Here is a 1,099,335-nt window from a genome sequence, read left to right as displayed (position 1 = left end):
GGGAGGAAACCTCCCTGTTGTTCAGTGCTCCCTAAGTAGTTTTGGTGCCTTTCTTGAAATTATCTTATGTCTGCTTGCTTTCCCTGTCACAATCTCTTCCTGTCGAAAATTTACTTGTCTTAAATTGAGGCACCTCCTAGGATTGTCATGAGTATCAAAAGACCAAAAAAGATAGCTGTTAGGAACTTGCTTTGTAAATGAAGGGCTGCACAAAGGTAAGAGCTCCTGCCCTGAACTTCCTACCCTTCCCTGAAGATGCCGCTTGTTTGTGGTCCCACCCCACAGAGTCCTAAACAACCTCACCCTCTGTGCTCAGCGAGCTCTGAGATGATAGTTATTGGTAGCCAACATCCCCTGCCCTCATGAGAACACCCTGTAGTTCTATATCTTGTCCATTTCTACATTTCTACATCTTGGACTTCCAACTTCCAGAAACGTGAGAAAATAAATTTGTGTTATTTAAGCCACCCAGATTATGGTATTTTCTTAAGGCAGTCCACACTGACTGAAACAGGCAAAGATTTCTTACATATGCTACAGAAAAGCATTAATCATAAAAGAAGAATGTTGCTAAATTAAAGTTCATCAAAATTTAAGACTTTTGCTCTTTGAAAGACTCCTGTAAGAAAATGAAAATATTTACAATGCATAAAACTGACAAAAGATATGTATTCAGAATATATAGAAAATACAACTCAATAATGAAAAGACAAATTACAAAAATGGTCAAAAGATTTGAACAGACCATTAAATGAAGAAGATACGCAAATATGCACATAAAAATGTTGCACATTAGTATCAGAGATGCAAATGCAAATTAAAATCACCATGTGATACTATTAAAATGGCTAGAATTTAAAAGAAAACACCAGGTGTTAGAATTCGGAGGAGTTGGAACTCTCACTCGTTGGTGGGGATGTAAAACGGTACCACTTTGGAAAAATAGGTTGGCACATTTTTATAAAGGTAAACATGTACTTTCCATTTGGCCCTACAATCCTAGGTATTTACCCAACAGAAGTGTATGTGTGTATATATATATATATATATGTCATACACGTGTCATATATATGTCATATATATACACAGATGTATATCTTATTCGTGAATGTTCAAAGCAGCTTTATTCACAATTTCCAAAGATTTGAAACAATCCAAATATTCAACTGCAGGTGACTGGATACACAAATTTTGGTATGTTCGCACAATGGAGTACAACTCAGGAATAAAAAGAATGAAGTACAGATGCATGCCACAAAGAAACAAGACGCAGAAGATTACACGATGTAATAGTTCATTCTAAATGGGGGAAAATTATTCTTTAGTAACAGAATACAGATCAGTGGTTGTCTGGGGTAGTGAGTAGGGTTGGGAGATTGATTGTAACAAAGCATAAGGGAACTTTTTGGGGTAATAGGAAAGTTCTATATCTTGACTGGTGTGGGTGATTACATAGGTATATATATTTGCCAAAATCCATTGTGACCATACCATTGTATACATAAAATGGGTGCCTTTTTAATATGTAGATTTTAGTTCACTGAAGTTGATTACAAAAATATAGACAGGATAAACTCTAAGGATAAAAATTGTCCTTTAAATTGACTAAATACAGTTTTATTGAATAACAAAAGATAATATTAGCACAGGTATATAACTCATACATTTACATTAGCTCAGAAAGTTGTTAGGGAATTAAATGTGTTCATATATAAGGTGATTAGAACACTGATAGTGATACGTAGGTGTTAGCTACTACTACTACTACTATCATCATCATCATCATCATCAAATTACATCTTAGCTTTTTTCTATCTGATGAACAATGGGACAAATCACCATGGACACCAAAACTTAATTAAAGTTTATTACACTAATGAATATTCTGTATGAGCTTACGGCACATGTGAATTGATGTGTGAAAACGAGAGGAAAAAAATTGAAAGGAGGGGCTCAGGGGACAGAAGTGACCATGAAAACAAAACCCCAGCATGACTCAGAAATTAAAAGTACAACAAAAGAGTCAAAACACCCCTTAATCAAGATACAGATCTATTCCATCATCACAAAGATCCCTTGTGCTATCCTTATAGTCACAGTTCTCCCCTTCTCTTCCCTCTGCCTTATTCTTAGGAAGCACAAATCTCTCTTCCACCTGTATAATTTTGTCATTTCAAGAACATTATATAGATGGTATCATAAATAGCCATCTGAGATTGGCTTTAAAATTTTTTTTAATTGAAGTATAGTTGATGTACAATATTATATGTTACAGGTATAAAATATAGTGATTCACAATTTTTAAAGTTTATACTCCTTTTATAGTTATTATAGAATATTGACTATATTCCCTGTGTCGTACAATATATCCTTGTAGCTTATTTTATACATAATAGTTTGTACCTCTTACTCCCCTACTCCTACATTGCCCTTCCCCCTTCCCTCTCATCACTGGTAACCATAGTTTGTTCTCTATATCTGTGAGTCTGCTTCTTTTTTTCTATATTCATTAGTTTGTTGTATTTCTTAGATTCCACATATAAGTGTTATTGTACAGTATTTGTCTTTCTCTGTCCAACTTGTTTCACTTACCATAATACCCTCCAAGTCCATCCGTGTTGCTGCAAATGGCAAAATTTCATTCTTTTATATGTATGAGTAGTATTCCATTGTATATATATACCACATCATCTTTATCCATTCTTCTGTTGATGGACACTTAGGTTGCTTCCATATCTTGGCAGTTGTAAATAATGCTGCTATGAACATTGGGGTGCACGTATCTTTTTGAATTAGCGTTTTTGGTTTTTCAGATACATACCCAGGAGTGGAATTGCTGGGTCATATGGTAGTTCTATTTTTAGTTTTTTGAGAAACCTCCATACTGTTTTCCACATTGGCTGCACCAATTTACCTTCCCACCCTCACTGTATGAGGGTTCCCTTTCCTCCACATCCTTGCCAACATTTGTTTTTTGTGTTCTTTTTGAGGATAGCCATTCTGACAGGTGTAAGGTGATATCTCATTGTGGCTTTGATTTGCGTTGCCCTGATGATTGGTGATGTTGAGCATCTTTTCATGTGCCTGTTGGCTGTCTGCATTTCCTCTTTGGAAAAATGTCTATTCAGTTCTCCTGCCCAGTATTAATCAGGTTGGTTGTTTGTTTTTCATGCTGAGTTGTATGAGCTGTTTATATATGTTGGCTATTAACCCCTTATTGGTCATATCATTTGAAATATTTTCTCCCATTCTGTGGGTTGTCTCTTTGTTTTATTTTTGGTTTCCTTTGCTGTGCAAAACCTCATAAGTTTGATTAGGTCCCGTTTGTTTATTTTTGCTTTTATTTCCTTTGCTTTAGGAGACAGAGCCAAAAAAATATTGCTGTGATTTATGTCAAAGAGTGTTCTGCCTATGTTTTCCTCTAGGAGTTTTATGCAATCCCTATCAAAATACCAATGGCATTTTTCACTGAACTAGAACAAATAATTATAAAATTTGTATGGAAACACAAAATACCCTGAATAGCCAAAACAATCTTGAGAAAGAAGAATAGCACTGGAGGAATCACACTCCCTGACTTCAGACTATACTACAAAGCTACAGTAATCAAAACAATATGGTACAGGCACAAAAACAAACACATAGATCAGTGTAACAGAATAGAGAGCCCAGAAATAAACCTAGGCACTGTAGTCAGTTAATCTATGACAAAGGAGGCAAGAATATACAATGAAAAAAAGACAGTCTCTTCAATAAGTGGTGCTGGGAAAACTGGACAGCTACATGTAAAAGAATGAAATTAGAACATTCTCTAACACCATATACAAAAATAAACTAAAAATGGGTTAAAATCTAAATATAAGACTGGAAACCATAAAACTCCTTGAGATTGCCTTTTTTTACTCAGTATAATCACATTGAGATTCATGCAAATTATTGTGTATATCAGTAGTTCATTCTTTTTATTTCTGAGTATGGATGTACTATAGTTTGTAACTATTCACCCACTGAAGGACATTTGGGTTGTTTCCAGTTTTGGGCAATTATAAATATGTTGTGTACATGTTTTTGTATGGTCATACCTTTAATTTTTGTAGGATAAGTCCCCAAGAGTGAAATTGCTGGGTTATGTGAAAAAGGTATGCTACGTTTATTAAGAAACTGCCACACTTTTTTCCTGAGTGTCAATGGGTGAGAGAATGGCATTGTATTTTAATTTTATTTTCCAGTTGTTTGTTGCTAGAATATAGAAATACAATTGATTTTTTTCCTCTTTGGCCATATAGCATGTTATCTTACTAAATTCAATTATTAATTCTTGTGGCCTGTTGGAGTTTTCTTAGGACTTTCTACCTCAGTAGCACATTGTCTGTAATAAAGAGAACTTTACTTCTTCCTTTCCATTTGTATACTATTCATTTATTTTTTCCCCTTATTTCACTGGCTAGCATCTCTAGAACATTGTTAATAAAAGTCATGAGAGTGGATATTCTTGTCTTATCTCTGAAATTAGAAGTGAATATTCATTGAGTATATCACCATAAAGTATAATGTTAGCTGTAGATTTTACATAAATGTCCTTTATCAGATTTAGATGTTATATTCCATTACTGTTTTTATGTTAAAATATATATATATAATTATTATTACTATGAATGGGCATTGAATTTTGCCAAATGCTCTTTCTGCATTAAGATGATTATATGATTTTCTCCTCTAATCTGTTAATGTGATAATTATATTGATTAATTTAAAGAGTGATTAAAAATTATAAAAACATGTATTTTACATTTACTTTCATTTTTACCATTTCTAGATCTCTTTAGATCAAAATTTCCATTTAGGGTCATAGAACTGTTATATGAACTCTGGCTAATATGTCTTGTAGTGCAAATCTGCTGGCAATGAATTATTTCGGCTTTCAATTGTTTGAAAAAGTCTTTTTTTTTTACTTTCTTCCTTGAAAGATATTTTTATAGGGTGCAGAATTCAGTCCTTTAGAGTGTCACTCCATTGTCTGCTGGTCCTCATAGTTTCTGAGGAGAAGACTTGTAAATTTTACCTTTGGCTTTGTTTCTCTATATATAATCTTTCTGTATTCCCTGGCTGCCTTCAAGATTTTCTCTTTATCTTTGATTTTCAGCATAGTAGGTGTTAAGGTCTGAATTGTGTCCCCCAAATTTGTAAGTTGAAGTTCTAACCTCCAAGGGGATTGTATTTGGAGACAGGACTTTTAGGAGGTAATTCAAGTTCAATGAGGTCATAAGGGTTGGTGGGGGGGGTCTTAATCTGATAGTATTGTTGGCCTTATAAGAAGAAGAGAGAGTTCTCTGTCTCCATGTGCATGCACCAAGGAAAGGTCATGTGAGGACACAGTGAGAAGGCAGCTATCTGTGAGCCAGGAAGAGAGTTCTCACCAAGAACCAAATCAGGTGGCACCTTGATCTTGGACTTCCCAGCCTCCAGAACTGTGAGAAATAAAGTTCTGTGGTTTGTCACCCAGTTTATGGTATTATGTTATGGTAGCCCACGCTAAGACAGTGTGGTATCTCTAGGTATTTAAAATTTTATTTATCCTCATTGGGGTTCTTGAGCTTCTTGGATCTTAGCTTTGACATCTTTAATCATTTTTGGAAAATTCTCAACCATCGTCTCTTCAAATATTTCTTTTGGTTGTTGTCCCTCTCCTTCTAATGAGACTGCAGGTGCATGTATTTAGACTATTTGATATTATCCTCCAGTTCATAGATGTTCTGCTTTAATTTTCACTCTTATCTCTTGGTGTTTCAGTTTGGATAATTTCTATTGACCCATCTTCAAATTCACTGATTCTTTGCTCTGATGTGTCAAGTCTATTGATGAGCTGTCAAAGGAATTCTTTACCTCTGACATTTATGTTCTATTTCTAGCATTTCCATTTGACCCTTTCATATGATAGTTTCCATCTCCTTGCTGAAATTCTCCATGTGTCCATGCAGGATGTCTTTCTGTCTATATCATTTAATATATTTAAAGTTACTGTCTGTTAGTTCCAACATGTGGATCCTGTTTGAGTCTGCCTGTATAGGTATTGGAGTATTTTTATTTACTTTATTATGCCTCTTATAATTTTTGATTCAATGCTGGACTTCTAGTGTAGAACAGTAGAGACCAAGGTAATAGTATTAAGTGTTCTCTTCTTCTGTCTTGTCATTAGCATCTGGGGGTTGAGTCAACGCGGACAGTAGTTAAGTTTCAGTGGTGATGTTTGTAATTGTTACCTTCACTGCATGGTAGGCTTCAAATTTCTGTAATGATGGGCTGCTGTTGCCCTGTGCTTGTATATAAGGATAGGATCTGGGGTGCCAGTGGATTTTTTCTCAATGTTCCTGCTACTCCTTTAGCTTTCATATATATATATATATATATATATATATATATATATATATATATATATATATATATAAAAACTATATGTATATCCATGTTTGTGCTACAGGGAGTGTCACTATGCATGGCCTTGTTCAACCCCTTACTGTTGTTTGCTACTGAGCTCAAGGCTAGTACTGAAGGCTGGGGTGGTTCTGGGTTGACCTTCTTAAGCTCCGGTCTTAGGCCAACCCTGTATATTGATTGTTTTCTGAATGACGAAACAACCTTGTATCCTTTAAATAAATCACACTCACTGTGATATATCATCCCTTTTATATATAGCTAGATTCTATTTGCTAATATTTTTATTAGGATTTTTGCATCACTTTTCATGAGGGACGTTGGACTGATATTTCATTCCTAATTTGGTTATTTGTACCTTTATTTTTTTCCGTGATCAGTCATACGTTTATCAGTTTTATTGATTTTTTTTTAAAAAGAAACAGTTTTTGGTTTAATCAATTATCTCTATTGCTTATCCGTTTTCAACTTCACTGATTTAAATTTCCCTCTGAGCTCTGCTTTTGCTGCATACTGCTATTTTGATATGTGGTTTTCATTTTCATTTAGTTCAGAATATCTTCTACTTCCTTACTTTTTCTTCTTTGACCATAGGTTATTTAGAACCATGTTAACTTCCAAATACTGGGTATTTCCACGTATCTTTTTGTTATTGATTTTTAATTTCATTCTTTTTTGTTCAGAGAAAATACACTGTAAGCTTTCAGTCCTTTTAAACTAATTGGAACTTTAAGTATCGTGAGCCTGGATATGGTCTATTGCAGCGGTCCACAACCTTTTTGGCACCAGGGACTGGTTTCGTGGAAGACAACTTTTCTACAGACCTGGGGTGGGGGGATGGTTTCAGGATGATTAAAGCGCATTACATTTATTGTGTACTTTATTTCTATTATTATTACATTGTAATATATAATGAGATAATTCTACAACTCACCATAATGCAGAATCAGTGGGAGTCCTGAGCTTGTTTTCCTGCAACTAGCTGGTCCCATCTGAGGGTGATGGGAGACAGTGACGCCGAAGTGTGTTGCTTTTGTCCAGTCTACTCCGTAATCTCGTTTTGGTTGCTGTCACTGCAGAATACCCTGCTTCACAAAGATAGGATGTTGGAAATGGAAGCAGGCTTTTCCGTGTTTTTGTGGCAATCTCAGGATATTCCATCCTGACTTTAATCCAGAACGTATGGAGATTTGAAGTTGTCTCAAACAGACTTTTAAGGCCACCATGATTTGCGATCTCAAGCAGTTGATCCTCTTCTAGCACGGACAAAGTCAGTTCACCTGGCTTACTCACAAATGGGTTGTGGATCCATTCCTTCCCAGTTCGGGGGTCTTTTGTGGTTGGGAAGTAATGCTCAAACTCTTTTGAAATCTGAGATAGGTGATCGTGCACCAGCTGGGAGAAAGAAGGCCCTGGCTCAGTCTCTTTCAAAATCTCTGCTAATGTTTGAAACATGTCAAAAATCCCAATGTTCACTCGTCGCCCCCATAATTCCAGCTTGGCTTTGAATGCAGCCAACTTATCTGCCGACTTGAACACAGTTGGCATTCTCCCCTGAAGTGACAGATTGAGTTCGTTGAGCAGGTTGAATATGTCGCACAAGTAAGCAAGTTTTGTGACCCATTCTGTGTCACTGAAATGTGCTGCCAGTGGTGACTGTTTTTCTAAAAGAAATTTCTGGAGCGGCTCTCATAACTCAGAAGCTCTGACCAGTGATCTACCTCTAGAAAGCCATCTCACTTCTGTGTGTAAGAGAAGACGTGTGTGCTTTGCATCCAGCTCCTCACAGAGCTGCGTGAACAGATGTGAGTTAAGGGCATGTACTTTAATGTGGTTGATAATTTTCATCACATCCTGCAAAACGTTGTTAAGTTCAGGTGACATTTTTCGGCTAGCCGGCATTTCTCTGTGGATGACTCAGTGCATACACTCACCATTCAGAAGCGACCTCTTTGACCAGAGTCGTGAAACCAGAAAGCTGTCCAGTCATGGCAGCCGCTCCATCCATGCGTATACCCACACAAAATGACCAATTCAGTTTTCCTAATATGTAATCATTCAAAGACTTGAATAGTTCTGCAGCTGTGGTATTGGCTGGCAACAAAAGTGCACACAACATATCCTCATGCACATCCTCCTGAAAAATATATCGCACAAAAACAAGCACTGTTGCCTTGCTGTCAACACTGGTAGATTTGTCAACCTGGATTACGTACATGGTGACTCATTAATCCTCTAACAATTGTGCCTCAATATCCTCTGCTATTTCATCAATTCATCTAGTTATGGTGCTAGCGAAAGAGGAACACGTGCCACCATTTGAACTGCAGCCTCTCCTAAAAGTTCACGACAAATGTCTTTAGAAGCAGGCAGGATCAACTCTTCACTAATAATAAAGGGCTTCTTAGCTTTAGCAATGCGGTTAGCCACTAAGAACGATGCTCTCATTGCAGACACATTTGATGAAGTGGTGGCCTTCAGTAGTTGCTTCTGTTCTTCGTGTTCACATTTTTTTTCTTTTGAAAAACTCCAGAGGCTTGTCTTTTAATGCAAGGTGCTTGGTCTCCATGTGGCAAATCAGTTTTGAAGATGTCATGGCTTCATGGGATAGCCGGTCACCACATAGTATACAAAGCAGGCTTGGAGAATGTGAATCACCTGTTGCAAGGAACCTGTAATTTAAGTAGGACTCTTGGTATTTTCTTTTAAATGCAGCTTTCTTTTTGTTGGCAGTCTTAGAGTCTCCTGCTGTCTTATCATTGGGTCTTTCCCTCTTTTCAAAGAAGCTCTCATTTGCTTCTTTGTTTTTTACTCATTTTGGCTAGGGTTAGCTTGTGAGCTTACCAAAACTGTGACTGAGACAAATGTGCGGTGCAGGAAAGAGGCGCGGACAGAAGTGGTAAATAAAATAGTGGGTGGGCCATGCATAGACTGAAATAAGTGTTGGATTCTGACTTAAAGCCTGCCACCAGATGCAGCTTAATTGTCACCTGCCACTCACTGATAGGGCTTTTTTTGGGGGGGAGGGGCGTGCTGCATTGGGTCTTCGTTACTGCGCACAGGCTTTCTCTAGTTGCAGCGAGCGGAGGCTACTCTTCATTGTGGTGCGTGGGCTTCTCATTGCGGTGGCTTCTCTTGTTGCGGAGCACAGGCTCTAGGCGCTCAGGCTTCAGTAGTTGTGGCATGTGGGTTCTAGAATGTAGGCTCAGTAGTTGTGGCACATGGGCTTAGTTGCTCTGCAGCATGTGGGATCTTCCCGGACTAGGGATCGAACCTGTGTCCCCTGCATTGGCAGGTGGATTCTTAACCACTCTGCCACCAGGGAAGTCACACTGATAGGGTTTTGATATGAGTCTGCAAGCAATTGATTTATTATGGTCTCTGTGCAGTCAAACCTCTCTGCTAATGATAATCTGTATTTGCAGCCGCTCCCCAGCACTAACATCACTGCCTCAGCTCCACCTCACATCATCAGGCATTAGATTCTCATAAGGAGTGCACAACCTAGATCCCTCACACGTGCAGTTCACAGTAGGGTTCGCGCTCCTGTGAGAATCTAATGCCGCTGCTGATCTGACAGGAGGTGGAGCTCAGGCGGTAATGTGAGCGATGGGGAGCGGCTGTAAATACAGATGAAGCTTTGCTTGTTTACCTGCTGCTCACCTCCTGCTGTGAGGCCCAGTTCCAGGGGTTGGGGACCCCTGGTCTATTGTGTCAAACTTGACTAAAGTTCTCAAAGTTTGATATATTTAATTATTAAATAAATTTCTAAAAAATGACAAGTAGCTTAATTAGGGTACAACTTGAAGTCCTTAAAGGGAAGACCTAGGACATAAGACTGAAAACGTTTCCTGGCCCTTGACAGACTGAAAATATAGTGCTGATAAGGATCCGGAGTTGAAAGATGTATGTGCTACATCCTTTATCTTTTGTAAGAAGGGTCAGTGGACTGTGCCTGATATTGAGAACTGTGAACTTAACTTGTATTATCATTTAAAGTTAGAAAGATAACTACTAAAGATTAAGCATGGAAACTATAAGCAGTGATTCCCCCTGGGGGTTGGAATGGGAGGGCTTTTATCTCTGATTATATGCAATTCTGTGTCATTTTAAGAAAATATTTCAAATCTGTGTGTATGTTACTTCTATGATAAAAAGAAAACAGTCCAAACAAAACAAAGCAAAAGATAGTGTGGGCCAGGCCATGGAGGGCCTTGAATGCCAAGCAAAGATGACTGCACTTATCTTTTAGTTATAGAACCTCCTGCTACAGGCTCATATCCCTTGGCAGGGCCGCCTAGACTCACTATTTACTGAAGATTCTAGAACAGTGATTCTCTACAAGAAGGGTACTGGGTGGGCGGGGATGGGCAGAGGTAGAAGTTGACTAACATCTTGTGAGGTTTTGTGTGTCCAGCAAATCTGGGCCTCTAGTGACCAGTGGGGCCCTAGGAAGGAAGTTACAAGGGCTATCCTGCATCTTGATAAGCCTTCCTCAGGTACCAGTTTCCACTGCAGCTCCTGCATTTGAGACAGGCTAGGACCTGGGACCCTTTGCTGCAGTGCTCACACCTGGACAAATGCCTCCTTGAGCAACGGAATACAAAGAAACTACAAGGGACTGAAAATAACTGCATGCATGTGCAGCTGGGCAACTTATGAACAACAATATACAAAAAGACCAAAAACCCAACTGCCACTTCTAAGGTGTTGGGATCAAAAGCAGGGTACTGCCCATCCCTGCACATAGCACCACCAGGGGGGTGGGCAGACCACCTAAGCCATCCCTCTAGCCTGATTCATGGGGTCCACCCCTACCCTCACCCCATTTAAGGGACCAGCTTGCCCCCTTTCAGCGAGCGAGGAAGGGAACCTGTTACTTGTTTTCGATCCCTTGTGCCGTAGCATGAGTCCCAGTACAGCCTTGCCTGAATCTCTTGTCTGGCCTCTTATCAGTTTCTATTGATTAAGGAGTCCAAGAACCCTGGTTGGTAACATAATTACCCTTTGAGAAGGCAAAGAACTAACCTCTGAGATTAGCTCTGCCTATCTCAGAAAAGTTCTTCCCTTTCAACAGGGTCTGCTCACCCCCTCTGGTGAAAAGAATAGAGGAAAGGTAAGAATTTGCTTAATGATCTTGCTTTCAAAGCCAGTGATAGTTTTTGCAATTAGTCCACATCCTTATGGCTCCACCTTGGGGTGGGGTATGTGGGGGTCATGGCACACCCTCAGGAAGAGACAGGAGATAGGAAGCTTCCCCCTGACAGCTTTGGGTGCTGGCAACCTTGACAGTGCCAGATCTGATTAGGATAACCAGAACATTTCTCTCTTCTGGTCCGCCTTTCTATATGGCTTCGTTCCCTCCAAGCATTCAACTCTGTGAAATGGGGACAATAATGGACATTTCATACAGCAGATGACCAACAATTATTTGTGCTCACAGGGACATCAGAATAGTTCTAAGCATATGTACAACACTCTCAGACTGGCTGACCAAATTCACACCATGGACTGTAAGTGAGCAGGCCAGTCCTCTAAGGAATGACCTTGTCTCACCGAAAGGTCTCATTAAGTGCCCTTCATTGTTTCTGCCAACTGTTGGCCCTCAGACTCTGTGATGTTCTTTCCACCCAAGGCCTCCTTCCTATGACAGTCCTTTGCTGATTGCCTCCATGGCTGCATTTCTAGGGAGAAAAGAGTCCTGGACACTGTTTCCGTTTCCCAATGACTTGCATCCACCTATTTCTAGTTCAAGGCTATTGACCATTCTTCCATGGTGTGTCTGAAATTGACCTTTTGGTCAATTCAACGTCCTCCCCCCCACCCCCACGTGCTCACGTACACTCACACACAGACACTCACATAAACACTCAAATACATACACACCACATAATTTTGGTTGTCTATTTTGTTTTATTGTGGACTAGAAATTATAACTTTTTTCCTTTTTGTGTAGCCCAGCTGAAGGACAGTTGCGGAAGCAGGAGAGCGTAGTGCTGGCCGTTGGGAATTCTGTACATAGGCTGTCTGGGAATAAATCTGGGCTCTAAACTTAAAGCTGTATGATCTCTGTTAATGCTTTGTGCCTAGTTCTTTGTCTAAAAAGAGAGGATGATATTAGCATCCACCTCTTAGGGTAATTGTGGACATGAAATGAGAGCAATGTACCTAGTGCCTGGCACATATCGGGTGCATAATCATTGTTGTCTATTATCAGCCCAAATGCCAGCTGTGCCCTTGCCCTCTGGCTCCTGGATCTCCCTGTATTCACGATTTTCACTCATACCAACCTGGCAATAGAGCTCAAGGCCTTTTCTAATTCCCACCACTCATTTCTCAGTGTGATTATGAGGATGAAATGAGATGACACATATGATTCAACTAAATGGTAACTGTTATCATTATTTCCCCCCCAAACAAATGTGTGTTCCATGATCCCCAGAGAACCTGCTTCACTAAAGCAGGGGTTGGCAAATGACAGCCTGGATGCCAGATCCAGCCCACAAACTGTATTTGTAAATAAAGTTTTATTGGAACACAGCCACACCCCTTGCTTAGTTATTGTCTATGGCTACTTTCATGCTGTAGTGGCAGAGTTGAGTAATTTCAACAGAGACCCTATGGCCCACAAAGCCTAAGATATTTTCTATCTGACCATTTACAGAAAATGTTTGTTGATGACTGCACTAGAATAAAGGATGAAGACACATTAAATTTAGTTTGACACAGAGGTGAGAGAGGAAGATGAACTATTACAGGTCACAGCTGGCTGAGCTGAGGCACAGATAAAGTGACTGGAGGCTGTGATCACCTGGGAAATTAAGGTCAGGGAAGCTGAGGAAACAAGATGAAGGAGGCTTTTTAAAAAAAATTTATTTTTGGCTGTGTTGGGTCTCCGTTGCTGTTCACGGGCTTTCTCTAGTTGCGGCGAGCGGGGGCTCCTCTTCGTTGTGGTACTCGGGCTTCTCATTGCAGTGGCTTCTCTTGTTGCAGAGCACAGGCTCTAGGCATGCTGGCTTCAGTAATTGTGGTGCACGGGCTCTAGGCGTGAGGACTTCAATAGTTGTGGCACGCGGACTCAGTAATTGTGGCTCTCGGGCTCCAGAGGGCAGGCTCAGTAGTTGTGGTGCACGGGCTTAGTTGCTCCGCGGCATGTGGGATCTTCCCAGACCAGGGCTTGAACCCGTGTCCCCTGCATTGGCAGGTGGATTCTTAACCACTGCGCCACCAGGGAAGCCCCGAAGGAGGCTTTCAATGGCGTTCTGAGTGTGCTTCATTTACAATCCAGCTTGAACTCACAGATAAAACCTAGAACCAGGAGTAGTCACCCAGAAAGAGATACTCTCAACAACTGGAGAAGTGAATATATGTGTAAGGAGGGGGCTGCTTTGAAAGAGTGGAGAACAAGCAAGAGGAAATCTGACTCCTTGGATGCCAGGCAAAGGGACAGAAGGTCTAAGCTGCCAACATATTCTAAGATCCGGCTCTCTGCCAGCACTGAAAGTGTAGAACCATCTAATCCCTGAGTGGAAGGTATGTGGAGGCTCTGTCATCCAAGCCGTTCCTTCTATGGAAGGGGATGCTGAAGCCAGAGGGGGGAGGGGTTCACCCAAGTTTACACAAAGGGTTGTTGCATGAGGGGCCAATATTTGACCTTTTTTCCTTTAATTGAAGTATAGTTGATGTACACTATAGCAATTTAATTTGTAAAGGTTTGCTCCATTTATAGTTATTATAAAATATTGGCTATATTCTTTATGTTGTACAATATATCCTTGTAGCTTATTTTATACCTATTAGTTTGTACCTCTTAATCCCCTACCTTTATAGCCAATATTTGATCTTAGCACACTCTCCTCTGAGCTAACCTTGAATCCTGTTCCTACTTCACTTTCCAGATGCTGTCCTGGGGCTGGGCTGAGGCCCTGTCCCCATAATTTAGAGAGGGGGATTCAGTTGTTCCAGCATAAACAGCCAGCTACAGTTCTCCATTGAGAGTGATTTTTTTTTCTGATTTGTGCTTTCGTCTGGTGCCAACATTCTAGATTGAGAGCTGTTGTTAGAAGTAACCAATGAGAGGCTGTGTAATAAAAATTTGGCTGGCCTTTGTCCCTGGCTCCTGGGAGGTAGCATCTAAATGCTTGGAATTTTCAGAGTGATAGCAGTGTATTTATTATTCATGGTGGGTCTTTTAGACCATACTTGATAGTTTATGGTAATGAGGTGACTCATGGTAAGCCCTGGATAATTTATTCTAACTAGATGACTCAGGATGGGGGCTGGCCAAGCCAGAAAGACCAGCCATGTGATTAGAGGGTTGGGGCTTTGAGTCCTGGGATGGGGGAGTAGCCTGGGATTGAGCTCAACCACATGACCAATGAGTCAATTAATCCTGCCTATATAATGTAGCTCCAATGACAACTCTGGATTCTGAAGCTCATGTGAGCGTCCCTAGTTGGCAATACTCTGCATATTACCACCCATTGGTATGCCAGGATGGTGACGCATTCTCGAGGGGGATGGAAGCTTCATGTATGGGACTGTCCCAGACCTCCCGTTATATGCTTCTCCTCTTGGCCGATTCTGATTTGTATCCTTTTGCTGTAAAAAAAATGTAATCATAAGCATAGAACTTTCCTGAGTTTTCTGAGTTATTCTAGAGAATTATTGAAGCTGAGGGGATAGTACAAACCACTGAATTTCTAGCCAGCTGCCCCAAGAGTGATGTTGGCCAGGGGTCCTCTGAACTTGTGGCTGGTGTCCAAAATGAGAGCAGTCTTGTGAGGACGGTGCCCTTCACCTGTGAAGTCTGGCCTAGCTCCGGATAGTTGGTGTCAGAAGTCATTGCAGAAGCTCATGCTTGTGTCTTTTCTTAGGATGTGGTTGAGAATGTTGAGTTAGGAGAGTGTCCTGAGGGCAAAGTACATCTGATCTTGGTGCAAAGTACAATTGCAGTTCCCCTGGGAAATGGCCTATTTATGTATCATGAATGTGTGACGGACAAGACTTTGGTCCTCATGTTGGACGGACAGTCCTAAGGGATTTGAATGATCAGCACTTCAGCTTCATTTCTGGTATCACTTTGTCCCCAACTCTGTGTGTCCTTTTTTTTTTTTTCCCCATGTTTAATTTATACTGCCATGGATGACCCAGGTGTCATCTGGGGTCTTGCATTCTTACATTACCTCTGTCTCCTGGATCTAGTTTATAGTTGGTCTCTTTTTTTTCTCTAGTGTATCTTCTCATAGGGAGGTTCATCTAACTGGATTTACACACACCCACACACACGTGCGCACACACAGCTCCCCTCTCTACTCACAACCGTACCCACATTTGTAAGTGTGGTGTAGATGTCATTGAAGATTTGAGGTCATGGAAAGAGGCCATATGTTATATCACATAAACAGATCATCTATGTGTAAATATTATACATTTTTGTTCTAAAGTATCCTTTCAGCCCTCCCTCACTAGAGCTTTCTCACTGGCCCTTTATGCTTCCTGGTACCCAGCTAGCCATCTGCCATCTTTCTAGCTCTCCTCATCTTTTTTCTCTTTTTCTTTCCTTCTTTTTCATGAGCAAAAATAAATTCTTCACATTTTCTCAGTTGCCTGTTGTGTAGGAGTCACTCAACTCACTTCTGGATTTCTCTCAGAGGGAATTGATCCTCTGTGGGAGGAGCCAAAGTCAGGAGCCTCCTATCCAGTCAATTTGCTCTCAGTTGTATTCCTATATTCTAGCAATGAACAATCAGAAAAATGAAGTAAAAAATAATATATATAATAGCATCAGAAAACTTAAAATACTAATTTGATAAAAGGTATGCAAGACTTGTATGGTAGAAACTACAAAACGTTGCTGAGAAAAATTAAGGAAGATCTGAATAAATAGCAAGATATACTTTTTATGAATTCACAGACTTTTAAAAGAAATTTTATTTATTTTTGGCTGCATTAGGTCTTCGTTGCTGTGCGCAGACTTTCTCTAGTTGCGGCGAGCGGGGGCTACTCTTCGTTGCGGTGCGCGGGCTTCTCATTGCAGTGGCTTCTCTTGTTGCAGAGCACAGGCTCTAGGTGCATGGGCTTCAGTAGTTGCAGCACGCAGACTCAGTAGTTGTGGCTCATGGGCTCTAGAGCACAGGCTCAGTAGTTGCGGCGCACAGGCTTAGTTACTCTGCGGCATGTGGGATCTTCCTAGACCAGGGATCGAACTCATGTCCCCTGCATTGGCAGGTGGATTCTTAACCAGTGCACCACCAGGGAAGTCCCCAAAGACTCTTCATTCTAAGATGTCAATTATACCCAAATTAATTGATTCAACACAATGAAAATCCCATCAGGACTTTTATAGCAATCAAGAAGTTTCTCTAAAATTTATATGCAAGTGCAAAAGCTAAAATAACCCCCTCCCCCAAGTTAGAGGACTTACACTACCTGATATTAAGTCTTACTACAGGGCTTCCCTGGGACACGGGTTCGAGCCCTGGTCCGGGAAGATCCCACATGCCACAGAGCAACTAAGCCCATGCACCACAACTACTGAGCCTGAGTTCTACAGCCCGCGAGCCACAACTGCTGAGCCTGTGTGCCACAACTACTGAAGCCTGCATGCCTAGAGCCCGTGCTCCACAACAAGAGAAGCCACCGCGATAAGAAGCCCACACACTGCAACGAAGTGTAGCCCCTGCTCGCCACAAATAGAGAAAGCCCGCATGCAGCAACAAAAACCCAATGCAGACAAAAAAATAAAAAAGACTTACTACAAAGCTACAGTCATCAGAACAGTGGGTGTTGGTTTAAAAATAGACCAGAGAAAAGCTATATGTAAATGAATGAAATTAGAACACTCCCTAACACCATACACAAAAATAAACTCAAAATGGATTAAAGACCTAAATGTAAGGCCAGACACTATAAAACTCTTAGAGGAAAACATACGCAGAACACTCCATGACATAAATCACAGCAAGATCCTTTTTGACCCACCTCCTAGAGAAATGGAAGTAGAAACAAAAATAAACAAATGGGACCTAAGGAAACAAAAGCTTTTGCACAGCAAAGGAAACCATAAACAAGATGAAAAGACAACCCTCAGAATGGGAGAAAATATTTGCAAACAAAGCAACTGACAAAGGATTAATCTCCAAAATATACAAGCAGCTCATGCAGCTCAATATCAAAAAAACAAACAACCCAATCCAAAAATAGGCAGAAGACCTAAGTAGACATTTCTCCAAAGAAGATACACAGATTGCCAACAAACATGTGAAAGGATGCTCAACATCGCTAATCATTAGAGAAATGCAAATCAAAACTACAGTGAGGTATCACCTCACGCCAGTCAGAATGGCCATCATCAAAAAATCTACAAACAATAAATGCCGGAGAGGGTGTGGAGAAAAGGGAACCCTCTTGCACTGTTGGTGGGAATGTAAATTGATAGAGCCACTGTGGAGAACAATATGGAGGTTCCCTAAAAAACTAAAAATAGAACTACCCTATGACCCAGCAATCCCACTACTGGGCATATACCCTGAGAAAACCATAATTCAAAAAGAGTCATGTACCATAATGTTCACTGAAGCGCTATTTACAATAGCCAGGACATGGAAGCAACCTAAGTGTCCATCTTTGGATAAATGGATAAAGAAGATGTGGCACATATATACAATGGAATATTACTCAGCCATAAAAAGAAATGAAATTGAGTTATTTGTAGTGAGGTGGATGGACCTAGAGTCTGTCATGCAGAGTGAAGTAGGTCAGAAAGAGAAAAACAAATACCATATGCTAACATATATATATGGAATCTAAAAAAAAAAAATGTTTCTGAAGAACCTAGGGGCAGGACAGGAATAAAAACGCAGTCATAACGAATGGACTTGAGGATATGGGGAGGGGGAAGGGTAAGCTGGGAGGAAGTGAGAGAGTGGCATGGACGTATATACACTACCAAATATAAGATAGATAGCTAGTGGGAAGCAGCCGCATAGCACAGGGAGATCAGCTCGGTGCTTTGGGACCACCTAGAGGGGTGGGATAGGGAGGGTGGGAGGGAGAAGCAAGAGGGAGGGGATATGGGGATATATGTATACATATAGCTGATTCACTTTGTTATACAGCAGAAACTAACACAACAATGTAAAGCAATTATGCTCCAATAAAGATGTTAAAAAAGAACCTGCTGTATAAAAAATAATAATAAAATAAAATAAAATAAAAATAGACCAGAGATCAGCAAACTTATTTTGGAAAGGGCTAGATAGTGAATACTTTAGTCTTTGAGGCCACATAGTCTCTGTCACAAGTACTCAGCCCTGCTGTTTTAGCACAAAAGCAGCCACAGGAAATATGTAAATGAATAGACATAGTTTGTTCCAATGAAACTTTATTTACAAAAAAAAAGGAACTGTCTATTTGGCACATAGACTGTAGTTTGCTGACTCGTGGAGTAGACTAATAGAACAGATCAGAACATCCAGAAATAGTCCCCTACTTATAAGTATAGTTTTTGACAGAGGGGCTAAATAATTAAATGGGGGGGGATGTATTTTCAACAAGTAGTATTGGAACAACTGTATAACTGATGGGAAAAAATGAACCTTGACCCCTGCCTCAAACTCTGCACAGAAGTTAATAAATGTAAGAGCAAAATTTATAATGCTGTTAGAAGAAAGGTATTGGAGAATACCTTTGTTTCCTTGGGAGTAGGCAAAGATTTCTTAGAAAGCATAAAGCACTAAACATAAAACGTGAAAACTGATAACTTAGATTTCATGAAAAACAAAATCCACTGCCCAACAAAAGATATTTTAAAAATAAATAAGCAAGTCCCAGACTGAGGAAAAATATTTCCAATACATAAATTTGACAAAAGATTTTATTTAGAATATATGAAGAACTTGAGCAAATCAATATAAAGAGATAAACAACCCAATAAAAATAGATAGAAAATATACTTCAAAGAAAAAAGAGAAATAAATGGTCAGTAATCCACAAAAAGTTGTATCCTCTTTTGGGGAAAAGGTTAGTGTATTTCAGGTATTGTGGGACAGGTACGTCATGTTAGGGAGAAGCTTGACTGCTTTATTATCTTCATTTGAAATTAACTATGGTTTAGGGAGGTGGTTATGGGTGCCAAGTTGACAGGGATGTACTGTGATGGGTTTGAAAGTGTCAACTTGTCTAGGCTGAGCTACATTTGCCAGAACTTCCTTCCATGTATGTTTCCTCTTAGGGTGGGCGTCAAGAGACAGTCTGCACAAGATGTGGTGGCTGGAAAGGAAGCAGCAGCCCTATTGTTTTTATGTGTGGAAGGTCGGTGCTGGGGCTCCAGGACGTTCATGTGCGTTGTTGCTTCTCTGTTGGCTCATCTCATTGGCCTAAGGCAGCAGCTGGCCTTGCAGCTGCTCCACCTTCCCCTGGATACTCCTGCAGGTTCTCTGACTCCTGGACCAGGTGTGTGGTTAGCTCCATGATGAAGGGAGTCAACTTCTGCAGACTTCAGTAAAATTGCCGGTGCTGAGAGAGGCTGACACAAGTTCCGGTTGGTTCTCATGGGTTTTAGCTCACGCTCATGGTTCTAACTTGTCCTGCAGGCTTCAAACTCTAGCATCAGACAGACAACAGCCTTATAGAGACAGTTTAACCAGAACCTACAACTGTGTAGGGTCAAATATATGTATATTTACAAAATTATATAGAGAATCTTCTATAAGTACTACTTCTCTGACTGAACCCTGGTTGATACAGCATCACTACATGAACCCACTTCTGACATGTCCCCGGTTTCCTGAGGAAGGCTTTCTCCCCTTTGCTTCACCTCAGTTGTGTCCTCCAGAGCCCTCTGGAGAACCAACTTGAGGGGCAGCCGCCACTGCCTCTGTTGCCTGAAGGAGCCAACGAAAAAGCCAATGGTGGGGTTGGCACTGCTAGGCAGGATCATCCCTATATTAAAATAATATAAGGACACATTGAAATCCTTCTGAAGCCAGTCTAGCAGAAACTTCTGGATGCCTGAGAGGAGGCTGCAGAGGAGGAAGACCAGCACTGTTAGCAGGATGACCACGTAGAGCCTGGTCAGCTGCATCCGCTGGGACTCAAAGGATCCTGATCCGCAGGGCTAGGCTGGAGCTAGCAAGAACCACCAATAAGAAAATCAGCCACCCAGCAATGATGAAATCAAATAGTGGATACCAGTCATCGTCAAAATCCCTAAACAGGTCACAGTAATTCCCTTCTAGGTTGCTCAGCAGGAGGGACACGCACGACAGCTGATGTGTTTGGGGCCGCGGCAGCGGCACCAGTTGGGGTACAAGGTAGCCAAGTGGCGCTTGGTGCTCATGGCACTGAGAAAGCTCCAGCCTGAGAGGTAGGCAAAGATAGGCGCAAGGCTGAGAACGATGGGGTAGGGTTGTGGCAGGAAGTGATGCGTGTCTCCGGGGAACCTGTAATCTGGCCGCTGAGGAAGAGGAAGTTGGCTTTCGCCAGGTTGAAGATGTAGATGGTGAAGATCTTGCACAGGCGGAAGCCCAGGAGCCACAGCACAACTGAGTTTCTTGCCAGTCCTCCCAGGGCAGAGATGATATTCAGCAAGAGCAGGGTCAGGGTCAGTACGTCACATTTAGAAAGGGCCTGGTCACTGTGATTCATTAGTATGAGTTTGGTCTCCCAGGCTGGGGTGGTTGGATCCAAACTCAGAAACCCTCTGCTGCGGGTTTCTGACACAAAATGTCAGCACCTGCTGTGCGATCACAGATTCTCACGGCCACCCTGCTAGGTGGGAATTACTGTCCCTGTGTTACAGAGGAGGGAACTGGAGCCTTGCAGAGATTAAGATACTTACTGACGTCCACACAGCCCTGGAGACCTGGAACCTGGATTCAAACCTAGTTCTCTCTGACTCAAATGCCTGGGCTCTCTCTACTGCAACATGGACCCTCTACTGACATAGGAACGTGCTGTAGTCCCCCCACCAGAATGCATTGTCCAGAGGTTATGTGATCATGTCCCCAGAATTTCCTAAAGAACGAAGGTAAATGTGATAGAATCTGAGCATCCAGGAGAGGGTGATGGGCCAGAACATTACTTCTGTCCTGGGCCAGAAATTTCCTCTCAGGTGCATGAAATCAGAAAGACACAGAGATGATAGGGGGCCACCCTCATGACTAAGAGTGACCCATTCACTAAGGAGAAAGAAGACCCAGCTTTAGGGACATGAGAAGAATGTGATCTCTTGCTAGGACAGGTGTGAGGATGGCCAGGTCAGGTGGGTTAGAAACGGCTCAGTGTGTCAGCTCTCTGAAGACAGGAGCACTTTTTATATCCCCAGTGCCTAGCTCTGTGTGTGGCACAGTGTGTTCTCAATAAATATTCATTCAGTGTATGAATGAATGAATGAGTAAATCAGGAGTCTAATGAAGTGGAAGGTTTGGAATAAAAGTTAAATATATATATATATATATATATATATATATATATAATTAAGGGCATTAGGACACACATGTAACAAGATGAAGAAAATCTCATTCTTTTTGGGGAGAGCTGCGCGTGCATTTGGAAGAATGACATATTTGTGCCCAAATAACTTACATTGGCCACTGAGGTGCCTTTGAAGTGAGGACTCCACATGGCTTTGGTGAGCACCTAGAATCATTTCGGTGCACAATTTGGGGGTAGGCTTTGGGACGGGGATGCCTACGGGGGAGGAAGAGTAAGTGAGGAGGAGGTCTGAGTGCCACTGAAAAGAGGAATTGGAAGTTTGGGGATGTCTGTGGGGGACTGTGAAGTGGGGTGCTGGGTGTGTGCAGCGTAAACCTGCTCCATTCTCTCTCCTGGAGGATCGTTCGGAGAGTTTGCTTTGCTGAGTGAGTTTCTGTGTGGGACGAGCCTGTGAGTCTATGAGGGGAAACGGAAAAAGCACAGGGCTTGGAATGCAGAGAGGCTCCTGCAGAATTCACCTGGTGAAGGAGCACTAGCTCACCTCTGGGGGAGTGAGAGCCGATTGAGAGTTTATCAGCATCCAGTATCGTCTTCTTTAATCCTTTCAAGAGCCCTATGAGGTTAGTACTGTTCTCATTCTACAGAGGATGGAATTGGAGCACAAAAAAGATGAGTGTAGGGGTCTCACACAGTGTGGCTCTGAACCCGGCAGGGCTCTGTCAGGGTCCACACTTCTGACCAGCCCTCCAAACCCGCCACCACTGTGGTGTTGATTACACGTGGATGCAGGGAAAGCAGAGAAGTGATTCACAAGTTAAATCCAAGATGGCAGTCAGTATTGTGGCTAAAAAACCAAAAACAAAACTAAAAAAAACGAACATAAGCAAACTCCAGAAACACAGAGAGGTAGAGCAGCCAATCATATAAGGAACAAAGAAGGAGGGTAGAAGCCAATTAAAAGCACATAGCAGAATCCAGGAGTCCTTTCCTGGTTCACAAAGGCAGCCATTGCTCTGGAATCCAGAGGCAGGAGGCCTCCCATTGGAAAGAGGGTACGTCCTCTGCTGTGGCCCAGGGAGGAATCAAGGGCAGAATCATCCATCTTTTGCTCTCTCAGAGGAACAAGATCCCACAGCCCTGATTGACCATGAAGTGATATGGGAGGAAGACCAGGACCTCTGCTATCCCCACTGAAAGCACTTAAAAGTTTGTAAATCTGTTTTCTTTGGTGTGACATATATTTTTTCCTCATCAAACTGGAAGCTCCGTAAGGAGTAAGTCTTGCCTGTTGTTTTTAACTGTTGTATCCCCAGCACCTAGCATGTTCCCTAAAGACCATCTATGGTCACATCCTCATTTAATAGAGGAAGAAAGTGAGACCTAAGGAGTCAAAGGATTTTCGAGATATCACTGTGAAGAGCAGGCCCAACACCCTGGTCTCCTGCAGCCCTGTCCCAGCCTTTCCTACTATTCTCTGCTCCATCGTTCATTATTTGTGAGGAGCTCCTGGGAAAAAAAATCTTCATGTGAGCATAGAATGTGAGAGACAATCAGGGGGTGCACAGGCCGCCCCCAACATCTGTTCTCCTCTTCTGTCGCACACTATCTGGGTAACTGCTCCTTCCCTGGTCCTTTTAAGCCTCGGGGTGGAAACAGTGTTTCACTACTGCTTGCCTCAGGGTGCTTCTCCATGCATTGTCACTTTCCCTTACCCCTGCCTGTCTTTGCCATCAGCTCCCCATCATGAAACACTCCTCACTTATACCAGTTTGGGCTGTTTCCTCCTGGGACTCTGCCGGATCCACAAGAGAAGAGAACTTTGAAAAGCCAGTAAACAATGGAACCTGGGTTACCAGCAGCCCAGCTCCGGGAAGCAATGTCTGCATGCTCCCTTGCTCCCTAAATTAATGTAAGAGGCAACATTCTCTCCAAGACAGCAGATTTGAATGGTTGGAGAAGGGGAGAATGTGGAGAGATGGATCAGAAGGGAGGGAAGTTCTGGTTGACCCCATTTGCATCTCCCACCGTTGGAGCTACCAGCACCCAGAGATGCTAGTAGAGAGCTCCATGTCTCCTGCCTTTTCCTGAAGGAAGCACCATGAACCCCTGCATGTAGCATCCCAAACTGGAAACAGGACGTGGAAACTTAGAGCAAAACCCAAAACTGGCTTTGGAAATAAGATAGTTCTTAGTATATATCCTTACCTTTCTTCCATTCTTCTGGCCAGAGGTGGAGAACTTACCTGTGCTGGACAAGAAGAGCCTTTCAGAGATAGAGCGAGGCCAGAGGACACTTCTCTGTCCTCTAAATTGGGAGATGCCCACAGGAGTCGGAATGAAGTCTGGTGACCAAGCAAGGCTTATCGAGATGCTGGACAGACCCTGTAATTTCCTGTGCAGGGCCTGTGGGAACTTCAGAGACCAGGGCTGTTTGAGACATGATCCCTCATCGAGGTGTTTCTCAGCATTTGCCCCACTTCCACTCACCTATCAGCCTCTCCCATCCTACCCAGTCTGGTCTACCTCCCAGTGAGTCACTGCAGTTCTGGAGCCTGTAATTGATAGCTGTGAGACTGGGTAACAATGTCAGGCAACGTGAACTTGCATGGTGAGGCTTTATAACTAAAGAATAAAGTCTATCTTAGGGTGGTTGAAAGTTCACCATGGCCTGACCCCACTTTTTTGTTTGTTTTCTTTATCACAGCAGTAATGCATTCATATGTGTAATTTCTTAACAAAAGGTAGAGAAATATATACAAAGTGGCAGTTTCCCTGAGTCCCATTCTCCAGAGGCTACCATGTATTCCACTTTCCATTCTTAGTTCTTTTATTATTATTGGCCCAGAATAGTAAACTTGTATATCTGTTTTTAATCTATTAGCATTAGCAAGTGGATCAGTTGACAGGCCTTATAAAATGGAAGTTCAGCACACATAATTCTTTATCTTCCTCTCTCCAGTTCATGAAATTCTTATTTATTTTCATTTGGTGTAGATATTAAAAATTTAAGTCTTTATGACTTCCTTTCATACTCCTCAAGTTAAGCTGCTTGTCATTTTTTTAAATGTTTGAATTAGGAACTGTTCCCAATACTCAGAAAAGTTCTTCAGTGGATTCATTCAGCAAATATTTAATAAGGATATTGTTATGGGCTGAATTGTGTCCTTCCAAATTCATATGTTGAAGTCCTAACTCCTAGTATCTCCCAGGATATAACTGCATTTGGAGATAGGGTTTATAAAGAAGTAGTTTAGTTAACATGAAGTCGCTAGGGTGAGCAATCCAATATGACTGGCATCCTTATAAGAAGAGGAGATTAGGACACAGACATACAGAGGGAAGACCATGTGAAGATGCAAGGAGAAGATACCATCTACAAGCCAAGAAGAGAGGCCTCAGAAGATACCAACCCTCCCAACACCTTGATCTCGGACTTCTAGTCTCTAGAATTGTGTGAAAATATGTTTCGGTTGTTTAAACCACCCAGTCAGTGGTACTGTGTTATGGCAGCCCTAGCAGACTAATATAGACCTGCTGTGTCCCAGGCATGATTTCAGGCAATGGAGTTTCAGTGTGAACAACAACTATAAACTAGATCATGGGGCTTCCCTGGTGGCACAGTGGTTAAGAATCCGCCTGCCAACACAGGGGACATGGGTTTGAGCCCTGGTCCGGGAAGATCCCACATGCCGCGGAGCAACTAAGCCCGTGCGCCACAACTACTGAGCCTGCGCTCTAGAGCCCACAAGCCACAACTACTGAGCTCTCGTGCCACAACTACTGAAGCCTGCTCAACTAGAGCCTGTGCTCTGCAACAAGAGAAGCCACCTCAATGAGAAGCCCGCGCAATGCAATGAAGAGTAGACCCCTCTCTCGCTGCAACTAGAGAAAGCCCGCATGCGGCAACGAAGACCCAACACAGCCAAAAATAAATAAATTAAATAAATAAAAAAATAAACGAAACTAGATTATGACCTTTTGGAGCTTATCCTCAAAAGGGCAGATGAGCTTCTTCAGAAAGTAAATACAGACTGAAAAGAGAAGAGGTCTGAAGGGTCTCCATCCATTAGACATCTGGAAGAGGCGTTGGGTGCAGCAAAGCGTGTGTAGGGACACTGATCAATGGAACAAAAGTCTCAGAATTAGACACAAATGCATATGGGAATTTAGTGTGTGATAAAAGTTGCTTTCAAAGTAAAATGTGAGAAGGAGCAGGTGTTGGGGAAGGAGGAAAACTAGGAAAGTGTAGTGTTTCAGAATGCCAAGTGATGGAGTTATTGGTCAGTAAGTAGTGTCAGCAGCAGATAGGTAGTAAGAAACTGACCTTGGATTAACAGATTGGAGTTCTTGCCAATCTCACCAAGGTGGTTGTAGTGGAAGAGTGGCCTGAAGGACTAAGTGGAGGGAGTGTAAGAGAGAACAGCAGGTGTGGGATGGGACTCCTGGACCCCCCAGACACCAATTGAAATACCACCACAGACAAGGGGAGTGTTGGGACAGGTGGATGAGCCACATATTGTTGTTTAAACAATCAGCTGTGTTTCTCTGTGCAAAAATAAGCAGTTAGAAGAAATAATGGAATATAAACCCCATTTACATATTCTGAAAGAGAAGAGTACTGAGGATGATTGAAACATAGCATAAAGCCTGAATGAGTACAATATTGCAGTACTGATCCATACATAGAACAACTTATAAGTGGAGAAGTCTCAGAATTAGACACAAATGCATATGGAAATTTATGACGAATGGTGTATGTTAAAGTAGTGGGTAAAACATGAACTAGTCAATGAATGGGATTGAGGCAACTGATGGTCACATAAAATAAAATAAAGTTGAAACATACTTATATATGATTTTTGGTTAAGTCCAAATATACTAAATACTTAAAAATAAATAATGAAAATATGATAGTACTTGGATAAACCTTAGGAAAATTCTTTTTAAATCAAAGCGGGGAAGACTTTCAAAGTATGGCACAAAGTTCAGAAGACATTAAGGAAAGGATTAATAAAGACAAGAACATAATGAAAATTTTTGCCGTGACATGAACCATCATAATTAAAGGATAAGTAACAAGTTGCGAAAATATTGGTAACTCATATCAAAAATGAGTTCCTTGGGGGGCTTGCCTGGTGGCGCAGTGGTTGAGAGTCCGCCTGCCGATGCAGGGGACAGGGGTTCGTGCCCCAGTCTGGGAAGATCCCACATGCTGCGGAGCGGCTGGGCCTGTGAGACATGGCTGCTGAGCCTGCGCGTCTGGAGCCTGTGCTCCACATCGGGAGAGGCCACAACTGTGAGAGGCCCGCGTACCGCAAAAAAAAAAAAAAAGTTCCTCGGGACTTCCCTGGTGGCGCAGTGGTTAAGAATTCGCCTGCCAATACAGGGGACATGGATTCAGTCCCTGGTCCGGGAAGATCCCACATGCCGCAGAGCAACTAAGCCCGTGTGCCACAACTACTGAGTTCACGTGCCACAATTACTGAAGCCCGCATGCCTAGAGCCCCGTGCTCTACAACAAGAGAAGCTACTGCAATGAGAAGCCCGTGCCAACGAAGAGTAGCCCCCGCTCGCCGCAACTAGAGAAAGCCCAGGCACAGCAACGAAGACCCAATGCAGCCAATAAATAAAGAAAGAAATGAATAAAAGTTTAAAAAAATAAATTATAAAAAAAGAGTTCCTCCTATTTGTAAAAGTTCCTGTAAAATGATAATTCTGAATCCAGTGAACCAATAAGAAAATGACTATAAGTTACAAATTCACAATTTCTAGAAAATAAAAATGGCTCAAACATACAGAAAAATGAGAAACCACACATATAATAAGAGAGATGCAAATTAAAATTGCACAGGGTTATCTTTTACTTATTGAAATATGAAAGACCCAGTAGTTTGGTAGTGTACTGTGTGTATAGTCTGGGGACAAGGCCCTCTCACATTTCTGGTGGGAGTGAAGATTGATATAGCTTCCAGGAAGGGCAACTTGCAACATATATAAACATATATGAAGTGTCATAATTTTTCTACCTGTAATTCCTCATCAAGGAATTTAATTTTAGGATTATAGTTGTACATATGCAAGATATATATGTACAAAGTTCATAAATGCAGAATTATTTGCAATAAAAAGGATTAGTAACAGCCAAAATGGCTATCAATACTGTGTAAATTATGGTCAGTCCATACAATGGAATACTGTATAGCTGTATAAAAGAGCAACAAACCTGATATGGTTTGGGAAGGACCTCCAAGATATAGCAAGTTAAAAAAAGAACATAGAACAATAAGTATATGTATGAATATATACATATATTCATATGTATGAATAATTCTAAATATTATACATACATATATGTATAATATATAATATAAGTGTTACATATACTGTTCCTTCTCATACAAATATATTGATACACACTTGTTTTAGATTAAACATCTCTGGAAAGGTTTAAAACTAATAACCATAATAACTATATTTGTCTTTGTGGGGAAGGCATAGATGCCTGAAGGCCTGGAATGGAATGACCATTTTCAATGTATGTTTTAAACAATTTTTTTAAAACTATGAATGTATTGCTATTTCAACAATAAAATTTTGAAACAAGGAAAATAAATTTAATGATATAACCAAGAGGAGACAGATATAAAAAGATGAGAGAGAGAAAGAGGGAGTTGAGGGAAGAGGAGAAGAGGAGAAGGAGGAGGAGAGAGATGTAGGAATAGATTGAGAGAGAAAAGAGATTTGCTATAAAGGCAAGCAGAGGAATCAGGCTGTGGATGGAGGAGAATGGAGACCTGGGTGGTCTTTAAGCCAGGAGATAGAATACCATGTTTGTGTGTTGCAGGGATGATCCAATAGAGAAGGATCACTGAAGATGCAGGTGGGAGAGATAATCATTGTCTAAGGTGTTTCTGTGTAGGAGCAGGGTGGGAACCGGCACACAGGTAGAAAGGATGGCTTAGGATAGGAGTGTGCAGAACTGTTCCCTGGCATGACAGGAAAGGCAGAGAAATGAGCTCAGAGGCAGATTGGCTGATAGATTTGGTGTCAGGAGATGGAGAAATTTTCAGCAGAGCATCATCTGAGAGTGATAAAATAGTGAAGAGGAGATTTCAGGGGAGAGATGGTGTGAAATATTTCCCTTGGAGAGGGTAATTATAGAAACATTACATAATCACTCAGCAGAGCCAAGTGGATACCTGAGGTGTGTGGACATACATTGAAACTGAAACCGCTGGGCATAGTTGGATGTTGTTTTTCACCCATTCTCAGCTCCCTGGCAACAGGCATGGAGTTAGTGGGAGTCAGATTCAACCAGGGTAAAAGACTTGATGCGCACATCAAGTGAAGATGCTTACATGGGTGGCAAATAAACACGTGAAAAGATGTTCGGCGTTCCTCACCATTAGGGAAGTACAAATTTAAACCACAATGACACTACATACTACACACTTCTTAGAACGGCTAAAATAAAAAATACTGGTAGTTTCAAATATTGATAAGGATTTGAGAAACTGGATCTTTCATATCATATGTTGCTGGTGGGAATGTAAGGTGGTACAGCCACACTGGAAAACCCTTTTGCATTTTCTTAAAAAATTGTACGTACACTTACCATACAACCCCGCAATCTATTCCTGGCATTTATCCTAGAGAATGGAAAATTTTTGTTCACATAAAAACCTATGTACAAATGTTCATGACAGGTTTATTTATAATAGCCAAACTGAAAACAAACTAGATATCCTTCCACTGGTGAATATTGAAACCAAACGTAGTATATCTATACCATGGAATACTACTCAACAATTAAAAAAAATCAGCAACAAACTGTTGAAACATACAATCACTTGGGTGGCTCCTGAGGATATTATGCTCAATGAAAAAATCCAAAATCAAAAGGTTTGATAGTGTATTATTCCATTTATATAACATCTCTGAAATGGCAAAATTATCGAGATGGGGAACATATCAGTGGTTGCTAGGGGTTTGGGAAGGGGAATGGGGTCGGTGTGATATAAATACATAGCTGAAGGGAGTTTTTTGTGGTGAAGAAACAGTCTCATATCTTGAAAGTGGTGGTGGTTATACAATATAATGCACGTGATAAAATGCCCTAGCATTAAACATAGTGGCATAAAAAATGAGTCATGCAAAAATGGGTGAAATCTGAGTAAGATCTGTAGTGTGGATAATTTTATTGTACCAAGGGAAGTTTCTTGGTTTTGATAATGTACTTTATTTATGAGGATTTCACCATTGGTAGAGGCTTGGTTATTGGTACACAGGACTCTCTGTACTATTTTTGCAACACATTCGTCTATAATTCATTCAGAATGAAAAGTTAAGAAAACTGAAAGGTTAGTTTGTTGGATTCACTACCTACATGGATACTGAAGACACAGAATGAGGACAGGGTTATGCTGGAGAGAAATCTATAAACCGAGTGCACTGCTAGAATATAATGTCATAAGCATTCACATACTCACCATCAAAATTAAGCATATATAAAAATTTTGTCATATTTGTTTCCAATCTCTCCTTAAAAATGAATAACTAAAATGCTACAGATTCATCTGGAGGCCCAAACCTGCATCTCTTCTGCCAATGATCTCTTCAGAACTTCTGAAGATGACACGCATTATTCTCTCATGTGTGTAACAGGATATTAAAACAGAAGTTTTGCTCTAAACATCAAGATACTATAGACACTACATTTGAAAAAGGTACAAGTGACATGCAGAATTTAAGTAGGAGATTTCTGATAATTGGTTACCAACTCTTACACCATCATCCATATCAAAGTTGTTAAAACTTTGAGTTCAATTTTTATATGAGGAATAAAACATCAAATTCAATTTAAAGATGAACCATCTCCCCTGCTCCCAATTTGACCTTTGCAGGCAAAAAGTCTGCAGCAGAGAAGAGGGTACATTCTGTTGCTTCTCTCTTTTGATCCCCACATTTCTCCTTGTCTCACGTTCCTACTGTTTCTAGCTGTGATTTCTGACCCCGGAGGGTTGGATATATTCCAGGAGAGCAGGACTTGCTTTTTTTGCTTGTCCTGCTGGGGTAACTTTGCTGGCTCTCTCTGGACTTGACAATATTGTAGAATTGACTCCAACTAATTTTGCAAAACTTATGCCAACCTCTGTCACTTCAGGGCCATGAGAGACATTGCTCATTGCTTACAGTACTCCAGTCTTGTGACCCTTCTTAAAAGGGATCTAGCAACCATGACCAAATACTTGGGGTGTCACAGGGAATAAAACTTATTTACATACTGATCACCATTTTCTAAACAACCTCGGTGCTTTCACTAGCAATGCCACTATGAATTGCTTTTTCTCACATTTCCATCTGTCCAGGTCCTATTTATCTTTCCTTGCCTACCTCAAAAGGTTGGTGTGGCTGGCAAAAGGGGCACAGGTTACTTGCTTGGTAAACTGTAGAATCATTGATTCAAACTCCAGGTATTTCAAGAAGCCTTCCCTGATCCACTTGCCACCACGTACATACTTATTAACGAGGCCTTCTCCCTCTCTGCTCCCCATCTCTGTGGTTGTATCCTGGAAGAATTCAGAGCCAATTGTAACAATATGTTAGGTGTGTATAAGATCCGTTCTTCCATATTCTACTATAAGCTCCCGGAGAACAAGAACCAAATCTCATCTATTTTTACAGCCAGCGTTGGTACATTGACAATATTGGTGTCTAATATATACCTTACTATCATACAGAGAGAGCATTAAGCAACCTTCCTGAATTCCAGGTAGCTGCCAAATACACCTTCACATGAGAAGAGTGTATGCTCATGATTATAGTCAGAGTGTAGAGACATGAACTTCTGAGGCTGCCTGACTTACAACTGAAGTGACCTTCAGTCCATGTCCATGGTGAAGTCAAATCCTACTGCCTTATTCTGAAGACAGGTACCCAACCACAAATGTCATAAAACTCAGACTGGTGCAATCCTGTTACCTCAATATCTGCTTGGGTTGCCTAGGATGGGCTTGTGACCCAAGTTGCTCATGGATTTAGCATGAGAATCCAGGTTCCCTGACTCCAGGTCTTCTGATAGAACACTCTGAAGAACACTCCAGGTGTTCTTCCCAGTCTAGCACTGGCAGGTTCTATATTCCTGCCTATCCCAGGATATTTGGATGCTGAGGTGGACTTGGCTGGAGGCAAGGGCTTCCTCTGCTGGAATATAGGGTAATGGGAATAAGTAGAGGTGTAATGCCTGTGGCCTTAGCACCTGCAGGGACTCTACTTGAAAAATGTTTTCATGCATTGTGCACTGGTATGATGTCAGAGTGTGGACTGAAGGCTGTTAGAAGATTCGGCACACTGAGTCTAATGATTTCATCAACTGTAAACCTTTTGCGGAGGATGTTGTCCATCATGGGAGCCACCTGTATTCATACTGCCATGCTTTACCTGGGCAGTTGGGTGTGACATCCTTCTTCAGGATGGAAGCAATTTAGGATTTTTAAATGACCCCTCTTCTGAGCACCCTTGACTCCCAAACAACTCTATGATAGCATGGATCACATTGTATGGCAGCCTGTCCCACACTAGGCTCCTTCCTTCCACAGACTGAGTTCCTTGAAGATGAATATGTTGTCTTTGAACCTCTAGGGCCTGGTACAGGGGCTGGAACATTGAAGATCTTCAGTTATTATTTATAAAAAGAACAGAAGAATGACTGAGTGAGTCTGCTATGAGAAGCCTGCTTAATGATATCTTCAAGAGTAGCAGTAGATAGGTTAATTGCAATGGTCTGTTAAAGGGCAATTATTAAAAAAGGATACATTGGTAATAGGAATATTTTATTTTAACCTAGAATTCATTCACCAAAATAAGGGAGAGAGAAGGATTTTCCTTTGATTATGGATCATAAGGTATAGTTCTGCTCTTTCTTGCAGAAAACACATTCATTCAGCATTGTCTATGATTTGCAGTTTGGATTTATTAGAGATCTTAATGTCATGTATAGTATTCCGCTTGATGATATTTTTCAATATGGCTAAGTTTTTTCAATCTTGTATAGTTGTCAGGCTCATTCCTAATGAAATTACAATAATCTTGAGACTAGCTTTTATTGCCCTTTAAAGCATGCATATTAATTTTCATCAAAAGTATAATTCTCTTTACATATTCATATTTCATTGATTTATACTGTACTTTGATAAATTAGATAATTACATGAACAAGTCCAACTGGCATAAGGAGGGTTGGAAACAGGCCCAATTGGTTCCTGTGAAGCAGATAACACAGTGCTATAATGTCCAGGTGTACTAGATAATCAGGGAATGGTCCTGAGGACTCAGCGTTTACTGGACATCAATCAGTATATTTTCTGAATGGAATGGACAGGCTTGGTTAAACAGATAGATTCTATTAACCAGAGATTTACTTAAAAGGTGTTTGCTCTATAAAGAAATAGCATAGTGATTTATCAGGTAGGTTTAGATAATGTTTGTTGAATTCATGCAGTTGTGGATGACACCTCCCAAAATGTGCCACGAGGGACTTTCATATCTTTGCTCTCTTCCTGAAGAAAACTCCTGAATATCATGCATGATCCACCCTAAGGTGAATCTAGGAAGAAAAACCATCACTGGCTTTGGAAAGAAGGCAACTCACGAACAAACCCTTTTCTTTCCTCCATTCTTCTCCCCAGAGGCAGCAAGCAGACTTGCAATGAAAGGGAAGCACCTTCCTCACACTGACCAACTCCAGAGGACACTCTCTGTCCTCTTGAGTAGGAGGTGCCTGAAGGAGACCTGGTGACTGAGCCATTCTTTCAAGATGCTGGACAACCCTGGGTTCAGGTGGGAGCTACTTGAGAATAATAGTCACCGAGCATCTTCTAAATTGCAGGTCCAGTCCCATGCACTATGGATTCAAAGAAATGCTTTTTTTCCCTAAAGACCTCACAGTGTGGTGGAGCAGGGAGACATATAAATGAATCATTACAGTACAATATTATAAGTGTTATAACAGAGGAATTTTGCAGCCAAGTGTGTTCAGTGTGGGCTGCAGGGACTGAGATTAAGCATCCAGCTCTAAGTTATTTTGAAATTTCTCTGCAAGGCTCCTCATGATGGACATTTTCAGCCAAAGCTATACAGTTGATGAAATCACAGCTCACAGGGCTGACTCTCATAAGAACCCTCAGTCTAAGTTTGTGGCATCACATCAGAGCACCCTGTCTGGTGCATTGGCTACAACACTGTCTTTCTGCCTCCTCCCACCACCCTGCATTCTAGCTGAGGAAGCCCTCACCTACAGCTAAACCCCACTGCAGCATTTAGAAATCAATGGTTGCATGTAGGATACAGACTCAGCAGAGTGCTGGACAACAGAGTGCTGGAAAGCACTGGATCTGGAGTCAGGGTACCTGAGTTCTGAGTACTGACCTGTGTTATAGAAATGATTGATGAATCTATAGGTAAACTTGGGGAGAACTGATATCTTAGAAATATTGAGTTATGAACATGGACTATTTATTTATTTAGTTCTTTGATTTCATTTATCAGACTTTTGTAGTTTTTTTATATAGATCTTATACATATTTTGTTAGATTTATACTGAAGTATTTCATTTTGGAGGATGCTAATGTAAATAATATTATATTTTTAGTTTCAAATTCTACTTGTTCATTGTTGATGTATAGGAAAGCAATTGACATTTGTATATTAACTTTGTATCCTGCAACCTTACGGTAATTGCTTATAAGTTCTAGGTTGTTTTTTTTTTTGTAATTCTTTTAGATTTTCTGTATAGACATTCATGTCATCTGCAACCAAAGACAGTTTTATGTCTTCCTTCCCAATCTATATACTTTTATTTACTTTTCTTACCTTATTACATTAGCAGGGACTTCAGCAATGTTGAAAAGGGATGGTGAGATGGGACATCCTTGCCTTGTACCTGATTTTAGTGGGACAGCTTCAGGTTTCTTGGTGGGAAAGTTTCAGGTATGCTGTTAGCTGTACAATTTTTGTACAGCTTGTAGCTGTTAGCTGTACAAGATAGTCCTTATCAAGTTGAGGAAATTCCCCTCTATTTCTAGTTTACTGAGAGTTTTTATCATGAATGATGTTGGGTTTCATCAGATGATTTTTCTGCATCTATAGAAATGATAATGTGATTTTTCCTTTTTACTCTGTTGATGTTATGGATTACATTAATTGGTTTTCAAATGTTGAAACAGCCTTGCATATCTGGAATAAATTCTACTTGGCCATGGTGCATAATTTTTTTTTAATTTATTTTATTTTTTTATTTTTGGCTGTGCTGGGTCTTCGTTTCTCTGCGAGGGCTTTCTCTAGTTGTGGCAAGCGGGGGCCACTCTTCATCGCGGTGCGTGGGCCTCTCACTATCGCGGCCTCTCCTGTTGCGGAGCACAGGCTCCAGACGCGCAGGCTCAGTAGTTGTGGCTCATGGGCCTAGTTGCTCCGCAGCATGTGGGATCCTCCCAGACCAGGGCTCGAACCCATGTCCCCTGCATTGGCAGGCAGATTCTCAACCACTGTGCCACCAGATAAGCCCCCTGGCAGGAGTTCTTTAGACCCAACCAAGTTGTCAGTTACTTGCCACGCAGTCTTAATTTGGATGTTCGGTGGTCGTCTGGGTGGATCTTTTCAAGTCCAAAGAGATAGAGCAATAGGAGAATGAGAAAGACTGAAGGGGAAAAGCTTGGCCTCAGTGTGCTTCTTCGCGGCCAGAGAACTGGTCTCTGCCGGATCCTGCAGGCGACGTCAGCTGCCACTTAATGGGCTACTTGAATCTACGTGGCTCAGGATAAGGCCCAGCCACCCTTCAGAGGGGAGCCATAGCCCGATAGGCGGATCGAGATTATGGCCTTTGAGGACCCGCATTGGGTGCCAGGAAAGATGTTGCAGGAAAGAGAGTGGGGTGCGAGAGGATGGTCACATCCCAAGTCATGTCTGAGACCCTAGGATGGCCGCCAAGTGTGGGTTCTTGGCTTTGTGCAGGCAAGAATTCAAGAGCAAGATATAGTAAAGTGAAAGAAGGTTTATTCAGGGAGATACACACTCCATAGACAGAGTGTGGGCCATCTTGGAAGGCAAGAGGCCACGGTGCATAATTTTTAACGCCCTTTTTAGATTCTATTTGCTAACATTTTGTTGAGGATTTTTGCATCTATGTTCATGAGAGATATTGGTCTGTAATTTTCTTTTATTGTAATGTCTTTGTCTGGTTTTGGTATTAGAGCAATGCTGGCTTCATAGAATGAGTTAGGTAGTAGTCCCTCTTCTTCTATCCTCCAAATAAGATTGTAGAGAATTGGTAAAATTTCTTCCTTAAACATTTGGTAGAATTCATCAGTGAACTCATCAGGGCCTGGCACTTTCTGTTTTGAAAGGTTATTAATTATTGATTCAATGCCTTTAATATATATGTCTATTCATATTGTCTGTTTCTTCTCGTCTGAGTTTTGGCAGACTGTGTTTTTCAAGGAATTCATCCATTTCACGTAGGTTATCAAATTTGTGGGCATAGATTTGTATAGTATTCCTTTATTGTCCTTTTAATGTCCATGGGATCTGTAGTGATGTCCCCTCCTTTGTTTCTGATATTAGTAATTTGTGTCCTCTCTTTTTTTTTTCTAGTTAGCTTGGCCAGTGACATCAATTTTAAGGATCTTTTCAAAGAAATAGCTTTAAATTTTTATTCAAGTATAGTTGATTTACAATGTTGTGTTAATTTCTGCTGTAGAGCAAACTGATTCAGTTATACATTTATATACATTCTTTTTCATATTCTTTTCCATTATGGTTTATCACAGGATATTTAATATAGTTCCCTATGCTATACAGTAAGACCTTGTTGTTTATCCATTCTGTATATAATAGTTTGCATCTGCTAATCCCGAAGTCATAGTCCATCCCTCCACCACCCCCCTCCACCTTGGCAACCACAAGTTTGTTCTCTATATCTTTGAGTTTGAGAAACAGCTTTTGGTTTCATTGATTTTCTGTATTGATTCTCTATTTTCAATTTCATTGATATCTACTTTTATTTTTATTATTCCTTTTCTTTTGCTTACTTTATATTTAATTTGCTCTTCTTTTTTTAAATATTTATTTATTTATTTGGCTGCATTGGGTCTTAGTTGCAGCACGTGAGATCTTCATTGTGGCATACAGGATCTTCTGTTGCAGTACATAGCTTCTTCATTGCAGCACACAGGCTTCTCTCTAGTTGTGGTGTGCAGGCGTCAGAGCATGCATGCTCAGTAGTTGCGGCATGTGAGCTCTCTAGTTGTGGTGCGTGGGCTCTAGAGTGCATGGGCTCAGTAGTTGCGGCACATGGGCTTAGTTGCCCTGTGGCACGTGGAATTTTAGTTCCCCAACCAGGGATCAAACCCGAGTCCCGTGTATTGGAAGGTGGATTCTTAACCACTGGACCACCAGGGAAGTCCTGAATTTGCTCTTCTTTTTTTTGCTTTTCTAATATATGCATTCAGCATTATAAGTTTCCCTTTAAGCACTGCTTTCACTGAATCCCACAAATTTTGATAAGTTTTGTTTTCATTTTAATTTATTTGAAAATATTTTAAAATTTATCTTGAGTTTTCTTCTTTGGTCCATGTGTTATTTAGAAGTATGTTGTTTAATCTCTATGTGTTTTGGGATTTTCCAGTTATCTTTCTGTTATTGACTTCTAGCTTAATTCCATTGTAGTCTGAGAGCAGACACTGAAAGATTTATATTCTTTTAAATTTGTTAAGGTGTGTTTTATGGCCCAGTATGTGACCCATCTTGATGAATGTCCCATGTGAACATAAAAAGAATGTGTATTCTGCTGTTGTTGGATAAAGCAGTCTATAGATGTCCATGATAGCAAGTTGATTTATGATGTTGTTGAGTTCAACTCTGTCCTTACTGATTTTCTGCCCACTGAATCTTTCCATTTCTGATAGAGGGGTGTGAAAGTATCCAACTATAATAATGGATTCCTCTATTTATCCTTGAAGTTCTGTCAGCTTTTGCCTCATGTAGTTTGATGTTGTTTTTAGGCATATAGATATTAAGAATTTTTATATCTTCTTGGAGAATTCACCCCTTTATAATTATGTAATGCCCTTCTTTATCCCTGAAATTTCCCCTGCTTTGAAGTCTGCTTGATGTGAAATTAATATAGCTACTCCTGATTTTAAAAATGTGTGTTAGCATGGTATAGTTTTCTCCATTCATTTACTTTTAATCTGCATGTGTCTGCACATTTAAAGTGGATTTATTATGGACAGCATATAGTTGGGTCTTGTTTTTTGATTCAATCTGACAATCTGTCTTTTGATTGTGTATTTGGACCATTGACATTCAAAGTGATTATTGATGTAGTTGGATTAATATCTACCATATTTGCTACTGTTTTCTATTTGTTGCCCTTATTCTTTGTTCCTATTTTTGTCTTTTACTTTTTCAGCCTTTTGTGGTTTTAACTGAGCATTTTATGTGATTCTATTTGTACTGTCTTAGCATGTCACTTAGCATGCCTTTCTTAGCATTTTCTCTCCTTTCTTAGCATAAAAGTTACACTTTATCCTTTCCATTTTTTGTTTTACATCTTTATTGGAGTATAATTGCTTTACAATGGTGTGTTAGTTTCTGCTTTATAACAAAGTGAATCAGTTATACATATACATATGTTCCCATATCTCTTCCCTCTTGTGTCTCCCTTCCTCCCACCCTCCCTATCCCACCCCTCTAGGTGGTCACAAAGCACTGAGCTGATCTCCCTGTGCTATGCGGCTGCTTCCCACTAGCTATCTATTTTACGTTTGGTAGTGTATATGTGTCCATGCCACTCTCTCACTTTGTCACAGCTTACCCTTCCCCCTCCCCATATCCTCAAGTCCATTCTCTAGTAGGTCTGTGTCTTTATTCCTATCTTACCCCTAGGTTCTTCATGACATTTTTTTCCTTAGATTCCATATATATGTGTTAGCATACGGTACTTGACTTTCTCTTTCTGACTTACTTCACTCTGTATGACAGACTCTAAGTCCATCCACCTCACTACAAATAACTCATTTTCATTTCTTTTTATGGCTAATATTCCATTGTATATATGTGCCACATCTTCTTTATCCATTTATCCAAAGATGGACACTTAGGTTGTTTCCATGTCCTGGCTACTGTAAATAAAGCTTCAATGAACATTTTGGTACATGACTCTTTTTGAATTATGGTTTTCTCAGGGTATATGCCCAGTAGTGGGATTGCTGGGTCATATGGTAGTTCTATTTGTACTTTTTTAAGGAACCTCCATACTGTTCCCCGTAGTAGCTGTACCAATTCACATTCCCACCAGCAGTGCAAGAGTGTTCCCTTTTCTCCACACCCTCTCCAGCATTTATTGTTTGTAGATTTTTTGATGATGGCCATTCTGACCAGTGTGAGATGATATCTCATTGTAGTTTTGATTTGCATTTCTCTAATGATTAATGATGTTGAGCACTCTTTCATGTGTTTGTTGGCACTCTGTGTATCTTCTTTGGAGAAATGTCTATTTAGATCTTCTGCCCATTTTTGGATTGGGTTGTTTGTTTTTTTGTTATTGAGCTGCATGAGTTCTTGTAAATTTTGGAGAGATTAATCCTTTGTCAGTTGCTTCATTTACAAATATTTTCTCCCATTCTGAGTGTTGTCTTTTGGTCTTGTTTATGGTTTCCTTTGCTGTGCAAAAGATTTTAAGTTTCATTAGGTCCCATTTGTTTATTTTTGTTTTTATTTCCATTTCTCTAGGAGGTGGGTCAAAAAGGATCTTGCTGTCAGTCCCTTCTGGCTTGCAGAGTTTCTGCTGATAGATCAGCTGTTAACCTTATGGGGATTCCCTTGTGTGTTATTTGTTGTTTTTCCCTTGCTGCTTTTAATATGTTTTCTTTGTATTTAATTTTTGACAGTTTGATTAATATGTGTCTTGGCGTGTTTCTCCTTGGATTTATCCTGACACTATGTGCTTCCTGGACTTGATTAACTATTTCCTTTCCCATATTAGGGAAGTTTTCAACTATAATCTCTTCAAATATTTTCTCAGTCCCTTTCTTTTTCTCTTCTTCTTCTTCTGGAACTGCTATAATTCGAATGTTTGTGCGTTTAATGTTGTCCCAGAGGTCTCTGAGACTGTCCTCAGTTCTTTTCATTCTTTTTTCTTTATTCTGCTCTGCAGTAGTTATTTCCACTATTTTATCTTCCAGGTCACTTATCCGTTCTTCTGCCTCAGTTATTCTGCTATTGATCCCTTCTAGAGTATTTTTAATTTCATTTATTGTGTTGTTCATCATTGCTTGTTTCATCTTTAGTTCTTCTAGGTCCTTGTTAAATGTTTCTTGCATTTTCTCTATTCTGTTTCCAAGATTTTGGATCATCTTTACTATTATTATTCTGAATTCTTTTTCAGGTAGACTGCCTATTTCCTCTTGATTTGTTAGGTTTGGTGGGTTTTTATCTTGCTCTTTCATCTGCTGTGTGTTTTTCTGTCTTCCCATTTTGCTTATCTTACTGTGTTTGGGGTCTCCTTTTTGCAGGCTGCAGGTTCGTAGTTCCCGTTGTTTTTGGTGTCTGTCCCCAGTGGATAAAGTTGTTTCAGTGGGTTATGTAGGCGTCCTGGTGGAGGGGACTAGTGCCTGTGTTCTGCTGGATGAGGCTGGATCTTGTCTTTCTGATGGGCTGGTCCACGTCTGGTGGTGTATTTTGGGGTGTCTGTGGACTTATTATGATTTTAGGCAGCCTCTCTGCTAATGGGTGGGGTTGTGTTCCTGTCTTGCTAGTTGTTTGGCATAGGGTGTCCAGCACTGTAGTTTGCTAGCTGTTGAGTGAAGCTGGGTGTTGGTGTTGAGATGGAGATCTCTGGGAGATTTTCGCCGTTTGATATTACGTGGAGCTGGGAGGTCTCTTGTGGACCAGTGTCCCGAAGTTGGCTCTCCCACCTCAGAGGCACAGCACTGACTCCTGGCTGCAGCACCAAGAGCCTTTCATCCACACGGCCCAGAATAAAAGGGAGAAAAAGTAGAAAGAAAGAGGATAAAAGAAAATAAAATAAAGTAAGATAAAATAAAGTTATTAAAATAATTATTAAGAAAAAAAAATTTTTTAAGTAAAAAAAAAAAACAAAACGGACGGATAGAACCCTAGGACAAATGGTGAAAGCAAAGCTATACAGACAAAATCTCACACAGAAGCATATACATACACACTCACAAAAAGAGGAAAAGGGAAAATATAATAAATCTTGCTCTCAAGTCCACCTCCTCAATTTGGGATGAGTCGTTGTGTATTCAGGTATTCCACAGATGCAGGTACATCAAGTTGATTGTGGAGATTTAATCCACTGCTCCTGAGGCTGCTGGGAGAGATTTCCCTTTCTCTTCTTTGTTCTCACAGCTCCTGGGGCTCAGCTTTGGATTTGGCCCCGCCTCTGCTTGTAGGTTGCCGGAGGGCGTCTGTTCTTCACTCAGACGGGACGGGGTTAAAGGAGCCGCTGATTTGGGGGCTCTGGCTCACTCAGAACGGGGGGAAAGAGGGGCACGATGCGGGGCGAGCCTGCAGCGGCAGAGGCCGGCATGACGTTGCACCAGCCTGAGGCGCGCCGTGTGTTCTCCCGGGGAAGTTGTCCCTGGATCCCGGGACCCTGGCAGTGGCGGGCTGCACAGGCTCCCCGGAAGGGGGATGTGGATAGTGACCTGTGCTCGCACATAGGCTTCTTGGTGGCGGCAGCAGCAGCCTTAGCGTCTCATGCCCGTCTCTGGGGTCCGCGCTCTTAGCCGCGGCTCGCCCTGTCTCCGGAGCTCCTTTAAGCAGCGCTCTTAATCCCGTCTCCTTGCGCACCAGGAAACAAAGAGGGAAGAAAAAGTTTGTTGCCTCTTCGGCAGGTCAAGACTTTTCCCTGGACTCATTCCCGGCTAGCCGTGGTGCACTAACCCCTTCAGGCTGTGTTCACGCTGCCAGTCCTCTCCCTGCGCTCCGCCCCTATCCTTTCCTTTTATAAAAACTTTTTTTTTTAATAGTGGTTACTATAGAGTTTGCAATATACAGTCCCAACTAATCCGAGTCCATTTTCAAATAACACTATGGCACTTTACAGATAGTTTGAATAGCTTATAATAACAAAATAATTCCAATTCCTCCCTCCGTCCCTTGTAACATTGCTACCATTCATTTCACTTATTTATAAGCATACATAAACATGTATGTATGATGATAGATACTTAAGTATACATAATTGAACAGATTGTTGTATTATTATTTTGAACAAGCTGTTTTGTGTTAGAGCAATTCAGAACAAGAAAAATAAAAGATTTTATTTTGCCTTCACATATTCCTCTTCATTGCTCTTTCTTTCTTAATGAAGATCCAAGTTTCTGACCTATATTATTTTTCTTCTCTCCAAATAACTTATTTTAACATATCTTGCAAGTCAGATTTATGGGTTAGAAATTTCCTCAATTTCTGTTTGTCTGAGAAAGTGTATTTCTCCTTCACTTTTTTTTTTTTTTTTTTTTTTTGCGGTACGCGGGCCTCTCACTGTTGTGGCCTCTCCCGTTGTGGAGCACAGGCTCCGGACACACAGGCTCAGTGGCCACGGCTCACGGGCCCAGCTGCTCCGCGGCATGTGGGATCTTCCCAGAGTGGGGCACGAACCCGTGTCCCCTGCATCGGTAGGCGGAATCTCAACCACTGCGCCACCAGGGAAGCCCTCTCCTTCACTTTTGAAAGATAATTTCGCAGGATACAGAATTCTAAGTCAGTGGTTTTTGAAGAGAAGTCAGATGAGATTCTTATCTTTGTTCCTCTGCACTGAAGTTCTTTATTCCTCTGGCTTTTTTCAGGATTTTTTTCCTTGCCTTTAATGTTTCTGCAGTTTGAAAATGATATTCCTAGATGTGCTTTTTTTTTTTTTTTGTCATTTTCCTGCTTGGTGTTCTCTGAGCTTCCTGGATCTGTGGTTTGGTGTCTGACATTAATTTGGGGAAATTCTCATTATTATTGTTTCAACTATTTCTTCTGTTCCTTTCTCTCTTTCTTCTCCTTTTGGTCTTCCCATTATCTGTATGTTACACGTTTTATAGTTGTCCCAAAGTCTTTGGATATTGTGTGTGTGTGTGTGTGTGTGTGTGTGTGTGTGTGTGTGTTTGTGTGTGTTGTCTTAGTTCTCTTTGTTTTCAGTTTTGGAAGTTTCCATTGATATATTCTCAAGGTCAGAGATTTTTTTCCCCCTCAGCCATGTTCAGTCTACTAATAGGTTTATCAAAGGCATTCTTCATTTCTGTTACAGTGTTTTTGATCTCTAGCCTTTCTTTTTAGTTCCTTCTTAGAATTTCCACTTCTCTGCTTACATTGCCCATCTATTCTTGTATACTGTCTACTTTGTCCATTAGAACGCTTAGCATATTAATCGTTGTTGTTTTAAATTCCTAGTCTGATAATTCCAACACCCCTGCCATGTCTGGTTCTGATGCTTGCATTGTCTCTTCAATTTGTGTTTTTTTTCCTTTCAGTATGCATTATAGTTTATTTATTTTGATTGCCAGACATGTTGTGCTGTATAAAATGAATGGCTGTAAATAAGCCGTTAGTAATGTGGTGGTGAGGTGTGGGAGGAGAAGTGGTCAATAGTCCACAATTAAGTCCCCGTTTGGTTTTTTTAATTAATTAATTTAATTTATTTATTGTTGGCTGCGTTGGGTCTTCATTGCTGCACATGAGCTTTCTCTAGTTGCGGTGAGTGGGGGCTACTCTTTGCCGCGGTGCGTGGGCCTTTCATCGTGGTGGCCTCTCCTGCTGCAGAGCACAGGCTCCAGAATGCAAGCTCAGTAGCTGTGGCGCACGGGTCCAGCCGCTCCACGGCATGTGGAATCCTCCCGGACCAGGGCTTGAACCTGCGTCCCCTGCATCAGCAGGCAGATTCCCAACCAATGCACCACCAGGGAAGCCCCAGTCCCCTCTTTTAGTGAGCCCAAGCCTCTGGACTCTGAACTTCACAAGTGCTTCTCAGTCATCCCCCTTTGCTTGGTTGGGACAGGATGGCTAGAGTGGGCTGGAGTTGGGTATTACCTTTCTCCCAGGTCAGTTAGGCTCTGATAATACCCCAGCAGTTTAGGCTCTGGCTAAATAGTTTCTCGTGAGGCCAGGCCCTGACAGAAGAACAGACTCTGGTGTATTTCAGAATGGTTTCTTTTCCTCTCACCCTGCTAGAAGCACAAGGAGATTTACTGTGAAGACCTGGTCAAGCTTCTGGAAGTAAAATTCATAAAAATGTGGGTGCTCACTTATGACTGGATCCCCCCGGCATTTTTAACGCTCAGTTTTGTCCAGGCTGAGCCTCCAGGCATTTGTCAATTACAGTTCAGGTTTTCCTACCCTGGCATGGGATCTTGTGGTGGTTTCCACTCATGAGCCTCTGCCCCAGTAATTTGTGACTCCCTGTATTTGCCTGTCTGTCTCTCCAGTCTTGGGGGTTATAGTTTACCCTGTGTTGTCCTCTCTCTTACTGATCCAAAGGGTTGTTAATTTTTCAATGTAATCAGGTTTTACTTGTTTTTAGGATAGAGTGGTGACTTCTAAGCTCCTTACATGAACTGGAAATTGGATGTTTCCCTGGAACATCTTTTTTCATCCTCTTGCTTTCAACCTATTTGTGTCTTTGGGTGTTAAATGAGTTTCTTATAGACAGCATAGAATTCAATAATGTTTTTTTTAATTAATTAACTAATTAATTAATTTTTGGCTGTGTTGGATCTTTGCGACTGGGTATGTTTCTTCTTTCTCTTGTTGCAGCGAGCGGGGGCTATTTGTTCTGGTGTGCGGGCTTCTTATTGAGGTGGCTTCTCTTGTTGCAGAGCATGGGCTCTAGGTGCATGGGCTTCAGTAGCTGTGGCTCGCGGGCTCCAGAGCACAGGCTCAGTAGTTGTGGCGCACGGGCTTAGTTGCTCCGTGGCATGTGGGATCTTCCCGGACAGGGCTTGAACCCTTGTCCCCTGCATTGGCAGGCGGATTCTTAACCACTGCGCCACCAGGGAAGTCCCAGTACATGTGTCTTTTTGAATTATGTTTTTCTCAGTCACCATTCCTTTTAAACTTTACCTTAGCCCAGCCATCTTCATAAATACCTCTTTAATTAAACTCACCTCAATTATTCCATCTATTTGGGGCACTTATTTTATATTAGGACACTGCCAGATACACAAAGGAGAAGACTTTTGAAAAGCAGTGAAATCTGGGTTATTAACAGCACATTAGCTTTGAGAAGCATTAAGTGTTCCCTATTCTTCTCCCTAAATTAAGGAAAGCAGCAGATTCCTCACTATGACAGCAACTTTGAATGGTTGGGATGGAGCGGAGGACAGGGAGAGTAACCAGGAAGAGGGAACAGTGTTGTTTTCCCAATTCAGATCTCCCACAGTTGAGGCTGCCAGCACTCAAAGTCGCCAGGAGGGAGTTTATGTCTTTTTACCCTGTCTTTTCCTGCTGGAGCCCCTGTGGTGCCCTGAATACTCCAACCCCAGGTGGAGTTATGTGAATGGGTACTAAGAGGAAAAACCCAACAGTGGCTTTGGAAATAAATACTTGATAAATGTATGTTTCCTCCATTCTTCTTGCTGGAATTGACAAGCTGATTCATGCTAAAGGGAAGAGCTTCCTGGGATTGACAGTCACTAGAGGACACTCCTCTGCCTCTGAGAAGTGCCAGCAGGAGGAGGGGTGAAGCCTGGTGACCAAGCAAGGCTTATCAAGGTGCTGCACAGTCCCTGTGATTTCCTGTACAGGGACCTGCTAGCAAATGAGCGTGTGGAGTTCTCTGAGTCATGACCCCTCGTGAGATGTTTCTCAACACTTGGTCCAACTCTTCTCCTGTCTCTCAACCTCTGCCCATCCCCACCCGATTTGGTGCGGGTCCCTGCAAGGGATTGTTGTTGTGGAGCCTTTTGCTGCCAACTGTGTGTCTGGGCAGCAATGCCAAGCAAAGTAAGCCTGCACTGGGCGACTTTATATTAAGAATAAAGCATACCCTCCTTACTTATCATTCAAGGCCCTCCATGGCCTATCCCACCATTTTTCTTTATTATAGTTCTAATGTGTGCATGTTTACAGTTTCTTTCCAAATGGCACAGAAGTATATCAAATAAAAGATGAAAGTCTTTCTGAATGCTATTCTCCAAAAGCAACACTTTGTTAGTTATTATTCTTAAATCTTTCATTAGTTATTATTATAGCTTTGAACAATAGAATTCGGTTTCTGTTTTTAAAATTGATCTGTGCTAAAGTGGATAAATTGACTCCCCTTTGAGATGTGAAGAAGTTAGCACACATACCAGCCATACTTGGGTCTCTAGGAACAAGTATGGCGTGAGTGAGAGACAGATTTCACCAGAATCGGGTTTTTTCTGACGAGTGTGGCAGAGGGGAGTGGGATAAGGGCCAGGAGGGTGTGTGCAAAGCAGTGATTATAGCAACAGGTCATGGAATCTAAACATGGCAGGAATGGAAGTGAGGGCATGAGGGAATCATGGGCAATGAGATGTGTTGAGTCAAGAGATGGGAGGTCAGGATGGTATTTGCTGGTCATTGGATTTGGGATATTAGGGAAAATAAATTGTGCAGATCAGAGGTGAAGGGGAGGCAGTGCAAACTTGAAACATAATTTAGAGGTGATGCTATTGTGGGTGATGACGAGATCCAGGACTGGATGATTAGAAGGCAGTGGGAGACAAGGTTAAAGGAAGGAGGTGTTTAGAAAGCTGAGAGGTTAGAATGTTGGATTAACCATCTAAATGGATATTCAAGGCCCCAGAGTGAGGCTGGGGTGGTGCTGGAGATGACTATAAACCAGGTACTTAGGCTAGAAAATAAACATTCACATACCCGCCTCAAAATCAAGCATATATTGAAGTTCTATTATATTTGCCAATTTCTCTTTAAAAACGAATAAATAAAACTAAAGATACAACTATAGCCCAAGCCTGCAGCTCAGTTGGATCTGTCACTCTTCAGTTCTTCTGAAATTGATGTGTCTTATTCTCCCATATGCATGACAGGATGTCAAAATAGAAGGTTTATCTAAATATCAAGATATTCCACAAAATACATTTCAAGAGGAATGCAACATGACTTGTAGAATTTAAAAGTAAAGCTTCTGACCACTGGTTACACAACTCTTAAGCTATCATGCATATCAGGGTATAAAAATGTTCAGAACTGAATTTTTCTGTAAGGCTTAAAATGTTGAATTTAATTTAGAGGTGAGCCATTTTTTCCTCTCCCGCCACAGGGCTCTCGTGATGTACAAAATCCAGCCAAAGCTGTACAATTAATAAACTCACAGGACTCACAGGAATGACTCTCATACGAACCCGTCTAAGTTGGCGGCACAGCATCAAGGCACCCTGCCTGGTGCATAGGCCACCAGCACTGTCTTCCTGTCTCCTCCCACCACCCTGTGCCCCAGCTAAGGAGCCCTCACCTACAGCCAAGCCCTGCTGTGGCACTTGGAAATCAAGGGTTGCATATAGGATACAGCTGAGTGCTAGTCTGGGAAGACCATTGGATCTGGATCTGAGATCTGAGTATTGAGCTGTGTTCTAGGAATGATCAATATATTTGGTTGGAAAAACTGTAAACTGTAAATGGTATTATTTTCCTAGCTACTGTGTATTGTCTCCTAAGTATCAAGAGTTTATTTGTTAGCTCTCCTTTCTGGGGGGGTGTTATCACACCATCTCATGGCGACCCCTCCCTGTCTGCCCGAATGCTGTGAGGAATGAGTAACCACTGGCAGAGAACAGTTAAGAATTCTGTACCAAACGCAACTTTTTTATCAATACGATTGACGTGAAGGTTCAAATGTTTTCAATCCCGCTCCTCTTGGGGACTGGCCATGAAACTGACTAAAAGTCACAGCCGGAACAATTGGTACAAAACCTTGAGGCTTACAGACTGTTCCAAAAGCTAGTGATAAATGGTTTCCAAGGTAATTTCTATTTTGAAATCGACACTGAAGTTGCAATGGCCAAATTAGAACTAGTGGGCATATTTTTTGACTCTCCATTGGTTGGAGCAAAAGCTAAATAACCACTCATAAGTTTTCAAAGGTAAAGGCTGTGTTTTTCACTCCTAGAACCCATGGCAAACTGGCCACCATGTCAGGGACAAATATCTCCAGAGGACCTTTCCTAAACCTGATTTCCTGGACTGTTCTTACGCAGGCAGAATCTAACTCTAAGGACATTCTTTTCCCAAAGACCAGAGAATCCAATGAACTCTAGATACTCATTTAGAATGAAGTTTTTTTATTGGCAGCATGCTTCCAAACACAGGCCCAAACATGAATCTTAGAGGAACAGAGTCTCAGAGAAAAATAAGGATTCTTCTTTTTCTATATCATCAAGTAGAAAACAATTATAGACAGGGTTTTATGATTTTAGACAAATATTTTTTCCCATTGAAATGAAACTAGAAGTAGAAAGCTTTGAATAAGAAAAGATTCAAAGAAGATAACATGAGAAATTTATTTATAATGTACAGAGAGATACAGATATTCTACTTTCAGAAAAACGCTTTTCTGAGAAAAACAGAAGAGCCAGGTTTTAAAAAATCGGTTTGAAGGCACCGGGGTGCTACTGAGGCATTTCAGAGGCATAAGGCTGAGAGAAGAGTGGATAATTGCCAAGTCTGGCAGGGCAGCATTGCCTCTCAAAGTCACTTCTTTTTATTTATTTATTTATTTTTGGCTGCACTGAATCTTCATTGCTGCTCGCGGGCTTTCTCTAGCTGTGGCGAGCGGAGGCTACTCTTCGTTGCGGTGCGTGGGCTTCTCATTGCGGTGGCTTCTGTTTGTCGCAGAGCACGGGCTCTAGGCGTGCAGGCTTCAGTAGTCGTGGCTCGCGGGCTCTAGAGCGCAGGCTCAGTAGTTGTGGTGCACGGGCTTAGTTGCTCCGCGATATGTGGGATCTTCCTGGACCGGGGCTCAAGCCCATGTCCCCTGCATTGGCAGGCGGATTCTTAACCACTGCACCACCAGGGAAGTCCCTCTCAAAGTCACTTGTGACTGACCAGGGCAGAGGCTCTTCAGCACCACCCTAGACTGCTTCTGGACATCTCCAGGGTTTCCTGGAGAAGGCTTCCTCCCATGCCTGTATTGATTCTTCACCCCTCCCCACTGGTAACCACTAGTTTGTTCTTTATATCTGTGAGTCGGCTTCTTTTATGTTATATTCACTTCACTAGTTTGTTGTACTTTTTAGATTCCACATATAAGTGATATCGTACAGTATTTACACACACACACATACACACACACACACACCATATCTTTATCAGTTCATCTGTTGATAGACATTCAGTTTGTTTCCATGTCTTGGCAATTATAAATAATGCTGCTACGAACATTGGGGTGCATGTATCTTTTTGGATCAGTGTTTGTTTTTGTTTTTGTTTTGGATATATACCCAGGAGTGAAATTGCTGGGTCATATGGTAGTTCTATTTTTAGTTTTTGAGAAACCTCCGTGCTGTTTTCCACAGTGGCTGCACCAATTTATTGATACATTACCATCAACATTGTATGAGAGTTCCCTTTTCTCCACATCCTCACCAACATTTGCTATTTGTAGACTTTTTGATGACAGCTATTCTGACAGGTGTGAGGTGATATCTCATTGTGGTTTTTTAAACAAAATTTATTTATTTATTTGTTTATTTATTTATTTGGCCGTGCCGGGTCTTAGTTGCGGCACACGGGATCTTCGTTGCCGCATACGGGATCTTTAGTTATGGCATGCGAGATCTAGTTCCCTGAACAGGAATGGAACCTGGGCCCCCTGCTTTGGGAGCACGGAGTCCCAACCACTGGGCCACCAGGGAAGTCCCTTACTGTGGCTTTGATTTGCATTTCCCTGATGGTTAGTGATGTTGAGCATCTTTTCATGTGCCTGTTGGATATCTGCATTTCCTCTATGAAAAAATGTCTATTCAGTTCTTCTGCCCATTTTTTAATCAGATTGTTTTTTTTTTTTTGATGTTGAGTTGTATGAGCTGTTTATATATGTTGGATATTAACCCCTTATTGGTCATATCATTTGCAAATATTTTCTCCCATTCAGTAGGTTGTGTTTTCATTTTTTCAATGGTTTCCTTTGCTGTGCAAAAGCTTTTAAGTTTAATTAGGTCCATTTGTTTTACGTTTGCTTTTATTTCCTTTGCTTTAGGAGATGGATCCAAAAAAATATTGCTTCAGTGTAAAATATTTATGTCAAAGAGTGTTCTGCCTATGTTTTCCTCTAGGAGTTTGATAGTATCTGGTCTTACTTACTTTAGGTCTTTAATACATTTTGAGTTTATTTTTGTATATGGTGTTAGAGAATGTTCTAATTTCATTCTTTTACCTGTAACTGTCCAGTTTTCCCAGTACCACTTCTTGAAGTCTTTTCTCCATTGTATATTCTTGCCTCCTTTGTTATAGATTAATTGACCATAGTGATGGGTTTCTTTCTGGGGTTTCTATCCTGTACCATTAATTTATGTGTCTGTTTTTGTGCCAATACCATTCTGGTTTTTTTTTTTTTTACATCTTTATTGGAGTATAATTGCTTTACAATGGTGTGTTAGTTTCTGCTTTATAACAAAGTGAATCAGTTATACATATACATATGTTCCCATATCTCCTCCCTCTTGCGTCTCCCTCCCTCCCACCCTCCCTATCCCACCCATCCAGGTGGTCACAAAGCACTGAGCTGATCTCCCTGTGCTATGCGGCTGCTTCCCACTAGCTATCTATTTTACTTTTGGTAGTGTATATATGTCCATGCCACTCTCTCACTTTGTCACAGCTTACCCTTCCCCTCCCCATATCCTCAAGTCCTTTCTCTAGTAGGTCTGTGTCTTTATTCCTAGGGGAGTACCCCTAGGTTCTTCATGACATTTTTTTTTCTTAGATTCCATATATATGTGTTAGCATACGGTATTTGTCTTTCTCTTTCTGACTTACTTCACTCTGTATGACAGTCTCTAGGTCCATCCACCTCACTACAAATAACTCAATTTCGTTTCTTTTTATGGCTGAGTAATATTCCGTTGTATATATGTGCCACATCTTCTTTATCCATTCATCGATGATGGACACTTAGGTTGTTTCCATGTCCTGGCTATTGTAAATAGAGCTGCAATGGACATTTTGGTACATGACTCTTTTTGAATTATGGTTTTCTCAGGGTATATGCCCAGTAGTGGGATTGCTGGGTCATATGGTAGTTCTATTTGTAGTTTTTTAAGGAACCTCCATACTGTTCTCCATAGTGGCTGTACCAATTCACATTCCCACCAGCAGTGCAAGAGTGTTCCCTTTTCTCCACACCCTCTCCAGCATTTATTGTTTGTAGATTTTTTGATGATGGCCATTCTGACCAGTGTGAGATGATATCTCATTGTAGTTTTGATTTGCATTTCTGTAATGATTAATGATGTTGAGGATTCTTTCATGTGTTTGTTGGCAATCTGTATATCTTCTTTGGAGAAATGTCTGTTTAGGTCTTCTGCCCATTTTTGGATTGGGTTGTTTTTTTTTTGTTATTGAACCCATTCTGTTTTGATGACTGTAGCTTTGTAGTATAGTCTGAATTCAGGGAGTGTGATTCCCCCAGCTCTGTTCTTTCTCAAGATTGTTTTGGCTATTTGGGGTCTTTTGTATTTCCATACAAATTTAAAAATTTTATGTTCTAGTTCTGTGAAAAATGCCATTGGTATTTTGATAGGGATTGTGTTGACTCTAAATTGCCTTGGGTAGTATGGTCATTTTAACAATGTTGATTCTTTCAATTCAAGAACATGATATATCTTTCCATTTGTTTATGTCATCTTCAGTTTCTTTCATCAGTGTCTTATAGTTTTCAGAGTACAGGTCTTTTGCCTCCTTAGGTAGGTTTATTCCTAGGTATTTTATTCTTTTTGAGGCAGTGGTAAATGGGATTGTTTCCTTAATTTCTCTTTCTGATATTTTATTGTTAGTGTGTATAAATGCAGCAGATTTCTGTATATTAATTTTGTATCCTACAACTTTACCAAATTAATTGATGAGCTCTAGTAGTTTTCTGATGGCATCTTTAGGATTTTCTATGTATAGTATAATGTCATTTGCAAACAGTAACAGTTTTACTTCTTTCTTTCCATTTTGGATTTCTTTTATTTTGTTTTCTTCTCTGATTGCTGTGCCTAGGACTTTCAAAACTATGTTGAATAAAAATGGCGAGAGTAGGAATCCTTGTCTTGTTCCTGATCTTAGAGGAAATGCTTTCAGCTTTTCACCGTTGAGTATGATGTTAGCATTGGGTTTGTCATATATGACCTTTATTATGTTGAGGTGTGTTCCCTCTATGCGCACTTTCTGGAGAGTTTTTATTGTGAATGGATGTTGAATTTTATCATAAGCTTTTTTTCTGCACACATTGAGATGATCATATGGTTTTTATTCTTCACTTTGTTAATGTGGTGTATCACATTGATTGATTTGCAGATATTGAAAAATCCTTGCATCCCTGGGATAAGTTCCATTTGATCATGGTGTATGATCCTTTTAATGTATAGTTGGATTCGATTTGCTAGTATTTTGCTGAGGATTTTTGCGTCTATGTTCATCAGTGACTTTGGCCTGTAATTTTCTTTTTTTGTGATATCTTTGCCTGGTTTTGGTACCAGGGTGATGGCAGCCTCATAGAATGAGTTCAGAAGTGTTCCTTCCTCTGCAATTTTTTTGAATAGTTTAAGAAGGATGGGTGTTAACTCTTCTCTAAATGTTTGGTAGAATTTACCTGTGAAGCGATCTGATCCTGGACTTCTGTTTGTTGGGAGTTTTAAAATTACTGATTCAATTTCAGTACTGGTAATTGGTCCGTTCATATTTTCTATTTCTTCCTGGTTCAGTCTTGGGAGATTGTACCTTTCTAAGAATTTGTCCATTTCTTCTGGGTTGTCCATTTTATTGGTGTATAGTTGTTTGTAGTAGTCTCTTATGATCCTTTGTAGTTCTGTGATGTTAGTTGTAACTTCTCCTTTTTCATTTCTGATTTTATTGATTTGGGCCCTTTCCCCTTTTTTCTTAATGAGTCTGGCTAAAGGTTTATCAATTTTGTTTATCTTTTCAAAGAATCAGCTTTTAGTTTCATTGATCTTTTCTATTTTTTTTAGTCTCTATTTCATTTATTTCTTCTCTGATCTTTATGATTTCTTTCCTTCTACTAACTTTGAGTTTTTCCTGTTCTTCTTTCTTTAGTTGCTTTTGGTGTAAAGTTAGATTGTTTATTTGAGATTTGTTTTTTCCTGAGGTAAGTTTTTTATTTTATTGTTTTGTCTTCCTTCCCAACCAAAAGCATTTTGACCAATATATAGTGCTTTAAATTAAAAAAAAAATTTATATTGGAGTATAGTTGATTTAACAATGTTGTGTTAGTTTCAGGTGTACAGCAAAGTAATTCAGTTATACATATACACATATCTATTCTTTTTCAAATTCTTTTCCCATTTAGGTTATTACAGAATATTGAGCAGAGTTCCCTGTGCTATACAGTAGTTCCTTGTTTGTTATCTATTTTAAATATAGTAGTGTGTGTATGTCAATCCCAAACTCCCAACTTATACCTCCCCCCACCTTTCTCCTTTGGTAACCATAAGTTTGTTTTCTAAGTCTATGAGTCTGTTTCTGTTGTGTAAATAAATTCATTTGTATCATTTTTTAAGATTCTGCATATAAGCTATATATATGATATTTGTCTTTCTCTGTCTGACTTACTTCACTTAGTGTGATAATCTCCAGGTCCATCCATGTTGCTGCAAATGGCATTATTTCATTTTTTTAATGGCTGAGTAATATTCCATTGCATATATGTACCACATCTTTATCGATTCATCTGTCAATGGACATTTAGGTTGTTTCCATGTCTTGGCTATCGTAAACAGTGCTGCAATGAACTTTGGGGTGCTTGTATCCTTTCGAACCATGGTTTTCTCCAGATATATGCCCGGGAGTGGGATTGCTAGATCATATGGTAGCTCTATTTGTAGTTTTTTAAGGAATGTCCATACTGTTCTCCATAGTGGGTGTACCAATTTACATTCCCACCAATAGTGTGGGAGTGTTCCCTTTTCTCCACACCCTTTCCAGCATTTATTGTTTGTAGACTTTTTGACGATGGCCATTTTGACTGGTGTGAGGTGATACACTCCTGAGGTAAGTTTGTATCATCATAAACTTCCCTCTTAGAATTGCTTTTGCTGCATCCTATAGGTTTTGGATCATCTTATGTTTTGATTTCATTTGTCTCTAGATATTTATTTCCTCTTTGATTTCTTCAGTGGTCCATTCGTTGTTTAGTAGCATATTGTTTAGCCTCCTAATGTTGTGTTTTTTGCATTTTTTTCTTGTAGTTGATTTCTAATCTCATAGTGCTCTGGTCAGAAAAGATGCTTGATATAATGTCAGTTTTCTTAAATTTACTGAGGCCTGTTCTGTGGCCTAGGATGTGATCTATCCTGGAGAGTGTTCCATGTGCACTTGAAAAGAATGTGTATTCTGCTGCTTTTGGATGGAATGCTTTCTATAGACCATTTGGTCTAATGTGTCATTTAAGGTCTAGTTTTCCTTATTGATTTTCTGTCTAGATGATCTGTCCATTGATGTAAGTGAGGTGTTAAAGTCCCCTACTATTATTGTGTCATTGTTGATTTTTCCTTTTATGTCTGTTAATATTTGCCTTATACTTTGATGTGCTCCTATGTTGGGTCCATATATATTTACAATTGTTATATCTTCTTCATGGAGTGATCCCTTAAGCATTATGTAGTGTCCTTCTTTGCGTCTTATAACAGTCTTTATTTTACAGTCTATTTTGGCTGATACAAGTATTGCTACTCCAGCTTTCTTTTGATTTCCATTTGTGTGGAATACCTTTTTCCATCCCCTCCCTTTCAGTCTTTATGTGTCTCTAGATCTGAAGTGAGTCTCTTGCAGGCAGCATGTATACACAGCCTGTTTTTGTATCCATTCAGCCAGTCTGTGTCTTTTGGTTGGAGCATTTAGTTCACTTACATTTAAGGTAATTATCGATATCTATGTTCTTATTGCCATTTTGTTAATTGTTCAGATTTGTTTTTGTAGGTCTTTTTCCCCCTTTCATCTTTTCTTCTCTTCTGTTGTGATTTGATGACTATCTTTAGTGTTATGTTTGGATTCTTTTTCCTTTTTTGTGAGTATATCTATTATAGATTTTTGGTTTGTGGTTACCATGAGGTTTTTGTATAGCAGTCTATATATATATCTATAAATCTATCTATCTATATATATATGATTGTTTTAAGTTGCTGATCTCTTAATTTCAAATGCACTTTAAAAATCCTGCATTTGGGGCTTCCCTGGTGGCGCAGTGGTTGAGAGTCCGCCTGCCGATGCAGGGGACATGGGTTCGTGCCCTGGTCTGGGAAGATCCCACATGCCGTGGAGCAGCTGGGCCTGTGAGCCATGGCCGCTGAGCCTGCACGTCCGGAGCCTGTGCTCCACAACGGGGGAGGCCACAACAGTGAGAGGCCCTCGTACCGCAAAAAAAAAAAAAAAAAAAAAAAAAATCCTGCATTTGTATTCTCCTCCCCTCATGCTTACTGTTTTCAGTACCATATTTTACATATAATTGTTCCGTGTATACCTTAACTGCTTATTGTGGGTACAGATGATTTTACTGCTTTTGTCTTTTAACCTCCTTACTAACTTTGTGTGTAGATGATTTCCTGCCTTTACTGTATGTTTGCCTACTGGTGAACTTTCTCATTTTGCAATTTTCTTGTTTCTAGTTATGGCCTTTTCTTTCTTGCCTAGAGAAGTTCCTTTAACATTTGTTGTAAAGCTGGTTTGGTGGTGCCGAATTCTTTTAGCTTTCGCTTGTCTGTGAAGGTTTTGATTTCTCCATCAAATCTGAATGCGAACCTTGTTGGGTAGAGCATTATTGGTTGTAGGTTTTTCCCTTTTATCACTTTAAATATACTCCCTTCTGGCCTGCAGTTTCTGCTGAAAAATCAGCTGATAGCCTCATGGGAGTTCCATTGTATGTTATTTGTTGCTTTTCCCTTGCTGCTTTTAGTATTCTCTCTTTACCTTCAATTTTTGTCATTTTGATTACAATGTATCTTATTCTGTTCCTCTTTAGGTTAAGCCTGCATGAGCCTCTGTGCTTCCCGGACTTGGGGGACCATTTCCTTTCCCAGGTTAGGGAGGTTTTCAGCTATTATCTCTTTCAATATTTTCTCAGGCCGCTTTTTTCTCTTTTCTCCTTCTGGGACACCTATAATGTGAATCTTAGTGCACTTGATGTTGTCCCAAAGGTCTCTTAAACTGTCCTCATTTCTTTTCACTCTTTTTGCTTTTTTCTGTTCAGCAGCAGTGATTTCCACTACTCAGTCTTCCAGCTCACTCATCCATTCTTCTGTATCATTTAGTCTACTATTGATTCCTTCTAGTTTGTTTTTCATTTCAGTTATTGTGTTCTTCATCTCTGTTTGGTTGTTCTTTATATTTTCTAACTTTTTGTTAAAAACTTATAACTTCTCACTCTGTGCATCCATTCTCCTGCAGGCCAGAAGGGAGTGGCACCATATATTTCAAGTGATGAAAGGGAAAAACCTACAACCAATAATACTCATCATCACTCTGAACTCTGTCTTAGGTAGATTGCCTATCCCCACTTCACTTAGTTCTTCTTCTGGGGTTTTATCTTGTTCCTTCGTCTGGAACATATTCCTCTGCTGCTTCATTTTGTCTATGTTGCTATTTGTGTTTTTATGTATGTGGTAGGTTAGTTACATTCCTTGACCTTGGAGAAGTGGCCTCCTGTAGGAGGCGTCCTGTGCATCCCAGCAGTGTACTCGCCTCTCGTCACCCAAGCTACATGCTCTAGGGGATTCCCCTAAGAGGGCTGCAGGGGTCCTTCTGCTGTGGTGGGCTGACTACATGGGCAGTCGTCTGGTTAGTTGCCGGGCCGTGCCTTGCGTGGATGCTGCTGGCTACTGTTTACTGGTGCCTGGTGGTGAGATGTCTAGCTGCTGGATCCTAGGTGGCCCCAGGGTTAATGCTGCCTCACTGGTGGGAGGAGTCAGGGTCCTGAAGACTCTGGCACTGCTGCCCCCCCACTGGCAGATGAAGCAGGTCCTGGGGTTAGTGCCAGGCTCCTGGCAGGCAGAGCTGGTTCCTGGAGTCTGGCTGCTGGACCCGGGGATCCCAGAGCTTGTTTCAGATCGTTGATGTTAGGGGGCCAGTTCCTAACACAGATGGGTGTAGGGTCCAGGGTATCCCAAAGGTTGCATTTGTCTGCTAGTGGGCGGGGCCAGGGCCCAGCTGGCCCGAGGGTAGGCTCTGGCCTACTGTCGGCAGACTCTGTCCATAGGCTGCTGGATTGTAGTTTTCTTGTGTCTGGTACCTGCCCACTGGTGGGTGGAGTTGGGGCTTGGCCCTCTGGTGGGCAAGGCCGTGCTTAGGGGCATGTCTAGAGGCAGCTGTGGGCTGTGGAAGTCTTTTGGCAGCCTGTCTGCTGATGCGTGGGGCTGTGTCCCAGCCCAGTTAGTTGTTTGGCCTGAGGCGTTCCAGCACTGGTGCCTACAGGCTGTTTGGTGGGGCCAGTCTTGGTGCTAATGAGCCAAGATATCAGCCACCAGCAGCGATGTTCATGCAGTTGAATGTTCCTAAAAATGTTTGACACCAGTGTCTATGTCCCCAGGGTGAACCACAGCCATCCCCCCCCATCTCACCCCCCACCTCTCCAGGAGACTCTCCAAGACCAGCAGGTAGGTCTGGCCCAGGCTCCTATCCAATTACTGCTTTTGCCGTATGTCCAGGTGCATGTGAGATTTTGTGTTCACCCTTTCAGAGTGAAGTCTCTATTTCTCCCAGTCCTGTGGGGCTCCTGCAATTAAGCCAAATGCTCTGAGGGCTTGTCTTCACAGTGCTGGACCCCCAGGCTGGGGAACCTGACTTGGGGCTCAGAACTCTCACTCCTGTGGGAGAACGTCTGCAGTATAATTATTCTCCAGTTTGTGGGTCACCCACCTGGCGGGTATGGGATTAGATTGCATTGTGAGTCTCCCCTTCCTACCCATCTCGTTGTGGTTCCTTCTTTATGTCTTTAGTTGTAGAAGATCTTTTTCGGGTAGGTTGCAGTCTTTTTCACTGATGGTTGTGATTTTGGTGTGCTTGTGAGAGGAGGTGAGCTCAGGGTCTCTACTTTGCTATCTTGGCCGCTCTTCACCATGTATTTCTTATTCATGGCACTGAACACAGGTTGCAGCTCTAATTTTTAAGTGTATGTCTTTTGGGTTTTTTTAATCTCCCTTGTTAAAGTCAGTGCTCAGTAACACCTAGATCTGCCTGGGTTTTTTTGGTTGTTGTTCACTCTTGTATCCTCAGCATCTAGCACATGTCCCTCTCTGAGAGACCACCTGTTATAATGCTCCTGTTTAACACAGGACGAAGCCGAGGCTTAAAGAGTCAAAGGATTTCCCTGAGATGACATAGTGAATAGCAGGTCCAACACCAGCTCTGGGCTCCTCGAGCCCTGCCTGAGGCTTTTCCACTGTTCTTCACCACATCATTTATTATGGAAGGAGCCCCCAGGAAAAAATCTTCATGTGAGCTCAGAATGTGATACTCCGAGGTGTAGAAACTGCTAGTGGCTCCAGATATCCATGTCTTCTTCTCTCACATAATAATTCCGAGAGTTTTAGACCAGAAAAAGGATCCTTATGCCAGCCTCCCTTAATGCTGTATGGCAGCATGTGATTAGGCACTGACCAATGGGAGGTGAGCAGAAGTGATGTAACCAACTCCTGGGTTGTGCGTTTCCTCCTCCTCTTCTCCTCTGGATGGAATGCTGATGTGTCCAGGAGCTACGCAGGACGTCGGGGACAAAGTCACCTCTCTACACCTCTCTGCAGATGGGAGCAGCAATTTAAAAGAGCCTTGGTGTCTAAGGCCTTGGAAGCACCAGTCCAGTCCTAGTAACTTCTCTCTTAAGTCAATCTTATAATGAATTTCTTTCTAGAGAAGCTCAAATCACAAACTGAAAATACTTATAAGTCCCTGTGTACTCCTTCCTCTTTAAAGAATATCTGCATTCCATTCTCAAGGCATTTATGATGATAGTGAGAGATTATTCCAAAGAAGTGACACAGATAGAGGTACCAACAAACAAAGAAACAAACTGAGGAGACACAATGAGAGATTGATCCAATCACAATGAGACAGAGAAGGTCCCAGGAAATACCAACTATGATGAGGCTGTAAGATGAGGTGGATTTTCTCCATTTGCCATGAACTCTCATTTACATCTTCTGTTTCCTTCTCTATATCCTGGGAGATCTCTCTGTGTCTCATGATGGCCTCCCTTTCCCTCTGGCTCCTGGTTGCTTTCAGTGGAAGGGAGACACTAACAGTGATGGGAAGGCAGGAGGAGAGCGATTTGGGGATTTTTTTTAGCTTCCTGGCTTTCTCCTGCCAGGCTGTGATGATGTGACTCTACGTACAGGGATGTAGCCCCTGTCTGGTGGCCCTTTCCTACAGCCACAGTGACAACTACAGCTACAGCCCAGAGCCCTCCCTGAGTTCTAGTAACTTCTCCTTCCCTTGTCTTTCAAGCCTAGTGATGCTACGGCTCCCTTCTGTTACTTTCCTCCGTGGGGAGAGGTCATCATCCCATGTAACTTTCCCTCATCTGCTCATATTAGTAAATTGTCCTTTAATTAAACTCTTTTTAATCATTACATATTCGGCCATCTGTTTCCTGCTGGGAGCCCGAGAGATACAGAAAGGAAAAGAACATTTGAAAAGGAAGTAAAACAGATGACTGGATTATTCACATCACTTTAGCTTTGGGATGCATGCATGTGCCCTATCTTGCTCCCTGAATTAAGGACAGCAGCAGATTTCTCACCATGATAGCACATTTGAATGATTGAGAAGCAGGGGAGAGTAGGGATAAAGTCTAATAAACAGTGTTGGTTCATCAGTTCAGATCTTCATGGCTGAGGCTGACAGCACCCAGAATTGCCAGGAGGGAGCTTCCTGTCTCCTGCCTTTTCCTGTTGCAGCCCCTGTGGCTTCCTGAATACTCCACCCCCAGGTGGAGTTATGTGAATGGGTACTAAGAGGAAAAACCCAACGCTGGCTTTGGAAATAAATATTTGATAAATGTACCTTTCCTCCATTCTTGTTGCTGGAGGTGACATGCTGACCCATGATGTAGGGAAAAGTCTCGTGGGATTGACAATCTCTAGAGGATGCTTCTCTGCCTTGGAGAGGTGCCAGCAGGGGCAGGGGTGAAGCCTGGTGCCCGGGTGAGACTTATCAAGATACTGCACAATCCCTGTGATTTCCTGTAGAGAGACCTGCTGGCAAATGAGCGTGTGGAGTTCTCTGAGTCATGATCCCTCATGAGATGTTTCTCAACATTTGGTCCAGCTCTTCTCCTATCTCTCAGCCTTTGCCCATCCCCACCACGTTCAGTGCTGGTCCCTGCAAGGGATTGTTGTTGTGGAGCCTTTTGCTGCCCAACTGTGTGTTTGGACAGCCATGCCAAGAATAAAGCACACCCTCCTTCCTCATTCAAGGTTCTCCATGGCCTGTCCCACCCTTTCTCTTCATCATAGTAGTAACGCATACAGGTTTACAATTTCTTGCCAGTTTCAATTAAATGGTAAAAGTAAAAGTCTTCCTGAATCCTATTCTCCAGAAGAAACAACTTGTTTTAGTTTTTTTTTCTAAATTCTATCAGTAGTGGTTATAGATTTGAATAGTAAACTTATATTTCTAATTTTTAATTTATCAGTATTAACAACAGGATCAATTGATCCCCCATGTAAGATATGATTCCCCACATAAGATTCTCCATATAAGAATTTAGAATATGGCTGAGATATTTGGAATTATCAGACTGGGAATTTTAAATAACTGTGATTAATATGCTACGTATTCAATTCATTTTGGGGACAGAGAAAGTATTCTATATGATATTGTCATGGTAGATGCATGATATTCTGCATTTGTCAAAACCATTGAACTTTACAACACAAAGATTGAACCCTAATGTAAACTATGGAATTCAGCTTATAATAATGTGTCAATATCGGTTCATCAGTTTCAATAGATGTGCCATATTAATGGAAAATGTTAGTAACAGGAAAACCTGTGTAGTGGAGTGGGGATGGGGAGAGGGAGTATATGGGAACCCCCTGTATTTTCTGCAAAATTTTTCTATAAATCTAAAAGTGCTTTAAAATAGAAAATCTATTAAAAATGAATAGGCAAACCACCAACTAGATGAATATTTATAATACACATAACTCACGAAGTACTTATATTTAGCACATAAAAACTCCTACAAATAAATAATGAAAAAGGGAAAGAATGAAAACAGGCAAAAGGTAAACAGACACTTCAAAGAAAAACAAGTAGCCAATAAGCATATGAAAATATGCTCAATTTCATAAGTCATTTGGGAAATTCAAATTAAAACATAATGAGGGCTTCCCTGGTGGAGCAGTGGTTGAGAGTCCGCCTTCCGATGCAGGGGACACGGCTTCGTGCCCCGGTCCGGGAAGATCCCACATGCCGTGGAGCGGCTGGGCCCGTGAGCCATGGCCGCTGAGCCGGCGCGTCCGGAGCCTGTGCTCCGCAACGGGAGAGGCCACAGCAGTGAGAGGCCTGCGTACCGCAAAAAAAAAAAAAAAAAAAAAAAAACGGGGATGACATTATGACCTACCTATAGGTTTGTTGTGAACATTAGTGAGTTAATTATGTAATAGTTCAGAACAGGGACACATGGTAAGTACTATATACTTATTGGCTCCTGTGATCATTTTTATTATTATCTCTTTCTAGAAGTTTCATTCAACATATGTTAGTGTTTCTCTTTCTACTCTCTATATCCCTTAACACCTTTTTCTTATTTTCCATCTCTCTGGCTCCTAGGCAGCTTTCTGGGTAATTTCTACAGATGGATCTTCTAAGTTTCTGGTCTCTTTTCCACTGTGTCTAATCTTCTGTTTAACTCATCCACTGAATTTTAAATTCAATTTTTATATTATTAATTTCTAGAAGTTCTACTTGAGATTTTGTTTTTAAATTTGCTGGGGCAGCTTTGGCTTGGTCTTGATGCTGACTCACATTGTCAATTCTCTTTTATGTCTTTAACCCTATTTAAGCATAGCAATACTATAATTCTCCATCTGAAAATTCCAGTGCCAAAGTCTATCTATGTCTGATTTTACTGTCTATTGTTTCTTCTATCTTTTCATATGGTGCCTTGTTTCTTTGTGTATTTGTAATTTTAGGCTGTCAGATGCTCACTTTCCTTGGGACTTTATTTGTGGGAATTCCTTGAGGTCTGAATTATAGTTGAGTTCTTCTAGAGAAGACTTGTGGGGTTTTTTTTGCTGATTGACTCGGGAAACTTCCCAACATGGCTCTCGTCTATCAGGATGTCCCCAGAAACCTCATCTGTCATTTGAATTTTTAGGGAGACAACAGGTTGTGTGAGTTTGGACCACAGTGTGTCTTGTGGCTACAAATTCTCAAGAGAAAATTTCTCTTCACCTACATCCAAGCTTGGTCAATTTCTTGGTGGTTTTATTTCTCACTAATGAAAACTACACCAAGGTTTAGTCTTTGAGATCTCAATTTTTCATGGGGCACCCCTGTTAGACTTCCCACTTTTGGGTTGTCCTAAAACTTTATCTTCTACCCTTGCTAGATCATGCAGGGCTTGTAGTAGTCATACTAGGAAATACGAGTTTCCTTCTGAGAGCAAAGGGGTCCATTTAAGGAATTTAAGCAAGGAAGTAACTTGATCAGCTCTGCACTTCAGAAGAGTCTCTCAGGCTGCTGGGAGGAGAATATATAGAATATAGATGAAACTATAAATCTCTCGTCACATGGAAACAACTGCATGAATACTATGATACATGCATACAAAGCATACAACTATTTATGCTGTTTTGTAATATGTAATATATTTCCAGTTCGATAATTATTAATTGTGGAACCTGTTTTGTCATAGTTCCTTATCCTTAAAATGAGATGCTTTCCAGCTGTGATGAATCTAAAATGAAATCCCTGGTATGTGTGGAGGCTTCTTTCTTTCCTTCATGTACCCTCCCTTCTCCTTGGATTTGTTTTGTTCCAAAGAGAGTGGAGACCTCAAATGGGGATCTCTCTGAGGCCAAACTTGATCCCAGGATGACTGTCATTCATTAGGTCCTTTATGGTTCCTGGAGGCTCCCCTTCTCATCATTGTGATATTCTCATCAACGTAGGCTCCTCTCCGTGGCCCCAAATTTTGTTATGAATTCTTTCCATTAGAATTGAGAATGCAGGGCAGTGTCATTTAGAAAGTCCCTGTAGAGGACAGTTTTGTTGGGGGAGTATGTGTTGCGGGGAGGGTGTGTGTGTGTGTGTGTGTGTGTGTGTGTGTGTAGCTGATTTTACTACATGAGCTTGCACAGGTACATATTTTGGAAGGGGTGGTGGCTCATCGCGATCTGGGTCTCTTCTCATTCCACTCCGTGCAGTTATCACCAGCCACTGAAAGCCAAGCAGGTGCAATGAAACCAGGAGAGGGGGAGTATCCTGATGATGTCATTTGAACTTGGATCCTACTATGCCTGGAGCCAGGTTCTCTTGCAGACACTGAGTTATTTGAACCAATGTCCCATTTTTGCCAAAATGAATTTCATTTGGGCCTTTCCTTTGCTCACACAGCCATACATGTGTCCATATCAAAGCATTTATCACACAGTACTTTAAGCATCTGAGGACATGATTTCTCTCCCACTGCACCATGAGCTCTTTGAGAATAACGAACATGTCTTTGAGTCCCAGGGCCTGGGATAGTGCCTGACCTCATGCTCAGCAATTTTTTTTTGAAGTGCATACACTTGTGTCTGCAAGCATGAGTGAATTAGTGATTGAATAGATGACTTGGAGAGGTGAAGGTTGGGAAGTCATTCTGGGCAGAGAACTTTTAAAGCTTCACTGTGAGAAACATCTGCCAATAGAAGAGCAAAACAAAATGAAGGCAAAGAAAACTTGACAGGTTAAAGTCCACTTTAAAATGTACCCAACAGTTAAGAAGCCCAACCCTTGTGGGAAATACAATGTACCTGTAGTTGACTTAGATTAGTTTCCCAATACCTGTACTATTTGGGAAGCAGTGTATTGAGAGAGTGGGGGAGCAGGCCACAGTGACATGGAGAGTCACGGGGGGGTCCAGGAAAGTGGAAGCAGAATATTGCTGGGGTTGGAGGTGGGGACAGAAAGGTCCCTGGGTTGCAGGATCCTTCCTATAAAAACCCCTTTGGAAAATGGGCTTCACCAATCTCTTGTCTCTTCTTCTTCTTCTTTTTTTTTTTAACAGATTGTAGCCTTATTTTATTTTATTTTTTTGGCTGTGTGGTGCGGCATGCAGAATGTTAGTTCCCTGCTCAGGGATCGAAACCGTGCCCCCTGTGTTGAGAGCACAGAGTCTTAACCACTGAACCAACAGGGAAGTCCCTCTTGTCTCTTCTTGACCAGGGATGGAAGACTAAGGGTGCGTAATCAGAATGACGGTTGATCTATGGTGGCCCTGCCATGGGGTGCTGGAGGACTGGATCAAAGTTAGTCTGAACTGGTTGGTTGGAAGGAGAAACAGTTATATGACTTCAGCGAGGGAAAGAGGAGTTAAGCTGGGGAGAGCTGAGGAGGGCAAGAGGTCGGAGCCTCCCTTGTGAGAGCAACCATGATCCTTGAATAGGAAATCACACGGCTTCTCAGATTCTTGGCAACACCAGATAAGGCAGCAGCTTCTCCAGGGCTCTCCCAGCCAGAGGACCAGAAGTTTACTACAGAGTCAGGGGCTCCAGGAAGGACCTCCTGCTTCAAGGCAGTTCTGAGCTGACTTTCTACTGGAGTAGAGGAGAAAGAAGGCTTATTGAATTCCTTTCTTCCCATCCTTTGTCATTTAGGTCAATCTGCTCTTGTTCGGACAAGGGCTCCTCAGAAAGTCAGAGGATCCTGGAGGCAGGAGTTCCAGGGCTCCTAGCAGCTGAGTGGTCAGGGAAGCCCGCGGCCAGGTTCATCTGAGTGGGGAGAGCCAGCTCCTCTCTGGTCCTTCATACTGTGTCCTTCCATCTGTCAGCTGTTCAGATCTGCTGTCAGGGAGCATGGTCTGGGGGGATTCTGGGAATGAAAAACTTGGGACAACCAATGCTCTAGTTTTCCTCGTTGGAATTTCTTTTTCCTCCAAGCATCACATAAATTCATTCACAAATATTTCTTGAATGGCTGCTTTGTACAGGGCACTGTGGCAGGCACTGATTATAAGGAGTGAGCATCACAGACAGAAATCCCAGTGCCTGTTAAAAGTTCCATTCTGGACACACGTGTGTGCGTAGTCGGTAGGCTTGGATTAACTGAGTACAACTCTGGCTGATTTTTCCTGTTTGATCTGGTCGTATTCAATTCAGTGCTAGCAACCTCTGTGCTGTGAAAGGCATTGGTGTTCCTTTCTTTCCTGAAGCTCCCCGCATTGTGCTGACCCGCATTTGTTTCTTTCACTCCATCAGTTTCTCGCCAAGGCTCACAGGTGCCCAGATCTCACAGGTGGAGGGGATATTAGCGGCCACACTGCATTTGGGGAAACTGAGAGTCAGGGAGGGCATGTGCCACGTCAAGGTGAGACACAGAGCAGGGAACAGAACTGCAGGCTCCTCCCTGGGGCTGGCGCTGCCCCCTCCGCCTCGCCACAAAGCCCTCCCTTTGACTGCTTCACCTTTGGGTGATCTTGCTGGGGAGGGAATTGCACTGATAATCTCACCTTTTTCAGAAAAGGGGCACTGTCTGAGGATGCGATCACTGACCGCTGGAGGCACTAGGACCGACCCCGGGTCGGTCAGCAGCCAAACTGCTGCTCTGACTGACCTGGTGGCCATGTGACCAAGGAGCCTCTTGTGTCGCTATCAAGGTGATGACTCTTTGCCCATACCGTTGCCCACCGGATGGGTTCTCCCTGTCTGCCTGTCTCTGACTCTGTCTAGGTCTTTTGCCGTCTTTGTTCCCTCTCTGTTTATCTCTGCCCGCCTCTATTTCTGCTTTTCTTCTTTCTGTCCCTGGTTCCGTATGTCACTCCTATCCATGCCCTCATTCCCAGACCTTCACATCACCTTCAGCAGTTTGAGGGGATTATCTCTGCCGGTCCTCATTAGGGCCCCATTCTTCTCATTAACAACTCAGTCTGGGGACCATGGAGGTGTGTGAGGACCATGGGAGAAGCAGGGGCAGGACTTGGAAGGTCTCTGGAGAGTTTCTGCTGGATCCAGAGCTGGAGTCATAGAGTCAGGCACTTCCCTGAAGTTGGTGTCAGCTCCAGGGTGTGCAGGCAGGCCCTATGAGGGAAACTGAGCATGCAGAACAAAGGCAGCGGGCATCTGGTCCTTTGGTAGCAAGCGTGTGGAGGCAAAGGAAAAGGGAAAGGGCTGGGGAGAGTAGCTCCCAGTAGCCTTGCTGACTCTGGAGGAACGGATGCTTGGAGTTGGGCCTGAGCTACTTGTTGGGACCAGAGGTTTATGAGTAAAGGATGGTAGTAAGTCTGATGTTTGTAAATACCTCTGTATACTTTGTGAAGACAGTGACAAGAAGATTCCAGTGCATTTCCAGGTGTTTTGTGTTCTAAGGGATGTCCAGCAATAGAAGGCCCCTGACTGTGGACCCAGCCGCTGCAGCCTGCCTGAGCACCCTGGCCCTAGGGGAGTTCTTCTGATGGCTTCTACTCTAACCCTAGGGGAGCTCTATAAAGAGGACCCCTTCTTGGGCTTCCCTGGTGGCGCAGTGTTTGAGAGTCCGCCTGCCGATGCAGGGGACACGGGTTCGTGACCCGGTCCGGGAAGATCCCACATGCCGCAGAGCGGCTGGGCCCGTGAGCCATGGCCGCTGAGCCTGTGCGTCCGGAGCCTGTGCTCCACGACGGGAGAGGCCACAGCAGTGAGAGGCCTGCGTACCGCAAAAAAAAAAAAAAAAAAGAGGACCCCTTCTGATGGCTTTCCAGGGGTCTTGAGCCTGGATTTCGCTGACTCAGCTCATTGCCTTCTGTGGTCAAGCGGCAGATGGAGTGGGCTTCTCCATCCCTTTCCTCTGCTGACAGCCTCCGCCTTTCCTGTATGCTTCTCTTCTCCTTTAACCATGAGGTCTTGAATGAAAATTGTGCTCCTACTGCTTCCCCTTGTTATCCATGCCACCTGCTTCTCCTACATGCTAGACCTGAGCATCCTGCTGGCTGTCAGCCACAAGTGCTGCATCTCTGTCGTCCTCCTGCTCTGGTAACCCTAACACTCAAGCCCAGAATGCATTAGCTGTTGTGTGTCCTGCTCAGTGTCTGTTCCTACTGGTGGCTCTTTTCAGAAGGGGCAGCTGTAATCTGCCCAGCTCCCTTGAACTGGAGCGCCCAGAACTGGAGCTCAGTGTGTGTGTGTGTGTGTGTGTGTGTGTGTGTGTGTGTGTCCAGCCTCAGCCTGATCATTGAGGTACAGCACAGCTCCCAGTTGTGGCTGCCTGGCAAGCTCTCTGTGGCCACCTTGCTCTGTCACCATCTTACCCCTCTATGGCCCATCGCTGAGCATGGCTACATTCCTTGTATGGTGGATGGATATTTATTGTGGTGAGAGCAGGATCTGTCTTTTCTTGGGATCTTCTGTCCTGAGTAAACAGCAGTGCCCCCCGTACTTCTTTACTGGCTCTCTTACACCATTAATGCAATCTATTGAGATCCAACTATATACTATTTATGAGATATTAATTTAAAACCTAAGGATACAAAAAGATTAAAAGTAAAGGAATGGAAAAAGATTCACCAGGCAAACACTAACCAAAAGGAAGAAATGTAGTTAATGATATATTAATATTTATGGTTATAAGATGTACACAGGAGTTTTTAGTTATAAAAATGATTATTGGGCTTCCCTGGTGGCGCAGTGGTTGAGAGTCCGCCTGCCGATACAGGGGACGCAGGTTCGTGCCCCGGTCCGGGAAGATCCCACATGCCGCAGAGCGGCTGGGCCCGTGAGCCATGGCCGCTGAGCCTGTGCATCTGGAGCCTGTGCTCCACAACGGGAGAGGCCACAACGGTGAGAGGCCCGCATACCGCAAAAAAAAAAAAAAAAAATGATTATTGCATTTTTGTAGTTGTAGAAAAATGTTAAAAACATAATTTTAGAAAGAACCATTTATAATATCAAAACTGTAATTGGGAAAAAATCTGAAAGAATGTATAAACTTAAGAAAAATTTTTTGAATGACATTAAGGATTACTTAAGTAAATGAAGTGATAGCATATGTTCATGGATAGGAAAATTTAACATTATAAAGATGAATTCTCTTCAGTTTCTCTATTATATAGTCAATGCAACTCCAATAAAAATCTCAGTTGGATTATGTGAAGCTTTGATAAACTGATTTTTAAATTCACAAAGAAGCATCAACAATAGACAATATGCTTCTGAAAAAGAAGCATAAGGAGAGAGGATCTGCACTTTATTATGAAGCTGTAGCAGTGAAGACTATATGGTACAAACCTAGTGAGAGACAAATTGACCAGTAGATTAGAAAAGACAGCCCAGAAACAGATTCACTCAAATACCGAACTGAAATACAGTAGAGCTAGCATGGGAGCTAGATGGGTAAAGGAGGAACTTCTTATTAAATAAAGCCAGGAAAAAATTGTTATTGTAGCAGAGGGGTTTTTTGGTGTCCACCAGAAACAAATAATAAAATGTCTTACTCAGGGTCACACTTTCAATAAATGATTCTGACCCTTAACTTCTATATACAATTCTCATTGTGTTACCTTTAAGAAGCTGCTTAACTCCCTTGGGTCTTCATTTCATCATTCATAAAATTGGAATAGCATCTACCTGCAGTTCTTCTTAGGCTGTCGAAGCAGGGAGAAGCAAGGAGTCAGCTTTTAACATTTTGGTTTCTGGTTTTTGAAGTATCACATAGGATGAAGAGGGGAAAGAAAAGAAATTGACATTCCACATGGCGCCACTAGGTGGCAGTCGATGATTATTGTGGGGCTCGTATCACCCTTGACTGGCCAGCAGGGGGCTGACGTCCATGAAGTTTGGAAAGCGATCCAATTTGAAGTAGGATAGCAAAGGGACCCATGTTACTTCTGGGTGGTTATTCATGGATGGTAGTAAGGACAGCTATTCCTGCCAGTGTAGGGCAGTGTCTATGAAATCAGCCTCTGGAATGGTCATTCCCAGTCTCAGATCCTGGATCTAACAGGATTACTAACTTAACTTTGCTACCAGTTACGTTGCTTAACCTCACTGACCCTCAGTTTCTTCACGTGTGAGATGGTGGTGCCCGCTTATGGGGTTGTTTCGAGGTCCTCAAACACGAGCGAGTGCTCAGCACATGGTAAGAGCCCTAGGATTGCCAGCAACGCGCTCATCCTCGTCGCCATCATCTTTATCATCCCATTCCTTTCCCACACTTCAGAGCCTCTGAATCTTGGTCCTGAAATTCAAGTCCCCAAGGCCAGCAGGGTCTGAAGCTGCTCAGGCCACGTCTTCCCCTGTGAGTCTCTGGGGCAGAGCACCGGGCCCGAACTGGCTCTTCAGGGCGAGCCCATTTCCACTTCTGCTGCTGCATCTCTGTTAGAGTAGATACCTTGTGCAAACATGGGCTGTAAACTGTAAAGCCCTCTAAAGGTATAAAGCGTCGTTATAGCTGGTATAATTCTCTCGACTCTTACAGGGCTACTGGGTAAGAAGAAAAGAATGAGACTCCTGGCCCTTGGGTCCCCGCTGAGGGCAGTTCCCCTTCACGGCTTCCTAGCTTCAGGGAGCCCAAGTGACTCCCATGTCACCCTCTCCTCCCCAAATTCCTGGTGAGGCCTGGCTGCCACCTGGTGAGGCCTGCCAGTCTGGTTTTCTCTGGCTTCCCTCTGCCATGTTTGGCCAGTGCAGGGCGGGTAGGGGGTGTGTGAACGCCGTGGTGATGGGTTGGGCAGGCGGCTGAGGAGGGGGAGGGCAAAGGTGCAGGCCCAGGCCTGGGTTCAGCCTCGGCCTGCAGCTCCCTGAGGCGGGAGTTGCTGGAAGGAGGACACCCGTGGGGCTGGGGCCCTGCAGTTCTCTGTACTACGCCAGCTCCTGATATGGGGCCAGACTTAAGAAAACCAGTACTGGGGGGCTTCCCTCGTGGTGCAGTGGTTAAGAATCCGCCTGCCAATGCAGGGGACATAGGTTCGAGCCCTGGTCCGGGAGGATCCCACATGCCACAGAGCAACTAAGCCTGTGCGCCGCAACTACTGAGCCTACGCTCTAGAGCCCACGAGCCACAACTGCTGAGCCCACGTGCCACAACTACTGAAGCCCGCGCGCCTGGAGCCTGTGCTCCGCAACAAGAGAAGCCACGGCAATGAGAAGCCCCATGCACCGCAACAAAGAGTAGCCCCCGCTCGCCGCAACCAGAGAAAGCCTGCGTGCAGCAACGGGGACCCAACACAGCCAAAAATAAATAAATAATTATAAAAAAAAAAAAAGGAAACCAGTACCGGGGAGCTGGGCGCATGACCAGTTTACAGATAACGGTGCAGTTTGCAGTTATGCTTTAGGAGAATGGAGGGGAGGGGCTTGCTGGAGCAGAATATGTTCCAGAGTATAAAGGTCTGTGCAGTGTCGAGCCACCTTCTCACATGCCTTTCAAACGCTGAACTGTTGCTGCCCCAGAGGCACTCTGTGTGCAGGCCTGCCATTGCTCTGTGCTTGCCACTCTTCCCTGCTACCTGGATCCGCCTTTATCCTTTAGGCCCAGTCAAGTTCCCTTCTTGGAATACATCCTGGCTCACAGGGCGCTTTCCTCGGCTGACTCCTGCAGCCCCTGCGAGCCACCCCATAGAAGTGACACAGCACATCCTGCTCTATAATGACATTCATGAGTCTGTCCTCCAGGTTGGAAACTCCCCAAGAGCAGGGACCACGTCATTCAGTCATTGGTTTATTCATCCATTTGTTCAGCAAATATTGATTGAGCACCCGTTGCCTGGAGGGCCCTGTTTTTGGTGCTGGTATTTGCACAGGAAGCCAGGCCTGAAATCCGGCTCCTGACTCCTGCCTGGCCCAGTGCTCTTTCCAACAGCCCCTCTGCCCCACCCTCATGCCCCAGAGCCCGGCCCTCTGGTTGGACTTCAGGCAGGCAGGGTTCAGGACCCACCTTCCTCTCAGCCCAGACAGGCAATCCCCTGTGTTTGGACGGCTGGGAGGCACCTCTCCACCATCTCTGGACGCTACCAATCAAGGAGCGATAGGGACACATCCTTTCCTCTCTGGTCTCTGCAGCCTCCCACGGTGTCCATGGGCACCAGGTCCAGGCTCGCCGGGTCTGGCTGGAGCCCTGGTCAGCCACTCCTGGCCACGGGACCTCGGGCAACACTCGCTACCTCTCTAAACCATGGTTTCCTCACCTCTAAAAAGGAGATAGCAAGAGTATCTTCTCCCTGAGAGTTTTCTGAGATTCTACACGTTCGAGAAATGGTAGTTTCTGTGCTCCCCTGCCCCACTCCCAACCATAGGCCCGAGGTCTGCAGTCAACTCCCATCCACGGCAGGCCCCAACTTAGCAGACTCAGAGTTAGGAGGCCCATCTCTCTCCTCTAGCCCCCAGCCCTAGATAGAGTAATAATAATAATAATAATAATAGTAACGTCTCTCTTTTTGGTAGTACGTACTCTGTGCCAGGCACTGTTACAAGCACTTCACATGTATTAACTCGTATAATCTTCACTACAGCCATATGAAGGGAGTACCATTATCACCCCCCTTTTCCAGATGATGAACGTGAGAGACAGAGAGGTTAAGCAACTTGCCCAAGATCACACAGCTAATAAGTAGCCATCAGAAAGCAAGAGATACTCCGTGTAATTATTGTAGCGCTCGTTGCCACAGCAATGGCCAAGGTAAAAAGGTAAGCCTAGGATATGTGAAGTGGGGCATAAAAGATGTCCAACACATGTAGGCCCCTTCCCAGGGCACCCAGATGCCCTGTGAGCCCAGCCTCTGCTGTCTCATGCTCCATTTGGGCCCACTGGGCTGTGCTGCCTGGTGTCAGAAGCGGGTGGTCCATGCCCCCTCTCCTGGGTACACAGGGCTTCCAGGGAATTCTCCCAGTTTGCCTGAGCCCACAATCATTCGCTGCTCTTTGAAGTGAAAACCACCGTGCTCACACCCGCCCCCCCAGGAGTAAATCATCAGGTTCCCAAATATGTTTCCGAGTGTAAATTTCCTCCAAAACGTTTAACTCTAAGCACTTCCTAAATTGCTTATGACAGTCTGAAATGCCATGTTCCATCCTGCTTCTGTTCTAAGGATCAAAGCAGGGGCAACAGCCAGAGAAATGCTGGGCTGAGGGGCTGTTCAGGACAACTCAGCCACCGGGGGCGGGGCGGGGGGATTTCTTAAGAGCCCGTAGCACCCTCAGCTCACTCCGGGCTCTTGGTGGTACAAAGACAGAACCAGGAGGGCAGGGCTCACGTCTGCTGTCTCAGCACGGAGGTTCTGTACAAGATTTCATTTGGAAGGAGGTTCTGTGCTAAAAATAAAAATTGCTACTGGGCTACATTATCACTAAGGTCTTCATGGGCTCCCATCTCCTGGGGCTCGTTTGTTCATTCCACAAATATCACTTGAATGCCAGGACCTCGGAGGCACAGAAGATCCCGTGGTGGATAAAAGTGTTATAGTCTCCGCCCTCGTGGAGGTCAAAACCCAAGATGGAAAAGACAAAAAGCAAGAAAACAATGATTAAATAAAATAATCACACAATGTGGTGGGTACCATGAAGGAAATCGACATGGTGATGGGATCTGGAGTAACCTGGGGCCTTCTCTGAGAAGTTTAAGCTGAGCCCTGGAGGATGAAAAGGAACCAGACTTGGCGAGAACCAGGGGAAGAGCATTCTTGGTGTGGGGAACCGCAAGTGCAAAGGCCCTGTGGCAGAAAAGAGGTAAGCGTCTACTATGGCTGGAGCAGAGGGAGGGAGGGAGAAGGACGGCCTGAGTTGGGTCTATTCTAAATGCACAGTCATTGAAGGGTTCTAAGCAAGGGGGAGCTACTATCCATTTACAGGTAAAAGATCACTTTTCTGCCTTGCAGGAGGCGAGGAGATCCATTAGGAAGCTGCTGTAGGAGAGGAGGACAATGGGCTGCGGGTGGCTGTAGAGAGGGGGGAAGTGGACGGTCTGAGTCGGAGCTGGTTAGATTTGCTGAAGGACCTGGTATGGGGGGGCGGATGCAGGGGTGAGAATCAGATGTTCTGAAAAGGTACAACAGACCCCGTTTTCCCACCTGCATGAGGTGGGTGTTCCCAGAGACGCCTCCTCCTTTGCCCTGACTGCCCGGTGGTCTTCTCTTTGTTCTGCGTCACCTGCCACACTGGTTTCTCTGTGCTCAGATACTCCGAGCTCGTTTCAGCCTCCAGACCTTTGCACTGCCTGGGACGCTAGTCTCTGATCTCCTCGTGGTCGGTAACTTCTTGTCTTGGGGGCTGAGCTCAGCCATCCCCTCCCCTAGCCACCTTCCCTGAACACACAACTGGTACCCCCTACTCAGACCCCCTCCACCCAGGCACTCTCTATCACGTCACCCTATTTTATGTTCTTTCACTATCTGAAAGGATCTTGCCCATTTACCTGCTTGCTCCTTTCCCCACCTGGCTCCACTAGAATGCAGACTCTGTGAAGGCAGACAGAACAGCGCCTGGCTCCGTCAACTCCCCCTACGCGCAGGGGTGGCTGGGGGCGGCCCTGCAGTGCTAGATACGCCCACAAGAGGGCGCCCATAAATTTCCTTTTCAGTTTCTGGCTGGAAAATCTCCCAGGAGTAAAACTAACAGAACGCTAACTGAAATTTCACAATTTGCCTAGTATCTGTAGTATATACCCATACTGTCATGTATCATGGTCTTTCATGTTTCTGGGAGTAAAATAAAATGTTTTTCTGTGGGATTTTGAGATACCGCCTTGAGACGGGGAAGGGAATCTGCATGGGACCCTGGCTCACTCCCACACCTCTTCTCTGCTAAGCTTTCACTGACTCTTACTTGAGCCAACTTGTCCTTATGTCTCCACTGATTGTAGCCAGAGACAGATTATCTTCAGCTAGATGGAACCTAAATTAACATTTTCTTGACCATAAATATATATTTGGCTATGACGCAGAGATTTCCCAACCAACTGGGTAAGACTAAGGAAATGTCAGTTCAGATCAATCAGTGAAGGCTGGTAAGGGTTTGACATAAAAAGGGAGCAGAAAGCGCTGGTTGGTGATTGAGCATTGCTGTAAGTGGAGGCAGCTGTGAAGCAGCAGAACGAGCGCGGGGCCAAGATGGGAGCACAGGAGTGAGTCCTATTTTGTATCCTGGTTCTTTTGACTTCTAGACACTTGATGATGGCTGTGAGCCTTCTTCTCTGTTTGTGAGAACGATAGTGCTCTGGCGGACATGAAAGGTGCTTTGTAAACAGGTAAGCAGGCGGTGGTGGTAGAATGGGGTGAGATTATAACCGCTGCTAGCACCGTCACGTTTGCAACCCCTCACACTGGGACCGAGGGTCCCACTGTGAAAGAGGGGCTCATGTGGAGTTGGGAGGGGACCCAGGGACTGTCTGGATGTGTCACCTAAATAAGGAGGAGGGCCAGAAGTAGGATCTGGGAACTGGAGAAGGAAGCCGGGGAATCCCAGAGCTAGGAGGAGTAGCCCAAGACAGGATGGGCCAGGCAGAGGGATGATTCTGGAAAAATATTTGCAATAACATTCCCGGCTGCTGACACAGGACAGGTGTGAACAGGCTGCACTTAATGGCCAGGGAGGGGATGGGCACGTTCCAAACTTTTTTCTAATAGAAAATGTGTTGCCTTTGATGTAGGAAGCTGGGGAAACGTAATCATCATTAGTAGGCACTTTGATTATTTTTTCAAATCTTCCTGGTCGTTTTTATAGTCTCTTACTCTTTACTCACTTTTAATTTTCTTTTTATTTCTTTAAACATATTAACATTATCGTTCAATCGTCTATATCCCAATCTCTGAAGTCTTTGTGGGTCTGATTCTACAGAGTGCTGTTTTCTGCCGCCTCTCACTCGTGGTGGTCTGTTTCCTTGGTTGCGTTGAGATTTGGACTGTGAGGCCCTTTTGCGGGGGAATCCTATGATAATACTGTACGGTTTGGCTTGAGGTACATTCCTGCAGGAGGACTTGTGATTGCTTCCACTGGGCATCAGGACATAAAATAGACCAGGGTCCACTTGAAATTGAAAGGATAATTTAGGGGAGTTTTAAGACCACGCTCCCATGTCATTTCAGACTCCTGCTTGGTCAAGCAAGGGTCAGCCAGTAGCCCTCAAATCTCAGAGGACAATTTTTTTCTCCAACTACCCCAAATCAAGTCTGGGACAGACCCTTTTCCTTGTTTTTGTTTTTCTTTTGTTGTGTGGTTGCTGTTCTTATCTCTCACCGTTTTCCTCAGGATATAGCCCTTCCTGAATCCTGGCTTTACGTGGAGGGGTCTCCAGTGTGACTCCCCAGCCTGCGTGGGTACAGAATTAATGCTGAGTGTCACCCCTCCCCCATTCCTAGCATAGTTCTACGCATAGCAGTTCTAGGTCACGAGGCTGTGCAGGGTCCCCCAGAGAATGTGACCGTTTCTTTACATGCATCCACTTGGACTGGGGGCCGGCTTCACTCCTGGCCTTAGGTTCCCCTTCCTTGAAATCTCTTCCACTGATTTAAAAATATGTTTTTTAAAGATTTTTTTCTAACATTTTGATATGTTTCATAGGCAGAGAGTTTCAGGGAAGCCTCAGCATCACCTGGGAACTCTTTAGAGATGCAGAGTTTTAGGCTCCACCCAGACCCACAGAATCAGACTCTACTTTTTTTTTTTTTTTTTTTTTTAGACTCTACATTTTTATACAACCCCAGAGGACTTATATAGGTTGAGAAGCATGGCTTTCCTTTACCATATTACCTGAAACAGAAGCAGGACAGGCACTTTGCGTGGATATTCCAGAATAGGGACAAAATGAAACTGTTCTTTTCCTTCCCCCTGGCTTCTCCTGGGTCCAGTGGCTCAAATGAAGAAAGACTAGGATTGGGAATTCCTTGGCAGCCCAGTGGTTAAGACTTCGCCTTCCAGTGCAGGGGGTGCAAGTTCCATCCCTGGTTGTGGAGCTAAGATTCCACATGCCCCACGGCCAAAAAACGAAAACACGAAACAGAAGCAATATTGCAACAAGTTCAATAAAGATTTTAAAAATGGTCCTTATCAAAAAAAATATTAAAAAAAAAAAGACTAGGATTAGTGTGATGTCTCTGTCAGCTGCTGCCTTTCTCAGCTCCACAGAGGCCCTGGATGGATGGACCCAGCCCTGAGCAGTTCTTGAGCTGGGCATGACCCCCAGGGATGGGCTCAGAGGTCTCAGTGCTGTCCCTGCCCTGTGTTTGTAGGGCCAGGGAGCCCTTGTGCCTACTGAGTTTTCTGCCCCCTCTTCCCCGTTCCCCTCCCTGATGTCCTGCCTACACGACTGATCTTCTGCCTTAGTTTCTCCACTCTGAATGGAAGCTGGATGGAGCTGGCCCTGAACCCCAGCCTTGACCCCCTTCTAGTCTCAAAGACAACACGGCAAAGCTAAAGGGACAGGACTTTGTCCCTCTATATTCAAGAGTCTATTTCCCTGGGAAAATAAGTAGACAAAGGAAACAGTCCAAACAGTGTCAGGAACCATAACATTAAATAAGATTACTTTAACTTCTACATAATAAAATATCCCCTGTCCTGCCTGAACTCGGCCTTGCATTAACTTCTTCACGTACTCAGCATCCCTGAATCTTGCAGTGCGGCTCCCACTTACTCAGCATTCATGCTGAGCGAGGACCTGGGTTCAGCACTTGATGTACATCATCTCATTTAACACCTACACCATCCCTGTGCAGAGATGAGATAAGGGAGGTCCAGGGAGGCTCAGTCAGTCCACTGTCCAAGGTTACCAGGTTGGTAAATGGTTGAGTTTGGATTAGAACGCAGGTCTTTGACACCAAAGCCCATTCTCTTTCCACTCCTCTTTTCTGCTCTCCTGTGTGCAGCACCCAGCAGAGCACCTGGCACAAAGTAAACCCTCAATACCTGTTTTCTAAAATGAATGAGTCTTGCCATATAAAGACTACTGCTTATTGAATGCCTACTATGTGCAAGCACGTTCTCTATGTTAGTTTGGATCCTAACAACAATCCAGAAAGGTACTGATGATTATTATTTGTTTTAAAGATAAGCACACTGAAGGTCAGAGAGGTTAATTAAATTTCCCAAAGTCACACAGCTGATGAGTTATTGATCCAGGGTTTGAATTCAGACCTTTCTTTCTGATGCCTAAAGCCATGCACTTTTGGTTGTACTTTTGGTTTGCCCTCTAATATGGGGAATTTAGTCTTGGGAAGGGGTGTCTTGAAGTTGACATGATACCAGTGGTGCTGGAGGCCCCATGAGCAGTGAGAGAGAATCACCTGGAGGCAGATGGTGGCTGGAGAGTGTCCAACAACATGAGGGAGTGAGCACCCCGTCTCTGGGGTGTCAGACGGCTGTCTCTCCAAGAGGCCCAAAGGCTGGAAGAGGGCAACTTGGGAGTTCCCTTTAGCTCTGACAGTCTTGATCAGCCCTGGAAATCTCTGGAGAGGGTGACTCAGAGCCATCCATCCTGAGGAGGGTAGTTCAGAAGGGCACAGTCCTGGTTATTCTAGTTTCTAGGTGGTATTTGGGAAAGTCTTCATCGATGAAGAAATCACCCGGGAGTGATTAACAACGCTCGCATCAGCCTCTTTCCTCCTTTGCCGGCCTCACCCAGTGAGTGGCCTTTCACAGGGGCTGGTTTCTTCCACACTTACAGAAGCAGAGAATGTGAAACAACAGGTTCTGACCTTGGGTCTCATCAGGGAAAAAGATGAAACGTGAAATAAATGGAACCCATTAGGTTTACAATTGAATTTCAAAGGGCTGGGCCCCTAAAGTGCCCTCTTCCAATCAAATAATCTGAGGTCAGAGCTCTGAATGCACTAAACTGTCCTTCGAAGACCGGTAATGCATATTGTCCCCTGCCTGCCAGCTGTGTTGAGTCAGTCTTCCTGAAGTCCACCACCAGCCTGGGACCCTAGCCACTTGCTTTATCACATTGAAAGGCTTAAAACTATCACTAGTAACAGCAATGATTTACATTCGTACAGAAGGTTGCAACTGACAGAGTACTTCCATGTTCATTCCCATTTGAGACTCCAAAGAGCCCATTTGGAGGGGTAAAGTGGGAAGAGTTATCCTTGTTATACAGACCAGGAGCACGGGACTCTGAAGGCAGAGTGCTTAAGGTACTTGGCTTCTAAGGAGCAGATCCAGGACCCGGATCTAGTTTTTTTTTTTCTTTTTTGGCTGCACCTCACGGCTTGTGGGATCTTAGTTCCCCAGCCAAGGATTGAACCCGAGCCCTCGGCAGTGAAAAGCACAGACTCCGAACCACTGAACCGCCAGGGAAGTCCCAAGATTTCTTGATTCCAAATTCAGCTATAGCTACTAACTGCCCTTCCTGAGGGAGATCGTGTGGCTTGCATCAGTGCAGCGCTCAGAAGAAATAATCTGACGTAAGGAGAAGAGTGTTACTTTCATAACCTTGAAGGTAAAAGTGCTTCAGTGGATCATGTTAGGCTACTACTGTTCCCGGCCCCTCCATCACTCCTTTCCTGTATCACAGCAGAGACTCCTTTGCGGGTTCCACTGTGGTTACAACAATGTTCATGCCTCTTTTTGTAAGGGAAGGCAGTGTTACATAGTGGCTGGGAGCACGGGTTCAAGTCCTGCCTCCTCTTCAGCTGTGTGACCTTGCACAAGTTAGCTAACCTCCCCGAACCTCGATTTGACACTGCTGGCCTCATGGGGATGGTGATGATGATTGAATGAGATAGCGTCCTGGAGAGCTTAGCATAGAGATCAGCACATAGTAGGTGCTCATTAAATGCAGACTGAACATAGCTGTATAAAACAAGGACTGTAGGTCAAACCCTGGCACTGCCAGGCTCATTCTTGGAGCATTCGTTCAAGCAGCATTGACTGAACATGTGCTCCATGCCAGGTACTCCTGTGTGCACTTCTCACTGGCTCCTCACAGCACCTCTATAGGAAGGCATCATTATTCCCATTTTACGCATGAGGAAACTGAGGCTTACTTGTCTGCTACTGTCTTTCATACGCTAGGATTCATACTCAGCTCTATCTGACTCTTATTCCAATGCTCTGCTGTGCAAGAGAAGGTGATCAGTATACAGAGATGGGAAAGGGTGTGTTATTGATTGAGAGTGGGGTAACAGGAGCCCCCGAATTGGGGTATCCAGGGACTGGACCTCTAGAGCTGTAGCTCTCACACTTGCTGTGCAACTTTGAGCTGGTCACCTCGCCTCTCTGGGCCTCACCGCATCATCTGCACACCAAAGAGGTTAGACAGATCATCTCAAAGATCCTTTCCAGCTCTGGCCCGCTGCAGTGCACCTCAGGTTTCAGAAAGATTCTAGTACACGACCCTAGAATGGGAGAAGCATAGCAATGGCCCCCGAACTCTCAAATTAGTTTTGCCTCGTGAATCCATGTGTTTCTGCATGAATTCAGAATCTGCCTGAGGAAAGCTCTCAAATTATCCTACAGGGATTAGCCCAGCTAGTAATTACTCCTATTATTTTTTATTGTATTTTATAAGGTGCCTTTCATCCAGGATCTCAAAGGGCTTCTCAAACATTCATTAGTGGAGCTCTGCCCCTCCTGTGTGGATATGAAAGACAGAAACAGATTTTAATGTTAGAAAGAGGAGGTGGGGGGAGAGAGAAGGGGACTGGGATCCCGGGATTAATTTCACCTATGAGTTCAAAGGCGCTAAGAGCAGAAATTTGCCAGGGAAAGCCTCACCTTTGGGAGTTCAAGGGATACTCAGTGAAGAGCAGATGGATCAGGAAATATTCCTCCTTTAAAAAACAAATCAATTCCTGTGTGCCTAGGAGAGGGTCGTTCAGTTTGGCTCAGTTCAGTTTGGCTGCTTTATTTCACTTTAGACTTGTCCATGAGCTGTCCTTTGAGTTGCTCTCTAGCACTCAGGCCTGTGCTGATTTGAAAGATGTGAGGGAAGCAAGGCTTTCCGAGTGTACCCACTGCAGACTTGGGCACACTGGGGTAAGTAGTAGGGCACAGGCACCTCCCAGGAGAGTCCTGGTGGCTGCCTTAAACAAATGGCTAAGGCCAAAGAGGCACATGAAACGATGCTCAACATCACTGATCATTAGAGAAATGCAAATCAAAACTACAGTGAGGTATCACCTCACACCATTCAGAATGGCCATCATCATAAAATCTACAAATGATAAATGCTGGTGAGGGTTTGGAGAAAAGAGAACCCTCTTGCACTGTTGGTGGGAATGTAAATTGATACAGCCACTTTGGAGAACAGTATGGAGGTTCCTTAAAAAACTACAAATAAAATTACCATATGATCCAGCAATCCCACTACTGGGCATACACCCAGAGAAAACCATAATTCAAAAAGACATATGCACCCCAATGTTCACTGCAGCACTATTTACAGTAGCTAGGTCATGGAAGCAACCTAAATGTCCACTGACAGACAAATGGATAAAGAAGATGTGGCACATATATACAATGGAATATTACTCAGCCCTAAAAAGGAACGAAATTGGGTCATTTGTAGAGACGTGGATGGACATAGAGACTGTCATACAGAGTGAAATAAGTCAGAAAGAGAAAAGTGAATATCGTATATTAACACATATATGTGGTATCTAGAAAAATGGTACAGGTGAATCAGTTTGCAAGGCAGAAATAGAGACAGATGTAGAGAACAAACATATGGACATGAAAGGGGGAAGGAGGTGGGACGAATTGGGAGATTAGGATTGACATATATACACTAATATATATAAAATAGATAACTAATGAGAACCTGCTGTATAGCACAGGAACTCCACTTAGCTGTACAGTAGAAACTAATATAACATTGTAAAACAACTATACCCCAATTTAAAAAAAATGGCTAAGGCCAAAGCCAAGATGCCCCAGCATGTGGCCAGTGGCTACCCCAACACCTACTGGGCAGTAGGTGAGGGAGAGTGAGTTTGGGTTTAGTCCAGGGACCTGATTGACAAATGACACAGAAGGACCGCTTTGAGTCACCCATCATGAGGCCACTCCATTCCTCTCCTCCCTACTCCCCTGTACCATGACCAAGACACCTGGCTACTTGTACCAAGTTCCTTTCATCCCCATTCCGATGAATGGATAGGAGGGATCACTAGGGAGCATGAAAACCTCTCCCAGGGTTGGGTGAGGGGCCAGTGGTCTTTCCTGCTGGTGTGTGAGTTCCTGGAGGACAGAGCCCTGCCTGCCATTCACCACTTAACCCAGCACATGTTCTGGGCACAGAGCGGTGGATGCTGAGAACATATCTGTTGACTGCAGGAGCAGATCATGAAGCTGCCACTCTGTTGGCTGGTCTGATACAGATTAGACAAGGATCCTTCCTCCCTTTGGCTTGGAAATGGTTGGATGCAAAGGACAGCCAGGGCCACACAGCTCCAGTGACTTCAGAACCAAAGACGGAAGTCACTGTTAAGCTGGGGGTGAGGGTGACTATGATGCGGTGACCGAGGGCCCAGGATGAGGTGGCGTGGGAAGCAGGGCGTGCGGTGTGAGGTGGCAAAGAGGAGGACTGTCCTGGCCGCTGGGAACATGAGCGTCCTTTAGCATGTCAGGCTTCCAGCACTTTCACTGCTGGGGGCTCCAAGGCCCCATGACTGGTCCACTCAAGGTGAGACAGCCTGGAGGGATGCGGGTGACAGGAGAGAAGGGTGAGGCCTGGCCTCGCCCACAGGGAGCCGGTAGTTCTGTTTTGGAGATTAGACTTCCACACAGAGCAATTAGAGAACAATGCAAGATTTGTCACTGACTAGATTGCGAGTTTCCTGTGTGGGGAGAGAGGATCTTATTCATGGCACTCTTTCTTGTTGGGCCAGACAAAAATCTAGGTACTGTTTCTGCTCCAGATACACTGAATGATTAGTTGTCCCATTGGATGACACTAAATGTTAAGTGGCCTAGGTCAGAAAAGGGAAGAGTCTGGAGGCCAAGATGTTGGGGAAAGCTTTAAGAGGGAGGAGGAACTGTGATGGTTGTTAATAAATGACCAGTGAGAAAAATACTCCCCACCTTCTCAAAGGGCCTTCATATCACAAGCCTGTGTGTTGAGGTTGACCGGGGAGGAAAGTGAGAGGTTCTAAGTGGCAAAGGGACTGCCTTATATTTAGTTACCCAGTGAGAGGGCATCTGAGGACTTTGCCTGCCGGGGATCCATTCTCTTCTCTTCTATCCTCACTCTCAGTCTGTGGGGTTTCTTTGGGGCTGACATCACCTCTAGACTTTGTGGGTATGCCCAGGACTCAGACTCAGCACTGGACCCTCCTGGCCACAGGATCTGTCCAGGGATGAGCACACAACACACGCTGAGCCAGTGAACATCCTCTTGACTTTTTCTAGCACTCCTGGAGGCAAGGCACTCTTTCCTTTGGGGTTGCAAAGCTAGAAGAATGTAAGCCTGGAGCTGCTGGGGGTAAGCCTGGCCACTGGAGAAAAAACTATCTAAAACTGAAGCTAACACAGAAGAAAGCAGAGCTGCAAGGTAAAGAGGAAGTTTTGCAAACTCTTGATAAGTTTTCAGATACATAAATCAATGCGTTTCTTTTTTTATTCTCTCTTAAGCTACTTAAATTTAAGTTTTTGTCACTTGTGAGAGAGAAAACCCTGTCTCATATGCGCAGCTGGTGAGTGAACTCACCCATCATCCATCCATTCTGTCCATCCATCCATCGGTTCACATACCTTTAATGGACAAAGCAGTTGCTCAATGCATTTTTGGATGAATTAGTGAAAGACTAATTTGTCATGATGTGTTTGATGACAAAGATACATCAGCTCCCTTTAGTCCTGGGGGAGATTTGTCAAGAAAGGGCAAACCTAGTTCTGAACTCAGAACTTGGAAGTCAGTTAGGAATTCAGTCCCCCAAAGAGTACTGACTTTTTCTTCAGTGTCATTAGCACAAAGCCAGGCAGGATCTTTCCTTCGCCAGACATGATTCGGTTATGCTGGTGCCACAGCCCAAATGGGAGGGTCCAGGATGTCACTGACAAGCATGTGGGTTTTCTTGTTGGAGCCGGTGCCAGTGCTGTGAGCTCTGCAGTGACACGAGTGTGAATTGCCAGGGAGGACTTATTTGCTTCACCCTCACGGGACCTGTTTTGCCCATTGTATGTGGTGATCACACGAAGTGCAGAACTGCCCAAGAACCTCAGAGACAGTGCCAGCTCTTTCAGGATGACTCTGTAAAAAAACTCGAGTCAGAGAACATAGAAGTAAACCAGTCACTGATCTCACACTCCTGTTTCTCCAGGGAAGACTGTGACTCACAGAGAAGGGGAGTACCCAAGGACACTTAAGGAGTGATAAGGAGAGACAGGATCTGGACTCTAGACTCCCAATCTGGTGTTTTTCCTACTCGGCCACTCTCCCTCCTTGGGCCACAGCCCAAAACACGTGGAGTTTGTCTCCAAGGGCTCATTTCCTGTTTGATCAGTCAGGGCTGTTGGTAGATCAGGGAATGCTGTGGGCACTGGACTGTATTTCAAAGATGTTCTTCACGTTGTCTGCCATCATCTGCTTGTGGGCCACGTGGCACAATAAGGATGGATGGACACGGTGGTCATAGAATTGGTGGGAGGGCACCTTAAAAGTCACCTTGCCCAACCCCTTTCTGAGGTCTGGCTTCCCTCTAGAGCACCCGCTGATACACTTGTCACATTTGCAGGTGGCAGAGAGTGGGGGTGAAAGAGCTGTGCCCGTGGTTCTCTCTCTCTCCTGACTCCTCAAGGACATAAATCCATCAACGGCCTCCTCTCTCACTCTCTAAAGTCTTCAGTCTCTTCCTCCTTGTCTCCTTCCTCTGGATTAACAAATGTTTTGGTTCTCCTTTTCTCAAAGCAAACAGACCAATAAACGATTGATGCTTCTTGTTTCAGTTTTCCCAGATGCTTTGTGACTTTTGTATCTTTCTCTTCCACAAAATTTCTTGATTCATTTATGTCTGCTGTTCACACTTCTTCATCACCCACCCATTCCTTAACTTTGGGCAGCCTGGCTTCTCTCAGAAGTCACCACTGACCTCCTAATTATGAAATCCAGTGTTTTTTTTCTTTAAGCCTTAAAGTTTCTGTTTCCTTTGTATTGTTATTTAAGATGTTGGTCAGCCAGTACTCAATCTCCCTCCATACAATGTTGCCCTGGTTCTCTTTCTTCCCCTTAGGCCTCACCTTTTAATCATATCTCTGTTTTCACTTCGTGGCTCATTTGTTCTGATGCCCGCCCCCCCCCACCCAGAGACCTCGTCCATCCATTGATGTCTCTGTTCATTCAACACTCAGTTGAGTGCAAACTGCCGTGCCAGGAACTGGAGGTTCAGAGACAGATCACAATCATTCTTGACCTCAGTGAGCTTATTTTCTAATGACAGAGCCAGAGAAGTTCATCCCAACATCATGTGATGACATCATGCAATGCTGGACCAGTTACTTCACAGATTCAAGAAAATGCAGAACTGAGAGCAGAAAAGAACCTTGTCATATTCTCACATTTTACAGGAGCGGAAACTGAGGCACAGGGAGAGGAAGTCAGTGTCCTGCAGTCCTACAGAGAGTCAGCAGAAGAGCCAAGCGTAGACCTGAAATCTCTTCAAACACATCTCTGGCGGAGAATGGCTAAAGATGACTTTTCTAGTGAAGTTGGAAGGTATGGGGTGCAAAAGAGTATTTGGAGTTTTCTCCAAGATACAAATGCATTTCACTGAGTTCTTTCTGCAACTCAAGACCCATCATTGGAACCTGTGTTTTGCTTCAAATACTCCAGCAAGAGGCCATGCGGTAGAGGTCCTACAATTGGGGCTTCTTTATGGAAAGGGAGAGAAACAATACCTGCTGAACACTTAATATGGGCCATAAAACCAAGACCCAGAAGTTAAGTGATTCTTACATCAGATTGAAAGCAAAATCAAGATTGGAACTCAGGTTTCCTGTCCCTGGTCTATTCTTTTCCTGTGGCCAAGAGCCATAAGCTGCCTGAGCTGGATTGCTGGGCTGTCACCTGTCCAGGACAGAGAGGGAGATGACTGACTGTGAGCCTTCTGGGTGTGGGAGCCCCACTGCAAGCCCACTGTGTGCTTTTGGATAAGAACCTGCTCTCGTCTTGACCCCCAGACAGAGCCAGCATCATGAGCGTGCAGCCCCTAAAGTTGCACAGGACTCTGTGCTTAGAGGGGCCCCAGGCTTGTTTTAACGTTGCCATCTTGAAATCCTTAACAATTTGTAACCAAGGGACCAACGGGATGATGTAGCCAGTTCTGCTCCCAGATTACAGCCTTTGTTGTTGCCGCTCAAAGCACTTCCCAGGTCACTCATTTGAATAGTTCACTGTTGTCCCTGTCTTTATCCCCCTAGGAAAGGCTATTGGAAAGATCACCCGAAGGGGACTTAAAACTAGGCCAGCCAGGTGCCAGCTAGGTTCCCTGGATGACTTCCGGGAAGGGTTTTACCCTCCCTGGGCATCCTGGGCCACAGCAGAGGGCAGGATTCATCGCTAACTTTGCCAGACCCGGACCCCAAACCACTCACCACTTTAATCATCTCCTTTGGTTCAAGAGCCCTCGGCAGCTCCCTACCTAGAGGAGAGTCTAGCCCGCTATGGTTCCAACCTACCTTTACAGCATTTTCTCTCAATGTTCACGCATAGAGAGTCTCTGCTCTGACCAGAGTGTCTTCTTTTCCTTCACTGGGTCCACCTTCAGTCCTCTGACCTCTGCGTCTTTCCTTGCCGTCCTAGTGCATTGCCTTATTCTTCTCACCAGGTGATACTCCCCCATCCTTCGAGGTCTAGCTGTGGCCCTATCTCCTCTGTAAAGGCCCGTCTCTGACCACCTGTTCTATATCCTCTCTCCCAACAAGGCTGCATAGTCCCTGAAGACGGAGTCAGTGTCCCAGCTCTATTTTCCTCACCAAGCCACACACCCAACGGCGGTCAGTGAATAGTCGCTGGTGCCCTGATTCTCACCAGAGGAGAAAAGGCAGGAGATCCATTGGCTGGTGAGACTGGGTCGTGTCCTCCCAGGCATGGCTTGTTTGCTATCGGAAGTGAGGCAGCGAGGGCCTCATCAAACCTGTTTCCCCAGCTGAGGCTCTGGGCCCAGGCTTGTCCCCAGTGCCCAGGCTACCACAGATCCCACTGGGAGATGTTGCCTCAAATGTTCAGGGAGGGGAGGCAGAGGAGTGTGGGGATGCTGCAGGTAGGAATGTCAGGCTCCAAAAGGGGCTGCTTATTGTTTTCTGGCTGATCAGACTCTATCCAGAGTTTGGGCATCGCGTGATTAAACTAAAGGTGGGGAGTGGAGGGACTACCCGGAAGAGGAACCCATGCCAAGTGGGAAGTGAATAAATTGGAGGAAAGAAAGCTTGAGAGAATGTGACCCATGTCTTTAAAACAGTCAAAGGGCTGCCATGACCAGCAGAGGTGGACTCGTTCAGTGTGGTCCCTCAGGGCCAAGGTTGGACCAAGGCAGGGAAGTTACAGGGTAGCAGGGTTCTGCTCAGGCAGACCTGTCAAACATGGGTGGGTCACAAAGGGGAAGGAATAAGCCAGCTCTTCCTCAGTAGGAGTGTCCAAGCAAAGGCTCCATCCTCACTGATCCCTCAACTCACCTCTGTTTCTCTGCACAACTTATCCCTCCATTTCTCAAAGAGATCTTTTTTTTTTTTTTTTGCGGTATGCGGGCCTCTCACTGCTGTGGCCTCTCCCGTTGCGGAGCACAGGCTCCGGACGCGCAGGCTCAGCGGCCATGGCTCACGGGCCCAGCCACTCCGCGGCATGTGGGATCTTCCCGGACCGGGGCACGAACCCGTGTCCCCTGCATCGGCAGGCTGACTCTCAACCACTGCGCCACCAGGGAAGCCCTCAAAGAGATCTTTAAAACTGCATCTTCTCTCCTTAAACCTTGGCTCCTCCTCTGGTGTAAATGCATCAACCCTTCTCCACTGCCCCCATTTTGTTCCATCAGCTCTTGCAACAGTCTCCTAACCAGTGCCCCAGCCAGCAGCCTATATTCCCACCAACCTGCCTCCATGCTGCCAGAGTGAGATTTCTAAAATGCAAATGTGCATCTGTTGCACTCTTGCCTAGAGCCCTGCAGTGGATTCCTGGTGTCCTCATGAAATGGCTGAACTTTCAAGGCTCTTCATGGTCTGACCTGGGCAGCCTCATCCCTTGTTCTTTCCCCTGCATCTTACACACCAGCAGTACTGGAGGCTTAGATCCCTGCTCCACCACACTCACTCCTACCTCTGGACCTTTGCACATGCTGTTCCCCCTCACCTGGAAGCGTCTTCTTTCTTATTACCATTCCTATCCCACCCACTCCACTCCTCCCAGCTCTCTGCAATTCATCTACTAGGCCTCAGGTTCAGTGTCTCATCTTCCAGGAAGCATTGCCAGGCTTCCCAAGTCTGGGTTCGATATCCCTGCTGTATATTGCCTTAGCGTTCTGTTGCTAGCCTTTGGCATACAGTAGTGTGTGTGTGTGTGTGTGTGTGTGTGTGTGTGTGTATATGTGTATGTAATTACCTGTACTCCACCCCCTTCCCCAGTAGAGGGCAGGGACCATGTCTGTTTTTTTCACTCCACATCTTCATTGCCTAGTTCCTGACACATAGTAGCTGCTCAGAATATATTTGTTGAATGAAATATTGTCCTTCTTTGCAGAGATGCTATAGAAGGGATTCCTGCTTTGGGCCCTTTCTACCTCTGGGACCATGTTTCCATAAAACACACCCTTTCCTACCCTTAAGTGGTATTTTGTCATGTGCAACAGAAATGGTCAATGCTCATTTCTTGTTTCAAACAAAAATTCACTCTAGGTGGTGGTGCAAGGGGCCGCAGGGGACTCTTCATTTGGTTGCACAGTATGATTGCAGAAGGAAGACTCAGTGGTGAAATGTTTGGTTTCTGTAGCATCGAGCTCATTCTGGGTAACCCGGGGAGGGCGATGAATTTTACAAGGGGCTGTTTAGACAGCCTGCCCCTCTGGGTAGTATCTTAACTTCCGTGGCTTCTGTAGAACCTGGTGCTGTTATCTCACTTGGCAGAAACAAATGGACAGGACATCAATAGCCAAGAACATGAAACTTGACCTACACCTCACACCTTATACAGAAATAAACTGAAAATGGATCATAGATTTAAATGTAAAATATAAAACCATGAAACTTTTAAAGGAGAACGTAGGAGAAAAGCTTTGTGATCCAAAGTTAGGAGAAGAGGTCTTAGACACGGCACCAAAAGCACAATCCATAAAAGGAAAGACTAGACTAATTAGACTTCATTAAAATTAAAAACGTTTGCTGTAGAAGACAGTGAAAAAGATGAAATGACAAGTACCATTTGGGAGAAAATATTTGCAAACTACCTGACAAAAGACTTGTTTTCAGAATAAAGAACTCTAAACTCAACAGTAAGACAACAAATAATCCAATGAGAAAATGAACAAAGGACTTGGACACTTTACTAATACACAGGTGGCAAATAAACACAGGAAAAGATGTTCACCATCACTAGTTGTTAGGGAAACGCAAATTAAAACCACAATGAGATACCACTACACAGAATGGCTAAAATAAAAAATACCGATAAAAATACCGATAAAACAAATGCTGGCAAGGATGTGGAGATATTGAGTCTTGCATATGCTCTTGGAGAGCATGTGAAATGGTAACAGCCATTCTGGAAATCCGTCTGGCAACTTCTTAAAATGTTAAATATATACTTGCTGTATGACCCATGAATCTCAATCTCGGGAATTTATTTCAGAGAAACGAAAACATTCTCACACAAAATGTTCACAGCACATGCTCACATAAAATGTCCTATATGCAAATGTTCAAAGATGCTTTATTTGTAGTAGCCCCAAACTGGAAACGACCCAAGTGTCCTTCAATAGGTGAAGGTTGAACAAACTGAGGTACATCCATTCCACGGAACACTACCTGGCAAGAAAAAGGAACGAATAAATGCAACAACTGGGAAGTATCATGAGGCTATTATGCTGAGTGAAAAAAGCCAATCTTGAAAGGTTAGATACTGTATGATTTCATTTATAAAACATTCTCAAATTGACAAAATTATGGAGATGGAGAAGAGCTAAGTGGTTGCCAGGGGCTTGGAAAGGGGAGGAAGGGTGTGATTATAAAGGGGCAGCGCTAGACAGCTGCTTTGTGGTGATGGGCAGCTCTGTGTCTTGATGTGGCAGTGATTATACAAACCATACATACACAAATATTACAAAAAGAGTGAGTGCATGCAGAAACTGGTCAGACTATGTGCCAGTCAGTCAGTAATGCACTATAGGTGTGTAAAATGTCACCATTGCAGGTAGCTGGATGATGGGTACACGGGACATCCCCACAGTATTTTTGCATCTCCTTGTGGGTCTACAATTATTTCAAAATTAAAAGTTAAAAAGTGGACTGAGAAGAAAGAGGCAAAGGATCCTCATACTTATTAAACATCTGACTTGTGCTAGGTGCCTTTAGTCTGTTCATTTCTTCAATAATTTATTGGATGCCTTCTGTATACCATTCACTATGCCTGAAAATTAAAAGTAAACAAATGGTTACTGCCTTTTTGATATTTACAGTCTAGATCAGAAGGTTAAGTAACTTGCCCAAGATCACACACTGGTAAGGGATGGAATTGAATTCAAAACTATGGACCCAGATCATTTCTGGAAATTACATAGAAATCAGAGTTACCTTCTATGGAACATTACAACCAAACTCAGAAGTTATAAAAATAGAAAAATAATTTATCTTTTATTTCCTGCTGATTAAAATTTCATGTCATGTCAACCTTAATTAAGGCTATAACCTCAACTTTGTGTTTTCAGTCTCAAGAAGACTACCAGTGACTATCTATATCATAAAGATAATCTAGCCACACAACTGAATAAAGGTGATGACATATTTTCTCAAGAAAATCTGTAATTCAATGGATACCACATTAAACATTGGAATAAAAGAAATGTATAAGCCAATGAAATTTAAAAAACATAAATCAATGACCCCTGACCTCAAAAGCAAAGCTGTCTCTAGAATTTTTTAAAGTACCACGTGACCATTATATATTTACACTATTGGTTTTGTCACTTAAAAAAAAAAACTATGTGCAGAGCAATTATATTGGGAGGTGATTATTCATCAAATCTCTAGAGGGTGCTTTTACTCTATTAGAGGATTTGCTACAGGGTTTCCTTATTTAAAAGACATTGGGGGGGACCTTCAAGATGGCAGAGGAGATCACCTTCCTCCCCGCAAATACATCAGAAATACATCTACATGTGGAACACTCCTACAGAACACCTACTGAACGCTGGCAGAAACCTCTGACTTCCCAAAATACATATTTTGGGAATATACATATTTTTTTTCCTTTTTCCCTTTTTGTGAGTGAGTATGTGTATGCTTCTTTGTGTGATTTTGTCTGTATAGCTTAGCTTTTACCATTTGTCCTAGGGTTCTGTCTGTCTGCTTTTTTTTTTTTTTTTAGTATGGTTTTTAGTGCTTGTTATCATTGGTGGATTGGTTTTTTGGTTTGGTGGCTCTCTTCTTTTTATTATTACTTTTTAATTTTTAATAATTAAAAAAATTTTTTATTTTAATAACTTTGTTTCATTTTATTTTTTTCCTTCATTCCTTCCTCCCTCTCTCTCTCCCCTTCTTTCTTTCTTCCTTCCTTCCTTTCTTCCTTCTTTCTTTCCTTCCTTCCTTCTTTGCTTCCTTCCTTCCTTCCTCCTTTCTCCCTCCCTCCCTCCCTCTCTCTCTCTCACTCTTTCTTCCTTCCTTCCTTTCTCTCTCTCTCTCTCTCTCTTTCTCTCTCTCTTTCTTTCTCCAGTTTCTTCTGAGCCATGTGGCTGACAGGGTCTTGGTTCTCTGGCCGGGTGTCAGGCCTGTGCCTCTGAGGGGGGAGAACCAAATTCATGATATTGGTCCACCAGAAACCTCCTGGCTCCACATAATATCAAATGGCAAAAGCTCTCCCAGAGATCTCCATCTCAATGCTAAGACCCAGCTCCACTCAATGACCAGCAAGCTACAGTGCTGAACACCCTATGCCAAACAACTAGCAAGACAGGAACACAACCCTACCCATTAGCAGAGAGGCTGCCTAAAATCATGATAAGGTCACAGACACCCCAAAACATACCACCAGACGCGGTCCTGCCCACCAGAAAGATAAGATCCATCCTCATCCATCAGAACACAGGCACTAGTCCCCTCCACCAGAAAGCCTACACAACCCACTGAACCAACTTTAGCCACTGGGGACAGACACCAAAAACAACAGGAACTACGAACCTGCAGCCTGCGAAAAGGAGACCCCAAACACAGTAAGTTAAGCAACATGAGAAGACAGGAAAACACACAGCAGATGAAGGAGCAAGATAAAAACCCACCAGACCTAACAAATGAAGAGGAAATAGGCAGCCTACCTGAAAAAGTATTCAGAGTAATGATAGTAAAGATGATCCAAAATCTAGGAAATAGAATGGAGAAAATACAAGGAACATTTAACAAGAACCTAGAAGAACTAAAGAGCAAAGAAACAATGATGAACAACACAAAAAATGAAATTAAAAATTCTCTAGAAAGAAGCAATAGCAGAATAACTGATAGGTGGCAGAAGAACGGATAAGTGACCTGGAAGAAAGAATAGTGGAAATAACTACTGCAGAACAGAATAAAGAAAAAAGAATGAAAAGAACTGAGGACAGGCCCAGAGACCTCTGGGACAACATTAAATGCACCAACATTCGAATTATAGGGGTCCCAGAAGAAGAAGAGAAAAAGAAAGGGACTGAGAAAATATTTGAAGAGATTATAGTTGAAAACTTCCCTAATATGGGAAAGGAAATAGCCAGTCAAGTCCAGGAAGCGCAGAGAGTCCCATACAGGATAAATCCAAGGAGAAACATGCCAAGACTCATATTGGTTAAACTATCAAAAATTAAATACAAAGAAAAAATATTAAAAGCAGTAAGGGAAAAGCAACAAATAACATACAATGGAATCCCCATAAGGTTAACAGCTGATTTCTCAGCAGAAACTCTGCAAGCCAGAAGGGACTGGCAGGACATATTTAAAGTGATGAAAGGGAAAAAGCTACAACCAAGATTACTCCACCCAGCAAGGATGTCTTTCAGATTCGACAGAGAAATTAAAACCTTTACAGACAAGCAAAAGCTAGGAGAACTCAGCACCACCAAACCAGCTTTAAACAAATGCTAAAGGAACTTCTCTAGGCAGGAAACACAAGAGAAGGAAAAGACCTACAATAATTAACCTAAAACAATTAAGAAAATGGTAATAGGAACATACATGTTGATAACTACCTTAAACGTAAATGGATTAAATGCTCCAACCAAAAGACATAGACTGGCTGAATGGATACAAAAACAAGACCCATATATATGCTGTCTACAAGAGAACCCACTTCAGACCTAGGGACACATACAGACTGAAAGTGAGGGGATGGAAAAAGATATTCCATGCAAATGGAAATCAAAAGAAAGCTGGAGTAGCAATTCTCATATCAGACAAAATAGACTTTAAAATAAAGACTATTACAAGAGACAAAGAAGAACACTACATAATGGTCAAGGGATCAATCCAAGAAGATATAACAATTGTAAATATTTATGCACCCAACATAGGAGCAGCTCGATACATAAGGCAAATGCAAACAGCCATAAAAGGGGAAATTGACAGTAACACAATCATAGTAGGGAACTTTAACACCCCAGTTTCACCGATGGACAGATCATCCAAAATGAAAATAAATAAGGAAACATAAGCTTTAAATGATACATTAAACAAGATGGACTTAATTGATATTTATAGGACATTCCATCCAAAAACAACAGAATACACATTTTTCTCTAGTGCTCATGGAACATTCTCCAGGATAGATCATATCTTGGGTCACAAATCAAGCCTCGGGAAATTTAAGAAAATTGAAATCATATCAAGTATCTTTTCTGACTACAGTGCTACGAGACTAGATATCAATTACAGGAAAAAAACTCTGTGAAAAATACAAGCACATGAAGGCTAAACAATACACTACTTAATAACCAAGAGATCACTGAATAAATCAAAGAGGAAATCAAAAAATACCTAGAAACAAATGACAATGGAGACACGATGACCCAAAACCTATGGGATGCAGCAAAAGCAGTTCTAAGAGGGAAGTTTATAGCAATACAATCCTACCTCAAGAAACAAGAAACATCTCAAATAAACAACCTAAACTTACACCTAGAGCAATTAGAGAAAGAAGAACAAAAAAACCCCAGTGTTAGCAGAAGGAAAGAAATCATAAAGATCAGATCAGAAAGAAATGAAGGAAACAATAGCAAAGATCAACAAAACTAAAAGCTGGTTCTTTGAGTAGATGAACGAAATTAATAAACCATTAGTCACATTCATCAAGAAAAAAAGGGAGAAGACTCAAATCAATAGAATTAGAAAAAAAGGAGAAGTAACAACTGACACTGCAGGAATACAAAGGATCATAAGACTTTACTACAAGCAACTATATGCCAATAAATTGGACAACCAGGAAGAAATGGAAAAATTCTTAGAAAGCACAACCTTCTGAGACTGAAACAGGAAGAAATAGAAAATATAAACAGACCAATCACAAGCACTGAAATTGACACAGTGATTAAAAATCTTCCAACAAACAAAAAAGCCCAGGACCAGATGGCTTCACAGGCAAATTCTATCAACCATTTAGAGAAGAGTTAACACCTATCCTTCTGAAACTCTTCCAAAATATAGCAGAGGGAGGAACACTCCCAAACTCATTCTACGAGGCCACCATCACCCTGATACCAAAACCAGCAAAGATGTCACAAAGAAAGAAAACTACAGGCCAATATCACTGATGAACATAGATGCAAAACTCCTCAACAAAATACTAGCAAACAGAATCCAAAAGCACATTAAAAGGATCATACACCATGATCAAGTGGGGTTTATCCCAGGAATGCAAGGATTCTTCAATATATGCAAATCAATCAATGTGATACACCATATTAACAAATTGAAGGATAAAAATCATATGATCATCTCAATAGACGCAGAAGGAGCTTTTGACAAAATTCAACACCCTTTTATGATAAAACACTCTCCAGAAAGTAGGCATAGAGGGAACCTACCTCAACATAATAAAGACCACATATGAAAAGCCCACAGCCAGCATCGTTCTCAATGGTGAAAAACTGAAACCATTTCCTCTAAGATCAGGAACGATACAAGGTTGTCCACTCTCACCAGTGTTATTCAACATAGTTTTGGAAGTTTTAGCCAGAGCAATCAGAAAAGAAAAAGCAATAAAAGAATCTAAATAAGAAATTAAAAAGTAAAGCTATCACTGTTTGCAGATGACATGATACTATACATAGAGAATCCTAAAGATGCTACTAGAAAACTACTAGAGCTATTCAGGAAATTTGGTAAAGTAGCAGGATACAAAATTAATGCACAGAAATCTCTTGCATTCCAATACACTAATGATAAAGAATCTGAAAGAGAACTTAAGGAAACCCTCCCATTTACCATTGCAACAAAAAGAATAAAATACCTAGGAATAAACCTACTTAAGGAGCAAAAGACCTGTATGCAGAAAACTATAAGACACTGATTAAAGAAATTAAAGACAATACAAACAGATGGAGAGATAAACCATGTTCTTGGTTTGGAAGAATCAACATTGTGAAAATGACTATACTACCCAAACCAATCTACAGGTTCAATGCAATCCCTATCAAACTACCAATGGCACTTTTCACAGAACTAGAACAAAAAATTTCACAATTTGTATGGAAACACAAAAGACCCTGAATAGCCAAAGCAATCTTGAGAAAGAAAAATGGAGCTGGAGGAATCAGGCTCCCTGACTTCAGACTATACTACAAAGCTACAGTAATCAAGACAGTATGGTACTGGCACAAAAACAGAAATATAGATCAATGGAACAGGATAGAAAGCCCAGAGGTAAACCCACACACATATGGTCACCTTATTTTTGATACAGTAGGCAAGAATATACAATGGAGAGAAGATAGCCACTTCAATAAGTGGTGCTGGGAAAACTGGACAGCTACATGTAAAAGAGTTAAATTAGAACACTCCCTAACACCATTCACAAAAATAAACTCAAAATGTATTAAAGACCTGTATGTAAGGCCAGACACTATAAAACTCTTAGAGGAAAACATAGGCAGAATACTCTATGACATAAATCACAGCAAGATCCTTTTTGACCCACCTCCTAGAGAAATGGAAATAAAAGCAAAGATTTAAAAATGGGACCTAATGAAGCTTAAAACCTTTTGCACAGCAAAGGAAACCATATCTATTACACGATGAAAGGACAGCCCTCAGAATGGGAGAAAATATTTGCAAATGAAGCATCTGACAAAGGATTAATCTTCAAAATTTACAAGCAGCTCATGCAGCTCAATATGAAGAAAACAAAAAACCCAATCCCATAATGGGCAGAAGACCTAAATAGACATTTCCCCGAAGAAGATATACAGATTGCCAACAAACACATGAAAGGATGCTCAACATCACTAATCATTAGAGAAATGCAAATCAAAGCCACAATGAGGTATCACCTCACACCAGTCAGAATGGCTATCATCAAAAAATCTACAAACAATAAATGCTGGAGAGGGTGTGGAGAATAGGGAACATTCTTGTGCTGTTGGTGGGAATGTAAATTGATACAGCTACTATGGAGAACAGTATGGAGGTTCCTTAAAAAACTAAAAATAGAACTACCTTATGACCCAGCAATCCCACTACTGGGCATATACCCCGAGAAAACCAAAATTCAAAAAGAGTCATGTACCACAATGTTCACTGAAGCTCTATTTACAATAGCCAGGACATGGAAGCAGCCTAAGTGTCCATCAACAGATGAATGGATAAGTAAGATGTGGCACATACACAATGGAATATTACTCAGCCATAAAAAGAAACGAAATTGAGTTATTTGTAATGAGGTGGATGGACCTAGAGTCTGTCATACAGAGTGAAGTAAGTCAGAAAGAGAAAAAGAAATACCGTATGCTAACAGATATATATGGAATCTAAAAAAAAAAGTGGTTCTTAAGAACCTAGGGTCAGGATAGGAATAAAGGTGCAGACCTAGAGAATGGAATTGAGGACACGGGGAGGGGGAAGGGTAAGCTGGGACAAAGTGAGAGAGTGGCATGGAGATATATACACTACCAATGTAAAATAAATAGCTAGTGGGAAGCAGCCGCATCGTACAGGGAGATCAGCTCGGTGCTTTGTGACCACCTAGAGGGGTGGGATAGGGAGGGTGGGAGGGAGACGCAAGAGGGAGGAGATATGGGGATATATATATATATATGTATAGCTGATTCACTTTGTTATAAAGCAGAAACTAACACACCATTGTAAAGCAATGATACTCCAATAAAGATGTTAAATAAATAAATAAAGACATTGAGTTATTGAGAAATTAATCACTTCATGTACAATCACAGTGACGGGGAGCAGACCTCAAAATGACCAAGCTTGAATCTCCTGGCTCTGCCAACCACGCGAGTGGGGGCCTAGCAGGATTTGCGTTGATTTAAAAAATGTAAAAAGTGATGCTTCTTCTGTTTGAGTCTTGTGGGTTACACTGATTTGTGTGTGTGAATATGGTGAGGGGTGGGGGAGAGAGAGAGAGAGAGGTAGAGAGAGAAATGTGCCTTTCATGCATTTAACCCAGCACTTGCTTTGCACGTCACCTTGCTGGGACATATCAGTTATGTAAAATGAGGGAAATATTGATTGAATTTTAGCACGAATGCCCTCCAACATGCCCTCTATTTTGAATTGGTTTAAAAAAGATCTGTGTTTAAGAACGCATATGTGGTAGAGCCAGCATGTGCATCCAGGTCTGGCTGACTCCAAAGCCCGTCACTCAGCATTAGAGTGAAGTTAATTCGCCAAATAGTGCCTGGAATGGGATTGCAGTTGGGGCTCTAATCCCAAACTGAGAGCTGCCTGCCATTGCTCTTGATGGCAAACTGGAAGGGAAGGTGGAGTCCTCCTCATCTCTGCTCCATTGCACTTGTCTGTGCTCCAGCCCGACTCTGTTCCTTAAGCCCAGTGTCCCTGTGCCAGTCAGAGCTAGACCGTGTGCAGTGCCTCCCATTTGCTTTCATACATGACCCCCTGCCCGGACTATCATTCTAAGAAGAGTCCTAAGTCCTCTTTGAGCTGCTGCTAAACTCCATCTCCCCAGAACGTCCTTGCACAATTAATAATCCTGTTGCCAAGGGCAGGACTTCAACCCTGTCAGGTTTGCCTTTTCTCTGACCAATGGTCCCAGCGTTTCTAGCATTGAAACAGAATGTATTGTGGGAAGACGTTGGAATAAGAACAGATTTTTGTTTCCAATGTTTTTTTTCTAATGCCAGACTTTGAACAACTTTATTATGATTTTAGAATTAGTTATTATAGTCGGAAGTTTGTTTTCAACAAATATTTCTATAAGTCAAGCATGAATATTTTAGTTTTGATGGGAAGAATATATTTATTTAAAAAATAAAGATTGTGGTTTTATTTATACAGGAAGTTCAGCCCATCTTTGTGCAAGGCTGCATCTGCTGGTGTGTGACCTTTAACTACTTGCTGTAACCTCTGTGAATGAGAGTAACCTGAGGTGTTCAGAACTGCCCCCACTGGTTTGCCTCCTGACTCTGATGTGGCTTACTCATGGGCTCCTTGGCTTGCATCACCCAGGAAGGTCCGTCTCTCCTCCTGAGACCTGCTTGCCTGAGTCCCGAGCCCCCTTCCCCTGATAATTAAGTGTATTGAGATGTCTGAGTGCTGAGGTCAACCTGACCCTCAGGATGGGGCGAAACCAAGGAGCCAAACTCATTATCACCATTAGGATTTGTAACAAAATAATCCAAACAGTTCCAGTCTTCAGGGGAGACAGACAGGGTCTGCCTGGGGCACCTGCAAGCATCAGCATGTCGTTCCCTTCATCCTGAAGTTTCTCTTTCTGTTTTTCTTTCCCAAGATCATGATGGCTTTGTGATATTTCCTGATTATAAAAGTAATAGACATTCTTATTTTTAAAAGTGCAGAAAGGTACAAAGAAGTAAAAATCAACCATAATCTCACTGTATCCTTCCAGAAATATCACTATATCCTTCCTTTTTCTAGACCTATGTAGCAGAAGGCTTTTTATCTGATAGTAGTGGGACTGTGCTTAGTGGGTTAAGAAAAAAACATAGTTTAAATAAGAAATGATAATAATATCAAACTGTGTATATATATATATATATATATATATATACGTACTTTAAATCTTTTATTTCGTTTAAAATATATCGATGTTTTAATATAGCCTTTTATGTCACTTGTTACTCTGCTGAAGGGAATTCACGTTTATCTTTCTCATATAGTCACCATAATATTTTGTCTCCAAATTCTTGTATTGGCTTCTTTGAAGAAGAAAGAAAACTTAAAAACATTTATGAAGCATTCTGAGAGCAAAATCTTGAACCTTTACAATTATCCCCTCCCCCAACCCATTATAGCTCCCTCACTACAAGAGCAATTGAATTCTTCAAAGAATTCAACTTAGTTTTTAAAAATACGTTTCTCTGTTTTTACTCATTTTTTCTAATTTATATAATATTTAACTATGAATATAATAATAAGTAAATTGGAATAAAGAGGCTAGAGAACTGTAAAACTGACTCCTGCTAAACACATGAGCTGTCTGGCGGGAGCACAGGTGGCCGGGCACAAAGATACACAGCCTTCCATCCAGAACCTTCAGTGGGCCTGAGCAGCGGCCCTGGAGGTTTTCCAGGTGGAAAGGGAGGGTTGACTCAAATGATGAGTCCCCTAGGTGGTTGGATGTCAATTAGGAGAGCTGACACTGTAAGCAAACACACACACACAACAGACATTAATATAATCTATTTACAAAGTTTGAAATCCATATGGCCCACTTTTTGGTTTAACCTGTTTACATGACAATAACTATAGTCTGACATCATCACTTTGAGTGATTGCATAGTATTCCATTGTATGGGTGTGCCATCTTTACCTAATCCCTTACTAAGACCTTGTAGACTTTGTTTTCTTTTTCTTTGCTCTTGTTTGTACTTTTAAAAATTAATTAATTGATTTTTGGCTGCGTGGGCTTTCTCTAGTTGCTGTGAGCAGGGGCTACTCTTTGTTGTGGTGCGAGGGCTTTTCATTGTGGTGGCTTCTCTTGTTGCGGAGCACAGGCTCTAGGTGCGTGGGTTTCAGCAGTTGTGGCTCGCGGGCTCAGTAGTTGTAGTTCCTGGGCTCTAGAGTGCAGGCTCAGTAGTTGTGGCTCACAGGCTTAGTTGCTCCGTGGCATGTGGGATCTTCCCGGACCAGGGCTCAAACCCGTGTCCCTTGCATTGGCAGGCGGACTCTTAACCACTGCGCCACCAGGGAAGCCCTGCACTTGTTTGTATTTTTATATACTTGTTTGATTATTTCCTCAGGATAAATTTCTAGTAGTGAAATTGCTGCATCAGGGACTTCCACGGTGGTCCAGTGGTTAAGACTTTCCCTTGCAGTGCAGGGAGTGTGGATTTGATCCCTGGTTGGGGAGCTGAGATCCCACATGCCTCGCCGCCAAAAATCCAAAACATAAAACAGAAGCAATACTGTAACAAATTCAATAAAGACTTTAAAAATGGTCCACATCAAAAAAGATCTTAAAACAAAAAAAGAACTTGCTGCATCAAAGCATATCCACATTATTAAGATTTTGATAGGCATTGCTACCAACTCTCCAGAAAATGTGTACCAACTTATATACCTCCAGTAATGTAACCCCCAGATTTTCCTATTGGTCCCATAGCCGCTCCCCTCCTCACCCAGCCTCCCAGTGAGCAATAAAAAAAAACTCTCAGGAGGAAAATGTTTGAAGGGTGTGAGATGAAGCTTCCCCATAGAGATGCCAAGTGGGCTGAACAGTGGTACCAAAATGGTGAATCCATTAGAAACAGAAAATGCTCGGGGAGGGGAGGAAGTGGTGTGGGTCTACCTTTTCTTTTCGTGGAATCTCAGGACAGCATTAAGTAGCAGAGAGCACCAAGAATGAGGTCCTCAAAGACCTGGCTCTGATGGGTAGCTCTGTCATTTACAGGTTGTGTGACCTTTAGGCAAGTCATTTAACCTCTCTGAGCCTCAGTTTCTTCATCTATAAAATAGCATTATCCTGTGTTAGAGCGTTTATCTCGGCCTGCCTTGCCTTACATACGGCTGGACATGTTACAGCCTGACTCTCACCAGGGAATTGCTGCCTTAGTGCAGGGAAGGAGCTGACCCTGGACTTCTGTGCTTACAACCTGGGTCCTGTTTAGCTTCTAAGAACAAGTCCTTGTTTGCTACCACAGTTAGGGTCTTCACCTTGAACTCAATAACCACATTGCCCATATTCTTGATTCCTATCAAGCTGGGTCCAGAAACAGCTGGAGACTGGAGTGGAGGGTGAGGGGAAGAGGAAGAGGGTTGCGAATGTCTAGGACAATTCCATTGTGTGTGCCAATGATTAACATTAGGTTTATTTCAACACAACCTGCCTAATCTTGAACTTCAGACCGCAAGATCCCCCTTCCTGAACCTGCCTGCTGCTAGACTCTTTCTGGTCCCAGCCGCCTCTGTCCTGCCTGGCTGCACCTCGTTTGATAATACCATTTCTTTTAACTAAAGCAGTTCCTTTAAAATAAACTCTCGCTCACAGGTAGTGAGCACATATTAGATGCCGGGTACTGTGCTAAGAATTATACATGTATTATCCCTACTGACAGTCCCAGGAGGTAGGCATTTCCATTTTACAGGTGAAAAAACTGTCTCAGCAAAGTTTAGCAGCTTTCCCAAGGTCACACAGCAAGAGTATGAATAAGCTGGGATTTGAACCAGTCTGTATGCAACCAAGCCCATGTTGTTAGTCATCGCCAACGACCAGGAGAGGCAGGGAGGACAGGTGTTCAACCCTCTTCTCATTTTATAGAGGAGCAAGCTAAGGCTCAGAGCGTGTCAAGATCACACACCTGGTCTGTAGCAGAGCCAAGCCTAGAACCAGATCCCAATAAAGGCACCCCAGGTGGAGCTGTCACACAAAGCAGTCACTGAAATATTGAGGGATAGATAGCCTTCTGATTCCTAAAGTGGGAAGAAAAGAGGAGACACTTTGAAGTCTTGAAGAGGGATTTAAAGTATTCACTTAAAGGCTTTTTGGCAAGAGCCCATGAAACATCTGTGGAGGTAGGGATGAGTTGTCCCTGTTCCTGTCTACAGGAACCTTGAAATGCATATGCAAAGTGACAAAATTGCATGTGCAGTTGGGAAAGAGCACTTCCTGTTATACCAGGGAAGACTGACTAGAGGGATGCATTTTCAGTAGTGGTTGAAGGGTTGATATAATTTGAACAGAGTTGGTGGTTCCTGGAGACCTGGTAAGTGTACAGTCCAGACTTCAGGCTGACACATACCAGATGGCTATTGTGAGCCAAGCAAGCAGTAGAGCAAAATGTACATGCTTAGTGATGTTATCTTTAAGGTATCCTTACTGAATGTGTAGGCTGTGTTTGCTTGTTATGTTATTGGATGAAATAAAGAGAAGAATGATCTTCTAGGTTTCAGACCTACGCTCACTCCCTGAACCTGACCTTCACAATGCCCTCGCACTGAGAGCCCTCTACGGTTTTAGACAGGGGTCTCCTCGACAATCTTCCCATGAGTTCCTGTTGAGGACATATCTTCTTTAGTCACCTGTTTTAAGTGTTCATAAAGTGCTTTCCCATCCATTATGTCATTTGATCCTTACACTGTCCTTAGGAGGAAAATGTGCAGGAAGTATTCCTATTTTACACAGGAGGAAATTGAGTGTTTAACGTAAAGGTGACAAGTAGGCTTCTATTCACATTGACTTCCTGGACCACCGTATTGAGGGTTCTGAGGTAAGGTCTAGGGGTTCAGCAAAAACTAATGCTGTAATCAATTAGCAATGTCTGCCCTGGACACAGATAAGGAGGTACCCATGCTGTAAGTTAAAGAACTTAAGCTTCCTAATTCCCAGCCACGGTTTTTTCCTACCGCATGTGCCTCATAGAGGGCTTGTGGGAGGAGGTGCCGGTACATAGATACAAGTAGGAAATGGTACAGACTAAATGCTCAGTGTGGTAGGCTGAAAATGGCCCTCCAAAAGATATCCATGTCCTAATCCCTGGAATCTGTGAATATTACCTTATATAGCAAAAACAAACAAACAAACAAAAAACCATGTGTTTTGGGTAGACTTTGTGAATGTGATTTAGGATCTTGAGGTAGGGAGAGTATCCTGAATTATCCAAGTTGGCCCTCAACGCAATCCTGTGGGTACTTCCCTTGTGGCACAGTGGTTAAGAATCCGACTGCTGGGCTTCCCTGGTGGCGCAGTGGTTGAGAGTCCGCCTGCCAGTGCAGGGGACACGGGTTTGTGCCCCGGTCCGGGAGGATCCCACATGCCGCGGAGCGGCTAGGCCCGTGAACCATGGCCACGGAGCCTGTGTGTCCGGAGCCTGTGCTCCGCAACGGGAGAGGCCACAACAGTGAGAGGCCCACGTAATGCAAAAAAAAAAAAAAAATAGAATCCGACTGCCAATGCAGGGGACATGGGTTCAAGTCCTGGTCCGGGAAGATCCCACATGCTGCGGAGCCACTAAGCCTGTGTGCCACAGCTACTGAGCCTGCATTCTAGAGCCTGCGAGCCATGACTCCTGAGCCCACGTGCCACAACTACTGGAGCCCGCGAGCCTAGAGCCTGTGCTCTGCAACAACAGCAGCCACTGCAGTGAGAAGCCCATGCACCACAACAAAGAGTAGCCCCTGCTCGCTGCAACTAGAGAAAGCCCGCACGCAGCAATGAAGACCCAACGCAGCCAAAAATAATAATAATCATAAAAATAAATTTAAAATAACTTTTAAAATTAATTTAAAAAATAAATGCAATCATGTGTATATTCACAAGAGGGGGCCAGAGAGAGATTTCAGAGAGAAGAAGGTGAACTTATGGCAAAGAGAGATTTGGAGATGTATCCACAAGCCAAGGAACGCTGACAAGGAGTTGGAAGCGACAAGGAATGGATTCTTCCCTAGGGCCTTTGAAAGTGGTGCAGCCCTGCCAACACCTTGATTTTGGCCCACTAATGCTGATTTCAGACGTCTGGCCTCCAGCACTGTGAGAGAATAGATTTCTGTTATTTTAAGCCACCAAGTTTGTGGCAAATTGTTACAGCAGCCACAGGAAGCAAATATACTCAGTAAGTTTTTTTTGTATTGAGGTATAGTTGATGTACAATATTATAGAAGTTTCAGGTGTACAAGATAGTCACAATTTTTAAAGGTTATACCCCATTTATAATTATTATAACATATCGGCTATATTCCCGTGTTGTCCAATATATCCTTATAGCTTATTTATTTTATACATAGGAGTTTGTACCTCTTAATTCCCTACCCTTCTCCTGCCCCTCCTCCACTCCATCTCCCCACTCCCTGGTGACCACTGGTTTGCTCTCTATATCTGTAAGTCTGTTTCTTTTTTGTTATATTCACTAGTTTGTTTTAGTTTTTAGTTCCACATATAAGTGATATCATACAGTATTTGTCTTTGACTTATTTCACTAAACATAATACCCTCCAAGTCCATCCATGATGTTGCAAATGGCAAAATTTCATTCTTTTTCTTATAGCTGACTAATAGTCCATTGTGTGTGTGTGTGTGTGTACCCCACATTTTCTTTATCTGTTCATCTGTTCATGGACACTTAGGTTGCTTCCATATCTTGGCTATTGTAAATAATGCTGCTATGAACATTGTACACTCAGTAGTATTAATTTTCCCTCTTTTTGCAATCTTTCTGAGCTCTGGAAAATAAACATGCACATGTATTATGCAACAAATAGTATGTATTTCCATATAAATTTCATTGCCAATAGGAGAGACCTCCAATATGAGTAGATACGTTTAATGCAGAATCTAATGTCTGTTAAGACCATGCTTAGATGTTTACTGTACAAGGATGTTTACTCTACATGGATACGAATTAAGAATTAATCAGTCTGCTCCATTTTCTACCAGAACAGTTATTTGTCTGACATTTTCTTCAGTCCATCTTCAATAGCTCATGGGTGGGATAATAGCATTTTGAACAAGTGTGAGCCTTTCATTCTAAGGGAAAGGTTTGCCTCTACAGTCTGAGGGTGTTTTTTGTTGTTGTTTGTTTTGAAGGTGTTAGGGCTACAGTTTTTCCTCTTTCGGGAAGAGGCTGGTAAAGGAGCAGAAGTTCGGCCTGCCATAAAATTAGTACACAGGCAGGATGAGCCAGCAAACTGGAAAAAATAAATCATGTCATTTCAGTGCATTGCCCATGGAGCCTAAATTAGAAAATAAAATCCATTATGAGAAATGAAATTCTTAATAATGAAATCCTATTCATGAATGGTTGTGTGTGTGGGAGGTTATGAAATGTGAATTGGGAGAGGTTGAGCATGTTAATATCAGAGGATTCAAAAGATGGCTGTCATAGATAATCACAACGCAAATATTAAATTGTGAGTCACTGTGCCATTTCTGTTTTTTAATATTCCACAGATGCCACACTCAGGAGCAACATCTGCTATAAGAAGATGCAGAAGACATGGAACCATCAGAAAAATCACTGTCAAAAGAGCCTCAGTGAAGATTTTCCCCAGAGTGGACGTCCCTGATGGGTGGCTGGTAGTCCTGGGTGCTTTGCTTGGACTGAAGGTATTTAATGCAACCACCCCGCCCCCATTTCACATGATCCTGAGGCTGAGAGTTCAGTGGTCTACGGTGAGTTAATGTGCAGTAGAAACCTTACTCCTTGGCCTCAGCCCTTTCCTAGTGACCACACTGCTTCCCAGGGCACACACTGCTCACCTTATTAAAGCCGGCATGGGCCTCATCTCCAGGCTCCCCTAGGCACGTGCTAAATCAAGTTAATCTATAACAGGTATTGGGTGGGATTAGGAAACTGGCCACTTTACCCTTGGCTGAGTAAGGAAAAAGTTCCATTTAGAGTGTGTTAATCTGGTTTATTAGGCGCTACCCGAGTTACCCTAGGGAAACAAGTTTCAAGTTACCTTGGGACCAGAACAGCCGGGAATGAGCAGGATTTAGCAGCACTTCAGTTAAGCCAGATCTTCTCTGGCCTAGAATAACCTCAAATCACTGCTGTCTTTATGTACAGAAACCCTAAAGGAACCCCACGTGAGCTAATGCATCACATCACACACTTTCATTACCACCCAGCACCACCGAACTCCTCCATCCTAAGCAAGTGCAATATTTTATTCAGGAAGTGGGTGGGTATCCTGGTTTTGAGACTGGGTAATTTATTTTAGTAGTTGCAAAGTCCTGAAAAAAAAAAAGATTCCTTTCTCAGTATGGCTCCGACAAGCCCTGGGGAGGTATAGCTGGTGAAATCTGTGGCAGCCAGCACAGAGGAACTGCTTGGGAAGGTTGTCACGTAGTCAGATCCGTGGTTGAAGGGTATCTCAGCACATGATCAGCATGCCGTGGTCCATTGTCCTGTCTGTGCTTTGGGCCTTGGTGGCAGCCCTGGTGATGATGGTTATTTACAGTGGACATGTACTGGGGAGTCTGCTGTGTATTTTAGAGAGGCTTGGACCCTGCAACCACATTCCCCAGACTCTCTTGCCAGCAGGCTTTCAGATAGGCTCTGTCAATTAGGCACTGGTGGGAGATTGTCAATAAGACAGAAGCAGAGAAGAGGCTCTTCTGCTTTGGACTTCCATTAGCATCCCTGCAGCAGGTGTAGAGAGCAACAGGTGCCTTTGGTATTTATAGCACTGGCAGGTGGGACATTTTCCTTAAAGCCTATATCTACAAAATGGTCCAGGTACCAGCATGCAGTGCCCCCACCATGATCTTAACACCAGTCACCTTTGGAAACCTCTATGGCTCAAAGCATCAGCCTAAGCTCTCTTTCTCCGAGGTCTGGACTCTTGGTAACACCACTTCTGTCCTGTTCTTCCAGTTTTAGGGATGGCAGCTTCTTCCAGCAGTTTCTATGCTCTAGATTAATTGATACACCTTTTTTTTTTTTTTTTGCTCTCAGCTATTCTAACACTGTATAGTCACTTCCCTATATTCAATTCTTTCTGTTTAAAATACCTAGAGAGGTATGTGTTCTCATGATCAGACCCTTCCAACCCTGACTGATATTTAGGCCTTCAATAAATACTCGTTGAATGAATAAATTGTAATGCCATGCTAATATTCTTAGAGCTTATCATTCAAAAGAAAGAAACATGTCTTTTCCAGCATCCATAGATCAAGTTACATGGAAGGACTCTGACTGGCCTTGGTTGGGTCACATGCCATTCCCCCTTCCCCCGCCCCCAACCTGCACTTTGGACCAGTCCCTCTGGACAAAGAGCTGGAGCACATTGATTGGTCAAGCATGGCTCAGGGACTCAGCCCTATGGTTCACAGGATACTGAAATTGACAGTCCCACCTGCACCACTTGGGATGAAGGAGAGGCACTTCCTCAATGGCAGGAGGAAGTTGGGCAGAAAAAAAATTCCCCACCACAATGAACTAAGAGTCTTCAGGGGGAAATAGACACGCTGACATTGTTATCATACATATGGTGAAGCACCAAGTGCTCTGGGGCACAGAGGAGCATTTATTCTACAAAGCACTTTGCATACACTATATCATTTGTTCCTCATTATCCAGCCACTAAGAAGCAGGCATTTTCATCTTCATTTCACAGAATCTTCTTTAGCCTCCTGTGACTGGTCCCTTCTCCCCTTTTTGACTCAGAGCCCCTCTCTGCCCAGTTCCCTTGGCCAGGCCACACCCACCCAAGTTTTCTCTCCACTTCCACGTATCTCAACCCCATTCCTTTTTTTTTTTTTTTTTTTTTTTTTGCGGTACGCGGGCCTCTCACTGCTGTGGCCTCTCCCGTCGCGGAGCACAGGCTCCGCACGCGCAGGCCCAGCGGCTCGTGGGATCCTCCCGGACCGGGGCACGAACCCGCGCCCCCCCGCATCGGCAGGCGGACCCTCAACCACTGCGCCACCAGGGAAGCCCCCCATTCCTTTTTTATGTAGAATTATCCTGAAGGAGGAGTGGTTGCAAGCAACTTTTCCCTGGTCCCACGTCAATACTGGCCCGACCATCATACAAAAGCACCAACCATGAGGCAGGCGCCGCACCAGTGTCTTACACACATTCTCTCAACGAGGCTTATTTACAACCTCACGAAATAGTAGTAGAGTCCCAGAAAAATTGTGTGGCTTGGCCAAGGGTACACAGCTACTTGGCAAGAGTCAGGGTATAAAGCTACCTCTGTCTGGCTCCCAAAATAGCAGCATTTCCCCCACTTCGTCTTCATGCGAATGGAGGAATGGTTGAAAGAACTGGGGAGGTTTAACCAGGAGGACAGCACACTTAGGGGTGTCATTATTCATTCAAATATCTAATGGGCTATGAGATAGAAGAGAGAATTCATTGGAATTTTTATGGCTCCGTGAGCCAGAAACAGGGCCAACTGTAAAAGTTATAACGAGGTAGAGTTCTGCTCAATATAATTAAAATGATAGAAAAAAGTGTGGACATTTAAAAAGACAGTGCCAACAGCTTTTAAGTGAATGGGGAGAGCGAGAGAATCCTGGCTGAGGGAGCAGATCGGTGGAGGGTTTTTGCAGATTCTATGATTATGAAATTACTCCTTGCTTTCTGCCCACCCCATTTCCTGAAGTTAGAATTCTCACAAGGCTGACCCAAGATTCCAGGTCAACTCCAGATGGTAAATTGATTTTTTTTACATGTCAAAATGACACATTGGTTATATATATTAAAAAAAAAAACACCACAAAAGCATGTTTTGATAATCAGATACACCACAGGGATGTTTTGCAAACTTTTATGCATCTTTAAGCATTTAACTCTGCCTTCAACTTTTCCAGCGTTTTTAGTTTCATGTTTATCCTTTAAAAAGTACTCCATATTTATCCAATTAAGATGATTCTTGCTGGAAAATATTTTTACTGATTTTAATATTCTGCCTCAGACTCTAAGTGAATTGCCTGAGGAAAAGGACCCAGATGGGGCATGAGCTGAGGCGCTAACAATACCGCAGAGCAGGAGGCGTCTCGGAGGCACCATTTTGGCTCTTCTTTTTGTCTCCCTCTGCCTGCCTGTGGGTCCCTCACCCCAGGCTCTGAGCTAAGGTAATGATGTGGAACTGTCTCTTCTTCCTGAGGCAGGAACCCAGTTTGTCCTTCACCATGAGGAGAATCACCTGTAAGTGTTCATGTTTGGGGCTGAGACCAAACTAACTTGGCCTTGGAACTCAGGACTCCCTTCCTTCTTGTCTGTGGCATATGAGGAACTACACGGATGATATTTCCATGGCCCCGATTCCTAAGCGCTACTCAGGTGTGCTCTGGCCAAAGTTCTGTTTGCAGGTGAGGAAACTAAGACCTACAGAGCTTTGATGTCTCACGAGAAGCCATTCAGCTAGTAACTGGCTGTGTAAAGACTTGAAAACTGTCCCTTCTGACTCTTTGCCCATCTCCTTGCACTGTCCCACACGTCCCCTTCAGGCCACCCAGTGTCAACATTGACGGAGGAGGAAGCTGGGCCAAGGAGAGATAGGGCTCTTGCCTCAGGCCTTCCGTGGTGGGTCTGATCACAGTTGGAGGCCTGGTCTCTGGTGCTCTGGATTCAGGTCATAGGTCTTGATTCTCCTTTCTGATCCACCCCACCCTGGGGTTATCCGGGCCCTGTGAGCTCTTCCTGGTTGGGTTGTGTGCAGCCTCCATGGCCTGGGACAGCTGTGTCAGAACGTGTGCCCTGGGCTTCACCACTGCTGCCCTTAGCCAAGGCGACCGTGGCTTCGCTGCTCCTGAACCGGTCCTGCGGAAGGCGGGGTGCATGTGGACCATGAACATGAGTCATGTGACTAACTGAAATTAGGAACCATTAGGCCCTGGGTCAACCTCCAATTTATAGCCTTTTCTCCTCTGCTCCCCACAACCTTGTCAGCCCAGGACTTAGGTTGGGGCTCCTGACAATCTCTTTTTATTTGTTTGTTTTGTTTTTCTTAACATCTTTATTGGAGTATAATTGCTTTACAGTGGTGTGTTAGCTTCTGCTTTATAACAAAGTGAATCAGCTATACATATACATACATCCCCATATCTCCTCCCTCTTGTGTCTCCCTCCCACCCTCCCTATCCCACCCCTCTAGGTGGTCACAAAGCACCGAGCTGATCTCCCTGTGCTATGCGGCTGCTTCCCACTAGCTAGCTATTTTACATTTGGTAGTGTATATATGTTCATACCACTCTCTCACTTCGTCCTGACAATCTTTACTCCCTCACCTGTGTATAACCATCGAGTGTAATTGTGAGCCCACGCATTGTGGGCTTCGGGCATGCAGTGGTGAACAGAAAGGATACAGCCCCTTGGCTCACAGAGTCACAGACGGGAGGCAGAGGTGGGCAAGTCAGCAGGCAGCTTCATACAGTAAGGGAAGCACCAAGCTGGAAAGCTGTGGCGTGTGGACAATGGCAGTCCCTCCAGCCCCGGGGGGTGGTGGGAGACTTTGCACAACACATCCAGTCTTTCTCCTCTTTCCCCTTTGCCCCCCCGAACCCAACCCACCGCCTTCTCTTTCCTCTCTTTCTTGCTCTCTCACTAAAATGCCCTGAGTGCCTATCATTTAAGAGATACTCTCCTAGGTGTTATGTGCAGTTGGCTCCAGATTTCTGTGGCCATTCTTAGTGGGTCCTGGACCACATTTTAAAATAAATAAAGTCTATCTTCTCCCATTTCCTGATGCTTTTGTTTCCCAACCACCCAGGAATCCAGTTCCCTTCACTATCTCCAGGTTGTCCAAAGTCCCTCATTGTCCCACCTAACTGGCCTCTCCCTCCAGGAAGTGCGCCTGGTCTCAAAATTACCTCTAGCTCATGTCTGCTTACTCCCAAATCAAAACTGCTGTTTTCTCAGGACCTCTCAGACAGGTGCACTGAGATTAGACTAATTCTCTTTATTTTCCTTACCCTCTATTGTGGGTTGAATTGTGTCCCCCCAAAAGATATGTTGAAGTCCTAACTCCTGGCACCTGTGAGCGTGACCTTATTTGGAAATGGGGTCTTTGCAGACACAGTCAAGCTAAGATGAGCTCATACAGGATCAGGGTGGGCCCTAATCCAATGACTGTCTTTATAGGAAGAGGAACGTTTGGACACACAGAGAGACACACAGGGAGAATGCCACAAAGGAGGCAGAGACTGGAGTGATGTGCCCATAAACCAAGGAATGAGGATTGCCAGCAACCACTAGAAGCTAGGAGGACGCAAGGAAGAATCCTCTCTTAGAGCTTTCAGAGACAGCATGGCCCTGCCTACCCCTTGATTTAGGACTTCCTAAAAGTCCTAAATTAGGACCAGTCCTGATTTAGGACTAGCCTCCAGAATTAAGCCACCCACTCTGGTGTTTTGTTATGGCAGCCCTAGGAAACGAATACATCCTACTGAATGCGTTTACTTGTAAGGACAAAGGGATCTCTAATTCATGGAATTTCAGGTGGTGTATGTCCCCTTCTCTGTGAATTGTCCCCACTTGTAGTCCTTGCTAAAATCCCTTGGTGATCATGGTAAAAACAAGCTACTCCATCGCAGCTGACTGGTCAGGGTAGATAAGCGACCGAAGGCCGTCTGAGCCATTGAATAATAACAACCAAATGGATTCCCTTTTTCAAAATTCTGAACGAAGAGGCACAGAGACAGTGACAAGCAGGTAGCCGGTGCTGGACCTGTAAAATCTTGTAGAGTCAGGGCTGGAGTCAATGTCATACACAAGCAGAAGTTGTGGGGAAGCAGGAACCATGAGAAAGCAGAAGGCCCCGTTCTACAGAGAGAACAGGACAGATGTCCAGAGGCACAGAGACAAGAGAGAGAAAATAGTGACCGTGGCTACCTTGGTTCTTGAGAGTAACTCAGCGTTTAAGTCCAGTCCCACAAAAGACTTGGCAGCAGGGAATAAGGAGCCACAGAAGGTTCAAGGGAGTGGCAGGATTTCACTCTATCATTTTATTTGGCATTCTGTCCTCCTACCATCTCACCCACTACTGCCCTTGCCAACAATTCATATCTCTACTTGTCAGATTCATCAGAAACTCAGTGGCCTTGGAATGAACTCAGTGCCTTCTGCTTAGGAAATCCAGATTTTGTCTGGATTCACCAACTATCCAAAGCACAGTGTGGAATTCTTTCATTTAGAAACTGAGATGACAGCCAGTTCAGCCTCCGATGGTCCCTTCTTCTATATTCTCCAACAACTTGCACCACAGCAAGCCAGCTTGGCTGGTTACCATGGACACCACACTCTCGCTATAATCGGAGCCAACAGGCAGCAGCTAACAGCAGATTTAACCAGTGTGTTGTCTTCTAGTGAAGGCAGAGCTGAGGGAGATGTAACTTTTCTCACTCACATAAATAGTTTAGTGTGCGGGACAGGGTGGTGGAGGAAAGAGAAGTACAATTCTATCAGATGTCACAACCCAATGTCCTTGTTTAAACAAGGGGTGAATACTGGCCAGTGGAACCTTGATCATATTTTCTATAAAGTCAGGAATATTCCAGAGTTGGGTCATGATCATTGTTGGCTGAGTTTTCCCTAAGATCTCAGGTTTTCTCATTTGCCTTTGTACCTAGTAACATCCAACATGTATACAGCACTTACTGTATGCACATTACGTACATTTGTTCATTTAATCCCTACAACTACTCTACGGAGTAGGTTTTATTACTAGTCCCATTTTGCAGATGAGAGCATGGAGGCTCAAAATGGTAAGGTCTCTTCCACAGACTCTAGCCTGATGCCCGGGGGCAATTGCTAAAGCTCCCAGAGCCATAGTCTATAAAGTAGGATGTTAATCGCTGCTCTGCTTACTCCACAGGGATGTTATGAGTCTCAATCTAAAAGAAGAAAGTGTGTTTTGCAAACTGTGTAGAGCCATAGATGGGATTCTTTAACTCAAGTCAACATTTTTTGAGCACTTAGCCTGGGATGGGAAATATGCTAGGTGCCAGGGATATAAATAAAAATGAATAATATAGGGTTGTTTGTTCATTTCAACAACCGAATAGTGAGTGGCTCCCAGGGACCAGGGACTGTGCTATGCACTGGGAATGCATCTATGGCTGAGACAGGGCCAAGTTCTATACTCACAGAGCTGTTTATGGTACACAGAGAAGATAGACGTTCACAGTGTGAATTCAATAATGTTCCATGAATGCCGTTAGAAGAATTACAGGTGATATGGGGGCACCTACCAGGGATCCTAACCTGGTCTAGGAGTCCAGGAAGGTCTTCCCCAGGAAGTGATATTTAAATGTCTTCTAGGAGCAGAGACTAGGGGAGATGGGTATGTAAACCAATAGAGCTATGATAGATGGATATAGAAGGTAGAGAGGGGGGTTCTTGCCACAAGAGAGTCAAGGTAGATGTATTCCCCAGTTCTGAGTGTTGCTGTCACAATTTGGACACAACCAGAAAATTTTCCATAGGAGTAGCTATTTAAATATGTGACTGCCATCAGGTGACTAAGACTCAAAATAGCAAACAGCAAAAAATACTTCCTGCTTCACCTTCTTTCTCTTCCTCTCTCTCTCTCACACACACAGACATACACACACCCCCATATGAATCCAGTTAATCTGGCAAGTAAAATATAAGGTGTCCACCATATCCTCCTAACCCAGACCGTATTAACTGAGGTTCTCAGAGTATCTCATCACCAGATCTTGATGATGGGTATATAAAATGAAGCGAGAGTCACTTTCACTTTTTAACTGTGAAGCATTTTCATAGATAGAAGACAAGAGACTGAGCAAGACTTCTAAGCAATCCCTGCCCTGTCCCTCAACCCGCAGCCCTGAAAATCTGTGAGATTGGTTGTATTTAGAAAGCTGAGGCTGCTTGAGGGCTGGTGAGATAGCCATGAGCGGGTCAGGAGAGTTGCCCTAATCCTACTTTCATCACTAACTTGCAGAGTGATCTTGGACAAGTCACTTCCCTCCCTGAGCCCCATGTTCCCCATTTATAAATAGAGGAAGTTGGAAAAGTCCTTTTGAGCTAGTTTTATGAATTATGAAAAGGAACCTCTACCCTACCCTATCCTCCCAGGCTAAAGCGGGTCCCTGGGTTATATCCTTGGCAGTTTTCCTTGTTAGAACTTATCATTGTTACTTCTTCTTTTCAAAAAAATCTATTTATTGGGGCTTCCCTGGTGGTGCAGTGGTTGAGAGTCTGCCTGCCGATGCAGGGAACACGGGTTCGTGCCCCGGTCCGGGAAGATCCCACATGCCACGGAGTGGCTAGGCCCGTGAGCCATGGCCACTGAGCCTGCGCCTCCGGAGATGGTGCTCTGCAACGGGAGAGGCCACAACAGTGAGAGGCCCGCGTACCGCAAAAAAAAAAAAAAAAAATTTATTTCTTTATCTCTATCAGTATTTGCCCTCTCCAAAAAACTTGAACTCCAGAAGAGCCGAGACTGTACTGTTCACCACTGTACTCGTATGTTTTAGCCTGTGTCTGGCACACATTAGGAGCTCAATAAACATTTGTTGCCTGAAATGTTCCTAGCAAGCACTCATCCCCACCCCAGCCCTGCTGGTTTGGTACCAGAGAGCATTGGGGTTTCCTAACTGGTATCTGTGGGAATCTCTATGCTAACAAATGTGTGGGCTTTTCTGGTTGTTTTGTTGTTGTTGTTGTCGACATTCCAAAGGGTCACTTTAGCGCCAACATTGAAGTGATTACAATGAGCCCCCGTTTCAAAAAAATTGCCCCTGTCCTTTCCAGGGCCATGGAAGAAATGAGGCCAGAATCAAAAGTTGAGTCAGATTGAAGTCAGTTGCTGCCCATAGTGTGACAGTGAGGATTAGCAAACCTTAATGTAGAAATTGTTTTCAAAGCTAAGAATCGTTAAGCATTGTGCAGTCAGCACTGCTTAGAGTGATTTATGGAGTCGAACCGCCTTTGATTTCCTTTTGTAAACCATCACTTGAGCTGTATTCATTCACTGGTTTGTTTGTTTGGACAGCATTTCTTTTTTTAGGCTTTACCACGTGCCAGACCTTGTGCAAAGCAGGGTGAGGGACGTAAAGATGGATGCGCACCAGAAGCCCATGGCCAAGTAGAGGAAAGAGGATCTACCAAGAACTGCAAGGCTGACTCTAAGAGGTCAGTGTTTGTGAGCCTGTTTTGTTTTTTTGCGGTACGCGGGCCTCTCACTGTTGTGGCCTCTCCCGTTGCAGAGCACAGGCTCCGGACGCGCAGGCTCAGTGGCCATGGCTCACGGGCCCAGCCGCTCCGTGGCATGTGGGATCTTCCCGGACCAGGGCACGAACCCGCGTGCCCTGCATCAGCAGGCGGACTCTCAACCACTGCGCCACCAGGGAAGCCCTGGTGAGCCTGTTTGATTAAAGTCTGCCTCTTGCTGCTAGACAGGAAGCCGCAGGAAGCCAGGGGATAGGGTTTTTGTCCTGTTCCATATTGAATCCCCAGCGCTGAATGGTGCTTGGTCTGTGGTAGGAACTCAATATATACTTGCAGAATGAGGGAAATAGTGCCATCTAAAAGAGATTAAGAAAATGTGCTGTGGGGATTGGAGAGGTAGAGATTAGTCTCAGCTGGGGACATCACATGATCAAAACTGAGAGGGACCATCAAGGTTAGGGTTAGTGTTCCCACTGCTGCTCTCAGGCCCATTTTACAAATGAGGAAACTGTCACAGAGGGGGAAAGGGATTTGCCCAGGGTCACACAGTGTTAAGGGCCGAATTTTGCCCCTTCACCCCCAATTCATATATTGAAATCTTAACACCTAATACCTCAGAACGTGACTGAATTTGGAAGTAGGGTCTTTAAAGAAGAAAGTTAAAATGAGGTGATTTGGGGGCCCTAATCCACATGACTAGTGTCGTTATAAGAAGAGGAGATTAGGTCACAGATAACATGCACAGAGGGAAGATGATGTGAAGACACAGGGAGAAGACAGCCGTCTGCAAGCCAAGGAGAGAGGCATTAGAAGAAACAACCCTGCTGACACCTTGATCTTGGACGCTGGCCTTTAGAATTGTGAGAAAATAAATTTCTGTTGTTTAAGCCAGCCAGCCTGTGGTATTTTGTTATGGCAACCCTAAGCCAACTAATACACACAGTAAAGTTTGGACTAGAAGCCAGGTCTGCTGAATCTCTCTCCTAAGCCCTTTACATGACACCATCCAGATGGTCCATTTGGTACTCTCTCCAACACCCACTGCTGATGAGGAGGATGACGATGATGATAACAGCTAACGCACGTATACTGCCTATCATGTATCACACACGCTTCTCAGTACTTTACACACAATAGCTCATTTAGTTCTCCCAACAGCCCTGTTAAGTAAGCATTATTTATTGTCCCATTTAAAAAAAAAATTATTTATTTTTGGCTGCGTTGGGTCTTCGTTGCTGCGTGCAGGCTTTCTCTAGTTGCGGCGAGCAGGGGCTACTCTTCGTTTCGGTGCATGGGCTTCTCACTGTGGTGGTTTCTCTTGCTGTGGAGCACAGGCTCTAGGAGCACGGGCTTCAGTAGTTGTGGCACGTGAGCTCAGTAGTGGTGGCTCGCGGACCCTAGAGCGCAGGCTCAGTAGTTGTGGCGCACGGCCTTAGTTGCTCCACGGCATGTGGGATCTGCCCAGAGCAGGGATCGAACCCCTGTCCCCTGCATTGGCAGGAGGGTTCTTTAACCACTGTGCTACCACGGAGGTCCCTATTTTCCCATTTTTACAGATGAGGAAACTGAAACACAAAGAGGTTGAGCAACTTGCCCAAGAGCATATGACAACTCAGTGCTTGTACTGGGATTCAGGCCCAGGCAGTCTGCTCCAGGAACGTGCCCTCACCCATCTGGCTGTTCTCCAGTGTTATGTCTACATGCCAAGCCAGAGGCATTTTCAAAGATGAGAGGTAATGATGGCACTTTGAGGCCTCACTGGGTTTGCTTTCCTATAGCCATAAATTATGGACATACTCATCCCAATCTGAAGTGGCTCACTGGAAGCATAAAACAAACAAGCAGAGGGAAGCAGGAGCCTTGCTAAAAAGGAGAGCATTAGGATTTATTTGTTCCAGAATCTTCTTATATGTTAGGACATCAGTGAGGAAACATTGAAATAGCAGATTTCAAGCCTCCCTCCAGCAAAAACATCTTCTTTTTTTTTTTTTTTTTTGCAGTACGCGGGCCTCTCACTGTTGTGGCCTCTCCCATTGGGGAGCACAGGCTCCGGATGCGCAGGCTCGGTGGCCATGGCTCACGGGCCCAGCCGCTCCGTGGCATGTGGGATCCTCCCAGACCGGGGCATGAACCCGCGTCCCCTACATCGGCAGGCGGACTCTCAACCACTGCACCACCAGGGAAGCCCCAGCAAAAACGTCTTCTAATTCAGTCCTTAAAAGTGAAACAACCAAACCACTTCAGCCAAAGCACTTTGCAGTAAGAGGCCTGGGTTTGAATCCTTTCTCAACCACTTACCAGCTGAGTGACTTGGGGTTTATGAAATCCATCTGAACCACAGTTTTTCCTTCTGGGAGATGGGGAAAATGACACCCATCTCACGGATTAGACATAATATATTCAAAAACATTGTCACAGGTGCCTATACGTAGTAAGTGATCAATAAACAGAGCTCTTGTTAGCTAAGCAAAATGACCATACCTAAAGGTGCTCCTCTGTGAAGCCTTGCCCAATGTCTCATCCTGTCTGTCCAAATTCATTGCTTGCTCTACTGGCTCTTGAGGGAAGTTGCTTGCACTTCTATTTGTCACTCAGTTTGTCCTTCCTTCCATCATAGAAGTTGATGACACACCTATCCATCTGTGCATCCACTCAGTAAAATTGTAGCATTTTTTTTATGTCCCAGTGCTGTGCCAGGCACTGGAAGTTCACAGGTGGATACAATAAGGTCCCACCCTTGAAGGTGTAGGGCTTTTGGGGCAACTCAGGGCTGGGTGTGCCCAATAGGCAGGGGTACTATAACAATAACAATACAAATTTACAATTATATTGTACTGAAGTATTTATCATAGGAAAAACAAGCACTTTGTTCAATTTCTAGACATTTATTTTATGATTTAGAACTATTTTAATCGAATAAGGGAGTCATAATGTTTTCAATTCTTTTCCAATTTAACTTCCAAAGGTTTGCTTTGGCAACAGATACATTAAGGAATAATTGCAAAGACTGTATTAAATGGTGGGCTAGAAAAAGCTCCAGTATTTTCTGGGGGCTGAGGTAGGAGAGCCCCATTGGCCCACTGGACTCCCCAAGGGCAGGAACCAAGCTTTCTCCTAGCTTCATAGCTGTCCTTCAAGCTGAACAGAGCTTCGATGCCACCTTTTTCAGGGCAGCCCAAAAAACGGCGTGGAGAGTGTAGATGGGGGGCTCTTGCCCAATACTCCTCTAGTCTGAGCGGTGGAACTCATATATTTTCTGTTTTGTGTGAGGAAACAGAACCCCAGATGGTGAAAGGGACTTGCCCAAGATCACAGGAACAGACAGTGGCAAATGTTTTAATAGTTAACATTTATTGATTCCTTCTTACGTCAAACATTGGCTAAGGGGCTTTACATGCTTTTTCTCATTTAATCCTTCTGACAATTCTGTGAAGTAGGTACCCTTATTTTCTCCATTTCACAGATGAGGAAAATGGAGGTAAAGTAAGAGACTTTCACAAGGTCATCTAGCTATTACGCAGCCAAGTCCGGATGTGCACTCGGTAGATGGTGGTTGATGTTGGAATAACAGCCCGATCCTGGACCTGTACGAGGGGCAGGATGAAGCATGCGGACCGGTGGACACCTACCTGGGCGAGCAGTGCACAGTCTCGGCCAGCGACTGTTACCGCCCGGCGCGGGTGGCCCGGGGACTGAGCTTCCGACTGGCTACTCCCAGCTAGCTTCTCTGGGGGCGCGAAAGTCCCGCCCCCAGCCGAGGAGAAGGCAGGGATTGGCTCTCTCGATGCCGATTGACGGCTCAGGGCTCGAGCGGCAGCCGCGGTGGAGGCGGGGCCACGAGCAGGAAGTGAGAGTGGAGGCGGCTCCAGACAGGCTGGCCAGCGGGCAGCTGCCGCCGCTTTGCCGAGTCGCCGCCGCCACTGCGGAGATGGAGGGGCCGGGACTGGGCTCGCAGGTGAGTGCGGTTGGGCGCAGGCTGTCCCGGGGGCTCGGAGGGCGGCCGCGGCTGTGGAGAGAGGGAGGGCATGGGTGTTAGGTAGCTCCCAGAGGGGCTTCCGGGGGCAGAGGGGCCGGGTCCAGGGAGGAGGAAGCCTGGAAACACCGAGAATGATGCAGGGAATTCTCTCCGAGGCGAACGGGAAGAAAAGGCAAGGACAGGGATGAGTGCCATACCGGCCCTCCATCCACCTGCGGTCCGGGGCGCCCCGTGCCCGGTAGGGACCCATGCGGGCCCTGGGAGGGGAGGGTGGCGTTCCTGGGAGAGGTGTCAGGTGACACACCTGAGTTGGACCAGCCCGTTTTGACATTGGCCTGGAGTCTATGAGGTTCTAATCATTTCTTTTTCGGCCGGGGCGTCTGGGAACCCGCCTTCGCTCCTCCCAGCCCTGTTTTAGCTCTCGTTTCCACATCCTTGCTTACTCTTTGAAAGATTTGAGGCTGTTTGTTTAGGCTGGAGAAAGGCGGGGGGGTGGGGGGCGGTGGCAGGAAAGGGAGGTACGTGATAGCTATCTGCAAAATCCCAAAGGACTCTGTTCTGTGGAGGAGGTCGTACTAGAAGCCAGATGTAGTTTCAGAAAACAGAAGGGGCCAGTGGGGAAAGTTACAGGAGATATATGTTAGCTCCAAGAAAACTAGATTTTTGTTCTTTTTGCTTATGGTCCCGACTGGCATATTATAGCTGTTTACTTAATTTTTGTTGAATACATGAAAAATATTCAGATTCAGCCAATGTTTAGTGAGTTCTTAGCATATGCCAAGTGCTTTTATATGCATTATTTAATTCCAGAATTGAAGCATCCTTAAGAAGGAGATATCATCCCCATTTACAGATGAGAAAACCGAAGCTCTCTCCAGCAGCTGGAGTGAATTAGGTAGTAGATTTTCTGTCCCTAGTGGGATTCAAGCAGTTTGAGATGATTGGGTTAGTTGGCCTCTAAAAAAAAGTCTTTCGCATATTGAGTGTTCCCTCACACTCCCCCTTTCCCTTCCTGCTTTCAGCAATCTGATGTAGGTTTAAGTGAGGAACAAGACAGGTGGGGAAGCTGTCGGGTGTTCTTGCATTTTGATAGAATAAAAAAGGTTTGCAAGCAGACCATATATTACAAAAGGGTGTAGAATCTTCACATGGAAACTATGTCTCATTTGTTGTTTGTTTTTTTCCCCTCAGAGTTTCAGGGAAACGTTGGTAGCAGTAATGATCATACCTTAATTACTGCCACTCATTTACAAAAGCCTTCAAGTGCTTAAAGTTCATTACCTTGTTCTGCAGGGAAGATTGCCCTGCCCGAATTCCCTGCCAGATGGAGGGAGAGAATGATTCAGGGGTTGAAATTAAATGGGCCAAGGTAGAGAGATCATTGTTGTTGTTAATAATTATTGGTATTAACTTTTTCAATAATAGCAATAGATTTTACCTATATAAGATGCTCTACAGTTTGCAAAATACTTCCTTATTGTTATTCCTCACTGTGACCCTGTGAGGTGGGGAGGGATTATTATTCCAGTTTTAGAGATAAGAATTGAGGTTCAAAAAACTGGAGTCATGGAGATCCCTGGTGGTCCAGTGGTTAGGACTCAGTGCTTTCACTGCTGTGGCCCGGGTTCAATCCCTGGTCGGGGAACTAAGATCCTGCAAGCCGTGTAATGTGGCCATAAAAAAAAAAAAAATTGGAGTCAGTTGTTAAAAGTCAAATAGCTGCTGAGAGAGCCAAGACTTCATTCATTCTACCAGGTGTTAAGCACTGTTATAGGTGCTGGAGATAAATCAGTGAACAAAACAGATAAAAACATTCCTGCTCTGGTTGAATTTGGTTCCCCTGATTCCAGCTGATAGGTTTTTGCCAGAACTGTCTGGCCCCCAGTTTTCCTCTCTGACCTCATTTTTTACTACTTTCTTGCTTGCTCAATCAACCACAGCTATGCTGGCCCCAAGGCCTTTGCACTTAGTATTCGCTCTATCTGGAGAACTCTTTCTTCATATAACCACATGGCTTACCCCCCCCACCTTTGTAAGGTCTTGACACAATCGTCACCTCAATGTGGTAGGCCTTCCCCATCACCACCACTACCAGCAACATTCCTTAACCTCCTTCCTTCCTTTATATTTCTTCTCGGCTTTCAATACCATTAACATACTCTGTAAATAATTGTCCAGTGAATGAGCTTGGATACTTAGCTCTGTTAATACAGAATGCTTCTGTTAATGCCATGAGAAATTTTAATGGCTGTCAGATCTCTGTTTCTCTCTTTGTTTTATTTGATAATCTGTCAGGATTTTGACCCTCATCAGAGTTTAAATATGGTTTTCTAGATCTTGGTTTTCTCTTAAATTAATTAACAGTACTTATTTACTATTTAGAAAATATAATTGGATTTAAGATATCTCCATGTGAGAAATATCTCTTATATCTTAAGTATGTTCCAGTCATCTATTGCTGTGTAACCATCCCAAATCATAGTGGTGTAAACCAGCCATTGTCATGCTCATGGACTGTGCGTCAGGACTTTGGCCAGGGCAAAGCAGGGATGGTTTGTTTCTGCTCCACCATGTCCGGAGCCTCTGCTGGAAAGACTTGTCACCTGGGATGACTTGCTAGCTGGGGCTGGTAACATCTGATGGTTCCCTCACTCACATGTCTGGTGGTTGATGCTGACTTTGAGCAGGGACACCTACATGTGGCCTGGGCCTCTGGACAGCATGGTAGCTGGGTTCCAAGAGTGAGCATTTCAAGAGACAGAAAGAGGAAGCTGCCAGTTTCTGAGGCCTGAACCTGCAAGCTGGCAGAGCATCACTTCTGTGGTATTTTATTAGTGAAGCAGTCACTAATAAAACTCTTATGAGTTTGCTGGTGTCTTAAGAATTTGCTTGGTCTATTCTGTTACCTTAACATTGTAGGCAGCCATACATCAGTTACGCTTCCACTGCCACAAAGGGTGTTTGTTTATGCGGTGATGCCTTTACCAGTACACATGTCAATAATGACTACTGTAACAGCTCCTCTTAGAACCATACAACATGGATTTGGAAAGAACTGTATAGCTATATTGACCTGCTCCTTTCATTTTACAAATGTAGAAACTGAAGCCAAAAATCGGGTAGATGATTAGCCACCATCATACAGCCGCCTGAAATCTGAGACTTGGGCCTTGTTCTCAAGGAGTTTACCTTTCACCATGGTAAAATGAAACAACTAGAGAGTACTTAGAAAAACATTTTCTTGATAACCAGAGAGTAATTTCTAAGAAGGATATAGTATCATGACAAACTTTGCTTTAATCTTTGTGGTGGGAATGTATGGTTGTTTTCCTTAAACATTTTTATGCGACTGTCTCTGAAGGTAACCTCTCCCAAAGCAGGTCATCTCCTTTCTCACCTGTAGCTCTTATGGCAGAATCCTGGGAGGGAGTGATACCTAGAGCACAGGACATAGCTTAGAGCTGTGGCCGCTAAGCTTTTCTGGTCATGCACTCCTATCAGTAAAGCAGTGTTGAGCTTGCACCCCTAGAGTAAAACCGCAGTGTGACAAGTAGGATTTGAAATGTTCATTTTTGTAAAATGTCATGTGTTGTGATATTAAGGGAATGATGAGTGGCACGTGCACTGCAAGCTGGCTGGGAGCTCAGGCCGCCAGCTGTGCAGTCCAAATCATCCAGGTACCACTGACTGCAGTTTGTTGTCCATGGTTGGCCATTGATCACTCTAACTTATGTGTTAATGGGGATGATTCCGTGTCATGTGGTTGGCTGGGACTTAAAAAGTTCAGCTCCCCTCTGTTTGATGTACCTGGGGGCTGGGGAAAGGAGCCAGTCTCTAAATTCATCTTGTCATGGGGCATGTTATTGTAGGATTTGACAATGTGTTTCTAAATTGTATTCATGAGTGAATAGCTTAGTATATACTCATGGTAAGGTTTTGAATTAAAGATAGTAAATGTAAGTCGGCTTCAAATCAGCCTTCTTGATAATTTGTAATTTTTTTTGGAGGGAGGCTGGCTTTTTGTTACATCAGCTTAGATTGTCTTTGTTTCTACTTTATGTGGCCAGTAAAGAGCACCTGCTATGAGAAGTGTCAGCTCTGCCATTTTCTTGTTTGCTTGTACTTTTACTATCGTTATTATTTCAGTTCGTGGCTTCTTGGTAGTAGTAATCAGTTTAAGCCACTTGCTCATTTTGGGAGGGGTAACTTTAAAATTAGTAAGTAGTTAAAATGAGATACTATACCTTGAAAATTACTTAGCCTGATGTATACTGCAAAATGTTGAAGGTCCCACTGTAACCCCTCTGGGTGTGGACTTTTACTCTGTCCCCAAGTTACCTTGTAAACAGACCATGAGGAGTGACCTACTTGATATACAGATTCAGTGAGGCTGCGAGGGCTAAGAATTCATAAATCTTTTTTTTTACATAAATTCATTTATTTAATTTATTTATTTTTGGCTGTGTTGGGTCTTTGTTGCTGCGTGGTCTTTTCTCTAGTTGTGGCGAGCAGGGGGTACTCTTTGTTGCGGTGCGTGGGCTTCTCATTGCGGTGGCTTCTGTTGTTGTGGAGCTCGGGCTCTAGGCGCGTGGGCTTCAGTAGTTGTGGCACGTGGGCTCGGTAGTTGTGGCTCGTGGGCTCTAGAGTGCAGGCCCAGTAGTTGTGGCGCAGGGGCTTAGTTGCTCCACGGCATGCGGGATCTTCCTGGAGCAGGACTCTAACCGGTATCCCCTGCGTTGGCAGGCGGATTCTTAACCACTGCGCCACCAGGGAAGCCCCCAGAATTCATAAATCTTAAAGAAGCCAAATGTATAAATTTTTGTGGGTTCCCCTCTTTTTTTTTTTTTTTAAAAGGAAAAGTCATTATAACAGCTTTAACATTTTCTTCCGTTACCTAATGGGTCACTGAGTGGTTGGCCTTGAGTGCACTTGCCTCACTTTGGAGACCATTGACTTTGAAAACAGGCTTTGAGTTTATATAATCATTTTTAGGTTTTACTCTGATCTGGATTTGGACAAAAAATGATGACGTGAACAGAAAGTACCTCTTGTTCTCTCGTCTTTGTCACCCATTTTTGCCATTTAATCACATGTTGCTTCCATTATCACTTTACGCTCTTTGTCTCTGACTTAGCTGCCCAATTAGACTTAAACTCCTGGAGGATACGTACCCACATCTTCTGTTTTCCTAGCATAATGCTTTGCACATCATAAATACACAGTAATTAATTGCTGAATAAATACATGCTCTTTACATTGAAATGTGTAATCCACCTCAACTTTCTGCATGAAAAGTGAAGCTGATGTCCTTAATGCCTTAAGGCATAATGAGGAGCAATAACTTTGTATCTGTATAATATGTGACATTTATTTGTGATGAAAAGTCTGTATATAAACAAAGTCTTGATCTTCCTAATATATAAATGGAAACTGATATACAATCCACTAGAAAAACAGTAGACTATGAAAAGGCAACCCACAAAAGAGAAAGTATGAGAGCCAATAAAGAACAAACAATCAAACTCAGATTCATTAGCAACTAGGGGCATGCAAATGCAAAACAAGATGCCGTTTTTTTAGCCATCAGATTGGCAAGATTGTAAAAAGATTGATAATATTCAGTTAGGAGGTTTGTAGGGAAAAAGAACACTTACATACTTGCCTGTTGGGAGTGTGAATTAGGGAAGGTCAGTATCTGTTTATGTTTAAAATACACATATTTTTTGACCCAGCAGTCCTGTGTTGGGGAATCAGTGTTATAGAATGTACAGGATGTTAATTATAGGGTTGTTTAGAGAGTGAATGCTGAAATCAACCTGCATGTCTAACAATAGGGAAATGGTTGAATAAATTATGCTAGGTCTATACAGTGGAATAGTATTCAACTATTACTTGTTACTGACCTGCAGCGCTGTACATGATATATTGTTAGGTGAGACAGGCAAGTTGATGAATAATTATATAACTGGATCCCATGTTTGGGGATAAATTTTGTTAAATATAAGAAGAAAATGATAAAAACCTATGTATCCTGTGTAATGTTATATATGTTAAAGTATATACACATAGTGAGGAAGGATACACCAAACTGTTAATAATAGTATCTCTGTTGGTACAAGATTGGAAGGGAAAGAGTCCAGATTATCAACTCTTTATTCACTTTGGTATTGCTGGTGTTTTAAACTGAAAGTTTTAAAATTTTATAATTTAAAAAGTCTAAGTTTTATATGAAAAGCAGACTGATTTCTCTGTCAATTTTAGCTACATCTGCTGTTTATTGACGCTGGAGAAATTCTGAGTATAGTATATTCAGCTCTTTCCTTGACCCCTTGTCTTCTTCCAGTTAGATGTAATTATAGTTACTGTGATATGGTGAAAAGTAACGTTCTTATTTATGTTTTAATCTAACTACCTATATGTTTATTATTTAGCTGTGTGAGTGTGTGTGTGTGTTTGTGTGTGTAAAATAAGAGTGTCATGCAGTGAGGTTGAATTTACCAGATAAATCGGAACTTATGTATTCAAATAAGCATTTGTGGTTCTAGCTCTGGGTAAGATGGAGTAAAGCACACTCCACCCTGTCTGTCCCACTGAATGCACTAGATAGAAAGCTATTTAAGGATTCCCAAAAGAAAATTTTAGCAGGTAGGGTGGGGGAAAAAACCAGAATTCAGAAAACCACTGAACCAGGAACTAATTTACCTTTTTCCCATCTGGGTCCCCTCCTCTCTTCCACCGCCCTCTCCCTGGACTTGAACCCTGGAAGTGAGCATCCCTGCAGAGAGAGAGCACTTCTGGAGAAGCCCTCTAGTTCAGGTTCAAGGAGCAGGAAAGTGGACTCCTGGCAGCACAGGCACTGAAACTCTGAGGCAGGAGGACTTCCTCTCTGAACAGAGGAGTTGTAGTCCCAAGACAGTTCTTAGAGGTGACACCTGAAGCATGATCCATAAAAGAAAAAAACTGATACATTATACTTCATCAAAATTAAAAATTTTTGTTCTATGAAAGAGATGTAAGAAATGGGAAGGTAAGCTACAGACTGGGAGAACAAGTTTACAAATCACATATCTGACAAAGGACTTTTGTCTAGCATGTGTAATATAAGGAACTCTCAAAACTTAGCAATGAGAAAATAAATAGCCTAATTAAAAATGGGTAAAAAGACTTAGACAATTCACCAAAGAAGATAAACAGATAGCAAATAGCACATGAAATGACACTCAGCCCCATTAGCCATTAGGGATATGCAAATTGAGACCATGATGGGACACTACTACACATCTATTACACTGACAGTATCAAGCGCCAGAGAGGATGCAGAGCAATTGGAGCTCTCATACGTTGCTAATGGCAATGCAGAGTGGTACAGCTACTCTGGAAAACAGTTCGGCCATTTCTTATAAACTTAACATCAACTTACCAGAGGGCCAAGCAGTCTCACTCTTAGAGAAGCAAGAACATATGTTCACACAAAATGAATGTTTATACAGCTCCATTTATAATTGCCAAAAGCTGGAAACAACCCACGTGAGTTTGAATGGATAAACGGTGATACATACATATAATGGAATACTTTATAGCAAGGAAGGAACTATTAATAACATACAGCATTATGCTGAGTGAAAGAAGCCAGTCTTAGAAGATTATATTCTGTCTAATTCCATTGTATGACATTCTGGGAAAGGTAAAACTAGTGATGAAGGACATGTCTGTGGTTGCCAGGAGTTGAGGTAGGGAGAGGGTGTGGCTAAAAAGGAATGTCCTGAGGGAGGTTTTTGAGGTGTTGGAACCGTTCTGGATCTTGATGGTGGTAGTGGTTACAATTTACAGAACTATATACCAAAAAGTCAATTTAACTGTAAGGTAACTTAGAACAAAAGGATTTGCTCCTTCAGAGTAACCTGTTGAGGGGTTATGGACTTACTGCAATAAAACTACTATTTGTTAAATCTTTTTTGGAATTCCTGGAGAATTGATGTAGTCACATCATTTCAAGTATCTTCAATTTTCTGTTCTTAATGTGTATTCATCCTTTGAGAATTTTCTTAAAACAATGAAAAGTTGGTCAGAGAGACAGTTGTGGTGAATAAGGTGGATAAAAGCCAGGTAACAACTTTATGGTAAAGAACAAGATGGGATTATAAAATAGCCAGTTTTGATCTCTAGGAATGATTTGCTAGGTATTTGATGTGAACCTCCACCTTAAATGCAACTAAAAATGCTGGATACAGTATAAAATCTTAAGTGTTTTATATTTTTGATGCTATTATAAATTTTAAAAAAGATTCCTGAGGATTCTCTGTGTACAGGATCATGCTGTCTGCAAATAAAGGTAGATTTGCTTCTTTTCTAATCTGTATGCATTTTTCTTTCCCTTACTCTGTTATTGTGTCTAGGACTTCAGTACATTGTTGATTAGAAGTGGTGATAGTGGGCATCCTTGCTTTGTTTCAGTCTTTAGAGTTCAAGCATTCAGTCTTTTACCGTTGACTGTATGGTAGCTGTAGATTTTTAAAAAATGCTCCTGATTAGGTTGAGGAAGTTCCCTTCTTTCCCTAGTGTGCTAAGAGTTTTTATCATACATGGGTGTTGAATTCTGTCAAATGCTTATTCTACTGAAGTGAGTATATTTATTTTGTTAATATGGTGAATTGCACTGATTTCTTTTGAAATGTTTAAGCTTGGTTGTAATGTATATTATCCTTTTTATATATTACTGAATACAGTTCTGCTAATATTTCATTTAGGATCTTTTCATCTGTGTTCATGAAGGATATTGAGTCTATAGTTTTCTTTACTGCTTATGTCTGTTGCTTTTAGTATCAGGATAATGCTGCCTTCTAAAATGAGCTGGGAAGCAGTCCCTCTGTATTCTGAAGGAGTTGGTATCATTTCTTCCTTGAGTGTTTTCATAGACTTTGCCAGTTAAAAGTCATGTGGGCCTGGAGTTGTTTTGTTTTGTTTAATGGGAAGTTTTAAAATTATGAACTCAATTTCTTTAATAGATAGAGTGCTACTCATTTCTTTTTAAGTCCATTTTGATAACTTGTGTCTTTCGAGATATTTTATGCATTTCACCTAGGTTGTTGAATTTAGTGGCATAAAGATGTTCACAGAAGCCCCTTATTACCCTTTTAATATTTGCAGAATCTTATAATGATGTCCCCTTTTTTAAACTTGCTATTTGTCATTGACATCTTTTTTCTTGATCAGTCTGACTAGAGCTTTATCAATTTTATTGATTTATTCTTTCCAAAGAACCAGCTTTTGGTTTTAGTGATTTTATGCATTTTTTTCTTTTTTATATTTCATGGATTTCCCTATCTTTATTGTTTCCTTCATTCTGTCTACTTGGGATTTAATTTTTTTTTCCTCTAGATCCTTAAGATGAAAGCTTAGATCATTTATTTTAGTTTCTTCTTTTTTCCTATTATAAGCATTTAAAGCTAAAAATTCACTCTATTTAGAAAAGTGTTGTTTTGTTTCCAAATATTTGAGAATATTCCACGTATCGTTTGGTTATTGATTTTTTAAAACATCTTTATTGGAGTATAATTGCTTTACAATGTTGTGTTAGTTTCTGCTGTATAACAAAGTGAATCAGCTATATTTATACATTTATCCCCATATCCCTTTGCTCTTGCACCTCCCTCCCACCCTCCCTATCCCACCCCTCTAGGTGGTCACAAAGCACCGAGCTGATCTCCCTGTGTGATGCAGCTGCTTCCCACTAGCTATCTATTTTACATTTGGCAGTGTATATATACCAGTGCTACTCTTTCACTTCGTCCTAGCTTCCCTTCCCCCTCCCCGTGTCCTCAAGTCCATTCTCTACGTCTGCGTCTTTATTCATGTCCTGCCCCTAGGTTCTTCAGAACCTCTTTTTTTTTAGATTCCATATATATACGTTAGCATACGGTATTTATTTTTCTCTTTCTGACTTACTTCACTCTGTATGACAGACGCTAGGTCCATCTGCCTCACTACAAATAACTCAATTTCATTTCTTTTTATGGCTGAGTAATATTCCATTGTATATATGTGCCACGTCTTCTTTATCCATTCATCTGTCGATGGACACATAGGCTGCTTCCATGTCCTGGCTATTGTAAATAGAGCTGCAGTGAACATTGTGGTATGTGACTCTTTTTGAATTATGGTTTTCTCAGGGTATATGCCCAGTAGTGGGATTGCTGGGTCGTATGGTAGTTCTACTTTTAGTTTTTCAAGGAAACTCCATATTGTTCTCCATAGGGAGGACAATTTACATTCCCACCAACAGTGCAAGAGGGTTCCCTTTGCTCCACACCCTCTTCAGCATTTATTGTGTGTAGATTTTTTGATGATGGCCATTCTGACCAGTGTGAAGTGATACCTCATAGTGGTTTTGATTTGCATTTCTCTAATGATTTGTGATGTTGAGCATCCTTTCATGTGTTTGTTGGCAATCTGTATGTCTTCTTTGGAGAAATGTCTATTTAGATCTGCCCATTTTTGGATTCGGTTTTTTGTTTTTTTGATATTGAGCTGCATGAGCTGCTTGTATATTTTGGAGATTAATCCTTTGTCAGTTCCTTTGTTTGCAGATATTTTCTCCCATTCTGAGGGTTGTCTTTTGGTCTTGTTTATGGTTTCCTTTGCTATGCAAAAGCTTGTTTCATTAGGTCCCATTTTTAAATTTTTGTTTTTATTTCCATTTCTCTAGGAGGTGGGTCAAAAAGGATCTTGCTGTGATTTATGTCATAGAGTGTTCTGCCTGTGTTTTCCTCTAAGAGTTTGATAGTGTCTGGCCTTACATTTAGGTCTTTAATCCATTTTGAGTTTATTTTTGTGTATGGTGTTAGGGAGTGTTCTAATTTCATTCTTTTACATGTAGCTGTCCAGTTTTCCCAGCACCACTTATTGAAGAGGCTGTCTTTTCTCCATTGTATATTCTTGCCTCCTTTATCAAAGATAAGGTGACCGTATGTGCATGGGTTTATCTCTGGGCTTTCTATCCTGTTCCATTGATCTATATTTCTGTTTTTGTGCCAGTACCATACTGTCTTGATTACTGTAGCTTTGTAGTATAGTCTGAATTCAGGGAGCCTGATTCCTCCAGCTCCGTTTTTCTTTCTCAAGATTGCTTTGGCTGTTTGGGGTCCTTTGTGATTCCATACAAATTGTGAAATTTTTTGTTCTAGTTCTGTGAAAAATGCCAGTGGTAGTTTGATAGGGATTGCATTGAATCTGTAGATTGGTTTGGGGAGTATAGTCATTTTCACAATATTGATTCTTCCAATCCAAGAACATGGTATATCTCTCCATCTGTTGGTGTCATCTTTAACTTCTTTCATCAGTGTCTTATAGTTTCCTGCATACAGGTCTTTTGTCTCCCTAGGTAGGTTTATTCCTAGCTATTTTATTCTTTTTGTTGCAGTGGTAAATGGGAGTGTTTCTTTAATTTCTCTTTCATATTTTTTGTCCTTAGTGTATAGGAATGCAAAAGATTTCTGTGCATTACTTTTGTATCCTGCTACTTTACCAGGTTCATTGATTAGCTCTAGTAGTTTTCTGGTAGCATCTTTAGGATTCTCTATGTATAGTATCATGTCATCTGCAAACAGTGACAGTTTTACTTCTTTTCCAATTTGGGTTACTTTTATTTCTTTTTCTTCTCTGATTGCCATGGCTAAAACTTCCAAAAACTATTTTGAATACTAGTGGTGAGAGTGGGCAACCTTGACTTTTTCCTGATCTTAGAGGAAATGGTTTCAGTTTTTCACCATTGAGAATGATGTTGGCTGTGGGTTTGTCATATTTGGCCTCTATTATGTTGATGTAGGTTCCCTCTATGCCTACTTTCTGGAGAGTTTTTATCATAAATGGGAGTTGAATTTTGTCAAAAGCTTTTTCTGCATCTATTGAGTTGATTATATGGCTTTTATCCTTCAGTTTGTTAATATGGTGTATCACATTGATTGATTTGTGTATATTGAAGAATCCTTGCATTGCTGGGTTAAACCCCACTTGATCATGGCGTATGATCCTTTTAATGTGCTGCTGGATTCTGTTTGCTAGTATTTTATTAAGGATTTTTGCATCTATGTTAATCAGTGATATTGGCCTGTAGTTTTCTTTTTTTGTGACACCTTTGTCTGGTTTTGGTCTCAGGGTGATGGTGGCCTCGTAGAATGAGTTTGGGAGTGTTCCTCCCTCCGCTACATTTTGGAAGAGTTTGAGAAGGGTAGGTGTTAGCTCTTCTCTTTGATAGAATTCACCTGTGAAGCCGTCTCATCCTGGACTTTTGTTTGTTGGAAGATTTCTATTCACAGTTTCACTTTCAGTGCTTGTGATAGGTATGTTCATATTTTCTGTTTTTTTCCTGGTTCGGTCTTGGAGGGTTGTAGTTTTCTAAGAATTTGTCCATTTCTTCCAGGTGGTCCATTTTATTGGCACATAGTTGCTTGTAGTAATCTCTTGATTTTTAATTTAATTCCATTTGTGGTCAGAGAATATACTCTGTATGAATTCAACCCATTTAAGTTTGTTGAGGCTTGTTTTATGGCCCAATGTATTATCTGTCTTGCTGAGTGTTAAATGTGTACTTGAAACAATATCTTTTCTCTTGTTGGATATAATTTTATGAAAATGTCAGCTGGATCCAGTTGGTGGATAGTGTTCAGTGTTCTCTGTCCTTTTCTGATTTCTCTCCTCTTCTCTATGCAGTATGGTTTTCTGTTTACTCATTCCATCAGTTGCTGAAAGAAGTATTAAAATATTCAACTTTAATTGTGAATCTTTCTATTTTTCTTTTTTGCTTCATGAATTTTAAAGTTCCTTTTGGGTGCATATGTATTTAAGATTGTTATGTCTTTTTTTCCTTAAGTCACTTAAAAATTTGTGTATTTATTTATTTTCTTTATTTTTCTGGCAGCATCGGGTCTTAGTTGTGGCATGCAGGATCTTCGTCGCGGCACGTGGGCTTCTCTCTAGTTGTGGCGTGCAGGTTTTCTCTTTAGTTGTGGCTCCAGAGCACATGGGCTCTGTAGTTTGTGGCATGTGGGCTCTCTCTTTGAGATGCGCGAGCTCAGTAGTTGTGGCGCGTGGGCTTAGTTGCCCTGCAGAATGTGGGATTTTAGTTTCCTGACCAGGGATCGAACCCATGTCCCCTTAATTGGAAGGCAGATTCTTTACCACTGGACCACCAGGAAGTCCCTGTTATGCTTCTTAATAAATTGGCTTCTTTAATATTTTGCAGTGTCCCTCCTCATCTCTGGTAATATTTCTTGTGCGGATGTCTACTTTGTCTTATACTAATATAAGCACTACATTCCTTATGCTTAGTATTCCTTTATGCATGGTATATATTTTTCTGTCCTTTTACTTTTAACTTATGTATGTTTTTATATTTAAAGTAGGTTTCTTGTAGACAATATGTAGTTTTTTTGAAAAAAAAATTTTTTTTTTTAAAATCCAATCTAACAAACTCTGTCTTTCATTTGGTTTTCTTTAGACCATTTGTATTTAATGTGATTATCAATATAGTTAAGTATAAATATATTATCTTGTATGTTTTTTCCTTGTCTGTTTTTGTTCATTTTTTCCCTACTTTTCCTGCATTTAAAAGAATATTAATTGAGTGTCTTTTAAGTGTTTTATTTTATCTCTGCTGTTGGCTTATTATATGACTTTGTTTTATTTGTTTAGAGATTGCTCTTGGGTTAACATTATACACATTAACTTATCACTGTCTTTCTGCAAATACTATTATAACATCTCTTATAACAGTATATTTCTGTTTCTCTGTTATCATCAAGGAATTAAAAAATGTAAAAAAGTGTGTTACATTTACCCACATAATTATACATATTTACCCATGTAGTTCTATCACTCTTTATTCCTTTGTATTGGTTCAGATTTCCATCTGGTATTATTTTCCTTTAGCCTGAAGAACGTCCTGTATCATTTCTTGTAGCATTAGGTCTGTTGGCAGTTTTCTTAGCTTTTGTTTGTTTGAAAAAAGTGTATATTTCACCCCTATTTTTCGAGAATATTTTTGTCGGTGTTTCCAGGTTTAGTTTTTTCTTTCAGCTTTTTTTGCTTTTGTCTTCTGGCTGGTACTTACTGATAAGAAGTCTGAATTCATTCTTATCTTTGTTTTCTTGAACATAATATGTCTTTTTCCTTCGGCTGCTCTTTTTATCATTGGTTTCAAGTGATTATTATATGCCTTGGTGTAATATTATGAGGTTGGTTCTGCTTGGGTTTGTTGAGCTTGTAGGAGCTGTGTGTTTATAATTTTCACCAAATTTGGAAGATTTTTATCTATTCTTTAGTCAAATATTTAAAACTATTTCCTCTTCCTCTTCTGGGACTCCAGTTATACATATTCAAGAACTTGATTCATTGGGAGATATCCTTAGGGTGTGTCTACCACGACTCCCTGAAGCAGAGGCCTACTGTCAATACCCATGACCCTCCACCTACTACAAGTAGCAAAAGCCATTGGTGCCTTTGCAGATGACCTTTGTTTTATGACAAAATATATAATTTGGAATTTTCTAATATTAAGCATCTAATCCTAGTGGGTAGAATTAAAATGAAAATCTTCTGTAAGATATACCTCTAATACTGAAAAATAATCTTTTAATTAATAGACATTGTTGATAGTACCAAGTGCTTCATGATGTAATTGAATGTGACATTAATTCTCTTACTGAGCCTTGTCAAATTACTCTTACTCTTCAGTGCAGGAATCACAGCCACAGCCCCCACCCTCCAGGATTTGGTCGACACGAAGTCTGTGCACATGAAAACAAAGAACTTGCCAAGGCGAGAGAAGCTCTTCCTCTTATAGAGGATTCTAGTAACTGTGACATTGTAAAAGCTACTCAGTAAGTCTTCCCAATGTTTTGTTTTATCCTTAGGTTCTGTTGAATTGTTATAATGACGCATGTGTGGTTCATGGCACTCCAGTGTACACCTTCCTCCCTTCATTCTCCAGTGATAGTATGTTTGTCATACCAACATCAGAGCATTTAATACAGTACACCTTAGCTGTTTATTATTAGTCTCTCCCATTAGATTGTGAGCAACTTCTGAGCAAAAGCATGTCTTTTTCATCTTTGTAACCCCAGTACTTTTACACAGTTGCTGTCTTCTATTAAATGCCCAATAAATGTTTGTTGATTGAATGAATGGTTTTAAATGACACTAAAACTAGACTCTGAGTTTGAAGCACAAATCTGAATCTTTTAAAATGTACTACAACCTAAATATGAAGATGGGATAGAAAAATATCAACTCACACACTGGTGTGTGGTTTAAACATTTATTTATTGAGTACTTTCTATGTACCTATTTTTCTGGGTGCCCTAGAAAAAAGTCAGTATAATTGAAGTAGGTTTTCTGACCACTTGAAACTATAGTCGGTTATTTTGCTTGCACTGAAAATGAAATATGTTTTGAAAGTTTCCCCTTAAGATCTCCATTTGTGGGTTTTTGCATTAAACCATTTCCAACGTTTTCACCCTTGTGGATCTCATTGACTGTTAACATCTACCCCACCTCTTGCCATTGAATATATTTTGAAATATTTTATCTGTCAGATTATGTTAATTAGTAATCCATTTTCTTAGTGCTCAAATATAAGCCTGCCCATCAGAGCTTCTAATCTGCATGAAAGAAACTAATGTTACTATACTAACTTGATATAATTTCTGTCAAAAGCAAAGATGTTTGGTGATTAGTTAACCTGTTTGGCTTTAATGTAGACTCATGTATTGCTTATGTTAGTTAAAAAGTTATTGACAATTATTTGAATATTCTAATTACTAATTTATATGAACTCTGGAGGCTCTGGGAACCACTACATTAGGTGAATATTGTTTGATATTGTTTGTATTATTATATTTATATGAATATGAGAGTGGGCTTAAGGTAAATAGATATTTGCTTTAATTAGAATGGAAACATTTAAATGTTTCTCTGCAACCAATAAAGCTCTGTAATGATAAGTGTGAGAAATTAGGTTATGTTCACAGGGAATATCAATAAAAACTCACATTATGTATATTTCCCCAAATTTTCTTCAGGTCTTGGACTTTAAGTGGTTGTGAGAATATATTTAGGTAGTATTTGGGAAGGGTGAAAGAGAGCTAGCTAGGATAGGTGTTTTTGTATTTTCTAAACCACCAAAATCCTAATTATTGTGTACCCTTTATATTTCTTATGTAAAGGGAGTATTTCTTTTCCAGTAAAATGTTAAAGTTGATATTTAAAAGATGGAGAATATAAATATTGGGTCAGAAAGTTCATTTGGGTTTTTCTGTAACATCGTACAAACTTTTTGGCCACCCCAATACATATGTATCATTATCAACAATTCATTCTCTTATTAATATTTTCACTTAGCATTGTCAAATGGGTACCTCCATCTTTTAAAAAATGCCATAAAGACAGACAGACAGGTGCACACACACGTTTTGGTGAGGCAGAGGTTATTTAACAGTGTAGGAAGTAGAGACAATTCTGCCATTTTGTTTGATTTTGACCCTTGAAGACATATCGAAACTTTCAGTTCCCTCTAAATAGAAGTAAGTTTCAGAGAAAGAGCTAAATGGTCTGGTGGATCTTAATAGTTTCTGTGGAAAAGAAATAGTGCTAATGAACGATTTTTTAAATTATTTTAGCATTAAAAAGGAGGTATTTCTCTGCTGTTTTTCATTCTGATAGTGAGTCAGTTAAATAACTCTCTTAAATATCCCTTCAGTCTGTCCCTCCTTTTACATTCCTGTTGTCTCTTTTTCTTTAGGCTCCCATTGCTGCTCTCCTATCTCTATTGTAAGATCCTCTAAACTGGTCTCTCAGTCTTGGCCTTGAATTAGCTTCCAAACTGCCACTAATGTGATCTTTCTTACAGCCCAAAATCTGAGTGCTTTCCTCTTTAAAACCTTCAGTGGCTTCCCCTTGCACTATAAAGTCTAAATTTCAAAGCATGGCAGAGAAGGTTCATGCAGTCTTTGCTTACCTCTCGTAGCCTCATCTCTTGCCATTGCCTTTCTTATGCTGATGCTTCTGTGGTGCTAAATTGCTTATATTTCACCAAACATCCACGCAGTTTTATATCTCTGGTTTTCGTACATGCTATTCCTTCTGCCTGAAATGTCTTCCCTTCACCCTATAAAACATAGCTTGTATATCAGGTTCCATCTCCTTCAGGAAGGGCTAATCATTCCTTCCTTTTCTATACCTATACTGTGTGCATATTTTATTGTTGAATTTATCCCATTCCAAGTTTGCTTTTAGTCTCTCTCCCTTATTGTGAGGTCATTGCTTGGACTTTGTTTGATTCAGGGATAAGATTGTCATACAGAATCAACACCATGTATTCCTGGTGCATTCCTGGTGGAAAATCAAATGAAATTTATTGAAAGAGGGCAAATGTGAATGTTAAAGTTTATTTAAGAAAATCAAGTTCAGCTCCAAATGGATTAATCTGATCATTCAATAGCCAGGTTTACTTTTGTTGTTTGGCTTTATAATCTGTCCTCTTTGTGCATATCTTTGTTAATTATTGTATTTCTATGTTGGCTGAAAGACAGATGGGATAAAGACATGGTAAAAGGAAGAAATTTTGATATTTGAAATTATTTTAATGGTATCAATTATGCATATTCTTATTTCAGATATGGGATTTTTGAACGATGTAAAGAGTTGGTGGAAGCAGGATATGATGTCAGGCAACCAGACAAAGAAAATGTGTCGCTTCTTCATTGGGCTGCTATTAACAACAGGCTGGATCTTGTAAAGTAAGATGGGATATATTAGTTGAACCATCTCTAATCCTTTACTGTAAATGAATATTTGAAACTTTGTGCCATGCACATTGGTTATCATAGTATTGAAAAGGACCTCAGAGATCGTCTGGAGCAGGACTCTCACTGGCCCAAAAAGGAAAATTAAAAATAAAGCCACAGGGGACATCCCTGGTGGCACAGTGGCTAAGAATCCACCTGCCAATGCAGGGGACAGGGGTTCGAGCCCTGGTCCGGGAAGGTCCCACATGCTGCGGAGCAACTAAGCCCGTGCGTCACAACTGCTGAACCTGTGCTCTAGAGCCCGTGAGCCACAACTACTGAATCCCGCGTGCCTAGAGCCCGTGCTCTACAACAGGAGAAGCCACTGCAATGAGAAGCCCACGCACTGCAACGAAGAGTAGGCCCCACTCGCCACAACTAGAGAAAGCCCGCGCGCAGCAACGAAGACCCAATGCAGCCAGAGAGAGAGAGAGAGAGAGAGAGCCACAGAGACCCATCATAAAGATAGAGTTCAGGCAATGAAATTGAACACTTTTTGAAAAGGGAAAGCATAACACATTTTCCAGGATAGAACAGATAGTTTCATCTAGTTTAGAAGAATCACTGAAATATTTTATGTTGTAATAACGCCAGGAGGAATGGTTAGGTAGGGGAATAATTTAACTTTAAAAACAAAATTAAATATGGAATACATTTTAAAGTAGGCATGTGTGGGATTGTATAAAATAGTTCCCTTTCATAAAGCACTACTGCCTACCCATTGTTTTTGTTTTTTCTTTGTTTTATACCTTAGCATGTAAAATGTGTATGTGTGTGAATGTGTATATGTTTTGTATTATATGTACTTAAAATCCTTGAGGTTTAAAAAAGTAGAAATATACTAAAGTTTAGAATAAACAGATATACAGATATACTCACAAGCAAACTCCTTTTCTGTGGAAATAAACTGGTGTATTGTTTAGATAATATATATGAAGCACAACTTTGAAATAACGAGACTAATGCCTGTAAACTGCTGAAGAAAATAAGTCTCTTTATAGTTTCACTTTATACAGTGTATCCCATCTGTGCCCCCAAAATAGAGAGTGAAATGCTCAAAATGTCTAACTCCTCCAAAAGGATTTTGAATTAATTTTTGCTACCTACTTTTAGAATTCATTCCCACATAGTAATTCTAATTTTAAACTGTTAGCAGTGACATAGTTTTACCTTTCTTCTTGCCAGTTAAGTAGAATATCTGTCATAGAAACCTTTTTTGAATATAAACCATTCCAAGAGTGTTGTGGTGGTTAGAATATGCAGAGAGTAGTTATTATGTGTTTGGTGTATAGTTGTCATGGAATGCTCATGACAGCAGGAGTAACTACTTAACATGATGAGAATATTTCACCAGGGATCTGTTTGATGCTGTTGTGTGAATCTTTCAGACCTCTGTAGATCTGAGTGTTTTTAGGGAGGGGTATTATTATAATTTTTGTTTTCTAATACATTTATTACTAGGAAAAATTGATGTTTTCTTTCTTAGTATGAATTTTAAGTTTTAAATCTTATTTTCATTTATGTCTGCTTTTAACAGGTTTTATATTTCGAAAGGTGCTGTGGTAGATCAGTTGGGCGGAGATTTAAATTCAACTCCTCTTCACTGGGCCATCAGGTAAAGGTTTCTTTAAATACTGAAATTGCTGTTCAGAATCAAAAGTGACTTACTCATTTTCTGAATATTACAGACCAGCACTTTCCAGTAGAATTTTCTGTGATGATGGAAATGTTCTATTCTGTGCTGTCCAGTAAGGTAGCCACTAGCCATACATGAAATGCAAAATGTGGCTAATGCAGTTAAGGAATGGAATTTATAATTTTAATTAATTTTAACTAATTTGAATTTAAATAGCTGTATATGACTAGTAGTCCATATTGAAAATTGCAGTTACAGACCATTTGCAAGGCTTTCTTTCCTTTTTACCCCTTCATTCAAAAATAAATAAATAAATAAATAAATTACAGTTTTAAAGAGTTTCCAGAGATGATGTTTTTGTGTTTAATTTGGGGCTCCACTATGATGCTCAACCTCAAATATTTGTATTATATTTTATAATCAAAATAAATATGTTTAATATTTGATCACATGGATAAAAGTGGTAGTTCAGTGAGTGTAAACTCAATCAGTTCTTTTCTCTCGTATGTGTTGGCATCTGAAGCTGAAGTTAGTAAGTGTCTGTGCGGATACTTAACAACTTCTTCATCTTTCATTTTAACTCCATTCTTTCTGTGGTTGGTGGGATTGATATGAACCTGAAAGTGAAGTGAATAATTGTTCGTTTAAGGCAAGGAATTGAATCTTTTCTCCATAGCCAAGGATTTTGAGGAATCTGGGGTTAGCTCATCCCCCTGTTAAGCTACTGAGGTACAGTGCTTTACAGAGAAATGAGCCGTATTCAAAGAGAAATATGTAGTTCCTAAGAAAAAGAGTATCACAGTATACCTGCAGTCTGTGAATGTTATGCTGTGGCATATCTGCTTCATGATTATTTTTTGTTTTTAAAATAGCAGCAGTAAAGTCTAAGTGGTTTTTAATTTCCATTTTTATCATTAGTTATGTAAAATTATTTACACATGGTAGTAATCTTACACATAAGATTTAAGGTAGATTGGGAGGTTATTAAGTTTATTACCTGCACTCAAGAAGGACCGTCCAGATAGTTCTAAGTTTGGAGCATCTACGTAAAAGACATTTAGAGAATCTCCAGTGTTTTAAAAATCTGTGTATTGTTAGGCAGTACTCTTTAAATCTAACCAAAATCCTTCGTGTCTTAGGAACATTGGTTTCTCCCTGAATTTTTCTCTTTTTTGCGTGACAGAATACAGTATAATTTTTGTCCTTTCTTTCCAGACAAGGGCATTTACCTATGGTCATATTATTACTGCAGTATGGTGCAGACCCCACTCTTATCGATGGAGAGGGATTCAGCAGCATCCACCTGGCAGTGTTATTTCAACACATGCCCATTATAGCATATCTCATCTCAAAAGGACAGGTATGTTTTGAAATGTTTCTTGTACTCCAGCTGTTGTAAATCTGAAGGGATTCAGAGGATGATTACTAGTAGTCTGTCCTCATTTTTTTTTTCTGTCCTCATTTTTAAAGTAGAAGTTACAGATATCCAAATATTCAAATACTAGCCTCAGTAAGTCTAGCTATTGAATACTGCTTTTCCAGCTTCACTGGAGCAAAAAGGATAGGTCATTTAGCTCAGTAACATATAATAGATGTTTCTGAAACTTGTAAGCCTATAATAGTTTTCCTTATGATCCCAAGTAATTTGCAGAGTTTTTCAAAAACATGACTTCAAAGCCTGTATTTTTCTTCTGATTGAATGTGGAAATGGTAGTCAGATCACTAAATTAACCCATCATTTGCTTGCATTATTTAAGTCCAGTGGAGACCAATTTGAATGTATGTTTCTTATTGTTCCCTAAAGTAAATCCATGAAAAATGGCTTGCCTTAAGTGGCATCCATTTATGGCACTGGTTAAATTATAGGTTGCTGGCGGTGGGAGTTTCACTGTCAGCTCTACTTGCCTGGGATATGCTTTCTGGTAGCAAGTAGTTTATATATCAGTAGTCTCGTCTGTAACAGGCGTGGAAACATGTTTGCACAAATGCTGTTGGGATGATTGTGTCCTCTTCAAATAAGCACTTTCTCTTAGACTCAAATAAGCACTCTCTCTTCAACTCAAGTAGAATAATTATAACTTCCTGGGTCTCATTTTGGAAAGCTATAATGACGAGTCATCTTTTCTGCTTCTCTTTGGGCTTATTCCTCCAAGGCCCATTAGAATATTCAGTAATTGACTTTTTTTTTTTGGCTTGGTTGAGGTATCATATACCTCAAATCTGGGTCCATTTTATTAAAAGAAACATATCCTCTTGGAGGTATGATTTCCCTTTTTTTCTATATTCTAGAAAATAAAAAAGAACTTTTCATATTTTACTTTTTGAAACATAAGTTCAAAATTGCAAGTTGCCTCAGAAGATCAAGAGTTCACTATTACTGGAAGTTTTTAAGTAGAGACTGGATGACTTTGTGTAAGAGGGGGTAGTATGAATTAATGTTTCGGTTAAAGTCTAAACTAAGTGACTTCTAAGGTCTCTACTGTCTCATATTTGATGGTGTTTATCAACATTTTTCTCTTTCCCTTAGCTCTCTTCCACTCACAGCGTACGACATTTAAAATCATATATTCAGATTTTCCCTTTAAAAAGTTTTGTAGGGATCAATGGATTTTAACCCTATGGATGTGAAGCAGAACATTCTTTTATTCAAATGATATTTGAATCCTTCTTATAGACACACTAGTGGTATTGAATGTATTAAAGAGATACTTCTACTAAGAGAGGAGACAGAATCTTGACTTTGTTTACAATTAGGCTGATTGACTCTTCTTTTTGAACAGAGTGTGAATATGACAGATGTAAATGGGCAGACACCTCTCATGTTATCAGCTCACAAAGTACTTGGGTAAGTGAGTTTAATTGAATTGCCTTATTCTGACTCTTGATCCAGCAATTTAAGTATCTTAGTCTTTGTGAGATGACACAGCATTCTGAGGAAGAAAGTAAGATTTTCCATCTTGTGACTGTGATATGGACTTTTAATGTAGTTGTAGTTAGAAAAGCACCATTGAAGTAAATTTTCTGTTTTCTGGTAGCTTTGGGGAAAAGTTTGAAAGCTACTAATAAGAAAAAATATTTCCTTACAGAACAGGTAGAGATTCCACAGCATACACTTATTAACATGACGTACATTTCTTAGTTTACATTTTTCAAGAATGGCTACAGGTTTAAATGCTCTCATAATTTGAAATGTAGATGAGAAATAGACTTTCCAGAAAACAATAAATTTTGAGGTTCTCTGACATTGTTGACTGCTCTGAAAATATTAATTATAACTGATCTATGAAAATAGTATGTTTATATGTTCATATCAGTTATTTACATATTTAAGTTTTTGTGATTATTGATCACCATATTGTGATTATTGATCATCACTTGTGATTATTGATCACCATATTGTCCAACTTCTGTTATTCTTCTATTCAAATACGTGCTACAGTTTGCCCTGTATCAGTTTTGTTTCCAACGTTGTACTTAATTTCTGATTCTGCTTTTACTTAGGATGTCTCCCCTAGGAACTGAGTTAGTTCTGATGCCATTTCCTTTTAGCTCATGTAGAGGTGGGACTGGGGTAGAATTTTGTCAGAAAGCATTTTGTCATTGCTGGTAACTGTAAAGTCAGGTATAATGTTTAAAAATCTTGATAGAATAAGTAAGGTAGAATATTGTTTTATTAAAGGAATCTCTTGAGTAGTCATAAAAGAAGGGAAGGTGTTGACGATAAAGTAAAAATATTTCATTGAATTCTGCTTTCAAGTCCATCACTTTCTATGACAAACAAATATTTTAGGACATTATTTATACCACTTTATGCAGTAATTGGTTGGAGGGAGAATGTGAAGTTAGCTTTGGTTTATCTCCTCAAATATAATGTTGTACATTTAATTTTTTAATTGGATAAATAACATAGCATTTAATGTTGGCCGAAGTTAAGTGTAAAAAAAAATGTTAACCAATAGAACAGCAACATGAAAGTAAAAATTTGAAAAACAAAAGCTGTTATCCCACAGTATTGATGTTAAAATTACATTATATAGCAGACTATCACTTAATAGATCTCTTGGGGCGGGAACTCTCCAGTATTAGCACCTAGAATGGAACTCTGCACAGAGAAGTTCCTCAGTTTTCAGAATACTTACTGATTGGTTCATTGATACGTTAGCAAACAGTTTCATTGTTTACATTTACCCTTCAAATCATTCAGCTGTCTAATATCTCTTGGTGTTTTATTGTTTTGAGACAGGTCAGAACCAACTGGATTTCTCTTAAAGTTTAATCCCTCTCTCAATGTAGTTGACAAAATACACCAAAACACTCCACTTCACTGGGCAGTTGCCGCAGGAAATGTTAATGCCGTTGATAAACTCTTGGAAGCTGGTGCTAGCCTGGATATCCGAAATGTTAAGGTATGACCAGGTGTTTATCTCCCTTAATTTATTATATCTTGAGTTAGAAGACTGATAAATTAACATAAAGATAAGCTATACATATGTTTTCGGTTACCACGAGATAAGTATAAACAATAATAGTTGGCTACCCTTGGAATAAATACAGTGAATCTGTGATTCTGGTGAGTTTTTAAAAATGTTTAGCATCTATGGTATTGATATATCAAAAATATAATTGAACTTTTTTTTTTAGGGAGAAACCCCTCTTGATATGGCTGCGCAAAACAAAAATCGGCTCATTATTCATATGCTAAAATCAGAGGCCAAAATGCGAGCCAACAAAAATTTCAGACTTTGGAGGTGGCTGCAGAAGTGCGAGGTACTTTTATTCGGGGCCTATTCTGGGGGCTATAAGAACTGTTTTGTTCATTTGTTTTTGTTTTTTAAGGCATCAGGGGAAACCAGGGAGTTGGCCTAGTGCTGCATTATATCTGCTGATTATATCTTTCCCACACATCCCATAACCCACAGTTGGAAATTTGGCACTTTTATTGGCAATTTATTGTTGGTCCTTATCTAGATGGCTCCAAAGCTCCACGAATGGCCAGGAAAATCTAAGTTGTAATAGAGAATATAATTAAAATTATTAAAATGGGGTATTGAATTGATTTCACTATTTAACGTTTTCATATATGATAGCATCGTCTTATCGAATAATAATTAGTAATTATACCTTCAGGATGACTCTAGATTAATAGGCATGGGATTTCTATGCAGAGGGTCATCATGAATACTACACCAATTTTGCATTTAGGTATGTGGAGGGAGAGAAAAAGAAGTTAACGGTTACTCCTCAGTCTCCTTTGCCATCTCCTCTGCTCTCTCCCCCCCTTTATTGGTAGAGTGCCCTGTTCTTTCTAGTCATTCTCTTGGTGATTTCATGAACTTCCATGGCTTTAAATGCCCTCTCTATGTTGACAACTCCCAAAGTTATCTCTAGTTCAGACCTTTCCATACTTGTATATCCAGCTACCTTGATTTGTCCAGTTCACCGTCCAATAGGCATCATCAACATAACATCCAAAACTGAGCTCCTGATCTCTCCTCCCCACTGTCCCTAACTGTTCCATCTACAGCTTTCCCCATCTCAGTAGGTGGCAACTCCCACTCTCCAGTTATCTTTGCCTTTTCTCTGTCAAATCACGTATCCAGTCCGTCAGGAAAACGTATTGGCTAGTTCTGCCCTCAGTATATATCCAGAATCTGACCCTTCTTACCATTTTACCATGGCATTTTGGTCCAGCCACCGTTATCTTTCATGTGGATTTCTGCAGCTGTCTGACATCTCCCTGCCTCTACTCACCTCTAGTCTCTTCTCAACAGAGCAGCCAGGTGAATCTTAAAATGTAAGTCAGATACTATTATTCATCTGCTCAGAATAATATGATGTCTCCCGCTTTCTCCCAGAATAAAAGCCAAAGTCGGGCTTCCCTGGTGGCGCAGTGGTTGTGAGTCCGCCTGCCAGTGCAGGGGACACGGGTTCATGCCCCGGTCTGGGAAGATCCCACATGCCACAGAGCAGCTGGGCCCGTGAGCCATGGCTGCTGAGCCTGCGCGTCCGAAGCCCGTGCTCCGCAATGGGAGAGGCCACAACAGTGAGAGGCCCGCATACCACAAAAAAAAAAAAAAAAAAGCCGAAGTCCTTACATTGGTTTCCATCCAGCTTTTTATATACTATAAAATTCAGTTAGTACATTTTTCTGTCTAGAATTTAGGCCCCGTTGAGAGAAAGACCTTAAATTCATCGATGTGCCCCTAAGTGCCTAGAACAGTGCCTAGCATATGGTACACACTGGAATATTTGTTGAATGAGGAAATAGTGTGGCTCATCTGTGAGTACTGTATCTGGGATTAAAATTTTGAGATCCACATTTAATTGTTATTTCTGTACTGAGATCATGTTGCTTGTAGATTCCAAGTTTACCTTTTTTAAAAAGAAATCTAGACTTGCACATTTTGTGTTATCATGCAGATTAGAATTGGAAGCATATTAAAGATTTCATATCATTTGAAATTATCCGTCCTCAGAACGTGGCTCAGGGAAGTAAAGATTGAAGAAGATAGGGCAGAATATATTTTCTCCCTTTGCTGTCGCATGAGCCCTGCTTACTTCCAAGGTCATGTATGTTGCACTTAAGGGATTGCATTGTACAGATGTGGTGCCTGGCTTCAATGCAGATAGCCACACTGTTGGTTTGTAGACGCTTCATTCTTTTAACTTTTCAGAATAAACCCGAATTATTAGCATCCTGAGGATATGTTTAAGTCTTTGTCCTCCATGTGACATTGACACTGAGAACTACTCCCTTCTTGAAGCTCTCTCCCCTGGCTTTACTGGAACCTTTCTTCTGGTTCTCGTCCTGCCTTTCTGGTCATACTGATCACTCTACTTACTTACCTTTTGGGACGTACCTTTTTGACCCTTGAGTGTTTCCGACGGCCAAGATTCTGCCCCTTTCTACCTGCACACATTCCTCAGGATGCTCTTCATTCCTGGTTTTCCCACCTGTATACTGATGAACACCAGGTTTTCTCCTGTGTGGTAGGCCTGCTTTTCTGACTGACTCCTGGCTATCTCCTAGACGTCCATAGGCATCTACAGTTCCATGTGCCCTAAACGCAATTCAGACTTGTTCCTTCTAACCTTCTTTATCAGGGGATGGCACCATGCGGTGCCCAGGTTGGAACTCTTATACTCTCTTCGTTGAATCTTGGGTGTGTTGATTTTTGTGTGGTCTTTTTGTCTTGCTTTATGCTTTCTGACATATAATACTGTTTGAAAGAAATTATTTTTTTAAATGTCAGCTATCATCAACACTTTTCTTAAAAGATCACCATTTCTTGGAGTGGAAGAAAGCAAAACAAAACATGTTTAAGCAACGTTTTATTAATGTAAGGCTTTTAAAAGATTGTTTCCAAGATTTGTAATTTCTCAAACTTCAGATTTATCAATCTGCAATTTGGAAGAAAAATTCTGTGTTCTGCTGTTGTATTAATTGTTACTGTATATTTAGGAAGTAGTTTTTCTATTGAACTAATTATTATTAGATACTTAGGTGGTAAAATCCATAAAGTTCTAAAATTCTGAATCTCTTAATAGCTCTTCCTGCTGATGATGCTTTGTGTGATTACCATGTGGGCTGTTGGATACATATTGGACTTCAGTTCAGATTCTTGGCTTTTAAAAGGATTTCTTCTAATAGTATTGTTTTTTCTGACATCTTTGTTTCCAAGGTGTGTATATCAATCTCTGCAAGGCTGGTTATAGCATTTCCAATTTGAGTGCTTATTTCTATTGCTGATTAGCTGGAGTTGCAGATTTTTATTGAACTGTGCGTGTTACTTATCATGTAGAAACATCCTCAGGGTGGGAGGGAAGAGCTTTGCTGGCATATGATTTGACTGAAAGCAAATTGGTCAATCCAGTAATTTAACAGCACTGACAATTGGTGGAAAATAAATATCCTAGCTCACTTTTTGAATTGTTAATCTCAGTGAATAATGGGGAGATTTTTGTAACTGTTTTGCATCTTGAAGCATTTTTGCCCATTTTTCAGAAATTTTGTTTTTTCCTATTCTAAATCTAGATTCTAAATCTAAACTAGTAAACTAGTTACTTTTGCTCTTAATGTTTTTTAGTTGAAACAACCTAATTAAATCACAGGAAGTTATAAAATAGTAACTATGGTATGGTTCTATTTTTAGGAAAATATTCATACATGATATATATAAAGATTGCCTGGGTTCAAGTCAAGCTTTACCACATAACAGTCTGACCTTGAGCCAGTTGGTTTACCTCTCTGTGCCTCGATTTCTTCGTCTATAAAATGAGGATGAAAATTGTGACAATGCCTGCCTCATCGTTAATACAAATACAATGGTTAAACAGTGGCCGACACACAGTACTCAATAATCACGTCACACCCCAGTCTCTTCTTCTCACCTCCCTTTCCCTGTAGAATGGCACCCAGTTCCTCACATGAATAAGGGGTACCATCCTTGGATTACTGTCCTCCTCTGTTCTTCCTTTCTCCTCGCCTCCCCCACTCAGCACATTACCAAGTCCTTCCTGCTCTCTGGTCTGCTCTCTGCCTCTCCTCAGCTGGCACCCTAGACCAAGCCTCCCAACTGGTCTCCTGATTCCATCTCTTACCCGCTGTAGTTCCTCCTCACTTGGCAATCAGGGTGGTCTTTTAAAAAGGCAAACCAGTTTCTGTCTTTTCTCCTTGTGTAAAGCCCTCAAGTGGCTTTTCCTTGTTCTCAGAATGACATCCAAACTCCTTGCCTGTGAGGTATTATGTAATTCATTCCCTCCCCTCTGACATCATCTCTTCCCTTCACTGCCCTCCATCCTTCTTTCTGTTTCTAAAACACGTCAAGCTCATTCCCACCTTTGGCCTTGGCTCTTGCTTGTGTCTCTGTCTGAAGGGTTCTGATACCATATTGTTGCATAGCGGGAGACGTCAGTCAGGCCTCAGTTCCAGCGTCCCCTCCTCAGCGAGGCCATGCCTGACTGACTGTACTGCATCACCCCATTGTATTTTCTTCATGGCACTTAATCACTGTTTCCTGGAATGTAAGGCTCATACAAGCAGGACACTTGTCTTTCCTGTTGAACATTTTCAGTCACTGAAAGGAAAATGTAACGATGATGATCCATAAAAGAGAATCTGGAAGGAAGTGCTGTGTTGCTCTCTTCAGGGTGCGATTATGAGTATTTCTGTGTCCTTCTTTTGATTACCAGCGTTTTGTAGAATAAGCATGAGTTGCTTTTGTTATAACAAAAAACAAAGCATTAGAGGAATTTTACCTCTTAATCACTCAAGAGCAGGACAGTAGGCTGGAAATGAATTTAAATGTTAAATAAAAGTTCAAATTTCTGAAAAATAGCAAAATGCCTAAAATTGTCTGCTATTCAGAAAACTTATAAGTTAGAGATATTCATTTATTTTCCACTAATTGGGTTGACTTGGCCTTCAGATAAATTTTAAGCCAAATTACAATCATCACTTTTTCTTTTTTCCAGAGAGAAAGCAAAGGCTGGCTATATCTACTCACCTAGGATAGGGGTATTTGAGATTTTGTTTGTTTTAATAGAAACTCACATTACAAAAAATGTATATGGAAACTTTTGTTTGCGAGCTGAGGGCTTCGTATGCTAGGCTTAGCATATGTACACTATTCAAACAGGAGAGAAATTCATATGGCAACTGCTTTTATTTCTCCCACTCTATAGAGTCCCAATTTCACGGAGGTAAGCAGCTGTAAACTTCCACTGTTATTAGGCTCCACGGGAGGTTGCTTATTGATCCAGGCTGCTATGAGATACCTGTTAGAAGTAGACAGGTCGTAGTAGCAGGCTGTTACAAACTAGGTGGTTCACTGCACCACTTAATTAGGTCAAACATATTTTGCTGCAAAATCTCAGACAAGCCATGCCGTGGAGATTACATGGGCTCTACTTGGCCTAGTCTGGCAGCATACTGGGGACCTGAGGTTTGGGATCTTTAGTTGTTGTCAGATATTATTTTATCATAATTGTGTTTATGATCTTGATAGCTTTTTAAAAACCCTTTAATATCTACCATCACCCTTTTTTTTTTCTGGTATAAATTTTAAAGTAGATCCAGGTAAACTCTATTCATGCACTGATTTACTATATCGAGTATTTATTGTAAAAGACAGATTTTTTCATTTGAAACAACAATATTAAACGTTTGAGTAAGTTATATGTGGACTTCCAAGTTGCTTTTGACCCAAGCGAGACGGTTGGTGTTTGATGACTAGTGTCACCGTTAGCCTTTATGTGTCTTCTTACATCAAGGGTCTGCTTTGCAAGCTGTTTGTGGGATGAAAGTGCTCAAGGTTGTGTGCATCTGTATGTTTCAGAAATACACTGCTAGCCTCTAGAAGAAAGCTTGTTAAATGCGAAGGTGAATCTCCAAGGACTTATATTTTTGCATTTTGGAGTATTTGAAAATATGATATGCCAGAAAAGAAAGAAATACAAATATATGTTGCAATAGAAGTAAAAAAGATTTGAAAGTGTAAAGTTATTGGGAATGGAATAATCTATAAGTTAATTGTGGGAACTAGAACATTCACTTTATGAGGTCCCGGTGCTTCAGTTTTCTCACATGTAAAATGGGGTGATGATGGTGTGTAACTCTGTTACCACATGGAAAGTGGCGCACAGCACTCAGTGAAAGCTGTTGTTGTTATGTGAGGGCATCATTATTATTACTATTATTACTTAAGGGGATTTAGAGCTAAAATTAATATGATTCGAGCTTATTTTCACTAATACTTTATCCTTTTTTTTCTTGTAGGTTCTTGGTCGGGTATAAGAGCCTTATGTACTTACCAACAGTCTTTCTGCTGAGTTCCATTTTTTGGATATTTGTGACTTGGTTCATCTTATTTGTTCCTGATATCCTTCCAGGTTACATTTAAATACATATCTCATTTTGCTTTTAAAAATTACTAATGCCATTGTTAGAAATTTAGCTACTAGAAGAGATCCAGGGAAAGTAAGTCAAATTTATATTCATTTAATGGTCCTGGTTGAAGATGTTTAATGTTGGAAATCTACTGAATTCTGGAAATGATCTCAGAGTACACTATGGAAACAGCAGGTGTCTAGTATTGATTACTCATAGGAAGGAAACAATATAATGAATTACTGTTTTATTTAGATCCATAAAAATTTGTTGTATTGCCTTGAGATTCTCTTCAAGGTCCGATGGTTCTTTTAACTTGGTCAGCAGTTATAGGTGATGAATAAATCTTCTGGGTACCAAGGTCTCCTGCATGGGAAGAATACTGGAGGAAATATGTCCTCCTCAGCAATGGTCAGTGCAGTGTTATTATCTAAGGCAGTGATTTTCAGTACACAGTATAAATAAATTTGCATTGCCACCCAAAACATATGTGAAAAATGTTTCAGAAAGCAATAATCTGAATATGTGCTTTACTCTGATATTTTGTTGTTTTATCCTATTCTATTTCCTTTTTAACAAGTGCTGGTCATAGCCCATTTATTTCTTTCATGACCGACTAATGGATGGCAGCCCGTAGCTTAAAAAATCTCATCTAAGGGATAGGTTTATCACTTGAGGAGCAGGGCCCAGGCCAAGTCTAGTCACCTAGAAGTGGGGATAGGGGTTACTTCTTACTTTATAGTTACTTATAGCTCCCATTGGGAAAGAGGCATTTTCTCCAATTTTTGATGTTCCCACCTCTTTCCAGGCTCCTTTTTCCCCTTCGAAGGACCCTAGGAAGACATTAAAGTCTTGTTTTCCTTACAGGGTAAGGGAAGAAGGGGTATGGTAGATAGACATGTACCTTTAAGCGTATTCCTTTAGCTCTATGTTATTTCTCTTTCTAGTAGTGACACACTTGAAAAGAAAGAATACTGTTTATGAGAGAGATGCATACGCTCAGTTCAAGAATACTTTTTCATAGGAATAAATGTAAAGTGAGAGAGGCATATGAGTTCTCAGAGTGCATCTCCCCTCACTATATAGCATGTTTTTACTTTAAGGATGCTTTTTATTTCTGAGCATTAGCTCTCATATTTTTCAGATTCCTTTAATCTAAATGAATGGCACAGCATACTACGGAGGGCATTTGACTTTTTTCAAAAGATTTTATTACATCTAACCTTTGTCTCATAATTATTGATTTGAGAGCAGCTTTTTAAGCACTAGCCTTATTACCACCACTTAATAAAGGCTTGGATGATATCATAATGTGATACAAAAATACTTTATCACTTGTAGGAGTCCCAAGGCTGGTAAATCTTATTGTAGTTGACATGGTACTGAAAGGGCTGGCTGATACTTTTATATACCAACTCACATGCAGTGGAGTAAGCACAGTTTAAAAATTGTGTTTCTTGATGAATTTTTAAAATGTGAGAAACTCACACTATTCCAAATTTTGTACCTAAAATGTGGTAGTTTTTACATTGAATTATTTCAAATTTGCAGCATTAGTATTAACAAACATGTTACTGCACTGTAGTTTGAAAACCTCAATTACAGAGGTATTTAGTTAGTATTCAGCTTCGTATTCAGTTGAGTTTACTGCTGTTCAATATTTGTGAAGATGTCATTATATCAGAAGAACTGTTTTGATTTCCGTAGCTGGACAGAATCTTAAGATGTTGGAGTTGACAGGAAGGTATGTTACTCACACGTACAGCATGAAGCCGTTTGTTCTAAGCACCCGTGTGAGGCCACTGCTGGTGAGGGCAGGTCGGTCAGTAGGTGGCGCCATCAGATCAGTGGTTTTCAGGCTGAATGGTAAATGCTGTTTGAACCGCCTCGGGTGTGCACTGAGGCGCTGCCCTGGAAAGACCCAGCCTGAGAGTGTAGACTAGCCGTGTTGCCAAGTGTGGATTGCATGGGGCTTCCACTCCCACAGCCGCCTTGCCCATCGTGGGAAGAGAGTCTGGGAAACTGTGGAAAGAGTGTGGTCTTTGGAATCAGACAGAATGAATTGGAGTTGAGGCTTTTTTTTCTTACTAGTTATGTACCATTGGGCAAATAATTTCACTGAGTCTCAGTTTTTCTATAAATTGGAGATAACAGTACCAAGTTCATGGGGCAGCTGCAAGGACTACTGCGCTAGGATGTCTGTAAGGTGCTGACCATAGTCCCCATTCTGTAAAGAATACCTGTTATTTTATTATTATTATTAATTGCTCTTATGAATAAAATCTGTGTGGAAGGCTACATGTTGGGATTAATTTTAAGAGCAGCTCTAGGTTAGCTCCTCAGATGAACAGTTTCTTCTGGTGCCTTTTATATACTCAGCAAATAATGTGTTTATCTTTTATGAGGCAGGTTTGAGAGGAGAGAGGACCTAACTGATGAGTTTGGAAGTAAGATGAGGATTCAGGAAAGAGATGGCGAACCACTGAACGTTACATTTGTGATTCTGTCTCTAGCTGAGTTAAGTTTAAGAAGGATAAATATGTGAAGCCCCTAATACTGGGTTTCAGAGGATCAACGTGTACAAGTGCGCATTGTTCTGGGAATGACATAGGTTCCGGTCAAGTGAAAAAGAACCAGGAGCTTTGACTAAAAACCCAGCATGGGTAGTGATGCAGCTTTCAAGGAAGCCAGTATATAAGGACGATGTGAGTGTCCAAGGAAAAGACATCAGCAATCTCACTGTCTTCTGCCCTGGTCAGGACACAGCTGAGATGTGTTCTTTTAAAAGAGAGCAGGAACAAAGCAGGAACATACCCAGGAGAGCGTGTTGTAGGAGGAATGCTGTTGCTGCTTATCCTGGAGGTGTGAGCGCTGCCTTCCAATTTCAGGTGTTTGGAAGTCTGTCATTTGGAAGCCAGTGCACTGTATAGAATGAGCACTCAATAATTATTGAACAAATGGGGAAGCAGCTTCTATAGGGTCTATCTACAGGACACCTATAGTGTAGATCTACAGTGTAGAAATAAAGGAGCTAAAGAATGAAAACCAGTTAGTCCAAGTTATAAAAAGGCAGATTTTAGAACCACTTTGAGAAACTTTTTAACTGCAAAAGGGTCACAAGTTAACTGGTGAGGCCGCGATGTCTACAAACAACTATGACCTAAGGGCTAAGTGCTGTAGAATAAGCATTCTTAGGTTCAGGGAAGGGAGAGAATCCTTTCCCATAGGGAATCAGGAAAGACCTAAAGGGGGAAGGAGGATTTTAAGTTAGGTCTTGAAGGCAGTTAGGACTCGGACGTCCCAAAAATGTGGTTTTAGAAGTAGATGGGGTGAAGTAGGGAGCACTTGAGGGCAATGAACCACACAAAGCAAGGACATGGAAGCAAGGAATGTTTGGCTTTTATGTGAGGGAATGTAGTGCAATTCAGGTTACTTGGAAGGAGAAAATCCATTGATTCTCCTGGGATTGGTTTTGAAAGTTATTCAGAATAAGAGCCCAAAATTTGGTCCAGTCAATACACATGAGATTATCATGTGATTAAACTGAATGTGTTTTTGAGACTGTGTCATGTGTGTTGATCAGGATTTTATGGGAATTAAATTTCAGTTTCACACAACTTTTTTGGATCCTATCTTTCTTAAAGCCAGGCCCATCTGCAGATAAACAGATAAACTAAACAACAGGATTCGTTCCTGCCTACCTGAACCAGATGTGGTTGTGTTGTTTTTTGTGGGCTAGAGCAGTGCTTCTCAAACTATAATGTGCGTGCGCATCCTCTAGGGATCTTGTTAAAATCCAGAGTCTGCTTCTGCAGGTCTGGGGTGAGGTCTGGAATTCTGCCCTTGTAGCAAGCTTCCAGGTAAAGCCATTACTGTGGGACCCATGGACCACACTTTGAATAGCAAGCGTTCAGAATTTTATTTTATGGCCACCTTTTCCACTCTGAAGTTTAGCACAAGAACATCTTGGCAACACCTTGGAAGGCAGATACAGTTACTATGTCAATATAGTGATTTTAATTGGGCAAGGAGAACTGGTTTACTACTGGCAGTATCGGTTTATTATTGCATATTCATTTGTCTTTCCCTGGGGCAGAGTTTTACTTTTTTATACAAAGAATTTGTACCATTTCAAAAACACTTCAAAGTGGGTAATGTTTATCCTTGAAACACTTTATCTTAACTTATCCGTAATATCTGCCTTTCCAAATAGTATCTGATTTGTAATGTCTTTGCAAGGAGAGCAATTTGTTTCTGAATTAACTCAGCCTAATACAGTTACAAGGATTAAGTTATGAAAACTTTCCAGTAGGAAATCTTTGCTGGCATTAATTTAATATATAGGGAAATAGTTTTAGTTGGCCTCTCTGAATTCAGTGGTTTGTTTCTTTGACTAATTTTGTTAAAATGATCAGAAAATACTGTTTTAGATGTGCACAGGAGAGCCACAGTTACACCGTTTAGATATTAATTTATTTGGATCTGGAAGGTTTTTCAATTTTTAGGAGGTTCTTCCTATATTATAACTATTCCTATCAATATTTTATGAGTTTCAACTAATGAGAAGAGATTAATTATTAGCCAACTGTGAGCAAATTCCTACAGGATTAGAGCATAGAATGGGGCCAGGTTTGAGGGTAGGGATATGTGTACGTAAGGGAAGGTGAGGCTAGAATGCAGAGAGAAGAGACTCTTAGGCACCAGTGATGAAATTTTCTTTCATCATAATTAGGCTGTTCTTACTGGAAGTCTGATATGTTCCTTAACTTTGCTTTAACATTTAGCAGGCACCATTTTCTATTTCGTTTTCATTCTCAGCCTAGTAGCCTTCCTCTACTTTTTCTACAAGACTTGGGCAACTGATCCAGGCTTCACTAAGGCTTCCGAAGAAGAAAGGAAGATGGTGAGCTTTCTCTGTAATGTTACTGATTTTTTTATAGGAGGGTATGGAAACTGTAGAGGGTCACGACCATGTTGGTTTTTGTCGTGCCTATGTCTCTAGTGCCTGGGACCTAGTAGATGCACTGTAAATGTGGGATGATTAAAATCAACAAACAGATTTCTCCACTGTCATTTATTTATATGAAAGTTTAAAAAATATTTTTATTTTTTATTACAGTAATATCCCACTGGGACTTTTTCAGGTATAATTTCTGTCAGTAGATGTGAGCGCCTACTTCTTTATAGTAATACTTAGATAATGATCATACAGTTTAAATTCCCCCATTAAGTACATGGAGGGTATCTAGGCAGGAATCAAGGAGAGTCCTTCACCTTACTGGCTGAGAAGAGGCCCCTTCTCTTCCTCAGACATGAAATTGTCAGATGACATTATGTGTCTTCCATTGCTCGTGAATGTTTAGAAGTTGGGGAGACTGTTGTCTTCTGTGTTACCTAAAGCCAGTGTTCCTGAAAGACTGCCTTTGGTGCTTATAACCATCAGTTCTGATGTGTAGGTGGTTTTTGTTCCTTTTTTATGAGTGTATAATGTATGTATTTATTTTTCTATAGCATATTATAACTGAAAAATCATTGCCATTCATGGAGAAAAGGGGGGTGTAATTTTTGTGCATTCTAATTTATTGGCTATGGTTGAAAATGCAGCCTTGAAAAGTCACATATTTCAAGCACAGAATGATATGGTGGCAAGTCTTCTAAGTTGCTTTCTAGCTACCTCAGTTTGAAGAGAGAGCTGTGAGAACGGTATGTAACCAAGCATCATCCATTCCCCAACAAAACGCAAACGTAAGGTCAAACTTGATGTCTTTCAGAATATCATCACCCTTGCAGAGACCGGCTGTCTGGATTTCAGAACATTTTGTACATCATGTCTTGTGAGTGAGTCTTTTCTTTATAATTTTTTTCCCATCGTAAAAGCAAATTCTTGGTTACATTGCTCATGTAAGCATTTCTCAAATCTTCATGGTATATTTATACACCTTTCTTTTTACCAGGTGTAAAATTTGTTTTTTAAAATTTTGCATTACTGTCAGAACAGTCTTCTGCCTTGAACATGTGGGAGAATGATGTTTGTAATCTCTTGAAGTTGCCTGTGGTTAAATCTCTTTGTGTGTTTTCTTTGCTTTTTCCTGCCATGAAGCATATGTTAGAACTAACTTGGAGTCAGAGGCTCATGATGACCCTAGAAACCACTTAGTGAAACCTTTGATTTAGCAACTGAAGATTCATAGCCTAAAGGGAGGAAGTAACTTTCCCTAAATTATTGGCAGAACCAGAAGTGTAACTCGGTTCCCTTTTTCTTAGTCCAGGGCTCATTCTGCTGTGTGGTGCTGCCTCTTTTCCCCTTCGTCAGTGTCAGTAAGCTCTGGAATTCAAATCCCTTTTAGTGATGGCCTAATTAGACATGTGGAAGTAAATAGTAATAAGGCATCCCAGAGCCTCTAAGTGAATTGATGATCGATGTAGGATTATTTGTGCCAGTGTCGCTATAATTTAGGAATAAGATTTTGCTTTTGATTTGTTACCACTTTGAGATTCTGATTTTTGCTTAGATCTCTCTTAATTGTCCACTTAGATAAGGAAGCCATTAAGGTCACTCCACTGCCACGTGTGCGACTCCTGTGTGGCTCGGTATGATCAACATTGCCTGTGGACTGGACGGTGCATCGGTGAGAGGCTCAAGTTTCCATTTACCATTTTGAAGTTCAGCTCTCTTTAGTTATGTGTGTGACTCAGAAAAAGTGGAAAGCATGTAAGGGGTCCACTCTTGCTTGTCAGAGAATCAGCTTTGTGGTCTAACACCTTTGGAACACTGACTCTTGATGTTAATAATAATAATTAATGTCATTTGTATAATATTTTAACATGTATAAAGTACCTTCATATATAGTATCCTTTTTGCACATCAGAGGTTGGTATTATTACCTCCATTTTAGAGTTGAAAAAATATTAAAGGTCAAATTATTTGCTTGAGATCTCTTTAGTAGTGCCAGTCTTCCACTCTAGATACCATGTCTTTTCCATATTTTGTGTCTTGTCCCTTTCATTCACCTTCTCTACTTGCCTCTAAGGCTCAGGTAGGTGCTAGAACCAGAGATGGCAGGGGTCTGGGGATTGCCTTCCACCCAGGCAGTGTTCTGATCTGAAGCCCTGGGTTTCCTCCGAGCCGTCACAGTAAAAGCCAGGGCTTTATTATGAGGAACTTCAGAGGAACTATGGTCATGGGTCTTCAGGGGAGGCTATGCATGTATAATCTTGATGAACAAAAGGCTGCCTCAGCTCAGGCAGCTTTCCTCGGTGCATTTTGATGTTCTCCACTGTTCCTAGAGAACAGGTGAAGAGAGAATTCCTGGGCTTCCAGGCTTCGTGTACCCCATCCCACCGTAGAGATGAGATGATTGGCATTATAGCAGGCACCTTTGAATGGCAGTGGGAAAACAATAGTATGAGCCCACATATTTTTATCACATTGCGTTTACGTAGTGTTTTCATATATATCATCCTGTTTGGTTGCCACAGGCCTGTGAAGTAGACAGAAGAGATGTTTTCCCCATATTAAAAGTGAGAACACTGAATCAGAGACATTAAATGATGTACCTGTAGTCACACAGCTTGTCATTCATAAATCTGGGTCTCCTGGTTCCAGTGGGTGTTGCTCCTTCTGCTGGGCTTTGCTACCTCAGGAGGAGGTGGGAACGTGATGGTGGCTAAGGAGCTTTTGTGTCATCAGCATCAAAATGCTGCCATCTCCAGCATCAAGGGGGCAGCATGTGCAACAGTGGGGCTTGGTTGCCCGGCCCCCTCACCCCTTCTTTGCTTCTGTAGGCCTTTCTCAGGCCGCAGGTTGCCCCTCTTTTGCTGTGTCAGTCTCCTGCAATATATCTGTTGCCCCTCAGATTTGTTTTCTCTGTTCCCCTGATTAAGTCAGTACTTGATGTCCAGAAGTTGTACTTATATAAACTTATTACACAGAAGGAAGGAAGAGACAGGGTATGACTTGCCCCAAATCCTGCCTCCTCCCCTCCCTCCAATGCTGTATAGGCCATCCTAGAGCTGTATTTGTTCTATCCAAAAAAGAAGTGTCTTCTTTTAGGTAGGTAATGAATAAATATTAGTTTAGTGAACATGGACAATTGAACATGACATATCAGAGCTGTTTGGTTTGGGTTTAATTGTATTTAAAAGCAAAACAACTGCTTATTTCTTTTTTACTTTGATGAAGGCTTTTGACAGGGAAGTGCTTTAATAAGGTCTTGATCTGGAAAATCATTGGAAGAAAGTATTAAACATGTTTTTCTTTTTGATGTAGGTTTTGGCAACCATCATTATTACATATTCTTCTTATTTTTCCTTTCCATCGTGTGTGACTGGATTATATATGAATCTTTCATCTGTAAGTATAAATTTTTCTTATAGCAAACTTATGCACCCGCACTCACATATACTTTTTCTTGTAAACTCTTGTATCTCACATTCCGGCTGGATGACTATAAACCATACCCTAATAAAAATGAAACAAATGTCTCTAAGACTCTCTCAGCATTGGGAAGCTGCAGGAAGTGCTAGAAGAGGTTAGTTGTCGGTAGTTTGGAAGAGATTCTACTCTAAAGTGACCTTGATAAATTTGAGAAGTGGTCAGAAATAGAGATTCATTTAAGGTAAGTGCAGATTTATCCCCCAGTGAAATGAGTAAAAATCAGGTAGGTGTTCAAGTACAAAGCAAGGGAAGTGATAAGTAAATAAACTAGGAAAAAAAAAAGGTTGGTGCTAGAGAGGTTGTGGGAGGGAGGTGGAGGTGGTCACAGTAATTAAGGAACAAAACTGAAAGCTCATGCCATTTGACAGATGTCAAGTCACAACTTAGAACTGATGGGAAAACAGTAACAATGATCGAAAGGTCGGAAATAATAACTTGGAAGAAAACATTAGCTCACTTATTCTGCATCCCTGAGAAAAGCAAATAACTTTTCATCAGCAGCGCAGAAGGGCATTGAGGGGTTCTCATGTAGGGAGTGACGTTGAGCTGTTCCAAGGTGAGCGACTAAGAACAGGATTTAAATTGAAGCAGGGAGGATTTTGGTTAGCTCTTAAGAATTGCATGACTATGCTTTTCAGACCTTGGAATAGGTTACCTAACCAGAAACACTGTGCTTGTAGTTTATTTTGACTTTATTTGTTTAACTGTTTATTATTCATTTATTCTGAAGGTTTTAGGAGAATTTGGATCTAGAGGCAGAGGCTTCGCTACTGATCTGTTTCCATCCACCCTCCTGTTGTATTCATGCTTAAGTCTTAGATTTTGCCGGTAGAATAATACTAGTTTGTTGCTTGAGCTAAAATCTGAAATGATGCAGGAAGACGTGGAAAGTTTTTTCCTACAATTTTTCTTTTCCCCTTAGCATCCCAAGTCCCACCGCACCTTACACTCCCCACCCCACTCACCCACTGGCTTTCTCTAATTTAAACTTTGTTTAGTTTTTGAAAGACAGTTCCTCCTGTGCTGTCCCCAGCCTCCCAGATCTCTTCTCCAGAAACATCCAGTATTACAAGTTTTGTTTTGTTTAGGGTTTCATGTTTAGAGATTGTTAATTAAAATCTACGAAATGATCTATTTTTAGCCCTGCCGTAGGCATGGAGGGGGTCTCAGTTACCTTGTCAGCCCTTCTCCGTAACAGACACCTTTGGTGTCTCTGATCACTAGGGAATGCTTTCATAGCTCACTGTAACTGCCACCATCTCAAACGGACCTAAGTCAGAAGGTTGTGATCCCTGATCTCAGTTCTTGTCAAAAGGCCATCAGAAGTCCTAAGCATTGAAATTTTAAAACCTCTTAGATTATGTCCTGTGGTGTAAGAAATAAAAGATTTTTTTGACAGCGCTACTTTCTGTCGAAAGAGCTGCCTTTTTAAGGCCTGAGAATAAAGCATATTCCTGGAAAACCTTTTTAAGCTGGCCCATGGACCAACTTGTCCCTTGGACTTGATCCTCGGGGAGAGGAGCCAGATTTTACACCACTCTTGTCTCTCCCCATTCTCTCTCTTCACTAAAAATAGTCATCTTTGTGTGGTGGCTATGTCCAGCATACAACTGTATTGATAAGGACAGAAGTAATTTTCCATCACATTCATTCTTTCCAAGTTGCTTGCTTATTACATGCGTTTGGTTCTTCCCTCCTCTTTGTCTTTATTCTCTGGCTCTGAACCAATTTTTGTATCACGTTTTTTTGTTTCTCAGGAACAGTCCCACCTTACATTTACTAACAGCTGTATAGACTAGCTGAACATGTTTTGTTACTTTTATCCCATTTATATACTGACAGTATTTCTTTACACCGAATGCACGCATCCTGTCATTTATCGTTATTTCACAGACGGCAAAAACGAACTTGTGCTCCATTTTTCTAATGAGGCCTCATTGTCATCCCATCTTCTTTGTTTCTCATTAACGCTCCTGGTGCCAGAATGCTGCTGTGCACCCTCATCCTCCTCGTGGGATCCGGTTCCAGCTACTCTGACTCTGTGCAGCCTCCATGCATTTCCCCTTTTGTGAGGTCTGTTTTCAGGGTGGACAGTAAGTCACTCAAAGTGTCAGCATCCCGCAAGTTACAGGGAGAAAGATTTTAGATCATTGTTAGAAAGAACATCGTAACTGTCAGAGTTGTTTGAAGATCAAAATGATTGACCTGGAGCAATATGCGTTCCCTGTCATTAGCCAGTGACCACCTGATAAGAATGTATTGTTAGTACATATTAAAGTGTTATATTGCATAACATAATGTGTGTAGCCATTTGCAGCCATATCTTTGATAAATCTGAAATCAGTCCTATGAAAATTTCCATTCAAAGTCATGCTGTGTTATCAAAAAAATTCCCAGAAGGGAGCAGTAGAAATCCATAAGCTGAAAGAAAGTAGATACTCTTTCCCACTCAGCAGCTGTTTCCTCTGCCTGCTGTTGGAAATGATATTCTTTTTTTTGTTATGTCAGGTACATGGAATGCATCTTTCTTTGCAGTCCTAATGAGAAGCTCTAAAGAAAGTGTAATTTACCTTACGTTTTTTACCTTGATTGTTACTGTATGATGATTGCCCTTAGAATTCTTCTGGCATATATTCATGAAAGGTGGTTGGAAATCAAATGAGACTCAAAAAGAAAAAATGGACAGACAGTTGATAGTTAAGTCATGGACTCATTTTCTTCCTGTCCCAGGAGCTCTTAAGTGCTGCTTTGGGAAAATGTCTGAAACTACTTATCAAGTTGTCAGAGGCATTTATGAAACCTCAAGGTGCAAATCTACACAATTCTTATTTCCTTGTCCTTTATGAATGCTCATGATGCCTGTTTAAAGTCATTGGTTTTACATAACCTTGAAGATCTGTTCCCTTATTTCTGCTGCTTCCTACCTGTGTTCTTACTGCTGCTCTTGGCTGTGGTTAGGGGGTCAATATCATGAAGACCATAGTGAAGACCTCACTTTTGATTGGCATGTAAATAGATGTTCCTGGGGAAAAACTGAGCTGCGACCATATGAATCTTGTTCTCTGTTCTTTTCCTAGGGGTGTCTGACTCATGAGTTCTCTCACCTGGCTTTTCTACCCCTGCAGGATTAATTATGGTCCCAGTGCAGAAGTACACCCAGTAACTGCATGCTGTAGGCTGTGGTCCAGTGGTATAGGATTTCTTGTGCCCACAGGAATGGCCCGTTGATCTGAACCCTTAGTAAGAGTTTATATTCTGTTCTGTAATAGACCCTTATCTTGCTGTAACATGGATACAATAGAGAATTTTCTAGGACAAATATTTATTAAATATATAATCATTCCCAGTTATCAAGTCCTTGAACAATTCACTTCTGGCCAGTGTATTTTATACTGAATATGCTAATTTTAGTGATGATTTTATAGACCTTTTTTGCTTTTATTCCCTCATTGCCAACTACCAATGCAGTATTATCAGAGCCTTAACAGTGAGGTATCTTTTTTTTTTTTAATCTCTGTTGAGCTGACATTTATTTGGAAGATAAAATCTTAAAGTTGAGTTCTGATCTGTGCTATCATGTCTTACTTTCTCTTCTCCCTAAACAGAACTGCAGTGATTTTTATCTTCTTGAGGAATGATCACTAGTTTGTTGCCTTTTTAAGTAATGGGTTCCTTTTTTGTGAATTCACAGATTGGTCAAATCATTGTGTCACAACATTCAAAGCAGATGGACTGTGGACCTACCTCAATCAGATCGTGGCCTGTTCCCCTTGGGTCGTATATATCTTCACGTTAGCAACTTTCCATTTCTCATGGTCAACATTTTTATTACTAATTCAGCTCTTTCAGGTATTTATCTTCTTATAATGCCTTTGAGTAAAATTTCCAATACCCCATAGTGAGATAGAAAGACTAGAATTTCAAATCAGAAGACTTAGATTTGAGTTCCACTTCTGTCACTTACTCTGTGGGTCTGGGCATGTCATTTGACTCCCGAATTTCAGTTTCCTTGTCTGTAAAATGGGGATAATAATGCCTGTCTACTCTCGCAGGGTGGTTTAAAGGATAGAGTAATAAGGTGTTAGTGTAGCCCTAGGATTTATCTAATCTGACCTCTTTTACAGATAGAGGTACAGAGAGGTGAATTGAATTGCTCAAGGTCACCCAGTGAGTGGCAAAATCAGAACTGGAAACTTAGGTCTTCTGGCAGTTCATTTCAAGGGTTTTTTCCATCATATAATTAAATTATATGGCATATGAAAGCATGGTATGAACTGTAAAGCATTGTGCAAATATGAGATGATTATGTTCCCTCACTTTTCCCAGCCCTGTTTGTTATCCTTCTTATTATGCAGTACTTAAGTGGATAGAAGTGGGGAAGAAATGAAAGATGTATCACTAACCAACAGACATGGTAATTACGCTTGCAGAGTAGGTCGTGACCGTTAGAAAGCTCATGCTCCGGGGCAGTAGCCACCACCTTCAGCTTTCTGTGAAGCTCCTGTCCCCTCCCTGCTGCCTGCCTTCGCTTACGAGCATAACCTCATTCTCATTGTTGCTACGGCCTGCCCCCGTGGAATGGACAGCCGTGATCATCTGAGCCGGTTATTGCCAGAGCTCAGATCATTAGAGCATTACTCAGCAAAAGCAAGATGTATTCCATTTTTATGGAGGAGTAACCAATTCTGCAATAACAATAAAAAATAAAGTAAGAAAAAAGGGGGAAAAGGCTAAGGAAAGGAATTAAGCTAATAATACTGGCTGAACTGAGGTTTCTGAATAATACCCGTCCTAGTCTCCTATCTGACATCTACAGACTCAGGCAGTAAGAATGGATATTAGCATCAATGATTATTAATATTATAATCATTTGTAATACCTAATATTTATATATGCTTTACGTATTCCAAAGCACTTTCCCGTCAATGGCCTCACAGACATTTGAGATGGAGTCTGTGCCAAAGTCGTGTTTCCATTTTATGGATGAGAAAACTAAACCTAAGAGATGTTGAGCGCCTTGCTTATGGCCATAGGGCTCAGTCAGAGGTGGAGTTAGAAGCAGAACCTAAGATTTGGGACATCAGTTCTAATTCTCTTTCTTCTTTCCTGGACTCTTAGAATAAGTACATTTGAGGCTATAATATCTTTACTTTTTAAAAGAAAGTTTGTTTATACTCTCTGAGGCAGGAGAGTGGATTCAAAATTTTGGATAGTTTTCAAAAACAGGAATTCAGAGTAAAGTTGTTTTCTTAATAAACAAGACAGTCCAGTTATTTAAAGCCTTTCGTTTCCTGAGGGCTCAGGTGAGTCATGGTTTTGACCGTAGGGAGTCAAACTGAGCATATAGATGGCTGGCAAGGACCGTGGGCTTTATTCTCACACTGACTGAGGTGTCCGCCCCAGTTCTGCCACTTTCTAAGCTGTGTGGCCTTGGACCAGTTACTTCATCTCTGTCAGCCTGTGCACTGGATCATTTTAAATATCTTATCGCAGATCCTTAGAGAATCCGATGAGGATGCTGTGATAATCTCTGTCTTACAGATAAGGAACTTGATGTTTGAATTATTTTGAGGATTAGGTGAGATAGCTTAGTGAATAATACTGGTTTTAATGATTTGAGAGTTTTTAAAGTTACCTTAATTCTTACACTTCCCCAAATTTATGGATTTAAATGTGCTTCACTTCAGATTAACTTTTTTATTTGGCCCTTTTCAAAGAGATACTAAGAAGCGTATAGAGGTTGAGATAATTGCATTAACACTGACCTTATGTTGTTTGATTCACCTGGAAGTTGAATGCTGAATGTGTTGAGAGTCTAAACATGGCCGTAAGCCACAGCTTGAATTACTAAAGCAATCATTTCACGACTGAGTCAATGCACTCTGCTTTCTTGAAGGTTAATAAAAGTCAGACAATAAAAAAAAAAAAAAATTGCCCAGCTACTAGATTTACATAGGAGTCTTGTTTTGAGCTGCTCTGTCCTTGCCCTCACCGTGATCATTGTTTAGCAGTCCAGGTGATGTTGCCTTTAGGGGAGAACTGAATGTTTGCCAGTGTCCTGTGATGGGATGCCAAGAGTGATGAGCCTCGATGTGGTGGTGTTTTTCATGTACCTTCCCACCTTCATTTTCAGATTGCTTTTCTGGGCCTGACCTCTCATGAGAGAACCAGCCTGCTGAAGCAGAGCAGGCACATGAAACAGACATTGTCCCTCAGGAGGACCCCATACAAGTAAGTGGGACCTATTCTGCCCACTGAGCCGGTGGAAGGTGCTGGCCTCGCCATTGGTTTCCCGACCTAGTGTCACCACCCACAGCCCTGCTGCCATCCTCTAACTGGCTGACGGAGTTGAACCTCTTCTTTCTTGGAAGCCTCAGTGACAGGAGATGAGTGGTAAGGTCATGAGCCCCAAGGTGGTAAGATTTAGTCTGCTGGACTCAGCACAAACAGTAAGTGACTTTGAAGTTTTGCCAAGATGGGAGATCTCTTCAGTCAAGCCACATGGTCACAAGGTTGCATATTGCTGGCATGAAGTCAGCGTGAGATAACTAAGCACGTGGCTGAGAAAGCCAGCCACGGGGCTCTCTGTAGAAAGCGTTAGATTGTGAGCTTTGCCAGGATTTTCAACCTGACTTTCTATCACCAGTAATTCTTTTAGCCCGATGTTTAAAGTGCCCACCTGTGTCAGGGAAGAGTTACTTTTTCAGGTTTGGGATATGTTTTCCCCAGAGCACTGGTTGTGTAAAACCTGTCCCCAGCTGAAAATGAGAGTGTTTGTAGGATTGCCGTCATCTTATGAGATGAGAGATCAGGGTTTGCAGCTTATCTTCCTGTCAGATATGTCGGGATCTTGGAGGCTGAGAGCGCTGCAGAGGTGACCCAGTGCCCTCTAGGGATTTGACTGCTCGCTGCATATCTCATGAGCAGTCTATTTTAAAGCACACTCACGGTACAAGATGAAACTGTTAGGCTGTTAGACAAGGAAATCAGAGCCTGGGATATGACTATGATGTGTGTTTAGAGGAGAGAAATTGACTTAATTGGGAAGAGACGGCCAAAGTGATGGAGTGTAGAGAGTCGTGTTAAGCTTGTGATGATTGTTTCAGACTGGCAGTGATAATAAAATCCCTTTCTCAGTGACTTAACCAGAGGAATATTTACTCCACCGAAGTATGGACCTCTTTGTGATAGAGGTGGAATTTTAAGCTGAGCCTTGAAAGGTGTGGGGTGGGGAGCAGGAAGGAAGGGCATCCCGAGCCCTGGAGAAGTGTCTGAATAAAGGACCAGAGGCGAGAGAGTTGGGGCGTTTTGGGGAATTGCTAAGACATGGCAGCATTACTGGAGGAACTAAAGGTAAAGCCTTGGAGCCACTTTGAAACTAGCTTCCCAAGATTTGTCTTATTGTCTTCCCCAAAGTTACTTTTACTCACTAGCCAGCTCTTGAACTGGGCCCTGTCGGTCCCCAGCATGCCTCCCTGCTTCCACCCCATCAGTTCCGTGTGGGCAGCCCCCTGCCTGGGAAGCTACCTTCTTAGAAGCCTTGCAAATTTCTTGACCACTCTCAGTAACCAGCAGTGGCACATGCATCCTCACACACAGATGTGTTCTGATGTGTTTAAGACGTTGGGTTAGGCACTTGAAAGATGGGGCATATGCCTAAAAATGAATATTCATGATAACTGGAACAGACAGTAGCATTCAGGAATTTAATGGAGGGAAAAATGATGCTGAAGATATGTAGTCAGGAAGGCTCCAAAGGGGAAGTGGGCCTTGACCTAGGCCTTGAGAACTGGTAGGGCTTAAAAGGATAAGGGTGTTACCTGATGGAAGAGTAGGGGAGTGTGGGTTCCAGGGTAGAAGAATGGCCCATGCAGTTGTGATCATGGGAAAAAATAAAGCCAGAGTAGCTATAACAAAAGATGAGTTTGGAGCTTCAATACCCGAGGAGTCCTGGGCTTTATTGTATAGGGCTGTGAGTACAAAGATGAGGGATTTGGCTTTGAGCCTCTGGGCAGAGGAATATTGTTAAAGGGTTTTGACTGGGAGGTTAGGGGCTATGAATATATCAGGTGTTTGGAGGACCAGTCTCCAGTATGTAAGATGAATTAGAAGGAATTGAGACAGAGACACCATTTAGAGTTTCTTAGAATTCGAAGAATCCCATCTTGTTGATCATAGTTTTTCTGGCCTGTCTGTCCTTTGAGATAGTCCAAGTCTGAATTAGAGCAGTGGGAATGGAAAGAAAGAAACTTAATGGTGGCAGTGACTGTTCTAGTGAGTGGGGACCCAAAATGAACTTGAGTTGCTGGGCACAAGCCAGGGAATCTCAAAATAGGGATTCAGGTCCAGAAATGGAACTGGGCTTCAGTTTCAAGGGCCATAAATTCAAGAACTGTCTGATTCACCTCTAGATTCCTGCAGGATCTTGGAAGGATGTATACTGTAAATTCTCAGTGACTGTTTATGGTTTGAATGAATGTTTGTCAAATGCTAACAGGAAATGTAGTAAGACGTGTTCTCTTTCTTTCTTGGCAGCCTTGGGTTCACACAGAACCTCGCGGATTTCTTTCAGTGTGGCTGCTTTGGCTTGGTCAAGCCCTGTGCAGTAGACTGGACGTCACAGTACACCATGGTCTTTCACCCAGCTAAGGAGAAAGTTCTTCGCTCAGTGTGAAGAAAAGCAACCCACAGCTCTCACTCTGATTTGTTTGTATTTATGTTGATGCCCTGTGGTCTGCAAGTGAAGTGAAGATTTAGAGTTCACCTAAGCCCAAAGGAAAACACAGGTGGTTTTTAAAGCATTTGGTAAAAACAGAAGTTCTCGAGAAAGGCTTACACGTTTTCAGACTTAGTAAGATGGACTGTTTCTGAACAATCTTGGCAGACATCTAAAAAAAAAAAACTTTTATATTTTTCACAAGAAAATGCAAGTTCCTTTTTTTTTTTTGGAGGTAATATTCACCAATTACGGAGAAAATGCGGTATTTTCAGATACTTTTATTGGCTGTTTCAAAATAGTATTATTCTTTAAACTTGTAATTTTTGATAAATTATTTGTCTTTGTTTTATCTATAAATATGTAAAAAAATATTTAAATAGATGTACCTGTTTTGCTTTCACACTTAATAAAATTTTTTTTTTGTAGTTGAGACTTGGTTTCTGACACTTGACACTTCTTGAATCTTAAATCGAGAAAAGGTATATATAGGATGTGAAGAAAAATTCCCAAATCCCAGGAATGAGCTGAGATCACTGTTAGTAGCAATAACAAGATTTAATTTTGTTTTCCGTTTTGCTTAGAAAATTGAACAGGAAATCTTAAAGATTAATTACAGTTTTTACTTAGCACCCTTAAAATATTTGACTGGTGTGATTGTAATTGCTCATTTTCTTTGTTCTGGAAGAAATGGTAATTCAACTTGAACTCGTGTGTGTGTGTGTGTCTGTGTGTGTGTGTGTGTGTCTGTGTGTGTGTGTGTGTGTCTGTGTGTGTGTGTGTGTGTGTGTGTGTGTGTGTGTGTGTGTGTGTGAATATGCCCCTGGACATGCATGCCACCTTCCCGCTGAAAACCCCTCCTTAGGTTCCCATTGCTCTTGGGGTAAAAGCTAAAATTCTTATCATGTCCAGCTGGCCCTGAATGATAGCGCCTTATTTTGTTTACCATCTTGTTTTGGACCACAGTTTGTACTCTAATTGCATAGACCTTTCAGTTCCTCAAAGACCTGTTCTCCTTTTTTCTACAGAGGCTTTGAGATAAGGAAACTAAAGCCTAAAGAAGTTTGTATTTTCTTCAAGGTCAAATGGATACCAAGTGGGCTACCCACTCTGAGGTCCCAGCCTCCTAGAATACCACCTGACACGTATGTGTTCAATAAATATTTGAATGAATTTGTTGTATGAATGCAGGGTTTTAAAGCAGTACATGATGTGATCACAATTGTGGCTTGAAGACTGATTCTCATTTAAGGGACAGAAGGACTTTTTCTCTCTCCCTTCCTTTCCCACCAACACCCGCCAAGTAAATATTCTCAAATTGTGGTCCATAGGCCAGTTAGATCAGAGTCACAGGGGCAGGGCAGGGGCCTGGGGCTCACTTGTTTAAAGTTCAAATTCCCAGAGCCACTGTATTGCAGCACACCTAATTGATATGTAACATGGAAAGCACATTTCATTCATTTTTAAATTATTCTACAAATATTTATGGAGCATCATGCTAGGTGTTGCAGGCCATAAAACATTTAATTGGGCATACTAATCATGGCATTTACAGTCTAGAGGGGAAGCTAAGATACATGAAACTATAGTATAATGTAGAAAATACTAAAAGCTATAAGAGGGGTGCAAATTAAATACGGTTAGAGTTTAGAGGTTGGGGAGAGCCTCGGTGGGTGTAATCAAGGAAGTGTTTGTGGATGATAGGGCATTAGAAAGGGTTTTCAGTGATACTGAGTTTGGAAATGGGGAGTTGGAAGTGAAAGGCATTCAGATGGAGAGAACTCTATGAGTAAAGACAACGGGAAAGTCTAAAGTATAGTCAGAACAATGACAGCCTGGGTCTATAGGATGTTGGAAGTGGGGAGCTTGGTTAATAAGTTGGAAAGGTGGACGGGGGCTAGATCACCAGGGGCATTGAACGATGTTAAGGGAAGGAACTGTAAGATTAAAGTGAGCAATAAGGAACTATTTCTTTACCCTTGTAGGTAAAAGTTCTTGAAAACCTTGTCAATATCTCCAAGTCCTCTCTCCCATCCTCCTCCTAACCCATCTGCAGTCAGGCTTTCACCTCCAGCACCTCATGGAAACTGCTCTTGTCAAGCACACCGGTGTCTTCTGTGTTGCTAAATTGCGTGTCAGCTCCAAGTCCATCGTACAGAACCCACCAGCAGCATCTGACAGGTGCTTCCTTAATATACTTTCCTCACTTGGCCTCCAGGAGAGCACCCCTGAGTTTCCTCCTCCTCTCGCTGGTTGCTCTTGAGAGCCTAACCTCTCCTTTGCTGTTTTTCCGCCGCCCCTACCATTTAATTGTGGAATGTCCCAGAGGCGACTCCTTGATCTTCTTGCCCTTTATCTAAACTCACTTCCTCTTCCTTTATAATCTCATCGGATTGTGTAGTGACGTATACCATCTATGTGCCCAAACGCACCAGGTTGTTAACTCCAGTTCGGACTTCCTTCTCAAACTCCAGACTGTGTACTTGACATACCCACTTAAACATCTATAGACATATTAAATTTAACTTGTCCAAATTGAAACTGAACTTCTGATTTCTACCCTAGCCCCATGTGCACAAATAAAACATAGATTTTAAAAATCGATTAAAAATAAAACATACAATACATTTTAAAGTAAATGAATAAAAAATACACAACCCTGTTCCCTACCCTCAGTGTTCCCCATATCAGTTGATCAGAAACTCCATCCTTTCCATTACTCAGGCCAAAACCTTAGAATCTTTTCTTGATAACTTACTTTTTCTCATAATACCACAGATTCATTTCTTTGAGAAATCCTACTGGCTCTGTCTTCAAAATATATCCAGAATTGAATCCTTTTGGCCACCATTGCTGCTGTAGTCCTGAGTTACCAGCGCTTCTTGCCTGGATTACTACAGCTTTCTTATTTGGTCTCCTTGCTTCTACCCTCACCCTGTTACAAGCAGTGGGGTGATCCTCGTACAAAGCAGATTGAATGACGTCACTCCTGGGCTCAGGAACCCTCCAGTGGCTCTTCATTTCACCAGAGGAAGAGCCGAAGCCCTGACAGTAGCCTGCAGGACCCTATAGGATCTGACCGCTTCTCTTGCTTTTCGCCTTGCTGATCCCACATACCTCCCAGGCATGCTTCTGCCTCAGACCTTTCCCTGCCTGTTCTCTCTGCCTAGACTGCTGTAACCCCAGAAATCCATAGTGCCTTTCCTCACAGCTTTCTTTGAAATGTCGGTTTCTCAATGAGGCCTACCCTCATCCACGTTTTGGAAGTTGTAACATCCTTTTCTTTTTTTTTTTTTTGCGGTATGCGGGCCTCTCACTGTTGTGGCCTCTCCCGTTGCGGAGCACAGGCTCCGGACGCGCAGGCTCAGCGGCCATGACTCATGGGCCCAGCTGCTCTGTGGCATGTGGGATCCTCCTGGACCAGGGCACGAACCCATGTTCCCTGCATCGGCAGGCGGACTCTCAACCACTGCGCCACCAGGGAAGCCCGTAACATCCTTTTCTTGCCCTTTTCCTCTTCTTTACCCTACGCTACCTTTTCCCCCATAGCACTTACCACCTTCTGACATACTGTGTGATTTATTTATTGTCTACTGCATACTGTCTCCCTCTCCATCCTGTCAGATTATAAGGTCCATGAGGGATCTTTGTTCTGTTCACTGATGTATCCCAAGCACCTAAAATACTGTCTAACGCGTAGTATGTGTTCAATAAATATTTGCATGAATCTGCTGAATAAGTCTGTTGAGTGGAATTGAGGGATTTTAAGCAGAACACGATGTGATCAGAGTTGTGTTGAAGGCTGATTCTAGTCTGGGGGCAAGTGGACTTTTTCAAGTTATATCCTCTCTTATTTTCTCACCAACCCCTGCCAAGTTAGTGTTCTCAAATGGTGGTCCACAGACCATTCACATCAGAATCGGGGGCTGGGGGGTGGGCGTGGAGGGTGGTGTCCAGGGCTAATGTGTTTGAAATTCAAATTTCTCGTCTCAGACCTTTTAAATCAGTCTCTGAGAAGACAGTCCTGGAGTCTGAATTTTTGTCAGGTTCCCCAGATGCTCTTACATGTATGTGCTACAGTTTGAGAATCACTTACTTTGGGAATTGCACTCCCATTATTCTATTTTGGCTTTTCCCTCGGGTATATGTAGGTGTAAAAGGCACCCTGGGTATGCATCCTGGATATGTCAATTATAAGCTACTTTCATCTCTCTGGGCACATGAGTTAGCTTTCTAGTGCCTCGGTTTCCTTATTTGTATTGTGGGTAATATTGTGGGGTGTATACACCTCCAGGTGCTGTTAAGAGGATTAGATGAGTTCATACATTGAAAGTGCTTAGAATTGTAATTGGCACATAGTAAGGGCTCAATAACTGCTGGCTATTCAGAAATCTTTGGAAAATTGACCAGAGAGAGAGAAGCTAGTGGTAGGGAAATGTGCCACATCTTCCCCTTCTACTCTGCGTTGTGTGTCTGGGCTAGGACTCCGAAAATTACAGTCTCCTTGTCAGCCGACTTTCCGTTAAATTCTGCCAGTAGACTGGAAGCAGGAGGGGAGAAGGGACTTACTCCATCCTACTTGCCAGCTGTTCCCCTCAGTGCTCTTCAAACAATGGCCCTTCACCCCGACAATGACAGTTGGAATCAGTGTCCAGCTATTTCCCTGGATCAGCTCCATGGTGCCCCTTAGAAGCACCAGCAGTTAGGCAGGGCGCTCTCCTCAGAGGTCTGACTCCTAGCCCCCCGGAGAGCTCTCCTTGAGGCACGTAAATGAGGATACCCCCATCTCTTCTCTTTGTTTCCCCAGCCCCAGGGGTGGTGTAGCTACTTGCTGCAGTTTGTATCTCTGTGTTAAGTCAGTGTGTCCCTTGTGACTTTTTCAAAAATTTTAGCACTTGTTTAGCCAATTTCCTCTATTATTTTCTCTCTTAAAAAACAAAACTAGTGTGATTTCTGTTTTTCTGACTGGACCCTGACAGATAAAAAATGTTAGAGGTGAACTTTTAGTTGTGGTCTAGGCAACCAGTAGTGAAGGCACAGGAGGGAAGGGCAGGCCCCGTTGCTGACTGAGTCAGAGGAGGAGTCAAGGATGGCTTTGCAGTGTTGAACCCAGTGAATGAGGGGGCGGTGGTGCTGTTTTGAGAAGTAAGGGAAACAGTGTGGAGAGACTGGGTGGTGAGTTTGGTAGTTGGGGCCTGTTTGAGATACTTAAAGCTATCCAGTGGAACAGTTAAGACAGCTGGAAGGAGGCCAGGGCATGGATGGGAGTCACCGGCACAGGGATGAGATTGTCACAGGAGACACCTAGAAAAATGAGATGAAAATGAAAAGGGAGTTGCCCTCCCCAAATGGGAAGATCAATTCTAAAAATAGACCAAAGATGAAAACCAATGCAAACAAAAAAAAAGTGAGAGAGGAGAAGGGCAGGAATGTGACCTTATGGAACATGGATCTAGGGAGCTGGAGAGGAAGGGGAGGGGGCTGGGAGGAGGTTGGGTATGAGGGCAGTCGGGAGACGGAGTCGTAGAATTCAAGGAGAGGAACTAATTTCAGAGAGAAAGCAGTGGTCAGGAGTGAAGGCAGGGCTGAGAAGAGCAACTGAGGAGAGACCGGAGAGTTTGTGCTCAGGAGGTGCGGCGGTGTGGCGGCATGGGGGGATCGGAAGCCAGATGCCGAGACGCTAAGGAATACATGGGACCTAGTCTTACAGTTTGGCTCTGAAAGGAGAGGGGAGAAGGCAGTAGCTTGGAGGTAATACCAGGGCTTTGTTTCTGTTTTGTTTTAAAGTCAAAGCAAGCCCAGTCGTGTGACTCGTATCACCATGCCGTAACTTCATTCCTTTTCCCAAATGCCTGTGTCGTCACGTTGGAGAGCACACATTTGAATTGATCTCACAAATAGTAGGCAAAATCCTGATGATGCTCCCTGCGACTTAAATGAACGGGATGGACACTGATAGCAGCTCGCTTGGATGCAGCACATCCACCATTTCAGGTGCACGTTAGTCAAGGAAGTTAACACGATAGTAAACATCCCCCAAATCTCGGTGACCTAACACAACATCAGACTTATTTCTCCTTCTTGTCACAGTCCATTTAGAATTAGCAGGTGTTCTTCCATGCAGGGACCCACGCTCCTTCCCAATTAATGGCTCCACCATTTCCTAGGGCCTCAGTGTCCACTGGGCCTTCTGTATCCACAGATGTGCAAAGAGAGAGTGGAGACTTTTCTGGGGGTCTTGGGGGCCGGGCCTCCATTGGCCAACTCAGCATGTGTCCTGGTCACTGGTAGGGAGCCTGGGAAATGCAGTAGAAGAGTGTGCCCAGGAAGCAGAGGAGAAACAGACACTGCTGAACCACAATAAGGTTCTTTGTTTTGTTTTTTCATTTCCAAACCCCTCCACTCCAGTATATAATAATCTCTTCTTTTATATTCTAGTAGAATTTGCTTTTAGTCCAGCCTACAGTCTCTCCCACTTCACTCACTCCACAAATGTTTATTAAGTGCCTACTATTTTTCGAGCACTCTGAATACAAGTGTGTCACATTCTAACAAGGAGGCAGATGGGGGTTTAAAAATTTAATGCAATGAGATAAGTGCTGTGTTAATTATGTACTGGCTATGAGAATACAGAGGTGGATTAATTCTGCTCAGGTAGTTCAGGAATAGATTTTGCAGAGGAGATGGCATTTGACCTGTGACTTGATTACTAGGGGTTCACCAGGCTAAGGAGTTGGGAGGAGGTTCCATCTTCCTGACATTCCAGGCAAAAAAATAGCATTCACAAAAGCATGATGGGGTGAGGGTACTCGTAGTATTTGGAAAGCTTCAGGTCTTTGAATGTAGCTGGGGCTTGTATGGAAGAGATTGTCTAAAGCTAAGTTGAATGGGTTAAGTCCAAGACGAATTCGTGAAAGTCCTTATATGACATATTGTCATGGGCAGAACTGTGCCCCCCTATACCCCCAAACTCCTATGTCCAAGTCCTAACCCCCGGTATCTCAGAATGTGACTATAATTGGAGATAGGGTATTACAGAGATAATTAAGTTAAAACGAGGTGATTCAGGTGGTCCCTAATCCAGGATGACTTGTGTCCTTCTAAGAAGAGGTAATTACAACACACACACATACAGAAAGGGAAGACCATGTGAAGACACAGGGAGAAGGCAGCCATCTACCAGCCAAGGAGAGACTTCAGAAGACGGCAACCCTGCTGACACCTTAATCTCAGATTTCTAGGCTCCGGAACTGTGAAAAAACAATTTGTGTTGTTCAAGCCACCTATTCCATGGTACTCTGTTATGGCAGCCATAGCCGATTGATACACATACCGAAGAGTGGGCGTGGAGGAGTCAGAATCAGGGAGGCTTGGGGAGTGAGGCAAGGGGGGATGTGGGAGAGGGCAGAGCTAAGGATGACTGAAGTTTTTTGCTTGTCTCCTGGGTGTGTGGTAAGTGGGGCTGGTAACTGAACTGCAGTGGAGGAATAGGTTGCACTGTCTGGTAGTCATTTCACATGTATCTTACCCCTCAGCAAGCCTGGAAGTCCCTAGTGTGGGGGACTTCCTAGTGAAGGGCCAAGGTAGCATATTGCTTTTAAAGTCAGTGCAGGTTAAAGGGGGTTTGGTTTAGTTAATTCATTTCATCCCTGGTGTTATTAATTGTTCGATCGACAATGATGGGATCTCTTATATAGCTCTGGGAAAAGGTTTGCAAATTAAAAATACGTTGTCCTAGGCTTCCTTCCCCAGAGAATGTGGACTGTACAATATTTCCATCCTCAGGCCGTTTGAGTGGAACTCAGTGGCTGAATTACCCCAGCGAGAGTCTCTAGGCAAGTAAAGCATATTTGTATATTATCTCTTTGAAAGTGGGATGGGACACAACCTCTGCCAGCTGTTTTTTTGTTGTTGTTTTTTTTCTGAACCATTCTATTAATGCCAATGAGAGAGAGAAAATGATTAAATGTAATTGCATTTTGAGCATCAAAAAATAGATAGATAGATAAATAATGAAGTCAGTGCAAGGCCTTGTCCATGACAGCAAGTAAGCAACCCTGAATAAACGCTCATTTTAAAGAACACCTTTTTGGGACTTGGAGCATAGAAAAAGCCACGGTTTAGTCAAGTGTTTCACAATTTTTGTCAATAGATTTTCATTTGCTCTCATTTTCTGCAAATAATGGAGAAGTGCATGGTGGTGGGAGAAATGCCGTGGTTGTTAAAGGCAGAGGCGAGAAAATACACACGCTTGAGCCGTTGAGATCTCGCCGAGGAGGCAGAGGAAGACATTTTTAATTGGCTGCGTTTCATTCGTGAGTCTGGCAATCTGATGGAGGAGAAGTTTTAAGACAATTGCTAAACCTTAGGGAATTGTCCCAGAATAAAAGGAGATCATCCTCATGTTGTTTGTAACACAGAAGCAAACTCCACGTTTTGTTGCCATTTCTGAGTTTTCACGAAATGTGTAATATTGCAAAGCCCATGATACGGACAGAAGGATCAGCTCGTCAACAGTTTTATTAGTTTGATTTTCCTTTGAGAATTTGCTACCATGTTGTCTGTTTCCTCCGGGACCCCCTGTTTTCTTCTCCATTAGCGCTAACTAGAAAGAAGCTTAGCCAACAGATTCTAGGAGACGCCTTCCCTTTGCCCGTGGCTTCCTCCTCCTCCTCACTCTTTCCACAGCTGACACCAAAATTCATTACATCCTCTGCACAATTTTTTTTTAAACTATCTCTGTTTTTTTGAAAATTTCCCCCTATTTGAAAGAAAAGATCCAGAGACGTAGAAGTTACCACTTAAACTTTTATTTATGGCCTCTCCCACCCCAAGTATCGTAAATAATAAAGCATTTGTTACGGATTAGACTTTTAATAATTTTCTTCCAAAGATCTCTTCTAACTTCAGGTAAAGACTGTGATCACTTCTGAAGAGAAACACTGTCCAACTACCAACAAAAGGATGTTTGGGGAGGGGTTTCCATCTGGGTAGGATACTTGGCAAGTGCTTTAGGCCGATGAGAGACCTGAGAAACGGTGCACTTTTCACTCTTTCTTTTCCACTTGATGTGTAAGGCCCCCAAACCCAATACCTGTAGGGCCAAAATTTTTGGCATAGCAAACTGTGAACGAGAGAGAAGAGGACAGGGGAGAGAAGGGGTTGGTCAGCACCATCATTTCAGTTCCCTCTGTCTGAGCACAGTCCTTTTACCTGGGAGAGGCATCCTTTTGACAAATGTGTTTGTAAGTTAACTTTCAAACACATTGAACTGTATTTATTTTAGATCTGCTAATAAAACGGTTTATACTTCTTTGCACTTCTCTAGGTGTGTTCAGAGACATTTTCTCATTTGAGTCAACATAATCTGGCTGCCGGCTGCCTGCCCAGCCTCATCCCCTCCTGCTTCTGCCTCCGCCTCTGCCTCCCTGCCTGCCCTTCAGATACACACAACTGCTTGCAGTTCCTGGAACGAGCCATGATGGCCTGGCCTTGGTGCCTTTGCACTCACTGCTCCTTGTTCCTGGAATGCCCCCTCCCAAACCCACGTTCACCCTTCAAGGCCCAGAGGAAGCTTCTCTTCTAAAAAGCTTTCCCGACACCCCCAGCCAATCACTTGCCCCTTTTTGCACCCTGCATTGTGTAGCATCCTCTACTAGAGCTTGTACCACTTGAGAATGCAATTACTTCTCTATAGGTTGATCTCCCTACTGGCTGTGGCAACATTTTAGAATTTTATAGCCTGTGAATGCTGAGAACCCTCTGTACCCTCTACTGCCAGAAGAAGGCAGCCCCTGTCAGATAGTGCATCAGTTTCCATCCTGTCTCATCCTGGGAGAAGCTGGGCCACCTACAGTCTTGATTAGTAGCGTCCTCCCCCTTGCCTCTCCTCAACTCTTAACACACACATTTGGGGATCCTGAGGCACCGTCATTGAGTGAAAGGGTGGGAGGACCCTGCTGAGAAACAGAAAAGGCCTAGGAGAGGCTCTGAGGGTGAGGACACATTGCCCTGGCCCTAAAGCATCCCTTCTTCTTCGTAGCATCAGGAAGGAGCTAAGCCTCTATTGCCTCTCTGCAAGACAAAGGGATGATGGAGGCAGTTAGGGGCAGAGCTGTTAGGACCAGAAGGGAAACCAGCTTGTCAGTTCGCTTTCTGTGATCACGAAGTGATGTGCAACGTCAGAAACAGAAATGTCAGAAAGGAAGGAGGGAGAGAGCAAGGGAGGGAAGGACGGGGGCTGGGAAAGAAGGAAGGGAGGGAGGGAGGAAGGAGATAGATGTGTCTTGATAAATTCAGGAGAGGCAGAACACAGTTCATCCGCGCACCCCGCAACGCTGTCACCCTTATCTGCCAGTCGAATGGACAGAGTGTTCAGGTTTTTGAAAGGAAATGTGATGTTTTTGTCCAGACCTAAGGCCTCTTCCAAGGCCAGTCAGGACACTTCTTCCTCCTTGTCCTCTCTCCCCCCAGGTCCTCAGGAACCACTGGGCATCTGTAAGTATCAGGTCCCCCCAGATGTCCCTATGGAGGGGACCAGAGCTGGGTCAGGCAGGAGGTTACTTTCCCTTAGGTGGCTTTGCTCCCCATCCTGTGAGCTCAAACCTGGCTCAGGCTGAGAAGCCATGCCTCCGGGCAGACACAAGCCTCTCGGCAGGAACACAACTTCCCCTGCCAAGAACCCTCCCTGGGAAAACATCTCAAGAGAGTCTTCTCTGGAACCACTCACCTTTGCAATAAAGTTCCCCATCTTTGTCAGTAACGTTCGTGGACTCTAGACTCTTCCCACAGATAGCACAGCGAAAACAGGTCTTGTGCCAAGGCTGCAGGGCACAGGAGAACAGGCAGGTGGATATTTAATAGGGCAGGCAGGGCATTTATTTCCGTGTTAAGTCCCCTGACCAGCAGCATGTAAAGGCATGCCCTTGTCTTAACAGTTCACCCACCTAATTGGCCCCCGGAATAATTATTCTGGCTACGGGCTTGGCCAGCGACTCTTAGGACCCCTAAAAACGAATAGATCATATGATTTCCATATGTATTCCTTCAGAACAGACTAAATAGAATAGGGCTTCCCATTTCTAGAAGATCCAAAATACTGAAGAGAGGGGAACTTGGACTTGAGGCAGTGGGTAACATATTGAATATAAAATGAAAAAAGAAAAAAGGTGAAGAAATGGGCAATCATCCAGGGAATTCAACTTCATTTTAACTCTTTGTGTATTTGTTTTTAATTGAAGTATAGTTGATATACAATGTTGTAGTAGTTTTGGGTGTACAGCAAAGTGATATATATATATATATACTTTTCCAGATTCTTTTTCATTATAGGTTATTATAAGATACTGAATATAGTTCCCTGTGATATACAGTAGGTAGGTCCTTGATGTTTAACGTGTGTATACGTTAACCCCCAACTCCTAATTTATCCACCCCCCCACTTCCCTTTTGGTAACCATAAGTTTGTTTTCTATATCTGTGACTCTATTTCTGTTTTGTAAATAATTTCATTTGTATCATTTTTTTAGATGCCACTATAAGTGATATCATATGATATTTGTCTTTGTCTGACTTACTTAGTACGATCATCTCTAGGTCCGTCCATGTTGCTGTAAATGGCATTATTTCATTCTTTTTTATGGCTGAGTAATATTCCACTGTGTGTGTGAGTGTGTGTGTGTGTGTGGTATATATATCACACACATATATATAGCACACACACATTTATATACACCACATTCTTTTTTTAAATTTTTTTTGGCCACACTGTGTGGCATGTGGGATCTTAGTTCCTTGACCAGGGCTTAAACCTGCACCCCCTGCAGTGAAAGCATGGAGTCTTAACCACCGGACTACCAGGGAAGTCCCTATACACCACATTCTTTATCCATTCCTCTGTTGATGGACATTTAGGTTGCTTCCATGTCTTGGCTATTGTAAATAGTGCTGCTATGAACATTGGGGTGCATGTATCTTTTTGACTTAGAATTTTCATCTTTTCCAGACACATACTCAGGAATGGGATTGCTGGATCATATGGTAACTCTATTTTTAGTTTTTTAAGGAACCTCCATACTGTTCTCCATAGTGGCTGCACCAGTTTACGTTCCTACCAGCAGTGTAGGAGGGATCCATTTTCTCCACACCCTCTCCAGCGTTTATTATTTGTAGCCTTTTTGATACTCTTCTGTATTTCTGATGGAAGAGAGTTGTGTGACTTGGATCATCCAGAAGACTGTCTGCTTTCTTATCTGCGTGTCTTCTAGGCACAGCCCGGGGTCCTCACCTGTATTTAAATGGCCTGTCCTGGGGTGGAGACTGCGCCTATATTTGGAGTCAGACACTCTCTGTGGGCTTCCTCCCCCTACTTAGTATAAACAGGATTTTTGTCTTTCTTCAGGCTCAGATCCTTTGGTGAACACCCTGGCTTCAGGCCTGAAACTGGAGCTTGTAGACAAGTGTGTGTTACTGTCTCAGACATCAGATGACTTTCCCTATTGCCAGGACATTTGTGAGCGAGGATGCTTCTCACTGCTGTGGGGTGTTTGCTGTGTGCATCAGTGTGATGCCAATATCAGGCTGAGTTATGCAGTGGTGACAGCTCCCAGGGCTGACACTTTTCTGGAAGGACTGTGGACACAGGATAGGGGAGCCTGTGTGCCTTTGTTTCTCCAGAGCTCCTAGCTGGGTGCCTCCCCCTAGTGGGTTAACGCTTATTGCATCGAATTCCATCCACCAGTTCCAGTTTCCTAGGGCACTGCAGGGTGACAGTCACAGCCCAGGAAAGTGGGTAAGGATGGGTGGCTCCTAAGTGGTTCCTGGGAGCTAAGGAGGGTCTGGCCTCCACCCGCCCTCAGTTCCTACTTTCTTCTCTCATTCCTCCCAGCATCCCATCTGACTCATATAGAAGTCCTTACCTTGCCACCTCCCATCACCTTCTCAGCAGCATAGACTGACTTTCTGCATCGAGGGCACTTCTCCGACTCTCCGAACTTCGAAGTGAACTTGGAAGGGTTGCTGGTGGTGGCAGAGCGTGCCGGCTTTGGGGACCTGGTGGAAATTGACAAATGAATGAAACCTATAGACTTCCCTTGGCAAACAGTACTAGCTGTGTGACTTTCAGCAAGTTACTTAACTTCTCTGTGCCTTAGATGCCTCATCTGGAAAGTGGGGATAGTCAAAGTACCTTCTTCACAGGTTGTTGAGAAGGTTAAATGAGGCCACATGAGTAAAGCACTTAGAACAGTGCCTCCCTGGCCTGTTGTAAGGGCTGAGGAATGTTAGCCAGAATTCACTTACCTCTTTCCTTTCTGTTGTAAAGCACTTCACAAGTGTTCCACATATGTTAGCTTGTATAATTACCCTTGTCTTGTTGTTATATTGCTGTGATTGTTCGTTTAGGGTTTTCTATACCATCTTGAAACCCACGGGTCTGCTTTCCAAAATGAGTAAAAATATTACAGGGCAAGATGGGATCTTGACAGTTGATACTAAGCAAACCATAGTCCAATGAGCTGATGCTTATCACAGTTCAAATTGTCACCCTGCATCCAAAGGTCCCCTGTCCTCTTGAGAGCAAAGTCTAAGAAAGAGGCACAATAATAACCCTGTGATTCCATATCTTTTGGCGTTTCCTTGTACGTTTATCGTTTGAGCCTCACCATAACCCTCTAAAGGAGGCAGGGCTAGCTGGAGGAGAGCATGGGCCAGAGGGGTAAGTGCCCAAGGTTAGCAGCTCATAACTGGTGGAGCTGGGATGAAACCCAGGTCTCCAGACTCTTCCTGGCTGTGCAGCACCACAGGAAAGCCCTAACGTAGAAGAGTGAGCTTTGGGTAATGTGAGACAGAGAATGCAGCTGGTATCATCTTTCTTTTTAAAATAGCATCTCTGGTTGGGCTTGAGTAGTGAGAAAAATTTATATGACTAATCACACATCCCTGCAGTTTTCCAGGCTCTACCATGGGCTACTGTCTTTGGAAGGGACCAGATGACTCTTCAGATGCTCTCAGTATTCTCTGGGGGACACTGCCTCAGTTGGGCTGGGCCTTTCTGCCAGTCTCGCCACAGAGCTGAGCCCGGATACCAGCTGGCCAGACAGCAGCTGCAGGCCAGTGACTGTCAGTGTATATATTCAGTTTCGGGCTGGAGGTCAGCATGATCATCAAGTAGAGCAGACTGGTAGATGGAGGTGGCACAGTGTGAAACCCTGGCTTCCCTAGGATAATGCTGGGGAAACCTCAACATTGTACTGGCAACAGGCAGCACGGGAGACCTACAGAAAGTTATAATTGTCTACTTCTGAGGCACAGCCCATCCCCACAGAGCCACTCCCCACTGCGATGCAGACGTTAGTTATCTTACAACCCAAGGGAAGAAATCTTTCAGTGACAAGCACACAGAGGATGGCCATTGCGTCCCTGCCATATTTATGTGATTTACACAAAAAATGCTCAACGAGGAAGAAAAGAGACTCCATGCAGTTTTGCGAAGGTCAAACAATAGAACATCTGTACATTCTGGGTTTTCTCTTGACATGCAAACCAAGAGCCATGGTGTAAAAGTAATTGCCCTTTTGAAAGGCAGATAATTTAAAGAGAGTCTTCGGAGAGATGACACATTGTTAGAACTTGGTCAGACTGAGTATTCCTATTGTTGGCAAGTCAGCAATAGAGTCCATTCTCCCACTTCCAGAAAACGTTGCCATGGGAACAGAATGAACTGTCCTGATAGCTGGGGCTCTACGGGCTGGGAGAAGCGGGACAGTAACTCACTGTTGGAACTGGAGGCCCAGGTGTTCACCCGTGTCCGTGCTGAGGCAGCCGGCACCTTGTCCATACCCGATCCCCTTGGGGCCGTACTTGCGCCCGTAGCAGACCTTACAGTAGATCTCAGACTCGTGAGCTGCCACTGTGGTGCTGTCCAGAGCCTTCCTGCAGGCCACTGTTGAGGAAAGGATGGTCAGGGGGTTAGCACTGAGATTCCTCCCCGCCTTCCCTGCACCCCCAATACCCTGACTGGGGCCAAGGGACTCAGCACAAGGGCCGCCCCCACCAGCCAAGAACACAACTTTGATTCCTGACCAGAGCATCTGTCCTGAGTCGTAGATTCCAAGGCAGTCCTGTTTCACAGATGAGGAAATTGGAGCACAGAGAAGGGAAGTAATGTTTTCAGTGGTACCCAGCTAGAAAGAGGTGGAGGCCAGGACTGGAACCTGGTGTGTGGTCTTGGACCAGCTAAGAATATTGTCCCTGAATGGGGACAACATGCACTCCTGAGTGTCTCACCACAAATGACATCGGGAAGTGTGAGTGTATTTGTGTGTGGGTGAGTAGGGGGTGAGGGGCTGAGACAGGGGAGGAACTTATTTTTTTCTTAATCATATCAGAATCAGCATTGAGCAGTTTCTCTACTTAAAATGGATTTTGAAAAGCACTTTGATATTCAAGGAGGTAATTACGGCTGAGACTTCTTTTGATCCACTTCTGGAAGCAGGGGAGGCAATGAAGACCTGCTGTTAGGCTTATATTGGCTCAAGCCCCTTGGTTACTGTATATCACCTAATGTAAAGTATCCCCCATACTTTACCCTAGTATAGTTATTATACACATGTTGTGTATATACATTATACATAGTATGTAAGACAATCCCCTATTTTTCCAAAGAGAAGATTAATAGAAAATCTTCTATTAATTAGACTTTTCTATTAATAGAAAAATTTTTGCCAACTTGAATAAATAAACGTTTAAGGATATAAATGAAAGTGTCAAATATCTGCTTGTAACGTTTAATTTAATAATATAGATCAACAATATATGGATTTGGAGATGTTACTTTTTTCTAATCTGACACAAATTCAGGAAACAATTGTATCCAAATTATTCCTCTGCATCTTCAACATCAGCATCTCCCTTCTCCACAGTGTCTTTCTGAGGCAGCTGACTCAGCTCTCCAGAGCAGCTCATCCCTACTTCTGTCTGTGTCTTTTAGAGGCAGCCCTGTTTACCTGAGAAGGAGGCTGTCACCTGGAAATTGTATCTCAGCAAGAAGTACCTATTAGCAATAATATTAGGGCAGCATTAAAAAGTATGTAGGATCTCCACAGCCTAATACCTTGCTATATCGCTTTGTAATGATGATCCTTAAAGATTGCTTTGGGTGCTACTTAGTGCTTGTAACAGTGAGGTCATATATCCACAGGAATAATAATATATGGACATTCAATTTAGTTGCCTCCTTTTTAAAAAAACAGTCCCATCAAGTGACCTCTATAAGCCATCCAGCTTTGAATGAGGTTGTTTCAGGCTAATATGCCTTTCTCAAGTGGTTATTTTTTTTTTTAAGTGTTATTGAATACAAGAGTGGGAGAAGAAGATAAGGTTGTAGATGAGGTAGGATTGGCCAGAGGTTGATGGTTATGTGGCTGGGGAAACAGGCATATGGGAGTTCATTAAATAATTAGGTCAATATTGTTTGTAAGAATTTCTATTAAAAAACAGTTTAAATAAATGGAGTAATTGAGAGACTGTCCTGTAGCATGAGAGACTTTATAAGACTCTGAAGCCAAGGCAAACCCTTTTTATGAGGAATAATTTTGGGGGGAATTTGCCTTATATTTGAGCATGTAAGGTATATACCTGTCTCTGCCCTTCCTGTAGCTGTCAGTTACTAATCTCCAGAACAACTTGGTTTTCTTTGTTTTTTTTTTTCAGAACAACTTGTTGACTATTCATTTATGTTCTATACTCTGAGTTCTTTGAGGGCAAAACAGTTTTAATATCCCCAGAATGTAACACAGAGCCTAGCCCAGAGTTAGTCCTCCGTAAACATTTGTTGAGTGAATGAATGAATGAATGAATGCATGCACGCATGTGTGAATGAAGATCAGTGACTTGTCCGCGATTATACAGTGGTAAATTGCAGAGCCATGACTGGCCTCAGGTCCTTTGACTCCTACTCCAGTGCTCATTCCCATCATTCCAGGACTGCCTATACCTTGTCTTGTCCTGGCCAATTCTATAGCCACTCCCTGGCTTCTGACTAGCTTTCACACACACAGGCATAGCAGAGCTGTGCTGTGTAATACCATAGCCACTCACCCATCACATGATGTTATAATGTGTATATTGGTGACATGTTGAAATTACAATTTTTTGATATATTGGGTTAAATGTTTTAAAATTAATTTCACCTGTTCCTTTTCACATTTTAAAAAATAAGTTTACTAGAAAATTTAAGTTTCCATATGTGGTTTGCATTATATATCTTTTGGACAGCACTGGTAGGGGGGTTAAGATTTATATAGAAGTTTGGAGAACACTGGCCAGGAGACAAACTAAGGTAGACTCTGCCTCTCTGAACTCTATTTCCAGCAACTACAGGTTGACCTGTGGACAGACCACTGTTGTGACGATACTACAGAAAATCACGCTCCTCTCCAGGATCCTTCTGTCCACCACTGCAGAAACCTGTACTGCTCAGACCCCCATCCCACCCACAGGTTCTAAGGAGAATATCCAGGGGTTGAAAGGGATGCAGCAGCAAATGCTCACATCGTTCTTCCATGGCTCCGTTAAACAGGGCATCCTCCTGCTGCCTGGGAAAACAAGACACCCCTCGCCATGGAAAGCATCCCCACCGTTGCCTGTACCCACTCAGACATCCAAGTTGATGAAAGGAGAATAAAGGCCTAGAAAACTGGATCTCAGATGAAGAAACCCAGCTTTCTTCTTACAACAACTTGTGTGGCAGGTATAACCATCTCTATTTTATAAATGGGGAAATTGAGGCTCACAATGGTGACTTACCCAAGGTCACACAGTTAAAGTGCATGGTAGAGCCCATGCTCAAACCCTAGTCATTTTCACTCCAACTCCAGTGCTCTTTCCAATATTCCTTTCCCCCACTCTTTTTAAAGAACACTAGCTATATTTGGACAAGAGCCAGAGGGTTATGGAATGAACTCTCTTGAGCAATGACTCTGGATCATTGTGATGATAGTGGTGAACCTGATGAATGTGTATGATGGCTTAAAAAGAATTACGCATCATTAAAACCTAAAGCACTAGTAAATCCACACACCCAATCACTCACAGCAGTTTCCCCCTATTGCTTGGTGACAGTTATGTTTGTTGTGGGAGGTAAGGGATAATGGAAACTCCTGCAGCAGAGAAAGTGCTACTATTTCTGGAGGATGAAGTGTCTCCATGCCCTAACAGATGGAGCCCAACCCTTGAAGTTCTGTTTGAAACAGCTTGAGGCAACGTGATGCCTTGCGGCTGCTGGGCTGAGACATGGGGGCGGATGGGTCACGAAGGGTTGGGGAGCGCGCGTCTGCGAAATGTCCAGTAAAGCTAACCCTTAAGCCAGACCTACTGGAGGGGAGCAAAGAAGGCAAGTGGCCAAGACAGAACTGCTCTCCTAAAATAGGATTAAGCTGCTAGGAAACTCTAGAATGCAGTCGTGTTGAAGAGACTGGACTGGGAATCTGAAGGTACAGACTCTGCTCCTGGCTCTGCTGCAGATGCCAGTGACCCAGGCTTAGAGACGAGAAATGACTTGTCCAAAGTCACATGAGTTGGGTAGAGCCTGACTCCCAGGTGGACCACGGGGTTTTAAATGCCCCCCTAGTTTTGACATTTGTGAAACTGTGTCCAGCAGGGGACGGTAAAGATTCCCCTTGTCAAGTTGATGGTGCCCCAAACGCTTCCCTTTCCGACGCTTCCAGAATTGTCATCTGTTGCCCCCCAGCCTGACACAGGTTCTTTCTTAGGAAAGACCAGTTGCAGCTGGCTTCGGTGACCGCTGGCCTGTGGGGACAGCACATCAAGCCAAGTCCATCCTGGCTGCAGATAAGTGATGGCTTTCTTACTCTGTCAAGTCACACTTTGTAAATGTCGCCACTGGGTCAAGTTTTCACCACTGGGAGCTTGTTCTGACTTTGAGCTTCAGGGAAACGGCCTCTGAGCTGGACAAGTGGTTGGAGAGGGGGTGCTCAGGAGAGCACCATCCCTTCTGTAGGTGGGGCCCCAAAGTGATATTCCTAACAAGTTCCCAGGGGATGCTGATGTTGCTGGTCCCCAGACCATACTCTGAGAACTACTGATACACAGTATCTGTGACTAAGTGTGAACTTCGAAGTGCTGAGGGGCCGTCATGGCGTTCACCCAACTCACTGCAGTGGAAACAGGTCTTGTGGAAACTCCTTCCGTTGCACTGGATTTCTTCCGCATGGTAGACGGTCTTTCCGCAGGCTCCGCATTTCGCTCCTCCGCCCCAGTTTGGCATCTTGAAGACTCTCTGGTCAAGGTCAAGTCTAACAGGACATAAAGCAAATACCCTAAATTTAGGCAACCTCCAGAGTGAGCCAATCCCAATCGACATATACACACTAATATATATAAAATAGGTAATAAGGACCTACTGTATAGCACAGGGAACTGTACTCAGTACGCTGTAATGGCCTATATGGGAAAAGAATCTAAAAAAGAGTGGATATATGTATATGTATAACTGATTCACTTTGCTGTACAGCAGAAAGTAACACAAAACTGTAAATCAACTATACTCCAATAAAAATTTAAAAAAAAAAGAGTGACCCAATCCCTAGTAGTGCTGTGGTCTGAAGGCCAGGATCCAGCCCCAGTTTGTTGGTGGTTCATTCATTCCTTCAGCAAATGGTTATTGTGTGTAAGTCACTGGATAAGCTCAGACACTCAGAGCAAGCTCTGAGCAAGTCACTTTACCACTTGGGGACTCAGTTTCCTCTTTTGTTAAATTTCAATAGCCCCTGCTCCCGTGTACCTCACAGGGTCCTTAGAAGGAATGGATAAGCTAGTTTTGTGTATCTGAAATTGTATGCAAATATTCAGTATTGTTATTTTCTTCCACTTAGGGTTTTAAAAATTATTCCATCAGAAGTGGGAGTAACCTATGAAGATGGTATTCTTATCTAGCTCAGCGCTTCTTGAGTCACCTTGGGTCTTGTTAAGATGCAGATTGTGGTTTGGTAGATCGGGGGAGAGGCAGGAAATTCTGCACTTCTAAGACTCCAGGCAGGGCTGTTGCTGCTAGGAGGGCACCACCCTTCGGTTAGCAAAGCCTTGGCTCATCTTGCTGATAAAAATACATAATATATAAAAACTCTATTCAGATTTATTTCATCTATCCATTCATTCCTTTTTAAGAAATATCATTGCCCAGGCAATGAGCTATGTTGGCACTGCACTAGATCAGTGGTTTGGAAGCCTCCTCCTGCTTTCGGGGCTACCAGCAACTTGCCATGTGCATCGAGATGAACTTCAGAGCTTCTATTTACCTCTGTTTTCCCACCTATGATATGAAGAGGGTCATTCTTCTCCTTGTTGCTTCACAGTGGAGTTCAGAGGATGTGCAGGAAGGTACTCGTCAGAGCTCACAGGGACAGGTGATGCTCCTGCAGGTCCTTGCACACCCTTCAAGCACCCTCTGCTACCAGAAGCTGCTGATAGCCAGCCCCAGGCCATCCTTGTCTCCCGACTAGAGAATTATGTTTGAGAGATACTAGGCAAGGAGGGACATCAAGAAACTTTTTTCTCTTTCCTCTGTGTCTGTCTGTAAGTATGAAGCCAGTTTTCAGTTTCCCCAGAGCGGAACTAAAATAAGTCATCAGTACTCAGTGAAATCTGAAATCCTGCCAGTCCCAGGGGGGCTGAATTTTCTCTGAGATCCTTTGGTTTCTAAGAAGCCTGGTGTTCATCTTGTCATTGACACCAAGCACTATCAGACAATTCCAAGTGGCTGCCTCTGACCTTCTCTTTCCCTTCTGGGAAGCTAGTCACCTTCTTATAATAGTTGGCAATTAACACTAAGCCTCCTGGGTCACCTGGTCTGGATTGTGTCTCCCAGCCTCGTAAGAAAGACAGGTTTTGCTGAGAAACAGAAGGTAAATAGCAAACAGACCATGGAAACCGATACTAGGACCAAAGGGAAACGCTCCACCTAAATGTCCTGCAAGGAGATTTTCCTGCTTCCAAAAGCAGGTTAGGTTAGCCAGGAACATCCTACCCTTCTCAGAGAAGCAGGTTCTTCTTTTTATTCAGTAAAATCTTAGGAAATAAGTTTTTTAAAAGGAAACATTTAGTGCTACTATTTCTATAGTTCAGATTGCTTAGTTTAATGGGAAGCGTAATGGATTTTGAATTGAAAGGCTTGGGATCAAGTCTGCATTCATTTACTCATTTATTCATTTAATCACCATGCATTTACTACCTACCTATCATGTGTCAGACACTGCACTAATTACTCGGTGAGGAATGAAGGAGAGGAAAGCTTATAAAAATGGGTAATTTGTGTCCTGTCCCCTAGCCTTGAGAAGCCTACATTCTAGTGAGAAAGATAGGCAGGAACCAGAATACTCTGTACCAGAAAAGAGGCTTATGAGAAGTGCTATGCAAACTCAAAGGAGGGCATGGCTACCGACATTTAGATTGGGGAGGAAAGCAGTGAGTTGTTGGAGGATCACAGAAAACATCACATCTAAATGGGGTTTTGAAGGGTGAATAAGAGTTCACCAGATAGAGAAAAGGGAAAAGGATATGTCAGGCAGAGAAAAGAGCACACAGAAAGGCATGGAGAACTTAATATGTCCTAAAAGAGCCCAAATTGTTTATTTTTTACTTTCAGGGGCAGAATAGATTTTCAAGATTGCCATCTCATGTACAAACAAGATGAGGCATAAAAAGTGACATTTGGGGGTAATTTTTTACCCAACTTCTTTTTCCAAGATCCACCCTTCTCTGACTAAAGATGGTATGTTTTTTTGGAAAAGGGTAGAATCATAATTTTCTTCGTGTTCATTTTGGTCCTGAGTTTCAACATAATATAAAATAGAGGAGAAATGCAGTATATATCCAGGAATGTGACAGTGACACTTGTGAAATTAATGATGTGAAAATTTTCAATGAAAACAACCCCAGGTCAAATTTCTCATTTCAAATCTTCAATGGAGATTTCATTGGCATGTCCTGCAAGTTAATGGGAAAGAGATATGCTTCTTAGGGGCGTGTGTGTGTGTGTGTGTGTGTGTGTGTGTGTGTGTGTGTGTGTGTATTCAGCAATTGTCCACACATGATACTTTCCAAAGTGCATATAAGATTACAGATAATAGCTTTTTCACAAGGTAATGGAGCCTGGCACAGGTTGTTATTAAGTGACCATAAATATCTGACGTACATTTATCAGGACTTGAAACTCAAAATAGAAATCCATAAGCATTCAATTAAACAGGTGCTCAGTTGCACTTCTAAAGATGGAAATGTAGCTATGGGGGCCTAACACAGACGACGTCTCTGATTTCTTCTTCAGATGCTCAAAGGCCAAAAGGCAGCGTGTGTTGTAAAGCATCCTGAATTGGAAGACACAGGTTCTAATCTTGACCCTGCAGCCTTAACATGGGTCAAAAATGATGATTATGTCCTGCACTTTCCTCACAGGATCACTGTGAAGGTCATGGAAAGATGATGGAATTCAAAGCAGCACTGAGAAGCTGTTCAAAGGTAAGACAGTGCTCTTCACTTTATTTCAGTTTACTCAAATAGCACCGATCTGCTAATTAAGTCACTATGATTTGAAAGCACACGTAGGTCCTGGCTTACATATCTAACCTTCTCAGCCTCCTGCATTGCTTTGGAATTCCTGTGTCTCAACACTCCCCTAGCCAGGCCTGGAATGCGAGTTTACGCAGGCAAGATACCAAGGGGTGGGCCATTTGTTTATCAGCGTTGCCTGACACAGGCAAGGGTCATTGAAGGTGGGACACCAAATATAGGCTTGCCCGTCACTCAGCCCCATTTGTCACCTGGATCACAGTCTCCATCACATCACCTGGCACTACTCCCTGGGCCAGTCCCAGAGATGGCTGTGTTGCCACAAAGTCGTGTGTCAGGACTGAAAGGGGGGACAGTCGAATTTAGGAGGATGAAACGGAATGCAGGACCCTGTGATGTCAACTAGGGAGAGGGTGGACTCCAGACTTTTAGATACCAGATCCCAGTGTGAGACTTACCTGGGTGGATTTCGTAACGAGTAGTGCTGTGGAAGAGATTATACTGGGAATGTGCTAGAGTAGGGGCTGGAGAAGGCTGTAAACCAGATGCAGGAGGCCAGAGTTCTAGTTCTGTCTTGCCTCTTCAAAGCTGTGTGATCTGAGAAAACCATGCAGGCTCTCTGAACTTCAATATCCTCTCTATAAAACAGGCATACTAGTCCCATCTATTTCACTATTGCTGGGAGGACGGTAGCTGTTCGTGTGAGTAAAATCACTTTGTAAACCGCAGAATGTTATAAAATGTAAGAGCTAATGAGTTCTGCCACAACTCTAAGTTGTCACGTATCAGTCTGAAATTTTAAAAGTATAACTGTACTGTGTAACTTGGGCACATTCTTCCTAATCCAACATTCTGTTTTTCTTTTTTTAAACTACCAACTGTGGAGCTGAAAGGTGATACCTTAGGGCAAAAGTGGGTGGTGTAGATAAAATGGGTGCTCAGTGATTCTGTTCTTTCTTTGTTAGGGGTCCATTAAAGAACCAGGGAGGGAACCTTAGGCTATGGCTTTGAGCAGAGACCTCCAGCGACAATGCTGTTTTCATCTCAGTGTTGGTTTATTTGGTTGTCCTATTAGGTGCCTGCTTCCATGTAGTGAGTTAAATTGTCTACACTGACTGAGGCAAAGATTTTGGATCATAGAAACACATATCTGGAATCTAAGTGATAATCACAATTATTACTAATATAATAATATTGTTATTAAAGCCATGGCGTCTGATGCCCAGCCTTTGGGCCAGGCCCTGTGGTAAATCTCATTTAAGCTTCACAACAACCCTTCAAGGTAGGTGCTTTAACATTCACTTTAGAGATGGAGACGTGGAATCTCAGGGAAATTACGTTGCCCAAGGTCACGTGACTAGTGTGTGTCACATGGCTAGGTTGGAATTTAGGTCGCTCTGACTCCAAAGCTGTGTTCTTATGTTAACATTAGCTTCTGTTTATTGTTTACTGTGTATCAGTTGCTATAGATATACTATCCTTAAATACAACAGCCCTGCGTAGCAAATTTTGTTATCCCCATTTTGCAGATGAGAAAAATGAGGATCAGAGGGCTTAAGTGACTTGTCTGAGGTCCTACCACCAGTAAGCGGCAGAACCACAATTCAAACCCCAGTTTAAGCTGGTTCTGTGTCCCGTGTTCCTGCTTACAACACGCTCGAGAGGGGACAAGGGTCAGTACCTCCGTTAACCAACCTTCCCAGCTGATGGGAATTGGGATCTGATTGACCCATTGTCTCTCCATGGGACAGAGAGAATACTCATGGGTGGGAGTAAAAGGGGGAGGCGGAATTCAGTTCAGTAAAATAAAAGACTTTCTCAGAGTCAGTGCTCTTCACACATGGAAGGGGCTCCTTTGGGGCTGGAGAGTTCTTTCTCACTATTGATTTAGCCTGGCAGGGGATGGGTGTCCAAGTGGCTGTAATGTAGTGAAGCCCCCTTCAAGGGTCCTTCGAGCCCTGAGACAGGTTTAGGGATCTGATCACTGACTAGCGCCTCACCTTGCAGAAAAGCTGCCCAGTAGTGTCTCCTCTCAAACACTGCCTCTTCTCTAGTCTCTTAATCCAGGTAGAACAGATGATGTGGGGAAAGAAGGGCTTTGGAAAGAACCAAGCCAGGTTTCAAAAAACACTATCTGGGGCTTCCCTGGTGGCGCAGTGGTTGAGAGTCTGCCTGCCGATGCAGGGGACACGGATTCGTGCCCCGGTCCGGGAGGATCCCACGTGCCGCGGAGCAGCTGGGCCCGTGAGCCATGGCCGCTGAACCTGCACATCTGGAGCCTGTGCTCCGCAACGGGAGAGGCCACAGCAGTGAGAGGCCCGCGTACCGCAAAACAAAAACAAAAACAAAAAAAAACACTATCTGTTCAACCACGGGCAAATTACTTAAAATCTTTGAGCCCATGTCGTCATGCACATAAAGAGAGAATGAGAAGACTTGCCTTAGAAGGTTGTTTTCAGTTAAATGAGATAATAATAATAGCTAACATATTACACATCAATGCTTATATGTAGCAGGTGTTTAATAATTTTAGTTGCTTTCATTCTTACTGTTATTATTTTATCTCCAAAATAGTTTTAAAATCCATTTTCTTAAAACAAGTAAATCTTTCCAACTCCTTCTCCATGGCCCTTCTCTTCAGACTGTGAACCAACTCTGTTTCTCAGCCTTGAGAGTGTGCTGTACCCAAGAACAGATGCAGCCAGGCCAGGGAAAGAGTCAGCCTCCTTGGGGGGATCGGGGTGCCTGGCACCAGGGACGGCACATCAGGCAGGGTCCTGAGCCTGTGCCCCGGGACACCCGCTTCCTCACTTTGGCGGCTCTGGTGCCTACCACCAGCTGACCTCTCTGGTGCTCTGGACTTTGAAGGGAAGCAGTGAACCCAAACAGAGTCACTGTGGCCCAGGGAGACCATGGCCTTCAGCTCCCTGGTGTAGGACATTCAAGGTCAGCGGCTTCCTCCTAAGCTTCTGAACAGATATATGAAGTCCCCCTTCCAGAGGCCCTTTCACAAAGCCTGGGGAGATAGGTTGCTTAATCCCAGCACAGAAATAAACCCAGCTCTCATCCCTTTAAAATTCAGAGTAGACACACCTGCCCCTTAAACTAAGGCTGTAATGCACAGGTCATATTATATCTTTCCTGAAATTATCTCTGAGGTGTGGCTGACTTTTACTCTCAGAAACTCACTTTGTTCTATCCTGGCCTTTATAATTTGTTTTTAAGACCACGTTGCACCCTGGTTTACATCCTGGCTCTGCCACTTCCTAACCGTGTGATCCTGAGTAATTACTTTGCTTCTTTGAACTTTCGTTACTTCCTCTGAAGAATGACTTCTTGCAGGACTTTTGGTGACAGTTAAATAGGCTAATTTTGTTCTGAGCTTGCACAGGGCAGTAAACGACCAACAAATCACGATCTACGCTTTCCCGTGATGAGGTCCGTGATGAGGCTCTGAAGCTTCCATCTTCCTTGGTCCCAGTAATAAGACAATTATTGTCTCTTCTCCTGAATTCCTTCATTGTGATGAATAACTGAAGTTTTTCGCATTTGAAGGCATCACATTTCTCTTTGGCCATGAAGGCCAACTCTGGATATAGTATTCCCAGACATCTGAGTGGCACAGTTATGACTGGAAGTTTGCCTGCCTCAGGAGTTATATTCCCTGTGTATTATATTCCTTGTCTGTGTCCTTCCTCTTGTAAAACAAATTAATCATCTTCTAACTCCTGGTCAGCTTGTTATTTGCTCTGACCTCTGGACTTTTATCATCACATTTGCACTTAGCAGGAAATCCTCCTGCAGCCCATCAGGTTTGGCCCTGTGCCTTTTCTCCAAGGCCTTGAATATTTGTACAGTTTTATTAGACTTACAAAGTACTTTCTTATACTTTATCCCATTTGATTCTAACAAATCCCTTTGGGATAGGTGACCTTACTTTAATTTTACTGCTCAGAAATGGAAACTCAGAGCAGTGATGCTCAGAGCTAGAATTTGAACTGCCTCTATGACTGATGCTCTTTGCTTTCTCCTATTTCCTTCTTCAAGTTCCCAGGATTTCTGAATATGTATTCTACTGAGAGTCTGTCTCCACTTCTTCCAAGAAGTCCATGGCAATTTGCCTGTTGAAGGACCCTGTTCGCTCTTTCCTTCTCTCTCCCTCCGCCCCCTGGCCTGCCCCCTCCATCTCGAATGGGCGGCTTGTGCAGGGGCTGCAGAGCACCTGTCTGCCCGCTGAGAGGGCGCTGAGCCTGAGGGTCGGCTGTACACTCTGCCAACAGCCAGGGCTCATTTTATTTTTTTATGTTTTTTGACCGTGCCATTTGGGAGGGATCTTAGTTCCCCGACCAGGGATTGAACCCACGCTCCCTGCAGTGGAAGCGCAGCATCTGAACCACTGGACTCACAGGGAAGTCCCCTGGGCTCATTTTAATGACTGAGTTGTTCAGAATGGAACCAAAGCCAAGCCAGAAGAATCCTGGACATTTTCTGGATCAGAAAGCAGTTTTACATAAATTGTAATGAATTAGATGTACCCAGCATTGAGATTCAGTCCCAAAAGTCAACACGAGGACACAGGCTCTTCCCTATTTTGTTGTCCTGTCCATGTTGATGCCCAGCCTTCCCTGCATTAGTGATGCCTCTACTTCACACCAGTTCCGACACATGAGATGGGCAGTACAAGCTCATTGAATTGCATTGAGTTGTACTGCAGAGAGACACGATTCCTCAGACCTGTTCCCCAACCCCTCCTTCTTGGGGAGTCACTTCCCCAGCTCAGTGAAGGGAACAGAAATTAGAGGCAGTGGCTTTGATCTGAAGGCAGCAGCTCCACTCAGACTATTGTTTAAAACCACTTCTTATTATCAGTCACACTCATGCCTGTCATTCACTGGGATGTAAAAAAAAAAAAAAAAAAAAAAAGTCCTTTACTGAAACCTAGAGGAAACACTGGAAATCACCCCTCAGCCCCAGCTTGGAATTATCTTCCCGGTAAACAGAGCTTTTAATGGGTTTTCAATACAGCAATGTCTGTTTTGGGTCTTGCTTTGATTAGTTTCAAATTATTAAAAGCAAGCCAGTTGCTGAACATCCTTGGGATATAAAATCAATTTTAAATCAACAACTCCATTGAGTATTACCTATGTGAGAGACAGGGTAAGGTGAAATATAGACATGAGTCATTCACCCACACCTTTGAAAAGAACAAATCCTTGTATTTTGCGCATTGGAAAGCTGGCTTCTGCTGTATCGTATCTATTGCAACCACTTTGTAACTGTGCAGTGCTTTACAGTTTAGAAAACTGTCACCACGTCCACATGCATCATTGCAGAGGAGACCAAGACCCTGAGGGCAGGAACTTTCTCAAAGTCACGCATCCTTTCATTTACGTGGTCCTAGGACTAGAATGCAGGTCTTTTGACTAAGACGATAAGAAACATTATTCCATGAATAATGGAAATAGTTTTAGACCAAAAATAATCCCTTACTCATTCTCTGTGGATTTTCCTTGAGCCCCCAAATGCTAATCACCCTTTTAGGAATGTTCTAGACAACTAGGTCCACCCAGAATCAAGCATAACTTGAGCCTCCTCACACAGAACCAGAGTGGATGCTGGTACTTGGGACGTGAAACACACCCTTGCTCTACGGGACCCTTCCGAGTCCCAGCTGGCCACCAGGCCAGCCCACCCCCAGCCCTGATGCCCTTCGCTCCACTCACCTGCCTGTGCGGTCTCTGTCGGCTCAACTGCCTAAGGGGGCTCACGTCCTCTTTAAATATATGGGGGCTGTCACCAGCCTTGGCCTGTGGAGGGGAGGGGAGGGAGGCCGAGGGGAGAGGGTGAATGAGACATGAGTAACACAACTGCTATCAGAGGCTGGAAATAGCCGGTGACCAAAGCCCTGAGTGTCGTCCCGCCCACACCAGCTGCGAGGCCCTTGGAGAACAGTATCTCTTGGGTTCTGTTTTAATTGCCAATCGCCTATGGCGCCAAGGGATCAATTCGTGGAGTGTGCGTTTCTGATCAAGTGGTGGGAAAAGGAACAAGAGCAAAGAAAGGTTTTACACCTAAAATCATTTTTCCTGGCTCCTACCGCCCTAACCTTCCTGGAAGTCAATGCAAGGTACCTGCATATGAATCATGAACCATATCTGGGAGCCCTTTGTAACTCTGAGACGCAGGTCACTGTGCTCGTGAAGAAAACTCAGAGCTAAAAATAGGAGTCATGGTTGTCTGAAATGATAGTTAGATAATCTCTTCAAAGGAGCTTGGGAAAAAAAGGTCAGTTAATCATTAGGGTCCTGTCACTTCATGGCCCGCTATCCTATGAAGAAAACCTTTCTTTCCAAAGGTTTGAGTTACTTTGTTATCTTTTTCTGCTTAAGAATTTAACACGGCTGTGCATCCTATTTACAAGTCTTGGTAAGTCTCCCTGAACCCACATTGTTTCTGGAGGTCTCATTTCTCTTTGCCTGAAATGCGCATATATTTTGATCAAGCATCAAGGACTCATATAAATTATAAAATTTGATAGCTGGCAAGAAGTTCAGAGATTTACTAGACCAATTCTTCATGTTATGGCTGAGGAAACTGAGGTACATAACTTGCTAAAGGCCAAACAATGAGTCTTGGTAGGTCCCAGATGAAAATCCAGGTTATCTGTCTCTTAGGGGAAGGCAGTTTCCACTAGTTTTGACCTAGCTGTTGAGGTTAGGTGTAGGTAATACCCAACCGAGGGGGATATGAAATCCAGCCCTTCCAATCAGCCATATTAGCCTGTTCATTACATAACCACAAAGCGGTTGAGTGATGGAAATAACTGTAAAGAAGGTTGTGCTAATTTCACGAATATGAACACAGCAAAAACCTAATATGCGATTTTCCTAGTCTATGTTTTCATGCAGAAGTGTATTTGTTGTAGAAATGGGGAACTGGAGAGTATTCTAGAATGTTAAAGTTAGAAGGTACTTTAGAAGTCTTCCAGGATAGCAGCTTTCAAACTTTCAGGATAGCAGCTTTCAAACTTTTTTTTAGAATGATAATACTATTTTCTATAAATAGTCTTAAATGGAACATTGATATATAAAGCAAATAAAAGAGGAAATTCACTGCTTGAAATAAATAGGTGGTCTATTATAATGAATAGGTGGTCTACTCACATAGCCTTTCTCGGAACCCCCAAAGTGGCTTCTAAAATACTTTTTTGAGACAAAATTTGAAAGTCACAAATGTAGCCCACAACTTTCATTTTATAGTACAGATGTTAAGGCCCAAAGAAGGGGTTTAGTTCCCTTAAGGGGAAATGCAATGTGTATAGTAGAATTATTTCTGGAGCCAGAAAATCTGGGTTTGACTCTAATGTTTCTGACCTTTAAAAAAATGTTGTCTGATTATACAAGTAATACAGGAATGCATTTTTATCGTGAAAGACTAAATGATAAAGATGTATTTACAGTAAATTGTAAAAGTTCCCTCCCACAATCCTACTTTCTTTCCCAGAGTTAACACGTGACAATATTTTGGGTTTTACATAACTTGAGTCACCTTTTAAAAGGATACTTTAGTCACATTTATTGTGATTTTTGATATATATGGGCTTATTCCTTTCATCTTTTTTTTTTTAAATAATTTTTCTTTTCTGGACTTTTATTAGATTTAATAGTTTTCCTTGTCATGTTTTCTTTTATGACTTAGAAATGATCCTCTTCCTCTAATTTAAAAGCTATGCACAGATAGATAGATATAGATTTAACTGGTAGCCATATTTTATTTCTTCTATGAGATGAGAAACTAAGTGGCACATATATACAATGGAATATTACTCAGCCAGAAAAAGAAACAAGGGACTTCCCTGGTGGAGCAGTGGTTAAGAATCCACCTGCCAATGCAGGGGACATGGGCTTGAGCCCTGGTCTGGGAAGATCCCACATGCTGCAGAGCAGCTAAGCCAAATAAATAAGTAAATAAAGAATTGCTTTAAAAAAAATGAAATGAAATTGAGTTATATTTAGTGAGGTGGATGAACCTAGAGTTTGTCATACAGAGTGAAGTAAGTCAGAAAGAGAAAAACAAATACCGTATGCTAACATATACATATGGAATCTAAAAAAAAACAAAACAAAACAGGTACTGATGAACCTAATTGCAGGGCAGGAATAAAGATGTAGACATAGAGAATGGACTTGAGGACATGGGGTGGGAGGGGGAAGTTGGGGCTAAAGGAGAGTAACATCAACATATATACACTACTGAATGTAAAATAGCTAGTGGGAAGCAGCAGCATAGCCCAGGGAGATCAGCTCGGTGCTTTGCGATGACCTAGAGGGGTGGGATAGGGAGGATGAGAGGGAGACTCAAGAGGGAGGGGATATGGGGACATGTGTATGCATATGGCTGATTCACTTTGGTGTACAACAGAAACTATCACAGTATTGTGAAGCAATTATACTCCAATAAAGATCTATTAAAAAATAACAAAAAAAAACCCTAATTATAAATTTACTGCTTTCTTCATTCAACTACTGTTACTTATATATTTTTTGTATCTTACTTTTGTAACTCTGTGTATTGTGTTGTTTGTGTGTGTGAGTGATAGAATGTATTCTTGATGAATTTATTGAGAAAGTCTGTTGTAAGTGAACTAGAAGTGAAAAGGTCTTTGTATTAGTTTGCTAGAACTGCCGTAACAAATACCATACACTGAGTGGCTTAAACAACAGACATTTATTTCTCACAATTCTGGAGCTAGCAGTCTAAGATCAAGGTGTCAGCAGGGTTGGTATCTTCTGAGGCCTCTCTCCTTGGCTTGTAGGTGGCCATCTTCTTCACATGTTTTCAGATGGTCTTCTGCCGTGTGTGTCTGTATTCTAATCTCCTCTTTTTATAAGGATACCAGTCACCAGTCATATTGGATTAGGGCCCAGTCATATGACCTCATTTTACTTTTAAAGGCCCTATTTTCAAATACAGCCTCATTCTGAGGTACCAGGGGTTAGGACTTCGACATATGATTTGGGGAAGACAATTCAGCCTATGACAGTCTCAGCTTTGCCTTACACGTGAATGCTAGCTCGGCAATCTCTACAGTTGTACTGTCCAATACAGTAGCCAATAGTCACATATGGCTATTTAGATTGAAATTATTTGAAATTAAATGAAATGAAAAATTCGGTTCCTCAGTCATAGCAGCCATATTCCAAGTGCTTACCACCCACTGTGGCTCATACATCCACCTAGAACAGCATAGCTATAGCGTGTTTCCATCATTGCAGAAGTTCTGTTGACTAGCACTGCTATAGAGCGGCTTCATCTGAAAAATGATGCACATGCCTTTTGGATTCTATCAGGAATAGATAACGTTAAGCATGTGTTGGACACATGGCAGGGTGTTCAATGTACTAGTTGAGTATTCACTCAACAGTGAGTGAATGGTAATATTAGGACTAGAACCCACTGTTTCTGCCCCATTGTTCCCCAAGAATAGCCATAAATGAGTCAGCTGTTGTGAAACATAGGACACAAAGAAGATCAGGCGAGAGAGTAAGAAGGGACGATGATATTAAACACATGCCTTAAAACACTGTCTTTATACCCAAATCAGAATAAACTTTATTCTATTTAGTTCTCTCAATGACTTTGTAAAGAAGATACTATTATACCCATTGTATGAGTGAGGAATGAAATAAATACAGTTCTTGAAAGCTAAGTAATTACCCCAAGGCCACATACTTAAGTCAACAGTGAGTCGGTGGCAATGTCAGGACTAGAATACGCTGCTTTACCCGCTCCGTTCTCCTAGGATAACTAAAAACTGGAGAGTCATTGGGAAATACAGATGACTAAGGAGACGGGGAAATTCAAACCCAGATTGAACTTCAAATCCCTTCTACAACATTGATTCCCAAATTCATTTGACCGCTGTCCCCTCGGTAAACATTTTTGTTTACACATACACACACAACACACATATGTATGTACATATATATGTAAATTATAAACATTACTGTAATATACACTATAAAACACACTCCATGCTACGCACTAAAAAAGATAAAAATAAATTAATAAAAGTTCTAATTCTTTTTCTCATGCTCTAGTATTATTTCACATGCTCTCTAGGATGCTGGTGCCCCCTTCCACTTTGGAAACCACTGCTCTAAACCATGCCATACTAAGAGGGAATATGCTGTCGAAGAATTTACAGGCCTGGGAATCTCAGCTTTCATCTGCTCATCCAAACCCCTCTGAAAAGAAACATAATTGGACTATAATGTATTCAACGTCAGCCACATTCTTGGAGTAACTAGGGCTTTTCACTATTTCTATGCACCAGTAGTCTGACATTTTGTCATTGGCTGTTATTTCAAAGAGAGAATTAATTTAAGACTACCATTCAAAGGTTGCTCCTGGCCATGCGGCCCATCCATGAAAGGCAGAGAAATGAGCAAAGCAACACTTAAGTGAACTAAGATGGTTCCTTTTCCCCAAGAGATTAAAAATATATATATATATATATGTATTTGTCCCCCCTGAAATGGAGTGAGACTTGGAGAAACAAATAATTGATGTACTTGCGTCATTCAGATTTTTGTATTGGCCTCTTTGTTCTTATGGCCATACATCACTTGCTGATTACAGCGATGACAGCATTTCTTACATAATGCTTTCAGCTTAAAAGCATTATCAAGTGTTTGATTCTCTCTCAGATGTGATCTCTCTCCTCTCTCTGTCCCTTTCTCTCTGTTTCTCTCAAGCAGTGGGGGGATATAGGTGTTATTATTCCCTTTTTACAGATGAAGAACCTGGCTTGAGAGGTGAGGTCACACAGCCAGTAAATGGTGAAGTCAGAACTTGAACCAGGTGCTCTGCTCCAGAGCCAATGCCCTGAGTGAGGTTTCACGTGATCTGGTCGGCATTACATAGTTGGGAGAGAGGACACTAGGTCTGAGAATCACTACAGGTCAGAGTGCCTCTGCACCAAAGTACCAACTCAACTTCATCTTGCCCTGAGAGATTCGCAGGGCTTTATTTACATCGGTGGTCCCTTGGGTTCAGTAGAGGCTGTTTCTACATTCGCTATTCAGCCAAGACAAAGCCTCTAGGAGGAGCCTGAAGCAGTGCAAACCCCTTAAGCGGGTATCACGGGGACAGCAAATTGACAAACGCAAATCCACTCATGGAGGTTCTAAAGCGGATCAATGCGATCATCTTAGGAGCTGTTTCCGTGGGTTGGCTAGCATCTATCGCTGTTCACCTGTGTCAACAACAGAAATTCTTTTGAATCCAGTCCTTTTTATCCCTGCTCCTCTTATTGCCCTGGCTCAGATGTCTTGCCTAGACTTTTTCAGAAGCTTCCCGCTGAGTTTTCCCCACCTGTCTTCCATCTCTCACACTGCTACCAGAGCTGTCTTTCGAAACACAGATCTTACGATGGCAGCTTCCAGCTTAAAGACCCCCATTAGCACCCCCTTACTATGTGATCTTACTAAAAACTTTTGACATGGCATTCAAGTTTCTCCTCCTTGCCCCAAATTAACTTTCCAACTTTTCCTCCCACCGCCCCACTTTCCTTTATTCTATCTTCCAGCCTCTCCAGTCTAATCACTGTTCTCTAAAAATAGCCAGCCCTCTCATGCCTCTCTGCTTTGCTCATGCTCCATCCTCTGCCTGGAATGTCCTCCCCCTCCTTAACCTACCCCCTCGATGGAATCTTCCTCGGCCTTCCATGAGCTGCTCAGATGCTGCCTCTTCAGTGCAGGCCTCCTCACCCACCCCTTTCCAGGTGGGATGCACCACTCTCTGCCCGGCCCCCAAACACTCCTTTCACACTCCTCATTTCAAGGAATTTTGACTGGTTTTTCATATGTCATTTTGGCTCATGAGATGGTGAACTCCTTAGGGGAACAGAGAGCATCTTTTTCATCTTTGTGTCCTCTGTGTTGGTACCTATAGGCATTTGAAATTTTTTGGTTGAATTTATTCATCTAACTGAGTGGGTTTTTTTAAATAATCATTTTTATTTACTATTTATTTATTTGGCTGCATCGGGTCTTAGTTGCGGCACACAGGATCTTTGTCGCGGAATGCAGGCTTCTTAGTTGTGGCATGCATGCGGAATCTAGTTCCCCGACCAGGTATGGAACCGGAGCCCCCTGCCCTGGGAGCCCGGAGTCTCACCCACTGGACCACCAGGGAAGTCCCTAACTGAGTGGTTCTGAGAGGTCTTGAAAGGGCTAAATTCCTACCAGATCTGAGATAAGGAGCAAAAGAGAAAGCACAAAATCAGCATGAAGAAATTACTTATTTAAGCATACTCCATCTAAAATGTTAAAATAAGGATTGGGTGTACTTTTTGAATAGTTGGAAGCCTTTTACTGGCTTTACCAAAAAGTTCATGCCATGCCTAAAATGGAAACAGCACCAGGTTGGAACAAACAGATTGGGTTTCTAGTCCTTCCTCTGCGATGGACTGAGCTGTGTGCCCTTTGGCAAGTCGGTCCCCCTTTCTGATTTTTTCTTTACTAAAATGCTTGACAAAATGACTTTAAAGGTGTCTTCTAACTGTAAAATTTGAAGGTTCTTATCTTCTAGTTAGGAAGACTAAGTCTTTATTTCCCTTTGAGTGTGATGGTCCCTTAGTAACAAGAGCAGACATTCCACATTGTCATAAAAACACTTTTCTCCTACTGTGGCCCCATTACATAAAATTTAGGTATTAGAGGGCTTCCCTGGTGGCGCAGTGGTTGAGAGTCCGCCTGCCAATGCAGGGGACACGGGTTCGTGCCCCGGTCTGGGAAGATCCCACATGCCACAGAGCGGCTAGGCCCGTGAGCCATGGCCGCTGAGCCTGCACGTCCGGAGCCTGTACTCCGCAACGGGAGAGGCCACAACAGTGAGAGGCCCGCGTACCGCAAAAAAAAAAAAAAAATTTAGGTATTAGAAAAAGCACCAAATATTTTATGAAGTGAGAGTTCCTGATACAGGGTAAAAAACAAAAACAAAAGCAAAACAACTAACTTACTGCCAAAACATCAGGCCTCTGGCCCTTTAAAGTTGAAAGGCCATGCATAAGGCTAAGAAAAGACCTCAGAAAGATTAGTTGATCTGATGGGTTCACAAAGATGGAGGAGAGAATAAAGTGGTCAGGTCATACATGAAGATGGTTTGGAGAGGAGGGAGAAGATGCTTGGAGGTGGAGTTTTAAATTCAGGTCTTTAGGGAAGGCATTCTACAATACGTCACAGGTACAAAGGGAGTCGGAAATCCTCAATGTTGTGAGTGCAGCTGTATCCCTGGCACCTGTTAGATGCTGTGACAATTTCCTTTTGTGTAACAGGAAACTTGAAAGCCCTCCAATATTCTGAAATGCTATTCTACCCATTTTTTTAAAAAACTAGGCTTTATTTTTTAGAGCAAGTTTAGGTTCACAGTAGAGTTGAGCGCAAGGTACAGAGAATTTCCATATACACGCACAGCCTCTTCCAATGTCGGTATCCTGCATAGAGTGGTACATTTTTTGGAATCGATGAACCTACACTACACATCATTATCATCCAAATTCCATAGTTTACATTAGGGTTCACTCTAGGTGTTTTACATTCTGTGAGTTTTGACAAATGTATAATGAGATGTGCCCATCATCATATTATCATACAGAGTAGTTTCAGTGCCCTATAAATCCTCTGTGCTATGTCTATTCAACCTCTTTCCCCGCTAACCTCTGAAACTTTTTATTTCCTCCATAGTTCTGCCTTTCCTGGAATGTCATATGGTTGGAATCACACAGCACGTAGCCTTTTCTGATTGGCTTCTTTCACTTTGTAATATGCATTTAAGCTTCCTCCATATTTTTTCATGCCTTGATAGCTCATTTCTTTTTAGTGCTGAATATGGATGGACCACAGTTTATTTAGCCATTCATCTACTGAAGGACATCTCAGTTGCTTCCAAGTTTTAGCAATTATGAATAAAACTGCTCTAAACATCCATGTGCAGGTTTTAAAAGTTTTCGTTCCCTTGGGTAGATACTAAGGAGTGCAATTGCTGGAGCATATGGTAAGAATATGTTTAATTTTGTAAGAAACTGCCAAACCGTCTTCCAAATTGACTGTATTATAGTCCCACCAGCAATGAATGAGAGTTCTTGTTGCTCCACATCCTTGTCAGCATTTGGTGTTGTCAGTCTTCTGGATTTTGGCCATTCTAAAAGGTGTATAGTGATATCTTATTGTTTTGATTTCCAGTTCCCTAACAACATAAGATGTTGAGCATCTTTTCATATGTTTATTTGCCATCTTTGTATCTTTGGTGGTGAGGTGTCTGTTGAGGTCTTTTGCCCATCTTTTACTTGGGTTGTTCATTTTCTTATTGTTGAGTTTTAAGAGTTCTTTGTATATTTTGGATAACAGTCCTTTATCAGATATGTCTTTTGCAAATGCGGCTTGTATCCTTATTCTCTTTTTCAGCATCTTCTGCAGAGCTGTTCTCATTTTTAATAGATCCATTCAAGCAAAATTCTACTTTTAAATTGTTTAGCAGAAATCTCACTTATCCAGAAATTTCTTTCTAGCCTATAGAAATAGGCTTTGTTTTATTTGTATTTCCTTGATTTAGGAGTTATAAACAGAAGTTAGAAAAATCATCTGTCATCAAATTTGAGTTATAACTTGCAATGTGTGTTTCAAATATCCATTGAGGGGATGTCTTGGGGTTGGGAGATTTCAATCCAATTTCTTAAATCCACTTTGCTATATCTGAAGTCATAGACCAAGGGATTTCAACTAAGTTTCCATAAAGCCACAGGAGATAAAATTTATTTCTCGCTGAGCATATGTATTGTTATGGCAATGTCTGTCAGCTGGAATGTGGGCTAAGTAGATGGTGAGATGTTTTGTGAGTGAGGAACAATTTCCTGAGAAGATTAGCTGGAACCTAAGAAAGGTCTCCCATTTCCTGGAAGATGAGAAGGTTTTGCCTCATGAGTATATGAAAGAAAAGGGTCAGGGCAATAAGGAGCTCTAGTTACAGAATGACACAGTGCTGGAGGGAGGCCAAGTATACGGGGTGACAACTGTGGATCTTTTTTATAGATGTGGATCCTTTTATAGATGCTGAGATATGGTGCTGGTGGTTGTGTTATAGTTAACTTGCTTGGTGACATTTTGATTCTGTGAATTCCTTCTAGTGAGTTGTCTCCAAATGCTAGAATTTGAAAGTGCTCCACGAACTCTTAGAGGCTTTAGAGCCAGTACGGTTAGATGACAAAACTTGAAGATCATGAGACCCTGTAATAGTTTCAGTCTGCAAAAAAAGATTGTATTATTCATTCTCTGCTGGATGTGTGAAGGCAGATATCATAGACCAGCTTCAATAAAAATGTTTTCCTTGTAGATCCAAGGAACCAGACACAGTTACTCAGAGACGAACTGGTGATCGTGGGAGTAGGAAAACATATAGCAAATCTTCAAATACCTGATGAACTGCCATATATATAAGGAGGGAGTAAATGTGCTTCAAGAAAAAACAAGGACCAATAAGAATAGACATTGTAGATAGGCTGATATTGTTTCAATGTATAAAAAAACTTTAATCCATCTAATAACACAGTGCATCCTTTTTCACTTTATGATAATTATAGAAAATGAAAGAAGTTTTACAGCCCACTGTGGAAAAGAGTAGTCCAATGACTCCCACCTGCCTGAGGGCTGAGATGTTTACTATCTTGGCAACCTGTAATCCATTCACAGCACAGTGATAGGGAAGCTCTGTACTAATAGGATCAGTGGTCTCTGAAAAGAATAAATTCCCCGTCATAGGGAATTTTCAAGCAGAGTTTGGAAACAACCCAGATGAGGTGCTGTAATGGCAATTTTTAAAAATTCTTTAAAATTTATGAACTTTTTATTGTATAGTTTTATGCATTCTGACAAATACGTAGTTTCACATAACTACCACAACAATCAAGATACACAATAATTACCATCCTCCAAAATTATTTTGTACTTCCCCTTTGTAGTCAAATCCACCACCCCCCCAACCACTGGCAATTGCTGACCTGTTCTCTACCCCTAAAGTTTTGCCTTTTCCAGAATGTCATGTAAATGAAATCATACAGTATCCAGCCTTTTGAATCATGTTTGTTTCACTCAGCATAGTGTATTTGAAATTCATCCATATTGTTGACTCATCCAAGGTTTGTTTCTTTTTATTGCTGAGTAGTATTCCATTGTATAGATCTACCACAATGTCCATCCGTCAACCAGTTGAAGAATATATAAGTGACTTCTGGTTTCCAGTATGGCATGTAAGGAGCTTGGACGTCATGATTCCATTCTAACAACAAGTTAAAAGCTGAACAAACTGAAAATTAACAACTCTTCTTATACCCATCAGAGAATTGAGACCACAGGAAAAACTACTGCCCCCAAAATTGGAGAGACAGATAGGTGGATACAGAGAATCACAATTTACTGGAGCAGAAACCCACAAGTAGAGACCTTCATGGGAACCATGGCTGGGTTTCTTTTACTCAGTACCTCATATCTAGCTTTCAACAAAAAATTACAAGGCATATTAATAGGCAAAAAACAGAGTTTGAAGAGACAGAGCCAGATTTAGATATGGCAAGAATGTTGGAATTGTCAGTCCAGGAATTTAAAACAACTATGGTTAATATGCTAAGAGTTTTAATGAAAAAAGTAAACAACATGGAAGAACAGACAGGTAAAGTAAGCAGACAGATGGAAATCCCAAGGAAAAATCAAGAAGAAATGCTAGGAATCAAAGATACCAAAATAGAAATGAAAAACGCCTTTGATGGTCTCATTAGTAGACTGGACACAACTGAGGAAAGAATCAGTGAGCACGAGGGCATATTAACAGAAATTTCCAAAACTAAAGCAAAGAGAAAACAGACTTAAAAAATGGAACAGAATATCCAAGAACTGTGTGACAACTATGAAAGGTGTAACATACCAGAAGAGAGAAAGGAGCAACAAAAAAAAAATTTGAAGCAATAATGACTGAGAACTTCCCAAAATTAATGTCAGACAGCAAACCACAGATCTAGGAATCTTAAAGAACACCAAGTAGGATAAATTCCAAGAATATTTGGGTTGTTTCCAGTTTGGAGTGAATAGGAATAAACTACTAATTCTACAACCAGTAGCATACAGGTTTTTGTGTGAACATAACTCTTCATTTTTTGAAGTAAATACACCAGAGGAGAATTTCTGGGTCATAAAGTAAGTTCATGTTTAATTTTTTAAGAAACTGCCAAATTGTTCTCCAAAGTGTCTGTACCAGTTTGCATTCTCATCAGCAGTGAATGAGAATTCCAGATTCTATATCTACCAGCATTTGGTATAGTCAATTTCTTGATTTAAAAATTTTAGTCATTCTAATAATGGTATTTTAATTAGTTGTTCTAATAAGTGTTTTAAATTTGCATTTCCTCAGTGAATAATGATGTTGAGAGTCTTTTCATGTGCCATCAATATATCTTCTTTAGTAAACTGACTGTTCAAATCTTTTGCCTATTAAAAATTGGATTGTTTTCTTATTGTTGAGTTTTGAGAGTTCTTTATATATTCTGGATACAAGTTCTTTATCAGTTATGTGATTTTTCAAATATTTTTGCCCAGTCTGTGATGTTCTTTTCATTTTTTAAACATTTTTCAAGCCTTTTATGACTCCACGATTTTCATTTTGATGGAGTCCAGGTTAATAATTATGTCTTCCATGGATTATGCAAACTTTTGGGGTTGTATTTAAGAACTTTTCCGAACCCAAAGTAACAAAGATTTTCTCCTATGGTTCCTTTAAAATAAATGTTTGATAGGTTTACATTTTATATTTAGGCATATTATCCATATTGAGTTTATTTTTGTATAAGGCATAAGGTGTATGTTGAGGTTCACTCTTTTGTGTATACGGTTGTCTAACCGTTCTGTCACTACTTGCTGAAATGACTGTTCTTTCTGCATTAAAGTTCTTTTGCACGTTTGTCAAAAAATTGTATCAGATCAATTGACCATACTTGCATGGGTCCATTTCTGGTCTCTCTATTGATTCTGAGCACTACTAAAATCTCTGGGGAATGTTAATTTTTGTTTGTGCTATTAAGTCAGTCCAGTGAATTTTCTTTATTTCAGAAACTGCATTTTTCGGGTCTGAAATTTCCACTTTGTTCTTCTTTATAGTTTATATTTTTCTGGTGAGAACATCTATATTTCCATTCATTTCAAGAGTGTCCACCTTTACTTCATGGGTCATGGTTACAATAGTCACTTTTTTTTTTTAACATCTTTATGGGAGTATAATTGCTTTACAATGGTGTGTTAGTTTCTGCTTTATAACAAAGTGAATCAGCTATACGTATACATATATCCCCATATCTCCTCCCTCTTGCGTCTCCCTCCCACCCTCCCTATCCCACTCCTCCAGGTGGTCACAAAGCACCGAGCTGATCTCCCTGTGCTATGTGGCTGCTTCCCACTAGCTATCTATTTTACATTTGGTAGGTATATATGTCCATGCCACTCTCTAATTCCAACATGTGGATCGTCTTGGGTTTGGCATCTGTTGGTGCTCTTTTCCTTTGAGAATTGGGCTGATTTTCTCTATTCTGTGTTTTTTGCTTTTTTGTAAGTCAAGTAATTTTGAATTGTATTCTGGAATTTTGAATATTACGCTGTGAGGCTCTGGGCCTTATTAAAATCTTCTGGAGAGCATTAATTTTTATTTGCTTGCTTATTTTAGCAGGCAATGTGCCTGGTTATGTTCATATTCCAAGTTGTATCTTACCTTCTGAGAGTGGTGGGTGCAATGTCAGTTCACAGCTTTTGCCGTGCTCTGTCTGTCTGCCCAACACATACACCATTCAATTGTTTATGTTACTTGGGCAGTGATTTATATCATAGTTTAGGTCTCAAAACTTTTTCTCTTCTTTTTGGGTCTGTGTTGTACATGCATAGCTCAGGAGTGAGTGAGATTGGTGCTTGTTCATAGTAAGAATGAAGGGATTTCCAAAAAAAAGGAAAATAAAAAGAATTAAGGGATTTGCTTCTCCAGCTTTCTCATCCTTAGACTTGCCCTGACTCTCTGTGGCTCCCAGGGGCCCTTTTTTGCAGTCTTCTGGCTAGTAAGCCATTGTTTCTCCCAGAATTTTAACCCATGCACTTTCTGAGAACCTGGGGTGCCTTCTAGGCAGCATGAAGAGAAAGAAGAGAGAAAAATAATAGGAATCCCTCCCATTCTCTTCAGGCCATTGGGACTCTTTCCCGATTTGTGCAAACCGAGAGATGGTTGTTTGAGTTTTAGGTACGCACACCACTGCTGCTGCCATCGTGACAGTGAAGCTTTAGGACTGGGACTGGCATTGAGGCCCGGGAGGAAAAAAAAAAAAGAAAGAAAAATTAAAGGATTCTCTCCATACTCTTCAGCTTTAAGGGCCCCTTTTCCCGATCCTCTGGCTAGAAAAGGGGGTTTCTTTCAGATTTTTTGCTGTCTCTACCTGTAGCACAGCTCCAGGACTCAGCCCACCCTCAGATCAAACCCAAGAGATAAAGGTAAGAAAAACCGAGTAATCTCACTGCCATACCAGTTGTGCTTCAGGTTTTGACTTCCCTTCTCAGTCTATATGCTACCGTTTACTTTTCGGAGTCCTCAGCTAGTAGCTTTTGAATTCTCTCTGGAGGTTTTAGTTATAATCGATGGGAGAGATAGGCTATCATGGGTTCACTCTGTCTTGATTAGCACCAGAAGTTTTGTAATGACAATTTAAATACTGGATGACCACTCTTACAGATCATTATTCTCAAACCTAGCAACAAATTTGAATGAACTGGGAAACTTAAAAAAACATAAATTCCAGGACCCTACCCTAGACTCATTTCTGAGGATGGGAACCCGAGAAACTGTAGAAGATGTTTCTGAGTTTCTGATATAGCCAACCTGGCACCGGTTTTGGGGGGGCCCGGAGATAGGGTCCAAGCTGGAAGTGTGAGAAGCCCTGGATGAGATGATCTCCAAGGTCCTTTCCAACCCTGAGATCCTCAGGCTCTATATTATTCAGAATATCCCGTTCAGAAAGCTGCTTGTTAAGTGAGGTGCCTAGCCACTTCCCTCAAATGTTTAAGCTCTTGATCACATAGGTCATCTATGTGATGCCACATAGCTGCCACAGAGCTGACCAAAAAATATATAGAACTGATAGGCAAAGTCAAGATATTAAAGCCAACAGAAGAACGAATGGACTCCTAACCTATAAGATTAGTTTCATGGAAATGACAACTTTTTGCACTAAAAGCAGCAATAAATTCTAACTCTGCTTTATGTGGTGTCAGCCAGAAGGGAGACCATGTATGCTTGGGTCTGAGGATTAGTGGTTTCATTAAGCATCTCCTTTTCTCCCTAGGATTATCCCTTTCCCATATATTTGACAAACTTCTTTTGGTTGAGTGCAGTTTCTGCTTATGTGCTAGGAATCGCTAGTGACTTTAAATTTGCTTTTCATAAAAATTTATTTCTAAGGGACTTCAGAAATCATTTCCTTGAGCTCGCTTCTGTAATGATAGAAGAGGAAACCAGGCCTGAGAGGTTATGTGCTTTATTTAAGGGGTCAGAGCTGGGGCCAGAAGCCAGATGTTGGCTCCTAAGAAACACATTTTCTATCTGAGCTGAGGCAGGTGAGATCTTGGATGCGGAGTCTCCTGGAGCCCCCGGGAGTCTCCAGTAACTGAGTAACTCAGTAACTGAGCTGGGTCAGATGCTGCAGTGAGTGGGCCGTGGCTGAGTTCCATGCAGTGCATTTGTAAAGGGCATTTTGACCTAAACATGCTTTGGCTCCTGGATTTGCAGTTACTAAAATATTGGCAACCAAAATGGCCCACAGCTTATAAAGTGACCCACAGTTTACTGGCACATCCTATTCTCTGCGCACTGGGAACTAGACAGCCCCTGGCCACCTCTGGAGCTCCCCAAGCCCCATTTACTTTCAAATTTGCTGCACGGTATTGTATAGTCAGTGTTAAATCAGGGAAGCAGAACTGCGATGAGTTATGAAGTCAGGGATTTTTTTTTACAGGAATTAGACCTCGCACCATTGTAGGAGGAGCTGGGATAGTGAAGGTTTGAAAGGGTGAGGTGGAGAACCAGAGCTGGCACCAACAAGTCAATTCAAGGAGCCAAGCATTCCTCGTTTGGAAAACTCAAAAGCACAACCATAACACGAAGGGGTTTTTGTGAAATGGTGTTCTGGCTTAGGCAACTTGATACAGCGTTAATCACTGTAGGTAGAGAGCCTTAAATAGAAACAGCTGTCATACCTTGAGAGTAATGTTCCTGAAGCTCTGTTCTCATTTGTCATGAACAATCTGGAAACAGCCTGTTTCACCACAGTCTGCAAACGTGTGATAGCTTTAGTGTGATGGAGCAGTGGGGCGTGGTGCCCTGGAATCAGAAAAGCTTTGTCACCAGGCTGATCTGCACGTGCGTGCTGCCTTTGCACACATACTGTGGGATTGGGACATGCTCCTCACACTTTCTGAAGAGCTACATATTTGCTTCCTCATTTGTAAATGGCACCAATAGTAACCACCTCATAATACTGTTTTGGAGTAGGTATAGTAGTAGATGCTCAATAAAACTGACTCCTTTTATCTCTCCAGTCCCACCCTTCCCCCTAGTACATCTAGGACGTGTAGTATTTCTCAAAATGTCTCCATGTAGAAATGTCCTTATTGGCTAAGGTGGATTTTGATCATGAATATAGACCTATAATTTAAATTCAGCATTCCTGGCACTCCGTCATGCCCCAGATTCCCAGTATCAACAATTTTGGATTTGTGTGGACAGTGAGAAAGACCACTGTTTGGCAAGGGAAACACCTGAGGTGAAGCTCATGGCCTTTATCCCCCAAGAGAGAAACAGAGCACTCTTTAAATAGTTAGAAATCTGTTGAGTGGTTTATAAAAGTGAGTGTGGTGACATCAGCTCCCCTGGAATCCTTCAGTTTTCCTGGGTTAGAAGAGAGATTCATCGTGAGGTTACAGGGAAGAAGCAAGTTGAAGCTGATATCAAAGTTGGAGACAGAAAACCATTAAAAACAGAACTTGGAAAGCATAATATTCTGGAGCCAGTAATTTTAGGAGGATACAGACCTACATACTTAATAGCCCTTGAGGGCATTACTGTATCATAGATGGTCTAAATTGTTTGTTTGTTGAATTTGAATTTAATAAAATAGTGCTCATGAGTTTCTGAAACATGAAGAAAAGTTTAAATTATATTCAGAGTACTCTGTTTAGAAAGTGGAAGGGTATATTATCATTTTAGAAAGATTTTAATTAGTAGTAACTAAAAAAAAATTTTTATTCAGGATAAACTTTTAGAAGATTCATACACAGAGGATATTTTATTATCAAAAGTGGCATTGTTTTGCATAACAGTTCTAAGCATATAGTAAAAATTGAATAAATGCTTTTTTTTCTTGGTAACAAAACCTGGGATTGAACCAGAATAAATACTTTCTTTTTTTTAACATCTTTATTGGAGTATAATTGCTTTACAATGTTGTGTTAGTTTCTGCTTTATAACAAAGTGAATCAGTTATACATATACATATGTCCCCATATCTCTTCCCTCTTGCATCTCCCTCCCTCCAGCCCTCCCTATCCCACCCCTCTAGGTGGTCACAAAGCACCGAGCTGATCTCCCTGTGCTATGTGGCTGCTTCCCACTAGCTATCTATTTTACATTTGGTAGGTATATATGTCCATGCCACTCTCTCACTTCGTCCCAGCTTACCCTTCCCCCTCCCCGTATCCTCAAGTCCATTCTCTAGTAAGTCTGCATCTTTATTCCCATCTTGCCCCTAGGTTTTTCATGACCATTTTTTTTTTTTGATTCCATATATATGTGTTAGCATATGGTATTTGTTTTTCTCTTTCTGACTTACTTCACTCTGTATGACAGTCCCTAGGTCCATCCACCTCACTACAAATAGCTCAGTTGCATTCCTTTTTATGGCTGAGTAATATTCCATTGTATATATGTGCCACATCTTCTTTATCCATTCATCTGTTGATGGACACTTCGGTTGCTGCCATGTCCTGGCTATTGTAAATAGAGCTGCAATGAACATTTTGGTACATGACTCTTTTTGAATTATGGTTTTCTCAGGGTATATGCCCAGTAGTGGGATTGCTGCATCATATGGTAATTTTATTTGTAGTTTTTTAAGGAACCTCCATACTGTTCTCCATAGTGGCTGTATCAATTTACATTCCCACCAACAGTGCATGAGGGTTCCCTTTTCTCCACACCCTCTCCAGCATTTGTTGTGTGTACGTTTTTTGATCATGGCCATTCTGACTGGTGTGAGATGGTATCTCATTGTAGTTTTGATTTGCATTTCTCTAATGATTAATGATGTTGAGAATTCTTTCATGTGTCTGTTGGCAATCTGTATATCTTCTTTGGAGAAATGTCTATTTAGGTCTTCTGCCCATTTTTGGATGGGGTTGTTTGTTTTTTTGATATTGAGCTGCATGAGCTGCTTGTAAAATTTGGAGATTAACCCTTTGTCAGTTGCTTCATTTGCAAATATTTTCTCCCATTCTGAGGGTTGTCTTTTCATCTTGTTTATGGTTTCCTTTGCTGTGCAAAAGCTTTTAAGTTTCATTAGGTCCCATGTGTTTATTTTTGTTTTTATTTCCATTTCTCTAGGAGGTGGGTCAAAAAGGATCTTGCTGTGATTTATGTCATAGAGTGTTCTGCCTATGTTTTCCTCTAAGAGTTTGATGGTGTCTGGCCTTACATTTAGGTCTTTAATCCATTTTGAGTTTATATTTGTGAATGGTGTTAGGGAGTGTTCTAATTTCATTCTTTTACATGTACCTGTCCAGTTTTCCCAGCACCACTTATTGAAGACGCTGTCTTTTCTCCATTGTATATTCTTGCCTCCTTTATCAAAAATAAGGTGACCATATGTACGTGGGTTTATCTCTGGGCTTTCTATCCTGTTCCACTGATCTATCTGTTTTTGTGCCAGTACCATACTGTCTTGATTGCTGTAGCTTTGTAGTATAGTCTGAAGTCAGGGAGCCTGATTCCTCCAGCTCCATTTTTTTTCTCAAGATTGCTTTGGCTATTCGGGGTCTTTGGTGTTTCCATACAAATTGTGAAATTTTTTGTTCTAGTTCTGTGAAAAATGCCATTGGTAGTTTGATAGGGATTGCATTGAACCTGTAGATTGCTTTGGGTAGTATAGTCGTTTTCACAATGTTGATTCTTCCAATCCAAGAACATGGTATATCTCTCCATCTATTTGTATCATCTTTAATTTCTTTCATCATTGTCTTATAATTTTCTGCATACAGGTCTTTTGTGTCCTTAGGTAGGTGTATTCCTAGATATTTTACAGAATAAATACTTCTTAAAAAGAATTCAATATATAAAGGGCAAATCAGACTTGGAGCTTAACTCATGGAATATGGATGATTCTCATGCAAACTTTCAGAAATGTAGTTAGTTACTTGACTGTTGAAGGACATTGATAATATATTCCCTACCTATTTTTCTACAAATTGTTGACAATCACGACAAGTCCAAATAATTACTGATACAGCTGAGCAAGTAATTGACCTGAATGCCCTCAATAGAACATTGAGATATAAAATCACTTCTGTAAAGTTGATACTTTTTTTTTTCAACCTGAAATAATGACACTTTTGTTTCCAGCTTACCTCTTGTTTCAGGCTCTCAAGATTTGAAAACTACCAGTCGGTGGTAAATATAGTAAAGAATCTGCAGTGAACCCACACTCTTCTATATAATTAATAGGATTGCTCAGACAGTTTATCTGCTTAAATTCTGAAAATCTCTTTATCCTTTATCTGCAGAAACCCTAATCGCTTGAAAAGGAAAAGGCTGAGGAAACTTGTTTTAAAGCTGGGTTTAAACAATTTTTTTTTTTCCTGCAGCAAATTCTATTGCTGTAGTTCCCTGGGTTACTTGCATCTCTTCCCCATGCTATTACCCTTTTAGGTATTTTAAATGGCATGTTGCATTCACTTGAACAGATGTGAGTTGCTTGCATTTTCTGGTGAGATAAGCATTTCTTAAGGCCTCTTCTATTCAGTCATTGGCTGGATTTCATCAGGTCCCGGGAACAGGGATTTAACTGGTCTGGGAACTGGGAAGCCTTGGCTCTGAGTTTCACTCTGTGATTTGTTAAGAGTCCTTTGGTTACCAGCCACAGGTATGATTGGCAACTTGAAGCAAAGGAAATTTCTTGGAAGGATAGCAGAGGTGCACAGAATCAGGTGACTGAAAATCAGGCTTGAACTTGGGCAGGTGCCATAGCTTTTTCAGAGGCTGGGAAGCAGGAACGCCAGCAACAGTCTTGCAGTGGGGACAGAATGGTAAGAACGCCACTGCGAGGATGAAATGAACATCAAATTCCAGGCAGGTTGGCTTAGACTGGATGTCAACCCCACTCTTGATAGACATGTGCTGGGACCCCCAGTTATAGTCCACTGGGCTCCACCCAGTAATTCCTTAAGAGGAAATTCAGGAGGCAGTTTGAGGAAAGAAATTTCGTGCTGGGCAGATAACTTTGTCCACTACTGTGCTACAACCTGGCATCTTTAAAGTTGTTTCCAGCTTTAAAAATGGACACTCTCCCATGAAAGCCTTTGGGGTTACCATGTGCCAGTGATGCTTGTTTCTATGAATGCCTATAAAACCAGTGAACATTAATAAGACAAACTGGAAGAAGACGTTTATGAACACGAGTGGGTTATGTAGCCGTATTAGTTACCTACTGCCGCATGGCCATATCACTACAAACTTAGCATCTTCAAACAACTCAAATTTATTATGTCACAGTTCCTGTGGGTCAGGAGTCTGGGAGTGGCTTAGTTGGGTTTTCTGCTTAGAATCTCATAAGGCTGCAGTCAAGGTGTCATGGCTGCGGTCTCATCTGAGGTCCAAGTGGGGAAAGATCTGCTTGCAAGCTCACTCAGACTGTTGGCACCATATTCAGTGTTTCAGTTTCTTGCTGGCTGTTGGTGGCAGGCCACCCTCAGCTGCAACAGCTGCTCACAGGTCCTTTGTTGGGCTCCCCAAACATGGCCACTCTGACTCCTCCAAGCGGGAAAGGCAGGCTCTTAATCATGTACACACACACTCACACACACCCCATCACCTTCACTGTGTCCTGTTGGTTAGAAGGAAGTCACAGGTCCCACCCACACTCAAGGGAAGGGAATCCACAAGGGCATGAACACCAGGAGGTGGGGGTTATGGGGCAACTTTACGAATCTGCCAGTGGCAGAGCTGGGTGGGACAACCCCAGAGCTGTCTCAAAACCTGACACATCTCCTTTCTTTCTGTGCATCTGATTTCCCCAAACCTCCATCCTAGGGAGGTACTTCTCCATGTGTAGACCTGAGAAGGGGGGCAGAACAAAACCTGGCCTGCAGTCTCTCTAGCTTGGCTATCGGGGAGCAGATGTCAGGAGATTCACCTCCTTGGAGCTACAGTGACTGCCTGTCTGGGTTGGTGTTTCTCTCAGTTCTCTGTGCAATTATGTAGTAGCCTCCGCTGAACTGTATCTTTAGTCTATATCTACTACTGGCAACTTACCTTCTCTGTATTGAATGGATTTACTTTCTTTCATTTATTTGTGTGTACATACTGCCTTCCTCAATGATACTATAAGCAAAGGCAGGAGCCATTTCTTAAATCAGGAACCATCCACATGCCCTCCAAGTAGGTTTATAAAAGACAAGGCAGAGGAACTTTGGGGGAAATAGTTCATATTGGCTCTCTAGTGGTGTGGAGGAAGAGGGATCTCTAGGTCAGCGTGCAAATCTGCCTCTTAGCTGTACTTGGTTGTGCAAACAAAACATGTATATTTGAAAGCTTTGAGCTTGTAAATGCTCAGATTACCCTGAAACAATGTGCTTGGTTCCTGCTAGAGCTGCTGGGCATGCATCTGGAGGCAGATGGGTAATGAACAGATAAAGAGATAAAGACATGGGTTAAGTCCTTGCATACACTGGCAGTGTGACCCTGGACTTGCTGCTTGAATTTCTGGAAGCCTCGGTGACCTCATCGCCCTAGCTTGTAGAGATAATGCCTTTAAAATGTGTAACAGTGCCTGGCACATAGGAAACAAGCAGGAAGTAGATATTACAATGATCCTTTAAGACCCTGACAAGGGAAGGCATGTGTTAATTCTTAAGGTACAATTTGTTGCATAACCAGGGGATCAGGGAGGTGCACACTTAACACATTATAGCTCGTTCCTTCTCTTGGAGCTCATGGAGGGTTTGCTGTGGTAGTTCCTTGAGTGTGGACGAAATTAGAATCCTTACTGCTACTTGCCCACCCCTGGAGCTGGGCCATTTGGAAAGTGTGGAAAGAGGACTGTAGCTGCAGCCCCTTTTCTGTTGACAACGGGACGGAAGAGGGTGGATGCTGGCCATGCCATGCCATGCCAGGGCAGGAGCATCCCAACTCACACCTCTCATTTCCAACCTCCCAGGGCGTGGTGGAAAGCCCAGGGGACTAAGCTGGCCGTCCTTGGCCAAGCAACGCTTCTCTGAAGCCATTTTCACTCTGTAAAAGTGGGGCCATGTGGAAGATCAAAAGAGGGGAAGAACGTAGGCAATAAACTTGGCATATCTAAGGAAACCCAGGATGTATTCTCCGTACTAAGAATTTGCCTCAGAGGCTCGAGAAATTTTCCTTTTCTTCCAAAAGGCCAAATGAAAAGTTAAATACATTTTAGAAAAGTTTTAATTTGAACAACTTATGATTAAAAATACATTTTATAAATAATTTTTCCATAGACTTGATTAAGTAAGGATTGTTGCGAACTTTACAAAAAGACATACTGCAACAACAGCTGAAAGAAATTACAAAAAATATAGCTACAGCCCTATTTAAAAATACAACATTGTACATCACAGCGTTTTCTTTGTGCAAAGTTGTAGAGAGCGCTGCGTTAGGCCTGTCACAGATTCACTCAAAGGGAAGTAAACTTTAACACAGTTACTAGGCATAATAGTATAGGCACAGCTGGAACAACGAATTCTTTCCCCCAGAAGTTAATATACCTCAGTTCTTTTATTTTGTAGGACTGATGGCTGAACTTAGCTTAATACAAATATATATTTTATGTGTGTATGGATATATATAAGTATGAAAACAAGTGTCTGTTTTGAAATTAAGTAAACTCCCAACGTATTTACAGCATTTTCAGAGAACGTGTTCTCCATATCAGTCTGAGGATATCATCTCTGTTAAACAACTCTAGAAGATTAAACGAGGCCGAATCTCTCAATTAATGGACATCCTCCGTTGAGACTTCCAGTTTTCGCTGTGGAACAAAGAGAGTTCCTATGGAGGTGTTATTAGCACCGTCGAAATCCACGCAGGAGGAGCCTTTCGGCTTCGTTGGTCCACCTGGGGTACGGAAGAAGCTTTCAGCCACTAATTGGGACCCTTTGGGTGTCACAGGAACAGGCTGATTGGAAAGAGAAGAATGGAGAAAAGTCAAACCCATGCAGACAGGCACACCTGGCAACCTTAGAAAACTGGACTGGAGGGACACGTCACATGATGGGAACCTCGCATGCCCTGAAATCTGCCGGCTGAGCCTGCATGAGTTTCATGTTCTCAATTATTTTTGCTAAGGTGAGACAAAAAGCTCATGATAACCCCATAAAATGGATTCCTTGGGCACTCTTCCTGGGTTTGGAAGGAAGGCAGGCCTTTAATCTCATCCCTCTCCCAAAGGAGAAAAGCAAATGTGAGTCTCCCGTGATGTTGATATTGGGGACTTAATAACCTAAGGAAAAAAATAAATGGAAATACTCTTACCTGTTGTGCCCCTGTCACTGCAACTGATTGTCCATTTGTTTGGTTCTGGCCCAGGACTGATACGTCGTACTTGGTGGCCCTTCCTTGCTGAGTGCCTGCATTTTCTGGTGTGACACTAACAGCCTCTATTCTTGGAGACACAGGAACGGTTCCAGGCCCAGGGCTGGCGGACACCTGCATACCAGGGGAGATGAGGCCCAAGTGCTGCAGAGTGAAGTTTACAACGGCTGAGCTCGGGTTCTGGACGGGAACGGGGTGGCTCGAAGTGAGAGCCGAGTTGTTCCCGACAGGGACGGCTGCCACGGAAGTTGGTGAGACCATTAGCTTCAAAGGTGTTACATGAAAAGAGGGAAAATTAACAGCAGTGAGTTCAGATGATGTCACTGGAATAACACCTGGAAAGAAAAGGGGGGAGAATATCTTAAAGCACAGGCATTTGTCCGAGAAGCATACAAGGCTTGAGTGAACTTGAGAATGACCCACATTTGAACAGTGTTTTACGTACACTCACCTGCAATCGGGGAGCTGTAGATCCTGTGGTTTGGGGAAAGTGTACCTGAGCTTTCTTTACTAGACAAAATGGACTCTGCCCCCAGGGTTGAGCACTGGGTAAGAGGGATTAGGTATCCTGATGGGAACAAGGTCTAGAAAACAAGGAGGAAGCGTTTATTTTACACACAAATATGGAAGAAAAATGGCCAAGCGCCTCTTCTGGGGCTAGTATCCCTTGGTGGTTCTCTCATCAGACTAAAGCCTCCAATGGTATGGGCCACGGGCAGGCCAGCTATAATGGCTCTCTGAAGACAATAGCCCTCCTTCCCATTCCAGTGCTTGTCCTGAATAATACAAACCATGTGTTTCTTAAATGCCATCTGTGGTCTTAGGAAGTGTCCTAAAGCTAGCACTGAACCTGCTTAAGGACAGGATTTACCCAGCACATCCCCCCTGACCCCCACCACTGACGCCCTAAGTCCTGCTACCAGACTTCTTGGTATGATGTGGTACTGTCAGAGCAAGTTTAATGCAGCTGGACACCGTAAAGGCACTGCTGTGTTATTATCTGATTGTCCTTGAATTGTGTGGGATGGTATTTCCCAAGAATATTCTGAGGGGCTCTAGTCCTATGGGATGCAAGCAGGCACTCTGCGAATCATAGTCAAATATGTTTGGAAAATTCTGAATTAAACAAAGGAAAATGGTCTTTATGACAGAATCTCTAAGGGACTTTTATGATGGCATGCATTGTTCTCCAAGGGGGCATCATGTAACATTTCCTAGGTTATTCAGCAACTAAAGTTTTGGTAGTATTAGTATTTAAGGAAAACTTTAAGAAATGTTGATTTACAGAAAGGGAATGCCAAAAATACAGCCTCCTGGCTGTTTTTTTTTTTTTTTTTTTTTTTTGCGGTACATGGGCCTCTCCCGTTGCGGAGCACAGGCTCCGGACACGCAGGGTCAGCGGCCATGGCTCACGGGCCCAGCCGCTCCGCGGCATGTGGGATCTTCCCGGACCGGGACACGAACCCATGTCCCCTGCATCGGCAGGCGGACTCTCAACCACTGCGCCACCAGGGAAGCCTTTTTTTTTTTTTTTTTAACAATGGCAGAGTGAATAGGTGCAACAGAGACCATATGGTGCACAAAGCCAAAGACATTTACTATCTGGTCCTTTACAGAAAAAGTTTGCTGACTCCTGATTTAGAGCAAAGGAATTATACTATACATTTTTTTCCCCTAGTACTTTAGGTTCAAATGATACCAAACAAACACCCTTATAATATACAAATGAAAGGGCAGGGCACCAGGGTTCAACAAATTACAGATAAAAAAGAGAACTGATTAATTCATATTAGATGCCCAATTGTCATGCAGCAAAAGCTTTAGGGAATAAAGTTACATTCCAGACCGAAATGGCCAGAGTGTTGGGTTGTGTGTGTCTGCACCATGCCTGCTGATCCTTGTACTTTTCCAAACAGAGACAGCCTACATGGGTGGCTGAGCCGCCTGAAAAGTCTGCTCAGTCTTACCAGGAGCAGGATTGGTAAAAGCGAAAAAGCAGGTCTTGTAAACTAGGGGCCCTCCTTTTATCTTCCTCTGGATCTTTCTTCTCGCCATTGTCAAAACAACAGTCTATACTTTGATCTAGCTGTTAATAGGTCTGGTCAGAATCCACAATGCTAAAGGGTACCACAGACTTTCAATTTTGTTTCTTAGATGCTTAGTTCTATTCAATATCTTTACTAGTAGGTTCCTTAAAGACTGCAGCAAAAAAGAATTTTCAAGGGGTAGATTTAGGTGTTTTACAAATAGCTGCTCTTTGCTATCTTTAATCGTACTCTCTCATGGTATGAGTTTTTCTGGTTGCCGGTTTAACTCTTTTCAAATTTCCAGCAAGACCTAAAGTACTCTAATAATAATTATCCTTCCATTTCCTACAAACTATATTCATCGCAAAATTTTTTCACCTATAATGCCAATTCCTTTTTTTAAAAAAAATTAGAACTATTAAAATAGCAGGATGAAAGAATTTGACATATTTCAACTTGCACATCTTCTCATTGAGCCTACATTACCACTCTTACCCCCCTTCCTATGACACTATCCTGTTTTATTTTCACCATACTTCTTATCATTCACTACCTGATATGTTTGTTTGTATACTGTCTTCTCTCCACCCCTAGAAGTGTAGATTCTTAGTAAATGTTTGTTGAATGAATTAACACATGAATCTCTCACTTTCTTTGTTCTGCTCAGTCCCTGCTAAAAAGAAATGGTCAAAATGAAGTCAGAGATGAACAAAGAAGCAGGGGATGTGAAAAATCTATCCAGTGAAAACCCTAATCCTGAATAACTAAGTGAGCAATAGGAGACCATTATTAAATCATACCCATTGGCTCAAAGAGATTATGGACCTCCCAGAAAATCGAATCAAGCGAAGCCTTGTGATTTTCCCCCTCGCATGGACATTAGATGCAAAATGATACTATGCTAAGATAATGGATGTTTTGAATGGTTACCATGAGGCCATCCTTAGGGAGGATTTGACAAACTCTAAAGCCTCCTTAATAACAACAGTTACAGATAATACCCTTCAGCTTCTACGGTGCCTTAAAAGGACCACAAAGCCCTTTATGTAAAACATCATGTAATAAATGCACTTAACCTCACAAAAACTGTGATATGGCCCTGGGGCAAGTGCGCAAAAGCAACCACCCCCAAAGGCAGGTGCTGGGTTTGGTTTGATCCAGAGCACAGGTTTGATCCAAAGCATATTCTCTTTACACCCAATAGACGATCAGGAAAAACTGGCAGAACAAATTCTTTATAGATGTGGAAAAACAAGATGAAGGGAAGTAAAATAACTTGAATTAACAGCAGGGACAAAATGAGAGATTAACTTCTGCTTCCACGTTTAGTGGTGTTCGTTTATTTGGTGATGCTGTCTTTCATATATAATTGTCCTAAGGGAGGAAAACGAGATAATGTATGTAAAAGTGCCTAATACTTCTGCTGTATGGTATGTGGGTAGGCATCCAATAGATGTTCATTCCTTCCTGAATAAAACTCCATCTAGGAAGAAAATTGTCTAGAACATCAAAATCTCTAGAAACCAATGCATCAAATATACCTAAAATTAGCCAAGCTAAGTTTGATTTTTCTATTTGCACAAAATGGAAATTTTGGTTTAAATTTTAGGTAGAAAGTAAAAACAGGGGGAACAATTTCTCTTCTAGGCAACGGATGCCAGTTACATGACATCAAACAAACATCAAGTAATGACTCAGAAAGCAGGAGTTACAGGGACCCTATGTGTCCATCCATTTATTTGGGGTCACGGCTGCTTGTAAATTATTTAAGACTTTCATGGCAGGTGTTTGCATTCCAGTGTGTGACGGGAGAAATGGACTTAAGGACAACCACCCGCAGTGCTTTAAAAAGAGAGCAAATAATCCCTTCCTCCAGAGGTTAAAAATGTCCCTGCCATCATCCCAGTAAGGGGATTAGCTGTCTGAGGCCTTGTTTGGATTATGGGATGCTAAGGAACAGTTCCCTGTTTTCTGAGAGACTGCTGTTTGCTCTGGTAAATTTCACAAGCCACCAGATTCTCTCCTAATCAACTGGGGAGCTCCTAAAGCTTTGCACAGTTCAAGGCTGTACTTACTGTGGAGACATTTTCAAGTCCTTTTAGGTCTTCTTTAAATTTCCTTTTGGAACCATTGTCCTCGAGCATGCTTGCCCTCTTTGAGCCTCTTTCTCCAGCAGGCTCCCTGTCTCGGTTCTTTGTACCTTGTCGCTCTAGCCCTGGCAGCAAGCTTCCAGGCCTGGCGGAGGCACTGGACTTTGGCGCATCATTGGCTGCATTCTCTGTGGTGGTATCCGTGGAACCTTTTGATCTCGTGGCGTTAGAAGAGGGGGTGGGGCAGACCGTGGGGCTCAGGCCTTGGGGCGGTGTCATCGTTTGGGCCTGGGCAGGCTGCAGGTAGATGGCATATGATGGGCCCGAAGGGGCCTGAGGTAGGATCACGGGCACTGCCGATGGCAATGGGCTGGGGATGAGAGGGACCACCCCCAGGGGCTGGATGAGGGACGGTGCTGTCATCTCTAGCTCAGCATTTGCTGGAGTGTCCAGAGGGGCCACTGGTTTGCAGTGCCCAGATCTTGCCAGTTGTACTTTCACTTTCTTTCTGGGTTCACTAAAAGACAAGATTTAAAACATGATACAATGGAAACATGTTCTCTAAAATGTTCTACCACTTCAGATTGCCCCAGATTGAAGCTATGCTTTTATGAAACTAGCAAATAGTTTCTGTAATGATTCAGTATAGAAAAGATTCTCTCACCAGTTGCCAAGGCTAGTGCCTATTCTTACGTAAAATAAGTAATCCTATCGAAGCAAATAAAGTAATGCATCCTGTTACTAAAGAGCGTTGCCTACCTTGATTGCTCTTCTAACTGCATTTTGCAAATAGCTGCGAGCTGAGCCATTTTACTGGGGAAAGGCACAGAATTCTGAGAACTCTCAGCTGGTAAAATAAAAAGAAGGTGGAGAGGATTGGTCAAAGCAAAAGAATACATGTTCACACAGATGAAACATCACTGAGGTCAAAGGAACATGCACTGCTCCCCCAAATCACCCAGCAATTAAACAATAAACCCCACAAATCACTTTTTATCCTTTAATTAATATATAGTTAGTCTTCAAGTGGGTTTGGGACTATGGAAGTTGAAACAATTCTCTAGCAAGTCCCGCGGGATCAAGTAAGCTAAAAAGTCGGATAAAAAGGAATTCTTCCGAACAGAGCCCTGACGTGATTGTAAACATACCTTTGTTGGTTTTGATAGGGCTAGTGGGAGCAGAATTTATCTTTCTCCGATCACTTTCTATGCTCTTTACCAGTTTGATGAGAGATGGGTGTCGAGTGAAGTTTGGTCTCCCACGTGCGGAAAAGAGGTTTTTGGCACAGTTCTCTTTAGAAGACCGCCTCCCTTCCAAATCAGAGGGAGCAAAAGGAAGCACTGGGCCAAGACCTGAAACAGGAAAGGGCAGTGTGTGAGTACACGGTTGGTTCGGCCTCCTTCTGGGGTATGAGGTCAGAGTGTGATTCTAAAATGATTTTAGGAATTAAACTGGCCATAGTTAATAGAGCACCTACTATGTGCCAGATACCGTTTTAAGGGCTTCACCTACAAAACCTTGTTTATCTTATTAAATAAATTCTGAGATAATATTTCACACTTTAACATCTCTGAAAGCTGTTGTATCTTATAACCAGTGGTGTGCTATAGTGTGACTGTTACTGATTTTTTCTTTCTTATTGATATATAAAACATTGTGCATCTCAGAATCAGTGGAGACTTAATCTGATGAAATATGGTGACCCTCACTACTATGGAGTGAATGTTTGTGTCCCTCCCCACTCCCCCACCCACCAAATTCATATGCTGAAACCTAATGCCCAATATGATGGTATTGGGAGGTGGGGCCTTTGCGAGATGCTCATGAGGGTGGAGCCTTCTTGCATAGGATTAGTGCTCTTATAAAAGAGACCCCCCAGAGCTCCCTAGTCCCTTCTACCACGTGAGGTTACAATGAAAAGACGGCTGTCTAGAAAGCGGGTCCTCACCAAACACTGAATCTGCTGGTGCCTTGATTTGGGACTTCCCAGCCTCTAGAACTGTGAGAAGTAAATGTCTGTTGCTTGTAAGCCACCCAGTTGATGGTACTCTGCTATGGCAGCCTGAACAGGCTAAGACACTCTCTACAACTTGGGTAGGTACTTCTCAGGAAATGCATCCCCCTTTCAGAGACATTTCATACATTAACTGACTCACGGTCTCTTAGCTTGTAGAATGTGGGCCTGGGATATGAACCTGATCAGTCTAGCCCAGAGCCTACACTGTGAATCCCTGTACCAAAGGACCTCTCTCTGTAGTTATATCCAAAATCACAATAACCTCTTCCCACTTGTGGGTGAGGAAACAGTCTTGGAGAAGTAACCTGCCCAAGGCCACAAGGCTGATAAGTATCAGAGCTGGGACTGGAACCTAAGCCTCCCTCTGCTTCCACAGCCCATGTTCTTCCCACTTTCCAGCACTTCTGTGTGGGGATCTTGGTGGAACACAAAATGTCAGAATCCCAGAGTTGAGAAGGAGACTAGAATATTGATACTGGAATGAATTCACTTCATATTCTCCATGTGCACAGACTCTGTTACGGTCACTGAGCAGCATAATAATGACAGCAGTAGTATCTTATGCTTCGTGATGCTTTCAACTTTCTCAAATCCTTTCACATACAGATTCTGCCTCCTGCACAGGATGTGCAGTTGTTATGGACCTTGGCTGCTGACGGAGCCAAGAGCTAAATTTTCCATATCGGTTCATCTTTAATTGTCATTTCAATCACTTATATATGTTCTTTACATGTGGGAGTGTGGGTAGGAAGGGAAAGGGAGAATATCTCCAAATGTGCGTTAATTCAAAATAACGGAGCAATGAATGAAAGAAAACAAATACATACCACTGGGATTTGGACTGATTTCTGGGCCTGTCCATTTAAAAGCTGGTTTTCGGCCTCTTTCCTCTGTAACGTGAACTTTCTTGATAAGATCCAGGCTACTCAGAACATTAGCTATATCATACAACCTCCTAATTTTTGCTGGGGGGGAAAAAAAAGTGTATACATCCCTTAGTGGAATAATGAAAGATCAAAGGACTTTGCTTCATAAGGACTTCATGTACATTCAAAGAGCTATCCTAACCATCAGTGTCAGAGAAAAATGCGACTCTTAAGTTATGCTAGGGACACTGCTTTAATTAAAACAACAAAAAATAGTTTTAAATATTGAAAAGACGCAGTTACTGATGATACTGAATTTTGAAATGACAAAAGTACATGTTGGAAAAGGAAAAGTGACTCAACGATATCACCTTATTGGGAATCATGTTACAGATTTTCTAATAAAAATTTACCATTGCTGGGCATCTCCTAGTGAGGATTCAGGATTATGAACAAATAGAAATACAGTATCGATGATAAATGTATTGCTTTCCTGCTTGTGATAGTTTATAAAAAGATTTATTTAATAACATAAAATATTCTATAGCCCATCAAAATTTATAAATTTTCATACTGTCCATATGTAATATGAAAAGTAGAGATTTGTTAATTCTATAAATCTTACATATCTTGAAAAGTTTTGCTACATAAAGTCTGCCTTTACTTCAGCTTGACAGTACAAAGTTACAAATTGAGCCCCTTCTTCATGGCCATGCCAGAAGGTTCTGAATCCCCTGGGGATTCAGGAAATTACACATCTGTAGTTCCTGGAATAGTTTCCAGGGCTGTGACTAACCAGTGAAATGGAGAGCTGAAAACTGGTGGCTCAGAGAAAGCGGGCAGCCCATCGGTAGTATCGGGATGTGTTTTTTGAGATGACAGATCTCCCAAGCCCATTGCCAGCATTATTGCCTTAATCTCTATTCATTTTGTCTTTATAGGGACACTGGAGATGTCTGAATATACTTTCATATACTCTTAATATACTTCACCAGTACAGCTTCCCAGGGATGGGAAGGGATCTGTGTGGTAGCTCGCAGGCATTCCCCCAGCCTCTGCTGCGGCTCGGGGCAGCTCTTCCTCACCAGTCAGCCGGGTCCCCCGAATGACCCATGTCCAGGCCAGCCTCATGCCCTACTTGGAGATCGCTAATGCCCTCAGGTGTCTGCTGAGCACTCCCTTCCACACTCTCTACTCCTTTTTGAGGGGCTTCCTGCAAAGTCTGTTCTTAGAGGCAAGGGTAGAGCTGTGTTAGGGACCTAATCTACGGTCTCTTTGCAACTTAGAGCAGATATTCTGGCTAAAACCACTTTCAAAACGGCGAACCATCTGTGCTGCAGGTCACTTCTGGGGACAGTGTTAGAAGTTACTTTCACCCTCAAATATGAGAGGCAGTGGAAAGAGCAGAGACCTGGGTTCCAGTCCCACTTTACAATTTACCGCTCATTTAGATTTCAGACAGTACAGATTCTACATGTGTAAAATGGAGACAATGTTACAGTAATAAAGGAGGTAACATTTAAGGAACTGAATAAGCCAAAGTGTCAGATAAGAGTAATTATATACGTATCTTTGAATCCCACAAGTCAGCTAAAGCAGTATCATCATGGCTTCTGGGGAGAAGTGAAGATACAAAAGCCTAACTAGATATGATCTGTTTATATAACAAATGTATTTGGAAATCAGTTAATAACCGAGATTTTATTATTTAAGAGTAGGTCCGAAAGTCCATGGCAGTCGTGCCACTTACTTTTAAACTTGCTTTTATCCAAATCTTCCACATGGTCCTCCCCAATTAAAATCTTGGCAGCAACTTCCAGGCTCACTATCTGAGGCGTTGACACCAAAAATAGCATCACAAATTTCTGGCTCATCACTCTTAAAGACTTGTCTTTGCGGCTGTTTACAGAGGCTTTGGAGAAGGAAGAGGATCAGAGAATTAAAATTCATGAAGGGACAAGTGCTTTCTAAAGTAACCAGGCTAAAAATACCACAACCTGATCCCACGGCTGATGTGCAGCATTGTCACATTAAAAGCCGCAGAAGCTTTGAGCGTGGTTCCCTAAGGAACCTCTTCTTTAGACCTCCCAGAGGTGCGCTGCCGCCTGAGCTTTTCAGCAGCAGCTCTCACCTGCCCGAAATTCCACTCCAGGAAGTTCGACAAAACACATGTCTGGGTGTCCGTTTTGGCCAGTGTTTGATTTGATGATCGGATCCTCTATACGGTAACTCTTACTAAAGTCAAACTCTTGTTCATATTCTTTCTTTTTGATCATCATAATCTGCTCGGCGTACTTGTTCTCTTCCCCGACGCTCTTCAGAGTCCCAAGGGTTTGGTTGAGGTTGTGTCGGCCGTGCCAAGTGTATCTGTTTTTGGCAAGCCGGCTCACCATGTGCAGACTCTCTAGAACGTTGACGATATCGTAAATGCGTCGGCGCTCAACATCTGCAAAGAACGAGCAGTTGTACCTTACTAGGATCAGATTTTGTAATGTGGATAGAATTGAATACCTTTTCCTTCCAGGGATTACTAGACAGTAGGTTCTGGATTATATTAACTTTATTTATGCTCAACAAAGAGTGTGAAGATGAGAAAGGCATGTCCCTGCTCTCCAAGGGCACAAATAGTTAATATGAATTAGAAAGGTGACGTTTATTGAGGGCTTCCACTGCGCCATACAGGTTTAGGACATTTTTACCCTAAACTTGTGAGGTAGGCATTATTATCCACACTTTAAGGATGAGGAGATAGAGGCTCAGGCTGGCTAAGCTGTTCACCTCAAGGCACAGAGCCAGTAAGTGGCAAAATCAAGTCTTCAGTGCTCTAAATCCCACACTCTACACTCCATTTCTTTTTTTTTTTTTTGCGGTACGCGGGCCTCTCACTGTTGTGGCCTCTCCCGTTGCGGAGCACAGGCTCCGGACGCACAGGCTCAGCGGCCGTGGCTCACGAGCCCAGCCGCTCCGCGGCATGTGGGATCTTCCCAGACCGGGGCACGAACCCGTGTCCCCTGCATTGGCAGGTGGACTCTCAACCACTGCGCCACCAGGGAAGCCCTACACTCCATTTCTTATATTAGTTCCCAACACACACACACACACACACACACACACACACACACACACACACACACACACACACACACACACACGGCTGTCATATGATAGGTACAAGGTGCTGAGATTCCTTGCTGTTCCTGGAACTTGCCAGATATGCCCCTGCCTGAGGCCTTTGTGCTGGGCTGCTCCTTCTGGCTGGAATCCTTCTCCCAGATGTCCTCATAGCTCCCCACCTCGATTCTTTTGAGTCCGTGCTCGGATGTCACCCTCTTAACAAGGCCTGACCTGACCATTTCATTTAAAATTAAATTGCAAATTGCAAAGCACACCCCTAGCACTCCAATCCCCCTCTACCTTGGTCTACATTTTCTTTTTTCCACAGCACATATTACCTTCTAACATATATCATAATTACTTACTTATTATGTCCTTTGCATATTATCTATTGACCCCACTAGAAAGCAGGTTCCACAGGAGCAGGGATTTTGTCTTTCTGTTCGCCAATGCCATCCCAGCTGCTACAACATTGCCTGGCACATAATAGGTGATCAGTAGATACCTGCTGAATTAAAGGGTACATCCTCCATAGCTACAATGAAGTGTATGTGAAGAGATGAATCTAAATAGCATATTCTTAAAATATGAAATAAAGTTGATATGTATAAACACGTATGAGAAGGACAAAACTTTCTTCGCAGGGTGATAGCTAGATATTAAAATATCCTGTATATCTCTTCACAGATCCAGATTATCGTATTTTCATGACTCCAAAGGTATACCAAGTTTGCCACAGACTCCTTTTTAGCTGTAACTAGATTTGAGTCCATGAAGAGAGGAGCGAAAGGGGGCAGGGGAACACAGTAACTTTTGGCAAACACAAAACATTCAGAAAATGCACTGGTTCTCAGAGTAGCGCTGAATGGCAGGGAGGGCTAAAGCCCTGCTCCCATGCCCAGAGGCCGATCCTCATTGTAAACTGTGAAGAAACCATTCCACAGCCTGGCTCCAGTGAGAAACAAGACCCAAGTTCAGAGTTGTAGCTGTTTATGAAACAAGTCATAGAACAATGGTGCCTCCCTTTAAAGCATCAGAGCTTTCGAAATGCAGTCAGAGCAATCTCCATTGTGATTTTCTGCTTCTGTTTTAAGACTTAACTGAGACTGGAAACTGTATGCGGTTATTCTTAAATTAATAGGGCTTTACAGATGGATAACTTCTGTGTGGGCTTGTGTCATTACAAACACTGGCTAGATGAGTGTGGGTCTGAAGAAGTCAGTCTATGAAGTCCCTTTAATGATTAACCATTTCGGTGAGCTCTTTGCATACTTACTAAGTTCCTCGGCTACTTCATCAAGACAGATGTCGTTATTCACAGCAGGGTTGGGATAGTTGGGATATCGAGCTAAGAACTTATGACACAACAGTCCTAAACTTTTCTCTTTTCGACTGGGTTGGGATTTCTCATATTCGTCTCCAGATAAGTGTTCCTACAAAGAAAGATGTAAATAATGTCTTATTCATAAAGATTTATTGGGGGCATCTGCGCTCAATGACTAACACTTATACACATGGTTTGCTTCAATAGCTACAAAATTGGAAAGAAAAGGTGTGGAGCCAGGATAAATTGCTTGACAGATCTGAAAGGGAAGAAGTTCATAAGTAAGTCACAGGTTCAGAATTCCCAGGGCTGTATTTGATGGGGTCCAGACCCCTCCAGGGCTCTGAGGGGGGTGATGCTTTACACTGCTAGTGCTTCTGCAACAGCTTCACACTGCTCCCCCGACCCCCGCTCCCCAAATCCCCCAGTCTCCACCCAGGCCTCTGAAAACCTACATGTAAACAATCTCTGGCCTCAGGTAATCCATTTCCGTTGTCAAACAAACCCCTTTTCTGATCTCTGTAGCGGATCTCTGGGCTCACGGCACTGATTAGCATTTTTAGGTTGGCTGTTGGTGTCCACGGTTCTCCCTGGGAGATCTCCTTGGGCTTGGTGGGTGTGGTTAAAGGGCCAAAGTCAGGTTGGATCTCCGCCAACACTATATTTGCTGCGGTGGATTCTTTCAGAGGTGTTTTCACCAGTCCCCTTTTATGTGGCTCGAAAAAGAGATTTTCCTGGTTCAAAACAAGTAAATTATTAAATCCACTGTATAAAAGGATTTATCAGATAGCTTTTGACTCTAGAAATTGTATAAATAGAATAGTGCTAAGAAAAAAATGCCTAGTGAGGTTGTCGAGTTGATTAAATTAGTGACTATATTCCAATGATCACGTTGACACTTGTCCATTCTAATAGCTAAATTTCCCATTTTTAACTTTTCAACAAAGCATGGACTTAAACTTTTCATCTTATGTTCCAAGAATTTAAAAAGAAAACTTTAAGACTTATAATTTTTTTTTTTTTTTTGCAGTACGCGGGCCTCTCACTGTTGTGGCCTCTCCCGTTGCGGAGCACAGGCTCCGGACGCACAGGCTCAGTGGCCATGGCTCACGGGCCCAGCCGCTCCGTGGCATGTGGGATCTTCCCGGAACGGGGCACGAACCCGTGTCCCCTGCATCGGCAGGCGGACTCTCAACCACTGCGCCACCAGGGAAGCCCAAGACTTATAATTTTTAAAAATTTGATTTTGAAATAACTTTAGATTTAGAGAAGAGTTGCAAAGATTGAGCATTCCCGTATACCTTTCACTTAGCTTCCCTTAATGGGACTGATAATTTTAAGTGATCCCAAACTCCTCGGAGTGACTTTGACTTATGACACTGTAATAAGTAAACGTCTCCACGGCAGAAACCATGTCCCATTCATCTGTGTATCTAGCACAATGACTGCATGCAGTGGCTACTCAATAAAATACCACTGATGCAGAAAAGTCAGAGAGCCAAGGAAACAAGGGTGAGGGCTAGCATATGGTCAGACTTGTTGGCAAAATCCACTGGGGAGCAAAATCCAGAGTGCCTATGAGCAGCATTTCCGACCAGAGAAGTCTGCTCTTTGAATATTTAACCTTTTCACTTTACAGATGGAGAAAATGGAACCCAGAGAAGTAAAATTAGTTACCTAAGACCACAAAGCTGGTTCCTAGCAGAGGCTGGACTGCCACTGAGAAACAAGGGGGTACATTATTAATAGCTGTTCATACTTAAGACTGATGGAGACTATATTTCTTCTACTTTTGGCCACTGGTGACTTCACACATTCCTACCACCTGTATCTATTTTATTTTTATTTTTAAAAAGTTTGATTAGGATGTTTATTATCATGTTTTTATTAACAGCAACAAAAGATGTTTGTCTACAATTTACAATGTACAATGACCAGTCAATCCCCCTCTTGCATTGCTGTGCATTAACTGTTCTGTTTTAATGGAAACACTGAGAATACATCTATATCTATAAGAAAATGCTTAGGATGGCAATAAGCGAAAGAATAGAGACTCACTAATTCTTTTTTTTTTTTTTTTTTTGCGGTACGCGGGCCTCTCACTGTTGTGGCCTCTCCTGTTGCGGAGCACAGGCTCCAGACGCGCAGGCTCAGCGGCCATGGCTCACGGTCCCAGCCGCTCTGCGGCATGTGGGATATTCCCGGACCGGGGCACGAACCCGTGTCCCCTGCATCGGCAGGCGGACTCCCAACCACTGCGCACCAGGGAAGCCTGACTCACTAATTCTTCAGTGACTTTAGGAACAAAGATTAACGGGACTATTTTATATGTCTGTGACTCTTTAGGATTTATCAAGTGCTTTTCCATTTGTGTTTTCATCCAATCCTGTAGTTCTATTCTACAGAAGAGGACACCCAGGCTGAGCGAGGTCACACAGGACTTGAATCTGAATCTCCTCCATCCAACTATGGTACCCTTACATGGAAGTCAGTGTGATGGACCCAAGGGGGGGACCCTCCCCTGATGGTGCACTTGAGAGGTGCTGATCCAAGAAGGGGATTTTTCTCAGGGCTGCTGTCCTTTGCCTCTGACCATCAGAAGCAATAGCAATTCTCTTATTTGACTACTATCTAAAACTTTTAGGAAATTTGCATATTTCATTTTTTTTTTTAACCTATCAGTATTTGGACATCAATCAAGATACCCCTCACTGACAGTGTCCCCTATAGTTAAAAGAGACTGGTGGTTTGGTAGAAAATGATCTTAACAGGAAATCCAATCTCAAATCATGTCAAATGCCCTTTCTGAATTCCTATTGTTCAAGAATCCTCAGAAATATCATAAAGCAACTAACAAATTTTATTATTCTTAAAAATACCTTTTCTCTCTACTTTATCTCTTTGAAATTTCTACCAAATCATAAAAAACTAGAAAGAGTAATCCTAGGTAATTTTCCCCTCTTCAAAAATTAAATTTCCCTTCCTTCTGGGTTTTTATAGGGGCTAACCAAAAAAGGATAACCAAAAAAGGATGCGGCATTAGTAAGATATTGGATATTGAAAAATCATGGAGCTAAATCAGGATGATGTTGCATTTAAAACTGCAAGGATGAGTATTGAAGCTAAAAAGGTACCTTTTCGTTCTCCATTCTGTAAATTTCTCATACATTTAGAGTTTCTTTAAAAATGAAAAATCTGGATTTCCTCCCAATATCCTGATGGTTCAAGTAGTCCAGGTAGTCCAATTAAAAATTTTAATATCCTTAAAGAAAAAAGGAAATAGAAAAAGTTAAAAATAAAAGCCATAGATCTGTTGAAAATAACTTCATGGACACCACAGGCTACTGAAACAAAGGCTAAAGAAAACTGACAAACTACATTTACATTTTATTCCCGACCACAGACAGCCCCACGGGGCAGAGAACTCCATCAAACGCCTGTAAATTCCTTCAGCTAACCGATCTGCTGTCATGAGACTTCAAGCAACCCACAGAATTTCCAGTGACAGCCCTCTCCCACCTTTAGAGAAGGCAAACCATTCTCCAGACCCCACCGAATTGACTGTAGCAAGCACAAGCACCCACCTGTTCACAGATCAGAGCTCGGGACTCAGAGCATGAGCCCAGGTTCCGGCTAAGCAGCCACAACCCTAAGTATCTGGATAAAAGTCTGCATCTAGATGTCTGATTTTCTCCCTTGACACACACGTGCATAGGCTCAGCAGTAAAGTCTTGGGAAACAGCTTGATAGGTAACTTACAAATTCAGTCCTTAAGCTCCAAACGTATTCTGGGCATTTAAAGAGCGCCTTATGATTAAGACTTTTTTTAAAAAAGACTTCCTTACAGATGCGGCTTCCTTAAAGCGCTATGTACTCGCTATTCAGGCGGCTAGTTCACGCCACAGTGTTGGAGCCTACCATGGAAGGCTGCATTTGCTCAGCAAGGCAACCAGGTACAGTCCCCCTGCCGCCACCGGCTCCCGCGCCCCGCGCACTTCCCCTAGCGCCAGGCCAACTGCCCCTCCCCCCACCGGTCCCATTCAGCGCGCCGCCCGCCAGGCAGTTCCTGGACAGCATCCTCGCGGTTTCTAGGGCAACGATTCCCGACCAATCAGAGTGCTGGTCGCGGGCCTGCGATTGGTTGGCGGCGCCAGGGGCGGGTCCGGACCTTCCGCCTTCGATTTAAAAATTTGGCGCGGAAAGCCGGACCGTGGTCGGCGCCGCCCCTTATCAGCGCGGGGCTTGAGCGCGGGCAAACCCGCGCCCGGAACCACAGCATCCCTGCCCCTCCCCCTCGCTCGCCCCCTCCCCTCTGCGCGGGAGCTCAGCTCCTCCCTCCACGGCCCCGGGAGGAGCGAGAGGCGGGAAACGGCCGCCGCTGCCTTCCCGAGCCCTCTCCCGGTGCCAGGCTGGCCGAGCGCCGCGTCCCTCTGCGCCCCGCTGACCTGTCAGTTCACCTCACGGTTGGAGCCGACGGGGGCTGAGCGGGGACTCCTCGGCACCCCTTCCCCGCTCAGGCCCGGGAGCCCGCGTGTCGGGCAGTCAGTCGGTCCTTACGCTGCGCAGAGGTGGGTGCCGGAGGGAAACGCCGGGACCGGGACTGGCGGGCCGGCGGGCGGGCAGAGGGAACGTGACCGTCCAGGAGCAGTCAAGCCCCCGATTTGAAATTAACCCGCTCCCGGCGCGAGCCGATCCCGCGGGCAGGGAGGGCCGCTCCCCTCCCCCACGCCCGCTCATCCCGGCCCCGGACCTCGCGCGCCAATCCGAGCCTCCAGACTGGAGCCGGCGGCGAATCAGGGTGCAGGCACCGCCCTCCGGTCCTGCCTCCACGACAGAGTTGGGGGAAAAGTTAAGCAACTTTTTTTTTTTTTTTGGCAAACACCCCCTCCCCTAGCTCAAAGTTGGGGAATGAAGTTTAGTCCGCCCGGGGCACGCGGGTTGGGACGCGGGCGCTCCGCAATCCCCAGCCTGGGTCCATCCCACCCGCTGCCCAGCCCCAGATCCGCTCACCTGCCCTGGGGATCCCAGCCAGGACCATTACCCCTTCCACCCATGGCATGCATTATTGTGTTGCCCACCATCTGCTCATGGCCTCTAGAAACGGGGGTGTGGAGGGAGAAGCTTGCCAACCGGAGATCAGATTTGATGGGCGCGGGGTCTCGGCCCAGACTTGAGAACGCAGGTGTGGGAGGAGGAGGAATAAGGTTGAAAACCCGCCAAGCCTGTTCCAGGCGTCCCCCGTCTTCCCTCTCCAGGTCTCCTCCCGGCTCCTCCCTTTCCCCCTCCCTGTCGTCTTCCCTCGCTTTTCCCTCTTTTTCCGGTTTCCGAGCCTCGGGCAGCTTCAGCATGGATTATTGTAGAGTTCTAGATTAATAGGAGGTTTGGGAGACACTGTAGTGCAACGCCCTGTTTTGCAGACGGGGAAACCGAGGCCCGGGGCGGCAGCGCTGCCTTTGCCTGTGCCTGGATTGTTTGCGCCCGCGTTGTCTTGCTCCGCTGTTCTCTGCTTTAAAGCGTTTCCCTTTTCTGGGGACCTGTGCTGGAGTTGCGGGACCGCATTTATTGCCCAACAGCGCCTAGATCAGGGCGCCCATCTATCGACTGGTTTGAGCTCTTCCTCCTCTTTTGTAATTTCTCATCTTTTAAGCTCCAGCAAAGCGCGGGGCCGCAATCCCCTAGCGTGTAACTTATTTATATTTATCAACGAATCACCCAGTCCTGACTTGCAGCGCGGGATATTCTTATATTCCCGGACGCGATATAAGGGCGGGGATACAGTGATACTGAGGCTAAGGTCGCCGTGCTGTAGCGACAGGCCGTAGGACTGGGGGTCCCGGTGGCGAGCGGTGGCTCTTTCTGCCGCTGAACGCGACCTCGGGGCGCGCAGGGTGGCTGCCCCGAACGGTTAGCGCCGTGGTGTCTCGGTCCTTCCCTCTCCGCTACCCGGGGAGCGGGTCCTACCCGGCTTCAGGCAAGTGTCGCTCAAGAACTCGCTTCCACCTGAAAGCCGACCTTGGGCGCGGTGCTGTGCAGAAGCCAGCGGCCACCTAGAGCTCTCAGATTTAAAATAAAGTGAGGTCACTGGGCAGGGCCCCACCGGGCCCCACCCCCGACAGCACTGAGCAGCTCGTTCTTACTGAGCCCCGGTACACCTTTTCCGGAGGAGGGTGTGTTTATATACACATCAACGAAAGGGGGGCAGTTGGTGCTTCTGCTTTAGCCACTGTTTCACGGATTGTTCCCCCTCTCCCACCAGCATTTACAGGAGTGTTCCTGTCCAGCTCTGCTCAACCTACCTTAAGTTTTTACAACCCGGGAATCCTCTTTAAAGGGAAGGTCTGATGCCACTGTATTCAGAACCGGTGACTGATGCGTTCACATCTGTGGTCTACGGGGGCATTCATGCCCTAGGGGTCTGAGGGCCAAGTACCTGTAAGGCAAATAATGCAAGGAGCCACCGCCTCTGGTGAGGCTGCACAGATGTCATCTCATTCAATACTCAGCACAGGTGTTAACTGTGAGTTACCATCCAGAAAGTGAAGTAGAACTTTTTTTTTTTTTTTCCGGTACATGGGCCTCTCACTGTTGTGGCCTCTCCCGTTGCAGAGCACAGGCTCCGGACACGCAGGCTCAGCGGCCATGGCTCACGGGCCCAGCCGCTCCGCGGCATGTGGGATCTTCCCAGACTGGGGCATGAACCCGTGTCCCCTGCATCAGCAGGCGGACTCTCAACTGCTGTGCCACCAGGGAAGCGTGAAGTAGAACATTTTTAAGTAACAAACCCCAGGTCTCGGGGTAAGTGGCTGGTCTGGGATTTGAAGCCAAGTCTCTTTACTCCTGAGGGCTTTCCACTGAAAGCCATGTTCTCCACTGTGCTTGGGCCAGTCCGTACTTCCTTCACAGGATAGTTGTGCCCCATTTTATAGAGAAGAAAACTGAGGCACAAAAAGGTTTAAGTGATAGCCAAGTTAGCTATAGAGTCAGGATTATAATCCAGGTCTACCTGCTCCCAGTTCATATATCCCATTCCACTGCTTCTGAAAGTCCCTATAAAAGCAATGTTGGTGACACATTAAACCACTCTTGACTACATAACCCCTCCCCCAACATAACAAAATATAGAAAAAGAGGGATCTGTAATTCTTGTTTTAATGACAATTGTCGTGTCTTATTGAAACATGCAAATTATAATCCAGTTTACTGACTGGGATGAAAAGTGGCCCTATTAAGAGGGAAATGATATAGTTTTAAAGTCTTAACAACCCTTTCATGTAAAGGAAATGAAAAAAGAAAGCAAGCTAAAACAATTCTACTCAACACTGTATGGTGTGTCTGATTTGAAATTCAGCATGAGTGGAAAGGAAAGACACAAGACTAACTGAAAACTTTTATGTTTACTGCACAACCAAGAAGGAAGGATGAAGGGACAGATTTGAAATCTTTTTTTCTTTTATTGCTGTCAGACGTGTTTTCCAGTTATATAATCCAAGGGAATATTCGTGCATTTGTTGCTGGTCTTTTGTTCACCATGTTGTATAATCTGTGTCTCACTGAAGTAGGCCAGTCTTTCGACTCTCTGCTGCTACCCTTATGCTAGCACAACTTGGAGGGTGAGATATTGGGTAACGAGTTCAGCATTAAACAACGTAAAAAGATATCAGAGGTAATGGGGAAAGATGGGAGTCACCTGAGGTGTCTAGATTCAAAGGTAACATTCAGGATTTTGGAATCACGGCCCTTTTCATTATCATCAGAACCTCACACACGGGGTGTGAAAAAAGCAGCCTCTTCCCTGCTGACCAGGGCAGGTCAAGGAACTAAGAAAAAAGTTGCTCTAGCCAGTGGGCTCCTAGACCTTTCCCTCTTGCTCTCTCACTGCCTCCACCCCCCACGTGCTTCTATCTATCACCCGCTCTACTTCCTGACCAGTGGGGGCAGTGCGGGCTTGTGCTTTTTCTGCAGCACACATTGGCACGACCACTACAAAAGAGCCATCTACAGCTTTCAGTGGCACAGATCGCCATGTGCTGGGTTAGGTCGCAGCTGCTCCCAACCAGCTCTCAGCCCTCCCTGGGCTTTTTAACTAGTTGGTTACTCTTCCTGAAAATGAAGCATGCTGAGTCCACTTTGGACAAGGTTTAAAGAGGGTAGATACGGCAAGGGGTGCAGGAGGGTAGGAGAGCCTGGAGGTGGCTTGTGCTGACGGTGGAGCCAGAACTGGTCAGAGCCTGCTGGGCTGTGTGTGAGGTTTGCTCCAGCTCTCCTGTGACTTCCTGTGGGGAACGCCACTCGACTCCGAGCCCTGAGCGGATATCTGCAGCCCTGAACTCAGCTGCCGCGGCAACAGTTGCTGCCATTTATTGAGCAATTATTGCATCTAAGTTTAAAAGTGCTTTGGGGATAACAGAACACAAAATACTGAGGACCCTTTTTATAGAATTGGAGTCTGAGTGCTGTCCTCATTGCGTTACCGCATCATCTGATCTTAAAATTGTCATAGACCTGAGGATCATGTAGGCTTAGCGCTTATCTTGGATTGGAAGAGCCCATTTTCCAGGTTCTAGAGTACTGAAAACATATACAGATTCTTGGCAGTGGGGGCAGGAATTTAGTACCTGAGAAAGTCCCAGTCAATGCAGGAATCCCATAACCTCCCTGATCAGCGATGGCTACCCTTTGCTTGAAGTCTGGTAGGGAAGGGTAACAGTGCTGGCCCCTTCAGGCAGGTTCCTCACACCCTGTCCTGATCATAATGCTGTGTATGCCTCTCTTGTTATACACACCCCACCCACACCACTGTGAGGTCCTGGATGGCAGGGAAAGGAACTCCCTTATATCTCTCTCCCCGCAGTGCTCATCTGGATGCCTGGCCCAGAGCAGGGGCTTGATAAGTATTGGTTGATTAAATAATTGCCCAGAGTATACCTTGTCGTTTAATCTCTATCTTCAGGGCCAAGTTCAATGCCTGGCACATACTCGGTGCTCAATAATGTTAGAAAAAATGAGCTCATAATTACCATCCTTTAAATTTTTTTTTTTTTAACTTAGCTAAATACTATTTCCACCCCCCTCCCCGACCCATGACTTCTGTTTTATCTATTCATTCACTAAAACAGAGTATCCTGAATGCCTACTATGGCCCCAAGCCCTGAATTAGGTGCTTGGTGTGTACAGGTGAGTGAAAGAGGAAAAGACCTTGCCCTACTGGAATTTACAGTCAAGGAGTAGAACAGTGTCTGGCACAAAGTGTTAACTGCTATTATTATTACTACCATCATCTTATTTTTTTCCTGTAAACGTGAGACTTCTCTGCCACCCCTCAGTTTAGCAAATGTCTTCTTTTCTATGTCCTACCTCTATAGTACTTTTTTTTTTTAAGTTTTCTGTAGGTATTTTTCTTCCTTAGGAACCCAAGTTCTGGTCTTTCCTTCTTTCAGCTCATGTGTATGGGTCACTTGCTCTGAGCCTAGGGACTGTGCTGGGCACCTGCTATAGGACCTGGCGGCTGCCGTCGCATCACAGTGACAAAACTAACCTTTCACTCACCACCCTTCTTTCTTTCTTTCTTTCTCTCTCTCTCTCTCTCTCTCTCTTTTTCTTTTCCAGGGACATGGACTTCATTTGGACAGGTTGTCTGCTTCTCTGAGGCTTTCAGACTGCTGCTTCAGAGTCCCTGGAGGCAACCCGGTTTCTCCTGGAATGATCATTGAAGTCAGATTAAGTGGGTTAGTTAAACCTCTGCCGGCTCTCTGTTGCCAGGTCTTGGAGCCAGGAGCCAGGAAGACAGAACAGGCTCTTAATCAGCCAAGTTGGGCTGGGGGCATCTCCCCCACTGGGTTACAGGCAGTCACCAAGCGCTCTAAGAACCCACTTCTTCCCCTTACACGTTTCTTCTAACTCACTGGCTCATGTGAATTCTCCTTCAAGTCATGGTTTTCAGGATCTGACTTGATCTAATATACCCATGATATCCAGACATATTATGGTAGAGTTTAACGGCTTACTACACTGCCTCATCATATAGTACAGAGATTGGATAGGACATACATAGTTAATTTTGTTGACAAAATACTTAGGATCTTCTGAAAGAAGTGCATAACTGTCTTCTCAGTTTTAATTGCAAATGCTCAATAAAAGCTCACAGTATTTTTCTGTATGGAAAGTGGTTGGAGTAATTGCATATGAATCTGCCCACAAAACGGATAGTTCTACAAATGTGTTTAAAATAGAGCTAAGCTTTAAAGTTTAACTCTTTCAGTAAATAAATAAATAAACACATAAATATAGAGCTAAGCTTTATTACAAATTCAGTCTTTGGAATAAAAATGTATAATTCTTTTAAGGTTAGTTTGAATCATATGAAACATTACTTTTTTATTAAAAAAGGGAAAGGTAATTGCTAACCAAAATTTTTAGATACTGGTTATCTTGGTATCCTTGTGATAATAATGTTCTATCTGTGTCATAGCATCTGTGGCCGCCTCTTAGAGAAACTCGGGGTCTGGAGGATGGAGAGGCATCTTCTAGTCAGTCCTCTTCCTTGAGAGAGGATAGGGTGTGGATACAAGTTAGGACTTTGGAGTGAAATTGACCTTGGTTCAAAGCCTACCTCATCATTACAGCCCTGTAACCTTAGGCACATTACTTAACCTCTCTGAGCCTCACTTTCCCCTCCTCACTAAAATGGGGATCAAAATGCCCACCTTGAAGGGTTGTTGTGAGGATTAGATGAGGTAATAGCTGTTACCGAGTACTGTAACGCGCTTAGCACAGTGTTTAGCACGTTACAGTAAGTACTCGATAACAGTTATTATTACATGTTATTGTAACCCACACAAATCCAGACAAAGCAATATTTATTTTTGTTTTTGTTTCTTTGTGGGGTTTAATCACTCTGGAGAAAAAGATTCCCGGTAACCAGGTGGTTTGGCCAGGAAATTCCTCTTGACCAACAGAGTCTGCATCTTCGCACCCTCTTCCCCTTCCTCCTGCCACCCCCGGCAGGAGGTGCAGCTGGCTCAGTGCACAACTTCAGGGGGGCATGTCCAGTGTCCTGGAAGCATAACAACTTGAGGCCTTTTTTTAGGACATAATTTACAGAAATGCTTGAGAAAGATACTTTGAAGAGGAAATAAATGCTCGAACATAACATACTCTTATCTCTTATTAGAATTAATAAGTACCTCATAATTGAAGGTTTCCTGTCTAGTTTATGGGCTCTGTTAGTATATATTGCCTCTCCTGCTCTTTGTTCTCCTTTCTCTGTGCTCCCAGCACACAGACATCTTAAAGGCTGTAAACCTAGGCCTGGGCATAGAATTGGCCAACTGGCTTAGAATACAAGGACTCGGCTCTAGCCCTGGCTGTGGTGCCTTCTACCTCTGTGCCCTAGCGTAGACCACTTGCCTCTTCAAGCCTCAGTTTCCTTCTCTGAAAGGGGTTGGTAATGTTTGTAGCATAAATATGTCACTGATTGTGTGAGACCAACCAAAGCAACATAAGTAAAAATAATAATGTTTGAGAACATGAATTGTGATTTGATTATAAGGAAATAGTCTTATTCATATGATCAGATCTCTTGCTAGCTTATTGATTTCCACAGTAGGAACTGCTATGTGCTATGTGATCTTAAACAAGTCACTCAACTCCTCTGAGCTGTAGTTATCTCCCCTGTGATACAGGGAGAGCAGACTTAATTACTTAAATCTCCCAACATTGTATAATTTTATGCTGGTGATAGGCTTCCCTTGGAAATTGGAAAAAGCACAGGCTTTGAAGTCTGACAGAGTGGGGTCAATCCCCCACTTCACAGCTCGCTGTCTTTTTGTCTTTCTGGACCCGGAAAGGTTGTCTCAGAGGGTTCCAGGTATTTTGGAAAACGAGCCGCAGTTTGGTTGAAGAGCAGTTTTGCTTGCAGGAAGACGTTAGCTGTGAGCAGAGCTCACAGCTCTGTGATGAAACGGATCAGGCCAAGATTCAGGTCTAGAATTTCCAAACTCCAGTGGCCCATTTGGTAGAACCAGTTTGCTTTTGCATGTTGAATTTTTGTTGAATGAATAACAGTGCCCCAAGAGCTGGGATGGTTTACTGGCGCCCTTGCCTTTGGTTCTGCGGCTCTCCAGGTGTGACCAAGCATTTCAGACAGGCCTGCCTCCCACCACTGGCCCCGCGCCCAGGGATGTTCCTGCAGCTGTGTCTCAGCAGGCTTTGGAAGTCCATACATGCCCACTGACTGGTCAGCAGCCCCTGGGATCATCTCTATAACCTTTGTCACAGGACATCAGAAATAGCGTGTCAAAGCTGGCATTGCCTGAGAGGCAAGAGAAGGAAATGGTGAGGTCCTTGATGAAAACGGGAGAAAGTTACCCAAATTCATGGTCTGACTCCATCAGCAGGATCTGGGATTGTTGCTCACTGCTTTCTCTCCTTCCGCCTCCAAATCAGTACAGTGAGCTAGGTTTATCTTTATTCTGACCCGAATATGTACCAACCAGTGCTTCTGCGGGACTACAGCACAGTGATAGTGTACTGGTGTTTCTGCAAGTTCTGGAAAGAGCTTCTGAATACTCAAAGCGTGAACAAACCATGTTCAGGGGAATTTTAGTGCAGAGTTACTTAGGGCTTTTTTTTTTTTTTTTGGATAGTCTCTACTTTGAGGCCCTGGTTTTGTTTTTTCAGCATTTACTGAGCGGTCCCCAGGGGGGCAGACACTTTCTAGGTGCTTCACGCTATCGGCACATTATCTCATTTAGTCTTCGCCGTGTACCTGAGAGGTAGGTTGCTCTTATCCCTATTTTGCAAATGAGGAAAGCTCTGGGAGGTGATTGGCTGAGGGTAACACAGCTAGCAAGCAGCAGGGCAGGGATGTGGGCTCTCAAGACCATGTTCAGAACTTCTACTCTATGCTGCTTCCCACTGGTAGAGCTTCACTGGTATAATATGCTGGGGAACTAGGAATCAGAATCCTGGCTTGACTAGCAAGCCTCCTTTTCTGTCCATGCTCCCCAAGTTCAAAACCTTCTCTTATCTCCTCCTTTCTGTCTGTGCTTTGCACATCCTCTTGGTCACTGAGTCCTGTCAATTTGTCCTTCCCTTGCATTTCTTTTCATACGTATCCTCATTACTGTGCACTTGGACTATTGCAGTAGCCTCCCAGCTCCCATTGTCACCAGCCTTTCCCTTTTCTATCCTTTCTGCTCCCCTTGCCAGGTTCATCTTCCTTTAACACTGCTTTGTCCTAAAATGTTTTATTTAAAATGTCCCAAGGACTCTTTATGGCTCACAGGACGAGGTTGATACTCAGGGCTTGATATCAAGACCTCCCCGCCCCACCCCTGCCACGATTGACCTCAGAGCTCCTTCCCAGCCTTACCCATCACTTCCTGCAATGACTTGATGTTGCCTTGAGTTTCCTGACTTCGGCATCTTTGCCCATGACATATCCTCTGCCTAGAATGTTACACATTTTTCCACCCAGCCTACCATCTGTTAAAATCTCATCACGGCCTACCTCAAAGTGGCCTGTCTTCAGTGAAGCTTTCTCCAGCTGCCTTGCAGGAATGATGCACCCTCGAGCATTTCATAACACTTCAGCAGTGCACCTCACGTGTGGCTTCACTGCAGTTATCTGTGTGCCAACATTTCCTCCCTAATCCCGATGTGAGGGCGGAGCCCGTGTGTGTATGTCTCCCACCCCACCTCCACCTCCATGGTCATTATCATTAGCATAGTGCCTCACCCCACGGGGCCCTTACTTGGTTGAATGGATGATCTAATGAGTAGGGGAAACCAGAGGGTAAGAAACAAGGCACTTATTGAGTGTCTATTATGTGCCAGACAGTGTTCTGTTATCGGTCATAACTCCTCTAATCCTTGCAGCTACCCCAAGAGGTAGGTGATATTATTGTACCCATGACAGACATGAGGAAACCAGGACACAGTGAACTGAGCCAGTTTGTCAAAGAATTAGTGAAGGACGCAGGATTCAAAGCCAAGCTGTCTGCCTCTAGAACCTGGGCTCTCACTGTGGCTGCCTCTCCAGGACTGTTTACCCATCCCTGAAAGGTCCCAGCAGGCTGATATGCACATCTTGTGAGAGCTGCTTCATGGGCTTATAGATTTACGACTTGGCGGCAGGTTCAGGAGAGTCTGAGAACCAATAGGATACAGCTTTTCTTTGAGCCAGCACACGAAGCCTGGCCCACCTTGGCCATGTGCATTGGGCATATTGATGAGCCAATGGACCTGAGTGCTGGGGTTCCCTAGGTGACAGGTGACAGGTGACAGGTGCTATGTAAAAATGAAGCATGTTTTCCATGTCCTGTGACACATGGTAACCAGTACACGGTAGTCCAACTATGGGCCTGGGACTCCTATAACACTTTTGGTGTGTGCTGATTAGTTGGTTAATAATCCTAATGGGCCTAGTGCACATACACTATGTTTATCACTCCCATCTCCTAATTAACTTTTATATTTTCCTTAATTTTACCACTCAATCTGTGCACCAGAGTGACTGCAAACCCATATTTATCTAACTTAGCAAACATTTGCATGTGCTGCAATTAGACTCCCATGTTGTGTGATCAACGTCCTTTGCTAATTGCATAATTCCTTTTGCATTTAATCGTCGGATGGCAACCTTCTTTTTTTTTTTTTTTCTGTCTCTGTGGTTTGCTGCTGCTTGTGAGCTGCATGTGGAATCTCTGGCTGAGGCACCTGCAACCACAGAACCAAAGACATTCTCGAGCTGGGGGGAACTGCCTCCCTAGTTTACAGGTGAAGAAACAGAGGCCCAAGAAAGTGAAGGAACTCCCCAATCCAAACAGCTCATTATTGAGTTCCTGCAGCCGTGAAAGGATGAATACATCTGCAAAGAACATCTCGCAAACCATTCCAGTGTAGAAATTCCATGAATAATTCAAGCCGGTCTTGGCAATTAACATGGAGCCTGAGTCTGGACAGAATTAGGCTGAGCCTAAAAGAAATCAGGTTACGGGCAAGGAAGAATTTTAGGATATTCTGCAGTTATAACACTTAGCATTTGTTTTTTAGCTTCAGACTGCTTATTGCCAGCAGATATTTCATTATAAGGAAAGTTGGTGAAACTCTTCCCTCTCTTCTGCCTCTTTGGGGAAACTTTTTTATTCCTCTGTAAAGCTAGATTAGAAGAGAGAGGAGCATTCATCCAGGAATTCAGGATTAGCATAGAAAGAATCAGAATATTAGAGTTGAGTGGGAACTCAAAGGTCTTCTGGGTTATTCAGCTTGTTTTACAGGCCATTGCTAAAGTCACAACGTTTGTTGGTCGCAGATCTGGGACTCAAGTCTGGATCTGTATCTGCATCCAAGTTTTACTCACTACAGTGCTCTGCTAATGAAGAGACCAAGAAGACAGAAGTGCCTTGACTCCCCTCCCTCCCTCTCTCCCTCCCTCCCTCCCTCCCTCCCTCCCTTCCTCCCTTCCTTCCTTTCTTGGCACATTTACACAGAGCCTGGCCATACCAAGCTGGGGGTGTGAGGATGCAGAGGCTCAGACCTTGATTTTGGCTGGGATGAAAGGGCTAAGGAAGGGGATCCACCCACATGGAGAAGGTACCTGCTCCCCAAAGTGGAGATTTTTGAACTCAGAGAGGATTTAAGAGAATGCAGCAGTGCCCAACATAGTGCTGGCCCATTGTAGGAACTCTACCGATATTTGTGGAATGAATGTGTGTGTGATGAGGGGATGAGGATGGGGTGAAGAGGTTAGACAGATAAAAGCAGGCTAGCTGTTGCCACCTGCAGTTTCTAAGAAACCATTAGAAGCCTGTCGCAGTGGACTTCATCTCTTCATCTGCCTAGGAAGAGATGGTCATTAATGCAGAAGCACCACAAATTGTCAGGGCTGGAAAATATAGTCCAGTGGTTTGCTCAGAAAGAAGAGGCGAGTGGCTAGTGGCCTCCGCCACATTTCCTGAACTGAGAAAACTTCCCATGCTGCTGACAGCAATAGGAATGCCCTACTCTCTTAGCCTCTACTATGGCATTTGCTACCCTCCATCGGATATACCCTCTGAATCTCCTGGTTCCTAACACAGTGTCTAGAGAATAGCAGGTGCTCAGTAAATGTATATTGAATGAACAGATGCATGGATTGTACACTGTTGAAATGTATGGCTCTCACCAAGTCAGCAGGGAGATAGGTAGCCGAAGCAGTATTAAAAATATTTTAATAGCTTATATAGGTAGACCAGAGCAATAAGATTAAATTTACCTAGTGTATGTGTAACACAAAGTTTACACTTAGTTTCAAAAAATCGCCCACATAAGGAGTGGATGGTGCTCCAAGGGGCGCAGCCCATATACAAAAAGCCAATAGGGGGTAGGTGTTAGTGGGCCATAATTGTGATGTAGCCGCTGAAACAGGATTGGATTCCATAAGCAGCAGCCAGGCCCAGATCAATGCAGGTGACACAACTTGTAGTTTGAGCTCATGCAGGTCACTCAGGCATGATGTTCATCTAGGGTTTTATTAATAGCCACACCTTAACCTGGGTCCAGTGCTTTAGATTACAGTGTTTTCCCAGGCATTATCTTGTTACACTGTCCTAATGAGACTTTTTATACACCAGCAAGGGCAAGCAGACTTGCTCAAGGTCACCTAAGTGGTAGGTGGCTGAGCCCAGTCTTCTGACCTCTTGTCCGTACTCTTTCAATTGCATCAGGCTGCCTTTCTGCAGACCAGAGCCCCCGCTGGGCGGCATCTAAAAGCAAGGCCGGCGTGATGCTTGTCAAGCGCTGTCACAGTGGACACGCTCAGATGGGCACCTTGCCATCAGGCAGCCTGACAGTGGCTCAGAAACCACTTTTCTTAACTCAGGGAGGGCTTTGACGGGCCAGCTCACGTCCGCAAGCACAGTGACCCTGGCCTGTTTCAAAAACTGACAGCAGACAAACATTGAACGTTACCTACCCTCTGAGTGAGCCCCCAAAAGAGCAAATCTCTGCTCTTAGCCCCTCAGGTCCTGTGCAGGGATTTGTGAACTGGGCTGCAAGGAGGAGGACGAAAGGGAAAATAGCTAAAAGCTGTCAGGTGCCTGTGGAGTATCTGGTTCGAGACATTTCACATTTCTTTGAGCTTCCTGTTTTTCACGCAGTACCTGTCTCTGCAGCCTCACTGCTCACTCTGGTCACCACTGGACTCCTCCACCCCCTGGCGTTGGGTTGTCATAAAAATCCCTCACGTTCATCTGGCCTCCCCCAAGGGCTGTCTTATTCACTCTCCCAAAAAAGCCTCTGAGGAAAGAAACAAATTGCATTCTCTTACTTATATGTGGAATCTAAAATAGTTGAGCACAGAGAGAGTAGAACGGTGGTTACTGGGGATGCGGAGGTGGGGGGAATCGGGAGACACTGGTCAAAGGGTACAAGGTTGCAGTTACGTGGGATGAATAAGTCTAGAGACCACGATGGCTAGTCTAACAGTGCTGTGTTGAATACTGGAGATATGCTAAGAGAATAGAATTCAGGTGTTCTCATCACAAACAGGTAACTGTGAGATGATATGTTAATTAGCTTGACTATGGTAATCGTTTCACTCTGTGTATCAAATCATTTTTATTAAAAACAAAATAAACCAAAAAACTCCTGTGAGCTGGGTAGGGCAGAGATTATTTCCTCATTTCACAACAACGCACAATAATGTCCATCTGTTTATCCATCCATCCACCATCCAACCGTCTATCCATCCTTTCGTTCATTCATTCAACAAACTGTTACGTGCTAGGAACTGTGCAATTCACTATGGAAGCAAATGTGTCTGGGAAGCTCTTGGGAGAGATATATAAACTCATAGAAAAAAAAGAGGTATTATTTTGAGGCTTCTCAGTAGGAAGCCCATACATTTAGATAATGGGGTGGCGGGATGTTATTACAGACTGTGACCAGTAGGTGACATTCTGGGTCACAGGACGCTCAAGAGCCCTTTAGCCTTCCACATGCTAAGCTTTCATTTTATATTCATTACTGTACTTAAAATCAGATTCTAAGTCATATCATTGAAAGGCTGTATTCAATTTGATTTTAATTCCATTTATTTGCTGTTAATTGTTCCATGCTCTTCTAAAATGGTCAAATTAAATCTACTCGTTTCACGGCTTTCTGGGTAAGTGAAAGACATGTATAGGAAATTCAGGCTCCTAAATAAATTAGCACCTCCAGTGATTGGTTTTAGGTCCCAAATTCCTTTCTTAGGAAATGCTACTGAGAAAAGATCTGGTAGGATACTCTCTAAGATGTTAGTGGTGATCTCTCCCAGTGGTGGGAATACAGATGGTTTGGTTTTGTTTTTTTCATACTTGTTTGTACTTTATTCAGTTTTTACAATGGGCATCTATTAACTTTCTTGTTTGTATTTACTTTTTCATTGAAGTATAACCTACAAAGGGAAAATATGTAAATTGTAAGCAAACAGCTTGGATTTACATATTTATATATAAGTAATCTCCACCCAGATCAAGATATACATTACCCAAGCCCCCAACATTCCTTTGGGTCCCTTCCCAGTAACCCCTCTCCTGCTAGGAACGACTCTTCTATCACCATGGATTAGTTTTGCCTAATTTTTTACTTTATATATATATGGAATCATACAGGATGTCTTCTTTTGTGTCTGGATTATTGTTCAATATATTTCTTTAAGCTGATGTGTATAAATACATAAAAACTCACCAATCTGTTCTGTTGTTTTGTGTAGCAGAAGTCAGTTCTTTTTCATTGGTGTGCAATATTAAATTGGGTGAACATGTTGCCCGTCTGTATGTTTGTAATCAGAAAAAGATTTACTAAAAATGATTACATATAGACATAGAAACTTGCTGGAGGCCAAGGAGACATCTCAACTGCAAGATCACCTTCACAGTGCGTGGGTTTAGACAGCTATGCAGGGATTGGCTTGGGCGCAGAAACACAGGGTCTCTGAGAGAGGATGAGGACGTAGCTAATTGTTGGACAGCAGATAAGGCGAGTTCTGGTTCTCCCACTGGCTGTGTGCCCTTGTGGCCAGTCACTTACGTCAGTTGTTCTCACTGAGCCTCAGTTTCCTCATCTGTAAAATGTGTCATGTTACCAGATTTAGAGGAAGAAAAGAAGGAAAACCCCAGAACATCCAGTTACATTTGAATTTCAGATAAACAATGAATAATTTCTCAGAATAAGTATGCCTGTAATTGCATGGGACATACTATCCTAAAGAATTACTCACTGTTTATTTCCAATTCAAATATATTTTTTCTGGCAAAAACAGGTGTAAAAAAGTTCCCTGCTTACACGATAACACTCGACGAAGTGTTTGCAGGCAGAAAAGCACGTACAGGTGAAAGAAACTAGAAAGGGCCAGAAAGGCAGGGAGGAGGAGCACCGCGTTTGGAAATTGAGCCCTGTGAGCCCCCGTAGGACAGAGACCTTGCGTCTCTTGCCCACCACCGCGACCCCAGCGCACAGCCCCATGGCTGACTCAGGAGGAGACGCGGAAACATTATCTGATGAACGACTGAATGGATTTGCTTTCCAGCTCCTACACTTGCTTTATTTTGACCTTAGGTAAGCTAGTTAACCACTCTGTTTTTTTTTTTTTACTGCGTTCCTTCAACACATCTTTCAGGGAGCCTGACTCTGTGCCAGGTACTAGGGAGAGACCGATGAACTGAGGAGGTTTCTGCCCTCCTGGAGTTTCATGAAGAGGGAAGAGGGAAAGTAGACAAGTAAACACGTAGGAAAAAGAAAGACAATTTCTGGTAGTGATGAGTGCTGTGCTGGAAATAAATAGGGTGTGTTAACAGAGCGGGTCAGAGGTGGTATCTGGCGGGGCGTGGGGGGGGCTGGGGGGGGGTGGCTGGCCAGGGGGCGCTCTAAGGAAGTGATGCTGAGCCGAGACGCCAAGGCTGATGAGGGAAGAGCCCAGGGAAGGGGCCCTGGGCAGAGGGAAAAGCAGGTCTTCTTACCTGAATCTTGAGGATGAGAAAAGCTACTTCCCACCTCACAGAACTGCAGGGGTCAAATGAAGGAAGGTTGATTTGTGAAATTTTCAGGTTCCCTACATGGGAAAGGGATTACGAACTTTTCTCATGGAGTCTCAGCCCCAGTCCCCAGGCCACCTGGAAACTCAGGACTATTTGGTTCTTTAGGTGTACGTGCAGAGCTGCTCAGTACCGTCTGGGTGGAACTGTTTCTACCAGTCTGTGGTGAGATAAATACAAACACTGCAAGTGTTTAAAACTTTAATATTGCTGTGCCATCCAAGTGCAGAGGGTATCTTATACTTTTTTCCACTTTATTTTTCTATTATCAGTCTGGGATGGACTGAGAAAAAAGACACCCAACTGGTCCTTCACCACAGATAGTTTGAAAAACATTGGTGTAGAAGCTGTAGAATTAGAAAAATCTGGCCTTTATTGCAGCCCAATCTCAATAACTGGTTGATCTTAATTGAAGTGTATTATCTCCCTGTGCTTTGGTGCTTCCACTTATAAAATGGGCAAAAGAGTGCTCACCTGTTAAAGCTTTGAGACACCAATGAAGAAACGTGTAAAGCACCCAAGTACGGTGAGTGGTGCAAAAATGTTAATTCCTATTACTATACTACTAGTATCTGACATTCATTTCATTCGTTTGATCAACAAATATTTATTGAGTGCCTAGTATGTGCTAGGCCTTCTTTTAGGAATATGGGGTTAAAAAAAAAGATAAAACCCCCTTTTCTCAGCTTTTGTGGGGAGAGATAACAATAAATGAACAAGTGAAATGAATAAGTCAGATGATAACAGCTATGAAGACAAATAAAACAGGGGAGAGAGAGTGGAGAGATGGGTGGGGGCAGGCAGAGAAAGCCCCACTGGGCAGAGAGGAAAGAGGTGAGGGAAAGACCCAATTGACTCTCGGGAGGAAGAGTTCTAGGGGGGGCAGACAGCAAGTGCAAAGGCCCTGAGGTGGGATCATACCCTGCCTGGTGCGTTCAAGTAAACAGCAAGGAGACCAGTGGGACAGAAACAAGTCAAAGTGAGAGGGGGCAGGAGGTAAGTCAGAATGGGAGAAGGGGCCTTGACCTCCAGGCCATTACAAGGACCATGGGTTTGGCACAGACTTGAGAAGGGCTTGGTCCTTAGTGGGAACTTTTCCCTGAGGACAGAGCCTAGAGTCTGTGAGGAGGCAGAGGAGCCTGTGCCTGGCTTTGTGATGCTCCCCCTCCCCAAATCCAAGTGGGGGGCCTTTAATTCTCCTTACTGCAGTTCTCAGCCTGAAATGCACGGTACTTACCAGTCAGGCCCCGACTCTGTTTCAGAGGGATCTTTTTCAGCTGCAATAGGATCAGGTCAGAAGGCACTTGTGAAATCAAGTCTGTATTTGTGTCACCTGTGTCCTTTTCAAGGCAGCTGAGCTTTTTAGGTTCTTAATAGATACTGTGGATCCTCATTTTTCGCGGATTTGCAAATTCACCTACTTGCTAAGGTTGACTTGTAACTTCGAAATCAATGCTCGCTGGGCTTTTACAGTCATTTGCTGACATGCGCAGAGTGGAAAAATTTGAGTCTCCATCATGCACGTTTCCAGCTGAGATGTTCTGCCTCCTCATTTCCCTTACACTGTAGTGTCCGTCACATGGTCTTCTCAGGGCCATGCTCTTTGCATCTTCTGTGCTTTCTGTTGGTGACTTTGCTGTTTAAAATGTCCCCCACGTGTTGTGCTAGAGTGCTGTCTAGTGTTTGTAAGCACGGGAAGGCTGTGATGTGCTTTACACAGAGAATACGTGTGTTTGGTGAGCCTCATTCAGGCCTGGCTTATAGTGCTGTTGGCTGTGAGTCCAATATTAACGAATCAACAATATATAGTATATTGAAGTGGTGTTTTTAAATAGAGACACATGTAAAACAAGGTACGTATCGATTGGTTGACAAAAGTGTTGTGACCAGAGGCTCCCAGTAACCTAACCCTGTATTCCCCCTAGGAACTACGGTTCAGTATTCACTGTAATTCTGTGTTCGCGGTGACTTCATAAAACGTAACTACAGGGAATAGCAAGAATTGACTGGACACGGCCAAACTGTTTTCCAGAGAAGTACAATCAATGTGCACTGTTACCAGCAGGATGTAAAAATGCCTGTTTTACTCCATACCTGCCAGCATTAGATGTTATCATTTAAAAAAATCTTTTCTAATTTGACAGGTGAAAAGACTATCTAATTCTAATTTGTGTTTTTCAACTCCCGGCAAGGGTGAAAGTTTCTCCTAGTTTGTTAATGTCCCTTGGTGACTGTTCATCACATTTTAGGACACATTTCCTTGAGTCCTTTGTGAGAGGAGGGAAGGATGGAAGCGCTTTCCAAGATCAGGAAGCCAGACCAGGGCTGCAGGTGGTGAATTTTCTTTTTCCTCATATTTCCTTTGGCAGAGAAAAAAAATTTTTTTTTAATTTTTAAAAATTTACTTTTTCGTTTTTAATTTTTATTGGAGTATAGTTGATTTACAATGTTGTGTTAATTTTGGGTGTACAGCAAAGTGAATCAGTTATACATATATCCACTCTTTTTTGGATTATTTTCCCGTATAGGCCATTACAGGGTATTGGGTAGAGTTCCCTGTGCTATATAGTAGGTTCTTATTAGTCATCTATTTTATATATAGTAGTGTGTATATGTCAATCCCAATCTCCCAATCTATCCCTCCCCCTCCCTTACCCCCGGTAACCATAAGTTTGTTTTCTACATCTGTGACTCTATTTCTGTTTTGTAAAGAAGTTGATTTGTTCCCTTTTATTAGATTGCACATATAAGTGATATCATATATTTGTCTGACTTACTTCACTCAGTATGACAATCTCTAGGTCCATCCATGTTGCTGCAAATGGCATTATTTCATGGTGAATTTTTTTTATCACAGGATTTTCTTCAGGTCAAGGGAAACCACAATCGATTGCGTCCCTGGCATGAGCAAGCCTTGTGCCAAACTTCCCTGGGGTAGCAGAGCCAGCTTTGTGTGACACAGCACTTCTGCTCAGGTGGCTAGAACAGAGCTTTCCATTCAGATGCCTCAGTAAAGAAATACCACCAACCTATTGGCTGGGTGACCTTGGGCCGGTTTCTTAACTTGTGCCTCAGCTGCCTCATCGGTAATAATGGAGATGATAATAATAACACTTCACCTCATAGATTTCACAGGTGGACAAATGAGTTAGTGCAGAAAAATCACTTAGGACAAAACCCAGCACCCTGTAACAGCTCCGCACATGTTGGCTTTGTTCTTAAATATTCAACTGGTGTCAACAGTCCTTTCTCTGCTTTGTTTTTCTCACTGTCTGGTTAATGCACTTGCCCTATGGCTGGTGCCAGCCTTCTCTGCCTGCCAATTTCCAGGCAAATTTAGTGCAAAAATCGAGTATGTGTGGGGGTGGGGTGGGGAATCTGAACCCTTCTTAAAAATATGGCCCTTTGAAAGCCTCAGCTACGTCCCCTACATTCCTTGTCAGGTGACTTCCTCCTTTGTAAACCCTCTGCCCGCTGGTTTGAGCAGCTACCCATTCCTGAGCCAGCCTACAGGATTTCTCTTCCATCATCAATGGAAACCGTCTTCTTTGTCCTTTTTAACTTGGTTCCGCACTTTGAACATGCTGTGCTCTTTGACTAGAATATGTCCTTCTATCATTCATTTGACAAATACCTGCCATTCATCGTTCTAGGTTCTGGGGATGTAGCAGTGAACGGACCAAGTCCCACCTTATTGTGTGGATATTCTATGTTGCATGTGTGCTCACTCGCACACACATGCTTGTGTAGAAATAAACACTTGCACTGGTAAATATGTAAGAATCAGAATGTAGTAAGTGTCTTTAGCTGGTGAACCTCTGCTCATCTTTCAAAGTACAGACGAGAGGCCACCTCCTCCATGAAGACTTTCTGGACTGCACCGCTGCTTCGATTCTTTGTCCTGCTCCATGCATAGGCCTAGACCATCACTGTTTTGTTTTTTTTTTTTTAAAGATTTACTGGGCTTCCCTGGTGGCGCAGTGGTTGAGAGTCTGCCTGCCGATGCAGGGGACACGGGTTCGTGCCCCGGTTTGGGAAGATCCCACATGCCGCGGAGCGGCTGGGCCCGTGAGCCATGGCTGCTGAGCCTGCGCGTCCGGAGCCTGTGCTCCGCAACGGGAGAAGCCACAACTGTGAGAGGCCTGCGTACCACAAAAAAAAAAAAAAAAAAAAAGATTAAAGATTTACTATTTATTTATTTACTTAATTTAATTTTGGCTGCATTGGGTCTTAGTTGCAGCATGTGAGGGCTTTGTTGAGGCATGTAGGAGCTTTCGTTGTGTCACACGGACTCTTTGTTGTGGTGCGCTGGCTTCTGTCTAGTTGTGGCACACAGGCTCCAGGGCGCATGGGCTGTGTAGTTGTGGCGTGTGGGTTCCAGAGCGTGTGGGCTCTGTAGTTTGCGGCATATGGGCTCTGTCGTTGAGGCATGCAAGCTCAGTAGTTGTGGCACGTGGGTTTAGTTGCCCCGCGGCATGTGGGATCTTAGTTCCCTGGCCAGGGATCTAACCCGTGTCCTCTGCATGGCAAGGTGGATTCTTTACCACTGGGCCACCAGGGAAGTCTCTGACCATCACTCTTGACATGCTACATTGTAACGTATTTCTCTACAGGCTTGTTCCTCACCTGACCATGAGCTTCTTGAGGTCAGATACTAAGTCTTACTTTCATTTTCCTAGCATTAGGGAGAATGCTGGCACAGTGGGAGCTTAATAAATGTTTGTGAATGAATGAATGGGTGAGTGAATGAATGAAGCAGAGGGTGGGTGCTCCTTCTGTGTGTCTGGGTAAGTAGTTCTGCAGCTTATTCCCTTAGTAGTCATAGCCAAATCTGAATGTCATCTACCAAATGGATACTGACTTGCAAACATACTGGAAAAGCACAGTGTGACGAATGTCACTTGCTCAGCCAAACCCCATTACAAAAGGCCAGGGAACCCCAAATGTAACACACCCTAAACCTAAACCGGGGCAAACAATCCTCCTGCTTGGAAGCTTAACTTAACCCAAGTGTCTGCCATCTATTGGAATTTGAACTGATTTAAAGTTGTCTGCATGCCCCCATCTTCCCTGACAAGTCAAATCTCACTTGATAAACTAGTTATAATGGGAATCAAACCTTTCTTTCATTCCAGAACAAAACAAGGAGTTGGAACCTATTTTCAACTCTGCTTAAGTCAAGACTTCATTTCATTGGCATCCTGCCCTCCTGAGAAGTCTGGTTATCTTAGAGGTCAAACGATGCCCCATTTGACAAATTATTACAGACACTGAGGTGGGCAGGACCATGCCTTCATGTTCAGAGGGTGAACCTGAAACCGACCATCTTTGCCCCTGACACCAGATGTCAGCTGGTGCTGGTGGTTAGCGCCTCGTCCTCTCAGCCTCCCACATCCACGGGGAGCGTTGTTTCTCCCGGGACATGTGCTGAGCCACCATCTCCTTCAGTCCCAACAATGGCCCCTTGAGCTGAGCAGGCCCAGGATACGATCCCTGTTTCGAAGATGAAGAAACGGAGGCCAAAAGAGAATAAATGCCTTGCTCAAGTTCACACACTCACTTAATTTTGGGGGCTTCAGGTCAGCTTCTCTCACTTCTGTGGTTCAGCCACATCCTGTGATCGAGGACCAGTGGGGCACCACAAGCTGCCAGCCCCCTGCTCACTGGCATTCACAGAATTGGGTTCCCCAAACCTTTATATCTTCCCCGCATGAATTTGTACTCCAAGTTAAAACTGTTCAGTGGGGGACAGTTTCGTCCCATGCCATCCATTCCCCACTTTTCTTCCCTTCCACTGTCAATACAAGACATCCTTGTTTTATAATAAAGAGCCTGGCACAGGGCAGGGGGATGAGTGGTGGGACAAACACCGGTCTGCAAAGTGGTACAGCTGCAGAAGTGTGGTTTACGCCCATTATCCTGAGAATTCCTCTCTGGCAGGGGCCCAGGTAGCAATGGCAGGACCCACCCTCGCCTACCCCTGCACCTGCACCTGCACTTGGGGCTGGCGTTCCCTGAAGGGTCCCCGTGGAGCGTGGACAATGGCGAATTGTCCATTACTCTGGCAGGAGGTTGGACACACCTCCAGTAGGTTGTCTTTTGAGAAAGCAGCGTGCAAAGGGATCCTCGGGCTGGGGCATCACCAACCCCTGAGTGGGTGCTTCACATGCGGGGGAGGAGGCAGGTGAGTCATCAAAGCCTCGAATCCCCTGGAAGTCCTCAGAGTGTGCGTGGCTGAGTGGCATCCTGTGGGCGGGAGAGGGGGGCCAGAGAGGAAAGGCCATCTGCCTCTAAGCTTCTCCCCAGGAAGCCTGCAGGTGCCTGGAAGTGACAGAAGATCACTGTGTAATGGCTCTGGAAAGACCGTTAGCGCATCCCCCTAGGTGTTCCTAGGTGTCCTCTGGTGGTCTGTGAGATGATCTTAGGAGTCACATGGAGAAGTGTTGAGTTTTTAAAAGTTGAAGTAGAGTTAATTTTTAATGTTGTGTTAGTTTCTGGTGTACAGCAAAGTGATTCAGTTATACACACACATATATATATACATGTATATATTCTTTTTCATATTCTTTTCCATTATAGTTCATTACAAGATATTGAATATAGTTCCCTGTTCTACACAGTAGGCCCTTGTTGTTTATTTTATACACAGTAGCTTGTATACTGTGTCTGCCAAACTCCTAATTTATCCCTCCCATCACTCCCCCCACTTTCCCCCTTGGTAACCATAAGTTGGTTTTCTATGTCTGTGAGTTTGTTTCTGTTTTGTAAATAAGTTCATTTGTATCATATTTTAGATTCCATATATAAGTGATATCATATGATATTTGTCTTTCTCTGTTTGACTTACTTCACTTAGAATGATAATTTCTAGGTCCATCCATGTTGCTACACATGGCATTATTTCATTCTTTTTTATGGTTGAGTAACATTCCATTGTATGTGCGTATATAGAGATTTATATACCACATTCTTCTTTATCCATTCATCTGTCACTGGACGTTTAGGTCGCTTCCATGTCTTGGCTATTATAAATAGTGCTGCAATGAACATTGGGGCGCATGTGTCTTTTTGAGTTAGAGTTTTCTCCGGATATATGCCCAGCAGTGGGATTGCAGGATCATATGGTAGCCCTATTTTTAGTTTTTTAAGGAACCTCCATACTGTTCTGTAAAGTGGCTGTATCAATTTACATTCCCACCAACAGTGCAAGAGGGTTCCCTTTTCTCCACACCCTCTCCAGCATTTATTATTTGTAGACTTTTTAATGATGGGCATTCTGACTGCTGTGAGGTGATACCTCATTGGGGGAAATACTGAGTTTTAAATGTAATGGCCATACATTTTTTTTTTTTTGCGGTACGTGGGCCTCTCACTGTTGTGGCCTCTCCCGTTGCGGAGCACAGGCTCCGGACATGCAGGCTCAGCGGCCATGGCTCATGGGCCCAGCCGCTCTGCAGCATGTGGGATCTTCCCGGACCAGGGCACGAACCCGTGTCCCCTGCATTGGCAGGCGGACTCTCAACCACTGCGCCACCAGGGAAGCCCTAGCCATGCATTTTAATGTGTCTCTTCTATTTATGGCAAGTCATATAGCTTTTCAATTGATGGCCACGATACAAAGTTTTTAAAAAAGAAGTTGACATAAAGATGAATTGGTTTAAAAAACTATTTAGAGAAGCAGCATACTATAATAGTTAAGAGCGTGAACTCTGAAGCCAGATTTCCTGGGTGGGATTCCCGGTTCCACCCTCACTGGCTGTGGAGTGATGGGCGGAGACTTCACTCTGCGACAGCTTCCTTATCTGTAAAATAGGAGCCATTTCCTAAGGGTGTTTGGATGGTTACATGAGCTAATACTTATAGAGCGCTTAGAACGTTTACCAGCTCATACTAAACACTGTATAAGTAACTGTTAAATAAAATTAAGTGAATTGAAGGTGGAAGGGGTATATGGGGCAAAAGTCATGAGGATGGTTCCAGGACAACTGAAGGTTTAAGAAAACTTGGCTTCTGCTGCCTTTCCTGTGACTGACTGGGAACCCGGAGACCCAGAGGGCAGAAGGGATGTGTCCAAAGTTACAAACTGACGTGGCATGGTGGAACTAGGACGGAATTCCTGGTCGCCTGGCTTGCTGTCTGTTGCTGGGCTGCAGGGATGGGCGCTTCTATGGAGAAAGGTGATTTGTTCCACGGGCCACTCTGCAAAATGGCAAATGTGGTCTTCAAGAGAGGTGACACAGACATTTCCTCAGAGGAGCCCTAGCCAACTCTGACCCCTTGGATGGATACGGTCCCCCAGAGCTCCCTGAGCGCTGATAAACTGACCACAGCTGTAAAGCAAATACTATTTGAGTAAACGCCCCATAGGCCAGGGCCAGGCCTGTCTAGTTCACTGATGGAGCCCCAGGGCCTAGCTCAGAGACTGGCCCACATCAGAGAAGTCTCTAAACCAATATTTGATGATTGACTTACTGAGAAAAACAAATGATCCTCCATTATCCCCATGATAAGCAGCTGACAAGGGTGCATCACTCCATAGTTTACCTGAAGCACTGTCACACCGGCTCCTCACTACGGCTCCTCACTACCACATGCGGTTAGCAGAGCAGTGGTTACAGTTGCCATTTAAAGACAGAGACAGCCCAGAAAGATTAAGTAACTTGTGCAAGGTCACACAGCTATTACATGGCAAAGCTCGACTAGAACCAGCTCCTGTGGTCCTGCATCTGGTACTGTCTCTGCTAAACCAGGTTTTCTTCTGGCTGTTTATCTGAATAACCAACCTCGGATATGGCGCAGTGCCTGGCATATGATGGCCACCCCCCACCTCCAGCACTGTTTGCTGATGGGTCAGTGACCAAGTGAGAAGTGAGAATGAGAGACAACAAGAGACTTCACGGGGGTGGGTGAGAAGGGTGTCAGGTGAGGCTGGAGGGTAAAGGAGGAGGAAGAGCCTGGAAGGAATTTTCTGAAGACAGGCTGCCTCTTTTATGACTATGTGGCTGGTCAGGCCAGGCCTCAGCTCCAGCCTCCCCTTGCTTTTGATTGATCAGAAAATTTCTTATTGGTTCCCTAACCACCCAGAATAAATCCACAGCCCTCACAATTGTCCACCAGAGCCACATGAACTGGCGGCCCATTATCCTTGCTCTTTCCACTCTGCAGCCCGTCTAGGGCTTACTACATTGACCATTCCTAAAACATTCCAGCATGCTTGGGCCTCAGGGCCTTTGCACCTGCTGTTCCCTCTCCTCTGCCTGGAATGCCTTTCTGTCTCAACTGTCACCTCCCCAGAGAGACCCTCTCTGCCACCTTACCCCCTTGTCCTGCTTCATTTTCATGACACCGTTCACTTCCTGGCATTATATCGTATATGTGTTTGTGTCTGTCTGCTAGAAGTCAAGCATCATGGGGGCAGGGGTTTTGCTTATTTGTTCATTGCTGTATGCCCAGTGCCTCTCACAGTGACTGGTGTCTATCAGGAACAAATTGAACTTATTTGCTGAGTGAATGAATGCGTTTGGAAGCTTTTACTGCTCTGCAGCTTCCGGGTATGCAACCTCTAGCTTTTGGGAGGAACAACGATCCCAGCCTAGCTTGCTGGCACCTGCCAGGCCTCGGGACTTGTACTTTGTTAGATTCACTGGCTTCCTAGGGGAGAGGAGGCATGTATGGCAGGAGGCAGCCAGAGCCACGACATCCTTTGCCCAAACCACGTGCCCCGGTCCCGGAAGAAGATTCCAGTAGGTGAGGGCGTTTTGGGGGGGAAACCCTGAGGCTGGACGGTGGACCCCGAGGCCAGAGCAGGTGAGGGTGGGCAGGGCTGGGAAAGGTCAGAAGTGAGAAGGCTGGGTGGGGTCAGGGAGCAGGTCTGGGGTTTGGGGGTGGCAGGGAGGGGAAGAGCCAAGGTGCCCCTGGTGGCCGGCATGTCTGGAATGATAGTGGGGTGCCAGTTGACGAGGCTCCTTGGGGGCACTGATGACGTAGGGCTTCCCAGCTGGCCCTGGTGGGGCCTAAAGGTCCGTTTCTTGGCAGAAGCAAGGACAGCAACAACATTGGAATATGTCAAGAGCCTTTATATCTGTTATCTCACAACTACGTGTGGTATTGATACGTTCCTTCCTTCAGTCAAGAAACACTTCGTTGATCCCTTACCAAGAACCGGGCACTGTGGTCGTCGCCTTAGTCACGCACAGCAAACCTCCACATTTACAGGGTTAACACTCCTTCAGCGGAATTGACTAGTTATTTGTTAAAGCGCACCATCAACTTTATCATCACTGCTAAGAATAGCACAGAGTAGTGCTTAAGTGATATTTTTGAATTGCTGGATTAATACCTAGGTTAATCAGTTTCACCACTTAATAAACAAGGAAATAGCCCAGAAAAATCAGATTTGGAAGTCTTGAGGCTGAAAGGCTCTGGTCTAAAAGCAGAGGTTCTAGGACCTTGGTTTTCACAGACTGATCAATTTCTAAATGAAAAGTGCCAAAAAAAAAAAAAAAAAAAGAGTTGGCCAGTTTTTTGTTTTCTCAGTAAGGAAAGGGAGAACAGGATGACCAATACTCATGTCACAAAAGGATGTTTTTAACACTCCGGTTATGTGAAGGATGATCCCAGAATTCTTTTAAATTGCGGTGCATTTTGGCTTGGTGGGAAAGCTACTACATTGTTTCTATAGTTCTCATTTCACTGAGGACTAGTGAAAACTTCACTGGTCAACATGGAAGGGATAGGTTGGGATGCAGATGGGCATTTGGGAGCCTCTGGCCTGGAAGAACCCTCAAATTCTTGCCTCTGTCTTTATGTGTCTCTCCAGCTCCTCTCTCAACTTCTCCCTTTCTCTCCTCTTACCTACAGACACACAGAGGCACATTTCAGAGCTCCAGAGAGAAGCATGCTGTGTATCAGAATTGGATCTTGGGCAGGCGGGGGCGGGGACGGAGAAGAAAGGCAGTCTCTCCTATTCCAAGTCCGGAGTTCCTAATTCTGAGAGGAAAAGGAGGGAGGGGACGGGGTGGGGGAGGATCTTTCCCGCCTCCCCACAACCCTCTTTATTATACTCTCAGTATTCGTTTATGATTCCTATTAATCACATGGAGTAACCCTCCCAATTATCAAATGATAGAGACATGCATTCCTTCAGCCAAACAAAATAATTTACTAAAATGAATTAACATATAGAAAAGCCTCAGTGCAATGGGGGCTGAAATTTAGCATAATGAGTTTATCAGGCTTAAAAGCAGCCCAGACAGGCTTCTTCTGGGTGAAATAAATACACTGGCTACAGTGAGACTCATCCATGCTGGCATCGTGCCGTTTGTTATTTCTTTAATAAACGCAGCTCGAGGTGATCATCTGTTTTCAGTATAATTTATTGCCGCTCTCCTTTGCAATTAACAGCCAGGGCGGGGGCGGGGAGAACACGTGCTTACCAGTCTCCTCCTCCAGGTCCCCAAAGTTGCTCACCTGGGGCGTTCTTTGTGGTGTAAGAGGCTTGCCAGTCAGCCTGGCGCACAGATCTTATCTGGGTTGACAATATACTCGTCACTGGAAAAGGCGTCTCCAGGACATCAGCCCTAACAGGGAGGGGAGCCAGCGGAGGGGAAACAATTACGCAAATTTAAACTCTCGCGAGCCCCCTCCACGGCCTGGCAAGAGGGTAAAGGTCTGCCTTCTGTCCCTTTCTCTAGGGGCGGTGGGCTCTCTTGCCACGTGTCTTCCAGAGGGACTCCTCAGTTCTTGAAGCATCTTCTAAATGGCCTCATGGACACACAGTTGGGAAACAGGATTTATGGGCAATTAGGACTGAAAAAATCTTAATTGTTTATGGTACCCACTAAGCCACTCAGTCTGTTAAATTTATTTTTAATAGTGACAGTGTCAAGTGTTCACCAAGGGACATTCAGATCATTCATTCACCCATTCATTTAACAAGCATGCATTCTACAGTGCAGCGCTGGGAACACAGAGCTTAGAGCTTACCTCATTCATTCATTTAAAAATATATGTCGAGCATCTATTATGTGTCAGTCTCTGGGGCAGGGAGGTGAACAAGGCAGATAAGGTACTTGCTGTCGTGGAGCTTAGCTTTGGGATGGGGGTGTGAAGGAACATGACAGCTGTGACTCCTGGTGGTCCCAGCCCTGTGTGATTCCCAACTCTTCTTGAGTGTAGCTGGCCTAGTGACTTGCTTCTGAGAAAGGGAACAGAGCCCAGGTGGTGGGATGTCACTTCTGATTAGGTCAGAAAAGACTGTGACTTCCATCTTGCTAGCTCTCTGTGTCTCTTGCTCTGTCTCTATCTCTCTCTCCCTCTCACTCACTCCGGTGAAGCGAGCTGCCATGCCATGAGATGCTCTATGGAGAGACCTACACTGCAGGGAATAAGGGTGACCTCCATCTAGCAGCTCCTGAGAAACGGAGGCCTCAGCTCCTCGCCGTGAGGAACCGAGTCCTGCCAGCAACTACACGATGGAGCCAGGAAGCGGACCCTCCCTGTTGAGCCTGAGGGGTCTGCAGCCCCGGCCAGCACCTTGGTTGCTGCCAGTGAAACTCACAGCTGGAGGACCCCAATGCCCCTAGATTCCTGACTCACAGAAATTGAGATAGTAAATGTTGTTCTTAAGCCTCTGAGTTTGGGGACAATTTGTTATACAGTAAATGATGTTAGTATGAAGAAGAAGTTATAAACTAATAAATGAAGGAGGAAAAGTATCAGCTGGTGATAAGGCAGTGCTGAATATTAGTGAAGGGTGACGTGCTGAGTATTAGTGAAGGGTGACATGCTGAAGAGTGTCAGGGCAGCTGGTGAGAATTGGTGTCTCGGGGAGGAATGGACCCTAACGGTCCTTTGGTCCAGTGCCCCAGGTGAAGCTTCTGTGTGCTCTGCATGTCCCTTCCAAGAGGCATCCAGCCTTGGGTCAAATAAGCCTCAGTGAAGGGAAATATACACCGTTCTAGTTACTCTGTACCATCTTTGGATGTGAAAAATATTTGCTGCTGTGCTGAAATCTGCATCCTTCTGGTTTACCTCCCTGGTCCTGGTTCTACCTTTTAAGGCCACATTTCTGCTCTTGTGTTGTGAGCCCCTCTCTCCTAGATGATCATCCAGCCCTTCCCTCATTGGCCTCTCATTCCTCGAGCTGGCTCTCGCTCCTTCCCTTCCCAGGCTCCTGGCTTCATCTGTTTTGACGCTGCTTTTGGCTACTATGATGTGACGGCCTCTCCAACTCCCCTTCCTCTACTCCCTGGTCTTGCTCCTGTGGTCTTGGTGTCCCTGTAGCTTTAGTAGGAAATCCTGCACCCCTGGGGTGGGTTGACTGCCTTCAGATGCGTCATGCCAGACCGCGCACTCACAGGGCAGGTCCTTCCTTTAGCCGAAAGTGGCTCGTCTCCTGGCCAGACAAGCCCGGCTCCTTGGTGCTCCGCCCTCTCCCCGGTGAATTCCTCCCCCTCTCCTGCCTCCCCTAGCCTCAGTGATCACTTCTGCAGATGACTCACTGAGGATGACTTCTGTCCAGCCAGCTACCTGCTGGACAATTTCCTGTGACCATCCTTGCAGTCTCTTGAGCATGCCTTCCCTGTCCTCCTACAGTAACTATCCTCTGATCTCTCATGCTGGGCTCTTGCCCCTTCCGGGCAGCATCCCCTCTCCTCTGCTACCCGATGGGCCAGGGCCTCCTGCACCTTCTGGTATCTCACGCTCTGAACTTAGGACAGCCTGGCCTCTTTCTCTTTCCTCCACCTTCGATACCAAATCTATCATGTAGTCTGCCCATTTTTCCTTCCCAGGGTCTTTTTCGTCTGCCCCTCCCTTCAGCCACCCCTGGGACCTAGGTCCCAGGGACTATAATAACCACTGACCTCCAAAGAATGCATTACAGGGGACAGTGCTGGGCCCTGGGAGTGCAGTGATTGACAAAGCAGAACTGGAGTCCATCCTCGTAGAGCTTAGAGTCTAGTGTGTTCATCCATTCAAATATTTTTTTGAGCACCTACCATGTTGACTTAAAAAAAATTATTTATTTATTTTTGGCTGCGTTGGTTCTTTGTTGCTTCGTGCAGGCTTTCTCTAGTTGAGGTGAGCGGGGGTTACTCTTCGTTGCGGTGCACGGGCTTCTCGTGGTGGCTTCTCTTGTTGCAGAGCATGGGCTCTAGGCATGCAGGCTTCAGTAGTTGTGGTGCACGGGCTTAGTTGCTCTTCAGCATGTGGGATCTTCCCGGTCCAGGGCTTGAACCCACGTCCCCTGCATTGGCAGGTGGATTCTTAACCACTGTGCCACCAGGGAAGTCCCTGCATTGGGTCTTTTTTTTTTTTAAAGAAGCAGAAAAATTATCTTTATTCATACATAATTCTAAGGAATCCATAAAAAGTAACAAAGAATAAGACAGTTAATTAAAAATTTATAAATGCTTTGAACAGAAACTTCACTAAATATGACATATTAATTGCTTTAAGAAAACACATGAAAAGATGTTCAGTATTACTAGTCACCAGGAAGATGCACATAAAATCTACAATGACATACCCACTAGGCATCCATCAGAATGATTAAAATAAGAAAGACTGTGACTATATCAAGTGTTGGTGAATATGTGTAGTAATTGAAAACCTTAAACATTTCTGATAGGAGTTTATGTGATACAACCAGTTGGGGAAATATTTTTGCAATTTCTTAACCTGCATTGGGTCTTCGTTGCTGTGCGCAGGATTTCTCTAGTTGTGGCGCGCGGGCTTCTCATTGCTGTGGCTTCTCTTCTTGCGGAGCACAGGCTCTAGTTCCGTGGGCTTCAGTAGTTGTGGCTGGCGGGCTCTAGAGCACAGGCTCCATAGTTGTGGCGCAGGGGCTTAGTTGCTCCGTGGCATGTGGGATCTTCCCGGACCAGGGCTCGAGCCCGTGTCCCCTGCATTGGCAGGCGGATTCTTAACCACTGCGCCACCAGGGAAGTCCCTACCATGTTGACTTTGTCAAGCTGACCTAGATTGTTGATAGTTGGAGGTAACTTCCTTTTAGCTTAGTTGTATGAGGGGGGCAGTTTCCAATAAACAGCTTGATAATTGCTTTGATGGTGGCAGTAATTGAGAAGGACTGTCTGGAGAGTCAGGCACACTGTCATTCTACACCCCAAGAAACATGGTTCTGAGAGTTTCTGGGCTGGAGCTTTACCCCTGGGTCTGCCAGAAGCCCCATAGTGACATCCCAGGAGAGGCCAGGGCTGGGAAACCTGCCCTCAGGGGCTACCTCTACATCCTGTGGATACAGTGAGTTCCCTTATCCCAGCCCATTTTCTTTCCATCACCTGTAGCTGGTCCACTTTAAGGACCTGTGTCATCCCAGGTAGCCTGGCCATTGGGTAGAAGGGTGTCCTGGCTGCTGAGTGGGTAGCAGGCAGCAGTGGAGAGATCTGTGTCCAGACAGCTGCCTGCGGGGTCTCAGGGAAGGACTCCAGGCCAGAAGGAGGAGGGAGGCAGTGGGGAATGACCTGGTGCAGCTGCAGGCTGTGGGGCGGGTGTGTGCATTCCCGAAGGCCAAGGAAAGTAACATGGTGTCAGGGTGAAGAATGTGCAGATTTTAGGGGTCCCAGAGCGTTTGACACTAGCTTGTTGGTACAGTGGGCTTGTGTCCTTGGGCTAGTGCCTTGATTTCTCCAAGTGGCACGTATTTCATCTTAAATGGGACCATTGGTACCAACCTTAGAGGATTGTTGGAGGTTTACATGCGGTAATGTGAGGAAGTGCGTGGCATGAAAGGTCCATAAGTGGTAGCTACTTTTTATTAGTATGGTTGGGCTGGTGTTGAGGTGGGGGTTAAGCAGAAAGAACCAGAAAAGGGGAAGGAACCAGGGTCCTGAGAGAGTGTTTAAGTTTAAGCTGGGGAAGCCAAGATCCTTTTACAAATGCAAAGAGCAGGTACAGGATGAAAGTGGGCCAAAGCTCAGGGCAGGAGCAAGTGGGCGGTCAGAGATGTGGGGAAGCCCTAGGCAGTTGCCAGGAGTTTTTCTGGATTCTCAGCAGTGGACTTTACTAGCTGTCTACGGGGGAGGTTGGACAGAGTGGGCAGAAAGTGGGGCATCTACATTGCACTTCCCCTGGCTCAGGCCAGAATTGTTTCCAGAGCAAAGGTGAAGCTCCAGATGACTGTCAAGTAGCCCCTGGATCAGGGACTTCAGGGCCGTGGGTGCAGGTACTCAGGCAGGCCCATCCAGACCTGGCCCACAGAGGGGGTGCTCCAGAGAGATCACCCTCTGGGTCTACCTGGAACTCTTGCACTTTCTCTCCTCCTGTCCTGACTGTTTAGGGCCATTCTCATCTCATCTCTTTCAAGGATGTTTGATCCCTCTGGCTGGTCTGCTCACAGCAATTTCCCTCTGTTTCCAAAGGTACCGGGCTAGTTGCTTTATATACACACTGTGGCATTTATTCCTTAAAGCATTCATGTGAGGTAGCTGTTATTCCCATTCTACAGAGAGAAAAAGTGAGGCTCAGACTGGTCAAGTAACTTTGCCAGCATCTCACAACTAGGAAATGGCAGGTCTGCCTGGCTCTAAAAACCCAAGCTCTGCTCAAGAGACTGAGATATTCCAGTTACTATAAATGTGTAACAGATTTCTCTAAAATGTAGTGGCATAATACAACCATTTATTTGGCTCACGTATAAATTCAGAGAGGGCACATCAGGGATGGCTTATTTCCACTCCACAGTGTCTAGAACCTCAGCTGGAAGACCCGAAGGCTGGGGCCGCGCTCATTGGAAGTCTTGTTCGTTCCCAAGTCTGCTGACTGAGGCTGGCTTGAGGCCAGGGGCCTCAGTTCCCCTCCACATGGGCCTCTCCGTGAAGTCTCTCTGTGTGGACTAGTTTGGGCTTCCTCACAGCATGGTGGCATCACCTTCCCCAACCCATGAGTGAGGGTCCAAGAGCCAGAGAGAACCAAGATGAAGTCATATCCGCTTTTATGGCGTACCCCCCAGAGATGGGCTTTATCAGTTCTGCGGCATCCTGCTTGTCAAGGCTGTCACAAAGGCCCATCCGGACCCTAAGGGTGGAGAAATAGACTCCACTTTTAATGGAGAACTGGCAAGGTCTGGTAAGGAAATGTACGAAAATATACTTAGTTAGCCACATGAAGGGACCTGAAGGAACATATCCATGCGATGCTGACCTCGCCAGGGCTGACCTTGTCCCCATCTCTGTAATTCTTGTAGACCCAGCCCATGAAGACACATAGAGTGTTTGTTGAGTTAAATGAATAAATACAGAACCTCCAAGTCAAGCTGTTTTGGGGGGTTTTATTATTATTTTTCTCATTTCCCACTCACTGCTTTCTCTTTCACTTCTGCAGCTGAAATGGTTAATTTCATAGTTGTTTTGCTTCAAGGTTTGTTTCTTCACTCAGAGATTCAACAGGATGCCATTTCATTACGGGCACCCGCTTATGGCTTGTAGGGGTCTCTGGAGGAAAGCTCTTGAAAGCCCAAAAGGCAAACTTCCATCAGAACCTTCAGCTCTTAGGACAGTATCACTCCTCTGCTTTGCCAGGCCATGCTCAAAGCCTGGGGTTTTTTTCCCTTGGGCTTTCCATGGACTGTGCATGGAGGTGACAGGGGAACCTGAAACCATAGCTTTGAGGCTTGTCATGGGACTAGTTTAGGCTTGAATCATATAGGGATAGTGTGGGTAAGATCTGGGTATAATCTTTGCCCATGTGTGCTTTTTGCTTACTTGCCTGTCTTTCTTCTTTTCCTTCCTCCTTTCCTCCTTCCTTCCTATCTCTGCTACAATGCAAGTCTGGTTTTGTTTGTAGCTCAGTACTTCCCAAATTGATCCCAAATTCTGTGAAAATTCACACTTCTGTTTTTATCTTCTGTTTTTATGTACAGTGTGCTGCTAATGAGAGTTGCTGCAGAAGGAACTCTGGCCTGGCAGCCTAGCTCAATGGGAAGGGCCTGGCATCGAGTATCAAGAGACCTGGGTTAATAGACAGACAGATGTAGAGAATAAACTTATGGACACCAAGGCGGGGGAAAATAGTGGTGGTGGTGGGACAAATTGGGAGATTGGGATTGACATATATACACCAATATGTATAAAATAGGTAAATAATAAGAACCTGCTGTATAAAAAAAAATTAATTAATTAAAAAAAAAGAGAGACCCGGGTTAATATCTTCACCTCTCAGCCTCACTTCACTTTCCTCATCTGTAAAATGGGGAGATAACACTACCTTTTTCCACACCAAGGGCTGTTGTGAAGATTGAAGGAGACCACGGGTAGAAGAGGGTTTTGCAAACTACACAGGGCTGTGTAAAAGTCTGTGGTGGGCTTCCCTGATGGCGCAGTGGTTGAGAGTCCGCCTGCCGATGCAGGGGACACGGGTTCGTGCCCCGGTCTGGGAAGATCCCACATGCCGCGGAGCGGCTGGGCCCGTGAGCCATGACTGCTGAGCCTGCGCGTCCGGAGCCTGTGCTCCGCAACGGAAGAGGCCACAACAGTGAGAGGCCCGCGTACCACAAAAAAAAAAAAAAGAAAAGAAAGTCTGTGGTTAATCCTTTGAGTCAGAGGTTCTATCTGTCCACTGAGGTGGAGGGAGGAGAAAAGTCATGGCTCGAACCTTAACCTTGCTACAGTGTCTTAATTGACCACTGGACCTTTCAGAACTAGGATAATTAAGTATCTGTAAGAGAAGAAGTTCCCTCAATCCGTGAGGTAGCATTCTTTGCTGATGCAGATACTAGCATCAGGACCAGATTCCAGCACAAGTAGAGAAGGTAGTTGCTTATGGAATATTTGGGGGTTCTGCAGGCTCCCTTCTGACCAAGGCCTTTTTGCTGCCTTGCAGCATTCCGAAGGTGGAGGTTGAAATCTCAAGTATTTCAGGGCCCAGACAGGTACCATACATGGGTGAAGCAGGCTTAGTAGGGACTAGGGAACTCAGGTGCCTGCCCCTTTCCAAAGTGTGCAGCCCCTCTCAGCAACAGCCACGTGTTGTCACATAGGAAGACAAACTGGTGGGATATTTTTTTTTTTCCCCAAAAGAAGCCAGATTTCACCTCTTATTTTAAATGCAAAATCTCTTGACATTTGTTTCTTGGCAACAAATCCAAATTTTCAAAAAATAGTGCTAGGACCAAATTCAGCCCGTGGGCCACCAGTTTGCCGTCTCTGAGCTAAAAGCCTGGGAAGTCCCACGGGCTGGTGAAATATAGCCCTGTGACTCTCCGATTGCTATAGCTGAGACTGCAGTAGTGGCTATAAGTGATTGACATCAGATCTGTCTTTCCCTGCCAGGAGGGAGTGGGGTTTTTTTTGGGGGGGGTGAGGAGGGGGCAGGAAAAGGCATGCTGGTTCCTGCTCAGAGCATAGGGCATGGGCTGAGGAGGACTGGAGGGGAGAGGGGGCTGCAGCCCTGCAGCAGCATTGGGTTTGTGTAGGCAGGTGGCAGCTGAGGGCTGGGGCAAGGGGGGCGGGCAGGATGGCAGCTCAGTCCTGCCTTCCAGCTCCCAGGGAGCTGACTCCTTCCCAGAGGAGGAAAGGAAGCCAACAGGCAGCACATAGGACCCCTGTCCCTCCCCAGAGAAGACAAAAACCAGCAGGTATGCTCAGCAAACAGACCCCAGCTCCATTGCTGGTGACCCCAGTTAACATCAGTGTGGAATTATTTCTTTCACAGGAGCTATTGCCTATTAACCAGGGGGAGGCACAGCAATGGCAGCTTTTGTAGAAATCATTGGGAAACCAGGCTGACAACTAAAGCCTAGAAAACTGTGCATTTTCTGTGTTGACAGAGCTTCCAGACTGGCTTTAAGTCATTCAAGGGTCACATCCAGAGAGCTATGAGTTTGAGCAGAGTTAAGACATCTATGGTTCCTTTTATGCAAAGTAAAATAAAATTCCAGAATTTTTAAGTCACAAAGAGTATGCTCATTATAAAGAAAATGTTAAATACAGATGGTCAAAAGAAGAAAACCAATACTCAAAAATTTCTGATCATACTTCCAGAAATATTTATATATGTGCATATATATATATATATATGTACACAGACACACAGGTAGAAAATATTTTGAACAAAATAGACATGGCTTATACTTTACAAACTGGTAACTGGCTTCCTGCACCTTGCCACCCCCCACCCCCATATTTCTATCGATAAACATTCTCCTTTGACATCTACTTTGAAAAGTGATTAGTCATTTTATGGGTGTACCATGATTTACTTTACCAATTTAAATTTTAGGAATTTAAATAGTTTCCTTTTTTTCTATTAGAACCAACAGCATGATGAACATTCCCACAGATAAATGTCTTCATCCAGCTCTTGTTAAGTCGTTAGTATGTGTTCCTAATATAATATATTTAGGTGAAACTACTTAAGAACAGCTTTTGAAAGAGCTGAAAAAACTTTCCTGAAAATTTATGACTCCTAAAATAGCAGCTGTGCTTGGTGCTAATAAACCATCATCCACACTTGGTATTTTCCTTGTGACAAACACATAAAGGTTTTACAGACATCACCTCAGTCAACCGTTCCACTGACCTTATGAGAGTATTATTACCCCCATTTTACAGATGGGAAAACTGAGGACCAAAGGGGCAAAGTAACTTGCTCAAGGTTATGCAGTGGGAAATAGCAGAGCTGGGATTCGAGCACAGCTCAGACTGACCCCAAATCTCTTGCTTATGTTCTTATGCTATCCCACCAGCCACTGGCACATTTATAAAAACTGCTGTCTTGAGAAGTACCTGGTTTTTTTTGACTACCAAACTTAGTGTTCCTGCTCCCTTTTGGCTGCTGTTTTCATTGGCTGAAGAGGCTCTGAATGACTAGGCACAGTTTTTGATTAATTAGATTTTTGTTGCCAAAGAATTAATTTGGTCCCCTTACCCCTCCCTTCTTGCTCAAAAAGCACACGAGAAAATGATTTTAACAGCGGGGATAATTACAGAAAATGCGGTGTTAACTAGAACGGAATGCAAATATTTTAGGTTTTTTTTTTTTTTTTTTTTTTTTTTTTTTTTACTGTTCTCCAAGACCGCCAGAGTGGAAAGAAAAGAGTGAAATAAACCTCAGCAGACACTGGGGGAGAGCAGATACCAAGCTGGGAACCTCAGTCACTTTCTGTGCCTGTCCCGCTGACAATCTCAAACAGAAGCCTGGATTATAGCAGGAGGGCTGGGCCCCACTGGAATCCCTGGTAGACTCATGCAGATAAGAAAGGCCCAGCAAAGGCACGGAGAAGCCAAGTCTCCTTTTTCTGCCACTTTCCTTGCCTGGTTGTTGTAGTTTCTCTGATGAGTGCACACATATATCAGCCCCATTGTAGGAACACACCTGTGGGTTTAAACTTGGGAGACACCTGTTCAAAGGGAAGAGAGTGGCTCCGCAAGGGGGCTGTTCTCCCATCAGCGGTCCAGGTTGGAGTAGAGAGGCTGGAGGACTCGATTGTTCATTCTCTACTGCACTTGTCTTATACTTTCTTGATTTACTCCTTCATTTTGTGTGAACATCTCTTAGTACCTCCTGGGAAAGGAGTCAAGATTATTGTCTTCACTTTTGCAAATCTTAACATTCCATTATTCTGCTCTCTTTACGACTGATAGTTTGAGGATAGAATTCTGGGCTGAGAACTCAAATCTTGAATGCATTTTGTCTACCACATTGCTACTTAAAGTGGGGTCCATGGACCAGTGTCAGTCTGCAAACTATTTGTCTTCATCTGGGATGAAATCAGTGCAGAAATTGAGAGTAAGCATTTCAAAACTTTTATACTAATTTGTGTCATTACATGTTTATTGAAGCTGATAATAATATGTTGATGGCTTTTAATTTGTATGTCTTTTTCAAATTTTATTTTTTCTACTAATTCTTTTCTAGTCTCTTTTTTTTTTTTTTTTTTTTTTGACCACGCAGCACAGCATGCAGGATCTTAGTTCCCCAACCAGGGATTGAACCCATGTCCCCTGCAGTGGAAATGCAGAATCTTAACCACCGGACCACCAGGGAAGTCCCTTTTCTACTATGTTTTATAAAAGTAACAGTCAGTGACAGATTGAAGGCAATTCCTTCACATATTTTGAGAAGCACTGTTGTAGTATACTATATTCTGAGAAGTCCTTTGTCAGTCTGATGTTGGTATTTTTCTAAGTAGCCCATTTTTCGGGTTTTCTCTTTATCCTTAGGGTTCAGAATTTCACTATGAGAAGACTTAATGAGGGCCTTTTGTCACTCATTCTGCTGGACCCACAATGGGTCCTTCAATCTGGAGACTCATTCATTCATTCATACTAGTTTCATCCCTCTCTTTTTTCCTCTCTTCTCTTTCTCCAGAATCCTTAGTGGTTAAATATTGGGCCTCCTGCTTCATGTGTTGAATCTTATATTTTGTCCCTATACTTTCAGTCCCTTTTTGTTTTACTTCTTATAAGATTCTTCAATTTTATCTTCCAACTCATTTGTTTATATAGACTATCATCTATTATTTATGTATGCTATCATATTTTTAATTTCAAAATCTTATTTAATTACCTCTCTTGTAATCTCTTCTTGTTTTTTTGTATGCAATATCAGTATTTTTGAGGAAACTGACCAGATGTACTTTTTTCCTAGTCTTTGCTTCCTGCGTTATATCTGTTTCCCTGTTTTCTTTTTTCTACTGTTTGAGTTTAGCCTCTCTTCACATTGATGACTCTTGTCAAAGATCCTGGTTGGGTTATCCATTCCTATCTAATAATAAGATTAAAAAGCTGATGGGTAGCTCTGTGTATTAGTGTGGATATGGGGGTTTCTCTGTTGGCAGGTTTCACTCTTGGGCGATGGGGTGGGAGGCTGGCACTTGGGGGAAACCCAAATACCAGGAATGTGCCAGTCTTTTCTTTGGGACTGTTCAGATTCTCCAGAGAAGAATTTCCTGATCTCCTACCTGGCGAAGGGTGGTGATGGGCGAGGGTGGCGTGCATATATAGCTGCTGGTGTTCTGCATATCTGGGGGGGAAGAAGGACTAGGGATTCCAATGTTCAGATACAGATGGCCTGCAGCTCTGCACTGCCCCTGCCTCTTCTGCATGGCAGTTTGGGTCAAGTCTTGAGCTTCCCCAAGTTTCCATGAGGCAAACCGGCAATCTTTTTGCTTTGGCCTCCTCTGCAAACATTTTAACTTGTGCCTTTCTCTGCCCTGCTACCTCATTCATCACTCTTCTAAAAGCTTTTCCTCTTCCTAAGATTTGCTGAAATCTCTCATTCACTGATGGCTCCATTCCCATTCTCTCTGCTTGGGAGGGAATGGAGATACATGTCTGATCCACTGACAACTTTTAACTAGAAGTCTACATCCTGTATTTTTAGAGTTGTGCCAGATTAAATATTCATATTCAATTTCTTCTCAGCCCATTCATTTCTTTCAGCCCATTTTAGACTCCATTGTGTGATGCATAGGCTGATAGTCATGCCTTTCATGTCTTCATCCTACTCAGTGAGGCTGAACAGGATAGGATCAAGGAGAGAGCCCAATGGCATATTCCTAAAGACCTCCACAGACTTAGGCACTGTGTCTGTCTTATTCACCACCATAGCCCTGGCATGAGAACTTAGTTGTTGTGTAATAAGCATTTGTTGAATGTAACCATCCTATCAAAGAAAGAAATGAGGGTGATCCTGTGAGATTTGTTCCAGCAACCCATGCTGGTTGTCATGCTCACCATTTCCCTCTTGCTCATGAAATGTTATTGTTTAAATTATCCCTTATAGGATTTTTCTAGGGACTGATATTCAAATCATGAGTTGTGGCTTTTGGAATATGCTTCTTTACCTTTTCTGAAAAGAAGAGCATTGCCTTTTCTGGCTCCTCTCTTGGTCTCACAGATCCCAGTTCATTATCACACTGGTCCTAGAGATGCCTCCCCGTCCTGGGTTTATTGGTGTGGGCCTGGCCCTTCCATCTCATTTAAAATAGCTTAAGACTGTCTTGCTAGTTCTCTCTGCCTTGTATTTCAGTATATGTATATTCTATGTTTTCTGCTTGAAGATTGTTGTCCTTGATAGACCTAAAGGAGTTAAGTCATTTTTTCTTTTGAACATGGCCCTGAAGTACCCAGCCATTTGCTTCCTTATTCTTCTTGGTCTGAGCATTGATTTTAAGAAAGAGGGATGCTAAGAAGCCTGATCAGGTGCCTAAAATCTCACTGCTGCCTGAATGTACTTTAATCTGTCTTCTATTGGCTCCAGTGAAAATAGGTGTGTTCTCCTTGGTGGGGAGCCCGTCCCGTCTAGCATCTGTAGAGCACCTCCAGGACTAGCCATGCCCGATGGATGCAGGGGAACCGAGGACGGCCCATGGCCTGAGAGCGCCCAGGTGAGGTTACAGCGAGAGCCAAGACTGCTGGACAGTGGCAGTGTGAGTTCAAGGCAAGGCCCCGTGGCTCGGAAGGCCCCGCCTGCCTCAATCCTCGGCCACCTCTTCAGCCTCATCTCAAACCATACTCTCCCTGTTCATTATGCTCCAATTAGGCCTTTCTGTTCCTCAGACCCACAAAGCCTGTTCCTGCTACCGGGCTCTTTGTGTTTGCCATCTCTCCACCTGGTGGCCCACTCTTCACACAGGTCTATGCATTTACAGCTGCTTCTCTTCATTCTGATGTGGGCTCAAAAGCACCTTCCTCAGGGGCCTTCCCTGACTTCCTCATCCCCTCCCCCACCAAGGAAACATTACCTTTATTTGTCATCTTTATGTCACTCACCATTACCAGAAAGTTTCTTGTTTATTTATTTGTTTACTTGCTTAGGATATCCTCTGTCAAATGTAAATTCTAGGGACTTTATTTGCTTTTCTACTTCTGATTCACAAGGCTTCAGCCAGAGCCTGGCTCACTGAAGGAATGCAATACATGTTTATTGAATAAATGAATTTGAAAACAACGTTGCCGACTTTGTAGTTCTCCTGAGTGGAATCCTTGACTATTGCAGAAACACCTGAGGATCTTCAGTCTACACTTTAGAGCAAGGGTCTGCAAACTATGGCCCATTGGTCAAACCTAGCTTACCACCTGTTTTTATGAATAAAGTTTTATTGGAACATGGTCATGCACATTCCTTTCCTTATTATCTTGGCTGCTTTCACCCTACAACAGGAGAATTGAGTAGTTGAGACCAAGACCATATGGCCTGCAAAGCTGAACCAGTTTTACTATCTGCCCTTTACAGAAAAGATCACTAACTGCTACTCCAAAGGGAAGGCTCCCTGGATTACGTCAGACCTCTCTTTCATATGAATTGATGCCACAAATGGCAAGAGGCTTTGTTCTCAGCTCAGAGGCCTCTTTCATGCCTGTGTCTTTAGATATGGGACTAAATCTTTCTGTTCATGAAATGTTGGCCTTGGCAATCCGCTTAATTCAGGTGGAAAACTACTTTGACTTGAATTATCTGGAGAACAGAGATCACTGTGTTTTCTCTAATTGTTAATTATCAGGGTGACACATGTTATGAGCCACTCTGCCTGTCTGTCTTTTTATCTAGAGGAAAGGTTTAGCAGTGCGCCTTGGTGGCATGAAAGATAGACTTCGACTGTAAGATTTTATTATTTTTATTATTTCCCTTTGCTTAGATCTCTATAAGAATCATGATGTTTCCAAGGCAACACATGGCTTGGGGAAACTGGAGAGAATACTCTCGATGCAAAGGGATAACATCACAGCTACCACAACAATGCTACCCAGTGCGCAAATGTCGGGTGTTCAGAGGAAACAAGTCATCTTGATTAGAATCTGGGCAGCATGAGTTTCAAAGTGGAATAATCACGCTATGTTCCATAAATTTGCAAACCCTCGTTATAGTGCAGTGGAGAAGGGAACACGCTTAAAACAGTGCATGGGACTTGGCTCCTGGGATGATTGTCAGGGAGCGTTTTATTACCTTGCCAGGATGGAGCAGATGCTTTTGAATCCCTTTTCTATTGTACCTGTCTATTTAAAACACAAGTTTCTTTTTCTTAACTACCCAAAATATTAGAAAGCTTTTCAAATTGTCAGACCATTTTCCCTAAAATGACACACATTTCTTAAAAAAAAAAAAATCTTAAAATACTTTTTACAAATGAACATATTTATTGTAAAAAAAACCAGAACATACAGTTATTTAAAAATAAGAAAGCAAAAAATCAAACTACCACTCTGAGATAACCAGTGTTAATATTTTATTATAAACCCTTCCAGACTTTCCCTTATGGGCTAAAACATATACACACACACACACACACACACACATACATACACATACACATAGGGCAAAATACTATACACACTAGTCTGTAACCTGCTTTCTTTTTAAAGAATGGTATGTCATGAAGATTTTTACACTCTGCTGGAGTCAGAATAGTGTGGTGTCAACATCATGTGCTCTGCAGCCTGACTGCCTTGTTTCAAATACCGACTTGGTCAATTACTAACTTGGACAAGCTAGTAATATGACCTTGGACAAGTTATATAACTCTCTGGTGCCTCAATTTCCTCATCTGTAAAATGGACAGAATAATGATGGAATTTACTACATGGGGTTTTCGTGAGGAGTAAATATGTTAATACAAAAAAAGCCCATAATACAGTGCTCCGCACATGGGAACCTCTCACTGAATGTTAGATATTGTTATCTTTCCATGTCAGTACGTGTATTTCTACAATATAACTTTATTGTCTGCGTACTGGAATGCAGGTACGCTTTTCTGCTTTTCCTTTGGTTTTATGGTTGTGCTTCACTGCTGTGTGTGTTTGTTTGTTTTGCCTGTGCCGCACAGCATGTAGGATCTTGGTTCTCCGACCAGGGATTGAATCCTCGCCCCCTGCATTGGGAGCGTGGAGTCTTAACCACTGGACCGCCAGGGAAATCCTAATACTATATTTTTATATTCCACCGAGTTGGAGTTGTACAGTGCATCTGAGTAGAGAACACTGAGAATCTGTTAGCCCTTTTGTTGCAGGAGCTCCTAACAATGTTAGTGGAAGGAGAGGAGAAGGTGGAAGACTTTGTAGTCATGGTACCCAGTAGATAAGAGGTGATGCGGAGACTATACATGAGCTTTATAGTGTCTGGTCTTAGATCTACTACTTTCTGAGCCTCATCTACTTAACTTCTCTAAACCTTAATTTGCGTATCTGCAAAATTAAAATTTTTTTTGTATCTACCTCCTTGTGTTTTTGTGAATTAGATTAGTGATGTGGAGAGTTTAGCACTTGCCTTGTACCTGGCAACCTCTTAGTGAATACTAGATACTATTATTAGAAATGGGAAGCCACCATCAAACATAATGTATCATATTCAGAGATACTTACTATACCCATACACTCACACATGCCTGTAAAATCACACAGTTTATCTATGGAATAGTCATTTGGTAAATTATAAATTTACATTTCTTCTTCCTTCTGTTTCTATTATTATGCTGCTGGGTCTCAAATTCACACCTACTTTGTATACTTGTTTTGTGTTGCTGGCGCTGCGACTCTGCAAACCCGTCTCCTTTGCCAGCTGGGTGGAGTTCAGGTTCTGCCAGTAGGGGGTGCTAGATGGAGACTGGAAGGCAGGAGGAGGGAAAGGAGATGTGCTTCTTGCTGTTCACCTCCAGAGTGAACAGAGTCAATATGGCAGCTGACTCTGGTTTTCATTTTTTTCTCACAGTCTCAAAACCAGTTTCATTGTCCTTCCTTGGAGATCCTGGCCCTGGCCCGTTGGCATGCCTTCCTCAGAGGCCTGGGTTCCATCTCTGGGGGGGGGCCTCCTTTGTGCTTCTAGGTCCTAGCAGCCCCAGACTCTTTCCTTTGTTCATTCCTCTAGCTGTGGTGGCAATAGCTGCTTCCTGCTTGCGGGAAGCTCTTTTCCCTCTTTGCTTTTTAGTTCTCTAATTCCTGGTGCACAGAACATATAATATTGTGTAAATCTAAGGTTTACAATGTAATGATTTGATATAAGTATATATTGTGAGTTGATTACTACAGTATGTTGTGAACAGTTCTTTATACTACATTGTCTCTGTTAAAATTCCTGATGTGGGTTCTGCTTTCTGACCAGACCCTATCCAATACCACACACAACTCCACTTTCCCTAAAGAAGGCAGTTGAGAAGGACACCTTCATTTTACAAGTGAAGGTGTCAGCATCGCTCTGGATGAAGGATGCTGGGATTCTGGTCTTTACCCAGATGCCCTGGGTGGACTCTGCAGAAGCACCTGGGTGGGAAGGCCACCTGGGCCCTGACTATACCTCGTGGGCAGGGCTGCCCGCCCTGAGGGTGGGGTGAGGGTGCTAAGGCTTCAATGTGAGCGGCTGCATTTGGGAAGTAGAGTAATGCTTGAAGACAGGCCGAGAGGAGAAGAACAATGAAAGGAGAGTGCGGTAGAGAAAGGAGAGGTGGAGGAGGTGCTGAGGGTGGAAGACCAGGGCTGACAGAGGCTGGAGGTGGGGAGAGCAGAGAAACACGCAGACTATTAGTCCCTGCGGAGGACGGATGGGTCAGGCTTTCATTTATTTACACATAGTGAAAATGGCCTGTACACTTCATTGGTCAACACCACTTTCTGGCTTCATTGGTTTGCAAAAGGGCTCTCTGCTCCCCTGCTGAGAGATTCTTTCTTGGAGCCTGTTTCAGGTCACTCACCCTAACCCCCTCCTCAGTGCTCAGTTCAGTCTGCCTCCCTGTCTGTCTGTCTCTCATATTCTCTCTCTCTCCCTCCCTCTGTCTCTCTCTCTCTCTCTCTCTCTCTCTCTCTCTCTCTCTCTCTCTCTCTCTCTCTCTCTCTCTCTCACACACACACACACACACACACACACACACTTTGTTCACAGGGAGCCCTGGAAAACCCCTGGCCTCAGAGGGGACACCCCTCCCCATCCCCCTCACTCAGCAGTGGTCCTCCCCAGAGCCCATCTGACCAGTGGGGCTTCAAGAGAGCAGTGGAAGAGTCTGCCACTGCCCGAAGACCCTTGGCTGTCCGGATCCATACGTGGTCAGGATGCCTTTACTGAGTTCAAATTGCCGCTGGTGCTGCTGATGGGGGAAAAGACAGAGGAGCTCTGGGGGGGAGTCCGGTGACTCCCTCTTCCAGGCTGCCCAGCGTAGGGTGTTGTGAGTCAAAGTTCCTGCCCTTGGCTTGGAAATTAATTCTTGGCTAAAAAATGAAATATATTCTTTACTTCTTAGGAGAAGATTTAACAAGAGGAACAAAAGCACCTAGGACCTCCACTAAGATTTTTTTAAAATAAATTTGAAATGATTCTGGTGTTACAGAAAAGTTGCAAAGTTAGTACAAAATGTTCTCATCTCGTCCTCTCCTAGTTTTCCCTGTTGTTAACATCTTACGTCCCTGTGGTGCTTTCATCGAAACTAAGGCACCAGCATTGGTACATCACTTGTTAACTAAACTTCAGTCTTTACGCAGATTTCACTAGTTTTTCCACTAATGTTGTTTTTCTGTTGCAGAATCCCATTCAGGACATCATATTGTATTTAGTCATTGTGTCTCTTTAGTCCCCTTTGGTCTGTGACAGTTTCTCAGTCTCCCCTCCCACCTTTTCTTTAATGACCTTGACAGTTTTGAAGAGTACTGGCATTTAATAGAATGTTCCTCAATTTGGGTTTGTCTGATGTTTTTCTAATGATGAGACTGGGGTTATGGGTTTTGGGGAGGAAGACCACCAAGGTGAAGTGTCCTTCTCATCACATCTATTAACCCTTCCTCCTCCACATTCCCTCATGCTCCTTTGTCCTCAGCCCTTTCCCCTATCCCAGCCCCTGGCAACTGTTGATCTTTTTTTCTTTGCCTCTATTATGCCTTTTCCAGAATGCCATATAAATCGAATCATATGGTATATAGCTTTTTTTTTTTCAGTTTAAAAAGCAGCACTATTGAGGTATAATTGATATATAATATACTGTATATACTTAACGTATACAATTTGATAAGTTTTGACATACACACACACACACACACACACACACACACACACACACACACACACACACACACACACACACACACACACACACTGGTGGTGTCATCACCACAATCAAGATAGGGCACAGAGCCATCACCCTAAAAGTGTCCTCATGCTCCCTCGTAATCTTTTCCTTCCTTCTCTGATCCTAATGTACTTATATACAGCCTCTCGATGTCTTGCTTATCTACTTGTACAACAACGTTTGTATCTTACTGTCCTAAGGTAAGGTGGCCCAGTGGTTGGCAGCATGGTCTTTGGGGTTGGATACCTGGGTTCATATTTTAACCTTAGGCTCCACTTAAGCTCTCTATGCCTCATCTTTCTTATCTGTAATACTGGGAAGATAATAGTACCCACCACATAGGGTTGTTGTGAGGATTAGCTGGATTTATCTACAAAAAGCACTTGGAAAAGGATTTTTTTATACAAAGAGCACTTAATAAATGTCACCTCTCATCATCAGTCTCGTTATTGCTGAGAGCCCTTGAAGGGCAGCAAGTACAGCTCTTCCTGCACTCATATGACCGTGGTGCCCAGTGCAGTGGTAGGCATATGGAAGGGGTTCGGATATCTGCTGGATTTTTGACTCAGTGACCCCTTTGGTGAGTAAAAAGTTCCCGTGACCACTTAACATACTACATGCTTGTTTAGATCTGTTGTTAGACCAAACAAAACCAAAACAAACCAGACTCCCAAACCAAGAAGCTGTGACAATTTTGTCTTGGTAAATATAGCCAAGGCCTGTGTATTTCCATGGTTTAGAATATCACCAGTGGACATCTACAGTGGAAGATTGAGTACGAGACTTTCATCACTTGGTTCGTTTTGCTCATATTTGGGTATGCCCCTGGCTTAGGAGCTGGGCAGCTAAACCCCACACAGTGAGGAGCCTGTCATAATGCAGTTTGCACAGAAGGCAGGAAAGGATTCAGACATTTAGTGAGCATCTACTTCAGCGGTGTGCTAGAGCTGGCTTGCTTGGTCAATTTTCAGGAATTTTACAAGCTAGTTATTAAATGCAACCATTATAAAAACGTAAATTATATAGACTTACAACGAAATAAATTATGTTAAAAACAAAGGTAATAAGTACTCAGTTGTACTCACATTGAGAATAGTCAACCAATTATTTTACTACTATCTATGCTCTTGGGGTTATTTACATTGGTTGCATCTGTGTGGTGAAAATACTATATAATGGTGTGCTATTTCTCATCTCTTCCCATCTGTGTTCAGTGATGTCATGTTGGTAGCTTGAAAGTGGCCATGGTAGGAATATTTACACCACATGTATTGGCAAGCACTTCAAATCAGGGCTTACTGTTCCTAGAGAGTTGACTGTTAAGCATTTACCAGCCCACCACTGCTTACCAGGCATGACAGTTGCATGGTTTTCATTGCAAGAAGCAGGGGCTCACTCAGGTTAGTTCAACTAAAGTGAAGAAGGGTTTATGCTAACGGTATTTATTGTGAGAAAAGGGAGATAGAATATCATGGAGATTCAAGAATAGACCCTACTCCAGGGCCTTACGGAGCTGGGGGCTTAGAGGGTGGTTCTGGATCCAAGGCTACTCTGTGGACCCCAGAGCGTGGCCTTGGGCGTTATGCCCTGGTTCATTGCTATTCGCATAATACCTGCTTCTTTCTGTCCTGGTCTCAGCTGCTCCCCCCTCCCCCCACTCCACCTTGTATTGTCTCTTTGTTATTGCTTCTGCTTCTTATAATTTCTCATGTCTTTGGCTTGTATTGATTTACCATTGCCATTCCCATTTTCCATTATTTGCTCCCGTTGAAGACTATGTTATTCTCTTTGTTTTGTTGCTTTAATTTCTGAGCGAGGCGATCTAATTGGTACAGCTCATTTTTTTTTTTTTTTTTTTTTTTTGCTGTACGCGGGCCTCTCACTGTTGTGGCCTCTCCCATTGCGGAGCACAGGCTCCGGACGCGCAGGCTCAGCAGCCATGGCTCACGGGCCCAGCCGCTCCACGGCATGTGGGATCTTCCCGGACCGGGGCACGGACCCATGTCCCCTGCATCGGCAGGCGGACTCTCAACCACTGCACCACCAGGGAAGCCCACAGCTCATTTTTTCATGAAAAGTGGTATTAGTCGATAGCCGGCCTGTGGCTTTTGGTCAAATGGTTGTATCTGGCCACCATTGGCCAGGAAGGAAGGTGGGGTCACATAGTACACATTTTGGCCTAGTGCATGAGGGGTAAGAAGATGAATTAGCTAAAGCGAAAGAAGCCAAAGAAAGACAAATACTGCATGACGTCACTTAGATGTGGATTTTTTTTTTTTTTAAAGAGTCAAACTCATAGAAACAGAGAATAGAAAAGTGGTTGCCAGGGGCTAGGGAGTGGGGAAAATAGGAAGAGATTGGTAAAAGGGTACAAACTTTCAGCTATAAGATGAATAAGATCTGAGGATCTAATGTATAGTATGGTGATTATAGTTGATAACACTGTATGTATAATTGAAATTTGCTAAGAGAGTGGAAAAGTTCTCACCAAAGGAAAAAAAATATGTGAGGTGATGGATGTGTTAATTAACTCCATGAAGGGAATCCTTTCACAATGTATATGTGTATATCAGATCACCATGATGTATACTTTGAATATCTTACCATTTTCTATGTCAATTTGACCTCAATAAAGCTAGAAAAAAAAGATGAATTAGCTACTACCAGAATGACTAAAATAAAAAAGATTGACAAAGTTTGGTGAGGATTTGGTGCATTGCTCCAAATTTTATGCATTGCTGGAGTAAGTGACACCGTGTACAACTACTTAGAAAATGGTTCAGCAGTATCTACTAAAGCTTGTTATATGCACAACCTTGTGACCCGGAAGTTGTGATCCAGAAATTCTACTCCTGTAAATACCCAACAGAAATGAATGATTTTTTCCATGGTAGAACATGTACAAGAATCTTCCTAGTAACACTAGCTGTAATAGTTCCAAACTGGAAACTCCCTAGGGTCCATTCACAGTAAAGCAGATACCTAAGTTGTGGTAATTTCATAAACAGAAATTGTGTTATTGCTACACACAACCTCATGAATAAATCTCAGAAACATTATGCTGTGTTAGAGAGGCCTTATTCAAAAGAGTATATACTATACCATATTCAAGAACAGGCAAAACCAATCTATGGTAGAAGTCAGAATAGTAACTGGGAAGGTATCGACTGGGAGGCGGCATGTGAGAGACTTCTTGGGTGATATGTTTTCTCTCTTGATTTGGGTGGTGGCTCCCCAGTTGTAAACATTCTTTGAACTATACACTTAAGATATGGACACTTGACTGTATGTAAGTTAAACCTCAATAAAAAGTCAATAAAAAGGAAAAAAAAAGAATGAAGTATGGTCATTGCCCCCCAAGAAATTTAGAGCCCACTAGTAGGGAGGAGAGAGTGACTGACATCAAAAACACAGGAGTAAAAAATAAATAAATAAAAAGAGTGAGTACAACTTACCTATGTATATTAAAAAAAACACAGGAGTATATATTTGAGAAAGGTAAGTGCTAGTTAAAATATTTATGAGGTGCCATGGGAACTCAAAGGAAGGGGCAGCTGATTCTGCTGGGGTAAAAGAAAGAGGAATTCACATGCAGGAAGTATAGAGTATATGCCAGGTGCTTTAATTAAGCTACCTCATTTAGTCCCGCATGCTCTTCCCGTACCACAATTTATAAGACAGGAAAGCTTTGAATGGGCTTTTGAGTGATATGTGGGTATTCAGCACAAAGTAATGAAAATAATTATGTCAGGATTGTGGGACTATTTATAATAAAACCCTTTTGTAATGGTGTATTAGTTTCCATAGGCTGCTGTAACAAATTAACGCAAACTGGGTGGCTTCATGCAACAGGAATTTAATCTCTAATAATTTTGGAGGCAGTCTTCGAGAAAAATCTGTTCCTTACCTCTATCAGCTTCTGGTGGCTGCCTTGGCATTCCTGGGCTTGTGGCCACATCATTGTGACCTTTGCCTCCATTGTCCCATCGTCCTCTGTGTGTCTCTTTTACAAGGATACTTGTGATAGCATTTAGGGCCCACCCAGGTAATCCAGGATTATGTCCTCATCTCAAGAGCTGTAATTTAATCACATCCACAAAGATCCATTTTCCAAATAAGGCAGCGTTCACAGGTTCCAAGGATCTGATGTAGACGTTGGCCTACCATAAATGGTTTAATTGAATTAATAATATATACCAGTTTATTAAAAATGAGTAAGTAGATGTTTGCCAGGCACAGGGAGAAGGCAAGGCCGTGCATGTAGAAGAATCCCGGGATGTGCTCCATGAGGATTATAACATATTTCACTGTATACTTGCCCTTGACCCCAAACCCCTTGGTTGGAGGAGCACATGATTCATGCACATGTATCTGTGTACATACAAACAACTTTCATTTCAGCTGCATGTTGCCCTCATCTGGGATCTTTGGAGACCCTGAAGCCACCTGCAGCCCGCCATTCACAGATCACGATGTGCCTCTCCAAAGGGAAAACATTTTGAACTATCTTATGTGTCTTGAACTTTTTTTAGCTATAATCCCCTTAATCCCTTTCTTCAAACAAAAGCATGTTGTGTATAACTGTTAAAGAGCTAAAGCCTGGAGTCCCACTTCTTGATGTCCTTTGTCCCTTCTACAAAGAGCCCATTTGAAAATTATTATTGTCTCGGATCAGGGGGTGGCAAACTTTGCCAGTAATGAGCCAGATTGTAAATATTTAGGGCTTTCCAGTTCATATGGTCTCAGTTGCATCTACTGAGCTCTGCTGTTATAGCCCCAAAGCAGCTATAAACAATACGAAAACGAATGGCATGGTTGGGTGCCTATCAAACTTTATGGACACTTTGAATTTCATATAATTTTCTCATCATGACATATGTAAAATGTAAAATGTAAAAACTATTCTTAGCTGATGGGCTGTGCAATAAAGGCAATGGGCTGGATTTAGCCCAAAGGCTGTAGTTTGCCAACCCCTGTGTTAGATAATAGCATGCGACCTGTGGAAGTTTTCTTAAGATTTAAAATCCGAGAACCCCAGGATTGGAGAGGACTGCAGAGGCGAATAGGCCTTAATTCCCACCATAATATCCAGTTGCCATCAATGCCTCCCTGAGCTATCATCCAGTGCCTTCTTGAAGTCCTGCAGCTGCAGGGAACCCCGCCTCCTGGGCCAGCTCATTCCGCCTCCCAGACAGCGCTGACTGCTAGACTTCTTCCCTGTGCAGAGCGGCACCTGTCTCGAATGAGAGCACCTACAGGATACCATTGGAACTGTGAAGCACAATATTAACACATCAGGTTCATTTCATGCTCTACTTGTCTTGGGCTGATAGTAACAAAAATTAAATTTTATGCTAATCAGCCTTAGTGTTCAGCACACACGATGCAAATTTGTGATTTCTGGCAAGGGTGGTTAAATCATATTTATGCTCTTTGTGCAGTGCCTGAATAACAGGGAAATGCTATTACCAACAATTAAACTCCTAGGTTGACAGATGTCACCATAAGCAGACATAGCCCAGTGCAAGTGGATATTCTTCTTAGCAAGTTGCAGGCAGAAAGGACACAAACTGGAGAGCCGAAGTTAATTTTCAATTTCCTCCTTTCCTTTGGATGGCTAGTTTTGCACGTTGGACCAATGCAAATGATTTTACTCTATGCCCTGCTTTCTCTCCTTTTCCTCCTTTTTTCGGCTTTGAAAAGTAAATTTTTAGAGACAAGCAAAAAGGAATATTTTTTTTCTTTCCTGGGTACCGCAGATAGAGGTCTTTTGAGCAGCTGAAAAGCATTCTTGTTGTTGCAGCTGGCTTATTGGGTGAGAGCAGTTGAGAACTTAGGGGGTGGTCTTGTTTTGATCTGCAGGACTAGAGAAAGGAGGAGTGGATGAGTGAAACTGGTCTGACTCCACGAGTGTCTTCCCTCTGTAGGAGAGAGATGCTTGCCCAGCCTGTGGCCAGGGCATCTGGTGTCTGACCTGTGCTTTCCCTGTGATGAACCACTCACTAGCAGAAGCACTGTGTGGACACTGTCTCACAGATCTTATCTCCTGGCGAAGGTGAGAGCCATGAAACACACTCCAGATGGATACTCTCCAAGATCTTCCATACTTCATCTTCATCAACAAGAAAGCGTCAGGGGAATTGAAGTTCCTTCGGATCTTGGGTAAACATTTCACCTAAGAGCCACCAAATGTGCTCACAGTCAAATTCTTCAGGGGATCTGGCACATTCTCTTTCTTTTCCTTTTGCTTTCATTATCATTTATTTATTTATTTAGTGGAGTATAATTGCTTTACAATGGTGTGTTAGTTTCTGTTTTATAACAGAGTGGATTAGCTATATGCATACATATATCCCCAAATCCCCTCCCTCTTGCGTCTCCCTCCCACCCTCCCTATCCCACCCCTCTAGGTGGTCACAAAGCACCGAGCTGATTGCCCTGTGCTATGCGGCTGCTTCCCGCTAGCTATCTGTTTTACATTTGGTAGTGTATATATGTCCATGCCACTCTCTCACTTCGTCCCAGCTTACCCTACCCCTCCCCATGTCCTCAAGTCCCTTCTCTATGTCTGCGTCTTTACTGCTGTCCTGCCCCTAGGTTCATTTTTTAAATTTTATTTATTTATTTATTTATGGTAGCATGGGGTCTTTGTCGCTGCACGCAAGGTTTTCTCTAGTTGTGGCGAGCAGAATCTACTCTTCGTTGCGGTGCACGGGCTTCTCATTGCGGTAGCTTCTCTTGGAGAGCACGGGCTCTAGGTGCGTGGGCTTCAGTAGTTGTGGCATGAGGGCTCAGTAGTTGTGGTTCACGGGCTCTAGAGCGCAGGCTCAGTAGTTGTGGTGCACGGGCTTAGTTGCTCCGTGGCATGTGGTGTCTTCCCAAACCAGGGCTCGAACCTGTGTCGCCTGCATTGGCAGGCGGATTCATAACCACTGCGCCACCAGGGAAGTCCTGCCCCTAGGTTCTTCAGAACCATTTTTTTGTTTTAGATTCCATATATATGTGTTAGCATACACTATTTGTTTATCTCTTTCTGAATTACTTCACTCTGTATGACAGACTCTAGGTCCATCCACCTCACTACAAATACCTCAATTTCATTTCTTTTTATAGCTAAGTAATATTCCATTGTATATATGTACCACATCTTCTTTATCTATTCATCTGTCAATGGACACTTAGGTTGCTTCCATGTCCTGGCTATTGTAAATAGAGTTGCAATGAACATTGTGGTACATGACTCTTTGTGAATTATGGATTTCTCAGGGTATATGCCCAGTAGTGGGATTGCTGGGTCATAGGGCAGTTCTATTTTTAGTTTTCTAGGGAACCTCCATACTGTTCTCCATAGTGGCTGTATGAATTTACATTCCCACCAACAGTGCAAGAGGGCTCCCTTTTCTCCACACCCTCTCCAGCATTTATTGTTTGTAGATTTTTTGATGATGGCCAGTCTAACTGGTGTGAGGTGATACCTCATGTAGTTTTGATTTACTTTCTCTAATGATTAATGATGTTGAGCATCCTTTCATGTGTTTGTTGGCAATCTGTATGTCTTCTTTGGAGAAATGTCTATTTAGGTCTTTTGCCCATTTTCAGATTGGGTTGTTTGTTTTTTTGATATTGAGCTGCATGAGTTGCTTGTAAACTTTGGAGATTAATCCTTTGTCAGTTGCTTCATTTGCAAATATTTTCTCCCGTTCTGAGTGTTGTCTTTACACCTTGTTTATGGTTTCCTTTGCTGTGCAAAAGCTTTTAAGTTTCATTAGGTCCCATGTGTTTATTTTTGTTTTTATTTCCATTTCTCTAGGCGGTAAATCAAAAAGGATCTTGCTGTGATTTATGTCATAGAGAGTTCTGCCTATGTTTTCCTCTAAGAGTTTTATAGTGTCTGGCCTTACATAAAGGTCTTTAATCCATTTTGAGTTTATTTCTGTGTATGGTGTCAGGGAGTGTTCTAATTTCATTCTTTTACATGTAGCTGTCCAGTTTTCCCAGCACCACTTATTGAAGAGGCTGTCCTTTCTCCATTGTATATTCTTGCCTCCTTTATCAAAAATAAGGTGACCATATGTGCAGGGGTTTAGCTCTGGGCTTTGTATCCTGTTCCATTGATCTATCTTTCTGTTTTTGTGCCAGTACCATACTGTTTTGATTACTATAGCTTTGTAGTATAGTCTAAAGTCCAGGAGCCTGATTCCTCCAGCTCCATTTTTCTTTGTCAAGATTGCTTTGGCTATTCGGGGTCTTTGGCGTTTCCATACAAATTGTGAAATTTTTTGTTCTAGTTCTGTGAAAAATGCCATTGGTAGTTTGATAGGGATTGCATTGAACCTGTAGATTGCTTTGGGTAGTATAGTCGTTTTCACAATGTTGATTCTTCCAATCCAAGAACATGGTATATCTCTCCATCTGTTGGTATCATCTTTAATTTCTTTCATCAGTGTCTTATAGTTTTCTGCATACAGGTGTTTTGTCTCCTTGGGTAGGTTTTTTCCTAGGTATTCTATTCTTTCTGTTGTAATGGTAAATGGGAGTTTACTCCTTAATTTCTTTCTTTCTTTTTTTTTTTTTTGGCGGTACGCGGGCCTCTCACTGATGTGGCCTCTCCCATTGCGGAGCACAGGCTTCAGATGTGCAGGCTCAGCGGCCATGGCTCATGGGCCCAGCTGCTCCATGGCATGTGGGATCTTCCTGGACCAGGGTGCGAACCTGTTGTCCCTTGCATTGGCAGGCGGACTCTCAACCACTGCGCCAACAGGGAAGCCCCTTTAATTTCTTAACGGTAAGAATTTCTTAAAGTTTCTTAACTTCCTTAATTTCTCTTTCAGAGTTTTCATCATTAGTGTTTAGGAATGCAAGAGATTTCTGTGCATTAATTTTGTAACCTGCTGCTTTATCAAATTCATTGATTAGCTCTAGTAGTTTTCTGGTAGCATCTTTAGGATTCTCTATGTATAGTATCATGTCATTTGCAAACAGTGACAACTTTATTTGTTCTTTTCCAATTTGGATTCCTTTTATTTCTTTTTCTTCTCTGATTGCTGTGGCTAAAACTTCCAAAACTATGTTGAATAATAGTTGTGAGAGTGGACAACCTTGTCTTGTTCCTGATCTTATAGGAAATGGTTTCATTTTTTCACTATTGAGAACGATGTTGGCTGTGGGTTTGTCGTATATGACCTCTATTATGTTGAGTTAAGTTCCCTCTATGCTTACTTTCTGGATAGTGTTTATCATAAATGGGTGTTGAATTTTGTCGAAAGCTTTTTCTGCATCTATTGAGATGATCATATGGTTTTTCTCCGTCAATTTGTTAATATGGTGTGTCACACTGCTTGATTTGCGTGTATTGAAGAATCGTTGCATTCCTGGGATAAACCCCACTTGATCATGGTGTATGATCCTTTGAATGTGCTGTTGGATTCTGTCTGCTAGTGTTTTGTTGAGGATTTTTGCATCTATGTTCATCAGTGATATTGGCCTGGAGTTTTCTTTCTTTGTGATATCTTTGTCTGGTTTTGGTATCAGGGTGATGGTGGCCTCATAGAATGAGTTTGGCAGTGTTCCTCCCTTTTCTATATTCTGGAACACTTTGAGAAGGGTAAGTGTTAGCTCTTCTCTAAATGTTTGATAGAATTCGCCTGTGAAACCTTCTGGTCCTGGGCTTTTGTTTGTTGGAAGATTTTTAATCACAGTCTCAATATCATTACTTGTGATTGTTCTGTTTATATTTTCTATTTCTTCCTGGTTCGGTCTCAGAAGGTTGTGCCTTTCTAAGATTTTGTCCATTTCTTCGGTGTTGTCCATTTTATTGGCATATAGTTGCTTGTAGTAATCTCTCATGAACCTTTCTATTTCTGCAGTGTCAGTTGTTACTTCTCCTTTTTCATTTCTAATTTTATTGATTTGAGTCTTCTCCCTTTTTTTTCTTGGTGGGTCTGGCTAATGGTTCATCAATTTTGTTTATCTTCTCAAATAACCAGCTTTTAGTTTTATTGATCTTTGCTGCTGTTTCCTTCAGTTCTTTTGAATTTATTTCTGATCTGATCTTTTTGATTTCTTTCCTTCTGCTAATTTTGGGGGGTTTTTGCTCTTCTTTCTCTAATTTCTTGAGGTATAAGGTTAGGTTGTTTATTTGAGATGTTTGTTGTTTCTTGAGGGAGGATTGTATTGCTATAAACTTCCCTCTTAGAATTGCTTTTGCTGCATCCTTTAGGTTTGGGGTTGTCGTGTTTTCATTGTCATTTGTTTCTAGGTATTTTTTTTTTTTTTTTTTTTTTTTTTTGCGGTACGCAGGCCTCTCACTGTTGTGGCCTCTCTTGTTGCGGAGCACAGGCTCCGGCCGCTCCGCGGCATGTGGGATCTTCCCGGACCGCGGCATGAACCCGTGTCCCCTGCATCGGCAGGCGGACTCTCAACCACTGCGCCACCAGGGAAGCCCTGTTTCTAGGTATTTTTAAGATTTCCTCTTTGATTTCTTCAGTGATCTCTTGGTTATTTAGTAGTGTATTGTTTAGCGTCCATGTGTTTGTATTTTTTACAGATTTTTTCCTGTAATTGATACCTAGTCTCATAGCGTTGTGGTCGGAGAAGATACTTGATACAATTCAGTCTTCTTAAATTTACCAAGGCTTGATTTGTGACCCAAGATATGATCTATCCTGTAGAATGTTCCATGATCACTTGAGAAGAAAGTGTAATATGCTGTTTTGGGATAAATGTCCTATGAATATCAATTAAGTCCATCTTGTTTAATGTACAGTTTAAAGCTTGTGTTTCCTTATTTATTTTCATTTTGGATGATCTTTCCAATGGTGAAAGTGGGGTGTGAAAGTCCCCTACTATGTTTGTGTTACTGTCTATTTCCCCTTTTATGGCTGTTAGCATTTGCCTTATGTATTGATGTGCTCCTATGTTGGGTGCATAAATATTTACAATTGTTATATCTTCTTCTTGGATTGATCCCTTGATCATTATGTAGTGTCCTTCTTTGTCTCTTGTAATAGTCTTTATTTTAAAGTCTGTTTTGTCTGATATGAGAATTGCTACTCCAGCTTTCTTTTCATTTCCATGGAATATCTTTTTCCATCCCCTCACTTTCAGTGTGTATATGTCCCTAGGTCTGAAGTGGTACTTTTGTAGACAGCATATATATGGGTCTTGTTTTTGTATCCATTCAGCCAGTCTGTGTCTTTTGGTTGGAGCCTTTAATCCATTTACATTTCAGGTAGTTATTGATATGTATTTTCCTATTACCAGTTTTTTAATTGTTTTGGGTTTGTTATTGTAGGTCATTTCCTTCTCTTGTGTTTCCTACCTAGAGAAGTTCCTTTCGCATTTGTTGTAAAGCTGATTTGGTGGTGCTGAATTCTCTTAGCTTTTGCTTGTCTGTAAAGGTTTTAATTTCTCCATCCAATCTGAATGAGATCCTTGCTGGGTAGAGTAATCTTGTTTGTAGGCTTTTCCCTTTCATCACTTTAAATATGTCCTGCCACTCCCTTCTGGCTTGCATAGTTTCTGCTGAAAGATCAGCTGTTAACCTTATGGAGATTCCTGTGTATGTTATTTGTTGTTTTTCCGTTGCTGCTTTTAATATTTTTTGTTTGTATTTAATTTTTGATAGTTTGATTAATATGTGTCTTTGCGTGTTTCTCCTTGGATTTATCCATATGGAACTGTCTGCGCTTCCTGGACTTGATTGTCTATTTCTTTTCCCATATTAGGGAAGTTTTCAACTATAATCTTTTCAAATATTTTCTCAGTCCATTTCTTTTTCTCTTCTTCTTCTGGGACCCCTATAATTCGAATGTTGGTGCATTTAATGTTGTCCCAGAGGTCTCAGAGACTGTCCTCAATTCTTTTCATTCTTTTTTCTTTATTCTGCTCTGCAGTAGTTATTTCCAGTATTTTATCTTCCAGGTCACTTATCCGTTCTGCCTCAGTTATTCTGCTATTGATTCCTTCTAGAGAATTTTTAATTTCATTTATTGTGTTGTTCATCATTGTTTGTGTGTCCTTTAGTTCTTCTAAGTCCTTGTTAAACGTTTCTTGTATTTTCTCCTTTCTATTTCCAAGATTTTGGATCATCTTTATTATCATTACTCTGAATTCTTTTTCAGGTAGACTGCCTGTTTCCTGTCCATTTGTTTGGTCTGGTGGGTTTTTACCTTGCTCCTTCATCTGCTGTGTATTTCTCTGTCTTCTCATTTTGCTTGACTTACTGTGTTTGGGGTCTCCTTTTTGCAGGCTGCTGGTTCATAGTTCCTATTGTTTTTGGTGTCTGTCTCCAGTGGCTAAGGTTGGTTCAGTGGGTTGTGTAGGCTTCCTGGTACAGGGGACTGGTGCCTGTGTTCTGGTGGATGAGGCTGGATCTTATCTCTCTGGTGGGCAGGACCACGTCTGGTGGTGTGTTTTTTGGTGTCTGTGACCTTATTATGATTTTAGGCAGCCTCTCTGCTAATGTGTGGGGTTGTGTTGCCGTCTTGCTAGTTGTTTGGCATAGGGTGTCCAGCACTGTAGCTTGCTGGTCGTTGAGTGGAGCTGGGTCTTAGCGTTGAGATAGAGATCTCTGGGAGAGCTTTCGCCATTTGATATTATGTGGAGCTGGGAGATCTCTGGTGGACCAGTGTCCTGAACTCAGCTGTCCTACCTCAGAGGCACAGGTGTAACTCCCGGCTGGAGCACCAGGACCCTGTCAGTCACATGCCTCAGAAGAAAAGGGAGAAAAAAAAACAGAAAGAAAGAATAAAATAAAATAAAGTTATTAAAATAAAAAATTATTAAAAAGAAAAAATCTTAAAAAGTAACTAAAGGGGCTTCCCTGGTGGCACAGTGGTTGAGAGTCCACCTGCCAATGCAGGGGACATGGGTTCGTGCCCTGGTCTGGGAAGATCCCACATGCCGCGGAGCGGCTGGGCCCGTGAGCCATGGCCGCTGAGCCTGCGCGTCTGGAGCCCGTGCTCCACAGCAGGAGAGGCCACAACAGTGAGAGGCCCGTGTACCGCAAAAGAAAAAAAAAAGTAACTAAAAAAGGGAAAAGGATAAAGAAAAGAAAGAAAGAAGAGAGCAACCACACCAAAAAACAAATCCACCAATGATAACAAGTGCTAAAAACTATACTTAAAAAGGACAGACAGAACCCTAGGACAAATGGTAAAAGCAAAGCTATACAGACAAAAATCACACCAAGAAGCATACACATACACACTCACAAAAAGAGAAAAAGGAAAAAAATATATATATATCTATATAAAAAAAAGGATGAGAGCAACCAAATCAATAAATAAATCTACCAATGATAATAAACTGTAAATACTAAACTAAGATAAACATAAAACCAGAAACAAATTAGATGCAGAAAGCAAACCCCAAGTCTACAGTTGCTCCCAAAGTCTACCGCCTCAATTTTGGGATGATTTGTTGTCTCTTTAGGTATTCCACAGATGCAGGGTACATCAAGTTGATTGTGGAGATTTAATCCTCTGCTCCTGAGGCTGCTGGGAGAGATTTCCCTTTCCCTTCTTTGTCCGCACAGCTCCCAGGATTAGGCTGTGGATTTGGCCCAACCTCTGCGTGTAGGTCGCCTGAGGGCGTCTGTTCTTCGCCCAGACAGGACAGGGTTAGAGTAGCAGCTGATTCAGGGGCTCTGGCTCACTCAGGCCCGGGGGAGGGAGAGGTACGGAGTGTAGGGTGAGCCTGCGGCGGCAGAGGCCGGCGTGACGTTGCACCAGCCTGAGGCGCGCCGTGCGTTTTCCCCGGGAAGTTGTCCCTGGATCATGGGACCCTGGCAGTGGCAGGCTGCACAGGCTCCTGGGAGGGGAGGTGTGGATAGTGACCTGTACTTGACACAGGCTTCTTGGTGGCTGCAGCAGCAGCCTTAGTATTTCATGCCCGTCTATGGGGTCGGCGCTGATAGCTGCGGCTGGTGCCTGTCTCTGGAGCTCGTTTAGGTGGTGCTCTGAATCCCGTCTCCTCATACACCCCGAAACAATGGTCTCTTGCCTCTTAGGAAGGTCCAGACTTTTTCCCGGACTCCCTCCCGGCTAGCTGTGGTGGACTAGCCCCCTTCAGGCTGTGTTAACGCAGCCAACCCCAGTCCTCTCCCTGGGATCTGACCTTCGAAGCCCGAGCCTCAGCTCCCAGCCCCGCCCGCCCCAGCGGGTGAGCAGACAAGCCTCTTGGGCTGGTGAGTGCTGGTCAGCACCGATCCTCTGTGCGGGAATCTCTCCGCTTTGCCCTCTGCAGCCCTGTTGCTGTGCTCTCCTCTGTGGCTCTGAAGCTTCCCCCCCCCACCCCGTCCACCCCCGTCTCCGCCAGCGAAGAGGCTTCTAGTGTGTGGAAACTCTTCCTCCTTCACAGCTCCCTCCCAGTGGTGCAGGTCCCGTTCTTATTCTTTTGTCTCTGTTTGTTCTTTTTTCTTTTGCCCTACCCAGGTACATGGGGAGTTTCTTGCCTTTTGGGAGGTCTGAGGTCTTCTGCCAGCGTTCAGTAGGTTTTCTGTAGGAGTTGTTCCATGTGTAGATGTATTTCTGATGTATTTGTGGGGAGGAAGGTGATCTCCGCGTCTTACTCCTCCACCATCTTGAAGGTCTCTGCCACATTTCTTTTTCTAAAGAGGAGTGTTTCCTCTTGGTTATTAAGCTGCAGGATCAGCCCTGGGCCCTGGAGGGCAGGTAAGGCTTACATATCTCTTGTTGGTAGGGTGACCAGCTGTTCTGATTTTCCTGGTTTTCGTGGGTTGTGGAACTTCCAGTGCTCAAACTGGAACAGTTCTAGGTCAACTGGGACGGTTAGTCACAAGTGGTAAGCCCAGCTTAGTGGGAAGGCCATACTGGTTGTGAAAAGAGTGAAATGTTTTAACATTGATTGGTTAAAGAGCCAGTGTCCTGCAGCCCTGGAGGTCCCTCCCCACTTCTCCTCCCCCACCTACTGCCTTGGCCACCTACCCTTTCACCCCTGGACCTTCAGGTTCTCTTTACCATCCCACAGCTGAAGGGAGCACGCCTGGCACATAGGTGGCTCCAGGACCGTTCTTTTAGGTCTGATTTAAAATATAAGCACTTTCCAGTATTATGTGATGTGCTGTTCCAAAAGCCCTAGCTGTAACCTCACCCTTTCTCTCCCACCCAGGAAGGCACATCAGAATGCCTGTGACAGATATTACATATTTGGTATTTATATATGGAGACCTCTACCATTCACCCCTTTATTAGTAGTAGCAAATAGTGTGAACAAACACATTTATAGTGTTCTAGACATTTAACATGTATTAATTAATTTGTCACAGCAACTCCATGGGGTACATGCTATTGTTCCCCCTATTTTACAGATGGGGAAACTGAGGTGTGGAGAGGTTATATAATGTATGTAATTTGCCTAAATTTACACTGCCTGTGAGTAGGTTTTAAGTGGAAGTGGTCAGAGACAGCCTCCTGGGGGGCCTCACAAGCTCATATAGAGCATGGAGAGCAGTGGAATGTGGGCCTGTGGACCAGGCATGGAGACCCGGCAGGCCTTGGGCCAAGGCTCCTGGAGCAGACATTCATGTGAACAGATGGCCAGAGACCAGATGGGCCCAGGGACATCCCAGTGGGTGACAGTGGGACTGGTGATGATTGAGACCAGACTCTTCTTTCCCCCATGTCTTGGTACCCCCAAACAAAACAAAGTAAAACAAACAAATGAAGAACATAAAGGAGAAGAGAACCCCCAGATGGAATAAAATTTCCCTGACATTAGATTTCTGCCACTCTGGTATAGAAGAACACAGGTTATATTTCTTGTAACCTTTTCTACTTAATCTTCCCTTCCCTGCAGGGTCTGGAAGGGGAAAACCCAGTTTTACCCAGAAGTAAGCCCCAGGGTCTCTGCTCTCAGATGCCTGATGTATCCTGCCCCGGGGCCTGGCCTGGGTCACAGGATGGGGCTAGACAGGGCACAGACCCCCTTTTCAGAGGTGTCCCCACATCTGAGCTCTCTGCTTTCCCTCTCCTTTTCTCACAACAGCGTGTGGAATGATCTAGTCTGGGGAGTGGTAAGGAGAGGCTCGCACTGGTCACATTTTCTTCCAGATCTGTCATTAACAACATTAACTTTACACCTGACTTTTGTAGGACTTAGGCATCCGACACTCAAAAGCCCAGGACTTGTAACTTAAGAGCCTTGAAGTCTTTTGAAACCTTGAACACTTGGATCTGGCTATACTGTTCTCCAGTTTGCTGTCATCACCCAACCAGGAGGCATCAGGGGTTTGTGGTTCAGTTTAGCTGCTCCAGGGAAGTAACCAGAAGTACTAGGGGAGACACATCAGTTAATATCACCTGTATGTCCACTTATTTACCATTCTCAGTCTCAGTAATGCTTTTAAGTCTCAACTTACTGGTGGTCTATCTTTAGTAAATTTCCTAAATAGCTATGATATTTCAAGAACAGAAGCCCAGAGCTGCACTATTGCAACTATGATGTACCCAGACCACTTGGAGAAAGCTGATGTGGGGCAGGCACAGAGCAGGAAGTTTTGGTCCACATCTTCTTCCTGGCTGCAGGGCCCAGCTCTTGAACTCCAGACCCCAAGATGTAAAACAGGTTTCATCTTGTGCACCACATCCAGTCAACGACTAGGACTGGCTGCTTGGTATGCAGCTGTGTTAAGAAGGATGCTGAGGCTGAGTCTGTTCTCAGAAGGGAAGAAATGAAGTGATCAGTTGATAATGCCTGACATAGGCCTAAGAATGGAGTGAAGGGCAATGCTCCTGCCAGGATCTTACAGACCTTTGTCAAATTCAGCCTCTCTGGAAAATGTAGTGAAGACCTCCCCAAGTGGGTAGAGCACAGCATGGTTTCCCCTTTATTTCAAAGCCTCAGATTACAGGGGCTCCTGAGATGTTAGCACCCCAAAGCAGCCAAGCATGGCAGGGCAGGACTAGCTCTGGAACTTTTTTCCCAGAACTTTCTTTTCTTCCTTCCTTCCTTTCTCTCTTTCTTCCTTTCTTTTTTTTCTCTCTCTTCCTTCCTTTCTTTCCTTCTTCCTTCCTTCCCTCCCTCCCTCCCTCAATCTCTCTCTCTTTCTTTCTCTCTTTCCCTCCCTCTCTCCTTCCCTCCCTCCCTTCCTCCCTCCCTCCTTTCCTTCCTGTCTTCCTGCCTTCCTTCCACACTGTGCAGCTTATGGGATCTTAGTTCCCCGACCAGGGATTGAACCTGGGCCCTTGGCGGTGAGAGCATGGAGTCTTAACCACTGGACCACCAGGGAGTTCCCTCCAGAGCTGTTTTGTTTGTTATTTCTGTTCTGTTTTTACTTGCTTGGAGATGCCTTTCTATCATCTCCGTAGATGGTGTAGCCCTGTGGGCAAAGTGGGCAAGTGGCTCTTTAGGCTCTGAGCCAATAGGGGGCAGCAAAGAGCAGAGAAGAGCCAGTCTGGCTGGAGCGGCCCCAGACCCAGGAAAACTCTTCCAATCTTCTATTCCCCTGGTAAGTGAATCCTACTGTTAAGACAAGTTGTCCACACAGGTGGTGTGGTCCAGGAGCAGAGCAAGAAAGGCCAGAGGGCGGGAGATTTTCTGGGTTCAGGTGGAGAAAACCCTTTGTTGGATGCCAAGCTGCTCTGAGAATAGGAAAGGGGAAAGTGAATGAGAAAGCATGAGAGCTGTAGTTACTATTTACCCAGTCCCTGTAGAGTGCCAGGCCTCCTGTGAATGCTCACTCTTTTCATTCTATCAAAGACTACCTGAGGTAGGCAAACCCCTCCTTACAGATGAGAAAACAGAGGCCCAGAGGGGTTAAGTAAGTTGCCTTAGGATCACGTGACTAAGGAAGGGCTGAGCTAAAATTTGGACTCTTGTCTGCCCAGGCCTCCATGTTATGATGCCCTTCCAGGAAGGAGGCAGGAAAGTATACCTGGCATTAGGATGCCCTGGGGGAGTTCTGTGGTCCCAAGAGAAGGCAAAGGGCCTTCTTAGTACGGCTTCCTCTCTGCGGGTGGCCGTGGATGCTCTCATTGGCTCATGGATTCATACACCATCCCAGGCAGGGCTCCACGATGGAGACTTTGAACAGACCCTGGGTTATGTGGCATAAACTCAGGCCAGGATGGAATCTTCGATATCCGTTGACTTCTGACTTTGAGGCCAAGACCTGGAAGGTCCCCTCCTCCATAGAGCACAAAGGTGGACCTGTTGCCTGTGGTACGACTCCTCCCTTGCACCCGGACCAGACCCTCTAGCTGTGTATTCAAGACTCCGAAAAAAGGCTCTCTGGAGGCTCTCCATCTCCCTTGCCCTCTCTTAGGCAGACAGCCCTAGGAAGACTCTACATGCATACCACCCCACCTGTGAACTCACTGCCTCCCCCCGAGCCCCACTCCCCAGCCTCCATCACTCTCTGCTCCTTGCTTGGGTTGTCCTTCTCACTCCTCTCTGAGCCAAACCCAACCCCCTGCCAGTTCTTCCCACCAGCTTGTTCCTAGACTTGGCAGCTGTGAGCCAGGTCTCTAGGGAAATGTCTTTAGGGCACAGGTGAATCTGAAGCCAAAAAAACCAAAGAGTGCATCAGAATGACAAGGAGAATCAGCAGTTCAAGGAGGGGGATGAGGCTGAGGATTCAGAGCAAGAATTTCTGACTGAAACAGAATTAATGCAGGAAACAAAAGAAAAAATTTACATGTCTAACTAATGTCTCAGAGGTATTTTTAGATTTTTTTAAAGATGATTTTGGTATTTTTAGAGTTATTTAAAAGATATTGAATCAATAAGTTAAGAGAAGGCTGACCAAAAAATAGAGGGAATCAGACAGCTCTTAGAAAAGAGTTCTAAGGAAAAAAAATAATAAAAGAAATAAGAAAAAAAATCAGCAGTGACTAGTAGAAGGGGCTATAGCTGAGAGTAGGATTAGTGAATTAGAAGACAAGTTGGAGAAGTTTTCCAGAATGTAGAGCACAAAGACAAGAGATGGAAATTATGAAGATGATAAAAAATATATATAAAATAGAGCTATCAGGTCCAAGTTTCACAAAACGAGAATACTGAAGTACAGAACAGAGTGAATAAAGAAGAAACAATAATCAAGGAAACATAAAGTTCTCCTAATTGAAGAAATACATGAATCCAGATTAAAAAGTGTCAGTTTCATCAGGGCACAAACCTATATTCATCTGAAATTTTGGAGTTCTAACCAAGAGGAAAATCCTACAGTCTTTAAAACAGGAAAAAATAAACCAGCTACAAAGGAGAAAGGGTCACACACTACTACTGGATTTCTCATCTGTAACACTAAATGCTAGAATGTGAGTTAGAGGGGAAAAGACAGAGACTCTATATATAACCATTCAAATTATTATTCTTATGTGAAGGCATAAGAAAGAGATACACCAGACAGACTCAGAAAGTACACTACCCACATGATCTTTAAAAAACAACTCCTTAAGGAAGCTCTTCAGCCAACTGAAAAAAGAATTAGCACAAGACACTCAACAAAGAGGAGGACAAGCGTGTGTGAAACAGTGGTGAGTGATGAAACCCACAAAGCATAGCTAGGGTCTAACGCAGCAGCTGAGAGGGCAGGCTGTGGTCGGAGACAGGCCTGGGTTCAAATCCTGGCTCTTGTCCTGTTGTCATTGGAGATATTTGATCCTTGTGATGATTGGAGAGTCAGACAATGGCCAGGCCCTGTCCTCTTCATATGTAATTGAGGACAAGGGTACAACCCAGAAATAGAGGACTGAGAATCAAAGCCTAACCTTATTAATATTTGTGGAAGTGCTCAGCACAGACAGGCAGACAGGGCCTTCTGGCAAAAGCTGTGTTGTGTATATATACAATTGTACATTGGAAAGAGAGAGAAATCTGCAGAATGGACTATATCCTATTTTGCAAATACAGAGATGATACAGAAAAAGAAAGCCATGCTCAGATTTTCCTGAGGATAGGAAGCCCCAATCGGAGGTAAGAAACAGAAGAGAGAACTCTGTAAATAGCTATTGACCTCTATAGAAAAGTAACTGCAGCAAAAAATTTCCCACTGAAGATTCTGGGCTCTGCCCCATCAGATCGCCAATGCACAGTCCCTCTGGCAGGGGTGAAGATGACAAGGGAGTGGGCAGAGCTTGGATTCATGGGTGCAGCGGGCCGAAGAGTCCCCTTGCTCTGGACTGCCCTCCTTTCATTCTGTCTTAATCCACTGGTTTTAGCAGCCAAGCCCAGGGTCAGCCAGGGCTGTCCTCACCAGGAGGGCCCCAGTCTTGCCTTTGTGAGGCTGTTCACCTGAAATCTACTCCTGCTCCTTTCTGTTCTCCTGGGACCAGGTGGGCAGTGCAGCTTCTGAAATGGGTCATAGCTGAGCATTCCTTAGCTTGGGGTCAACTCCTTCTTAGGAAAATTTCAGGTAATTGTGTATTATCCAAAAATTTGGTCTTATATTCTATTTTCCATCTCAAATTATACCTGGCTATGTCATCTACTCTAGTGCAAAAAAAAAATACAATGAACCAAATTAATATAACATGAAACATTCCAAATTTGAACATGAATTTTCTTCCATTATTGAGATCCCATTGAGAAATTAAATTTCAAGATGAAATTCCCTTTGCGTGTAAAATCCCAAAGGAAAGATATCCACCATTTCTTCTGCGGTTTCTTTTCTGCCCATTCTCAGCCACAGAGATCCCACTCAGACACTTGGATACCATCTAGGTTTCTTCTTTTGCCACTTGAGCCTCTATTATCTTTTACTGAAATGATTGAACACCTCTTCTGTACCTCCAAAATAAAATTCACCAAACTTCAAATTTCCCCCACGTTCCAGTTTTCTTTCCCAGTCCCAGAGTTTCAGGACAGGGTAGCACCTCTAAAGTGAGAGAGTAGAGAGAGAGAGAGCTTAAAGTGAGAGAGTAGAGAGAGAGAGAGCGCTTAACCACCAGTCTCAGATATGCCTGCCAATTCTGTTACTTTCTGCAATGCATCCTTTTAATAAACCATCAAATTCATGAGGACCCATCATTTTCCATATCATGTTTTTTTTAACATTTAAGAGAACTGGCCCCAGATGACTCCATATTACTGTGAATGTCGATGTAAATAATTCTATGTAGAACATTAGTGAATCAAATCCAGAAAAGTATGAAAACAGCATACCATGACACAGTAAGATTTGGTTCCAGGGAAGCCAATATGGCTCAACATTAGGAGATCTGTTAATGAATTCATTTTACTAATACATTAAAGGAGAAAAAACATATGACTTTCTCCACGAGTGCTGGAATACATTTCAGAAAATTGAACATCTTTGCCTGCTTAAAACTTATAGTAAGTTCTGAAGAGCAGGAAAATTTTAAAACAGAAAGTATAAGAAGTGAAGAGCAAGCATCACATTTAGTGGTATAATAATAGAGGCTTCTCTCGTAAAGATAAGGACTGTGCAAGGATCCTGCTATCCTTGGGATTAGTCAAGATGGTACTGGAGTCCTATCTAAAGCAACAGGATAAGAGAAAGAATGAGAGCTACAAATATTGGAGGTAAAGAGACAAAATTATAACTCTCTGAATATGATGAGATTGTGTGGCTGAACTATCTAAGAAGATCGACTATTAAGAATTTTTAGTTGAGCTGCTGGATACAAGAGTAATATACAAAATACCAGTAACCTTAATGTGTATTAGTAATATCTTGTTAGGCAACACAATGGCTAAAAGTTCTCATTTATAACAATAATATCTATAAAGCACATAAGAATAGTTATAGCTGGAAAATTTCAAGACCAGTATGAAGAAAATCATAAATCTTGTGTATGCAAGAGAAGAATAAATGGCAGACCACCTTTCTATGTGGGAAGGCTCAACATTATACAGATAATAATTCTGAACTTAGTGCATGCTTTTAACCTAATATAAAGAACCCATTGGGACATTTTTCGTGAAATTAGATAATTTTATTCTAGACTTAATCTGGAAGAATAAATATAAAAAAACAGCTGAGAAACACTGAGGAAAAAAAGCATAATGTGGGAACACTTACATTACCACATACTAACACAGTGTAAAGGTCTGGTGATTTAAACAGATACTGGTACATATGGAGCTTTACCAGGGGAACAGAATAGGGAATACATAGGATTTCAGCAAATAATAAAAGTAGGATTTTAAATCAGTGGTGACAATAGGTAAATTAAGTACTATTGTGATAGTTAACTATCGACTTAGAAGAAAAAAAAGAAGAACCAGAAGGGAATTTGGAGAGTATGTTTTATAACCTTGGATTGGGGACCTTTCTTAGCATATAACAAAGTCCCTAATATGATATAAAATACTGACAGATTTGACTAGATAAAAATTTAGAATGTACAACAAAAAGCAATATAAACAAAGGTAAAAGATGAGTGACAGACCAAGAGAAATATATTTGCAACTTGTATAACAAAAGATTTCTATGCAGGATATAAAAAATTCCTGCCAATCAGTTTGAAAATTGCTAAAAACCTGATTGAAAATGGCCAAAAGGTATTGGATCAATCAAGGAAATTTTTGCTGATGTAACAGCTAAACCCCCAAATCTCATGGGAAATCCAAGATGGTTGTTCACAATTATCTGGCAGCTCTCCTCCAAGCAGTGATTCAGGGACCCAGGAAGTTACCAGTAGCTTCCAAGGTCAAAAAAATCTCTGCTGCTGGTAAGACAAGGTCCTTGCTCTAAATGGTCCTTTTATTTCAGTAGGGGGAGATAGACTAAAGAAATACAAGTAAATAAATTTAAAATCAAGATAATTTCAAAAAATGGTTAAGTCCTAAAGGTGGGGAGCCCTAAGGTGATCAATGAAGGCCTCTCTGAGGATGAGACATTTGAGTTGTGACATTAATGAAGCCTAGATGCCTCCCATGTGGAAATCTGAGGGAATGGCAGTTCAGGCAGCGGAAGAGCAAGAAAAAAGGCTCTGAGGTGGGAATGAGCTTGGTTTATTTGAGTTGCACAAAGAAGGTCAGTTGGAGAACTGAATGGGGAGAAGGTAGTAGAATCACAGGCGGGGGACAACCAAGTCATGTAGGGCCTTACGGACAAAGTAAAGGAGTATGGTTTTTGTCCTGTATGTGATGAGAAATCAAGATGTCAGTTTCAGTGGAATCTGCACAGTGATACCACTTCCTTCATTCTATAGGAAAAAAAGAGGCAATGCAAACAGATTTTTTCCTAGTTCTATTGAGATATTATTGACATACAGCATGTATAAGTGTAAGATGTACAGCATAATAACTTGATTTACATATATTGTGAAATGATTACCACAATAAGTTTAGTTAACACCCATCATCTCAGATAGGTACCAAAAAAAAAAAGAAAAAAAGGTTTTTTTCCTTGTGATGAGAACTCCTGGTATTTACTGTCTTAACTTTCAAATATACCGCACTGCAGTGTTAACTAGAGTCATCGTGTTATACGTTACATCCCCAGTACTTATTTCTCTTATAATTGGAAGTTTTTACCTTTTGACCATCTTCATTCAGTTCCCCCATCTCCCACCCTGTGCCTAGTCTGATCTCTTTTTCTGTGAGTTTTTATTTTTTTTAGATTCCACAAATAAGTATTTGTACAGTATTTGTCTTTCTCTGTCTAACTTATTGCACTTAACATAATGTCCTACAAGTTCATCCACGTTGTCACAAATGGCACGGTTTCCTTCTTTTTTAATGACTGCATAATATTCCATTGTTTAAGTGTGTGTGCATATATATTTACATATGTACGTACACACAATGCACACACAATACATCTTTATCCATTCATCTGTTGATGGACATTTAGGTTGCTTCCATGTCTTGGCTATTGTGAGTAGTGCTGCTGTGAACATGAGGGTTCTCTTTGGCATAATGTTTTCATTTCCTTCAGATAAATACCTGGAAGTGGGATTGCTGGATCATATGGTAGTTCTATTTTTAATTTTTTTTTTTTTTTAGAAATGGATCTCTTGATAACTTATTTTTTAAATTAATTAATTTTATTTCTTTATTTTTGGCTGTGTTGGGTCTCTGTTGCTGTGTGCGGGCTTTCTCTAGTTGCGGTGAGCAGGGGCTACTCTTCGTTGAGGTGCATGGGCTTCTGTGATGGCTTCTCTCGTTGTGGAAAACGGTCCCTAGGTGTGTGGGCTTCAGTAGTTGTGGCACACGGGCTCAGTAGTTGTGGCTTGTGGGCTCTAGAGCGCAGGCTCAGTAGTTGTGGCATATGGGCTTAGTTGCTTTGTGGAATGTGGGATCTTCCCGGACCAGGGCTTGAACCCATGTCCCCTGCATTGGCAGGCAGATTCTTAACCACTGCACCGCTAGGGAAGCCCTATTTCTAATTTTTTGAGGAACCGCCATACTGTTTTCCATAGTGGCTGCACAAATTTATATTCCCACCAACAGTGCACAAGTGTTCCCTTTTCTGCATATTCCCGGAAGCATTTGTTATTTCTTGTCTTTTTGATAATAGCCATTCTAACAGGCATGAGGTGATATCTCATTGTGGTTTTGATATGCATTTCCCTAACAATTTGTGATGTTTAGCACCTTTTCATGTACCTGTTGGCTATTCATATATCTTCTTTGGAAAAATCTAACATTTGGAAAATGCTCTCTGAAGACCTTGTTGAACAAATCTGTGTTCATTCTCCGCCTCCTTTCTAGGCTGAGCTTTGCTGACTAAAGTCATTTAACAAGATTTCAGTGGAGTGCAGTGTGTAAATGTTATGCAGAATGAATTACAGGTCTGTAGACATTCATTTCATTACCCTAGCTTCTATTAGCAAAGTTCGCTTTATGAGCAGCCAAAACGATTTATCTTATACTAGCTTCTTAAGAAATGCTTCAAATCCTGTGAACTTTGTGACTGTTGAAATTGTAAGGGATGTCCGTTTTGGTGACTAGGAGGTCTAGTTGTGATTATGGAACGTGCCTTTGAATTGTCATTAAAACGCAAACCAGGCCATTCGACAGAGCTCCTAATACAGTGCCTGGCCAGCAGCGCATGCTCAGTGCTGATGGAGGAAAGCAAGCATCAGTTCTCAGCGTGTCCCCTCTCCCTGGGTATGATTTGGAATGAGATGGATGGAGCTGCATCCCGACACCTATAACATGTTGGGCCCATGATAGGCATTCAGTCAATATCTACGAATGACTGAATGGGTGAACGATGAGATTTTTTTGGACTTGGACCACATTTTCACATATAATAGATCATCCTTTTATGTGGGACTCTTGGTTTAACAACATTTCTTTGGAAAAGTGTAAGTCCCTGGACTGGACCATGGATAAGGGCTGGTGACATGGCACCAGGTGCCCGGCTGAGCTGGTGCCACCCACACCTCCAACCTCATCTCCATCCTCATCTCCATCCTCTAGCTGCACCCTCTGCCACTTCCCAACCCCAGTGCCATGGCCTCTGGTGGCCTGTGCAAGAGCTGTTCCTCTGCATGCAAAGGCCCCGCCTGTACCCCACCCTCACCTCACTGATCAGACTCTTAAACTCCTACCTATCCTTCAAACCCCAGTCAGATGTCACTTCTTCCAGTAAGTTTCTCCGACTGGCCCCTCTCTCCCAACTACTATATCAGTTTTCCCTGTCATGTACTCTTGTGTGCTGTTTTTCAGAGTGATTATCAAAGTTTATAGTATTAATTAAGTAATTAATTCATTTATTTTTATTGAAGTATAGTTGATTTATGATGTACTAGTTTCAGGTACACAGCAAAGTAATTCAGTTTTATATATATATATATATATATATATATATATATATATATATATATTCTTTTTCAGATTCTTTCCCATTATAGGTTATTACAAGATACTGAATACAGTTCCCTGTGCTATACAGTAGTTCCTTGTTGTTTATCTATTTTATATATAGTAGTTTGTATCTGCTAATCTCAAACTCCTAATTTATGCCTCCTTCCCCGCCGTCTCCCCTTTGGTAACTGTAAGTTTGTTTTCTGTGTCTGTGAGTTATCGTATTATTTTGTAATTATTTTAAGATTGTGCTGTGATTAAGAGCAGGGATGAATTTTTGCTGGGCTCAAATATCAGCCCTGCCATCTGCAAGCTGTAGGAATCTGGGCAAAGTGTTTTTACCTTTCTTTATCTACTTCCTCATTCACAGAAAGAGGATGATCACAGTAGTACCCACTTTTAGGGTAGTTGTGAGAATTAAACAACCCAATAAATGTACATGGCACTAAAATTAGCTGTAGTTATTTGACAACTGTGTGTCTCCCCCATTAGACTGTAAGCTCCATGAGGCTAGCGGTTGAGTCAATACTTTACTCGCCGTGTGTCCTCCAGGCTTATCAGCATCTGGCCTCTGATACATTTCATGAAAGGAGTGAATGAAAACGCGTGGAGCTTTTCTGCACCAAGCAGGTGCAATGCTGGAGGAGGCCTGCTGCACAGCACACAGGAAGGCCCACTCAACTAAAATACTTCCACCTTCGATCTGGCCTCATCTGTTAGGTGAAGATGATAATGTCTTCTCTACCGGCCCTGGGGAAGATAGCTCAGAAAGGAGGGAGACCCAGTCTTCCCTCTGTCCTTCCTTCCTCCCTCCCTCCTTGTTGCTGACATCGCTAAGCCACAAGGTTGTCAGGAAAGGAAGCCCTTTCAAAGTCAACAGAGCACCTACCGTGGGACAGACTCTGAACACCATCCAGCCCTGGCCCCCGCTGGTCCTCCCAGCTGAGTGATTTTCTTAAACACATACAAATGCCTCTAATAAGATGTGTTAAAATAGGGCAGTGGTTTTCAAACTTTAGTAGATGTGTCAGACTGAGTGGCAGGATTTGTTGACACAGATGCTGGCCCCAGCCCCAGAGTTTTGCTCCAGTAGTTCTGGGTTAGGATTCAAGAACTGGCATTTCTTAGGGGAATGCTCTCAACAGCATTTTTGTAGAAGAAAAATATTACGTTCTCACTCACGTATCAAAAATAGCCTCAAAGACAACACATCAAAATGTTAACTGCACAGAAAGCTATTGGGTTTTTTTGTTTGTTTGGTTGGTTTTGTGCCACACCACGCAGCTTGCAGGATCTTAGTTCCCTGACCAGGGATCGAATCTGGGCCCTCGGCAGTAAAAGCACTGAGTTCTAACCGCTGGACCGCCAGGGAATTCCCGAGGAAGTTACTGTTTAATGGGACAAGGTTTCAGTTTCAGATGATGAAGAAATTCTGGACATGGATGGTAGTGACGGCTGCACAGTGTGAATGTACTTAATGCCACTAAACCCTACACTTAAAAAGGTTAAAATGGTAAATTTTATGTTATGTATATTTTATCACAATTTTTAAAAATAAATAATTTTTTTAAAAGACCGAAAGAAAAAGAATTGGCTTTTCTAAGAAGTCCTAAGTGCAGCTGACCCTGCCGGTCTCAGGTCTACATTTTGAGAACCACTGAAATCAGGGCATGTTCTCTACATGGCAGGGGAGACAGGGTGATGAAATTTGACTCTGGGAGAGTGGTCACAGAGGCTGTGATATTTGTACAGGTCCTTGAGGAATGAGCAGGATTTTGCAGGATGGAGAATGGGGTTCCATGCAGAGAGAATGGCACGAGCAAAGGTGTGGAGAGATGACGGTGCATGTGGGCAAGCGATCCTCCATGGAAAGGGCTTGGGGGGAGTGTGGAGGCTGCTGCATAGCAGGGCTCCTGCTTTTTCATCCTTTGTTCTTGGTCAGCATGGGGAGAGGCAGCCTGTGCAGAAGACAAACCCAGGAGAGGACAGGATAGGCCAGAAGAGCTTAAGCTCTCCAGTTTTGGAGTTAGATAGACTTGGACTTGAATCTTGACCACATACCACCTGTAGGACTTTCAACAAGTAATTTACCTTTCTCAGCCTCAGTTTATTCACCTGTGAAGTGGGACTGCTGATAATCGTAGCTGCTTCATAGAGTTATTGTGAAAGGAAATGAGCTGATGGATGTGAAGAGCTTGGCTTCGTGTTTGGCCCATGGTGGATACCCAGTAGTGGAAGCTGCCATCAGTAGGTGAGTCTGATGTAGAAGAGGCAGGTCTGGAGCCACACTGTAGTTGTTTATGCATCTGCCTCCCACTCCAGGCTGGGACCCTTTGGGCACAGTCTGTGACACTTCATCTGAGTCCTCCCACCCCTAGCAGGGCCAGAGCCTGGATGGAGCCCAGATGCTCAGGACATGTGACTTGGGAAGGGATCTCTGTTTCCATGAAGGGCTCAGGTGGTCTGGGATCCAGCAGACACTTGGAAAAGGAGCAGGACTGGGGAGACAGATGAGCTGGAGGTGGCCTCTGCCTGTGGCCCAGCATGATCTAAACAGATGGCCCAGCCCTGGGTGGCTGGAGGCCCAAGCCCAGCTTCAGGCCATGGGGACCCCTCTCTCACTGGACACTGAAGAGAAGAGGCCTTGCCATGATGCCCTTGTCAGAGCTTCTCCAGACCAACAGGGCCATGCCGGGGTGCTAATGACCCATGGTCCTAAGAGAACAGGCGTCACACAATGAGCACTGTCCTTGGAGTCAGAAGGTTTGGGTCCTAGTCCCTTCCAGCACCACTCCCTGTGACCCTTGTGTGACCTTGGGCAGATTGCCTAACCTCTCTGGGCCTGTGGCCTCATCTGTTAGGTGAAGATGATAATGTCTTCTCTCTTTGAATGCTGAAGACTGGACCACATCTTCTCTTTTGGTGAGAGGACCAGCCCTGGGGAAGGGGGCTTAGAAAGAAGAGTCATCTTTCCACCCTTCCTTCCTCCCTCCTTTCCTTCTGCCACCATTTATTGTGCCAGATACTGTGCTTGGTGCAGGGGACACAGCAGTGAGCAGGACAGACAGTGTCCTGTGTTCATGGTGCTTAATCTAGGTGGAATTAGAGGTCAGGAAAGCTATACCAGGTAAGAAATCAGTTCAGTGTTCAAGGAGATCATAGGTAGTTATACCAGGACTTTCCAAAGTCCGTGAGTCTATATGATTAGCGATGACCACGGCCCAGGCACAGTGCAGCCTAAGAATACGGTGTTTCTTTGAAGATGCGAGTAAAGACTCCTTCTGCCCACTCATTTATTCCACAACTATTTAGTGAATGTTGCTGTGTACCAGGCACGGTTCTAGGCCCTGGGGATTCAGGGTGCAGCAGTAAACAAAGCAAAGAGCTGTCCTCCTGAAGTTTACATTTAGTGTGGGAAGACAGCAAATAAATACTGATGTAATTCGTCAGGTGTTGATGAGAGCTATGAAGAAAACTAAGGTGGGTGGGGGGTAGGAGCCACATCTTCCTTTCTCCTGTCCCTCCCAAGTAGGGAGAGGACCCACCCTTGTGGAACACTCCTCTAGGGAGGAAGGGCTGGTTCACTGTTGGTGATCTGGGGATGAATAGTGGGGCATGTCCTCCCCTCCTGCTCGTCCTCCCTTCCTTTCTGCTGGGCGTGAGCCTGCTCTCTGCAAGCACCAGCGCACTCTGCTCCTCCAGCCTTACCTCTTAGGGTCCCCTGCTGTCTGGTCCTGCAAAGCCAGGCCGGGTGCCTCTGTGTGCCTCATCTGTAGGTTGGTACCCAGAAGCCCACTTGCCCACAGGTATAAATCTCATTTTCTAATGTCAGTTCTATTGGAAATAAAGGTGACATTTTGTTCTCCCATCTGCCTTGCCTTTTTTTTTCTTTCTTAGTTTGCAATTGAATTAGAACAAACATGGAGTAGAAGGGTGCTTTTAAATGGCTCTCAAACTTCCAGCTAAGAGAGTTAAAGAGTGGTAGGAGGTGCTATTTTAGATAAGAGAGGTAAGGAGGACAGCTCTGATGAAGTGAGAGAGAAAGCCATGTGGGAGAAGAGCATTCCAGGGAGAATAAACAACTTGTGCAAAGGCCCTGGGGCAGGCATTTGCTTGGTGTATGTATGTGTGGAACAGCAAGGGAGCCAGTGTGGCTGAAGCATGGTGAAAATAGAAGAGACATATCTCAAGGATTTCTGGCTTTCTGCATCAGGCAGTTATTTTTCTGGATTGGATAAAACCAGCATCTAAAGGACCTAGTACAGCTCAAATAACAAATCAGTGCTTCATTCTGGAACCCCACAAGCTATTGTTCTGACCAACCTGCAAGTCTCTTCCATCCTTGCTTTGTGCCAGGACTCCTCTTTGAGGACCAAGAGCTGGAGAGATGTGTCAGGGACCAGCCTGGAAGATGCATGAAGTCTCCTGGGAGAGACGGGCTGGAAGGCAAGATTCACAAGACAGAAAACAGAGGTGACCCTCAAGTTGAAAGGCTTGAACCTAGCCGGGTGATTGATTACCAGGAGACCGCCCTTATTTTGTTCTCTAATTACGGTGTTTTTTCGAAGCATCTTATTGGGTCTGAAACCCTTAATACCAGCCGGTGCTGTTCATTGTTATAATGTCCTAATTAAGCTTTGATTTATATGCTAATTTTATTCCAAGTGTGTTCAAAAGGGGGAAAGTTATTAGACTTTATTTTGAGATTACATTTTAATCCTGGGGTCTGCTGGGTGAGCACCATGTTTATTCTGTCGGCTTTTGTTTCCAGGATGTTGGTGGCAATTGTGATTATTTCCTTGGAGGGGAAAGATGATGAAGTGGTAAGGAGCTGTTTAGAGTCGGTGGAGCTTCTGCTAATTGGAATTATGTAACCTCTTGCCTTTGCCTTGACAGCTTTGCAATGAGGCTTTTGCTTTGACTGCCCAGCTGGTTAGGAGGGACAACTGGGGTGTGCCTTGGGGATGTCACAGAATGGTAAACATTTGGAAAGAAGTCCATGACATGAGGGAGTGATTGGATTTTGGAATGTGAGTGGAAATCGGGCTTTACCACATGAGTCCCTGAAATCTGTAAGGGTCATGCAAAAACTCTGGTAAGGGGAGCAGCTGGTCTTTGCTATAGAAAGAATGCATTTTGTGTGTGTGTGTGTGTGTGTGTGTGTGTTTACATTATCATTTATCTTAAGTAGATGTCATTTGAATTTTTCTGTTCCAGGATTAAAAAGTCTTGCCATGAACTGTAGGTCTGTTTATCTCTAGACATTAGGAGGTTCGTAAATATGCTGAAATAATATGTAAAATAGTGTGCATTTTTCTGGGGAAGGGTCCAAAGTTTTTACTGAACTTTCAGGAGTACTGACACTCCAAAATGTCAAGAATCATAGGTTTCGGGAGCATTAGGCTTAGTTCTGGTATTAAATTTCCTGAGATTGACTATGTGGCCTAAAGAAACCAGTTACCCAGATTAACAGATACAGACTACTCTACATGAAATAGATAAGCAATAGGACTTACTATATAGCACAGGGAACTATATTAAATATCTTGTAATAACCTATAATGGAAAAGAATCTGAAAAAAATACATATATAACTGAATCAAACTGGTGTACACCTGAAACTAACAAAATACTGTAAATCAACTATACTTCAATTAAAAGAAAAATAATCCAGTTACCTAGTGGCCCTTTCTCCCTGCCCATCCAAATCTTATCTTCCCAGGTCCAGGAGGTACCCCGGGTGAAACAGACACAGGGCCATGTTGAATTGGGAGGGATGTTTACCTGAGCTTGTCCCTTGCTGAGTGGCACGGCAAGGACCCAGACTATTTGCTCTGAGTGACCTGAAAGTCCTTTTTGTCTCAACTCTAGAGGAAAGAGTTGTTTATAAATAGATGAGGGCTTCTGAGTAAACACTCAGAGTTACCTCTCATTCAAAACGCTTTGTAACCTGAAGCTTGTGTGTTTCCCATGACCCTTCAGTAAATCATCCTCCATTGGGTCTTCAGTTCTACTGATTGGGTTTTATGGTTCTTTCCTTCCCCTTCCCCACCCCCCCACCATGCCAGCCAACAGTCACCATCAGAAACATTTAACAGGAGTATGTTCATTTCACATTCTTCCATTGTGACTAGTACACAGTCTGCAGCTCACTTGATACCTTTAGTTTATTCTAAAAAATTAAACTTAGGGATTCTGATTTCAAAAATAATTACGGCAGCTAACATTGATCAAGCACTTATGTACTAAGCATTTTATCGGCCTTATCTCAGCTCCTACTTCCCCAGATCCTCAGGGTAAGTCCTATTATTATCATCCTCATATATAGACAGAGAGACTGAGGCTCAGAGAGGTTAAGGGCTATCTTGGGGTCACATATCTAGTATGTGGTTAGCTGGCATCAAACCTGGGTCTGCCAAGCTCCAGGTCCATGGTTGGGACCGCTATGCTGACCTGGCCCTGCTGGGCCGTATTACTTTTTAAGTGTCTCCGTTTCAACATTTTCTGCAGAGATCATTCTTCCATCCCTGTGGGTATGAAGACATGGAGTATGGGTCAGCTCCTCTAGCCCAGGATTATATCTTTCAAGGGGATACCAAGGACTGGTTTGTAGGAGAGCAGGGCTATGTCTCTAACCTCAGCGGGGAAACGACCCCCAAATTGGACAAACTGCCCTCATATTCTCTGGGTGCCTTGGCTCTGCACCTACTCAGCCTGGTGTAATCAGAGCCTTCCACCTGACCTAGTTTAATTATGATGTGGCTTCTGGAAGGTTCTAACACTTGCTTCTGATGCTTGTATCTTAGTACCTCTGCTATTCTTTGCTGCTTGCCTATATTTTTAGCTTTACACCTTGCATTCTGTCAGCTTTCCATATAGTGAAAATGCCCCCATTCACTTGGTGCTGATTCAGAGGAAGAATCTTTGCCATTTTCCACAGATGTTGACCCTGGGATGGAGGAGATGTCTGGTTTATTAAGGCTCCCAGGTGACCCCTAAGGGTTTTCTTTGAAAACATGTCTTTTTAAAATGGATAACATAGATTTTTAAAAAGTCATATGTTATCTTTCTACCCCATCATAAGGAATTCATTTTTCCTATTTCTTTCCTTGTCTTTATCTACATGTATATAAATTTTACTTAGTCATAGTGATGGCATGTATTCATTTCATGTTTATATTTAATGTAGTGAGTAGGAATTTCACAAGTTACGTATTCAAATATGCAAAGATGATCACTTTATTTTTCTACAACTTAAACTCTATTTTGAGCTCCGTTTATAGCTGATGGCTAAAATGAAGAAACAGACAAACAAAAATCCTACCTAATTTAATCAGTTCTACAGAAACTTAATCATCCAAAGTTTTCCTAAGCCTCTTTTGGGTAAATTCAGTTAATTTAGGATGTTCAACCTCCCTCCTTCCCCCTGGAATTGTGATAAATTCCCAGGGGTCTCACATGGTATCAAGACCTCAGTTGGGGGTGAGGGAGGCTTCTGCTCCTGATTAGTCAGAGTCCAGTTAGGAAAACAGAAATCAAATGTCATACAGGAAATTGGATGCATCAGTTATGGAAGGACTGAGAGGCCAAACGGGACAGAAAGGAGGGGAGGGATGGTGTAGGTAGCCATGGCAGTTCCCAGAGTATATGCACTGATACCTAACATTCTTATTGCATTTCCAAATCTCTAAGGCACGGTAAAGAAGAAATAAAACTTCAGCTAACATCTCAAAATGTTATTTGGCCACATTTGTATGGGGAAGTATTAAAAGAACCTTAACTTACTTAACCATTCCCTTATTGGGTATTTGGATGGCTTTCAATGTTTTACTACTGATTCAATGGTGGATGTATTTTAAGAAGGTGGCAGAAGATGCCCACCTGACCCTGTGCCTTTATCCCCTTCTGACGCCCTAATGTACCTTAGAGCCAGAAGGAAGGGTGGTTTGATGGGCTTCAGCCCTGTTCATGGCGAAAGGTGGGGCTTCTGCTCCTTGGCTTCCATTTTGTGCTTCCTCTCCCTACCTGTGGTCTTGGCTTTGTGTCTGTCTCACCCTAGATCCTGGCTAGAGATGTGGCATCTTCTTTTCAACGCTGGTCCTTGCCTCACACTATCTCTTTGATTCTTGCCCTCTTGCTGTACCACTCTTGACCATCATGGGTTACTCCCGCAGAGGGAGGAGGGACATAAGAGGTGGGCTTTAATTTCTAAGGCCCATGTTCCAACCCCAAGCTACAAATGACCTCTCCAAAGTTTTTTTTTAAAAATTATGTTTAATTTTAAAGTAATTTAAAAAAGGAATATCTGATCAGTTTAGAAGACATGGAAGACACAAAAACAAATGGAAAAAATTAAAGTTACCCCAAAGTCTGCCACTCAAAGATAACCACCACAAATTCTACAAGGGAAGGGACTTGGCTGATCTTGTTCATTTCTGTAACTCCAAGGCCCAGGCACGTAGTAAGTGCTCAGTAAATATGCTAAATTAAGTGATAACCTTTCACTTAATTTTTTCCATCTATTTTATACAAATGGAATCATGCTCTACCTACTGTTTTGTAACTTTGGTTTTTTTTGCATAGCAATATATCATTAACATTTTCCCAAATCAACAAATGTTCTTTTACATTTAATAGTAGTATGGTATTCAGTTGTAAAAGTGGACTATAATTAATAGTAGTATGGTATTCAGTTGTAAAAGTGGACTATAATTAACTTAACTAGTTACTTAATGTAATATGTTTAGGTAGTAGTAGTAGTAGTAGTAGTATGGTATTCAGTTGTAAAAGTGGACTATAATTAACTTAACTAGTTACTTAATGTAATATGTTTAGGTTTTTTTTCCCTAAGTTTTTTACTCTTCCAAACACCTTTTCAGTCTTGTATGTATATGGGCGCACGATTGTCCCAAAGGGCATGTGCACATATTTTTAAGGCTTTTGATGCATTCTGCCTTCTAAGAGGCATGCACATTTTCAGCACAGTGAATTACACTAGAATGCACGTTCCACATAGCAAGGATTTGTCCATTTATTATACCACAGGGACTCTAGCCTAGAGTAATGCCTAGCACAGATTATGTTCTTAATAAACATTTGTTGAATTTGTTTCCCCGTGTCCTCTTCAATAGCATTTACTATTACTTTAACAAGTTTTCTTTTTTTCCGGTCTGATGGCAAACACAACAGTTCCCATATTTAAAAATCATAAACTCGTCCTACCTTCTATCCCCAAATATTTAGTAAGTCTGCTGGAGTTGGACCTAAATATTTAAAAACTATTCTCAGAACAAAAGCTAATCAGAGGTAAGGTCTTATAGAGCTGTAATCTCTGGATTTAGACTCTGAAGCTCAGGGTGCTGAACCTGCTTACAACTCACGTAGAGCCAAGCATCCCGTCTCCAGGGGAGATTTCTGCAGGTAAAGGAAGGCAAAGAGATTCGCGTCAGCAGCCCTCATATATTTCTCCATGAAGGATTCATCTTTGTTTTTTGTTGTTGTTGTTGTTTTTAGCACAAAGCTAACCTACTGACCCAGAAAGAAGAGAGTTTTATATTTTCTTTGAGGATTTGGAATATGTAGGCTGCCATCACTCAACCCCAGGAGAGAAGACAAGGGCATAGTGTAGTGACATCACCAGACTTCAAAGGTGTCTTGAAGAAGGATTTGTGTGAGGGGTGGACCCTGAGGGCTTATTGTGCATACGTGTGTGCATGCGTGCATGTGTGTGTGAGCGCTAGTTAGGATGTGAGGGGTGGACCCTGGGGGCTTATTGTGCATACGCGTGTGCATGCGTGCCTGTGTGTGTGAGCGCTTGTTAGGAGGCAGCCAGGAACCCATCCAAAAGAATCGAAGGGGAGCTTTTCTTCTGTATATCCTTGCTCAGCCTGTTGGGCTTTGAGTAGTTAGACCACTGGACACATTGTGAGATGAAAGGAATTTGCATTGATTTCCAGGCCACTTTCATCTGATGCCACAGGACAAAAACAACAACAAAAAATCTAATGGAGCTCCTTTCAATGGAGAAACAGGACTTTGGAAATGCAAATACTCCCAATGTGCTATGCAAAGTAGCCAAGCCAGGGGCCTCACACCTGCCTTCCCAGGAAAGGTCTTGATCCGCACACAGGAAGCTGGGGTGGGTGGCCTCATCATCAAAGCCAAGAATCTTCCCTTTGAAGAATTTAGAGAAACAAAATGCCAATGGAGAGTCACCCATCCAGGAAGCAAACACTATTCAGATATGGGGTGACTGAAACTTTTACTCAAAATATAGGAGGACACGCCATTCTCTTTTAGACGGTAGAGGTGCTCTGGTTTGAATGTGGTGGGATCCAGGAGTCCGCACATTCTCTTGGCGACACGGCTGAATATTCCTGCCATGGCCTGTCCTCACCCTCTTGCTTGCTTTGCTGCAGCTGCCTTCTGTCTTCGTGTCTGCAGTCTTCCCTGCTCTAGTCCATTCTTCACACTCGTCACCACAGACATTTCTCTAAACAGCTCATCTGACTACATCACTCCCGCTTCTCCTGCTTAAAATCCTTCCATAGTGGCTCCCTTTGGTTTTTGGCAGGAAGCATGGTGCCCGAGACTGCCACTTCCACACCACTGGCTCGTCGCTCATCTTATGTCTCCAGGACACAGAGTTTTCCTTCCTAGACCCCCTAGACCTCTTCCTCCTCTAATTTGTTCTTGCTCTTGGCTCCCAAAGAATCTCATCCTTGCGTGCATGGGACACAGATACTCAATAAATATTTACTGGATTTGTTTTAAATTTTAGTTTCAACTCCATTTCTAGTACATACGTGCCCCCTCTTTAAGATATCTTGAAAGCCAAAACTACTAAAATCACCTTATAGCTTGGATCTTGTTACCCATTCCAGCCTCCCTAGAATGTTCCACTCCAAGCCCCTTTCTCTACATTTGACTCCTCCACAGCCCAGCTGACAGGCTCATGCTGCCCGTCTGGGTGTTCTTCAGCCTGTTTTGATAGCAGCCTCCCAGGCTTGCAGAAGTGCCAACCACTCGGGGCTGGGGAACCAGAGCCCGCCCGCCCCCAGCTTCCACCCCTTGCCAGCTGACAGTAAACTCCCACCCCGCTACTGTCTATTTCAGACAATGCAGCATTGTCTCGGCCCACTATCAGTCCGGTAAACAGACTCCTTCCATCTGCTCTAGCTGCTCAGCCATGGTGGTGCTGAGTGAAGGATGATGAGGGAAGAGTTTGAGGAGAACCTGCCAGGGGCAGGAGGGAGAGAGAACCAGAATGTCACAGCCCATCTGTCTCTCCCTTCCCCGTCACCCCTGCCATGACCATTCTTCAGATGAGGAGGCTGAAGTGACTACCATTAAGTGACTCTTCAGTGAAGTTGCAGAAGGGAAAACACAAAATGAGGACCGTAGGCTGCCGAGAAATGGGAACAGTAGAGGTGGGGTCGTGAATTTTCCTCAAACATAAACCTCTGACTTTACTATGATCTGCACATATTTTTTTCAAGAGTGAGACTTTAGCTGCTTCCAAAAGATCCAGAATGAGAGTCATGTTTAATAGAATCACAGCAAACTGATTGTTTTCAAAACTGGGGGATAGACTCATCAGTTCTTCATCCTGCACTGCCCTGAGGACAGGGTCTGCGTCTGGCCAGTTCTTCCCTGTATCTCTGGATGCTGGTACAATTCCTGGGACAAATTTCTTGGATGAATGAGCCCTGAGCCCCTACTTTGAGAACTTACTCTATCCCCAGATTTATGTTAGGTGTTAAGAGGGATAAAAAAGAACTAAATATTCTCTCTTTCATCTTTCTATTTGGTTGTAAAAGATCTGCCACTAACCAGCTGTGTGACTGAAGGCAAGTTGCTCAACCCCTCTGAGCCTGTTTTCTTTCCTCCTTCAGGAAACAGGGAAAAAAACAGTACCGACTTTGTAGATTTGCTGTGGAGCTTGATTGAAGTCAAGTATTTAAAGCAACTGGCACATCTTAAGAGTTGCTCAATAAATTGTAATTAATAGTTCAATCAGTGTCAAATATTGGCTGTCCAGAATTCAGTCATTTTTGACAACTGAACTTTCTTAGAAGCTCTGGGTTTGTCCATTAAATTCCATTTAACCAATTTGTATGAAGAGCTTTCTTGGATACTAAAATCTTCCATGCCTTTTAAGACCTCTGTTGGATTCACAGTCAGCATTACGAGGGATCCATGAAGTTTAATGAATGGATGAGATGTGCAAGATTGATTGTCCATTCACTAAATGGTCCCAGATTGCCTGGACCTTTTGTTTTGGTTTTCCTAGGTTCATTGGTCTCTTCTCTTGCTGACACATTGTCCTCTCTTACTTCTTAGAGTTGTCAGTTTGCCAACTCTAGGGATCAGTGCCTTCCTCTGATTTGCTGTGGGCTTGAGAACGAGATAACCAGCCCCATTAAAAGTGTGAGTAAACCAAGAGCAGAGAGGCTTTGAACGAGGACTGGAGAGGCTGTCTCCTTTATCACAAACCTTTGCGTCATCTCTTTTGACTTCTCAGAGATCTCCTGACTCTTCGTGCGTTCTCATCAATGAGATCATACTGCACAGGCATGTAAGTTCTTGGCATATGTGGGCACTCAATAAAATTTATGAACTAAATGAATGAAGGAGCAAGAAAACAAAACCATACAGATATAATATACCATAAACTTAAGGGGTGTGCTTGGAGGGAAAGGATGAGGTGAGGGAGTGTAGAGTGAGATTAATTTGCTATGTTGGCAGAGACAAATTGAGTCGTCTTAGAAGAAAGGAAATATGGTGGGTGAGGGTAAAGCTGGTATCATGCAGGGGTACAGAAAAGAGGGATGGACGCTCCCCTGTCCCTGCTACCTCCCTAGGCTTGTTTTTTCCCCAGACGGTTGTGAGTACTATGCTCTAGTCACACTGACCTTCTTTTTGCTCCATGAGCACGCCAAGCTTGTTGTTTTGCCGTTTCCCTCATGGCCTTTGCACTAGGAGCTGCCTCTGCCTGGAATGTTCTTCCTCTTGATTCTTGTGTGGCTGTATCCTTATCATTCAGATCTCAGTTTAAATTTCTTCTCAAAGAAGTCACCTACTGCGACCCACCTCGTCATTCTCTATCTCACTGTCCTATTTCTATTCCCTGCAGAGCCCTAATTATTTTCGCAAGTAATCTTGACTAAATACTTGTTTCTCTTCCATCTTCCTCCACTCTCACCATGAGAGCAGAGACCTTTCCTACTTTGTTCACTGCTGTATCTCAGAATCTTTATTGGCAATAAAATTTGTTGCAGGGTTGAATGAATGATGAATGTGAATGAATGACTCGTCAGGGAGAGAAACATGATTATGGTGTGGTGCGGCAGGTGTTAGAAAAGAGTACAAAATGCTATGGGATGCCTGAGAAGAGAACAACCAATTCTGATGAGGATTTTGGGGAAAATTCTTTTTTTTTTTTTTTTTTTTTGCAGTACGTGGGCCTCTCCCGTTGCGGAGCACAGGCTCCGGACGCTCAGGCTCAGCGGCCATGGCTCATGGGCCCAGCCGCTCCGCAGCATGTGGAATCTTCCCGGACCAGGGCACGAACCCATGTCCCCTGCATCGGCAGGCAAACTCTCAACCACTGTGCCACCAGGGAAGCCCTATTTTGGGGAAAATTCTTAAGAGTTGGATCCCCTAAGATAATGAAAGTTCACCAATCCAAAAAGATAAGGTGGAAAGGGACATTTTCCATCTTCTTTCCCACCTGCCGGCCAAGTGGCTCTGTGTTCAATTCACAGACAACTAAAGACATGAGAGAAGAGCATTTTTTTAAATAACTTTATTTTATGTCTTTATTTTTGTCTGTGTTAGGTCTTTGTTGCTGCGTGTGGGCTTTCTCTAGTTGTGGCGAGCAGGGGCTATTCTTTGTTGCAGTGCATGGGCTTCTCATTTTGCAGAGCACAGGCTCTAGGTGCGTAGGCTTCAGTAGTTGTGGCACACAGGCTCAGTAGTTGTGGCTCACGGGCTTAGTTGCTCTGCGGCATGTGGGAGCTTCCTAGACCAGGGCTCAAACCCATGTCCCCTGCGTTGGCAGGCATATTGTTAACCACTGCGCCACCAGGGAAGCCCAAGAAGAAGATTTTTGCACTTAAGATGCCACCTCTCTGATGTCCCACACATGTTAAGACAGTATCTGTGCTGAATCTACCAGACCTGCCTGCTTTCCAGAGGCCTAAACCAGAGACTTCTCCCCTCAAGTCTTCTTGAGATTGGATGAAAGATGCTCCTTAATTTATAGAAAAACAGAACATGCTTTAATTTCCTAAAGTGCCTCACAATTCACTTGTTCAGGGATTCCGTAGCTCTGAAAGAGGGCAACACGGGCACTCTTGAAGACAAGAAAATGGGGGTGCAGGGGGTTAGTATTAGGAGTCAGAAGCTGAGTTAAGTAAGTACCTTTGCATGTCTCCCTTTCACTGTGTGCTACAAATGTCTGACATTGTCCAACCATTGAAAGGTCTCTTTCATATTTGCTACTGCTGACTGCCCCCTGATCTGACCCAAAGGTCAGATTCTTCCATGAGAATTTGAACTAAGTTCCAGAGGGTAATTGGTTTTTGCGCTGAAAGATCCTGACAGAGACACTGAGACAGGCAGCCATGTTAGGCTACGAGGAAGGTGAGTGATCGGAAAGGGAGACAAGAGAAGGTGCAGCCCCCTCCTGAAGGCGTGGAGGGAGCAGCTGAGTCCCTAGGCTTGCAGTTCTAGTCCCTGGGAGACCTGGTTATACTGTGGTTCCTGGTTTTCTACATCAGTGAAATAGAAATAACCCTTTCTTCAGGTGACAGGGACAGATTTGGGGTTAAGACCCTAAATGGTGATTGGATATGATTTTTTAAAATTTGTGCATCCTTAATAAACGCAAAAATGGTCTTGCAGATGGTAGTAGGTGTTAAGGCCTTTACTGCTACAACTCTCATTTGGGATTCCAGCGTGTGTGTGTGTGTGTGTGTGTGTGTGTGTGTGTGTGTGTGTGTGTGAGAGAGAGAGAGAGAGAGAGAGAGAGAGAGAGAGAGAGAGAGATCAGACACAATCTCCCTAGAACTAACTGTATCCTCTTGGATCTTAGTGTACAGGTGGGGACTGGGTAGGAGTCATAGTGGCAGGAGAGAAAGGGAGCTATTTTAGAGAAATGTTCCCCCAGATATCCACCTCTAGTAGGGAAAGGTTGTTGTGTAGAGTGGTGGATCAAAACCTCCTGTGAAAATAAGTCAATGCCCACTTGGCCCAGACTTGGGGAAACACACACAAACACATACACCAACAAGCTGTAGGCTCGTGATCAGGCTACAAATCCAGCCACCTGGTTGTTTCCTCTCTGCATTTGCCTGGCAAATCCTCATCATTCTGGGAACGACCTGTATTAGTCACAGTTCTCCAGAGAAACATAACCAACAGGGTATGTATTTACATTTTTATTTTTCTATTTACATCTATATAGCTCTTTCTCTTCCCCCCTCCATAGATAGATAGATAGATACATAGATAGATAGATAGATAGGGATTTATTTGAAGGAATTGCCTCATGTGCTTGTGGGGTCTGTCAAATCTAAAATCTGGAGGGCAGGACGGCAGGCTGGAGACCCAGAGAAGAGCTGATGTTGCAGTTGTGAGTCCAAAGGCAGCCTGGAGGCGGAATTCCTTCTTTCTTAGGGAGACCTCAGTCTTTTCTCTTAAGGCCTTTAACTAAATGGATGTGGATGAGGCCCATCCACATTATGGAAGGTGATCTGTTTTATTCAAAGTCCTCTGATTTAAATGTTAATAACCTCTAAAAAAATAGTTTCGTAGCAACATCTAAACTGGTATTTGAACAAAAACTGGGTACCGTAGCCTAGCTAAGTTGACACATAAAATTAACCATCACAGGGGCAAACTGGGTTTATTATAAAAGCCCTTCTCCTCTGCAAGATACATTCTTGCTTACAAAACATGTACTCACCTATGATCACATCTGATCCTCAGAACATCTCTGTCGGGAGGAATATTAACTTCTCTATTTTATAGTTGAGAAAATGGAGGTCCAGCGATTAGATCGTATAGCTGATGAATAGCAGAGAGGGGATTCCAGCCCAGGCTGTCTGGCTCAGATCTGTGTGTTCTAACTCTATCACACTCCCTACAACTGGGTGCATGATGTAACTCTCCTGTCATTCCCTGCTGGTGATATTGCTTACATGACCTCAGAGGGACTTGCAGGAATGGCTAAGAAAGTAGCCTGGTTTTCATTTTTCAGTTCTGTCTTGTGACCAGTCTCAATGGACCCCTCTGGGGCAGGACCCAGGAGTGTAACACATGTGTCTGTGTTGGAGTGAGCATGAGCATAGGTGCCCTTCCATCCCAGCTGCAACTGCCTCAGCCCTGCCATCTCTCAGCTCGGCCCTCTGCTCTCAATAAGAGGAGGCTCCTGCCCTCTTCCTACCACCAGACCTGGGGAGTGCACCTCCCTTTCTGAGCCTGCATCTCCTCCCACCCCTCAACCAGAGGCCCAGCAGCAGGATTGGCCGTCTGCTTTGGCCTGTGTCCGGAGCTCCTGGGTCCACAGCACCCTGAGAATGCTGGGCCCATATGGTCCTCCCCAGGTGGTGGTGTGGACAGGCCCTGCAGTCTGGTGGCATCTGTAGGCTTTGGAAAGGCCAGGCCATCCTCCTGCCAGGACCAATGGGACTCCTTTCTTCTCACCTTGGATGCCCCATGTGATGGAGCAAGTTTTGATTGGAGGATGAAATAGGAGGGAAATAAGAGGTCTTCAGAGACAGAAGTGACCACTCTGGTGCTTCTCCAGACCTGCCTGTCTCCCCTTTTACTCCATGTTTGTGGAACTGACCTCAGTTTAAGAGATGAGAAAACGTTGTTTTCACCATTTCGGGTCTTATTTGCAAATAGTGCTAGGATCCCGAGATTCCTCCCACCTGGCATCTGAAAGAGGGGTAGAGGGACACAGCTGAGCACAAGCCTCTCCGATTTCAAAATGGTCCTGGGGAAAGACGAAAGATGAACGAAGAGCCTTCTGAAGAAGGGTCACCTGGGAAATAGGATGTGTGGCCTTCTAATTTCTGAAGGCCTGTTAGGTAGCCTGGCAGTCTTGTTCTGCGCGCCCAAGAGGGCAGAAATGGGGCTTGGTCAGGAGGCAGGATCAGTTCCGTGTTGGAAAGAACCTGCTCCCAGTCAGAGCTCTAAAAGGGAGAAGGCACTAAGCATCGCCTTGGGAGACTGCGAGCGCTCCATGGAGAGAGGTCTTCAAAGCTGGACAGCTCCTTGTCCAAAGGATTCCGGGTTTTAGTGAAAGGCTGAAGTAGGTGCCCTAGGGCATTTTCCGACTCAGGTTCTCCAGTCATGCGGGTCTACATTAAAGTGCCAGGTAAATCTGTCCCGCAGAAGAATGGTACCAGCGGAGAAACCAGATGACTCTCTCTGGCTCCCGGGACCCCATCTTCTAGTCGCAGCAGCTCCAGAGAAACCCCTGCCTCTCCGTCTGGTCCCTTAGCCTGGGAAGGGGCTCGGGACCCTGGAAGGGGACCGGAATGGCGAGGTCGCCCATTGGCTGTGAGGCGCCATGTGAATGGTGCTGGTTGGTTGGCGGGAGGGAGGAGGAGGCGGTTTCCCGGGTAACGGGAGGGCAAGGAGCGGCTGCAGCGGCGGCGGCCGCGGCTGAGGAGCGCGGTCCGGAGCGCGGTGCGAGACCTGCTGGAGGCGGCGGCTCCGCACAGCCGCGTGGGCGCAGGTAGGAGCTCCCAGCGCCATACCCCCGGGGTCGGGCTGGGCCGGGCTGCCCGGCGCCTGGACCAACCGGGGGAAAGTTTGCCGCCCAACGGGACGAGCAGTGAGGAGAGGACTTGCGGATGCTCTGTGCTGGGCTCTGGGGGCCGGGCAGGGCGGGGACTGCGGGCGGGGAGAGGGCTGGCCCCGCACGGAACGACGCGGGGGCCACACCTCCACCCCGGGACCCTGCTGGAGGGCCGGGGCCTCCTCGGACGTGTAGCCGCAGAACAGAGACCCAGCGGGCGGACGCGCAGCGACCGACGCAAGCCGACGGCTGGCGGGCCCTTGTTCAGAGATGCGGCGGCAAAGTCTTCCCCGGCAGATGTGGGCTGGGGCGCGCGGCGCGGTGCTCCGAGGTGGTTCTGCGAGCTCTGGGGCGCACTTACCGCGGCCTCGGGCTACGCTGCACACGCCCCCATGCAGAGTGGGTGTGTGTCTCTCTGGGTGTGCGTGCCTGAGGCTGGGTGTATCTTCTTGTGCGTGTTCTTGTGTTCCTGATGTCTTCTGTTTGTGTGTCTCTGTGCGTGATTCTCCCTCTGTGTGATTGGATCTCCGGGTGTATCCTCACGTCTGGGCCCTTCTGTGTTTGCTGTTGGCGTGGGTGTCTGTGAACGCCCTCTCCGGGTGCTTGTGTCTGAGTATCGCTGTTTGTGGATCCTTCTGTCGGCCTCTCCATGTATTTTCGGTGTTTGTGTGTGTCTCTTTTCTCTGTGTGCCTGTCTGTGTATCTAAGAGTATGTGTGTGTTTTCTGTCTGTGCCTCTGTTTTATAGGTAGGTCTGGTACCTGTCTGCGTGTGTCCCTCTCTGGGTGGGTGTGCATCCTCGTGTGTGATCTAAGCTTCTGTAGGTATGTGTGTGTAAGTCTGCGTGTGTGTTTATGTCTGGACCTCTGCGAGTGTCTACTATGCCTGTGTCAGTCTGTGTCCGAGTCTCTTCACTGTGTCCATATCCGTGTGTGTGTGTGTGTGTGTGTGTGTGTGTGTGTGTGTGTGTGAGAGAGAGAGAGAGAGAGTGTGAGTGTAGGTGGATCCGAGCCGAGGACAGCTAGGCCGGGCCTCCAGTTTCCCTGTTGCTCTCTCCCACGCTCTGGGGAGCCGCGGGCGGCGGGGCGAGGGCGAGGGCGGCGGGCTGGGAGGGAGAGCCACGGTGCCTTGCGGGTGTGCGCTCCGCTGAGCCGGCTCCTTTCTTGCCGGCAAAGGGACCCCAGCGGCGGAGGCAGCAGCAGCAGCCCGCGCCGCCCAGCTGGGGCCTTAGTGACTTATTTTTGTGTGTGATCCTTTCTTTTCTTCAGGGAAGAGGCGGGAGCACGCTCCGCTCCCTAGTCGTGCGCAAATAAAGGCGCCGGGGTTGGCGGCTGGGTCAGCCCTCCCCGGCAGCTTAGCAGAAGTGGCCAAGGGCAGCTTAGCAGAAGTGGCCGACTTGGCGGGCTCCCTTTGGGATGAAAAAAAGACACCCCCCCAAAAAAGAAAAAAAAAAAACAGCCCGGAAACCACCATGCCTCCTTGGCTGTCTGTCTTACATCTTATGTAACTTATTGATTGATTGATTAATGAAAGGCTTCATTGCCAAGAAGCTCCTCCGTTTACCCTGTTGGCACCAAAGACTAATTAAAAACGCTGTGTTGGTGATGAGTGTTAATTAGACCATTCCAAAGACGGATGCACCCCTGTTTCAGAAGCATAACTCCAGTTAAAAGATGAAGCAGAGCAGGCTGCCCTTTCTCACCCCCATAACCTTTAATCCAGGTTTAGAACCAGTTTCCCCAGTCTTGGAGCCAGCTGGGGGCAGGGACATCTGGGGAGAGGGAGAAGAGTAAGAAGGCCAAAGGGACTTTGTCCAATTTTGAAAACTTTGGAGAATAAGAAGGCTGTTTTACCGAAACATATGAAATGGGTTCACAATTCCAATACCTGGGCAAAAGGAAGGGGTGCATTGTACCTGGGAGGGACCGGCCTGTGGCTTTTCTGCCACCTGGCATCCCAAATTGGCATTTACTGGGAAATGGAGTTTTATTGCAGGAAGGGACCTCAGTGGGCCTCTGGAAAGGATGCCTCTATATCTGAGACGAGACCCTTGCCTGGCTCCCCATGTCCTGGGCTGTGCCTCCAAACCAGTCTTTAAAATTTTTTCCCCTGGGGATTGCCCAGAAGGCAGGGAGGATCTGGACACATGTGGAGTGGGAAGTTGAAGGCTTTTGGAGACTGTGTTTGACTAAGTAGGAGGAAGTCCACACCGTGTGCTCAGGATATCTTCAGTACGGCTGGACTCGTCTTCTGGACTTTAAGGAGGAGCTGGGGCTTGCCCACAATGACCCCCCATCCCTCTTATGGTCCATTCTGGTCCAGTCTTCTTTCTCCCCTTTCCCTTGCACTGCTCCTGGCTGACTTAGGGCATGGAGAGGAGAAGCTGCTGCTATGTTGCTGCATTTAGGGATCAATCCAGCAAACACCGACTTCTCAACCATCCAGTAAAATATTCTGTTAGTCCTGCTGTTCAGCTCTTTTTTTTATTCAAGTGTGTTTAAAAACTTGCCGAGATTTCTCTGGGCAGCAAGAAATCAGAACTTTCACATCAGGATTTCCTCTCATGAAGTCTGCCCTCCCCAATCAGGAAACTGATTGGATATGGCAGCGAGCTGAGAGCAGCATCCTTGCTTCTCCCCTTTCTTGGGGAGAAAGAGCCTCCCTACCCTGGCTCTAGCACAGGGACAGCGACCACCCCAGAACTGGTGGAGACTGACTCCCAGAAAAAAACAAAAGGCTCACAGGAGGTGTTGAACATCCTCCCACTCCCCACTGATGGGGAGGCATTTCTGTGGCGAGAACGTCTGTCTCCATGTGCACTTGGGGTGTGTGCACCAGCTGGCATGATGGGATGTGACAGGGTCTCACCCGGGAGAGAGCTAGGGTCTGGTGCGGAGTGCAGAGCTGTTCACAGAAATGAGAGATCTCAGAGCAGAGAACGAAGCGGCTGCTCTGGAGAAGGCCTGTCCAAGTAGGAGACCCTTTTGGCAGTGGCTTTTTTTCTTTTATTTTTATTCATGAGGAGAGCCAGGAGCTGTAAAAAGTGTGGACTCCGGACTCAGGCTGCTTGTGAAAAGCCAAATAACAGGGATCCTGCCAGAGAGGCATGGCTGTGAGCAAGGACTTTGCAGTCAGATGTGGGTTGAAATCCCAGCCCCACAACTTCTTAGCTGTGTGACTTTACGCAAGTTACTTGACCTCCCTCCTCATCAGTTGTCTCATCTCTAACCTAAGGTTAAGAATCCCTAATTGGAGCAAGATAACTGACACATAGCAAGCCCCTGATAGAGACTGGTTGAATGAATGAATATGTAAGGCAGTAAACAGTGCCTGGCATAGAGCAATCATTCAGTACATGTTAGCAGTGTTATCTTTTGATCACCTGCTGTCAATAGGTGATCTTTCCACTCCTATGTGCTATCATTATCCCCACTTTATAGATGAGAACACTGAGGCTCAGAGAGGTTAAGTTCCTTGCTCAGGGTCACACAGTGAGTTAAGTTTCAGAGTTGAGATTCAAACCTAGATCTGTCTGAGTCCTCTAGTTTGATGTCTCAGTTTAGATTCAGCAAAGGGTAATACTTGGAGCCAGTTTGCCAGAGTTTATTTGCATTGCAATCTGGAGCTGAAAAGAATGGACCTGAGAGTTTTCACCTCTGCCGGGGATCCCCTGAAGGGGCTGTGGAGATGGCGGTGGGCAACCAGAGGGCTTTCTCTGGAAGCTCAGCTATTTCCTGGGCCAGCAGAGGGCTTCACTGATGCTGCGTCTTAGCTCTGTCACCCGTGGGTGTACGAGATGCCTGTCTTCTGGACATTCTGCTCTCATGGATTCTTGCCAGATTCAGAAAGTCAGATTTGCGATTTGGGCATTTACTTGGTGAAATCTTCTCTGGCCGAGTGTTTCATATGGTGTGGGACAAGCCTTCAACCTTTCTGTAGCCTCTCTCCCAGGAGAAGCTGTTCTCTTCCTCCTCACAAACCCTTCGTGGCTGAGTCTCTCATCCGCCTTTTAACCTGCTTTGGCACTGAGCCGTGCGGAAGCCTTTTGTGACAGGGGGTGGCTTCGGCCTCATTCCAAAGTAGCCACCGGTCAGGACAGCTGCAAGGGAGGGTCTGAGGGCTTCTGTCTGATGCCCGCTGTGGCCGGATCTGGCCACAGCTCTCCCGGAGGCTGGCGCGGCCTGAATTGTAGAATGGCTAGTGCGTTGATTAGAAACGCTGGCAAGAGACTAGTGCCTTTTAGTAAAGAGCTTTTCCCCCTTTTTTCTTTCTTTTCTGGTGGTGCTGGTGCTATGGGAAAAGGCTTTCATAATTGTTTATTTGTGCATCTTCTCGGGGATTCTCCCATATGTTCCCACCCCTCGGATCATTCATGGAAGGTGCATCCCGTGCGAAATGTTTTCCTTGGTGCAGAGGTCCCTCCTCTCTCCTCCCTCCCTCCCTGTCCCTCTGAGCTTCTGTGACGTCAGCCCGGAGGTGACTGGGTGCCTTCTCTGCCTGCAGGTTCTGAGGCAGGGAAGGCAGGGAATGCAGCTCTGTTGCACAGTCGCCTTCCAGCCCTCAGATGATCTAGGCTGCTCTTTTCACGTCCCCAGTGGACCCTGTTGTCTCACCTGCCACATGCTGCTTTCGCAGCTGTATTTGGGGGGAAAATGTTGATGGCTTTTTGCTTTAGAGACCATTGCTTCCCTGTCTTATACCTGGGCGCCTTATTCTTTGATGACGATGCACCCCACGTGGGTTCGAGCGAGAACTCATTTCTGTCTCCGGTGTGCATATTTGAAGAACAGGGTCCCCTGTGTGTTTCCTCCCAGTGGGAGTGGGGAACTGTGCGGCCCCCGGTTGCCTGTCCAGGGATGCGCTCCAAAGATGGCGAGGCTTGGAGGAAGATCGATGGCTGCTGCTGGGTTTGGGCTCCAGATGGTGGGCAAGGAAGCTCAAGCCTGTCCTCCTCCACACAAGGCAGTTCTGACCATTGAACATTTTCCCCTCAGGTATGAGTCTTCCTCCAAGGAGGAAGATGACAGCCCAGGAAGGGAGCAACCTCGGTGATGAACACTCGCAGGAGCTGTGAGGGGCGGCTTGGCGAGCAGCTTTGTGGTGATTTATGGGAGTCAGGGGCTGCCGGATGGGATGTGGATGCTGTCAGCTCGGTGGATTAAATGCCCATTTCCATTGTTATTGACATATAAATGATCAGTGCCAAGGAGACTGTGAGGGGAAAGATTTCTGGGGCAGTGATGTGGCACATGCCCCAGGATATGGACTCGTCTTTGCCCAAATCTGTCCTCTGGGCTCTCAGGAAGCCAGCATTGGAACTGAAATAAAACCCCAAGTCCCAGCTCTCATGATGCCGGCAGCAGCTGCGTTCATTGCTAAAGCAGCCATGGCGAAAGAGGTTCCCGAGTGGATTTTAAGAAGTCGGGAAGACCTTTGAAAAGGTAGTGTGGATTTCCTCAGCTGGCAGGAGCCGTGTCAGGCCACGTGCATGCATCACTTTTGCCTGGGTTCTTTTATTCCTCTGTGGATTTGGAAGCATCGCTGAAGGAGAGAGGGGATCTTATTCCTGGGAAATGGAATCGGCTTCTGAGTCCAGCCAACAGCAGAAGAGAAAACTGGTAACCCACGGACTGGAAGATCAAAAGAGGGTAAGTGAGAACTTTGTTGCTTGGCTTATGGCGCCAGAATTGCTAAGCGTGGCTCAGAGCGCCCAGGTGGTCGTCTGCATTGTTGTTGCTGTCATTGATTATGCTGGTTTGTCTTTCTCTGGTTAAGGAGGTGGGATGGTGGCTCTCGATTTGCCAGGTCCTAGTGCTGGACTTGAAGCCTTGACTTGTTGGGCAAGGGGAGAGAGAAGGAAGGGGAAAAAAATCAGAAAGGCAAAGATTTATAAGCCTTAGCTCAGGGAGTTGCAAAAAGTGTTGGTGTTCTATAAGTCAAGTATGAGCTTATTTGTACCGAAGCCCCCCGTTGGGATTTATACACTGTTAGCACCTTTTGGAAATGGTACTCTTGACGGCGGTGGTTTCATCTGAGTTATTCACCATGTGGTCTGCTGGCTCTTGTGTTTATGGATCAAAACCATATTCTACTCCACTCTTTGGCCGCACCTGTGAGAATGTCAAAGCCATTTAAAAAGGCCCGTTGAGTGTAGGTCATTTGCTGTCATTGGTCTGAAAGCTGCAGTCACCCAGGACTTGTGTCTTGCAGTTAAAGTTCAGCTTGTCTTCAAAAGCCAAATGCAGTCGAGAGTAGCATTGAGTGGCTGGTTTTCCTGTGTTTCCTCATTCCCAGGGGCATTTCTAGGACCGGGGGTGGCCAGGGTTAAATACAGCTCAAGCAGAGTCAGGGTCTATGTTAATCTGAAAATAATTTCTGATGTTTCCTTTGAAATGTTGTGGATGGTTGAAAAACTTCTGGTATTCTCTCCATGTGGAGTGGAGTATCCCTTCTCTTCATGAGTCTCAAAGATCATCTCTTCCTGGTGTGAAATACCTGTGGAGGTGAAAACTAGACTTACACCTCTTCCCTGTACTTTTCAGTGGCTCTGTGTGTGTGTGTGTGTGTAAAGGATTTAGTATGGGGCTTTGCTCTGACCTTCAAAAAAATAAACATAAATGGAAACAAGCCATATTTTAAAAACAGTTAATTACTCTATTTCTAAAAAAAGTTTCCACTCTTTAAGCTGCACTCACCGTAATGTGGGAAGAATGCCCACTATCTTAGGCACCTGGATAAGTGAAATTTGTTTTGTGGTCTTTAATTTATCCAGTGTATAACCTGCTAGACCTGTCTGCTCCTATTTCTACAGGAGCTTTCTGAGAGATGGGAGGAAAACCGGTAATTGTTGTGAACAGATCCTAAGATTGACTGCGTTTTACTAAGTATAAGCCAAGTTTGATATCCAGACACTTTAGTGGAGGAACATTTGGGACCTCTGACACTGTAGAATATTTTAATTGGGCTGGTACACCGAGATAATATGCAATTATGACAGCCTCTCCTTGGTTAGGTATGGATATCTGCACTTCCCATCTGTTCTTGGCTCTAGCTGTGTTGGGTCCACATGTACTATGGAGCCTCTGGAAGTAGAATATAACCCCAAGTGAGGCTCTGCGGCAGCTGGGTGAACATCAATTGGTCATGCTCAGCTGACATTCATTTTAACTTGAACTCTAGCTGTCATGGCGATTATTAAATTTATAATGATATATGTAAGATCCGTTTTAATGACTCTCCATGCTTGAGTGAGCTCTCACTTGTGCTGGCAAAATAAGGCTTAATAGAGTATTACATTTCATCTCCTACTGAATTTTCCAGGCAGTGTTGAAACTTTGCTGAGGAGGAATTAGATTGCTTTTTCTGATAGGCATTGTGATTATAGTTCCATATTGCTCGAGTACAGTTTTGGGTACTCTTGTAGAAATACCGCCACTGCAACAGCTTCTGTTGGCGTGTGCATGTGTGTGTTTGTGGGTAAACACACACCCCATTTGTGTCAAGTGTGAAGCTGAACAAGCCTCCCGGCACACAGCCTGGAATGTCTTGTCCCCGGAGCTGAAAGGCGACTCTCCAGTGTTTTGGCTCAGATATCTCGGGTGAGCTGAAAACCCCTCTTCAGGGGGGATTGGCTGAAAATCCAACAAAGGCACAATCAAGGCATCCGTTGGGGAGCTGGGAAATCTCCATCAGCATGCTTAAGTTACCACGCGTTCACTGGCACCAGATCCTTGTGGCATTGCTGTCAGTGAGAGAGAGAGAGAGAGAGAGAGAGAGAGAGAGAGAGAGAGAGAGGGAGAGAGAGTGTGTATGTGTGTGTGTGTTATCCAGGGAAGGACAATTGTGGGTAGCTGCGGAGACAAGGCAGAGGGAGAGTAGCCAGCTTCATTTTGCTATATTTCTTGCCGTCCAGAGCAGCAAAGCCATTTTCTTTAAGGTTTGGTAGGTTTCATGCATCTTGCTGTAACTTGGCCCTTTTTTTGGTTTTCATACAGATAGAGTGCCTTGTTGAGGGCTCTAGATCTGGCTCTTTGAGGGTATTTGCCTGTGATTTCTGCAGTGAAGAGTGCCATGAGCTGTGGAACCAGAGAGCTGGGTTCAAATTCCAATGGTGCTGTGTGACTCTGAGAAAGCTACTTAAACTCTCTGACTATTAGATTCTACATTTTCCAAGAGGACAGTAGTATTTAATTATAGGGATACTGTGAAGATTAACTGAAGTAAAGCTGGTAAGGACTTTGGTGACTGGTAATTATTTAAGAAATGTTCTGTATATTCTTGGGACAATTTGCAATGTGGTATTTCTTATTGTCCTTTTGTTCTTAGAGGGCTATATGTGATTTTGTTTTAAATCTTTAAAAAAACACTCAAGGAATACACACTCATTACACATTCAAGCATTACAGAAGAATTCAGAGTGTAAATTCCTCTTTTCTCTAGTTTTATCCAGCAGTGACTGCTATTAACAGTTTGATATATAGCATTCCTGACTACTCTTGGTTTGTGTTTCTTAATAAAAGGAAATCATACTGAACATATTTTTAAGAACCTTGTTTTTCCACTTAATATAGTGTGGATATCTGTCTGAGTCATTACATACACACCTACCTCATGCCTTTTAATGACTAGAGAGAGTTCCATTATAGAATGTGCCAAAATTTATTAATTAGTTAAAATTTATTTAACTAATCCCTGGATGTTTCCAGGTTTTGGTTTTTGCTCCGTGATTTTTTTTTTTTTTTTGGTATTACAAAATTCCTTTGCTCATCTATTCAGCAAGTATTTATGAAGTACCTTCCATGTGCCAAGTCCTATTCTTGGAGCTGGGTATCAACTAGACAGACATGATCGCTTTCTTCTTGAAGCTTACATTCTAGACCAGTGCTTTCCATCCAACTTTCTGCAATGATGAAAATGTTCCATTCATGAACCGTGCACGTCAGTAGCCACTAGTCATATCTGGCCACGGAGCACTTGAAATGTGGCTAATATGACTGAGGACCTCATTTAGTTTAAATCGGGAATTCCCTGGCGGTCCAGTGGTTAGGACTCTGCACTTCCACTACAGCAGGCATGGGTTCGATCCCTGGTCATAGAACTAAGATCCCGAATGCTGCACGGTGTGGCCAAAGAAAAAAACTTCTCATTTAGTTTAAATTAATTTAAGCTTAAATAGACTAGTTGGCTACAGTGTTGGACAGTGCCTCTCTCGACAGCTACATCATCTATTTGCAGACAATGGCCTACGTGCTAAAGAGAATAACTAGGCCTGGGTAGTGTCATGGGTGTGGCAAGGGTGAACTTCATACTTATAATTATTTTTAAATTTTCTGTTAATTGAGGTGTGACTTACATTCAGTAAAGTCCATGCTTCTTAAGTTTACAGCTTGATAAATTTTCTTTTATCTCTATCACACCTGTGCAGCTACCACACAGATCAAGATATAGACCATTTCTTGACCCCAAGAGGGTGTGTTGTAGCTGGGTATAAGGGATGCCCCCCTAGGGAGGTGCCTTTTGAGTGGAGACCTCAGTGATGAGCAGCAGCTGGCCATGGGAAGCTCAGATGGCAGACTTCAGATGTGAACGTGCCCACACTCACCCCGCAGCAGGGAGGGCTGCCATTCAGAACTCCCCCTTGGGGGACTTATCTTGGTGCCACTTACGGACAGTAGCTCCCCATGCATCCCTAGCACTTGGAAATTCAGATTCTGTGCTGACGTCAGGAAAAATCCAGAGAGGCATGGGGCTGCAAATTGCCACGGAGAGAAATTCAGTGAGGTAAGTATTGTTCAGTGCTGTAAGAACCCACTTAACTAGCACAGATGGGAGGAGTAAAGTTTCCCTGACAGACACCTATTGATCAGTAAAGGGAATGACTTTTTGATTGATTTTTTTCTCTACTCCTCCTTAGAAGTTTGTCCTTCACAGACGGAGCTTTCCCACAGAGGATGAACATAAAATAAGAATTGTTCAGGGGTTTTTAAGATACTTGATGACTGAGCGGTGACAAAGATGGCTTAGTTTGAATATTCTCTGGGCTGTCAGCTTCTCAGCATGAAAGACTTCCTGGGGACAGTTTTTTAAAATGACTTTGGAGAGAGTGAACTTGGGCTTTGTATAATTAAAATTTCCCGGGTTGGCTGAGCGGCTCTGGGTTGCCAAATGCTGCTGTACAAAGTGGAAGATATTATCATACTTGCCCTGTCATCCTCTCCCCTTCATTTTTATCACTGGCATCCCTGACTTCCCCATCACGTGGTTGCAGCTCAGAATAATTTTACCTTCTCCACCACCCTCTAAGTCCTCTACCTTTTCATCCTATCATGAGTCCCACTTGCTCCTGTGCTACATTGTATCTGCAGCTGTCTCTTCTTTCTGGACTTACTGCACCACCTTCATTTCAGGTCCAGGAATTCTTGCTTGGCTGGTGTCATAGCCTCCTGGCTGGCTCTCTTGTTTCCATTTCTCCTTTAGACCATCCTCCACTCCTGGCCAGATTACTCTTCTTGGAGTCTTCCTGGAGTGTTGTCATCCTATTCAGTGATTTCCTGCTATGATGTTACCCTCCCCAGCCTCTGGCACTTTTCGCTGTGCCCAACTTCTAGGGTGTAATAAGTAGAAGCTCAAATCTCATTGGTATCTCATAGACCTCAGCTTCACCCCTGGAAGAGTTCTGTAACCTCCCTGAGCTGTTTTCTCAGTGGTATTTATTCATAGCTTGTAAGATGCTTAGCCCTGTGCCTGGAACACGGTAAATAATCAGTGAGTGGGAATTGCTGTGATGATTATAGTCTCCCATTCTCTTTTATCCAAATATTCTCTTGCCAAACTCTCATTTCGGTTTCATGAACAACCCTCACGTTTCCCCCACCTCTGAGCCTTTGCTTTTGCACATGCCTGCCTGTCCACCTTGAGACCCCTCATCCGTCCTCCGTGAAGAATGCATCCTCCTCCTGTTTCTGATACCTTGTTCACATGCAGCCAGGGTACCAGTTCATGGCATTCTCCTCATGGCCCAGATGTTTTTCTACATGTCACACCCTGTACTAGTTTGTTGGTTCATTGAAGAAGGAACTGGTCTTACCCATCTCTTCATCCCCTGGCACACAGTAGGCACCAGTAAATGTTGGTTGAATGAATGAATGTTAGTTGTTGCTTTGAGATTTCTTTTTCCCTGTGGTCCTGAAGCTGAATCTGATCTTCCAAAAGGACTGGTTTAATATGTTGTCCACTCTTAGAGAGAGAAGAGGGAGAAATAGGATTCAAGGAGATGGTTAGGAGTTCCCTGCAGTGATTGAATACATTTGATTCAGGTGTTAGACTGGGTCTGGTGAGTGGAGTAGAAAGAAGGGGCCTATTGAAGAGATATTTTGAAGGAAGGAGCAGAAGAGTTTGGGTTAGCGACTAGACTAGTCCCTAGACTGACAGAGAGGGTTGAATCTAAGATGTTGCCAAGCTTTGGTACATCGGTGGCTGGAGGGAACTGCAGCCCTTTGAATGGAGCGACTTGAAGTAATGACACCTTTTAATGCTTCTCACAGCAGAAGTCCTCTTTTGCTTGGTTTGCACCAGTGGAAGCAGAGCAGTTGTTATTTCTTTTCAGGCAAAGAAGGAAAACAAGATGTATTTTAAGGTACTTTTCCCAAGCACCCATGACTTAGATTTAGTGAATCTTTCAGAAAGGATTAAGAAATAGGCTAAGGATAGGGAAAGTAACTAACATATTGTACAACTGCTATGTGGCAGAGAGTGTACTAGGCGCTCATTTTATCTCATTTAGATCTCCCCCAAGCCCTTGATGTAGGTATTACCAACCCATTTTACAGATGCAAAGGAAAGAATTTTTCCAAGTTTCCACAACTTATTTTGTCTGCTAGGCTCCAGCACCTCACTGTAATTTCACCTACCATTAGGATTATATCTCTAAAAATTTTAAACTGGAATTTACTTTAAAAATAGTTTCTTCTAACTTCCTTTTAGTCGTGTACTTGTATATACATGGACATACACATACACACATGTGCGTGCATACATACTCCATAGCAGGGTTTGCCTGTGTGGCATCTTACAGGTGTTTGTTCATCTGGGAACTATGTCCATATTATTCCGGAAATCAAAGCTCCATGCCACCACCCTCCCCAAGGTCAGTCTCTGGCCATGGTGAGGCTGAGCTGCTGTAGAGGAATTCTCCTCCTAGTGGTCTGAGCTCTGAGATGCTGCCAGTGTGGTCAGGGCTCTGGACGAATGGATGTTCACATGTCAGGTAAAAATGCAGCTCCAGCCCCAGCTCCCTGAGCTCTTTCCAGATGAGCTGAGATGCTTGCTCTTCGGCCTGGGCCCATGTGCTGCTGTCACCCCTTTGTAGCCGGAGGTGGCAGCAGTTACAAGTTGATCAGCCTCCAGACACCTCCCTGCCTGGATGGCCTGCCTGTCTGCCTGGCCTGTTAACCAAACGCTCAGGGGATGTACACCGAGGGCCTACCACAGCACATTTCACATGTCACTGAAGGCTGGAAAAAGACTGTAGCCGGATGCAACTCAATTCAGTTAAGTTTTGAGCTTCCGTTCAGGTATAGGGGGAGAGAGGCTAGCAAAGGGGCCAGGGCAATGCCCTGCTTTCATTCCAGTGTGGAGAATGTGAGACAGCTCAAGATCAGTCTCATTTATGCATTCATTCATCCCACATTTATTTATTGAGTCCCTACTGTATGCCAGCCAGCCACAGCATGAGGCTCTGGGGTCATAATGATGAGCTTAGATACTGTCCCCGGTCTCTTGGCACTTCCATTGCCTTGGAGGAGTCAGTTTAACCAGCAGTGACGGTGACATTAAATAAGTGTGTGTCTGGCTTGGAGAGGTTGGCAGGGGTGGGAGGGTGGGCAGAGAGTGCTTCCCTGGAGGAGGAGGAACTTGAGCTCTGCCTCTAAGAGGCTGAGTGGGGAGCACACTGGAGGGAACACTAAATAAGCAGCTCGCAGGGTGGACTGAATTGTGTCCCCCTGCCCCAAATTCATATGCTGAAGTATACCTCAGAATGGGACTGCGTTTGGAGATAGGCCTTCAAAGAGATAATTCAGGTTAAATGAGGACAAAAGGGTGGGGCCCTAATCTGCTATGACTGGTGTCCTTCTGAGAAGAGGAAGGAATGTGCGCACAGAGGAAAGGCCCTGTGAGGACATAGTGAGAAGGCCGCCACCTGCAAGCCACAGAGAGAAGCCTCGGGAGAAACCATACCTGCTGACACTTGGATTTTGGACTTCAAGCCTCCAGAACTGTGAGAAAATAATTTTCTGTTGTTTAAGCCACCTAGTCCACGGTATTTTGCTATGGCGGCCCTAGCAGACTAATACAACTGGCACACGGGGAGAGAGGGAGTTGGCTTAAGGCATTTTACCTACAACAACCCAGACTGTAAGCTCCCTGAGGGCAGACACTAGGTCACTTCCCCAGCATCCAACACACTGCCTGATGTCTGGTAGGTCTTTAGGAAATATTTGTTGAGTGAAAAAATCCATGAATGAAAAGGATGAGGACAGAGAATGGAGAAACTGGACAAGCCATATGAACAGTTGGGATTTTGTCCTGTAGGCATTGAAAAACCACTGGGGGTGTCAGAATTAGGGAATGCCCTGAAAGTGGTGCTTGGGAAGATTTCTGGAATAAACCAGGGTGGATAGGAAGGGGTGAGGGTAGCTGTGCAGGTGATAGAGCCTGGAATCAAAGAGACCAGTTAGAAGGCCACAGTAGCCACATAGGCATTCATGATAAGCTTCCATTCCAGGGCTAAGACAAAGGGGAGGCAGAAATGAGCACAGATACAAGGAATAGAATCTGAGAAACAGAAGCTGGCCAGCAACTGGATATGGCTGACTCCTATTCCAGGTGGCAAGAATCCCAGGGGTCTCCAAGGTTCAGAGCCTCCCCTTCCCATACCTGCTAGAATGGTGTCTGATAGTCCAGTGGCACTTTGGATCATGACTAATGTACCCCGGATGCACCGTGGTCTCCTGCACTGGTCATAACAGAGTAGTTGACTCTGTCTCCATTTGGTGGATGAGGTAAGTGAGGCATGGACAGGCCAAGTGACCGGCCCAACATCACACAACTTGTTCATAACTAGAAGGAGGTGAAGATCCCTAGTCTTTATCCTTTAGTTTAGGGTCACTCTCCAGGGAATAAAACTGCCTTCCTCAATCAGCAGAAATAAATGCTGATGTTTTGTTATTTTAGCTTAATTTTCAATGGGGAAGAAGATAACAGTTTTGGGACCCTACTTTAAAGATACTGGAAAAGTTAATTATTTTTGGTCCTAAAGGTGCTAGAAGTTGAACAGTAATTCATGCACCTCAGAGGTGGCCTCTTCCCATTTATTTGAAAGATACACGTAAATTGCATGAGGATAGCTTTACAGTAAGTTCCAGCTCTGTCCCAGCTGACTTCCAGGAACCGAATTACTGTGTCCTCAGCACAAAGGAGGGCTGAGATTTAATAAGAAGCACTAAGCAGTGCCAGCCTTCCAGCTGGCTTCCTATGTAGGGCTGGCATATTTGTTAAAGCCTTTTACTTACCTGATCTCTTTAGACTTTAATTTTTTCCGTTGGTCTGTATTGTTTCATCATTAATTCCTTCCTTAAACTATATAAAATATGGTCTTAAACTGGAGGAAGAGAGTGGCAATGTCACCTAGACTGTTTGGTATTTGTTAAGAATATAACTTTGGGACCTTATTATATTGGATAATTTATCCCGTCTAGCCTCTGTTGCTTCATCTTGAAAATGAGGATGATAATAATAAAACCTTTGGTGAGGATTATGAGATATAATGCACTTGAAGTATTTAATGCAGTAGTTAGTACACGATTAAGTATTAAATGATATTTATTATAATTCTTAACATGTTTCCCTTTCCTTGGTTGGCAAAATTCTCTAAGTGGCCTATTTTGGGAATAAAATGGGGAGGAGGGGGGTGGAGAGGGAGATGGGTGCCTGCTGCTCATTTGAGTTTCCATTTCTGGTTAACTGAGGTCATATAAAATTACTTCTAGTTTAAACTTTTGTTACTGCATGTTTCCCTCAAAGAAAGTCCGCTTTTCTGCTTTAGAAGTAGAGTCAATGAAAACAACCAAGTCTTCCTTTGTGTAGCAATCCTGTAGGAACTTCCTTGACCTCATCGTTCTGCACATTAATTGACAATTTACAGGACTCTGGTATGTACAGATGAGGCTAAACCTTTTGTGTGATTCCAACACTCCCCCACCACAAGTTGCATTTTTTGCGTGAATATGTTTTCTGAATTTCATTTATTACACTTTGTAGCATCCCCTAAAACTGCAGCACTGGGAGAGAAAAATCTGGTTACCTAGAGGTAAGTTCCAATTAATCAAGGTTTTCCAAATCTTGTCCTAGGTTACTTTGCTCCTAAAGCTTAGATCAGATTCCTCCATGCCTGCGGTTTGAATCAAAATAATGACATCTCTGACTCCTATCCTCAGGGCATTAATTTTTAATCTTCCTTCTCTTTGGGATAATTAGAAAGAGAGGGACGGGGGTGGGGGTTGGGGAGAGAAATGCAAGGAGATGCGGTTGGCAGAGCAGGAGTGGGTGCTTTTATAATGCAGCCTCTTCTGGGAAGAGGGAGCATCTGAAGTCTTGCATCTGCATTTCCAGTTCACCTGAGGAGGCAGAGGCGAGGGTTGGGATTGGGACGGTGGCTAATGGAGCCAGATCAGGGTGGTGTCTGATGTGGGAACTGGAGGTCATTTGGGGAATGAGCCAGAGCTGTGTAACTGTGTGTGTCAGAGAGGAAGGTCGAGAAATATACTTGGGTGTATGTGGGGATTTCTCCCTTGGCTAAGCTGAGTATGTACAGACAAGGTTACTCACAGCCTTGTCCCTTTCCTGTATCCACGCTCCCTTGAACCTCTGGGGGGGTCACAGTGGGACTTGAAGGACAGGAGTCAACATCTTGATTACAACTAGCAAGATGCATTTTAAATGTGCCTTCCAGTGATTCTAACGTACACTGAGGTTTGAGAATTACTTTCACGATGGATTAAAACCTGCTACCACCTCCATCAGCACCAAAATCAGGGCTTGGCAGGACTGGGTTGGAGGAAATTTTTTTTTTTTTTTAATTGTAAAGAGTTTCACTTAAGTTCCCTTAGGAAAAAATGAAGTTTTGTTGTTTGTTAATGGAAAGGATACATGCGCTTAGGAACCCAGAGAAATGTCAAGAACCAGGCTTCAGGAAGGGCAGGAAATGAGGCAACTCCAGGTCCCGGCCATTTGTTCCTCCTTGGCTATTGTGTCCCTTCTCTGCTTCTCTCAGTGCATCTCTTCCTTTCTCTTCTTCCCAGCACTCGTCCTCTGCTGCTATTCATAGTTTCTTTCTCTTCCCTTTTAACTTCAAGGCTGACGCTCATCACCTCCACCTGCCATCACAACTTAGCTCTTTCAGTATTACTGTCCACTGAGAACTTCCCTTTGTGTTGCTTAGTTCAGAGTCGTGCGATGCTCAGATTGGCTCATCTCATCTTGTCCAGCTTAGAAGCGAGTCCAGAGAGTTAGATCAGCCACTAGATTGGCCACTCATGAGTTGTGGGTCTGTTCCTGGGCCTGTCAGCTATGGCTCCAGTGGGGGTGGGTCACATGGTACATGGCAGCCTTTGAGAGTAGATTATCCCAGGAGGAGGCATGTGTAGGCAGGCAATGACTGACATCTCTACGTTCTTAGATAGAATTTGATGGAAAGAGGAGACTAGAGAGGAGGAGGCACTCTTTGGGTTGCATGGTCAGGGGAGCGATGGAATCATCTGTTGAATGTCTGTCTTTGTCAGTAGCTTGTCCCTGCCTTCGTAAAGCTCACAGTCCAATGGAGCAACCAGGTATTAAATGAATATTGAAACAAATATAGGTTTGGGTTAGGTTTAGCTTAGGTTCCCCTGATTGATAAAGGAAATATACCAGGGAAGATGGGGCTTTCACCAATGGAAAACAGGGGCTTCCCCGGTGGTGCAGTGGTTGGGAGCCCGCCTGCCAATGCTGGGGACACGGGTTTGATCCCTGGTCCAGGAGGATCCCACATGCTGGAGCAGCTGAGCCCGTGCACCACAACTTCTGAGCCTGCGCTCTAGAACCCGCGAGCCACAACTACTGAGCCCACGTGCCACAACTACTGAAGCCCACGCACCTAGAGCCTGTGCTCCACAACAAGAGAAACCACCACAATGAGAAGCCTGCGCACCGCAACGAAGAGTAGCCCCCGCTCGCCGCAGCTAGAAAAAGCCCTCGTGCAGCAACGAAGACCCAAAGCAGCCAAAAATAAATAAATAAATAAAAATTTGTTAAAAACAAAACAATGGAAAGCAGGAAGCCAAATGGTAAGGTGGGAAGAACTTCAGCAATTTGAACAATTTGGGTTTCAATCTGTGCCTCAGAATGTATTGGGTCTTTTGATCTTGGAAGAAGTTTTTTAATGTGTCTGAGTTTCACTTCCTCATCTATAAAATGTGGATACTAATAGTTCCTACCTTGTAGGGTTATATTAAAAGAAATAATGTATGTAAAATACTTAGCTCAGCACCTGGTATATTGCATTGGTACTGATCAAAACAGAACTTTCCTTTACCAGTCTCTGAGCTCATATTAAGCCATGAGAAACTGCACTTTGTTATTGAGGTGTTAGTGGGTTTACTTTGGGACTAACATCTCTTGTCTGTAGAAGAGTGAGCAGAAGTCACACTATCAAGAGGACTTGAGTTACAATCCCAGTTCATCACCTGGCATGACAGCTACGACTGGGCGAGTCCTGTCTTTCCTTGGGCCTCAGCTCCTGCTGGAATTGTATGAAGTTCTTTGACTCCTTGGTCTGGCCTTTTGCTGGTATTTGGCATGTGGGTAGCTTTAGGAGGGGATCTTCTGGTTGGAAGGCCGGGCAAAGTTCCCAGCTATAAAGCGTCTTCGTCCCTGGCTGCCTTCCATCATCTAGAGGCTGCTGCATCAGGCCCAGGGAGCCAACTCGCTCTGCCGATTGAGATCAAGGGTACTTGGAAACAGGAGCTCTGGATGCGTGCGCTCTCTTCTCTTATGACCATCAGTCACTGGCAGGGCCCCGGCTAGGACTGAAGAAGGAAACAGCAAATAAGCAGTTTGCATTACTAGAACAACGTGAAGGCCTTTGCCTACAGTAATTGAAAAAAATCTAATTTCTGCCAGTGTCCCTGGAGCATCTTCCTACTTGGATTCCTGTGGAGTCTCCAAATTTTATTATCAACACAACTGAGGAGGCAGAAGGGAGTGAAGTTCACTGCTGGAGTGAAGTTGTGAGGAGAATCCCTGGGCCCCCAGAATGGTACCCAGAGATCCTAGATCTCAGCTAGATTAAGGAGGATGAGGTAGAGGTGATGGGGAAAGACATGAGTGAGGGCAATGCAGATGCCTAGGGTGGGGTTCGCCTGGAGGTTGGAGATGGACTGGCGATTGCTGAGGTCCAGTGTTGCAGGGATTATAGTACTTTGTCATCTTAGGTAGCGCTGTTGTTCCCACTTCAGGTTCAGAGAAGTTTGTAACTTTCCCATGGTTCCAACAGCTGGAAGCAGTAGCCCTGGATCTTGAAGCCAGCTCTGCATGACTCCAAACCCTATGCCCTTTTTCATCAGATGCCATTATAGACATTAATATACCACTGCCCTGACTTCTGCCATATTATTAATACTCCATATCTGTTTTTAAATTGACTCACTTAAACAAAATTAGCCTTATCACAGGATAGTATCAGTGAAATCCCAGGTTTGATGTGCTACTTATTTTTCTTTCTAATACTCATTAAAATGAAATCATGGGTATGAAGTTTTTAAAGTTTATTGATGTACTACTTAAAATAACATATACCACCAGGGGTACACAGACCTCAGTTTGGAAACACTCCCTGTACGTCATTAGCAATATGACAGCAACAATAATAATATCGATCTGATTACTGAACACTCACCATGTGCCAAGCTCTGTACAAAGCATCACAGTGGGTGGAACATGGGATCAGTAGTCAGACCTGGGTTTAAAACTGAAATCTGCCACTTCCTTTGATGTTTGACCTTCAGCAAATTAGTTATCTTCTCTGTGCCTCAGTTCCCTCATCTATAAATGGGGATAATAATAATATCTCTCTTCTAGAGTTGTTTTGAACATTAAACAAGTTAAAATAATGCTCAGAAAGTGCCTTGCACATATTAAGTGCTATGTTAAGTATTAGCTATTATTGATTCATTCATTCATTTGACAATTAATTAATGTTTGAGCACGTTCTGTATACCAGACACCATTCAATAATCTTCACAGAAATCTGGTTGTGGATATTATCCACATTTTACAGATGAGAAGACTTAGGTTGAGCAGCTTCCCCCAAGGTTCCCTAGCCTAAAACATGATGAAATTGAAATTCAAATCCAGGTATATCTGAAGCTCTAGTGCTATGATTTTTACAGAACACTTCTGATACAAAATGTGTGTGTGTGGCATGTGTTTTTCCACAAAGACCAATTCTTTGACATGAGCTGGGTGTCCTACAACTCAATTCAATTCATTTCTGTTGCTATCTACCTGGAGTGAGTGTCAGATCCCTCAAGTTAAGGGCTCAGTCCCACAAGCCTGCCCCTGGTTCAGATGCTAATTGTAAGTCCAGACCTCCTGTACTTCTTTTTTTTTTTTTTTTTTGCGGTATGTGGGCCTCTCACTGCTGTGGCCTCTCCCGTTACAGAGCACAGGCTCCAGACGCGCAGGCCCAGCGGCCATGGCTCATGGGCCCAGCCGCTCCGCGGCACGTGGGATCTTCCCGGACACGGGCACGAAGCCGCGTCCCCTGCATCGGCAGGCGGACTCTCAACCACTGCGCCAACAAGGAAGCCCTATTTTTTAAATTTCATTTTATTTATTTTTTTACACAGCAGGTTCTTATTAGTCATCAATTTTATACACATCAGTGTATACATGTCAACCCAATCACCCAATTCAACACACCACCATCCCCAGCTCCCCGCCGCTTTCCCCCCTTGGTATCCATACGTTTGTTCTCTACATCTGTGTCTCAATTTCTGCCTTGCAAACTGGTTCATCTGTACCATTTTTCTAGGTTCCACATATATGCATTAACATAAGACATTTGTTTTTCTCTTTCTGACTTACTTCACTCTGTATGACAGTCTCTAGATCCATCCACGTCTCAACAAATGACCCAATTTCGTTCCTTTTTATGGCTGAGTAATATTCCGTTGTATATATGTGCCACATCTTCTTTATCCATTCGTCTGTTGATGGACATTTAGGTTGCTTCCATGACCTAGCTACTGTAAATAGTGCTGCAGTGAACATTGGGGTGCATGTGTCTTTTTGAATTATGGTTTTCTCTGGGTGTATGCCCAGTAGTGGGATTGCTGGATCATATGGTAATTTTATTTTTAGTTTTTTAAGGAACCTCCATACTGTTCTCCATAGTGGCTGTATCAATTTACATTCCCACCAACAGTGCAAGAGGGTTCCCTTTTCTCCACACCCTCTCCAGCATTTATCGTTTGTAGATTTTTTGATGATGGCCATTCTGACTGGTGTGAGGTGATACCTCACTGTAGTTTTGATTTGCATTTCTCTAATAATTAGTGAGGTTGAGCAGCTTTTCGTGTGCTTCTTGGCCATCTGTATGTCTTCCTTGGAGAAATGTCTATTTAGGTCTTCTGCCCATTTTTGAATTAGGTTGTTTTTTTTTTAATATTGAACTGTTTATATATTTTGGAGATTAATCCTTTGTACGTTGATTCGTTTGCAAATATTTTATCCCATTCTGAGGGTTGTCTTTTCGTCTTTTTATGGTTTCCTTTGCTGTGCAAAAGCTTTGAAGTTTCATTAGGTCCCATTTGTTTATTTTTGTTTTTATTTCCATTACTCTAGGAGGTAGATCAAAAAAGATCTTGCTGTGATTTATGTCAAAGATTGTTCTTCCTGTGTTTTCCTCTAAGAGTATTATAGTGTCTGGTCTTATATTTAGGATTCGAATCCACTTTGAGTTTATTTTTGTGTGTGGTGTTAGGGAGTGTTCCAATTTCATTCTTTTACATGTAGCTGTCCAGTTTTCCAGGCACCAATTATGGAAGAGACTGTCTTTTCTCTATTGTATATCCTTGCCTCTTTGTCATAGATTAGTTGACCATAGGTGCGCGAGTTTATCTCTGGGTTTTCTATCTTGTTCCATGGATCTGTTTCTGTTTTTGTGCCAGTACCATATTGTCTTGATTACTGTAGCTTTGTAGTATAGTCTGAAGTCAGGGAGTCTGATTCCTCCAGCTCCATTTTTTTCCCCCAAGACTGCTTTGGCTATTCAGGGTCTTCGGTGTCTCCATACAAATTTTAAGATTTTTTGTTCTAGTTCCATAAAAAATGCCATTGGTAATTTGATAGGGATTGCATTGAATCTGTAGATTGCTTTGGGTAGTATAGTCATTTTCACAATATTGATTCTTACAATCCAAGAACATGGTATATCTCTCCATCTGTTGGTATCATCTTTAATTTCTTTCATCAGTGTCTTACAGTTTTCTGCATACAGGTCTTTTGTCTCCCTAGGTAGGTTTTTTCCTAGGTGTTTTATTCTTTTTGTTGCAATGGTAATTGGGACTGTTTCCTTAATTTCTCTTTCAGATTTTTCATCACTAGTGTATGGGAATGCAAAAGATTTCTGTGCATTAATTTTGTATCCTGCAACTTTACTAAATTCATTGATTGGATCTAGTAGTTTTCTGGTGGCATCTTTAGGATTCTCTGTGTATAGTATCATGTCATCTGCAAACAGTGACACTTTTACTTCTTTTCCAATTTGTATTCCTTTTATTTCTTTTTCTTCTCTGATTGCTGTGACTAGGACTTCCAAAACTATTTTGAATAATAGTGGTGAGAGTTGACATCCTTGTCTTGTTCCTGATCTTAGAGGAAATGCTCTCAGATTTTCACCATTGAGAATGATGTTTGCTGTGGGTTTGTCATATGTGGCCTTTATTATGTTGAGGTAGTTTCCCTCTATGCCCACTTTCTGGAGAGTTTTTATCGTCAATGGGTGTTGAATTTTGTCAAATGTTTTTTCTGCATCTATTGAGATAATCGTATGGTTTTTATTCTTCAATTTGTTAATATAGTGTATCACATTATTGATTTGCATATACTGAAGAATCCTTGCATCCTTGGATAAATCCCACTGGATCATGGTGTATGATCCTTTTAATGTGTTGTTGGATTCTGTTTGCTAGTATTTTGTTGAGGATTTTTGCATCTATATTCATCAGTGATATTGGTCTGTAATTTTCTTTTTTTGTAGTATCTTTGTCTGGTTTTGGTATCAGGGTGATGGTGGCCTCATAGAATGAGTTTAGGGGTGTTCCTTCCGCCTCAGTATTTTGGAAGAGTTTGAGAAGGATGGGTGTTAGCTCTTCTCCAAATGTTTATAGAATTCACCTGTGAAATCATCTGGTCCTGGAGTTTTGTTTGTTGGAAGATTTTTAATCACCATTTCAATTTCATTACTTGTGATTGGTCTGTTCATATTTTCTATTTCTTCCTGGTTCAGTCTTGGAAGTTTATACCTTTCTAAGAATTTGTCCATTTCTTCCAGGTTGTCCATTTTATTGGCATAGAGTTGCTTGTAGTAGTCTCTTAGGATGCTTCGTATTTCTGTGGTGTCTGTTGTAACTTCTCCTTTTTCATTTCTAATTTTATTGATTTGAGTCCTCTCCTTTTTCTTGATGAGTCTGGCTAATGGTTTATCAATTTTGTTTATCTTCTCAAAGAACCAGCTTTTAGTTTTATTGATCCTTGCTGTTGTTTTCTTTGTTTCTATTTCATTTATTTCTGCTCTGATCTTTATGATTTCTTTCCTTCTGCTAACTTAGCGTTTTTTTTTTTTGGTTCTTCTTTCTCTATTTCCTTCTGGTGTAAGGTTAGATTTTTTATTTGAGATTTTTCTTGTTTCTTGAGGTAGGCTTGTATAGCTATAAACTTCCCTCTTAGAACTGCTTTTGCTGCATTCCATAGGTTTTGGATTGTCGTGTTTTCATTGTCATTTGTCTCTAGCTATTTTTTGATTTCCTCTTTGATTTCTTTTGGTCATTTAGTAACGTATTGTTTAGCCTTCATGTGTTTGTGTATTTTACGTTTTTTCCCCTGTAATTCATTTCTAATCTCATAGCGTTGTGGTCAGAAAAGATGCTTGATGTGATTTCAATTTTCTTAAATTGACTGAGGCTTGATTTGTGACCCAAGATGTGATCTATCCTGGAGAATTTTCCGTGCGCACTTGAGAAGAAAGTGTAATCTGCTGTTTTTGGGTGGAATGTCCTATAAATATTAATTAAGTCTATCTGGTCTATTGTGTCATTTAAAGCTTCTGTTTCCTTATTTATTTTCATTTTGGATGATCTTTCCATTGGTGTAAGTGAGGTGTTAAAGTCCCCCACTATTATTGTGTTACTGTCGATTTCCTCTTTAGAGCTGTTAGCAGTTGCCTTATGTATTGAGGTGCTCCTATGTTGGGTGCATATATATTTATAATTGTTATATCTTCTTCTTGGATTGATCCCTTGATCATTACATAGTGTCCTTCCTTGTCTCTTGTAACATTCTTTATTTTAAAGTCTATTTTATCTGATATGAGTATTGCTACTCCAGCTTTCTTTTCATTTGCATTTGCATGGAATATCTTTTTCCATCCCCTCACTTTCAGTCTGTATGTGTCCCTAGGTCTGAAGTGGGTCTCTTGTAGACAGCATATATATGGGTCTTATTTTTGTATCCATTCAGCAAGCCTGTGTCTTTTGGTTGGAGCATTTAATCCATTCACGTTTAAGGCAATTATCGATATGTATGTTCCTATGACCATTTTCTTAATTGTTTGGGGTTTGTTTTTGTAGGTCCTTTTCTTCTCTGTGTTTCCCCCTTAGAGAAGTTCCTGTAGCATTTGTTGTAGAGCTGGTTTGGTGGTGCTGAATTCTCTTAGCTTTTGCTTGTCTGTAAAGCTTTTGATTTCTCCATCGAATCTGAATGAGTCCCTTGCCGGGTAGAGTAATCTTGATTGTAGGTTCTTCCCTTTCATCACTTTGAGTATATCGTGCAACTCCCTTTTGGCTTGTAGAGTTTCTGCTGAGAAATTATCTGTTAGCTTTATGGGAGTTCCCTTGTATGTTATTTGTCGTTTTTCCTTTGCTGCTTTTAGTAATTTTTCTTTGTCTTTAATTTTTGCCAGTTTGATTACTATGTGTCTCGACGTGTTTCTCCTTGGGTTTATCCTGTATAGGACTCACTGTGCTTCCTGGACTTGGGTGGCTATTTCCTTTCCCATGTTAGGGAAGTTTTCGACTATAATCCCTTCAAATATTTTCTCTGATCCTTTCTCTCTCTCTTCTCCTTCTGGGACCCCTATAATGCGAATGTTGTTGCATTTAATGTTGTCCCAGACGTCTCTTAGGCTGTCTTCATTTCTTTTTTTTTCTTCTTTTTTTTGCGGTACACATGCCTCTCACTGTTGTGGCCTCTACCTTTGCGGAGCACGGGCTCCGGACACGCAGGCTCAGCGGCCATGGCTCATGGGCCCAGCCACTCCGCAGCATGTGGGATCTTCCTGGACCGGGACACGAACCCGTGTCCCCTGCATTGGCAGGTGGACTCTCAACCACTGCGCCACCAGGGAAGCCCTGTCTTCATTTCTTTTCATTTTTTTTCTTTATTCTGTTCTGCAGCAATGAATTCCGCTATTCTGTCTTCCAGGTCACTTATCTGTTCCTCTGCCTCTGTTATTCTGCTATTGATTCCTTCTACTGTAGTTTTCATTTCAGTCATTGTATTGTTCATCTCTGTTTGTTTGTTCTTTAATTCTTCTAGGTCTTTTGTAAACATTTCTTGCATCTTCTTGATCTTTGCCTCCATTCTTTTTCCGAGGTCCTGGATCATTTTCACTATCATTATTCTGAATTCTTTTTCTGGAAGGTTGCATGTCTCCACTTCATTTAGTTGTTTTTCTGGGGTTTTATCTTTTTCCTTCATCTGGTACATAGCCCTCTGCCTTTTCATCTTGTCTATCTTTCTGTGAATGTGTTTTTTGTTCCACAGGCTGCAGGACTGTAGTTCTTCTTGCTTCTGCTCCCTGCCCTCTGGTGGATGTGGCTATCTAAGAGGCTTGTGCAAGTTTCCTGATGGGAGGGACTGGTGTTGGGTGGTGCTGGATGTTGCTCTGGTGGGCAGAGCTCAGTAAAACTTTAATCCGTCTGGCTTCCTTGGTGGTGCAGTGGTTAGGAATCTAACCACTTGCAGGGGACATGGGTTCGAGCCCTGGTCCAGGAGGATACCACATGCCGTGGAGCAGCTGGGCCCATGCGCCACAACTACTGAGCCTGCGCTCTGGAGCCCACGTGCCACAACTACCGAAGCCCGCGTGCCTGGAGTCTGAGCTCCACAACAAGAGAAGCCACCACAGTGAGAAGCCTGTGCGCCACAACGAAGAGTATCCCCTGCTCAACAGAACTAAAGAAAGCCCGTGTGCAGCACAAAGACCTAATGCAGCCAAAAAAAAAATTAAAAAAAACAAACAAAAAAAAACCCCAAAACACTTTAATCCGCTTGACTGCTCATGGGTGGGGCTGGGTTCCCTTCCTGTTGGTTGTTTGTCCTGAGGCAACCCAACACTGGAGCCTACCTGGGGTCTTTGGTGGGGCTAATGGCGGACTCTGGGAGGGCTCACGCCAAGGAGTACTTCCCGGAACTTCTGCTGTCAGTGTGCTTGTCCCCACGGTGAGCCACAGCCACCCCCCGCCTCTGCAGGAGACCCTCCAACACTAGCAGGTAGGTCTGGTTCAGTCTCCCCTGGGGTCACTGCTCCTTCCTCTGGGTCCTGATGCGCACACTACTTTTGTGTGCCCTCCAAGAGTGGAGTCTCTGTTTCCCTCAGTCCTGTCAAAGTCCTGCAATCAAATCCCACTAGGCTTCGAAGTCTGATTCTCTAGGAATTCCTCCTCCTGTTGCTGGACCCCCAGGTTGGGAAGCCTGACATGGAGCTCAGAAGCTTCCCTCCAGTGGGTGGACTTCTGTGGTATAAGCGTTCTCCAGTCTGTGAGTCACCCACCCAGCAGTTATGGGATTTGATTTTACTGTGATTGTACCCCTCCTACCATCTCATTGTGGCTTCTCCTTTGTCTTTGGATTTAGGGTATCTTTTTTGGTGAGTTCCAGCGTCCTCCTGTCGATGATTGTCCAGCAGCTAGTTGTGATTCTGGTGTTCTCGCAAGAGGGAGTGAGAGCGCGTCCTTCTACTCTGCCATCTTGGTTGAGGGCCAGACCTCCTGTACTTCTGACTCACCATCTATAAATTATCGGTTCCCACTCCCCGCTCCTCGGGGTTTGCTAGAATGGCTCACAGAACTTAGGAAAAGAGTTTACTTACTATTACCAGTTTACTATAAAGGATACAACAACCAAATGGAAGAGGTACATGTGGCAAGGTGTGTGGAAAGGGGCATGGAGCTTCACGCCCGCTCTGGGCATGCCCCCCTCCTGGTACCTCACTGTGTCCACCAACTCTGAATCTCCTTGAACCCCTTAATTTAGGTTTTTAAACGGAAGATCCATTACGTAGGCAAGATTGATTAGATCATTGACCATTGGTGATTAACTCAATTTCCAGCCCCTCTCCCCTCCCTGGAGGTCAGAGGTTGAGGGCACTGGGGCTGAAAGTTCCAGTCCTCTAATTACGGTTGGTTCCTCTGGCAACCAGCCCCCATCCTGAAGCCCCCATGAAGAGTCATCTCATTAACATAAACTCAGGAAACACAAAAGACCAGGCTCTCCTCTCAGCCCTATAACTCAGGAAATTCCAAGGATTTTAGAAGCTCTGTGCGAGGAACTGGGGATGAAGGCTAAATAAATATGTATTTCTTAATCTATCACAATATCATAGAAGCCATAGCTGGTTCTCTTCGCTACTCTGCCATTACTGCCTCTGCATGAAAGGAAGCCCCGCATCCTGACAGAGGGATGCCTACCCATTTATTTCTCAGACATGTGGTCAGACTTTATCCTCATGGGCCGACTGAACCTCCTTGCCCAGTTTTCGGAAAGCAGCCAGTGTCGCCCTGTCTGTCCATGTTCCAACTTTGATTCTAGTGATGTGGGATGAGTCTTCAGCGCCCATTAGCCTGTTGTGGCATCTTTGTGTCCCCCACAGTGTCCATCCAGAGGCCCAGAGATCCTGTACACAGTGGGCAGTCAGCACATATTAGAATGTGGGACTGCAGTGGGGCACAGTGACCTGGAACAGACAGATGCCATCGTAGCAGCACCAGCAACAGAATTCGTACACAGGCATCTTGTTTTGCAAGGTGCAGCAGTTAAGGATCTGTTTCCCATCATATAACATAATAGTGGTTTGCTTTACAGATGTCTCATGGAGTTCTTTTCCTTAGAGAACTTTAGAAAATTGTGATTGCTTGTTACTTTTCGTGAATATGTTCGCTATGCACAGGTAGGTTTACTCACACAATATTTTGACTGTTGTTGTTTTCTAGCTTTCACAGGAATATCTCTGGGCCAAATTTTATCATTAAGGGCAACTGAGCTTCCTTTTGAGAGCATCTCTCCCTCTTTGGGAAAGGATGTACTAGAAACAGTGATCCCCTCTGCTGTATTTTTTCAGATGTGTTTAGAGCCCAAGTTGCATGGATACAGATGAGAGTATGTGGAGACAGTCACTTACATCTGGGCCATTTCAAGCAGGACTGGCTGTCCTTGTGGAAACTGGCAGTGTCGGTCCATCTTCACCTTATTCTCCCCTTTCCTCCAACCAGCCAGCCCTAGCCACTCTTCAAGATTGATTCTCCCATTTCTATTCACTTGAAACCTTCCCTATCTCTTCTCTCTTGTTCCTTCTTCTCTGATTCTTTTTAACTCTCTTTCTTTGTTTCCTACCTGATACAGTATTTCATTGAATCACATATGAGTTAAGAGCATGAGCTGTGGAGTCAGAGGATGAAACTCTCAGCTCTTTGACTTTCAGAAAGCCCCTTCCTCTCTCTGTGCCTCAGCTCCCTTCTTTGTTCAAAGGAGAAAACAATAGCTACTCTATCCTGGTCATCTTATGGAGGATCAAATGAGACAATACAAGTACTTAGCAGGTACCCAGTAGATGGTAACTGTTCTGTAAATACCGACTGGGAGCAGTGATAGTGGCGACAGTGGTGCTGTGTTCCTGGTTAGAGTGTAAGATGCCAGAGGGCGGAGACCGAGTCTCATGTTTGTTTTTTCTCCTCCAGAGTTGATCATGGTGCTAAAGTCCTAGAAGCGCTCTATAAATACCCGGGGGATTTAAGGAGGTTTCAAATTTCATGCTTTCTCCTCTGTCTGCTTTATTAGAATTACATTTAAGTAAAATTAGTGTTTGGCTTGTCCTTAGACCCATTTTATTAGAGTGCATGTGTCAGCGATTAAATATAGGGTTTATTCATAAGTGTTTATTTTCCTAGAGTGAAAACACCCCAGCCAAACCGTGTGCCTTTAAGACTCCTGCACTTGGCCAATTCATAAGGCACAGAGCGTAAGCCCAAAGGGAGAGCCACCCTTGCTCTTTTAGTGTGAAGTGAAAGCAGGTCTGATTCTAGAAGCAGCCAGAGAGGAAGCATTAAGCAGAGCTCTGAGAATAAGAAGTCCTGTGGGACATGTCGATAACCAAAATTATCTCTCATTTCAGCAGCCGCTAAAAAGAGCCCCACCTGGCCCCTTCCCCTGGGGGGTGACCTCTCCCCTGTGCTGGCAGGATGAGCCAGGCAGGGGCAGGAGGGGGCAGTCATCAAGAGTCAGGTTACCAGTGGGCATGACGTCAGTGTGGCTCCTAAGAGCCCGTGCTGGCTTCGTGGAGAGGCAGCAGCTGTGCCCAACGCACCCTCCGTGGATCCCATCTAAGCCTGAAGCTCCGTGTGGATGGAGGGCGGGCGGGAGGGCTGTAGACGGCCCCCATCACTTGGAGGGCAGCCAGGGCTGCTCTTGCTGCTCAGTCCTCCTGGCAGGGTCACCTTTCTGCAGCTTTCCTTGCGAGGTCAGTTTGCAGAGGAAAGGAATCAGGAGCCCCTAGGCGGGCAAGAATACAGGTGTTTGAGTTGATGGCAAGTTTCAGGTCCCTAGGATGGGCCTGCCAGAGCTGCCAGTAGTGGATGGGAAGCAGAGGGCTGTCCTGGAAAGAGCTGGATTTGGAATCAGCCCCCAGATGAAATCCTGGATCCAGCCCTTATGATGGGACCATATGCAAATCCTTTCTCCTTTCTAATCATCAGCTCATCATCTGTAAAGTGAGGGGAATAATACTCTTCAGGGATGTTTCCCCCCTTTGGAGAAGAGAGTGTTGAGACTGGTGCATAGTGAGAACTTAATGCCTGGCAGCTCTTTGCTACCCCCCTCCCCTATGTCACCACTCTCGAATATTAGACAACTAGCTAGACTCTAACAGCTGAGTTCAGTAGCTGCTAGACCATTCCAACAATGACTTGGGTTAGCTCTTCACTTTTTGCGCAGATGGGGCTGCATCTAGAGCAGGTTTCTTAGGTCTGGGTAGATTCTCCCTTTGATAGCTGCGTCTTTAAATCCAGAGTCGTCATTGTGCAGACAAGGAAACTGAGGCCCAGAATTATCACACCCAGAGTGGTAGAACCAGGCCCAGGTCCGCAATCTAGGTTGTACAGCACCATCTGTAATTTCCTGACCCCTGAGGATCTTCTCACAGCCTCTGAGCATTCGCATGTGCTGTTCCCTCTGCCAAGTACAACCGCTGCACTGACTGTGCTGAACTGTTTGTCCTCCTTGAAGATTCAGATCAGGAATCACCTCCTCTAGGAAGCCTTCCCCAATCACCACCTCCTAGCTGGTATGGGGACCCCTCCTCTGTGCTTTCAGAGCCAGTGGAGCTGACCTCTGTGGTGGACTTCTCATACTGCATTGTGGACAGCTGTTCCCCTGCCTTTCTCCCTTACTCGACAATGAGCTTTTCAAGGATTTAGGCCGAGTCTTATTCATTTCTGCATTTCTGCTGTCATACCTGGCACATTGTAGGTGCTCCAAGGCCTCTTCATGCAATGAAAGAATGAGTGAATGAACAGATAGCAAGGAGATAGGGTGATGCTCATGGCAGTAGCTTTTTCAGAAAGGTTCCCACTGGCTCTTTCAAACAAGATGGCAGACCTCAAGCCCTTCTGCTCATAGAGACTTCTCTGGGATGGTGTCCCTCCCAGTGACCCAGAGTGCAGCCACCCATTACCTGAGCTGTATGTCCATCCTTGCGGGTCCCAAGGACCAGAAACTCGCAAAGTGAGGCCCAGAGAATCTGCTCTTTAGGGCCTTTGTTTCCGACAGCCCCTGCATCTATTTTGTGGCTCTGTCCTTGGCTGCCATCCTTACAGGGGCTGAGTTCCCAGAAGATGTCTTAATGGAGACATCATTATATTGCCCTCCAGAGCTTCGTGTAAACAACCCTGGTGTGCATTCATTCATTCATTCTCTCATGCATTCATTCAGTGCCTTCCTCCTTCCATTAGGGCACATAATCACAAAGTGACTGTATATGACTTTATCACTCACCCGGCTCCGATGTCACTCAGAGCAGGCAATTAGATTTTTCCCAAAGGCCAGATTTGGGGGTCAGGAGGGCAGGCTGATGGAGCATTGACAAGTACTCTGATGTCAGCTTTAAAATATGCAGTAGAATCCTGAGGTAATATTCCCCCTCCCTCACTTATACACATGTCCCCAACATCATCCAGTAGCGGGTTTGGAGATATATCTACTCTCTTCCCTTCCCCAGGGCAGGGAACAGCCAGCTAGACCCAGAGTCCCTGCAGGATTTGAAGTCCTAAGAATGATGGCCACACTGATTTTGCTCCCATGCAGACACAAACGAGCAAGCTTCTTCCTGGCCTCCCTATTCATCTCTGGGTGAAGTCAAGAAAAATCGTGGGACATTGAATTGGGACCAAGCCACTCCACGTACTTCAGCAGGATTGTCAGAAACTGGACAATGTGTGTGTATGACCTTGGAAGAGTCATTTCACTACTGTGAGCCTCCATTTTGTCACTGTATGAGGAGGCTAAGTAATCCCAGCCCTTTCTCCCTTGTAAGGTTGTTGTGAGGATTAAACGAGGTCATGTTTGTGAAAATGAAAAGGCACTAACAGCTAATGTTCCTTGGGTACATCCCAGGCACTGTTATTTTCTCCATTTTATAAATAAAGGACCTGAGGCTCAGGGAAGTTAAGCACTTTGCTCAAAGTCACACAGTAAATAAGTGATAGAGCCTGGTATTTGTCATCTGTCTTACCCCAGAGTCTAAGCTTTTCATCGCCACACCATACACTGTTTCAGATGTGAGCTGTGTCACATTGGACAAGTGACTTCCCTCTCTGGTCTTCAATGGTACCATCTGAAAATGAGAGACTTGGCATGGATTAATGCTAAGGTCCCTTTCAGCTCCAAATTCCCAGTTGTATTTTTTTTTTTTTCCGGCACGCGGGCCTCTCACTGCTGTGGCCTCTCCAGTTGCGGAGCACAGGCTCCGGACGCGCAGGCCCAGCGGCCATGGCCCACAGGCCCAGCCGCTCCGCGGCATGTGGGATCCTCCCGGACCGGGGCACGAACCTGCCAATGCACATCCCCTGCATTGGCAGGCGGACTCTCAACCACTGCGCCACCAGGGAAGCCCATCCCAGTTGTATTTTAATAAAGGACACAGACACCCATTACCTGACAACACTTCCTTCCTCCAAGTTTGGCCTTCTTTGAATGTGGAAGGACTTGACCATTTGCAGACTCTAGCTGAGAGAGCACGCCGGAGGAGCAGGCAGATTGTAACGCACATCTAAATAGCAGAGCCGAGCCTGCCTAAGTGGGAAATGGATGTTGTAACACAAAGGCAGTTAGCAGGGTCCTTGGAGGTTTCAGCAGGATGTAATTACGGTTCTTTAAAAAAAGGCTCGCATATGTTTTTGAGCAAACTTAACAGATGCCCGGATGTCATGGCTGTACTCTTTAGGGAGTCTAGGATGACTGATTTTCTACAACAAGTTTGCGTAGCACATGGGAACGACCCATTGCAAATCAATTCCTAGGGTGCAATTTAATGAGCGCTCTCATTGGTGCTTCAGATTAATAATCTAAAAACCTTTATAAAATGACCACAACTTCATCTCTGCCTGGTCTACTCTGTTTGATAAACTAGATGGATAGTCCTCTCTGTAGTTAGAGCTTAATGGGATTCCTTTCAAAAGAAATCCTTAGCCACACCTGTTTACCGGGATTGAGGATTTTAATGCTGTGTGCTTGTTTCTGGTGCATCGTCCTTTGCAAACTTTTGTGACTTCTTAGAGATTTTCTTTGAGCTGTGCGCCCTAGGGAGACCTTCTGGATGGTTTACTACCAGTTTATTGTAGAATTAAATGCACATTGATTCTAGCCAATCAATGCCCCAGTTAAGGCAGTTTGGGGGCCATTTCCATACCCCAGCATACTTTATCTGGAAAAGTCTCTTGGAAACCCATGTCCTCCTGAGGCTGTTGAGAATATCGAGCAGCTACATCAGGAAATCGAAAGATAACAAGCCTAGTTTCCTTTGGTGGGCACCTTGACATCTGTTTTTTTTTGCTGGAGCTCTAACCTGTCTGATAAATTTCCAATCGAAACTTCTGCATTGAGTGATTCTTTTTCCTAAGACCCGGCTGCAGGCTTCTGGGTTCACTTCTCTGTACTGGCTTCCTCCGGGCCAAGAAATTTTCCTCCTAATAATAAACAGTTGAAGACAGTTGAAGATGGAAGCCTTGCACGTGTCTGGTTTGGGCAGAATATCAGCCTTTCAGTTGCCTCCAACTATTCATAACCCTCCGTAATTTCATAGCCATCGATTTCCCCTCCTCCCCAGCACGCTCTCATTGGCCTGTTGCCCACATCCCGTAATTGTGCCAGTCACCCCCATGACCTTTCCTTTGCTGGGCCTGATTAATAATGTACTCGACACGTTTCCCTGTTGCATCAAATACCAATTTGGCCTGAATGGGTGAAGGAATGGCTAATGAGGAGATGGTTAAGTCTTCTTATTGGACAAGCCTTTTCATTGAGCTGGTGTTAGGAGATGGGGGGAAGAGAGCAAGCTGCATTGTCACATTTTGCTCAGCAAATTTTTCTCAAACTCTGCAGCAGAGTCTGATTCTAATTACCCAGATACAGCAGCTCTTGTGCAGGGCATCTGATATCGGGGGGCTCTGAGCAGTAAAAGGCCTCATACGACACAGCTTTGTGGCAGGTGTTTGCCCACCTCGCAAATGTTTCTGCTAAATATTTTGGACTGAGAGGAGAATAATTACAACATGGAGTAGAATATTTATTTAGGAAGGAGGGAGGGAGGAGACTAGTCCTGTCTTTCTGCAACTTTCTTTGTGTCCTGAAATGGCCTGGCATGTGCTCAGTCAGAGGATGGAGTTGGGTAGCTGCAGAGGAGAGCATGGCGCCCACGCTTGCTGGCTCCCCGCCACGCACAGACACAGCATTTGCAGTTGCTTCAAAGGCCAGGTTTGCTGACAGTTAATGTTAGGGGGACCTGCTCCAGGAGATGTGGCTTCCAAAGCTATGTGACAGCAGATAGCTGGGTTCTCCAACTTTGAGTTTGGGGAGGATTCCATGCCTCCCTGGGAAGAGGCATTTCCTTGAGATGCCGGTAACCTCATAGAACATCAAAGGTGGAGGTTCCTTGAGACCACCTGTTTCAAGCTCCCATTTAACAGATGGGAAAACTGGGCGTGTCAGATAGAAAGGTGACCTCTATAAGGCTTGCCACCAATGGGAAAGAATTGCAGAAAGGTGGAAGCAACTGCATTAACCAGTTTTATTGAGCATTTATTATGTGCTATTCTGTATTATTCCATACTGAAAATTCTACATGCATTTCATTTAGTCTTCAGAAAAATCCTGGCAGGCAGGTACTGTTTATTATCTCTCTCTGACCGACGGGGCAATGCAGTGTTGAGGGAAGTAACTTTCGGAGGAGCCAGCACTCAAATCCTCACCGTCTGACGCCAGTGTGCAATCCGGACCGCTGTATTCTTCCACCTTCCGACTGAGTCTAGTTTAATTTCTCCTCATTTTACAGGTGACGACACCCGGAACTCAAAATAGGGAAACAACTTGCCCAAAGCCACTCAAATAGTTAGTGGAAAATATAGTTATTGCCACTGAAAGTAGATAACATTTATTGAGCACTTGCTGTGTACCAGAGATTGTGCTGTATGCTTTACACCCTCTTATTTAATTTTTACCAAAATCCTAGAAGGTTGGTACCATTAGGTGAGGTAACCGAAGGCCAGGGAGGTTAAGAATAACTTATCCAGTGATTGATAGGATTTAAGCGGAAGCTCCAAAATTCGACTGTCCTAGTTCTACTTTGTGAGGCCTGCCTGGAGTCTCTGACTCCTATCCACACCCATTTCCATATCTCATTTAATCCTCCTAGTAACCCCTTAGGTAAGACTTGAGAAACCTGGGTATAGTTCTAGCTCTGCTACCAAATGTGCCGTGTGCTCCCTGGCCAGTCACTTCTCCCTCTGTGTGCCTCAGTTTTCTTATTGGTAAAAGAGGGCTAGCATCCTCATTTATGCCACAGGAGCTGTGAGACAGTCAATGTGCATGTACTTCAGTGGAAAAGTGCTGAACAGGGGATTATTCTGGTTCTTTCCATTAAGTCCCTTTATCTTTTGAGCTCTGGAAGCGTTCTCTGTTGCTTCATCCCTTCAGATCGCCACTGGAGTGTCCACATTTGTTGTGAGTTAGATGACAGCTGGGTTTGTATTTGATTCGGATGGAGCGTGGCCTGGGTATTAAATGGCTGTCAGCAAGACCTCTTTTCTAGCTGGCTCAGGGGGACAACAGAGCCGAGCTGGCAGTACTCCCTCCAGATGTCTGGGGACGCTGCAGAGGGGAGCCGTGGGGCCTCCAAGACTGAGTCCCCATTCCATTGTGCTTGAAGTACATAGAAAATATTGGTTCCAAGTGGAAGCAGGCTGAGCCCTGCTTCAACATCCAGCCCCACTTCCGTGAGACAGCAGAGGAGATCAGGCTTGAGAGGTTTGGGTGATAAGTGATGCTGAGAAATGGCTGCGGAAACCAGATTTCAGGACCTTCTGGCCCCATCATCTGTGCACTCTATCATTTCACAGCCTTTGGCCATTTGGGCTGTTGGGATTTCTAGGAAAACTTCATTTTAACCGTAACCAGTCTTATTGTGTTCTTTTTCATTGGGGTGGGGAACAGTGTTCCATTCTCCCATCTACACCGATTTCTTACTTATTTTAAATCCTGCAGTACTTAATTCTCTCTGAAACCAAGGGGAGGCAAACAGTTTGAGAGCGGACTCTTTGATGGACTTTATGCTGAGACTTTTACACACATTATACCATATCATTCCCACAAAACAGATCATTGTCTCCTTGCAATGCTCACACTCTCTTGCTTTTTCTCCCATATGAATGGTTTTGTCTTTTTAATCTGCTGGCTCTTCATCTGAATGTCAAGGGCCTGGGGCTCAGTCCTTCGTCCTTTTTTCTTTCCTCTAGGACTATGTAGGGGGTCTTATCCAGCCCTGTGGTTTACCTTCCACCCCTATGCCGATAACTCCCAAGTTTTATGTCTCCAGATCCAACCGTGCACCTGGGCTCCAGACTCATACACCCCTCTTGGAAGTCTCCCAGGAAAGCTGGCCTCTGCCTGCCTCTCCGACCCCCGCTTTTAATCTCCCCTTTAGCCTCTGACCTTCATGCTGTTCCGTGAACCTGTCAACATATTCCCACCTCAAAGTCTTTGCACCTACTGTTCCCTCTGCCTGGAAAATGGTTCCCCTGATATTTGCTTGGCTGCCTCACTGTTCATCAGGGCACCTCGTCTGACTGCATCATCTAAACCAGCCCCTCAGACAGGACCCCGCCTCCCACTCTCAATGCCCTTATCCTACTGTTTTTGATCATAGCACTTACCTTACCTGGTATGACACGGCATGCTTATTTACTTTCTTGTTTATTGTTTGTCCCTCCCCCTGAATTATAAAATTCACGAAGGTACACGTTTTCATGTTCACTGATGTAGCACCAGCACCTAGAACGTGACTGCAAGTGGCTGGAGCCCAGGGAATGGTTGTTAGATGTTGAATGAAAGAATAATTTGAGAGGTAGGTATCGTTTCTCCAATTTTTTAGGCGAGGAAGTAGAGGCTGAAAGATGTAAGGTACCCCATACCACAGATTTTTTTCCCCCTCAGAAAAGGTGTGATGGTTTTAATCAAGATCACTTACATGAAAGCAATTTCTATTCATTTTGATATAAATTGATAAAACTTATGACAAGGATAGAGTTTTCTTAGTTTTTGTCCACATGACAAAACTCAGTGTGTGCATTTCATATGTGTATTTCACAGCAATTCTGAACATGTATTGTGACCATAATTTACCACATGTATGACTGGTCTGCTTTTTTCCCCTAAAACACATCCCTGGTGGCGCAGTGGTTGAACGTCCACCTGCTGATGCAGGGGACACGGGTTCATGCCCCGGTCCAGGAGGATCCCACATGCCGCGGAGCGGCTGGGCCCGTGAGCCATGGCCGCTGGGCCTGCGCATCCGGAGCCTGTGCTCTGCAACGGGAGAGGCCACAACAGTGAGAGGCCCGCGTACCGCCAAAAAACCCCAAAACAAACAAAAAAATCCCCATATGCTTTCCTGACTTCACACCTAACCTTATTGTCTTGTTATTTACTATGTGACAGCTAACTTGGCACCCATAACCCTTTGTCAGCTCCAGTAGATGACTGTTTATGTGAGAATCAAAATACCAGGGCATCCAAGGAGAATTTTTCTTGAAAGATTAAAAAAATAATTGTCTGTTTAAAGAACCCCTCACCAGTGTCCTCACTGAAGGCTGCTTCGCGGTGTCTGGTGTGGGGTGATGGGTGAGCTGCATTTGACTGGCTGGTCACAGGGCACCATGGTGCATTCTCCAGGGACTCACAGTTGGGAGATCCTGTCATTCTTGCGCTTTGGCAGAAGCCAGTTGTTTTGAACCTTTATGTTGTAGTTATGCAGTGTATTTTACATATCCATTTCTTAATCTGCAAAATAGGAAGAAACACCAAGAGAATCCAACCAGAAGCTGTTGAGCTAGATCAGCTCTTTTTTTTTTTTTTTAGATCCTTTCCCGTTTTGATTTTAAGAAGCTTTAAGTCTGGGAATATCATGAATCCAGCACAATTCAGAATCTGGACATTCAGGATACAGAACCATCCCCTCACCTTGCTCCCTGACTGTGTGGCCCACCTGGAAGTTTGGTGCCCATCATACCATACAATTCCCCTGCAAGGCTTTTTCTTCTCTTTGGATTTGATGCTTGTCCCTCTCTGTTTATCAGAACCAAGTCCCACCCCGCTTGAATGGCGGTCTTTCAGGCATACAAAGAGTGACTTTGACTGTATCTGTCCCTTTCGGTTGGATGCCGCCTGGCTCGCCCAGCCACCAGGTCAGGACTCAGACCCTGATGTCCTCCTCTCTAGCCACGTTAAAGCTCCTCCTGGACAAGGACAGTTTGCTATACTTCTAGGTTCCTTCCAAATTCTCACCCGAGGGTGGCCACATCCAGCCACTCAATAAAGACTCGTTTGTCCACCTTCTTGGTTTGTGGCAGCCAGTTGTTCTCTACACGATCCCCTCAGACTTGAGGAGTCATTATTCCACACATCTGGGTAGTCTCTTTCTTCCATGCAGTTATGGCAGGACACCTCTGCAGGAGCCCCGTTTCTCCACTGCAGTCACTCAAAATCCGATGTGTATGAATTCATCCCAGGGGACGGCCAGGCACAGATCAGGCAATGGGAGACTGCTCGTGGAGAAAGCAGGGCATGGCATTGGTACTCCCTTCCCCCCTGCCCCCCTATTCCAGCAAACTTCTTCCTGGGCTTGTTTGTTTCCTAGTGCTTGAATTGCAATATCTACCTCCTCCTTGCCAAGCTCAGCTCTTGCTCTACATCTGTCTGAGTTTACTGTCCTCCCAGCCTCTCCTTCCTATTAAATTAGATATTAGACATACCCATCCATCAGTGCTGTTCAGGGATAGAGTTTCCCATTTCTTTGCATGAATGGCTGAATGCTGTGGCTTGGATGGAACTGGATTTATCTACAGAGTTACATGCAAGCCTTGTGCATTCACCTGTGCAGGTGTTCAGGTCCTGTGTCACTCTACCTCATAAAACACTAAACTCCCCTGGAAGATCTCAACAAAAGAATCCCATGTTATTATCCCTTGGCATTGCTATAGCTCTTTATGTTTTATCTTCCGGTGGTGATGTTGGGAGTGTGTGTGTGTATGATCATTTTATTAGCTTTTCCTCACAAGATTCATTTTTTATTAAGAACACAAATATCACTAGAAATATCTTGGTAGGAAGGTTGAAAGGGATTTCGGGAAAAACAGGGCAAAAGGATTGAATGTCTATAGGTTTAACCTGTTGCTTAAATGAATGACTACAATATAACCATGGACTTTTTTCTTACAGGTAGTCTATCAGTTTTTCTTCAGATAGGATGTGACAGCTAAGAGCTTGCTGGTTTAAAGACATGTCACGGGGGAAGAGCAAGTTTGTGGAGATTACTTGAAGAAAAATCTTGTGTTTAGAAAAATCATGTTCTCTACTTCGGTAGTTATTTTCTGCTCAAAAATTTCTTATAATGCATTTCTGGTGGGCCAATACATTCCCTTGTCATTTAAGCTAAGTTAAAATGGATTTTTTTACTTGCTGTCAAAGCATCCTAATTATAAATAGAAGTAGCATGCGTACAACCCTTGATAGTTTACAAGGCACCTTCAGGTTGATGGTCACATTTAAATCTCCTGACAGCCTTGGCCTGGGTACACTTAGAGTCCCCTACTACAGAAGAGAAAACTGAGGCTCTGTGGGAATGAGAGACTCATCCAGTGTCATATTGCTAATGAGTGGTGGAGCTGCACTCGAACCCAAGTCTTTCCATTTCTGTTTCAAGGTCCTTCTACAATCTCACACTGCCTCTCAAAGAAACAGGTGTGTTCATTCATTCAATTATCTCTCTCTCCATCTATGCATCCAGCCATTCATCCATCCATCCGTTCATCTGTCTATATATCCACCCATCCATCCATCTATATCCATCCAAAACTGTTCATTGAGAACCTATTATATACCAGATACTGTCTGGAACTCCCAGTTTGGTAGGGAAGACAGTAAGTAAATGTTTAATTATAGTAGTGTGAAAAGTGCTCAGGCATTAGGCCTGGGGCTCTGGAAAAACAGAGGAGGAACACCTGGCCTGGGGCAGTGGTCAGGGAAAGCTTCCTGGAAGAAGTGATGCTAAAGCTGAATTTTGATGTGTATGTGTATTAACAAGCATTTATTTCCCTGAGTGGTACCAGCTTCCGATGCACCACTATTCTGCCCACCCCTTATATCACTCTTAGTTGGGCTCAGTTGTCAAGAAAGCAGTGGGTGGAGCTAGTTCAAGAAGGAAGAGCATTCCCAGTGAGGGGACTTTGAGTGATAAGGTGGCCTGGAGAAGGCTGTGAACATATGGGGTGGAGAAAGTGCCCCAGACAAGAATCAGAAGACCTGGTTTGGGACCTGGGCAAACTCTGTCTTTTTTCCAGCCCTTGCTTTCTCATCAGTGATACATTTTAAAAAAGCGTAAAAGTGCTGATTGCACTGTCTCAAGCAAGCAACAAGAACAGGGCAAATAGGAATGTTGTCAGGGAGTGTGGAAGGGCCCTTCTCGTGCCTCTCATAGCTGCGTGCCTTTGCACTAGCTCTGCCTTCTCCCTAAAAAGCCTTTGCCCATTTTGTCCATCCATTAATTTCTAGCTTCTCTCTTGTCCCTTCCTCCTGTTTCCAGAGAGATGTTCAGGACCCTACTTAGCAACCACAGAGCCCTGGGCTATAACTGTCCCAGTCCTTGTGTTTGGATGTTTGCATGTCTGACTCTCCGCTGGCCATGCATTCCTTGAGGGAGGGACTGTGGCCTTTTATCTCCGTGGTCCCAGAACATAGCCCTGTGCCTGGCGTGACACATATGTCGAAGAATGATGGAAGATTGCAGACTTGGTTTGATCATAGGTCTTTGAGTTGGATGATAGGTCTTCCAAAAGTGACTTGGGTATTCAGAATAAAGTACTTTCATGCCCATTCTACAGACAAGACTCTTAAGGCCCTGGGAGGTTAAAAGACTTACTGGGAACGACAAGCCAGGTCTTCCACTTCCCAGGACAATGGTTCTACAATTCCCCCAAGCCTCCCAGGATTTCAGTTCCATTTCTGTCCTTTGGAAAAACAGAGAGGCATTTTTACTGGTGTAAGTTAAGGGACACAGGAGTCGGGGTGTAACAGCTTAAGGAGAAGAGTGAGATGAAGTGTGTGAAGCTTCATTTGGGTGACAGCTTTGGAATAGATTAAGACGGTGAGGCTTGGAGGAGGCAGGTGGAGGAAGATCAGAGGAGACAGCGTTTGACAAGGCGGAGCTGTGTGGGCCCTGAACAAACAGCTCATCTCTGGGGAGAGTGGAGAAGGGTTTTGGAGAGCGTGTGCATGAGACAAGCTCCATGTGCAGTGAAGTGGTGCGTACGGCAAACACATTCCCCCCTCTGCTTGGGCTGTCACAGCTCCGGCCCCTCTGCACATGTCATTTATCTTTCAACTTCCAAGTTGCAGTGGACCCTTTCAGGCCATCTGAAAATGGAGGCTGGGCTTTTGGGGGGGTGCCTGCTTCTTTTACACATCTAACCATCATCACTTTGGGATATTGTTTCTGTCTTCTTTGTGCCTCCCCCCTGAGTTTATTCCTTGGCAACATGCCTCTGGCTCGGGGGCTCTGATGCATCTTCCCATGCTGCTCCTTGTCAAAACCCAATGAGAGGCACCTTATCAGTTCCCTGGCAGGCGCAGGGTGGTGATGCCGTGTGCACGCACTGAATCACTGATAGATGCCACTCGGAATCAGCACACACCTTCAGTAAAGAGCACCGCCTCACTATTTGCTATGATAGGGCCGGTCCTGCTGAAAGCATCTCTATCTGATTGGCTTTTGAAACGGCAGATGGAGAGCTGGGTGGGGGTAGGGCGGGGAGTCACTTACCGAGGAGGAGATGCTCTCTTTTATAAAAGCCAACTTCATCTCTGCCAAAGCCTCCAGGATAGGTTTGATGCCACCTTTGTGTTTTATGCTCTGAAGGACTGGATGATCAACACACACATCCCAGATGCTGCTAAGGAGCACGGGCATCCTGACCAGCCTCTGAGCTCCTTGAGGGCAGGGCCTTTGTTGTATTTTTCTGGGTTCCCAACCCCAGGCTCAGTGCCAGGCTCAGTGTGCCCGTGGAGGCTCTTGGGCCTGAGTTCCAGCCCTGACTTCACCCCTTGTTAGCTGTGTGATCGTGGGCAAATTTCTCAGCCTCTCTTGAACTCCTTCCTCAGTGTATTACGGGGTCGGGGCAGAGGCGTTTCCTGGAGATGCTGCTTCTGAGGCTGAGTCTTGAAGGAGGAGGGGGCAGGGCTGTTTGGAGGACTCTTGGTGGGCAAGAGAGGTCTGCTCAAGGGACCTTGTGGTGAGAATGTCTGGGAACTTGCAGTGTGGTTCAAGGTCAGACAGGCTGGATAGAGCAGGAGTGGGGGAAAAGGACACTGAAGCCCTAGTGGGTGGAGAAGCCAAGGGGGTCGGAGAGAGACCAGTTTAGATGGTGCGAGCAACAGGGCCTGTTACCTGGGAGGAAGGCGGGGTAGTAGTTGGGACGGGATGCTATGAAGCCATGACAGCAGTAGGGAAAACTCCAAGCGAGAGTTGGAAGAAAGTCACGCCCATACCTCACACTTGATTCAGTAGAAAATGTTCACTTCATTTCCCGGTTGTGTTCTGAAGCGGACTCCCAAACGGCTGCTGTAGAGGAAAAGGCGGAGAGGGGAGGACGAGAGAGGGTGGCGACAGCCTTGGGACCCCGACACCTGCTGGGCGTGGGCACCTCCGCTGCCCCGACTCTGCTCTTTCAGCATCACTCCAGTGCTGCCGTGTCTCTAGGGAGCTGACCAGAGCCGCACGTATGCTTCTCAGAGGTTTTTTTCCCTATGTCACTTCAAACTGCCTGCTTTGCCCGGTACTCCTTCGAGAACCCCACATCCTCCTTCTTACTGCTTTGCTGTCTGCATGCAGAATCCGGTCACAGCAGCTCTCTGCTCACCTGTCCACAGTGCCTCCCCAAGAAGCACTTCCTGCTTCCAGCAGCACCAAGAATTTAACAAGTTCCTCCAAGTCACCAACAGACCATTTTGAAAAACAGATTTTATTCATATCTTGGATAGCTATAGTGCCTGTAATTATAGGCATATATAATAAAGTTATATAATTAATATCTTGTACCACATACTGTTGCAGATGGGATAAATACTGCCACGATGGTTTTTACCTTCCAGGCTCTCCCACAAAACATCCCACTTGTCTAATCCTTCTCACTCCCTGTGTGTTGTATTACTTGCAATTAACATGTAAGTGGAATCTTTTTATGCAAACAAACTAATAAATAATAGAGTACATCTTCTCGCCGCTCTGGCAACAATCTAGTCGACCTTAATGAGATTTGAACACAACGCGGTGATGTTGATATCCGTCAAGCTTGTTACAGTGGGATTCTCTCCATATTGGATTTCCGTAGGCTACTGCTGTTCCTTTGCATTAGATATATCATCCCTGTGGCTCTGAAAGTCTGGAAGGCACTAGCTAGAAATTGTACCAGTCTGGGAAAATCCTGGCCTCTTTGAACGGTCTCTGGAATTTCCATGTTCTAACGGGCTGCTTAGGAAGTGGAGCGCTTCTGGAGCGTTTACCATGAGGCATGTGGGAGGGTAGGAAGAAGGAGCTTCCTTCTCCAGGGATCTGCCATGACATCCTCCATGACAGCAGGCTACTAGGAAGTGTCAGAGCCTTCAATGTCATGGCAAAGCATTGGTGGTCAGTGCAGTCTGAGCGTTATGAGTGACTGGTGTGCTATGGAGATGCTCATGGAGGAGAGTGTACCCACTGTCCGGATGGTAGAAGCGATTGGAGTGGGTTTTCTGAATAAATTATGAATACAAATCCGATCATGTCACTTGCATGTTGATGAACCTCCATGGACTCCTTGTCACCTTTACACCATGTTTAAGCTCCTTAGCCCGACAGAGAGTTCCTAGACTAGGGTGACCAACCGCCCTGCTTTGCCCAGGATTGAGTGGGGTTCCTGGGATGTGGGACTTTCAGTGCTGAAACTGGAAAGTCAGGGCAAACTGGGCTGAGCTGACCACCCTATAACCATGACCTAGGCCCAGCTATTCCTCTGCAGCCCCAGCTGCCAGCCGTATCTTGAGCAACAAGCTCTAGTGGTTCTAAATGGGTTATAATGGTTCCCTGCTGTTTCTTTTTAAAAAATTGAAGTAAAGTTGATTTATAATATTATATTAGTTTCAGGTGTACCACACAGCGATTCAATATTTTTATAGCTTACACTCCATTTCCCTGCTGTTTCTTCCCTCTTTGCCTACACTGTTGCTTTCTCAGCTGCCTGGAAGGCCGCCCTGGCTCCCCTGTCTTTGCCTAACTGGTTCTCTTCACAATTGAACACTCGGAGAGTCTTCATCTCATCTGGGAAGCCTTTGTGACCCCCCAGGTTGGGGGGTTCTCTCCTCTGTGCTTTATCCCCCGTCACAGCCATCACTCTGTCTCTTCAGTATCTATCTGCTTGTCTCTCTTCCCCACTGGGCTGGGAGCTTTGTGAAGACAGGAATATGACCTGTTAGACTTTATACCTCCCACACCTAGTACAGTGACTAGACATAGGCGTTTGTGAAATATTTTATTTATAGATTTATTTACTGATTTCAATATTTAAGAGACTGAATGAATTAAAGGTAGACAGTAAGATATAGCTCAGGTGTTGGTGACCTTTCAAAACTGTGTGCCTGTGTTCTGCTGACAAACTTGGAGCAGTTCATGAAAGATGGGGAGCCCCCAACTCTTCCTGGGGATGCAAGTGGGGAGTGTGGTAGCTCAGGGTCACCAAACTTCCTTCCCAGGGAAAACGGGGCCGGAAGCAAGAAGGGGCTGTGGGATGAGGGTGGTGATAGAGCAAACTGGTGTCCTGGGAGCTGGGATGGGGGAGGGACAGGACAGCCTGGGGAGAAGTGAACCAAATGCAGCATCAGGGCAAATGTAGGCTTGTTGGTCATTTGCCTCTTGGGTGCCAAATAGACAGTCTTTCTTTTTTTTGTTTTTGTTTTTTTTTTAGGTTTTATGGTGAAGAGGGCTGAGATTTTTCTTTTTTTTCCCCTAGTTTTATTGACATACATTCTTGTATAAGTTTAAGGTGTACGGCCACATGGCTTGACTTACATACATAATGAAATGATGACCACAGTAAGTTTAGTTAGCATCCGTTGTCTCATATAGGTACAACGAAAAGCAAAAAAAGAAAAACATTGTTTTCTTACGATGAGAGCTCTTAGGATTTACTCTCTAACAGCTTTTGTATATACACACAGTGCTGTTGACTAGAATCATCATGTACATTACATCCCTAGTACTTATTTATCTTGTAACTGGAAGTTGGTACCTTTTGACCACTTTTCTCCAATCTGCCCCCCTACCCCCTGCCTCTGGTAACCACAAATCTGATCTCCAAAGAGATATTCTCTTTTTTTTTTTAAAGGAATTTTGCCTTTTTTAAAAAAAAAAAATTATTTATTTATTTATGGCTGTGTTGGGTCTTCGTTTCTGTGCGAGGGCTTTCTCTAGTTGCGGCAAGTGGGGGCCACTCTTCATCGCGGCGCACGGGCCTCTCACTATTGCGGCCTCTCTTGTTGCGGAACACAGGCTCCAGGCACGCAGGCTCAGTAATTGTGGCCCACGGGGCTAGTTGCTCCGCGGCATGTGGGATCTTCCCAGACCGGGGCTCGAACCCGTGTCCCCTGCATTGGCAGGCAGATTCTCAACCACTGCGCCACCAGGGAAGCCCCAAAGAGATATTCTTGACTAAGATGCTTACCCAAAAGGGGGTGTGGGCCAAGAAGAGAGAGGTGGGACATCCAGGAAGGTGGCCAAGACGCAGAACTTAGGAGGTTTCTTTTAGAGAGGCCCTGCTGGGCTTCTGAGGGCAGATGGGAGCTGTGCAAGCCCTAGGTGGGACCTGGTGGAGGCAAGGTTGGTATGGGCAGTGTGTCCTAGGCCAGCCTGCTGGGCGGTAGCCAGGACTAGTCTACAGGCTGCTCAGCAGACCCATCACTCCCTGGGACCCCTGGTGAGCACGCTGCCAGCAAGTCCCCTGAGCTGCCAAGGGGGCTGCCTTGTGTACTGGAATCTGTGTCTGCAGGATGAATATTTCAGAAAGGCAGCTGGGAAAGGCAGTGCCTTTTTAATCTAAGCTGAATAGAGCCTGAGGGGGAAGGGCACGGCATCCTCAGGAGTGGAATAATGTGCTTGGGACACCATGTTCCCCGTGTACAATGGGACAGGAGGTGAGCGCGGGAGACGGCTCCGGTTATAGAATTCTTTCCCTCTTGGCCCATCCTGAATGAGAGCCTGGAATTGTCGCCCGTGACCTTTGACAGCAGCATGGGGGGTGGCAGTTGTGCCGACCTGGATGAACGAGAGCCTGTGGGGGAGACTTGCAGAGCCTGCTGTCTGTGGAGCTGCTCACTCCGGCCAGATGCTGGCTCTGCTTTCCATAACTAGCTTCGTCTCATTGCAGCAACAGCCCTGTGGCAAGTGATTCTCTCTCCACTTTACAGGGGAGGAAACTGTGGCCCAAAGGAGTCCATTAACTTCAAAGCACTTAGCACAATGCCTGGCACACCATCCCAACAATAGTAGCTAAAATTTAGGTTAGGTTTGCTCTGTGCCAGGCATCATGCTAAGTCCTTTGATAGGTACAACACATTTAATCCTTACAACTGTATAGGATATAGGATATAGGTTCCATTATTAGCCTCATTTTACAGATGAGGAAACTGGAGCACAGCAAGGTTAAGCACATGCCCAAGATCACACAGCTCCTAAGTGACAGAGCCAAAACTTAAAAACAAATTTTATTGAAATATAGTTGATTTATGGGGCTTCCCTGGTGGTGCAGTGGTTGAGAGTCCGCCTGCCGATGCAGGGGACACGGGTTTGTGCCCCGGTCCGGGAGGATCCCACATGCCGTGGAGCGGCTAGGCCCGTGAGCCATGGCCGCTGAGCCTGCGCGTCCGGAGCCTGTGCTCCGCAACGGGAGAGGCCACAACAGTGAGAGGCCGGCGTACTGCAAAAAAAAAAAAAAAAAAAATATATATATATATATATATATATATATATAGTTGATTTACAACGTCATGTTAGTTTCAGGTGTACAGCACAGTGATTCAGATATATATATATATATATACACACACACACACACACACACACACACACACACACACATATATATGTATATGTGTGTATTCTTCTTTAGATTTTTTTCACTATAGATTATTATAAGATATTGAGTATAGTTCCCTGTGCTCTATAGTAGGTCCTTATTGGTTATCTATTTTATACATAGCAGTGTGTATATGTTAATCCCAAACTCCTAATTGATCCCTTCCCTCGTTTCCCCTTTGGTAACCATAAGTTTGTTTTCTATGTCTGTGATTCTATTTCTGTTTTGTAAATAAGTTCATTTGTATCATTTTTTAAGATTCCACATATAAGGGGTATCATGATATTTGTCTTTCTCGACAGAGCCAAAACTTGAACCTAGGTAGTGTGATTCCGAAGTTTAAGTGTTTAACCATTTACAATACCACCTCATATACAGAGAACACTCAAAACTGTTAGCTGCTGTTACTCTCATTACTCCCAAAGGCACACAGCTTGTGAGGGCAGAACTGGGATTGAACACAGGATGTCTGACTCTAAGATACCTACCTGAACTGCTATACTAGGCTGAGTGAGGGATCTCTGGATTTTTCTAGTTAACTGAGGGTTAGTAGGAAAACCCAGTTGCCTTCAACCCAGTGACAGACCCTACTAGAGTCACCGGTATCTGTGCTGTCTTCTTCCTGGGCTCACAGCCTCGCTACATGTCCCTGCTTCCTTTACAGTGAAGTGTGGCCACGTCAATGAATTCTAGCAAGTGGAATATGAACAGAAGGGATGTACGCCCCTTACAGCCTTGTCCCGCCCTCAAAATAATCCATCTGTGACCCCAGAGGACCTAAAGGAGGGTCACTGATGGAAGGAGCCTGGGTATTTGAATGAGTACATGGAGCAAAGCCCCCAACCCCTCGCCCCCAAACGGGACTTTAATGCAAGCAAGAGACCATATTTATTGGGTTAAGTCACTCAGATATTGATATTATTATAGCCGTCAGCTCTCTCCACCACCAATAATACAGAGTCTTAAAAAAGAGCCCTTGAAAAGTCCCTGAGTCCACTTCTCTGCCACGGTAAACAGAGGCCAAGAAAGTGAAGTTTGGAAACAACACAGGCTTTAGGGTCAGACCCAGCTGAGTTCCTGTCCCAGCTCACCACTTGGTAGCCTTGTACCTCAACCTTACTAAGCTGCAGAGGCCTCTTCTGGACAATCCAGGAAATACCACCCATGCTGGGTTGTTGCGAGGAGTTAGAGGTAATACAGCTAAAGCCCCTGCTGCATTCTTGCTCGATAAATGTTAAAGATTTTTCCTTTTAGTGAGAGAGCAGTTGTCCACTATGTGTCAAAACCTGAAATGTTTGCACGGCTCTTAACCCAGCAATTCCACTTCTAGGAATTTATTCTAAGAAAATAATCTTGGATGCTCACACATTTAGCCATTAAAATGTTTACCTTAGTATTGCATTTGAGTGAAAAATTGGAAACAAGCTAAATTTTCAACAATAGGAAATTGGTTAAATAAACGGTGGTGCATCTATTCAACTGAGAACCGTCCAGCCATTAAACATACATAATAGAAGGCCATGCAGTGACATGAAAAAGTATTCACAGCAAAAGAGTAGAGAAAGCAGATTGTAAAATAGCATGTATTCCATGAACCTATTTTGAAAAATAAAAAGAAAAGCATATGTATACAGAAGAAAAAGAGTAAAAGGATATATACCCTGAAATATTAAAATGTTTATCTCTGGGGAGTGGGGTTTGTGAGTTTCTTTTTTCCTTTGCGTATCTGTGTTTTCTAGATTTTCAGTCTCAAAAAGAAATTATTTAGGTAAAGAGAAAAAACTAAGTTATACAAACTCATTTTTTTTTTTTTGGCTTTGCCTGCATTAGCCATGACATTGAACATCTCTGATCACTGTGTGTGCATGTTGACTTGGACAGTGTGAGAGATGAAGAGAAATGTGAGTTGACCCGGGGAACTATCGAGTCTAGGGTTGTGTTGCTGTCATTTGTGGTTTAGGTGGGTGTTGGTTGTTGGATGTTTAATATTATGGCTATTATTTGTATGGACACACGAGCACATGGACATCTCCCCTCCGTCCTTCCCTGTAAAAGTTCTGCTGCTGATGTGAATTCTGTCCTTGACAGGACCAGGTGTCCCGTGACACTCTCCAGGTGCCCAGAGCATAAGAGCAACTCTGGACAGACTGAGGACCACAAGATGAAAGCTGCCAACTCCCAGCCTTAATATAACAAGGCATCCAGCATGGCAGCTCTTGCTGGAGTAGGCTTCTCTGGGCTGGTACACTCACCACGAGCTTTCTTACCCCTGGAGCCAGGGACTTAATGAGTCTGTTTCAGGTTTGTAAAAAGCATGCTTTTGCAAGAATAAGTGAACCATTTATTCTTGTGCAAGAATAAGTGAACCATTTATTTTTTTTTAATTTGTTTTATTTATTTATTTTTGGCTGCATTGGGTCTTCATTGCTGCGCACGGGCTTTCTCTAGTTGCGTCGAGCAGGGGCTACTCTTCATTGTGCGCGGGCTTCTCATTGTGGTGGCTTCTCTTGTTGCAGAGCACAGGCTCTAGGCGCACCGGCTTCAGTAGTTGTAGCACGTGGGCTCAGTAGTTGTGGCTCGTGGGCTCTAGAGCGCGGGCTCAGTAGGTGTGGCGCACGGGCTTAGCTGCTCCGCGGCATGTGGGATATTCCTGGACCAGGGCTCGAACCCATGTCACCTGCATTGGCAGGAGATTCTTAACCACTGCACCACCAGGAAAGTCCCTGAACCATTTATTCTTATGCAAGAATAAGTGAGCCACTGGGAGAAAGTATTCACAATGCATATGGCTGACAAAGGACTCCCATCCACAATATATAAAGATTTTCTAAAAGTTGACAATAAAAAGCTCAGTAAAAAAATGGGCAAAAGATTTGAAGAAGAATTTCACAAAAGAAGATCTAGGAATGGCTAATCAGCCCATAAAAAGGAGTTCCACATCATTAGTCATAAGGAACATGCAATTTAAAGCCACAATTAAATACCATTTCATACCCAATAGAATGGCTAAAATAAACACAAGTCTGATGACTCCCAAAGTTGATAAGGGTATGGGACAACTGGATTCTCAGTTCATTGCTATTATGGCATCAGTTTAAATTCTGTTCAAAATGATTTGATTTATGTGATAAAATAGTTTCTGGATAAATACGTTTCTTCATTCATGCACTTATCCAGCAATTATGTAATTACATTGTGAGGGGTAGAACAAAGTTTATGCCTTCAAGGAGCACGTAGACAGTTTTTGAAATGAAGCTTTGTTAAGTCAGTCACCATATAGCTAGTGTTATTTACTATATTTTCTTGATTCTCAGACCCGTGTTATCTTACATCCAATTTCAAAATAAATCTGACAACTGAAAAAAAATGTGTTTTTGCACCAAAAATAAGAATTTTGAGGTGCCTCTGTTTGCATGTCATTTTTTTCACACTTGGCCCTGGCTTCAACAGGAAAGAGATAATTTTTATTCTCTTACCTTTCGCCTCTGCATTCCAGTTCTTTGAGAAGAAATGCATGGGAATGGATGGTATTAATAATGATCTCGTTTCATTTGCTGAAACTTTTTCCCTCAATCTCTTTTTAAATATAGCTGCATTTTGATCTCTCAATGTAAGAAAATTATGTTAAATTAATACAGTTTTAAGCCATAAGTTGGCGTGGCTTTGTTTACTTGCCCAAAGGCAAAAGTTAAATCCATTCAACAAGTATTTTTTGTGCCTAGCATTGAACCAGGCACTGTGCAGTGACACAGAAGGAGCAGTTCTGATGTGAGAAACTGATATCATTTTATAATGAAAAGAGCTCTGGGTTTGAAGTTAGGGGACTGGGTTGGATTATGGCCCTGTGATGTCCTAGCTATGTGATCTTGGGAGTGTCCCCAGACTTTAATTTTCTGAGCCTCTGTTTTCTCCTGGGTGGGATGGGTATAATCATACCTATCTCATATTATTGATTTAATGGATCATGTAAAAAAAAACGTGGTGGGCTTCCCTGGTGGCGCGATGGTTAAGAATCCTCCTGCCAATGTGGAGGACATGGGTCCGAGCCCTGGTCTGGGAAGATCCCACATGCCGCGGAGTAACTAGGCCCGTGCACCAGAGCTACTGAGCCTGCTCTGTAGAAACTGCAAGCCACAACTACTGAAGCCCGTGCGCCTGGAGCCTGTGCTCCGCAGCAAGGGAAGCCACTGCAATGAGAAGCCTGAGCACCACAATGAGGAGTAGCCCCCGCTCACTGCAACTAGGGAGAGACCGCGCGCAGCAATGAAGACCCAACGCAGCCAAAATACTTAAATAAATAAAATAAAATAAATTAATTAAAAAATATAGCTTGGCATGTGATAGGTGTTGAGTGAATGCCCGTCGGATCTGAATCAATCTCGTGGAGTCACAAGATGTGCCTGAGGAGATTCTCAGAGACAACATGAGGCACTGGGGAGCATGTATTGTCAAATTTGAGATTGAGATGGCACAGCTCTTAGAATAACCTCCAGCATTTTTCAGCAGTGTTCAGTGAGCCATAGTAGAACACCAGGGAAATTTGTCTGTAACTTTGACCTTGGTTTGGTAGAGAGAAAATGTGACTTGGCGAAACTGAAGTGTGTTAGTTTTATAGTTTGGGGCTTAGAGATGTTATCTCCATGACCCAAAAGGGCAGCAGGTAAAGGATAAAAAAAGTGACGGGCAGGGGCATGGTGCTCAGAAATAATTTCCTGGGAAAGAATCAGATATGAGAAGGACTGGGAGTAAAAATAGGAAAGAAAAATAGAGAAGGGAAGGTGAGTGGAGGCTGCCCACCCAGTAGGAGGACAGCAGGCCCTTCTTTGGGGTGAAGTGTAGGCAAAGGTGTGTGAGAGGTGATGGGAGTGGGTTCCCAAGGCCACACAGGTGGTCACTGCCTGATTCAGGACCAGAAGCTCACACTTCATCCCCCAAATATCCTTTTTTGTCCCATTGCAAATTGTTTCAATGATATCACTTTCTCAGTTTCTTAACACACACACACACACACACACACACACACACACACACACACACACACACACACACACACACACACACACACACACACAGGCAAGCCCTTTCTGGGGAACAAAAGGCTGGTTCATCCGTTCATGTTTCTAAACTGTGTTTCTAGTTAAAAATCTTCCTTATCCTGTTGGATGTTCTTTAAGCATTTGCGATCCAGGTCAGCTAGGTGCTCCGGGACGTGGTGGCTGAAGGAGGAGGGGCAGACGGTCGGGAAGGCGCTGGCTCAGTGTCCCAGAGCTCTCCGGAGCTGAGATTTGAGGGTGAGTTAGAGCACCAGACCACGCGAAGAAGAAAGGGAGGTGGCCAGGGTGGGAGGCATTGCAAGGAGAAAGGCCTAGGGACTGAGCAGCCTGTCGTGTTTTAGGATCTGCCCATGGCCGAGGTGGGAGCGTAGACTGGGAGCTGCGATGTGAAGAGAAGCTTCTGAGCCCCACAGAGCTTTCCCTCCAGGGTACATTTTCTTTCTCTTCCCACTTTTGCCAACCACATGGAACAGAACAGTATTTTCTTCCCCTCGTGAAGTGACAGGGAGGGGTTGGGTAGTCGGTGGGTGTTGAGTGAGGCTGTGAGGTCATGAAAAGCACGGGGGCTCCTGTCCAGGGAAGGGGTGGACGCTAGGGGACTTGCCCCAGAGAGTCCCAGAGACTGTGACTAGAGGACAGGAGGCTTTCTAATGCCAGTGAGGATGGGTGAAACTGTTTCAGAGTAACTGTTGAGAAGTCGTTCATTTGCTTTAAATCTTGTTCTTGGCTGTAATTTGATTTAAATAGACTTCTTTAATATTCAAGCCTCATTTAAGAGCTCCATTCTTAGGGAAAAAGCTCAGTGGAGAGGAGAAACTTGCTAACATTTGGCTCCCTTTGATGGACCCTGGGCAGGCGGTAGGCACCCACCAGCGTCCTTGTGCCTCTCCACACCAAGTGTGTGACCGGCACCTATGGCATTAGCTGGGAGCTTGTTAGAAACGCAGAATCCCAGGCCCCTTCCCATACCTACTGAATCAGAATCTGCACTTCCACAGGAACCTCACATGACTCTAATGCACATGACAGGCATGTAAGAAATAAATAAATGACAAGGATGGAAAGCATCACCAGCTTCCTGGGAGGTGAAACCTTGAAAATGCCAAGCCAGAAATTTCCAACTTTGGAAGGGAAGGAAAAGGGATTAAGGAATTTAGAAATACAGTAAAGTGTAAGTCTTTATATGTTTTAGAATACTTTATAAATCATTGGATTATAAATTGCGTATTGGAGTTTTCCGGGTAATGGGACATGTGTGACTCTCCTCGCAAGTACATTGCTTATCTCTGCCAGACCTTGCTAGAGGCTGCCTTTCTCCAGCTGTTCCCCATCCTAGGAAAACCAGCTCTACAACTTAAGTCCTGAGTCTCTCTTCCTTGAGGTTGAGCCTCATTGGAGATGTTGAAAGTTGGCCTGTTGATTCTCTGTCTCATTGTGAAGATTTTAATTGCTAGGTATTAAAAACACCCATGTAATATATATTCCATCTGAGAATCTGTTTCTCTAAACCTCCTGTAATGTAATCTGCATGGAAAGATTGAACTGTAGATGGCTGGGGCTTTGCTGCTGGGGGGAAGTTGAGGAGTAGATGGTGGGGTGGATGTGGGTGGATTTGGCAAACAGCTACTTGCCTTGTGACTTATGATGAAATAGATGTTAGTAGTAGGACACACAGGGCAAAAGAAAATCTATGAATTCTTGTGATTCTGTCATTGCCCTCACACGCAAAATGGCCATAGTTTACTGAAAACTTACTATGTGCCCCAGACTTTACATCTATTATATATATTCCTACAACAACTCCATAGGCAGGTGGCATTATCCACATTGATAGATGAGGAAGCCGAGGTTCAGAAAGGAAAAATACCTTATTCAAGGCCACAGCACTGGCCCATGCAACTGGGATTTGAACCCAGTTCCTTTGAACCCCAGAGCTATGTTCTTTCTGCTCTGCCCTCAGTTGTCCACTGTGAGCCAGACTCATTTTTTACCCGGCCATTCTGGTTTGCTGCCAAGGAACCGACCAGCCTCCTTCCTCAACTGATGGAAGCAAATCTCATAGACTTGTTCATCATCCGTGAACAAGAAGAGGGTGAGCAGTGACATGGCCTGCTGTTTGGTCGCAATCAATCCACCAGCTAGTCAACTCCACCAACACTGGATAAATAGCTGCTATGCACAAGGCAGGGCTCTAGACTCCAGAGAGTTTAAAAGTATGAAGACAGGGCCTTTAGTCTGATGGAGCTGTGACATGAACACATTCCCCTCTCACCTGCACGTGATACGTTGCACATTGGCAGCACAATGTGCTTTACAGTGTTTTGCATTTCAGAGGCTGCTGCAACCTATCAGAAAGGACACAGAATAGGCACTCAAAATGTCTGGATTTGGATCTTGTTCTCCCACCACCAGATCTGTGATGCTAAGCAGATCCTTTTTCCTCTCTGAGTCTCTGTTTCCTCATCTGGACCATGAAGATCCAGGACAGCTGTCTCACAGAGCTGTTGCAAGGGTTAAATGCCCGGATATATGGGAACTGGCCAGTGCAATGCCTGGCACACAGTATTTCTTTAAAGAGGTTTATGGAACTCTGAGGCTTTCGTGCTTTATTGTTTTCAAAGCTTGTTCTTTCCAAACATCTCATCTGTGCTCCTGTGGCATAAACAGTTTGGCCTGGGCCACTTGAACTTCCTTGAAAGCCTCCTGCCCCAGCCCACAGGCCTAAGCTCCGAGCAGAGGTGTTCTCACATCACCTCTCAACTGCGAGCTGGTCAGACAAGAAAAACTGTGGCCTAGGGTCAGAGGTAGAATCCCTGCCCTCTATTCAACGACCCAGGCTGCTCTGTGACCTTGGCCATATGTGATATTTTTATCCTTTGGTCAGAGTTTCATAATCTGCACCATTTGTACAAACATTCCAGGAAACAATTATTTGTACAGGCTCATAAATTTGTGGGACAATTTACATATGGAGCCTCATTCAATGATAACCTTCTGATGCTCAGAGCCCACTCAGGGTCCTCCCTATGGCCACCCCCTTCTCCTGAGCTTAGCTGTGCAGGTGCCGGTGGCCTGAGGCTATGATGATCCTGCTTTGGCCCTCTTGACTATTTCCCCCAACCCCTTTCTGTGGCCTTTCATGATAGACGGTGCTCAACCCATAATTTTCTGTCTCTCAAGTCTCCCCAAGCAAGAGGTCATCATCCCCCTGCCTCAGCTTTTGGTCCTTGGTGGGTAGCTCCCAGATCTGCCCCAAATGCCTAATCCTGCTTCCTGCCTGCGAAATCATAGTCAATATGAATTCCACCCTTCTGCAAACATTTATTGAGCTCCCACTGTGTGCTAACCCTGGGGATGCCGGGTGAACAAGTTGGTTAAAGCCCTGGACAGAAGCAATACCCAAGTAAAACAAAGAAATAAATCATGAAGTTTCAGTTAGGAGGGGAACGAAGCATTAAACCAAATGTCCAGGGAGTGGAGAGATTGGGCTGATGGATTGTCTCATCATTGAGAACAAATGAGCAACGGTTCTGGCTTGCCTGCTGTGAGGAAGGTCAAGCAGGGTGAGGGGTGGGTAGGGAGGGCCGGGAAATGGTGAGGGAAGGTTCTCTAGGGAGAGGACTTCCGAGCAGACCCTACAAACTGAGAAGGAGCTGGAAGATCTGGGGAAAAGGAGGCAACTGTACCAGAGGCCCTGAAGTGGGAGCGAGTGGGGTGTTTTAGGAGCGGTCACTATTCATTGTGTGCTTAACTCCATGCCAGCTGCCAGGCGTCATCCTTACATGCCATATCTTAACTGAGCCTATGAAAAGAGTGGTAATCTTGTCCCTTCCGTTACTTAAGATGTAGAAGCGACTCCAGTCTCATTCTGGAGGATGAAGGCTCTGAGAGGTGGAGAGGCTAAGTAAGTGGTGGGGCTGGCATTTCACCAGCTTCGCAGTATCCCAGGCCTTTGTTTGGTAGGACTCACTGCACACACTGCCTCCTTTCAGCCCCACTTGCATTCTGATTAAACCCCACCTCTTGCCTTCATTATAGCTCATTTCCAAGGAGGCACCCCTTCCATACCTCACCTATGAGAGTCTCTTCCAAGTTGTCTCTGGCTCATCCCCCTGCCTTGCACTCAGCACCTAGTCAGCTTTTTCTCAGCATTTCACCTCTGTCCCTTCGCAGCTGCCATTTCATCCGTTCCCAAAGCCCTGAACCTGGTTCCTACCTGTTCCATCTGCACACTTTTGGCAGAAGAAATGTCCTCATCTGGAACTTCCTCACCATCCTCATGTTAAACCTTCAGCAAATTTTTTTTTAACATCTTTATTGGGAGTATAATTGCTTTACAATGGTGTGTTAGTTTCTGCTTTATAACAAGGTATATAAGTTATACATATACATATATCCCCATATCTCTTCCCTCTGTGTCTCCCTCCCTCCCACCTTCCCTATCCCACCCCTCTAGGTGGTCACAAAGCACGGAGCTGGTCTCCCTGTGCTATGCGGCTGCTTCCCACTAGCTATCTGTTTTACATTTGGTAGTGTATATATGTCCATGCCACTCTCTCACTTCGTCCCAGCTTACCCTTCCCCCTCCCCGTATCCTCAAGTCCATTCTCTAGTAAGTCTGCGTCTTTATTCCCGTCTTGCCCCTAGGTTCTTCAAGACCCTTTTTTTTAGATTCCATATATATGTGTTAGCATACGGTATTTGTTTTTCTCTTTCTGACTTAACTTCACTCTGTATGACAGACTCTAGGTCCATCCACCTCACTACAAATAACTCAATTTCGTTTCCTTTTATGGCTGAGTAATATTCCATTGTATATATGTGCCACATCTTCTTTATCCATTCATATACAGATTGCCAACAAACACATGAAAGAATGCTCAACATCGTTACTCATTAGAGAAATGCGAATCAAAACTACAAAGAGATATCATCTCACACTGGTCAGAATGGCCATCATCAAAAAATCTACAAACAATAAATGCTGGAGAGGGTGTGGAGAAAAGGGAACCCTCTTGCACTGTTGGTGGGAATGTAAATTGATACAACCACTATGGAGAACAGTATGGAGGTTCCTTAAAAAACTAAAAATAGAACTACCATACGACCCAGCAATCCCACTACTGGGCATATACCCTGAGAAAACCATAATTCAAAAAGAGTCATGTACCACAATGTTCATTGCAGCTCTATTTACAATAGCCAGGACATGGAAGCAACCTAAGTGTCCTTCAGTACATTTTGAGGCTCTGAATTTCAAAGGCTCTCAGGTATCTTAAACCTTTACTAGTGACATTAAGAATGACCCCTTGACTTGCCAGCCTCCATAATCTCATGAGCCAGTTCCTTAGATTAAATCTCTCTCTAGGGGGATGGGATTAACATGTACACACTACTATGTAGAAAATAGATAACTAACAAGGACCTCCTGAACTGTACTCAATATTCTGTAATAACCTACAAGGGAAAAGAATCTGAAAAAGAATCTATATGTATATGTATATCTATCTGAATCACTGTACAGTACACCTGAGACTAACACGATGTTGTAAATCAACTATACTCCAAAAAATAATAATGACCCCTTGAATTTGAGGAAGACCTTACAGTGAACAAGACATTCACTGTTACTGTGTGTCCTGAAGAGAGTTCTGTGCCTTTAAGTAGCAGAAACAGTGGGGGATGATTTTAAATTTAGGTGTTGCTAATGGCCTCACAGTAAGAAAGTGATAGAGGCCAGTGGGGTTTGGGGCAGTGGGGGAGGAACAAGAACTGGGGAGGGAGGGGGATTTTATACTGTGTGTTGTAGTTGGAGTTCAATCTAACTATAACTTTTCTTTTTTATCTATTCTGTTTGTCTAGAATAATGAATTGACAATACTTAGCACAGTGCTTTGCACATAGGGGATGCTAATAAAATGTTGGTTCCCTCACCGTGTCCCCATCTCCATCTCCAAGAAAATGATACTTAAATGAAGCAAAAGAATCGTGATTATAAATCATAGTAAGGGAGGGAATACATTAAACTCTTGACCAGAATGCTCAGGGAATAGAGAGTCTGGATTCGTGTTTTCTGGTAGTTGAGGATTAATCAGACTCTCTCTGTCTAAGCCTTTGAGTTGATGATGGAGGAATAGTGGTTATGGGTATAAGCCTTGCCAGCTGGGTTCAAGCCCTGACAGCCAATTGCTCACTGTGTGAGGCATGTGACTTCATCTCTCCAAGCCTCAATTTTTCATCTGTTAAATGGATATAATAAGAATTTGTTCCAGGAATCTGTTACTACATAGCAAATCATCCCAACACAATAATTTAAAGCAATGACCACATTTATCTTGCTCACAAATCTATTATTTGGTTTTTTTAAAAAATATTTATTTGGCTGTGCCAGGTCTTAGTTGTGGTACACGGGATCTTTGTTGCGGCATGCGGGCACTTAGTTGCAGCATGCAAGATCTGGTTACCTGACTGGGGATGGAGCCCGGGCCCCCTGCATTAGGAGCGTGGAGTCTTAACCACTGAACCACCAGGGAAGTCCCACAAATCTATTCTTTGGGCAGGGTTCAGTGGGGGTAGTTTTCTTTGCTCCATTCAGTATCAACTAGTGTGGCTTGAAGCTGGAATCACCTGAAGGTTCGTTCACTCACTCACTCACGTATGTGGTAGTTGATGCTGGTAGTCGATGCTGGTAGTCAGCTAGGGGTCTAGTTGGGCTACATGCAGCCTCTCCATGGGACCTGGGCTTCCTTACCACATGGTAGCTGGATGCAAGGGCAAGCATCCAGAGGGAGGGGGAGAGGGAGGGGGAGAGGGAGGGGGAGAGGGAGGGGGAGAGGGAGAGGGAGGCGAGGAGAGGGGGAGAACCAGGCATAAGATGGATTTCATTTAATGACCTACCCTCAGAATTCACTCTGCATCACTTCTACTACATTCTATCCATTAGGCATGAGTCTAGACAGCTGGCCCATATAAAAGGGAGGGAAATTAGACTCTACCTTTCTCACTGTTGTGGCCTCTCCCGTTGCGGAGCACAGGCTCCGGACGCGCAGGCTCGGCGGCCATGGCTCACGGGCCCAGCCACTCCACGGCATGTGGGATCTTCCCGGACCGGGGCAGGAACCCGTGTCCCCTGCCTCGGCAGGCGGACTCTCAACCACTGCGCCACCAGGGAAGCCCCTAGACTCTACCTTTTGATGGGAGGAGTGGAAAACAATCCTTAGCCCTGCTTAAAACCACCACATAGTTCCTCCATCAGGGCTGTAGTGAGGATTGAATGTGATCTTGCAGTAAAGCAGGGCACAGTGCCTGGCACAAATGTACAACCACAGCAACCCTATGAAGCAGGTCACGTTTCCAGTTTGCAGCTGAAGCAGCTGAGGCTCTGAGAGGTGAAATGACTTGCTCAGATTCCCAGTGACTGCCAGAGCAGGGATTTGAACTCTTGCTAGCAGGACTCTGCGTGGCTCCTTCAGAGGCTAGCAAAAGGCACTGATGTCACTCAGCGTCATCTACACGTGGTGCCAGTTGTTAGAGGAAACGGATCTAATCTCTACAGCCTGAGGTCATCCTTCCTTCTTTCCCAGATTGTCTGTCCCTCTTTCCTCTTTGAAAAGGGACTTGGGGCTTGATTAGGTGGGCACTGGAATGTTTTACTTTGCCCTGTACACACTGCTGTGGGAATGGCACTAAGACCATCAGTTTCTTCTTTCCCGCGTTGTCATCCAGAAGGCCTTGGATGAAGGTACCAGACAGGCCTTAAGTCACTGTGTCCAGTCCCCTTTGGACTTTGGGAGGTGTCTAACATCTGCTGGCTTGACCTGGAAGCTTCTGTTCTCCACTTGTTAACTACATCGGGCTGCTCCGTAGCTTTAAAACACTTCCACACCACCCCATTCGTTATGCTCCATTGATTTAGAGGGGAAGGTGTGGATCCCTTTGTCTGTTTACAGGGATTATAAAATATGGGCTGTATCTGTAGCCTGAAATTATATGTGTGTCAATAAAATACAATTTTTGAAAAAAACACCTGACAAAACGTGTTTTAATTTTGCAGTGGAAATCCCATCACCTGTCAAATTAAAATGTAATCCTCCTTGAAATGAAAAGTACCTTTTGTAGACAAAAACCTGAGGAAGAAGGCAATGAAATTGGACTGCTACCTCCAGGCTTTTTAATTTGGATTTTTTTTTTCCTTTTTCTCTCCCCTATATGCCTAGTAATTTTTCTTCCCAGTAGAAATTTGCTTGTTTTAAACTTAAAATGTACTGCATAGAGAGCCATTTTGCTCTATATTATTACTTCTGTTTTAAAAAGAATTTATAACCTAAGTTTTTTGGGTTTTTTTGGTTTTTTTTAAAGTAAAATGTCACTTATGAAAGTGTGAAACTCATGGAGACTGTTGTGTTAGGAACTTCTCTTTCCATTTGGACTGTGAACCCTGAGCATTTTTGGAGGCAGTGAAACTGAAGACCTGCTTTACTCTGGGGTGGGTGGTGGGAGGTCGAAGGATACATCCTGGGTCTCTTCTGGAAGGTAACTCTAAATTATCCAGCACGGTTCCCCTCCCCTTGGCCATATCACAGCCAGGAAGGGAGCTGCATCTCCTAACATTCTGGGTGCTTTGTGCAGTGGACCTCATGATTTTCCTGTTTGAGGATAACTTTGGGTGCTGGGAAAGACGGTATTTTTCACTTTCTTTCTGTTTTTCTTTAAGATGTAGATATTGCTTTTATAACGGGAAATAAAACCTTTGTTTTAAAAACAAAACCACAACCCCCAAAGGATTATTGTTTAGAGGGACTCTTTCCAGGGTGCTCATTCATTTATTCCATTCGCCAATATTTTCATAGCACCTGCTATGTTCCAGGCCCTATCCTGGACTCTCCGGACATAAAGATAAACATAAGTAGCCATGGCTCCTGTCCTCACCGAGTTTACAGTCTATGCGAGTGGGAACAGTAAACATAGGGGCTCATTGAAATGGAACATTCAGCCAGGGGCGTGATGCCATTGGTGGGCAGGAAGGGGAGATTCACCCCAGGCAGAAGGTGGGATGAGACTTCCCTGAGCTGAAATCTGCAGGCAGAGTAGAAGTTGGTGAGTCAAGAAGGAGGGAGGAGTGCCCAGGCAGAGGGAACAGCATGGACAAAAGCCCAGTACCAAGAGGACGTGGAGGCATGAGGTCCTGAAAAAGGCTCATTGTGGCTGGGATGGAGCCCTCGAGCTAGGAAGTAGGGGATTCAGCAGGGATGCTCTACCCAGGGCAGTTGACCGTGTTCAGGAAGGCCACCTTTATCTGAGAGTAATAGCAAAGGGTTTGATGCAACCTGTGGTGTGTGGATGAGCTGTACATAACTCCGTAAAGGCAAAACGCAGGAAGCCCAGCTTGTCTGAGGCAGGCCTTTCTGTCTTTGAAATGGCAAGGCAGACTGGTTGCAGTAACCTTCTGGGGGTGTGGGCAGCTGCTGTGTCTTTGGGTTCAAGTAGTATCTTGAAATCTTCCAGTGCTGTTCTTTGAGATCAGGGAAGAAGAGTGAGGCTGTGAGCATGTGCCCGCGGGTTTGCCTGTGTGTAGGTGAATCCCGAGGGGGCATATTCCTGGGAGGAAAGAAGAGCCCCCCCCCCCCGCCGGGGGCCCAGCCTTGCTACCATGGACAGCACCTGCCTTGCTGTGCTTCATTCATTCAGCACACAGTCATTCTGGGAGGACCTCCCCTGTGCCAGGTACCTGGGGCAGAGAGACGATTCTTGCTTCTGACAGGACCACCCTAGGCTGAGTCTGGTGTGTGGACATGGTCCAGACAGGGTTCAGGCCATCGCTCTAGATGGGTGGGCAGCCGCCTGCAGCTCCTTTGTCCTCAGAGGCAGGTATGTCTGCCCAGGTCCTGGTCCAGGAGGCACCATTGCTGCAGGAGCAGAAATGAGCCTGTGACTCACTGGGCAGACAGCTGAGCCCCCAAGGTCCAGCTGACAGACCAGCCTGTGCTCAGGGCAGGAGGGAGCCCTCAGCGGGGTGGGGATTGAGCCTGCTGTGGGTTTCTGGATGTTGTTTGGAGGCAAAGCCAGCACACCGATGGCTCTGGTTTTTATTTCAGCCTCTCCTTTTTGGTCCCATCCTGTTTCTGCCCCTCCTCTGCCCCTTCACCCCTGAATGCTCCTGTAATAGAACTGTCTCATTTCCTACCTGTCCCAGCCCTGGCACCCAGATCCCAGCTTTGCAGTTCCCCACAAAGTTTTAAGTTGGGAGAATTTTGAGTTGATCTCAGGCAGGAGTGGAGAGTGTCGTCAACTGCACAGTGGGTAAAAGTACCTCCTGGAGTTTTGTGAGGGTGTTTTAGCTGGGATGATGCATGTAAAGTGCCCACAGCTCTGCCTGGCATGCCCCTAATAAATTCCCAATAAGTGATATTGGTAATTATGAATAACCAGTCTCAGCAGCTTAGAGGGTGCAGGGGAGAGAGAGTGACTTTCCCCTACAACTGGTGTTTTTTAAGCACCCACTAATACTGCTAGCTGACATTTGAGCACATTACATGTGCTGGGCTCTGGACAGAACAGCCACTGTTATTACCCAAGATCTCACAGCAGGGAAGCATGGAGGCCTAACATGGGCATGTTGCCTGTATGAGACCAGGACATGGCCCCAATGGTGTGTGTGTTAGGTTGATGTGTAATGTATTACCGATAACCTACAGCCTATGAGGGTGTTGCTTAGTGCATTTTCTGTGAAGAGATACTGTGTTATTCAGAAGGCTCTATCCCTGTCATTCTGCTTGTATCCAGGGCTTACCTGTGCCCACATTGTGAGATCCACATAGTCATAGGGTCTCCAGAAGGAAGCTTGTGCTCCTCCTTCCCTGGGCACCTCACCTGGTGGGAGGCACCATTGTGTGTCAATTCTCAAGCCCCACTCTATGCCAGTGTGTCCCTTCTCGGGGGCAGGTGATCTTGACTGTGTCCTTCAGATACCACTGACAGAACCAGTAATGGTTGGCATGGTGATGAGAAGACTCAGAGGGCTGTGGGCCCTGTTCTTAAATACTTGAGGGCCCCCTAAAAAGAGGAAGCAGATATGTTTGGGGTTGTCAAAAGGGTTAAACTAGGGCTATGGGTAGACAAGTTTCTGCTCAATTAAAGGAGGAAATTTCTGACCACTAGAGCTATGGAAAAGTGGACAGGATGCTTCCAGAGGTAACGATCTCTCTTGGTATTGGAGGTATTATAAGTCAAGACTTACTGACTACTTGGCAGGGCTGTTGTGGACAAGATTGGATTATCTGAGGTGTGTGTGTGTGTGTGTGTGTGTGTGTGTGTGTGTGTGTGTGTGTGTGTGTGTGTGTGTGTGTGTGTGTGTGTGTGTGTGTGTATTGGCGTTCCTGCCTTCTGAAAGGGGGCTGTAAACTCCTGGCCTCTCACATGTGGAATGGTTACCTCTGGTGTGTGTTTGTGGGTGGGTGGGGGAGCTCATCATTTCTACGTTTTACTATTATTTCTGCATGCGTATTTAATTTAAATTTATTACAACAAGCAAGCATTGATTATACAATAAAAAATAGATTAAAGTTGCACCTTGAATCAAAATTGCCTCTGAATTATAAGTCACTAAAGAAAGATCAGTGGGCTACTACAAGTCAGGAGACCTGAGGTCTAGTCTTAGCCTGGCTGCTCCCTCTCTATATGACTGGGCAAGGTATATTTTCATTCTGGGACTCAGTTTGCCCATCTGTAAAATGGGAGGACTGGACTATATACGCTATGCATGGGCCCGTATAGCTCTGATACGCAGGCTGGGCTGCCGTGGGAGTGGGGGAGGGAGAGAAAAAGAAAGGACAATATCTGTGCCTCTATGTGATGGGAATAGGGCTAGTGGTGAGAGAGGGACCTGTCTTCGGGCTGCATCCACTTTGTCAATACTGCTCTATTTCCTGACTCTCCTCGGCATCCTCCGTCTGGGAGATGTGTAGGAGGTGCCGACTGCATCACTTGTGTCCCAGAAGCTCCGTGATGCCTAGAGGGTTGGCTTTTGAAGAAGCAAGCCTGGGGGATGGCACTGCTGGTTTCCCCTTCTGTAGGCCAGTCTCTGTCCCTTTAAACACAGCTGGCTTTCCCATGCACCGTGCTTCTGCCACCCTGGTGACTCTGTGAAGCTAGTCTTGCTTTTGTGCTGGCGTGTCCTTCCTCCGAGCCCCCTCCGTGCTCCACTCACCCTTCTGCTTTCCTTTCCCTGAAATTCCAACCCCTGCCTCCATTCTCCAACCTTCTGGGAGTCCTTCCCTAGCTTACTGAAACCCCATTTCCCTTTTGACGCTCAGCTTTACCCTGCCCCTTAATTCTGGCTAGATCCACAGTTTGGGGATTAAGAGGTACCCTACTAGTCTCAGCTCCCTATCCTGTGCGGGAACCTGCCTCGGCCCCCTCTGACACCCCTGCTCCCACCAGGGAAGGAGGATTTGGACCCTCTCCTTCACTCACAGACAGGATCATAGTTGGTGGGTGAATGAACGGCGCTTTTGGACACAGCCTCAGCCTCTGGCAAACACCTTTCCTGAACCCCAGGTCACTGTTGCTTAAGTCACAGCTGGAGGCTGGCTTCAGAGCATATTGATTTCTCCCAGGGCTTTAATAACCCCGAGCTTCAGTTTGCCTATTGGCTCTTTCGTAGTGTATCAGCCTCATAAAATGGTCACTTTCGGTTAAAAGATCTCATTACTGCAAAAAGAGATGTTGGATCACACTTTCAAGGTCACTGGTGAAATGGGATCTTTGAGACTCATTGGCCCTGGTCCAGGGCGTGGGGAAGTGGATATTAAGAAGATAAATTAGAAGTCAAAACACAGGTCTGTTCTCCCCTGTGTCTTAGGCTGAGTGTGATGAATTTTGCAAGGAAAAAATCAGAATTCCCTCTCCCCACGCTGCACTCCCTGCCACCTTCAGAAGTCAGATTCCAACTTGGAGAGACAGTCAGCAGCTCTTTATTTCAACCCTGACATTACCAGAATGGTAATTTCTCTGGGTAGTAACACAGAAGGCTGCCTTCTCTCCTGCAAGTCCCTGAGGTTGGCGTTACCCCTCAGCCCAGATATTTTTCAGTTCCATGCAGTTCAGGAGGTCCTTGTTAACGGGCTTGTTCTGTGCCAGGTGTAGCGTACACGGGTAAGGAGCACAGAGAGATGTGACAAGGCTCCTGTCCTTGGAGGCTACTCGCCTCTGGTGTCGGTGGGGCCGGGGGTGAGGAGGGGATGGACTGACGCGGTCGGGGTGCCGCTGGGATGAGACGGCAGACCCTTTCTTTCATCGACCCTAAACTGCAAGTATTATGACCGACGCCATTTACGGTAAGGAAACTGAGCCTCAGAGAGGTTCAAATGCCCAGGGCCAGTGGTGGAGCTGAGCTTGGGGCCAGGTCTGACTGACTCCAGAGTCAGCTAGCCCCTTACCCCATACATGGTGCTGCCCTTCCCAGCACCAGAAGAGCCCCAGGCCCAGTGGCCAGAGTATGGAGAAGATCTTTCGTTTGTGCAGCCAACCCCCTTGGATGCCATTTCCATTTTAATACAACGTCTCATGAGTAGTTCTCAGTAGCAGCTTAATGCTCTCAGATGACAGATTCCTGTGTCCAGATGTGGAAGAACAGTCTGCAGTGAGGCAGCATCCTGAGGTTGGGGCAGGAAGGTGCTGTGCCTGTTTTCCAAAGGGTGTGTTCGGAGAAAATCAGGGTGGGTGCTGGGAGGAGTCCACAGTGACAGCTGTGAATTCAGGTCAAGTTAGCGTTCAGGAGGCTGGGGAGGTATCCCAAAGGGCCACCTTCTCCCATATCCCTACCCTAGCCTCACTTTCCTTTGTTTTACTTCCCATTCATCCCTGTAGTAAACACCGATGCTGGCCACGTAGAGCCAGGGCCCCCGAGGCTGACTTACTCCTCGTTGCGCCGGTGTGCCTGGGCTTTTCCGCTGGTGGAATGGCACAGCAATGGGGAGAAGGAGTCATTTCTCCCCCCAGAAGCCACCGACTAAATCTTCAGGCCTCCAGGGATGTCTCTCATGGGGCACACGTGCTCCAAAGAACCACCATTGCAGCATTTCACCTCTTTGCAAAGAAACCTCTATGGATGAGGGTTCTGTAACAAGACCGGAGATTCCTCAGGGTAAATAGCCAACTTTAAAGACAGCCTCCAGGGGAAGGGCCAGATCCCGCTCATCACGAGAAGCAGGCGCAGGATGGATGGGCCGGGAGTGTGGCATGTTGGGCATTTCTACAGCTCGTGGGGCTACTTGGGACTGGGAGGTATCCTTGGCTAGTTTCCTGGGCCTCTGAGCATTTTCCTCTCTCCCATTCATTCATTGGAAAATGACTTGTTGCATCTCTCCTGTGCACCAGGCACTGTCCTAGGCACTGGCGATGCCCTGGTGGACAAAAACAGACAAGTCCTGTCCTGCTGGAGCTTACAGTCTGCTGAGGAGAGGAGATCATCAAAATAATGAACATCAAATGAGTAAAACATGGAACACGTCAGATGGTTATAAGTGTATGAATAAAAATAAAGTCGAGTACAGAGAATAGAAATATGGTGACAGGGTGTTGATGGCATGTTGCACAGGCCGGTCAGGGAGGACCTCACTGATACGTTCACGTTTCAGCAGAGTCCTGAGGTGAGGGAGCGAGGCAACATGCTATCTGGACATGAGAAAACAGCAAGTGCAAAGGCTTTGCAAGGAGAATGTGTCTGGCGTTTCTAAGGATGAACCGGGAGTGATGCGGTGAAGTAGACTAAGAGTCAGGGGAGGGAAGTGATGCTTGAGCCTCGCAGGTGACCATAAGAGCTTTCGTTTTTACACTGAGGGAAATGAAAACCCAGTAGGGGCTTTTGAGCAGAGGAAGGCTAACACCAGGCTTACATGTTAAAGGATCCCCTTGCTCGGGGCTTCTGTGTGGCCGATGGCTGGAAGGGGAAGGAGGGCAGGAGGGGATGAGCAGATAGAAGGTGACGGCGATGATCCCTGTGGGTCATGAGGGTGACTGGCACCGTGCCTGTAGCCACGGAGGTGGAGAGAAGTAGGTCGATTCTGGATACACTGAATATACAACAAACAATTTTTGCTGATGGATTAGTTCTGGATTATGAGAGAAAGTGAAGAGTTAAGGAAGACTAAAGCTTTTGGCCTGAGCCAGTGGGAGAATGGAGTTGCTATTTAATGAACTGGGGAAGGCAGTGGAAGAAGCAGGTGTGGGGAGAAGAAAATGTGGAGACTGGGTGTTGGACACATTAACGGTGAGATGCTTATGGGATCCACAAGTGGAGGCATTGAGTGGGCGGTTGCATATGAGTCTGAGGTTCACAGGAGAAGTCCCGTCCTGATATATACATTTGGAAATCATCAGAGAATAGATGGTGTTTAAAGTCATGATACTGGGAAGAAGTGTGGATGGAAAAGAGATCTGAGGACTGATCTCTGGGGTGCTCACTCCAACATTAAGATGTCAGGAAGATGAAGAACATTGGTGAAGGAGACAGAAAGAACAGCCGGTGTGGTAAGAAGAGAAAAAGAGAGGTGTCCCAGTGTGACTGACATTAGAAAATTATGGTTCCTTCCCAGTCTCTGCTTCTTCCATCCTTTTCAGGCCTCTGCCTTTGAGCTTCGCCTGCAGAGGTAGCAGCACCTTAAGACCACGTTTCATCAGACTCAGCGATGCGGAGTCTTGGTTCCATCATATGTTCCGAGTGGGTTTCTAGGAGGATTAATTGGTCTTTGGCCAGGAGGAATTAGGACAACATTTCAGTTGGCAAGCAGCCTTAGAGAAGTCCCGTAGTTACGATGGACGGGGTTTTCTTATGAATGGAAGGCAGGACTGAGATTTTTAAAACGTTGGACTGCAAAGCAAGAACAACTGGACATCTTTCAGTTTTAAGTCTGAATTGGAGGTCTGATCTTGGCATAAATAGACAAACCTGGTGATGTTTCTGGGGAGTAATTATGGGACCATTTCTTCAGCAGCTGTTGGCTATTAGAAATGGAATTGCTGTGGCTTCGAAAGAAACTGTCTGAAGGAAGAGACCATTATTTTGCTTTAGATCAGGATTCAGCCTGGTGTCTTGGAAGGAAAAAGAGACCTGAACTTGATTCAAGTTCCAGATCTGCCCCTGGTTAATTGTTCAACTGTAGGCCAGTTACTGAAGAATTCTGGGTGTCAGTCTTTTCATCTGTAACATGGGCATAATTTCTCCCTACTTTCAGAGACTTCGTAAGGATTTAATGTGCACCAGTACCTTGTTCATTATAGGGGTTAGTTAGGGCTGGTTGGTTTTATTTGCTTTCCTCTAGTGAGGAAGTGATGGGACTTCCGAGGGAGGTTAAACAGTACATATGGGCATATGTATGCGCCTCCAACTCTCCAAGAATAGACCTCTCCCACAAGGAACTCTTTAATCCATTTGGAAACACAAAGCTGCTTATGTGAAAGCGTGTTTAAGAACCCTGTGGTGTGAGACAGTCTGAGGGGAGAGGGAAGGCTTCAAGATGATCCTTGAGCTGGGCTGAACCCAGATGGGCAGAGTGTGGATGGGTGACCTGGAGAGGGGTGGCACCTTTGTGTTTAGTTCTGACTTGTCCAGAGGTGAGAGAGTTGAATGAAAATCCAGTTAATTTTGAACGCATTAAAATCATCCATCAACTATGCTAGAGAAAGTACAGAAGAAGTTCTTGTCTCCAAGCACTTCCAGTCCTGTGGGGTGTTGGAGATGTAATAGACATTCACAATATAGAGTGGTGAGCTCTCTACATGAGACCTGTTGTAGAAGAGACAAACATTATAAGCTAGGGTTTAATTCAGTAAGAGCTTTGGAGAATCTGGTGGACTGTGAGTCTTAAGAAATCACAAGGAAGAAGGAGGTGAGTTATTTTCATAAAGTCATGGAGATCTCCTCGTCATGTTCCAGATGGAGCTTCTGCTGAGGGGCTGTGTTTGCTCCAAAGCTTCCATCTGGGTGACAAGGAAGGAATGTCCTGGCTTTCCCATCTGTTCCAGCTGCTATCTTCCTTCAGTCTCCTGGAGTCATATTGGTCCCTCTTACCAGCCAACTAGTATGTTGTCCAGGGTAGGGCAGGATTTGAAGCCAGGTGAGCTGGGTTTGAATCTCAGCATCAATCCTGGCTACCTGTGTGGCTGTAAGTCAGTCAGTAACCTGCCTAAGTCCATCTCCTCATACGTAGAAGGGGGATATGACCCCTAACTCGCAGGTCATTGGAGGATGAGGCTGCCACTAGCTTATATAGTGGTTTTGTGAGAGTTAGAATTAGGAGAAGGTACCTCTTCTTCCAGACATTCTACTGTCATCTTCCAGCCTACGGTGTGAATGGTGCCCCCTAGGGTATGTAGGATACACGTCACCCATTGCATAAACGACAGCTGCTACCATGATAATCATTATTATCACCTTGATGGAAAAGAGCTCCAACCTGACCTTTTGGTGGGTTAGTTGGATCAGCCTGATGCCTGGTTAATCAGATTTCATCACAAAAGAGCAGTTCTCCTTTGACCAGCTAACATATAATCCTGACAATACACAGGGGTGTGCCAGGAGCTGTGTGTTCTTATTAGACCTACTTTAGCACTCAGTGTCAGAAGCTGAAGGTCATCAAAACATTGGCCATCTCTAAATTATTGTGCTGCCAAAATAATTCCTACCACAGAGCAGACTGTCTCCAGCCACTGGAGATCAAAATAGAGCCTAATGGATTTAGGAAGCAATCAATGCTTCTAAAGACATTTGTGGGTTGTAGCTCATAAAATATTAATTCTTTCTGTTTGTCTTTAAGAATATATTTTATATGTTAATGCATTATTGAAGGGTGTTTATAATGTTAAGTGACTTAAGACCTGAGCATTGAATGGCTGAATTTATTTTTCTTTCAGATATAAATATAAAATAAAAAGACAAAACCAAATCCCACTGACCATGCTGGTAGCCATGAGTTGACAGCCATGGAATCAAACTGTATCCTTATACAATGAAGTTGTTTTATTCATGTTTTGATGGGCAAATAAATAACTTATGTATGGCATTTCCCACCTAATAAAACGTTTCACTCTCAGATTTACAGGGCACGTTTATGAAATCACAACTGTTTAGCTCCGCTTTATTTGTCCTTAATAACATTAGGGCCGGGGAGGGTTGCGTCTGGGTCTTCAATGTACAGAAGGATGCAGGTGAAGGAGGAGTGATCACAATTGAAAGGAAGCAAGGGCAGTCGGGAAGATGCAGGGAAAACTGTTTAAGATTGACTCAGTTCATCTTCTGGACAGAAAGTATTGTAGACGTTTGGGTTCTTCTGAGAGTGGGCATGTATACACTATACAGAAGTACACAAGGTGTGTTTCTTGGTATATTTCATGGAACACTACATTCTAGAAGGAAGGATTTAATGCACTTCTAGGAGGCCACAGATCACTCTGAAAATTTAACCTATGGTGCCACACTTAAGAAACATGGTCATATTCACACGCACACAAAATTCTTCACATGATTTCTGAGGGTCCTTCACCCCGGACATCAGACTGTTGGGCTCTGATCTAGTCCAGTAGTCTTGTTTTTCACTCCAGAACGCTGAAGCCCAAGGAGGTGGTGGCCCGCCTAGGGTCACACAGCTCCCGATACCTCATCCCAATACCACCTCTCCAGGTGGTAGAAGGTGTGAACTTAGGCATGGAGGAGTGTAGACTCTAGAGCCAGCGTGCCTTTGTTCATAGCCTAGTTTTGCTACTTATTATTGGTTTCACCTTGAGCAAGTTATTTCTCTTTCTGTGCCTAAAATGTCCTCATGTTCAAAGTGAAGATAACACAGACTTGTTGTGAATATTAAACAGACTGCTCTACTTAGAGCTTGGGGCTTGAAACACAGTAAGCACTTTATAAGTATTGGTTTCCATCTCTGTGTGTCGAGATCAGAGTCCCCTGCAATATGCTTTCATAGCTTTTTGCATGTTTTTTCTGGGTTTTTTTTCCTCCTTCATTGTGCCTATAATATAATTTATAGGACTTTGAAACTGTCGTGACTGTTTATTTGTTTGCTTATTTATCTTTGGTCTGTTTGGGTGCAAATAGATACTGCTTCATCCTCAGTACCTAGAATGGGTCCTGACATATAGTAAGCCATCAATAGGCATTTATTGGATAACTGAATGAATGAATGCATGAGTAGCCCTTATTATCATTTGTCTCTGTGTGCTCATGTGTTGTGTGTAGTATCTGTCTCCCTCCTGGACAAAAGCTCCATGAGACCATCACTTCCTGTAGTTACCTCCATCCCTCAGTGCTGTGCCTTGGCACATTGTAATTTCTCAATAAGTATATGTTAATTGAACATGTGGGTGTTTATAAGGAAACAGGAGAGAGTAAGAATAACAGAGGGAGCATAGAGGAAAGAAAGAAAAGGAGAGAAAAAGGACATTATTTCAGGTGCAACATTCATGCCACTCCCCCATTTATTCATTACTAAGGCAATAGGGGGTGGTGGTTAAGAGCCCAGGCTCCAGAGCTGGCTTCAAACCCCACTTCAGCCACTTACATTGTGTGAATTTGGGACAACTTAGCTAACCTCTCTGTGCCTCTGTTTACCTGAAATATGGAGTTATATTAGCACCTACCTTATAGGGTTGATAAAAAGATGATGAGTTAATCTCTGCAAAGTGCTTAGAACAGTGACAGGCAAATAGTAAATGCTCAATAGACACCAGCTATAATGATCATTTACTTGCTAATTTCAGCAAACATTTACGGAGTATTTACTATCTGCCAGGCCCTTGCTGGGTACTTAAGATATAGTTGGTGCTTAAGAAAAAACAACACACCTCTTCCACGGGGAGCTCAGCATCTCCTAGGGGAGCTAGAGAAGTGCATTAACAATCCCACGCTGGTGCGGTACAAGGAACTGCCGTGGGGCATAGAGCTGGCACCCTCGCCAGGCCGGGGCCCAAGGTGCAGGGACAAGGAAGTTCCCAGAGAAGGGACGTTAAAAGAAAAGCTGGGGTTAGCCTCATGGTAGAAATGGGAGGAAGGGCATTCCACATGAACGGAACAACATGTTCAAAGATAGAGAGGCGGCAGCGGCAGCTATATGTTTGGAGGGCAGCGAACATCAGGGTGCCATTCACCCATTTAATTCAGTTTATTAGTATCCATTGAGCACGAACAATACTTATGCTAGGTGCTGTTCTGTTCACTGATAGTGCAGAGAACAAATTGGACATGAGGCTTCTATTCTAGCATGGGAAGACAAACAATAAACAGATGTGGATGTCATGTGTCAGGTGGCCAGAAACACTATGCGGAAAACCAAAGCAAAGTAAGGGATATAGGGTTTGTGGTTAGGGCAAGGAGTGTTATTTGAGATGCGGCGGTCAGGGAAGGCCTCTCTGATAAGTGACACTTGTACAGAGCCTGAAGGAAGTGAAGGAGGAAACATGGGACTCTCTAAGGAGACATTGATGGGTCCAGGTAGAGAAATAGTCATGTGCAAAGGCCCTGAGTTAGGAGCAGGCTGGACCTGTTGGAGATAGAGCAAAGAGGCCAGTTTGAGGAGTGAGCAAGGGGAGTGTGGGAGGAGACTGGGCAAAGGGCTGGCCAGTTGCCACTGGACCTTGTGAAGACAAGTGGAGACTTTGAGCATGAGTTGGAAGGAAGACAGAGAGGCTGGGGGGCCCGACTGCCCAGGGCCGAGGCATAAGCTCTGCCAAGCGATGGAGCTTTCTTCATGAGAGCCAGGGAACCATGGAAGGGTTTTAATCAGGAGTGATGTGGTCGCATTGCGTCCGACAAAGATAACTCTAGCTTGAGAGTTTACTGGAGGGGAGGGGCGTCAAGTGAGGAGTTCAGGGGGTGACCCTACTGAAAAAGGAGGGAGGCCTGAACTTGCAACAGGGGGCAGAGCTGATTGCACCCACAGTCTCCTTCACTGCCTGCAAGTTCCCCTCTTTCCATGGGTCTCACCAGTGCCTTACTGGAATCAGCATTACCTCCTGAATTGAATTGTGGGAGGGAAAAACCAGAATTCAGTCGCCTGAGCCCCTAAGGCCAATAGTGAGAAAGAAACTTCCAGCTTTCTTGTGGGTGCTATTATAGGTACAATTTCTGCAGCTTGAAGCCTAGGTCTAGAACAGTGAGACATTTTTATGTTGTACACTGCATTGCAAATCAGATTATTTTTTTAAAAATTAATGGCATCTGTCATTTAAAAGAATTTTAAATGCGTCTTTGTCTCCGCTCTTGGAAAACGCTACCTCTTAGTTTTTATGCTAAATCAAGTGATCACAACCCAAGAACTCAGCAATTTTGCACGTTAAACATTTACTTCATGATTTATTTCCTTCCAATGAATTCATGATTAAATTTTAAACCCACACTCCTATTCAGCAGGGAATCAGAGAACAGAGGGTGAAACGACTTTTTTCTTTCTTTTTTAAAGTTTTAACTTGGAAATGCTGTCTGTTGGGTCTTCAAAGACCCATCGTTGAGCCTTCCCTCCCCTCTCTGCACCATCCACCTGGAGCTCCGGTTATCCAGGGCAGTGGACAAGGAGTGTGGACCAAGGACAGAGGCAAAAGGCAGCTGACTTTTCCATCCTAGATATTTTTGTCTCTTGTCCCTGGAAGATAGGAGTTGGTATTTACTGTCCTAGAAGAGCCCAGAATCCTGATACCTCTGAATGTTTATGAATAAGGAGAAAAATACTCATTGACATGTATGCTGAAGACTGCTGGTCTGAGACCACCGGGTCCTCCCAAATAAATAGGGAAGCAGATGTTTGGGAGGTGCCTGCCAGGATATTAATAGTTTTTCACCCGAATTCTGACGTTGGGCTGACCCCCTCCCCTTCTTCCTTCCCACCTGGGTCTCCGGCCCCCTCTCTGTGATAAATGATCCCTTCCCTTTTGTAGTGGTTGCTTCTGCTCTCCTCTGAGATCTTTCTGCAGTCAGGGCTGTATTTCCCGCTATGTGAAGGAGTGATGTGAAGGCTATCAAAAGGTTTGTTCGTCCTGAAAACCCTTCCCTCTGCACACCACCAGCAAACCACGCCATACCGCCCCTGCCACCGCATACCCACAGGTGCTTGAAAACACCTTGATCCAGTGGAAGAAGCTGTGTGTGAGACACAGACAGGCCTAGGCTAGAAGCTTTACTTTGCCACTTCCTCCCTGTGGCATTGAACATGGTATTAAACCTTTCCAGGCCTCAGTCAACTCATCCATAAAATGCGATTGGCAGTACTTGCTTTGTAATATCTGTGCCCATGCCCAGCGTAGAGTAGGGGCATCAGGGAACAGTGACATTTTCTCTATTTGTATTAGACCTTTGGGTGAAGGCATTGGGTCTCCAAAAAGAACCTTTTAAAAATGCAAAAGGGTTATCTCAGAGGGATGCCATAATTACCCAGGTAGGGATTGCTTACTAGATAAACAAGATGGGGCCACTGGAACAGAGGAGGAGAAGCGCAGCATTGGGGGATGGGGTGGGATATGCGGTTTGGTAATGGGTGCAAAGAAACCCCAGGAAAGAGCTATCAGGTGCTTGGTGGGGTAGGCAGAGGTGGAACACATTTTGCAAACATCTGGCAGTCAACCCAAGCTAGCTCGGCTTCTGTGTTCTTGCTTTGCAGCTGGGGGAAGCTGGGGCCACCTGGCAGCCTGCGGGGCTTGGGGGAGGGCACAACTTGGACTCATCAGATTTGACTCTGAGCATGGTCACCCACTAGCTAGGTGAGCTAGGACGGGTGACTCTATTCTTCTGATCCTCAGTTTCCTCATCGGCTAAATGAGGGGAGAGTCTAACAGGGTGTGGGAAGATTCAATGGTAAAAAAGGGGGGAAGCATCATTTTCCCAAAGAGGAAAAGGGAGACAGAGACAGCCGACCGCTCGTCCTAAGTCACAGAGCAGACAGAACAGAGGCTACAGGTCTGTCTTCTCCAGGCTGGCCTGCTCAGATGCTACCTGCTACTTCTACAGGTGGCCCCTGGAACTAGCCATTCCCTCAGGATGGGCTCGTGTCACTGGGAGTCTCCTATTTCCCTTCACCCAGGCTTCTTCTTCTTCTTCTTCTTCTCCTTCTTCTTCTTCTTCTTCTTCTTCTTCATCTCCTTCTCCTCCTCCTCTTCCTCCTCCCCCCTCCCCTCCTCCCCCCTCCCCTCCTCCCCTCCTCCTCCCCTCCTCCCCCCTCCCCCTACTCCTCCTCCCCTCCCCCCTCCCCTCTTCCCCCTCCCCTCCTCCCCTCCTCCCCCTCCCCTCCTCCCCTCCCCCTCCCTTCCTCCCCTCCCCCTCCCCTCCCCTACTCCCCCTCCTCTTCCCCCTCCCTCTCCCCTCCCCCTCCTCCTCCTTTTTTTGCAATTAACCAAGCCTATTTTTCCCTTGAAATCTCTACTTGTCACCACTGCCCTGTAGAGGATCTGGGCCTCACTTGCCCAATCACCCTATAGCCAAGAGGGTCTGATTTGTTCCCGGCCTTTAAAACATACCCATAAGAGGAGAAGCATGTGCTCATGACTGTTTTAGGAAATTCCTTGAAATCACCTCTTTGCCAATCTGCTCCTGATTCTCTGGCACCCTGTCTCATCTCTCTGGCCCCAAACTTCTGCTTCACACACCAAATTCCATATCTTCCTCTGCTCCCCTATTTGGGAGTAACTCCTAAGCTCCTTCCTAGGGATTTGGTTTCTGATGTCCTCTCTGGTCTTCAGCTTTGTTAACTCATTTGATCTCTGTCTCCCAGTGCCAGGTGGAGGCTCTGGGCGGTGGGGGCGGTGGAGGAGTTGGAGGTCCTGACCTTACCTTGACGGGACGTGTGGCTCCCTTAGGACTACTGGCTCCCGCCAGTGTGCAGGTTCTTTCTCTGCACGCTTACTCACTCATTTTATAGACAGTCTCGGGCGTCTACTCTGTGCCGAGCATGGTGCAGGGTACTGGAAATACCACACACACAGCAGCTCCTGCCCCAGTGGAGCTGATAGTCTAGAGACAAGTAATGAGACATTAACAGTACAGCTGAACAGGGCTGTGCTGTGAGAGGCTGACGAGGAGCACAAAATTCCAATTTGATGGTGGTCAGGGAAGCCTTCCTGCAGGAAGCCAGTCTCATCTGAGACGTAAAAGGCAACTAGGAGTTAGCCAGTTAAAGGAGTGGAGAAGAGAGTATTGCCAGATAGAAAATGGCACGTACAGAGGCCTGCAGGCATCTGAATGAATGAAGGATGGCAAGAATATGGAGTAGGGTGGAGGAGTTGGGGGAGAGGTGTAAGCAGGGCCCAAGCATGGAAGGGTTTGCAGGCGTGCTGAGGAGTTTGGGCTTTGCGCTGTGGATGACGGGAGCCATGGGATGGTTGCAAACATGAGATCTGCATTCTGGGGAGATCCCTGTGCTGCCACGTGGAGGACGGAGCCAGCCGCTAGGGCTGTGGTGGTGATAGATGACTTCAGCCCTTGGGACTTGTGCTCTTTAGAGAACACCCCACCCACCCACAGCCCCCACCGGCTCCCCCTTCCAACTTGCCACTTGAAAACGAAATCTCCAGCCTCCCTTCCTTTCTGCACTTGGCATTCAGCGTGTCCCGGGCTTTGTCCAATCAGCGCTGGCCGGCTGAGTGCCTCTCCCGTTCGCGGCTGGGGCCTGATAATGCGTGTCCTCCTTTGTTTCATTGTGCAAATATGTGTCTGCGATGTGGTTGGGACTGATAAGTAAAGAAAATTGTGTAGCTTAACAGCAGACGTTTCATGACCTCAGGAGTCCCCCAAGATGCGTGCTCCCAGCAAATTGTCGGCAAGCCCATTTATCACGGCGCTGACCTGGGGCTCTGTGCCCATTTCACTATGAAAACAACCCAGTGCCGTCAGTTACCATCTGCCCCGACCTCACCATAATGAAGCGAGCTTTAACTAACCCTAGTACCCACTGAGTGGTCCCATCACAAATGGCTTTTGGGATACAGACACCTGCGCGTGGAATGTAGTCTTCCTGATGGTGGATTTGTGTGGAAATCCAATACACCCTTGAAGCTTTGTTTATTTTTGGCTTAGGTAATTGAATAGCATTAATTATTTATATTTCATGTTGCAAGCCAGCAGGAAAAGGGCAGAAAGGGGGGAGGTTGGGAGAGGGACAGCTGACCAGTTGAGATCATGGCAAGCGGCTAAAATATTCTGAACCCTGATTAAGTAGGGGTGATCGTGTGTAGTCACTCCAAATAAATTTTGCTAGAAATATTGTATGTCGTTTCCCAGAAACTGTTTGCTGACTCCTTCAGGCAAAATGACAATTTATCAGTGTTTGGGAAGTCCCTTGGCAGTCCGGTTCTTGCTACCCCAAAACTCATTACACTCCATAACTGTGACTTCAGCGATAAGAGCAAACTGCAAACTTTTACTGGGCGCTTACTGCGTACCACGTGCCAGGCACTGTGCTTAAGTTCCGAACAAATGTTGCAATCATTTGAAACTCAACCCCGTGAATTATCCGTTTAATTATTATCCCTATTTTACAGATAAGGGAACTGAGGCTGAAGAGACGGTCTTGCCCAAGGTCACAGCTAGTGATTTGAATCTGGGCCTGGCTGACTCAGACTCTGCAGCCCCTTTTTTCTGAGGATATGAATACTTTAAACTGAGGACAGGCACCCGCCCCAGAGCCCGTGAGTCCCACTGGGGTTTTAAGCTGCCTGGTAGGATCAGGACGGAGAAGCGGATAGAGCCCCCTCTTTTATACTTGGCTTTCTTTATGAGTTGTGAAGCTAAAGGTTACTCTGCTAATTAAATGGGGAGAAAAGGGGGCTGTTGGAGGATCAGTGGCAAAGTGACTCCAATTAAACCTTTAATGAGTATATTAAGCCATGTAAATCACACGCCTTTTTCTCCCCCTTTGGGAACATCGGCTTCCCTTGGCGAGCGAATCATTGGCCTACCCCGTGTCATCTGGGGCCTCCGGGAAGCTAGAAGGATGGTGGGTTTATTCTGCAAGTGCAAAAGCTGAATGATGCTTGAGGGTTTAAAAAAGAGAAAGTAAAAAAGGATCCCCTCTTTAATCACTAGTGTTTTACTAAATGTGACTTCCAGATTTAACAAAGCATGGGGACTAATTTAGGCTTTTGCTTTTCCTGATCTTTCATTAACAGATCTTGATTTTCTTTGAAACTTCAAATCTCTCCCAGTCACCCGCTGAGCTCTCAGCCTTGTTCTTGGGTGGGTGGGTGGGATCTTGGAGCTCTCCCCAGTCTTCCCATCCCTTAGGTAAAAAGCCCCGGACTGCCTGGAGCGGCCTTGGCAAGGTTGAAAGGGAAAGTGATCTGGTGCTGTGGTCTCCTCTCTAAATGGAATGGTGGAGGCCATGAGCCGTATGAATCCAAGACTCTGTTCTGTGTGATCATTCATTCAGCGAATCTTCACAGAGCTTCTGTGATGCTCCAGGCTCGTGCTCCAAGATTTACCTTTGCTATTTAATTTCGTTTTCACAAAAACCCATGGAGGTGGACTTTATTACTGCACCCCTATTCTAAAGATGAAGAAACTGAGACTCAGAGAGGGTAGTTACTTACTCAAAGTCAAAAACATACTGTTGCAGAGCTGGTATTTGAACCCAAGTTTAGTTGACTCCAAAGTTTGGGATCTTCTTCGACCCCAGTTGGAGGGAAATGACTGAGTGTTCTAGGCTGGGCCAGGGCTCAGGATTCAGTGAGGAGGGGGCTAGTCCTGGGGACAGACTAGGGGCTGGGAGCTTCTCTGGGAGGCTCTCCAGGGCCTCTGGGCCCAGGAGACTGGACCCCACAGAGAGAGCCCAGGATGTCCACAGACCTCTGTGTGCCAGCATCCTCTGTGGGGCTGCTCTCTTACCTCCCCACCCAGCTCCGGTCCAACTTCAGGGGGCACAGAAGGGGGACCTTTCTGAGGGCTGGGACCTTTCCAAGAGGCATGCAACAGTCAGGGGCAGCCTTGGCTAGATTATAAAGGTGGTACACTTTTTGTTTCAGACAACTCCTCCCCCCTCATCCCCCCCTTTCCTTCCTTTTATCCGCTCATATGGAACCTCATTCTGACTCTCTGCTGGTTTCCATCTAATCCCTGCCTGATTTATGTTTTCAACACACACTTAAGTGTGCTGGGCACTGTTCTAAGCACTTTATACACAACGATTCGTTTAATCTCCATAACACCTCTACTAAGTAGATCTTATTATCCCTATTTTACCAATGAGGAAAACGAGGCAGGGAGAGGTTAACTAACTTACCCAAGGCCACACAGTTAGGATGTGGCCAAGCTGGGATTTAAACCCAGAGGATTTGACTCCAGCATCTGTACTCCTGACCACTACCTTGTGCTGATATTTCTGATAACTCCCTGCTGGGATATTTTCATTTCAAAGGAAAAAATAAAAAGAACACTTTCAGACATAAATAATGAAGGTGTAATGGATGGACCGCCATGCAGTAGGGTTGATGTTTGGGGGGTGGGGGGCGGGCAGGGCTCTGGGTGCCATTCCTCACATCATAGTTCAGATGGGATGGGGAGACCAGACCTTACTTAGGGCCAGGATTCCTTGACACAAGAAGGGCTCTTTCCTTTAATTAATCATTAAACAGACGTTTCCTGAGCACCTAGTATGTGCTGGGCACCGTGCTGGGGGAGGTGAGGACGTACATGAAGAAACCCTACTTAGGAATGTCGTAACAGAGTGTTCAGGGGAGAGAGAACAGCACAGTGTGTGGTGAGGCTTGGGGTGGAGAGTCAGCAGAGCTTCTGGATAAGAGAACAGGATTTGGTGCCCTTCTTACCTGGGTTCAGTCTGGCTACACCATATGCCAACTGAGCCTCAGTTTCCTCATCTGTGAAGTGGGAATGATATTATATTATTATGTCGTTCTCAGTTCTCTTTTAAACTTGGCCCAACGCTCAGTAAACGAGAGCTGAGATGCTGCTGCCGCTATGCCAAATAGAGCTGAACACTGATGGAACATCATGATTTTCCAAAGACTCAGATGGAGGGGGTGGAAGGCCAGATTCCTAGATAAGAGCTAGTATTCTTAAGGGGCGTGGCAAAGGGTGAGAAGAGGTACTTTAGCACTGGCAAACTCCGTTTAATAGTTGTCCCAGGTAGCCAGAAATGTCCTGTTGGCTAGTCATAAACTCCGCCTACATTGCTGAAGTGAACGCCACCCATCCAAAGGGGACCTGGCTGTGTTCCTTGTCATCCACAATATTCAGGGTGCTAGCTTCCTTATTTCTGAGAACTATTGGTCTTTTGCTCCAAATTGCTCTTTAGAAATACAGGTCCTCTGTCATTTGACCAGTTACTCCTTATTACCTGACTGACCTCTATTTATTCCCCTAGACCCAGGGTCGATGTCTCCTCTATGGAGAAGCCTTCCCTGCCTGGCTTGAGCAGAGTGAGTCATGCACAGTACACAGTGCCCATGCTGTAGTGCTGTGATTGTCAGAGTATAAGCACCCTAATAAGACTAGGAAACCACATGATTCAGTTTTGGAGCATTAGTATATCCAAGGACTAACAATCCAAATTTAAAATTTAAAGTAATTATATTCAAATGAAAAAGTAACTAAAATCCATGTCCTGGAGACACCAAAGATGCTCATTCTCGTCTACCACAATCCTTGGCAAAACTCCCTTTTCTCTGCTCTCCAATTGCCTTATATCCAACAGTTCCTCTCAATCCTTTTCTGTGCCCCAAACCCCAAATCTCACTACACAGAATGTGCAAGCGTTTTCTGTCTCTTTCTTCCTTCCATATCTTCTCTATTCCTGTCATAGTTCTATGGACTTAGTCCCTTTCCTAGCAAGTATGAATCCTTTCTCTTTAGGAGTGGGAAGGGAAAACCAAGAGGCCAATGCAGGATTCTCCTTAGTAGGTGGAGGCAAATATAAACCCTGAAACACAAGTCAACACATTTTTATCCCATCACTCATAATCTTCCCTCCTCTTGACTGTGAGACCCTCTATATGGGATAGGGACTGAGAGATTCATCTCTGTAGCCACTGTTTCCAGAGGTAATGGGGGGAGGAAGACGGGTAGGCAGGCATAAATATTTGTTTGCATTTGACCCCCTGTTCTCAAGGCTCTGCTTGAGTTCCAGGATCAACTTTTTTTTTTTTGGTGGTGAAGGGACTCAAGGACGTGTGCACAGAGCAACTTGACATCAAATCCTCCTTCGGCTCCCCAACAGGGGAGCCCCTGTTGTTGGTGCCACAGGGGACATTCCCATACCTACCAAAGTTGCCATCCTATCCCCCATTCTCTTTCATCTTCCTCTGCCCAAGTAGCACAGTTGGTCTCAACCCGGGTGTCAGCAGAATCACCTGGAGGGCTTTCTCTGGCCCTACCCACAGAATTTCTGATTCATTAAGGCTGAGTGAGACCTGAGAATCTGAATTTTCATAAGTTCCCAGGTGATGCTGCTGCCATTGCTTTGGGATCTATACTTTGAAAACCACGACATTAGCAGCAAAAAGTACTCTTTTGGGGACCATACTATCAACTAACTTGAACCCTCGAAACAATTGAAAGCCACTGGGTTATGGGACACCTAAAGGACCTTCTACTAACCAGAATGCATTTTCTACCCACATGCCATCAATATCATTTCCTTCCCTTTCCCATAAGTATTTAGGGTTTTTCTCCTTCATTATAAGACCCTAGAGACAAGTAGGACCAGGAGCTATTTTGTGTGAGTGTGTGCGCACACATGTGTGCGTGTGTGAGTGCGTGTGTGTGTGAGTGTGTGTGTGTGTGTGTGTGTGTGTGTGTGTGTATGGCTTGGGTGTTTTTCTTCCATCTCTTATAAAACTCTTCTGGCTTTCCTCCTTCTCATTGTGTCCTATTTATTATTTATTAAGAGGGTCTTAGCTCAATCCCAAGGAGCCCTGAGAATGTACTAAGGGATAAGGAATGGGGAGAAAGTATGTGGAGACTGTTCCTTTCCATCTGGACGAGAAGAGGACCAGAGACGGGGCTTCCTTCAGAGCACAGCTGTGCTGTTAGGGCTGCCCTGGTTGGCACATCTTCATTTTGTGAAGCATCTGCACAATGGGTGTTTCATTTTTTGGTTCAGCATCTATGAGACAGGAAGGGCAAGTATTACTATCATGAATGTAAAGATGAAGACACTGAGGTTCAGAGAGGTGAAATCACCTTCCCAAGGACACATAGCTTGTAGCTATAGACTAGAGTTTGGAAAGAATCCCAGGAGTCTGTTTTAAAACCTTCTTCCGACTTTCTGACACCGAGTTCAGTGCTTGTAGTGAGTCAGTCAATCTCTCAGTCAGCCTCTCAATCCACCAGAGTTTATCAAGAGCCTCTCATCTGGGAGGCTGTGTGTTAGGAGTGGAGGTTCAGCAATGAAGTCTATATTTGCCTGCTTTAAGAGAGCCCACAGTCTAGGAGGAAGCTGGACATGGAGAGAAGAATTGTCAATGGGACGAGCATCCCCAAAGGAAATGCGCAGGTGCTGTGAGGCTTACAGCACAGGGATTACCCCTCACTGTGATCTCAGATAAGTGTTCGCTGAAAAGGTCCAAGCTGAAACTCTTATTCAAGGATGAGTGGTGGTGATTTAGGAGATGAGGGACTAGAAAAAGGCATATTCCAAGAAGAGACCAGCATGTGTAAAGGTCTGCTTGTAGGAAAGAGGAGGAGCATATTTAGGGAAAGATCTGTGCATTTGGAGCAAAATAAGTCACATGAAGAAGGGACTGAGACGAGGCTGGAAAGAGAGGTGGCAGCCAGATCATAGATGGTCTTGCAGGTCATCAGAAGGGCTTGGAGCATTTCTCTAAGTGCCATTGAAAGCCGTTGGGGGGTTGGTGGCGGTGGGGTGGTGTAATCAGATCTGCATCTGTTCTATGGCTGGAGGGTCTGAGTAGAGGCAGGGAGACCAGTTAGGAGACAGTGGGAGTCCAGGTAGGAGGGTGACAATGGGCCGGCCTCAAGTGGTGGCAGTAAGGAGCGAGAGCAAGGGTTGGACTCCAGAGATGGAGGGGTTGGACCACTTGGTGCTTAATGGTGTTTGGTAGGTAAGGGTGGGGGAGGAGGTAAGGGTAACACCCAGCCACTGAGTGCACATAATAGGAGCTCAGAGGGTGTTTATGGACCTGAATGCATCTGACGGCAGACACATGCCTTGAGTGCGGGGAGCTGAGCCCTGGAGGTTTGGGGGTCAGTATTCCTGGGGGTGGGGAGTACTGGCACTTGTTGGAGTTTGAAGTGCCGTCCACTTCTTCCCTGGCCCTTACCTGCAAGCTGCCCACCTTCTCTAAACTGTATTCTGCTCATCGTTGTTGAAATGCTGACTGACAGTTATTTGCTTTTTATAAAACGTGTAGCTTTCCTGCTATCTTTAGAGAAAAAGCACTGTAGGTGAACCTCATCAAAAACACTCTGTAGCATTCTCTCATGAGCCAATTGGAAAACTCGGGAAACATGTCTGATACGGAAGGATCTCATGAGTAAGATTCTCTGGGGAACGTGGGCTGAGCTTGTTTCCCAGCCGTTTGCACCCGTCAGCATGGCTGAGAAAGGAAGCTGGTGCAACAATCGCTTGCTCTTTTCTTTTGCACTTTGGTTGGTATGTGGAAGGGAACATGGCAGGCAAAGCTCCACGACCTGGTTCTTAGTCCAATGAGAAGAAATGGGGAATGATAGAAATGAACACTCCAAATTCTCTTCGAGAATTCTCAGGGATTAACAGTTCATTCATCAAATATATCTTAGCAATACTTTGTACCAGGCTTAGCAATAGATGATCTAGGAATGACGGAAGTGAGATAAGGCCCTTGCTTTCTGGTAACTGAGAGTATAGGGAGGTGTGTATAGGATGAGACACTTGCCTAGATGGAGAGTTTCTTCAGAGCAGGGACTGTTACTGATTCATTTCTGTAACCCCAGAAGCTGGTCTGGGTACTGACAGAGTAAGTAGGTGGTCAATAAATGCTTGGTGAATAAAAGGATGGGAGGATGGTTGAACGGATGGATAGATAAATGGCTTATTGGTTGGATGCCCTTTGGTTGCAGGAAATCCTGAATAATAAAATGTGTCTGTAGAGCACGTTTTGTCATTTCAGTGACCAAGCTGTAACCTCTGTTCACTCTCAGTCTTGCTGAGTCTCTGTCATCTCCAACAGCTGAGTGTTCACAAAGATTCTGCTTCATTTGGCATTTGAGTCACCAGCTGAGCTTGGCTCAGTTTCCTCTGAGGACTGGGCAAGGCTCTTCCACTTGTTTCAACTTAGTGAGTAAACCACTTGTATGCTCAGAAAAAAAATCCTTCCGCCATATTTAAACTGGATGAAACATCAGAGATCATGTAGTTCAACACCTTCTTCTTAGAAATGGGGAGTAAATTACTTAAGAGCCAGCATACACTCTGTGAAAGAATGTTGGACTGGAGTCAGAAGAAGAGAAGACAGGCCTGAATTTTGTCCCTGGTCCTCAGGTGGCAAATTACGTAAGTTCCGGAGAACAATTCCTTCCTGCCTGCCTTCATGTGTTTGTCGTGAGGGTCAGACGAATGAGCGAGGGCTTGAGGAAGGGCTTGGTAAAGACCAGCAGCAATTCTTTCCTAATGGCCTCAAGTTAGTAGCTGGAGAGCCAACATTAGGGCTAGGTCTTCTGAGTCAGGGTCTGAACAATGTCTGCTACTCCGCATTGCTTTCTAGAAATGGAATCAACCCGTGGACTTGTGCAGTTTGGACCAAACCAAAATATGGGTGATTGATAAACCCACCAGAACGGCAGAAATCAAAAGGATTAAAAAAAAATCAGTGGTTGGCAAGGCTGGGGAGTCACTAAAACTCTCACACACTGCTGGTGGGAGTGCAAATTGGTGTAACTGTTTTGGAAAACTGTCAGTATCCACTCAACCCGAACATGTACCTTGACTATGACTGAGCTCTTTCATTCCTAGGTATATACCCAAGAGAAAGAAGACAAAAGTCATGTGCTGGGATATTCATAGCAACATTATTCATAACAGCCCCAAACTGAGCCCTACCCAAATACCCATTAAGAGTAGAATGAATAAATTATAATTTATTTATACAATGGACTATTATACACCAATGAGAATGAACAAACTAAAGCTATATATAATAATATAGATGCGTCTTGTACACATAATGTTGAACCAAAGAGGCCAGACACAAGACCACATAGGTATGATTCCATTTATATAAAGTTCACAATAGGCAAAACCAATCTCTGATATTAGCAGCTAGGACAGTGTTCACCACCGGGAGAAGGTACTAACTAGAAGGGGGCATGAGAGCGCTTCTAGAAGGAGGCCAATGTTGTATTTATTTATCTGGGTGCTGATTACATAGGTGTGTTCCGTTATTAAAAATTTGTTGAGCTCTGAACTTGTGATTTGTGTATTTTCTTATTATGTTGTGCTTCAGTGAAAAGCTAAGCTAACAAGCGAAGCGAAACAAACTTAAGGGTGATCTCCACTGTCTGTGGCAGGGTGCTTGCCCCTGCCTTCCTCCACCGTAGGATGCCACTGCCCCAAAAGGCATTGCCCAGGTGCTCTCCCCTGCCTCACACCTTGAGAAGCAGGGCTTGGGTTTGATGTGTGGCAGCTGGTGGAAGGGTCACTACCTGGCGGGATCCTGCCCCTTCCCTGCTCTCCACCTCTTCAGGCTCACCAGACTCTTGCCCCAGGCACTCCAGATGGAAACCATGCTCAGGTTCCCAGAAATCAACTTCTGCCTCCTTTGCCTACGTGCTGCAGTCTAGTTACCATCACACAGCTGCCTCCGTGGCAGCCTGGCATCCATCATGGAGGACCAGACCACACGGCTGCAGATGACACAGGTCCAATCACACACACACACACACACACACACACACACACACACACACACACACACACACACACACACACACCCGTGCAGGGGGATGGGGCAAGGACTCACAGAGCAAGAGCTGAATGGAAACTTGGAGATCACTGAGTCCCCCAAACAAGGCTCTCTTGCCTGTGATGGGATGCTCCTATAGGTGTCACCAAGATGAACAATTTGTAACTTAATGATCAACTTACTTTGTTGTGTATTAGGAAATAATATAATCAGTGCATTAAATCCTTGATTCCATGGATATTATTGCTTAGAATGATGCTGAATTTAAAAACTAGTTGGTTTAAAGCCAAACATTAAGTATTAGTATATGTGATATTATAAGAATATGGCAAAAATCATAGAAGTGGCAGTTTGGGAAACACTAATCTGGCTCCCTCAGGTCACAATGAGGAAACTGAGGCTTGATGTGGGGGAAGGAACAACGTGACAATCCTGACTCCTAACATGGGCACAGCACTGGAGAGCCCATTAAGTGCCTTAAGAGAGAGGTTTTCTTAAGAGAGAGATTTGCCCCAGCATGGGAGGTTGAGATAATGACCATCGTCCATTACCAAGAATGAAGGAGCAGGGTCCCTGACAGAGCAACAGTGAGAACGTAGGCTTCCAAGTCAGATAAGCTGGAGTCACATCCCAAACCCCCATTTTTCTTGCTGTGCGACACTGTACATGTAATTTAACCTCTCTGAGCTGAGGATACCTTAGCTGTAAGGAAAACTTTATACCTATATCACAGGGTTGTTACAAGGTTTAAAAGAGATGATAAGCCCCAGGCTCAAGTTGGTTGGTCTCTGTCCCTAGAGAGAGGAGGGGACTCATATAAGGCAGCGTCTAGAGGCAGATCCACACCTGGAACCCAGGGCTCTTTGCTCCCAGTCTTGTTCTCTTTCTTCTGAGGCACCATCCGTCCTCATCCTAGTTCTGCAGGTCCTCGCTCCAGTGGCCCAGGGTCAGCTAGAGAAGAGTGTGGCATAGTTTACCCGGATCTCTGCTGGGTTAGCCTGACTTCCCATGGCGAGAGCACCAGTGATTTGAAGAGGCCTTCATGAGTGAGCCTGGGGATCAGTGAGCTGCGTCTGAGCAGCCGAATGGGCTGCCAGCCAGAGAGGGAGGCCCCCACTGCCTTGGAGAGCAATGAGGGGCCACTGCATTGGGAAGCAGTGCCCCTGGGATGCCAGCCCCAGCAGAGGGTAGCCACCCACGTGGCGTTCTGGGATGCACCTGTGCTGGAGAGCCCCATTCCCATACAACAGGAAACCATCCACACGGCCCTTCTGGGGCTAAGTGCAAAGGAGAGGCTGGCCCCTTGATGTTTTATACACTGGCCACGGGGAGCTGCAGGTTTGGAGACCGGCCTGGTCCCCACGGCAGCAATTATGCAGAAGGTTAAATAGGAAAGATCTTAACCTAGGATCAGGACAGGAATAAAGGCACAGACCTAGAGAATGGACTTGAGGACACAGGGAGGGGAAGGGTAAGCTGGGACGAAGTGAGAGAGTGGCATGGACATATATACACTACCAAATGTAAAATAGCTAGCTAGTGGGAAGCAGCCACATAGCACAGGGAGATCAGCTCGGTGCTTTGTGACCACCTAGAGGGGTGGGATAGGGAGAGTGGGAGGGAGACACAAGAGGGAGGGGATATGAGGACATAAGTATACGTATAGCTGATTCACTTTGTTATACAGCAGAAACTAACACAACAATGTACAGCCATTATACTCCAATAAATGTTAAAAAAAAAAAAAAGGAAAGATCTGGCCTTGTAGGAATTACCCAGATGGTTACAGTGTTTGCACATATCTTCCCTCCTCATTCCTTCCCTCTCTCCCTCTCCCTCTTGTCTTCTGTCTGCTCCTTTTCTCCTTCCCTCTCCCCTCCTGTCATGCACTGATTCATTTATTCATTAGGCACAGCAGCACATCAGGGACTTGGAGGCAGAGAGACCTGAGTTTGAGCCCTGGCTTTCCCTTTTAAGACCAGATTGGTCCGTTTGAAATGGCCATTGCGGTCAGTCTTAAATGGTCTGGAACTGTGGGTAAGATACTTAACCCTTTTGAGCCTCACCTTCCACATCTGTAATTTCATTCATTTCACAAGGTTGTAATGCTGAAATTACAATGCATGTAGGCTGTTTAGATGGTGCCTGACATGTAGTAAGTGCTCAATTGTATTTTTTTTAACGATAATTTCATATGGTTTACCTATTATTTGTGTAGCCTTCGTGAAGTTGCCATACTGAATCTCTTGGAGCATTTGTATCATTAACTGTAAAACAGAGACAGTATCCACCTTGGAGGGTTGTTGTACGGATTAAATGAGCTAGTGTTTGTAAAGTGCTAGAGGCAAGCACCGAACAACTAGTGGCAGTTTTTTTCCATTCTTTCATTCATTTGTTCTACAGGCATTTCCAACTAAGAGCTGCGTGCCAGGCTCTGTGCAAGGTGCTGGGAACATAGAGATGAAAGAGAGATGTCTCTTTCCTTCAAGAATTTACTGTTCAATAGACTCAACAGGCAAGAGGCTTGTGGACATTTTATGCTGTAGGGAAATAAACGGAGCTGGAAACTGCTGGACTGAAACTTTGGGTTTTGTCTTCAGTGGGGGGAGTATTCATTGAGCATCTGCTCTGTGTCTTGTGCAACATACACATTATCTCGTGTAGCTCTTGACACAATGCTATAAGGTAGGTATTACATGAGGAACTGTGGCTCAGAGATGGAAGTTGCTTGCTAATGTCTGACTCCAGTGTTCATTATCTTTCTACTGTACACAGCTATCCCCAGGGAGCAGAGTTAGGGGAGCAGAGTTAGGGGAGCAGAAGTGACTGGGACCTGAGAGGTAGAAGTCAGCTTGACCTGACCTGCCATGGTTTCCTCCCTGTGAGTTACTTCTGAGTCTGCAGAGATACTTGGGGCTGGGGAGACTTCTGATAGGTTTCTCCATGGATGGGCCATTGGTGGTTCTGAAATTACTGGGCACTTCCCTGGGGGCTGAAGCTCGAGCTGAGAATTGTAAAGCAGCATCAAGTCCAAGATGTGACTCCTGTCCCCAAAGTTGACATGTAAATGGTAGACCCAGAAAGCCAAGGAGCCCCCATTTCCTGTGAAAAGGGGGATCTGACATGGAGTTGTATGCTGCACTGTGATAAACTAATGCTCTTAAAATTTTAGCTATTCATTGTATGAGCTGCTTTGACAGGGAAATTAGACATGCAGAATTTTGAGCTCTGGCCTTATTCAATTTTTAATTAATTTTTGTGTAATAAACTGTAAGCACATTAATATCAATGAGATACCCTCTGCAGTGCAGCTAATATACAGCTTTAAGAAGCCATGGGTATTGTTTTCCCCTTTTTTTGTGTTGAACAAAGATTATTAGTTCTCTAAGTATTATTTTCTGGTTCCTGGGAGGTGGGGCTATGAGAGAGGAATTAAATTTTCCCAGCAGGCTTGGGCTGAAATGTGGTCACAGACGTATTTGAGAGCAATGAGAAGAGCTCTAGGTGTGGTGCTCATCGAAGATTTGACTGTCGGAAATTAAAGGTTCTTCTGCACTGTAAGAAGTGTTCCAGTGTGGGATCGATCCATAACTAAATAAACCATAGAATTTGGAATAGGATTACTGCAGTTTTTTAATAAGATCTAAGCAAGAATTTCAAAATAAAAATATTTAAAGTATTTAGGTTAACAGCAGTAATTTTGTCCAGATATTATGGGATTCCATTCATTCATTAATTCAGTCAGTCAGTCATCCTACAGTAATTTGAACACCTACTATGCACAAAGCATTCTGCTAGGCATTATCAGGTATACAAATATGTAATTCAGCCTGTGTCTAGGACACTACTGGTATGCACTAGTTTAGTATAAGGCAAAGTGATAACTGTCATCATAGAGGTGCAAATTAGTGCTGGAATAGTTCAGTGAAGAGGCTATTCGTGAAAGAGAGATTATGGAGATGACTTTTGAACGGGACTTTTAAGGTTGCATAGAATTTAGACACATGCAGAAGAAAGGAAAAGCCATTTTTGGAGAAGGGAACAGCCAATCCGTATCCAAGAAGAGCGGGATAGGGTCACCAGATCCAAGGAAAAGAACAACGTTCTCTACCACTGACATGCCTTTAATCATGCTCTTCCCTTCTTCATGAGTACCTTTTCCTTCTTCCAACTGGGTAGGTCCTCTGTGCCCCACTGGTCTCTCTTTCCTCCCATTAAGGTCAGCCTGTGCTAATTTAATCGGCTTGTCTTTCAGGCAAGAAAGTTAAGAGTCAGATAATTAGAAGGACATGTCCCCAGCTGGTTACAGTCTTGACTTGGACTGGATCTCCTGTGGGTTAGTCTTCTGTAAATTTTATGTAGTTCTGATCCATTATGTCTCAGAATAAAGGTCAAGAAACATGCCTCCCATAATGTGAAGTTATAGTGCCACTTCCATTAACTGCTAAACTTAGGGACGGGGTGATTTTGGACAGTGGAGGCTTATCCAGAAAATCCTTTTGGTTTCAACCCTTGTTAGTTCTGAATTCTCTTACATACTCTAGTAGACAGAGTGTAAGATTCATATCAAATCCTTTTTTGATGACTGAGGATATTAAAGACCCCAAGTCTGTCATTCTGGACATCAATTCTTATGACTCTTCATTGTTGATCTCAAGCCCAAGATATCTACTAAAAGTTATTGTCCAAAGCCCTGAGGTGAGATTGTTTTCTTCTCTTTTGCGTACTTGTATTTTCTTTTCTAACATCTTTATTGGAGTATAATTGCTTTACAATGGTGTGTTAGTTTCTGCTTTATAACATAGTGAATTAGCTATACATATACATATATCCCCATATCTCCTCCTTCTTGCATCTCCCTCCCACCCTCCCTATCTCACCCCTCTAGGTGATCACAAAGCACCAAGCTGATCTCCCTGTGCTATGTGGCTGCTTCCCACTAGCTGTCTATTTTACATTTGGTAGGGTATATATGTTCATGCCACTCTCTCACTTCATCCCAGCTTCCCCTTCCCCCTCCCTGTGTCCTCAAGTCCATTCTCTAGGTCTGCATCTTTATTCCTGTCCTGCCCCTAGGTTCTTCAGAACTATTTCTTTTTAAGATTCCATATATATGTGTTAGCATACGGTATTTGTTTTTCTCTTCCTGACTTACTTCACTCTGTATGACAGTCTCTAGGTCCATTCACCTCACTAAAAATAACTCAATTTCGTTTCTTCTTATGGCCGAGTGATATTCCATTGTATATATGTGCCACTTCTTCTTTATCCATTCATCTGTCAATGGACACTTAGGTTGCTTCCATGTCCTGGCTATTGTAAATAGAGCTGCAATGAACACTGTGGTACATGACTCTTTTTGAATTATGGTCTTCTCAGGGTATATGCCCAGTAGTGGGATTGCTGGGTCATATGGTAGCTCTATTTTACTTTTTAAAGGAACCTCCATACTGATGTCTGTAGTGGCTGTATCAGTTTACATTCCCACCAAGAGTGCAAGGGGGTTCCCTTTTCTCCATACCCTCTCCAGCATTTATTGTTTATAGATTTATTGATGATGGCCATTCTGACTGGTGTGAGATGATATCTCATTGTAGTTTTGATTTGCATTTCTCTAATGATTAGTGACGTTGAGCATTCTTTCATGTATTTGTTGGCAATCTGTATATCTTCTTTGGAGAAATGTCTATTTAGGTCTTCTGCCCATTTTTGGATTGGGTTGTTTGTTTTTTTTGTTGTTTGTTTGTTTTCTTGCGGTACGCAGGCCTCTCAATGTTGTGACGTCTCCCGTTGTGGAACACAGGCTCCGGACGCGCAGGCTCAGTGGCCGTGGCTCACGGTCCTAGCCGCTCTGCGGCATGTGGGATCTTCCCGGACCGGGGCACGAACCCGTGTCCCCTGCATTGGCAGGTGGACTCTCAACCACTGCGCCACCAGGGAAGCCCTGTTTGTTTTTTGATATTGAGCTGCATGAACTGCTTGTATATTTTGGAGATTAATCCTTTGTCTGATACTTCATTTGCAAATATTTTCTCCCATTCTGAGGGTTGTCTTTTCATCTTGTTTATGGTTTCCTTTGCTGTGCAAAAGCTTTTAAGTTTCCTTAGGTCCCATTTGTTTATTTTTATTTCCATTTCTGTAGGAGGTGGGTCAAAAAGGATCTTGCTGTGATTTATGTCATAGAGTGTTCTGCCTATGATTTCTAACACTTTTATAGTGTCTGGCCTTACATAAAGGTATTTAATCCATTTTGAGTTTATTTTTGCGTGTGGTGTCAGGGAGTGTTCTAATTTCATTCTTTTACATGTGGCTGTCCAGTTTTCCCTGCACCACTTATTGAAGAGTCTATCTTTTCTCCATTGTATATTCTTGCCCCCTTAATCAAAGATAAGGTGACCATGTGTGTGGGGGTTTATCTCTGGGCTTTCTATCCTGTTCCATTGATCTATATTTCTGTTTTTGTGCCAGTACCATACTGTCTTGATTACTGTAGCTTCCTAGTATAGTCTGAAGCCAGGGAGCCTGATTCCTCCAGCTCCTTTTTTCTTTCTCAAGATTGCTTTGGCTATTCGGGGTCTTTTGTGTTTCCATACAGATTGTGAACTTTTTTGTTCTAGTTCTGTGAAAAATGCCATTGGTAGTTTGATAGGGATTGCAATGAATCTGTAGATTGCTTTGGGTAGTATAGTCATTTTCACAATGTTGATTCTTCCAGTCCAAGAACATGGTATATCTCTCCATCTGTTTGTATCATCTTTAATTTCTTTCATCAGTGTCTTATAGTTTTCTGCATACAGATCTTTTGTCTGCTTAGGTAGGTTTATTCCTAGGTATTTTATTCTTTTTGTTGCAGTGGTAAAGGGGAGTGTTTCCTTAGTTTCTCTTCAGATTTTCATCATTAGTGTATAGGAATGCAAGAGATTTCTGTGCATTAATTTTGTATCCTGCTACTTTACCAAATTCATTGATTAGCTCTACTAGTTTTCTGGTGGCATCTTTAGGATTCTCTATGTATAGTATCATGTCATCTGCAAACAGTGACAGTTTTACTTCTTCTTTTCCTATTTGGATTCCTTTTATTTCTTTTTCTTCCCTGATTGCTGTGGCTAAAACTTCCAAAACTATGTTGAATAATAGTGGTGAGAGTGGGCAACCTTGTCTTGTTCCTGATCTTAGTGGAAATGGTTTCAGTTTTTCACCATTGTGAATGATGTTTGCTGTGGGTTTGTCATATATGGCCTTTATTATGCTGAGGTAAGTTCCGTCTATGCCTACTTTCTGGAGGGTTTTTATCATAAATGGGTGTTGAATTTTGTCAAGAGCTTTTTCTGCATCTATTGAGATGATCATATGGTTTTTCTCCTTCCATTTGTTAATATGGTGTATCACACTGACTGATTTGTGTATATTGAAGAATCCTTGCATCTCTGGGATAAACCCCACTTGGTCAATGTGTATGATCCTTTTAATGTGCTGTTGGATTCTGTTTGCTAGTATTTTATTAAGGATTTTTGCATCTGTGTTCATCAGTGATATTGGCCTGTAGTTTTCTTTTTTTGTGAAATCTTTCTCTGGTTTTGGTATCAGGGTGATGGTGGCCTTTTAGAATGAGTTTGGGAGTGTTCCTCCCTCTGCTATATTTTGGAAGAGTTTGAGAAGGATAGGTGTTAGCTCTTCTCTAAGTGTTTGATAGAATTTGCCTGTGAAGCCATCTGGTCCTGGGCTTTTGTTTGTTGGAGGATTTTTAATCACAGTTTCAATTTCTGTGTTTGTGATTGGTCTGTTCATATTTTCTATTTCTTCCTGGTTCAGTCTCAGAAGGTTGTGCTTTCCTAAGAATTTGTCCATTTCTTCCAAGTTGTCCATTTTATTGGCATATAGTTGCTTGTAGTAATCTCTCATGATTCTTTGTATTTCTGCAGTGTCAGTTGTTACTTCTCCTTTTTCATTTCTAATTCTGTTGATTTGAGTCTTCTCCCTTTTTTTCTAGATGAGTCTGGCTTATGGTTTATCAATTTTGTTTATCTTCTCAAAGAACCAGGTTTTAGTTTTATTGATCTTTGCTATCGTTTCCTTCATTTCTTTTTCATTTATTTCTGATCTGAATTTTATGATTTCTTTCCTTCTGCTAACCTTGAGGGTTTTTTGTTCTTTCTCTAATTGCTTTTGGTGTAAGGTTACGTTGTTTATTTGAGATGTTTCTTGTTTCCTGAGGTAGGATTGTATTGCTATAAACTTCCCTCTTAGAACTGCTTTTGCTGCATCCCATAGGTTTTGGGTCATCATGTTTTCATTGTCAATTGTTTCTAGGTACTTTTTTAATTTCCTCTTTGGTTTCTTCAGTGATCTCTTGGTTATTTAGTACTGTATTGTTTAGCCTCCATGTGTTTGTATTTTTTACAGGTTTTTTTCCTGTAATTGGTATCTAGTCTCATAGCTCTGTGGTCAGAAAAGATACTTGATATGATTTCAAAATTCTTAAATTTACCAGGGCTTGATTTGTGACCCAAGATATGATCTATCCTGGAGAACGTTCCATGAGCACTTGAGAAGAAAGTGTATTCTGTTGTTTTTGGATGGAATGTCTATAAATATCAGTTAATTCCATCTTGTTTAAAGTTTGTGTTTCCTTACTTATGTTCATTTTGGATGATCTGTCCATTGGTGAAAGTGGGGTGTTAAAAGTCCCCTACTATTAATGTTACTGTCAATTTCCCCTTTTATGGCTGTTAGCATTTGCCTTATGTATTGAGGTGCTCCTATGTTGGGTGCCTAAATGTTTACAATTGGTATATCTTCTTCTTGGTTTGATCCCTTGTTCATTATGTAGTGTCCTTCTTTGTCTCTTGTAATAGTCTTTATTTTAAAGTCTATTTTGTCTGATATGAGAATTGCTACTCCAGCTTTCCTTTGATTTCCATTTGCATTGATTATCTTTTTCCATCCCCTCACTTTCAGTCTATATGTGTCCCTGGGTCTGAAGTGGGTCTCGTGTAGACAGCATATATATGGGTCTTGTTTTTGTAACCATTCAGCCAGTCTATCTCTTTTAGTTAGAGCATTTAATCCATTTACATTTAAGGTAATTATTGATATATATGTTCCTATTACCATTTTCTTAATTGTTTTGGGTTTGTTATTGTAAGTCTTTTCCTTCTCTTGTGTTTCCTGCCTAGAGAAGTTCCTTTAGCATTTGTTGTAAAGCTGGTTTCGTGGTGCTGAATTCTCTTAACTTTTGCTTGTCTGTAAAGGTTTTAATTTCTCCATCGAATGTGAATGAGATCCTTGCTGAGTAGAGTAATCTTGGTTGTAGGTTTTTCTCTTTCATCACTTTAAATATGTCCCACTAGTCCCTTCTTGCTTGCAGAGTTTCTGCTGAAAGATCAGCTGTTTACCTTATGGGGATCCCTCATATTTTATTTGCTGCTTTTCCCTTGCTGCTTTTAATATTTTTCCTTTGTATTTAATTTTTGATAGTTTGATTAATATGTGTCTTGGCATGTTTCTCCTTGGATTTATCCTGTGTGGGACTCTCTGTGCTTCCTGGACTTGATTATTTCCTTTCCCATATTAGGGAAATTTTCAACTATAATCTCCTGAAATATTTTCTCAGTCCTTTTTTTTCTCTTCTTCTTCTGGGACCCCTATAATTCGAACGTTGGTGCGTTTAATGTTGTCCCGGAGGTCTCTGAGACTGTCCTCAGTTCTTTTCGTTCTTTTTTCTCTGTTCTGCTCTGTGGCAGTTATTTTCACTATTTTATCTTCCAGGTCACTTATCTGTTCTTCTTCCTCAATTATTCTACTCTTCATTCCTTCTAGAGAATTTTTAATTTCATTTATTGTGTTGCTCATCATCGTTCGTTTGCTCTTTAGTTCTTCTAGGTCCTTGTTAAACGTTTCTTGTATTTTATACATTCTATTTCCAAGATTTTGGATCATCTTTATTATCATTACTCTGAATTCTTTTTCAGGTAGACTGCCTTTTTCCTCTTCATTTGTTTGGTCTGTTGGGTGTTTACCTTGCTCTATCATCTGCTATGTATTTCTCTGTCTTCTCATTTTGGTTACCTTAGTGTGTTGGGGTGTCCTTTTCGCAGGGTGCAGGTTTGTAGTCCCATTGTTTTTGTTGTCTGCTCCCAGTGGGTAATGTTGGTTCAGTGGGTTGTTTAGGCTTCCTGGTGGAGGGGACTGGTGCCTATTTTCTGGTGGATGAGGCTGTGTCTTGTATTTCTGCTGGGCAGGCCCGTGTCTGGTGGTGTGTTTTGGGGTGTCTTTGACCCTATTTGATTTTAGGCAGCGTCTCTACTAAGGGGTGGGGTTGTATGCCTGTCTTGCTAGTTGTTTGGCATAGGGTGTCCAGCACTGTAGCTTGCTAGTCGTTGAGTGGAGCTGGGTCTTAGTGTCGAGATGGAAATCTCTGGGAGAGCTTTTGCAATTTGATATTACATGGGGCTGGGAGGTCTGTGGTGGACCATTGTCCTGAACTCAGCTCTCCCACCTCAGAGGCTCAGGCCTGACACCCAGCCGGATCACCAAGACCCTGTCAGCTACACAGCTCAGAATAAAAAGGAGGAAAAAAAGAAATAAAATAAATAAAGTTATTAAAAAAATATTAAAAATTAAAAAGTGATTTAAAAAAATTTTTTTAAAGAAAGAAAGAAAGAAGAGAGCAATGAAACCAAAAAAATGCTAAAAACTATCCAAAAAAAAAAAAAAGGACAGACAGAACCCAGAACCCTAGGACAAATGGCAGAAGCAAAGCTTTGTCTTTCATTCCACTCTTCTTTGCTTTTGTCTGGCTAATATTCCCATACTCTATGTTTGTTCTGGTTTCTGGTCCTGATGTAGCTTCCTGTAGTTTCTCCCTCTTCCTCTTCTTTTTTTACCCTTTCAGAAGAGAGTGGTGTGTGTGGTGAGTCTGGCCTCTAGCCACTGGGCCTGACACTGACGCTCTAACTCCCGCTGCCGCTCCCACTCCCTGCCTTCTTGTTTTAATGACAGAGGGAAAGAGGGAACTAGATAGCTTTAGAGTTACTGGGGCTGTGATTCAGCAAGGTTTGATTAACTGAAGTTGTACTATTTCAGAGAAATGCACTATTTTGACAACTCCAGCTCAGTGATTCTGAGTAATGGTGAAAGGAAACACGAGTTTGTGTTTAGTGAGACTCTGGGAATGGTTTGGAAGGACTCTGGGAATGTGGTTTTCTGCAAAATTTGACAGCTTCCTGCCCACCCTCTCCTTTTCTCAGTGGTTTTAATCAGTGTTCAGAGAATCCCACGAAATCCGTTTGCATCACAGTTCTAGATATATAGATTTGCGTCTTCCCCAAAGAAGGGCTCAGATGGGTCCCAACGGAGGTTTCTGGGATGGAGAGGTACTGCTGGCAGGCTCCAGAGGAACTCGGCTTTCCCAGGCCATTGAATGGCTTTCTTCCCCATCACTCTTCTCTGGGAATTTTTTCCAATCACAACCTGATACTCCATGAAGGACTCTGTGAAAAAATAAATCAGAGATGCTCCTTGGTTGCAGAAAAAATATTGGCCTTTTCACTCTAATTCCTGGTTTCCAAAGATATCCCTTTGCCAAGGATAACAACATCTACCCACAAGTAGTTCCATTAACGGGGAGGGACAGGTCAGCAAGAATCCTAGTGTCTCTCATGGCGAACTTGCCAAGAGAGGAATATGATTCAGGGTACAAGGAGAGGGAAACCAAGTACTGTAGGTTGTAACCAGTGAGAACCTCTCCACCGTCTCAGAGCGCAAAGTCTTATCATTGTTTGTTTTCTAATGAATTGATGGACTCCTCCGCCAACTGCTCTACCAGCAGGAAATTCGTATCCCCCTTGAGGTCCTATCTGACTCCTCCACCTCCACCACATTGTCCTGGAACCTGGTGATTTATGCAGTGCAAAGGTCAGTCATGCTTCCTCCCCTAATCAGAGGAAGCAGTGGCAATTGAGGGGTTCACCACTGCTATTTCCTTTACACAGAGCAGCCATTTAAGACTGGTCTTGGCCCCTCTCTTACTGAAGAAGAGGATTAAGGAAAAGCACAAATGAAACCCCTGGCATGGTACCCTGCTACAGTATGTCCCAGCTGGCTCCACAGCTGACCAGGGCACCCTTAGCTTCCAGGGTTCCTTTCACTCATTCAACCAAAACAACCCGTGTCAAAATAAGCTTCTCCTCCACATGGACCAAGCTGTGGCTGTGGCTTGTGGACCAAGCTGTGGCTCCTTTGTTCACACCCTCCCTGCACACATCTGTCAGAGAAGGTCAAGTCCCATGGCTGCTCTGAGTCTGTTTTCTTTTCTACAAAAAGAGGATGGCAGTGTGCTTGGGCTTGTTGTGGGGAAGGAATGAGGTGACTGATACCTGTGAAGCTCAGGGTGGGTGCTGGTGCGTAGTGAGCTTGCAATGGTACTAGACTTCTCCTTCCCTCCTGCTGTTTCTCCCCTTCTTTCTCTCTCTCAATAAGAAATAGAAGAGCACATGCAGCTAGGATTACTGAGGAAACCCTTTGACGTTTAACCAGAACCTTTGCCTAATTACAGGAGAACAGCATGTTCAAGTGAAATGCTGAATGGGATCCAGACAAAGTTCTTGTTTCCGTCTTCAGAATCCAGGTACGAAATTCCCAAGGGAATCGCGTCCCTGGGACACGTGATGAAAAGTCAGATGGTTTCTGGACTGTAGTGCAAAACAGTTGTTGTTTAATTTCCTGGAAGAGGATTTGCAATCTCCCACAGCCCTGCCAACAGTGGATATTATCAAGGTTTTGGATATTTGCCATTCCAGCCTGTGAAAAATGGCATCTCAGTATAATTTAGCTTGGTTGTGTTTTTTTTAATTATGAGTAGAGCTGAGCATCTTTTCTGTATTTAAAAGCTGCTTGTATTTCACTGTCTGTGAACTGTTGGTTTATGTCATTTGCTTGCTTCTTATTGGGTGGTTGATCCTTTACTTACTGATGTCTTGAAGTCTCTATATAGAGAGCAATTATACCTGTGTAATATGAGTTGCAATTTCCACCCCCAGTTTGTTTGTCTTTTTGACTTTGTTTATGGTGTTTTTGATTTTTATATAGTCAAATGTATCATTTCCTTTATAACTTCTGGATCCTGGGTCTAAAGTAGAAAAGTGTTCTTTATCCTGAGGTTATAAAAAGAATTCTCCAATGATTTCTTCTTCTATTATAGCAGTTTCCTTCTTTGTATTTAAATCTTTCAGATCTTCCAAGTTTTAATAAAACCCAGAAGTCAGGGTTTTTTGTTAAACATTCAAATTATTAATATTGGCAACTCATTCATGTAACATGCATGCACATTATATTGGCCTAACAAAACACACACCTGGGCTAGAGTTGATCTATCGACCCCTGATTTGCAACCTCTGGTTTAAGACCTGTCATCCTGTGTGAAAACATTACATAATTGGGCAACTACAGGTGTAGTTCACATCTTCATTCTTACAGTTTCTTTCCCACCATTCCCCAGTTTGTCCTGAAGCCTTTGCTCTCTGTCTACCAGTGCCTTTGGCTTGGAAAGGGCTGTCTCCTGGCCAGTCCTTCAGTACTGAGCTTTGAGAGCCCCTGAAAGTTTTGCCAGCTGCGAGGTGGGGCTGATCTGATTAGCCATCACTGGGAATTGTCTCCTTGACACAGTGGAGCCACTGTACTGCCTTTGGCTGTACTTAATTGGTTTTGTACCGAAAGAGGTTAAGAACTTTATCCCTGGTGTTACTTACATGGGCAGTGAATTCAAATTTGGATTACCTGATATTTAAAAAATGCAGTTCATGTCTTTCCTCCTAAGTGCTTTGAAATCACTGGGTGAATGGTGCTACTTGAATCTGAAGTTTAATACCCTGGCCAGGAACTAAACCTTGAGCTCTGTTTGCTTTGCTGTCTTCAGGGAAGCCCTGTGCCTTACAGTCTGTGCTTTCCTCATGGCCACTCAGAGTCACCTTCCTGTTGTAAACACTTATAAGCAGAGAATCAGGGTGGGAAGACAAGGGTTGGTTGGCCAGACTGTTAAATTATGAAACAAGCAGAGATGTGCAAACTAATTGTTGGCAAACGCTTTCCCAAGTGATCCTTTCTTCATCTGCATCAAGAAAACTCTTGCCTAAGAACCTTGACTTGTGTGCAGTGTAGTAGGTACTTGGAGGCAAAAGCAAGGTGAGAGAGGACTTTTCTCCCAGCCTGACTACAGAGCCGTGGAACTCAAAATTGAGCCCTAAAAGATAGGTGGCCTGGGGAGACGGGGACAGGGGAAAATCCTGAGTGGACCTCCATTGTTTTCCGTCCATTGCACAAGCTCGTGAACCCCTCTGTGCAGCCTTTCTAGAATCTCCAAGGTATACTCACAGTCTTCTGCCTCCCTCGTTGGTTTGGGAGCTCAATGAGTACAGAGATGGTGCTTTCCAGATCCATGTCCAGCTCCACTCACAATTCCTGGGACAGGGTGGGTGCTTGGGGAGGGTTTGCTGGGTGAATGAAACCTTGTGCTGATGCATCCATTTATCTGGCAGTTCCTGGCACTGCCAGGGGCACCAGGCCAATCAACAGGCTTGTCAATCAACCAATCTGCAGACCTTCGCTGAGCTATTACGGAAATGCCCAGGGACTTGGGAGAAAGAAGTCTAGCTTTGGGGTCAGGAAATCTGGGTCTGAATTTTGACTCTGCCCTGAACCCACTGGGTGGCCTCAGGCAGCTTGACCCCAGCTTCTCTGAACCTCAGTTGAGTCGTGTGTAATGTGAGGATATTGGACCACAGCTGTCCACGGACTCTTCAGCTCTGCTGTTCTAGGAGTCTGTTGGGTCAGAGGTTATAGAGAGGGACACCTGTCAGCACTGGCAGACATTGGCTGGGCTCCCCCAAGTGCCAGATGCTTTATGCATTGACATAAGTGCTTTCATTTCAGTTTTCAAGACATGTCTAGGAGGTGCATCTTGTTGTCTCCATTTTACAGATGAGCAATCGAAGGCTTAGGAAAATTAAGTTCTAAGACTACACAACCGGTTTCTCCAGTAGCCTGGGCTCAGTAGGGTCCCTTCAGGAAAGCACATTGTTTTTCTCCTGCCAGTGCCTTTGATCTCACTTCTCTGGCACTTGGTGACGCCCATAGTTTCCAGTCCTTTTCAGCCATGAAGGAGGAAGAGGACGAGGGGAAGGGGGAAAGGGTGGAGGGGAAGAGAGAGGAGGAGGAAGGAAGAGGTCTCATCTTGAGTTATTTGAACATTGAATCCAATTTAAATTGAAAACTGTAATTTGACATTCAGGTTAAAACTTTATCCCTCCCATCAGCTCCACCTGGTCTGGCCCTCAGTGAGCAGCGGTGGGAGGAGGACCACCCTCTGCCCTTCATTCTCCTTGTTCCACTTCTCAGCTGCCCCCCTGCCCCCGCCCTTGACTTCCCCCTTTCAGGCTGCTTAGGGTCGGGCTGGGGAGGAAGGACGGGGCAGAGGCTTTCTTGTGCAGCTGATGCTCCTTGCCCGTCTTGCTTAGTTGTCCAGGACCTGTGTCAGAGCATTTTCCCAAAGTCAGCTCTGCCGCGGAGCCCCTGGCGTGTCCTCTGAGTGCCTCTGCACTGCCCCACCCTTAACGTGGACTGTGCCCCTCACCGCAGCTGGCCTCCTTGGTGTCTGTTCCCCTCCTCCTGTCCCTTCTCTCACAGCCTTCTTCAGCTGGGTCCTTTCAAGCCCAGTTCACCAGGGTTCTCTGTCCCGTGGATACAGTGCATCCTTGCCCAGCTGAAAGGTCAATGAGCGGCTAACCCCACTGCTGACCCCCATCCCCTTGCCCTGCCATCATGGCAGCTCCAGCCCACGGGCAGCCCTGTTCATCTCACATACACTTTCAAACTCCTGGAGGCACGCTGAGTTCCCAAGAACTTTCTCACTTCTGTCTACTCCATTTATAACAGGGAGCTGTCTTCCTAAGTTTCTGGAGCTCAGCACAGTTAAGGAGTGAGGAGCTTCCTGTGGAAAGCACTGCCTTTCTCCGTCCTCTCCTGTACTTCCACAGATGTCCTTAGGAGGGTCTGCCCCTCAGAGAAGCCCCAGCCTCCTCTGCCACAACCAGGGCTAGCTTTGTTGTCTTCCAGTAAGTGTTGCTGGGATGTGTCAAGCCACCCTCCAGAACGTGGGCTATTTGCCACCCATTAGCTTTCATTTAAGGCTTCAGCCAAGATTTGGGTACAACAACAAAGCCCCTTCCATAGCCTCTTAAACCTTTACAGTGTACATCTGCCTTATTTTAGCTTTATTAAAAGCAACATAGAAGTGCCCATGGAGGGGCATCTAGTCTCCTGCCTGGAAGCTGCTAACAGTTTCACCCGCTGTCTCTCTACCCATGGTGGTCTCACAGTGCTGGGGATAAACAGCTTGTCCCTTCTAGCTGTGCTGAATTAATGCTGGCTAAAGCCCGAAGCGGGAAGCCACGTGGCGGGCTGCTGCTTCCTGGAGCTAGGAGGTCAGCAGTCACGGTCCCAGCTCTTTGCCGCATTTAATGACTGCGGGAGCAGCAGCGGGGAGACTGAGTGTACCCGTTGGCTTCTACTTGCCCCAGGAGGAGCCTGGAGGATTGTGCAAGCCCTGCGTCTTGATGTATTGAACAATGAGACCATCCACTGAGTACAGAAGCCCAGGAGAGGCCTGGCCTCCGTGCTTTTCAAATTTTATTTTTGTTTCAGAAACCATTGTTCCAACAAACTCCCACCTGGAACTTTATTGTGTTAAAAACAATTTTTATGGCCAAAGTGGAGCTGGGGCTGGGTGCTGACTAACCCCCTCGTTCTGCTTCTTCTCTTTATGACTCTGATGGGGCTTAAGAGCAGAGATTAAAAAGCCAGGTGTCAAAAGAATGAATTTGGATGAAGAGAGAACTTACAGGCTTAGACCTTAAGTAGAATCTACCAAGATGAATGTGAGAGGTGAAGATTTGTACCTACAGGTACCTGGTTGAGAGGGGAGGCTTAGCAGTAGCTGGTGAAAGCCCACCTTTGGGATTTTTCAATAAGTGCGAGGCTTAGAGTGTAATGTGACTGTCAAAAGCGTTGACAAGCCCGGACTCGTGAATGTGGTTTAAGACAGGGCAAGCCAGCATAGGCCCATCTTGCTAAAGACCCTTACAGAGTTTCTTCTGTAGAAATTGCCACTCTCATGTCCTGTGGGCCACCCTCTCATTTTTGTTGATGGATCGGAGGAAGGTATTTGCACTAATCTGTAGGCTGGCCAGCAGCTGGTAGGGCGACCTGCTGCTAAAACTTGGCATGACTGGGTGGGTGGTGATTAAGTGGAAATATCAAGGTGTCTCCCTGTGGAAGGTTTGAATTTAAGTCATAGAGAATATTTTGGGAAAAGACCACAAACCACACACTCACAGGGGAGGCAGGCAGGAGAAGCCATGATGAACATGAGGAGGTATTAGCCAGGGGTATGCAGATGCTAGAAAGACGTGAGGAGTGGAGGGCAAGGCACCTGGTGGGCGGGATCTGGGGCAGCAGAGGTGGAGACAGGCAGGAACCAGGGCCCCTGAGGAGCTGCTGAGGTGTCCCTGCTGTTAGAGCTGCACTGGATCCTGAATTACCCTGTGGTTTCAAAGCGTGTTCCGGTGCTAATCCATTTCAAGGTTTCCATGAGACCCAAGTTCTTGCTTCCTTATCTCCATGTTTATCTTCCCAGTAAACCTTATTGGAGCTGAGGAGAGCCCTGCTGTCCTCTGAGGCAATTCGTACTCAACCAAAAGAGCCCAACTCACCCTGAACCACTAACGTCCTGAACATACTGAATGTTTACCCCATTCCTCTCCGTACTTGTCAGACTTGTGGCTGGCTCCTGGTACTTGAGTTTTCATAGGATATTGATGAGCTGGAGTATGTTCTGAGGAGGGGTCCTAGAAATTATGCTGTTTGGTGAAGAGAGGACTTTGGGACAGAGATAAGAAAAAGATAAATGTTTAGCCTTCAGTTCTGTCTTCAGATGCCTGGAGGGTCCCCATGTAGAGATGGGATTGTATTTATGGGGGTGGGGGTTGCCCCTAAAGGGCAGATATGGGACTGCAGAATGGAATTTTTGCGGAGGCCATTTCAGCTCTCTAATTCCAACGCTCTTCAACACTAGATGGTGCTACGTCATCAAGTGGTGAGCTTCCCATCAAAGAGGGCAAGCAAACACAGGTGGGCTGCTCCATCTGGAATGCTCCAGAAATCACTATCTGAAGTTCTAAGAACTGATGCACCTTCTATACTTTGAGAGTTTATTTTGGAAATGTTGACCTAAGTATTCTGCACCTGTTTTAGTTCTTATTTTATATTTTAAAAATAATTTTCTTATTACCAAATCAATATATGCTTCTAGAAAAATTAGAAATTACAAGTAATCCAGAAGATTTCTGCATTTGATAGGGCAACAACAAGGGAATGCCTAAGAGCCCTCATAAGCCCACGATGCTTGGATTCTTTATTTCTGCACTTTTTAATAGGAAACTGAGGTCTGGTCCTGCTGACCTGCCTAAAGGGAGGGACTGGAACTGGTTGACTGTTGCTTTTTAAAACTGATTTTGGAAGCAGGCAAAACCAAATCTATTTTCAGAGTGGCAAATGCCAGCACAATTTATATCAAAGCCCCCATCTGCTCAACTGAAAGGTGGTGGTGTGGACCAAGTGTTTGGTGAGCTGGCAACACACTTGCTTATTGAAGGGTCTCAGCTCCACCAGGACTGCCCAGTTAGGTCCCTGAATCTAATCGGGATCTTTGTATTAACTCCTTGCCGTTGTGACCACCACTGACAAGTTGTATTTCCCCTTGACTGGAAGGTAGATCACTGCTTTTCAAAAAGTCTCAAATCCAGTTGAGACGTTTAAGCTATCACATGCACAAATAAAATCTGCATTAGAAAAGAGTTGTCAAAAATACGTTAAGATGTTAAAGTAAGTAATGCTGGCTGCTATAACAAGTAAAACTTAAAATTTCAAGGGCTTAATACAATGAAGGGATGTTTCTCACACTTGCCATGGTTTCAGTTGGATCAGCACGGGGCTCTGCTCCATTTAAACATTCAGGGACCCAGGCTTCTTTCAGCTCTGGGCTCTTCTCTCAGCCGGGGCCTCTATGCCCTATAACCACTGTTGACATTATGGACCACTCTCCCTGTGGCAGTCCAGGAGAACGTTAGCGTCTGGCCAATAGGCAAGAGAAGAGAAAGCATGAAGTGTTATGCAGGAAGTTTAGGTGCCAGGCCTGGAAATGGTGTGGGTCACTTTGCCCACACTCTGTTGGGCAAACTACACTAATCACATGGCCTCCCTTGGACGATAGGGAACTAAGAAATATGCCAAAGAAGAGAGGATGGCATGGACATTAGTCAGTAGCAGTCTCTCACATGAGAAACAGAAGAGGCAACTTTCCATGTCTAAAGAGATGGGTGCTACAAATTTGTCAGTGACGTTGGAACCAGGCGTCTGATTTTATGCATGGAAAGTGACCCGTGGCTATTGGTGATATGGACATCAGAGAGAGTAAGGCATCTTGGTTCCTGAAGGGGAGAAGTATGTGGGGGGTCATCTCTGTGCAGCTTGGTGGTGGAGAAATGAAGCATTTTTCGGAGAAGAACTAATATGTCAGAGTGGCCAATGTTTTGTTGTTGATAATTACAAAAAGAAGGAATTAAGAATCTGGAGAGAAAGAAGTGAGGAGTTTCACAGTGTAGCCTCGGGAAGAAGGAAGCTGAGTTCCCATCAGAAGCATGGAATCCGAACTGAGTGAGCATCTACCTTCCCAGACTCTACATAAAGTTCCCATGGATGGGTGCACAGTAGTTTACCCCAGGTCTGGAACATATTTCTTCTTTAGCTCCTTTAGAAGGCCAATACTGTTTGAGCAGGTCTTGAGGTATTTTCCTACCTTGGGCAAATTAGTCTAGACTGGGTGGTGGGAGCCAGCACTTTGGCTTTGTTATAGATGAGCCTTCAAATATCAAAATATGTTCATTGACATGGATGTATCAATCACCATTTGAATCTCTCATAGTTATATAGTCAAAAGAAACACGGGAAAGAAGCAAGAGGCTATGGGGGACTTCTGCCAAGTTTCTTCTCAGAAAAGTTGAAAAGGTTCTTCATGTTTCCCAAATCTGTCTTGAGTCGTTACATTGGTCCCCAGCTCTCCTAAATCTTGATAGCACCAATCTGTTGGTGGTGGAATGAGGTAGGTGTACAGAAGGGGCAGCAAGGGTATTCTAGATCATGTGATCTGTCACAAAGAAGACAGTGACCACTCATGAGATGAAGCTACTACCATCACCAACTCTCATTTAAATGGAATGTCCAAGGTTCATAAGTTCTGGTTACTTGAGGCTAACTAACCAGAAAAATCTTATGTTTCCAATCCTTGCAAACTTGTCAAAATCTACTTTCTTTTCCAAACGTATGTGGTAAATATAATAGAATCTTTCCCTGATGGCTGAGGATTTCACAGTATCTTTATTCATCCTTCTAAATATTTATTCTTATCAGGTTGGCCCTGTGTACAAAATGCTAATTATACAAAATTTGCTTTAACCTCACCCTACACTCTGCCTCTTGTCTCTCTTTTCCATCCCTTCCCTCTCTCCCCTTTGCGCTTTCATTTTCCAGCAAAATTAACTCTGGGAAATATTGGAGACATAAATATCGGAGACATAAAGGAGAACAGTCCTTTATACTTTAGAGTGAATTCCTTCTTTAGTCAGTTAAAACTCACAAATGGGTCATATACCAAATGTCTGTTTGTGAGTTCTGGTGTTTCATCAAATCTCAAATGCCATTGGTTATAAAATTCACTGTGATTTTATGTACCACTCAGGAAAAAAAATCACTGCCAATTAAACATGACACAATGCATTCTCATCACTTAGAATTTTTCTACTTATCAAAAGAGTTCTCTTATACTTAATTAGGCATGGCTTTCTATCATATCACTGGTACATGCATAAAAAAGACAAGCAAAATAAATCAAGTAAGGTATTGCTAAAATGTCTCTAATTAGAGCTTGAGATTTCTGAATCAATTTTTGAGTCATTGATATGGGTGTTTTCTCACATAATACCATTTTCTGTTAATGCCAGTGTAAGCATTGGTGATTTAGTAATTCTGAAACGAATTTTTAAAAGAATGAAAAGCCATTGGTGCTAGGCCCTCAGCAGGCTTGCAGTTATATAAAGTGAGCCTACTTCAGACTCCTGCTTCACTTGACTTCTGACTAACCACTTCCCCATCATTTATCTTATAACCATTGCTCCTTGGGGCTAAAAGAGTCCTTCTCTGCAGCATCGTTGTGCTTTAATGTGCAGCAAGCCCCCGTACATGGATTATCTCATCGATCCTTTGAACAACCCTATGAGATAGGTATTGTTATCACCCCAGTTTACAGATGAAGAAACTGAGGCTTTCAAAGGTTAAGTCATTTGTCTGAGACACAGTATGTGGTGGGTCAGGGTCTGAATCTCATTTGTCTGCTTGCTTGTGCCCTCTGTGCTGTGTTAGTGTTGTTGATATTATTATTATCACTCTCCCCACGGTCATCTCAGCCATGAAGTGTAGAAATCAGGGGGCTAGAGGAAGCACAGGTCTGGATTCAGGCAGACCTGAACTCAAACCCTGTCTCCAGCCCTTATCAACTGTGTGATCCTAGAGAAATTATGCATTTTTTTCTGAGTCTCTTTTCCCAGATATAAAAGTGACAGTGATAATACTGACCTCACAGAGAGGTTGTGAGGTTTAGGTGGGATGATCTATATAATGGGCCCAACAGGCCACCATGTTTACTTCCTGCCCCCTGAGATGTGCTCATTCACATCTTTGGCCCTTAATCATTCACACAGTACGTGATCAAGAAATATGTTTTTGTGAATGAATGCCATGATGGATGTAATTTCCTAGGTAACTGAGGATTAATTAGAAATTCTCTTTTGTTCCAGCCCTTGTTAAAAATCCTTAGAAAATGTCAGAATCCATTTTTCTTACATGCGGTGACCACGATTTAATCTTTGATTCATTTTGAACATCATTCCTCGTTACCCAGGCCTGCAGGTGTAGCCAAGAATGATATAGAATATTGAAAATAACATGCAAATTGGTTTAAAAATTAATTCCAAATGCGAACTTTAAAAAGAGTAATTTACCTTTTTGCTCAGAGTTTCAGCTAAATGCCCATATAGTTGAAGTTACATAATTGAAGGCAAGATATTGGAAGCATTCTGGCTTCATATGCAATTTATACTCAAGTATTTTTACAATCATTTACTTTAAAAAATTCATTCAGAGCCTACTATGTGCCAGGCCAGGGGCTGGTATACAAGATAGATGAAGCTACTGTCTAGGGGGAAGGCAGACAATTGGTGGGGGAAGTCCTGGGAGCTATGAGAATCCATGTCAGGAATTCCTACCAAGTCTGGGTTTGGTGCCTGGCGAGGGTGAAGGTGGTGATGGTCAGACAGGGAAGGCATTCTGGGGGAAATGATGCTTAAGCCAGGAAATGCAGGATGAGCTAGAGTCAGATAAAGGGAAAGGTTTTCTATGTAAGAGATGCAGCCTATGCAAGAGCACCCCCAGTGTTGTCCAAGGTGCTGGGGTCAGTGCGGTTGGAACAGAGTAGGGGTCCCAGGGGGATTGGAGAGGCAGGAGGGGAAGGGCCAGGTCATGCTCTTAATTGATTATCTAAGGGAGGCTTATGTGGCTCCAGTATTCACCTTGCATTCTTTCATTGTCCATCTGTTAGGCACCACGAGTGCTGGAGGCACTGTGTTAGGCCCTGGGTAGCACCGTCAGCAGGTGATAGCCTGGACCTCAGGGTGCACACAGTCAGTGGGGAAGACACTCGACACAGTTGGGTACCGATCACAAAGAATGAAGCAGTAAACCTCTTGGGAGGTGAAAGGCTCAAGAGTGATTCCATAGAGGACAGGACACATGAACTGTGCCTTGTGCACGGTCCACGCCTATCTTATTAACTGTGGGACCTGTGTCCCCAGCCCACACATCTCCTGGCATCAGACAGGCACTCAGTGGGGATTTGGCGATTGACTGAACAAATGAATGAACGAAGAAATGGTTTAACCCTTCCTACTCAACAGCTTTTATTTTCTTTCGTCTGTGCTGCATACACATCTGGAAACACCTCTATTCCATTGTAATGCAGGCCAGTCCTTCTACATAGCGTTCTGGAAATCAGTACAGAAAAAAAATGCAATTTGACCTTGTTGTCATGGAGCTTGCAATGGAACGAGGAAGACAGGCATTAAATAAATAACCACACAAATAATTATGTAATTAAAATGTTGACACACAATACCAAGAAGATATACAGGGGGTATATAAGGGCACATAACGGGGCCAAGGAGAGCTTTCTTAGAAATGGCTGCTTTTCTCCAGTTTTAGTGAGGCTTAAGATGAAACAAAGGTGTCTACTTATCCTAAACTTTTGTTACATTTTAGTGTCTTGTGGTCTTTTTGGTTTTCTTGGTTTTGTTTTTGCACAAGTCTATCCCTTTAATAGAAAACACTTTGGAATCTGTGTTCTGATTAATCTAGAATTAATTCAATTAAGAAAGGCACATAAGTACATTCATAAGTACATTTGAGACATGTAAAGAAGGGGCAAAACAGGAATAAAAGATGGTTACTCTGAAGGAGAAGGTGAACTGGTAATCCAATGGAGAGAAACCTGAAGTGGAAAAGGATAAAGACTGAAGTGATTCAAAAGAAAACACTGGATATGGAGGATAGAAAACAGAGCTCAGCTCAGAGTCACAGGTATTTTCAGAGAAGAAACTGGAACAATTTGAGGGAAGTCATAGTCAAAAATTTCACAACAGAGAAACTTCTTAAATTGAAAGGGAAAAGAAAAAAAATTGAATCTCTAGGTCAAAGTATATTGCTTTGGGAAAAAAAACTAGGTGTTTTTAATTGAAGTACAGTTGGTTTACAATGTTGTGTTAATTTCTGCTGTACTGCAAAGTGATTCAGTTATACATATATATATATATATATATATATATATTCTTTCCTATATTCTTTTCCATTATGGTTTATCACAGGATATTGAATATAGTTCCCTGTGCTATACAGTAGGACCTTGTTGTTTATCCATTCTATATATAATAGTTTGCATCTGCTAACCCCAAACTCCCAATCCATCCCTCCCCCTTGGCAACCACAAGTCTGTTCTCTATGTCTGTGACTCTGTTTCTGTTTCATAGATAAGTTCATTTGTGCCATATTTTAGATTCCACATATAAGTGATATCATATGGTATTGGTCTTTCTCTTTCTGATTCACTTCAGTTCCTATGATAATCTCATGTTGCTGAAAATGGCATTATTTCATTCTTTTTTATGGCTGAGTAGTATTCCATTGTATATATACAGCACATCTTCTTTATCCATTCATCTGTTGATGGACATTTAGGTGGTTTCCATGTCTTGGCTATCGTGAGTAGTGCTGCAATGAACATAGGGGTGCATGTACCTTTTTGAATTATAGTTTTGTCTGGATATATGCCCAGGAGTGGGATTGCTGGATCATATGACAACTCTATTTTTAGTTTTTTGAGGAAACTCCATACTGTTTTCTATAGTGTACTTACATTCCCACCAACAGTGTAGTAGGGTTCCCTTTTCTCCACACCCTCCCCAGCATTTGTTAGACTTTTTAATGATGGCCATTCTGACCAGTGTGAGGTGGTACCTCATTGTAGTTTTGATTTGCACTTCTCTAATAATTAGTGATGTTGAGCATCTTTTCATGTGCCTGCTGGCCATCTGAAAAAATACTCGTTTTATTATTGGTTAGGTGCAAAATCATGACCTTCTTTATATTTTTATATAGGTGAGCCAGTGAACTGATAGCAAATATTCCATTAAATAAATCAGTTGAGGAATTATTAAAGCACTTGAACAACCACTCAATCTTTACAAAAAGAAAGAAGGATTCATGGCAAATGTCAAATAAAAACAAAAAGTAATTTAGAAGAAAAGAAATGGCTGCTTGCGTAGGTTCTGAAGGGGCAAAAGGAGGTGGGAAGAATGTCTCAGGCAGAGGGAGTAGCACATGCAAAGGCCCCAAGACAGGGAGGAGCAGAGTGTGTTCAAGGACGTGACGGAAGGCCAGTGTGGCTGAACCCCAGGGATTAACTGGGAGGGTGGCCGGAGGTGGGCTGGAGCACAGACAGGGGCTCCTCACTGGAGGGCTTGCAGCCACGTTAGAGATTTTGATCGTTGGTCTAAGAGTACTGGGAGCCATTGAAAGATTTTAAACTGGGGGGAGATATATCAATCACACAAGCTGGTGAGACATGAATGGATTGGAGGGGAGCAAGAAGGGCCACTGAGAGGCGTACACACACACACACACACTCTCTCTCCCTCTCTCTCTCTCTCTCTCTCCAAACAGACTGACAGTGCCCTGTATACAGAAAGCCGTAGGGAACACGGAACTGAGGTTTGATTGTTCTTCCCATTATTTCTTCCTTGTCTTTCTGATATGGCCCACCCCTTCATTCTGCATTAAAGCTGACATTACTTGTTATTTATTTTTTTACCAATTTTATGAAACAACAGACACGACACTTCCCTTACTGTTGTTCTTCTCAGGGAGAGGATGTGGGTCACAGCAGATAACATGCTTTTATCAGAGCCCATTTTCTCCCTTGGTTTCAAGGGGAGGGCCAGGGGTTAGGGGTGCTGAAGTCGGGCAGGAGTGGGATTCACCCTTCTGTCAGGGGTTGGCTTGAAAGCGCGCGTTAGCACATATTCAATTTGATACAGGAGCTCCCCTTGGACGCGGAACCTGGTCCTTATCTCATTTTTCCCATTAATAATGAGCTGTTAAATTACATCGCTCATGCCATTTGTGGAGATAGCGATGTGCCGGCTTAATTGTAGCCGCCCTGGCGCCCCATCATCTTAATCCTTCTCCTAATGGCTTGACGGGGAGCAGCGCGGCTCAGAACTACTGGTTTGGGCCTGGCTCTACACCTTTCAAGGAATCTAGTTTCAGAGTCAGGGACCGTCATGGCTGAAACTGATGGGGCTCTGAGGGTGAGGGCCCTGGGGAGGGGAGACCGCAGACATTCCCATCTGTGTGCTCCTTCCTCCCCATCTCCCCAGGGGCCCTCTCCGGAATGCTAATGGGTTGAGGAAAGGCGGCTGGCGTGGGCGGCAGGGCCTCCACTCTGAACATTCAAGCAGACCCCCCCCCCTCCGCCTCCTCTCTGGCTTTTGTGGGCAGCGTGGGCAAGCTGCTGACTTCCTGGGATCAGGCCAGCTGATAAACAAGGATAATTATGTCTGTGGCTTTGCAATCCCTCAAAACCAAAGGTGAAATGATTCATTCTAAAGGAGGGATTTCCCCAAAGAAATGACTTTGTGCTCCTGGTAGGCGTGGCTAGAAAAGAGGTGCATTTCTCAAATGTGGGGAGAGGACCATTGTCTGCTCTTGCTGGGGGAGTCCAGGCATTGGAGGGCTGGCCAGAATTAGGATTAGGGGCGGTCTGCAGAAGCCTGCAGAGATATTGGGAGGTGGTGGCAACACAGAAAAGGCCCAGAGCTCTGGTCCCACCCAGCCACCAATTGGCTGTGTGAACTTAGAGGAAACGCCCTTTCAGTACTGTGAAATTTCTAAAAATGGGTCCCAGTTTCTAAAATGGGTGTGACAGTGGGCTACGTCAGAGTTATCCTCTCGCTCTCAGCCACCATCGTCAGGTGTGTGGCTCAGTTTCCTTGACCAAAAGAGCTACATAGGTGGACTGCCCTGGGTTCCTAGTGTTTTGATTTCAGCTGCTTCTTCCAGTGTGGGGAGAAAGGTGGTCCCTTATGGGGTAAGATTTGAAATGCACTCCTGCCCAAAGAGGTCTCCCTATCTCCGCATCAAAGGGCCTGAAATTCCCACGGTTTGCATCTAATTTGAGAGGGAGTCTGGGTAATGTAGTGGAAAGAGTATGGGCTTTGGTGGTGAGACATGAGCCCTGGGCATTTTCCAGGTTGCTCAGAGTGCCTCCTTCTTGCTGAAGGCACTGCCACCTCGTGGTCCTGCTGCCACCCACAGCTGGACAGTCCAAGCTGAAGCACTGGGCCAGCGTGGCCTCCGTGCCCTCTGTGCTGGCCCTTATCCTTGCTGCGTTGTCCCTCACTGTGAGACATGGGTGGGAGGCAGAATATTGTCTCTGGCCTCCCTAGTGCCTACCAGGGACTGAATGATACCACGTGGAAGTATAGGGAGCCAACCCTCCATAGACTTGGACCAATGGGAAGGAAGAAGCCTGGGGGAGATGGGCCAATTCCCCACTTCTTCCTCCCTGCCATGGACCACTCCAAGGCACAGTTTGTCCTTGCAGATCTTTTGGAGGAAGTTCCACATGCTAAGCAGACAAACCTGCCAATCACCTGCTGTCACGCAGCAGCTTGTGGTGAAGCAGTGGCCCCCAGGGAGGCATCGCTTTGCATCCTTTTGTCCCTTTCCTGGTCTCATTTCCTCTCTTTCTCCCTCTTGCTGCCGTGGGATTGCACTTACCTAAGAGTATCTGTAGTTGAATTCCCGCTGAAACTTTGCTTCCTGGAGGACCCAGACTGAGACATCGGGTTTGGCACATGGGTCTACAGCTTGCCAGTGGTGTGAGTCCTGCAACTTCTCCCCTCGGAAGATGCCAGTTGTCTTCTCTATAGAATAGGGATAATAATATTCAGCTTCCAGAGTGTGAAAAGTAGATATAATGAGTATCAAGTATTTAGCACGGAGCCTGGTGCATAAGCACAGCGAGTGCTCAATCATTATCTTTATTATTGCTGCTGTTATTATTTATAACAGGAATGGTTGGCTGTCACCAAAGTAGAGTGCACCCCTTCCACAATAAAGAGTTGCTGCTCAGAAGCCCTGCCCCGCCATGGATTTCCATTCAGCCTTCCTGGCGACTAGGCAAAGCCATATGACTGAGTTCTGGCCAGTGGAACGTGGGGGGAAGTGATGTAATGCCTCACCCTGGCCTGGCTCATAAAATGTTCTTGCCGCAGTTTAACCATGTGCTGAAGACAGCAGAGTATCCAGCAGCCCAGAGCCCTGGATGGCTGCAGGGCAGAGGCCCCGCGTTCACCAGCCCATCCCGTCACACCACCAGTGAACGTTATGTAAATATGAGATCAATTCTTTTTGTGTTGAACCACCAAGATTTCGGATTTTTTCTGTTACTGCAGCTGGTATTACCTTAATCATTACATTGTTATTGCTATTGCGTCTGTAACGTCTTATTATTCAGAGTAAGACCTTTTCTGGGAGGCCCTGTTGAGGCTTTTCAAGGGGTTCAGCATGTGGACTCTGGAGTTAGAAGGCTTGGATGTGAATTCCACCTCCATCACTTTACTAGCTGTGTGACTTCTGTGCCAAATGACTTGAACTATAAAATGGATCAATTATGAGAACTGGGTCAAGAAAACTGTAAAGAATAGGACAGCATCTGGCACAGAATGAGTTCAAGGAAATTTAACTACGACCACCCCCATCATCTTCATCATCATCACGATCATTGTTATGTCAGTGGAGAGTTGGGCACTGACGGAATGGGAGGTGGAACTGTGGTCTGGCTCTGGGGTTGAAGGGGGGCATAGAAAATAATCAGGACATGGGTGTGCAGGTTTGAGAAAGGCAGCTGAGCAGTGGGAAGATGAGGTGATGCAGTGCTGAAGACTTGGCCCATTTCACAACTGATGTAGCAGGGCACCTACATTGCTCTGGAAGATGACTTCAGTCCTACTGGCCAACAAGCATCTTCTGAGAGCATCCTGTGGACAGAGCACTGCCCTGGGCACTGTGGGAGATGCAGTAAGAAGGGGAAGGGAGTGGGAGAGGATGCTGACCACCTGGGACGCACTAGACAGGAGGCTAAGCCGTGGATCCCTGCTAACCTGTTGAACCTTCACCACAAACCCATGAAGTTGCTACGTCTTTCATTTTATAGACGAGGAAGCTGATACACAGGACTCGATGGAACTCCCCCAGAATCACACAGTCAGTTGTAGAGTAGAGGTTTGAATCTTCACTGGATAGAGACCCTATTGTCTCTGGAGCCACTTTCATTCACCAAGGCGAGTTCAGGAGAATTTATGGTCGCAGCTGGGAAAAGGCAAGCAATGGCAGTAGACGGGGGCTTGCCCTACCTTTACCATTAGCTGACTTTATGATTTTTGGCACGTCGCTTTATTGTCTCTGATGCTTTTTTTTTTAACAAGAGGGAAAGGGGGATGGAGGTAAGCCACATATGCCAGGTACCATACTGGAGTCTTTCAATAGAACCACTAACTCATATAATCTTTCCAACAATATACGAGGTAGGTGATGTTACGGAAAACTGGGGCAGAGAGAGAGATTCCATCACTTGTCCCAGATCTCTGTGGCACACCCATCTCCTGGGTATGTGTGTCAACAATGTTTTTGTGGCGTAAAGTCCCAAGTCACTGTGCCTCAACACAGTCGAAATCTTCAAGACTTCTTCCAGCTCTTAATTTACTCAATCTCATTTCTGTAAAGTTTCTTTGGGAAGCGACGCAAGGAAAATGGCAACTTGAATATCCAGCTCTGTGTCCTCTACCCTCTCTTCCCAGCCTAAGGCAATGGAGATGCAGCCAAGTAGGCGCATTGGAAACATAGGATCAGGATCTGGGTTCTTCTGGGTTAGATCCTCTTTCTTCCTCTTCTCCCCTTCCACCCTCCCCGCCTCAGAGCTGTGGGCGTCTAGCTTCCTCTATTTTTTCAAAGGTGGGGAGGGTCATTATAAATGCTAATTTTGCATCCTTTCTTCCTTTCCTCCCACTTCTTCTACTGTGTGTTCTGTGTCATTAACCAAGGCCCAACTGGCACAGAGAGCAGGGCCGGGGGTTTTTGGGTTTAAATGAAAGTTGACACAACTCGGGGTTTATCTGCTTCACCTGGCAGCTCTCCAGGGAATGGAGTTTTGGGCCACGTGGAGGGAGTTTTCTCCCTTTTAATGAGCTGCTCGCAGCCTGCCAGGTGATAGCAGGGGGTTAGCGACTGCTTCAGGGGATTTGATAACAAGAGCGAGGACTGCATCTCAGACAGAGTGCCGCCTGCCTGCCCGCCCGCGTCATCGTTAATGCCAACAGCTGAACTGCTGAAGGGCTCAGGGTTCTGCTGCGTGTGGGAGCCAGGAGAGGACCCATCGCAGGGGCCGTGCCCCTTGGAATATGTCCATCCACATCTACACACTGGAGGGCCCGAGACTTCCAGGCCTGGGTCTGTGTGGACAGCTGTGTGGAACAGATGTTGACATATCCTGGGCCTGATGGAGAGAGAGCCAGTGTCAGGCTGGGCCCTCAAGTGCCGTAAGAGTCCTTCAGGTGCGCATGATTCACGTTCTCTCCAAGGAGAGGGAATCAATAGGTAAAGAACCTGGCATGAGCCAGTGAGGTTATGGTGCTGCCAATTGGACCTGAAGGGGGTCCCGTGTGTTCCCTCCCCAGAACCTAGAAGGTTTGGTACCCACTCATTATGCCCTTCGGGATACTGAGACCCACTGTTGCCCAGCAGGCCTGTGGTAAATAAGGGCTGTCTCCCTTCTACCTCTAACCTGAAACCTTTTCCTAATTAGTTGGAAATAAAACACTAGCAGTCTCTTTCTAGCTTACTTGTGGCTTCCCTGAAATTGAGTGGGATGGTTCTTTTTAGGATTTAACTGGTAGATTCTCCATCAGACTGTCATGTAGACTCGAATAACCATTGACATTTGTGCCTTGCTTCATGGGTTTCACAGCGCTGCCACTCACCTGAATTTGAGCAGATTGTGTTGGGAGGAGGTTCAGAGTCTGGGCTCTGCAGTTTGATAGAGTGGGTTCAAACCCCAGCTCTCCCACCTCCCGGCTAAGATGCCAGGACAAAGGTGCTTCACCCCTGCTTCCTGAGCTGTAAAGTGGAGACAGCAATTCCTACCTCACAGGTTTTGGGGAAACGAGACTAGAGGATGCAGTTACAGCGCTATGTCAGGGTCTAGCATGTAGTTAGCTGTTGTTATTATTATCATTATTAATAATTCTTACAACACTATGAGGTAATAATCTGTGAATTATTAGATGAAATATTAAGCCTCCCTGACTTAGAATATAAGCTTCCCTCATGGCCAGAGACCATATCTCCTTTCACTTATTAGACTAAGTCACAGAAGGTCTTAGTTTTCTGGACCAACTAGGAATTTGGTTTGTAACAATGTCCCAGAAAGAGTGCTTCCTTACCCTTGATGTTCCATGAGCTGGTCCTTTTGCTGGATTCTTGAAGTGAGATGTAAGATATGAGATACCATCAGAACATGTGAATCAGCATGATCCCAAGTGTCCTGGCACCCTGGTTTAGCCTGAACTGTTGCTGATCACAAGGGGTAAAAACACTTAAAGGCAGTCAGTATGGCCTGGGTGGTACTTCAGCGTCCCCAGCAGGCCTGGCTGTCTCATTGCATGGATTGGAATATAAGCAAGATCCTTAGAGGTGACAGCCATGTCCCTCCTTCCCAAGGAGGTTGATGGCAAGGACACCCAGGGCCAGGACACCCTGGGAGTTCTGAATCCCTCCCCAATCCCAAGTCTGTTTTATACTGGAATCCAGGTACATGGTTCCCCTTGGGGAGGCCATTCATTATTTAGTTGGACATTTGGTTTTGTGGGACATTCTGTTGGACACTTTGTTCTGTACGCTGAGCTATGAGTATTAGTTACGTGGACTCGAATAAGTTGCCTAACCTCTCTGATCCTGTTTCTTCATCTGCAAAATGACACAACAATCCTTACTTCACACTATAAGCGTTAAATGCAATAATGTATGTTATCGTTTAATAATGTTAATATTATAATTTGCATGCTGCATATTACCTAGCACATAGATACCATCTGTTTTCTGTTTTGTTCACATAGCAACTAGTTGTATAAATAAAGCCTTTTTGGCAATGAAATTACAGTCTGTGAAGGAGGGAGAGAGGGGAGCCAGGGAGTCAATCTGCTCTCTAAGAGTGATGGCTAAGGAAATAGAGCTGTTGAGAGAGCCGTTATTTATTTGTAAAATAAACCACCAGGATTGTACACAGTGTGGGATTATTTTTTTCAAACTGTGAAATGCAGTTTGTATAACATGGTCTATGGATTATTAAATTCACTTAGCCTCAAGCAAGCCTGGAATTGAGCGATTATTTTTGCTTCTCCCCACCCCTACCTCCTGGGTCTGCTAGGGCATCCGGACTTTGCCTCCAGTTTGGGGAGCTGGACCATCTAGGTGGGCTCTATGCTGAGGAAAGACACACCCACCCACCCCCACCCCCCACCCACGCACACAGCGCTTTGTCTGTGGCGGTGTAAGCAGAGGAGGGGCCTCTGGAAGCACTCCCCAGAAGAGGTTCTGAGGAATGTAGAGGCCTGATTTGAAATGCGGGCGTGGAGAAGTGACAAGCCTCAGGCAGAATGTATTGGCAGTAGCCCCACAGGGAGGGAGGGCTGTGAGCTCTGGGCAAACACTGCCTCGGCTTCCACCTTCCTGGGCAGGGACCGCCGCCTTCCAGGGCTGATCTTCCTTGCTCTTGACGGAGGGCAAAGGCATAATTGAGGCAGACCATGTGTGGGGATGGGGGGGGCGGGGGCATGGAGTGGGTGCTTTTGTAGATCCCTTATTACTACAGTCTGTTTCCCTGTCTCCCTCCCCTGCCAGCCTGTGTGACCCTGGAGGGCAGGGCTGGGCCATGGCAGTGCTTTCTATGTCCGCGGTGCCTGGACCAGGGTCTGGCCCAGAGCAAGTCAGTGGTTGAGCTAAGAAAACAATCGTAGGTTCCAGTGACCCCCCCCCTTCCTTCTGCAGTCTTCTCTCATGGCCTGCCCTCAGCCCTCAAGATTTGTGGCGTCATTCTCTTGTGGCGAGAACCAAGCAGACATCCAGAGCAGAGGACGACGAGGGGCCTTGTTTGCTTTTCCAGGGAAAGGCATGACAGGAGAGCTGGTGACCTGCACGTTCTATCATCTTCAATTCATCAGTGGACTTTCATTAAAAAAAGTAACTGCCTAAGTGTTTGGAAATGGGGGAGAAGATTCCGTGACGACAGTGAGGTCTGGTCGGGGAATTTAGAAGTCCATTTACTACAGTGGAGCTGCAGGGGTGAATGGCAGTGTGGTATATATGGATTTTTTTTAAAGTCCCCTTCTGAGGCACAGTGAGCTAATTTCCCTGCACAGCCTACGATGATTTGACTCCTTGATGGTGGAGGGTCACTTGTAATCAGCAGCATTCAGAGCGGCAGTGCCACCTAATTTCCTTCCCTTTCATTGCCCCCTTTATCTGTGTCTAAAGACCAGTTCCTCTGAGAATGGAAGAAAACCATTTGGTGGCAAGAAAATGACTTGGTCCCCCATTCTCGGCAGAGCTGGCCCAAGCACATCACTGGTTCTAAGCCCCTGAGGTCATTTGTTACATCCTGTAGCATAAATGGCAAAAAACTTTCCTAATCCGTTAATGGCTTATTCAAAGTAGCACGTAGTGATTCAGAACCTTTGCTATCTCCCAGCTGACAAAAAAAAAAAAAAAAAAAAGCCCTATTAATAAAAATATAAGCAACTGGCACATTTGTAGTCTTGTTTTGACTTTTGAATTAATGTCTGGTTTCCTGATGTTTGAATTAATGAGGTTTCCCTGCCTAACCTATGCAACTTCGTAATTCACAACAAATCATGCGGCTGGACTGGCTTAATCGGTTTGGTTTGAGGCAGGGACGCGGTTGTGTATGGTTTCCACCAAGTGGCATCGATTCTTTTCCAGGGTCAAGTGTGTGATGGGCCTGAGCTTAGTGCATCTGATGCTTCCCCGTCTAGGCCACCTGAGCACAGCAGATGCCAGCTGGTGGGCGATGGTTTGGACCTGCTGGGTGGGCGGAGTTCTGTAGCAATTTCTGAATAAGGTATGGACTTGTGGTCTGAAACGATAGGACAACTTGAAGGCTTTTGATAACAGTGGCCACTTAGTAAATGACCACATAGTAGGGACTTCTCCAACTGCCCTCCTAGAATACATATACAGGGATAGAGAGTTTAGCTTGCCCCAAATGAACTCTGCCCTGGAGCATGGACGAAGTTGCTAGGACAAAGGGAGGTAGTTCCATCTGCCCCTTATTCATGTCTGCAGCTCTCTCTCCCTCTTGTTCTGAGACTGAGTCCTGAGGCTGCCGTGTATTGTTCTGCCTCCTCTCAGTTCCCTGCCCCCCCACCCAGTCTCTTCTTTTGTGACTCACAGATATTTCTAGAGATCTACTCTTCTCCCCCAAGCAGCACAGAAACGATGACACCACAGAAAGGGAAGCATATCCCCTCTGATGGACCCAGTGTCCACCTACACCTCTCCCCAAGTGGTACACATTCTCTCTTTTCCCCTCCCCCCCCTCATCGCTTCCTTCCTTCCAAAAGGTATTTACTGAGGACCTACTATTAGTCAGTTCTGCGCTGGGCTCTAAGTATACAGCAGTGGAGCTCCCAGTCTGGGGGTGGAGAGAGAAAACAGCCACTTGTGCAAATACTGAACTACTCACAGGTGACTGGGAGGCTGCAAAGGCGAGTGCAGGATGCTAGGAGAGCAAGGTACAGTGAGGCTGGGATGGGGATCCAAAAGGCTTGCCTGCTCTGAGGATGTTTCAGCTGAGACTGAGGGATAGGCTGGAGTTTCCTAGAAGGAAGGAAGGGGAACGGGAGAGAGTCCTGGAGGAGGAAACTGCCTCTCAGCTGGTTCAAAGTCCCTGAGACAAGAAGGAGTAGAGTAGAGTCAGGGACTTGGAGGTGGAAGAGGCTGGCTGGAACCTGCAGGTGAAGAGGGGCAGCAGCTGCTGAGGCTGGCAAGGACCAGAGCAGCAGACCCTGAAGGTCAGGTGGAGGGTGGAGCCTGGATCCAAAAGAGAAGGGGCTGGTGAAGAGGGCTGAGCAAGGAAGTATCTTCCATAAAGTGTCCCTACAGCTGTGGTATCTGCTGTCCCATCCTCACTACACAGTGCACATCACCCTGTGATGTGGTCAGTTCTATGAAGTGTAAGAGTCTGTGTGTTTGTGTGTGTGTGTGTGTGTGAGAGAGAGAGAGAGAGAGCGTGCACCAAAGATTCTCTTCACTCTCCTTCTATTATTTTCATGTAAGTGGATAACCCTTTAAAAATCAGTCCTAAACTAAAGGTAAATGTAGGTAAATCCTTTTTGAAAACTCATAAATAATCTCTAAATAGTTACGAGTGCCTGCCACGCTCCAGGTGCCATGCTGGACACTGAGATAGGAAGAAAGAGCTCACAGGCTGGGGAATGACCATCGTGAAAGGCCCACGCCCTCCCTGTCTTCCCAAAATGCCATCCCCTCCCCCTTGGGCAGGTTCCTTCCTGGCCCCATTCTCCCACACCCCACTGTCTGGGTGAGAAATGCTCCTCTGTCTTCCAAACTTCTGTATTTCCACTTTCATCATGACAATAAGATCGCAAACAATGAGAACACGATAAGATAAATAGCGGCTGCTATATGTAAACTCTTTTTACATGTGTTAATCCTCATAACTACCCTGTGATAAAGGCACTTATTGTCTCCATTTTACAGATGTTGAAACTGAGGCACAGAGAAGTTAAGTAACTTGATCAGTATCACATGCATTCAAAGTCACATGGCTGGTAAGTGCCAGAGCTGGGGTTTGATCCCAGGCAGGCAGTCTGACTCCAGAGACTGGGGTCCTAATTGTGACAGTTTATTGCCCATATTTAACTGTTCATTGCTATGAATTCCCCTCTAGATTTTAACAGCAGGCACTATGGCTATTTTGTTCCCTCTGAATCCCCAGTGCTTAGCACTGTGCCTGACACATCACAGGTATTCAAAATAAACACGTGGAGACTGGCTGGTTGCAGATGAAGGCAAAGGAAAATTTGGGACAACAGATGTGAGGCCTGAGTGTGGAGCAAGCCTCTTGGATGGAAGGCCCCTGAGAAAGAGTGCATGTCCTTCAGGAGGGCTACGATCCAGACCCTAACAAAATTCAGTGAGATTTAGATCAGTTGAGGGAAACTGATCTTTATTCTTAAGCTGGATATTAGAAATGTGTTTGGAAGATCCCTGACCATGCTAACACTTTTTGGTATGTGGGTATCTCCCTCAGAGAGATATCCTCTGGAGACTCCCATGGGCTGCCTGGGTCAGCCTGTAATAATGTCACCTCTGAGAACACCAACGTCCTGTCCGAGTGGCCTGGGAGCCCGGTCACGCTGATCCCACCAGCCAGGCCCATCACCATGGCCAGCCTGTCTGCTGACCACTGGGGCTCAGTCCAGAGGGCACCTCCCTGTGCGATCTGACCCCAGGCAGCTGCCCTCCCCACCCCGCCCAGAGCACCGCAGGGGCTCCAGCTTCCTGGAACTGGCCACAGTCCCGTCTCCTCTGAAGAACTCCGTGGGGTTCCTCCCCCTCCTGCCATGCTGACTTGCTCTGAAAACACCCAGCAGCACTTGAGACCTCTCTTAACTCTCCTCAGATTGCCTTGAGGGGCTCCCAGAGTGACTGTCATGTCGTTGGCTGAGACCCCACGGGGCCATCAGCCTGTCCTAGTTCTGCTGCTCCGGTACCACCAGGGCTGGGGGAGCAGCTGACCTGGCCTGGGAGCAGAGGGCAGGCCTCTTTGCCCAATCCTCAGGGCCCCTGTGGCTTTCTCCTCCTCCTGAAATCCTTCCAGCCATGAATCTAAACCCTTCACGGATAAACCTTTATCCTTTTAAATGACTCCTTTAAGGTGTTGTCTCCTACTCAAGGCCAGAGTCAGCCCTTTAGAAAAGGGAGGACAGAGCCCATCCGGAGGCATCCATCCATCTGCCTTCCTGTCACTATTGTGGCTTAAGTGAACCCCTTTATGCGGGGGGAGGCCATTACGATTATTTTTCAGTATTAATTGCCTATCTGTTTGTGCCTCTGCATAGCCTTCATGGACAATTTTGGACACCATTCTCTGTGGCTGCCTTGGACACAGATTCTTCTCACAGAGAGATGCTGGCTTCAATGAAACAAGGGTGCTTAAAGTCAACACTCCTTGCCTTGGAGGTGATGCCACTCAGAGCACGGAGAGGGCTGAGGGCTGGGATCAGACTGCCGGGCCAAGGAGAGAGGGGGACTAGAGAAGCTGGAGGAAGGGCTGTGTCTCCAAAAGACTAAGCATCAACTGTGGGGGGGGGTTGACTCAAGGACACTGGGGTACACGAGTGTCTGCAGAGGGAACACAGTCCACCTGGCCTCCTAGGGTGGGGGCCAGCGCCAGCTGCAAACAGCTGCCTCGATGCTGGCCAAGAAAGTAGGTCCCAGGGAACTTTGACGACACAGCCTCTCTGTGACTCATATTTAAGGAGGATGGACGGCTCCTTCAGGCACATCACCCTGAGGGCGGGAGGTTGTCAATGATAATTGTCATTTACTGTGTGCTAGGCCTTGTGCTTAGGGCTTTGCAAGGACTTTTCTACATGGACATCCCTGAGGCAGAGCGCCTGTCCTTTATTCATCCCAGTGCCCTTACTGACAGCTTATCGTTTGCTAACACCGTGCTGAGCCCGTAGGCAGAACGGCCAGTCCTTTGCTCATGAAGCCTACAGAAGAATGGGTGGGATAATGAAGGGAACAGACCAGGACTGTTGTCATGAATTAACAGGTCATTGTAACTGAAAACAACAAAGGAGGCAGATGGCCGAGGATAACATTTCTGAGGAAGTGACGATGAATATGAGATGGAGCCAAGCAGGGGGAGAGTTGGGGCATTCCAGACAGAGGGAATGGCATGTGCAAAGGTCCTGAGGTGGGACAGATCTTAGTGTCTTCAAGTAACAAAATGAAGGCCAGTTGGCTAAAGCATTCTCAGAGTGGATCTCTAGTGGATCTCAACATCACCTGAGAACAAGTTAGAAATGCAAATTCTCAGGCCCACCCCAGATCTACTGAATCACAAACCTTGGGGTGGGGGACCCAGCAAGACTTCCAGATGGCTCTGATGCATGTTAGAGACAGAGAACCACTGGGCTTGAGCACAGTGTGCAAGGGGCGGGGTTGCCTGAGATGAGCTGTAGAGCTCGGTAGGGCCAGGGAAGGTGCAATAGCCAGTTTAGATTTTAAGCGCAATTGAAGTCACCGAAGGATTTTTCCCACTTGGGTGGGATGATCTGAGTTTTCATTTTAAAATATTCCTGGCTGCTATGTGGAGAAGTGATGGATGGAGTGGGGCAGGTTGACAGTGGAAGATGGAAGGCCAGTTGGGAGGCTGTTTACCATATCCCTAGTGCCTAGAATCACAAGAGGTGCATAGTAGATGTTCAGTAAATATTTATTGGAAGAATGATCGCATTTTAGACTGTTATCTGTTCTCAGAGCATCCTGTAGACTTCATCCACAGCATTTGCCACATATGAAATGCAGTGAATCGTGCATAATCGTTGGTACGTCTCTTCCACTCTGCCGTGATTTCTGTAAGGCAAGAACTGGTACCAGGCATAATGCCTGCCACGTAGGGCCTCAAGGAATATTTGTGGAATGAATAACTGAATGTAATCATAGCGTCTCTGTGAATGGGAACTATTATTTTTCCCACTTTACAGGAGATGAAACATTACAAGAGGTTAAGTTGTCTTCCTAGGAAGGACTGGGGCTAGAATCAGAACCCAACCTCTTCGGGACGATGCCAGCCCCTCCTTTTGTCCTGTTACCTTTGTGCTGTTTAGGAAAAATCACCAGTAGAATTCCAGGGTCATGTCTGTGCCGGTGAAACAGTCCCCTGAGAATTGTTGCCAGCCGTGAGCGATGCGCGAGAACCCGAGGTATCAAAAGGCCTGATACTTTGGGGCCTGCCCGGTTGCCATGGTGTTTGACCTATAGTAGGCAGAGGCATCCTCGGCCGTGGCTGAGGCCTGAGTGTACATATTCATGGTGGGGCCAGCCCTGCAGAGGGGGAAGGGAGGAGGCCAAGTAGGCAGCACAGGCTGCTCCTGCTGTTCAGGGTTTGAGCACCTTGGAGGTGCAGTGGTGTCACCCAAGTGACCCGGATTGCTCCCATCAGCTCCTCCCAACCAGGTGAGGACCCAGCTCTGTAAAGCATAATCAGAAGCCTCTGCTTTTTTTTTTTTTTTAATAATTTTGTGGGGTTTTTTAAACCCCACATTTGTTTATTTATTTACTTTTTGGCTGTGTTGGGTCTTCGTTTCTGTGTTAGGGCTTTCTCTAGTTGCGGCGAGCAGGGGCCACTCTTCATCGCGGTGAGCGGGCCTCTCACTGTCGCGGCCTCTCTTGTTGCGGAGCACAGGCTCCAGACGCGCAGGCTCGGTAGTTGTGGCTCACGGGGCTAGTGGCTCCGTGGCATGTGGGATCTTCCCGGACAGGGCTCGAACCCGTGTCCCCTGCGTTAGCAGGCAGATTCTCAACCACTGCGCCACCAGGGAAGCCCGAAGCCTCTGCTTTTATAGGTAGAAAAAAGAAAGTAAAAGAAATGTGCATTTAAAGGATACCTGTGATATCCCTGGTGCTCCTGGGATATTCCCTAATGTGACCCAAAAGTCATTGCCAGTTACGACCACCTATGATGTGCCAGGTGCCATGATAGATCAACAGACACTATTTCACTGAATCCTCAAACACCTTTGTGAGATACTAGTAATGATTATTAATGAGTAACATCTATTGTGTGGAACAGCCCTGTGAAGTTGCTGTTATACAGGTGAAATAACTGAGGTCTGGAGAAAAAAGAAACAGCCTGCCCAACCTCCCAAGTAGGAGTGTCAGAGATGGGACTCGAACCCAGGTCTGTCTGATTTCAGAGCTCACACTCCCTGCCCCATCCCAGGCTTTCCCCTTGTGGAGCAATCTTCTGAGGATGGCTTGACTGTCCTTTCCAAGGACTCTGTTTACAGGTGACCTGTTGCCCAGGGTGGTGCACGAGGTGAGGTGAATCGGAGACAAACTCAAAGCCCTTGAGACCAGAAGTCCCCGCAGTCCCACCCTCTGATGTGCCCTCTCTTGTTTACCTCCCTAGGACTCAGCTCTTCTGTAAACTGTAGTCCAGGCAGGAGAGGGATCAGGTGACTTATCAGGTCAAAAATGTATTCAAAAAGTTATTAAGCTTCTACTATGTACTAGACTCTGTTCAAATTCTCTGGGGACAGAGGTGGTACATGAAACAGACAGCGTCTCTACTCTATGGAGTTTATATTCCAATGGGGGGAAGAAAAAGTATAAACAAAATTTAAATCAGATGGAGGAGAAAGAAAACAGTACCATCACCAATGCCTTTTAGGGTGTACTAGTAAATGCTGTGAAAAAACCAAAATAAAATGTTGCTGTAGAAAAGGGAGGGTGGCGTGAGCAGGCTAATTCAGATGGGGTGGTCCGGAAACAAGTCTCTGGGGAAGTGACTTGGAGGCAAGAAGGAGCCAGTGGTGTGAAGACCTAGGGACCAGTGTGCCAGGCAGAGGGACGAGGCTCTGAGGCAGGACCGGCTTGGCGAGTAGGAGGAAGAAAACGATGGTTGGTGTCACTGGGAAGAGGGAGGGGGCAGGGGGGCAGAGCCAGTGCTTGGAGGGCCTTGTTGGCTATGGTAAGGAGTTTAGGCTTTTGTTTTAATTAGGATGGGAGGCCGTTTGAGAGATTTAAGCAGGGAGTGACACCCTCTGATTTGCATTTTTGTTTTTAATTAACTTATTTATTATTTTTGGCTGCCTTGGGTCTCCGTTGCCGCACGCGGGCCCTCTCCAGTTGCGGCGAGCGGGGGCCATGGTGCACGGGCCTCTCACTGCGGTGGCCTCTCCTGCCGCGGAGCACGGGCTCTAGGCACGCGGGCCTCCGCAGCTGCGGCACGTGGGCTCAGCAGTTGTGGTGCACGGGCCCAGCTGCTCTGCAGCATGTGGGATCCTCCAGGACCAGGGATCGAACCCGCGTCCCCTGCACTGGCAGGCGGACTCCCAACCACTGCGCCACCAGGTCCCTGGTTTGCATTTTTAAAAGGTCACTTGGGCTGCCACATGAAGGACGAATGGCAAGGCGTGGGAGAGAGGGGGGAGCAGGAAGGCCGGTCTTCCCTGCAGGAGCTGCTGGCCTGGGGTGTAACAGGCGGAGGAGTGGAGAAAAGCTGGCAGATTTTATAACAAGCCTGGGGGCAGTTCTGTGCTGGGCAGAGGGGAGAACAGGGATGCATGTGATGAGCTGCTGTCCTGAAGGATCTTACAGCCCACTCTTAACAAACTCCTATTTGACCCTCAAGAAATAACTATAGAGCATCGAAGAGAATGCAACACAGGAGTGGGTTGTGGGAGCACAGAGTGGTCTGCGGTGCACAGCAAGGAGTTAGAGATGGAAAGAAGGCAGGGGGCCTCCCTTCCAGTCCCACTGGCCTGCACTCCGCCTCTTCTCTGGCCCCGCAGCCTCCATCTGGTCCCTTGTCTTATGGGTAGTTTGGCGGCAGGCTTGGCCCCCACATGCCAGGCATCCTGCTCTCGCGCGGTCTGCAAGCCCAGCCATCTGAGAACATCTGGGAGGCGGCAGCTTGATGGGCGGAGGAGGCCCCATGGTGGCTCTTGGGCCTGGCGCCCATAGCTGCCATCCAAGGAGTGGCTCACGCCCCACGCTGGTAGCATGTGGACAAGAGGTCAGCCCAGTGACAGGCACACTGCAGCTGGGAGCAGGTGGTGCTTGTGCTGGGAGGCAAGGGGGATGCAGGAGTGACCAGCCAGCTGTGGCTGCTTCCAGAGCCCCTTCCCACAGGTGTCTGATCTGAATGGAGAGGAAGCACTTGGTGAGGGGACCCTCCACGTGTGCACGGAAGTCACCAAAGTCTTCCTGTAGCTAAGTCACACATTTGTGTGAAATACAGTAAAGGCCCTGCTCATGTCCCTGAAACCTGCCCAGGAACATTCTATGGCTCCCTGTCTCCTGCAGATTAACAGTGATAGTAGCTAAGCCTTTGATTGACCCACCGTGGATCAAGCACTGTTCTGAGTGCTTTATCTTTGTTAATTTATTTAATCCTTTGTTAACTTATTTGATCCTTCAAGATAGGATGCGGTATCACCACCATGGTATAGATCAGGAAACCAAAACCTAGGGAGGTTAAGGGGTCCAAGTCCTGCAGCTAGCAAGAGGCGGAGTCGGGATTTGAACCCAAGGAGTCTGGCTCCTGGGCCCTATGTTTAGCCAGTTTTCTATGCACAGTAAATAAAGAATAGAGTCCAGAGTCCTCTCCTGGCACGTGGTGCTCCTTGGTCCGTCATCCCACCTTCCAGGCACACCTCCCACCTCTGAGAGGCCATCTTCCACAGTGGTTATGCATTTAAACTCTGAGATGGGTAAGTGGGGATTCAAATCCCAATCTAGCATCGACTAACTTTGGGACTGGGACTGAGTAACACAGGCAGAGAGCAATGTGGGCCATGACAGGGCGGCTTGAGTGTGTGAGTGTCCGTGATGACACAGGTGGGGGTGGATGAGAGGAAGTGGTAGGAGATGAGCCTGGAAAGGAAGACTGGGGTCCTGACTGCTCAGGTCTTCAAAGTCCCTCAGGAGACTGAATCTCATGCCAGAGGCAGGGGAGAGCTACATCAGTTAGAGCTTCCAGTCATAAGGAGACTGCCAGGTTCAAGTTGTAAGAAAGCCCAACCCAAACTTGCTTAAGCATAAAAGAAATGTATTGGCTATGTCACTGGCTTGTCTAGGGATAAAGAAATTTCAGGCCAGACTTGATCCAGGGGTGATATACCGTGTCATTAAGAGCTTGTCTTTTTGCATCTCTCCTCTCTATGAGCTGCATTCTCAGATACAATCTCCCCTCCCTACAGCCCTGCACTTAAAATCCCCCCAAACAGAGAATGCTCTTGCCTGAGCCGAAGTCCTGGGATTAGCTCTGAGTGGATTGGATTGTCCTGGCCTAGGTTACTTGCGCATACCTGAAGCAATCTCTGTGGTCTGAGGGGTGTGGTGCTCTGATTGGTCAGGCCTGGTTACAGGCTTACCCCAAGGAGGACTGAGTAGAGGACAGTCACCTCTGTTACCAGAGGAAGGGCAAATGATGGCAGTGAATGTAACAGATGTCTCCTTAGAGCCATGTTCAAGCAAAGGGCTGGTGTAATTAAGCACTATTTTAGGAAGAGTGCATTGGTGGTGACATTGGACTGGACTAGGGAGATGTGGGGTGTCTACTTGTGCTTGAAAAGCAGTATTGAATATAAACACTGGAAAGACTATTTGGATCCAGACTGAGGAGAGCCTGAAGCCAGGCTGAGGGATTTAGGCTTTATTCTCTAGGTACTTGGGAGCCATAGAATGTTTTAGAGCTAGAGAGGGCTCTAGCCTGAGTTGCGTTTTAGGATGACTAATGCCGCATTAACCTAGAGGGTGGATTGAAGTGTGGAGGAGAATCCCTTTCAAGATTCTCGTCAGCACGGTGTAGTGGAGAAGCAAGAGGTTTAGACTCGGAGAGTGGGGTTAAAGTGTGACTCTTCCCCTTTTAAATGGTGTGACCCTGGGCAAGATACTGAACTTTCTTTACTTCTGTTTTCTCATCTGGAAAGGGGGAGAACAATCTTGATCTGAAAGGAAGATCGTGATTTAGAAAATTTCTATAATGCCCCTAGCATGGTATACTGCGTATCATCAGTATGCAACAAATCTTGGTTTCTCTTCCTTCTCCTTCCTCTTCCTGTGATCCAGTGACCCGGTTCAGCTGAGTTTGAAGAAGTAGGTTCTGACCAATAAAGAACGTGGGCTTGGGCTTGGAAGCCAGAGACCTGGATCAAATCTAACTGCCCTGTTTAACAACTCTGTGACCTTGGACAACCTCTCTGAGCCTCTTTCCTCATCTGAAAAATTTCATTTACCTACTTTACCTACAGATAAAGTTCAGGCTGCACATACCTATGTGCCAGCCAGATGGCACATAGGTATGTGCAGTGGCACATAGGTATTAGAAATCATCATCAATACTAACGCATATATATGGAATCTAAAAAAACGGTACTGATGAACATAGTGGCAGGGCAGGAATAAAGACGCAGACCTAGAGAACGGACTTGAGGACACAGTGGGGGAAGGAGAAGCTGGGACGAAGTGAGAGAGTAGCATTGACAAATATGCACTACCAAGTGTAAAATGGATGGCTAGTGGGAAGCTGCTGCATAGCACAGGGAGATCAGTCAATGCCTTGTGATGACCTAGAGGGGTGGGATAGGGAAGTTAGGGGGGAGGCTCAAGAGGGAGGGGATATGGGGATATATGTAAACATATGGCTGATTCACTCTGTTGTACAGCAGAAACTAACACAACATTGTAAAGCAGTTATACTCCAATAAAGATGTTTAAAAAAATTACAGTTAAAAAAAAAAAGAAAGAAATCATCATGAAAAAAATCCTGGTTGGGGGAGTTGAGAATCAAAGATGAACTTTCTAGATAGGTGAATCTCACCAAGCAATCCTGGGAGAGCGGTTCCCTCTCGCTTGGTGGGTGGAGTTTTATACTCCTCATTTCCTTCCACATGCAATAAAGGGAGTTGAGACTTACAGTATACTTCTGATGGGATTCATCATTTCAGGTCCTCAGGATTAAACGCAGGTCTGATTTTCCAGGAGGGGACGATTAGCACTGCAGCAGCTTCTGTCTGTAGAGTTCAGGTGCTGTGGTTATAATTTGTAACCAGCACCTTCCCATTTGGCTCCTTTGCGGCCATCTGGTCTCCTTAGCGGAGATCTGTTTTGTTGGCAACTACAGTGCTGAGTAAATGCCACGGGGAAGTTGAAATTTACCCATCAGAGCTCAGTGCACAATGGAGAGTTCCTTCTCAGCCCCCACCTCTGACCCCGCCTCCCCTCTCACTAGTCCATTGCCAACACTCCTCCATAGGGATTTTCTAGCGCTGTGATAATTTTATTGCCAAGAATCAGAGTAATTATAACTTTCAGAGGGATTTCCTAGGAAAAGGTGAACTTGGATTTATGCATAAGCACATTCAAAAGAAGAGGTTTGGGACTTGTGCCTTTTATGTGGTTTAAGACATTAACATGAGTTTCATTTCTCTAAAATACTTAATAAGTTTCTGCCTGCTGCATAATGTGTTGATGATGATGAAAGCTACCATTAATTTGAGGACCCACTATGCATCAGGAAGTGCGCTGGTATTTTATAAACATCTCTTCTGATCAGCCCAATCTGGAAGGGACTACTTAGGTCACTGTTTCTTTCAAAACCATAGTTTGTGATCCATTAATGGGTCATGAAATCAGTTTGATGGGTTGAAACCAGCATTTAAAAAATGAAATAGATTGATAGGGAATGGAATAGAGTGGAATGGAGTAGAGTGGAGTGGAGTGGAATGGAATGGGATGGGATGGAATGGAATTGAATGGGGCAGAATGGAATGGAATGGAGTGAAGTGGAGTGGAATGGAGTGGACTAGAGTGGGATGGAATGGAATGGAGTGGGAAGGAAAGGAGTGGAATGGAGTGGAGTGGAATGGAATGGAGTGGAATGGAATGGAATGGCGTATTAAATATCAGAAAGCGTTGAAAGAAACCAGAGGAAGAATGTTTCATGAAACTTGTATCTCAGTTATGAGCATAATGTGTGTGAGTACTAAGCTGTGATGAAAAATAAATTTCTTACTGCGGGTGGTGGAGAAAAAAAGCTAGAAATTCACTGGCCTAACGCAGTGGTTCCCAAGCTTTATTGTGCATCAGAGGCACCTGGAGGGCACGTTCTAGCACAGCATGCCAACCCCTATCCTTAGAGTTTCTGGTTCAGTAAGTCTGAGTCGGGCCTAAAACTTTGCTAACAAGCTTCCAGGTGCACTGATGCAGCTCGTCCCAAACCACATTTGAAAACCATTGGCCTAATGACCGCATTTCATAGGTGAAGAAACTGAGATTCAGAGAGAGAAAGTAATGTGCCCATGGTCCACAACTGGTACAATTAAGAGCCAGGATACAGACTCAATCTGTTTGGCCCCCAAACTGTAAACCATGTTATGCTCGATTTAGTTTTGGAAATAATCTGTCTTCAACAAGTGGATCTGGCATCTCTCTGTATATTGTGTGCTTGTTTCTATATTTTTTCTCCAAGTCCCATATAAGTTGCCTGAGATAGAAGAAACATTGGCACTGGCAAGCCGAACCCCCTTATTATTTAGATGGGTACCTAATCCCCAGAAGGGAAGAAGAGCACAGGCTTGATGAGAAGCGGGATGGCATCCTTAGCCTTCATCAGTCTTTGCAAGCCTGCCCCACCTCCTGTCAACAACTCCATACCTGGGTCTTAGTTGGAGTCTTGACAGGTGCATGGCTTGGTCTCATGAAGAGCCCAAGCCCAGGAAAAGCCCCTTTGCCCAGGAATGTTCTCTGTATCAACTATGATTCCAGAAGAGCCCAAATGGAGGCCAACATTTGGCACGTCCTAGGCTGGGACTTATAGTATAGTACTCAAAGGATACTACTTCTACTTGTAGCTGAAAGAGCGGTAGCTATGGGATTAGGGAGATACGGGTCAAATCCTGGGTCCATTACTGTGCGATCCTGAGCCTTCTACCTAACTGTCTCCAGGTCTTGATTTGTTATCTTTTATACAGCACTAAAAATACCTATAACCTCATAGGCACTTTCTGAAGATTAAATAACATATATAAAACACGTGCCATGGCACCTGGTACTGAATGAACCCTCAGTAAATAGTAGATAGTATAGTCCTTACTCATTCATGTGCAAATATTAATTGAGCACCTAACTGTTTTAGGCACTCTGCTATGTATACCAAAGCTAGAAAGATGAATATGGCCCTGCCCCTGCCTTTAGGCATCTCTCAATCTAGTGCTAAACTGACCTACCTGCCTCCACTCTCTGACCCCATGCCCGAGGCAAACATGGCTAATCGATCATGGTATCATTTCACACTGAATTCAATACGCAACTTTAGCATCCTTCTCCACATGGCAATTCAGGCAGTGCTGCCCAACAGATGGAGTGGCCATAAACCATTAACTTCTTTGCTTTCCCTGGTTTAGTGGGTGAGACTTAGAAATGGACAATTACAGTGGTGTGTGGTAAATGCCATTATAGGAGAAAATAGAGGTCCTCATACCCTGTGTGAGGGTTGCTTTATTCCCTGGGGAGACCATGTTGTGTAAGACTTGCAGAAAGAGCTGAGTCTGGAAGGACAAATAGGGAGTTGATTAGATTTAAAGGAGGAGTGGTGATCAGGGAGAAGGGGGAACAGCATGTATACATACATACAAGACAGACAGACGAGCAATTAGGGAGGTCTCTCTGTCTCTCTCTCCATCCCCATCCCCGTCCCCATCCCCATCTCCATCTCTCTCTCCTTCTCCATCCCCATCCGCATCTCCATCTTTCTCTCCATCTCCATCTCTCTCTCCATCTCTATCCCCACCCGCATCTCCATTTTTCTCTCCATCTCCATCCCCATCCCCATCCCCATCCCCATCCCCATCCCCATCTCCATCTTTCTCTCCATCTCCATCTCTCTCTCCATCTCCATTCCCATCCGCATCTCCATCTTTCTCTCCATCTCCATCTCCATCTCCATCTCCATCTCCACCTGTGTGTTCTGGAGGCAAGAGGGAGCAAGTGGGCATTTGGGGAACTGTAAGGAGGACAGGGTGTGGTGAAAGGGTGTGTTGAAGCTGTAACGGTAAAGAGAGGCCTTTCTGGCCATGCTGAAGTCAGGGGACCATCACTGTGCCCCTGGGAGCAGGCAGGTGAGAGTCCCCAGCTCCCTGTGAGGGAGCTGAGTGGCTGCTGCTGTGCTGCATGTGGAGAGAAAGCTGAACTGATGCGGATTAACCTGGAGAAAAGAAGCTGACAGGCAAGAAATGTTCCTCCTCTGTGTGAAAACCCCGGAATCCAGTGAAAAGATTTAAGGGATAATGGAGGCATTTCTCTATTACATACGGTAGTAATCCAGGTCCCTCAGGATCAAGCGCAGAACCTGATTAGTGCTGGGCCAAAGCCGCCCTGAGCGCCCTTTTCCATCATGAGCTGACTGCAGGCTACACTCTAATGGGATTGTTTGTTTTAAGAAAAAGCCACCCCTGCTTTAAAAGAGTGTCCTTCTCACTGAGCCCGAGCTCTGTTGCTATTGTGAGGGGATGGGGGCCCGGCAAAAATATTTAAAGCCCTACTCTTGGGGGTGATGGGCTTTGAATTTTGGCTCCAGAACTTTCCGGTTAATCAGCTTTAGAGTTGCAGGAGTAGAAAGGAAGTGAAAGTGGATATAGGGAAATAGTCCGCTGGTCGGAGCAGAATGATGCGAAGACGGCACCCTCTAAGACAGGGTCTGGCATTCAGACTCGGCTCATGCCTGGGTCACCTTGAGCCAGACCCTTCCCCTCTCTGGGCCTCAGTTTTCTTACCGGCAAAATGGAGAAGTTGAATCATGCTATCTAAATGTCCTTCCATCTATAATACTCCTTGTTTAGAGAGCAATTGCCTGGGAGATTTGTTTTATAAGGAGTTTGACCAACAAATTGCCAGGCTTTGTCTGTTCTCATCTATCAGAGGGATACACACTGCTAACATGCTTTATCCAGATTTGCTGCTGTGATCAGAAGCAAACCATTTAGTGCAAAAACGTTAGACATTGCTGGCAGATCCCCGCTTAGACATGCGCTGTGTCCCTACAGTTGGCTTTTAAGTTTCTTGCGTCAAACTCAGAATGCACTTTCCAGGGACTATTTAACTTGGAGGTAACTTTCTCGGCCAACCCACAAAAACCCTGTTTGGCCCTTAATGGAACTAGAGTAATTTTAGTTTTATGGGACTAGGCTGATAATAGTACTGTTTTTATAGAGTATCCTGGAGTTGGGCTCTTTCATGAACTAGCCTGGAACAGAACTGTTATGATGGGGCTCCCATGGAATAGTCGTATTGCTTTAGTTTGAAATAGTGTTGATTTTGACAGGTTAACTTGGAATGAATCTATTTAACTTGGAATGAAACTTGGTGATCCTGGGAAACTATCCACAGAACAGCATTTCCAGTTGCCTTAGGGTAAGAGGACACTGGGGGTGTGTATTTTCTCCTGCAGTTGCATCAACCATGGGTGGGAAGGTTTGCATGCTCCTGATTGTCCAAAGAAAAGGGAGCCCCCTGCTGGAGGGAGGACTGCCCTGTTGTGGTAGCTGCAAGAAAGTCAGTATTTCTATTTCAGGATTAGTCTGTATTTATAGGTAGAGTAGAATCAAAAGTCTTCATGTTTTTTTTATAAAGGTGCTGTTTTTTGGTATTAAATGACCATTGTTTCTCCAAAAGATTTTAATAGCTATTAAATCAAATTTAATTAACTAGGTAAAAAAAAGCCTTTATAATTTCAGATTCATGATGAAAGATTAAGAACAAAACTGTGGGCTTTTTGTGTGTTGTCAAGTTGTAGAATGGGGAACTGGAGAGAAGGTCCCCTGATTAGGGCTTTTGGGAAAGTGACCGAACTAAGTTTATAGTTAAACCCTAAGAATGGAAGATGATATAACATTAACCATATTCACTTGAGGATTCACTGCAATTTACACTTTATCACATCTCAGTTGATCCTCAAAAATATGGTAGACATTTTACAGTTGGGGAAATTGAGGTTCAGCTCACTAGTGGGGCAGCTGCAGTTAGAACCCAGGTGTCCAATTCCTTTACTTTTTCTAACACCTTAGGATTAGAAATGGTCTTTGTCCTAAGTGATGAACCCAGAAGGTAATCAGTAGAGAGGAAATTAAACAGGTAAAGATCTACATGGGAGAGCACCAACTGGTCCCTATAACGTATGATGCTTTCTGGGGAGAGACAGGAGTCCAGAAATGCACATGAATGTGGGCTTCATTAAAATGCAGTTCGCGCGCGAGAGTTCAGCTAGTTGAATTTCTTGTTTCCATGAGAAAGTGATGAAGATGATAATTTGGTGCTGTGTGTGTTTGGTATTTTATTTAAATTTTTATAGCGCCATGCCAAATGGGAAGACAGGCAGCATTTGTAAAAGCCTTGTGGCTGCACTGGGTGATAGGCCAAAGTAACAGGTCAGACTTATCGTTTTGTTTGTATTGGTGGGATTTCTCCTCCTGTGACCTCACTGTGGAAAATCCATTTGGACCTGCCCACAGCCCCTTGTTTCTTCCACCAAATGCCCCTATTGGCCCTGTCCCTGAGATGTGGCTGGCGACAACATGCTTGGGAAGAGGGATCGTTTCCAGTTTGGGGTGAATGGGCTTGCCCGCAGTTCCTCCTAGCTTTTGTGTCTGAAGGTCTGGGAACAAGGTAAGAGGTGTGCAGGTGCCAGAGCCAGCTGCTGCTCAGAGCAGATGAGCTGTTCTTGGAAATGGTCCCAGACGATGAATTGCTTGTGTGGTGCACAGAGATGCAGTGGAAAATTGTCCATTCACTGTGCTCAGTCTTTGACTCTTGAATGCACTGGCACTTGCTTAGTCTCAGCTCCACGTGGCTCAGGAGTGAGCCACACAGGAAGGTTCTGAATGAGCCATGGGTGGAGCCTAGTGGAGGCCGTCAGTTTAGGCAGGGAGGGGAAAAGGAGGCGGCAGGGACATTTCGCTGGGCAGAGACAGCCCCCACCCCCTGCTTCCCCTCCAGTTATAAAACCCTTACCGGTAATCTCTGTAGAGAACTTGGAAAACACAAAAAATTACAAGGAAAAAGAGAAATTTATTTCTCGTCTTGCTACTCAAAAGGAAAGGATATTTTTAATGTATCTCCTATAGATCTGAGAATCTCTGCCTCACCCTTCCTATCCCCCCATGATCCATTCTTCCTTTCTCCCTCCCTCCGTCCCCCCTCCCTCCCTTCCTCCCTTCCTCCCTCCCTCCCTCCTTCCTTTCTTTCTTCCTTCTCCCTCCCCTCCCCTCCCTCCCCTCCCCTCCCCTCCCTCCCCTCCCCTCCCCTCCTGTCCCCTCCCCTCCCTTCTCCTCCCCTCCCCTCTCCTTCTCTCTCTCTCTTTGTCTCTCTCTCCCCCTTCTATCTACAGTCCAAACTGGGATCGTATTGTATATACAATATGGTAACTTGATTTTTTAATAGTATCCACATGCTCCCATGATAAGACATTTTCTTCAGAATTAACATTTTTAATAGTCCAGGGATAATTTTTTAGAAGAACCATAACTTATCTAACCAATAAGGCATAACACTGTGAGTGTACCATAATTGAACTAACCCATCACCTATTGTTAGACATTTAGGCTGTCTTCAGTTTTTTCAAAATAATAAATACTATTTTAATAAGCATCTTTGAACATAAATCTTAGTTGGAATTTCTGATCATTTCTTTAGGAAAGATTTCTAGAAGTGGATAAAAACTATGAACTTAAACAAAACAAAAAAACTACTTGTGACATTCATGGCTGACTTGCTTTCCAGGAATTTTTGTAGCAATTTCCATTTCCTTTGGTGTCAAAGAGCTTGCTCCCTTACACCCTGGATGAAAAGATTTTCCTTGAGAAACAGCATAGAATTGAGAGTAAGTTAAAAGGAGAGACCTGACATCCAATATTGTCAAAAGCATCCACGGAATACCTTGCTTCTCGTGCAGATCTGTGGATTCTCAGATCTGCGGGTGAATCAGATGGGCCTCTTATCGCTGGGATCAGCGTCTTGTCCATGGATGGGGCAGTCTGAGGGCAAATGGGTAAGTACTGGCTGATTCTGCCTTAGCTCTGGGCAGAGCAGCAGAAGACCTGACCAGTTCCTGGCCTCAAAGAACTTTCAGTCTTATGATGCAGGCGAGGCTCACTTGAACCGAAGAGGGGCCATGGAAGAGGGCATGAAGAAAGGTGCCACGTGGCCGTGCTCTGTTGTGGAAGTGTGGGAACTCAGAGAAGGGAGAGGTCACGTGGGTAAGTCAACAGGGAAGCTTCCTGAGAGAAAGCGGGCCGTGAAGGGGCCGGGCAGAAGGAGCCGAGAGGGGAATGGGCATGGGAGGGGCTTAGTGTGTGCTGAGCCTCTCCTACAGACAGGCTGTAGGCTTGGTGGTGGAGCCTCGAGGTTCTGGGGTCAGACAGACTCACATTCCATTCTTAGCTTCACTGCACACTCTCTGCGTGATCTTGATCTGAGGCTCTGCTGAGCCTCAGTTTGTTGTTTTTTGGGGTTTTTTTTTTTCACTTTTATCTGTATTTTTTTTTTAATCTGTATTTTAAAATATTTTACATTGAAAATATATTCATGTATTGAGTCCTGACCTTAAGAAGTTACAAACTAGTAGATATGATACAAATGAACACAATTTTTTTTTTCTTAAACAAAAAGCGAAAAACCTGTTGAAGCAAGTGTAGCAATATGTTCAAAACAATTAAAACTGAGGAATAAGTATATGGGTTATATTTCTAAATTCCCTCAGCTTTTGTATATGTTTGTAACTCAAAAAATATTTTTGTTATAAAAGCTATATATGCTCATGGTAAAAAAAAGCTATATATGCTCATGGTAAAAAAATGTTAAGTACATGACATCTCCATTCACCCTAATCGTTATTAACAGTTTGGTATATAGCCTTCTAGAACCACTTGTCAGATAACCAAATGTATACAAATGTGTTTCTTTTAAAACAAAAATGAGATTATACCATACATATTCTGCTGGTTTTGACTGGTAACATTCCATTTTATGGGTATACCATTATTCATTAACTAATTCTTTTTTTTTCACACACACACACACTGTATTTTATTTTTACAAGAGATAAATAGACTGACACCAAGCATTGTAAATGGATGACCACAACAAAAGCAACAATGATTGCAATTACCAAACACGAAACACACTCATACTATGTCATAATATTGATATTCAGTCCAGTAATCCTCCATGGTAACAGCTCCTTTACTTGCAGTGAAAATTGATTTGTGTATTTTTTGCCTCTGAGTCCTTGTGGGATTTTTTTTTTATTCAAACAGAAAGTCACAAAAATTATAATCATCCTCATCAGTTCACTCAGTCCCATGTAATTAATTTTTTTTATCTTGATCTTTTGTTAGCACTTTTATGAATTCATCAGTTTTCCATTAGAGTTCTAAAAATGCTTATTCATTCAGTTCAGCAGTATAGTCAGCTACCAGAAACCTGTACTTGTCAGAGTCTTTTCCATGAATTCCTTGAAGATGAAACCCTTTTATAGGAACATTTTTGCAAAAGCAGCAGAGTACACCCAGAACTGTTTGTAAATGACAAAAGACTTAAAAATGACCATGGTTAAAGATTTGATGAAAGTTCATAATAATGCAATTGACAAGGAAATTTAGTTATTTCTGAGATATACATTTTAAAGTAATAACTAGAATTATGATTTATAACATTATATCAGAACATATAAGATTTTTAGAAATTTCATGTAATGGCTGAAACATTTATATTAACATATTTCCATACAAATAACCCAAAGAAAGTTTAGTATTAGTTGTTTTTTTGTTTGTTTTTTTATACTGCAGGTTCTTACTAGTCATCAATTTTATACACATCAGTGTATATGTGTCAATCCCAATTGCCCAGTTCAGCACACCACCATCCCCACCCCACTGCGGTTTTCCCCCCTTGGTGTCCATACGTTTGTTCTCTACATCTGTGTCTCAGCTTCTGCCCTGCAAACTGGTTCATCTGAACCATTTTTCTAGGTTCCACATACATGCATTAATATACGATATTTGTTTTTCTCTTTCTGACTTACTTCACTCTGTATGACAGTCTCTAGATCCATCCACGCCTCAACAAATGACTCAATTTTGTTCTTTTTTATGGCTCAGTAATATTCCATTGTATATATGTACCACAACTTCTTTATCCATTCATCTGTCAATGGGCATTTAGGTTGCTTCCATGACCTGTCTATTGTAAATAGTGCTGCAATGAACATTGGGATGCATGTGTCTTTTTGAATTACGGTTTTCTCTGGGTATATGCCCAGTAGTGGGATTGCTGGATCGTATGGTAATTCTATTTTTGGTTATTTAAGGAACTTCCATACTGTTCTCCATCATGGCTGTATCAATTTACATTCCCACCAACAGTGCAAGAGGGTTTCCTTTCCTTCACACCCTCTCCAGCATTTGTTCTTTGTAGATTTTCTGATGATGCCCATTCTAACTGGTGTGAGGTGATACCTCATTGTAGTTTTGATTTGCATTTCTCTAATAATTAGTGATGTTGAGCACCTTTTCATGTGCTTCTTGGCCATCTGTATGTCTTCTTTGAAGAAATGTCTATTTAGGTCTTCTGCCCATTTTTGGATTAGGTTGTTTGTTTCTCTAATACTGAGCTGCATGAGCTGTTTATATGTTTTGGAGATTAATCCTTTGTCCGTTGATTCATTTGCAAATATTTTCTCCCATTCTGAGGGTTATCTTTTCATCTTGTTTATGGTTTCCTTAGCTGTGCAAAAGCTTTGAAGTTTCATTAGGTCCCATTTGTTTATTTTTGTTTTTATTTCCATTACTCTAGGAGGTGGATCAAAAAAGATCTTGCTGTGATTTATGTCAAAGAGTGTTCTTCCTATGTTTTCCTCTAAGAGTTTTATAGTGTCTGGTCTTACATTTAGGTCTCGAATACATTCTGAGTTTATTTTTGTGTATGGTGTTAGGGAGTGTTCTAATTTCATTCTTTTACATGTAGCTGTCCAGTTTTCCCAGCACCACTTATTAAAGAGACTGTCTTTTCTCCATTGTATATCTTTGCCTGCTTTGTCATAGATTAGTTGACCATAGGTGCTTGGGTTTATCTCTGGGCTTTCTATCTTGTTCCATTGATCTATGTTTCTCTTTTTGTGCTAGTACCATATTGTCTTGATTACTGTAGCTTTGTAGTATAGTCTGAAGTCAGGGAGTCTGATTCCTCCAGCTCCGTTTTTTTCCCTCAAGACTGCTTTGCTATTTAGGGTCTTCTGTGTCTCCATACAAATTTTAAGATTTTTTGTTCTAGTTCTGTAAAAAATGCCATTGGTAATTTGATAGGGATTGCATTGAATCTGTAGATTGCTTTGGGTAGTATAGTCATTTTCACAATATTGATTCTTCCAATCTAAGAACATGGTATATATCTCCATCTGTTGGTATCATCTTTAATTTCTTTCATCAGTGTCTTATAGTTTTCTGCATTCAGGTCTTTTGTTTCCCTAGGTAGGTTTATTCCTAGGTATTTTTTTTTCTTCGTTGCAATGGTAAATGGGAGTGTTTCCATAAATTTTCTTTCAAATTTTTCATCATTAGTGTATAGGAATGCAAGAGATTTCTGTGCATTAATTTTGTATCCTGCAACTTTACTAAATTCATTGATTAGCTCTAGTAGTTTTCTGGTGGCATTTTTAGGATTCTCTATGTGTAGTATCATGTCATCTGCAAACAGTGACAGTTTTACTTCTTTTCCAATTTGTATTCATTTTATTTCTTTTTCTTCTGTGATTGCCATGGCTAGGACTTCCAAAACTATGTTGAATAATACTGGTGAGAGTGGACATCCTTGTCTCATTCCTGATCTTAGAGGAAATGCTTTCAGTTTTTCACCATTGAGAATGATGTTTGCTGTGGGTTTGTCATATGTGGCCTTTACTACGTTGAGGTAGGTTCCCTCTATGCCCACTTTCTGGAGAGTTTTTATCATCAATGGGTGTTGAATTTTTCAAAAGCTTTTTCTGCATCTATTGAGATGATCATATGGTTTTTCTTCTTCAGTTTGTTAATATGGTGTATCACATTGATTGATTTGCGTATATTGAAGAATCCTTGCCTTCCTGGAATAAACCCCACTTGATCATGGTGTATGATCCTTTTAATGTGTTGTTGGATTCTGTTTGCTAGTATTTTGTTGAGGATTTTTGCATCTATATTCATCAGTGATATTGGTCTGTAATTTTCTTTTTATGTAGTATCTTTGTCTGGTTTTGGTATCAGGATGGTGGTGGTCTCATAGAATGAGTTTGGGAGTGTTCCTTCCTCTGTAATTTTTTGGAAGAGTTTGAGAAGGATGGTTGTTAGCTCTTCTCTAAATGTTTGATAGAATTCACCTGTGAAGCCATCTGGTCCTGGACTTTTGTTTGTTGGAAGATTTTTAATCACCATTTCAATTTCATTACTTATGATTGGTCTGTTCATATTTTCTATTTCTTCCTGGTTCAGTCTTGGAAGGTTATACCTTTCTAAGAATTTGTGCATTTCTTCCAGGTTGTCCATTTTATTGGCATAGAGTTGCTTGTAGTAGTCTCTTAGGATGCTCTGTTTTTCTGCAGTGTCTGTTGTAACTTCTCCTTTTTCATTTCTAATTTTATTGATTTGAGTCCTCTCCCTCTTTTTCTTGATGAGTCTGGCTAATGGTTTATCAATTTTGTTTATCTTCTTAGAGAACCAGCCTTTAGTTTTATTGATCTTTGCTATTGTTTTCTTTGTTTCTATTTCATTTATTTCTGCTCTGATCTTTATGATTTCTTTCCTTCTGCTAACTTTGGGTTTTGTTTGTTCTTCTTTCTCTAGTTCCTTTAGGTGTAAGGTTAGATTGTTTACTTGAGATTTTTCTTGTTTCTTGAGGTAGGCTTGTATAGCTATAAACTTCCCTCTTAGAACTGCTTTAGTTGCATCCCATAGGTTTTGGATCATCGTGTTTTCATTGTCATTTGTCTCTAGGTAATTTTTGATTTCCTCTTTGATTTCTTCAGGGATCGCTTGGTTATTTAGTAACGTATTTTTGTTGTGTTTTTTTTTTTTTTTTTTGAGGTACACGGGCCTCTCACTGCCACGGCCTCTCCCATTGTGGAGCGCAGGCTCCGGACACGCAGACTTAGCAGCCATGGCTCACGGGCCTAGCCACTCCGCAGCATGTGGGATCCTCCCGTACCGGGGCACAAACCCGTGTCCCCTGCATCGGCAGGCGGACTCTCAACCACTGCACCACCAGGGAAGCCCAGTAACCTATTTGTGTTTGTGATTTTACGTTTTTTTCCCTGTAATTCATTTCTAATCTCATAGCGTTGTGCTCAGAAAAGATGCTTGATATGATTTCAATTTTCCTCAATTTACTGAGGCTTGATTTGTGACCCAAGATATGATCTATCCTGGAGAGTGTTCTGTGCGCACTTGAGAAGAAAGTGTAATCTGCTGTTTTTGGGTGGAATGTCCTATAAATGTCAATTAAATCTAGCTGGTCTGTTGTGTCATTTAAAGCTTCTGTTTCCTTATTTATTTTCATTTTGGATGATCTGTCCATTGGTGTAAGTGAGGTGTTAAAGTCCCCCACTATTATTGTGTTACTGTCGATTTCCTCTTTTGTAGCTGTTAGCAGTTGCCTTATGTATTGATGTGCTCCTATGTTGGGTGCATATATATTTATAACTGTTATATCTTCTTCTTGGATTGATCCCTTGATCATTATGTAGTGTCCTTCCTTGTCTCTTGTAACATTCTTTATTTTAAGGTCTATTTTATCTGACATGAGTATAGCTACTCCAGCTTTCTTTTGATTTCCATTTGCATGGATTATCTTTTTCTGTCCCATCACTTTCAGTGTGTATGTGTCCCTAGGTCCGAAGTGGGTCTCTTGTAGACAGCATATATATGGGTCTTGTTTTTGTATCCATTCAGCAAGCCTGTGTCTTTTGGTTGGAGCATTTAATCCATTCACGTTTAAAGTAATTATTGATATGTATGTTCCTATGACCATTTTCTTAATTGTTTTGGGTTTGTTTTTGTAGGTGCTTTTCTTCTCTTGTGTTTCCCACTTAGAGAAGTTCCTTTAGCATTAGTTGTAGAACTTGTTTGGTGGTGCTGAATTCTCTTAGCTTTTGCTTGTCTGTAAAGTTTTTGATTTCTGCATTGAATCTGAATGAGATCCTTGCCAGGTAGAGTAATCTTGGTTGTAGGTTCTTCCCTTTCTTCACTTTAAGTATATCATTCCACTCCCCTCTGGCTTTTAGAGTTTCTGCTGAGAAATCATCTGTTAACCTTATGGGAGTTCCCTTGTATGTTATTTGTCGTTTTTCCTTTGCTGCTTTCAGTAATTTTTCTTTGTCTTTAATTTTTGCCAATTTGATTACTATGTGTCTCAGCGTGTTTCTCCTTGGGTTTATCCTGTATGGGACTCGCTGCGCTTCCTGGACTTGGCTATTTCCTTTCCCATGTTAGGGAAGTTTTCGACTATAATCCCTTCAAATATTTTCTCTGGTCCTTTCTCTCTTCTCCTTCTGGGACCCCTATAATGCGAATGTTGTTCTGTTTAATGTTGTCCCAGAGGTCTCTTAGGCTGTCTTCATTTCTTTTCATTCTTTTTTTTAATTCTGTTCCACAGCAGTGAATTTCACCATTCTGTCTTCCAGGTCACTTATCTGTTCCTCTGCCTCTGTTATTCTGCTATTGATTCCTTCTAGTGTAGTTTTCATTTCAGTTATTGTATTGTTCATCTCTGTTTGTTCTTTAATTCTTCTAGGTGTTTGTTAAACGTTTCTTGCATCTTCTCGATCTTTGCCTCCATTCTTTTTCCAAGGTCCTGGATCATCTTCACTATCATTATTCTGAATTCTTTTTCTGGAAGGTTGCCTGTCTCCACTTCATTTAGTTGTTTTTCTGGGGTTTTATCTTGTTTCTTCATCTGGTACATAGCCCTCTGCCTTTTCATCTTGTCTATCTTTCTGTGAATGTGGTTTTTGTTCCACAGGCTGCAGGATTGTATTTCTTGCTTCTGCTCTCTGCCCTCTGGTGGATGAGGGTTTCTAAGAGACTTGATGGGAGGGACTGGTGGTGGGTAGAGCTGATTGTTGCTCTGGTGGGCAGAGCTCAGTAAAACTTTAATTCACTTGACTGTTGTTGGGTGGGGCTGGGTTCCCTCCCTGTTGGTTGTTTGGCCTGAGGCAACCCAGCACTGGAGCCTACCTGGGCTCTTTGGGGGGGGCTAATGACAGACTCTGGGAGGGCTCACGCCAAGGAGTACTTCCCAGAACTTCTGCTGTCAGTGTCCTTGTCCCCACGGTGAACCACAGCCACCCACCACGTCTGCAGGAGACCCTCCAACTCTAGCAGGTAGGTCTGGTTCAGTCTCCCCTGGGGTCACTGCTCCTTCTCCTGGGCCCCGACGTGCACACTACTTTGTGTGTGCCCTCCAAGAGTGGCATCTCTGTTTCCCCCAGTCCTATCGAAGTCTTGCAGTCAATTCCCAGTAGTCTTCAAAGTCTGATTCTCTAGGAGTTCCTGCTCCCGTTTCTGGGCCCCCAGGTTGGGAAGCCTGACATGGAGCTCAGAACCTTCCCTCCAGTGGGTGGACTTCTGTGGTATAAGTGTTCTCCAGTCTGTGAGTCACCCACCCAGCAGTTACGGGATTTGATTTTACTGTGACTGTTCCCCTCCTATCGTCTCATTGTGGCTTCTCCTTTGTCTTCGGATGTGGGATATCTTTTTTGGTGAGTTCCAGTGTCTTTCTGTCGATGATTGTCCAGCAGCTAGTTTTGATTCTGGTGTTCTTGCAAGAGGGAGTGAGAGGATGTCCTTCTACTCTGTCATCTTGGTTCCTCTTCGAGCCTCAGTTTTCTCATCTGTAAAAACAGAAAAAAGAAATGCCTAGTGTTGTATATTAGTTTCCTAGGGCTGCTGTAGCAAAGTACCATAAAGTGGGTGACTTAAAACAACAGGAACGTATGGTCTCACCGTTCTGGAGACTAGAAGTCCAAATTCAAGGTGTTGGTAGGGCCTTGCTCCCTCCAAATCCTCTGGGGATTTTCTGGTAGTCCCTGGCCTTCCTTGGCTGTGACAGTGTATCTCCAATTTCTGCCTCTGTCTTCTCCCTGTGTCTCTGTGTCTTCACGTGGTATTCTCCTCTCTGTGTCTCTCTCCTCTCTCATAAGGACACCATCCGTTAAGGGCCCATCCTCGTCTAATAATACCTCATCTTAGCTTATGACATCTACAATGACCCTATTTCCAAATAAGGTCATATTCTGAGATACCGGGGACTAGGGCTTCAACATATCTTTTTAGGGGACCTAATTCAACCCCTAACAGCTTGGTCTGGAGGATTAAATTGCAGTAAAAGTCATAGTGCAGGGCCTGGCTGTGGTAAATCTCAAAAACTGGAAGCTATTATTACTACTGTTATTATTGCTATGTGGCTAGGTCCTTTTCTTCTGTTGTTTCATTCCGAGGTAGCTATTTCTCCCCCACTTTTTGGAAGAGGAAATTGAAGTGCCAGGAGATTATGTGAAAGACAGATGACGTAACGGTTGAGTGCAGAGATTTTGAAGATAAAGAGCTGATGTTTGAGTTCTCACGCACTTGTCTGGGACCTTAGACCTGTATATAGGGATAACCAAACTTAACTCATGAGTCTTTCATGAGTTCTCATGAGGATTAAATGAGAGAATTTCATGTAATGCTCCTAGCATCGTACCTGGTGTATGGAAAGTACTCAAAAACTTGTAGTCATTTTGCCAAGTGGCAGAGCTGGAAGCAAACCCCAGACAGTGTGACATCCAAGTCCCCACCCTTTTCAGGGAACCCACTGCCTCCCAGAGATTGGTGGCTGCTCCCCTGGCTCAGTTCTGGCCCCAAGATCTGGCCCCAAGAATGCCCATGTGTGAATATGAGTCAAGAATAAGCTGAGGCAGGCCCCCAGCATGAGGCAGAAGTGGTGGAAAAGCCATCTCTTTAGACTATGATCTGTGGTCTTTGCCATCAACTCTGTGGGATGGGGCAGAGGATAGCTAGGGGCTTAAAAGATTGCCCTCTGGTGTCCAGAGGATTGTGTATTCTCTGCCTTCCCTGCTAGACTGGGCAGAAAAGACCTACCTTTCCTAAAGCCCAGCTCTACCAGCCCTGCTAATTAAGCCATTTGGTCAACCAGAGCCATTTCCCCACGTAGTCAGTGGTGTTAGTTCCTGCATTCTCTCATCTCTAGCATTCCATTATGGCCTCCAGCCTCATCTCACCAGGTGCACTCTCACCTGCTTGCAGGATCCTGGCAGGCTTTTCCTTGGCAAATCTGGCAGGAGTTGGAAAGAGCAGAGGTTGGAAAGGAAGAAAACCATTGAAATCCAAAAGTTATGTTCCTGATCTGGCTACCTTTGTTCCTGGCTGTCCTGCATTTTCTACCTGTTCTATATGTTCTTATTGGACTTCTTTTTTTTTTTTTTTCATTGCTGTATTGAATTTTTCTAGCCAGGCAACTCTGACCAGCTGTACTAAAGCCCCATGAGAAGCTCTAACATTGATTCTCTGTCTTCTTAAAAGGAGGCAAGAGTGCAAAGTAAGGCAGCCCCTGTGCCTTGTCTGTCACCTCTGCCTCTATCAACATTAAGAGCGGAGGGATGCCAGATGACCTGGAGATCGCTGACCCCGAGCTTGCCCTTGGCCAGAGAGTCAACCTAGACTGTGCCAGGCAGCCCTTACACTGGCTCCTGGAAGTTTGTTTCTGCAAAGACTCCTTGTCTCCCTGGGGCTGAGGGAAGTTGGAAAACCCTGAAGAGTCAGTGAGTCAGTGCTGGCTGGGCTACGGGGCTTCAGGGAGCTGTTGGCTACCCTGAGAACTCACTAGAAGTGTCTGGATCATTCCTTAGACAGCCTCCAGGAGAGTTGGAATGACTCAAGTGATGTTCCTGTGCCATAAACTCCCTGGAAGCCTATAACCCAGATGAGGGTTCCGGTAGGGAGCAGGTGGCACACTGGGAAGAACTGGTTGGAGAGGGTTTAATCAAGGGACTATTTACAAAGGCATGGGCAGGGTTGAGGGAGCCAACAGGAACTAGCAAAAGTAGGAGCTGTTCCAAGCCCCAGGCTTGAGAGCTGAGGGGAGAAAGCTGTAGCCTTGGACTAGGGGTTCCCCACAGCAGCTTTGGCCTTAAGGAGAAGAATGAGACAATTTGGCGGGGAGGGAGCTGGGGAAATACCACCCGCCCCCAACCCTGGCTCTCCTTTCTCCTTTCTCTTGTCAGGCAGGGCCTCTCATTGGCCTAGAGGGCACGAGAGTCTGGGTAATGCAGTCTGTAGAATCGCCTACCGAGCCTGATCGGGGTGGGGAAGTGTGGAGAACGGTGGGGCAAAAGGAGAAAATCAGCCGCCTCCAAATTCTCTCATTTTAATGAAGGTTATTTGCATTTGCATTGAAATTTGCCTTCTGTGTCTCTCTCCCACCTCCTTTTTCTGGTGACTTTCCCAGTACCCATGGCTACATCTTCATGTTATCAGTACCATTGTGAACGCTACACAGAGGGAGAGATAGGGCTCCATGTAGAACACTCACACCAAGAAGTCAGTTGCTTCCCTTGTGTGAATTACTTAATCCTTCTGAGTCTCCATTTATTCATCTGTAAATTAGAGAAAGTAATACCCACCACAGCAGGTGGATAAGATGAGAAAAATGGTTATAACACCCTGAACCAGGGGACAGGGTCAATGCCCAACAAGTAGCAGTGGCAATAAGGAGCAACAGCAACAGCTGTTTCTTGAGTGCTTTCTCTGTGCCAGATGTATGTTGTTCACTTTAGGACTGTCTGTGGATTTAGTTCTCCCCGGTAGACGAGGCACTCTCCCCATCATGGTTTTACCAGTGCAGGATCTGAGGGGCAGAGAGATTAAGCAGCTATCGATAGTCACACTGAGAGCCAATGATGGAGTAGACCCAGGACTCATTATTATAACCACTACCCTCTACTACTTCTCAGCACTGGTTATATCACCATCGTCATCCTCACTCAGTATTCACTTTTGATTTCCAACTAGGAAAGGGTAAGCATGAAGAGGGCACTGCTTAGCCCAATCAATATGGTAGAATTGCAGCCCCTGCGGTGCCTGGCTGGGGCTGCCTGGGCACCCATCTGGCTTCCAGAGCTGCTAGAGCCTTCTCTGCCACTGCCAGCTTCACTCTGATCCTCCTCCCACCGGTGCTGCCCTAAGATCCCCACTCCTGCTGGAACACCAAGCACTGAACACCAAAGTTAGACCGGCCAGCTTCCTGAGAACTCCAGATCTGTTAAGTAAAAAACAGAGGCTAAGAATCTTGGTTCTGCTCCGAGCATTGTTGCTCCCATCTGTGTGTTATTGGGGAAATCTCTTGTCATCTCTGGGTCTCAATTTGTCCATCGGTAGAAAAGGGAGATTAGACTATGTTTGCTGTGATCCCTTTTAGCTCCATTATTCTATAGCAAGCTGAGAGTGTAGAGACAAATACAGGGCAGTGAGCCCAGAGGGCATGTGGATAAGCACATGGATTCCAAAGCCAGGCTGTTGGTTCAGATCCCAGCTCCAACTTTTACTTGCTGTGTGACCTTGGCCAATCATTTAACCACTCTGTGTCTTAGTTTCCTCATGGGTGAAGTGGGGATAATTAGAGTATTTACCTTACAGAGTTGTCCTGAGAATTCAGTAGTTGGCATGTGTAAAGCGCTAAGAACAATACCTAAACATAGATGTGACATGTACATGAGAGCTATTAATATTATTAGGAGCAATGCTATTATTATTGATCCTGGAGCCACATAGGGCTGGTTTGAAGCCTCACCCTGTCAGCCCAAGCAAATGCATTCATTGCTCTGGGTCCCGATTTCCTCATCGGTAGCAAGACTTCGGTCTCTCAGGCTGTCAGGAAGATTAAATAGGATAATATTGAATATTTGTAAGTGCCTAGCTCATAATAGCCCCTCAGGAAGTGCTGCTGCCTTCTTCCCTCGAGCTGTTTCTCCAGGGCCCTTGTTTCCTGGTTGCTTTAGGCAGTGCTGTATGTGAATAACCTCAATAGTGCCTGCTGGGAAGATGATACTTTGCCTGAAGTTTCGATGGTAAAACCGTCATTTAGTCAGCGACAGTAGCCAAGCCTGGTGCTGCCTGCCCCCCTCTGTGGGGTCCCCCAGCAGCTCAACTGTGTGACCCACAGAAGCACCGTGATTAACTGGAGGCTCTTCCAGGTCTGGGTGAAGAGCCCACTCTTTGTGCTACAGGTCAGCAGGTTTTCCAGATGAGAAGACAGAGGACCCATAGGACTCTTCCCAGGGCTCCCAAGAGAGCAGCCCAGCTGGGACTGGAGCCAAGGTTTCAGAGTTTAGAGTTCTGGTTTGTGGGTCCTGATTCCCCAAGCTCGTTTTTTGAGGTGCGAGCCAACTGAAGCTAGAAGCTAATATGGCTTAGGGGGTGTCTATTTGGGTCTGTTTTCTGCCAAGTTAGGCTTGCTTTGTTCCATGCATCTGACAGAATCCGTAGCCACTGCTAGAGTCCTTACAAACAGGTCAGAAATGGGCCCAGGTTAGAGGATACAAATGGCTCAGTACCAAGTCATTTCCATGAAATGGACATGTGCATACGCTGCAGGTGGGGGTATGAATTGGCACAGACATGGATGAGAGGGAGAGGCCTAGTAGTACTATAGCTGTTCAGTTTATTTAGTATGCATGCCCATGGTGCGTTAGTCAGTATATATGTTCAGCTGTTTTTCAAAGGAAGTTCACATGAAATTGATCTAAATAGCACTCAAGTTAACTATGCTCTCCTGCAAAAGTCCGAGATGATCCCTCTATGGCTGAACCTGGAAGTTACTCATGTTAGTGCCTGGTCCCATTGGTCAGAAGCTCATCACATGCACTTAGCTGGGAGGGAGCCTGGACAATGGAGTCATTCTTTTGGAAGTGGGTGCAGCGGATATGTGCTACATCGCCTAGGTCCCCGCTTCAGGGCTGACATCCCCGTCCCCAGCTGCTGGGAATATCGGTGACTGATAGTACACAGTTGTATCTCTCTCTGGTCACTGCCCAGAGCCAAGATGGTCACTTGGGAACCATCTCACCCAAGATTATACCCCCTTCCAGAAGGAGGCCATTTTTGCCCATACTTAGCTTATGCAGGCAGAAAAATTCCTGGCTTCCCTGCCTCAATTTGGGACAGCTCTGAAGGGTCATTCCAGCTCCGGAGGTCCTGCTGGGCCCCCTGCAGCCTGGTTGGAAGAGCACTGCCGGCCCAGCCATGCCTTCCTCACTTCCTTATAGGTGGCCCTCTTGAGATGTCTCCCCAATAAACCTCTGCCTGCACACTCTACGCCAGAGACAGGTTCAGGGAACCCAAACTGAGAAATCTGGGCTCTGTATCACGGAAGAGGTGAGAGGATGTCGGGAGCAAACAGTCCCTGTCACCTGCTGCAATCCCACTTTTCACATCAGCTCTGAAAAGATACTTGCAGGTATGCCCCAGGAAGCAGCCTCGGGCTGCCTTGTCCCTGCAGTGTCTGCGAGAGTGAAAACATGGTTCGGCCACATGGTAAGAAGACTGAGAAAGTTCTAGATTTGCTGTATTCTGTATTCTCCAAGAACTTATTGAATGTAAAAGAGAAATTGCAGAAAGATATATACAATACGATTACCAATTTATTAAAAAGTGGCAAACGTTACATGCACAGCCATCAGAATAGTATATAAGCACTCGGAAAACCAGTGGAAGGTTGCCGTGGAAGTGATCACAGTGACTGCCTTTGGGGAGGGGAAGAAAGACTTGGGATGTGAGTATTGGGATGGGGTAAGGCATGAAGTAGAGTGGTCTAAGAAGCTTTAAGCCTTACCAGTAATGTTTTGTAAAAAGAATGTATTGGAATACATTCATGGATGATTTGTTCCATTCGAAGTTTATATTAAAAGAGAAAAATGGAAATCCATTCTCAGTCATGGGAATTGAAGTCAAAGTCATCTTCTGAGGACAGATGAAAAAAGCCGCTTTGCTTTCCAAAGAGAATCCTTTATTTTCATTTCAAGAGACCTTGAGCCCTCGGGCAAATCACTCTGCCTCTGTAAGCCTCAGTTTCCCCATCTGTGAAATGACAGTCACAGACCCCATTTCATGTGTTGCGAGGTTAAACTGCGGTACAGTTTATGAAGCCGTTAGCCCAGTGCTGGGCACGCTGTGAAAAAGTGGTGGGTGGACTTCAGGGAAGGCTCCTCTGCTTCTAGAGAAGACAGCCTGGCAGCCCTGGACGGGGGGTAAGCTGGTCCCATGAATAATTGCCTGGCCCAGCCTCACCAGCTAGCAGCCGGCACTTCTGATGACCTTCAGCCGGGCCTGGGTCAGCAGCCCCACTCCCTGGTCACAGCCTGCAGCTGTGAGGGCCAAGACAGACTGTTCCAGAATGTTCCAGGTGTTCTGGGATCAGCTCTCTGTTTCTGGGATATGAGCAGCCGTGTGTGTAGCTGCCGAGGAGGTTTTGTATTATGTCAAAGGGTTTGGGTGATTTTTCTGTCCTCTTTCTCAGAATGAAGAGGACAAAGCCTCCCTTTCAGGGCAGCCCAGCAGATCAGAAAGGCTTTGAAATCATGAAATGCAAATCCTGGCCTCTTTTGAACCGTATTGAAGGTGGAGCTGCTGAGTTAAATGAACATGGCCCATAAATACAGAGGTTAAAAAATGGGAAACCAAGTGTTTAGAGGCTTTTGTCCAAAGGAAAAATAATCACGGGACAATGGTCTATTTTGTTTGGGTTACAGGCTGGGCTGATATCACATTAGCTCAAACCTGGCAATATTTATGTTGAAAACTGCTGTTTGCAGGGCACTGTTGTCCCAATTCATCTCTGCGGGGAATCCCTCAGAGCAGAGCAAACTGGGCAAGGGAAACCTCTGCCTCCCGCTGACCTGCCTGGTACTGCCCTGGATTGCTGGAGGGTGCTAATGTTTGGCTGTCTGTGGAGAGGAACAGACCGGGTCGGAAGGAGAAGGATCTAGCATAGACAAACCGGGGACCCATTGACAAAATTCAACCTGCAAAGAATATAGTTTTTAGAAGAGGTACTGTACAATTCCATCCATCCTGCTTCTCTTGAGAAATCAAAAGAACCAACAACATGTGACCTGCACATTCACATGGCAGTAATCACAGGAGTCATGGAGTGGCTGGCCCTGTAACCAGAGCACTCCATTAGCCCCAGTCCCCACAGCTCCCTTTTGCTCCCTGACCCTGAGGCTGAATGTCAGTTGCCATTAAGAGCATGTCACTCTTGTGCTATTGTTTATCTTATAGTCAAAAAAAGTATCCAAACTCATGACATATTAAAATGTAAAAAGATGTGAGCTAAATCATCCAGAGGCTTTGTTTTTTCTTACAGCCAAGCTGCTTTCCTCCTATGGGTACTTGTGTTTCCAATCACTGGGCTGTTGCTGAAACTTCTAGGCCTGGATATTGGTCTCAGTTCTTCACCAGCTGATCTTAGGCAGCCATCCCATCTACCCCCACTTTGGGTCCCAGTGTCCTCACGTGAAAAGAAAGGACATCATCCCTCAAACTGTGTTCCATGTAACATTAGCTCTGTGGGACATGAATAGAGTTCACTGGAAAGCACTGTTAGACAAAATTAACTCAATTCCCACATGCAGGTCTTTCCAGAGCCCTTAATGAACTGACGTGCATCTGCTTCTCAAATGAATTTACCAGGGAAGCCAATTTTCATGGAGCGTCTTGGGGCACCGGTGTTGTCTGGCTTGGATTTGGGGAAATGAAGGATGACACCCAAGTTTCTGTCCAGGGTGAAGGCTCAGTGCTGGGGTTTAGCCCACCCAGTCCTCAGCGTGGGTCAGGGTGTCTTGCCCAGGACCAGCAGGCCCATTTGTGACCACCATGCTGTGTACCTTCCTTCTGTCCTCCCCCTAGTTTGCCTCTCCTCTCTAAGCTTTGGGCATCAAGGGAAGTTTGAAGGTGAGGAATGATCACTTCCATCCCCCGATCATATCATGTTTCCAGGGGGTCCTTTGCCCCCAGACTGGGTCATAGGGCGGGAAATATAGCCAGTCTGGGTCAGGGAAAATGATCTTTTGGGATAAGGATATGAAAACATTTGTCAAGGTGAACGGGGCACTCAGCCCTCCATCAGAGTTGGCAGAGGAACGCTGATGAGGGCATTGCTAAGAAAAAACTGCAAACCCTGTAAAACCTGTCGTGTTTATGGCCCTTTTATGTCAGACTGCTGTTCTCTGTCTCCTGCAATGTTTTCTCCTTGCATTACACAAAAAACTCCTAGAGGGCAGTGAGCTGCATGAATTTTATTTGCATTATTTATTATATTGTATGCATTCAAACAGTTAATCAAGAAGGATTTATTGAGTGGGGCTGCTGCCTCCTGAGATACAGGTTCCTCCCTTAGAGTCATAAATAATCAAATGCCCACCGTGTGGCAGAGTGGAAAGTTGCAGATTCCACAGTCAGATGGAACTGGGACTGAATGGTCACATCACTTCTTTCTGAGCCTCTGTTTTCTCATCTGTAAGTTGGGGGCCATACTGGGAAACTCACAGCCTCCGTGAGGATTCCCAGCAGAGCCTGGCACAGAGCAGCCTGCAGAAAATTACTGGTACTGTGATGTCTGAAGGTTTACTAGGGGCTTCCTTTTGAGTCCATCACCTCACTTCATCCCTATGGCGTCTCCCTGAGTTAGGTAAGGCCAGGATCGAGACCATCTGTGTTTTACAAATGAGGAAACAGAGGCTCAGAGAGGTTGAGGACCCTGCCTGAGGTTTCTCAGACAAGAGGAGGAGAACCAGGATTTAAAGTTTGGGCCTTGGATTCTACACCCTGGGTGGCCTCCAGCACAGCCCCAGATCCCACGTGACAGTGCTTTGCCAGATGCAAACACCATTCAGTACAAAGGGTAACGTGTTGCTATCATGACAAATTCAGCATTTATTGCTACAAGCAACAACCTTTCCTGGAAAGATGTCCTAGAGCCCTCAAAGAGCCCTCAGGAGGACCATAAGTGTTGTCTGTTAAAAAGAGCTTTATCAGGTAGAAAATGGTCAAGATCAATTAGAGAAAGTGTGTGGGTATCAGGGGAGAGAGATAGGGCACAGAGCAAGAGCTCCCTCTGGAAGGGGTGTTGGAGGTGGGACTCACAGAGGGACAGCAGGAGCGAAGGACAGAGGAAACCACAAAGTTCCATGTCAGCAAAGCAAAGGGGAATCCGGGTCATTGGGCGTGACTGGACAGACAGGTCCAGAGCCAGGGGCCTACAAGAATCACTGATGGAGGGCTTCCAGTGTGAGGGGATGGGAGAGGAGGGGTAGGGGTTTCCAAGAGGCAATGTCAAAGCAACGGGCAGAGCGGGCCAGCTTGGAGTTCACTGAGGAGCAAAACACCAAGGGCCTAGCAGACCAAAGCAGAAGAAAAAGGAGGGGGGATAGTAACTCATTAATAAATTTGTCAAATATTTCAATCAGTCAGTGAAAATATATTGAGTACCTACTGTGTGTCAGGGTTGGTACTTGCCTCTGCAAGTACAAGATAGTACAAGAAGAAGATAGGACACAACCTAAGCCTTGACCAACCATGACAAAAACCAAGGTCTTTCCTGCCGCCTTAGCCCCTATGCTATGCACACACATGCACATGTGTGCACACACGCATGCATGCACATGCATATGGGCATGCACACACGCGGTTCTCATCCCCATCCCGTTCCTGCTGGCTTCCATAACCATTACCAGACATCTCTCTTCCTCTGTCCCAAGGCAAGGCACGTTTGCTTGTCAGGTCAAAAGTTCTGCTGCAAATGTAATGCCTACTTTAGAAACAAAGCCTCCCCCATAATGAGATAGTTAAAAAGGAGGCTTTGCCAGGCATCTGAGGAGCTGTTTTTCATTACAGAGACGGGCACATACTTTTAGCATAGCTCCCAGCTTCCAGAGGTCTCCCCTGACGTTGGGCATCTGGATGGGGCCTACAGAGGTGGGGTGGCCATTTTTACCCGGCTGCCCAAGCCAGCTGCATGGGGTTGAGTCTGGAGGGTGGCTGTGAGTTGAGCCGTAGTTCATTTGGTGGCCTGGTCACTGTGTCGGGTATAATTAATGGAGCTGAAAGGAAGTTAAAGAAACTTCTCTGACAGGGAGGTCAGGGAGGATGAACTCTGATGGGAAATTGATGATGAGAGTCTGGAAACTCCACAAGAGGGCTTTGCCACCATGGCTCTGGTGGCACACTGGTAGCTGGTCTCCTCCCCACTCACCTAACAGAATGCAAGCACCCAAGGGGCCTTTTTGGGGATTGTTCTGGGCATTTCAAAGAACGCTCCACTGCTGGACATCAATAATAATAATAATAATAATAATAATAATAAAACTGTCATCAACATAGTTATTGAGCGTTTATGTGACAGTTGCTATGGAAGTGCTTTATGTATATTCTAACAGGAAACTGTCTCACTGACTCCACCCCGCACCTCTCTCTGTGCCAGGAGCTGTAACAGAGCTTAAGTCATTTACCCAAGGATTCAGAATTACTACCCAGCAGAGCGGGGATTTGGACCTGACCTCCTACCCGCTCTGCTCTTTGACCTGTTAATAAGTCTCGCATAGAAAAGAAGGTTGGGGCTGCAGTGGTTCATGGTCTAGGGCAAAGATTGGCCAACCATGGCTCACAAGCTGTGTTTTTCAATAAAGTTTTATTGGAGCACAGTCACACCCTTTTGTTTACTATTGTCTAGGACTGCTCTCACGCTACAACTGTAGAGTTGAGTGATTGTAACTGTATAGGCTGCCAAGCCTTAAATATTTACTATCTGACCCTGTACAGAAAAAGATTTGCCATCCCTGATCTAAGGACACCAAGGATGAAACAAAATTAAACAGGTTTCTTTGCTGCAAGACTTTTCAGAGCCTTCACTCAGCTAATGTGCATTGTGAAGGGCCCAGAGAAGGATCTGGTCTGCAGCGCAGCCTCACATATTTGGCTGAAGGACCCCCTTTCATCCTCGAGGCGTCCTTGAAGTGAGCTTTGGGGAGTACTGCTGGAGTCTGACCCCGCTCACTTGGTCAAGGAGACAGGCTTAGAGTGGGAAAAGTGCCAGGCTACTGGCCATGCAGCTTGAGTATGGCTCAGCCAGGACTTGATGCGGATTCCAGGAGCTTCCCAAGGCAGTGCTATACCGTCTGCCCTTTGCCAGCCTCAGTGAGAGTGAGTGGTGCTGTTCCGGGAGCGCCTTCTCCGGAGGGGTCTTCTGTTGCGGTGGCCGGAGCCGCCCATTCCTCATTCAGTTGCTCATTCACGATGGTGTTCTACAACTCCGTCTTTATGGGGCCTGTTTGTTCAAGTCCAAGAAGAGAGGGAAAAATCATCATACTAATAAAGAATGTCAGTTTTAATCACCATTATCTGCCATTATGAGAATTGAATTTCTACCTTCCACTGCATATATTAAATATGGGGCTTTATCTCCTCATGCAGAATTGATTTGCCGTAATTCTCTCCTTTGGCCCTTGTCATGTAAATCATGGTATTTCTCCCCCAGTGACCGCATGACGCATAATCTGCAGAAGCAGATTAGAGGTGAGAATCCAGCCTCCCTGACCAGCTGCTGCTGGGAGCTTTGTCTATCTGTCTTTTCCAGCTCATGCTTCCCCTCTCTAGATTCCCTCTTTGGGGCTGCTCACTGGACCATCATGCCCTCTGCAGATGGAGCCTGGACAAGAGGGAGCAAGGGATAATGGCTTGGGGCGCTGAGCAGGCAGCCCTTGGAGGAAGTCTGGGGGCCTCAGCCGTGGCGATCTGTGACTGCTGGATAGTTTGTAGGGGTGGATCTTAGGGCCACTTGCAAATCTTGGTCCACTACTGAATCAAATCACCAGTATCCTCAAGAGTGCCACCCCCTCAAATACTCCCCAAGGGGGTCCTGGAGAATCTCCAGCTTCTGGCATCTGTACTGGATGGATAAGGACAGAGGTAGCCTCTGCCTGGTACAAGAGCCAAGAGCCGGGCCTGTGAACTGTGGCTTGAAGACTAGTCCAAGGGCTCTGTGGGAAGGAGCAAGTTTTGGGGAGAGCTGTCTCTGACACATAGGCTGTGACATTCAGTGAGACGCCAACTATGGACGTCTCTACCCCCGCTCTGTGAAGCTCTTAAGCCTCACTTTCGTCTTTGAACTATTTCCTGCTACCTACCTGAGCAGTGGTTAAGGGATGGGGTTCTGGAGGCAGAAAGACCTAGGATCAAATCCTGGCTCTTCCACTTATTAATTTTGTGACCTTGGGCAAATGACTTGAGCCTTCAAAACCTCTGCTTTACCATCTATAAAATGGGGGCAATAATAATAGGAATGCCCATGAGGTTGTTTGGAAGATTGAATGAAATAATCCATGCAAAGCATCTAGAGCAGGCCCAGCATGTAGTAAATGGTCAGTACACAGAGGCTACTCTTCTTATTGTTAAATTCCCATCCTCAGATACTGTGTCTTGAGACATACCTTGTGGCATAGTGTCTTGACGCGGTATGTAGACCAAGGTGCTTTAAAAGGCCATTGAATATCTACAGTATATCTCAGGGGTGGCACACAAAGGTGGGGAAGGGCAAGAAGGAATCCATCCATTACTGAACACTTACTGACCACCAGGCACTTTTAATAGTAAATGGTCAATGATAGATGGTTTTCAAAATATCACTCACAGCATGCCCTTAGTGTTAACTGTCAGAGACAGCATCTGGGCAAATAGGAGGTCTGGCTCAGGTGGGAAATTCTTAATGCTTTCAATAAAGAAAAATAATAACAAAGTACAAATTACATTTGTAATTTTATTTTATTTTACTTTTTTAAATTTATTTTTTTGTTGAAGTATAGTTGATTTATACATTTGTAGTTTCAAATGTATTATCCATATATTGAGAGCCTGCTATGCGCAAGCACTAGGCTCAGGACTTTATCTTTATTGTAATCTAATTACATTTCACAACAACCCCAAAAGGTGATACCATTATTATTCCCATTTTACAGTTGGTGAAACTAAAGGGCATCTATGTAGTCACTGGAGAGAGGAAGACATCAGCTCCAGAATCAACTCTGAGTTGAATTTCCTCCACGGGCTCTCTGCTGCTTCTGTGCAGCCTCCAAATCTTGTATTGCGCCACCAGTAATGAGAATGTGCTGCTGAATGTGTCCCCTATTACCTGAGCTCTCTCCATCTAAACTCAACTTTCCCAGAGCAAAATGAATGTTCCTCAGGACCCCAGGGTTACTGTCTGTCAAATGAGAAGAAGGCAGTTTTCCATGAGTCAGGCCACGGCCCAAGTGGTGCTTGAGGATAAGTGTAAACTGACTGTGAATGGAGGTGGCCTGTTGACGTTGATGACTGGGTCGGTCTGGCCTCAGTGAAGTTGGTGGGAGCCACTCTGACTGCTCAGCACTGCTCTCCCCAGCAGCTTTTGCGAGTCAGGGCAGTTGGCATGGGTCCAGCAAGGTCCCGAGAGGCTAAGAAGTCAGCCGGAGCTGGCCAGGTGGGCAGTGACATGGAGGAGAATCCGTGTCAGGACCGCCTTAGCAATGCCCAGCATAGCTCACTGCAGCTCAGCACAGGGGTGAATGGGATGCTCTTCAAGGCAGGTGGGATAGCGTTCAGCCTTTCTCTGAGTGCCATTGTGCTAGGGAGTTACAGAGACTCTGCAGTCACATATACATATATATGTGTGTGGGGGGGTTGTTCTTGGGAAGGGCTGGGGCAGGGACAGCGGCTAATGCGCCCCCCTCCATGCCTCTTGTTCCCGTGTGCCATGGCTCAGCCCCACACTCCTGTGCTCACACAAATGCCACCTTCCACTTACTGAGCCCAGCTTCCTGGGTACCAGGCATTGTGCAAGCCCTGTGGCCTGCCCTCTACTTTATTCAGATCCTACAACCCCCTGTTATAGGTAAGTGAGTAATACTCTGATCCTACTTGGTTTTCAGAAGGAAAGACAGGAATCACAGAGAGGCAGAGTAATTTGCCCGGGAAGTAGCAGAGCCAGAATTCAAACCAAAGTCTCTTGATTCTAAAGCCCAAACGTTTCACTCAGCAGGGCTGAGCACCCTACCCGCTGGAGTGTCGCAGACTGTGGTGAGGTGGGCTTCAAGCACCTTGTTGCTAAAACAGTACTGTGTCTGCTGCCTTTTGAGTCTGGCAATGCAGGTCTCTCTTTCCTCTATGCCCTTGGATTTGTGACTGGTCTTCACCCAGACACACACACCCAGACACACACACACACACACACACACACCCAGACACACACACACAGACACACAGACACACAGACACACAGACACACACAGACAGGCACACACACACACACACACACACAGACACACACACACACACACACACACACACACACACACACACACAGTCTCCCCAGGCCCTCAGAGAACGAATATGTTACTTAAAGTCTGGCTCTCTCTTTTGCACTGTTCGGCCCCCTGCTTTGGGAGGTTGGAGGTGCTTCGGGGTCAGTCACCTCTGCAGCATCCTCAGACTGCTTCAGCCACTTCTTACAGCCCTTCTGATGATGGGGGTGGAGGGTCGCTGCCGGTTCCACTATTGCAAAACCCTGGCCGTTAGAAAGCATCTCTTCCTCAGGAACCATACAAGTGCCCTGGCAAATCCTGCCCCAGAAGAGCAGCTCAGCCAACTGGTATGGGGGCTTTGTTGTTGTTGTTTATGTCTAGAGGAAGGGACCCTTCAGCTCCTGACCCTGAGAGGCCTTTGCCTGAACCCTGAGGTCTGTTCTCCTAGACCTTGGGCTGTGATTTTTCCCTGTTCCCAGGGCTGGACCCCTCCTGGGGAAGTTCCAGCTTCTGGTTTTTCTTTCCTAGAGGGAGGTGGTGCAAGGCTTTGTCCACTGTGAGCCCAGCCCTTCCCTCATCAGCCTGCCAACCCCTGAGCTGCCAGCCCTCCAGCCCACATTCTCTCCAGCCCCACGGCCGCTGGCTGCTGGAGTCAGGCAGGGAAAGGGCTGATGGATCAGACAGCAGGTGCAAGAGGAACTCCGTGTTGAGCCTCCGGCAGCTGGCACTGGGCCTGGCTTTCATCTGCCTGCCCTCACCCCTGCCTCAGCAGGCACTCATCCAGACGGAGCTGGGGAGGACTTCCAGATGGGGTGACAGAACAGCTTTACCCCCAAGGCCAGGAGAAATCCCTGTTTCTTGGGATGACTTTAGTCCTTCCTGTGCACTAGAGGCTCAGGCTGCAGACTCCACAGCACCTTTGGCCCTGCCCTGAAACTTATCACAAGCAACTCCCTTGGACCTGCCCTCTGGAAATCAACAAGGTGCAAAGGACAAAGCACAGGCCTAGGCGTTCAGAGGCCCAGGCTCCTCACTTTGCTATAAACTTGCTCTGTGACCTTAGGCAAGTCACTTCCCCTACTTGAATACTGATCTTCCCACCCACAAAGGGCTTGTGTGGGTTTCTGAAGGATCTTGAGGCCAGTGGTATCCAAGCCTCTTTCTATCCCTGACTTTTCATTTCTCAGAACCCTCTGACTTGAGATTTCCTCTGAATTTCAAGTCTAAGTGGGAGGCAAGAGAGTGGAGAAGAAGAAAGGAAGGGTCACTTCTTCCGTCTCTACCCTCCATTTCTAGCCTAGGACCAAGACCACCAGGAAGTTACCAGCATACAGGGCTTGATTTGGGAGATGCTGAAAGGCCCATACACCCCCCAAATATCCTCCCTGCCCCTGTTGGTTCAATAACTGCAGTCACTCCTGTGGGGACACATGGTCTCCAGAAGTCACATGTGAATATTTAAATTTGGCATCTGAAAAGTGAGTTGAATAAACTCGTTCTTATCCTTTAACTCCCATTAGATTGAATTTGCTTCCCATGGAGCAGATCCTTGAAGGAGCACATAGATAGAATCTATTAAGAATTTTTTTTTTAAAGAAAAAGAGAGGAAGAAATAATGTAGGCAGGCCTGGGATGGCTCCAAATGTTAGGGCACAGAGTGTCCAGGGGCTATGACGTAGAGATGCCTGTGCACAAATAGAACCTGTTTCCTGATTGTGCCAATGACAGGCTCTGTCGTGTTGCATTGAACAGGGCAAGCTGGAGCCAGCTGCAGGGCTGGGGAAAGGGGGCTGAGCTGCAGTGATGGCAAGACCCCTGTCCACCATGAGCCCTCAACCTGACCAAGCTGGGGAAGCTTGGCACTGCCCTTATGGTCCACCTCTGAGTGAGGTGAGCTTTGCAGCCCTTCAGGAGTGGAGTGTGGCAAAAGCATCTCCCCACAGTAGCCCTGTCCAAGAGACACAAAGTGCCCTTCCTCTGATGTTTGCCCGTTGTAGCTTCTGGAGTGCAAAGCCAACTAGGCAAAAGTGGGTGGCGTCAGAGTAGCTGAAGGTGGAACTGAGGGTAGCTGCCAGGGAACAGGGAGGGTTTAGATGCATCCACTTACAATCTCCCCCTGGGACCCTTCGCCTCAGAAGCCACTGGCTAATAGCCTTCCCCATGACTCTCAATTGTCAGGGCTTTGGTCTTTCTGGTTCTTCTGTCTCTGTTGCCCCCCACATTTTATCCTGCAAGACTTAGCTCAGGCATCATCTCTCCGAAGCCTCCTATGAGGCAGTGGATAAAGGAATGAATATGCATAGTCCCTCAGACCTAGAACTATCCTCAATCTATCCAAGCACCTTCCATAATCCGTGAGTCAGCACCCTTTAGCTCAGAAGAGCTCCTGGAGGCCCAAAAGATGCCCAGGGAAAGTTGCAACCGATTACGTGTTGTCTCCTGGACTTGAGAGGCTGATCAGGATTGGGGTGGATGCACCCTACCCAGAGAGGCTCTGGGTGTAAAGACCAAAGGAGAGGGCTCAGGCACACTGCCTGGGCAAGTGGCTTTCCCTCCCTGGGCCTCTTTATCTGGAAAATGACTGAAGAACATTGAAACCCATCCAGCTATACTGCACTCCCTCCCGCCACCCCCAAGCCTGCTTCCTGAAGCAGAGAGAGGCTGACTCAGTGGTTTCAGAATGCAAAGACTTGTCACTTGCAAGGTCACCGGAAGTGATGCTGTTCATTCAGTGCTGAAAGGCATTCCTATTTAAAATCTTCCTCCTGAGGAGAAGAAACAGCTTCACAAAATGGGAAATGGAGCTGATGCTCTGTGGTTGGCAGCTTCTGACACGTTCCCAGTGATCCCTGCCTCCTGGGATTCCCTCCTTGGGTGATTCCCTCCCCTAGTGGCTTGCTTCCAGCAAATAGAATATGGCTGTGGTGATGGGATGTCAGTTCCGTATTAGGATATAGAAGACTGTGAATTCCGTCTTACTGGACTCTTTCTCCATTGTCTTCTTGGCTTGCTTGTGTTGATGAAGCGAACTGTCATGTTGGGGAGATCTATGTGGCATGAGCTGAGGGCAGCTTCTGGCCAACAGCCAGTGAGAAACTAAGGTCCTTAGTCCTACAGCCTTCGAGGAACTGACATCGTGACATCATTATGCCACCAACCATGTGAGTGAACTTGGAAGCGTATCCTCCCCAAGTTGAGCCTTGACATGACCACAGTCTACCCAGCATCTTGATGGAAGCCTGTAAGAGACTCTGAAGTATAGGACTGAGTGAAACTGTCTGGATCACTGACCCATAGAAATTGCTGTTGTTTTAAGCCTCTGAGATTTGGGATAATTTGTTGCACAGCAAGAGGTAGCTAATACATGCTCCTAGGGTTTTGGAGAGCCATGGACGGAAGCCCTAAAACCAAAGATATCCTAAAAATTAGGAAGTGCCTCCACCAATATCAGAGAGGAGGTGGAGCGTCATATGGTGTCACTAAGTGACCTCAGACATGTCACTGTCCCCCTCCCTGTCTCAGTGTCTTTATAAGGGGCTTGGGTTAGCACAATGGTTTTGGTGAATCACAACTCCAAGGTTTCAGGGACCACTGTCTTCCTCCACTTTAGTAATTTTGCTTTCTGTATCTGTTGACAGAAAGATACAAAAATGGCAAATAGCTACTCTAAATACGGTGATGCTGTAACCAACTTTATTAGATCAGTAACATTTCAGTACATTTGAGAATTTGTCATCCCTTTTACTGATTTAATCTGTAGGTCTAAGCAAGCAGGGAATGGCTGTGCATAGAGGGGGTTCTCATTGAGAACAACTAAGACGGGCCGGCCATTTTGGATCTTGCCGATGTACCGATGGTGAAGTAAGGTTAGGGCAGGGATGCTGGAGTCAGACGGCCTTGGGTTCACATCCCAGGTCTGCCCCTTCCCAGCTGTGTGCCCTTCAGGGCTTTCTCTCGTAAGTCCTCAGTTTCTTCACCTCTGAAGTGGCGATTGGGGATCATAAAACTTACCCCACAGTGTTGATATAAGAATTAAATTTGATAATGAACAGAACGTACTGTACTTAGAAGCTAGTTAGTTCTCAGTAGTGACACCTAACTCTAATAGACAAGCATTTATCACTGCATCATTACTGACATATTAATGTACCAAGCTGACATTTATTGAGTGTTTACTATGTGCAAGGAACGGAGCCAAACTCTTGGTGCGGTGTTTCAGATGCCAATCGATAGAACTCACAGTCTGCAGGGTGGCCCTGTCTGTCCTCATCTCTTTGAGGTAAAGCAGACAGTTTTGTCCCCTGGATGCTTTGAGTCACTTGGATAGGCCACCCTATAGAGGACACTGAGGTGTCTGCTCTCAGGAGTCTGTCATACAGTCAGTGCTCTCCTGGGCCCAGCATCTTTTCTGTTCTCCAAGGGTCTGCTTTACCCTGGGCAGGGTGGGCAGTGTCTAGGAGGCTCCCCTGCCCAGTCAGGAGAAGTGGTGAGGGAGGGTCCCTGGGACTGTGAAGGCCCAGGGCCTCCATCCCTTCCCCAGAGACCACACCTTCATTGAAGCCCCATGTGCATGTCTCCAACCCTGGACTCCACAGTGGTATCTTAAGCCCCTACAGGGGTGGGCAGGGATGAAGGAGGGTATTCTATAGTCTGAAATTGTGGTACCTTTTTTCTCTCTGCTGTCACTTCTAATAATATCTTTCTTTGAAAGGAAAGGGGCCCTTCCGCATTATGACATGGAAAAGGTAGAGATTCTGGTTTCAGATGGAGTAGTACTTAATTCTAGCTTCACCATTCACAGACTGATATGAGCAACTTATATCACTTTGCTACATTCAGTTTTCATCTGTGAAATAAGGGTCACAGTCCCTGCCTTTCAGAAGGTCATCTTGTGAGGCAAAGCGGTGGCCTGTACGTCAGGAGTTAAAATGAGATGCACAGAGTAGGTGCTTGGTACATGTCAGAGAATCATCTGGGCTTGATTCTCAGCTCTTTCCTGTGAGATCAGAGATGACATACTAGAACTAGCTCACAGTGTTGGGGCATGCTATGTACTGGATAAATGTTAACTATTGTGATCATAATGTTTTTATGAAGATGGCTTTTCTCCCCCCGAAATCATGCCTGACTTCCAAGACTTTCCCACTACCTCATGAAAGGGACACTGGATCCACAGGTGGGCTGGAACATACATTTTTTTTCTCCCATAGTCCCAGAACTCCAATATTAAGCTGGGCACATATGGGTGCTGCTAAATACTATACTTCCCAGCTCTCCTTGTAGCTAAATGTGGACATTTTACTAAGTTTACTAAGTTACATATCAGCAGACGCTTAAAGGGAGGAGCCACACTCTCTTTGTTACTTCCTCGATCCAGCTGCCTGGAATTTTGATATGATGGCTTTCGATCTCGCAGACATCTTGGACTACAAGGATAGAAACCATACCGCAGGGAAGAAATAGGGTAAACTGGAAGGAGCCTAACCACCTCATGTGTCTCCATAAAAGGTCTGTCTACCTCCAGACTTCTTTTTATAAGAATAAACCTCTGTCTCATTTAAACCACTGCTCTTTTGACTTTCTCTGTTATATTTAGCAAAACCTCGTCTCAATGGATACAAATAGAAAGGCTTTCCTTTCCAAATAGTTAAAAACCTTGTATTCCAGGAATTTATTCAAAGTGTATAATCATATAATGCTTAAAGTCATGTGGACAAAGACACTCCATATAATTTTTTTTATTATTGCAAAGAAAATATTGCATAGGATATAACCTACATTTCCACCAGTAGAGGAGAGGTTAGATGTAAGATGGTTACAGAACAGAACAGTGGAGAGGACCTTCAAGATGGCGGAGGAGTAAGACGTGGAGATCACCTTCCTCCCCACAAATACATCAAAACTACATCTACATGTGGAACAACTCCTACAGAACATCTACTGAATGCTGACATGAGACCTCAGACTTCCCAAAATGCAAGAAACTCCCCATGTACCTGGCCGTGTGGCTGACAGGTCTTGGTGCTCCAGCCGGGTGTCAGGCCTGAGCCTCTGAGGTGGCAGAGACGAGTTCAGGACATTGGACCACCAGAGACCTCCTGGCCCCATGTAATATCAATTGGCAAGAACTCTCCCAGATATCTCTGTACCAATGCTAAGACCCAGCTCCACTCAACAACCAGCAAGCTATAGTGCTGGACACCCCATGCCAAACAACTAGCAAGACAGGGAGACAACCCCACGCATTAGCAGAGAGGCTGCCTAAAATCATAATAAGTTCACAGACACCCCAAAACACATCACCAGACACGGTCCTGCCCACCAGAAAGACAAGATCCAGCCTCATCCACCAGAACACAGGCACCAGTCCCCTCTACCAGGAAGCCTACACAACCCAACGAAACAACCTTACCCACTGGGGGCAGACACCAAAAACAATGAGAACTATGAACCTGCAGCCTGCAAAAAGGAGACCCCAGACACAGTAAGTAAAGCAAAGTGACAAGACAGAGATATATGCAGCGATGAACGAGTAAGGTAAAAAAAACTACCAGACCAAACAAATGAAGAGGAAATAGGCAGTCTACCTGAAAAAGAATTCAGAGTAATGATGGTAAAGATGATCCCAAATTTTGGAAATAGGATAGAGAAAATACAAGAAACGTTTAACAAGGACCTAGAAGAATTAAAGAGCAAACAATGATGAACAACACAATAAATGAAATTAAAAATTCTCTAGAAGGAATCAATAGCAGAATAACTGATGCAGAAGAAAGGGTAAGTGACCTGGAAGATAAAATAATGGAAATAACTACCGCAGAGCAGAATAAAGAAAAAAGAATGAAAAGAATTGAGGACAGTCTCAGGGACCTCTGGGACAACATTAAATGCACCAACGTTCGAATCATAGGGGTCCCAGAAGAAGAAGAGAAAAAGAAAGTGACTGAGAAAATATTTGAAGAGATTATAGTTGAAAACTTCCCTAATATGGGAAAGGAAACAATCAATCAAGTCCAGGCAGTGCAGAGAGTTCCATACAGGATAAATCCAAGGAGAAACATGCCAAGACACATATTAATCAAACTATCATAAATTAAATACAAAGAAAAAATATTAAAAGCAAAAGGGAAAAACAACATACAAGGGAATCCCCATAAGGTAAACAGCTGATCTTTCAGCAGAAACTATGCAAGCCAGAACGGAGTGGCAGGACATATTTAAAGTGATAAAAGGGAAAAACCTCCAACCAAGATTACTCTATCCAGCAAAGATCTCATTCAGATTCGATGGAGAAATTAAAATCTTTATAGACAAGCAAAAGCTAAGAGAATTCAGCACCACCAAACCAGCTTTAAAACAAATGCTAAAGAAACTTCTCTAGGCAGGAAACACAAGAGAAGGAAAAGACCTACAGTAACAAACCCAAAATAATTAAGAAAATGTTAACAGTAACGTACATATCAATAATTACCTTAAATGTAAATAGATTAAATGCTCCAACCAAAAGACATAGAGTGGCTAAATGGATACAAAAACAAGACATGTATATATGCTGTCTACAAGAGACCCACTTCAGACCTAGGGACACATACAGACTGAAAGTGAGGGGATGGAAAAAGATATTCTATTCAAATGGAAATCAAAAGAAAGCTGGAGTAGCAATTCTCATATCAGACATAATTGACTTTAAAATAAAGAATGTTACTAGAGACAAAGAAGGACACCACATAATGATCAAGGGATCAATCCAAGAAGAAGATATAACAATTTGTAAATATTTATACACCCAGCATAGGAGCACCTCAATACATAGGGCAAATGCTAACAGCCATAAAAGGGGAAATAGACAGTAAGACAATAATAGTAGGGGACTTTAACACCCCACTTTACCAATGGACAGATCATCCAAGATGAAAATAAATAAGGAAACAAGCTTTAAATGACACATTAAATAAGATGGACTTAATTGATATGTATAGGACATTCCATCCAAAAACAACAGAATACACTTTCTTCTTAAGTGCTCATGGAACATTCTGCAGGATAGATCATATCTTGGGTCACAAATCAAGCCTTGATAAATTTAAGAAAATTGAAATCATACCAAGTATCTTTTCTGACCCCAATGCTGTGAGACTAGATACCAGTAACAGGAAAAAATCTGTAAAAAATACAAACACATGGAGGCTAAACAATAAGCTACTAAATAACCATGAGATCACTGAAGAAATGAAAGCGGAAATTAAAAAATGCCTAGAAACAAATGACAATGAAAACACGATGACTCAAAACCTATGGGATGCAGCAAAAGCAGATCTAAGAGGGAAGTTTATAGCAATACAATCCTACCTCAAGAAAAAAGAAGCATCTCAAATAAAGGTGCAACCTTACACCTAAAGCAATTAGAGAAAGAAGAAGAACAACAACAAAAAAGCCCAAAGTTATCACAAGGAAAGAAATCATAGAGATCAGAACAGAAATAAATGAAAAAGAAATGAAGGAAATGATAGCAAAGATCAATAAAACTAAAACCTGGTTCTTTGAGAAGATAAACAAAATTGATAAATCATTAGCCAGACTCATCTAGAAAAAAAAGAAGACTCAAATCAACAGAATTAGAAATGAAAAAGGAGAAGTAACAGCTAACACTGCAGAAATACAAAGGATCATAAGAGATTACTACGAGCAACTATATGTCAATAAAGTGGACAACCTGGAAGAAATGAACAAATTCTTAGAAAAGCATATCCTTCCAAGACTGAACCAGGAAGAAATAGAAAATATAAACAGACCAATCACAAGCACTGAAATTGAAACTGTGATTAAAAATCTTCCAACAGGGCTTCCCTGGTGGCGCAGTGGTTGAGAGTCCGCCTGCCAATGCAGGGGACATGGGTTCGTGCCCCGGTCCGGGAAGATCCCACATGCCGCGGAGCGGCTAGGTCCGTGAGCCATGGCCGCTGAGCCTGCGCGTCCGGAGCCTGTGCTCCGCAACGGGAGAGGCCACAACAGTGAGAGGCCCGCCTATAGGAAAAAAAAAAAAAAAAAATCTTCCAACAAACAAAAGCCCAGGACCAGATGGCTTCACAGGTGAAGTCAATGAAACATTTAGAGAAGAGCTAACACCTATCCTTCTCAAACTCTTCCAAAATATAGCAGAGGGAGGAAAACTCCCAAACTCATTCTATGAGGCCACCATATCACCCTGATACCAAAACCAGAGAAAGATTTCACAAAATAAGAAAACTACAGGCCAATATCACTGATGAACATAGATGCAAAAATCCTCAACAAAATACTAGCAAACAGAATCCAACAACACATTAAAAGGATCATACACCATGATCCAGTGGGGTTTATCCCAGGAAGGCAAGGATTCTTCAATATACACAAGTCAATCAATGTGATACACCATATTAAAAAATTGAAGGAGAAAAACCACATGATCATCTCAATAGATGCAGAAAAAGCTTTCGACAAAATTCAACTCCCGTTTATGATAAAAACCCTCCAGAAAGTAGGCATAGAGGGAACTTACCTCAGCATAATAAAGGCCATATATGACAAACCCACAGCAAACATCATTCTCCATTGGTGAAAAACTGAAACCATTTCCACTAAGATCAGGAACAAGACAAGGTTGCGCACTGTCACCACTATTATTCAACATAGTTTTGGAAGTTTTAGCCACAACAATCAGAGAAGAAAAAGAAATAACAGGAGCCAAAATCAGAAAAGAAATGGCCATCATCAGAAAATCTACAAACAGTAAATGCTGGAGAGGGTGTGGAGGAAAGGGAACCCTCTTGCACTGCTGGTGGGAATGTAAATTGATACAGCCACTGTGGAGAACAGTATGGAGGTTCCTTACAAAACTACAAATAGAATTACCATATGACCCAGCAATCCCACTACTGGGCATATACCTTGAGAAAACCATAATTCAAAAAGAGTCATGTACCAAAATGTTCATTGCAGCTGTATTTACAATAGCCAGGACATGGAAGTAACTTAAGTGTCTATCGACAGATGAATGGATAAAGAAGATGTGGCACATATATACAGTGGAATAATACTCAGCCATAAAAAGAAACGAAACTGAGTTATTTATAGCGAGGTGGATGGTCCTAGAGACTGTCATACAGAGTGAAATAAGTCAGAAAGAGAAAAACAAATACTTTATGCTAACACATATATATGGAATCTAAAACAGAAAAAAAATGGCTTTAAAGAACCTAGGGCCAGGACAGGAATAAAGATGCAGACATAGAGAATGGACTTGATGACACGGGGAGGGGGAAGGGTAAGCTGTGACAAAGTGAGAGAGTGGCATGGACATATATACACTACCGAATGTAAAATAGATAGCTAGTGGGAAGCAGCCGCATAGCACAGGGAGATCAGCTCAGTGCTCTGTGAACACCTAGAGGGGTGGGATAGGGAGGGTGGGAGGGAGACTCAAGAGGGAGGAGATATGGGCTGTATGTATATGTATAGCTGATTCACTTTGTTATACAGCAGAAACTAACACACCATTGTAAAGCAATTGTACTCCAATAAAGAGGTTAAAAAAATTCATGTTTAGATATGCAATTAGTTTTCTGTTGTATAATAAACTACCCCAAAATTTAGTGGCTCAAAAGTAACATTTACTGTCCGCCAGTTTCTGAGTGTCAGTGATTGTGAGCGGCGTGGCTGGTGGTTCTGGCTCAGGGCCTCTCAGGAGGCTGCTGTCTAGATGTCAGGCAGGCTGTGTTCATCTGAAGGCTGAACAGGGGCTGGAGGAGCCACTTCTAAGATGATTCGCTCACCCTGACAAGTTAGTGCTGATGGTTGGGGGGGCCTCAGTTCCTTGTCACGTGCACCTCTCTAAAGGGCTGCCTGAGTGTCCTCGCAACATGGTAGGTACTTCCTCCAAAGCAAGTAACTCGAGGGAGAGCAAGCAGAAGCCCCAATGTGTTTTGTGGTCTAGCTTCAGAAGCCACACAACGTCAGGTCTGCAGCGTCCTGTCTGTTACACAGGTCAGTCCTGTGTGGGGCGAGAGGGCTACACAAGGACTCGATTACTAGGAGGCACAGATCACCAGGGCCATCTTGGAGACTGGCTACCATAGTAGGCAACTAATGAAAATCTATTTTTAAAATGACATGAAATTAGCATTATTTCAGAAAATTTGAGATGTGATCACCAAAAAAAAAGTCTACTGAACTATTTTTTGTTTAAGGTCATGTCGGCTCCTATTGTCAAAGGAGGGGGTGCCCCAGGCTTTGCGTTCATTCCAGACCTGGGGTTAATTAACTCAGAATTTCACTGGTTGTGCTTTGACACATCACTTAATCTTCCTGTGCCTCCGATTCCTCACTGTAACGTGGAGAGTAATAATAGCCACCTTCCTGGGTGTTCTGAGGGGTAAAGGTGAACAGTCCCCATAGCAGCTGGTAGCCACTCCAGAACGTAGCCGTGAAGGGGTTGAATCCTGGTGTTACCAGTTATTGGCCACTTAACTTTGGGCAAGTTTCTTCACCTCTCTGCGGCTCTCTGCTTCTGTAAAATGGCAATAATAATATTCTCTGCCTCACAAGATTGTGATGAAGATAGAATGAATTAATTCTTATAAAGTGCTTAGCACTGTGTCTGGCACATTCTAAGTGCTGTGTTGGTATTTGTGAAATAAAACATAGTCTAGGTATATAGTAGGTATTTAATAATGGGTAGCTGTTTCCACTCTGTCCAGGCTTGTGTCCCATAACAAAGACTGAAGGTTACCAGAACATAATGGAAAAAAATGCCCTGGTTGAGTAGATCCCTTTAGAATGTGGGGTGGGAGCCTCCCTGGATGTCTAATATGTTTGCTATTCCTTGGCTTTTCACAGCCTCAGATTTACCCAGGCTCCCTTCCTATTTTTAAATTTGTCTTTACTTTTCCACGGTGAGATGAACAGCTGTAGCCCCTGGCCCCAGAGTCCCCGAGGCTCTGAGCGTTTATGAGTCATTCATCATAGGATGGGAATGAATGAATTTTGCTAACCAAAAGGTGAGCCCGCCACCTGAACTAGTGACCTGAAAGCCACAGAAAGAAAATGCACTTCCCTTTTAGAATGTCTCCGTTAGCCCAGCTCTTGTTCCCAAACGTCAATTGGCAGAAAGGCCTCTACGAGGCCCCTTCTGCTCAAGTACCATGTTGAGTTGGCGGTTGCCGGTTTTGGAGCAGCTTGGAGGAACCAACTCTGAGAACGGTCGCTAACGTCCACCGCTGGCTTATTCTGAGCCAGATCCTGTCAGAGCTCGTTTAGTGCTCACAATCATCCTGAGGTCATTTTGTCATCATCCTAATTGTACAGATAGGGAATCGGAGGCACCAAGAAGTTAAGTAACTTGCACAAGAACACGCACTTGGGAAGTGATGGAGGCAGGATCCAAACACATGCAGCCTGGCTCCAGAGCCCAGGCCCCGAGCACTCTCTATGCCACCCTGGTGGCTCCAGTCTCTCCAGGCCAACCCCGTGTCCCACGTGGGTCCTCTGGATACGAGGACAACAGATCGAGGCAGCTCCCCAGTTCTTTTTCACACACGGTCTGCTGATGGCTATGGTCACATCATGGGCTTCTCCCTGCCTCAGTTTCCTTATCTACAAGACCAGGTCCCTGAAAGTTCTCCCACCTCCCAGTGGGGAGGGCACAGACTTTAGGAAGTAGGCAGACTCAGATGTGAACCCTAGCTTCTTCGGACAGTTCCTTACATAACCTCTCTGAGCCTCAGCGTCCCTTTATAAACGGGATGATTAAGCCGACTCTGGAGAGGTGTGGTTACAGTTAAGTGAGAAAAGGGGAAAGAGGGGTAAATTAGAAAGTTTGGGATTAACATATATACACTACTCTATGTAAAATAGATAACAAACAAGGACCTATTGTATAGCACTGGGAACTATACTTAATATTTTGTAATAACCTGTAAGGGAAAATAATCTGAAAAAGAATATATAAATATGTATGTATGTATAACTGAATCACTTTGCTGTACAGCTGAAACTAACACGATATAAATCAACTATACTTCAATAATTTAAAAAACGTTTTTTTAAAAACATTTATTTATTTTATTATTTATTTTATTTTTGGCTGTGTTGGGTCTTCATTGCCTCACTCGGGCTTTTCTCTAGTTGCGGAGAGCAGGGGCTCCTCTTCATTGTGGTGCACAGGCCGCTCACTGCAGGGGCTTCTCTTGTTGTGGAGCATGGGCTCTAGATGTGTGGGCTTCGGTAGTTGTGGCTCGTGGGCTCTAGAGCTCAGGCTCTGTAGTTGTGGCGCACAGGCTTAGTTGCTCCGCGACATGTGGGATCTTCCCGGACCAGGGCTTGAACCCGTGTCCCCTGCATCGGGCAGGCGAATTCTTAACCACTGCGCCACAAGGGAAGCCCATAAAGAAAACTTAAAAAGTTATAATTCTGATAAAAAAACATATTAAATCAGATCCATTGTTAAAAAAAAAGTAAGTGAGAAAATATATGTATTGTGTTGAAATACAGAAAGTACTCAATAAATGTTTCTCCCTGTTCCTACCCGCTCCCATAAGTAGTGTGAAACTTTACTTAATTAAAAAAAAATCACGGGACTTCCCTGGTGGCACAGTGGTTAAAAATCAGCCTGCCAATGCAGGGGACACGGGATCGAGCCCTGGTCCGAGAAGATCCTACATGCTGTGGACAGCTAAGCCCGTGCACCACAACTACTGAACCTGCGCTCTAGAGCCCACAAGCCACAACCACTGAGCCCACGAGCCACAACTACTGAAGCCCACGTGCCTAGAGCCCATGCCCTGCAACAAGAGAGGCCACCACAATGAGAAGCCCATGTGCCGCAACAAAGAGTAGCCCCCTCTCGCTGCAACTAGAGAAAGCCCGCACACAGCAACGAAGACCCAACGCAGCCAAAAATAAAGTGAAAGTAAATAAATAAATCACAAATCCATTTATTTATTTCACAGACATTTACTCCTACCTGTTCATCCCCATTTTATCCTGTTACATTCATTCATCTATCCATCTGCCTGTCCATTCATCCTTCTATCCATCTGTTCGCTCATCCACACATTCATTCACTCAAATATTGATTGAGCTACCACTGTCTGCTGTGTTCCAAAGATGGAAAGCTGGGGTTCTTGCTCTCAAGTAGCTCATAATCCAGGTTCAGCCTATGCTGTTGAGTGTCACGTCACATTCAGATGTACAAAGCTTTGCTCAGCCAGGTTTAATTCACTAGGTTGACAGTTCTGTTATTAAAGAAGGTTTTCCCTAAGGTTTTTTCTCATCTAGTAGCAAGCTACTATGGTTAAACCATTAGTTTAACCTCTCATCATGTTCAAATCTGTTCTGTTGAAACAAATCCACAATTAACATCTGTCTATAGTCCATCCATTTTATGTGAGCCATACAGCCCAGCCAACATGCTCCGACCACCTCTGGGTTGTTACATGTCTTAGAGGGCAGAGCCAGCACCCTAGGCAGACAAAGCTGCCTTTAGCACCTGGGTTGGGTGATTTCTCCAGAACTGCTTTAACCTCATCTAACTGGCCTCAACAGTGAGCAGTTAATGAAGTGGAACCACTTTGAAAGCACGATAAATAAAAGGCCGGGAACCTGAGACTCAAGTGAACCAGAGGTTACAGTAATAATGATGAATTGTTTCTCCTAGAGAGGGTTTTTGTTGTTATTGGGTTTTTAAAAAGGAACTAGTTAGCATCTCTCAACCATGATGACCCCGCATGGGGGTAAAGGTGGGAGATGGTAGGGATTCTGTTTGCAGTTGCTGAGGTCTGTTAGATTTTGGGTGGGAGAAGAGTCATGAGTCATTTCTAAGGAGCTGTGAACAGTGCCTGGCGCTGAAATAGCTGTTGAGTCAATGAAGGCATGCTTTCCAGAGTGGAGCAGAATGAATCTGGAGTTTGGAATGAGATGTAGCTCGGTATCTTGAAACTGGGCATGTACACAGCTTAACCTTGCTCAACCTTGATTTCTACATCTATTAAATAGGGATGAGCATTGCCCACCTTTCGGGGCTGTTGTGTGGACTAAATGAGATAACATACTGTTTACGTTTTATCCCCAGTTATTGGCCTGGGCCTGAAACGTTGTGGAACATATCATATGCTGTCCTTTTGCCCTGTAAACACTCATCTTAGACATTCTATTGGAATGTAAGTTCACTGCATAAGATAGGTTCTGTTTATTCCCATGTCCCCTAGATGAGTTTCTGGCTTACAGTAGGTGCTTAAATCTCAAATAAAGATGACACAGTTTGCTTTGCTTTTCTTCTCTGTGGTAGATTAACTGTATCAATGGGCCCAACTCTTCACACACACACACCCACACACACTCACCCACACACACACCCACCCACCCACACACACACACACACACACACACACACACACACACACATAGAGTATCCATGCCCTTTGCCATGTGTCTTTGTATTTTCTTTCACTAAAGAATCACTTACTTGCTTCTACGGCTGGACCTGTGCCATGTTTTGGCCAACGGGATATTAGATGTGACACATGCAGAGGCTTGAAAAGATAACTCCACTCTTGCTCTTGCTCCTATTCCATTGCCATGAGAAGATGCTCAGGCTAGCCTGGTGGAGGGTGAGAGGCATGTAGAGAAGAGTTGAGTCATCTGACAATCATCTATCCATCATGAGAGTGAGCTGGGCTACTGCCAGCACTGCCCAGCCAAGCCCAGCCTAAATCAAAGACCCACAGACTCATGAGCGAAATAAATGCTTATTGTTTTCAGCAACAAACATTTGGGGTACTTTGTTACACAGCGTCATTGTGGCAATAAATAATAGCTGATACACTCCACTTTGATTAATATCTGGGATAGATCTTAAAAAGGGGCCAGGAGAAATAATGAAATACTTCTTGTCATTTTTTTTTTCTTTTTATCACCTCTGGGAAAATATTTGATCAGGGGAAGCTGGCATTAAATGATCATTGCTTAAATGATTTGAAGCATCACGAATTGGAAAGTCTCAGCCATCTCTATTGGGTTGTCTCTCTTAGATCGAGTGCAGTGAGCTGGAATAATAATGTTAATAATAGTAAAATCTTACCCCCGCATCACCTTAATACTTAGAAAACTTTCACATGCTTTCCCTAAATTACTCTGATTTTCTCAGGAACACTATTCCTGATAGGTAAGGTGACTCAGGCAGGGTCACACAGCTAGCAAATCGTAGAAAGAACTCTTGATAGAAGGTGTATTCATTTTCTGTGGCTGCTGTAACAAATTAATACAAACTTAGTGGCTTAAAACCACACAGATGTATGGTGTTACAGTTCTATAGGTTAGAAGTCTGACAGTCTCAAAATCAAGGTGTCAAGGAGGGCTGCATTTTTTTCTGGAGGATATGGAGGCAAATCTGTTTCCTAGTTTCCAGCTTCTGGATGCTGCCCATGTTCCTTGGTTCCTCCCTCTTCTAAGCCGGCAACATTGCATCTCTCTGGTCATTCATTTGTAGTCATATCCCTCTGACTGACTATAGTCAGGAAAGTTCCTTCACTTTTAAGGATTCACACAATTAGATTGGGCTCACCTGGAAATCCTGGATACTCTCCCATGTCAAGGTCCTTCACCTCTATCACATTTGCAAAGCCCCTTTTGCATGTAAAGTAGCGTATTCACAGGCTCCAGCAACTAGGATGTGGACATCTTTGCAGGACCACTATTTTGCCTGCCATGCAAAGGGTCATCTACATTTCCAGTAACTCATTTCGTCAGGATTTGGCAGGCTACTGCCCGCCCCCCTTTCTTCTTCATTTTTTTTTCTGGACAATGGTGCAGTAGCTATAGTTCCACAACTCCAGTGGTTGTAAAATCTCGGTGTTTGGCCAAGTGGAAGAAAAAACGGTAAGCACTCCCCCAAACAGATCTTGAGACAGAGTTGTCTTTGAGTACTTGGAGTCCAAGATATTTTATATTCCTATAAAATCACTTAATGTTAGCTACAGACATGTTTCTGATTAAAATAGTCCAAAGGGTATGTTCCTTCTGCATATATTGCTTACTCATCTCTCTTAGTGTAAAGGGACCAGACTTGTAGTAGAAATGGATTTATTTGATGGTAGGGTAGCAGCAGCAGAAATTACTTCATGCAGATGAAGCCTGACAGTGTGACTTCATGAATAAGAAATGAGCCGGTACCTCCTCTCCCCACAGGCGATGGTGTGCGCTGGGAAATTAATTGTGGCATTGGTTGGGTGGCCTGGCTTCTCTGACAGGGTTTCAGGCAGACACAAAGATGCTTCCCTTCACCCAATTGGATATCAAGTATTTATGTCCTTTAGAGCTTTGCTCTGTGTTGTAAGTGAACCATGGGTGGGTCTCAAGTCTCCCAGAAGCTTCTAGAGAGACTTTCAAAACTTAAGAACTCATGGTGGGAGCCAGTATGGCACTGAGCCACACATAACGGCCATGAGTTCAGATCATCTCTGAGTTGAAGAGACTTAAGATGCCCTGGCTTTTTTGAATGACAATATGCCTTAGTGGTTAAATACTACTCAGGAGCCAAAACATCTGGGTTCAAGTCCCTGCTCTCCTCCTCTCTAGCTACATGACTTTTGGCAAGTTACCTAATCATTCTGTGCCTCAGTTTCCCTATCTACAAATTAGAGATTATAATAGCTCTTACCTCGTAGGGTTGATGTGTGTTAAAGCACTTAGAAAGAATTTCACTGACACCAGGCTTTGGAGGTGCCAGATAATGTTACTTTAGATACAGTTAAAATGAACGATGAGTGCTCTTTGCTGCTGATGGTTATAGGTGTTCATAGTGTCATCAAGATGAAGTAGAAAAATAAGACTAAAAACAGGAAGTCTTGGGTTCCAGCCCCACATGTTTGTGCCCCACTGTCTAGGCAATTCATTTACCTTGTTCTGCCTCTGTTTCTTCATCTCTTGCATGAGGTAATGATTGTTCCAGTCATATCTTATTGCATAACAAATAACCTCAAAACTTAGTAGCTTAAAATAGTAGCTTAAAAACCATCTTTTAATAACATACAATCTTGTGGGTCAAGGATTCAGACAGGGATCTGCCGAGCAATTCTTCTGCTCCACATGGCTTTAACTAAGACCAGTCATGGAATTCCACCAGTGATGAGCTGATCAGGTGGGTTTCGTTCACATGTATGGTGCTTTGGCTGAGGAATGACCTGAAGGCTGGGCTCAGCTGGGACTGTCAACTGGAGCATCTACATGTGGCCGCATCAACATGGTGGCTTCAGGGTTTGACATCCAATGTTCCCAGAGACAGTGTTCCAGATCATAGGGTATGGAAGCTGCCAGCTTCATAAAACCTCACTTTACACAGTGGCACAGTGTCACTTCTGCCATATTCTATTGATCAGAGTAGACATAGAGCCTACACAGATTCAAGGGGTTGGACATAGACTTCACCCCTGGCTGGGAGGAATGCCACAGGGTTTGCAATCTTTAATCTCTTCTGTGATCCTGTTCTTATGACCATGATGTGTGGATACAAAGTACTAAGTAAACATGGTACTTGTTAAAGTGAGCTATATATTGTCTTTTTCAAAGATCTCTTCTAGGCATATGATGGTGACATACATGCAGGAGCTATCAAGGCTTTGACCCTACTCTGTGATAGAAATCTGGGGCTCCCCACCTGTCAAAGATTCCAGGCCTAATGGAAGAAGCAAACTAAATATTTTGTTCATGTCAGAGCTGTGTAAAAATGAAACGTGTTGCCTTTGTGAGAGAGTGAATTCCCTGTCACGAGAGGTATTCTAGTCCAAACTGAATAACCACTCCTTAAGATTTTCAGATCAGGAGGCCAAGTTCCTGGCAGGCTCAGGGAGGAGTCTCCGTGTTGGGCTGCTGGGTTAGAGGGGCCATCGTGAGGGCAGTGGAGCACCCAGTGAGCAGGTGGCCCCCCTCTAGGACTTCAGGCCTCCCAGTCCACAGCCCCAAACCGACTCTTTGTTTTTTAATTTTTACTAATACCTTGCAAACTATCTAGACTAAATATATATAGCTACCTGTTATTTAATCAAAGTAACTTTTAGTTTTATGAGTAATGTTTATATTTCTAATATTTATTCAACAAGTCATTCAACTGTTGACTGAAAAAAAAAATACAGAACTTGAAAGTTGAGAATTATGTTTTATTTGGCAAATTTTCTGAGGACTTAAGTCCAGAAGACAGGCTCCCATAAAGCTCTGAGGGACTGCTCCGAAAAGAGGTATCCTCCACTATTCTTCAGCTGCCTAATCAAATCACCCATTTGGATCCTTCTGAGAACAGCAAAATCAATCAGCCGTGTGACTGACAGGGTCTTGGTGTTCCAGCCGGGTGTGAGGCCTGAGCCTCTGAGGTGGCAGAGCTGAGTTCAGGACATTGGACCACAAGAGACCTCCTGGCCACATGTAATAACAATCGGAGAGAGCTCTCCCAGAGATCTCTGTCTCAGTGCTAAGACCCAGCTCCACTCAATGACCAGCAAGCTCCAGTGCTGGACACCCCATGCCAAATAACTAGCAAGACAGGAACACAACCCCACCCATTAGCAGAGAGGCTGCTAAAATCATAATAAATTCACAGACACCCGAAAACACACCACCGGACATGATTCTGCCCACCAGAAAGACAAAATCCAGCCACATACACCAGAACACAGCCACCAGACTCCTCCACCAGGAAGCCTACACAACCCACTGAACCAAACTTACCCACTGCGGACAGATACCAGAAACAACAGGAACTACGAACCTGCAGCCTGGGAAAAGGAGACCCCAAACACAGTAAGTTAAGCAAAGTGACAAGACAGAGAAATATGCAGCAGATGAAGGAGCAAATTAAAAACCCACCAGACCTAACAAATGAAGAGGAAATAGGCAGTCTACCCGAAAAAGAATTCAGAGTAATGATAGTAAAGGTGATCCAAAATCTTGGCAATAGAATGGAGAATATAAAAGAAACATTTAACAAGGACCTAAAAGAATTAAAGAGCAGACAAACAATGATGAACAACACAATAAATGAAATTAAAAATTCTCTAGAAGGAATCAATAGCAGAATAACTGATGCAGAAGAAAGGGTAAGTGACCTGGAAGATAAAATAATGGAAATAACTACCGCAGAGCAGAATAAAGAAAAAAGAATGAAAAGAATTGAGGACAGTCTCAGGGACCTCTGGGACAACATTAAATGCACCAACGTTCGAATCATAGGGGTCCCAGAAGAAGAAGAGAAAAAGAAAGTGACTGAGAAAATATTTGAAGAGATTATAGTTGAAGACTTCCCTAATATGGGAAAGGAAACAGTCAATCAAGTCCAGGCAGTGCAGAGAGTTCCATACAGGATAAATCCAAGGAGAAACATGCCAAGACACATATTAATCAAACCATCATAAATTAAATACAAAGAAAAAATATTAAAAGCAAAAGGGAAAAACAACATACAAGGGAATCCCCATAAGATTAACAGCGGATCTTTCAGCAGAAACTATGCAAGCCAGAACGGAGTGGCAGGACATATTTAAAGTGATGAAATCGGAAAAACATACAACCAAGATTACTCTACCCAGCAAGAATTCATTCAGATTCGATGGAAAAATTAAAACCTTTACAGACAAACAAAAGCTAAGAGAATTCAGAACCACCAAACCAGCTCTACAACAAATGCTAAAGAAACTTCTCTAGGCAGGAAACACAAGAGAAGGAAAAGACCTACAGTAACAAACCCAAAATAATTAAGAAAATGGTAATAGGAATGTACATATCAATAATTACCTTAAATGTAAATGGACTAAATGCTCCAGCAAAAGACATAGAGTGGCTAAATGGATACAAAAACAAGACGTGTATATATGCTGTCTACAAGAGACCCACTTCAGACCTAGGGACACATACAGACTGAAAGTGAGGGGATGGAAAAAGATATTCTATTCAAATGGAAATCAAAAGAAAGCTGGAGTAGCAATTCTCATATCAGATACAATAGACTTTAAAATAAAGAATGTTACTAGAGACAAAGAAGGACACCACATAATGATCAAGGGATCAATCCAAGAAGAAGATATAACAATTGTAAATATTTATGCACCCAACATAGGAGCACATCAATACATAAGGCAAATGCTAACAGCCATTAAAGGGGAAATTGACAGCAGCACAATCATAGTAGGGGCCTTCAACACCCCAGTTTCACCAATGGACAGATCATCCAAAATGAAAATAAATAAGGAAGCAAGCTTTAAATGACATATTAAACGAGATGGACCTAATTGATATTTATAGGACATTCCATCGAAAAACAACAGAATACACTTTCTTCTCAAGTGCTCATGGAACATTCTGCAGGATAGATCATATCTTGCGTCACAGATCAAGCCTTGATAAATTTAAGGACATTGAAATCATACCGAGTATCTTTTCTGACCACCACTCTGTGAGACTAGATATCAATTTCCGGGAAAAATCTGTAAAAAATACAAACACATGGAGGCTAAACAATACACTACTAAATAACCATGAGATCACTGAAGATATGAAAGAGGAAGTCAAAAAATACCTAGAGGGACTTCTCTGATGGTGCAGTGGTTGAGAGTCCGCCTGCCAGTGCAGGGGACACGGGTTCGTGCCCCGGTCCGGGAAGATCCCACATGCTGTGGAGCAGCTAGGCCCGTGAGTCATGGCCACTGAGCCTGTGCGTCCAGAGCCTGTGCTCTGCAATGGGAGAGGCCTCAACATTGAGAGGCCCGTGTACCTCAAAAAAAAAAAAAGAAAAGAAAAAAAAAAGAAAATACCTAGAAACAAATGACAATGAAAACATGATGACCCAAAACCTATGGGATGCAGCAAAAGCAGTTCTAAGAGGGAAGTTTATAGCAATACAATCCTACCTCAGGAAACAAGAAACATCTCAAATAACCAACGTAACCTTACACCAAAAGCAATTAGAGAAAGAAGAACAAAAAACCCTCAAGGTTAGCAGAAGGAAAGAAATCATAAAATTCAGATCAGAAATAAATGAAAAAGAAATGAAGGAAACGATAGTAAAGATCAATAAAACTAAAACCTGGTTCTTTGAGAAGATAAACAAAATTGATAAACCATAAGCCAGACTCATCTAGAAAAAAAGGGAGAAGACTCAAATCAACAGAATTAGAAATGAAAAAGGAGAAGTAACAACTGACACTGCAGAAATACAAAGGATCATAAGAGAATACTACAAGCAACTATATGTCAATAAAATGGACAACCTGGAAGAAATGGACAAATTCTCAGAAAAGCACAACCTTCCAAGACAACCAGGAAGAAATAGAAAATATAAACAGACTAATCACAAGCACTGAAATTGAAAGTGTGATTAAAAATCTTCCAACGAAAAAAAGGCCACGACCAGATGGCTTCACAGGCAAATTCTACAAACATTTAGAGAAGAGCTAACACCTATCCTTCTCAAACTCTTCCAAAATATAGCAGAGAGGAAAACTCCCAAACTCATTCTACGAGGCCACCATCACCCTGATACCAAAACCAGAGAAAGATTTCACAAAAAAAGAAAACTACAGGCCAATATCACTGATGAACACAGATGCAAAACTCCTCAACAAAATACTAGCAAACAGAATCCAACAGCACATTAAAAGGATCATCCACCATGATCAAGTGGGCTTTATCCCAGGAATGAAAGGATTCTTCAATATACACAAGTCAATCAATGTGATACACCATATTAACAAATTGAAGGAGAAAAACCACATGATCATCTCAATAGATGCAGAAAAAGCTTTTGACAAAATTCAACACCCATTTATGATAAAAACTCTCCAGAAAGTAGGCATTGACGGAACTTACCTCAACATAATAAAGTCCATATATGAGAGACCCACAGCCAACGTCGTCCTCAATGGTGAAAAACTGAAACCATTTCCACTAAGTTCAGGAACAAGACAAGGTTGCACACTCTCACCACTGTTATTCAACATAGTTTTGGAAGTTTTAGCCACAGCAATCAGGGAAGAAAAAGAAAAAGAATGCAAACTGGAAATGAAGAAGTAAAACTGTCACTGTTTGCAGATGAGATGATACTATACATAGAGAATCCTAACGATGCTACCAGAAAACTACTAGAGCTAATAAATGAATTTAGTAAAGTAGCAGGATACAAAATTAATGCACAGAAATCTCTTGCATTCCTATACACTAATGATGAAAAATCTGAAAGAGAAATTAAGGAAACACTCCCATTTACCACTGCAACAAAAAAATAAAATACCTAGGAATAAACTACCTAAGGAGACAAAAGACCTGTATGCAGGAAACTGTAAGACACTGATGAAAGAAATTAGAGATGATACAGATGGAGAGAGATACCATGTTCCTGGATTGGAAGAATCAACATTGTGAAAATGAGTATACTACCCAAAACAATCTACAGATTCAATGCAATCCCTATCAAACTACCAATGGCATTTTTCACAGAACTAGAACAAAAAATTTCACAATTTGTATGGAAACAACAAAGACCCCGAATAGCCAAAGTAATCTTGAGAAAGAAAGATGGAGCTGGAGAAATCAGGCTTCCTGACTTCAGACTATACTACAAAGCTACAGTAATCAAGACAGTATGGTACTGGCACAAAAACAGAAATATAGATCAATGGAACAGGATAGAAAGCCCAGAGATAAACCGACACACATATGGTCACCTTATCTTTGATAAAGGAGTCAAGAATATACAATGGAGAAAAGAAAGCCTCTTCAATAATGGTGGTGGGAAAACTGGACAGCTACATATAAAAGAATGAAATTAGAATACTCCCTGACACCATACACCAAAATAAACTCAAAATGGATTAAAGACCTAAATATAAGGCCAGACACTATAAAACTGTTAGAGGAAAACATAGGCAGAACTCTCTATGACATAAATCACAGCAAGATCCTTTTTGATTTACCTCCTAGAGTAATGGAAATAAAAACAAAAAAAAAAAAAACAAATGGGGCCTAATGAAACTTAAAAGCTTTTGCACAGCAAAGGAAGCCATAAACAAGACAAAAAGACAACCCTCAGAATGAGAGAAAATATTTGCAAATGACACAACCGACAAAGGATTAATCTCCAAAATTTACAAGCAGCTCATGCAGCTCAATATCAAGAAATCAAACAACCCAATTCAAAAATGGGCAGAAGACCTAAATAGACATTTCTCCAAAGAAGATATACAGATTGCCAACAACCACATGAAAGGATGCCAACATCACTAATTATTAGAGAAATGCAAATCAAAACTACATTGAGGTATCACCTCACACTGGTTAGAATGGCCATCATCAAAAAATCTACAAAGAATAAATGCTGGAGAGGGTGTGGAGAAAAGGGAACCCTCTTGCACTGTTGGTGGCAAGTAAATTAATACAGCCACTATGGAGAACAGTGTGGAGCTTCCTTAAAAAACTAAAAATAGAACTACCATATGACCCAGCAATCCAACTACTGGGCATATACCCTGAGAAAACCATAATTCAAAAAGAGTCATGTACCAAAATGTTCATTGCAGCCCTATTTACAATAGCCAGGACATAGAAAAAACCTAGGTGTCCATCAACAGATGAATGCATAAAGAAGATGTGGCACATATATACAACGGAATATTACTCAGCCATAAAAAGAAACGAAATTGAGTTATTTGTAGTGAGGTGGATGGACCTAGAGACTGTCATATAGAGTGAAGTAAGTCAGAAAGAGGAAAAAGAAATACCATATGCTAACATATATATATGGAATGTAAAAAAAGAAGAAAAGGTTCTGAAGAACCTAGGGGCAGGACATGAATAAAGACGCAGACGTAGAGAATGGACTTGAGGATACGGGGTGGGGGAAGGGTAAGCTGGGACGAAGTGAGAGAGTGGCAGGGACATATGTACACTACCAAATGTAAAATAGATAGCTAGTGGGAAGCAGCCACATAGCACAGGGAGATCAGCTCGGTGCTTTGTGGCCACCTAGAGGGATGGGATAGGGAGGGTGGGAGGGAGACGCAAGAGGGAGGGGATATGGGGATATATGTATATGTATAGCTGATTCACTTTGTTATACAGCAGCAACTAAGACAACAATGTATAGCAATTATACTTCAATAAAGATGTTAAAAATATATATATGTAGGGCTTCCCTGGTGGCGCAGTGGTTGAGAGTCCGCCTGCTGATGCAGGGGACATGGGCTTGTGCCCCGGTCTGGGAAGATCCCACATGCCGCAGAGCGGCTGGGCCCGTGAGCCATGGCCTCTGAGCCTGCGCGTCTGGAGCCTGTGCTCCGCAACAGGAGAGGCCACAAAAGTGAGAGGCCCGTGTTCCGCAAAAAAAAAAAAAATATATATATATATATATATGTATGTATGTATGTATGTATGTATGTATTAAAACCTGAAAAAAAAAAGGTTTTCAAAGCCGTCTGTGTGAAAGCTGGAGCTATGTTGTCTCTGAGGTATGCTTCAGGGATGAGACTTTGGGAATCTTTGATTTCTAGGGAAGGCTTCTAGGTCTTGTCTTCTCAGTCCAAGGTGCAGAGAACGAGGACAGTTTGCAGTGATTAATAGTGGTTTATGACCAAACCCATGGGGTCTTGGGCTGAAGCAAAACCTGCCTCTACAGATAGTCCCTGCCACCAACATGGAAGACGGGGAAAGCAAATCAGCATTTTGAGCAGATACTGGGGGCAGGGGGACGGTGCTCAGCATGTTATATATGTGACCTCATTAGATACTCACAGTTTCCTTGAAATATGGTTATTATTCCCCTGATTTCTTACATGTGGAAACTGAGGCACAGAGAGGTTCAGTTACCCCTCATGATCCAGAGCTGGAAAGTGATGGAGTTCCAGATTCAAACTCAGGTCTGTCAGGCTCCAAACCTCACCCTCTTCCCGCCTCTGCATTCTGGTTCCCTTCAGTGGGAATATCCAGTGCTAGCTGGGCTTCCCTTGGTTGCAAATGACAGAAGTAGTCCATGGAGAGAGGAGGAAGAGGAATGTCTGTGCCCAGCTCCCTCTCAACCCCTATTTCCCGCTGGTCAGTGTGCCCAGTGGGGAGCTAAGTCTTCTTCACTTCAGAATTGTAACCCCACATCCTGTCAGCAGCCTCCCACAATGTCAGCACCCACACCGCACTGGAAAGTGTCTCTTCCAAGTCTGGAAAATGTCAGAAGAGCCAGAAACTCTGGGCATGTGGCTGGGAGGGGCCCGCACTCCTGGGACTTGTAAATGATCTGCCACAAATGGAGAACCACCTGGGCCCAAGTCAGGCACAGCAGCAGCCTTTGAGAAGGACCTTTGGGAAGAGTCACAAGATTTGTGTCTCCAGTACGGTGTGACCTTGGGAATGTCACTGAATCTCTCTGAGCTTTAGTGTCCTCAACTGTGAAATGGGGCTGAGAATACCCACCCACCTTCCAGATCAGGAATAATATTAGCCCCGGTTGAGTGTGGTACTTGGCATCTAGCAGGCAGTACACACATAGCAACTATTATTTGTAGGGTTATGAGTGACTCCGTTCTGGTTACATTGGCATGGCTGCATTCTCTGGGGGAAGACTGTTGAGTTTTGATAAGAACTCTTGAGCTGGAGTGCTGAATGGATTGGCAGATCTGAGAAGGAGGCGTAAAGAAGGAGAAAATGCCATCCAGGAAGGAAGTGCGCAAAATGCCTGTTCATCTCTTGTTTCTCACACAGGACCTGCTGTGTAATTTGTGGGGCTGCTGCCCAATGGACATGGGAGATGCCTTGTTCAAAGGTTATTGAGCATTTCAGGACGGCATCAGCAAGAGTATTAAACCAAGCACGGGCCCTTTGCCACTGTACCGGTCACATGCCCATGACACCAGCCCTGTCCCACACTTACACACTGCCAGAGTGAAGCAAGTGCTGCTGTGGGCCAGAGCTTGGCAATGTTCCCTTTTCCCTAGCAACCTCTCTTCCTGCCTATGCCCAGCTAGATGGGGTCTTGGAAACATCAGAGGAGGGGAAGTGATCTTGAAGCTGATTGAAAACACCTCTACCTGAGCCCCGATGGTGTCATCAGCAAGTCAATGGGTTACATAGAGATTAAGGGCAAATATAGAACATATGTATATAAATTTATATATATATTTGATTTTTTTTTGTTGACATGATTCCATGTACTTACAGGAGTGTTGCCATGGTGATTGGCAGGGCCAGCTGTTGTTTCATTTCCCCCAAAGAATTGTATGGTAATGATGGTCCCCTGGAGAGTTCTCCCGGGACAAAGAATAATATTAAAAATCTGCAAATCAATGAACAGGTAGTGGATAGGACCTCATTCTCATTAGTCGTAATTAACGGGATTTTACAGCACTTTGATGAGAAGTGGCTAATTTGGGATAGAAATGCAGAGAGGAGACTGCTTTTGGAACCTGGGTTTGAATCTTCTCTCTGTCACTTAATAGCTATGTCACTTAATTCCTCTGAGCCTGAGTTTCCTCATTTAGGAAATGGAGATCATTATACTAAACTTATGGGAGCATTCAAAATAAAGTATATGGAATACTCAGCTCAGTATCTGGAACATTGTAGACATGCACTTCAGGGTTGCTATGGTGATATTACTGAAATAATAATAATATAAAGCTGCCATTTATTGAGGACGTCCACCTGAGTGTCCCAGTGTTTATATGCATCACCTCATTTAACCTTTATAACAACCTTATGAAATGAATCAATTGTTATCTTCATTTTAGAGATTAGTGATGAGGACACAGAGAGGTTAAGAGATGTGCCTGAGGTCACACAGCTAGTAAATGACAATATCAGGATTCAAACCCAGGCAGTCCAGAGCCCAACCTCTTAACTGTTATGCACAGCGCCCCTGGATTAATGATGACATGAAGACTGAATAAATGCTGAGAGACATGCAGTCTCCTAGATTTTGAGTTGGTTTTGGAAGATGGGTCCTTGATGAAGTAAGGAGTAGCCTTCCTTCTACAGCAAAGGCAGTGCGAGTGAGAGTGGAGGAGGGGGTGTTTTACTAAGTATCTGCTGGTGAAGGCTGTTCTGTGGACCAGCCTTGCTCAGCCCCAGAACTTCAAATGTCTTTTCCTAGGACTGTCTCACTGATTCCTCTGGAGTTGCAGCAACTCCCACCCTGGTTTGATCCAAGGGTCAGGATCAGGGTCAGGATTAACAGACTGACTCATTGACTCCCCCTCCAGTGGTCCTTCCTCCCCAGGGCTCTGAGATTGCTGACCTTGGTCCTCCCCAAAAATAAACAAAAACAAATAATCATACAAGCACACAAGCAGCCCTTAGACTTCTCTCTAATCCTATGTGGTTCCTCAAATATGGCAGGCAGTTTCTTTCCCAGGGCCTTTGCACATGCTCTCTTCCAGGGCTGCTTTCCCCAGCCCTCATTCCCAGCCCTGCTCATTGCTGGACAAATTTCTAATCATCCTTCATTTGTGAGCATATTGTTCCTCAAGGAAGCCTTCCTTTGGGTCTTCGGGGAAGTCTTCTGGGATGACTACCCCCACCCCAGGCTCTGTTAAGTCCCCTTGTTATACAATCCTACAGCCACCTGTCTGTCTTTTGTATCACTTATCAGAATTTTCATTAAATAATTAGGAGTGTAGTGATTTGTTTAAGATCTGTCTCTTGCAATAACTATTTTACTCACTCCTGTATCCTTGGAACAATGGTTGACTCTGAATTTGTTGAATAAACGGATGAATGAATAAAACCTCCAAAGACCCACCACCGATACTGGGGGGAGAGCTTGTGTCTTGCAAGGTGAGAACTTCATGGCTTTCCCAGCTTCCTTGATATTTGGTAGGTTGACTATGGTCCCACTAAATGTTCAGGAAAAAGCAAACAAAACACCATCATTACATATCAGGGCAGCATGAGAAGGAAGGGAAGAACATAAATTTACCAAGCTTCTACTGCATTTCAGGGCCTAGGTCTCTCGTTTAGTCCTCAAAACCCCTGCAGTGTAGGCGAAATGATTTGCACTTGACAAACGAGGAAACAAAAAAGAGAAAGGACCGATCGATAATTAGGGCAAGTTAGTCCTTGCTGTGGGTCCCAGTGCTCCGTTCTGTAGAATGAGAGTGGGACAGGTAAGTGGACAACTCTTAAGATCCCTTTCAACTTGGTCCTTCTCTGCCTGAGGTTTAGTCCCCTGTTGTTCAGCCGTGTGTGTGGACGTGTGTGCAAATGCACAAAATCATCTGGGACGGGGACATTGTCATTAGCATGAGTACCAGCTTCAAGCTCTCAGAGGGGAACCCCGCTTTGGCTAATTACATCTCAGAGTTTGGACAGGAGTGTCTGTATCCTGTGCACCCTGGGAAGGCTGGATGATCTTGTTCAGCTTTTACATTATTCCATAGGAAGGATTAGAAGGGGATTAGATGCAAATGCATTTAAGATTTGGCTGCATCGAGCTTGTATTCCCAGCCCTGATAGTTGGGATAGTTATTCAACCCAGGATCGCAGGCTGCTTTTCCCAGCTTTTTCCTGCTGAGCTGCAATAAATGATAATGTAATCAGCGGAGGCAAGTTGGGAAGATAATCGGTTGCCCCCACCTTCTCTTTGCTGGTTCTTTAGATTTCATCAGTGTCTACTCCCTCAAGCCACAGATTCACTGCCCCTAGAACACTAAGGAAGAAATGGACTTTTATTCTGAGGGCTGGGCGGTTGAGCTCCTGACATTTGCTGGAATTGCTTTAATCTTGCCTCGAACAGCCAGCTAGAAAGAAGTGTCTGAGCTAGATCTTGCAGGCAGAGACCCACCTCCAAAGTCTGGGGGCTTTTCCCCATTCCTGGGGGTGTTCTTCCTCTGGGCATCAACATTTTCCAGGAGGAACTATCTAATGCTTTTAGTTCTTGGACTTTTGCAGGTGTAAACAGATTGTTAGATAGGATTAGAAAACCAGATTTACAATTTGAGAAAATATCAGAAGGACTTTTAAGATAGAAAACAGGGACTCAGGGTATACAGGGAGGAAGTGAGGGGAAGATACCCCTGGAGCCATTGTTGATATGTGAGGGAATGAGGAAAACCATCTCAGGATGTAATAGTAACAACTCCTTCCATAGCTCTCTGTGCCAGGCACTGTTTTAAACACACTATGTATATGAACTCATTGACCTTCACAGTTATATATACTATGAGTTTGGTACTATTTTTGTATCTATGTTCAGTTGAGGCACAGAGAGGGGGTGGAGTCTGGCCTCAGACCACCAAACTGACTGATGATGCTGTACTATTTCTTCTCTTTTTAATTCATGTTCTCTTTTGAAGTATACGGATGTTCTCAGAGCTACTAGAACTGATAAAGCAATGGTTAAGCTGAGGGTGATGTGACCAGGAGGAGGTCCAGGCAGTGTGTCCTCACAGAAGTGGGTGTGGGTTATTTGCGGGGGGAATAGGGTGAACATGGATTGTGGTGACAGTTGCACAACTCTGTGAATATACTTAAACCCAGGTGGGAGCCAGTGCTCTCACCAGTACGCTACCCCTTCTCTGATAACAGCAGTAATAATTACAACCAGGATAATACTAATATCAGTGCTGCAGTTTATCTTGACCACTAGTCCGGGTCTGTGCTAAGCCCTTATCTCAGGTAATCCTAGCACACAACTCATGAGATTGTAACTAGTTTTTAATCTCAAGTTGTACAGGTGAGGAAACAGGAGAGGAGGTTAATTGGGCTGCCAGAGGTGAGATGACCAAGCCAGCCCTGAAGGCTAGGACCGTCCCAATCCAAAGTCCAGGCTTTTGGTCCATGCCCATGCACTCTGTGTGTTGCAGCCTGCACAGCAAGGACTGATCATTTTGTTTGCTCACCAGAGAGCCCTGGAAAGTGGTCAGCTCTTCTTTTACTGGCTTCTAGGGGCAGCATCCCTTGAGTTATCCTTGGCGTCTGTGTCATAGGCACAGAGAGAATAGAACACAGAGGAATAAAGGTGGGGAAGGGAGGACATAGAGTTATCACAGTAAGAAGACCAGCTCTTCACTTTTGTTTATAAACTCAAAGAGGAGCTGGGATGACACCGTATTTATTTGCATATGGCTTTATGATGTATGCTGTGTGCGTTCACCCGCCTCTTGTGTGACCCTCACCGCAAGGCTGGGAGGTAGACTTATTTATTAATCTTGGTTTGCAGCTGAGAAACGGGGCCAGGAGGTTTAAGTGACGTGTCAGTGCCGGAGCCGGCAAATGGCAAAGCCTGTCTTTGCACCCATATTTCCTGGCTCCATGTCTGCGGGGTCTTGTCAGTCCATGGTTGTCATCATAGAGCACAGCCAGGAGACTTGGGGACTCACGGAGAACAGGCAGGCATGCATGAACGTTTTGGACCTGCTGCTTCATCCATCAGCACAGGTAGCCCAGCCTGGTGCCATGGTCCCCAGTAGACACAAGCCCCAGGAGGCTTAAACTGGGCTGCAGCGGGGCTTAAGAGGTAAGTATGGTATGATCCCATTTATATGAAATGTCCAGAGTAGGCAAATACAGAGACAGAAAGTAGATTCGTGGTTGCCTAGATTTGGGGAAGAATGAAAAGAAAGGGCAGTGATTGCTAATAGATGCATTTTTTATGGGTAAACAATTCTTGAGCTGTTTCAGCTCTTTTTTTTTTTAATCAGGTCAGTCAGTTTGTAGAGAGGTTAACAATTCCGATTCCTCCTAAGCTTCATTGACAGAAGTCTCATCTTCATTAGATTCTCCTTGATCATTTTCTGTATCACAGGTCAGATTTCTTGATGAGGCTGTACTATTTCTCCCCTTTTTTTTTTTTTTTTTTTTTTGTGGTATGCGGGTCTCTCACTGTTGTGGCCTCTCCCGTTGCGGAGCACAGGCTCCGGACGCGCAGGCTCAGTGGCCATGGCTCACGGGCCCAGCCGCTCTGCGGCATGTGGGATCTTCCCAGACCAGGGCATGAACCCGTGTCCCCTGCATCGGCAGGCGGACTCTCAACCACTGCGCCACCAGGGAAGCCCCGTTTCTCCTTTTTTAAATTCATGGTCTCTTCTGAAGTGCACAAGTTCTCCCAGAGCTACTAGGAGAACTGAAAAAGCAATGGGTAAGCTGAGGGCGATGTGACCAGAAGAGGGTATAGGCACTGCATCCTCACAGAAGCGGGTATGGGTTATTTGGGGGGAGTAGGGTGAGCATTGATTGTGGTGATGGTTGCACAACTCTGCGAATAGACTAAAACCCATCAGGTTGTATACTCTAAACAGATGAATTGTATGAGAATAATCCATCAATAGAGCTGCTATTATTTTGAAAAAAAAAAGTGGGGAAGACATCTGGAGGCATGGAGCTGGGAGGCGGGTGGGTGCGTGAGAAACGCCAGGCTGGAAAGTGGGAGTTTTTTCATGCAGCCTTTCTGGGCCAGACAACAATTGCTGTCTCTCTGCCTGTCTCCATTACCCTCTGTTCAGGCCTGGGAGGTGAGGCTGGAGGGAAGGGCCAGAATAGGAGAACACTGCCCTCGTCACCCAGGCCTCGGTGCCCCGGTGATGACTCTGCTGGGCCTGGGCCACTGCTGGGGCCCTGGCGAGCTCTGCAGTCTCCCCGAGCCTCAGGCCCTGCCATCTGGCGTGGACACCAGCCTTTCCCTCTGACCCAGGACACTTGGCACATTGAGCCCAGACTGAAAAACATCGTCCTATCCAAAAACTACATTTGCCAAATAGGAATGGATGTAGCCAGTAACAACACATTCTGCAGTCTGGTGGCCAGGATTCTGCACACTGTCCTCTGGGGTTCCTGCCTAAAGCCTTTTGTACCCCAGCCCAGTCTTTGACATTGCTCTGCCTGGACAGACTCCAAGGGAAATAGACAGACTCTGTTTCCCTTCCCATCAGGAAACCGCCCTGTTCGCTGGTGAGCTCTCACTTCAGTAGGTTCTGTTGGGACCCTTAGGTGCCCTTCCTGAGGGGTGGAATGGTGGTGGGGTGTCTGGACAACAATGAGAGCTGCGGGCCACAGGGAGGGGGGGTGCATGGCAGTTTGAAGACTCCTCTGACTTTGTCTCCAGGGAAAACAGCCTCTTTCATTAGCTGTAAATGAAACCCAGACCTGGCAGCTTCCTTTCTGGAGCGGCCACTGAGCACAGAGGCTGGGACTTTAGAGATCGAGGCTGGGACGGGTTCTCTGGGAGACAGGTCTGCAGAAGGTAGGAGACGGTGGGGAAGTGGTACGGAGGTGCCAACTGGCAAGTGGCTGCATAGAGGGAAGGGGAAAGGAGTTAAAAGAGGGAGTCGTATCCCCCGAGGGAGGCTAAAACTTACAAGGGAACTGTCATGCATTCACATTGTATTTTAGGCTCTTAGAGTGAAAGCGTGATTCGTTAGAAAGGGGCCAAGTGACTAGTTTGCCTTTCTAGATAACCCAGAGTTAGGCAGAACTACTTTTCTGTTTTAAGCCTTGTAGGAAAAAAGATTGGAAATACCTTGGTCCCCTTCTCATCAGTCCTGGAGATGCCTTCCCAGCAGCGTGCCTCAATCCCGATGTCCCACACGCATCCTTTCACAGGTGTGCACCAGATTGGGATCAGATCAACAAGTGAAGGGCATTTTTGCAATACCAGAGTACATGGACTGTTTACGCTGGTTTGGGTGATGCCACAAAAAGGGGAATATAACCTGCCATGGATAAGAAGGAGAAGGTTAATTCTTAGATTGACTTGAAAGACGTGAGAACTTTGCTTTCCTATTTTTTTTCCTTTAAAAATGCTAGTACCTGCGCCAAGGTTAACATCCAGGGCCAAAGGCCTGAGGGCCATTCTGTCTCCTCAAGATGCCTTTGCATCGCTCTGCTCCAGTCCGTATTGTGTTTGTCGTGTAGGGTGCCTATCACAGGAAAATCTTCATTTGCCCAATTGCAAGCCGGGGGTTGGCACTGTTGTCCTCAGAACTAGAACAATTCAATTCTCTCAGGGTTTAACTTATACTCTCATCAGATCCTTTCAACAACGCTGTAACATTGCTGTCCTTCTGATCTTATTTTTAGAGACATTGTAGGTGAAACTATTTGTCACCTCCGCAGCCCAGGCCTACCTGTCAGGCCACAGGAGTCCCTCAGGCACATGACTCCCTCCCCCACGCCCCAGAAGCTGCTGATAGGACCAGAGTCCCCCTTCTCCTCATCTCAGAGAGATCAGCTCACCAGCCCTTTTATCCGTGTGTGTTTGACATTTAACCCTAGGAGATGCTCCCTAGATGTCTATGGCTTTATTGCCTGGGAGGGAATCACACAGGAGAGGATTCTGGGTAGGAGGTCAGGCTGCTCTGGGGGGAACTCCCACCTCCCAGGCTGGCTGGCCTTCCCCTGGCGGCAGCCCCAGGCTCTCTGAAAGCCTGCCCGCAGCAGCTGCGTTTTTTTATGAGGGGAAATTTGGACTCATGAGTCCAACCAGAGGAGGCAGCCCTGGCCCAGGCAGGCCCAGGCTGTGCCCTGGGCTGAGAAGTATTAGGGGGCCTCTGAGCTGTTTCATTCTGCTGTCACCTTCCATTTTCAATGGGGCAAGGGGACTGAGGAGGCTGGGAAACCTCGGTTCTCCACTCCTAAGTTAACCTATGACTTTGTAAAGTTAAAAAAAACACACACCATAGTAGTTAATAGTATGGACTTTGGGATTTGAACACCAGCTTTGAAGGTGACCAGTCATATCTTTCCGACAAGTTCTCTAACTCCTGTAAGCCTCAGTTTCCTCAGCTGTAGAATGGGGTGGAGCAGGGCAGGGGGGATGGCTAACCTGAGACAGGTAGTGTGAAGAATATTCATTTTATAAAGCACATTGCACAGTGTCTGGCACCTGGGAATAAATGAAAGCAGGCATTATTATTTTAGCAAGTCACCGTGCATCTCTGGGCCTCTCTTTCTTTATCTGGGAAATGGGGACTCACAGGACAGAGAGCTCATACTTTCTCTGCAGACAGGGAAACAGCAGCCTCTCCCTCCTCTTCAACAACCACACATTGTCTCTGCTTCTGTCTTCTTTTCCCATCATTTTATTTTTTTAAGTAGCAATTTTTCCTAATAATGAAACTTCATTCTTTAAAAAAATTTTAGAAAGTATAGACATAGAAAAAGAAACTTAAAATTCCTATAATTTTAGAACCCAGAGAACATTTTCGAATATAACTTTCCAGTTTACTTGTATTCTTTTTTTTTTAACCTTATAATTTCAAGTACGGTTTTCCCAGGCAATTTCTTGATTGTTCTTCAGCATGGCCTTAAATAGCCATTTGATGGTCCAGAGTACGGAAATCTTAAAAATTATTCTATAAAGCTTATATTGTTGGACATTAATTTCTAGTTTCCCCTTGGTACAAATACACTGTGTGTTAAGAGACTATAGTAGTAATTTCAGGGAGCGATGCCGGAGGCAAGGGGGTGGCCAGGACTGGTCAGACTGGGATATGTTTTGAAGGTAGAGCCAGCAGGATTCGCTGATTGAGCGGATGAGGCATATGGGGAAAAGAAAGGCAGGAAGGATGACTCCAAGGGTTTTCAACCTGAGCAACTAGAAGCATGGATTTGCCCTTGACTGAGACGGGAAGGCTTCCCATGGAGCGAGTTTGGAGAGGAAGAGCAGAAGTTTGTTTTTAAAACATGAAGTTGGAGTTTCTATTTGACATCCAAGTGGAGCTGTCAAATAGGCCGTTGGATATATGAGTATGGAATTCAGGGAAGATGTCCTGGCTGGAGATATAAAGTAGGATGTGATCCATGTGTGATCCATAGATTTAAAGAATTGAGACCACATGAGATCTCTAAGGGAGCTGCAGAACTCAGAACAGCTGCCACCACAATGGGGACCTTTCTTTCTTGCCAGGAAAAGGTGACACGTTCCCCTCTTTCTCCTTAGCCAATGATGGAGTGTCACAGTTTGAGCCCCACATACCAAACAAACTTCTGCCTTCACTAACAACTCCCCAGAGTCCAGAATCGCTACCCTTACCAGTAACACCTTGGGCAGAAAACCACACCAGCTGTCCTCCGTTGTGGACACAAGAGGCCCGGCTGGGAACTCTTTGCAGCCTATGTAGCCTTGTGCTAATTTGCACACCTGGGTTAATCCTTCTCCACCACAGCTCACCCCCATGTGGAAAGCAAAATGAGCTCGTCTACGAACACTGTTTTTTTTCCTTTGGCTGACGTCATGGGGGCAGAGGGGACATGAGATGATGGTGGAGTCCACTTGTAGTCTTGGCTGGCTCCATTTTGGTCCCTCTGGCTGTTGGTCAGTGACCTCTGAAAGGAGAGGGCAGGAGAAATGGGGACTGAGGAAAAGCCAAACGGCTCCCCGCTGGCCTGGCGTTTTCACCCAGGTGAGGATGTGAGGCTCAGAGAGGGTGGGCAACAGACCCAGGTCATCTGCACGGTGCCCCACGTATACCTGTCAACAGTGGGGTTTAGTGGGTAAATGCTGGGAATTTCAGTGAACAAAGAGAGATGCGGTGGCAGGTGACGTTATCAGCGCTGTTTAAAAGGTGACATTTCAAGCGGGTTTTTGCAGAAGAGAATGAGTGGATTGGTGAGAAAATGACAGAAGGACTCACGGCTCATTCCCTTCCTTTGGCCGCCACAGTCCGCTTCCCCTGCTGCCCGTGGATGTTATGTGGTCGCCTTAGAGCCGCATCTCACAGCCACCCTAGCGCTTGTGAGCGTGCCCTGGCCCAGGGGGCTTCTCTGTGGAATCTCTGCTCTGATTCAAAGCTTTCTGGTTCTGGTCCTGAGCACTCACATGTCCTTGGGCAAATCACCAAATCTCTTCAAGTCTTAGTGTCTTCATCTTTTAAATGAGAATAATGATACCTGCCTGAAGAATTTTTGAGAGCACGGAGTAAAACAGTGCCCACAAATGGCCCATCAATGCCTAGCAGTTAGTTCAGTATCATGCACTCCAAACTCACCTCTGTCTTGCCTGCCCATAAATGGCTGAGTTACCTTTCACCCTGCAAAGACGAGGTGATTGAGCACCAAAGGACTGGGGATCGTTCCAGAATTCCAGGTCAAGCCCACAGAGGTGGATGAGGCTCTTGACCAAACTTATTCAGATGACATACCAAACAGCTGGAGAGGCAGCTAAAAGAGTGGCTCTCAACCATGGTTCTATGGCCCCCACCCTGGTAGCCCAGCACCCTTCACAGGTGGCAAAACCAATTAGGATCAGTGGGTACAAGTAATTTTATTATTACTGGATGGTAGAACCAGCATTTGAACCCTGACCATGTAGCTCTAGAGTCCCCACCAACATGCATGGTACCCTGCTGTCTCCCACCAGTTCACAGACAGTGGGCACTCCATGCGTAACTGTTGAATGAATGAAGAAATGCGAGAAGGACCCCCTTCCTGGGCTGGTGTTCAGTAAGGCTTTCCCTGGCTGCACCTGTCTTAGCTTGTGAGGCAGCCCAGCACATCCACACACCATATTATCCCTCCCATCTCAATTCACCAGACCCAGACAGGTCATGGGAGTTCACTGAGGATCAGACCTGGAGGAGAATATCCTTCAGCAAATAGCTCCTTGGAGAAAATGAGGCAAACGGCATGAGCGCAAGTCAAGTGATGATTCCACATGCACTGGCCGGGCCTCTCAGGGAGACGCTGTGCCTCCTCTGGGGATGCAGAGGCTGGAAGCAGCGTGTGCTTTTGATAATTCAGCTGCAGCACAAGCGTGCTAACGAGGGTTGTGTTCATTTTGTGCTACATAGAGCAGGTTTGATGAACTGAGCAGGACAGAAGCATTTTGAGGGAATAGCGCTTTCTCTCTGGCTGAGACTTTTCAACTCTTCTCTTTGGTCTGAGGGCCTTGAAGTCCTTTCTTGGCTGGACCAGAAGAGGCAGAGGGTTTCTGGAAGGGTGCTAGGAGTTGGGGTCTCCTTCATGCTCAGGCAGCCCCTGACCTCAGGGACCACCGAAAGGATATGGCTGACTCTAATCCTCTTCCATGTGATGCACCCGGAAACAACCATGCATGGGCGTTTTACCAGACTGTGGCCCGGAAGCTGGCACCAGCCCATTTTCAGGCAAGTACAACCATCTGCAGATGAAGCAAAATTGCTACTGAAATCCAGGGAAGCATCAAAGGACCTGACAGTCCAGAAGGGTAGGAGCCATGAGATGCCAACCCTCTGGCAAAATCTCCCCCATGGCTTGTGGGGACCCGCACCTGACTGTCTCTGCCCGCCCCGTCCAGCCCTTTCTCGATCCACGCACCTCATTCTGTAGCTGCTCAGCCTACTTTTCTTTCCCATCATATTTCCTTCCTGCCCCGGGGTCCTTGCAGATGCTGCTGTTTTTTCCTCGTCTCTCCTTCCCCCTTTCTGCTCCTTTGGGGTCCCCCTCCCTTGCTTCACCCTGCTTTTGGAGATTCTAAGCACAGGCCTCTTGCAGAGAACACGAGCTGCTCAGTAACATCAAAGACATTCTGGGTTTCAGGGAGGGAGAGCGGGAGAAGCCAGTGGTGTGTCTCCAGGTATCTCTGGGTACCAGGTGCTCTGCCGGCTCTGCCCCTGTGTGGCACTCACAGGAGCGAAGGGGTGGCCTTGGGAGAGCAGAGGCTGCTGCCGGCTGCCACTGCCACTTCATTACTCATCTGCTAACTGTGGCAAATGGGGATTTTACAGCTCCCCCGGCCCTCATTGTGAGCTGCAGCAGTGCTTTGTTGGAGGGGAATGGAAGGCTAGCCTAGAAATCCCTTCAAGGGGTCCATGTGACCGCCCACTGGTTCATTTGGACCCTGCAAAACTGAGTCTGGGGGCTTCCCTGGTGGCACAGTGGTTGAGAGTCCACCTGCCGATGCAGGGGACACGGGTTCGTGCCCCGGTCCGGGAAGATCCCACATGCCACGGAGCGGCTAGGCCTGTGAGCCATGGCCGCTGAGCCTGCGCGTCCGGAGCCTGTGCTCCGCAACGGGAGAGGCCACAACAGTGAGAGGCCCGCGTACTGCAAAAAAAAAAAAAAAAAACTGAGTCTGGGTCCTACACCCAATTGGTGATGAGGCAGGGAGAGGTGGTGGGCCTGGGACCTACAGCTCCAAGCTGAACCCTGCTTCTCCCCGTGTCCTAGTGAATCCTCAGCTTGGCTCATTCACACTGGGTGATCAGCGGTAGCCACTCGACAGAAGAAGTGGCTGGGTCACATGCAGCTGCTGAACTCCTGAGAGGAGGATGTGAGGGCTGAGGCTAGGGACAAGACTTCCTTCTGGAACCTTCTGGAGACCGTGGATCCAGAGGCCAGTGCCCAGGTCCTGGGCTGCTGTGGGGAGGGACAGGGAGCCAGAGCAGCAGGGAGCAGGGCTCTGGGTCCTAACAAGCAGGACCTGGCTGACCTGGCAACACGTCGTGGAGTCTCAGCGTCCTCACCTGTAACACGGGAGGGTAATACCTCTCCAGGTTGTGAGGAAGATGAAATTAGCTAGTGTACGTAAGCGCTTAGCAATAAAGGATCGCTTCCAAGAGCAGCTGTCAGGGAGAAGGAAGATTCTCATGCCTGCCCAGCTCACAGTTCTGTTCTTAGCTTATCTTACATGTCAGTGGGGATACTTGAGGAGCCCCCATTCTATCTGTATGAATCAGAACTGCCATCAGTGAGCATTTATGGAAGGCCATGGGCTTAAATATCACATCTCTGATTTTTTTTTTTTTTTTTTTTTTTGTGGTACGCGGGCCTCTCACTGCTGTGGCCTCTCCCGTTGCGGAGCACAGGCTCCGGACGCGCAGGCTCAGTGGCCATGGCTCACGGGCCCAGCCGCTCCGCGGCATGTGGGATCCTCCCGGACCGGGGCACGAACCCATGTCCCCTGCATCGGCAGGCGGACTCTCAGCCACTGCGCCACCAGGGAAGCCCCACATCTCTGATCTTTACAATCATCCTGCAAGTAGGTCCCTCCTGCCCTGAGCCATTCTCCAGATGAGGATGCAGGAATCAGGGAAGCTAAGAAACTTACCCAAGGTCACTCAGGGAGATGCTACCCAGGACTGTCTCTCTGCCTGGCTTAGAGCCAGGGGTCAGCTGGATCCTTCCTTTTCCTTTGGCCACTATCATTTAGTCCCTTTTCCGAAGAGCTCTAACCAGTTCTTATCTCTCTCACCCTCTGCTCTGAGAGGCAGAATGCAGTAGGGGTTAAAACTGGGGTTTTGCAGATCAGACAGATGGGGGCTTTGGATCCAGCCTGGCCACCTACTAACTGCATGGCTTGGACAAGTCATTTGCCCTCTTTGGGCCACATGTCTCTTTTGTAAAGTGAAGATAAGGTCTGCTTCACAGACAGGTCACGAGGGAGTAGAATCACTCAAAGATGTGTGGGTGCCTGGGGAGATGCCAGATCTTTCTCCCCTTCCTCGGGGGTGGCTGCACAGCTCGGAAGCCTCCACAGAGCCTCCTTCTGCAGAACAGCAAGAGGGCGGGGGGGCAGGCTGGAAGTGAAGCCACAGCGGGCCCCTCACAAAGGCCTCGCCTCCCTCAGCCGTCTCCACTCCCATCACTGAAGATGGGGGGACCCACCACCTCATCCTTCTTAATAAAGAGAGGAGTGGTCCAGAGAGGGCCTGTTTCTAGGGCTACAGGAGCATGGCCTCCAGAGGCTTCTGATTTGGTGATAAATGGCTGAGGGGATGCTGCCTCACACCTTCAAGAGGCTCACGGAGTCAGCAGTAAGGGGCCAGCAGTGGTGACTCTGCCCTTCTTCCCTTCCTCACCAGCCAGGGGTGTCTGAGCCCCCCGGGCCCCAGCAGGCGCCCACAAGCCCCTTCCCAGGCTCCTTGTGGCGTATGCCCAGGCTTCTGACAGTCACTCAGACCCCCACTGGCACCTCAAGGCCAGCATTTGCAGTTGTTGAAAGGGTCTTTCTTCACTGTGATGCAATTTTCCTGTGTAGAAGAAAAATCATGAAACTTCTGAAGAAGGGAGCTGCTGTGTTATTCTTTAGGAGAGGAGAAAAGGCGCTAAGCCATCATTTCATCTGCGCTTAAAACCTTTCTCTGCGATTCCTCAATATCGACAAGATCAAAACCACTTTCCGAGCTGGTGCTCAACGTTCCCCACATACTGGCCCCAACCTACTTCAGGGGTCTTACTAACAGTTATTATGATTATTGGGAATAATGATGACCGTTGATTAAAATAATCACTCATCCATGTTTGAGGACACACGAGGCTGGAGACTGTGTCCTAAGCACTTGCATTATCTCACTGAATTCCGATGACAGCCACAGGACGTAGATGTGAGGTCCCCGTTTTCCAGTTAGGAAACTGAGACCAAGAGAGGGTGAGTTGTTGGACTCCAAAGCTCAAGCCTGGGTTGCTCTGCGAGACCATCCATATACCCAGGGCCCCAGTCTCCTCCTTCATGCAAACTCTCTTCTCCTGACTGGTCCTCCATGTGCCTTCCATTTATCTTCTCCTTTCCTCGCTTGTGCTGTTCCTTCTTCCAGGAAGACGTTGGGAAGTCGCATGGATAGGACACAGTCTTCAGAGTCAGGCACACCAGGGGTCGGAATCCTGGCCATACCACTTCCCAGCCCCCGGGAAACTATTTAAGCTCCCCGGGCCTCAGTCTCCTCACCTGGAAAATGGAAGGACAGCGCAGCCTCACTGATTTGATGAGTCAACATGTGCAGAGTATCTGGCTCCTAACGCTGGCTTAGCTGACCAAGTTCTTCTTGAAGCTGGAGGCCCAGCTCTGACTTCCTCAACAGCGAGACCTTCTCTGACTCAGTCTGTTACCATTTCTTCTTCTTCCAAACCATTCTGAGCCACCACCTATGTTCCTTGCTCATGTCCCTTGAGGGCAGGGGTTCACATTGACCTAGTCCTACCCCTTGTAACAGTGCAAGAGCCTAGTCAAGGTTTGCAGAGTAATTGCACTTCAGGGCTCTTCATCTTCTGCCCCCATCTCCCTCTGCAGCATCCTCACTCTGTCCCCCCAGTGCCTTCCCCTTCCCCCATTACACACCTGTGCCCTACCAGCTCCCTGCGCTTCCTCAGACATCTCCGTTCTCTTCTACCTCCTAGTCGCTCTGTCTGCAAGGCCCTCCTCCATTCTTTCCCTAACATGTGGCTCAGGCGTTCTCTCCTCCTCCAGGGAAGTCTTCCCTGATACTCCAGGCTGGCTAGATACCCCTCCTCTGTGTTCCCCCAGCCCCTAGCCTGACCTCTCTCCCAGCTCTTGCCACGATACATTTGCTGTATTTGTCCAGCTGTCTATCTCCCCTGCTAGGCTGTCATTCCCTGGCAGCAGGGACTGAGTCACTGTCATCCCTAAAGCCCTGGCATTTGACACAGTGTCCACCATAAAGCCAGTGGCTGTTGAGTGGACAGATGGATGAATGGACGAATGAGCGCCTGCTTGAAAAATTCCCAGCACTGCTGTTTGGAGTATCTGCCCACTGGGTTATGCACCGTCTGTGCCCATGATGTGACTCGGCCACCTTTACCTTTGCGTCTTGGAGACTGTGCCAGGCTGTTTGGAGGCAGAACCCAGTATCTGGGAACTGTGTCTAAATCTGCATGTGCATTTCGTGCTTCCAATCCAAACCTTGTTCATTAGCACAGCAATTAACAGCAGTGCCTAATGGCAGATGGTCCGGCAGCGAGCCTGAACCCCTGGCTGCACAGCGGGCTTGGAGTGGGGCAGACCCGTCTGGCAAGGTTGATGTTTTCATTGATCTAGCAAGTCAGAGCTCCCAGGGCTGCGTGCTGCGGAGCCACTGAGCTGGTGTCAGTGCCGGCGTGGTGAGGGCTAGGCCTAAAAGGGCCGCGCCTTAGAACCAGCCCTTGGAAAGGTCAGGAAAGGTGTCCTGCCTCCACTCTCATCCTGGAATTGTTCATTTTAAGATCTGAGTTCCCTACTGGGGTGCCCCAGCACACCACCCTCAAATTTTCTTAAGCCACTAACTCTAGCGACTTCTCCAGGAGATGGTGTCCCTTCCCATTAATACCTTAGAAGCCTCTAGGCTTTCTACAATTATTATTTAAAATTGCAGTGTCCAGGCCCATTGGCCTCTGCTAACAGACACAGAGAGTTCAGTGTTTAGCCTTGTGTTAGACCAGTATTGTGTAAATTATATTTAAGCAAGTTTGGAGAGACATTTTCTTTTTCTTCCTGTTATCCTTGGTTTGAATTGGCTCATTGGTTATTACCCTGGGAATGATAGTCATTTCTCCAAAAAAGAAACATCAAATTGGCATTCACATGGCTATCTGGGTCATAAATTCAAGCCAGAGTGCGGCATCCTAAACCAGAGTGGCTTTCCAGAGCTAGAGTGTATCAGAGCTAGAAAGGATCTTCTTGTCCAACCCCCATCATTGACAGAGTGAACCTGACGCCCAGAGAGGTGCACTGACTTGTCTGAGGACGCACAGCGAGCTCGTCTCCCAGCTGGAAGCTCTTCCCTACGGCATGTCTCAGATCATTGGAAATGTTCAGGCTTGCCGAGTGCCAACCCCAAACCACTCTGGCAGAAATTCTTTAAGTGGAATGGGATATGCTTCCTTCACGGCCTGCCAACAGTCGGGCCGAGTGAAACGAAGAGAGGGCGCAGGCTGAGCAAGTGAGGCCTGTGATCTGTTACCAGCCGTGAGGAAACCACACATCTTGTTTGGAGAGGCGCTGACGATGAGCCACACTGGAGAAGAATGTTAGCTGAGGTTGAGAAGTCCCCGTGGTGGGAGACCTTGCAAGGTGGGCCTTTCTCTTGGACGGGGTTGGATGGGGGGGTGGAACTGGGGGCGTAGCCTAGTTCCCACTAATACTGGTAGGAGAAACACGCATCGTGTAATAGCCTGCCCCCATCCTACCTTTCCTTACCTTGTGGACAAAGTCTCTGGAGACAACCTTCCTGCCCTCCATGTTTTAGGAGATCTCATTGGCGTGAAATGCCAGGTGTTTGTCTGATGACTGCTAAGGTTGCTGTGAGGAGGAGCCTTGGTCCAGAAAACCAGTCTTTAGGCTACTGGGCAGCTGGTCACCAGGGGAGACAGGAGATAGGATACCCTGGGCCTTAGATGTCTTAGAGTGAAGGCCCAGGTCTTGGTGCCCCATGGACTGGTCCCACCTGAGAATGTTCCCCACCTCCCTGTTGGGGGCGCCAAGGTTCAGGTGGACGTTGTAAAATGCTGCCTGGAAGAAGCGTCCCTTCTCTCTCTCAGCGCTATGCTAGGAGTGCCCACTACTCCCACACTCTCCCTGAGGCAGACCTATCCTTTCTGTCTTTGTCTCTTTTATTTTTTAATTCTCTCCAGGACCTACAGCTGAAGGAGGGTTCAGAGATACAGTCCCCTCTTATGATACAGAAACATGATCAAAATATATTCAATCTCAGGGGTGTTTTCTTCTTTTCCTCTGGCAAGATAGTTTTTTATTGAAACATACAGATAACAAGAGGAAATTTCAATGGGAAAAATGTTTCCTGTATAACTCCATCACCTTATCATAATCATTTTTCCTTCCAGACTTTGCACAGGCATATATTTTGGACATAATTCTTACCTTAGTATAAATGGAACTTTTTTATGTTTTTAAAATTCAAAATATTCATTTAATATGTTCCATTAGGACTCAAAATAAGCCTTTGTTACTTTGTGTAACAAAGAGACCCTAAAGCCAGTGGTTTAAACAAAACAAAAATTTATTCCTCTTTCACCTGACAGTCCAGAGAGTCCAGCCTCTACAACTACTACTAGTAGTATTATTACTATTTCTGTACTACTCTGAGTATTACCACCACTACTAGGACTGGTACTAGCTGACATGCATTGAGTATTACTGTGTACCCGGTAATATGCTCTGTACTTCAAATGTGATAATCCCTTCTAATTCTGACATTAACCTTAAAAGGATTATTGTACCCATTTTACAGATGAGGAAATGTTGTTCTCCCAAGGTCTCTTAGACAACATGTGGCAGAGACAGGTATGACTTCAGACGCTCTTCCTCATAACCATTGTGTAACATGGTCACCAAGACTGGAAGGGCCAGAGATGGGATCCAGGGCAGAGTCATCTGGCCAGATGTTCCAATCTGGATAAAGATGAGATTCTGAGTCTCTAGCTGGAAACAAGCAAGGAAGATGCCTGGGATGCTAGGGAAACCTTGAGACAGGCTTTGCTGACTACTTTAAAAGACTGGGCAAAAGAGGACATATTAGTCAGTGTTTCTGATTACAAGAAACAGAGAGCACTTTCCGTTGCATTAAGGAAATGAACTCCTTGAGAGGATTTGAGGTAGTCTGCAGACTTGCTAAGAAGGCTAGAGGCCCAGGCTTAGGAACAGGCCGGCAAGATGGAAGCCAGGGGGTGGCCAGGACCCACTGGTACCCGGCAAAGCTGAGCCTCAGAGCCAGGCTGCTGAGGATGCCACGGTCGCCGCCACTGCATCAGCCTGTACCTCTGCCTCCCCCCGACAGCCTGGCCACAGCCATCCCTGGACCCGGCCCGTGGCCTGTGCTGCCTCTGCGGCACCAGTGGAACGCTCCTCCTGCTTCCTGATTCCCTGCGTACTTTCGTCAAGCACAAGTCTTGGGAGGAACAGAATAACTTCATTTTTGTCTCTCACTGAAGTTTTTCTCCTGTCCCCAAATGAAAACTCAAAGAGGTCCGATGACTCTTGTGCTCACTATTAGTAATATTTTCTGTCACTTGAAGTCACAAAGCACAGCCTTGGTTCTGTAAAGAGAATACCCAGTCCTGTGTGTTAGTCCAACTCTGCCTTTGATTTAGAGGTATATCTTCTCCATGTCCCCTTCCAGGGCCAGCTTCAGGGCCAGCCTTGTCTTGGAGAGTGGGTAGGACTGTGCTTTTCTCTCTTTCTCTGTTCTTCCTTTGCCCTCAGTTTACTGACTGCAGCTCCAGGGTTGGGCAAGGACAAGGAAGGGGGACAGTAGAAAGGGAAAGTTTCTACTGAACTGGTGTGCTGTCATGGCCAGCTCTGGACTTGGGGGCAGAGGCTGAAAGCCGATTAGGCAGCAGACCTCTTTCACACTTCCTCAGAGACCGAGTTATGGCAGGGCAGGGAGGCGGGGTCTGGCTCACCTGCTGATTGCAATCAAGCCTGAGCTCACCACTGGCTTGGTGGCCCCTTAGGAAGCCTGAAGTTTTCCTTCTGCTAAAGTCCCATCACTCCCCTGTACCAGCTCTCTTTTCAGAGGGGGTCCACATCTGAAAAATGTCATTTCTGAACCCACAAACCCTAGGAATAAGGCAGCAGAAACTCTTGTTGGTCCCAACGTGTCCCCTATGGCTAACATTCCTATAGAAGTCCCTGAGGGTCATGGCCCCTTAGCCACTGCTGGGGAGGGAGAGGTGGGTTTTTTCTCCATGCAACTGCCTCTCTCTCTCTCTTTCTGTCTCCCCGCCCCTCTGCTGACAGCCACACTCCCTTGGCTTTAACTTTCTCAGGTCCATTTCAGGCAGTAGCCTGGTGAGCCTCCAGTGCACACACTTCAAGCTCTCCAGCACATTGACCACTTTCTCTAGACCCTCTAGGGTGCGTGCCCTCCCTCCCCGCAGCAGCTCTCTCCAAATTCAAGCTCACTCTCTCGAATTTATCAGACACCGACCGTGAACATCCGCATCTTGGTCTCTCCCTGCACTGTGCAGAGTATCTAATATCTCTTTGTCTGTCTGAGGTCGTGGCTGAAATGTACTCTTTCCCAGGCTCCTGATTCGCAGTCGGGGGTGGTCCCTCCTGATTGGTGGAGCCCATCTCCCACCGGAACTCCTACAATGGGAATCCCACAGGCTTCCTGAGTCTCCTCAGAGGGGTTGAGGATGCAGAGCAGCCAAGTCACAGGGAGAGAACTCCCTCCTCCCTCCCCCAATCCTGGGAATCAGGCTGCAGTTGTTTCTCTTAACAAATGGTAGGGGCGGGGTGCAGTTCCCCAGGAGCCCTGTGACGACAAACCACCTTCGCTGCTCTGGGATACGGTGGCAGGCACGGAGAGGAATAATTTTGCATCAGGGAAACGTTATACACTCAGTGCCTCTCCCCCACCCCGACTGCACCTTTCTAATCCTGGGCAAGGCCAGGGGGACGTAAAGGGGGACAAGAAAACAACCATGACCAAAAAAGGAGGTGGTTTCAGGAAGACCTTTTGCATCAGCCTTGGTGGCCTCTTCTCATGACCTCCTGGTCCCTGCATCCCCCCTCCCTGGCATTTTGCAACAGTAATGAGTGTTTTGCAGTTTGGGGGGCACTGCTGAGTGGGCAGTACACAGGATCACATGTTTTTTTTTAATCCTCTTCTGAGACTGCAGATGACTGTATTTCTCACATGCACAGTCTGACTTCCAGGCACCTGAAACCCCATCATCCCACCCTCAAACCAGGGATGAATCTGGCCAGTGTAAAGAGGCACTTGGGAGGAATTTGCCATGTCCCTTCCACAATGAAGCCTATTCCCTTGAACCTTTAGGCTGCCAAAGAGAAAGACTATGAAAACAGTGGTTCCCTGGTTTTTGGAGTTTACAGACCAATAATATGTTTTAAGAATAACAAGAAACTTATTTGGCAAGTAAGGATATTGAAGAAAAAAGAAACCTAAAAAATGAACATCTCCTAGACCACCACTTCATAAAAGAAAGGACATTTTAGCACACACACACATACTAATTAAGAAGGAAACTGAACTTGGAATAAATGGCAGCCCTTTGAACTAAATACACTTAGATTTTTTTTTTTTTTTTTTTTTTTTTTTTTTTTTTGCGGTACGCGGGCCTCTCACTGTTGTGGCCTCTCCCATTGCGGAGCACAGGCTCCGGACATGCAGGCTCAGCGGCCATGGCTCACGGGCCCAGCCGCTCCACGGCACGTGGGATCTTCCCGGACCGGGGCACGAACCCGTGTCCCCTGCATCGGCAGGCGGACTCTCAACCACTGCACCACCAGGGAAGCCCATACACTTAGATTTTTATATGAAAACTCCCAATATTTTCCTTACTTTTCTTTCTTTTTTTTTTTTAAATTTTATTTATTTATTTTTGGCTGTGTTGGGTTTTCGTTTCTGTGCGAGGGCTTTCTCTAGTTGCGGCGAGCGGGGGCCACTCTTCATCGCGGTGCATGGGCCTCTCACTATCGCGGCCTCTCTTGTTGCGGAGCACAAGCTCCAGACGCGCAGCACAAGCTCCAGACGCGCAGGCTCAGTAGTTGTGGCTCACGGGCCTAGTTGCTCCGCGGCACGTGGGATCTTCCCAGACCAGGGCTCAAACCCGTGTGCCCTGCATTGGCAGGCAGATTCTCAACCACTGCGCTACCAGGGAAGCCCATCCTTACTTTTCTTATTTTGTTGGAGACCCATGGAAATTCCAGTGTAGCCTGTTCCTTTAATTAGAGATTGGAAAGTGGGAGCTCAAGTTGCTGAATCAGTCACAAGGTAAGGAAGCAATCACATATGCAAAGAGCTACGTGTCACCGCGTTTACTGACGTCAACATTTAACACACATGCATGATTACCGAGTTCTTGCTGGGCGCTAGGTTTATGTGGGGTACTCACTGCTCCCTGACCAGAAGGGAGTGTGTACTTGAGTGAAGGATATGAAAATGTCACCTCCTCGAAGAGGCCCTCCACATCACCCCATCTAAAGTGGCAGCAAAGACACCCCCCACCCCCGGTAATTCTCTAACATGTCACCTTTTTCTTTTTCTTCTGTACTCTTCCCTTAATGGAAGTTACTTGGCTTCTATCTTTGCATCCTCCTCTGTGGCCCATCTCACCCTTCTAGAACGTAAGCCCCAAGGGTGCAGGAACTTTTCTGCCTTACTTACCACCAGAGCTCCCATACAGAGGTACAGGGGGTTCCCCAGGGTAGTGGGGTGGGATCCTGGGTTGAGGGGTGTGGGTGGGACACAGCCGTCCATTGTCCTGGGCCTCTCACACTGTACATAACCTCTTCAAATCTCTCAGTGATCAGGTGAGGTGATCGCAGGCATCTTGCTATGAATGAGTGCTCTGACTTCTGAATTAATGGAGTCCCAGTTAGGAAGATAAGTTAAAGTGGAACAGCAGTGTTTCTTTAGAGGCGGAAAAAAGAAATCTGCTTCGTACCACTTTCCTTTTTCGCTGAGGGCGTGGAGGTTGCTGGAAGGTCATGGGGAATATTTAGAACTGAAAACTCAAAGGCTCCCCATCACCCTTCCCCAGTGGAAATCAGCAGTCCGTGCAAAGCACGCTGGTGGCAGCAGGAGGGTCCCAAATCCCCTCGCCGGGTCACCACGGGCAATGACAGGGGAGGTCCCAGGCAGGACCAGAGCCTGACATTAACATCCCAGTCCCCAGCAAGGAGGCAGGGGTGGGACTGGCTCTGTGTGTGGCTGGGCGCCGTGTAGTTTCTTCTCAGGAGGTCACAGCAGCTTCAGGAAAGCAATTGCAGGCTCCTTCCGCTGTGTGTAGCTGCAGGAAGGCAGGCTGAGGTGAAGCTCAGCGCAGCTCCCCAGATGTCAGGAGCCGGGGATTGAGCTCCGAGTTTGGGAGAGGAGCTGGGTCAGATCATAATAACCTGAGTTAATATTTGCTTACACTAGAAATGCTCTTAAGAATCATGTGAACTAGATGTCATCATGGTCTCTTCTTCACGCATGAGAATACTGGAGCTCAGAGGGGTTAGGTGGCTTGCCCGAGGTCACACTGCTGACGCACGACATCGCCAGGACTTACCTCCAGGTCTGCCCCACCCGCAGTGCACACGCACCTCTGTGCTTCTGCCCTGAGCCTACCTCCCATTCACTAAAATGTGCCATGGTTTGGTGACAAGCCCCAGAGCTCCGCGGCCAAGTCCTGAGGTTGGAATGACAATAATAATAAGTGACGGGCAACCAGCTCCCGTGCGGGAGCTTTCAGCACATTAACTCTTTCAGCCCTGGCAACAACCCTGAAAGGGGAGTATTATTATTGCCATTAAGCAGATGAGAAACAAACTAGAGAGTTTAAATGAACGTCCCAAGGCCCGTGTGCATGAAGCGGTAGATTCAGAACTTGAACCCAGCTTTCCCTCGAAAGCATCGTCCTGTGGGACACAGTTCATTCAGGAAGTATTTAGGAGCACCTGTTCTATGCCAGGCGCTGTTCTAGAAGGTAGGGATTAGCACTAAATGGAGAGACAAAGCCCTTGCCTTCATGGGGCTCACATTCTGGTGGAAGAAACAGACAATAAATGTAGGAAGAAAGAAATACGTGTCATTTCGGCTACAAGTTATTAAAGACAGGAGGGTCTGTGTGAACCCCACGCGCCTTCTGGCTGCCGCACTGAGTGGAGACTATAGGTGGGCAGAGCAGCAGGGGACCAGTTAAGAGGTGATGGCAAAAACCCAGGTAAGAGACAAGGATGGCTTGGATAGGGATGGTGGTAGTGGATCGGTGGGAGGTGGTTGGATTCACTTTGAAGTAAATCAGTAAGATTTGTTGATAGCATGGATGTCGATTGGGAAAGAAATCAAGGAGTCAAGGGTGATTCCAAGATTTCCGCCTGAACAGCTGGAGGGATGGAATAGCCAGTTGCTGAGATGGGGAAGATGGGAAGGTCAGAATTTCTATTTTATTATTTGCGTTTGAGATGATTATTCCCCATCCAAGGGGAGATGTTGAAAAGCCATTGTGATTTATGAGGCTGGAACTCAAGGGGTATTCTGTGCTAAAAATGTACCATATTTCATCGAATGTAAGATGTCATTGACTGTAAGACCACCGTTATTTTATGTACTACTAAGAGAGAGCACTGCCAATTAAACTAGGACACAACCCAACTTTTAGAGATATTAAAATGTGTGTCTTAAAATCAATGGGATATAGTCAGTTTGGGAGTTGCCGGTATACAGGTGATATTAAAGGTGGTGAGAGTTGAAATCACCATGGGAGTGATAGAGGAGAGAGAGAGAAAAAAAAGAAATACAAGGACTGGGCTCTCAGACGGCAAAGCTAGGACGCTCACGGCCCAGTTCTAGCCAAATGCAGTGTCAGACAGTTAAAGTTCTTCGTCAGAGGCAGATGCCATGCTGGTGCCTCCCTGTGGGGCTTCAGTCTGAGGATGCAGAGTTCAGGGGTGGCCAGCTGGCATTGCAGCCACATCACCTGGCACTGGCTACATGGCACCCACAAGGGCCGAACCTTTGGGCTCACCTGGGTTCAAACCTGAACTCAGTTTCCTCATCGGTAATATGGGCATATAATGTCTGCTCTACTCCCTTCAAGACACAGAAAACAGGTCAATCTCTTCTTTTTCTGGGCCTCAGTTTCTGCATCTATAAAATGAAGAGGTTGGACAGGATGATCTTGAAGCCCTCTTCTGGCTCAGGCATTATGATAACAGTAATACTGGCTGCAGTACTTTGAGCATCTACTAGGAGATTTATGTAATCGTTAATCAATATAAACAACCATTCAGGGTACGTGTTATTATTCCCATTTTGTAGATGAGGTAACTGAGACCTCAGGGGGCAGGCTGCTCATAGTGGTGGAGCCAGGCTGAAAAGCAGGGTGTTTAAAGCCAAGGGCTTTGGATTCCACCAAGCCCCCTGCCTCCCTGTTGGGATTGACGTGTGTTTCTTGAATGAAACTTAATAGCATCATCGCCAGAGCCCAAGGGCAACCTCTCCCCATAATATGACAAGGGACGTTCAGGTGTTGCCCCACATAAATGGGAAATGTAGTTTGTCTCAGCAGCTCCAGTGCTCTCATGGAAACGGAGTGGCTCCTGGAAAGGCCACTAGGAAGGGAGGCAACTGATGTGTGTAGAGGGTAACTCACACCCAACCCTGGGGACTCGGGGTCCAGTGTTCTCTTAGACCACATTTTTATAAGTCAAGGGTGGTACCACACAGAATGGTGCTGAATGGGTTTCCTGTGGCTGGGGAGAGGCTGGTGAAGGCCATTCTGTCTTCTCTGGTATCATGAGAAAGTTTCCTGAGCATGAGGTGGGAGGGAAGAGGTGGATTTGGGTGGGTTTGAGTGATGGAACAAAGCTGGCTCTTGACCAAGGCCTAATCGTGGAGCTGACCAGAGTCAGTTGCCGTCAGCATTTCAACAGGATTATAGTGTAGACAAGGGTTTCATAACCTCAGCAATATTGGCATATTGGTTCAAATGAATCTGTGTGATGGGGGACTGTCCTTTGCATTGTAGGATGTACATCAGCATCCCTGTCTGCTACCCATTAATGCTAGTATCATCCCCCCAAACAGACAACTAAAAATATCTCCAGACGTTGCAAATGTTTCTTGAGGAGCAAAACTGTACCCACCCCCTTCCCCAGGGTTCAGAACCATTGGTGTAAATAATTCCCTTATCCTCCTAAGAAGGTCATCAGCTGACCGCTTCCATGAATGCCCTGGGGCCTTCCTGAAAATTCTTCTCCCCATGGCATCTGACTTCAGGGCTGGGTGAAAGCTGGACCCCATTGTAACCAGGTTCCCCCTGCCTTTCACTAATTGTCCCCCTGGAACCATCTCATACTGAAACCTTCTCTGGGAAACGCTGTTTCTCTCACTACTCTCTATCTGTGCTGGGCACCTTCTACGTATCCTCAGACACACCCAAATGTGTGCTGTTCCCCTGGGACATTTCCATGTGCTGTTCCCCTGCCTGTGTCTCCTTCTCAACATTCAGATCACTGTTCACATGGTACCTCTTGATTACCATTCCAGTCACTCCTTCTTGCATCTCTCTGCTTCAGTTCCTGCAGAGCATTTTCCACCCTCTGGAATCATCTTGTTCATTTATTGGCCTATTTGTTTCTTGCTTTCCTTTCCCATTAGACTGTAAGCTCCCCGAGGGCAGAGAACTGTTCTAGCCTGTTCCCTGCTGTAGCCACAGTGCCGACTGCATGGCTAATGGTTGGCTGAATGACTTTGGTGGACACCTACTCTGTGCCAGGGGCTGCAGATGCCAAGGTGAATAGCTCAGTCCCTGTCTCCTGGGAACTTGCTGCCTTGTAGAGGGAGACCAATGGAGGAGGTGAGGCCAGGGAAGTATGGGAGCACAGAAAGGGAGCAAGTGAGGAAAGATCTCCAGAGAGGTGGTTAGAGGAAACGGAGGGTGCATAGCATCTCTAGAGGCATGGAGATCTAGGGGATCATGGATGAGCCCAGAGGACAGGGAAGGAGCATGGCACAAAGCTTGGCACTGCAGGAATACCAGGGCGGTATCTGAAGCAGCTGGAGATGATGGTGGTGGAATAAATGAGGCCAACTCTGAGAGGCCTTGAATCCCATCTGAGGAAACTTCAGCCTTATCCTCTAGCAAAAAAGAGCCATGGAGGCAGTGTGGGCTAATGGTTAAGACCGTAGGCTTAGAAGTTAGTAGTCTGAGATCTTTGTTCAAACCCTTACTCTGATACTTCTCAATGGTTTGGCCCAGCAATTTCATGTCTCTTAACCTCAGTTTTCTCATTTTTGAAATGAGGTTAACATTTTCCCTTTGGGTTGTTGGGAATGTGATCGCGTGCTCAGCCCAATGCCTGGCACATAGTAAGTACTCAATAAATCATCACCATTCCTGTTGGTGTGGTTAACAAGGAGCCATTGGAGGTTTCTGAGACAAACAAGGGATGTGATAGATTAGCATTTTAGCAAGATCACTCAGGCAGTAGTGTGGAGGGTGGCTTGGCAGTGGCCCTGGGGAAAGCAGATGAGACAGGAATCAGGGAGGACAGTTTGGAGGTTGCTAGAATGAAAAGGGAGGCAGAGGAGGGGGCGTGGTTCCTAGGATCTAGAGCATCTGCTGTGGTAGGAAACGTGGCCATACTTTGCTCCTCAAAGTAAGGGTGCAGGGGCTGGAGGAAGAGCCCCCAAGCCTGACAGTAATTGAGACCTCGATGTGGACCTGGGGGGGACTACAGCTCAGCCTGACCTGGGTTCACTCAGCAGCTCACGGCGCCCCTGGAAGAGGCAGCCAGCTCTGCATTTCAGACAGCCCTTGCGGTGAGAAGGGTGGCTTGCCATTAGTATCGGGTGATATACTTTTAATTAAAATAGTAATCATTTGAGCATTCTCTAAAGTTTTACTTTGGGAATTTGCCTTCTTGCAAGCTCTGCCCTAATTAACATTCTCTTTATCCTTTATTAATAAATTACATATCAACAGTTTTATCCGCCTCCTTTGATCACAGAGCATCATCATTCCTGAGCCAAACTCCACTCTATTGACATTTTGGGTGTAGTGGAGCCAACCAGGACTGATTTGGGGGGTTGAGAATTAGAATTCTCAGTTAACTCCCAGTAACATAGGGGTCCATCTTCTTGCTGTCCTGAGCCCCAGGCAAGCACACAACATATGTGCCTCCTGAGGTCAAGATTATGGGACCCCTTAGGGGCAGGCCTTTTGAGGAAGCCCCTAGACTTAGGCAGATAAACCTGAGAGGCGACCACGCATATATTAGGACCCAGTACCATAACTAGGAGAACAGAAGCGGAAAAGCTGATGGGCTAGCCCACAGGCTTCAACCCCAGGCTCAGAAAGATTAAGTAACTTGATTACAGTCACAAATTCAGGTCATTAAAGGTTAGGGAATCAATAGGGACTAACATTTATCGGGCAGCTTTTATGTGCTAAGTCCTGTGTGAGGTGCTTTGTGTGCCTGGTGCCTGTTAATATCCCAGACCATCTAATGAGGTATAGGCAGTTGTGTCTCCCATCTCTGGAAGAGAAAAGCAAGTCAGTGAAATTAACCACCTTCCGTAAATCTGCCCGCTAGGAAGAGACGCAGTTGGTATTAAGTCAAGGTCTGTCCAACTTCAAAGACCTCTCTCTGTTGAGGTCTTTGCACTATCCTGGCTTACAACCAAGGTCTCCCAGCCTGAACCCCACTGCCCTTTTGTTTGGCACCCTATCTGGAGGGTGTGTCAGACCCTTGCTACTCAAAGTGTGGTCCACGGACCTGTGGTATCAGCTCACTTGGGTTCAAGTTATAAATGCAGAATCTCAGACCCCAACTCATACATAAGAATCAGAATCTGCATTTTTATAAGATTCCCAGGATGTACAATACCCATTAAAGTTTGGGAAACAAAATGGATGTTTGATAGTTGTTCAGCATCTTCTACTAATCCTCACGAGCCTTCCAATGTCAATGTTATTCCTAATAAGTAGGTACAGAGACGTTAAGTGACGACTTGGCCCAAATCTTACATTCAATTAGTGGCAGAATCCAGATGGAGTCCCTAGCCCTGCCCCTGACCTGGAGTTCTAGGAGCTAAGGTCCCATATTCTCAGTTCTTGGGCCTCAGGATGATTATAATGGAGGTTGGGAGCCATTATTAGCATTCCCAGAAGTCCAACGTGTATCTTCTACCTCATCCTAGTCAGACCATAGGGAGGTGAACTTGGACACAAACATCTTTGCTTTTGGCAAGAATTATAATTGGCCAGCATGGAAGCTAGTTATTTCCTGGAGAGCGGGGGTTTAGATAGGCAATCATATATCACTTTGATTAATAAAAAAGAGACGTTCATTAATTACCTTTCAAAAACTTGACTTGTTTAGGAGACGATGGCTTTCAAATTGTGAGGTCCATAGTGGGAAGGAGATTGTAAAAGGGGTCCCTGTGAGTCTAGTAACTTCTGATATGTGTTGAAGAAGAAATCCAGAGGCTCAACATCACTGATCATCAGGGAAATGCAAATGAAAACCACAGTGAGATAGCACCTCACACCTGTTAGAATGGCCACCATCAAAAAGACAAGGGACAACAAGTGCTGGCGAGGACGTGGAGAAATTGGAAGACTTGTACGCTCTTGGTGAGAATGTAAACTGATACAGCCACTATGGGGAACAGCATGGAGGTTCCTCCAGAAATTAAAAATAGAATTACCATATGACCCAGCAGTCAAAGCCAAGTCTCCCAAGTCCCCTTTCTTTTCATAGCATGGTACCCCTCCGGCTTATGACATTCTATTTGTTATACCATTGTGGCTGACAGCTGGTTTTTCTTTACTATTTCAGTGATGAGGCTTTAGAATTGGCCTTTGGTCAACAGCCAGCAAGTAGACTTTGTCTTTTCCTCCTCTCCTTAATGCATTCTGACCAGGAATTGAACCCGTGCCCCTTGCAGTGGAAGCACAGAAGTCCCAGTGCATTCTGGGAAGTCCCAGTGCATTCTGGATATCGTCACCTTTACTATCCATTTCCTGAGTGACTTTCCCTTGTTCTGTTGTGGCCTCTCCCGTTGTGGAGCACAGGCTCCGGATGCGCAGGCTCAGCGGCCGTGGCTCACGGGCCCAGCCGCTCCGCGGCAAGTGGGATCTTCACGGACCGGGGCACGAACCCGTGTCCCCTGCAGCGGCAGGCGGACTCTCAACCACTGCGCCACCAGGGAAGCCCCACGTGCTTTTTTTTAAAGTCAAACAGACCTGGGTTCAAGTCCTGGCTCTGACACTTTCTGTGTGACCTCAGAGTTATTTCATCTTTCTAAGCTTCAGTTTCTATATCCATAAGATGAACCTGCCTCATAGGGTGTTGTGAGGATTGACAAAGGAAGTATGTGTGGAGCAGTTGGTCTGGAGATCATGTTTGGCAGGGAAGGCACCTGAGTTCTAGAGGAAGGAGCAATTTGCCGTGGTTATAAGGCTGCTGAGGGAAGGAGGGGCCAGAACCCAGCCTCGGGTCCCTTTCCTCACTGCACCTTTTGCAACACCTGTGCTTTAGGTTCGGTGAGAAAATGCCACACAGAAAGCAACTCAGACCAGGAGAGTCTCTCAGTTTGCTTTTTTGTTCCCATGTCTTTAAATATCATTGACATTGGTGAGGTCCAATAGCCTGGCCGAGCTGTGACATCTCTGGAGCAGCCTGGCCCCGAAGGCTCTCATCATCCTTCAGCTGAACCACCATCTCTTCTGAGAGGCCTTCCCTGACCAGTCAAATCTGGAAGTTCTCTGTTCATATTCTCGTACATTCCTCTGTTTTATTTTCAGATTATAACTCATTTGTTTGTGCTTTCATGTCATGGTCTCTGTAAGTTTGTGTTTCATTTATTTATGTATCTTTTTGAAATTAACCTTTTTATTTTAGGATAATTGTAGATTCACATGCTGCTGTAAGAAATAATATGGGGGGATCCTGGGTACCCTTCATCCAGTTTCCCCCAGTGGTAATATCTTTCAAAGCTCTAGGGCAATATAACAACCAAGATATTGACATTATCTTTAAAATGTTTTTCTTTTCACTAGAAATTAAGGGCCACAAAATCAGGGACTTTGTCTCATTTGACACAAAATTCCCAACATCTAGAACCGTGCCTAGCGTGTAGTAGCTGCCTAATTACTGTTTGCTAAGTGTGTGAATCAAAATTGTAGGGCAAGAGCCCTGTATCATTTTCTATCCCTTCCTCTCCCTGCAATCTTTAAACGGCTCTGTGATGCCCAGGTAGTTTTACTCTGCAAAGTCACAGGTTTCTCCAAATTCTGTGAACTGAATCTCATTAAATCAATTAGAGCAATGATCTTCAAACTGGGAGTACCTGAAGATTTCCCCAGGGGTGTGTATGCATGAATAGTTTGAAATAAATCAATTTCCAGATACTCAACTTGTTTTTCAACAGTTTTCCAGTATTGATCTGACCAAGAAGATCTACCCAATAAAAGTTCAGAGAGGCTCTGCTCCCATTTGACAAGAAGGAGACCTCTCCCTTATCTCAAATCTTACTAGAATGATTTGCCCTGGGATTTCAAACCATCCAAATGTCAAACAAAGGGATAAATTGAAATATTAGTTTGAAGTAAGCCACTTCTAATGATTAACTAAGCCACTTCTAATGATTAACTAAGGTACCTTAAACACACAGTGTGTCCTATCTTTTCCCAAACTGTGTATCTTCCTGTTACAGGCTAAGGTTGGCACTGGAAATAGGGTCTTTGGGCTTGTGTTGGGAGGCTCTGAATCAGGAACAAACAAAACAGCATAGATTGGTGATGCTAATCTTCTCAAAGTGCTAAGAACGTTTTTCAGAGCTACTGTTTTTCTCAAGCTATATTGGTGAAACCCATGTCTGTGAAACCCATGTTTGTGTAACCCATGTGTAAAATTTATATGTGATCTCTTTCCGATTTGATGTGCTTTATTCCATTCATTATCTTTTAGTCACATCATGAGATATTTATTCCAATTATACTTCATCCTAATTTTATTTAAACTTATAAATTGTATGCTATTTTCTGCTCATTAACACAAAGTAAATATGTGCACTCACGACGACAACTTCTAGATGATCAGTTTAACAAGGGGCCAGTGCTTTTCCAACCTTCTTTTTGGGGGATGGGAGTAAAAAGATTGAAGACAACTGAGACAACACAGCCATTTGGAAAGCCATGATCAGCTGCCATTTTGATTCAAGATCTAATGTCATGGGCATTTTGAAGCCCTTTGACTGCATCCCAAATTTGATGCAATCAGTCTACGCCCTGAAAAGTTATCAAGAAGCAGCCAGGCTACAAATGCTCAGGGTTGAATAGTTCTCTTGAAAGAAGCCTCACTGTGTCCAGCTGATAATCAAACGAATGGCTGCCTTGAGATAGGTCGCCAAGGGGGACCCACTGCTCCCCCATCCCTTATCCAAGCCTGGGCTCTGTTTCTCTCCCGATAGGAGCCCATAATCCCATCAGCGCCAAAGGGAGTTATGTGCCTGCTTTACTAGAGACAATAGGCTGTCTGAGACGGACAATTGTTCCTAGCAACTGAGGGGGTAAACACGATAGGCTGTTCCCAGCCACTATCCAGGAAGGGCCCGGCTGGGGCTCCCAAAGCCCTTTCTTTGTTAGGCTGCAGAGCCAGAGGACTCAGCCTGTCTCTCCTCCCTCAGTGGCTGCCATCCCCCACCTTCAGAGGCAACCTGTCCCTGGGGCATCTCCCAAGGTCCCCACCCACACTGGTTGCTTCTCCTTCCTGCTTCTATAAGATTCTCTCCTTCCTGCTTCTCCTTCCTTCTAAAGACAAGCCCAAGGACCCTTGTCTGTTTCACTCTTCGCCATGAAATCGTAACAGCATCAAAAATCAGAACTGTAACCATTTATTGAGCACTTATTATTTCCCCGACTTTAAGCATTTTATGCACATTTGTACATTTAGCTACAGATCCTCTTGGCAACTCTGCAAGGTAAATATAATCATTCCCATTAAATAAAGCAAAAAGAGCCTCAAGGAAGTCACACATCTAGTAAATTGCAGAACCTGGCTTCAGTCCCTGACCCGAGCTCTATCAGGCTCCAAATCCCATGCTCCAAGTGATGCCCGTGTTTCCCAAAGTATGTTTCCTTCAAGATCCTCTGAGACAGAGCTTGGGAAATGCTCTACAGTGTCCCTGCTCTCCACACCCTAGTCCCTTTCTTGGAGACTCCCAATGCAATTTAGTTTATTATAAGTTCTGGAAAGTCCCGCAGGAAACAAATTTAACTTGTTTAACTCAGTATTTCCCAAGTATTTATCATTTTTTGCACAACACAGATCACACTTTGCTAAATGCTAAACTGTATGATGATGATGGGGGAAGGGGAAATGTGACTAGAGGAAGGAGCTTCTAGAGGAAGTTAGAAACGTGACTGCCTCTTGCACTCAGCCCCTTAGGCCAGCGGTGGAGGCAGAGCTGTTGACTGCCGCGTTGGATTTCAGGGCCTGACAAGGGAATCATAGCCAGGTTCTCTCTTTTCTTTTTTAAAAATTTTTGTTGGAGTACAGTTGATTTACAATGTTGTGTTAGTTTCAGGTGTACAGCAAAGTGAATCAGTTATACATATATCCACTTTGTTTTAGATTCTTTTCCCACATAGGCCCTTACAGAGTACTGAGTAGAGTGCCCTGTGGTGAACAGTATGTCCTTGTTGTTACCTATTATAGGGCCGTGGCAGCACCACAGAGCTCCATCGTCCAGCATCTACTATCCCCCCTTTTATACCAAAAATGTGACCTGCTTTCCTACAGCAGGGGAAAAAGACAAATTGCTCCAGAATCTGGGGAAGGAAAGATGCAGTAGCAGTATTGAGACTATACTGCCCTGGGATGGAGCTGAAATACAGTAGGGCAAGGGTTTGACTCTAGATGAAAGCTGGGGGTCCATCTCTGGGGACTGGCAGCCCCTGGCAGAGTCCCCTGTGAATCTGGTTGTCCCTGGGGTTCTCCACAGCAGCGGGCTGAGGCCGGGACTCCTTGCCTGTGCCAGGGGCTCCTCCTCTACACTTGGATGTACTCACAGCTGAGGCCCCTCATCTCTTGGTCCCCCTGGAGGGAAGGGACAGAGCCTCAGGCGTCAGGCAGAGCACGAGGCCCAGGCTGATGTGGGACATGCCACAATGACATGTCATGGGGATTTGTGGGCCTCGCTGGAGCCATTTCCTCCAGGGGGTCATTTTATTTAGTTCCAGTTGGACCCTGTGATTGGTCTCAGCCCTGAGCCACCTGGTGTCCTGGCTCCATATGGCAACAGCTAGGAAGATGCCATTTTTCAATCGAAATATGCTTCTGCCTTACTGTGGATCAGTCTGTAATTGCCTTTGGCTGGAAAAGGGCTTTGGTTTTTGAAAACTAAGCCAGGAAGTGATTTCTCCACGTCTGATTTGTTGGTCTGATGGGTCAGTGTCTTCTTTATTAACTCAAACAGAGCGAGTCACAGCATGGGAGTGACAGGCGGGGTCTTGGAGGTCAGCAGGGCCTACCACTGACCTCATGTGGGAATCCCTTCCACCTACCCTGGACAGATGGTCCTTTCACCTCTGGCTCAGCACTGCCACAGACACGGGAGCTCCCTCCCTCCCTGTGTAGACCTATCTGCTGTTGGCCAACTCTCAGTGAGTTTGACTCCATAGGGAGGCAACAATGGGTACCCTTTAAAGGACAATCACCACCTGCCAGACTCTAGGCTGGGCATTTTACATGCCTGTCTTATTGAATCTTCATCCTAACCCTCTAAGGTAATACTTATTACCCCTATTTTGCAGGTGAGTGAAACAAGTCACAGAGGATTGAGGAACTTGTTCAGGGTCCCACAGGCAGTAAGGGATGAAGCTGGTAAATTCTGGAAGGGTCACTCCAGAGCCCTTTGCTCTCTGCCTTGAATAAGAATAGCTTTTGTCCATGGAGTGTTTACTAGGAGCCAGGCTCTCGGCCAAGGGTTCCATCTCATTTCACTGTAACAGGCTGTGAAATGGTTCTTAGTATGCCCATTTTAGAGATAAGGACCCAAGGGATTCAGCCAAGGCCACCAGCAGAGCAGTGACTCTAATCAAGGTCTTTCTGCCCCAAAGCACACTGTCCATCAAAAGCCATAGTGCTGCCATTCTACAGGTGAGGAAACCGAGACTCAGAAAATTCAGGAGTTTGTCCAAGCTCTCGAGCTAGGAGTAGCAGAGTCAGGAGGTCAGCCTGACTCAAACCCCCAGCTCTTCCTTGGTCTCCTGCTTACCTCTAATCCTGCCCTTGGCTCCTAGAGGACCAGCCCCTCTGATGATGGGTGATCCCATCTCTCTGTCCTCCCCAATAGCTTTAATAAGCTTTCCGGGTAGCTGGTCTCATCACTTAAGTTTGAGAACCAGTGATTAGAGAAAGCCTTCATTCATCCTTGGTCACCTTCAGAATAGGGTCATGGAAAGCAATGTAAATTTCAAAGTCAGAAAGACCTGGGCTCAGATCCCTGCTCTGCCATTTCCTCTTTGAGTCATTTAAAGCAAATTGAATAAACTCCCAGAGGCTCAGTTTCCTTGTCTATGACCAGAGATAAGAATGGCTACCTTGTATGGTCATCAATCTGTTTCTTCCGGAAGTGGGAGCTTCCTCCTGGAAGTAGCGATACTCTCTAAACTCTAAACGTATCTCTGAAGTTCCAGGAACCGTGGCTTGAGCTGTTGATGACGCGTGTTGCCAGTCAACCTAACAGCAGTCATCGCCGCCAATGAAATGTCATTTATTGTCATGTTTACTTGCACACCCCTACATGTGGTACTTTGCTTTTATCCTCGCAGCAAATCCCGCCTAATCCCACTGATACAGTCTCTCCAGCTTGTACTCCCCCTCGAGAAACGTTCAGCCTGGTGTAGGAGTTAAAATTCAGGGACTCTGGAGTCAGGTGTCTTGCCATTTTTGACTGTGTGATCTTATACAAATCGGTTAACTGAGCTGAGCCTGGCTTTCCTTGTCTCTAAAAAGGGAGTAAAAATACCTGCCTCCCCACTCTAGAGTGGTTCAGGTTACAGACATACTCACAGTAGGTTTTCAAACATTATTTCTCTTTCTATCTCCTGCCCTCTCCTCTCTCACTTAGCCAACTCTGAGTCCGACCTCTCAGTGATACCAAATGCTACTCGTCACCTCCGTCTTCCTCTTGTATTTCCAGGCTCATGGTGGCTAATCTACCAAGTGTTACAATGGTCACAAGTGTACTTTTTAGCTTTAGAAAAAGTATTGTTCCAATGTAAACTGCCTTCTTTTGTCCTCTAGACCAAAGCTGGTGAATGTCCTTAGTACAGCAGTATGATTTGCACTGTATGCATCCATTTAAATAATATTTCTTGAGCATCTTATAGGTGTGTAGGGCTTAATATTGTGCCTGGCACATAGTAAGTGTTCAATAAATGCTTGACTACTGAATGAATGAATGACTGCATGGATTAGTACTTCTTCAAGGAAGCAGTGACATGGGCAGAGCTGGCTGCCGTTTAAACCAAGTGATTTAAGCGGCGTGAGGAGGAGATGGACTTGGACCCAGACCCTCTGATTCTAACTCCTGAGTTCTTTCTGCCTTGAGTCTGCAAGGTGAGCGAATGAGATCCATGCTGTGAGCCAGCCACAGGTTTCAGGGATGACAGTAGACGGAGGTCACTGTAAAGGCCAAGTTCAAATCTCTCATCCCCCCTGGCTCACTGGTTCCCGGGCTCTGGTCAGGCGGAGTCTGAAGCCCAGTGTTCTGAGCAGCCATCAAGGCCTGAGCTGGGTTCTGTCTCCCTGGAGTCCACATTCCACACACGAGAAATGGAAGCCAGGCAGGGGCTGGGTGGGCTGGGTTTCGCTCTGGGACACTGGTCTACTTTGGTGGCTTGGAGTTGGGGAGAAAATCCACTTCGGGGGGAAAATGGGGTTTCCTGTGCAGCCTCCTCCCAGTTTGTCACCCCCCTGGCTGCTTACCTGGCCATCTTATCCTCCTGGGGCCAGCGAGAAGAAAGCTTGGGCAGTCAGGGAGGGATTCGGGAGCAAAAGAATGAGCCCTGGCTTGGGAGCCAGGCGGAGCTGGAGCGAGCCTGGTTCTGCTACCTGGTAGCTGTAAGACCACAGGCAAATCTTCCAACTCTCCCTCAGCCCAATCCTTGCAAGCGACTTCAAACAAAGGCATGAGAATGGGAATCCTAACACCCGCCTCATCGAGATGCTGTAAGGATGACTTGGGTGCTCACGTGCAGAGCACCCGGCAGGCACGTGGTTAGATGGTAACAAATGTTAGATGCTCCCCTTCTCCACCCTGCTTTCAACCCAGGAGGCAGTAAAGCCCATTTGGACCAGTTGCCATGTTCAGAGACCCTTTCCCTGCATGAAGCTGCTCAGAGCCCCGTGGTCCTCATCCACCTACTCATTCATTCCTTGTGTTCCTACTGCTACCCAGAGCCCTCCTCGCCAAGGTGAGCATTTATTATTGGGAGCTCCCGGAGGGCCAAGCCGCTACCCAGACCTGACTGGCTCTGTGAGATTTCGTGAGGGGGCAGATGTGTGTCTCAACCCTGCCTCCAGGGAGCCGGTTTGGACGTGGCAGCCCGCTGAATTATCCACTACATGCGTGCTCACCTCCATCTGTCTCCCTTGGACCCTCTCTGGTTTAAAGACTGACATTGGTGCTGGATGTGGCCTCCAGGGACAGAGTTCCTTCCTGGGGGACAGCTGCAACACCAGCATGCAGATGGTCAAAGGAAGACGGTCCTGGCTAGGGGTGCCCCCTTTGAAGTGGAGCTCCCACCTGGAGCCTCCCTGAGAGGCTGGCATCGAGCTGCTGGGAGTTGGTTGCTCGCCAGACAATTTAGCTTGGCATGAATAGGTCAGAGAAGTAAGCAGTGGTGTCTCTCTCTCTCTCTTTTTTTTTTTTTTTCCTGAGGGTACTAAACATTTGGGGAAATAATCTAATCACTTGCACTTTTGTTAAGTAGAGGAACTCTTCTGTTGTTTGTCTTCAGATAAAATGTCAAGCAGTCATAGTATAGAAACCTGTGCTCTAACGGAAGGCAGAGTGGCTCCAAGTGGGTTAGGATCTCCCTTCCCCCTCCCCTCCAGGAAGTTGCCACCGGGTGCTTCCAGGGAACCTTAGAATTCCATGGGGCTCTGTTTCTGAACCAAGGAAACTCGTTCTCCAGGAAACCACACCAAACTGTGTTCAAACAGGCAGCGAAAACAAATAGATGTTTTCCGGAAGAGAAGTCTCATCCCTGTTTGGTCTTCACTGGGAGTCTCTCGCAAGGCCTGACTGGCCTCTGAAGAGCAGATGACAGGGGAGGCTGAGCCCGCAGCTCGGAGACGTCGTCCTCCCTCAAGCCTGGCTGTTTTGTAACTAAGGTCATGTTGAGGGCGCAACTGACCGCTGGGGGTCTGGCTGCCGTGACTAAAGGAAGCCCCGTGGTGGCCATGCTGGGGGCCCCGGGTGTGCGGCCTGGATGGCAAAGACTGAGCCGCTGGGGGCAGGTAGGAAAACAGCCTGGAAGCTGGGCAGTGGAGCCGGCTGGACTGCCTCTTCTCGGAATCCCAGCCTCTCCAGAGCCACCTGCAGGGTGGGGTGAGTTCCCGGAGAACGGGGGGGAGGGGTTGTGTACAGAAGGAGGGGCTGGTTACCATGGTAACCACCCTGTGTGGTTCAAACTCCAGCGGCCCTTTTGGAGGTGTTTTTTTCTCATTTAAATTGCCTTAGGGACTGTCGAAAAGATTTTATTTCCCAGGTTTTGAGCTAGTTCTCTCTCTTTTTAAAGTTCCTCTAAAGTAAATGTAATCATTTTAGACTCTTTTTTTTTTCTATTTCTCTCCTTGAGACGGGAAGCTATATCCCTAAGACGTAGCACTTTCTAACCCCCAGGTGCAGACATCTCCCCGTCCATAAAACCCGTGATTCATTTTTAGATCAGATCTGGGAGAAGATCAGTTGAAGTTTAGGCCATAGTCAACACCTGGATTCTGGGAGCTCACCTGTAGCCTATGTACTTCCCTTCTGAATGATAGGTGAAGAATCGGGGGTGGGTGCACATGAGACCATGAGGGCCCCTGACATGGATATGGGGGGGGGTCCTTGCACACCCATTTCCAGCTGGAGCCTCCCCAGCCCCGCGCACAGGCCCCACGGCCGCCCAGAGGTTAATGATCCCATAGTAACTTTGGAGGCCAGATCTCCAAGCTGGGGAGCTGTCGTTAATTAAGGTCGCCGGGGCTGGAGGCCATCTGCAGAGCCGAGCGAGGGCCAGAAGCAGCCCCAGCAGATGGAGAGCCTGAAAGATGCTGGAAATACTTGAGTTCCTCTCCCCCCACCCCCAAACGTAATGCCAAATCAAAGCAGTACTTTACCGTGAAACTGCTGACACGAAAGTAGCTTCTTTCTGGTTTTTCTAACTGCAGACGCTGGAAGCTGATTTTTTTATTCTCCCACCACCACTTTTTCCAGTCCTTCCTTGGTCACAGGTCCATGAAGTGTGTTCTTGTTCTGCACACGGGATTATCAGGCGTTGAGGGGAGGCTGCTGGCATCCAGCTACAGCTGTCATCTTCTCTACCTCTTCTTTTGGCCTCTTAAGTTTGCGTTTCATCTTCCCGTTCCTTGGGGCCATTTACTAAAGAACAAGGAGGAGCTGAGAGCTGGAGGAGGTGGAGAATCCCACCCCATACTCTCTTTTGCTTTAAGACTTGCCCATCCTTGCTTTGAGTAGTCACAATAAGGCTAATGATAATTGTGTGATGATAATAGTAATAATAATAATGATAATAGTGATACTAATAAAAGGTCTGAGAACTCGCTTTCACTACAGGGAATGGGCTGGCTTCTGGAGATGTTTCTAGGCTCCAGTTCCCTGCTAATTAAAACAAAGCAACTGCAGTCTGGATAATAACATTTCAATGTCTGCAAGTTAGTGGCCCACAAGAAATTTTTGGAAGAGTGGATTAAGGTGAAGTAAATGAGAGCATCCTCCCTGATTTAGAAATGGGGAAGTCCAGGTTGAGAGGTTGAAATACCAGCTGCAAATCACCCAGCTAGTGAGGAATGGGCTTGGAATCAGACTCAGGGGGCCTGACTCCGTGGTCACCATTGTTCCTCCTTGGGTATCACTGTTCACAGGTGAGGTTAGTCATGGCATCTCTTACTGACAATTTCATGGCTGTCGGTAATGGTATCTCCAAAGAGCAGTTCACACATGAACAGAAAGGAAAGAAACTTAAGGAAAGGGATAATAATAAAGTGAAATCCTGAAAGAGCAAAGACGTAAGTGATCAAAGGGAATCAGATGATGGGGGTGGGGTTCAGTTATCACCATTCACTCCCAACGGCGCACATTCTGCAGCACGTACTCTGTACCAGGGCTGATACTAGTGACATGGCCTCCTGTGCTCTCAGAGGGAGGACGTGTTCTTGTCTCCATTTTACAGATGGAGTAACTGAGGCAGAGAAATGACATTTACCCAGGAGCACAGTGATAGTGGAAGAGTCGGGGTTCATGAGCCTATATTGTCTAGGTCTACAGTTTGCCTTCGTAACCAAAGAGTGTGCCCTTCACCAATATCTTGCCAACCACAAGCAATAGAAAATTTCAAAACATTCTAAAGGTGAGTGTTTATAAACATATGAGCTGCTCAAAGATGAGGTAATTTGTATTAAGCAGAGGTCACTGACTTCCTGCATGTCCTCCTTTTTGTCTGAGCCAGGGTTACAGACAAGAAAGATAAGACTACATCTCTTTCAAATGACTCTTCCCTGAGCAGGAAGGGCCTCAGAGGTCACTGGGCCCCTAAGCAAGTGAATGTCTCAGGCTTTGGGACCAAAAGTCATTCTCCTCTTTCTGAAGGTGACGGGATATTAAAAGGGACATTTCTTATTGTCTTGGGGTTTGGCTGAGGCCCCCAAGGTGAGGCCGGGTGTCCACACTTTCTCAAGGTAGGGGCTGGGTCATCCTCATTGAACTGGCTGAGAGGTGACCAAGACCAGTCCCAGGGCTCCTACTTCCAGAGTGAATAAAGGAAGTCTGGGGGTGGGTAGGAAGGCAGATCCTTCTGAAACACTCAGAGAGATCAAGGCTGCCTTCGAGAAGGGAGACTGGGATCTTCTTCCCGGCTGGATGCTTGTTAGTCCTTTCTGAAGCTCACAGGAGAGGGGCACCCCCTTCTCCACCCCGTGCTGTCTCTTGGGGTTGAAGGACAAGTGTCCCCAAGAGCGTGGGGGTTGACCTGATGAGCAGAGGCCCTGGCTGGAAGAGAGGCCCCCGACTGCAGAGCAAGGAGGGCAGGTACTGTGAGAGAGCGTGACCTTTCTGCCAGTAGCGTGGCAGGTGACAGCAAATGGTAACCAGACTGAGCCATTTTAAAAGGACCCCACCCGGGAGGGCTGCCTGCCAGGAAGAGGGGACTCCAGCAGCAGATTACATGGGAGTGCTGTGCCAGAGGGCAGGCTCTGAGGAGGAGGGAGAGGTCCCCCACAGGGTCCCCTCCGAGCCATGAATGATACAATGTGGAGGCCCCAGGGGGCATCGCCCAAGAACCCAAACTGCCCCCATGAGCACTAGGTCATCTGCCCACCAAGGGCATCACAGCCAGGTGACAGTAACATTAGTCGTGTCAGAGTCTCTGCCCTTTCCCCGTAGCCTCCCATCCTCCTCCCCCAGCTCCAGAGGGGCCAGAAACAGGAGAGCAAGTGGAGGGGGACGGAGCAAGGAAAGCAGAATAGTAGCCCCCCGCCTCCCCCTTCTGCTGCTCCGTGGCCCCAGCGCTCACACTGCAGCCAGGGAGAGAGGACACGTGTGGAGCTGGAAAAGAGAGCCGAGTTTTGAATTAGATTGCACCGGGCGAGTGATTGCCTGAAAATGAGGTTGTTCCAATACCCGAAGGCAGCCAGAAAAGCCCTGGGACCTGCTTGAGATACTACCTAGGGGTGTGGAAGGGAAATTTGACAGGACAGTATCTGAAGGAAGATAAGAGTAAAGCTGGGCTTCCCTGGTGGCGCAGTGGTTGAGAGTCCGCCTGCCGATGCAGGGGACACGGGTTCGCGCCCCGGTCCGGGAAGATCCCACATGCCGCGGAGCGGCTGGGCCCGTGAGCCATGGCCGCTGAGCCTGCGCGTCCGGAGCCTGTGCTCCGCAACGGGAGAGGCCACAACAGTGAGAGGCCCACATACTGCAAAAAAAAAAAAAAAAAAAAAAAAGAGTAAAGCTATTCCTGACGCTCATTTGATAAAGAAAATCACTGGCTGAGAAACTCCGGGTTTCCTTCCAGAGCCCCTCAATGCCCCTATCTGCTAATGAGGAAAGAGAAAGGGGATGCACGTTTATTAAGCACTTACTGACTGCAGGCACTGTGCTAGAACCGTCGTACCTAAAGCATCCCTAAATCCTCCCAATAATCCCATGAGTTTGGATTAACAATTTCTATTTACAGATGAGGAAACCGAGACCCATAGGGGTCAGGTGACTTGCCCGAGTGCAGGTGCACATGAGCTGGAGTGGAGACTGGAACTCAGCAGACCATGAGCTTCACAAGGGCAGGGACTGGGTCTGTGTGGTCCCTGCTATGGCTTCAGGGCCTGGCACAGAACAGGCGCTCGGTAAATATTTACCTAATAAATGATGATCAAGCCCATCCCTTTCCACATGGCCCTATGGCTTCTCTCGGGGACTGATACCAGCCTACTCCTGTCACTTTCTTTCTGCAACTTATACAAGAATGCGTGCAGGTTAGCAGACTGATGTGTCATTGGGATCAAGTTCCAGACTGTAGATACCCCAAGGATAAGGACCATGTGTTCTGTTCCTTGAGGAGGGGGTCAGAGGCCAGGCTGAGCCTCAGAGAGGTCAAGAGACTTACCCGAGGGGCCCAGCGTGTGCTCCTGGCTGAGTGGTGACCCCGCCAAGTGCTCCTCTCCCTTGGCCCCCTGCACGCCCCTCCATCCACCTCCCCCTCCCCGCCCGCCAGGTGCATGTGCTGTCAGCTTCCCCTGTTATGTTGCAGAACATTGGACTTGGCAAAGCTGACGGAGGCTCCACACCGCGAGGTTCAGAATAGTAGCTTAAGCAGATGTCTTGTCAAAACAGAATAAGAAACTGTGAAGAAATAGTCTGTGAAACCCAGCCGCGTCCTGCTTCCTCTCATTTCTGGAGTAAAATAGCAGCGGAAAAAAAAAAAAAAGTTCCTTACTTCTGTCGGAATAGTGCATTTCATGCGTGAAGCGTCCGTGGCTTCTAGAATTGCTATTCCAGATCAGATTCATTCTGCTTCCTTTGCTCACGCCACCTTCTTCTTTTCGCTGCTCCCCGCCTGCCCCTTGCTCTCCTCTCCTCCCTCCCCTTCCTCTCTCCCCACCTCACCCTCCTTGCTGCTCCTTTGGTGAGGGCTTTAGCAGCCCTGGGTTCCTGGGGCTTCTGAGACCTGCACTCTCCCCTTCCCTTTGTCTGAGGAGCAGAGGGGAGGCTGTGAATTATTGATGAGGCCCAGGGCTGAGCCTGGGGTGGCCCGGGCCCCTGGAGGGGGCAGCGAGACTGTCAGTTTGGGAGCCTGTCGGGGGCAGGTTGCCGTGGGGGGAGGGTGGGGAGGAAGCACTTATCACCCATCCTTTGCCTCTTTGCCAGGCCTGGAGCTGGGAGGGGTGAGAGCTGGGGTAACTGGGAATCTGTGGACAGATAGGGCCAGGAGAGGGGAGCTGTGTGTGTGATGTGTCTGCGGGGAATTTGCAGTTTACAGTCACTGGGTGTTCAGCCCCCTCACTTTGCCCCTCTTGTGCTTCTCTGGGTCAGTTCCCAGAAGCCCCAGGGCAGCATCCTCATGGCTGGGGGGTCTTGTTGGGCCCTAGGCTCCAACCCCACACCAGCTCCCTCCCACCCCCTCCCAGTAGGGCGGAATCTCCCCAGCCAGATCCCATTTGGGTCAAAGAACACAAGACGAGGCTCTGCTTGTCCCAAGGCTGTGGAACAACATTAAGTGGAACCACTTGGTGGCTTGAAGGACAAGTAGAACCGTAAATTATTCGGTCTTGAGGATACGACAGGCATTTTGGAGAGAAAGTGGGGAAAAAAAGATTATTTCAGCGCTGCAGACTGAAAGAGCCGAATCACTTTCACTGGCCAGAGCGCTGGGAGGATTTTCTGCCTTAAAGTAGCTTTCTCTGAGGAGCTGTTTCCTGGGCAGCAGTTCTCTCTGTGGAAAAATTTGCTTACTCGCTAGCATTGACATTGCATTGTGTGTGTGTGTGTGTGTGTGTGTGTGTGTGTGTGAGAGAGAGAGAGAGAGAGAGAGAGAGAGAGAGAGCGCGATCCACTCAAGACAGTGAAATTAATGCGTAAGCAGAAATCCTTCTTCTTGTCCATTGCATCAATGGAGTGGAAAAGAAGGCAGATTCTGGCAGCCCTGCCTCTGCCCTCAGCATGGCTGTGTGATGTGTTCTCTGTGGACACATCTGTACAGGAAAATGTTGCTTGGGGGTGGGGGGGGGCTGTCGCTGTCCCTTGGGAGAGCCCTGCTTGGACAGACCCTTGACAGGTACACCCTCTTTCAGTACATCGTCCTGCCTCCAGCCCAGGAGGCCCCTCAGCTAGAAAGTCCCCAAAACCTTTGCTCTGTCTCCAGAATCTGAGATACAGGAAATCAACATACTGCCCCCCCCCCATCTTTGTTAATGCCACTGTCTTGAGCAGGAATCTCGGCTCCCAGGGGAACGTGAGGGCTCTGCTCCAGGCTTTGTCCAAATTCCTTGCGGGAGGAGGAAGAACGTGTGGGGTCCCACCCCTGCTTCATCCATCCTCCCTCCTGGGGCCTCCACACAGGGCTCAGGGCCCCCGGAACATCAGGATACACAAATGCAGACAAAGCCTGCGCACACGCACGTGGTCTGTATTTCTGTCTGTCTCTCCTCCCCCGCCCCCCTCAGGGTGACTGAGCGAAGGCATTGGCCACCAGATTGTCAAAGGCCTAGGAAACAGTGAGCTGAGGCTGCTGGTTTCCTTGGTCTGGTTTGAATCTCCACCTCCAGGCTGTATTGTTTGTAACAAATGGACGCATGTAACAGAAGAGCCCATTCAAATATGCTTTGGAATTGCAAATTGAATCCAGCCCTGGTTGCTGCAGACCTGAAGGTCTGGTCATTCCATTTCTGGGGAGACATGCCACAGCCGCTGGGCTCCAGGGAAAGAGAGGTTCAGAGGCAGGACCAGGCTCTCTGCAGAAGCCAGTGAAGCAATAAGACGGAGGAGGCCGCTTGGATGGCAAATCCTCCTGGGTTTTTGGCAGAGTGGTGCTGCCCTCTGCTGGCAGATCAGGGCTAAGTCACGGCCTGGGCCGCACAGGTTCTCAGGCTGCAGGCTCAAAGGGCCTTGCACCCAGTAAGGTGAGGCTGACTTATGTCCCCCTGGCAATGACAGAAGGGGACAGGGCATTTGATTTAATTTCACCCTGAAAATAAGTGAGAGTTCTGTCTTTCTGGAAATATTGTGCTCTAAGCCCAGGAGGTAATGCAGGATAAAATTGGCCTGGGGGAACTAAGGCTGGGTTAGAGTCTTCTAAGGGCCTGGAAGGGCTAACAAATCTACATAGAGGTTTTTCTCTTTGTCAGAAAACAACTCTGAGAAATTAGTAGAATTTTAAGTTTACAGATGAAGAAAGTGTAGCTCAGAGAAGTGAATTAACTGTCCTAAAGACACACAGCTAGCAGGCAGCAGAGCCCGGATTGACTGTGTGATGCCAGTACCCACACTAGGACCACCTTATGGATTAGGGTTTCTCTCTGGATGCGAGAGTGAGGGCAGGAAGATGACTAACTCTTGGGGAGACACTAGGTTTCAGGGCCCTGCTTCTCTGACTAATGGAATTAACTTTTGTCTAGATAATGAGTTACCTTGAACCCAAAGCTACTGGGAGGCAGCCTTGAGGGTTGGAAACGCTACCAGTATGGCTTTGAATTCTAGCTCTGATGTTTACAGGCGGTGTGACTTTCAAGTCACTTGTCCTCTGGGGTTGTTTTTCGATCCATAAAACGAGGGGGGTAGGTGAGGATCAAGATTAGATGCCGCAAAGATCTTTTTAAAGCTTTTTTTTTTTTGCGATACGCGGGCCTTTCACTGTTGTGGCCTCTCCCGTTGCGGAGCACAGGCTCCAGACGCGCAGGCTCAGCGGCCATGGCTCACGGGTCCAGCCGCTCCGCGGCATGTGAGATTTTCCCGGACCGGGGCCCGAACCCGCGTTCCCTGCATCAGCAGGCGGACTCTCAACCACTGCGCCACCAGGGAAGCCCCGCAAAGATCTTTTTAAAAATGGTTTCCTACCTCATGGACACCATGTTTTGAAAAAATTTTAATCCACCAATGTATGTTGTAATAATTTATTTCTTCTCACATTTTCTATGAAACAAAGATAGCTAACTGTCTCAGATTGGGTTCCCTGAGAAATGGATTCTGAGGTAAGATGGATGTGTGGGAAGTTGGCAGTGCCCTGGCAAGCCTTCTGGGAGGGAGGGAGGGTGGGAGGCAGGGAAGGAAGGAAGCTGGAGTGGGCAGATGGAGAGGTCCGACCTCCGTGCATTCACAGCAAAGGCCTCAGCCCATCTATGGGCAGCGCTGGAGCTGGGATGAGTTACAGAGTTGTCTCCACGGGATGAGGGGCCAGGCCTGAGCACCCCGACATCCATCAGTCAGGGGCCACCACCTGGACGAGGTAGTTCCCTAAGGTCAGGGTGGTTCCCCAGGAAGGACTGAGCCATGAACAGCAACTGACGCTCCCAGAGCCAGGGAAGGAGGACCTCTGTCCTGGGGGGCGCACCACAGCAGCTACTACAGTAACTCTGTACTCCCAAGGAGCAAATGACAGCAATGACCTTCAACCTGTAGACGTTGTACATTTAAGGCCTTATTGAGGGCACATGTTAATTTTTATATGTTTTGGAAGTAAAACTTACTTATGATCCTACATTTTTGCCTTCCCAGATCCTAGAGATCTAGGAATTCCAGGTTGAAAATGTGGTCCCTCCTTTCTAGCATTCTCTGACGGTGTGGTTTTTATATGCTAGAAATCCCAAGGAGATGCTGCCACTAGGGGGCAGTGGTGGGTTTCTCAGCAGGCCGGCTTCTGTCCCCGTGGTGCCTTTGGGAGAACGTGCCTTCCTGTGGGCTGCCGGCTCCAGCCAGAGTGCATTGCTTGGTAGCAGAAACGGACTAGAATCCCGCCCACACTTATCACCTGGGTTGGGTATCCTTGAGCAGGACTCAGCCTGCACACCTGTCCATGGCGGCCCTGTCCTCCCATTTGTCTTTCTGGCTCAGCCTCCCTTTCAAAGCCTTCTTTCTTCCTCCATCCTGAATGTCAGTGCATTCAGCTCCCCAGGAACCAGGGAGGGTGTTAGAGCTTTGAAAACATTCACTCTGCCACTGCTGGGAATCTCGCCTAAGGAAATAATCTAAAACATGGAAGATCCTTTACACAGGAAGATGCTCATCCCCATGTCATTTATAAAAGTGACAGATTCAAACCATTTCTAAATGGCAAACCATAGGGGAACAGTGAATTGTGGTGTGTCAGCAAAATGGACTGTTATGCCACCATTAAAAATTATGTGGGCAAGAAGTAGCACGAAAACATGCTTATGGTTAGTTAACAGCGCAGACTACAAAATTATATTATACAACCTGATCGCAGCAATAGGAAATATATAAACAGTTAACGATGGGGGTGTGGGGGGTAGGATTTGAACTAGTCATGGGCTTGGGTGGAGACACCCAAGACACAGCGGGCAGATCTTAACCCTTTTTGTACAACAAAAATCCTTGTCTGTTTGGTGAGCCTGTGAGCCCCTTCTCAGCATGTTATTAATGCATGAAATATAAAACATAGAACTTCAAAGGAAACCAATGATATTGAAATACAGGTATCAAAATTTGAAACAAATTTGCAACATAGTAGTGTATATGCTTTTTCTTTTTTTTTTAATAAATTTATTTATTTATTCATTTATTTAATTTTTGGCTGCATTGGGTCTTCGCTGCTGCATGCGGGCTTTCTCTAGTTGCAGTGAGCGGGGGCTACTCTTTGTTGCGGGGCGCAGGCTTCTCATTGTGGTGGCTTCTCTTGTTGCAGAGCACAGGCTCTAGGCGTGCGGGCTTCAGTAGTTGTGGCACACGGGCTTCAGTAGTTGTGGCCCGCGGGCTCTAGAGCGCAGGCTCAGTAGTTGTGGCGCACAGGCTTAGTTGCTCCGCGGCATGTGGGATCTTCCCAGACCAGGGCTCGAACCCGTGTCCCCTGCATTGGCAGGCGGATTCTTAACCACTGCCCCACCAGGGAAGCCCTGCTTTTTCTTAAATACCTTTAAATAACAAGGATTACCTAGCAGGAGGTCAAATAACTACTATACCTACGGAGGGGTGATGAATGCAAACAGTATTTCAAGATACCTGCAAAAACTAAAACGTGATATAGCAACGTCTGAGATTCCTCTTGGTGACATAGTTGCTTGTACTGCAGCTAAGACTTCTGTGATTTCATGCCTGTATTCATAATGGATGGAAGCGCTGCATTTTAGTTAAAACCTGATGAAATCAGTATGTCATTTTTCCTATTCAAGTTCAGGCATGCTATGAACTTCTTACAGGTCCTCTAGGGGTTTCATGGACCCTGATTTGAAATGCTAGCATCAGAGCCTTCCTTCCTTTCTTTCTCTTTCTCTTTCTTTCTGAAGCTGAGAGAGGTTAGGAGACTTGTGCAAGGTCACACAACCAGTAAATGATGGAGCCAGAATTCAAACCTAGGTCTGTCTTTCCAAGAGCCCAGCCTCTACCTGTTCCAGTCTAATGATGAGTGAGTTGAATGTTGTGTTTGCATGTTCTGTTTATTGTAGCTGTTGTGAAGTAATCTCAATGTGTACATTTCTCTTGCTGAAGTACAGCTGCCTCTGATTGAATGCTATCTGTGCAATTCTTGGGAAATTGATGGTACCCTGGGCTCAGAAAGAGAAAGCTGGGAGTTTCATGTTGCTGATGGCTTGAGGAGGGACATCCTCTTTCCCCAGATGCTCTGTCAGTTCTCCTCTGGGGGTCTGGAGGCATCTCAACTTGAGCTTCAGGTGGGATGCTTTCCTCTGAGCAGCGACCATGGAAAGGCCTGGCTAAACTGGGACTCAAACAGAACAGAAGGGGCTTCCGTTCCAGTTGGGAAGCGTGGGGTGGTGTCTGCAGCCTGGGGGTGTGTCACCAGCAAATAGGAGAAGGTTTGGATAACCAGTGGACACTGGAGGGTAGCATCGAATCAGGATTACAGAGGGGCTCTGGGTCTGGTTAACGTCTGATGAGCCCACTGGGAGTTTCTTCTTTTTTTTCAGATTTATTGATTTTATTATTTTTTAACATCTTTATTGGAGTATAATTGTTTTACAGTGTTGTGTTAGTTTCTGCTGTATAACAAAGTGAGTCAGCTATACATATACATATATCCCCATATCCCCTCCCTCTTGCGTCTCCCTCCCACCCTCCCTATCCCACCCCTCTAGGTGGTCACAAAGCACCGAGCTGATCTCCCTGTGCTATGCGGCTGCTTCCCACTAGCTAGCTATCTTACATTTGGTACTGTATATATGTCCATGCCACTCTCTCACGTCGTCGCAGCTTCCCCTTCCCCCTCCCTGTGTCCTCAAGTCCATTCTCTACGTCTGCATCTTTATTCCTATCGTGCCCCTAGCTTCGTGAGAACCATTTTTTTTTTTCTTAGATTCCATATATATGTGTTAGCATAAGGTATTTGTTTTTCTCTTTCTGACTTACTTCACTCTGTATGACAGACTCTAGGTCCATCCACCTCACTACAAATAACCCACCGGGAGTTTCTTCTTGGAGGAGTGGATGCTCCTGTGGGACCGCACTGGGGAGGGACCGTCCCTTTAATGACTCTGAAAGGCGTGTCCTTTTACAAAGGGACAGCATAATGTGGTGCCGACAACTGTGGCCTCTGGAGCCGGCTTGTGTTTAAATCCACCTCTGCCATTTATTGGGTGTGTAACTTTGGGCGAGTTATTTAAGCTTTCTGTGCCTCAGTTTCTCCATGGGGTTGATAGAAAGACTGAATGAATTAATACAAATTAGGTACTGTTTCAATTATCTATTGCTGCAAAACAAACCACCCCAAATAGCAACTATGTATGTGCTCATGATTCTGCGGTCAAGGCAAGGCCCTATGGGGAGCAATTTTCTTCTCCATGGGATGTTGGCTGGTGCGGTTCAGATGAGCCTGGATGACCAAGAAGTCTTCTTCAAGTGTATGGCAGCTCAGCTGGGGCCTGGCTGGGCCTCCCTCTCCAGCAGGTAGTCAGGATGCTTTTACATGGTGACTCAGGACTATAAGAGAACAAGTATCAAAGCTACCAGCCTCTTAAGGCCTAGACTAGGAGCTGGCTCAGCGTTACTTCCACCACATTCTATGAGTCAAAGCAAGTTACAAGGCCAGATCAGCCTCAAGAAGAAAAGAAAGAAGCTCTACTTCTTTTTTTTTTTTTTTTTTTTTTTTGTGGTACGCGGGCCTCTCACTGTTGTGGCCTCTCCCGTTGCGGAGCACAGGCTCCGGACGCGCAGGCTGAGTGGCCATGGCTCACAGGCGTAGCCACTCCGCAGCATGTGGGATCTTCCCGGACCGGGGCACAAACCCGTGTCCCCTGCATCGGCAGGCGGACTCTCAACCACTGCGCCACCAGGGAAGCCCGAAGCTCTCCTTCTTGATGGGAGTAATGACGTACTCCAGTGATGGGAGGAATTATTGGTGGCCATCTTTGCAAACAGTCCATCACGGGTAGAACAGAGGAAACCCTCTGTAAATGGTAACTACTATCACAGCTGACCAGACCGAAGCTGAGACACCACAGAGATTGTCCCAAGGTCACACAGCTGGTGAGGTTAGAGCTGGTATTTAAACCGAAGCCTTTTTGAATCCAAAGCACATTCACTCATCACATCATCATTATAAGCTGTGTGTCCTTGGCCAAGTCATTTAACCTCTCTGAGCCTTTCTTTCCTCGTGTGATTTCCGATGGATATAATAAAGACAACTACCACATAGAATTATTTTGCAGACTAAATAAGGAAATGCCCCACCCAGAATGCATCTTATAACATATGAAGAATATAGGAGCATGAATTATTTTGAGATATTAATTTGAATATCATCCTTTCAGAATTTGTCTCCTGCTGGTAGAATCCAGATTCATGTTTACCTCCTTTGACACTAGTGGTAAACTAGGGTGGCTGACAGGAGGGGTTATGTAGTGCGTAACCAACAAGCAGTAGCAATTTCCAGGTCTTTGGGAAGCAGCCATTGACGTGAATGTTAAGCCACTCTTGTCTGATCACTAAGGAAACTCCCAAGAACCTATTTCTATGAAAGATGACTCTGGAGGCAGGAAGCTGCTTTCTTTTGAAGCCTCTGGCCCTCTCCCTTTCCCAGGGCCAGTCTGGGGTTTGTGCTGTCCCCTCTGGTGAGTCTCCAGAGCCCCCTCTCAGTAGACCACCCTGTGCCGGGAGTCCGTCAGCCCTTTGGAGGGCAGACGGACCGAGAGCCCTCCGACCCTGCCTGTTCTACCTGGAGTCTCCAGTTCTTCAATTACCTCTCCGTTAGCCATTCCCCTCACGTGCCTGATCAGCTCTAGCTGCAGGGACCAGAAGCTGTGCTTTTATTAAATTTCATCCTCATCAAGATTGCATTTGGTGGTTTTCCCAGTTACGACTTCCTAATTAGCTCTTTGTTGAAGCTGTTTTTTATTGCTTTGCTCAGAGTCAGTGGGAAAGTCGCCCCCACTTTTTGACGGTTCGGCCCCCTTTGGTTATTCTCCACCACCTCCTCCGCCCTCCCCCAAAAGAAGAAGGATGTGCTTCCTGAGACATCGGACTTCTAATCACAAGCTTTAGAAAACCCTGAGATTCCCAGATTATCAGCTATGCAGACATCTGCTTCCTGCTGCAGGAAAACAGCCTCTCCTTGGCTGGGAGAGACCGGGAGCGTGGGCTTTGGAGTCAAACTTTCTGGGTTCAAACCTTGGCCCTGCTCTTTGCCAGCTGTGTCATCTCAGGCATATGAATCGGGTTCTCTGAGCCTCAGCAGCATCTTCAGTGTCACAATGAGGAGGATAAGTACATAGTACAGAGGTCTCGCCGCGAAGCTCCACAGAGGTCACCAGTATGCCCTCAACAACATCATCAGCTGTTATTGTATTCTGAGGATAAAATGAGATACTTTGAAAGAATGTCAGCGTATAGAAATCTCTGAGGTGCTATGCAAATATTGGTTTTTATGATTATCAAGAATAGTTCACTGTATGGCCTTGGATAAGTCCCTTTATCTTTCTGGATATCTGGACTAAAGAATGGGTTGCAAACTCAGATGCCTTCAGGAGCCAGAAAAGAGTACTTGGAAAAGAGTAAAGTAGACTGGATAGAAGAAATGTTATGTTAATAGGTATTATGGTTTTTAAAAAAGTGCATTGCGAGGAAGGGTCCAAAGTAAATAAGTTTGGGGAACTGGCTTAAACAAAATTGAGTCTCTTTCTGCAGGACTGCTCAGTGCCTTTTAAATGCCACCTGCACAGTGAATTTCTAAGGGAAGGAGAGCATATGTGGGTAGTATTTCCAAACTTCTCTGACCACAGACCCCTGTTTTCCACAAAGACTGGTGTTCTATTGAATGCACCTGGTAAATTATCGGGTTGATGGTCTCAACCATTCCTTCCAATTCTGAAATTTAGCCTGACATTCTGCTTGGGTCTCCACAGTTAGAAAGAGGAATTTCTGAGATGATAAAATACAGAATGTGTGGTTTTCTCCCTTTAAGTGTTGATTTTCACCAAGATTACAACTAATTCTATTCCTATGACGGCTCGGTGTGGTCCGCTGTCAGTGAGACGCACGTCTGGGTGTCACTGGTCCTACCCAAGCTGAATTTTCCTTAGAGACAATCAGTGATGGAGGAGTCGGGTGGGAGGCCAGGGAGGGAGGACAGTGCTGGGGCCTATCTGTTATTTAGGGAAAACCAGAAAATTGTCTGGACCTAGAATTTGGCATATAACACATGTGAGCTTCTGAAGTCCAAGGCTGGCCTTTGCCTTTCTGAGCTCTAATACCTTGAATGAGTTTCTCCCCTTCAGTGGAGGGAAAAGTTAAAATCAGGAACATTTTGTGAGCACCTACTATTACCAGGCATCTGTAAGTTACTTAATCATCTTCATCAACCTGTTTAATTTACATATATGTTGGGGGAGTCTCTGAGGTCTCAGTTAAATTGCTGTGAACCCCAAATCCCATAGTCTGTGGATAGCTAAAGCCCTTCGTAAGGTTTCTGCTTCTTATCCCTCTTGGGCACTAAGTTCCTTAAGTGGGACCTCTGCCCTGCAACTTCTGTGAACTCCTTTGTGTCTTAGAGAGGGTAAGTGACTCGGTCAGGATCTCACAGCCTGCAAGTCTGGCTCAGTCATGCTTGGCACTGAGCCCTGCCCAACTCGAGAGGCTTGTCCCCTGCCCTAGGCTGCTGTCCCTCGGGGGAGGATGAAGATCCTGCAGATGAGGGCTGAGATCTGGGACATGTCTCCATTCCAGTCTTCCCTTCTCTCCTGCCCTCACCCTGGGTCTGGGGGCCACCCAATCCAGAGATGCAGGCATCAAGCCTCCAAAAGAGATAGCTTCATGCCTTCGTACTTCATTTCATTTAATCTTCCAACCATTTCCCTGACAGTGGTAATATACCCATTTTACAGATATCCTTATAGAGGTTAACTAGTAAAAATAACAAACACCACCCCAACAACTGATATTTATGGAGCTCACACTGTGTGCCAAGCATCATCTATATTGTCTTTATTTTCACATGCCTTTATAGGAAATACAGCGCCTTCTAGTGGGGAGACTTATCATGACTGTGACCAAGTTATGCCCAGCCCCCAACCCTTTGGGGTCAGATCCCCTCTTGGAAGGTGGCAAGGCCTGTTGATAATCAAAGTGATCCCTGGGGCCTCCCCACAAGCTTTTGGGGCATCTCCGGGGTCAAGGTATCTTCTAAAGCAAGACAAAACCTTTATAATAGCCACCCTCTTTAAGACATGGGCTGGGTCTTCACTTAACCTCTTTGACCCTTACTGAATTATTTTTTCTTTTTCAGTTTCAAGTTTTGGTGGCCCTGGAGCTTGGGTGGGGTTTGGGCACTATATCAGCAACAGGATAGAATTCTAAGATATTTGGCGAGGGATTAAGTCTGCCCAGAGCTGGCTGATCTAATAGATCAGAGTCCAGGAAGGAGGGGACTGTGTAAAGCAAAGTCCAATACCTCGTTTACAAAGAGGGGAAAGGAGGCCCAGAGCTGGTAGGGATTCAACCAGCACCATAGCAATGGTTCTGGGGTTGGAGCCCAGGCTGTTCGTCTTTTGATCTATTGATCTGCTTTCAGAGCCAGCAAGACAGAGCTGCTTCATAATCAAGTTGTGACTCAGAGCCAACCATACGGTGGGATGGTGGGAGGTCAAGGAATCACCGACCTTCCGTCTATTCTCTGGCCATCTATCTAATCCTAGGAGTTTGCCCTGGGTCCTGAAATAGCATCACCCTTAAAACTTGGAGCAGAGTCTGCTATGTCTTACCTACCTGGGGAAGGTATTAACAGTGTTAACAGGAAAGCCCTAATTAACGTAACTTCTGGACTCATCGGAGACATTGGACAGTTACGTTTGACTGCTTTGAGAACTGGCAGGAAGCCAAAAGACACAAAAAGGTTTGGAGTATGAGCACATAGAATTTTCAAAACTTAGAGAAGATCTCAGATCTTTTCATTGCTTAGATGGATAAACCAAGACCAAGAGAAGGGACTTTTCCAAGAACTCCCAAATGACAGGGCAGGGCCCACCCAGCTCTCTGTCACTTCCCCAGGCTCTCCCCTCACAGGCAGCTCTCCTGGTGGAGCGCTGAGCTGGGGGCCAGGATTCTGGGTGGATTCTACAGATAACCAGAGGCCGAAGGTAGAATTTCGTCACAGTCCCCTCTTGACACAGAGGGACCTTTACAGACCATTTTTCTGCCTGTAACAACCATAAATTAAAATGACCTCCTTGGTTGGTATTTGAGCCCTTAGATGGGGATGCAGCCTAGAGTCCTTCTCAGAATTCACCAATTTGCTTGTTAAAATGCAAATTCCTGGGCTTAACGCAGGCCCACTGAATCCAGACCTACGGAAACAGGGCCCTAGAACCCGCATTTTGACATTCACCATGGGTGATTTGCACGCACCCTGATGGAGAGCCACCACTGCAGTGGAACACAGGCCCTGGAGTCAGGCTTCCCTGGATTTGAACCCCAGCTCTGCCAGTTACCAAATGTATGACCTCAGCACGCCTGAGCTTTGGGTTCCTCCTCTGTAACATGGGGAGACCGATAATAATATTCCCTCACAGGGTTATCGAGAGTTTAGGGAGGTAAAGCAGGTAACGTACTTGGCAGCAGTCAAGGGCTTAATAAATATTAGCAGCTACTCTGATATCATTCTTTAGAGACAGTCTCTGTTTTCAGCTGTCCACATGGAGGCCATTTGGGGCCCTAGGGGTCCTGGGAGCAGGTCCCGACTCTTCCTTGCCCCACTCCTCCCAGACGGGATGTGCTGGTGTAAGAAGTCTGGCCCACCCACTGTGGCTGGGGTCTTGGTGGGTGCAGGGACAGTGGCCATCTGCAGGGGGCGACATGCACACATTTCCGAGCATGGCCTGCTGGGACCCTTGAGGATGGGGGCTGTCTCTGCCGAGAATGGGTTGAGGCTGGGATCAGCATTTGTTCTCAAATCTTCCTCCCACTGTGGAGAGGAATGTCTGGGGATGGTCACAAGACAGGGTACTGCTTTTCCTCTCGTTGTTCGGAAAGCGAGGGCCTGAGCTGGCTTGATGCTGAGTCTCTCCCCTGAGGCCTCAGAAAGTGCCTCCTTAGCTGTTGATTTTATTTTCGCCACCCAGCCTGGCCCCGGCAGGCCCTCAGCAGTGCGCCGCCTGCGGTACCTTTCTGAGGAGACTCTTGGCAGGGCCAGGATCTGGGCCTCGTGCGCTTTTTCCATCCGAAGTAGCAAGAACCGTGCGAGGAGGCTCGCCCTACTTAGCCAGCTTTCTTACCCTCGGAGTCAGGGTGGTGGGTGAGGGGTACGGACCTGCCCTCTGATCCGGAGCTAAGAGCTAGTGCCCTTGCTGCCATCCCCTGTGAGTCGAGGGCTGAGGAAGCCGACCACCATTGCCTGAGCACCTGCTCTGTGCTCTTCTGTAGCTCGTGAGCATTCTACAGAGGTGAATCTGAGGCTCAGAGAGGTAAGGTGACTTTCCCAGAGCCACACAGCTGGGGAACAAAGATAACAGTGCCATGGGCCACCAGCTGAGAGCCTAGGACATTGCCGGGTGTAATGACAGTCATATCACATATGCTCAGTCCTACATCAACCATATCTGTAAACCCCAGTGTCTGACCCTAAAACCCATGCTCTTCCCTCCGCTCCACACTGCCTCAAAACCCTATAGACTACCCTTCTGTTTCCCCAATCTTACAAATTATTAAAGTTCCCATTTATCCCACAATTAAAAGTCCCCTCTTCCCTCTGAATCCAAGAATACTTTGGTAAGAACGACAATAGTGACTCAATCGTATTCCCAATTTTAGATCTGCTTGAAATTCCTAGCCTTGAAAGTACCAATTCCCTGCTAAACTCTGCTCCTAGAAGCACACAAGTCAGAACATCTCTTTGCTGGAGAAGCCCACTCCCCTGCACACCCCTTTTGCAGCTATCTGGCAAGGGCTCACATTGCATTTATTTTCACTACGGTGAGAAATTGACAGCCCTCCTTTTTATCACAGAAATTAATGCCAGTAAAATGACTGCCTGAGTCCACTCACTGATTTGAACCCACCATTAAAATAAACCATGTCTGTGTGCAAACACTTATGCCTTTGTGTGGACTTGATGAGTTGTGCCTTTCAGAGGTGCTATAGTGCAATATACACGATACAAACGTGAAGACATTGCAGTTTTCCTCCCGGCTGTCTCTCCATCCACCAATGAGATGCCAGCTGTGGCCGGATGTCTAATGGCAGCTGGAGGAAAAGAACTTGTGGCTTCATGTTTTTTCTCCTGGAGCGCTGGGCTTGCTCCAGCTCGCAGGGAATTCTGATGTTGATGGTCCATGGATGTTACTTCCAGAAATACTGCAGGACACCAAGCTGTACCCCATCTAAGGGCTCACCAAGGTGGTCATTTTCATTTACAGTTGTTACAGGAAGGAAAAAAGGACTCTGGCCCTGATAGATCTCTCTGAATCAAGAGGGGACCATGGCTGAATTCCACCATAAGCCTCAAGTTTATCTGTAAACTTGATTCTGTGAAGACCATTTGGCTCAATCGTGAGATGCTTCCTGTCATTGGGGATGCCACCTTTGGGCCTGGGAGACGGGGAGCCCAGACAGCTTTCCGCAAGTGGCCTAGTCTTGGTACTGCTTCAGGACTCAGGTGTTTCAGAGCTGCTGGCCATGTAGGAAGTTCATGTGGCAGACAGGAAGAAGAGCAGGAGAAAGGGAATCTACGCTCGCTGAGAACCCAGACGATATCCTGGGTTCATTCCATCCGTACAGTCACATTGTGAAGATATAAGCTCCATCTAGGTCTAGAATCCAAGGAAACCGAGGCCCAGAGAGGCATGGTAACTGGTCCATGGTCACCCAAGTAGCACAGAAAGGTTCTGGGAGCAAACCCAGATAGGTCCAATTCAAATCCATGCATTTTTTACAAATAGATCTTTATTGGAGTTTAATTGCTTCACAATACCGTGTTAGTTTCTGTTGCACAACAAAGCGAATCAGCCGTGTGCATACACATGTCCCCATATCCCCTCCCTCTTGAACCTCCCTCCCATCCTCCCTATCCCATCCCTCTAGGCCATCGCAAAGCACCAATATCCCTGTGCTCTGCTGCTGCTTCCCACCAGCCAACTATTTTACATTCGGTAGCATTTTCACACTCACCTCTGAGAGCAAATTTTCCAAGTATCACAGAGGTGCCTTTATTTGTTTTATTGGGGGTCCACACTTTCTGCTGCAGTCATTTCTCTAGGCAGCGAGAACACTGTCCTGGCAAGGGAAATCTACATCAGACCAGAGACCGGACAATGGAAGGTTGTTTCTGTAATATTTATCCCTGCAAAGTAAATATTTCTGTCTTCATCGTAGTCCAGAATGTCCCCGTTGACAGCTTCATAGATACTTCTTTTTCTCCTCTCATGAACATTCAGCCATGGCTGGGGACAGGATGGCCAGGCACAACTGGTTCTTTTCACTTTTGACCGTGGACGTCTCCCAGTCAAAGGAAGAAAGGCGGGCCAGTGACCCGCCAGGGGAGGACTGGAGCTGAGGCTGTGGAGGGAGGTGGCAGGCTGGGTCCCAGGCGGTGGTCCTGGGGGAAGGAAGACTCACCCACCAGAGAGCGAGCCTGGGGCTTTCCGTGTGGTTTTGGACCAAGGTATACAGTTTTCCGAAGTCATCGTGTAGATTTATTTCTATTGTGTTCTCACATCCCTTCCCTTCTCTCTCTTCCCACCAGCACCCCTCAGAGAGGTTGTGTTACCTGCCCAAGGTCAGGCACTAGTAAGTTGTGGCCCCTGCCTCCCCGGTCATGGGGTCACTGCTGCTCTGTAGCTGGAAGACCCTTCAGGAACCAGGCCTGCCTGCGTCGCTGGGCCCATGTCTCAGGTGCCTCACTGTGACCATCTATCTCAGTCCCTCCAATGTACACATTCTTCTTTGTCTTTAGAGCTTTGCATGGCTGTTTCTGCTGCCTGGGACTCTTTTTTCACTTTATTTATCCTCTCAAAAAAAAATTTAAAAATGTCCTCAGGGACCCTACTGACAGTCACGCTCAGCTGAAAGGTCCCCTCTTGCGAGGGGTCTCCCGTCGCTGGTGACCCCACTCACCTGTGCACATGCCCTGCCCTCCGCCTCATGTGTGGTTCGGGGCTCCTGGCACCCCCCGTCTAGCACTGACCACACTGTGGTGTAACTTCTGACTTCATTTTCTGTCCCCCCGACTATGAGCTCTCTGAGTGCAGGGACCTCTTCACAGCTGCCACGCCAGCCACCGAGGCAGCACCTGACTCGTAGTAGGTGCTCGATAAACGTGAAGTGGGTGAAAGTGTGAATGAGGCCATCTCAGCTCCCTTGGCCTGCACGCCCTCCGCACGCCCCAGCCCTTGTCACAGCTACTGCCTTCCTTGGCGCACCGCTTCTCTGTAGCCCAGAAGGCCACCAGCTCTGTCTCTTGGGCTCAGGGGTCTCAGCTCAGCCCAAGACACCCTCTAAGGGGAGTGTCCACAGAAATGCTCTCCAGTGCCAGGACCCTGGAGAGAGGCTCCAGACAGGGGCCAGATGGGGCGTGGAGTGGATGGGAAGGTGCAGGGTTGGGTGGAGGGGGGCAGGGCACTCAGGAGAATCCGGAGCAGGCAGAGTTGGATAGAGTGCGTGCATCCCGGCCCCAGTCCTCGATGGTGTTTGTGAATCCTGGATGTTTGAGTCGCAGGGGTGGGTCTTTAAAGTGGCAACTTGAGCCAGAATTCCGGAGCATGGTATATACCATCTTTTATTGAACCCAACTACAGGTTAAATCCTGCTAAGCACTTCACACACTTGGTCTTGTTTACTTCTTATGAAAACACCTCCCAGGTTGGCCTGGTCCCTGTTCCTGCATCACCCGATGAGGGGACAGAGGAGCGGAGACGGTGAGCACTTGCCCCAGGTCAGGGGTGCAGCGGGCAGAGCCAGGTCTCAGGCCTCAAGTCTGTGCTGTGGCGTGTGGTATCTTCCCGAGGTGGCCTCCCCACTCCAACCATACCCCAGAATGCAAAGGGGAGCTCTGGCTTTAATTCCAATCTCAGTGGATCTGATTAGCAGAAGGGAGTTGAGCCAAAGTCATTAACTTTCATTTCAGCTGTGCTGCTTGGGTCCCCTTGTGCCTTCTGTTTGACAGGCAGCTCGGGGGAAAGCAAGGCTCCGGTCCACGTAACACAGGCCTTTCGGATGCTGAGCCAGGCATCTGCGGGCTCCGCAGTTCAGAGAAGTCAAATGGCTTCTGGTTTTCCGTGGTCACGACGTTAATGGTTCTCCCTCGGGGATGGAATTATGGGTGGTTTTTCTTCTTTTTCTGCACTTTTAAAAGTTATAATCAAAGAAAAACATTTTAAATAATAAACAAACAAACAAATACCTGCAAAGCGCCCTGGCCTTGCCTGTGCATTTCGCTTAGCCTGGAATGCTCTCCCTTCTGTGGTGTAGGAAATATATTGGGTCTTGGTCCCTGGTTCCTGGCCCAATGCTCCTAGAATGCTTGGAATTTTCTGAGTGATTGAAGTGTCTTTTATTACTCATAAGGAGATCCTTTGGACCACACCTGAGTTTATGCTGATGAGTGGGGAATGGAGACAGCCTCAGGATGGGGCTGGTCACCAGAAAGACCTAGAGGGTTGGGACTTTCAGCCCCCCACCAACCTCTGAGGAAGGGAAGTAGGGGGCTGCAGATTAAGCTCTAAAGAAAAAACCTCTTGAACGACAAGACACTGGATGAGCTTCTAGGTTGGTAAATGAACTCACCTGCGGGGTTGGGGGAGTGCACCCCCATTCCACGGAGACAGAAGTTCCAATGCTTGGGACGCTTCTGGACCTCGCCCTAAATACCTCTTCATCTAGCTGCTCATTTGTGTCCTTTACGATAAACTGGCAAACATAAGTAAATGTTTCTCTGAGTTCTGTGAGCCGCTCTGGTAAATTAATCGAACCTGAGGAGGGAGTCATGGGGCCTCCGATTTATAGCCAGTCGGTCCGAAGCACAGGTGACAGCCTGGACTTGCGATGGACGTCTGAAGCGGGGGCAGTGTTGTGGGACTGAGCCCTTAACCTCTGGGATCTGACGCTGTCTCCAGGTAGATAGTGTCAGGATTGAGGTAAAGTTGTAGGACAGGCAGTGGCTGCTGAGAACTGGAGAACTGCTTGGTGGTGTTGGAAAAAACACTGGACGCCCCTGCCCCACCCAACGCGTTCACATCTTCGCGAGGCCCAGCTCTGCAAATGCTGACCCCTTCCCAAGCCCAATAAACCTCTTCTTCGATTCCTTGGCTAGTGTCTGTCTTGCCCACTAGAATGGAAGCTCTGTGAGGCAACACTGCTTTATCTTCAGGATCCAAAGGAACGATGGGCACATAGGAAAAATCCATAAGAATTTTTTTCGTGAATAAATGGGTAGTCTCATATCTGATTCCAGATATCCATGCCCATCTCTCCCGTGGTCCCTTGTGTGTCACCCCGAGGCAGCTGTTTCCATCTTCCTCCTCCACGGGCCTGTGAGCCAGTGAAACGCTTCTTTCTGTGACCCCACAGCACAGAGCTTGGCTCACCTTAGGCCTCAGTAAGTGGGTGTTTGCTGTGAACTTGAAGGCGAGGAGACAGGCTCACTTTACCCAAGGATGCACAGGGCTACCTCTCCCCTCTTTTCTGGAGAGTGAGCTGGGTTGAGAGAACGGCCCCTAACCACCCTGGGAGACGGAGTTATGAGATGCAATGGCTCAAAGAGGTTGTCGCACTATTTGCTGCTTTATAAGAAAGGAAAGTTCGGAAGCACGGCCACAAAATCTATTCAAAGCTAAACTTTGAGATACAAAGATGACTTGGTCCTTGGATTCAACCCGGTGGCTGCTTTTACCTGGGCCTTCAGAAATCAGGGGGAAATCTGCATCCCTTTGTTCCTTCCCTTTCAGCATTTCGTTTGTGAAATAGCTATATTGTTGAAGACAGTGGAATAAGGGCAGCAGGAGAGTAGACGTGCAGACGCTGAATGACAGGGATCTTGGGCTCCAGGGTTGAAGACACAGGTTCAAACCTTGCCTCTGCTCTGACCTGGCTGTGTGTCTTTGGGCTGGTGACTTACGCATCCTGACCCACAGTTTTCCTCATTTCTAAGATGGGGTGTTGATGACGATGGCATCTACCTCAGAGAGTGTCAGAGAGATTAAATGTAAAAAAACACTTCACACAAAACTCTTTAGGGTAAAACAAAGGGGTAAATCTTCATGACCTTGGATTTGGCAGTAGATTGTTAGATGTGAGACCGAAAGCATACGCGAGAAAAGAAAAAAAGGTAAATGGGACTTCATCAGAATTAAAACTTTTGTAGTCAAATGACAACCCTGTAGAATGGAAAAAATGTTTACAAATCTTATATCTGACAAGGGTCTAATATACAAAAATATATAAAGAAATTCAACAGAATACATAAAGAGCTCAACAATGAGAAGATAAATAACCCAATTAAAAAGTGGGCAAAGGACTTGAATAGACATTTCTCCAGAGAAGATCTACAAGTAGTCAACAAACACATGAAAAGATGCTCAGGATCATTAATCGTTAGGAAACCACGAGATGCCATTCACACACACTAGGATGGCTATATTTTAAAAATGGAAAACCGCAAGTGTCGGTAAGGATGTGAAGAAATTGGAACCCTCATGCCGCGCTGGTAGGAAGGTAAAATTGTGCAGTGCTGTGGGAAACAATTTGACAGTTCCTCAACAAGTTAATCATAGAATTACCATCTGATACAGCAATTTCACTGCTGGGTGTATACCCAAAAGAACTGAAAATAAGTGTTCCAAAAAAAACTTGTGCATGGATGTTCGTAACGGCGCTATTCACAATAACCAAAAGGTGGAAACAACCCAATGTCCATCAACAGATGAATGGATAAACAAAATGTGTTCTGTCCATACAGAGGAATATGATTCAGCCATAAGGAGGAGTGAAGTACTGATAAACGCTACATGGACGAACCGTGAAAACATGTTAAGTGAAAGAAGCCAGATACAAAAGATCATATACTGTTCGATGCCATTTATATTAAATATGCAGAATAAACAAATATATGAGAGACGGGAAGCAGATTAGTGGTTGCGGGGGGGCTGGGGGAGGGGAGGATGGGAGTGACTCCTTAATGGGTACGAGGTTTCCTTTTGGGGTGATGAAACTATTTTGGAACTAGATAGAAGTGATGGTTGTACAATACTGAGAATGTAGTGTCACTGAATTGTACCTTTTAAAATGGTTAATTTTTTGTTATGTGAATTTTACCTCTTAAAAAAAAAAAAAAACAGGGCTTCCCTGGTGGCGCAGTGGTTGAGAGTCCGCCTGCCGATGCGGGGGACGCAGGTTCGTGCCCCGGTCCGGGAAGATCCCACATGCCGCAGAGCGGCTGGGCCCGTGAGCCATGGCCGCTGAGCCTGCGCGTCCGGAGCCTGTGCTCCGCAATGGGAGAGGCCACAACAGTGAGAGGCCCGTGTACCACAAAAACAACAACAACAACAACAGCAACAAAAAAAACCCCACATAATTCAGAGAAGGCAGTCAGTAAATGGTGCCTTTAGCATCACTTATCATTAATATGTCCGCTTCCCCCTGGACATCAGCTTTCCCCAAAGGCTAAGTGATAAGATGTGTTAGGAAACTATAAGACAGGAAGTGCAGAGACGGAGGACAAGGACAAGATGGGGGACAGTCACAGGTGTGACCCTTCCCGACCCTTCGAGCACTCAGTGCATTAGGGTCACCCTATGGCGAGCACTCTGGTGGTGAGACCACAGGGGTGACACTGGCAGACACAAGGCAATCAGATGGGGCAGATGTTCCTTTGGTCCAGAGCATGGACTTGGTGCTGTGGCTGTTCCTCCCGCTGCCCAGCAACACGGCCAGCTCTCCCAGGCTGCTGCCTTCTTTGTATCAGTTGTAAACTCCTAACAATGCTCTGTGGCTTAGGTCAGGGCCTATGTCTCTGAACCCTATGATCATGGACTGGAAGAGACCCTAGAGCCTTCCATCCCTTCTTTTTTTTTTTTTTCGGTACGCAGGCCTCTCTCACTGCTGTGGCCCCTCCCGTTGCGGAGCACAGGCTCTGGACGCACGGGCTCAGCGGCCATGGCTCACGCGCCCAGCCGCTCTGCGGCACGTGGGATCTTCCCGGACCGGGGCACGAACCCGTGTCCCCTGCATCGGCAGGCGGACTCTCAACCACTGCGCCACCAGGGAAGCCCCTTCCATCCCTTCTTATTTTGCAGACGGAGAAACCGAGGCTTGAGGATGTGGCGCCAGCTTGCTCCGCTCTGCAATGGAGACTGGAGTTTTGAGTCATCCCTTTGCTGTAGTAGAGTCCGTCTGCAATATGTTTTTTCTTTAAGATTTTTTATCTTTGACAAAAGAAATGAGCCATGTCAAAAGATTAAACGGGCAGCTCTGCAGTGTTCATTTGGGGGAAGCAGCATGGCTCACAGGAAAGAGAGGGAAAGCTTGGATGGCCCAGGGCAATCCCTTCATGCTAATAGCAACAACCACTTGCAGGTTTTGAGGTAGTTAGTGTGATGGTCAGAGCATAGATGCCAGAGCCAGGCTGCGTGCACTTGAACCCCAGCTGGTCTACTTAAAAGCTGTGTGAGTTTGGTTAAAGGTTTAAACTCTCTGTGCCTCAGTGTACTCATCTGCAAAATGGGAATAGTAACAGTGCACATCAGAGCTTCCAGAACTGTGCCTGGTGCCTGGTAAGCGCTTAAGAAATGACAGTGATTATAATTCTTATTGCTATATTAATTAGTATCATCACCTAGGGAAACCTATATTAACATGCTGAGGCTTGCCAAAGATAAGTTCCCAGAAAGAGCAAACCATCAAGCCAACAGTGGATCACATCATTCCTTTTGAAAAACTGGCCACAAATTGCATTTTTACAAAATCTAATTTTCTCATTGACTTCTTGTTTGGGAAAAGCTTTGTCTTTGAAATCTAGCGAGGACTCTGCCTTGGCGTTTTAGCTCAGGAGGCATTTGAGACCTGTCTGCTCTGCCTGGAAAGCTGTCCCCCGGACTAGGTATCCACAGGGCAGCCTTTACCACTTCCTTCACTCTCTTCCCAGAAGTCAGCTGTTCAGTGAGCCCACCTCTGGGCACCCCCTCCAGAATTCCAGTGACCCTGTCTCCCTACACTTCCTTTCTGCATTCTCAGCTTTACTTTTTCCTTCTTAGCACATTATCTGACATTTATTTCTTTATTTTGTTGATCATCCCCTCTCCTTCCCCAGCCCCCCAACTAGAAAGTAAGGGCTTTGAGGTCAGGCGTTTGGACCACTTTGTTCATTGTCTTTTCTCCAGTGTCCAGGGCATGCACGGAGCACGGACCCCACGAGTGTTTGTCGCACATGTGAGTATGCAAGTGGGAAGGAGAATTTGCAGGCTGGTTCTGAATTTAGAATTCATCCAGGACAGTCGTGCTCAGTAGAGAAAACCAATCTTTACTGAGCTCTCCCTCCGGGACAGCCCTGGGCGGTGCTTGGCATATGTCATTTCATTTCTTCTGCACGATAGCCTTATGGATAGGAAAGTTAGGGCTCAGAGAAAGGAAGAAACTTACGGGTCACACAGTTGATGGGTGTGACAGAGCCTAAGGACCGAGCCCTCCCGTCCTGGACAGGGGGCGAAGCCTTCGCCCTGCCCTGCATCCCAGCCTGCGGAGCGGGCCTCCCTGGGTGCTTTCTGAGCTGGCTACTCCGGAGGGCCCGAGGCCACCCTTCCTCACCTGCCCGCGTGCGCCAGCGGCTCTTGGCTTGTTCCCTGAGTCAGGCGGCCCAAGCAGCTTTCGGCACTCAGAGGTGGCAGGCTAATTAAGGGGTCCAGAGCTGCCGGTGGATGCACTAGGGATCGTCTGAAAAATTCGCTCAGAGCCGTGGCCTGGAACGGGGCTCCCTCCACTTCTGTCCCCAGGAGGGCGGGGTGCGGGGCAAGGCCAAGACAGCCATCATGCCTGTGAAGGGTGTTTTCTGTCAAAGGGAGATATCAGACAAGAGTTAGAAAGACCTGGGTTCTTCATCCTGGCTCTGCCACTGAATTGTGTGAAATCGAGTAAGTTTCTTGAACATCCCTGAATCCCCCTGCTTATAAAATCTCAGCAGTAATCAATGCCTGCCTCCCAACCTTTGCAGGGGGATGATGGATGAGACAATAAATGTGACCTGCTGACCCCGGCTACAAAATAAATGTTATTTTATGTTTATTCATTGTGGGCTACAGTCTCCTCGTCTGTAAAATGAGAGGTTTCCTTCAGTAGACATGGCCTGGCACATAGTAGGGGCGGAATAAAGGTTAGTCCCCTCCCTCTTCCCCTTCCCTTCCTTCAGCCTCAAGTACCAGGCCTCTGTTGTCCCTGCGGATGCAACACCCCAGGCCCTGCCCTGGATGTTTTCCAAAGGCTCGTGGTTAATGAGCCAGCTTCCCAGAGCAGAAGGGCTGGGGGCGGGGTTTCATTTTGGAGCTATTGTGTTAGAAGCCCCATTCCTCCCTCCCTTCCTTTCTTTTATCCAATTCATTTTTATTGAGTACCTACTATGTGTCAGGTACTATGCTAGGCACAGTGACCAGGGCTGTGAGTGAGACAAGATCGCTGCTATCATGGAACTTAAGTCTGGTTGGAGTCAGGTGGGGAGAAAGAAAATAAACACGTATCAAAGAAAAGAAAAGAAGCCCTATGAAAGCAGAAAATATAATCATATAGTGGGAGGTGATGGAGGGGAGTAGTAATGCTATGTGAAATGGGGAGCCAGGAAAAGTATCATTAAGGAAGCAGTATTTGAACCAAGACTTGAAGTATCAGGATAGGCCAACCATGTTCAACATTGGGAGAAGGGGTTTCAGCCTGCAGGAACAGCACATGCAAAGCCCTGGGGTGAGATTGAACTTAACTAGTGCCCCCACACTTTATAGCAGGAACACTGGGCCCCCAAAATGAAGCCACAGCTCTTCTCCTCCAGCCCAGACAAGGCAAGCAGGCTTTGTCTTCAACAGTTGGCTACCCTTAAGATCCTGGCTGCTCCCAGGATATCCTTTCAGCAATTCATTTGCTGCAGCTGGCAGAGGTTAATCACGTCCGTGGTCCTCAGGACCCAAGCCAAAGCCTGCCCTTTTCACAGATGCTGGTTTAAATTAGAGGGCTTGTTTGCTGAAGACTAGATTGGGCAGATTCCAAACTGGTCCTATTTCTGAGCCCTCCTGATGGGCAGGTGAAAGAATGCTAGGCTAGGCTGGCATCTAGTAGAGGTGCGAGATGCCTGGTCCTGCCAGTCTAGAGAGAAGCAAGTCAGACCCCATCAGCTCTCCTCCTCAACGTGTCTGGGCTCCCTGCCGCAGCCAGAATGCCACCCAGACCTGCTTGTCTCCCATGGGAGGTGCTCCACACTTGGTCCCCGCCTTGCACTCATCTCTCCCCCTCTGAGCACTCTCCTGCCTAACTCCTGCCTTCAGCTGCCTTACCTCCTGGCCCCATGGGGGACGTTTCACTCATTCTTCCAGGCTCTGTGCAAATTCCGTCTCTTATACGAGGCCCTGGGGGAATTCTCCTCTCTTTCCTTATTCTTCTAGTTTCTCTTAAGCCTTTTAAGGCCTTGTTCATAGTGTACGTTCTGTTGGGGTGTCTGAGTTCCAGCCACAGTGTGAGCTCCTTGAGGGCAGGGGGTCCTGGCAGCTACATCTCCACAGCTCCAGGGCCTGGCATGGGCTTGCCTGTCACTCATAATTCATTCATTCATTCATTCATTCATTCAGCAGATGTTTATGGAGGGTCCACTCTGTACCAGGCTCCATGAGAGGCCAAGGGAAACAGCTGTGGGCAGCTGTGTTCCTTGCTCTAAGCCTCGTACAGGGGACGGGCCATGAAGAGATCATTGTAACAGAGGGCTGAGCAGATTGGGGTGCAGACTCTAAAGAGGGGTGCCCAATGGAGGCTGGGGCGGTTCAGGAAGATTTCTCGGAGGAAGCGACAACTAAAACATATGTACTGAGAACGCTGAGGCTCAGGGGAGTAAAAAGCTGGCCCAAGATCTTGCATCCGGCACATGGCGCAGCAAGCCCTCAGATCTAGGCCTCCGTCAGCGCCCTGTGAGGACAGTCATTTGTGGAGCGGGTTCCCCTCTGTTTCCCCTCCCCCCAGGTTAGCACACTCCTTTCTGATCTGGCCTCCCAGAGTAAGGAAGAAAAGGATCAGACCCACGTGACCAGAGCCTGGGCAGCCTTGACGCATTCTGCTGCAACATCTATTTTCAAGCTACTTCAACCTTTTGATGACTCGCCAGGTCCGTGGAGTCACAGAGACCGTCAGCAGAATCTGAGGCCAGTGAACAGACATCCCCACACAGGGTATGGGAGGACAGATTTCTTCTTATTCACTGTTGCTTTTTTTCCCCACCTATTTAGAAAATAATGCCTACTAATTGTAGCAAGTCTGGGGAGAAAATACAAATCACCCAATTCCACTACCCAGAAAAAAAACATTGTTAACATTTTGGTGTATTGAGATAGTTATTTTGGGATACTTTTCAGAAATTGCTGTAATATATAATTACTGCTTATTAATTTATGCAAATACAAGAATATGATTAACTTGTATATATTTAGCTTGTTGTAAAGACTTGCAAACTCTAGTGCTTGGAAACCTCAAAGAAAGAGAGGAGAGGGAAAGGACTCGCTTTTATTGAGAACCTACTATGTGCCTGGCTGTAATTAAACACTTCGTATTGATAATGCAAGAACCAAACTTACGTGATAAAACAAACGTTATCTCAGTTATCTTGATGATGACCCCATCAGCTGGTTATTGTTCTCATTTCCGTTTTTCAGATTTAAAAAAAATGAGGCAAGGCCAGTAAATCACGTAACCAACGGCACAGAGCTAGGATGCAGTGGGTGGCCTTGGGATTAAACTCCTGGTCTGTCCTGCTCTCCAAGTGCATGTTCCTTCCACCTCATCACGTGGTTTCAGTGGCCTTATCTGAGGCCTCAGAGAGAAGCATTCATGTTGCCCTTGGAGATGACCAAGCAGAGATGGCCAATGGCCATCCACTGGGTGCTAACATCATATCCTTATCAAGCCCTCTGATAGGTCCAGCTCTGCGTGAGCTGCTGGGACTACTCACAAGGAGCAGACCTATCCCTGTTTTCAGGATGCTTTCCAGGTCTCTGCAAGACCTCAGGGGAGGGAAAAGGCTCCGGAATATCAGCCATGGGAATGAAGAGAAAAGGATGGCTTTCAGAAACTTTTCAGATATATCCTTCCACAGTGTGGTGGCCAATGCAAAAGCTGAAGAGGGCAAAATTCAGATGTCTGCTCATCAAGGAACAGAGCCTGTGCTGCCTGAGTCATTGTTTTAACATCAAAATACTTCTCCCAGACGAAGCCTTGGATGGGAGAGCCACGTGCAAACAGAATAAAAATGGAGGTGTTTTGGCAAACATCATGGTCGGGGTCCCAGATCTCTGCCTCTTGGGATGCCCCACGACTTCCCTGTGGGCTCTGGAGACCCTGCCCCATCCTCAGGGTTCCTCTCCCTCCACTCCTTCCACCATTTAGCTGCACATGCTGGTATAACCATACCTCTAAACCAGTTGGTGACTGTCCACTGCCCCGAGCCCTCTCTGTGTCCCCCGCCTAACATCCTCCAACCGTCCAGCCCCTGCCACACCCCCCGGCCTTCCAATAGTCCAGCAACTAACAGGAAGGGCCCGGCTCACAGAAGGGCTCTGGAACCCTGTTCTCCAGCGCCATGACCAGCACATGTTAACTGTTTGGTCCCTGCCATACCAATTATTAAATGGGTTGAGTATCACCAGTCCCTGCATCTTTCACACCAGCCATTCCCAACTAGGGACACTTTTCTCACAAACATCATGTTGTTCGTTCGTTCTTGTGGGAACGCCTTCCTCTCCTCCCTGTCTGCCTGGTCAGCTCCTACACATCCTTTAAGACCCGCCTCTGTCACTTCCTTCATGAGGTTGTTCCCTCTCTCTCCAGGGAGCATTCATGGTTCCCTCATAACCTAACTCTGTTATGGTCCTTTTCGTGCTGAATGGCAGATACCTGTTTACCTACTTGTTTTCCCCGCCAGGCTGTGTATTTCCCGAAGGCAGACTGAGCTCAAATCCCTCCCTCTCCAATATGTAGCCAGTAGTAGACATGCAGTCGCGTGGGATAAATGTCTCTGTGGCCCAGCAAAGGCATTCTGGGGCCTTTCAATTCAGTTGCTTCAGGACGAACAGTGCTGGTTCTATATTTCTAAGGAGAGCTCTTCCTTCCCTGCGGTGTTCTCTATGGAATTAAAGTATTTTAGAGCAGGGCTTTGTCTAACTCATCAAGGCATTCCCCAGTTCCCAGGACAGCACCTGGCACACAGAATGCCCTCCATCCATGTTTGCAGAAGGCCGAATGCCCTGAATAATGCTGCTTTGGTAAATAGTACGCGTGTATTACCACCACAACCCTGTGACGTGGGTCTAACATTATACTTAGTTATCACGTGAGGATATCACATGAGGCTCAGAGATGTTAAGTGGCTTGTCCAAGGTCACGGTTAGTAACTGGCGGAGCTGAGACTTGAACCCCAAAAGCCAGGTTCTGGTTAGCCTCCACCCTGCCCTCTGCTTGCTTCCTTCATGGGGCTGCGCTTCTGATACCCATCCTCAGATATCCATCCTCTGGGAAGAAACTTGCTGGCTCTGCCTCCTTCACTGCCTTGAGGCCAGGTGCCATAGCGCAGGATGGGGGCCCCTGAGTGAGAGGGAAGATTGGCCACTTGGGCCTAGCCGTCCACGCAGCCGTCCTGGCCTCTGGGCTCTGTCCCAGATAATTCTGGGTTCCCCCACCTGTCACAGTCAGCCCCCTTGTCCCTCCGTGTCCTTCACCCCCTATCTTTTTCACAGCTCTATTTCCCCTCTTGTCAACAGATCGCTCGACAAAATGTTTTCCATCATTGCTGGCTAATTTTAGCCCTTTATCGGAGTTATTTCCTTTGCTAAATAGCTTCCTGGCACGGGGTGGGCAGCCGAGTTCAGGCGCCAGCGAGCACGGCGCGGGCAGGAGGTGTGCAGTGGGTGGGCATCGGGGAGAGAGAGAATTCAGCGACGTGGGCCAGGCCCGGCCTTTGGGGAGTGCTTTCTGCTCTGATGGCAGGCGGCGGCAGCAGCAAGATGCTCATTCAGTCCCCATTTCAACTTGATCAAACCATTCTCTGAGAAGGCGGCGTGTGCCGTGTGCCGAGGGGCTCGGAAGCAGACAGTCAGCGGTAGGCACCCAAAATAGCCTCAAAATCAGCAGCATTTTGTTTTGCTCCCGGCTTTTCATGCCTGCGAGGGGAGGAAAGAAAGGATCCAGAGTATTTTCGGCGTCCAAACACACATCTCTTTTACAATAAGACAAATGACTCGTATTCGTGCTATCAAATCTGGCAGCGTCCTCTCCCCGCCAACCACCCCTTCTCCCAGGACCTCGCCAACATTTCCTTTTGTGGCTGTGGGAGAAGAAAATAGCAGCTCACGCCGTGTCCGGTGCCGCGTGCCTCTGCTTCCTCCAGCTCTGCCTGCGAGCTCGGCTTTTACAAGCTGGGATTTTAATAAATTAACGCCACGCGTGCTGCTGCAGCTGCCTTAACGGCTTTCCAGAAGGTGTTGCGAGAGCCAGGCTCTGCTGGAGAGAAATGAGCCAATGATTTGCTAGGGGAAGCCTCTTGGCCCCAGGCAGAGTTTAAGCCAGGCGTTTGCAGAAGCCCCGGGCTGCTCTCTGAGGGCTGCCCGCTGTCCCTGCGCCTCTAACAGGGCTGCAGGACCAGCCTCAGTTCCTGGAGGAGGTTCCCTGATGGCCAGGGAGGCAGCATGTGCTGGGGGGAGCCCCGAGGGGAGAACAGGAGACCTGGACCCTGGTGCTAGCCTGGCTCTGACTCACGGAGTGGCCTTGTCCAAGCTGCCAACCCCCTTGGGACCCGTTCCTGGGGGAGAAAACTCTCAGGGAAGGGTGGTCCGTCTCCTTTGTAGCACTTACCTGATGAGAATCTAACACTTGTGGAATCGTTTGACCATCTCGATCAGGGGGTCTGCACACTTAGGCCCGTGGGCCAAATCTGGTCACATGCGTCCGTTTATATCTTCAGCTGCTTTCACACTGCAATGGCGGAACTGGGTAGTTGCCATGCAGGGATTAGAAGGACCCCAAAGCCTAACATATTTAAGCTCTGGCTCTTTATTGGAAAAGTTCATCAACACCTGGTCTAGATGGTAAGTCCCATGAGAGCAGAAACTGTGTCCCCTTTGAGAGGTTTAGGGACGTCCTCAAGGTTACTCAGCTAGTAAGTGGCCTAAAAGTAGATGTGCCTGTGGAAGGCTCAACATCCAAGACTGTCAGAGAAGTTACCAATTACATGTGCACAAGTAGAGGTGGAATTTGACAAAAAAGAAATCCGTCCCCAGAATAAAAGTCTTATGATGCATAGGGGGGTGAGGTCAGGGTCTGGGATAAGGCTTCTGAGCAGGGACTTCGCTCAGGCAGACTCACCACCATTTTCTAACTGTGTGGCCTCGGGCAAGTATGTACCATACGTCTCTGAACCTCAGTTGCCTCAGCTGTAAAATGGGTATAACAATCCTTATTTTGCAGGACTGTTATGAGGATTTATCATGAGAATCTAAGCAAAACGCCAGCACAGTGCCTGGAAGATATTGGGAGCTCTGTCCAGGGCTGGTTCCCCTCACTGGTCATGCTTTTCACCTGACAGAGACAGAGTAAGGGCCCTGGGATCATGAGTGGTAACAGAATGTAGAGGATGAGGTATTTTAGAATCACTGGACCTGCATTCAGATATCAGCCTCACTTTCCTCATCTGGAATATGGAGGAAAATAGAGCCTTCCTTGCAGGGGAGTAATAAAGATTGAATGTAATCACGTGCGCTATGTATTTAGATCCCTCGAAAATAGTAGATAATAAGCGCTTAGTTGCTACCCCCTCCCAGATGAGCTGGCTTAAGCAGATTCTCGTTTCTCCCGAGCCGTCACAGGAAGGAGTAGCTTGGGTGTCTCTAGGCCCCTCGTGGACCACACCCTGGGGGTAAAAGGCTCTGAGAAGTCTTCTGTCCTGTCTCACTGAAGTGGAAATTTCCATAAAACCCAGAGGCGCAGCGCGCCCAATCAGCTCAGCTACACTCCTGGCACGGGGACCAACCAGCGACTCTGAAAATGTGTGTTTTCCTGGATAAAACCTCTAATTGGACAATTGTAGGTCTTCTGGCTTTATGTCGACTTTATGACTTTGAAAGCTCTTAAGCTGGGGTGAGGAAAAATTTATGAATGGGATTTCTCTGTTTCTGTAGCACTCTGACTCATGCTGTTGACCCAACCAGGGGGCTGGGCTTCCATTACTTGCTAATTTCTCTTTACCAGGTGGTCCTTATTCTGCCCGCTCCCTCACTGAGCCACAGCCCCAGTGACTAGAACCGAGGTAAAGGGTTTCTGGCTGCTTAAAAAATTGTCCTGTACCCAGATCGACTTCCCAGGTAAAGGAATATGGTGCTTGGGAATTTCTCAGGGAAGCTTTACAGTTCTCTCTCAAATTCTGAAAGCTTGTTTTACCAGGGTTTTTAAGTCCTTCTCATAGAAAACTCTCACAATCTGAGTTAAAGCGCATCTGGCTTAGAGGAAAGGCTGATTCCTGGCTGATAAACATTTCCTTTGGGTCCCTACATCCAAGACTCTTTTGACAGTAGGCAACAGAGCTACAAAGACGTGTCTGGACCGGTGCAGCAATGAGACTGACTTCACATAAAAATTGTGTTAGTTAGGGTAATGTAATCTTCTATAACAAAAAGACCCCCAAATGTATAAAGGCTCAACACAATAGAAATGTACTTCTTGTTCACATAATGGTCTGAGGTCGACATTTCTGGTCAGCGGGTGGCTCTCCTCCATCCAGTTATTCAGGAACCCAGGCTCCTTCCATCCTATGGCTTCACCATCCTGCATCTAGTCAAAGGAAGGTACAAAAGAATGTGGAGAAGGCTCACCAGCTTCACAAAAGCCTCAGCCTGGAAATGGCTCTCATCACCTCTTACATTTCATCAGTGAGGTCACGTGGCCACACCTAGATGTAAATGGAGCTGGGAGCTGTTGTTGCTTTCTGGGAAATTCCTCCACATGGAAGGAATATGCCATAGAAGGAAAAGCATGAATTTTAGGGACAGTTAGCAATATTTGCTACAGAAAGGGAACTATACTAAAATGGAGTCCATACAGAATTAAATACAGCTAGGGTGCCCTTGGATGTGGCATCTGGCTGACAATATCACTATCTTTGTCTGAATCCCTAGCTCTTAGAGCAGTGCCACGCATATAGTAGGTGCTCAGTAAAGCTGGTGAAAGGGTCCTAATCTAATATGACTCTGGCATCCTTATAAAAAGAGGAAATTAGGTCACAGATACACGCACAGAGGAAAGACCATGTGAAGACACAGGGAGAAGATGGAGAGAGGCCTCAGAAGAAACGAACCCTACTGACACCTTGATCTTGGACTTCTACCTTCTAGAATTGTGAGGAAATTAATTTCTGTTGCTTAAGCCACCCAGTGAATGGTAGTACTTTGTTATGGCAGAAAACTAACACAGGGGGAAATGAAGTCTGCTGTTCTCGCCCGTGTTTCTCTCCAGGGCATAGGCCATTAGGTAGCTGCGTGAACTCGGGTAGTGGGTAAAAACGGCAGGAGGCTCTCCTGGGCCTCCAGGGTGCCCTGGAGCCTACAGCCCCGCAGGCGTCCCATGATGACCTGGGCACAAAGGGGGCCCTCCAGTCCATGAACACCATGACCGCCACCACCCAGCCCCTCCTCTGTGCCTCCCTGTGTTGGCTGCTGGCAGTCCTGAGACTCCTGGATCATGGCCTCCAACCCAGGTGAGCTCAGTCCAGAGGGAGCCATAAGGCCTGTATTTCCTGGATCCTAAGACGACATCCATTACAAAACACTATCCATTCAATAACAGGGTTCCAGGAGGCAAGAAGGACTCTGACTCAGAAGCGCGGATTGTAAGAACTACCCTGATTTTAGTCAAGGGGAAATGGGACCACCTGCATGTCTTTGAATCAGGGAAGTGAAATCAATGGTTCTAGCACAGGGGTGTGTGCTGTGACAGGGAGGGTGCTGGGAGAGAGTGAGTGATTCTGCCTTGTGGGGGAGGTCAGGACCCTAGAGGACACATGTGAGGAGGAAAATGCCAGGCCAACGAGGCAGGAAGGGTATTCCCAGCAGAGGGAAGAGCATGGACAAAAGAATAAGGTGTAGACATAGCTGCAGTAGCAAGGATATGTGTAGAGGAGCAAACGGAGGTGAGACAGGGCAGACAGACAAGAGTGCAGACTGTGAAGGGCCTGGGATGCTGTGCCCAAGGTCCTCAACTGCATCTAGAGCAGAGGGCGGGAAATGAGGCCACAGGCCAGGAGAGCGCCCCAGGCCCATTCAGAGCAGGGGGCTCCAAAGCAGATCTGTTATCACAGCTCCATCTCCTTCAGAGGCTCCCCTCATGAGAGCACAGATGCTTGGTAACCAAGGGATGGTCTATTTAAAGCCACTTGTGAGCCGGTTCTAGGAAGTATACTGCAGGATGGAGAGGGAGAGAGGGAAGGAGGAAGAAGGCCCTGAGGGGGAATGGTCTGCCCTGAGCCCACTGTGAGGTCTGGGGCAAGTCCCTGCCTCTCCCTGGGCCTCAGCTTCCAGCACCCACCAAGACGCAGCTGCATGGGTTCAAAGCCAGGCTCCATCTCTTACGGTATGTGTGCTTTGGTCAAATTACTTAACCTCTGGGCCTAAGTTTTCTCCTATGTGAAGGGGCTAATAATGGTACCTACCTCTTAAAGGCGCTATGAGGATTAAATGAGATAATGGACATAAAGCCCCTTTAACAGTGTCTGACACACGCGAAACACTCAATATCAGCTACTGTAGAATATGATGAGGTGATCATGACGGACTAGCTTTGGAGGTTTTAAACCTTCCACAGTGTTTTTTGCCAGCGTATTTGGAACTGCAATGCGTAAGAAAGGTTACGTTGACCTCTTCTGCCTGATGCAGGTGGAGACCCCGAGACCAGGCCCTCAGCATCCCCCTTCCACAGGGCTGTCTCCCAGCACCCCGTCCCCCCAGGGCACCTCTGCAGAACTCTTAGGCTCCAGAAATACCAGGTTGAAAGCGATTGTCCCAGAAGATTGCTGAGGTCTCTCAGCTGCTCTTTTTTTTTTTTAATTTTATTGAAGTAGAGTTGATTTACAATATTGTGTTAATTTCTTCTCTCAGCTGTTCTTTTTAATCTAATTCTTATTTCTGAAACCTGAGTATACATCTGGAATAGCTATCCTTTACAGCTCAAAATCCATTTTCCAAAATCATCAGCTGCGCCAGGCCTCAGGGACAGTCTGGGAAAGGCAAACCAAAATGGACACGGAGAGGTGAGGAAGTTATTTGAACAAAAATCCTGACTGCAAAGACCCACAGACAATGAAGTACCACCTCCGCATTTTTTTTAAGCCAGTAAATTTTTAGTTAAGGAATTTCACACACTGGTTCATTCCACTGCCTATCAAGGTTACCTTAGTTCCTCCAAAACTTGAGTCAAACTTATCTTCAAGATAGGCATTTTTTGGGCTTCCCTGGTGGCGCAGTGGTTGAGAGTCCGCCTACCGATGCAGGGGACGCGGGTTCGTGCCCCGGTCCGGGAAGATCCCACATGCCGCGGAGCGGCTGGGCCCGTGAGCCATGGCCGCTGAGCCTGCGCGTCCGGAGCCTGTGCTCCATGACGGGAGAGGCCACAACAGTGAGAGGCCCGCGTACCGCAAAAAAAAAAAAAAAAAAAAAAAGATAGGCTTTTTTAAAAGATCCCATACTTCATCCACAGTTGTTCTGTCAGTCAGCCTGGTCGCAATTTTCTTAGTTGGGTTTCTTTTATCTCCACTTGAATAAGGACATACTGATGACGTACTTCAAAAAGTATCCCACCTAGAATCTTTGGGATCTAGTTTTTCAAATAATTCACTTTGGGGCTCTAGCAGTTGAACTGCAAGAAGTACATTGCTATTTTGGCTAATGATCTAAAATGCATTATTCCTTAACACATTTCTCGTATTGCAGTTGTGGTACATCCAGTTTTCACTCATGACCTTAGCAAAAAGGTTAACAGTCTCATTATCACCATTTCAATAAATTTACTGTGATGTAAGCAGGACTTGTGTCTCAGTTTAGTCCCATTAGCAATTTCTGGACAATATGACCCACAGTGCCCTTCTCATTAAGAATGAGGCTTTACCCCCACATTTTTTTATTGAGGTATAGTTGATTTACAATATTATATAAGATTCAGGTGTACAACACAGTAATTCATAATTTTGGAAGGTTATACTCCATTTATAGTCATTATAAAATATCGGCTGTATTCCTTGTGTTGTACAATATTTCCTTGTAGCTTATTTATTTTATACATAGTATTTGTACCTCTTATCTCCTACCCCTAGCTTTCCCCTTCTCCCTTCCCTCTCCCCACTGGTAATCACTGTTCCCTACATCTGTGAGTCTGTTTCTTTTTTTGTTATAGTCGCTAGTTTGTTGTATTTTTTAGGTAAGTGTTATCATACAGTATTTGTCTTCCTCTCTCTGACTTATTTCACTTAGCATAATATCTTCCAAGTCCATCCATTTGTTGCAAATGGCAAAATTTCATTCTTTTTCGTGGCTGAGTAGTATTCCATTGTATGTATGTACCACATCTTCTTTATCCATTTATCTGTTGATGGACACTTAGTTTTCTTCCATATCTTGGCTATTGTAAATAATGCTGCTATGAACATTGAGGTTCATGTATCTTTCTGAATTGGTGTTTTTGTTTTCTTTGGATATATACCCAAGAGTGGAATTGCTGGATCACATGGTAGTTTCCATTTTTTGAGGAACCTTCATATTGTTTTCCACAATGGCTTTAGGAACATATTTTTTAAAGATAAGTCATGCAGATGTGACCATCTCCACCGATCACAGTCCAGGGTAGTTTCTCATCCCTTTGCCTCTAGATGGCCGGCACTGCCATTGCCCTGTGTGAGGTGTCCTGTGGTTGTCTCTTCTCCACTGTGGGACTGCGTCTTGTTCTTTCACCTCTGATCCTAGCACAGGGTCTTTTTTAAGCTGGCACCCAATACATAGACATTGGATTGATCGAATGGAATTGAATATGGAACCTCTACACGGTCAGCTCCAAGCTGCATTCAACAATGACCCAGAAAGACCTGGATCCTGACTGCACAGTGGTCACTGATGGGGTGGGAAGATTACTAAATACAGGTGTGATAGGGCTCATGACTTATTATTGAGAGATAAAATTCCAAAGCCCGCAAGGGGCAGGGGTTTGCCTTTAGGATCCACTAGGGCTGGTCTTGGGAGGACCCTGGAAAACGTCACCTTGAGAGCCTGAAACAGAAGGTCTCCTTGTTTCCTGGGACCCCAGAACCCACTGCAGAGCTCTACCCGGCTTTTTCAGCATAAATAGAAGCCTGGTGCCTTGTCGTGCACTGTTTTCACAGCACATGCATTCTAGACATTGGCCTTTAGGCTTCCATGGCAGACTCCAATCTGCAGGCCACAGTGAGCAAAAGCTGGGAGAACAAGCCCAATCCCCACCCTATTCTCACCGACTGCCCTCTGCATTTCCTTCCTTCTGCCTCTGCCTCTGGTCACATGCCAGCTGCTTCAGCCACCTTGAGCTTGTCACTGTTCTCCAAGTTCTCCCACCCCTTAGCCATCAGGTTCCCTCTACCTCTACCTCTACCTCTCTGTCCTTTCCTGCACCAGTACCCCCTTTTATACCTACTGAGCTCCTACTCATTCTTCAAAGCAATCCCAAATGCCACCTCTTCTAGGAAGCCTTCCTAAATCTCCCCAGCTGGAATTTTTAACTTTTCCTTCTCCCATCCTTCCATAGAACTTATACAGCATGTATGGTATTCTGCTTGGGTTTAAGTTATATCTGTTACTTCCGTTACTATGTTATAAACTCAGTGACGGCAAAGATTTTTATTTTACTGGGGATTCGCATGTATGTGGGAAGTCCATGGATTTGAACTTCAATTCCTAGGTCTTTATGGATATGTAAATTTAGACAAGTTACCTTATGTGTCTGAGTCTTAGTATTCCAGTCTGTAGAATGGAGGTAAAAAACCCTTTTTTCATAAGCTTATTGTGAACATTAAATAAGATGAAGTAATAACGAAAATGAAATAATAATAATGAGGCTAATATTAAGTGTTCACTTAGGCACTGATCCAAACTCTTTACAAGCTCATGTAAAACGTTTTTTTTTTAATTTTAGAAATAATTATAGATTTGCAAGAAATTGCAAAATAATGTGGAGAGATCCTTTGTGAGGGCACCCAGTTTTCTCCAGTGGTTAAATCTTACACGATTATAGTACAGTATCAAAACAGGAAACTGACAATGGCATGATGGTGTGGGAGTACAGTTCTGTGTCCACTTGTGTAGATTTGTGTAACCACCACCACAATCAAGACACGGATCTATTCTATCTCCACAAAAATCTCCCTTATGCCAGTTCTCTATAGAGCCACGCTTCTCCCTTCTACCAGTAAGCCAGTAAGGGTGGCTTACTTTTTGCCAGCCACGCTTCTCCCTTCTGCCATGCTTAACTCCTGGCAACCATTACTGTGCTTTACATCCGCATACTTTTGTCATTTCAACAACGTTATCTGAATGGAATGACACACTATGTGACCTTGTAAGACTGACTTTTTTCACTCAGCATAATCCGTCCAAGTTGTTTTACGCATCAGTAGTTCATTCCTTTATTGTTGCTGAGTAATATTCCATGGTTTGGAGGTACCATGGTCTAGCCATCGAAGGACATCTAGGTTGTTTCTAGTTCGGGGCTATTACAAATAAAACTGCTACAAGCATTCATATATAGGTTTTTTTTTGTTTTTTTTTTGCGGTATGCCGGCCTCTCACTGTTGTGGCCTCTCCCGTCGCGGAGCACAGGCTCTGGACGCGCAGGCCCAGCGGCCATGGCCCACGGGCCCAGCCGCTCCGCGGCATGTGGGATATTCCCGGACCGGGGCACGAACCTGTGTCCCCTGCATTGGCAGGCGGACTCTCAACCACTGCGCCACCAGGGAAGCCCATGTATAGGTTTTTATGTGAATCTAAGAATTCATTTCTCTGAGATAAATGCCCAGGAGTGTAATTGTTGGGTTATATGATAAGTGTATGTTTGGCTTTTTAAGAAAGAGTCAACTGTTTTGCAGAGCGGCTTGTACCATTTTACATTCCCGTCAGTAATGTATGGGTGATTCCATTTCTCCACATCTTGGCCAGCATTTGGTGTTGTCGCTATTTTTTCTTAAATCTTAGGTCTTCTAATAGGTATGGTGTGACATCTCACCATGGTCTTACTTGCATTTCCCCAGGAGTGAGTGACGTTGAGCATCTTTTCACATGCCTATTTGCCAACTGAATATCCTCTTCGGTAGAATGGCTCTTCACATCACTTGTTCATTTTCTAATTGGATTGTTTGGTTTTTTAATGTGGAGTTGAGAGTCCTTGGTCAGATATGTGCTTTGCACAAGTAGCTCAGTTAATCCTCATAACGACCCGTGAAGAAGATACTAAGATGATCCCAATATACCAGATGAGGAAGCTGGGGCACCGTGGTCAGCACGCTGCCCGGCATGCAGCAGATGGGCCGTGAGTAATCACCGTGAGCCACGCAGATGGAGCTCAGACCTTAGGCACGTACAGCTCATGGGATTTTGGTGGAAATGGTGGGGCTGCTGGAGATAAGGATGGGAAGATACTAGTTGAAGCCAGCAGTGAGTAGAGGGATTTAATGTCAGCTCATCAGCCCCGTTTAACAGGCTGAGAAGTTGAGGCACAAGCGTTGGAACACACTTCCGTCCGGAAATCCCAGTAAGCCTGCTAGAATTGTCCCTTCTTTTCATCCACATCTTACCTCTCTCCTGTACCACAGGTTTGGTGAAGAGCTGCCAGTTTCCACTGCGGGGATTTTTTTTTCCTCCCTGCCTACCCTTTCCAGGGCACTGGGAGGCAGCCTGATGTCATGGGAAGCACAGGGCCAGGGGTCCCAGCCTGGCAGTGAATAGTGTGGGAATTGAATGCTTTACCTCCCTGAACTTTCCATCTCCACATCTGTAAAATGGGAGTAACGACAGTAGCTAACTGGCAGCGTGGTTGTGTGGATTAAATGGAGAGCAGAGGGTGAGAACGGGGCTTTAGTAACACACACGGATTCAGAATGGAGCTCTCTCCTTTCTATCTATGTGACCCTTGAACAATGTTCTTACTCTTCTAAGCCTCAGTTTCCTTATCTGGAAAATGGGGACTATCACAGTTCCTGCCTTATAGGGCTGGGGTGAAGATTAAGTAAGATGATACGTGTGAAGCATTTGAACAGATCCTATCTCTAGATGAACGTGATGAAGCACTTACTTTTTGCCAGAATCTGCTCATCTTAGGTTGAGTTCATGCAAAATAAGATGAGGCACCAGGACAAGGATATAGGTGCAAGAAGTTGACTTGGGAGGGGATCCCAGGAAGTGGAGAGAGAGAGAGGAAGGGAGACGGGGAAGGGAGTTGTTCTGTGGGCATCTGGGGCTCAGAGAGATCATGGGGGACATGCGTCAGAATTTTTGCACTGGTTTGGTGAGGGGGAGGAGGATGCGGTGTTTATCCACCATCTCCCAGTCCTCCTAGGCTGAGGGTTGATCCTGGGACATTCATTCTGCCATGCTTTTACCTGCCCTGAACTTGAACTAAGCATATTTCCACGACCAGAGAGAGACAGAGACAGAGACATCCAGGAAGGCATGTACAGGGGCCTGAACTATCTCCAGGGGGACTTGGGTGGCTGCTGGCAGCCTCTGCTACATTGCACTAAGCACTTAAAACATTAACTCATTCAATCCCTACAACAAGTTTAAGAAAGAGCACGATTTCCATCCCCGTTACAACCCAGCTCCCAAACACTTGCAGACACGTTCAAGAAATGAAAGTTCCACAGCACGATACTAATCCTTGCTCAGCGCAATGCACCCTGAAATTTTCTGTTTCTTTTATCACGTTATTTAGAAAATGCTATTTGTCACCCACTAAACTGTTTTCATAACCCAGTAACGGGCTGCAATCTACAGTTTTGGAAAAGATGGTGCTCTAACATTTGAGTTAATAGGACAATGTTGATGACAGTGATGATGTCATAGGGCTGGCATCCGGCCTGGTGCCCAGAATGTGCCCAGAGAATGTTACTTTCCTTGCCTGCCCCTCTTGGCAAACCAGAGCCCGTGAGCAGCTGCCTCCCAGGCTTGCAGACGGAGGCCTGAGCTGGCTCAGCTCGTCGCCTGCTCTGACCCAGACCTGCCCCAGTGGGGTCTGCTTAGCCTCCTCCAGGGGGATGGGCACCGTCTTGGGCTGTGACCTCCAAGTCACCAGCTCCCCAGAAGCCAGCCCCTCCTTGGGAGACGAGGTTATGCCCTGTCCCCACGACGCTGTCACTTCCTTCCCCTGAGTCTCTCTGAGTGAGGATTGTTCCCCTAATCAGGATGGAGACGCAGCTCATTACAAGCTGGTGAGGCAACGGCTCTGTGCTCCAGGCCCGAGACAGGCTGTCTGGGAGCTTGGCCAGCTTCCCGCTGCCCTGGACACCAGGGCAGTGGCCTCAAAGCGGAGCCAGCCCTCTGGGTTGGTTTGCCCCCTTCCCCAGGGACACAGGCAGACAGACACTCTGCTGAAACTTCCACAGCTTCCACTATCACAAAAATTCTGCCGTGCTCAGACGATGAGTTTCTTCCAACCCTCGGTGCTTCTTGGAGAGCATCTCGACAGCATCTTTAAATAACTGGCATTTACTGGGCATTTACCATGCACTAAGCACTATGTCGAATGCTTTATACGCAGCGTGTTACAGCGTGTGGTCTTTACAGCAGACCCACTAGATAGGCATGACCATCCCCGGTCCACAGACGCAGAGACTGAGGCATGGAATGTTCTGGTAACTTGACAAGCTCACCAGGCAGTTAGTAAGTGGCCACACCCAGCTGTCCCCAGATTCCACACCTGCTTCCCACATCACCAGCCTGCCTGCAGGAATGTCACCCAAAGTTTCCCCTTCCTCCCGGTTTCCAACGCTGGCTTCACTCTGTGCAGCGGCCGGGTGAGTTCCCACAGGTGACTTCCCCTCTGTGAGCCGAGTTGCCCTCTTCCATTCCTAATGGCACCTCCTTTCCTTCCTAAGGCTGTTAGGAGTCAAGGAAATAATGTGTATAAATGAATCTCTGAGAGCTCCCGGTGCGTTAGAAGGTTCTCAATAAATCTATTTATAAAAGAGGCGATTCAGCTCTTTTTCCACTGACTTGACAGCATCCCGCAGCCATTTCCCACAGGCATGATGTCACCATCCTGAGGGGGCATGGCAGCCGATCTAGAAGCCTTCCTGTGCTCCTGGGCTTCTCACTTGTGCCTTGTCTCACCCCGCTGCTCGGCCACACTGACGTCCCCCGGGCAGAAGTCTCCAGCATGACTACTGTCTCTCGGAGGGCTGCGAAGAAACCATTTATTTCTTCCAGCAGCAGATCCCTCCGCCCGGGGCGAGGGGAGTCGTCGTGTAGTGGGGGCAGAGGCTGGTGCTGGAATTCTCATTAGCTGCAGTTGAATTACTGCCTGCCGTATAGGTTTATAACAACAGTAAGTCCCAATTAGTTGCTTGTTGCTTCAGAAATAATTACTGATAGCGGCCCCTTTGTCTTTGCTGTAATTCCAGCTTCATTCCCAAGCTGCAGGGGTCTAAATGGAAAAGTTGGGCTTCTCGGGTGCATGTGGAATGTTTGCACCGAACGGTGGGTTTCGCCAGGGTGCGTGCGTCTGTCTGAGACGAGTGGAGGCGTGCCCATGGCCGGTTCTCCCCCATGAAGACACCTCCGCGGAGGAAAGCTGGGACCTTGATCCCGAGCGGATGATGGAGATGGGGCTCTGCTCTCAAGGCAGGTGGGCCTGAGAACTGCCACCCTCTGCACAGACAGACCACACTGTGAACCGTGCCTGCGACATGCCCCTCTGCTGCCCCGGGGACCAGTCCCAGCCGCTAACCATGGCAGCAACAGGCACAGCCGGGTGGCAGAGCTGCTTTCCGGGGTGAGGAGGGGGTGTGCCACTTCCCCTGCGAGGACAGAGCCCCGGTCTCGGCCACGCCTCTGATCCACAGTCTAAGGGGGCCTTCCTACCGCACTGAGGAGAACTTGGGCATGCGAGGGACCTCAGGGTTCCCCAGCTCGGGAGGCGGGCACAGCGACCGCCGTCTGTGCTCCTTGGGGGATACGCTCAGGTAAGGCCAACCACGGCTTTGTTCCAGTCTCCTAGCTTCGGGGCATTCTTCTTTGCTCTGAACCTGCTTTCATGCTGCTTTGCCTTTTTAACTTTTATTCTGTTGCACCTGTGAGAATATTGTAGCGCCGAGGAGCTATTGTCTTTGGAAGCCGTGCAGTAATTAGAGCTAACATGTATTGGTAACTTATTATCTGCCAGACACTCTTCTAGGTGCTTTAGATGTACGTTCTCATTTAATCCTCACCGACAACTCCCTGAAGTAAGTACAATTGTTATCATCAGCCCTGATTTGCAGATGGGGAAACTGAGGCTCAGAAAGTTTATGTAATTTGCCAAGGTCACCCAGCCCATCAGTGGTGTAGCTGGGGATTCCCTCCCAAGCAGTTTGGCTCCACAGCCAGCCTTCTGACCACTAGATAATCCTGCCTCTTATTGGAAGGACTTGAACCTTCAGGGAACTGGGTACCTCACAATGCAAATATCCCCACTGATTTTTCTTTGATCGGTTCTGAATAATATGTTCTTTCACGGCCAGCTTTCTTTTAAAAAAATTCTTGGGTTGGCTTTTCATTCCAACTGTGTTCTCTGAAAGCTTCTCCCCATGTGGACCCTCCACGGTGGCTCCGGCCAGATGCCCTCTGTTCTCAGTGCTTCTGCAGCTTCAGTGATGAATGAAGTGGGTGGAGAATCTTTTGGACCAGGCCCAAGGGCCACCCTCATTTTGAGGTGACAAAGCCCTCTTTCCCACCATGCGGGCCAGCTCTCAGCCCTTTCCCATGCGTCCTGTCCCTCTTCCTTTATGACCAACTTGTCGAAGAAAGAAGCCACACTGCTGGGCCAGTAATTTGCTGTTTTTCCACCATGTTTTTTGGTCTCTTTCCTCATGAGGATCCTTTCCAATGAAATTACAAACTATTTGGCTGGAGGAACCCGCTGAAAATTCATCCTTTCTCGTGTTTTCCTTCTTGCCTTCTGTTCATTTCATCCGTTGGCCCAAACCACGATGCTGCCTCATTGTCAATCATCTGGGCTCTTCTGTGTTTGCAAGTTCATTTGGAAAATCGGGTCTACGAGGCAGCAACGCTCCATGTCGTCCCAGACACAAAGGGGCCCTTTGAAGGTGCAAAGGGTTTGGGATTAAGTAAGTAAGCAAACAAGCGTGGCCTTTGAGGAGAGGAGTGTGGGAGGGTGAGGAGAAAAAGAAAACGGCTTCATACAGCTGTACCTCCGTTTATTTAGACGAGGGGAGCTTATTTGTGTTTATTCTGTGCTCACATCGCAGAGTTTCAAGGAATGCCCCTTTAATCCACTCCAGAGGCACGGGGGCTCTTGCCAAAAATCCTTTGATGGCCAATCTTTTTTGGAGCGTCAGGTGAAATGTGGGCTCGGGGGAGGCTGTCCTGTTTGACAGCCAGCATGAGGGGTACCTGGTCTATTTCCCCACTTCCTGGGATTTTTCCCCTTCCGTGGGCGGGCTTGTGTGTGCCCCTCCCTCCACAGCTCTTCCCCTCGTCGCATGTGTCCAGAAAAACCTCAAACCTCAGTGGGTAATAGCTCTTCTTTTCTTCTCTTTCCAAACCAGCTTGCACCCCTGTCTTAGTTTGGGTCCCTCCCAAACTGACCCCGAGGGAAGGATTGCGATGCACGTAGTTTCTTTGGGAGATGATTCCAGGCAGCATTATGAGGGTGGGGGGTGAGGCAAAGAGAGGAGGAGGTCCATAAAAGGGGCCTCGTGGGTAGGTAACTGTTGTGGGAAGCTGGGGCTCAGTCCTGTTAGGGACCCTCCGAGGGACTGTGTGGGGCATACCTCGGAATTGGCCCACTGACGTATTTATCCACCAACTCACGGACCTCATTGGTTGCGGGGTGCTCCTGGGTGTGAGCACCCCAGAACCTCTGGCCTGCCGTGTTTGGTGGCCAAGCATCTCTCAGAGAGAGAGAATGGCCCCCTGCAGAGGGCCACTGCCACTGTCTGTGGGTGACCTCTAGGCTCGGCCAACAGTGATGTCAGAGTGTCAGCAGCACCTGCTAAAGCAACCAAATGCTGAAGCACCATGAGCGTCAGACAGAAGAATCACAGTGGTCAATATTGACCTCTAACCTCTAACCAATTACATGTCTATTAATCTTATCAGTCTGCCGAAACCTCGGAGGGAGGCCCGCTGTCGGGATCTGCAGTATAGCCTTGCGGCTGAGAACATGGACTCTGGAGCCGGAATAACTGTGTTCAAATCTCATCTCTTCTGCTGAGCAGTTATGTGACTCAGGCCAATTACTTAGCTTCTTTGAGCCTCAGTTTCCACGTCTGCAAAATGGGGGTAACAGTAGTACCTATTTGATAGGGTTGTTTTGAAGTTTAGAATAGTTAATATTATACATATACATATAAAAACACTACAGCAGTAGCTGGCCTGCAGTGGGTGTTCAGTCAACACTAGCCATGGTCATCGTTCTACGGATGAGGACATCAAAGCTCATGATGTTATCATGAGCTGCACAGAGGATGCAAGACCTTAACTCAGGCTTTCTGCAGCCACAGTCAGTCTTTTCCTACTATACCACAGGACTTTGTAATCATTAACATGTGAGAAAGCACTTTATATACTGTAAAACGCTCTACAAATGCTTTGGTTATGAGCTGACTATTTCCGGGTCCTTGTAACAGCAGATACAGTGGTGTTCTCTTAAGAGCTCCAGTCTAGCCTTTGAATTCTGCTATCTGTCATTGCTGTAGTAGCTGGCAGTGGGCACAGTGCCTGGTTGGACGTCGGCTAAGTGGGTGAGTGACCAAAGGCCCCAGGACGGGCCCCACTGACACTTCCCATCAGAGTTCCCACCTTGGAACTTCCGCTTAAGTCTGGCCTTATCTCCATCACACGCCCCAAATGCTGCCTCTCCCAATGCCCACAGGCCCCCTCGGAAGCGCTCCCTGCTCCGCCTGCCTTCGGCCTGCTCGGGCCGTCACTGTCCCCCAAGCACAGCCTCTACAATTTCTCCTTCGGGTTGCCACGCCCACCAGCCCTCCCTGACCTCCCCCCACCCCGGGCTCAGAGCTTGCTCCCACCCCGACCCCGATGTCTGCCTCATCGTGTGCTCCTGCGGTGTGAGAGGGGCCTCCCCACCTGCCTGAAAGCTCCCTGTGGGCAGAGCCGAGTGGCACCTGTCCTTTATTCATCTATTTATCCATTGTGGTACCAGACACTGTACCGCATTGGGTGATTAATTGGGAAATCCGGACACACAGAACGAGCTTGGTCCATGGCTGGAGGAGCTCAGTGTGAGGGGAGAATGGCATGCAAACATCCGTAACGATGACAGTGAATCTTGGTGGGGACACAGAGCTGAGAGTGCCCAGAGACTAGGGTCATCTCTCTCCGTGTGGTGCAGTCAGAGCGGCTCTTACGGAGGTGACACTAGAGCTGAACTCTTAGCTTAGGGTTGATTGGGTTGCAAGGAAAAGCAGCCTCCTCTAGGAAAAGGGGAGGGGGACTGGATTTTAGAGGAATACAAGGTACCTTTTGGAAACAAAGAGCAGGACCTTCCCCATGGGAGCCGAGGAGTCGTCAGGACCCATGGTCTTCTCTGTTGTCAGGGCCTGCCTTGTGCCTCTCCACGCAGCTTCCTTTCCCCACATGACCCCACACGGCCCAACTCTGAGCCTAGATGACCACCCCTACCCATGCGCCATGGCCTCACCGTATACTTCCCGGTACCTGTGACACTTACCAGCCCAGGCCGGGCAAGGTGTCCATCCCGGCTCCAATCAGCTTTGGCCAGGGAAGCAGGGGCATCTAGTACAAAAAGGCTACCTCAGCCCCCCTCAGTGCTGGGAAGCAAAGACTGCATCTCTATGGCGATTTTGAAGGGGAGTGTGTTAATTTCCTGTGGCTGCCATTACAAACTACCATAAACTTGATGGCTAAAAACCACAGAAATTTATTCCCTCACCGTTCTGGAGGCCGGAAGTCCAAAGTCAAAGTGTTGGCAGGGTTGTGCCCCCTCCAAAGGCTCTGGAAAGGCTTCTGGTTCTTGCCCCTTCCAGCTTCTGGTGGCTCCAGGCATCCCTTGGCTTGTGGTAGCATCACTCCGGTCTCTGCCTCCGTCTTCAGGTTGCTGTCTCCTCTGTGTCTTCTCCCCTGTTCTTCCCTTGTGAGGAGACTTGTCATTGGATTTGGGGCCCACCCTAATCCATGAGGATCTCATCTTGAGATCCTTAGCTTAATTACATCTGCAGAGACCCTTTTTCTAAATAAAGGTTACGTTCACAGGTTCTGAATGGACATATCACTTGGGGGCCACCATTCAACCCCTGACAGATGGAGAAGGGAAAGCAGGGTGTATCGAGCTGAAGGAACAGCACAAGCTAATGATCGTTGCTCAGGGAACAATGACATTACTGCTGCAGGGTTTGCTGATGGCAACGGAGGGGCCTGCAGTTAGGTGGGACCAGACCACAAAAGGCCTTCTGTGTGTCATAGTAGCTTTGCCCTGTCGGCAGCAAGTGGGCCACTGGTTGTTCATGAGCAGTGAACGAGCGTCATAAAATGTGTTGTAGGCAGGTCATCCTGGCTACAGCCTGCAGTTGTATTAGAGGCAGACAAGAATGGAGGGAGGGAGATAGTCATTCAATAAATAGTGATAAAGCACCTACTGTGTGTCAGGCATGTTTCGAGAGATTTGGAGTATAGCAACGGAGAAAAGGAGTTAAGCTGCGGCTCTGTATTAGGTCTTAAAACTAAAGGAAGGAAAGAAAAAAAAAAGCAAAGAAACAAAGATTCATCATATTAACTAGCAATAAAAGCGGAAAAGGAAAATAAGGCAGAGAAATGGGTATAGCAAGCGATGGAAGGTTACTGTACAGGAGGTCCAAGGACGACCTCTCTGATGAGGTGACGTTTGAGCGAAGCCTGAAGGAAGTGAGGGAGGGAGCCATAAGGTTTCTGAAGGGACAGTGTCCTAGGCAGAGGGAATGGAAAGTGCAAATGTCCTGAGGCAGGGACATTCTTGGCAGGTTCAAGGAACAGCAAGGAAGAGAGTGTGACTGGAGGAGACTAAGAGGGAGGAAGCAGTAGGTGAGAGCATCAGAGAGGAAGTGGGTTGGAGGCCCTGGTAAAAACCTGGCTTTTACTCTGAGTGAGATGGAGAGATTTGGGAGCATTTTAGGCCAAGAAACATTGTTGGACTTAACTGTTTTAAAAGGGTTGCTCTGGAGGAGAGATTAGGGGCCAGGAGGAGAGTGCAGTAGGAGGGTACTGTGATAGTAAGTATGAAGGGTGACACTAGCTTGAAGCGGGGTGTTATTGGTGAGATGGTGAAAAGCGACCAGATTCTGAATCTTTTTTTTTTTTTTTTTTTTTTTTTTTTTGGCGGTACGCGGGCCTCTCACTGCTGTGGCCTCTCCCATCGCGGAGCACAGGCTCTGGACGCGCAGGCTCAGCGGCCATGGCTCACGGGCCCAGCCGCTCCGCGGAATGTGGGATCTTCCCGGACCGGGCCACGAACCTGCGTCCCCTGCATCAGCAGGCGGACTCTCAACCACTGCGCCACCAGGGAAGCCCCTTTGAATCTATTTTAAATGTAGAGTTGATACAATTTGCAGATGGATCGCCTATGGAGTAGGAGAGAGAAAGAGTCGAAAAACTGACTGCAAAGTTTAGGCTCGAGCAACTGGCAGGATGGGGCTGTCATTTACCCAGAGAGGGGGGCAATGAAACAGCCGGGATGGGTCGAGAGATTGGGGACATGCTAGTTACTGGTGGTTTGGGAAACGTTAAGTTATTGAACCTTGCTTTGTGCCAAGCACTGTTCCAAACCCCTCACGGGTGTTAACTCCATTGGAACTCACAGCTGCCCCATGAGATGGGAACCATAGTCACCCCACTTACAGGCGAAGAAACTAAGGTACTGAGAAGTTAATTAACTCACCCAGGGTCCCCCAGGTAGTGAGCTGCTGAGCTGGGATTGAGCCCAGACACGTTCCTGACAATTACAGTGGACTGCCACCAGCTCTTTGAGAGGTTGAGGGGAGGCGGCGGGGGAAGGGATATTTATTTAGGAAAAAAACACCCAGAGGAGATTCTGACTTACCTCCACCCAGCCCCCCCTCGTCCACCACACCCATCTAGATCTTTTGGCCTGTGGGAGATACTCTCAATCCTCCAGTCCAGCCCCCTCTAAGATGCTCTTGCCAGGAGGGTAAAGGGGCACTCCCCTCCGCTGATCTGAAGTGTATTTACCATTTCCTCGTGTTCTGTTTGTGACATGCTGGCTTTGTTTCTCTCTACTTCAAAAAATACACTGCAAGAAAAAAATGACTCGGTGGAAATGTTTAAGTTTCCGGGCCCCAAACCATTTCTAAATATTATTTTTAAAAAAGAAAAAAAATAATGAAAATTGGCCTAAGCTCTGCATAGCTGAGAAGGCCTGTCCAACGGGGTGAGGGAGGATGGGCGGGTGGGGAGGGGGAGGGGGAGGAGGGCAGGCGGCTGGCCTCGCATCCCCTTCCTGGTAGCAGCTGCAGGGCTGCCTCCTTTGCTTCGTTTGTTTGCCTGGAAAGGATTCATGACGGGGGCTGCCTTTTTCTAAGGGCCTCTAGCAAGGACCCTACAAAATGGGTCACCTCTTTTCTTAGCTTCATCAGATTTCAGATTCGGAAGGCCTTTGGGATTCAAGGCCCGGGGCCCAGGCTGTGCAGCCTCCCCGGGATGCCCTGTTCCCGTGCAGCCCTCTGCGGCCCTGCTGCTCATCTTGGAATTCAGGACTAAGTTTAAATTCTATAATTTGTATCTGTTTGAGTTCCATTTAAGTCCTCAGAGGCAGTTCAGCAGAGATCTGTAGGGCGGGCCTTGTTCGATTGAAGAGTTGGGAATAATTTGTGACGGGCTTCCTGACAGCACAGCCAAGCCCCTTTGTGCGGCTGTCAGGATCCTGCATGGGCTAAGCCTGCGTATTTGCTTTGCGTTTCAAAATGTCTTGGATACTGGATGCTATTATGGGTCAGGTAATCCGCCGGATGCTTTCCCATTCATTGCTTTAATCCTCACCCCAATCCTGAAGCCAAAATGTTATAATACTTATCCATAGATGAGGAAACTGAGGCTCAGAGGGGTCACCTTGCCGCCGGTGTCACAGCCAACGAGGGCTCCGTGTCCAGCGCTCCTCTGGACCCCACCTGTGCGCCTCTGGTTTCCCCCTTTCCCTGCCTCGTCTGCCCTCCCACCACCACCACCATTCCAGCTGCCTCAGCCAGGCTGTGCTCGGTCCCAACACTGCGTCTGTGCTCCTGCAGCTGCCCCCATCGGGCACTTGATGTTAGTCAAATCCAAATCCCCAAGCCCTGCCCTGCCCTGGGCCCCTCTTCATTCTCCAGAAAAGCACATAGCCGGAACCCCAAAGGCCACGAGGAGGCGAGGGCACACTGAATCACCTCTGCCGAGAGAGGAGGCACCCAGGGCATCATGGAAGTCGAGAGAAAGGTCTCCGGCAAGTCCCTCTTCTTGTCTCTGAATTATCGTCTCTTTTTGTGCTTTCTCACGCTAACTGCAATCCCAAAGCTGGGCAGGTAGCACAGCCTTACCTGAGGTCTTGATAGGATTGCAGAATCCCAGCCCCACTCCAGATCCACTGAACCAGAATGTGCATTTTATCGAGACCCCAGGCGATTCGGAGCACAGTAACCGCGTCGGAGGTGCGCTGCTCCAGCTGGCGGCGCCTCGTTCGCGCCCGTGGCCAGGTGCCAGGCCAGGGCAGGGCGCAGGGGTTCGCCACAGCTGGGCACTGCTCTGCCTCCTCGCTGCTGAGGCCCTCTCTTGGTCTATGTCCCTGGGATCTGGTGAGGGCACAGTGGAGGACTCCCACTATCGGTAGGTGACCCCAGCTGCACAGTTGGCCCTTCAGCTTCTGCTCAGATAGGCCCCCCGGGTGTGGATGTGATCCCCCCCAATCCTGGCTTCTTTCCCAGATCTCCCCCTTGTCTGCCCTTGGCGCTGAGAGCCCTCTCGGCCCAGAGCAGAGACGAGATGATCTGTAGGCACGGGGACCGGCTCTGCTCACTTTGCCGTCTTGAGCGCTGGGCAAGGCAGCCCCACCTGGTGAGCGGAGGCGGCTCTGCCTTTCTAAGCAGCGTGAGGGCAGCTCACGAGAGGTTGCAGCTGGAGGGTGACCAGCTCTGCGTGTCAGTGTGCCTGGCTGTACTTGACCCTATACGGCAGGCTTCTTGCCCCATCAGTTGACTGTATTCCCGGCCCCAAAGGTGGGGAGTAAACAGGTATGTCTCCACTCACAGCTCAGCTCTTTTCCTTATCAGCCCCGGAGCCCCTAATGAATGGGTGTGGCTGGGCTGAGAGCGTGACTGAGGGATGAGGAAGAAAAAGGGTCCACTGAGCAAGGTGCGAGATGGGAGCTCAGATGACAGGCTTCCTAATCACAGCGCAGAGAAGCTTCAGGCCTATAGGGAGCCAAGGAGAAAAATAGTTTGTGCCTTTGGAAACCTTTCAACAGAGATTCCTCTGACAAGATAACTGACCACAGAACCCTCGTTTTATTTCTTTATGATCCTTCATTCTAATTTGCTTGCTCGATCAGGAGGCTAAGTGCCCGAGCGTCACATGTGCCCTGAGAGCTACCCCTCTCAGGGACTGTGCTATGCCCATAAATGCATTATCCCCTTGTGTACCCAGAATCACCTTATTCTCCCATTTTACAGGTGAGGAAAAGAACAATACCAAGCCCAGGGACCACAGCCAGTGGGAGCCGGGATCCCAATCTAGCGTTCTGCAGCTTTCTGCATCACCATGTTCTGCTGCATTCCAACAGAGCAAACGGGCTGTTGTAGGACTTTGTGGAGCTCCATTTATCAAAGACATGGGTCCTTCTTGTAGAACTCGTGTTTTAATTGGAAAAATGTAGGTGCATTTCTAAACGGCAAAATGCCCTGGGGACGCTGCCTGTCCTTGGGCCTCTGCTCCCACTTCCACCACCCTCACGGCCCCTTGTGCACAGCGCCCGGGATGCCAGCTGAAGACCAGCAGATGTCACTGTGAAAAGGGAGCATGAGAAAAGCAAAGCCAACTGCCTTGCTTATTAGTGCATGAACACAATGATGCCCTTGATGTTTTTCAGAGGGAGGGGTGTTCAGGCCAAGTCCATTAGGCATGAGAACTAGTCTCCACAAAAAGCCCCAGTGAGATGAGAGCATCCATTTATTCTGAGGAAACCTGTCCTGTGTCAGCCATGAGCTGGGGGAGAAAAGAGATCCATGTGCTGTGTGGGCACATGCCATTACACACACACATACACACACTCACACACACACTCTCTCACACACATACACACACACACTCTCTGTCTCACGCACACACACACTCTCACAAACACACACATACACACACTCTCTCACACACACACATACACACACACTCACTCTGTCTCTCTCACACACACACACTCTCTCTGTCTCTCTCACACACACACTCTGTCTCTCACACACACACACATTCTGTCTCTCTCTCTCTCTCACACACACACACACACACACACACACACACACGCACAATCTGGCTGTCCTGACACTAGGCAATATGAATTCTCCTGTGAGAAGCAGAGCTTCCCTGTCTCTCTTGGGAAGCCAGCTGTGTTAGTTTCCTATTGCTAGTTTAACAAATTACCACTAACTTTGTGGCTTTAAAACAACACACATTTATTATCTTCTGGAGGTCAAGGTCTAAAATTGAGGTGTCAGCAGGGCTTCTGGAGGCGGTAGAGGAGACTGTTTCCTTATCTTTTTCCAGTTTCTGGAGGCTTCCCGCATTCCGTGTCTCATGGTCCCCAGCTGGCCATCAATCCCATCACGGTGACCTCTGTTTTCACTGCCACATTTCCTTCTCTCCCTCTTCAGCCTCTCTTCCATCTTTAAGGGCCCTGTGATTACATTGGGTCCACCTGGGCAATCTGGAATAACCTCCCTATTTTAAGATCCTTATTTTAATCACATCTGCAGAATTACTTTTGTCGTATAAAAGAACATAGTCACAGATTCAGCAACTTCTAGAGGGCCATGAGTCTGCTTACCACACTAGCCTTTGTAAAAGCAGGTAACACGTGAGATTTATTAATAACCGCAGACATAGTTTTAGTCATTTACATTACTACAAAAGGATAGCAAGAAATTCCAAATATAGAAATGTGAAGGTGAAAGCTGACACAAAGGAAAGGAGGGGAGAGAGAAAAAGAAAATGCAAAATACACCAAGACCAGGTGTGTAGAAAGACAAGGAAGACTTGTGTCTTCAGGAAGACTTACAGAGAAGGGGGGTAGGAAAAGGAGAAGGGGAGGGGGAGAGAGGGAGAGAGAGGAGAGATATTTAAAGGCAGGATAGAGGGAAGGAAAAGGGTTACAAGTGGAGGGAACAGCATGGACAAAGGCCTAAAGGCAAGATGGAGCCACAAACACCTCATTTCTCCTGCTGCTGTAGTTGGTGGTTTGCAGGTGGGTCTGTCTCCTCTGGTAGACACTGAGCTATTTGAGAGCAGGGAGTGTGTCTTCCCTTCTGGGCACCCCTGAGAGCTTAGCAGAGGCCCTGAGCTCTGCAAGTCTCACCCAGCCTTAACTAGGGGGACTGTTACCATTCAATGTCCAGGATCAGTTGAACAGTTGATTCTTGGCCATGTGAGCCTCTGTGTCCTCAAAGATCCTATTCCCGCTACCCTCAAAGCCTGAGAGGAAGGGAGAGGGCACAGCTCAGGCTGTCCACATGGGCTCTGGTGCAAAGATTTAAACTCGGTGTACATCATGGATAATTTAAACCCATCAGCAATAGCAGACAACCCTTACTGAGCTCTCACCACACATCCTCCCAGCAGTCCTGCAGGCCAGGAACTGATGTACCCCTACTTTACAGTGAGAACAGTGCAGCTGGGGTCTCCCCCTCAGATGCCCCAAAACAGGTCTGAGAGTTTCTTCTTGAAGGGCCGCATCCCTTGGCCAACAAGAGGCAACCCTTCAACAGACAGCAGTCACATCCGCAGGGATATGGGTGAGGGTAACAGAGAATGTTGGACTCTCAGTTTGGGGGTTTGGATGGGGGGTGGTACTCGTCTCAGTTCCTGAAATAAACCCCCTCTTTGTTCCATCTGCATTAGTTCAATCCAGTCATTTTTTTTTCCTTCTTGATTCAACTTTATTCCAAAAAGGATTTGAGGAAGCTTAAAATATATAAGCTAAGACAAAATGGTAACCTATATGTAGTCAAGGAAGTCAGAGTACAGTGGAAAATAGAGAGAGGGAAAATCAGATTATATCCAGAGCAATGAGGCCAGTGGGCTCACACCTGCTACCTGGACGTGGACTACCATTGTGACTCCGAGCTTTCTATAAAATGAACCCCCTTCAAAGTTTCAGAAATCTCTTATTGCTTTATAATATGTACTTACCATAAATATCTCACAGGTAAAATGCCTTACTGCTTGGAGAGCTTTTCATCACAACCTGCCCACACCCAGTTCTCACATAGTGACCTTCAATATTAGGGAGGAAGCCCAGAGGTCAATTAGCTTAAGAAGGACAGAACGTGGGCACTTATTCTTTGTAGTTCCAGAATATGGACAGGTGGAGGGATGGACAGACGGATGAATGATGGTTGGAGGGTGGATGTTGGATGGATGGATGAATGAATGAATGGATGATGGGTGGATGTTGAATGGATAAGTGGATGGATGGATGGATGAATGCAGTGGTAAGAGCCTGAACCTGCCTGCCTATGTGCCTGAACATTGAGCACCATCTTGTCTCCCTCCAGAATCAGGCCAGCCCCTTCCTGGGTCAGAGGGATCCAGCTGGAAAAGTTCTATGACTGTCTGGGTTCCCCCCAGTGTCTGAGCTGAGGATATGGATGGAATGCGAGGCTTTAGGAAAAGAGATCGTGTTTTTAATCTTGCTTTTTAAATTATTATTCTGAATGTGACTTCCTGTTTCCTCCACATCAGACAGGCCTTGGGTATGGGTGGATCTCCCAGGAAGTGCTGCCCTTGGCCTTTAGGCTGGGAGTGTCCTATTGTTTGTTAGGTGATGGGGAACCAGCCATCCTATGCCCTGCCCAGAAGCCTGCCCAGTAACAAAGCATTGATGAGGTGGGAGGGCATCTGAACTGTTCTTGGGATCTGAGCCTTCCCAGAACTTGCAGGAATTGCTACAACTCTCCCAGCCCAGGTTTCTCTGAGTCTGAAACAACTTTTCATGGTGAATAAGAACCAAAGTGCCAGAGTTGGAATCTCTTCTGTTCACCAGCCACGTGACCTTCATCAAGTTAGTGAACGTCCCTGTGCCCCAATTTTCATCAGTAATAATATCACTTACGTCAAAGGTTTGTAATGAGGATGAAATGAGTTAATTCGTTTGCAGCAGTTAACACGGTGCCTGGCCCATTGTAAGCAACTCAATAAAAGTCGTGTAAGACAAGTAAAACCCAAATTGCCTTGCATCCCTCTTAGGTTTGCTGTAACAGTCAAATGAGTCATTTGTGCAATAAATTATTGGGCAATTTCTACATCCCCCACCTGGAAGTTGGGCCTAAAGGTGAGCTACCTGCCTTCGGGAGCCCTTTTGTGAAAGGACTTTGCAAACTGTGGGGTTGTACAGATAAGAGGGAGGATTGTGGGCTCACCTATGTTTGAGCCCCTGAAATAGACGTTTTTAAAACAGGACCAGCGGTGCAGCCTTCTTCAGTTGAAGTTTATGCAGAACCCAAATTGATAAAGCAATAAAAGCAGGGTAGCTCTGGCAAGATGCCTGGGGGATGTAGCAGGGTGCTGGATCCTGCTGGCTCTTTTCCTCTCTGCTCCAGCCCCAGCCCCTAGTGGCCCATAAGGCACCTTCCAGAAACCCCTTGGCTGCTCAGAACACAGATGAAACCCTCCGACCTGGAGTGGCTTGTGTCATTCTTTTGGCTCCGCACATCTCTCTCTCTCTCTCTCTCTCTCTCTCTCTCTCATTAATATATTATTTTTTAGAGTACTTTTATGTTCACAGCAAAATAAAGGCAAAGTGCAAAGCTCCCATAGAAGCCCATCTCCGCCGGCCCCACAGCCTTCCCGGTCAACGTCCTGCACAGGTGGTACCTTTGTCTCAATCAAGGAACCTGCCCTGATGTAACACGATCACCGAAAGTCTATAGTTTACGTTAGGGTTTATGCCCGGCACCCCAGTCTCTTTTAAACACACACCCTGTCGGCATGGCAGGTACGTGTCTGGATGCTGGGGTCCAGGGGCGCCCAGCTCCATGGCCAGGCAGCAGAGGTCATGCTGAGAGGAGGTGCCTGCTCTGGAGCCGTGGCTTTCCTGTTCTCCTCAGAGCCTCTGTCTGGAATTTCCCCCAGCACCTTCTATGCAAGGAATAGTTAAGCCCTCCAGGCCACAGTAACGATTAGGATCAGGACTTACCCCGATCCCTATGTGCCCTCTGTTTTCTGGAACTTTTCCCTAAAGACCCCTCCACCCACCATAAAATTTTCATTTTTACTATCAAACATGGTCCTCTCCTTTGTGACTTTTGGGCCACCTCTTGTACCATTCCTTCATCCTCAGAATACTGCCCAGAGGAGAGACTATGGTGCGGCACCAGATGGCTGTGTGCCCTCCACCGAGCAAAGCTCAGAATGCGCAACTCGTAGTCATTGCCTGAGGTGCTGGGGCTGCCTGTGCCCACTTGACTGTTCTGGCTGACTTCCCTCCACAGTAAATATGTACAACATGTAGACACACACACACACACACACACACTGAGTTTTTCAGAACTTAAATGGATTTGCATTTATATTCAAACTCCCACTTAGGTAAACTTGCTTTAAGTCCTCTGGGCTTCTATTTCCTCATCTGTAAAATGGGTATAATCATAGTACCTCCTCATATGGCTCTTATGAAAGTCAAATAAGATAATACATGTAAAGTGCTTAGGACAATGCCTGGCACTGAGTGAATATTCAACAAATGATAGTTTTTGTTTTTGCACTTACCATTACTACACATGCATAATATATGTATATGTACTATATTATATAAAAATTTTTTAGACAAACAGTGCTGTAATGAATCAGCTCTAAAAGGGGCAGCATCAAAGGTGGCAATGGAATGACTCACACATTTATTACCCGTGAGCTTAATCACAACAGCTTTCATGTACTGAGTGGCTGGGACGTGCCGGGCAGTGTGCTTTAAATATCATCTTCTTGAATCTTAGCAAAGACACCATTAGGGTAGGCTTAGTTTTTTCTTTCAGGGAACTAACGCCGTAGGCCCATCAGCTGGCAGCTCCAGCTGCCTCTGTATCAGCCGTCGGGGGACCCCACCCTCTGTGCAACCCCTACCCCCAGCCCTGTCAGCAGAGTGCTGGCCCCTCCACCCCCGTGTTCTCTGAGCTGTTTGCTTTTGTGCTCTCCACTTTATTTGACAGCCCGCACACAGCTACACGACTTGTGGGCGTCTCTCCAGGCTACAAAATTTTTACAAGCAGCACACAGTGGAAACATTGGCAGGTTTTTTTTCCTCCTTATTTTCCAAAATACAGCCCTGCACCCTGTGTATGTGGTGTCCCTGTTGGTGTCCAGAAGCTCAGGGCACGTGGTGTCTGGATATGTATGTGGGTGTATTTTAGCGTGAGCCCACTTCTCTTGATCAGTATGCAAAGATAACCATTTCTGCCTTTGTGTGTGTGTGTGTGTGTGTGTGTGTGTGGTGTTTGTGGCTCTCTGGGCTGGTCTACCTCCCCCAAGCAGTGTCCAAAGGCTCACTTGCCCCTGTGCGTGTGTGTTTGTGAGCCTGGGTTCATGCCTGCATCTCTCCCAAGGGTGTCCAGAGACACGTGTAAACTATCCTTCACTTGTGTTGTTGAGACCCTCCTAGGATACTTTGGCCGGCAGAGCAGGGAGACTTGGGAGAGGAAGTGTTTAGTCTGGAAGGCAGGCAGGCTGGCAGTGGAGACTCCCTGTGGAGCACCCAGACGGCGAGCCGGACCCCAGGGCAGCTTCCACTGCCCTGGATGATGGGTGGGGACAGAGCTGTCCCAATGCCACGTCTGGATCCAAGGTGCTGGGTGTTCCTGCCTGGGCAGTGCTGGGCTCAGGTTGGCTCCTCTGGCCTGAGTGCTGAGCCGGCTTTCAGCCAACCCCAGCCCTGTTGAGGCAGGTTCCTTATTTTTCTTGTTTTCCTTTTCTTGCCTCCTTTCAGGCCTCAGAAGCATAGATTTTTATGCTGAATTGAGAGGCAGTGTTAGCACAGGGATATGGAGAGAGCGTGAAGATTTGGTGTCCTGGCTCTGTCATATGCTAATCATATAGTATTGAGATGGGGACAGTTACTAAACTTCAGAACCTCAGTCTCCTTATCTGTGAAACAGGTGTAATAACATCAGGGTGCAGCCTTGTTTAGGAGCCTAACTGATAAAATCTATGGAGACAACCTTGCAGGTTCTCCATCACTTTTCATTCCCTTTGTCTCTGTGGAATTTTCTGGGTAACAGCTTTATGACCGGACCAGCAAGGCAATGCCATGAATTTCTAGGAAAAGAGCTTTTTATTTTTGATGACCTAGTTGAGGGGCAGAGAGGAGGGCTTAGCTTTGCAAATGTTTTCTTTTAGCTTGTTGTAACTTGAATTTAAACCTTGATATTTCATTTTAGTGAGTGTTAGAGGGCATTTAAGGTGGATGGTGGCAGCTGGACGAGGGGCAGGATGAACTTTCTGCAGAAAGCATGCACCTGCCTTCCCAACGGGAGCAGGTTCATGAGCCGGTGTCCAGCCCCCAGGGGTGCCTCAGCTATTAGCAGGCTGGTAATGGGGATAACAGGCTGCTTGCTACTTTGCTCTCTGTACAGTGCTTGGACACTGTCAGGCACTGTTCTAGGCAGTGAGGTTTCCACACTAAACAAGACAGACACAGGTCCTGCCCTCAAGGAACTTCCAGTCTCGTGGGTGGAGCCAAGGAAATCCATATCAGCTAATTTTCAGAACGTGAAAAAGGTTAAATATGGGAGTTGTGATAAAGAGGGAATGGTGAGGTGTGGGGTGCCACTTACATAAAAGTGGCCCTAGGAAAGGCCTCCCTGAGGAGACAGCTTTGGTCCAGACCTGAAGGATAAAAAGACAGCAAAACAGAGATCTGGGACAGGAGGCAGGGGTGGGAGGAGCTTCTGAAGTCCTCCTCTTCTGAGGACAAATCCAAGTCCTTACCGTGGCCGTCGAGTCCCTGTACGATCTGACTTGCTCCTCCGTTACTCTCCCCTGGTCACTGCACTCCAGCCACACTGGCACACATACACCTCAGGGCATTTGCACTTGCTGTTTGTTCCACCCAGAGCACTCTTCCCACAGATATCCGCATGGCTGTCTCAAGACTTCCTTCAGGTCTTGCTTAAAGGTCAGCTTCTCAATGGGCTCTGGATTCTCCTTTACCCTAGGCTATTTTCTCTCTAACATACTCGTAATTTACTTATTTGTTGTTTTTTGTCTTTCTCTCCCTCCTGGGTGATAAGACCCATGAGGGCAGGTATTTTTGTCTGGTTTTATTTTTTGATGTAAACAAGTACCTAGAATGGTGCCTGGAACATAATAGGTGTTTAATAAATATTTTCTAGATGCAGGGATGGGACCCTGGGGACTCAAGGCTCATCCTCATCACTGGAAGAAGCAATGGGTACAGTCTGAGTCTCTACCATGGGCCTGGCCCTGCACTAAGCTGTGGTGATGGGGAGTCCCAGATTTGACAGGGAGATGCGGCCAAAGAAAAATTAGCCGAAAAGTCCAGAGTCAAGTTGGGGAGAACAAGGTTCTGAGGGGAGGTACGTGGGTACCCTCTGAGGACCATGAAAAATCTGAGAAGGGGAGAGTTAGAGGTGGGAGAGGGACCGAGATGAGTGGCGTGAGGAAGAGGATGGCCTCTCTGGGACCAGAAGGATAGAGACCCATCTTGGCTAAAGCTAAGGGGTTGGGCTGGCAGGAAAAGGACGGAAAGATCCACCACTACCAACACACACATGCACACATGCACACACACACACACACACACACACACACATTCTTATAATGTGGTCCCAGGTATCCATCTATAGAAGCACATTGATGTTCCCACAAACCTGAGTTCATACTCACCTCTGCTCCTTACTCTGTGTGTATTCTTGGGCAAGTCACTTAACAGATCTGTGCCCCTTCTCTGATCCAAGGCTTAATATTTCCTACCTCACAGGAGTATTGTGGGACTGAAATGTGATAATTTAATTATTAAAAGCATAGGCTTTGGAGTCAGGTCCAAGTTCAAATTCTGCTTCCAATTTTTATGATCTGTGTGTCCTTGGGAAAGTGACTTAACCCTTCTGATCCTCAGTTTCCCTAATTGTAAAATGGGAATAATGTCAACCTTATAATATAGTTATGGAGATGAAATGAGACAATAACTAGAAAGTAGAATACGTGCCATATGGGATGTGAAAGGACTCAGCACGTGGCCTGGCACATAGTAGGTCCTCACATGCAAAAGGGGTGTTTGAAGAAGGTGAGGCTGGCTGAGGGATGTAGGATCAGTTGGGGACCAAGAGACTCGTGTGTGCTGGGCCAGGGCTCTGTTGGCTTGGGGGCCATGCCGGCCATGGGAGTGGAAGGTTTTCCATGGTGAAGTTCTCTGGTGAAGTTCTCTGGAGCTGCAATTCTGATCTTATCAGTACCAGCAAAAGGAAGCAACTTGTGCAGAGGACAATGTGCTCTGGACCTTCATGCGACGCTTTTTCCCAAGTGGAGGGTGGACCATAGTTGTTTCCAAGGTCCCTTGCCGCAGTGACAGCCCGCCTGTCTCCAGGGCTTCCGAGGGGGTAGCCTGGCACAGAAGGAAGCCTGGTGCGAGAGGGTCTCCTCCTGGGCCCCAGTCTCCCTGTCTGTGCCCCGAGGGTGACAGCCAGATGGGAGGTGCTTGTCCTGCCTGCAGGGTGAGAGCTTGGGCTCTGGAGCCAGGGAACCCAGGTTCCAATCCCAGCACTGCCTGTGTCATCTTAGACAAATTCCTTAACCTAAGCCTCTGTTTCCTCATCTGCCAAAATGAGATAATGGTAACGGGTGGCCGCTGAGGCCGTGGGGAGGCTGAAGTGAGTTTGTGCCTGTGAAATGCTCTGCACGGGGCCGGCACAGGGTAAACACCCAATGAACGATGGATGCTTTCATCACGCCTGGGGAGAGTCTCCTACTGCTGACACCCTTGGAGCCGGTGTGTCTCCCTCCCACTTTGCCCCTGGGGTTTGGCTCCCTGGATGCTCTCCGTCCTGGTCAGGAAGTGCCTCGCAGCCCGAGGCAGCGGGGAGTTGGACTCGTCAGGCGGGAGAGGTGCCAGTGGACATTATGTTCCTTCCCAGGAATGGGAAAGCGGGAATGTTCCAGGGCAAGGAACAGGGCTCTGGGGCAAGTATGCCGGGAACATCCGCTCCCCCTTCACCACTGCCTGGAGCCTCACCAGCCCGTGCTGGGCCCTGTGGGGAGGAAGACACGTTGCAGAGGCGGCCAGGCCTGCACGGGGCCCCTGGCACATCTGTGCACACCCTTGTAGAGTGTCACATGTTCACAAATAGCCCCACAGCCCTGCCCCCATGCACAGACAGGCGTGCTCGGATATGCATCCAGACGTCCACACCCACATGGCCATGTACTCATCTGTGTTCATTTGTCCACATGTAACCCGCAGGTCCTGAAGTTCCAGCCCTGTGTGCACACACTCACACACACACAGGATATTTAATCACCCCCATCACTTACCCATACTCACCAATGCGCACCCGGTTACCTGCACAATCAAACAGTGTTGAAACCCATGAACACATATGTGAATGTACATACCATAAACATGCACACGCGTGTAATTCCACACGCATAACCACGTACACCAAAGTCCCCTAGCCGTTTAGCCTTCTGGCAGCATCCACCACTATACTCTCCAAATAAAACAGCCCAAACCCTGTCCCTGCTACTCTGACAAACACCCTCTCCCCAGGACCCCCAAGGCGTTCAGCTGCTCCCTCCAAGGTGTATCGTCTTCCTGACCTTGCTCCAAGCACCTACAGCCCTCTCTCCTGCACCCATCTTCATTCCCAGATGCCACCGACATGGGATCTCGTGGCCACCAGGCTTTTGCGGAAAATAAAGGAGTGGGCAGAAAACAGCTCTTTTTCTTCCCAGAAACCAGGTGGCAATTCTCTGTCTCCGCAGAGGGCAGTCCCTGCCTATGTTGGGGTTCCATCTGCATTTCCTTGGTACACCCCTCTTTCCCACCCCTCTGAGCCGTCACTCATTGAGCCTCTGCAGCTCCCAGGGAGCAAAGCCCAAATGTCATACTGGGCCGAGCAATTCCGTCCTCTCTGGTTTCTCCTTCCCCTCCCAGGCCAGGAACCAAAGAGGCCCGTAAGACATTTTCCTAGACTACAACTACTACTACTACTAACAGTAACAACAGTGTTAGTAACGAAGCCGTGTCAGAGAAGCTCGTCTCAGGTTAATTATGCCTCTCTCCTAAAAGGCAGAGCACCTTCCGTGTTTCATGTTGAGGGTATGTTTTCTTACGTATACACTCACACTCACACCCACACACACTCACACACAGCCTTGAGGAATTAATTTCCTTTCTCATGCTCTCCCCCTACGTCCCCCTCCCATCTTCAGGACAGTTGCTGGAAAAGAAGAGGCTGAGCCCCCAAAGAGATCCCAGAATGGTGGGCGTGGGGGGGATGGGGAGGGGAGGGTGGGAAGCGCAAATCCTGTTAGGAAAGGGGGCCGGGAAGAGACTGGACTGATCTCAGCTTTGGAAGGCCCCGCGTGTTCAGTAAATCATGCCCTGCACTTCCCTGCCTCTCTGCTTTTGCTCTCAGTGCCTCTTGTGTTATGGGCCCATCAACCCTCCCAACTCTGCTGGCCCAAGAGCCTTGGCCCCTGTCAGTCCAGAGCGACTCTTTCCCATTCTATACTCCTCATTAGCTGTCACGGGCTTTTGATAAAATCCTCTCCACTCTCCGATTTGTGGGGCAACCCTGGAGGCCACTGTCTGTTTCCCCAACTCTTTTGGGAGCTGCTGAGAAATAGGGCCCATGTTTCCCCAACTTTGGGTCCCCAATATACCCATACAGCCTAGTGCAAAGAATGCTCAATAAATTACATATCTTTATCTCTCAGTATCTATATATCATTAATATCTAGATCATCTGCATCTATCTGCATAGTAGTTTAGAGCAGTAAAGGCTGCCTGGCCCAGCCAAAAATCCTTGGCCTGAACAACAGAAAGCCTGATTTCTGCTTCTGCCTCTACCACTCACTGGCTTTTTGACATTGGCCGATCAGTTAGCTTCTCCAGATCTCTCTTTTATCATGTGCAAGATGAAGGAGTTGAACAGGAACAGTGGTTTTCAAACTGGATTCCAGGGAACCCTAGGGTTCCAGGAAGACGTGATGGTGAGAGCAAGAGAAGAAGGGAAGAAGGCAGTGGTTGAGGGCAGCAACCCCTACTTCTAAGAGGGCAGCTCCTCCCCGCTCTGTTTTATCTACTGTGGTTCCACTCAAGAGTGCATTTAAACAAAGGGTCCTATTGCTTGAAAAAGAAAAGTTTGTTAAACACTGGCCTCGATGCTCTCTGAGGGCCTTTCCAGCTTCGACAAGCCAGGATTTGTGATCTATTTCACCCCCAAAAGTGCCCATGTAAGGAGAAAGCAAAACCAATTCTTTCTCTCTGGTTTTAAGGCCATCTTTCCTTTTGTTTCTAGAGTCACTGCCCACCTTTCACCTCCCCTCCAAGACTAGGGTGCTCACATAAGCCCTGTTACCTCTACTTCCACAAATAGCAAATGAGGACACTCACAGCACTTCACTCTCAGGGTTTTAAGGAGAGACTGGTATTCAACGAGTAGTGAATGCAAAGGCCCAGCACAGGCGATGGTACCTGGAACGTGACCTCTGAGCAGTGGCTTTGGTGACCGTCAGCGTCCCAGGAGACAGCTGCCGCTCTGGGCATCCCACCTGGCTCGTGGCTGGGGTCTGCAAGCCGAGGGTGCAGATTGCTCCGTGGTGAGGGGTCAGTGTGCTGTGAGACATCTAATTAGCCATTACCTTCCCAGGAGACAGCTCAGTTGTGTAATTTTTATTTCCATATTTTATACACCCTCCATCAGCAAGAGAGGCCCAGGCCAACCTTTCACCGGCTTCATTGTTTGTTTGCCTTCCAGCTGTGTCAATTACCCCCTTCTCATCTTTCCACGGTTCCCACCCACCAGGGAACATGCCTGCTGGGGGGCAGGGTAGGGCTGCAGTGAATAGCTTTTGCATGTTGCTTCAAAGACCCACCTCCAAGACCAGCACACTGAGAACAGCTGTACTGGTTGGATTTCCTGTATGGCTCTGGGTGGGGCAGGTGTCTGATGGCATACCCGCTTCTACCATCTGTTTATAGGAGTGACGTGGTGTGGCGTGAAAGACACTAGGTTTGACATCAAACAGGATCCATCATTTTCTAGCCATTTAATTCACCTCTCTGAGCCTCGGCTTCCTTATCGGTTAAATCAGGACCCTTATACCTTGCATCACGAGGCTATTGCAAGCTTCTATCCTTCAACACATATTTATTGGATTCCCCTGGATGAAGTAATGTTTGTGGTAGAGCTTTGCAAACTGAAAGTGCTGTCTAGATAGGAGTTATTCTCATCATTGCCGTCGGTCTTGATTATTTGAGGAGCTTTTTATCAGGTTTAGATTATCCGGCCTCATTATTATGAGATTACTAGACTAGCCAACCTCTTCCCACCTGCTGTTGCGTGTTTTGCAGTTTTCATCCTGGTCAGTCAGAGAGGCTGATTCCCTGCAGGAAGCCCAGTAGGGAGAGACTCACATCCTGAAGCTATTATTGATGGTAGTTGTTTCTATCCCATTAGGACATGCATTTGACCTCTTTCTTAAATACTTAGGAAACGAAACTCTCAGCGCTGGCTGAAAACCGTGGGTGCTATAAAGAAATATAAGGCAAGGTCCCTGACTTCCACACACTCCACCTCGGCAGGAGGGCAAAGATCCACGCAGTGTTTAGCAAGCACCATTTTTATGAGCAAAGGCCAGGTACGTTAACCTGTATGCTTCTCATCCAAACCCTTTAAGTGGATATTATTAGTCCCATTTTACAGATGAGAAAACTGAGGTGCAGAGAGTTTGTCACTTGTCTAAGGCCACACAGCTAGTAAGTGGTACAGCCTGAAGAATCTGCCTCCTTTTGACACTGCACTAAGATTGTCTGCCTTGTGTGTACTTCCTGCTCCAGACTCTGAGCTCCTTGGGGGCAGAAGCTATATCTGCTCATCACAGTGCCTGGCAGAGGCCTCCCTGAGATGGCTCATTCTGGGCCCCAAACTCCTTCCAGCCTCTCCCCACTAACCTCCCCTCCTAGTCCCATCCCAGAAGGACTTTTGCCTTCCCGAACTCCCTGACAGCAGTTCAGAGGCCTCTGCTCAGCTGCCAGGTTGTTGAAGCAAGCAAAGGCTTTGACCGGGGCCTGGGGCTCCTGGCTGCACGCCTGGATCCAACTCCCCAGCCGGAGGGGCAGGTCCCTGGCATTCAGGACCCTGGGCCCTTACCTGTCAGCAGGGCCAGGGGCTGCTCAGCCCGCCAAGAGTCTGCGCAGCTCACAGCTGCCAGCGGAGACAGAGCCCAGGAGGCCTGGCCACCGTTGCCTGGGGGCTGAGAAATGTGCTGGCTCCAGTCTGGCTCCCTCACCTGAGAAATCAGGGGAAGCTGACCCAACAGCCCGGTGTTTGTTTCCGCCGTACCTGGGGCAGCTGTGCAAATCAGGCCTGCCTGGCAGAGCCGGGTCCAGGGAAAAGCAGTCTGTTCCTTCCCTCTCCTCCAAAGTCCATGTTCAATGGGATGCTGCCAGGGGAAGCTTTCAGAGTGCTCTACTCGGGCCAGGACTGATGTTCAGGCCTCACATCTGTGTAGGGTCCAGGCCCGGGGCATCTTGGAGAAACCAGACCTATCTGGCTTCAGCCTTTGTCCCCTGAGGTGCATTGGGAGGAGCCCCTGCTCAGAATTCCGACGGGTCTGGTTTGGATTCCAGCCCTGCTGCTGTTTACCAGCTGTGTGACCTTAGAAAAGTCACTTAACTTCTCTGAGCCAAATGTGGATAATAGCAGCAAACCTACAGAGTGGTTGTCAGGATAGACTCACTGAAAGAATATATTTAAATTGCCTGGCACATAGTAGATGCTTAATAAAAGTACATTCCTTTTTCCTTCCTCGCCAGGCCAAGGTTTCCTAACTTTCTCTTGCCCCTCACCTGTGTCCACAGCACACAGAGAGCCCAGAGCTCTGGCTCCTATATCGACCACTGTCCAGAAAGCTTGCCGTGTAAGTTTTCCTACAGCCTGGGCTGCTGCGCCAATTGTCCTACATTGTCCTCAGCACACACAGGAGGGAGGCAGCATTGTATACATATATAGGTGATCATCAAGGAACCGCCCATTCACTAATCTATGTCTTACTCACTCCATTTATTCATCCATTTATTCATTTATTCAAAAAAACTTCTACTCAACTTCTCCTCAGGGAAAAGCCCTCTCCTGCACCCCAGGAATACGGAGATGAACAAAACACAGTCCCTGCCCAGAGTATTAACTGGAGGAGTTGGACAAGTGAAGAGAGAATTAAATGCCGTGGGCTAGGTACACGGGCAGAAGAAAAGCGCAAAATTCTGAGACACTTCAGAGATGAGGCTCCTAACTCAGCTTGGAGAACTAAGGTAGGCTTCCCAGAAGAGGTGATGCCAGAGTATTGAAGGATAATTAGGTATTTTCTAGGCAGAAAATAAAGGGAAATGTGTGGCAGGGTGAGAGAGCACTCACGCACAGGCCTATTGGCTAAGAGAACGTGCCCATGTGTTAGTTAGGGTTCAGTAACTGCTGTCACGAATGTGCTCAAAATTTCAGTAGTTCCATATAATAAAAGGGTGTTTCTTGCTCATGCAATGGTCCAACACTGGTGTTCCCGGTCAGATGCTTCTAGATGGCTCTCTTTCTTGCAGTGATTCAGGGACCCAGGCACCATCACTTTGTGACTCTTCCATCCTTTATAGCCTCAGAATCAGCTACTTGTAGCCATGTCCGAAGAAGGAAAATGAAATGGTTTTTGGTGGGAACGTATTAGTACCTCCAGCAACCCGTGTGAAGAATTTCTAGGGGTTAAAGAAAGTTGGAACAGAAGCTATGCGACTGGGCACGGTGAGACGTGGTTGTACTATAAGCAAGACCAGAGCGTGTGGGTGCTATAGGCAAGCTCAGGAGTTTGAATTTTATCCTGAAAGTTGTGCAGAAGCATCAGAAATGTTTAAGCAGGGAACTGCCATCATCAGATATGCTTTTTTAGATCAACGACTCCAGCTGCAGGGTGGAGGATGGCTTGGAGGGAGAGAGACTGGAGGCAGTGGAACCAGTGAGAAAAGTACTCTCATAACCCAGGCCATCTTACCTAAGGGTGGGTGAGCCGTGGCGATGGGGAGGGAGAGGGGACGTTGACTGCAGTCCTGAGAGGCAGTCTGGGCCATGGATTGGAGTCTGCATTGCAGCAGAGCTTTAAATAGCTTTTGGGTTCACGTCTAGTGCAATGGCCTCATTGCACTAGAGCATAATTGAACCTCATGCTCATGAAATTACAGTCAATACAGAGCAGCTTATTTGAGCTCTGTGTTTCCACAAGCCTGAATCTCATCCATTAGGGCCCTGGTCTATAGATTTGGTCAGTGCAATTGCTAGTTTTCCGAGAAATCAGACATGTTTGTAGTGCTCTCTGAACATCTGTGTCTTTCTTTCTGTTTTGCATTCTGTTCTCCATGTCTGTTTCTCCACACACTTGTCTCTCCTAGAGAAGCAAGGATTGTCCCCGAGCATCAGTGGGAAGATGGAGATTTCCTTACCCTTGGAAAGGGGCCCTGGGTTTGTTGGTCTCTTTGCTTACCATCTTCCCGATGGCCCCGCCTGTAATTCAGGGCACATCACCCAGGAAAGGACCCTGCTGGCCACAAGGTCTTGAGCCCAGGGAGCTGCTGGCTTGCCTCAGACTGAGAGAGAGAAGAGATTCAAGTTTGTGCAGGGAGTTTCTTACTTGGAATCTTAGGTAGTGAGTTCTGCGACCTTTAAGTCTTCTTTCACTTAACTCTGAAGGACGCTGGAACTTCAGGCCACCTCACACCTTCCAGGTTAATTTTCACAGTCTGGTTGGTCAGATACACTTGGTGTATAGACCCACATCTCGTGAAATGTGACAATGAGTTTCCTCTTAAAAGAAGGGAGCTTTGGTGCTGGAATTTGAAAATATTCAACAGGGACAGATGGGGTCCCAGTGTAGCACATCAGTTCCGAGTTAAGGCTTCCATGAAGGAGCTGGTAGAGTGCCTCTGGGTCTTCTTTTTTTGCTCCATTCAAGAGTTGGGGGCGTGGCCTCCTGGCCACATGAAGGGCCATGAACTTCTTCCTGGCCTGACCTCTAGTCTCTGTGTTCCCTGGCTGCTGGCCTTGCCTCTACCTTCAGTCTCTGCCCACCTCCCTTCAGCCCCAGTTCACCTCTGTGCTCATGAATACCGGACACGTTTCCCCCTCCCAACCCGTCCTGCCAGTGCTGACACATACAAGGTGTTTTGAGAGCCTTCATAGCTAGTGGAGGTTTTGTCCTTTTAGTTTCCAGGTGCCTTCTTAGGTTAGACTAGTAAATTGGCTTTTATTTCAGATACAGATTCCTGACTAAGTCATTATTGTGATAATTTATTGAACACTTATTATGTGCCAAACATTCTATGTATGTTGTCTTATTAAATCCTCAGAATAACCCTGGGAGGTACATATTGTTACCCTGCTTGTAATGGACACTTACAGGATTTTCTGCCTCAAATCTCTTTTCCTAGGAATCCCTTCCACAAATTCATATGATTTCAGTAGGAGTTACTAGATTTCGATGCGACCGTTCCCTCTTAGGCCCATGTGATTGATCCCAGGGTAAGCACTTGTCAAAAATTGGGACACAGGCAGAAATAGAGACACAGATGTAGAGAGCAAATGTATGGACACCAAGGTGGGGGAAGCAGGGGTGGGAGGGGTAGGTGGGATGAATTGGGAGAAGAACAAAAAAAAATGTTGGGACAATCAGTCCCTTCCCTGGGAAGTTTGTTACTGGGACTGAAAGAAGGAGATCAGTTTCTCTCTCAGTGTGTGAACAGTAATAAGCAAAACACGGGGACCTTCATTGCCATGCTTTCCACCATGTGAACCAAAAAAGCAAGCTTTGAGCTTGAGAAAGCAGAACTTGGTGGAAGCAGTAATGTGGTACAGTAAGACAGATACGGTGGAGAAAGGCAGACCAGAAGTTGAAGGCTCACTTTGCCAATTACTAACCATGTAGTGTAGACCAATAATACTAATGCTAATACTATCTAATATTATTGAGTCCTTGCTATTCACCAGACACTGTTCCAAATGCTTTACATGCAGGCTTGTTTGTCCTCACAACAATATAAGGTAGATTATATTATTATCCCTACTTTTTTCCCATGAGGACACTTAGGCCCGGTGTAGTTTACAATGTGCCCAAACGTACCCAGGTGGTTGGGCGCATCTCTTGAGACTTAACTTATGCATCTGGAAGTAGAGAGAGTCCCGGCCCTTGTGTAGAAATGCGTTAATACAGCAGGCTGAGACTGCAATCCTTAGAAAGTACTATTCACAAGGTTGGCCCTTGTCTGCTGGATTTCCAGAGGGTTCCCACAATTTCCCGATAAGGAGGGCGCACTACGCCTAAAACGTTTATGCAAAAAATATGGCTTTTGCTTGAGGCCGCCTGACACAGCTCTACTTCAGGTTTGTTGTATGAAGCAGAGGATGAAGTAGATTCACTACTTTGAAGAGGGTTTGGTCACCAGGAGCACCTATGAAATGGTTCAACCCTCTGTGAGCAGCCCCACACGGGAGGCACAGACTGCACAGCCCCACAGGAGGCCCCCAGAGTCCTCCCACCACCACGACCGTTAACTATTCTTAACCCTCCAACAATTGCACTTTAGGACGGGCAGCCTATGCAGAACGGCAAAATATTTCTAGATATTTAATCAACGAAGGAAGTATTTATTTCAAGAGGTTTTCCAGTTTTTTATAAGGTTGTGTGTGGGGAGGACGCTTTCCGTTGCTGTATTTTTAGTTTTATTTATTTATTTATTTTTTTGATCCGTTGCTGTATTTTTAGGTTAATTCTCTGGGTAACTGACTGTCACAAACACGGGGAGGTGCACAAGCAAACCAACCACCGGCAGACAGAGGCCTTAGTGGCCTCCTCCTCCCTTCTACAGTGTGGGAAGTGGAGGTTCAGAGGAAAGCGATTCCCTGGGTGTCTCACAGGAGGCCCAGGGCTGCCTTTCTCCACCTGTGCCCGTGGAGCCAAGTGACTCCCCACTGACGGGCCTTGTGTGTGATCAGAATCAGCAGTGGGACGGGGGGAAATGTGGAGAAATGGCTCAACCAGTGGGATCTCCTCCTAGGAACCAGAACAGGGTGTAAACATTCAGTTCCATTCAGACCCGGTTGGCAGCCAAGGGATGGCTTGTTTGAATTCAGGAGGGCTGCGGGGACGAAGGGAAAGTGACTAACAACCTCCTGCTCGCTTGCCCAAACCAGTGTGTGTATGTAAACGAAGCCAGGTCTATAAGTGCCAGTAAAGAAAGACAGAATCCATTAAGCGGGGAATTGAATTCAAAAACACCATTTGGGCTTTAAAACATCTAAATGGTTCAGGGCAAAATGGGACTTGGAGGCTTAAGTTAGACAGATAACAAATTCCATCTCATAACTCAGTCATCTGGAACGGCGTTTCCTAAAGCGGAGCTATTAATAATAGGTGTTCGGGAATAAAGGTTGCTTTGGTCAGTAAGTTTAGGTAATGAGCTAGGCAACCAAACTGAATGGATATCTTTACTGCAGGATTCTCAGAGCCTGCTCATGCATATCATGAAACTCCAAGAGAAGATTATAGTATAGTATTTTATTACAGTATATACGTATATGTTATATATGTTTCTAATATATACATATACACACACATATAATACTTTACGTTATTATACACAGCATTGCCCACACTTACTCACCTGAAGATTCCTCTTCCCATGCTGTATCATGGGACTATCATTTCAGAGCCTACTTGGGGAACACAGCTCTGGATAGCGTCACCCATTCCCTAGGCCTAAGAGAACATCTTAGGACAAAAAGATAGCTCTGTGAGGGGAAAGGTAAGACTAAAGGGACAGGGTTTGGCCAGCCCAGTTTTCTGGGCCAAGTGGCTGACTTGTGAGCTAAGGGTTGCAAATGTAGGTCTCAAGAAAGATGACATCTTGACTTTTAGTCCATTGGCGATTCTCCGAACCTGGATGTGTTAAAGTCCAAGACCCACACCCAGGTGCTGACCTCATGAAGGGACACTGTGACACTGATGTCAAGCTGGGATGGCCCTGAGCGACTGTAGACACTAGGGATGTTTGGCCTGGAGAAGAGATGACCAAGGACACCTTTAGCACTGCCCACAGTTCTCCAATTCCCCCCTATGGAAGGGGGCTTGCCATTGCCTTGTGACCCCAAAGGAAGAATATAACCAGGGCTAGGGATGGGCGCTTTGGAGAGGCAGAGCTCAGCACCACCCAAAGGAGAGCTCTCCAGAGATCGTTGCTATCTGTCAGGCCGTGGGTAGGCTGACCCCTGTAGCTAGTGGGTACCATCGTCTGGAAGCAGGGGCTGATGACCTCCTGGTGGGGGCGGGAAGCAAATATTTAAACTCTGGATGAGAAGTGATTTCGAAGGTCTCTCCCAGCCCTGGGATTTTTGACTCTAGGAAGTTTGACTTTATAATATTGACAGATGACAGCATTCTCCAGTCCCCGTACCATCTACATTCAATCCATCAGCGAGCCCATCCCTTCCACCTATCAATGAATCTCCAATCCATCCACTCTGCTTTGCCTCTCCCACCACTCCCCTAGTCTAAGTAACCATCACCTTCTGCCTGGACCACTGCAGTAGCGACTTAGCTGGTCTCTTTGCTTCTACTCTTGTCCATTTTTAACCTGTTTCCACAGCAGTCAGTGAGTTAAGACTCTCGGGAGGAGATATGGGGATAGATGTATATGTATAGCTGATTCACTTTGTTATACAGCAGAAACTAACACACCATTGTAAAGCAATTATACTCCAATAAAGATGTAAAAAAAAAAAAAAAAAGACTGGGAAGAAGGGCTACCTCCTCACCGTGTCCCTCAGGGCCCTTCCCTAGCTGGCCTAACACGCCGGCCAGTCTTACCTCCCCCTGCTCTCCCTTTCACCTACCAGGCTGCAGCCACACTGGCTTCCCTCGAGCGCGGCCGGCTCTCACCTTCCGGCCTTGGCACTTGCCGTTCTCTGTGTCTGAAATGCCCTCTGCTCTTCACGTGGCTGCCTCCTCCTCATCCTCCAGGTTTGGGCTCGAATGTCACCTCCTCAAAGAGGCTTCTGTGGCCACCTTAGATACACACAGCCTTTCATCCTCACGGCTTCTACTCACCTCTCTTTCATAGCACTTTGTTTCCTTCCTAGCAATTCTGACACTCTGAAATTTAATTTTTATTTCTTGTCTCTCCTTTTCTGACCTGTCTCCCCCATCCATTCTTCCCATTTTCGTCTCAAATGCAAGCTCCTTGGGGGCAGAGACCCGGTTTTGGTCACGCATATTCCCAGCTGGAACAGTGCTCGGCAAATTGTAGGTACTAACAAGTATTGATTGAATTAATGAATTAATTAGTGACCACTTTATATTTGTTGGGGGATGGAAGCGGTGGCAGGGACAGGTGTTCTCTTGACGAAATTCCCTAGGTGAAGAACGCAAGCCCCGGGGAATCCCACTGGGTCTCCATCTCCACATTCCCGCGGGGTCTGTACCCTCCGGGACTCACCCCTCTGCCCCTACCCTGCACGGCTCAGCACTGCCCAGTAACACTCCAGGGAGGGGGCCACAGTCCCTGTGAGCTCTAGAGCATTTCGTCAGACCTGTGCCCGGAGACAAAACCCTTTCCTAAGCGTGAGAATCGTTTGATACAGTGTTATGAAATCTTCCTCCCTGGAGTGCTTTTTAAAAAAAAATTTTTATGTATTTATTTTATTTTTTGAACGTGTGGAAAATTTTATTAACATTCAGTTTAAAAAGCTTTACACCAGTGGTACACCAAGAGCTGTATGTTTGATGTATTACCCCCAATATATAACTAAATCAGTGTCTCCGTTGACAATAAATTGCTGGGTCAATTGATTTTTACCTATATGAAAGTCTAAGAAATTTTACAGAATTTAAATAATTTCCTCACCTCTAAATAAATAAGACATACAGCTTAGGATATATTCACATACTAGACTTAGTAAACATCAGTATAATCTTCACGGTAATAAGCCATAATTCACAACGCCCTGGAGTGCTTTTTAAGGAGGTTGATTTTTTTCTTTCTGGGGCTGCTTTGAGCGATGGAGATGGAGAGTGAGACCAGCTTGGGACTTGGAGGACTTTAGGAGTCCCTCCCTGATCCTGATGGCTTCGTTCTTGTCAGGCCTGGAGTTCCACTACTGGGTTCCCCCGGTCTCCTCAATTATCTGCTTTGACTCCTTCCTCTCCTCCTGGGCTCTTGGATGCGCTAAGGCGCTGTGCGCAGAGTCGACGGCTTTGATTAAGCAGCTTTGATCTCTGTTGAGCATCTCAGAATAATATCTTTGCTCTCAGCATCTGTGCCAATTCCCGAAATAGTTGAGCCCAGCCGAGCAGGAGGGGGGCTGGATTGCAAAGTGTATTATAGGAGAGATTTAAAAAGAAAAGGCAGCTGCAAACAGTCAGGGGTGTGTGTGTGTGTGTGTGTGTGTGTGTGTGTGTGTGTGTGTGTGTGACACATACTCATGTTAATGTGAGCACCCAAGGCCCCTGGGAAGTGATTACCATGCTCTCGGTGTGTACCGACCCTGTGTTCACAGTGGCCACATGCTGCGAGAGTAGGCAGCTTGTAGCAGTCAGCCCCTGAGTCAGGTGGCAGTCCTGCTGCAGAAACAAAAACATCAAAGGCCTTTGCTTCTGTTTACGTAGCTTTTGCTTGTTTCACTAAGGCATTTGGAGAGCGTGTGCCAGATTGCATTCTGCATGGCTGTCCTTCTGATGTGGGCGTTGGGGGGTGGGGTGCGTGGAGGGGGCATCGCCGCGGTTCTGAGGTGTTGATCCCAGGTGCAGTTATATGTGTGCCACAGGATGGAGGTGGCAGTACTTCCGAGCACGTGCGTTACGCTTGTGCAAGTTGGTATTCCACTGCCTCCATGTAGCTAAACACATACATGTCTACGTGTCTTGGGTTGGTAAGTAGTACCCTGTGTCTGTGCACTGTGATGCCCCAAAGTGTGCTTTCCCATCACAGGGAAGGGCATCCTGACGTTCGGGTGCGTGTGTGTGCACATATATCCAGGGACTGACACACACGTGTGCATGTGGCTTTCTGTGGGTTGGGTGGTCCTGGATGGGAGTGGTATGTACACACAGCAGAAGGCTGTGTGGTTACAGTTGCATGGGGTGAACTCCAGAAATAGATGCTGGGGAGAAAGTGTTTGATGTCAGGGCATTTTGAACAGTGAGTCATTATTTTCTCCCCTTTGGTGTCCATCCCCTGGGAGCTTGTCCTTGTCTATAGCTCCGCTGCAATCACAAGTGGAGGAAAAACAGCTCTATTTGGGACCCTTTGTTCCTCCAAGGAAGCCGTCCTTGGTGCTAGGTGTTGCTGCAAGAAGCTTTTGTTCCTCTGGTGGCCACAGGCCGGTGGATATGAATGTGTGCATCTCATATAGCCCCTTGTGCTGAGAGCCTTTGTACTGAGGCTGAGGGACGTGGGAGCCGGGAGACAGACTGTGGTCTCTCATTCCTTCTGATCCAGCCATTCATGTGAGCTCCTTTGCTCTGAGGATCCGCCAGCTGTGGGTCCCGGGGCAGCCGCAGAAGCCAGGCCCTTGCCTGAACTGGGAGAATAAAGCCTTGGGAAGGAGGAGTCTGTTTTGTAGGGCCATTAAGTCCAGAGCTGGCTGGAATGTGGCCCTTAGCTTTTTGGGTTTCAAGCAAAGGGGAAAGTAGGTAGCAGAGCTGGGACCTGAGAAGGTCCCAGATCAGGACAGATGGCCATCAGGTCAGGGTGGGCTATAATCAGAGTACTGTGTGATGAACAGTTTTTGGCATTCTGTGTGGCCCAGGGGGGCCTTGACTGAAGGTCACATCTGGTGTTTCTCAGTGGTGGCTGCCTGGAGCACTATATTGAAAAGAATTCTCAGGCCAAGTATGTTCTTCTGGAGAAAGATGATGGGTGTATTAGTTTCCTGTTGTTGCTGTAACAAGTTATAAAAATTGGTGGCTTAAAATGACACAAATTTATTCTCTTACAATTCTGGAGGTTAGAAGTCAAACACAGGCCTCACTGGGGTAAAACCCAGAGGTCAGGAGGGCTGCATTGCTTCTGGAGGTTCTAGGAGAGAATCCATTGCCTCAGTCTTTTTAGATCCTAGCGGCAGCCATATTCCTTGGTGTGTGGCCCCCTCCCCTGTCCTCAAAGTTGGCAATGGCCAGTTGAGTTTCCCTCACACTGCATCTCTCTGAGCCTGACTCTCCTGCCTCTCTCGTATACTTATAAGGACTTGTGATTCCATTGGGTCCACCAGATCATCCAGCATCATCTCCCCAGCTCAAGATCCTTAATAATCACATCTGCAAAATCCCTTTGGCCATAGCACGTCACATATTCACAGATTTCAGAGCTGAGGAGGATGTGGACATCTCTGGGGGGTGTAATTCTGCCCACTGTAGTAGGGATAGATTAGTAGCAACGTCTGCCATGGCACTGCTGGGAATTTGGGGTGATAAGGCTGGATGCAGACCACCCCTAGTCTGGTAGTTAACGATATGTAGAGTTAGATAAGGGATGTCGACGGACTGGGGAGGGATGAGAAGAAAAGGGAACTAAAATGTATTGAGCCTTTACTATGTGCCAGGCACTTGCTATATAGTTCAAAGGCATGTCTCATTTCATTAGCACCACAACTCTTTGACTGGGTGAAAAGGTGACTGGTATTCTACAGTGGAGAAAAATGAAGCCCAGAGAGGTTATGGGACTCATCCAGAGTCACCCAGCTGGTAAGTGACAAGGTTAAAAATCTAAAACCAAGTCCAAAGCTACACCATGGCTGAAGCAGAGAACAGGGGCAGCTTCTAACATGGCTGTGATGTCCTTTAAAGTCGAATTTGGCTGCCAGGAGCAGTGGTGCCGCCCGGGATTGATGACAGTGCCTGACGCAGAGCTTTTCTCTGGAGCTTTGCCCACCTTGCAGATTATCCCCCAGCTTTGCAAGTGGGGTTGAGTGAGAGGCCAGGGCTGAGGGCTTCAGCCCCATCAGCAGAAATGCTAATGGCCTCCCTAGCAAATGTCAGAAAATGCACAGCCAGCATCTCTGAGTGTGACTTTATGCGAACGTGGTTTGCGTTCCGATTGTCTTCCACTACTGACGTCGAGGGGCTGCAGAGTGAAGCCAGCTAGGAAAAAAATGGAGGTGTGGTATGGGAGCTGCTTCTTTTAATATAAATATTCTAATCGACACATCAGGATTGTTTGAAATGGGGCAGAGGAAGCTGGCAGGCTGGCTTCCTCCTGCTTTTTGTTTTTTGTGCAGACAAGCGTTGGGTAGCTGTACGTGGCAGCAATGATGGGATTTATGACCGTGTCTGAACTGAGGCCCCGTGGTGCCACGTGCCACAAACTGCTGGAGGTCAGAGGGCAGAAGGGAGGGTGGGCTCAGCAGTGTCAGGGTGTAGGGCCTCTGGAGCTTCCCAGGGTGGGGTTGTGTTGGAATGTATTTTAGGGTGAGGGTACTGGCCAGAGACAGCTGCTGAGGGATGCTTCTTTAGAGGGGATCAGATGACAGTTTTCAAATAGCGGCTATTCTCCAGGTACTATGCTAAGTGCTTTAATTATAAAATCCTTAATCCTATCCAACAACACTATGAGGTAGCTATTATTATTATTTTTATATATATAAATTTATTTATTTATTTATTTTTGGGTGTGTTGGGTCTTTGTTTCTGTGCGAGGGCTTTCTCTAGTTGTGGCGAGCCGGGGCCACTCTTCATCACGGTGCGCGGCCCTCTCACTGTCGCGGCCTCTCTTGTTGCAGAGCACAGGCTCCGGACGCGCAGGCTCAATAGTTGTGGCTCACGGGCCTAGTTGCTCCACGGCATGTGGGATCTTCCCAGACCAGGGCTCGAACCCGTGTCCCCCGCATTGGCAGGCAGATTCTCAACCACTGCACCACCAGGGAAGCCCCCTGAGGTAGGTATTATTGATGTCCCTAATTTATAGGTATGGATGATGTGGCCCAGAGAGGTTAGGTAACTTACACAAAATCACACAGCTTGAATGTGGCAGAACCAGGACTTGAACTCAGGTTTGACTTACTCCACAGCCCATGTCTCTTCAGGCACTGCAAGGGGACACTGCCCTGGCTCCCAACAGTTAGCCTCCAGAATTCCTGAAGAATCTGCTGCAGGCAGGGGGCAGGTGTGCCACAAAATGCCAGGCCCTCCTGCGCCAAGCATAGGTAGGGTAAGAGATGCCACTTGCCCTCTGGGTCTCTGGTTTGAGCTGCTCTAGCTTGCCACCTTTGGGCCTGTGGTCAGGATTGGCCAGGTATGTTTCCCTTGGAGAGCGGCCCTCAGCCCTGCTGGGGATGAGGCTGAGCACACACAGGCTTCCGCACGTGTGTTGCAGGTCTCACAGGCTGACGGGCTCCCAGTAGGCATGGAGAGGCTGGCACTGTACAGCAGTTGATGCCACCATGGAAGAGTACAGAGCAGGCCTCAGGTCAGACCTAGGGTTAAAGCTGCCCTTTGCCCCTTGAAATGTTCCCTAAGCCCAGAAATTCATAAGCCTAATTGCAGTACAAACCCAGCGATCGGTGTCTGCTTCCACCACCAGCAGCACCAGTACCATCCCCCTTCGTCATTATGACTGTGGGGCGGGCAGCACGGCCCCCTTCTACCGCTGAGGAAACCGAGGCTCAGGAAAATTAAATGACTCATGAAGCTTCTGCAGCAAGCAAGTGGCAGCGCCAGCATTTGCATCCAGATGTCCCAGCTCTTGAACCTAGACCTCCACCTGCCCTTTGCCATCCCTGTGGCTGGGCACGCTTAGGTGGTGAGCCCTGGTCACTGATGGACGTGGAATGGACACCGAGAGTCAGATCTTCTGACCCACCCTTTCCTGGGACTGAAGGGGGAGAGAGGAGGTGGGTACTGGGTGGGGTGGGGAGGGCTCTAGCTTGTTCTCTTTTTTTTTTTTTTTTGCGGTACCCAGGCCTCTCACTGTTGTGGCCTCTCCCGTTGCGGAGCACAGGCTCCGGACGCGCAGGCTCAGTGGCCATAGCTCACGGGCCCAGCCGCTCCGTGGCATGTGGGATCTTCCCGGACCAGGGCACGAACCCGTGTCCCCTGCATCGGCAGGTGGACTCTCAACCACTGCGCCACCAGGGAAGCTCCTGGCTTGTTCTCTTGACTGTACCGGCCTCAGGGAAGGTTTGGGAACTGTCGGTCACTCAGCACCCATTGTGTGCCAGACACAGTGCCAGGACTTTTACATCACTCCTCCCCACTCTTGTGAATTAGGTAGTATTAGACTCATACGGAAATGAGAACACTGAGAGGCCCAGTTTAACAGCCTCCTTGTGCGTGCCTGGGGCAGGGCCTCTCCACGAGGCCGGGCAGCCTAATTTGCGGTGATATGTTGGAGCTGGCTAGTGTCTGTGTACGAGAGCCAGGTATTAATTTTTCAGCAAGTTTGTGAGCTCCTTGTTAAAAATATTATTATCATTATTAAACATTAAATTATATAACCTGACAATTAAATGCATTGTATTAAAATTGAAGGTAATAAATACTCAAAAGGCATCACTTCTTAATTCCTTTACTTCTCCCTGTGCTCTTAAAGTTATTTAGGGTCTCTTCAGTGTGATGGAAATACTATTTAAAACACTGTATAATGTTTTGCTATGCTCAGCTCTTCCCAATGCTACATTCAATGATGTCACATTGGTAGCTTGAAATCAGCCATGAAGGTAGTATTTACACCACAGAATTCAGCAAATGTGCCAAATCAGGGCTGGTTTTAGTTCTCCTGGGGACCCAGCTGTTAAACATTTACCCACATACTACTGCCTGATAGGCCTCAAGTGTATCATGTTTCAGGATGGGCCCAGTAATCCAGAGGAGGGGATCAGGGTCCTGGCTCCGAGTAGCCCAGTCCCCACTGATGGCTCTTCGCTTGTCCGAGTGTTGCTTTGGTCCCACCATCAATGCTAATGGAGCTAAGGTATGCTAGGCAGGACCAGTCCTGGAAAGCGTTTGGTGATAGGGAACCTCTGAGAGATCACAAGGTGTTTTCTTTCCACTCCGCTGTAGCCAGCCTTCAGGATAGCAAAGCTAACATCGAATGTTTGGCTTTGGAAAATCATGCCCTGGCAGTAACACAGTTCAACCCTTGTACAATTATTAACTTAAGTATAGAGAAACCAGAACATACAGCTAAGTTAAGAGGAAATCAAAATTACCCCAATTTCCACCACCTAGAAACAATTACTGTTAACATTTTGGTGTATTTCCTACTTGATAGCTTTCTATGCTCTTTGTGAACACTTGTTAAAGGATAATATTACACATGATTTTATATAACTGGCTTTTTCATCAACATTATATTATAAGCATCTTTCCATGTTAATTTTTATGGCATCTGTTTTAGTAGATGTATATTATTATATCACTCAGACAGGATATCTCCTGTTTTAGGGCATTTAGATTAATTCCAGGTTTTCTCGAATATAAACTGTGCTAGGAGGAATATTCTTGTCGCTAAATCCTTGTATATCTCCTCAGGATAAATCCTCTAGAGTAAGATTGCTATGTTAAAAGACATAATACAATTCAGTATTTGCATTTGGTCAGTGGGTTAAACATTCCCATCAGTTTGACCATCTAATTTGAGATTAAACCAAAGAGGACTACCAAGTGGTCAAGGATGTGAAGCAACTTGGAACTTTCCTGTATTGCTGATGAGAATGTGAAGTGATGCCACTACTTTAGAAAATAGTTTAGCAGTTCTTATAAAATTGAACAGCTACTTACCATATGTTACGGGTGGAATTGTATCCCCCTCAAAAAGATATGTTGGGACCTCCCTGGTGGTGCAGTGGTTGAGAGTCCGCCTGCTGATGCAGGGGACGCGGGTTCGTGCTCCGGTCCGGGAAGATCCCCCGTGCCACGGAGCGGCTGGGCCCGTGACCCGTGGCCGCTGAGCCAGCGCGTCTGGAGCCTGTGCTCCGCAACAGAAGAGGCCACAGCAGTGAGAGGCCCACATACCGCGCAAAAAAAAAAGGTATGTTGAAGTCCTAACCCCTGGTACCGGTGAACGTGACCTTATTTGGAAATGGGGTCTTTGCAGATGTACTTGAGTTAGGGTGGGCCCTAATCCAATATGACTGATGTCCTTGTAAGGGGAGGGAAATCTAAACACAGACATGCAAAAGAGAATACTATGTGAAGACACAGACACAGAGGGAAGATCGCCATGTGAAAACAGAGGCAGAGATTGGAGTTAGGCTGCCATAAGCCAAGGACCCGGGCTGGAGCTGCCGGAAGCTGGATGAAGCAAGAAAGAATCATCCCCTAGAGGCTTCAGAGGGAGCACGGCCCTGCCAACGCCTTGATTTCAGACTTCCAACCTACAGCACTGAGAGACAGTGAGTTTCTGTTGTTTTGAACCACCCTGTTTGTGGCACTTCGTATGGCAGCCCTAGGAAACAAATACACCCACATGGACCTAGAACTTCCATGCCTAGGTATTTAACCAAGAGAAACGAAAACACGCAGTTACACAAAAGACTTGTTTACTTACGATCACAGTAGCTTTATTCATAACAGCCCCAAACTGGAAACAGTCCAAATATTCACCAAGTAATGGATATGCAAACTGTATTAGATTCATACGATAAATGCTACCCACCAATTAAAAGGAATGATTTACTACTTGTCCGTGCACCAACGTGAATGAATCTCAAAAACATGCTGAGTGATAGAAGCCAAAGGAAAGAGACCACATACAGAATGATTCCAGGTGTATGAAATGTTAGAAAAAAACAGATTTAACCTTTAGTGATTGAAAGCAGGAAGTGGAGCTTTTGGAGTGATGGAAACGTCTATACAGTAGTCCCCCCTTATTCACGGTTTCACTTTCTACAGTTTCAGTTATACACGACCTGAAAATATTAAATGGAAGATTCCAGAAATAAACAATTCGTAAGTTTTAAATTGTGCGCCATTCTGAGTAGCGTGATGAAGTTGCACGCCATCTCGCTCCGCTCTGCCCGGGATCCACAACCACTGACATCATCTGCTTCTGACGTCCAACCATCAACATCGTCATGGCTCAAGGATCCAGGATCACACTAAGCACATGATCCTTCTTCTGACACCCCATCAGAGGGTCAGTAGTAGCCTAACACTACATCACAGTGCCTACGTCATTCACCTTGCTTCATCTCATCACGTAGGTATTTTGTCATCTCCCATCATCACAAGAATAAGAAGGGTGACTACAGTACAATAAGGTATTTTGAGAGAGAGAGAGACTGCAGTCACATGACTTTTATTACGGTATATTGTTATAATTGTTATATTTTATTATCAGTTATTGTTATTAATCTCTTGCAGTGCCTGATTTATAAACTAAACATTATCAGAGGTATGTATGTATAAGAAAAAACATAGTGAATATAGGATTCGGTACTATCTACAGTTTCAGCCATCCACTGAGGATTTTGGAATGTGTCCCCCATGGAGAAGGGGGGACTACTGTATGTTGACTGTGGTGATGGTTACAGGAGTGTCACATTTATAAAAACTCATTGAACTGAACACTATAAGTAGGTGCACTTTATTCTATGTAAATTATTTCTCAATAAACTTGGCCTAAAGAGGACAGGGTCACGCAGTTCTGATGGCCAAGACAAAACCTGAATCCCTCATCTGAGTCTTAGTTCAAGAGAGCTCTTGGGAGAAAAAAGAACATCCCACCAGATTTGCTGTACAAAGCCATTAGGTTTGCTGTACAGACCCTCTTGACACTCTTGAAGAGCCATTCCCTGGAAGGCATTCTTCACAGCTCGTCTCCAGGGAGGATGTCTTTTCTCAAGGGTCCTATAAGAGCACAGAGATTAAGTAAGAGCTTGACTAAAGCATTTTCAACCTGCCAGGCCCCATCGGGGAGCAAAGAGGCCCAGTGCACTTCCCTGTGAGACAGAGGGACAGGGGTCTCTGGGGCCTGTGATGTGCAGTGGGCCACATAACGTGGAAGCCCGAGGGACACACTCCACAAAATGTTCTCACTGCACACCCAACGGGCCACTGTGGCTGCAGAGGGGCCCACACATCTGTGAGCTTGGGGAGGCAGGACTGCGTAGAGGTCAAGAAGCCCCTTTCCCCTGGTGCCTGCCGGGCCTCAGTTTCCTCATCTGTAAAGGGAGCACATGATACTTTGAAATATCATTGTGAGAGATAAGTGAGGTAATATATCTGAAGCCCTTAGCACCGTGTGGCGTGAGCTAAAAGCTCGATCCATGGGAACTTGCTTTATCATTTGAATTATTATCCCCAACCCTGTTTCACTGAAGAGCCTGCAGATGACGCAAGTGAAAACATGAGGCGGGTAGACCAGCTGGTCATCCACTTTGGCCTTCTTAGCAAAGGCAGGGCAGATGGCAGCCTTGACAGATGGCATCTGTTTCTAAAAACCATTTCTGGCAAGATGAGTCACCAACCGTAATAGGATATGCTTTCCTTCTGATCTAGAAGGATGGGTATCTAGTTAGGACAGATCCTTGAGGACCCTGAGTGCCAGAGTAAGGAGTTTGTATTGTATCCTATGTAGTGTATTGGAACAGTGGCCCACAGAATATCCTGGAGCAAGGAGTGACCTGACAAATATGAACCTAGGATGTTCACCGATTAAATAGAGCCTACTGGAAAAAATGCCATTTGTGCCCCTGTGATCCCAGCTAATAAGAACCTTCAGCCAGGGTCTGCACTTGGATGCTCTGTGGGCTCTGGGAGGAGGAGCTCGGAGGGATCTTGGCTTACCACCAGCACCCTTGGGACCAGCTTCCTCCCAGGGCTCCTCTGGCCTGAAGGAGGCACAGCTGAGCCATAGGATGCGTACTGGCAGGGCCCTAGGTCAAAGCAGCCCCAATCCCAGCCCTTCCGCCGACATGCAAAGCGGCAGGCCCATGATCGGCACTGAGGGACATATGTCCGGACACATCTCTGAATCTGGGGTGCTAGGCAGTGAGAAAGCAAGGCTCCTCCAGACCCTAAGCATCCTTGATTAGATGGGCTTGGGGCTGCGGACAGAGGAATATTAGTTTTCGCCTCCTTTCTCTTCTTTTCCTTTTCCTTCCTTAACTTCCCAAGTAATACACGTGTGAGACAATCGATAACATAGAAGTATATGTGGTACTCCCATGAAAGCGTGGCTTCAACCACCATGCCTGCCTTGAATGCCCTCCCCCTGCCTGGATAACCACTGTGAACAGCTCACACGTTTACACGCGTCTATGTCCATATACGACTGCAGAGCTTTTCTCGCGTAATTGGAACCACCCCATACACAGCGCTCTCCTCCTCGCTTTTCCACTTGGCAGCTTGCCATGGCAGTGCATATAAATTCACTTCTTTCCTTCCAATGGATGCAAAGTGTTCATAGACTATCATTTCTTTAGCTCCCCGTTGAAGATTATTTAGGTATTTTCCACCTTTTCTGAGACTACGAAGCATTGTTTTTTCCTTACAAACCTCCGGAGAAGGCAGAAAGTTGCCCAGCATTGAACCCTAGCTGTGCACAGTCAGCTTCTCAATCCCCATCCTTTTTCTGGGCTCCGCTTAGGGCTCCCCCACGTCTCAGCCTCTCCTGCCCTTGGCCTTAATAACAGGTGACATTTGCACAAGAGCCACGGAGCCATGGAGAAGCTCCGCTCTATCTCTGTTGCGCTGTGTTTCTTTAAGTGCTCTTGTTAATGTTTCATGATGGATGGCTGCGAAACCTGGGAAATGTACCAGCCTGGATTCTTAAAGTATCTGCTCGAACTAACTTAATGTATTCATTTATTCAGTGTGACAGTAAAGAGGGAAAAAAAAGGACTGTGAATGCAGAGCAAGATCCAGAGGGAGGCAAAGGAGGACAAGAGGGAGGGAACTAGCGTTTATTAGGCCCCAACCCCAACTAAGTGCCAGGCGGTTTACATTTGTGTCCTTATGAATCCTCCTCACGTACCCAGGAGGTTGCTATTAATATCCTCATTTTGCAGATGAGAAAACTGAGGTGAAGCCACTTATTCAAAGACATGCGGCCAGGCAGAGCTGGGATTCAGACCCAGACGTGCCTGGCATCAAAACTCATCGTGCTCTTGCCATCCAACTCGGCCGCCCTGGTTGCCATGTTAGCGGAAGATACCAGAGATAATGAGGCATGACAATAATAACTAACGCTCATCGGGCGCTTGCCGTGTGCCAGGCCCCATTCTAAGGGCATCACGCATATGAATACGTTTATAATCATGTGAGATAGCGAACCACTGCTATACCCATTTTACAGACAAGGAACACAAGGCTTAGAGAGCTGACATAACTTGCCCTTGGTAACACAATCCTGGCTGACAGGGCTGGGACTTGAACCTCTGCTTTCCTCCTCTCGCCTGGATGACCTGACAGGCTAGAGCTTTAGGGGTGACTGCAGAGGTCAAACACACCTCTGGGCCCTTGATTGGAGAAGGAAGATTGTCCAGCTGTTCTCTTGGTTTCCAGGGGGACAGACGTCTGATGGGGGCAGGGGGATCGTTTGCAGGGCACTTGCCTCAGGAAGATCTTTCTGTCCAGTGGCCTTGCGGCATTATGGTTATCTCACATCGCGGCTTCGAGCTGAATTTCTCTCTAAACAGCAAATGGAAATGACAAAATGCAGAGCGCTGAGTGACAGTGCATAGGGACCTCCATTTCCAGGGAGACTGGCTGCGGGAGGAGCCCCAGGGTCAATCCTCAGTGGCGATGGCCCATCCCCTATCTCACAAGGGAATCCATCTCACTTGTTTTCATGGAGCTTCAGGCTGTATTGGCCTCTCCAGCTCAGCATTCATCGGGCAGAGGGAATAGCCCATGCAAAGCCCCTGAGAGAGGAGGCAGCTTGGTGTGTGTGGTATGTTTGAGGGACAGAGAGAAGGCCATCCTGGTGAAATGCAGTGAGTGCAGGAGAGATGCTGTACTGAGGTTGGGGAGGGAGCCCTGAGCCAGATCATGCTGAGACTTGCGGGTCGGCTTGACATTTTGGATTTCACTCCCTGTTTGAAGGGAAGATATTGGAGAGTTTTGAGTAAGGGAGTGACTTGATCTGTTTTATGTTTGTAGGATCCCTCTAGCTACTGAGGAGAAAGTGGGCAAGAGTGGAAGCAGGGAGACTCGTTAGAAGATGGATGCTTCTCCATGTGGCCCAGGGAACTGGCAACACCCACATCACCTGGGAACATGCTAGAAATGCAGACCCCCAGGCCTTGCCCCCATGTACTCAGAATCTGCAGACTCAAGTGATTCCTTAGGAATAGCAGTGCTCTAGAGACAGAAATGATGGTCGCCTGACTAAATAGTGACAGTGGAGAAGTTAAGAAGTGATCAGATTCAGTATATATTTTAAGGGTAGAGCTGACAGTGTTTGCTAATGCTTTGGTTGTGTGGTGTGAGAGACAGAGCATCCAGGCTCTCACCTGCACTTTCAGCCTGAACAGCTGGGTCCATGGAGAAGCCGTTTACTCAGATGAAAAATTCTGGGGAGGGGAAGGCCTGAGGGGGAGTTCTGTCTTGGCTCTGACGTAGTGAGGTGCCTTCCAGACATCCAGGTGATACTGTTGAGCAGGAAGTTAGCCTTACAGATTCAGAGCTGAGGGGCGCTGTCTGGGTTGGGGATGTAAATCTGGACATTTAAATCCATGGGAACTGTGATTGAGTATGACTAGAGAAGAATCAGACCAAGGGCTCAAACTGGCCCCCCAATATTTCAATTTGGAAAAAGCAGGAGAGTCTAGGGTAGCCTAGAAAGGCTACCCTCCTGGTCATTCCTTTCTGAGCATCCAATTTGGGGCAGGTACCTATGAATGGTTTTTGTTTGTTTGTCTGTTTGTATTTCTCAATGCAGCTAAGCAGGTAGAACTCACTTTACACATCTAATATGCATACATACATACATAACCCTTCAGGCCCCAAGCAAGGCATGTTGGCTTCCCTGGGGCTCCAGAGCCCTGCACAGGCAGGAAACAGGGCAGGAAGGCATGAAGAAGAGCTGGGTATCCTGAGAGATGAGATAAACAACAAGTCCGAGCGATGAGACCTCACCAGGAGGAGGAGCCTGTAGTGACGGATGGGAACAGCTCTCTGGACACATCATCACATCAGGGGCAGAGGCATGGGGTGATAGAGACCAAAGTATTAGATCTGAGACAAGGTAGAGACTTGGACTGGGGAACACAGCCTAGGATCAGGTGTTATTAATAATGAAAATTGTTATTTATCAAGCACTTACTGAGTACCAGATACTGTGCTAAGGAATTTTGTATCTACTATTGCCATTTAATCCCCAATAATAATAGCTTTTATTCTATGCTATGCATTCTATGTTTACTCTCTAATTACTTTTCACAACTCTATGAGGCAGGTACTCTTATTATTCCATTTTATATCTTAAGAAACTGAAGCACAGAGAGGTTAAGTAACTTGCCTAAGGTCACACATCTAACAAGTAGCAGAACTGAGACTTGAACCCAAGCTGTCTGACTCCAGCGTTCAGGCTTTTAACCACTATTCTATAGTGAGCACTTTACACATAGCAGCTCATGTAATTGTCATGACAACCATATAGGTACCAGTACTATCTCCACTTGACATGTGAAGAAAGTGAGTCTTAGAAAGCCGTGCGATTTATGAAGAATCACACAGCTGAAAGGCAAGGGAGCCTTTATAGACACGTTATAGATACTAATGTCTGAACTTTGAACCACCAGCCATAGCACCTGATCCATGCCACCTAATCAAAGGCAGGGCAGGCAAAGAGGGGACCTCTTGGCACGCCCTTTGAGTGTGGAAGTCAAACTCCTCAAATCCCCTTATTGAAGATAAGAGGGACTCTGGGCCTGGATGAGCCCAGCGGTGTGCTCTTCCTGGCTCACAAAAGCCAATGCATGCATTTCTTCCCGACTCTGCTTTCACTGACATCGCATTTGTTGCTTGAAATCAGCTACAGTGGGAGTCTTCACACCATGGAAATCGGCAAGGGCTACAAATCGGGAATTATCTTTTCCTGGAGAGCCAAGGTACCAGTGCACCACTGATTAGACTTGAGCTGACATTTAGAATCAAGTGTGCCCCACTGGGGCCAGAGGAAGGTTGTGGAGTCAGGAAACCAGGTATATCTCTGCCCTGGTCCTGGGGGAGACGGAAATCAGCAAAAACGTTCTGGGAACGGATACTTAGCAGTTCAAGTGTACTCTGTTGTCATAACATCAGGCCCTGGAAATACATCAGTGACTTCAAGAGACATGTCCTTGATCTTGTGACACTTAAAGTCCAGTGGGGAAGATGGGTAAAAATAAAGAGGTGTAAGTATACATTTTCGAGTTGTGATACTGTGAAGGAAACAGAGGAGAATCTGATTGTACAAGGAGTCAAGGAAGGTGGCTGTAAAGAGTTGACATTTACACCAGAGACCTCTGGGATGAAAAGGAACCAGCAAGACCTAGGTAGAGGGTGGAGTGTGTGTGAAGGCCAAGTACTGGGAAGAGCTTGGCAAATGTTGGAGGCCAGGTCAGGTGGAGCGGGTGGTGGGCAAGGGAAGCACAAGATATGGCCAGATGGTGGGGGCAGCATGGGGTGGGAGGGGGGACCTGCTCTGATTTCTAACAGTGAGAGATGACTTTGGCTCCCATATGGACAGTGGGCTGGGAGGAGGGTGGTCAGAGTAGAAGCAGGGAGATCTCTTATGGGGAAATTGCAGGAATTCAGGCAAGAGCTGATGGGTGGTCTGGACTATACTGGGACACATTTGAGATGTATTTAGGAGGCAGAACCAAAAGGACAAGCTGATGGATTAATATGGGTTGCAAAGCAAGGGAGAGGGTGGAATCAAGGATGGTTCCCTCATCTGGACCTCAGTTTCCTTGAGACATTAAAGACAAGAGGCCCAAAGCAGACTTTCTGAGTTCAAATCCTGACACTATCACTTGCTAGCAGTGTAGCCCTTTGCAAGTGACTCGGTCCCTGAGGGCCTCAGTTTCCCCATCAATAAAATGGAGCTCTCACTCCACACAGTTCCTGTGAGGTCTCAGTGAGTTATTCTGTGCGAGGTCCCTGTACAATACCTGAATTTAGTGAGCCCTGCACAAAGCGGAATTATTACTCTTATGATTAGTCTATTGATCATTTCTCTGCCTGCCGTTAAGAAACTGAGCCTTTCAAGGCAAACAACTCTTGTTTGGAAAGAAAATGTTCTGGGAGGAGTACCGCAGGCGTCCCCTCTTTCTCTGTGTTTGTGTTCCCTTCCCCAGCGTGAATCTGGCAGGCGAAGCTGTTCAAAGTAAACACAGGTCCGGTGCCCTAGATAATATCAGGTTAGACAACACGGCAAAGGCCAGACAAACAGCACTGCTGGACAGGAGGAAGCAGACTGGCTTTATGCTGACCCCACCAGACCACTGCCCCCCAGGGGCTGCCCCAGCAGGCTGGACCTCCCTGGCGGGGGGGCCCTCCATCGGGGAGCCCATCACCTGTGCTGTCTGTTCCCTTTTCTGGTGCGGCTTCGGATGAGTCACCACTATCACTCACTGCTTCCTGGTCTGGACATGATGATTCACAGGCTCCTGAAACTGACATCCAGGCGGCAACAACAGGTGGGATCCAGAAGAAAACAAGGGAGATAGTAGTACTAGGTGAGGTCGGGAGTAACTGGAGGTTTGCAGGGCACCGGGGAGGAGGGGATGGCGAACACATGCGGAGGGGCCCGCAGATCCGAACAGAAGCCAGAGGTGACCAACCACCCCCAGCTTCGGCTGCTTTGACTCAGGGTTCCTCAACCCTTCTGACTCCATGTCAGCCCAGACTGGAAGATTTACACAAGGTGTATTACAAAAGCACTAGGTAACTCTGTTTGCTTTCTCAATATGAGACTACAGTATTGGATACAATTTCTAAACCACGTTCCGTCTGCCACTCTGAGATTCTGATGTGAGGCTGGTGTAGCCCCACTAGAGAAGGGAGAATTGCCCTTCTAATTATAGCAGTAGCAGTAGTGATAATAATAGCCTTTATCTGTGAAAACACTAACCATTGAGGGGATATGGAGCTTCGGGGCAGTGCCCCTCTTTTTTAAATTGTGGTGAAATACACATAACTTGAAATTTACCATTTTATCCACTTTTAAGGGTACAGTTCAGTGGCATTAATATTCACACTGTTGTGCAACCAGGATCACCATCCACGTCCCGGACTTTTTCATCTTCCCAAGCTGACACTCTGTACCCATGAAACAATAAAATATCTACCCGTACGCACAACCCTCACGCTCTGGCAAACACCATTCTACTTTCTGTCTCTCTGATTTTGACTGCTCTACGTACTTCATATAAATGGAATCACACAGTGTTTTTCCTTTTGTGTCTGGCTTATTTCGCTTATCACAGTGTGTTCAAGGTTCATCTATGTCATAGCATGTGTCAGAATTTCATTGCTTTTTAAGCTTGAATAATGTCCCCTTGTATGGATGTACCACGTTTTGTTTATCCATTCATCCGATGAACACTTGGGTTGCTTCCATTGTTTTGGCTATTATTACAGTGTCGCAATTTTTTTTTTTTTTTTTTTTTTTTTTTTTTGCGATACACGGGCCTCTCACTGTGGTGGCCTCTCCCGTTGCGGAGCACAGGCTCCGGACGCGCAGGCTCAGCGACCGTGGCTCACGGACCCAGCCGCTCCGCGGCATGTAGGATCTTCCCGGACCGGGGCACGAACCCGCGTCCCCTGCATCGGCAGGCGGACTCTCAACCACTGCGCCACCAGGGAAGCCCACGGTGTCGCTATTGATACTGGGTGTGTTGAAATGATTCAAAGTCAAAAACAGCATATAACAAGATGCGTGAGTATCTTCTGTTTGTATGGTGTTTTTAACCTGTCAGAGGCCTTTTGAAACTGAAGTGTGAAGGTAAGAATAGGAGTTTGATGGCCAGTGAGGCCTGGATTTTAATCCTGGCTTTGTCTCCTTCCTAGTTGTGTGACTTGGAATAGGTTTCTTAAATGTTCTATGTCTCAGTGTCCTCATGTGAGAAGTCAGGACATTATGCCCAGTGTGGACAGTTACTGTTATTCTAAATGAGAGAACAAGTGTGAAAATGTTGAGCAGAGTCTGACTTTTCATACTCAATGGATTTCCTTGTTTGTGTTCCTTCATTGTTTCCGTCTGATTCAAATGACAACCTGTGGTTAGGTAGGACATGAAATATTTGTCTCACATAATGGATTAGGAGACTGAAGCATTTAATGAATTAGTGGCCAAGGGCAGGTTGGAACCCAGGTCTCCCGAATTTCAGGTGAGGGAGGTTTGGGAAGCAAATATGAGAATGACAATTGTTACTTCCACCTGCCTTTCAACCTTTCAGACTCCAGGTGGGTCTCATGGCCCTGACTGTCCTCCCATCCCTGCCAACCACCACATGCCAGGCAGCTGGAGGGACGGTTGTGTGGCCCTGCAGAGCCGGCACCCCAGTGGCACCAGACAGGCCTGCCCTGGAGCCTTCTTTCCGTTCAGCCACTTCCCTATGATGAAGCTGTGCCCAGGGATTCCTGTGGAAGCACAGAACTTCCTACAGCAGCCCCACCTGTCTCACCCATGCCTGAGACACTCAGACCCCAGGTCCAGTGACAAGTGGACTGTATCTTTTGGCTACCTTCCCCGGCCTGGTGTACCTTCCCCTTGCCCACACGACTGCCTGATATCATGTATGTGCGACCTGCTGCCAGCTAGGGCCCTCCCGATTCAGGGGACCACTTACACTTAGCTTGGGCACCACACCCCATGCCCTGTGGAGGTCCAAGGCTCTCCCCAGTTTCAATCAATTCCTAGCTGGGGTCATGATAGGAGAGCCATTTGCACAGTTCCCTCAAGTCCCGCACTCTTGTCTCTTAGTTTAATGGTCATTTCCCCACTCTGCCCATGTTGACTCTGCATCACATTGTCTGGGTGGGAAACCCAGTCTCTTTCACACAAGGCGATGCGTATGTGTGTAGAGTACACGAAAGATTTGCTGGCGAGACAGAGAGGGGGTATGTATTTCAGAAATGCATGTAACTTTGTATTGAATGTTAGATACTGTATGGGGGCGAGAAATAAAAGTAACCAAAGCTGATGTTTACGGGGCGCTTATTACATGGTAGGCATTGTACTAAGCCCTTCATTTGTATGACCTGATTTGATTGTCCCGGCGACGCTAGGAATTAGACACTATTGATGTGTCCAATGTAAAGATTAAACTGAGGCTTCGAGAGGATAAGAGATGTGTTCGAGGTTTCACAGCCGGGAAGTAGCAGAGCTAAAGAACCGAACTCAGGCAGTCTGACTCCAGAGCCATCACAAACCACTCCTGTGGTCCCCTGCCTCCCACACCCCCCGAATGGTTTGTCTGCTTCCTCCAGCCCCACACCATCCTGGTAACATATTCTCTTTTCTTCCTACTCTCATTTCTGATCCTCCGCTCCTTCCTTCCAGATAAGCGGGGAAACTCCAGTATCTTCTGCCTCTATTATTCAGACCAATTCATGTTTCCCCAGCCCTTTGCTCCTAACCTCCTCTCAGATTCCATCAAAGTTCTCAGCAGAGCAAAATGCCTTTCATATAATAGCATCCACACACCTTTGACGTTAGGCATATGGACTCACACTGTGCAGGTTCTCTGCTCTAGGACAGGAATGGCAAGTGTGTGGCATGTGGCTGCCCCTCCCACTCCCATCCCCATAGCAGACATCACTGATTAATGACAGCACTCCTCCTTGTGGAGCCCAGACACAGCACAGGGCTCCAGAAAGCCACTGCCAACTAAGCCGGTCTGTTGCGTGAAATGGAACCTTCTCTGCCGTCACCCCCTGCCAACAGGGTAAATAAGGCCATGACTGCACAGGAAAGGGACCAGACCATCCTTCAAGGGGGAAGGTGAAGCCTGATCCCAGTCTCTGGGGGAGATCAGACTTGAAAGGTGGGTCTTCCACTGGCCCTGGATTCCTTCTCTGGGCCTCGTTCTTTTAGCCTAGACTCTTTGGTTGAAGGCTCTTTTGAGTGAGACGAGAAAGTTGACCCTTTGTCACATGGATGCCAGTCCCACAGCTGGGCATGGGGGCAGCTCTTGGGGACCCCAAACTGAAGACAAACCAGATTTGTCAGTTTCTTGGCAATGCCTGTGTTTCTTCGTTGCTGTCCCTGAGCCTTTAGTCGTCTTGTTGCGTGTCCTAGACCATGACTGGTCTGCTGTCTATTAATGGAGAGGTCATGAGTCCAAGATTAATTTAGAACCACTTAGAGAAGCACTTCCTCCCTCAAGCCCATAGGACAGTTACAAGGTTGACCAGAGAAACAAGTCTCCCAAGACAGGAGAAATGAGGCTGCCATCCTTAGGGATTCTGGCAAGCTTTGAGAAGGCGTGGGTGATAGAACTCTGAATTTCAGTAGAAAACGGAGAGCTAGATATCGCCCCAATCTCAAGACTCAACCTGTTTGAATTTGAACCCCGAGGGCTTCAAGATGCCAAGAGGCCCTTGCCATGGAGGAGAATGTTGAGCTCTACCTGCCCAAGGAAGGAGAGGGAACAGATGAACGTTTATTGAACACCTATCGTGCTCTTGCAACGTACAAGACATATTTATAAGCGTCCTCGTGTTCAGTCCTCAGAGCAGCTGTATGAGGGATAGATTGTCTCTACCTCACAGAAGAGAAACCTAGAATTCAGAGAAATTCAATAATTTGCTCGAGTCACACAGCTAGGAAGTAGCAGAGCTGGAATTCAGACCTGGGTACTGTGAAACTTGAAAGCCAAGGAGCTTATCACTTGTGCCGTATTTCCTGGGGGTGGGGGCTTGGGGGAGACGTTAAGAGAACAAAAATGACCACTTAACAGAACTGAGAAGTCAAGAGGCGTGCTGGGCCCGCTCCGGGGACAGCAGCTTCTACCCTGTGGCCCCTGCACTCTCCGGGCTGCAGACGACCAGCGAGGGTCCTCTTTTCCTCCCCAGCTCACTGTTACCCGGCACTCCTTTCAGGCCTCTGGAGACGATGCTATTTCTGAGGCTGAGAAGCAGATGGGGCACGGTTGGGGGCAGGGAGTGGCGTGCTTGCCTGACACCCCCGTACATGGCTTTCTACAGCTTATGAGGCTCTCCTTATCCCATGACAGCTCTGTTCAGGAAGCTCAAGGAAGAGCCTCGTGGCTTGTTTTTTCTAAGGAACTGGCTCTTCTGCAAACAGAGATATTAATAGTTACCTGGCAAGGTTGTTGCTCAAATCAAAATCAATATATGTAAAAGCCTTAAGAGATTTTAAACACACAGTCACCATTGCTCTTGTGATCCGTTCATTTCGGATTCATAAGATAGAGATTTGAGGACAAACATATCTCAAACTTCTCACCATCCAAAATGTTTATCACCTTTTCTTGGAAGAGCAGAAAAGCCTGATAGAATCAATTTAATAATGAAACATTAGGCGAGTGTTCTCAGCAATCTTCTTATAAAGAACTTTTTAGATCAACCAAAGTCTAAAATGCGAATATGATATGTGTGATCAATTACAACCATACTTGAAGATTATTTCATTCTCGGATTATGAATCACAACATAACTTCAAAGAATGGAATAGCATCGTTATCACCATCATTACCCCATCGTCATCGTCACACCCTTCCATCGCAGGCGATTGGACCCCCGCCACTCCCACGTGCCTACGAGGGAGGTATTATAAACCTCCTTCTGCAAATAAAATACAGCTGAGCTTCCAAAAGGTTCAATACCTGTGTGAGTGCGCGTAGCAAAGCCTCAGGGCCAAATTTGAACCTAGTTTTCTCTGATGTTAAAATCACATGCTCTTTCCGCTATAGCAGCCAGCTTCTACTATCTCACCACGGGTTTTTCACTGGCTTCACTAGCCAGGGATTCTGATTGAGTTGGTCTGGGGTGGGGCCCACCGTGTATAGCGGAAGCCAGATTCCCTGAATCCATATCTGGAATGGTGTAAAAGTCCACATTAAGCCTTTGCAGAAACCAGTGGGAGCTCCTGGTGCCACCACGGTCCCAACTGGCTAGATGTTTCCACCTCTTCCAGCAGCCTGTCTGCAGCAGAGAATAACCACCACTCGGTATTGCTATTGTCAAGGGGGATTTGGGGTAATGACCTCACACATGGGTGGCCTGAGCCCTGAATATTTGCTTTTCCCCTGTAGCCGAGTAGGCTCCCAGGCAGCCTGTAGAGCTTGCGGACTCGGTGGGCACTGACGGCTGGGTCTGTGACGATGCCCTCTCCCCGCTGTCTTCGCCTCCACCTTACTGTACTTCTTTCGGTTCCTAGGCTACGCCATGTGCTCTTTTCCCGTTCAGGACCTTTACACAGGCTGGCCTGGAATATTCTTGCTCACGCCACCCCTTGACCTCCCCCTCTGCCTTCATGAAGCTTAATGAGACTTCACCCTGGCCTCTCACATGAGGATCATTTGAGGAAGTTAAAAAAAAAGATGATGTTCGGGCCTCACCCCAAGCCAAACGCATCACAGTTTCTGGGGGTGAGGCCTTTTCACGAGTATTTTTATATCGTTCTCCAGGTTATTTTTATATGCAACCAGCACTGAAAACTGCTGATTCTAGCTAGTTCCTACTTGATTTAAATGTCACTTCCTCCAGAAAGCCTTCCCCAGCCCACCTCTCACCCCACCCCAATTCCCCCACCCCTAGCCTGGGCTCAGCCCCTCTGCTGTCTGTTCCCGTTGTCAGTGTCCCAGGAAGCTGCTAACTCTTGGGCGCAGTGACCATGTCCGCCGTGCTCACCGGCCAGGCCTCAGAGCCAGTGCCTTGCACACAGGATGTGCCTGCTCTGCTTTTCTGGCTGATGGAAGAGACCAAACAGATATTTCAAAATTCCGCAATTACTCACTGATGCCTGCTCTGTGCCAGACCTTGTGCTGGGCTCTGGGGATTTAAAGTTCAGTAAGACGTGGCCCTTGACCTTGCAATGCTCATAGCAGGCAGGGAAGACGGATGCGTGAACAAATAATTTCAGCGTGGCATCTGACTAGGGGCACAGGTGGAAGGTTGGCAACTTCTTCAGGCCTGAGATCACCAGTCGGGATGGCCAGCACCCACGGGGGAGCTTTGGAGGCACCAGGAGGTGGGAGAAAAGAGTGAAAATGAGCAGACTGCTTGATTGGGGGGTTGTAGGGCTCAAGGCTGGGGGACTGGGGGAGGAACCGTCCTGGGTCCCCTGTGCCCAGCATTAGTCCTAGAATATGCTAGGTGCTTGTTAAGAGCTTGTTGAGAGAATCGATGAATAAATGATTGAATGAGGCAAATCAATGCCTAGTCTCTGAGGAACTGGAGAACCCCCTGGGTGAGGATCAGTGTGTGTTTTATAGGTTTCTATGCCAGAGCAGTGTCATGGTTAAAAGAACACAGTTCAGAAGCCAAAAGGAATTTCAACATAGCTCAGGTCCTTTATTTGTATTTCTCAAACACCATGAAAGGGACTCAAAGTCCACAGTCACACATCTCAAGGTGTTTGCGTGCCTGTTTTTTCTACACTCCCATCCACCGCCCTTATAACTCTCAGCTCCCTTGGAGGCTGTCTTAGCCACAGCCTCCCAAATCCCCCTACAGGTGTGCTTCAGGGGCAACAGGGGGTGGGGGAAGAGAGTGAAGATGAGGAGACCGCTCAGTTGGTGGGTTGTAGGGCCCAGGTCTGGGTCCGGGGGGCTGGGGGAGGACCCATCCTGGATCCCCCATGCCCACTGAATGTCTCCCCTCTGCCTGTCCTCCCAGGTCCAAGAGGACACCTCCAGGGAGGAGGAAGGGCAGAGGAGGGAGGGAATCTGAGCAGTCAGAGCAGGAAGGGAACTGCTTGGGAATGTATAAAAGACAGTATTTTTAAAAATCACATATAAGTAAGATCTGCACTTCCCATATGAAATGCTATTTCCATCAGTTGCCTTAAAAAGTAACCTTGGGGGACTTCCCTGGTGGCGCAGTGGTTGAGAGTCCGCCTGCCGATGCAGGGGACACAGGTTCGTGCCCCGGTCCGGGAGGATCCCACATGCCGCAGAGCGGCTGGGCCCGTGAGCCACGGCCACTGAGCCTGCATGTCCGGAGCCTGTGCTCTGCAACGGGAGAGGCCACAACAGTGAAAGGCCTGCGTACCGCAAAAAAAAAAAAAAAAAAAAAAGAATCCACCTGCCAATGCACCAGACAGGGGTTCAAGCCCTGGCTCGGGAAGATCCCACATGCTGCGGAGGAACTAAGCCCGTGCGCCACAACTACTGAGCCTGCATGCTGCAACTACTGAGCCTGCGTGTTGCAACTACTGAAGCCAGCGAGCCTTGAGCCTGTGCTCCACAACAAGAGAAGCCACCGCAGTGAGAAGCCCACGCACCACAACGTAGACCCAACGCAGCCAAAAATAAATAAATAAATTTATTTTTTTTTTTTTTAAAAAGTAATCTTGGTTCTATAGCCTAGTGGCTTAAAGTGTGTTTACAGCTTAATGGTGATCTTGAATCATCTCAGTCCAGGGTGGGATCCCCCTCTCTGTCCCTCCTCATTCAGGCCCTTCATGTACCCCTGTTTCCAGGCAGGGCTGAGGAGGCGGGCACTGGGCCACCTTGCCCTGGTGCACAAGCTGTGGCTGCCCAGAACTCAGGTGCTTTCCCATCAACTCATCTGCGCCCTGAGGTGAGAGTGCTGGCTCCCTGGCAGTATTAAATAGGTTTCTGAGACAGAACACTAGTTGTTGAGAAGAATGTCCCGTTTCATTGTTAAGAAGTGATTCCCTCTACACTGCAGGCCTATGGGAGACAACTAGGAGAGCTTGGGTCTTCATGTATTGTCCATCCTCTTGGGGTACCAGTAAGGTGAAGGACAAACAGATGGATGGATGGAGGAATGGAGGGATGGACAAGTGACCACCCGCTTTGGCGATAGGAGAGGTGGAGAGCTCTGGCTGATGCACTAGCTGCAGAGAGGGTGCAGCCGGCGGCTAAGGTTTATTGAGCTACTCCTTGGTGTCAGAAGCCGTACTGGGCCTTTCTGTATAAAAGTCATTTAATTGCACAAGAGATCTGCAAGGCGCCGACATTTACTGCCATCGCCTTGGTCTCTTCAGCTCCATTTCATCTCACTTGCTTCTCCCTAAGCCCCAGATGACCTTTCTTGTTCTAGTCTTCCTTCCCTCACTCATTCGTTTTAAATGGCTCTACCACTTACTTGCTACACAGCCTCGGACAAGTTACTTACCCTCTCTGGGCCTCAATGTGAGCGTCTGTGAGATGTGGAATACAGTAGCACCTCTCTCACAGAGCCTCAGCGTGACAGAATAGTTAATGTATGTAAAGCACAGTGCGTGGTGCACAGGATGCTCCTTACAGGTGCTAACTATATAGATCACCTACTGGGTGCCGGATGCGGTGCCACGCCGCTCACAGCCTTTCTCTCCTTCCTCCACTGCCGACCGCTGCCTGTGATGTAACTCAGTACTTGTGAGCAACGGGGTTTTGAGCCAGAGGCACCTGGCTGAGTGGCTTGAGCTTGGTCAGAGGGTCTTACCCTGTCCCGTTCCCTTTTGTCTTAGTAAATCCCAGGTCATTCAACACCCTTTTGGTTTTGGCTGTGCCGAGCGGCATGTGGGATCTTAGTTCCCTGACCAGGGACTGAACCCGCGCCCCCTGCAATGGAAGGGCAGAGGGACCACCAAGGAAGTCCATCAACACCCTTTTTTTTTTTTGCGGTACGCGGGCCTCTCACTGTGGTGGCCTCTCCCGTTGCGGAGCACAGGCTCCGGACGCGCAGGCTCAGCGGCCATGGCTCACGGGCCCAGCCGCTCCGTGGCATGTGGGATCTTCCCGGACCGGGGCACGAACCCGTGTCCCCTGCATCGCCAGGCGGACTCTCAACTACTGCGCCACCAGGGGAGCCCTCAACACCCTTTTAAGTCCAGGTTCACACAAGTGGACCCAGCTTGCCCATGATGGCGGTGGTGAGACTCCTTCCTCGCTAGTCCTGGGTGATGCCCAGTAGGTCAGACATGTTCTCCCACTGGGCATCCAGATTGCAAGTTTCTCTAAAACGCTAATCTAATCACACCTCTCCCCTGCATATTATGACCACCGACGCTCTCGGGAAAAGTCCTACTGCTTTCAACTTGCCGTAAAGTCCCACGTGATCTGGCTCCTGCCCACAGATATCCAAGACTGCAGTCCATCCTCATCATCCCACCTTGTGCTCTGTGACCCAGCCTTTCTGAACCTCAGTCCCTCAAACATACACGCACACTCTGGCCTCCCCATCACTCTGCCTGGAATGCTCTCCACCCACACCTCCGTACTCACCGCCAGTGGCTCCGCCGACCTACTGTATCTCTGCTTAGGCCCCAGTTCCTCCAGCCCTTCTCAACTCCCGAGGTCTGGGCGTGCTGCCTCTTCGCCTAACCTTGAACTCCCGGGTGGTCTCAGCCTCCCCTCGCTGGATTCCCTGTGAGGTCCAGGAGGAAGGGCACAGGCCTCTCCTCTTCACTGCTTTGCCCCCGGTGTCTCCAAGGGGTCCCTACGCGGCACGAGCTCCCTCATTGCCGGGGTGACGCCCTGCCTGCCTCTGCTCCGGGAGCTCTGCGGAGGGAGGACTTGTGCTCTCTCCTGTCGCGTTCCAAGGAGAAGGCACAGCCTCTGCGCAGCTCTTCACCCAAGGCTGCCCACAGCCTTGCACAGAGGGGCCTGGAGTCCTCGGGCACCAAGCCAGCCGGAAGGGGCTGCGGACCAAGCCATGTCTGTGACTCGCTGCGCAGAGGAGGGAGGAGGCAGGCGTTAATTGCTGGGTCCCCCGCCCCCAAAGCAAAGCCGAGGCTTTGAAGCTGCAGCTGGGCCACGGAGGAGGCGGGAGAGGCCGAAGAGGTGGGGCCGTGGCTGTGGGCACCTCTGAGCCCACAGGAAATTATTAATAAAGAAATCGCCACCGTGGAGCACTTTGTATAAATAAATAACGCCCCCGGCAGCCTGGCCTAAGCGCTTTCCAGCCACAGTCTGGTTCATCCAGCCCCCTTGGAATGTCAAGGCAGTTAATGGAGGAGCCTGGCGTGTCCCTCCAGCCCCGCCCTCTCCCCAGTGCAGCCCACCTGGCTAGGCCAGCCCTCCTGGCCCCTCTCCTCAAAGCCCCTGTGGTGCCAAGAGTCTGGGGACTCCATCTAGTCTGAGATGGCAAGTAGGTCACATCTGCTTCAACGCCAAGTGGGCAGAGGGGCCAGAGCTTGGGTGGGGAGGCATTGGAAGCCACCTCCAAGCCGCTCGTGAAAGAGGGTGGTGACCAGTTAGTGCCGTCTGCTATGTTTCTCTGGTCTAGCTCTTGCTCTTTGCCTCCCTTGGACTGTTGGCCCTGGTTCTCGTCTCACCAACAACCTGTGTGTGCTTTTAAAAAAATCATGACAGGTAATGAACAAGCTCCAGCACACACATGCGTGTGCTCACGTTCACACCTGTACTTCTCCACAGTGGATGGTGTGATTTCTCCGATATTGTCTTCTTTACACGGGGCCTCTTAGTTCATTGAGCTTTTATGTCCTGTCCTTCAGCTGGGAATGCCTTCTATTTATAGTGACTGCGGAAATCCTACTCACCCTTTGAACTCAGCTGCCTCTGTGAAATCTGTCTTGAGCATCCCCTGCTCCGACCGCATCTGGCATTATTCACTCTCTCCCTGTTCCTGTGGCTCCCGTCTCCTGCAGCCAGATTGGCTCCTTGGGGTCAGACTGAGCCCCGCTCGTCCCAGTAGCTCCCCCATCCCACCTGCCCCTCAAGACTTAGTTTCAACACTTAGAACAAGGGTTGGCACACTTTTTCTGTAAAGGGCCAGATAGTAAATATTTTAGGCTTTGCAGAACCACATATGGTCTCTGTTGCGTATTTCTGCTCTTGTTTTGTTTACAACCCTTTAAAAATGTAAAAATCGTTCTAGCTCAGGGACCATTCAAAAATAGGCCAAAGGCTGGATGTGGCCTTAGTTTGCCAACTCTTGATTTAGGTGAACAAATCTTTAAGCACTCCTGCTGTATGCTTAGTGTGATTCTAGGTGTGGGAAAGACAAAGATGTACAAAGCACATCCATGTCCACAGGGAATGCCCTGAGTGGAGGGAGAGACGTTCACAAATAGACCATTACAATAAAGTGATGGGGGCCATGAGGGAACTGGGGATGCAGACTTCCTGGGAACCACCTCGGAGCTGAACCTGGACACCTAGGAATGAGATAGAAGAGAGGAAGAAGAGATCAAGGCAGAGGGAACAGCAGGGCGAGGGCATACAGGAGTGAACCAGCACTGCGTGTCCTAGGAGCTCCAAGTGGAGGTACTTAGCACAGTACCTGGTAGAGAGTAAGTGCTCAATACAAGTGCAGTACCTTGAGCGGCTTCCGTCATGGTCCCCAGGCCAATGCCAGATCCTGAGTCAGCCCTCGAGAAATCTTTGAGATTTGTGTGGTTCTTTAATTTCTTCTTTAATTTTTTATTTTCATAAGGGCGCAGAGCCTGAACCTGCATCCAAGCAACCCTTGGGAGTGAGGCAGGTCCACTCGGGGATGAGCGCCGCTCAAGGTGACTGTGGGCACACCTGTCCTTGACATGAGTTGTATTCCTGCCTCTGTCACTGACCTTGATGGAGCAAGTTATTCTACTTCTCCAAGCGTTAACTTTCTCGCTGTAAAGTGGGCAGAATGGTGGGACCTGCCTCTTGGAGGGGACTTCGGGAGTCAGTGAGCCCTCGGCAAATGCCCCGTGAAGGTGACCAGCGAGAGTTCTTTCCTATCTGCTGGGCCCAGGACATGGAGGGTGGGAGGGACGCGCTAAGGGTGATCGGCACAGGTGGAGCGGCAGAGAGAGGGCGAGAGGAAGGAGCCTAACAGAAGCTGAGAGCGGACGTGTCCTGCATTGAGCAGCTCAGGCTTGGGACGGGCCCGCTGGCGGGCAGAGTGCCCTCCATCTCCGAGTCAGTCAGGGGCTGGGGACCATGCAGCTCCCTGCCGGCAGCCTATGGCACCTTCCAAACAAAGAGGATTCAGGTCTTAGAGGGTCAGGCAGAGGGACAGGGCCAAGTGCCTGTGGCCCAGGACGTAGACTTATGAGTGTTTTATGTTTATTTATTGGCTCCTAGTCTCTCTCCAAAGGAAATGTGAGGCAGATTGCAACAAACTACATGCTTACAAGAGGGTTGCTAGAAAAAGAAGTCAGAAACAACCACAGCCCAAGAGCTGGATTAGACATTGAATTTGACTCTGAACCTCTGAGCAGCTGCGGCATAAGCAGAGGCCGGGGAGAGAAAGAGAAAGAGACGAATATGGAGTCTGTAGTGAGTACCATTATCATGGAAGGTATTCTCACGTGGCAGCCCTACGATGATAAACATTATTATTTCCATTTACAGGACCAAGCAGTTAGAGAGGCTGCGTTGTGTTTTATAGATGTATTCATGCACACCTGTGCTCACTGAGCACCTACCAGGTGGCAGGCACTGTGCCGGATGCCTTATACGCAGAATTTTAATTCTTCTAGCAATTCTCAGAAGTGGGTATTATCATTATCCTCATTTAACCAACAAAAATCAGAGAGGTGAAGTGATTTCCTCGAGGCCACAGAGCTAGTATTTAAACCCGGAGGAGTTTGATTCTAAACCTCGTCTCTCACCACCCTCTTAACCCAACTCCTCTGAGAACAGGTTCCTTCACACTAAATTCTATAAGAAATTTCTCATATGGAGTCTTAATTGGAGGAAGAAGGAGACAGTGAGTGACATAAACAGTCAGTTTTAAAGAAATCCCAGAATCAGTTTTAGATGGAGAGTTGAAAGTTTTTGTGCGTTACCTTTTGGTTTGATTAAACAACACATGCAGCAAAGCTCTTTCTCCTCCCGGGACCTGTTAGCTTCCTTCCGTGATGGATTAAGGTAGGCACAGCAGGGCTTGGGGGCCAGGACCCAGCCTCCTTCCAGGCCAGGGTGGGCAGCGGCTGTCAGACACAGCACATCCAGGATGATCTGAATTTCCCACCCTTCCCTTTCCTTTCCCCTTCTTGGGCCTGTGTTTTTATGACACTCAGTTTGCTGCTTCTTGGGGCCGGACGCCTCCTCTGAGCTGAGCCAGCCTTTTATGGCCATGGAGCTAATTAAGTAAGAGCAACTCAGGGGCGCTTGGAGAGCAGCTCTGGTCATCGTCAGGCCTGGGCCAAGCAGCCAAGTGCCTCTGGCCCGGGATGTGAAAGGAGCTCTTGGCATCAAGCTCTCTCTTTCTCCAGCTGGTCCCGACTCACCTTCTCTGTTCCCTCTGATCACAGACACTTGCAGTCACTTCTTCCCCTACCTAGTTAGGAACCTTCGGAGACTGGCCTGAGGATCACCTTGTCCCAAGTCTTATTTTCATTTCCACTCTGGAGTGATTTTTGCACGAGAGGGATGTGAGGACAAGCTCTTGGAAGGAGCACACGTGTCCATCTTCCTTTCTGGGAAGACAAGCCTTCTGGATGCCGCCCTTGACCGACAGGAATGGCGGCAGTTCCCAGCCAGCAGTTTTTCTCAATGGAAGGTTATAAGCAACCGGCCCTGAGGGTTGAACTCCTCGGCTCCCTTCTCCCAGTTTTGGAGGGGGGAGTCTGTTCTCAGGATTGCTGTCCTGGGCCAGGCTTATGTTCTCCAAGAAAAAGGTGGGGACAGGCCCAGAAAGGAATCTCAATGGACATGTGTTGACAGTTGGAAGTTTCAGTGAGTGAGGTCACCCAGAGAGCAGGTTTTCCCGAGCCTTGGGCTTCCTGGGTATTTCTTCACTTCTCTGCCTGGAATGTCAGGCTTTGCACCCTCAGCCTCCACCCTTAGGCCCACTGCCCTCCTTCAGACGTCACAAGTTCTCTCCTGGACTCTTTGAAATGTGCCACCTGTCCATGGTAGGATGCAGCGGCCACTGGGAGGGGAAAGAGCCAGCCTACCTGGGTTCGAATCTGGTGTAGAACTTTGCCAAATCTCAGTTTTCTCATCTGCAAAATGGGGCAATAGTTGGATCACCCTGTGAAGTTTGGAGGAGGATTAAAGAAGGGGATTCATGCGAAGGGCTCGGCAGGGGGCCTCGCAGAGAGTAAGAGTGGGAGATAAAGGGTGGCTCTCCCCCTAGCCTCGTGGCTTCTAAACCATCTCTCCCAGGGCCTCCACAGACCTCCAGTCACATCCTTCACACAGACAACGTCTTCCTTTTCTTGTCTCAACCACAGGAAGCCTCCAGGCTCCTTAGCATAGTGTAGAAGACCCAACACAACTTCCATTTCATCTCTCATCCTACCCACTCCTCCAGCCTCCCCCAACTCCACACCACACATATGCGCTTGAAACTCTAATCACATGTTCCCCAAATGCCCTGAGATCTTTTTAGGTGTTGTTTCTTCCTCCCAGTCTGCTCTCTCCTGCTTCTCCCTTGACAAACTCCTACGTACGTTTTAAGGCTTAATTTAAATGCCCCCTTCATGGAGAAGTCTTCCCTGCCCACCATCACACACACACACACACACACACACACACACACACACACACACACACACTCTCCCTGTAGGCATGCCCCCCCTTCACACCCACTGCACATGCCCTCCCAGAGGAGGCATCACTCTGTGAGTGAACAGCCAGTGTGTGTGCCCCTTCTGTCTCCTTCACAACCCGTGAGGTCCTGGAGAGCAGGGACCATGTCGTATTCCTTTTGGCACAAGACACGGCGCATACTCAGTGTTCAGTAAATACCCATGGGACTAACACACGCATCACTGTTCTCACCGAGGGTTGCAAGGTAGGAAGTCTCTTCCCATCCGCCAGTAAGTCAGGGCTGCTGTGTACAGTCATGTGGCTTGTGTGCCAGCTGCACGGCCATTCCCAGGGTCCCTCCACTAAGTCAGCCCTAAGTACCTGCTAAATTAGTTGATATTCGCACAGCAATTCATAATTTACAGGTTTGTTTTCACAAAGAGCATAATTAACAATGGTAACAATAACCAGAATGCTGACATTTATTGAGTGCTTACTCTGTGCCATGCATTTGACGTGGGTTATTTTGCTTAATCCTTACAGCGACCCTATGAGGCAGATAGGACTTTTACACCCATTTTTACAGATGTGGGAACTGAGGCTCCAACTGAGAATGGGAAAGTGGACCTTATCCTCAGGCCCTTTGATGCCAAATCCTGTGATCCCTCCACCCACCCGGAGCGCCTGAAGAGCCTAGTGCTTGTGCGTCAGAAGGTCCCAGGATCCTCATTCCTCAGTTCTCTAATTTCTTTTTCTTTCTTTCTTTCTTCTTTTTTTTTTTTTTTTTAACGTTTGGCCTCATGCACTTGCACAGCATGCGGAATCTTAGTTCTCTGATCAGTGATCGAACCTGCGCCCCCTGCAGTGGAAGCATGGAGTCTTAACCACTGGACTGCCAGGGAAGTCCCCTCAGCTCTCTAATTTCTGATTTAGCTCCTTCCCTCTCCCCTTGATCCTCTGTCCCACCCCCTGCTCCAGGGCCTGGATGATATGAATAATCTGGGTTGCAGAATCTCCTGAATCCCAGCGTATATATTGGAAAGGAAGCAAGCACTGGAGTATGACAATCTTGGGTTCAAAACTGGCTCTGCCACCTTCCATCTCTGTGTCTGTGGACAGGTGTCTTAGCCTCTCTGTGCTTCCATATTTTCATTTGCCAAATGGAGATATTACCACCAAACCTAGTGGTTTGCTGTGAGGATTTAGAACCTAGTTCAATGCCTGGCTTACAGTAAATATTGAAATAAATGTTTCCCTCCTTACTTCTCCCTGAAAAAAAAAACAACAGAAACCTTAAATTTTTTTTTAGAAGGCGATTTCTATGGCAGTATGCTCAAGGAAACCATAGCAACCAGTTTCCTGCAGCTTGGTTTCCGGCCTTCCCCAGCTGTACAATGGTGCTGGGACACAGCCTTTGTTATCCCAATACCCCAGGGAAGATTGGAAGTCACGCGCTCTGTGGGGTGCAGGCATCTGCTGGGGAGAATTGCCTAGCTGATGGCGGTCACTGCCATTGACACCTCAGCTCCCGGTGAAATGAGGCTGGCCCAGTCCTGTCCCCCAGTGGTCAGGTCACAAGGATGCCATGGTTCCCCACTGGAGGCGCTCTTCATCTTCTGAGGCCTGCCTCGTTGTGGGTCAGGCCGGAACAGCTGCTTTACTTTTTTTATGGGGATAAAAGCAGCATTTGGTTGGGTCTGGAGAGCTTCCTGACTCTCCTTAGATCTTTAAGACATTTCCTAGGACGTAAAGGCCACGTGGTACCCTGTGATCGTGCATGTGTGTGTGTGTGTGTGTGTGTGTGTGTGTGTGCATATGAAGATTGCCAGGAGTGAAGGCAGTGCCTCTAAAGGACGGAATAAAGGCTGCCAGCCACAAAGAGCCTCTAAGGTTGGCCTTGTAGAGCAGGGAACTCTGCGTTCCTATTGGCCTCCGAGTCACGCCGTGGTCTGGTCCAGTCTACGATGACACCACACCTGGTTTGCCATGCTACCTTGCACTCTGCAGAGGAGTTGCCCTGGGGGCTTAGCATACTCAAACATGAAGTGAGACAGTCTGGCTGTGGAGGGATTTCCCAGCAAGCCATTCGGGCAAGAGCAACCTGGCTGTGTCACAGTGTGGGGCTGGACATCGGCCCAGCCCACAGTGACGGATTACAGGGGTCCCAGGCAGTGGGGAGGAGGGCAGTGAGGTGGGAAAGGGCAGCATCTTGGGATGGTCGGGGTGCCTGAGTGCCTGTGGCTCACTCTGTAGCAAACTCAGGGCCTCCCCAGCCCAAAGGCTTCCCCTGGGCACAGGGTCAGGGCTCAACGGCCGAGGCAGCCCCTTCATTTTACAGAGGAGGAGACTGTCCCAGAGAGAACAGAGCTTGCCCAGGGTCACACAGCTTACCAAGCACAGAATTATTGTACTTTAGAGACAAAATGCCTCTTAAAAATGATCTGTCCCAATCACCTCAGTTGATAGATGAGGACTCTGAACTTCTGGGCAAGAAAGGAGCTTCTCAGGAGCACAGAGCAGAGAAGACCCACGGGCCCTGACTCTGTGAGTGTACGACTGGTCTACCCAAGGGTCAGCCCTTGGGCTAAGTCAGGCCTGCCACCTGGTTTTGTAAATAAAGTTTTATTGGAACATAGCCATGACCTTTGATTCGTACGTTGTCCATAGCTGCTTCTGTGCAACCGTGGGTTGAGTAGTTGCAGCAGAAACCATATGGTTGGCAAAGCCTAAAATATCTCCCATCTGGCTCTTTACAGAAAAGGTTTACCCACCCCTGGTCTAATTCACCGAAGTTTTCCAAAGGCCTGGAAACTGCTGACCATGCTTCCAATATCTTCCTCCTTTGAGAAGAGAATCCACCCCCACTGTCAGGCCGGGTGCCAGCCCGAGACCCCTCTCTACAGGGTGAGACTGTGCCCCAGGAGCAGAGGGAGGGGGGCTGACAAATAGGAATGCCTCCTTCAGAGGGGAGTTGAGCGTGTAACATAATCAGGGTAAGACCGAAAACAATAGCTCACAGTTGTAACAGTGTGTCATGTTCTGTTAGAAGGTCTTTTCCTGTAGGATCGAACCCTCAGTGGTTCAATGGCAACTTGGTGAGATAGGTACAGTTAGTATTATCATTTTGCACAAGAGAAGTTGAAGTATGGAGAGATTTCGGAACTTGCCAAACCCGCTAAGTGGTGGAACCGGGTGTGGACCCGGGAAGGCTCACTCTGGAGCCCTTGTCCTTCATCTGCTGCGTGATCTGGATTGGGGGCGGGGGTGCATCTCACTTGAATTAGGAGAGGTCAAGCCGTGACTCTGTACTTTTCTTCTTTATCCCTCTGTCAAACATTTAGTAACCACTTTTTGGCAAGAGTCATCGTGGAGCTGTGCTGGGTATTGTGAGTCAGAAGGAGAGAGATAAATGTCAGGCATGGAGCCTGTATCTGAGAAGCCCACCGATGAGGGGACAAGGCAGCTACGTGATTAGTGTCTGTCTTTAGTAGAAATTGATGGTGTCAAAAGAGACGCCCAAGTAAGATGGCAGGGAATTCAAGGTGCCTCCTGTTCTGGAATACTACATAGCCATTCAAGTGCTCAGGATTAGGGGCTCAGATGCCGGTACCTGGGCCAGCCAGGCAGGGGATGGAAACAGAGGAGCTGACCTCACTCGTGTTTAAGACAAGGAAAGGTGACCTTGGGGAGAGATAGCTCATATAGTCCTCATGCTAGGTGTGCAAATGCAGAATTTGAACACGAGCCAAACAAAACCTCTCTCAGGGTAGATAAGTCATGACCTCTGTATTACTTTCGCTAGTGTGTACTGACATGGAAAGATTCCATATTATATTATTCAATGTAAAAAGCAGATTACAAAACAGATTAGCATTTTTTTTTAACGTGTATGTCTACACACATAGAAATACACAGAGGAAAGGCTGGAATTACTCCAAAATTTTAACAGGATTTACGGATGCTGTTACTTTTCTACTCTGGTTTTTTCTTCATTTTTTTTCTCTTTTTTTGTACAATAAACTTATATTACTTGCCTAAATTTCTGTTTTTGAGAGTTTGGAAGAAGTGATGATTCTATATTCTTCCCCAATCCACCATCTTCTTATTTCTGCATTTCAAGATTCAACTCAAACATCACCTCCTCCAGGAAGCCTCCCCTGGTTCCTAGAGTGGGTTTGCCCTCCCTCCACACCACCCTCCCCGTATCAGAGCTCTTCTTTTGTGGAGATTACTGTCCGGTTCCCTGTATACACCTGGTTCCTCACTGAAAGGGACACAAGATGTGAGCTTCCAGAGGGAGGGGACCGTGTATAATTCATCTTTGTATTTCCAGTAGCTACCATAGAACTTAACACGTAGTATATGCTCCACAAATATTTGAGGAACCTGGGCCTGAATTTAGAGCTGAAGGAGGAGGGAAGGCCCCATGAAGGAGAGTCAAACACAGTGGACCCAAGGGCTGGGAGACTGGGGCACCCGGAGCAAAAGGCAAGGACATTCCAGGCACTGAAGAGAACAAGAGGGCATCCTGGGCATGGTGGATCTTCCCATTTGGTTGGAATGTGGGGTGTTTGAATGAGAATAGAGAGAAATTGGGCGGGAAAAGCTGGGGGTGGGTATAGACAGGGGCAGGAATGTCAGACTTGGGAGTTTAGATGTCGGTTCCAGGGACCAGGGCAAGCCTGGTCCCTCCCTTACAAAGTATCTCTCACTCCAGTTCATCATTTCTTTCATCTCCTGCTCTCCCCCCACCGCCCCCACCAAAGCTTTTTCCTGTCTTTTTGGCACTGAAAGCAGTGCTGGCTTCTGTCCTGAGCAACGTGATCTGCTGCCCATGAGTCAGTGGCTCGGCCATTCCTCAGTGACTAAGGCTGTCGCTTCCCGCCAGTTTCCCGTAACCGCCTGAGTTAAGACTCGGTCTGAATCACCGTTTATTGTTTTTAGAGGTTTTTTCCCTACTACCCTCCAGTTTTTAAATATCAACTGCCTCAGCCAGCCCAGCGGAGCTGAATGAGTGCTGAGGAACTGGTTGACATGCCCACACCCACAAAAGGGATCCAGAGCCCCGTTCTGTTGAGGGAAGCAAAGCGGCTGTGGCTGTGGAGCCAGACAGACTGGTGTTCAAACCCTGCTTCTATCCCTGTCCACTGCTGTGCTCTCTGAGCAAGTCACTTCACCTCTCCAAACCTCAGCTTCCTTATCTGTAAAATGGGGACAATAATGCCTATTTTAGAGGGTTATCATGAGGATCAGGGATAAAATCTGTAAAGCACCTGGCACATGGCAGGCATTCTAGGAGTGCCAATTATTATCATAAAGCAGAGCTCCTTTGCTTGGGAATGAACTGATGCAGGAGAAGGGTGTGGGTCTCATGCCTTCTGCCCATCTGTCATTTCAGAAAGGCAGGACGATCATGAGCTTCCCAAAATTCACACTTGAGACGTTCACTTTAGGCTGATAAGAAATCGTTTAGTTCTATTATTATTAGCCACCATTTATTGAACACTTACTATGTGCCAGGCACTGTTCTCAGTACTTTACATTAAAAATTTAACCATCATAAGCTCATCTGAGGTAGGTACTATCATTAGCCCCATTTACAGATAGAGCAACTGAGGCACGGAAAGGTTAACTGGCGTGGTAGAGAAAGAGGCAGAGCCAGGATTTGAATGTAAATTATCTGCTTTCAGGGGACCATGTCATACACAGCAGCGAGGGTCTCTCAGGGATGTCCCTGCCCTGACTGTCCGTTGCCTTAACTGGGTCATCATTAAATAATGACAGCGCGCCATGCACTGAACTAAGCAGTTATCAACTTTCTATTTAATTTTCACAGCATTTATTCAGGATAGGGTTGATGGTCCTCATTTTCCAGATGCGGAAATTGAGGTTTTGAGTGGTGCTACTGGTTACCGGCAAAGTTAGCATTTCAACTCAGGTCTCTCTTTCTCAAAGTTGGAGGTGGTTCTACCACTCCATGTGAAATGGCTGGCTGGGTTGTCAGCAAGCTGACTTTGTCTTTTTGAAGTTCCTTGACCTGATTATTTGGCAGTAATGGCCCCCTGGTCTGCCTAAATCCTCCAGAATAGGAGACCAGTCTGATAGGGGCTAGCGATGGATTTCCCCCCGATCTTGGGAAGACCGTCCTTTGCACTGACGGTCTATGGCTCTGAGAGGCCCTGGGCAGCCTCTGGCAAGTCAGGGTTTGAGGTCCAGGAATTCCCTTCACACAGCACATGTCTACAGTGTCCAGAGCCTCACACCGATGTCCGGTGAGCATTTCCTGCTGCCAGGTGATCAGGAAGCCACCTGGGGAATCTGCACATCCGAGTGGGATTCCTGCGGGGATGGAATGGGCCAGGTGGCAGATAGCCTCAGGAGGCTGCATGTGCGTTCACACACGATTTAGGACACCTCCACCTGATGGAATACATTAAGGAGGGAATTAGATAGATTTCCAGATCATTGGGAAAGCTGTGTTGGCCACGGGACCCTGATCAAACTCCTCAGGGAGGGGCTCGCCGTGGAGTGGACTTTACCCCTCGGGGCTCCAGGGCTGCTGGGCGCCACCAGAGCCACAGGCAGGGCAAGGGCCCCCTAACAAAGTATTCACCCTACACGCTGCCCTTTTCATTGATCTGGATTGAGGAGTGGGAGACTTCGAGAGGGAGGAGAGGAAGGCAGAGAGAAGGGGCTGATAATGAGAATGTGCTAATAATAATTGCTTCCACATGCTGCTTGCTGTGTGCTAAGCACTGGGCTAAACCTTTTACATACCCGCATTAGCTCCATCCATCCATCCAGATGGAACCATTGAGCCTTAGAGAAGTTAGTAGGCTGCCCAGAAGGAGCTATGGACGGGGCACTGTAGGGACAACCTGACAGCCGGATGTGCAGTGGCCTGGTTAATCCCTGAGGGAACCCTGCAGGCTGGTATGTATTTTGCCCCTTTTCAGTTGAAAACATTGAGGTTAGGAGAAGTGAAGTTTCGCCCATGGTAGCTCAGCTAGGATGAGGAAGGACTAGACTCCAGCCTAAGTTCGTCTGTGGCTTCTCAACTATGCCACCCTGGCTCTGGCTAGAAGTTGGAAGACCTGGGTTTTAGTGGCTGCTGTCCTTGCCTTTTATACATGAAATGGGGGTGTTGGACTAAAGTATCCTTTAAGTTCCTTGCAGTGCTAATATTTTGTGATTCTCTGAGGAGGCAAGAATGCCCTGGATTTGGGGGAACCACCAGCAGTCTTGTTCTGGGACCCTTCTAAGCCTGTTAAATGGGGCCAGGCAAGGAGAGGGAATGGTTTTGTCTTTCCTTCAAGCAGGGTATTCAGGGAGCAGGAAGCCTCATGGCAGCAGCTTGGGGATGAAGGTTCAATGATGTGTTTTCCTAAAAGAGAAAAGGGAGATGTTGGACTTCACCCCACAGTCCTGCAAGCCCTGTACTTGCCCAGCGTCCAGACTGAAGAAAGAGCCTGGAGTCGGTGACAGAGACATCAGTAGTTTAATGGACGGTGATCTTACACGTCTGTAGCAAGGTCCTGGAGCGACACCCCACCGTGTGTGGCAGATGGCAGGCAGGACGTGGCGGTTGTCTTTACTTCTGGGGGAGGGTGGGTGGAGGGATTACCAGTTATAGGAGGAATTGACCTCAGGTTGGCTGTCAGTTACCAGGGAAACCAGTAGAGGAGCACGCCCCTCACTGCCCTTTTGATAAGCTATCAAACTGGAGTTGTTCTGATCTAAAGTTTAGAACAATCACTAGCTGGGGTCGGGGGCAAGTATGTAGGCCTTTACTGATTAGGCTCTGTGAATACGAGGGAAGGTCAGTAGGGTGTAGGTGAAGCAAGCACTAGTCGAGCAGGGGATGTACAGAGAGCAAGAGAGCAGCCATCTTGGGTGGCCTGACCATACAGGAGAGTTGGGTTGCCTTTCTCTTTCGCTGCTGTGTCCCAGCAAGGTCTGGATTGTGAATGGGCCATAATTTGGGGCAGAGGAAAACACTCAGTGCTGAGCTTAGCCAGGTCCTCTGTGCTGGTGTTACTGGTTGATTTCTCAGCCCAACGAGCCCATCCAAGAGGCCTGTGGGCAGGACAGTCAGACTAGGGCAGCGATGCTCCCTGGAGCACACTGGAGAGCATCTGTGGGTCTCCACTGCCCCGACCACAGTGGAGCACAGCTGGTTCTGCCTCTTTTTGGCTAGGTTGAGTCACTCAGACCCTGGAATCCCAACTTCACTCCACAAACCAGCACAAGTACAGGACCACATCTCACAGGTCTCCTGGGAGGTGAGACAAACAAGGATATTCAATTGAATCTTCAATGATATAACTTTATTAAGTTTAAAAGACCAGACTTTACACTGATTAGCTTGTCTGCTCTATTTTTGACATTAAAATATCCTTTCTTTTACCAAAAAGCAATAGTGAATATAGATGTAGCAATTTGGGTGGTTGAAATTTCCTTATTTAGGAATATTAAATAAAAGTTAGCAACCTGGCTTCCCTGCTGGTGCAGTGGTTGGGGGTCTTCCTGCCGATGCAGGGGACGCGGGTTCATGCCCTGGTCTGGGAGGATCCCACGTGCCGCAGAGCGGCTGGGCCCGTGAGCCATGGCCGCTGAGCCTGCGCGTCCAGAGCCTGTGCTCCGCAATGGGAGAGGCCACAACAGTGAGAGGCCCGCGTATGGCAAAAAAAAAAAAAAAAGTTAGCAACCCATGTATGTTCCCCCAGTGCTTTTTAACTTGCTCATTTGTGAACTGTAAACACTGGAGATCACTGGCATAGCTTCTCAGAACATTCATTTCTTCATTTATAAAGTAGGGATAATAATTAGTTCTATTTCCCTTGAAGGGTTATTGTGTTGGAAAAGTGAGGTAACATATAATCTGTATGTCCCTGAACTCAGTTTAAAATAGAATTATACTTTCTTTTGTGTCAACTATTACGGTCTGAGTTTCCTTACTGGACATTAGCCCTTGTGACAATGTCCCCCCCATTATTTCTGAGGGGTTTCCCAGGGCGTTGGTTTACATGTGCTCCAGAGAGAATCCCGGGGGTTCTTCTGTTCCATGGTCCCCCTTTTGTGCCCACACCACAATCTGGGTTAATCCCCTGTGTGAGGTCACCAGTTAGCTGGCTCAGCTGTCATCACTGCTGGCTATCTCTGAGAGCCCAGGGGCGAAGGGGAAGTGCTTGCCTCAACCCAAGGGTCAGTCTGGGTTGCTCTCACTTCTCTGAAGAGGGGCAGGCACTAAGTCATGCCCCCTTGAGCATTGCCTAAATGTTGATTATCACCAAAACTTGCTGCTTCTTTGAGCTGCTGCTGCTTCCGCCGTGGTAAACAGTGGTGGCAAGGCGCTGCCCGGCTCCTGGATATATCCATGTAGCCGAGGGCAGCTCACTGACCCCTAGACCGTTCACGGCCTCTCCAGACAGCAGGTCTGGTGCAACTCCCGTGGGCACCAGGGTGAAAAACACATCTCCTGCATCCCTCATCCAGTCCAGAGGCTCACTGCATTTCCTGAACCTCCAGGACAATCGGCTGTGGGAGCACCCATTCCCTTCAAGGGAAGGATCCTCCCTGTGCTCCCAGGCTGGTCTTATCCCTGTGGCCCAAAGAGCCACTGGTTGGTACATTGCTGCAGGTTGGGTCATTATAACCCATGGTGCCCCAGCACGGTGGCAGGTGGCAGGGGTTCACTGAGTGTTAATTTCCCATCCTAAGTCCTTCACTCCATAAGCACAGGTTCAGGCAGGGCCAGGACCTGCAAATCCATTTCTCAGGGAAAGCCAGAGATTCTTCCTGTGGTTAATGTGGGGTTGGGGTGAGAAGGGAGCAAGGCAAGGAGTGAGGGTCTGACCCCAGTCTGGACCCTCAGAGGAGGCCCAGCCATGAAGCCCACCCCGGGCCCTGCGTCCACAACAACCCCAAAACCTCCATGCCCAAAGGCCAAGCTGACCTCTCAGCCTGGTGTGTTTGGAGGACTTGTCCTGTCCTCTCCGTTCGGAGTTCTGCCATCTGACTTTAAATCACCTTAATTTCCAGCCTAGCAGGAGTTTTCCTCTTATTTCAAAGGCCCGTATCATCCATCCAAGGGGACGAGTTGAGGAAGAATCCTTGGGAATTTCCAGACCCAGCAATAGGGGTGGGGGGGGAGCAGGCTTCCAGCAGCCCTGCTGGAATCGGGCTCATGGCAGCACTCCTTCCCATCCTCTACTTGAGGAGGTCTGCACGCGCAGCCAGGCTGAGGCCAAGCTCTGCAGGCCCCAAGATGCTGTGAAGGAAGAAGAAGGAAGAATGGAGGGAAAGGGGGGCAGATCCAGGGCCCCCATAAAAGGCCATGCACTTAAATTCCTACATTCTGCAAAGATCTATTTGGTGCCTCTAGACATAAGCCATGTCCCTGCCCATTAAGAGCCCATTGGTCCATCTGGGGTTAAAAAAACCGCCGTGCAAGGCAGAGGTGGCTGTGGGTACAGCAGGGACTGTGCCTGGAGACCTGGGAAGCAGACCTAGCTCTGCCTCTGGGTTGCCGTGTGACCCTGGGCAAGTCACTCTCCCTCTCTGGTCCTCAGTTTCCCCAACTGTCCGGTGAAGATGCACCAGCCCCTAAGGGGCCCTGCTGCTCTGGCCGTGGGAATTGAATGAGGCTGCAGGAGCCCTCCCACTCTGTACCACCTGGTGCCTTTGGACCTGGGCTCGCTCTCAGGGCTCTTTTCTAAAGAGCAGATCTCATTATGTCACTTCCCAATTTAGAACCCTGAGGCGGCTTCTCACATCCAATAGGATAAAGTCCACAATTCCCGGCGTGGCTTAGGAGGTCTTACACACTCCCCCTGGCTCCCTGCGTTCCACCAGCACCAGCCCCTTTATTGTCCTATTCCCCGTGCCCATGCCCACCCCACCCCAGCACCTTCCCACAGGCTCTTCCCTGCCTCTTCATTTCTCTTAGGCCCCTGTGATACGTTTCCCTTACTTCTTCTTTGAATAACCCATCCCTTGCTTGTCATCCGCATAATTTGGTGTCTCTCCACCCACCGTCTCCCAGATTGTGAGCTCCAGGAAGGCAGGACCCTCTTTGTTTCCCGCGTTGTCCCCAGCCATGTCCCCTGTGCCCTGATGAAGACACCAGGAGATCTGGGTGCTGGTCCTTGTCATTGTCACCTACTGGCTCTGTGACCTCAAAAAGGTACTCCCTTCTCTGGGTCTTACTTTTCTGTCATAAAGTGAGGGGGCTGGACTGGATTATAACACTTAGTCTTTAATGGGTGCTGATTTTTTTGCCAGGCCCTGGGCGAAACCCTTTATATGCAGTACAGGTAATTCCTACAGCAATCATATGGGGCCAGCTCTGTCTTTAGCCCCATTTTACAGATGCGGAAACTGAAGAGTAGAAAGCTTATATCATTTTCCCAAGGTCACATGGCTACCAAGTAACAGAATCAGGGTTTGAGCACAGGTTCATCTGTCCGCCTCCAAACATTCAGCTCTCAACCACTTTGCCTCTTGTCTAAGGACCTCCTGACTGTATTCCAGGAGGGTTAGTCTGCCCAGAGCCTTAGAAGGAGCAGAGTGTCAATACAGTGCAGGCCTTCAGCCTCGCATCTTTGAAACACTGGCAGCTCTAGCAGCCCAGTAGCAGCTCTTAGCTGTATCAGTAGGTGAGAACCAGAAAAAGAGTTAGAAAGATTCCTTGTCCAGATAGCAAGTCTCCAATTAGAGCCTTCCCTCTCACCCTGTGCTAGTTTTCAAATTTAAACTTGCCCTGAAGTAGCACATGTATTCAGAGGAGAGCACACATTATACATGTAGAGGCGAATGCATCATCTGAAAATGAACACACCCATGGAATCACTACCCTGGTCAAGACATAGAACATTACCGGCTACCAGAGTCCCCATCAAGCCCCCTCCTAATCGTTACCTTCCAGGCCCTGTGTGTTTTGTTTTTTTTGTTTGTTTTTGCGGTACACGGGCCTCTCACTGTTGTGGCATCTCCCGTTGCGGAGCACAGGCTCCGGACACGCAGGCTCAGCGGCTATGGCTCACGGGCCCAGCCGCTCCGTGTCACGTGGGATCTTCCCGGACCGGGGCACGAACCCGTGTTCCCTGTATCGGCAGGCGGACTCTCAACCACTGCACCACCAGGGAAGCCCCAGGCCCTGTGTGTTTTGATCTGAGGGTATTTCCTGGAGCTATGGAAAAAGACTGGGAAAAGAAGTTAATTTTCAAATTATCCTTTCACCTCTAGGGAAATTGTAAGTCTGCAGGAAGGAGGTGGAGGAGGGGAGGAAGGAATTCAACACAAGATGTGCTAAATCTTCAGACAAGGCAAATGCTGCAGGTTCCAGAGAAAAAGGAAGAGTGACTTGACGTTCTTGGACCAAGTGTGGTCTGTGTGTGTGTGTGTGTGTGTGTGTGTGTGTGCACGTGCGCGCACACACGCGCACTGTGTGAGTGGTGTAGGACGTTGCTAGGTGGGAAGGATGCGCGAGGAGGCTGTGGGATCACAAACGATGAGAGCCTTGCCCTATCTGCAGGGTTAGAATCAGACCTCAGTGAGGAAGTCCCAGTCAGCTGAGTCTAGGAGATTTGACCTAGAGCCTCTGTGCCTCAGGCTGACCGCCAGCCTCCATCCAGATGAGATTGCTGTGGACTCGGCACTCCAGGTATGACTGCTGGGGGAACTGCCTTCTGGTTTCTTCAGAAACCGTGGAATGGGATGAAAGGTGGTGGACCCACACAAACACCTCGCATTTGGGGAGGGTCTCCCACAGAGGTGGCCTGTTGTCAAGCTCAAGCATCTCTACGTGAGGGGCAAAGCATCCCATCTAGGGCTTTGAGTTGCATGATCATGAAGCCCCCAAGACTCTTGCATGAGGGTTACTGGCCTAATATTTGTCACACGTAGAGGAGCAGGAGACTCAGTAGAGAAGAAAGTCAAATGCTTCGGCAAGCCCAGACCCTGATCTAGACCTTGATCTGTGGAATTCTCATTCATCCCAACAGACATCTTGGACATGGTTAGTGTGTGTGGTTTTCTGTCCACCCTGCCACCCACACTGGGTGTGAGGCTGTTATAATGTCATGCTTCTCAGATGACACTGTAGAGTCAGGGGGTACCCAAAACCACAGAGTAAACCTGCAGCTAGCATCTTCCTGGGTATCAATTTCACTTTAAATTTTGAGAAAAGAATATAAAGGTGGTATTTTAAAAGGTAAAATGAGGATATATTATTAAATAGAATGACAAAATGTATATACCCTCTAAGACTTAAAAGAAAAGAGCCGCTGTCAAGAGGCTTTAGGTGGTCCCATTGCAGAGTGCGTCGGTCACCCGGGAGGTGTACACCTCAGTCTTTAGGGGTACTTTTGTGGACAAGTCTCAGTGATACTGATCAAAGAAGGAATTGGTATAGTGTATACAACATAGGGATATAGTTATTATCAGGCTGTATCACTGAGAACAGAGTTGGGATCTGAGTAAGGGTACTTCATTAAGTCCCCCAGTTAGCCTGGGACAATCCCAATTTATGCCTGTTGTCCAGGCATGATTATTAATAGCATCTACTTCCACTGCCAAAGGAGCCCAATTTGGACGAAGAATCATATGGTCATTCTAGGTATGAAAACCCAGCAAGATTAGGGGAGGAGGCCTGGAAGCTCAGTCCCTGGCTGGGAGTAACTCAACAGAGGGAAAGGCTTGTATGTTCCCACAAGGAGCTCCCAGAGACTTTGGGAATCTGTCAGGAGGGAGAATCCTGATGTGGCCTTTCTCAGTGGTCCATTCTTGGTCCCCCCTCCCCAGGTCAAGACATACTTGCTCTGGACAAAGGTTGTGTTACAATGCCAGGACAGAGTCGAGGAGGGCAGGTTGAGCCAGCCTCGGCCAGTTTCCAGAGCAGCCAGACAGGAATCATCTACGGGAACAAGGCAAATTCTAGTCTGAGAGGTCGGCATGCCAAAGTCAGTGATGTGTCAGTTCCAAGGGATGAGTACAAAGACATCATCAGGAAACGAGGCGAGAAGCCCGGAACCAGGAATGGGAGGAAAAGTTTGGGAAGAGGTGTGCAAGGTAGAAGCAAGGGTTGGGAACAGGGCTCAGGGCAAAGGCTACGACAACACAAGTGGCTGAGGGCTGGCACGAGAAGGGATGTAGCCTGGCTGGGTAGGAGGCCTCGGCCAGACAGGACAAGCCCTTCCCAGACTGCATTCACAATTGGCCAACTAAACTGCCTTTTGATGGCATCGCTATGATTACCTTACGAGTAGTTATTTTTACAGCAAAATTTATTCATGAGAGAAGAGAGGGATCTTTAAAAAGAAAAGGGCTTATTTTAGCATTAACCTTTTTCAGATTATTTCCTTGGGGACAAATTAATCAGCCTGCCCCATCCGTTGTAACCAGGCTTGTCAGAGTGTGTGTGTAACTGGGTATTTATGTCATTGTAGCAACTGGACAGAATGTCTTTCCCAGGAGACTTCTGTCATGTGGGTGCTGAGTTCAAAGAGAGAGATTATCATGGTTGCCAAATGTGTGACAGGGACCGTCATATGGGGATCAGGCAAATGCTGCAGAAGAACCTAGTTTGGCCTCGTGTGTTGACTTGATTCACTTATATCGATTATAACGCTTGCCTTTTTCCTCCCTATTTTTGCCATCTAACACTCTTAGGCTGCCTCTCTGGGCCTTTCCCCTCCTGGCCAGTCATGACTTCATGGCCAAAGTCTGGGGGACCCCGAGTCAGGGTCAACACACCTGTTCCGAATGCTTGTTCCCAGCATGCAGCAAGAATATTGCACCATGGCTGCTGGGTCTGGTACCCCTTATCCACAGTTACGGGCTGGGAGGCCAAGGGAACAACTAACAAGGGTGCGGTCCTCTGGGGTTTTGATGTCAGCAGTGTCAGGGAAAAATTCTGGAGCCTGGAAACCAAAAGCAAATGTGGCAAGTTGAGAAGAAGCATCCCTGGCAGATCGGGGGCTGAACACATGTGTAAGGAGTTTCAGAACAGCCCCAGAAGGAGTTCACGGTTTTGGTTAAGAATGAAAAGTTGGCTTTACCTGGAAGAAAATCCAGACTTGAGCACTTACCTTGGGCAACGTATGATCTTGGGCAACGTAATTAACCTTTCTGTGCTTTAATTGATAAATCTATATCTATCTATCTATCTATCTAAAGTTATGATGAGCCCTACGTCTTGGGGTCATTGTAAGAGTTAGACGAGACAACACATGTAAAACATTTAGAATCAGTCCCAGCATGTAGTAATTGCTCAAAAACAAAAACGTTAATTAATTAACATAAAGTTCTCAGGACCCAAAGGAGAACATACTAGAACATACTAAAACATATGTATCAGTTCCCCACTGTATATGACTGTTTTGAGTGGGATGGATGCAAAGGCCAAAGTGAAAACAAAACCTTCCAGGGGATGTGTCTGGGAACCTTTGTTAAAGGAGCAGATTCCAGTCATACCAGCTGGCATGAGGGAAAACTCCTGCAGGAGCTTTAAAGGTCTTCTAGTCCAGGTTCTTCATTTGCAGGATGAGGAATTGGCCCCAGAGAGGGGCAGTGACTTAACTAAGGTCACAGCAATTTCAAGGCAGCATCAGGCATAGAAGCCACATCCCATGATTTTCAAACTAGGGCTCCTGCCGTGATACTGCACAGACCAGAGTTTTCTTTCTTGGGGTCTGTTCTGCCGTAGCCCTCAAAGCTGGCCTTCAACCACGGTGAAGCCAGGAATCCTAGGGAATGGCCTAGGCCAGGGCTTCTCAAACTTTTATATGCAAATGCATCTCTTGGGGATCTTGTTCAAAATGCAGGTTCTGTTTTAGTAGGGCTGGGTAGGCCCAAGAATCTGCATTTCTGACAAGTGATACTGCCAGTAGGGATCAGACTTGGCCTAACAGGGCTCTAGGCCAGCGCTGTCCAATAGAAATATCATATGAGCTGCATATGTAATTTTAAAGTCTCTAGTAGCAACATCAAAAAAAGAAACAGATGTCACTCATTTTCATATATTTATTTCGCCCAGTATATCCAAAATATTCTCATTTCAACATAATAATCAGTATAAACATTATTAATGAGAGATTTTGCATTTTTTTCGTACAAAATCTTCAAAATTCAGTGTGTGTTTTACACTTAGAGCGCATCTCTGTTCAGACTTGCCATACTTTAAGTATGAAGTCGCCGTGTGTAGCTGTTGGCTACAGGGCAGTCAGAGGCAATCACTGAGTGGGTCCCAGCCCCATACCCCCTTTCACACCAGCTGACAGTGACCATCATCTTGGGTCTTCCTCTGGCTTTCCCACGTTGGCAGGCCCACCTAGCCCACTCTTGTACCTTTTTCATGGGTGAGGATGGCACTAAGCCTTGAAGAGTAGCAGCCCAGGCTCCCACCGTCCAGCTTCCTGTGAATACGACAGGAAGTCGTATTCACAGGAATACGTCAGCCTACATAGGGTCAAAGTAAGAAAGGCCAAAACCCACCTTCCCTGCTTCATTTCTGGGTAACCCTGGGTTCGTCTGGTCCAAAAGACCTCAGTGCAACTGGCACGGTGGTGTCGGAATATACAATTAAATGCTTGAAAGCTTGTGTGCTCTGTTCTCAATTAGAAGAGCGGGGCTGAGAATACTTTCCATACGGCTCAGGCCCTGCCACTGTCTGGCCTGGTCGTTGGAAGGGTTTTCTGCGGGGTCAGCCATGACGGTGAGAGACACAGGCCGTGATTCCGTGGCAGAGCGCCAGCGTGACATCTGTGGGCCCTCTGTGACTTCGGGCGCAGTTCTTCTTCTGCCAAAGAGACATCAATGGATCATCTGACAGCTCTGGCCGTGCTCACAGACTCGCTGGGAGAAATCCCCGCCCCGGCTCAGGGCCTCACTGTGGAGGTTTCGGGTCTTGTCTGAGCCAGAAGGAAAGCTATAAGCTTCTCCCCCAATCTGTGACTTGCAGGTGACTCAACAGGCACTTCTGTTCACACGTACCCCCTGGAAACCCATGTCTGAGAAGCTGGGACATTTGGTTTCTCAATCAAATGTTTGCTTTTGCTTGCTTTTGTCTGAGAAAGCTCATAGCTTGGTGCTACCTAATGCTAAACATATGAATATCTGGAAACATCTAAATATGTTGTGCTCTATAGACAAAACATCTACACAGGGATGGTCTGATTAATGGAGTTTTCCAGTAAAGCAGAAACTGTTCCTTGTTTCATTCCTATGGTTGCAAATCCTTCTAAACTTGGATTGACTTATTCCCTGCCTCAGTAAGTGGAGGGTAGTGAGCAAAATCCAGTTTTATCTAATGTTTGGGTATCATTATTGCCTCCACAGGCATTTTTGCGTCTTGACAGTATAGGCCATTATATTTCATTCATTCAATCGACAAATATGTATTGAGTACCTGTCATTGTTCTAGGCTCTGGGGATACATCAGAAAGAAACCTCTGCTCTTATGGAACCTGTATCCAAGTGTGTGCGTTTGTGTTGAGGTGAGGGGAAAGACAGGGATGAAAAATAAACAAGCAAATGACAGGTAAAGTCTACCTGGTGGGAAGTATCCTATGTGCTATTGCACACTTGATGGGGCCCAAACTGAGTCACAGAACAGCCAAGGCTCCCCAACAGTGGGCTGTCCCCCACCCAGGACAGATTTTGTTCCCTGCTCAGAGTCCCTGCTGCCTGAGAACGTGACCAGTACCTTCTGTCCAAGCTCAACGGCTCCCTGGTTACCTATGGCTGAGATTTGCCAGTTAAGCAGATCATTTGGTGCCCGCCTGCTCCAACATTTTCAGATTCATCTTCTGTCACTTATCTGCCACCGTCCCACCTCTGCCTGGGCCCTCGGTTTCCTCTGTGATTGAAGCCATGACTGCACGTGACGCTCACTCTCCACAGGGTCCCCTCGTGATGGGAGGGGAGGGGATGATGCGTTTGGGGTGAGATAGCAGATGGATTGTGTGCACCGTAAACTTTCCCCATGGTCATGAGGTTGGAGCAGTGATAGCTAGAGGAAATATAAACAACAATTTCCCATGCACTTTTTATGTCTCTGTCAGCCAGGAGTGCCACGCCGACATGCGCACAGGATTCATCTGTCCAGTGTTTGACGCTGAAATGTACCATAAAATATACCACGGCCCTTCAAAGAGTCGATTCACAGCAGCCTGCTTTAAGAGGTCACCAAAGTGGCCTCTTTTTTTATTTCAGGAAAATAAAACAAAAATATATTTACAAAACATTGCCCTTGGGGGAAGTTAAAAACGTTTTTCCTATTTATGATCTGGTCCTTTTCCACTTGACAAATATTGCTTGCTCTCCTCCACCCACAACCCTGCCCTTCCTCCTGTTTTAGGTGGGACCCCGGTTCACATGGTCTTCTGGTGAAATAACAAGTGTATCTGTACCCAACCCCAGCCCAGTAGAGCCCAAATGCCAGCAACTGAGGGGACGTTTGAGGCCAGCACTATTCTAGGAAGGGGACAGAACAGAGAAGAGACACTGATTTGGGAAGCCACCAGAACAGGCTGTGGTCTTCATTAGAAAAATGTTTTCATTGTAGCTGGTGAGAGAATGTTAGGAGATTGGACCTATCATTGAATATCATTAGGTCGATCCATATGAAATTATCATTTTTGAGTCAAAAATAGTCATTATTGGCAATGTCATCTGGTTCCATCTGAAAATGAACAATAGCTACCAGTTATTGATTCCTGCTTGTGTGCCAGGCATTGAGCTAAGCACTTGATAGCAATTATGTCAATTAGCCTTTACAGTGACCCAACCGAGTGGTGTCTGAAGTTGGTTCCCCAGGGGTGGACTCTAAGATGAGTATTTGTGATTTATTAAAGCAGTGCTCCCAGGACAAAAGCAGGACAAGGCCAGGGACGAAGCCAAGTGAGGATATGTGTTTTGGGCAAAGTCTCAGCCTCATCCTGCGTCGACCTCTGGAGCTTCAGTTACTCCTCAGGGTTTGTCCCACCTCAAGACAAGTGAGCCGGGCTTTTGTGTGCCTGCGGGCCATCTCTGGTCATGGGTGCCCTCAGGAGTCCATGCTCAGACTCACGCAGCTCTCTGCATACCTGGGTGAAGGGTCTCCAGTAGCCCACGTGCAGCCTCTGAGCAAGGTCACAGGTGCTGGCCAATAGCGGCAAAGCACATGGAATCCGAGGGAGGGGAGGGCCACAGAAATGGTGAGGGGGCCCTGGGCCTCCAGGCAGAACATCTTTGGAATCCACTGGAGGTAGGTATTATAGTTTCATCTCCATTTCACTCATGAAGCGACTGAGATTCAGAAGGATAAAAGTAACCCAGCTCCTGCTACAAAGAGGTAGGACCAGAACTCTGCTGTCCTGAATTGGCCACTGTCATCCTCTCAATGTCAGTTCCAATGTCCTTGGTCACCAGGATCAAGCTGGTGGTGCCCGGCTCCTCCTTCCCTTAGAATGAGATTTCAGAGCCTACTTGCCTCATGCAGATGGATTTGGGTGGCAGGGGGTGTGCGGAGGGGGTGTCGCCCAAGTGAGCGAGAGCCATAGCCTGTCAAAGTCCATTTAGCAGGAAGCTGGACTTTTCAACACATTAGCTCTCCCCTGTGCCTCTCTAGGTTGGAAAAGGGGCCTTTCCGGCACGCAGCATTGTGGGATCTGCTCACATGTCCCTCCATAGTCCCTGGAGCCTGTCCAACCACTCAGGGGTGCCTTGGCACAGGCAAGGGTGACCTGCTGCTCTCCAAGGCCATGGCCGACGGTAAAGCGCTCTCCAGCGTCACTGCCTGAGAAGGCTATTGCTGCTGTGATCAAGAGCTCACCCCCAGCTGAGCCAGGCCAAGGGGCACATGGGCACCAGAACACCTGGTGAGGGGGATCCCCTCCAGCTGCTTCCTCCCCCCTCCCTCCCCCAGCCAGGTGCAGTCACTTGCCCTTATTTAGCAGCCCAAGGCGGCCTTCCCGAGGGAGCTGAGTCAGAGCTCTCCAGCCGAGGACCTGCCATAGTGGGAAAGATACAGACTCTGGAGGCTGGATGAGAGTTCACAACCCCCATTCATCCACTTACTAACTGGAGTGGTTATTTAACTTCTTTGGTTAAAGAAGTGGTTATTTAACTCCATTCTATCATCTGTAAACAGGAAATAACAATACTCTACCCCGCAAAGAATAAATGAGATGTTATCTGTCAGTGCCTAACACAGAGTGGGGATCTGAGAACTGTTTGGTCCCAACATTTTTGCCTTGGCTTTGCTGGCAATGCTTCCTGTCCCATTACCTTGTCTTAACTTTGCGTCATTGTGTGCATTTTATTTCAACCTAGCTGCCCTGGGCTTGCTTGGGTGCAGGGTGCAAGCCAGAGAAATGTGTCCTTTATTTTCATGTGTTTTGAAAGGTTTTGTCCCTTCTGGGTTTCCATCTGAGTTCTGTCCAAGAACACAAAGGGCCTGCTTTTTTTTTCCCATTGATCTTGACTAATGCAGAGCTAGCACCTGGCGCTCTTCATTGAATTCCATTATACTCCATATGCTAATAGCTCCTCAGATGAAGCTCTCTTGGACAGCACACCACAGAGAAAAAGCAAAACGCTACAAGACACTGAGATGATGGGTCCTGCCCTGCTCCAGCCCTCTCCCCCATACATAGAAATACTGTCCTAGTTTTCAGCAGCCTAATTGAACATCAATCACTTAAGAAAAAAAAAAAAAACCCTGGCTTGCCACCCACACCATTGTGCTAAGAATAACTTCTCTCCCAGCAGTACAGCTGGTCAGTCACTTCCTAGTGTTTCCATCTGGAATTAGGTGTGAGGATTCAAAAAGTGCATTTGTCCGTTTTGAGTCTGCAAGCTGGCATGGGCCCTGAAACTTGAAGTCTGACAAAAAACCAAGAAACCTAGAGTAAATATCCAAACACTTAAATACCCGAAAACCTGTCTCCTGTTGAAAGTCTTTTTCCCTTTTGTGTGTTGTTTGGATCTCATTGAGTCTGTTCTTCCTAGTTTGTCCAGGAGTCAGTTTTAAATACTGACTTTATTTACTGAGATATGGCTCCGTTGAGCTCAGCATCTCATAGTTGAATTCTCAACCAGCAGGACTTCTCGATGAACAGGATCCTGGGTTTACTGATTCCAGGCTGAAATTGGGTTTTTGGAGTGACTGGCTGTCTGGCTTTGGGGAAAGGATCATTTAGCCTTTAATCTTCCAAATAAATAAAATCATCCACTCATGCAAAATCTATTTCCAGAATGCCAGCTTTTTGCCAGGCGCTGTGCTACGTAAGCGGCGAGGCCGTGAAGGACACACAACAAGATGCCTTCTCTACTCTGTTGGAGATTACAGTCTGGTACCAGAGATTCCCTAACCCTGGCTGCACGGTGCAGTCATCCGGGAGCTTTGCAAAAGGACTTTTTACGTGTATTTTCTTCTTTAATCCTCACAAGAATCCTACAAAATAGATACTGCTATTGCAGTCATCTTGAAGATGTGGAAACTGAGGCACAGTTGGGTGAGTCACTTGCCCAAGGATATTTAGCCTCCCAGAAATAGAATAGGACCCCAGGCGCTCTGCTTCCTGAGAGCTGTGCTAACCGCTGAACTGTCCTGCCTCTTCATGTGTGGAAGCGTGAGAGGGGCTGGCATGTCTGGAGATGGCTGGGACATGTGACAAAAGAGAAACTAGGGAGAGGAAGCTGGAGAGGTGGGTGAGGGCAGGGCAGGAAGGGCCTAGGGAACCCAGACTAGAAGACCGGGTTTTATCCAGTGGACAGGCAGAAGAGCTGCCGCCTGTACCAATGAGAGTAAGAAGGCATTAGCTGGGGGGCTCGGGATACATTTCTACACAACAGAAAGTAGGTCAGTGTTTTGGAAGAGAGCGCGGAGGCGCAGACGCTCCGCGATGACAGTCAGCTCTGACAGCAGCTCCGTGCTGCGTGGGGAGGAATGTGACAAGGGCCTCCTTCTCCTTCCCCGTCCACTGAACTCTTGCTTCGACATGTTATCTGGACCTCAGGGGTCAGCCCCGGAGCAGCTGGCTCTGTGCCTTCCCTCCCTGAAAGCTGCATGACCTACCCAGCGCCTGTGCCCACCAGAACCTTCCTACACAGCAACCGGCTCATCGGAGCACAGGGCTGAGCGCTGTGGGGGTGGCCACGGATGAACCAGAAACCCGCGTCCTGCCCATTATCTAAGCCAGCACAGAGGCTACCTATCCCCTCAGAAGCAGTAGGTTGTAATAGTTACACATGAGCCTGGGTTTGAATCCCAGCTCCAGCATTTATTTAACTATGTGATTTGGGGCAAGTCCCTTGGCCACTGTGGAGATCAGTTTTCTCATCTGTAAAATGGGGTGGCCGTTCCTACCTCTCAGGTTTGCTTTTTTTTTTTTTTTTAATTTATTTTATTTTTGGCTACGTTGGGTCTTTGTTCTGTGCGCGGGCTTTTCTCTATTTGCGGTGAGCGGGAGCTACTCTTCCTTGTGGCGCGCGGGCTTCTCATTGCGTTGGTTTCTCTTGTTGCGGAGCACCGGCTCTAGGTGCCGGGGGCTTTAGTAGTTGCAGTACGCAGCTCAGTAGTTGTGGCTCGCGGCTCTACAGTACAGGCTCCATAGTTGTGGCACACGGGCTTAGTTGCTCCGCGGCATGTGGGATCTTCCCGGACCAGGGCTTGAACCCGTGTCCCCTGCATTGGCAGGTGGATTCTTAACCACTGCGCCACCAGAGAAGCCCTCTCAGGTTTGCTTTAAGAATTGTAGATATCATTCATAAGGCACCTGGTAAACGTGTCTATGGTTCTCAGTAAATGGCAGCTCTTATTATGCCCAGTTAACTGCCATTACCGTATCCTAAGCCCCCGTGGGTCTGGAGAGCCCAGGCTGAGCACCCTCTGTTTTGCAGCTGAGAAAACTGGGGCCTAAAAGGGATCCGTGGCTTTTCCAGGGTCACCTGGCATCTGAACAGCAGAAGGGAGCAAGAGGTGCCTGTGAGCGGCCTCACTGAGCAGGGGTGAGAAGTTCAGCTCAGGCTTGGCCATGGTCACTCACAGCCTTTGCTCTGATTTCCTCTCTCCATGATGGCACAGAGACAGCCTTTCTGGAAGGGTTGCGTGTACGAATAAGCTGTCATTCCAAAGTGCTGAAAAGTACGCCACAGGTGCCAAATCATGACTCTCCATGGATTTCAACACCTCCGTTGGCATTCCTTCCTGCCAGATGCAAACTGCATGAGGACAGTGTGCGTGTGTGTGTTTGTGTGTGTGTGTGCACGCGTGTGTGTAGGGGATAAGGAAAGGGACGAGGAAGAAGAAGAGCACACAGAACATTCCAGATTTTCCAGCGCCTGTTTCCATACCTGAACCCCAGTACACTGTGGCTTAGCCCCCTGCCCTATTACTCAAACAGAAGTACTCTCTTTCTTCCCAGGTCCTCTGCAACCTACTTTCAGCCACCTGTTGGAGGAAGGCGTGAGCCATTTTGCTGAGAGGCAATGATTTGCCCAAGCTTCAGTCAACAGAGCCAGGGACTCAGTCCCAGGGGGCTGGTGTCAGAGAGGGCGTGGAATGGAAAAAGCATGGAATTTAGAATCAGACAGTTCAAGATTTGAATCCCGGTTCTGCTGCTTCCTAGCTGTGTGACCTTGAAAAAATGACTTCTGAGCCTCAGTTTCTTCATCCGTAAAAGGGAGAAAATTTGCATTATTTGGAGACATTAAATGAGAGGCGTACTCTGGCCCATGACTGTTTCATTCCCACCCCAAACCCTGCCCCCATCCCAGTGGCTTTCTGCACCCGGATTCCCACCGTGCCTGGGCTGGTACTACGTGTTGACTTTAACTGTGGATTTGGAAGCGTCAGAGAGACACCAGTATGAAGAGGTGGCTGCTGAAAGCAAAGCCTGCCTCCCCCAAAGAGGCATCTTCCTCGGAGAGGATGGCCTCGGTGCTTCAGGCGTTTGGGATAAAAGCAGCCGTTGTTGGGGGCGACACCCACGTTTGACATCCCGTGGCAAAAGAATGGTGCAGTACCCTGAGTGGGTGTCTTGGATATGACAGATATGCCCATAGCCTGATTGTGTACCTCTCTACTAACTGGGTTTGGCAGGAGGCCAGGTGAGGAGAGGGCAGATATGAGCTGGGGCTACAATGAGAGAGGCTGGACCTCTCTGCACCTCTCTCAGCCTGCAGAACTGCAAGGGAAGTGTTTGTGGAGAGGTTCCATGACCCTCTCTCTTAGCTGCTTTTTCCTGCCTGGCCCATTCTGGGTGCCCCAGTTCTGGGGATACAGATCCCTCCCCCAGGACAGGGGATGGTGTCCATGAACCCCTCTCAGAGAGGCAGAGGTCCCCATTGGGCTCCTAGCCTCGGATTCTGGGCCTTCACTCAGTGTCTTAGCAATGGAAATTTCCACACACTCAGATACACCCACCACAAGGGGTCATGTAGTGACTCCAGGGTAGGTGGGAGAGAGGAACTGTGGCTTGAACTTACTGTGTGCCAGGAAAAACGATCATCGTAATGGTGGTAGCGGTGACCATGTATCAATCTCTGATTTAGTGCTTTACACATATTAGTTCATTTAATCCTTCCAGCAACCCTGTGAGGGAGGTACTGTTAGAAACCCCATTCTACAGATGAGAAAGCTGAGGCATTAAGAGGTTAAATAACTTGTCAAAGGTCACATGGCTGGTAAGTGGAAGAGCTCAAAGGCATGTGATCAAACTCATGCAGTCCAGTTCCAAAGTCATCCTCTTCTCAACCACTGTACCCACCTCTACTGCTCCTCTTATTTAATCTTGCTCCAAAGTCCCAGGAGGTGGGTGTTACTCATGGCATAGGTGAGGCAACTGAGGTTCAGAGAGGTTCAATGACTAGGCCAAGGTCACGCAACCAATTAAGTGTCCATGCACGTCTGTGGGACTCTTTCCACTTCACTGAAGGGCTTCCAGGAGAGCAACTGAAACTTTGACATCACCTCTTACCCCATGGGTAACAGGGAGGAGTATGCAGAGGGGGCGCCCAGGTCTTTGCACACTGCCCAGCCTTCCATCTCAAGCACACTGGCAGGCAGCCATGAAAGCCCCAACCCTGCCTCTTTGCCTTTCAGACCTCATCCCAGCATCACCCCAGCATCACTTCTCCAGGAGCCTTGGCTGCCTCGACAGTCTAGGTTCTTTATCTGCTAACATAACACTTGCCTTGCTTAGTTATTACACATCCACAGATGTGATTGTGTAATTATTGTCCATTTTCCTGATTATATTGTAAGCTCCATGAGAAAAGAACTTTGGCTCTTACTAACATTGTATCACCAGCAATTAGCATGCTGTCTGGCATTCAGTACCACTGGACGATGATTTAAGTGAATGAATGAATGAGCAGAGCACCTATGAGGTTCCAGATTCACACTTGGCCCTCTGCCTCCATTATCCCCAATCCTGGCAACAACACAGAGAGCTAGTTACCATCATTCCCATTTTCCTGATGAACAAACTGAGGGCCAGAGATGAAATGAAGTGACCTTTGCTCAGTCAATGGGAGGTGAGATCAGGATTCACACCCAAGTTTGCCTGACGCCACCCCCGTCTTCTCTCTCCTTCACGTCACTCAGAGAAGAAACTGGAAACAAAAAAGCAGTGATAAGCGTGGAATTTCCTGGTGGTCCAGTGGTTAGGGCTTTTACTGCTGAGGGTGCAGATTCAATCCCCGGTTGGGGAACTAAGATCCCACAAGCCATGCAGTACAAGCAAAAAAAAAAAAAAAAGCCGTGATAAGGGGCTCTGCTCAAGCTCTTCCTCTAGGGAAAGGAGAAGAAAATGGGGTTGTTGATACCGGACAGTACTGAAAGTCAAGAATAAAGGATCAAAGCAAGGAAAGCGCTAAAATGGTCATGGGAGGAGATTCTAGCAACCTGTCTGTGATAATTCAGCAGGAAGTCAGTCTTGCAGGCCAGATGCCTTGGAAGACCGGATTCTCCATCTCCACAGTCAACTCTTCAGGGTCCCCCCACACCCCCTTGGAAAGGATAAAACCCTAAGAAGCAAATGATTGTGAATAGGAATTCATTCACCATCCCCAAATTCAAAAAGACAGTCTTTGTGGAAACGAGGAAGCCAGGGTGACATGCTTGACAGTCTTCTTTGCAGCCTTAGGGAGACTGACTGTGTTAGATTCACATTTGATGTATATGTCCAGACTGCCTTGAGGAAAAAAATTTTGATAAATGTATCAGTGAATGTCTAAAATTCTTGCACAATGTGGAGCTTCAAGAAAGATGCCATTTAAAAAAAAAAAAAGACTGAATGGTATCTTGCCCCACTCTTTGTAAAACCATCTATCTAAGCCAAAAAATAAAAGAAAATCCTTGTATATTTTGTTCTCTTCCACCCTTCAAGCTCTTAGGTTTTATTTGCCTTGGGTTTGGAGAGCGAGTGGAAATCAACACAGCTGTTTATGTTTAGTGGCTTCGAATGATCTCAGGGCGCAAAAGATCCTCACGGGTGTCTCTGCATTGTTGACAGTTTTTAGACCAGCTTTCACGCAGCCAAGGGGTAGTGTGAACTAGAATTCCTTTTTACATTTGCCCAGCAGGGTTCGTTTCAGGCATACAGGGGTCTACTTTCTTCTCCATCTTCTCTCTTTCTGCAAGATGAGGACTCTGTCTTCAGGCTAGCGTCGTGGCTAATAGAGACAGCTTGGTAGGTCAGTCAGAGAAGGATTTCCTAGTCCCTCTGCTAAGGGGTGGTCTTGGCACTTCTGCAGAGGAGGATTCTATTAGGAGCTGCTTCCCTGCAAGGAAGGGAAAACAGAAAGGGTCTCTGGAGTAACTGTTCCTGGCTGTCTTAGAAGGAGGGAACCCTGCTTGTTAGTGACTTTCCTATCTACAGTCATCCCTCAGTAAATGTGAGGGATTGGTTCCAGGACCCCCTCGGATACCAAAATCTGTGGGATGCTCAAGGCGTATATATAAAATGGCGTAGTATTTGCATATAACCTACATACAGCCTCCTTCCGTACACTTTAACTCATCTCTTGGTTACTTATAATACCTAATACAATGTAAATCCTATGTAAATAGTTGCTAGGGCACGGCAAATTCAAATTCTGCTTTTTGGAACTTTCTGAATTTTTTTTTTTTCCATCTGCTGTTGGTTGTATCTGTGGACCTGGAACCCACGGATACAGATGGCCAACTGTATATAGATCGTATATATGTATATATATAACTAAACTGGATTTAACTGAACTGGATTTTAGTTTAACTAAAACTGGATTTTAATCTTTTATAGCTAACAAAGCTTTTGTCTGTTTGTTTGGGAGAGGACTCATCCCTCCTGCCTGAAAAGGTAGAGGGCAGAGATGGATATAAGCTAGCTAACTTCTATATCACCAGCATCTGGCACAGGGCTTTGTTCGTTATGGGGCGTAATGAGTGTTCCTTGAATAAATAAAAGTTTAAAATGAGTAAAGATACTTATTTGAAAAATGAAGAAAAACTTCATGGAAAATTAAGTTGAAATCAACCGTCATCCCAACCCTTTAAAACAGTGATAGAAAAATAAGAAGGAACGACCAGAGTCCTAACTTGCTCCTCTGAAATAACCGCTATTATTAGTGTGATGTGATTCCTTCCTTCTCCTTCCCTTTATAAACGTATTTATTTATATATATGTAAACACACATAAACATATTAGCAAGTTTTAACAGTAGCCAAACATGTATGTAAATAATAACATAAATACCCCCATGACATACTTTTTTTAAAAATAAATTTATTTATTTTTGGCTGCATTGGGTTTTCGTTGTTGTGCATGGGCTTTCTCTACTTGCAGCAAGCAGGGGGCTACTCTTCGTTGCGGTGCGCGGGCTTCTCATTGCGGTGGCTTCTCTTGTTGTGGAGCACAGGCTCTAGGCACACAGGCTTCAGTAGTTGTGGCACGTGGTCTCAGTAGTTGTGGTACACAGGCTTAGTTGCTCCGCGGCATGTGGGATCTTCCCGGACCAGGGCTCGAACCCGTGTCCCCTGCATTGGCAGGCGGATTCTTAACCACTGCTCCACCAGGGAAGTCCCGACAAATACATTTCAAATAAAGGAAGAAGAACCACAAAGTACATACCAAAGTTCTACATGATTATTTTTGTTATCCATTGTTGAGATTTTTCACGCCAGCACACCTTTTCTGAGCACAGACCTTCATGAGTTAACTGCTCCAGGCTCTCCTCAGAGAGCCCTGAACCCTGAGCACCATGCATCTCTCCCAGGGCCAGGAGCCCCTCTGCTAGCAGATGCTTACCAGGCCCTGTGCCTGGGGCAGAGTCAGAGGGTAGGCAGGAAGGCTCACAGGAGGAAAGCAGTAACCCAAAGAGGAAATGGGTGGAGGGAGCTTGGAGCATCCTGGCTCCTTGCCTGGGGGCCCGCACTGACCAGAGGTCAGGCTGCTTGATGCCGTCTGCATGGCTGACTCCCAGGCAGCATTTGGGCAATTACCCAGCTGCCTTTGGGCTGCACAGGCAGCTCGACTGGCTCAGTGTGTCTCTCAAAAAGAAGGTCTTGCACAGAAAGTAATGGAAGGCCTGGGTTTTTCCAGATTGTCCGTTCACATTGATTAAAATTGTCCAGGTTCTTGCCTCGTCATCCCCCACTCTAAAGTGCCGAGGGAGCAAAGTCTTTGTAGCATTTCTTAAAGCGGCACCTTTCAATTTGCCTGCCCCCGGGAGCTTTACTAACAGACAAACGCTTGGACCCATCCCCAGAGCCTGATTTAATTGGTCCAGGGTGGGGCCCAGGCAACCCTGTGTTTTCAATTCTGCAGGTGACTCTAACGGACAGCCGAGGCCGTGAAGCCAAGTGTGAGAACTGATTCAGAGTCCATGAGCGCTTGTTTAAAATGCAGACACGCAGATTCAGAATTCTAGGTCTGTTGGGGATGTCCGGTTAGGGTTTTGCTCCTTTAACCCCCAGTTATTCTAAAGCTTCTATTGGAGTGCTAGTTCTACTACTTGTCATTTATTTCCCTGTTTGCTTGCCCTGTTCTCTCAGTTGTGGAAAAGGGCAACCCTCAGGCTGGAAACAGCAGTTGCATCATTCTTTGAACCTTGAGAGCAGGGAATGAGCACTTATTCTTATTTGCTCCCCGTCATAATGCCCAGAGCCTGGCACGTAGTTGGCTCTCAGTTTATTCACTGAGTTAATGATTGAGCCACACCATATCAGATAAACCAGTGGTTTACCATATATTTGTTTGACATTTAGTCAGGGCTATTGCCTCAAACACCTGTAAACACACACACGCGCACACACATTCACACATACTCCTTACACTCCTTACACACCTGCAGGTAGAAGCCACTGTCTTCAGCTCTCAAAAAACCACCCAGAGATTACCATTGGGCATACTGATCTGCACACATCCATCTGGAAAAAGGTAGATTCGAAGCAAGTGGACAGGGTGGCAGCGGGGTGAGCAGACTTTCTAAATAGCTGTTCTAAGGTTCTTACCCCAGCTTCTCTGCAGTCTGAGATGGGTGGGCTCTCATTTCAGCCACTACCAAAAGGTGAGCATTTGTGCCAGTGCTGAGATAGGTGTCATAAGTTGCCAACCCATGCCATAAAAAATTAAGGAACATTTTACATTTTTGAAAATAAGCTAGTCTGATTTTCTTTTACTCTCAAATAAATTCAAGAATGTTTGCTTTTTATATTATTCTAGAGTCTTGCAACATGTTCCTTCTTCATTTATAGTAGGGGTCTCCAAGAGTCTGTTGATTCTTTCCCCAGATTCCTGCATTTTTGTGTGTGTGTGTGTGGTAGGCTGGGGTTTAGATGTTTCAGGCTCTCTTAGGACTGTCTTCTTGGGAGGTCAGGCGCAGCCAGGGGTCTTTAAGTCAGATGAAGGATGGGTTGATGGGGCTGATCACTTGCAGGTCAGCTCCGAAGCCCAATTTACACTCAGCTAATCACCAGTGGCTGATGTATAGGATCAGAAAGCAGTACAGCTGGCACATCCTGACCTGAGGATGGTTCTTACAGCCAGAGAACTGCCAAACTCTTTGGATGATGACCCAGTGGTCCTGGGAACTTTCATAATATGTTTCAAATTGGGAGATTTTGAAAGTTTATAGTCCAAAAGAGAAAAAGAGAGAAGGGTTGTCAAAGTTGGGATTTAAAATAGTGGGCCGGGACTTCCCTGGTGGCGCAGTAGTTAAGAATCCGCCTGCCAATGCAGGGGACACGGGTTTGAGCCCTGGTCCGGTAAGATTCCCACATGCCGTGGAGCACCTAAGCCCGTGCGCCACAACTATTGAGCCTGTGCTCTGGAGCCAGCAAGCCACAACTACTGAGCCCATGTGCCACAACTACTGAAGCCTGTGTGCCTAGTGCCCGTGCTCCGCAACAAGAGAAGCCACCACACTGAGAAGCCCGCGCACCGCAACGAAGAGTAGCCCCTGCTCGCCGCAAAGCCCACGTGTGGCAACGAAGACTCAAAGCAGCCAAAAATAATTAATTAATTAATTAAAAAAATAAAATAAAATAGTGGGCTATCCACAGTGCATATCATTTTTTTAAAAATAACGTTAAAAAAAACCCTGGATAGTGTGTTCTTTCCAAAGCAGTTTGCCATAATCTGAACCAGTGACTTCTTTAGCTGCCAATGCTTGCCAGACTTATTGATTTAAAATGACTTCATTCATGTTAACACAGCATCTGTGTGGAAGGAGTAACTTTATAGGACTTTTTTTTTTTTTTTTTTTTGCGATACGCGGGCCTCTCACTGTTGTGGCGTCTCCCGTTGCGGAGCACAGGCTCTGGACGCGCAGGCTCAGCGGCCATGGCTCACGGGCCCAGCCGCTCCACAGCATGTGGGATCCTCCCAGACCGGGGCACGAACCGGTGTCCCCTGCATCGGCAGGCGGACTCTCAACCACTGCGCCACCAGCCAAGCCCTATGGGACATTTTTTATAATTTGAGATGATCTTATTTAAGGAGGAATCTTGCAATTATCTCTTTTGCCTCAGGGAAAATATAGCTTTTTTTCCCCCTTTGTCTGGTTATAATGACAAATTATTTTGCTTTAAAGAAGGAAAATGAGGGAAAGACAGAAAAGATATAAAGGGAGATGAAAAATGTTCCAGGAAAGAGCAAATAAAATTATTAAAGGGATGCAGAGGCCAGGAAAGAAATTTGGAAGTAGACTAAAAGATTCACTCCTTTTCCATCAAGGAAGATGAGAAGTTAACAGACTTTAAATAAGTCACATAAGGTTAAGGTGAACGGTCATATGTTTACCAAATCCTAGAGTATTAGGAAGAGGTACTTTTCAAAAAAGAATGCATTGTTTTTCATATTAGTACATATTTGAGGGTCTCAGAATCCAAAAAAAATGACCTTGGTACAAATATGATTTAAATGGGAGATCCAAGATGGCAGATACATAGCATGTATGTCACTAGGTCTCTTTCTGTACCCATGACAGACATTATTAATTGATCAGGCTGCTGTTTCCAACTTAACTAGATACATGCACCCTTGGAATTCTTTTCAGCACAGTGTGACAGAAAGTCAGTTAGCTAGAGATGGCCCTTGAGATGAGCCCATTTTGCTACCTACGGATTAACCTTACTACTCAAAGTGTGAGCTCCAGACCACCAGCCTGGGTGTCCTGTGGGAGCTTATTCTGAAACCAGAACCTCAGCCCCATTCTAGACCTACTGAATCAGAATCTGTATTTTAGCAAGATACATAATTCTTATGTATATTAAGGTTTAAGTGGCCCTGGAAGAGCACTGAATGCATGATATATTCATTAGGGTGGAAGCTCTGAAACTTCAGAGTGCATCAGAATCACTGGGTTAAACACTTGGTAAACCTAGATTGTTGGGCCCCAGCTCCAGAACTTTTGCTTTAGAAGATCTAGGGTGGGGCTTATCAAACAAGCTTCCAGGTGTTGATGCTGCTGGTGGTGGTCTGGGGACCACAGTTTGAGAAAAACTGCATTAAGGCCATGGAAATACTTTGGAATATCTCCATGACCTTTAAAGTCAAAGACTGCAGTATATTTCCATAACTTTCCTTCAGAGGGAGGAATACCTGAAATTGTGTACAAGACTGTGTGCATTTCAGTTTCGCTAGAGTAGAAAGTTGCTGCATAGAATGGGTGGAGATAAGATAGGAGAGGGAGCAGGCCAGGGTAAGAGGCCTTCTTATTTCTTAATGCTGCTTTGAGAGATTGTTTTAAAACTTTATTTCCTACGATCTGGATAATGACAAATCAATGCTATTGGCATTGAAAATCAGGCTATAGGGTGGGCATACTGTGAAAACCTGTATCTCAGAGCCAGAGAAGAGAAACAGCTTATAAACAGAGATGACTGGGGGGGGGGGGCGGTTTGCAGAAGCAGTAATTTAATAATAGGGATAATAATACCCAACTTACTGGTCTCTCACATAGCTAAGTACCTGTGCTAAATGACTGTAATGAACGATCTCATTTAACCAAACAACAGTATATTATGTATATGTAATCAAACCCCTTCCTTACTCCCAGTGAGAACCGAAGCTTTGTAAGGATGTATGTAGTCAGAGAACTTGCCCGATTTAAATCCAGGTAGTTCTACGGGGGTGGGGGTGGGCTTCTCATCTATGAGGGGTCTGGCTTGCCTGTGTCATCTCTTCCAACTCTCAGCGAGGAACCCATAGAGCACCTGGGACAGGAGAGAAGTCCTCAGGTGAATTAAAGTCGAGGAACCTGTAGGGCCAGTGAGTCCGAGGTGCGGGCAGGGAGGGGCTCCTACATGAAGCGCAGCAGAATTTAGCCCGAGCCCGCCGGGGTCATGGAGCTTCTCCTGGCTTCCTCCGGCCAGTCTGTGGTAGGTTGCAAGGAGGAACCGTCTTGGGGCGGGAGGCTTCGCGGGGTATTGTATGTGCCTATAAATACTTCAAATAGTTAAGTGAAATGTGCAGCCTTTGAAAGCTGGAGAGGAAGCTATTCGGAGGCCCCCCCGGCCCGCCTGGAAGAGCTGGCAGAAAAGAGAAGAAATGGCTGGCGCGTCCTTAACGCGGGAGACGAGGAACGGCCCTGCCCAGACCAGATGGGGGGCCGCGGGGCTGCAGGCGCGACTCCGGAAGCCTCAGACCGTTAAGGTGACCAGAACAATTTGAAAAAGGAAACAAACTTCCCCGGAGCCGTCCCCGCGGGGCCCCGAGGCGGGCGCTTGCGTTCGAAAGGGCATTTTTCAAAAGGTTTCAGGGACGCGGGGGTGTCAGCCCGCGGGGGAGCGCGAAGCCCGAGCAGCGCTGCAGAGCGGCCACCAGCTGGCTTTGTACTTGCGGCCAAGCGCGGCCCCAGACTTTCGGCGGCGGCCCGGGAGTTGAGGCCACGCCCCCCTTTGCAGTGAGAGCCGCGGCTGCAGATTGGCCCGCCACGGACCAATCGGCGCGCCGGGGCGGCCCGGGCTGTCAGCGCGCGTCGCAGCAGCGCGGGTAGCAGCCTGTCCTACCCTGCGCGGAGCCCCGCAGCCAGCGCAGCCTTCCCGGGAAGCGCGGCGGCCGCTCGCAAGCGCTGCGCTGCCCTGCCCAGCCCACCAGCCGCGCGTCCCGGTGCCCGCGCCCCACGGCTACAGCCTTGCTGCGCTATAACGCACGGAGCATGTGCAGACCCGCAGGCGCCGAGGTGCTATCTGTCCGGCGGGCTTCTGAGCAGTGGTGACTGTCACGCGTAGAGAGACCTTTCGGGGGCTCTCGCCGCGCCTCTGCGTAGCGGGTGACACTGCGGTGCTCGCAATCAGGGCGGCAGCTGCCTCTCGGTGAAGACGTTGGGCTCCGTGCGCCCTCCCTCTCCTCACTATCGTTCTTTCCTTTCCTCAGCTGCTCGCTCCTTAGCTCGCCCGCTCACACCCGCAGCCTCCCTGAGCGGGAGGCGTGGGTCCCCGCCGCTTCTCTTCCGAAGGGGCCTCCTCACTTCGGAGATGCAGTGACAAGTTAATATGGGCGTCCAAGCCTCGAGTTCCCAGGAGGAGAATCTCAGGAGGCAACAGCTCCTGAGCACCCGGAGCCCTTGAACAGGCCGCCCAGGAGGGGCGTGAAAGCCGGCTGCAGCATCCGTCCAGGTGGGACCAGCTGAGCGCCGCGACCAAGGCGAGCTCGCCGGATTGCTCCGAGATCCCCGACCCAGGGATATTTTTTTCTTTCCCTCGGCTAGTGGTGGGCGCCTCTCGGGCCGAAGCCCGGCGCCTGCTCTGCTGCCCGCGCTGCCTTTAGCGGTCGCCTCCGCCGCCGCTGCCAGGGACGTGCTGGGAAAGCCGAAGCCCCGGGAGAAGATGCCGGCCATCCTGGTCGCCTCCAAAATGAAGTCGGGACTGCCCAAACCCGTGCACAGCGCCGCGCCCATCCTGCACGTGCCCCCAGCCCGGGCGGGCCCCCAGCCCTGCTACCTCAAGTTAGGAAGCAAGATGGAGGTGAGCAAGACCGCCTACCCTAGCCAGATCCCCCTGAAATCGCAGGGGCTGCAGGAGCCGGCGGGGGAGGGGCTCCCGCTGCGGATGAGCGGCTCGGTGGAAAACGGGTTCGATACCCAGGTGAGAGGTGCTGTGTGCCGGGGCACTGTTCTGGGAGAAGGGTGAATGCTTGGTGGTGGTGGTGGGGGGGGGGGGGTTGGCATGGCCGGATAGGGGACAGGGCTACCCTGTGGGCTGAGAAGGGAACCGTCCCACTTAGGCCGGCAGATTGGGGGATGCGCGCGGAGAGTGGGCTGGCCAGTGGGTGTGGCCGGGTGACCGAGGTTTGCCTTAAGGAGCTCTGTGAGACCGGGGTGCGGTTACGTCTGCGGCTTCCTTCTGGCGGGCACGGTCAGGGTGTTCTCAAAACTGTGCCGCACTGGAAATGTCAGGTTCTGCATGTTGAGATCTTGGTCCCAAGAAGGCAGTGACTGCTGCAGTGTCTGTCTGTCTGTGTGTCGGTTCTGCAGAGATTCTGTCCCTGCCAAGGAATAGTCCGAGGCCTCGTTGGGCTCCACGCCCTCTGGCCTGGCTGAAAGATCCAGGGAAAGGGGTCTGGGGGTGGCAGTGTACCTGCTCGCCTCGTCGTGAAGATGCCTGCCCCTGCCCCATCCTTTGGGTTGACAGGATTCCAGGCATGGTGCTGGGACCGCAGTAGAAGTGCTCGGTGCACCAGCGGAGGCAGGCAGCTGGAGACTCCTAGCGTCTCCGCTGGCTGTTGCGGTGGGCGGGGGTGCCTGCCTCAGAATGGCGGCCCGAAGCTAAGCCCCTCCTTCCTGGGTAGCAGATCCTGGTGCCGGTAGCCCGGGTGACTGGGGCTGGGGTGGGGGGATGACATGAAAAGAATTGATGACTTCTACCTTTCCAGACAGAGCCCGCATCACCCAGTTCGGCTGGGTGACGGGCCCTAGCCATGCAATCTCTTTTAAGGAAATCAGCAAGGGCCAATCAGGTTCTCCTGGCCTCCTGCCCTTTCTGCTGCTTTTTTTTTTTTCTTTTTTCCTCCTCTGGTAGGAGGGAGCAGGGGCGTGCTGTATTTTCTTGGCCGTTAGTCAGCAGGGACTTTTGGGGACAGGCAGACCTGACGGATGTGACTGTCCCGGTCAGGAGAGGCGGGAAGCCAGCGGGGGAGGTAAGTTTGGGGCTGGTGTCAGGGAAGTGGCAACAGACCAGCTGACCTTTTTGACACTTATTCTCTGCTGACACTGTCTCCACCTTCTCCTGGAGATTTCTCTGATCAGAGGCTAGAACTCAACACATTCCTAGCCTTTCTGATGGAGGAACTGGAGCTGGAAGCTAATTGTAAGCAGACTTTTGGAACTCTGGGTTGGAGAAGGCCCTCAAAGCAGATTAAGCTCCCACGCCAGGCTGATAAGCATGCCCCTTGCTGCTGCACTTGCTAAACATGTTTGGAAGCTGACAGGTTTGAGTGATGGTGTGTGGGAGAAAGATTTCCCCCAGTGCTCCCAGGGCCTGTCTCTGCCGGGGTTTTGTGCTCTGCGCTCTTTTTCTGCCTTCGGCACAGGTTTGTACGTGGGCTCTGAAATGGGAATGAGCTTGGGGGTGCACCCTTGTGAGGGTTTCCCCTCCATCCTTGGAGACGGGGCTGATGAGGTGTGGTGGGTGGTATGCGGGAGGCCGGAGCAGTGACTCCGGGATGTGCACACAGCCTCCAGCCTGATGAGGAGGACCCAAGGAATGAGGGGGGAAAGTGGACACTGGGATCGTTGCTACCCAGGCAGCTGTTCTACCGTTGCCCATCTGACCCTTCATTTAACAAACACTGTCGGTGGACTTGGCATGGGCAGGCTCTGGAAAGGTGATTCATCCCTCTTCTTCCTGAAAAAATGATCTCCAGCTGCTGCCGGAGGAGCTGGTGTGGTCCAGTTCCCTCGAGGCTTTTCTTCTCTCCGTCGCCCTTGGCCCACAGTCCCCTGGCTGCCCCCACGCCACCTGCCTCGCCCTCAGTGGGACCTTGTGTACTGACCACATGGATGGTTTGGATGGATTGCTGAGGAAATTGGCCACTTCCCAGTGGGCTATCCTGGTTTTCACCAGCCTGCCCTTTCTTTATTCATGGCCGAGCTTCCTGGCGGCTCTTCTCTGTGGCAGGTACAGATCCTTTGTCTCACTGCCTCACCCTGGCATCCAAGTGACATTGGCAAAAGGGGTTTTCCCGTCTTTGGACAGGGCTTCCTCCCCCTTTGCCTGACACGGTGTCCATTTACATCCAGGAAGGCCTCTCCGTACGGCTCGAGGACTGTGTCAGACTTGACACACCTGGTAGTCCTGGCCTCAAAACCTGGCGTTTATCACTGGAAGATACTCAGGAGATGATGATTTAAATGGCAAATGGCATCTGACTCCCCTTTTATTCAGGGGGCTTTGGGGAGAAGGCTGGGTTGTGCAGTGGTCAGTAGCACAGGCTTTAAAGTCAGGTGGCTATCCCTGGTATCCTGTCTCCACCATGTACTAGCTGGTGACCTAGTCCATTAACCTCTCTGGGCCTCACTGTTCCCATCTGTAAAAATGGGCATTAAACAACCACACAAATTATGAGGATTAAGAAAAAGAACATATGTAAAGTGTCATATATACATATGTTGATATATACACATATACATACATCAGTTAGACATGTGTATAGACATATATAAGTAACATGTATAAAGCCTAGTGTCAGGCCACTAGGAAACACTCGATAAAATGAGCTATTCGTATTGCTAAACCAAGAGATGGGGCACTGTTGAACGTAGATCTGATAGCCTCTCAGTGAGAAAAGGCATAGCTTATTCTGTCAAGCCCTTGAGAAGGTATCATTCAGTCCACGAGGATTTACAGAGCATCTGTCACATGCCTAATACAGTACCAGCCATGGTGGGAAGATGAGGAAGTGCCTGATGTGCCAGGCTCTTTACATACGATCTCATTTCATTCCCACAGTAACACTTAAAGCATATATAACATTTTCTATGACAGTAATTTCCTGTAACATCTTCTTTAACGACAATAATATAATAATGGCGAGTCATCACATAGCACTTCCTATGTGCCAGGAATTGTTCTAAAAGACCTCATTTGATTCTTACAACAATCCAGTGAGACAAGTGTTATTATTCTCATTTGACACATGAGGAAACTGAGGCAAGGACCGGGTTAGTAACCCCTTGAGCAGCAGCAGTAGAATTAGGACTCGGACAGTCTGGCTCTGGACTCCATGTCCTATACCAGCATGCTATAGAGAGAGAGTCATAGGGACTTTCCAGTTACTCGCAGGCCCTGATTTCTAAGAGCAGTGCTCTAGCTATTGAGCTGGAAGAGTACGCAGGACTTAGCAAAAGGTAGAATAACTTGCTCTAGGTCATCCTGCTCCAGGGTGGCGAGTGGGGGGCCCAACTCAGGTTGGTCTGGCTTCCAGGCTGGGGGTCTTCCCCTCTTCACAGCTGCCGTCCTCCTGGATGCTCTGGCGGAGGTACGGGGGATAAGACACGGCCTGGGCCTTGGAGATCTTATAGTCCAGTTGGGAGGCATGACTGATGTACCCAGGGCATCAAGCACAACACGAAGAGGGCTGAGAGGTATGCTTGGGGCTGAAAGGAAGGAAAAGGCCACCATGGCTGGAGAAGTCCTGAGGGCCTCACGGAGGAGGCAGGAGATGGCGGGCTCCAGAGATGGGCAGGAATGGCTGGCTGGGGAGGAGAGGGGGTGAGATGAGCATGCCAGGGAAGGAGGAGAAGCAGGGCCACGCAGCGGTGCAGAGCAGGAGTGGGTGTCGCCACCGGGAAGCCGCACCTTCGCCTAACAGGTGATTGCTTCGTATCTGGTATCTTCCTTTTGAAAGGTAGTCATGAGCAAAGAACAAAGGCTTCTTGCAGTTGAGGGATTGGATTTGCGTGCTGCCTTCGTGGTCCGTAGTCATCCTGAGCGTGCAGGGTAGTTATGAGAAGGTGGAAGGATGGTGTCCATAAAAGACCTGTTTCATAACAGCCCCTTGGGAAATGACAGTGATTATTATTATTAGCTTAGGGTTCAGAATATCCAACATGGTAGTGATGCGGAAAGGACATGGGTCTCGTGGCTTTTATTAGGCAGCGACTCTCTTTAGCCAGTGACAGCCTGTTCTCCCCCAAGCCTGCTGTCCATCGCCATCAAGTGTGAAAAGACCTGACACAGCCAGCAGCTAGCTTTTAGGTGCAGCCCCACTGTCGACTTGCCAAACCCCTCACGTTGAATCTCTCCCGCAAACCTACAGCAGGGGCTCGACCCGCAGAGAGAGGAACTGCTCTGCAGCCACACATCCCTCCCGAATTCCCCTCCTGGTGTTGGGATACCTGGGCCTTCCCCCAAGAATGAACATTTATAGCATCTGCTCTGTTAACATGGCGTATAAATTATGACCATGTGCAAAGAATTGTTTTAGAGATCTGCTCTGTGTTAGTTCAGAAACTCTGTCCGGCTGACCTTCAGATAAGGAATGCTTGTGAGCTATTTGAGGAGAGGTTAGCCTATTTTTAAGAAGCAGTTGCAGGGGAAAAAAATTATATATATAATATTTTGATATTTCCTGTTTTTAGGAGCCTGGGGTTCAACTTGCAACTCGTTTCTTTAAAAAAGTAATTAGAAGTGATTGAAATCCTCTGTGGGTGTTTTAGATGTTTGAAAAGAAAGCACAGGCGAGGCCCCTGGGAAGAGAGCGCAGCTCCAAGCTTGCAACCTGTTGCAACTTTGCCCCATTGTGTTTTGATTAGAATCCTCGCTCCATCATCAAAGTTGATTATGGATTTGATTAGTGCATTTTTCTGCTATTGTGTTATTCCCTTTCTTCTCTTCCTCGGTTCTTGGAGGGGGAATGTGTAGCATGGTTATCTGCCAACATGCAAGAATGTTTATAGTTCACGTATTATTGCTTATTCCGTGGGTTAATTTTCTGAAGACACTTTAAGGGTGGGACTGGTGGCTAATTTAGGGTATCATTACGTGTGTATATATGTGTGTATAAATACATCTCCTTCTGGATATGTGTATATATACATATATACACACACATATACAAATATATACACATGGAGCAGCTTAAAGTAATGAGCACATGTGAGCACACACACATCAAAGGCCAGGCTGGGGGAATTACAGCCCAATTGCCAGCTTTCAGAGTAGCTAGATTTGCTTCCCGCTTCTCATACTCCCTTCCTCTGTGACCAAGATTGAAGCGCCAAGTCTTGGTGTCCCATTTTATTTACTTATAAGACATGAGAGGTGTGGCCTTGAGAGAGGTGTTTTAATTAGGCCTTAGTGAAGCTCCTGAAGCCAGTCTGAAAAAGCCGAACCACCCAGTGAGATTTTGGCTTAAGGTCAGAGACTCTTATTTCTTAGAATCAGTCTCATCAGCAGGGAAGGGAGTAGTTATGTGCCAGGTAGTAGTAGACTGCAGTGACTTCACATATATGTATATATTATATATATATATATATAAATGATTTATGTATATATAAATTTTATATGTATATGAAATTTAATGTGAAGCACAAGAAACTGGGTAAAATGTAAAGTGGCCCATGCGTTTCATATCAGGAAGCTGAGACCAGAGGAAGTTATCACTTGGAGACAGTTTTAAATGGTAGATTACACTTAACTGAGAGACAGACCTGGGTTCAAATCCAGGCTTTGGGCAAGTTATTTAACATCTCTAAATGTGTCTTCATCTGTAAAGCAGAAACGATGATGCTTATAGGTTGTCTGTGAAGAGTCAGTGAGATAATACAGGTAAGTTGCTGAGCACAGAGCCTGGCGTGCAATAAGGAAGGAATATGTGATATTGCCTATTTTTATTACCCAAGGTCAGAGCCAAGTGTGGAAACCAGATCTGCCTCATTCCAAGCCTGTGTTCTTTCTACGCTACTTCTCTGCCTCTCAAGTGCACGGTTGATTACATGGAGGACAGGTGGCTTGCACTGTGAAAGCAGAGGGCATAGCGGGGCTTTGGTCAGATGAATGAGAGTCAGAGTCAAGAGTAAATTAATGTAGTCATATCCAGAGTTGTGAAATGAAACCTCCACATTTTGGTCCCAAACATGCCATCTCTATAGCACTAACCAGGCTGAGGGATCTGCTGCAAACCAAACGTAATGGGAACCTCCTTTGTACACCCAGTCTGAGCTGCCACTGTCAAGGTGACTGAGTGGAGCTGGCCAATCTGACAGCACTGCCCAGGACCAAGAATGGAACAGTCCCATTGATTGGGCTTCTGAATGGTTTCTTATTGTTCTGAAGGCAGAAGGAAAGCCCTCTTCCCTTACTGCTGGCACGATTGTGGTGGGAGCTGAACCTCGTGATCAGCTTGGCCATTAAGGTGCCCCAAGGCATGGCCAGCTGCCCAGTGGTGTCTTACTGATAGCCACGGGGCCACTTTCAATGGTGACTCTGTCTCTTGGTCACATTGTTCAAGGAGATGGACAGTGTGTTCCTAGAATGTCTTGGGCAGAATGGTTCATGTGATTTGGGGAACAAAACTGGGTCAGGCTTTTGTGCTTCAGTCCACACAAGACACTAGTGAGTGACACAAAAGTTTTCGCAGGAACCCCAAGTCGCCCACGCAGAACCTAAAGAATGACTCACGACTTAGTGCTCCATTTCCCAAGGAAAACAGACCTCTTTTGTGTTTTGCAAACAGTAGCCCCACAGCCTCAGGATATTTTCTCTCTCCTTCTAAGTGAAACCTTCATACCTTTAGTGAATTTTGGTTTGTTCCAACCTCCCCTGTCTTGGTGGAAGAGAAGATAGGGTAGGAAAGGGGGCTTGGTCAAGATGATTATAAAGTTCTTTTGGAGCCTTTGAACAAAATCAGTTAGGAGAGTGTGACACAGGAAAAATAGTTATAATAATGGGCACTGACACTGACGGAGCATAGCCTCTTACCAGCATAATGCATAGCTCCAGGCATGCATCATTTCATTTAATCCTCCCAACATCCCGTTATGTAGAAGCTACTTCCTGAGGAGGATAGAAATGACAGCTCTGGGAATCAGCAACTTTGGTTCTAATTTTGTCTCTTTAGATGCTTTACTGCATGACCTTCAATAAGTTACATTGTCTTTTGAGCTTCAGTTGCCTAATCTATAAAATGAGTAGGATGATACTTGCTCTACTGTTTTTGAAGGGTTGTTGTAAAGCTTAATAGAGGTAATTATTATGAATGAGACTCTGGTACACCATAAATACCCTTTATGGAAACCAAGGGCAAGAGAGGTTAAGCTACTTTTCCAACTAGCACAGCTGGTTAAGTGGCAGACTCAGGATTTGAACCCTTATCTGTTTGACCTCAAAGTCAAGGTTCTTAAATAGCAAGTGTGAAAGCACTTTTTAAAAAATATCTGAAAAAGCATTGTTAATACGGGATCAAAGTAAATTGCTGGAAAGTCTCCTTTGGTGTGGTATATATGACATCTGGCTCCTCCCCTCTGCCCCAGAGTTTAGAAATACTGAATATATTCATTCAATATTAAATAAACATTAGCTGCTTCATCATATCAGTTAAACTCTCTGGGATTCGTAAAATTCTAAGTGTTCTGATGCCACAAGGTCCACTAAGGTGTTATCACTATGTAACTGGCAGGGCTGGTTCTGGACAGAGGAAGGGAAAAATGGGGAATTTGATCATTTGTTGGCACGCAGAAACAATCAGATAAATTCAGATTATGAGTCGTCTTTAAGACAACAGGCCTGGGATCTTCAAAACCGATAATGTCATGAGAAACAAAAAAGTTTAAAAGGTACTGTTCTAGAAAAGGAGACTAAAGAGCTATGACAACCAAATCCAGCGAGAGATCCTTGACAAGCAAAACCATAAATGCTGGAAAGGTCATTTGGGAGACAGTGGGAGATATTTGAATACAGATTGTATGTTAGATAGTATTACTCCATTGATGTTAATGGTTTGGGGATAATGTAAGAAAATGTCCATTTTCTTGGGAGATACATGGTGCTATATTTAGAGGTGAAGTATCTTGATGTCAGCAACTAACTCCCAAATGGTTTAGGAAAAAAAAAAGGTGAGCATATCTGTAGATAGAAGGAGAAAGCACATGTTGTAAAATGTTAACAACTGGTGAATCTAGGTGAAGATACATGTGCAAGTCTTTCAACTTTTCTGCGTTTGAACTTTTTCAAAATAAAATGTTGGGAAGCAAAACAAAGGCTTGGCTAAAGAGTATACATCAGCAATCCCCTTGACATCTGTGGTGTATCCATGAGAACATATATGAGGTAGGAGTGTGTGTGTGTGTGTGTGTGTGTGTGTGTGTGTGTGTGTGTGTGCGTACTCACAGTAAATAGCCTGGCCAAGTTTGTTTCACTGGGTTTAGGATCTGGACTCCTTATCTCCTGTCTCTGGTGTAGTGTGAGAATCTTGGCTTAATTCCTCTTCTTTTATGAGAAGGGTTGCTGAAATTTCATGGAAATCATAAGATCCAGGTTGATTTGATAATCCCTTATAAAAATCTAAGATGTTTCCAAGGATGAAAGTATAAAAGAGATTTTTTTTTTCATGAGGAACTTTTTTAAAATATGAAAATACCTGGTTGAATTTTACTCATCTGGGCATGAAGCAGACGAGGAGTATGAGTGGAAGCAGGCTCCTTTGTCTGCTTTAAGCTCTTTCTCTCCTCACTACTTAGAACTCCTTTGCCTGGCTAAACCCGTCCCAACCTTCACCCATTCAAGTTCAGGCTTAGTGCCGCCTTGTCCAGGAAGCCCTGTGCCGCCACCACAGTCTGGATGCAGTATCTGCCCTGTGTTCTCCCATAGCGTGCTCTGAGCCCCCATCGCTTGGACTATGGTTGCTTATTTAGCTGGACCGTGGCTTCTGTGGGTTCAGGGATGTGTCTCTCATGATCTCTGCTGGTACAGCATCAACACGGAGTAGATTCTTAGTTCCTGTTTGCAGAAGAAAAGAAGGATGGGAGGGCGAAGATAAAAGAAAGAGTTGAAAAACAGGATTGAGTGGGTATTGAGCACCAGCTGTGTTCCTGAAGTTGCGGCTAAGCCATGTGGCTTCTGCAGAACTCCCTCTTGACATGTGAGCTGAGATGATCCCATGATGGTGGGTGGCCAAGCGAGGCCAGTGTCAAAGCTTTCCAACGCCAGGTCTTGGGAAAACTCACCTGGTTGGGTAGCAGGAAAAGGCAGATTCTTTACACAAGGCTGTTTACAGCATCCAGACTGGCTGGCTGCTCCACTGGAAGAAGGTCTGTCCAGCTGCGATCATGGCGGTACAGTAGACGGGAAGGGTTGGATGGGCTTCGGAGGGCTTTGGCAGATTCCATCCCCACCCCCACCAATAACTTTGGAAGGGGGACCTGAGAAGGGTTCTGAAGGATTTTAGTAGGTTAAGAAAAGAGGATAGGACAAGCCTTCCAGGAATAATGATTTCAGCAACCACTTATGTGCCATTTCCATACGAAATCTCACTTAATCCTCACACTAACTCCCGTGTTATTCATCTTGTCTTATCAGTAAGGAGAAAAGTGAGGAGTCCGTGGGCAGAGGCCTGAGAAGGGTCGTGGAACTTTTACAGGTCACACAGCTGGTGCGAACAGTGGCAGGATTCCAACCTGGTGTTTCTGAGTCCAGAGTCTGTGCTCTTAATCGCTGCCTTCTTCTGCCAGGAGTTGGAAGAGGCCTGAATCCCATACTGGGGTGCTGCTTTAGAAAACCAAACCTCCAGACCCTCTTCTTCTTGGAGCCTCTCCCCATTTCCCTGGCCTTGGCCCCCTCACCGTCTCCTCCTTGTCAGGCCTCCTGTGCCTGTCCCAGCCTCTTGCCAGAGGCTCTGCATTTACAGAACGAGGAGCCCCGTTCGCTTTTGCTCACATCTTGCCGCAATCTGGGCATGGTCTCCTCTCGCCGCTGTGGCTGCTGTTCCCCAGGTCAGTGCTGGTGGGCTGGGCAGGGCCATGTGCCTGACAGCTGGCAGGACCTCTTTCCTGTCCTCCCGCTGCAGCTCTGCAGACAGTCCCCATTTCACACTGGTTTGCGTTGATTCTTTTCAGACCCGAGAGTGACGCACGTTGACGTCAAAAAATGTGGGCCACGAGCATCCTGGAGCTGTCAGACCTTCCAGTGTGTGAACTTTGCTTGTTAACTGTCTCTGGACAGAGGAAGGCAAGCCCTGGAGGGAAAAGTACCATTTGGGTGACAAAAACAGATTTAGAAGAATCAGCCTTCCTTGGATGTCTGCTTAGTGATCTGTGCCTCTATGGACTAGATAATTTGGGATGTCTGAGACAGTGTAGACCTTGGAGGCCATCTATTCCCAAAGCTCCATTGTGCAGATGGGGAAACATAGCCCAGAGTGGGGTGTGACTTGCCCATGGTCACCCAGCTTTGAGGGCAGAGCAAAAACTGGGATCCAGGCCCCCTGACTCCTGGCCCAGTGTTCTTTCCACCTCACTCATGGCAATCAGATGTACTGCTCTGAAGTGCCTGATGTTTTAAAGAATTAGAACCGGGGCTTCCCTGGTGGCGCAGTGGTTGAGAGTCTGCTTTGCCGATGCGGGGGACACGGGTCTGGGAAGATCCCACATGCCGCGGAGCGGCTGGGCCTGTGAGCCACAATTACTGAGCCTGCGCGTCCGGAGCCTGTGCTCTGCAATGGGAGAGGCCCGTGCACCGCGATGAAGAGTGGCCCCCACTTGCCACAACTGGAGAGAGCCCTTGCACAGAAATGAAGACCCAACACAGCCAAAAATAAATAAATAAATTAAAAAAAAAAAAAAGAATTAGAACCAGCTCTAAGCTATGTTCTTTTCCCCTCCATCTACTAAGTAGTTAAGTATTGTTTTTTAAAAAAATTTATTGAAGTATAGTTGATTTATAATGTTGTATTAATTTCTGCTGTGGAGCAAAGTGATTCAGTTATACATATATATACATTCTTTTTCATATTCTTTTCCATTATGGTTTATCACAAGATACTGAATATAGTTCCTTGTGCTATACAGTAGGACCTTGTTGTTTATCCATTCTGTATATAATCATTTGCATCTGCTAATCCCAAACTCCCAATCCATCCATCCCCTAACCCTGTCCTGCTTGGCAACCACAAGTCTGTTCTCCTAATTCTTTCGTATTTGAAAGCTTTTGCATTTGGCTCAGTGGATCAGAAAACCAGGCCCTCTTTGTGGATCGTATAATTGTGGCAACAGACCACGATTCAACACCTCCCATGGGCCACTGTCCATACATCATCTCATTTAAGCTTCACCACAATGTGATAAGGCTGGTGGCATTTCATCAGTTTCATGTACGAGGTGCAAAGGAGGTCAGTAACTTGACCGAGATCACACGGAGTCAGTATTGGAACTCTCTAATTTCACATCTGTGCTTTTTCTACCAAACACCTTAGAGCCCCACCCCCAGGCCGGAAGTCAGAGAGACCTAGGTTAAGATCCTAGCTCCCCATTTATTTACTGGACATCTAACTTCCCCAGTGCTGGTGTAGGGCCTGGGACACTGTAGGCCCTCAATAAATAGTTGTTGAACTGCAGCTTGGACAAGTCAGTCCTACCAAACCTCCGCTGCTTGAGGGAAAGTGTAGCATTTCAGTGGGTCATACAGATCAAAGCAATAGTGTATATAAAAATGCCTGGCATGGGGTAGATAAGATCACTTATTTACTGAGCACTTACTATGTGCTGGGTGTTCTTCTAAGCATTTTATATGGATTTACCCATTTAATCATCACAAAAGCAATAACCTCTGAGGTAAGCACTTTTGTTATTCTCTCCATTTTACAGGTGAACCAAGGCAGGCAGACCATAAGCAACTTGCCCAAGCTCACCCACCTATAAATGGAGGAACCAGGCCTGAAACTCATTAGTGCTGGCAGAGCATGCATCCTTACCCACTGAGTGGTCCTCCCTCTGTGCTGCTTCTAACTACTCCCAAATCTAGTTGAGGGTGGGGAAGAAAGATGAGGGCACAGAGTTGGAAAACAACTTGTTTAAGGTTGTTTAGCAGGAGATGTAGCAAAACCCAACTAAGACTTGCCTTCCTAAAGTAGCCTGGGGCTCTGTTCTTTAAAAGGTGCTGCATCGGGCTTCCCTGGTGGCGCAGTGGTTGAGAGTCCGCCTGCCGATGCAGGGGATACGGGTTCGTGCCCCGGTCCGGGGGGATCCCACATGCCGCGGAGCGGCTGGGCCCGTGAGCCATGGCCGCTGAGCCTGCCCGTCCAGAGCCTGTGCTCCGCGGCAGGAGAGGCCACAACAGTGAGAGGCCCGCGTACCACAAAAAAAAAAAAAAAAAAAAAAAGATGCTACCTCTGTAGTGGGAAAGGACAAACTATTTAGTCCTGGGAAGCACTCCCAAACGGGAGATGGTCAGTAAGAATCAGTGACTCCCAATTTGCCTGGGGGAACTGTGTGGTTTTCCCCTTGGGTCCCTGCGTCTCACTCATTTGGAATCATTTCTTTTCTGGCTTGCAGAGCAGAACCAATATAAATTTGACCTAGTCCCTAGAAATGTTTACCTGGCTAAAAATATGCCGGCTTTGATATATTTTTAGCCAAATTTAGATGTGAAGTATATGCATTGCCCACACCCATGTATTAGACATGAACTGTTGGTACATTTTGTAACAGGAAACTGCTGGTTTTCCATTCCAAAGAACTGGAATTCGGTCAGAAATTTGTCATTTGCAAATGCCAACTCTCACCACATTCCACTGCTGTTTTTAAGAACGTCTCGTCACCTGGATTCGGAGGAAGCAGGCCATGGGCGAGGCCAGGCTGGTCAGGCTGTCTTGGTGTCTTTTCTCCGGGTCTGGTGCCTTCCAAGCAACCTCTGCCTGGCTCTCCCCAGGCCCACGCCATCTGCACTGTGTTGCCTTTGGATTAGTGTATGGGCAGACAGGGTGCTTATTTTAGAACTGGAAGGAGAAGAGATGTATCAATAAAAAAAAAAGCTGGGAAGGAAAAATCCATTCAGTGGTTTTAAAATATCTCTCCCTTAAGAGGACAGATTATTTTTGTTTCTTAAAAACAACGGGGTGATTTGCTCCTCGAAACAGAGTTGGAATGAGAGATGTATAAGACTGTAAAAAAGGAGGGGGCTGTCAAGGTGGCCTGTAGGTTTCACCACCCTGGCCTTTTCACACAGCACAGGTCATTTCCCCCAACCTCCAAAGTCTCTCCTGCTCCTGGCTGGCAGACTCTGGAACCTTAGAACTGTATCACAAAGATCCTGTCTCCTTACCTCTTTATTTTGGAGATGATGAAGCCGAGCCTCAGGGCCTTTGCACTTGTTCTTTCTGCCTGGAATGTCTTCCCCAGATATTGCCGCTGCCCATTCTCTTACCCTCAGTCTGTGCTCAGATGCCCCTTTATCAAAGGCGCTTTTTCTGACAACCCTATATAAAATAGCAATCCATCCTTTTGTATCTCCTTGCCCTGCTTTATTTTTCTCCAGAACCAGAGCAGTCTACGCTAGACATGTTGTGTATTTATTATCTTGTGTCTTCCTCTATTAGACTTTCAGCTCCATGAGAACCAGGGCTTTGCCTCTCTTGTTCACAGCTGTAACCCCTGCACCTAGAACAGTGTCTAGCACATAGTAGGTGCTTACTAAATATTTAGTGAATAAACAGTAGGGACTTGTACAGGATTCCAAGCAGGTCTGGGATTAGCATCTAGGTCTGACTCGAAGTCAAGGACTCTTACTTACACTATTTCTCCAGATGCTACTAAGAAATCTACAGTGTGTCCCTTAAGATGCTAATGGGTCCAAATGTCCTCCCTTTGACAGTTTTGTGTCTTTTGTAGGGGCTCTTACTGCAAAGGGTGGATGAGTGTCTTAGCGCAAAGATCAGCGTCTTAACGCAAAGATGTAGGTGAGTTAGGTTGTCTGGGAAATGGGAATACTTGTGATCAGGTTGGGGAATTCTTACCCTGTGAGCAGACTCTTACTTGGTCCAAGTTGAGAGCTGGATCCACAGTAGAAGAGAGAGGTGAGAATTGGATTTGCCAGCGTACATTGGTTCTTTTGTCTTCAGTTTTCCTTCTTTCTTTTCCCCCCTCCCCCACCCCTCCTTCCCCCTTCCCTCCTTCCTCTCTCCCTCCCTCCTTCTTTCCTTTCTTTGTTCTGGCTACTTTTTGTGCTTTAACCCTCGTTAATAAAAGTATGGTCTATGGATCAGCAGTAATAGCGTCCCCTGGAGGCTTGGTAGAAATGCAGAACCTCCGGCCTAGCCCCAGACCTTCTGAATCAGAATTTGCATTTTAACCAGACCTCAAGATATTTCATAGGCAAATTAAAGTTTAAGAAGCAGAAGAACAATTATGTTTTCCTCACCCCTTCAGAAGTACTTAAGGGAAACCTTCCTATAAATACTCAGTTGCATCTTCTGTCTGGAGGCACAGGCCCCATTGCCTCTAATAACCCTACCCTCTGATTAGGGATGGGAGGGATGGACAGGGCGACCCTAGAAGAGGGTACCATAAAAGAGACTTCTAGAATCTGTGGCCGCTTCATGTCTTGCATTGCTCTGTCTTACTCACCTGTGCACTGGGCTTTGTGGCTAATGCTTGGTCAGCGTGATGGGAGGCTGTAATCTGCCTGGTAACTGCAGAAGGAAGGGAGATCTTGTCTTTGGCCTGGGAATTCAGGATCAATGGACCTCAGCTCTCCTCTCCGCTGGTGTGCTCTAGGCTGGCCGAGATGGCATCTTTCAGGACCTGGAGGCAGTTCCATCCCAGCCCTTTCAGCAAAGGGAGGACAGCCCTTCCCCCCTGTCTAAATAGAGCCCAACTCCCAGGATCCTTTGCTGTTTGGAAGTCTCCTTCCAGTTCTCCTTGAATTGCAATAGGAAATTGCATTGCATGATTCTAGCATAGCTCCGTGAAGGAGTGCGCCCCAGAGAACCAAGGGGAGCGGCTCGCTCCAGTGGCCATGCTGGGGTCTCCATCCCCACCTAGGGAAGCCCTGTGAATGAGCAGGTGCCATGCAAATGTAATCTGTCTCCCTGCTGAGGCGTTTCTTTCAGTCATGCTGCGGCTGGGTACTGATTTGTGGAAAGCCCATTGATAGGAGCAGAGCAGATTAATTGAGCCCCTGGATCAGGCTGTTTGGTGAAATTATTGTCTAATGCTTTTAGAGGTGGGAGTTTTTTTGTTTTGTTCTGTGTAAATCAGGGCTACTGAAAAGCTGCTTACACGGTCACCATAGAAACCGCCCATCCCTGAGCACATGCCTGGCCCAGTCAGGCATGGGCCACTGCAGGTGGAGGAAGAGGACTTGGTCACCTTGCTCTGGAGTCCACAGGAGGGAGGAAGGTGGTGGAGAGAGTCAAGGGGGGCTTTCTGTTCCTTCCCCAGCTCCCCTGGACTTGTCTCATTTAACCCCATCCAAGTCACCTGGAGGAGGGACATCCCCAGCCCCCCTCAAGTCCAGGCTGGGTCCTGATGGGAACAGGGAATCTGTCCCATGACTGAGAGATGATGAGTCTGATCTAAGATGTTTGTGGGAGTGTGCATACGTGCACGTGAGTGCACAGGCATGCGTGCGTGTGTGTGCGTCCAGATGCTCCCCGAGGGGCTAGAGAAAAGCCATTTCGACCGCTGGCAGCACCCTAGCATGTGAGCAGTGTAGGGAGGCTGAAAGAGCACTGCTGTGGGAGTCGAGAAACTTGAGTTTTCTCTCTAGACCTACTTGAGCAAGCCGCATGACCTGGGCGCGTGGCCAGTCATTCTTTGCCGGGACCACGTGGAGCTGTCAAAACAGAACACACGTCCAGACATCTCCCTTCCAGACATAGGCCTGGGGTGAGGCTTCGGCATCTGTATTTCTCAGGGCTCTGCAGGGCATTCTGATGCACAGTCTGGGGTGAGAGCTACTGGAGTTGAAACCAGCTCTTTCAGAGAAGTCAGGACAATGAAGTGAGTGAGAGCAAGTGGTCACGGCTGCATGGACCAGGGTTTAGATTCCGGCGCTGCCCATGTAAGGTGAATTGCTGATAAATTTGTCCTTTCTTCCTCATCTGCTCTAGAGGCATGAGAGTCACGACCTCACAGGGCTGCTCTGAGCCTTAAAGTGTATGAAGCATGTGGCAAATGCCTGGCATGTGATGAGTTCTCCGTAAATGTTAGGTCTCAGGTGTGTGTATTTGTGTTTTCTGCTGTACTCTAATATATGGATAGAAACCTCTCAAGTAAGTCCAAGGAGAATGCAATTGGGAAATGAGATGGCAGAGCTCAATTATATTAGTGTAATTTGGCAATAAGGAAACCAATTAATTCATTCTTTCAGACAGTTATTAACAGGAAAGGGAGTGTGCAAAGAAAGGTCCTGCAGGGCCAGAGAGCGATGCCAAGCGTGCCTCTCTTCCTCCACGGCAGTGGTTCTTAAACTCCACTGTGCATCCGTGTGACCTGGGCACTAGTTAAATATGCAGAATCCTGGGCCCCAGCCTCAGAGATGCTGATTTTGTAGGTCTGGGTGAGGCCCAAGAATGTCTGTTTTTGGCAAGTGAATGTGCAGAAGATGGTCTGCAGCCCTCACTCTCTGACAGAGGCTGGTCCGGAGGGAAAGATCAACTTAGATGATTAAGAGAAGGAGGGAGCTGGGTGAGTGGGGGCAGGCAAGAATGGGAGCCTAGACAAGGTGAGAGGAGTTGGGTTTGAACACATGCATGCGAGATGCAGAGACAACAGAGCAGCGTATTCAGGATTTCGTGTGCTGCGCAGAGGGTGGAGGGCTCTGATGGACAGGGAGCCCTGGCTCCTCTCCCTGCCGCCAGGGGCCAGGGTTGCCATGGAGGGTGGGCGTCATACCAGGACGTCAGCCGCTGGAAAGGGTTAACTGGGACTCCTGGCTAAGGGCTGTGAACCCAGGGTATGTGCCCCTTTGTCCCCTGCTTAAGGCCCAAGCTGGCTGCCTGTAAGCTGCCTGGCAGTGCCCATAAAGTTCAGCATCTGTCTCTCTGTTTGCTCATTTGGACATCAGAGCGCAGGGACAACCTGGGAGTGGGGAGACCTGGAAGGGTAAAGTCATTATGAGATACTCAGGACCCCAGAGTGGGGTGGCAGAAGGAGCGCCAGAGATGAGAGGTGGAGTTGTGTGTTGTGTGTCAGTGCTCTTAATCATGGGCTGTGTGAGCTGAGAGGGGCCTGAATCAGAGTGCCAGGTCTACGAGGGGCCCAGTGTCCACTTGTGAAGGCCTGAACCAAGATATCCCCCTAGCAGTGGCCTTCGGATCTGCTGGTCACAGGAGAGCACATTCCCTGGGGTCTTCCGTGGATCAGAAAGAGCTCTAAGAAGGGATAGAGGGGAAGGGAACATTTATTCAGCACCTACTGTGTGCCAGGCTCCATGCTACATGCTTACATGTTTTACCTCATTCAGTGTCCACCTTAGGAGGGAGGTATCAGGAGTCTCGTTTTACAGATGGAGAAAGAGAGGCTCAGAGAGGTGAAGCAACTTGCCTAATCCCACACAGCTAGGACTTGGCAAAGCCTGGGCTGGAACTCGCTCTGTCTGGCTGCGGCGAATCACCCTCAGATGCTCAGTGAATGTAGGGGAGGCCCTGCTGCTCAGCCCTCAGGTGCGGGCCCCTCGGAAGCCTGGGCGCCCCGGCTGGGGCAGGGGCGCGGGGTGGGCAGAGTACCCTGGAGTCCCGTGACGTGTGGGGCATTTCGGTGCCCTCCGTCAACAATCCAGTCTTCAGTAACGCTGCCCTGGCTGCCATCTGCTTTTGCCACAGCCAGAGACCCCACCCACACAGGCGAAGGCTGCGGCCAAGGGCACCCAGGATGGGGGAGGTGCCCTCCAGAGGGGCCTCTGCAAAGCCCCTGAATGGCCCCATTGAGGCACAGGCAGGATGACAATGGCCCGTTGGGGCCCTCGGTCTGGGTCCGCTGAGCTGAGAGGGCTGGGGCCCAGCAGGCAGCGCTGGCTCAGAGGCCAGATGCGACTTCCAGGGCAGGGAGCCAGCGCCTCTGACGCGCTCTGAAATGCCAGCCCCACTTACTGGGGAGCAGCCAGCGCGGACTCCACACTCCTCCCTGTGCCAGGAAGACTGCAAACCCGGCTCCCAGCCACAGGCCGGCTCTCAGCCTCCTCCTGTGCCCGGGCTGGGCCCTGATCCACGGACACTGGGGACTGTGGGCCGCTCTTTCCAGGGTCCCCTCGATCCTCAGGGGCATCATTCCCAGCCCATTTGGAGAAATAACACCCGCCCCAGTAACTTAGGGCACCCACAGGTGGAGGGGCTAGGCAAAACGCAGGCACCCAGTTAAATGTGAATTTCCAATAAATAGTGAATAATTTAAAAATTATGTTTAACTATGTAACAAATATAAATAATCGGTAAGGCCTGAACCAAGATGTGGGTCCATTTGGTGTGTCATGGACACACTTAAACTAAAAATTATTGGTTGTTTATGTGAAATTCACATTTAACGCGGTACCCTCTACTTTCCGTTGTTAAATCTGACAGTCCTAGCTAAGGAAGCCATGATGGGCACACGCGTGGAGGCGCTGGGACTCGGCTAGATTTTCGTCCGTGCCGCCAAGGTGGGGCACGTGGAGGAGTCCTCTCCTGCACACACTCTCCACCTCCTGCTTCCCGTACCTGGGGTGCTGGCTGCTACACTTAGTAGGCGCTTTACTGAAAGGTAGCCACTACCCCATGGCTCTTCCTCACCCCCGCTTCCACGAGCTGCATCTTTCTCCCCCAGATCCCACAGTGGGAAGGGAAGCTTTGAGGTGCATTTCCAGTTGGTGACTATTTACTGAGCACCTGCCTGTCACACTGGGCTGAACCCTGGCTGCTTAATGGTGAGTGAGCCACATGTGGTCTCTGCCCTCAAAGGAGCTTACGGGCTGGTAGGGGAGACATGCAGTGAACAAAAGGGCAATGACGATTCAGCAAACCATGAACACTGAGGGTGGGGTGGAGCGAGTCACAGACGGGCTCTCTCTGAAATCCCAGGAGGACATCTCACCCACACCTGCACAACCATACTAACACAAAGAATAGGGGTCTTGGAGTTAGAGGATCCAAGTTGAAATCCTGGGCCTTACCGCATGGCTGACTATCTGTGCAGCCCTGGGTAAGTCATTGAACCTCTCCGAGCCTCAGTTTTCCTCATCTATCAAGTGGGAACAATATACCTTGCCTCTGGGACTGATGTGAGATTCCAAGTAAAATAGTGAATGTGAACATGTGCTGCCAATGCAGGGTTCTAGATGGAGTGAGTGAGTGAGTGTGTGTGTGTGTGTGTGTGTGTGTGTGTGTTGGGGCATGGAGGGTAGGAGTGGAAGGAGAGGGGAAATACAGGGGGGCCAGGAATGTTTAGGCCCCAGGCCTACTCCATGCCCCTCCGTCCTAACCCCCTCAGCACACTGGTTCTCTGCCTGGCGTTGTTATTGTCAGTTTTTTTTTTGTTTTTTTTTTTGCGGTATGCAGGCCTCTCACTGCTGTGGCCTCTCCCGTTGCGGAGCACAGGCTCCGGACGCGCAGGCTCAGCGGCCATGGCTCACGGGCCCAGCTGCTCCGCGGCACGTGGGATCTTCCCGGACCGGGGCACGAACCCGTGTCCCCTGCATCGGCAGGCGGACCCTCAACCACTGTGCCACCAGGGAAGCCCCCTATTGTCAGTTTTTTAATATCATTCTCCTTCTGTCTCAGATGAATAACAGTGATACCAGATGTTTATGTGGTATTTTACTTTTTGCAAAGCGTAATGATTAAGAGCCTGGACTGGGGATTCAAACAGGCCTGGTTTCAAGCCTTGTCTCCGCTCTGTGACCTCAGGGAAGTACTTCACATCTCCATGCTTAGTTTTCTCCTCTGTAAAATAGAGCCTCACAGGTGTGGTTGAGAGGATGGAAAGAGACCAGTCACATAAAGCACTTAGTGTGGAGCCTGGCGCATAGCAAGTGCCCAAGAAATGGGCAGCTATTAACAGGGTCTTACTTGAGTATCTTAACACCCTTGTGAGGGAGTAATTATTAGGTGGAGAAGTGAAGGTCAGGGAGCTTAGATAACCATCCTAAAGAGGTATAGTCAGAGGGATGGCTGTGGAGGCTACACCCCTGGCTTCTCTGGAGGCCTTTGGTCACCTGGGCTTCAGCGGACTCTCTTCTAGCTTTCATCTGGATGCCTCTCTGAGGAGTAGCCGGTTTCAGGCCCTCCTTGCCCAGTCGTGGTCTGGTCCAGATACCAGGGTGTCTTCTGAACATCTTGACATGCCTGCCTGTGCTAGGCCTTGCCCTGCCCAGCCCCCTGGGAGGCAGAGAGAAAGAACATCCTTTAGGAATCTGAGGATTTATGCACGTTGCACCATCCGTTCTTCCTCTGCCGGGCTTGAAGGCTGAGATGTGGGCATTTTTATTACCCTCTTAAACCTTTTGGTCACCGATGCCTGCACAGTTATGCTGTTGGCATGGATGCTGGTTTTATTGTCTTGAACAGAAAAGCACCTTTGAAAAGAGGGGACATTTCTGAGGAGTGGGTGGGGTGGGCTTCTCACAGGAGAGGCCTTTCCACCGACTGCTTCACCCTCCTGTGGGGAGCAGGTGGATTAAATTGCTACTTCAGGTGATACTCTGGTTTCCAATAGAATAATGATCAACAGCCCACGATTGTTGAGGGGAGGGGAGGGGAGCTCACCTTTACTGAGCGCCTGCTATATGCACAGCACGGCAGTGGCTTCTTTCCCAGCATCGGGTTAGGTCCCCTGACTACCCTCTAGGGTCAGGCCTTAGACCCATTTTGCAGATGAGCGAAACGCGCTGAAGAGGCTGGCTGATTTGATCTAGGTCAAGTGGCCGGTAACTGGTAGCACCAGCTTTTGCGCTCCAGAGCGTTTGGCTCCAGAGCCCACGACTGGCTGTCTGTCACCCACACACCTGGGTCTGCGTGTGGCATCTTCGAGGACATAGCGTGCTCCACCTACCAGACGGTGGGCATTAAGCCACTTGGTGCCGTTACGTGCCCAACCTCTGGACAGAGGACCTAGGCTTCTGAGGAAGATGGGACAAGAGCTGGGTTCTGATCTCCCGTCTTTCCTTAAAGAGGATAAAGGATTTGCATACGTGGAGGGAGAAAGGAGGGTTTTCCGAGGACCAGAAGAGCCTGTGCAAGGCCTAGAGGCAGTGATGATCATGGCCATCATGCAGTGAGGGGTGACATTGAAGAAGCGTGCTTGGAGCGAATGTATATATGGGAAGGTTATGTTCAAGGCAGGCTGGAGGCTGGAGAATGAGGGCCTTGGAGACCAGTCAGGGACATTTGGTTTCAGTCCCAGAGAGTGAGAAGCCATGATGGAATTCCGAGTAGGGGAGGGCAGGCTGAAAACAGTATCTAAGGAGATCATCTCAGAACACTGCGATGAAAAGGCTGGAGACTAGAGGCCTGGCCAGGGATTGTTGGCAATCTTAGTACTAATATTGATGATGGTGATGGTGATGGTGACAATGGCCAATGCTTACTATGTGCTGGATACTATTCTAAGACTTTTACACGTATTAACTTGTTAAAAGATTGCAGCAGTCTTATAAGGAAGGTACTATTATTAGCCCCATTTTACAGATGAGGAAACTGGCACAGAGAGGCAATAAGGAATAAAGATGGGCATTGAGGCTGGAGAGGAGCAAGTCGACCTGAGAGTCGTTGGAGGAAGAACAAGCAGAGGACTTGGCGCCCCGTGTTGAGGAAGAGATGAAGGAGGGGAGGCGTAATGACTCCAAAGGAAGCTGTTGCTTTTTTTTTTTTTTTTGTGGTATGTGGGCCTCTCATTGTTGTGGCCTCTCCCGCTGCGGAGCACAGGCTCCGGACACGCAGGCCCAGCGGCCATGGCTCATGGGCCCAGCTGCTCCGCGGCATGTGGGATCCTCCCGGACCGGGGCATGAACCCGTGTCCCCTGCATCGGCAGGTGAACTCCCAACCACTGCGCCACCAGGGAAGCCCAGCTGTTGCTTTTTGATAGCAGCCAATTTCCCGGTGGGTAGTTATGGGTGAAGTGACCACGCAGCCAGCAGAGGCAAGATAGCAATTTCCTCAGTGCCTGTGAGAAAATGTAAATGTAAGATTTGAAAGGCAGCATATAATAAACCAGTGCCAGATACAGACAGCTCAGCATGAGCGAAGTCATCCGCTTCAGGACAGGGAGGATGGCTTAAGAGAAGGGGACCTGGATGGGTCAGTTTCAAGAAGGCTCGTGCCAGCCGTTTCCTTCCTTCCACGTGCTGCCTCAAAACGTCACTGCCCTGGGTCCCTTTCTCTTGAGCTCTTTGCCCTTCCTTCCTACTCACACTCAGTCTGATGCAAAACAATTCATGCTCAAGCATTCCTGACCAGCTGGGTTAGGTATCCGTCTTTCCAGGTCACGCGGTGGCATTTTAACAGACTTTCGGAAGTTTGACTAATGGAGATGGGGAAGTGAGTAATCCCTGTGGGCTGGGGAGGGTCAGGAGAGGCTCACACATCCCCCCCCCAGAGAAAGGTACAGTGAGAAAGCTGGAGTCTCCGCCTGGGCCTGGAATCAGAGGCCTTGACCTGGGTCCCCACTAAAGTCAGGAACCGCACACTGTCTAGGCCAGGTCTGCCATGGAGGGCTGGGCCAGGCCCGCAAGCCTCCTCTCAGGCTGGTGGTGTGGGAAACCCTTCAGCCCTCCAGCCCCACCTTGGTGGCGTGTAGTTATTATAAGCACAGAACCTTCGGTCGGCCAGGCCAGAGTTGGGTCCTGGCCTCATGCTTTCTTCTCTGTGACCTTAGTTTTCACATTTGTAACTATTTGTGGATAGTAATAATACCTTCCTCATAGCGTTGAGGGGACTAAATCAGAGAAGGCCTGTAACGTGCTTAGCCCAGGACCCAGCACATAGTAAGTGCTTACTAAACGTGAGCTGTAGTTGTTGCTCCAGCCCCACTCTGAACCTCTCCAGGAGACCTAAGACTTCTCCATGGGTGCTGTGACTAAGCCTGGTACCTGGCAACTTGGTGTCACTGGTGGCAGTGGTGCCTGCCCACTCTCCCTGGCTCTCTCAGCCAGATACATGGGTGGTATTGGGGTTAGTGTTGCCCTGGGAGCAGCCCTCTCCCCTGGCATCCTAGACAGGGTCTTGTAGCATTCCTTTCCAGCCCTGCAGAGGTTTCCATCAGAGGTTATAATAGTTCCAGCCAATACTTACAGACCACCTACTGTGTGCCAGGCACCGGACTGATGAATTTAATCCTCACAACTACTCAGGAAACAAACACTGTTGTTACCCACATTTCATATGGGAGGAGATGGAAGCACAGCAAGGTTAGGTCACTTGCTTGCGCTTGGAATCGTACAGCCGAAATCAGAAGCGGGACTCAGACTCCTCACTTCTATGCTGTTCTGAACAAAGGAGTTTGAAGCCTTTCCCTCTGCACAACGCGTGAGATTTTAATAACTTCCCGATAGCCCAGGAGGTTTGCTGTTTCTCTGAGCGCAAGGGACCAGAGCCATCTGTTGGGTGCTTTTTTGAGGGAGCTGGTGTGACTTGTTTCAGGGTAAAATGCAGAGAAATAGCATCACTTTTTTTTCCTCCCATGGTAAAAATAAGCTGCAGGGATGGGAAGAACAAGCTGAAGTTGGGAGGCTGACATTGAGGAGAGGAAGGTGCCTGAGTACTAGGGGCTGCCCACCTGGGTGCCATCTGCTGCCATCTGCCCCATTTGGGGCCTGCATCAGCCTGACCTGCCAGCACCTGTCCGGTCGCCAGCATCAGCCATCCGAAACACAGGATCTTTCCAAAGAGTTTTTGGTTCAAGGCAGCTCAAGGGGCAGAGAGAGATCCATGGGGGATGGTGACAGTTCAGAACACATTGTCCCTTCATAGTATGCAGCAGTGACCATGTATCTCCCCCTGTCTGGAGCTGGTTGATACCAGCTCCAGACACAAACTGGGCATGGCTTTTGATCATGAAACATGTATTTTAAAAATGAAAAACTAGAAGTTGGTGAAGTTGAGATTATGTTAATGTATGCAGTTTCCACTGCTGCTAGGATTAAAAATAGCTTCCTCTTAGGAAAACTGGAGCTACTCACTGTCAGTCTGCCTTCTAGACCACCTCCTGTTGGGCTCCAGGGCTGCTGGGCTGGACACAGGGCAGCTTCCATGAGGACCTCCATGGCTGTCCCAGGCCCTGGAGCTTTGCTGAAGCACAAGCTAAAGAGACAAGAGCAAAGTCTTTACCAGTGTGTTTAATAGAACCTGATCTGCTGAGCTTCCGGGAGAGCTCTTATCAGCATTAAACACCCGGGGAATATTCTTGTCCTTCTCAGGGAATAGCCTGGGGCACCTAGCATCTGTGCTAAGCAAACATACTGATTGATTTGGAGATCAAAGTCAATAACCATCATTTGTTGAATGCCCACCATGGGCTAGGATTTTTTTATATATAAGATTTCTCATGTCTTGCTCATAAGAAGCTTACAAGGAAATTACAATTATATCCATTTCACAGAAGGGATACCTGAGGGTTACTCTGTATATTTGACTTGCTAACAATCAGAGAACTAATTGGTGGCAGAGCTGGGATTTGGACCAGGTATCTACCCTCATAATCGCTTTGCCAGCCTGCCTTCCCCAGCCATCTGGATTTGGGCAACAAAATGCAAGTACAGTGTTGACCCTTGAACTGCACGGGTCCACTTATATGCAGATTTTTTTCGGTAGTAAATACTACAGTACTACATGATCTGTGGGTAGTTGAATTCCCGACTGCAGAACCACAGATACGGAGGAACTGGTATATGGAGGGCAGACTACAAGTTATACTAGAACTTCCCACTGCAGGGAGAGTCAGCGCCCCTAATTCCTGCATTGTTCAAGGGTCAACTGTAATTTGGAAAGATTTGGGGACCTCTAAACAAATTCACAAGGTTCCTAAAACAAAATGCTTACACTCCACTCCCCAGGAAGGAGGGAGGGAGCTTGCCCCATGTCACTCAGCCAGCAGACTGGCAGAGCTGGGATTCAGACTCACACCTGCCACCTCCAAAGCCCGAACTCGCATGACATCTTCTGCCCCAACTCTGCTGTTCCAGGTGTTGATCATGACTACCCTTTGTGTTCATTTCAATCAGATTTCATCAATATAAACATTGGTGGAGTCTTCCTTTAGGGATTGCATAGGCAAAGCCTCCCCTAGGCTATATTAGGGCCCCTGACAAATAGTTTTGAGGGGTTCTTATCTATATTAAAAAAGTTTGTTGCCAAAAGTCAGTGTGCCAGCACCATTTGGTTGGGGCAAAACCTCATACGATCTCATGAAAGAACTTCAGTCCCAGCCAAGAGGATCCACACTCTCGCTCTCCTGGAATTGAGGCCCAGTCACGGAGCCCAAGACACCATTGGGGTAATTTCTGGAAGTCCTTGGGGCATCTGGTCAACACCATGAGCGGGTAGAAGTTCAGAGGGAGAAATGAGAACAGGGAGCCCCACCATTCCAGGTGTTAATTGGGGTGTACTGGCTGGTCCCAGGCTGTGGAGGGAGACTGAAAATTTCTAGGAAGGCACTCAAAAGCCTGATTTTTAAATAGTGAGCACAGAGACAAGAAAATATGAGGGAAAGAAAAGGAAGAAGGGAGTGAGTCTGTCTTTTTATTAAACGTCTTCTATATGCCAGGTACAGTGTTCAGCAGGGTGGAGAGGGAGAGGCCAGGATAAGGTGAACCAGGAGGACAGAATGCATGCCTTCCTGGATCTTACAGCCTGGTGGGGAAAACAGGCATGAATTACATCATTGCAAGGAGGAAGGGACAGAATGAGTAGGGAGGCAAGGGGCCCATCTATCTAGTAGATAATTCCAAAGCAGAGTAACATGGTGGAAGGTGGTATACCATGATCACAGACTTTTGGGTCAAAGAGACTGGATTCAAGAACCGTCCTTGACTTATTTACACGACCAAATGTAAAATAGCTAGCTAGTGGGAAGCAGCCGCATAGCACAGGGAGATCAGCTCAGTGCTTTGTGACCACCTAGAGGGGTGGGATAGGGAGGGTGGGAGGGAGACGCAAGAGGGAGGAGATATGGGGATATATGTATATGTATAGTTGATTCACTTTGTCAGACAGCAGAAACTAACACACCATTGCAAAGCAATTATAGTCCAATAAAGATGTTTATAAAAAAGAAAAAAAGAACCGTCCTTGCTCCTTCCTAGCTCTCCGCCTCTGTGCAAGACACTTAAACTCTGAGCTTAGTTTGCTCATCTGAAAAATGGGGAAAAGAGTTCCTACCTCCCAGGGTGCTTGAGAGGGTTCAGTGAAATCGTGCACGGAAAGAAAGCCCTCAGCTGGAAGTCTGCTGCGCACAGAGTGCCCAATGAATGGTGGCTGTTGCTAGTTATTATCTGATTTCTCAGGCTTAAGTAGATCCAAAGCAACTGACTAGGAGGGCCGGGGTAAGTAGGCACTCTGACAGCCCAGTCAACAGCTGGCGGTGAAAGCACAAAGGAAGAGGGGACTGAAAAATCCACTGTTTTCTCAGCCCTGAGGGCGATTGATGATGGTTGTGACGCTTCTTGAGCCACAAGGAAGAGGTAAACTTCTGTTTAACGTATTCTGATTTTTGAGGTGAGGGTGCATAATATAGGGCTTTTGGGGGGATAAAAAGGGCTCTAAAAATAACAGTTTGGATGCTGGGTAGGTTTTCCACGTTGTGTGGCCCAGGCAGAGCAGGAGCCCCTAGATGTATGTGCTCTGAGGATCCATCTGGAGCCTGTCAGCCTTGCTCAGGCTGGGTTTCCAGTTTGGGAGATGTAGATCTTCAATGGGGGTGACAGATGTGGGAGCGGCATATCCAGGAGATGAAAAGACAGCTCCATCTGCTTGGTTCTGGAGAAGGTAGGGAGACTACAATCAGTGGGTGCTGGCTTTTCCTAGTGAGGAACTTGCGGGTGAGATCTCAAGGCAGAGGCGGTGTCTAGCCAACGTAGACACCTAAACTGGATATCCTGACGCCTGGCGTGGTGGCTGCAATTGACAGATAGGGTTTGTTTGTTAGGGAGGACAGTTCCCGGCCACTGTGAGGGGACCTCTGGGTCTCTCCCCTAGAGGAGGTCACACGGCTTTTGGAGCATGGGCTCTGTGAGAGTTCTCTGAAGGTGTCTTAACTACTGCAAATGGGAAACTTCTGCTGCTATGCTGTTTGGCTGCCTGTAGGAATGCAGAGCTATATGCTGGAGCCCAGAGTCCCCTTGGAGCACAACAAGTTAGGTTCTGTCCCCTGGGCTGCACGTTGTACCTGTTGGAGAAGAGGCAGTAGCTGGAGAGAACACACAGCTTATACCAGAAGGAACAATGTAATTAGAAACACATACAAATCCTACCCTCTCCTCTTATAATCCTGCTGTTGGGTCAGTAACATTTAAAATCACTTAACCTATATCAGATTCTATGTCAGTCAGTTCATGTACGTGTTCTCATTTAATCATCATGTCGACCCCACTAGACAGATTCTCATTCTGTTCCCATGTTAATGATGAGAAAATGGGTAAAGAGAGGGTAAAGTGTTCAAGATCACACAGCTAGGAAATGATAGAGTAGGAGTTCAAATTCAGGTTTGTCCCCCTTAAGTATTACTTCAGAGGTCATACTGAGGCCCCTGAATCCCTGTTTTGAGGGTCAGTGGCAAATGTTTAAGGTAAAGTTGGCAAGCAGATGGCCCTCAGGCTGCATTAGGTCCGTGGATACATTTGTTTGGCAAAAACTTTTGGGAATGACTTTAAGTAGTGTTCTCTGTTTACCACAGTCCCCACCACTCCTAGCTGTCTTACACCTGGCCAACTGCTTGGCCCCTCTAGGAATGTGAGCTTACTATTCTTGGCTAAATCTTTCTTTTGCTTGAGTCAGTGGTTGAGTCAGAGGGATTGACAGTGTCCTAGGGGGAAAAATACCCTCTTTTTCCCTCTTAGGAGGAAAGAAGAGCTGGCAGTTCCAGACTTGGCCAAGCTGGGTTGAAGAATTTCTCAGGGCCTTGGGTTTTGCTCTTACGCTGGGAATTCAGCTTTTGTGAATTCAAGTTTCACAGTGTATCTGAAGAGGACTATGGGGAAGGGAAATGCTTTATTCTGCCCTTGCAGAGGAAAAGGAAAGTTCTCCCATACTTATCAGTGCTCCAAGCCGGCACAGCTCGGAGGGTGGCCGTTTGGCCCACAGTGAGGAAGGATTTGCACTGTGCACTTTTGGGGGCACCTACTATGAACAAAGTAAGGTATTGTGTGACGTGCTGGGCGGGATGACTGCCTGCAAGCATCCAGGGACGATGAAACTTATTCACAAAGAACTAATTAAAGGCATACTGTACTAATTTGCGGTGGGCCTTGAAGTTTGGAGCGTTTTTTTTCAACAGAAGTAGGGTACTTGGCGACCCAGGTTGAGGGAACATCACGAGCAAAGGCATGGAAGTCGGAAAACACGGGAGACATAATCAGGGAAGGAGACGTACTGATGTTTGGGAAGATGCAGAAGGAAGGTCAGTCAGGAGAACCAAACCACAGCAATCCTCGCTTTGGTAGCCCAGTCACTAATAGTAGCATTTATTGAGCACTTACTGTATATCCAGGGCATGTTAAAAGCACACTCCACATATCATCTCCTCTGATCCTCACAATATGCCTGTGAGGGAGATACTGTTTCTTATCATTATCATCAAGTTTGCAGAGTAGGAACGTGACGCAAAGAGCTCAGGGTCATGTTCAAGGTCACCTAGCTAGTAAAGCCGAGCGTCTGGCCCCAGAGCCCCTACCCTAACCTCTGCCCTGTGCTGCTTCCAGTAGCAGCCAGCAGCCCCAGCATGGCGGCTGTGAGACTGTGGTAGGAGGTGAAGAGAGTGAGTTAGACCCTGTCATGGCACCGTTTTCAAAGTCTGGAATCAGGACCCTTTCCTGGATGGCCTCGGCCTCCCCTCACAGTTTGTCTTCTCCCACTGACTCCTCCCAAGGCCCTTATACTCCAGTCTAGCCAAACTCTTTTGGGAGAGTGTGAACTGGGGAGTTACGTGGGCTTAGGTCAAATTCTGGGTTACTGCTAACTGCCTCTGGTGACTTTGGACAAATTATTTTCTAGCCTCATTTTCCTCATCTGTAGAACGTGGGTGATAATAGCTCCTGCTCATAGGCTTGTTGTGAGAGCTGAAGGAGATAAGTGCACTTAACATGGGATCTGGTACATAGTTAGTGCCCCATAAACAGCTGCTTTGAGCACAGAATTAATTTCACACGTGGTCATCACCTAGGCCCAGGATTGGCAAAGGTGTGGGTGTGATTTGCAGCGTTGGCTCATGGACTCATGCTGCCCTCCACATGAGATGCTCTGGGTAGGACCTGGAGGCTAACGTTTGATGCATCCTTGCTCTGCCCAGTGCCTGTACCAATAGCTAGGGCGCTGGTGCCAGGAAGGTTACAGGAGCTGGTTGCCATCCACTGGGACCTGGGCTGGTGTCAGCCCTGCCTGTCTCTAGATAGTGGGAGTAACGATACTTCGATCCTGGTGCCCAGACAGGCAGGTAATCAAGAAACCACCTCTGGGGCTTCCCTGGTGGCGCAGCGGTTGAGAGTCCGCCTGCCGATGCAGGGGACAAGTGTTCGTGCCCTGCCGGTCCGGGAAGATCCCACATGCCACGGAGTGGCTGGGCTCGTGAGCCATGGCTGCTGAGCCTGCGCGTCCGGAGCCTGTGCTCCGCAACGGGAGAGACCACAACAGTGGGGCGCCCGCGTACCGCAAAAAAAAAAAAAAAAAAAAAAAAGAAAGAAAGAAACCACCTCTGCCCTGGTCCAGACAAATTCACATGTGGGCAGCCGACAAGCCCAAGTTCCCCACTGCTGCCTGGGAAGCTGTGGCTGCTATTGCCATCTGGTGGTGTGTTGCAGCAATGCATGCGTGGAGACTTCGGCAATATCATTATAAGCTTGTAGCATCCTGGGAAGTGAAGGCCCAATTCAACGTGCTCACAGTACAGAGGGCAAAACTGAGATCCAGAGAGGGAAAACAAGTGAAGTTTAGGAGGAAGAGCACAGTGAGAGGAGTCATGTGACCTAGGTTCAAATTCCACTCCCGGAGTTGGGATTTCAGACATATGACTGAACTTCGATGAGTCTGTGTCTTATCTAAAATGTAATGAAAATCCTCCACATCTACTCACAAAGCCATTGTGAGGCTCCCATGAAGGGCTTTATAAACTGCAAAGGATTCTGTAAGTGGGGGAGGTGATGGTTACGGGGTTGCAGCAGCAAAGAGAGGTCAGTGCTTCTGGACTTGTGAGTCAGGAGACTGGCCTTTCAGCTCCCCTGACCTTATTGGGAGGGACCACCGACCACCCAAGCCCAGCTTGGAGATAGGAGCAGGACTGATTGTGGCTCATCCATCTTTGCTGGCCCAGGATATCTTAGGGTGGGTGAAGCACAGGGGTCTCCAGTCCTGGCTGTGTGTTCCAGGTCCTTCTTCCTCCTGAGCCTTGTCTGTGAGCTCCTTACCCAAAGTGGAAAATGCCTAGTGCTTGTAATTCTCAGTTCTGGGCATGGGAGCTTGTGACTGGGTTTCCCCCGAGGACAAAGCTCTGGGTCTGAATGGGGGACAAGACACAGCACTCCAAGATAAGGCCACCTAGAAGGGCTGGACTCAGCCCCAAGCTGCTTCTCTTGCCCCAGGAATGTGATGGTATCTGGACCTGGACACGAAGCATTAGCTCATCCCTTTCTGCTAATGGACAGAGGGCCAGTGTGCTGTGTCAGGCGGTCATCTCAGCGGCTTCTCATTGTCCTGCTGCAGCAGCTGCTGGGCTGGTCCAGCTCAAGGAGCCTGGGGTGTCTGTTTGCCCCACCAGCAGTGGAAGGTTTGGGTCAGGCTGGGGCCATCCCCATCCTCAGGCCATAAGGGTCCTCTTCAGGCTGTGATGTGCTCCCCTGCCCATAGCATCCCTTTCCCCTCCCCTGAGTTCAGATGCATTTGATGTTTCTTGAGTACCTAATATGTCCTAGACATGGTGCTGAATGTCTTCACAGAGCTTGTCTCATTTCCTCCTCAAAGAAGACTTTTAAGGGTGGGGTAGTTGTTCCCATATTACAGATGAAGAAACTGAGGCTTCCAGAGGGTGCCACTCAGCTAGTGAAGTGGGAACTTGGTTTTAAGCCCGAACTTTCTGCCTCCTTGTATGTATAGAGTCTAAGAGTGCAAGACCTTCCAGAAAAAGACCTGGAATGAAGGCCCACCCTAGATTCCCAGGCTTCTCTGAGCAGAGAGGTAGGATCCCAATGACACAGTTTGCCAGAGACCCAGTGAGATGCTCCCCTGCCAGCCTCGCCCTGGCAAGGCCTTACTCTCCAACCAACTTCATTCCCACTCCCCTAGCGATCACCTCTATGAAGTGTGCATCCTTCCAGAAATTTTTGTACAAAAACAAGCATATTCAAATACATCTGTTCTTTCCTCCCCAGTTGGAATCTCCCCATACACACCCTTCTACAGAGGTCTTTCTCTCCTCACTGTCTCTTGACACAGAGATCAAATGCCCTCTCTTTAACTGCGTTATTGCTGTCCATTGCATGGCTGTTGGCGCTACACAGTGTATTGACTATTGCCCTCCTGATGGACATTTTGGCTTGTTCCAGTTTTTTACCATCACGAACAACGTGCTCATTATACCTTTATCTGTGCACAGTTGCACAGGAAGGACTGTAAGATGGATTCCTGAAAGCAGAATTGTTGGGTCAGAGTACATACTATTTAGATTTTACTAAATACTGCCAAATGGCTCTGCAGAAAGTTTGTACCAGGTTATACTCCCACCAACAGTGGGAGTAGAGAGTATCTCCGCCTGGAAAATGAGTCCAGTGGTCAGGTTGGACAGCAGCTTAGAAGGTATGATTCCGGAGGCATCCAGAAACCGTTCCCCCTCCGCCCTCAGGAATCTCCCTTTCCATCCAGCCATGGTGTCGGGAATTCCTACTCATTCCTTGACCTGGACATTGTCTCCAGAAGATTCTGATGTCTAGGAACAGACATCAGTCTCAGAGGAACAAAGCTGGGCTCTGGGAAGGGTAACAAGGGAAGCCCGTTTGCATTCATTAGCAGTGGACTTGGTCAGGGCTACATTATGACTTTGATGGGCCCTCACTTTTGCCTTTGTGGACCCCTTCCTTTATCAAAAACAGATTTAAAAAAAAGTGAATTTTATAACTGCATTGGTATAAGACCAATATATACTATATTGGTCTTATACAAATATAATCCAGGCTGGATTATATTTTTTTTTTTTCTGATTACAAAAAATTTAAAACATTTTCACGGGCCCTAAGCACTGTGCCTAATGGGTAAGTTGGCCCTGGACGTGGCCCCCAGATGAGCCCTCCACACACCTGCTTCCCTCCCTGTTGTCATCCTCCCTGACTCTGGCTTTTGACACTAGGAAGGCACGAAATTCAGGCCATTTGGGTATAGTTGACCATCACATAAAACACTGGGCAACGTTTGGGTGATCACTAAGAAACTTGCAGTTTTCAAAGTGTTTTCACCAACATGGTTATCCTAAAGCATTATACCCATTTTACAGATGAAGAAATAGAGACACTGACACAGAGAAAAGAGAAGTGACGTGTCCAAAACATATGGCTAGTAAGAAATAGTATTGTAAAGTCAGCTGAAGCCTCAGCCCCCTTCACACCCTCCTGCAAGACCAGCTCCGCTGCCCTGACTCAACTTAGATGTCATGATACAACTTTGTTCTCTGAACATAGTCAAGAATGCAACTTTACAGAAGACAAGGCAATGACAGTGCCACATCCTGACAGGCACACAAGTGGAGCTCCACATATTTGGGTGACATATGGAAGCCAAGTGCTTTCCGAATCTCTCCCTAAGTAACTGACTTCAGTTTGTGAGTGTGTGTTTTTTTAAACTAGAGTAAAATTGATTGTCACACATGTCTGGAATCTCATTTTAATGTAAGTAGAGCATGATTAGAAATTCGGAATTAGTTGGCTTGGCATTAATTACCTCTCTACTACACTTTTTATTTATGGAGTGTGTTTACTGTCATTAACTAGGAGAATGCTGAAAAAGCATGGAAGGAGGATTAATCAAAAGAAGGCAGATTTAATAAGGAGGTGTGGATGGCAAAATTAGAAATGGATTTCTTTCCTTTTTATTTACATTTTATCTGATTTCCACAACATTTTCATTCATCTAACCCCTTTGCCAAGTGCCCCCTCCATTTCTCTTTAAGAATTCTGCTCTCACTCCCCTCTGTTGCCATATCCACAGTGTCAGTCAGTCATATCCACCTTCTAGAATGCTCCCTCCAATCCCGACTGAGAGGGGCCACAAGACTAAGCTTTATAAAGCTAGGCTCTCATCATGTCCCTCTTAAAAAAGCCGTGATGATTATTATCATTTTTGTCTACCTTTTATTGAATACTTATTATGTCATCACTCATATTATTTTACTTACCAATAATACTTTGGGGTAGGAATAATTATATGCAGTTTATAGATGTGAACCTTGAGGCTCAGAGAGGTTGAGTCAGTAATTTGAGGTCACACAGCACAGATGGAGGACTCAAATTAATCACCTTCCATCACACTGTGCTATTCTCAGACAGGACAGCAGAAAGGACTGAATCAAGCAAGCTCACTAGATAGCCAGGGGTGGACAGGACCTGGGACAAGAGCTGAACATCCATGCTCAGATCACCCAGTGTCCAAGCTGCCCTTGGGAGGAGGCAAATCGACTTTTGTCCCATTCCCGGCCTCCTTTGCTTCTCCCTAACTGTCTCCAGGCAGTGATATTGATCTGGTTTCAAGATGTTTGGTTTTTTGAAACTAAAATTCAAGTTGAGTTGGGGTAGGCTATTCACTTAATACTTTGCCTCAGCAGTTATTTCCCTTCCAGGAAATAGCCAGTGTCACTTTCCCTCTTGACAGTGATCCCATCTGGAAATCGAGAACTCTCTGCCTAGGTGGAGACCTGGGAGGGCCTAGAAGACTCGGCCGTGCTGCCAGGGCCCCTGCCCACTGCCCCCAGGGCCCCACTGACCGGGTGGCAGGGAGATTGTGCACAGCCCAGGAAACCTGAGCACACGGGCAATTGAGCGTGGCATTTGCGGGATGTGCTGGGCATGTAATGAGACCTTCTGGAGGCTTTGTGGGAAGGCTCTGATGTGCACTGAGGCCTGGGACAGGGCTGACCAGTGGAGTGGTGGAGCCAGGGAGATTGAATTTCCTGCAAGGAAATCGCCTCCAAGTCGCATTTGCTTCCAACTTGTTCACAGGCCCTTCCAGATGCCCATGTGTGCCCTGGGCTCTTCACATCCATCCCATGATACAGTGAGGCAGACCTGTTTACCTGCATTTTACAGATTAGGTAACCAAGGGTTGTGGAGTTCAGCTAAGCCAGCCTTGGTTATTCAGCATCTGAGAGAAAGACAGGCCGGCACAGGAGACCTGGAGCCCACCTTCAAGGAATCTGGGAGAGGGAAAAAAAAATGTCCCTGGACAGCTGGAAGTGAAACAACTTGGGCTGGGGTTGAATCCCACCTCTGCTACTTCCCACTGTTTAGCCTTTGCTGAGTCTCAGGCTCCTCGCCTGTAAATTGGGTATAATAACACTTGTACCACGAGCTCCTTGGAGACAAGAGCTGTGCCTGCCTTGTTGTCCATCTTATCCCAAGCACCTAGCATGGTGCCCCGTACAGAGTAAGTGCTGGATAAACACCTGTTCATTGAATGAACATTGTTGTGAATATACAAGGTGACGATATGAGCAAAATACTTCTTTAGGGATTCATGGGAAGCACTCGTGGATGGGGGCTTTAAAACTCCCTGGAGGGCTGAGCACAGCTTCTGTAGAGAGCTGCAGGCCAAGGAAAAGTAGGCTCAGAGGAGAACAAGGGCATCTCAGCCGGGCTCCCAAGGAAGATCGGATGCTGAAAAGACAAAGATGTGCATGAACACGATCGAGGATACTGACAGGCAGAGATGGGGGAGGATTGACCAAACTACAAGACTGGCAACTGGCAAAAGACCGGATTGGAACCCAGAGATTCTAACCCTCAGAGTGTCATTTCTGAACCACTCTTTTAAGTTTCACGGACAGATTGTTTAGGCATCCACTTGTAAGATGCTCTTAGAATTTCACATGGACTCCTTTTTAGCGGCAACATCACACTGAGCGTTTGACAATGATTGATTCATTTCTCAGTTTATTTTTAATAAGCTTAAAGGCTACAGTTGCTAATCGTTTATAGACATAGTTAATGCAGCATTTATAGTTCCTGACTCCGCAGGCCCAGAGCTCATTGTGTCTTCATTAAAATGATGAAACCAAGAGGTGGGAGGAGCTGGGGACGTCCCTGTTGCAGGTTTGTCCTCACCTCTTTAAACATCTACTTCGCCACTCCAGTCACCGGCTGCCGCCACTGAGGTCCCAGTTTGACTAAACTGTCATTCCATTTTATTACAACTTTATTCTCTCTGTCCTAAGCTGGTTGATGAGGTGCTAGCTAGTAATTAAGCTCACCTGTCAGAGTTTGGCTTAAGTCAGAATGAAGTACCTTCTGCAGCTTCCCTTTTTCATTTCCCTGGATGTCAGGGCATCTGAATTAAGTTCCTTATGGGAATAATACCTGACCCAAAAATGTTAGAACAGGGGTTACCGAGCTGGAAATTCAGTTAAGTTACCTACTTGTCATGACTTAGAAGAGCTGTGAGTTCTCAGGCTGCTTGAGAAAACTATTCATTTGTGAGGAAAACTGAGTTCCAAACCATAATAGCCAGTGGAAGCAATTTCTGGGATCACAGCATTCAGATTTGATATTCATTTGTCCCCCAGAGAAGAAATTCAGGCAAGTCCAGAGACTTTGACAAAGAAAAGTGCAAAGTCCACAAAATCTTTCAGGGCAGCTTGTCATCTGCGGGGAGGCCTGCCTCATGTCTGTGGCTTTGGGGGAGCCGTGGCAGATACTTTGTTCCTTCTGATGGGCCATATGAGCCAAAGGCTAGATGAAGCTTTGTTCTTGACTCTTGAAAATTATAGTCTGATGTACTTCAAAGGGATTCTAATGAGGACATTGGAGGCACAAAGAACTCAGCTTTGCACATTCAGTTTTCAAGTCCCTGAAGTTTGGTGCTACTTGATGTCTCTAGCTAACCTCATGCTCTTTCTGCCTTGCTTGTGCGTGGTGGGATGGTCTTAAAGGACCTTATCGTTCTCACCTTCCTTTTTCCCTCTTTGCCTCTGATGCGCTCATCTCGCCCAGCATTTCCTCAACAGCTCCTTTCTGAATTCTTTACATGCAAGGTTTGGCAGAAACAGCCTTCCTTTCTAACATGTTTATTAAAGACATTTTCTGAAAGCCAATCAATCCTGACCTTACTCACTTAAATAAATGTTCCTTTTCTCTCGCCACGGCCATAGGTCTCATTTTTTTTAAATGTATTTTTCTCTGACTCTCCTGACCTTTTGAACAATTCTTTAGCCTTTGCCAGGAAAGAACTTGCTATCCCAGGCTCTGCACACATTTGCCACCTCTGTCCTGGTAGCTTTTCATACTGATGAGAATCTAGGGAAACTCTATGCCTCCCTCACTCCACCTTGGTAGCCTTCAGCCACTTGTTCTTTCAATGCAATTTCCAGACCCAGTCCCCAAAGTAGGAAGTTGCAGAATGTCCAGTCTGGAAGGGACTTTATCAATAGCTCTATCCCTCACTTCAGATAGAGTAACTGAAGCCCAGAGAGGGAAAGCCACTTGGCCAAAGTCACACAGGAGGCAGAGACAGAGTCACTCTAGGGCCCCAGTCTTCCTCTTAGCCTTTTTTACCTTCAGGAATCATTTCTACATACAAAAGCCAGACTGGAATTCAACATCCTTACTGAATACAAATTGTACCTCATTTATGGAGTGTGTTAGCTGTGTGCCATTCATTATGCTAAGTGCTTTTAACATATACCTCATCTAATTCTCAGCAGGTACTCTTTGAGGTGAAATCCATTTTACAGATGGAGGAATTGAGGCAACGGTATGCTGGAGCTGGCTAGTACTGGCTCTCAAGAGCCAAACGTGTGTCTCTTCCCAATTCCATGTTCAGTGATTTCATGCTGCTAACTGAAATCAGCCACAGTGGGAGTATTTACACCACAGAAATGGGCGAATGCTACAAATCAGGGCTTTTCTCCATCCCCTGCCCCCCTCTCCTCCAGGAGATCTAGTTTACCGGCATACTCCTGGGCTTCCTATAAGTTTGCCCAAGGACACACAGCGGGGATGTGACAACGCTGGACCTTTACCCAGGGGTGTGTGACTTCAAAGCCTGAGCTCTCAACCATTACCCTGTATAGTTAACAGGGCCGAGTTGTCAGACTTGATCCTCTTGGGCTGGAGGTGGTGGTAGGAGACAGCTGACCCATAGGACTGTGGCAGCGTATGAGGTACCCGTATGCAGAGGGACCACACCTGGCTGGCTGGGTCTGGCAGCCCTGGGAGCATTTCTCAGGTTCCCTTGCTCCAGCGGCACTGGCTTCCTTGCTATTTGGGGGTTTTCCAAGCATACTCCTAACACAGGGCCTCCTGTCATTGCTGTTCCCACTGCCTTAAATGCTCTTCCATAGATCAGCACAAAGCCTGCTCCGTCACTTCTTCTAGTCTGTGCTCTTCCCTGACCAACCCATCAAAAACAGCACCTCAGCAGTCTCCATTCACTTGCTTTAGTTGATTTTCATAATACTTATCATGGCCTGTCTTCATAGCACATACGCGTTTGCTTTTTGTCTTTCTCAACCAGGTCCGTGAAGGTTGGACCTGTGTCTAGTTCACCATCATAGCTTCGGAGTGCAGACTAGGGAGGGATCAGATAGGTGACTTAAGGAATCTCAGCCGTTATTCTACATCACTGTTGCCTTTCTTAGACTTGCCTTAGGTAGTCAGCTACTAGCTCGTATTCATTTGTAAGGGTAAAGGGCTTCTCCTTGACTCTCTGATCTCATGGGATCTTCAAAGTCTACAACCATCTTCTCTCCACCCTGGAGCTGTTTCTTTCATGTTCCCACCTTCCCCCCTCAAATAGGCCAACGGTCACATCTGTCAATGCTGATTTGTTAACAAATAATTAATCAAACATTTTACGAAGGAACCTTTGACCCCAAGAACTAATTACATTCCCATCTTAGAAGGCGAGTGTGGCTGTGTCCTTTAAACTAACTCTTTAAGCGGATGATTGGGACTGATTGAGTGTGACCTTTAGGGAGGCAAATACGAGGGGATTCAGGTAACAGTCAGCAATGGAGTGGCTGCAGGGATCCTGGGCCAGGTGCCTGTTCACTCGTTCTGACCTGGAGGGTCACACCAATGCGCTCTCCCACATTGCCTGGGTCATGCCTGGCAGTAAATACATAATCACTCACGTGCATACACACGCGCACACACACGCATGCACACACACACCTTCCTTTCTGATTTCAAACATTTTACAAGTCCGTTGTAGAAAATTTAGAATACATGGAAAGACTAAAAGAATAGTTAAAAAATTACTTGTGATCTCACCCCTGAGCTAACAACTGTGAATATTTTGGTCAGTTTTCTTTTAGCCTTTTTTTCTATCAATTACCATCTGTGTATTTTCTGACCTATATTTTAAGAAACTTAATACATCATGGACATCTTTCCACGTGATTAAATATGCTTATACACAGTCGCACAGTAGCTGGAGAGTATTCAGTGTATGTAGGTACCATGATTTAGTAATAACGTTTGGACAGTTCCGGTGTTTCCAGCTCTAGATTATTACAGATGATGCTGTGATGGAATTTCTCACTGGTATGTCTTAGACCAACAGGGATTAATCTCATAGTCCTTAACTTCAATTACTACAACTCAATGCTGTGGACTGAATGTTTGTGTCCCCCCACCCTTCCAAATTCATATGTTGATGCCCTAATCCCCAATGTGACTAGGAGAGGGGGGCCTTTGGGAGATAGTTGCGTTTAGACGAGGTCACAAGGGTAAAGCCCCTCTGATAGCATTAGTGTCCTTATAAGGAGATGAAGGGACCAGAGCACTCTCTCTCTTTCTCTCTCTCTCTCCCCCCTATGTGAGAATACAGTGAGAAGGCAACTCTCTGTGAACCAGGAGTGCTGTCAGCATGAGCCCCACCATGCTGACACCCAGCCTCCAGACCTGTGAAAAATACATGTCTGTTGTTTAAGTCACCCAGTCTATGGTGCTCTGTTATCACAGCCACCTCACTGAGACCTCCTTCCTCACTAGAATGGCACCTATATGGCAACCATGATTTTACCTCTGGGCCTTTGCATATTCTGTTCCCTCTGCTTGGGTAGCTCTTTCCACTTCTCCCTCAAACTTTTTTTTTTTTTTTAAATTTTTGGCTTTGTTTGGTCTTCGTTGCTGTGCGCGGGCTTTCTCTAGTTGTGTCGAGTGGGGGCTACTCTTCGTTGTGGTGTGCAGGCTTCTCATTGCGGTGGCTTCTCTTGTTTTAGAGCACAGGCTCTAGGTGCACATGCTTCAGTAGTTGTGGCACAAGGGCTCAGTAGTCATGGCTCACGGGGTCTAGAGCGCAGGCTCAGTAGTTGTGGTGCACAGGCTTAGTTGCTCCGCGGCCTGTGGGAATCTTCCCAGACCAGGGCTTGAACCCGTGTCCCCTGCATTGGCAGGCGGATTCTTAACCGCTGCGCCACCAGGGAAGTCCCTCCCGCAAGCTTTTTTACCTAATTATCATAGGTTCTTTTTTTCTCCTCCAAGTCAGACGTTTCCTTATGTTTTAATATTTCTGAAATGACAATGACTGTAACAGCCCGTGTGTATTTGTGATGGGAGCGAGTCGTGGGCTTTGAGAAATATCATCATTCCTCTTCGTCCCTCAAGGCTCAGCCGGGCAGTAATGCTCTGGGTTTAGGTTGTCATAACCCCTTGGGCTATCACTGCACTCCTCACACTGCACTGCACTTGCCTGCTGGTTTCTTTTCCCTACATGAGGACCTCCTTGAGAACAGCAAAAATGTATCTTACGTTCCCGTGGCTCCGCCTTCCAGTAGTTCAGTAGCCTGGGCTCCAGGACGGGTGCTGAGGTCTGTGGGGGAAGGGAGTGGTTTGTCCCCTGTCCTCCCGGCTGAATAGGTAAATGGAAGTATTTCCTTGTTCCAGGCCCATCGAGAGCTCCTCTGCAGAGCCCTTTGGGGGTGGATCAGAGCACTTCATCTGCCCTACCTTTGAGGTTAATGCCCAGTTCAGGCCATTGTAGATACGTGTATTTGCTTTGAGCGAGGGCAGGGAGAAAACTTGGCAGGCGGAGGTTTTGCTAATTTCCACGTGGCTATAGAAAGCTTCCAAGAAACCACATTACCAGCAGAGCAATTGTTTTCACTGTGCCTCAGAATGACACTCAAGAGTCAGGGGACATGCTTGAATTTCAGCTTTACAAAAGGCCCCGCTTGTGATGTCACCTTTCCCTTCTGTCCCTCTTGCCCAACCCAGATACAATGACCGTGAATGAAGTTGGTCACTTGAGCTTCTCAGGACCCTTTCCTCCCACCTTCTCCCCCTCCCAATCCCTTCTGGGTCTTTCTCTTTGTCCTGAGTTCATCCTCCCTTATCTGCCTCTGCACGACTTTTTGTCTTGTTTTTTATTGATTAACTCTAACTCCAGAAAGACTACAGTGCGTACCTGTTACGTGGGAATCCGGGCTGCACAAAATTGGGAGAAGAGGGAGCGTCCCTTTCCAGCTGGGAAGGTGGGGGAAGGCTTCATGGGGAGGCAGCTGATTCTTGAAGGATGGGTAGGATTCAAATGGGTGAGGAAGTGGTACAGGAAGGGCAGAAGTCACTCGAGCCTCGAGCAGGAGTCAGGCGTGGTCAAGAAGGTGAGGACTGTGGCCAAAGCAAACATTTATGTGTAATGCTTATAAAGTACCTGCAACATGCCTGCCACCAAATGTCCCTGGGTCCCTGCCACCAGGTACCTGGGTCTCCAGCTCATGTGTCTGTGTGAGCGTCTCTCATCTTTACCCCCGTGACAACCCAGCCTTCCAACTTGGTACCTCTCCAAATTCAAACTGCAAAAAACTCCATGAGCATAAAAACATTGGTACCCAATTTAGTCTTTACTGGACATTTTGAGGGGAGGTGGGGAAAAGACCTTATCTTGTATACCTTGTCGCCAACAACTGAAAGTATCCAGCAGACATTTCTGTTTTCTCCAGAAGCCCTCCTTAGCCACACCATGGTATTGGGGGGCGGGGTGCTCCCTCCTTCCCCCACTCTTGCTGGCCCTTTTTATCTCTTGGATTCTTTCTCTCCCTTTACATTCCTCTCTCTTTATCAGCCGATTCTTACCACCCAACTTACACACTACAAATCCATCATGGTAATCAACAGCCCTCTCCACCTCCACCCCCAGGTTCTTGATCTGAGCCCTTGAGATCCGCCTTCCTGAAAGTGGCCTATTAAGTTCTATTTTACAAACGAATGTGATACCTCCCCAGGAGAAATCCTAATGGCTACATATCAATAGTTTCCCTCTTGTTACATGTATATTTTCTCATTCAAACCCCCCCCTAAAGCCCTTCTGTTACCTTCATTTGATAGATTAGACAACTGAAAATAAGAGAAGTGAATGGGTTTGCTCAAAGTCACACAGCAGCCAAAATGGCAGAGGTGAGACCTGAATTCTGGTACTTAAAAAAAAATGTGTAATAGCCATCTCCTATACGTGGCATGTGAGGAGGGTGACTTTGATGGGAGAAGGGCTAGGCATGTACGTGGGGACCAGTATTAGTTTCCCGGGATTGCCATTAAAAAAATACCGTAGCGGGCTTCCCTGGTGGCGCAGTGGTTGAGAATCTGCCTGCCAATGCAGGGGACAAGGGTTCGAGCCCTGGTCTGGGAAGATCCCACATGCCGCGGAGCAACTAGGCCCGTGTGCCACAACTACTGAGCCTGCGCGTCAGGAGCCTGTGCTCCGCAACAAGAGAGGCCGCGATGGTGAGAGGCCCGCGCACCGCGATGAAGAGTGGCCCCCGCTCGCCGCAACTAGAGAAAGCCCTCGCACAGAAACGAAGACCCAACACCGCCATAAATAAATTAATTAATTAAAAAAAAAATACCGTAGCAGGGTGGCTTGAGAGAATAGAAATTTATTCTTCCCCAGCTCTGGAAGCTAGAAGTCTGAAATCAAGATGTCAGCGGGGTTGGTTCCTTCTGGTAGGTCTGAGGGAGAATCTGCTTTATGCCTCTCTTCCAGCTTCCGGGGGTTGCCGACAATTCTTGGCATTCCTTGGCTTGCAGACGCATCACTCCAATCTTTGTCTTCGTTTTCACATGGTGTTCTTCTCTATGTGTGTCTCGGTGCCTTCATGACCTTGTTCTGAGGACATCAATCACTAGACTTAAGGCCCACACTAATCCAGTACTAACTACATCTGCAAAGACCCTATTTCCAAATAAGGTCACGTTCTGAGCTTCCAGGAGGACATGAAGTTTTGGTCAGACAGCATTCAACCCAGTACAGGACCAGTTCATGAAGCTCTACCTAGAAGGTAGAGCCAGGAAGTTTAGACTGTGAGCAAGGAACAGTCATGAAGGGTTTTTGAGGAGGATGACAGAATCCAATCAAATTTCCACCCATTAGCACCACCACCAGCCCCCGCCCGCTTCAAATCTAACTGGTTCTGAGTGATTTCTTTCTGGCTACAGCTCCTTGTGCCTTGTTGCTTTTTTTTTTTTTTTTTTTGTGGTATGCGGGCCTCTCACTGTTGTGGCCTCTCCCGTTGCGGAGCACAGGCTCCGGATGCGCAGGCTCAGCGGCCATGGCTCAGGGGCCCAGCCGCTCTGCGGCATGTGGGATCTTCCCAGACCGGGGCACGAACCCGTGTCCCCTGCATCAGCAGGTGGACTCTCAACCACTGCGCCACCAGGGAAGCCCCCTTGTCGCTTTTTTAAGGAATTAAACTAGGTGGGTTTCCCTCAGCAGGTGGGTGTTTCCGAGACTGGCAATCTCCACTTCCTTTTGGAAATTTTGCATGTGAAACTAGTCAAAGCCTAAAGCATTGGTCACAACAAATCCGCTCCTACTGGACATTAAAAAGACTAAATGGGGCACCGGGTTCTTTTCGGTGAATGCAGTTTGGCTCTCCTTCCCATCATTTGCCCGCAGCCCCTTGGATTCCTTGGACTTTGTGCCCAGAGCCCCTTTCCTGAATTGTCCCTGGTGCAGGAAAAGCTGCTAAGGCCTGGTCAGGCCACCTCTGATAACCCTTCTGAGGACAGGGGCCAGGTACAAGGCAGGGCAGAGGGTCAACCTGGGAGGGGCCACTAGGCCTGGCTGATCCGCAGCCAAGACCCTGGTGCCCAGTGAACTCACCTGCCAGCTGGAAGCGGATGACAGAGCCCTGGGTGACGGCTTCCGTGCCCCGGTCTGACCCACCCCCAGCCAGTGCTGAGCTATTTTGATGTTGCTTTGAGGCTGGGAGAGCACTAGAACTTTGGGCTTCCTCTAGTGGCCGAAGCCACAGGCTCCATCCGTCTTTGTGGCTTTGCCAAGCTCTCAACTGGCCTACGAGGGAGCAGGCTTGGGAGAGACGCACTTGGCCTCAGTGAGTGTGCAGAGGCCTAGGGCTTCTGTTTATTTTGAACAGGAATTACTCAAGCAGCGCGGCAGGATTTCTCCATGTTGGGCCCAGCGTGCTGTCTTCAGATTCTGGACTGTAGGTTGGATGAGGACACAAGCATAGTGTGGTGACCAAAGGAGAGTTTGAATTCCTGATTCAGAGGCTTTTCCTCCACTGCTTCTGGCTAGCTGTGTGATCTCAGGCAAACTGCTTAACCTCTCTGAGTGTTCGTTTTTCATCTATGAAATAGAGTGGATAGGGTTTCAGAAGCAAGAGCTGAGAGACTTCATGTCAAAGCGCTACAGGCTGTATAGTGTATAAGGAGAGGGCATAATGGAAAATGTATAGCCCTATATCCGTACACAATAATAGCTTACATTTACTGAGGGTATAGTTCCTGCTAGACGATGTGCTGAGTACTTTTCACGGATTGTCGTATTTAATATGCGCAATGGCCCTAGGAGTTAATGCCATTATTTTCTTTTTTGTTTTTTCTAACATCTTTATTGGAGTATAATTGCATTAATGCCGTTATTATCTCTATTTTACAGATGAGGAAACTGTGACTCAGAGAAGTTACATAATTTGCTGAAGGTCAAACAGCTAGTTAGTTGTGAAGGCCAGATTCAGGCTCTGGAGCCTGTAGGCTTAACCCCAAGTGTATACTACTTCTCTCAGTGCAATCATAATCATCTTAAAACTGCCTGTTATTGGGACCTAGTCTCGGATAAACCCTGAAAATACATTGCCTGTAATCCTTACAGCAGCTCTGTGATACAAATATTATCACCTCCCCTTTAGAGATGAGGAAATTTGAGATGAAAGATTCTGTTCACTCCATTTATTGAGCACCTACTATTCTGTTTAAAACACTGGAGACACAACAGTGAACAAAATGGGGAGCTTCTGCCTTCATAGAACTTATATTTTTGTGCTGGGGGACAGGTGACGAAATACATAAACAAAATAATTTCAAATCATGGTGATGGCGATGAAGAAAATAAATGTAGTGATGTGGCAGGGTGACAGGAGGTCCGGGAAGCCCTCTCTGAGGAGGGGCTGCTGGAGCTGAGACTTGAATGGTAAGAAAGAGGCAATGGTGTGATCTGCGTGGGGTGGAGCTATCTCAGGTGAGCAGAGGTCTGTGAGGAACAGAGAGGGGGCTGGAAGAGGCCGGGGAGGGGAGATCAAGGGTGCTGGGGGTCAGGGGAACAGGAGGCAGTGGCCATGGTGGAAAGCGAGGTGACTCTTGTAAGAGTCAGCGTGGACTCATTTCCGCCGAAGCTGATTCTGGGGGCAGTTGTGCCGCCGTGTCATTGGCCGTGTGTCCAGTGAGGGATGACGGCCAGACCTGGGCAGGGCCGGGTGGGCTGGTGGGCGGCCTGCTTGGTTAGTGGGTGGGTGGGCTCAGGCCTGGCGCCTGTGGAGCCCTCTCTCATTTTGCTGCAGGGTAAACAGTCAGCAGGCCTGGGGGCTCAGGGGTTCCCTCCACACCCGCACGGGCTGGTCGTCACACTCTGATGCATCTAGGGATCGGCACAGCTGGTAATCACCTGTGACTTAGACCCAGGCCGCTGCCAAAGTGGGAGCCAAGACCTCCCCAGGAAGGCAGAGCCGTTTCCTGGCCCACTTTCACACATGCCCCTGGAGACCATGGATCTTCATTTATTACAGATTTTGTAGGAACGCCACCATCTACAGAGAATTGCAGCAGATGTTTCAAAAAGCCTAATGAGCATTTTTTCCCCTCTTGAGAGGAGGAAGACGCTTTGTGCCATTGATCAGCGTGAAATTGCAGCCCTTTGGACCTGGAAGATACTTTTTTTTTTTAAGTAAACATTTATTTATATTTGGCTGCGTTGGGCCTTCGTTGCTGCGCACGGGCTTTCTCTAGTTGTGGCGAGCAGGGGCTACTCTTCATTGCAGTGCGCGGGCTTCTCATTGCAGTGGCTTCTCATGTTGTGGAGCACCAGCTCTAGGTGGGCGGGCTTCAGTAGTTGTGGCTCGTGGGCTTCAGTAGTTGTGGCACGTGGGTTTCAGTAGTTGTGGCTCGCGGGCTCTAGAGCGCAGGCTCAGTAGTTGTGGTGCACGGGCTTAGTTGCTCCACGGCATGTGGGATCTTCCCGGACCGGGGCTTGAACCCATGTCCCCTGCATTGGCAGGCAGATTCTTAACCAGTGTGCCACCAGGGAAGTCCTGGAAGATACTTTAGAGACAATCTTGTCCAACACTCTCACTTAGAAGAAGAGACTAAGGCTCAGGTGTTATTTTAATTTAGTGTCATGAAAAAGAGTTGGTAAAAGTCTTTCTGGGGAAAATCAAAAACCAAACAAATATACCTTTTCTGATTTAGTAAACAGAGAAAATAGACGGTTGGATTGAAGAGAGGCTGGCAGCAGAGCAGAGCGGGGCTGCTGGTGTCAGATATGGGATTGGTTACTAGCCATACGTTCTGGGGCAAAGTTATTTAATGTCTCAATTTGTAAAATATAGATAATAGTGGACGCTCAGCTCATGTAAACTGAATAAAATACCGTATAAAGTGCTCATCGCATAGTGAGTGTTCAGTAAGTGGCTGCTGCTGTTACCATTTGCAGGGGCAGACGCAGAAGATGCAGATGACCAGTGATGCAGAGCACAGGAAAATGCTCAGTGACGGCAAGAGGGTCTACAAATGGTATTAGCTTGAGCTCAGCCCTCCATAGCATCCCTAAGAACTGATTTTTATTAATTCCCCTCCAAAAGTTTGTTATGTGATCATTTGCCTCTACTTCCTGAAAGGCTATTTCTAAGACAAAAATAGTCCCCATGAAGCGAGAGTTCCGGCATATGAATTAGCGGTTTGGAACAGAGATTAGTGTGTTTCATTTCAAGAGCAGCCCCAGCACATCTGCCAGTGTGTGAGCCTTGAGATGGCTCCTCAGAGAGACAGGCTGGAGAAAGAGGTGTCAGCCTAACCCAGCTATTCTAGAGCCTATCCTTTGTCCAATCCCCACTCAACCCTGGGGCAATACAGTAAGGTGTATTGCTTTTTTTTTTTTTTTTGTGGTACGCGGGCCTCTCACTGTTGTGGCCTCTCCCGTTGCGGAGCACAGGCTCCGGACGCGCAGGCTCAGCGGCCACGGCTCACGGGCCCAGCCGCTCCGTGGCATGTGGGATCTTCCCGGACCGGGGCACAAACCCGTGTCCCCTGCATCAGCAGGCAGACTCTCAACCACTGCATCACCAGGGAAGCCCAGGTGTATTATATTTTAAGGGGACAGTTTCTCTTATCTCATCAGTTCCACTATGGTTTCCGTTGTAATTATCACTGGACAGGGATGTCTGTTCTTAGTCATTTCCCTCTTGGCTTCGGGGAGACTGCAGGCATGAGGAAAAGATTAGAAGACCCATCCACAGCAGCCACTAACTCACAGGCTCTGACAACTGACCATCCACTGGTGACTCAGCACCAACTCGTCCCTTCGGTGGGCTCTGCAGGGGCCGGGCTGGGCCTTGCCACTCCCTGTTTCTTTCCCTGCTGCAGAATGCAGTCTCCATCTTCCTGTTATGAAAACAGTATCTTTTCAAAATAAAATTCAAAGAGTAGGAAGAATCAAGAGGCCTTTGCAAGATAGAATTTAGCTGAGAGGACCAAATCGTGTCCAATATCTCAGGTTAAAAAGAATCAGCTATGAAGTACAAATGCAGTTGACTTTGGCCCTGAGATCTATGGGGAAAACTGGGGGGAAAAAAGAGCAGCGAATCAGCAGCACAAGCAATATTTGCTGTGAGCTGTTCCAGTCATGGGTGTGAGTAAGTAACTCTGTCCCAGGATCCTATCGAGTTTGGTTTGTGCCTCGAGGTGTGGAGTTTGGAAAGGTACCAATGCTGGCGGTTCTTCTGCTTTGGAGAAGAAATAAAAGGAAATCCCTGTGGGAGTGCTGTTTCTTGAAAACCTGCTGCTTACCTGAGCCCTGTGTTCAGGAGGCCAGGGGGAGTCTGAAGGAGCTCGTGTGGAATCTGAGCACAGAGGCTGCTCATCTGGGCCAAGGCTCAGAGCCAAGGCCAATGTGAATGTCCAGATTGCCCAAGGAGAGGGCAGTGGGGGGTGGCTTTGGTCTTTGGGGTGTCATTTATTCATTTATCTTTTTATTGAGCACCTACTATGCCCCAGGCACTGTTCTAGTGAAACAAGAATAGCGAGGTTTCTGTCGTCATGGAATTTAGCTTCTTGTGGGGGGATACAGGCAAACCACAAGTAAACAAATGCATTAAAACGTTTATTAATAAGAGAGTGACAAGCGCTGTGAAGAAAGTAGAGCAGGGTGATGTGTTCCAGAGTGGCTCAATGAAGACCAGTCCGGGGAGGCAGCATGAGAACTGAAACCCCAAGCACGTGAAGATGGGAGAGCCTGGTCCAGGCAGGGGAATCCCCAACACAAAGGCTCCAGGTAGGGACAGGCTTGGCTCATTCAATGAGCTTATCGATGGCCAGTGTCCCTGGACCATTCTGCATTTGTGGCTTGTTTCAGCTGTATACCTGGCGTACTATAACCCCAACTGGAGTATCCAGGAGTGTCTAGAACTGCTTTGGGGGCACGCAGAAATGATTACTCAGAGAACGAATCCTTCCCTCCTTCTCACCTCCACATCTAACCTACCATCAAGCTCTCTTGGTTCGCGCTCCCTGTGTTTTCTTAGGTGAGTCCACTTCTCCACTTCTCCACCTCTAAAGCAGATTCCTCACATGCAGTCTTGCCCAGTTCCAGTCCACTCTCCACACTGTGTTCAGAATGATCTTTTAAAACTTCAAATCTGGGGGGATTCCCTGGCGGTCCAGTGGTTAGGACTCCACGCTTCCACTTCAGGGGGCATAGGTTCAGTCCCTGGTCAGGCAACTACGATTCTGCTTGTCGCATGGCGTGGCTAAAAAATAAAACGACCAACCAAACAAACAAGCAAACAAACAAAAACAAAATCCAAAAAACCTCAAATCTGGTCATGTCACAAATGCGTACACACACACACACACACACACACACACTCACACACACACACACACACACACACACACACACACTCACACTCACACTCCCCTCCTTGGTACTTTTTCATGACTCCTCTTGCTCTCAGCATAATCCCACAATGACATACAAAGCCCAGTCTATGCAGCTCCCCTATTTCTTCCCTAGCCTTATTTCTAGCCATTTGTGGCTTCACTTTCCATGCTCTGGCTACACATACAGTTCCTCCAATTTGCTGTACTAGTTCTGGCCTCGGACCTTTGCACAAGCCTCAGTGGATCCTGACCTGTCCTCCTTCCACACGTCTTGGCCTCAGCAACTTCTCCTCGGGTCTCTCAGCATAGCTGTTACTTCAGCAGGGATGGCTTCCTCGTTCTTTGACACTATGATATTACACAGGGTCTTTCGGTTTCATGTGCCCACTAGCACTTCATATTTTTTTCATAACTCTCAGCACACTTGCATTTACTTGTGAAGTCTCTTTCTTGCACTAGTCCACAAGCTCCACGAGGGCAGGAACCATGCCTGTCTTGTTTGTTGCTGTGTCCTCAGCACTTAGAAAGTTTCTGGAGTACGGTAGACACTTAAGATGTAGCTGTTGAAGGAATGAATGCTTACAGAGACCTTGAATCCGAAATGTTCCACTTGAATGTGCTACTTGCTTTCAACAAAACGAAATAACAGGAGACCGTCTGTATTTTCTGTTCCATTTTCCTACCCTATAGAGATGGTGATTGATATCTGGAGTTCAAGAATAAGCATAGCGAGCAGGAGTTCTGGCAGATGCACAACCTGCTTAGGAAGTCTGTTCTTGCCTTCGACTATCAGAACAGTGTTATTTTCTTTGGCTCAAAGGAATCTAAGACTGTGTGTATTCAGGGAAACGGTATAGACCCACGGTGTGGAGTCAGGGCCAGGGGTGAGACTCCAATAATAATCAAGTGAAAGAGGGTTGTGTGAAGCCTGGTAGGGGACGTTGCCTTTCTCAGCGGCTGAGGAATTGGAACATTCCCCCTTGTGTCAATGTGGAAGTGAATGAATTAAGCTCCGTTTTTTGCCTTGCCTGGAAAAATACCAGTGCTGTACTTACCGAGTTCCTGAAAGCAAAGCCCACATGCCACTCAGTCTCAGGTCTATGAGAGACTGTTATAGGAAAAGAGAGTCAACATTCACAGACGATAGGAAGTATCACTGAAGTGGAAAAAGATTAGAGCCATGGATTTCGACTTTTTTGAGGTTACACACCCTTTCAAAATTCTGACAAAAGCAGTGGACCTCCCCTCCGTGCCCCTTCCCCCTCTGCAAAACGTATATTTATATAACATCCTCCCATCCATGGGGACCCTGGAGGGCCTCAGGTTAAAAATTCCAGTTAGAGGGTCTGATTGGAAATTGAGCAGAAATATAGCTAATAAGAGATGACAGTGAAGCACAACTTAGACAATGTTTGGTCTGAAGAATAGAATAGAAATTCTCCATAATTAGATTTTTCCATTCCTGAAGTTCTTTACTTTTTAGAAGTTGGTTGATGAAGGGTGAATATGTGCATCAGAGTGAAATGAGGTATAGACCTTTAGGACCTGGGGGCAAGCCACGCTGAGCATATCCCAGATTTAACCACCCATGGTGATCCATCCACTAAAATGTGAGCCCCGTGAGGCCAGGATTTTGGTCTGTCATCTTCACTGCTGGTCCCTGGTGTCTAGCTCAGTGCCTGGCACTTAGTAGATGCTCAGTAAATATGTATTGAATGAATGAATCAATTAATTAATCTATCCTGGGTTGTCCCTGTTCACTCTACCTTCCTCTCCTTAGTTTTGTTCTGAATTAATCAGATTCCTTAGTTTTGATGTATTTGTTCAAGAACTGTTTACTAAGCACCTCCTAGCCTTCTGGTGGACCATTGTTGTTCTCTAGAATAGAATAACATGAGATGAAAGGGCTCCTGCTCTGGGTTAAAGTCTCAGTTCTGCTGCTGGAAAATGGGTGTGAGAATAAAATAAAGTAAAATAAAAACTGTAAAATGGGTGTGAGAATTAGGTAAGGTATGCAGCTCAAGCACTTAGCGCAATTCTTGACACACATCTTCGTGTTGTTGTGATAAATGTCAGCCGTTTTATTATTTATTACCTGGCTCCTCTGCCATATACTTCATTGGCTCCTTTGGGGACCCCTTTACTTGCTGAGCCCACATTTCTGAATCTCAGAAACTAATTGTTATCTAAAGCAGATAAAGTGTATGCAGCCTTTAAAAAGTCCCAGAATATTCAATCATGGCTATATTTAAGGATTGGGAACATGACTAATTTTCACCCTTTTCTATTTTTCTGTATTTTCCGTTTTAATTAATAAGCGTGTATTACTTTCATCAGTTAAAAAGTATTGTGTAAGAAAAAGTATTATAATGAAAAATGTGTATGTTCAATTTTACTAAATTCAGAGGTAGAAAACAAGAATATTTTATTGTATCTGGGCTAGAGAATCAATTTGAGAACTCAGTTTGTCCATTTTGTTGCCCAAATAAAAATGCCCAAACACAAACACCAAAAAAGGAAGGGTGCCTTCCTGAGCAGGCATGGTTGTGTTCAGTTTAGTGGACGTAGGATTAAGAACTTGGACTCGTGGCTTTGTCTCGCAGCTCTACCTCCGCTGAACTCTGTATGTAATGCTGGGGAAACTGTTCAACCTCTTTAAGCCTCGGTTTTCTCATCAGTGAAAGGGAAGGGACAAATGGAGAACATTTTCCTTATAGATTGTTATGAGCATGAATATCTTACTTCACACGTAAGTCTTCAATACACTCTTTTCTTCTTTTTTCCAAGTACATCAGTAACATTATCGTTCTTTACGTTATATGTGACATGTTTGTCACAATAGGCATTCCAGAGTTGAGGCACTGGAGGTGACAGATACTCAATGGTCATCTGAGTCGGTATTGCCTTAATGAGAGCATCTGCGCATTCTCACAATTGTAAAGTCTCCTTCCCCTTCGTTTTGGTGACCAACAAGACTACCGTAAATGTCTTCGGTTTTCTGAAGTTCACAGGGTATTAATATGCTGGGGCACTATGTAAATTTAAAGAAGTCATACACAGCAGTTATTACCTTGGTATAAAAAATTTACATTATATGCATTTTGTGCATGTGTGTATATACGTCTCCACTTTGATGACTAATCATCATCTCACACTGATCACGGCCACACCAGAACTTTGGATCTCTCACACCCATCTCACCAACTGCTTCTCTCTTAGTCTTCTGCACTCAGTAAATGGTACTAACATCTGCCTAGTTGTTCAAGCTGAAAACCCAAGTTGTCCTTCACACCTCTCTTTCCCTCACCTCCCATACGTGATGTGTCTCAAACCTGAGCCCTTCTCACCACCGCCACTGCCGCCATCGCAAACAGAGCCACCATCCTCTCCCTCCTGGGTGAGTATGACAGTGACAGCCCACCTCCCTGTGCCACCCTGGACCCCTACGGCCATTTCCCTGCGGTGGAGCCAGAGGAAGCGCTGACAAGTAGACCCAGGTTGTGCCACTCACTTGCTCAGAACCTCCTGCCCCCATCCCAGCAACTTCCTATAATATTGGACATGAAACTCAAAAATGGCTTACTGTCCTTCAGATCTCAATATTAGGGGATAAGCAAACTTCTTCTGTAAAGGGCCAGATGGAAAATGTTTTAGGTTTTGTGGGCCACATAGGAGTCTATCACGTTGCCGTCATCTTCTCCTTCTTTGCCTGCATATTTGTGTCTTGTTTCTTTCTCCATCTCTGTTTCCTTCTCCTGTAATACCACTCATTTGCAGCAAGGCGACCCTCTTTTAAACACTCGGCCCTGTTGCTCGGTCTAATAAAGAGAGATCAGGTGAAGACGCCGAGCTGTGCTCTGGTTGATACTTGGAAGTGAGGGGAGCTGTCCAGCTCCCAGGAAGCTGATGCCCTTGGAGCATCCCTGGATAAGTGCTCAGCGGAGCCAATTCCTGATGTCTCTCGAGGAGGGAGAGAAGCATCTCTTGGAGCCAGAGGAAAGCGCTGAGATCAGCGCTCCTCCCCTGGAATATACAGCTAAGCCAGCCTGCGATCCAGCGAGTACAGACATTGAAGAGATGGTGCTTATCAGGCCTAGATGGGACATGGTGGAAAGATCTGGTATTTCTGGAGCCATTGAATAGAACATGGTGACTCCCAGCCCCAGGCACAAATACCCCAGAGTTTCCTCCTAGGGGCCCCTTTGGATTGGCAAGCGAGAGGGGTGCATCTGGAGCAGGCAGGTATATCCTCCTCCCACCCTACACTCCCACCCTGCCTTGTTCTAGTCCAGAAGCTTCAGAAGGAATAGGCCTGGGTCTGGATCGTTGCAAAAGAGAGGCTGGGCCCCTTCCTGGGGCCAATGTAGGAGGCTACTCAGGGGCTGGATGGGGTGCTGCACGGGATGGTCCTGTGGAGGACTCCAGGAGGACTTGGGGCCACACACCCTCAAATTCTAGCTCAGGGTCAGACAGTGAGCCTTGTATTAGGCAGTGAGCTTGGCTATAAACTGACTCATACACCAGGCAAGGACTGGGCCAGCCCTGGCCCAGGAGCCAGGTTACGGAGTGAAAAGATATAGGAATCTCTTCCTTGGATGCCCCTTAAGATAGAAACGGGGGAGTGTAGGACAGCGGAGCCCATACACTATCCAGACTGGGGAGTTTTATGTCTGAGATCATGAGTCTAGCTCTTGATTTTAGAAAATAAGACAGCTGTGGAATAGTACAATAGTATTCCACAATAGTAGTACAATAGTATTGTGGAAATGCAATGATAGTACAAATCAAACTGTCCATCACAGCCGTGCCTCCGGAGCTAAAGGCAGGAGGTCAGATGGTTTGGGATCTGATGACGGGTCTGCTGTGTGGTTTTGGACCAGTCACTTGACCTTTCTGGCCTTTAGCGTTTTCACTTGTACAATGGTAATGGTAAGTCTTGACATTGTCATCTCGTTGAGTTATTAGGATTACCAGCAAATTAAGAAAGTTTTGCAAAGTTAAAAAGGCTCTAGTCATGTATAACTTGGTCCCTAATCAAGTTGTGTGAAACAGTAATACCAAGAGAAATAAGAAACATCCAGTGAGGACTGACCATGTGCCAGGCACCATGCCCAGTGTTCATATGCATGTCACATGTGGTCTTCACAGCAACCTTGAGAGAGGGCGCCATATATAGCGAGAGATAGATATCCCCATGAACAGATGAGGTCATAGACCTCACAAGAAGTTAAATAACTTGCCCCAGGTCACACAGCTAGCCAGGGTGGACCAGAATCTAAATTCAAGAAGTTTGTTCCGGAGGATGCGCTGGGACCTCGAGGGCCTGTAGCCCAGATCTCCAGGCTGCCAGCCCACCCTACTTGGCTTCCTCGGAGGAGATAACCACAGTCTGTCCAGAGAAAACCGACCCATCACTATCTCCTCCCTGCAGATGGGTTCAATCCCTGCCAACTGCAGAGAGGCTGTGGGGCTTTGACAGCCAAGGGTTCCAGTGGGGTGGCAAATCCCCACCAGTCCTGGGACACGGGAGAGATGCAGGGAAGCAGGTGCTCCTCCAGGTTACGGGGGCAGGCACGTGGGGTGGAACTTCCTCATTCAGGATGGGCCTCCCTCCCTGCATGTTGAGTGGGTCTTGGAAGAACATTTCCGTGAGAACGCAGAGGCAGGGAGGCAGTCTCTGAAGGGCAGGCTGTTGTTTTCCATGTTCTCACCAGGAAGAAGAGAAGGAAAAGCAGTCAGTGCTCCCTCACCGCAGCCCCTCCTTCAGGAAGGGGGCTATCCAGCCCTCCTTCACGACAGCACAGCGTGTGGCGGCAGCCCAGGCCTCTTTGCTCAGCAAGCCTGATGCTTCCCCGTGTAGTGGAGTTTGGCGAGTTCAGCCAACAGAAAGTGATAGATAAGGGATTCTGGATGCCCCTCTCTGAAAATTCCTCAGGAGCCTTTTCAGATGGATGGGGATGCGGAAAGGACATGAAAACAGGTAGAAGAGGAATTATTGAAAGAACTGTGGCCTTTGTCCTGGACAAGAGAAGACCCAGGAAGCCTGGGCTTTGTGCATATCGGAGGGGCCGCCCTGGGCAGGTGAGTTCGGAGTGGCCTCCATGGAGTGGAGGAAGGAAAGTCAGGAAATAGTGTAAGGAAACCGCAGAAATCTCACAGAAGGAAAACGCAGCATAACGGGCAGATGCTTCCAGAAGCGAAAAGAACCGCCCTGGGGGCGGTGAGCACTCCATCACTGCAGGGGCTCAAGCAGAGGAAAGGGGCCCCCTTGGCAGAGGCTTTGCTAAGGCGGGGACGTGTGCCCGGTAGGAAGAGAACTCAGGGGTCCTGAGGACTGCACAGCCCTGAGAGTCTGTGGTTGTGGGAAGAGGGAGGGCGGGAAATGGGATGGAATGGGATAGACTGGGATGGAAGTGGTGGCATATTCACTGCAGGCCTGGGCCGCCCTGGCCTTTCCCTGCCCCGACACCGGACCGCGGCTCTCCCTCTCCATTCTGTCTTGGCTCTAGTGCCCTGGGACCACCAACCTCACTATTACTTTTCCTTCCCAAAATAACTACCAGCCCCCCACCCCTGCCCTCATGTGCCCTGCTTGTTGCTGGGTGGCACTACTGGATAATGGACCAGAGGACTCATTCTGGGGCTGTGTTACTTTTCTCAGGTAAGATGATGCCATCCCCTGGGTACAAAGCCCTTGCCCCAGAAGCAGTGGTTGTCAGTCATTAGTGGGCCTTAGAATGAGCTGCAGAGGTTGTACAAAACACAGACTGCTGGGTCCCACCAGAGATTTTCATTCAGTAGGTCTGGCATGGTGCCCAGGAATTTGCATATCTAACAAGTTCCCAGGTATTGCTGATGCTGCTGGTCCGAGGACCACCCTTTGAGAACCACTGCTCTAGATGACCTATAAGGCCTATAACCCTAGGCCCAAGGCTGTGGATTCAGACAAACCTATGGTGGAATCCCAGCTACACCATTTATGAGCTGTGTGATGTCTGGCAGTTCACCCAACGCCTCTGTGCTCCCAATACCGGCTCTGTAAAATGTTGATGGTAATACTTTCACAGAGTTATTGTGAGGATTGAAGATGGTGATTAGCTTAGACAGTGCTGGGGACATGCTAAGTAGGCAAGTACTCAATAAATGTTAGCAACTTTTATCATCAGAATAAAATTTTAGACATCCCACGTCCACCTCCATAGGATAGTGGTGTCAGAGCAGAGAAAGGCGTCCATTCTCCTCCAGTTGTGCTCCATGTGTTGGGCCAATCCCATGTTATTCTTTACGCATCTGCTCTGTGGGTGCTGGAAGGATGGGAATTCATCATTAGTAGGGCCATCCTTCAAAGGTGGGTTTTGTGTTGGTGGCCAACCACGCATTCTGGGTGACTAGCTCCTGGTGTGACTCTGCAGCCTTTAGCACACAAGAATTACAGCTGGGTCATCTTAGGTCTCTTGTCACGTTTCTGTTGGAGTCCCAGAGCCCCTCTCTCTTGTCACTCATATCCTGTTATGAGGATATAATTGATAGTTATAATAATAGAAATGCAGGCTTAAGTCTTTTGCTGCAAAGTCTCAAAGTTAAGTGGAAAAATCCAGGGCTGACTTCAGATGGCCTGGAGCTGCTCTGAATGTTGCTGAAGAGGGGGACCCTCTGGGAAAATACATACCAGTTTCCACTTTGTGGGAGACATATCTTGAAGTGTGTTACTTGGAATAGTAGCTGGAGAAATGCTTCACCCAAAGGGTTCTGCAGTCAGATTTGGGAAGTACTCCATTTCTGGTTTCCTGCTAAGAGCTCCAAGATGTACACTAGCGTATTTAAGCTTCCCAGGAGTCCTGCAGTTGAGACACATATGTAAGTTTGTGGAACGAAGTAAACTTTGTTTACCATCAATAAATTTGGGGAAACTAGTTCTAGGAATCTACAGTTTTCCAGGTGCCTTCATAGGTAGTATCTTACCTGATTTTCAAAGCAACCCTGAAAGGTAAGTACGATCATACCCATTTTATGGAAGAGGAGACAGAGAGGTTTATAATTTGCTCCAGGTCACATTTAAAAAAAAACCTACAATTGCATGACCTGAGAAAGAATTTGGTGCATCTGGTGGAATTTTATTTGTAGTAACAACAATCATTAAAACTAAACAAAAACAAAAAACAAGCAAAAAACAAAAACAATCGTCCCCCGACTAAATGGGAATGGTACCTATTATCTGTCAAAACCCTTTCAGTGGATTCCATTTATATTATTTATTGATCTTAGGCTCATGTTATAATCATGATGTCACCACACAGAGAGATAGAACAGCACAGGGTAAGAATGTAGGTTCTGCAGCTAAACAGAGTTTAAATCCAAGCCATGTGACTCGAGGTGGGTTGTTTAACTTTTCTGTCCTAATTTTCCCTCTGTACCATGTAATTTTCAAACCTATATCATAAGGTTACTATGATGATTCAATGAGATTTTACATGCAGACTTCTCAGAATGGTACCTGGCACATAGAAGTTCAATGAAGGTATTAATTATGTTGCTGCTATTGCTTTTGTTAATAGTACTATTATTATGTAAAGTCCGTTTGTCTTGAGAACCCTTGAGAGTGGATTTGGATAGCAGCCAATAAGGTCTAAGACCTAGGTTGGCGGTCTCATTAAACAGCTGTGCAACGTTAGACAGCTCACTTACCCTCTCTGTGCCTCAGTGTCCTCTTGGAAAATCATGCCAACCATTCAACTTAGTTCACAGAATAGTTACCTGGGTAACTGATGAGAAAGTGCTTTGATAAATATAACACCAGGTCACCTTGAGTTCTCGATGTCCACATTTGACTGGAGCATGACCAGAGAGGAAGTTGTGTAAAGGGGTTGGCTTGGGAGAACCTCTCTACTAGTCTTACTCTAGGAGCTGAGAAATGCCCTGAACTGCCAAGGCCGTTTGATCAGCAGCCGCAGTAATTAATGACCAGTGTAATTTCATGGGCCTGTACGGAAGCCAAAAGCAAGTCATTAGTGGCGCTGGGAGTTTTCCTTTGCTCAACAATGGCGCCCTCATTCTGGGATTTCCCTGCTGTCCTCTGTTGACTTGGAATAGAGGGTGATTGTGTACACACACTCTCTCGGCTGGTGCATCTCAGACATCTGTTTCCTCCTGTTTATCCTCAGCTCAGGCCCTGTATACTGGATCCAGAGAGCCAGCCCCGATCCTCTCCCGGGGGGCACTCATCACAGTCACCCTCTCCTGGGCTGGCAGGGAGAAGGAACACTCAGTGTGGATGTGTACACTGCTGGAGGGGTGTGTGTGTGTGTGTGTGTGTGTGTGTGTGTGTGTGTGTGTGTGTGTGTGTGTGTGTGTGTGTGTAGCCATCTCCTGTGAGATCAGGAGGCCTAACAAAAGTGGAATCAACTTACCTACTGCTTTTGTTCCAAGGGGAAAAAAGCCCCCATTGGGGAATAATTTTTAGCCCACGTCTAGGGTATTCGTGTCCCTTTAATCGTTCAATCATGTAACTTTTCTGTTGAAAGCAACTACACTCCCAAGAGCAAAGTTATTAGGGAGGCGCTCAGTTCCTTAACAGTTCCCAGGAGGTGTAGACCACGGCCCCCTGGGAAAGGCGCAGTCTCTTAAGTTGCTAACCTTAATCCCCGGGGAACAGAATTGGCCCAGAATGAAAAGGCTGATCCCACAGGGAAAATAAAATAAACGAAACCACACCACCCTCTCCCCCACCAAACCACAGCCACCGAAAACCAAACATAGCAAAACCCAACACCCTAACACACCCCAGTGAGAGTTTGAGGGCAGCTCTGTTCTAAACTGTTTCTCTGAATCACTCAGATGCAAAACCAGAACAGAGGATAAAAATTAGAAACCATTTAACTTTCTTAAGTGCTTCCACAATAGCTATCCATATTTCTGTGGCCGCAGTTTTGTGGCAGAAGTTTTTCTACATTTTTTTTTCTTTTGCTTAAATGGTTTTATTTCACCTTATGTGAACCCCTAGCCCCCCTAAGTGGGCTGGATAAGCCTGAAACAAGTCTTTAAGCCACTTCCCAAAATGTCTGTGGGTCACCATGCCCCAGCACCTCCCTGGGGTCAGAACTGGAAGTGGCGGTCCTCAGAGTGGGGGAATTGGAGGGAGGACTGGCCAGGCGGAGGCCCTTCAAAGGGGGGTCAGAGGTCACACAAAGATTGTGCAATTTCAACCCTTATCTGCCTCACTGAGGTGGTGGGAGGGGAAGGGGCTGGAGGAGGAGCCCCCAGGCCTGGGGTGTTGAGCAGAGCAAATAAATACCGGGGGCACCTGGCAACCCTCCGATGTAAGGGATAAACAAGCTCGCTCTTTGGAGGTGTGTCCTCCATTGCTGGGGACCAGTTTGTCTGCCTTGTATAAATCAAAACCTCTTGCCTTGGAGCTTTGAATTTAGTCTTTAATTCCTTATTCATTCACCCTGAAACTTATTTTTTACCCTACTCCCCCCTCTATGTTTGACAGTGTTTGAGCGGCTCTAGAGAGAAATAAGATAGAATCCTCACTCTCCAAAAGCTCTTCTTCTACTAAGATTTAAAAGGAAATATCAAATACCCAGACTCCCAGCAAACAAGTGAATCTTTAGTCTGAGTCACCACGGATTTCTGATTCCTTCCTGAGGGCCTGCCCAAGATGCCATCATGCCCAGTGCTTCCAGCCTCACAATTCAGTTGGGTTTATTTTTCATACATTTTTCATGTTACAGTGGAAGGAGCTGTATACGGGGATTCTTCTGGAAGTTGGGGGTGGGGGTGGGGGACTGGATGATCTTTCAACCCCCTATAGCCCTGACATTCTGGATTTGTTAATTGTGTTTAATTATACCAATGTTAAGCCAAGCACTATTCTGCATGTACAAAGATGAATAAGGTAAAGCACCTGTTTCTAAGCAACTTATAATCTAGTGGTAATAATATCAATACTAATACCCATAACAGCAAATAAAACATACCAACCTCAAACTCCAAGAGAAGATGGACTATTATAAAGGCCATCAAGAAGATGGAAACAAAATACTGGGGACCACAGAGGAGGGTGGAAATAGTTCTGATGCGGGGGGGATTGAAGAGCACTTCACCAACTAAGTTAGTTTTGCTCTGGGTCCTGAAAGAACAACATGATATCGTCCAGCAGAGAATGGAAGGAAAAGCACTTCTAAGCTGAGGGAACAGCCTAGGCGAGGGCATGGCAGTGTGACCGTGAGTGGCCTAGTCCTGGGGAGTGAGCAGCTCACAGGTACATTGGGAGGGGCGATGGGAGACCCTGTTCCACCCAGAAATTCTCTACCACCACCTGACCCCGTCACTGGAAGGAAGAAAGTAAATTGTGTGGGGAGCCAGGAAGCGACCAATTAAACCCTGTTCGGGGGAATACAAGAAAGTCAGCGATATTTTAGTGTGTGTGCTGGGAGATGCCTTTACATAATTCTTTATCTTAAGAGAAGAGGAAAGGAGGTGTGGGGGGAGAGAAATCCTTTGCTAGCCCAGCCAGCCCAGCCCTTTCTAGGGGCATATTCATTCATTTGTGGACTTGTCACTGTGATGCTGTGTCTGCCCTCTTGAAAGCCATACATCTTACTTTCAAACCCCCCAGTCGCCTTGGACCCCCTGCAGACCCCAGCATTCCCAGGCTGACCTATAGGCAGGGGGCTCACTTTCCCAGAGATTGGCAGAGGGGAGGTGGCACCTCCTGTGCTCAGACTCTCCTTGTCCCTGGCTTTCAACAGGAGTTTTTTCCTCTCCAGGAAGGCTTAGTGCTTTTCTTAACTTTGATGCTCAAGTCCTGAAAAGCCTGCCAGCTGTGTACTTTTTCAAGCCTTTTATTTTAATTTTTATACATCTTCTTTTTCCATATCCAAGATTGCAGGGCCCTACCAGAGTGGGAAGGAGACTTAAAATAAGTCTGAAAGCCCCTCGCAAAAATATCTGCTCACAGGTCCTCTTCATTATCCCAGGGATGGCATTTCTGTACTTTCATTTCCTGCAGGAAGTTTGACAATAACACAGACACTGCAGAGATAGTGGGTGAGGAAGGCTGACCTGTTTGGCGGCTTCTGAGCCGGTTGAACAGAGCCAATCACTCTCCCTCTCTCTGAGCCTTTATCCGCAAAATGACCTTTCTTAGCAGGGCTGTGATGAGTAAGTGAAAGTTGCCCTGTGCCATGCTTGATACATAGCTGCTAATATGGCTAGGTTTTTCATTTGACAGGTGATGCTAAGCTCTTCTGTGGCATTTTTCTGTTCAAGCCCAGTTATTTGGGGGAAAAATAGTGGACTCCCCACGTCAAGCTAACTAGCTTATCCCTTCCTCTGGGGTGGCACACCGCTTCTGGTCTTAACTTCGTTAGCCTCATACCACGTAAAAGCTGACATCTCTCCACAGTCTGCCTCACATGTGGGTGGAAAGGCACCAGCCCACGTTCAGGCCCGTCTAAAGAGCCCATGTTGTTTGCTGTTCCCCGGGCCTGCCCCCACTGCATCTGAACTTTCCCCTATTAGTCACTGCTTTGGCTGGGAGAGTGGAAGACCCCTGTTAAACTGAAATCCGTTATCTGGGAAACGCATTAAGCCATTAACAGCCGGACACAAATTAGTTTATCAGACAGGGGCTGGACTTGCAGGATTTCAGAGTGAAAAGGAGCTTCACAGATCATCAGTTTATAGGCAAGGGAAAGAAAGTTCACAGGGGAGCAGGGCTTTGGGACTCTAAGCCTCAAACCCTGCTTTCTGGCCTGGCTCTCCTCCCCTCCTTATTCTGCCTTGAAGAGCAAGATGGACACTCCTTTTATTTAGGAGATATTTATCACATGTCTACTGAAGCTGGGCTAAAATTCAGAGAAGCAGACAGGAAGGAAGATAGACGTGGGAATAAGCGAATGCTGGATGATGTGGGATGGATCCCTTGTATGCTGGGGATGGAAAGGTCTGGGACATAGGACACTGTCAGCAAAGGGCAGATTCAGCCTCTGGGAGCGGGGGGCGGTCAGCACCACCAGTACTAGGACCTGAAGTCCTGCCTTGTGGCTACCATGAGAGTATAAGAGAGTTCACGCTCAGGGAGCTGGGCCAAGCTGGGGGTGTTACTACCTGCCAGGGTCAGCGCTGAATGGTCAGGCCCAGGGGATGGGTCAGAGGCCATGAGCTGAAAAAAGAGGCTGACAGCTGGGAGGAACCAGAGCGCACTTCAGGGCAGATCTCCACAGGCCTTGTTCCCACTGGCTCTGTCCTATGTGGCCCACACATAGAGAGGCTGATCTCTTTCTCTGAACCCATGTCGAAGGCCTTGATGGGAGATTACAGAAATGAGAAGGAGAAGAAAGGTGCTGGGAGAGGCAGCCTGGTGAATGAGAAACAGCTCTCCAAGGTGTAGTAGGAGGTTTAAGGAGCCACGTCTGTCCCTGAAAATCTGCAGGGTCCTGACACCTACTTGGGTGAATGCACAGCCATTACCCCTTGGAGCCACTCATGGCATCTGTGGCTTGCTGGTGACATCAGTCTCCTTTTCTATACACGTCTCCTCGCTCAGGTCCTTATTCTGTCTCCCCTGTGTGATTTCAACAGCGTTCAACTGGTCTCCCTCCCTCCAGCCTCCACCTTGTCAAAGCCATCCTCTTGCTATTAATAGAGAGGTCCTGCTAAAATGGGAACTTGGTCAAATCACTCTCCTGATTTATAAGAATTAAGGGTAGAATCCCCTTTATAGGGACCTAGCCTGCTCCAGCCTAACAAATTGCCCCACTTCCTGCCACTTCATCTCCACATTCTGACCACAGAGAACTTGCCATGCTTTTTCACTTCTCTGCATCCTTGAACGTGCTATTCTATCTTCCTGGGATGCATGCCTCCTCTTGTCCAGCCTGGCTTCATCCTTCCAGATGCAGGCCAGCGTCACCACTCTGAAGTTCTTCCACGCCTCCCAGTCTTGTTCGTAGGTTTTTTTCTTTCTGGCCCAGCTGTACACTGTATAGCCCTCTTCTGAAGCGCCTGTTACATTGCATTGCAACTGGTGGTGTATGTGTCCACCTTCCACTAGACTGTGTGTGTGCATGGTAGGAGTACACACACACACACACACACACACACACACACACCCCAGAGAGGAACTCCTCTGATTCTCAATACCCAGCACAGAGCCAGGTAAGTGCATCATGGTAGATGATCGTGTGTGTGCACGGTAGGAGAACACACACACACACACACACACACACACACACACACACACACGCCCACCAGAAAGGAAATGCTCTGATTCTCAATACCCAGCACAGAGCCAGGTAAGTGCATCATGGTAGATGATCAAGGAGAATTTGCTAAACAAGGTAACATACCTGTGGTCTGAAGGGTGTGAGACCTGAAAGGCAAGGCCACAGGATTTATTCTCTTAATTAAAGCTGGGACAGGTGCCCTCTCAAAATCCCCAGCCCTCAAATTCCTCCTTGCACTATGACTGGTGTTTTCCATCTTTGACCAACAAAGATTTTGATTGGGAACCAAATGCTCATTCAGTGACTTCCGGGAGACCTGTAGTTTTTTAATGTTCTGGGTATCCTAGAGAATGTGATAAACCTATACGTGTTTCCCCAGAAAATGCACAGACATCCAGTCACAGCGTTTTCTCATAACCAGAAGGTTTCTGGACTCCAAGAACCCCTGGCTGGAAACAGCTGCAGTAGAGAGCTTGTGTTTTGCTTTTCTGGCCAATACGATTTTGTCAAGATTTATTTTAAGAAAAAAAAAGTTATTTAGAATCTTGTTTTCCAATACATAAGTATATTTTAATATGGAATATACTTTTTTAAATGATACCTGCTTTCCCCTTTCTGTGTTTCCCTAGGATGTGCCCCTTCCCCGGAGGAGCAAAGGTGACTGCCTTTATTACATTCTCCAGAAATATGTGTGGAGATGTACATAAAAGGGTCTCTTGCAGACATTCAGTCTAGGTCAGGGCCTCTGGCAGGATGTGGGATGTGCTGCCTGGGTCTGGCTCAGTCCTCATTGCAGAGGAAGCTGCATGAACTTAGAGTAGGACAGTTGTCAACAGTTTTCAGTTGGGAAACATTTACTGAGCTCCCACTCTGAGCCATACACTGTTCCAAGCACTTGGGGACACCATGGAGTTTCTAGCCCAATGGGATGATGCAGAAAATAAACAAGAATACAAGTTAGCTAAGTTTACAAAGTGAGCAGAACAAGGAAGGAAAGATGACTGTAATGAGATAGAAGAGTGTGGGAAGGAGAAGGTCACTACAGGAAAAGTCAGAAGTCCCTCTGAGGAGGTGACATGAAAATGAGACCATGGTCAGGTCTAGGGGAAACTGTGATCTAGGGAGCGAGGCTGTCAGGTGCAAAGGTCCTGAGGTGGGAAGGATTTCCATGTGTTTTTTTCTCAGTGCAGCTTGCAGGATCTTAGCTTTCCCACCAGGGATCAAACCTGGTCTCCCGGCATCGGAAGCTGAGTCCTAACCACTGGACTGCCAAGGAATTCCCCCTCCGTGTGTTTGAGAAAAAGAAAGAATGCCACTGTTGCTGGAGCACAGAAGTCCGAGGGAGAGGCTGGGAGATGAAGTTGTAGGCCATAGAAGAAGAGTTGGGATTTTTCAACTATGAAGGGAAACCAAATCCTGAAAGCTTTAGTCAGGTAGGGCAACGTTTTGATCTAACTGGCATGTTTTAAAGATCACTTTGTAAAGATAAGGACCCATTTTATCACCTCCTGTCATTTTGTACAGTTTTGACTACTGAAATGAATGTGTAATAAGGCCATTGCATGAGTTCTCATAGCTCTCCATCAGCAGGGGAGAGCCATCCCAAGATGTCTGAGCGGCCCCAATCAGATACAGCCCTGAGGTCTGGGTGGCTAGTGTCATCTTGCCTTGGGGAGCTGAAGGATTTCTGAGCCTTTTCAGGGTACTGAAAATTGCTGGGGAGCCCTGGAGGATCACTGCCAGATTAGGGGGTGCTAGACCCAGGCCAAGGGTTGGGCAGGAAGGTGTGGAGGTGCCCAGCCCCCAAAGTCTCAGAGGAGGGCACAGGGTGGAGGGGACAGGTCCCTAGAAAGAGCCCGTGGCAGGTGGGAAAAGCAGAAGAGGAAACAAAGGCCACACAGCCTCTTCCTCTGTCCGCCTGTCGTCGCCTGCCCCCTCCTCCTCCCCTCCACGGACGTCCTTTCGTTGGCAACAGCAGCCAGGTGTGTTTGAAAACACTCGAGCCCCGTCCTTCACGTAGCAGGAAATAAATGCTGCTGGGGAAGCGGCGTGTGGGCTGGCGCGGGTGTGTGCGTTGGGTGGGGAGCGGTGCAGGGGGCGGAGTGGGGTGGCGATGGTGCATTCACCTCCAGCTGCTCCGGGGTCGGCAGCCCCAGAGCCGCCACTGTCAGACAACTTGGATGAGTTCGGTGCAGAAACAAAATGCAGACGGAGCTGAGCACACTCGGTTAGGGGCGCGGGCTGTGTCTGGGCTCAGGAGCCACGAGGACCGAGGAGCCACTGACTGCGCTCCCGCAGCCCCCGGCCCATCAGACCTTCCCTTTTTCTGCCTAGTCGGCTCCGCCTACCCACGCCCTCCCCGAAAGAGTTAAGTACCTCCCCCCTCCGACCACCTCTGCCCCTTCCCCTCCCCTCCCCCCGGCCCCCGCCCCCGCCATGGGGAGCCGGCCAGTTGAAGCGCCGGGGGCCACGCGGGGCAGCCCGCGGGCCGGCGAGGAGGCGGAGAGCCCGCCGGCCCCGACCCCCCTCCGCCGCGGCCCCAGCGGCCCCCGCGCTGCGAGGCGCGGGCGCTCGGACGCAGGGGGAGTTGTTTGATTTGGCGGAGGCGGGGAGGCCGGCTGGGAACGAGCGAGGGAGGCACTAGAGCCGGGCAGCGCGGGCGCCGGGCTCCTGAGGAGGGTCCCCGCGCGCGCGGCAGCGGCCCCGGGCGGGGGCGAGGCGGCCGCGGGCGCCGGGGATGCCCGGAGGGGCCGGGGTCGGAGAGGACGACTCCGGACGGGGCGGCCCAACCTGCCGGGCGCGCGGGCAGGTGCTTCGGCCCCCTCCCCCCTTTTTTTCCTTTTCCTCTTTCCCTTCGCTCCTCTCCTTGAAGTAAGATGAGCGTGATGCTGTGGCGCTGGGACCAGAATAACACCACCATGAAGCTGGTAAGGGTGGACTGCAGCCCTCACTCCCGGGGCACTGCTCTACTTTTTATTCCTCACCCCACCCCCCAGCCCCATTAGGAGCTGTCTGCCGTGACGGAAAGCCCCTGAAGTGCGTCCAGTTCTTGGTATTTCCCTTATTGTTTTGAAAATAGATTTCAGGTTTTTTTTTGTTTTTTAAGCCAGGAAAGTCGATGTGCGTATATATGTGTGTGAGCGATTGAAGGCGGGTGGGATGGGCTGCATTATCTCCCAGACCCTTCCACCTAGGAATTCCTGGGGCTTTCTAGGGTTGCACACGCTGGGGATTGTCTCCTGCGCGTAAGTCGGAGCTCTCAATGCGGGTCCCGGGTCAGCATGGCCTGCCCCCCTCTCCCCACCCCGCCCCCATTGTGTTTTGATAGTTTGGGGATGCACACGAGTGTTGATCTCTATTGCGGTTTGGCTTGTTCGGGCAAACAAACGCGAGCCCAGCTTGAATATGCACTGCGACCTCTCCTCCCGCCTCTCACAATGCCTTAGTTTTCTTTCAAGCTTGTAAGAACCGTCTAGGCTGCAGGTACTTTTTCTCTCCTCCGATTTCAAAAATAACCGCCCATCACTCCTGGGACGGCAGAGGAGAGCGGCATTTTCCTCTCTGCCCCAGGAAGTCTGAATTGTTTCTCCATCATAAGGAGAAAATGTGATCGGAAGGCTCTTCTTTGGGTTTTGCTTTTGTGATTTGTTTTTTATCTGATGGTTTCAGCTGGCGGGGACCTTAATTCCCCATTGAAGTCAGTCAGCGCTGAGGCCAAGTGAGTTACCCCCTTGGATATCAGTTTCCTCCTCAGTAAACTGGGCAAGTTTTCACCTTGTAGAGCGGGTGCAAGGATAAGGAATTATATTTGTAGGTTTCTGACCCAAGATAAGGATTCAATAAGGAATAGGTATTAATAAACTGGAATTGATACTTATGGGGTGAACTCTTTAAAGATGCTACCAAAAAGAAAAAAAAAAAGTCATAGCAGCTGCAGTGGATACCAAGATGCTAAATCAATCTAAGCTGGTTCTTCATATAATGGACTTATTTGCTGGAAAAATGGCACCTTGCTTTTCATACTTCTTGTGTTGTGTTTGGCCTGTCTAACTTTAAGCTACTGTTCTACAACTTCGTTTAATGTGCTGTGACATTAGCAGATGTTATGCACCTTTGCTGCACTGTGCCAGGACTCCAGTTCCCTAATCCTTTCCTGAAATCCTTCTCCAACCAGACTGTTGTGGGAGAGCCCAGAGTTTCACACATTTTCTCTCCAAGCTACACCTGAGATGCTACTTTAAGATACAGCCGAGGAAAGTTGGGTCCTGGTCTGGACTGGGTAGTGTCAGGCTGCCAGACCTAAATACTCTCAAGAAAAAAAGAAGAAAAAGAGTTATTTCCCAGGCAGGGAAAACGTGGAGTATCCCAGGGGATGGTTTTCTAGAGCTTGGTGGCACGTGGCTGTGGTAAGGGCTGGGATGTCCTCGCTGCTCCAATACAGCCTCCCTTTAAGCCTATGGAGGGAGCATTCCCCAATATGAGTCTCACTTTTCGAATGAACTGTGAGGACCACCCAAGGTAGTTGTGGTCTGACCAAAGTACTCCTGTGCCAGGTGGGGGAGGGGCTAGAGGCACTCAAACAACCTGGGAGCATTGGGGGAGGCGGCAGCTACCGTCCCAGGCAGGAACAGCTGATGACTGCGTCTTGACGTTCAGAGAGCCTCTGCTACCCTCAAGGATGGGCCTCAGCTTTTTCGCAGAATCCTAGAAACCACGGACACATCATTAGTTGACACCTCATTAGTTTGTCTTTGGTTTCCTCATGTACTGTTTGATTTACCAGTTATGTTGTCTGTTTCCTCTGTGCAGAGCCCTTTCGTGGTGGGAGGCCGTGCTCCTTGCGAAAGACTTGGCTCTCAGGTGATTCTCAGTTTGAATTCCAGCCTTGTCACTTGCTAGTCTCCGAATCAGTTTTCCTCTTCTGTAAAAGACGGTTTTATAGCCCTCTTTCCCAGGTTGTGAAAAGATGAAATGAGAATATAGAAACAGGATCCAGGGCTGAGTCTGATATATGGGTACCTAAAAATGGGAACAACAGTAGTTGTTATTATTGTTATCTTCTTCAAAGGTAAATGTCCTGCTCTCCATTGTGCTCTTGGGTGAATGGTTTTTTCTCCTAATGAGCTTGAGGAAAACAAACCTTTTTTACGTTTGAGTCATTAGTGGCCCTCTGTAGGAAGGAGCTCTCTGGGAACATCTTGGAAGTCAATTGTGTGTGAATAACCATTCCAGAATGGGGCCTGGGGCCAGAGGTGGGTGCCTGAACTTTTATCACTGATACAGTTCAATAAACATGAAGTCAGTAAACCCACAGCTTGCAAATTCACCGTTCTGATTGAATACTGGAACCAAAGGTTTTGCTTCGTGTTCTATTTTAAGGTTAATTGGATCAAAATAAGGCTAAGAGTAACTAGAGGCAGACCTTGCATCTTTATGTATTATCTCTGCAGGGGGATGTCAGAAAGGCACCTGCCCACCTAGGGTAGAAGGCAGTAGCTGATAATCCTTCTCTGTTCAAATCCCATCTGACAGGGTCACAGAGCCTTTGATAAAAGTGAGAGGAGGTGACTGCTCAAGCCTGAAGCACCCACTGGGAGGGGGTAAGCACAGGCCTAGAGCATGATGTAGATGGTTCTGACATCCTTATCACCCCCCTTCTCACTTCCCTTCTTTTAGATTCTTTCAACTTGGGCAGGGCAAGGAGAAGAAAATGAGGCCACTTCTGGAGCATCTAGTGTCCTCTGAGAAGTGGCAGAGCCATCAAATGGGGAGAGGAAAAGCAGGGTGGGGCGGCCACCCTTGCAGCCTGTCCTCAGGCAGAGAGCCAGGCACACCAGCTAGAGAGGCCCACAGTCACAGCTCTGTTCAGGAACAGCTAGCCATGTGACCTGGCTGCATAACCTCTTCAGCCTTGCTTTGCTCATCTGTAAAGGGGTACCACAGTGCCGCACAGGGTTACCGTGAGAATTAGAAAGAAGTGTGCTGCAGGCTTTGAACTCAGGGCCCAGCAATGAGTTGACAAGTGGCGGACGGTTGCTCCTGTGATTACAAGGTGGTCCAGTAGTGGGTGCATGTCTCTGTGCACAGAGGAAACACTCAACAGAAATATTCCCACTGTTAACAGTGCTCAGTTCTGGGGGGAGATTATCAAGAATTATTTTTGGTCTATACTTTTGCTTATATTTCAAATTCTGTGCAATGACCATACTTTACATTTATCATCAAGGAAATATAGAAGTAATAGTACTGCTAACATAATCGTATAATGAACGTTCATCATATTAGTAGCTACTTTACTTTGAGCTTTGATCCTTTACTTTGAGCTTCATTCCGTTTCATCCCTGCCGTAACCCTATGAAGGAGAAACTACTGTTATCCCCATTGCTCAGATGAGGAAATTAAAGCTTAGAGAGGTAAGTGACTTGCCTAACATTCCAGGGTTAGTAACTTGTAGACCCTCTGCCTTGTCTGATGGCAAAGTCTTTGCCTTGAATTGCTCTGTCATAAAACTGTGGGTGCATCCTGGGGACCAGTGGGGCCTTCTGCTGAGCTAGGTATGTGTGAATGTGCTGTGTACAGGCCTGTGCTTACCTCTGGGCTTTCTCCCTGTGAGGGGCCTCTCTGTGAGTTGCTACCCACTATTATCCTCTTTGGCCAGGGAGATGCAGTGAGCGAGGTGAAGAGGAAAGGAAACACAGTGAGAGGGGCTGGGTTGGGTCATTGCCCTTCAGTGTCCTGGAAAACACTTATGGGGCCCTTCCTCAAAATGGGGGAGAAAGTAGCTCTGAACGAAGAATAATTGAGAATAATGATGATGAGGGAATGCGCCTCTGACCTTTGACCTTTCCCCAGAGAGCCATTGATCACGGGCCCCTTGGTCCTGCCCACAGCCAAGCTAACAAGCAGATTAAAAGAGGTCAGTGGGTTAAAGGGCCCTGTCTGCCTTTCTGCAGTTATACTGCTTCCTCCCAAAGGCAAGGATGCCATGGACATTGCAGAGCCCACGTACGACCAGCTTCTGTGTTTAAAATGCAGTGGTCCTTCCACTCTTATTTGTCTTTCTGTGCATAGAAAAGTGACAACTTCTGCTTTTTTTCCGGATAAAGCTCGTTGACCACTCACCTGAAGGTATTCCCTTCTTCTCCTGGAAAATATCAGCAATTTCAACTCTCAGAAACTTCTAGAACTTTCTCCTGCTTTCCACTAATTGTAACTGGCATAGATTTTTACCATATTCCAGGTACTGAAGTCATCATGTCTTTTCTGTTCATTCCAAAAGTCTCCAGAGCAGGAAATTCCATCCTTTCCTGGAGAAACCAGGTTGAAATATACAGGAACGTTTCAGTATGCATTTCTGCTATAGGTAATGAGCCATCATAGCCTTGATAGACTTTTCAGAATTGAAACCAAAGCATGTAAGGAAGGTTTTGGCTCTGGTTAATTACTGAGAAAATAAAGAAATGGGTATCGGGAGGGGAGGAAAGAAAACCGCTGGAATTAGTGACTTCCTTAGGATGACATTTTAAGGTAACACATTTTCCTTCATTTTGGTGTTGATGTGGATGTAGAGATTTATAATTGGTCCCTCTGCTGACCCAGTAGTGCTCGCATTACTTTTGCCATTGTTTTTGTGTGGAGCTGGCAAAATATGTATATTTTTTGGTTTTGTTTCTGGTTTCTGTCATAAAATGCCAGTCACCCAGAAGGCATGTGGCTAAGCTTTTCTTCAGGGTGTCTGGGCTCTCCAGGATATGTGGACCAGACTGCCGTCATCCATCTAGCTGCGAGCCTAGGGTTCCTGGCTGGGTGACACAGGGGCTGTTCACAAGGGTTGTTCGTTTTGACTCAGATGTTGCAGATGTGCTGGCTCTCGTGTTATAGGAGTAGCAGCCAGGGAGGTGGAGAGGCCGTGAAAAGAGGGGCGAGGATAGAATAAGTTGACAGATAGTGTTTAAACAGGGTAATAAGAAGGTATGATGGAGATGTTTGGGATGGCTGGGGGTTAGGAGAGGATGGTCCTTGCCACCACAGATACTCATAACATCCATTCAGAACACTGTGGTGGGGGACAAGGGTTAGCGCCTGCATCATCTTTGTCATAGTAGAGAAGGGCAACATGCTCAAAGGAACATGATAGGACCCAAAACACAAATCTGTGGGAAGGAGTGTGCTTTAAACAGGGATTTACCAGCTCAAGTATGTGCCCTGGGCTTTTAAGAGGATGTATATCTGCAGAGGCTCCAGGGGGAGTCTTGGTCCACAGCTGTAGCTCCTGCCAGCTCCTCTGGCCTTGTTACCAAGGTGAAGTTTCAGGAATGCAGGCTGCTAACTATGTCATTCCTGGTAGGAAACCTCTTGTGGGATCCTGCTTACTAGTGGATGAAGCTCAACTGCTCCATGGCATTCAAGGCTCTCTAGGTGATGGCAGTGTTTTTGTTTTTGTTTTAATTTAATTAGTTAATTTATTTTTATTTTTTGGCCGCACCGTGCAGCATGTGGGATCTTAGTTCCCCGACCAGGGATCGAACCTGCACCCTCTGCGTTGGAAGTGTGGCGTCTTAACCACTGGCCCACCAGGAGAGTCCTGACAGCAGTGTTCTAAATCTTGCTCTGCAGGGCCTCCAGATAGAAGCTGTTTGTTCTAATCAGCATGGTCAGCCCTGTGATTTTCCGCTTTCACTGCTTCCTGGGACTAAATACTTCTTCCATTTGTCCATGTTCTATCCCATCCTCCAAAGCTCAGATCAAGTCCCCTTTCTCCTAAGAAGCCCTGCCTGACCACACACTCTCTGGGGATCTCTGACAGGCAGTAGCGCTGACCCGCCTTTGACCCCATACTGCCCTGAATCCTTGTGCTGCTTGTGTGTGTGCCGTGTCTCTGCTGTCAGAGTGGTAGTTGGTTGTGTAGAGGTCAGCTTCACTTCCTTCCCAGCTCTGCCACCAACAGTCTGTGTGCCCTTGGAGAGTATCGCTTCATCTCTCTGAGGCTTCATTTCTTCATCTATAAAATGGTGAGGATAACTCTTCCAAGCTTGGGGTTGTTTGATAAAATATATGTATTTTGAGCAGCACCTAGCACATAGTAAATGCTCAATAAATGTTCGCTGTTGTTCCAATGGTGATGATGCATTCATTCATTCGACAAATATTTATGAAACATCTACTACAAACGGGGATACACGAGTAAACAAAAAGCCGTTTTTGCCTGCATGGAACTTATATTTTAGTGGAGATGATAAGCAAAATCTGTATTTTTACGTTGATGAATGCTCTGGAGAAAAATACAGCAAAGTAAGAAGAAGGATAGGGAGGGTGGGAGAGGTCTCTCTTTAATGTAGAGTGGTTAAGTAGGGCTTTACTGCAAATGTGACATGGTTGTTTAATAATAATTATTATCATTATTATCACCCCTCAGGGAGGCATTATAAGTAGGTGACTGTATAATTTATCATCCAAGCCGGCACGCTTCTGAGAGTGAAAGGGGGTACTATGAAGAACGGCACAGGGATACAGGTGTAAATCAGTCCTGTCCTGGGCAAAGTGAGACGCTTTCATATTTATACTTGGTTACTCCAAGCATCTAGATTGGCTAAAATGTAGTATCACGTCAGAAAGGCCTGGTCTGAATCCTGGTTCTGCCACCTCCTAGCTGTGAGATCTTGGCCAAATCATTTGATCTCCTTACATCTCAGTTCCCTCCTATGTTATGTATACCTAAGAGGGATTTTGTGAGAATTAAATGAGATGATGCAAGTAAAGTATTCGGGGCAGGACCTGACGCCTCATAAGCAGTTAATAAAATTTGATTACCATTATCCTCGCCAGATCGAGGGTATCACCAGATTGCTCTTTTTTCCTCTCTCACTGTGCCAGGGGAGTGGTTGAGGATATGCAAGGTGGGTGAATGTCAGGGTTGGAAATTTGGCCGAGCAGGGGACTTGGGAGATGAGCTGGCTCAGTCTGCAAGGTAGTTGCTTCCATCCCTACTCACAGAATGTGTGAGTCACACAGCGTTTGGTGCTGGACTCAAATGCCCGTTGGGAGACTTTGTGCCCAGGCAGCCACAGGAAGAGTTGGACAGTGGAGTCTAGGACTAACAATCTTGGGATGTTCATTCAGGAAGGGGCCCCATGACTAGTGGCCCCTAACAATCCACTTCACCACGGCGGAAGCAGAGACTCAGAGATGAAATGACCTGCCCAAGGCCTCATGGCTTGCAAGCAGTTTTAATACACCTGCCATTACCCATCCAGCAAACTGGTGTAACAAAGATTATAAAGAGAAGAGAGAGCACTTAGAATTCCACCTGGAAAAGCCATGTTTCTTTGGAAATGGGCCGCAGATGACGTAACCCTTCCATATCCCATTACCCGGTACTTGGCTAATCTTTGTACGAAACTTGTTTTGGTGAAACTTGAGCCTGGAAAAGCCAACTAGAGTATATTACTTTCTCACTGTTGAATGCCTCCTAGACTTGGGCTAACATTTAATCTAAAGAGTAAGGTGATATTTCCTGAGATAGCAATGAGTTCATGTTTTGAAATTAAATGAACTGAGTTTATTGTGTCGGTTGGCTTTTTCTTTTTCCAAGCGCTAACCACAGTAGTAAATGTTCTCTCCACAGTAATGTCTGGCTGCCGTATGGGGAGGAGCAGGGAACTATAGACACGGTAGTGTTCAGTCCTCAGAAGTTGTCTCACTGCCTCTCTGGTTAGGTACTATTCCAGATTGAACTATATTTTGGTTTAAAGGGGCCCCTATTTGAATACATAGATTTCTGACCCAGGGAAAACGTGGAGACAGCTAGGTTTGTGTTACTTTATATTTTCTGAATCCATGCTGCATGCCCTCTGCCCTCTCTCCCTCTTAAGTTGCTTCTCACTCAGTGAAAGGGGGCTGCACATCTACCTTACACCAGGGAAAGAGGAGAAAAGTTCTCAGACATGGGCCTCCCTGGTGGCGCAGTGGTTGGGAGTCTGCCTGCCGATGAGGGGGACGTGGATTTGTGCCCCAGTCCAGGGGGATCCCGCATGCCGCGGAGCGGCTAGGCCCGTGAGCCATGGCCGCTGGGCCTGTGCGTCCGGAGCCTGTGCTCCGCAATGGGAGAGGCCACAACAGTGAGAGGCCCGCGTACCACAAAAAAAAAAAAAATAAAAAGTTCTCGGACAGAAAATTAGTCCAAAAAGAAAAAGCATGTATGTAAATCAGACAACACGAGGAATCTGGAGTTCGGTGCGTTATCCTTTAACTTAGCTCCTGGAAGCGTTCTATATTGTAAGAATGTGGAGATTGTTATATGGCTGTAGACTTCTTCAAGGAGACAGTTGGGGTTTCAAGGCTGTATATGGTGCAGTTTCAAGATGTTTCAGTTGCTAAGCTCTGTTGGTTATGTCTCCAGAGTAGCCATTGTGGGTAAAGAATCCCCTTTCCCATGCCCCCACCTTGCTTTCGGCTTGCCTGGACCCTCTGCAGATGTCTGCTAGACGCCTGCAGTTGAATCTCCATCATCTTTGCCTTCCCTGGAACCAACATAGCACCTGGCACACATACATGTTCAATGAATGAAGCAACTGTAAAGTCACCAATTTGATTTTTCATCATAATGCAGTGGGTTTTTTTTTTTAGTTTTAAAATTCTGTTTTTTTAAATTTTTTTGAAGCCTAGTGGATTTATAATGTGTTAATTTCTGCTGTATAGCACAGTGATTCAGGTACGCATATATATATTCTCTTTCAGGTTCTTCTCCATGATGGTTTATCACAGGATGTTGAATATAGTTCCTGTGCTACACAGTAGGACCTTGTTGTCTATCCATCCTATATATACTATTTTGCATCTGCTAATCCCAAACTCCCAATCCTTCCCTCCCCCCATCATGCAGTGTTGAATCCCATAAAATGTCGTGCTGTGTACTGTAAGGTTAATGAAATAGCTGGAGTGAATCTGAGCAGTAGCTGGCCGGGGTTCCTGGGTTCTCTCTTGGGGTTCCCAGTCAGTCTGGGTCCAGGCTGCAGTTTGGTTCCCTCCCAGTAGAGGTCCACGCCAGGTTCAGTGTGGGTTGAGTGTTTGGGGGTTCTGCAGCTGCTTAGGAGGACCAAGAGAGTGGCCGTTATTCCAAGAGTTTTCTGATAACATGGCTCCCCGGTGGCTCCCCAGGCATATTGGGCCTGGGAAGCATGAGGGGTGTGGCTGTGGAGCTCTGCCTTGCGCCTCCCCAAGAGGCGGTCCTTTCCACATCTCCCCTTCCCTCCCCTCCCCGCTCCTTCTCACACACATGCATAAAGATAAGACCTTTACCTACTCTTGTTGGAGATCGGGGTTCTGGGCTGAAGCCTGGAGCAAATCACCAGGCCATTTAAATGGGAAATCAAGTTACCTCAGGGTTTTACTGTGTGTCCCAGCTGGGAGTTGATGGTTCTGGGGCTCAGCTCTTTGCAGGTGGGGTTCATTTACCTTGTACTATATGTGGGGTGTAACTGTGCTCTGGGAGCAGAGGGATGTGGGGATCTGATGAAGACCTTTTGATTCTGATACTTGGTGTCATCTTTGCAAGAAGAGAAGCTTCAGGCCGTGCTGCCTGTCCCTCTGAATTTCCCTGGCCCAAGACTGTCAGCTAGAATGGTGGTCTTATACTTGCTCCAGGTTGGGAACATTCTGTTATGCCAGGGGAAGGCAAAGATGATGACGACATCATGGCTCTCCTCCCAGGGTTTATGTTTTGGCGGGCTTCTCTCCATAGAGTGAGCAAACGCTCAGGTAGTGGCCTGGGAAAGGCATTCTTTGGGTAGGAGTGTTGTTCCGGGGTGGTGGGGGGGTGAGATTGTTCTGGTTGTCAGAAAAAGGGGAGTTTAAAGATTTCTGAGGCTTTTATCCTGGGAGAGCTGGACTTTCACACTGTCACTGGCTGAAATCAGGACCTCAGGAGGAGGAGTGGGTCAGAGAGGGAGGGGAATGGGACATGGCGGATAGGCTTGGTAGTGCCATGTTGGAGTTATTTATATCATTTTCCAAGTTTTATTGAATTCTTATCTAAACTGTGACCCAAATTGTGCAAGGGGGATATGAATGCAACATAAATCAAGGCTGTGCCCTCCTCCCTCCCTAGCGACAAAGACAGGTGGCCTTTACTAACCTGGGTAAGCACCTTTTTGGTACGCCCCTTTTAACTCCCCAAATCCAAGGCTTCTGATAAATTGTGAAGAACATGACGTAGGCCTGAGTCCAAAGGAAGGCTTCCTGCCTTATCTCCCGTGAATTGGCCACAGGGTTGACCTAACTGGACTTCCAGGTGGAGACTCTGAACAGTGAGAGAAACAGGGCCAGAGTCGCCTGCATCCCAGAAGTGAAAGAGACCGCATGGAACCTGACTCGCCTTTAAACACAGTCATCCCACCCACCAGTAACCTGAGACCCCAAAGAGTACTAGTCTCTGCCAGGTCAGAGTAGACCCAGCATCTCCTGTAGGTGTGCAGATGCGGCCAGAAATACTACTGGTGCTTCCTTCTTTGGGGAATCCAATGGGATCTTGGGAAAGAAGGAAAAGCTGAGCGTTTCTGCTCTTCCCCAACGTGCTTCCCTGCCTTCAAGCTCTTAACAGACCAGCTGGAAGGGCCAGGCTAACACAGGGGGAACACGCTTCTACAAATGATCAAGCACGAGCTGTGTGCCAGCCCCTGGTAGGCACAGGAAACCAGTGTCCCTGAGAGCTGTGGTCTAAAGCAGGACCTGATCATCGTCCAGAGGCTGCAGATTGAGAACTGTAGGAGATGAGAGGGAGGCAGCCTGTATGGTGCGTTGATTTTGGAAATAGAACTTGGTCTACATCACCATCAACTTGGCCCACAAGTTACTTGTCTGAGCCTCAGTATCTCTATCTGGAAGATTGGTGGAATCCTTTCCTCTGAGGGATGTCAGAAATCTAAAGGAGATACATATGTCGTAGCAGGATGGCATACCTAGAGATTTGCCAGTACACAGCAGGTGCCAGAAAAGTCAGACTCCTCTGAACTTAGATGCAGCAAGGATGGGCACCGTAGGGAAACCTTGAAAATCTAAGTCTTGGCACTGGGCTTGCAAAATAGGCAGAACTGGGGACAGAAGAAAGGAAGGGTTCCAAACAGGGTGAGTGGCAAGTCTAAAGAGACTCCCGTTTTTTTTTAAATTCTTTTTCAAATTCTTTTCCCAGTTAGGTTATTACAGAACGTTGAGCAGAGTTCCCTGTGTTATACAGTAGGTCCTTGTTGGTTATCTGTTTTAAATATAGCAGCGTGTACGTGCCAATCCCAAACTCCCAATCTAGCCCTCCGAGACTCCCATGTTTTGATTTTATGAAATTTCTTTTATAATTTAGCAGCAGAGAGGATCAAGAGTATGATCACTGGGTTTTTTGAGCCCAGAGAGAAAGGACTGACACTCTCTCCTCCTCCAAAGAGCCTGTTGCCAGTCCCACTTTTTACTTTCTTCGTTCTGAGCAGTGTGGTTCCAAGGACAATTTAACATGAATATTTCCAATTTAATATGTCCCAGATGTGGCACTAAGTAACCCCTCAGACTGTCTCCCATCCTCACTCTTCCTACTTCTGAAAGTCGGCCTTCCTCAACCTTGGCACTAATGACATTTGGGGCCAGATAATTATTTAATTTTAATTTATAGCAGCATCCCTGGCTTCTACCTATGGTAGCATATTTAGTAGGGACCCCCCCCCCCAGTCGTAACAGTCAAAAGATGTCTCCATAAATTTCCAGATGTGCCCTAGGGCGCAAAATCACTGCTGGTTGAGAACCGCTGCAGTAAGTGGTCCTCTGTTTAGCAGAGGCTCTAGCCACTGAGGAATTATCTTGGAGTCCTTTCCTGCCCTCCTTCATCCCAATAGCAAGTACTTCTGCTTGAACCTTGCCAACAGATCTAGAATCTGACCACTTCTCATTTTCTCACGTGGCACCATCATCTTTCACTCAGAGAGCTGCAGTGGCCTCCTAACTAGTCTCCTAACTAGTCTCCTAACTAGTCTCCATAGTGTCGCTATTGCCTGCCTGCAGCCCATTCTCCATAAGGCACCAGAGCGTTGCCAAAAGAAAAATGGCGCCACTTCATTCTCTTGCTTCACGTACATTTCAGTGGCTTCCCTTTGCACAAAGAATCTAATCCAAACTTATCACCTTGGCTTAGAAGCCCCTGCACCAAGTGCTCTGCGTGCCTCCCCATGTGTCATCTCTACCTCCTTCGGCTGCTCACCAGGCTCCCGCACCATCCTGCCTTGAACTAACCATGTCTTTCCCACCTAAGGGAGTTCGCCTACAGTTCCCTTGACCTGGAATGCTCTTCTCCCCACTTTTTTTTTTTTTTTTTGCGGTACGCGGGCCTCTCACTGTTGTGGCCTCTCCTGTTGTGGAGCACAGGCTCCGGACACGCAGGCTCAGCAGCCATGGCTCACGGGCCCAGCCGCTCTGCGGCTTGTGGGATCTTCCCGGACCGGGGCACGAACCCGTGTGCCCTGAATCGGCAGGCGGACTCTCAACCACTGCACCACCAGGGAAGCCCTCTTCTCCCCACTTTTTACATGACTAGCTCTTACTCATCCTTCAGGACTCAACCTAGATGGAGATCCTTCATAGAGACCTTCCCTGCCCTATCTATCTTATGTAGGTACCCCCTTCAAAATATCAGTCCCTTGTTTTTTTCCTTCATCACACCTATTGCAGTTAGTAATTGGTTGCCTCCTTAATTAGACGGCTGGCCTCCATGAAGGCAAGAATCATGCTTGACTGCTTTTCAACGTATCTCTACTACCAGGCACAAGATAAATGCCCAGTATGAGTTGACTAAATGAATGAGTTAAGCTTATCATCCTTGAGGAAGAGAGACGCCATTACTCTCGTGTAAAATTGGTAGCCGTGGACCTCTGGAATTAGACTTCCAATAAAATAAGTAATATACCAGTTTTCTTCTTTGAATCTCTCAGGACTGTTAGCACACTGCCTAACAAAGAGCAGCTGCTCAAGGAATAATTGTTGAATGGATGAATGACTCAATCTTATGTAGTAAGAATTTGTATAATGCATATTATATGAATGCATAATGATTAAAATAAGCAGACTTTAAGCAAGTAGTTGAAATTCCAAAACCATTGTTTGACCTTCTCAGATTTTTATAGGGAAGGTTTGATTACCCGCCTCCCACCCCCAGCTCCAAGCTTAAGACACTGATGCTATTTTCAGCCATTATTGTTATGTAGTTTTAAAAAGTAGCTGGAATGTACAAATGGCATACTGCCTGGCCCAGGGTAGATGTTCAGTACATGTTTGTTGACTTGAGTTGAATCAAGTCACTTAAGAAAAAGAGAGGAGAATTAGGCCTGGTTAATGTACAGGGAAGCGAATTTGGGTCTCATCTTGGAAATGAATCAGCAAATCTACAGGTTATGATTAGAGAGAGACAAATTTAATAGCCTTTAAGAATTTACTGTCCGATGGGAGAGATGAAGACTTTGGAGAAGTGGATCGCATATAATTATACTAAACAGCATAGTACTGTTTTGAATATCTTCTGAGTTGCTTTGATTTAGCATTGCGTTTTTTTTTTTCCCCTCTTTCTGGACCAGACTCAGCTGTAAGAAGCATGGAGAAGTAATGAAGATTCTTGACATTCTCAGACTGCTTTCTGGGAATCCTGCAAAGTCCCGACTTCTTCTCTGATTACTCTTCTCATGGCTGAGTTCAAGAGCATTTTGCAAACCCGGACTCTGAATCTGGGAAAATGCTTTATGACCATTTTTGTGACCTCAAAGCAACCTTCTGAGGCAAGTTATTTCCCTATCTTTGCCAAAGGGGAAAAACCAAGGCCTGGTAAATTGCCCAGGATCTCCCAGGCTCAGATGCTCACTTGTGGGCGGCTCTCATTCTCCCGGCCACATGCCATCTCCTTCCATTAGATGTGCTTTGGCTGCCCTGAGAAGGGCCTGTCAGCAAGCTCAGCTCACGGTTCCATGGACTTGATGGTCTTCCTCAGGAAGGAGGAAGGCCCATTTCAGAGAACCATATACTGTTAAGAGCTGTGAGATTGCAGTGCAAAGTCGTAGTCCAAACCAATCTTTTTCTACTTGGACCAGCTGACATCCAGAGAGGGAAAGTGATTTGCTTAAGGTCACAACCCAGTTTCTCCAGCTTCCAGCCCATTGTATTTTTGATTCTGACACAGTTGTCTCTGATTAGAAAAGCATCCTCAGTACCCATGAGGTTTCATTTTCTAGAGGCAGGATAGTGCTGTGAGCAGAGCAAGGACCTTTCTTTTTTTTTTTTGAGAGGTAGTTAGGGCAATGGTTAAAGCAACACCTCTGGAACCAACCTACCTCGGTTCTTATTCCAGCCCAGCTGTCCACTGTATGGCCTTGCTTGACCTGTCTGGGCCTCAGTTATTCTCATCTGTGAAGTGGGATAATCATAGTACCTCCTCATCTGGGGTGTGTTGAAGATTACGTGGGTTAAAATGTGTAAAGATCTCAGAACAATACCTGGCACAACGTAAGGACTATGTAAATGTTGCTCTCATTATTATTGTGTGATTCCAACTGCTCCTTCTTGGCTGTGTGACTCTGGGCAAGTTATTTGACATCTCTGAGCCTCGGATTCCTCCTCTGTGGGAATAATTCTGGCCTTACAGGATTGTTGAATAGATCAGAGGACATGCATACGAGGCACCTGCCTATAAGTAGGTGCTGAGCGAATGGCCAGATTTTTTATTGCCTCTGAAGGGGCGAGAATGTTGTGTTTGGGAGCCAGCCGGACACAGCATCTGCCACCAGGTTGGTGCTTAAGTTGTTCCTTTTCTTTCTGTTTCCAGAAGGGAGGACTCTTAGGACTGGAACTGCTGCCGCCTCCAGGGAAGAACTGCAATTCCAGTGACTGACTGACTTTAAAAGAATGCTACTTGTATTTTTTTAAACATGTATTGAGTACTTGCTAGGTGGCAAGCACTGTTCTGTGCCTTTACATGCATTATCTCATTTAATCTGCACAGTAGCCCTATGACATAAGTACTGTGATTATCTCCATTTTATATATAAGGAAACTAAGTCTCAGAAGCTAATAACTTATCCCGAGTCACATAGTTGGTGAGAGGGGGAGCCACACTGTTGAACGCGGATCAGTCTGGCTTGAAAAGTTTACACCCTTAACCAGTGACTGCTAGGAACTGTGGCAGGCCCTGGTTGCAGATGAGTCCTGCGGTGGGGGGGGGGGGGGGGCGGTGACATCAGTCACACCAACGGCACCAGGGGAGGACGCAGAGCACCCTGCCGGGTTAACCATTACCACCTCCCCAGCTGCCAAAGGAGCCACGTCCTCGACTCCTCCCCTTGCCCTCCCGCCCAACCCCGCACACCGCATACACCAATCTGCTGCAGCCTGGGAACTCACCGAGCCTGCCAAGTTCCCTTCCCGCCCAGGTGCGGAGCCCACGGGGAGCGGGGTCTGCAGGCCCGGAGCTGGGCAGGAAGAAGCTGAGCCTGAGAGCTGTTCAAAGGCACATGTTAATCTGCAGAGGAGAGAGTACATGGCTGCTGGTGAATACCTACAGCAGCAGAGTTAGGGCGCTATAGAGTTCTTTCCTCAAAAAGAGTTCACAGGTGAGAACATCTGTGCCTGGTCACCTTTCTTAAGCTAGGTAAGAGCTTGGGGCAAGCTGAGTGGTTGGGTTGGAACCCCGGGCTGTAGCCATCCAAAGGGCAGGCACTCATCCCCCTAGGGGGGAGTGTGGCTGCGCTGAGGGCAGCGGCTGGTAGGTGTGGAAAGCGCGTGGGACTTGGAATTGACTCATTCAGACTACAGCTTTGCTATGCACTGGTTACCTGGCTCTGGACCTCGTTTACTCCCCTCCAGTACAGAGATGGTCTTTCCTTCCCACCTAAGAGGATTTCTAGCAGGGTTATATAGTGGACATATGTGAGTGAAGGTGCCGGGCCCCTAAGAGATGCTTTGCGAATGTTCCCCTTCTCCTGCCAAGTCTGTGCAGCCCCACTGCTGGGCCCCCAGGGGGGCAGGACTGCCCTGGGTCTGCCAGGGTGCCTGTTCTTCACATGCATGGCTTATTTATATACCTGGGTGGTAGTGAGAGGTGATTAAATTCAGAAACTGAAAGGAGAACCTTCCTTTGTGCCTGTTTCCCTAACAATTACATGTTTAGATCCAGGTCACAGGCTTTGGGAACTCCTGTGCCAGTGACATTCATGGGTTCCTTAGCCCCTCCCCACCTTCCCCCATAAGTCTTTCTGGGAGTCAAAGCCCTCACTGCCAGAGGGATTTGGTTCTAAGCAGTAGAAAGCATGGCCCCCTAATGGTGTCAGGCCCAACACGGTGGTCTGCTGCAAGGGAGAGCGCGCCTTGGAAACCAAAACCATTTTCCAGGACCACCGATGACCCACATTCTAATTGTGTGGCGTGCATCAGGCTTCCAGAGGAATGGAGAAAATCCTCTGTTCCTCCACGCCGCCACCCCTCTGCTGCGCTTTGAGGAAGCTGGGAAGCAAAAGCCTTCTCTGCAGACTTGCCAGCAATTATGTAACTCAGCCTCTGCCTGGTTGCAGCCTCTGGTTTATATGTCTCCCTTTGGGACATCTCTGCTTTATCCGGGACGTCCGTCTTCATTAATAGGTACCCTTAATACTCTTATCTCAGCATGCCTTCTGGGTTTACTGAAGCATGATGCCAGACCACATTCTTCCTTCGAAGTTACAGTTCGTTCTGGGGAGGTTTCAGGCTCTCAACTTTGAAACTGTGAAGTAAGAATGGGTTCGGGTTATGGGGGCAGGTAGGAGGCAGTGGAAGACAGACTGGAAGCTCTTGATAGCACAGTTTTGAGTGAGCCATTTTTCTTTACTATGGATGGAGATGCTGCCCTGAGCTTATCTTAATGCCTACTTTATATAACAGCAGTGGATTGTTGTTCAGTTCAGAGATGTTTGTTGCCCATCTCGGAGTTAGAACAGGTGGCTGGGTGTATGATCAGTTTCACTTTTATGATGGTTGAATTTCGGAAAGCAAATCAGGTAAAATTCCAGCCCAGTTGTAAGTATTCGTTCAGGAAGCTTTGATTCAGTGCCTAAGTGTGCCTGGTCTTTTTCAATTGCCTTTCCTCACTTCCTTCAGTCTCCACTACCATCACCTGGCCCAAGACTCTCACACCTGGACTACTGCAGCAGCCAGGTAACTAGGCTCCCTGCTTCCAGTTCTGACCCCACCCCTCTGTCCACTCTTCCCACAGGGGCCAGAGTGACCTTTTGAAAGCTTAGATCATTTTGCTCCCTGTTTAAACCTTCCCATGGCTGCCCGTTGCAAGTCGAATAAAATCCCCTCCCCTGCACCATCGTGGTTTGTGGGGGTCATGCGTCCTCAGGTCCCTGCCTGCCGCCCAACATCACCCCACATTACTCTTTTCTCTTTGGGGGCAGGCACTGGGGACGGGGTGCCTTTCTGTTCTCACAATTTCCTGCTCTTTTCCACTTCTGGGCCTTGGTCTTGGCTGTTCTCTTGCCCAGAATCTTCTTACCTGGCTCTTCGCATGGTTCTTCCTTCTCCTTTTATCCTCAGAGAAGCCTCACTTTCCACCCGCCCTCACCATAGCAGTGATCCCTTCAATCACTAGCTCTGTCCCTCTCTTTCCTTCCCTCATAACACACCACATGCACTGATGACGTTGTCTTATTTATTAATATATTAAATTCTGTACCATCCATCTCCCCCAACTTACAGGTCAGTTTCATGGCTTCAGGGACACGTCTGTCTGGTTTTCTACTGAATCCCTGACACCTAGCACAGTATCTGGCTCAAAGGTAGGGGCCAGTAAATATTTGTCAAAAGAACAAATGACCAAACTAATGGGCAAGGGACTTGGCGGGGTCTTCTGAAAAGGGACATCTGTACTTGGAGTTCCAAGGAGGCTTCCTTTTCACCTCACCTGAGCCAGCCACGTTCCTCCTCCCCCCAGCTATTGTTGGGATCCCACGCCAAGTATACTGTTGTTACATTGTATGTGGAGCCTTTCTTACATTGCATTTCTCGCATCCCCTCTGAGGTCCTAGTCTTGTGGACAAGCTGCAGCTGCCAGAGAGCCCAACTTGAATGCCTTACGCAGTAGATTTGCCCTCCCCTCCCCCCCCACCCCAACCCTGCCCCAAACGGTGGTGGACCAATGTGGTATTTACAATGAATATCACAACCATTTACCCAGAAGACTTTTTCCCTTATCAAACATATTCTAGGATGTGCTTTGTGACATCTCTGCTAAAAATGACCATAGTAGGTCCACAGGGAATTTAGCCTCATCCTGCACAAATTCATGATGAGTTACTTCCTTGGCCTTACTGACACCCTTTTCTCTTTTGCCCTCTTGCACTGGGTTTTGGGGGACCCTAAGTGCCAGTAGTATCCTTGTGGGATGGCTAGAGAGGAAATCACCACCTCCTTTTCCGCTCATAATTGTGGATCTGCATCCTGGGGTTACCTTAGCTCTGCAGCCATATGGCTGAGGGAATCAGCCACAGCCTAGTGCTGTTTTTATTTGGCACCAGCTGTATGCCAGCACATTGTTTCTTGACTTCTTTGGAAGCCAGCTTCTCAGAAGAAAACTGGTGTGTTTGTATCCCACTGAGGGTGCCTGGAGTATAGGCGCTTGACCCCTTGAGGCCACACCTGCTTCAGTTTCAGGGAGGGGGGGGCATCCAGTTGGAAGAGAAGAAGCCTATGACCCTGAGAATTGCTTAGAAACTCTTATCCCCCTCTCTATGCTGGCAGGAATCGGGGGAGGTAGGCTGTTCGTTCTAGCTTCAGTATCATTTCTGTTCATGAATATTCACAAGGACCCAAAATAAACAAGTGTGTTTTAAAAGGGTATATCCGGATACTAACATTTCCCCCCATTAAGATTCATTTATTGGAATAATTTATTGCAAACCTTTCTTCTCCTCCACCCCGGGGATTATATGTATCAAAAACTGTATTTAGATAAATCAGTTCAACTAAAGACAATCATTGAAATTAACAATTTCATTTAGAAGGCGTAGCTCCATCTTTCTGTCCTCCTCAGCGCCCCATGGAGTAAGTGGGCGCCTGAAGGTTTCCTTTCCCAGGCACAGGAGTGAGCCAAACGAGGTTGAATAACTTGCTCAGGACCACAGTCTGCAGAAGGCTGTTGAGATTCCTGATGCCACTGGACAGTCTTCCTAGAAGACCAGATTATTCCCAAGGCCCTGAGAAGAGAAGTGGGATGGAAAGTTATGTAGAATGAATTATGAAAGTTCTCAGAGCCATCTCATACTATCCTGATAAGATCATTTGAAATTCCCCAGAAAATATATTTATTTTAGTTTTGATTTAAGTCAATGTCACCCAAACTTAGTCATTCTTATGCCGTATTCATAGTTTTGCCATATTTGTCTACCACTTGTATTGCTTATTTACCTACTAGTTTTCTTCGTAGCAACGACTTAATTTGAAGCAGTTTATTTAAAGAGGAAACTATATACTCCAACTACAAATGCAAAAGCAGTATCATTGGGCATAATAGAAAGTAATCACAAAAATAAATACATAGCCATTACAATAAGATGTTCACCAATGTGGAGTCTAAAATTTTACAAAGCACACAACCAGGGGTTCATCTACCACACTTGTGAAACACAGACTTACAAAGCAAGTCTGACTCTTATTGACCAGAGAGAAAGAAAGACCAGGGAAAGAAGGAGGAACTATCAAAGCTCACAGAATGGTCAGAAAGCTTTAGTCTAAGTCAGTGCTGAGTTTGCCACCTCATAAGTGTGGTGAAACTTTGTCCCAGCGACAGGTCTGCTTTTGTCATCCAGGTTTGCTTTGGGACAAATGTTGGCAGTTATTTCTTTTTCCCAGCATATGATTTTGCAGATACTTGGAGCCCTCCTTGGCCATGGGCACTGTTGGATAATATACACTCTCGTCTATCAGTTTCACAGGCTGTGGCTTTGAGAGGTGCTGTGGGAAGGTGGCTACTTAGGCTGAGTTGGCTACAAGGCTGAAAATAAATCTGGATCCCTGATGGACTCATGATTCAGTGAGCAGCCCCTACAACCAGAGCTAAGCACTAAACTACATACAGATAATGTGATAATTACTGAGCTTGAGAAGCTGAAGAGCAAATTGTCGGGGGGTGGTGTGTGTCTTAATAATTTGACATCAGTCCAGGAACTAGGAACCATTCTAGGTAACTCAAGCAGGAAGGGATTTAATACAGGGAACTGGTAACATACAAAATTGCTAAGAAGGACAGAAGTTAGGAGGTGCAGTTGGACTCTTCATCTTAAGGCCAAACCACCACAGCTGAGATCTAGAGGGCCTGTTATGCTAGAGTTGTTATACTCCCCTGCTGCCCCCACCCACCTACCTCTGACTCCCACGAAGCTGATTACCAGATTCTGAAACCTGGAGTCTGGCTTCCACAACCACTCCCATCTGTTGTAATTTGCTTGCCAGCCCCCTCTTCCTCATGCCTGCCTTCTAGACCTCATGCAAGTGCAAGTTGTTGGTGGAACCTAAGTCACACTCAGAACCCCCGCTGCAAGGGAGTCTGGGATATGCTTCCACACTGCAATATGGAAGTGGAAGAGAACATAGCAGGGGACAGAAATGGATGCGAAATGCCAGTAGACAACATAACCATGGGGAGATAAGGCAGATAATTAACCAGGATAAGTGTGCAAATCCCAGTTAAATGGTAACAAGCGGTACCAGCAAGGCCACAGGAAAGAGAGAACAGTATTGGTGTGATCTGGACCTTGCAGAATTTTGGCCAGGGTATGTAGGGGGATGTGGTAGAGAGGTCTAGGTCAGGAAAAGCAAGAGGTGGAACAGTGCAATGGTATGAACCTCTCTCCTGGCATGAAGGCTTAAAAATTTCCAGTCTCTTTTTTCTTGAATGGGCCCTAGGTTCCATGCATTATACTGAGTACGTTTTACATGCAGTGTTTCCATTCTTCCTCTGAATGTTATTTCTTCTCATTTTAGCTTCAGAGAACCTTAATAACCCACCTCAGGTCACACAGCTATTAGGCAGCTGAGCCCCGTTGCTAAACCCAGGTTAGGCTGACACTGAAGCCGGTGTGCCCAGTTGTTAAGCCACACTGCCTCTCCCTGGAGGGGAGACAGGCCAGGTTATCATGAGCCGTGAATGCCAAGCTAAGGATTCTGAACTTGATCTCAGATGATAAGAAGTGTCGCTAACGGGTGGTGTGAGAGTAGGAGTGTGACGTGGTGGAGGGTGCAGAGGTGAATGTAGCAGTAGGATGTGGGCTCAACCCGCATGAAAAAGGCTAGAGACAGCAAGAGATGATCTTTTGCTCTGCCCGGTGTTTCCCTTTTTCATTTCAAAGAGAGTGAACTCTCTGCTTAACAGATCCCGAATCCCAGGTGATTTTAGGTTTTCATTTTGGTCAGTGAAGCAGGTTCCTTCTGAAGAGCATTTTCCCTTCACTCACGGATAGTTTTGATCTTAGACTGTGGCACAGGATCATCCTTCCAGCACAAGTCGTTCTCTCTTTTTCTTATTTTATTTTTATATAAAATCCAAAGAAAGTAGAGGGAAGGAAGAAATAAAGTTAGCATAAGTTATATAGAAAATAAATAATAGAGAAGATCAATAAAATTCAGATATTGTTTCTTTTAGGACAATAGTAAAATTTTTGAAACCTCATATTGATACTAATGAGAAAAAAAGAAAAAGACATGAAAAAATCATTATCAGCAAGAAAAAGGGGACGTAGACATAGATTACGTAGAGCTGGAAAAGTTTACAATAGGGTAATATGGACAACTTTTTGCCAATTTGAAAATGTTGAAGTAATGGAAATTTCTAACAATATAACTTTCCAAAACTAAAACAAGAAGAAGTTAAATCTTGAATAGTCCTATTTTGTTTTTTTTTAATGTTTATTTTTTTTTAATTTATTTTTCTCATTAGTCATTCATTTTATATACATCAGTGTATACACGTCAATCCCAATCCCCCAATTCGTCACACCCCCCCCACCCCCTGCCGCTTTCCCCGCTTGGTGTCCATACATTTTTTCCCTACTTCTGTGTCTCAATTTCTGCTCAGCAAACTGGTTCATTTGTACCATTTTCTAGGTTCCACATATATCTCTTAATATACGATACTTGTTTTCCTCTTTCTGACTTACTTCACTGTATATGACAGTCTCTAGATGCATCCACGTCTCTATAAATAACCCAATTTCGTTCCTTTTATGGCTGAGTAATATTCCATTGTGTATATGTACCACATTTTCTTTATCCATTCGTCTGTTGATAGGCATTTAGGTTTCTTCCATGACCTGGCTATTGTAAAGAGTGCTGCAGTTAACACTGAGATGCATGTGTCTTTTTGAATTCTGTTTTTCTCTGGGTATATGCCCAGTAGTGGGATTGCTGGGTCATGTGGTAGTTCTATTTTTAGTTGTTTAAGGAACCTCCATAATGTTCTCCATCGTGGCTGTATCAACTTACATTCCCACCAACAGTACAAGAGGGTTCCCTTTTCTCCACACCCTCTCCAGCATTTGTTGTTTGTAAATTTTCTGATGATGCCCATTCTAACTGGTGTGAGGTGATACCTCGTTGTAGTTTTGATTTGCATTTCTTTAATAGTGATGTTGAACAGCGTTTCATGTGCTTCTTGGCCATCTGTATGTCTTCTTTGGAGAAATGTCTGTTTAGGTCTTCTGCCCATTTTTGGATTCGGTTGTTTGTTTTCTTAATATTGAGCTGCATGAGCTGTTTATATATTTTGGAGATTAATCCTTTGTCCGTTGATTCATTTGCAAATATTTTCTCCCATTCTGAGGGTTGTCTTTTCATCTTGTTTTTGGTTTCCTTTGCTGTGCAAAAGCTTTTAAGGTTCATTAGGTCCCATTTGTTTATTTTTGTTTTTATTTCCATTCCTCTAGGAGGTGGATCAAAAAATATCTTGCTGTGATTTGTGTCAAAGAGTGTTCTTCCTATGTTTTCCTCTAAGAGTTTCATAGTGCCCCGTCTTACATTTAGGTCTCTAATCCATTTTGAGTTTATTTTTGTGTATGGTGTTAGGGAGTGTTCTGATTTCATTCTTCTACATGTAGCTGTCCAGTTTTCCCAGCACCACTTATTGAAGAGACTGTCTTTTCTCCATTGTATACCCTTGCCTCCTGTGTCATAGATTAGTTGACCATAGGTGTGTGGGTTTATCTCTGGGCTTTCTGTCCTGTTCCATTGATCTACATTTCTGTTTTTGTGCCAGTACCATATTGTCTTGATTACTGTAGCTTTGTAGTATAGTCTGAAGTCAGGGAGTCTGATTCCTCCAGCTCCGTTTTTTTCCCTCAAGACTGCTTTGGCTATTTGGGGTCTCTTGTGTCTCCATACAGATTTTAAGATTTTTTGTTCTAGTTCTGTAAAAATTGCCATTGGTAGTTTGATAGTAATTGCATTGAATCTGTAGATTGCTTTGGGTAGTATAGTCATTTTCACAATATTGATTCTTCCAATCCAAGAACATGGTATATCTCTCCATCTGTTTGTATCATCTTTAATTTCTTTTATCAGTGTCTTATACTTTTCTGCATACAGGTCTTTTGTCTCCCTAGGTAGGTTTATTCCTAGGTATTTTATTCTTTTTGTTGCAATGGTAAATGGAAGTGTTTCCTTAATTTCTCTTTCAGATTTTTCATCATTAGTGTATAGGAATGCAAGAAATTTCTGTGCATTAATTTTGTATCCTGCAACTTTACCAAATTCATTGATTAGCTCTAGTAGTTTTCTGGTGGCATCTTTAGGATTCTCTATGTTTAGTATAATGTCATCTTCAAACACTGGCAGTTTTACTTCTTCTTTTCCAATTTGTATTCCTTTTATTTCTTTTTCTTCTCTGATTGCCGTGGCTAGGACTTCCAAAACTATGTTGAATAATAGTGGTGAGAGTGGACATCCTTGTCTTGTTCCTGATCTTAGAGGAAAGGCTTTCAGTTTTTCACCATTGAGAATGATGTTGGCTGTGGGTTTGTCGTATATGGCATTTATTATGTTGAAGTAGATTCCCTGTATGCGCAGTTTCTGGAGAGTTTTTATCATAAATCGGTGTTGAATTTTGTCAAAAGCTTTTTCTGCATCTATTGAGATGATCATATGGTTTTTATTCTTCAGTTTGTTATTATGGTGTATCACATTGATTGATTTGCATATATTGAAGAATCCTTGCATCTCTGGGATAAATCCCACTTGATCATGATGTATGATCCTTTTAATGTGTTGTTGGATTCTGTTTGCTAGTATTTTGTTGAGGATTTTTGCATCTTATTCATCAGTGATATTGGTCTGTAATTTTCTTTTTTGGTAGTATCTTTGTCTGGTTTTGGTATCAGGGTGATGGTGGCTTCATAGAATAACTTTGGGTGTGTTCCTTCCTCTGCAATTTTTTGGAAGAGTTTGAGAAAGATGGGTGTTAGCTCTTCTCTAAATGTTTGATAGAATTCCCCTGTGAAGCCATCTGGTCCTGGACTCTTGTTTGTTGGAAGATTTTTAATCACAGTTTCAATTTCATTACTCGTGATTGGTCTGTTCATATTTTCTATTTCTTCCTGGTTCAGCCTTGGAAGTTTATACCTTTCTAAGAATTTGTCCATTTCTTCCAAGTTGTCCATTTTGTTGGCATAGAGTTGCTTGTAGTAGTCTCCTAGGATGCTTTGTATTTCTGCAGTGTCTGTTGTAACTTCTCCTTTTTCATTTCTAATTTTATTGATTTGAGTCCTCTCCTTCTTTTTCTTGATGAGTCTGGCTAATGGTTTATCAATTTTGTTTATTTTCTCAAAGAAACAGCTTTTAGTTTTATTGATCTTTGCTATTGTTTTCTTTGTTTCTATTTCATTTATTTCTGCTCTGATCTTTATGATTTCTTTCCTTCTTCTAACTTTGGGTTTTGTTTGTTCTTCTTTCCCTAGGTCCTTTAGGTGTAACATTAGATTGTTTATTTGAGATTTTCTTGTTTCTTGAGGTAGGCTTGTATAACTATAAACTTCCCTCTTAGAACTGCTTTTGCTGCATCCCATAGGTTTTGGATTGTCGTGTTTTCATTGTCATTTGTCTCTAGGTATTTTTTGATTTCCTCCTTGATTTCTTCAGTGATCTCTTGGTTATTTAGTAACGTATTGTTTAACCTCCATGTGTTTCTGTTTTTTACATTTTTTTCCCTGTAATTGATTTCTAATCTCATAGCTTTGTGGTCAGAAAAGATGCTTGATATGATTTCAATTTTCTTAAATTTACTGAGGCTTGATTGTGACCCAAGATGTGATGTATCCTAGAGAATGTTCCGTGCACACTTGAGAAGAATGTGTAATCTACAGTTTTGGGATGGAATGTCCTAGAAATATCAATTAAATCTATCTGGTCTATTGTGTCATTTAAAGCTTGTGTTTCTTTATTAATTTTCTGTTTGGATGTTCTGTCCATTGGTGTTAGTGAGGTGTTAAAGTCCTCCACTATTATTGTGTTACTGTTGATTTCCTCTTTTAGAGCTGTTAGCAGTTGCCTTATGTATTGAGGTGCTCCTATGTTGGGTGCATATATATTTATAATTGTTATATCTTCTTCTTGGATTGATCCCCTGATCATTATGTATTATCCTTCCTTGTCTCTTGTAACATTCTTTCTTTTAAAGTCTATTTTATCTGATATGAGTATTGCTACTCCAGCTTTCTTTTGATTTGCACTTGCATGGAATATCTTTTTCCCTCCCCTCACTTTCAGTCTGTATGTGTCCCTAGGTCTGAAGTGGGTCTCTTGTAGACAGCATATATATGGGTCTTGTTTTTATATCCATTCAGCAAGCCTGTGTCTTTTGGTTGGAGCATTTAATCCATTCACATTTGAGGTAATTATCGATATGTATGTTCCTATGACCATTTTCTTAATTGTTTTGGGTTTGTTTTTGTAGGTCCTTTTCTTCTCTTGTGTTTCTCACTTAGAGAAGTTCCTTTAGCATTTGTTGTAGAGCTGGTTTGGTGGTGCTGAATTCTCTTAGCTTTTGCTTGTCTATAAAGCTTTTGATTTCTCCATTGAATCTGAATGAGATCCTTGCCAGGTAGAGTAATCTTGGTTGTAGGTTCTTCCCTTTCATCACTTTAAGTATATCATGCCACTCCCTTCTGGCTTGTAGAGTTTCTGCTGAGAAATCATCTGTTAGCCTTATGGGAGTTCCCTTGTATGTTATTTGTCGTTTTTCCCTTACTGCTTTCAATAATTTTTCTTTGTCTTTAATTTTTGCCAATTTGATTACTATGTGTCTCGGCGTGTTTCTCCTTGTGTTTATCCTGTATGGGACTCGCTGCGCTTCCTGGACTTGGGTGGCTATTTCCTTTCCCATGTTAGGGAAGTTTTCGACTATAATCTCTTCGGATATTTTCTCGGGTCCTTTCTCTCTCTCTTCTCCTTCTGTGACCCCTATAATGCGAATGTTGTTGCATTTAATGTTGTCCCAGAGGTCTCTTAGGCTGTCTTCATTTCTTTTCATTCTTTTTTTTAATTCTGTTCCACAGCAGTGAATTTCACCATTCTGTCTTCCAGGTCACTTATCCATTCTTCTGCTTCAGTTATTCTGCTATTGATTCCTTCTAGTGTAGTTTTCATTTCAGTTATTGTATTGTTTATCTCTGTTTGTTTGTTCTTTAATTATTCTAGGTCTTTGTACATTTCTTGCATCTTCTCGATCTTTGCCTCCATTCTTTTTCCAAGGTCCTGGATCATCTTCACTATCATTCTAAATTCTTTTTCTGGAAGATTGCCTATCTCCATTTCATTTAGTTGTTTTTCTGGGGTTTTATCTTGTTCCTTCATCTGCTACATAGCCCTCTGCCTTTTCATCTTGTCTATCTTTCTGTGAATGTTTGTTCGCTCTTTTTCTTGTACTTTTTTTTTTTTTTTTAGTGCTTTGATAATGACATTGATGATTTGATTTAACTTCCTACCTGAGCTGCTTTAGCCATGGTCGTCAGTGGGAGTGGGCCAGCCTCTGTGGAAATGGACCATGAGATGTGACGGTTCTGGCTGAAACGAGCAAGTTCTAGGACAGTGGATGCATTTTCGAATCAGAAATACCTGGTTCAAATCCCTACTCTGCTTCTTTGTGTTTGGGACTTATAGGACTATGGGTACATTTAGCTTCCTTGAGCATCAGTCTCCTCTACAGCGTAGGGATAACGATGCACAGACCCTCATCAGGTGGTCAGCAGGGCTCAGTGAAGTCATGTGTGTGAAGCATTCATCATGGTTGGTGTGCATGTGGTAGGAGTTCTGGAAATATTGCTCACTTTCCAGTTTCTGCTTTTTGGTAGCAGTGTGAGGTGGTGCTGACCAGCTGAAGTCAATTGGTGTGTACGTGGTCCTAATGACTTAGCCTCTAGCGTTTTCTCTCCTAGTGGCCCTGGTCTGATGCCCTCCCTCTGGCCCCCAGCAGCCTCAGGGTAGACAGAGACGCATTCCGGAGCTACCTAGGAGAAGGGCCAGTGAGCCAACCCTGAATCATGGTTGCCTCCCAGTGAATAAAAGCCCTCACCAAACACCACTTGATGGTGTTCGAGTTTATCTAGCCAGTGCAGTGCACCCACCGAGTCCTGAAGATGTGTCTCTCCTTTGCCATCATAGGTGGAGTGCACTCCTTCTCAGTCAGTGAGACCCTCTGACACGAGCTCCTTGACAGCTCCCACTTCTCTGCCAGTGCAAAGAGCTTGAGGCTTTTTGTAATTCTCCAAGCATCTGGCCCATCTTATCCAGATGACATTTGGAATTTTAATCTTCTAGTTACGGGTTTTCATAAATCTGGTTTGAAATCTCACTGCCAGTCTCCTCTGCTGTGGGAAAATGGTTTTAAAAAGATGTGGGGAGAGGGTGGTCCATGCATGTGTGGGGATAATTAGAAAGTGCAAGGGGCTTTTTGCAAGGGGCTTTGGGGTCCAGAACTTACTCTGTCCAAGCACAGCGATGGGTGCTTTACATAGGTCATCCTGAAGCTCCTTTTACATGCTACCCATTGTACATATAGAGGAAAAACTGAGGTTCAGATATACTAAGTAACTTGCCTGAGGTTGCCAAGTGGATGGTGGAGGGGGTTTTGAGTCTAGGTTTAACTGATTTCAAAGCCTGTGGCTTTTCCAGTACACCTGACGGCCTCCCATTCCTCTATGGGTTCCTGGAAGCAAAATCTCCAAATCCATAGATCTGAAGTACTGGGACTAGCCTCGCTGGTGTTCTTTTAACCCCTCTAGCGCTCACCTCCTCCAGGGGGTTAAGGCAGGAGAGGTGAGCACAGGCTGGGCTCTGAAAGACTTTGCCAAGGTCTCGAGAGTTGGGACTTCACTTTCAGGGTCATGGGATGAGATCGAAAGTTTTGGCAGAAGTGGCATGGATCAACTTTAGCCATTACTAAGGTCCCACCCTGTGGCAGATGTGACAGTCCTTGTCCTTTTCCTGTTGGTTGATTGGAAGCATTCTTACGCCTACGTGAACTCTTAGGTACTGTTATACCTTCGAGGACCACAAGGATCCTAGGCCCCCAGGTGGGGAACTACCAGTGGAGAACATTTTTATAGGATTTAGAGGTGAGGGAGAGAAAAGAGGGCATTCCAAATTACAGATCTTCACTAAGTCCATTCTGTCATTGCTCAATGTTGTGTCCCTGTCACCAAAACTCTTCTAAGATGCTCTGACCCCCGGTGAGTAGAACAAAAAACCCAGTGGGTCCTAGCGTGGGCAGAAGGGTGCGATCTGGCATCAGTTGCCTTGTACAAGGAACGTGTCATCTCCCAAGACTGGCCAAGCCAGGTGCTGGGCTGTAGCTCACCTGGATGTCTGTACTGGTTGGGGGAGAGGGGAGGCTGGAGGATCCCCTTGAGCTTGAGCAGGCCTGTCTCCTGCCTCTGCCGGGACAGTCAGCATTTGCTTTTCTCTCCTGCAGAGCACCTGCAAACTGTTAAGGAAATACAGTCCTAGACGCAACACTCCCAGTAGCAGGAAGAGAGCAGGTGTGTGGGTGCTATTCAGACCCTTTCTTTGTCTCCCCCTTGCCTTGTTCCACATCTAGTGATGAGGGCATCAGAGCCCTGAGAGACTTTGTGTGGCCTCAGCAGTCAAGAGGAGGCCGGAACACGTGCCTTTTCAGGAGAGGAATTTGATGGAGAAATTGTTTTAACTGCCCGCCCCTGGGTTTCAGCTCAGGGCCTCACACTTGGATAGAAGAGCGTATCTTGGCAGTTCCTCAGAGCGCAGGGGAGCCCCACGTCTTGTGCTAAATTGACACACTTTGTTTGACTGATGCAGGTGTGACATTGGTGATGGTTTTGCAGTGTTCCTGACCCCAGCATCCTCCCCATCACCCTGCTGCATCTCCGTCCTCCTCATAGCTAGACCCAAGTTCCCCTCTGGCAGAGCTGAGTGTATCGTACTTGCTGGCAGCTCTGTTCACACAGTGGCACTGGGCCCACTCCTGACAAGCCCGGTGGGGTTTTCTGGGGTCCTCTGGATGTTCCAGCACTTAGGGGTTGGCCCACAGCCTTACAAAAGAAAGAGGGCTCCAGCTGGCTGCTCCCTCGTAGACACATCTGTAGGTATCTTCAAGGTTCTTAAATCCCCAGGGTTGGAGAAGCAAGGAAAATTCCCATTTCCCCCAGCATATCAAATGGAAATCAGTTCTTCTTCTCATTTCTAGGTAGATAACCTGTGACCGGCCTAGTAAATTCCTCCTCTGACCAAATGGTTTTACTCTGAAAATCCAGGCCCTGAACCGATCTTAAGCTTAGTGTAAGGTGTAAGCTTAGTGCGAGTCTAACTTGGTAGCTTGGGGATTCCTTGGAGAGAGAGAGAAAGGGAGAGGGGGAGGGGGAGAGAGAAGGAAAATAGATGTTTGTGTCTATGTGTGCGCATGTGTGAATAGGTGTATTTGTGTGTGCGTGTGTGTATATTTTCTTTGGAACCTCTTTGTGCTTTCATCGTACTGTGATTAAAACGTGAGGGTGTGTGGAAGTAAAGTCGGGATCTCCAAACACCTGAGATCCCAGCCCGAACTCTAGACTTGGGTCATTTCTGTAAGCTCACAGCTGCAGAAAATCTCCCCATCCCGGACAAAGCTTGAGGCCAAATGAACATTAGGGTCTTACTTCAGGACCCAAAGTATTTAATTAGTGTCCCATACGTTTCTTCATGGAGTTCTCAGGTCTGAGAATTTCAGAAGCACAGAAGAGAACTTCATTTTTCCGGGGAGGTTTTGTTTTTTAACCCCTGAAGTAACCTCACGGTTTATATTTCCTTGTCCGATTGCTGCCTCCCAAGTTGCTGACAGTTCACCTTTGAAATGAGTCAGTTTTGATCAGGGATATGGCAGCCAGACAGGTCATCTTTATTGTCTGTGACTCACTTCAACCAGTTTGGCAACAACAGGGTCCCATCCAGCGTGGGGAGTGGAGAGTGGTGGGCACAAAGGTGGCCTGCCCCCTGACTGTAGCCGGCACACTGGCCCTTTGCTCCCTGCACCCACTGGGTCTCCCAGAAAGCAGCTTTCTTGCCAGCCATCTACTGCTGTGGGGATGAGGTTCCTGCTGCCACCCTCTGGCCCCTCTCCCTGTGCTGTGTCTCCTCCAAGCCCAACATTCCTCCCGATTGTTAAATGATAAACAGTTTGTTTTCACTGCCTCCCACTTTCCTTTTCCTGTTCCCCATTGAAGACTTACTTCTCCCAGGCAGACTGTCGCCATTGCTGCTCAGGGTCTGAGTCTTTCCCAGTAGAGAATGTCAGTTTCGGGTTCCACTCATGGAACTATGATGTCCGTAACCCACCTCGTGGACCATTAGAAGGATGTAGCTGAACTGGTGCCCTCTTTAGGGAGAGGACAAAGGGAACAGTGAGTCTGTCTGAGTTTGAATCCCAGCCCCATCACTTACTAACTCTATGGCCTTGGGCAAGTTATGTCACCTGGTGAGCTTTAATTTCTTCAAAATGTAAAATGGACAGAGTAATAGTCCCAAACTACTGCTGTTGTGAGGATTCCAGTAGAAGTGCCTGGAAAGTGCATAGTATAGTGTATGTCACCTAGTAGGGACTTACTGAATAAGAGCTAAGATAATTGCTTTTATTTTAATAATCACCATTGTCATCATTATCCATCATCACCCTCTATCTGGAGGAGAACAGCCAGGGTGTGAGAGAACTGAAAGCTTGTTCTACAAAATATTTAGAGGAAGTTGAAACACTCTCATTATATAAAGACTCATGGAAGAGATATTATGCCACCTTCTATCTCCCAAGAGCTGGTAGGATTCATCTCTGGGCTTCTCCCCATCAAACAAAACAAAAATTTAATTTAGCAGAAGGAAGAGCTTTCTAAGGTAGTGTCAGATGGCTTCCTTAGGGGTTGGGGAGGTCTTCATCCCTTGGAGTTTGGGAAAACTTGGCCCAGGATTTGATTAGGGGATTTGTGCGTCAAGGAGGAGGGAGATTGGGCGAGAGGGCTTCCAACCCTAGGACTGTCTAATTTCGGTTCCTGTGCTATTTGTTTTCTGGGAAAGGCCACCTAGCACAGAAGGTATCATATTCCCTACTTATACAGCGACTTGGTGTGAGGCCTCCCCTGACCACTTGTGGTCTGTAGACTGGCTTCTTACTCTATCTTTTAAATAAAGCGATGTCCGTGCTTTAATTTTGGCTTCGATGAGTAATTCATTCAGGATACTTAACAAAGCAGTTAGGCCTTCTTGTGCTGGCATAGTGTTCATTCATCCTGGAGAATGGTTTTGTGGGGACAGGAAGGGTCGGTGGGGATGGGCAGCCTGCAGGACTTCTGCTTGCCCACACTCACAAGCCTGCTAGGAAGGCCTGAGCTGCGCAAATTTAGCATACATCTTCATGCGCAAGAAGCTAGTGAGCCTGACTATAGAACACAGACAGAGGTGAGCAGACCCATCTTCTGTTTGTTATGAACAGTCATTTTGATCGCAGAGAAAGCCTTCCTTTCCGTTTCTCTCCAGTTTGTCGTGTCCTTGTGCAAAGACAGTCGTGCGTTCCAGACTGGGGTTTATTTTTACCAGCGATACAGATGTTTCTGCTCTTGTGCAAGATTTCATTAAAGCTCAGCCAGCGGTTTACTGTGGCAGGAGACTGCCAAGGTTAATATTTCTGCAATACATTCCCTTCTGTTCATTCTTGGCACCAGCGAACTCCCAGGTGGGCATACACTTTATTAGTTATATGCAGTATATCAAAACTATGCAGTGGAATCGCCGGCACATCTGTTGGACTCAGACGGAGCCTCTGATTGCACAGAGTACCTTAGTTTTGCCTTGAGAACCAAGCAGGGGGCTGTGTCCTCTGGTGAGTATCGGCTCACCCTTTCATGCCCCTGTCTAGTTGCAGAGGCTGCCACAGCTAGTCACTTTGGGACCGGGACAGAGGACAAGAGAGCACTTGGCAGTGAGAAATGCTCTATCCTTCCAAGTGATGTCCTGAAATGGTGGGAGCATAGCTTCATGATGAGGACAGATGTGGGTTCAAATCCTGTGCAGCTTAGATGAGTCACTTATCTCTCCAGAGTATCTGTTTCCTGATCTGTGCAGCGGGTAGTAATCCCTGCCTCAGAAGATGTCGTGAGGATTCATTGAGATGCTGCATATAATTAATTGAGAGGAGGCAGAATGCCCTGGCTCAGGAAAGCACCTGTGAGCGGGAGCTGTCTGATGACTACTTGGGAACGCCCTAGTGGCAGAGGACCACAGGCCCAGGAAGCCCCGAGTGCTACTCTCTGCTTTGGCAACGGAGAAACTGTTTACAACAGAACCGGTTCTTCTACCTGCGAGCACCAAGGAGCCAAGTTAAAAATAATAGGGTGGGAGGGAGGGAGACGCAAGAGGGAAGAGATATGGGAACATATGTATATGTATAACCGATTCACTTTGTTATAAAAGCAGAAACTAACACACCATTGTAAAGCAATTATACTCCAATAAAGATGTTAAAAAAGGAAATAATAATAGCAGCAGCCCGACTTGTTTGGTGTGTGTTTCCTCTACCTCAGCCCATCTGTGGCTGGTGGAATTGGGAACTGGTCAAACGAGCACGGTCCTCGTCTAGGAACATTTGGCAAGGCTAAGGAGAACTTGGAGGAGGGGAGGGCCGGGATTAAGTGCGAGACAAGGGTGAGATGTTTTAATGTGGTCTGTGGCCAGGGTGCTTAATGACTTTTGCCACTGATTTTTTGAGTTCAAGTCTGCCGGTTGGGTCTGAGGGGAAAGAGCCAGACCTCATGCACTTCGGGGTGGTGTGTGTGTGTTTCTGTGTTTTTTCATGTCTCTGCTGCTTTGTAGGGTCATCTGGTTGAAAGTTTATAATGTTCATCCTAGCTTTGTAAGACTCCACTGAAGAAGGGACTGTAGGAAAACTACTTATTTTCAGTTACATTTTCAGCAAACATATGTCTAGTTGTCTAGGATTCTTTTTATAATCAGTGCTCTTCAACCCGTCCTTCTCACACACCAGTACAGAGGCCATTGAGATTCCTAACCTTGAGTCTTGCAGGATGTCCAAGTGCTTTCTGAATCATCAACAGATGACAGTCTTATTTATTCCATTTGAAATGCCAGGTAGATTTTATGCCCATCTTGAGATTGTCAGTTGCTTGTGGTCAAATCTGTGAATGGTGTTGGGTGGGGGTGGAACACTTTATTAATCAGAATATTGTGATAACCAGGACATTCCATTTCTTGGCTGTACTGGACGACAAATGACACCATGGATAATGTGTTCCCTGCTGGTTTCTTCTTAATCCATCAAGTCCATCCATTCTTTTATTCTTTCATCCCTCCATCCATCTAACAAACACTTATTGACACTTGAATTGGCACTGAACTTGCAAGGGAATATGGAGATAAAGATCATAGCTCCTGCCCTCAGAGACCTTAAGATGTGAAATAGGAGTCAAGACCCCTAAGAACCTGGATGAAAAGCCTGAGGACAATTTTTGGGGGGAAGAGTGGTATTCGAAACAGCTGCTCTTTGAGAAATACACAGGATTCCAATTTGTGAAGCCTATGCATTCCCGCTGCAGGACTAAGAGCCCAGAGCCTGGAAAGAGGTGGTTCTCTATGAGGAATTGCCAGTAGTTGCACTCGGCTAAAGTGAAGGGGACAAGTGGGATATCAGGGGAGGAGTGGGATATAACTGTTACCGGCTTAAGTAACAGTTCTTAAAAGTCTAGTTAAGGCTTTGAGACTTGATTCTGTAGGTACTAGAGATTGCCTTCCTGGTAGGTGTGGCCAAGGGCAGACTTCCTGGCCCTCCTTGAACATGCTGATAGATTCTGAGAGGTCTTCCAGTTTTTAACAAGTAGGTGTTAGCCGAGAGATGGGGGGCAGTCTCATGACAGGTGGTGGCCGATTCAGCAGCACCACGCATACGTAGCACTGTCTACGGTACCTCCTTTCATGGCTGCTTCTTTCTTTTCAAACCTCTCCTTCCTTTTCAGTTTTTCTCACTTTTATTGACAGTTTTCCCACTGTGTTCAGGCATTCCTGTAAGACCTGCTCTTTAGCCTCACCTCTCAGCCCTCTAGGAATTTGGGAGTTTGGAGAAGGGGTTTCAGCCTCCATGACCTCGTCTATGTTTGGAATCTGTCCCTTAGCTATAAATAAGGCTGTTGCTTAGTGCCAGTATTGATGGTATTTGCAGCTGTCCTCTGGGAGATGGACTTAGACGAATAACCCATTTTCAAGAGGACATGGCCATTAGGTGACAGCTATTTATGGTTCCTATTGACTAGGCCTGAACCTGAACTGTCGCTGACATTAAAATTTCATGTGCCGTGAGCCGCTTTTCCTTATCTGGTTGTCTCTCTCCATTTATTTGAAATATCTAGCCATGTTTATCTAGGTTCTTCAAAAAGATGAGCTACGGAATGTTGAGGGAATTCTGCTTTCTGGCGGCTGGGGCTTTCCCTAGCGGACCTCTCATTCCGCCAGCAGCCCTTTAAACTGGGGTGTTCACACCTCCATTTCACAGAAGAGAACACTGAGTGTCAAAAGGTAAATTGCTTGCCCAGAGTCACCAGGTCAGTCGGTAAGTGACAGAGCCAGAATTCAAACCAGCCCAAATTCTGCCTGGCGTCAAAGCCTGGATAATTTCCATGAAACCATGCGTGTCTGATTTCTGAACCTGGAATGTCACTCCAGAGGGTTTTATTTATTTATTTTGTCCCCTGATAGTTCAGTCACTTGTAGTTAAGTCGTTGATTGAACATGTGATTTTTAAAAGCTCGTTCATGCTGAATTTGCCTGGGTAGCCACAGCGTTCCATCTTTATGGAGTTTCTTTCCCACACCCTTAGATGAAAATAAACAAGGTCCTAAAATGTCAGGCGAGATTCCTTCTGGCTTTATAATCTAATGTATTTTGTAGATGACTGAATTCTCCAGTGAACTTCTCATTGGAAAATATTCCTTTCCTGAATTCTTTTTCTCCATCAAAGGAATATTACATCGTTTGTGATAACTCTTTCTTAGCGGCCTTGACATTGAAGTTCTGTGTAGGAAATGATCCTGCATCAGTCACCTCTGCTGTCATCGGATCCCTTTCATCTCAAGTACCTGCACTTCTTCAACTTAGACTTTGGAACAGGATCAGGCCTGGGGCCAGGGGAAAAGAATGTCTTGATTTCTACATTAATGGTGATTCTTAGAAGGAAGAAGGTACAGTGGTTAAGAACCTGGTCTTTGAAAGCAGAAGACCCGGGTCGACTGTCAGCCTTGCTTCTTGTTAACTGCTGGACCTTAAGCAAATAGCATCTCTAAATCTCAGTTCTCTTATCTTTAAAGTGAAGATTCATTTCTGGGGAGGGGGTGGAGAATTGATCGTAATATTTTCATATCGTTTTTGTATGCCACCATTTTCTAATATTTTGAGAGATGAGAAAAAGCAACGCTGGAAACCTTCTTTTGTGGGACATACTTAATAACGATGCTGCCTCATTCACCAAATAATGCAGATTTTCTAAATATTAAGAAGTAACCTGGGTGTTGATGAAATGATCTTCTATCTTCCTTTCAGAGATAATTATTCCTATATCTGTATATAGAGCACGATCTGATAGTTCTCAGTCCTGCCAAGGCATCAGAATTCTCTAGAGAACTTTGAAAAGAAAGGCAGATGTTTGGGTCATTCAAACCTACTGCATCACTCTTTGAAGGTGGGACCTGGACATCTGTGTTTTTTAAAGGTTCCCCAGGGGACTCTGCCCTGCTCATGTAACTGGCATACTGGGTAAGTGTAATGTGTGGATTGTGGACAAAGCCCACGAGTTTTTTTTCCTGTCACGGGACGAAGGCTCTCATAGCCCATGGCCATTCTGCTCATTCATATAGACAGTCCCATGGTCACAATAACTTGCAAAGATAGCCTCAAGTGAGAAACTAGAGTATCCCCCCTCTATAATTCTTAATCATAGCTCAAACTTGAATTGTCAGGCCCCTGCAGAGGAAGAGTGAAGCAGTCCGCCCTCCCCAGCCCCCAGGGAACTACACAGAGGAGAAAGGGGCTTACTCGATGGTGCCTCCCTGAGCTCATTTCCTGCTCTGTTGAAAGCTGAGTCTTTCTTTTGTGGAGGACTTTAAGGGGCCACTTCATAGGAACCCCAGATGAACCCTGGTGTGCGCTCCCTCCAAGAAAACACCAAATCTCTTGCCTCAACAGTGTGGGCTGCAGGCTAATCCCAGCCTGTAACAGTCTCCTGACTCCACCACTGAAACAGTCAGTCATACACTCCCTCATCCCTCCAGATTCTCAGGGCGGGAGTCAGATCTTAGACCACAGCGTCTCTAACTGCAGGAACATTCATCTTAGGCTTCCCAGGGACCCCACTGAAGCACCCCTGACCCAGGTTTGAGTGAATGGGTAGAGCATGTGCTCATAGCACAGTGGTCTCCAGTGATACCCTTCTCCCCCAAATCCTCTTTCTCCACACTTTTTCGTCTCTTTAATATCCTCCATCTGATGGAGCAGGAAAAGTCTTGAAACTGGCTCTCCAGTATTCCTTTGTTATTTTATTTATTTTTTTAAGGAAGTTAGTTAATTAATTAATTAATTATGGCTGCGTTGGGTCTTCTTTGCTGTGCTGGCTTTCTCTAGTTGTGTTGAGCGGGGGCTACTCTTCGTTGCGGTGCACGAGCTACTCATTGCAGTGGCTTCTCTTGTTGTGGAGCGCGGGCTCTGGAGCACAGGCTCAGTAGTTGTGGCGCACGGGCTTAGTTGCTCCGCGGCATGTAGGATCTTCCCAGACCAGGGCTCGAACCCGTGTCCCCTGCGTTGGCAGGCGGATTCTTAACCACTGAGCCACCAAGGAAACCCCAGTATTCTTTTGAAATCCTGCATTTTACACATTTGTCCCAGGCTTGCTTTGGTGTCTCTGTTTAAGCTCAGACTTCAAGGCAGTCCACTTCGTCATGCTGAGTGACCTGCATAGTGGCCAGTGGCATGGGCTGTCAGGTCTGAAAGGCTTTGTTTTCAAACCTTGAGTAAGTGTGTTAACATCTGTGGACCTCAGATTCCTCATGAGTGAAAGTCACAGAAACTAACTCAGTTTGTGAGGATTAAATGTGATGTATGCATGTAAAGGGCTTAGTGCCTGACATGTAGGAAGTGCTGTGAAGTACCTATCGTCCAGTTGAGTTCGGCTGAAAGTCTAGCCATCTTAACTGCCCTGTTTAAAACTTCATCTGCTGATGGGCAGCCAGCTGGAGAGGGGCTGCGTCACTGCTGCCCCTTGGAGAAACACTTCTCTGGCGCAGCCAATTCCTTGTCTAGAAGCCACCGGGGAAGGTCCCATTGAGAACTGCTTACAAAAGCAGGGTCACAAGAGCTAACAGAATTAAGCAAGTTATCAGGCAGTAGAAAGTGCAGTTAGATTTGCATCTGTGAAGCAGATGGCCAGCGCAAGATGATTGAATTAGTTTTATTATGTTTGGGGAAATTAATTTGTCACTTTAATTTTTTCTTTTGTATTTTAAGAACGAGACGTGATTTTGTTATCTCTGGCCAAAGTGATTTGTAGAAAGAGTGTATCCTTTAATGGAAAACAAGGGATGCAGTAGGACCTTGAAAACCCCTTGTCTTCTAATTGTCTATTACTGGTTGGTAACAATTCTGTATATAGAATGTGGCCCAGAGAACAGAAATACTGCCACCTATTGCTGGTGAAAGCTGGGCTTGTGTTTCCAATCATAGGGAGGAATTTTTTTTCCCCTTCAAAATCTCAGACCGTGGGGCCATTGGGTATTAAATTCACTTTTGGAGAGGTTTTTTACATACTGAAGATCTTAGGATCTGGTGTGTTCTAATTTACGTTATTGATTACAGTATCTCACCTCACATTTTGATCTGGTTAACTTGAGGGACCCTCCAGTGTTTTGATTCCTTCTTTTAAAGGTGAAGAAGAGTCAAATGCAGAATCTTTAAGAACAAATGGGATCTCTTGAATTGGGGCCCAGGGTTGTTACCTGGGAGATTCCCAACACTTATTCTCTGGGCACAAATAGTTCTTTCGTAGCCCTCTTGAAAGGATCAAAGCAAAACCTGGAGTTTTGAATGGCCTTTTTTTTCTGTTAAGTCCCTTTATCCTTAACAGTTACTCATGAGCATTCAAGGAGACTCACCCATGCAGAAAGAGTTTCTGGTACATAATAACTAGGGTATAGGCTTTATATACATTACATCCATGTATGGGGGGGGTGTGTGTGTGTATAAGTGAATGATGCTTCTGAAATTCTGTGATCTCAAATCTAACTTCAGGGAAGGCATTCTGCCCTTGAAATGGCTAAATCAACAGTCTATCCACGGGTGGTTAAGAGTTCAGTTTTCAAACCTGCCTGCATACTGTCGTCACTTGTGGAGCTTTGTGTGTTATCTTTTGTAAGGAAACTTTTCGGAAAATTTAAACCTACTCTAAAAGCTGTGAAGATAGTATAGAGAGTTGTCATGCACCCCACACCCAGTTTCCCCTATTGTTAACAACTTGTATGGTATGTTTGCCACAATTAATGAACCAGTATTAAAACATCATTAACTAAAGTCTGTACTTTATTCAGATTTCCTTAGTTTTTTTAATCTAATGTCCTTTATCTGTACCAGGACCCCATCCAGGACACCTCATTACATTTAGTTGTCACGTCTCCTTAGGCTTTTCTTGGCTGTGACACTTTCTCCAACTTTGTTGTTTTGGATGACCCTGACAGTTTTGAGGAGTACTGGTTGGATATTTTGTAGAACGGTCCCTCCCAATTGAGATCAGTCTGATGCTTTTCTCATGAGCAGACTAAGATTGTGGGTTTTGGGGAGGAAGACCAGAGAGGCCAAGTGCCACTTTCATCACCTCGTATCAGGGGTGCCTACTATCAACACAACTTACGGATGTGGATGTAGACCTTGATCATCCGGGTGGGTTGGTCTTTATCAGGTTTCTCGATGAAGTTACTCTTTCCCGTCGCTTCTGTACTGTTCCCTTTGTGCAGCCCACACTTAAAGGAGTGGCAATTCACGTGGTACCTCCTTGAGAACAGAACATTGACATAAATTATTTGGAATTCTCTTTGCATGGGAGATTTTTCTCTTCTCCCCATTCATTTATTTATTTATTCAACCTTTTATTTCTCAGTATGGATTCATGGCTATTTGTTTCATACGTTGGGTTTTAATCCAATACTATTAATTCTTTATTACTCTTGTTGGTCAGTTGTTCCGGCGTTGGCCATTGGGAGCTCTTTCATTTAGCTCCTGTGAAAAAACCCCATCCACGTGTTTTGGTGTGGGGATGTACCCTGCCTTTCTGGTACTGTAATGTGCTCCAGGCACATCTGAATATTTCCTGTCGCAGCCCAAGAATCGGCCGTTTCTCCAAGGAGCCCTGGTTCCTTATATTGATAAACAGTATTAGAAACCAAGATGTGGGCACTGGGTGTGCTTGTTGCCACTGCGATATCATTGTTTTTAGATCCTTTCAGTTGACAGAACAAGGAAATAAATTTGTGCATACTAACGCATGTATCTATAAATATTGTATCTAGGTTAAGCTAAACATTAGTTTATACCGATATACTATATAGGTCAGTACATAGTTATACTGAAACTATAAACTGTTATTTAGTTTATAAACTAAAAATAGTTTATAATGTATATAGAGCTTCCAACTCGAACCAGTTAGCACATTGATCATTCTAGCCTTCCTCCCTTGCTGGTCTGTAACCTCCCACTCAAGCAGTAGAATCCCCTGTGAAACTTATTAAACACCCCTGTGCCAGGACCCCATGTCCTGAGGTTGATTTAGATGCCAGCCTGGGACCTGGGCATCTGTATTTTAATACTCTCTAGACAGGTTGAATTTTTCCATTACAGGCTCATGGCGCCACGCTCTCATCTTTGTAGCATTTGCCACAAGTGCCCTCTGACATCTTTTTCTTTATTTTTACTTGACATCCTTCTTTGATTAATACCTGACCCTCCCTCAAGATAAGAAGCTCCATGTCCTTTTTGATCATCATTCCATCCCTAGTAAGTGGGTATATATATATATAGTGGGTCCTCAATAAATATTTGTTGAACGAATGAGTAAAATTACATACAGTGTGAATGAGGAGGGAGGAGAAAAGGAAATGATTTATTGAACCCTTCCTACATGCCAAATGCCTTTGCAGATGCTTTCAAAATATAGTCCAGTTCAGGGATCTGAACTGGGTCTGACTGACATCAGAATCATGCCGTTTCTGTCAAGGAATTCCTACCACTGGAAGCGCCTTGCCTTGTCTCCTGCTTTGCATGTCACTGGAGCTCCCACTGGCCTGCACGGAGCCGTGTGGGTGGCCCAGGAGGAGGCCAGAGGGGGAGAAATAGCGGCATCCGTTTAGAGCCTCACCTAGTCCCCATTAGGAAATTGAGTCCTATTTGGTTTGGGGGGGGGGGGTGTTTTTTCCTGCCTTGTTCATGCTCACAATGAAGGTGACATTGATTTACAATTCAGTGGGTTGAAGCCGGGAAGGGAGGGTTCTCTGGGTAGAAAAGATCAATTAAATGATTATCCCAGCTGCCACACACTAATGCCTTTCTTACTGAATTTCAGAATCCAGGAAGCAGAAGGCCACCGCATTTAGCCTTTTACAGGAAATCTAATTGCCAACTTTGTGATGCCAAGTTTTATTAAATTGGGAAGAGTCAATCTCAGCGGCCGGCAGTTTCAGACATGACGGAACGCTTCCCACTGGCCACCTGGAATTCTAAATGAGTTCCTCCTGTTGCTTTTTGGGTGCTTTCGCTGAAGTTTTATGAATTTAACACTTTTGTGATTTATATCTTTGTGATTTTTATTTGGGGTCCAGGGTGCTAGGGCTTAAAGCTTGGCAAGAAGTCAAAAAATACTGGAATCCTCCTCTGTGCTAGGCGCTGGGCTGGTGGCTGGGGATCCTAGCCGGGAGCGGGACCACAGCTTTCTGTTGTTTATAGAGTTCTCCACCTGGAACGCTCGTCCCCTATTTCAGTGGGTTCCAAACTGTAGTGTGCATGAGAAAACCCTGGAGAGCTTGTTCAAGCCCAGACAACTGGGACCCAACCTCAGAGTCTCCGATGCAGGAGGCCTGAAGTGGGCCCTGAGAAGCTGCATTTCTGACAGGTTCCCAGGTGATGCTGATACTGCTGGTCTGGGACAACCATTGCCCTGAGTCTTTGCATGATTGCCGCCATTTTGTCAGTTAGGTCTTTATTTAAGTGTCAACTCCTTAGAGAGGCCATTCTTGAGTTCCCTGACATAGGATCCCTCCTCCCCTCACTATTCATTCTCTACTGCATTTATTTATTTTTTTTGGCCGCACCGCGCCACTTGCAGGATCTTAGTTCCCCGACCAGGGAGCGAACCCGGGCCCCTGGCAGTGGAAGCGTGGAGTCCTAACCACCAGACCGACCGGGAATTCCCATCCACTGCATTTGCTTTAGAGTATGTATCATTCTCTGATAGTAACTTGCTAATCGGTTTATTGCCATTTTGTCTCACCATAGAATAAAGCCCCATAGGGCTCTCTTACTCACTGCTGCCTCATCCCAGCCTAGAAGGGTGCCTGCCCCAGAGTATGTGCTCAGTAAGGTCTTGAAGGAATGAAGTAATTACAAGCATAATGATTCTTAGGAAAGAGGGGCCTAGGACACCACAGGAGTGTTAACAGGTAGCCCTCAGGCGGGGGAAGGGCATTGCATTGCATCCTACAGGGAGCAGTTTCTGGGTGTGGCCTTAGTGTACATTTCAAGCACTGCACACCAGCGTTTTGCCTGCAAGGTTGTAGGCTGTGGGGTCTGGTGGGAGATTGCAGTTGGCCACTCCAGATATGTTTAATTTTTCCATAGCCTTTCCATGGTCCTGTCCACGCTGAAACAAGGCCATCTGAAGAGCAGATCAGAATTCCATCTAGCAGGCAACCCCGGCACAGACCGGTTTGGTAAGCTCCCGGGTCCCAGTCGCTGAGCTTAGCAGGAAGAGAGGCCTGCCTGAAATAGACTGCTTCTAGGGACCTTCCTCCTGAAGTCTCCACTTGCTGCAATCTGGAATCCGAGGGCCCTGCACAGACAGCCTTTTCAGAACCTCTGCAGAGTTGAATGAAGGCTCACACTCTCTTCCTTTGCAGGAGTGAGACCTCTGGGTAGAAACATGCAGAGTCCTCTCCAGCAGCACGTTTAGAGAAATGGAAGGGCCGGCACGGTTGTGCCTCCCTTTGACAAAAAGAATGTCAGGCAGAAGACAAGACACGTGAGGGTCCCACGCAACTAATGGCTTAGACAAAGGTTTTCAAACCTCTCTGCGGAAGCTGAAGCATCAGGCTCCCGCCCTTGTGCTGCCCGGTTCAAGTGAAGTTTGTACAATCCCTCGGCCTTTGCCCAGCCTTTGCCAAGCATGGGGCGGGGGGCGGGGGCATTCCCCAGGTTCGTTTGCCTGGGGCAGCAAAAGGAACTGTGATTTCTCTCCCTCGAGTGTGTCGTGAAAATATAAACACAGTTCGATTATTTTGGAGGGTGAAGAGCATGGGGTGGGGGAGATGAGGGGGGAGAATGGCAGCAGTGTAGAACTGCAGCTGAGGGCCAGAGGGCTGCCCAGTGGGTTGTGGTAACATAAGCTGCCGCGATTCAGGAGGTGGCCTGTGTAAGAAAATCTGACCACAGTGGGAGCATGACTTCAGCTAAAATTAACCTTGGAGGCTTCACACGCCTCCGCAGTGCTTTGAACTAGACACCCCGGGAGGGCGTAGGCCATGGACTGCAGGGACCGAGCGTGGGCTGTGGGTCGAGCCATGCCTGTAAGCATCAACTTGTGGGTTCCTGCCCGGGGAGAGAGTCGGGATTCCTGCAACCATTATAAACTGGTAAGCCACCTGGAGGGCCACTGGCGGGGTCCCTGGGGAGAGGTGATGAAGTTTGAATTGGGGCTTGTGTTTAGAGACAGGTCTAGTTTGTTTTCTACACCTGTTGGGACCACAGCGCTCTGAGCTGGCTTTTCATCTGCAGAACGCTTGGCCGAACTCACGGCCATCTCGTTGTCGCTCTCTGTTTCCTGTGTCTTCGCAGGGTGAGGACCCAGTGGTGTATTTTTAGAGCAGGTAGGGAAGAATCTGTCTAGAAGCTGTTGACGGCCTGAAAAAATACAGTCGCATAAACCAAAGGCAACAATCTGGAGGGCCGCAGACGCCAACAGGTGTGGCAGGTCTGCGTGTTTTCTCAATTGTGGGCCTCAGCAGGTGCAAACGGGAAACAAGACTGACCTCTGTGAAGGTCTGAAGAGGTGTAAGGGAGTCCTCCAGGGGGCTTCACTGCAGAAAGGATCTATTTGGGAGGTAACTCGAAGTGATTTCCCATCCTGTGAGACCAGGCATGGCCCAGGCAGGGCACCACTGACCTCTCCCCCACTGCTTGTCGGACAACTTGGACAGGATCTTTCAAGCCGGACAGCAGCTGCGCCCGTGGCTTTCCATTTATTGTGGGGAATCCGTTTGGGATCTTGCAGCACAGAGCAAAAAGGCAAGATGTATTTCTTTTCCTTTACGTCTCCTTCACCTTCAGACAGTTAATGCGACCCTGGGGCCAATGGCGGTCTTGATGCTTGTGGCGGAGGGGCGCCCCGGTTTGATAATCAGACCACTTTGCTGTGTTTTCGTTTTGCTCGCAAACAACCGTGTAGTTTATCCTCCCCTCGCAGAACGAATCCCTGCCCCTCCCCCCAACCCAACTTTCTAGGCGACATTGTTACAAGGTGTAGAAAGGACGCATTTTCTGGGGAAGAGCGAATTTCTCTTGTTTAATGATTAGTGTGTATAACTGACCTTGGAATGCTTGATGGTAAAATGTTTAAGCCACGAAACGTTCGCTTAGGTGAGGGGGCAGTCTTGCCCTTTACGTGCAAGGGTATGAATGGAGCTGGTGTGAACCACGTAGAAAACAACTCCCTGCATGGAGCTATCTTCTGATGCAGCTTTGAAGCCGTTTTCCGTATGAGCCTCTCTGTGGAGCCCTCCGAATATTTTATATCCTTCTGTGGCCTCCGTCCTCTGGGTGTGTTGGCTCATTAGAGGTAGAGGGCTACTGGGATATTGGACACCAGCGTGTCTTTTGCTGTAGAGGTCTAACGATACCCAGGCCAAGCGTGATTGATGGGGGTGCGTTTGGGTCATCACTTTGACATTTTAGCTCCAGGATCTAGGCTCACTGCCCCATGGAAGAGATTTCTTTTGAGGTAGGATGTTAAAAATAGACATTTCAGTAGGAGGAAGCTGTGGTATGTGATTCTGAGCTTCGATGAACACATCTCATGTTCTGCATGGGGATTTCCATCTCCTGCTGAGCCTGGCTGGACAGACACGGAACCTGAATTCTGATTTTCTTAGGAAGAGAAGACTCCCTCCCGTTCTGTCCTAGAACTCCCTCCCCATCACGGCACGTCAATGACCTGGCCTGGTGTTTGTACCTGCCGAGTGATACCTAGATGGCTGGACTGAGTGAGAATACCTGGGCCGCACCCTTTCCTCGTCTATGAAGTGGGGAGAATGCAATGCGACCGCCTCCCCCTTTTCCCAGGATTGTGGTGTGCCTCAGATTAGATGGTATCTACAGAAGGGCTTTATAAGTTATAAGCACCGCAGATGGGAGGTAGTGGCTGAGTTGTAGTTAGGACTTTATGTATTCTTCTTGAGATGAATCAGTCAGGGCTTACTTCCAGAACTTTGTAGAATAAACAGTATCTTTGTGCAAATCGTTCTTTTGTGCTCCGGGCCAGGTTGGCCCCTTCTTTCTTGGGTGCCAGCTTGGTATCTGGTAGTCTTCCTAGTAAAAGCCTATTATAAAAATACAAAACACAGAACCCCCGAGATTTCCCCAGGCCTGAGAGCTCTGACATCTGGGCTGGAGAGGGGCCCAGGGCACAACGGCCACTTCCACCGTGGCCAAGTGTCTTGGCCATGGAGTTGCTCAGAAAGGAAGGAGGCTCCTAAGTGGAGAACGAACAGGGCAGTGTTTCCTGGGGCAGGACAACGCCAGCCACTGCTGGGAACTGCCTGTCTCCAGAGATTTTTAAAGCCTTTGTCACACAACTTTCCCACAAATGACACAGCACTGTCTCTGGCAGGCCTAGTGCCTCTCTGCCCAATGGGATGAAGCTCTCTGACCATCTTTGAGGCTGCCAGACCTTCTAAGTTTCCCCTTGGAGCACCTGGACCTTCCTTAATAAGCATCGTTACCCCTCATTGGGTACCTGTGTGCGTGGGTCACAGGTGCTGCACGTTTTTTCTCATCAATCCTTAATATAAGTTTATGCACTAGGTACCATTATCATCTCCATTTTACTGATGAAGAAACTGAGCTTGCGTTTAAGTGACTTGCCTGGACTTGATCCCAGATCTGACCTCATCCTCTTAACCACTGCACACCATTTTCTCCTTGTCACTGACATAAAATTCACAGAGTTCATAGCGGTTACCTTTTCTGTGCCAACCATAAACCTGCTTGGAAGTGGGGGAGAATAAGGAGACATGGTAACCCGTTTATTTCCCAGGGCCCCTCAGCTGTGCACCTCCCTCTTGGGTACCACGAGCTCGCCATCTACCCCTCGGCCCTGTGGATAAAGCTCATCACTCTGGAATGGGAGTAACCTAACTGACTCGGGCTCACTGTCTCCTGCCCCTTCACCCACTGGGAAGCAGGACTTGGCACCTTAGGCCTTCCTAAGAAGGATTCCACTAGCCCTAGAAAGCACTGGTAAGAATATAGATTTTATTGAAGATTTGAAAGAGCTGTGTTTGGACCATGTACAGGTTCATTAAATGTCCCTTGATCTTGTCTCCAGGGCTTCTTCCTTCCTCGCCACCCACACAGCCTTCCTGCTTCCCTGTCGGTCCAGCTCCGACCTCTTCTTCCTCTGCCTGAACTCTGTCTTTCTGATGCAAAGCATTTTAGCTGTCTGCACTCTTCTAAATTTGCACACTCATACACATTATTTTACGTAACAAAAAAGCTCCTTCTTGGTGGGGGGTGGGGGGAGGGGGAGGGGGAAGAAAGGAGCATCCCATCCCCACCACTCACCTGTGCACGCCTAGTGGCGGTTAACAGTGGGCTCACAATTGATAGGTAGCACTTGCTGATTTCCAAGGTAAATCTCCTACCAAGGCTGATTTCAGTCTACCAAATGTGACATCTCTGAACTGGCAAGAGATGTGCAAGACTATACCATTATATTACTGTTTCCCTCATATGGAGGAAATAGATGTGAATCACCTCGAGCATAAACAATGGTAAAATGGAGAAAGATGATTTTAAAGGAAGTGATGAGTTTGGAATACAACTACCTTTAAAAATTTAATTGTAAGTTTATATAATATAAAGTATATATAATTCTATGTGTATACAGTTCAGAAAGCCCAAGTGAATCTGTAATGACGTAAAGCAGGTCCATGTTAGCCTTGCAGCAGTGGTAGTGAGGGACGGTTTATAAAGGATTGCCAGGAAGTTCTTGGGGTTGGTAGAAATATTTGTTATCTTTTTTTTTTAGTATCTTTATTGGAGTGTAATTGCTTTACAATGCTGTTAGTTTCTGCTGTATAATAAGGTGAATCGGCTATATGTATACACATATCCCCATATCCCCTCCCTCTCGAGCCTCCCTCCCACCCTCCCTATCCCACCCCTCTAGGGGGTCACAAAGCACCGAGCTGATCTCCCTGTGCTATGCGGCTGCTTCCCACTGGCTATCTATTTTACATTTGGTAGTGTATGTATGTCCATGCCACTCTCTCACGTCGTCCCAGCTTCCCCTTCCCCCTCCCCGTGTCCTCAAGTCCATTCTCTACGTCTAGGTCTTAGGTCTGCATCTGCGTCTGCGTCTTTATTCCTGTCCTGCCCCTCAGGTTCATCAGAACCATTTTTTTTTTAGATTCCAACGTTTGTTATCTTGATTGTAGGGATGGTTTCGTGGGTGTACGTAGATCAGAACTCATCAAATTTTACATTTGAAATATATGCAGTACATTACATGTAAATGAAATCTCAATACAATTGGAAAAGGAATTTTAAATTGAACAATTTTAGATTAAATTATTTTTTCAGAATGTTCAGTTTTCTAAGTTCAGTTTTATCATAAAAATGCATTTTTATTTGCTTCATGTATGTTTTGTTGTGACCTCATGGCTGATTGGCCTATGTATTTATTTTTAGGTCCATATAGGGCCGTATATTTAAGTTTGGGGATAACCTAAAAGTAACTTCAATTGGCCTCTCTTTCTTCAACTATAAATTTAGGGTTGTATCATCACCAGAGGTTCTTCAGTCACTGAAATTCTGTAATTGAAATTACGGATGAATTGGTCTCTTGGGATTCAGGATTGCCTCGTATGACAACACTGTAGAGAGATTGGGACTGTCCACTGGAGATAGACATTCCTGGAGATCAGAATGTCTAATCATTTCCTATGAATCCTTTCAGGGAATATTTTGAATAATTTGAGGCCAATCTGGTAATGCAGAGTTGAACAACTAGAAAACAGCTGCCCAAGGGTGAGAACTCAGTCTTTGGCATCTTATTTTCGATGCGATTGTAAATGGGATTGTTTTCTTAAATTCCACTTTCTGATATTCCTTTATAATTAATGGCTGGTTAACAGCTAACTCACAGATTTCCTAGAAGTTTAACAGTCAACTCTCCAGAGCCAGTACAAGCCTGCTCTAGCATGTGTGTGTTTCTGTGTGTGTACTGTTTTAAAGAACACTTTAATGTCCACAGTCAGGTGGGTCACTACTGTGTTGCTGGAAATTCTCACAGCAAAGTGTTACCTGCCAGTGCCTGTTCTGTGTCTTGTACTACGACTGGTCTAAAAGATACATGAATCATCGTCTTGATTTCATGGGGACTTTATGTGCTAGGCAGTGAAGGGGAACAGATTCATTCGTCCATCCCATCTATTCGTCCATCTGTCTGTCCATCCATCTGAACGTTCACTGGTCTACCCCTCCATTTCTTGTCCATCTGTCCACCCATTGACCATCCAGTCAGTCAGTAAGTGCTTGTTTATTGAGCTCCTGTAGGGAGTCAGGCACTGTGCTAATGTTTCAAAGATGTAGAAAATTTGTTCTCTGCTCTGGAGAAGCCCCCAGTTGAGATGTGGATGGTTATAATAACCATGATGAAGCCACGTGCAAAGTGCTTTTGGAGCCAAGAAGAAGGAACAAAGAATTTCCTGTTGGGAGTGAGACAGTGAGTTGGGAATGGCTTTACAGGGATTGAGACTTGACTAGGCTTTTAAGACACCGAATAGGCATTTGCCAGGTGGTGGGGTAGAGATGGCACTGCTGGCAGAGAGGACGGTGTGGGCAAAGGTACAGGGGCTGGGTCGCTAGGCACACAGGTGTGTTTAATTGTAGGTGCACCAGGATTTCAAAGAAGGGAGAGAAGCCTGGCAGTCGGGGCGGGTTTCTAGAAAAGAACATCCTGCCAAACGGAGGGGATGCGGGAGGACATGCCAGACCAGAAAACCCACCAGCAGGGACCGAAGGTTAACGTGGCACATAGCCTGTGATGTGAGTGGTGGACCAGAGGAATTTGTGGGTTGGGGACATGGAGACGAGGCAGGAAAGGAAACTAACATTTAAAGGTTCCTGGGACTTCCCTGGCGGTCCAGTAGTTAAGACTCTGTGCTCCCACTGCAGGGGGCACGGGTTCGATGCCTGGTTGGGGAACTAAGATCCTGCATTCTGCATGGTGTGGCCAAAAATAAAAATAAGTTTAAAAAAATTCAAAGCTTCCACCTAGGTGCCAGGCACTGTGCTAAGGACTTTACAAACATTCTCATATAGTCCTCACAGTAGATAATAAATTATTATCCCATTTTACACATGTGGAAGCTGAGGCTCAGAAAGTGGCTTGCTCAACGCCTTGGCGTACTCCGTGTCCAAATGTGTGAGGTCCCTTAGGTCTAATATTTCCCTGTATGCATTTAACAATCCTGTGAAGAGGAGACAGACTCAGAGAGGTTAAGCAACCTACCAGAGGCTACCCAGGACTCCAAGGTCTTGACTGGACCTGGTAGGGCCAAAATCCTGGGGAGCCTGTGCCTAGGAAGCTAAGCTGAGGCATTTGGGCTGGACAGGAGTGACCAAGAAGCGCAATGGCCGGCATCGCCTTCCCTGCAGTCTGCAGATGAGGGGAACTGTGGAGGCTTGGAGGATCGGAGGGAGGCTAATATTTAAAAGGTCAGTTCATGACCAGATGGGAGGGAGGTCTGTGTTGTTGCCCAGGTTGTCACCAGCCCCTCAGGTGTGGCCACCCTGCCAGGCAGCTCCCACAAGCTCTTGTTGGGCTTGGGGATGTTTGCTGTCAAAGAGTGTGTCAGCAGCTCCCCCTACCCTCCACCACATCTCGTCCTTCCCTCCCTCCAGGCCTGCCTCTGGGGTGGGGGGGGGCCTGGTTCCCATCACAGCCAGAGAGGAAGCTCTTGGGAAGAGAATATCTCTAATGACTAATGAACACAGGAAGGGACTGAAAATACTTGAGAAATTGCAAGTGGGCTCTGACATTTGGCTTTCTTGGAAATGCTGGACATTATGGTAAAAGTTATTCAGATCTTGCATCTATGGTTGGAATAGGTGAGAGAAAGTGCTGCAGGGGGAACCCAGTTTTATTCTGAAGGCACCAGTGATCATCTTCATCCTTACGTGGCCTTAATTGACTTTCCAGGGAGGCCCTCGGGAGACCTGGATGCACATGTTTTGTGAGAGCTGGTAGCCGCAGGACCAGGCTGCCTGGCTCAAATGGAGCACCACCATTTGTTAGGTGTGGGACCCTATGTACATTTTTAACCTTTTAGAGCCTCTGTTTTCCAGTATGTAAAATAGGGATGACTCATTTAGTCAACAGATATTTAGTGAGCACCTACTGTGTGCCAGGCACCATATTGGATGTTTGGAAGAATTCAGTGAGCAAAGCAGATGAGAAGTTTTGTTCCCCTGCAGCTGTCACTCCAGCAGGGAGAGATTGTAGATGAGATCACATGCAGAAAATGCCTGGCGCACAGTAGGCTCTCAACAGAAGCACAGCCTCCCCTTGTGCACAGGTGGTGGTCATAGTGAGGAAACATGGGAAAGGACTGTGTATCCTGTCAAGTGCAGGGCAGAGCACAGCCTATCCCAGGACAGCGCAAGCAAGCAAGGGGCATCCTAGGCATCGAAGGTGGGTCAGCGCAAGGTGTGGGGTCAGCGGGCACCTCCGTGCTCGTCCTTAAGATCTCACCAGCGCCTCCCTGCACGTTCCCCGGCCTGGCGTATTATTCTAGAGGCACAGTTCCAGAACCTCCGGAGTCGCTGTGCACGCCCACCTGCGGCTGGTTGGTGTTCCCGCAGGACAATGCCACCATTGTGTGGCTGGGGGGCCCTTCCCAGGCCGGCCTGGTCCACTGCAGGCTGGAGGAACTGGCGGGCTTTACGCCTGAGCATTTCCCCGCCGGATACAACCCTGCAGCGGTCACTCCTGTGGTACCCGCATTTTTATTTTTGCGGTAGTGACGCTGTTGTGAAATGATGTTTGGCTTGTGCTTTGGTGACATGGGAAAGTGTCAGCTCTCCTCTTGGATCTGTTAGGCATGAGTGACAAGCAGCCAACTGTGTTCCCAGGGGCAGGCGCGAGTGACATTGAGGTGCCTGTTGCGCAACGAGCCTCACTCTCTCTGGCTGCTTTTCCCACGCGGCCGTGACGCTCACCCTTCTGTGGCTCACGGTTCCTGCGTGGGCCTCTGAGGAGCAGTGTAGCATCATTAGGAGCCAGAGTCTCTGCTATCAAAGGCTGCATACTAGTGTGTGACATTGGGAAAGTCATTTCCCCTCTCAGAGCCTCCATTTCCTCATCTGTAAAATGGGGGAAATAATACCTTCCTCACAGGTGAGTTGGGAACTAAAGGAATCCATTGTTTGCCAAGTGTTCACAGCGCATGGCATCGTCTTCATGGTAACGATAATTGGCATTAACATACCGTGTGTCCTTCCTATGCACTGGGCGTTGTTAGATGACCTCTTTTTTTTTTCCTTCTCATCATCTTTTTTTTAAATTAATTTTTATTGGAGTATAGTTGCTTTACAGTATTGTGTTTCTGCTGTACAGCAAAGTGAATCGATTATACGTAAACATATAGCCCCTCTTTTTTAGATTTCCTTCCCATTTAGATGACCTCTTTTCAATCTCACAAGAACCTGAATAGGGAGTCAACCCATTTTACAGATGAGGAAACGGAGGCTCAGACATAGTTTAAGGAACTTGCCCGGGATCACTCTGCCGGGAAGTGGCTGAGGCATGTCTGGAACCTAAGCAGTCTGACTCTAGAAGGTGCTTCCTTTATCAGTTCACCTTAGAATTTGGTGGGTGGTAGGTAGCGTCCTACCCAAGGCTACAGCAAGAGTGGGACCCAGCAGAGGCGGCTGCTCAGGCAGGGTTTGCTCAAGGCACCAGGGCGTACGTGCAGCTCTGAGCACCTTTTCTTGACTTGATATCATTCAGAGGTAAAGTAGGAGGAAGGGTGGTGAGGGGAGTGGATGGAAATTCGGATTAGCGATAAGCCCTGGCCCTCCTCTAGTCACCTGCTGTGTGTGTGTACACGTGTGCATAGCCCTTAGGGACAGAAGCATACATATGGGCAGGTGTCAGGGTGGCTCTTTGGTGGTTGTGCATACAAGTATGTAGGTTACTGCCCATTAAAAAGGGAGAAAACCAGCGGTGGGCTCCTCCCTCCCCCTGCTGCTATCTTCTGGGTCCAGACAGGGATGTATACTCCCTGGTGTAAACAAGATCCTGTGAACCATGTTCCAAAACGTATATTGAGCACAGGGGCTGGCAGTCCCATTCTGCATGTGCTCGCATGGGAGATACAGACCCCAGTCACATCTAGGTGCTCCTGGAGCCCAGCTTTCTAGCAGCCTCACCTGGCTAGAGACCAGCTGAGAGCCAAGAAGCCTTCCCTACCGACCCTCCGAGCAGCTCAGAGGGGTGCCGCAAAAGCCTTCCACTTAGGTGTTTTCATCAATGGAAAAGTCCTATCAAGGCTCTTGCTTGAATGGTACTTCTTTTACTTTACCCCTAAATTTAAAGGACTCTGGGGTCTTTTTTTTTTTTTTTTTTTTTTTTTTTTTTTGCGTTATGCGGGCCTCTCTCGTTGCAGAGCACAGGCTCTGGACGTGCTGGCTCAGCGGCCATGGCTTATGGGCCTAGCCGCTCCGCGGCATGTGGGATCTTCCCGGACCGGGGCACGAACCCGTGTCCCCTGCATCGGCAGGCGGACTCTCAACCACTGCGCCACCAGGGAAGCCCCTCTGGGGTCTTTTAAAGACAGTCCAGCAACTCTGCAGCCTTAAGGGCCTCCTTGTATGCATCAAAATGCTATTCATAGTACGTCCATAGGTCATCAAGAAAACATGGAATTGAGTTAATTTAAAAAGCAGGGGTCATGATAATCTATTTGAGAAAGAGTCCCTATGGCATAGTTAAAAACTGGCTTTCAGAAGTGGAAGCTCTCAGCAATTTAGAATGACTTATTCCCCCAAAACTTATATTAATTTGAATATGAATAACCACCATTTATTCAATACTCTGCTCCCGACACTGTGTTAACCATTGACATACATGTTTTCATTTCGTCTGTAAAGCAAACCTACATATCACCACTGTGTAAGTGAGGGCCCCCCGCGCTCAGCTGGCCCTGACTCATTGTGGGCCACCTGGCTGGTAAGAGGCAGAGCCAGATCTGAACCCCGGTCCACGCCAGCTCCTGAGATTGCAGACACACCGCCCTTGTATAATTACCGTGGTTGATGAAAAACCACAAATGACCTAGTAATGCATCGGGAGATGGCAAACATGGGGTTGGAAGAGAGTCATTGACCCCTAGGGTGGGCATGTAGTGAGAACCACGGACACTGGGCAAAACTGGACTCTTCCTTTGAGAAAACAGGGAGCAGTGCCAGCGTTCAGGCTCAGCCCCTGCTGGGCTGTGTGGCCTGGATTGGCTTCTCCGTGCTCCCCCTCTTTTTCCAATGTATAGGACTGGGGACACCATTCACCCATCTGAATGTTTGTTTCAAGGCAGCGGTTTTAATCAAGGCAGGGTCTGCATTAAGAAAGGACATATTAGACTCTGATGGGGAGAGAGGGGAAGAGGGAAAAAGCCACCAGCTAGCTTCAGGCCCCTTACTTCACCCCAGGCAATTAAAATGATCTGTGGACATGTGGACACACCTGTTGGGTAGGTACCGGGCTCCTTTCAAGATGCTGGGGATACAGAAGTGAATGTGTTAACCAGCTTTGCCCTTAATAACAAATGGTGCATTTTGATTGTCTTAAAACTGTGACTACTTGAATAATCATTCTTTGTGGTATTCAGGTGCTGGGTGGACACTCTGTACTATCGTTGCAATATCATTTTTTGTGCTTCAGGACAATCAGAACTAAACCATTTAACCACACACTGCGCAGTCATGGAAATGATGGGATGTTGATGTTCCCAAAGTCTAGAGTGGGACATTGAATGGAGGCCGAACAGTTGAGTTCTCTTTACAACTGATGGACTGGAAACCACCTCAGATGCTAAATGACTAGTGTACTTGTATCTTAAATCTCCCCCCTGGCATTTCCTGCTAAGAGATACATTGTATTCTTTTCCTCCTGGAACGGCTGTGGTAAAGCTGTCTGCCGCTTCAGGATCCATCAATCTGCGTGCCCGGCATGTGGGTCTGCATTTAGAGTTGTTAGGGCAATGACTTTGGGTGCAGTTATTTTATGGAATTTTGGGAGGTTTCTTCCTTAGAGCTGCCCTTCCCCCTTCATTTGAGAGCTAATTGCAGTATAAACTTGGCACCTTCCCCGTTGGTTTAACAACAGTGCAATTTTTATCAGTTTTCTTGTTACAACTAATAATCAGGTTCTTTACTTCGCTTGATCTGTCAAGATTTTCCCTCTTTGATTTCAGCCTGTTTGATATGGAATGATGTGGAGTTATAAGCAAACAAATGACACACTCCTTGAAATTCTGTCAGGGCTAATAAAGTGAATCAAAACGAATTCGCTCTTCAGCTGTCATTGTCTTCCTTCCCCTTTTTCCTTTTCAAGCCTCCGACAGCAGCTCCTTTCCCTCACCAGGCGCTTCTGGAGCACTGGGTCTCCCGTTAGAGGGGGTGGGAAGAGTGGTAAACTCAGCGAGACGGGTCAGAGCCAGAGCGGGAAAGACTCCTTCAGATACTGGTGTGAAATGATTCTAGAGCCTTTTCCTCTAGAATCTTTTCTCTGGAATGATGTGGTGATTTGGAGTTGGGGGTGGGGATGGTGGTTTTATTCTTTCCTAGAACTGTGTGGTTCCTTGTCTTGCCCATTTCTACTGAAAGTTCACCGATCAAGGATGAGTGGGCTCCAGCGTAAAAGCAACAGAAGCCCTAAGTCTTTAGAGCTCTGCGGAACAAGAGGCTCTGGAGAGGTTGATTCTGAATGCCTGAGGCTTACAGAGGAAGCCCTGCATGCCTTAGCCCTTGCTTAAAATCTTCCAAACACACACTGTTCCGTATTTGTTGACTTCCTGAACCCGATGACTAAGGGTATTGTGAGTTTCGATGACTTCGATGACTAAGGATATTGTGAGTTTATTTTCCAAAGGTACTCCTTGGAAGAATGGTAGTCATTGCATGAGCTACTGAAACAGCGAGTGAGAGGGATGGGGCTGAAGTACGTCAGTGCGTAGCAGGGCCCAGGAAAACTGTGTTTCTTAAAATAAATCTCGGCATTTTCTTGGGACTCACTTCTTCACAAAGTCGAGAGCTGGGGAGAGGAAACTCCAGATAATCAATGATTCTTGTTTGATGGGTCCTGATTAACGGGCTTGCACTCTGGAGTGATTTATTTTCTCTATTCCTTCCTCTTTTCAGTCGATAAAGAGACTTGAGATCCTGGTTTGAGGATTCACTGAGAGCTCACGTTAAGTCTCCAATGCAATCAGTTTCCCAAGGGTTTGCCCTTTTTCTGTCCATTCAGCTCAATGCCGGCAACCACTTACTGACCACCTGCTGTGCCCCCGCCTTGAGAGACGCTGTCTGGGCCCAGAGATGGACGAGACACCATCTCTGCCACGATCTGGGGGTGGAGGGAGGAGGTGGTGCCAGCAAACAGGTTCTCTGCTTCCTGTGCAGCTCGGGATGCGGTGTGGAAATCAAGGGTGACTTCCTGGAGGAACCAGCGTAGGAACGGAGTTTTGTGGGGTGGCCCCAGGTGGAGGCACTCAGGTGGGTGGGGTGGCAGGAGTTCAGAGATGGGGAAGTGTGAGGTCCAGTTTTCCTGAGGGTAATTGTAATTATTACTGAGCCCTTGCTATGTGTAGGCATATTAGGTCATTCCGTCCCTATGACACAGACTGTCCACTTTCTTCTGTAAAGAGCTGGACAGTAAATATGTGAGGCTGTGCAGGCCAGAAGCCTCTATCACAACTACTCAGCTGTGCCATTGTGGTCTGGAAGCAGCTACAGATGACAAATGGGTGTGACTGGGCTCCCACAGAACTTTGTTTACAGAAACAGGTGGTCCCTTGGGTTTGGCCTGGGTCACAGTTGGCCAGTCCCTCCCTGCCTTATCGTATATTTGGTATAATCCCCATTTTATGGAGGATAAAACTGAGGTACAGAGAGGTGAAAAGAAATTCACATGCCAAGGGCCACCTTGACTTGGTCAGTTCCCAAGCCCAAGCTTTTCACTTACCCACGCACTGCCTCCCCTGCGAGGTCGACGCTGGCTGGGGAAGAGTGGATGGATAAGACTGCCTTGAACTGCGGTGTGAAAAGTTTGCCTTTCATTCAGTGGGGAGCCATTGATGATTCTGTGAGCAGGTGATAGGACTAGAGCTGTGCTCTTGGAAGATTACGTTGGTTGTGGTATGTAGGTAGATTCGAGTTGGGAGAAGAAGAGCTCTGTCTTAAACAGCGTGGAGTAGAGAGGTTCAGTTCTTTGGCAGAGCCATTTCTGACCACTGTAGAACTTTCCAGGTTCTCCCCGGTATGCCAGATACCTGTGTGGCCTCCCCAGGGCTCTGCACTGTGTGTGCTGGTGGGTGAGTGGGAGAGGGTTACCCCTGTACTTGTTGACAGAAGCTTGCTTAACCTTGGCTTCCTGCCGGACTGTGTAGACACAGAGAGGGCTGGCTTTAGGGAGGATACGTCTATTTTAAAATACCCTTAGTCACCTAGGGAGGGAATGAGCAGAGGTGCCTGTATCCCCTCCCACTCAGCGGTGTCCTTGTCCGTGGCCTGTTCTCACCTCAGCTGATGGTTGTGGGGCAGGTGGCTTGAAGCTTTGGGATGTTCTCGTGGTCCCTCAGACCCTCAGGTGGTAGGATCCCTCCAGGGCTTGAGACATCACTGCGGTGTATCTCCTGTTGAGGGAAGATACCAGCCTGGTATCACTCTCTGTACCAGCCTGGCCAGTTTCTGGCCTGCTTTTCTTTCACAGTCTACTGTGGTTTGTGATTCCAGATGGGGGTGCTCCAGACTCTCGAAATTGTACGTTGTGAAAGAGAAGGGGAGTGAGTCTTCAAGTCATTTGCGTCCTGGAGGTTCAGGGTAGAGGCTGTGGCTGGTTTTGTTCTGGCCCATTTTATAATGCTGGTGGTCAAATTTCTAATATCCTTTTTATTCACTGAACACTTAGCGTGTGTCACATTCTGTGTCCTTTATGTGTATGAACTCCTTTCACCTTCATAATGGCGCGATGATGTTGGTATTATTATCCCCTCTTGTAAATGAGGACACCCAGGCCAAAGGATACAGACATAATAGGCAGCGTGGCAGCTAAGATTTAGAGCAGTCTGCTGATTCCAGTGCCCTCCTCTTGACCACCTGCTGCTTCTGCTTCCTGAGCCCCACGTGGGTCAGGTCAGGGGCTTCCAGGTGGTGCTTCACTGGGTCTTCGCAACCACCTTCTGAAGTAGACCTCACTGTGCCCATTTTACAGCTGGATAAACTGAAGCCCGGAAAAGGCAAGTGACTTGCCAAAGGGCATTCAGACAGCAGTGGATAGGTTTGGGGGTTTTATTTATTTTTAAACAATTCTTTCAGTGAGAACATAACAGAGAATGAGCCGAGTCAGTAGGACGGTGTCATGGAGGGGGTGAGTGCATTGAATAATTTATATTTGCATTCAGAGAAGCAGTGTTGGAGAGTGTCTAAGGGATTCTAGAGTTAGTCAGCCTGGGTTCACATCCTGGCACCGCCACTTCCCTGTGATCTTAGATAAGTTACTTTATCTCTGTACACTTTAGTTTTCTCCTTTGAAAAGTAGACACAATGATAGCGTCTAGCACAGAGAATAAGGATGAAATGAGTTAATGCATGTAAAGTGTCTGGACCAGTGTCTGGCATGTATTAGGCTCTGTATGTGTTCGTTGTTGCTAAGCTCCTACTCTGCATAAGGCACTTTTTTCCGAATATGTTATATCACTCAGTCCTCATAAGAACTGACAAGTACATGGTATTTATTCCATTTTACAGATAAGAAAACCTAGGCTCAGAGAGTCAAACAGCTCACCTGAGGTCATACACCCGTTCCTCCAGAGACACATGTTGAGAAATTGAACAAAACAGACCCAAATCCCCACCCTGGGGAGCCTCCAGGGCTGGAACTTGAACCCAGGTCTTTCTCTTTTCCTTTGAATGTCTTTCCCTTTTCCTTTGAATGTCTTTCCCTTTCTCTCGCTCCCTCTTAACAATTTCATCGAATGATCTCTCAGATTGGCCATTGTAATGACCAAGATGGCGCTCGACTTCCTTAGCCTTCTCAGTGCTTGTGAAATTGAAAATGATCTTGCTGAACTAGAGCTTCTATCTGACAATTTGGGAGTCACGAGGAAGGAAAGTGACATGGATTTAAGGATTAGATGCCATGGTCCGAGGTGTGAAATAGAACCGTATTGTGGTGTGGGTCTCTGCAGTGGAAGCTTCGCGTTGGGGGCTGGGGGGTGGATAGGCGTCGTCTGTTCTCAGCGCTTGATGAAGCGGAAAGTGCACGTCTGCCTTGGCCCCTCTTGGGATGAGGCCTTCACAGTCCCAGGTGGAGCAGTGAGAGGTGCCGCCTCCCTCGAAGGGCCTATTTTGCAAGTCCAGGCCCTGGCCCTCAGTCCCCATTCCGGGGGCCTTGAAGGGCAGCACCCCACTGTGTGAGATTCCTCTGAGCACAGTGTTGGGAAGAGTGAGAGCTGGGGCAAGGACAGCGCTTCCACCGCTCTGTGAGTCACGCGAGATCTCGGAGCAGGCCTGCTAGTGGAGATACAGTGATCACCTTCATCCTTTGGGTGGAGACATCACACGGATTAGTATGTGAACTGCACCTGCAAACACAGCCCAGCTGAGGTGGGATACTTCTCCTTCTGAGCAGGCGCGGGTTTGTATCCCTCCTGGGGAAAAAATAGGTGCTAATAGATAGGACCTGCACGTCCCCCGCAAACTCACAAGTCCACGCGTGAAACTTAGCACTCAGAATTGACGAGGAGGTTTTCAGTTTTGTTTTTGGCTTGTGTCATTTAGGGAGAAAGTTTTTAGGCGAGAGTTTTCTTGTGTTTGTTGGCTCTTTGGAAGCAAATACTCTTTGTGCCGATGATTCTGTGACTGGGAGGGGGCAGGTCTGTCCGTCCCCCAAGGGGGTCTGCTTTCCTGATCCCGTGATGACCCAGCCTCTGCCTTTCAGGTGCTGTGCACACCAATGCTGTGTTTAAATATATTGGAATTTGCTGGGGGGGGGGGGGTTGTTCAGAGAATCCCAACTGTGAAAAGGATGCCAGGCTTTTAAGTTAAACTGATTAAATTTGAGATGATCGTGAGGCCATTCACAACCCCGCTCACACAAGAGTAATTGAAGCGCTCTGTGTTTTGGTACTTGGCTCCTTCACAAGGGACCCAGGCTCCTGAGAACTCGGCTGACTCAATAGCCCTCCTTTCCCTGAAATGGCCCATGAAAAGATGCCTGTTGGGTGGTAACCTCCCCATACGTTTTCTCAATAAAGAGAAAAAGATGGGAAGGGGCGGGGTAGGGCAGTGGGGCGGGGGAGACCTCGCCTGCATTTAGAGCCGCCGCCTCTCAAAGCCGTCTGGCACAGACTGTTTAGTTCCGTGTCCCCTGTCCCATTCAGGCCTCGGCATGTTTTGAAGCTTTCTTTAGCTTTCTCCTGAGCCTTTATGGCAGATCTCTCAATAGGTGAAAGCCTGGCTCTGGCCAGCTGAATACCCCATGGGCACAATGCGCTGCATGTTAATGGCGCTGGCTGGCCCCAGACGGCTCGCCTGCGGGACAGTGGCTCCTATCCCAGCCCAGCAGCTGCCTCAGATGGAATCTGACGGGGTTCCTAAAGTTGCCCGTTTGCTTTTTTGCAGATCTACACGGACTGGGCCAATCACTATCTAGCCAAATCAGGCCACAAACGTCTCATCAAGGATCTCCAGCAAGATGTGACGGACGGCGTCCTCCTGGCCCAGATTATCCAGGTTGTGGGTAAGAGCAGATTTTACGTCAGGGGTGGATGAGTTACCGTGGAGACCAGTCCAGACGGGGTCGGGTCTGGCACGAGGGACTTGGAACCCCGACATTTAAAAATGCAGTGTTTCTGTCATCACACGTATGACACTTTTTTTGACTCTGTCTTGTGCCGGGGGAGTGAGGGGTACCAGTTTGCTTTTCCTGATAAGATCACCCACGTGGCAATCTCATCTTGATTCTCTGAGAAGAAAGACTAGCCCTGGCTGGGGGGAAATGCTGGTGGTTTGGGGAGGGGCTCTCTGTCCCCTTTCTTACCTCCTACCATCTTTCTGGCTCTCTCATTTCCCCCCTGCGATGGTGCTTTTTTGTGGATTACTCTGGCAATATTTCAAAAAAAAAAAAAAACCGGCAATATGGGGCTGGTTTATTCCTGTGAACTCTAATCGGGTCTGAGAAATCAAAGGATCAAACTCCGCAGAGGGCTGGTTCTGTTTTTCATACTAGGGGAAGGGAAGTGGAGCGGTGGGGCTTTTAATGCCTTGGCTGTGTGCAGGAGGAGAGGAGTCACCCTGGGCAGGAACGTGGGTGGAGGCTGGGCACAGCTTTGCCTTGGGTCTTAAGGGAAGCACCCCAGTGGTCCTGCCTGAGAACGCAGAGCAGACCGTGGAGGCGGGAGACCAATTAGATGGCATTAGCCTGATGGTTGTCGCTGGCAGCTTCAGCGGCCGACTCATGCCGAAAGAGAAGGCAGAAAAAAAGGACAGAAGCCCCAGCCCCTCAGGCGTGAGTTCTTATGGAAAAGTTGCTTATCCTTCAAGTGAGAAGAAGCCTTGTATGGTTCTAGCTCTGCTCACATCTGTGGAGGCTGTACCTAAAAATATAGGTACGTTGCCCTCAGGCGAAGATCTTGGACTTTGAAAGAGAAAGATGCTTCCCTGCTGTCCCAAGATTGATTGAAGACCAGCTTCCATTGGTCCTCCTTCTCTTCTCTCCTTTTTCCTTCCTTCCCTGTATTAGTTTGCTGTTGCTGTATAACAAAGTGTCACAAACTTAATGGCTTAAAACAACATCTATTAACTATCTCACAACATGCATTAGCTATTTCTGTGCATCAGAAGTGCAAGCATGGCTTAGCTGGGTGCCTCTGCAAGGCTGCAGTCAAGGTGTTGGTCAGACCTCAGTCCTTATCTGGGGAAAGGGGTCAAGCTTACTCAGATTGTTGGCAGACTTCATTTACTTGCAGTTATAGGAGTGTGAGCCCTGATTTCTCCCCGACTGTTGGTTGGAGGCCACCCTCAGCTCCTAGAGGACCCTCTCAGCTCCTTGCCACATGGGTCTCTGAACATGGCCTCTGCCACCTCTGTTTCCCTGTCTTTAAAATGGGCACAGCCATGCCTGCTTTGTCTGATCTTGTGGCAGTCTTGGGAAATGCACAAGGTAGGTATCAGATATGAAATATGCTTGGATACCGGAAGGCGTTTCTGGATAGGACTTGGTGGCCACTGCCTAGAAAGATATGTGTAGAAAGATGCAGAGGCCTCTGAATCGATGTCAGAGTGTCACGATAGATTAGTTGTGTCTGCCAGGGCCCAGCAAAGGTGAATGGTAACATGTGTATTGCACATTCACTAAGCATAGTGCTAGGGAAACGTAAGCTAGCACAGTTTTTAATCATTGCTCCGGAGGATGCTTCCCTGAATCTATTCAGATGAGATGAACCTCCCTAGACAGTGACCTTTCTGGGCCTGAACTATTGGACTGTGATTTCAGAGGCTCAAGCTAGTACCACTGATGCAGGCTGCCACTCAGGCCACCAAGTTGCTTCCCCCCCAGCCCTCCAGGAGAGGCTCCCTCTGCCCAGGGACTCGCTACTAAGTAAGGCCAGATGTCAACACATGGAACTCTACCCCTGACGGTGCCAGGCTCACACCCTCTGCTCTGGGTGTGGAGAACAGAGGCCCAGGATACGGGGAGATGAGAAGGCAGCTAAACATAGGCATCTCCTGTGTGACTTCTTCCCTAGACTGTCCATTAGCGAGTTCAGAACATTTCATCTCAGAGTGTCTTGTGAACACAGATCTCTTGGTTGGCGGGGTGTGGCGGGAGGGGACAGCACTCTGACCAGGATGCTAAACTATTAACCACTATACTCCATGCTTCCCCCACACATGTGCCTATAAAAGGAACATGTAAAAATATATATTTGTATGTGTACGTGTTTTTAATATATACATATATGTGTGTGTGTGTGTGTGTGTGTGTGTATACACACACACATATGTGTGTTGGGGGTGGGTGTATCTCTCTCTGTTCTCCCTAAGATTTTCCCAGAATTGGAGTCCTAGTGACTCCATCTTGTATTGGACAGAATTCTAGTGGTTACAGTTGCTCTTTGGCTGGAGAGCTCCTACTCATTCTTGAAAGGTCAGTTTCTCCCTGATACTTCCTAGCTCCCCCAGGCAGAGCTGGAGGGACCCTCCTCTGTCATCCTACTGACTGCTGTATTGGGCCCGGGTCTCTCCAGGCCTGGGTGTGAGTCATCTTTCTTTCTAGATTCACAGCATTTAACATGGTACCTGGCGTGCAGTGATGTTCAAGAAGAGTTGAGGAGATTAGGGATGAGAATTTTATTCACTGCAACCCTTGCTTCCCTAAGCCTGGCTCGGATTGTTTCCAAAAGGTGGCCCAGATGTTTTCCCTTACCAGTGTTTAGTATTCTTCTGAGCACTCCTCTAAACTGTATGTCACACCCTCCTCCTTTCCAGGATTCTGGTGCAACTCTAAGGTTTGGAAGGGACCTTTTAAAAGCCTCAACCTGATGTGTGAATTGCTTCCATGAAAAGTAGTCAGCAGAGTCTATTAAAGTAGTCAGCAGATGGGCAACTTACTACCTCCTCAACCAGTTCTAACGACAGAGAGTTAGAATTTTTTAAATGCTCTTGTTTCATTAAGTCAAAATCTGCCCCTCCTTGGTAGTGTCTCCCTACAAGTACTAGTTCTGCCCTCCAGGGCTACAAAGAGCAAGCTAATCTGGGATAACTAGAGCATCAAAATAATTGAGGACCATCGTGGATTATAACTGTGGAATAAAATAGGAATCTACAAATCTGTATTGATAGATACATACATAGATGATCTGTCAATGGAGAAGAGAGAACTCAGCTGTTCGGGTGAATGCTGACTGATAAATGTAGAAGAGTTGCATGGTAAAGGTTAGTTAAGGCAAGAATCATCAACGGATGCTGAAATCTAGAGGAGAAAGTTGGATGGAGAGCAGCTATTTACATGGTCTCACAGTGGCTCTCCACCGATGGCTTATTAGCTGCAAAGGGAGCTATAGTAACCACATGGGAGAATGAGGCATCATGACCAGGTGATCAAAAGTACATCACTGGTGAGCAGCAGCTGGGTGTCACGTGCTTCCTGATGTGGTACCTCGAAAAGAGTGCAACATCACTTAGTGTTGTATTGCAGTCAGGGGTGGAAAACCTGAAACCCATCCTGAGGAATCTCAGACAAACTCAAATTGTGGAACATTCTGTTAAAAAAAACTGGCCTGAATTGTTCCAAAATGTCAGTGCTGTGCAAGATATAAAAGGCTTAGAAATTGTTCCAGAGGAAAAGAGATTAAAGAGACCTGACAACTAAATGTACCGCATGATCCTGGACTGGATCCCACACAGGGGCATAAAATGCTACAAAGGACAATTTTGAGTCAGTTGACAAAATTGGAATATTGGAATTACAGTAATGTTAAATTTTCAGAATTTTAAAATTGTACCATGAAATAATATCCTTGTCCTTTGGAAATACACACTAAGAGTGAGGGACACGATCTATGTAGCCTACACTAAATTGATTCAGAATTTTTTAACAAGTGTACCTATAGAGAGAAAGAGGGAGGGAGCGAGAGAGGGAGAAAATGAGAACGGATGATGCTATACGGGAATTCTCTGTACTGTTCCTGTAACTTTTCTGTAGGTTTGAAGTTACTTCAAAATAGTTCAAAAGAACACATCTAAATGAAGGTCCATGAAAACCTGCAGTCAGGGAGATTGTCCTTTGAAGGGACAACCTGTTCCTAGGCCTGGGAGGGAGGAATGTTGTGCATAATGATTAAGGATCCGTGTGCAATGAGGCCTGACCCATGACTGGGGAGCTGGGGGGCTGGGTTGGGAGGGTAGGAATCAGGGAACGTTTCCTCAAGGAATTTATCTATAAGCCAAGACCTCAAATTTGGAGTTAGCTGGGTAAAGTGGTCAGGGAGGGCTTTCCTGGTGGAGGAAATAATGCATAGAAAGGCTGGAGGGTAGAGAGTCAGAGGCTCAACAAGGCAAAATAAGGCCGGGCTACCAGGTACAGGGCAGTGAATTCTGGGCTTTAACCTAAAGAACAAAGGCCAGTGATCGAAGAGTCGGTTTTCAGCTTGGGAATCTTACTCCCTCCTCTACTATTTCTAATGATGGAGAGTTGGAATCCTTTAAAAGCTAAGATGTGTAACATGAAGGAAAACCTTAGATGCTTTTCATAGACATTGCTCCTACCTAAGTCTCCACCTAGCCCAGATGGGCCCTAGAGTCTAGCCATCTATTCATCCATCCATCCTAGGGCTGGTCTTACCAGATAGTGGCATATCTTGGGGCCCACACTTTTCCGTCATTGCCTTCTGCCCTTTAGGCAGAAAGTAGACCTTTTGCTGCTGCCTCTTAGTGCCCTTGCTTAGTGACTGAGGGTTGGGTGTCTGTGTTCAGCCTCCTAATTAGTATGATTATCTTCCTGAGTCATGAGCTGCCCGAAGCCGGCAGTTGCCTGCCAGCCCATCACGGTGCCATGTCCGTGAGTTATTAGAAAGGTTTGTGAGGCCAGGATAAACAGCATGAATCAAGAGGGAGAGACAGGCCTCCCCGCTCCTGCCTACGTTGCTGTCACGCAGGAGGATGCCAGAAGGGGTTGGAGCGAGCGAAGGAGAGAAGGGGCGGGAGACAGGGAGGAAAGAGGAGAGAGAGAGGGAGGGAAACAGGATAAACAAAGGAGGCTTGGAGAGAAGGAGGAAGCCAAGACAGAGAGGGGATGAGAGCAGCTCACTTTCCACCACCATTTGGTCTGCCCCTGAGCACAACCAGGAAATTCAGGCAACACGCAGGACTCTACGTTCTTTCTGTTGATGACCTGCTACCATGGCGTGGCCTTGGGTAAGTCATCTGCCTTTCAGTGAGGGCAGCCAATTTTGCTAGACGTTGGCAGGGCTGCCAGCTGCCCTGCACATGCATAGATGCCATGCATAGATGCTTGGGCTGTTGAAATGCTTGGAACCCTTCCGAGGAGGTCTTTTGAGAAGTGATGAGCTTGATCCCATTCTTCTCAAAGTGCACTGATGCTTTCCAGTTACTAACTTGTCACCTTGTGTGCAGACAGGTCGCCACATTAGAGATTTGCTGGAATGAATAAATTACCATTGGCACTTGAGGATGCCGGTTTTAATCACAGTTGAAGACTTCGGGGGACAAATGCCTTTGCTTCTCTGGTTATCTTCTCTGGGGCTGTAGCCAAAGACCCCCTACCCCGAGTTAATAAATTCAGCTCTGAGGACCAAGCTCTTCTTCCTTCTAACCAGCAGAATCGGAGCTGCTATTATTGCTCTAAGTATTTATGACAACCACAGAAATTCTTGAGAATTTAAGTTGAAGGAGAAGTATTTAAATTACATGAAATTGGAAACTAGGAGGTCCAGACTTTTTTGCATTTTTATTAAACATTTATTTTGAGTTGGGGCTGAGTCATTTGATCTCTTCCCATGTTTTCTTTAGAGGGTCATGAATAGGCTTCACCCCATTGGTTTATTTTGAATGTTGTAAGATGGCAGCGTTAGGCTTATAGGAGCCTAATGAATTCAAGGAGCACCTGACTGTGGTTTAGGTGACAGACCATGAAAAGGAATTAGAGGGATAATTAGACCAAATCCCTTGGTTTTGTTTATCCAGAAGGTATATAAATAATCTTTAAAATGACTTCTCAGGATCATAGTTATCCATCCTTCACTTTAACGAGCACTAATGAACTGGGTGTTGATCAGATTCCAGTGCCGTATGACTTTGGCCGTCGTGAGTATCCAACTGGAAGATACCTTGAGTGGCCTTGATTCTCAAAAGCCATATCGGTGTTGTGTATCAAAATCCAAGGTCAGAGTGCAAGCCTGCCATCATTTCCCACGTATGAAGGAGTGCCATTTGTCAAGGATCTTCCTTTCTTTCCACCTTCAGTACATACCTGGATATATACAAGTGAAAGAGCAGCTGCCTCAAAATAGACAGTAAAACTTTGATTCGTTGGAATGTTCAGAATACTCCTTAGTTCCCCTCAACAAATACATATTGAGTGGCTACTGTGTGTCAGGCACTGTGCTAAGCTCTAGGGTTATAGTAGAAAACGAAGCAGATGAAAATCCTTGTTTTTGTGGAGTTGACATGCTAGTGACACATTCTGGCTAATTGTATTTTCTGGTGAACTGAAGAACAAACATGCATGAGTTACCCCATTCACTGGGCATCCTTCACGTGCTTTCTAAAGGCTTTATGGCTCCTCTATTGGGAGTAGGGAAAAGCAGGTGGAGGAAGCTTCCTAAAATGCCTATCGCAGTGTTCTTAAGAGCTGAGAAAACTCAGTTGGCTCTCTGAAGACCGAGGTCTTCCCAGGTGGGTCATAAGCCTGAATATCTATTACTTTGGGCCAGTTCTAAAGACGGTGTAGATCAGGCTGAATGTATACTACCCAGGCTGCCTCTAGTAATTAGATTTTTAAATAATTTCCTGCCACTAGCTTGCTTTCTTATTTTTTACTTCTTAAGATAGACACACTAGAGGAAAAAAACCCAGTTGAGGTAATGGTGAGCTATATTTACTTTCAGGTGTTCTAAAACCTTAGTGTCCTGGGACACTTTGAGTCTGTTATCCTCTTCAGACACTTTTCAATGTCTTTTCTCTTCATGGAAGTTTTACGTGTCATAGTCATTAAAATCTGATGTGATATATATATATATATATATACTTTTTTTTAAAATGCAATTTTGCAAACATTTGTCGAGCCCTAAGGATACAAGTGTGAAAAACAAAATCTACATGTCTGCATAGCTGGGGGAGACAAGAAAAGGAGTTACGCATTAGGTGTTACTTAAAAGCAAAGTAGAGGCAAGTCCAAGGTGCTGGGAGAGCAAAGAGACCTAGTGGGACTTACCCTTCTAGGGGAGGGGGCATGCAGTAGAGGGCCATGGGATTGGGGAGGAACCTCATAAAGGCTTCACAGAGGAGGCAAGTCCGTAATTCTTTACTGTGAACTCCTAGCTGAGTTTCTGGGCTTAAGTCAGATGGAGACATCAAAAAAAGGGAAATTTTATTTTATATATTTTTGCATAGATGATAAGAATATAGATTATTGGATTAATGACCTCTACCATACATAGAACACTCACTGTGTGCTAGGCACTGCACTAAGCAGTTTACTGGCATCATATAATTTTCTTCTCACAGCTCCTCCTGTGAAGTAGGTAGTATTAGCTCCATTTTATAGATGAGGAAACTGTGGCCCAGAGAGGTTGTGTTACATGGCTAAGATCACACAGCTGAGAAGCTATAAAGCTGAGTTTCAAACTGGGGTATCTTCGCCTCCAAGCCACTACATGTACTGCCTTTCTTGTAGCACTGTAGTTGCAAACTCAGATGTCTTGGGCTGTGTCTTGCAAGGATTCCTCCATACTTAGGATGAAATACATTCACCATGGGAAGCTGGGCCTTTCTTCCCTGTTATTTATTTGATTTCCAGCTTATTCAGTACAGCCTCTTTCTATCACTTCCCTAAGTAGGTAGGTATGTACTCTTTTGACTTCATTCAATAGTGTGTGTTCTAGATTTAATCTGGACTTACTGTTTGAGCATGGATGTGACATTTTTAAAGTCTCACTCTCTTGTTCTTCCATTGGACACCGCTTCGGGAATAGAATCAGGACAAACAAAAGCAATCTTAGCGCTTCTGGCTAAAGATGGGGTGAGATGCTGTCATCTATGGCTTTTGTCCCCAGGAGCTGTGTTGTGGCTGGATGGATCCACTCTGAAGCACCCTGTCTTTTGTGGGCAAGTTGCAGTTGCCTTTTTCAGAGCCTAAAGCACAGTCACAGCTCAGGCCGTTTCCCAGTCTCCAGACATTTCCACCATGCCCCATCACTCCAAGACTGTCATCAATGCAGTTGTCTCTGCCTTAGATGACAGCGACCTTGCCCCAGCTGTCCCTGGAGGGCGGCAGCTCGATGAGTAAGTCCTGAAGCTTGCTAGATGCGTCTCAGTATTTCACATGCCTGTGTTGGTTGGACAAACCCCAGTATGGGCCTTAGGATTTTCTTGGCCTCAGGGGTCCTGAACATCACTGCTCAAAGTAGTCTGTGATGATTATTTATTTTTCTGACTTGTGTTTCTTTTTTCAGCAAATGAGAAGATTGAAGACATCAATGGCTGTCCAAAGAACAGATCGCAAATGGTAAGTGGTACACGGGCAGGGAGTGAGTGTGTTACGTTAGTAAGCCCTGCCTCTAAATGATATTGACCATCTTGAAAACATTCACACCACAAGCTTTACTCTGGGGGATTATATTAATGAACTAACAGCCATTTCCAAGTAGCCGTGGTTTGCTTCTCTGACATTTGTTGGCTTTTATTCGAAGATGGCTGTGATTTTTACGTAGGTCGTGAGACAGCGAAAATGGTCCTTGCTCTTAGAAACAAGTTATGCAGAACTGCTGCAAACATACCATAACTTGGGCTGATACGACTCTTGCTTTTTCCTCAAAGACCCACAACAATTTCTGTTTGTGTGTGGTGCTGGGGCACAAATGGAGTGATGGAATCATAACAACCATCAGAGATCGGGACGTGTGGTCTGATTGCCTTTAAAGGTTAGAATGATGTGAAATCACAACTGTGACAGGAAATGTGAAATGTCCAATCACATCCAGACCATTCACGACGTAACCTTGACAAGTGACATTCTCTCTGGCATGATGTGCTTAAGCTCTGATATTATAACTTGAAAAAAATCTTTAAAAATCTATTCTGTTCTTGTTGCATGTCCTGCACATAATCTTTGAATGAAAATTCATGATCACTGTTGAGTTCAGGGAGCATTGAATTGTGACACAATCTGAGTGCTTAGTTTTTCCCTTAGAAATGCTTTTCAAATATGAATATTTCCACAAAGATTGTATATTATCAGACTGTTAAGATGACGCTAATACCTGTTTAAAATATGAAGGTGGCAACTGAAGGACAACCTTTTCTCCTGGACGTTAATTTGCTTCCAGAAATCTAAAAAAGAGGCATAATTTGTTTTCTAACCTCACCCTCCTCCCTTTGAGTAGACACAATTGGATAGTGTCATTCCAGAACACACTGAAGTGATTGGCCTTCCTTGGGTTTACTGTTTAATTTTCTGAATTGTTTGTTATCCCAGTGAGTGGACAAGATAGCCTTTTCATCAACTTTTTATCTAGACACGCAAAGTTTCTTACTATAAAGAGGAGTGAGTGTGCCTGGTGGGGGCAGGGGATGTCATTTTTCACGTGAAATTCTGAAACGAGTTTCTCTTTTGTTGTTGTTCCACTGGAGATTTTGTTTCTTTCTGTGTGATCCAGAGAGCAGCCCGTCCTCGCATAGGAAAGTCCCCACGCAGACATCTCATGGCTGCTTTGACTTTTGGAAAAGCTTAGCTGCTATTTTTGCCAGAGCTACTACAGCTGTCTGGTGTATTAATAATTGAGAAAATTTGGAAGATAGAAGACTTAATTTTAGTGCAAGCATTTTACACATGCAGTCATAGCTTCTCATGAAAGAGATGTAGTGTTTCCGCCTGGGATAGAGATGGATGTGTTTGTCCCAGCCCATTATAATGCATATGTACAACTGACAGCTTAAGGTAGTGAACCTTTTATTCTGTTTGGTGCCTTTGTATTTTCTGTACCTTCTGTTGGAGATGTTTGCTGTTAAAGTCCACTTTCAAGCTTACAGAATAATACCGTCACCTCAGATTCTTCTGTGCCAATTTAGTTTATGTAAATATGTTATGTATAACGCTACACAGCACCAACGCAATTTTGTGGTTTCTCTATAACTCTTTCAGCTATGGAAGTATTGGGTTTTTCTTCATGCACTGTGTTATTTTTCTTTTTTTTTTTAAGAACACAGGAATATAAAATCCTAAAATCGTCTGTGGTAATTAGTTCCAGCTCAGGGGCGGGGGGATGGGGTGGGCGGACAAGGTCTGGTGGTAAAAGTGGCAGAGAATAATTCAGCAGACAGGATGTGAGTCCAGGAGAATGACAAAACCTCCACCACAGTCATTCCATTCTGTAGGAGATGAGAAAGGCGATGATAAGGAACTCGGGGCCATCGTCCTTTCACCTACATCACAAAGCAATGGCAAATCCATAACGCAGAGCTCACCTAGGGCACACAGGAAGTGCTGCTTACACGCAAGCGCAGGTGGTGTTCTGGCTAATAGGACACCTGTGTGTATGTGTGTGTGAGCACGTACAGAGTTCAAGCATCCCTACTCATGGGAAGTATCATTTGGGAAGATGGCATAGCAGATGAGCTACCATTTCTAGATTCCTAGAAGGTTCGACTCCCAATTAGGCTTTATTTAGGGCAGCCAATGATAAAGATTTGTTGTTGTTTGCTAAATGTTGCCTGTTTGGAGGGGACCAGAAGGGAACATGCACGGAGAGCATCATGTTGGCAAAAGGAAGATGACACACAACGAGAGAATTGGAGAGCGTACCTGCTGGGAGGGTAGCTATGACTCCACTGAAAATCATCAGCATAGAGTTACTGTGCTCACAGAAACTGCATCTTCAGAGGCCTTAAATAACGGAGACAAAGAAAAACAATTTTTGCTTCAGAGCAGGGCAATGGGTGCTACTTCAGTTTTCAAGGGGCAAATTATTTCATTAGCTAATCGGTGGGTAGGCACGAGAGCTTTAGTTTTACAGGTGGGATGCCTCTTCCTCCTCTCGTGTCTCCCTCCTCCTGACCTACCAGGCTGCCCGGAGCTCTGCTCTCCAACTCCTGAGCTCCAAGCTCTGCTTCAAGTTCTTTTCTCTTCCCAGAGGCTGTGGAAGTGAAAGCAGACACTTGTGGCATATGGACTAGAGAATTCCAGAGGCCTTGATGCACAAACATTATGGGCATGGCACTGTATACTTATAGCTTGTCGGTCAGCACACGGTCACAGAGTGCCGACTAATGCCAGGCACTGGACTAGACCAGGTTAGTACCCCAGTGAACAAGATGGGGTCCCTGCCCTCAGGGAGCTCAGTGATGAGTGGGCAGGAGACCAGAGAACAATTAGAACACTGGAATAGTGCCACTGCTCCCATAGACATCTGTGCATGGTACAGTGGGGGCCATTCCACTCCAGGACAAGGGGAGGCTTAGGAATAACGTTTAGGGGTTGAGTCTTGAAAGGCAAGAGGGTTCACCACACGGAATGATGAGTGGAAGACGATTCCCATTGCTGGAGATTCTGTTTACCTGAGGCTATCCTGGACCCTGCAGAGGAAGGTTTTGCAGCCTTTGTTCGTGGATCCTACCATGTGCCATCAGCTGTGTCTGGTGAGACTCTTCTGGCCTCTCCTCAGTGTCAACCCTTTGTCCTGTTGTATCCGAGGTGAGGAATAGGGCGTGGAAGAGACCAGAGTGCGACAGACCCCAGAAGCATGGTGGTCTTTTCAGACCTGGGCCAAGTCTTCTGTGTTCATCGTCACCCCCCAGGTGGCAGCGCCTCAGGGAACAGCCCCATTGGACCCTGGAGTGAAGTTTTCTAAAGGAAAATACCCGTGCGATCAACTCCTGTGGATGAAAGTTGAACCGTGGGATGTGAGAAATGGTGGTTAATATTGTTAATATCAGCACTCACAGGCCGTTCACTCTCATGGGCACACTCGACCCTCCCGACCCTGCTGTAGGCCAGCGTATCAAGAGACACTGGTGCCGGCAGCTGGAGGGCTGTCCCCAGGGAGAGGCAGAGCCAGGACCTCGGCATCTCCTGTGATCCTCTCGTGGCCCTCGTAAAGCAGGACTGTGTCTGCAGCCGAGATGCAGAAGCATGGCAGTGGCTTCCCTTTCCCGAGCAAGCCTGGCCTCAGCTTGTGTTGGAGGAGTGCTTTGCTCTGTTTCAGTCTGACATAGATGCTTTGGGGGCCAAATCATCGGAGATGGAGCTGTAGAAACAACATTCCCCCCACCTCCTCACCCCCCATCCATTTGGCCCTTAAATAGGTTTGTGTATGTGCGTCAGAGCTGGTTAAAATGTTTCGTCTGTTTAGCATTGCCAGGGCAACCCGTGGGGCATCTTTTTGGCTTTCAAGTGGTGTGTTCAGCAGGGTTACGTGTGTGTTTGGAAGGAGAAACATTGCTTGGAGCACAGCCAGTGGACGCTGGGGCTGCCACTGCCTTGCGCCTTGAACCCACTGTACTCCAAGACGCTGGCTCACTTTGGAGCCTAGGAAAGGAGCAGCAGGGGGTGGTTTTCTTTTTTCATCCTTACTATTTTAAGTGGTTTGGCTTTGCGTTGTCGATTAGAAGAGGTGCAAAGTTAGGAAGGCTGCCTGTCCTTTCAGGCGCTTTCAGTGGAAAGCCCTGGCCTGTTTTCTGCTCTGGCCTGGGGTCATCTGGGACCTCTCAGTGCTTCCCACCTGCCTGCCCACCTCCTCCTGGGCCCTCAGGGAGTCCTGCCTACTTCCCTCAGCCCTTCTAGACCGAGGGCCTGCCTGGGCTTGGGAACCAGACGGGCCAACTTCGAGTTCCTTCTCTGCTCTTCTGTGGCTTGAGCTAATTATTTAACCTCTTGAAGCCTCTGTTTCCTGTTCTATAAGGTGGGGTTGATAATAATACGAACCTAATCAAGTTTTTGTGAGGACTAATGAGGCAGTCAAAGTGATAACGACGGATGACAGTAATGATGATGAAAATAAGCCATAAAGCCAAACAGTGTTTGCTGTGTGCCAGGTGCCGTCCTAAGTGCTTCACAAATAACCTCTTAGTTCATCCTCCCAACCGCCCTTTGCGGTAGGTGACCTCATCACCCCGCTTCTCCATAGCACATGGTCAGCACTCAGTCAGCGGTGGTTTCTCCAATGATGATAATTTGTTTTAATAGCCATTCAGATACTGGGGGACATGGAACCCTTGGGAAATCTGCGAAGAGCTCCTGGCCCTCTCCTCCCCGGATCACACATCCCCCGGAATTTTGCATACGGCCTGAGCAGCTCACGGCTCCCAAAGTCCTCTGGGGCTCCACAGACCCGCACATTCGAAGTGCCTGCTGCTTAGGGCACTGGTCTGCTCGTCACCCTGTCCTTTCAGAGGCCCCTGTGGAAAAAGCCAGCAGCTAGGTTCCCAAAACAAGAGGAATTGGCTCTTAAACACAGAAGGACAGTACACTGCCTTTCAAACTTCTGTTCCATGAGCAGAACCCCCACGCTTTTTTCCGAAATAAAATTGTATGTGGCTCCCCACATGTGAAAGTGACAAAAACTGCATTAGTGCTTTACATAGGATTAGGCAGCCCAGGGAGGGCCATCGTAGCATCTCCCTTTCACCTGCCTCTTCCCTCCCCCTCCCCACTGTCACATTTGCCCCTGAAGCCCCCTTTCAGAAGGCCAGCCCCTGAAAATACACAGCGCGATGAAGCCTAGGGACCCCCTACCCGGGCGTCAGCTTCCAGCTCTGGATAGATCCAGCCCATTCTCTGGTCCTCCTAAGTCTCCTGTAGGAAGAGAGACCATCAACTAGGTCGTCTTCACCTCTAACCTCTGGAGGTTACAAGGCCTCAGGGCTAAGAGCATGGACCCTGAAGGTCGGCTGCTTGTGACCCAGGGCATGTTCCTTAGGATCTCAGGGGACCAGTCTCTGTAACGGGGTCAGTAACAACACCTGCCTCCCAGGGTGCTTTTCAGGTGTGCATGAGACCATCTGTATGACATGCCTGCGTGCTGCTGTGCACAGAGGAAGCACACAGTTGATGTTAGCTCTTAATAGGATGAGGTTTTTCAAGATACCCCAGTATTTTTAAAGAAATAGATGTTTCAAGACCGGCCAGCCTCCCTTTGGGTGAGGGAATTACCGCCGTGGCCCTGGCTAATCCACGTGGCCTCCCGGCACTGTACTTCCTCCCCCGGGAGATGTGGGAAGTGACAGCCCTATGAATAGGTGCGATTATTGTTTGTATTTTGCACGTGGAGACTGAGCTTTAAAAGGTTTTTTGGCCTCAGACTACTTGCCTAGGAGGCAGAGCTGGAGCTTGAACCCAAGTCTGTCTATTTGGAGAGCCTGTGGTGGTCCCTTCTGCGACAGAGAAAGGGCATAATAGTCTCCACCTCACCAGTGCCTTATTTCTCACTCGTGAGCACAGTAGAGCCAGCTGGGTTTAGCTGAGAGTTAGTGAGAAGGGAGGAGAGTGAGTATTTCTGGAGATTGCCTGAGTTGACCTGTCGATGGGAACTCAAGAGCTGAAAAAGGGGCAAGTGGCCCCCAGTGAAAGGCAGCCTCTTGAGAAGCCCAGGAAGAGCCCTGGCGCCAGGTACCTCCGACTGCGTTCTGCACAGAGCTTCCTGGGCCAGGAGAAGGCTGTCTGTAGCAAGATCAGGTTTCCAGCCCCAGTGACCTTGAGCCCTCCCAACAGCTGCCAGAAAGCCGGCTGCATGCCTGGGGAGTGTCTGAGATCCTCGCACAGCTGAGTTGCCTCTTCCCTGGGCCCTTGGACCTATTTTTACATAACCCTAAGGGCACACACGTTACAAAACCAAGAAAGAATGAACGTCCATGGGCCCCTTAGAATTTAAAACAAAGTGGGGAGTCCAGGGCCAACATGGGCAGGAAGCATCCACTGCTTCCCATTCAGGGGGCACATCCAGCATCACTGCATGTGTTGTGGCTGACATTCTCTTTCAAAGATGGCGGCCATCTCCATGTCTGTCTCTTACCTCTTTGGTCACCTCTCTGTTCAAAACCATCATTGGCTCCCCATTTACCTCTCCATACTCTTGAGCACACAATAGAAGGGCCTTCACAATCTAGTTACCACCATCTCCTGCCACTTGGCCACTCAAACTCTATACCCCCAGCCATACCGGAACTTGGGGTGCCCCAAGCAGGCCCTGTACTTTCGTGCCTTGTACTTTGATGCAAGCTGTCCAGTCTGCGAGGAAGACCTGATGATTGTCCCACCTGGGCAAATGTAACCTTGAATATTCAGGTTAACTGTTAACTCAAGTAACTGAGATAATTAGGTGCCTTTTGTCCCTTGTGTTCCCAGGTGTGAAAGCATGTCTCATAACCTGCTCTTTGTGGTTGTCTGTTCAGTTGTCTTCTTGAAGGAGATGCTGTATCTTTCACCTGAGGATCTAAGCACCTATCACTTAGATGACTAGCATATAGTAGGTGGTTAATAAATGTTGGGTGGATGGGTGGACAGATGGAAAAACCAAAGAGGGAGCTGGCCTGGATGTGTCCATGGGGCTAGAGGATTATAACATACTGTTATTCTCATATCATTATCTACTGTTGAGCAGTGATTTGAGCACTGGGTGTTCACTTGGAAGTTCTTTATGGGATTTAAGAAATGGATATTTAGCACTATTCTAGAAGTGTCTTTCCTCCTCTTAATTCTTTTCTCCCTTGGTTTATCCAGAGGATCCAAATAGAACATGGCAGCTAATTTTTCGTTTACTGAGTTCTTTTATGTTGCTTGAGGTAAGCATGTTTAGACATCTTTACAATTACCAGAGATGATTAACATTGATAATAAAAATGAAGATAATTACTGTTCTAAGCGATTTACATGTTTTAAGTCACTTTATTCTCATAACAACCCTATGGAGTAAGAAATATATTTTGTTCATTCCATTAAAGGGTATGGAGAACTTGGACCCTGATGCCATTTGCTGTGCTCTGCCAGGGGCCAAATGTGAGGCACGTTGAAGAACATCTCGTTCTTTCCCCCTCATGCTGTAGAGCCTAGGGTTATTGCCTTTGTCCCTGATTCTGTCCGGGTTTTTATATAATATTAATAGCAAATACATATACAGTACATTGGGGCAATGTTTTAGACATCTTACCTGCATTATAACTGGTTTTATTTTCATAAAACCCTATGAGAGCAGGTACCTTTATTATTTCCACTTCACAGGTGAGGAAACTGAGGCAGAGACAGATTTAGTGTTTCCTCAGGTCGCACAGCTAGTAAGCGACAAGCTGGGTTTTTTTTTTTTTTTTAAACTAGCTCCTAGTTTAAATTTTATTATTTATTTATTTAATTTTTGGCTGTGTTGGGTCTTCGTTTCTGTGTGAGGGCTTTCTCTAGTTGAGGCAAGCAGGGGCCACTCTTCATTGCGATGCGCGCGCCTCTCACTACTGCAGCCTCTCTTGTTGCGGAGCACAGGCTACGGACGCGCAGACTCAGTAGTTGTGGCTCACGGGCCTAGCTGCTCCGTGGCATGTGGGATCTTCCCAGACCAGGGCTCAAACCCGTGTCCCCTGCATTGGCGGGCAGATTCTCAACCACTGCGCCACCAGGGAAGCCCCAAGCTGGGGTTTGAATCCTGGAAGCCTGGCTCGAGAGTCCATTCCCTTAACTGTTATGCTATCCTACATATAAGGAAATAGATGGAAGAAGAGAAAATGACTGACGTGGAGGTGCAAAAATTATATTTGTAATACTGTCTCCTCATGTAGGTAAGGGCAGAGCTTTGGGATGAGGCATTCCATCATGGCGAGGAGATTTGGGATTAAAAAGAATAAGCATGGACTCTGGAATCAGGCAGACCTGGGTCTCACATACTGGGCCGGTGTGCTGGGCAAGTTACTGAAAATCCGAGTCTTTTTCCTTCTCTGTGAAAGGGAGATAATTATGGAAATTGCCCCCAGGGTTGCCAGGGATGAATGAGAGACGGCATTAAAAGCACCTGGCTCATGAAGAGAGCACATTAGACTGTCATTCCCTTCTCTGTTGACAAGTCCCGTATTTCCTAACTATTAACTTGTGCATTAAAAAGGCTTTTCATATTCAAAAAGTAGGTACCAGTGTGGTAGGCTGAACAATGGACCCCCAAAGACTTCGACATTCTAATCCTCGGAACCTGTGAATATGTTCTCTTAAATGACAAAGGGGACTTTGCAGAGGTGATTAAATTAGGGACTTTGAGACAGGAAGATTATCCTGGATTATCTGGGCAGGCCCAATGTGATCACAAGGATCCTTCTAAGAGGGAGGCAGGAAGGTGAGAGAGAGAGGATGGACCGTGGAACATGGAAGCAGGTCAGAGGAGAGAGAGGAAGAGAGGGAGGGAACATGGGGAGCGTGGGGGAAGGGGAGAGGGAGAGAATGAATGAGGTTGGAAGATGCTACTTGTCTGGCTTTGAAGATGGAAGAATGGGCCATGAGCCAAGGAATGCAGGTGGCCTCCAGAGCTAATAAAAAAGACAAGGGGACAGATTCTCCCCTAGAGCTTCCAGAGTAGATGCAGCCCTGTGGACTCCTTGATGTAGCCCACTGAAACTCGATTTTGGACTTCTTTTTTTTTGTTTAACTTTTATTGGAGCATAGTTGATCCAATCAGTTATACATATACATACATCCACTCTTTTTTAGACTCTTTTCCCATAGAGGCCATTACAGAGTATTGAGTAGAGTTCCTTGTGCTACACAATAGGTCCTTATTAGATATCTATTTTATATACAGTGGTGTGTGATTTTGGACTTCTGACCTCCCAGAATTTTTTTTTTTTTCGATCCCCAACTGGGGATCGAACCTGTGCCCCCTGCAGTGGAAGCATGGAGTCTTAACTACTGGACAGCCAGGAAAGTCCTTATTTTTTTTTTTTTCCTCCCAGAATTTTAAGATAATAAATTTATGTTGTGTTAAGCTACTAAGTTTGTGGTCATTTGTTACAGCAGCAGTAGGAAACTAATACACTCTGGGATTCAAGCAAAGTAACTCCGACTGTATTAGCAAGCTGTTCGGGTTTATAGCCGAGGCTCATTTTGCCACTGTGTGCCTGTTAAGTTTCTGAGTTGACTGGAAGTTGCCTCCCTTGATAGAACACTTTGGAATGGAGTTCTGCCCATCTGTACATTTACTGCAGGTCATTGCAAAGAAGTGTGCGGAGACAGAGGCCCACATTTAGTTTCCAGCACTGTGACCATATCATGGGCTGCCTCAGGTACTGAGCTCAGATGCCGGGAGTGGCAAGTGCCGTTTCGTCTATTATTTAGAAGCGGATACGTGGTATTCCCGATGTGAATGTAAACTCGGGAGTAAGTACTGTGCTCCCTAACTAATGTGTGTCTGTCTTGTAATTAATACGACATTTAAACACACTTTATGAGAGACTTATATTTCATATGCTAGGTAATCCCGTCAAAGCTTTGTAGTACACATAGAGTGTTTTCTTTATCTTTTAGTTCAGCGAAAAGCTCCATATTTCCAGCACCTGGCCTAGTGCTAGGTACGTTGGAAACGCTCAGCTAATCTTTCTCAGATGAATGAGCCAAACAATAAATGGTCCGGCCGTCTGGGAGCTTCCCAGAGAGTGGGGCGATGGTACCCCTCAAGGTTTCATATGTGAAATACTAGGCACTTTAAAATGCTATCAAGAAACTTAAGTAATCCTAAACCAAGAAATTCCCAAATCCAATCTTTTATAAAAGTGTATGGAAGTGATAACAGGTTATTTTCATTAGAAAGGGAAGGAGCTTTTGGAGGTTTGGCAAAACCTACTGTAGCCACTGGGCTCCAGCTTTAGTGAGTAGGAGAACCACCTGGAGGGCTTGTTCAAGCAGTACTGGGCCCCACCCGCAGAGTTTCTGATGCAGTAGGTCTGGGAAGGAGCTGGAGAATTTGCATTTGTAACAAGCTCATGGGTGAAGCTCCTGGTTTGGTGACCTTACTTTGCCAACCTTATCTTAGAGCCGAATAAAAAAAAACTTCTTTTGGGATATGGCTGTGCAAATATGCATTTAAACATCTGTCAGTTTGCAAAGTTCTTTAAATTTTTAAAAATTAATCTCTCTAAAGGTTTATTTAATTTTAACTAATTTTTTAGGAACGCTATATATTTTTGATTGAGATACAATTGACGTATACCATCACATTCATATCAGGTGTACAAACAATGATTCGACATTTGTATATGTTGTGATCTCCACAATAAGGTTTAACTAAATATTTTGAATGAACCAATCAGTTTACTTTTTGGAAGGACGAGGACGCCTTAGACATCCTCTTGTCTGAGAACTGTGGTAAGTTCTAAGTTGATAGGATCTGAATTGTGTCTGCAGCTGTGGTCTTGGAGTTTGCAAGTGTCTTCTCTACCTCTTCCAGTTCACTTAAGCTCTGTGACCCTCGGTTTCCTCCATTGAAAACCCAGGTGATAATCCTTTAGCACATTGTCCTTAACTGCCTGCATCCCACCAGACGTTCACTTCTTTGAGGGCGGGGTCTCATCTCTCCATCTGCCCATACCACCTGACATCTGGTGGACGCTCAGCGAGTATTGACTGAAGAAATCCCCATTACACCTACTTTGAAACTGAGGCATTTTGAGTGGCAACATGTGGTGCCCCGTAAGGTTAAAGCAAGTATGTGGATGGGTGGGGAGAGAATAGCTTCAGATCTTGAGCTGAAAGAGAAATTGGATGGTGATTTATAACCATGTAGATTGTGGTTTATATAAAAGCCATCTGGCTTCATGCTTGGATCCATCTCCCTGCATATGTCTTCATGGGGTTCTTATGTTTCAGCCTAGCATCAAAGGGGTGTTTTGGTATGCATCTTTTTTATTTTTTATTTTTTTTCCCATGAACTAGAACTTAGCCAGGAATTCCTGTTGGCACTTTGGTAAGGCATAGTTAGCCTGTGGTGTCTGCGTGTTGGGAACTGGTCAGTAGGTGAAAGCCAGTGTGCTTACTTAAGCAAAGAGAAGAGAACAGTGGCCAACAAGCTGAGTTCAGGTCCCAAAAGAACTTTTAAAACAAAAACTAAACAGTTGCCAACCATTCGATGAAAATCAATACACTTCACAAGCAATGAACTTCCAGCTTTTTTTAGGGAAAAAAAAAATTGACAGTACTGGATCGGCACTCCACAGGCAACAATTGGCTAAAACTGGATAGCAGCTGTCCTCTTTAGGTAGGTGTAGACTGCGTTAGTCATACTCCTCACCATTCCCTATTGTCTTATACCCAGCCTCTTTTACTTCGTTTTTGCCTGCCTACCCCCTGCACACATTTGAGGTTTTTGACCCCCAAACCATTGTATTCTTATAAGTATCATGAACTTCCTCAGGAATTCTAAAGACTGGCATATGGTAGTTTGAAAAAATCCCTGTTATGGGAGCATTTTGACATCAAAATAATGCCTGTAATGTTTATATTGGTTTAAATAATTCCTGCCCTAGAAGATTTCAGACACTGTAAAAGAACATAAATATCTTCCACAAAACATGTCCAGAAGGATGTGGGAGAAGTCACTCCTTCCTCTGCGAAGTGCCCTTTGTCTTTCTGATGTAATGATTGGGTTTAGTTTAGATGGATTGATGACTTGCCTTGTCTTACTACTGGAGGGCCAGGGAAATGACAAAACAGGGAGGTCATTTTTCTCCTCCTCAGCAGTAGTGAAGCTGTCGCTGCTCGGTTGTTAATGCCCCGTGTCTGTGTAGAGACTTCAGAGCTTACAAAACACTTTCCAGTAAGTGTTTGAATTGCAACTGTGCCATTTAAAACCGTGATTTTAGGAAGGCTCTATCCCTCGATTTCCCCATCGGGAGAGTGATGATAATACCTACCTTATCGGGGCTTCCCTGGTGGCACAGTAGTTAAGAATCCGCCTGCCAATGCAGGGGACACCGGTTCAATCCCTGGTCTGGGTGGATCCCACATGCTGTGGAGCAGCTAAGCCCGTGTGCCACAACTACGGAGCCTGTGCTCTAGAGCACGCGTGCCACAACTACTGAAGCCTGTGTGCCTAGAGCCTGTACTCGGCAACAAGAGAAGCCTGCACACCACAACGAAGAGTAGCCCCCACGTGCCGCAACTAGAGAAAGCCTGCGCGCAGCAACGAAGACCCAACGCAGCCAAAAATAAATGTAAAAAAAAAATAAAAAAGCTAACTTATCTAACTGAAAGGTGAAAAATAACTGAAATAATAATATACAGAAAAGAATCTAGCCCAGTGTTTCGTGTTTTCTAAGAGTGTAAATATTAGTTTCTTGGGAGGGATAAGAAAATGATAATTATCCCCATTTTACTGAAAGGAAAACCGAGGCTTGGGGAAATTAAGTACCTTGCTCAAAGAGAGCCAAGAAGCTCTGAGAAACCTATGGTTCCCCAGACTTCACCTCTGGTCCTGGGAAATCCTTGATTTCCATCTCCCCTTTTAAAATTTCCTCTTTGTGATGGTGGCATCACAATGCCGATCACGACCCTGTGGCATGAGTTGGCTTTTCCTACGGAGTAGATTCCCACATTGGTGCGAATGTGGTAACAGTCATGTAGAGTTGCATAGGGTGTCAGAACCTGACGAAAATCTCATCTTTCTCACACTTCCCCCTGAAGGAACAGGAAGGCAAGAGGAGAAGGGTAGGTGACCTGGGCTACCCTTCACTATTGTGAAGGACGACTAGTGCTTGCCTTTTATGGGAAGTTTTGAGATGAATCAGCTTGGAATGAAAGTCTTGCCCTGCCCCACTTTGCTTCTGTCAGGGGATGGTGCAGAAGAAATTCTTAGAACTGAAGCAAAGGGCCTTTGAGGGCTTAGCTTGTGAATGGGGTGTTTCTTCTGACTTTATATATATAAATCAAAGTGTATCATCATCGGTCTTTTGAAACTCCTTTGAGAGACACTTGCAGAGATTTGATTCTGAGTTTCAGAATTTACAGATGCTTTGTTTATCAGTGGCTATAGAGTGTTCTATTTTTATAATCACCTGGCAGTATGATTTTAGCTTTTGGAGGGAAGCATCTTCCTAATATATTGATTACAGGTAGAACCATATGAAATGGCCAGTGTGTAACCATTTTTACCTACAAAAATGGCAGTTTTATCTGGTTCAGCTGAATACTTGACAAGGATGGGATGAGTAACAGGTTCGCATTATATACAAGAATTGTCACTATTTCTTCACAGGTGCATTAACCGTCTTGTAGCCTTGGGAATCTCAAGGATATCCTGTAATAAAGACCTTCCTTGTCTTGTTTGTTCTCCTCTTTCAGTGACTTTGACCACACCTCTGACATTCTGGCTGTGGCAGTAAGTAGAGTTGAGAGTCACTTTAATTCTTGATGATATTCTTCCTTACTTTTAATCTCATATAATTTTTGGTTGGCAAGTAGCTCTTTGCCTTGATCACAGATTTTGGAATTTGAAACTATTGGCCGAATCTAGTTTCTTGGTGTATTTTGTGTACTGCTTGGAAAATCTCCCAAATTCTATATTAGTGTCCACTAGGAGGCTATAATTCAGGCTCAACTCTTTAGCTATACCTACAAACAGCTTTTGAAATTAAAAAATGGATTGAAGTGTAATGTATGTGAACGGTCCTAGTATTATGCGTGACATATGGTAATTGTTAGCAGCATCTGGAATTAGAGTGTAAACAATGGTGATTTTTTTTTTTTTTTTTTTTTTTGCCCACACTGAATGGCTTGTGGGATCTTAGTTCCCCAACCAGGGATTGAACCCAGGCCCTTGCAGTGAAAGCATGGAGTCCTAACCACTGGATTACCAGGGAATTCCGAAATATGCCATTTCTTTTTTTATATTTTTAATAGCGATTTTTGAATTAAATCTCCTGCAGAAATGAACACTAGAGGTGATACATACAAGGAGAGGATGATAGAACAGTTGGCTTCCTTCCGGCCGCCATCACAGTGAGAGAGCAAAGTCTTATAGGATCCTGAATTGAGTATTAAAGCATTTAAACCTACCTGCTTGGCTTTGCTCCCCTGCTTATCGATGCTGCCAGGAGGCATCTTGCACTTAGGTACATCATGCTATCCTTGGAATTGCGGGGTAGGAATCCACGGATCAGTCACTCATGAGCAACCCGGAAGGACCATCAGCTGCAGACATTGGCAAGTTGGCTGAGCCACAAAACTGAGTTTTACAGGCTGATGTGAGGGAACTGGTCACCAAGCTGGTGAGCCAAGTGTATAACTCTTGGCCTTCATCTACAGATTAAGTATCCCATTGCCCTGTTCTTTTATATGTGTTGGTTTTGTGGGTGAAATGATAGACTCTAGTGGTATCTCCAAAACTGAGGATTTACTGCACTCTTGGGGTGTATCAGGGATCTGCTGTTTCGCTTTATTTTGCATTTATGCTCTGCTGCCTCTTGAAGACTTTGTGGTGGCTTATGGGTTAAAGCACGGAAATATGGCAAAAATACAAAAAGCACCCAGACCTTCTAAAAAGATCCCAGTGAGTCAGTGTCAGGCTTTCCAGTAAGTGAGCTGATAGGTCTAAGTTAGCCTGTATCACCTTTGTTTAGTGGGATGATATTTGCTTAACGTCTGCCCTTGCTCAGGAGGCTGTCTTTTCCACAAGGGAAGGACCACACTGTCTCATCACCACTGTTTCCCCTTCCCTTAGAGCAGGGCCTGGGAGAGAGTAAATACTCAATCATCACTTTTCCAGGAATGAATGAGGCTGCCAAGTCCCAGTTCGTCCCTGGGTGAAATTCTCTGACAAGCACTGCTCTTCGCCATTCGTTCAAGAGGCAGCTTGTGTTTGGGGTCTAGAAGTTGGAATCTGAGTTTGTATCCTTCTCTGTAGGTGAAGCCAGAAGTTTTCTGCAAAAAATATGTTTGATTCTTCTTAACAAAACTACTTGTCTAAGGCGTAGGGTTTCCTGCGTAACTTAGCAGAGGAGACTTTGACCTGAGAGCTTTTTAGATAGAAAATACTGATTCCAACAGGGACAAAGTGAATTCGAGCTTCAAGGAGCCCATTCATAGAGAGGCTGTACTAGTGTCATAATTTAGTGGATCTCAGAATGTCTCACAATTCCAAATGATCTTTCGCTTTTAGAAGATGCCATGGGTGTCTACTACTCTGCCATTATGGGATTGTGTGAAGAGCTTTTTTTTTTTTCTTTTTAACATCTTTATTGGAGTTTAATTGCTTTACAATGTTGTGTTAGTTTCTGCTGTATAACAAAGTGAATCAGCTATATGCATATGTTTATCCCCATACCCCCTCCCTCTTGCATCTCCCTCCCACCCTCCATATCCTACCCCTCTAGGTGGTCACAAAGCAGGAGCTGATCTCCCTGTGCTATGCAGCTGCTTCCCACTAGCTATTTATTTTACATTTGGTAGTATATATATGTCAATGTTACTCTCTCACTTCGTCCCAGTTTACCCTTCCCCCTCCCCGTGTCCTCAAGTCCATTCTCTACGTCTGTGTCTTTATTCCTTTCCTGCCCCTAGGTTCATCAGAACCATTTTTTTTTTAGATCCCATATATATGTGTTAGCATACAGTATTTGTTTTTCTCTTTCTGACTTACTTCACTCTGTATGACAGACTCTAGGTCCATCCACCTCACTACAAATAACTCAATTTCGTTTCTTTTTATGGCTGAGTAATATTCCATTGTATATATGTGCCACATCTTCTTTATCCATTCATATGTCAGTGGACACTTAGGTTGCTTCCATGTCCTGGCTATTGTCAATAGTGCTGCAGTGAACATTGTGGTACCTGTCTCTTTTTGAATTATGATTTTCTCAGGGTATATGCCCAGGAGTGGGATTGCTGGGTCATATAGTAGTTCTATTTTTAGTTTTTTAAGGAACCTCCATACTGTTCTCCATAGTGGCTGTATCAATTTACATTCCCACCAACAGTGCTAGAGGGTTCCCTTTTCTCCACACCCTCTCCAGCACTTATTCTTTGTAGATTTTCTGATGATGGCCATTCTGACTGGTGTGAGGTGATACCTCATTGTAGTTCTGATTTGCATTTCCCTAATGATTAGTGATGTTGAGCATCTTTTCATGTGTTTGTTGGCAATCTGTATATCTTCTTTGGAGAAATGTCTATTTCGGTCTTCTGCCCATTTTTGGATTGGGTTGTTTGTTTTTTTGATATTGAGCTGCATGAGCTGCTTATATATTTTGGAGATTAATCCTTTGTCAGTTGTTTTGTTTGCAAATATTTTCTCCCATTCAGAGGGTTGTCTTTCGTCTTGTTTATGGTTTCCTTTGCTGTGCAAAAGCTTTTAAGTTTCATTAGGTCCCATTTGTTTACTTTTGTTTTTATTTCCATTTCTCTAAGAGATGGGTCACAAAGGATCTTGCTGTGATTTATGTCATAGAGTGTTCTGCCTATGTTTTCCTCTAAGAGTTTTATAGTGTCTGGCCTTACATTTAGGTCTTTAATCCATTTTGAATTTATTTTTGTGTATGTGTTAGGAAGTGTTCTAATTTCATTCTTTTACATGTAGCTGTCCAGTTTTCCCAGCACCACTTATTGAAGAGACTGTCTTTTCTCCATTGTATACCCTTGCCTCCTGTGTCATAGATTAGTTGGCCGTAGGTGAGTGAGTTTATCTCTGGGCTTTCTGTCCTGTTCCATTGATCTATATTTCTGTTTTTGTGCCAGTACCATATTGTCTTGATTACTGTGACTTTGTAGTATAGTCGAAGTCAGGGAGTCTGATTCCTCCAGCTCCGTTTTTTTCCCTCAAGACTGCTTTGGCTATTCGGGATCTTTTGTGTCTCCATACAGATTTTAAGATTTTTTGTTCTAGTTCTGTAAAAATTGCCATTGGTAGTTTGATAAGGATTGCATTGAATCTGTAGATTGCTTTGGGTAGTATAGTCATTTTCACAGTACTGATTCTTCCAATCCAAGAACGTGGTGTATCTCTCCATCTGTTTGTATCATCTTTAATTTCTTTCATCAGTGTCTTATACTTTTCTGCATACAGGTCTTTTGTCTCCCTAGGTAGGTTTATTCCTAGGTATTTTATTCTTTTTGTTGCAGTGGTAAATGGGAGTGTTTCCTTAATTTCTCTTTCAGATTTTTCATCATTAGTGTATAGGAATGCAAGAGATTTCTGTGCATTAATTTTGTATCCTGCTACTCTACCAGATTCATTGATTAGCTCTAGTTATTTTCTGGTAGCATCTTTAGGATTCTCTATGTATAGTATCATGTCATCTGTAAACAGTGACAGTTTTACTTCTTTTCTGACTTGGATTCCTTTTATTTCTTTTTCTTCTCTGATTGCTGTAGCTAAAACTTCCAAAACTATGCTGAATAATAGTGGTGAGAGTGGGCAACCTTGTCTTGTTCCTGGTCTTAGAAGAAATGGTTTCAGTTTTTCACCATTGAGAATGATGTTGGCTGTGGGTTTGTCATATATGGCCTTTATTATGTTGAGGTAGGTTCCCTCTTTGCCTACTTTCTGGAGAGTTTTTATCATAAATGGGTGTTGAATTTTGTCAAAAGCTTTTTCTGCATCTATTGAGATTATCATATGGTTTTTCTCCTTCAATTTGTTAATATGGTGTATCACGTTGATTGATTTGCATATATTGAAGAATCCTTGCATTCCTGGAATAAACCCCGCTTGATCATGGTGGATGATCCTTTTAATGTGCTGTTGGATTCTGTTTGCTAGTATTTTGTTGAGGATTTTTGCATCTATGTTCATCAGTGATACTGGTCTGTAGTTTTCTTTTTTGGTGACATTTTTGTCTGGTTTTGGTATCAGGGTGATGGTGGCCTTGTAGAATGAATTTGGGAGCGTTCCTCCCTCTGCTATATTTTCGAAGAGTTTGAGAAGGATAGGTGTTAGCTGCGAAGAGCCTTTTTAAAGGCCTGTGTGATTTACCACTAGACTCTTGACATATGTCATCTCATGTAGTCTTCAGTAATGCTATGAGATAGTTAGCAGCATTCCTGTATTACAAGTGATGAATTTGAGGCTTGAAGCAGTTAATAATTTTCTTAGGGTTTTGTGGGTAGTTTCTAAGGGAACCAGAATCTAGTGTGGAGTTCAATATCTGTATCAATTTATACCGTTCCTTAATAATTGTGGTGGAATACAAGTACCTCCGGGAGAGGTGACATGTTGGGAGGCTAGTAGCAGGCCCTTCTGCCTTGGTGTGAATTGGTTTATCAGCATCTTTTCAAGAGAGGGGTTGCACATCAGGTGATGGAGAGGAAAACCCAGGAGGGGAATGGAAGGCAGACCAGATAAGCTCGTTTAATTCTCTGTTTTGCCAGAGGCCGACCCCAGACACAGCTTTGAGCACGTCGTGGCCTGAGCACTATTGACCAGGGACATTCATATCAGAATTGACAACACAGTAACAAAAACTGCCAGTTATTGGGCACCTACTAAGTACCATACACATATCCTCTCATACGATAACCACCACCACCGTGAGTGGTAGGTGTTATAACGCCCATTTTACAGATGAGGTCACTAATCAGGTTAAATTGCTGGTGATCATAATTCAGTAAATGGCAGAATCAGGATTTGAACCCAGATCTGTCTGACCCCAAAGCCTTTGTTATCCTGTAAATATCACTGTTTAGCCCTGATCACTCCCCTTTTAGCATCTGTGTCAGCTCCTAATGGAGGCCTCCACTTGGAATAATCCCTTTTGGGAGTGCTAGGACGTTTGGGATCATTACTCTGAAATTGTAGGAGGAGAAATGACGTGCAGAATGCCGTGCTGAACGAACACGCACAGAGGCATCCTTTGGGCCTTTCCGATGATGCTGTTCCCCTGAGGAGTTTTCACCCTCAGAAGGACTGCTGTATCCAAAAGCAGGTACTCTGCAGAGTTCAACTGTAGGCCTCTATTCTGGGAGCCTCCAGAGTGAGGACTGGCTTTGAGAAGTTAGCCACAGCTCCCCTTCCAGGTCTCTCTCTTTGTTTCAAGGGAAAAATCAAGAAGTCAGGAAATAATAGGGAAATGAAACATTCTAGGCAGTAGGAAGCAAGGTGGAAGAAGATAGTCACTGGAGGAATTTGAGATTCTTGTTTTCCATTTTTTTTCTCCTCTAGAGAGACTTTTTTTGTATCCATATGGACTTACCCATTTGCTGTAACAGCAGAGAGACTCCTATAAAATTTTTTTAAAAAGGAATTCTTGACAACATCTTGGAAAGCCTAAGTTATAAATATCGTAAAAGATAAGGAGGATAACATTGCCAAATTAAAGGAAGGAGTTGGGGAAGGCATTAAAGCAGCACGGGAAACAGTCTGACAGAGGGACTCAGGCTCCATCCGGCCCCCGAGTCCCCCGTTCTCAAGCTTTCTGTTTCAAAGCCACCAAGAGAGCTAGAGATGACTTTCTGAAATCTTTGATGCTTGAATGGCCAGAGCTTGGACAGAAGGTACGGAGCCCCTTGTACTACCGGCCAAAGATGGCTTTCTGTGTCTGTCAAGTAAGCAGCAGCATGTGGGGCTTACAAGGAAAGATGTTCCTGAATGCTTCCCCACCTGGGCGGATTTGAAGCACCAGCATACATTTCCCTTTTTCTGGGGTCCCCTTCTAAAATTAAAACTACAGTGTCTGGGCCCTGCCTGCTCTGTCCTGTGGTGATGTGCATCTCCCGGACCATACTGTGACCCATGACCATGTAAGTGACCATATGATGCTGCTGGACCCCAACACTGACATAGGGAGAGAAAAAAGTGAAGCTGGAAAATCATGCATCAGGTCGTGGTCCCTAGGAATGCAGAGCAAAAAGGCAACACTGGTGAGACGGGCATTTCGGAGGGCAGTTCCCCAAAGGACATCTTGGCTTCGTTTCATGGTTGGATTTCTTGTTTTTATTTTTTTCTTCTATTCTATTTTTATTTTGGGGAAGTGTCAGGGGAAGGAGTGTCAGGAGAGCATGGAGGCTTGTTAGATAGGAAACAGACTTCCTAGTACATGTGACCACAGATGCTGCCCTACCCTTCCCATCCCTCCCTGTCTCGGTGCCCAGCCTGGATGTCACTGGAGCCCCACCTTGAAGGCACTGCTTGATCCATCCCTAACACAACATAGCCCATCCTGCAGCTTTCAGACCAGAGGGCTTGGCCTGGCTCCTGTTGCCATGGTAACGGAGTCTCAAGGCTTCCTTAAGAACAGGAAGGACCTCTCCCTTCTCTCCTTTTCCACATCAGCTCCTGAATATGGCCCAGCACTCTGCTTTTGCTGTGTGTCCTCTCTCACTGCTTTTCTCCTCTGCTCACTGGCCTCCAGTCATTCCAGCTCTTTTGGTTCTCAGAATATGCTGGGCTGCATCCTGCATGAAAGCTTTCCAGCCTGAGGTCCCCTGCGATGGGGATGTTCTTCTCTTCCCCACTCTCGGTGCCCAGCTCACTCTTACGTCTCAGCTCAAATTTCCCTTCAGTCAACAAACGTTTTCGAGCACCTACCATGCTCCCCATGCTCTTCTAGGTGCTTGGAGCTACACCAGTGAACAGAACAGACAAAAAGCCCTGTCTCTGTCGACCAACTTGCTATCTCTTCCTTAAATTCTTACCTGACTCCCCATCCCCCCAGGCTAGATCCTGTCCTTTAGTACATGACGGATGCTATTGGTGTCCTGGTTATCTAGTGCCAGTTCCCCTACATTAGACTGTAGGTTCTAGAGGTCAGGGATTATGTCTCTTTTATTCACCACTGTATACCCAGTACCAACACATTTCCTAACACCCAGAAGGTGCTCCGTAAATACGGATGAAAAAATGGATAAATGAATGAATGAATGATAATTGTTTTTGTTGACAGGTAGCAATATCAGGTGTGAAGATCACACACACTTCTGGGAGGAAGTTGTTTGTGTTGATAAGAGGCTCAAGAAGAAGCTACACTGTGCTTTTACTGTCCCTAGAACTTGCACGTTCTCGCTCAGCCTTGTCTGGGGTCTAGGTCTCCCACTACTTAAGCTCTAGGCGTTTCATGATTTTTAAAAAATGGCTGTGACCATGCCTGACTTTAATGCAGCCTCTGTTTGTCTCCCTTCCAATTTCATCTTCTCAGGAAGGAGACCTTCAAGGGGTGCGGTGACAAACTCTGAACTCATAAACACTAGCACCCCATTTACTCATTATGCCCAGAGCCCCATCTTCCCCTGGGCTGCGACAGTGCCGGTAGAGATGGTCTTCATCTGCATTAATCATTTTCATGCGCTTTGCACTCAGCTACACTGGTATTCAGAGAAAAATGCTACCATGACAACTGCCACAACAGATGGTATTTGATCAGTCTCTAAGCTACCGAGGAGATATACAGCAGTGCTTCTGAGGTTTGCATATTTTATGTTATCATGAGACCCAGTCCAGCCTTAATCATGATTGAAATGTGAAGTTTTCCATTTGCCTCCGATCCCCCCTCCCTTCTCTTTCCAGTTGTTTGCCATTTGTTTTGATTTTCCTTGCTCTGTGCCTGGCCTGTTTGGGGATGTATTTCTGGATGTGGGAGACATAGGCTACAACATACATGGTCCATGGAAGTTGCCCTGCAGGTCTAAAGTTTAGAGACTGTTGAGAAGCTATTCCACTTTGGAATGGAGAGCCTGGCTGAGAGTGGGAGAAAGGCTTAATTGCAGCCTGTCTCTCTTGGATGTTCATGGACCACACAGGGTTGAGGCCACATATGGCCCCAAACAAAGGGAAACTCTGGGAAGTACATCTTGGTCTTGGTTTGTCCCCTTACTCTGCCCACTCCTCCATCCAGCTCCTTTCTGCTTCCAGGGTCTCTGGTGTTCTGGTCCCCCTTCTCAGCTTCCTGCCTCTACCCCAGCTAGTAAACTCCAGGAGCTTGATTCCAGAGTCCTTGGACCCATTTCTATGGCAACAACTACAACAGCCTTCTCACCCAGGGCCCCTCCCCACCCATCAGCAACACTGGAATGTCAGACTTCGCACAGATTTTTTTTCAGCTAATTTTGGAAAGTAGTTTATATTGGCCGCTATGTGTTAATGAACAACTTTCGTTGTATTTACATACTTTGCTGGTGAAGAGTCTTTTCCTTCACTCTGCCTCTCAACTTTAACAGGATCCTATCCTCATCTTGCACTGCATGTCTGGATCCCATATGAGCCATGAGCCTCGTTAAAGATGGGCTCTAGGGCCTCGCTGTGCTGTGCTGAGTGCCCCAGGGTCCTGCCACCGTCCTGTCCCCTCCAGGGACGTGGTGGGAGTTTGCAACCTCAGTCGTACTGGAGGATGGATTGTTTACCTGAACAGTATTTATAAGAAAACCTTAAGGTGAATTTGAATCACAAGAGAGCGTGGATCAAAGAAACATTCTCCTCTTCTGATCTCATTCCAAGTGAAGCGGGAGGTTGGAATCCACATCTGACCCTATGCTGCTTCCCAGCCCCGTGCCCTTCCTGGGGTGCAGATGAAAAGAGCGTGGGTCTCGGCCGCCTTGTCGGGAGTGATTTTTAGCCTTAATGGAACATTATTAAACAGTGGATTTGAAACTTGAGGAATCTTTTTTTGAACTCCTCTGTGAGCTGAGAATTCATGGTAGAGGGGAAAAAATTCAAGGCTCTTGATGGGCTTATGAATCGTCTTTTAAATGACGACCCAAGCCCTTATTTTCAGGTTTTACATTTTCTGGGAGTGCAATCTGGCCATCTGGATAGCGTCCCCCGTTTCATCTCCTCGTTAGGAGAAAGCATTCCTAGTGCCCTTAGGTCTCCTCCTTCACCTAATGTAGGGAGATCCTAGTGCTTCCCTTGTTTATCTGCTCTGATTCTCCTGGAAATGGACAGGAGTCAGGGGGTGTATGTCGAGGGGCTCTGTGGACCCTAAAGAGAAGGATTATGTAAATGTGGGCTCCTGGACTTGGGGGAAGACTCGACCAACACTGTCAAAAGAATCGAGCACAGTGCCTGGCACAGAACAGACATCCGCACAATGATGTTGACTGAGTGATTGAAAGAATCATACCCCTCAGGTTGCTCACCCTTGGCACTGCTGACGTTTGGGGTTGGATAGTTCTTTGTTGGGCGGGAACTGATGTGTGCCTTGCAGGGTGTTAAGCAGCATCCTTGGCCTCTGCTCACTAGATGTCAGTTTCCCTCAGTGTTGTGACAACCCAGAATGTGGCCACATGCCCCCTGGGGGGCAAAATCTTCTTCCTTTCCCAGTCTCCCTTACTCAGCAAAGAACTATTGATCAAAATTATGAAATTGGTTGACAGAATGATAGGACTGTAACAAAAATCAACAAGAGAGGAAATATTCTAGGTAACCTGTTTATAATTATTTCTCCCCTTAACAGAATTTAACATTTAAAAAGAAAGCCCCATGGGTGAATTGAAATGTACCAAGGGTAGCCTTGCAAGAAGAAATTGCCGTGGACTTTATTTTTTTTAATTTATTATTTTTTATTTATTTATTTATTTTTGGCTGCGTTGGGTCTTCATTGCTGCCCGCGGGCTTTCTCTGGTTGCGTCGAGCCGGGGCTACTCTTCGTTGCGGTGCGTGGGCTTCTCATTGCAGTGGATTCTTTTGTTGTGGAGCACAGGCTCTAGGCGTGCAGGCTTCAGTAGTTGTGGCTCGCAGGCTCAGTAGTTGTGGCGCGTGGACTCTAGAGCACAGGCTCAGTAGTTGTGGCACACGGGCTCAGTAGTCGTGGCGCGTGGGCTCTCTAGAGCGCAGGCTCAGTAGTTGTGGCACACGGGCTCAGTAGTTGTGGAGCATGGGCTCTAGAGCGCAGGCTCAGTAGTTGTGGCACACAGGCTTAGTTGCTCTGCAGCACGTGGGATCTTCCCAGACCAGGGATCGAACCCGTGTCCCCTGCATTGGCAGGCGGATTCTTAACCACTGCTCTACCAGGGAAGTCCTACCATGGACTTTAAATGGTGCTACATACATCAAATGCTCCATAGATGTGACAAGGAAACGTACTTCATGCTCCTTGGAGGGAAAATTCTATAGAATTGCAGTGTTAGTAGAGCAGTGCTTTTCTTGCATATGTTGGCAGGTGTCCCTTTTTTTGTATTTAGTGTCACACTGCCACACTGTTGCTGAAAAACTAAACCTACCCATGTCAGCCCACCTACATGACACTTCCCAGGATAAATATCAATACCAAGTGCACTATTTTTGATTTTGCATTAACAGATTCAGGGGTGGTCAGATTTCTCTTTTCATTTGCTATGGGGTCATAATTGCCAAAGCCTCCCTTCAGAGCCACGTGTAAGATATTATATTAGAAGAAGTAGGGTAGGGTCCTGTATAGCTCAGGGTGCTGTATTCAGTATCCTGTGATAAACCATAATGGAAAAGAATGTACATATAACTGAATCACTTTGCTGTACAGAGAAATTAGCACAATATTGTAAATCGGTTATACTTCAATAAAATAAAATTTAAAAAAATAGATAAACAATAAAAACACATACACACCAAAAAAAAAAAAAGTAGGATAGGATTATAGGAAGAGACAAGCGGTAGAAGAGGAATTTTGTAAGTTTACTGTGATTTCAATACTAGTGCCTTTGTGTAGAGGCCACAAATCCTTTTGAATGGTTTTGGTCTATTATCACCGTATACAATGTCATGAAATAAGGATTGGTATTTTCTCAGAAGCAGGGTTTTGTAATAGAGTGCAATAACATTTAGAGAGACGATGTTTATTACACTTCTACATGGAAGCCGATTGCTCCAAAACACCTTGCACAGGGTCCTCCCAGCCGTTCTCTTCCTTCTTCGTCCTCCCCCTCACCCCCTTCCCTCCAAGGTGGTAGCACTTGGTTGTCACTGTCAGTCATCCTGCGCCGGAAAGAAGAAAGGAGAGTTTAAAGCCATCTCATTTTTCCTCCCTCTCTGTAAGAAACGATTTTCTGCGATGGTGGCAGGCATAACGTGTAGCATCGGCATTTATTTCGTTGGTAGGAAATTGCATTCTACCCCTTTTCTTAGAGATGAAAAAATGCCTCCCAGATGAAGACCCTGGAAGGTGAGCTGTTAGCTGGGAAAGAGATTGGGAACCTGAGCTAAAAACTGTGAGGATGGAGTGACCTCAAGCTCAGGGTTGAGCGGATTCTTTTAGAATGGATGCAGTTTTATTCAGGTGTCCCTGAGCTTAATTTAACGTGTTTGGAAGCTGTGAAGACCGGGAGCAGAGAAGGAGAATGCCAGACATCAGGGGAGGGTGGACATGAACTTCAGGAAGACTGCCTTGGAGCCAGACTGTACTCAAATGAGAGCTCGTAAAACGGAGACACTTCACTCTGTGGCTCTGAAGGAAACATCAGGATATTGCTTGGGGGAGGGGAGGGAGAAGGGTCACATGTACGCTGTGAAAGAGAGTCATTTATGAGTTCACAACAAACCCCATGGGTCAAATACTGGTTGGAGTTCATAAGCGTGTGGCTGGAGCCTGGGAAGTCGGGCGGGGGCTGAGGGGTTGCGGAGGTGAGGAAGATCTCCGCTGTGAAATGCAGGCCGTTTGAAATCCAAAGTTCCCTGTGCCAAGTCCAAGGCAGTTTCTCTTATTTTTGGTCACCGTTGACATGAATCGAGCCCGAACAGTTTCCTGTAGACCAAAAAATAATTAGCCCTGACAACTGAAGGCAAATCAGACCTTTGGGAATGATCTAACTGCTCCTTCCTGAGGGCTGGACGTGAGCTTGCCCTTGGCCGTGGCATCAGCCCTGGAAAGCCTGGGAGGCCTCCCAGACCCTGGTGGGGTCGGGTCCCTTCTGCCACAGAAAACACAGAGGACAGAGAGGTTCGGTGAGTTTGCAGCTCTCCCCGTCCTCTGCGATGCCTGCCATCCTGAGAATTTTGTGAGTAAACACTACCCAGATTCCTGCTGAGACGCCCATTCACTCTTTTTATGCTTAACTGCCCACCTCCTCGGGGGCTGGGAAGTCTCTCCCAGCTGCTGGTAGGTGGAAGGGTCTCCTAACCTTGTCCCCACCTCTGTGTTTCTGGCAGCTGCTCAAGTGCTGAGGATAGCACTGGCGACAGTGACCAACACGAGAGCTCCAATTCCCCCCTGGTTATTTTTGGCAGCCGTGAGCAATCCAAGGCCTTGACTTCTGACGCTGCGTGTGGTTGGCATATTAGGTAGCCTTTTCCTGTGCAAGTACAGACAAAGGAGAGTACTGACCTGCCTCCATCTATCCATCCGGTGTTTTCATGTCATTTTTTCCTCTTTGAGAACCTTAGCAAACGCACAGTGAACCCTCTCGCTGACATAGACTTTTGTTCCTAATAAGAGATGGCTCTGGAGAAGACTGAACATTTATTGAGTGTATATTGGTTTTTTTTCCCCCCCCCAGATTGAAAACATAGATGCCTGCTTGAATTTCCTGGCGGCTAAGGGAATAAACATCCAGGGGCTGTCTGCAGAAGGTGAGTCTGAGCACTTGTCATAAAGCTGCCCTTTATCGTTTGAAATGCCCACCTGTTACCTATTGATGACGTTTTTAGAGTTAAGCCAAGGGGTGCTGGTGGGCTTCTCCGGTTTTGTCTCTTGCGGGTTTTGAGGCCACTCGATGCTTGTCTGCACTTGACGATGCCAACCTTTTGACAACCTAAGGGATCTCTGAGAGTGCCGACCCAGCTGTGCCAGCCTTGTCGGCAAGACACGGAGGGAGCAGTGAAGACGGAGCTGCTTCTCTTTGAGAAGGGCTTCATCAAACAGCACCGACTTTATTCACGCGACCGGCAGTTTAGTTAATTATCAAGCCAAGCCTTATCTGTGGGAGAGAGAACACTTAACCACGGAGCATATTTAAACTGTGCAAGTTCCCAGGGAAGAATGCCTAATCCTTCTCTTAATTTTATGAGAAGAAGCGGCACTTTTCCTAGCTCCCCCCGCCCAAAAAAAAAGCATGTGATTTATTAATGAGGTGCTCCATCTTGACATCGTGATTAGTTTTTCATTAACTCCAATTTCGTGGCTAATTAGCACATTAGCGTCGGCTGGTGGTTCGCTGTTCATTAGGTGTTGGTCTGGAGATGGCCGGTCTGAATTCTCAGCTTCCTCGGGCAACAGCTCACTCTGGAAACTTGCTCTGTCTCTCTCCTGTTTGTAAATACAAGCAGCTGCTAGCTCCCGAGCGGCCATAGGCCCCAGCATCCTCCCAAACTCATTAGGCTGCACCTCCTCCAGTTTTCCCAGAACAGGTAGAGCAGCATGGGCCTCAGATGAGGCCCTTTCCCTATCCTGGTCGCATTTTGCAGAGTTGCTGGTTAGCATTGACTCTGGTAGTTAGGGTTGGGGAGGCGGGGAGCGGTGCGGAAGGACGCAGCCCAGTGTAGCGTAGGTTTGCAAGCGTGATCCCTTTGGGGACTGTTCCTTGCCTTTGCTCTGCTGTGTGGTGAAAGCTTGGTTTTCCTGGCTGTTTCTGGACTGTAGTCTCTTCCAGTGTTGTGAGTGGGCGGCCGCTATTGGTGTCTTGTGTCTCTGCACGGAATTCCCAAGTGGGACCTCTAACAGGCTGGGGCTGCCCCGGGTCAGACATGGTCACACTGCTTCCAGAGGTCTCTGAGGCAGCTTTCGGTGGTCAGCCTTAATCTCAGCTCTGAGAGAAGGGTCCGTGGAGGATTCCTTTGCTCTGGGCTATGGGCCCTCCTCCTCCGGGGGATGAGATCTAGGCTGAATGGCGTGTGGCATGCGCATCGCTGGGGCATGAGGGGTTGGTGTTGGTGTTTCCGTGGAGAGGTAGGGAGATGCAAATTTCTATTCCAAGGAACACATTGCTTCCTCCTGGTAGAGAGTTCTCGTGCTGGTGGAAGTGGCAGGCACACCTTCCTCCTAGGTCCTGGGCATGCTTGGATCCCGGGCCTGTGCACCCCACCCGCAGCAGAGCATCAGCAGGGGCTTCTCTCCTACAAGTCACGCTTAGCAGAAAGGGCTCCAGGGGATGCAGACTCTGTAGGCCAGCTTCATCTCATGTGGCCTGGAGGTGACCCTGGCCACCCTGCCATCTGTCTACCCATTGTCCTGCCTTCTGCCTGTCCTGTCTCTCCCCTGCCCCATCTTCTCTATACCTTAAGGCGTAGAGAATCTACTCAACAAATATTTGTTGAATGAATAAGTACCAACTGTGCTTTGAAGGCTTTTATCTGCATCAGCTCCAGCTCTCACAACTGACGTTGGAATTTATAATATGCTGAGTTTACAGATGAGGAAGTTTTCCCTGGAAGAAGTTATGAAGCCCGCAGTGAGTGAGTGGCAGGGCCAGGATTGGAACCCAGGTCTGTGATTTCGGAGCTCCTGTTCATGGTGTCTTTGGGGAAGGCAGATGGATAAGATGTGGGCGTGCCATGTACGGGTGAAAGAAATCAAAAAAGATCTAGAACCTTTGTTGGCTGGAACACTGTCTCGGAAGATGCTGGGCAGCCCATGAAGGCATATGGTGCAGACAGACTCAGCCCCAGCCCCCTGGTCGGTGGTGGGATGTGGCCCTTGTGAGTCTGAGCAGAGAAGAGCAGACTGGAACCAGTGTGTTGAGGAATCAGTCACTGGGGTATAACCATGAAGTAAGTTTTTCAGTAACTGCCCCCACCTGTGCTATGTTGACCCCCATCTTTCCTGCTTGGTTGAGACTCATTTAATGATACCTGGGCCAGAACCCATTCCCTTCAGTCTTGTGCAGTTATTAGAACAGATTATGTCAGTACTTAAGACTCAGTCTTGTTCATTTTTAAACTTCAGTCTCAGACTCAAAGCTCTTTTCCCCGGTGCCCCCCAGTGCAGGTGGCTTTGGAAGGTTGAGGGGGTCTGGGGGGTGTGATGACTTGACCTCCTTTCCCTTCCCTCGTTCCTGTGCCTGAGCCTCCAGGATTGGGGCAGCAGCAGAGGCAGCAGAGTTCTGCTGGGGGTGAAGTTGCTGCCCTCCTCTTGGTGGGCCATCATTGCCACTGTCCCCACTGGGGGTCTCTGCATGCCCTGCTGACCAGCACTCACTCCCATGCTGCTCCCAGGGCCTCAGTAGTCTCTTGTGAGATTTGACCGCCCTTCTAGCTCACCCCCAGCTGGTAGCAGTCACATTCCATCCCCCTGATTCAGGCCCCTCTTCGTCCCCACACTAGGGTGGTCCTGGTAAGGCCGTAGGCCTCGGTCTCACAGTCCCTGCGTCACCCACCATAGAGCAGCAGGAATGTGTGGGCTCTGTCTTCCACTTGTAGTGATGGAACAGGCCTCCTGTCACCTGGAAGTCCCCGCCATACAATCTCTCTCCAGCTCTTTCTCCCCAGCTTAGGTGGCAAACAGGCAGATCTGCCAGGTCCCTGCTAAGCAGGTGTCCCAGCTGGGCACTAGAACACCACCACCACCACCTGGAGTTATTCTCTTGAAGCCTCTACTCCCTCGACTTCAAGGAGTGCAAGGACCCCACTGTCTTGTTCCTTGGTGAGGGGAGGAGATATCCTGTCTCTGTGATCATCAGTCGTGACCACCCACGCCCAACCTCAGTGACATTCTCTCATCTGGATCTTCTTATATTGACTTTGGGTGCGGTGGGTAGAGACTGGTGGTGATGGTCTTTGGTTGTAAGACTAATTCTGGACTAGTGCTGTCTCGTGGGAGGGTGACTGGTCCCAACTTCTGTCAGTTCCTTGAACTTACAAAGCAAGGGTACTTGGAGCCTGTTTTCCTCAAATGGGCCTTATTCACAATTTTAGGGCTACAGGAAGTACCTCCATTTGACATACTGTTAAGTTATAGGAGTGGAAATCATGTATTGAGGACCCGCCATGTACGGTCACTGGGCTAAGTGTTGTACACATTTTAGTTTATATCCTATTTAATCCCCCACAGCAACCTTCCGAGATCAGTATTCGTATTACCCCATCTTACAGATGAGGAGACTATGGCCCAAAGAGATTGTTCCATGTGGCAAAAGGGAGGCCCACAGAGTCAGCAGTGATCAGGCTACTCGCGTCTGCTGATTCAAGTCCTGGTATTTTATACTGCTCACTACTATCTACACTTCTAACCACCCCCATAACTACTAGAAAATCATTATAGTGTTTAAAGAAATCATGTATTTTTTTTAACACTGTAAAACTGTTTATTTGGGGGAAAAAAACAACATTTCTAGAAGAATAAAGTCGCATCAGCACCTACCAGAATAACTCCCGCCCACTTGCTCACAGTCCACAGGATTCCCATTCAGGGCCGTGGCCTAATTTGCAAAAGATGCTACACACAGATCAAGTTTTTAACAACGTGTTAATCCCAAGAGATCACACTGGGAGGCCACAGCGTTTCCACCACCTAGAAGTTCAGGCTCCCAGCCTCCTCCAGATCCTTGAGCTTCAGGAAGAGAAGAGGAGGAGGAAATGCCCACAAGACCCAAGTCTGGGGCAAGGGAATATGCTTTCCTGTTTCTGTTCCCCAGGGACAATCATCTTTGCAAAGGAATAATGTTGCAGCCCAGCAGTCCTTTTCCCGCCCAGCGTGTTGGCACGAGTCTAAGCTGGTATTTCTCCCCTCTGCGGTTCGCTGTCGCATTCAGGGCCTTCCCCTCACTGTGCTGGACCACACTGCCAATGTTCTGCAGGGACTTGAAGTTTTGGGTGTTCACAGAGCCAAATTCCACTATCTCGTCATCCACCTTGCAGACCTGCGATGCTGGCAGGGGAGCCGGGGCTGATGCTGTTCGCTATGGCGAAGGCTGAGCAGGGCTGAGGTCCTGGCTCTGGCCCAGGCCGTGGCTCATGGCCTCCCTGCGGGCCTCGGCCAGGTCCCGGGCCTGCTTCTCCTTGTCGCGAGCATGCAGCTGGTGCAGGGCCTCCTCCACCTGCTTCGTCACCGCCTTGTGATCGTTCTGCAAGCAGACGATGTTGTGCCTTGCGCTTCGGACTTGGTACAGGTCCACGTCTGCCCGGGGGTAGCCCTCGCAGTCCGCCAGTGGCTCGTTCATCCCAATGCCTTTTTGGCTCTCCAGCACGTCATAATGGGCTTTGATTTGCGCCTCGATCTCCTCCTTGCGCCGTATCAGTTCCTGTATGTCGCTGACAGTCACCCCGCTGGCCTCCGGGGAGCCTCCGCTCTGCCTCGTTTCCTTCTCTGACATCGTAAACCTCGGCCCAGGAGCCCGGACTGCCTGCCGGACACCCGAGACAAATCATGTAATTTTAATGCTCTTTGTTTTCCTTTTGAAGATGATTGATTGCCCTGAGGCTCCTCCTCTGATTTAAAAAAATCAGCGGTTGGAAAGCCTCATAGGCACATCTCCACCCTTTCCCAGGGACTAAAGCCAGGTTTGGAACCCGGGAGGGTGTGTGCACCTGTCCTTGAAGCATCTCAGCAGCTCAGGCCCTGGCCTGGCCTGCCTGCGAGAGAGCCACAGGGAGCCTTTGTTCCAGGGCACAGACAGCTGATGCCTGCGAGCAGGGGCTGCAGGCCCAGGTGAGCCCCGTGGAGATGCTGCTGGTTTGGGGCTTTTCCTGTCCCCTGCGTGTTCCCCAAGATCGGACCCATCCGCTTGCTCCTGGAGACTTGCCAGAGTCCTGTGAGCTTGGGCCTCAGCCTGCCCGGGGTGCTTTTCCAGATCACTTCAACCCCTCACTCCACCTGTCACAACCATCTGTAAACCTGTTCCTGTGAAGAGGAATGGCCTTTATCTCTGGGAGTTTTGAGAACACCTGGGGTTTGCACTACCTGGCCCTGAGCCCATCCTCCTGTAATGGGGAAGCGGAGGTCTGGAGGTGAAGACATATCCTATTTGTTTAAGCACGCATTTGCCGGGCACATCTACATGCCAGGCACAGTGCTAGGCACCGGCGTACACGGAGAGTCACATTAGTCATACAAAACTAGCTTTAAATTCCAGTTAGTGAGAGAGCTGTGCTGGTGGTATGTACAGGATCCAGTGGTGCCCAAAGAAGGCTACGATCAGCTCTGCCTGGGGCAGGCAGGAGCTTCTCAGAGACGGTGATGTTTCTTCTGGGTTTTACAAGTTGAATAGGCTTTCACCAATCGGAAAAGGAAGGTGAAGGGAAATTTAGATAGACGTTGGGGCATAGGTAATATGGGAACAAAGGACTAGCTTTTTATCCACCTTCCAGTTTGGAGAAACAGAGGCAGGAAGATGCTTCCAGGTGACTCTAACAGGGTGTATGTGCTTTAGGAGTGAAATCGGTTGCCGACTTGATTAGTTCAGACCTGGGTTTGCTGCCCTGATGGCCAGAGACCTGATGCTGAGCTGTCTCCTCCTTTCATCCTGAGCCAGAAAGCAGGAGCTTTTTCTGGACAGTTAGGGTGAAAGCAGCACGTAGATCGTCTCCATCTCTCTCTACCCACGTCACCTGAGTTTGGCGGTGAGCGGGGCCATTTCTGTCCTTCACCGGCAGGGGGCCCTGTTGGCTCTATTCCCACCCCCTCTTCCACCTCCCCTGTGGGCAGAGTCGCTGAAGGGCTTTGCTGGGCAGTACACAGAAGGGCTGCCAGAGTGGGGTGGAAAGTTACATGCTGAATGTGGGTGATGTAGACGGCCCAGCTGGAGGAGCAATGCCACAGAATCCACAATCCCGAATCAGCCCGGTGACCTTACACCGTGGCTTAAGGGGATTGAATAGGAATTCTGAGACTGCGGTCTGAGGCAGCCTTCCCTTTGGCTCCCAATCCCTTTCCTACAAAGCAGGTTTCTTTGTATTAGATTATCCCAACGATTACGCCTTACTAAAGCAGGCCTGAGGTTTCTTTTAAACAATATTGAAAGAGAATAACTCTATTATCCTCCCTTCTTGCCCAACACCCCCCTATAGCATCCATGCAGATTAGCGCCAGCCAGTGGTTACGGAGATCAGTCAGAACCCAAGGGGTTCAGAACCAACGCCATACTGAATTCTAGTAGAAATTGGACTATGGCCCGTGTAGTTTATTCTTCAGTTTACGTGGGTGCAGCCATAGGAGAGGAAGAAGAACAGGGTTCTCATGCTGGTTTAGATACCAGCCTAGCTCATGTCTCCTGAAACAAGTCATATCTCTCTAGGTCTACAGTTATTTCCTTCTGTACAAATCAGGAGGGTGAGGATAGTTGATCAGAAACAGAATGATGTTCTTTTTCCGAAGCCTCGGGAAATGTCATGAGGGGAACATTTTTGTGGGCTGGTGGATTTTGTTTTTAGACAGCCTGTGGAGCCAGCTTACCAGGCCTCGTGGCACACAGAAAAATGCCATTTGGAAATAGGAAGAGAACACAATTCTAGCTATTTTGGACCACCCATGGCATAAACTGTGTGGCTCGTTCCCAAACAGAGCATTCACCACGCTTGAGGCCTGTGTTCTGAAAAGAAAATTAAACCGTCCAAACGTCCGCCAACTAGTGAACGGATAAAATGTGGTCTATCCATATAATGGGATAATACCCAGCAATATAAAGAAATGAACTAGTGATAACGCTCTCACCTGGATGAACCTTAAAAGCACGATGCCCCGCGGAAGAAGCCAGATGCAAAGGACTGCACATCACATGATTGTCGTTTATGGGGAGATGCCCAGGATAGGCAAATCCATAGAAACAGCACATCAGAGGTTGCCTGGGGGATGGGTTTGGGAATTGCCTGCAGATGAGCACTTTTTAGGGTGATGGAAATATTCTAAAACTAGAATTTACTGAACTTACTAAAAGTCATCACACACTTGACTTTATGGATATAAACTGTATCTCAGTAGAGCTGGTTTGTTTTAAAAAGATGACCACTGTGTTTTCTGTAAAATGAGATTATCATGGTTGATTTTCTTTTTGACGCCTGTGACTGTGGCCTGGAGGGGATGTGCAAGAAGAAGGGCTTCTTAGTTATCTCGTGGTTGAAGAGCTCCGTGCTGAGTTCTGAGGGGGCTGCAGGCACAGTGACGGTATTTTCTGAACCCAAAAGGGAAATACAGAGTCAGGCCATGTCCTAGGTGCGTTGCCCTTATTTTCTCATTAATCCTCTGTTAATTCTCATAGCATCCCTGTGGGGAAGGTGTGGCACACATATGCCAATTTTAAAGAAGAAAACTGCGGCTTAGAGAGGTTGACTCTTGGAAAAACTTTGAAGTCCATAAATGATGGACTAGAGAGATTCAAACCCAAGGCTTCTGTGGCTCTAACAATCAGTGATCTTTATAATAAAAATGTTTCCTCTTGGGCTTCCCTGGTGGCGCAGTGGTTGAGAGTCCGCCTGCCGATGCAGGGGACACGGGTTCGTGCCCCGGTCCGGGAAGATCCCACATGCCGTGGAGCGGCTGGGCCCGTGAGCCATGGCCGCTGAGCCTGCGCATCCGGAGCCTGTGCTCCGCAATGGGAGAGGCCACAGCAGTGAGAGGTCCGCCTACCTCAAAAAAAAAAAAGCTTTCTCCTAAGAAAAAGTGTATTTATGAGGGCACCGCGCTCTGTCACAAATAAAAAGATGCTTTCAGGAATAGTAGAACAGTTACGAACAATAAATGACTGAACATCCACAGCAGGGAGAGAATATGACAGAGCCAGCTCCATTCATCTGCCCTGGGATGGGCAGGTAGGTTAAGGGGGTCCCAATGTGGATATGCCTGCTTTGTGCAGGGGGCAACCCCTGAGCCCTTGGATATGCTGAATTGCTAGTTCTTCCCTTCTTTGTTTTTCTTGCATGGTTTTTAAAAAAATGTATTCTGGGATATTTGACACATCCCATAATACAAGAATACTTCTAGAAGGAGAATAAAGAATCCTTATATGGCCATGAGCTAACTTAAATAAAACATTATCTGGTGTGCTTTTCAATACACGACCCATGATGGGTATGTAAGTAGCCTGGTTACACCATGTTGGGAGCCTGGGCTTGGAGCTGGAAACCCTCGATTCAGATCCCAGCTCCAGCATTTATTACCTTGGAGAGGTTGCAAACCTTTCTGAGCCTGTTTCCCCTTAAGTAAAAGGGAGATAAAATAGGCCTCATTTTCCCGGTTGTAGGGATTAAATGGGATCGTGTATGTAAAAAGCTTCTCTTGATACATACTAATCAGTAGTAGCTCTATAAAAGGCACTAAAATCTTACATAGATTTCATCTGTCATGATTATAGCTCTGTTTTCACCCTTCAGCGAATTCAATTTTGAGGGGAAATTGTTTTCCCGAGTTCCTTAACAGGTCGTCACCTGCACGCCAGCTCTTGATTCTGTCCTGCCTCCTGTCACTGTCCAGCTAAGGGCCCAGGGGTGTGTCCCTTTACCCTCCATCTGCCCGTGAGGAAAATGCCCATCTTAAAGAAGAACACTGAGGCTCAGAGGTTGAATCTTACAAAAACTCCATCTATAAACTGAATCATCCCAGCCAGCCTCATACTCTGTGACACTGGTGTCCTTGTCAGAACATTTAGAAGCAGAAGCGGAACAGGCCACAGGTGTGTTCTCCTTTGGTTTCCTTAGGATGGAGAAGGAAGCAGAGCTGAAGGGTTAAAGCTGAGCTACGCAAAGAAGCTGGGGGACTTTCCCACATCTGGGGAAACTTTCTGTGCTCCCTGCATTGCACACAGTGGTTTACGAGCATCTTGACTTGTCCAAGTCAGCCCTGGCTTACACCTGTTTTCCTAATGTAATCAAGAACGTCTCCCTCCCACTCTCAAAAATGATGTAATTTGCATGATAAATTATAAGGTCACATGGTAAAAACCATAACTTTTAAGGCATGAAACCGAAGCTGCATGGGAATCTCCTACAGGATTCTGAGGCTGCTGTGGTCATACAGTAACCAAGACCAGTGAAGGACGTGACTGTTTACAGTTGTGCTTTCACATCTCTGCTCTGGTTTGATCTGCAAAGCAACCCTGTGTGATGGGGCAAGCTGTGTCAATATTGTCATTTGAGGCCCAGAGAGATTAAGTGACTTGTCCAGGGTTGCACAGCTAGTAAGTGGTAGAGTACAGACTGCAACTCGTGGCTTTGGTTTTCTGAAAGCTGGGCTCCTGGCACTTTTGTCCCACAATCAGCACATGCTAGCTCCCAAAGCGCAGAGGGTGAAAGTTGGATTTTAGTAGTTTGTATTGTCAGTTTCTTCAGAGGTTGGAAAGAGGAACTCTCCAACAGGAAGTAATTCAGCCTGACCCAATCAGCAGGATCACACCCCAGGGCACACTGACAGGCTTGCAGGGAATCGGGCTTGTTTCTGAAAGAACCCCATTCATGCCTTCTGCCCCTCAACTGGTCCTTGGAGGAAACTCTGGTTCCTTTGTCAGCATCCTCTTGCCCAGCCTGGGGCTAACTTGGAGGTGTGTGTTACCCACACAGGGGAGGGGGGGCTTCCCTTCCTCCAACCCCACTCCCAGTTCAGAAAAAGAAATTCTGCCTAAGGGTGGAAGCAAAGCAGAGGGAGCCCCTAGGTTCCTTCTTCTCTGTCCCCCAAGCTGGGTGGCCCTATTACTTTACCCTCAGGGTCAGTTTAGACCCTGGCCATCAGCATCTGGTGTTAAAAGAACTGCAGAAAAGGAGGGATTGCCCAAGGGGAAACACCCTTGCATCCAGAGTCTCTGCCTGTGAATAAATATTTTATTCCTTCTCTGCAGCACTTAATACATGCCTCGAGGCAAATGCATTTTTTAACATTGGAAAAATTACATCTGGAATAAAAAATTTTCTTAGCCCCACTCTGCACAAATTTCTTTTAATATAGGAGAATTTTTGTGTAAGTTCTTTATAGAAACAACCCCTATCTCCTATTCCCACACCCACCCCAATTTCAAGTTATTTATTCAATGGGCAAGAGAGACACAGAGCCTTCCGAGGGCAGGATGATTGGGCGAAGCAGGGCGAGGATTTTGGAGTGGGTCGGCAGCCACTGGCTCACTCTGGGTGGCTTGAAGTACAGAGTACAGATTGGTCAGGGCCGCGTGGAGACCGGTGAGTTTCCCTCAGTGCTTCTGTCCCTGGACAGCTCACTCTGTGTCCTGAACAAGCACGGTCTTGCTCAGGACTCTGTCTTTTTCGGTTGTGTCCTTCCTGAGAATTTCCCCCTGGCACTCACCAGGCATCCCAGTTGCTGCTTGCCTCGGGTATCCACTCTAATCCCAGTGGGGAGAATCAACTAATTTCTTTGTGGTTTGGCCTGATTTTAATTGACTGGGACACCAATTACGTGTTCAGGAAATCTGTCATATCCTAGAGGAATTAAAACTCGTGCGAGGGCTGAAGCAGCCTCTTGAAAGGGTGCGAGACAGGGCTCCCCAGAAAGGCTTCCTCCTCTAACCAGAACCTCTTCACTGTCTTGCAGAAATCAGGAATGGAAACCTCAAGGCCATTCTAGGCCTCTTCTTCAGCCTCTCCCGGTACAAGCAGCAGCAGCAGCCCCAGAAGCCGCACCTCCCCTCGCCACTGCTGCCCGCCGTGTCCCCGGCGGCCGGGGCCCCCTCCCAGTGCCAGGCTGGCGCTCCTCAGCAACAGGTGCCCGCCGCTCCCCAAGCCCCGTGCCAGCCTCACCAGCCAGCGCCACACCAGCCGTCAAAAGCACAAGCTGAGATGCAGTCCAGGTGGGCTCTCCTCGCCAAATGATACTTCTGCTTTTTTTCAGGGGTCTTCTGCCCCCCTGACCACATTCTAGCCTGTGCCGGACGTGTGTGTCATTTGCGCTTCTTCCGTGCTGAGAACTGCCGGTAGTTAGTGGGGAATTAGCGTGACCTTGAAATGGATGTGCCTGGTGGAGATGTGCACTTTATAGATCAGAATCGCCAGCAGCCAGAGCTAATTAGCTGCTCCTGCCTGAACTCCGGCCTATTACACACACACGTTTGTAGGCAATCATAGACTTCAAATTTCTTTTGCTTGTCTGCCTACAAGCTGGGTGTTCAGTGTTATATGTGCAAGTAATTTCCCTTAGTGGAGGCAAAGGTTCTCCAGCAGATGCCTCTGCTTTGCCAGAAGAGAAATACTGGGAACACAGAAGAAAGATGGCCAGTGGTTTTTAGCAGGGAAAGAGGCATTCCCCCTTCCCTGAGAGGGCCGGCATCCCCTAATGGGGAGCAGTTACCATTAAATGTGACTGACTTTTGTTGACCTTAGAGACCAGGTAGCAGTGTCAGCTGTGGCCCTCTGCTTTTTGGATTAGGACCTAGATTTTGTTTGTTGTTTCCAGAGGGACCCACGCTTGCCAGAGGGACTCGCCATAGAATGATAACGCTAGCAGAACGCTGGGGCAGTTACCATCTACTCTGTTACAGTGTATAGATGCATTCCTAAACAACTCTGCAGAAGATCACCTCGTAAAACATTTGTTTCAATGACAAAAGAAGGAGGGGATTAGGAACTAGAAAGTTTTTGACTCATAGTAAAGTTCTGGAGAAAAGTCCACCATAATTGTTTTTTTAAGCCATAAATCTTTAGCTATCAAACCTAAATGCCACTGATCAAATTGATTGCTTGATTTCATTGAACATATGCTAAAGAGTAATGACTTTTTCTTTCCAGTTCCCCGAATAGGCCATTGTAGTTAGGCAAAGCACAAAGTGGTTCAAACAAAGCAGCTGCCTTATAGAAGGTTGCAGCTTTTTTTCCCCAGGAGAAGCGCTGTTTCCCGATTGTGGTGGTGTTAAAACCAGCACTGATAGATGTGATGTAACTCAGAGCCCCTAATTGATTATCTAATTATATCCAGTTCCCATTATGGAGGTCTGTGGGCTGGTAGGAATGCCTGGACTAGCAATGAGGGATAGACAGCCGGGCAGCCAGCCTCTGCTCCTTTGCCTTGAAGAACCACCTGGGTGGGAGCCATTCTCTGATCGGAGATCCCCGACGGACCTGGATGATTAAATGATCAGGACGTCATTGCCCACACTGCATTTTGCAGAGTGCTTATTCCCTGGATGGTAACACGCAGGGGAAGGGTTCTATGGGGGAAAAATGGGGAAATCCTCTGGGTTAAGTTGTATAACTGTTACTGCAGGGTCTACTCAGATCCTTGAATCGGCCAATATGCATCCATTTATCCAGTTAGTGTTTGAATGCCTTCTATGTGCCCGGCACTGTCCTAGGCACTGGGGGATCAAGGGTGAATGAGATAGCCAAGGTGCCTGCTCTCTACTTTCTACTGGAAGAGGGCAGGCAAACAAAAGGGGAAGAGAAATATCCGATGGTGGTAGTACAATAAGATAATGGGATCAGAGGGACCGGGTTGATCATTTAGGTTGGGTTGAGGGGAGGCTTTCTCTGAGGACATGACACCAAAGCGGAAATACGAATGACAGGGAGCTGTCCATGCGGGTGTAGAATAGATCAGGTAGCGGGAGCAGCTGGTGCAAAGGCCCTGGGGTAGGGGTAAGCTTGGCAGCTTGGAGGAGCAGAAAGAAGGCTAGTGTGGCTGGAGTTCAGTGGGTGAAGGGGGTATGAAGTGAAAGGCAACCTATAAGCAAAGAGGGCTGACCGGTGGCCCCTAGGGTTCTGTAGTCCCGTGGCCCTTGAGGTGAGGTCACAGTGATGGCTCTACAGGCTGAAGAGTTGATATTTCATTCTAAAGGTATCAAGCCATTGGAGAGTCGAGCAGGAGAGAGACTTGATTTGATTTACAGTTTTTCTGTTTGTTTGTTTTTTTAGTCACTTTTGTTCCTCTCTGGAGAATAAGACTGTGGGAGGGTCAAGAATAGAAGGAAAGACCCTAGCTAAGAGGCTTCCGTGGTCCTCTAGATGACAGTGGCTTCGATCAAGGTGGTAGAGCAAATATGGAGATGGACCAGTTCAGGATATTTCGGAGGATGAGCCAACAGAACTACAGGTAGATTGACTGTCTAGAGTGAGGGAGAGAGGAATCACAGAGAAAGCCGAGATTTCTGGCTTGAGCGGTTAGGAAAATGGTGGCATTTCTTGAGATAAGGAAGCTGGGGGGTTGGGGTGGGGGGAGGAACACATGTGTACTGGGAATCTTCAGAAGGCGGCGTAGAAAGCATTCTCAAACGGAGCCTCAGAACTCTTCTTATTTTATAGAGCATCTCATTGCATAGGGTTCCAAGGAACGTGTGTTGAGGAACACTGGGCTTTTGTCACTGAGCTGTGCTAGCCTGAGGCATCCATTTCCATAGTAAGCATTTGTCTTCTCAAAAGAACCAGATGTTCCAGTCAGGACACCCATCTCCAAGTAAGAAAAAACATCCTACTATTAATAAACGCTTTACCTGGGGGGACTTTCCTGGCAGTGCAGTGGTTGAGACTGACTCTGCTCTTCTACTGCAGGGGGCAGGGGTTCCATCCCTGGGCGGGAAACTAGGACCCTGCATGCCACGCGAGGTAGCCAGCAATTTTTAAAAATAAAAAATAAATGCTTTACCTAAGGACGAGCCAAACTCACGTAAGCCAGGTTTTTATATCCATTTTTTCCAGAGTAGTTCCTGCCATCATGGCCCCCTGACCCTGCAATGTGGTGACACAAACTGGGCTCTGGAGTTACTGTATGTCCTCATTCATCCCGTATTTGGCCCATATTGGGTTACTTTCGCAGATGATTTGTTTTATCCATTATATACTGATAGTTTCTAATTTTACTTCCAGAGGATGATCTTGTTCTCAAGGTCTAGAGATGTGATACCCCGTGCTCATGCTCTGGCTGTAAATTTAAGAGGAGTAAAATCACTTCCCTGGCTTTGTTTCATTGCATTTCTATCCCCACATGCTGACTTCGATAACCAAAGTCCCAAGGATAATGGTTCAGACCCTTGATCCTTAACGTCAAATGTTGATGCAACCCCCAAATACCAGGTTTGTGTTGATCCTTCATTAGAACTCTGCCACGTACAAACATGCCTAAATACTGTACCTCTCAGGATAGCAAATACTAAAACTGGACCGCTTTCCCGTAGTGTTTGTTAATAAGAGGAGAGTTTGTTAATAAGAAGCTGAACAAGGGAATTTGAGATATTGGCGTGAAGGAATCAGAGCAACTCCTCTGTGATGGCCGCCGAACGGAGACTCCCTTTTACCCTGCAGCTCTTCTTATTCATTTACGTGATGGCCGAGAACTTGCTCCACATTTCACCTCATGAAATTCCTCTCCATCTGTGTCTACCTTACATGTTATCAATATTTAGCTTTCTAGAAACAATCCAAACAATTACTTTTTTTAATTCATTCACTTCTGTCTCTTCCTTCACTTCCTAAGTTTAATGACACTAACATCGTATTTCTCACCTCATATCCTTTTATGAATGTGGCATAAGATGTATGGATGCGAGAAAGATAAATATTTCTGTCTTTCATAAGGCAGTAAATAAGTTTAACCTTTTATTAAGTCCAACCACGATTCTTCATAAATTTATGGTTCAAAGCCCAGAATGTAGCAAGTTCAGAAGACTTGAAATGATCACTGCTTTATACCATGGAGAGCAAAAATTCCCAAGACCAGCAAAACTTGAAAACATCTCCACGTCCACCCTTGTTTAGGGTCAACTTTATGGGCTGTTGAGGACACTCATCAAAAAACCACCCTGGTAGAACAAGCATGTGAAATAGAAACATCTGAATACTTTAGAAAGTTACAAAGTTTACTTGTCCGAGACCCCTGGCTTCAGTGTCATTGTGGAAGAAGGCCTTATAGTGACTGATACCAGAAAAGAGATTTGGAGTTAAGAAAAAAAAAAAGAAAACCACAAAAGTTCTTAGATAATCTCGATAGCAATTTCTTCATGTTGGAAATTTATCAAATCAGACCTAGAAAGAAGGCTGCATATTGTAGACAAAGCAGGCAGAGGGAAACCAGGGGCGTTCGCATCATCACAGGACTCCTGTTATTTATTTGTGTGTCTAATGCATCTTCTCTCCCCTCACTCATCTCTTCCACTTTTTTCTTTCCTATCATGCAGTGCATCTTCCAAGGACTCATCACAAAGCAAAATCATCCGCTTCACTCTGGGTCAGAAAAAGATCTCTAGGTTAGACTTTCTCCGTGTCCCGCGAAGCATGGTTTCAACCCAGCCCCTCGTTCCTTTTGTTCTGGCTGCGTTTCCTTTTGGTCCCCCTCCCCATGTCATGTTTGCAGTTTGGGAAAACCAAACATGCTTTGGCTGATGACCCAGTGTTGGAGAGTTGAGAGTTGCCATGGGGTTGTTGAAGGTGTGTGTGTGTGTGTGTGTGTGTGTGTGTGTGTGTGTGTGTGTGTGTGTGTGTGTGTGTGTGTGATCTGTAAGTGAGGTTGAGTTGTACGTATTGTTTCTGCATTTCATTGATTTTTTTTTTTTTTTGTCTTTGATTGCTTGGACATCAAAGTCCATTCTGATTTAGAGAGGTGAGTTTGTAGGTGGTTTTCCATAGTAGTTTTATGATGAGTTTGGCTCCCTGCTCTGTCCTGGCCCTGATCCCACCTCACCTGCATCTCATTTATGTGTGTTATGCTTTTTGTTATTGGTGCTGTCATTAAAATTACTAATGTGGGATTGGTTTTCTCTTGAGTTTTAAAGACCTGAGGCATGAATCCAGTTGTTCAGAGGAGACAAGGCAATAAGGCAATGTGTCATTTTTGTTTCTGGGTGCTCTTGTGTACCATGTGTACCATGGACAGATCACCTCAATTCCCTGAAAATAATAATTAGGGCTGCTCACTAACTAATTCTCTTGACTCACTTTGGTGTCTACCGCATCCTGTCAGGACCTGTTTCAGGGAATGGCAAACGCCAGTTATATCCCTGTATCTACTCTGTTTTAAAGGTATCAACAGTCAACTTTTATTGAATGCATATTATGTGCCAATTTGAATACATTATCTTTTTTAATCTTCACATCGGTATTCTTGTGGTAGGTCATGTTATTATCCCCATTTTACAGATGAGGAAACTAAAATTTAGGAAGTTCTCGGTAAGTTAGCAAAGTCACACAGAAAGTGGAAAGACCAGGATTTGAGCCCAGGTAATCTCACCCCAGAACCCTCACTTTAACCACTATGTTACCTCTCTCCCCGCCCCCTCCTCCTCCTTGAATTCTGGTGCTTACGTGGTCGGTGAGGCTGCTTTTTAAAATCTTACATGTTTCAGCCATTCCTCCTGACCTTTGCGTCATGTTGCCCTTGTAGCATCCTGACAGAAACAGAGTCTCCTCCTCATTATGGCTGGTATTTCTTTTTCATTGAATTCTCACGTAAAGGTAAAGGGATGCCCAGACGGCATTCCTCTCTGTATTCATGCAACAAATAGGTACAGAACGTCTGCTTGCTGCCCCACGCTCTTAGGCTGCAGTGGGTGCCTTTTCTAACCAGTTAACTTTTCTAAAAAGTTTACGCATGGGGAGGCCCAACTCAGGATCCGTCTGGCTGCAGGAAGAAGCCACAGGGCAGCTGCTTCTCTGTAGGACAAGTCAGCATGCTACCCAGACTTGGTTCTGGGGGCCCTACATTCATCACTGCATCTCATAGGCATGTGTCTTAGTCTGCTCAGGCTGCTACTACACATCACCATAGACTGAGTGACTTAATGGAGATTTATTTCTCACAGTTCTGGAGGCTGGGAAATCCAAGATAAGGGTGCCAACGTGGTTGTGTTCTGGTGAGAGCCCTCTTCCCGTTTTCCAGATGGCTGTGTTCTTCCTGTGTCCTCACATGGTGGAGAGCAGAGAGAAAGCAAGCTCTCCCGTCTCTGTCTCTTCTTCCAAGGCACTAACCCCATCACAAGGGCTCCACTTTCATGACCTCATTACCTCCCAGAGACCCCGTCTCCAGATACCGTCACACTGGGATGACAACATATGTATTTGGGGAGCAGGGGACACAAACATGAGTCCATAGCACGCTGTTAGAGAGTGACTGCTTTCCCAGCAGCACGAGGCCCAAGTCAGATAGATGGCCTCCCCCCACCACTGCACTGGTAACCTGGGATCCCTTTTTTTTTTTTTTTTTTTTGAGTGTCATGCAAAGTCCATACACAGGAAAGGAAGGGGGTGGAGAGCTTGGAGGAAACCTGAAATCTAGTGTTTGTTCCCCCGATGTGCTTACTTCTGGAAGAGAGAGAAAACAGGAACTAGCTGGGAAAGAATCTAATTGGAAGCACATGCCCATCCCGTGAATGATCTATTATTATCAGTCCCAAACGATGGAAGGCGGTGGAGTGGGGTTGGGGGGGAAGAGAGGAAGAACTGAAGAATGAGGGCGTGTCTGCCCTGCCCTGAGGGCGTGCTGGGCACAAGGCTTCCAAGTTGACCGAAGCCAAGGTCTGGCTTTCCATCAGGGTCCTATCCCTCATCTAGAGTTTCTCTTGGATGCATTTTGTTTCTGACGAGCCTGACAAAGGGATGGTCTTCATTTTATTATTCGTCTAACACTCCTTGCCTTCTGCTCCGCCCACTTCCCCGCCCCTAGACTTGAGCACAACCTTGATAAACATTTTAGCTGATCAGGCACCACCAGGGATAGTAGTAAAGTCTGGTTGCCAAAAGAAACAGGGTCAACTTGTTGACCTACCTACCCCTCTGGCTGAGTAGGACACCTCTCCCAGAGCTTTGGAAATAGGTCTCTTGTTCAGGTGCAAACATTGATTGAACACCGACCAGAGCCAAACACCTAGATAGGCACCAAGGATGTTGAGCAGGTGGGAAGCCTCATCTTGAATCTACGGGGAAGGGGCTCATGGAGGGAACTGGTACAGGGATGAAGGATTTCCATGAATTTCCACCTTTGACCACTGTGTTGCCTCTTGGCGTCCCTGGTGAGCCTCAGGTATTTAGGCTTATTCTACCTGTGGGAGGCATTGAAGCATGGTGACGAAGAGTGCAGCTTTGCAGTCGAACCTAACAAACACCGTTTTCACCACTTACTGTGTTACCTGGACCCATGATTTAATCTCCATGAGCCTGTGTTTCCTTATTGGTAAAATGGGGTAGTCCTGCCCCACATAGTCACAGTGCTATGTGGACTAAATAAAGTCATTTCCAGCCCTTTGCAGCCTGGCATGTAATCCGTGCACCATAACTAGCTGATAGGGCGATGTTGGTGGTTTGGGTTGATCTGGACCAGCTCTAGCGAGTCTCACAGAGTCGATCTCTGTAAGACCATCTTGTGGAGAAGAATCAGTGTGGCTAGTAGTTCAGCCGTCTCTGCCCAGCTGCTGAAAAGCAGATGCCGTGGAGATGAGAGGTTTAGCATTTAATCATCTTGTCTAGCAAAAGCATCTCCAATTATGACCTCCACCACCACCCCCCCCACCCCCAAGGTCCTGAGCATGTGCACACAAGCTGCCATCTTTCCTGGGAGGGCCATCTTCTGCTCCCAGCCTTTGAAGTGGTTTGGGGGAGAAGAACGGCTTTCTTCCCGTCAGCACGTACAACGCGTGGAGCCGGGATGCACGCACAGGTTATGTGCCAGGAACAACAGTCTTACCATCCTGCCTGCTCGGCTGTGCACATGTTGGAGAAATTGACCATAGCTCCCATAGCAGCAGGATTTTCCTTCTGCCTCTTTGTTACACCTCTTCCCTTAAACTTCATTTTTTAAAAAAGCAACGCGTGTGTGTTTCAGAACACATCTGTGTCCTCTCATTTTGTAACTGTTGTTTGGACGTGGGATGATCATGGGAAGTAGAGTCCTTCTTGCAAAGGAGCCATTGAAACCTTCTGGCACTGTGGATGATGTAGGGTGTGGATGATTTGAGGTTGACTTGCTGCACTCTCCTCTCTCTGCTTTTTCTTGATGAGGCAGGCATCGCTGGGCAGCAGCTGTTGTGGTATCTGCAGCTGTTCCACATGAGCAAGACCCAGCTCTGCAGAAGAATGATGCTAATAGACAGCAGCTACTTGCAGGCTGGGGCTTGAGAGAAGTTCTCCTGATGCACAAGGATGTTAATAATAATGAACTTCAGAATGTTAGCCAGGGGCCTGTGTGACTGTGAACTGGAAGCTACTCTGCTTTTCAACTCTAGCTCTGTTCTCAGCTTCCCTAATGAATGCCTCCTTGCTGGAGGACAGGACCAAGTCCAAGGTTCATAGTGTGACACTGAGGGCTGCCCCCGCCTGGTTTTCCAGCCTCATTTCCTCCCACGCTGTCCCCCAAGCCCCAGCACACACTGGCCCTTTCTTTCTTCAGTGCTTTTTTTTTTTTTTACAAGCTTCCCTCTGCATGACACCTCTGCCCCCTCCCTTCTTGCCCTCTACTCACATTCTCATTCCACATGCCACATCTTGCTCTGGGGTTGCTTTTATTTGGAACCTTCCCTGACCATTCCAACTTCCGAGGTCATTATTTCTCTTCTTTGAATTACTTCTGACCTTTCATATTCTTTTATCAATGTGTATGTAATTGAGATGTCAGCTAGGGTCAATCCACCCCTTAAGATCTAGATAAGATTGAACTAGAACCCTGTGATAATCTTTTTGGGCCACCATGATAAAACACCACAGGCTGGGTGACTTACAAGCAACACTCATGAGGGCTCTATCTAATGACCTAATCACTTCCCAAAGGCCCCACCTCCTAATACCATCACATTGGGCATTACAATCTCAACATATGAATTGGGGTAAGGAAGGACTCAGAAACACAGACATAGCACATCCCTGCTTCAGTTTGTGAAGTCCAGTGCCCTCACCTGGATTGCTCAGGTATCTTAGGATCTCGTGGTCACCTTTGGCTCTGAAGTCCTGTATTCACAATTCAGTCTGAATTAATTCAGTTTGTGGATTGACTCATCATCCCAAGGGATGTTTTGGTTCCCTCCTGGGTGGATCCAAACGAAGCCTTTTTACCTTACTTCCCATCCATCACACATTCATTCATGGCCTTTGTTTGTGAGGCAGACTGCTGAAAATTTCAGAGGGATGTGGGAGGCTTGCTTTGGAGCAAGCAACTGTCCCACCCCATCCACAACAGAACCCGAGTTTTGAAGCACAGTGTTCACATGGCTTCCTTCTGACACTTGGAAGAAGTTACTTGGTCTCCATCCAGTTTTCCCATTTGGGCAAGTTAAGGGAGCTGTCCTCACTAGGGTGTAATGGTGATGAGGTAGAGGGTGACATGAGCTGGCTTGAGCTTTATGGTGGCTTTTGATGGCTCGGCATGTGCCAACCATCCCTTATTGTCACGTCAGCCGCCCTCAAGGCCTTCGAGACCTCTTCCGTGTCTCAGAAAACTTGGTACAACCTGTAGCCATTTGAAGGGTGGGTCACTCCCATCAGAGTAGCACCTCTAGGTTCTGACTCAAGGAAGAGGATCTGATGGTGACCACCCCTAGGAAACCAGAGCCGTCTCAGTTAATCCAAGACTGGGGAATGTTTCAGTCTGGGCCCCACAGATGGCTCAGAGGTACCCCAAGTGTAAGGTCTTCGTCACAGATGCTTGGGTGAAGCAGTTTCTTCATCACAGATTCTTGGATGAAGCAGTTTCTCTCCTCGAATGTTCCTTAGGGAGATGATGAATCCTGTCTGCCAAAACCTGTCTTGCCTCTTTGGAAACGTTGATCTCCAACTCTTGTGTGTTGATTTTTGTCCAGCTCTCTATTGCTGCTTTAACCTAGATCTGCCTGATTCCTTCCTTATTTGTCTGGTTCTTTTTTCTACCATAGCATGTTTTCTTTATGACAATGTCCAATTCCTTTATGAATCTGTGCTCAGCAGAGAGGATGTTAAGGGGAACCAGCATGCATTGAGTACTTACATCAGGCTGGACCTTAAGTCCCATTCCAAGTTCACAGCTATCCGATTGGGTACTTTACTGTTATTCCAAAGTGACATATATGGAACGTGAATCTCAGATCGTAAGACTGGCCCAATGTCATGTCCACATTTGTATGGAAAAAGCTATTTTACCCATTGTACCACACTGCCTCACAGAGGACCAAACTGCCTACCTCATTCAAGGTTGTGGCCATCCCATCCAATACTTTGATTTCTTGCCTCTATAAAGGCCCTGTGCTGCTCTGAAAAATCTGTGGTCCAGCCCCAGGTGAGGGCAGTGGGGCCTCTCGAGCATCTTTTCCCTCCTCGTTGCTTTTTGCTTCCCTGTTCTTTGCCACGGGAGTAGAATACTGTCACCTGTGTTACCCTGCACCACTTAAAACTGTTGCTGTGACATCATCTTGGAACATGTCCATAATCCTTTTTCAGGCCTATCTGTGGGTGTACAGACTCCTGCAGAGTCCAGCCCTGAGGAGCCCCACGCCTGCACCTGCAGCAGCTCTGCCATTGGCTGGGAGTCCTCGGGTAACACTGTCCGTCTTGGAGGGCGTGCAGGGTGCTGTTTGCATTGGAAGCAGAACCGAGAGGTGCCAAGATTGCTGGACCTCCTTGATCAGTTGATCTGGCCGCCTCTGGTCCGCAAACACAGGCACTGGCACTGCTGGTTTTGCACCCCACTCTGTGCCTGTCTTCGTGGGGTGAATATCTTCACTAAACAAGATGGGGTAAATTAACAGAGGGGCAAATCCTCCTAATGCAGTGGGAAGTGAGGCCTTCCCTCTGCCACTTTTGGGGGGAAGAACTCACCCGCTTCCTTCTCTCCTAGCTCCCAGTTAAGGAACTGGGCCAGCTTCTTCTTAACTGTATAAATCTTACAGTCCTCTCACACCAGCTCATGTTCTCTGTGTACTCTGCAGCCATTTTTTCTCGCTCAGGCAACAAGAAAAAGTTTGAAGCGTTTGCCTGTTTCTATCGAAAATGCTTCCAGACTGCAGACTTCTTCGGTGCTTAGAGATTTGTGTGGAAAGAGAAGGCTGAAAGCTTTATGAGTTGAAAATTCAGACTTATCGCTAGATCTAATGCTGGTCAGCTGAGGTTCCAGTGGCTTTTCAACACTGCTAAGTGGGTTTTAGCTGAAAGATATAACTAAATATTTCATCATTTATTCATCTTTCAACTTTAATGATTGCAAAGAGTCTGCTTAGTAATCCCTGAACCAAAATTCTGATTTGCGGAGTCATAGCCTTAACTCTTCGGGGAATGGGCCATAATATCTTTAGACACATTACCTAAGACTAGTCTGCTGACTTTACTTCCCAAACCACCCCAAAATGAAGTGTTTTATTTAAAGGGAAAGTGTGTGTTTGTCTTTAGGCTAACAGATTCCTGCTCATTTTACAGAAAGAATGTATGATTTTATCCATCGACTGTGCAGAGAAGCTGAGCTTCAGACTCAGAGTAATGTCTATGGAGACAGGTTGTCAGATGTTGAAGGAAAATGTATGTCTGAACAAATGTTTCCATCCAGTCCATAATTTTTCATTGCAGATGAGTTGGGTTCTGAGGTAGCAGTTTCCTTTCTGACCATCATAAATTATATCTTTTTCTTGATACTTACATCCCTAGATCATGGCAAAAACCATTTTCAGTGTCTGTCAAAAGAGATGCACACGCAAGTTTAACAGTTTAGAGTCTTAACAGACCTTTATGTTCTACCCTAGATAGAATTAGAGATGACATGGTTTGGCCCTATTGAAAAGTAAAATTACTCATCCAAGAGAAAAAGTAAGACGAGCTTTGTATTTTTTTTGGCCACGCTGTGTGGCTTGTGGGATCTCAGTTCTCTGACCAGGGATTGAACCTGGGCCACAGCAGTGAAAGCCCAGGATCCTAACCACTATTACACCAGGCAACTCCCGAGCTTTGTATTTCTAATCAGCAGACATATTCATATATTTCTCTCTGTGTTCAAAGGAAAACTACTCACACCTGGCTTTTGGACTTCACTGGGGTCATTACTAGCCTAGATGTTTGTGGTGGTTCCAGTAAGTCCTTGGACTGGCAAACCGCCACCGACCCGATGCCTTGAATGGTTTCTTTTACCTCCTGCATGGCTGCAGTACCCTCTGAGGTACTGCCGTTCTCCTGAGACTGAAGCCTGTTGCTTTTGCCTTTTAGACTTCCAGGTCCTACCGCGAGGGTATCCGCTGCAGGCAGCGAGGCCAAAACACGCGGAGGGTCAGCCCCTGCTAACAACCGACGGAGCCAGAGCTTTAACAACTATGACAAGTCCAAACCGGTCACCTCCCCACTCCCACCCCCACCAGCAAGCAGCCATGAGAAAGGTAAGCCACCTTCTTGGGGGTCCTTTCTGGCATCTTCCTTTATAGAAGATCCAGTTCTATTGGGTGAGTGTGGGGTGGCAAACGGTGATGGGAACGGGTCACAAGGACATGCTTGGCTGGCGGGAACTTTGTTGGAAGAGGTATTAATAAGGTGGGGAAAATATTACATATTCATAGTTGCCAGCAGGAACAGCTGTGTTTGTCTGGGTGGAGCCCAGAAGACACATAGAAGCAATGTAGCATTTGCAATTTGAAAACATTCATAGAATATTCTCTATACAGGAGGTGGTTTTCTAGAAATGCAAGCTGCTTGGGGCATGCATTTTGTGAGCCGATAAGGTTTTTACCCATCAGAAGTGATGTGAGGGAAGTTAGGAACAAGGAGGGTTTTCACCCTTTGAAAAAGTCCGAAATGTGGGTTGGCTAAATGAATATCTTGGCTACACATAAAGAGTAGGCAGCATTCCTCTTGGTATTCTGATAATGTAGCTCTTGCCAAAAAAGGATATGATTTTTTTTACTATGCATAGTACTGAGCTTTTAGGTTGGGGAGGAAATGTAAGTAGCCCTGTGGGGACTCTTGCACAGAGGTAGTAAAACAAACCTTTGCTTGCTGCAGTCTGTATCTCATGACACATTGGAGAAATAGGGAAATTGAAACCGCTCAGAAGATTCTTCAATAAGAGACAGAGCCCTCCCTTTTTCCTCCCACGCAAAGTGGTCTAGACTTCTTAGGGGGGCATGCCCAGGTCCCTTGGAAGCATTTCCTGCCTGGTAGTGTGGAAGCTTCCTAGGGCTTGTCCTGGGTGTGCCCCCTCCTCCCCTGGGACCCAGGAGACACCCCCGCCCGCCCCCCGCACAGTGCTCCAGGGGACTGGGCAGCTGTCCCACCATGCGGGAGATCAGAACCTCCCTGCCCGCACCCCTCCATGCCAGGATAACTTAATCCAATGGAACTGGGCTTCCCCCCACACCCACTCCCACCTGGAACACTGGAGGAAATATGAAGGAAATCTGTGTAAGGCTGACATATATACGGCAGAAGTTTTCTCTGACAAGGCATGGGGAACTCTGCACCTAGCACTAGAGCTATAACCAGAATGTCTCAACCAATCATGACTGTGACCCAGCCTTTGGCTTCCGCCTTGAGCAGACCATTTTTCTTCTTCTTTTTTTTTCCACCTCCCTTCCCCTCTCCTCCTTTCCTTTTCTTTACCATACCCGTGTATTCTTGTTAAAAGTGTGCTTAAATTACAAAAATAATGAATGCTTGTAAAATGGTGTAAGTTTCTGTCAAATAAAAGTTCTCCTCTGTATGCTCCCTGAAGCATACCACTATAAACCATTCTATGCATATCCTTCCAGATACGTTTATGTATATATACATAATATAGAAAAGAGCTAAATTTTGTTGAGTACCTACTGTGTGCCTCATTGAATTCCCCCAAAGTGTGTTGTTATCCCCATTTACAAAGGATGAAACTAAGGTTAAGAGAGGTTAAGTAGTTGCCGAGGTCACACCAGAAACGGTGAGAAATGGAGTTGGAACTGAACCGAGGCACTTGGGTTCCAGAACCACAATTAATACTGTGCTTTTCCTGGAAGTAGAAAAGAAATGCTTGAAACCCTGCCACTGAGAGCTGGTTAGAGGTGTGCAGGTTGAGGGAGAAGGGAGAGAGGAGAAGGTGTTTGGGAAGCCTGCCCTTGTCCCATAGTCCTTTGGGGAGGATAGACATAAAACAGTCTGAAGGACGGGTATGAGGCCAATGTCCAAAAAATTGAGAAAATAAAAGGTTCCCTGTGGAGGGAACATATGTGGGAGGGTGCAGGGTTGGTGGCTGGACCTGTGTCCCAGAGCCCACACAGACATAGGGCCACTCAGGCAGCCCAGCCAGGGGCTCCCCACTGGCACTGGGGCAGCCACCAGTCTGCCTCTGTCCTGGGCAGGGGTTGCCACTTGTGCCTTAAGCAGACAGCCGGGAGGCCTCCTGAAGGACGGTGGCTGTGAATGCTAATAGAGGCATTGTCCCAGGGAGAAACTCCGGTGTCAGAAGGAAAGGAAATCGTACTTACTTGTTGAGCACGTAACATGTGCTAGGGACTTTGATTTTCACTATGTTATACTTGATCTTCAGAAGCATTCCATGAGGTAAATATTACCCCAGTTTTACAGGTAAAGAAGATGAGGCTAAATGAGATTTAGTAACTTGCCCTCCCTGTTAATTGAGTGCCAGAATTCATATCCAGGTCTGACTCCCAGCTTTGAACTCTGGTTCTGTCCTGTCCCCTGGGATGTCTGTGAGGAGTGTCAAGTGAGGGGACGTGCGTGAGAATGTTGTGTGAGCTATGATGCGCTCAAAATCCTGCAAGGATTTACAGTGATAAAAATTACTGATGGAGGTTCAGGTGCGTGGGAGGTGTGTTTATTATCCCTCTCCTATCCTGGGGAGCTGAGGTAAAGCAAGGTTGGGGCAGACCTAGATTTTATTTATTTATTTATTTAGGCAGAGCCACGTGGCTTGTGGGATCTTAGCTGCCCGACCAGGGATCGAACCTGGGCCCTGGCAGTGAAAGCGCTGGGTCCTAACCACGGGACCGCCAGGGAATTCCCAGGCCTCAGTATTTTTTACTAATACTTTTCCACCATCCTGAAGTAACGGGGTCATGTGATTTTGCCTTCAGAGACTCGTTATTTCCTCCTCCTTTCTTCATGTTCCCTGTGTTCTCCCTTGAGTCTGACCTTGGTTGCAGACTGAGGTAGGCGGCTTGCATGCAAAATATAGTTTGTGGGGACGGAACAGAAATAACTCAGCCACCTGGCCATGTAAAAGACACAACAGGTACTTGGGTGCATAAGATATCATCCTTTACCTGGAGAAATCTTGGAGAGAGAAACTCTTTGAGCAGCTGAGTTGCAGTTCAGTGTGGTTGGTGCTATAGTTGAGGTGTGGACCGCTTTCCCATGAGGTCAAGTCCGTGATAGAATCTCATTACCTGTCCTCCCCTGAAGCTTTCTTGTGAGTCAGTCAGACCCGGACTGCACTGTGCTCTGGCGTTTCATTCTCAGGTGAACCAGTTCATAGGCTTTTCTATGTGATCCATTGACCCGAGAATCCCGGTCCTAGGAATTGATCTAATCACATCACTAAGTTCAATGAGAAATCCATCATTCTGTCAATAAATGACAAAAATATTTCAACACCTAGTCCCGGTTTTTAAAAAGGATAAAGAGGAATAAAAGGAGATTGTAACAGGCAACTTTTCAAAAACCCCAGAGCACTTTGTACTTTGTGGGGAAACACTAAAGCATTCCTCTTAAAATCACACCCAAAGAAACAAGTCCCCTTTTGTCATCATCACTGAATTTAGTTCTGATTATACTGGGCAATCAACTGAGATGTAAAGCAGAAGAAAACTAACAGGTAGTAACTAGAAAAAAACCTAGGACTCACAGTTCATTACATTGTTCCATAAAGTGACCAAGTGCATAGTTGATACACAAAACCCAGAAAGAAATGTTCTGTACAGCAACACGACCTGTTAGTTTTCCTAAAAGTTCAGATTTCAGATTCTGTAGGTTTGGAGGAAAGTCTGCAGAGCCTTAGCCTTTAGGAAAACCTGCTAGTTATTTGTTGTATCATTATCACTGCCATGGCTTAGGCCTGCGTTTGGATTCGCACTCCTGCAGGCAACAGCCATACAGGGCCCTGCCCGGCCTGCAGGATGTGTCAGCAGGATCGGCTGCGAAACATCTGTTAAGGAATGGCCAGGACGCGCGGCGGCCCTTCACTTCCTCTGTTGGCTCCGAGTGGCTCTAGGGCTCCAGGCCAGAATCACAGATTTTCAGGGGAGAGGAAATAGCTGTTCTTTCTCAACATTTGTGACATGATCTGTTTTCTCTTCCTTCCATTCCCTCACTTACATCCTCTGAACAGGTTAACACTGCCAGCAATCTAATACAGGTCTAAAGTATTTAGTGCGTCATGCAAATTTGGAATGTTTACTAGCATTGCTAGACTGAATTCTGTGCATACGGAGGATGTTCTTTTCTGAATAATAAGGTTTTCTTCATTTTGTAGAAAGCATATCTTTACTATATTTTCAATACAAAAATAATTATATTAAAGTATTCGAACAACACAAATTTATTAAAAGAAAAAGAACCCTATATAATCCCACCTCTCAGACAAGGCCAGTGTTAGCCGCTTAGTGTATATTCTTCTATATTATTTTCAGACATATACTATCACATTTTTTGTTTGTTTAAAGTTATTTTAATAGTTCCTCTTTTTAAATCAAAGTATAGTTGATTTATATACTATAACATTTTGATAAATTTTTCCTAATGTTCACTCTTTGGCAGGAGCTATTTGAAGTGCTTTATTAGTAATATTTAATTTTCACAGGAGCCTTGTACATATACACCCAGTCTCACACACACATACGTATATGACATTTTAAGTTATAAATAAAATCAACAAATCATGGACAGCCCTTTTTATAGGTCATTCTCTCTTCATAAAATAGTTGCATAGTACTTCATAGTATGAATTTACCTTAATATTTTTAATCACTTTCATTTAGGTTGCTTCTAATTTTTTGATATTATAAATAGTACTGAGATGAACATCCTTGTAGGTCTTTTTTGCATGTATACAACCATTTCGGTGGAATTACTGCATTGAAGAATGTATGCACATTTTACAGTTGTTTTAACAGTGCCAAATTTTGCTCCCCAAAGGTTATCCCTGTTTATAATTCCCAGCAACAATGTGTGAGAAGTCTAGTTTCTCTCCACACTTGACACTTTTATTTTCACTCTCTTGGGCAAAAAATACCTTGCCTTAGAAATGAAGCAAATTGTTTTAAGAAGCTGAAATAACAAGATCATTTGCTAAAAACTGACTGTTTTTATTGACACTTTGCTGAGAGTCACAACTAGCGAGTGTGGCGTAGTACAAAAGCACTTGGGTTTGAGATCAAGCTCACTACCACCTGGCATGACCTCCTTCAAGACGCTTCTCCGGGCCTCAGTTTCCCCTTCTGTAAAGTGAGTCTAAAGTCCTCTGGCACTAAGCCACGGCGAAGTTTTCACTGGCTGTTTGGCCTTGCCTAATGTGAGCCCCATCAGCGCTTTCTGGTGGGTTCCTTCCTCGGGTGTTCATTCTCTGGGTCACTTTCTTCCTCTCTGTTCACTCCTACCTGTCGTGGCAGAAGAGGAGAGCCAGACATGGCTAGAAACGGGGTTTTACAGCCTTCAGCATGATGTCATGTCTGAGTAACATTGATTTAGAATCTCTATAAACTTGTCACTTAGTGGTTGGCAAAGCAAGTTCTTTATCAGACTTAATGGTTGGGAGAGGGACGCACGAAGAAGTTGCCCATGTTCTGCCGTTAATCAAGATGCTGACCTAAAATTAGGTCTGCTGTTAATCAAGATGCTGACCTAAAGTTTAGACTAGATGGAATTGATTCAGTGGTCCAGGTCACACAGAAGAGAATATGGTTGGGGTGCACCCGTTTCATGTTGTTTCTTGCCTTCATTCGTTTTGTCACCATTTGTGCCCAGCTTCGGGCTGTTTGTAGGGGAGGGGGAGGTGCTCACTTGTCCTGTGATAGGGCTGTGCTCAACGTGGCGAGGATAAAGATCCGCTTAGCCAGAAGGCTGGGGGGCACCTCAGACAGGTGACATCATTTGCCCTGATTTCCATCTGAAGATTTTTGCTGAGAGCAGAGGAAGGGGAGGCTGGGAAGGAATGATGCATCCACTCTTCTGGTCAGGTGTTAATCTGGGAGGACCTGTGTTGTGTTCACTGTATTAATAACCTCACATCCCGTGGAGGGCCTGTAGAGGGAAACTTCTGTAAGATCATTTCTGTGGCAGCATAGGACCTCCCTTGGTCATCAGGGGACCTCTGCCATTCCAGAGCTGTCACCCCAGGCAAGGGGAGAGCTTGGGTACCCGTCTGTGCTCATGGGTGACAGTCACCTTGGTTTGGGAATCGGGTGTGACATCACCATGACCCTCCAGCCTGAAGCCATAATTGTCTGAAGGCTTAAAAAATCATCTAGAGGTTGGAACCAGGGTATCATTGCATTTAGAGAAGTCTCTGGTGTTATCAAATGAAGTGAATAGGTCCCACTGCTCGCTGCTTACAAAATCAATTCTCACAGATGTTGATAGAAAGGAAAGGTGCCTTTAACCAGAATGCTGGCAATCTGGGGCGATGGTGGACCCAGTGTCCCCCAAAACTACCTCTAAAGATTCTGCTCGGCCATGAAAGCTTTTAAAGGAAACAGGGAAGTAAGCTCGGTTAATCATTGAGATGGGGTCAGAGTCGTCGCCACCCCCCTGTGTGCAGCCTTGTGGGCAGCCTTGTCGCCTCCTCGGGATCTCCCTCTAGATGCTATCTTGTTCACAGTGTTTGCTCGGGAGATTACTGAAGGGGAAGCTACGGAAGAGATCTCGTCGTCTGTTAATTACTTATGCTTCATTTCTACTACTTTGAAGTTAGGCAAGGTATTGTGTAATCAAAAGACTTGAAAGGTGTGCTTGGGCTGGAGATGAGTAGAGCATGGTGGGGGGTGCCTGGTTTAAAAGTTAGTTACAGTGTAGCTTTGCTAAAGTGACAAGAAAAGGGGCTTCCTGCTGAGGGCAGTTTCCTGCAAAGAGCTGCCTACACTGGGAGAATCATCTAGAAATGACTCAGCTGACCCCGCTGTTGAGGTGGGCAGGCAGGATGGGATAGATGCTTCCAAACCTAGGGACCTCATGTGACACTGGAGGCGAAAAGAATGTCTGGCAAGTGTTTACACCAGTTGCACCAGTCTCTTGGGCCAGAGTACAGTTATCTCAGGAGAAAAGGTTTGGGCCCTGCAATTAAAGAGAAAATGTTTACCTTGAAGACAGCCAACTGCGTTTCAGTTCTGGCCCTGCCACCTCCCAGGAGTGTGGCTTTGGGCAGGTGCACTGCTCACTGCGGCATGTGTTCAGAATCACGCTCGGACCATCACAGGCCACACCTGGCACCATTCCACTCCTCAGGGGACAGAGGGGAATCACAGGTTGTTGGCAGGGCAGTGCGGACGTTTCTGTTCCATAGGAGTGGTCCTCACAGCAGTATAGACAGCAGTCCACGCAGCATCCAGGGGCTATCACTCCCCTCTCCCACCTCAGGTGACAGCTCAGGTATGAGGGAACAAGACCCGCAGGGGGCAGGTGTAGGAGTCTCTCTAGCTTAAAAGCCACGTGACCTACAAGAGCCAGTATCTCTTGTACCAGCTCCACATGCAAAACTTCTGTGGTTCCCACCGATCTGCTTGGGCCCGATCGGTAAGAGTCACGGCACTCAAAGGAACCCAAAATGATGGTGGCCGTCAACAGGCCCTCGTTTATAGCTCTTGTCCGTCCAGATGTGGTATAACTGTCCAGGGTCAATTTTATCATGAGTAGTGTTGCTTGATAACATAGCTGACATTCTGTCTTTATCAAGTTTCCAGGGGAACAGAGATAGAAGGTTAACCCAAGGTCAAATTCTCATGCAGAAGGGGAAAAGGTTTTGTTAATCCTTTTCCAACAGCAAGTCACCTCACCTCTCAGAGATTCAGTTATCTATGAAGCAGCAACAGGCCGCTCTAGCCCTAGTGATGGGAGAAAGTCAGATGTGAAGTGTTTTTTCTCATTTTTTGTAGAGCTCAATTCAGATTTTCTGGCGTTGTCACCTCTGTTGGTTGAAGGGTATGGCTTGTTTCCTAGTAGCTGACCGTTGATTGACAACGTGAGTGTCATTTGCACAGCTTGAAACAGTTGCTACTTCTGACCTTTCTAAATCTTGTGTAGTCGGTTGTTTGCTGTCTGTTAGTGGTGCCCTTTCACAGGTCGGGGGCTGGGGGTTGTGGCTCCTGCAGTAAAGGCAGGTTTCATTTTTCTCGTTTGCATTTTACACCCTGGTTCCCTCTTGTTCTAAACAAATTACTGATGTCTGACTGAAGAGATGAAAAGTCCTAAAACACATGGCATCTCTCTCCAAAATAGCGCCTCCACAGTAACATTTTTCCACTCTGACATAGCACCTGTAAATTGCCCCTGTGTGATGGAAGAGAGAACAGGTCTCACATGGTAGCTGTTAGCTCTGAAGCACACAGCTCCCGTGGTCTGGTGGCATGGTGAATTCAAGACTCTAGACTGTCGTTTCTCAAGGTATGATGAATGGGCCACCTACACCAACATCCTTTGAGGTAATTGCTAAAAACAGAAATCCCAAAGCTTTACAAACATCCTCCTAATTCAGATTTCTGAGTTAGAGTCTGAAAGTCTACATTATACACCCTTATCGTTCTTACAACACTGAAGTTTGAGAACCCCTCTCCTAGGAGTACTTCTTGCTCCCCTTTGAAAGGGCATGCTCCCTTCTAATTGCCCTTCAACTCTCAGCAACTACTTTGTAGTGTGTTGTTATGGGGAATGGGGTAAACGTGTTAAGACGCCCAAACTAATGCCTGGCGTATAGCAGGAGCTCAACGCGTGGGAAGCCGTTTACACTGGCATGTCACATGCATTTTGTTGTACACATATTTACACTTATTCTCAGAGTCAGCAACTTATACTGGGTAGACTTAGCTACTTGCATAGGTCTTTGTATCTTTTGGTTTCTTGCTATTGCCTCATTAATCTCTAGTGACATTCTTAATTTAAAAAAAATGACTCAATGCTACCTTGTTTCAGTTGAGCTAATAGAAAATAAGGAGGTGGATTTGGATCCCACACTTAGGTTGGAAATATAAAAAAGAGAGTTGTCCCTGTGGGATCTAGATAGGGTAGCAGAGGGAATACATTGCAAGGAGGTGGTCTGAGGGGGAAGTCAGCTTGCCCTTTCCCTGTTTGAAGAATCATCTTCTGGCTCTTCCTCTACCTGCACTTGGAGAGCTTGGTGTTACTTTATGAGTGTAAGAGCAATCTCCTGTTCCGAGGAAGGGTGAGCCCTAGCAGAGCTACCTAGAGAGGAGCCTGTGTGGTGATCCTTCCTTCCCATGCTCCAGCATAGCCTTTGTCCTTAACCTCTAGCATTAAAGTCAGACGTGAAGGTGAAAGAACTCTTTCTGGCCATCTTTGGGAGCCATTTTTTTGATCTACTGTGTAATTCAGAAGAGCCTTCAGAGGAGGAGACGCATCACTCCCTCTAATGTGTGAAACTAACAACCTTTAATGCTAAAGCCATCCTTTTTCAGGGAGAAGAGTAAGAGGGATATAACCATGTTTGCTTTTCTCTAAATAGGGATGTGTTTCAAAGCCATGCGTGACCTCATGGTTCTGCTGTATATTCTTTCTCGAAAATACACTAAACCTGGCTTTTTGTAGCAGGATGAAAGAGTCCAGAAAAAGAAAGAAAAGAAATCATTTAGGAAGTTGAAATATCTGTTTGATTAGTCTTGTGTCAGGAACCGAAAATGACCAGTTGATGTTCATCTGATTTTCAGGTGATAAATCTCAGTGTTTCTTTTGCTTCCATCTTCTATGTGCAAAGCGTCACACGTACACGAATTCAATTTAATTTCAAGGATCATTGGTAGGGGAAAGTATTTGTTTCTGGGGGCTCCCCTAATAATTTTTATCCAGGTGTCATCTGCAGTCAGGTCTTAGTTTAGTTCATTTAGATGTTCTTTTTTGAACAAAATTTTTTTTCCTTCTCCAAGTTAGATATATGACAGTGTGTATTATTAGCATGAGAAGATAAATACAATATGTGTGGGGATAAATGAGGTTAACTTTTCTATGAGTGCATGTGGCCCCTATTCACAGTGAAATGTACAAGAAGAAGAGAATGCTGGTCAGAACAGGGAGAGTTCCTGAACAATAAAACTTGAGAGCTCCGTGCAGCTCAGCAACTCGATGAGGAGTTTCTTGTGAACACGTGTGTGGCTGCCTCTGTGCTAAGGACATGGCATCCTCGGGCATAAATGAACCTAACAGATAAAATGCCTGTTTCTCAGTTACAGCTTGCCTTCTGCAAGCATCTGAGTCTGTGCATTTCATTAGGATAACCAACCCATATCCCATGTGTCGGGGGACCATCTTCTGTTGAGGGTGTCCGATGAGGGGTCACATTGAGAATATTTGTGTCCAAGGTAATGGTCATAATCCGTCTTCATTGTGGTGAGACTGCCACATGGGCCTTTGGTAGGTGTCCCACCATGGAGATAAGTGGTCGTGCTGCTGCACAGTGCTTTATGTCAAGGCATGTGGGCACGATTTACATTCTTAGTGTCCTGGGAGCTCCTGCCATGATTTCTTAGTGGCAGTCGTGTTGATTCATGTGATTGGCAAGGTTCCCCAAACTGTGGAGATTCGACAGTTATTAGCTGCTGATGGAAATCAGCAGCCCGGACTACTCTCCTTCAAGAGCAAAGGTAAAGGAGGCCTCCCCACAGCTGGTGCTCCCTCTGCCTGTTTCAAGATGGGAGGATCAGAGCATTTTTATGAAACGTGGAAAGGAGTAGGGAATCAGTGACCTGTAATAACTCACCTTGGGTAAAGCAAAGATAGAAAGAAAAAAAAAAAAAAGTCCTTTGGTTGGAACAGTCCAGGACGGTGAGTCTCTGCTTCCCCCTACTGCCCAGGTTTTGTATTGTATCCGAGGAGAGCCTTGGTTTGCAGGCTGGCATCCTCGGGGCACACTGGGAGGGTAATGACTCCAGACTGTCCCAGCGTTTTCTTCCAGACAGAGCTTTCCCACATTTGTTTCCACAACTTAGGAGAATGGATGAGGACTGAATAAAACCCACACTGTCGGTGTGACCCTGTTCATGTGGGAAGGTGGAGAAGCGTGCTCTCCAGTGGCGAGGAATTGACAGCAGGCCTGAGCTGAAATCGGTCTTCACAAGGCTGTCCACTCTCTCCCTTCAGCAGGCCACTAGCTGGTGGATTCAAGAATCAGGATTAGCCCTAAGCATAAGGATCTCTGAAGGCACTAATGGATTTTTGCTGCAAGAAAAGTTATGCTAGATTTGACTCCATTTTTAAAAGGCGGGTAATTCCAACCAGACTGTACAGTGTGGAGTAGGTGAGTCTCTCTCTTCTCACTAGGCTGCATGTTCACGTACTTGGAACTCAATCTTTCATCTCTTCACACGCCATCGGGAGACTCGTCTGTCTCAGGCATCATGGTAGTCACTGAAAATTCAAAAGTGAAAAAGCAGGTAATGATCCCTGCCCTCATAGAACTTACAGTCTAGTGGAAGAGACAGCTATTACACACAACACAAGTAATCTCGTTAAATCGTTTGATACCTGCTCTTGAGAAGATCAGGTCTATGAATGAGAATAAAGGAGGATGAACCGAATTCTCTGGATTAGGTAGAAGCTCATCAGGGTGTGAGACCCAGAGAGAAGCTTGCAGAGGTCTGCTTTGCTCAGAACATCCGTTCTCCCACGCAATGGTTAGACACAAAAGATGTTTTAGGAAACAGTTTTATGGAGAGAGACCAGTTTCCTTTTAGAAATGAAAGCCTATATCCTGGGCCAGCTTTTTTTTCTCCCTCTAGCCGTAGAGGGCAGAACTAAAAAATTACAAGGATGCAAACTTTGGCTTCATTTAAAAAAAGGAAAAAGTACTCTTTCACATTTGTCTTCTCACAGTTGAATAGGCTGCCTTGGGTGTAGGGAGTTCCCTGACTCCAGAGGAACAGATACAAAGGCTAGATCATCACTCACTGAGGTTACTAGAGGGGAGTTTTCTTGCATCAGTAGGTAGATTGGAACAGATATTCTGTAAGATCCCTTGCAAATATAGGATTCGATTATCCCAGGCAAAGGGTAAAGTTGGCGTGATTTTAGTAGGTCCTGGAAAGGCCTGGTAATGGCACGTGCTTCCCCACAGTTTGTGGCAGTTCCCAAAGCCTCACCTTTGGATTGGTTCCTTTGAAGGTCTTCATTCCAACGATGCACTTTATTCTTCATGCTGCTTACCCACTAGAGCTCATTACTGAACGAAAGTTGTATTTCATGCAAAAAGTGGCCTGTGTGCAGTTTGCAATGACTTCCTTTACTCCATTCACATACCCCGGGAAGATTTCTCCCTTAACTTCAGATAAGTTGTCTGGAACTTGCCAAACTCATGCTCTGAGGCCACCAGAGAGGCCACAGGCGAGGACTCCTGTCGCACGGAAATAGCCATGGCCACTGAGTGAGAAATTGCTCGTGCTTACTTTCAACCATTTTAACATGGGACTCATTTTCTTGCCCTCTTCTGAGAAGAGCCAGATACAAGTATCTTCAGGCAGGTGTCCATACAGAATTATTTTTTAAAGTCTATTTCACATATGTGCTGTAGGGGGCAGCATTCATTAGGGAAAACCAGGGAGAGAGAGTCTGCCTTCTAGGAAAGAATCTCTGGGCCCTGTCTGTAAAGGTTTCTGCACACCTGAGACTCATTCTTTCCTATTGTTCACGTATGAATGAGGCTCTGGCCCTTCGGTAATATACCTCCTTAGCAAGCCAGGATTACTTTGCCTGATATTAAATTCACCTGGTCTCCAGTTAATACCAGTGAGTACCTGTGGGGAGCAGAGTGACTTTTCCACAATAGGACTCATGTGCTAGGGCAAGGAGGCTACCCCAGATCACCTGACTCCAAGCTTTCACCACTCTTTTAGCCAAGTTCTGAGCCATTTTGGTCTCAAACCCCCGCATCAGACATAATGATTATTTCCCCCGGAGCATCTTCAACCCTGTTACCTACTGCTTAGGTAATAGTAAATAATAGTAGAACTTGTGGGAACAAGCCTTTTTCTGGACTTCAGCCCTGATAAGATTGGTGAAGCAGGTTCTGACCGAAGGAGACTCCTGTCTCCTCAGGCCCTAAAAGTTCTGGTTTCAGATAATAGCCATTTATTATCTCTCACAAGCCTACAGGTGGACAGGACAGCTCTGCTGAGGCGTGCCAGGCTCCAGTAATCTCGGTGGGGCTGGCTCACACATCTGAGGCCATCTGGGTGGTGTGGAGGATGCCGGCTGGTCTGCACTGGGCTTAGCTGAGCCAAACCAGCTTTTTCAACCTGGTCTTTCATCCTCCAGCAGGCTAGTCCATGCTGTTCTTATGGTGATGGACCAAGTTCTGAGACAGGGTTGACGTGTGCAAAGCCCTTTAACGCCTAAGCTCTGAAAAGTGACATCAGTTCTCTTCTGCCTCATTGTGTTGGCCACAGCAAGTCACAGGGCCTGCCCAGATGCGTGAAGGAGGGAGGTGTTGCAAAGTCACACTGCAAAGCCTGCAGGATCCAGAGGAGGTGGAGACCTAAGACTTTTTGCAATCCATCTCCACACTGTGCAAGTTGGATCCAGTATATATGTACATGTGTGTATATATATATATATATATATATATGGATTGACTTCACTTGTTGAGGTAATAGTGTATTTGCACTGCAATCACATGAAAATGAGAATCCTCTGAGTTCATTAAAGGTGAGCTGGGGGCGTGTAGCTCTGAGAACTCTCAGTGGGGAGAGTGGCTGAAGCATCCTTGGTTATTCAGTTCCACAGAAGTTCTCTCTGACCAGCAGACACAAGCCATTCATTGCAGGGCACAAGCCCCGCTTGCTTTATGAGACCCCCTTTGGCCAAGGTAGGAACTACCTTGGCCAAAGGTACTACCCATGAAAACAGCAGCCTGCTACCATGAAAACAGCAACTACCCATGAAACTACCCATGAAAACTACCCATGAAAACTACCCATGAAACTACCCATGAAAACAGCAGCCTGCAAAACAGGTCTGGCTCTGCCTAAGCCTGTTCTTGGGCCTCTGGGATCCTTGGTCTTCAGATCCCCTTGCTCCCCTGCTTTCTCTTTTCCATACCAACTGGCCCAAGTTGTCATGTAATGAAGATGGCCTGAATGCCAGCCTGGGGTTGCAGGACGTCAGGGGTCTGACCCTAGCAACTCCACCTGATGATGGCTGTGTGACTTTGATGACTTCTTTAACAACTCTGAACTTCCAGCTCCTCAACTCTAAAATGGAATTGAGAATGGCATCAACCACAAAGTTATTGGGAGGATTACATGAGATGAAACATAGGGGAAAAATATACCCTGAATTATGGATGTGAAGTTTATTGAATGTGTGAATTCATGAATGTACGAAGTCAGAAATGACTGCAAGGGGCAGAATAACCACAGCAGCAGAACAGAGAACCCCAGAGAGCTAGTTCTCTACGCCTGGTCTGTTGCTTAGGACCAGAAGTCTAAAGCACCCATGGAACTGCCTCTTCCTGCTTAGCTACATCTCCATGGTGCACGATGTTTTTGAAAACCAAGGGACCAAGAGACACAGGGTGCCCTTCCCTGAAAGAACAGCTTATTAGCAAATGAACTCTTGTCATAGCTTGGTGACTATCCACCTGGTTCTCTTTTGCTCCTGGTGTCTTAGAACTGTAACCTATTGATTCTTGAAATGCCCCCACTGCCACTCATTGAGGGAGGGGAAATTCAAGACGAAAGTATTGATTTAGACAAGCAGGCACACTGGATGAAGCGTTCATTAGGTTGTCTTTTTTTTTAAAAAAAAATAAGTTGGCTGCTAAAGAAGAAGAAAGAAGATATATCTTCCAGCGGAGTTTTAAACAGAGGACATTAGCCAACTTAACAATGCTCCTCTAAAACAACTTTAAAAGGTCATGATGGATGATTTTTGCAGTGTTTTGGAACAAGGGGCCCTTGGATTAGTATAGGATTTTTTTCTAAATGTGATTCTGTATTTCCTTTCGTTTGTCCATCATCCTTCAGCCTGGGCTCTCTGATCATCTTTTTTTTTTTTTTTTTTTTTTTGCGGTACGCGGACCTCTCACTGCCGTGGCCTCTCCCGTTGCGGAGCACAGGCTCCGGACGCGCAGGCTCAGCGGCCATGGCTCACAGGCCCAGCCGCTCCACAGCATGTGGGATCTCTCCGGACCGGGGCACGAACCCATGTCCCCTGCATCGGCAGGTGGACTCTCAACAACTGCGCCACCAGGGAAGCCCTCTCTGATCATCTTAGTGCATCCAAAACCGCAATTTGAAATAACCTGCTGCCCTGCTTCTGGGAGCCAGTGACTGAAGCATCTTTCGACAATAAGAGGAAAAACATTGTAGCTGAACTAGTGAACAGCCCAAGGAAAGGGGTGGAATGCAGAGCCTGGGCTCCCTTCTGTCTGGGCATGCCAAGATGCCATGGCTCTGGCCTTGGGGTGTCCATCAGCCTTAGTGGTCATGTCTTGGCAACCAAAGTAGCCACTGCTGGCCGGAAACTTATCAGGACTGTTCACTCTCATTAAGGAGTCTCTCAGATCACCTTCTGGCCTGAAACGCTTCAGAAATCATCAAACGGCTGAGGTAGAGGCCGGATTCCTTGAAGTGCTTCCAAGGCTTTGGCATATCTGCCTTTTGGATGAACTTCACTAGAGAGCTTTTAAGGTCTGGGTCCTGGCCAGGGGAGCTCCCTGGGCACCCAGCATAACACTGAGCTGGGGGCAGGAAGGGTGGGAAGAGGAGGTTGGCTCTTCCTGGCCCACCCCTCCCTCCCCTTCCCCTCCCCCTCCCATCCCCCTTGTCCTCCTCCTTCCCTCTCCTCCCTCTCCCCCTCCCCCTCCCCTTCCTCCTCCTCCTCCCCTCCCCCTCCTCCTCCCCTCCCCTCCCCCTTCTCCTCCCCCTTCCCTTAGCTCTTTCTCACCTTCACTCTTCATCTGCAAAGGTAACTTTTCAACACCAGGAAGAGCAGCCATTTTAGAGAGAGTGGGTTTGTAGTTAAGGAGCAAATGTCTCTGTATCCTCCGGGTCAGTGCTGTCCAATGGAACTTCCTGCAGTGATGGTGGTATTTCACATCTGTGCTGTCTAATGTGATAACCACGAGCTACGTGGGGCTGTTAAGCACTTGAAATGTGGCTGGTGACAATGAGGAACTGAAGTTTTAGTACATTCAGTGTTAATCATTTAAATGGCCCCACGTGGCGAGTGGCTATAGTATGGGACAGCACGTCTCTGGAAAGTAGTTCAGGGAGCAACCAGAGGGTCTGCTGCTGAAGTCCATCATGAAAAAATGGCTTCCTGGTCACAGAAGACCATTGTGTGGTTCCATTTGTATGAAATGTCCAGAGTAGGCAAATCTATAGCAACACAAAGTAGACTTGTGGTTGCCAGGGTTAAGGGTCAGGGTGAAGGCATACAGAGGGGCATGGAGAGTGACTGCTAATAGCTTCGGAGGTTTTTTTGCTGTAATAAAATGTTTTAATTAGGTTGTGATGATAGTCGCACAACTTCATAAGTATACTAAAAACCAGTGAATTATATACTTTGAATGGGTGAATATTATGATCATGAATTATATCTCTATAAAGTGGTTTTTAAAAAATGGCTCCCTTTCCTGCCGTATTTGAGTAGATGTTCTGACCGCAGTTCTGCCCCTGCTCAGTGGTGCTTGTGGTTACGTGCCTCCCCCTTCCTGGGCCTCAGTTTACCTTCAACAGAATAAGGGCATTGCCTTTGCCACAGGGTAATGCAGAAAAGAATTCCCAGTCCTCCTTTCCCTGTATATATTTAACTTTAATCCAGTTCAGATGGGCTGATCCCTGGGACAGAGAATGAGCCCCCTTTTTCTAGGAACCCATTTCCAGAAGCTCCCCCAGTTCCAGGAGAGCCCCAGGCAGTAATCAGAGCTTTGAGGCAGGTAACAGAGTGCCCTGCTCTGTCCCTCTGGAACCACGGTGTAGAAAGCCTTTGGTGCTGGACTAGGAATTTTAAGTAATGGCTGAGATATTTATCTTTTTGCCTTTGATCCAGATAAAAGCAGATTGTAACTTTGAGTTGTCATTTGATCTAATGCACAGAAACAGGTTTCCATACCCTTGGCGAGCGTAGATTCCTGGCAGGCAAAGGAGAGATTCCTGGTTGTAAAATGTTGTGCAGCTTTTCCGTGGTTTGTGGTTAGGGGATCCTGAGGAGTTTCTGGGAAGTCCATTTCTTCAGGAGCAGGCTTGAGCTGGTCTTTTGATTCTCCCACTTCTCATGTGGGCTTTTGTAAAACAAACCTGTCAAAGGGTCCGAAATCAGTGACATGAGAGGAAGTAATTGTCATCCTCTTCCACTTCACTGCTGTCAGAAAGCCTTACATGTGCGCCAGCGAGCAGCTGTTGCAAAAGCCTGCCTTATAAATAACTTCAGGGCCTGCTTTTAGTGTAGATGAGGTGGTGGATTCTGAACAGAAAAGGACCTCGTAACAGTAGTAATGAAGATAACGGTCATGGTGAGCTGCTAGTTATTCAGGTTTTCTTACCTGCCTAGAGGTGTTTGAGGCACGTTGCATGCATAGCCTTGTTCAGTCCCTCACACCACTACCGGGGAATGTCAGTAGCATCTCATCCATTTCACAGATGCAGACACTGAGGCTCAGAGGGGTGAAATAAGTTGCCTACGTCACACCGCCAGCAAGGGCCAGGGTGGAGATTTGAGCTAGGATCTGCATGATTTCAAAGCCGGTGTTTTGCTTTTAACCATCATGCTGTCATACAAGCTTGCTTTGACTAAACTCACCAATCATTAAGCCCCTTTTTCCTGTCAGGTTCTGTGCCAATTACTGGAGATGCAGCTATGACCCAAACCAGCAAATGCCAGATGAGTGGTGAATTGACTACATGGAAGGAGAGAGTATTCTAGGCCAAGGGAACAGCTTGCGGAAGAAGCCGGGGCGGGGGGGGGGGGGGGGGGGCGGGGACGGTGAGGGAGAGCATGGCAGGATCAAGGGAACAGAAGTTGAGAGCTTTCTTGCACGTGTCTGTCTGAAGCAGGCAAGGTGACCTTCTCAAGTCTACCCAGCAAATCAGTGCTAGACTCTTAAGTTCTTTGTAGGCAGGGAACATGCCTCATGTTCGATAAATCTTTGTTGAAAGAACAGACGGTGGCCAAAACGGGGTCAGAACCCAGGTTTCCTGAACCTGGTTAGTGTTCTGGGCAATCTTCTTACTCTGAGGTCTCTTGGACAATTCTGAATTGGCCTTGGACAGGGGGCGACTGTGATATTGTAATTTGTGATAAGACATATTTATTTGGTTTTCATCCCCATTTTTGGCACAGAGCTCCTAAAATCCTTGGAATTTTCTAAGCTATAGGAGTGGTAAAGGTATCTTTTATTCTGTTAGTGAGGTGACTTTGGACCACACCTAAGCATGGGGGCTGGTGGCCAGTGGAGCCAACCATGTGACTAGAGGGTTGTAACTTTCAGTCCCACTCCTTGACCTCCGGGGAGGGGAGAGGGGCAGAGATTGATGTCAAGCACGAATGACCAAGGATTTAATCAGTCATGCCTCTGTAATGAAGCCTCCATAAAAACCCAACAGGACAGGGTTTGGAGAGCTTCCGTGTTGGTAACCATATGGAAGTGTGGGGATGATGGAGGTCATGGGAGCTCCTGGTCCTTTCCCGGTACCTTGTCCTAGGCATCTCTTCCATCTGGCTGTTCCTGAGTTACATCCTTTTATAATAAACCAGTGATCTGGTAAGTAAGATATTTCTCTTAAGAGTTTTGTGAGCTGCTGTAGCAAATTAGTCGAATCCAAGGAGGATGTTGTGGGTACCTTCAGTCTATCTGGTCAGTCAGAAGTGCAGGCTTGTGACTGATGTTTGAGCGTTGGTAGAGGGTTGGGGGTGGGAAGCAGTCTTGTGGGATTATACCCTTAACCTGTGGAACCTGACACTAACTCCAGGTAAATAGTGTTAGAATTGAGTTGGATTGGAGGACACCCAGCTGGTGTCAGAGAATTGCTGGGAGGTGTGGGGAATCCCCCCCCGCCCCTGCCACACACACACACACACACACACACACACACGCACGCACACACGCATGCATACACACACACTGGAATTAGTACTAGAATCCTTTTAATGACCTAGTGTACCTCCATGGGCCGGTCAGGGCAGAAATCAATTTTTGGAACATTGTGGCTTTAGCAATCCCAGCCTGGGGGCAGAGCTGCCCAAGGAGCTCTGCTAACCTGATGGGCTTTCAGTAAAAGAGAAGGCACATCATGGTCCAGTGATAGTTTTCTTTGTGGACACAGGGACCTGATGGAGCTGGGTGGTGATGAAGTCCTGGGCCAGCTAAATCCCAGCGAGTTTCAGTGTCTGTGGACACACGTGATGACTTATGCAGCCGCTGTGGCAGTCCTGATGGGTGTGATGATGGGTTGCAGGGATTTCATCAGTGAATTTCTGCTCAGTTAGATCTCAGCTGAGTAACTTCTTTTGGTGCTTACATTCTAATTTCTAAGCAAAATGTCTATGTTTGGTAGTAGTTCTTTAACTTTATCTCATTAAATAAAGATTAGGGAACTGTCAAAAGCAAGATGAGCTAAGGCCAATGTTTTTGAGATAGAGAAAGTAGGAGCGGAATTTATATTTGGACTCAAGGACATTTTGGCCTCTTGGCAAAAAAGTGATTCTCGTGCATTTCTGTATCTCTTGAAAAAGGCTGTTCTGCTTTCAGATACCCACAGCATGGGGCAGATCTTTACATTCTACTTAAACACAACTGGACTTTAATGTCTGTAGTGCTGGCTACCAAGATGTTAAGTGAAGCAGAAAAAATATGTTTAAATGTAGTAGTTTGGGTATGCCTGACTCCTTATCCACCCCATGAAATTGGTCACCGTTGATCTTTGTGTTCCTTTGACCTAGCACAGAAGAGGTATTTATTAAATAAATTACTGCCTCCTGCAGAGTTAGTTATCTTTTTTTATTGAAGTGTAGTTGATTTACAATATTGTGTTACTTTTCAGGTGTATGACAAAGTGATGCAGATGTGTAAATATATGTATATTTTTCAGATTCTTTTCCAGCATAGGTTATTACAAGATATTGAATATAGTTCCCTACCCTATACAGTAGGACCTTGTTGTTTATTTTCTGTATAGTAATGTGTATCTGTTAATCCCATACTCCTAGTTTGTTCCCCCCTTCCCCCTTGGTAACCATAAGTTGGTTTCTTATGTCTGTGAGTTGGTTTCTGTTTTGTAAATAAATTTATTTGTATTATTTTTTAGATTCCACATATAAGTGACATCATATAATATTTGTTTTTCACTATATGACTTACTTCACTTAGTGTGGTATTCTCTAGCTCTATCTATGTTGCTGCCAATGGCAATATTTCGTTCTTTTTTATGACTGAGTAATATTCCATTGTATGTATATGTGTGTGTCTATATACACACACACACACACACACGCCGCATCTTCTTTATCCATTCATCTGTCGATGGACACTTTGCATCCATGTCTTGGTTATTGTAAATAGTGCTGCTATGAATATTGGGGTGCATGTATCTTTTCAAATTAGAGTTTTCATCTTTCCCAGATGTATGGCCAGGAGTGGGATTGCTGCATCATATCATAGCTCTATTTTTAGTTTTCTAAGGAACCGCCATACTGTTTTCCATAGTGGCTGCATCAATTTACATTCCCACGAACAGTGTAGGTAGGAGGGTTCCCTTTCTGGAGAGTCCATTTTAAATGCCCATCTTCATGAAGACCATCCCATTAGTTTAGCTGGAAATCTTCACCCTTGGGAACATGACCCTGTGGGTGTGTCTCTCCCTAATCCTAGGATAGTTTCCTAGGGACCCAGACTGTGTCTTACTTTTCTCCGTACCCTGCCTGCCTTTCCAAGAAGTATCACTTTGTACATTTGCTCACCCAGCATGTTTGCCTCCAGACTGGCTCCCATGAGCTGAAAATTCATTGGCATCTCAGAGGGAAACTAGATGAAACAGACCCTTTGAGTGCATAGTTTTATTTAAGACAGGGACAGGGCATGTAATCTGAGTTGTGGAAGGGAACCCATGCATTCCTGGCTGCTAGTTTAAGACTCTCCTCCTAAACTGATCTCCTTCAGGTTTATTTGGTTTAACTCCTGCTCTGGAAGTTGTGCAGCAGAGTCGTCACGAAAGCAGCTCCTCCAGGGTTCCGGCCGGACAGCTGCGGAATAGCTGGCATTTTTCTCTCCTTCACTCAGTATTGACAGCAGGTTTGAATCACCCTGCCCTGTTTTCTGTAACATAACCAGGCCAGAAATCATTTGAAAAACACTTACGATGCCTAACTTGATCTTCTTTTCAATGAGAGGGTGACATTGCCTGGTACGTTTTAGGTTTTTGTGTTTGGAGATGTATTAAGAACATAAAAGGACCTCCCTCTTCTGCCTCTCCCGTTTCCTGCTGAACAGCATGGGAATGGGGGATCCTTTTACAGTTGGGAAGATCCCATCCGCCCTCTGCCTCCACCCACATCCCTGGACATTCTGGGAGAAATCTGTCCTCTCATTCTTTTGCTGCTGGCCACCTCAGTTGGGTCGTTCCTTCTTGTCAGCTGGATCTCTGGCGGACTTTCTTAAGCTCACCCAAATCCCTGACAGAGCTCCTCCTCTTCATACAGAGAGAGTCAGAAGTTCTCCAAATGGTAAGCTAGTAAAATGTAAAAACTTAGCCAAAGCTGCCCGTGTGTGCCCCTGCCCAGCTGCAAGCCCAGTTCAGGCCTTCCTTTCCCTGAAAGGAAGACTTTGAGGCACAGAGCAGAGGGAGGCAGGCAGCCCCAGCTCCAGTTCCAGGTCGGCTACTAATTCAAAGAGTGACCTTGGGCAGTTAATCGCGTTCTCTGGGCCCTGGGTTCCTCCTCTTTAAAAAGGGCATCCTATCAGCTAACTGAGGGCTTCCTTTCAGCTCTAATGTACGTTGATCACATGATGGCTCCCTGGCTCATGGTGCCTGCCTCTGTGCCTTTCTTGTCCCTTGGCCTTCCTTACCCTCCTATAGGTATTGCCTGGCCTCTAGAAGGTAATAATGCTCTGGATAGCACTTTCTCTCATCAAAGCCAAAACAAGGACTGCATCCATGGGAACTGCCGTTAACCTAGACGCCAACTGTGGACATGATGAGCCAGCTTGTACCAGTTCATGAGAGACAACTTAAAAATTTTTAGGACTCTCAGAAGACTGTTGATGTCATGTCAATAGCTTGATAGCTGCCATGGCGGGAGTATTTACACCACAGAAATCGGCACACACTGTAAATCAGAACTTTTTAGTCTTCTTCAGGGCTGTTAGATATTCACTAGCCTACCACAGAGATTCAAATGAAATTGATCTGCCAACTCACAGGTGGAAGAGGACCCAGAGTCTTTCTGGAAGTGTTATGTTTTACTAATTTTGTTTTGTTGGAGTGAAGGTGGGGTTACATTACTGTTGGTCAGTAGTATTTGTTCCTAGTTCTTGTTTTGTTGAAATCCTCGAGCCTGTAGATCACGGAGCTTCCCATCCTATGTGCAGTATCCCTCTCTTGGCACTGGAACTGCCCCACCTCCTTCTGTCCTCAAAAGAGTGACATAAGGCTTTGAGCGTAGATCTTTCCTGAAAGTTTAAGGCCATAGAGGGGTTACAGTGTTGCAGGACGAACACCTTCAAATTGAATATTGGATATTCCTGTTCTTAAAAGTCCTTCAGCTTCCCTGCCCCTGAGAATTTCTCAGTGACCACATCTTGTTTTGTTTTTAAGACTCCAGCTTCCTACTGTATTGTTCAGTTCTCCTCTTCTCCCTCTCCCTTTCGTATGCCAAGCAGTTGTTCTCTGTTTTCTTGTCTCCTTGCAGACCATGCCCCAGAGCCTCATTTTACACACTTCCTTGGATGTGGTGGCCCATATCCAAGGTATTTCTTAAACAAAGCTTCTAAGAGGAGCTCTGGTACCAGCTATTAAAATCATACTGTTTTTTCACATTCCTCCGTCTCCAAAGCTTGGTAGCTGACTATCTCCAGTTAACAATTCATTTTGGCCTCTCACCTTCTGAGATGGCCTACACTCTGCCTGTGGAATGTGTATCTTTCTAAATAAATCTACTTCTTACCTTTAAAAAATAAATAAAAATAAATCATTTTAACTCAGAGCTGGTGCACAGCTTTACTGTGCCAATTCAGTGCATTCATTTGGTGCGTATTTATTGAGTGTTGACTTTCTGCCGGCCTTTATGGTTTCACTGAGTCCATCAGGGCCTCAGTTTTTGGTGGGAGGGAGTCTGCAGTCAGAAGTTATCTGATTTTCCTTTTTTTTTTTTTATTGCACAGTCTTCTCATTGCGGTGGCTTCTCTTGTTGCGGAGCACGGGCTCTAGGTGTGCGGGCTTCAGTAGTTGTGGCACGCGGGCTCTGTAGTTGTGGCACGCGGGCTCCATAGTTGTGGCACACGGGCTCTGTAGTTGTGGCACATGGGCTCCATAGTTGTGGCACGTGGGCTCTGTAGTTGTGGCTCGCAAGCTCTAGAGCGCAGGCTCAGTAGTTTTGGTGCACGGGCTTACTTACTCCACAGCATGTGGGATCTTCTGGGACCAGGGCTCGAACCCGTGTACCCTGTATTGGCAGGCGGATTCTTACCCACTGCGCCACCTAGGAAGCCCAGAAGTTATCTGATTTTCATAAAGAAGAAAATGACTTTTGTTGAGAAGGGGGGACGTGTCGGGTGAACCTTGGAATACTGAATTACCATGTCTCCTCTGTGTTTGACCGTTTAGAGGGAGCTGGTCTGCTGTCTCACTTGAAGCTTCTGCCTTATGGAATAGTTAGTAGTTTCATGCAGGGGCCTTTATTCTCTCAAGTGTGCCGCCTTTGTCGGTGCTGGTCTGTCTCTGAAATGCTTTCTGCCCTCCTCGTTCCTCACCCTTTTTTCCCACCAAGTTTCTGCTTCACCTTTTAGGTTTCAGCTCAGACTTTGTTTCCTCTAGAAAGCTTTTCCTGGGCTCAGTTTGAAACCCCTCCTCTGTGTTCCCACAGCACCCGGCCCTTATTCTCTGGTTGTCCTCATCACGCTCTGTGGTTATCTCGTCCATCCTTCATTTGCAGGGGGGGACTGAGCCTTCTTCTCTTTTCTGTCCATTGCCATCACAGCACTTGGTATTTAGAGACTTTAGGTAAATATTTGTTGGTGGAGTAAATGAATGAATGAGCTGTAGGATCATGATTTACACCTCAGGAGCCAGTAGATGTGTACCTGTCATTTGACATTGGACAAGCCACATAATCTTTCCAAGCCTCAGTTTTCTCATCTGTAAAATGAGGATGTAGCAGGATCTACTACTTAGGGTTATTGTGAGGGGTAAATTAGGCAATGCAAGTAAATTGCTTAGAATAGTGCCTTTTATACAATATATGCTCCATAAGATATTGAGCTGTTTTTAATTGTTAAAATCATGAAGAGTAAATGATAGGGACATAAACTGGTATTTTTGGTATATGTACCGAAAAGCAATACTTTTCACCATTTAACTGAAGGAAAATGATCCTCTTTCCAAATAACATCGAAAGCTACGTCTGTGATTCTTCAGTGATGAATACTGGTGTTGAGATGTGCAGCTTGAAGCACCACGCGGCGCTTTCAATTAGACACAAGTACTAAGGAAGAGAAATGGGCTAACATGCTTCTGAGAAAAAACCGAATCAATATGTATTGAAACGTAAAGTCTCTGTTGTTGCTGCTAACTGACTTAACTAGAGAATATAGTTAGCTAGAATTATCTCTTTTCAGTTATTAAAAGCATTTCTAATTTGTATCTTTGCAGTAACTGACCTAATGATGTTTATCTAATCCTCGTGCACGCATTCAACCACTTAATCAAACATTTACCCTGTATCAGGTACTGGAGAAAAAAAGATGAGTGAAACAGAACCCCTGGCCTCGAGGAATTAATATTCTGAAGCAAGGTCAGCAAACTTTCTCTTAAGTGTCCAGATAGTAAATACTTAGGGCTTTACGGGGCATAGGATCTCTGTTGCAAGTACTCAGTTCTGTCATTGTAGTAAGGAAGCAGCTATAGACAATATGCAAAAGGATGAGCATGGCTGTGTTCCAATAAAGCTTTATTTACAAGGTTGTGGGCATAAACAACAAGGACCTGCTGTTGTAGCACAGAGAATTGTATTCAATATCTTATAATAACCTATAATGGAAAAGAATCTGAAAAAGAATATATATATATATATATATATATATATATATATATATATATATATATATATATGAATCACTTTGCTATACACCTGAAACTAACACAACATTGTAAATTAACTATACTTCAATTTAAAAAAAAAAAAAGATTTGGCCGTCAGGCCCTGGTTTGCTGACCTCTGCCCTAGAGGACATAGGTACTTAGATTGAACTAAGTCTGGACCAGGCAAGGTAAGCACCAAGGGCTAAGGCCTGTGAAGGACAGAGGATGGAGAGATGAGAAGAGGATGAGATGGGCTGTGACCCTCTCAGGAGAAATGGGTTAGGGAGGTGGGAGTGCTGTGCTGGGTGAGGTAAAGGAGAGCAAACCAAGGCCAGGAGGAAGAGAGGCATGGCTCGATGCCGACGCAGGCGGTGGCTGGTGTAACTAGGGATCAGTTGTCCCAGACCTGCACTAAACAGCCCACATACTGGCAAAGACCTTCCGCTCTTGGGAGATCTGATTGAACAGCCTGGATCCCACCTCAGAATTTCTGCGAGTTCCTATGGACTGCTTCCCCCAGCTGCTCTTTTGGAAGGTTGTCTCCATTCCACCCTCACGCTGAACACAGAAACCTATTTCCGTGATGGCTTCCAGGAGAAACCCACTCACAGCCAGCATTTCCAGTTTTTTTTTCACACCTTTATTGGAGTATAATTGCTTTTGGTGTGTTAGTTTCTGTAGCTTTTGTGGCGGTTTAAGGTGATGTCACCGGGAGGGATGTGTTGCACATCACGTGTCCCCTACCTTGCTTGTCCTGCCCACTTCTTTTCCCTCTTTTTCTCTTTTTGATGGGACCAAGCAATTATTTCCTTTATCTTCTGCAAGACATACAGGTTCTCCTAGGACTTCAGCCTCTGGCCCAGGTAGCTTATTAAGGAATTCTCCTAACAGAAACAAGTCTCCCATCGTAACAGAAATTCTGCTGTTCCCATTACCCTAACAGTCGGTGGCTTCCCAGAAAGATGCTACTACCCACTGCTTAGCCCACAACCCACCTCCCACCCCCAACTGCATAGCTTTGGTCCCGGCTCTACTACTTTCTCAAAGGAGAGTGAGGGTGGGGCAGCCCTCTGTAGCCTCCATGTTGGACAGACCTTGGCTTGAATCTCACCTTTGCATTCACCTGCTATGTGTTTTCAGGCCAGTGACTCAGTCTCCCTGAACCTGATTTATTGTTCTGTGAAATAGACTTGACACCGCTCTCCTCGTTGGGTGGTTGTGAAAATTCAGGAAAAGAACCTGCTTGCCAAGCTCGGTCCTAGTTAGTGTGGGGCTAATGCTAGTTGCCTTTTCCTGCCGTCATGTCCTCCTTTAAGTCCCAAATTGGGTGTCTAAGCTTGCAGCTGGGTTTCTTTCACTCATTTATATCTTTGTTATTGCGCCACGTGTCTCTTGATAGAGGAGGTTTAGCCATTTGCCTTGAACTTGTGGCTTCTGGATTGACAGCTGGGAGGGACTTGATCAGTAGTTGGTTTGATAACAGTCGAGACCATCCACTTTGTTTTTGGCTTGTCAGCCAAATTTGGGAAAGAATGAGTGTGGTGTCTACGTGTCTGTTTTTTCCAGCCCGGACTGGGAGGTGACTTGTAAGGATCCTTCACTGCGGAAATAAATTCAGTACGTGTGCTGAATGAAGGGAGTATATGCGTGCTGGGTGAGTGGGGAAGAATAACATTCTGATTGAGTTATGTGTCCCATTTTTCATTATGCCTGGAGGCAATGGCTATGCCCTCAGAACTCCTGGTCGTCATTATTGTCATGAGTGCATTTGGCTGACCAGATTTTACCCTGATCAAGTGGAGAATCTATATATTTTTATTTTAATCATTTGGTTTGGGTGCCTGGACACTTTATTTCCTTTTAATACTTTATAAAGAATTGAGTTCTGAAAGTTCTATGCAGGGGTGACGAACCATGGCTTGAAGGAGACTTCTGGGGCTGCCTCTTGCTCCCAGACTGAGTGAGGTAACCCACTTGCCACCCAGAGTTCCATAAGCATTCTCCTATCACAGTGTTTTCACACTTTGTTGTTACTTCTCCTCTATGGTCTGTCTCACCTATAAGACTTAGGACCCCTTAAAGGCATAGATTTCATATCTATTCCTGTATCTCCAGCACCTGGGAAAGGGCTCAGAAGAGTCAGAAACGTTGGAGGGATGGAATGGGATCTGATGGATGGAGGAACAGACACTACATGTTGTGGTGGTTTTAGGATTCCAAGGAGAAACATCACCAAATAACTTTGAGCCTCAATCATATTCCTGGTTACTGTACCTCCAGAATTCATTATTCAAGATGACAAAGATCCCCTGGAACAACATTTAATAAGCTTTGGCATGTGTAAGTGTGCGCTAAAACCTCCAAGCTGGTTCCTGAGCGTGCCTGGTTTCCACATTATATCTCATAGCCCTGCACACGGGTGAGAAGCTTCTTGACTGCTTTTCACCGTCATTCATGTAAAGAGCCCTTTGAGTCTTACAGAAACAGAGCAGATGTTGCCAGGAGTGTCTGAGTCATCACGGCAGACAGTGAGAGCTGTGTATTATCTGGGCTGCCTCCAGTGAGCCTGGTGAGGTGGACAAGGCACACAGGCCAAAGCCTGACTTGCACGGGGCCCTGGTTCACAGAGGAACAGAGGGAGCTTGCCAGCGATCTGCAGTCAGCCTGGATGGGGCCGTGGGAAGCGTCTTACAATCCGTGGGCACTTTGGAACGCACGGGGCCCCAAGAAGCGCAGCTTTTTCTCCCTCTATAAAATCGGGTCAGGGAGAGCGTTTAGGGTACCCCCTGGCCCCATTCTGCTTGTGGGACAATTCCACCAGGACTGGGTACAGCTATCCTTTGCTTTAAGAAAGCCCAATGTTAGTGGGGGGATGAAAGTGAGTCTGTATGCAGATACTTTTGCAAAATGCTCTCCCATCATTGCTCCTTTGCTCCTTATAGTGAAGGAAGAGAGCTTCGGTCACCGTCTCCGTTTAGTGAAGTGCATGGGTTAAGAGCATGGACTTTGGTGTTCAGATTCTTGCTCTGTTGCTTCCCAGCCATGACCTTGGGCAAGTTGCTAACATCTCTGAGCTGCAGTAAACCCACTTCGTGAGATATGAGTGAATGAATGAAATCATTAATTAAATGAATTCAGTAAATGAAATTATTTAGTGTGCTTTGCACAGTACCTGGCACTGGTTAGCACTCAGTAAATGGTAGTTAGGGATGTTAGTTTTAGTTTTACTTATGAATAAGCTGGAGTTCAACTAAACTAAATGACTAGGTCAAGGTTACCGGGCTATTAAGTTGGACTTGCCCCCATCCACAGAGTCCTGTGTTTGCACGATGCTTAGGGTGGTGTGAGTTGCACAGAGCAGAGTAAAACAATGACCTTGCCGTTCTCTCCACCTCCTCATGATTCTCTGGTTTTTAAAAGATGTCTTAGCTTTACAACAGAGTTATTAGATTGCTCTAAATGAGTGCTTCACTTGCAAAAACTCAATCTACCCCCAACTTGTCACAGCCAGGCCTGTTGTATAAAACAAAACAGACACTTGAAGGAAATTGCTTCCCGATTTGGATGAATAAGGCTGATGAGCCGTCTTTAGGGACATTTTCTACCTCGGCATATGTCTTTTTTTTTTTTTTTCCAGAAGAAAAATTCTGTTTTTCCATTAAGGAGACAACTGTCAGGTGAAAAGGCTCAGAAGTCTGGTAGAGCTGGGTGTAGATCAGTGACGGTCACGAAGCCCCGGAATTATTTGATCTATCTGATACCACGTGTCTGCATACTTGGCAGAATCAGGATAAATGACTGCTTTTTTTCCCTCCTGTTCCTGCACTTTTGGCATAATACAATCATAGATAGTGAATAATAGTCCAATTCAGCTCTCAGTTTCTGCATTGATTCCCCTGGAGAAATACAATAAGTTAGTTCTTTGGTTGGCTGCCGATTTTGATTGGCAGAAAAAATAACAGCAGAAAGATTGCATTTTGCCAGCATCCTAAATTCTGAAGAACAAAAAGCCATACTTAAGTTATTGCCCGGCTGTTTGACATCCCCATTTTTTAAGAAGAGTCTCCTGGAGAGAAAAATTCTCTTTTTCCTCCTGGAAGGAGTTAAAGGTCAGAGACTTTCACTGTAGCATCTCTGAAAGCTGTTGATGGAAGACTTGGTGAAAATACCGTTATCTTGTACCAAAGGAGCACGTACTTTGAGAGTCCAGTTTAGGGTCTCGTCTTCAGGCGGGTAGACTGGGAGTGTAGCTGAAATGTAGACTTTGAAATAAAGTTGCCTGGCACTAATCTGTTTGATCTCGAGGCACCTAAAGCCTCATGCCTCAGTTTCCTCATACCTATCTCATTGGATTTTTAATGCAAAAGAAAAAAGTCAATACAATGAAAGTGCTTCCTAGCACAGTGTCTGCACAAAGTGCAGGCTCTGTCAGTGTTGACTGTTGTTCTTATTAATATAGGATTATTAACGTTGTTACAGGTTTTTTTTTCCCATGGAAACCTTTTATCAAATAAAATCTTACTTGTAAAGAGAGCTGCTCTGGTAGAAGTGGAGCAGAGAACATATAAAAGCAGGTTGGGTCAACTCCCCTTTTCCACAATTGCTGCGAACACTCCCTTCCCCACCTCACCCCGCCTCCTTGGCCGTGGAGCCCAGGGAGCTCCCACCTTCCAGTGCTGTCGTGGGCCCTTGACCTCTCGCTGTCCGCAGAGCAGCCCTGAGTCATGGGCCTGCCCTGACAGGTGTTGCTTTAATCCTTTTTGATGGTTCACTGTCAGTGGGTGAAAAAAATCAAAGGGAAAGGAAGACACCTCAGGAGGAAGGTTTCTTCCACTTTCACCTTTTCCCAGATCCTCTCTTCTCCAAGCTGAATGTCTCCTTCATTTCAGCCACTCCTTGCTGAGAATAGTTTACGGTCACCCTCAGATTCTAGTCCTTATCCTGGGCAAGTTAAAGATTTCTCAGCAGGACTTCCCTGGTAGCGCAGTGGTTAAGAATTCACCTGCCAGTGCAGGGGACACGGGTTCGAGCCCTGGTCCGGGAAGATCCCACATGCCGCGGAGCAACTAAGCCCGTGTGCCACAACTACTGAGCCTGTGCTCTAGAGCCGGCGAGCCACAACTACTGAGCCCACGTGCCACAACTACTGAAGCCCGCATGCCTAGAGCTCGTGCTCCGCAACAAGAGAAGCCACCGCAATAAGCCTGCACACCGCAATGAAGAGTAACCCCTGCTCGCCACAACTAGAGAAAGCCGGCTTGCAGCAGTGAAGACCCAATGCAGCCATAAATAAATAAGTAAATAGCTAGGTAGGTAGGTAGGTAGGTAGATAGATAGATAGATAGATAGATAGATGTTCTCAGCATGTTGTAGTAAGACACGAATTCTTTAACACCTGGATGACAGTCACCTGGGGAGCTAGTCAGACCTCCAGCTGCTTGGCTTCATCCCCAGAGATTCTGAACTGGGAGGTTGGGGGGTAGGGCCAGCAAAGCTACTTTATTTAACAAGCCCCAGTGTCCTAGGTTCGGTAACAGCTGTGCCGGTTACTGATTGGGAGACCTTGGAGAAGTCATTACCTGCCCAAGGATCTGTTCCCTTTTGAGGAAATGAGTGACTTAAAGTAGAGGATCTCTAAGAAGCCTTTCCAGGTCCAAAATTCTAAAGATTTCACCATTCTAGCTCTGGTCTGAGCTGTGCACAACAGGGCAAGATCCTTACCTCCCTTCTTCTAAATGTCATTCCTGTGTTCATACAGTCCAAGGTCACATCAGTTTTCATGGCTGCCGTGTGTCAGGACTGAGTCACAGTGAGCCTGCTGATAGAAATCTTTTATAGACATCCCCCTGCACAGCCATGACTGCTGCTTCCTGTTTTCATGTAGCTTTTTGGCTTTAGTACAGAGCCTTATTCTAATCCTTTTGAAATGAAAGGGAACAGGTACATATTAAGGATATTTAGTGTTCAAAATGCAGATCATGAAAGCATTCCACAATCTCCAACTTCCCAGGGGAAAAAAAGGTGCATCTTCTTCCTTCTCCTTTGTGTAGCTCTCCTGATTAGTGACTATTACCTGTTAGACAGCAGTCTTACCTGCCTTTGGTTACATTCCCATTTTCTGCCCCCCTCCATTAGGACAGTTTATCAGAATGCATCCTATGATAGGCTGTTTCCTTAAGCTATCCCATAAAATCAATTCTATGGCAAAAAATAGGTTTGGGATTCATACTATCCCATTATCATTTTGGATATTCCCAGCGCAAGTGAGCATGTTAAAGGCTCTGAGAAGTCCTGCAGGCAAGAAAACTGACTACCCTTTAGTCCTCTGTTTTCTAAACCTACCTGAGCCTGGAACCCCTTCTCTCTGTTACTGCCTGTTTGTGTTGTCTAATAGAAGGCATTCTTTTTTAACACTGGTTTGGAAGCTCGTATTTTGGAGTGCCCATCCCTTGCCCAAAGAGAAAACAAGAAGACTGGGCTGGTATCTTAGGCGAAGAGAGTCTATAGCATTCCTTAACCAGCTCCATCTTAGGAGGATGTATTTATAATAGTGTACAACCATTGCACTCTGCCAAAGAGCTGTTAGCTGTGGACAGTGACCTCCTGCGAGAATGAGATTTGCCCCCCTTTAAAGTGTTTATCATTTCTGTGAAATTTCATACACTCTTGAAGCAAGGGAGAAAGTTTTCTACAGCCAGTTTTGTACTTATAGCCATATATGGTACAAGATAGAGAAATGGCTTGACCAGTTAAAACAAAAACTTTCTCTTCAAACATATTGCTTGGGATTTTGAACAAGTGAGTTCAAGAGAGAGGAAAGAGTTGTTTGGGCGGCGATAAGCCTTCAAGAAATGAAAGATGAAGAATGGGACTGCTTTTTGTTGTTAAAGGTATCTTCCTTCAGGTGTCAGCAGTCAAATGATTTGTCTCCTTACCCAACAGAGTGGGAGCACTTACCAATATGTATAGGACACTTTTTGATGTAAAGGGTGTATGGGAGGGACAGAGGGAAAGATTTTCAGAATTCTCTTTCTAAGGTGTTATTACCAGGTCAGCCATAAGCCCGGCTGTATACTAATATTTCAGGCAAGTTAACGTTTGTTTAGTTCCCCCAGTTCTTTATGGCATTGAGTAGGATTGGAAAATGTACCTTGTAAAGCTGGAGAAAATGTAGTGACAACTATGTAGGAAAATGGTACTCTCTTCTTTTACTGCCTTTTAGCTCCATTTAGAGCAACAAATGACCTCATTACCCATAGTTTCACTTGGTTTTATCCAAAATAAGCCACGGAAGAGAAAGAATTACCATGAAATTACATTCCGCACATTCATTTTTGGCCACGCCCTCATAAGGTACTGGCGTGTTTATACGTAATCTTTTTGATGACGCAGTATAGCAAAATTCTCACCGTTCATAGCAGGAAACGCATTAAAAGCATCACCAAGGATTCTAGTCTTCTGAGTTCACTTAGTTGTAAAGAGAACAACTGGCACGATTAGCCAAGAGGGATAAGCTAGGCATACCTGATTTTAATTTTGAGCCATATGGAGGGATCCAGTGTGGGTAATAGTTGTTCTTTGTTTATTGATTTCTGGGCACCTGTCAGTACATCACTTTCACTAAGAGAAATGAGCCAGTCTTGAAAGGACAAAGGCATGGATTTCCAACAAGCATTTCTGGGACCTAGTGCATCAGCCATTCTTGTGAGTAAGCTAAGTGTGACCACTAACTACAACGCAGGGCAGCAAATATCAGGACCCCAGAGAAGGCCTGGCAGAGGCTTCCGTCTCTTTAGATGGAAAGAGATGGCTTCTGGTTTGGGGGTTCGGGAGGTTTCCTGGAAGAAACGGCATGAAAGGTAGACTGGCGGGGGGTGAAAGTCAGGTAGGGATGTGAGGCAATGAGGGGGGCGAGGAAGCATCCAGTCGGAAGAAACAGCTTGACCAAAGAGTCAGTGATGGCCAGTTTAAGGAAGAAAAAGTCTAGTGGTGTCATTTGCTTCCCTGCTTAAGTTTCTTAAAAAGGATCACTATTCCTTTGAAGCAGACATTTTTTCAAGCTAGAATAAAATCATACAATAAATTAATATTCGAAACTATGTAATTTCATGTGATTCATTAACATCAAAGATAAACTTCAGTTTAACAAACATCTATTGAGCCCTTATTGTGTGCCAGACCCTGTGCTAAGCACTGGAAATAAAGTAGTAAACGCCTCACCCGTTTGGGCTGTGGTGGTCAGAATTCGTTTACTTGCAGCCAAATACAATCTTTTTCTTTTTTTTCATTGTGAACATTCCTCCCTTCCCCCAGCCCATGGCAACCACCCTTCTACTTTCTGTCTCTATGAATTTGATTACTCAAGGGACCGCTTATAAGTGGAATCAAACAATATTTGCCTTTCATGGCTGGCTTGTTTCACTTAACATAATGTCTTCAAGGCTCATCCATATTGTAGCAAGTGTCAGAATTTCCTTCCTTTTGAAGGCTGAATTAGTACTCCATTGTGTGTGCGTGCGGGTGTATGTTTGTGTGTGTGTGTATACGTATATATACACCACACTCAGCTTATTCATTCATTTATCCGAACTATGTCTATTGTTTAACCATTGATGGACACTTGGGTTGCTTCCACCTTTTGGCTATTGTGAATATTGTTGCTATGAACATGGGTGTACAAATATCTGTTCAAGTCCCTGCTTTCACTTCTTTCGGGTATATACCCAGGAGTGGAATTGATAGATCATATTCTATGTTTAATCTTTTGAGGAATTGCCATTCTGTTTTCCACAATGGCTGCACAATCTTCTATTCCCACAGTAGTACACAAAGGTTCCAGTTTCTCCACATCCTCACAAACACTTGTCATTTTCTGTTTTGTTTTGTTTTTAATAATATCCATCCTAATTTGTATGAAGTGGTATCTCATTGTGGTTTTTGATTTGCATTCCCTGGTGAGTAGAGACGTTGAATGTCTTTCTGTGTGTGTATTGGTCATTTGTATATCTTCTTTGGAGAAATGTCTATTCAAGTCCTTTACCCATTTTTCAATCAGGTTGTTGTTGAGTTATATGAGTTCTTTATATGTTCTAGATATCAAGTCCTTATCAGATGTATGACTTGCAAGTATTATCTTCCATAGGTTGTTTTTTCATTCTGTTGATTATGTCCTTTGATGTACAAGTTTTTAACTTTGATGAAGTCCAGCTTACCTTTTTTTTTTTTTTTTGCTCATGCTTTTTGTGTCATATCCAAGAAATCATTTCCAAACCCAGTGTCATGAAGTTTTTGCCCTGTGTTTTCTTGTTAGAGTTTTATAGTTTTAACTCTTACATTTAGGTCTTTGATCCATCTTGGGTTCATTTTTGTATGATATAAGGTAAGAATCCAACTTCATTTTTTTGCACATGGATATCCAGTTTTCCCAGCACATTTGTTGAAAAGACCATCTTTACCCCACTGAATATTCTTGAAAATTATTTGACCATATATGCAAAGGTTTATATCTGGCCTCTCTGATTCATTGATCTATATGACTGTCTTTGCCAGCATCACAATGATTTGATTACCGTAGCTTTGTAGTAAGTTTTGAATCAGGAAGTATGAGACCTCCAAACTTGTTCTTTTTCAAGATTGTTTTGGCTATTCAGAGTCCCTTGAGATTCCATCTAAATTTTTGTATGGATTTTTCTATTTCAACAAAAACATCATTGGGATTTTGATAGGGACTGACTTAACAGAACAACTTTAAAGAAAATATTTGTTTATATAAATCATCATTCTTATTCTAACTTGGATGTTTTAGGAGCCTATGGAGTTGTAGACACAAAATGATCCTTAGAGAATATGAATCCAAAGCCCAGCTCCCTCTACACCATGCCCTTTCCCTTTTTGTACACTTTTCTTGGTACTTCTCCTGACCCCCCCCTCTCCATCTTTCTGTACCTCCAAGGATCCTCTCAAAGAAGGAGTTGGAGAGAAACTATGTTTAAGCCCATGCCCTCAATTTTAGACATTGATCACAGCAGTGTTGAGAAGGCGCCTCGGGCCAGGCTCCAGGCATCCTGAAGAACCACTAAGTGGATTGAGTGAGGTTCATTTCTGTGCCCCTCTGTGGTCCGGTGGCTAACATGGTTGTAAAGAAACTGACCTGAGTAACTCTGGAAACAATCTCCAGCCCATATGGCTAGAGTCCATGCACTTACAAAAAAACCCGAAAAACTGGTTTCAATTGTCCGAACAAATTTGAATGCTCAAGATTGATACCTTGACAAATTATAGGAAATTGTGAACCTTTTATCAGGCCTTTTCCTGAAGGTGATGGAGAGGATTTAGGCAAGAACCATCCCCAGGGCAGGTCTAAAATCACAGTAGGGTGACTGGAGCTGAGATCAGCTGGTCTCACTGCCTGGGTGCCTGCTGCCATCCGGACCAGACCACCAATGTCTCCCTAAGTAAGAAGCTGGGGACAGAAGGGGCCGGGGACCAGTGTTGGCCCTCTTGAAAGGAGAGAGGAAGAAATGCTTATTTATCTGCCTTGGACAGTATTTCCATTTAGAAAGTATTTTGGTTACTGTCAAGGAAGGTTGAGGCTGGTTGCCAGAAAAAACAAACCTTTCCCCTCCCCACAGGAGGATTAATGCTCTCCCTAAACTCTTTAAAAAAAAAAAAAAAAGCCTTTTCTCTTCTTCAAAGGCCTCCTGTTTCTGCAGTATTTCAAATGAGACTTTTCCTTTTTGCGATGGTTTGTCAGTTGGTGGTGGGTGAACCTGGTGAGCTGGCCTTTTAAAGCTGAGATGTTCAGGCTGCAGGGTGTGGTCCACTGGCGGGTCGTTAAATCTGTTCAGGGCCTCTGTGATCAGCATTTTAAAAACTGGACTAGGGCAAAATATACCGGTGTCTATTACATACAGTGAGTCTTGATATTTTTAATTTTACATATAGATATTTGGGATGTTTATTGGGCATGATGTAACGTGTTATTCTTACTATGTTTAGTAGTCCGAAACTTAAGACCGTTATTCTTAAAATTACCTTTGGCTAAACAAAGGCCTGGTCATGTTCCCAGATCTGGGCAGTTCTCAGCAAAATGTCTTGCTAAACAAATACATATAAATAAATAAAGCTATAAAAGTAGCTATTTCAGATTAGTTTTTGAACCTAGTCCTTATTTGGGCCTTCTGATTTAATTTCTCTTTGGTTGATTGCATTTTCCAAAAGAATAAATTGAGTATAAAACAGGTAGTTTTAAAATACTTATGTATTTTACATATAAAATGAGTATTTCTGATTTAATGGAACAGTGTTTCCCCAACTTTAGTCTTTCACAAACTTTCTGCGTGATTTTTGCCACATTGGTGAACTGCTTGTGTTTTTAATTGTTTCGTATTTTCCTTAAATCAACTCAAATTAAATCTATATCTACTATCTATGAAACTGTTGATTTATATATGGGCTACTTACCTTTTCTGATATGCAATAAAATAAATACGTAACTTTTAAAATATAAAAATGTTTATCCACGTGCCATCAGAAATGTTCATCTCACCTCTTTACCCCATATACCATTATTGGGAGAACACTGGTAGTCAGAACATTTCTTTTGTGCTTTCCTCCTTTTGCTTTCTCAGATTCCTTTGTTCCAACAAAGGTTCCTATACCTGAGAAAAGAAACTAGAGCTGTTAGTTATTAGAGAGAGCAGTGTTCTTAATTTTAAAGAACTCCCCCTACCCTCCCTCCCACACATTTACTTTCATAGGATACTAGCATTTTAGAATTCACTGGCAGCTCATTCAAGGTTGAGTATACCTTGACCCAGCCAGTTTTCTGCACTTATTGGTAAGCATCTTAAGAGAACCATGGAGGGGGAATGATTGACATTAAAGAAACACCTGTATGTCGCAGCACAGGGAAACTCACTTGTTTAGCGAGTGAACTTAGTTGCGTTCTTGGGACCCAGCCTCATAGGGTCTCTTGGAGACTCGCTGAGATTTGAATGGAAACAGAGCTGGAACAAAGCTTATCCTCTTTCTTACAAATGGGGCGACAGAGGCCCAGAGGGGCAAAGTGGTATACCTGGGGTCACACCTTCAGCTGGTGTAAAACTTGAGGCTTGGCCTGCCTCCCCACATCCCTCCTGCATTTATCTCACTATCTCAGAAGCCTGGTAAGGAAAGTCTCATGCTGGGAATCACAGAAGCCTTGTATTAGAAATGGCTACTTTCCACTTCAACCAAGATCTGAGATCACTGATGCGATACCCTAGGGATGAGAGAAACATGTCAAGTTCACCTGGACAAGACCACTCATGACCTGGAGCCCCTTCCCTGTTAAGGGGTTTTCTGGCTATGACATAATGTCAGAGTATTGATGATCTGATTCTCAGGTGCCCTGTAGCCCTACTCAGGGAACTTCTGTTCTAGAAACCAAATTCAGAATCATCCTCCAGGAAGACTCTTACAGCTGTAATGAGTAGCCTTGAAATGTCCCCATGATCCTGTAACCAGGGGAGCCCAGGCAAAATGCCAAGCAGAAATTCTGAAGCTCTAAGTCCTGATCCTGAGTTTGCACTGAAACGTTTTAATAAAACCCTAATGACTAATCACAAATTTTGAGTCTCTCTTACCTTCAATGTGACTTGCAAAGGTCAAACCTACCAACCAACTGTTCAGAAACCATTTACTACTTTCTATGCTCTGGCAGGCTTTGGGACACAAGGGTGAATGGGAGTGGGGGTCATCTCTGCCCTGGAGGAATCTACAAACCAGTGGAATAACAATGAAGCTTTCCCAGACTCCCTGGGGAGAATTAGGAGATCCCAATGCTTGGGTCTCCTGGGACCATGTACAGCCCTCTAGAGCCTTGACATTGTTTCTGTGCTCTGTTTGGAGGTCCGCTGCCCCTTTGGGCAGTGAGTTCCTAGAGGGCAGGGTCATATCTTACTCAACTCTGTATTCCCAGTGCCTGGTATAAGTAGGTGGCCCTCCAAATGCTTTTATAAAAAGGGAGGTATGGACAGTGTCCTGGGAAAACAGAGCAGGGAGAAATACCAGGTGATGTGATGCAAACCAGAGGGTTTGCATCATTCAGCTCGAGGGTCTCAGGTAGCTTGACAAAGGAGGAAGGCATTTGAGCTGGGGTTTGCAAGACAGGGAGAAGTTTCTGGGAGCTGTTTGGGGAATGGCCTGAGGAGCGCCTGTGTGTCCACCATGGCTACACTGCGTGGGCTCCTTCCCTGCACGTGGCACCTTCCCTAAAGGAGACACACATCTTTGGTTGGTCTGCACATTTCTCTTAGACAAGCCAGCCATCTGTTTAGCTCTGGATCTGTCCTTAGCTAGTTAGTAACAACTGATTTCTAGCTGTGTGTGTTAAGGTTTAAAAACACACAGAAACGCTAGGCAGGGGCATTTCTTGTCCAGAGAATTTCAGGCGAGCTTTTTAAGAGTTCCAAGGAATGTGTGGGAGCAGAGCAGTGACACTGATCCGTGTACGTCTGCTCAGTAGGGAGTACGCCTGAAACTTCTTTAGGAACGAGGGGCGTACCTCTGGTCGTGATTTGTTGCAGCTCCTGTAAGCACATTGCCCCCAGAGCCCCTTTTTCTTTAGGGCTTCTCTGCTACCAAATGATAAGATGTACTTATTAATTACATCAGTTATCATCTGTTCCTCGCTGCCAGAGCGTAACCTCCGTGAAAGCAGGGGTCTTGGGGCATCTGTGACAACTGTCACTGAGGCATCCCAAGTGCCTAGACAATGTGTGGCATATACTAGGCACTCACTGAATATTGATACGAATGAGTATATTGAATGAACGAATGAATGAATACTTCTGCCCCAGATCCGAGCCCAAGTAAAGGGAAGGACAGCTGTCCTGAGAGAGTGGAACTCGGGACTGGAGGGTCACCAGTATTTCCTCCAGGGCGCTGGCCTCTGTGGCATAGGCTGGCTCCTTTCCAGTGGCTGGGCTGGTTTGTCCCCCACAGTGGATATCGTGAATATACCCAAGCAATACAAAAGGCGATGCCCCGGAAGTACTCTAGTCATTTACGTGGCTGTTGTTTAGATGTGTTCTTTATCACAGGAGGTAGCTGTGATGCAGTCCCAAAGAACGCTGTGTCAGGAGACCTGGGTCCAAAGCCCAGATTTGTCCATTTCCAGCGAGGTGACTGAGGAGTAGTCATTTGCCCTCTCTGAGCCTTAGTCTTGTCAAACGGGGGCGGTAACCCCCTTCACAACGTGCCTAGCACTGCACCTTGTGACACCCGGGAAGCCCTCCATGAGCAGCGTCGCACCCGAGGAGACCCTCTGAAAGGCCAGTAGTGTGGGTGGGTTCTGCGAGCCTGTTTCCCAGGCAGTCCCTGGCTCTCCCCAGGAAAGGATCCAGCAACGCCCCTTGAGTTTTGTGAGGGAGGATCGTGCAGCAGCCCCTACTCCAAACCCAAATCCCCAGTAAGTCAGGAAGATGTATGTGTTTTAAAACATTGGGAGGTCTGCGTTGGATCACCCTGGAGCCGTGGCTTCCCGGAGCAGCTGAGAGTGAAGGGAAGCAGTTCCTCTGCCGGGAGCTCTCCCGGCTCGTGTCCCACAAGGGGCTGCCTTCACTCGGCTTTGGCGGCCGTTGACTTTTAAATCATAAAAAGCCGCTCTGTATACAGTTTACTCTGTTGCTAGAAGGCGGCAGAACATAGGTATTTAAAAAGGGAAAAAAAAAAAAAAAAAGAAAGCAGAAGAAGCAGCCGTTAATCCCGCCAGGCTTCTGGGCACTGGAGCAGTTGCGGATGACAAAAGTTAATTAGAAACATGAGCAGTTTAACCGAAAACACTTGTGACAATTGGAAGGACAGCCTTTCGGGCTGGAGAAGTTTTCCTAGGGAAGCGTTGCGGAAGAAAGTGGCTGCCGCTGGGTAAGTCATGTCATCGTGACTCTGCAGGCACAGACATGCTCTTCGGGGGCCGAGGCACTGTATCCTGCCTGCACTGGGCGGGCGCGGCCGCGGGTGGGTGTGGGTGCTGGGCTCAGCCATGTCCCTGCCACCTTCCCTCTGACAGCTGCCCTGACGTCGGGGACGGAGCTGCGCGGCTCCAAGTGCTGCCTGAGGAAGGGCACGGCAGGGTTCATGTCTGCAGGCTGGGCCACCTCGGTGCCTAGCGGAGCACCAGTTTGGAACCCGCCCTTCTCAGAATAATTCCAGTTCTAGTGTGGAAATATTTTGAAGCTTTTCTGAGAAAAGAGTCTGGCCGGGGAGCTACTCCCTGACCGCCAAGGGGGAAACCTTGACTTTCAGATAACCTGCGTGTTTTCCTGCTTACGGTGAAGGCTTGTGCCCAGTTCATACTCTTAAGCTCAAAAGGCTTTTTTATTTTAACTCTAACTTGTATTGTGTTCGTAACCCTTTAAAAATGCCAACATAGGAAAAAGGTATTTGCTTTGATGGGATTTAGCAACTTTTGTGGGTAATTCTTCTTCTGTAACGATTATACTTGGTTTCTCTTTTTCTGGATTTTTTTTTTTTTTTTTTTTTTTTGGTCTGTTCTGTTTGAATGTCTCTGCTACATTGTTTTCTTAAAGTTGGATAATTCTCAATTGTTTGGCTTAACTAGGAAACGGGGTTGCGGGTTGAGTCATTCAAAACAGGAGATGTTTCCTGCATCATTCTACGCCATCATAGTGGTGATGCAGATTTTTGTTTTCCCGTAAACATATGTGCTTAATATTGCCTTGTGCGTGTTGATGTTAAGATGAGCGGCATTCACACAGCATACACCAAAAGGTGACAAGGGGGGCATGTGAATAGCACGTGAATGGGGGAAAGTCAAGGTAGAGTTTAGATTCAACCACAGGTAACGCACGAAGCAGGTAATGGAGCTGCGCGGCATCTGGGTTGGAGCAGTTGGCCGTGTAGCCGTGGCCGATGCCCCCTCGTGATCAGTGCAGATCCGTGGGTGTGATTCAGGTCTCCTTCTCTTCCCCCTGTCTCTGCAGAGCCTTTGGCGAGTCCGGCCCCCTCCCACCCCGGAATGAGCGAAGATGCACCTGCTGCTTTGGAGGGCGGCGGCTGCGCCCCTGCTAATTGCGGCGCCTCCTCGGCCATCCCCCAGCCCGGCACGGCCTCCAAGCCCTGGCGCAGCAAGTCGGTCAGTGTGAAGCACAGCGCCACGGCTGCCACGCTCGCGGTCAAGCCTCCTGCACCCGAGGCCCCCAGGCCCACCCCCGAAGCCCTGAAGCCAGCCCCCAACAATCAGAGGTCCATGCTGGAAAAACTGAAACTTTTCAACAGCAAGGGGGCTTCCAAGGTGGGTGAGGGCCCGGGGTCACGGGATACAAGCTGCGAGCGGCTGGAGATCCTGCCCAGCTTCGAAGAGAGCGAAGAGATGGAGGCCGGCGGTCGCCCGCTGTCCGCGGCGGGCCCCACCTCCAACAGCCCCAAGATCGCGCTCAAGGGCATTGCCCAGAGAACTTTCAGCCGGGCGCTGACCAACAAGAAGAGTTCCCCGAAAGGCAGCGAGAAGGAAAAGGAGAAACAGCAGCGGGAGAAGGAGAAGGAGAAAAGCAAGGACCTCGCCAAGAGAGCCTCGGTGACAGAGAGGCCGGACCTCAAGGAGGGGCCGAGAGAAGACCTCAGCGGGGTGGCGGTGACCGAGATGCCAAAAAAGTCCTCCAAGATAGCCAGCTTCATCCCCAAAGGGGGGAAGCTCAACAGTGCCAAGAAGGAGGCCCCGGCCCCTTCCCACAGTGGGATACCAAAACCAGGAATGAAGAGCATGCCTGGGAAATCCCCAAGTGCCCCCGCGCCTTCCAAGGACGGGGAGCGCAGCCGGGGTGGGAAGCCGAGCTCCGGGCTCCCCCAGCAGAGGCCCCAGCTGGATGGCAGACACTCCAGTTCCTCCTCCAGCCTGGCGTCCTCGGAAGGCAAAGCCCCAGGAGGGACCACCCTGAATCACAGCATCAGCAGCCAGACTGTCAGTGGGTCCGTCGGGACCGCCCAGACCACGGGAAGCAATACTGTCAGCGTCCAGCTACCTCAGCCCCAGCAATACAGCCACCCCAACACTGCCACGGTGGCGCCTTTCCTGTACAGGTAGGAGCGGCTGCCCCCCTGCCCTGCCGGGGCCCGTGGGCAGAGGAGCCTTGCTGGTGGATTCTGGGTCTCTGAGGGTAGGGATCAGGACTGCTACCCAGGAACATGGAGGCACACAGCTCAGGTGCCGCATGATCTGTGTGCTTGAGGGACGGTTAATTCAGCAGCGCTGGGGGGAGGTCAGGAAGCTAAAGAGTGAAGTAGAATGTGAGCTGATCCTGGGATAAGGAGGAGTGGCCCAGGCACATGGGGACCCAGGGGATTTGCAGAGGCGGCGGCAGCATGAGCAGAAGCTAGGAGGGTGGTTTGCTATCACTCGACAGGCTCCAACATCAGTCCTAAAGCATCCTGAATGTACTTTAAACAATGAAAACCACAAAACCACCTTGCTGAGTAACGGAGACTTCTCACAGAGGTGCTTATCTTAAAATTCCAGATCCTCAGGGTTTCTTACCCCATCACACGTATTAAATATGTTTTCTTTTCTTTTTTTTTTTTAAATTAAAAAAATTTTTTTTTGGCTGTGCGGTGTGGCTTGCAGGTTCCCAACCAGGGACTGAACCTGGGCCACGGCAGTGAAAGCCCAGAATCCTAACCACTAGGCCACTAGGGAATTCCTTAAATATTTTTTCGGTCCCTGCTGTGTGCTGGGATTTCTCGAGGGGAGAACAGCATGAGGAAGAAGGGTAGCCGTAAGGAGGGACTGGTTCTAGAGGAACCGAAGAAACCCGGGTTGTATTTGGGGAGACAAGCCTGGGTGTTTGTGTCTGTCCGTCATCGGTCCCTCGGTCTGTCTGTCTCTAATGGCACATCCTTAGCACCACGGGAGACCACGTGGAGTCAGGTGCTGTTGCTCTGGGTGGTTCTGGCCTACGAGAGCCTCTGGTTGCACCACACACCTGTACAGGATGGAGGACACTGGCTCCAGGTGAGGGTGATGCTGGATACATGGGATGAGTCCTATCCGGGCAGATGCGAGCCTCTCAGCCCTGCTCTTGGGGGTTCCCGGAACCTTGTTCACAGTGCTCGACTTGATCCTGTGCTCGAGATGTGCAGGGCAGTGGGCTACACTGCACAGCTGAGTGATAACTAATACCTCTCCACAGCACAAGGGGACCGATGGTTGAATGCCACAGTCTGGGCACTTACTTTACAGTTTCTACCCTAAGTATATACACAATCACACCTGTACACACACACTCATACACCTATAGTGTGGATGCACATCAGGGACAGTCACACGTAAGTAAGGACACAAGTACACATTCATACATAAGATGCAAATACACATATTCACACGTGTATTTACATACCTGTTCATATGCACTGACTCAGGCCCATGCTTTCAGCTTCCTCTGTTTACATGGTTCCCCAAAGAATTAGATATTTCCTCTATTTCTGCCTGAGGTGAGTTCTAGTAGGTTCTGTCACCATTCCTGCCAAGAGCTGATAGAAAGTCTGGTTCAAGCGATTGATTTCAGAGTCAAGCCCACAGCATTCAGCCTGTGAGGGAATGTCAGGCTTCTGAGGAGAAGCTCTTTCCTTTTCGTTGCTTACCCACCCCTTCAATAAGGGTCACGCCAGACCTTTTTAATGGGAGGCGGTCATCTTTGTATTCAGTCAAGTCATCAGCTCAGCTAACAGTCCTGAGAAGGGTGCCAAGGCTTAGATAATGACTCAGCATTGCCTCCATGCTCAGCTTTTTATACAACTGTTCTCTGAACCGTGGAGGCAGCTGAATTGTTTGCCGTGAAATTTTTATCATGGCAGTCGCGCGAGTAGTCTTGAGGTGCTGCCTGTTCAAGTGACTGTTCCCAGATTCTTGATCTGCATTTTCAGAATTAAAATACATGACTGTCTGATCACCCATCAGTCTCACCCCTGCTCCTTTTTTTTCTGGCTGTAATTATTTGAACGATTCAAAAACGTTTAACCTTTTCAAAAAATATTTCAAGATTTTTCAATGAGAGGAAAAACTCTTAATGATAAAGAGCAAATGTCTGACAAATAGGAGGAAGGAGAAAACGTCACGTGTGTCTGTCAAGCTGCGTCTTAGTGTTTATGCTCACCCTGTGTGATGTCCTTCTGGCTCCTCTGAGGTGCCTTTCCTCTAGGTGAGCCAAGTAGGAGGATGGAAAGAAGAGCACTGAGATAGGAGCCAGGATGCCTGGACTCTGCCTTTTATTCGCCTGTGAGTCCCTGGGTGGCCTTGGGACCTGGCTGCAGGCATAGCTGTTGAGTATGTACCACACGAGTGCAGAGACCCAGCTCATTTAATCATTCTCACAACTCCATGAGCTGGCTACCCTTTTCATCCCTGTTCTGAAGGTGAGCAGACTGAGGCCTAGAGTATTTAGGTAACTTGCTCTAGGTCAAGGAGCTGAGAGCCAGAAAGCTAGTGTCTAAAGCCAAGGCTGTCCCTTTAAGAGGGGCCAAGTGCTTAACCACGAAACCATCGTGACTCTAAATCACTGCCTCGCTTTGAGCCTCATCTGTAAAGTGAGGAGATGGGGCTAGATTAGAGGATTTTAGGAAATGGTTTAGGCTCCCTTCGTGCTCTGAGATGCTCTCTCTCAAGTTTATAGCTCACTGTATATGCCTTACAGCGCTCCCCCCAGAACCTCTCCACGTTAGTGATGGTACCAAGGGAAGAAAAGGGAGATAAATCACCTTTGAAAAATAACTCTGAATGAATCATAGTTACCGATTCAGCAGGCACACTGGACACGTCTATTGCTTTACACTTTACTGCTTTTATGTGGTCTCACCTGTGATTTTTGTAGCAGCCAGGGGAGGTCGCTGTCGTAATCCCCGCTTGAGGGCCAGACGCTCAACGAGGTGCAGTGACTTACTGAGATGTGCGTGGCTATCAAGTTACAGACTCCACACTGCAGCCAGCTCACTGTTCAGACTCCAAGTCTAATGTTCCTCCTAGCACCCAGCATCGTTCTAGACTTAAAAACTTCTCTTTATCCATTCGGCACACCCTGCCTGAGTGCCTGCTTGGCATGTGAGTTGGAACAGATCGTGTTCTCATGTGCACGCATCAAAAGAGCCAGTCTTAGCCTTCAGAGAGCTCTTAATCTAGCGTAGGAAAGATTTATCCATTAGATCGTATTGTAATAAGTAGGCATCAGGAGAATAGAGACACACAAGGGGTAGAGCCATCTGCTGGCCAAGGACTGGGGAAGGCTTCCAGGCCAAGATGACATGGGGACTGTGCCTGAAAGGTAGATTAGGAGCAAACTAAGGAAGAAAGAAGAAAAGAGCCCTTAGGCAGAGGGCACAGTGACTACAAAGACAAAACTTAAGGACAGGGTATGAACTGGGAATGGAGAGAAGCCACGTGTGGGTGAAGCACAGGGCAGGCCTGTGTGTAGAGGGCAAGAGTGGTAGGAGACAGGGCTGGAAAGGAAGGAAGGAAGAATCTCACGATGTAGGGCACCTTCTATCACAATTAGGACCTTAGACCTTATTCTGGGGGCAGCGGGAAACCATCGGAGCCCTTTCATCAGAAGGTGACAGGATCACATCGGCATCACCGAGATCAGTGCAGGACAGAATGGGGCGTGGACCAGACCTAGGAACAGTCTAGAACAGAAGTCACGGTTCACGTGCCTGCTTGGCTCCACAAAGGTAATGCAAATGAGTGGTTCAGGGTGAGTGGGACTCTGGTAGAGGGAACCCCACGCCTCTCTAGAGGGGGCCGCCACCACTTGTCACCAGCAGGCGGCGCCCTGCAAGAACGTGAGCTCAGTCCTTCCAGACTTGTTTCTACTGGGAGAAGGCAGAAATCCAGAATTTTTGTGAAATCTCCCAATTTTTAAATGTGGAAATGAATTCAGAAGCTTTAACAAAAATACTGTGGAGACCAATAAGAATCAGTCTGTGGGCTGCTTTCTGTACATGGCTGTTGCTGGCAACCTCTAGTCTGGAGGCAGCGTACCTGTTCACAGAGTGTTTCTAGGGCCTGGGCAGAGATGGCGAGAGCTTGGATTCTGGACAAGGGAAGGAGAGGAACACTGAGAGCGTGAAAATCCTTTAAAGGTCGAGATGGTGGGAATGGGGAACCGATGGTATCGGTAGGAGGGCAAAGGGGGGAGCGTGGATGGATGACGTGGGGTTATCAGTACACATCCACCACAGTCTGTTTTAGACAGTTCGCAATGCTGGCAAGCACTTTCTTCACAGGGAGTGAAATCTGGTTGAATCAGCTCAGGATGCTAATGAATTAGTAACGTTACACCCACGGTTATGTGTCTGCGTATAATTATGTGTTTGCATGGCACGCCAAAATATTCAGAGGTAATTATGGCAAGAGCACGTGGCATGAAGCAGTTGCCTCGATTTGCTTGACAGAAAAGGGCCTGGAGAAGGTTTGGGGAAGTACAGAGTTCAGTCAGGTGTTGAAGTAATGATCAATGAGACCTTTCATCTCAGAAGCTCTGAGCTCTGAATCAGACCTAGAGGACAAATGCACCTGCCTGCCACCCACTCCTCACTGGTTGTACGGTCATCTTTCCAGAGACGGCCGTGTCAGGAGGATCTGGGGGGGCCCTGGGGGCTGTCAGTGGAGTCATGGAGTCATCTTCAGGCTTGGCTTGCTGGCATCGCTGGCTACTTAGAAGTGGCTCTTCGGCACATGTTAAACAGTCCAAACCATCCAGTACTCGCCAGCATTTTCCTGGCTAGCCCTAGCTCCCCGAAGGGCATGCAGAGAAGTGTTCTCCAGTGAAGGATTGCAGACCCTCCATTTGGGTGATGAATATTTCATCTTTTACAGTTCGGTGGCTTTCTCTGTTTCTAGGACCTTGCTCCACGTGCACCAGTGGATTATTTAGTGTCCGTTTGCTGGTCTGCTCTGTTCTAAAGCTTCTTGCCGAAGGAGGGGATGGTCGGGGCTGTGGTCGGGGCACAGTGGTCCGGATGTGCTAGTTACCCCTTGTGACAAGTGTGTCTGCTCTGGTTTGTGTGTGAAGGTCCCAGACAGACACCGAAGGGAATGTTACTGCCGAGTCCAGCTCAGGGGGTGTGACCGTGGAGCCGAGCCACTACACCAAGAGTGGACAGCCTGCCCTGGAGGAACTCACTGGTGAGTTTGGCGCCTGGAAATTCCGTGTCTCTTGGTGGTGAGGCCTCCCGTGCAACCATCTGCTGGAAGGTCCCGAGCCCAGCTTGATGTGAAGTTGCTTCACTGTTGCCTTGATTGATGAGCCAGACAAACGGATTGTCTGTCTTACTACCTTCCTTCTCTTTCTTCCTTCTCTTTCTTCCTTCTCTTTCTTCTCCTTCTCTCATGATCTATTCCGTCCTCCCCAGAATTGTAAATAAGTTGTAAATAAGTCTTTTACCTGTTGGCCATTCTGTTTTTTGGTTGTTTTTTTTTTTGCAGTACGCGGGCCTCTCACTGTTGTGGCCTCTCCTATTGCGGAGCACAGGCTCCGGACGCGCTGGCTCAGTGGCCATGGCTCACGGGCCCAGCCGCTCCGCGGCATGTGGGATCTTCCCGGACCAGGGCACGAACCCGTGTCCCCTGCATCGGCAGGCGGACTCTCAACCACTGCGCCACCAGGGAAGCCCTGTTCTGTTTTAAGGTTTGCTCCTCTTCAGTCATGTAGGGGCTCTGGACTGCTCGGATACTTCACTTTGAATCTCCTTGTTCACTCTTCAGATAGAGTTGCCTTACAAAAAGACTTGGAACTCTAAAATGTACTGACTTTTTCAAATTTCCTTTAAGAAGCACTGATTGAAAATTGTTCTGAGCACCCTCGGAACAGTTGGAAAGAAGATATCAGCATGCTTCTTTTACCAAAAACAAATCTAAATTTTATTTAAATATAACCCAGACAAGGATGATTAAAGGGATATTATATCACATAAAAACATAAAATCTGCAATTGTCATATAGTTAATTCCACAATTATTTATTAGTGTTATACTGTCACATTCTTAATTTAAAGAAAAAAAGGTAGCATCAGAATTCCTACTGCAGTGTATTCCGAGCTACCACCTTCTCTGTCCCTTGTCCCCCGTTCCCAGCTCTGTGCCCTAGGTTCCAGCAACTTCTAACCAGGGAAGGGAGTGGTAAACCACATATTTAGCGGTGGCTGAGTTATTCTTCGCATATCTTACCACTTCCAGAGTTGGGTTAAAAATTGAATCCATGTTTAAAATCCATTTATTAGACTAATTATCCATGACCCCACCATATTAATAGCCACATTACAGCTGTGGAGTTGGTCTGCAGCCCACATGATCAACTCTTATACCCGTTTGCCCATTAGCTCTGAGTATTAATTTCAGAGGGTCTGAGTGATTTCTCTCTTCTCTTCCGGTTCTGCTGCCTGGGCCCTGTGATGGGGCAGAGAGGTTCCAGGCCATTTGTCAATGATCCATCTTACAGTGGTTTAGGGCCCCATTTAGTGGTTTGGGATTGATTTTATGTTTCCTTCTCTCCCAGGTTTTAGCTCCCCTGCCTATGAGGACATGGATAGTGCAGGAAAAGGGCCAGCTCTCAGGAGAAGGGTGTGGAGTTTAATTACTACTCAGGTCTCCACACACATTCCAGATTGTGTTCGTATGTGCACGCATCAAAAGAGCCAGGCCGGTGGTTCAGAGGCCGGCACGGATCAGATGTGTGACTCGTGGAGGAGTGTGGCGTCGTGGCAGACGTTGGGGCTCAGTGAAATTCACATCTGAAAAGCAAAAGCGGCAGCCGGAAAACATTCCGCATAACAGTTAAATTTCACAGGGACAGATGGCAGCCTGTGATCTTTTCACTCCTTTATCTTTTTCTCCCCATGTCTCCTGTGCATCAGGACAGTAAACCAAGTGAGAGCTCAGAAAGCCTGAGATGCTGTCGGTTTGGGGACCAGAACCGTGCAGCCAGTCATGCCTGATCAAGCCCCCTTTGGTGTAAAGTCAGAAGATGTCAGTTGCTAAGGAAAATATCTGAATTAGGGTGACTTGTCTTTCCATTCAAGTAGTGGGACTCACAGGGGCGGCTGTAACACAGGCGGCTGTAAGTTAATAATTTTATGGAGACGCTGCATAGTAGCTTGTACGTATGAGGTCGAATTCAGCTTATGTACAGCCGATCCCTTGAAATGACAACAAACGGGTGTATTTAGGAATATGGCCACTTATGAGACTATTTGATCAATTGCTAAGTGCCTCCCCTTACTTATGCAAGTAGGTGGATTTTCCCATGGTGCTCTGTCATGTACATAGCGTTACACGTGAGTCCTGCATCTCAGATTGTAACGTTAGAAGGAGCAACGTCCACTTATTATCCAGTCCGTGAATCCCTTCGATCGTTCATTGATGAATTGTCTTTCAGTCTCTGCTGGAATACTTCTTGTGATGGAAAGTCTATTCCTTCATGAGGCAGCCCTTCCGTATTTTATTGGCGTTAAGTAGTAATAGAGTCTTTTATCCTTACCTTTCTAAATCACTGGATATAATCCAGCCTCACGGATATAATTTCCATTCTTTTCCATATAGCAGCGTGTCCCTTAGCCTCCCTCTTCCAAGTAAAAATCCCCGGTTCCATCCATGTTCCTCATGTAACACCCTGATATCCTCACCTCTGCTCTGTTTGGTCAGAATATGGTGTTCTGTCCATCATGGCCAGTGGCTTGAGGGAGGACTGCCCTTGGTAGATGCAGGGGAGTCACAGGTAGACATGGAATAGTTCATTCAGTTTTTAATTTCTCTGTATACGGGCTTTAAGGGCCCAGCCATTTCCACCAGGGCACGGCTGTGTGTTTATTTTGTTCAGGCTGTGGGTTGGTAGGGAGATCTTACATTAGGGCCATCTTCCAAGCAGGTAGAATTGGCAGTTCAGAACATGATCACCTGAGCAAGGCAGGTGGATTACTGGTTTGTGTTTCTACGTTGCTCTTGGAATCTGTGTATGTAGAGCTCCGAGAGGAGCAGATGTTTCCTAGTGGGACCCCTCAGAGGGACACAGGACACTCAGATTCAACGAGCCCTCATTTTATGCCAGGCATACCACGTATCATCTCATCTGGTCCTCCTAACCTTGAGGGGGAAGGGGTTTTATCCCCATTCGACAAATGACATTTAGAGAGAATAAGTGACTTTCCTGAGGTCAAGTGGCTAGTAAGTGGCAGTGCTGTGATTCAGACCTTTACCTGTTGGAATGCAAAAGCTATCCTTTTTCTTCAGCCCTCTGTTGACCACACATCTTGTGGACAATAAAAATTTCTTGAGCATCTATAGATTTGTGTGGGGTTATCGAAAATAAAGGTGAGATACCACTCCACATCAAAGATCTTTGAATTTCTAAAGGAGAGTTAACAGGCAAATGTGTCATTCATAGAGACATGGATAAATACAGGCATACCTTGGAGATATTGCAGGTTTGGTTCCAGACCACTGCAGTAAAGCAAATATTGCAGTAATGCAAGACACACAGAGTTTCTGGCTTCCCAGTGCATATAAAAGCTCTGTTTACACTACACTGTAGCCTGTTAAGTGTGCAGTAGCATTATGTCTAAAGAAAACGATGTACAGGACTTCCCTGGTGGCGCAGTGGTTAAGAATCCGCCTGCCAATGCAGGGGACACGGGTTCGAGCCCTGGTCCGGGAAGATCCCACATGCCGTGGAGCAACTAAGCCTGTGCGCCACAACTACTGAGCCTGCGCTCTAGAGCCCGTGAGCCACAACTACTGAACCCACGTGCCACAACTACTGAAGTCCACGCTTCTAGAGCCTGTGCTCCACAGCAAGAGAAGCCACTGCACTGAGACGCCCACGCACGGCAACCAAGAGTAGCCCCCGCTCGCCGCAACTAGAGAAAGCCCGCGTGCAGCAACGAAGACCCAACTCAGCCACAAATAAATTAATTAAAAAGAGAAAAGAAAACAATATGCATACCTTAATTGAAAAATACTTTATTGCTAAAAAAGGCTAACCATCATCTGAGCCTTCAGTGAGTCATAATTTTTTTGCTGGTGGAGGGTTTGAAATTTTGGGAGAATTACCAAAATGTGACACAGAGGCACAAAGTGAGCAAATGCTGTTGGAAAAATGGCACTGATAGGGCTTGCTTGACACAGGGTTGCCACAAACCTTCAATGCCCGCGAAGCACAGAAAGCGAAGCACGATAAAACAAGGTATGCCTGTAAATATGGTTTTTATACTGTTGTGTGTGATTAAGTTAATTAATGAAGGTAACTTGAAAACTGGTGCCTAGACTTAGCTTCATAATAAATGTTCCCTGCAGGCCTGGAGCTATCCAAAGGATCAGTACCTTTTTGGCAGCCTTTACACAGATAAAATGTGGTCAGACTGGCAGTAAAAGATATTTAATTGATGGCCCAGGAGATAGATGCAGTTACATTCCTCCACGGCCATTAGGGGAAGGTAAAATAGATATTCATCACTGCTTTTGCTTAAAAACACATACATATATATATATGTATTTCAAAGAATTGGATGGGAAATGCAGGTTTGACCACTTTTTAGATAAGACAAAAATGCCTTCCAAATTTCTCTTGGTTAGAAGTGGGAAGAAAATTGAAAACACTGGCATTTTCAAGGGTAGAGAGTTTGCCATAGCAGATTATCTCCATATAATCAATCCTTTAATCCATTCCCCACCCTCCAGGCACCACCATGCTAGGAATAATCTAAGATCATCTGTCTCAGAAGGAAAGTTAATTCTATGACATTTCTTATAGAAATGTCTGTAAGAAATGCCTGTTGCACTATTAATGGCAGTTGCTGGAAGTTCTGCTTGGTGTCTGCTCTATATCCCACTTGCTGCTGCCCATGTGTACTGTGTTCTATATAGAGATTTCTTTAGAAATATTGCTGAGCACTTGAAATAGTCATCAGCTTTTAAAGACCCTTGGTTGTGGTCTTCTCAGCCCTCCTGAAATTACTCTGAGGGAATGATACGTGATTCCTTTAATCACTATTTTAGTTATTTGGCTTTTCCTCTCCCCCTATAAGCAGCCCAAACTAAACAAAATAGCCAGACAACCCAAAGCGAGGCTTCCCTGAGAGGGGACGTGGCTTCTAGCTTGTGTGTAGCCTGTTTCTCCTGGGATGTTTGTGCCAACTTGACCTCTCCGGGCCAGGTATTTGGTGGGAAATGTTGCCCAGGGAATAGAAGTCCCTTGTCCCCCAGAGAGAAGCCTGAATCTTATCGAACGATTCCCGCTCTGCAGCACCAGCTGGCGTGAGTTGAGTGCTTTTGGTGGGCGCTGCGCTCAGGGATCTCCATTTAGTCCCTACAGCAGTCCTTTGAGGTCAGCGCTGTCACTGTCTTCGTCTAGGACCGTGGAATCTGAAGGATGGAGAGAGAGGGTCAGCACCTATCCCGTGACCACTCAGCCAGGGGGTTAAAGGAGCCAGCATTCGAGATGACATAACACATCGAACAAAGAAAAAGGCAAACCTCTCTCTGGAGGAATATTCATGATTAATAAGTGCAGATCTTTTAGCCACTACAAATTAACCATCTGTAATGTCGGGCCAGTAGACAGCAGCACCTGTCACCCATGGGTGAGAAAACCAAAGGTCCTTCCTGGGCAGGGGTCAGACCTAATGTGTTCGTGGCTTTATTGGAGACAGTGTGAAAACGTGTTTGTCTCAGGCTCGGCACTTTGCTTTTCCCGCGGCTAGACTTCACCTGTGCTGGAGGGACCTGCAGGGAGAAGAAAGACCTCTCTCTCTCTTTAGATTTAACCCCTTCCTTTGGGCACCTGTGCATTTATTCATTCACGCATTCATTCTCAAATCCTTTTCGAGCACCCGTGGTGAACCAGGCCCTGAGCAGGAAACGTGGTTTTGGTCACAGGCACAGTTGCTGTTCCCAAGAATCTACCCATCTATCTGAGAACTAAAATAGCTTTAACCTTTGTCTCTCCAGGGGAAGATCCCGAGGCTCGGCGCCTGCGGACGGTGAAGAACATCGCTGATCTGCGGCAGAATTTGGAGGAGACCATGTCCAGTTTACGGGGAACTCAGGTTACACACAGGTATCTAGAGCGTGAATCACTTTCCTGAACCAGCTAGTAACTTGGTTTTCACATGGCTGCTCCTGCCACGGTGTGTTCCCGCCACTAGCCAAGTGATTTGGTTAATAACGGAATAAATAACCTTGATCGCCAAACGTGCTGGAATTCACCGAGAATGCCATACGGCATGCGGAAGTATCAAGAGCAAAAATCCGTGGAGACAGATTCCTCCCCAAAGCAGACGGTTGCTAAATCCATTCCACGGAGGATGTTGCAGACCAGCTGCATTTAAATTTCCCTTTGCTTGCATTTTCCAAAACGATATGATATTATACTGTTGAAACGAGCAGGTGAACTGTGTTTGACCTGTGTGATAAAGTGAATAACTCGAATTCCTACCCAGTCTTCTGATCCCCAAGCGCTCTGTAACGTTGTTAGTCATGCACGTGTATAAAACACGTACAGAAATATTTATAAAAACGTAGGATCATGTTTAAACCATGATTTCGTTAGATGAACTCTAGGATTACACTGGAAACATTTATCAGTTTCTTTTCACTGTTGAGCAAGAAGGGGAAGAGGATGCAGCCCTGGGACATCCTTCGTGATTTGGGCAGAACCAACTTTTATGGTTTGTGTTTGGCCTTGATGATCGAGGTAAAGTCCCGGTTACCCCTGTGAGCTCCCGGGTCTGGGGGGTCTCCCCTGCTTCTCCAATTTCAGTCTCTTTGATAAATGAATACAGCAAGGAGACTGCTGGGCTCCACCCCAGCCAGCAGCTTCGGCAGATTGGGGTTAAGCACTGTGGGTTCTTAAAGAAGACCAGGGCCCGAACCTTAGGAGTTCCCAGTATAAGGAGAGTCAGGCAGGCTGCTTCCAGGATCAGAGGGAAACAAAAACAGATGAGGCACCAAATTGATTCTCCCAGAGACAAGTCCACTGGGGGTGGCTGGTGATGGCATGGAACCAGGTGCTGGACCCTGCGACTCTTGATTAGCTAAGAAACATCCCTCTTTCTACCATCATCATTGAAACTGATTAAATGTAGGTTACAGCAGTTTCGTGGATTTCTTGGCTTGGGCTAGGACGGTGATCATGACAGGAGGGAAATCTTCCATGCTTTCTTCTGCAGGAAAGACTCGCTGTCTCTGCTTAGTAAAGAGACCCCAGCGTGTCTCTGCATCTTGATGGTGTGGCGAGACCTGCAGGGCTGGAAAGACAGTGGACTGACTGCAAAAGAGTCTTCGGAGGGCCAGGGACGAGCTCCATCCCCTGGCAGTTTCAGACTCAGCTAGTTTCATGGGTCTCAAGCCCAGGCATCTACCACTCTTTTCTGGCCTTTTGCCCCCAAAGTTTGTCATTTTGGACAAAAGGTGGGAGAAGCAGAAGTGCGTGTGTGTAATGGGGGCGGGGGGGGGATAGATATTACAGAGTTAGAAAATCAGGGCCCTCCCCACCTGCACAGTCTGGAGAGAGCTGAGGATGTGAAAATGGGATCTTAGGACCTTGGGAGTGGATGGGTACATCCTGCCTTTAGGAGAAGTGAGCTGAGATGCAGCATCCTAGGATGAATAGGCACACAGCTACCTTTATGCCCCATTATTATCAGTCCAGAGTTTTCTACTTCCTTTCCTGGGTTGGAAAGAAGATTCCAGAAGTTAAGATTGTTTATTTAAAGTAATTGTTAGGGGTATCTTGTACCATGTTTTAGGGGAAAAATCTGTGCTGGGCTTCTCAGAATGTCACGTAGATGTGCAGCTTAGTCTTCATTTTTAACAGACCTACACCGGGTGGTATGTTGGTACCTTAGTTTGTTTTTAACTTATTTATTTTATTTTTGGCTGCATTGGGTCTGTGTTGCTGTGCGCGGGCCTCCTCTAGTTGCAGTGAGCGGAGGCTACTCTTTGTTGTGGTGCATGGGCTTCTCATTGCGGTGGCATCTCTTGTTGCAGAGCACGGGCTCTAAGCGCGTGGGCTTCAGGAGTTGTGGGTCACGGGCTCTAGAGCGCAGGCTCAGTAGTTGTGGCGCACGGGCTTAGTTGCTCCGCGGCATGTGGGATCTTCCCGGACCAGGGCTTGAACCCATGTCCCCTGCATTGGCAGATGGATTCTTTTTTTTTTTTTTTTTTTTTTTTTTTTGCGTTACGCGGGCCTCTCACTGTTGTGGCCTCCCGTTGCGGAGCACAGGCTCCGGACGCGCAGGCTCAGCGGCCATGGCTCACAGGCCCAGCCGCTCCGCGGCATGTGGGATCTTCCCGGACTGGGGCACGAACCCGTGTCCCCTGCATCGGCAGGCGGACTCTCAACCACTGCGCCACCAGGGAAGCCCGGCAGATGGATTCTTAACCACTGTGCCACCTGGGAAGCCCAGTACCTTATATTTTGATCCTCTTTTGTATACGGGAAGTATTTCATAATTCTAAAAAAAAAAAAAAAAAAAAAATGAAAGAGAATGTGAACTGCAAAGACTACTAGGCATATTGGGGTCTAACCCAAAGCCGGTTTTATGTTTTTAGCACATTGGAAACCACGTTTGACACCAATGTCACCACGGAGATCAGCGGGCGCAGTATCCTCAGCTTGACGGGCAGGCCCACTCCCCTGTCCTGGAGGCTCGGCCAGTCCAGCCCTCGGCTGCAGGCGGGAGACGCCCCCTCGATGGGCAACGGGTACCCGCCCCGAGCCAACGCCAGCCGCTTCATCAACACGGAGTCGGGCCGCTACATGTACTCTGCCCCCCTGCGGAGGCAGCTGGCCTCCAGGGGCAGCAGCGTCTGCCACGGGGACGTCTCGGACAAGGCAGGAGATGAGATGGACTTGGAGAGCATCAGCATGGACGCCCCCGGCTACATGAGCGACGGGGACGTTCTGAGCAAGAACGTGCGGGCGGACGACATCACGAGCGGGTGAGTACCTGGGCCGCCTCTCTTTTCACGGAGCAGGGGAGGCGTGGCCCCTGCCTTCTCTTCTGCGGGACTTATGGAAGTTCTCTGGGGGAGAGCAAACTGCCTTCCTCACGTCCTGTTCATTTTGAAGGCTGTGTGCCCCGGAGGGGAGCCTTCTGGGCCAAGAGACGCAGGGCTTGCGCCGCAGTCCGGGCTTGGCAGTAACTCGCTGGGCAATTCCAGCCAGGCTCCACCGGCAGCCAGAGTGACACTTGACAACAAACCATATTGTGTCAGTCCTTTAAACCAAACCTTATGCTTAGGATCGAATCCAGACTCCTGAGCCTGGCCTACCTGGCCTACAGGATCTGGCCCTTACCTGCCTCTTAGAACTCATTGTCCTGTACTCCCCCTTGCTTCTGCTGCTGCAGCTGGTAATTCTTTCCCTCAGTCTCATCAAGCTCTTTCCTGCCTCAGGGCCTTTGCACTGTTTCTCTGCCTCGGTTCTATTGCCCAGATCTATTCCCCTGGTTCCTTCTGGCTGCTCGGCCGGCATCTCTTTGGAGGGGCCCTCCTTGACCCTTCAACTTGAAGTCCTTTATGTGACCTGCCCCAGGCCTAGTTTCCGTCACCGTGTCTTATGCTCATTTGGAAGCTTATCGCTGTTTGAAATTATCCTGAAGATGGGTTTATATTTTATCGTTTCCCCGCCCGTTCCTGCTTACAACAACAAGCTCCTTTGTGCAGGGACTTGCCAGGCTTGCTCCCCACTGAATCCTCAGTGCCTTGTACATGTAAGAGCTTATAAACGTTGCTGAATTGGTGAGCACGCGGCTCGATGGATGAAGGAGCAGACCCAACCTCCCTGTAACATGCGAAGTTGAGGCGAGTGATGAGATGATGTCTGAGCCGGGCCGTGACCATGTGTGGCCCAAGGCTTGGCTTCTTGTTTTTGCCACACTTCCAGATCACTGTGGAAGCTGAACGAGCATCCGTTTGCTCCACTTCCTGTGAGTTCTTCATCTGTGAACCCGGCTTGCCCAGAAGCCCTTCAGGACCTTCCCCCCCACCCCGTCTAACATTCTAATAGATAAAATTACAGATAAAAAAATTAGGCATGATGATCATGCCACTCATTTTCCTGAATGTAATGATCAAGAACCCCATGGGTGAGTCAATGTTTTCATAATTTTAACAGTAGCTCGTTATCCTACTATGTGCCAAGCTCTGTGCTAGGTGCTCTATGTATATGTTATCTTCTTCTGTCCTCACAGCAGTCCTTTGAGGTAGGTGATATCATAATCCCCATCTTCTGGAGGAGTAAACTGAGGCTCAGGAAGGTTAAATAACTTGCCCAAGTAGTTAAGAAGCAGAGCCCAGGGCTAGTTCCTTAACCACCGAACTGCCCCATCTTGCCCAGCATTGTATTGCTGTGTTGAAATAGCTACTTGAGTTTATTTTAAAATTGTTTTGCTTAGTTCTACCTGTCTTACTAGAAGTGTTCTTTCATTTAATTAGAAGCTTAGACATAGAGCTGCTTTGGCTTTTTGCCTGTTACTTTTAGAACCATCCCATAGTGAAATCTTCAAAGACGGGAGCCACCAAACCCTTACAGAGTAACACGTTTCTGCTATCATCCAAATGGCTGGGAAAGTTAATGGCCTGAGAAATCAAATGATCCAGTTAACTTAGAGCATCATTTTGTGTCTCTAGTTTTACATGAACATGAAAACAGTAACATATACCTGTTACTAAAATTACATGTAATTTAACCTTTTATTATTCTTTAGAAGACCGTTGGTATTCAGCATGGCCTCAAGGTCATCATTATCACGTCCCACTGTGATATACTACCAAAATACTTCGGGATTATTTTGAGATTTTCATATTTTTTAAGAAAGTTTATTCTCTTGTCAGGTCAGTCTTTTAATAAATGAAGATGTATTTATTTTTATGTACTACTGACAGTTTCCACAAGGTGGAGACATTGAAACACCGTAAACTGAACCTTAGTGATGTTACAGTGAGACATTCCTAGTTTCTTCAGCTATTCAAACCAAAGGCTTTACCCCTGCTAAAAGGCACAGATGTTTACATTTCACTCTCTGCTTTGGGAAGCTTACATTTTTAGCAAGTGAGATAGTGCTTAGAGCAAGTGTAGATAGGAAATGTAAGCAAACACCCAATTACGGAAATTGGAGAACTCTGGTCTGTTTCCAACTCCCCCCACCCCAGCCCCACCAATTCCTTTTAATGTAGAAATTTACCTGCACAATGAGGAGAGGCAGCCCAGATGGCATTGAGCGCTCCTTCTAGTTGTGACATTCTAGAGTGCTAGTTAAGCATGACTCCACACTGGAAATAACACGCGGGTTTCTGCTTTGAGGCCAAGTTATAGGTTTGCCTGTATGTGCAGAGTTCAGGGCACGCCATTTAATATCCTTTGTACTCAATTCTTTTTCCTTTTATAAACATGACAAGGTTGTAGATATTGAATGACTGGTCATTTAGTCTGTACTTCAGAATCTGCCCAGTAAGTCATATTGCTGAGGCAGTTGGTGTAGTGGAAAGAAAACAGACAGATACCAGACAAGCTTGAATCCCGTTCTGCCACTCGCAAACTCTGTAACATCAAGCGCGTCATTTAACTTCCCAAAGCCTCAAAGCACTACAGTTAATTTGGTTTTTAGCCTTCTACAATTAGATTTCTCTTTGAGGTTGTATCTAATTAATGGCAAGTATCTGATAAAGACACACAGTTTTCAGACAGGGTTTAGATGTCTTATCAACCTCAAAGGTCCCGGCGCTTGGAAACAATGAAATGATTACAGTTTTCTTCCAGATGTTTGTTTGGCTTAGTGGAAACAGCCTCGATGTATGAGTAATATATAAATCAGTATTGAGGCTCTTTGAGGAAAGTTCTCGTAAAAGTTTACAGCAAGTTTAGTTAGCAAGACTGAGGTGGAAGTAAATTCTAGTTTCTGTAAACGTATGGCCTTTGTTTTCAAAATGACAGGGGGCCTCAGCTTGGCAGAACAGCTGTTTTTTGATGTCTCCCGCTCATTGTCTCCTTTGGATGATTGCACGTGCACCTGTGTGTATCATTCAGGTCTCCCTGAGGTAGGGCTGAAGTTACTTGATTTCCTTGGAGTTTAGCTAGGGAACTAATGGCACACGCCTTTGGTCTGTGTGTGTGTACTTATCAAACCCTTCTATCGCACTTAGTATGTGCCAGGCGTGTCTACGTACTGTGCAAGAAATCGTCTGACCTCACCACTTCATTTTATCAGATTGATAAATTGGGCTTCGGCTGTGGTTAGTGGAAAAGGAATTAAAGAAACAGACGGGGCTTCCCTGGTGGTGCAGTGGTTGGGAGTCCACCTGCCGATGCAGGGGACACGGGTTCATGCCCCGGTCCAGGAGGATCCCACATGCCGAGGAGCGGCTGGGCCCGTGAGCCATGGCCGCTGAACCTGCGCGTCCGGAGACTGTGCTCCGCAACGGGAGAGGCCGCAACCGTGAGAGGCCCGCGTACCACAAAAAAAAAAAAAAAAGAAAAGAAACAGACGAAGATGTCTCTTACCAAGTTTTGATCTGTGAAGCCAGTCCATCTACTCATCTAAAAACTCAGGGTGCCATATGGTATAGAGTGAAATTAAAGGGACAGACTTGGTGTCCATATGTTCGGAAAGATTTTTTTTTTTCTTTTCAAAGGAGTCAGTGAGTTGTATAATGTTCCAAAGTATGAATATACCTCCCTTCCTGGAAAAAAAAAAAATGACCGTTCAAATTTAACATTAGAAGTTTCTCCGAGAGCCTTTGGCTTCCCATTGCCTGTGGGAATAGATCTCAACTTCTTAACTGAACAAGGGAGGCTGTTTATGGTCTTTCCCTCAGCTGCCCTCCCACCTCCACCCTGTCCACATCCCTCCTCACACACCCCAGCTCCCCAGTGCCCTAGGCTACATGCCATTTGCTACCAAAGGCTGTTTCCTGCATTTGCAAAGCTTTGTGCCACAGGACCTGCCTCTTTCTCCCTGGAATTTCTTTCCCCTCAAGCTTATCTGACTGATTAAAAAAAAAAAAAAAAAACCCAAACAAGCAAACAAAAAAAACACCTCCTCTGTGATGCCTTCCTGGACACCCCCAGTCAGTTAACTCTGTCTGATGCGTTTCTGGTGGTCTTGGTTCACACCCAACTTTATGTGTGAACCTTTCGCTTTGCGTGGGAAGTGTTTGAGAGGGATCTGGACGGTATTGAGGAAAGAATATGGTCTTAAGAGGCAAGCAGATTTGAGATTTAATCTTGGCTCTGCCAAATGAACTGGAGCAAGTTTTTAACATTTGGGAATTAGAGATAGAACTTGAAAAACACCCGGCAGAGTCTGGGATGCACAAGAAACATCATGCACAATGTGTGTGTGTGCGTGTGCGTGTGTGTGTGTGTGTGTGCGCGCCTTTCCTCCACCAAACATGGAGCTCCCAGAAGGCAGATAGTGCCCATTATTTGTCTAAACTGAGACTAGCACAAGTAGGAATTTAATAAATATTTTGTGAATGGTCTATCCTTCATGCCAACCCTCACGGGACCCTGGGCTTGTATAACTTGCTACCACCAGCTGTGAAAGTCAGTGATTCTATTTACAGAACACTTGGAGAAAATCAATTTAGCCTCTGGTCTTTTTTTTGGTGTGATGCATAGCTCCATCTAGTGGCAAATATAGGGTGTGATGCTGTGGTTTTGATTGCTTTTGACTCAAAGAGTCAAAGTCTTATATTGATTTAAGACTCAGGGCTGGTGTTATTCAAGGCTGAGAGAATGGAGATTGTAGCAGTTGGATCATCTTTCAAATGTGGCCTGACCGGAAGTCTAGTGCAAGAGAGAACGTGGGGTGAGCAAGCTGGTCTTCAGAGTTGGCTTTTTGATGGCTAAATTCTTCCCTGTTAGGTGTCAGGGATTACTCAACAGATACCACATGTGCCTGCTGGGAAACTTCATCTCTCAGAAGTTGAGGAACCCATCCCTGCTGAATTACTTGTAGCTCCATAAATATGTCATGGCATGTCTTAGCTCAGGCTGCTATAACAAAATACCGTAGACTGCGTGGCTTAAACAACAGACATTTATTTCTCATGGTTTTAGAGGCAGAAAGTCCATGATCAAGGTACCAGCATGGTTGGGTTCTGGTGAGAGCCCCCTTGCTGGCTTGCTGTGTCCTCCCAATGCAGAGAGAAGCAGGTCTGGAGTGTCTTCCTCTTCTTCTAAGGGCACTAATCCCATTATGGGGCCCCACCCTGTGACTCATCAAACCCAGTTACCTCCCAGAGGCCCCACCTCCTAATACCATCACATCGGTGGCTGGGGGTTCACCATGGGAATTGGCAGGTGTGAGAGAAGCACAAACATTTAACCATAACAGAGTGTTTCAGGCTTCCGTGTATCATTTGCATGTACAGCACCCTGTGTTGCCTTTCCCATCACTGCCTGCCAGCTCACCTCCTTGAGTAAGCCTTCCCTGATCCTATCCAAACAGAGGTGGTGATTCTTTCTTCTGGCCTCTCATGGTACTTGATGTATTTGTAATAGCACCGATAGCACTGCATCGGAGTCACTACCAATATATATGTGTGTATAAAAGCAAACAAAGCGTCCATACACAATGTTTTTTTAGATTGTTTCAGTGCATTCTTTATGAGGGGAGAGAGCCCGTACCTGTTACCAGCTCTTAAAGGTCAAAGTCCAGTCTGTCTTAGCCGCTCCCCTATCTTCATGGCTAGCACAGTGCCTGTTCCATTGTAAGTGGCCAGTACATATTCGTTGACTGAATGCGGCAGCTGACTTTCAGCGAAGCAAGACCAGTCACATGCCTCTGAATGAAGATGTGCCTCAAATTGAGGCCCCTTGAGCCTGATGCCCCGCCTCTGTGATCTTCCTTTCCTCGGCCCTGTCCTGTACACCAATTATTCCAGACCTGTGACTCCCTCTAGCCCAGTGAGCTGGACATTGACAGTGCATGTAAAGGAGACAGAGAACCGGGGCCACACACCATGGGAGTGGTGGGTGGAGGCAGAGGTGCCCTGTTTCTCTCTTCTTTCCTCCGGTGGCCATCATGGGACAAATGAGGGAAGCATTTCTCAAGTCAGTGCAGAGCACAGCAGGCAGCACCGGGAGTCCACAAGGCAGTAGCGATAGCACGAAAGGCTCTTTCTTATCTGGTGAATGTTTCTCATGGTCTTTCCAGGCCAGACCTGAAATAACCTTGACAGGCTGTTGTTGTTCCTGGCAAACTGATAGGAGAGGAAGCCAAAATACTCCTTTCGGCCAAAAGGCAGCCAAGATAAATGATTTTAGGCAAGGCTGTCCTGAAAGGCACAGAGTCATGGCAGGGTCCAGCCGGGTGTGGCGGGCACCTCTGGGATTTGAAAAAGATGGGCGCTTGTTTCTCCAGGTTGATCCCCCTGAAATGATCTTGGCTTGTGAGGCTCTTGGAAGGCTTGGGAATTCCCGGTTTCCCATCGGCCACTGGGCGGGTCTCAGGGATGTTTGGAAGGTGGAACCATCATGGAAAGGTAGAGACTCAGCTCTCTAGGCAGACAGATCTTTAGGGCCTTGGGCAAACCACTTGCCCCTAATGCACTGCGTTCCTCTTACACACACACACACACACACACACACACACACACACACACACACACACACTTTCAAAAATACAGTGGTGCTCCAGCATGAAGCCACAGGTCCAGGGTAACCCAGTAGTTTTGTGGTGGGGCTGGACCAGGTCCCAGTTTATCAGCCTTTCCATTCCTCTCTGCTTCCCTTGGTGTTTCCTCGCTTCCCCTGGTGATTCATACATATCTTAGCGGGGTATGAATTCACAGACACTGGAAATAGTTCACCCTGTCTCATATTTTCCTTGGTGTTAAATATCGCAGGCCAACCCCATGACCTCCGTTTCCCTCAGCAGCTCTCTGGGTGGAGTGAGTGAGCACAGGGGGTCGGGCAGGGGGCAGGATTCATTTCCCCAAGTGTCGCTGAACAAGTGCCGGCTTCCCCCCACATGGCTGTGATGTCATCTGACACGGGCCGTCCGGCTGATTGATGGCTCTGGTTACCAGTATCAGTTGTCCCCAGTGGCTGGGACAGCATCACTTGTACATGTCTTCTTCCCATCTTCCCTGCATCGCAGGCTCCCTTGATTTACTGAGTTTGGGAAATCGCTCAGCCCTTATCGGCAGCTGGGCAGGCGGTTTTATCAGAGGAGAAAGAACAGTTGAGCTAACGGCATGCTGAAAGCAGAGAAATTCTCCAGCCTCCCCAAGCCTGCTCACGCCACTCACTGTTGGTGAGTTAGCCTGAGCAGGCAGAGAGCAGGATTCCGGAAAGGTTTCCTGGAGAACAGCCCCCTGGAGAAATGAAGTGTGGTCCAGCTTTGACATGGGCAGCCCAGACCGTTACTCGTAATAGCAAATGTTGGCTTAGTAATTTGTGGGGAAGAGAGAAAAAAAGGGGGCGTCTTGTCTTCTCAGGAAACGGGGCTTAGGCCCCGACTTCTTGGGAGTTTTCCGAGCTTGCTTCGAGATTTGAATCTCTTCCAACTCCACCCCACCCACAGCATCTTCAGGGAAAGAAGGGGAGAAGGGAACTGAAGTGAGTGCTTTGGGAGAAGAAGACCGTACCTCAGGCCCTTCTGAAGTGGCCCCTGAAGGGGATGCTCACTGCCTGCTCGCCCATCCTCAGTGACATCCTCCAACACACAGGCTGTCCTGGAGCGGGAGACTGGAAACCCTTCCTTTGGCCTGCCTTCTCGGGAGGCTCCAGGCAAAAGGCAGTAAAATTCCATTTAAAAAGTGTTTACTGGGCTTCCCTGGTGGCGCAGTGGTTGAGAGTCCGCCTGCCGATGCAGGGGACGTGGGTTTGTGCCCCGGTCCGGGAGGATCCCACATGCCGCGGAGCGGCTGGGCCCATGAGCCATGGCCGCTGAGCCTGCGCGTCCGGAGCCTGTGCTCTGCAACGGGAGAGGCCACAGCAGTGAGAGGCCCGCGTACCGCAAAAAAAAAAAAAAAAAAAAAAAGGTGTTTACTGAGTTTGTTGTGTACTGGAGACTGTGCTAAAGACAGTAAGACCAAAGGAAATTAACAAGCCCCAAGAGCCCGAGGTCCTGACAAGCACGAGGACGCTCGCAGAACGGGGAGGTAATAGGTCAGTGTAAGAGCAGGGAGTTCCAGAGACGGTTGGAAGCAGTGCCTTCTGTGGGGACGATGAGGGGGAGATAAAGGGCCTACTGTGAGGTGGGGGCATGGGAAGTCCAATCTGGCTGCCCTGCTCTGGGCTGTGTGTCCTGGAGCACGTTCCCTGTGCCCATCTCAGAGCTGCTGTGTGGTTTCCGTGAGCTCACGCCTGTGAACTTGGCCCAGAGCCTGGCTGCATGGACAGAGCACTCAGCACTACCACAGTATCCACCACCGGCAGCAGCTACAGCATCTTCAGGACCTGTGAGCTGGGCCTTGAAGGATAAACAAGAGGCCTAGGTCAAGAGCAAGGGCATGAAGACAGGTGGGTGTGCGGCGTACAGTTTTATAAAAATGGTGCCTGGGCTGGGTTGAATGGAGATTCAAGACGGGAGCGGGGGAGCTCAGGTCAGAAGCTCTCAGAGTCCAGGGAGTGGTGACACAGCTCCGGGTAAAGCCGAGGCCCTGGGAACGGGCACACGGAGTTAGAGAGACTCCTTACGTTAAACTCCGCCTGACCTGAGGCCCGTTGGACAAGGGGCATGGGGGCACCGGAGAGTCAAGGCCAACTCCCAGGCTCTGGCCTGTGCCGATACTGGCTGGGAACAGTTGACGTCTGTCCTCAGCACCCTCTTGGCACCACCCCCTGCCCTTAGATTGTCTCAGGCCTCCGGGCCACCCCCGGACCAGGGCTGGCTGGCTTTCCAGCAGAGTACGTGGCAGCCTCTGGAGTGTAATCCCCAGGGCTTTAGGAAAACCCCATTCCCACAGCCTCCCGATTCTGGCCCTGGAGAAGCACCGGGCCCAGTAGGGAAGGCTGCCCTGTGCTCAGCACCTAATTCTAACGCAAGGCAGGTGGTGATAAACGTTCCCATTGAGAGGCAAAATGTGGGCTGGGGGTGTTGGTCTGACCATAACACAGACCCCTGAGGGAGGCTTTTCTGTTCTCACTTTCTTCTTCTGGGAAGCAGGCTTCCCTCATCTGCAAATGAGAATAATAAAGCCTGGAGTTGCAGTGACTGATTGAATGAGGTGACATGTGCACAGTGCTGCTGGACCCTTCCAAACCCTCCTCATAATAATAATGCTGCTGCCGGGATTAAATGGGATATGATGTACATGTAATGCCTAGTTCAGAGCCTGGTGCCGGGTAAAAGTACTCACTATATGTCATTCCCTTCTACCCTTGCTCGTTCCCAAACCCTAGTGAGACATCTCCTTATAGTGAGTGGGGTTTGAAATGAGGCTGTAACTGACATTCACGTGGGAAATAAGAATCCCCCTAAACGCTGCAGCCTGCATCCACTGCGCTGGGGTAGAGAAACCTGCCGCAATGAATCATGTTTAGCCAGGCTGTCCTTCCTCTGCTTCGCACCATCTGGACCATCTGCTGTCTTGTTGGAACAGACTTCCTGCCCTTCACAGGGCTCTTCATTGGTAGCCGTCATCAACAGAACACACAGCCGCTTTGGCCTTCCTCAGATCAGCCCCAGGTGTTCAACCAAGGGAAATTCCGCCTTAGGTCCATTAATCCACGCTGCCGAGAGACTCTGCATTTTAATGACTGAAAATCAACAAATATTTAACAAGTGTCTTCTCCATCCCAGGCTTTGCTCCGGGGTATCTGCGCCACCAGGGAAGCCCAGTAAACACTTTTTAAATGGCATTTTACTGCCTTTTGCCTGGAGCCTCCCGAGAAGGCAGGCCAAAGGAAGGGTTTCCAGTCTCCCGCTCCAGGACAGCCTGTGTGTTGGAGGATGTCACTGACAAGATTTGTTCTCAGGCTGACCATTTGGTACCCCTTCTTTGGGGATCTCACTTTTGATCATTATAGGTCCTCAGTAGGAGGGACCGTGAGCTCACGTTTACCAAAGGGTGCTTACGTATCCAGGAAAGACATATTTCAACTCTGTAGCTCTCGATGGATGACGGAGAATAGGGGCTAACGTGTATCACACACCTTCTGTGTGCCAGGTACCTTACATAGCCCTTCAACTTTATAGGATGTTTTCATTTTACTGATAAGAAAAATGAAGACCCAAGAGGGTAATCGTTTACTTCATTGTTTTTTAAGCCCATGGAGGAGAGGAAAAAGATGGCTGCCATTCTGCTATGTCTTTCCCTTGGTGTGCAGGAATTTCAGCGTGATCGTGGTGCCTTTGTTGCTTTGCTCTAGCTGGGTATTTTCTGCTTCTCTCCAGACACCCTCTCTCATAGAGTCTGCGGGCTCCTTTTTCACTACTGAGTGCTTTGCAAATGTCCCTTGAATGGAGAGAACTATGTCACAGGTAGACCTGAAGGTCCTCTCTTTTTCCTGTTCAGCCTTTGCATAGCTCTCATCTAGAAAACCCAGTCATATTTATCTTTATCTTAAGCATATAGATCACTGACAACACCCTTTCCAGCTCTTTTTCAAGGGCCAGCAGCTACAGAGTGGCTCGACAGATTTATGATAGCAAGGTTGGAGGATACCAAGTTCGAGTTGAGGTGAAGATGAAAAGAAACATTTGGATGAGGTTGGGAGTATTCTGGCCCTGAGACAGTAAGCCCATGTTGAAAGACTCAAAAAAAAAAAATAATAATAATAGACCATATGTGCCTGTACTCAGATCAGGATAAGAAATTTAAGTTTTGTTGGCAACTCATGATCCTCTCATGATGCTGCTCTGGAGCCGTGGTGTGATAGAGGAAACTTTAGACTCGTGGTCAGAAGACCTGACTTCATATTCCTTGCTTGCCAGCTGTGGACCTTGGCAAATTTGCTTCCTTTTCTGAGCGTGTTTCCCACCTGTTCAGTGGTAGCCTGCCTCTTAGGTGTTCAGTGAGAAAGAAAGGAGATAGTGTTTCTAAAGTGTTTGGCACATATAGAATGGTTGTTCCTTTTGGGCTTTTTGGAATTATGCATCTATTTGCCTTCCTACTCTTTTATCCTACTTAGAACACTATTATGATGATGTAATGCTGTTTCTTATTCTTGAGCACAATAGCTAGATATCTGCTAACTGGGTCAGAGTCCATCTGTGTGTTAGGGTTCTCCAGAGGAAGATAGGATGTTGCATCTCAAGTCCAAACACAGCCTGGAGGCAGAATTTCCTCTTCCCTGGGAACATCTGTCTTTTTTCTCTTTCGGCCTTCAACTGATTAGCTGCAGCCCACCCATATTCTGGAGAGTAATCTGCTTTACTCAAAGTTTACTGATTTAAATGTCAATCGCCTCTAAAAAGTACCTTCACAGCAGTATCTAGGCTAATGTTTGCCCAAGTGTCTAGGTCTCACAGCCTAGCCAAGTTGACACATAAAATTAACCATTAGTCTGCCAGCAGACCTTGTTGTATGATCAGTAGAAATGAGTCATCTGGGCCAGGAGGCAGCTTACCTGTGGTCTAGAGACAAAGAACAACACAGCTTGTAGAAACATCTGTGAGGGCTCAAGGCTAGTGCAACCCCCCCTGATATGACAACAAATCATGATTCTGTGCATGGCTTGGAAAATCATCACATCCCTTCCAGAATCCCCAGGTCCTAATAAGAAATCTCCTGAGAAATGGAGGTTTTAACCTTTCCTCTTAACCTTGAAATAACTACAGAGTTAAACAGATACCCTGGCATGATACCTCTGGAGTGCTGATGATTTTTGAGACCCCGAAGTGAAATAAGGTCAGAGTCTAAGGAGAGGCCCATGACTGTCTCCAGCATCTTCCAGCTATAAATCAAGCCCACATTCACCTCTTGATCTTGGGACAAGAGGGAGATGGGGGTCTGTGGTTCTCTCTGCTGCATCGTTGGAGTCCATGTCCCAGTTCCCAGAGCTTTGTGCTTGTAATCACCTGGTCATCTGTTTTGAAATGAGAAATTTCACATACTTGAGCAGTGAAGTTTGAAGGGTGAAGTCAGCTCAATTTTTTAGAAACATGGGACAGAATAAATGTGGTCTTGGCTCTGCTGAGATGGGAAAAGACCACAGAGAAGTCGACCAACAGTGCCTGCTAGCACGTGTCTTTTTGCCTGTCCTGCAGTAGCGGTGCTGTAATTCACAACAGCTAAGTTGCCTTGGGATCTCTGTCATGTGCTGGGCACTCTGTTGAGCTCGTGACATGCATTGTCTCACTTACTGTTTACATCAGTTCTTTGAGATAAAGGCTGTTTTTCGTCCTTTTTTATGATTGAGGAGACCAAGCTCAGAGAGGTTAAGTTACTTGAATGGGTCACACAGGTGGTAATGTTACCGAGTCCAGGCTTGTACTGCTCATGACATGACAGGCCAATAAATTGAGAGACGAGTTGTTGGGGCAAGGAATAGTGACTCTGTTTGCAAAGCCAGCAGATGGGAAAGATGGCAGACTAGTGTCCCAAAGAACCATCGCACCCAAATTAGAATTCAGGCTTCGTTTATACTAAAAGAGAGGGAGTGTGGTTGGTCCTTGCAAACTTCTTGGTGTCAGAATCCTTTGTTCTTGCAGCTGCCCATGTAGGTCAGGTCACGATGTTCCTGTAAACCTCCAATAAGACAAATGTTATGCTCTGTTCTGCAACTTTTTATCTCTATATGAATGGAAAAGTGTTATACCTTTAAAGGGCAGAGCCTTGAGAACTACCCTGTATACTTCAGGCAATTGGCAACATTCTTAACTTGTAGCAAAAACAGTAGAACACCAAGTAAAAGAAACAGATCCAATATGGAGTCTGATTTGTTCTTCCCTATTACAGTAACAGCTGGAACCAAGTGTTTAACTGGGCTGGAATCCGAGCCTGTGCTCCAAGAACTCTGTAGTATGGCTTCTCCCTGTAGCTCTGATTATATGGAAGGCACGACCAAAAGGGAGGAGTGGGCATCTGTGGGTATTGGAAACCCTGGGTCTCCCCTATGCCATATTAGGGAGCATTAGGACTATAAAGAGAGATGGAGGGCAGGGTTCGAAGGGTAAGGCTTGGAGGGCTGAGTTGCATAGAAACTTTGAGAAATACTTGGCCAATGCTTGTGCGAGGACCAAGGAGGCTGGCTGGGGAGGGGGCAAAAGCAGATACTTTTATTTGCCTCAAAAGCATTATTTCATGTTTCATTTCAATTAAATATCACAGGTCTTGGCTGTAGCTTTAGAAACACTTGCATCAACATTCTCCACGTGCTGGTGCGCAGAAAGTGAGCCGAGGCAAAACTGGTTCTGTGTGTCTTGGAAACAAAAATCAATGAGATGGTCAGAGTCAGGAAGGTTCAGAGCTGGAGTCCCCCTTGCAAGGTGATTTCTTGAAGCACCTCACCGCAGCCTAGCTTCTTGTTGTAAAATCTCATGAAAGTGGAGATTTCCATCGCCGGCTGTTTCCAGCCTTTGTTGATGTGATACTGAATTTCTCCAAGGAAATTCTAGTCGTGTCGCCTCCCACCCACTGCGAACCCAAACAAAACACACAATTACAAGCTCAGCGCCACCTGGAGACCCCAGAACCATGCACGGCAAGTTAGAGCTTTATTAAGCGAGTGACTTTTGCCTTATGCTGGGGGAGTTGTTAATTAAAACCACTCACCCGTTAAGTTGGGAGAGAGGGAGGGAGACAGAAATTGAGGACAGCTAACAGACTGGTTTCCCTTCCGCCTTTGCAGGCTGGCGTAGCTATTTTAGACACGGACACAGACTTTACGCTTGAATAAACCATGCTCCAGAGGTGTGTGCAAGGTTTCCTGGGAACAGTTTCCATTCAATGCCCTGCAGCCAGGCCTCCTGCATACAAAGAACCCACCAGCCTCTGACCAAGTATGCGTAACAGTTAATAATAAGGATCATGGTGGTAATGACAACTACCTGTTATTGTTTACTGAGCAATATTAAATGCCTGGCACTGTGTGCAGCACTTTCTATACCTTATTTCCTGTCAGCCTTGCCGTAATCTGTGTGGTCATCTGCTCATTCTCCTGACAAGGATGCGGGGGCTTGGAGGGCATCAGTATCTTGCCCAGGGTCGCAGAGCCTGGTGAGTTAGGGAGCCGGGACTCAAATGCAGATACCTGACTGCAAAGCAGAAGTGCAACCACTGTGTTGGGTTTTTACTGAAAACCCTGTAAGTTGTGTAAACATGTGAAAAATCTAACTCCTCTCCTCCCCTTCAAATCTATTTCTTCTGTATTTCCACATCCATTTCTCATCCACAGCCCAGAAAGAATCTCAGCCTCTTCTGTTCCCTTGTTCCTGGAAGGCCAGTCACCAAGGTTGATGGATTCCGTCTCCTCACTTTCTCCTGCCATGGTTCCCTCTAGTGTTACTGTTCATGTTTCTCCTCCAGATGTTTGCATTCGTCCCCTCCTTGCTTTCTTTGCCTCTGATCTCGTCCATCCAACAAATCTATCCTATACTTGGGTGAGGAAACTCTTTCTAGAGTATAAATCTGATTACATTATCACTTGCTTATAATTTCTCAGGGGCTCCACCTTGCCTGCTGGGTAAACTCTGTGTTTGAGTTTCTGTGGCTGTAATAACAAAAGACTTGAAAACCTGGCTGCTTGAAACCAGCATTTGATGTTGCTCACAGGTCTCTGCCTCAGGAGTCGGGACAAGGTACAGCGGAGATGGCTTGTCTCTGCTCTACCGAGTCTGGAGCCTCAGCAGGGAGGCCCCCAGGGCTGGAGCTGGTTTGATAGCAGGAGTACACGTCACTCCACAGCTTGTTCACGCACACGTCGTAACACTTGGATTGGGATGACTTGAAGGTTAGGATGTGAGGATGGCTTGGCTTCCTCACAACATGGAGGTCTCAGAGCCCCCAAGGACAAGGGATACAGTGAGCAAAGCAAAGTTTTCCTTTTCTCATCTACCTTGGAAGTCCCAGAGTGTCACTTTCACTGGACCACATCGGCCAAAGCAGATTCAAAGAGGGAGCATAGATCCCACCTCTCAGTGGGAAGGTCACCTTGAAGAAGACCACGTGGGATGGAGACGTTGCTGAGTCATCTTCGGAAAGTTACCGTCCGCCACATCCTACCCCCTGCATTGTCCAGCATGATGACACACAAGGCCCTCCGTGGTCCCACATTGGAGTGTAAGTTTCATGGAGACACAGCTCGTCTTCCTTACTGACCACGAATCTCCTGTACCCCACAGTGCATGGCACAGAAGAGGCCTTGCTTTTCTTTGGGGAGCTAACGAGTGACCTGCTTGCCCAGCCTCGTTTCTTGTCATCTCCACCATCCCCTCACTGCCCGGCCCTCCCCCACGCACCCTGGTCCCGCCACTCTGGACCACTGACATTTTCCTTGATGTGCATACCACACTCTTAGACCTCTGTGCCTTTTGCACGTGGCTGCTCTGTCCATAAATCCCTCCCCCGTCCATTCCCATCCACCTGCCACAGTCCTTTAAGTATCTGCTGAAGCTGGGAGGCCTTCCCTGGCAATGCCAGCAGACTTCGCCTTCCTCCTGTGTCCCAAACACCTGGTAAAACCTCCCAGATGGCTCATCTCAGTTCCTTTTGCTTTGTCTGTTTGTATAACTGTCTATCCCCTAGACTAGGATATCCTTGAGCAGAGGGATTGTGTCTTTTTACGCCTGCATTTCTAACATCTTCTACCATACCTGCTGTATGGGTTTAGTGACATGTTTGGAATGAAGGGAGAGGGAAAGAGGGTAATTATAACAGTGGTACCACTGCCGCTGATGATACTGCTGTTGCTGGTAATAACGGCAGCCAGTGATTGTGGAGTACTTTTAACGTGGCAGGCACTTTTCAAGTATTGAATCATTGGATTCTTAGGGAAATCCTAGGAGGCCTATAACACTGTTACTATCCCCATTTTATAGATGTGGAAACTGGGGATAAAAGACGCCACTTGTCCAAGGTCATCCAGCTACTAAGGGGTGCAGCCACCTGCTGGGTTTTAGGTTCTGAGACCCAAAGATGTTTCTTGGTTTTAGAGAGCTCTATAAATCCTAACCTTCAGCTGATGAGTAGGATAATAATGTGGGAGGTGAAAGAGTAGCTGCTGGTTAGACAATGTCTGTTTTGTTCTTGGTGCCAGGTTTCAAGAGGTTCAGAATTAGGCAAAGGTTTGTTTAGGGAAGCGTGACGAGGAAGGAAAAAGGGTTCAAAATGTAATAGAAATATCTGTAGAAACTAGATCTGCTTGGCGTGGACAATACTTAGAAAAGCAGTAGGTTCCAGAGGACCAAACTCAAATTGTGGGTGGCAGTTAGACTTTCACTTTTAATTTCCGAAACACCAAGGTTACTGTTAATCAGTGTAAATGAAAAACATGCTAAAAATCAGACCTAGTCAAAGTGGGCTGGGCTCTGTTTTAAGGACATAAGCCTCCTGTTCCTGAGAGTAATCAAGCAGAATCTGGAAACCTGTGTCCACATGTTGTAGAAGGGATTCCTGTATGAGGTGAGAAGCTGAGAGAGAGGACCTGTAAAAGTGTAAGATTCAGGGGGTCCAGTTCCCATAGGAATGACTGAGGTCCTGATAAGGATGGAGCAGAGTTGGGCGTCGTCTTCAGGAGAAGGTCTCTTTGACAAGACTGGTTTCCACAGGTCATGCCAGCCTGTGGGTGGTAGCAGGACACCAAAGCTGTCCCTTCGAAAAATGTTCTCACCCATGCCCCCTTCAAATAAACACAAGAATCAGACCCGCTTCTTTCCCTCGCTGCAGGTTCTGGTCTGGCAGATGTCAGAGTAGCTGTCGAGAATCACTGTGAGCTCGGGCTGCACACCTGCCGAGATGTTACTGAAAGTTACACTTGTTAGGTTGTATAGTGAAAATGATAGATTTTTAAAAATTGAAAGATAGTTGATTTACAATGTTGTGTTAGTTTCAGGTATACAGCACAGTGATTCGGTTATATATGTAACTGAATATATCTATTTTATATACAGTAGTGTAAATCCCAAACACCTAATTTATCCCCCCTTCCCTTTTGGTAACTGTAAATTTGCTTCCTATATCTGTGGGTCTATTTCTGTTTTGTAAATAAGTTCATTTGTATTTTTTTTTTTAGATTCTATATATAAGCAATATCATCATATAACATTTGTCCTTCTCTGTATGGCTTATTTCACTTACTATGATAGTCTCTAGGTCCATCCATGTCACTGCAAATGGCATTATTTCGTTCTTTTTTATGACTGAGTACTATTCTATTGTATATATGTACCACATCTTCTTTATCCATTCATCTGTTGATGGACATTCAGGTTATTTCCATGTCTTGGCTATTGTAAATAGTGCTGTTATGAACACTGGGGTGCATGTATCTTTTCAAATTAGAGTTTTCTCTGGATATATGCCCAGGAATGGGATTGCTGGATTTTTTAAAGTGTAAAATGTTACAATACTGAATAAGCCCACTCTCACTATGCAGGGTCGAGGGGGTGTGGCTTTGCCCCTGCCCTGTTTGAATGATTCCTTCAGCTCATCTGTCTCCCATTCTTGTGAAAGTGGAAACGTTTGAACCAGTGGAAGCGCGAGAAATTCAGAGACCCTGTGCCTTTGTACAGCACCAGCCAGCTGTTGTGACTGCAGCTCCCCCTGCCCTGCTAGCAGGTAACTTGAGTATCCTGTAGACAACCAGCTTTTGCTTGATTCCCGCTCTGGAGGTCACCGGCCGGGGTTCTGGCTCCCTCCCAGCCTGCCCTTCCCGCCAGCGCTCCAGCTGCCGCGGGGGTGCCCTCCGGACGTTCACCGCCCGGGCCGCTCTGTCTGTCCCCAGGCTGGCTGGTTTGCCTGGATTCTTGGCTGCTGGGTGTCTCCTGCCCAAGTTACCTGCCGAGCTCCAGCAGCCGCCTTGCTCCAGCAGCCGCCTTGCTGTGGGGAGACACACCTGTCCTTCTTGCAAACATGCCTGTGGCACTGTCCAGGCCCATACCTGTTGAAATTCTACAGGGAAGCAGTTTTTGCCTTTCCAACTGAACTCCCTGCTCTACTGGTTTCACTTTTTACTCCTTTTTAGAACATCACGGACAATGGGGAATTCAGCCAGGGGGCAACACGCCTGCCTTCAGCTCAGGTTCATGAGCCACTGAGAGTGGCATTGACCTTGTTCCCTACACTGGGTACTCTGCTCATGCCATGCTGTCCCTTGAATGGGACCTATGACCCCTCCCTCTAAGCCTTTTCTCACTAGCTGCCCCTGCCTGGGGGACCCCCATCTTCCTAGAAGTCTTCCTTGAATCCTTTAGCTAACATAGCCTCTATTAATGTATTTGACTTTCCTCTAAGTAGATGCAAGGATGTCTCACTTCTTTGTATTCCCCAAATGTTTAACACATATATCATACATTAAAGCAACTTAATTCTAGGTTATTATTTATTCTTTCATTTAGTCTACCAAGAACATTTGTTAGGTACCTATCTCAAGAATTCTAGGCAGAATCTAGGGACTGAGCATAGTGAAGCAAAAATACAAGCTTGAAAATAATAATCATAATTATAATAATACTGGTCATACATTTGTTGAAGTCTTTGGGTGAGAGGCTGGAAGACGAGGAGATAAATAGGTAAACAGTTAAAACAAAACGGAAAAAAAAGGAACTAAACTTTAATTTTATCGTAAAAGATTTATTGAACATGATAAATTTATTGAACACAAAAATATATTAAAATAAAAACACATCAGTGGCTACTTTCTACTTGTGTTTCCTTGGGTAAATCACTTAAACTCTCTGAGTGTCAGTTCTGCATCTGAGAAATCATCAGACCAAGTAATCTTCGGAACCTCCCACCACCCCCCGATCTAATATTCTATAGTTCCGTAAGACTGTGTATTATTGGTGTTTTTCTTAAATGGTTAATTTTTTTTTTTTAAATAAATTTATTTATTTATTTTAGTTTTGGCTGCGTTGGGTCTTCGTTGCTGTGTGCGGGCTTTCTCTACTTGTGGCGAGCGGGGGCTACTCTTCGTTGCGGTGCACCGGCCTCTCATTGCAGTGGCATGGGCTCTGGGAGCACAGGCTTCAGTAGTTGTGGCTCGTGGGCTCAGTAGTTCTGGCTCACGGGCTCAGTAGTTGTGGCTTGCGGGCTCTAGAGTGCAGGCTCAGTAGTTGTGGCGCACAGGCTTAGTTGCTCCGCGGCATGTGGGATCTTCCCAGACCGGGGCTCGAACCCGTGTCCCCTGCATTGGCAGGCGGATTCTTAACCACTGCGCCACCAGGGAAGTCCCTGTTGGTGTTTTTCTTAATGCCTGGTTGCATTTAAGGTGATGTTTTAGAGGTACAACCTTTTCAGGCTGGGAGGTGGGTGAGATGATCTTAAAAGACATCCAGTATCTCAGCACTAAGATGCTAGAGGAGGCAGAGCATGGTGAGTGAGGCCACCGCACGTCAGTGTGCAGATGAGCAAGGTGGGTTTTTTTAAATTCTTTTCCATGATGGTTTATCACAGGATATTGAATATAGTTCCCTGTGCTGTACAGTAGGACCCTGTTGTTTAGCCACCCTATATATAATAGTTTGCATCTGCTAAGCCCAAACTACCAAGCCATTCTTCCCCCACCCCCGCTCCTCCTTGACAACCACAAGTCTGTTCTCTATGCCTGTGAGTCTGTTTCTGTTTCGTAGATAAGTTTATTTGTGTCACATTTTAGATTCCACACACAGATGATATCATATGGTATTTGTCTTTCTCTTTCCAACTTACTTCACTCAGTATGATAATCTCTAGGTCCATCTGTGTTGCTGCAAGTGGCATTACTTTGTTCCTTTTTATGGCTGAGTAGTATTCCATTGTATGTATGTACCACATCTTCTTTACCCACTCATCTGTCAATGGACATTTAGGTTGCTTCCATGTCTTGGCTATTGTAAACAGTGCTGCTGTGAACATAGGGGTGCATGTATCTTTTCAAATTATGGTTTTCTCCAGATAGATGCCCAGGAGTGGGGTTGCTGGACCTTGTGGCAACTCAAGCACGGTGTTTTAATCATTGAGGAGCACATCGTTTGTTTTTTGGAGTTTGTACCATGTTGGACCCCACAGGCACTTCTTGGAGTAGGACAGACGTTTACCAGCCTTAGTAGAAAAGGGCATTTTTCTGTGACTCACATGGGAGAGACCCAAGCATTTTCTGGGTAACGCCAAGATGGAGGCTGGGCTGATTTTTCTTTTTTCCGGTGGCCCTTGGTTTGTGCAGGAAGCCTTTTCAATTTAGAATTTTGTTTTGTTTTTAAGATTTTAAGAATTTCAGCCCTATTTTACCAGGATTATGCACTACAGCTTCTTCGGGGGAAGGGGTGGGACCCCAAAGGGGCAGCTGTGAGATCTGCCTGTCGTGGCTCAGGGCAGGGAGGGGCCCCATCCCCACTCTCAGCCACAGTCTCGTTCCTTCTGTGTGAATATATCCTGAGACACTGCTGTGACTGTACGACGCATGTTTAGATGGCCTCACTTAATATGGAGGCCTGGTGCTCACGTAGTTCAAAATCTGAGCTCTCCAGGAGGAAAATGGCTGGTTCCCATTCTCACAGAACTTTAACTCAGTGTTTTTCAGACTTAAAAAAAAAAAAAAAAAGCAGAAACTCTCATATCCCTTAATGTGAAGACATCACACTCTGAATTGGGGGGAGGAGGAATGTGAGAGTAAGAATAAGTGTGTCTTTAGAGAATTACCGTCTCTTTAGTAGTTACACGCGAACCAAAATTCTGTCAGACTTTATAGAATACCTTATAAAAATCATTGGGCCTTTTTAGTTGTTTGTTTAAAGTGGTAAATTTATAACATCACATATGCTTTTCCAAACTCCTGCCCCACCCCAGCGACGGGCCCACTGCCATGGAGACCTGGCGTGCTGGCTGCATGGGTGCTGTTTCTGAAGGTGACCCAGTGCTCATGGACAAATGGAAAAGCACACAGGGTCAGGCATCCTATGTTGTCAGCTGTTGTGTCTACTGGGCTTGCCGGATTTAGTGGCAGGTAATTCGAGTATCCTTGGGGTCACCCAGTTTTGGCTTAATCCCTGTGCTTGAAAGCCAGAGGCCTATGTACGTATTTCTTTGTGTTGGAAATACATTTATCAAATTCCATTTAGAATGAGTGCCCAGAATAATGATTTTCTTAATGAAAATGTTACCTAGTAGAAATTTAGCATCTGAGACCACACAGTGAATCCACTGTACATTTTAGATCCTTTGTATTGATACACGTATGTCTGTGTGAACTGTCTAATTTCCTTGCCCCAACCCAAGGCTGCCTGGCAAACACCTTCTCATCCTTCAAGATGCCGCTTGAGGGTTTCTTCCTCTAAGAAGCCTTTTCTGGCCCTTCTCCCTGCTCTGGCCCTTGCTGAGCCCCATGCAAACATTGACATGTCTGTTCCCCTCACCCAGACTCTAAGCCCCTCAAGGTCAAGGACTGGATCTGATTCTTGTATCCCTAGCACCCAGGCCAGTGCCTGCCTGACAGCAGGGGCTGCATAAACGTGTACTGAACAAATGACACCACCTCAAAATGTGGACCATCTCTAGGGCAGCAGCCTGCAGAGGGCTGTAGTGCAGTGCTTCCTGTAGCCTCCCAGCTGCTTTCAGAAATCTTTGCTGAGGTTGGGTGATGTCCCAAGGCCTGCTTTATGTCTCAGAAGGGGTTGCCCCCCAGTTGCGTGAGTCACCTTCGTCCTCCACCTGTCCTCAGTACCCCTGGGCATTTCTTTGAGCCACAGTGTAGATGAGACAAAGTGGAACTTACATAAACCTAAAGTCAAGTGGCAGCTGGCTTCTCCCCAGTTTGGAAGTGACTCTGGTTACTACCTAGGGCTGTCTACATGCAACCAAAAGGGAAGGAGACTCTGGATGTCCGATTCCCACCGCTGGGAGCTCTAGTCATCTTGGAAAGGAAACGCACAACCCTGAACACCAGCACAAATTCCGTCGACTCAAGGTGAAAAGTGAACTTGTGTCGTACAGAGATTTAGGGGTCGGGGAGTCATGTCAGAAATCATGGGAATGATAAGGTGTAGCAGCAACCGGAAGATTGGCAAGCGTGTCCCAGTGCGTGAGAAGTGCCTGGGAGGATGGATTCTTTTGAAACAGAAGGTCATTTCAGGGTAAAGGCATCTAATTATGACACCCCCGCTGAGCCCCCCACAGATGACCCCCAGCACTCTGTATTCAGCATAGCTGGCACTGCTCACTTACGTCCCTTCCCAGTGTGGGCTTCCACAGTTGGACTGTTCTGGGGCCTGTAGGCCTGAAAGTCCACGTGCAAGAGTTAACTGATACTTTAGAAGAAACTTAGAGTTCTAACAGCTCTTATCAGGCCGTGATCTGAGATGGAGGGGCCATTAGGAATCAGGGATCGGGTACTCTTTTTTTTTTTTTGAGATACGCGGGGCTCTCACTGTTGTGGCCTCTCCCGTTGCGGAGCACAGGCTCCGGATGCACAGGCTCCGGACGCGCAGGCTCAGCGGCCATGGCTCACGGGCCCAGCCGCTCTGCGGCATGTGGGATCTTCCCGGACCGGGGCACGAACTCGTGTCCCCTGCATCGGCAGGCAGACTCTCAACCACTGCGCCACCAGGGAAGCCCGGGATCGGGTACTCTTAACATGCATGTTGCCTCCTTAATATGCAGGGCCAAGACTAGTTATTATAAAGATTTGAAAGTTAAGTTACTGTTACACTATAGTCACATTATGGTGACTTTTTAACTAACTCTTAGGGAAACTGAGGTCAGTCTAGCTCACAGTTCCTCCATCCAGCTCTCAAGACTTAAGCCAGCATTTCTGACAGCTTGATCCTGACTGCAAGAAAATTATTTAACCAAAAAAAAAAAGGAAAGAAAAAGAAAATTACATGTCTGTTAAAAATACAGATTTGAGGGAAGGGATGAATAGGGGAGGACAGGACGTTTTTAGGGCAATAAAATGTTAGCTGTGTGATACTGTGACAGTGGATACATATCGTTATGCACTTGTCAAAACCCATAGAACTATATACAGCACAGTGAACTGTAACATAAGCTATGGGTTTTGGTTAATAGTGTATCAATATTATTGATAATGATGTTAGTTATTAGTATCAAATAATTATTTGTATCAAATAATGTATCAGTATTAGTTTATCGGTTTTAACAAATGTATCACACTGATGCAAGATGTTAATAGGGGAAACTGGTGGAAGGGGAGAAGGAGTTTAATGGAACTCTACTTTCCTCCATGCAGTTTCTCTGTAAACCTCAAAATGCTTTAAAAAAACAAGGTCTATTTAAAAACGCAGATTTGGGCATTCTGCATCTGTGAAGCTGGGACCTTGGAGTCTGCCTTTTTCTCGGGTTCCCCAGATGATTCGGGTGTATTCTAAGGTTTGAGAATTCCTGGATATCAGTCAGTCTCCTTTCACCATCTGTTTCATTCCAAGAAAGAGCTTAAAGGGGCTTTGTCTAGAGAACCGTCTCCTGTGTGCTAGAATGTGTTTCATCTTTCAGTAGGTGGACAAAAAGCTTCCTGCTCGTGCTAGAAATACCTGCTGCAATCCCACACTGACAGTCGAGCCACAATAAAGAGAATTCAGGCCAGACCAAATTCCAGACATGGGGACTGTCAAATTTCCAAAGCATGCAGCCTTTCTTCAGTAGGGTACCCTGCCAACACCCATTTTAAACAAGCATAGTTATGGGTTGTAATGAAAAATTTATATGTGTGTATTTATTTAAATAGGGGTCATAAATAGGGATAAATTGTTATAATCCCTGGCTCTCTGTGTGACTGTGTATTTTATTAGTACAGTTACAGATTTATATGTATAGCATTGATATATGTATAGATCTGTAGGCAAGCTAAACCGAAATGCTCTGGTAATCAGTGCTAGATGGAATTTTGTTAAACTTGTAAAAATCCACATTACATTCTGCAAAAGATGCAAGAACCATAGCAGCATGTTTCCTCACCATGCAGGAATTTTCCCGCTAGATCAGTCTCTCCTCTGCTAGGAGTTTGGTGGAGGCAAACCCAAACCCACAGCAGTGGTGAGATCGAGCCTGTGTGCTAGAAGCCAGGGTGACTTGTGAGTTACAGCGATGCCACGTGCCAGCGCGAAGTCCGTTTACAGCAAAGACAAGCAAACACCTTGCTCTGCGGAAACTGTATATGTCGAAGGGACCGACTCAGCCAGGATCCACTTCTGCCCTAACTCCGCAGAGGGGCCACTAACACGGGGCCTGGGTTGGGGTGGGGGGTCTGTGACCTGACTTGAACTAGATACATGTTTTATTCATACGAGAAATAGGCTCCATGGCTTTCAGGGGTTTCTCTGAGGTGTCCACAACTTAAGAAGATTTAGGAATTTCTGCTTCAGATGGGGGTCTCTAAACTGCTTTTGGTTGCGTCAGAAAGAGCTTGTTCCTCCATTAGATGCTATATTTGTTTTTTAAACATACATATGCTTTGTGACTGAAACACTGTGCATACTATAATACCTGCATACACACAGGATTTACAAGGGACGTGATAAGAAATGAATATAAACAGAAGCATTTTCGTTTTCACCCCTGTGGGTCATCTTATGCTCCCCACTACAGAGACCACTGCCTGAGGTCACTGCTTTCCATTCTTGTTTTTTTTTTTTTTTTGCGGTACACGGGCCTCTCACCGTTGTGGCCTCTCCTTTTTTAGCGGTACGCGGGCCTCTCACTGTTATGGCCTCTCCCGTGGCGTAGCACAGGCTCCGGACGCGCAGGCTCAGCGGCCATGGCTCACGGGCCCAGCCACTCCGCGGCATGTGGGATCTTCCCAGACCGGGGCACGAACCCGCGTCCCCTGCATCGGCAGGCGGACTCTCAACCACTGCGCCACCAGGGAAGCCCTGCTTTCCATTCTTTAATGCACATTAGAACGACGTGGGGACTTTGTTGAACTGCAGGGTCTGATTCGGGAGTTCTGGGATGCCACAGTTCCAATAAGTTGCCAGCTGCCGCCGAAGCTACTGGTTCGGCGGCAGGTAGAGGATGAGGCAGGTGTTGAGTTTTGCGGCATGACCCCTGCAGTGTGCCTTCTGTTCTCTTCAAGCAGCTTTGCAGCACCTATAGCTTTCGGGAATAAAGTCTGTGGCACCACGTTCACCCAGTGAGGCTTAATGGACCCCCCTGGGACCTTTTGACTCCTCCTTTACTCAGGCCTGCCTTTTCCCGCTGTTACCTCTGTCTCCGTGGCCTGCTGGAGCTGAGCTCTTGCCTGACTTGCTTAGCAACGTCTTTGTAGTGCTCCCCAGAGAGGCGTGCTCCGGTGACTAGGTAGCCAGAGTAGGCTCCAGCCCTGCTGAGCCTGGCTCACTTCTGCAGACTTGCCTTCCTGCTACACCAGGCTCAGAGAATTGAGCCAGGGTTTCCCCAATCGTCTGACTCACTTCACAGCCAGGACTGACTGGGTGAGACGGAAGTGAGATGCAGATGAGCCACAGACGGAGCTGGTGCCCCTTGAGCTGTGGATGCTCCCCGTTGGTGGCGCCTGGCCATTGAAGGAACTTCCCTGCAGTGGAAGTGACATCTATCTGCCGTAGCCCTGTTCTGTGCTCTGGCCTCGGGTGGCTGCTCCAGGATTCAGCGAAATAAGGGCAGATTTTGCTGGAAAGGAAAATTGAACTCTCATATCCTCCTAAAAAGAGCAAGATACCAGCTCGGGGATGTCCTGAAGAGCCAGCTGTCCTAGAGCACCCTGGGAAGTCGTGCTGATCTCTGCCCCAGCCCTGCTCCGAGCAGGAAGGTAGGAAACTGGTCCTGTAGGGGCAGCAGAGTTATTGGAGGAGTTCCCTAAAAGACATGAACACCAAAGAAATGTTTCTTGATTATTTGTGTGGTCTAGTCTGGATTATTTATGCCTGAAGTCGTATTATTGCAGGGAAACCGAATGAAGAAAGACATTCGAAACTTAGACTTTCTCTCTGAAGGCCGCTGTAAGTTTCATTTCACTGTGTGTCAGTTTGGGGTGGTCCATGATAGAGAAGCAGCAGCAACCTGTTCTTTGATTAGGACTCACCTTTATTTGATTTTCAGATATGAAGGCTATGCAGTGGGTAGGGTCTTAGAATTGCTCTGTGATACGTTTCCGTACTTGTCATTGGAGGTGAGGGCAGCAGCGGGGTGGATTGGTAAATGAAATATGCCATAGTTGCCTCAGATTTTGTGCCTAAAACCTGAGGGCAAAGCAGTTTCCAAGTGTTTCATTGGTAAAATTTTAAGTGTTCACCTAAATTTTAGTGCTGCAGTCTTACTATTATTATTATTTTTTTTTTTGCTGGAGAGGAAAACTGAACTCTCACATCCTCCCAAAAAAGAGCACTGAAAAGTTTAAAAATCTGGATTTTTCCAACCATGTTTTTGCGTTTCAAATGCATCTTCTCCCCTTAAGTCAAATGTAGCAGATTCTTTTTTGTCACTAAGATCAACTTTCTTCAAAAGGATTCAGGCAGCTTTGTTAGACTTGCTTGTCAGTTTGTCCTTCCATGACCCAGAGTGAAATTTATTCATCTGACTTCTAAGAGGCCCTAAAGTAAAGGGATCCTTTTACAGGTTGGTCCAGAAACTCAATTTACATCCTAATAAACTTAGAATATAAATGTCAGGCCTATTGTAATGGAGTAGAAGAGCACTGTGAAAGCATTGGTTGTTTGGGGACTTGGGTGTTGGTGAAACTCGAATGCAAGGTCTTTTCATCTGCCCACATCATTTTCTTTAACCTTATACAACGAAGTATTTGTTAATGTATATGTTCATATATTTATATTGATGTTGGCAAGGAATAGTTTTTAAATGTGCAGTTCTTTTATTCCATTTTTCTTTGCTATGTTCACATTTAAACCAAATGTGTGTCCCAGAAATACAGACAAGCTGACATTTCTTTGAAGAAAAGTAATCACTGAGGCTCGATTTTTTTTTTCTGTCGGTATTGCTTTCACTTCTTGCCTCTGAGAGTTTTAAATTTTTTTATGCTGTGCTCTATTAGGAATACACTGAAATACATCAGTGTACATATTTTTCTCCCTTCGCATCCCCTCTCACCTCCCCCAGTTCTTGACAGAAGGTGATTTCCTTTGCGATTAGTGCGCCAGCCCGTTTGTGTTCCTTATGCGCCAGGTTGGGAACTTTGGGAAGGAGGGGTCCTCTTTCCCTCCTTCTGAAGGTGACTCACGGAGCCAGTTTCACTTGTTCTACATTGTTGCCTCACTATGTACATTTAAAGGAGGAGAGAGCTGTTGACAGCGTTGGACTCAGAATTTAGCGTATTTGTTCTGACAGGTCCTATGAGATTCCAAAGCTTTTTCATAGCTCCTGTCCGTTACACAGGATGCACCTATCTTGTTGAGAAAGTTCCTTGTCATAGGCTTGTTGCCTTCACAGGTCTCTTTTAGATGGAGGGATGGTGAGGTCTAGCCTGCAAGTCTGGTCATTTCCCGAAGGTCTGGGGTGACTCAGACAGGATCCGGACAAGTGGCGTGTTCTGAAAAATCTACAGGAGATATCATGAGACAGTGCTTGCCAAAAATGGAGTGTTGAATGGTGGAGGAATCGAAAACCTGTTACTCACTGTTTTACTACCTTCATAGCTTCCCTGGCTTCCGGGCAAACGTCTCAGCCCTGCCTGGCCTCCCAGCCCTTCCCGACTGTGCCCCAGTCCCCTTGCAGCCCAGCTCCTGTCTTTGTTCCTGCTGCTCTGGCAACAGTGAACTACTTCCCATCCTCTTACCCTCCTCTTTGCTTTTGTACATGTTATCTATGTGCCTAGATGGATCCTCCTCCTTTGGCTGGCAAACTCCTATGCACCCTTCAAAGGCCAACTGTGACTCCTTCCCCTTTATGCACAGAGCCTGTCATACATCCGTCTGGAATACAGCTCGTCCTGCAGTAGGAGAGTTACCTATTTACATATCTGAGACCCTTGTTGACTTTGAGCTTCACTAAGCAGGACAGGAATGAGACCTTTCTGTCTCTGTAGCCCCAGCCTGGCACAGAGCACGTAATATTTGTGGAATTGAAAGGGGAGGAGGGACTGCAGAGTCACTACTCAGAGATACGAGCCATTGCTGCTGCTGATAGTAACAGCAGCTAATGAATTTTAAGGGCTCCTGATATAGCAGGCTCTGGGCATTATACACACTGTCTCAGTCTACCCACCACGGCCCTGTGAGGTTAATCTGTAGTTTCACTCATCTTGCAGATGAGGAAACTGAAACTTGGAGAAATTACCCTCCAAAAGTGACAAAGCTGGGATTAGAACCCACCTACCTGTACTTGATCTTGACCTCAGTTTCCTTGTCTTCATCTAAAAAATAGAGATAAAAATAACACTTGATAAGACTCTTTTGAAGATGTCACGACTTATGTGAGGCACTTAGCACAGCACCCAGCAAGCATCAGTAACCGTTAGTATTTGCTAGCAATGATGCACGCAAGGGCCCTCAGCTAGCGAGGGGCAGGGGATACTTTGAACCCAGGACTCGCTGACAAGTTAGAGCCATGCTCCTAACTCTGATGCTCGTGGGCCACCCCAGGGCGCCCCAGCCTTGAAAAGCAAGAAAAACACCCCACAGACACCCTGTCTCTTTAGCAGAGGCTCCCGCTCTCCATCCAGGAGCCTCTGGGGAAGCAGCGGGACCTCCACCCATCACTGCGGAACCCGGGAGGACAGTGTGGAAATTGTTCAGTTGCCTGGTGGCTTAGGACCCCAGGAAGCCAGCATTAGGATATTACCAGCGCCTCATTAGGCTCCAGCACTAATTATTTATTTCTCCACGGAGAAGGAAAGTGTGACCCTGGTGCTCAGGGATTCGGTCCCTAGATCAGCTGGTTCCTTTCCTTCTGACCTCAGGCAAGTCACTGCATCTCCACGCAGTGGGAGCCTCTGATAAAGCGGCATCCCAGAGATGGGATGCAGCCATCCCTCCCAGCCTCCTGAGCCGTCAGGAACATAAACCTTTACACCTCCCAGGGCGAGGGCTGGTCTTTTAGATCAGCACACCAGTGACGGCTTCATCTCTAAAATTATGCTTCCTAAAGGGATGAACTGACAGCAGTCTATATTAATGCATTCAGTAGCCAATTCCTGTAGAAATTTGAGTTGAACCAAAAAATGTATATTTTTCATTGAGACCAGAAGAGTTATTAAAAATATATACAGAGCTTTTTATAAATCAGACTACTGTATTTGGTGGATAATAATTTTAGAAATAAATACTTTAAGTTCTTGAGTGTGAGTCTGGTTCAAGTGACAGCTATCTCCAGTGCTGTGCTGTCTTGCAGTGAGAGGACATAGAATTTAGTTTGAATATTAAAAAAAAATATGATTGAATACGTTTTTACAAATCTCTGGGAGAAGAGGTAAATTCCCTCTTTTCCTTAACCACTTCTGACTCCTCCCTCCCTCCTTCCCTCTCTTTCTTTCTCTCTCTCTCTCTCTCTCCCTCTGTCTCTGTCTCTCTGTCTCTCTGTCTCTCTGTCTCTCTCTGTCTCTCTCTCTCTCTCTCTCTCTCACACACACACACACACACACACACACACACACAATGAATGAAATAGATTTGTAAAGAAACTAGATCGTTGTCACATTGGTTACATTCGATTCTGGCTTTCAGTCTTGGGTGCATTTGAGAAGGCAGAGGATCCTGATTTATCCTTGTCTTTCCCCTCCTCTCTGCCTAAACAAAATCAGAATTCCCAGCAGCAGCTGACAAGCTAAGTTAGCACATCCAGTCCCATCTCTCCAAGGCCCCCCACCTTCATCGGTGGTCAGTTTTTGACACCACCATCTTGCACCCGGTGTTAGTGGGCTGGGGGCTGCAGCACATCTCAGCTTTCAGTCTCTGGAATGCTCACCAGCTCTTGGCCTTCACAGAAAACCAGGGCTGTGTATGTGGGGGCCTCCGTCTACATGCCCGGGTAAGTGTAATTGCCCAACCGTGTGTGTTGTTTCACCAGCAATAAAAATCCAGCAGGGAAATGAATGCTAAAATTAGTTTGTCCTTTGACAAGATCTCCCCAGTTGAAAAATTTTTGTTTATCTATATGGCCGAGCAGACTTTGCTAAAATCGAAATTAACTGCCTTGTTTAATGGTGCAGCAGATTGTGTTTTGAAGAGCTTCCACTGAAATCTCCTTGAAAGGACATTTACTCGAGAAAGTCTAGCCTCTGGCAGAGTTACTGCATTTTTCTGTAGGTGTTTTTTTTTTCTCCTTATGTTAATTGTAGGATGCACACATGAAGTCCACCACTGGACCCAGGGTCACTGCATCTGTTGGGTGACTGGGTGGGTGGGTGGATGGATGGGCAGATGGGTTGACTGACAGGTAGACAGTTTAATTGCCATATGTCTTAGATGTCAAATTTGCTGACATTTAAGAGGAAGAAGAACCTGTAATCGGTTTCCTCCCAAAATGTTTTTTGCTAAACTTCACCCTATGGCTGTATCTTTGGGCTTCATTCAACACAAGCAATATTTATTAAGCACTTAGTGTGTGTTAGGCACATGGGATATAGATTTGAACAAAATGAAATAGTCCCTGCAATCAAGGAGTTCACTATGCAGCATGGGAACCAAGCATCCAAACGTCATTACACAAATGATTATTTAACTGCAGCTGCAGTCGCTGGGGTTTTTGGGTTTTCTTTTTTCCTTTTTCTTGAGGAATAAGTCAGATACCGTAAAATTCACCATTTTAAAGAGTACAATTCGTTGGGTTTTAGTATATTCACAGGGTGGTTTTTATCGTACAGTTGAGTGAAAAAAGCCAGTCTGTTGTGTTGTTTTGCTGGTGCACAAACAATCGGTTTGACTGACTTCAGCAGATTTTCCATTATGCTGGCATTGTGATCATTAATGTCATAAACGGGGGGTGAACGGGGCCATCAGAGAAGTCAGTTCAGACATGGTATCCTGGAAGCTGCCCTAAGGGAGAGTTCTTTTGACCCAAAACAGAAGCTCCTTCTCACCGGAGATGGCTTCTGTGAAAACTTTCTTCTCTGACCCTAAGTTGACCCTGCTGGTTCTGGGAAACCTCCACAGCATCCTGTAAGTCCATTTTTCTAAGAATATATCCTAAGAAGTTCCTAAACTAGAGGTGGAAGAATCTCAAGGATTGAGAACCCTCAGGATCTACGCCATATATTCTAAAGCCAAGATACCAAAGGCAGTGAAACGTTCCATGATGAGCTCAGCTGACTGTTGCAGCAAAACAACCTCTCGTTCATTGGTCTTCCTACTTCCTATTATTTGACTTGAAATGCAAATCACTTGCACTTTCAGATGCATTGCAGGTCAATCTGATGGGGCCCATGTGGGAATTTAAGGGATCTGAGTTGGATTCTGGCTCTGATCGAATTTTGCTTTGAATTCTTGTTCTCCTCTGGAGATGGGGGTGATGGCACAAGCAGTCTCCTCTGTGGGGTGTCGTGGAGGAGCAAAGGTCCATGAAGTAAAGCTGCTTTGGACCTGAACTACCTCCTACTGGTAGCTAATCTTTCAGGAACTGGTCTGATTGATAGATAGTCAGCCATCTCTACAGAAAGTTTCAGGGGTCTCCCCTTCCCCCTGACTGATTTCATCAGAAGATAGCTTTGTGGCATCACCGAGAGATCTAGAAAAGTCAAGGAGCATTACTGTTATTCAGAGAGTTTGGGACACCCCCCTTAAGACATCAGTATCAGAGGTGAAATTTACCCTTGTTGCTACTTCAAGATGATGACTGTCCTAATAACATCTTCTGTTTCTACGATCTTATACAAATTATAGAGCACTGTGATATTCTTTATCTCACTAATTCTCATGTCCACCTTGTGATGCAGGAAGGCTGTGATATTCACACAGTTTAGATGAAAAACACAGGACTCAGAGAAATGACTTGCCCACGACGGCAAAGCTGGCTCTTGTATCCTCCATCTTTTCTTTCTTTTCATCTTAAAAGCTTGCCTACTTTTTCCATTGCACTGTTCTGTAACATTTTTCCCTATGACTTGCCGATGACTTGTCAGTTCCATTCACAGTACTTAGGTAAAACACCTGCTTGTATAATTGCTGACATTAAAAAGAATGTCATGAATGCATCTGACAGTTAATTTTATTTACTAGTTCCCTTCTGCTTCATAGGTTCCTGTGAGTTTGGGTTAATTAAGCCGACGTATTTTTGCTAGCAAGCTGGTGATCCTTTGGGTTGAGTCAGCTGAGTTATCCCTGTGCTGTGATCAGTGACAGAGCCTTGGGAAAGCCTCAGTTCCTTCCCCCGTAGAGCACAGGATGGCCGTGCAGGACTTCTGGATATGAACCGCAGGATGGCACAGGACCTGCCCTTAACCATACCTTTGCGTCATCCTCTTCTTCTTTCAAAGGTACATGACCGATGGTGGACTTGGCCTCTACACCCGCCGCCTGAACCGGCTCCCTGATGGGATGGCTGTGGTGCGGGAGACCCTGCAAAGAAACACCTCCCTGGGCCTCGGAGATGCTGACAGGTAAGCCTGCTCCACTCGGGGTTGCTCAGGTGTGGAGGTCATTCCAGGGGGGGCTGAGAAATGAGGGCAGTGATAGTGAGAGCGGATGGGTGCTACCTTAACCCACCAGAGGCTGGGAGGCCTTGAAGCTGGGCCTCTGGTTAGGAGCTGACACAGCAGGAGGGAGAGGACCGCTCACCAGCTCTTGCATCCTGCTTCTGGGTGGGATGGTGCTTCTGACAGCAGGAACCCAGCGAACTCAGGCTGGGCAGTTTTTGTTGTTGTTTTGACTGTTGCTACTGCATCTTTATCAGTTCAGCAGGCCCTGGGGATCTGCTTTGCTTCCTCTGTTAGCCAGCTTTCTAGGTGTTGCACCTCGGAAGGAACAGAGTCCCTGGTGATGCACAGAAGGTCTGTGTGTAGAAGAGTGCTCTCCTGGCCATGGCTGAGCAGGCTTCCCGATAATTCTCTGGTTGCCTGGTGATAGGAGGCAAGGCTTAACCATGTAGCTTTATACACTGCATGCTGAGTAGTTGACATGATAGGACTTGACCGGTCTTCATTGCTTCAGAGACAAAAAGAGCTTCAGAAAACAGTATAATAAAGAAGAATATTTGGCCTCCAAGTTTCTAGTCTTTACTCTGACACAAACCAATTCTATGACCATGAGCAATTTATTAAAGAAGGGGCTTAGACTGTATGATTTCCAAGATCCCTTCCAGCCCTGATGTGCTATATTTCTAGATTTCAATACCCTTTAATGATCTGACTGTTGAAGGATTTTTCTGGCATACTCGACCTCTTTCCACATCTGGGTTGATGAGACATAGCATGGAATTTTAAATTTATTTTTATTTATTTATTTTCGGCTGCATTGGGTCTTCATTGCTGTGTGCGGGCTTCTCTAGTTGTGGCGAGCGGAGGCTGCTCAGCAGTTGTGGTGCAGGGGCTTAGTTGCTCCGCAGCATGTGGGATCCTCCCGGGCCAGGGCTCGAACCTGTGTCCCCTGCATTGGCAGGTGGATTCTCAACCACCGCGCCACCAGGGAAGCCCCCGTAACATGGAATTTTGATATGAGTGGTTTGAAATCACTGTGCCAAGTGTCTGTATCACAGCGCAGCTTCTTACTATTCTCTTAGCAGGACATACTTTTTTACAGAGAGTGATATGACTTCTGTAGTTCTCTGGCTTCAGAGAAATAGGGCAGCATTATTTTGAAGTTACCCCCCAGAAATGGAATTTGCTGAAGAGGAATCCTCACCTTCTCTGGGGAAGACTTGGAAGCTTGGGCTGGTAAGGAGAGTGCTGAATTCATTGTCAGGAAGCTGGCCTCTGCCCAAGGCCCAGGCTCTGCCACCAACTCGACTGTGTCCTCCGAGTCTCCCCAGCATCCAAGGTGGTGATTGATACCAGAGAGGACAAAAGACTTGTCCAGCTCAAGTCGTCTTTTTTCCTGTAATTTTATTTAAAGTGTTGGGTTGAAAATTCTATAGAAAGATGAACCGTTTGCGAACTGCTCTCTCTAAGGCTAAAACTCTGCATAACTAAAATCTTTAGAGGAAATTTCAGCAAAAGAAAAATCAGTTGTTGTAACACCCCCACTGGAGATTTCACAATTTGCTAAATTATTTTGCTTATTTGCATCCTCTTGTAAACACGGAGTTGCTTAGTAAATCTATTAGCATAAAGTGAAGGCCTTTTTCCCCTTGTAGCGAAAGCAGAGTCTGCAGTAGGCAATTTAATTTAATGCTTCATTTCAAGGTTAATGGAATGATCATAGATCACAGCTGAGCTTGTTCCCGCTTTTGGAGGTGGAGGATTTGGGTGGGGGCTGGAGAGATGGGTGGCATTTGTTCCGTTGTTCCAGCTCAGCCCCTATGGTGGGACCAAGTAGACAACAGTGTCTCCTGGTTCTCTCCAAGCTGGAATTGCTCAGATGTGATCATTTAAGACTGAATAATTAACTGACCAACTTTTTTTTTTTTTAATGAATTTACTTATTTACTTATTTATTTATTTTCGGCTGCATTGGGTCTTCGTTGCTGTACACGGGCTTTCTCTAGTTGTGTCCAGCAGGGGCTACTCTTCATTGCGGTGCACGGGCTTCTCATTGCGGTGACTTCTCTTGTTGCAGAGCACGGGCTCTAGGCGCGTGGGCTTCAGTAGCTGTGGCACGGAGGGCTCAGTAGTTGTGGCTCGCAGACTCTAGAGCGCAGGCTCAGTAGTTGTGGCGTGCGGGCTTAGTTGCTCCGTGGCATGTGGGATCTTCCCAGACCAGGGTTCGAACCCGTGTCTCCCGCATTGGCAGGCGGATTCTTAACCACTGAGCCACCAGGTGAGTCCCCTGACCAACTTGTAAAGGAAGAATTCAGATGGCTTTAAAAAAAAGGATTTGGGCTTCCCTGGTGGCGCAGTGGTTGGGAGTCCGCCTGCCGATGCGATGGACGCGGGTTCGTGCCCCGGTCCGGGAAGATCCCACATGTCGCGGAGCGGCTGGGCCCGTGAGCCATGGCCGCTGAGCCTGCGCGTCCGGAGCCTGTGCTCCGCCACGGGAGAGGCCACAACAGTGAGAGGCCCGCGTGCCGCAAAAAAAAAAAAAAAAGGATTTAATAATGCTTACAAATTTTCTATTTTATATAAAAGTTTTGACCTGTAGGCAGTGAGATATTCTGCATTATTCTTGAATATGTTAAATTTCTTTACTCTCCAAAGTTAGTGTAAACAAACCATAAGAATTCTTTATCTTTGGCTAAGTTGAAATAGCAGTAGATTTGTTTCTTTCAAGTTCCTCATGTAAGTCTCTTCCCAAAACTATATTCTAGATGACGGTGTCCCAAAGTGAGAGGCTAACATTAATAGTACAGGAAATAATTTTAGATGGTAGACACGGAAATACTTCTTTTTAACAATTACATTTTAATTGTAATTAAAACAATAATAAAAACCTTACAGCTAGCATCTCAAACCCATGACTTAACAAATATTGCTTAGGGTAAGGATAGTATAAGCTTGGGATGATTTAACGTGAAATATCAAGGAAGAATATCACAGACGGCGTGCAGATATATTAAAAAATAAGAAGTATGCAAATGGCTGCAGACTAGGTAATCCTGTTCTTATCCTTGAATTGGAAATATGTTGTTTAAATAATTTAGACAAGTGAAAAAAATATGCAGAGAACCCAGCACCTTTCCAGAATTCTTCCCTTTTAACCTGAAAAAAAGAGCTAAGGTATTTCCGTGAAGTTTTTTTTATAAAAAGACAGCCCAGTCCTTAAGGATTCACACACAAGCAGTAAACTACATGAGTTCTACAAAGGAAATAGGAAAAGTACTGAGAGATGATTTCTGATGAGCCCTCGGCAAAGGGAAGGCAAGCACAAGAAGGGCAGATCACCTCACAGTGCAAACAGGAACATCATTGATTGACCTTGGCAGTGCAGCCCCGAAGGACAGCTCTCCGGGGGGAAGGCCCTAAAGGACGCCGACCCACCAGGCACCAGGCAGGCCGTGGCTGTTGGCGATGGGATTTAGCTGGGGTATCTTCAGGGTTATTAAAAGTAACTGATAGGAATGTGTACCTTCAGAGTCTGGGAAACAGAGACCATATCTGTTAGTGAGTCTCGTTATGTCACCAGCCAGCTTCTGAGAAATAATAAATGACGATCGTAAATTCAAGTTGCCAAGTCTGTCCTTGATCTCCTGTCACTCTTTAGGGTTGCCACCCGTGGGCTCTAGTTTTTACCTAATAGTCATCAGGAGGAACTTGCAGCACACTAGAGCCAGCTGTCTGAGAAGGGAGGGTCAAAAGGGACAAACAGAGGTGGCTTATTACAAGCTGTTGGCCCCAGATAACAGATAACTAAAGAGAGCTTTGGCATGGAGGTCTGTGGGCTGGCAGCCTGGGAGAAGGAAGGAAAAAACAACAAGGAGGGCCCAGGGGCTGGGCCCACAGTCGCATGGTTTGTGGATCTCCGGCTGGTTGCACGCACTGCTGTCTCCTCGGAACCCATCCCTTTCTTTGTCCCCCCGAAGCACCGCTGTGGCCCTTTGCGGCATCATGCTTTAGCGAGCAGTGGATTCAGACAGTTAGATGCTCCCCTGATGGTCATGTACGTGTCATTGAGAGCACGTGGAGGACAGAAGCCAGGCTTCTGTGCACATAGATGCTGAGGAGGACTTTGCATTACTTGGTAACTTTCTTCTCAACCATTAAAACACTTATTGAACACCAGTTGCTTTTATTAATTTAGGTAGTCATAAAAATAGAAAAACTGATGCCGCGTGTTAAAACGTCAGCCTGAGACTTGAACAAAATGAGAATTGCCCTCTGACATCACCAAACAGGAAGGAGAAACTATTTTGTTTTGTTTTGTTTTTCCCTTGTTACAAGATTTTCATTGCCCTGCAAATTCTGCACATTTTAGGTATTGAGATGGCATTTCAGTTGGGCTTCAGTCATTGTATAAACTGGACTGTCTGCATTTGGGACCCAGGCCTTGGTGCTCAGAGCTGTCCCGGCGTCAGCTTGAACAGGGAGTCCCACAGTGTGAGGGTGTAACCATGCAACCTGGTATTTGACCAGCCTGCCGAGCCAGGCCCTCCTTCCTCGGTGAGAGCATCGCAGGATCTCCACGAGCCCAGGGCACTGCTTGGCTTTGTGATTTGTGTGGAACAACGTGGCCTCCTGGCGACACATTCACAGATTCAGGCCCGACCTGGAGGAAGGAGTTGAATCCAGGCCAGAGTGCCCCAGCCAGCAGATGCAATTGATAGGGGCCCTCACCATGTGGTAGGTCCCCAACCCAGCTATTTCTTAGGCATCGCCCCTGCTGGGATATGCAGGCTAGAGGGAGCACAGATGGGAATGACTTCTCCCCTCGTCCTCCCTTCCAAGCCTGGGGTAAGGAAAACAGTGGCCCCACAAAGATGTCCCCGACTATAGCCCCAGCACTTGTGACTATGTTCCGCTACATGGCCAGGGGAATTAAGGTTGCTTATCAGCTGGCGTTGAGATAGAGTGCCTTGGATCATCCAGGTGGGCCCAATGTAATCACAAGGTCCTTAAAAGTGGAAGAGGCAGGAGAGGGGGCAGAGTGATGAGGTGTGAGAGGCACACCACCCGCCCTGGCTGGCTTTGAGGATGGAGGAAGGGGCCACAGCCAAGGAATGTGGGGGACCTGTATAAAAAGGAAAGGGCAGAGGAACAGATTCTGCTCCCATACAGCTTCCAGAAATGAACGTAGCCCTGCCGAAGCTGTGATTTCAGTCCATGAGACCCAATTCAGACTTCTGCCTCGAAGAACTGTAAGACAGTACATACCTATTGTTTTCACCCACCAAGTTTATCATAATTTGTTACAGCAGCAATAGAAAACTAATACGCATCTTTACCAGAAAATAACAAAACACAAGGAGGAAAGGGGTGGGGTGGGAGGAATTGGGAGACTGGGATCGACACATATACGTTATTGATACTATGCATAAAATAGACAACTGATGGGAACATGCTGTATAGCACAGGGAACTCTACCTAATGCACTGTGGTAACCTAATGGGAGGGAAGTCGCAAAGGAGGGGATATCTGTATGTGTATGGCTGATTCATCTTGTTGTGCAGTGGAGGCTAACACAACATTGTAAAGCAGCCATCCTCCAGTAAAAATTAATTTAAAAGAAAAGAAAATGACAAAAACAGTCGTAGCCGCTATTTCCTGATGGATCGCTATATGCCAGGAACTGTGCCAAGCACCTTACGAACTTCGTGTCACCAATTCCTAACCCTGACCCTTTGAGAGGAGGTATTATCCTAGCTTCATAGGCTGTGAGAGGGTTAGGTTGCATACACAGCTAACTGTCTATCGTGTCCAAGCTGGAATTGAAACCCAGGCCCACCAGACCCCCCAGGGGCTCTAACCACCTGCCATACTGCCCGCTCAGGGAGCCCTCTGTGCAGGGATTCTTCCCTAGTTCCAGCCCTTATCTTGGTGTCATCGTTAAATGAGGCCCTACTCACTACAAAGGTAAACGATGCCCAGATGCCTGGAAAGGCGAACTCCATCCTTAAGGGACAATGCGAAACAGTTTGCATTAAGAGGGAAGGGGGAATAGTTCTTGATTCCTCTCCCTCCATCCCACACTTTTCTCACAGGGATACTGCAGATGGGCTGACCCTCATCCCTTATCCCATCATGATTTCAGGCCTCAAAGAAAAGGTCTTTCTTACACAGTGCTGGGCCAGTTTACCCCTTTTTGGAGGAGGGATGCCTGTTTATAGATTCTGACCTGCTGCCAACTTGGGTGGTTTGCTGGAGAAGGGGTCCACAATTGTAAGATCCTAGGCCAGGGCTGACCCTTCCTTTTAATGATCCCGGAAATCCAGGGCCCACAGAACCTGCTGAGATCCTGCAGTCATTTGAAGAATTCTCCCTGCGGCCGGCTTACCACTGTAGTCCCTGAAGCATTGCTGGAGTTTCTCTACCCAGAGTTTGGGGGTCTGCAGGCCTACTTGGCCGAGCCATGGTCAAAGGAGGGCTCCCCTAAAATGCTCCCTCCCTCCCCCTCGCTGTCTCCTCTCTGTGTCTTTTGAGCACTGTCATTTCCTAATATTCCTGCCATCACCGAGGAAGCCAAGGGGGCGGGGTTTGCCCTTTTATCACTAATCGGACTTCATGCCATCTCTGGCTGCCAGTATTTGAGCCCTGTTGCTCCTGCATTCATGTCGTGGGAGGGAGGGACTGAAGATCTGTACCGCCAGTGTAAGGACCCCCAGTGGGATGTGGCCATGGCAGTGTTAAATAAACCAAATTAAAAGTCGGCTTTTTAGTCACGTGAGCCACATTCAAGTGCTCCCAGGTCCCACGTGGTTTGGGGCCACCCTATTGGAGAATGCAGACACTCTTCAGTAGATAGAGAACATTTCATCACTGCAGCAAGTTCTTTTGGGCAGCGCTGATATAGACCAGCTCATTTCTATTTCGAAAGGCAGCTGTGGAGTAAAGAGAAGACATGGAGTTTGCTGTAGAGGGACCCTAGGTCTAGTCGAAACTCGGGGGGTTTGTCTCTAGAATTAGGACAGTATTCACACATGCCTCACAGGACTGTTGTGAGGAGGGCCCAAGGTGATGGTAGGGAAAGTGCTTTATAAAGTACGGGACAAAGATAAATACACTGATTATTCTTCCGCCTGCAAGCCATTCAGGGCAATCTGGCCTCTAGCCCTCTGCAGGTCTCTTACCTCTATATTTAATTAACTAATAGTTAAGCCTTCTTCTTTCCGTAACAGCTTAGAGTAACTATGTATAGTAAAAGAACAATTGTAAATTAAAAGAATGAAACATTAGGAAAGAAGGAATTGTAAGTTAGAATATGACATGTAGAAAAGGGAGAAAATTGAGAATACAGATATGGTCCTACATGGTTGCGTATTTGCGTGGTAATTCAGCATTGAGATTACTACTGGACTAAGTGAAAATGAACTTTGCCTCCTGACTGTTCCCATAATATTTTGTCTTCATCTTGCCTTGCCTGGCTCAACCAGTTGATATCTCTCTCTCTCTGTCTCTCTCTCTCCCTCTCTCCCTCCCTCTCTCCCTCTCTCCCTCTCTCCCTCTCTCTCTCCCCCCCTCCCTCTCTCCCCCCCTCCCTCTCTCCCCCCCTCCCTCTCTCCCTCCCTCCCCCCCTCTCTCTCCCCCTCCCCCTCTCCCTCCCCCCCTCCTCCATCCCTCTGTCACCCCCAGCCCTCCCCTCCCTTCCTCTCTCATACTCCTGGCTTCTTTCTCACTGCCTCATAACTGCCTATTATACCCACTAGTGCTCCCAAGCGTTTTCCTAGTCCTGCATTCCAGGGTTATACGCATTTTCTTCGAATAAGAAAATGCCTCTAGCACAGTGCCCAGCATCAATGATCTTCATTGTGTTTCTTTTCCATCCCTTTTCCCTTTCTTCTCCTGCCCCTGTGTAGCAAGAGAACACAAAGTAGGAGAGAGTGAAAGTCACTTTCATTTTAAAGCTCATAAAAGGAGCCTTAGAGGCAAACCTCTATTTCCGTGGTAACAGGATAATAATTACTGCATTGGCCTTTCCCAAGGGCCTCTTTTCTGCTGGTACCACTGGCTTCCTTTTTAAGTAAGAGCGGCTGCATGTGGAATGGGTGGGTAGAGGCCACCTGTGCTGAATGGGGAGCAGTGCTGACAGGAAGCAAACCATCTGCACCTTAAGCCACAAAGGAATTCTCCCGGGGGGTTGTAACAAGAAGAGAAAGAATCGTCTGTGGAGTATCGTTTCTCATCCATGCAGTGTTTTCACCTTAAAAAAAAAGGCAGAAAAGTGGCCCCACGAGAACCGTCCACTCCCTTATATTGCGCGACTTCACAGCTTTGTTCCAGGGTCTGCCATAGGAGAAGCACATCGGAGTGTGTGTGTGTTAGGCGGCAGGGAGGACAGTTACTCCCCAAAGCACATTTTCCAGAGGTGGTGCCTTTTCAGTAGTTGCTTAAAGGTAATTTGGAGACTTGATGGTTGTCCAAAGTATGAATGAGAAGACATCTAGCAATACAAAAGCAAGAGTGACAGGTCAGGGGCTTCCCTGGTGGCACAGTGGTTGAGAGTCCGCCTGCTGATGCAGGGGACGTGGGTTCGTGCCCCGGTCTGGGAAGATCCCACATGCCGTGGAGCGGCTGGGCCCGTGAGCCATGGCCGCTGAGCCTGCGCGTCCGGAGCCTGTAAGAGTGACAGGTCAAAGAGAAACAACCAGGTACTTCCCTGGCGGTACAGTGGTTAAGACTCCACGCTTCCACTGCAGAGGGCATGGGTTCGATCCCTGGTCGGGGAACTAAGATCCCATATGCCATGGGGCGTGGCCAAAAAAAAAAAGAAAAAGACCAAATGAGGCACCTTCTTCTGTGCTTCCTCCCCCAGAAACTTGAAACATAGGCCCCCATCCCAAACTCAGAATCTGACTACACCTGTGCCCTGGCACAGAAAATAACATCGTGTGTTTTAATCCAAGTACCTGGGCCAGTCTTTGCCTCAGTTACGACAGGCTGGGTTGTGCTGCATAACAAACAACTCCCAAGACCCACCCTCAGTATCTGGCCATTGCAGATCAGTGGGAAGCTACGTGGTACATCATTCTCACCCTAGGACCCAGGGTGCCAGAGAGGCAACTGTTTAGAGCATTGACAATGTCCATGGCAAAGAGAAGACACACTGCCTCTCAAAGCTTCTGTCCAGGAATGGCCCCTGTAACTTCCACTCATTCGTCATTGGCCGAAGGAAATCAGGGGTACACTTAAATTCAAAGGTGAAGAGAAGGACATTTTGCCAGGTGCCTGTGAGAACAAAACATGTGGAGAACTCCTTAGTGACTATCATTGCTTTATTACATTACAAGTGGCAGCCTGAGCCTAATACTGCCCCCACCCCACCGCATTGTGCAACCAACTCTGAATCATGCATTTCATCACATATTCACTACATACCTATCAGATGCTGGGCACCATGGCGCCTAGTCTGACTGATGGCCTCGGTCGGGGAGGGTGAGCCCATAGATGAGGAACCGGCTGACTGAACTGCCTGAGGAATTTTAGACAATGCTACGGGTCAGTTGCATTTCAACACAGTATTTGGCCTGTATCTTGATATCTGACAGCTTACAGAAAATGCTGATGACTATTTAATATTGAGAGAGCATCTCCCATGCACCAGGCCCGGGGGATCCAAAGGTGAGTCAGGATATCGTCCCTGCCCTCAGGAAGCTTGCAGTCAAATTGAGGGGAGAGGAGCCTTAATAAGCACTCACGACACCGTGTGCCAAGTGCCAAAGAGATTTGTGGGAACTGGAAGGACCAGGGGTAGCCCTGAGGGCTAAATGTCATCCTACATTGGGAACTTGTTGTTACTATAACGAAATGCAGGAGGTCTCTTTTCCTTCAGTGATGATTTGAGAGATCCTTTAAAAATATTACCCAAGTGTCAAAATAGGCCTGCTTGTTTCATTCTCCACTTGGGATTTTGCTTTTGTTTCCTTTAATATCCTTTGTCATGTTTGAAGAGCAGCCTAGCTGTGATTTCTGTGACCGAAATGCAGGAGCTGATGAAATAAGCCTGGTGTAGAAGGAGCTCTTACACCGGCTGTGGAGAAGTGTTCCTGGTTAAGCGTAGCCCTTAGGCTGGTCATGCTGGACAGCTGTGTTTCCGTTCAAGGTTACCTTGCATGTAAATGTATTTTCCCAAGGCTGCCTCTCCAAAGAGAAGCTTACCATGCAAGGCTGGGTGAGAGAGCGCCCTTCAGAGTCACCAGCCGCAGCCTTCTCGCACTTTGCCAGTGAGGAAATCCAGGTCTGGGGAGGTGGCTTGTGGTCCAGTGACTGCTCTGTCCTCCAGGCTTTGGGGAGCAAAGTCATCTCGGCGTGAGTTTGGAGAGCGTGAACTCTGAGTAACTGATGAAAGCGCGCGTTATCTCTTTGGTAAGGATGAGTGCAGTCCATGCAGTAAGGGAGGGAGTGCACTAGGAATCAAGAGTCCTTGTCCTAGACCTGCTTCTGCCACCATTGAACATCCTGGGCAAGATGCTTCCCCTCCCTGAACCCCTCGTTCCTTCATCCGTGCTGTCAGATCTGCCGATGTTTAAGGGCCTTGAGTTCCTGGGACTCGGTGTTCTTGTTTGTCATTTGAAGGACAGAGTTACAGAATGACTCAGGACTGTGACTCACGCACACAGGGCAGGGACCCCATGAACCTTTCGGCTCTAATGATCTCGATGACAGGTATCGTCGTGCGATGGCGTTTCTATTAGGAGCGCAGTGTGCTCGTCCAGGGCCCCTGGTGTGTGCAGACTCAGCAGGCTGAGGGGCCCCTCTTCTTCCAGAGGAGAGAAAGCCTCAAAGTCCATCCTTACTGCGCTTCAAAGCTAAGCCACGAGGCACTTAGGGAGAGAGAGGTAGGTAGCAGTGTCGCTGACGGCAGGCACAGATGAATGCCCAGGGCTGAAGGACCGAATGAAATCTTGCAAAAGGGGAAGAAGGCAGGGCAGACAGAGCTGTGACCGGGAGTGCTGGGGACATGTACCTTTCTGACGCTTTGGAGAAAATCTATTACACGTGATAATGGATTTTGCTCTAACTTGGAGCTTCACCAAAGTTATATTAGAAGTTGAAGCTCGTGGGATTGTAGTCTTATTTTCACTGAGATAAAATTCCAAGTGACTGATAAGCAGTGAATTGTATTTATTTTGGTGGGTGTTTTGACTCAGGATTTAATTAGACTTGGGAGGGCATTGTTCCCTAAATCGCCACTAGCAGCGGCCTCTGCCTGTCCAGAGGGGAGGGGGCAGCTTTGGGAATGAGCAGTGTCGGGGTGGGGGGGGCTTGGAGGGAGCTCCCTGCACTGTGTTTTTTCATGCAGTTGGCAGGCTTTGTGTGGTGCGCCAGAGTCCTAGAGGGCGAAACTGGGAATGGGTTTATGTAAGACCATGAGCTTTACGGATAAGGGAGCAGACTCTGAAAGGTGACATTCCTTCCTAAAGCCACAGTGCCGTAAGGGGCAAAGTTAGGATTTGAATTCAGGTCTCTCTGGGCACAAAACCTTTGCTTTCCGTCGTCGTGCTTGCTTCCCCTTTGTTCAGAGGCTCAGTGCCATCCTTCCAGAAGGTGACCCTCACTGGGAGCTACATGAGTGATGGGCGAGCATCTCCTTAGTGCTTTGCACCAGCTGAGGTGCTTGCAAAGGTGACAGCCTGGGGACCGCTGACCTTTGAGACGGTCCTCTTCCCAGCCCTCGTTTTTCCCATCTGGAGGCTGGGTCATAGGAATGCCAGAGACTGTGGCTCAGGCCAGGCTCTGCTGCTGCGGAGGGAACTCTAGCTCTTCCTTAAGAAGAATTTGGGGATGCTTCAAGCCCTGGGAGTCCTATTTTCCTCTGTAGGAACATACAACTTCTTCAGTGCCAGAACGTCCAGCGGAGGCTTCAGAGTTGCCTTTGTCCTGCTGGTCACACCTGGCGACCTTCAGGGTCTGTCTTCTCCGGGAGAGGCCTCTGCCATAGACCCCGATGGCTTTTGTGTCTTGGGACTTAAGGAGAAGGAGGCCGGCTTCGTGCGCTCCAGCCGCAGCCCTGTTGTTTTCGCTTGTCCGCTGCGCACTGTGATTTATCCCCTCGTTAACCCGTGGTGCTCAGTTCTGTAAACTTGCCTGAAATGAGATCTGAAGAGGGACTCGGACATTTTGAGGGATGTTGCAGGGTTGTGTGGAGGAGGCTAAATGGGGACTGAAGGAAGTGAGGTGGCTGCATGCCTCGGTGGGCTCGAAGCCCCTGACTCAAGGATTCCTGTCGTCTCCTCTCTCTTTAGCTTACCCTGAGATTTGGGGAGAGGCACTCACAACCCCTCGGGTGGCAAAATGAGGCTTTAAAAAAAAAAAACAAGCCTCCCTGGCTGCCTCTTTGGGCTTCCGGGACATGGACCCGTGGGTAACCCACGAGGGTGCGGCAGTTGAAGCCCTAGAGGAGACGTGCAGCAGAATCCCAGGGCATCTTGGCTGGGCAGGACTCTCATGTGTTGTCTTGTACAGGGTACACAGGTGGCTGCAGAGGGTGAGTGCAGGGGCCACACTGGGTGTCCTGCCATCAGCCAGACGCTGAGTGCCATGCAGGCAGATGCGGGTAGACCTCCAGGTAACCTCGGCCTTGTTCTGTAGGAGCTCTTGCAGGGACAAGTGTGGGAGCAGCTCGTGAGAGCTCTGGGTACACCAGGGATGGAGGTCCCTTGGGGGGCTGTCTAAATCCCTCCATAGGACTCTCGGCAGTTTGCAATCTGTGGTCCTGGCCTCTAAGCCTCATTGTCAGCAACAGCTACTCTTCTACGTGTTGTCCTAAATGCTTTACATATTTGCTCTAACCTCCCAGGGGACCCAGTGAGGAGTTATCCCCATGTCACAGTTGAGAAGTCCTGGGTCAGTGGGTCTAAGTGACTTGCCCAGGGGCACGTGGGCAGTGCGTGGCAGAGCTCAGATTCCAACCTGGTCTGTCGGACTCCAGAAACATGTTCTCCCTGGGGTACTGTGCTGCCCGTCTCTAAAAGAGGAGGGTGTGCCAGTGATGAGTAGTCCATGGATCCAGCTCTCTCCTGGAATAATCAGGAATAACCTCCTGGCTTCCCTTACCTCTGTAACCCCCACTCATGCTCCAGGACTGGCCCCAGCCCTGCCTTTCCTAGGAAGCCTCTTTGCCCTCTCCTCTCCTCCCCTAACCCCAGACAGGGTCTCCCGGTAACCCGTGTTTTGCTCTCTGGTAGCATGTAACATGCCTTCGGAATTGTCTGCTTCCAGGTGTGGTCCCCCGCCGCTAAACTAAAGGGAGGAACCGGAATGGTAGCTTACTCTGCTCAGCATTCCTGGACTCTGCACGGGCCTGGCGTATACAGTAGTAGATGTTTGCTGTATAATTAATTTACAGTATCCTAAGAATGATTAATAAGACTTGCTGAATATTTAGGTTTCCTCTCCTTTTCCATCCAGTCTATTGGCCAATCTTGTGCATAGTCCCTGCAAGTGATCTCTCAGATCTCTCTGCTTCTCACTGTCTCTCATCTGCCGTCACAGGGGTCCAGGCTGCCATCACCTCTCACTGAGCTCCCACTGTGGCCTCCTGACTGGGCTCACTGTTTCCTCCATGGCCTTCGTGTGATGCATTCTCCACCCAGCAGCCATTGTGATCTTCTTAACACACACATCAGATCTCCTCTGCCCCCTGCCTATAACTTTACCTCAGTGGATTTCCACTGCACATAGAATAGAATCCATCCTTCTTACCGTGGTCTCCAGGGTAGAGCATGTTCTAGTCCCTGCCTGTCTCTCTGGCCTCACCTCGTTCCACTTTCCCCTCCCCAACTCATGCCTTCCTCTAGGCCCTTGAACTTGCCAAATGTCTCCCTTCAGAACCTTTGCATGTGCTATTCCTTGTGCCTGGAATGTGCTTCTCCCACTTCCCCCTTTCTTTTTATAAGGCTGACTCATTCTCATCCTTCAGGAATCAACTCAGACATCTCACCCATCTCTCAGGGAAGGTCCATGACCACTCTGTCTAACGGTCTCAGCTGTTAGTGTCTTCTGGCGCATCCAGTCTGATTTTTTCACATCCCTATTTGCATTTGCGTTCATTTTTATTTATTTGTCTGTTATGTCTTTGCACTAGACTGTAAGTATCAGTAAAACATAAACTAGGTCAGTTCTGTTTGCAGGTGAATCTCCTTCCTAGCACAGTGCCTGGCTCAGAAGAGTGCTCATTACATATGTTCTTGAATGACTGTCTGGCTCTGTGATGCAGGGACCATATGCAAAATACTTAAAGCCAGTGAGGTGCAGGCACCAACCAACCAGAACAGGGCACTCACCAGTCAGAACAAGGGCAACAAGGCAGTGGCAAACCAGAACAGGCGCTAACCAATCAGAATAGGGCACTGGCCCACCAGAACAGGCACTGACCAGTCAGAATGAGGCATCAGTGGTGGTAAACAACTCTTACTGCCATGGTTGAGAGTCCGCCTGCCGATGCAGGGGACGCGGGTTCGTGCCCCGGTCTGGGAAGATCCCACATGCCGCGGAGCGGCTGGGCCCGTGAGCCATGGCCGCTGAGCCTGCACGTCCGGAGCCTGTGCTCCGCAACGGGAGAGGCCACAACAGTGAGAGGCCCACGTACTGCAAAAAAAAAAAACCCAAAAAACAAAACACAACTCTTACTGCCAACACAAATCAATCCTGGTGCTGGGGCTTCTAGTGATCCATCCCACTCAGTCCTCATCCGGTCCTCAAGTTAAGTTGACCGTGGCCCCAACCTGCATTCAGAAAATGGTTTGCTGGTATCCAGGAGCTTCTCCTGTGTGAGACTGAATGGTTCGACCCAGCCCACTATCTTTCCCGGAAAAAGGATTTCAAACCTGCAACCCCCTGACATGTTTAGACTCCAGCTTTGCTGCCTCCCAGCTACATGACAGAGATCAATTAACTTAACCATCCTGAGCCCCCGTGTCCTTGTCTATAAAATAACTAATAATGAGCCCACTTCCACTTCGTAGAGTTGCTGTGCAGAGTAAATTAGAGTAGTGCAGGGGTAATGTTAGCACAGAGGCTGAGCCCAGTTAAACACCCTCCGTAAACAGCCACCAGTTTTGTTTTGTAAAGGATTAGAATACCAGTTGCACAGATGAGGAAAGAGAGACACTGGAAGGTCGAAGCGCCTAAGCTGGGGGTCCAGGATGGAAGTATAGGTCCTGCCAACCCCAGGTGCAGCACTGTGGCCACTTGCCTGCATCACCTCTGTGCCACAGCATACCCTTCTCTTTGTGATTCTGCTCTGGGGGACAGTCTCACTCAGCTCCTGTCCCCCTACTTCGCCTATCCTCGGGGAACTCTGGCTGAAGCAAAAGCAGAAGGTATCATTTAAGGCCAGAGCCCCCCATGAGTCATTGCCGAAGGCTGTAGTAGTCGGCACACTCCACATCCTGGCAAGAGGCCCCACTCTTGAAACCAGCAGGCTGACCACAGCAGAACAACATCAGAGGTGCAAACCTGTTAAAATCCCCAACGAAGGTCTTGAAACAGAACTTGAAAGGGTTTATGACCCTGTGGATTTAAATGTCTCTCGGAGCCAGGCTATAATTCCAGCTCTTCATTTGGAAGTAAAGATCAGAGCCATAATTTGAGGAGGGCCTTAGAACACACACCGATTATGTTTCAAGACACAGGCTGTGGGCTGTGCTATGGGAGCGCCTGGGGTGCTAACCAGGCAGGGGGCATGGAGGGGAGGGGAGCGGGGAGTAAAGCAGAGTGTCTAGCTGAGGCAATTAAATGTCCTTGCTTCTCACTTTAAACAAGGGCCCCGAGGTAGCCTCCCAGAGGGCTGTGCTCTTAATGATCTGGGATAAAGGGCTAGAGGGCAAGGCCAGCAAGCTGGTAAGAGCTAATGCGGGCTCTGGCCTTGAATGTCCCTGCAGGAAGTCTGGAGCGGAGGGCCTCTGTCCATAAGCAGCGCTTGTCATGCTAATGACCCAGCCACCATGCCAGTGCTGGTGCCACCAGGGTCAGCCCCCAGACTTCTGATTTGAGCTCCACTGGGGCCAGAGAGCTGGGCCTCCTCAGCATCGCGCTTCCGACCGCTTCATGGCGTGTTCTCACGTGCTGTGTTTCCAGGCACAGTCCCTCTGCTCTTATGGCCACTGTCCTGTTGCTCCACACGTTAGCCCGCGCGCACCCGCAGTGCCGATCTGACGGCGCGTATCAGTGCATCGCTCACCTGCTTAGAAGCATCTAGTGTTGTCCCCCCAGCCTTGGCCCCGAGCGCCACACCAGCCTCACTTCCCACTTCGTAATCCGCAGCACCAAACCTTTCACAGTTTCTAGCACACTCCACGCTGTTCTACGTCTCTGTGCCTTTGCCCGTGGAAGGCCCTCTGCTCAGGATGCCCTCTCCGGGCCCTGCTTTGCGAGGCTGACTGACACATACACTTCCTTCAGCGTTCAGTTCCAATGTTTCCTTACTAGGCATCTCGGGCAAAGTAAGTTTCTTTCCTGGGAGCTGCCAAAGGGCCCCATGCAATCCTTTAACGTCTAACAAAATCGTAACTGTTATTTTTTTTCTATTATCTCTATATGAAGCTTGAAGACAGGCATTATCTTAGTTATCATTGGGTTTCCAGGACCTGATAATACAGTGTGTGGCACACAGTAGGTGCTCAGTGAGCACTTGTTAAACTGAACTCCTGTTTTAGCCACAGATGAGTTATATTTCCCCAGCTCGAGGCTTTGGCTTTTCACTGTGAACATGGTTGTTTTTCTCGCTCCCAGCACTGGTTCAGCCCTTAGCTGGGTGGGTGGCACAGAGTAGGTCTTCAGTGAAGGATCAGGTGCCAGCCTGACTGAAATGACTGTAGTGTGACTGTCCCTTCCATCCAGTGGAGCGCTCACCAGGACTTAGCACGTGTAGGGTGCTGAGCTGACCCTGTGGGTACACAGGGGTCTGGAGTGGTGCCTTCTTTAAAAAAAAAAACCAAAGGCTTCTCCGTTATCTCAAAGACCAGGTCGTGAGCAACTGAGGGAAAGGGCAGGGGACTGTCGATGCTTTCTGATTCAGAGGTCAGAACGAGAGCGCTAGAGCAGGATTCCTGGAGGAGAGGGGACTTTGAGGTGGGTCTTGGGAAACGAGTGGGATATCTGAGTGCTGAGGAGGATAAAGGACAGTCCAGGTTTGGCAGGGAGGGAAATGCGACAGAGGGAAAGGAAGTCCCATCTCTGCAGGCTGGCCGGTGCTTCACTTGGATCCCTAAAGCCTCCTCTCTCGTAGCCATGTCCCACTATGCCCTTCAGAAGTCACCTCCCCCATCTCCAGGCTGTGTCAGAGGTCATCCCTGTGCCCTCCGAGAGGAGCCTTCTGAAAACAGACCCTGATAGACGCAATAGCTGACTTATCTGTAGATGCCCTGGGGCTTACCGTATTAGAACTGGCCACCTCCTAATGATTAAACACTACACAAACACCCAGTGACCAGGGCGTCCTGCCATAAATGGGTTGTAAACCAGGGGGTGCAGCAGCTCTCCCACCAACGGGAGGGAAGGAGGCTGGAGAAATGCTTTCTGCCCTAAGCAACTAGCCCTTTGACATGCACCCAGAGAACAGACCCAGAACTTCACTGCAACCGGGAAGGAGGTGGGGGAGGGGAGCGGTGGGGTTCTGAGGTCGCTGAGAGTGGAAGATAACAAGCACCTCCCTCCCCTCTCTTGTGCGAGGTGCATTAGTGTGCACGACAGCCTGGCTGGCGAGTTCGGTGTTACACATGGGGAAATAGAGCTAGTAACCGATGGGGCTGGATTCAAATGATGTTCCGTTTCATCTGCATACCCATCTATGAGGGGAAAACCATCACCACCACCTTCAAGTTAGATGATGCAACTGACTCAGAGAGGCTAGGTCATTTGTCTGGAGTCACACAGCAAGCAGGACTCGACCCCAGGTCATCTGACCTGCGTGCACAAGCCCTCTCCATTATCTCACATGACCACACACTGCCCCCAGCCACTCCCAAGGGTCAAGGGACTCAAAGGGCCAGGTGTGGGACATGGCCTCTCCTATCGGTACCCGCTCCCCACAGTCTCTGAGTTAGCTCCACTTGAGTCCAACAGGTGAAAGAATCACACCTGCTTCTGCCTTTTGCTTCTCCAGGAAGGAGGCCACTGGGCCCTGTCGGTGGGAAGAGTAAGGGGCTCACGCCCAACTGCCCGCACACTCTTCCTAGGGGTTTAGAAGGGGCCGACCACGGCTATGGGCGTGAAGCCTCTTGAGATCCAGGGAGGAGAATGAAGCCCTCTTGCCTGGCAGGCTTCAGTGTCCTTCAGAGGAACCTTGAGTTTCTAGGGTAATCCACACCTTCTTTGCGCTCTGGTTTCCCTTCTGTGAAATGGGCGTGTGAAGTCCTGGTTTCTCCTCTCCCGTGCAGCTCGCTGCACCCCTAGGACGGGTGTGGCTCCGGCCTCAGCAGCCCAGTTCTCCCTGCTACCAATGAGGAAATGACCACCCGGTGCTAATGGAACATAAAACGATGTGCTCCAAGGGCAGTTTTGATGCTCTGATCAGGTTACAGTTAATTCTTTCAGAACCTCCTTCGCTGGGAGGCACAGCCTTACTAGTCTCAGAAATTCCCTTTTCCCTGCCCCAGGGCCTCCTTGTAACTTAAGGTGGTTCTGAAAGAAGATAGCATCTAAATCCACTGGGTTGCTCTCCAGGCTACAAGCTTTAGCCCCCAGGCCGGCCTGCCCTGGCCTCCCTCTTGTTCCAGATGCCACCAAATGGGCTTTGAGAAGTCAGCGTTTCTCATCTGCTTTTCTTTTTCTTTTTCATGCTTCTTTGGATTCAAGACCTCAAACCTGAGGCAAAATGCAGTGGTTAAGAGCCAGGAATAGCCTATCACCCAAATAATTTGGCTGGGATAGCCCAAATCCCAGCTCAGCCACTACTAACCAAATGACTTAGAGTAACTTAATGCGGACAGTTAGAGGCCCTTCTTGGTGTAATCGGCATGAGACCCACCAGTGAGAATCCCAGTAAACAGAGCATTTATTCAGAAGGAAGATTTGGCTCCGAGGTAGGGCAGAAACGAAAGTGTCTTCTGATGCGTCCTCGCTGGACCGTGAGCCTCTGCCAGTGAGTACCCTCTCTGTCTGTCTTATCACTTTAACAGCCAGGGCCTGGAAGCCCCTGTGCTACAAGCCCCATAAATGTTTGTGAAGAATTTCAACGCCAAGTGGTTCTGGTTATTTTTAATCATTCTTTAAAAGCAGAACAAGGGGAAATGAGTCCCGTCTGGGTTGAGAGCTGTTCAATTCAGAGAGGAACACAGCGAAGGGAACTGGCATTTCTGAGCACTTCTGTGTGCCTGGCGGTGGGCTGAAGGCTCCAGGATCTCACCTCGTTTCATCCTGCCAAGCTCCTTCCTGCGAAGTCAGTGTGACCTTTATTTTTCGTGTCAGGAAACTAAAATGAGGTGCAGGGAGGTGAACTTACCTGAGGTCAGACAGCTGGAGAAGCTGGGTTAATAACAGTAGCAGCAGTAATAGTGGTAGTGGCAGCAGCAGCGAACATTTGTGTAGCACTTACTATGAGCCAGGCACTTTACTGAAATTTACTCACTTAATCCTCATGGGAATCCAGTGAGTTATGCTCATTTTACAGATGAGGAGACTGAGGTACCAAGAGTTTAAAGAACCTGCACGTAGTTGGAGGCGGAGCTGAGACTGGAACCCTGGTCTCCACAGACCATGTTTTTCTTGTCTCCCAGAAGGCGTTAGGAAGGACTTTGTAGCCCACAGAAGAATTAGATTATTAAGTAAAATGGTGGCCCTTCCTTTCCTAGAGGTCTTTAAAATGAGACTCGCTGTCCCTATGCCCAGAGTGTGTGAAAGGAATTTTCCTGGAGGTGTAGGGCAAGGGTGTGGGAACCCGTGAGCCCCCCTGGGACCTAGCCACATCTCTCCAATCCTGACAGGGTTGGCAGTATTCTTGTCACTGAAGAAACTGGTCTGCCCTTCTCCAAAGTGAAATGACAGGTTGGAAAAGGCTGTGAGAGTCTAAATTTAGCCAGCAGAGCGTATTCATGGTCACCAGGAAAAGATAGGTTTGACAGGTTGGCTGGAGGACAGAAGCCGGTCCTTGAAGACATCAGTTCTCCCTTGGAAGGTGAGTCAGATTCAGTATTTATCTCCACGGAGCCTGCTGTGTGAGCCGTGGATCAGGGGCTGCAGCAGGAGAACCGAGGGGCGGGAACCAGGAGGTGCAGCCGCCTCCTCGCCAGGGCTTCTGCTGTGGTCGTCTGCCAGGACCGGCCAGCGTTAGAGTAACCGCCTACTGTGCCCACCCGCACGCTTTGATCCTTTGCTTTATGGTGCTGGTGAGAATTTGTCAAAGTGTTTTTTGCGGTTTTTTTGTTTTTGTTTTTTGCGGTATGCGGGCCCCTCACTGCTGTGGCCTCTCCCGTTGCGGAGCACAGGCTCCGGAAGCGCAGGCGCAGTGGCCATGGCTCACGGGCCCAGCCGCTCTGTGGCGCGTGGGATCTTCCCGGACCGGGGCGCGAACCCATGTTCCCTGCATCGGCAGGCGGACTCTCAACCACTGCGCCACCAGGGAAGCCCCTGTCAAAGTGTTTTATGTCCACAAAATGGGAGAACATCATCATTATGCTTTACTTCTTGCGCTAATCACAGGAGATGTGTCAGTGGGTGGGGCGGCGTTTTGTGGAGGCGGGGGAGCAGAGCCCAGATGTTTCAGAAATCTCAGTCTGTGTATTTTAAGCTTAAATCGGTTAGTCTGCTTTTCCATTACTAGGTAGGCCTCCTTAAATGTGTATTGAAATGTTCGATTTTCTCTCATAGTGAATTTTCATTTTCACTAAAGTGGGTGTGTCTGTCTTCATTTGTATCTGTGTCTTTTCTCTCTCACCTTTATTGTCCTTTCCTCAGCTACTTCTTGAGGTTCACAACCTTCCAGAGCTTTCCCTGCCCCCTGACAGCCAACAAAGATTTCAGGGACACAAGCAGAGCATGCTTACAAGTCAGCACCTTCAGCGCTACCCTGAGGACTCTGCTCAGGCAAAGATAGAGGCTCAGAAGAAAATCATTCACACCACGGCCGTGTCCACGCGGCAGCCAACACACTCTAGAAGAGAAGTTCGCCAGTGTGGGAGAGGACTAAATTTAGACTTGTGTATTTCTTTTTCTGCTGCTTGTGTCTTTGATCTACTTGGCAGTTGAAAATTGAAGTTCCTCAGATCTTTTTTTCCCTGGTTATTTTCTAGATAAACCATTTGCACAGAACAGTACGTGTGCCTGCACATGCTTAATTTCCCTGACATCCGATAAATGTTTTGAAATAGGGTAATGCTGGAAGCACTTTTCATTACCTTAAAGTGCTTTGCGTAAATAGATTCTTTTCCTCGACTGCTGTGATGTTGCTGCTTTTTTTTTTTTAATGGGTAAGAGCACTCTAACTAGCTTCCCTTCTTATCACTTCCATCCTGTTCAACCATCTTTTCTGTTCCTTCCTGCAGCATTTGCTGGCGAATGAGATTTCATGGCCCTGCATGGCTGCACAGGTGTCTGTGAGACCTCCCTAACTGTGGGATGGGAATTTGGAACCCTTTGTCTGTAAGAAGAGAGACAGTGGGTGGGGAGTAGTAAAGCAAAACATGGATTGGGGGCTGGAGATGTGAGGTCCCACCTTGGATCTGTCAGTAAACTCTGTGCTCTCATGCAAGTTAAGTTCCTCTCCGCCTGAGCTCACCCGTAAAATAAGGCAATTGAGCCACATGGCACCTAAGTTTCTTTTCAGATCCAAACTTGTAGGGTGACCTCAGTTCATCAGATAGACAACCCTGTGTAAGATTCGGGGTTAGGTAATGGCAAATGAATTGCATGGAGGTAGCTGCTCGTTGAACTCAGTGAAGTCTGAACAGCATCTCCAGAACCTGCAACAGATGAGCTGTGAGATCATGGTGTGACTTGGAGCTTCCATGGGCTAGACATAATAATTTTTAAAATGCTGGGTTTGTCAAAGAAATCACACAAGATGCAAGCAACGGCGGGAGATTTCTAAAGTGGGAAATATAGCTGGGTAACCTCCCTTTGTTATATCTGCATCCCTGCTTCCCATAGCTTTTCCAGAAGCAATGAATGTGTGTCAGGATAAAGTTCAAACTCTGTTATTAGGCCTACTGTGAGCTCTGGCCCCATTATTTCCTGCCCCTTCTTCCCCTGTCTGCATCTACACTGATCTCCAAACCATTCCCCCAACACTATCCTCTCTCTTGTTTCATAGCCTTTGCAGAGCCTGTACTCTTGACCTACAGTGTTCCCCTCCATCCCACCCATAGCTTGGTTCTTATCCTTAAAGGCTCACATTAAGTGTCACCTCCTCCAGGAAGCCTTCCCTGACCACACTAACTGCCAAGACCAGATTAGCTGACCCTCATCTTTGCTTCCATAGTATCCTAGAACTGTTCCTTATCAGAGCACCAAACACATCATATTATAAATGTCAGCTACTCGCCTGTCACCTCATTTATGCACAAAGTATCCTGAGGACAAGGGCCTGTCTTACCACCATCGTATCCTCGTTCCCCAGGCCAAATGAGAGACTGCCCAGACAGACAGATGAGCTCCAGCTCACACAGCTCAGCTTGTTCTTGGAGCCGGAATTCACTCCCAAGGCTACCTGTCTCCAAATCCTACCTGTTTTCCACTCTAAGACTCCTCACCTTGACCCCATCTTCCCCTAACTATGACAATCCTCGTCTCTCGAGACATCTTCTATGATCTCATAAGAAACAAATAGTGGGGAAAAATGGCATTTGTGTCTCAGACATTGATTTAGAGCCTCAGAAGACTCTGCCCCGTGTATAAGACCAGACATGAGAAAACTTCTGTCAATTGACTTCAACAGCACAGGGCCTGCTGTGCTCATGGGGGCTCAATAACAGTGAGGTTGCTTTCCCCCCCGAGTTTGCCACAATCTTCCCGTCCCAGGTGCATTTGTGAGATAAGTACATCAGGCACTTTTTTGGTTGGTTGGTTGGTTGGTTGGTGTGAGTGTGTGAGTTTAGAAATTAAAACACACCTTCTGCCTCTTGGATTCCAGCAGCTTTAAATGTCCTTGGACTTTGAAGAAAGGGACCCAAGTCTGTAATTTGTGTCCAGCCGTGGCTCTTATCAGAACACAGACATGCCTCTCATTACTGCTAATTGCAGTTCTACACTGGGTGATGTGGACTCAAACTTCGTTCTGTGACTGGTAACCTATTTTATAGCATTGGCTACATAGGATACATTACGGTATCTTCCAGGCAGCTGCTCTTCAGGTAAATTAATACCTGGTGTCTTTTTCCTTCTCTAGGAATCTTTAAGTACTGTAACAGAGGCTTTCATTTAAGGCTGTGCAAGGCTTATTTCACCAGATTGCTATTTGGAAGTTCTAACAAAACACCTTTATGAATAGTGGCTGTAATACCTTTAATCTACTAAACTTCCTGACTTTTTAAACCAAGTGGATTGCTAAGAATGAAACCAGACTTTCCCGTCTCTCTGCTCTCTTCCTCTACCCAGCTCTGCTTGTGCATCTTCAGAACCGAGGCGCTGGGGTGCAAATTCTTTCTTGTTATTAAGGCGCTGAACTAGAAAAGACCAGGAAACACCATGCCATTTCTCCAGACTCCAGGTTTTGTAATTACCTGGCCTGACCCACAGCTTTTTTTAAAAAACAAGTTTGGGTGAGGTTTCTGTTTCTCATTAAAGCTTAGGATTTAAATATAAAATTAAAGGTGATTTTCTTCCTTCCTTATTAAAGGAAAAACCAAACATTTTATTTTGGAAAAATAGAAAATACAGATAAGCAAACAGTAGGGGAAAAAACAAAATGTCATCATAACATATGACCCAGTGAGATTCACTCTCAGCACCTTGGTGATTCCCAGACTTTTTTCTGTGCATGTAACCACTTACACATTTTATTTTTGAAAAAAAATCAAAAATTTCTTGAGCACTTGCTCCGAGCCAGACATTGTTCTACGCTCTTTACCTATAATGATTCATATAATTTTTACAGTAACTCTAGAATAGGGACCCATCGTATGTTGCTTAAGCAACATGTCCAAAGTCAGGCAGCTGGAAGTGGCAGAACCAGGGATTGTGACCCTGTAGTCTTTCATTTTAACTGCTACGCTCTATAACCTCTAAAAATGGAAAGGGTTTCATCATCTACTTTTATAGTTTGACACTATTGCATGAGCATCTTTTTTTTTATATCAGGATCCATCAGCATCACTTTTTTTTTTTTTTTTCAGCATCACTTTTGTTGGCCACGCAGTTTTCCATTCTGTAGTGGAGACACAGTTCGATGAACTCTTTCCCCACTAAAGGTTTTTCAGGGCGTCCCACTCCTTTTGTCATTACAAACAACAATGCAAAGACCGTTCTTGGAGCTAAATGTATGCGTGCTAGTGTGAGCTGCAAATAAAGACTGTATTCTATATTTTCCTTATAATTCTGACATTTGTGCGTGCAGATGAGGCCCTTGGGGCCCTGTTAGAAGAACGTGGTCTTGAGTATGTTCCGGCTACTGGGGATGGGGCTGCCCTGAACCATTCACACACTTTTTGTCTCCACACTCCATTGTTCCTGGTACCATGTCTGGGAGAAGGTTGGCTGAAGAATGAAGTTTCTGTCTGGGCCCAGCCAGCTGCCTGCAGCTGAACCTACAAATTTAGTGTCAGTGTGCACTGTGCTCTGAATTGAATGAGAGTGTTCATCTTTCTCTCTGAACTCAAATGAAAATACAGAAGTGGGATCTACCATGACGTTACCCACCCTTGGAGTCAACTACTCCTGTAGAGAGGGAGAGAAGAAGGGAAGACAATAAAGGGCCCATGGGTATAGGTTGTTGTCAGTGTACTTGATACTCAAGCGGTGAAGTGGCTATTGGTGAGGTGAAGAAAATTGTCCCCAGTGGGCCAAGTACCAGGCTCAAGGCCAAAATTCAGAGGTGATGAGGGTGGTTTCAACTCGAGCTCTGCCTAGTACAGTCTTCGCTAGCAGTGTGGCCTTGGGTAAGTTACTTAACCCACTGCTTCCCAACATCCTCATACATATTAGGGATAACAGTCCCTAGTACATAGGGGCTTATACCTACTATATAGGGAATGTCAGAAGGATAAAATAAGACCAGAGAATTTAGCACAATAACTACCATGATAATAATTCAATAACGATGAGAGCTTAAAAAAAATCCTCAAAAGGACACTTACTTATGAATCAGGCAGACTTGTTCTTTAGCACTTGTTAGCTATCTGTCCTTCAGCAACGTAGCTCACCTTTCAGAGTCGTAGATCATGTGTGAGTCGGGGACAATAAAATCTATCTTACTAGAGTATTTTGAATTTTGATATCAACAGTGTACATCCCTGGCACACAGTTGGTTTTCAGTACCCAGAGCAAAATTTGTAAGCACTTACTATGTGCTGATCACTCTGTTTTATTTCTCTTCCCTCATTCAAAACAGTTTTTCTCTTAGAGACTGATGGTCAAATGGAAGGAGTTTAATTCTTAACCAGTCTGTAACTTTTCAGCTAGTCACCCCACTAGGCAAATACCTAGAATAAGTTGGGCTCTTTGCCAAACTTTTTTTTCCCTTTGACTTAGACAAGATTGTGGTTTAGAGATTGTGAATCTATTTTATAGTCCCTATAAACTCAGGAGGGAAACAATGAAATACCAAGCTAAGGGACAGGACAGCTTTTTTTTTTTTAATAAATTCATTTATTTATTTTATTTTTCTCTGCGTTGGGTCCCCGTTGCTGCGTGTGGGCTTTCTCTAGTTGCGGCGAGCGGGAGCTACTCTTCCTTGTGGTGCGCGGGCTTCTCATTGCAGTGGCTTCTCTTGTTACGGAGCACGGGCTCTAGGCGTGCGGGCTCCAGTAGTTGTGACTCAGGGGCTTTGTGGCTCACGGGCTTAGTTGCTCCGTGGCATGTGGGATCTTCCCGGACCAGAGCTTGAACCCATGTCCCCCTGCATGGGCAGGCGGATTCTTAACCACTGCACCACCAGGGAAGTCCCAGGACAGCTTTTCTTATAAGGGACTCAGGGTTGTAGGAAGGGTTGCATGGGATGAGGTATTTACAGCATTAGAGACAACGCCTGACACCTAGAAAGTCTGCAGGAAATTCAGGGGCTGAGGGTTCAGAGGGAGCATGAGTCAAATTCGCCAGACAAATAAATTTTCTTTCGAAAAGGGATTTCAGCGGGAGATCTAAGGGTATAGCCTTATAAAAACGTTCATGCTTGGAGGGGCCTTCGGGACCCTCTGGGGTGGCGGTCGGCTCGCCGAGCAGGCAGGCAATCTGAGCCGTCGTCAGGCAGTGACTTCGCTGAACCCGGCCCTGGTCAGTGTTTTCTCCACTGCCTTGCAGGGCACTTCCAGCGTGAGAGCTGAGTGACCCAGGGCCAGAGGGAGCACCTTGGGTGCGTGGAGTAACGAGTGAGTAACGTGAGACTAGAGTCTGCCGACCACTGGCTTCGATCCCAGCCAGCTCAAGGCTGTCCCTGATTAGCATCTATTGCAGCCTCTCCGCACCCCGCCCCCCACCCCGCTCATTATCTCACCACCCTGCACTGGACACACTCAAGGATGTCCTTGCAGCTGGAGCCACGTGAAAAAAAGCCAAAGAGTGGCTTTGAAATATTTTATTCATTACCCATCCATCTTCATAGAGATAGATAATAGTCCAGCTGCAAAAATAAATATTTGAACTCTTGAGATTCTCCCTATGCACCCATAACAGCATTATCAAAATACAACCCCTTAGAACCAATGGTATTATTTTAAATTTCCTTTATTTATTTTTTTGTTTGTTTTTCGAAAGACCAAATTGCCATGTGGATTTGCTTCTTTGGTTTTTTGTTTTTGTTTTAACTATTTTCTTCCAAATAACCAGGTTTATTACAATGACCAAAGATGCAGGAAGCCCTAACTCTAAATTGATCCCTAAACACCAGATGAACTAACTTTCTGATCTGCTGTTACTCCTTATTGCCCGTGGGGACAATGTCAGGAATCTTTGTGGCTGTCGTATATTAGCCGAGGGTGTTTGGGATGGGATTTATGGGATAATCTCATTTTATTATGTGGAAAGCTATAGATAAATATGCACAAAATTAAAATTTTTCACCAAACTGTCAACTTTTAGCGTTGCACAGCATTCCTGTACAGGCAGCCTAGGCACAGATTTTTCTGACTTTATAAGCAGTGATCTCCTCTTCTCCCCTCTGATGTGCTCCCACAGCTTACTATGCTTTTCTTTCATGGCATGTATCATGGTTTGCAATTAAATGTATTTGTTTTCTATTTGATTGCCTGACATCCCCGCAAACACCGCACTATAAGCTCCATGAGGGGGAGAGTGAGACCTTTTCTCTTTTGCCTACCACTGTTTACCCAGCACAATGCCTGGCACATAAAAGTCAGAACCCAGCCAATATTTTAAAGAGAACAGTCACTGGGAATACAGTAGAAGACATGATAGCATAGAATTTGGTGGAAGGGTAGATCTAAACAGGACCAAGTCCAAAGTATTAGAAGCAGCTAAAGGATAACCTGTTAGTGACATCTGTTGGCACAGTGACCTGGAAATGTTTGCTACTCTAAGCACGTGGAGTTATGGAAACTGAACAGGATTTGCCATCTGAAGGCATGGGCTTCAATCGGTCCCTTAGTACTTGTATGACTATGAGCAAGGCGTCTGGGTTATCTGCGTTCCAGTTTGTTTTTCTGTAACGTAAGGATAATAATATTTGTTGGCACAGTTGGGAGAATTAAATGAGATTTATAGGCAGTAAAGTATGTAAATCTGAATTATCGTTGTCATTGAAAATAACTTTGGCCTCACGTATCCTTTGTTGAAAATGCTGCCATTTGGGAGTTGGTTTGTAGTTAGTTGGCACCCTGTTAGAAGAGGCATCTCTGGGACTTCCCTGGTGGTGCAGTGGTTAAGAATCCGCCTGCCATTGCGGGGGACATGGGTTTGAGCCCTAGTCTGGGAAGATCCCACATGCCGTGAAACAGCTAACCCCATGCGCCACAACTACTGGGCCTGCGCTCTAGAGCCCGCGAGTCACAACTACTGAGCCCAAGTGCCACAGCTGCTGAAGCCCGCGCGCCTAGAGCCTGTGCTCTGCAACAAGAGAAGCCACCGCAATGCGAAGCCCGCGCACCACAACTAAGAGTAGCCCCCGCTCGCTGCGACTAGAGAAAGCCCATGTGTAGCAACAAAAGACCCAATGCAGCTAAAACAATAAATAAAATATTTTTTTAATAATCTATATTTTTTGTTTTTTATAAATTTATTTACTTATTTATATTTGGCTGCGTTGGGTCTTTGCTGCTGCGTGCGGGCTTTCTCTAGTTGTGGCGAGCAGGGGCTACTCTTCATTGAGGTGCGCGGGCTTCTCGTTGCGGTGGCTTTTCTTGTTGCAGAGCACGGTCTCTAGGCACGTGGGCTTCAGTAATTGTGGCACGCTGGCTCAGTAGTTGTGGCTCACGGGCTCTAGAGTGCAGGCTCAGTAGCTGTGGCACACAGGCTTAGTTGCTGCACGGCATGTGGGATCTTCCCGGACCAGGGCTCAAACCTGTATGTTTCCTTCATCGCGTTTCCCGTAGTATCCAGAATGACTTTCCTTGTTTGTCTGCTCTGAGTAAATGGCTCCATCAGGGATGGGATATTTTCTTCCACTTGCCCTTAAATCCCCAATGTCCAGTCTGGAGTCAGGTCAGGCACTAAATGGCTGTTGGTTGAATGTTATTCATTTTCTACCCCAAAGCTACCTCGTGTCTTATAATTTCTGTTAAAAATCACAAATTCCCTAGTGTTAACTCCTATACTGGGAAGGCTTTGCTGAAGACCTCTGGAGTATTTCTCCCCTTACCACTGTCTACTGCAGATCGCAGTCAGTAAAATTCAGTGGTGGGCAATGCGATGCTTCTCATTTCCACAGGTATTCTTTTTTTTTTTTTTTTTTTTTTTTTTTTGCGGTACGCGGGCCTCTCACTGCTGTGGCCTCTCCCGTTGCGGAGCACAGGCTCCGGACGCGCAGGCTCAGCAGCCATGGCTCACGGGCCCAGCCGCTCCGCGGAATGTGGGATCTTCCCGGACCGGGGCACAAACCCGTGTCCCCTGCATCGGCAGGTGGACTCTCAACCACTGCGCCACCAGGGAAGCCCTTCACAGGTATTGTTTTAGCCCCTTATCTTCCCACTCCTGTTCATCCATCCAGGAGAGCCTGCCTTCCTTCTTTTCTCTCTTTGTTCTGTTACTAGCAAACCAGAAGAAAGCAACCCAAATGGGGATCAGGCTGGCTCCTGAATTAAGGAAACAAAAGGTGATAGAATGAATGTGAAACTAGACCTTGTGTAGAGCCACTGCCATAAACCTCAGAAGCAGCTGCCCTTAACCTGGGGCATATGGACAGGCTTCAGGGGATCAGTGCATCCCTGAAATGGTGCACAAAATGTCAGCATACATTTTTGTTTACAGAGAAACAGACCTGGGTTTCTATCAGATTCTCAAATGGGTCTGTGACCAAGTAAAGGATTAAGAAGCATTGAATTAAAGTCCTGGGCAGTACCAGAAGTTGCCAGAGACTGCACAGAGAGTTCAGTTCACTGTTTTGTCCTCCTGTACCCAGTTGGTCCAGGACTACATCATCGATGCCCTAGGCGCTGGGAGGAGATCTCCCAAAACAAAAGCAGACAGCACTCCTGCCCTCAAGGAGCTTACTGGTAATTTTTTTTTTGGAAAATACAGACAATAACACCCCCTCCCCCAGACACACACACACACACACACACACACACACACACACACACGCACACAAAATAAACGAATAATGTGCTGCCTGGTAAGTACCATGAAGTATCATGGAGTGGAAAGTAACTGGGCCAGAGTCTAGAGGGAATCCCTGAGGAGGTGACATTCCAACCAAGACGTGAACCATGAGAAGGAGGCAGCCATGGGGAGTTGTGGGGAGAGAGCATTCCAGGCAAATGGAACTCAGCACAGGGCCTATGAAATGGGAAGAGACCTAGTATGTTCCAGGGCCCAAGTGGGCCCTGCACTTGAACATAATGAAAGAGAGGGGCAGAATGGCAGAGGGAGTGGGCAGGAGTCAGATCTCTTTTAGGCCAAGGGAACGAATTTGGATTTTATTCTAATGAATTTGGATTTTATTCTAAGTTCCCTGGGAAGCTCTTGGAGGGTTGTTTTTGTTTGTTTGTTTTTTGCGGCACTCGGGCCTCTCACTGCTGTGGCCTCTCCCGTTGCGGAGCACAGGCTCCGGACGCGCAGGCTCAGCGGCCATGGCTCACAGGCCCAGCCACTCCGTGGCATGTGGGATCTTCCTGGACTGGGGCACGAACCTGTGTCCCCTGCATCGGCAGGCGGACTCTTAACCACTGCGCCACCAGGGAAGCCTTCTTGGAGGGTTTTAGGCAGAAAGGCAACTTGATCTGATATATACTTGAAAGGTCACTGTCACTGCAGGGTGGCTGATGGATGCTAGCAGGGCAAGAAGGAAGGCTGGGCGATCAGGGAGGTGTCTGACGGTGGAGAGAGATGATGGTGGCTTGGGCCAATGTGATCTTACTGTAGATGCTGAATAGTGATCAGGTTCAAAGTGCATTGGAGAGGTATAGCCAAAAGGGCTCGTTAGTGGATTGTAGAGGAGGCATGAAGGGGAAAGAGAGACTGATAGATGACTGGTGGATAGTGTGCGTTGACTGGGAAGGGGACGACTTTGGCAGTGGGATGCACACAGATTGGAAGTTGGAAACAATAGTTTTGTCTGAGGTGAATTAGATTTGAGATGTGTTGAGTACACAGAGGGGGCCAGGCTAGAGAAGCAAACTTCTCTTTGACAAACGTAGAGTTGTCTACGTCTAGTATTTGAAGCCCCAGATGAGATCACCTAAGAAAAGACTAGGTAGAAAAGAGTAGGGGACAAGGGACCAAACCCTAGAGGTGTGGAGGGGAGGAGGTTGACGTAAGGGACAGAGAGACACAGCCAGTGAGGGAGGATGAAACCAGGTGCAGATGATGGCATGGAAACCTTGGAAGAGACCCATTCCGGAAGGAGGAAGCTGCCAACCTAGCTACATGCTGCCGCGTTGGTAGCAGAAGGGCCATTGGCTTTGGCAAGAATTAAGCCATTGATGTTCTTGGGAGAAACAAAACAGTTTCAGTGGAGCGAGGGGGATGCAAGTCTTCCTGGTGGGTTGAAGAGACAATGGGCCATAGGAGTTGGAGTATAGACAGCTCCTTTGAGGTGTTCTGCTGTAACATGGTCTTGGAGGAGAATGTGGATGCGGGGTTAAAGAAAGTTTTGTTTTATTTGATGAAATAGGTGAAATATTTCTTGGCCAGTGGGAAAGAGCCAGTAAAAAGAGAGAAACCGATGATGTTGGAGAAGGAGTGAAGTATTATTTTAATATTAGTATTATTTTAATAAAATAGTATTATTAGTATTATTTTAATGAAAGTATTCATTAGAAGTAAGTGAACATCTTTTTAGATTCATTTCAATGGTTTTCTGTTTTCTCTAATTACCTACTGTATTCTAAGAATAAAGTTTTATTCTACTCTTTGATACCTGGGTAGAGTTGATCAGCTGCTTTTTGGTTTAAAAAATGGCTCTGTGAGTTAACCTGAGAACCTTGACATCATTGATAACATTGTTTCTGTGGAGAAAAATGTTGTGAGTTCTAGAAGGTCTTTGGAATTTGGCCTATTTGGAAACCAGGGTCAGAAATGACAGGGTAAGTTTGGCTCTTTGCAAAGAGCCAAAGGGCATCTGCTCTCATAGAGTTGGTTGACCTACCTTCCTTTTCTTATCTCCTCCTGTTGCTGGATCTCTTAGCCATATTGAGTGTTGCCTTTCAGAGCATGGAAAAGCCCTAGCTAAATCTGAACCCATAGCTGCAAAGAATTCAGAGCGTCTCACAGTAAAGATGTGATCTTTACTTTTAACCACAGGGAGAGGACTGAGACCCTTTTAAACTATATTGTCTTGTGTAATAAAATTGCCCTTGAAAAATATTGTGCATAATTGTATAATTAGTGTTGAAGATTTACACGAACTTTTATATAAGGAGAAAACTCCATTATTCACCTTCCAGTGCATCTCTCCCAGAGTGAAAGCCAAGAAGCTTACAGTGACTTGCCAGGCTCTCCTCGGGGACCCTCCCTTCACCCCTCTGACCTGACCTCCTAGGCTCCCTTTGCTTCACTGCTCACTCTGCTCGAGCCACACTGGGATCTGGGTCTTTGGAATGAATGTGCAAGTTGTATCCTGTCTCAGGACCTTTGCACTGACCGTTCCCTCTTTTAGAAGGCTATTACCTCCAGAATATTCACCTAACCAACTCCCCCACTTCTTTCAGATCTGTCGTAATCATCCCTTCAGCAGGCCTTCCCTAGCCACCCTATGTAAAATTTCAGACACCCCTCCTTGACAAATCACAGCCTCTTCCCTACATTACTTTTTCTCCTTTGCACTTATCACTATAACATACTCTATAATTTATATTTTGTCTCATTTATTGTATAGTTCTATCACTAAACAGTAAGTTCCCATTAGAGTAAGGAATTTTTTGTCTGTGTTGTTGACTCTTGTATAGCAGGTGCTCAGTAAATATCTGTTAGTTGAATGAATAAATGAATGAATGGATCCCTTAGTTGTCTTGGCAGTTAATTTGCATTTTTACGTATCATATTTGCTTAAAATAAGGAACAACTGCAGGAAACAGCGGGAATTTTTTATGTGTGTATGTATATATGCATGTGTGTGTGTGTGTGTGTGTGTGTTTATGTATGTATGTCTCCATATATGTATGTATGTCTCCATATACGTAGTCGTTCTACCTAAATTAACCCAGAAGTCAGCGAGATTCTCAAACAAGTCATGTTGTAAAGATAATTCAGTTCCAGAGACAGTATAGAAGGTAAGAGGAATGGTTTAAAGCATCTTTGTCAGCCAGAGTTTGGGTCCATCCTGACTTTGTCTCTAAATCTGGGATACTCTGGCCTCCCCTGAACTCACCCCTCCCTCACCCAGCCTCTGCCTTCCACTTCCCACTGCAGAGGCTGGCCTCAATTTTTCAGCTGCGGGAGGGCCCTAAGGGATGAGATGTGAATGATTAACTTTGGTTGAGACTCCTTCAAGATTACAATCTGTGCTCCTGGACACATTTGCTTTTTCATTCACCTGGGAAGCCCCACTAGACCCTCGCTTCCTCTCTGAGCTGACCTTTTATTCCCCCACTTTTGGGTCGGGGAGGAATGGCTCTTCATTCCTCCTTTGAAAGGCTTCTGTTTGCTGAGCAAACACTGACCACACCGAGACCTTGCTTGGGGCCAGTTATTGCTTCCTCGCCTACCCTCCCCCCTTTCTAAACACGCACTCGTAACCCCCTATTCCCCCAACTGATTGGAGAGGCAGCCCGGGCCAGGGAGAGAGCCTTTCTCAAGGAAAGTCTTTGAAAGCTGCCGGGAGCCAGCTGGTAGGATTTTTGGAGAGGGCGAAAGGGTTTTGGAGAGCATCTTAATCCTCCTTCATTTTAAAATAAAAGCTTGTGGCTATGACATTATTTTGCCTTTGAATTCTCACTAATAAAACAATTGTTCATTGTTCACAGCATCTGTTTACATAGCTCCTTCTGAATTCCTTGATTACAGGTTTTAATAGGGCTTAGATGGTGCAACCCCTTCCCATCACAGAACTGGGACTCTCTCCCGTCCCACCTCCCCTCCTAGCCTCTGTACTGTAATGTTTAAAGTAGCCATGCATAGACCGAGCGTCTTTAAAAAAAACAAAAACAAAAGCCATGAGGAATTAATGCATATTTTTGTTGGCACCGCATCAAAATTGACATCACCGGAAATAACGTACATCATTGTTAGCTATACAAATAGGTATCTTTTCCCTCTCAGATTCAGAAGTTATCTCTGTAGCCTAATCATTTCAGTTAAATGCTTTGCATTCAATTGTTGATGGAATTAGTTAAGTAATGTTACCGTCAGTGATTTCTGTGTCATTAATAGTAGCAGTTTTAGCTGAGAGACTTTTTCCAACATTTTAGCACAGTCCATGGGTTTTTAGAATATTCTTTCACGTCTAGGTTTTATTCAGCTTGACCAACTGTTACCGACTCCCTTGGGACCATAGGAGCGCCCTTCCACTAGGTGCTTTACGGTAACAGTTTCCGAGTTTGGTGTTAGCTTTTGCTTTGCTGAAACTTTTCACAGCTGACTTGGTACTAGCACTCAGGCCTGACCTCTCGCTCCTTTGGCACTTTAGGGGTTAATTTTGTTGGTGGATCCGGTTTCTTTCCTGGGCAGGGGCATGGAGATCCCCTTCTAGCTGGTACTTCAGTAGCAGAGTTGCTGGGTGCCTGGAATTCCCAGGCCCGGCGTGGGCTGGCTGGCTGGCTGGCTGATGGAATTGCCTTCGTGAGATTCATTCAGCTTCTTTGTCTGCTTTCTCGAAGGACCACAATGTAGTGAAATGCTCTGGCCTAGGAACCTTACAAGGTAGGACGATATTCTAAAATTTCTAGGGCCTGGGGCAGGGTGTGGTGCCTGTACTACCTTGGATGGTATCGGAAAGCCATACAGAGAAGCCAGTGGTGCAGCTGCCGAAATCCCAGTGAGCTAAGTCGCGGGGGAGTCACTGGTCAGGAAATTCAGCATCCTTTTCCTTCCCACCCCAGCCCTTTTCATTTTAACCTTGATAATCTTAAAGGCAGCCTGACAGAGCATTACCCAAATGTCCTTGGTCCACCTGGACATTTGGGTAATGTCAGTATTTTCCAGACCATCTTATCAAATTAGGCTGCTGAGACCAAAACACTGGGTGTTGATCACCAGCTCTCTTAGGTCCTTATTTCAAGCTTTTTGGAGGAGACTTTTGAGCCTGGGGGGGGTGGGGGAATTAGAGAGAGGCAACATGGGCCCCGCGCGAGGGCGAGGGCTGCTGGTGGTTCAGAGGGCCCTGATTGAAATGACTTGCAGTTGGAGGTTTTGTTTGGAGTCTGAGAAGCCGGGTGAACTTGTGGTTGTGTTTACTAATGCTGCAAATTACCAGGTGGGTTTTTTTGTGGAAACTAGGCTCTGGGAGAGATGGCATAGATTTAAGTAGGAGCACTTTTCTTGTTTGTTAGGGGTGCTCTAAAGCTGCCCAAAGAGGAGCATTTTTATTTTTAAGCCAGACAAGGGGAAGAGAAAACAATGTTCGTTGCCACCTACTACTTGCCAAGCACCTAACAGGCATTGTCTCATTTAACTTTTCTTGCAAAGCCAGCAGTATTATTTTAAATTTTGAGGTGAGGCAGTGGGAGCCAGGAGAGGTTAAGGGAACATGCTTAAGGTCACACAGATACTAGGCAAAGCTGGGACTGGCCACCACCCTGCCTTCCTTGTTGGGCTTGGCAGATGGCTCAGGATGGTTTTATCTGTAGGTTTAAATGTGGATTCAGCTGGAGGAAGGGCAGTTTTTATTGTGGAGGACTCACCAAAGTGCACATGATACTTGCAAGCACGGCCTGCCTGGGCCTCTCAGATTCGGCTTGTCTCTGGAGCCGGGTGGTATTAAAAAGTAACTGCTTTGGCAGCAGGACCTACCTGGGAGTCTGCTAATCTCTCTGAGGCTTTCGGAGTCATGGATGAATCTGTGACTGGATTTGTGCTGGTTGGCTTTGTACCTGGTTCAGGGGGGCAGAAGCCCAAGTGAAAGTCAAATCTGGGAAGGTCAGTGGCCTTGGAGGTGGCCTTGGGCTGCTGGAACTGTGCCCTGGAACTCTCCGGCTGCCTCCCAAGAAGCTGGATTTATGGAGTCCCGGAGGGAGAGGTTGTACACCCAGAATGTTAATGCTGACCCAGGCTTGGCACTAGCCGTTCACATGTGTGACGGAGATGGCTAATTAGCTAGGGCTGAGCTGCTCTTGAGTCCCAGAGCTGATTTGGAGTGTCTGTTTCTTGACCCGAGTTCTTTTTCCTCCCCATCCCATTGCCCCAGAAGACGTAGCTTAAGGGCAGACCCCTGACCGGCAGCCCTGAGGCAGTTGTAGTTCTGTTTTATGCATTCAGGTTCCCGGACTCCTAAGATGTATGGGGAGGTGAGTGTGAGTATGTGTGGGTGGGCGGTGTTAATGGAAATGTTGGGACCCTCACATCCCCCCACCTACTCTAGACCTAGGGCAGCCAGTCAGTGCCCTGTCTGGGATCCCCACCCCAGCTTATCTTTAACTACTTGGAGATGTTTTTGAAATAAGTTGACTGCATTAAAAGGTGTCCTGGGTTTTTTGGAGAACAAGTGAGAGTTCAGAGTTCTTATATGACTATGATCTGCTTAAAAGCCTCTTTGCCTCTGCTCTTAGGTTGAATGAATGTGGTTAAGAAGAGCTTGGGTTTTAGAACCATGCAGATCTAGGTTCAAATCCAGCTCCATTTATTAGCTCTGGCACCGTAGGCAGGTCACCATAGCCCCTGTAAGTCTCAGTTTCCACATCTATAAAAAGGGGCCGTTGATAGTTTGTGCCTTATAGTGTAATAGGAGTGTGTGGGATAACATATGTAAAGTGCTTTAGCAAAGTGCCTGGAGCCCACTATTAAAACTTCTCAGCTTGTGTGAGCGTTTGCTGCTATTTTCATTAGCTATTGCTGAATTCTGTTGATGTATAGGGTACTCATGTCCTCTGGTAAACAGAACAACAGGACGAGTTTGTTGAGATCTTTGGCAAAAGCCAGGCGGCTGTGGACCAAGTGTCAGCAGCCTTCTCTGGTGGAGCCTTGGAGGAGAGAGCCCTTTGTGTAGCTAAGGCCAGCAGACACGCTGGTGCCTATTCTAACAATGAGGGTATAGGGCATCTGGACCAGAGCTCTGGGGTTTGTAGCCCAACCAGCCCCTGGAGCCAAAGGAGGAATTTCACGCTTACTCAGGGGACCACCTACTTGTCGAAGGAATGAGTTACCAAAATGGGACAAAGGTGCCGTGGGGTGAAACTCAACCCCAGGCATTCTGAGTGCTACTAAATCCCCTTGGAGCCTTCTTTATGGGGTTCCTGTTTCCCTCTCTCCACCTCAAATGATTGGCCTTGCACCTGGCACTGTCTGTAGAAGCTGCTTCTCCCCGGGACACTGCCCGTTTATGGCAGCAAACTCTTGCGCTAGAACTTTATCATCTATTGCATATTGTGGGCCTGTGTCTCCTTCCTGCGGTCCTTGCAAAGTCCCTGGATCCAGGGCTGCAGCTGACAGGAGCTGGTTGTCTCCTCTGTGCCTGGAGATCTGATGTGGTCCCACAGAAGGCTTATGAGGACTGGGTGTTAATTAGCACCAGATCACACAGGAGGAAACCTGGGTCTCCTGGAGGTGAAGATGCTCTGACAAAGCAAATGGCAGGGCTAGGGTTCAAACCTAGATCTGTTTTGCTTTTTCCTCCAGAGCATATGCTGCCTCCATGCAGAGCCTTGGGGGTTTATGGTACCCTAGCCCACTGCTAGGTGAGACTAAATTTACTGGGATTAGTATCTAACTCTGCCCTTTCTTTAATTTGAGCTCAGGTTCCGGGTCATTTTGCAAAAGCAAGACCCTGTAGGCTGATCCCAGGGGTGAAACCAGGAAGGGTGGCTTGTTTGCTCATCGCTGTTTTCAAGTAGCTATCTTTTTTTTCATGTGGAAAACTTTAAAGTCCTTTTAATACACATGTAGGTGTTCATGAAAATGTGTCAAATGAATAAATAAATGAGGTGGTTGAACGCTCTCGGATCTGTGTATGAATCCCAGCTTCAACAGTTCCTAGTTGTATGACCTTTGGGCCTTTCTTTCCAAGCGTTAGTTGTCTCATCTCTAGAATGGGTATAGAATTAGTCTCTATCTCATGGTACCCAGGAGAAAATATAAGTAAGCTGTCGTTATTATTATATATTATATTATATTATGTAGTTATTATTTTTATCATAGAGTTGAGCAGATTAAATGAAAGAATGCAAGTAATATAATTAGCATGGAGTCTAGCACAGCTTTAAACTTCAATTAAAGTTGGCCCTTATCATTCTCAGATAGGCAGCGAAAGGTAGGTTTCTGCAGGAGTCCTGCTGCATTCTTTGAAGGTCGATTTTCTTAACAGGCTCCGGCAGTGCTGGGAGGAGGTGATGCTCCTGAGAAAATCTCCTGGGGAGGAAATAGTTAACATACCTGTCTGGTGGGAAATGGAGGTAGCCAAACCTTTTCCCTTCCCCAGGGGTTGCTGCTAAGCCCTGGTTGGGCTTGCTCACTCATCCACACCAAAGGATCTCATTCCGCTGGGCCCTGGGGTTTCACAGGAACAATTGCCTTGAACAATAGCCAGAAAACAAGTTCCACCAGTCTGGGCTTTTGCAAGTGAATACAGCTGTCTGGTGGGGGGCACAGGGCCCTGGAAATGAGCTCTGCTGTGATTCTGGAGCAGAACTGGAAAAGTGAGCAGGTAAGGCCGGGACACAGCCCTGGGTGGCTCTACGGTGCGGGCTTAGTCACCAGGAGAGAGTCAGAGGCGGGGGCAGGGCTGTCCAGACTGTTTCTGAGAACGGTGAGGGCCTTCTGGAAGTAGACCCAGCCCTTGGGGTTTTGGGGGAGAGGGGATTAGGATCCGTTGCTTTGTGAAGGCTGCTTTTGAGAACCAGAGTTACAGTACTTCATCTCTGCTAACCTGCTGTGGTTTATTAGTGAGCAGAGAACTAATATTTATCTGCAATCTGATTTTTTTCACATCATTTAAGCATGTCTTTCCCTTGCATAAACAACATTATCTCACAGGGAGTCCATTTGGAAAGTGTAATGACCCTCCAGATCCTTCAGTAACTTTTCAGTCTTTTGCTGAAAGCCAGGATTCCTTATGCCTGGGTGTGTAAATCCTAGTGGAAAAATCTGTTTAATCATCCCTCTAACCTTGGGATTCGGTTTTGCCTTTTTATTTCATGGAAGATGAAGTTGTAAATATAGTATCACGTTAATTCAGAACCATTACAGATTCCTGATATATCAAGATACTCCCCAGAAGAGCTCAATATTAAAAATGTGTCCAAATTAGAGGTGATTTCTCAGGAGGGTCTGGTGAAAGCAGGTTACTCTTCCTTGGTTGTATGGAATGCTAACTCCCTACAACAGTGAGGAAAACAGGGAGTGTGAGAGGCTGGAATAATTTATGATTCTTTCACCTGCGTTTTTCATAGCAGATAGCTTGTGTTTGGGCTGTTAAAATTGTGCTTTAAGCCCTCTGAGTGGCATTTGAATTCCTGACACAGTGATGTCAGAATCTCTTGTAAGACTCTGAAACTGGATCTCCTTGTCTTATGGGCCTTTCCATTTTTTAATGGATTTTCTGGTCACTTTGGAGAGCCTTGGCTCTGGTTAAAATGCGGTGTCTTGGCCAACATGGGGTCTCACTGATATTATACTTGGTTGCTGTCAACCAGTCGAGGTTCTTTTGAGATTCTGCTGGTTAGCAGACAGAGACTTTGAAGCTGACCTACAGGTACTCTCTTTCTGACGAGAGGCATTGAGACCCTGGTTGAGTCCTATCCTGATGAGCTCTGGGCTCTTAGCCTCGGTTCATCCAGTGGAAAATGGGAGGTGGAATAATCCACGTACCGTGCCTAGTACAGTGCCTGGCATTTGGTAAACACCGCCAATGGTGGCTTTAAGTATTAGGTAAGATTGCGTCTTATTCCTCTGTGGATAAACAGTGGTCTCATGAAGAACCTCTTGTGCATTGGGTTGTAATGCCTCTATAGGAGGGTCTCAAACTCAAATTGCCGGGTCAGTCAGGTAGCGTATGTGAGTGCAAAGGCTCAGATGGGGGGTTGAGTCAAATGAGAAAGCACGTGTCTGTCTAAAGAGAGCAGTTACAACTCAGGGCTAAGAAATCATCTCCTGTGTATAAGATATTAGCACCTATTCCAAATACTTGAAAGACTCAGCGTGGGCTTTAAAGATAATCATTTAAGGGGTGAAATCAGCCACGAAGAAGCCCAGAAACTAGGAAGTGCAGTTTACTCCTTTGGTAGCTTTTACTGAATGAGAGGAGATGCTCTGACCAGGGGGGACCTTCAGTGCCCCTTTGCCTCTACTAGCTTTTCTCTGAGCTTAAGCTCCCAGGATGGCAGTTAGAAAGCACCTCTGGGATGGCTGCATCCACCTCCCTCATGAGAGACTGGGAACTAAGAGTAAGTGCAATGTCCAAACTCTAATAGGAAGCAGTTCTGGGGAGGGCTGGGGCCAGGGCCTGGCTCTCGTGGCTCCTTGGCTTTGCCACTTCCAAGCCTTGAAGGAGAGCGCAGCATAGCAGAGAGCATCGGTGGGCCTGGGCTTTGCCATGCTGCCGTCTGTTGCCTTGTGCCGGCACTTGGCTGGTGGTTTGACGGGCTATTGAAGGCTGTAGAAATGTCTGAAACCAGTGCAGTTTCCCTTGCTGACCTTCCCATTTTACATTTTCCTTTGTGTCTGAGCTGTGTGTTCTTGCCTGTCACATCTACTGGCTTTGCGGTCAAGGGTGGGGACAACTGAGTCATCACTGTACCCCCCGGAACCTCACGTGGCGCCTGGCACATAGAGGGTGCTGGCTGACGGGGTGAGGTGAGCAAAATGAATTCAAGTCCCCTGGCTCGGGACTCAAAAACGTTGAGTTTAGGAGTCTTGAAGAAAAATAGCAAATGTTTGGTGGAATTCTTTCCGCCCACCCACTGGCAAAAATAGGTGAAGGTCATCTTCCAATCTGATCACTTATAACTGCAGTTGTGCCCTGATATGACCACCAGTGGAGGACCTTTCATTGAGGACAAAAAAAGGGACATGGCTGTGATCTGGAGGGGAAATGATCTTTTTGTGTTGATGGTTCTGAGGAGTCAGTGGAAGCATCTTCTTGCCATTTCTCTAGATGTCCCAGCCAAAGAATTTATAGGACATAAACATCATATGCTGTTTTGAAATTAAAAAAAAAAAAAAAAAAGACGGGAACCAGCCAAGCTGTGGGCCCCACTTGCCTTTTAGATTCCTATGATAGAACCCGAGGCAGGAGGAGGCCCCCAGAGTTCTGCTTGTTTCCCAAGGCTATTGAGCACAATGCTGTTTCCACTAAGACTTTTGGAGTAGTCTTGGCAGTCTTACAATATAGAGTGAAGGTGAAGTGAAACGGGAAGACTGGTGAAGAGAATAGATGCTGTCTTGTGTTCATTTATTCTTCTGGTCGTTCATATAAAAATCATTCATTCACTCACAAAATGAAATCTGCTTTAATATTTTTCTAAATGTCTGAGGAACGCTTTTGTACCCAAAAAGAATGTCTTAGAATTAATTAGGTTTTACTATTCAACTGTTGAAGTTTTAATTTCGAAACCTGTTTTCTTACAAATCTTATCTGTAAGTCAAGTATTTTTGTATGCATTAAGAACGTTTCCACTTGTTATTTGATTAGTACTTTATTAATTCAGACTTGAATTTAATTAGTACTTGGATAATTAAGTTTCCTTCAATATTTTATTTTATTTATTTTTTGCTGCACCGCGAGGTTTGTGGGATCTTAGTTCCCCGACCAGGGATCGAACCCAGGCCCCCAGCAGTGAGCATGCCAGGTCCTAACTACTGGACCACCAGGGATTTCCCTCCTTGAATATTTCAGATTGCATTCGTAAACTTAACATACCTGGTTTCCTCATGCTCTCCAAATGTTGGATGGGGTAGACTTTAGCAGGCTAACAAGCAAAATCTTTCTAAGCACTTAAACAACCCTTGCAAATCAAATAATTTATGACATTTATAACTTCAGTTTGTCCAAAACACTTCAATTTTTTTTGCAGTCTGAATCCAATTCTTAAATCTTTCATCTTAAACATCTCAAATCAAAAATCAGTACTCATTTAGGTTCGAATCACAAGACTATTCTTTTTAGAGTCTCGTATATTTTTTTAAATATTATAAATATAGAGAGATCACCCCAGTGATCACAAAGCTTTCACCCTAAACTTAAGTATTAATGTTAGAATTTATTTCATTATCTCCCTTCATCTTTTTGAAACTTTCCCAGGATTTAAAGTCACTTACTCCCAACTGAGGGGAGGAAGTTTATCCTCTCGGGTGGGCTCAGAACCATCATGTGGTTTTTCTCAATCAGATTCAAGGGCAGGATGCAGGAATGGTCCAATCATAGTCCAGAACGATTGTTCTGGAGCCACGGCTGAGGACACTGTAGTTCTTTCTGCACTACATCTGGGTGCATCTGGGTCCCTCGAGCCTCTTACCTGGAATTTTGTTTCACCTCACTGCAAACACAAATCCTCTGGGTTTCTTTCAAGTTTGAGTCATAATCATGTTTTGTAACCTCTTTCAACATTTATCGCCCGACTTGGGTCAGTAGACTTGTACCCCATCCCAGGTTGTACCTAATTTCCTTTGCCACTTGATTGGATTCAACTAATGTCCTTACTGCCTGAATGAATTCTGCATGCTTTCCACATTTTTCCTGTCTGACTCTCAACCACATGTCTGGAGTCGTTTTAGAAACAAATTGCAATTCCCCAGCAGTTAGCACAAGTATACCGAGTGACAAAAACCTAAGCAAACTCGTTTTAAGCAAAAGAAAAGAATTTTATTAGTTCTCACTGTTTGGTCTCCCAGAAGTGGCTTCTGGCTTCTGGACTGACTGGATGCAGGAGCTCATGTGATGTCATTCCTCTTGCCTCTGCTTCCCTGCCTCTGGGCTAGCTGCTTTCTAAGGCAGGTAAGGATGAAGGGGCCGGTGGATCAGAGGCAGCTCTAGGCTTCCTTTGCATTCCTTCCAGAGCTGTGTGTCATTCTCAGCATCTCCTGTGGGGGGAGTGCTCTTTTAGGCAAAGTTAAAGAGCTCGTGCCAGCACTTTGTAACCGTGAAGAAGTTCCTGGACAACGTGAATCTCTAAGAGGGGGCTAGCATACCCCACGTTCTCTTGTTGGGACCACATTGTTATCACAGAGCATCTTATGGACCCAGTTTTCCTTAGGATGCTTCTTGGAACTCACTGACCTTGATCTTGGTGGCTCATGGCCATTTATAATACCCTGAATTTTAGAGAAAGGACAAGTTGGAGCTAAGTGATTTTATATCTAGATAGATCCGTCAGTGTCCCCAAAGATCCAGAAGTGAGGGAGACATGGCTGGTTTTCCGAGTGTGGGGACAGCTCTGGTTTCTGACACACAGACAGCCCTGGGGGACACCAAGGCCGCTCTTGTTCACCATGGACTTCCCTTGTGTCGCTGCTCCTTCCTCCTCCTTAATTTCCCCTCTCCACTCTTCTGTGGGGTAGATCATTGGTTCGCCCCTTCTGGGCCAGCTCAGTTTCAAGGACTTCCTGTAATCTCATCATAGCCTCATGATGCTCTGGGCACTGACGTGGGAAGAATCGTGTGTGTGATAAGTGCCACATGCCCCTCTGCAACAGCATCTCAGTGTTGAAAGGCCACAAAGGAAGAGCGGGTACAATTTCAAAGCAAAAAAATCTGGGGCTTGGATTCATGGGCATCTGTTACTAAGTTCCCTCCTTCCTCGCCTCCAGCCCCACTTGTCTCTTGGCTGTCCTCTTTCTTCTTCGTTGGATTATGGGAAATTTTAGATACGTTAAATTGCTAACCCTAGAGAGCAGATGCAATTAAAGACTCATGGGATTTTCTTTTCATCATGAGGGTGGATTAGAGTCCTTTCTCATCTGTTACGTCACCCTTTTCCCAGCAGAGCCTTCCACAGTTGTCAGCCTTGGTGGTGTCATCCATGTGTCACCCATAAGGCAACTGAGGCAAGGAAGTTGTGACTTGTCAGAGGCTGAAGTGGGAGGGAGCCGGGCTCAGAATCCACTGCTGGGGCTGCGTTTTGCATCAGAACTTGCCCTGCCCGTCTCTCCTGTACGTGAGTTCAGTCAGGAGGTGTTTAATAAACACATACTGTGTGCCTGGAGATGGAGTTGATGTGAGGCTGGCATTGCTGTGGCAGCACTGCTCTGGAGGTGGGCTTCAGGGTCAGGGAGGGCTTCACTGCCGGCTCTGCCATGCATCTGCAGAGAGCCCTGGACGGCAGCTCTCACGGCCTCAAGTTTCCTCATTAGGAAGCAAGGCCACCTGTGAGGGAGTAGGAACGTTGCTGAGAATACGTGCAGATACTGTAGAGTTGGCATGTTGGCAAGTACTCAGCCAGCGGCTGTTGTGAAAAATCGGATGATGCAGGCCAGAGGGAGCGCGTGCTCTGCAATTAGACGATTCAGCGTCTCAAGCCCAATGCCAAAGTGGACTGCACGGCACTGGGCAAAATACTTGTTCTTTCAGCCTTGATCTCTTCATTTGTCAACTGGGGAGGATAATAGGTCCCTTACAGGTGTGATAGGAAGAGTGGAGACGTAAGTGATGTATCGGAAGCACCTGGCATGATGCCTGACACCTGGGATGCACTTGTTACTATCACGAAGCAGACCCCTGCATATGCTTGGAAAGTAGGACAGACCATCATACGGAGAACAGCTAGAAAACTGCAGGAGTGCATAGAATGAACCCAAATGCGGAAGACTGTGGGGATTCAGAGGAGGGGACTGTGAGGGTGGGCCAGAGCATTTGGAGAAGTCCTTAAAGGAGGATTCCGAACCGGATGGAGCCCAGGCCAAAGCAGTGTCATCACAGGGGGGGAGCCGGCTAAGACCCGGAGCTGCGGGCTGCTGCAGTGCCTGTGAATTCATCCTAAGTCCTCTCCTGAGCCCTCACACTTCCTGCCTTTATCCTCCCTACTTGAGAACCACCTTTGCATGTTTCCCCTGCACTTGCGTGGGACCCTCCAGGTGGGCTTTAGGAAGCCACATTGGCGGGCTGAAGGGAAAGGTGATGAAAACAGGTTTCCACTAAGCCTCGTCTTCCTGCCTGATCAGTAGAGCTGAGACAGGCATCCTACAAGCTGGTGGAACAAACTGAAACTTCCTCTTGATTACTTGGGGGAGTATGGGGAGCTCCTGGCTTTCTAAATCTCAGATATCGGCATTTCGTTTTTGTAGTTTGGTTTTTTTGGTTTGTTTTTTCGAGATATCATTGATGTACAATATTATTTGTTTCAGATGTGCAGCATAGTGATTCACAAATTTTTTTTAGTTTTTTATTTATTAATTTATATTTATTTTTGGTTGTGTTGGGTCTTCGTTTCTGTGCGAGGGCTTTCTCTAGTTGCGGTGAGCGGGGGCCACTCTTCATCACGGTGCGCGGGCCTCTCACTGTCGCGGCCTCTCTTGTTGCGGAGCGCAGGCTCAGTAATTGTGGCTCACAGGCTTCAGTGCTCCGTGGCATGTGGGATCTTCCTGGACCAGGGATCAAACCCGTGTCCCCTGCATTGGCGGGTGAATTCTTAACCACTGCGCCACCAGGGAAGTCCCAGAGCCACCCTCTTTACTGTGATGCCAGACGGCTCTCTATTACATCAATTTTCAGTGCACACGGGCATACGACACGGCCCACTTCCCCAGGAGGAAGCCCAGGTTCGGGAGGCTAGCATATCCCAGAGCAGGAGTGGCAGGGTCAGTATCTACACCCAGGGCTGTGTGATGATGATGCATTGACTTAACCACATTACTCCACCATTCAACCCTCCACGGTGAGCTGTGCCTCACTGAAAGGCCTGCACAGCGGCAGCCTGATGCCTCAGAAACGCCAGTGTCAGAACAATTCCACTCCTGGATATACATCCGAAAAAACAAAAACACTAATGCAAAAAGATACGTGCATCCCAATGTTCACAGCAGCATTATTTATAATTGTCAAGATAAGGAAGCAACCTAAGTGTCCATCAACAGATGAATGGCTAAAAGTGTGGTATGTACATACAATGGAATATTACTCAGTCATAAAAAAAGAATGAAATTTTGCAATTTGCAACAACATGGATGGACTTAGAGGGCATCATGCTTAGCAAAATAAGTCAGAGAGAAAAAGAGAGGGCTTCCCTGGTGGCTCAGTGGTTGGGAATCTTCCTGCCAATGCAAGGGACATGGGTTCGAGCCCTGGTCTGGGAAGATCCCACATGCCGCGGAGCAACTAAGCCTGTGAGCCACAACTACTGAGCCTGCGCATCTGGAGCCTGTGCTCCGCAACGGGAGAGGCCGCAACAGTGAGAGGCCCGCGCACCGCGATGAAGAGCGGCCCCCGCTCGCTGCAACTGGAGAAAGCCCTCACACAGAAATGAAGACCCAACACAGCCATAAATAAATAAATAAATTTATTTTAGAAAAAAAGAAAAGAAAAAGAGAAATACTATATGATAGCACCTACATGTAGAATCTAAAAAAATACAGCACACTAGGGAATATAACAGAACAGGAACAGACTCACAGAACAAACGAGTGGTCACCAGTGGGGAGATGGAAGAAGCAAGGGGCAAGATGGGGTAGGGGATTAGAAGGTACAAACTACTATGTACAAAATATATAAGCTGCAAGGATATATTGTGTAGCACAGGGAGTACAGCCAATATTTTATAATAACTATAAATGGAGTATAACCTTTAAAAATTGTGAATCACAGGCTTCCCTGGTGGTGCAGTGGTTGAGAATCTGCCTGCCAATGCAGGGGACACGGGTTTGAGCCCTGGTCTGGGAAGATCCCACATGCCGCAGAGCAACTGGGCCCGTGAGCCACAACTACTGAGCCCGCACTCTAGAGCCCATGAGCCACAACTAATGAGCCAGTGCTCTAGAGCCCTTGAGCCACAACTACTGAAGCCCACACGCCTAGAGCCCATGCTCCGCAACAAGAGAAGCCACCGCAATGAGAAGCCCGCACACGGCAGTGAAGAGCAGCCCCCGCTCGCCCAACTAGAGAAAGCCTGCACGCAGCAATGAAGACCCAACGCAGCCAAAAATAAATAAATAAATTTATTTTTAAAAAAGAGGGTGGCTCTGAAGCTGGGGCAGCTGGATCCAGGTCCTGCTCCACCTCTTACAGTCTGACCTTGTGCCAGGCGCCTTACCTTTCTAAGCCTCAGTTTCTCCACCTGTACAGTAGGAAAACAGTAATCCTTACCTTTTGTCACTCGATCAAGTAGAGCAGTGTTACACTGATGGTGGAAGCTTACTTTATAGCCTCCTCAACTTCCCACTCCCATGTGTCTAAATCAGCAAGTATTTATTGAGCACCTGCTGTGTATCTGCCACCCTGCAACCAAATAGATGAGAAAATGCAACCGGCTTGATGCTGGCCGGGCGGGGGCTGGAGGTGGCACTGCAGATAGAGGGACCAGGGACGGCCTTTCTGGGGAGGTGACTCTTCAAGTGAGAAAGAAGAAGGGACAGGTGACCAAGAAGAGGTACAGTAAATGCAAAGCCTTGAACATGAAAACCCAGAGCCAGTGAGCGATGGAGGGGGGCCCAAGACAGGACTGGACGGGGAGGCTGGATCACAGGGTCTTGAGGGCCAGAGTACAGAGTTTGGGTCCCTGAGAAGCCGCTGGAGGGTTTGACGCAGTGGAGCAATAGATCTGATTTGTGTTTCACAAAGATCTTTCTGGCACCGTGGGGAGGATAGATGGTCTGGGAGCAGACGAGGAGCACAGAGCGCAGCCGGCCTGTTGGCAGTCACCTAGGCAGAGCTAAGCAGCTGGGGGCGCAGGGCGCAGGGGCGGGGAGGGCCGTGCACACTGGGAGAGATTCTGCAAGCAGAGGCGGGCGGACCTGGGGGTTGACTGAATGTCTTGGTGTTGGGAAGCAGGAGGCAAGGCAGAAGAAAAAAGCAAACTATTGCTTTTGGAGATTTGACTTGAATGGTGGGGGACGATGGTCTCGATGGAGTTGAGGGTTGAGAAATGGACTCTATTTTCGATGCATCCTGGGACATTATTAGAGTTAGAACTGCCAATGGAGTTGGTGGGTTTTGCTGACTTTTGCACTTTCCTTCCCTTGGCTTTTTTGCTCCAGGAGTGGAGTCCAGGGAATTCACATAGCAGTTCTTTCTCCTGCTCTGAGCCCCAGGGAGGGTGCCACTGCTGTCTCTTTCTCTGCCCCACTGTCAGCTCCAGCCCCCAAACCCACTGCTCCTCCGCTGGCTCTAGGCCTGGCAGGTAGCCCTTGGCCTTTCTGAAGTTCCCGAGATGAAGCTGAGGATGGGGTAGGCAGGGTGTAGGTGTCCAGCCACGTCTGCTCAGGGAGGTGCCCGCCCTTCAGGGGAAGGTACACATCAGCCACTTCACCCAGCTGCCAGACGAAACGGATGGATGGCACCCTTGAAGATGAGTCACATCAGAGGCAAAGGAGCTCTGTCTGGGGCTTTGCGACACCAGAGCCTTCGGGGATGGTACACACTTGTCTGTATCATCAGACGCTGCTGAGCTGACGCAGTGTGAGGTCTTGGTGCTCAGGCTGTGTTTGTCTTGGCAGCTGGGATGACAGCAGCTCCGTCAGCAGCGGGATCAGCGACACCATAGACAACCTCAGCACGGATGACATCAACACCAGCTCCTCCATCGGCTCCTATGCCAACACGCCTGCCTCCTCGCGTAAGAGCCTGGATGTCCAGGTAAGGAACAGGGTCCCTCCCAGAGCCCCTGCCAGCAGAGAGCCTTGGGCTTGTGGGCCAAGGGGGCTCTTTGGGGTGCACAGAATCTCCAGGTCCGTGAGATGAGGCCCGACCTCCTGCTTGATGCCTGTGCTCTTACGTCTTCACTCTGTCCTCTACCTGCAGGGAGAGGGTGGGGTCCAGCATCGGGGTACGCTAAACGGGAGTGGGGAGACTCACCGCTCTCACTGTGGTGGCCTTGGCAAATCCTGTTTCCTTCCCGGACCTCAGTTTCATCATCTATTTGGAAAAAAAAGAAAAAAAGAAAGAAAAAGGATGTTGGACTCAACTGGCCGTTCTTAGTCTGGAGTGCGCGCCCATGGCGTTCGTCTGATCCCTCAAGAGTGCTGGGGTGGGAAGAACGTTAAGAAGCCTGGGCTGGAAGACCAGTACGTCCCAACAGATCTGTGGGTCATATCCTCCTGCCAGTGTATTGTACTTGGCCCACGGTATCACTCTTCCTTTAAATGGGGTGGCATGTCAAGTTTTTTAAAGTTCATCACTTCACATGATGGTGAGCTTCTGGTTTCTCTTGAAAAATCAGAAGATATCGCCTCCCAGAGTCTATATTCTCCACAACCAACAGATGTCCAGGTGTCCCCGCCTTTGGACAGGGCGCCCATGCCGCTGTGTGCCAACCAGCTACACCCTTCAAATACCTGCCTGTCCTGAGGCACTTGAGTTTCCAACCCCTGCTTTAAACTCTCTGGTTTAGTGTTTCAGATGCAGTGCTTCCAAAGCAGTTTTGTGTAGGTGTGTTTGCTTCCCCTCATAGCATCCCTCAGTGGTCAGGGGGATTGGTTCTAATAAGCCCATTTTACTAGTGGACAAGCGAGTTGCCATCCTCACCGCCAGTCCCCACAGTGGCACTGGCATATATGGACTGGAATCCTTTTCAGGATGAGTCCCTCCCACCAGTGGCGCCCGCTGCCTCGGGTGAACCCATGTGAAGGTCTGATGGGGATGGAGTCTCCCAGAGGGACCTTTTGAGGGCAGAGCTGACACAGCACCTTCTTTCACTCCCTTCCTTTCACATCCGCTTCCTTTCTCCGCTCTGTCTCACTCTGGACAGATAGGAGCTGCTTTGGGAATCTCTTTGCTTTCAAAGGTATCTTTCTCTTTGAGGACAGGGCTAAATGAAGGATGTGTCAGAGTGTGGGATTAATTCTGTACCACAGAAATGTAAACACAGGCTGCCTGATGAAATCTATTAGGTGTTGCCTCTGGGATTGCCTATGACTTCTTGAGTTTTCATTTTTAGCCTGAATTTCTAATTATCATTGGCAAACAAGGGTGGGTTGTGGCGGTTAAGGGAAAAAAAACTACCCAAGTGAAGGGAGCCCAGAGATTTGGGGGGTACTGATAATGTGCCACATCTTGATCTAAGGGGTAGTTATGCGCGTTAATTTCAGAAAATTTCTTCTAATTATATACTTAAGATTGTACATTCGGTATATGAATGTTATACCTCAATTTTATAAAAGTTAATTTAAAAAACCAAAAAAACCCCTAAGCCACACCACCAACTGATCACTGTTTAATTAGTTATTAGACACAAGTTAGAAACACCCAGCCCGACTGTGTCCCTACCACTTGCCAAATGTTATAATATCCACAGGTTCCGGGACTTCCCTGGTGGTCCAGTGGTTAGGACTGGGTGCTTTCACTGCTGTGGCCCAGGTTCATTCCCTGGTCGGGGAACTAAGATCCTGCATGTCGTGGGGCACAGCCAAAAAAAAAAAAATCCACCGTTTTCCTTTCCTTGTGGACACTAATTTTTTTTTTTTTTCCGAGACTCATTTTAATTTCAAGGTAACAACAACCAAGCTTCTAGACAGTTCTTAGATAGAGCTGGGGGACTAAGAGAGAAGGAGAGACAGACAGAGACAGAGAGGAGAGAGAGATCTATAAATCAGGAGGTTTCTCTCTTGTTTACGTGCAAGGTAGGAAGAAGCTTGCTCCTAAAACGCTCACTGAGCCAACAAAACATTGTTGGAACAGTCTCCTTGTCTTTGTTCCCTTCCCACAAACCTGGAGTTAGAATCTGTTTTCCACGTTGATACAGAGTAACCATCTGGGATTTACAAATGATACATTTGAATTTGGTTACTGTCAAGGCCCCCCCCCCTCCTTGACCAGCTCTTTGCTTTCATTTAGCAAATGTCACATCAGAAAAGCTTCAAGAATATTACACAAGCATGTCTTTTGACCAAGATCAGAAAGATAACATCAAGGGTTGTAAAGAATTTACTATTGGGCTTCCCTGGTGACGCAGTGGTTGAGAGTCCGCCTGCTGATGCAGGAGATACGGGTTCGTGCCTGTCCGGGAAGATCCCACATGCCGCGGAGCGGCTGGGCCCATGAGCCATGGCCGCTGAGCCTGCGCGTCCGGAGCCTGTGCTCCGCAACGGGAGAGGCCACAACAGTGAGAGGCCCGCGTACCGCAAAAAAAAAAAAAGAATTTACTATTTATTGGGTTGTTTTTTTGCTCTACAACTACTTGAGTTTAAAATATTTAAATAAAAATTAAGCAAGTAGGTCTTGGAATAAAATAAATGTAGACTTGCACCCATAGTTACAAAGAGTCCTGCTGAGATGGTTTCTTTGGCATTCCTTTGTTCCTGTCCAGGGAGCATCTCCAAATATCTGAATCCACATAAATTGCAGCCTTCTCCCCTCCTCCCCTGTACCACTCTGAGGAAGGCTAGGGGCCATCACTCCTCTCGGGGCAGCGTCACGCAGCGGGAAGGTGTGCACTGCCATCCTCCCCGGGGCTCATTCAGGTTCCCATCACATATGGGTTTCCCTGGACCAATGGGCAGCACAAAGCATCCCAGGCGAGGCATGGAAAGGCAGGAAGAAGTAGCCCAGTGTGTCCACTGGGAAAGCATGTTGAGGACAGCTTGCCTGCCTGAGTTTATTTGAAAAGCCTCTGAAGACCAGCCAAAAGGAAGTACATCTAAGGAACAGGGGAGCTGTCGTCTGGAAGCCTGAGGAACAGCCTCATTTAGTTGCTTGAGAGAGGCGGCAGCCGGTAACAGAGGAGCGGTCCTTGGGGGATGGAAGTCCCCTTAGTCTGTGAGTGACTGTCTCCTCAAGGATGTCGAGGAGCACGGGGAGGGTCTTTGATGGGGCACTCGTGCCCAGATACCCACTGCTTCTCAGTGTTCTGGGCAAAGCATCTCCCTGCCTGGGGTCTGACAGCCTCTTGACCAACTTTCTCCAGGAGAGCTGGTGAGTCTGGCTGCAGTGTCAGGGAAAAGGTACGGCCTTTGAAGTCAGGGTTGAGCTCCTAGCTCTGTGGCATCCTTGGATAAGCTCAACCTCTCCAAGCCTCTGCCTCCCCGTGATTACATAAAATCACGGTAACTAGGCTTATCTTGAAGGGTGAGTGTGAGAGCGATATGGACATTCTTTATCTGAACATGCTTTCAGATAAATGAGCCTAATTCGTTTTCTTTTTTCTTTTTTTTTTTTTCTGGCTGTGCCACTCTGCTTACGGGATCTCAGTTCCCCGACCAGGGGTTGAACCCCGGCCCTCTGCAGTTGAAAGTGCTGAGTCCTAACCATTGGACCTCCAGGGAATTCCCTCAGAACCTAATTCTCAGTAGTTGCTCAGATGGTTCATTTCGTTTGTTTCCTTTCCTTTCCATTTCCTTTTCCTTTTTCCCTTTCCTTCCTTCCTTCCTTCCTCTATATTACCTATACCTCTGCTTCTTTCCTCCATTCATGTCAGGAACCAAAAGTTGACTGTTATTCATGTCCTTTCTTTGTAGTGTCAGAGCATTTTTTTTTTTTTTTTTTTTTTTTTGCGGTACGCGGGCCTCTCACTGCTGTGGCCTCTCCCGTTGCAGAGCACAGGCTCCGGATGCGCAGGCTCAGCGGCCATGGCTCACAGGGCCAGCCGCTCCACGGCATGTGGGATCTTCCCGGACTGGGGCACGAACCCGTGTCCCCTGCATCAGCAGGCGGACTCTCAACCACTGCGCCACCAGGGAAGCCCTGTCAGAGCATTTTGTCTTAAGTTTTGCAGCATTTTGTTTTTGGGACAGTGTGTTGGTGGCAGAAGACTTCTCACACATGAACATCACTTCCCCACATCCCTTTCATCTATCTCTTCCTGTCCTTGTGACTCGGCATCTTCTCTCAGTCTGTGGAAGGTTCCATTCCAGGTGCCAAGGTACAAAAAAGGCATATGTCAAGATTCCTCTCATTTTCACTGCCTTTGAAATTTTAATAAAATATACAAGGGGGAAAAAGTGGTAATTCCATGTGAGTTTACTTTTGGCTACTGAAGGAACAAAATTCTGAATTCTGTGGCAAGGATTCCTGTCCTGTGTGACCTTGAGTAATCCTGGGCTCTCTGGATGCTCTCGGGTGATGGTCTGGACGTAAGGATAGGGTTTGGCTGGGGTGTGGGTGGGGCACCCCTTGTGCCACCTGCTGGGTCCTGCTGCTCCTGACTTGAGGCAAGTTACCTTTCCTCTTCACACCTGTGCTTTCCTTGTCTGTCAAATACAGATAAAAGTGCAAGTTTGGAGGATTAGATGAGCTAATAATGTGTGCAGAGGCACCCAGTGCCCAGTAAGAAAGGCGGCAGATAATGATGCTGACGCTGATCCTAGTTTCTGTTATTCCTGGGACTCAGACTTTAGCCAGTGTAGCATCTCAGTCCGCGGGGGTGGTGTGGGCTTGAAGACGGCAGCGTCTCTGGCTTCTTAGAGGCTTGTGGCCTAAGAGCACAAAAGACAAGTACCCTGTTCACCCTAATGCAAGACAGAAATAGATTAAATGCTAAAGTGCCGGAGATTTTCAGAGGGGGGACAGTTGGTGACAAAAGAGCCACTGTTAAAATTGAGTCCCTCCACCTTGAGCTCATTGCGCCCACCGTCAGCTCTCTGAGACACCTGTCTGTTATCACCCCTGTTTCACGCACAAGGTAACAATCTCAAAGAAGCTCAGCCACTTCCTTCAGGGTCACACACAGCACAGGAGGGAGTTGCAGCACCTAGTACTTGACCTCAAGTCTGTCCGACCCCAAGCCCACGCTCTTCCCTCCACCTCCCGCCCCATGGCTGCACCTCGTTCCTCAGCGCCTTGGTTCCATCCTCTCGCTCTCAGAAGACTGGCCTCCCCTCTTCAGTCTCTGGGGAACCTGGGCCCTCAGGGGAGAACTCTCCCATCTTCCAGGCCCTCTTCCTCCTTGACTGTGGCTGTTTCCCTGCCTTCCCTCTTGGATGCTGAAGGAGTAAGTGGGCTTACAGTAGGAGTAGCTACAGAAAGGAGGTACCACTTGAGATGGGCACAGCTGGCAAAGGGGAGGGTGCAGCTCTTTGTACGTCCCATGTGGCTGTCCTGCTGGCCCTCCTGTTGTAAGCTCTGGGGGCAGAGAGCCTGGCCCTTCTTCATCTTTTAATCCCTCCTGGTGCCACCACATGACCTGGCACACAGCTCAGCAGGGATTTGCTAAGGAGATGTGAACTCACAGCCAGTGTAATGTCCCGGGGCAGAGGCCGCTGTGCGGAGAGCAGCTGGGAAGCCTACCACCCTGGACCACATACATTGCGGGGCTGTGATGGTTGGATGATTGTTCTTTCCAGAGGGGGATTCAACTGTAGTCCCAGACCAGGGATGTGTGCACTCTCTCTGCCACTGGGGTGGAATCAGTTCTGGAGGTCCCACCCAGAGGCTAGGCTGGAACTGCTCCAGAATTGGAGCTGGGGAACCACCGGCCAGCCAGGGTGGAAGGAGAATCTACTGGGTGTAGGTGTTATGTTAGGTGCCCCTGGACATGCAGCATCCTCAAGTCCTTGGACTTGTTCTCCAGGAAGGCAGCATAGCCTGATGGCTAAAATATGGGCTCTGCACTCAGGCTCCCTGGAATCCTTGCACTGTGTGATCTTGGGCAATTTTCCTTTCTACTCTGTGCCTCAGTGTTCTCATGTAAAATCGAGACTACGAACTATAACCTCCTCATAGGTTTCTGGTGAAGATTAAATTAAATGGTACATGCAAAGCACTTTAGCCCAGTGCCTAGCACATAGTAAATGTTTAGTAAAATTTAATTGTTACTGCTCCTACTATTAGCGTCACTATAATTTGATCAGGGAAAATAACGTATAGGAGCATTAAAGGAACAATTAATGCAGTACCCCAGGATGTGGTATGTACTACGTTTTCAGTACCTCTTAGAGTGTAAAAGAATGTGTTAGAATGTACTTGAACATAAGCTCCAGGAGGTTCATGATTCGTATTGATATTTTGTTCTTATTAATTGTAGTATTCCCAGTACCCAAAAGCTTGCTTGGCACACAGCGGTACCGGTAAATATTTGTTGAGTGAATGTTTCCAAAGCCAAGATATTTTCTGCCTCAGGGCCTTTGCACATACTCTTCCCTCTACCTGGCATGCTCTTCCCTAAACTCTTCTCTCGGTAAGTTTCTGCTCATTCTTTAGGACACTTCTTCAAAAAGGCCTTACCAGACCACTGTACCTTACCCCCATCATCATAATCTAAATTACATCACTGCCTGTAATTCTCTCTCAGACTCCTTGTCTTTTTCCATTTATTTGTCTTATATTTCCAATCCCTGCCTCTTTCACTGGATCATAAACTTCAGAAGGGATGGGAACCAATCTTACTCACAGGTCCTCAGACCCACCATAGTGCCCGGCAAACCACGGGCATGGAGGAAATTCTGGTTGAATGACTACCCTGGAAGATTTAGAGGAAGGAACACGGGCTGGTGTAGTGGGGACACGGAGCAAGTACCGTGAGTTTCACTTCTCTGTAAAACTGAGATGAAGACAGTTCTACGTACCTGCTTACCCTCCTTGACCAGACAGCGGTCGGGATCGGATGAGGTCGTTTCGTTAAAGTGTGCTGTAGCTCGAGAAGCATGTGTTCGCCGACCGATTTGCTCATTTCCTCACCAAGCCTGACTGCGTGCCTGCTGTGGGGACGCCTCGGTCTCTGTCCTTTGCCGCAGCTGAACGACGAGCTTCTTGCAGCCCAGGAGTGTTTCTGTCCTCCTCTCTATGCCTGGTCCCTCGTGGAGATGTTTGAGGAATGACCAAACAACTGAAGGCACCCATGAGGTGGCTGAGGGAGAGGGGGGAGGCTGTGGTGGCGATAGAGAGGCGATTGAACTTGGGCTGCTTGTCTGTATGTATCTTTGCTCCCACTCTGCCAGCGTATTCCGTGCAGGAAGCCATCGGTACTAATCTCGAGTGACGAGCATCAGGCCAGATTCTTGCCAGGGGGTCGTTTTGATTTGCTGCCTTGCTGGTGTTGCCCACGCTTGGTAGTTAAGTACAGCAAATATGGGACCTGTGTCGCAGGGGAGCCGCCCTAAATTGTTGCTGACCACCCTTCCCCATTCACTGCACTGCTTCTCCCCGCTGAAATCTGCTCAGACTGGCCCCAACCCCTAGGGAGGCCCCCAAAGCTTTCTGGTTAGCGAGTTATGGCTTTTAACTGCAGCAAATGATTAACCATCACGCTTCTGTCCCCTCCTGGGCTCCGTGGCCAGCAGGTCAGGCCTCTTCCAAAGAAAGCTGGCTAATTATATCCCCCGTCTGCACAAAATCCCACAAGAGGAGGCAGCAGCGGCATATGAATGGAGCTGGGTGGGAGCACATGGTGTCGTGGGGAGGAAGTGGCTTCTGAGGCTTCGCCTCCTCTCGGCCCCTCTCTCTCCCTGATTCGAGGGGAGCTAGCAGCCGCCCTCTCTCGCTCGCTCTCGGTGCGTTAGACTGTAGCGCTGTGCTCGATCCAGAGATCTGGCTGCCACTGGAGTGATCGGGAGCTCTTGAACAAAGGGACATGGGCTGGGAGGCTGTGAGCTGGGTAGAGCTCGGGCTGCCGGAGCTCGAGGAGGCTGGTCACCAAGTGGCAGGGCTGGTGGCTGAATTTTTGTCACAGCTCCGTCCACTGGTTCTCCTCCATGGGGCTCTGTCCCTCGTTTTCCTCTGGCTCTTTTTACTCTCCTCCCTCACTCCCTTTTAGGACATATTCGTATTCTTTACCTTCCTTGGACCCAACATATCAGGCTTCCTAACAAGATAACCAGAGTACAAGGCCCAAACATTTTAAAGTAGTCATCTGTTATTTTTCCCTTAACTTGTCCAGGGCATGGGCATTTTTGCTCTGGGGTGAGGGGCCCTCTAGCCTGGGGTTTGAGAAAGACTAATTCAGAGGGTCTTCTTCGCAGACCGACGCTGAGAAGCACTCACAGGTGGAGAGGAATTCCCTGTGGTCCGGCGATGACGTCAAGAAGTCAGACGGAGGGTCAGACAGCGGCATAAAGATGGAGCCGGGGTCGAAGTGGAGGCGGAATCCTTCTGATGTGTCTGACGAGTCGGACAAAAGCACGTCGGGCAAGAAGAACCCCGTCATCTCTCAGACAGGCTCGTGGCGGCGAGGCATGACAGCTCAGGTGGGCATCACCATGCCGAGGACGAAGCCGGCTGCCCCGGCAGGCACGCTGAAGACCCCAGGAACTGGTGAGTCAGAGGCATGTGTGGGCACTTGTCATTTTCAAAACCTGAACCGCAGTCACTCTAGCGAGGGCTTGATGATATTTTTAAATCCCTATAAAATGCACAGGTATTTCTTCTTAGGGTTTAGACAGACTCTGCTCATAGCCAGCTTTCAGAAAGGTTCACATCCTTACCTTTCTCCAAGTGGAAGTATGTAAGCATGAGAGCCTCTGAAATTCTGAAGATGGTTCAACTGCCGAGACATGTTGAATCGGTTTAAGCATGTGCTGGGTCAGAGCTAACATACCCAGTGAAGGCTATTCAAGAGCACGTGGTTAGGAGCTGTCGGTGTGTTGAATTGACGTTGTCCATGATTTAAGGATGTATGTAAAGGAGGGCAGTGTTTTTGCAGGAAGGTGGGGTACCCCTTGAAAATGATAGGGACAGCTTTTCAATGGACAGAGGGAGAATGGCCAATAAAACACAAGGTCTCTTTCCCAGACATATCAGTAATTGGCTGGCTTTGCTTTATTCTGGGTAAATCTAGACTGCTTTGCGAATGAGGAAAACCATTGACATCCCCTAAAAGCCTCACGGTGACAGTTGTAGACGCGCTTATCTTTATAAAAAGCTCTTTCCTCTGTCTTCCAAGGGGACTGCTTTCCCCCAGGAGAAAGCGAGCTAGTTCTTTGGAGGAGGGGAGAATTTTAAACAGTCAGCTGGCGGAGCTGACTTCTTGGTCTGCAGGCTAACCTTTCTGATCTCTCTCTCAGGAAAAACAGATGATGCAAAGGTGTCTGAGAAAGGAAGGCTGTCTCCCAAAGCCTCCCAGGTGAAGCGCTCCCCGTCAGATGCTGGCCGCAGCAGTGGTGATGAATCCAAGAAACCCCTCCCCGGCAGCTCCAGGACGCCCACTGCCAACGCCAACAGCTTTGGGTTCAAGAAGCAGAGTGGCTCTGCCGCTGGTTTGGCCATGATCACAGCCAGTGGGGCCACTGTCACCAGCAGGTCAGCCACACTGGGCAAAATCCCAAAGTCGTCTGCACTTGTCGGTCGGTCCACCGGTCGGAAGACAAGCATGGATGGGGCTCAGAATCAGGATGATGGGTATCTGTCTCTTAGCTCCCGGACAAATTTACAGTACCGGAGTCTGCCAAGGCCCAGTAAATCCACCAGCCGGAATGGGGCTGGGAACAGGTCTAGTACCAGCAGCATAGATTCCAACATCAGTAGCAAGTCAGCAGGCCTGCCGGTGCCCAAGCTGAGGGAGCCTTCCAAGACAGCCCTGGGCAGCTCTCTGCCAGGTCTGGTCAACCAGACCGATAAGGAGAAAGGCATCTCATCCGACAACGAGAGCGTGGCTTCCTGTAACTCAGTGAAGGTGAACCCGGCAGCCCAGCCTGTGTCTAGTGCGGCTCAGGCCACTCTCCAGCCAGGGGCCAAGTACCCTGATGTGGCCTCTCCCACGCTCCGCAGGTAAGTGGGTAAATGGCACTGAGCGGAACTGGAATACGTGGAGTGGCATCCTGGATTAATAACTTCCTGTTTTCTTAGCTGAAGCCGCCTCTGGTTTTCTCCACTTCAGTCCTTGGGTAAAGCTGTTTGGTTGGATGCTGCCAGCAATTCTGCTCAACTGATTATTTTCCCATGTTGGCGTGAAAAACATAAGCCTCTGGAATCAATCATCCTGGGTTTGAATCCTAGGTCCACCTTAATTAGCCACCATGTAACCTCTCTTAATACTTCTGCCTCCGTTTTCTCATCTGTAAAATTGGGATGATGATACCTACCTACAGGTTCTTGTGTCCATTAATCTACGTAGCTACATCTGGCCCATAGTAAGTGCTCAATAAAAGTTAGCTACCATCGAAGATGAGATCCTAATACTCCCTTAGATCTGGAAGCAGTTTTGTTTTTAATCTGTGGCTCAGATTCCTCATCTTTATGCCAGACAGTGGCATAATGGCCACATCTTTTCCCCAAATAGTCCAGTATCCCCCGCATACTTTTTTATACTGCACGCGTAATTCCAAATCAGTGTTTGAAATTTTAGCTTCCTTTAAAAAAAGAAAAAAGAACAACTCAAAGCAGAAGCGTTTTTGAAAAAGAGAATTTGATTTCCTATTACCTGAAAAAGGCATTTTCCTGTACTTCCACAACGGGTGGAAATTTGTACGTTAAAATTGATTCTTCGCTTTAAACTGCAGCTGCATAGAGCAGAGTTCATCCTACCTTTTCAGGAAATTTCTTGTCATAAGAAAGAGTAAGTCCAAGGATAGAAAACTTAGCAGTGAAAAAATAAAAATTATGTGCACATGTACATATTTGGGGATGAATGGGAATGTTTGCAAAGCCTTCAGAAGAAGCATTCCACATGAAAGGTATAATGCAGCAGTTCACTGTTCCTTGTCTAGACTTGATTATTAGAATTTCAGTAATGATTATTTTTTCAGGGGAAAGTCTTATTGGGCTGCTCTTTGTTGTTTTAACAGGTTGCCTTGTAAATGAAAATTTTCTCTGCTTCTTGCCTCAAGTATTATATGTAATATTCGCTCTTTGGTATTATAGATTTCCTTTAGTAACTACAAAGGCATTTTATTAGACCCTTAGGCTAGTGTAATAGAATACTTGAAAATGCATGCAGCTTCTTAGGCTGTGAATTGAGCACCTTTCAGCCCACTCCTAGCAATTACATTTTTCCTGAATTGTTAAGGTGTTCTGAATTCTCTCGTTGTGCATTAGTATGAAGAAGAGGAACCTTAGGTGAAGTGTGGTAGCTCTCTTCAAATGGTTTGAAGGACTAACAGACAAAAGATGGGGCTTTTTCTGTGTAGTTACACATAGCAGGATTAGGAGCAAGGCATAAAAGTTGGAAGAAGGTGGGTTAGATTTTGGTTTTGTAACAATTGGAAGTGCTTGGCAACGGAGCCAGTTAGCCTTTGGAGTATAAAGTAGTGAGGTCCCTGACACTGGAGGTGTGTAAGTACTCTAAAGCCAAGGTTCTGCAACAGGATAGTTCTTTCTCTGTCACCAGGCAAAAAGTGTTCCTCTTCTGTCACCAGACATTGTAGTGAGGGTTGATTATGCGTTTGTTTATTTTTACAACAATTGGGATTTGTAACAACTGTTTGGAGAGGTCGGAGGTCAAACTCACACCACTTTGCCTAGCTGGGTGAAAGGCAACCTGCCTATCATAGTATGTAGTAGTATCGTCTCTTTTCGGAGATACCTGTTCCATGACAGTTTTAGTGGATAGAATAAAGCCGTTACATTTCTAGAGTATGTACTGTCCTTCGACTTTAAGACAGTTTCTCCATCCTACCAGAGAACCCTCTGCCAACGGAAGAGGGAAGTGTCTGTGCCATTCCCTGTGTTCTGACAGCACATTTGTGGTCATGAGCAATGGGGGAGATGACATGCAATGGCATTTCTGTGTGTCTGTCACAGAGACACAGTTCACACCCAGCGTGTCTGGTTGAACATCTTGTGAACCCCACAAGGTTTGTGTGTATCACTGGACAGTACTAGCTCTCTGGACCTAAAAGACACATCTTTCAGGCTGGGCTTTCATGTGAGAATACATCTGAGAGGCTGCATTGCCCAGGCCGCCTCCAGATCCAGCCTCCTGTTCTTGATTCTGCATGTTTGCTTAGAGATCAAAGAAACCAACTCCTTTGGAGCTGAACGGTCATAAACGGAGTGCCTGCTTTGTGCCTGGGGTCATGGATACAAAGGTGGTCTTTCCCCTTGAGATGTTTCCTGGGCAAGGGCAGTTTTCTAGTTACTCTATTTATGGAAAGAAAGGAAAGCAAGATGTTGGACCAGTGAGGGATAGGCCTGTAGAAAATTACTCCCCGTCTCCCTTTGGCTCAGGTAGATCCAGGGTCTCAGCAGCATCCTAGAACTTGAAGGTGGAGCCTTTGCTCCACCAGTGCCCTGGCCCGCTGTGTGGCAGCCTTTCCCAGGGGAGCGCCTCGAGCTGTAGAAAGGACTGCGCCTCCCTCCCCAGGGACTCTCACTAGCTCCTGTGCCCTGCCCTCCTCTGACGGCCGGCGTCCCTGGGCTTTGGGTGTTCAACCCGTGTAAACCTTTGTCTCTTCGCAGACTCTTTGGTGGGAAGCCTACCAAGCAAGTGCCCATCGCCACAGCCGAAAACATGAAAAACTCGGTGGTCATCTCCAACCCTCATGCCACCCTGAGCCAGCAAGGTAACTTAGAGTCCCCCTCGGGCAGCGGCGTCCTGAGCAGCGGCAGCAGCAGCCCTCTCTACAGTAAGAACGCAGACAGCACCCAGTCCCCCCTGGCCTCCAGCCCCAGCTCCGCCCACTCGGGCCCCTCCAACAGCCTCACGTGGGGCACCAACGCCAGCAGCTCCTCGGCCGTTAGCAAGGACGGCCTGGGCTTCCAGTCGGTCAGCAGCCTCCACACCAGCTGCGAGTCCATTGACATCTCCCTGGGCAGCGGAGGGGCGCTGAGTCACAACTCCTCCACCGGCCTCATTGCCGCCTCTAAGGATGACGCCCTGACCCCCTTTGTCAGAACCAACAGTGTGAAGACCACACTGTCGGAAAGGTTGGTGCTGTGTATTTGGCTGCCTTTATCTCCCCGAAAGACGCCCTTCCGGGAGTCCAAAGATTATGTCAGGAAGCCCAAGTGTTAGCTCACCTTTGCTGGGAGATTTCTCTCTTCCTGATCACTGCCGTCTCTCCAGAGGGAAGCCAGTTGGGGATGGATTAAGCCTGGCTCTGCTTCCTGTTGTCTTTTTCACTGTGGTTTTTCTCAGTGCATGGAGCTGCTGGAAGTCTCTTGGGGGCAGATTTCATGCTGCCTTTTGAAAGGGCATTCCGCTTTCGAAGTCCTTCCTTTTTATTGTTTGCTCATCACTGCCTCCTTCCCTGCCCCTTGTAATTGTGTTGTCCGAGCAGGGGGCGGCTGCAGCTGCGGAACGTGTGGTGGGATGTTCCTTAAGCAGCCCAGTCCACACGCTGGTCCTCGGGGCAGACACCCTCCTACTGAAGGGCCGCAGGCCAGAGCGATAGGAAATCAAGAAACCAGAATTGTCCTCAAAGCTCTGAATCTCACCGCAGTAGCGATACATGTCCATTTTCTCCACATGGGGAAGAAAGCCAGTATCAGCTCTGGAAATGAGAAAAACGTCCTAGTCGTGTATAATAACCCCACCCCCTCCTTCCAATCTAATGCAGCTTCTCTTGTTTTCCACCTGCCTGGCCTTCTAGCCCTCTCTCTTCCCCTGCCGCTAGCCCTAAGTTCTGCAGAAGTACTCTGCCCAGGAAACAGGACAGGTAATGACGTTGTAGGCCGGGGACGCCACCGAGCCTCTAGCTTCCTCTGCCCCCCTGTGTCAAGCCAGATGTCTTGTATGAGGCTGTTGGCCTGCGGCTTCCGCTTGTGTTCGTGGCCCCGGTGTGCTCTGTGACCCCCCAGACATGCCTGTGAGGGTCTGTTCCGCTGCCCACAAAACTCAGAAACAGGTGGAGAGGGGTTGGCCCCTCCTCTCCCAGCTTGGGAAGGAACCTCAAGCCTGCCACCTGGCGAGGGGCGGCAGAAGCCCTCACTGGCATCTCAGCCTCCCCGTGGCATGCTCCTGCTTCCCAGCTTCCTGCCCTTTCTCCTCTCTCCCCTCCCCCTCCGAGCCCAGAAGTGACCTGCCGCCCACCACGCGGCTCTGCGGCCCTCACCTTTGTCTCCCACACCCCTGCTCCCCACGCAGCTGGCTCTTTGCCCTCTCAAAGGCCTCTGCTGCGGATTGGCTCTGTGTCTCGCAGGCTGTGGTGTTCTGTGTGCCCGTTTTCTGTAAGAAGAATATGTGGAGTGTTGTTGGCCCCCAGATGCCCTGAGGGTGGGCCTCAGACATGGATCTTGACCTTGAGTTTGTGGGGAAGCCATGGCTTGGCCAAACGTAATGAGCAGATGTTGTTTCGTGCCAGGGGGAAAAAAATTAATGAAAACCCTCTTCACCCCATTAACAGCGACAACTTTGCTTTTGTCAGACTCATAGACCAAGCCTTTAAACCTAGCTCCTTGGAAATCCGAATGCTGTGACTTTATCAGCCAGCAGGTCGTAACGTGCCCCGACTCTGCCCAGGGCTCAGCTCCTAGCTCCGCCCAATGACAGCCTCGGAAACTGAGAGGGACCTGGAATTCACTTGTTCCAGATGAATTCCAAATATGCAGACTGCTGGCCTCTTGAAACTCTCCAGCAAGTCCCTTCTCTCACTTGAAGTCATCGCCAGTGGCATTTGGTGGCGGGCCAGAGTGCTTAGGGGTGCGGGGAGCCCGGCGTGTCTCTCTGCCGCGGAAGGCATGGGCTCTGCTTCCAGATGGGGGGCAGATCCTGAGTTGGGCTTTGAACCCGTGGAAAAGGTGGAGCAGTTGGGGCCGAGTGGATCAGGCCTCCTGGGGACGGGGGTGGAGGATGCCTGGGTGTGGGCGCAGGCCTGGGCTTCCTTTGTTCCCGTGGCTGTGGATGTGTTGCATGCAGAGGACCCCTCCCTGGTGAAGTGAGTCTCTTCCTCCAGATCTCTTGGCTCGTCCTTAGCCTCTCCCCCCTCACATGGCCTGCTTTCCCTGTGCTTCTCTGAGGTTCTTATGTTTGTTTTAACTTTCCTACAGTGACCCGCACCTTGATAGGAACACTTTGCCTAAAAAAGGACTCAGGTATCTGTGTTTTCTCCTTGCATCCGTGCCATCTGGTGTGGCTCTGGGGCTTGGCTGTGCGGCTCTCTCGTGGCTGGTGGGGCTCGGGCCGGGCTGGGGGTCCCCGCTTTGGCAGCAGGACCCTTTGGACGATGGCTCCCCGCGCAACCCTCTCCTTCTCATCTCTCTGTGTGTCGGCTTCTTTGCTTGAGCAGAGGCTGTGCTCTTTCAGGCTTACTGTGGTCAGACCATCTCATGACAGCCATCCCTGAGCGAGCCCGGAGAGCAGTGACCGCTTCTTCTGGGGCCAGTGGGTTTAATCGCTGATCACTTTGCCATGACCATTCCATTCACGGGCTGTCTTCCAAGAGAAAGGATATGACTTGTAGCATGTTGATTTGTCAGCCGGGACACAGAGCCAAGGAGAGAAATATCCCCCCCACCCCCACCCCCGCCAATTTGAAGATTTTTAACTTTCTGGCCCATAGAAAGTTGCTGAGGACAGGTTCTTTGCACTTGGCTGAATATTCTAATTGAAAATCGGGTCACTTTTCAATGCCCAGCAAGACATGGGTGTGTTCATTTTTTTGATGTAAAGAAAGTAAGGACTTCCTTTCCAAGAGCGAATGTCCTTGCATTCACTGTAAGTGATGGCTCGTTTTTGGCGCCGGTCCTGGTGAAACAAGATGCTATAAGTCACCTCTGCTCATGCCATCCACCTCACTTTGCCACCCAGAAGGACTTCAGTCCTAACGCCTGGCCCGTGATCTTAATGTCCCGTGGTTACAGCTGTTGTTTCTCCCGCTCTCTAAACACCTCGTTCTTTGTAGCATCGGCTTCACCCCGCACCAAGCAGTAAGTGCTTTCGCAAAACATGGAACTTGGAATGAAATGTTACGTTGCTGTCGTGTATGTCTGTAGTTAATAACCAGCAGTACTTAAGGCTGAGAGCATTTTGACCAGTAATGGGAGGTAGGTATCAATGCTTCCTTTCAACAGGAGTTCCGAGTAAAGCCAAATCTAAAAATCTAAGAATAAAAGTATTGAAAAAGCCCCACCCGACCTCCAGACGGAGGAAGTTCAGCACGGTGGCCTTCGAGGGGGCAGTTGGCAAGGCCTTTAGTACTCAACAGTTTCCGTCATGCTTGTCGGCACTCAGGCTGATGCTTAAATCATATCCACTCTTCACGTGAGTTTGACCTTGACGCCCCAGCGTCGCTCCCAGAGGAAGCTCACATCTTCGAATATCACCATTTCGTAATGCTAGTGTGTATATTTCTGGAGCAGATCTATTCTGTGAAAATTATGTAGCTCTAGCTGTTAAAATCAGTTTTTAAAAGAATTCAGAATAGAGGTAAGTGACAGGGTATCCTCAGGCAATTGATGGGACCTAGAAAGTCCAACTATAGTAAAAACATTAAGGAAGAATCGTGTTTATGTTCCCTCTCACTGTGACTCCCTTTCTAGCTCACCCGCTCCGTACACACACACATCCAATACCAACACATGGACAACACCTTGTCCTAAGTCAAGAGGACCCTCTATTTACGTAATCAGTAGTAACCCCACGGTAATCTGTTTATAAGTCCAAATTACTCTGGCCGCTGGGGCACTTCAGACATTCGAGATGCTGCCTGTGGGCATAATGAGAAGAGCCCACAGGCAGCATCTGTAATGGATTTGGGAATCAGACAAATATGGATTGAAATCTCGGCACGTGATTCAAGGCAGGCCGTCAGCTCCCCTGAATGTAAAACAGGAATAATAGCATCTGTGTTGCTGGGAGAGTCCGAGGCTTCAGTAAGATAACGTCTGTGAAGGCACCTGGCACGTTGGGGACGTTCAATAAATCATTACCAAATATACATTTCAGAATTAATGACGAGGTGGACCCCGTGACTTCTGAAGACCCTCCCCTGTGTGAGACCCAATGATTTGGGTTCCTGTTGTGAAGACTGGTTTCTACCAGATCTAGTAACTACTGTCAGCGTCGGTCTCCTCATACCTTCCTTTACGTGTCTGGTTTCTGATACTCCGTGATTCATGGCCACTTACTTGCCCTCCAGAATGCAGATGCCATGAGCTATCTAATTAAAACTTCCTCAGAGCTCTGACAGCAGCTTGTTTTGCTGCTTCAGTCCTGTCAAGGTGGAGGCTTTGAAATGACACCGTCATGAATCAACATGTTACAGATACGCCCAGGGACGGCTCGTTTGAGCGTTTACCCATCTTGTTCCCTTTATGTAGTTCCCTCAAAACTGAAAGGAATTGCAGTTTTCCCCCAAAGACAGCCAAGTGGCAAAAAAGATTTTGAGAAACTTTGTGAGTTTCGGGATGTGTAGCGATCTGATTTTTCAAACGTCACCTTTGGATGTATATTTTCTTTTTATATGTTTATCGTCAGCTCCAGAGAGCTCATTTTCATAAGCGTTGTTCGTAGTTAATCCCAGCCTGATTTCTGTCTGTCCAGGTACACCCCCACCTCCCAGCTTCGCACACAAGAAGACGCAAAAGAATGGTTACGGTCCCACTCTGCAGGAGGCCTGCAGGACACGGCCGCCAACTCTCCTTTCTCCTCTGGCTCCAGTGTAACTTCTCCCTCCGGAACAAGATTCAACTTTTCTCAGCTTGGTGAGTAGCTACTTGGCATTAACTGTGTTGATCAGCGCCTTAGGGCAGAGGTTATCTTGCATTTTGAAAGAGACCTGTGGTCACATCACTCTCAGTATCTGATCAGCCCTCAGCAGTGTAGTTTGATTATAGGCAATTGATAGCAAAAGAAAAGAAAAATGTGTCTTGGTTCTCTATCAGTAATTTTCTCTACACGGTTGATATAGGTGGGGTTATAGCAAAGAGCAAACCATCCACGGAATGAGAAGAATGTATTCTAAGACCTCTGAAGATGTAGGTTTTATAGCGTATCCCATGTTTGGTCATCCTCATTGCTTTATTAAACCGGAAATAAAGATCAGGTTTTGACCGAGCAGATATTCTTGGAAATGCCTACCGGTGACATCATGCTTTGCCTGGCACAGTGAGGAAAGGAAAAGAATTTGTAACACGGTCCCTGCTGACATGTCAACGGATGCTTCTTTTAGAGAGACAAACACCCACACAGACTCATAGATAGGTAAAAGAGAACAGTCCAAAGCTTTCTATGAATCCGTGTAAAAACTGCATATGATCCGACAGCAAGTATACACAGTTAGAAAAAGGAAAGAACAGTCCTGGCTGAAGTGACTGGGAACGGTTACACGAAGGTGGCAGGATGAGAGCTGATCCTTCCAAGACGGAAAGAGAGGGAAATATTTTTTCCAGTCTCCTCTCGTTCTTTAAAGAGGCAGCCTTTTCTGATTATTGTAAATAATAAACTCAGTCTTTAAGGACTTCTGATCAAGTAAGGGTTAACTCCTCATCGTTAATGAACCGAAGGCGTACTTCTGAACTATCTTACATTACTGAAATGGACAGGATTTTAATTAGAAAGCCAGTTTCGGCGAAGGTAAATGCACCCCCTTTGCACTGAAGCTCTGCCGGCACCATTATGAACTCTTCCCCATCTGAGACAGTGAGACCTGTGTTCATATTGTTCTTTCCTGGCTGTAACTCTTTGAGGCAAGGGTTTCTTGTCATGCACAAATGCTTCCCATCTGATCAAAAGCCCGGCTGGACTATTTTGGGCTTTTGGCTTTAGGGAGAATTGTTCCAGATGAGCCCAGAAAGTAATTAGCTCATGCCTGGAAGGTGACACTAGCTTGTCTGAATGTGCCAGGTTGGAAAGCTGAGGCCCAGAGCCTCGCTTTGGAACTGACCCACCTTTCCTCACTTTTTAGCTGTAAGTGTGTTACTCAGGTGCCGGTGTGACCACCTTTGAGAAAATAGACAAGGGAGAGAAGCTGACGGGGACGGGGATGGCTCATCGTAAGCGGCCTCCTCTTCGTCCCCCTTTAGGGTTTGAGCCGGGACATGAATCTCCAACCCTCTGACTGACTCCTTTCCTTCCAGCGAGTCCCACCACTGTCACCCAGATTAGCTTGTCCAACCCGACCATGCTGAGGACCCACAGCCTCTCCAACGCCGACGGGCAGTACGACCCGTACACGGACAGCCGCTTCCGGAACAGCTCCATGTCCCTGGACGAGAAGAGCCGAACCATGAGCCGCTCGGGCTCATTCCGGGATGGGTTTGAAGAAGGTAAGAAGCAAGGAGGTTGACCCTCTCTCACGTTGTGCAGAGCGGTTAACAGTCCTCTATACCGAGTTCACGTCACTGACCTAAGAGTCCACCTGTACAAGTTTCCAACTCGCCACTTACTCTGGGGCGGGGGGCTGGGGAACTCTGAATTGTAGGGTCTGACTCTTAATTAACCTCGCAGGACGGTAGGGAAGGACTTCCCTGGTGGCGCAGTGGTTGAGAGTCCGCCTGCCGAGGCAGGGGACACGGGTTCGTGCCCCGGTCCGGGAAGATCCCACATGCCGCGGAGCGGCTGGGCCCGTGAGCCATGGCCACTGAGCCTGCGCGTCCAGAGCCTGTGCTCCGCAACGGGAGAGGCCACAACAGTGAGAGGCCTGCGTACCGCAAAAAAACCCAAAACAAAACCAAACCTAAAAAGGACTGTAGGGAAGACAAAACACGGGTGAACCCTGGGGGTGACCGAGTTCCGCTCCAGGCTTCTCTCCCTTGGACGTGGGCCTAGCTTCTTGGCATGCACTGCCACTGTGAGATTCAGCCGCCGGCACACCATCTTGACAACGCCAGTTACTGGAGAGTTCGCTTCCCTGTGCCAACACACCCGTATGGCTTTGGGAGGCTGTCGGCAGCCACGCCTCTCCCCTTCGCTCCAGAATTTTCTGTTTCTTTTCTCAAGCACCAGTTTTTTTAAGTTTGTTGCTTTCAGTTTTGCCCTTTTCCTTCTTTGTTTGCTAACTGGGAATATTTGGTGTTGGATTTTTATGTTTTGTTCATTTGAATCAGAAAACTACAGTGGGCATCTTCATCAGCCATCTTCCTAACTCAGTTCATTTCTCTTTCCTACTTCAGTCAAGGTGTGAGTTAGGTGAGCAAGCAGTCAGAATGTTGGGAAGGCATATCACCCCCACCCCCAAAAGCTTCCCACAGATGGGGATGATAAGACATTGGTGTCAGTACCGGTGACAAATGGTTAAGAATATGGGATAATAATACCAGGGTTTGAATTCCAGCTCCACTACTTCTGAGGTGTATGATCTTGGGCAAGTTAACTTCACCTCTCTGTGCCTTTGTCTTTTCACTGATGAAGTAGGAGTACCAGGCTCATGGAAATATGAGAATTAAATGAGATAATATATATAAATGTTAATCCAGTAATGTTAGTACCTGTTACAGCCTGAAAACTGAGCTTCAGCATTGATGTCCTGGAAGTCCCCAGCCAGAGGAGGGGGGACTTTTGGAGCAAATGGAGCCAAGGCTGAGGGCCATGGCCCTGGTTGTGCCTTTTCTGCCAGTGACAGAACAGAATGGGGGGTGGGGAGGGGAGTCACAGGCACTTCCCTCTGCTCCCAGGTCCCTGTAAGAATGGGGAAAGATGCCCAGTGTCCTCCTGGTAGGAAAGAACAAATAAACTTGTGACTGTCGAGGAAACCCCTAAACAAGTCAAGAGGGAGAGAGATGCAAGATGTCAGCTTCTGCCCTGCCCAGTGTTCTTTTTAACAAAAGTTGTAAAGAGTTTAGTTACAGAGCAGTTGCCCCCTGGTTAACCTTCCTTAATTCTCTCCACTCTGATTTATGTATCATTTGCGTCCATTGAGCAGACACTCGTCTGTAAATCCATCTGTGGGAACCCACTGGGACAGAGGATTAAGGAGGGGCAGAGCCTGAGTTACTGAGAGCGTTTTGCTGGATTTAAGAGCTAGAAATCAGTCGTAATCGTGGAGGGCACGTTGACCGTAAGGTGAAGGAGTAGGCAGTTTGTCTTTAACATTTTTCTGATCAGTGGGCGAACCAAGCATGGCCACAAAGCATTTCCCAGCCCTCCTGATAATGACTCATGAATGGAGAGTGCCCTGTGCCCTATTCATCTGCTGTGTCCCGTGTGTACCTGAGTGAACCGTGTTCAGTGCTGCAACTTGTCCAAACAAGCACACTTGACCTCATAAAGGTCCAGGATCGTTACAGTATCATCATCAGATGGATTTTTTTATTCCATCTGGAATCAAGCCGTCAGGCAGCACCACTGTGGCATATCCGGGATGTCAAAGTGACATTGATATAAAGGGCTTGCCCACAAGCAGCGTCTAGACTTTTGTAAACCTGCTGATTCATGATGATGTGGAACTGAAGCGCAGCGGTAAAATCAAATTTGGGGAGAAGAGGTAGAGACTGCTGTCGATATACTAAGAAACATGTAACATCTTCATCTTTTGGGAAATTTGACATCAGATTGATTTTATTTCTTCCAAGGCTATTACATTACAAAAACAAAATAGGGCTTGTGCCATTCGGTGTTTTTAATTCCATTGGGGGACGACTTTTTTTTTTTCCCCCCTCTTGAATGTATAAACTCCTGGTACTGCAGAAACAGTTGGGAAAAAATCCACATCTCATGTTGGGACCGAATAGAACCTCCTTATATTGATAAGAGGCAGTTAGATATCATATGCCAGAAAGCAGAAAGAAAGTTTAGGAAGAATTAGCACAAGTACTTGAGTGAGGTTTTTGTGGGATTTAATTAGCACTTTCCATTTTGAAGGAAATGGAAGTCATAAATATGTAGATGAGGTACAGGCATGGCCCAGGTACAACCTTTCACGGTTATTTCAGGTAAATTACTTTCCGTCAGATGCATTATGCAATCTTCAAGTCAACTTTACTAGTGTACTTTAGGGAGATGCTTGAGGCACTTTTCAAATGAATGTTTTTGGAGAAAAAAAAAATCCAGGGACTTTACCAGTCATCCCCAAGAACTGGTGCAGTCTAAATCAGTTCATATGGAACCCACAGAAACGGAGCAGCTTATTAGTAAATAAATCTTTGTTGCAGCTCTCCTGTGTTTCTAGCCCCTGAGTTACACTTGGATTCAAGTCCTGGCACCTCCACTGTTAGCAAGGTGACTTTGGGTAAGGGACTTGACCCTGTTCAGCCTATTTCCTGTTCACTAGAATGTGGAAAATAAGTACAACTGTACCTACTTCAGAGGACTGAAGTGAAGATTAGGTGAGATAAATCCTGGAAGGCATTTAGCAGAATGACTTTGAAAGGGGTTTATAGTAAGTACTCAGTTCAGTGGTAGCTATTGTTACAGTTGTCATGTTTGGTTTTATCCTTCTCCCCATGGGCCATTTCAACCCCATCTTGTTTATGGCAAAGTTGAACAGAGGAAGTGACTTGGGGACTTTTTGCAGCCAAAACTATGTCCTGAACTCCTGATTCTCAGCCCTCTGTGTTTCTACCCAATCCTGCATTACACTTGTCTCTTCCTTGGCCACAGCTGGGCTTTCTTTCGTGTCTGAAGCAAACCCTGCACCTTCATCAGCGTGGTCGCCATTTTCAGTTATGCTTCCTTCACTGGTTGAGAGGGCAGCCTATTAGCCATCAGAACTGCATCTCATTCTCACCGACTCCTTCCTTCCACAGCCCCCAGTGGCAGAGCGAGGACTAGAGTGCAATACCCAGACTCACTTTCTCTCTCTGCTACTGACCAGCTGTGTGTGCTTGACCACATGGCTTAGCCTCTCTGGACCTAAATTTACTCCTGTGTTCATTAGGGATAGAAATTCCTGCCCTGTCTGGGAATATTACCTACAAATTCTCTATGATGATGAGGATTACTTCAAATGGTAGTATGAGGAAGTGCTCGATTAGTATGAAGCTGAATATATACATATATCTACGTCTATATCTATATCCGTAGATATATATATGGTGCCCAAGTGTGACAACAGAGGCATTTGTTTGCTTTATTGGCTGGAGTATGCCCAGTTGTCTCATTCCATCCTGTGATTTCACCCCTACCTGTGCCTTCTAGTTCTTCTCAAACATGCACTTTTTGCTTGTTTGGCCCCAGATTGTGCCTATGTAGACTGAATGAGGGGTTTAGGAAACCGTTCTAAATATACCAAAAAGCTTTACCCAAAACAAAAAACCCTCAGATACCAGTAAACAAGGTCACTCAAGGGCAAAGCCACCTCCAGATTTCTGGTCTGCAGATTCTGTCCCTGAATGCTGTAGCACCTTAGGCAGGTTGTTCCACCTCTCTGGGTTTCAGCTGAGTCAGCGGCAGAGAAGGCCTAGATATTCTCCGTGGTGCCTTGTATCTTCAGATTTTTGGAGGTACAGGTATAGGGAGGAAGCTGCGGAGCATGCTTCTGCTGCTCTGGCTTTGTAAGTCTCACAAGCATTCTGTGGTCCAAAAGTATCCCAGCCACGTAACCCGGGCTCTGCCTTGGCTCAGTTTTCTTGAAGGAAGGCCAGCTGCAGTGGTTCAGGCAGCCATATTTAGCTCTGGGTTGATCTGGAAAGCAAGGACTCTTTCTTTGGACCACAGCCTCGCTGTTGCCATTTACAAGTGAGAGGAATGAATTACGGAGAAAAATAATTACCTCCACCCGAAGCCTGCCGGATGCGCTCCTCTCTGCCTGCGGCCCCAAGCCTGTCTTGCGGTATTGCTGAAGGCAGTATCAGTGGATCCATGTGAGTGAGGTAGAGAAATACAAGAGACAGACCTCCATTGCTCAGCAGCCCGAGTCCACGCAGCAGCCCTGTGCAGGCCTCCGGAGCGGGCGTCTGGCAGGTGCTGTGATTGAAGGACGGCTCCGCGCTAGTCACCTCTCTTCCCTCAACTTGGCCTCCAGCGTAATTTCCCCCCTAGTGTCTGTGTCGTGGGGCTAAAGTAACTTACCCCTTTGGACCATTAGGCCGCTAGGTTGGGGCATGAGAGGCCTCTGTTAACATGTGGGCATATTAACACTGAAAGCCATTATTGGCCGTTAACACCTTCAACTGATTTTTTAGGCGCATGGGCCAGATGAGTCATGGATGGAGAAAGAAAGGAGGAAAAGATCTAGAACCTCGGGCATTGCTGAAGAGGGTGGATCTGAGTGACGGTGCAGGGATAGCCTCAGAGCAATTGGCGCCGTCTAAGAGAGAAGAGGACCAGAAGTGCAAGCCGAGAGCTGTGTGGGTTAGAGGAGGGAGGAAGCCCATCCCGGTGGCTGTCGGGAAATGAGATGGGGCTCCAGGAGAAGATGCTGTTTGAGCTGATCCTGGTGATTTGGATGGGTAGGAGTGGGAAACTTCCTAAACCAAAGGAACTGAATGGGCAGAGACTCTGAGATGGCCAAGTACCACGCAGGCCATGCTTGAGAGAGCCGTGCAGGATTCAGAGTGCGACAGGAGCACCTAAATGAAGGATGGGAGGTCGGAAGCTTTGTTGGGGAGACGGTGTGGAGGCACCAGAGTGGTCGGCTGAGCCGTTGCTGGGATATCTGTGGGCAGGTAGCTTCTGCCAACCGCCGATCCAAGTTGAGTTCACTCCTTGGGTGGTAGGTGAAAGCCGTATAGTACACATGGAAAGTTCTTCCCCAGCCTCCCACCCTCAGACCGCAGGTGAGAGCGCAGCGTGGGGTAGAGGCATTCCACTCCTGGTCAGGGAAGCCGTGCCCCATTAGAAGGTCTGTGATGTCTCAACAGGCATATTTCTGTCTTTCAAACAAGTTGTTGGGAGATTACTAAGAAAATGTCATTAAAGAATCTGGTTTCCAAGAAGAGAAGTCAGCCAGAATACCTAGTCCTGGAAAAGACCATGGTTTAAATTACATGAAAACAGAAAATAAAATGTCTCCATTGGCTGGGGGCAGGAGGGGGTGAGGAGGGTACAAGGATGATACCCAAAATACCAGTCGCAAACAGAAGAGAGAACACTTTGTAGACATGATAGAAATCAAATGAAGAATCTATGTTTCTGTGGATATGTTTTCTAAACAAGGTTCTAGCACGTGGTCATCTAGAATGAATTTACCGTGGCCAACAGCCAGCATCCTGTGCTCAAAATAATCAGCTCATCTTTTTGCTTATACAAATGGCAGTTGCTAGCAGGATATAACATATATATGCAACCCAATCTTAACCCTAAGGGAATACATCAGAAAAAAGAAAGGAATAAAATATGCTGGAACAGAGCAGGTAAAAGTTGCCTCTGGGTAATAGAATTATAAGTCACACAGGTTATGGCAGTGAAAATGCTTCTTAACATTTCTCTGTACTTGAAACATATAACTTAGTAATTATGTGTTATTTTGATAGTTGGAGCAGGGGTAGTATATAGAATGGTGTAAGAAAAAAATGTGGTAATAGAGAAATGACTCCCATAGGAAATTATTCCTTACTTGACACTGACCTGTCACCAAACCAGGAAAGGTTGGGTCAAGATGAGGTTAAGTTGCTGCAAGCCTGGTAATGTCCTCTAATGCTGAGTTTCTCCTTCCCTTCCCCTTTTCGGCTCCGTAGTAGCCAACTGTGCAATTCACCTTTTCTATCTTTTCTTTTTTTTAAACAGTTCATGGATCCTCACTCTCCTTGGTTTCCAGCACGTCATCAATTTATTCTACAGTGAGTATAAATCAATGCTGTGTGGCTCTCTGTGTCAAAAATAAAATAGCATGTCTCCTAGAGAGAGTATTTCCATTATAAGGGAATCAATTAATTAGGGAACAAGGGTTGAAATTCACAAACAGTTACTGATGTACCAACCAATAAATCAGGAGCTGACTTTTGTCAAAGTGGCATTGTGCTTCGAGTGGTAACTAGTTAGAATGTGTGAGATGCCTTTTTTGACTTTGTGTCTGCCTCAGTTTCTTTGTCTGTAAAGTAGAAAGGACAGCAGCCCCTACCTTGTGGCATTGTAATGAGAATTAAAGTTATGAATATTACTGTTCACTGCAATATAAATTCCTTGAGGACAAGGACTTTTTTCTGGTTTTATTCCTAGTGCCTAGAACCGGGCCTAGCATATAGTAGGTGTTCAGAAAATACGTTTGCGTGAAATAAGAAAATGCACGTAAAGCAATGAATAGAGTGTATGCGGCACAGAGGAAACGCTCGTAAATGACAGCTGTCATCAGTGAGAGGTCTACTGAACAAAAGCCAAACAATCAAATATAGTACTGGATTTATTCAGTATGCTTACTTTTTATAGCTCTGTGCATAACTATCTTAAAAACTTTAACTTGGGAATTCCTGTAGGAAAAAAAACATTTGATTAATTAGGAATTGGGAATTCTTTAGCCCTTAATTCCATGGAGGACAGATGTTTTAATAATTCAGTTTTTGGTAATGCCAGGTGTCTCGGCTCTGTAGTGGGACAGACTGTAGATAGCCCCCTGTAAGTAAAAGACCATCCCAGAATTAAGCCAGAGAGCCCAGGCCCTGACTGTCTTTCTTAGGCCTATAGTGAGCAAACAGACTTCAGTGGTTGCTGACACGGTCTGATTTGAAGGACCTAGAAACGTTCTCTTCTGCTCCTACCCACCTTGCCCCTCCAATTCCACAGTACCTCTTTCCTCTGCTAGTCATCTTGTCTGAAGTTTTATCAAAGTCCTGGCTTTCATTTTCAAGACTTTATATATGGTAACCTTGGGAAGGGGTTATTTAAGCCGTTATCCAAGAAAGCATAGGGATGGCCTTCTAACGATCAGCTATTGCATCTACTGAGTCCTTTCGTCTAGAATGAAACTCTGTGACATGGGTACCAGACCAGAGGTGGTACTTTTCTGCCTAGATTCACTTCTTCCACGGTATTTACTGGCACCAAGTCTCTGGGCTGAGCCCTGAGGGCGTGGTTTAGGTGGAGAGAGGAGCCTGCTGCCGAAAGAGGAAGCCAGAGGCACAGAGGGCACCGGGGGTGGGAGGGGCGGAGGTGGGGGGGGCGGAACTCTAGTTTCACAGGGTTGGTGCAGTGCAGCCACACCAGACATTTCAGCGCCCAAACCCCATGTTTTCCCAGGGAGTTCCCAGGGTTTCCTGTCAACACACTTTTCATTCAGAAAAGTGAAAAATGGGGGCTGGCCTGCGTCAGCCAGCCTGGGAGGGAAAGAGCACGAGCTCCTCCACCTGTGAGAACTCAGCTGCAGGAAGCCATCACTTGCAGTTCCTGGCTGCTTCCCCTTCGCGCCAACCACCGGGAGTTCTTACAGCTACAGGCCTCTCTTTCAGTAGCTCTTGTTCTAGGTGTGTGGACCTGAAGTTCGTGTTTTCATGAAATTTGAAATTGTCCTTTCTGAGTTGATACAAATTCACAAATTACCAAAGACCTAATAATAATAATTTTTAATTCCATGTTTATCTGGATAGTAGGAGACCCGAGGCCTATTCATAGTTTTTCCCTTACTGTTTGACTTTGGACAAATTACCTTCTTATTCTGGGGGTCTCCGTTTTGCCCTTGGCCTCAGGGAGCTAGGCCAATTGGTCTCTGAGGTCCCTACAACCTCTGACATTCCACTAGTCAGTGAGTCAAAGGTTCCCATGGACTGTTCTTTATATGTGCCTCCTCTGAGAATGTAAGTTGCTTTTGCAGACTTTTTACAAAATACTCTAACCTTTGAATATTTTCATGATGGAGTGGTATGCTAATTCCAAGGAAAACTGCAAGTCTGGCTAGACTCTGCTACCACCAAGCACTGGTGTGTGGTCCCTTATCTATTATTAGCTCCTTGGTGATGATGAAATTCAGAAACAAATGCTCAGGCGCCTTTGTAAATGAAAAGGTAAATAAGTTCGTATTTGTTGTCTAAAAAGAGATCCTTGGAGTCTCTTAAGTTGCCACGAACCCAGACCAAAGAGTCTGCTTAAGGCCAGAGTGTTTTAAAGGCTCTTCTTGGATGATAGTAGGCTTTCTCCCCCCGGAAATCCCTGTAATTCTTAGATATTCAATAATGTTCATTCTGGCTGCAATTTGCCTGTGATTTTAATTCCAAAGGAAAGAAAAGACAGCCTGATGCTAAATAAATACCATGAAGAGGTCGCGGCCGGCCCTCGGGGTAGAAAAACATCGAAGAGGCCACGTGGCCTCAGATTGGCTTTCTTGGTTGGTGGGGAGCAACAGTTGAGTTCCCAGGGGAACTGCCTAGTGGAGAGAGGCCCGGAGCTTCTCTCGGAGTTCCCAGATGTACAGAAGAGCAGCAGCAGCTGGGGCAAGATACAAAACACATGATTTCTCCAGGCTGCTGTTGAGAACAGGATTCCAACCCCAGAGACAGGTGGGCACCGAGACAGACAGTGGCAGCCGCCCAAGGAAGGCTGTTGATAGAAGTGTTTAGAAGTAGGGCTGGTCCTCCGTGGATGGTTCAGCCTGCTAACAGACCTCCATTCGCCTCCCAAATGTTAGATAGCTGTGACGTTATCACCATTCACTTTTCTCCTTTGGATCAGACTCAGAAGCCAGGGCCTTATTTCTGGAAGGCCTCCAGGAGAATGTCGCTATAGTCAGAGCAGGAGAAAGTGCTGGTTAAGATCATAGGCTCTGGAGCCAGACTACCTTGGATCCAATCCCAGTTCTATCACTTATCAGCTGTCGCCATGAGTAAATTATATCAGTACCTTCTGAAAGGGTTGTTATGAGGATTAAATGAATAATGAATGTCAAGTGCTTGGAACCGTCTCTGGCATATAGTAAGTGTTCAATAAAATGCTACTTATTATTACCAGAATGTAAGCAACATAAGATGTGAGGGACTTGATCATGTTCACAGATGTATCCCAGGTTCTTAAAACAGTGCTTGACACGTAGTTAGAAATCAATAAATATCTGATGGTGGCGGGGATGAATTGATGGACAGGCAGACGGAGAGACAAAGAGAGGTGGTTGAATATTATCAGAGAGGGAAGAGTAAGCCCTGAGGACTTCTCCAAACCTTGTCCTGAAAGTGTTTCTTAGATGGGGAGATTGTCCAGCTGTGTGACTTTAGGCAAGATATCTAACCTCTCTGAGCCTCAGATGGAATACAAACCTACTTTGTGGAGTTACTGCAAGGATTAACTGATTTGGCCCCAGTGCACCTAACAATTAGTTACTGCTGTTAGAAGCCAGCCTGGAGGAAGGGCTTTCTGGGGCAGGATCAGGAGTGAGGGCGGTGGGAGCAGCAGGACGTGAAGGGCGGTCAGACAGGAAAGGGCTACCCACCTGTCCCAGCTGTTAGATATCGGGACTGCGGGGCCTAATGAATCATACCCCTCTGCATCCTGAACTAATCGAGAAGTAGAAACCAGATGCTGACTTTTTAAAAGAATGGGTTTATCACTAGTGAAATTGGATTAGGACACACATAGAGGACTCAAGGACAAAATAGGGTCCTTCCTGATTTTCACTCACCTACCTGGCTCCCAAGTCACTGTTCCACCCCAGTGAAGTGCAAATGGTGGGATGTGGAGAGAAGGGCAGGAACACTTCCAATATTTCCAAGAAAGGGCGTGTTTGCGGAGGCAGTTGGGGAGGGTTGGGGGTTTCTTCATTTATGGACCCCCCACGGGAACCCCAGAAGAGAAAAGGAATAGTTCCCCCTGCTGCAGGTCCCCCCAACCCATGTGGGCTCCCCCTATGGGAAGAGGTAAGTAGCTCGTAGTCTCTGGCCGGCCGACTGCTGTGACACCCCAGACCCAGGGCCCAGTATGGAAGGCTTTGCCGGTAAGAGGGCCTACAGGCTTCGTCTTTACTCCCCAGGGTCACAGGTAACTGGGGGACTAGAGATGGAGCAGCAGGAAGGGACAGGCCACCTTCGTCCTTACAACCTGGGGAGTCACCAGGCTGGCTGACAGGGGTTCCCAGCTCCCCCCCCCCCCCACTTCAGGAACCTTCCTGACCTGCTGCTTCAGTGCCCTAGGGAGATGAGAGGGAGGGATAAAACGGGGCAGAATTAATCTATGAGCCGTCCTCCCTGCCTCCCAGGTAGGATCGCCAGATTACATACAGAATGCCCAGTTAAATTTGAAATCCAGGTAAACAACGTATCATTTTTTACTATAAGTATGTCCCCAATATTGCATGGGACATACTTAAACTAAAAAAAATTCAAACTTAACTGGGTGTTCTGTTTTTTTATTTGCTAAATCTGGCAACTCTGCCCTAGCGTACCCCCTTCTCATCACAGCTTCTCCCTGTCGTCATCTCCACATGGGGACAGGGGGCTCCTCACAACCAAAACAGGAGCGTATTTTCTAATTCTTTCTCATTTCTTAAAATAATGTGCTGTTCGTATTTGGCCTTTCTGATTGGTCATATTAATTGAACCACTTTATCCAGAAAAGTCCATCAGGAAAGAAATTAATAAATCTTTAAGACTGCTGTAAGTGTCCAAATATGGTACTCCCTGTAGGCAGGATTATACTGTTCTTAGCTCCTCAACTGGTCTAATTTCTTCTCTGTTTTTCTTTACAGCCAGAAGAAAAATGCCAGTCAGAGGTAAGGAAGAGTTGGCTAGTTGGATTTCGTCTTTCGCTATTATCAATTATTTCTCCCAGCTCATCCTGTAAGTAGACTCCCAAAGCAAGTAACTCTGTGCCCTGTCGTCTTTAGATTCGCAAACTACGGCGGGAGCTGGATGCCTCCCAGGAGAAGGTTTCTGCTTTGACCACCCAGCTGACAGCAAATGTGAGTACAGACCCAGGGCGGTAGCCATTGCTACCTCTGAGCATTATAGAAGCAGCGTGGTATAATAAAAAGGACATAGACTTTAGCATCGTGAGTGTGAGTGTCAGCTCTGACACTTACTGGCATTGTGCTTTGGGCAAATTCTTTAACTTCTGAGCCTGCCTTTGCTCATCTGTGTGTTGGGGAATGATAATGTTTAGCTCTCAGGGGTGTCATGTGATCAGTACCTGAAATAGATTAAGTGCTCAGAAATGTTCATTTCCCTTTCTCTTTCTGAAAATTTTCATCTTAAGAGAAAAAAAAAAAGTCTAAGTCTCCACAGTAAATAGCTGACTGCTCTGTAATGATAATATACACAAGTACGTGTTCAGGAGGCACTGCCAACTGGCGTTCAATTCAGCAACCGTTTGAGTGCCAACTATGCCCTGGGTACTGTGGGTTCAACAGCAAAGCAGGCACAATCACTGTCATCTTAGTGTTCTTTGTCTGGTACAGCAGAGAGACAAAACAGTTTTGCTATAACATGATAGCTGTTGTGATAGCAATAAAGGGTGAAGGTTGCGGGAATATATAGGAGGAGCACCTAGATCAGTCTTGGTGGGGCTGGAAGAAGTCAGGAAAGGCTTCCTGGAGAAGGTGACATCTGATGAATGCTGTGTAGGGGAGGATGCATGGGAAGGACAGCATTCTAACCAAAGAGTAATTCGTGCAAAAGCCCACGGTGCATTTGGAAGCTATAAATAGCTCAGTGTAATTAGAATCTATGGCTTGGATGTGGGGAAGAGGCTGGGGTGGAGGGGGGAAGGAAGTGGAAAGGAGGGAGGCATCGAAGAAAGGCAAGGGTCAGGCCACATCATGGAGGCTCTCAGCTGTTAGGTGGTTAAGTCAGCTTCCTGACTGTGGTGTGGTTATAGGATGTGAGGGGTCAGAGTAGAGGCAGAGATCTCCTACCCCATCAGATCAGTCTATAAAGGAGCCCGCAGAGCCGTGAGTTGGCGAGGGCTGAGGCTCAGAAGGCAGAGCCTGAGGTTTTGGAAGGTGCTGAGATGCCTCAGAGGCAGGGCTTCCTGCTTGGGAGCGCACAACCCAGCTTGAGATCACATATCCGTGTGTGTGAGCCTGTCAGAAAGCCACCTGCGTGACTCCCAGCATGCTGTTAAAATGAAAAGCAACTTCAAAAGCTTGTCTTCTTTGGACCAGGGAGGTAATTAATATTTATCTGCAGCTTTTGCCCACATAATTCCTGGCTTGAGCCTGAGTCTACTCAAGGAAACTTGCCATTTCACTTTAAAGTCTGCACATGAAGTACCTAGCACAGTGCTTGACCTTGATTATAGGCTCAATAATTGGTAACTACCCGTAACTATTCATTCTCCCGAGCTCTCTTAACATTTCTGGAAATCTTTGGGGTTTTTTTCAAAACAATATACTAGGCTACTGTGTGTGTTTTTTTTTTTTTGGTTTTTTTTTTGCGGTACGCGGGCCTCTCACTGCTGTGGTCTCTCCTGTTGCGGAGCACAGGCTCTGGACGCGCAGGCCCAGCGGCCATGGCTCACGGGCCCAGCCGCTCCATGGCATGTGGGATCTTCCCGGACCGGGGCACGAACCCGTGTCCCCTGCACCGGCATGCGGACTCTCAACCACTGCACCACCAGGGAAGCCCTACTGTGTGTTTTATAATCCTTTATTTTCTTGACTTCTTCCTCCATCGGTAACTCTATCCAAAGAAGACCAGAAATTGATGTTAGATCTGAAATTTGAGGCTTAGAGCCTAGTTAAGACGGCAGAGGTATTCTTCTGTGGGTAGTCTTCATCTCAGTAACGAGATGCGTGCGTTCGAATCCAGCACCTACCCCAGACCCGGTGAGCCAGGGGTCTCCTCGAAACATGTGAGGTTTGACAGCAAGTGATTTGGAGCCACTCCCCTAGTTAAGAATTACGGCTGCCAATGGCTGCCCCTTACTAATGAAAAAATAGTAAGTAATTTACTTATCAATGAACTTGGATGAATTCCTCCAGTGACCTCATGCTTCCCCAAGGGACCTTACATTGGGCCATTTGGAACTGTCCTCTCTGATCGAGAAGAATGAGATCTCTCACATAGTATTATTTCAGAAGTACGTTTTGCTCTTCACAAAAGCTATTGAATCCAGTATTGTTTTCTTTTTTTTCTTTTCTTTTTTAAAATTAATTAATTTATTTTTGGCTGCGTTGGGTCTTCGTTGCTGCGCACAGACTTTGTCTAGTTGCGGTGAGCAGGGGCTAGTCTTCGTTGTGGTGCGCAGGCTTCTCATTGCTGTGGCTTCTCTTGTTGCAGAGCACGGGCTCTAGGCGCATGGGCTTCAGTAGTTGTGGCACGTGGGCTCAGTAGTTGTGGCACACGGGCTTAGTTGCTCCGTGGCATGTGGGATCATCCCGGACCAGGGCTCGAACCTGTGTCCCCCGCATTGGCAGGCGGTTTCTTAACCACTGAGCCACCAGGGAAGTCCCAGTATTGTTTTAAAGTAAACATTTAGTCTTGCCACACACTGCCAGCAGTGCTAACGTGTTTTACTGTCTGCCATCTTTCTTGCAGGCCAAGCTGTGTTTGTTTTTCTAGGACAAACTACTCAAAGCCACCTTCTCTGAGTGTTTTTATACCACTTGTGTTTGTTTTCCTGGGAATACGAGATTGCTGCTTGCTGAGAAGGCTGTTGTGCGGCTCTAAACCAGCCTCCTGGCCCATATTTTCATAATCGAGATCGTGACACAAAGTCAGTCCTTCTGCTCACCAGCAAAATGCAATCCTCTGGTTCTTCAGAGCAAATGTGGTTCCTTCTTGAGTTGCAAAAACACTCTCTTGATAGCAGTCTTCATGGGGTCAGGTTTTTGCTTTTGTTTTTAACTGAAGAGAAATTTTGAGTGCCCACAAATAGAATCTTGGGGCAATCAAACGAGAATTGAAGTAAATGGAAATTCTGTCATTTAAATGTGACCTTGTCATTCCCTTGAAATGCAAGGGTAGCAGTCATTCTTTCTCACATCCATGTCCTGGCTTCATTCACTTTGTGAGTGTCTCGAATTGGTTGGCTTTTGTTCTGCCACATTGTCCCCGTCAAACTAAAGCATATCTCTTTATTTTAAAATGCAAAGGCATTTTCTCAATTTTTAATAAAGAGAGAGCATGCAATCAGAAAGAAGCTGGCCAGTCCACTTAACATTTCTATCTCAAGTGCCCTTGCTCCCTGGCCGATGGAAAAGAGACTCAGCACTTGATCCTAGAGATGTCTTATCCTCCATCTCCCTGTTTGATGAAGTCCAGTAACCGAGGCCTCTCACTCACCCGTCACGTCTCTCCTCAGACTGAAATGTCCACTGACCCTGACCCTCCTCACAGCACAGGGTGACGGCTCCCCTCCCACCCTTGTCTTCTTCACTCTGTGCATCAGTCACCTTTTCCTCTAGAAGTTTCCAGAACCATCAGATCTCACTTCTCCCAAGACTCAAGTATCTTGCTGGTCCTTCTGATTCCTCCTGTGACCTTCTGTGTATCGACCCACCCCGCTCCTAGAACCCTTTCTTGATGTCTCCACACCTGTGTTCTCATAGAATCTTTTGTCACTTTCTCAGTCCCAAACCCCTTCCTTTCCCTGCAGACTCTAGTCATTCCTGTGTTTTGCAATTCCTTATCAGTTTATAGGTCATTTTCAACTATATTGTTTCATTCAGTGCTCACAATCACCCTGGGAGGAACATAGATATTGCTTCCATTTTACAGATGAAGAAACTGAGGCCAGTAGGATTAGATGAGTTGTCCATTCTTTATTCTTGGTTTTAACAATATTATCAGGATCCTAGGTCAACTAACTAATATTTCACCTGCTGCTCTGTGGAAGAAGGAAAAAGGCTTAGTGTTGGGGGACAGAATGGCATCTTGCCCTTGAAGAGGGTTTCAGAGAAAGGGGCAGATAGGGAAGCCTCACATTTCTCAATTCTATGGTATATATTTTTTTCATGTTTTTCACATCCCTGAAAATTGGATGCATATTTCAACTATAATTGGCGGCATTTTGAAAACTGTCTTTGTAAAATGTAAAATAATGGTGTGTCTGATGCTGTCTTCTAACAGGGATACCAAAGTGCAGGGGAGCCCCAGGGAAAGTCATAACTCCAGGGAAAACAGTGGGCAGGTTCTCTAAGGAGGTAGCAGATGGGCCTTTCGGTGGCTTTTCTATTAACCAGGATTATAACAAGCAACATCTGCCAACCCCTTTGTTCATTTATCCTACGAACACGCTCAACGTGAGGCTCTACTATGAGCTTGGTGCTTGGGGAACAAAAGGTCGTCCTGCCGTGAAGTGGAGACTGGCGTCAATCAGCAATCACAGGAGCGTGTGTGTGTTTGCCTGTGATACCACAGTGCGGTCCAGTGTGCTTGTGAGAGTGACTAGGAGGGAACCAACCCAATCTGGGGGTGTCTTGAAGGCATGCGCTGAGGTCTGTTGAGAAGGATGGGTAAAAATCAGTTAGGGAGGCAGTTGGGAGAAGAGCATTCCAGGCAGCGGGGAGAGCATGCAGAAAGGCCCTAAGGTGGGAAGAAGCACGGGGCGTGAAGGACGTGAAAGTCTAGAGTAACTGGATCCCAGAGAGTGGTGCGAGGTGGAGCTCAAGAGGCTGAAGAAGTCGACGGGTTAACCCACGTGGCTCCATTTGGATTTCTGTCTTTGAGACCTGGCACCCTTCAGGCACTCCTACCTTGCAAGATAATGTAACTGAAGGGAAATGTCTTTCCCCTCCAGGCTCACCTTGTGGCGGCCTTTGAACAGAGTCTTGGAAACATGACAATCAGGCTCCAGAGCTTAACCATGACGGCCGAGCAGAAGGTAAAGCAGAAAGAAGGCTTCTTCCCTCCCTGCTTGGAATTAACAACAAACCTAAGAACATTATTCTGTTTTATTCCAGAGAGTTGTATAGGTTTTAGTGTGCTTGTTGGACTGTTGGAATTGAATCTAAAAGAATAGGTCTGCTGCGTGAAAATATGACCTAGATGGAGTGGCAGTTAACTCTATCGGCAACGGATCTGAGTCCTATTCCTTCTGCGTTGATGTACCCACATGTGCCTGTTAAAAACTGATTCAACCTAATGTTTGAGACAAAGGTTTCCTGCAACTCCTCCATTCTCTACCCTCCTCTAAGCTGACGCTAAGTTGTACTTCAGCTGAACTCGGTACAAAATGATTTGGGGATGACCACTGTTTTTTTCTATTCCTCAGGATTCAGAACTGAATGAGTTAAGAAAAACCATTGAGCTGCTGAAGAAACAGAACGCAGCTGCCCAGGCGGCCATTAATGGGGTAATTAACACCCCAGAGCTCAACTGCAAAGGTAAAGGGAGAGAAACAGCCTCAAACCAGCGACCTGCCTGCCCTTAGGAACCCTCCCTTGACAATATATGATGCAACCTCCCTGCCCGAGGGTGGGTGTCCATGTCAGTCGGACAGGTCCTAGAAGGCACTTAATCCAGTTGCTTCCAGCCTCTAGGAAAACAGCTATTCCAGCTCATCTTCTTCTCTGATGTATCTCAAAATGGAAGAAAATATATCTCTGTTGGCAAAGTGTCAAAGTATTTCATAGCCTTAACTTCACTAATGCTTTGATATTTACATGGACCTGGGACAGCCTGAAATGGGTTCGTCTCTCATTTGTCCCAGAAAATATTCTAGAAGGATTGCTTTGTCCTTGTGTATCTCACTTGGGTGGTGGGGGGAGATATGGGCATGAGGAGGAGTTACGTCCAGAAAATGCTGTTAAGAGAACCGATAGAAAAGTAATGGTGAGAGTTAACATTTATGGAACATTCACCATGTTCTAAGCACTGTGCTCAGTGTGTACCTGATCTCATTGTTCCATTTTCTCTCCACAACACGCTTACTCGTGCAGTGCTGGTCCTCCACACTGTACTGAGGGGAGTACTGAATTTTAGAGGCGAGAGTCCCATCCAGAGTGTGAGAAACAGAAATGGGACGAGAACCCAAGTCTGCCCCTGAAACCAGTGCTCTTAAAGACCGGGCTGTCAGGGTCGTTCTGTGATTGTGAGGAACACTGCCTGCAAACTTTATTTTGGTCCCACTACCGTTCTGGGCAGTGTTATTTCTGGTACCACTGTTATCTCAAACGTCAGACCTCCTGGGAAAGCGAGCCTAGAGGTGACGTGGGAAGGATTGGCAAGAGCTGGCCAGGCAGAGCAGAGGGAGAAGAGCATCCCAGGAAGAGAGAATGGCACCTGTAAGGTGGTGAGAGGACATGGGCTTGGCATGTCCAAGGGCATGAAAGAAGGCTGGTGCGGGAGGAGCGGGGAGAGCAAAGGAGGGACGCTCACGACGCAGATGACTGTTGCCGCCACTCACAGACGCATTTTAGCTCAAAAGAGTGAGTGTGGGGGGTTCTCTAAGCCTCCCCTGACTTCTGTTTTGTAAAGTGGAGAGAGCCCTCCTTTAATTGACCAAAGAGGGCGTGGCACTCAGCTACACAAGGACCTTAAAACCAGCATCGCAGGGGGCTTCCCTGGTGGCGCAGTGGTTGAGAGTTCGCCTTCAGGGGACACGGGTTCGGGCCCCGGTCCGGGAGGATGCCGCGGAGCAGCTGGGCCCGTGAGCCATGGCCGCTGAGCCTGCGCGTCCGGAGCCTGTGCTTCACGATGGGAGAGGCCACAACAATGAGAGGCCTGTGTACCGCAAAAAAAAAAAAAATTTTTTAATTAAAAAAAAACCCAGCATTGCAGAACAGAAGGTGATGTCTAATGGGAAATAGCTCCTAGTCCTTGGGTGTGTGGATTTAGGTGTAAATCCTGGGGCAAAGGAAGAGGCTCCAGTCAGCAGCTCCTGATGTCCTGCCTTGGGTCTCCAGGAAATGGTACCTCCCAGTCCGCAGACCTCCGTATCCGTAGACAGCACTCCTCCGACAGCGTCTCCAGCATCAACAGTGCCACCAGTCACTCCAGCGTGGGCAGCAACATAGAGAGTGATTCAAAGAAGAAGAAGAGAAAGAATTGGGTAAGTGTGCATCCAAAGACTCTCGTGGGCACTAGCAGAGTCAGGCTTGGAAACGGTGTGCCCCAGATAAAGCCCAGGCTAGCTCTTAACTTCACGACATAGGCCTTTGGGAGTCGATCCAGAGAAGTGGCTTGTGGACAGGTTTCTACTAAAATCAGTGTGGTGCTCAGTCAAACCCTAGGATTTATGAAATAACTACCTCTTTGTAGTTTCTCTGTTTCATGAGACTACGTGACGCACTCATCTTTCATTTCATATGTGTCATTTCTTCCTAGTCATATGCTGGCCACAGAGTTCCAGTTACTAGAGCAAAGTTACTCTTAAGTGGTTTTTTCCTTAGTTCCAAAGTAGTTTCTGGAATATGTATCACTAGTTATCCCATCATTAATCGTAGTCCTTATCTATTTATTTACATAATTGCCTATGATAGCATTAAATCGCCCACCCTTGTCTTTGAAATGTTTTTGACCATTTGCTGTAAGTAAAAGCTTCATAATGCAGTTGTTAGCAGTTAGTGAGTGGTTCTAAATTGGCGGGGGGGGGGGGGATCATACCTCAAAATAGCAAATATAATAGAACCAGTGTCCAATGCAGTGTTTTTCCATGTTTCCATAATCCCATCGAGCTACTTGGCCTTCTGTACAGTGGCCTCTTGAACAGTTTTTCCCATTCTTCTTGGGAAATTCCACTCCCCTCTCCCCACCCAGTTTTTAGTTCTGCTGTCAGGGCTGTGATAGTCAGTTCTGACAGACGTTTGCTGCCCGCCGACTTCAGTGCAGGGACACCCCAGGTTGATCTGAAGTTGGCCAGGACTCACAAGGCCCCGTTTGTCCATGCTGACAGCATCGTGTTTTCACAGTAGCTTCATCGTCCTCATTCATTCCATGCACTTCCCCCTCATCTTGTGTTATCTTGGATGGGTGGCGAGGTCTCCTGATGGAGGAGTCGAGGATTTCGTCATTTTGCTTACCGATGGCTCGCATCGGAGGCAAGCCGAAAGGCCAGTTCAGTGTGGTCCTCTCATTGTTCCGATGAAATTTTTCCTTATGTTACTAATGGCTTTTAGTCAACTCATTTGCTGTGACTTAAACCAACAGAATTAACTCATGTTTCTAATGTGCTGTTGATAAATACGGTCTGATTTAATTATCAAAGTGATGAGAATTATTTTCTATGAAAAATCATGATTATCCATTTTCTTTAATTCAGGAAATAAAACTTGTTTATTTTAAGACAACTCTTGGTCACCGGTGCAATTGGGGAGGATGGGTAATTGGCACCCTCAGGGAATCCCAGAGCTTGCTTTTGTCTAATCTTTATCATCTGCTCTAACACCGAGCATTTTACCAGAGGTTGAGGTCAAGGATTTAGGTTGATGTATACCAGATCCTTCTCTTTCTATGACTACTCTCTGGAAATACGGCCATAAGTAGGAAATGGGAGAGAAATGGGATCCAGACTCGCCCACAAGCTGGACATGCAGATTGTTATGGGTGAAACTTTGATGGGAGACAATTCCCATTATTTCAGAATGGCCCATCTTCTGAATTTCACAATGGCTAAGAAAACGTCCAGAATACGTTTTCAGTAGGAGAAAAAAGACTTTAGAAAAAGGAAATTACTTTTTAAGAGACATTTTTCAAAATGAAACTTTATTTTTTGGCCTAGAAAAATACAAGCTTATCATGGCTTTCAGAGCAGACCTCGCACTTTAAATTCTGTATGTTCTCCCTAGAATTTTCAGATCCATCTCATGGTTTGGGGAATCTGTGATATACCAGTTCCTTTTCCCCAATATGGTTAATACATTTCTTTAAAATATCATTTTTTTGAGCAAGAAGCGAGACAGCTAATTTTCTGCTTTTATCATATTACGTGTATAGAAGGACTGCAGCAGCTCCTGAGTGTACATATCAAAGAGCTATGCAGCCATGTTGGGACCAGTGCAGCAAAGAAGCTACCCTTGCTAAGAAAAGAAGACATGCCAAAAAAAAAAAATAATAATAATAAGGCTTAGAGATGACTGATAAAAGGCCGGAAAAGAGTGAGGAGTATAGGAAGGTGGGACAGTCATTTCAACCAGACAGAGAAGCTTGCAGAGCTCGGATTATAGGGGCCTCCAGACTCTCTCTTCCTCTCCTTCCATAATAGAGGAGGATGCCCTTAATGCTTTGAAAGATTCTTGATCCTACCGGAAACCTCCTCTCTGTATGGTGTTTATGATTAGCCATGTCATGTCTGAAAAGTCCGAAGCTTTCCCTGTCACTGGCTTTCTCTGTTAAAAATTGTCTTTTTTCCTTCCCCTTCCCCATTTTTGCTTGCGTTTTCTCTGGCAGGTCAATGAGGTAAGCAAGACCAACGTGAATATCAGATACCAAGCTAACCCATCCATTGATATGACTAACCTCATCTGCATCCGTCACCGTGTCTGAGCACCCCGCTTTGTTGCTGTGTCACCTCCTCCTCTCGACACCCATCTGCTGAGCCAGGCTCTGTCCTGCTGTTGGCATCTAGTCTTGAGCCAAGAGTAGGCATGGAATGTTATCCACAGGTCCAGTCCCCTGAGCTGTCAACACCAGATAACTCTTCTTCCCTTAATGCACTGATCTGAGAGAGCTGTTGGGAACCTTTTTCATTGCTGGGGGGAAAGCGTGGGAGAAGTAATTTGCTGTTCACTCTGCATGTCTCCGTTTTGCCGAGGCCTAAGGGGTGGTCTCAGCTCCTGCCAGGCTGACGGTCTTGTGTATTCAGTTACGCAGCTCCTTCAAGCAAGCCTTCGGGAAGAAGAAGTCCCCCAAGTCGGCATCCTCACATTCAGACATTGAGGAGATGACGGATTCTTCTCTGCCTTCCTCACCAAAGTTACCACACAATGGTCCCATGGGCTCCACTCCCCTGCTGAGGAACTCTCACTCCAATTCTCTGTAAGTCTTTGTCTGCCGGGGTCACTCGGGTCAGACGGCAGCTTTGGCCCCTGGGTACCCTCTCCAGCAGGAATGGCTGGAGTCCTGCTACGTTCCTTGGGGTCCTTTGTGTCTTGCATTCATAAGACCGTGCATATTCTTTCGGTGTTTTAGGACCAGAGAGTTTAAAAGAGAAAGGAAACGAGTTTCTGTTCTGCTGGCATCGGTGTGCATAATTAGCTGGCTGGGGGCTTCCCTGGTGGCGCAGTGGTTGAGAGTCCGCCTGCCGATGCAGGGGACGTGGGTTCGTGCCCCGGTCCGGGAGGATCCCGCGTGCCGCGGAGCGGCTGGGCCTGTGAGCCACGGCCGCTGAGCCTGCGCGTCTGGAGCCTGTGCTCCGCAGCGGGAGAGGCCACAACAGTGAGAGGCCCGCGTACTGCAAATAATTAATTAATTAATAATTAGCTGGCTGATCTTGGGCAAACGGCTTAACCTCTCTTTGTTTCCATTTCTTTGTCAAATTGGGATAATGGTTGTCTCCTTATCCTATCCTAAGGATTGAACAAGATAAGTGGATGTGAAGAGCACAACAGCCGTCGTGCTCTGACAGGGAGATGATGGTATAAGTGTTGGCAGTTTGGGCTGAAATTCTGGTTCACTTGGGTGACGGGGCTTAGAGAGATTATACTTTTCTTCTTTGATCAACATTTAGTGTTGACTCTTTCTCTGAGGTCAGCACTCAGAAATAAGACTTTAAAAAAACAGAGCAATTCAGTGACGACTCTCTTTCCCAAAGGGCTCTATATTTCGTCGAGTGACTCATCACCATGAACTCTCCCAGTCGACTGTAAATGAGTCAGTTTGTACAGAGCCCTTTGGGAACACAGCTGGGTGAGTGAGACGGGCAGTTGCTCCCTTGGCCTTGGCTCAGGTGCTGTTGCCCTTGGCAGGGGGTACACAGAAGGGAAGAGTCATCTCCTCTTGCCCAGCCAACCTCCCGTGCTTTCCACCGAGCACCTATTGAGCACTGTTCCATCAGGGCCCCATCTCAAAACATGAGGCCGAGAATCTATAAAGAGGTCAGGAGTGGCTTGGGACAGACAGGCGGGGACCCAGGTGTCTGTTCAGAAGGTGGCACAGCTGACTCCCTGCAGCAGTGAAAAGGATTGCCCCTGCAATAGGGCAATCAGAGCTAGGGCTGAGTTCCATCAGAGCCCTTGGCATAACCAGGCGAGGAGCGAAAGAGGAACCAGAGCTCAGGTGGTCTGCAAAGGCAGTTTCTGCGAGATAAGACAGTGCCTGGGGAAAGAGGACCGCTGTGGCCGGGGTCAGAACAGCCAGCGAGCTAGGGTTGGACAAGGGGGTGGGGGTAGTGGTAGACACCGCAGTTTCTTCACTGGTGAAAATGGGATCTGCTTCACTGGGTGCTCGTGAGGGCCGGCTCAGATCCCGTGCGTGCAGGGCAACCTCCTTCCGATCTCAGGAGGTCAGGTCTGGCTCCATCCCCAGGTCCATTCCGCCACTCAGCCCACCCGCAGAAGACAGCGGCCTGCACCAGCGTCCCCAAAGCCAGCTCACCAGATGGGTGCAGGGAACGCCGGCGAGAGGGTGGGCCAGGCCTTTGTAGCACGTCGCCTGCCCGGACTGCACACAAGACAGGCAGTGCAAGCAGGGGACAGAGCATAGAGCCCTGACTTTTTTATGAACCCACCTACCAGTGAAGCATGGCCTTCTCAGGGTGTCTGCTTTACTTAGGTCAGCAGCTCCTCCTCTCTCGGGGAGCACCCTGGTAAGAGGGAGGCTGTGCGGACGGGCATGTCCATTCTGGGCAAGGGTGAAACCCCAGTGCTGAGCGCTGGAGTGCAGTGCCCGCCTGAGGCCCCGTGTGCTGGTGTGAGGGTTAGACCGGTGTTCAGGAGCCTGAGTCCTGTTTGACCTGAAGAGTGCCCAAGAGGTAAATAAAGGACAAGCTGCCCGTGACTCACCTGTCATCATCCCAGAGCATCTCAATCCAGTGGTTCGTTTCCCGGCCAGGAGAAAAAGGAACTCTTCATCTGTTCTTTATGTATCGGTATAAACTTCTCATATGCCAGCCTGTGTGAGCAGGACACTACCCAAGACGGTTCTGGAGAGACCAAAGAGAATATTAACCACCCCTGGGGATTAGGGACTACGGGGACGTGACACGGTAGAGCTGCATCTCCTGGCATCTGCTCCGTGCCAGGCGCTGTTCTTGGCTCCGGTGACAGTGTATGAGACAATCACGTCCCAACTCCGGTGTAGACCCTGTATGTCAGGGGGAGAGACGGGCATTAAGCACAGACATCTGGATAAACTAGAAGAATCAGATAGTGCCAAGGGTTCATGCTGGGAACGGAAACAGTGTGTTGGGATACAGAGTACCTTGGTAGCAACTGCAGACAGGGGTCCAGAAAGGCCCCTCTGAGGAGATGATGTTTCAGCCAAGATCTGTGTGCCAGGAAGAACCCCTGGTTAGTTCTCTTTGGTAACACTAGCTGCTGTGACAAACTCAGTCGCAAAGGTCAGCGCCTTTACCTGCGACTGTCGGTCTCTGCTTCCTTCCAGACCCAACACAGATAACCCTCCTGGGCAGGCGGCCTGCCGTGTGGTGATGCCGGCACCGAGGCTCCCTCTGTGCCGCGGGCCCGTGTCCTCTGCTGAGTGTCCAGCCAGCAAGCGGGGAGGGGAGAGAGTGTGGAGGCCCTGCAGGCGTGTGTCGTGGACCAGGCCTCTTCCCACCGTCCACTGAGCAGGGCTTCCCACCTTGGCGGGAAGACGTGACATGAGTGTGCCCGGGAGGGGAAGGAGGTGGGCCATCGTAAACCCATGGCCGACTCTGCCTGCCAGCAAGCAGGGCAGCCCTCCCGACAGAACCCAGAAGCAGGCCCGGTGTGTCTGAGAAAGGGGAGGCTAGCCAGCCTGGCTGCCGCGTCACGGGCGCGTGAGAAAGTGGAGGGAAGGAAGGCCGGCCATGCAGAGGCGGCGCCCAGGCCATGTGAGGCTTTGAAGCCAAGGTGAACTTGCAGCTGATGTCCTGTGTGAGAAGTAGGCTTTGGAGAGTTTTCAGCAGGAACGTGAGATCATCTGAATTAGCTTCACAAAGGTGGGAGTCTCCGTTCAGGGGGTCAGGGACATAGTGGGGCAGGAGTGGAGGAGGGAGACCATGGAAGAGGCTGACGGCCACTCTCTCCACCAGCTGCTCTGGCCCATTTCCTGTTCTTTGAACTGGCCACTCACACCCCCACCTCCCCGGGCCTTTTGCCCTTTCTGTGCCCTCTGCCTGGTGTGCTCCTCCCCAGAGATCCACTTCCTCCAGGCCTCTGCTCAGTGTTACTACCCCATCCGTAAGGCCTGGCCTAGGCACCTTGCCTAAAACACCCCACCACCAGCCAGCACTCCCAACAGCCCCCTTCCCGTTTTATTTTTCACCACTGCAAATATCGCCACCTGCCGTGGAGCTTTTCCTTGGTTACTTTTTCTTTGCCCCCGCCCCCCAGTCTACAGCTGAACTCCATGGAGGTAGGTGGTCTGTTTCACGGGCATTCAGATATTAGGTGGAATGAGTGATTGATGCTAATGATGAGTCCCGGATGGACTTGGGGTATATTCTGGAAGGAAAGTTGAGGGCACGTGGTGATGTGGATTGTGAGGGAAGGAGAAGAGTCCTTGAATATTCCTAGACCTGCCACTTGAAGACTTCGGTGTGTGGCGGCGTTGTTTCTGGCATGAGTGGGAGACACACTCCATGAGTGGGGCCAGGTGGGGATCAGCGGCTCTGGTTTGACCGTGCGAAGTTTGAGATGCCCAGGAGACCTCCCTGTCGAGATGCCAGCCAGCCTGGAGTTCCTGGAGGTGGAGGTTTGGGAGATGTGGCCTCAGTGGTGGTTTCGAAAGCTGGGAAGCTGGAGGGATTCTCCAAGGGGTCGAATGGAGATGGCGAAGAGGCAGAGGGGCAAGGACTGAGCTCTGGGGCTCTCTCATATCTGAGGTTCAGGAAGAGGAAGTAGAGCAGCCAGCGAGGTGGGTGGAAACCCAGAAGCAGAGAGAAGAAACTGTTTGGAGGCGGGAGTAGTCACTGGGCCAGACGCTGCCGGGTGGCCAAGCAGCGATACATTCAGCCTACGGGGCTCCCGGAGCCTGTAGCAGGAGCGCTCCCCCAAACCACTTTCCCCATAGGGACCGGGCGGGCAGGCAGGCCCACCCTTTGGCTCGGCAGCGCTTTCCTGACATTCCACAGCATCATGCACACTAGAGATGTTTGCTTTGGGTCTGATTTTCCAAAGCGTGGGCAGAGAGCAAATGCTTCTTTCCAGCCTTGAAGGGTTTGTAAGAAAGTGCAGATCTAGACGCGAGAGGGCGTTCAAAGACGAAACCAAAGGCAGAGGAGTCGGGGCTCAGAAAAGTTCCTACCCCGTGGGCGGAAGGAATGGCCGTGTGGGAAGGCAGTGTTTCCCACACTAGGGTGTGTAAAGTTAGGTATGCCCCCAGCCCTGCCTCCTGGGCATGAAGGCATGAATATGCTGGAATTAAGTGTTAGGGGCTGAGTAGGAAAAATTAACATCAGGTTGCTTCAGTAAGTGGTCCATAGAGGGGACCAGTGTGTGTCCATCCATGCCTACTGGATGAAGTCCAGGAGCTTGCACCCTGGAGTTAAGCAGACCCATCAGACTTGTTACTGATTCTCACTTTTTTTTTTTTTTTTTTTTTTTTGCGGTACGCGGGCCTCTCGCTGCTGTGGCCTCTCCCGCCGCGGAGCACATGCTCCGGGCGCGCAGGCTTAGTGGCCATGGCTCACGGGGCCCAGCCGCTCCGCGGCATGTGGGGTCTTCCCGGACCGGGGCACGAACCCGTGTCCCCTGCATCGGCAGGCGGACTCCCAACCACTGCGCCACCAGGGAAGCCCTGATTCTCACATTTTTAATGGGCATGTCAATTTCTTTCTGTCTCAGCCTCCCTGTTTTTAAAATGGAGATGATTGTAGTGTCTCTTCCCGAAAGTTAGTAGTGTACGTAGTGCATTAAATAATACGCTACAGATGCCTGACGCAGTGGTCTATGTATTCAGTCAACATTATGTGCCGATCAGTGTGATCAGATACTACAAATGAGGCGAGAAGAACCCTGGTCCCAGGGGAGCCAGGGGCCATGCAGGGAGTGATTATCAGTGACTCGGCAGAGCCAAGGGAGAAGGTTCTGTCCTGGGCAGTAGGCCCGGGGGACTAACTCTTAGCTGGGGCTTGTTTTCAACATCACCTCTGTTGTAGGCCACCCCTCCTGTGCGGCCTCGCTGTGCTGTGCTTCTGAGAACTGGCCGATCTGTGGGGGACACGGGAGGGCCTTGGACTCCCGGCAGACTTTCTTCCTTTTAGTTCGCTTCCCTTTGTAAAGTCATTGTTTGGCCAAGCTTCACAAAGTAACCCATGTGATAAATTCCACAAAGTGGGTGCGGAGGAGATGTTGTCTCTCTTGCTGAGAAAGCTTTCTGGGGAAAAAGCACAGGCCACGTGAAGGAGACTGGAGCAAAGCGCCTTGCCGTGTGACAGACAGACAGACAGACAGGGTGGACTAAAGCTGATTGTTCTCTGCAGTGAACTGGCATCTTCGAGGTCTATGCAGGACATGGTTTGGCGAAGACCAGAATGTCCCAGTGGAATTTTGTGCAGACTTTACACTCCATTTAAACCCAGAAACCATAGTCCTTCCCCAAGAAAGAAGCAGTTTTTGCAAGCTCCCCTCGAAAACCTCCCAAACCAAAGAAAGTATGACTGTATAGTTAAACCCTACAAACCACAGGCTATCCAAAGCACAGAGAGCTGGGGGGTTGGCGGGGGCAGAGGAGGATCTGATTTCTAAAGACATTACTGTCTCTCTAGCCCTTTTAGTCCCAAATCTGTTGGCCTCAGTTTCTCATAGGTATGAAATGGGAATAATTATAAGATTTTTCAAGGGTCTGTCGGAGGTTTCAGATTTTGAAGCGGAGAAGTTTTCTTGGATGCTGACAACTCTTTAAAATAGGAGATGATTTTGTGTCTCTCAAAACCGTTCAGGGTTCAGGTCAAGAAAGTAGCCACAAAAAGATTTGGCTGTTCAGGCGTTACATTTTTCTTCTAGTCCTTTCTGCCCCTGAAATACATCTCTTTTAACAATTATCATGGGCTCTCCTTTGGCAATTAGCATTTCCACTCCCTCTCCCAGTTTCACAGGTCAGGTTTGGTTTGGCCTCAAATCCAGTACTTGGGTCCTGGAGAGAGGGCTCGAGTGATTATTTCTGCAGAGACCACGTGCTCACCATGTCGTTCAGAGATAATCAGCTTCAGCTTTGTAACTTCATGAACTTGGGCTATTTTTCCTTTCTTTTTTCTGTTTTAGTTCCAAGAAATGTCAAAGCTTTCTCTTCTGGATCACCCCACACCTCAGCTCCTATAATCTTTGAAATCAACCGAACTTTTTTTTTTTTTTAATAGAAGCTATCTTTTCTAACATTGCAATTCCTCATGACTTTTATGATCTTCCAGTTTGTGCTGACTTGCCAGTACCTGAAAGGCAAACCTAAGTAATCGAATAAGGAACCCAGCCTGGAAGGTCCACCTCTTAAAACAGAGGGACTCACAGGGTCCCACAGTCTCCTGATCTGGTGTACAGCTGGGGAAGGAGGACAGCTCACCACACTGTTGCATGTTTTCAGATAAAATTTTGGCTTTCATGTCACATCACTCTCTGCTAACTACCTGAGATGTTTCTCTTCCTTGCCATGGGCTTATTAAGCAGTATGGGGGGTGGGGGAATGAAAGAATGTTTCTCCCTCTAGACACCTTTAGGGCTTTAGAATGTGACCAGAAACAGACTAGCATCTTCCACCCGTGTCTTTTGGTTTCTTCCCCTTTTTGGCAAATAAAAATCACCCTCAGCTGTCTGACCCTGTCTGCCTTTACAACAGACAGTTGACCTCATTTCTCTGAGTGGGTTTAGCTATCAAGGGCCATGTTGTATCTTTATAGGGGCCCAGCTGTGTACACATCACGGAGGGTTTCAAACCCCCAAGGTTACCGTTCCCTTTTGCTGGCTCCTGTTTATCCCCAGATCACTGGAATTTGGCTGAAAGGCATACCGGAGCCATTCAGATTGCCAGAGCTCTGCAAAGAAAGAGTGTAGAGAACTAATGAAGTCTGTGAATTTCAGGTGCTTTCGATATTGTCACTTCCGGGAAGCACCGGGCAGCTGGTTATACGGGGTTACTCTTTAGCAGACCTGATGATGACGTGGTGGTCAGTGGAGGGCTAAAAGGAGCTGAACTCAGAGCCGCCCTGGTCAGTAACACTCCTCTTTCCCTAGCATCTCGGAGTGCATGGACAGTGAAGCTGAGACGGTCATGCAGCTCCGAAACGAGCTGAGAGACAAGGAGATGAAGCTGACCGACATCCGCCTGGAAGCCCTCAGCTCTGCACACCAGCTGGACCAGCTGCGGGAGGCCATGAACAGGATGCAGGTGAGATCCGGGAGTGCGGCGGAGCCCCAGGCTGCCCGGGGAGGAGCTGCTCCTGCCACGCTCCCTCCGCTGGGATAGCCTTCTTCACATCTAGATTGGAAGCTTCCCTCAAGGCTCAGCCTGATGCTTCTTCCTCTGCCAAGCCTTTCCAAGTCCTGCAACTGGAAGAGTTAGTGTAGTGCCCTCATCTGAATCCCTATAGATTTGTTCCTGCGGCCCCTCTCACCTTTTGACACGGATTGAAGGCATTTGAGTCTCTGAGCTGTTCTGTTTTGCATCCCTTTCTCTGGATGTAGGACCAGTGCTTATTAACACATAGTAGGTTCTTTTTAAGTATTCATGGAATGAAAGACCACTGTGGATTCTACTAAATCGGCTTTCACTGGAGAGCAGCGTTTCCCAGAGGAATTTCCGTGAAATGCTCGTTCCATAAGAAACTGTGAAAAGAAGGCTCCTTGATCAAAAATGTTTGGGAAATGTTGCACACTATGTGCCCCTCTCAGATTCACAATGCATACCAACTTATTAAAGGCTCTGAGAAGTCCTGCAGTAGAGGTCTGGGTTGAGAAACCCAGAGTTTTCAAACTTCTTAGATAAGACTTTTTCCACTTACCACCCAGATTCTGGGAAACATTTCTGAGGTCTTGTGAAAGGCCAGCTCTCGGACCCTCCTGTGCCAGAGAGGTCTTGTGGGGGGACTTCCCTGGCAGTCCAGTGGTTAAGACTTCACCTTCCAATGCAGGCGGTGCGGGTTCGATCCCTGGTCGGGGCACTAAGATCCCACATGCCTCACAGCCAAAAAAAAAAACCCAAAAGAGAGAGGTCTTGTGTATACAGCAAAGGCAGTGACCACTGTTGAATCTCTCTGTTGGTGTAACTTATTCTGCCTCCATGGCTGGGATATGCACTTGATCCCTGCAGGGAACTTTCAATTCCCTCCTCCAGGAAAGGCTTGTTCGCATTGCAGCTGCCTAGTAAGTGAGCTTCTCCCTTACCCTTTGCAGAGTGAAATAGAGAAGCTGAAAGCTGAGAACGACCGGCTGAAGTCGGAGTCTCAAGGCAGTGGCTGCAGCCGGGCGCCCTCCCAGGCGTCCCTCTCCACCTCCCCAAGGCAGTCCATGGGGCTCTCCCAGCACAGCCTGAACCTCGCTGAGTCCAGCAGCCTGGGTGAGTGGCGTCACAGGGCCTGCAGCTGGCACTCTGGTCTCTAAGCAAGAGCCCCAAGACGAGCAGATCAGCAGATCAAATGGAGAGGCAGCGGGCGCGTGTGTGCTTAGGATGTACGTGCGTGTGGGTGTGCGTCTGCTACCAACATGAGCCCAGCCATTAGACTGCTGTCATGCTTTGCTGCAGCGCCCCAACTTCTCCAAGCCATGAGCTTGGCTCCCCTCGCCCACCATGCTGAGTTCTGTTTGATCCATTTTAAGAGGCTGACCTGCAAGCCGTATGCTGCATACCACCCGCCCCCTGCCCCACCTGCCCTCGGTAGCCGATTGGGACGCTGGCTTGGTTTACGACCTTCCTGCCTTGGGGCTGGATTCAGGTTGGCTCGATAATGAGCGAATGTGATCTAGGCAGATCACACAGATCTGTGTATAAGCATATCGAGGCTGATGCTTTGACTTATTATCCGTGACGCCGCTCTTGCTGTCGTTTTGGTTGAGTCTCCCTCGCACTTCCGTTTGGCAAAGGTACATCGTCAGCCCGCTGGCTCCTTGATTGGTCCACTGTTGGTTTCTGTGGTTGCGTTCTGCATTCTGCCCTCTCCCCCCGCCACCCCCCATCCCACTTCCCCTGCACCGCGACACCTGGTTTGTCCCGCTGCTGTGCCGACAAGCAGCGGGGGTGTCAGGAAGCCGGCTTGCTGTCCCCGTGTGCCTAAGGCTGTTGATGTTTTCCATTCGCAGACATGTTGCTGGATGACACTGGTGAATGCCCGGCTCGGAAGGAAGGAGGCAGGCATGTTAAGATAGTTGTCAGCTTTCAGGAGGAAATGAAGTGGAAGGAGGTTAGTTGGATCCCTTACCCTGCTTGGCCTGTCCCTTCCCCAGGTAGAACTACCTAGCATAGTGATTCCATCATCACGCCCCATCACCTCAGAGCCTGAGGTGATCTGGAAATAGTACTAACGCTTTCCCTAACTAACCCTACTCCCCAGCAGCATTTTGACACCGTGAAAGTAAGCCAACGGCCCCTCCCTGTCTCTCGTGTTTGAAAAGTGTGTAAAGGGTTCTAAAAATGGTCCACACTGCACCACTTTCAAGTATCTAACTAAACACTAACATCAGTCAGAAACGGCTTTTCTGAATTTAGTATATTCCCAAAGCACTTCAAAGGCAGCTAAGCACATTTAGCACAGAAGGTACAGAAGTAAGCCACCCAAATTCATCCGACCAAGAGCACCTGTTTTAATCCAGTCGTCAGAGGCTGCTGACCAAGTAGAAACTGGGAGATAGAGGTGGTCAAGCCCAGGAGCACACAGGTGGCTAGCAGTGAAGATGGTGGGGCACCCTGACTCACCGAGGCTGGGGAATCTGAGTTTTCTGAGTAGTTTCTGTTCTCTTCCAGCGTCTAGAGGTCATACGCCGGTCAGAGACTGTTTTAGGGTGAGGGCAAGGGTTGACAGTCAAAGTTGATTTCTAGTCGTCAATTAAATCTAAAGGATGCTGAGAATGACCATGTCTCAGATAAGTGGGAAAAGACCTCGTGAGCCCCTCATGTAAGTCCCTTGAGGTTTTTTTGTTTGCTTGTTAGTTCTGAGTATTTTAGCCAGCCCGCTGTCGTAGGCTCCGAAAGCTTGGGAGCCTGCAGTGCCCGTCAGAACAAAGCGTCTGCAGCCAGACTTTTCTGCCAGGGGATTCTACTTTGTGGCTGGCTGTCTAGTCTCACTGACGAGGGTAGCCCCAGGATTTTGAGCTGCCAGGGGTCTGAGCATGATCTAGTTGAGAAAGATCCGTAAAATAGTTCCATTTTCAGAGCTTAGCTGGTAGAGTGATAGACTATCGAGGGAGAAGTCCATTCTTGTAACAGTCTGTTAATAAACGCAGGTGGCATCTGTGAAGGCATTTTATTCTAATGATCATCAACACAAACGGATAGATCTTACATTTTACGGAAGTCTGTCTCTTTCCAAAGTTGTCTTGTCCTGGATCCCCACAGCATCCAGATGAGCTTGGCTGCCCAGATTGTATCATCTCCGTTTTACAGTTGAGAAGCCCAAGACCCAAGCATCACTTACCTAAGGCTGTAAGGAAGTGATGGGGCCGATCATCTCACTTCAAGACTGTTTCTTTTCTCTGCTGATTTTGCTTAACCGCCAAATACACCCCCTCCTCTCCCCACTTCCCTCCACTCTCCTAACTCTATATTCTTATCAGCATGTCAGATATTTGAAAACCAAACAAAATGGAATGTTCTATTAGTTTCCTTTAATCAGAGTGATCAGTGAGCCCCACTATGCAGAGCCCTGTGGGCAGAGAGGCAAAAGAAGTAGAACAAAGATTATTTTTTGTGAATTTCCTGGAGTTTTACTAGTTTTCTGAATTAGACATGTTTTAACTTTTAATTAGAAGAAAAGAAATCAATACTATAAAAAACAGAAAAGAAAAAATAAAAACATCCTGAAGGAATTTAAGATCAAGCAAAGAGACAAACTTGATAGACAAATAAGACAAATACCTAAAAATAAACCGTGCAGAATATATCATCATATAAGTTGTGTACAGAACTGTTGAAGCAGTGTGAGCTCTGAGCCTGGTGGGTTGGTCACTGAAGGCTTCCTGGAAGAGGTGAGTTGGTAAGCAAGGTTTGGAAAGGGAAAGATGGCAGAAAGGAGAGGGGAGAGCATTCCCCACAAGGGATGTGTGATCTACACACCATATGAGGTGCACAGTCGGTAGAAGGTTCTAGATTCCAGAGAGGAGATCCTCTCTTCCTAACCCACGGGTTGCTGTTTTAGCAATAGGGGAGGAAAGTGTTTAAGACCATTACATTCAGTCCAAGTTACATCTGGTGTTAAAACAAATAGGACTTTTATTCCCCTCTCAAACCATTGGCGGAGCTCTAAGACAGTCTGAGTCCTCTGCTAACCTGAGTCAGAAAGGAGCCACCTGTTTTTCACCTGCGGCCATTTCCTTGCCCTTAGGATTCCAGACCCCACCTCTTTCTCATCGGCTGCATTGGAGTTAGTGGCAAGACGAAGTGGGACGTGCTCGACGGGGTAGTTAGACGGCTGTTCAAAGTAAGTGCTTCGTGAAGACAGCTCCGGCAGTGCACCCGAGCGGGGGCCTGGGCCTCGGGAGGGCAAGGGCGGTGTGTGGCCCAAACCTGGTCATTCATCAGGCCACATCCCTCTCCCGCATCCTTATGTTGCCGGGACTTGTCCCCTGGCCCTCAAGGGAACAGAGGGAGGATGGTAAGTATAGGCTGGTAACAGGACCAACTATTCTCATCTGCCCTTGGCAGTGGTTGGCCAGCCAGGGAGAGGTACTTCCCTGATCTTGAGCGATTATATGAGCCTCTCACAGTGAACTGCTAATGTCTACATTCTCTTCCCCTTAGAATTGTGTCCTGTTGAGTATGTTTTGCAGCGTGTGTTCTGGGGCTATGACGTCATGCTTCCACCCTTCATTTTGGTAGGGGGATTTGATCCAACTTACCCTGCGTCCCACGCCAACACTTCCAGCTCTGTGATTTGTGCTGTGCGTGACATTGACTTCTGATCCGTGGCTGGTGTCAAGGCTGTTGGCACAGTTATTTTTCTCTTCATTCTAATCACATCACTGGAGTGGGTGTTTGCCACAGGAGAGATTACGAATGAGCATCTAGGTGAACCTGACGTACTGGGTGATTTGAAAGAAGCTTTTGGTACATTTTTTTCTATTGACCTGAAGTAGGTCATAACCAGAAGTGTTCATTAATCACATCCCCTGAGTATTAAGAATAGCCCACATTTTCTGTGCCGGAGACCACATTGGTCTAGTTGAGTTGGTCTGACATCAAAACCTGACTTTTAACTAGTATACTCTAGTCTCCTAGCATCTAGACTCAGGTGGCTTCACAGAGAGAAAATTCTGTTCTTTGACCCAAGCTCACTTCCCATCTCGACAGGCCAGTGTGTAGAAATGAGACAGGGTGAGAGACAGGAATGGCTTAGAGCAGACCAAGCCTGCTGCCCCAGCCGAAACCTTATCTCTGCTGATGGACAGTTGGGACATCCCTGGATTAGAAAGACCACAGTTGGGGCTGAAAAGAGCCTGTGAGGCGTCACACGTGAGGAAGTGAGACCGTTAAAGGTAGAGACTTGTTATCAGGATTCCACCTCAGTCGTGTGGCCACCACAGAGCCCATGGACTTCGTTCCAAGTTCACTGACCTAAAGCCTTCCGGTCACTCATCTAAGATGGAACACTTTCCAAATTAAACACACGTTTGTTTGTTTAAAACTCTAAGCTGCTTTTTTCTAGAAGGCTGGGGTTTTGTTCCCTTTGTCATTATATGGCCTTTGACCTGAACCAAAAGAAAGGGCTGGTGGAGAGATTTCTTGTCAGAATTACTTTTTCATGCATTTTCCAGCACCATTCCCAGGCCCTAATGTCTTTAAGACTTCAGCTGAACTTATAGGAAAAGCGGCTTAACTTTTCAGTGCTTGGTTCATGCAGACTAAATGTTCACCATCTTGTTAGGGTTTCCCACCCTCCCATCACTAACCGAATAGATCTGTACCTTAAGGGGCCTGTGATACGAGGGCATCCTCCCTAGAGAAAGTCCGCTCTTCTGCCCCTCGTTCCACAGCTCGATTTCAACTCTGGCATCAGCTGGGAAAGAGGAGACGATCGTAAATCACCCAGTGAAGACATGAGTCTTGGGCAGATTTTTCGCCACATCTTTGACGGGGTCTTTATTCTATATTTTCCAGGAGTACATCATTCACGTCGACCCCGTGAGTCAGCTGGGGCTGAACTCTGATAGTGTCCTCGGCTACAGCATTGGGGACATCAAGCGCAGCAACACCTCCGAGACCCCCGAGCTTCTGCCCTGTGGCTACCTGGTTGGAGAGAACACAACCATCTCTGTGGCCGTCAAAGGTAATGCAGCCCATTGCAGTGGTGGGAGCTTCCAGCATTGTAGGTTTTGTTCTGTGACTTGGCACGGGAACCTGTGTCCATGATTTCGTTTGTGCGTGTATATGTGGGTCGTATTTTGATCCCCATCCACCACGGTTACTCTCACCTAAGCAAGTTGAACAGTCTTCAGCTTTTTCAGCGACCGTCGGAAACAGATAATTTTAGTTTACTGCTGAAATTACATAACAAAAGGTGCCGTTAGCCTTGTGACTCTGAGATGATGGAATCTTAATAACCCTGTTGAAACGGGGCTCCACTGATACCCGTGAGTTACTCTTGCCGGCGAGCCTTGGGTGCAGTCCCATTCTACAGATGGGAAACCACGATGCTCTGTGGGCCAGAGAGGAGTTGCTCGGAGCACCCTGCGGAAGCAGTGAAGCTCCTGCCCACGCACGATGCTGTTCGAGCTTCCAGCTGCCTCGTCACCTGAAGAGGCTGCGCCTGAGGCTAAAGTTCTGTGGCACTTTAGACTCACAAAGTATTTTTTTGGGAAAAAAAAAGTTTCATGGCCAGATAAGTCCGGCATCGTTATTCCCATGCAGGTTCTCTAAAGCCTCTGTCCTTTCATGTCCTGACTCTTGCCGTTAAAAAGGCTGTGAGATCCAGTCTGACACAAACGCATTTGACTGCAAAATCCCTTTTTCCTATATTTTATGAACCACTTAAAGAAGAGATTACTAAACACCGTCCGAAGCTCAGCCTTCACGGTATCTTATTTCTTCCCTGTAAGGCATCTCGACTGTAGTTTTGGGGTTGTTTGAGGCAAGCTTTGTTTCCTAACTGGGAGGTTTTCTAGAAGCACCCCAACATTCCTCATCAGCGGGAATGAAGGTCTTGCTCCCCAGTGACCAGTAGCATGTTCCTGTTCGAGCCTCACACACAGCCTTATCTTGTTGGCGTCCCATAATTGTGGCCTTGGGCTGCAAGTGACAGAAACCTACTCAAAACTAGCTTTGGCCAAAAGGAAACATACAGGCTCAGGTACCTGGAAGATCCAGGTATAGGCTTCAAGCGCAGCTGGATCCAGGCGCTCCAGCAGTGCCATCAGGACCAGGCCTACCTCGGCTTTGCTTATTTTTTGAGCTTTCTGCACAGAGCTGATGAGTGGCCCGGATTCATCCTTCTAGCTTAGGAACCTAGAAGAAAGAGAATGTCTTTCTGGACAAGTGTGACAGGAAATTCTTAGGGGTGATTCTGGCCCACCGTGGGTCGAATGCTCATCACCAAATCAGTCGTTGTGACCGGGTAGAGGCTTTGGCCCAGCCTGGTCACAAGCCCACCCCTTTGGGGGGTGAAGGTGCTGGGTCAGCCCTGCTTGGACCAGCTGGAATGAACTCCTTGCAAGAAGGAAGAGTCCCACTACAAGGGGAGAGAGGGAGGGCTGCCAGGCACACTTTAACAACAACTGTCCACTCCAAGAACGCTTTAGGGAAAGCCTGATACACCATGACTTTAAACTGCGCTTCAGCCACGCTGGCGAGCAGGTGAGCACTGCAAGCGCTGAAGGGTCAAAGGAGTGACCCGTTGCTGAGACCAGAGCAAACCTCTGTAGAAACAGCGACAGGATTATCTGCTTCCCGAACAGGCCACCTCACCACGGAGCCTAAGCTGGTGCTGCTGTCAGCACATCAAGTCGTTTTAGCATCTCTAGGGATCAGCTCGGGTTTATTTTTATTTTTATTTTTTTTTTTGGTACGGGGGCCTCTCACTGTTGTGGCCTCTCCCGCTGCGGAGCACGGGCTCCGGACGCGCAGGCTCAGCGGCCATGGCTCACTGGCCCAGCCGCTCCGCGGCATGTGGGATCTTCCCTGACCGGGGCACGAACCCGCGTCCCCTGCATCGGCAGGCGGACTCCCAACCACTGCGCCACCAGGGAAGCCCTTGGCTTTGTTTTTAAGCGATACCTGACTCTTCTGTTGTCCTGTGGTGCTTGACACTTATGCCTTCAGGGCACTGAAAACCACTCAAGGATTTGAGCTGAAAGAGATGCGTGAGCTGCGGATGATTCACTTCAGTGGCACCGGGGCAGGGGCTGTGGCTTTGTGTGCTCTGAAGTGAGTTCGTCTGCAAAGTGGTCACTGCCAGGGGGGTTTTGACAAGAGACTGAGACAGCAACGTAGCTGCAAAGAGAGGGGTTTCACAGTGTTTTAATCGCTGCCCCGTGTTTGTTATTAAGTTTAGACAGGAGACCCTAACCTCCATATTTTGCATCAAACTTTGAGCCCATGTAGGCTCTATTGAAACCAGTTCTAGGAAAGTCTTAGGCCTGTACCCAGAACATCTCATTTGGGATCCTTCATCAGGATGATTCTAGAACAGTCACTGTGCTATCTTTGGTTGGGGAAGATTGGAAACAAATGTATAGATGCTTCAGGGGGGTCTGTTTGCAGTGAATGAATTGTGTGGATGGAAGATGCTACTGTAAAACAGGATAAGTGCTTTTCAGTTCATTTTTTGCCTACATATGGTGGTTTCTTGAGGTGCTTTTTTAGTAGAATTGCCTTAGGTTCTGGATAAGTAACCTTGGCTGGATCCTCTCTTGGGAATGATATGAAGAAAACGGCTCTTGTAAAGCCAACAGCCCTGAGTGATGAAGTTGTCCCAGGCGGGGAGGGGAAAGATGTTTCCTCTTGTTGTTGGAGAGGCTCAGCTGAGGTCTGCCAGTATTCACATCCCCAAATCAAATGGTCCCACCTTGCGTTTTTCCTCATTTTAACGATAAAGTGTTGATACCTTCGTGGTGTATCTGAGTGTGGGCAGCAGCGGCACCTGGCGTGCAGGAAAAAACAGGGTGAAGAGGCAGCCCCGGGGTCTGGGTGGACACGGGGGATTCACGTTTGGTTTGAGCCAGCGCCACCGGTAATGGTAAATCCAGAAAGACAAGTAGGGCTCAGAGTCTTATGAATTCTGCAGAGGATAGATGAAGACTGAAGGGCCAGATGTTAAAGGTGAATCTGTGGCGGGGGGGGGTGGGGCAGTCAGCCAAGCCAGGAGCCGGAGCACATCGTGCTGGTGAAGGGAGCCCGCGGTGTCCCTGGGTGGGCGGGGCTGCCCAGGAAAGGGATAGCCTTGCGTTTTGGCAGTTCCAGGTGGGCAGGCACAGAGAGCCACCCTCTCTGCAGGGCTGCGAACACGTCCTCTCTCAAACACAGGGCTCGCGGAGAACAGCCTGGACTCGCTGGTGTTCGAGTCCCTGATCCCCAAGCCCATCCTGCAGCGCTACGTCTCCCTGCTGGTGGAGCATCGGCGGATCATCCTCTCTGGGCCCAGCGGCACTGGGAAGACCTACCTGGCCAACCGGCTGTCAGAGTACCTGGTGCTCCGGGAGGGACGGGAGCTGACAGACGGGGTCATCGCCACCTTCAACGTGGACCACAAGTCCAGCAAGGTGAGGAGGTCGTTCAGAGGCGGCTGCTTAGCCCTTTGAGAACTAGTGATGCCACCACCCCCGTGATGGCAAGGCAGCATTTCCTACAATGCTCACCTTTGATGGTTCTAGAAGCCTGGGGAAGGAGGTCAGGATGGAACTAGCAGAAAGGAAGGCTTTGATCCCAAACTTCCCAGCAAGAAGTTCCACGTGTAAGTCGACGGAGTTCATTTCTTGCTTCCCCGCTGTGAGTTGGGCACGATGCTCAGCGCTGGTAGTTCTTTAAGGTCAACCCAGATGCTTCCACGTCAGTTTACCAAAAATTCATCACGTGCCTACTAGGCCCTCTTGTCTTTCCAGAAGAAAACCTTCTTTTGTGGAACAACAATAATAAGAACAACAACAGCTCGCATTCGCAGACTGCTTCCCCTGGGAGCAGCAAACTGAACGCCCCACAGCAGGACCTTCAAGGAAGTAGTTGTCACAATCCCATTTTACAGATGAGGAAACTGAGGCTCGAGGCAGATGACCATGTACCTAAAGCCACTCAGATAGTACTGAGCAGCAGACTGGAGCTCAAGTCCACGTCTTAGACCCCAGAGCCAGCAAATAGGCTTGATCCTGCCTCACAGGGAGCAGTGGAAGCGTTCGGACAGCCTGAGCTAGTCCCAGCCTAGGGTTATGAGATGTTTTCTCAAACTTGCTCATTAGCCGTGCAGTGGTTGTTGATGGGTGATTCACTCTGACTGGCCAAAGGGGCCAGGAAGTCAAAGGTGAATTGGAAGTGACTCTTTCACCTTAAGAATCACCTGGCATCCTTGAAGAGGCAGCTCCCAGACCTCATTCCCAAATGATCTGTTTCAGTAGGTTATGTGGGGCTGGGAATTTGCTCCACAAGTTCTCCAAGTGATGTGGACACAGGGGCAGGACTACAGGAAGTGGTGAGAGACCCTGTACCAAGATCCTCTGTGAATAAGCTCAGGGAAGGCGCCCTTTCCCGGGACCAGCGAGAGAAGGATCCTAGGCGCGTGGCTGGAGGTCGAGCCAGGCTTGAGTTCAGCCCCCACTCACTCCCCTTGGCCAGGCACCGTTGTACAGAGCATAGCTCCCCAACTATACCCTGCAGGCCTGCATCAGGAAGAGAGGGCTCCGAGCCTCAGGATCCGTGGCATTGTCAAGTGCCAGAGGCCAAGAATAGTGCAGAGGAGCTAAAAGGAAAAATAACTAGTAACTTAAAAAATGGGGCTGCTTCTATTGCTAAAAGCCACATTTTGACTTAAAAGGGAGGCGTGTGTGTGTGTAGGAAGGAGAGGAGATATGACCCCCCGAGCATCCAAGCCAGCGTGCAGGACAGTGGCATGGGGAGGCGTCCACACCGAGTCCAGGTCCAGCCCTGCTGCCGACCCTCTGTGCCGTCTCCGGCTGCCCACCTGACTGAGGGACGCTTCAGCTTCCTCCTCTGTAACATGGAGACAGTCACAGTGCCCACCCCAGAGGGTTATTGTGGGGCACAGAAGTTCATATGTGTGAGGTCCCAGAGCCGTGCCTGGCGCAAGGTCACTCCATCCTCATGGTGATGATAATACCATCAGGAAGTTGTTCTGTGTTCACTGGCTGGCCCTTAGCTCACCGTTTTGGCCTTTCCCCATCGCACATTCTTCTTTCTCTTCCTTTTCTGATGTGCCCCTTGCCCCAGCCGTCAGTGCCCTGCCCATTCTTCACAGTTAAGGCCAAAGGTTCCCCTTTCACGCAGACCTTCCAAGGACCCCCATGCGTGGAGCCCACCCCCCCCCTGCACCGTTCACTGTCTGTCTGCCCCAGCACTGATCAGCAGGGCATATGTGGGGGGGGGCAAGGGGGTCCTTTGCTGTGCTGATTCATCAAGGGCTTCTGTGTAGATGGCTCTCAGGCAGTGCTGTGCCTTTAGAGAGATGTGTGAGGCACTTGCACTCAGGAGCTTCCTGGGAGGTTGGCAGAGTAAGAAATAGTAGCGCTTCTAGAGAGTGCTGGAGCAGCTCCAGCACCGCGCCTGGACACCCCCACGGTGCCTGCTCTTGCCCAGGATTTCTGTTGCCTAGTGAATTCCAGAAGCCAGGGCCCAGGCCTTCCTCACCACTCCCCCGCCCGCACCCCCTGCGCCCAGGCAGACGCCTTGTAGCGGACAGGCACTCGGCACCGGTTACCGTGAGGCCTCAGGAAGGGCCCCTCTGCCAGTGCCGGCCCGGGGCAGGGGCAGGCCCCGAGTACGTGCGTCTTCCCGGGGGCGTTCACCCACTCATTCCTGCCCGGCCTCCGCAGGAATTGCGCCAGTACCTGTCCAACCTCGCCGACCAGTGCGCCAGCGAGAACAACGCTGTGGACATGCCTCTGGTCATCATCCTGGACAACCTGCATCACGTCAGCTCCCTGGGCGAGATCTTCAACGGGCTGCTCAACTGCAAGGACCACAAATGGTAAAGGCAGCTCTGGACCTCGTGGCCCCCGGGAGAGACGTGTGCTACAGGGGGTAGGAGCGCTGCACGCACGTGGCAGGGAGGGGCTGGGGCCACGGGGGGGAGGGGCAGCAGCCCACAGCCATCTACCTAGGCCCTTAGATGCCCCAGGACGCTGCGACACCCTCTCCAACTCTCTTACCCTTCATTTCCCCCGCAGCCCTTATATAATTGGCACAATGAACCAGGCTACCTCTTCTACTCCCAACTTGCAGCTTCATCATAACTTCAGGTAAGGAGTCACTTTTTGAGTAGCTGCTGTATGCCGGGAACTGTGAGCATTTTTCCCAGCTTCACTCATTTGATTCTCACAAAAGCCTCAAGTCGTTAAATTTATCATTCACGGTTTACAAATGGGGAGAGTTAAGTGGTTTGTGTGAGGTCACACAGCCAGTCGATGGCAGGGCTGACTTGCACCCAGATCTCTTTGATGCTAAGTCCTGGGACAGCAGTGCCCCGGGGGCAGCTCTGGGCAGGGACTGTCGTCATGCAACGCTGCACGTCACCAGTGGCACGTCTGTCTGTCCCAAGGGGACGTGAGCAGTGAAAGCTCATGCTTATGAAAGTGTCCATGGAGCAGAGTCTGTGGCCTTCGAGCTCCAGCTGCTGTGAGCCCTGGGCCCCAGCCCCGTACCGAGCTACCCCACTGCTGGGCTGTGAGACTTCTGCCACGCTAGGTTGTGTGGCCTCCATGTACTGCTGCCCTGCCTGGGGCCTTAGGTAAGGATGAACAGCCGTCTCCTGGGGTGAGACCCCCGCCCCGGCTCGTTTTCATGGCCATTCTGCCGGCATCCCTGTTGAAAGTAGAATCGCAGTCATCAGAGAAATACCAGCCCCGCCAGGTCACTGAGATCATGGGTCACCTCTGCATCCAGGCTGTCCCAGTCTTATCCACGCTTTCTCTTGAATGTCCCTCAAGACCTTTCTGCTCCTGCTTCCCCCGTCACCGCCATGTCATCTCCCAGCACACTGGGAGTTGCAGTCATTTTCTAACCAGTATGCCTGCCTGCCCCCCTGCAGGCCATCCTCTGTGCCAGTGGCAACCGGAGTGAACATTCTAGAATTCAAATCTGACTGTAAATCCTCATGCAAGAAGTCCTTCAGTGGCTCCCCATTGCCTCCAGAATGAAATCCAGGCCCCTGAGGTTGGCAGGTCAAGTCTAAACTCTGGTTACACTGAACCTCTGGCAGTTTCCCTGAACACCCCACACTGCGGCTCATGCCTTTGCAGATGCTCTGCACCCACCGCCGCCCCGACCCCTGCTCCTGCCTTGCCTCGTGTGGCTGCTCCATTCATCTCCTTTGGCCTCAGCTCAGATGTCCCCTCCTCTGAGGAGCCTTCCTTGATTCCCCAGGTTTCATCATCTCTCGTTCCTCTTATCTGCCTCCTCCGCTAGACTGTGAGCTCCTGGGGAACAGGGACTGTGTCTGAGTCATTGTTACAGCCCCACAGCCCAGCATGGAACCCGTCACAAGCACAAGGGGCAGTTAGCTCAGTGGTCAGAGCTCAGCCTCTGGAGTTGGACTGTCTTGGTTCTAATCTTAGCTCTTCTCTTGACTAGCTGTTTGATCTTGAACGAGTTACATAACCTGTCTGTGCCTCAGAATTTCAACCTGTACAATGGGTGGCCATCATATCCATGGGTTGCTGTGAGGAGTTGTGAATTGATACATGTGCAGTGTTCAGTTGAGTATTAACATAGGCACCTTCCATCTCTAGTGAGCTTTGGTTCGTGAGGTTGGCCGTAGTCCTTGTCATGGAAAAGTGTTCCTGACTTCTTCCAGGTGGGTGCTGTGTGCCAACCACACGGAGCCCGTGAAGGGTTTCCTGGGCCGGTTCCTTAGGCGGAAGCTCATGGAGACGGAGATCGGTGGGCGGGTACGGAACGTGGAGCTGGTGAAAGTCATCGACTGGATTCCCAAGGTCTGGCATCACCTCAACCGCTTCCTGGAGGCTCACAGCTCCTCGGACGTCACCATAGGTGGGGAGGGGAGGCCGGGTGGGTGCCGGCAGGCGGGCTGGCAGGGGAGGGAACTGCTGCTCCCGGGGCCCTGGCCTCCTCGGGTGGCTGTCCCTGGGCCCTGGTAGCTGGATGCTGCACTGGCCACATGGTTAGAGGAGGGGACAGAAGGACAGGCACAGCCTAGACAGACCCCAGGCCGCCCTGCGCCCACATCCCGGGGCCGTCTCTGCCCTTCTCTCCTGCCCAGAGCTCGGGGGTGATGAGCAGCAGAGAGAAGTGTCCAGCCCCAGGCTGGTGCAGAAACTATGGGCACAGTGAGGGGCCCCCACCCCGAGACTCCCCCAGGTGGAGACCACCCTGTGGGATTGGCATTGCTTTATAAATAAAGTGATGTTATCGACATTCCTAAAGCTTAAGCTTCAGAGAAAAAAAAAAGATCACTGGTCATCCCACCATCCTGATGGAATCATTGTAATTTGAGCTGATTTTTTCTGTCCTCGTCTATACATGTTTTATGTAGTTGCAGTCATAGTGTACATACAGTATGTTCTTTATTTTCACTTCACGTTGTCTCATGAGCATTCTGTACTGCAAAATAATCAAATGTGGGTGCACCGTCACTTCCTTAACTGTTTCTGTGCTCTCGGACACCTACTGTGCTTCCATTTGCAAAGGTTAGGACTAATATCTCAATGAACATCTTTCTGCATAAAGCCTCGCCTCCCTTTGGGGTGATTCCTGAGAGGACCGTGGTCCCAGGGTGGCATTAAGGAGCGCAAGCATCCTGCTCTGTGCCCGCCACGTGACAGTTGGTATTTCTGCTCTCGCTCAGAAAATGCAGGGTCCCTCCTTTGAGGGATGCCCGGGCTGGCTTCTCCTGCCCACCACCCCGTTTCAGTCTGACTGATGTTCCCTGTGGTCCCCAGGTCCCCGGCTCTTCCTGTCGTGCCCCATCGACGTGGATGGTTCCAGGGTGTGGTTCACCGACCTGTGGAACTACTCAATCATCCCCTATCTCCTGGAAGCCGTCAGAGAAGGACTCCAGGTAAGAAGCACACTGCCCACTGACCTCCTCAAAGTTCAAGGGACTGTTCTAGTGACGAGAAGGGTTGTCTTTATCTCCCTCTTCAGAAATCTGACTGACGTGAGGTGACAACCCCTCACCTGTGAAGCCATCCGTCCAGCGCAGTGTAAGAGACACTGGGCTGCAGATCCTGGCTCTGCCACTGTTAGCTATGTGACCCTGAGCAAGTCATCCAGCCTCTCTCTGCCATGGTGCCCTCGTTGATGGAGGAGAGAACGGTAGTACCGTGCCACAAAGTTATTGCCAGGGTTCAGTGACGTCATGGCCGTCAAGTGCTCAGCACAGTGAGTGCACAAGACCTGGAATATGTCACTTCACAGTTTGCAAAGCATCTGCTGTTTGCTTCAAGCTCTGCATTTGTCCTGGGGTTAGGCAGAGATTTTTTGGTTTTATCCCCATTTTTTAAGAGAAAGTTATGGCTCAGAGTGAATAAGTGACTTGTCCAAGGTGAGGAAGTGAAATTGAAGAATCTGGGGTTTGCATCCAGGCCTCAGGTTCTTGGCCCTAAGCCCCATGGCACTCGCTGCCTGACGCCAGGACCCCTCACAGGTGACCCTGGGCCCACGTGGCCGCCCATCCCTCCTGCCCTGCTGTAGCTGGAAAGCCCAAATCCTTTCTTCACTTCTCACTCAACCCAGGGGCTAATGCTAGGAGCTTAGCAGTAGGTTGGAGATTGTAACAGTTTTATTGTTGAGTCTGGAGGTGGCCTGAGAAGGTTGTCGGCCTTCAGGACCACTCTGAGTCATTAGCAGGCAACACGCACGGCTGAACAGTCCAGGAACCAGCTTAACAGCCGGGTTTCTGAGGGCTGTGTTTCCTCAGTACCGGACAGTGGGAGACACATGATGCTGGTGGAGGACCCGGGGCGGGGGGCTGTGCACACCCACATGCACATGTGTGACGGCACACCTTAATGGCTTCCGTCAGGGTTTGTCATTTGTGTACGTTCAGCTGAGCCTGGCGAATGTTCATCTGCTTGGTATCTGTAACATGCGGCAGCACTGAGGGTCTTCGGAGACGTTCAGGACAACCAGGGCTTGAGAAGGAAGGTGGTGCGCCTCTGGTCACTGGTATTTCATTGAACGGGAGCATGTAGGCTGCGTATTCAAGCCACCGTGTTCAAATATAAGTGATTGTGAAGACAGAGAGTAGCGAGAAATTCAGCCACCCCTTGACCGGCCTTAGTTTCCAGTGCCTGAAGATCATTAATTGATGGCAGCATTGTTTTTAATTATAATTGACATACAGTATATTCGTTTCAGGCATACAACATAGTGATTTGATATTTTTGTACATTACGAAATGACACTGTGGTCAGTCTAGTTACCGTCTGTCACCGTACAGAGTTATTACTATATTATTGAGTATATTCCCGATGCTGTACGTTACATCCCCATGACTTATTTATTTCACAGCCGGAAGTTTGTACCTCTTAAATGCCCTTCAGCTATTTTTCCCATTGATGGCAGCATTTCTGTTTTGTCGAATGTGGCTTTTGAAAGAAAATACGAACGATTTCAGATCTGTCAGTGGACTCTCTTTAGGTAGAAAAATTCACGGGTAAAGTAGCCATAATTTCGTCTTTACTCAAATGGATTTGTTAGGACCGCAAACCCAAACAGCCACCCAGTCACTCCTGTTTGCTTGGGATGCCCCGCCTACTGGATTCTTGGAGTCTGTTACGTTCCAGAAGCCTCTCTCTCTTCCCATCAGGGGCTTCTGGGGACTGCAGTAGAAACCCGCGCTGCTCGATAGAAGCCACAGGAATTGCAGGGGAGGAAGGGGCACTGTTGCCTTCTATTTCTGCCTCGCCTCTCACTTCTCCCCTTTGCTTCTTTGCCAAATATGTCTCCTGGTGCAGGACAGGAGTGACCTAGAGTGTGCTTGGAAAAAGTCGTGGGTGCTGTTGCATAAAGCACGTGGGTGCCCAAGGAGGCACCAACCAGGAGGGGTAGGCTTTGCTCTAGCCTCCAGCTACACATCAGAGGCCCCTCGTTGGTCCTCGGTAAGGATGGACAGCGCTAAGGCCCTGCTCCTTGGACCTCAGCTTGAAAGAAGACCTTGTGGGCATGGCTATGAAAGTCGGGTCTGACCTTCCCTGCGCATCCTGGAGAGGTTGCTGATGGATTTGATCTTCAGGGGTCTCTTTCCCACCAAGAGCAAGGAGGCTGTAGGTGAAAGGATTTGGGGGTGGCTGTGGAACAGCCCGTTCAGGACAAGGAACAGAAGCATGTCACCGTCTCAGGAGACTCAGCAGTTCACTGTGAGGCAAGAAAAGTCATCACTTCCCTGTGCTGTTGAGGTCTTTTGAAGGACAGTCTTTCAAGAACATGGAAACAACCAGGGGAGGCAGCCAGAGTTAGCATTGTACCAAGTTGCTCAAAAGTGAGCCCTCCTGCCCCAAACCTGTGGCTTCATCCCATTCTGCAGCCTGGGAGACCCCATGGACTCTGCAGGTTCATGAGGAACCCTGGAGTGTTCTTCATGTCTCTAGTTTTGAAGGAAACTTTGATGACATTTACTGAGAGGCTGCTACCTACCAGGCACTGTGCCAGGGGCCTGACAGGCATGATTCCGTTTAGTTCTCAGCGCCCAATATGCACCTTAGAGACGAGGAAACCAAGGCTCACAGTTTTTGACCCTTCCCCAGTACACTAGGCGGGGTGTGGACTGAGCCAGCGTCGTAGCCCATAGCTGACTCCTCGGTTACTTCCGTGATTTTTCAGGCTGTCCTGAGACCCCTGTTACTCCACCCAGAGCCCTCAGATGGCTCAGGGAACCAAGTATTGTGTTACGTAGCGTGACGTTCTGCATAAGATTTCATTTGACAAAAAGACTCTTCTATTCAAAAAGAAAAGTTTAAAATTCCTCACTCTCCTTCGTGTTACCTTGAGTCCCGTGCTCACTGTGTGCTGGGCGCTGTGCAGGCCACTTACTCCGCCCTGACTCTGCGAGGAGTGGTGTGGCCATGAGGTGAGCGCACTGTGGTTCAAAGCAGGTAAGCCCTTGGCCAAGGTCATAAGCTAAGAAGAGGTGGAGTCCCCAGATTGGGCTCTGGCGGGGCTGCCGGTGGTGGTTGGCAGCACAGAGACCCTGCTACCGACAGGTCTCACCAGGGGCTTCCAGTCAGCACCTCCAACAGGCACAGCCTTGCCTGGAGGAGATGTGGCATCGCCCCCTAGTGGATACCAGGTATCATTGCAAGTTTTGGCTCCTGAGTCTTTTCACAGTAGTGTGTGTGTGCGTGTGCGTGTGTGTGTGTGTGTTCGCGCGCGCAACTGCTTGTAGGCTCTTCCAGAATGTGTACCTTGATGCCTTCGTGTGTGAGAAACGTGCATCCCACAGAGTGAGAAGGTGCCCAGTGGCCAAGTTTTCAGTTTCCAGTGTCTTGGCTCCCTCTTCCTGCCTTGGGGAAAGTGAATGTCCTGTTTGTCCGTCTGTCTGTACAACTGTCTGCTGTTTCCCAGAGCTGCCTTAGGGCTCTGCAGGGGGACCAAGGAGCGTTACGACACATCCTTTGCTTGCCACGGTACTTACCCAGCCATTCATCACCTGGACTTAGACATGTCCAGTGGCAAGTGGGGAGCCTTGTAAAAATATTCTCTGTTCTTGCAGACGACATTGGATATGCCCAGGTGTGCATTTGTCTTATGACTTAGCCCTCAGCCCTGTTCCCCTTTGGAATTTTCATTGTAAACACTTGCCAAAGTGTCTAAAGCCTGCAGAGTCACTCAAAAGATCCCTGTCCCCCTGGTGGAAAGGGGAGAGTGGGGAGCCATTGATCACATGACCCAACCTGCTCTGAGACTCTGGGCAAACCTCCCACTGCTAAGCCTCGGGTTTCCCATCTGTAATCTGAAAAGTGTGGACTAGAAGAGTTTTTTTCAGGCTGGCTCTGTGGACCCCCAAAGTTCCTCAGACCACTCATAGTAGGGTCAGGGGAACAGAGCAAAAATTTAAAAGCCACGGGGCCAGACCCTCTAGGAACTTGATGAGCTCAGAATTCTAGGCTCTGTTGTTCTGCAGCCCTGAGCATCTTCTCTTCCAGGCTGGAGGATGGAGACAGAAGCAGTAGCTACCAGAAACGACATTTGGTTCAGCCTCACACATGTGAAATCTGGCTTGGGAAAGTCAGCTGAGTGCTGTAGGGAAAGCCCTTGGAGGGAGACGCTTCTACAAGTTGCAGGAATGTTTCTCATGCGCAACAGGCTTTTTCAGGTCTAAATATCCCCAGGCGCTTTGTGCTCCCTTCCTCCCTGGCTCGTACCCACGCGCACACGAACCTTCACATGATCCCTTCCTGCTCGGACCGTGAGTCGCCTTTCCAATGCCAGACTGAGCTCTCAGGCCTGGAAGTCACCGCTGCCCCAGGTTAAGGAAGGTTTCGCAGTAGACGGGACTGGAGCACTAGACAGGAAGGGCGCTGGTGTCTGAAAGCGCTGAGCTCGTAGAAGGCTGTGTATCTCGAGTGGAGGGAGAGGCCATGGATGGAGGGGGGTGGCGGCCCTGTCTGCAGTGTGGGCAGGGCAGGCACTTCCCTGAGACCATCGGACGGGGCTTAGGCAATCGTGAGACAGTGAAGGGACAGCAGGCCCAGCCCCGGTGACGTGTCCTCGTCGGGTGGACAGCCTGGCCTGCATCTCCCTGCTCCGGTTTTGGCCGAGTCATGTGGCTCTTGCCGATACCGAGTGGCTCCGAGTGGAGTCTGTCAGGAGGGGTGGAGAAGGGAAAGGCCCAGACAAGGATGCCAGGGTCCTGGGTTCGAATCCAGCGCTGCTCCGAAACCTTTCACAACTGGCTCTTCTCTTTAAGCTGTAAGTTCTCCATCCAGTAGATGAGACGGCTGGGACCCCAGTTCCTTCCAGCTGAGGCAGCCTGTGACCTGGGAAAGACGTGATTTTATCAGTCAGAGCTCAGCTCTCCTGTACTGTCAGCCTTCTCTCCCCACATCCCCCTCCCTCCCCTCTCAACTGTAAGAGTTCTGGGAGGACAGAGGGCACAGGCAGACGGACAGACAGGCTGCGGTCCAGATGTAATTCCACTCTAGAGTCCCCCCCCTGCAGCCGTTGTGGTTCAGGGGGCTTTGGTCTTCGTACCCCTGTGGTGCCCTACAGAGGGGGTGCCCTTCCAGAGCCACAGGTGGCACTCTCCTGGGTGGGCACATCTTGGCCTGGCTGTGAGCCAGTCCTGCCACATCTGCTCAGACTTAAGTGGTCCACGGACCTGGGCAGACTTGGATTCCAGTTCTGCCTTCCCTCGTCCCTGGGCCTGGCTCCTTGTCTGGGAAACTTGGGTAGTGATGCTTCCTCTTGGAAGCACATGGTGGTTAAACAAGGTATTTGTCAAGTGCTTCTCGTAATCCCTGGCACGCAGGGAGCTGTAAGGTGTGGCGGCAGGGGTGGTGTTAAAGGGGAAAGCTACAGAGAAGGCGCCCAGCCACGTGAGATGCAGAGCCTCGCCTTGGGAAGCGGTGCAGCCTAGGTTTTTGTTCTTTGAAGAGTGTATGTATTTCTTGAAATTGCCAGAAGAAGTCACTAAAACCATTGTATTATTCGGTATTTCAGGCTTAAGGAAAGGAGCTTGGAGGCATGGTACTGGTCTTACAAAATTATGTGATAATTCCGCTTTAAGAGCAAATTAGTTGTTCTGGGCAATTTTGAGAAACACATGAGGGAGAAGCAGCAGTTACAATTCCAGTACCCACATGGAACCCCTTTAACAATTTGCTGTTCTGAAAGCGCCTCTACAGCGGGGGCTCTTTGAGAGTCAGCCTCACTTTAAGAAATGGGGTTTTATCGAGCCAGAGCCATTGGTGACCTCTGCCTGGGCTGCTGATACCCAGCATCCCATCTGTGTGCCGTGGAGGGGGGGAGGTACTCAGTGGGATGACAGCACCTCTTTCCAGCTCCACGTTCAGTGACATCGTGTTGGTAGTTGATTGGCCACGGTGAGAGTATTCATATCATGGAAACTGGCAAACACTTCAAATCAGAGAGTTGTTTTTCAAGTTGGATCAGCGAGGCTTAGCATTGAGGGCAACGCAGTGAGTCAGTGGCAGAGCTGAGGTGTGAGCCCAGGTCAGGCTGACTTCAAAGCCAGAGCTTTTACTCCCTAGGTCATGCTGCCTTTGGTCTTAGCACATCAAGGTGTCCGTGCCTTGGATGATTTCCTTAGGATTTCCTCTGGAAGTGGAATTACTCCATCAAGGGAAGCATAATGCTGGGCTTGGAGAGTTTTTCAGAAAGTTGCAAAACCAGGCCTGCAGAAGAGGTCTCGGACCACTTCCTAACTGTTCCTTCTTTCTCTGTTTCCAGCTGTATGGAAGGCGGGCCCCCTGGGAGGACCCCGCCAAGTGGGTGATGGACACCTATCCTTGGGCAGCCAGCCCTCAGCAGCACGAGTGGCCTCCCCTCCTGCAGCTCCGGCCCGAGGATGTCGGCTTCGACGGCTACTCCATGCCTCGGGAGGGGTCAACCAGCAAGCAGATGCCCCCCAGCGACGCTGACGGAGACCCGCTGGTGAGTTCTCGGCTCCCAGAGCAGCTCGGCATTCACTGAGCACTTACTGTGTATTGGGCCTCATGCTAGCTAGGCGAACCGGAAATTGGGAAGTGACTGAGCCCCAGCCTTGCTTTGGAAGGCTAGACCTATCCCAAGATTTGGGATAATTTTGCCAATATTTTCGCCAATATTTTCTTCCTTGTTTTTAGTTTTTCACTTGTGTCTTTAACCCCTCTGAAATTTTTCAGATAAAAGATCAAGAATTTGATTTTTCTCCCTAAATGTCCCTACACCACTCTTCGCCCTCTGGTTTGAGTGCCAGCTTTATCATGTCTTGCCCAGTAGCCCAAGCCACGTGGTCAGGAGTTCAGGCAGAGAGAGGTTTGAGGGTGGGAGGGACTCATGGAGGAGAGGGCAAGGGGGCCTGAATGCGGGTCCCCTGGCCAGTGACGTGAGTTAAGCCTTTAATGCTGCCTGAGCACCTTTACTCCACTGTTGCTAAAGCAATAAAGGCCCTTTAAGAAGAACCTGGGTCAGAGATCATACCACTGCACTTCTAGAACTCTCTGCCAATGTAAGACCCATACGTAGGCATACTGCGAAATTAGACCTAATAAATCAAAAGCCCTATTAAAAGAAGGTTGAAGCACATATACCGGAACCTCCCATGGTTAAATGACCATTATCATGCTATAAATTCAACCCTGAGCTCTCTTGGCAACTAAGGCGAAAGGAAAAACACTGCAAAGAATATTGCTTGCATTACCTAATGAAAGAACATATTCATAAGAGATGCGGCAGGATTAAAAGACAGTTGACTTGCTGTTCTATCCCTAGTGACTAACTGCTTTGCTAGATAAAAAATAATAATAATAGGTGCTTTGGGGTTGTCTGCCACTCCTGACTGGTGGGATGCAACTGTGGTCCTATTGAGACATTTTAAACGGGGATTTGATGTTAAATGGATTTATGGCTTGTATTACTAAGCACAACCTAATTTGCAGTGTTTACCACAGTGGTTTTCCAGAGGAAAGAATCAACCTGTAGAAGGCTATCTCTAACGTTAACCGTTCCTAAAAGCCACAGTCATGGAACTGTTTTTGTGGGTTCAAGCGCATGAACTCTAACTTACGTAAAAGTAGAATTTAGGACATCTAGAGGAAGGAACGGCCAGCTCAGCCCTGGACAGTCTTTTCTTAACCAGGGATATTCGTGTCGCTGCCTAAACACAGAAGGCATTTAGATAAGACCCGGGGTTCTCTGAATCGTTACACAGAACTGTCTTTCCAACCTCAGGCTCCCAGAAGTCAGCTATGCCAGCCCAGCTCCCTCTGCTTACCAAGTTACGTACTTGGTGTTTCCCCCAAGTCCTGTTCTCTCCGCCCAGGACCACAGGTGTCTGCTACGATAGCCCTCTTGTTAACTGATCTCTCACCCTCCTGAGACTGAGGCCTCCAGGAGGGCAGGACTGTCTTGTTTTTATTCCAGACCATGTATTATGGGTACACAGGGAATGTTTGATGAGTGAATGAATAATCCTGGCTGCGAAGGATTTTTCTTTGGACTTCCGCTCTACCCCTTCCCAGTTGCAGGCATGCAGATGGACACCAGATGGTGGTGCATCTGTGGTTGGCCCACCCAGGCCCACTCTGCTAGGCATCCTGAGGGGCGGCCAGCCAGGGGGCAGCTGGACTTCACACCCAGCTGCACCAAGTCTGAAGATAGCTCAGAGAGACCCTCTCTTCCTAATTTTGCTAGATAAAATATAAAATACATACACACACCGTTTATAGTTGTAAATAAAATTAAAGTATTGATAGTTTTCAGTTCCCCATCTCCCCCTTGAACACAAATGACCAATAGACTGTAGACCAGGGAAGATGCAAGAACACTGTCTTTAAACTCTTAAGAGAAATGACGGTGATGATGATAGCAGACTTACCTCATTTATTGAACAGTTACTATGTGCCAGGCCCTCTCCTAAGGGTTGAATACACACCATGTCGTTTAATTCCCTACTTCAGCCCTATGGGATGGGTACTGCCGTTTTCTCTATTCTGTGGATGAGGAACTGGTGGCTCAGATACATTAAATAATTGCCCAAAGGTTTCTGAATTGGAATCCAGGCCTCCCGGTGCTCTGAGGCTCTGCTTTACTGATGCTATCCTCCGCCTCCCCATGGAGACCTTGACAGGAGCTGGAGCCCAGGTGACTCCAGGCTGCGCTCTGGCCAGAGCCAGGACTACAGGTGGGCTCGATGCTCATCGAAGGGGGAGCCCTGTGCCTCGAGGTCAGCGGTGCTGGGGCGCTTGGCTGGCATCTCACCCAGGCTGAGGGCTATATTTGAGTAAGGTGCCCCTCCCAAGTAAAAAATATATACACATTATCTTTTAGAGGATTTTGTATTTTCAGTGATCTGCATGTATGAATCCACACCGTAACGTTAGAGGGCAGGTATAATTATTCACATGCGACCAGTGAAGAAACTGAGCTGTAGCGGTTAAGTCACTGGCCCGAGGTCATGCAGCTAGTAAGGGGTGGAGCCGAGACTTGAACCCTGGAAGCCTGGCCGAGGGCCCGTGCCCTCGTCCACCGCGGGCCACAGTCCCCAGGGTGAGTCTAGAGGACGTGGCGTGAGCTTTGGAGAGGCCAGGCGCGGCCAGCCGACCGGACCGGAAGCCATGTCGCGGTCTCCGCTCTTTCCCCAGATGAACATGCTGATGAGGCTGCAGGAAGCTGCCAACTACTCCAGCCCCCAGAGCTATGACAGCGACTCCAACAGCAACAGCCACCGCGACGACATCCTGGACTCGTCCCTGGAGTCCCCTCTGTGACGGCCGGACCGCGGGGCCTGCCCTCCTGAGCCAGCCCCCGGCCTCGGCGCGAGTGCCGCGCGAAGACCCGGACCCTCCTCGTCCTCCAGCCTCGACCTGGGTGCAGGCACCCCGGGCCAGCCGCCTCGGGCCCGCTTCCTTCACGGGGAGAACCGCACCATCTTCTGTGTCAATTATTGTCCTGCCTTGTTGCTGTGACCTTCCTAAGACACCGAAGGATACTTCTCGGGAAAGGACCATCACCGTTGAAATGAAAAGGGTTTTAAACAAAAAAGCCAACCCACTTGAAGCTCTGAAACCAAACAGCATCCTGCCCTCAGCGGCCCAGAGACAGAAGAGATTAGAGCAGAGCTGAAAGCGGAGACAGCAGGGCTTCCTCCGCGCACAGACCCTGCAGCTCCAACCCCGCCGCCGCCCTTCCACCACACCGGCCACACAGAGATCCAATGCCAGCCGGGGCCCTTGCTTTGGTCACACTCAACAAACTGCAGAGCCGCATCGCAGGAAAAACTTAGGAAAAACAAATCGTGCTTTCTCTTTGGTTTGTTTTTTAAATGGTGCTCTCCTTACCTGAGAGGTATTTTGCCTGTTCCAGTTCCTCCCCCGCCTTTCAGACCCATCAGCCTCTGGTTCTTCCATAAGTGAGAGCGAGGCCGAGCGGATGTGGCTATAAACGCAGAGCTGCATGTGTCTGTCTCCTTCTCGTACAGAAATGAATCAGGTCTTATTCCTGCTAACACTGTGTACAGTGACAATTGGTCTACCTTGGCGAACCGATCACCCCTTTGAAAATGAGGTTGAGTTTCTCCCTTTCTGACTCTTTTGATTTTGAAGACTTTTTTCCCCTCTCCTTCCCCTCATGGTCAGAATCCATCCTTTGGTGAACGTGAGAACCGCAGGAGTTGGCTTTTGGTTTGGTCCTGCTGAGTTTTGGTTTTCAGTTGTCCATCCTCACAGTTCTGCACACTCGCTGCCTCCTGCTGGGGCCGGGGTCGCTGTGCCCTTGACAGTGGACCAGGACCCCGTCCTCAGCACGTGGGTGAGCGGGACCTTGCCTTTCCTCCTCGTCCTCGAGGCTGCAGGACACACGTCGACACCTCCAGCATGCCAGCCCCGACCTCAGGTGGGGTGTGAGGTCACCTCGCAAAACACTTGCACTTTCCCCAGAACCAACGTGACGTCACACAAGTCAACAGGTGGAGGCAGCTGCTCCCTTCCAGAAGCTCTGGCCTCCGGCGGACGAGCCTTGCCTGACCTCTTCGGTGCTGACCTTCCCAAAGCGATGCCTTAACTGGTTTTGTACTCACCGTGTTCATTGATGAGTGTCGTGCCTGCCTGGGGTCTGTTTTTCTGTTTTCCCCATCAGAGCAAACAGGGCTAACAAGTCATCTACTCACTAGAAGAACTCAAGCTAATGTGACTTTTCTCATCCAAAAGACTCATTCGTGTGGATGTGTGACTGTGGGAAAAGAAAAAGGAAAAAAAAAAAAGATCTTTTTGTTTTTAGGTTCTTATCAATCTCCAGCTAACGCCCTGACTTGATGACGATCTGTCTTGTGCAGGAAAAGGCAAAAGTTCCTACCATGTTACATGACATTGTTGAGCCCGTGCTCTGCTCGTACGTGTCTTCAGCATACCGGTATTTTCTCTACGGAGTGTGGTCAATCTTTGAATCGTTTGTTTCTGTTTTATTTTTATCGGACCCCCATGGGGGGAGTCTCTGTTAATGATCAGGGGTTTTACTCCATTTTTTTTACATTTCTATTTCCAAAGGTCCCTCTCTCAACATCTTTTATTTTCTTAACCACAAGAGCTTGACCTGAAACCAGTCACATTACATTGGATGACACCCTTTGCTTCCTCTTTGAAAGGAAAAGGGGAATGTGTCTCTCTAACAGGTGAATGGAAAACCTCTCAGCGTGCTCTTTTCTTTAATCTCAGTAAACTCAGACTCTATTCTGCTAAGCCTTCCTTAGTCATCTGGGTGTGTGAGTGTGTCTTGTTCTGTTTTGTTTTTCATAACATGTTTAAAGCATGTATTTAGCCTGTGACCTCAGGGGTCAGTCACACCCTGAGCCTTCTGGTAAACCTGAAGAACGGTCCTTCTCAATTTATCTCCCAGCAATGACCTTACACGCTCATACTGTGAATTTGGGAGGAGGTGAAATGGACTTCTCCTCATGGGCTGTTTTCCCGGTCACCTTGTGAGTAGACACCTGCCAATATCCTTTGAAACGTTTTTTGGTTTTGGTTTTGTTTTTGTTTTTTTTTTACAGCACCCTCTTTTCTCTTTCTTTTCTCCCCCGTCCCACAGACTTCCCTCCCACCGGGTCCAGGCTCAGCGCCGAGACCTCTGTCCCTGGTGCTGCCTGACAAGTGAACGGTGGTTTCAAGGAGTGTAGCCTTGTTCGAGTCACAACTCGGGGTCTTTCCTACAGTTTCCGGAAGCAGGGTTGTCTGATATGCACATTTCTTACTTTGGTCCTGTTCTGCTTTTGTGTCGCTCACCTTTGACAAAGTGACTGTGCTCATTTAGGGCTCTGTCCGAAATGCTTCCACTTTGCCTTTTTCTACAGTTAGGCTAATTTTGAAAATGTATGAAATTCTATGCAACATTTGTGTTGAGTTACCAATGGAAGCCAAAAGTTTTCTTTCCAAACTGCCGAGAATTTTACAGGCCATAAGTGAGATGGGAATTCCCTTTAGTTTAAGGTGGTGGGTGGGCAGGGGGGGACACGGAACGAGACTTGCCTAGACCTTTGTTGTATCTTGGGGACATATTTTATTGTTGATGCTTAAACTTCAAAATTCTGTGTATTCGAATTTGATAATGGCGAATCTACTTCAAAAGGAGAAAATAATCCAACTTTGTGGATACGAAATGGAAGGTTTGCTGTTTTGATCTAGTTATTTCCAGTGGAGCAGTTTATGAAATATGTTCTATAAGATGTACATTTTTTCATTGTAACATAGAAATTGTAAATAATTGATTAAAGTGCTGCATTTTGATGAATTTTTTCTAGCCATTTTTAAAGAGAAAACTAGGAATTGAGTATTTTGTGTACGGTATGTTTCCGTCCTCCCTCCCCGTCCGCCGTCCCTCCCTATTTAATTTTCATTTGTCATGAGGTTTTTGGATTTGCCAATGATCTGCCGGAGATCATGCCCCACATCATAGAGAATAAAGCTGATGATTGTACCAGTCTTAAATTATTCATGATTCAATAAAATTGATGCTTATTTATTCAGATTAGTGGTTTGGCTTTTCTGTGCTAGAGAACGTCCTCGTCGGAGTTCAGTTTCATGCCGGGAGGAAGTCATTCTTATTTGGATGCAGGAAACACAGCGAGAGCTCCCCAAAATCTGCAAACCCATCTTTGCTGCTGTGTCATCGGCATCCTACCTCTTCCCAGTTCCTTGCCTCAGTTATTGCCCGTGTGGAGCTTCTTAGCAGTGCAGCACTTTGTGCTCCTCCCAAACTTTGAGTCACTGGGGATCTTGTGGAATTGCAGATTCTGATTCAGCAGGTCCAGGCTGGGACCTGCAGTTCTCAATTTCTAAGACGCTCCTGGGTGAGGCCAACACTCTAGGTCCTAGAACACACTTTGAGGCAAGCTCTATCTATCAGTATCCAGCCACCCCTCACCCCCCAGTCGACCCCTTGGCACAGGAAAGTTTTTTTTTTTAATGTATTGAGTACCTACTGATTGCTAGGTGCTTTCCCAAGTGCTCTAATATAATCTACAAAATTACCCAGAGGAGGTAAATATCCTTACTCCCGTTTTACAAGTGAGAGGAAAAACAAAGACAAAAACTCAGGCTCGGAGAAAACAACCTGCCAAGGATCCTGCAAGCTAAGAGTTTCAGCCCCGTATTCCAACCCCAAATCCTGCCTCTCATCTCAGGGGCCCCCTTCCGCATTGCAGCTGATATCCACTGCAGAGCATAGGCAGTGGGAGATGACATCATATCTTAACCTTCACTTTTACCAGAACAACAAAAACTGTAAAGGCTTGGTTTGAAGTGAGGCCTGTGGGGTCACTGTGAAATTGATCCGACCCAGCTGGCTCAACTGCTGGTGATGTGAAATGTCCCACTCAATGTAGCACACAGCAGTGGCCCAGCCAGGAGGCAGGTGAAGAATCCAGACGTTGAGAGTAGGCAGTTTTTAATGCCTGTCAAAAAAAAAATGAAAGGGAGCTGGTACAATGGTGTGGCAACTAGATATCCTGAATTTCCAAGGTTTTCCACATCAAATATTCCACCCCTACGTTTATACAATGAAATATTACTCAGCCATCAAAAGGAGCAAAATAGTGCCATTTGCAGAGACATGGATAGATCTAGAAACTGTCATACAGAGTGAAGTAAGAGAAAAATATCATATAATATTTCTTATGTGTGGAATCTAGAAGAATGGTGCAGATGAACTTATTTGAAAAGCAGAAATGGAGACACAGATGTAGAGAACAAACTTATGGATCCCAAAGGGGGAAGGGGTGTGGGGTGAATTGGGAGGTTGGGATTGACATATATACACTACTATGTATAAAATAGATAACTAACGAGAACCTGCTGTATAGCACAGGGAACTCTACTCAGTGCTCTGTGGTGACCAAATGGGAAGGAAATCTAAGAAAGATGGGATACATGTATACGTACAGCTGATTCACTTTGCTGTACAGCACAAACTAACACAACAATGTAAAGCAATTTTACTCCAATATAAAGATGTTAAAAAAAATAAAGAATATTCTTCTTCCCAATCCATTTTCTTAAGATATTCTCTCCCTTGACCATAAAAAGAATTTATGTAAAAAAATAAAACATAAAAAAGCAAGAACTATAGAAAGCATCATATGTAATGTATTTAATGCTAAAATGTTGAATGTGTTCCGTTTCAGATTAGGAGACAGATAAAGATGCCTCCTTTCATCAGGTAACATCATAGTAGAGAACCCCAGTCAGCACAGAGAAGCAAGAGAAGTAAATCCTGAAGATTGGAAAGGAAGAAATTGGACTGTCTTTACTTACAGATAGCATTATGTACTTAGGTCATCCACAAGAATTCACAGATAAATGATTAGAAATAATAAGTTGAAATTTTTTTCTGGATACAAAGTCAGTACATGGAAATCTATTGAACGTCTATATGCACCTAAATTTTTTTAAATTTAAAAATACCAATTTCAGAGCATCAAAAATATCAAATACCTAAGAATAAATTCAATGTAAGAGAGGCAAGACCTCGGAATTCCCTGGAGGTCCAGTGGTTAGGACTCCGTGCTTCCACTGCAGGGGCCACGGGTTTGATCCCTGGTCAGGGAACTAAGATCCTGTAAGCCACGCGGCACGGCCCAAAAAAAAAAAAAGATGGGCAAGACCTCTACGTAGAAATCTATAAACCATGGGGAGAAGTGAAAGACCCCAAGATAGGGAGGAATAGGTGATGTGTATGGATTAGATGACTCAATGTGAAGATGTCAGTTCCTCCAAAACGGTCTAGAGAGTTGATGCAAGCCCACTCAAAATCCGGACATAATTTTTATGGAATCGACAAGATGGTTTTACAATGTATAGTGAAACGCAAAAGGTGAAGTATAGCCAACTACTGAGCCTGCACTCTAGAGCCTGCGAGCCACAATTACTGAAGCCCGCGCGCCTAGAGCCTGAGCTCCGCAACAAGGGAAGCCACTGCGATGAGTAGCCTACGCACCACAATGAAGAGTAGCCCCCGCTCACTGCAACTAGAGGAAGCCCGCACGCAGCAACGAAGACCCTATGCAGCCAAAAATAATAAATAAAAATTTTTAAAGAGTATTAAAAAAAAGAAATAGGGTCTTTTCAGATGTAATTAATGAAGAAGAAGTTCTGTTGGAGTAGGGTGACTCTGTATGCACTATGCCTAGTGTCCTTATAGGAAGATAACCTAAGGATATGAGGGAAGAGGCCCACGCGAAGGTGGAGGTGGAGATGGGAGCTGTGCAGCTGCAAACACCCCAAGGATGGATGTTCCTTGCTTCCACCAGAAGCTGGGGAGAGGCAAGAGAGGATTCTACCCAGAGTCTCAGAGAGAGCACTGCCCTGCTGACACCTTAGTTTCAGATATCCAACCTCCAGAACTGTGAGAGAATAACTCTCTGCGGTTTTAAACCTGCCAGTTTGTGACACTGAGTTATGGCAGCTCTAGGAAACGCATACAGTTACATACCCAATGTATACATGTATGCACCGAGAAATATGGACACAAGTGTTCACAGCAGTTATCGCGTTCATTATAACAAAACCTGGAAACAGTCCACAGGTCCACGGACAAAATTGTGATGTCCGTTTCCTCCAGCAGTGAAAATATTTGTGGGTGGATGTTGAGTGAGTGCTGAGCGAAAGCAGCCGAACCCAAACTGAGGCCAAACGTGTGATTCCATTTACATAAAGCTCACCTGCCGTTAGGTGTGGGCACGTGTGTAGGTCATAAAACTAGAAGGAAAAGCAAGGACAGGGGCAGTGGTCAGGAAGGATAAGAGGCTCTGGGTTGCTGGTGGTGTCCTATTATGCAACTCGGGTGGTGATTTCATGAGCAGCTGCTTTGTCATAGATCTCTAAGCTGTGTATCTTCGTGCACTTTTGTCTGTGCCTGTTATACTTCAAAATAAGGTTTTTACAAAGTGAATGCTACCCCAGGCTGCCTGCCTGGCCACCACACCCAATGAGTGCTGCAGGGCAGCCGAGAACGCTCCTGCCCGTGAGCAGACTCAGCTTCCCAAGTCCGTAAACCAAGGACACCGTTTGCGTCCACCTCGACACTAACTGATGTGTGAGCTTGGATGAGTTAATGCCAGTTCCCTGTGCCTCAACCCGCTCTGAAGTAAAATGAGGCTAAACCAGCTGTGTCTTGCAGGATTCAGGGAGGCAGTGCGGCCAGAGGGTTCCTGATGCCGTGAAGTACTCACTCCGTCTCCCTCATCCTCCCAGCTCTGGCTCCTCTGGCTGTGCAGTCTCTTCAGTGTGTCAGGGGACAGAGCTGCTCGGCCTCAGATGGGGGAATTGGGTCCCATAGGAGAGGATGCAGAGAGGTGAGTCTGGACTCCAGACAAGGGGGAATCGTCCTAAAGGCTGCTAGTACGCTCCCCATCACCATGGGAGTCCAAGCACAGAATGGAGGACCACCTGACAGCAGCAGCGGAGGGATCCCAGCCCTGGTTGGCAGGTGAGTTCCAGTGGTCTTTGGAGCTCTGCTTGCCTGGTAGGATCACTTCAGACAGGGCATAATGGAAAGAGCACTGGAGTCTAGAGACCTGAGTTACTGGCTCCTATCCTGGCTGCCTCCTTCAGACAAGTCCCACCTACTCTCAAGGCCATAGTTTTCCCATCTGTTTAATGAAAGGATTGGACTAGCTCAGTGGTTCCCTAATATGGCTGACCACCCCGAGCCCAGGAAGCACGTTAGAAACAGACTATGGCCCCCCTTTAGCCCTGGAGAATCAGAAGGAGCTGGGGACTGCCGACTTCTCCCAGCTCCTTCCATTCCAGGGTGCAATTACGGGAAGCCCTTTCTACTCACAGTGGCCACGAGGGGGCAGGAAAGCCCAAACAATGCCAATCCTCCGCTGGGATGGACGTGCCTTTCTTGGCAAAATTTCCACCCTCTCTCTCTCTCTCTCCCTCCCTTCCTCCCCGCTCCCCTCCATGCCCCCACGCCCCCCCCCCCGCCATATTACCAAAAAAGGATTGGATATGATCCTCAGACAATTGAGTGTAGTATTTTCCCTTCTACCCCATGCTTGGAGGATGAAGCTGCATTCCCTAATAAATGGAATATGGAAAGGAATTGACGTGTGTCAGGCATCTTGTTAAGGCAAGGAATTTGCCTTCATGGATTCCTGTGACCTGCATAACAGTTGTGTGAGTGGGTATCATCATCCCCACTCTATAGACTGTTAAGGGACTTGTACAAGGTCTCACTAATTAGGGACAGAGTAAGGATCTGAACTCAGGGCCCAGTCAGATTCCAAAGCCTGGAGTCTCTCCTATACCACATGGTGCCCTCCACCTGCAGTTGCTGAAATGCTTACATCCATAACCTCATTGCTGGTCCACCTTGGTCCTGCACGTTAGGCCCGAGAAGGCATAGTTGCATTCACAGGAGGAGGCAGATCAGAGAGGGGAAGGAAGTTGTCCCCAAACACACCTGAGCTGACAGTGCCACCAGAACAAGAACCCAAGTGTCCTGGCTTCCTTTCCTGGGCAACTAGGGAAGCAGCTAGGCACACAGGCTCTGGAGTCCTACAGAATGGGTTTAAATCCCAGCTCCCCCCATGCATAAGCTGTGACCCTGAGAAAGTTGTTACTCCCTGAGCCTCGGTTTGCTCATCTGTAAAATGAACATGAAATATCCACCTGTAGTAGATGCTGTGTCCTTCTCAGCACCCATCATCCTCTCTTCCTCACTAAACCCTGACGGTGTGCAGGCATCTACCCCTCCCCGCAAGGTCGTGTGACTCAAGGAGGCTGACTCCCATCCCCAGGTCCAGGGCGGAGTCAATGGTCTAATGCAAAACCCAGTCTGTTTCCTAGGGGATGGGTCAGGAATAGACCTATGATGAGGTTTGTGGGAAAGTCTTTGGGGAAGGGGTGACTTCTGGGAGAGTTTATCTCTTAAGAGAGATCCTCAGGGGAGAAACGCTTCCTCTTCCTCTGACTATCGTCGTGTCTGGAAGGTGACCTCCAACGTGGTGCCACCGGCTCGAGACCAGCCTGAGGCTGAAGCAGCGGGGAGGCAGGCAGAGCAGAGATGGAACTGGATCCTGTCGTCCAGCCAGCGACTCATCTGCGGCAGGAGTCCACTCTCCCTCTGGATGCCTAGTTAAATGAGATAATGCGTGGAGTCTGCTGAGTCCAGGTTTCTGTCACTAGACACTGGGAGGGAGCCTGGAGGGTGCTTGAGGGACGTACCACCTGCTGAGACAAGCTCTGTAAACCGCTGAGCGCAGCACCTGGCGGCAGCAAGCACTAAACCAGTAGGAGCTGCTTCTCCCCTGGGGGTTGCCTGTCCACCACAGACACCAGGGTGAAGGCCTGGGCCACTCTGTGCAGTGTAGGGTGCTGGCCAAGACCTTCTGCTCTGCAACTGGCCTGCCTGGGTTTGAACCCCAGTTGTTTTAAACCATGCCTGGGTTTAAACCCCGGTAAATCCACTTACTAGATGTGTGACCTTGGGCCGGTCACTTAACATTTCAGTGCCTCTGTTTCCCCACCTGTAAAATGGAGGTGATAATAACAGGACCTACTTCTTGGGGTTATTGTGAGGATTGAATGAGTTGAGACCTGCGAGGCTCTGAGAACAGCGTGTGGCACGTTGTAAGTGCTCAACAAACGTTAGCTGCTATTGTCATATTTGTTCTGAAAAGGTTAGCAAGATCTTAGGTTGGAATTTTTGGGGGCCTCCTGCCTAGTGAGGACAAATATAGTTCGTTACCTGTGATGGAAGTGCTCCCAGAGTTACCAGAAAGGGGACCTCTTCCAGGGTCCGAGAGTGGGCTCTTGTCTAACACTCGGAAGTGAATTGTCCAAGGAGACACGTGTCCTGACAAAGCAAAAGACTTTACTGGGAAGGGGCGCTGGGTGGAGAGCAGCGGGTAAGGGAACCCCGGAGAGCTGCTCTGCCGTGTGGCTGTGGCTCGTAGTCTCAGGGTTTATAGTGGTGGGGTTAGCTTTCCGGGTTGTCTCTGGACAGTCGTCTTGCTAGTGCCCACATTTGGTCTGACGCAGGTCCTTCCTGGTGGCGCACATCTCTCGGTCGACATGGATTCTAGCGTGAGGGTTTCTGGGAGGTTGGCAGGACATATTATGGGCTGGCATCTCCTCCCTCCTTTTGTTACCAACCAGGGTTCTTGGCCTTCCCCAATCAATACAAGTTGACTAGGGGCCAGACAAGAAATTCAGGCAAGGCTTTACTGGGGCCCCTGCTGCAGTGGGGGAGCGAGAACAAACCACAGGTTCCCTTGCTTTCTCGCTCCCCAAAAGGGGGCAAGTTTGTTCCTTATATGGGATGAGGGTAGTGGTGCGTCCAGGGGTCGGGCCAGAAGGGTGGCTTAGGTGTTTTGCCCACCCCTTAGGTGGTGTTGTGTGCAGGGGTCATGCGCAGTACCTTGCTTTTGCTCCTGACACCCTATTTTTGTTCCAGGCTTTTCAAAGGTGGCAGTTGGGTTTTTTGGTCTCTGTATCTTTTGGGTCCAGAATTTGCCCCAACTGGGCATGCACACAGCTATTTTTAATGCCATGTAGTTTCTTTGTATTTTGTTGCTGGAGGAGAGGTGTGTCCATGTGCAAGCATTGCAGCCCTGCAGCAAAGGGTCCCAGGTCCCAGCCTGTCTCACTTTTGGCCCCTCCCAAATTCTCCCAGCTAGTTTTCAGCAGCAGCGCTGCCTTCCTTACCGGGACCTCCTGTTGTGAGACAACTCATGCAAGGGGTTCTTATTGTGCTTGGCCAGGGTGGGCAGTTTCAGTCAATGGTTCCCTAGCATTAGGAGACCTAGGTTCCAGTTCAGACACTGCCATGAATTTGCTGTGTGACCTTTAGAGAAACATTTCCATCTCTGAGCTCAGGATGGTCAGCTGTGCAACAAAGGCAACATGCCCGTGAGATCTCTTTTAACTGCTGACCTCTTCCGTTGTTCCCTTGGCGTGTCTTTGCTCTGTATCCTGATGTGGGTGAGCCGTGGACCGGCCTCAAGCACCAGGTCAGTGGAGGAGCTTGGCAGGTATCTGTGGGTTCAAATCCTTCCTCCCTCTGCTGTCTGGCAGATGAACGAGGAAGTCCTGGGTCCACAGTGAGGTGCAATCTGTTGTGATGCAGCTGCCGTCTTGAAATTCTTCCTAAATTTTGAACAAGGTGCCCTGCATTTTCATTTTGCACTGGATCCTGCAGATTATGTAGTGGATCCTGGTTTAGATTCACGTGCCTGAGTCCTATGTCCATTCATCGAGCTGCGTATGGGGGACAGCCAGCCACACCCAGACCACATCGACCAAGAGCGGGAAGAACTGGCTCGCTAAAGGCAAATCGAAGCGTTGTAACCAAGAGAAGGGAATGATTGCCACGTGGGCAAAATTAGACAGGTGTCCATACCAACATGGAAGTGGGAAAGTTCCAAGGACGTGGGGAAACTCTGTGCTGTCCAGTCTGAACCTCCACAGTGTGTGTGTCTCTGGAGAGCATCACACAACCGTATTAGTAATACTCAACCCTTTCCCGTGCCAGGCACTGTGCTAAGCATGTTATATGCACTATCTCGTTTCATCCTCAGAGTGACCCTATGACATGAGTATTATTAACCTATCGCTAATAATAAGTATGATTAAGTTAATGATTATTAAGTCAATAGTAAGTATTATTAACTTAATGTTAAGAGACATCGTCTCTTCCACCTGTAATGGGACAACCAGCTAAGGAGTGCCACCCACACTCCCTCGATGGACACAGTGCATTGAGAAGATCCCCCAACCCCGTGTTCCCGGCAGCCCTGTGCCTCCCCTTCACGGTCCCCATCGCTCCACTGCAACGGGCTGTTACCTGTGTTTCCTCCACACATGGTGAGCTGGAGGCATACTGATTCCACCGTGGGGTTCTAGCACCTAGCACAGAACTTGGCTTCTATCAGTAAAGGTGATAAGGACAGAGAATAAAGACAGACAGAAGGAAATGCAGACGTTTAAAGGGCTCAACATGGGAATTCCCTGGCAGTCCAGTGGTTAGGAACTGAAATCCCACAAGCCGCATGGTGTGGCCAAAGAAAAGAAAGGACTCGACGGGGAGAAAGTGAGGTAGAAGGAAGCCAAGCTCGAGGAAGTTCAGAAGGTAAACACCCTAGGTGTGCACATGAAATAAAGTTACATCAGCAAGGATGGAAAAATGCTTACAAATGAAGACCAGCGGAAAGAAACAGACCTAACTGCATCAGATTGATGACAGAACTTTGTACAATTTAGTGGAATATAATCTTATATTTACATGTAGGCATGCTGATGGTGGTGCTGATGTAGTCATTCCGGTACTGTTTTGTGAGTAATGTATGTAGGTTAAAGCAAATATATTGTATGGGGTAACAATAATTCTCACATAGGGTGAGAAAAGGGGGATGAAGATATGGAATGGGAAGAAAAGAAGAACCCTATGCTGATGTAGATGATGAGCGTGATCTCTCTGTCTCTCTGTCTCTTTCTCCTCTAAGGGCATGGAAGCAATGATATTACAGTACAAATCAACACCCTTAGCCACCAGATCCTGATATCTAAATACCATTCCCCATTAAAAAATAAACCTGAGCTTCTTAGAGAAGTGGCTGATTCCACGTATGGGGCAGAAAAATTACAAGGTGAGCCTGGAAACTCTGGTTGTCCCAGAAAGCATGGAGGCGCTTAAGAGCTACTGGAGACATAGCTGAGGGACTCCCATTAGCTGAGTCTGAGATCACTGAGCGTCCAAAAGAATAATGGTGGTGATGCATCATAACATAATTGAATAAACTAAACATCGTGGGTCCACGGGGATAACAAAAGGGTAAGGGTGCCACTCAGAGGTGCACTGCTCAGCCTCAGGCCTCCCTCTTTTGTCAAGCAGGCATAAAGGGATAGTTTGAAAGAACCTGGGGAGACAAAGGTGAGGAACAGTTCTGCATACATAATATTATGAAGTAGAGACTTCATGGTGAGAGAGGAGGCATGAAGCATTTTTCTAAAATGGGAAATTGCACTTAAATTCCAGATTTCCCACTTCCCCCAGGCCATCTGACCACTTCCCACGTGGTAACAAACAGCTGGACGGAGCAGCAGTCTTTTAGGCGGGCTCCAGAGTCCCCGCCAGTCCTGGCCCCCTTCAGTATGTGTCACCTGCCTGATCCCTGAAAGCATCTGCATTTATGACCACTAGTTACTAATGAAACTTAAAAGCTTTTGCACAGCAAAGGAAACCATAAATAAGACCGAAAGACAACCCTCAGAATGGGAGAAAATATTTGCAAATGGAGCAACTGACAAAGGATTAATCTCCAAAATTTACAAGCAGCTCATGCAGCTCAGTATCAAAAAATCAAACAACCCAATCCAAAAATGGGCAGAAGACCTAAATAGGCATTTCTCCAAAGAAGATATACAGATTGCCAACAAACACATGAAAGAGTGCTCAACATCATTAATCATTAGAGAAATGCAAATCAAAACTACAATGAGATATCATCTCACACCGGTCAGAATGGCCATCATCAAAAAATCTAGAAAAAAAAAAAAATCTAGAAACAATAGATGCTGGAGAGGGTGTCGAGAAAAGGGAACCCTCTTGCACTGCTGGTGGGAATGTGAATTGGTACAGCCACTATGGAGAACAGTATGGAGGTTCCTTAAAAAACTACAAATAGAACTACCATATGACCCAGCAATCCCACTACTGGGCATATACCCTGAGAAAACCATAATTCAAAAAGAGTCATGTACCAAAATGTTCACTGCAGCTCTATTTACAATAGCCAGGAGATGGAAACAACCTAAGTGTCCATCATCAGATGAATGGATAAAGAAGATGTGGCACATATATACAATGGAATATTACTCAGCCATAAAAAGAAATGAAATTGAGTTATTTGTAGGTGGATGGACCTAGAGTCTGTCCTACAGAGTGAAGTAAGTCAGAAAGAGAAAGACAAATACCATATGCTAACACATATATATGGAATCTAAGAAAAAAAAATGTTATGAAGAACCTAGGGATAAGATGGGAATAAAGACACAGACCTACTAGAGAATGGACTTGAGGATACGGGGAGGGGGAAGGGTAAGCTGGGACAAAGTGAGAGAGTGGCATGGACATATATACACTACCAAATATAAGAAAGAGAGCTAGTGGGAAGCAGCCTCATAGCACAGGGAAATCAGCTTGGTGCTTTGTGACTACCTAGAGGGGTGAGATAGGGAGGGTGGGAGGGAGGGAGACGCAAGAGGGAAGAGATATGGGAACATATGTATATGTATAACTGATTCACTTTGTTATACAGCAGAAACTAACACACCATTGTAAAGCAATGATACTCCAATAAAGATGTAAAAAAAAAAAAAATTTCTCTTTCTTAGACCTAGAGCATCCAGCCACCACTATGTGTCATGCAGATGCCTCTTCTTTATCTCCCATTCTGGGGAAGAGTAAGTTGTCATTATCATGCAGAACAGGAAGAGGAGCAGATAGAATTGGAGTGCGACCTTTCCCGAGAGACAAGGAGTAGAGTTTTCCAGAAAGTCAGTGGAAGTCTTCCTGGTTCATGTATGAAGAGGGCGGCTCTTTTGAAGGGAGGCCAAATGTAATGATGAGGTGGAGTTGAGAAGCAGTGTTAGGACCTAGGAGAAGGGTTTGAGTTCTGAGATGCTGCAAAAGACATTGGGGGTTGTCCACCCCATAGTTACCCTACCCTTTTGACTAATAGAACCCCAGTTTCGTTCAGGCAACAATGTACACAACCACAGAGAGTGAACCACAATTGGCCTTAGCCAAATTGGCAACTCCTTTGCTTGTGATGGGTCAGGACATGGGCCTGGATCCAGTTCTGTCCAGTGAGACAGAAGGTGTCTGCTGAAGCGTTCTGGGAAGGATTTCCTCCAAGATAAGAGATTCATGTGGTACAAAAGCTCCCTTTGCCATTGTCCTTGTGGCTTCCTGTTGTGGATCTATCATGTGAAGAAGTGATGACTGGAACTGCAACAGACATCTTGCCACCCCTGAAAAAAAACCAAAAACTCAAAAGCCAACATCTAAGGAAGGTTGAATAGAAGGATGAGAAGAGCATGGGTCTTGATGAAGCGTTGATGGACAAATAAACTCTAGGCTGCCCTATATCCTGTTCCCATGAACTAGGGGAAACATCGTGTTTGGTATACAGCTTACATCTTCCACCTTTAATGATTCCATCCTTCAAAAAGCATGGTGGGGGTGGAGAATCTAGGGACAAGGCAGTAAGGGAAGTATGGCCTGGTCCATATTCACACCTCTACTGATGCCCATGGAGAAGTGGCAGCATCCTATTGGGATGAGGGGTCCAAGAGTCCTAAACAATGATGAGCAAAAAGATGAGTGGTAAAAAAAAAAAAAGATAAAAAAATAAAAAAAAATAAAAAAAAAAAAAGATGAGTGGTCACCCTCAGGGCTGCTGGAAGTTGTAGGGGAGTCATGGCTCCAGGAAACACTGCCAAACATACAACTTGGAAAGAACTTAAGAGGAAAACATCCTCCTTCCCAGTGGGAGTGACCTTGAAATATGAGGGAGGGAGGCTGATGATCCAAGTTGTAAGAAAGTATGAAGTTATTAGCATGCAGTGCTCTACCTATAGAGCATGATAAGCCATGCCAGAGAACCTAAGTTTCAGGCATGATCACCTGAGGAAGAAACATGACGTTTGATCAAAGCCCATTTTGATCAAAAGCATCCTATGTGAGCTACTTGGTGACTTGCTGGTCTGTGTTAGTTTCTTTTCCTATTTCGACATAAATGTATGTTCTTATTCAGGGCTCATTGGTGGATCACAGTAGGGTCATTTAGGTCCAATTAAACAGTTTGATCTTTTTTTTCCTCTCTCTTTCTCTTGGGCCCCTGCCAATATACTGCCATTTTAATTATGGAAACACTGAGGTCTAAAAAATTATATTAGCCAATTATCTTAGTACGCATGGCAATAAGTGGCAGAGCTAAGATATGAACCAAGATCTATGTGTCTTCTTTCCTCCTGTAACATTTTGCCTCTTTGACAATACATTTTAACATAAAAGTTTGTCCAAGGTCAGAGGAGCTCGGATCCAACTTCCTCTTGTTAACTCTTCTCAACCAGGAACACAAGTCGGCTTATCTGAGGTTTTATGGGCAATTCCTTAACTTATACTTCATAGCATGCTTTGTGACATAATAGCTGCTCATCACATGATTTGTGGGTATTACTCAGACTTAATAGCAGAAGTCTGAGGCACAACAGAAGGACAGAGATTGGGGGTTCCTTTATTATTTTCCAAATCATGCCCTTCCTTCCTTCCGTGCTCCAGTCATTTCTCGAATACCTCCTATGTGCCATTTACCATAAAGCAGCTCACTACCAG

The 1,099,335-nt window shown here is 46.1% G+C and overlaps 6 protein-coding genes across 24 annotated transcripts in view; 2 read left to right on the top strand and 4 right to left on the bottom strand.

Moving 5' to 3' along the window:
* ZDHHC13 (zDHHC palmitoyltransferase 13) overlaps positions 1-166,588 on the top strand; it is a 189,830-nt gene extending 23,242 nt beyond the window's left edge. For 3 of the 8 annotated variants that reach the window (XM_079930296.1, XM_079930293.1, XM_079930294.1), the window contains exons 3-24: positions 84,734-84,881; positions 104,916-105,071; positions 114,437-114,576; positions 116,169-116,345; positions 116,613-116,871; positions 118,076-118,567; positions 133,319-133,464; positions 136,258-136,380; positions 137,966-138,043; positions 139,280-139,424; positions 140,845-140,909; positions 142,308-142,470; positions 142,706-142,831; positions 145,613-145,746; positions 148,842-148,944; positions 153,733-153,855; positions 154,724-154,786; positions 155,488-155,581; positions 157,222-157,305; positions 161,081-161,238; positions 163,523-163,620; positions 165,925-166,588. In XM_079930296.1, coding sequence (XP_079786422.1) covers positions 118,220-118,567; positions 133,319-133,464; positions 136,258-136,380; positions 137,966-138,043; positions 139,280-139,424; positions 140,845-140,909; positions 142,308-142,470; positions 142,706-142,831; positions 145,613-145,746; positions 148,842-148,944; positions 153,733-153,855; positions 154,724-154,786; positions 155,488-155,581; positions 157,222-157,305; positions 161,081-161,238; positions 163,523-163,620; positions 165,925-166,063 — 2,190 coding nt within the window. In that variant the 5' untranslated portion in view covers positions 84,734-84,881; positions 104,916-105,071; positions 114,437-114,576; ... (1 more) ...; positions 116,613-116,871; positions 118,076-118,219 and the 3' untranslated portion in view covers positions 166,064-166,588. The remainder of the gene's footprint in view (positions 1-84,733; positions 84,882-104,915; positions 105,072-114,436; positions 114,577-116,168; positions 116,346-116,612; positions 116,872-118,075; positions 118,568-133,318; positions 133,465-136,257; positions 136,381-137,965; positions 138,044-139,279; positions 139,425-140,844; positions 140,910-142,307; positions 142,471-142,705; positions 142,832-145,612; positions 145,747-148,841; positions 148,945-153,732; positions 153,856-154,723; positions 154,787-155,487; positions 155,582-157,221; positions 157,306-161,080; positions 161,239-163,522; positions 163,621-165,924) is intronic. The other 5 variants (XM_079930300.1, XM_079930299.1, XM_079930298.1 and 2 more) reach the window with 3 other exon arrangements.
* Positions 20,150-21,081, bottom strand: MRGPRX1 (MAS related GPR family member X1; the record flags this gene model as incomplete). The annotated part of the gene is given in 3 exon segments (XM_079929548.1): positions 20,150-20,531; positions 20,533-20,885; positions 20,887-21,081. Coding segments are annotated over 3 exon segments (930 nt in total).
* An 8,537-nt stretch (positions 166,589-175,125) lies between the features above and the next one.
* Positions 175,126-185,405, bottom strand: CSRP3 (cysteine and glycine rich protein 3). The gene is made up of 5 exons (XM_079928783.1): positions 185,279-185,405; positions 180,878-181,046; positions 179,023-179,155; positions 176,835-176,928; positions 175,126-175,229 (listed from the first exon to the last, which is right to left on the bottom strand). Exons 1-5 carry the CDS (start codon positions 185,388-185,390, stop codon positions 175,153-175,155), a joined length of 585 nt encoding a protein of 194 aa, XP_079784909.1. The 5' UTR covers positions 185,391-185,405; the 3' UTR covers positions 175,126-175,152.
* A 31,641-nt stretch (positions 185,406-217,046) lies between these two features.
* Positions 217,047-232,232, bottom strand: E2F8 (E2F transcription factor 8; the record flags this gene model as incomplete). The annotated part of the gene is made up of 13 exons (XM_079929547.1): positions 217,047-217,229; positions 217,586-217,980; positions 218,097-218,229; positions 221,748-222,279; positions 222,522-222,609; positions 222,911-223,114; positions 223,711-223,761; positions 224,607-224,744; positions 226,396-226,557; positions 226,777-227,091; positions 229,036-229,192; positions 229,539-229,817; positions 232,218-232,232. The coding sequence occupies 13 exons, from the start codon at positions 232,230-232,232 to the stop codon at positions 217,047-217,049; spliced, it is 2,652 nt and encodes an 883-aa protein (XP_079785673.1).
* Positions 232,233-248,333: 16,101 nt separating this feature from the next.
* Positions 248,334-1,088,378, top strand: NAV2 (neuron navigator 2). Of its 12 annotated transcripts, XM_079930288.1 has the most exons (38): positions 248,617-248,664; positions 279,586-279,724; positions 327,699-328,352; positions 814,261-814,378; positions 822,834-822,886; positions 849,725-849,797; positions 860,626-860,881; positions 873,156-873,322; positions 914,359-915,454; positions 920,434-920,546; positions 926,360-926,468; positions 928,964-929,353; positions 961,839-961,961; positions 1,010,472-1,010,610; positions 1,018,863-1,019,154; positions 1,019,904-1,020,606; positions 1,023,235-1,023,702; positions 1,028,258-1,028,418; positions 1,029,793-1,029,981; positions 1,036,319-1,036,371; positions 1,041,192-1,041,215; positions 1,041,330-1,041,404; positions 1,046,183-1,046,266; positions 1,046,657-1,046,768; positions 1,048,290-1,048,435; positions 1,051,187-1,051,359; positions 1,058,691-1,058,844; positions 1,059,849-1,060,011; positions 1,060,752-1,060,852; positions 1,062,989-1,063,084; positions 1,064,761-1,064,929; positions 1,068,121-1,068,356; positions 1,070,634-1,070,788; positions 1,070,988-1,071,059; positions 1,072,613-1,072,809; positions 1,073,718-1,073,836; positions 1,080,190-1,080,393; positions 1,083,084-1,086,457. In XM_079930288.1, the coding sequence occupies exons 3-38, from the start codon at positions 328,278-328,280 to the stop codon at positions 1,083,207-1,083,209; spliced, it is 6,984 nt and encodes a 2,327-aa protein (XP_079786414.1). In that variant the 5' UTR covers positions 248,617-248,664; positions 279,586-279,724; positions 327,699-328,277; the 3' UTR covers positions 1,083,210-1,086,457. The 12 variants fall into 12 exon arrangements, with proteins under 12 accessions (XP_079786412.1, XP_079786414.1, XP_079786413.1 ...); XM_079930286.1 differs by lacking the exon at positions 279,586-279,724 and having other exon boundaries at positions 248,334-248,664; XM_079930287.1 differs by lacking the exons at positions 248,617-248,664; positions 279,586-279,724 and adding an exon at positions 317,352-317,467.
* On the bottom strand, positions 853,658-854,473 carry LOC307190922 (26S proteasome non-ATPase regulatory subunit 9-like; the record flags this gene model as incomplete). The annotated part of the gene is given in 3 exon segments (XM_079930437.1): positions 853,658-854,011; positions 854,013-854,077; positions 854,080-854,473. Coding segments are annotated over 3 exon segments (669 nt in total). The 3' UTR covers positions 853,658-853,801.
* Positions 1,088,379-1,099,335: the final 10,957 nt, after the last annotated feature.

This window comes from Stenella coeruleoalba (genome assembly GCF_951394435.1).
Source record: "Stenella coeruleoalba genome assembly, chromosome: 8".
In the NCBI taxonomy this organism is placed as follows: domain Eukaryota; kingdom Metazoa; phylum Chordata; class Mammalia; order Artiodactyla; family Delphinidae; genus Stenella; species Stenella coeruleoalba.
Note: the sequence above shows the minus strand (reverse complement) of the source record. Positions and strands in the feature narration are given on the sequence as shown.

Excerpts from the sequence above, each read along its gene's own strand:
- CSRP3 (XM_079928783.1), bottom strand. The coding sequence starts at position 185,390 with ATGCCAAACTGGGGCGGAGGAGCGAAATGCGGAGCCTGCGGAAAGACC. Across the intron at positions 181,047-185,278 it reads CAAGACCTGTTTCCACTGCA|TGGCCTGCAGGAAGGCTCTG; the intron begins GTGAGTTGGGTG and ends TTTCCTCAACAG. Across the intron at positions 176,929-179,022 it reads AGGTGATGGGAGGTGGCAAG|CCTTGGCACAAGACCTGTTT; the intron begins GTAAGGACTTCT and ends TGTGCCCTGCAG.
- NAV2 (XM_079930280.1), top strand. The coding sequence starts at position 688,162 with ATGCCGGCCATCCTGGTCGCCTCCAAAATGAAGTCGGGACTGCCCAAA. Across the intron at positions 860,882-873,155 it reads CAAGCTGAGATGCAGTCCAG|ACTTCCAGGTCCTACCGCGA; the intron begins GTGGGCTCTCCT and ends TTTGCCTTTTAG. Across the intron at positions 1,051,360-1,058,690 it reads AACTCTCACTCCAATTCTCT|CATCTCGGAGTGCATGGACA; the intron begins GTAAGTCTTTGT and ends CTCTTTCCCTAG.